Here is a 1,153,433-nt window from a genome sequence, read left to right as displayed (position 1 = left end):
ATATTTATTGAGCCCCTACCATAAGTACCTTGCTAAGAAATAACAGGGATCCACCAGGTGCAGTGGCTCATGCCTATAACCCCGGTACTTTGAGAGGGCAAGGCAGGTGGATCACTTGTGGTCAGGAGTTTGAGACCAGCCTGGCCAATGTGCTGAAACCCTGTCTCTACTAAAAGTACAAAAATTAGCCAAGTATGGTTGTGCACACCTGTAATCCCAGCTACTCGGGAGGCTGAGGCATGAGAATCGCTTGAGCCCGGGAGGTGGAGGTTGCAGTGAGCCAAGATTACGCCACTGCACTCCAGCCTGGGTTACAGAGCAAGACTCTGTGTCAGGAACGGAAGAGGAGGGGAGGGGAGGGGAGGGGAGGGGAGGGAAGGGTTATGTTTACCATTTGAAGTTGCCATTTTTGTAGATAAAGAATAATGGAATATTGACACTTCTTCAAATGATTCAAGCTATTATTACCTAATAAGTGCTCGTGTGTGCCAGGCACTATTCTTATGTTAACCAGTCGAATCTTCACAACCACCCTATAAGGGGGGCGCTGCCTGCTGCTGGGGGGACCTCAACTCCATGGCTTTGTGCTTTAGAGCTGAGGGCTTCTTTAAGAACGAGCCAGTCTGATGCCTCACCCTCTCCGCCCCCGTACGTGCCAGGCACTGCCCTGAGTAACCAAGATGCATCACCTAACTTACTCCTTACAGGAATCCCATCAGATGGGTGTCAGTGCTGTTCCCATTTTAGGGATGAGAAAATCAAGTCTCAGAAAGGCCGGACAGTTTGTTCAAGGTCTTGCACTTAGCAGAGGGCAAAGCCAGATCAAGATTTGAACCCCGGGCTGCCTGGTGCCGCATTCACGCCTCTATTGGTGAGTTGGCAGACCAAGAAGGGTGAGAGGAAGCTCAATTCAGCCCCGTCCTTCCGCCTCTATTTTCTGGTTTTGGGAGCCAACCACCAACAGAAAACACACATTCTGCTTCTGGGGTCCCATCAGAAGCAGTTGTCTGCAGGGGAGGCCTGTGGCCGTCCAGAGCTGCCAGTGGCCGGGGTGGGGTAATTTGCGGTGTCTCATGCCGGGGTCTGTGTTCGGAAACTTGCTTCAGGCCCCACAGGTAGCCACATCCCTCAACCCAGCCCTCACCCATCAACAAAGAGATGTTGTTAATCTTCGTCTGCCTGCCTGCTTTTGCAGGTATAGGATTATTTATCGAACCTCTGAAATCCCTGCAGTGATCATCCCCCTTTCACAGGTGAGAAAGCTAAGGCACAGAGCCTTCAAGGTCACACAGCCCGGCTCGTGTCTGCTGCAACACATCACAGGTTAAGATTCCCAGAAAATGGGTTGCATTTCTGCCCCTATATCCTGCTCCACTTTTTTTCATAGCACTCAACATCATCAGAAGTTATAGTATTTATGTCTTTATTCACTTATTTTTTCCTATCTTGTTCGTCTTTATATCTCCTTTGCCGAAAACACTGCCTAACACATAGTAGGTGCTCAATAAATACTTGTGGACTATTAAGAAATGGGCGCTCCCTTCCACTGAGTACGGAATGCCTCTCAGCTCATAATGCGCAGTCCATCTTTATAGATGGTTCTCTCTTACCCAGCCTCATCCACAGTGGATCTCTGAAGCAGCATTGTTGGTTTTCAAGGTCATCCTCAAAGTCTCCCACGCCCAGCTGGCAGCTCCCAGCAGCAAGCTACTCACACGCAGGTCTCTGGCTATCTGCAACTTCCTGTGGTCCTGGTGGTCCCCTGCTAGAAGCTGGAGCCCCTTTAAACTCTTCATACTTACAAGGCCACTGACTGGCCAGCTTCCCTCTCTCCCAGCATAAGAGGGAAAAGAGTGCCTACCTCCTACCAGGCCCACAGAAGCGGAAAATAAACACCCCAGCCGGCTGGCTCCAGCTCACCTTGCCAGGCAGTGCTTGGTCTTCAGATTTTCCCCTTTTTTGCTTGATTAATACAACACCAGTTCCCTGCTGCCCAGCCTTCTGGGAGGCACATTTTGCTCTTGATTCAGCTGACCTCAGCTCAGGAAGGGCTCATGAGCTAAAATCAGGGAGCAGAGGATGACTGTGGCGTTTCTCGGTTGTGAAAACCGTGGATGAGTTTCAGCAAAGTCTAAGAATCTTTCAAGCCAAGGCAATGATGAGGGGTCTCTGCAGGCCCCTGCTTTGCTTCTTCCTGCACATAGGGAGAGGGGGGCCTCTTCTGGTCTCCGGGTGGAGGCGGGTCACATCTGGCGGCATCAGTTGGTGGCCACATCTTGAGCCCCCTGAAGCCAGCCAAGCCTCTGCTGTTTGTTTAATAGCGGTCAGGGAAACAGTCCTTAGTAAACAAAAGGAGCGACCTTTGATGTAAACAGAAGCATTTTCTCCTGATCTTTGCCCAAAAGTCCGTGTCTCTGACAGAGAAAGGCAGGAAAAAATGAACTTTGCTTCAAGAAGCTGGTTTCTCTGGATCCCTGAGTGCATCATGATATAGCTGGGTCTTGATGTGTTGGTATATGTGTGTGAATGTGTGTGTGTGAATGTCTGTGTGTGTGTGAATGTCTGTGTGTGAATATGTGTGTGAATGTGTATGTGAATGTGTGTGAGTGTGTGTGTGTGAGTGTGTGTGAATGTGTGTGTGAATGTGTGTGAATGTGTATGTGAATGTGTGTGAGTGTGTGTGAGTGTGTGTGTGAGTGTGTGTGAATGTCTGTGTGTGTGTGAATGTGTGTGAATGTGTATGTGAATGTGTGTGTGTGTGAATGTGTGTGTCAATGTCTGTGTGTGTGTGAATGTCTGTGTGTGTGAATATGTGTGTGAATGTGTATGTGAATGTGTGTGTGTGTGAATGTGTATGTGAATGTGTGTGAGTGTGTGTGAATGTCTGTGTGTGTGTGAATGTGTATGTGAATGTGTGTGAGTGTGTGTGTGTGGATGTGTGTATGTGTGAATGTGTATGTGAATGTGTGTGAGTGTGTGTGTGAATGTCTGTGTGTATGTGTGAATGTGTATGTGAATGTGTGTGAGTGTGTGTGTGAATGTGTGTATGTGTGAATGTGTATGTGAATGTGTGTGTGAGTGTGTGTGAGTGTGTGTGTGAATGTGTGTGTGAATGTGTGTGTGAATGTGTGTGAATGTGTGTGTGTGAGTGTGTGTGAATGTGTGTGTGTGTGAATGTATGTGTGTGTGTGTGTGTGTGTGTGTATGAGTGCCTGCACATACATGTATCAGTGGCTGGGGAGTAACGCAGAATCTAGGTGTTTCCAAAGCAGGTCTCGAAGTGTCTTCTGCCTAGAGTCAACAGGTGAGATTCAACTCAGAACAATTACCAAGCGCTCCAGCTGGTGCTGAGGACAAGAAGGTGCCAAGGCGGCCCAGGCTGTCAGGAGTTTACAGGCCATCTATACCACGCCAGGCCACACCAGGCTTTTGGGGGACAAGGGATGCCTGCTGGGAGCACTGGCCAGAGGTAGGCACGGCTGCTGCTTGTTGGAATAGCACACTCTACAATAACAAAATACAAAGGCCCATTTTCTTGCAGGCCCCAGCTAAGCCGAAAACAGACCGCTGTGCGAATGGCTTGCCCAGCTCAGCTAGGTGGTCAGGGCACCTCAACTCTGCAGACAGCAAACCTGAGCCCACACTTTCACACCAAGGGGTTTCAGAGTTTGAGAGCTCATTATAGCAACAACATGGACAGCTCCCATTTACTGAGGTTTCACCACGTGTTGGCTGGACAGTTCTGAGTCCTTCACTTGAATACCCTGATTTTTATCCTCCTCAACAACACTGTGAGTTAGATACTACAACAGACAATCACATTTCCAATGCGCTTGGGGCCAGAGGTGTTTCAGATTCAGAATTCTTTGACTTTCAGAAAGATGATATGGTGAACGTGCTGTATATTACATAACACTTGTGGAGAATCTGGGAGGGCAGCGGTAATCAAGCACCTGGACACTTCCGCAGCCACATAGAGGGCTATCTGTGTTTGGAATAACAAGACCATAGAGAGCCAGCCTCGGGTCCTGTGGGCCAGGTTTAGCTGCCAAATGTATTTTTGCCAAGCTTATTTGAAAAACAACAACAACAACAACAAAAAAAACAACCCTTCCGGTTTCCAGATCCTTGGAATTGGTTTTGGAATTGCAGATAAAGGAGCATAAAGCCCTGTTTTTCAGAGTAGAGAGTGAAACAGACATGAAGCTGGTCAGTGGGAGACCTAAGCTTCACACACAGGCAGACGGGCTCTGCACCTGGCTGCTCAGCCCCCATGCACTGCGCACCTCGCTTACGTTTATGTGGGCTACCTTCACAGAGGCAAGGGCTTGCAGGTTCTGCTCCCAACATCCCTCCCAGGCCTGTCGCTTTGCTTGTACTCCAATTCCTACCCTAGGAGCCAACCATCCAGCTTGGGAACACACCTGGTCTTTTGCTCCTCTTGGCTTTTGCAAATTCTGTTCCTACTGCCTTGAATGCCCCCAACTTCTCTCACTGTCCAGCCAACTCCTATCCATCCTTCAAAGGCCACTCAAATGCTTCTTCCTCGGCAAGGCATTTGCTGACCCTCATCAGCCCATAATGAATGGCTGTGTCCTCCTTGGCCCTGCTCAAAGCAGCACAGTTCCTAATTAAACTCTCCAGAAACACCTTCAGCTAAGCCTTAACCAGATGCCAGAGGCCCTGCATGCTCTTTGGGATCTGAACTAGCCCAGCATCTACCCCTTGCAGAAGTCCAAATTCCCCACCCTGCCGAAGTCTGCAGACCCCCAGGGCAGGTCTCATTTGCAGTCCCTGTGCCTGCAGGCTCCTCTCCCTCCAAGCTATTTCTTTCACATGATAACCAGGCCCCTTTTGACACCCACTGAGAAGCCACCTGACGACGCACATGTGAGAACACCTGCCTCTGCCGGACATGTGTGGTTGGGGAGGGTGGCACAGCAGGGATATTGACCCTGGAGTTACACAACCCATCTCACAGTGAAGGTGGTCCTGTTCTTAAATGTCCTCTTCTGGACAGCCTGGTCCCCTACCCCATGGTGTCCCAAGCCCCCCACCTTCTCACTGGCCCTTGCTTTTCCCCTCTCTTCCCTCTGCCCTCTTCTAGCCTCTGCTCTATCCTCTTAGGTAAACCCAACAGCTGTTTCCTCCTTGCAGAGGAAACTGACCCGCTCCTTCCCTTGCTTGGGTCCCTCCTGACACCTTCTCACCCAAGCCCTAAGCCTAAGGCTCTCAAATACCACCACAAGCAGCTCACTAAGACTTTCACCCAAAGCAAGCAGCATCCACCCCCGGGGATACTGAAGGCAGCAGCTAAAATGATAAAAACAGTTTGGCTTATGACAGTTGTTTACCTGCCTGTCTTGCTCGCGCTGTTTGTCTCTTTTGCTCTGCTCACTGTCCTCAGCCTCTAGCACGACGCTGGATGCATAGTAGGGCTTCGGTAAGTGATTACAAAATGAATGCATGCATGATAAATGAAGACTACTCCCGAGAAGCAGTATGAAGCGCAGAGATTTATTTTCTACAAGTGCATGAAAGACGTAACAGGAGAGAGAGCATGCGACTGTGTGTGTGGATGTGTGTTTTCCGGGAGGGAAGTCAGGGATGTTAGGCCTGGAAATGTGTAAAGGGAGAAAGGGACAAGATGAGCCAGGCCCCTGAGGTCAGGTGGGCAAGCCTGGAGGCCTGAGGCTGGAGACAACCGAGCAGCCTAGCGCTGAAGGGCAGCAGCTGTGAACTTGACCTTCCTGGTATGTAAATGAGGACAGAGCATCACAGGGGAGGTCTGCCCCCAGCAACCCCTGCCCCCAAGCAGGATGCACACACTGTTCAAATGATGGGACTGCATCTGCTGTTACATTGAAAATGCCTGCTTGCATCCAATAAACCATCACTGAGTCCCTACCATATGCCAAACCCTATGTTAGGTGCTGGGGATATAAAGGTAGGAAGGGGCTCACAGCGTAGGGGAGGAACACAGTTGTAAGCAGATGATCCTAACATAGATAGCAGAGCTAGGGGCCCTGAGCTTGCACCCTGGAGCTGGTCTGCCTAGGAAGGCACTGGGCAACACCACCTTAACGTGTTGAGGAAAGTTGTTTGACCTCGGTACCTTCCTCGCTGTGTTGTTGTGGGCTGTAAACAAGTTAATATGCATCAAGTCCTCGGGGCACGGGAGGGCAGACAGCATGCTCTGCCTGAGTTTGATATACTACTCCTACTAATGATAATGGTAATTATTATTACGCTGTGACAAATGCTATGGCAGTCCCTGCCATGGCACCCAAGGCCCTCCATGGTCTAGCCCTTCTCTGACCTCAATTCTTAACACTCTCCCCATAGACCAGCGTTTCTCAACCTAAGCATGGTTGGCATGTGGGATCCAAGATAATTCCTTGGTGCGTGTGTGTGTGTGTGTTTGTGTGTGTGTGTGTGTAAGGTAGGGAGGCTGTCCTGTGGGCTGTAGGATGTTTAGCAGCACCCTTGGCCTTCACTCACTAGATGCTGGTAACATCACCTCCCTCCCCAGCTATGCCATCCAGAAATGTTTGCAGACATTGCCCAACATCCCCTGGGTGTAAGGGAGAGGGTGTAAAACTGCCTCTGATAGAGAACCACTGCTCCATACACACCCATCTCCTTGCTCAAATGCATAAGCTTACTTAGACCTCAGGGTCTTAGCACCTGCTGCTCCCTCTACCTGAGTGCTCTTTCTCTGGTTAACCAGATGGCTCAGTCCCTCACTATTTTCAGGTCTCTGGTCAAATGTCATCATTGGCCAGTCCCAGTGGCTGACACCTGTAATCCCAACACTTTTGGAGGCCAAGGCAGAAGAATTGCTTGAGGCCAGGAGTTTGAGACCAGCCTGGGCAACATAGTGAGACCTCAGCTTTACAAAACTTTAAAACACTAGCTAGGCATGGTGGCATGTGCTTGTAGCCCTAGCTAGTTGGGAGGTTGAGGCAGGAGGATCACTTGAGCCCAGGAGTTTGCAGCTGCAGTGAGCTATGATTGTACCACTATACTCCAGCCCGGGTGACAGAGTGAAACCCTGCCTCAAAACAAAAACAAAAACAGTCACCACCTCCTCACAGAGGCCTTCTCTGACCACTGTATAAATACACACACACACACACACACAATTCACATGTTTCATGTCTCATAAACTCCCTTTCTCAACCCACCCTGTAGCCAATCCACATCTGACTGGAGTCAAAAGTGGCCTGATTTAGAAGGCAGTGGACCCAATCAAGGCAAGACAAGTGCCAGGTTGCATCTGCCCCTAAACCTGCCTCATCTGGACTGTGCCTCCCGCTCCTCCCTGGGCTGACCAGGCTGAGCCTTGGAGAGCATCTGTATCTCCCTGTTGGTTTTGGATGAAATGACAGAGGCCCAGAAATGAGGGCAGATTCCCCCACAGTCCCACAGAGAGCTGGTGGCAGTGTACGAACCATCTTTTCTGATCCCAGGCAGGAATGATGTTCTCTAAAAGCGAAGATTGAAAGGGAGGCTGGTTGAGGCTTCCTAATACAGCATTAGGCAAAGTTGTTTATCTGCAGAATGAGGGTAGAAGTCCCCTGTGAGGGTGCTGAGGAGATTAAATGAGCACCCAGCACATGCCTGGTGCGAAAGAGATGCATAGTTAGTGTTTGCTATTGCTGATGTTTATCATTATTGCAAGCGCTTGTCTCATACTGAGTTTATGTGGCGTAGGGACAAACTTTGGAGTCTGACTATCTTAGTTCAAAGCCCAGCTCTGTTGTTTACAGGCTGTGGGACTCCGGTCAAATTACTTAACCCCACTGTGCCTTGGTTATCTTATGTGTAAAATGGGAGTAATCACAGAACCTACCTGATAGGGAGTTTGTAAGGGTGAAATGAGATAATGTGTATAAAGTGCTAATCCAGGTGGCCAGGTACATTGTCAGTGTTCATCAGGTCACTACTGGCATCATCATCAATACCATCATCATTGTCATCATCACCACCATCATCATCATCAACCACCATCACCCTCACTACCACCATCATCACTACCACCACCATCACCATCATTGTCACTACATCATCACCATCACCATCATCACCATCACTTCCACCGTCATCACTATCACCACCATCATCACTACCATTATCATTACCACCATCATCATCACCATCATCACCATCATCATAACTGTCACTACCACCACAATCACTATCGCCACCATTGTCTCACTATCACTACATCATCACCACCACCATCATCACCATCACTGTCACCATCATCACTATCACTGCCATCACTTCACTACCATCATTAGCACCATCATCACCATCACCATTCCCATTGCAAACTTACTGTGAAGTCTAGCACAAAGTGGCCCACAGAAGGGTTCCACAAATCTACTTACTGACTTTCAAATCCCCAGTCCTTGGTTTCCAGAGAAGCTTTTACTTCCCCCCAGACACTGGGTTAGAGGACTTCTCTGCTCTCAGAAACTGTTCTGAATACAAGAGAAATTACAGGAAAGCCAAAAACTATACTCAAGATAGTTTCATTCATTGAGTATTAAACTAATATTAAAATCCCATCCCTTTTTAAAGGCATTAATGAAAAGACTTTACATTTTCTGCAAATAAAACAAAAACGAGGAGGATTTCCAGGATCTGCAAAACCCCACTTCCTTTTCTACTAACAAACTTCTAAACTGAGGCTGATTGAAGTCTCAAAATTCTCCCCAGGGACCCCAAAGAAAAACAACCCATCAGGAAGGGCTCAGACCTTCTCCCACTGCAGACCACCTCCTCCTGGGCCACCCTCTTCTTTGCCCCAACCCACAATGCAAAATCAGATGGAACTCTCCAGAGAAACCCTGGCTCCCTCCTTATCTATTCATCAGCATATTTGAATTCCAGCTGTCTCTGGAACCATGCCAGCAGGGGAGCATTTGATTATGCCGAGTGCCAGGCTCAAGATCCCCAGCCCCAGGCCTGGCTTATTTTCTTTCTCTGGAGGCTTTGGGACTGACGTGAATCTCTGAGGTTTGGCTTTCTGACTCGAGGCTTATTCACATCCTCTACCTCCCCAGCTTCCCCATCCTCAAAACTTTATTTTTCAAGGCAAATCTGCAATACAACTCTTAAGCAGAAAGTTGATTATTCAGAAACCACAAGAGCCGAGGATTTATAAAACAAGGGGTTGCAGGTAGATTCATTTCCTGGGGCTGCTGTAACAAATTCCCACAAACAGCCTGGCTTGAAACAGCACAAATATAGTTTGGAGGCTAGAAGTCCAAAATCAAGGTGCCAGCAAGGCCAGTTCCTTCCAGAGGCTCTGAGGGACAACCTGTGCCCCTCTCCTGGCTTCTGGAGGCTCCCAGAAACCTTGGCATTCCTTGGCTTGTGGCTGTCTCCCTCTAATCTCTGCCTCTGTCATCACGTGGACTTCTTCCATCTGTGTCTGTGTCTCTGTGTGTCCTCTCTTCTCTTAAGGAGGCCAGTCATACTGGATTTAGGGTCCACCCTAATCCAGCATGTATGGTTTAGCTGTGTCCCCACCCAAATCTCACCTCGAATTGTAATAATCCCCATGTGTCAAGGGCAGGGCCAGGTGGAGGTAATTGAATCATGGGGGCGGATTCCCCCATACTGTTCTCGTGGTAGTGAACAAGTCTCACAAGATCTGATGGTTACCTAAATGTGAGTTCCCCTGCATAAGCTCTCTTGCCTGCTGCCATGTAGGACGTGATTTTGCTTCTCCTTTGCCTTCTGCCATGATTGTGAGGCCTCCCCAGTCCTGAGGAACTGTGAGCCCATTACATCTCTTTCCTTTATAAATTACCCAGTCTTGGGTATGTCTTTATTAGCAGCATGAGAACAGACTAAAACAACCTTATTTTAACTAATTACATCTGCACAGCCCCTATTTCCAAATAAAATGATATTCCGTGGTTCCAGGGGGATATGCTATTCTATCCAGTACAGGGGCAGGGGTTTAAAAAAATTATTTAATATGTTTCCCCACTGGGACCCTCTCTGAGTGCCTTACATCACACAGCCCCCAGTCCCCTGATGTGGGATGGAAAAGAGAGTTGTTGAGTCAGCAAGAGGAGCAACACCGCGGGCCCTCTGAGGGAGAGCTAGAGTTTTCCTTTTTCTTTTTTCTCTCTTTTTTTTTTCTTCAGATGGAGTCTCACTCTGTAGCTCAAGCTGGAATGCAGTGGTGGGATCTCAGCTCACTGCCACTTCCGCCTCTGGGGCTCAAGCGATTATCGTGTCTCAGCCTCCCGAGAAGCTCAGACTACAGGGGCGTGCCACCACACCCAGCTCTTTTTTTTTTTTTTTTTGTATTTTAGTAGAGACGTGGTTTCATCATGTTGCCCAGGGTGGTCTTGAACTCCTGCGCTCAGGTGATCCAGCTGCCTTGGCCTCCCAAAGTGCTGGGATTACAAGCATGAGCCACCACGCCCAGCCAGAACTAGAGTTTTCAAACCATTTTCCCAGCCAGAATCTCGGTATAATCTCACAATGGCCACAGATGGAGAGTGAGCTTGACCATCTTCCAGTGAGTAAACAGCTCAGAGAGGTTAGGCCACTTGCCTAAAGCCACACAGCTGCTGAATGCAGAGCTGGTCTAGAATCCAGGCCTTTTCCCCCAAGACCAAGGCTGTTTCTCTTTCTGTCTTTTCTTTCCAGGGAAAGAACACTGGTGAGTTTGTAACAGAAAACAGGTGGCTTGGTACCCTGTTAAGGGTTTGGGGAGAAGTTGCCCCTTGAGAAAACAGCCATCCCCACAGCACTGATGTAGCAGGGCACCAGGAGGGTACAGGGAGCCAGCCTGTTTTCCCAGGTTCCTGCTGCAGGCTCCTTTTCTTACCGCCCCCCACCCCCACCCCCACCCTGGCCCCCCTGGCTGCTTTAGAGTTACTGAGAGATGAATGCTAGGGGTTCTGTCTGCAGGGCGGGAGGGCCAGGCTGTAGGGGACACTCTGGAGGGCCGGGCCACGGCCCCTGCGACCCACAGCATACAGGGCTGCCCCACAGAGGGCCTGTGCATGGCTGTGTGTGCCACCCGGCAAGCCCTGGCTTCACTCAGAAGAAACGCAGCCACAATGCAGGTCACTTAATAAATGGCTGAGGAGCTAGAGTCTGATAACTGGCCTCTTTGCCTGCACCCCCACTGGGTTGTTGCATCTGCTGCTCCCTCTGCCCGGAATATTCTTCCCCCAGAAGGGCACTAGGCACTTCCTCACTTGCATCAGGGCTCTACTCAAAATCACCTCCTCTTCGAGGCCTTTTCTGATTAGCCTTCTTAAAACTGTGTCTGCAGCACTCCCTGCTCCATTTTTTTCCATCTAAGCTCCTATAGGTTTGAATTTTGTTTACGGCCTGTCTCTGTAGATGCTAAGGTCAGCAAGAGCAGGGAGTTTTCTCTGTTTTGCTCACTGTTGGATCCCTAGTGTCTACCATAATAGCTGGCACTCAGTAAATATTTGTTGAATTAATCACAAATGAATGGATTTACCATGGGGTTCAGTGTGGCAATGTGAGAAGGCTCTGAATTCAGATTTCCTGGGATGGATTCTAATCCCTCACTGCCTAGCATGTGGCTTTGAGCAAATTATGTAATGTCCCTGGGCCTCAGTTTCCTCATCTGGAAAATGGGCATAATAACAGTGCCTACTCCATAGGGTTATGGGGATCAACTGAGATGAGTCTGTGGTGCCGGATACACTGCCAACCCTGCATGTCTATGTCAGCTATTATTATTGGATTTTTTTTATTATTTGCAGCATGAGAATAGACTAATAGAGAACACTGCGAAGTTCTGCAGGGGAGTAGGTGAAGGAGGCAGGCCCCCTGTTCTCAAAGGCCTTAGAGTTTCAAGGCATCTGCCAAGCTCCCAACACCTATTCCCACGCCTGGCATAGAGGGGACCCGCAGGGGGTGGCAGATGAATAAAGGAGAAGGGCCTCATTCTCCAGAGTCCCTGACACAGGAAGCTTCAGTGTTTCATGGCTTCATCCGTGGGAAGCAGCAGGTAAGTTGGTGGTGAGGAGAGCTGGGGACAGGACATCTAGAGGAGCTCAGCCTGTTGGATTTCCCTTGCCCTGTGAGGCCCTTCTGCCCACAGGGACTCCCCAGGCTTCTAGAGTTCAAGTCCTGGCTCTCCTCTACCTGGATGTGTATCTCCCAGCAAGACACTTGGCCATTCTGGATCTCGTTTTCCCATCAGTAATGTGAGGGGGTGGACCCCCCTTCCAGGTGTAATACTTTAGGGTCCTTGGTGGTCCCCATTGGCCCCACCATGCCAAGTCTCCACCTTGAAGACTTTCAAAAGGAGGCCTATCCCCCTAGATTCTGTCTTGTCCCATGTAACAAGGATTGATAGGGCTGCTGTTCTGGCTCCAGTCCTCTTGGCAACTGCCCAGAGGTGTGGACCTTGGCATTGGTCCTGACTGGGCTCCAATCCCAGGTCTGCCTTTGCTTGCTGAGTGACCTTATGCAAGTCACTTAACTTCTCTGACTCCATTCTGTCCACCTGTCAAATCACAATAAAACTGCTTTATTCCCCCGGGAGTGGGGACAATGAAATAACAAAGCCCATTTAAGATACCTGGCACACAGTAGGCACTCAGTACAAACTATTTCCCTTTGCGTCAGGCTGGGAAGAAGGGGGACATTAGACAGGGCTTGACACAGTCTCAGCAATGATGATGAGGATGAGGAGAAAGAACAAAGATAGCAGCGGTGAACATTTACTGGGTACTCACACCCAACCTTGTGTAAAGTTAAATGAATCACCCATTTAAGATTTAATTTAAATCTTCACAATGTCATTATTCCTATTTTACAGAGGAAGAAACTGAGGCTCAGCAAAGTCAAAGGTCAAGCAAGCTATCCGAGGTCACACAGCTACTAAGGGACAAAGCAGGGACTTGAACCCATTTCTTTCTGTTGCCGAACTCTCCACTCTTGCTGTAATGTCCTGATTGCCTCCTACAGCGTGAACATTTGCGCCGCTGGCTCTCTTTGCCCGTTCTGCCAAGTGGGAAGGTACAGATGGAAGAACAGGACATAAGCCTTGGCATGCAACAGGCAGCCGAGGCCATGCCTCCAGGGCCCTGGGTGACAGTGCTGCTTTTTATCGAGCTGAGGACAGCCATGTTATTGCTGTCTGCCCAGAAGGACTGTGTCCCTGGATTGGGAATTGGGACAGCTCTGAGCTTGCAGCATTTTTTTCTGCTCTAACAAGATTGAATGCTATGAATCTGTACCCAGAGACCCCATCCATTAGTTGATTAAAAGCCGTAGATCAGCCTGCCTGGGACCCGCCAGCACCATTATGAATAAGAAGTGTCAGGAAATCTTTCGGCATAACCAATGTCTTCGAGATTGCCATGGTGACAGTTAATAAAACTTCGGAGTCTATCTTTCGGCAAGCCAGCTCTGCTGCCAGGCAATAAAATTTGGGATAGCCGTTGAAGCAGTTTGTATTTAAATGAGCCGTGGGTGCCATATCTCAAAAGTTCCACACCCTTGGATTAAAAACAACCATTACCATCAAAGACAAACTTGTCAGACCATTATTCCAGGCTAACACAGGCAGCTGTGAACAATGTTCAGGTTTGCCCAGGATTATCAAGGGAAAGAAAGACTACCGTAGGGCTGAGTGTGGTGGCTTATGCCTGTAATCCCAGCATTTTGGGGAGGCCAAGGCGGATGGATCACCTGAGATCAGGAGTTCAAGACCAGCCTGACCAACATGGTGAAACCCCATCTCTCTCTACTAAAAAAATACAAAAATTAGTTGGGTGTGGTGGTGGGTGCCTGTAGTCCCAACTACTTGGGAGGCTGAGGCAGGAGAATCGCTTGAACCCAGGAGGTGGAGGTTGCAGTGAGCTGAGATCATGCCATTGCACTCCAGCCTGGGCAATAAGCAAAATTCCATCTCAAAAAGAAAAAAAAAAAAAAAAAAGAAAAGAAAGACTACTGTAGTGGCCACACGCACCATCACTAGAGTCAAACTGTCCAACTTCAAATCCAGGTTCTATCACCTCTTAGCTGTGTGACCTCGAGCAAGTTACATCAGTGGTCCCTGATCTTTTTGGTACCAGGGACTGGTTTCATGAAAGATAATTCTTCCATGGACCTGGGGGTAGGGGGATGGTTTTGGGATAATTCAAGTGCATTACATTTATTGTGCATTTTATTTCTATTATTATTACATGATAATATATAATGAAATAATTATACAACTCATCATAATGTAGAATCAGTGGGAGCCCAGAGTTTGTTTCCCTGAAACTCCATGGTCCCATATGGGGGTGATGGGAGACAGTGACAGATCATCAGGCATTAGATTTTCATAAGGAGCACAAGACATAGATCCATCACATGCACAGTTCACAATAGGGTTCGTGTCACTATGAGAATCTAATGCTGCCGCTTAGACAGAGCTTAGGTGGTAATGCGAGCAATGGGGATTGACTATAAATATAGATGAAGCTTTGCTTGCTTGCCTGCCACTCACTTCCTGCTATGTGGCCCAGTTCCTAACAGGCCATGGACCAGTACAAGTCCATGGCCCAGGGGTTGGGGACCCCTGAGTTACATAACCTTTCTGTGCTTCTGTTTCCTCATCTGTGAAATGGGGATAAAACCGTAACTCCTTCAGCGGGTAGCTGTCAGGATCAAATGTGTTAATATGGAAAAAGCTTACAGTAGTTATTGGCACATGTTAAATGCACATTTATTTAATTAATAAACATTTATGATGAATTTGTATTCCATTTCTCATGCCTCTGTTGTCCACAGTCTTTGCAAGTGCCCTTGCACATTGACTCTGAGCTGGACTTTGTGACTTCCTTTGGCCAAGAGAGTGCAGTGGATGTGACGGTGCTACCAGATTGAATGCTATGTCCAGACCTAAAGAAACCTTGTTCAATTCTGCTCCCTCTCTGGGTGCCCTAGCATGGCCACGTGAATAGGCCTGGGCTAGCCTGCTATAGGGACAATGGAGGAAAGCCCATCTGTACCATCAGAGGCCATCCTAGACCAGCCTGCAGCCAGTTGACCCTAAACCTGTGAGACAGCCCAGCCCAGAAAATAGAGCTGACTCCCCAACCTATAGCTGACCTAGGAGATACATGCAAAAGCCCCAGCTGAGGCCAGAAGAACCATAGAGCTATCCCCTGGACTTGTGAATTCTACTAATAAATGCTTATTGTCTATGTCATTTTGAGTTTTGAGGTGGTTTGTTACGCAGCAATAGCTAACTGACACAGGACCTACTCTCTACTGAGAACTGGAATAGGCATGGAGGAAACAGTGGTGAATGAGACACTGCTCACAACCTTCAGGAGCTTACTACCTGTAGGGGAAACAACACACACAAAAAAATTCCATCACAACCAGATCTTGTAGGATCCCCCACTGAGAGGCAGAAAGGGCACACCAGGCAAAAAGACCAGCATGGGCGACAGCACAGAGGTATGAAAGAACCATGGACCTGAACCCTCTTTGGGCTTGGAGACAAATGCAGATGTTAAAGTATTTCTTTAGAAAACTTGCCTAAGATCATACAGTTAAGTGGTGCAGATTTATCCCCACCAAGGTGGCATCATGCCACAGCTCTAGAATCAAAGAGACAGGGATTCAAATCCTCTGCCTCTCATTAGCTGTGTGACCTCAGGCCACATACGTAGGCTCTCTGACCCCACTGTCCTCTTCCATAAACTGAAAGTACTAACCTAGAATTTGAGATAATGTGTAGCAGCTGCTAAATCCATAAAAGCAATGTCTCTTCTCTTTGGACAAGTGACTTGATTGATCTTGCTAAGCCTCAGTTTTCTTCTCTCTTAAATGGGAATGGAGAATACTGCTTAACCTCAAGGGTTGTTGTGAAGGTTAAATATGACTGTGATAATAAGGTATTCAGCACAGTCCTTGACACATACCAAAGGCTGAGTAATTAGCACCATTTGTTATTATTATTTTCTATAATTTAAAGTAACCTGATTTAACAGAGGTACAAATATGAGGGGAAAAAAGGGAATAAAGGAAAGGAATGGAATGCACCATGCAGCTCCCCCAGCATGCAGCCCTGGGGTCTGCAGTTTAGAGCAGGGACCTCCTGCTGCTGCCCAGGAAGGACCCCATCCACTCGAGGGCCTGCCTTCCCACCTCCAATCTGGCCAATGCCCATTGCACCTGGGCGTGCCTGAAGAGGTGGCAAGGATGCATCATCAAGGAGAGATGCACAGCTGAATTGCTCCCCAAGACACACAAGCTGCACGCAGCCTGTCCCTGCTGGGCTCCTGGAACATCTGCGCCCCTTCTGCTATTCTATGGAAAGTTCTGCATCAGCCTTTATCTCAGAAACCCTGGATGAACCCCTGCTAACCCTTAATAGGTCAGCTTCCTACTTAGGAGAAAAACCAGCTTCATGGCCATGCAAGCTGTGCAGTGTAGAGCACCTGTGGTTGGTTTAATGATTTGCTGTCACCACTTTACATTCCTTAATGATTTTTAACAAGGGGCCTCACCTTCTCATTTTGCACTGGGCCCTGTAAATAATGGACACCTGCTTGGGGCCTATTCAAGTGTGGATCTTCTGGGCATCCCCAGATAAGATCTGCATTAGCAGGGACTAACACTGCATCCCCATTGATCAGGTAGATGTAGGTATGTACTCATTCAACAAGCACTTATTGAGCACCTACTGTGTGCCAGGCACAGGGTAAGTGCTGGGAGTATATGTAATGAATAAGACAAGATCTCTACCTTCAGACGTTTGCAGACCCTAACTGCATTCTTGATTTCCCCTTAAACCAGTCCTCTCCTTCTCACTCCTGGATTTCCACCCCTCAGTAAACAGTGCCCCATCCTCTCAATCTCTCTAGCAGGAAACCAAGGAGTCATCCAATTCCTCCCCCTCCTCACCCCTATCTGCAGAATAGTACCAAATTCCCAGGGTTTTACTGTCAAAATTTCGCCCCAATCTGTGCATTTTTCTTATCTTCTCATTGGTACCCTTGCCCTTCCAGGCCACCATCCCTTCTTGTCTGGGGGCTGCAACAACCTCTTCACTGCTCTTCCCACATCCATTCTTGCCTTATCCCATTTAATTCAGAGGAATTAAAATGTAAATGTGATCATATTACTCCCTTATTTAAAGCCCTCTTAGTCCATTCAGGCTCATATGACAAAATACTATAGACTGGGTGGCTTATAAACAGCAGACATTTATTTCTCACCGTTCTGGAGGCTGGCAAGTTCAAAACCAATGCACCAGCAGATTTGGTGTTTGGCAAGGGCCCATTTCCTGGCCCATAGATGGCACTTTCTTTCTGTGTTCTCACATGGTAGAAGGGGCTAGCTGGGTCTCTGGGGTCTCTTTTACAGGGGAATGAATCCCAGTCATGAGGTCTCCACTCTCATGACTTCATCACCCCCCAAAGGCCCCCAAAGGCCCCACCTTTTAATACCATCACCTTGGGGGTTAGAATTTCAACATTCGAATTCAGGGTTTGGGAAAGACAAACATTCAATCTGTAGCACCCTCCCATCATCTCCTGTTGCTCTTAGGATAAAACCCCAGCTCCTCACCTTGGCTTCCAACCTCAGGACTGGTCCCTGGCCTCACCTTACGCTGCTCTCCCCCAACTCCTGATTATCCAGCCAGCCTGGCCTTCTCTTGGTTCCTTAAGTACAGTAAGTTCATTCCTGCCTGAGGGTCCTCACACATGCGATTTCCTAGACCTTTCTCTCTGCTGTTCCACAGCTGACCCTTTCTCTACCTTTGGTCCTTACCAGAAACGCTACAACTTCAGAGAGGCCTTCCCTGACCACCCTGTCAAAAGGTGTCTCAGCTGCACCCCATTATTCTCTATCACATCTTGTTTTGGTTTTGCCCATCACTTGTTACAACTTGTAATTGTTTTAGTGATGTGGTTTTCTAAATTTTTGTTGTTGTTGTTGTTTATTTGTTTTTGTTTTTGAGACAGAGTTTCACTCTTGTTGCCCAGGCTGGAGTGCAGTGGCGTGATCTTGGCTCACTGCAACCTCTACCTCCCGGGTTCGAGAGATTCTCCTGCCTCGGCCTCCCGAGTAGCTGGGATTACAGGTGCCTGTCACCATGCCGACTAATTTTTTTGTATTTTCAGTAGCGGCAGGGTTTCATCATGTTGGCCAGGCTGATCACCAACTCCTGGCCTCAGGTGATCCACCCACCTTGACCTGGGGTTACAGGTGTGAGCCACTGGGTCTGGCCTGGTTTTCTAAATTTTTAAGACTCTCCCCTCCGTGGCTTACCCGCTAGACACTGTAAGTTTCATGGGGGCAGAGATCTTTTCATCTGTCTGGGTCACTCTTATCCCTACCATTAAACATAGTGTCTGGCACATAGTCAGTGCTCAGTAACTGCTGACCAAATGAATGAATGAACGAGCTCACAGTTTAGTGCAAGAGGCAGAGAAGTAAATCAACAATTATGGTCCAGTCTATACATGCTCCAGAAGCTCAAAAGAGGCACATCTTTAGCAAAATGGGGAAGGAAGGATGGGATTAATAATAACAGTGCTTCCCTCTCAGCTTGGCTGTGACTATCGCACAGGTGTGAGTATACATAATGGGCTTAGCTCACTGGTTGGCAGTAAACAATACTCAACACCTGTTAGCTATTGTTATAGTATTATTATGGTTATATTCTCCAATGTGTCTTGAAGGGCAAACGGGAGTTAAACAGAAAGGGGAGAAGCATCTAGCAGAGGGACTGTGTAAAACAGGGAGGTAGGGAAGAGCCTGTGTGTTCAGCTGTCCGTTCAGGAGAACTGGGGGAAGGAAAGGTGGGGGTGGAGAGAGCCGTGAGGGACACAGGTGGGGAACCAGGCAGGGGTAAGATTCCAATGGCCTTGCCTGCAATGCTAAGGAGCTCAGACTTTACCATGAGGTCAGTGGGAAACCTCCAGAGAATTTTAAGTGAGACATGGTCTGCTTTTGATGGCGTGTTCTGGCACTTGTGCACAGGATGAATTAGAGGGGACCAGGCGAACAGAGTTATTTATTCACTCCAGGGAGCACATCCATCCATTACACGCAGCCCTCTGGAGGGCTCAGTACTGCGTAACGCAGCAGAGTGTGGCGGGGTGGCTCAGACAACCCTGCCTTCAACATTCTCCATACAGATTCACCTTTGGAGTTGCAGCATCTAGCCAAGAGAGAAATGAGGTTTCCACCTTGCCTTTTGCAAAGAAGAGGGTGAAAAGAGCTATCAAAGTGAACCAGTCTCATCTCAGATTAAGTCATGAGTGAGAGGAAGAAAATCCATCCTCTATGGTGCCATATTCTTTGCTCTTTAATGTCACTTCTTTCAAACCAATCAAAGCCAAACATCCTGTACATGGCGGTTGCATAATATCACAGGGGCCGCCGTACGGAATCCGTATGTGCTGCAAAAGGGCACCATTTCTAACGCTGAATTCCTTGACTTGAGAATCTTTAGAAATACTTCACATGCATTTCTTTTTAAATACATATTGAAGGAGCACAGAGAACTTCATCCCAAAATATGGCTCCCTGCTATAATGAGTATGTTTAATTAAAGGCCCTTAGAAATCAACATATGCCAGAAGAGACATTCCCCCTAACTACACAAAGACCAGAGAGACCTGCAAAGGAGAACAATTGTTTTTCCTCCCCACCCCCTCTCAGTCCTCCACCTCTCCCCAAACAGGGGCTGAAGTTGCCTTATTTGCCTAATGTCCAGACCAACCAGAGAAACCAATGACCTCTAGTTCCCTCCCTGGGCTTTCATGAACTGAAAGCATATCACAGGAAGGAGGACTGGAGTCTGTCGACAAACGTGGACAACAGACAGACCTTGTCCTAGACCACTGAATGTCCTTCAAGTCCACTAAATCCTCCCTAATAATCACGTATTGCCCTGAATCAAATTTCTCTTCTCCCCGCTCCCATAACCTGTGTTGCCAGGACCCAAGCCCCCATTGTTTCTGCAACCCCAAGATGGTATACAAGCTTCTGTACTCCATCGAGGGATTGAGTCTTCATTCTGAAGGCTCCCATGTCATCTAAAACTATGATCAAATATATTTGTACATCTTTTCTCCAGTTAGTTTGCCTTTTGTGAGCTGATCTTTTAGTGGACCTTCCAAGGGTGAAGGGGAAGCTTTCCGTTGTCCCTACAATATCAACCCAGAGGCATAGTTAGAATTTCCCTTCATCCTGTTAAGGGAAGAGAAGAAAATGATTATTAGTTTTTTTCTTTTTTAAAAAAAAGGGAGAAAAAAGTCATAAGAAAGAACAAGACAAGTAACCACCAAGAAATGCCTCCAATCATTTCCAACCAGTCTCTGTGAGCTGTTCATGACTCGGAGTTCCAGCTACCACACATTAATCATTGGGACAGCAAAGATTTATTAAAGGAAGAGCATTGGCATTCCTTGAGCACCTGCTGCATACCAGGCACTGTGCTAAACTCGTTATCTCAGTTAAGCCTCATGTCCTTCCATCAGAAGTGGGTACATCAGCCAGGCACAATGGCTCATGCCTGTAATCCCAGCACTTTGGGAGGCTGAGGCAGGAGGATTGCTTGAAGCCAGGAGTTCCAGACGAGCGATGAAACAAATTGAGACTCCTTCTCTATGAAAAAAAAATTAGCTAGTGTGGTGGTGTACTCCTGTGGTCCAAGCTACTTGGGAGGCTGAGGTGGGAGGTTTGAGCCCAGGAATTCAAGGTTACAGTAAGCTATGATCACACCACTGCACTTCAGCCTGAACCAAAGAGTGAGACCCCATCTCTTAAAAAAAAAGTGGGTATTTCATTACCCATTTCTAAATGCAAGAACAGAGGTCTGAAAACTTAAGCGATATGGCTAAGGGTACACAGACAGTCTGTAATTGTTGATGCTATTATGCTCGGTGGTCAACACAGTATGATACTTGGAGGGATTCCAAAACAGCTGAAGATGGGGGCGGGGAAAACTTCCTCCTGAAGCTCAGAGCCTCCCGAGTCAGGAAGAAAAATTTAGGGAGTAAACGGAGAAGCAAGAGTCTTAGAGTTCTAAATTTTGGGGCGTCCATTTGTCACTTATCCCATGTGCTATCTGAGGACATGATGTTGACATAGCCAGTTTAGATGCTGGGAGGTCTGCTTCATCAGAGCATGCCCAGCCTGTTCACACACATATGAAATAGACCAGCATGAAGAACAGCGATCCTATCTGCAGAGAGGAGAAGTCCCAATAGCAGCCTCTGATGCTACCTGGGCTTCCTGGAGCCCAGCTGGGTCTAGGCTCTGTAGTGTATCCTGCCCTAGTGCTGCAGTTTTACAAGCGGGAAACCGAAGGGCCCAGATACATGGCTGCCTCACCTAAGGCCACATGATTAACAAGTGGCCACATAAGAGTGGCCCCAGGTCACGTGGTTCCAGCCAAGCCTTTCTTTTATGCTTCCTCCTGCCCCTTACTTGTCAGTACTGCACCTGCATTCATGATGGCCTCCCTCATGCTTTTGCAGATGCTGCTTGGGTTCGTTCATTCATTCATTCATTCAAGAACTCATCACCAAGCACCACTCTGTGCGGTCCTGAGCCCCACAGTGAACAAACAGAGGCTCTGGGGCCGGGCGTGGTGACTCACACCTATAATCCCAGCACTTTGGGAGGCCGAGGCGGGCGGACCACCTGAGGCCAGGCATGGCGGGTGCCTGTAGTCCCAGCTACTTGGGAGGCTGAGGAGGAGAATTGCTTGAACCTGGGAGGTGGAGTTTGCAGTGAGCTGAGATTGTGCCACTGCACTCCAGCTTGGGTGACAGAGTGAGACTCCACCTCAAAAAAAAAAGAAAGAAAGAAAGAAAGAAAAGAAAATGCAGGTTCTGCCCTGGCTTAAATGCTCTTCCTGAATGTAGCTGATGCTGGGTGCTTTGCACACCATGCCTTGGGCTTGATTTAGAGTTTTATTTTAAGTTTAAATTATTTTTATTCTTGTCTCTTCTTATTTATTTGGGAACTGCCTTCCATTCTTCCTGGACTTCATTTTCAGGGACAGGGGTCAGTGTTAGAGCTCAGGCTCTGAGTGGGGCCCCCCTGTGGGCAGAGCATGGAATTAGCAGTCAAAGACAAAGGCTTCCAACCCTGGAAGCGAAGACTCAGGCAACTCAAGCAACACAGCTCGACACAGCTGCCGCTCTGGGAGTGGGCACCATAATTACACACCTTAACTTACTCCTCCCAGCATCCTTTAAAGTCCTTGAAAGATCCTCAATTTTTGCAGGTGAATAAACCAAAGCTGAGAGGAACAGTATTTTGTGCAATCCTGTCTTAAATGATGGAGCCCAGTTTGGGAGATGATCAACTGATCATCTGATCAACTCAGATCAGTCTAATTCCCATTTCCATCTGGGCCTCATTCTTCTAATCTCTAAAATGGGGATTACAGAACTTACTTTCACAAGGTTGCTCTGACATTCACTTAAGACAATTATGGAAAAGTCTTTAGCCCATGCTTAGCCCAGCTTAGCATCTTGGCCCATGCAACTCCTTCGTAAATATTTGGAAGGAGAGTAAAACACCCTGAGTCGCAAGGGCTCCTGGGACCTCCCAGGTCCAATACTGCAGGGCCTCCCCAGAGGGGGCTCAGAGGTTGAAGCTCAAGTTCTTTCTTAGCAATTTCAAAAGTATATATTTAGCTTGCAGGAGGTCTTCATGAAGAGGCTGTTCTTGGCACCTCTGATTTCTCTCTTAGCAAAGTAGGGGAGCGTGGGCTCCCATAATTCATGTGGAGAAAACTATTACATGGGTTGACCTGTGCGTTCTGTTGTAGGTTGTTCTACCTGGTAATTGCAAAAACTAATACAGCGCCGGGAAGCACTGCAGCTATTTGAATTTCAAATGTGGCAAAGCTGCTTGAAACATCCCAGTTGCAGGCAAGAACACGTTTCACTTTCTCACTGTCCGTACCTCCCAACCACCAGCTTGGGGTGTGGGTTTGGCGGATCTGGATTCTCAGGTAACCACCAACATGAAAAACCAGGCAGGGCTGGGAGGGGGACAGGAGGTTTAAAAAGTCAATTGGCTGGGCACAGTAGCTCAAGCCTGTAATTCCAGCACTTTGGGAGGTCGAGGTGTGTGGATCACCTGAGGTCAGGAGTTCGAGACTAGCCTGACCAACATGGTGAAACCCCGTCTCTACTAAATACAAAAAATTAGCCTGGCATGGTGGTGCATGCCTATAATCCCAGCTACTTGGGAGGCTGAGGCAGGAAAATTGCTTGAACCCAGGAGGCGGAGGTTGTATTGAGCCGAGATTGCTCCATTGCACTCCAGCCTGGGCAACAAGAGTGAAAACTCCATCTAAAAAAAAAAAAAGTCAACCTCATGGCCTCTGCCTGTTCTATTTCACCAGCAAGCAGATGCCTGGAACTGCACCCTCTGGTCCCCCACAGTGTTCTGGAACCAACTGCTCTGGAAAAGTGTCCTGGTTAACTGAGAGGGGCTATGAGATCCTAAGTGGGTGACCAGTTTTCAAAGAATGAGAATATCCTTCTTAAAATCCCACCCTTTTAAAATGATAACATTCTTACTTGGAAAGCATCATTCAATCTTTCCACTAGCCCCCTAGAGTAGAAATTATTATTCACACTTTCCAGATGAGAAAACTGAAGCTCAGAGAGGTTAAGTGACTTGCCCAGAGTCACTTGCCACAAGCATGCCACAGGCACTTGCCACACAGCATACCAGCAAGACAGCTGGGATCTGAAAATCTTCAGAATTTGAGTCCCTCCTCTTCGTGTCAACCTGTGTCTACCACATACTCCACAGTGATGATTCTTTTCTCTGGGATTAAGGACTTTGCTGGCAGGAGTCACTCTGGGGATGGATGCAGAGGCAGCTAGACCCTGGGGTGAAGCTCTACTGACCCCAGGACATATCCAAGAGCTGCTCCGAGCTCCTTTTGGTCACCTAGGGCTCGCTTCCTTGCCCCACAGGAGGGATACAGGGGAGAAAGTGACCTTGGTCCTTAAGTGTGTTGGTGTTTCACTTCCCAACACTGCAGGGCACACTGAATTTTCAATCTCTGTAATTTATAAAACCTGACCCAAAATGTGCCTGGTCCCCCTTTCCATCTGCATGGAGTTAGGCCCTCCCAGTCTCTAAACCATCACCCCCTTCAACAAGCCACCACAAATAAACATGCCACATAAGTAAAGACAGCATGACTGTTACCTGACATGGTAGCTTTGGAATAAGCCGCTGGCCTTGTTCTACCCAGACTAGCTCCCAGCCCCTCCTCTCTAGAAGCTGCCCACATCATCTAGGAGATCTGGAAGGCTCCAGCTGTTTCCCGTGCACTCAGTGCCGTGTTTACTATGCCTTCACTGAAGCAGTTTCCCCTGCCTGAGTGCCTTCCCATTGTGGTAGACAGAGTAAGGCCCCCCCAAAGATGCTACACTCGAATTCCCAGAACCTGTGAATGTGTGACCTTACAGGGCAAAAGGGGGTTGCAGATGTGACTAGGTTGAGAACACTGAGATGCGGAGATGATTCTGGATCTTCTAGATGGGCCAATGTAATTACAAGGGTCCCTATAAAAGGGAGACAAGAGGGTCAGAAACAGAGGAGAAGGGAAGACAGGGGGAGGGGATACGGGAAGGGGAGAGGGAGAGGGATAAGGAGATTTGGAGATGTTTGCTCCTGGCCTTAAAGATGGAGGAAGAGGCCATAAGCCAAGGAATCTAAGTGGCCTCTGAAAAGAAAAGGAATTTCTTCTGGATTCTCCTCTAAGCCTCCAGAAGAAGTGCAGCTGACTTTCTACTGACACCTTGATTTTAGGGCTTCTGACCTCTAGAACTATAAAATAATAAACTTGTGATAATTGTTACAGCAGCAACAGAAAGCCTATAAACCATCCGTCTCTCTTTGCTGAAACTTTCAGCGTTCTCTTCTCTGAGATGCCCTGAGCTCTTCTTCTGTCAGTGCTGCTTGTATTAATACATTAGAGGCGTCTCTGGGCACCCACTCCTTGGCATGGCTCACAGGAGGTGCTCAATAGCTGTTTAATAAGTGAATAAATCAGTGAATAAATGCTAATGTATGAGTTTCTTGCTGGCGCTATTTCTGCATTACTCATTTTCATATCTTTAATGGCTCATGCGGTATGCGTGGCATACGGTAGGTGTGCAATAAATGCCTATTAAGTGAATGAATTTAGACTGTAAACTGCTTGAGGCCAAGGAACTGTCTTATTTATATCCTTGAATTCTCAGGGCCTAGCTCAGTGCCTTGGGATGGAGGTTTTGCTAAGTGCTTGCAGGTTGACGGCCAGAGCGAGTAGGACTAGACTTAACACATGATGACAATCAATGCCTGTCCACTGAAAGATCTGCGTAGAGACCTGAGCTTCAGCCGTGCAATTATCAGCAGCAGCAGAGCTAATTTAAGGAAGATGGGGTTCCAGGCTGAGGGGAGAGCTGTGATCAGAGGCATGGCGGTCAGCAATGCTGATTTCTAGGGCTGCAGCCCTGCCTCAGCCAGCTCCGCGTGGAGCTCTCCTGACCGGCCCCGCACATCACAGGCCTGTCCGTCTTCCTTTTCTCTGGAGCACTCTGTGGTACTCCTCCCCTCCCAGCCTCTGAGGGGGCTTTGCTCCCACTCACTCCCACTAGTAGCACCTCCCTAGGCCTCACAGGAGGCCCGACCTTAACTGCCCCGTTAGAAACAAATCCCATTTCCACACTAGCGATAAAACCTTCCTTTTCCCCAAAAGGTTGAATGCGTATTTCTGAAGTTTATTCAAATGAATAAACATTTGGGGCACATCAGTGAGTATGGATGTTGAAGACATGGTTAATTTCATCTCGAGCAGACCTGGGTTTGGGACTCCACCTCCCTTATGACTACTCATGTGTGGTTTCTACAGCAAGTTACCAGCTTCCCTTGATCTCAGTTTACTCAGACATAAAACAGGACTAATAACAGGTCTACCTTGGAGAGCATTCTGTTCATTTGTTTGTTTATTTATTATTTATTCATAAATTCAACAATCTTTTTTCAGCATCTAGTCTATGCTAATAGCCACTGGGCTGGCCACTGGGCACAGTTAGGTGCTGGTCATAGGGTTAAAACAGGTCAGAGTCCCTAACAGGCCTAGCCAGGCCTGCCATACAGTGGGTGGTCAATGGACTGTGGCTTTTTTCACTGTCCCTTCTCTGTGTAGCCTGGGTTCTAATTTATATCCCAATGTACAGCTTAGAAAGCTAAGCCCCTCGGCTATACTGTAGAAAGTGAAGATAAACCCTGGGTAGGGGACTGGCAGCACACCTCATCGCCATGCTCTACTGTTCCAGCTTCTCTCTGCAGGACCCTGACCTTCGCCAGCTTTCTTATCCCAACTCCTAGGTTTCCTGAGCCAATCAGGCTGTGGCTGGCCATTCCACCCACTCTCTAGTGACCAGAACTGCATGGTGGGGGAGCTTCCGTTCCTTTCCAGGTCTGGAGACTCAAGGCTGAGGCTCTGTGTTCATCTCTGTGTTTCCACCTGATCCCCATCCCCATCTGGGTGGCCCTGTCTGTGAGGCAAGGGTTCACAGGGCCTTTGGTCTTGAGTCTGTCTCAGCACCTAGTGGAGCACCTACATTTCACAGGGACATGAAGAGTCAGTCTTTTCCAAGGGCAGGAGACTGGATCCAGCCATCCAGGGTCCCCACCAGGCTCCCCACGCTGTGCTCTCTGCCCTGTTGGGGTCTCCACCACCTCCTCTCAGACCTATTGGCACAGACTATAGCTTGGATTATGAACGTGGGCCTTAGATGCTGAGCATCTATTCCAAACACAATGCTCAGAGAGAAAAGCCAAAGTTTTTTCAAGGCACTACAGACTCTTTGCAATCCAGACTTTAATACTTCTCTGACTGTATCTCCTACTCCCCTCCCCACATTTGCTCTGCCATACTGCTGTCCCTGCTGTTCTTTAAACTACTGCCACATGCCTACCTCAGGGCCTTTGCACTGCTGTTCTCTCTGCTTAGAATATTCTTCCTTCAGAAGTCCACCTGGCTTGCTCTCCTCCCCTTTCAGGTCTGGTGGACAAGGTCATGTGCTACCAAGGTTGCCTTCAAAACAATGGAGGTACTTATCCAGCAGCTGGCTGTGCTGCCTCAGCTGTCAGCCTCCCTCAGGGACCGCCCCAAAGTGCTGGGATTACAGGCGTGAGCCACCACTCCTGGTCTCTTTGCTCTTAAAAAAGCTAGAAAAACAGGCCATGCCGTTTCATTATCTGCAATTCCTTCTGAGCAAATACATCCCGCTCCCTTATAGATTTTTAATAGAACGTGGCTGCTGCTAGCCTATAAATGTCGTGTCCCGCCCCCACCCCCAGATTCCCATGTTGAAATCCTAACCCCAAAATGATGGTGTTAGGAGATGGGGCCCTTTGGGAGGTGATTAGGTCATGAGGATGGAGCCCTCGTGAATGGGATTAGTGCTGTTATAAAATAGGACTGAAAGAGACCCCATTGCCCTTTCCACCACAGGAGGCACAGCAAAACGGTGCCCTCTGTGGACCAGGAAGCCGGCCCTCACCAGACACTGAATCTGCTGGTGCCTTGATCCTGGACGTCAGAATTGTGAGACATAAACATTGTTTCTAAGCCACCCAGTTTACGCTATTTTGTTACAGCAGTCTGAGTGGACTAAGACAGCTGTCCTGGAAATGGAGCAGGACAAGTCTAGGAAAGAAGATTCTAGGAGGGCAAGCAGGCCAAGTCTCCCCACATGCCCCTTTCCTCCTCAAAGCTCCTTATTCAAGAGTCCTCCTGGGCCTCCAGGAAGCACAATTATCTAACAGGATTTTCATGCTTTAAGCTTTTCAGGAGTCCCTTACTGCTAATCCTGGAACCATTATAACTGGAAGGGAAAGAAAGAAAGGGAAAATGGAGGAAAGAAAAAAGTCCCACAAGCCTCTTTATTTACATCTCTGTTTCCTAACATTTTGGATCCTGGTGAGGAAAAGCCATCCGATGTCAAGATATTCAGTCAAATAAATGTTATCCAGAGACATCAATCTTCCACATTTTGCAGTACACAATTAAACAAACGAAAAAATGTTCAGCTTCCAACAGGCAAAAAAAGGAAATGAAATCTACAATCTTCTCTACTTTTCAGACACAAATTAGGTTACATCCTTGAAAGGAGGAAAGTTATTTGAGCCTATACTCTATTAAAAATTCTAACAGGACCCGAATTACTCTGAAAACTTCTTGCTTAATTGAAAAAAAGATTCAAAGTAAAAACATTCATCCACTCACTCACTCATCTATGCATTTAGCTCATGTTTACTGAGTACCAGCTACACACCCTGTGCTAGGCCCCAGAAATGCAGACTCGTCACTGCCCTCGAGAATAAGAAAAGGAAAGTGTTTCTCACAGTGTAGACCTAGGGTGTTTAAAAAACATTGATTCCAGGGCTGCATGCCAGACTTACTAAAATCACATCTCTGGGGATGAAATCAGAATTCTGCATTCTAAGCACATACCCCAGATCCCAGATGACACTTTTTTTTTTTTTTTTCTCTGAGACAGGGTCTAACTCTGTCTCTTAGGCTGGAGTATAGTGGTGTAATCATGGCTCACTGCAGCCTCAACCTCCCGGGCTCAAGCAATCCTCCCACTTCAGCCTCCCAAGTAGCTGAGACTATAGATGTGTACCCCCACACCATGCAATTTTTTTTTTTTTTTTTTGTAGAGACAAATTCTCCCTATATTGCCCAGGCTGCTCTTGAACTGCTGGACTCAAGTGATCCTTCTACCTTGGTCTCCCAAAGTGCTAGGATTTTAGGTGTGAGTCACTGTGTCTGGACCCCCCACGTAACTCTTTTTTTTTTAAGTTTTAATTTTTATTTTAAGATCTGGGGTACATATGCAGGATGTGCAGGTTTGTTCCATAGGTAAACGTGTGGCATGGTGGTTTGCTACACCTATCAACCCATCACCTAGGTATTAAGCCCATCATGCATCAGCTATTTTTCCTGATGCTCTCCTCCCCACACCACATCCCCCAATAGGCCTCAGTGTGTGTTGATCCCCTCCTTGTGTCCATGTGTTCTCATTCTTCAGCTTCCACTTATAAGTGAGGATATGCAGTGTTTGGTTTTCTGTTCCTGTGTTAGTTTGCTGAGGATAATGGCTTCCAGCTCCTTCCATGTCCCTGCAAAGGACATGATCTCATTCCTTTTTGTGGCTGCATAGTATTCCATGGTGTATATGTACCACATTTTCTTTATCCAGTCAATCATTGATGGGCATTTGGGTTGATTCCATGTCTTTGCTATCGTGAATAGCGCTGCAATGAATATCCGTGTGCGTGTGGCCATGTGATCCCCAGGTAATTCTCAGGCACTCTAAGATTTCAAGAATCACTAGCCTACCATCCCCACCGAAGCTGAGGCTGGGTCTGCCTCCTCCAGCACCGGGCTCAGGCATTTCAACTAGTCGGCTACGTTGAGGACTGAACCCTAGCCTCAACTCTGCCTACCTGTGTGATCTGAGCAAGTCACTTCCAATTGGAGCCTCATATTGCTCATCTGTAAAATGGGAGAAACGCTAAGCTTATTGTGAGAATGTAAAGATTATATATTTCATGCCCTTGGCTCAGGCAGTCATTCATGCAGCTGCCTTTATTGTCACATGGTGGGGCCTCACCCCTTCCACTCACTTTCACTTTTTCTTCTTCTCTTTCCTTTCCCTGCCTCCCTTCTTTCCTTCTTCCATCCCAGAATAATTATCATATGACACATAGGTTCCTGGTACTGGTCCAAGGCTGGGCTAACTTCTTCGAAGGAAATAAAGAAGGAGCCGAGAGAGAGAATAAGGGAGGGGCCCTAGCGAAGAGGCAGGGTAAGGCTTCTTTGAGGAGGTAGGCGCCCTTCTGGAGTTGGAAGGACGAGAAGGGTCAGCCCTGAGAAGAGCTTGGAGGTTAGAACCTTCCAGGCAGAAGCAGCAGCATGGTCAGATGCCCTGAGAAGTCGGCGCGAGCTTGGGGTGTCTGGGGAACTGAAAGAAGGTCCCTGTGGCTGCATGGAGGGCACAAAGGTGTGAACCTGGAGAGGGAAGCAGATAACACCGAACCCACAGAACCTTGTAAGCCTTACAAGCCAGGCAGTCTATGTCATGGACCCACACAGGCTCAGGGTGGATGCTGACTGCAGTGATGAAGTGGGCTTCAGGCCCATGTGTGTCAGTGGTGAACCCTTCACTGCTGGATTGTAAGGAGCGGTGGGGGGAGGTATTCCCAGGTGATAAACCAGACAAGACTTCTAATAACCAGTGTAGCCTTGCTAATGAATACCAGCTAAATATCAGGCCATCCAACAAGTCACATGAAGACATTTATATTTTATTCTAGGCACAACGGGAAGCCACTGATGAGTAAAGCAGCAGGGAATTAATACCAGCAGGTTGACATTTTAAAAGCTCACTCTGTTAGCAAATTTTAAGTATGCAACAAAACAAAACAAAACCCAATAGAAATAATAATAAAGGAAGTGGGAAGAAACTTTGAGAGGGGATGGATATGTTTGTAGCCTTGATGGTGGTAATGATTTCACAGGTACATTCTTATCCCCAAACTCATTGAGATATATATGTTAAATACATGCAGTTTTTCATATGTCAATCACTAAAAGAAAAAGCCCGTTCTGGTTACTGTGTGCAGATGAGCCATAGAGGTCAGAGTGTAAGGGGAGACAGGAAGGAGGTCTCTGTTCTGGGCCGGGAGAAAAGAGGGAAGCTGCGGAGGGCAGTGGGGAAGGAGAGGTGGGGTCATTAGGTGGAGCCTCAGCCCTACCTATGTGGTTCCCAAGATGCACTGGAGCCCTGCCCTACAGATGGGCTGGGTATCCACATGGGCTCACTGTAAGGAAATGGGTGGCCTGCGAATTCTAGGCAGCAACCAAGCCAGGTAGAGGTAAGATTCCTGACCTGTAGATGCCTGCCCTGGAGCAAGAGGCCTGAGTCAAGAAGTGAGGGGCTAATTGATTGGTCTGAGTGCTTCCTTCCTATTCCAAACACTCCCACAGCTAAAGTTCAGACCCAGCTCCCATCAAACCGAACGGCCAACCTTATCATTAAGCCAGGCATGTCTGGCTAAGGTTAAATTCCAGAAGAAGAAAAAAAACAGACAACCGAAGTGCTGTTATCTACAAATTACAGCACTATTAAAGACGCGTGATTATTAGCACTTCATGTGTGTGGGTGACTGTCTTTATGCTCAGACAACAAACAAACTGTTTGTTCTTCAAGAGACAAATGGTAGCCACACTTCCATGGCTGTTAACAACCACAATAATAAAATAAAAGGGGTGAAGTCTTACGTTTGCAGAACACGTTACCATTTGCTAATTGCCTAATATTGGCACAAGCGGAGTGTTTTCTTCAGCTAAAGAGATATTAAATAATAATTTTTTGAATGGTCGTGTAATTGCTTGGCATTCAAATTTATTGCACCTGGAGCAACTGCCCCCCAGGAGACAAGCAGCTGTAGCCTTCTGAAACGAGAATTTATTTTTCAATCAGCATAATTGCTAAGAAGGATCTAGTGCTAATGCGTCCTTGCATCACATCTTCAGTGCAAACTTTGGGGATGTTAAATTGAATGGCTCCAAGAACTCAAGGGGGGTAGTAAGGGCAAGAACAGCAATTTATTGGTTAAGAAGAGAAAGGGAGAAGTTTTCAGACAGCTGATGCCTTTTATCTGCCAGAAGATGTGTTTCCAGAAAGCACAGATATTTGCATTTCCTGAGGATAAGGTATCGAACATGTAAAGAATATTCTAACGCCTCTCAAGGCTGCAGCACACAGGTCTGGTAGGCTCAGACAGCAGCAAAGCAGGTAACCAGTTGTACTCACACACAGCTCCAACAGAGTTAAACACCACACGCCACCTGAAAGAATCCATCCTGCAAGCTTCTGCAAGGGGATGGAAGACCATTTTTGAAAGGCAAACTTGTTTCTGTGGCCTGAAAAGGCATGACTTGCAAACTATCCATTCTCAGTAGAATGGCTTATAGGTGATCTCTCCCACTATCTGTCAATGCATGAAAAAAGGGTGCAGTGTGAAACCCCCTCCCCACTCAGTCCTTCTCGTTTCCCGGAAAAGAACATCACATAGAGTGTTCCCAGTGACTGTAACCCAGGGCAGGATCAGAGATACAGGGGTGACTCGATGCCTCAGGCCCTGGTTGTATCATCTTAGAGCTGATCTGGGCCCAGCTCAGGGTCTCTGGGTCACCTTCAACTGGTCTCCCCGTTAGAGAATATCTTCAGGAGAGACCGACTGAGACCAGAGAAAAACAGGCAAAATGCAAATCAGTCTCTCTTGTTGAGACTTAGCAGCTTTGATCAAGAGCTGTTTGAAGGTGACTCAAGGTCAAGAAATGGCAAACAACCCCCGCCCCCAATACCTATAGGTTGAAGGGTGGCCTCGCAAAAAGATATGTCCACATCCTAATTCCCAGAACGTGTGAATGTGACCTTATTCTGGGAGAGGGTCTTTGTGCATATAATTAATTAAATTAAAGATTTTGAGATTACCCAGGTGGGGCTCAAATCCAATGGCAAGTATCTTTGTAAAAGAAAAGCAGACTGGGCATGATGGCTCCACCCAGGTGTGGTGGCTCACACCTGTGATTCTGGCACTTTGGGAGGCTGAGGCAGGTGGAGCACCTGAGGTCAAGAGTTCAAGACCAGTCTGGCCAACATGGTGAAACCCCATCTTTACTAAAAAACAAATACAAAAATTAGCTAGGTGTGGTGGCGCACACCTGTAATCCCAGCTACTAGGGAGGCTGAAGTAGGATAATCTCTTGAACTCAGGAGGCGGAGGTTGCAGTGAGCCGAGATCACGCCACTGCACTCCAGCCTAGGCAACAGAGTGAGACTCCATCTCAAAACAAAAAAGAAAAGAAAGAAAAAGAAAAGCAGAGGGAGATTTGAGAGACAAGAGAGGAGGCAGTGTGACCGTGGAGGCAGAAAGTGGACCAATGCCAGTGGCCCCAGAAGCTGGAAGAGGCAAAGCTGGAAGAGACCCACCCACAGCCCAGGCTTTCTCAAGAAGAACCCATGGGCCCCTAGGAGTTCAAGGATGACTCTTCTACTCCTGAAATCCGAGGCAAAATTCTGCATGACTGGGCACTCAAGCATTTTGGAGGGGCGGGGGTGAAGGGTGGGGGAGAAAGTGTCCATAGCTTTCATCAGGCTCTCAAATGAGACCAGGACCCCCACAAAATATCAAACACCATAGACCTTCTCCACATTTTTTTTCTTACTGATCTACAATAGTTGCACATACTTTGGGGGTATGTGTTCCACAAAGATTTATAAAGTATCTATGACACGGTAGGTGCTCGGCTGTGTGGCACAAAGGTGTGAACCTGGAGAGGTTGAAGCAGAGCTGGCAGAAGTCCCACTACGCGCTGGGAAAATATACACAGAGAAACTCGCTCAGCCTCTGGATACTGTGCCCATGAGGGCCACATTCCTTTAAGCCCTGAATGTGTTGGATCTGGCAGGGTATAGCAGGCAGGATAACCATTCTGGATGCTGAGTCACTCACAGGCTTGCATATGGTGCCATGTGAAATCCTCACATCCTTAGAACGTTCCAGAAATTCCAAAATGGCAACCATACCCCTGACTGCCTGCCTCCCGCAGAAGTGGCTCCAAATCCTCCTTTGACCACATGACTACATTAGTGGTGTGGAAAACACAGCCCCAGAGTTCATTGCGCTCACACACAGATCCCTAAGCCCAGCTTGTCACTCCCAGCATGGGCTGATTAGGCCTCTTAGGCATCTGTCGCCTGATTCCCAGAAGGAACACAGAGACCAGTCAATAAGCTGCATGCAACCGGGATGGAGGATCATTCCTGAATTCTCCCTCCTAGCACACCTGACCCTTGGAGACCCTTGGAGAGTCTTCAGTAGGTGTCTCCAGAATGCAGGAATGTGACAATGTCCCCATCCCTTCTGTCATGGCTTAGGAAGAATCATAAAAACTCCTTGTTGGCAGATGTAGGGAACTGGGTACACGTGGGCTGTGCTGGTGGCACAGCTAGTGGGTTCTATTTTTGAGGAGGGTGCCCTGGAAATGCAGAGCAAGGGTTTAAAATGGTGTAGAGCTGCAGTGTGCAATATGACGCCCACTGATCAGGTGTGGCTACTTAAATTATCCAAAATTTTAAAAAATTATCAATTTATCAGGCACACTTGCCCCATTTCAAGTACTTAATAGCTACATGTGGCTAGTAGCTGCTGTGCTGGACAGCACAGATAAGAACATTTCCATCAGTGCAGAAAGTTCTACTGGATAAAACAGAGATAGGCCCTCTGGCCCTGTAATTCCACTTCAGGAATTACATCCCAAGGAAGTAATAAGGAAGAACAAAATATCCTGTACAGAGAGCACCATTTAAGCAAGGAAAGTTGGAAACATGCCAAATGCTTCTGCATAGGAGACTAGCTAAGCAAGGGATATCAGCTCAGGGAAAAAATAACGACCCTCTTATATCTTATATGTGTACTCATTCATTCATTCATTCAACAGATAGTTACCTAGCACCTACTATGTGCCAGGCCCTGCACCAACTGTATGAGGCAGATGCCAAACAAGGTAGAGAAGTCCTCTGTCCTTACAGTACCTTCATTCCAGAGCGGAGAAGCAAGATTAGCAACAGGTAGGTGAATGAATAAAGATCATTTCAAAATATGTTAAGTATGGTCAAAGCAACAAAAACCTTGAAGCCACAGAGAGTGACAGGCGGGGAGAGAGTGCTGTGTACAAGGTGTTCTCAGTGCCCTGCTTCCCTAGCCCTCTGAATGCCTCTGAAGGGCTCCTCCTACAGCGTGTGGATTAAAGTCAGGGCTGGGAATGTGCGTACTCAGTGTCAGTGTAAGCTGCAAGAGAAATGGTGGGTGCGCACTGATTCTATTTCCATAAACACATGTGCCCACGGAGCAGCAACAATTGGAGGAGAACTCAGAGGCATGTATGTTTAATTAATGTTCTGCAAGGCTGGTTTTGGTTTGTTTTTGTAGCACTGATGCAGTTCAGTTTCAAAAAAGAAACCTCAGCTAAGCATAAACTGCTCCAAAATTAAAGCCAGGACAATGAGTGCATGAGGGACAAGATGACTGCCTAGGGATGGTGCTGTCCATCCATACCCATGAGGCAACTGGCCACCTCCTATGCTACCCTCCCTTGGAAGAATTAATTATTGTCTCCTCCATGTGCCTATCGACCTTTAATCTTTTTTTTTTTTTTTTTTTTTTTGAGACAGGGTCTTGCTCTGTCACCCAGGCTGAAGTACAGTGGTGCGATCTTGGCTCACTGCAACCTCCACTTCCTGAGTTCAAGTGATCCTCCCACCTCAGCCTCTCAAGTACCTGAGGCCACAGGTGAACACCACCATGACCTGCTAATTTTTAAAAATTTTTTTGTAGAGATGGGGTCTCACTTCATTGCCCAGGCTGGTCTCAAAGTCTTGGACTCAAGCAATCCTCCTGCCTCAGCCTCCCAAAGTGCTGGGATTACAGGCTGTGAGCCACTGCGCTGCACCCAGCCCAGCCTTTATTCTTAATGCAGATATAGTTCTTGGACATTGAATTATAGTTAGCCTCTAGCTCCTGGATTTGCTTTCACTATTTCAGTGGAGCATCTGAGTATGCGATGAGTGCTATGAATGCAAAGAACAAGACAAAAGTCCTCCCTCAAGGGCTCACAGAAAAAGGCTGTAGCAGATGCTGTGGGTGTCTCACCCACATGTCCTTGACTTACCACTTCAGTGCATGCCAGCTGACCTCCCACTGCCAGCACCTGCATTTCTTTACCTACCAGCCTTCTTAGGCCACCAGAGCCCACTTTGTGTGGCAGGTTGGAAGTGCCTGCTGGGGGCAGCTCCCAACCACAGACTGATGGAAGCTGGTGTATACATATCCCAACTGTCTTGCCCTACAGGTGGGATAACTCTGAGACATGTGTTCTACACTGGCTACCAGTTTCTCTCGTGAGAATAAGCTCCCATGGTGGTCAGTGATGTTAAGGACCAAATGCCTGTGTCCTGCAAATTCCACATGTTGAAATTCAAACCCCCAATGTGGTGGTGTGAGGAGATGGAGCCTTTGGGAGGTGACTAGGTCATGAGGATGGAGCCCTCATGAATGAGATGAGTGTACTCACACTTTTATGAGTGTACTCTTAAAAGACCCCAAAGAGCTCTTTAGCTCTTCCACCATGTGAGAACAGGACAAGAAGTTGGCAGGCAGAAACCTAGAAGAGGGCCCTGGCTAGAACCCGACCAGTCCCTGATCTTGGACTTCCAGCCTCCATGACTGTGTAATATAGATTTCTGTTGTTTATAAGCCACCAAGTCTATGGTACTTTGTTATAGTGGCCAGAACAGACTAAGAGAGCTGGCTTGCTAGCACCCCTTTATTGGCTATCTTAGTTTTCTTGATTCACTTCCCCACTCCTCTACTATCACCTCCCACATAATTCTAGAGCTGACATCTTTGCTTAGGGTCTGCTTCTGGGGCAAAACTAACCTAAGACAATGGCCTACCCTTCTGAAGGTTGTTGTGAGGATGCAGAGAGGAGAACATACATACATGACACACGCACAGTGGCACTCAGCAAATCCACTTACCTTCCTATAGGGGCTGCTCCTTCCTCAGTGGTTCTTCTGTTCCCAGGGCCATCTTGCTTGTCAAGCTCTGCAAGCTCTGGATTGCCCATGTCATGCTCTACTCTTTCCCCAATAGCTGCTTGGGTAATTACAATTCCAAATTATAACTCATCTTTATGGTTTGAATAAAGCCACCTCCGACAAACCCCCTTGCCTCCTCCCTCTACGCTTCTTGTCTTGAATGTGTTAACCCTGCTCTGCCACGAAGAAGAGGCAGGCAAATAGGTGTGTGCTTGTTAATGAGTGGGCTGTGGAGAAGGAAGCCTTTCACAATACAGTCTCATTAAGAATGATCACCCAGAGCATAGATCTCAAATTGAAATGTGCCTTAGAACCTCGGGGGGAGCTTGTTATAAAATGCCTATAACTGGGTCTCTCCTATAGAGATTCTGACACTGGAAGTCTGTACGGAGCCCAGGAATTTGCACTTTTAGCAACTTCCCCATAGTACACACTTAGAGAAACACATTCCTCTTGTTCTTCTTGACCTGCACTGTTGTTCACTGGCCCACTGCCTGAAGCAGAGTAAACTCCCATCCACTCATCCTTTCAACATCTCTTATTAGACACCTCCTCTGTCCCAAGCCATGAAGCTAGGCACTGGCACCACCATAGATATTTGCCAAATGAGAAAATGGCCCATATCTGCTACCTTCAGCACACTTGGAACCAGCTCTAAACACTTACAAGGTCCTCAAAGAAGACTTCAGGCAAACCAGGGCATCCCTAAGGTAAAGAAGGGAGGTTGATTTCTTCGAAGGAGCTGACAGGCCTGTCTCACTGAGGACTCAATAACTTTATGGTGACTTGGAGAGGTAAAAACGTACCAGAGTGTCTTTACACAGAATCAGCTCATAACCCATTTCCCTCTTTCCTTCTCTCCCAATTCCATCAGTGCCCTCAGGCCTCAGAGTAATCTTCGACCTTTGGGGCTTTCCACCCTCAGTATCACCTGGCTACACTAGGAAGGAAGAAGTGGGTGGAGGCAGGTCATACGTGCTCTGTGTTGTGCCGAACCCCTATTAACCTCAATAGGGTTGGACAGGAAAACCTCCTTATACACAGAAATGGCCCTGTGGTGGTAGGCTGGACAACATAACCACATAGCCAAACAGCAGTTGACTGGGCAGGAAAACTGCAACCTCTTGCAAACAGCATGCAGTAAATATAGCATTTTCACTTAACACCCTCCCCTTAATGACCTCCACCTGCAAACTTCATTTAACCCCAAACTCAGGGCCTCAATTCCCTGGACTGCTCATGTTCCATGGACCAGGCCGGGGACTCAGATGTTCCTTATAGACGAGGAAGAAATCTCTGAGTTGGCCAATCCCGGATTCCCTAGCTGGGAACACACATTCAGGTGCGTCTGCCATACAGTGTCATCCTCAGGGTATGTTAAAGTTACTGCTATCAGGTACATTTACCTTATGCTAGGGATGTGTCTGGCCGCATGGACCTGACTTACATACATGCTGCCCCCACCCCACAGAATTCACAGTTTGCAGTTCTTTGGATTAACTTCTTTTTTTTTTTTTTTTGGCAGGGGTCAGGGGGTAGTGGGGACAGAGTCTTGCTCTTGTTGCCCAGGCTGGAGTGTAATGGTGCGATCTCAGTTCACTGCAACCTCCGCCTCCCAGGTTTAAGCAATTCTCCTGCCTCAGTCTCCCAAGTAGCTGGGATTACAGACACGCGCCACCACGCCCGGCTAATTTTTGTATTTTTGGTAGAGACAGGGTTTCACCATGTTGGCCAGGCTGGTCTTGAACTCCTGACCTCATGATCTTCCCGCCTCAGCCTCCCAGTGCTGGGATTACAGGTGTGAGGCACCGCGCCCGGCCTGGATTGACTTTTTTAAAGTACCTACTATGTACCAGACCTCCTGGGAGTACAGAGGTGGCTAGGCCAAGCCTGCTCGTGGAATGGAATGAGTGTTTTCGTCTGTATTTTGCCACTGACTGGTAAGCATTTAACAGGAGCAGAAATCAAATTGAACGAGACCTTTTTTCAGCACGAATCACAACCCCCACCTGGATCTAACAGGCTTCACCTTCGATTCCTCTAGGTCACATAAGACCCTGATGCATTTACTCGAAATACTTGGAAAAAGCACAACCATGTGCCTGTTCACATGTTTCTGATGAGTATTTCTGTGAATGGAGAGCCAGGAAGATTTCCATTTATTTTATAAAGTAAACATAGTCTTTAAATCATATGCAGTGGTGTGTTTTAAAAATTGTTAAGTGTTGACTAAGAAGAGTTTGTTCTAATAATAAAAAGTGGTTAATATTAGGAAATTAATACGATAGTTCAATCATACTGATCAAAGGAGATGAGAAATTATCTTTGAATATGACAGAAGGTATTTCATAATCTGCTTTAATATTTGAAAAATGAAGAGCACAACACATTCATATTATGCGAAACATCTCTCTAATAATCAACATCATACTTAATGGTGAAACACTAGAGATATTTCCACTGAGGTCAGGCACAAGAAAAAGTGACCTATCACCATTATTTTTTAACATTATTCTGGAAGGTACAGCCAATACATTGAGAAAGGAACGAACGGACGGACAGACGGAGGGACAGACAGATGGATAGATGGATGGATGGATGGATGGATGGGCGGATAAATGAAAGACAACTATTAGAAAGAAGGGTCCAAAATCATGATTATATGTAGGTGTGGTGATAGTCAACCTTGAAAGCCAAGAGTGTGGGAAAATGAGTATTCTTAAACACTGATTATTAGGGTATAAATTGTACAGAATTTTCAAGAGTAAGACTGAAACAACAAACCCCAAAAGCAAAAGTGTTTTTCACACATTTTAATCCAGCAGTTGCACACCTAGAAATGTCTTCAGAAAGTAATCTGAGATGCTTGGATAAATGTCATGTGCAAAAATATTCAACATTATGCTATTTATAAAAGCACAAAAGTGGTAACAGTCTAAATGTCCAATGAAAGGGGACTGGGTAAATACACTATGATTTCTCTAGGAGAGAGATAGAATATAAAGCAGTATTTTAAAATCATATTTTAGGTGAACAATACTTATTGCAAGAAAGAGGTCATGATATACTATCAACTGAAAAAAGAACAATACATATAGTATGCACAGCATAATAGGAGTTTGTAAATTATAGCTTTAAGCATAGAAAACAGACAAGAAATGCTCCCACACAAATGCAAAAGGTGATTATCTTGGTGTTCGTGGTATCTGTTCTTCATGCTTATTAGTAAATAATTAGAACCTAAAACATGCTATTTAAAAATAAGTTGATGCAATGTTTACAAGAGGTAAGGCTGCCAAGTCTGTCTAAAGTGCTGCCTGCTATGCTTGTTACAGCCACTCTTGTATCTCAAAAGGTCACATCTGCAATGGATACCAATGTCAGACATTCCAAAGCCTATCCACAGACCACTGACAGGTTAACATTGTTTTTTCTGTATTATGGCTGATTTGGACCATGCATATTGGTGAATTAAAACCCGAGCCACACATTCATAAAGGAGACTATCTTGTGTGGAGAGCCCTGGAGAAAACGAATCCATTGAGTCAAACCTCTCATAACCCACCATTCACCCACTGGCAGCTAGTGGAGTTTCAAGAAATCAGCAGCTTCTGGGCAGCTGATGTTGCAATTCGAACCTGGCAGGTGAGGACAAACGCCCTGAGAGCCCAGCCCATAGTAGGAGGAACCATTTGGCTCAGGTGAGCAAATGTGACAGCTGTGACTCACTGCACACTCGATTTCCCTACATCCCAGTGAAGAGAGCTGAGCAGGAAAGAAAACGAAAATTTAAAACTGACATGGGTGGAGAAGTGTGGTCGACCAGTTGTCCAGGCTGATGGCAATGTGGCTTTTCATTTCAAGCCCAGAGGCAAAAGATATAGTGGGCTACCCATACGCAAGCCCTGGGACAGGTCTAGCCAAGGGTCAGCTTGGCAGTTGGTCCTGCCCATTTCTCAGGCTCTGCCCAGGCTGGAACAGAACTGACTCAACTCAGAAGCAGAGCAGACAAGGAGAGAATGGATGCCTGCCAGCTGCTGCTAACAAGCCCAGCACTTTCTGTGCGTTAAGCCAGAGAAGCCCCAACCTTCACACTCACCTCACAGAACAAGTCCTCCTAATTTAAGGATGCTTCCTTTCCTCTCTCCCTTTCTTTCCCCTGGACTTTCCTCCTCTACCTACCCTAGATGCTTAGAGTGGTGGCTTGGTGGCTTGGTGTGCCAGACACTGCGGGAGATGCTGCGAGAGTTGAAGAGCAAGGATCTGGGTTTTGGGAGGCGCCTAGTGGCTTGGCAGGGCTGGACCTGGGACGCATGAAGAGATGAGGTGGAAACAAGGAGGGCAAGGGGTTTAAGGCTGTTCTGGGGAATTCTGACTTGTGTGCAAAGGTGCTAACACACCGGGAATATGCCGGCCTGAGCCCTGAAATGGATCCTAGATTTTGACATGGTCAGCATCCAGGGAACACACGAGCTAATACCACTGGGACCCATGGTCACAGACGCACGTGGCAAACGCTCAATCCATTTTGACTGTCAGCATTAGACTTTGATCTATAAGCCACTGAGAGCCATCATAGATTTCTAATGAGAGAAGTAGCGAGTATTTTGGAAAATGGCTGTGACAGGCTGAGTAATGGCACCCCAAGGATGTACTAATCTCCAGAACTCGTGTCACCTTACATGGCAGAAGAGACTCTGCAGATGTGATCAATTCAGGATCTTGAGATGGGGAGATTATCCTGTATTATCTGAGTAGGCCCAAGGCAATCACAAGCGTCCTTGTAAGAGGGACACGGGGCCAGGCACCGTGGCTCATGCCTATGATCTCAGTACTTTGGGAGGTGGGAGAATCGCTTCAGAACAGCCTGGGCAACATAGCAAGACCCCATATCTACAAAAAATAAAAAAATTAGCCAGGTATGTTGCACACATCTGTTCTCCCAACTACTCGGGAGCTTGAGGTGGGAGGGTGGTTTGTGCCCAGGAATTCAGGACTGCAGTGAGCCATGATCATACCACTACACTCCAGCCTGAGCAACAGAGCAAGATCCTGTTTCTAAAAAATAAAAATAAAAAAAAAAACTAAGGACACAGGAGTGTCAGAAGTCAGAGAGACGGCAACGTGATGATGGAAGAAGAGAATGGAGTGGTGCACCCACAAGCCAAGGAACACCAGCAACCTCTAGAAGCTGGAAGAGGCAAGGAAGGGTCTCCCCTGGAGCCTCCAAAAGGAACCAGCTCTGCTGCCACTTTGACTTTAGCCCCAGAAGCCTCATTTCGGTCTTCTGACCTCCATGACCGTAGGAGGAGACATCTGTGTTGCTTTGAGCCACAAAGTTTGTGGTAATTTGCTACAGCAGCAACAGGACAACTAATACAATGGCTCTGAGGGCAGTGGAGGTGAAAATGGATAAAACTGAAAAAAGAGGAGGATAAGGGGGCTACTGCCAGGTCACAGGTGATGGTGACTCAAGGGAAGGCAACAGCAGTGGGCATGGGGAAGGTGGATGAAATAGAGAGGACTTAAGAGGACAGAACCCCCAGGACTTGGCAGAGGTGGGAGAGGAGGGGAGGGGAAGGGAGAGGCAGAGATACAGCTTGGGTGGCTGGGCAGATAGCAGCAGAGAGGAGAAGGCCAGACTGAAGTGCAGGACCTTTGCTGGCTGATGCCAAGGCAGTGCTGACCTTCACCCTCCATAAAGGCTGCCTTTCTTCACAGCCTGACTCTCAGCAAGGCCAGTGCATGCCAATGAGCCAATCAGTAAACCCAACCTGGTCAAGATGTGCAAGAGACCCAGGTGGGGCGCTGCAGAGGACGACATCTGGATGTTGCTGGGGTGACTCCAGAAAGGAAGGGGAGGGGAGTCGGGTTGAGTGGGCAGGAAGAGAGGCCAACAGCACCCTTGATTGTGACCCTGCCACAGCAGGCTGGGAGCCCACTCCAGGTCCCAGGCTAGAACTATCCATGCACAGATACCTGGGCTGTGTCCCATCAGGGATGCAGAGGTCAGCCCAATGGGCTGGGCTCTGCACTGACTCACAGCAGGCTCACAGCCACTGTTGCAGGCTTGCGGTCCACCCCTCCTCTCCTTGTCCCCATCGATCTACCTTGGGCCTGCCTAGACACAATGGGGCCAGCGGGCCACTACTTGTCCTTAATCATTCTAAACTGTTCCAAAAAGAGGGACATGGCACTGCTGTGAAGTGCTGATGGCACAAAATTGGAAAGAATAGTAAATAAAAAGGAAACACCCAGGAAAGGAGTCGAAAAGGAGATGCCAGCATTTATGCAACTAGGCCAGAGCTCTGTGAATCCCCCTTGCTGGGGGTGTGAGGGAGGGAGGCCGGGAAGCCCGTGCTAGAAATGCAAATGCCTTCTGCAGCCGCTGAACAGATCCAGATCTGCAGAAGGCTGAACTCCAAACAACTCAGAAGGCTGTGATGGATGGTCGAACCCAACTGGGCAGAGGGTTTCCCCCTTCTCCAGAATGTGAGGACTTGAAAGGTTACAACCTCCCAGAAAGACAAAGGTAGGGGAGGATTGGCACCAGCTGAGCATCACCACGTGCCTGGCCCTGTGCTAGCAGCAGAAGATGGGGCTTAAGGAGTTCATAGGCCGCTGGGGTTACAGGCATGGAAATAAATGAGTGTAGTGAAGTTCTGGGAGTGGTCTGATAAGATCTGGATGAAATATGGTAGGCATGGGGTGCCACCATTAAAAAGGGGGTCTGTTTTCACCCAGGAGGTCCATGAAAGTCTTTACAAAAGGAGAAATTCTTTGAGTTTGTTTATTTAAGGCAAAATTCATATAGTACAAAATTAACCCTTTTAAGGTGAGCAGTCCAGTGGCATTTAGTACATTCACAGTTTTGTGCAATCATCACCTTATCTAATTCCAAAACATTTTCCTCACCCCACAAGGATATCTGTTCCAATTAAGTCATTGCCTAATTCATCCACATGCTAGGTATCAGGACTTCATTCCTTTTAATGTTTAGATAATACAGGAGGTGATTCTTCAGCTAATTTTGAAAAATGAGGAAGTATTACATGTGCAATCCAGGAGACAAAGGGAAAATGACACTCCGGTGGTGGGGGTGGCATTGGCAAACTCATGGAAGCATGAACCATGAGGTCAGCATGGCAGGGTCGTGGAGGATCGAGAGATAAAGCCGGGAAGGCAGACAGGGTCTGGCCTGCTAACGGGTTTGGGGCATTATGCTTAGGTAATGGGAGCCATGGCAGGCAATCGAGGGTGTGAGATGGCCGGGTCTGGATTTTAGAAAACATGTTGTATCCGCAGCATGGACCACTGGAGCGGGGAGACCAGTTAGGCAGCTACTGGGAGGGACAGGGCCAAGGCAGGAGCTGAGGAACACAGAGGGAGACTGGCCATAAATACGTTAATCAGGCAAACCTAACAACTTGGCCATTCACCCTGCATGTGAAAGTGGCAGATATGCTGGAGTGCAGGTGAGGAGCTGGGAGGAGCTGGCTTGGTGTGTGGCAATGCGGGGAGATGCGGCGTTCTGCTGTGGGACTGCTAGGTTTTAGGGTTCTGAGGGTCATCTAGGTGGACCCTTCTGGCAACAGCTGGGTGGTATACAGGTCTGGGTCAGGACAGGAGTCTGGGCTGAAAAGAGTTTCGAATCTTGCTTCCTTTATTCCTTACAGTGCCTCAAAAAGTGTATGTTATTCCCATTCGACAGCTGGGAAAATGGAAACTCAGAGAGATGAAGCCACACTCTCAGTCACACCACTAATAAGTAGCAGAGCCAGGGCTCAAACCCATCCTTGACTGATTCCAATGCCTCAGGGCTTTACATTAAACCAAGCAGCCTTTTAAATTATCTCACTGCATCTTCCTTTCTACTCTCAATCCTAAATCCACTCAGCATCTCCAGGGGAAAAGGAATATGGGCCTGAATGGACCACAGAGCAGTAATTCTGCCATCTTGATATTTACCTGCAGCGGGTAAGGGGTAGAGAAAGGAAAAAAAGGCAGGAGACACTGTTTTCCCAGTAAACACTTCGAATTTCCAAGGATGCACTGGAGAAGCACTGAACCTGAATTAGACCCCAGGGTCTCCGGTATGAAGCCGCCACTGATAAGGTAACCAGGGAGATGACCCCAAGGTGGAGAATCTGAACTGTTTTTTTGTTTGTTTGTTTTTTTGTTTTTTTTTTAACACCACTTAAGTGCCTGCTCTGGCATCTCAAGGTAATGGCATTAGCTGAGTCCTCCCACATCACGTGGCCCAGCTTATGGTGCCGTGGTGGGTAGGAAGATGCAAATTAACAATTTTATGGGCAAATTTGGGGCTTTTGGAATCTTCTTAACTGGTAAGAATAAATCAGGCCCAGAGGCAAACAAAACTCAGGCCGAGCACAAAACTACCCAAAGAAAACAACTCAGGGAAGTGAGCAGATGTCACTGAAAGCAAGAGAAGCAATGGAGGAACTGTTATTTGAATGAAGCAAAAGCAGCGTCTTCTCAGTGTTTCTTTAAAAGAGTCCGGCTTGCATTCTCAAAGCCGAACAGCCCGCACTGCTGAGGGACAGGCCTGGAGTGGTATCAGGTTGTTGCTGAACTTTGGTCTGAATTATTCAATGTGACTCTGCTATCCTTTTTAGCAGAAAGCCTGATGTCCAGGGTCATTTGGCATCACAGGCTCCAAATTGGGACCTCTGTGCGATGTCCCCTGCTTTTTATCTTCACCAACCTCTCTCCTCCCGGCCCCACACACCACACCAGCCCGCACCATCAATGTCCCACTTCTCCATTCTCCTTACACAATAGCTGGATACAGTGTGCTCTCCTGTCTGAATGGGAGAAATACTGTATGGCTTTCTGCTCTCTCTGTGCTCATCGGGTGGTTAGAGAACATGTGACTGTCAGCTTTTCAGGTTCAAGTTCCTTTACTTGGCATGGAGATATGGTGTTCTGCAGCTGGATAATGTGTGGCGAAGCACTCTGAAAACTGGTATCAAGCATATTGTAGTTCTCTTTGCTACAATTACATTTTATGTCTCCATGAAAGCAGACTTCGTGACACAAGAAAAATGAGAAGGCAGAATTCTCACTTATTGAAAAAATTCTTATTATCCTCAGGTAGTATAAATCGATTATTTTTGCCTACATAGTATTCGTTTTTCCCCCTCCTAGTAATGCACAACTTTAGGGGAGGAAGGGATACTTCTCTGCCACCAGTCCCGATTCCAAATTGGGCACACAACAAGGCTTGGTCATGCTGTGTATTCTATTTTCTTGGACAGAGGGATTGTGTCAGAAAAGGGCAGGTGACATAAGGTAGATGAACCATCAATTCTGTTGAAACTATAGAGGAAGAAATATTCTTTCCCCATGGCAATCGCTATCCATAAGCTTTGTGTCAGCTTAGAGCTGCTGGGGGCTACATGTGAGAAATGGAACCAAGATAAGAGAGAAGGCTAAATTCTGAAGATATAATTTGCAATCCTGGAACCAATTATGCCTGAAACCCATCTACGGGTTGACTGTTCTGTTACAGGAGCCAGTGTGAGTTGGGTTTCTGCTCTTACAGGCAAGAGTCCTAATTAATACAACCTAGTACAGTGCTTTGCACCAAAGAGGCATAAGAAGTTATCTCCTCACTCAATCTATTAGCAAATCTGATAGTGGATCAGATTAGTGGATCTGTCTGCAAAATAGATCCCAAATCCTGCCAACTTCTCATCACCTCCACTGCTGCCATCAAAGTCCAAGCCACCAGGATCTCTCACCTAAACAACTGTGAAAGTCTCCTGCTTGGTCTCACTGTTTCCCTCTTATCTTTCTACAGCCTATTCTCCACTTAGCAGGCTGGCAGAATTGTTTCTTTAACGCCTAATTCAGACCGTGTCACTCTTCTGCTTGGAACCATTCAATCAAAGTGGGCTCCCATTCCACTTTGGATAAAACCCAAACACTTTCCGCAACCTGTAGGGCCCCATCATGGTCTGTGAGGCCTCGCAGATCTGGCCCAGCTCCCTCTCTGACCCACCTTCCATCACTTTTGTCCTTGCTCACTCAGCCCTGGCCATGCTGGCCTTGCTTATATCATGTCCATTCTCACGTTAGGAACTTCGCACTTGTTCCTTCCTCCATCTAGAGTCTTCTTCCCCCAGTATCTTCCTGGATCCCTCTCTTTGTTCAAATTTTATCTCCTTGAGGCCCCTCCTTGACTATTGCATTGAAAGCACCTCTTCAAACCTATCTACCTCCCAGCCTTACTTTTCTCTGTAGCACTCTCTATTACCTGACATTACATTATATATATTTTTTCTTTGTACTTTGTCTTCCCCACTAGAGTATAAGTTCCATAAGGCCAAGGACTCTGTCTCTTGTTCACTGCTGTAGCTCAGTGTCCGGAAGAGTGCCTGGCACATCATAGGTGCTCAGTAAGTATTTGTCGAGAGCCTGAGTAAATGCTAACTATGTAATTAATGGCCTTGGGCAAATGGAGGCCTCTCTGGTCCATCAGTTTCTCTATCTGCACAATGAAGAGATTGGATGAGATCCATGGTCTTCAAAGATCAGCTCCCCTCTAGGCTGAAGTGGAAGGTACAGGGGGTACTTGGAGCCTACTTCCCTGCTTTGACTGAGCAGCTCAACTTTTATTTCTGTATAGTGGGGTTCCAGAGAAGAAATAAAGTGGATCCCTGTCAAAGGTGGCTTATATCATTTTCCAAACAATTCAGTGGTAGGCCTAGAAATGCATGATTTCCTTTTCTGTGAAGCATTTCAGCACTTTTTATATTTTCTCTTAGCAGAAGAGCTTTGCAGGCTTTTTCTTTTTGCCTTAAATTCTAAGAAAGTCTAAGCAGATTCTCTTTCTCGTCATTAAAGAGGCACAAAGTGGGTGCTCCCTTCTGGTACCAATATATTATCTGGTCAGTATGTGCCATCCCTCTCAGCTGTGGAAGGTCCTGGCAGAGAAGTCCAGGTGCTGTGGGTATTTAAAGGAAATCCCTTCTGTCTACTTCACTTAGTAACAGATCTCTCCTTTTTCTTTACCTCATGCAATTTGGAGAAAGTGGCAACTCGCTCTAAAACTACAGAGATGTTAAGTTTAAACAGGAAGAGAAAATACAATCCATGTATGAGGCTAATTAAAAAGCCTCTCAGTAGGACTGTGTTTTTTGCCTATTCTTGCACCTTCTCGTGGAGACAAAATTTTTCTCGATAGACTCAGCACATTGAGAAATGTACGTGGAAAAAGAAAAGCCTTAGACAATAATCCTTCAGTAGACTTCCTCTCTACTGAAACCTCTCTACTCTTTTACAACAGCTTAGAAAGTTGGTAGAAGAGATAGGAAAACTTGGAACCAAGGCTTGTGTCAGCTGAATAGTAATGATTCAGGCAGCTCCCTTGGAAAATATCTACATTTAGGGGCAGGAAGCAAAACAGAAAGCAGGAGACAGAAGGAAGCAGTGGGATGGGGAAGTGTCCTCTACAAACTTAAAGTCAATACTCAGCTGGGTTTTTTAATCCCCAGGATGTAGAAAAGCTTCTGAAAGTGAGAGTCGGGTAACCTGCCTGAGTCCCACAACTAAGGCAGTGATGAGCTGTGATTCTAATCCAGGCCTGAAGTCAGGGTTCTTTCCAGCACAATGTGCTGCCTCCGAGGAGATCTAGTAACATATCAAAGAAGCCAAATGATACGGTTTGGCTGTGTCCCCACCCAAATCTCATCTTGAATTGTAGCTCCCATAATCCCTACATGTCATGGGAGGGACCTGGTGGGAGGTAACTGAATCATGGGGGGTGGGTTTTACCCACGCATGATAGTGAATAAGTCTCGTGTGATCTGATGGTTTTATAAAGGGCAGTTCTCCTGCACATGCTCTCTTGCCTGCTGCCGTGTAAGACATACCTTTGCTCTTCCTTCACTTTCCGCCATGATTGTGAGGCCTCCCCAGCCATGTGGAACTGTGAGTCCATTAAACCTCATTTTCTTTATAAATTACCCAGTCTCAGGTATTTCTTCATAGCAGTATGAAAATGGACTAATACACCAAGAATGCAGAAAGGTTTACGAGAGATGGTGTGGTCAACTCTCAAGTGGATCAGAAAGATCAAGAAGGACATCATCAGAAATCCCCCCACTGGATGTATAAACTGAGGTCCCTGAGAGAGCAGTTTCAGTGGAGGAATGAGGACCCTCACCTTGGGTTTGACTCTCATGTTGGGGAAAAAGGTGCCGGGCCATCTTTCCAATGCGCACATCTGCTGAAAACCCTCCACTGGTTCCCCACTGCCAACCTCTCAACTTGGCCTACAAGGTCTTCTAGTGACTCTTCCACCACCATTTCCTTTTTCATTCCTCAAACATCACACTTGATCCATATCACTCACCTGGGCTTTCCCAGGTCACAATGCTGTGTCTGGCATTGGTTCATGCTGCTCCCTCTGCTAGGCAAGCTCTTCACCTAACTCTGGTTCTTGTGGCATGTGTGTAAGAAAGCTGTCTGAAGCTTCGAATCAAGGTTAGCAAGTCTGGGCTGAAATTAATGATGAGGGCTATCATGTAAATAACTAACATTCATTGAATACTTCCTATGTGCTAGAGCCAAGTCTAAGTATTCTTCCTGTATTAACTCATTCCATCCTAATAACCATCCTATGTGGTACGGTGCCATTATTTTATAGGTGACAAGCCAAGGCACAGAGGGGTTAAGCAGCTGGGGGTAACAGGAGACAGAGAGCGATCGTAGATAAAGTGCTCCAAGCAGTTGTCTCAGAGGAGGTAGCATTTACCCTGAAGACCTGAATGAGGAAAGTGAAGTGGTCATGGGAATATTAGGGGTTGGAGAGAACGATCCAAGCAGATCAAACAGCAACTGCAAACATCCAGAGACCGGAATCAATTGACTGGTCCTGGGAGGATCCGGAGAGGCACGTAGATGCCAGATCATGGAAGGCTTCTCAGGCCATGAAAAGGAGTCTGGACTTATTTTAAGTGTTTCCACTTGCATGGACCAAGCAGATCAATGCCTGGAGGGGTAGGATGCAAGAGGGGAAGGTCACAGAACAAACGTGTCTCCCTCATAGGCCATAGGCACTGCGCACAGCCATGTGGGCCTCATTCCACCCAGCTGGCTCCCCTGGGCTCTGCTGTGAATGGGCCCCCTGGCCCATCGTGTGATCGTGTGAGTTGATACTACTTAATAAACTCTCCTGGGGGTACGCAACCTCATGACCCTGATCACCAGATCTCAAGTCTATTTCTGAGAGCAAGCATTCTCAAAGTGTTTGTTTCTTAATTAAATTCCAGCAACCTGCTCCTTTGAATTGCATTAAATTATCAGGCCATCTGCTACCTGGGCAAGCAGGAATACTTGAAAAAAATCCTAGGGAAGCTACTGGACTTTCATGGGGGTAGGACTGAGGACAGGGAGCCCTCAGCAGATTTTGAGTTACACAAGATGGGATTTGGGGAAAGATTTTAAAGCAAGTCTTACTGTTTTGTTTTTTAAGTTGGAAAACTGCTCTAAATCAACCCCATCAAACTGTAACTGAATATCTGAGTCTTAGAGAACCATAGGGTCTTGCTCAAGGTCACCTAAGAGAACTGCAAAGAAGGGACAGGCACTCCTGCCAGCTCTCTGTCAGACCAGCTCCCTTCTCGGATGCCCAGTTTCTGGGCTGCAACATGCTGCTGTTCTCACAATGCTCACAGCCCTGCCGTCTGTGGAACACCTACTGTGTGGTGGATAAGAAGTGTCCTTGTCAATTCCAAATGCTGAGAAAAGACCACAGTGGCTAGGCTGGGTGGGCTGGGGCTGGGGTGAGGACAGGATGCAGGTCTAGCTTGACTTCTAAGAGCCAGTTTGTATTAGTCAGGGTTCTCTAGAGGAACAGAACTAATAGGATAGATGTATATATAAAGGGGAGTTTATTAAGTAGTATCAACTCACACAATCACAAGGTCTCACAATAAGCCACCTGCAAGCTGTGGAGCAAGGAAGCCAGTCGGAGTCCTAAAGCTGAAGAACTTAGATTCCAATATTCAAGGGCAGGAAGCATCCAGCACGGGAGAAAGATATAGGCTGGGAGGCTAAGCCAGTCTAACCTTTTCAGGGTTTCTGCCTGCTTTATATTCTGGCCACACTGGCAGCTGATTAGATGGTGCCCACCCAGATTAAGGGTGGGTCTGCCTTTCCCAGCTCACTGACTCCAATGTTAATCTTTGGCAACACCCTCACAGACACACCCAGGATCATTACTTTGCATCCTTCAATCCAATCAAGTTGATACTCGGTATTAACCATCACACAGCTGTCAGTTTCCTCTGTCCCCAAAATTGCCAGGAAGATATCTTGGAATAAGCTGAGAAACTTTCTAGAATTGCCTCCAAACTTTTCCCTACTGGTGGGGCTATGGGTCATTCTCTATCTGTGGGAAAACTGGGCTTTGCAGAGTTGCTGGGCACTCCCATCACTGAGTAGACCTCAGATGTACACAGGAATTAAACACAGGTTCTGCAGACTATATTGGAGGGGGCGTGGGACTTAGCTCATCAGGGGATGCAGTGTGAGCTGAGCACGATGTCTAAGCACAGGGCGGACACTGAGTAAATGAGAGTATCTGCTGTTGATGGTGCACACGCTACGCATGGACACTGAGTCTTCTACTTATTCTCCCTACAGGATACATAGTAGAGGCATCTCCATTTTACAGCAAAAACCACCAAAGCACAGAGAGGTTGAATACCTTGCCTAAGGTTGTTTGATGGGCTAAATGGTGGCCAAAGTCCCATTTAAGGGACTTGGGAGATGTAGTCAAGGATCTTGAGATGAGATCACCCTGGATTACTCAGGGGAATTATAAGGATACCGTCCAATGACAAGTGTCCTTCTAAGAGACAGAAGAGGAGAAGGCAGATGAGAAACAGAGACAGAGACTGGGGTGATGAGGCCATAAGTCAAGCTGGAAGAAGTGAGGAAAGATCCACAGCCTTCAGAGAAGTTTCTGCTATGCTGAGCCACCCAGTTTGTGGTATTTTGTTATGGCAGCTCTAGGATACTAACACAGGTCCCAAGGCCAGCTGGTGGCAGACTTGGTTCTGTTTGACTCCAAAGGTTGTACTTTTAACCAATGAATGAGTGGACCTATGCTTGGATGAACGAATGAGGAAACCTCGTTTCAACACAACACCATCAATATTGTTTCGATAACAGGATATGAAAGAGGAAGATCCAGGCAGAGAAAATTCAATTGCTAATTTCCTTGCCTTCAGTTGTCAAATGTGATCCTCTTTATTTTGCCTGTTTATTTGTCACTAGGGATGCTGTGCTCAACAGAAAGGGAAGAAGGGAGCAACTCCCCACCTTGCATTAAGAGGACATGGGGTGGCTCAGGCCTATAATCCTATTGCTTTGGGAGGCCGAAGTAGAAGGATTACTTGAGGCCAGGAGCTTGAGACCAGCCTGGACAACATAGTGAGACCCTATGTCTACAAAACATTTTTTAAAAATTATCTGTAGTCACAGCTATTTGGGAGGCTGAGGCAGTAGGACCACTTGATTGTGCCACTGCACTCTAGCCTGGGTGACAGCCTGTCTCTTAAAAACAAAACAAAACAAAACAAAACACAGAGGACATGGTGTGAAAATAGGATGGAAACCCGCCAGGGCCAGGCAACCAACTGCTTTCTAGTTCAACTGTAAGTGGGTTACTCCTGGAAAGAGAAGAAATAAGACAGGGAGGTGATGGGGGTTCTTAACAAACATACCTAACTAGGCATCCAAATAGTTGAACCATTTATTCTTCAAAGGTCACAGGGCTTCAAGGGTTCATCCTCCTTTCTGCTTTCCCCCCACCCCCTCAGAGTAAAGGAGTGGGTGCAGGACCTTCTGGGCAGAGGAAGGACCAGCTAGCTGGATTTCCAGAAACTGCTAACAGAAATAATTTGAGTTCAGTTCCTGGCAGGTGCTCAATAATAGGAACGAAGACTGTATGTGTTCAATACCTCTCTATCTAGGTGCCAGGTCGTGATGCTTCAAAATTGCACAAGAAATGGAAGGAAATATGGAAGAGCCTCCTTTCTCCTTCAACAAACACATCTGGCCCCTTTCCTCAGATTCTGGGCTCCATCGTGACATGTGGGCAAGCATTTCTCCAGGCTGCGTTCACCTTCTGAGGTTCCTGACCACAGACTTCTCTCATTTGCAGCTGCGCCTGCCTGAATTATTTCAGACTCCAGAATTTTCCCAACCTCCCATTACTGGCTGGCTGTGAAACAGAGCGTAAAATGCCAGTCACTTTTTTTTTCTTTCAAATTCCATAGTCATCTGACAATGTAACAGATTTCAGACTCAAACTGTCAGAGTGTGGGCTCAAACCACTCTCACCAGCCCCTGAAGAATGAGGCGGCATGGCATGACGCAAAGAACCTTGAACTCAGAGTCATATAGGTGGGGGGGATCAAATTCTAGCTTTACCATTAACTGACAGTCAGGCCTAGACAAGTGTTCTCATCCCTCTGAATCTCAGTATGTGCTTTTGTTTTTTGGGGTTTTTTTTGGGGGGGGGGTTGAGACAGAGTCTCGCTCTGTCACCCAGGCTGGAGTGCAGTGGCCATCTTGGCTCACTGCAAACTCTGCCTCCTGGGTTCACGCCATTCTCCTGCCTCAGCCTCCTGAGTAGCTGGGACTACAGGCACCCGCCACCACGCCCGGCTAATTTTTTTTTTTTTTTAGTAGAGACGGGGTTTCACCGTGTTAGCCAGGATGGTCTCGATCTCCTGACCTCGTGATCCGCCCACCTCGGCCTCCCAAAGTGCTGGGATTACAGGCGTGAGCCACCGCGCCCGACCCAGTTTGTGTTTTTATCCAAAAAATAGTTAACACAGCTCTTCCTCTATAGTGGGCACTGTTCTTCTCTGCTGGAGGAGACAGACCATGAACAAATCAACAAGAGAAATATCAGACGGCGGTAAGCGCTACTCAGATAATTAAAATGGGTGATGTCTGAGTCAGTGGGTGTGAGTCAGTGGCAATGTCTGATCTCAGCTTTACGTGGAGTGGCCATGGAAGGTCCTTCTGAAGAGGCAACAGTGAAAATAAGACCAGCGTGACCAGGAGAAGCCAGCAATGCAAAAACAGGATGAGCAGCATTCTAAGTGGAGGAAACAGCTTGTGCGTGTCCCAAAGTCTGGGCTGCACTTGGAAGTTAAGATGGAAGCTGTGAGGTGGGAGTGTAGTCTGCATGGGATAAGGTGGTGATCAGGTCCTGCACAGTGGCTCACGCCTATAATCCCAGCACTTTGGGAGGCCAAGGCAGGTGCATCACTTGAGGTCAGGAGTTTGAGATCAGCCGGGCCAACATGGCAAAAACCCATGTCTACTAAAAACACAAAAATTAGCCAGGCATGGTGGTTTGTGCCTGTAATCCCAGCTACTTGGGAGGCTGAGGCATGAGAATCGCTTTAACCCAGGAGGTGGAGGTTACAGTGAGCTGAGATTGCGCCACTGTACTCCAGACTGGGTGATAGAATGAGACTCTGTCTCAAAAAAAAAAGGGTAGGGCGGGGGATGGTGAAAAAAAGATGATGCTGGAGAAAGGCAGAGACCGGATGCAGTGTGGCCTCAAACTGGGGTGCAAATGATGATCGACTGCATGCAGGAAATAAATATCCAAATGTCTCACCACCTTTATTTCTGACTCTGAATGTTTAAGAAGGAAATTAAACTCAATTAATGTTACTATGTTATTTTCAGTAATATGTCTTTAATTTCCAAATGATTATGCTTATCATGAAGGTGCTCAGGTTTTCTGGGTAGGGGTAAAAGTTTAGACATCAGTAATGCAGGGCTTTGTAAGAAAGTGAGAAATGGGAGGTGAAGCCTTCAGACAGTTTTAAGTAGGGGAATGACAGGAGCTGACTGATATTTTTAAAGCATCACTTTTTGTAGAATGGCACTAACATCCCCAGTCCATATGATCCACACAGTGTATTAGGAGCCCCTCCTAGGATAATACAATTGATGCTGTTTTTATTGCATACAGAAATGCTGTGTGACCAAAAAAGTATTGGAACCATTACCAATTAGCAAATTATCCCTGAGATTCTAATCAGTCTAAAAATAAATTCATGTTCGTTTGCAGTAAAAAATTAGATGAGTCTCTAAATTTCACATCACCTGTCCTCACCTCGTCTTACTGAAACATACTCTCTCCATATTTCGTATGACCTTCCTTTCCTAGCTATGCCTTCTTTTCTCTTGTGTGCCCCAGATGCCCGGGCTGAGAAAATAAACTATTTCTCCTTTTAGGAATCCACCATGTACATCTCATTGTGTATTGAAAGCCCTGAGAAGTTCTGCAATTAAAAAAGCCAGTTTAGCTTTGTCTAACCTAGTGCCTTTCAACATCGCCACACATTAGAATTACCTGGGGAGTTTTACAAACGACTTATTCCTGAGTCCTGCCCCTAAGAGGGACTCAGCATTGCCTGGGCAGGAGTTGTCAAAGCTTCTCAGGTGATGCTAATGTGAAGCCACCATGGGAATCACTCTTTAACTCAACAGTTCCCAAACTTATAAAACAACCTTCAACAATCTCTGTTAAAAATGTTCCTAACAGTTTTCTTTTTTTCTTTTTTTTCACATAGCACCTCCTCATGCCCTCATGGAACTCAGCTGGGGTTCTACGGAACAACGTTCATCACTTTTTTCATAAACAGCATTGCCATTTGGTGGATGTTACACACAAATGCTCCCCTTTGCTGCCTCTTTCAATCTTGCAGGACTAGAGTGTCCTGCTTGAATGAATAATATCCACCAGTAAGCACAAAGGTGCAGGCGTCTGAACTTAGCTCAGGTGGTGAGCTGTGTGGCCTTGGGCAAGCTACTTAACTTGCCAAACTTCAGCTTCCTCATCTGCGTCTTAGCCCTCGTGGACTAAGGTGGCAGTCCCCAAATTTCAGTGCATATTAAAATCAGTTGGGGATTTTAAGGAAGTGCCATTTCCCAGTTGCAACCCCAGACATGCTGCATCTGGAGCTCCAGGGTTGTGGCCTGGGAAATCGGAAGTTTTAGCAGGTCCTTCCCATGATTCTGATGATCCTGTTAGTTTGGGGACTATCAAATGAGGTAATCCAGACACTAGATGGGTAGGGTGGAAGGTAAGGGGCAACCAATTGGAAGTGAGATCTTTCAATTCAAAGTTCCTTTAATTCAGTGGTTTCTTACCTTCCTGCCACCTCACCCCACTGCCCACAGTAAGAGCACCCTAATTAGGCAGGGTACACTAGGCAGGCACTAGGCTTCGAGTTGACTGGGTGGTCAGGGAAGGGCGTGTCTTCATTGATCTTTGTGTCACCTGGCACAGCCCTTATCTCCTGGGCCCCCAGTGTTCTGATCTGTGAAATAAGAAAATGATCTCTAAGGCCCACACTCAAACCTCTTATGTTTCTGTGTTCCTCCGTTAGTGCAATTTCATGAACAGCATTGCCATTTGGTGGACGTTATGCAGAAATGGCTCCCCTTCACTGCCTCTTTCAATCTTGCAGGACTAACGTGTCCTGCTTGGATGAATAATATCCAACAGTAAGCGTGAAGGCACAGGCGTCTGAGCTTGGCTCAGGCTGTGAGCTGTGGGGCCTTGGGCAAGCTACTTGAACTTGCCAAACTTGAGAATCCTCATCTGCAAGATGAGAAGAATTGTATTATGTTCACCACATGGGCTGTTGCAGGAATAAAATGAAGGGTTGTATATACAGTATTAGCACAGTCTCTGGTACTCGTTAAGAGCTCAATAAATGTCTCTTGTTGATAGCAGCATTAAAGTAGAGTAATAGAGGGCCACCCTATAAACACTGTCAATTGCTGTAATAAGATCCACAATTCCTAAACAACACTGCAGTTGCTCATCCTTCAGGGTGAGTCAGGGTTTGCTGGGGGCCCTGGCATCCTTGAAGCAGGAATAAACATTCTTGGCTCAAAATGAGTCACTGTTCTATGGCTCTGGTGCCAAAGGCCACAAAAGGACTTGCTCTCAGTCCCCAGAACCACCGGTCTGAGTATGGCTAGATGCGGCTCAGCAAATCATAAACCATGACATCCACTAATCAGAGAGATAGATCAAGCCGCAGCTGGAATTTGGAGAGCTCCCAGGGCATAGACGGAGAGCTCAAGGTAAAACTTACCCCACTGGGCACAGGTATTCAGTCCTGCAAGGCAAGGGAAATGGTGAGGAGAAGCCACTTGGCATAAACCTGTATAGCTCATGAGGCCCTTGGGCTCGCAGGCCACAAAATCAGACATGGCAGCGCAGAGGGTTCACAGTCCTCCTGCTATGAGGGAACGGAGAGTCAGAGAAATAGTGAGGGACCTCGCCAAGGTGCCACACCCTGCCAGTTGAAGATGATGAAGGAAAAAAGAGGGGGACACTAATATTTATTGAGAACTACAGAATATCCCACATTCATTCTGGCAATGTTTAAGAGTGCCAGACACCACACTTATAGGTGCCTTACATAAATTACAGCATTTGATTCACATAATACCCAAACAAGGTAAATATGAATGTCTACACATAGGAGACAATCAATGCTTGAGCAGGCAGCCAAGGAATTGAATTGTAAGTTGTATTTCATTTCAATTAATTAATTAATTTTTTTTTTTTTTGGAGCGGGGAGACGGAGTCTCGCTCTGTCGCCAGGCTGGGGTGCAATGGCGTAATTTCAACTCACTGCAACCTCTGCCTCCCGGGTTCAAGTGATTCTTGTGCCTCAGCCTCTCAAGTAGCTGGAATTACAGGCACACGCCACCACACCCAGATACTTTTTGTATTTTTAGTAGCGATGGGGTTTTGCCATGTTGGCCAGGGTGGTCTCAAACTCCTGACCTCAAGTGATCTGCCCACCTTAGGCTCCCAAAGTGTTGGGCTTACAGGCATAAGCTACCAAGCCTGACCTCAATTAATGTAAATATTAGTAACTACATGTGGCTAGTGGCTGTTGTACTGGATAGCACAGCTCTAGATGTTTTCTGCAGGTAATTTCATCCATGCTCAGAGCTTCATTCTCCGTCTACAACTTGAGAGCTCCCCAAATTCCACCTGCAGCTTGATTTATCCAACTATTTGATTGGCATCTCTTTTAGCAAAAGCACCTTAAATTCAGCTAGCCTAGTATGAAACCCATGACATGCTTCCTTAAACCCCATTCTCCTCCACTCTCCCCCTTTCCCAGCAAGGGCACTTCCATTCACCCAGCGCCTCAGTAACCCTTGTCCCTTCTCTTTCTCCTTCCAGTCCTTCACTACGGCTTATTGAATTCAGTCTTCAAAATCTGTCCAAGTCCTCCCCATCTCCACTGCCACTGCCTTGGTCCAGTCCACGGCTATTCCCTCCCCTTACACAGCCTCTTAACTCGCCTACGCATTTCACTGCAGAAACTCTATTTCCTTCACCAAGTCAGAATCCTGCAGCCTACGGTTTTTACAAATGCAAACCACGGTGAGTCCTTCCCTTCCTGTAGCCCCCGCCTTCCTCTGCTCTCAGGACAAGACTGGAATGCTTGGATTCTTCTCTCCCTCTCCACCCCCTATCCCCTCAACTCTGCTCCCTCCTACCGCAACCCACTTCAGCTCCTAAACACACCACACAGCCATCTGACCCAGCAGGTTGTACTTTTTCCTCTGCCTGGAACCCACTCTGCTCCCCCTCTTTAGCATAGCTGATTTTTTTTTTTAACAACTCTGGTCATTTGTTTACTTGCTTACAAAGTTTGTGTGCTGGACGTGTCTGCAGGTGCCCTGAGTGGCTCTCATTCAGGATCTCTCATACAGTTGCAATCACATAGTGGCTGGGCCGATGTCCTCTGGAAGGCATCCTCACTCTTACTGCTGGCAGGTGATGCTGCAACCTCAGCTGGGCCAGGGCTGCATGGGTATGCAACGTGTTCAGTTGCTGAAGGCACTATGTTTAAAAAGGCTCTATGGTTGATTTGATGCTCTGTTGTCACCATTTTGAGAATCTTAATAATTATTTTTAAACAAGAGGCCCTATATTTTCTTTTCTTTTCTTTTTTTTTTTTTTTGATATAGTATGCTTTCTGTCTTTTTAAAAAATTTTATTTTATTTTAAGTTCTGGGATACATGTACAGAACGTGCAGGTTTGTTACGTAGGTAAACATGCGCCATGGTGCTTGGCTGCACCCATCAACCCATCACCTAGGTATTAAGTCCTGAATGCATCACCTCTTTATCCTGATGCTCTCCCTCCCCGCAGACCCCTGACAAGCCCCAGTGTGTGTTGTTCCCCTCCCTGTGTCCATGTGTTCTCATTGTTCAGCTCCACTTATAAGTGAGAACATATGGTGTTTGGTTTTCTGTTCCTGTGTTAGTTTGCTGAGGATAATGGCTTCCAGCTCCATCCATGTCCCCGCAAAGGACATGATCTCATTCCTTTTTGTGGTTGCATAGTATTCCATGGTGTATATATTCACTATTCGCTAGTGTGAACAGTGCTGCAATGCACATACATGTGCGTGTATCTTTCTATTCCTTTGGGTATATAACCAGTAATGGGGCCGCTGGGTCAAATGGTATTTCTCATTCTAGATCTTTGAGAAATAGCCACACTGTCTTCCACAATGGTTGAACTAATTCACATTCCCACCAACTGTGTAAAAGCGTTCCCATTTCTCCACCGGAGAGGCCCTATATTTTCACTGTGCACTGGAGCCTGCAAACTACACAGCTGGTCCTGACCGGGGCTGTTGGCCACAACACCTACACATGGCCTTCCACGGGGCCTGCACTCTCTCACAGTGTGACAGCTGGGTTCCAGGTGCAAGAGCTTCCAGAAAGAGAGAGGGAGAGAAGCACAGAGACAGAGAGACAGAAGAGAGGGAAGGAGAGGGGGAAGGAGAGAGAGAAATATAGCTTAGCTGACTCTTCTTTAGAGATATACTCAGAAGTCCCTTGCTGGGGGAAGCCTTCCCAGGACCCACAGTTTCCCTAGTCATATGCCCTTAGGGCATTATATTCCTTTCTAGCAGCTCTGTACTTTTTCGGGGGGTGGGCTACAAAGCCCATGAGGAAGAACCCTGGGTCTTGCTCACCACTGTGCCCCTGGCACCCAGCACAGCATCTGGTGCAGGATTCAATCTCAGTTAACACTTGCTGAATAGATGGATGAATAAAAAGTCACTGAGTCCGGAGTAAATAGGACTTGAACCCCAGACCGCCTGACTCTGAGCCTCATGCTCTTTCCCCAAGGCAGGGAAGCCAGGGGTGGTCTCAAGATACCAAAGTCCAGTGCCGGGTTCCAAGGCTGGCTTTGCTGCTTAGGAGCCTCCAGACCCTCATTACACTCATCTGTACAATGGAAATCACAGATTTATGTAAGACAAAAGAAAATATATGTGTAAAACACTTAGAAGAGTATCTGATAGTAAGCGCTTAGTAAATGTTAGCTCTTCCTAACTCTCCCTAAATCTAGCCCAGCTCCCCTCCCCTGCCCCTACTGTCTTCCCAGAGGTGAGCCAACTCTTGACACCCACAGTCAAAGAGCTCCCCAATCACACTGAGTGTTTAAACCATTTCCTGACAATCTTTAAATTTGCAAATTGGAAATGTCAACGCTCATCTTGAATGAGCCCGATAAGGATGGGACAGCAGCCCACAGGGCTGTGGATTTTAATAAAAGAAAAATAACCAACAATATCAATTTTTTAAAAAGCACCTGATGTACATTTTCCAAATTACTTCTCTTTGCCTTTCTCTCCTTTATGTGCATTGCAGTTAAATTACCTTTCTCAGAAAATCTCAGCCACACAGAGCACGCCTGTCTCCTCACAAAGCCGCACACATTTTTAGCATCCGCTTGGGGTTTTATTGTAGAGAATACAATACACGGCAAGAGACCGTTTATCATATTTGGTTGGCTTGCCCCTCATTTTTCCAGCTGTCAGTTTTATTTATTTTGTTGCAAGGACAGGTTTGACGTGGAGGTCGGGGGTTGGGGGGAAGCATTCCAGGACTTCGCAGCCCAGCCTTCCTGTACCCATCCTCCATCACTGTACAACATTCCTGGGAGCAAAATCCCATACTATATCACCAGGCATAGAAGGGAGAAATCTGGAACAGCAATCCTAGGAGAGCTGGTAGAGCTGAAAATACAGAGGACCTCCCTGAATCACTGCCATCACCAGCTGCTTATAATGATCTTCTGGGGGTTCTCAGGAGGCCCAGAAGATCCTATTAGTGTCCCGAACTCTTCAGCCCTGCCTTCGCTCACGTCTCTTGCCGTGTGACTTTGCAGTCTTTCCACTAAAGGGGAACTATTTCTCTACCCTTTGACTTTGAGTTTGACCATGTGATTGCTTTTCTGATTACCAACAGAATGAGGCAGAAATGATGGCACGTGCCCCAGCTCAAGCCTGACGAGCCGCTGCATGTTCACCATCTCGCACTTCTGCAGCACCATGAGCAGCGTGTCCCCTGGTAGCTGCTGGACACATGTGGAGCAGATCTGAGCCCAAACCTCAGCAAGGGGCCAAGCCTTGTTGGATCTGTAGCTTGAAACACAGTGGCCCAGCTGAGCCTAGGATATTTCAGCTGCCTCACCTGACCCACAGATATGTAAGCAATTATAAATAGTGCTTTTAGCCACTGAGTTTCAGAGTGATCTGTCATGCAGCCAGAATACAGGAGAGGAGAAGCAGCATCCACTGTGTGCTAAGCACTGTGCCAGGTATTTTATATGCATTATCACATTGAAGCCTGCCAAACCTGGTGAGTTGGAGACTATTTTATGCCCATTTTACAGATAAGCAAACTGAGGCTCAGAGTGACTTGCCTGAGGTCATACGGGGGCAAGCACTGTTGTAAGTGCTTTACATGTATTAACTCACTGAATCCTCATGACAGCCCTGGGATGGGGGCAATGGTATTTTTAAAGATGAGGAAATAGGAAGGGAAAGATTAAGTGGCTTCCCCAAGGTCAAAAGCAGCCAGGTTGCAGGGGTAGAGTCGGGTCTCAAAGCCCAGGCTTCTCTGGCTCCAGAGCCCAAACTCAGGGGACACCTAGAGGAACAGTAGGAGCCGAGGCTGGGGGAGTTTAGATTTTATACACCAGTGAGTCACAACTAGCGATAAGGATGGTAAGAATCAGAAAATCTCCTTTGTTTTTTTTTTCAAAGCAACATCTGGAGATCCATGTTTATATTTTCCATTTTATTTATTTAATGTCTGGCTTCCCCCTGCTAGATTGTAAGCTCCATAAAGACAGGGATTTCTGCCTGTTTTGGTCACTGCCTTATCCCCAGAGCCTACAACAGTACCTGAGCAGGTGCTCATTAAGTAGAAGAGTGAATGAAGAAATGCTCCGTGAATATTGGCTGTGGGTTGGTTGAGACCATCTCATGCTCTGAGCTCACTTGAGGAGCGTGCGTGGTGAGGTTCCTGGGCTCAACAGCAACCAGACTCCGAGACCCGGGATGGTGAGATTAACTCTTTAAGTAGAAAAAGTAGAGCATCATTGGTTTTTCCTTGTTTTGTTATTTATTTGTTTTAAGAGAGACAGGGTTTCACTCTGTGGCACAGGCTGGAGTATAGTGGTGTGATCATAGCTCACTACAGTCTGAAACTCCTAGGCTCAAGCGATCCTCCCATCTCAGCCTCCCAAGTAGCTGGGACCACAGGCACATGCTGTCATACCTGGCTGACTGGGACATCTTTAAAGAGCAGCCTAGTAAGTAGCCAGCTCCATTTATGGTGCTTCTGGAGCCAGGCACTGTTCTAAGCACTTTGTATATGAAGTCATAATCTTTGCAACAACCCCATGGGACAGGTACTATCATAACCCTGGGCCCAACCTGTTTTACAGATGAGGAAAGTGATACCCAGACAGGTTAAGTGACTAATGCCCCAGCTAAGAGAAGTGGCAAAGCCAGAATTAGAACTCAGGAGTACGACTCAGCTCCACATCACCACAACCCTACACTACCCCTCAAACAAACTAGAGGGGAGAAAGTACAGACTTTCCAAGGTAATCTGGTACAATGCCTTCATTTACAGATGGGAAAACTGAGGACACAGAGTAGAAGCATGATACCCAAGATGGAGCTGGTGAGGAGCAGAGTGGGGACCTACACTCAGGTCTGCAATCGCCTGACTCAATCCCTCTTTCATGCAGACGATGGGCCCTGGGGGGACAGGAAAGAGAAGAGGCCAATTGCACCAATCCTGGGTGGGAAGGCTTCCTTGGCTGGTGGCCATGCCAGGCCATGTGTCTGTTTTCAGCGCAGCACCCCCAGGGACTGGCTTCCCTTCCCAGCGTAAGCTGGCAGATCAGATGCCTGCTGCCAGGGCTCCAGCCCAGACTTGAGGATTTCCAAGTGTCTTCCATTCGATGCTTGGCAGGCAGGACAACTCCAGACAGCTGTGCCAGCACTGATCCCTTGCCTGCCCCACCACTCGGAGGGTGGTGCCTTCAGTAAGGATGAAGCTACAGAAAGGAGAAATGGCTATTGATCTAAAGTAAAATATAAGTCAATAAAAACAGTGATCATTTGACCATTTAATGACGGATTCTTGGATCCTTACCATGACCCTGATAGGTTGCTGTTACCATTATCCCTATTTAATGGATATGGGAACTCAATTGAAAAGCCAAGATAACACTGCTCTAAGTGATAATCATAACCATTAACAGCACTCACAGTGGCCCGGCCACCATTTTGGTTGTGCAGTTTATGCACTGCTTACTTCTAGAGGGCGCCATTCACATAGACTTCACAATGACTAGTGCCCTCTAGAGTTAAGCAGTGTACAACCTGGCCTACTGTATGCCATGGTCCAGACAGCGGTGCCTCCCAAGGCTGGTGAATCAAACCATGCCTTGTCTACTTTACCCTAAGATCTGCTCACCAAAGCAGAGTGTTGCAGAAAGACAGCAGGGCCTTGGGTCTGCACCAACCTGGGTTTGTATCCTGGATCTGCTACCTCACACTGATGTGAGGCCTCTGGGGAGTCTTTAAACTTTGTCTCACTATGTTCATCTGCAAAACAGACAACATTAATGGTGCCTTCCCTGTAGCAGGCTATGAGGTTTCCACAAGTCAATACACATGAACAGTGTCTCAACACAGCTGGCATTTGGGACATAGTACCTACTATGATGAGTAAGGCCTGGAGTGGGGAGAGAGAGCCCTGACTGGGGCTGCTTCAGCCAGGGAAGAGGCTGTGCCATCCATCAGGGCAGGCTGTGGCAGTGAAAAAGCACCTGCCTCGAACAAGCAGCAGAGCACCATTAATCATTGCTCCCCAAACCGGTAGAAAACCCGGGTATGCATCATTCCTGGAAGCCAGAGGAAGTCCCGGGAGAGCCAAATCCAGCAAGTCATTCGCAGATACTCCATTTCGGGGTGCTACATTTTTCAGAGTTGCTTTCAAAGGCAGTCTTGGACACACCCATCTCTAGTATGCATTTTAGAGACAGGCTGCAGTGCCAAGGAGGGGCTCCCAAGAGGTAATGCAGAGATGGCCCAGCCACCACACTCTCTTGAGGAGAGATTGAGTCTTTGTGGGGCCAGTTCCCCAAACTACAAGTTTTTCTGGCCCCTCTCCCCTTGCTCAAGAGAATATGCAGAGATTTTGCTATGGAAGCAAGTTCTTTCCAGCAGATGGGACAAGGATCATTAGAATAAAATCTGGTTGCTATCGATTCTGGCTTCTTCATAAGTTCTAAAGACTGCCAGGCATTTCACTGAGTCTCCTTTGTTTGTGTCATTTACTTCATCTTCTTCTTTTTCTTTCTTTCTTTTTTTTTTTTTTTTTTTTAGTTGGAGTCTCGCTGTGTTACCCAGGCTAGAGTGCAGTGGCGTGATCTCAGCTCACTACAACCTCTGCCTCCCGGGTTCAAGCGATTCTCCTGCCTCAGCCTCCCAAGTAGCTGAGGTTACAGGTGCCTGCCACCACGTCCAGCTAATTTTTGTATTTTTAGTAGAGATGGGATTTCACCATGTTGACCAGGCTGTTCTCGAGCTCCTGACTTCAGGTGATCCACCTGCCTCTGCCTCCCAAAGTGCTGGGATTATAGGCGTGAGCCACCACACCCGGCCATGTGCCATTTACTTCTGATTTGGGTAGGGGGCCAGGAAAGGAGGGTCTCTTCCTGGCATTTTTAGAGTTCCCTAGGAAATATGTGGTCCTTTGGAGAGGTGGACCCTCCAAACTTCATTGCCTGAAGTATTCCTCTGCCCTCTGGGATCTGCGACTTTCAGCCAAGCCTGACTGCAGACTGCTCCCTGACTATTTGGTCTGTGCTCCCAGACAGCTGTAAGTTTCTAAAAACAAAAATAGTGTATTGGTGGAAGCTTTTGTCAAGGATAAGGTGAATAACATTTATGAAGTGTACTGTCGACGCACAGTTTACAGACATGATCTCATTTTATTCTCCCTACAGCCCTAGGAAGTATCACTATGCATCTGTAGGCCCATTGTAGGAAGAGTAAACTGAGGCTCACAGCAGTGGTGAAGGCACTCCCTGGGCTGAGGTAGCTGATAGGGAGGTGTAGTACCTGGTAGGAAGCTATAGCACCCATCTGCCAAGCTTCCTATGGATTCTGGAAATAGAGCCCAGTGAAACAACCCACTACATTTCAGTCTGTGTCATTCCAGGCATAGGGATATTAGAATGAAGAAGGCCTTATGCAAGTTCAGGTCTGCCACTAATGGGCCATGGGCGATGTGCACATTTCTCTGCCCTTACCAAGCCTTGGTTTGTTCATCTGTCAAATGCAAGTAAATAGGGCCCACCTCACAGGCAGCCAGGAGGATTCACTGATATGCGTGATCTCTATCTAGACCATGCCTGGATATTACAGGTCCCTCGTTAAAGGGTATTCACACAATCGGAATACATGACTTGGGTCCGAGGCCTGTGGGAGCCTTCACCACAACCTGGAGCAGATGGAGGAGAAGAAGGAGCAAGATCCATGTCTAAGACATGTTGTGGCTGGTGTCTACTCTGCCCCTGTCCCACCTCCCAATAGCACAGCCTGGGGGTGGGTCGGGGGGGACAAGCCAGCAGCAGGACAGACTCAAAAGCCACTGTCACTATCCTGGAAATAGTTGGTTCACAGGTATCCAATTGACTGGGCCAGCCATAGAGATGCAAATCTAGAAAGAGGATGAATTTAGGAAGTAGCAGAAGGGGCAAGGATGTCATTAGTTAGGAATTCTGTCTGTAAGGCCTGGTGTGGGGTGAGGAGAGCTGGCAGGCCCGCTACCTCCCACAAGTCAGAATCCTGGGGGCAGAGGCAATGGCTTGAGAGAGGTAATAAAGCAATGTTTAGGGAGCAAGGGGAGCTGCAGCTTGGTTTTGGCACTAGGGGGAGCGAGGTGCAAGACCAAATGACAGCAAAAAGCCCTAGGAAGCCATTTGCAGGCCAGTAGCCGTGGCTGGAATATGGCTTTCCATCCAGGTGAGGAAGGAGATGGGGTACCAAATCCCAAGAGCCCTCCATTACTTCACTTTATCCTCAAAACAACCCTAGGAGGCAGCTGTCAGGAGGACCACTTTACAGATGAGACAGCAGAGGCTCAGAGAGGTTAAGACTCAGCCTCTTAGGCAGTCAAGCCAGATTTGGAATCTGGGTCTGCCTTTCTTCTGGGTCATCCTTTGCCCACATGAGAAGTGGTACCATTAAGCATATAAGCTGCAGGGTCAGGCTGCCTGGATTCTCATTCCAGCTCTGCCACTCAAAATTGTATGGCTTTGAGTAAGTGATTTAACCTCTCTGAGCCTCAGTTTTCCCATCTGTAAAATAGGGATGGTACTACTACTAATAGAGTCCACTTTCCATTGTTGCTATACTTTGTTCACTTTATTGAATAAGGTAACTAGCACATAGCAAAGATGAAGTAAAGCAGCAAATGGTTGCTGTTATCATAATTACTTTTTTACACCCACCTCCATCAAGACCAGCTTAGGAGTCGAGATAGAACCGGGCTAACAGGCAGGGAGGCTTCTGAGGAGGGCAGAGGGTAGGGAAGCAAGACAGGAGAAGGCAGCAAGAAAAGAAAAACGCTAAGCGGTTGTTATCCACTATATAAAGAGAAGAGGCTGAGGGTAAAAAAATGCTACATACATGAGATTTTAAAATGAAAAAGATTCCTTTTATTTCTTATTATTTTGCTTATTATATTGTTTTCTTATGTATAAAACAGTGATGCTCAGACTCTAAGATTTCATCAATCAGGAATTTCTCCCCCACACGGAGATTAACATTAGAGGCCAAATTTGTGTTATGTCAAAACGACAGAGGCAACCACTGATAATCATCTTCATCATTTTGGATTTTTTAAAGGACATTTTAACCCCAGGGCATCCACTCAAGATCAAGCACCAGCCTTTAAATTTAATACATTTGCATCATGGGAGCACTCACTACTGTGCCGTTATTTCTGTCTCTTTTTGCCAGACTACTGAAACCTTGGGCAGTGACTGACCCCCTGTGATGGGGCATTCCTGGTATTGAATATCCCCCATCCCGCCACTTGGGAATGCTGGTGACTGGAGAGGTGTCCATTTCCTATAATTACTGAGTGTTAATATAATCACCAAAGCGGAGAGCCAGCTGGAAAGGATGGAGTCTGACATCCAAAAAGACAGACAGCTAAATAAGTCATATGGCTTGCAGACAGCCTGGCTGCTGGGGTTACGTAATCACCTCCCCTTGGCTCCCTTTGGGTTGGTCTAGTTCTTGGTTTGGCCTTTTTGTGCTTTTGCTTTCTGAGGCTGAGCCTGTACAATAGGCAGATAAAATATTGCACATGAAAAGGAACGCATTGGGGAACATGGTACAGACAGCCACCTCATTTGTCTCCAGGCTCAGAACCAAACCCCAGGTTTCCATGAGAGCTGGTATGCGGCCAGGAGACAAGTCTTGGCACTACGTGGTCCTGCATGTGAATGTGGACATGGTCATCAGCCTGGCACATGTGGGTAGGAGGCAGGGATCGGCCCTTCCCAGATGGCTGGTCGCTCCTCGACGAACTCAGTTAATGCATTTTAATTTGACCAGGGCCTTTCGAAACCAGGCTGCGTAGGGAGGCAGGAAGTAATCAATTCTCCGCCAGTCCATTTTCCTCTGGGCACCGGATCTACTTGTACAAACCAGCGAAGGGAGATTAGCTTGAGCACAGCTCAGCAGTGAACTGGGGAAAGATCACTTCACTCAGGTAGCACTCTTGCAGGGGTGTGTGAGTCTCTCTCTGTGTGCTTTGCGTGTCCCTAAATAACAGTCACAACCAATAACAATGGTAACACTGACCACTTACCACAGCCCAGACACCACGCTCTGAGTACTTCATCTCACTGAATGTTCACACATGGCAGGAAGTGGATCCTATTACAATTCCCATTTTACAGGTAAGGAGACTCAGAGTAGAAAAGGCAAAATTCAAGCTAATGGCCCCATGCATGCGAACAGACACAAACGTCACTGTACCTGCTCAGCAAACATAAACAAGAACAGAGAAATCATGACTCAGTGTTTCTCAGACCCACCTGTATATAAGGGTTACCTGAGTACTTGTGAAAAACACAGATTCCTGGGTCCCCACTTAGAGCTACTCAGTCAGAAATCCCAGTGGAAGGGCCTGGCAACCTGGGTTGGTCATGAATGCCCCCCAAGCATCTCATCATCGGCCCATTTGAGTGTTGATGACATACACATCATCGAGTAAGTTAAAATATGTAAAGCAGAAATACCATTTGACCCAGCAATCCCATTACTCGGTATATACCCAAAGGATTATAAATCATTCTACTATAAAGACACATGCACTTGTATATTTATTGCAGCACTATTTACAATAGCAAAGACTTGGAACCAACCTAAATGTCCATCAATGATAGATTGGATAAAGAAAATCTGGCACATATACACCATAGAATACTATACAGCCATAAAAAAGAATGAGTTCATATCCTTTGCACGGACATGGATGAAGCTGGGAACCATCATCATCGGCAAACTAACACAGGAACAGAAAACCAAACACCACATGTTCTCACTCGTAAGTGGGAGTTGAACAATGAGATCACCTGGACACAGGGAGGGAAACATCACACACCGGGGCCTGTCGGGGTGTTGGGGGCAAGGGGAGGGAAAGCATTAGGACAAATACCTAATGCATGTGGGGCTTAAAACCTAGATGACAGGATGATAGGTGCAGCAAACTCGCACATTCTGCACATTGTAGCCAGAACTTAAAGTAAAATAAAATAAAATTTTAAAAAATATGTAAAGCATATGGGTCAGTACTTGACACAGAGTTGTATCTGCTATCAAGGTAGTAATAATTGTTATCATCATTTTCTGGCAGGTGATTCCACTCATTCTTCCAGTCAATGAGCTCACGCCCAAAATGAGGGGGAGACGGGTGCCTGGACTCTTCTGCTTCCTTGGGTCCCCTTGTTACCAAGTGTTCTCCACTCCCAGCCCTGAGTATGAGTCTGGTGTTCAAAGACAGAGGCAGAGCCAGGTTCAAACAATGGAGGGAACGGGTTTTGGGGGTGGGGTGTTCTGCCCCTGCTCGGGGAGCTTCTGGAGATCCTGTTTCCACACTGTTCCCTGACATCCTTTGTTCATGATCCTAGCAACCATCGTGGCACTGTGTTACTTAAATATCTTCAAAAAAGAATCACTCTTGGAGAATGTGCTCAGTGGGTACCGCTGCATTCCTCTTCTCCAGCCAGCTGGGCTTCTGTTTAAAGAAAACCGGTTTTCAAATGCATCCCTTAAACACACAAGCCACCTACTTCATCTGGTGCTCAAAGACATGGTGGTCCGCTCCAGCGATGGAGGAATAACCAGCTGTGGTGGACCTGCTTTGAGAATGTCTGTACATTATACTTCATAGGCATATGAAGTATATGTGAGGGATTTTTCTAGGGTAGTTTTCACTCTCAGTGCACTGGTGTGAGACTCAACTCCCCCTATCCCAACCCCACGCAAGATAGGATGTCAGTATAGCTTGTCTAGGATCATACAGAACTCAATCCTGGGTCTGTGGTCTCCAGAGTCCAGTACTCTTATTGGTTTACTGATTGTTCTGATTCTTAGAAGGTATTGCTAAGTCAAACCATGTTTTGTAAATGGCACACAGCAATTTACTCCATAACCTTCCTGTTAAATAAGTCCTGTGTGGTGTGAGTTTGGACTCCTGTATAAGATGTAACAGTCTTCTGTCCCCAGCCCCAATTTTGCAGGCTCCTAAATTGCTGCTTCATGTGCTGGATTTTAAAGTGAGGTTAACAGTATGAGAGCCAAGTGCCCATGCAGTGCCCTGGAATTCAAGAGCCACAACGGAAAATAAAGAGACATATCCGAATGCCCTAGCGCACACACAAATGCTGCTCCAGGGATATAGCAATGTGAAAATGCTACTTCTTAAAGTGGCCCCAGCAACCGGCATGCCTGTTACCTCTAGCCTCCTCTTTCAGCTGAAAGACGTCTGCTCTGCCAATGAACTTGGAGACTTTAAATCTTTCTGGGAACCAACTTGCACTGTTGTGTGTCTGTGTTATCTAATCTCTGTGGGGACAGGCCCACGGCCATGGTTAAATTGCTCTGAAAAATGACTCTATCGCAGTGAGGACAGGCATGCATAAACACTAGGCTTCAGGAAACAAACGTGGGCCTCACGTGCTTGCTGCCTCCCAGAGTGGTGTGGCATCTGTCCCCGCTCGATGCATCAGGCCTTCTTTTCCCAGTGGGAGCCCACCCCAGCCCCAACCCAATACCAGAGCTGTGCAAGGTGGCCAGGCTGTGTAACGGGAAGGTCTGTAATTCACACAAAAGCTAAGAAAGAAACAAAACAGAGCAAAGGAATGAAGGGCCTTCTAAATCCCCCGGCTGTGTGCTCTCATAGCAGCCTGGGCTTTTCTTTTATGGCATTTCCCACAAGTATGATTAAGGAATTATTCCTATCCAGGTAAAGAGAAGAAAACAGCTTGGAAAAGACCCACATAAATACCATATGTCAAGGCAGCACAGAACAGAGGTGTCATTACACAACCCCGTGGAAACGATGGGCTATTCAAACCATTGGCACCAATGACTTTCCTTAGAGAAGAAAAAAATTAGATTAGACCCCCATCTCACACTACACACAAAAATAAGTTCCAAATGGATGAATGATCTAAACATGAAACTGAAACACAAACTTCAACATTATTCGAAGAAAAGAGAGGAGAGCATCTTTACATTGTCAGGTCCTAATCAAGGCAAGACAATCGTAATCATAAAAGAAAAGATCAGTTTGACCATAACAAAATTTTAAACTGTACAACAAAATACCCAAGAAACAATACCCCATGATAAGCAATACACCCATTTGCAACTTATATAACAGGTAAAGAATCAGTCCAAAAATGTATCAGGAACACACACACGCTCACACACAGAGAGAGACACACAGACACACACAGACAAGCAATCTAATAGAAAAAATAATGGGTAAAGAATTTGAACAGGTCTTTTGCTGCATAGGAGACCCAAATATTCAGAAAACATGGTGTAATGTTCAACGCCTTCCTGATCAGAGATACACAAAGACAGGTTTGAGCTCCATTCCACACCCATCTGTTTGGCAAAAACTAAAACATCTAATAATACAAAGCGCTGGTGGGAATGTGGAGAAACAAGAACTCTCAGATGTTGCTAATATAAATCCGTGCAAACACTTTGGAAAACAGGCCAACGCTAGCCAGTCAAGCTGCAAACGTTCACGCCCTGTGATTCAGCAATTCTACTTCTAGGAATACCTCCCACTGGGGCCCCAAGGGAGGCACAGAAGACGGATCCCCACATGTTGCCTGTGAGAGCAAAGGTTGGGGGTGATACAAGAGCACATAGTGATGAAAATGAATGAACCAACTCAATGCTTTCACATGGATGGATTTGAAAAACAATATTGGGTGAGTTGCAGAATATCACCTATAGTTTGCTGTTTTATAGGTAAATGAAACACACAAAAAATCATCTATGATTTATGAACACACAGTGACAGCACAACGTAAAGACAGACTGGAAGACTACCACCCAAATTCAAGATCAAGGCTGCCTGGAGGGAAGGAGGAAGGTCCACGGTGAGTGGCTACCAAGAGGGATTTTGGCTGCAGCTAAAATGTTTTACTTCTTTTATGTGAGAGAATCGTGCAAATATGAGAAATTATCAACCTCTGTTAATTCAGGTCGATGGTTTTATATTCTCTGCATTTTTAATTATTGAAAAGGGCATGAGTCCAAAGCAAATAAAATTAAAATTCACCATGCAAAAAAAAAAAAAAAAATCATCTTTGTCACTATTTCTTTTGGACCCACCTTCCCTGAGGGCAGGGATTGGGTTTACCTTGTCTTTTGCCACACATCCAGAGATCAGCACAGGCTGCTGGATGAATGGATCTTTTTAATGCATTGCCTCATTCAGTCTTCACAACTCCAAGAAGTGTCTCCATTGTACAGTTGAGAAAACTGTGGCTGGGCAAGATTAAACCAGTTGCCAGAGCTTTCAAGGCTAGCAGATCTTGAACTTGCGCCTAACTCTACAGACATGGATAGGGAAAGTTCAGCGCAGGCAGGGAAGAAGGTGGGGGCAGAAGTTGTGAGTGGCAGGCATTGTTCTCAAGGTTTCGTATGCATTCACTTACAGTACAACCACCATGTGAGGAAAGTATTATTAATGGACAGAGGACAATGTGGAGAGGGAGAGGAAGGCTAGGCTGGGTTCTAAAGGTTTTGAAATACAAGGGCTGGGCAAGGCACATTCTCTATTTCCTGTGGGTCCTGCACTTGGGCAAAGGTCTTCCCAGGCTTAGGCCAGGAGGCACTCTCGCTGGAGTCAAGACTAACAGGAAATGTGTACTTGGCTCAGCCCGGTCTGTACCTTCAGCGCTCCCTCCCTGCTGTGGGCAAGGACACAGGGTTCCCATCCAGCCTCCTGTGCTCATCACACTGTACTCTGAGTATCTCTGGTCACCACCTCTTTGCCCCATACAGGGTTGCTGTGTTGCCTTCTGCCAATTATTCATTTTCTCTGTGCCTCGGCTCCCTCCTGTGCAAAAATGGGAACTTTAGGGACAGAGTGTGGGAAAAGGGAGGCAGCTGAGAATGGACAAGACTAGATAGAGGGAAGTGACCAGAGCTGGCCACCACGGGGGGGGGGATGGCACTCTTACAGCACCTGGGGAGCATGGCCAACTTGGGAGGCCATGGACACCACAGAAAGACCCTCTCACTGGGTGGGTGGGTGGGAGCACTCACCTGAGCAGGGGGTACATGTGATTGGGAAAATGCTTGGACACAGTTGGAACAGACGGTGCACCTCAAACCCTGCATAGAAAAGATGTTCAATAAACACGTTTAACAAAACTAGTGTGAAGCTACTGGCTGGGGGTGCACACAGCACAGGGGAGTACCCAGGGGGACTCATGGGGGCAATAAGTTGTGTGTCAGGGCCATAGGCAATTCATCTACATTCATTTCCTCATCTGAGCCTCAGGTGGTCTTAAAGCAGTGAGGCCGTACCCACTGTTACCAGGGAGGCCAAGACCAGCATGGACAGAGATTTTGGTGCCAGGAGGAAGTACTAATGAAAGTGCCTAGCCTAGACCCTTTGACAATGTTAGCAGAGGACCTAAAAACCAAACCAGGAAACCGAGGCAGAAACACCAGTGTGAGAAACAGGTCAACTCAATGGCAGTGGGGCAGAGAATAAAGCTCAGTATACACGCAGGTGGGTGCTTGGGGCTTCAATCAGGTGAGGACAAAAGGAGCACATCCTGAGGCCACTTGCTGATGAGGTCACCCTCATCAGAGACAGGACTCCGGCAGGACTCTAAGGCAGACCAGGGCCTCTATCAGTGCTTCCGTAGCCACCGCTGAAGAAGCCGGTGATGTATACGTAGGGGACTCAGGAAATGCTTCCTTGAGGGGCCTTGGGGGTGATCAGTCAGAGATGGGAACTCTGCTCTGCAAGAGTTCTGCTCTGACCTCTGCAGGCTGCCTTGGTCAGAGACAGGACTAGGCCAGGTCTGCAGGTGGGCCATGCTCAGGGCTCCATGGAGAGACCAGAAGAGAGGGAGAAAAATACCAGTGAGAACAAGGACCCTGGGGAAACCCAAGACCTCTGTACAATGCAGCCACGGCAGGGCTGCCGCTGGCTCTGCTGGTAGTCACAGGCCACCCTAAGGGAAGCCCCTGGCCTGCTTCTATTTGCAGAGAGAATAATGTTTTTTGGTGATGATGATCATGATGATGAGGAGGAAGAAAACAACTATCATTTACTGAGAGCTTGCTCTGTGCTAGGCATTGTTCTAAATGCTTCATAGCATCTACTTATTTAAATAGCACAACAACCTTATGAGGAAAATATTATTATCTTGCAGAGGAAGAAACTGAGGCACAAAGAGGTTAAGTAACACAGCTAGTAACTGTTAGAGCTGGGATATGAACCCCTGTCATTTGGCTCTAAAACCCATACTCCTAAGAGTCAGGTTGTAAAAACAGCTCACATTTGAACAGCACTTTAATGTTTACAAAAGTCCATCTGCATTCATTTCCCATTTGAGCCTCAAGTGGTCTTAAAGCAGGGATGCCATACCCACTGTCACCAGAGAGGCCAAGATCGGAATGGACAGAGATTTTGGTGCCAGGAGGAAGTACTAATGGAAGTACCTTTCACTAGGAAGGTTTGCTAAAGGGAATCAAACCTTCCTAATGAAAAAGCCATGTCTTCATAGGTCTTAGTTTGACTCAGGAACTCTCTCATCTATTACTCTGTGACACTGGGTAAGCTGATTATTTTCTCGAAGCCTGTTTTCCCCTCTGTCAAATGGGCCAACAAGGGCAATCTCCAAGAACAACTGGAAGAATCATGCAAGATGATGTGTGCACGTTACCTGGGGAAACCTGTTTGGGCGATGATTGGTGGGGCTTCAGGGAACATCCATGTTGAAATTCTTTGCAGGAGGGTTTGATGGAGCAGTCGGTTAAGGACCCTGGCTTTGGAGTTAGTGGTCATGGGTGGGAATCCAGGCACTGCTGGCTGTGCCATCTTAAGGAAGTCAATTCACCTCTCTGTGCCTTGTTTTTATCATTCATTCTACAAACATTTACTGAGAGCCGACTGTGACACAGGCACCATGACAGGTGTGCTTCTGTAAAGTGGGGTGGACTGTGGTGAGGATTGAGTGACATCATCCCCGAGGAGGCCATCACACAGCGCCTGACCATGGTCAGTGCCACTGGGCAGCTGGTATAAGTTTTAGAACTCAGTGCCCATCAGTTACCAGGAGCTCTTTGTCTCCTGGTTGCTGTGCAGTGCAGTAGTTGAAGGGAGGCTTTGCGTTCCTATGGATTTTCATTTCCCTGGCTCTCCCTGGCACACCCCACCCCCACCCCAAAGTGCCTCTGCTTGATACATGAAACCAGATCCAGAGATCACCTTCCTGCCCAGCTCAGCCTTCCTACTAGAAAGCACAGAGCGATTCTTCCCGTGACCTCATTAGAAAACTACAAAAGATTTATTTTTAAGACACGAGGTGATGATTGTAGTTTGCAGAGCAGAGTTCCCGTCTCTGACTGATCACCCCCAAGGCCCCTCAAGGAAGCGTTTCCTGAGTCACCTACGCATAAATCACTGGCTTGTTCAGCGGTGGCTACAGAAGCACTGATAGAGGCCCTGCACCAGGTATGGCCTGCACACCTGCCTCCTCCCTCCACCTCACCAGCGGTGGTTCTGCTCCAAGACTCACCCTGAAGGAGCCAGCCTGCCTCACACCTTCCCATCCTTCACCTTCCGCAGCCTTCAGCATGTGCCCACTGTGAGTCTGCAAGGGGAGCTTCCACAGGGCAGGAGAGCTCCCCCAGGTCAGAGAAACTCTTTACAAAATCCCCAGAAAAGATTAATGCAGCCTACTGTTTTACTTCATTTTAGTAAACATGTATTAAGTGCCAACTGTGTACACAACACCAGGCTTAGTTCAGCAATGAATGATATTTCCCACCTCACAGAGCCTACAGTTGTGTACACGAGATGGGCTTTCACTGCAAATTAACTGATTGCTACGGAAACATGGAGTCCTATAGAAGGGGAGAACAGAGATGGAATTTGGTCAAAGACAGCTCTTCTGAGGGAGTGAGGCTGACACTGAGAGATTAGTTAAGGCTAGGCTGGCAAAGAGAGGGTCCCACTCTGAAAGACGAGAACGAACAAAAGCTCGGTGATGAGAACAATCTGGGCCCAGACACAGAACAGAATGACCTGCATGGCTGGAGAAGGTGAATGAGAAGCAGAGGCAGGGAGGGAGAGGCAGGGAGGGAGAGGCAGGGCTGGATCACACAGTGTCTAGTGGGCCATGGCAAGGAGGCTGGGTTCTAGCTACCTCCCTCTAAGAAGCCTGGGTCAGATCCCCAGGAACAGTTAGGAGAGGGTCCCTGCGAAGGAAGGAGATAAAAACACAAAAGCACTGGGCTCTACTTCCAGGAAAACAGCTTGACAGGCTGGGAGAGCAAGGAAGCCCAAAGAAGCTAGCTCATGGGAAGGACCCCGGCCTGCCACGACGCCCAGGAAGGAAGGGGTGCCCAGAGAGAGGGGTCTTCTCCTTGTCATGGTGGGCATTTGTTAAGCACTTACTGTGTGCTCTTCACAGGGCTGGACAGCATCCATTCACTCATGAATAGCCCACAGGGTTGGTATTGCCAGTCTGTTTACAGGTGAGAAAACTGGAGCTCAGAGACAGTAACTTGCCTTTGATCGCACAGCTAACAAGCAGCAGAACCCAGATCTGAAGTTAGAAGATCCAGTTCCAGAAACTGAGCACCGTTTGTTGGTCCCAAGTGTTCCTGAGAAACTATTGAATGCTATGCACCTTCTCCCTAGAAAATGCACACGCACGCGCACACACACGCGCGCACACGCGCACACACACCCATCACACACAGGTGCAGGAGCCTCAGAGGCCTCTATGAAGCAGAGCCCTTAACCTTGGGCTAAGAATGCCTGGCTAAGGAGCCACTACCAACATGCACACTGGGATTCACGAGACTAACACTCAGGACCTCTGCAGTTGAAACCGTCAAAGGGGCCGGGCACGGTGGCTCAAGCCTGTAATCCCAGCACTTTGGGAGGCCGAGACAGGTGGATCACGAGGTCAGGAGATCGAGACCATCCTGGCTAACACGGTGAAACCCCATCTCTACTAAAAAAATACAAAAAACTAGCCAGGTGAGGTGGCAGGCGCCTGTAGTCCCAGCCACTCGGGAGGCTGAGGCAGGAGAATGGTGTAAAACCGGGAGGCGGAGCTTGCAGTGAGCTGAGGTCCAGCCACTGCACTCCAGCCTGGGCGACAGAGCGAGACTCCGTCTCCAAAAAAAAAAAAAAAAAAAGAAACCGTCAAAGGTTATTTTCTCATTATATGAAAGGAAGACAATGGCTTAAATAGAGAAGACCTAGGTTAAAGTCTGGGGTCCACATGTGTGCTCTTAGGGAATTCATTTTGTCTCTCTAAGTCTTGAGGTCTCCACCTGTAGAATTCAGATGATCATTCCCTTACAGGGGAGTGGGGAGGTGGAAGGATCAAATGTGTTTAAGTGTTAGTCACTGTTATGCTCATTCCCTCTACAAGTGCTCTGTGTTTTGGCCAAGCTGGTTTACCCACTCTCTCCCCAAAAAGACCCCCTTCTAAATCAGCCTCCCTTACAAAAGGTGGTCCAGCCTGATAATTAGGATCCCGATTGTGGTGCCAGAATGCACATAATTGGAATTCAAATCCAGCTCCACCACTTTACACACTGTGTGAACTCAGACAACTGACCTAACCCCTCTGTGCCCCAGCTTCCTCATCTATAAAGCAGCAATAATGATGGCACCCAATTCACTGGATTGCCTGAGGGTTCAATAAATTATTTCATTTTATTTTTATTTTTGAGACGGAGTCTCACTCTGTTGCCCAGGTTAGAGTGCAGCAGTGCGATCTTGGCTCACTGCAACCTCCATCTCCCAGGTTCAAGTGATTCTCCTGCCTCAGCCTCCCGAGTAGCTGGGATTACAGGCACATGCCACCACACCCAGCTAATTTTTGCCTTTTTAATAGAGATGGGGTTTAGCCATGTTGGCCAGGCTGGTCTCAAACTCCTGACCTCAGGTGATCCCCCCACTTTGGCCTCCCAAAGTGCTGAGATTACAGGTGTGAGCCACTGTGCCTGGCCAAGTTCAATAAATTAATTCGTGGAAAGTGCTTGTAGCCCTGTGAAGCCCATGGTATGTGTTATTAAGTTAAACTATTACCACTCCTCAGACCTTTTTCCAAATTCCAATCTATTTTTTTCCAATCATTTTTTTAAATTCCACTTTCTCTGAGGAACAGCCTCCAAGATCATCAGTCTGTGTCCTCTCCCTCCACCCTCGGTAGTACCATGTCAGCACTAACCAGTATTGTTGGTTTTATCTTTTCCTGTTTACCTATCTTGTCCCTGCAATCAAGTTCTCTGAGGGCAGAAACCAGTACTGACACTGCCTCCCACCACTTCTTAGAACCTGGTACATCCTAATAATTCAGTGAATATTTGTTGGCTTGTTTAATAAGATTTGATTGAAAGTGGCAAGCAGACACAAATGTGTACCACCTTCCCGGAAGAGAGGATGTCATAGAGGAAACAGCATAGGCTTTGGAATCAGGCTAATCTGTCAGAATCCAGGCTCCCTCACTCAAGGCTTGCCACCTAGCCTTGGACAAGTTATTAAGCATCTAAGGCTATTCTCTCATCCATAAAAGGAAGATAATAATGTTCACCTCCTAGGATAGGTGGGAGCATTAAATACAATAAGATACTCTATAGGTAAACCACACAGTAGGTACTTTTTAAAGTCACATAGGTTCATTGCCCATGAGCTGTGTGACTTCTCCATGAAGGAGAAGTCTCACTGTGGTAGCTGATCTCCAAAGGGGGTCCCAAATGGACCACCCCTCTCAGTGCCATGCCCTTGTTTAGTCTCCTCCCACACTGAAATCTAGACAGAATTTTGACCAGAGAATCAGGCATGGCAGCTTCTGCTTTTGAGCTTTTGGAGGCCCTGAATACCATGTAAGAAATCCAATTATTGTGCTGAAAGACCATGCAGAGAGAACACATGGAAAGACATCATGGAAAGGCTTTGGGAAGAGGAAGTGGTTCTCTATCAGGGACACACACACACACACACACACGCCCCAGCATCCCACCTGACCTCACACTTGCAACCATCTTCCACAAAGGCACCAGACACGTCAGGGAGTCATCCTAGCTGTCCCAGTCCAGTAGAGCCCCCCAGCTATCGGCAGCCCCCGCTGACATTGTTGTAGCAGAAGAACCACCCAGCTGAGCTCAGTCAACACTCGGAATTTGTGGGATAAGATGGTTGTTGTTTTAAGTTACTATGTTTGGGTTGGTTTGTTTCACAGAAATTAATAACCAATATAGTCACTCTGGACAGGAGTGTTGGAGGAGGCCAAATCCAGAAAGTTGAGTTGCCATGCCAGTTTCAGAACCTGCAATCTAAACAGATTCTTATTAGGGGGCAGAATGTCACTGTGGGGAAACATGTAGGCTCAGATGTCAGACTGTCTGGTTCTATCATTTATAAGCTCTATCGTTTATGATCCTTGGGGAGTATTCCTGCTTATACCTCAGTTTTCCTACCTGTAAACTAAGATGATAGTGAGCTTAAATGAGATAAAGCATGCAATATGCCTAGTACATAAGCATTAAAAATGTTTAGCTATTATGGGGGAGAGACTAGAGGAAGTAGGTAGTTACAGCTTGAGTCACATTGCTTCTTTAAACAGTTTTTGTTTAAATTTCTAAAATTTCTCAAACATTGTTGCAAATTTGTTGAGGTGAATCCCATAGCCCCTGGTTCCATTTTCCAACCTCAAGTATTCAAAATAAGCTTGTGATCTTTGAAGTACAGAGGTGCAGTCCCAATTACCACAGGTTAACACCCACCTGCAGCTCATATCTGTTTCTTTGAAAAAGGAAATTAAAAAGTTGAACTCTGATTTTTAATGTTCATTCACTCCAAGAGGAAAAATGTAAACTTGATGCTTTTCCTCTGAGGAACAAAGAACACAAAATCTGAGCAAACTCACTTGATCTTTGTTAATGTATCCATGGAAGAACTGAAGAAAAAACCCTGGCTCCTGATAACCATCACCATCATTACCAACTTAACAATGTTCATTATTTATCTTTGAGCATTTCCTATGTGCCAGGCACTGTGCAAACCCTTTACATCTATTAGTAGAACCCTAGGTCAATTCAGAATACAAAGGGCAGGGAAGCAAGGAATATCCAACAGAGACTTGCTGGTGCTATGCAGATGCCACTTGCCAGGCCCCTGCATGGGCCTTCAAGGGCTCCAGGATGGCTGGCCCAGGCCTCCAGCAGGAGGGGAAGAGGGGAGAGGAGACAGGAAGAGGGAAGAGGGAAGAAGAAAGGGTGGGAGTAGGAGGGGAATGAGGAGGAAAAGAAGATGAAGAGGAGGAAGGAAAGAAGGAGGAGGAAGAGGGGAAAAGAAGATGAGGAGAACGGGAGGAAAAGGAGGGGAAGAGGAGGAGAAAATGGGAGAAAGAGAAAGAGAAGGAAGAGGGGAGAAAGAGAGGAGAGAAAAAGAAGGAGGAGGCACATAATAAAAAGTAGGAGGAAGAATTAGGAGGAGGAGGAGGAAAAAGAAAAAGAGGAGAAGGAAGGAGGAGAAAGAGAAGGCAGAGAAGGGAGAAAGAAAGAAGAAGGGCCAGGTGCAGTGGCTCACGCCTGTAATCCCAGCACTTTGGGAGGCCGAGGTGGGCAGATCACCTGAGGTCAGGAGTTCGAGGCCAGCCTGGGCAACATGTTGAAACCTCGTCTCTACTAAAAATACAAAAATTAGCAGGCGTGGTAGTGGGAGCCTATGATCCCAGCTACTCGAGAGGCTGAGGCAGGAGAATCACTTGAACCTGAGAGGCAGAGGTTGCAGTGAGCCAAGATCACACCGCTGCACTCCAGCCTGGGCAACAAAACGAGACTGTCTCAAAAAAAAGAAAAAGGAAGAAGAAAGAAGAAGAAAGAAGAAGGAGAAGGAGAAGGAGAAGGAGAAGAAGAAGAAGAAGAAGAAGGAGGAGGAGGAGGAGGAGGAGGAGAGAAGAAGAGAAAAGGCAAGGAAGAGAAGGAGAGGAGTAGGAGGAGGGGAAGGAGGAAGATGAGGGAGGAGGAGTCTTAACTATTTGGGGGAATAAGGACCAATCCCACGAAAAAGTCAACAAAGCTCCTGTGTGAGACGTGCATTTATATTGGTGCTAAATTTGAATTAATTGCACAAGTCAAAAACTATCAAGTCCCAGATGGCAGGGGCAGGTGTCCTGACTGTTCTGAGGAAGGAGTCACTGCTATGGCCTGGTGGTCTAGGAAGGTCCCAGGGACAAGATGTACTTAACCTAGCATGCTGCCTGGCACAGAGCAGTTGCTTTAAGATACTGTTCAACCAATGAATGAATAAACTCAAAAATGAGACACCTACTCTGCCCCTCTTCTTTGAAGTACCTGGAACACTTGTTACCATATCAATATTACAGCTGGTGATTTGTTTAACATCTGTCTTCCCCACTGAACAGTCATCTACAAGCTGGCAAAGACTTTGCCTGGATTGCCACTGCTGAGCCCTCACCACCTAGCCCAGTACTTGACACATAGTAGTCCCTCAACAAAAATTCACTAACTTAGGTATAGGCTGATCAAGAACACAGACTGCCTATTACCAAGAGGGGCAAAGGAGACTTACCCACAGGAGCAGGCTCAAGGTGGGGGAGAACGTTTAAAGTGGATTTAGAATGCAGTTGACTTGGCCAGGCACAGTGGCTCATGCCTGTAATCCCAGCACTTTGAGAGGCTGAGGTGGGCAGATCACCTGAGGTCAGGAGTTTGAGAACAGCCTGGGCAACATGGTGAAACCCCGTCTCTACTAAAAATACAAAAATTAGCTGGGTGTGGTGGCATGCACCTGTAATCCCAGCTACTCAAGAGGCTGAGGCAGGAGAATCACTTGAACCCAGGAGGTGGAGGTTGCAGTGAGCCGAGATCACACCACTGCACTCCAGCCTGGGCAACGAGAGCGAAACTCTGTCTCAAAAAAAAAAAAAAAAAATGCAGCTGTCTGATCCACACCATCTTCTTGCAAGTGTGTACACACACACACACACACACACACACTCTTTCCATTTCCTTCAACTTCTCGGCCTCCCACCCAGGGAAGCCCAGGGCGCTGTGACATATCAAGGACATCACCACGACATGACATAATTAGAAAGTTGTGTGTGGCAGCTGCGGGAAAAGGATGTAACACAGAAAGGCTGAGCAAGACCAAGCAGCCGGCCACTCAGGGACACCCACCCTGGTCTGCTCTATAACAAAGGCCAAGGGAATGATCAGTCAGGGCTGTGGGCTCACTAGGCACAGGCTGACTCAGGACAGAATTGGGGGCAGATGCTCTTTTAGCTTTAGAAATGTCACCCAAAATCCCTGCAGATCCTGAGATGCTTCCCCCAGGCCAACGTCATTGTCCCACTGATAATAGAACACCTCCCTTCTGCTGATTGCTTTACATTTATAAGGGGCCTTTATCTATATAATCTCATTTGAAGAGTCATTCCATAACAAACATTTATTGAGCATATACTACACGCCAAGCTCTGTGCTATGCACTGGGGATACAGCTACAGACAAGACAGCAAGATGCCTGCCCTCATGGGGCATGTAAGGATGGTTACTGGTCAAGAATCCTACAAGCAAATATCAACTGATTCATGACAAGGGAGAGGAATATAGTCTTCTGTAGTCCTATCAGAGTGGATAACTGTGAACTAGCCTTGTTAGGCAGGTAGGACGATTGATTGAGGCCTGAAGGAGGAATGGAGTCTACTAGATAAAAGGTAGAGAGGTGGGAAGAGTATTCCAGCAGAGGTAAGTGCCAGTGCAAAGGCCCTGAGGCAGGAGAGAACAGCTGTGAGAGATGGAAATAAGGTAAGTCTAGTAAGGCCTCATTTTTACGGATGAGGAACTAAAACCCAGAGAACACTGGGTCAAGGTCACACAACAGGAGCTGGACCAGAACTCAGACTTCTCACTCAAACCCTGGTTTTGTGAAACTCCACAGAATCCTCAAAGTTCCAGGGTCCCCTTTCCCAGGCCTGCTGTGGTCCTGGCTCAGGCCAGGCTGGGCATGTCGGTAAGGATGGCAGGAGGGTGGGGGCAGGGCTGTTCTCACAAGGTCTTCCAGGCCAGCGAGGAGCAGGAAATGCCAGAGAACGCCCATTCTCACAAGATTACCCAAGTTGACTCAGGGCTTGGGGAGGGTGCACGTAGCTGTTGGGCCCCATGAGCCATCATACTGGCAGAGCAGCTGTGATTGGCAGCTCCGGGGGGCCTGGGCAAGGACCTAGGTGGGAGCTTTTCCAAGGAACATCTCAGCCCTGCCAGGCAGAGCACTGCTGAGTCAGCAAGCACCACACCTCGGGAAGGCTTCTCGGAACCTCACCCCAGCCGGCAGGAAGGAAGGACAGGCCACCCCCAAACCTGATGATGCCAGTTAAGTCAGCCTGTCATCAATTATAATCAAATAACTAATATTTGTCATGTAATGGGAGACCACACCAGGCACTGCTCTCAGCAGGCAATGCAAAGGTGTGTAAGTCAACAGTCTGTCACCCTTGGGTGTGTTGACTCACACACCTTTGCATTGCCTGCTTAGAGCAGTTCCCAATACCTTGCTTTATTTTCATCACAGCATTTACCACTGCTGGAAAGTATTCCATGAGTTGACTTGTCTATGTCCAGCCCACAAGAAGGCAAACTCCATGAGGACAGAGCCTGTTCATGTCCGTCTTCTCACTGCTGCATCCCCAGCACCTGTCACTTACTCAATACCTAAATGTGGGATGAGGAGACAATAAAAAGAATGACTGAATGGCTGCCTTTGAGGAAAGAAGAAGCTAGATCAGGCTTATTTTCACTGCTCAGTGAGTAGGCATCAGAGTCTAAATCCAGTCCAGGGAGAAGTACTGAACTAAGCCCTAGTATGAGGATGGGCAGAAGTGCAAGTGATCAACAGATACACAGAAGAAAGAGCTACATGACATGGTGTGGAGGGGCTGAGAATGCCAGAAAGTCCAAGCTACCACCTTGGTTTCAGGTTATAACCCCTGATTCCAGGGTGATTTTTATAAAATTGCTCCGTGAGCAATGCCTCCTGCAGTGGAGGCTGTAGGCTTTCCTTGCAAGCTCTGCTGGCAGGTTCAGGGCCGTCCTGCTGAGTCTCTTCCCAGGAACTGCTCGGCCTAAGGAAGGCCTATCTCAAGGTCACACCCGCTCCTGGGGCAGCTGTATCCAATGACTAGTTGGTGTGGGGGCACAAAGACCTGGCCCCCTTGTCTGGACTGGGGACAACTCTGGAGAGCTACTCCCAGGGGATGGACTGAGGCCTATGGTGTGAGTCTATCATAGCTCAATTTCTCTCTCTGACCAGTTCTGCATCCCTCAGTTAACCCCAGGGGCAATCCCCAATAAGTTTCCTTCCGGCACCTCTTAAGAGTCTCTTTTCCAGGAAACTCAACCTAAGACACCTGCCAAGAGGCACTTAGGGAACAAAGACACCCAACCAGGGTCTCCATCCTGGGCCAGTGCCACTGGCTCTCTCAGCTAACCTATTTTTCCTTCTGCTGACATTTGGGGAGGCTTCTTGTTCCTCATTAGAAATGGTCACATGCTCGTTAAGGAAATTGTTGGCTGTGGAGCCAGCCTGCTTGAGTCGAAACCCCAGCCACACCCCTCCTAGCTACATGGCCCTAAGCAGGTCTTTTCTGCTTCCTTATTTGTAAAATCGGTTTCTACCTCCCTGGATGTTGAGAATCACACACATCAATACATAGGAAATCTTTGGAACATGACTTGGTGCTCAGCAAATGTCCCAGACAAGTGAGCTCTCAGCTACTGCCATTTTTGTCAGGAGCACACTTGTTTCCTCACTCCCATAGAGACTGCAGCTGTGTGGGTCTGGAGCGCAGCATGCTCAGCACACCTGGCTCTGACGCTCGTTACTGGGTGGATGGATAGGTGGATGCCTGCACACCTGGACACTTGGAGCCATGCTTGGATGGGTGCTCTCTTGCTGTTCTATCTTACACAGCCCCCTGGAAGCTTTCACGATGAAAGGCCCTGAGCAGATGGAAGACCCTGTGATTATCTGAACTGTCTGAAATTTCCTTATCACTAATTCAGTTCACCTGGGGACACACCATTTCCATAAATCAGTCAACCACAATAGGCTCACCCAGGCAAAGCATAAAGATGACAATAATAATCACCTGTATTCATGCAGTGCCTTTGTTCTGCAAAGCTCCAAACAGTCGACAATCATTATCTCATTAATCCTGCAGCCATCTCTGAAAGGTAGGCAGAGAACAGGTGCCTGTCCCCTTGAATAGGCAGGAACGCAACACTGATAACTGCAAACACTTATTGACCACTTACTAGGTGCTGGGCTCTCACTCAGAACTCTGTAAGGTAGTTGCTGTGGTTATCCTCATTTTACAGAAGAGAAAACCAGAATCTAGAGAGGTTAAGGAATTTACCCAAGGTCACTTGGCTGGCAAGGAGTGGAAGCAGGATTCCACCCCAGGCAGCCTGTCTCTGGGACCTTCTGGCTTCACCTCTACACCAGGTTGCCTCTCAAAATGTGGCACACACAGAGGCAACAGAGGCAAATGCTAAAGTCAAGGCTGTGGGTGGAAGGCACCAAGTGGTCTCTGGCCAGCTGTACATGCAGGGCAAATGCGGAGGGCCTATAGGCCTGCCTTCTGGAATGGGTCTGCACCCTAAGTGTGGCACTCACTGGCTGGCCAATCTGGCACCCCAACGAAGAGCTGCAAAGTAAACCGCTGCAGTCATTTGGCTCTTAGCTGGAATGATCCTCAGAGTGGGCCTTGACGTGGGGTCAGGGAGAACATAAGCGAACTGGAAGCAATGAAGGGCAAAGGTGACATTGAGGAGGTGAGGGGACGCAGCAGGGGCACTGGCAAGCCCATTTTCTTCTTCATGTCAAGGACCCTCCTACCCTGCAATGAGTCCAGGCAGCAGTTACGAGGATTATTTTTTTAATTATTACTATACTTTAAGTGCTGGGATACATGTACAGAACATGCAGGTTTGTTACATAGGCATACACGTGCCATGGTGGTTTGCTGCACCCATCAACCCATCATCTACATTAGGTATTTCTCCTAATGCTATCCCTCCCCTAGCCCCCCTACCCCCCAACAGGCCCCGGTGTGTGATGTTCCTCTCCCTGTGTCTATGTGTTCTCATTGTTCAACTCCCACTTATGAGTGAGGACATGCAGTGTTTGGTTTTCTGTTCTTTTGTTACTTTGCTGGGAATGATGGCTTCCAGCTTCATCCATGTCCCTGCAAAGAACATGAACTCATCCTTTTTTATAGCTGAACTCCATCATCTCAGCCCAAAATCTCCTCAAGCTGATAAGCAAGTTCAGCAAAGTCTCAGGATACAAAATCAATGTGCAAAAATCACAAGCATTCCTATACACCAATAATAGACAAACAGAGAGGCAAATCAAGAGTGAACTCCCATTCACAATTACTACAGAGAGGATCTTTTAAAAAGTAGTCAAATCCCACCACACGTAGAAACCTCGAGTGGCTTTGCATCCAAATTCCTTCCCTTGACAGACAAGCCCTGTGTGGCCAGGTCCCCGCCCATCTCTCCTAAAGCCTCCCTCCCCTGGGCCCACTATATGGCAAACACACTCATTCTTGCAGGCCTTCAAAAGCAACCAAACTCATTCCAAGTAAGTCACCTCCTCCAGGGGGTCCTTATGGAATGCCCAACCTGAGGGAGTCCCATCACCTTTATACATCTCCACTGTAATTCTCTTCTTGGTCTTATGCGGGCTGATTTGTTCTTGTTAACTTATTTCTTCATTTATTGTTTTTTTCTGCCCTAATTAGAATGCAAGCTCCACAGTTTAGGTGTGATTTGGTCACGACTGCATCTCCAGCCTGGAGACCATAGGGGGCTCAATAAACATTTGTGGAATGAATTATAATAAATTGCACATATAGAGTAGTTATTACATGCCAAGAACTATCTCTGCAATTTACATAAATTAGCTCATTTAATCCTCCCAATGCCCTGCTGAGGCTGATTCTATTATCATCCCCATTTTACAGCTGAGGGAGCTGAGGCAGGAGAGGTTAAATAACTGCAAATCACAGAGCTGACAAATGACAGGACCAGGATGCAAATCCAGAGGTCTGGCTCTTACTCCATGCTCCACACACCACACCACGCTGCAGTCGGAATGGTTCCCCCTGCCCTTAGGATACAGCCCCAACTCCTGAAGACAATGTGGAAGCGTTTGATGAACAGATCTAATCTCCTTTCTAGCCTCATCCGTTGCCATTAATTCCCTGACACTGCCCAGCCCTGAGGAAGACGCTGCCCTCTCTAGTCTCTTGCCATCTGTCCTTGCTGTTCCCACCTGGAGCTCTCCTCTTTCTTGGCCAACTCCTTGGGTGCCAGTGTAGGCAGCCCTTTATTAGGAAGCCCCTTTGCATACCTTAGGCTGAATCAGATGCCTGCTTGGCATCCCCAGATTACTCTGTACTTTCCCTAAGCCTGTACACAGCCCACTCTTGTGGGGCATGTGTGTTCACCTGTCTGCAGAGACTGCACACCCATTCATTTGTTTCAGCAAGTACTTAGCACATGCCCCTGAGTGTCCAGCCTACACTTCTAGGTGCTGGGGAGACAACAGTAGGCAAATCCAAGTCTCCACCTATGCAGAGCTACCTTTCTAGTAGAGGAAACAGACCATAAACAAAAATGCAATGAAATATCAGGGAGAATGATTAAGACACAGGCAGAATAGAGGAAAAGAGAATAATGAAGAGGGGTGGGTAGTGTAGACAGAATGGTCAGGAACAGCTATACATTCATTAAACCAGTGGTCTCCAAACAGTTTTGATCACACATCCCTATCATTCTTATGTATACCTCCCTGATATGTGACTATATATTTAATTATAGATTATACCAAACCTATAACTGAATATATAGTATAATATTGGAGACACGTACATAGCATATATAACACTGTATATAATATACTGCTGTACTACTATATCATATAGCTTATTATAAAATATACACAAAGTATATACACACTAAAAGGATAAGAAAAAATGTTCTAGAACATTCTTCTTGCCCTTTCGTGCACATTCATGCATGTACCCTGTTTTGGAGACTATTGTGACAGAATGGCAGCTCAGCTCAGGGTTAAAAAGAAAAATGCAGGCAAAGAAACAAAGCCACTCCCTGATCCTTGCTAATTACACTCAGCAGGCACCCCAAAATAATTTATCAAATGACTCGGCATGGGGTTCAGTAGATGCTAGGTAAATCAGCCTTAGACAGGTCATTTCCTAATTCTTGGTGTCAGTTTCCCCACCTGAAATACAGGGTGTGGTCCTCCTTGAGACCACACAGAAACAAAAACCTAGGTTCAGGTTCACTCAGCCTGTTCCCTGACCAAGAAGGGGCCAACTCAGTCATGTTGGGACACGCAGCCAAGTTCTGGCGTGGGCAGGGCTTTCATCTGCTGGCTTTTTATTGATTTTTACTGGTTTACATGGAAGGAAAAGAATGCAAACAAAGAAACAAAGGCACTCCATCCCTAATCCCAGCAAATTATGCAGAGATTCAGGAGAGTAATGAAAACCATAAAGCATGCTCTGAAATAAGAACTCCCAATCTTCCATAATCTTTGGTGATAAAACGCAAAGCAGCAGGCCAGTGACACCCATTCATAAACACTGGGTCTGTTTACCAGCGCTCGGTTCAGAACACATTTGCTGGTCCTGAGAACCTATACTGCTGTACCGCACCCTGGGACTTAAGGACAGGTCTTTCAAGGGTCACAGATGAATCACAGCATCGTGCAATACCAGGGCTGCAAGGGGCCTGGGAATCTGTTCTGCTGGAAGGTGGATAGATGGCTGCAGCTCTGCTTTCCTTCTGAACTGCAGCCAGACACAACACTGTGAGGAGTTAGGGTGAATATAAGCTCATTGTTCAGTTAAGGAACTTGAGCCCAGATAAATCAACCTGTTTCAGAGACATGGAGCAAGGAGTGGAGCCGAGATTGAAAGCGAAGGCTTCCTGGCAGCTTGTCCGACTGACCCTTGTTCTTCTGGAGGGCTCTGTAAGCTCCTCAGGGCTGAGTCAGTCTTTGTCATCTCTCTGTTTCCAACTGTCCCAGCACTAGGCTTTGCTGGTAGTGGGTAATGATTAAAATTGAGGAAGGAAGAAAAGGAATGAGAAAGGATAGGATGTGGGGGATATTCAATTTGTGGCTGGTGTATTGGTCCATTTTCATACTGCTATGAAGAAATACCCGAGACTACGTAATTTATAAAGAAAAGGAGGTTTAATGGATTCACAGTTCCACATGGCTAGGGAGGCCTCACAATCATGGCAGAAGGTGAAGGAGGAGCAAGGCATGTCTTACATGGTGGCAGACAAGAGAGTGTGTGCAGGGGAACTGCCCTTTATAAAACCATTCAGATCTCATGAGACTTCTTCTCTATCACAAGAACAGCACAAGAAAAACCCACCCCCATGATTCAATTACCTCCCACTAGTTCCCTCCCATGACATGTGGGGATTATGGGAGCTACAATTCAAGATGAGATTTGGGTGGGGACACAGACAAACCATATCAACTGGTCTACTAACACCAAGAGCAATGCCAACAACCATGACCATTTATGGAGCCCTTACTCTGTACCAGGTGGAGCAATGAGGGCTTTAAATGCAATGTCTCACCTACTTTTCCAGCAACTCTATGGGAGTTCACTATTATCCCAATTATATAGAAGGGCAAAGGGAGGCTCAGAGAGGTTCAGTAAATTGCGTAAGGTCATTCAGCAGGTACATGGTAAGTCCAGGATGTCAACTTTGATGGCTCTGGTGCTTAACCACTACCCCACACTGCCTGCTGCTGTGACCAAAAATCAAGCTTCTTAAATTCCTTCTGGCATCATCTGCTACTCTGTGCTACAAAAGCAGGAGCAGCTCTCACATCAGATGCAGGCAGAATCCCAGTGACTCCTATTTTACAGTCTCCTGGGGAACCCCAATGCTTGTCCGCAGGGCATGGCATGCAGCCAAAGACCCATCAGGGGACGTTTTCACAAGTGACAGGAGATCCATTCTTATTCCCAAAGACAGAGGTAGCCAGCACAGTTGTAGGTTTGGGTATGAACAGTCAGGATGGGCTGTGATAAGGGAAAAAGGGAAGGCAAGCCAATGTGTAGAGGCAGAACCAGACAGCTCAAGGGAAATGAGGGCCTGTAAGGGAACAAGGTGGGAACCAAAAATATGAACAGGTGGGCTTCTCTAGGTGGAGGGGGACTAAGAGGAGGGGGCGCATTGTTGGACAGCCCTAGCTCCCCTACTTACTTGCTACAAGACTTTGGACAAATTATCTATGCTCCCAGAGCCTCAGATCCTCATCTATAAAATAGGACAGTATCTGCCTTATAGAGTTGTTATAAGGATGAAATACCATAGTGTGCACATACACAAATTGCTTTAAGTGCAGGTCCTGGCATATGGTGAGTGCTCAACAATTAATAGCAATTTGTGGTGGCAGTGATGCAGTCATTGCCAAATGATGTGCAAAGTAAGGGGATGAGCAGGAAGATGCCAAGAGGAAGCAAACCCATCATCCCCCAATATTTAAGTGACTTGAGGTTAAGAGACCATGTCTGTCTATAGCCAAGCCAAAGAAAGTGGTTAAGGGACATACCCAAGGTTGAATCACAAGTGTTTTCTGGACAGGGACCCATGGCTGAATCATCTAATATCCCAGCCCTTGGCATTGGCTTTGCACAAAGGGAGCACTCCACTGGTGTTTGTGAAATTTACACATGGCTTAGTCTCCTGAAGTCTATGATGAGATTATGTTTCCCACTTTTTCCCTTTGCTTGGTTCCCTTTTACTTCCCTACCTGCTGATTCATTTATCTTCTTCCCACACTTCTTGAGCATCAAGTGTGTGTTGTGGTTCTTCTGGAAACTACAAGGGGATTAAAACAAGTCCGGAATGGAGCTGTCATTGACTTAAACACGATTTGGCCACATCCTACTGCCTTTATTACATTTGGCCACATCCCACTGCCTTCCCAAAACAAGGTCTTCCTCTTGGCTGTGTGGCCTGTGTGCAATGGTAATCCCATTTCTGCCTTTCTCATTCCCAAAGCATCCGTCTTCAACAGGCATTTGCCAAAAATGACCATGGTGTGTGTTTACAGTAGCTCAGCAAAGAGTTATTCATCTAACCAGAAAACATCACAACTCAGAACCACAATGAGGAGCTAGATTGACAGTCACCTCCAAGCACATGGTCATCTCCAGCACATGGGGTCCTCTAAGTCCTAAGACAAGTCCACAGGTATCCAGGGGAGACATCCCTGAGGCAAGTTGGGTTCCCCAAGAAGCAAATGAGGAGACATAAATGAGCACTCTCTCTCTCAAGGAAGTGTTCTTGGGCTCAACCCCAGTGGCAGGGAAGGGTGAGAAGCAAAACTGGACAGAGGGAGAAGTTAGACTGTGATGCAGACTCAACAGAGGCCTCAGCCCATTCTAGTGGTTGTTAGCAAGCTAGGATGATGCTTCAATCAGTCCCTGGACAGGGGCTGCCTAGGGAGAGGGGTGAGGCTTTGGCCCAGAAGCTCTCTCAAACAAGGTCAACTTCCAAAGGGGACTGAAAGCTGACAGCTGTACCAGCAGCACTCCCCTCAGCTGTGGGGGGAAGCCCTTCAGTCCTGAAGGGGTATCTGAGCAGTGCATCTCCATATCCAAGACAGTCCAGGTAGTAGCCACTGACTCTTTTTCTTTGTTGAAGAGCAGAAAAACACACAGCAGTGGTGAGATGTCAGACTCTGGACTCAGACGGGCCTGGCTCAAATGGAGAATCTGCCCCTTATATCTCTGGGCCCCTGACCTGAACAACAGGGCTGCTGAGAGTACCTTGCACATTCAACACAAGGGTTGTAGGGTTGAATAAAACGACAAGTGAACCTGGCATATAGTAATCACTCAATAAAAGGCAGCTCTGATCATCATTACATAACTCAGAACGAAGGAGAAAACTGTTTGCTCTGGGCCACAGCAGTAGTATTTGTTTCTCACTGCTGAGAACCTATACTGCTGTACTGCACTCCGGGAGTTAAGGGCAGGTCTTTCAAGGGTCATAGATGAATCATAGCATCATGCAATGCCAGGGCTGCAAGGGGCCTGAGAATCTGTTCTGCTGGAAGGTGGATAGATGGCTGCAGATCTGCTTTCCTTCTAAACTGCAGCCAGACACAACACTGTGAGGTGTTAGAGTGAATATAAGCCCATTGTTCAGTTAAGAAACTTGAGTCCAGAGAAATCAACCTGTTTCAGAGTCATGGAGTAAGGAGTTTGCAGCATAAATGCAAATTCATTTATTCATCCATTCATCAAATATATACTCAAGGCCTACAATTATGTGCTGGGAACAGTTCTGGGGACCAGAGATGCAGTGGTGACAAAATAGAGACAGCCTGGCCCTCCTGGAGTTGAGAGAAACAAAAGAACCAAATATGTAACACACACCCTGTGAAGGAAAATATGGCCAGAAGAGAGGACAGAAGGGGGATGACTGGGTCGCAGGGTGGTGAGGGAGGGAGAGGAGGGCGTCTTCCAGGAGGTGAGCAAACACCAGACAGAAGTGAGGATGGGGGCCATGGGGCTGTCTGGGGAACACCATCCCGGTAGAAGGAACCGCAAGGGCAAAGGCTGAAGCTGAGAGTTGCTGGTCTTATCCAAGGGATAGCAAAAAGGTCCCTGGGCCTGGAGAGTGACAAACAAGAGATGGGGCACGGGTAAGTGGGCTGGAAAAGCAGCCCAGCCCAGGCAGGATGGTACAGAGCCTCAGCCAAGGCAGGAACTCTGGATTCAACTCCCAAGGTGATGGGAGGGAAGCCTCTGCAGGTTTGAATAGGAGACACTGCTTAAGGGTATAGGATTCCAAGGGCAGGAAGAGAAGTCCATAAAGAACAATTGTCCAGCTGGGAAGATGGCACTGGACTGGAGGTGGAAGGGAGTGGATCACAGAAACGAAGCGGTAAGGAACCTCAGAGACCATCTGGCCCAGATGTGGCCTCCAGCAGCTAAGTAACGAACATCACTGTGCTACATACCAGGAACCTGAGCCCAGAGACTTCGAGCCACCTGCTAAAGGTTCCACAGCCAGTGAGAGGTAGAAGGACACCAGACCCCTTGTCTTCTCCCCTGGAGGTGCCCCACTGGCCCAAGGTAAGGACACGACCCTGGTTTTGTTGCTGTTGTTTCTGCCGTCATTTTATTTATTTTTATTTATGATGATGATGATTTCTGAGCCCAGGTCTCACTCTGGTCCTTCAAGTTAGAGTGCAATGGCACAATCTTGGCTCACTGCAGCCTTGATCTCCCGGGCTAAGGTGCTCCTTTTGTGTCCAGAATTGGTGGGTTCTTGGTCTCACTGACTTCAAGAATGAAGCCGCAGATCTTTGCGGTGAGCAGTGAGCATTAGAGTTCTTAAAGATGGTGTGTCAGGAGTTCGCTTCTTCAGACATTCAGATGTGTCCGGAGCTGCTTCCTTCTGGTCAGTTTGCGGTCTTGCCAATGGGAGTGAAGGGGGAGATCTTCGCACTGAGTGTTACAGCTCTTAAAGGTGGCCCATCTGGAATTATTTGTTCCTCCCGGTCGGTGGGGTTGTGGTCTGGCAGGCTTCAGGAGCGAAGTTGCAGACCTTCATGGTGAGTGTTACAGCTCATAAACACAGCATGGACCCAAACAGTGAGCAGCACTAAGATTTATTGCAAACAGCAAAAATACAAGACTTCTACCACTGTTAAAGGCCACCCGAGCAGGTTGCCTTTTTATTCCCTTATCTGGCCCCACCCACATCCTGCTGATTGGTCCATTTTACAGAGAGCTGATTGGTCCACTTTACAGAGAGCCGATTGGACCATTTTGACAGGGTGCTGACTGGTGCATTTACAATCCTCTAGCTAGACATAAAATTTCTCCAAGTCCCCACTAGGTTAGCTAGATACAGAGTACTGATTGGTGTATTTACAAATCCTGAGCTACACACAGAGTGCTGATTGGTGTATTTACAATCCCTCAGCTAGACACAAACGTTCTCCAAGTCCCCACTAGACTCAGGAGCCCAGCTGGCTTCACCTAGTGGATCCCGCACCAGGGCTGCGGGCCGAGCTGCTTGCCAGTCCCATGCGGTGCACGGGCACTCCTCAGCCCTCGGTCGGTTGATGGGACAGAGCGCCGCTGAGCAGGGGGCGGTGCTCGTGGGGGAGGCTCCAGCCGCACGGGAGCCCACCACGGCAGAGTTTTGGGCATGGGGGGCTGCAGGTCCTGAGCCCTGCCCCGAGGTGAGGCAGCTGAGGCCCGGCCAGAACTTGAGCACAGCGCCAGCAGGCCGGCACTGCTCAGGGACCCGGCGCACCCACTGCAGCTGCTGGCCCGGGTGCTAAGCCCTTCACTGCCCTGGGTTGGTGGCGCCTGCCTGCTGCTCTGAGTACCAGGCCCAGCGAGCCCACATCCGCACCCGCCGGAACTCGCGCTGGACTGTGAGTGCCGCGCGCAGCCCCAGTTCCCGCTCGCTTCTCTCCTTCCACACCTCCCGGCAAGCAGAGGCAGCGCCTCCGGCCTCGGACAGCCCAGAGAGGGGCTCCCAAAGTGCCATGGCAGGCTGCAGGGCTCCTCAAAGCACTGCCGGAGTGGAGGCCGAGGCCAAGGAGGTGTCCATAGTGAGGGCTGCTAGCATGTTGTCACCTCTGTCACCTCAGCCTCCTGGGTAGCCAGGATCACAGGCACATGTCACCACACTCAGCTAATTTTTTGTATTTTTAGTAGAGACAAGGTCTCACCATGTTGCCCAGGCTGGTCTCAAACTTACGGGCTCAAGTGATCCTCCTACCTCAGCCTCCCAAAGTGCTGGGATTACAGACGTGAGCCACAGCACACAGCCACTACTGTTATTTTAAAGGGAACCCCTAACACTTAACTGCTTAGTGTTCCCATTTCAGGGAGGTTCCTCAGTCCAGGAATCTGCTTATTAAATGGGGTCTCTGTGTGTCACGTGACCAGAGGAAGCCAAAAAGACTTAACCTTTCTCCAAAGCCAGCTACTTCCTCCATCCGAAAGCATTCATTCAGGGCCCAAGAGAGAAAACAGTCAAAGATCTCAGGTGAGTTTGGGTACCAGAGCATGAGGAAAGATCAAATTATTCACTGTAGAGGAAAGCTACTCCTAAATGGTTTTTTTGATTAGCTTTTTTCCTTCAGAGCCGTTGCCATTCATCAACACTCTCAGATGTCCCTACCAACACAGGCTTCCTCAAAGGCTGTTCCTAAATGTTTCAGCTGGGTGGTGCCTGTAGGAAAAAATATGAGAAGATTCAGGGCCCATAAGCAGAGAAGCCACTAGCTTGAAGCCATCTTCCTCTGCCCGAGCCCAGAAAGCAAACGCTCCCCTGGGGTTCACTTTATGTATATAAAGCATGACTTTCAGCAGGGCAGCCACGAATCCTGGTCCCAGCGGGTTGGGTGGCGCTACGGAGCTCACTTTGAAAAGGCCAGGAAGGATGAAAGCACTCAGGAAAAGGGCCTCCCCTGGCCCCAAAGTGCAAAGATTTGAAAAGCCAACTTTGAACTTGGTGTGGGAGGGTCCCAGCCTGGGAGGGGGCCACGGGGAGACAGGAGTGAGCCGGCCTCAAACCCAGCCTCGAAGGGCAGGTGAGAGATCCTGCCCAGCAGGAAATGGGAAATGTAGGTTAGACAACTAGGGCAGTTCTGAAGCCGGAACTGTGTCTGTTGCGAAGTCAGGTAGGGGCTGTAAGATGTAGGAAGTAGAAAAAGGAAAGGACCCAGCAGACCTCAAAGCCTCCGATTTGGAAAACAGAGCAGAGGGGAGAACAAAGAAGTGCTCTGACCAGGCAGGAGGAGGGTACAGGGCACCAAGGCAGACAGAGGGGAGGCTGCAGCTACCCCCAGCCCCCTTCCCTGCCCACTCCCTCTGCAGGTACAGAACTGAAGATTCCAGAGCCCTCCCACCATGGAGACTTGGTGGGCTCACCCTGGGAGGGCTCACCCAGGCCTCTGCCCAGGAGACACGCTAACAATTCCACTGGAAAGTCCTCTCCACCTCCCACGTGTCCTGAACTGTCTGCACGGAATCCACTCCAGCACTGATCCTGTCTGACTTTTATTTGCTGGGCTCTGCATTCAGTTCCCCTACAAGTATTTACTAAGCATGAATGGAAGGTGCCAGACTGGGGAAAGTGCAGGATGCTGAGTTACAGGGCCATCCCTCTCTCCAGGGAAGAGAAAGTGCAGGGTCCCACAGCCCAGACACCTGGGCTCCAGGGTCCGGCTCCATCACTTCCTGACTGTGTGACATTGGGCACATTCCTCCAACTGACTCAATTTCAGTTGCTTTATCTATAAGATAGAGGAGCTTGGAGATAGGAATGTGGGATGAATACACTGGAAAGGCAAGCAGGGGTCAGGTTAAGGCCTCTGCATAGTATCACAGCTGCCATTTATTAAGCATCTACTACTGTGTGTCTGAAACTGTTTTAGATGCTTTATGGATATTATCTCTAAACCTCACAATCACCCCACTTCCTCAAAGGAAAGTGATGCTTTATATACATAAAGTGAACCCCAAGGGAGTGTCTGCTTTCTGGGCCAAGGCAGAGGAAGACAGGTTCAAGCTAATGGCTTCTCTGCTTATGGGCCCTGAATCTTCTCATATATTTTCCTACAGGCACTACCCAGCTGAAACATTTAGGAACAGCCTTTGAGGAAGTGTAGATGGGAATTGCTCCATCTATGCACACGGATGCAACAGTAAGTGGGAGAAAACCTGTGCTCAGCACACAGTAGGAGCACCATCAACCAATGCGGAGTTCATTCATTCTCCCAACACACATCTGTGTTTGCTAGGTGCCAATGTTGTTCTAGGCCAGTGGTTCTCAACCAGAGGCGATTTTGCCTCTCCCCCAGGGGACATTTAGCAATGTCTGGAGGCATTCTTTTTGAGAAGAGGGGGTGTTACCAGCTACTACTGGGTAGAGGCCAGGGATGCTGCTTAACATCTTACCATGCACAGGACAGCCCCTCACAACAAAGAATTGTCTGGGCCAAAATGCCAATGGTGCTGAGGTTGATAAACCCTGCTCCTGGCACTGGGGAGACAGCAATGTGCCAAAGAGGCAATGTCCCTGCAGCTCACATCCCAAGACAGGAGACAGATGATGAACAAAGACTATAATAAGTCAATGTCTACAGGTCCACTGGTTAAAGTGCTACAAAAAATAAAGTAAGAAAAGGAGGAAAGAGAATGATGGGGTCATCAGGGACATAGGGGACATTTGAGAAGAGCCCGGAGGGAAGCAAGGGGGTGAAGCTGTGGCTGCCAACCATGATAGACAGAGGCCCTGGGGTGTGTGTATCCTCAACTGTGGCAGGAAGTCCACGCGGCTGAGCTCAGTGAACACTGAGGCAAATGGTTGTAGAGGATGTCAGGGGGTTATTATGCTGATTTAGTCATGTGGACACCTATGGCACTCTTGGTAATACACTCCTTGAGGATGCAGGCTCTATCCTACCTCTCAGTGCCACACACTTGCTGGAACTAAGCTGAGAAAGACGCCAAGTTGAATTGAATTTTGGCTCAGGGGAGGCAGTTTCCTGTATTATGAAATTTACATGAGATGAACTATCCCCGCTTTGCTCTGGTTTGGGGCAGGAAATGGGCTTAAATGTACTGTCAGCTTATGTTCTTGTATTCTGTAATTGTTGCTTGGCTTTCCTTCATGTGTCTCTGGGGAAGGAGGTGCAAGACCTACCGCTGGTTCTGCGTACAATTTCAACACTGTCCTCTTAGCCTTAATGAGAAGATATATTCATTCATTGATCCAACAAATAGGTATTAAAGATGACAACAGGGCAGAATTGGGATGATGCAAAAGTAAATCAAACACATATCCTTCTCTGAAGCAACTTACAGAAAATATATCTTCACTTTTTCATATATAGGTCTTCACTATATCTTATATTACAAAGTGAAGATACTTTGTCATATAAGGTACAAAGTACCAAAAAGAATGAATAAAGAACTATGAAGAAGACCGGATGAGTACCTACAGGGCAGGAGAGCAAACAGCTTACATCTCACATGCTGATTCTCATGAGTAGCAGCTGTCTAGAACTGTGTTGAGAAGGATCCTGAAGTCCCATCTGAGCTCAGTCAGAAAAAGTGCTGTGCTCAATTACTTATGTCTGCCGTGATCACAGAACCCCAGTGGCAGAAGTACCAAGTATTTTTGCCTTCCAAGCTGAAATGGAGATCAAATAAGTGGAAATGGAGCTTGAAGAGTAAATTATGGCCTTCCTCTTAACATTTAACACAAAAATATAGCAAGTATACTGCACTATTAAGATGGAAATGGAGGAGGAGTAAAAAACTCAATTTCATAATCTATCTTGAGCGTACATTTATTTACCTCCTTAACTCCAGGAGTATTTAAGAAATGAGAGAGAAAAGCAAGGTATCCTCTGCTAGTAAAGGAATAACTACAAAAGACTAGGCCAGACTTTACTGCTTAAAATTGGAGGGCAACTGGCTCTGAAACGGGACCCAGCTCTGGGCATCTGGACTGAGAGCCCCTCCCCAACCCATCTCCATACTTCTCCCCTAAAGCTTTGTAGGAGCCTGGCAGGACAGCAGCTTAGTCTCATCCTAGAATGAGATTTGCCAGTCAAATCCTTCCATTCCAGGGACTAGACAGACAGTGTGAGGCTGTTTAGCAACAGGTTTGGGGCAGATTTCCTAAATCTCCTTTCTCTCCAATCCGTCAGCCTGGCAGAAGCAACATAGAGATGGGATTTAGTCTCATTCTGACACAGCACAGTTGCAGAGTGATCTCCCTGCTTGCCACTCAAGCTGGAATCAAGCCAGAGCCTACACACAGGTTCCAGGATCCAGAGAGGAATGAAATCGCTTTATTAATATCATAAGGTTGGGGGGAAGGGAAGAGTGTTCTGATCGGCTATGCCAGCAGTAGTTCAAAACACAATCCAAAGGGAGGAGGAGAAGTGGGGTGGGTCAGGCCAATGCCCGCTGAGATAAATGCCCTCTGAGGGCTGCCATATAGGAGGAGGTGGTCACCCTTCTTGGAAGGTGATAGCCTTTCTTGGCCAGTGTGCTGGGTCGAAAAGAACTTTTGGATCCTCCTGCCTAGCCTGACAGCCCTTCAAGGCTCAGCAAAGGTATCAGCACAGAGCCACAACCAAGGGATCAAAAGCTTAAGTCACAAAAGTGTAAAAAAAAAAATCCCTTTTTTGAAAGGCAGCCAAAGAAGCACCTTCACAGAGCTGTCTTTGCATGGCCTTTCAACCAAACTATTTCCAGCAGCACAAGCTCAGCAGCTCCCCCAGGCCACCCAGCCCAGAGCACGGCTGCAACACTTCCCATGCTTCCCTCAAGCCTGTGACCCAGACACCATGCTTTGTCTTGATTTTATCTCTATTTTTTCAGGGGAAAGGGCTGAGAGAGGTAGGGGAGCCAGGCAGAAATACTGTGTTCCTAAAGCGCATGTGAAGAAATGCCCAGGCAAGAGCTGCACTCTGAGGACTTGCCCAACATTCCTGGCTAAGCATCTACATATACCTTTGTCTCCAAGCTTGTAGGGCTGATTGGCTGACTTTGGAAGAGGAGAAAGTGTGTGTCCCTGGAGACCTCTGCAGTGCCAATGAAAGTGTGCCCATTGGTGGGAAGGCCAATGGGAAACTTCCATGAGCCCACATGGGCCACCATGGGGATACACAGAAAGAACTGAGGAGAAGTCATCCATTAGCAGGTGAGAACAAGAGGCAGTGACATTTGGGGGATCAGGAATAATGTGTTCCCAATTTATACCTATCTTGGTAAGGCCTGGGGAAAACCACTTACTGTTAGAGTTATTATTGTCTGGTGACAATGATCAAAGGGAAAATAACGTTTACTGAAAGCTATGCTTTTACATATATTCTAGCATTTAACTCTCACAGAATTCCTAGGAGATACATATCATCATCCCTGTTGAATAGATGTAGAAACGGAGGCTCAGGGAGGTTGAGGAAGTCATTCAAGTTCACGTGGCTATAAGTGGTGGAGCCAGGACCAAGCCTGGGTTCCTCTAACCCCAAGTTTCACGTTAGTTTCATTATGCCTCACCACCTCCCAGCATTACAGGAAATCATCAAGGCTCCCCTACTCAGAACACACCAGACAAATTCTGCCAAACAAAACTCATTCTGTTTTATTTCTTGAACAATAAGGTGCAGAGAGCTCAGAAGAGAATAAAAGCTCGGGGGTGGGGGTTGGGGGTGGAAAAAACAAACCATGTTTAGGCTGGGTACGGTGGCTCATGCCTATCATGCCTATAATCCCAGCACTTCGGGAGGCCAAGGCGGGTGGATCGCCTGGGGTCAGGAGTTCGAGACCAGCCTGACCAACATGGTGAAACCCCATCTCTATTAAAAACACAAAAAAGTAGCTGGGTGTGGTGGCGGGTGCCTGTAATCCCAGCTACCTGGGAGGCTGGGGCAGAAGAATCGCTTGAACCCGGGGGGTGGAGGTTGCAGTGAGCTGAGATCACGCTATTCACTCCAGCCTGGGTGACAAGAGCAAGACTCTGTCTCAAAAAGAAAAAAAAAAAAAAAAAAACATGTTTGAACCTGATTTATAATAAAGGTTGCATCTCATCTCAATGGGGAAAGGAATGGTTCTACAATGTCGAAAAACTGGCTCGCTAAATGAATTTGGATCCCTCTCAAACACAATATATAAAAGTAGACTCTAAGTGGATGAAAAACCTAAATGTGAAAGGAAAGTTACAAAGCTAACAGAAGAAAGTGAAACAATACCTTTGTGAACTTAGGGCATGGAAGGTCCTCTTAAATAAAATCCTCAAGGCACAAACCAAAAAGCAAAAAGAAAAAAAAGTTGGTAGATTTGATTACATCAAAATTAGGGCTTCTGTTCAACAAAAGATACTGCGGAGAAAGTTAACAGAGAGGTGGCAGAGTGGAAAGTGATATTTACAATGTCTAAACACAACAAAGAATTAGCATCTAACTACATATGTAACCCCTATAAATCAATGGGAAAAGAAAGGAAATGCAATAGAAAAATGGTCTGTAGATATGAATAGGCAGATCACAGGAGTGGAAACCAGAATAGTCAACAGGCAGATGAAAAGGTGCTCAAATTCATTAGTAATAAGATAAATGAAAATGAAAGCAATGAGATTCCACATTATACTCAACAGATTTGCAAAATTACAGTGTTGAGTAATATTGATTGTTAAACAGGATATGGGTAAATGGGAACCCCTCCGCACCGCTGGTGGGAGTCTAGACTGGCATAGTAGTTCCAGAGACTCACGTGGTACTGATTATCGAAACCAAGTTCGTATGAACCTTGTGACCCAATCAACCCACTCCTGAGTATAGATACTTGCACGGGGTCCATATGGGAACAAGTGAAAGGAGATTCATGACAACATTATTGTTCAGGGTAGTAGGAAATTGGAAGCAACTAGTTGCCCATCACTAAAGAATGGATAAACACAAAATATGATGGGTGCCTACTATGTGATAGTCATTATACAGTTCGCCAAATATTTCCAGTGTTTCCGCCTCTTAGATTCATAGTAGGCTTGCAGTTCCCACCGCTTTTAAAGTGGAGAATAGCCATGTGACTTGTTTTGGCCACTTCTGGGCAGGCTTTAAAAATCAGTGTGCTATTTGTCACCTTCTGGACAGAACTTTTAAGAGCCAGTGTGTGATTTGCCACTTGCTCTTCTCTCTGCCATGTTGAATGGCAGAGGCTCCATCAGCCTAAGTCTCCAAAGCAAAACTCTTATTAACGGGATGGATATGTAATATGGCTAAGCAGTAAACCTGCGTAATTTTAAGCTGCTAAGATTTTCATGCTATTACTGCTGCATAACTCAACCTATCTTGATTGAACCAACTGTGCAGCTATTAGAAACAATAAGCTAGATGTACAACCAACATGGATAGATCTTGAGAACATAGGTGAAAATGGAAAGATCCGAACAAGCTCCTTCGTGCAATATGATTTCTATAAATCAATAACACACACACACACACACACAAAAAGCAATTTTACATGTTTTACAAAGACATGTACCTGTCCAAGAGCATATATTAAACACCTTGGATGAGTACCTACAAGGGAGTGGAGATATAGACAAAGAGAAAAAAGTGAAGATCTCAAATGAGAGAGAGAGGCCGGGAGCGGTGGCTTACCCCCGTAATCCCAGCACTTTGGAAGGCCAAGGCAGGCAGATTGCCTGAGCTCAGGAGTTCGAGACCACCCTGGCAACATGGTAAGATCCTGTCTCTACTAAAATACAAAAAATTGGCCGAGCGTGGTGGTGCTTGTCTGTAGTCCCAGCTACTCAGAGGCTGAGGCACGAGAATTGTTTGAGCCGGGAGGAGGCAGAGGTTGCAGGGAGCTGAGATTGCACCACTGCACTCCAGCTTGGGCTACAGAGTGAGACTCTGTCTTAAATAAATAAATAAATAAATAAATAAATAAATAATATTAATAAAATGAGAGAGAGAGCCCTTGCATGATGATAAAATGTGTGTGAACTTCTGAGTATGGATAATTCAACTCTCTATTGTATCCAAGATCCAAAACAAAAAGGAAAGAAGAAAAGGTGTAAATCATTTTCTTGGTTGACTTCAGTATACGTTTTAAACTCTCCATGCCAATCAGTCGTCTACAAGCACAGGGTTTCCTTTTCCTCACCAAATTTTAATCAACTTGGATGGGTTTTCACTTCACAGCCTCTATGGTTACCACCCCCTTGGTATGAGGTACAGGTGCATACCATTCACAGAAGCTACTGCCAATCTTCCACTTCACTGTGATCTGAGGGAAGGCACCGTCCAACAAAGGACAAAGCTGCAAGCAGTCTGGAGAGACAAGAACCGGGCTGTACCAACTGCGACAAAATCTAAGCAAATCACCTGTGTCCCAACTATTTGGCGAATGGTTGGGGGCTGTGCTCCAGCTGCCTGACAGGATCTCAGCAGAGAACAAATGGTCAACTGGCACGGCCAAGTGGGGAACCCTACAAGTTCTGCTTGAGCCTCACCTGCAGGAAGTGATGCAAGGCTCTCAGTGGAGTGCTTCTGGCAGCCTGAGTTTGCAATGTCCTTCCTTCCTGTCCCCAGGATACCGTGGGATCCCTTCCAGAAAGAATAAGCAGTAATTCAGATGAAAGGAGTCACTTTCCTTCTCATGCATTAAATATATATATATTTTCTGTTGATAGGGTACCAATATAAACTCAATGTGGATTATAAAATTGTATATTTTCCACCCCATTTTCATTTTAATAGTAAACCATATTTGCTAAATATCCCAATTAGAGGCTGAAGAAAAACCATGCTTCACTCTTAAAGCTGGATTTTCACTAATTTGGTCGCTAGTCAAGGGTTGAAGAGAGATGGCAGCTCTCAAGCCTACATGCTGCCCTCCTCCTAGCCCACTCCCCAGCAGACATGACTAATCAATCTTTTCTCCTAAGTCTGAACTTTTCCTGCAGCCTCAAATGGTATTCTCCAGAGTTGTTTCCTGGTGTTAGGTTTTTTTCTTTTTTACTCTCTTCTTCCCCCCCCTTTTCTTTTTTTCCTTTTAAAGGCTTTAGAAGAGGAGGAAAATGTTCACTCGTCTATTCTCAGGAGAATAATTATATCCAGAGACCTTATGTATGATGCTTTCTCTGGAAAATAGTTGTTTTCAAGGTCCCTGACTTCATCTCTTAATTACTCAATCAACAGTCATCTGTGAACTGCCTACGGTGTACTGGTGCTTAGGGTGCCAAGCACTGAAAGACACTGATAAAAGGTTCAAAGAGGCACAAAACAAAAAGGGGCCAACCAGCTGGGAAGGCAGGGTGTGGCAGGGTGGGGAAGGCTTCCAAGAGAAGGTGGCACATTCTCAGCAGTTTTCTAGAACAGTGACTGTGGCCTGAAAGGTGCTCATGGCAGTGATGCTATCAGGGATGTGTGGTGTGTTCTCAGGATATGTTATCCCTTATCTGGGCTTCATCAGCTCCCAGTGGGTGCCCCCCATCGAAGCCAATTGTTGGTGGATCCCAGTGTGAGGTGGTTTCTGGCAACTAGCATTCCTTTAGGGGCTGTCAAATTCCATGAATGCTACCCAGCTGTGAATAAAGTCTAACTTTTCACTTTCTGGTGGGTCAGTTGCCTCAGGTGGCATCACTCACTGCAGCAGGTGGGGTCATTCACTGCATTGCAGTTGTCTGTTTGGATCTGTGCAGTGCCAAGCTGGACCTACCCGATGTCACAGCACATCTCCTCCCTGGCCCCTAAAATTCCATCCCATCATGAAAATGGCACTTTAGGGAGGAAAGAACATGGTGGGACAGGTTGGGGGTCATAGCGAATGACATTTACTGCACAGCCCCTACATACCCACATTGGTAGGTGCTTGTCTCAGCTCATTCAACCCTCCACAACTTGGGAGGCAGGGAGGAGCTGAAGAAGGTGCCCAAATAATCTAGTACAGCTGGGTTGGGATTAAAATCTGATATCATTATGAAGTTGGTAGAGAAAAAAGGAAAACACCTATTTTTTTGTGTCTACTGTGTGTATTGTGTCCATATATGTGATTTCCCTCATACCCCCAAAAACTCTAAAAAGTAACTATTATTCATTTTACAGATGATCAAGTTGAGGGCTCAGAAAAGTTTGCTCATCATCATCATCATAACACAAATAACAGTAACTATCCATGAACGCTCAACTTTGTATCAGGTTCTACAAACACTCTCTATTTTCTTATTTAATTATCACAGCAACCCTGTGATGTGGGCACTGCTACAACCTCTTTAACTGTGAAGTCACTGAGTCTAAGAAAGGTTAAATAACCTGGTTAAGGCTATACATTCAGTAGGTGTTAGCTCTGGAATTCAAACTCAAGGCTGTCTGACTCTAAGTCCATATTCTCAAACACTGCCAATGCTACCTCCCAAATGTGTGCTATGTACTATGTACAGAGTACTGGAGCAACCCCTGTGACAGAGTGCAACACCTACTACCTCCCAGGGGACCCCATTTGGCCTCTTTGTTTGTGTGGAAGTTATTCCTTAGATCAAATCTTCAAAGGAAGAATAACCAGCTTTAATAAAATTTAAAATAATATTTTGGCAGTGCCAGCATTCGGCAACAATAGCTTACACTTACACGTACTGCATGCTATGCAGTATTTCAAATAAGCACTAGACATATGGTGACAGACATACTGCTGCTCACCAATATTCCTAGTATCCCTCTGCTTCTGGGCCCTTTTCATCAACACAAATTCATGCACCACAACCTGCTTTGGCCAATGAAGTACAAACAGTGATTTGTGGTTTGTGATTTGTATCACTGTCTTCAGAAGTCTTTGAGAGCCAAGGCCAGGAGTGGTGGCCCACACCTGTAATCCCAGCACTTTGGGAGGCTGAGGCGGGTGGATCACCTGAGGTCAGGAGTCCAAGACCAACCTGACCAATATGGTAAAACCCCGTCTCTACTAAAAACATAAAAATTAGCCAGGCGTGGTGGTATGTGCCCTGTAGTCCTAGCTACTCAGGAGGCTGAGGCAAGAGAATCGCTTGAACAAGGGAGGCAGAGGTTGCAGTGAGCTGAGATCACACCACTGCACTCTAGCCTGGGCAACAGACTGAGGCACCATCTCATTAAAAAAAAAAAAAAAAAGTCTCTGAGAGCCAGTAAATAATTCTCCATAATCTATCTTCCCTTTTGCAGCAAGAATGGAAGCATGTTGATATGAAGGGGCTGTTAAATTGATGCAGCAGGGAGTATGTCAAGTCAATACATGGAGGATAACTGCTCTGGGGTCACTAGTCCTTCAAAGGAATCTGCATGAGTGACAAATACACATTAGCTGCATTAAACCTCTGAGATTTGGGATTTGTCTATTACTGAAGCATAACCCAGCTTATCCTGACAAAATCCTCACAATAACTCTATGCTGGATGTGCTGTTGTTATCCCCACTTCGCAGAAAAGAAACTAGAGCAAAGAAGAGTTGGGTAACTTGCCTAAGATCATATAGCTAGAGGGTACAGTCAACTGTGAGTCTCAAGAGTTAGGACTCCAGAATCCACAAACTTAATCAGTATTCTATATTTCCTCACCCACCTTTTTACCAATCAGATATACTAATGCATAAATATGTAGATCTACCAATTTCTTAGTATACCTTAGCCAGTTTTTAAATAATAAGAAAATTATCACAACATGTAATTTTTAAAATACCAAAATTTCTTGCTTTAAACAAAAAAGGAAAAAAACAGCCTAGTTTCAGCTTATATGGCAATTAAAACTAAAAATGGGTTACAACAGAGGTGGCTGCTCTTTGGGGAATTGCCTAGAACAATGGAAAAATGCTTAAAGAAAAACTCAGTTTCTCTTTCTTTACTCAATTTCTTAGTTTACACGCTAAAGGGCAACAGACACAATTAAAAGTTTAATTAGTGTTCTCATCCTCCCCTCCCAAATTATATGTTTTCTTTCTAATCAAAAATTATTTCTTTAACAGATTCATTGTTTTCTCCCTAAATTAAATTTGATCCTTAATGAGGCACTGCAATCCTTAAGTCAAAATGGAATCATCAGAAACCTCACTTTGTGAACTCAAGTGTGTCTCTCTTAGTTCTCTAAGAAGCAAGGACACTTGTCAAAGTCCTCTCTGTTGTGTGCAGTCCATCATAATTGCTGCTCATGGTAATTTAGAACACGTGGTGAAGTGGTTCTTTCAAAAGCAATTGATGAATTTCATGGGAGCAAGGCTGGGCAGAAGGCCTGCCCCAACGCGGTGAGGGGCATGCCATTTCAACCTGGGGACAATGACAAGCTGGCAGTCTGGCCTTTCAGCTGGATCTTCCTCTGAGTTTAAGGGTTATCACCCTTTCAAAAGTGTGGTGATGCTGATGCAGGGGGGCAGCTTTATAATGGCTGAGTGATCTCTGGAGTCAGGCTGCCTGGATTCAAATCCCAGGTCCCCCACGTACTAGTGAGGTGAATTAGGACAGGATCCTCATCTACAAAATGGAAATGGACAGAATATCCATCTCATTGTTAGAAGAATCAAAAGAAAAGATGCATGAAAAATGACTAGCATAGTGCTTAGTACAAATTAGCTTTTTTTTTTTTTTAGACAGGGTTTGTTCTGTTACCCAGGCTAGAGAGCAGTGGCATGATCACAGTTCACTGTAGCCTCAAACTCCTGGGCTCCAACAATCCTCCCACCTCAGACTCCCAAGTACCTGTGACTACAGGCATGTGCCAACATGCCAGACTAATTTTTAAATATTTTTTAAAGACTGGGTCTCACTGTGTTGCCCAGGCTAATCTCAAACTCCTGGCCTCAAGCAGTCCCCCGACCTTGGCCTTCCAAAGTGCTGGGATTACAGGTGTGAGCCACTACACCGGGTCTATCATTTTTGTTGTTATTATTAGGGAACAGTATTCCCCTCTCCTGATGTTTCCTGCCACGTGAAGGGACATCCATTTGTATGATATTCCTGGCATTACCCCCTTATGTCTTCCCTGGGGAGGTGGAAGACCTCATCTGGTTAATGAGTTTGGGAAGAGAAGCTGCAGGCATAGCTGAGCTCATCCACTCATCCTCCTTGGGAGCCAGCTACCAGCAGGAAGCAAGCATTCTGCTGAACTCCAGCATGACCATAGTTCCAGGTTGAGGTCTACTGTTTCCTAGCACAGCTCATGAGTAGGTACTTACACCTGCTTCATTGCAGGGTTCAGTATCAGGAAACCAACTGTGGCTACACCACTAAGTCACTCTTAGTCTGTTTGGGTTGCTGTAACAAAATATGATAGACTGAGTAGCTCAAACGACAAACATTTCTTTTTCACAGTTCTGGAGGCTGGGATCGTCCAAGATCAAGGTGCCAGCACAGTCAATGTCTAATGAGGGCTGCTTTTCTGATTCACAGACGGTGGTATTCTCATTATGTCCTAACATGTTGGAAGGGGCAAGTGAGCTCTCTGGGGTCTCTTTCTTTATAAGGGCACTAATCCCATTCATGAGGATGCCACCCTCATGACCTAATCACCTCCCAAAGGCTGCACCTCCTAATACTCTCACATGGGGGGAAATTCAACATACGAGTTGAGGTGGTGGGGTGGGACACAAACCTTCGATCGACAGCAGCCATGTTCTACAAAGCAGCCTGTATTAGTAATAAAAGCAACATTTCCATCTCTAACTCCCTGAGCTGCCCCCTGTCTACATCAGCTATATCAGAACTAGTATAGAAAAAGGAGGTATTATTTATCAGGTCCTCTCAAACCTCAATGGTTGTCACTGCAACCTTTCTGGAGGACAATCAAAGTCTTTTATGAACTGGCTGATCAAATCCAGCAATTCCACATTTAGGAATGTATCCTCAGGATATCATGAATCGTATACAAAAAGTTACGTTGCAGAATAATTTACCCCAGACTGTTTATAGAACTGAACAATGAGAAACAACTAAATGTCTGGTATTACAGAATTGACCACAAAACATCATGCAACCATTTTAAATGATGCTGTCAAAGAGTGTGCCATGACATGTAAGGACATTCATAATCTGACAAATGAAAAAAGCAGGCACAGACCGTTAGGTACAATATGATTCTATTTTGTAAGGAAAAAACGTAAATGCATGAGAACATTGGGAAAGGCTATAATACATCAAGTTGTTGGTAGTGTTTAGCTCTAGATGGTGTGAGGATGGGTCAGTTACATCTTCCTTTCATCGCTTATGTGAATGCTCTGATTTTCTCTGATGTACATGTAGTCAGAAATATGAAAAGAAGGTATTTTTTATTTTTCAAAAAGCCAGGTGAGGCCAGGTACAGTGGCTCACACCTGTAATCCCAGGTGTTACTCCTAAAGTGCTGCTTTGGGAGGCCAAGGCAAGAGGATCTTTTAAGCCCAGGGGTTTGACGCCAGCCTGAGCAACACAGTGAAATCCTGTTTCTACAAAAAAAAAAAAGAAAAAAAAAAATTAAAATAGCTGGGCATGGTGGTGCATGTCTATAGTCCCAGTTACTCAGGAGGCTGAGGAGGGAGGATTGCTTGAACCTGGGAGGTGGAAGCTATAGTGAGCCAGGATCATGCCACTGCATTCTAGCCTGGGCAACAGAGTGAGACCTTGTTTCAGAAAAATACAAAAAGCCATGTGCCCAGTGACTAATGGAGAGAACTCCTTTGGTGAGCACAACCTCTGCTTTTTGCCTTCCAATGGGCCTGGGTCCCCTTTGGAAACAAAGCCATTAGGTAAATAGGACTGTGCATCTTCCCTGACTTTGCCAGTTAAGAGGCTGGTAGCTCAGACTCTGCTCTGAAACAAGTCAGGCTAGGGTTGTGTTGGAGCTTGGGGCACTTGTGGGACAGTCATTGCTGGCTGAGGTATTGACCAAAGCAAGGAGCTTAGAATAGCCTAGAGACAACATTCAGGAAATGGGAGCCTGGGATTTTGGGGTCTTCACTGCCTACAGGTGAAAGTCCCAACTGCTCAACATCTTACAACTTACCCCCACTGGCTGGGCTCCAGTCCAGCAAAACTCTTGCTATTCCCCAAATGGTGCATACCCTAATCCCTCAAAGCCCCTGATGAGCTGTTTCTTCTCCACACCCTTCTCCAACCACTTCCCATCTCTTTCTGATGGACTCCTATTCATCCTGCAAAGCCCAGCTCAGCTATCACCTCCCCTGGGAAGCCTTTCATTACCTTCATTCCCATTGCATGTTGTTCAGACACTGATTATATCAGTGAACATAATATGTGACAACTATTTAGTTATGTGACTTATTCTTACCAGCCTGGGGGTTCTCTGAGAGCAGTAACTATCTCTTATCACTGGACTTTATAACCCAGCATAAGTCTGGCATGTGGTAGGCACCTGATAAAGTTTTGAGGTAGGAAGAAAAGAAGAAAGGGATGATGACAGGAAGAGAGAGAAGGAGAGAGGGAGGGAAAATAGGAAAGGAAGGAAAGAAATAAAATTGGCAAAAACCTGGTGCCAAACTGGTGCCCAAACCATAGGCTGGCAGCTGACGATGAAAGGAGCAGAGGCAAGTGGAAAGGTCCTCAGCTTTGGTTCAGACTGAGAGGGAATCAAACCCCAGTCTTGGGCAAGTTACTTAAAGTTTCTGAGGCTTGTTTTGTCTGTAAAATGGGAATTTTACAGACAAAGTTTAGAAATGAGGTCTGCACAGTGCCCAGCACATGGGATGGGGTCAAAACCTGAGAGCTATCATTTGGTGACTCATGGCTGCACTGAGTACAGTCCATCAAGACAAAAACAAAGTCCTAAATAACACTCGGGGCTGCCTGGTGACAGGCTGCAGTGCTCATCTCCCTAAACCTTTCATTTTAAAATGACATCATGTCCGAGGCGGCTGTAATCTCTGCTATCCAGTTTCTGCTCCCTTTGGAGCCAGCACACCACCGGCATCCCCTGAATTTACCCAGCAGCAGTGTTGTTGGAGCACCTGGAACCCTGAGCCTGGAGCAAGGCTGGAAAGGGAGTAGGTGCCTAGAAGCCCAGAGGACGCACGGCAATCTCATCTGTATCTAATTAGCAGTCAGTTCTCCTTTCCTGGACCAGATGTCCTAAGGGTCTCTCCACCCCGACAGTCAATGATCCCATCTCTTGGGCATCAGCCCCACTTCCCTGCCTCCTACCTTTTGTCCTCACAGTTGCCCAGCCCTCAATTTGAGCACAGGCACCACCTCTGACTTGTTTTTAATTAGTATGAATGTCAACTTCCAGATGCTGAGATGATGGCATTTCTTAGGATTAGGAGGTCAGGTCAACAGTGACACCCCTTCTGTCCCATGCCACACCTGCTGCTGCCCGCGACCTGCCAGGAATACAGGATGGGACAGCAGACTCTTCGGGGGGAGTCACGCCTGGCCTGGATGCTACAGAGAGATGACTCCCACATTTTAGTGGGTTTCAGAATCCTAGGAGACATCCTTAAAATAGATGGTGGAGGCCGAGCGCAGTGGCTCATGCCTGTTATTCCAACACATTGGGAAGGCGAGGAGGGTGAATCACCCAAGGGTGGATCAAGACCAGCCCAGTCAACATGGTGAAACTCCGTCTCTATTAAAAATACAAAACTTAGCTGGGTGTGGCGGCACGCACCTGTAATCCCAGCTATTCGGGAGGCTGAGGCAGGAGAATCACTTGAACCTGGGAGGCAGAGGTTGTGGTGAGCTAAGATGGTGCCACTGCACTCCAGCCTGGGTGACAGAGTAAAACTGTCTTGAAAAACAAAACAAAACAAAAAATAGATGGTGGACTCCACCCCAGAGTTTCTGATTCACTGGGTTTGGGGTGGTTTAGGGACCACAGTTTGAGAATCATTATTTGAGACAGGATTTTAAACCCCACCCCATTACCTGCCTGAACTTATATCCTCCACTTTCCCCTCCGCAGTGCACTCCAGCAGGCCTCCTCGCTCTTCTCCAAACACACCAGACACATTCCTACTTCAGTGCCTTTGCACGTGCTGTCCCTGCTGCTCAGAAAGCCCTTCTCCAGGTATCTGTAGAGCTCATTCCCTCGCTACTTTGAAGGTCTACTAACATGCCACTTTCTCCTGCCACCCCGGCAAAAATCACACTCTCCCAACACATATATCCTCGTTCCCCAGTTTATTTTTCTCTGTAGCACTTATCCCCACCTAACAGGCTATATATTTTATATTACAGATTGCATTTATTTGTGTCTCTCCCCCTCCACCACTAGAATGTGGATTCCATTGAGGGCAGAAGATTTTCTCTGTGCTGTCTGGAAAAGAATACTGGACCCCAGAATACTGTCTGGTTCATTGTAGGCAATTTGATATTTGCAGGAGAAAGAAAGAGAAGAACAGAAGGAGAAAGGAAAGGGAAGGAGGGAGAGAAAGTAGGAGGAAGGAAGGAAGGAAAGAAGGAATTTCGCAGACATGTAATTTTTTTAATAGTTGTAAGGGATCGACAACATGGGTGCCAACTGTGTTATTTTGCCAAATAAGGACTTTAAAAGCCCAGAAATACCAACTGCCATCTCTCATCCTATTAGGGCCTCACAGGGCAGACCAGAGGCTGCTGAGCACATGTAGTCTGAGTGAACGGTACCCCTGGAGTTGAGTGCTATGCAGCCCACGTGGTGCCATGCACGCTCTGAGCACCATCATTTCATGAAAGAAAGGATATTTTAGCCCCAGTAAAATATAACAGAGTGACAGAGAAGGGTCAGTAAGCAGATTTCACTTGTTTTAATTTTTTAATTTTTATTTTTTTAGAGATAGAATCTTGCTCTGTGGCCCAGGCTAGAGTACAGCGGTATGATCATAGCTCACAGCAGCCTCAAACTCTGAAGCTCAAGCAATCCTCCCACCCCAGCCTCCAGAGTAGCTGAGACTACAGGTGCATGCTACCACAAGTAGCTAATTTTTTAAATGTTTTGTAGAGATAGGGATCTCCCTATGTTGCTCAGGATGGCCTCAGGCCATCCTCCTGTCTTGGCTTCCTCAGTCTCTGAGATTACAGATTTCATTTTAAATACCAGCTCTGAAAGCCTGGGGCATTGGTGGAGAAGGATGCCGAGGCCATCTCTGGGATGCCCACAATGGAGCAGTTGGTGGAGGTGGGAGCACAGGTGTGCTATACACTTGCCATTCTTGCAAAATATGCCTCATAAATGCTGGGCAAACAGATAAGTGGCATTTGCCTGCTGAATATCTCCATAATATGCTGGCTGTCTAAGAGAACAAGTACAGTGACATTTCAAGACATTACCCAATGCACAAGCAACTTCTCAAGCTGTAATTCACAAGATTCCTCAGGGTCCTCTAAGCTCCTTGAGGGCAGAAACTTATCTTTGTATTACAGCTAGCCTTCAATCAGTAGGTGTTGAGCTGATATTTTTTTTTCCTTTTTAAACTCAGAAGTTAAGTTCCAGCTTCAGTGGCTATGCCCAGATGGTCTAATTCTGAAGGACAAGAGAATTCAGTGGCATGAGCCCAGGGCTTGGCATGTAGTAGGTTCTCAGTAAACTTTGGCTGGTGGGATCACTGACAGATCTTCCGACTCAGACAAATACTAACCACAGCTCTGTGGTGTTGACTGTTGCTCAGTCTTTGCTGCTGCATTTGCTTCTAAAGGAGATAGTGCAGAATTTGTCTAGAGTATTGCCAGGATTTATGAGAAAGCTGGAGAAGAAGGAAAACAGCAAGTGGCACTCAGGATGTATCCCTTTTAGCTAAAGAAACAGCCTGATGAGTGAGGGTTAATTTTTCCATCAGGGATCAAAGTGATGGGAAAGGCTGTATTAAGATGACGACGTTCACAGTCCTACAAATCAAGCGCTTGAGACACCTGGAAGGGCTTCACATGGAGAATGGCAGGCTCCCAACCTCTCCACAGTGGTCACAGCATCATAGCTCCTAAGTACTCTGCTCCCGCAGTGCCGGGCCCCAGCTCCCAGCCAGCCTCCTCATCTTATCAAAGAGGATTCCTTCTGATCTTCTCCATAAGGAAGGGGAAGTGCCACTCATTCTTCATCTTCCCCTTGATAACTCCATTCATTCTGTCATCCATTCATTCATCATTTACCAGTGCCCATAATGGATCTCTATGGTACCTGGTGTAAGGATGCTAAGATGAATAAAACACAGACAGAGCCCACCTATGATGAACCCATAAGCAAATCCCCATATATCACGCCATTTCCTACCCCTAAGTGTGGACCACCTATCATTGGGCAAAGTTGGTCTTAGGTGGTATATGGATGAACATTTTTATTGTGAGTTATGTGTTTATTTATTTGAATGTGTATTACAAAAAAATAAAACTAGCACATCAAACCCTCTGTGTTACAGGCTTTTTAAAATGGGACATGTTTTTGCTGAACAAGAAATATTAAAGATGATTTTAATAAAAAAATTAGCTAAATAATAGCACAAGAGTAGAAGCAACTTATGAAGGTGTTACACAAATAACAGGTTTAGGACGCACTGGTAGTAGATGAAAGTACAGACGGCAGGTTCAAAGTTACACTTGGTTAAATAATTTGTTTACTCAACAGCAATGTAGTTCAACAGGGCTGCTGCATACCAGCAGTACAACTAAACAAATGATTTAACCACCTGTGACCTTGATTTCTTCTTGCATAAGTTATTATGTCTATTTCATGGGTTCTGATGTATATGATAAACCTGGTAGGTACAATTTCATTATTATTTTATATCTTTACATCATACTCTCCCTGAGCTTGTAATAGAAAGTTGGAAAATTGGAGCATTCAAGGTAGGGACAGTGGGGGATGTGGGTGGCAGTGCTCAAAGCCCCAAGCTGCAAGCCTGCCATGAAAAGATGAAAAGAGATAAGGGAACAAGAAAATGGCTTTATTTGTCTGTCCAAGGAGTTTCTGAGGCTCCCTGATGAGACAGGAGACAGCTGGACACTGAAGGCTCAGGGCTCCCAGACACCAGCTGTTCCACGTGGTCCAGTCCCCACCTGCCTTACTGGGCTGGGGCCCACACACACCGCTTCCCAAGAATGGCATGGCAGAGCCACGGCACAGAGAAATTCTAATCCCAGGTGGGTCGCCACCCCAGGAAGGCTCCAGCTCATAGACGGTGAGCCCAGCTCTGCAGCTCAGAGGGACCTACAAGAGGAACAGGAGTCTCCTGTGATGCTGGCGGCCTAGGGAGACATGGGAAAGATCTCTCAAACTATAAAAAGCCCCTGGCCAGGGAAGAGAACTTCGTCTCTGATTCATTTGGGTGAGGGAACCTTCAAACTTTACTGGCTATAAAAGCAGGCACTCCCGGGATAGCACATGCATGCAATGGAATGCAACTCAACAACACAAAAGAATGTAATCACATGGATGAATCTCAAAGACACAATGCTATAGAGAGGAAACAGAGTCAAAAAGCCACATAATATATGATTACAGCCATCATATTCATCACAAGCAAATCTACAGGGCCAGAGAATAAACTAGTGAACTGCCAGGGGTTAAGGGTATGTACAGGGAGACTACACTGAGACACCACTTCACACCCACTAGCATGGCTATATTCAAAAATACAAATAATAACAAGTGTTCGGCAAGCATGTGGAGAAGCTGGAACTCTCGTATGCTGCTTAGAGGACTGTAAAGGGTGCAACCACTTCATAATAGCCAAAAAGCAGAAACAACCCAAATGTCCAGCAATTGATGGATAAACAAAATGTGGTATATCCATGCAGTTGAACATTACTTAGCAATAAAAAAGGAATAAGGTACCTATATCTGCTAGAAATGGATGAATCTTGAAAACATTATGATCCGTGAAAGAAGCCAGACACAAAAGACCAGCTATTATATGATTCCATTTCTATGAAATGTCCAGAATAGATAAATACATAGAGACAAAAAATACATTTGTGGTTGCCAGGGGTAGGGCAGGGGAGAAGAAGATAGACAAAAGGAATTGGGGGAGTATGACTACTAAAGATTATAGGGGTTTCTTTTTAGGGCAAAGTGTCTTAAGATGGAGTGTGGTGATGGTTGTACAACTCTCTGAATATACTGAAAACCATTGATTTGCACACCTTAAATAGGTGGATTGTATGGTATGTGAATTATATCTCAAGAAAGCTATTACAAAACTAAGAGATAACAAATTATCACAAGGAAGAAAAGAATGTAAGAGGGTTTAGCTCTCAAAGAGGCAGGAGACAAGAGAATTGGGGGAAGGTTGTGGAACTATTCTGTATCATATTTGTGGTGTTGGTTTCATGGCTCTATTACTTGTCAAAACTCGGAACTGTACAACAAAGATACAAAAAAAAAAAAAACACACACCAAAAACTGGCCTATCCTAAACAATATTAAAAATGGCTACCTTCTACTGGTCTACTAGAGCAGTGATCTCCAACCTTTTTGGCACCAGGGACCGGTTTTGTGGAAGACAATTTTCCATGGATGAGGGGAGGGAATGGTTTCAGGATGAAACTGCTCCACCTCAGATCATCAGGCATTAGATTCTCATAGGGAATGCACAACCTAGATCCCTCGCATGCACAGTTCACAGTAGGGCTTACCCTCCTGTGAGAATCCAATGCTGCCGCTGATCCAATAGGAGGCAGAGCTCAGGCGGTGATGCTCGCTTGTACACTGCTCACCTCCTGCTGTGTGGCTCAGTTCGGACAGGCCGTGGACCCCTACTGGTCCACAGCCCAGGGGTTGAGGACCCCTCTACTAGAGTAAACATCATACTAAGCACTTTATATGCCTTGAATTACGTAATCCTTTAAGCAAACGATTTAAGTATAACCATCCCCATTTCATAGGACGGCAAACTGAGGTTCAGAGATGTTAAGTGATTTGCATGGGCTCACAGCTAGGAAATGTTTTCAAAGCCAGAATTTGAACCCAGGTCTGTCTAACCCCAGATCCCATGTCAATATCCACTGTGCTCTGTCTCCCTACACAGCTGATAATCTGAAACATTCCTTAAGCATCTCTCAGTCTTTGATCATTAACCGTCCACTTATTACCACCCCACTAGTGAGTTCCTTTAGGGCCCAGATGGTGTCGTATGGTTCTATATCTCCCCTGAACATGCTGGGCTCAGAGCCAGGCACTTAGTGGGTACTCGCTACATGTTTGAGCATCAGGGTATCATGAAAGACAGGCAGGGAGAATGCTGCTCAGAAACTCCAAAGAGCTGTCTACCATGAGCTAACAAGACAAGCCAGGGTCTCCTGACTCTTGGCCTTGAGTGTGGCCACTAAGCCACATGACCATCATCTGATGGGTCTCCTACAGTTGGATCAAGAGTCTGAGTGAGAGTTGGAGAGCTGGCAATCAAACCTAACTCTGGCTCTCTTGGTAGCCCAGGGACAAAACACTTACCCTCTCCACCGTGTTCTTTCTCCACTTAAGATTTCTGCTTTCAAAAGAACTTTCTCACCTCACCCACTCACAGGAAGTAATGAGATCCAGGTGGTTCATACAGGCCAGTGGCATCCTCAGTACTCAAACCCACTCATTCTCTCCAACCCCACTGCCTCCCCAGGTCCCCCCTATCTCTTCTCTGCCCACAGCCCTGACTCTACATCCCCTCCTACTCCTTCCTTCAACAAACCCAGCAGCCAGAGAACAGGCGGAAAAACACAGATACGATCACATCATTCTCCTGATATCAAGGATAGCACCAGCTCTTAAGCCTCCCTGGTAAGAATTAGAAAAAGGCACCCTCTCCCAGGTAGCTCCAGGCCCTGCACTGGGGCCCATGGCTTGGTATAGAGAAGGGCCCCCTTAGTTGGACACTCTTGTGCAAGACACAAAGTGGGTAATAGCTAGCACAGCCCTGCCCTTTGATGCCTGCCCACTGCCCTGAGAACAAACATCAGTTTCCTTCCAGGGGTCTCTGAGGTCTTGCACAATGTGGTTCCTGTTTATTTCTACATCCTCTTTTCCCTCCAGACTATTCCCTCCCCACTGCACTCTAGCCTCCATCCAGACAGTTGGCACAGCGCTAAATTCCCCAGGTGTTCTGTGTGTGCCCTCCCTTTACACAAACTGTTCCCTCTAAGTCTGGACAACTCCTGAACATCATTTGGCTCTTACCTTGGATGTCCCTCCCTTCACCAGAGCCTTGCCTGACCCCACAAAGTCCTAGACAAGGTACCCACAGTACCCTGAACCTGTCTCCTAACAGCCCTCTTCACCTAGTGTCATAACAGCCTGTTGACTTGAGTATCTCTCCCCTAGACTCCAAGCTCTGAAAGGGCAGGAACTGTCTGCTTAGTCACCAATATCTGGAGCACATACTTGACACAACATAGGTGTTTATTAAGTGAATTAATTAATTAGTAAGTAAAGAAGTGAGTGAATGAAACAGAATGGCATGCCATTGGTAGACACACAGGATTCCATATCAGTTAAAGACTCCTGCTACCTCAGCCTGACTCATCATTTTACTGAGGAGAATGATGCCTTAAAGAAGTCCCATGATTTGCCTCAGGTCACACACAAACAGATATGAATTGGGAGAGGGAGTGTCTTAGTCTGTTTTGTGTTGCTATAACAGAATATCTAAGACTGTTTCATTTATAATGAACAGAAATTTATTTGGCTCATTGTTCTTGAGGCTGGGAAGTCCAAGATCAAGGGGCTGCATCTTGTGAGGGCCCTCTTGCTGCATCATAACATCGGGAGAGACACTGCAAGAGAGAGAAGGGACCAAACTCATCCTTTTATCAGGAACCCACTCCCAAGATAACAGATTCGTGAGAGCAGAGTCCTTGCGTGCTAATCATCTCTTAAAGGTCTCACCTCTCAACACTGGTGCACTGGGGACTAAGTTTCCAATACATGAACTTTGGGAGATGCATTCAAACCATAGTAGGGCATTGGAAGCCAGGCCATTCCTCCAACCACCACAGCAGGCAGAAGGAGCAGAAATTCTTGTAGCCAATGGGGACACTCCCTCAGGAGAAAGTCTGATGGCAAAGTGCGGTGGAACACAATGGTAAGGCTCAAGCGCTTTGCAATCAGAAGACCTGGGGCTACTCATAAGCCATGTGGCTTCAGCAAATAACTCAAACCCTCAGGGTCTACAATATGTAAAATGGCCACCCAGATACCTATTGCATGAGATAGGAATGAGGATCAAAACACCCTGAAAAGGTATGAAAAGCCCCTTGGCAGAGTGCCTGGCACTAACTAATCAATTAAAATTTGCGGCAAATCCTGTTAATTGGATAAATGCCTTTAATAACCTTGTAGGACACCTTTCGTCCTCCCTTTCAGCCCCAGGCTCAGTTTTTTCCCCTTTTCCAATCTTATTAGCACAGGCCTTAGTGCTGACTCCTTCCCATCCATCACTGTGGCACAATGGAAAACTCAAACTCACTGGGGAGTTGGTTTCTCGAAGTGGCTAAAAGCAACCAAGAGGACTCCAGGACAGACTTTAGGCTTTCGGGCTTTTTAAAACAACCCTCTCCATCTAAAATATTCCCTTGCCCTCTCTGGGAAAGAAGAGAGAACATTCAATAATGCTGATAGACCATGTTCAATACCAGGCCACTCATTTACAAGAGAAGTCAAGAATGTGTCCAGCAGATATCACCTTTTTTAAAATGTCCCCAATCTGCTCCAGCATTTTGATGCTTGGAGCTTTACCCAAAGAGATGCTTTGGGAATTTTTTAGTGTGAAGCCAGAGATGCCAATTGTGTGCCTCCTATTAGATCCCTAGGTGGCACATGGTAAATTTGCCCCTAGGTCCCTGAGGAAGCAGAATAATGATTTTTTTTTTTTTTTTTTTTTTTTTTCTGAGACAGACTCTCGCTCTGTCATCCAGGCTGGAGTGCAGTGGCGCGATCTGAGCTCACTGCAAGCTCTGCCTCCTGGGTTCATGCCATTCTCCTGCCTCAGTCCCCAGTAGCTGGGACTACAGGCGCCCACCACCACACCCGGCTAATTTCTTTTTGTATTTTTAGTAGAGATGGGGTTTCACCGTGTTAGCGAGGATGGTCGTGATCTCCTGACCTCGTGATCTGCCGGCCTCAGCCTCCCAAAGTACTGGGATTACAGGCGTGAGCCGCCGCGCCCGGTCAGAATAATGAATTCTTACCATTTTAACTGAGAAATGCACATTCCACAAAGTCAGGGAACAATATGATTTTTCCCCATCAATTAGTTTCATTTTATTTTTAAATAGCTTACAGAAAATTAGAAATAATGAATTGTCTGTTTCCTGTACAGCAAAGGTCATCCTTTGCCTTGAGAGGGAAGGAAACAGAGTTCATCCTCCCAGATTACTCAGTGGAAAAGCAAACTTGAACCATCTGTATTACTTAATGTGCTAGCATTTTGTGCTCTCACAGCGTCAATCCCACAGTTACCGGGGTATTTGACAAGCCTGCTAGAAATCAGCAGGCATGGGTCTGGATTCTTATGAGCTCACATGGAGATGTCCATATTTCCACAGCACTCTGTCTGTGCCTCTGCCATCAGTCAAATTGCCCTTCAATGTATGATTAGCCTGTGCTCCTCCAAGAAAGGCATTTTTTTAAATCAATCCTTATCCCTGGGTAGAGTTGCAGTTAAAATATAGGATGCACAGTTAAAGTTGAATATCAGATAAACATGCAATACTTGGGACATACTAAAAACAAAAATTCCTCATTTATCTGACATTCAAATTTAATTGCTGTCCCATCATTATTTGCTAAATCTGGCAATCCTATCTCCATGACTTCTCACCAGATCCTCACAACTCTGAAAAATAGAGATTATACCCATTTTACAGCAGAAGAAACAAAGACTCAGAGAGGTTAAATAACCTGCTGAGATTACACAGTTAGTACATGGCAGAGCTGAATTTGAACCTCTGCCTTTCCATCTGCATGCTTAATGTTTGGGGAATGAATGAATAAGTGAATGAACCAATTCAGAAGATGAGCAGCCGGAGAACCTGTTATGCACCTTACTCTGAGTCATCATTCCCCGTCTGGAATCCCAGCACACTTCCTTATTAGTGAAATTGCTCACTGTGATGATGCCGCCCCACATTCCTCCTCTTGGGAAAGGGCCAGCTTCCAGAGAACAATGATGTTGTAGATGAGGCCAGGCTCTCCCTAAGTGAAAACAAATCTCCCAGTGCCAGGAACAGCAGGGGCTGAGGCGTCAGGACAGAACAGGCTGCTCACCCTGAGAAGCCACCTCCCCAGAGCTCAAGGCATGGAGGCTGACCAGTCACCACCTGCAGCTGCCCTATTCTGTGGCTACGAGTGAGTAGAAGGCACTGAACTCTAGCTGTGTGACCTCAGAAAGCCTTCAGGGTGACAAGGCAGGTTTACAAGTACAGAGAGAACCACAGTGCAAGATGGAAGCTAAGTGCCAAGACAGTTCAAATATGCTCATGCCCAGGGTCTTCTCACAAGCTGTTCCCTTTGCCTGGAACTCTGCCTAGGGTCCCCTAGGACACTGCTACTCAAGTGTCACCTCCCAAGGGAGGCCTTCCCAGGTGCCCTGTCTAAAATAGCTAAAATAACTAAACCCTACCTTATCGCTTAGTATTCTGAAATCGCATTCCATATTTCAATGTTTATTACTGTTCTCCATCACAGAACATAGGACCATGAATAGGTCTCTCTTTTTTATGAGACAGGGTCTCATTCTGTCACCCAGGCTGGAGTGCAGTGGCACAATCAAGGCTCACTGCAATCTCAGCCTCCCAGTCTCAAGCAATCTTCCCACCTCAGCCTCTCAAGTAGCTGGGACTACAGGGGCACACCATCACACTGGCATAATTTTTTAATTTTCTTTGTAGAGACAGGGTCTCACTATGTTGCCCAGTCTGGTCTCAAACTCCTGGGTTCAAGCACTCCTCTGCCTCGGCCTGGGATTGGAGGCATGAGCCACTGCACCAGGCATGAACAGGTCTCTTCTGACTGCTTCTGTTTTCTTCACCACCATATCCTCAGCACCTAGAATACTGTCTGGCATATACTTTAGGTGGTCAGGACACATTTACTGAATGAAAGACTGAATGGGAATCTCTGTTAAAATACGTGTGTGTGTGTGTGTAGATATGTATATACATATATGTACGTGTGTGTATATATATATTTCTATATACATATGTAAATACATACATATGCATAGATACCCACATCCATATATACACACACACATGCACACATTAGTACATATAAATAAAAGTAGTGAAGTATTCAGAGACATTCTCAGTAAAGCCTTCATGAGGACCCCACCACCATGCTTTCCCAACTGTAGTTCTCTCTCCCTAAAGTGCACAAACTATTCATCTTTCAAAACCAATCTTTCAAACTCTGGTTGCTCTTTCTTTTGAAGCCTTCTGTACCTTCTCCCCAACCTAGCCCACTGACAAACCTGTTCCTCCATCTCTGGGCTCCTCTTTCAGCTCACTGGTGCTTCATTGTTGTGGTTACCACCCTGCATTATACTTTACCAAACTGCACATCTGGATATCCTTTGTGGCCAACTGCATTTTCCAAAGAAGTAAACAATTAATCCCTTTGCACATGCTTTTTGGCAGGGTGACCTTGTTACTCTCCCATCAAGGGGTGGGATTCTTCCCACTTTTTTAAAAGTGGGCAGCCCTGTGACTGCCTTGGCCAATGGTGAAAGTGACACTGTCAGTTTTGAACGTAGCCCTTAACTGATCTGGGAGTTTATAACTCCTGACTCTTGGAAGCTAGCCATCATATAAAAACAGCCATTACCCTAATACCTCCATGCTGTAAGAAGCCCAGGCCCTGTGGAGAGGCCTTAGAAGACAAGATGCAATGTAGAAAGAGAGGGGTCGAAACGCATCAAGGCAACGAGTGTATGAGTAAGAAGCCATCTTGGGAGCCACATGCATCACAGATGAACTGCCTGGCTGAGCCCTTCCTGGGTTCCTGATGCACAAAATTAAATGGTTTCTTGAAGCCAATACATTTTGGGGTAGTTGTTATGCAGCAATAGTTAACAGAAAGATCCTTGAAGGCAGGAACTCGCCCTATCATATTTAACTTTGTATCTCCTAGCCTAGAACAGTGTGAGGCTCATAGTTGGCTCAATAAAATTTGGCTGAATGGAGTTGGTTTGCACTGAATGAAATATTCCCCAAGTTAGGAGGACTGCTTCAGTAAATAAAGTCAAAATGTAATCAGCTAAAGCTACTCCCTGGCCCATGTGAAAAATGGATGACTAGCATTTATATGGAGATTTGCAGAATAATATATGCTGCTCCAAATGGAAGACTTTTACAGGGATGAAATAAAACTATGATTACCTCCAGTAAGTTTTAAGAATACTATTGGTTATGACAGTCACTGTAAAAACATCACATAAAAATACCCCAGTTTTGTGCCTAGTACTAGGAAGCCCTGCCCTGTTTCTTCATTCCCTGCAGGACCAGAATGGAGATGTGATACTTTGGCCTCCACTATTTACCCCCAAGCATTCAGAGACTGAGTCTGGCAAGCCAAGGTCTCTGTCTCGAGTAAAAATTATACTTTTTACCGGCAAAAAATTAAGAGCAGACTAGCCGGGCATGGTGGCTCACGCCTGTAATCGCGGCACTTTGGGAGGTTGAGATGGGTGGATCACAAGGTCAGGAGATCAAGATCATCCTGGCTAACACAGTGAAAACCCATCTCTACTAAAAATACAAAAAGTTAGCCAGGCATGGTACCACACACCTGTAGTCCCAGCTACTTGGGAGGCTGAGGCAGGAGAACTGCTTGAATCCAGGAGGCAGAGATTGCAGTGAGCCGAGATCACACCACTGCACTCCAGCCTGGGTAACAGAGAAAGACTGCATCTCAAAAAAAAAAAAAAAAAAAATTAAAAGCAGAATCAATCTGAAGTGCTTCCTGTTATGTGATGATATTTCTTGTAATGAAGACATCTAGCTAGAGGATGCCTTCTTTGGACCATCACAGAGGGCCATTTCCTGGCCCTGGATGCTTCTCCTCCTAGACACCCCCTAACTTCTCTCAATGGGGGTGCTTCCAGAAAGTATTCTCAGTTTAGCCCCCATCCTAGTCTAGACTTTCCATCTTCCCCCACATCATAAACTCAGAAGCAAAAGGAACTTGAGGACCATCTATTTCAGCAGCCCCCAGTTGAATCTCTCATCAGGAGCATGGGGTTTTCACTACCAGACTCCTTGCGGTATGCAGGGCAGCTGGATGGGAATGAGCACAAGCTCCGCTCTCAGCTGCCCCAGGTGTGAGCCCTGATTGTGCCATTTAATGACAAAGAGACCTTGGACAAATCCATGGACCTTCCTGGGTCCGCTTGCTCATTGGTGCACCAAGGCCAAAAGGAGTTCATACCTCATGAGATCATCATGAAGATTAATTGAGATGTCTTATAAAACGTTTGGAATCCAGTAACTATTGAATGAAAAGAGCAGTCATCTCTTTACGTCCAAGTAGCTTCTCTAGCTCGTCATGCATTTCCTTCTATCCACTGTTTCCTCTTAAGCTCCCTAGACTTTGTCCCACCTCCCCACCCACCAAGCCCTACTGCCAACACCTGCCCACACTCAGTTCAAATTTGGGGGAAAAAATACAACTGCAATGGGCATCTTTTTTTTTTTCCCCCCTCCCTAGGTTTATTTGTTTTCCTTTGGGGAACTCAGCCCCTCCTCCACTCTAATGTGGTCTGGGAGCAGCTGATCCAGCCCCAGCTCCAGGGTTGTGGGGGTCCCATCTGGCCCAAGCCAGTCAGTGTGGGCAGCCCCTGATGCCAACCCTGCCCCTGGGCTTCTCTTGTACCTGAACCAATAATCCCCCCTTCTGCTTAAGTGAGTTTGGGTTGGATTTTTTTTTTTTTTAATCACTTGCAACTGAAAAGAATCCAAAGATACCACAATCATTTTGTCCAAAGACAAAACAAACCTCCTTCCAATTCTCTTTGCTGGGCAAATCCTATAAAACTCTCCCTTCATAGAGAGCTCCAAAGCCAGAGAAAGGATCATCCACTTGCCTCATGAATAGCCTTGGAGATTCATTTTTCAGGCCCATCAAGGTGTCTACTTATTTGTAAAGAGTCTTCTGCCTTTATCACTCTTTATTTTGCCCATCTATTCAACCCAGAGGTAGTCCATGATCTCATACTTCATGTTTATCTCTATGCACTGAATACCCTGAAAAGAGAACTTTCAGGTGGGTGAAAAGGGACTCTCCTTCCAGGTAGAAAGAACCTCCTGAGCAACAGGAAAAGGAAGGGTGGTGTCCAGCTCCGTATCTCACAGGCCTGGTTGAAGGACCAGGCTGGAAAATGGTTATCTTGCACTGGAAATAAACAAGGTCTGGCCATAAAGTTATGAGGCTGAGTGCTTTCTAATCCAAGGCTAATTTCTTTTAGAGCCCTTTTACCCACCAGGGTGATTTTAAAAGCAAATCAATCATTTTTAAAAATCAGAATTCACTCTTATTAATCAAGGTGCTATATTAAAATCTACAGAAATATTAAATTAAGTCTGTGTTAAAGCTCAAAGTTGCATGGACTCAAGATTATGTTTATTACCATGCACTAGGGACAATGAATTTAATACAGAGGCTGTTCTGGCTCTACCTCTACTTTAACAAATCTTTAACGTGATATGGAAAATGCCGAGAACATTCCTCAGTAGGAGGAGATGAGCTGGCCATGACAAAGGTGTCAGCCATCATCCTTCCATGAGGTCAATTGTAGTTCAGTGATTTGAGGGGCTCAAGGTGAATCATTCAACAAACACTTGTCTGGGGATGAGGTCTTGGAGAAACCTGACCTCCAATGTCCTGGGATTCACTGGCAGAAAACTGCAAAGCTGGAGCTGGAAATATCCATTGCCTTCTCTGACAGTCACTTACTCTGCCTGAAACACAATAGGTCAATTAACCAGCTACAATAAGCACTATTGATTGGCAACCCAACCAATTTCCCTTCTCTCCCTCTTTTTCACTAATGTGATTGGGTGGTAGTGGTGGGAACACTGTATCTGGCTAAAGAACTAAACTTCTTAGCCTCCCTTGGGGATATGGATGCTGGGGGACTAAGCGCTGGCCAAAGAGATAGAAAAAGAATTATTAGGTGGACACCATGACATTGCTTAAAAGAAAGACTGACTCCACTGGTAGGTACCCCTTTTCCCACCCTTTGTCACTCTTCATTCTGCTTAAAATGCACATGTGATGATTGACACTGTAGCAGCCATCTTGGGACCATGAGGCTACCTTGAGACTGGAAACCATGTGCTAAGGCTGGCAGGGCAGAAAGACAGAAGGAGCCTGAGTTGATGCAGAACTACGGATAAGGTTTGGTTCTCTGTCCCCACCCAAATCTCTCTTGAATTGTAATCCAAATTGTAATGCCCAGGAGTCAAGGGAGGGACCCGGTGGGATGTGATTGGATCGTGGTTTCCCCCATGCTATTCTCATGATAGTGAGTGAATTCTCACAAGATCTGATGGTTTGAAAAGTGGCAGTTTTTCCTGCGCTCACACTTCTCTCTCCTTCCTGCTGCCTGTGAAGACGGTGCCTGCTTCCCCTCTGTCTTCCGCCATGACTATAAGTTCCTAAGGCCTCCCAAGCCATGCAGAACTAGAAGTCAATTAAACCTCTTTCCTCTATAAGTGACTCAGTCTCAGGCATTTCTTTATAGCAGTGTGAAAATGAACTAATATAATAACCATCCCAGCTTTGGACTGCCTACCTGCCTTGGACTGTTGTAAAAGAGAAAACCAACTCACTACCTTGTTTAAACCACTGTTAGTTTGGTCTATGACACTAGCAGCCAAACACATTGTGGCATCAGATTGGCCAATACTTTCAAATCAAATGTTATTATTGGTCAAATATGGCACATTCACCTCCAGCCACCTTTAGCAATCAGAACACTCTAAGTGAATACATGTGTTTGTGCTCTAACTGAGGGAGTATTGACCAAGAGTCATCTTCACTGAGTAGAGAGCAGGAAAGAGATACAAAAGAACTGGAAGAGGTCGGGTGTGGTGGCTCACGTCTGTAATCCCAACACTTTGGGAGGCCAAGACAGGAGGATTGCTTGAGCCCAGGAGTTTGAGACTGGCCTGGGCAACATAGGGAGACCCTATTTCTATAAAAATTTAAAAAGCCAGCCAGGTGTGGTGGTGTGCACTTGTGGTCCCAGTTACTTGGGAGGCTGAGATGGGCGGATCCCTTAGGCCTAGGGGGTCGAGGCTGCAGTGAGCTGTGATCATGCCCCTGCACTCCAGCCTGGGTGACAGAGTGAGACCCTGTCTCTAAAAATAAACATTTTTAAACTGGAAGATTCAAGCCCTGCCCTAGAAGAGCTTACAGTCCAATGGAGGGGCAGGTCATAGCCATAGCAAAACACTTCCAACAGCAAAAGGACATATATGACCCATTGCCCAAGCTGTATTACACACAGCAAGCAAAGCCTACAGGGGTTCAAAGGAAGAAAAATTTGCTTGGATGGGAACAACCTCAAGAAAGATGTAGGGCTTGATTTGCAGCAGTGAAGCCGACAGCAGGGGAACAGAGGAGTTATTCCAGGTGGGCAAATGACTTGAGCAGAAGCTTGGGATTAGGAATGACAGGGTTCATGGGGAGAATGGATGCTTTGCCTAGGAGGAGCAGAGGTTCCACCAAGGCAGAATTAGGGGGTGCCAGAGTGAGGAGCTCGGACTTGATCCTGCAGTCAATAGGGCAATAATAATATCAGAGCAGGGCTGATCTGGGGTGTTCAGGAGGGATGAACTTGGATGAGAATCAGGCAAGGCTCCAGTAAGAAGGTTGACCATGGTCCCTAGGTTCCTGAGACGTTCTGAGTGGGGATGAAGCAGGGCAGCTCTGGCCAGTGTGGGAGATGAGATAACAGTGACAAGAGCACCACCATGGTCCTTCCAGCTAGCAGCTACACTGGACAGACAGAGGGATAGAGCAAGCCAACTATACCTCAGCTCTCTTCTCCCTTTCCTTCTTCCCATCCTCTAGGGAGCTGCTTGGATGGAAGCTTCAGCATTCATGCACCTCCCCCCACCAAAAAAAATGAGGAATATGAGGAATATGAATCTGGCATCCATTTGCAAAGAAGGATGGTAGCCCTGGACCCAACTGAGACTCAGGATTCCAGACACAGGATCATAGTGACTTAGAAAGGAAGGGACCTGTCACCAAGAAGTCACCAAATTCTAGGACAGCTTAATCTCCTGGAGGTCTCCCGTGTTAGGCTGTTCTTGCACTGCTATTAATAAATACCTGAGACTGGCCAATTTATAAAGAAAAGAGGTTTAATTGGCTCATGGTTCTGCAGGATGTAGAGGAAGCGTGATGCTGGCATTTCTTGACTTCTTGGGAGGCCTCAGGAAGCTTCCAATCATAGCAGAAGGTGAAGGGGGATCAGGCATGTCACATGGCAAAGCAGAAGCAAGCAAGATGGGGGAGGGAGGAGGGAGGTGCCACACCCTTTTAAAAGGCCAGATCTCATGAGAACTCACTGTGGTGAAGACAGTGCCAAACCAACAGAGATCTAAACACCTCCCACCAGGCCCACCTCCAACACTGAAGATTATAGTTCAACATGAGATTTGGGCAGGGACAAATGTTCAAACTATATCAGCTCCTCAGGGATCATTTCACCCACTGGTTTTCAAACTGGGTTCCACTGGGCAGTGGCGTCCACTGATGCTGATTATACCCAAACAATTCTGCTTTTCAATGTTTCATATATTGAGGTTCCCAGAAAGATTGCACACCAAACAAAGGAGTCACTATTAAGTCTGATAACCACTGACAGCCCAACTCCTCCCTCACTTAACAGCTGAAGAAACCGAGGCCCATGGAACCCTGCACTCCCTTTCTTCTTACCCCCTTCCATCTTGCGCTGACATGGTCAATGTCTACATTTCCTGGGCAGCCTCACAGGGCTGGGGCAGTGGCATTCTCATTCACTGCTAGACTCCCTGACTCCAGGTTGACCCTCAGCTCCTGGGACAAAGCCTGCCACAAGGTAGGTGCTTCCCAAGTCCCTGCTACAGTGCTATGGAAGAACGGGGATGGAGGCAGCACAGCGTGTCAGGAGCAAAGCCATGATTACTCAATCCCAGTCTGCGCCTGCAGCTTGGCGTAGCCCAGCTACTGCAGGTGATGGCACTCAGGGGTGTGCTAACAGTGCATCCTTGGCTTTTCTGCTCATAGAGCTCCCAGCAACCTGTGACAGGGCTTGGAGTCTGTGCCCAGCCCTTCCCATGGCCCACTGTCCGCAGCCTGCATTATAGTTCACATCATCCTAGATTTGAGTAATGGTGTGCGCTTCTCAAGGGCACCAACTGCATTGTATTCATCTTTGTCTCTCCAGTACCAGCCTGAACAAGAATGGGCACTCAGCACCGCCCTTCTGTTTCTCTTCAACAAATTCCTAATTTTTGTAAGCATTTGGCAAATTTTGGAAAACATACCTGGGGATATGCAGATGGTAAAGTGACTTAGCTAGAAAAGGGCTCCACCCTGGGAGATCTCTGGTGATTTTCCCAGGAGGGTTTGTTTGTTTATTTGTGTGTTTGTTTGTTTGTTCCTGCCTGGAGCTTGTTTTTTTCTTCTCTCTAAAATGGGATGGTTGGCCACTTAATCAACTCCCGAAGGGTTGCATCAATGCTTCATGTAGCTGTAGGAAAAGGGACTAGTGAACTGAAAAAATGAGGAGTCACATCACAGGTACCAACTGTTTCTCCCTCCCCCACCTCAGATTCTGAACCCAAACTTCTTCCTGTTCAGATTTATAGACAACACACAGCACCATCCACAGGGAAGGGGGAAGAGGTGGGAGAGGGCTTACTGTTTAGTTTTGTTTAAATTTTGCACTAGATTCTATTTATTATTAACAACTGCATAGCCCTGCACAGTGTGAGTGTGTACGGATTCGAGTATGTGTGAGATGCCTCAATCAGAGAATGAAACTCTCAGAGTGACCTTTCTGAGGCCAGTCTCAGCTGGGTTTCTTTATGTCAAAAGCACAAGACCATTTTTCTCCACTAAGCAACTCAGTTCTTGGGCCTTCTTGAGCCCAAGAAAATATCCAACACTTTAAAAATTATCAACTCCAACACATGAAAAGAAAACTGCAAAGCCATGATTAATAACTATGTAATTAAGTGGCTAACATGCTTAATGTGAAATCAACATCGTTAATTGTTGACTTCAATATTCACAACGATTTCGTTGGGGGGTAAAAAAAAGACTGGTTACACGTTTCTCATTTTGCAAGAATTCCTGAGGATATAAGATAATAGCAGAGAAATCAGAGCCCTCATAAAATAAGTATGATATCAACACAGCAAAAACCATTCCACAAAAGCAAAATCATTACAAATTTTTTCTAGCCAGGAATATAAAGGTAGTGGTTTGTGTTTGAGGGTGACATGGGATAGGGCCTCCATAGATAAGAAGGCTGGAGTCTATGAAGATGTTAGAATTAGATACATGACAGTCTGCAAATATTAGCTATCAAAACTCAACCCAAACTCAGAAGCTATGGCAAGCATCCAATTTCTGATAATTCTGCTGAGTTGATACAGGCACGTGCACATGCAACATACACACACACACGTGCATGCACACACACAAGCTCCCTGTTTCTTGGGCACTACTGCAACAAACACTTCCCATCGCTTAACCCAAATGAAAACATACTGAAGCTTCCTTTGATATACGATGTACAATCAATAACCTCCCACTTCTCCTTTCATAGAAAACTTATTTTAAGGAAAACATGATGACTGATTAAGATCCATAACAGAGGCCCTGTGAGCAGAATACATAAAGAGTTTGATTCCACAATCCTTTCAGTGGAAATCTTTTAGCAGAGTAAAACACAAAAGGAAGGAAATCTGTCTAGAGGTATGTCTCTCACCGGGCAGGCCTCATCTTTTCAAGAACCTGGCACAACACAGAATGACCTCTTTTGGGTGGGAGCAGAACAGATTGACAGCTGAGCAGAGGCATGTGGGGCTTGAGCCTCTGCAATTGTTTTCCTTCAGAAAGAGCTTGATTGGGCTGGGCCACAGGTTCCTCCAGAAAGGCCCACTGTGGGGAAGGTGCAAGGAGCCCAGGACCTTGGCCCATTCTTTCTGGGCCTGTGGGATATTGACCAAGGGGTTATCTGACCTGCAGAACTGGCAAGAGTGCAGATAATCCAGAAGTTACGTCCTCCTCTCCTTTTGAGTGGACATTCCATGAACTTCCTAAACTTCAAGTAGCAGCATCTGAGGTCCAAATCAAAAGGCTCTGATAAGCTGAGTGCAGTGGCATGCCCCTGTAGTCCCAGCTACCCTGGAGGCTGAGGCAAGAGGAGGGCTTGAGCCCAGGAGTCCAAGGCTATAGAGCACTATGATTATACCCGTGAATAGCCACTGCACTCCAGCCTGGACAATAAAGAGAGACTCTGTCTCTTAAAAATTAATTAGTTAATTAATTAAAATGCTCTGGGTGGCTCTTGAGGAGCCTCATCCCCTCTGATGACTGCTGATAGGAGGGTAGGGGCCAGGGTCAGCCACAAGGCTTCATAATGGCCTTAGAGGCTACAGGGGACAGAACAACTTCATATGTCCAAGAGTTGGGGGATTATGTCCCCCAACATAACATATTCCTTAGGTTGGTTGGATTATGTCCAAGGCTGAGTCAACCTCCATGTCCTCATTAGTCTTCAGATGAGATCCCCAACCCTAGAATATTCAATCCAGGTCCTCAAGGCATTTGAGCACTAACCATGTGCCCAGAAAGAGCACTGGGTGGAATCAAATATTTGCCCAGACTGCCGCTTATTTGGTAACCTAGGGCAAGACACTTCACCTCCCACACCCTCAGCTTCCTCTTGTGTGAATTAGGATACAAACACCTACCCACTCTACAACACAGGGCTGTTGTGAATTTTAATAGAAGTAACTAACAGGACTCTGTAAATTATGGAAGTCTAAAGAATTAAAAATAATAAGGTGTTGTTGGGCTCAAAATTATAGTCAGTATAGCCTGATCAATATTAAACATATCCTCCTGTCTTCCTGTTGCCCGTTTTCAGTTACATTCAACTGGCAGGTAAGTTTGGTCCCTGGGAAAGTGGGAAGAAGATAAAGATTTGAGTTAGTCAGGAGGAACATTAGGTTAAACTGGCTCAGATAAAGTATTTGAATTAATTAGTATCACACTGTCTGGGAAAAAAAAAATGGTTCTGGTCTTTCCAATAACAAAACCAGGTTAGAAACTGACAGTGGCACATCCCTTTCCCATTACACCAGTGCCTGTCACTCCTAGGCACTGAACTATTTCCTGAATGAAGAATTAAAAGAGAGGAGAGAGAACAGCAAGACCACAAACAGCGACTCATAAGAGGATAGACAAGTGGTTGCTTTATCTTTACAAATTTATATTGCCAATTTGATTAAATCAACAATTATTCATCTAATGGTTTTTGCCCCCATGGAATTGACCAGCTGCCTTACCACCATCTAGTCACAGTTTTGGTGTCATCAGAGCATTGAAGGAACTTTCAATGTGTCACACTGTGCCCACCATATGTGGCCAACACAGTCAATGGGAGGGTCTGGTGATGATGAGCCAGGTGGCTGGGTGGGAACCTCAGCCCCTATATCCCTACTGCATGGCCTTGAGTATCTCTTAGCCTCTCTGAGTCAGTTCCTCAGTTGTGTGGTGGAACTAGTAACACAGACATCATCGGTGGTGATGGAGCAATTGAATGAGATACTATTGTGAACATGTTCAGCAGAATCTGGTACATGGGAACCAGCCACATTAATAAGTGGGAAGTGGTGTGAATCACAACTAAAGAAAGAGAACAAAGCCTTGTTTCCTTTTCCCTGGGGCAGCATGGCATCGTGGAGGCACCAACCTGGGAATTCAGAGGGCTGAGATCCCGATCCAGCTGAGAAGGAAGGACTTTCCACCTTTAAAACAGGACTTCTATCACCCACTAGACTCACTCGCCTGCCGGCAGCTGTGCAACCCCATACAAGTCTATTAATCCCCCTGGTTCTCAGGTGTCTAGCTTGCAAAATCCATCTGATATCCAGACTGAAGACAGCGGGGCTGCGCCCGGAGATTTGTGAAGCTTCTCTCAGCAATAAGATCCAAAAGTCTACGCAGACACAGCTTTCAACTTTGGATTAGAACGAGGTGCCATCTCATGGGCAGAAACTGGGTACAAAGGGATAATGGGCAATCATTTCCTTTCTGTTCTTCAAAGAGAAGCAAGCTTTGAAAAGGAGCGTTGTTCAAGGCTGAGAATTCAGAAATATGCAGGAAGACTCCCAGTCAGTTAACCAATGGTTAGCAACAAGCTCTGGATTTGCCTGTTAGTGAAGCTCCATTAATTCACAGTTCACTTCACAGGCTGCAAATATTTATTCAGGATGTACTATACTCTGGCAGTCTTCTAGGTGTTGGGGGGATAGCAATGAATAAAAGAGACAAATATCTGTGCTCGCATGGAGTTTACATTCTATGGTGTCATCCGTTCATTGAACAAGTATGTTGAAGTGCCTACTATGTGCCAGATGCTGTGCTAGAGACACAAGATGATCTGTAAAGACTGATAGGTTAGTGGGCCATTCAGTACAATCTGATGAGTGTTACAATAGAGGTTTTCTATGACTAGGGAATGACAGTCTCAACAATAACAGCCAACATGTATCAAGCACTCACTGCCACATATTAAGTGCTTATAGACATCACGTCATTCTGTTTCATCCCCAAACACTCCTATGAGGTGACCATGCTTACAAGGGAGCAAACTGAGGCTCAGAGAGAACTGGACCAAGGTGGCTCAGCTAGTAAGGGATGACACTGGGATTTGCAGCCAGACTGTCTTCGGACCCTTGATGTAACTACCATGTGATCCCTCCCCTTAAAATCAACCAGATTAGAAGATTTAGTGGGTAAGAAACTTACACTGTACAAGTCACAATATCCCAAAGTCATCATTTGCTCACATCAGGGTTTGGGAATGCAGGACTGATCCTTTCTGTTTTCAACCTCAGACCTTTGACAGCCGTCAGGTGGATATGCCAACTTTGACAAATGAGAACAAGCACTTTGGCATGGGAAGTTGGGAAGTGTCTGGTTGGATAGGCTATTTTTGGTTCAGAGATGGCTTTGATGACTTCTACCTCTGCTCCCGCCAATCAGCAATGCCACCTGGGAGGTGAGGATGCAGCAATGAAGGAGGAACACAAAAGAGCTTTGCATTGGGCGGGGCTGGGGGGTAGGAGCAGAATTGCAAATAATTGCCGGGGGCGTGAGGAGGAAGGGAGTCATCTTCAACTGTGAAGCATCCAATTGTTGGACCCTGAATTCTGCCAGTTCAGTTTATTTCCAATATTGGTTCTCCTCATGCCCTGTCTTCTCTCTTCCATCCCTATTGGGTCCTGGAGCTGCAAAGATTCCAAGCACAGTACTCCTCTTTCCCTCTCCTCTTGGCCCTACCTCACTCGCCTAGCCTCATTCAGCTGCTTCTCTGAGCCTCAGCAGGACACAATTTCTAAGCTTGTCTCATTGGCCAAAGCCAAAGCACACATCCACTGTGGGATTCCCAGTTCCATGGGTAGTCAGAGCCTCCCAGGAAGCCAGAGCAGGAAGGACTTGCTCATTACCCCGGCTAGTGCTCTTCAAACTCTACATCTTATTCAAAATCCCAGTATATATAAAACAGATACAAGAGGAACAACTGCTGATGTGTGTGTACAGGGTGGAAGTGAGAAGCCTCCCTGCCTTACTCCATGAGAACCCAGATCAAAATCACTGATTTGGCCTAATCCCCCTGGTTGATGGTTTATAGATGATATACTGAGGGCATTTCCCCTCTATCCCCTTAGGAAAACATCACAAATATCCTCAGAATCATTATGGTTAGTGTGATTCTCAATAAGTACATCTATGCTGCTGCTTTTTTCTTTCTCTCTCTTCTCTCTCTTCTGTCTGTCTCTCTCTCTCTCTCTCTCTCTCTCTCTCTCTCTCTCAACAAGGTCTTGCTCTGTCACCCAGGCTGGAGTGTAGTGGCATGATCATAGCTCACTGCAGCCTCAAACTCCTGGGTTTCAATGATCCTCCCACCTCCCGAGTAGGTGGGGCTACAGGTGCATGCCACCACTCTCAGCTGACTCTTTACATTTTGTATAGAGATGGGGTCTTGCTATATTGTCCAGGTTGTCTCGAACTCCTGGCCTCAAGCAATCCTCCCACGTTGGCCCCCAAAGCACTGGGATGAGAGGCATAGGTCACTGCACCTGGACTCAATGCTGCTTCTTCATGGGGCCTGAAACAATCCCCAAGGGTTGCAGACAGAAATACTCACAGAGTTTGGGGGTACAGTGGGAGTAACTACCTCAAATACCACCTGATTCAGGGGACCACTTCCTCCTTGGGGGCACACTATCTTCTGTTCTAGGACATTCCCAGTTCTCCTCCTCACTTGGCTGCTCCTTCTCAGCCTCCTCTGCTGGTTCCTCCTCTTCTGTCTGGCCCAAGGAAGGGCTCTGTCTTTGGTTGTCTTGTCCTTTCTATACTCACTCCCTCTGTGACCTTGCCCACCTCATGGTTTGAAATACCATCCACATGCTCTCAACTCCCAAATGTATATCTCCAAACCATCCTCTCTCCTGAATTCGAGATACTCCTGAGTGAGTATCCAATAGCCTGGTTAACATCTCCTCCTGGACACCTAAAAGACAACTCGAACTTTGCATGTCCCAAGCTGGGGTCCTGATCTTCCTGCCATCTCCAAACCTGCTCTTTCCACGGTCTTTCCCATCTCAGTTTAAGGCAACTCCATCCTCCTCATTGTTCAAACCAAAAACCCTTCAGAGTCTTGCTTGATCCCCCTCGTTCCCTCACACCCCACACCCAATGTATCAACATGAGCTTGTTAACTCCACCTTTTAGTTACAGCCAGAAGCTTCTTCCTAGCCCACCTCCACTGCTACCACCCTGGCTAGGCCACCCTCCTCTCCTGCCCGGGTTATCGGAAGAGCCTCCACATACTCATCTCCCCTGCCTGCACTCTTGTTCCTCTGGAGTCCATCTTCAACCAGATCTGCCAATCCTTATTCAAAACCCTGCCATGGCTTCCCAGCTCACTAAGAATAAAAGTCAAAGTCTGTGATGACCTATGTGGCCCTACCTAACTTGGCTTATGATGACCCTGTGCTTTCACCTCTCATTCCTCTTGGCTCACTCATGCTTCTCCACCACAATGGGTTCTTAGCTATTCCTGCCTCAGTGCCTTTACACTGGCTGTTCCCTCTGCCTGAAACAGTTTTCTCCCAGATACCAACATGATCAATTCCCTCACCTCCTTCATCTTTCTACACCAATGTCATCTTTGGAGTGAGGCCACCCTGACCATGCTATCATTGCAACCATCCCCTACTCTCCCGATTCCCCCTACTCTGATTTAATTTTTCCATGGCAGGTGTCACCTTCTAACACTTTTACTTATACAGTGTGTTTATTATCTAGTAGGGTCTCCCCAACTAGAATGTAAGTTCTGTAAAGGCAATGACTTTTTTCTATGGACTGATGGATGCTAAGTATCTAGAGCCATACCTGGTATATGGTAGCCTCTCCATAATTATCTATTGAATAAATGATTGAATGAATGGTTATTTTACAGTTTACAGAGCACTTTTATATCTGAGGACTCCTTTGATCCTCAAAACAATTCTGGGAACCTGGTATATTTCTTATCTCCATTTTTCTGATGAGGAAACAAGTCCAAAGAGGTTAAGTCACTTGCCTGAGATCAACACAGCTTATCTAGAGTAGGCCTCATGTCCTCTTCTGGCACTAAACCCTCAAGCGCTGTCTCATCTGACCATACCGATGAAATCTCTCCAAAGCCCAGGTCTCATCCAGCTCTCTCCTGCCTCCCTAAACTTGCACCCCAGCTTGCTGATGACTCTATATTTGCAGGTGCAATGTGTGGTCTGCTTATTTTGTCTCAGAGGAGCATATGAACTCACTCTGCTTCTCTACAGACCATCTGACTTAGACATACACTTCCAGGGCACCTTCTGACCCTAAGACCCTCCTCCAGAACATAGGAGGAAGCGTCATATGCTGCCCCAACCCCTGCCTTCTGTTTATACACAAAGGACAACAAGTGGACATACCATAAGGAATGAGCGAGGGGGTGAAGGCAGCAGGGACGGGTGGGAGAGACCCTTCGCAGATCAGGAAGCAGCTCCCCTTGTTCTTCCTTAACAACCATGGGCTGAAATGTGAGGTCGCTAAATGCAACTTAATAATGGCTTCCAATCTCCTACTGAGAAATTTCTTTCTGGCCTAAGCAACAGGCACAGCTATAGCAACTGGTTTATTGCTGTCTCATCCACCATACAAAGAATTGTGAGTCGGCTCATGATTGCTCCTTTTGCACAGGCTTCTGGGAAGCTCAGCAGTGGCAAATCTGTAGCCCAACCCTAGCAAGGCCAGTAGGAGAACAGGGCCTTGCCACGGGTCACAACATTGTATGGCATGGCCTGGGGAGACTCACACCTTTTCCCCTCCTCCCTTCACGTGTGCTCAGGCCTTGAGGCAGGATGGCCTAGGTTCAACCCCGAACTCTGCTGCTACTATCCACGCAGTCTCAAGCCGACTGCCTCACTTCTCTGCCCCTGACAGGGGTGATATTACTCACCCCAGGTGTCTGGGTAATTTCTCCTCAGTCATCTTCCATGATTTCTGAGTCAGATCTCTCTTACATCCCATATTTCCTTCTCAAGGCATGGTGGTTAGGAACAGGGACCAAGAAACAGGGACGGAGTCCCCACCCTGCATCTTACTAACTGTAGGACTTTGAGCAAGTCTCTCCATCTCTCCCAGGTGTCCTCATCTGTGAAACAGAGATGATAACTGTGCCTGTCTCATAGAGCAGCTAATGCTCTCCATTACTTAAAATGGTGCAAGGAGTGTGGCAAATGCTCAGAACGTGTCAGCTTTTACCAAGATGATGAGCTGGGCTTCCTGGTTTTCCAAAGCATCGCCTCATTAGACACTTCCAACCCTATCAACACCAGAACCTGGTGTGATCATTATTTCCAACTCCCATGTGAGGGCAATGAGGCTCAGAGAGGTCAGGAGCGTGAGGTCACACAGCACGAGCCCACCTTCCTGGGCCTGAGCCAAGCCAGGCCTTCCCATGCACTGTGGGGCTCAGGCAAATTCCTACCCCAGCACAGGCTCCCGGCTGCCCCTCAAGGCTCCACATTATGGGGCCATCAGAGGCTGTGAAGGTGCCAGCTCACTCTTGGTCTGTTTCCTTGATCCATAGCTCTCATGCTTGGAGAGAGAAAACTTAGAGCAGCAGCCGAATCAGCAAGAGCAGCCAGCGGATCCAGGTGGGGAGAGGGGGGGAAGGGGGCGGGGACGGGGGGGAGGGGGGGAGGCCCCTGCCCTCCATCCACCATGGCTGCCGCAGCAAGCTGAACAAGAGGCCTATCATCTGGCCCCAACAGTAGCAGCTGCAGAATGGCAGGAGCAGGAGGAGGGTGGGGAGGGCTTCCAAAGGGAAGGAGATTGAGCAGAATCAGAGGCGCTGACATGGGGATGAGATTCCCTGCTCTCTGCCCTCTGCCTGCCCTGGTGGTGCAGACTTCCGGGTGGGAAGGAGGAGCTCCAATCACCTGTGCACAGATCACACCCTTACCACCCCATCCCTGCAGGCTTCCCCACCGCCTGTGTCACCACCAGCACCAGGTGGAGGAGGCTGACAAGGAGCCTTCCACCTCTGAATGCCTGGTGTCCCCGGTCCCCCCCCCCGGAAGCACAAGGGAGGGGCAGCTCCCCTCGCAGGCACTGCCCTGGACCTCACCCCGCAGTCTAAGGAGGCTTTGTCCCCATCAAATACTCCTGGCCCTGTGAATCTCTCCCGCTGAGCAACTGTCATGGGTGCAGTTTGACATCTGTGTGACTATCTGTGAACAAACTAAACCCGCCTCAAGCCCGCAAGCTCCATGAGGGCAGGAAGCACCTATGGCTTTGCTCACGCGAGTGAGCCCAGCCCCTAAACGTCAAAGTCAGTATAGAGAAGACTGAAAGGGGCTGAGGAAGGAGGCGGAGAGAGAAAAAGGCTGTGCCACCTCCCCAGTACTTGAAATGCTCAAAGCATCCAGAGAAAGAAAAGAGGTAATTTAAGTCTGGCGTGCTTCTTGGGCACATCATGACTCCCTGGGTGGTACCCTGAGCTGGGATTAGGAAGGAACAATGACACATACCACCCAAAGAAAATCAGTTAATCCATGCAGCCTCAACCTCAGAGGCAGGCACTGTAAGATTTCACTTACCCCTCCTCAAAGCTGCCTCTCTGATTTGCTTTTAGATATGAATGCACAGGGGAACTGTTAATTTGATTCTGCATTTAGCACACCTGATCTTCACAGTAATTGCTTTCATTGGTTCAGCCACGATCTAATGGGGACCTCCACATGCTTCTAGACTAGCATTTATTTTACTGTGAGATGTATAGTAAAACCAGAGATATTACAGCCGGATCGTAAACTAATCTCCAAACTGCTATCGATGATGCAGGCTCTCATCCCACTGTGCTTCCCATGGGTGATCTGGTTTACAGGAGCTGATACATCACTGCAGATGGGAGATGGGCTCTGAAAATCCAGAAACCTGGTATACCGGTTCCAGCTCTGCTGTGTGATCTTGGACAAGACAGTATCCCACTCTGCGCCTCAGTTTCCACATCTGTAAAATGTGAGAGTTAAACCAGATGCTCCCTTGGAATGAGGCATGGTATGGTGAGAGGAAGGTCGAATTTGAAGTCCCTCAGACTTAAATTCTATGTTTTTAAATTGAGTTCTTTACTTATTGTCTTAGCAACTTTGGGCAAGTGACTTTATGTATCACAGTCTCAGATTCTTCTTGGGTAAGATGGGGACGATGACAATACCTAACCAGCCTTTCCACATTCACCCTTCCAGTGTGCTCTCTGAACTACTGCCAACATGATCTTTTTAGAACACAAATCTGATCACTGTATCTCCCTCCTTAAAAGCTTTCAAGGGCTCTCCAGTGCCCTCTGTAAAAGCCTGCTTAATCTGGCAGATGCTTAGTCTAACCTCTACCAGACTCCCCTCCCTACCCACTCCCATTCCAGCTGCACTGGCCATTCTACCTTCCCCCCATGCTCTCCTCTGCCACAGGCCCTTTGCACATGCAGTTCGCATTCACCAAGTATTCTTCCTACCTTTTCCATCAACTTGGCCATGCTTCAGCCTCATTCCAGCCTCACTCAAGCCTCATTTCCCCATTTCCTTAGTGAAGCCTTACTCCCAGCCACATCAAGAGCCGTAGTAAAGACTCTAATAGCCTGTATGTCTCTCCTTTGTTGCACATGTCACCAGTTGTAAATTTACATCTGCAAATTCTTTGATGAATAAATTAAACCCAGCACAGGCCCACAAGCTCCATGAGCACAGTTAAATGTTGCTCAACATTTAACACAGTGCCTATAGAAAGTCATAATGAATATAATGAAACCCCACAATGGCCAATATGTATGAAGCAATTTCTGCATGTCAGGCACTTCCCAACAGCCTTCAGAATTAGGTTTCACTATTACTCTCATGTAACAAAGGGAAAAAGTGAGTCACAGAGAGGTTAGGTAACTTGCCTGACATCACACAGCTAATAAGTGGTCAAAGTCCAGAAGTCTGGTTACTGACAAACTATAGAAAGCTTTTCAGTCACTCAGTAAATGAGGCAGCGACCGGGGGCAGTTCTTTAAGCAAGGAGGCTGGCACCTGCTTAAGCACTTAATAATAATGACGATGATTGTTAACAGATATTGAGTACTTACGATGTGTCCAATATTATTCTAAGGACTTTTATATGAATTAACTCATTTTATCCTCTCGATGACATTTTCTTTATGAGGGAGTGCTACCACTATGAAGCAGACAAGAAAATTGAGGCTGGGAAAGATGAACTGACTTGCCCAAGATCACCTGGCTTGTAGGCAATAGAGCCAGAATTTGAACCCTGGTCCACCTAACTCCAGAGTCTAGCAAAAACCCAGCTCTGTGATTCTCAGGGAGGACGAGGCTCAGTCTCCTCTGCAGTAAAAATGGAATCAATTCTCCCCTATGCCACAGTTTTCTGAATTCAGTTCTACCTGTGAGAGGGCCTGTGCTTCTTATGGCACTGAGCCCACCCAGCTAGGCAGGGTATGGAGGGAGCTGTCCCTGGAGATGATAAAGCCAGCTATTTCCCCAGGGCCTCAGCTGAGGAGGCTATGCTGTGATCTGATGGACAGCTGGGAAGTGACTCATGGGGCAGCCAGGGAGAGGGGAAGCCGGCGGGGACTAAAAAAAGAGCTGCGACCACATATTATGCACAAGGACAATCATCACCCGTAACCACCACCACCAAGGCAAGCCCCGCCCTCTACCCCACACGCCCCTCAGGCTGCACTGGAGTCCTTCTGGGATCCTCCTGGAGGCCCCTGTGATCCGGATTTCACCACCGGGCTGTGGCAGTTCAGAGCACAGGCTCTTGAGCCCAAATCCCAACTCAACCACTGTGTAGCCGTGGCATCCTGAACTAGTTGCTGAACTTTTCTGAGCCTCAGTTTCTTCCTCAGCACATTGAGGATAAGAAACAGTCATTTCGCAAGAAGAGTGTGGAGATTAAATAAAGTCTTGTGTGTGGAAATTCTGGCATAGTCCCTGGTTCAGCAACTGGTAGTTCTCCCTGTGGATATAACGCAGGAGATGGCAAAGGGGAAAAGACAGACACGTGATACAATTTTCCTGGAGCACCCACTCGTTCAGATTGACATTTTACCTTCACATCCATTCACTGTTAATCCACTCCACTTTCAGTATAGAATGATACTATCGATAATAATAAAGATAACAGTTATTAAGTACATATGAGATGCTACGATCAACGTTTCACATTCATTATGTCATTTTAATCCTCACAAGCATTCTATAAGGCAGACTGCCAACTGCCTAATTCAAATCTGGCTGGCCACTTGCAAGCCATGTCACCTTAAGCAAATTCATTAAACCTTCTGTTCCTCAACTTCTTAATCTGTAAAATGGGGATAATAATAGCGCCTGCTTCATAAGGTTGTTGAGATGGCTAGCTCTCTATTAAATACTTATGCCCCTCTGATACTGTAGACTTGTGGCTGTGGGTGGCTGCCCTGCCAGAGACCATAATTTCCAGCCCCCTTACATCTAGTGGAGGCCATGCGACCGAGTGCCGGTCATTGGAATGTGGAAGGAATTGACACACCCACATCCAGGACTGTATTACAATCCTCCACATTCTCTATCATCCTCAATCAGAGACGTCTCTGGGAGTTATGTGTTCAAGATGGTAGAGCTTCCATCAACTTCCACAGACAGAGCACCTCTCTCCCCTGCCATCAGGTGGACTCTACATGAATGAGAAAGCAGCTTTTATTATGTTCAGCCACTAAGATGTTAGGATTTATCTGATGCATCGTCTAGCATTACCCTAACTAATACAGAACTTAGTTCCAGAAGTGGACTGCTTAAACATGTGACATTGGCTTAGAAGTCAGGTAGCAGGTTACACTAGAGCCTGGAAAACTGGAGACCCATGTGATACAGAAGAAAAATGTCTCATTAAACTGTCATCTATGATAACTTGGCAGTCAGAGCTCACGCCTACTAAACCTGTATGCTCTATAGAAAGAGCATAAAAAATAATGGTAATAGAGTTTGCTAACAGTTCCTGGCTAAGTAAGGTACTAGGTAAAGAGAAGAACTCAGGCATAAATTAACTAGTTTGAAAGTAATTTTAGAAAGGAATAGTGGAGAGGTAAAAACAGACAACTATGTCTAAACCCCAAACAATAAAAGAAAAGAGTGAGAAGACATTTGACATTTAAGTGAAATAAGTATCATGTGAAGAATATAAGCTTCCCACCTAAGCCTGATGGCCTCAAGGTAGCTGCCATTAAATTTAGAGAGAAAGAGAGGTATGGGGAAAAGGAAGTAATAATCCGGGCTTCAGAATTAAGTCTAGGAAATAACTTTGGGTGTGGCTACTGGCATATTAGACATCATAGATCAAAGTCTTAGTAAGTTGTTGAGGGAATTGCATTGCAAAATCTATAAACCTTGACTTTAATAGTCTTTTACTGTTATAGCATTAAAACAATCCTTGGGCCCCCAGAGGTTCAAGGGAAAGAACTAGGTCACAAAAGATTTAGAGCCCCCAAGAAAGCCATACTGCCCACGACCAACTTCAGGTGTGGTCGTAGAAAATAACAAAGAAAAATCCTCCCATCAGCACAGCTGAGAGTGTGGAGAACAATGAACCAGTAAATTCCTATCAGGAGAAGAGTCAGGACCTAATCCAGGAACTTCACCCACTGCTAGGGTATAATCCCACAATGCTTGCTTGGCAAGATTTCATCACTACTGAGGACCAGTGACTGCTGTGTACATACCGTCCATGATTATCCTTTCCAAATGGGAGTTTTGTGATGGTTATCCCACCCTGCTCAGATGTGGGATATGAATGCAGAGTGGCAGATAATAAAGTTTGTTTTGCCTCATGAGTGCCTGGACCATGGTGAGGTGCCACACTCAGCTTCATGGATAGGACTGAGCAACATCCAATGACTCTGAACTTGAAGTTGGAAGCAGGGATCAGATAAAATGTGGGTTCCTCCCTTAGGGAAAAGAGAATGTGTTTTGAGCATAGGAAGAAGGAGGCACACACATATTGGTGGTCAGAGAGCCAATGATACATCTGGTCAATGATATGTGGACACAAGCAATGTAAGTCCCTCCAGGCTTAGCCTATACCACCTTTCTTAAGCTCCTCCACACTCACTGTCTCCCTCTACCTACTGGCTGGATGAATGTCCAAGGAAGGCACTGAAGGCCACATGTAGAAAATAAAAAAGGCAAACTCTCCATTAGTCAAGCTTGGTACCTAAATGACCCTCCTGCCTCCTCCAACCCCACTCCTCTCTCAATCAGAGTTTAAGTGTATAAGAAATGAATTTCTATTGTGTTAAGCTACTGAGATTTCTGAACTGTCTTTAATAATAACTGATAAGGCCAGGCATGGTGGCTCATACCTATAATTCCAGCACTTTGGGAGGTGGAGACGAGTGGGTCACCTGAGGTCAGAAGTTTGAAACCAGCCTGGTCAGCATGGTGAAACCTTGTCTCTACTAAAAATACAAAATTAGCCAGGTGTGATGGCGCATGCCTGTAATCCCAGTTACTCAGGAGGCAGAGGCAGGAGAATCGCTTGGACCTGGGAGGCAGAGGTTGCAGTGAGCTGAGATTGCACCATTGTACTCCAGCCTGGGCAACAAAAGCAAAACTCCATCTCAATAATAATAATAATAATAATAATAGCTGATGTAACTATAATGATTATACTACATAAAGCTCTTACAATAGTGCCTGGCATATCATAAGCTATACAAGTAGAGCTGTTTATTACAATACCCATTTTACAGATAGGGAAACTGCAGCTTACAGGTGTGCCTGAGTCCAGAGTCAATTACTATTTTGTATTTACCTTTCAGTGGATAATAAGTTTGGTAATAATGAGTTTGGTGCCTGGCTCAAGGTCACAAATACTAACAGACTCAGAATTAGAGGCCTTCCTTCTAGACAAAGTTCATCAACTCTGCCCCGACCCCAGGTCTTCAGGTTAGTCCTTCATTGTTTTGTTAGTTTTATTTTATGTTTCAAGAAACACCCAACTTGCAAATGCCCCAGCACTGAACTAGCAGGTCTGCACAGAAAACCCAATCACCCTTTACTGACCCAAATTCCAAGTTTTAATTTACATCAAGCCAGTTAATTGAAAAGGTGCTCTGTGAGCACAGGCACTGCTACAGCTGGCTCTTGAGATAGCGTTTGCTCTTCCTCTTAAGAACTTGGGTTTCTTCTGTGACATTTTTGGTCCAACACAGCAACACTTTTCCACAGAACAGGATGACCAGTTTAGGGACAAGAAAACAGCTGAGCAAGCATTTTGTGCAGAGGCAATAGAAAAGCAAAAGACCCGAAAACCAACCTACCCCCAAAGCCCGTGCTGACAGGTGAGGGCTTTTGTTAATTAATGTTTATCAAATGACTGGGGATCCCTGAAATGAAAGAGACTATTCAAAATCCCCCAAGTATTATTATTTTCTCCAGCCTGAATAATCTGTTTTTTAAGGAAGCCATTATTATCGAGTGCCTACTATGTGGCAGGTGCTTTTATAAACTGTATCTGAATTAATCCTTGTAATTGCCCTTTGTGTTTGGTTTGGGTTTTCTTCCTTTTTAAAATACACCTTCTTTTGTTTTCTAATCCTCACTGTACAGATGAGAAAACTAAGTTTAGCAAAATTAAGTCACTTGCTAGAGAACGGTAGAGTGAAAATTTAGGGTTAGATCTAAGTGTAAGGCCTTTCTCCCTTCCTTTTCACACCATTCCATACCACCTCTTCCAGTCTGCCCTTCAAATTGTACATTTAAAACAAACTCTAATTCAAGAATACCTATGGCTTTTTTTTTTTTTTTTTGGTGTGTCTTTTTTTTTTTAACTGAAGCATATTTCACAATACAGTAAAATGCTCAAATACTAGGTTTACCATTAGATACCAGTCTGGCCAGCATGGTGAAAACCCGTTTGACAAATGCATATACCTCTGAACCCACATTCCAATCAACATAAGGAACTATTTCCAGAAAGTTTCCTGGTGCCCCTTCACTAAAGATAGACATCATTTAAGTTTAAAATACAGCAAATAAAATAAGCTACCTTAATGTTATTTTATTTTACTTTAATTTATTTTTATATATATATATATTTTTTTTCCTGTAGAGATGAGATCTCACTATGTTTCTTCAGCTGGTCTCAAACTCCTGGCCTCAAGCAATCTTCCTGCCTCAGCCTCCCCAAAATAAGCTACTTTCCTTTGACCAAAACAATCCTTTTGTGACCCTGGCCACGGGGCTGTGCCCATGGCATCAATCTTGAGGCAGGTGTACTGAGTTACTTGGTGTTATATTAAAAAGGGGGATCCAGTTAAAATTCTGTGCCTTGTTGGTTCCATCCACCCTGAGCATGTGGGAATGAATTAATCTGGATGTGATAGAGATGAGATACCATTGTGCCTAGATTATCACAACTCTCATCATCATTTTAGCACCTACCATGTGTCAGCACCAGATTATAATAGCCTTAGACACATAATCTCATTTAATCCTTATAATTATTACCTCTATTTTACAGCTGAGGAAACTGGAGGACAGAGAGGTTGAGTCACATACCTAAGAACAAACAACTAGAAAATGGCAGCCTTGAAATTCAAATCCTAGAGGTCCAACACCAGAGGCCATTCTCTTAACAACTGCCTTTACAGCTGAGAGGCAAATTTTAAATGCGTAAAATTGAATCAGCTGGTTATATTCATTTAACAAGCAGTAGAGAGCATCTATTATACAAAGTGCCAGGCACTGTGCTGAGTGATACGGAAGGAGACACAGAGATGAATAAGAACGGAGAAGAGGTTGTGTCAAGGAAGCCCTCACAAGGAAGCCGGGAAGACCAACTCATTCTTGAAGCCAAGTCTTCAAGGATGAGTAGGAACTGGCCAGCTCTAAAGGAGTTTAAGGCACAATGACTAGCACATACAAAGGCACAGTGAAGTACTTCTGCCCACTCCTTATTTAGCTCAATCAAGTCAAATTTTTAAAACTCCACAGTGGGGTCCCTTAGCTGTTGCCCCGGCTCTTCAAAACAGCTGAAAATCAACACAAAACTCCAGTTCTGAAAAGTTTTTACATAACTGCAAAGTTCATGCCCACAGCAAGCCCATGGATGTGATTTTTGAGAGCCCCTAGGCCTTCTTTCACTTTAGAGCCAACTATATTTTGTTTTCTGAATCCAGTCCCACATGACTAGTTTCACAATTCCTTAGCCTGGGCAGTTTAGCAGCAGCAAATTAGAAAGGTGGACAGGTACAGAAACAGCAGTAAGAAGGGGCAACCAAGGAAGAAGAACTTGGAGCCAGTGCCAGCCTGCAGTCCCAGCTACTCGGCTGAGGTGGAAGGATTGCTTGAGCTCAGGAGTTCAAAGACAGCCTGGGCAACATAGCGAGACCCCTTCTTTAGAACAACAATAACAACAAAGTAGAAAAACTTGCAAAGATGATTCAAGAAACTCAAAAAGCAATAGTTTTTTCAGGACATCATTGTATAATGCAGTACAATAGCTTGCTCAACTCAAACAGGTATCTAATAAGCTCCAACTGTGGACTAGGGCCTCTTTTTTTTTTTTTTTTTTTTTTTTAAAGGGTTTTTCCTTTTTTCCCCGGGTTGAGTGCAATGGCATGATCTCGGCTCACTGCAAGCTCTGCCTTCCTGGTTCACGCCATTCTCCTGCCTCAGCCTCCCGAGTAGCTGGGACTACAGGCACCTGCCACCACGCCCAGCTAATTTTTTGTATTTTTAGTAGAGACGGGGTTTCACCGTGTTAACCAGGATGGTCTCGATCTCCAGACCTCGTAATCCGCCCGCCTCGGCCTCCCAAAGTGCTGGGATTACAGGCGTGAGCCACCATACCCGGCCTACTAGGGCCTCTCTTAGGCTTAGCAGGAGATATAAAAACATGCAAAATCCAGTTCTGCCCAGTTCCATTTGAGAGGAACAAAAAGTATACAATTCAGGAATTGTATGACAGGAAGGGTCTCTGTTCACCTGTGTAGGTAATAAAGGGCAGGTGGGATGTCTGAAGGCAGGGAACTCATCTGTCACTAAAGAGTCATATAGACAGGGATTATGAGTACGGACTCTGGAGCCAGGCTATCTGCATTTAAATAAGCAAGATACTTAAATTCCCTGTGCCTCAGTTTCTTCCTGTAAATAACGGGGATAATGGCGTACCTTTTCAAGAGGTACTGAGGATCAAATGGGTCAATATACAGAGCCCTGTTGGATACATGTTAGCTGTTACTACCTCTCACCCGGCGCTTGCTCAGACCCTAGCATTTAGCAACTGCAGTAAGTACCGACGAACAAATGAATTCACAAATGAATAAATAAATGATACTGCCAAATTAAAGGAGGGAAAATCTATTATGTAAGGTATGTTGTCCTTAACAAGGCTTGCAGATCAGAAAGACTCCATACAAAATAGTTTAAGAAATAGGTTTGATGTTTAATGTATGATTCCGATACCTAAGGAATTAATCACTCATTCTTTAACTCTTCTGCATAAATGACCTGCCATTTTAAACAAGCCCAAAGAAAAGACATGAAGAGATCACAATGAACTTACAGTGTATCTCATACCCAGAGGAGGCTGAAGGGGCCCTGAAACCCAAGAGTTAAGCACTGTGGTGTGGGAGAGGTTGTGATGGCAGCAAACCCCAACCGTCATTCACTCACCCTGCCCAAAACCAACTCTGTGGTCTTCTCCTTCCTTAAATTATACTTCCTCCAAAAAGGGTAAACACAAAAACTGTTTTTAAAAGTTGTTAAGGTTCATAAAAGTAAAACCGATTTGAAAAAATATAGAAGCTACTAACACAGAGCTACAAGAGGACCTGGGGGTGTATTACATATCTAGCCCCCTATTTTACAGAGGAGGCAACTGAGGCCCAAAGATGTAAAGTGACTTGCCCAAACTCACAACTTCAGGATAATGGCAAAGACAGAGGTAGGGCAGGCTGCCCAGATTTCCACACTAGAGCCTCCCAAAGGAAATAATGAGGGAGAAAAAAGAAGAGGTTCCAGGCCCAGAAGGTGGGTAAGGAGTTGGGAGTCGGGGGCAGCAAAGAGTAAGATGATTGTCATGGGAGCCACTAGGAAGGAAATTAAGCCCCTCTGTGCATTTTGGTGGGGGTAGGGTTTCAAACAAAGAGCAATCCAGTCCAAAGCTCCCAGGTTTTGCAGGTGAATCCCCGCATTCTCAAGAAGCACATACAAAGCCCAATGGCTTCTCCCCAGATGTTTCCATCTTAGTCGAGATTTCAAGGTGTGTGTGTGTATGTGTGTGTGTATGTGTGTGTGTGTGTGTGTGGCCTCGAAGATATCCTCTCTTTGAGGGTTGTGCCCTGGCTGGCAGCAGACGGGGAAGGGCTCTGGCAAAGAGATCCCGAAGAGTCTCAGAGATCAGCGCGGATTCCCCTCCCCAACACACACAAACACACACCCGCTTTGCTCCTTCCTTCCCCTCCCCCACTGATGATCAAATCCAGGTGAAGGGACCGAGGGCTGCAGGGTCGGTTTCCAAAGGCTTCCGCTGGAGCCGGGCGCTCAGCGCGCCCGCTCGTTCCTGCGCACACTCACAAGCACTTACACACGCACAGACGCGCGCGCACTCAGACTCTCACACGCACATGCACACCCTTGGCACCGCCCACCGCAGTGCTCCTCCAGCCCCCAGGAAACAGACAGGCAGCAACATGAATGAAATCTGCCCAGAAAGACTGCATTTCAGCTCCAACCACGCAACCTCTGGCCAAACCGCCGAATATGTAACAAAGTTTTATTTCGCCTTTAGAGTCTCCAGTTACGCTTCTACCATTTCCTGTGGAAAAATGAAGCTTTGAAGTGTCTAGCTCCGGCTTTCGCAGACGGGCAGCACCGCCAGCGCGAGCTCTCGAAAACAAGCGCCCCGGCCCCACCCCCTTCAAGGACAGAACTGCGGGTTCAAACCCACCCAGGACAGGCCTTCAAAACAGTGGGGCATGAAGAGAGGATGATAGAACCTACTGGAAACGATGCCCTAAACTGACAACCCCCTCTAGAACTGCCCCCGCCAGCTCCATCCTGCCCAGATCCCCAGAGGCGCTCCTTCAGCCAAGTGGTGAGAGCTGCAGCTCCCTGCCAGAGGGAATGGAGAGGCCAAGAGCTGGGAGGCTGGAATTGGGGGCTTTGTCCATCCCGCAGCCCCCACCAGCTGTGTGCTCTAGCCCTCAAAAACTGCTCTGGAAAAACTTGGCACCGAAAGTCTTCCCGCACCCCAGTCTCACCACACACACCTCTACGACTGTCTAGGCCGAGCAAGCTCTCAACCATTCAGCCGGTACAGCCGTCAGGCCCCTCCTTCCCCTGTGTACTGAGTGCCCCCCGAGGGCGTGGGGGAAGTGGGAGCATTGGGTTGCTGAGAGCGGAACGCGCCTCCTCCCAAGTCCTAGGGAGCCAAATTCATGCGCCCAGGGAAGTGGCATCTTCAAGGTCAAAACAAACAGTGCTGGGGTGGAGTATATGTACTAAGCGCAAATGATCTCAACCCTGCTCCAAAAAATGGTGCTGGGTTTCGCTCACTGCTTGCTGGAGGCAGCTGTCGCCCGGCCCCGCACCGGGGGCGGAACCTAGCGCTCGCGGACCTGGGACAGCACCAGCGGCGTAAAATACGCGCACCCGAGTGCAGGAGGGAACAGGCAACCTCCTGTTCTGGCTACCTCCAGCCCGGCCGCCTCCTCAGCGGCTTGGGACAGCAGCGCGTGGCTGGGAAGACGCGGGAGGGGGACTCGAGGCAAACTTGCGCCAAGAGTTGGCCAGGTTGGGTGGAAGGGAGTGGCACCCGCGCAGCCACTTACCGCTGGCGTTCTTCCCGCAGATGAGGTGCTGGTAGGGCTGCAGGAGACCCCAGATCTCCGAGTCGTTGTTGACCGTGTGCTCCAGGGTCTCCACGGTGAACTTGGGCGACTCGTGGAGCGCATGGTGGTGGTGATGGTGGTGGTTGGCGGCGGCTGCCGGCGGGACTGCGGCGGCCGCGGCTGCCGGCGGGGCGCAACAGCTGCTGCCCCCGCTGGCGCTGCTGGCTGCGCTGCAGGCGCCGCCGCTCGCCGCTCCTCCCCCGGGCGCCTCCCGCTCTTTATCCGCCGCAGGGGCCGCACCGGGGCCCGAGCTCGGGCCTGGGCCGGAGCCAGAGCCTGACCCAGGGCCACTGCAGCTCCGGGGCACACCGGAGGCCACGACCCGCGAGTAGATGTCCCGGAAGAGGCTCTCCATGCAGGCTGTCAGGTAGATGGCGGCGTGCTCGTGGATGCGCAGCGCCACGCGGCTGTCCACCATCCAGCGATACACGCGGCCCACGGAGAAGGTGAGGCCGCAGCGTGCCGACTTGCCGCGGCCCAGGCGGTCGCCGCCGGCGCTGCTCATGTTGTAGAGGGACAGTGCGGCCAGCGCAGCCGCCGTGCAGTGTGCGGCCAGGCCCCAGGACAGCACGATCTCCATGGCGCTCTGGATCTCGTACTTGGTGCACTTGGCGAAGCGCAGACTCAGGCGCTGCGCCTCTTTGGCGATGCGCACCAGCGCCCGGCTCACCAGCGTCGACAGCTTGGCCAGCGCGTCCTTGGGCAGGCCGCCGGGGACCGCCGGGCCTGCCCGGGGATCCCGCGAACGCAGCAGCAGCGCCTCCAGCTCCTGGAGAGTCCAGGGGACCTCGTCTAGGTCCGGCAGCAGCCGCGAGCAGTGCTGGCCGGCGCAGTCCAGCCCCTCGGAGTCTTCCACCAGGGCAGTGTTGACGGTGTCAAAGCTGTTGTGCCGGCTGTGCATGGAGTCAGCTAGAGGCGGCCAGCAGCTCCCGCCATACGGGGACGCCGGGTGCGAGTCGGAACAGCACAAAGACAAGTTGGAGGAGCGCACCGAGTCCGCCGCGCCACCATAACCCGAGTCCAGCGTCAGATCCTCCAGCGTTCTCACCACGGGCTTCTTACCTCTCCTGGCCATCGCTGCGCCACTTCATGCTGCAGCCGCCTGGGAGCCAAGGAAAAGGAGCAGCGAGTGTCGCGGGGCGCGGGGAGAGCGGAGTCCGCGCCGCCTCGGCTCACTTTTCCACCAGCCGCTGCTACCAACTGTTACTACTTTCGGCTGCCTCCCGGAACCGCCGCCGCTGGAATATACAGAGCAGACCCTGGAGTCATCTTCCAGAGTCCGGGCCGGAGCTGGGCGCACTGGGGAGCGAGCCAGGCCGGGAAGGAAGCTCTCCCTGGGGCTTGCCCCTTTCTTCCAAAATAAAAAGTGTCTAGACCGTTCCTCCCTGAGCCCCGCTGGGCGCAGAAGCCACAGGGCGCCGGCCACGGTGTTCGTGGAACTGAGACCACCCCAAATGCCGCCGCCGCCGCCGCAGCTCTGCGGGCAGCTGGCTCCCAGCTCCCGGCTCCCGGCTCCTGGCCCTGGTTCGCTCGGCGCCAGCCTGCCCTGCACCGGAGCGCAGCAGCGGCCGTGGCGGCTGCAAACCTTGCCGAACCCCAGCAAACCCCGGGCAGCTAGTGGGACGGGCGTATGCAAAGCAGGGCCGGCGGAGAGCCAGTGGAATCGGAGAATGCTAATTACCTCGCTTTTTTTTTTTTTAAATCCCTCCTCTCCATGCGGCCCCGCCCCTCACACACGCCCCCGGAGGAGACCGAGGCTGCAGGAAGTGGGGAGCAGTGGCCAGGAACTTGGGGAACCCTTGCAAGCGTAGAGACGTGGATGCCGCCCCCTGCTGCTGTCCCTGCCCTCAGTCTCCCGGAGGGTGGTGGGTTGGACCGGTGACCTCCCCACCTAGGTGTGCTCTCCACCGCGGTTCACAAGGTGTCTGCCTGACAGTCGCTGTCTCCCCTGCGTTTGGGATTTCACTTTTTTCCCCACTGTAACGACTGAAACACGGTTTTCCTCCCTCTATTCCCACTTCGGGTACGCAAACCAATTAGTGGGTCCCTTTTTCAGCCCGGGTTTGCTCCAGCATGGAGAGAAATAAGCCTGGCGAGCGGAAGCCCGGGGCGGTGGACTCCACTGGGAGGCCGGATCTCGGGCCATTCGCCACCTGCCAGTAGGGCTCATTAACTCGATTCGTTTCAGCAGCCAGGAGGACCCTGCGCCCCGCTTCAAAGTCCTGGGCGTGTGCTGCAGGGAGGGCTCACGCACCACTTTGCCATCCTGGTGGGCATCGTTCCAAACAGCTCGGCCTTTTTAAAAGCAGTGAATTTGCTCAAAGAAGAATCTTCTTTTCTGACTAAAGATATAATATATATATGCATGACTTAGCTGCATTCCTGTGTCAAATAGCATCGTGTCGTCTACTTGTCTGTCCCCACCCACCCGGGCAGAAGCCATATCTTACACACATGGGGATTCCTAGCTCCGCACACTGTGTCTCTCAGCTTCGAATCCCTTCCTATAGGAAGCCGGCCCAGATCTTTCAGGACTGGCTTCGGTGCTTCCACTGCCTCCGTCCCCTTCTGCGGTTGCTGATTTCTGTGCCCTTGCAACACTAGGTTGCAAAAGTCTGGTTACTTGTCTGGATTCCACGCTGGGCCAGGGCTTCCCATGCAGAGTCCTGGCACAGTAGAGGTGCTCAGTAAATACTTGTTGTAAATTGATGAAGGACCTAAGGATATGCTTTTAAACTGTTGCTTTGAATGTTCGACAATGGCCAACAGGTATATGCAAATATGCTCAACATCACTAATCATTAGGGAGATGAAAATCAAAACCACAATGAGATATCACTTCAGACCTGTAAGGATGGCTATTATTAAAAAGTCAAAAGACAACAAATGTTGGCACGGATGTGGAAAAAAAGGAACCTTTGTACACTGGTGGTGGGGTGTAAATGAGTACAGCCATTGTGGAAAACAGCATGGAGGTTCCCAAAAATAAAAATAGAACTACCATGTGATTCAGCAATCCCACTTCTGAGTATACACCCAAAGAAAATAAAATCTCTGCTGAGAGCGGTGGCTCACACCTGTAATGCCAGCACTTTGGGAGGCCAAGACAGGCAGATCACTTGAGGTCAGGAGTTGGAGACCAGCCTGGCCAACATGGTGAAACCCCGTCTCTACTAAAAATACAAAAATTAGCTGGGCATGGTGGTGCACACCAGTAATCCCAGCTACTCGGAAGGCTGAGGCACAAGAATTGCTTGAACCCAGGAGGCGGAGGTTGCAGTGAGCCAAGATTGCGCCACTGCACCTCTGCCCGGGTGACAGAGTGAGACTCCGTCTCAAAAAAAGGAAAGAAAAAGAAAAGGAAAAGAACATCTCTCTCTTGAAGGGAGAAATGCACTTCCATGTTCATTGCAGTTTATTCACAATAGCCAAGATGTGGAAACATACCTAAGTGTCCATCCACAGATAAATGGGTAAAGAAAATATGGTGTGTATATATCTACAATGGAATATTATTCAGCTCTAAAAAAGAAGGAAATCCTGTCATTTGCAATAACATCATGAACTTGGAGAATATCCTAAGTGAAATAAACCAGACACAGAAAGACAAGTACAGCATGATCTCATTTATATGTGGACTCCTAAAAAAAAAAAAAAAAAAAAAGAAAGAAAGAAAAAGAAAAAAGAAAAAAAAAAAGTTTAACTTACAACAACAGAAAGTAGAATGGTGGCTACCAGGGGCTGGAGAGTGGGCAAAAAGGGGACAATATTGGTCAAAGGCCACAAACTTTCAGTTGTAAGAGAAATATGTTCTGGATAACTAATGTATAGCATATATCAGCAAACTATATCGCTTGCTGATATAGTTAATAATAACGTATTATATACTTGAAATTTGTTAAAAGAGTAGATCTCATGTGCTCTCATCATACACAGAAGGTAACTATATGAGGTGAAGGATCTGTTAATTAGCTTGATTGTGGTCATCATTCACAATGTACATGTATGTCAGAACATCACATTGTCTACCCTAAATATAGATAATTTTTATTTTTCAATCATACCTCAGTAAAGCTGGGAGGGGGTGGGAGTCAATAGACTTTCTCAGGTAACCTCATGAATTGTCTCATGTTTCTCATACCGGTGAGCCTCAAATCCGCTATCGCCCTATAGCTGCCATCCTAATATACACGCTGATCACCTCCCACTTTCACTATTATAGTATCCTACCAACTGGTCTCCTATTCTCCTGCCCCTACCTTCTTCAAACCATCCAGTCCAAGAATCTTCTGAAAGCCTGGTTTTCATTTCATCATTTTTTGTAATTATCAGAAAAGAAATGCAAAGGTTCTCCATTACCTTCCAGCTAAAGTTTCTACTGATTAACTGGATTTCAGGGATCTGTTTCCAGATCTCACGGTGTTTCCAGACTCTTTCCATAATATCATAAATCTTTTATAAGGGATGGATGGCAAGGATGTGGAGAAAAGGGAACCCTTGTACATTGATGGATGGTAAGAATGTAAATTGGTACAGACATTGCAGAAAGCAGTATGGAAGTTCCCCTCACCCAAAGAAAAAGAATAAAAAATGGAACTACTGTATGATCCAGTAATGCCACTTCTGAGTATATTTCTAAATGAAATAAAATCTCTCTCTTGAAGAGATATTTGTACTTCCTCTCTAGGGTCTCATCACCCTAGCCTTCTGTACACACACTCACACTCATGTAGACACATGAACAGACTAATACAGTAACTATTCAAAACTACCAGTAATATATGTTATCCTCTAAGAAATGCTACTAGATAATAAACATATACTAAAGATTAAAAATATATTAAAAAAACAGAAATTAAATTACTAGGATTATTTTGCCTACCAGATTGGCAAAGCTTTATAAAACCAGCGATGATTAATGTATGTCATATAGACACATGATATACACAGATACATTCACACACCTTCACACAGATACACAGAAACATGCATGCACTCATAGGCAGGCATATTCACATATGCATGCATCCTATGCTGTAGCCATCCTGAAATCGCTTGCTGATTTTCCAAGGTAACATGTTGTCTCTTGCATCTGATATGTCTTTGCAAATGCTATTCCCTTTGCTTGTGGCACTCTTCTCCCACCTCCACTTCTCCATCCTTTCTTCTCAACCAGTAATGTTCAGATCCAAGCTTAGCTCCACTGTGTTTTCCCTGATGCTGCCTCCTCTCCTCCAGCCCTGATATGGGAAGGTGTCCCATTTCTGAGCTTAGGGCTTGTTCCCAAGGCCTTTCTCTCTTCTCTGCATGTTTCCCTGGTGATCTCACCTACCCCATGCCTTCAGTTACCATCATCTATCTAAAGTGATGAACACTCAGTAGAATGCAGGGAACAAGAGAATCCTCATTTTCTCCATGAGGGAAAAGCCTCATGGAGAGGAAAAAGGAGACTGAAAGCAATGGGCTGTATGTTGACTCTTCTACAGCACCAGGTTGACTTGGGTTCCAGTACTATCTCTGCTGCTTTTCCAATCACGTATCCTGAAGTTGCTCATTCAATCCCTTTGCACATCTATGTCCTTGCCTTTGAAATGAACAAAGTAATCGCATTCACTTTATAGAGTTTCTGGAAGCAGGGAAGGGGGATTAAATGAGATTTTTAAAATATACTCTGTAGGATTTGGCACAGTGTTCCACCTTGATAATAACCCTATTAAGGTCTGTTAATAGCTCCCACATTTTTCTGTTTTCTGTAATAAGCACTTATTTCTTATAGAGTCAGAAGAAAAATAAAACAAATGTTTCATTAAAAATTCAACTTATCCTTCAAGGCTGGGCTGAAATGCCACCTCCTCTAGGAGACTTTGCCATTTCTCAGCAGACATGCTCTTTCCTCTTCTTATGTTATAAATGTCTTCTCTCCCCTTTCAGATGGCACAGTTCTTAAATGCAGGGATCTTGCCCACAACATAGTGCTAGTACGAATGAATGTGATCCTTAGAATTATGAATAAACCAAAGCACATGTCCATTTGGTTGATGAAAGTAAATCATTCATGATACTGTTAAGCAACTGCAAGTGAGTGACCCCACACACTGATAACAATACACAAGTCAATCAAATGGTAAATATTAGCCCCATACTATTTGAAAATTCAGTGTCTGCAAGCACAAAAAATTAAGAATCTTTAAGTCACCCGAAATCCCATCCCATGGAGGTAACCAACATTAACAACTTCTTGCAGTATTTCCTTCTAGCCTTTTTAATTTTTTCCCCATCCTTTTTGTTTAAACACATATATTTTAACACAGTTGGGATTATCTGCAAATTATTTCACATTGTGATTTTTCCTCAAAAATTTTCTCAAACTTTATAGTATAATAATTTCCTCATGCCATCAAATATTCATCCAAAATATTCTCTCTCTCTCTCTCTCTCTCTCTGTGTGTGTGTGTGTGTGTGTGTGTGTGTGTGTACAAGATATTCTTCCGTTGTATGTTTATACTTTCATTGGTGTTCAGATTCCCCCTTTGGTTCTTCCTGCTTACTAACTGGTGTAAGTGATGCTGGGAGGAAACTTGTTGTACCTAAATAACTGATATGATTCAGCTGTGTCTCCACCCAAATCTCACCTTGAATTGTAATAATCCCCACATGTCAAAGGCAGGGCCAGGTGGAGATAATTGAATCATGGGGGCAGTTTCTCCCATACTGTTCTCGTGGTAAGCAAATAAGTCTCACGAGATCTGATGGTTTTATAAAGGGGAGTTTCCCGGTACAAGTCCTCCTGCCTGCTGCCATGTAAGACGTGAGTTTGCTCCTCATGTGCCATCCACCATGATTGTGACGCCTCCCTAGCCATGCGAAACTGTGAGTCCATTAAACCTCTTTCCCTTGTAAATTACCCAGTCTCAGTTACATCTTTATTGGCAGAGTGAGAACAGACTAATACAGTAACTATTCAAAACTACCAGTAATATATGTTATCCTCTAAGAAATGCTACTAGATAATAAACATATACTAAAGTTTAAAAATATATTAAAAATTAAATTACTAGGATTATTTTGCCTACCAGATTGGCAAAGCTTTATAAAACCAGTGATGATGAATGTATGTCATGACAGGGCATATATTTGGGGAGGGTAGTTTACTGATATATATCAAAATGTCAATGGGTATTCCTTGTGACTTCCCAGAAATCATGTCTTCTGATACTATCCAAGGTGGTCTTTATACATTTTTTTTTAATATAAAGGAAGCCCTTGGTCATGTTGTCACATAGGACTTTGAGAAACAATCTAAAGCAGTTGCAAAGAATAATCATGGTGATCTGTATTTCTACAACATACTGGTGCGTGAAGAAATGCTTTTAAAAATAGGTTTGAAAGAGTACATGTACTATGATCCTGTTTATGTACCATGCCTTATGTAGAGCTAAATATGTGTATAAGTGTGTCAATTTGCCTGAAAGGATAGAAACAATAGCTATAATTAGTTTGTTGGATTTCTGGTGATTTTTAATAAATGGGGTCTCACTCTGTTGTCCAGGCTGGAGTGCAGTGGCAGGAGTGCTCACTGTAGCCTCTAACTCCTGAGCTCAAGGGATCCTCTTGCTTCAGCCTCCCGAGTAGCTGGGACTATAGGTGCATGCCACCATGCCCGGCTAATTGAATTTTGTTTATTCTAGTTTTATTCCGATGTTTTTTTCTTTTTCTTTTTTTTTAACTTCTGAACATTTTATAATAAACAGATATTATTTTTATCAGAGCCACAAAATTATTTTAAAAGACAACAAAGTTATTTTCACCCACTATTTTGAATCCTTCCTGTCAATCAGAGTACTAATATAATACTTTGCCTTTCAGCATTTTAGAAACCAAAGAGTAAGCACAACAACTAATCCAACACCATAATACAAACTAGCCTCACAACATATTGAGTTCTGAACTCATACATGTTGGTGTTTTCTGAGCATCTACCGTGTATGATTGTACCAAGAAACACCACTTGGATTGAAGCCTGTCTCTACTACTTAACTATTAAGTTGGTGCAAAATTATGGTTTTGCAATAAAAAGTAATGGCCTCTGCTCTTCATCTTCAGTTGGGGATAATACTGCATTCCTCAGAGGCTAAGCTGTGAGGTTTAAATGAGATAACTAGAAGAGTGTCTGGCTAGCACTGTAAATCCTTGATAGTACTGGTTACTTTTATTATAGGTCAGGTAAGTACTGGTTGTAGGAGGCTATGGAGACTCAGCTTCCCTTCTGAAGCCTGCCTTTGCTGAGCTTTTAGTTGATAAAAGGACTTTAATAAGAGCGGCAAGTGCAATGAATTTCAGAAAAGGGGAAGTTTGAGAATTACACACATGAATGATCAACTTCTATATGTTTCACTGCATCATTTCTGAGCACACCCCATGCAAATATCAGCTGTTTCCTAAATGCATAGACAGTATGTGTAAATCTCTGCAATGATCCTTGTGCTAAGGCTAATGTCTGTGTTGTGAATGGAAGACTCTCCTACTGGGTAGATGATTATAAGTGAACCCACCCAATTTCAGCCTGCTTCAAATCAGAAAGAGATGTATTTTTCCACTTCTGAACTCTCTCCTGAAGCAGAATTGCAAAGCTGACATAATGGCTCGCTCATTTGCAGAGCAGATAGGTCACATAACTCAAAGAGCTTTACTTATTTTATTTTTTTTGAGGTGGAGTCTTGCTCTGTCTCCCAGATTTGAGTGTAGCGACCCAGGCTCAGCTCACTGCAACCTCTGCCTCCTGGATTCAAGCAATTCTCCTGCTTCAGCCTCACGAATAGTTGGGATTCCAGGTGCCTGCCACCATGCCTGGCTAATTTTTGTATTTTTAGTAGAGATGTGGTTTCACTGTGTTGGCCAGGCTGGTCTCCAACTCCTGACCTCAGGTGATCCACCCACCTTGGCCTCCCAAAGTGCTGGGATTAGAGGCGTGAACCACCATGTCTGCCCTCAAAGAGCTTTAAAAAGGCAACTTTTAAAACAAGGGGTATAGTTGTACCTGTTAACTTTGGGGGTTGTCAGAACATATCCCAATGTGAGCATGGCCCTCCTAGCAGTGATCCTTTATGTCTTGGGCATCAGGCACCCTTTGTCATAGTGGTAAAGCCATCATCTCTCTCCCTGGAAGCACCCTCAACACACGCTTCTAAAACTGATGAGGCAGAAAAAGGGGTGGAAGCCTTAAGAATAACACTGACATTTCAAGGTTTTCACCTGGAAGTTACACACCCACATCGCTTCTGTTTGTTTTTCATCTGCTAAAGCCAGGCACATGGCCACATCTAACCCAAAGGAGCAGGAAACTACAATCTTAACACCCACCTGTAAAGGGAACTGCAATGTTTGTGGACAATCATTATAGCTACCACAAACGCAGTGTTGTGCTCCACCAGGAATGTTATTCTATAGGAGGTCAGTTGAATTGACAGACTTTGGAGGAAATGCTAACCTTTCCAAGTTCATTATCTTCAGGCAATCTGGTCTGTTAAAATCTGAGAATGTTGGTGACAAGAACTCAGAGAGCAGTAAGAAAATAGGACAGGCGTTTCTTGGGTCTTACTTCCTTGGGGAGACTTGACCTGACCATTGAAAACCCAAGCTAGGTCATGTTCTCCTACTATCAACTCTCATAGGATATTTACTTCTCTTTCAGTGTATGTGTTCTGATTTTTATTATAGATTTATCTCATTATTTGCTTAATATCTGTCACCTCAACTAGACTGTATGAGGCATGAAGATGTTGACCTATTTGTCTCATTCACTAGTGTAAACCCCATCAATTAGCACACACTAGGTACTCAAGAAATGCTTATTGGAGTGAATGGATAGGTGTGTCAGCACAGAGTCTGCCTCCAAAATGATACTACTATTGTTGTTTTTACCCAAAAAGTCTCTGTTTCCTAAGCAGATCCTCTCCAGTCAGTGACTCTGGGAAAAGTGGACCAGCCTCATCTCCCCAATGCCTTTTCGGTGCACCAAAGTTCCCTAGTAATAGGTGAGCTCCACAAGGAAAGGCTCATTCTATATCTCCAGCATTTACTAGACTTGGGTCTAGTAAATTTACTCAATACATGTTTGTTGATTGAAGGAATGAATGAATGAATGAAAGGAAACTACTCCACAACCCAAGCAAAGCCCCTGGAAGGAGAATTAAGAACTCCTTCCTCTTTCCCTCATAGCTTCTCTTTGCAGACCCTACACAGGAGAGCCGATGAGAACCACCAATGGGATCTGAGACCAGGAAATCAAACAGATAATTCTTGAGTAACCACTATGTCCCTCCTGTGGAATTCTAAAAATGGAGAGAGAGTCTCTGTCCATTAGGAACTTCTGCTGTAGGCAGGGAATGTGTCAGAGTCCAGCCAGGGAATAGAAGCCACTCTAGGTGTTTTAATCTGAAAGAATCTAATACAAAGAATAATTTACAGCAGGCATGGGAGAGCTGAGGAGTTAAAAGGACAGGGAGGGCTGGGTGCAGTGGCTCACGCCTGTAATCCCAGCTCTTTGGGAGGCCGAGGTGGGTGGATCACTTGAGGTCAGGAGTTCAAGACCAGCCTGGCCAAAATGGTGAAACCCCATCTCTACTAAAAATACAAAAATTAGCCAGGTGTGGTGGTAGGCGCCTGTAATCCCAGCTACTCAGGAGGTTGAGGCAGGAGAATCGCTTGAACCTGGGAGGCAGAGATTGCAGTGAGCCAAGATTATGCCACTGCACTGTAGCCTGGGTGACAAAGTGAGACTCTGTTTAAAAAAATAAAAGAACAGGGAGGAGGCAGCTGGGAAATTTGCACCAGCAGGCAGCCTCAGCCACCCCCAAGGCTAAAGGGACAAGGAAGGAAATGATATTACCAGAAGCCAAGCCAACAGACAGGAGCTAGAACCACAATAGAGACTGAGCAGCAAGAGGCCTATGTTGGGAGGGGCTGCCTGGCAGGATCTGGACTCAAAGGTAAGACACAGCTGCTGCCAGGAACACAACCTGAAGCAGACAGACAGGGACACAAAAGCCCAGGGATGTCCTCTCCACCTACCTCCCATCTTCTGCCAGGGCCACCCGCTGGCTAAACCCACCAAGCCGCTGGAGGGCGAGAGAGTCTGGGAAGGGGAGTTCCCCATGATACAAAGTTGGCAAGGCAGGGCAGGAGAATGCCGGGCATGGTTATGAGTACAGACAAGCAAAGGACCCATCAAGGAGATAAGACACACATGTAGGTAGTTTATCATATTGCAAGACAAGTATTTATTAGGGAGGGTATCCAAGTAATGCCTTCCCACTGTCCTTATCCCAGTAAAATCACTCATCACCTTCTGTTGGGATTGTTACCAAGAGGCCCTCACTTGATGTCCCCAGGGCCAGACTTACTGTCCATGCAAACTTACCTCTACTCTGCTGCCTAGATCATTCTTCTACACTAGCTCCCATTCCATCAGAAGGTAGTAGTGCTGGTCTCTGTCCAACCTCATTAGCTACCACTCTGCTCTGATAACCAACCCCCACACTTTAAAAACAAATGATAGTCCTTATAGTTTCTTAAATAGAGTGTGTGTCTTTACTCATGCTGTTCTGCTGTTTCCTCTGTATTGAATACTGTTACTTTTTTTTTTTTTCCTGTTGTACTCCTATGCATCCTTCAAAGCCCAGCTCAAATGTTACCACTTTGGTAAAAACTACCACACTACTCCTGTCCTGCCCTACAGAACTGGTCCCTCCCTTTGCTATGCTTCTTTAAAGCATTGAACATGTACCTCCATTACCACCCTTATCAATAATTATGAAGTGCAATCAATATAATTTCAGCAGCTGCGGCAGCCTCCTGCTCTTTGTGCAAAAGAGTAGTATTAATAGTTAAGAGTGTGGGCTTAAGGTCATAAAGACCCATGTTTAAGTACCAGTGGCTGGATATGTGGTTTTTGGATAAGGTTTTAACCTCTGAATTTTCATCTGCTGTTTGTTTACGTGGGAAAAATTATAATGCCTCCTAAACCTGATGGGGGGTTATAATGACATGAGACAATGCCTGTAAGTGCTTTGCACAGTATATGGTACATAGAAAGGCTCCCACAAAAATACCAGCTACTGTTATCTAACCCTAATCTTTTAACAAAAAGTGGGATCATACTGATTTATATATACTGACTTATAGACCTTTTTTATTGAAATATATCATTTTTTTTCTGGGTCTTCAAATGTTTGCTTATATTTTTCCAGGTTTTTAGTTTGAAAAATTTTAAACAGAAAAGTTGATAAACACCCCATCCATCCTTCACCCAGATTCACCATTACTAACATTTGCTTTCTCTCATTCTCTGATATTTTATGTATATCAGAAATAACATATATATATATATGTTTTTTCCCTGAACCACTTGAAAGTATGCTGCAGACGGCCGGGCGCGGTGGCTCAAGCCTGTAATCCCAGCACTTTGGGAGGCCAAGACGGGCGGATCACGAGGTCAGGAGATCGAGACCATCCTGGCTAACACGGTGAAACCCCGTCTCTACTAAAAATACAAGAAAATTAGCCGGGCGAGGTGGCGGGCGCCTGTAGTCCCAGCTACTCGGGAGGCTGAGGCAGGAGAATGGCGTGAACCCGGGGGGGCGGAGCTTGCAGTGAGCCGAGATCGCGCTACTGCACTCCAGCCTGGGCGACAGAGCAAGACTCCGTCTCAAAAAAAAAAAAAGTATGCTGCAGACATAACACTTCAGTATTATCCTATATTCTCCTGCAAGGAAATATAAGATCATTATCACACCAAGAAACAGCATTGACATAATAGTATTATCTAATAATATATACTTCATATTCGAATTCTTCCCAAAATGCCTTTTATAGTGGTTTTGCTTACATCATCTATTACAGATGATATAGTCTACTGAATGGATGTTCAATAATTTGCTTACTGAATCTGTTATTATTGGGCATTTGTGTCCTTTCCAGTATTGCATAAATGTACACAGCTCTGAAAAGAAACCACTTACAGCTATTTCTTCATATGTTTGACTTCTTATTTTCTTGGGAAAGAGTCTTGCAATGGAATTTGGTCCAGGGCAATGTAGCATTCTAAGAGTTTGATGCGTGATGCTAAATTGCCCTCCAAGAAGACTGGACTAATTTATATCCCTCTAGCAGCATGCAGCCTGTGTCTCTACTACATCAGCACCACTTGCCATGATCATTTTTTTCTATGTATCACTTTAAGAGAAATAATAACTAACACTTATATACCATTCCCAATGTGTCAGGTACTATTCCAAGTGCATGAAATGTATCGGCTTGCCTAACCCTTACAACAACCCTATAATGCTCATTTTACGGATGAGGAAACAGAGGTTCAGAGATTTAACAGCTTGCCCAAGACCATACAAGTAGGAAGCAGCACCCCGTTGGCCCTGAGATGTCTTTTTCTTATTGGTTTATATGAACTACTTATAGAATTAAAATACTAAGTCTTTCTCTGTCATATATATTGCAGGTAATTCTCCATGGCTTGTCATCTTCCCCCTTAAATTTATTTATTTACTTTGCTTTCAGAAGATTTTAATTTTCTCATGGTTAAATTTGTCCGTTCTTCTCTTTAAGGTTCATAAGTTAAAAATGTCTGCCCTATTTTAAAGGGATAAAGATTATCTTATCTTTTACCTTATTTTATATCTGTACATTTTACTTTTGAATTGTCAGTCCAACCTGCTTCTTCTTTACCAACACCAGCACTGCCTTATTTCTATAAATCCAGACGTCAGATGCCTTCCAGGGATAAAAATGGGATATCGTTAGCTGATAGGTTGATCCCAGCACATTTACTACCTCATTAAATCTGGGAATGTCACGTGAATTCCTCAGGAGCAGTGCACCAAAGACAAAATAAGATTGCCATTTCAGTCTTTCATAAACGAAGTGTCCCTTTCTCCCCGCTTTCTACCCCAAATATGAAACACTTGATACACATTAGACATCAAGACAAAAGCCTGGCTTCTGCCTACTGCTTCTCTGATGCTGGCTATTGTGGGGAAGACTTTAGTCGTTGAGGGAAAAGCACGCCAAGAATTCATTTCAATTTGAAAGACCTTTTCAGGGCTTTATTTGTTCCAAGCATTCTTTAAACACTTTAAATACAGTACAATAAAGTGTTTCAGGCACTATTTCAATACAGATTATGTCTTCTCTCCTTGAGGACAATTCTCTGCTTTAATACACATTACTGTTTTCAGTGAGGCTTTGATTTTAACATTAGCCAATTCCATTCTTTCTCTCCTTTGCTCTTTGCCCAAATATTGTGACTGAAACCGTTACTCCCAAAATGAAACAATTAGCTAATTTCCAAATAGACTTAGGGAGAAACACAGCAGCACCATTGCCCAAGCAACAATCCAGTGCTTGCCGTGCTTGCAACATAGCAAATAATCAGTCAATGTTTGCTAAATAAATTAGTGCAAGTGTGCCTGTGGTCCAGGAAAAGAAGAATCCCTATTAAGCTCATAATGAACAAAGGGGGGCATACTCTGAAATTTTTGCAGGGGAGTTTAAGCCTTTAAAATTACAAGTTTAATTCATTAACTCATTTAGCTAATAGAAAATTTTCTAATTTGTGTTCCGCAAAAAAATAAAAAATAAAAAAATAAAGTTTGGGATCCACCAAACACTTTCTACCCGTTTTAGAGATTCATGATTAATATTTACATATTAAAGCCTCTATTTATTCCTGTAGGATAGAAACAGGTTTAAATTAATTAACTCCATAAGAGCCGAACTCAGTTCTATTGTGATCACTAAAACGTCCCAAGAGACTTGCATCATGCGCTTTGATATTTATCGAATGAATGAAAGAATATACTAGTTATGTATTGCTGTGTAAAGAATTATTCTGAAGCTTGGCACTTTAAAACAACATTTTAAAACATTATTTCATAGACTCCATGGGTCAAGAATCCAAGCACAGCTTAACTGGATTCTGTGCTTCAGAATCACATAGGCTGAGATTAAGGTGTCATCCTGGCTGCCATTATCTCAAGCCTCATTTGGGGAGGATCCACTTGCAAGATCACTCACATGACTGTTCATGGGCCTCTGGTCCTTCCTGGCTCTTGGTTGGAGGCTGCACTTCTTTGTCATATAGGCAGCTCTCAGCAGGACAGCTGGCTTCCCCCAAAGCAAAAGAGCAAGAGAGACAACCCAAGATGGAAGCCATACTCTTTCTATAATCTAATCTCAGAATTGACATCCCTTCCCTTCTATTGTAGTGTATTTGTTAGAAGTGAGTCAATAAAATCAGCCCACACTCAGGGAGAGAGTATGAGACAAGAGTATGAATAACAGGAGATGCAGATCATTGACCAGCTTAGAGGTTGCCTATCACAAAGAATGAATAAATGAATCCAGCATTTTCCACAATTATTTGACCCACAACTTTTTTTCAATAGCTTTTGATCTAGAAAAATACTTCAGAAACATGTAGGACTAATACGTATTGAATGCTGAGTCCTAGGGCATAAGAATAAATAAGACATATTCCTTTATTAACGTGTTCCTTTTCAGAAACCAAAAATGATTTTAATACCTAGCACTATCTCTTCAAAGAATGCAAAGGTTAGCCCACATCTAGAGATCCTTTTTAGAATGCATCACCCTGGTAGAAACAGGCTTAACTGACCAGCAGTGCAAATTCCAACTAACAAAGAAGAGGAAAAAATCAGTCATATTTGTAGTGTTAGGGCTGACCAGCATGTGGCTTCTCTCATGTGTCTTTTTGATGGGGCAATGTGCCAGTGAGACACTCTTGCCAGAATTTTAAATTTTAAATGAGTAACACAAATTGCAGAGCTAGTAAGCAAACATTCATGGTGGAGGTAGTATTGGAGTTTGCGAAGTCATCAAAGCTGATCACAAATATAAAAATTCTCCTTGGGGATACTTAATAGATTCGTACTTTCCCACCCCTTATGAAATTAGGCATGGCTATATGCCTTGCCTTCATTAATGAAATGTGAGAGGGAGGTAGCATGTGGTACATCAGAAAGAAGCTTCAAGAGCTGATGTACAAATGGCCTCATGCTCTTCATTTTTCCAGCCTCTGGGATCACAAACACCTGAGTTGAGCTGGAGTTTCTATCAGCCTGGGATCTCGAACAACTCTGATGATCAGAGTCATCCTTCCCACCGTGGGAGACAGATAATGGAAGTAAAAACTTAACTTTTGTCATTTAAGACATTAACATAGGGCTGTTTGTTACTGCGACATAACCTAGCTGATACAGTATTCCAGCAGTGAACATCAGCATTCTATATCCAGCAATGACAGCCTGAGTGTCTAGTAGGGGTAGTGTCAGTGGTGGCAGCTTAACCAGCCATGACTTTGGTTGTATTCTTGCCATGTAACCTCTTTTAGTTCCTGTCAACATTATAAAACTGATTCTGCAGGCTATGTCACTCTAATAATCCCTTGCCTGCTTAAATCACTCAGGACAGGTTTCTGTTGCTTGCAGCCAAGAACCCAGTCTCATACCAATTCTGTTTCATCCAACAGGAATCTATTGAGCTCAGTGTGTCCGTTACTGTCTTAACTGCAGGCAATGCAGGCAAGTTTAGGATTGGAACTCAACAATGGATAAGACATATTCTCTAATCTCAAGTAATTTACAATCTCATTAAACAAATTAAAATGCACATAAATGATGCTAGTTGAGAAATTTAAAATAAGCATGTGACAATGAAGGTACATGGGTGTGTTCTTTGCCTGGAAACTTTCAGAAGAAAACATACAGATAAAAACATATTGGATATTTATATTTTAATTTCTTTGTCTTAAAATTTAAGTATTTTGATTTGAGAAATATTTTCTAAATGACAGTGCCTGGCACACAGTAAGCACCAAGTATACATTTGTTAAATAACTAAATGAATGATTGTGATCACGGGTACATAGGCTTTAGAGTCAGTGGCCTAGGGCTTTGAGTCTTATCTCTACCACTTATTAGTTCCTGCAAAGCTTCCTTAAGGTTACTGAGCCTTGAAATGGAGACTTTTATAATTCTCACCACAAAATGGGGTGCCACTCTTGGCTTCACAGGGTTATTGGCAGAATTGAATAGATGTTATATGACTAGCATAAAGGAAGCATGCAATAAATGGAACATAGGCATTTAGACACCCATATATAAGTACCTATGTGTGTATGTACATACTCCCCAGAATGAAATTTTCACTTATTTATTATAAGAATAGTTCCTGAGCATCTACTACAGGCTACATGCACTGCTAAGGACTGAGAATCAATGGTAAACATGAGAATCAATGGTAAGCCCGATGACAGAGGAAGGTCATGAGCAGTTATGAGACTACACTGCAGAGGAAGTTTGGGCTGACCTTGGAAAATTAGCATTTCTGCTTTTTGTGCTTTTCTGGAGTCCTAGGAGTTCTCCAAGTTCTACCCTCTAAATACTTATCCCAGTTGAGAACAAAATCAAAGGCCAGATGTGGCTGATGGTATAAGTCACTTATTTGATATCTATTTCCCCTTTCACCTTACTACCAGAATCTTGATTTCCTTTAGGGTGTTAATGCATCCTTCTATGGGACTGTAATTCCTATTCTCCCCCATAGCTTGGGGTGACTCATTTCTGGCTAAAGAGATACATGTAGAAATGTGCTATGCATTTCTAGAAAGTTTTGCTTTCCTGATGTAGGTGGAACCTCTTCCTCCCAGTCACTTCCTTCTTTATAACCTGGAGCATGAAGGGGAGCCCAGAGGTGAGGCGAACATCCTCATACTCATGAGAACACCATGGGGAGAAAGAAAGCCACCTACCAAAGATGGCAGAGAGGAAAGCTGGACAGCCAGGCCCCCTGATGGCCTTGTGCAGCCACCCTACTGGCCTGAACAGGCCCCTGTTGTTTGAGTTTTCTGTTGTGCAGCAAAATTCTAAACCTGTAATGTTATATTCATTCATCGGACATACATTTATTGAGCACCTACTATAGGCAAGGCAATAATCGAGACCTTGGGGATATAGCAAAGAGCAAAACAGACAAAGATACATGTATTCAAGATGCTTACTTTGGGGTGGAGGAGTAGAGACAAGATAAGTAACTAAAACATACATTATGTTAGTGAAAAATCCCTCAGCAAAACACAAATCATGGAAGCAGGATAAAGGCTGTCAAGGATGGGTTATAATTTAAATAGAGTGACCAGGGAAGTCCTTGGGGAGAAGGCAAGTATCAAATGAAGCCCCAAGGGAAGGAAAGGAGCAAGTCATGAGGATACCCGGGGAAAAACATTCCCAGCAGAAGGACTAGCCAAGCCCAAGGCCAAGATGGAAGGGTGTATGATGCTTTAGGGAAGGGGTGTCCAATTTTTGGCTTCCCTAGGCCACGTTGGAAAAAGAAGACTTGTTTTGGGTCATACATAAAATACACTAACACTAATGATAGCTGATGAGCAAAAAAAAAAAAAAAAAAAAAATGAAAAATCTCATAATGTTTTAAGAAAGTTTACGTTTACATACTTGTGTTGGGCCACATTTGAAGCTATCCTGGACCACATGTGGCCTGTGCACCCTGGGTTGGACAAGTTGCTTTTAGAAGAATAGCAGAGAGCCTAGTGTGGATGCAGCAAAGTAAGCAAGGATGAGGTAGGGTCTGAGAGGTGACAGTAGGGAGTGGAGATGGGGCATGATGTAAAGGGCTAATAGCAAATACTTTAGGCTTTGCAGGATGCAATGGTCTCTGCTGTAATGGCTCAACTCTGCAGCTGTGGCAAGAAAGCAGCCCTAGACAGTAAATAAACAAATGGGCATGGCTGTGTTCCATTTAAAAAGACTTTATTTTTTAAATGGACAGCAGGCAGCCAGATTTGGAGCATGGTTGGGAGACCCCTGATGCAGGGCCTTGTAGATAAGTGTAAGGACTTTGGGTTTTACTGGAAGTAATTGGTTAGGTGTTGGAAGGATTTGAGCGTACTGACATGATCTGAATTGCATCTTAACAGGATCACTCTGGATGTTGGGTAGAGAATAGAAAACAGGAGGAGACAAAGGTGAAAGTAGGGAGGCCAGTTAGGAGGCTACTGTAATAATCCAGGCTGATGTCACATAAAATATTTCCTTGGTTTCCAAATCCTGGGAAAGAGTGTGACGGTGTTACCAGAGTGATTTATTGAGCCCCACACAGCTCTTGTATAATTAACAATACCTGCCTCCCCTCCAAATCAGGAGGACCCCAAGTGCTTTGCAACCTGATTTGCCAAGCAGAACATGAAGAACACTTCATCTAATTGAAACAGTGGGGGGAGATTTTAAATAGGCAACATGCAATTAACCAAATGAGGACAGACACAGGACACCAAGACTCACACCCCAACTGAAATAAAAAACAAAAGCAGTCCCGCCCCAAGCTCAGGAGACTGGCAGAGAATGAGACCTGGAACCAAGCAATTATTGGTATCATGGCAGAACAGGTTCATCAAGAATATTGAGACTGGGACAGCAATAATGGAGCTATTTTCTTCTCTTCTACCGCAGACATGGTGCTGGCCCTGGGATCAGGGAAGGCTCCTATTTAGAGAGCAGCCATGTCTGCGTGAATTCGGGCTGAGATGGACTTGCTCAAGGGCCACCTGTTGGGGCAAGAGCTTTCTTGAGGGGTGAGCGTTCTTGAGGCAGTGGGACTGACTTGGCCTGTGGGCCACTGTTTGATGACCCCTGTGCTATGTCACCACACACTTGCTTCTCCTATTAGTATTCCATGGATTCTACCACACCTGCTACTGCTGTGCCCATTTCCAGTGAAACAGAGTCCGGATGACTCTAGTTCAGTGTGACAGCAGAGGCTGATTACCTACCATGAAGCTATTGAAGCTTTAGCTCTACAGGCTCACTTGAACAAGCTCCTGCTAAGGCCCTGGGTGGGTCCCCAACAATGGGATTGTATGGTTTTATTTTATATATATATATATATAAAATAATTTTTAAAATTTGCATAGGGAAGGTATTTTAACAATATCTCCTCTCCTCCTCCGTGTTCTCATGTTGGTGGCACTGAAATGGTCAAGGGTATTTTGGGGGATGTGGTGGAAGAGAAACTTGAGTCTGGAGAAGCATCTAGTTGAGGTCTAGTGAGATGTTTGTGGGATCACAGTCAGTTGTGTGTATCGTTAGGCTACTGCTTGCTGCCCTAGTGTGGGAATGACTTCCAGGATGTTCTTACCACCCGCTGTGACACGCACACACTCTCTCTAACCATGAAGGTGCAGGGTAGAGATCCCAAGGTGCTATGACAGTGTCCTACAATGGCTGGCACTGGGGGGAGGGAGGAAGAGGAGAAAGAAGGCTTGAAATATGGGAAGGCAGAACTCCAACTGTGGCAAATTCCTTTAATCATCAGACATGTAAAACTCTAAAGGGAGGATTGGGTTCTCATCCATGCCCAATCAAAATAGTTTCTCTCTTTTCAGGCCAATACTTAATAATGCAGTATCTGCTATTGTGAACACACTACAGATTTTTTATGGGTATTGCACAAGGCAGTAAGGTGCTTAATGAATATTAGCTATTTTATTCCATTTTGCTCTCACTGTTCTATAAAAATGAATGGAAAATAGAAAACTGACAATGTTGATATGAGCACTAAGAAATGCAGGTCTCAGAAATGTAACACTATTAAGAAACAAGAGAAAGTACATTGAGCAGATGAAATCGGTGAATTGTTAGCTTCAATTTGATCCTTACTGATGTAAGCTGAACAACCCATAGTCATTCAAGAAGGAAAAGAACAAAATGAAAGATCATGTATAAAACATACGAGACATGTCATTGAAGATGATACATAAATAGGAATTCCACAGCATTTTTGTAACTGGGAAGCAGTCTCCCTTCCTTAGTCTCTTATGACATTTGACACACACACACTTTGAGTAGCTCATTTATATAAAAATCAGGCACTGATTAAAGACACTTCATCTCCCTGAGCCTCAGTTTCTTGATCTGTAACATGGGGTTTGATAACATGACTATTGCGAGACTTCCACTAGGAAATGTTCGTGAAACTGCCGAACAGAGGGTGGGGCCCCCTGTGGGTGCTCAATACATTTAATTCTCTTCCCCATACCATGTTGTTGAACGTGGAATGAAGAGTTGGGAAGCTTTGAAGGCCTTGTTTGCCAGTGTCCACATCATTTCTTAGTCCAACACTTGGCTTAGGCATGATGCTGAGTAACATCCTGCACTTGTTCGGAAATGATATAATCCTCTGCAGCCGATGCAGACCCCTGGTCTGAAACAAGAATGTCTGGCAAACCTGTGCTGCTAGGAGTAGGCTCAGGGCAATGAACACTTGAGAGGAGGTGCGAGGAGGAAGAGAAACACCTGTAAACTATTTGGGAAAGAGGAGAGAATGGAATTCCAGCCTTTATAAAACTGCCCCTGCACTTGATCCTATGAGAGACGCACTGAGCCGTGTGCATTTCACCCTCACATCTATCCTAAGCTGGGGATTATGACCTTCATTTTACAGATGAGGAAACTGAGGCACAGAAATTCCAAGGGGCTTGCCCAAGGACACATGGCAGGACAGGGCTGGGGCTCCAATTTCCTGAACCCATCTCTAGCGCTCTGTGGCACTTGCCTCTCCCCCTGTCATAGATTCCGTGGCTCTTCTACCTGCTCATGGTGAAGGCTTTGGGATGGCTTCTCTGGTCCTGCTCCTCACCTTCCCATCAAACAAGAAGACAGACACCATGTAATTTTGCTTTGGTGAAATTGCTCTCACTGATAAGCCAAATTTTGTCTACAAATTCTGTCTAAGGTCATAGGAGTTTCTCTGAGGATGCAGGACATTGAATCCCAAGTCCAGAGAGGTTGATCTCTATCTTTAAGAGTTTATCTGAGGCTGGGTGTGGTGGCTCACGCCTGTAATCCCAGCACTTTGGGAGGCTGATGTGTGTGGATCACGAGGTCAGGAGTTCAAGACCAGTCTGGCCAACATAGTGAAACCCCATCTTTACTAAAAATACAAAAAATTAGCCGGGTGTGGTGGTGTGTGCCCATAATCCTAGCTATGTGGGAGGCTGAGGCAGGAGAATTGCATGAACCCAGGAGGCAGAGGTTGCAGTGAGCTAAGATCGTGCCATCACACTCCAGCCCAGGCAACAGTGTGAGACTGTGTCTCAAAAAAAAAAGTTTATCTGGAAGAAAATACTCTATCCCAGATCTTCACTCACTCACTCACTCACTCATTCATTTACTCATATGTGTATTGAGTGCCTACTCGCCCGTTAAGTGCTATGCTGGGCACAGGCACACAATGATGGACATGACCGATGATGTTCCTGTCCTACTGGACCTGCACCCCAGCAGGGAAGACAGACCAAAAGATAGAAAAACAAGTAAAAGTACTACTGCAAATGGTGATAAGAGTTAAATAAGAATGCAAACAGGAAGCTGACGTAGAGGCTGCCACTTTGGGTCAGGTGGTATAAGAAGGTGACATTTAAGCCTCACCCAAAGGGATGAGAGGAAGGCAGCCAGATGAAGGGTGAGGGTGGGGTTGGGATGCTTGGCAGGTAAAGGGAATGTGTGCCAAGCCCTGACCTGGGAAATTGTAGCCAGTGTGGCTGGAGCACAGGGAGAAATGGAGAGAATGGCCAGAATTGAGTTTGGAGAAGTCATCAGGGACCCGCTAATGGTAAGCTTTGTAGTGACAGTAAGGAACCAGTGTTTTACTCTGGTTGCCATAGGAAGCCACTGAACTTCAAAAGCATTGCTGTCTAACTGTACTTTAGTGGAGTAGAAAATGGATAGAAATAAGAAGGTTTTGATTTGGACGTTCACCTTGAGGTAGGCTGATTGCATTAATAGCTCCCAGTCTTCACCCTGTCTATATCCATTTGCCATGTGACTTTCCAATTCCTGCCAGTAAAGATTCACCTAGAATGTAGGCGTGACGTGTGACTCACTTTGGCCAAAGGACTGTAGGCAAATGTGATGCAAGCAAAGATTGAACAAGCACTTGCACGTTTCTATTTGTTCTGCCAGCACCATCAAACATCCAGCCTAGATGGAAGAAGAAAGACATGGACAAGAGCTGGGACCTAGTCATCTCATTCGATAAATAGGTGACCAGCCAGCTCTCACACCAGTGAGTGAGCCTGGCCAGGTCAGCAGAGCTGACTAGCCGAGATGCAACTGACTGCAGGCACTTGAGTGAGCCCAGCCACGCCCAGAACAGCTGAACCATGCAGACTTGTGAGCTAGTTGAATGTTTATTGTTATATGCCATTGAAGTTTTGTGGTTGGTTATTACATAGCACTGTAGTGGCGATGGATAACCACTTCATGCCTCAACCTCAAACCGCTTATATCTAAACCCCTGAAACTTAAAAATCAAAGAGTTAAGGTGGACTGTTTGGATGCTTTAGCTCCTTCTAGCATGAGCTCTGGAGTCATGGGGACTGCTCTGCTGTTTATTCCTGGTCAACACTTGAGCAAGGTATTTTACTTCTCTGAATCTTAGCTTCTTTATCCATAAGATGCATTTAATGACCATAACTACCCAGTGAGGTTATTGGAGGAGTTAAAGGAGAAAACACTTTGTAAATGTTAAATTCTGTCCTTGCATCTTCAAGTTACGATCATTGACATCTTCATGTACAGAGAACAGGGAATCAAAGTGAAAAGGAAATAAAAGCAGCTATGGAAAGTGTGGCACAGAGAAGAGATACAAAAACTTGTGCAGAGTTGTGTGTTGAGTATGCACCCTGGTTAGTAAGAGGACTTCTTAGAGCAGGATTCATCTTTTTTTCGTGGTTTTTTTGTTTGTTTGTTTGTTTGTTTGTTTTTTGGTTATTGTTTAGTTGGCTGGTTCCTTGGTTGGTTGGTTTGTTTTTTTGAGACAGGGTCTTGCTCTGTCGCCCAGGCTGGAGTGCAATGGCACAATCCTGGTTTACTGCAACCCCTGCCTCCTGGGTTCAAGGGATTCTCCTGCCTCAGTGTCCTGAGTAGCTGGGACTACAGGTACATGCCACCATGCCCAGCTAATTTTTATATTTTTTGTAGAGATGGGGTTTCGTCATGTTGCCCAGGCTGGTCTCAAACTCCTGAACTCAGGTGATCCACCCACCTCGGCCTCCCAAAGTGCTGAGATTAAAGGTGTGAGTCGCAGCACCTGGCCAGGATTCATCTTTGTATCACCACAATACTTAGCACAGTACAATGCACATAGCAGCTATCCAATTACCATTTCCTGAACAATAAACAAATATATTTCAAATTATTGGCAGAAAGATGGTTGCTATAAGTCATAATCCTAAACTATTTTGCCATATGGTAAAGTCATGTTTATCATACCAGTTAATCTAAGGGTTGTCAACCCAGATGATGACAGGGGCCAGGCAAGTAATATAAATGGTAAAATAGCTGAGTAGGTCCTGTGGCTAATGTTATAGTCCCTGCCACATACAACAGGAGCAGCAGCTACTTAGTACCAGCCAATTGTCACCATTTGGAGATGTGGGTCCAACATTACCAGGTCATTTGATTATTAGAGATGCAAGAAATCTGAATATTATGTGAAATTGTTCTGTTTTTAAAAGTTGGCAACTAGCTCAATTTTTAACAATTGGGCTGCCAATTTGCAAGTACTGGGCTAGAGAATGCTGCATTCTGTTTAAATGCTACTTAATTGACTTACCTGATAAAATATAACCAGGCAAAGATGGTTGACTCTCAGAGAATCAGAGCATCCTGTAATGCTGGCTCCATGGTTGATTCAGAAGCCACTTTGTGGCTTTGCCATGTCTTGGCTTCTCATTTCCAACATCAGTCATCATCAGGGAGAACAGAGAAGAGCTTTCTGGGAACTGGAACTCTCTGCTGTCTGTATTCCGGAGACAACTGCACTGCTTTCTTCCAACTGCATCTATTTCTGAGACTGCTCTCATTTTCCCTGTCTTCTGCACTGAGCAACCACTTTGTGGGCCTCTTGGCAGGTGTATTAGGGTTCTCTACAGGGACAGAATGAATAGGACAGATGAATATATGAAGAGGAGTTTATTAAGGAATATTGACTCACATGATCACAAGGTGAAGTCCCACAATAGGCTGTCTGCAAGCTGAGGAGCAAGAAAGCCAGTTCAAGTCCCAAAAACCTCAAAAGTAGGGAAGCCGCTAGTGCAGCCTTCAGTCTGTGGCCAAAAACCCGAGAGCACCTGGCAAACCACTGGTGTAAGTCCAAGAGCTCAAAAGCTGAAGAACTTGGAATCTGATGTTTGAGGGCAGAAAGCATCCAGCATGGGGGACAGACGAAGGCCAGAAGACTCAGCAAGTCTGCTCTCTCCACCTACTTCTGCCTGCTTTATTCTGGCCATGCTGGCTGCTGATTGGATGGTGCCCACCCAGCTTGAGGGTGGGTCTGCCTCTCCCAGTCCACTGACTCAAATGTTAATCTCCTTTGGCAACACCCTCACAGACACACCCAGAAACAACACTTTGCATCCTTCAATCCAATTAAGTTGAAACTCAATATTAACCATCACAGCAGGTATCAGAGAACTCCAAGTTCAGGTCTCTGATCCTCTCCAACTCCAACTCCATGTGATCTCAGTGGCTGGCAGGGCCCAGACTCAAGGAACTGGGAGTTGCACAGGAAACAGCCTGCTCCCCCACCCCTGAAGCCCCAGATCATTTTTTTAGCACCATTCCTATAGGACTTACTTATATTTTTTATGTCACAGTGACCATATATTGAGTACCTAAGCTAGGCATTTCCCCAAGTGTGTTGAATTCTCATGATACTGCAAAGTAGATAATTGCATTAACCAGGATAAGTTAATGCCTATAACAAGACCACCCCAAAATTTCAGCAACTGGACGCAATCCCACATGATTTGTGTTAGGAGGGAGAGCTCTGCTCCATGCAGCCATTCAGGGACTCAGGATCCTTTTGCCTTATGGCAAGAGCTTCCTATAGGATCTCAGGAGTCTCTCTCTCCAGGTGGCAGATGGGGAAAGAAAACAAGGATTGCATAAGGGAGACTTTTATTGATCACACCTGGAAGGGGCTCACATCACTTCTGCCCACATCGTGTGGACCAGAACTTTATCATGTGGCCATACTTAACTGCAAATATAGTCAGGCTGTATGCCAGGGCCAGGAAGAACAGGGGAACAAGATATTGGTGGGCTCTAGTAACCTCTGCCATAGTGGTCATTCCCATTTCCCACATAAGGAAATGAATTTCAAAGAAGTTACTTCATTGTCTAAGGTCACATATCACTAAGTGAAGAACTGGGCCTAAAACCTAAGCTCGTCTGGCACTGACATCCACCTTTTCCCACTGCTCCACTTGGTCCCTTTGGCATCTCCCATTGTACACTTCCGGCATTAATAAACATGATGTGCCCACTCCCAGAAGAACACTTGCTTCAAGGGAGTGTTTTACTGGCATAATCTCCATAGGACTTTGCCTAAAGATGCTCTCAATCTTTGACCTTTCCTAAAGAGGTACACATTACCTTCTTCTGGTAGAGGAGGAGAACAGAAGCAGGCCACAGTGATGTACACCTCACTTGCTCATCAAGGCCACTCTCAGACTGACAGTGTGCCACTTCATATCGTTGATTAGCTTGTATTGTGTTTGTATATTGCTTCCCCCACCCCCAGTAGCTTGAGAACGTGTTGAGTCTCAGGCTTCCAGAATGTTCCATAGCCCCACCATGGACCTGTGTACATCATAAATACCTATTAATACATTTTGGTTGATTAGTTTCTTAGAGTTAAGGTGGCTTACAAGGTCCATACTAATGCAACAGCATTAACTATGTGAGAGAATTTGGGAGTACAATTAGCTGCAGATAATTATAGATAAATTAAAGATAAACTTGGCTGGGTGCTTCTGTTCCACACTCTGCCAGCACTCTAGATTCGTGTAGACTTCCTTCATGACTACTGATCACAATTACATTTTTGAAAATTGTCTATATAATTATTGATTTAATGTCTGCCTAACCCCCTCAGGCTATAAACTCCATGAGGGCAAAGATCATGTCTTTGTCACTCACCACTACTTGAATTGGTCAGTCGATGTTGCATGATAAACAATCCCTAAACTCAGTAACGTAACAATTATGTATTCTCACTTGCATATCCACAGGTTTGCTGGAATTTCACTGATCTAGGCTTGTTTCCACCGAACCTAACTCCAAGCTAACAGTGTTCTTATCCTTCAGAGATCTGCTGTCATGTTTTTCTTATGGCAATGACAGAAGTGCAAGAGGCAATGAAAGCAGTCTTTTACAGCCTAGTCTGGGAACTGGCATACAGTCACACCTGCCCACACTCTGTAGGCTAAAGTGAGCCGCATGGCCAAGCCCAACGTCAGTGGCCTGGGACAATATACTCTGCCTCTTGTAGGAGCAACTGCAAAGTCCTACAACATAGGACACAGATGTAGATAGGAGTGAATGATTTTAAGCAATAATGCAAGGTATTACATGGCTGTATCTCCATTAGCCAGCACACTACATTGTATATCACAGCTGTGAAATAAATATTTGAATAAACATATAGGATATTCTAAGAAAATTAATCTCTCTGGGTTGAAAAAAAAAAACCCAACCACTGGTTGGTAAGGATTAACTAATGTGACAGTATAATGTATTAAGAGATTAATTAATTGTATGTTTAAATTGCACTTTGTATATTAATTATATTACGAGATTAATTCCCTCCTTCTGTTTCAAGCAGGAAGCCAGGTGGAGTTTGTGTGCCTGCTCACAGGGCAGGAGAGCAGAAGCAACCTTGGGCCAAGAGCTCCTCTGATGTTTTGTTCAGGTCTCAGTAGATGCAGAGAGAATGTTGGTCTCCCTGAAAGAGAAGGTAGAGACACTATTGAGAGAGGAAGACTTGCCCAGCTAGGAAGGGGGGAGCTGACCATGGATTTGTCATGCAGCAGACACACACACACACACTGCTCTGTGCCCTTCTTCAGAACTTTGAGAGGCTGAGGTGGAAGGATACCTTGAGGCCAGGAGTTTGAGACCAGCCTGGCAAAGAAAGCAAGATCCCATCTCTACAAAAATATTTTTTTAAATGAGCCGAGCATGCTGGTGCATACCTAAAGTCCCAGCTACCAGGGAGACTAAGGCAGGATACCTTGAGCCCGAGTTTGAGGTTACAGTGAAATGACTGGGACACTGTCATCAAACTGGGTGACAGAGCAACATTTTGTCACCAAAAAAGAAAAGGAAAGTGACTATTGTGTCAGCGGAACAAAATTACTCACACACACACACGACTCTGTGCCCTTCTTCTGGGAAAATGCCTCATAAGAAAGGCAGTGAGGAATCTTCAACAAGGACAGCTGGTGGGTGTGCCTGAGGCAAGGGAGACCCTGAGCCCATCTGGAAAAATTCCCAAACCCTATGAATGGCCCAGAAGCAAAGACCTGCAGACATCGAGGGCCCCATTGGGCTTATACAGTGAGAACACCCAACCACTTAAGCCTCCCAGATCCTGTTAAGCCCCTGGGACATGAAGGAGTCCCCAGTATGGTTTGAGATTAAATTTCCCACATCCCAGTGGCATAAGGGTACAGCGTCATAATTAAGCTGATTTAAAGAAAGGAATGAGGCCAGGTACAGTGGCTCATGCCTGTAATCCCAGCACTTTGGGAGGCCAAAGCAAGCGGATCACTTGAGGTCAGGAGTTTGAGACCAGCCTGGCCAACATGGTGAAACCCTGTCCCTACTAAAAATACAACAATTAGCCCAGCGTGGTGGCAGATGCCTGTAATCCCAGATATTAGGGAGGCTGAGGTGTGAGAATTGTTTGAGCCCGGGAGGTGGAGGTTGCAGTGAGCGGAGATCCCACCACTGCATTCCAGCCTGGGCGACAGAGTTAAACTCTGTCAAAAAAAATAAAAGAAAGAAAGAGAGGGAGGGAGGGAGGAAGGAAAAGAAAGAAAGAGAGAAAAAAAAGAATGTTATTTCCTAAATATACACCTGAGTTACAGGATAGTCATCAACACCTATTAAACTATAAACATTATAGCTGGGAATCAGAAAACTAAGGCCTTTTGAGAACTTATAATAGTATTTAAATGTTTTGGGGACATTTGTTCACATTTTCATAGGAAACCTTGTAAATCCATATAAAGGCCTGCACAGTGCACCAGGGGAGAGGTGCCCCGGTAATAAAACAAAGACCTTTCCCCTGTCTTCCAGGTTTTGAGTACTCTCTTATAAAGCCCACATAATCCCAGATTGTTAAATTGAATTATCAATAATGTTTAAATTATGTGGGTTCCCAACTGTGCTGTGATGTTTGCACACTTTATAGGAAGTGACTAATTATAATTAGTGCTTCAATATAAAAGAGCTGCTATCATTAAAAGAAAAGGAGAAAAATTCATCTTATGTATTTAGATCTCAGTCTCCCAGCACAGGCTGTTTGCTTTCCCTTAGGCTGGGGTTGCCGGCTGAAGGACAGGCAGGAAATGAATGCTGGTTTCCACACGATGTGTGAGAAGATGGATTTAGATATCCATGGGTCAAGTGAGGATGCCAGACACAGAACAACTTGTAACACTGAGAATCTGATGTCAGCGAGCCACCTCATCAGAAAGGCAGTGAGGAGTGGAAACCGGCAGCAGGTCGTCAGCATCGCTGGTTCTTGTTCCGGCTCTGTTCCTCATTATTTGCAGAAGGTCATTTAAATTCTCTGGGTCTCAGTTTCCTCAGTTGCAAAGTGGAGCCAACAATGCCTGCTCTACATCTTTGATAGGGTTTTTTTTGTTTGTTTCTTCCCCTGACACAATATACAATAGCCACTATTTTTCTTTTTTTTTTTTTTTTTGCAACAGAGTGTCACTTTGTCACCCAGTTTGGTGACAGTGGCCCAGTCATCTCACCGTAACCTCAAACTCTTGGGCTCAAGGGCTCCTGCCTTAACCTCCCCAGCAGCTGGGACTTTAGGCATACACCAGCATGCTTGGCTCATTTTTAAAAATATTTTTGTAGTGATTGGAGGAGGCGGGGTGGTCTCGCTTTCTTGGCCAGGCTGGTCTCCAACTCCTGGCCTCAAACTCCTCAGCCTCCCAAACTGCTGAGATTACAGGCATGAACCATGGGCGACTATTTTCTGAGTGTTTGCAAGGTCCCAGGACCTGGGCTGGATCCTGTGGGGCTGGGGGTAAAGAGTAAACACAGAACCTTCCCTCCTATGCTCCCCAGACTTCCTGACTAATCATTATCATGGTAGTTTTCTCAATTGATCTCCCTCACTTGCCCTTGACCATGAAGGACAGGGTCCAGGTCTTATTCATTGTTTACTGTTGCATCCCCAGCACCTCCCATAGTGTCTGCACATTGTAGACATTTGAGAAACATTATTTGGAAGAAGGAAGGGAGATGCCTTGTCTTATATTAACAGAAAATGATTTAAATGTATTAGTCTTGCCTCATTTGCACCACAAACTCTTTGAAAACAAGGAGTGTGTCTGACATTCCTTCTGGTATTTACTACAGTACTCAGCAATTCTGAGCTCCCCTTTCAAAGAGGAAGACTCTTTGGTAGGTGTTGAGGGCACAGCATGGAACAACACAGCCACACATCCTGCCTCATGGGAGTTATATTGGAAAGGAGAGTCAGATCTTAATGAATCATCAAACCAACAAATACTCAACCACAAATTGTGAATAGTACTGCAGTAAACACTGCAAACTGCCAAACACCATCACTCCCACTTCTTTCTTTTGCTAACAGAACCCTGATTTGATTTGTGAGGTCATATCGCCAGTACCAAATGATTCATCACGATTTAGTTGACTTGGACTAAGCGGTCATGATACTGCTGTTTCTCTTTGCTAGCCATTGATCTGGATGGACATGTGACCCAGCCTGGCCAATTAGACAGTAATGGTGGTGCCGGGTTGGGGGAGCATTCTGCTAAGTGGCTTCTGGGGAATATTTCCCTCGTTGATAAAAGAGAAAAGCACCTTTGCCTCCCGGTCCTTCCAGCTTGGATGTGTCATGTGATAATGTGATATTTGCTGCTGTGGCAGCCATCTTGCGATGCTAAGGGGACACATCTCCCAGGCACAGCAGGCAAATTGAAGGTATCTGGGCTCTTGATGGTGTCTGTTGGAGTCTCTAAAGAAGCCTAATGAGTAGCTTCTCTCCATTCTGAGTTCTGAGCAAATTGAGAACTCAGGCTTCCAGGTCATAGGTAGATTCAAAGATTTTCTTTCCTGGCCAGGTGTGGTGACTCACACCTGTAATCCTAGCACGTTGGGAGGCTGAGGTGGGTGGCTCACTTGAGGTCAGGGTTTCGACATCAGCCTGGCCAGCGTGGCAAAACCCTGTCTCTACTAAAAATACAAAACTTAGCCGGGTGTGATGGCACATGCCTGTAATCCCAGCTACTCGGGAGGCTGAGCCAGGAGAATCACTTGAACCCAGGAGGCAGAGGTTGCAGTGAGCCGAGATCACACCACTGCACTCCACCCTGGGTGACAGAGTGAGACTCTGTCTCAAAAAAAAGATTTTCTGATTGGCAATTGGTTTAATAGTTAAGTTATTGTCTAAAGACCAAGAATCAATAGAAAGGAATGTCTGGGTTAATATAGAAGTTGTGGAAACCAAGGTTCCCATTGTGCAAAGGAAGCCTTTGGGTAGCAGACTTCAGAGAGAATAGATTGTAAACATTTCTTATCGAGTTGATTTTCTCCTGGATCAGGAGAAAGGCCTATAGCAGGAGGGGAATTCTCTTCACAATGTAGATTTTCCCCCAGGAGACAGATTTGCAGGACCATGTCAAGATATGGCAAAGAAGCATAATTTGGGGTAAAATACTTTGATTTCCTTCAGGGGCTGCTGTCTGTTGGGTGATGCTATCCTAGAGTGAGGTTGGAATTTGGTATCTTATTGCTACAAAGAGTCTGCTTTGTCATTCTTAAGATCTGTTTTAGTGTTAATGCTGCACAGCTGGTCCTGAATTCCAAAAGGGAGAAGGGTATAATGACGCATGTCTGACCCCCCTTCCCATCACGGCCCGGACTAGTTTTTCAGGTTAACTTTGGAATGGCCTTGGGTGAGAGGAGGGGTCCGTTCAGATAGTTGGGGAGCTTAGAATACCATTTTTATTTACAAGACCAAGCACGTATTCTCTGAGTCTGAATTAACATACATTGTGCCAACTTCTGTTCCTGCAAAGAATGAGCCATCCACCAGATTTTTCTTTTCTGAACCATTGCCTCTGTGACAGGATGAAGCTCTCAGAATCGTAAGAAATGCTTGAGAGTACAGACATTTAGACACTGGAGGCCGGGTTCTGTAGCTGGCATCTCACGGGGATATTTGGGTCTCCATAGCTCTCTCCTTCAAATAATAACTGTTCCTGCCATCTCTTAGGGAGCCACTCCTTGGTGGAAGCTACAGGTCCTGTTCTATCCTCTGGTCTCTGGGTTGCCACTGTCACACAAGATGGACCAATAAGAGGGCCAAATTCTCTGATCTTATTGATTGGTTCAATGATAGGCATGTGACCTCAGCTGAACCAATCACCGTTCAGCTCTTCTTTCTTTCTGGGCGCAAAGTTGGACCGCCCAGGGGTTGCAGGTATCAGCTACCCTGCCAGAGGGAGAATAGAGCTCACACAGAGAAATAGCAGAACAAGAGACAGGTCTCAAAGAGCATTTGAGACCTCCTGTGGCAGAAGTTTTAGAGGCCAGCCCATCTATCTCCTTGATTATGCAGGGCTAAAAATTCTATGTCACTCCACTCTCAACATCTTTTAATTTTTTTTTCTTATACTAGTTTGATTTGGGTTTCTGTTTCTCAAAGGGAAAAATTCCTGACCAATACAGATTAAGTCACAATGCCGTATCTATAGCAGTATGGGATATTAGGACAGAAAGGGATAGTTTTATTCACTTACTCATGTGATCACTCAACAAATATCTACCTGTCTACTGTTTCAAGACAGTCTAATAGTAGTTAAGGGGGTAGCTTAGGAGTCAGAACTTTGGGTTCAAATCCTGACTTCATCTCTCTGTGACACTGGGCAAGTAAACTGGCTGAGCCCTAATATCCTCATATCTTCATATCTTCAAATAGAGGTTAAAAGTATCTATATCAGGTTGTTGTGCAATTTAAATAACCTATTTAAACATGTTCAGCATTGAGCCTAGCATTTTCTAGGTTCTTATAGAATAACAGTACTAAATGTAGATAACATGTCCTGCAGAAAAATCAGGGAATTTCCCAAAGTCACCCAGCTATCCAAGGACTCAATTTATCCCTATTTTACTCAGACTTACCAAATTCCCTTAAAGAACCAAATAATTTAGATCTAATTCGCCATCCATTACTTTTAAGGGGTTGTCATTAACTTAAACTTAGTCAAGTAAAAGGTGAGGTTAAGAAGGCTTCTGAACCCTCCAATACCCCGATATCAATCAGTTTGTATCAGCATACACTGATGCAAACTCCAAATTGCAGTAGCATAAGCACATAGGGATTTATTTTTCTCACATAATCAAATATAGGAGAAAGGCAGTTCAGGCCTGAATTGCTCCATAATTCCGTTCAGACTCTGCAATGCCATCAAGGATCCCAGATCCTCCTGTCTGTCTTCTGTGTCATCCATGCATTGTGGCTTTCATCCTCATGGTCATACCATGGCTGCTGCACCTCAAGGCATCACTTCTACATTCTAGCCAGGGCAAAGAAGGAAGCAGGAAGAAGTGGTACCTATATCAGAAAAATACAAACTTTCCCAATAAAAGCTTGCCCGTCCAATGTCCAAATATAGCCACAGGAAGTGTAGGGAAGTGACTATTTTTTTCTGGGTACATTGCCCCCCTAAAGAAAACCAGGCTTCTTTAGAAAGGAGACAGAAAATAAATGTTAAGTAGAAAACTTGCAGTGTTCACTGTATTCCTATCTTCCACTTGGCAGCTAGGTCCACCTAAGCCCCAAAGGACCTCACCTTTTATATCCTATCAAACTTTTAGTTACAGACAAATAGGAATTAATTACATTGTTTATTCATTTATTTATTCAGCACATTGTCAGATACTAAGTTAAGTGATGTGATGTGACAAATAATAAGAGATGGTTCTTGCATCAAAGGAGCTCTCAGGCTAATGGGGAAGATAAATAAAAACAAATGATTACAATATAAATATGATAAATAGGGTATTAGAGGTAGGTTCACAGAGAAACTGGAGCACACTCCAGGGAGTGGCATCTGACTCTGTCTATACAGGCAAGTAAGGGGAAGCTTCACCTTTGGCCTGGGCCTTGAAAAGTGAGTGAGTATGTTAGTTAGGATAGGTGGTGCTTTACTATGGTAACAAGTAAATCTCCAAATCTCAGAGGACTAACAGTAAAATTGTATTTTATACTCATACAAAGTTGAATGCAGACACAAATTATCAGGAGGCTCTCTTGGCTACCTCTACACTAACTGGTGACTTGAGGGATGCAGGCTCTTCAACTAGGGGCTCCACTGTCACCTGGGGGCCTCGGAGTCCTCTCCAGATACTCTAAATCCAGCTGGCCATTCAGTGAAGAGAGACTGTGTGAGGAGGATTGTGAACCCCAAACTGAACGACATTACCTGCAAGTGTCACGTGCCAATTCTGCTCACATTCTATTAGTAGGTGCTGGTCACATGGTCCCACCTACATGCAATGGATGCTGGGAAGTGTGATCCCTGATTGAGCAACAACTCTGCAATATGGAAGGGTTATACTGCTTTTGTTGGCCAGCTAGCCATCTCTGCTACTGTAGAGTTTGGTAGGCAGAGAAGGGAGATAAAAGGCATTATTTGAGAAAGAAAGAGGGGCTTATGCAAAATCTTGGAAGTATGGTTAAATTAGAGACACCTAGAGTAAGTTTCTGTAACTGAGTTTCAGGTTACGAGGAAGGTAGGAGTAGCGTCTAAGGAAGAGACTGAGAAAGTAGATATAATGGGGAAGGTCCTTGAAGGAGCTGTAACTACATGCTAAGAATTTGGCCTTGTCTTGTAGGCAGTGGGGAGACATTAGAGGTCTTTGGTATGTGAGCAGGACTTTGGTGGCTACTTGAAGGATGAATTAGAGGATGCAGAGAACATAGGTAGGGGCCACATTTAAGAGACAAAAGCAAAAGCCCAAGTGAGAAATGATGAAAGTCAGACCTATGCCAATGGCTGGGAAGTGGAGAGGAGAAAGCTTTGGGAAACACTGTGTAGTAGAGTTGCTTGGACATACCCATAATGGAACAAGGAAAAGGGAAGCTCCAATTTAGTACAAGATGCACCACTCAAATACTATTCTGTTCTGTGCTCCCATCTTATTTCCTACTATGGTGATCTACATAGGGTCTAAAGGAAAACAAATAACTCCTTTCTCTCTCTTCTCAATTTGGAACATATCCCTGCAGCCTGGGCATCACCCTGTCCCCCTGTCCTCAGAGTAAGCTACCCTATCCCAGTGCTCTTTTTGCTCCATAATTCAATAACAACACAAAACACCACAGGAGCAGTGATATGGTTTGGCTGTGTCCCCACTCAAAATCTCATCTTGAATTGTAATCCTCATAATCCCTACTTGTCTTGTCAAGGACAGGACCAGGTGGAGGTGATTGGATCATGGGGGAGGTTTCCTCCCATGCTGTTCTCATGATCGTAAGTAAGACTCATAAGATCTGATGGTTTTATAAGCATCTGGCATTTCCCCTACTTGCACTCACTCCATCCTGTCACCCTGTGAAGAGGGTGCCTTCTTCTTTTCCTGCTTCTCCTTTGCCTTCCACCATCATTGTAAGCTTCCTGAGTCCTTCACAGCAATGTGGAACTGTGAGTCAATTAAACCTTTTTTCTTTATAAATTACCCAGTCTCAGGTATTTCTTCATAAGTGTGAAAATGGACTAATACAGTAAATTGTTACCAAGCTAGTTAGGCACTGCTATAAGAATACACACAAATGTGGAAGCGACTTTGTAATTGGGCAACAGGCAGAGGTTGGAACAGTTTGGAGGGCTCAGAGGAAGACAGGAAAATGTGAGAAAGTTTGGAACTTTCCGGAGACTTGGAGGGCTCAGAAGACAGGAAGATGTGGGAAAGTCTTGAACTTCCTAGAGACTTTTAAATGACTTTGACTAAGATGCTGATAGTGATATGGACAGTGAAGTCCAGGCTGAGGTGGTCTCAGATAGAGATGAGGAACTTGTTGGGAACTGGAGTAAAGGTCACTCTTGCTATGCATTAACAAAGAGACTGGCAACATTTTACCCCTGCCCTAGAGACCTGTGGGACTTTGAACTTGAGAGAGATGATTTAAGGTATCTGGCAGAAGAAATTTCTAAGCAGCAAAGCATTAAAGAGGAAGCAGAGCATAAAAGTTTGGAAAATTTGCAGCCCAACAATGCAATAGAAAAGAAAAACCCATTTTCTAGGGAGAAATTCAAGTCGGCCTTGAGAAGAGAGCTACCATCCTCCAGACCCTAGAATGGTAGATCCACTGACAGCTTGCTGCATGCACCTGGAAAAGCCTCAGACACTCACCACCAGCCTGCGAAAGCAGCCAGGAGGGGGGCTATACCCTGCAAAGCCACAGAGGTGAAGTGGCTCAAGGCCTTGGGAGCCCAGCTATTGTGTCACTGTGACCTGGATGTGAGACATGGAGTCAAAGGAGATCATTTTGGAACTTTAAGGTTTAATGACTGCCCTATTGGATTTCAGACTTTCACAGGGCCTGTAGCCCCTTTTTTAGGCCAATTTCTCCCATTTGGAATGAGCGCATTTACCCAATGCCTGTACCTCCATTGTACCTAGAAAGTAACTAACTTGCTGTTGATTTTACAGACTCGTAGGTGGAAGAGACTTACCTTGTCTCAGATGAGACTTTGGACTTGGACTTTTGGGTTAATACTGGAATGAGTTAAGATTTTGGGGGACTGTTGGAAAAGCATGACTGTGTTTTAAAATATGAGGACATGAGATTTTGGAGGGACCATGGGTGGGATGATATGGTTTGGCTGTGTCGCCACCCAAAATCTCATCTTGAATTCTAATCCTCATAATCCCTATGTATCAAGGGAGGGCCCAGGTGGAGGTAATTGGATCATAAGGGCAGTTTCCCCCCATGCTGTTCTCATGATAGTGAGTGAGTCTCATGAGATCTCATGATAGTGAGTGAGTCTCATGAACTTTGCATACCATAGACGCTAAAAATGAAGGTAACAGAATTGCCGGGCGTGGTGGCTCATGCCTGTAATCCAAGCACTTTGGGAGGCTGAGGAGGGCAGGTCACTTGAGGTCACGAGTTCGAAATCAGCCTGGTCAACAAGGTGAAACCCTGTCTCTGTTAAAAATACAAAAATTAGCTGGGTGTGGTGGTGTGCGCCTGTGATCCCAGCCACTTGGGAGGCTGAGACACGAGAATCACTTGAACCCAGGAGGCAGAGGTTGCAGTAAGCTGAGATTGCACCACTGCACTCCAGCCTGGGTGACAGAGCAAGAGTCTATCTCAAATAAATAAATAAATAAATGTAACAAAATAAACAGATAAATAATAAAATAAATACATAAAAATTGAATTGAAGAATACATAGTCACTTAGGATCTGACATTTAGCTCTGGTACAGCACAAATGACAACCCTAAACATTCACTCTATTATCAACACGTTAAGACTCTGGAGAGATGCTTCTCTACATTTTCTTACAAAAGGTAACTGTGTTCAAACGCCATGAGGGTTTGTAAGCTGTTGTGGCAGGTGATGTCAGAGATGGACAGAGATGGAGTGTGGAAAGAACAGAAAGGATGGAAGTGTTTAGGTAGGAAAAAAGAAAAATGAAATAATTTATCAAATCTTTCCTCTCAGAAAACAATGCAATACATTCTTATATAACGAAGTTTTGTTTCCTAATAGTGTCAAATGTCTGGTTGCTGCCTCTCTTCTTGCTCCAATTTGAAGTTACAGGAATACTCATGATTCAAAGTGGCCCTCACAATAGCTGCATGTGGAGGGTGAGGGACATTTTACATTAATTCATATTACTCTTACAATTGCATGAAATTTATGAAGTGAGATGCCAGTTATTTCCACTGGCAGCTGTGTAGATATTGAACAAATAAAATTTAATTTCTCTTTCTTTCTGTCTTTCTGTCTTTCTTTCTTTCTTTCTTTCTTTGTTTCTTTCTCTTTCTTTCTTTATTTCTCCTTCCTTCCTTCCTTCCTTCCTTCCTTCCTTCTCTCCCTCCCTCCCTCCCTCCCTCCCTCTCTCTTTTCTTCTTTTTGACAGAGTTTTGCTCTTGTTGCCCAAGCTGGAGTGCAATGGCATGACCTTGGCTCACTGCAACTTCTGTCTCCCAGGTTCAAGTGATTCTCCTGTCTCAGCCTCCGAAGTAGCTAGGATTACAGGCATGTGCCACCACATCCAGCTAATTTTTGTATTTTTAGTAGAGATGGGGTTTCACCATGTTGGCCAGGCTGGTCTCAAACTCCTGACCTCAGGTGATCCACCCACCTTGGCCTCCCAAAGTGCTGGGATTACAGGTGTGAGCCACCACACCCAGCAGACTAATTTTCTTAAATATTGTTTTCTCCTTGTTATTCCCTTATTTAAGAACTTAACCGTGAATTAGTTCCTATGACCAAGTGTCTGTTTGTGGCATTCGGGTGCCTCCATAAATTGGCCTCAACCTTTCTTTTTATATTTATTTTCCACCAGACCTTACAAACACCCTTTCTGCCACCCAGATGTTCCATGTACTTTCTCCTCTGGACTATTATTTATGTTATTCTTCCTGGCCCTCCCCTGAACTAAATCCACTTCAAGGACTAACTCAAATGTCACTTTTTAGGAAGTCTGATGGCTTTGTCTCCAAATTTCTATTGCACTTATTGCTCTTCCATGGTTTCATCTGGGTAGTTACGTTTCCCTAGCTCGATTGAGTCACTATGAGCAAATGCCAAGATTGTTATACTGAAAACTAGTATTCCAGAAAAAGAGGTGCTGCTCACAGCCTGTCAGCGCGGGTTCACTATGATTAAACTTAATGTCGTTTCCTCTTCTGAAGGGTTTGCTAGAAAGACTAAGGGAAGGAAGGAAGAATACTAATATTTCTGTATCTTTATGTATCAGGAATTTTTTAGCTCATTTTTTTCAAGTGTTTATTCCAGGCACTCCGCTAAACTCTCTGTGAGTACTGTTTAAGCTTCTGCTTACAACAGCGCTGTGAAGTGGATATTAGTACTATTCCCATATTCTAGATGAGGCAACTATTGTTCTGAGAACTTCAGTGACTCGTCCATAGTCACAGATTAAGTTAGCCGTAGAACTGGAATTTGAACCCAAGTAGTCTGTCTCTGCAAAGGGTAATTGTAAGCACTACATTCTGCTAACCTCATGAATTATATACGTATTCCATTTAATGCTCACAATAATCCTAAGAGGGAGGAAATATTTGTATCTTCAATCCACAAATGAGAAATCAGAGACTGAAAGGCACTAAGACATTCATGTGAGGTCACAACAGAAAACAAGTGGTTGTATTAGAATCCAAACCCAGATTATTTGATTTCCATCTCTACTGTAATTATGGTGTAGATGGATTATCAGGGTCTCCTTGAATATGACATATTAGATAGAGATGTAAGGTCTGGATTAGGTGAATGTATAACTGGCTAAATGGCCATGTGTGAAAGATATTGGGCATGCAGTCCTTCCTTTGAGGAAGATTTCTAATGTGGTATCATAGTGCTCTGGCTGTAACACTTTCCTAACTAGGAGCCTGCACAGTCCACATCTAGTCTGGTTTCTATGTGGATCTCCAGGGGGTTGTATTTGGACAGAAGGGCTGGGCTCAGAAGATGCACTCTTGTGTTGAATTTCTCAGCATCTGAGGAATGTCAAAGCTATAAACCAGTGTGGTCTGCTGGAGAGATGAGAAGAATGTCAGAACCAGCCTACCATGTATGTCTCTAGCTCTGTAACTAAGACCAATCATGAGAATTACAAAGAGGCCACTGATATTCAAAGTCAGGAAGAACCTTCCTAAAGTCAGGACAGTTTGTTGATAGAATGGGTGATTGTGGATCCACATAAACCCAATGTCAGGAGATTTGCAGGGAGAGTGTTTTTCCCTCAATATTCCAAAATAATGTCTGAATATTCCAGAAGGAAAAAAAAATCATAAAAATTGGAAATGTCATAGACCTGACAAAAGAACATGAAAGCAAAAAAGTAAAGTATTAAAGCAGAGGTCTATTTGTTCCACAGTCATATCGAATTGCAAAATTTTCAGCAAAATGGAAAGTAAAAACAAAGAGTATAAGCATCAGGTTATAGAGAGCACTGCCCCTTCTAGATTAGCATCAGCCATTTGCTGTGCTGTGCTGTGCTGTGCTGTGCTATGAGGGCTAGTGAGTTTCTTGTCAATGACACATCCAAGCAGAGGACAATGGCCATTTTGCAGGGAGAAGATGCTGAAGCTATTCTCAAGCACAGGTCGAGAAGCAGATTCAATGGGTTTCTTTCAGTCCTAACATTCTAGGGTTCTACAAAAGGAGGCAAGAAATTTTCAAGGAAATGCTAAGATAGAAGGTAGGGAAAGAAGAGGTGCCTTTTAAAGGTTCTTAATGTCAACACCTGCTTAATAGTGCCACCTTGCCCATCCTCTTTCCCTAAGAGAACTTCCCCCAGCAGCAGGTATGTTCCCTGCCATTATGGGCTGTGACAGGATTGTATTTGTGTTCTCACCTCAATAACAACCATTGTGAGGAGGGGCAGATGGTCACATTGTTTTAGTCAGAATAAACATTATGCCAAAGAGGCCTTTCTGATGAAAGAACAGTGTCTGGGTGATATTAGAAGTGAGACTATCTCTGAGGAGTTCTGGGTATACACAATGCTGTTTCTAAAAATTCTTCATGTTAAGAGCTCTGTCGTTTTCTCGTGAACAGCAAGCACTGGGTACAAAGGGCTCCCATGTCTTTTTACCTACTCTGTTAGAGAATCTTCCCAGCCTAATTCTGATTCTGTCTGGTTCCAGTTTGTGGAACCAGGGCCTTCTGCATGGCAGTGTGCAGTAGGTGCTCAGTAAGTGGTGGATTTGTATTAGGTAGGAACTTCCTTCCCCTCTTGCTTCATGTTCCAAGTGGAGGGACCGCCATTAGAGTAACACTTCTGCCCTCTCTCCCCAGAGGAGGAGTGATTTATCTGCTTGGTAAATGTAAGATAAGGAGGTGAGCTGGCTCAGCTCTCTCTCTCCCCCACCCTACCCCGCTCCCCACTCTCAGGGCCAGATGCTTGTAAAGCATTATCATCAGCTCTAAACCTATCAGCCCTTGTAGGAGAGGCCTGCATTTTGGGAATTAAGTTCAGTACTGGGAAGTGTTAGCAAGCAATTTGGCTAAATCTAAGCCATGCTTATTGTTTTATCAGTAGTAAAGCTGACATTTTAACCTCCATCTGCCTGACTCCTTGGGGTTCCTCTCAATTAAGAACTCAGGCAGGGAATGCGGTGTCATTTATTAGCTCCCTAAATCCCAACAGTTCAAGTTCCCAACTCGAAGACAAGGCCTTCCCAATGTGGTTCACCCATCTCTCCAGGCTTAGCCCATACTACTGCCTGCCTTTTTATCCTTGAAAAACATCAGGGTCATTCTTTTGTACCCCTTGCTATTTTATGTTTTTATGCCTTTATGTTATTTTTTTTTCTGTCTGCATCCTCATTGACCTCCACTCTACTACCCCATCTGCTAATGCATATCCACTGATCTGTCCTAATGCCTCATTTCAGGGAACACATCCAGGAAGTCTTCCCTGATTGTCACCTTCCCACCATTCCTTACTCAGTTTTGGTCTCCCATAGGAATAAAGCTCTGAGATGAACACGCTTACCATATTGTTTTAAAAATCTCTCTCTCACCACTAGATTGTGAGCATATTAAATAGAGACTAAGTGTTCTTCATTCAGAAACTTTCACAGAAGACATACACAGTAAATGTGTGTTAAATCAATGCATGAATTAGTCAAGAGTAGGCGATACCCAGTGCTGAGACCAGGCTGAACTGGGAAAGGTATTTACACCAAGAGATGAGGAGCAGAATCAAGGTGATAGCCAAGGAGATAGGGCCAACTGTATAGTCCACAGAGCAAGGACAAAGTGAGCAGAGGTAAATACAAATGGACAGGAGAAAGAAGAAGCTGAAAAGGAAAATAGTGCACAGAATGATTAAGGACAAGTGATATAGAGCTAAAATCGTGAGGGACAAATGAACCCTAATGTCAGGTGCACGGTCTAGGGAGGAATGGAAGCTTAAAGCAAGAATTTGGTGACAGTGGAGTGCAGAAAATAATCACAGGAGTGAGAAGAAGGAGGTGTGGATCCTAGTCCCAGCTTTACCACTAAAAACTTGGGTGATCTTGGATAAATCTTTTCTTTTTCCTGGGAGAAAGTTTTCTCATCTGCAAACTTAAACTGCGTGTCTTATGTCACTTCTAAGTTCCCTTCCAGCTTGAACGTATCATGGTCCTCCAACAACCATTCCACAGTATGATGGGGGAGAATTCTTCTGTTACACAAATAATATATAATTTTTATAAATATATAAACATATATTTTACATGTAAATATATTATAATATTGAATCTCCATTTTATTCTTTCTATTTCATCAACCAAGGGTGTTTCTTTTATATTGACCTCAGTTCTTCTTCTGAAATCAAGGAGATGAAACTTCATTATTTTTTGAGATCCTTTCTAGATATAAAATGCTTATTGTTCTGTAATTTTCTTTGTTCATTGAACACTTACTCTTTGTTCCTCTTTGTGTGTGGCACTGTGGCACTCTCTGTTCTGAATAAATCTATAATCCAGTTGAAACAACAACATCTTCAAAGTGATTGAGAGAAAGTTAGATAACTTAGTGCTAAATTGTGTGTTATAGACTCTAACAAATTGACAGAAATAAGGAAGATGAAGGGCAGCTGAAGATATTAAGGATATAAGGAAGATTTCCTGGAGGAAGAGGGCCTGCCAGGGTAGGAAAAAGATAGAGATGAAAGGATGGATGGATGGATGGATGGATGGATGGATGGATGGATGGAATAGGAAATAGGATATTATTTTCTTTCTTTTGTTCTTTTTTTACTTTATTTTATATGTATTTTTTGAGACAGGGTCTTGCTCTGACACACAGTCTGGAGTGCAGTGGCACCATCTCAGCTCACTGCAACCTCTGTTTCCTGGGCTCAGGCAATTCTCCCATCTCAGCCTCCTGAGTAGCCACCATGTTGGCTAATTTTTGTATGTTTAGTAGAGATGGGGTTTCTCCATGTTGTCCATGCTGGTGCTTGGACTCCTGTGCTCAAGTGATCTGCCTGCCCTGGCCTCCCAAAGTGCTGGGATTACAAGCGTGAGCCACCGCACCTGGCCATAACAGGATATTCTTTTTTCTTTTTCCAAAAAAAAAAAAAAAAATCTTTATGTTTCTTTACTAGAGCAAGATTCCTGATCAGTATACAGTGATGTGTTTACTAAACAGAGACCTGTGCAGAAATTACATACTATCTATCTAGATAGGTTGTTACATTTTTGCCTATTGATGGAATAGTTCCGTTTATCAAGTTTTATACATCAAAAAGCTTTTGAATTTCACCAGACTGTCCATTAATTCACCTCTGAAAAAGTGGCATTTAATTTCAGCTACTATATTTACAGCATTAAAAAGCTTATGCACTAAGGTGCTTCTCTGCACAATGGCATTGAGCAGACAAAGCTGAGTCCATTATCCCACCCAGATTCATGTAGTCACATTTGAGAGCTTTATACCAGAGAGCAGGGACAGTTACTGCTAACCATCGCAGACTTCTTACTCTGAGAGCCTATCTTCTTGGCCACATTCTATATAGCCAATGAAGACGTGCCAGCAACCGTCCCATGTATAACTTGGCATTAGAGCACCAGGTCTGTTGGATGGTGGTGGCAGGCACTATTATTTTATATCCAGGTAAAACGCCAATTTTAAAAACTTACACTTGGAAATAAAAATCAAAGGCAGAATATACTCAGAAAGTATTCAGCAATCTGGTATCTCAAATGATGTGAATACTTTCAGAAACCAATGGCAAATTTTACCCACGTTTCCCAGCTATGGAGATATTAATACATTGACTCAAATCCCGTTACTCAATTCACATAACCCTGAGGTCATCCTCCAAAGTGCGTATCAAAAAATAGGAAGTTAGAGTGACAGAGTTTGAAAGTGATGTTATACAAGTCAAACTTGGAAGGTCATAGTAAGGATACCTATGCTGAGAGAAAAGCATCAAATCCTTTGTGTACACATTTAGTTTTATTGTAACAAAGCAACTTGTACGCTTTTAACGTTTAAAACTAAGCATCATCTTTGCTTTCCAGTGAAACAAAAAGAAAATTTAAAAATAAACAGGGACAACATTTCAATAGAGAATGTCAATTCCAAATAAGATCCCACAGGTTCTGCTGATTCTCCCACTGAGTGGCAGGGCTCAAGTCATCATCAGGAGATAATTTATTTTAAAAGTGTCATCTTAAACTGCAAGGATGTCTGTCAAATATCACAATTAAACATGCCAAAGGAGAAGCCATGTTGTCAAAATGCCCACTTAACCCACCCAAACATCTCAAACCCACCCTTTGCTGACCTTCTATAACCCCATTTTTTAAAATTTCTTTTTCTTTTTTTAAACAAGAGAAAGTAGACAGATATATGTTGGTAAATGCTAACTGTCCATATTCACATAGAGACACAGTGTATTCTCTGAGCCCAAAAAACAGAGAACGGAGGAAAAAAGCTAGAATTATACGCACCACTACACAGGGGCCTAGCACCCTCCAGCTTCCAGCAGAGCGAAGGGAGCGGGCTTTTCTTTTTTCCCGCAGAGCTCGGTGGTGTTGATTCCATACCGTTTTTATTCAGATAGTAAGCAATAAAAATGAATTTCGAGCAGAAAGGGGTAGAGACTTCCCACTGTATTCTGCTCAAGGTATTTCCCCCAAAATAAGTTGAGGAAAGAGACCTCAAGAACAGGGTGACTGAGAGAGAAAACAACAACAACAACAACAACAACAAAACTGCAACTTGCTCCCAGGGACTGGAGAAAATTTTTAAAAAAGGAAAGTTAGAATCTCTCAGTGTTCTATTAGTCATCTTCTCCTTCATCCCCCTCTCCTTCCTTTCCTTCATCATCATCTTCTTCACCTTCATCCTCACTCCCTTCTTCATCAATATCTTCTAATCCTTCCTCGTCTTCTTCATCATCACCATCTTCTGCTCCTTCTTCTTCGTCGTCCATATCAGGAACCAAGTAGTACAGTAATGGTTTTGGCCAAATGTCATCTTCAATGACCTCTCCTAACTCATCAGCACCTGCATCAGAATGGTCAATAAACCAGGTAAAGAAGCTCTCTGGTTCTTCATGCTGCCTCTTTCTGCTGTCTTTCTTCTGCATTTGACTTGAACATTTCGTCAAATCCTTTCCAGATTTCCATTTGATTTCAGTGGAATTTGAAGATAGATCACCATTCTCATTCAGATGAAATTCTTTGGAGAGAACTTTATTTTCAAAGTAAGGATTTTCATCCACCCTGAATGTGCCCGATCAAGTTTGATCTCGGAAGCTAAGCAGGGTCAGGCCTGGTTAGTACTTGGGTGGAATTAGGATATTCTTCATAAGAGGTATAGCCCAAGCAAAGGTAAAAATATAGAACAATCATGCTTGTGTATGGGCTCCTCATGGAAACCTGCTCTGCTAGAATTAGGAGAGTGGGGAGGGATGGAAGCTAATATTTTTTGTGCTCCTACTTGTGCTAGGTGCTTGCAGCTCATATGTTTTGGGGTGTTTGCTCTCCTGCAGGCCCTCTCTCTAGGAATCATCCCCATACAGAGCTGAAAGGGTAGGCCTGGAGCCATGTTTGTGCCATTTGTCCAGTCTCACATCCTGATCACGAATCACTGGACCATGGGTGAACACTGGATCTAAGCTCAGTTGATCCAGTTCTTCTCCCAGAAACATGGCACTAGACACAGAAAAACTAACCCAGTGGACTTCCTATGGAAAGCTGGAGTGTAGAAAAGTCCAGAGTGGGAAATAGTGAGAGGTAGAAGGGAATTGAAGAAAGCTGAGATCAGTCCGCACAGCGTAGAGAAGGGAAAATGTACACAGAGAAATACACAGGATGTTGTAAGAAAGATTCAGTAGCTCCTGGGAGATGGCACATGTGCCTAGATTCCAACAATTTGGTTCCTGGTTTCTCTCCTGAGGATGCTATATTTCATTTCTTATTCCTTGATTTCAGTTGAATTAGTTTAAGTGCTTTCCTGTTCCTTACGATAAAAATAGCCTTGGCCAAGACAGTTTGTTCACATTTTTTCAGATTATCCTCTTAACAATTCATTGAAATAGATATCACTTCCACATTATTAATATGGATATCAAGGCTTAGAGCGGCAATGTGACCTGCCTATATGCATTTGGTTGATAATGGTTGAGCTAAGAGTGAAACCCAGGCCTGCCTGGCTCTAAACACCTTACACTTCTCCCTAAGGGACCTTGGCCAGTGTTTGAATCAACAGTTGATCCCAAAACACTTTGTCTGTAACTGCACAAGACACCTTCACTTCTGATGCTGTGTCTATTCAGGGCCAATTTGTTAACTTTTAGTCATTCTGAGATTCTCCTGTGGAGGTTCAAGCCCAGAAAGCTTATTTAATACATGAATTCAGAATTTGTAAGAAGTCAGATGCTGTATTTATGGCTCTTACTGAGTCAAATTCAATGCAATCCTATCCTTAAAAAATATCCAGATTCTAGTGAATAAAGAGAAACTGGTCAAGATTAGTAGAATTTTTCCAAATCAAGAAAATTAAGAATGTCTTTAATTTGGGGGCCAGCTAAGTAATTTGTTCATCCTAAACAATACTCACTGAATGGTTGATATGCCTCTTATATTTTAATAACCCATTACAAATATACCTTCTTTGCACAATCTATATTCTAGTCATAGTCAACTCTTACAGTTCTTTCAAATACCATGCTACTAGAACCTCTATGCCATAATATGTGTGAAAATTAATTTTCCTTCCCCTATCCGTCTGGAAAACTTCCACTCTTTAGGATTCAGCTGAAGGTGTTGCCTCCTCCACAAAACCGTCCACTAACTCTTAGCCTCATGAGGTTAGTAGATCTTTCCACTATGGCCCCAGGAAACCCCGACCTTAACTCTCATCACTGCATTGTAATTGTCTCTTTGCAGTTGAAGTGACATGTTCTTCTCACTCTCATGCCAGGCCACTCTCTTTCCTTTCTAATTTCTACTTCCTCCTCATCTCTTATCTAATAGGAGATGAATTGCTAATCTAATGAACTTGAGATATTGATTGGACTACATTTCATTAGTGAGTAAGGTTGCCATGGTCAAGACCACTCTATCCTTCCTGTAGAAACTCAGGACTTTCCTACCCTTCCCCTACCATCAAAGAAGGTCTGGGATGTGACTCAGGCAACCTCCTTTTCCTTCTATTTCTCTCCTGTACAGTTGGTAAAGTAAGAGATCATGTAGCCATGTGTGTGATGGAGGTGAGGCAGCTCTACCCCACAGGCCCAGCCATTCTCCCCACATCTTTGTGCCAGCATCTTCACCTGTGCATGCCTAGGTAAGCCAGGTGGGTTACATACTACCAGCTATGCTATCTTTTTGGAGGGAAAGAAATAGGAAACCCTACTTCAGTTTCCCAGCTGAAGTCAAGTGGTCCAGCTCTGGGTACCAGGAATGAGGGCATGAGTGGTGATGAGGTCATTGAGTACCTGCCCATACACTAACAAAGTGGAACTTGCTTTTCATTTAGATCTGTTTCCTTGTAAACTCTAGACTGTTGTAGTCAGCATTCTGGGCTAGGAGACTCGGAGCAGAGTTTGGCACTCAAACTCCATCCCACAACCCCCATTACACACTTTTTAGTGAAATATTCTAACCCAGTGGGTTTTGACCCTGGCTACACATTAAAATCACCTTCTATACCAGAAATCCAGATGACTCTAACACGTGGCTAAATTTGAGAGCCCTTGCAAAGGAGAGCTTCACAGTCTCCCCCATCCCGCCCTAACCGAGGGCATGAGTTCTGCTATAAGGTGGTGGAAGGAAGCTTCAGGCAACAGTAGATTTGAATAGAGCTCAGAGTGAATTGAGTTCACCTCTCTGTGCCATAGACCCATCATCTATAAAATAAGAGGATTCACTGAGAACTCTTGACATTTTGGGAGTCATAGACACCTTTGAAATTTTCATGAAAGCTATGTGCATCTCCTCAAAAAAATGAACATTTGCCCTTATTCAGACATTCGCATTCAGCTTCTGGGGTGCTTGGATGCTCTGACACCCTGGCCTACAGGATCACTGAGATTCTGTCCAGCTTTCAGCTCCAAAGGCCAATCTCTGTAATGTGCTAGAGAGGACCATTGGGCGGGCCAGGCTTCATTCCTTTTTCAATATTGTTCAAAATACATGTGCTTTGAACACCAGCACCAGCAAGATGCACATGCTGTGAGAAGCAGGGGGCATCTGATAACTGAGGGAACAGTTATCAGGGAGTGATTTATTAGTAAAATATTTATTGAGATTTTTAAGGCACCAGGCTCTAGGGATACCATTGTGAGAAAAAACACACACACACAAACCCCACATTCATGATAAGGATATATTCCGATGGAGGTTTTTAGCTTTCATATCACACTTAGTACAGGACATATGTTCACTGAGTGGAATTCACCCATTCTACTTAAAAATCTCTCTTTGTCTCCCTCTGTCTCTTTTTCTAATGGCCGAAAGGGCATCGTTGATTTTTTAAAAGACAATACAGAATTTCCTTTGAAATTGGGCAAAAGACCCTGCCCCTTGGTCTGCTCTGACCCTCCGTTTCCTGTGTCCTTCCACACAGAGCAAGGACTCCTTGAGGCTAAGGACATGTCCACTTGGGGCCTGCACTCCACCCTTTCACACCATGCTCTTGTCATCCGTGACCCCGTACTCCCTGCCCAAATGTCCCTGAATCTGTTCCTAGAGCTTGTGCAGGCTGCTGCTTCAGATGTCTCTTCCCCAGGCTGGGTCACACTGCTGGTTTATGTGTCCCTGGATCCAAGGGGTGGCCACAGGGCAGCAGTTTGCTGGGGATGTGAAGGAGCTTGCACGTGCAGGATGGCATATCCACAGAAATGCAAGTGAGGCCCATTGCAGAGAGCCAGAACTGGGAAGAGAGGGCCATGGGCTGGGGCTGGGGAACTGCCTCTGTCCAGGCCATCATTTTACAGCTCTGAAACTGAGAATTCTAAATTCAAACCTGGCCTTCCAGGGTATTATAAAAGTATATTTGTCTAAGTAGGTGGATAAAGACATATTTTATTGAACAGTCTCTTAGCCTGAATGATAACTTTAAAGTATTTTTATAGATGGTATTTGGGCCTCCGTTTGTACACTTGTTCCAGGCTCCACAAATAATTGCGAGAGAGTCTAAGGAAGTAGGATTACGGTATGGACCCGCCCAAGTTGCTTTGGCTCCTGACAGCTTTCCTTCATAGTTTCTTATAACAACCAAAGTAATAATAGCTAATTTTTTAAAAATAAAACTCTTATTGAAGTATAATATACATATATTAAAATGCATAATCATAGAATAAATACATCCATGTAACAGCCAACTAGATCAAAACAGAACATTGCCAGCATCTCTTACACACCCTTACAATAACCACTCCCTCCATCCTTCTCAAAGGTGACCAGTATCCCATATTACTTTGCCTATTTTTGAACTTTACATAAATGTAGTCACATCATACATATTCTTTTGCATCTGGCTTCTTTCCCTCAATATTATGTTTATGATTATCCATTTTATTGCATGTAGAAATAGTTCATTCACTTTCATTGCTATATAGTGTTCTATTGAATCAATTTACCATTTTTCATTTACTTATTCGGTTGCTGATATATGTTTGGATTGTTCTCATTTGCTACTAAGAATGATGCTGCTATGTTTATTCTTGTACCTGTCTTTTGGTGTCCATATACTTTCCTTTATGCTGAGTATATATTCCTAGAAGTGAGACTGCAGGATTTTAGGGTGTGTTAATACATTCAGCTTTACAGTACTGCAAAAAGTTTTCCCAAGAGGTTGTATAGAAAGACTTTTAAATTTTCTTTTATAGATAGAATGCTTTTCTGATTTTTCATTCTCTCATGTGTCAGTTTTGTTAAGATTTGATTTCCTAGGGATTTATTCATTTTCTTTAAATTTCCAAATTTAAAAATAGACTTATGTTGTTTCTAACAGTCTCTAATTTATTCTTAATACCCATAGGACCTATAATAATATTTCCTTTTTATTTCTAAAATCTGTGTCTTTTTTTTATTTTCCTGTTTTTATTCTTCTTTTGCAAGTGATTTATTGATGTTATGAGTTATGAGTCATTTCAAAAAATAACTTTTGGTTTTCTTGATTTTCTTTATTGTACATTTGTTTTCAATGTTATTAATTTCTACTTTTATATATATTACCTTTTTCCTTCTACCTTCTATAGGTTTTACTTGCTGGATATTTTTCTAACTTCCTAAGAGATACTTAAATAATTGAGTTGCAGCCTTTCTTCTTTTCCAACATATGCATTTTAAGCTATACATATTCTTTAAGCACTGCTTTAGCTGTGACCACAGGTTTTGATATGTCATATTTTCATAACCATTCCATTCTAAAAACTTTCTGATTTCCAATGTGATTTTATTGTTGATTATTTGGAAGTATATTGCTTAATTTCCAAATATTTAGAGATATTGTAGTGGCCCATCGTTATTTATTTCAAGCTCGATTCCATTGTGGTCAGAAAACATGTTTATTGCAATCCCTTAAAACGTGTTGAGATTTGCTTTAAGGCCCAGTACATGGTCAATTTTGGTAAATGTCCATGTGCACTTGGAAACAGTCTGTATTCTGCAGTTGTCAGGTGTAGTGCTCTATATATATCAACTAGGCCATGTTTTATAATCATGCTGACTTTTTTGCCTGCTTGTTCTATCAGTTGCTGAGAAAGATATGTTAAAATCTCCAACTATGCTTCTGGATTTGTCTGTTTCTCTTTTTAACTCTGTATTTATTGCTTCATATATTTTGAGGTGTTGTTAATAGGTTCATATAAACTTAGAATATTTCCACTTTCCTGTGGATTGACCTTTTAATCATCTTAAAACACTTCTCTTTATCTCTTACAATTCTTCTTGCCTTAAAGTCTGCTTTATCTGATGTTAATATAACTATGCAGCTTTCTTTTGGTTGGCATTACATGATATACTTTCTTTTATCCTATTACTTTCAATTTTCTGTATCTTAGTATTTAAAGTGTATGTTGAAAAAAGAATATGGTTTTATTTCATTTTTTTATCCAGTTTGACAATCTTTGACGTTAAATTGGAGTATTAAGTCTTCTTGCAAATCATGGAATTATCTGCATATTTGGGTTAATTTTGTTATTTTGCTAATTGTTTTCTCTTTATTTCATCTGTTCTATGTTCCCTTTTGTACATTTTTTGCCTTATTTTGGATTAATTATGTATTTTAATAATTCCATCTACCATGAACAAGGTTTTACCTATTGTTACTGTTCTTTTCAGTGATTGCCCTGAAGACAACTGCACAGATAGAGTCAGCCAAGCCTAATATCAGTGAATAAAATTTGCCAATTCCTGGACAATTCAAGGAACATGAATACTTCATACCCTCATACGTTTTAATTCTAAAAATATTTTAAACCACATATATATTAATATAGCTGTTTTATAAATATTCAATATTAATGTGGATATACCCACATATTTATGCTTTCCATTAATCTTTGTTCTTTCCTGTATTTCCATGCTTTCACAGTGTATCGTTTACTTTCAGCCTCAAGAACTCCCTTTAGTATTTTTTTAGGAAGCTTCTGCTGATTATGAATTCTCTCATATTTTACTTGTCTGTAAATGTCTTCATTTTACTTTTATTTTAAAGGTTATTGTCAGTGGGTACAGAAGTGTGAGTCATAACTACTACCTTTCATCACTTTAAAGATATCACTCACTTATCTTCTTCCTTTCTTTGTGTGCGTGTGTGACAGAGTCCCGTTCCATCATCCAGGCTGGAGTGCAGTGGCACGCTCTTAGCTCGCTGCAACCTCTGCCTCCCAGGTTCAAGAGATTATCCTGCCTCACCCTCCCGAGTAGCTGGGATTACAGGCACCCGCCACCACACCTGGCTAATCTTTGTATTTTCAGTAGAGACAGGATTTCACCATGTTGACCAGGCTGGTCTCAAACTCCTGGCATCAGATGATCCACTCACCTTGCCCTCCCAAAGTGATAGGATTACAGCCATAAGCAACCCCACACGGCTGCCTAGCTATAGTTAAACCCCCATTTTTTTTGAATCATATCAAATTAGTATTTCTTCTTTAAAGGTAATATGTATTGTTTTCAGTTGACTTTAAGATGATATGTTCTTCTTTGATTTTTGAGTAGTTTCACTACCATGTACCTATGTGTGATTTCTGTTCATTAATTCTCTTTGGAGTTCATAAAACTTCTTGAATCTATAATGCAGATCAGTTTTGGAAATTTTTCCGCCTCTATCTCTTCATACATCATTTCTCCCCCATTCTATTGATCTGTTTTGGAAAAACAGATCAGTTTGGGAAAATTTTCAGCCTCTATCTCTTCATACATTGTTTCTCCCCCATTCTATTCCTCTTGTTCTTCTGGGGCTCTAACTACTTATTTGTTCAAACTTTCACTCTGTCCCACATGTTTCTTAGGTTCTTGTCCATATTTTCCATTCTTTTGTCACTCCATGCTTTAGTCCAGATGTTTTCTTCTGACAAATTATTCAGTTCACTAATCCTATCTCAGCTCTTTCTAATCTACTGATAACTTCGTATGTCAAGTTTTTTATTTTGGATATTGTATTTTTCAGTTCTGGAATTTTCATATGATCATTTTCAATAGTTCTATATTCCATGCTGAAAATTACCATACCACCATCTAATTTCTTTAATACACTTATGACAGTTATTTTAAAGTCTATTTTAACTCCAGTATCTTTATTTTCTATTGGTTTCTTTATACTGTCTGGCTTTCTCTTCCTCATGGTTGTTGGACATTTTGTCTTATCTGCAGGTGAATCTGGTAATTTTAGATTTAATATGAGATATTATACATCAGGCTGTTGATTATGTTATCTTCCTCCAAAGATTATTAACTGTTGCTTCTGGCAAGTAACTAGGTAAAGGCAGATTGACTCACTTTAATTAAGTCAATGAATGAACAGATTCAAAACTGGGCATTAGTCTTTATGAGGGTTGTTGCATTTCTAGTTAATCCATATTTCTAGATTATAACCCTTGAAAGTTCCACCTGAAAACACTGAGTAAATGTCATGGTTCCTTTTTCTTGACCCTAAACTCCAATTTTTGTCTCCTTTAGCTCCATAAGTGTGCCAATAGAGATGCTCAACTCTTCACCTTTCAATCTTTTCTGTCCAGATTCTGGGTATCTAAGGTAATCCTTGTCAATTAGCAGATGCCTTGTTGGGGAAAGCAACACAGAACGTCAGGTTCACAGCTCTTTTCTTCCCTTCTCTCTGTGATCTTAGGCTCTTAAGTCCTCCCAGCCTTGGCAGTTCTCCAATGTCTTTAAAATTATTTTCATTTTTTATTTTTTGTTTTTGGGATGGAGTCTTGCTCTGTCACCCAGGTTGGAGTGCAGAGGCATGATCTTGGCTCACTGCATACTCCATCTCCTGAGTTCAAGTGATTCTCCTGCCTCAGCCTCCCTAGTAGCTGGGATTACAGGTGTGCGTCACCACACCCAGCTAATTTTTATATTTATAGTAGATACAGGGTTTCACCATTTTGGTCAGACTGGTCTCGAACTACTGACCTCAAGTGATCCATCTGCCTCGGCCTCCCAAAGTGCTGGGATTACAGGCTTGAGCCACTGAGCCTGGCCTAAAATTAATTTTTAAAATTTCATACAGCTTTTCTATTTGTCCTTAGTGGGAAAGTTGGTCTGAAGTAAGATAGCTGTTATGAAAGTTTTGATAGCTGACATTTATGAAGAGATTAATATGTTTCAGGCACATTTTGCACACTTTACGTATATATACTCACTTTACAACAATTCTAAGATGTAAGTTCTCTTATTTTCCCTGCTTTACAGAGAGAAGAAATGGATCACAGAGTGATGAGTAGTTTGTCCAAGATCATATAGTATAAGTGATACATCCAGAATTTGAAGCCAGGCAACCAGGGTTTAGGACCCTACACTTAGCCATAGAGATCGAAACCTCTTAATTCTCAGCTGTCCTGTATGCATTTGGGATCATAAGGTATACCTAATGCCTCATATTAAATACGCATTTTGGTTGAATGAATCTGAGTGGGTTTCTGTTACCTGCTCTCAGATGATTTCTGACCAAGCTCTTTGGACAAGTTGCCTCTTGCACCAAAATGTTTCTTTAGAACAAAAGTACATATTACTAATATCCTTTCCCCAAATGGGTCTTATTTATCTTCCCAGAGCTTCTCATTTGTTATTATCCTCATGATCTCATTTACTTTCCTTGTTTTTAAAAGGGCACTCACTGGGTAATTCCCTCACACCCATGGTTCCAGCAAACCCGTCTATGAGAAGTAAAGGATATATTCAAGCTAAAAGTAGGCAGCCTCAGTGAAGGAACAAAATCCTCCAGCAAGGTTAAAATTCCACCAGGCTTGTGTTTCAAGACCCAAAGCACAGCTTGAACAGGAGAGGTAATTGAGCCAGTTGCTGAGAGGCAGCAGCCACGTCCCCCCAACTCATTAATCTGCCTCCCTCTGCTATGAAAGGGACCCAGGGCTTCGATTTTAGCAGCGTGAGGAAACACACCATTTTCATGCATGGTTCCTTAAAAATCGCCTCCTGGAGCTCTTATCTAAAAAAATAAAGAAAAATACTCACGAGAACAGTCTTTGCAGCTTCACATCATTTTTTATTTAGCAATCTTACTTTATAAAATTCAACCAGCTGTTTATTTTTTCCACTACTGGCCAAACATGGTACCCAGTGGTGGTTTATTTGGGGTCCATTTTGGCCCACACCACGGTCTAAAGTTGGGGGAAGTTCAAAGGAGGGTGTTTGTCTTAGGGGGAATTGGAAGTAAGAAAAAACAGTCTTTTCAGGGAAAATGGCCCTTCAATCATGATGGAAACATTTCCTCTTTATCATGACAGAATGGGGGAAAGGATAATAGAAATTCATCTTATCTAGTGGATATGCTGTTACCTGGCATTCAGAGAGAAATCTAAAAACTTAGTAAGAGCACCGAAAAGGGGTTAGGTTGCTCATCTCAGAGGATTCCAACAGGAATTCCCACCTCCTACGTTAAGATAATGATGATGATCATGATCATGGTCATAATCATGATCATGATGATGGTTCATTTTATTGGCTATCATGTGTGAGATGAATTATATACCTTATCTCTGAGCAACATGAAAGGCAGTTATTTGCATCCTATTTTACAGATAGGAAAATGAGGTTAGAAAAGTTGTATAATTTGCCCACAGTTTCTCCACAAATGGTGAAGTTGGGATTCTACCCTAAAGCCCATGCTCTCCTCAAAACACCACCTTATCTTCTGACTTCTCTGTATTGTCACACCAAAGTGAAAATGAATTTTTTTTTTTTTTTTTTTTTTTTGAGACAGAGTCTTGCTCTGTCACCCAGGCTGGAGTGCAGTGGCATGATCTCGGCTCACTGCAACCTCTGCCTCCCAGGTTCAAGCGATCCTCGTGCCTCAGCCTCCCAAGTAGCTAGAACTACAGTGCCACCATGCCTGGCTAACTTTTTGTATTTTTTAATACAGACGGGGTTTCACCATGTTAGCCAAGATGGTCTCCATCTCCTGACCTTGCGATCTGCCTGCCTCAGCCTCCCAAAGTGCTGGGATTACAGGTGTGAGCCACCACGCCCGGCCAGTCATGAATATTTTAAAATAAGGTCAAATCAATGTTGTGACAGAATAACTACTCTACCACAAAGAAATAAAAAATACTGCAAAACCATTAAAGATTATTTTACAGTAATGAGTGGGAAAGTTCCCAGCTCCAGGAAAAGATAACTAACACTGAACAAAGGTTCCAAATATCCAACCTTCTAAATAGACCCACAAACAACTGAGTCAGACATCACCCAGGACTTCTTAAAAGCTGCAGAACTGGTTCTTTATCAAGAGGAAAGAGGTTGTGGGAAGTCTGGGTAATTAGTCACAGGCCTAGTGGGTCCTGCCGTATTTGGGGTCTGAGCCTTTTCCTTCTACAGTGGATGGGAGGGGTGCTTCTCCACCTCCTAGCACAACAGTTCTCAAATATTTTAGTCACAAGACCCTTTTACATGTTTAAAAATTACTGACAGCTCTGGGAGTTTTGTTTACAGCACCTGTGAACATTCACAATATTAGAAATTAAAACTAGAACTTTAAAAATATTTACTTACTAACTTATTTAAAAATAATAAAAATAAACTCATTACATGTTAACATAAATAAGATTTTAATGTAAATAACTGTATTTTCCAAACAAAAAATTAATGAGAATAGCAGCATTGTTTTACAGTGTTAAAAACCTCTTTACTGGTGAAACCCCGTCTCTACTCAAAATACAAAACTTAGCCGGACATGGTGGCATGCACCTGTAATCCCAGCTAGTTGGGAGGCTGAGGCAGGAGAATCACTTGAACTCAGGAAGCAGAGGTTGCAGTGAGCCAAGATGGCACCATTGCACTCCAGCCTGGGCAGCAAGAGTTAAACTCCATCTCAAAAAAACAAAACAAAACAAAAACAAAACAAAAAACAAAAACAAAAAAACCCTACTGTCCACTTTCATCCAAAATTGCTAGATTCTTATATCTGCTTCTTCATTTTATCTGTTGTATTTACTTTGATTGAAGAATATGAGAAACACTGACCTTGCACAAATGTGTAATTGGAAAAAAATGAATATTTTAATAGCTGTTAATGTAGCTGTGGATATTCTTCCTTGATATTACACAAAAACTTAACAAATAGTTATTTCTTAAGCATTACAATGTAGAATCTGAAACCATGTTAATCATTTCTGGTCTTTGCTATTCATATATTGAAATCCATTGGTCTTTCTTGTACTCAGAATGGATCTTTTTATCCATTTTTTTTTAACATCATCCATTGGTAATTGGAAATATTAGTTATTTGAGTTATGCAGATTTTCTAAATTGATACATTTCATTACACTAGTCAGAAACCATACTCTTTGTCACCTGTGATGTCATTAGAAAAGTGTTAAGTATGGGAAGCTATCAAGCTTATGGTTGCAGATGCAAATTTTGAAAAATTCTAACTTCTGCTTGAAAACCCATTGTTTTTTCAAGTGACAACAATACTGTCAGTTACTTTTTTGGAAGTGACAGGCTCTCTTTGTACACTTTCAAGGAAATAGCCGCCAAACTCTCAAGTTGAAAGAGCAATAATTTGTTTTTTTGATATTGTCTCAAGTAAAAATGGTGTTCCATGAAAGAAGGGGCCAGTTCAGCTTACAACTCAGTTGCAAAGTGTTTTTTTCTTAGGACAGCCATCATACTTTTGCATGCAGTAGAAGTACCTTATGTATATTTCCCATTCCATCACAAGGAATATTGTTATTAAGATGTATACATCCAGGCACAGTGACTCACACCTGTAATCCCAGCACTTTAGGAGGCCAAGGTGGACAGATCATGAGGTCAAGAGATCGAGACCATCCTGGCCAACATGGTGAAACCCATCTCTATTAAAAATTAAAAAATTAGCTGGGCATGGTGATGCACGCTGTAGTCCCAGCTACTCAGGAGGCTGAGGCAGGAGCATTGCTTGAACCCGGGAGGTGGAGGTTGTAGTGAGCTGGGATCGCGCCACCGCACTCCAGCCTGGCGACAGAGTGATACTCCGTCAAAATATATGTATGTGTGTATACAGATATATATCTCTCGAAGGGTTGAGATTTACAAAATTTAATAATTTTTACTGCTTCATCAAAGCATTTTTTTTTTTTTTGAGACGGACTCTTTGTCACCCAGGCTGGAGTGCAGTGGCACAATCTTGGCTCATTGCAACCTCCACCTCCTGGGTTCAAGTGATTCTCCTGCCTCAGCCTTTCTAGTAGCTGGGATTATAGACACCTGCCACCACACCCAGCTAATTTTTGTTTTTTAATAGAGGTGGGTGGGGTTTCTGCCATGTTGACCAGGCTGGTCTCGAACTCCTGACCTCAGGTGATCTGCCCACCTTAGCCTCCCAAAGTTCTGGGATTACAGCCATGAGCATTCTTAATGGAAACTGGAATTCTTTTTTCCTACTGGTGAGTGTGCGGTGGTGAAGAACCTAATGGCTGCTAGTATATTTGGGTACCACTGCCTTCATTCATGCTGAGCTGCTAGCAGTTTCATCTACCATTATTGTACCATTAGTGCAAAAGTCAACACAGTCAGAAAGGCAAATGTCTTACTATGAAAATGATTTTAACCTTGTGAATCCCCTGAAAGTGTCTTGAAGACCCCCAGGAGTCCATGACCACACTATAAGAACAGCTGTCCCACCAAATTGAAGGAAGATGAAGCTTCAAGAAAATCACTGAGGGGGTTGCTTGCAAGAAGTGGAGACTGGCACCCTCCCTGGATGCTTGTGGAACTTCCGAGTCAGTAGGCAAATCCTGGGCTGCCGTCACAGGTGAAGGGATTCTTGGGAGAACTTGGCATGCCTATCCTGGAATCTGGGGGGGACCACAACATAGGATTGTGCATTTTTATCATTCATTAAGAAGGCTGGCTGAGGGCAAGAATAGGGGCTGAGGGAAAAGGGTAATTTGTCCATTCAGATGAGGTGCTCTTTTACAGCCTGCACAAGGCATAATGTGTATCAGTGGCAGCTCCAGGTTGGAAGCATGCATGCACCCAAGGACTTCCTACCTGGAGATTTCTAAAATCATGAGGCTAGCTGGAGTAGCCCCCAATAGTATGGAGAGATGGGATGGGACTGTGCATAATGTGTGTCTTGGTCCTCTGAGACTGCCGTAACAAAAATACCATAGACTGGGTGGTTTATAAACAACAGAAATCTATTCCTCATGGTTCTAGAGGCTGGGAAGTCCAAGATCACGGCAGATTTGGTGTCTTGTGCGGGTCTGCTTCCTGGATCATAGATGGCTGTCTTCTCACTGGGTCCTCATGTGGTGGAAGGGGCAAGACAGTTCTGTGGGGCCTCTTTTATAAGGGTACAAATTCTATTCATAATCACTTAGTAAAGGCCCTACCTCATTATACCACCATATTGGGGATTAGGACTTCAACAAAGGATTTTTGGGAGACGCAAGCATTCCATCTATTGCCTTGTGCCTAGGAAGAAAATGAGGCATCTTCTACCCAGCCTAGTTCCCCACAGCCATTTGAGAATGTTAAAGAGGATGTCAGAGGTTCTCAGGGCTTCATGCAAGGTAGCAGAATGCTAAAGGAAGGGGCAGGGGACAGAAAGATGTCCAAAGCTGATAAGAGGATGGATGTCCCACAAGGTAAAGGATCATTGAGAGAGATTAGAGGGGTCAGGAATATCTGGGGCAGCAGGCGCCAGGATGAGGCTCAATATTACCTCTAGAAAACCATGCATGTCATCAACACAGAGAGGACCACATCAAACAGAGCAGACCAAGGGCATCTCCTCACCCTCTGCCAGCAGATAACTCATCTCTTCTTCCTAACTCTCAATTGCCTGCAAGGATAGACCCAGGTAGGGGAGGAGAAAGGAAGTGAGCTAGTACTGCTTATGTCCTCCCCTGTTTTCCCCATTCCTACCATACAATGCTTTTCCCCATTCCCACCATACAATGCTCAGAGACAGAAGAAGGAAGAGCAGCAGTTCACAATCCCCTTATTCGAGTTGGGACAGCCTGGGAGTTTGAAATGGACATTCAGAACCATAGTCTTAAACTAGACGGAATTGAGTTTCAATTGCCTGGTGTGTCAAGAAAATAATTGGATCAGTTTATGTTCTTGATAAGGTATCTGCTACACTGTGAGGAAGATTTAATACAATATAACTAGAGGTAGTGAATGAAATAAATGGAATTGTTATGTGTTTATTCCCCCAAAGAGCTGAGGCCACAAATCAATCATGTTTAAACAACTAAAACTGGCTGTGAAGCACAATGACCAAGATTCCTTTCAGCCACCTCCCTAAAGTATCCATGGAAGTAAAATAAGTGTTGTCTCTTTTTCTGCCCATCATTGGCTAGAAAACTCCATGGAGTAATGAAGGGAGCATTGGATAGAGTGAAGATACACAGCTTCTATCTTCCCAGAAACCTCTATCCATTGTCACTGTACCTCCACATCCCATCTGACACCAGTGGACTGCTAATTGCATTACTTTGCTTGTCCTCCAGCCACAAAGGTGGACATGTAGTTAAGGTTTGGCCAAACATGACTCCCCATCTCCTTGCTTACAACAATTAGTGTATTGGGCAGACTAAGACCAAAGCAGGCCAATCAGAGTGCCATCAAGTGAACTGATCTATGGTTGCTAGGGCAAGAAGTTGTTTTCTGTTTTTTTCTAAAACCATGGTGCTGTAAGGATGAACTAAGCCTGTTGCTGGTAAGGACTCTCTTTAGTGGATAAAGGTGAAGAGCTGAGAAGAAAATAGGGCTGAGGGGTAGAGAGAGAGACCGCTGGTGATGTTGTCATTGGACCCCCTGGGTCCACCTTGGACTGAAACTCTGAAAGATGCCCCTTGGACTTCCAAGTTCTGGGCCTATTGCTCTTTTGTAAAATTTTTTTCTGAGACAGGGTCTTGCTCTGTCATCCAGGCTGGAGTGCAGTGGCATGATCATGGCTTACTGCAGCTTTGACCTCCTGAGCTCAAGTGACCGTCCCTCCTCAGCCTCCCAGGTAGCTGGGACTACAGCTTCATGCCACTACACCTGGCTAATTAAAAAAAAAATGTATAGAGATGGGGTCTCCCTATGTTGCTCAGGCTGATCGCAAACTCCTGGGCTGAAGCAATCCTTTTGCCTTGGCCTCCAGCAGTCTTCCTGCCTTGCCCTCCCAAAGTGCTGGGATTACAGGCATGAGCCACTGTGCCTGACCTTTTGATTAAGATAAGAAAACTTGGGGTTTTACTGTTCTTTATGATCAAAACCAGTGTGAATACGCTGGATTCTAGATTCAGCTATTTCAGTTACATAGGAGTGTGGGCAACTTATTAAACTTTATTAATTTTTAAATTTATTTATTCACTTATCCAATAAACATTTATTGAATATATACTAAGTAAACTCAGCACCAAAGACGAAAGATGAAACTATTTGATTCCTGTCTTTAGGAGCTCACAGTCTTTGGAGAGAAAAAAAATGACCACAAAACAAGGAAATATTGTTTTAAAATTCAAGGTGAGTACAGAGAAAGCATATAAACATAAGTCTGTCTGGAAATTTCAGGCAAGGCTTTGAGTTTGAGACTTGCTGCCAGAGAGACAAGGGCATTCCAGATAGAGAAAAGCACCTGCAAGGCATGGAGGCAGGAGAGGGGTGGGCATACGATAGCTCTAGCATAATGTGGGAGACAGGGAGAGGCGGACCGTAAGTCAAGAGAGGTGGACAGGGTCAGATCAGAAACTATATTATGCAAAAAGGTTTTGCCTAAGTCATGGAGGACCACTGAAGGATTTGCAGTAGGAGATAAATATTGGATAGGATTTGAAAGATTAAAAAACCCAAATAAACAACGCAATTCCAGATGACTGAAACAGGGCAAGACTGGAGACAAAGAGAACTAAGAGATCAAATGGTGGTAAGAGTAGGAGGTTGAAGAAGGTGGCTGTTGAAATCGTTTGTGTGAGATGGTGCGTGGTCGGGCTAGGTCATATATCTAAGTGGTGAGTAGATATTCTAATTGAGTAGCCAGAACATGTTGGCTCTTTGGATGTGGATAAGCAGGGAGAGGATTATATGTTACTTAACGGGTTTATGATAAGAATAGTTCTTACATTTCTGAGATTCTTAACCTTTTGGGAGTCATAGATCCCTTTGAGAATTTTATGAAAGCATAAAATTGTCTTCTCATAAATATGTCTTCCCATAAATATAAACATATAAATATGTCTTCTCATAAATATAAACATGCATAATAATAATAGCTACCATTTGCTAAACACTATGTTCCAATCACTGTTCTAGATACTTTATTTATTTAATTGTCACAGCAAACCTATGATTTGGTACTATTTTTTTATCCCCATTTTATGGTTAATAAACTTGAAGAGGTGAAATAATTTGCCCAAGTCACACAGTAAACAGCAGACCAGAAGTTGAACCAGGTTGTCCAACTCAAGCTCTGTGATTTAATGACTATGTTTCACCAGCCCTCATACACAGGTACCTGTATTAGTCCATTTTCACACTGCTGGTAAAGACATACCCGAGATAAAGACATATCCAAGAGTGGGCAATTTACAAAAGAAAGAGGTTTAATGGGCTTACAGTTCCATGTAGCTGGGGAGGTCTCACAATCACAGCAGAAGGCAAGGAGGAGCAAGTCTTGTCTTACATGGATGACAGCAGGCAGAGAGGGCTTGTGCGGGGAAACTCCGTTTTTAAAACCATCAGATCTCATGAGACTCATTCACTATCATGAGAACAGCACAGGAAAGACCTGCCCCCATAATTCAATCACCTCCCACTGGGTTCCTCCTACTACACGTGGGAATTATGGGAGTTAAAATTCAAGATGAGATTTGAGTCAGAACACAGCCAAACCGTATCAGTACCTACGCTGTGCCTACAGTTCAGGAAGTCAGAGATTCCTCCACCCAAAGTCCATCCACTGCCCCTTAAAAGTCCAGATCTGGCAGTAAGAACACCTGCTATAAATGAAAGCCATTGGTCAACTCTAGGGAGTGAGATCAGTGTAAGGGATTCACATCAATGATTTTGGGTACCCTCAAACCTACCTTCCATCACTGTGGTTGAAAGAAACCAGCTTTATGGCCTAACCCAGTGATATTATGTCTCTCCCTAAAGGAGCATTTGAAAACATTTTTTTGTTAGATTCCTCATGAAATGTTAATAACAGATATACTGTTTATCAGTTTATGTTCTCTCTCTCTCTCTCTCTCTGTGTGTGTGTGTGTGTGTGTGTGTGTGTGTGTGTGTGTGTGTATGCTTTATACATAAAAAATAAGATTTTTTCAGTCTCTCCTCCCACTTAGAGTCAACTTTTCCCCGGTTAGCGGTGTCATGTTACCATTGAGATACACACTCTAACCCTAACCATCTACCTATTAAAACTGTTTTCAATAACTCTCTGTGTTAGCCTACTAGAAAGAGACTTACCTCCCTTGATGGCTTGAAGAAGCTGCTCTGCTGTGAGAGGACTTATGAAGACTGCCTTTTGGTAAGAAAAACCTGCAGGCAGTCTCAGAACTGACAGTAATTCCCAGCCAATGGCCAGCAAGAGAACAGGACCTCAGTTCTACAATCCCAGGAAAATGGATTCTGCCACCAACCTGAGGGAAGAAAGGAGGAAAGGGTGGGGAAGAGGGAGAAGGGAAGGAAGGGAAGGAGAAAAGGAGGAAGAAAAGAGAAGGAAAAAAAGAAAGAAGTAAAATTGAAGGGGAAACTAGATTGGATGTTAACTAATATGTATTGTAGGACAAAGAGAAATAGAAAATTGCCATTTTGCAACAAACTTTGAGGAGATGCCAAAACCACTGAGTGAAAAGTTATTGAGAAACTGGTTATTTATACCATCTCAAAGGATAACTCCATGAATTATTTAGTAATTACAAAAGGTTAAAAGGAACCTCTACAATGGGAAAATCTGGCACTATCACCTTAATCAAGTGATCAGAATTACCATCACTAATAATGAAAAAAACAGATATTCTGTGTCTACAGAAGTGATGCTCTGGAGACATCATCGTTTATGCAGTATTCCTGTCTTTTACACCAGAATCTAATCATAAGGAAACAATCAGACCATTCTGCAGAACAACTGTCCTGGGCTACAAAACATCTCAATGTCATGAAAGACCAAATAAGAAGGAGAAATAAAAAGTAGCACCTTTCTGGATAAAAGGAGACACAATGGACATACAAACATAGCAACTAAAAGCAATAAAACAATGGGTGATCATGGTTTGAATCCTGGATCAATTAAAAAAAAAAAAACTATTAAAGACATTTTGGGGCATCTTCAGGAAATTTGAATTTTTGTTACTATGCAACATCATTGCAGCAATATTAATGGCTCAAGTGTGATACCTGCGGGAGAATGTCCTCATTCTTAGGAGATTCATGCTGAGTAGTTAGAAGCAAAGGGTTGTGGTATTTGCAACTTCTTTTCAAATGATTCCATCAAAAGAATATGTCTCTGTGTGTGTGTGTGTGTGTGTGTGTACACATATGGAAAAAAGCAAATGTAGCAACAATTGATAGGTGTGATGGTTAGTATTAAGTGTCAGCTTGATTGGATTGAAGGATGCAAAGTATTGTTTCTGGTGTATCTGTGAGGGTGTTGCCAGAGGAGATTAACATTTGAGTCAGTGGACTGGGAAAGGAAGACCTACCCTTAATGGGGTGGGCACCATCCAATCGGCTGCCAGCAAGGCTAAAAAAGGCAGACAGAAGAAGGTGGAGTAAGCTGGCCTGCTGAGCCTTCAGATTTTCATCTTCCTCCCATGCTGGATGCTTCCTGCCCTTGGACATCAGACTCCACATTCTTCGGCCTTTGGACCCTTAGACTCAAACCAGTGGTTCGCCTTTAGCCACAGATTGAAGGCTGCACTGTTGGCTTCCCTACTTTTGAGGCTTTGGGACTCGTATTGAGCCACTACTGACTTCCTTGCTCCTCGGCTTACAGAAGTCGTGGGACTTTGCCTTGTGGTCATGTGACCCAATTCTCCCTAATAAAGTCTCTTTGATAAATACATCTCTCCTATTAGTTCTGTCCCTCTGGAGAGCCCTGACTAATACAATAGTTTAGGTGAAGGGCGAAGTTCGTTGTACTGTTCTTTAAATTTTCTATAGTTTTGAATTTTTTCAAAATAAAATTTGGATACAAACAAAACGGTTTCCAAATTACACGACCACTCATATTTGTGAATCCCAGAGGCTTCCAGTGATAAGCATGTCACTTCACACACATTATCTCAGCTAATGCTTACCAAATTTAAAAGTTGTTGAATGAATGAATTCATCATTTATCAGGTACTTGCATGAATGATGAATGAATTATTATGCTAATTTTCTAGCTGTAGAAAACTGAGGCTCAGTGATACCAACATTTCTAAGGTCTCACTGTTAAAAAGTGGCAGAGCCAAACCTCCCCCAACATGGCCCCATGACTCCTCCGCAACAGACAAACTTCCCACATAGACCAGACTCCACCAGCTGGTCATGGGTGCATATGAGATGCCACGTCCAGAAGTTGGTGCTCCTGGAAGTTTCTAGAAATCAACAGGGAGTAGCATTTACAGGCTGCTTTTGAAACATGTTGACTGCCTGGGAAGCCCTGTAATCCATTCTTTGGGCTTATTTGCACCTTCCGGTTACTGTTAACATCTTTTGCCCCTTTGCAGTAATTGAGATTGTAAATTTTAAGAAGCATAGCCTTTTGTACATGTAATAAAGGATTTTGTTGCCAGTTACTGCTACCCAAAGCAGTCCAGAAATTTTCTCCAGTGGACTGTAGCAAGGGCATACCTGCACTACTCTGTAGGCTGCCAAAGGTATCCTTTAAACATTTTAATCTCACTGGATGTTTGAATAAACTAAGGCCAAGTAGGTAAAGTGACTTGGCCAAGTTGATGTAATAAACTTGGGAACAAATACCATTTCCCAGAACTGTGGGTCATAGTTCCATTAGACTCTTGCTTCTCAACTGGTAGACAGAAGGAACACCAAGGAGGCTTGTTAAAAATACAGACTCCCAGTCCCCCTTCTTGGAAATTGTGATTCAGTAGCGCTTGACAAAGTCTGGGAATCTGTATTTTGAAAAATGCCCCAGGTGAATGTAATGTTGGAACTTACCAGACTCCACTTTGAGAAACATCACTCTAAACTCTTCACTCCATGCTGACAAGGAGCAGGTCTTCTCATATCTGTTTCTCCAGTGACTCATAGAATGCCTGGCACATGGCAAGTGCCTATGGCATTTCAACAAATATTTGTCGAGTTCCTGTGAGATGACAGGTTCTATTCCAGGTATTTGGGATATGTCAGTGGAGAGACAAAGATAGAAAAACCCTTGCCCTCAAGGAGCTTGAATTCCAGCAAAATGTAGAGAACAACAAACCAAAAATGTTTAAATAAATAAATAATATGTTATGTTAGCAAATGATAAGAATGTTGGGGAAAAGAATAGCAGGGGAAGGATCAGGAGTTTGGATCAGTACTGTTTACAGTTTTGTTTGGTGGTTTTGCTGAAGGTGGGGTTCATAGAGAAGATGACCTTTGAGCAGTGGCCTGAGGGAAAGGCAGAATGGACCATGCAGGCTTCCAAGGGGAAAGTATTCTAAGCAGAGGGATCAATGAGTGCAAAGACCCTAAGAATGGAGCGTGCCTCATGTGTTCAAAACAGCGAGGAGGCCTGTGTGGCTGGAACGGAAAGAGGCAGGAAGGAGGTAGTTGGAGGTGAGGTCAGAGAGGTTGTTAGCTGGGGGTGAGAGGGTGAGGAGCATTGGTGATGGGGAGCGGAGAGGTTGTGAAATACCTTTAGGTTTCTATGATGACTTTGGCTTTTACTCCAAATGAAATAGGAGCCATTGCAAGGTTTCAAGTAGAAAAGTGATGTAATCAGATTTACATTTTAGAAGGATGCTTCTAGCTCTAGCATTAGTGGGGCAAGGGAGTAAGCCTGCAAAGCAATGAGGAAGATATTTTAATATTCAGGCCAGAGACGATCATGGCATGAACCATGATAACAGTAAAAGAGTGGTAAAGGCTTGGAGGGTTCTGGGCTTATTTTGGAGAGGAAGCAGCAGGGTTTCCTGGTGGACTCGATGTGGAGTAGAGAGGGAAGTCAAGGATGACTTCACGTTTTCTGGCCTGAGCAACTGGAAGGACTGAGTTTTCATTCACTGAGATGGAGAAAAATGCAGGCGGGGTGGGTGTGGGGGAGACCCACAAGTCAGCTTAGGAGATATGAAGATTAGGGTATCTATTGAACATCCAAGTGTAGGTAGTTGGCTATATGAGCGGGTACCAGAGAGAGCTTTAAGCTGGAGATATGTACTTGGGAGTCATTGGCATAGAGTTGGTCTTTAAAGCCATGAGACAGGACAAGGTCACTTCAGAAGCAAAGGTAGAGAGAGAAGAGGACCAACGGCTGAGGCCTTCCTTATGTCAAATAAAAAAGAAGGAACCAATAAAGGAGACTGAAAGGACAGAAGGGAAACCAGAAGAGCATGGCATCTGAGAAGCCAAGGGAAGAAATTCTTTCAAGGGGAAGAGAGACTGGAATGCAATGTCAACTGTGTCAGATGCTGCATTCTAGTCAAGTAAGATAGACTTTGCACTGAGAATGGACAATTGGCTTTAGGAACGTGGAGGTCACTGGTAACCTTGAGAAGAGCAATTCGGCGGCAGAGTAAGGCCAAAGGCCGACCAGAGTAGAGAGTGACACAGGTTACTACAGCAAATATAAACAGCTCTTTGCGGGGGTCTATTAGTTTTCTATTGCTGTGTAACAAGTTAGCACAAACTTAGTGGCTTAAAATACATGCAGTTATCATCCTACATTTTCCATGGGTTGGGAGTCTGGACAGGGGTTAGCTGGGTCCTCTGCTTGGGGTGTCACCAGGTGAAATCAATGTGTCTGCTAGGGTGGATTCTCATCTGAGGCTCAGAGTTCTCTTCCAAGCCCACTCAGTTGTTGGCACAGTTAAGGTCCTTGCAGCAGTTATTTTTTTGCAGACTGGCAGCCAGCGGTCACTTTCAGCTCCTAGAGGTGACCCTCAGGCCTTTGCCATATACCCCCCTTCATAGACCCTCTCACAGACTAGCAGTTTGCTTGGTATTGGCCAAAAAGAGAGCATCTCTGACACTTCATCTTCTCATAAAGGGCTCATCTGATTAGGTCAGGCCCACCCAGGATTATCTCCCTTTTGATAAACTCAAAGTTAGCTGATTAGTAACCCAATCAGAAGTGTAGTATTTCATCTTATTCACTGGCCCCTCCCATACTCAAGGAGAGAGGACTATACAAGGTGTGTACATGGCAAGTGGGAGAAATCCTGGGTCTTAGAATTCTGCCTGCCACAAGAGGTTTTGGGGCTAGGAAAATGGGGTGATAGAGTCTGGGAGTGGCGCCTCACATCTGTAATCCCAGCACTTTGGGAAGCCGAGATGGGTGGATCACCTGCGGTCAGGAGTTCGAGACCAGCCTGGTTAACATGGTAAAACCTCATCTCTACTAAAAATACAAAAATTAACCGAGTGTGGTGGCAAATGCCTGTAATCCCAGCTGCTTGGGAGACTGAGGCAAGAGAATCACTTGAACCCAGGAGGTGGAGGCTGCAGTGAGTGGAGATCATGCCGCTGCACTCTAGCCTGGGAGACACAACGAAACTCTATCTCAAAATAAACAGGAAAAGGAAAAAAAAGAAAATGGGGTAGTAAGGGCAAATGGGTGTGGTAGGTATCTCCAAGATGCCCCAATGATCCCTGCCTCCTGCTGCTATTCATGCTTTCCCTTGAGTGTAAGTTCACTAATTTTTTTTTTTTGCTATAATTTTAAAAAAATGATAAAATATACTTAACAAAAAATTTACCATTTTAACAAGTTTTAAGTGTGCAGTTCGGTTATATTAACTACATTTGCCTTGTTATGCAACCATCACCACTATGCATCCCTTAAACTTTTTCATTTTCCCAAGCTGAAACTCTGTTGCTATTAAACAATAACTCCCCATTTCTCCCTCCAGCCCCTGGGAACCACCCTTCTACTTTTTTTCTGTCTCTGAATTTATTCCAGATGGCTACAAGTAGAATCATACAATATTTCTCCTTTTGTGCCTGGTTTATTTCACTTAGTATAATGTCTTCAAGGGTCATCCATGTTGTAGCATATGTCAGAATTTCATTCCTTTTTATGGCTGAATAATATTCCAGTGTATCTATATACTATATTTTGTTTATCCATTCATCTTTCAATGAACACTTCAGTTGTTTGTACCTGTTGGCTATTGTGGATGCTATTATGAACATGAGTATACAGATATCTGTTCGAGTTCCTGCTTTCAGTTTTTTTGTGTGTATACTCAGAAGTGGAATTGCTGGGATATGTGGTAATGTTTTGAAGACCCACAGTACTATTTTCCACTGTACCATTTTACACTCCCAGCAGCAGTGCACAAGGGTTCCAATTTCTCCTAGCCTGACTTACTTCTAACAAATAGAATGAGACAGAAGTGATGAGATCGGCCAGGTTGTCAAAAAGCTTGTCTTGGGTACTCTCTTGGTTTGCTGGCTCTGAAGGAAGCAAACTGCCAGGTTGTGAACTGCCCAGTGGAGAAGCTCAAGTGGCAAGGAACTAATGTTTCTAGCCAATAGCCACCAAGCACCTGAGCCCTCCCCACAGCTGTGTGTGTGTCTGTGTGTGTGTGTGTGTGTGTGTGTGTGTGTGTGTGTGCGCGTGCGCTTAGAAGTGAATCATCTCCCCATCAAGCCTTGAGATGACTGCAGCCCTAGTTGACATCCTTGTGAGAGACGTTGAATCAGGGCTTGAGCTGCTAAATTTTGGGTATACATAGCATAGATAACTAATGCAGTGGGGCTGGATAAAAACTTATTAAGAAGAAAGAAAAAAAACAGGTTTGTATGCTGCTGTCAATGATCTTGTAGAGGAAAAATTCCAGGAGAGAGAGGAGAGAATTGCTGAGGGGATACCCTTTGGTAGACAAGAGGGGATAAGATCTGGCAAATGAGAAGAAGAGGGATTGACTTTAGATAGAAGCAGAAGCTTATCTACACAGTGAGAGAGTGGATTCACTGGAGAAATCCATATGAATTGAAGTCTGTGGTCAGGAATTTAAAGTAACACCAGCAGGAAGTGGTGTGATTTTTCTCTAGCCGCTTTCAGCTGCACAGGTTTGAGTATAGAGTAGGTAGGACTGCATTTAACCAGGGCTTTGTTTTGCCAAGAGAGGATGGCAAAGCCAGAGGGGGACAAAGGAGTTGGAGACAATTCACAAGGTAGTTATTTTAATGGTTGGCCATGAATAACGACATGGTAGGATTGAGCAACTGGGGGTCCCAGTTACGACAAAAGATTGTCGGAGTTGGGTTACTTGAGACCATAGTGTTTAGCAGGTGGACACAAGAAATCAAGATTAGTGATGGGGTGAAGTTATAGGGTGTGGCGATGGGACAGAGTGACTGAGAGAAGGTAGAGGGAGAAGGTCGTTAGACGAAAGAAGTTCAAGGAACCGAAACACCAGTGTGTCAGGTGCTGTGGAGGGATCATCTTTAATATCATCACTATAGAGATCACCTATATTGAAATTACAACATTGAGGGTTAGTAGGAATAAATGTATACATTAATAAGTAAAGAGGCTATTGAACATGCGTGTCATATCTGTGAAGCCATTTTTTAAAATCTAGGACCAAAATAGCAAAAAATATATCTTGATCATGGCAAACATGTGTTTACTCCTTATTTTCTGCTAGGCACTATTTTAAGTGCTCTATGTGCATCAACTTGTTTGTTTAATCCTCAACAAACCTGTGAGGTAGGTACTGTCATCATTCCCATTTTATAGATGAGCCAACTGGCACAGAGAGGCTTAAGTAATTTTCCCCAAATCACATTGCTGATAAGCGGAAGAGCTGGGATTTGAGTACTAGAGTCTAGGTCTGGTGTCCTTACTTTTAATCACTAAACTCTCCTGCTTCCCTTTTGTCCCTTCATCAATTTGCTCTTCTCTAGAAAGTTCTTAAGGCACTAGGGTCAGGGCCATGTAACTTGTCACTTAATCATATTTCATGTTGAATTAATCATCATGCTTTCTTGTGTGTCAGTCTTCCTTTCACAACTAAGAGCAAACAAACATCTGTAATGCTCACTCTCTTCCTCCCCTGATCCCAGTTCTTGCACACACACACTCACAAATATGCGTGTGCGCGCACGCACACACACACACTTGCACCTCCCTCTGCCAAGCACAGAGCTGGACACACAGTTGAGTGTCTTTCCAGTTAGGGTAGAATAGGGCAGTGATTATGAATGAGCTCTGGGGCAATTTCCTGGTCCCTAGGTCCTGGCTCTGAAGCCCCATATTGGTTATGTGACCTTGGGCAAGCTCCTTTGCTTTGATGGGTCTTAATTTCTCAGTTGTAAAATGGGAACTTTGATTGCCCCTTCCTTGTAGAGCCTGTGAAGAGAGTGAGTGGGAATTACCTAACCCTAAACAAGTGCTCAATAGAAGTTATTTTTGTCATCATTATTACCCTCCCTAATCTCCCATCACTCTCCTACTTCCAGCTCATTGTCTTTCTGGTAATTCCTTGAATATATTAAGCGATTCCTTGCCTCCTGGCCTTTACATTTGTTATGTCCTCTGCCTGAATCATTCTTACTCTATATTTGCATAAGATAAGCTTCTTTGATTCAGATCTCTGTTCAAATGTCACCTCCTCAAGAGACAGCCTCATCTCATGGTTTTATCTAAAGCTCACATGTGCACATGCATGCACACACACACACACACACACACATATTTTACTCTTTTATTATCTGCACAGCACTCACCACTATCTGGAATTATTACAAATATTAATTGCTTATTGTCTGTCTCCCTCCCTAAAATATAAACTCCAGGAGGACAAGAACTTTGTATTCCTTGTTCATGGCCATAATCCAGTGCCAGGCATTAAACAAACACTCAATAAATCTTTTTGAATGAATGTTGAATGAGAAGCCATGACTGCTTATAATCAAGATCACTATTAACTGAGTGTTTACTCTGTGCAAGGCGTTGCATTAAGTCCTGGATATGAATTGCTTCATTTAACCTTCACCAATAGCCTAAGAAATACCTACGATGGTTCTCAAATTTACAGAAGACACACTTGAGGAACAGAGCAGGTAAGTCACATATTGAAGATCACACTGTAGGTACATGCAAGAGTTGGGCTTCAAATCCATGTTTCTTGGGCAAAGCCTGCAGTCTTGACCACTGTGCATTTCAGGTAAAAGACTTCTCCTCTCTTCCGGCCATAACTTTTTCCTCTCATATTCCAACCCAGCTGCTGTATCTGGCACTCAGACAGGCTGCCTTCAGGTCCACCAGGGAATATTCTGGAAAAGACCCAACTCAGCTCCTTGGAAAGGAGCCCCAGCTGGGCTGGGAGCATCAGGTCTGTGAGGCCCCTGCTGGCTCACCTGCTGCCTGCTGGCAAATCCACATGTCCATGATTGGTTCTGAGGGGAAGCCACCAGGTGTGGGAGTTGCTGAGCCAAGATCTCAACAGGCTCCTCACCCTTCATAGCCTACCCCTGCTGGCCCCCTACCTTCTAGCTGTAATAGAATATGTGGTATTTCCACAAGAGTCCAACCTGTCTCAGAATATTCTGCTCTCCTACTGTCATACCCTTCCTGCCTCCTTGTCCTCAAGCAAACTCCTGCTTATGCTTCAAGACCCAGCTCAATAGTCACCTCCCGCATGAAGCCTTCTCTGATCTTCCCCAGGCTGACTGGACTACCCTCCACTGTTTCCTGCCTCTGCACTGTACTGCAGAGCAACTAAGCAGGTGGGCTTGGAGCCAGGTCATTAGATTCACACATTTTCTCCTTTGCTAGTAAGCTGTGTGACCTCAGCAAATTAAAGTCCCCAAGCCAAAGTTTTCCCATCTGTAAAATAAGGACAATAATAGCACTTACCTCATAGTATTGGTGTGAGGCTTAAATGAGATAACCCATGGAAAGTGCATGTGCCTGGTACATAGTGAACCTGCAAAAATATTAGCAATGATCATTATTAACTCTACCTTTCTTAGAGAACCTGTGTACCACTTTAGACTAATCTTGGGACGTTATCTTGTACTCATGAGCTTTGTGCTGTGACTGGAACATACTAGTTGCTCCATAAAGGTTTGTGGAATGGATCTGGCAACTTTTTAGGAAGCATGAATTAAGGGAAGAGAGGAGAATGCATTTCTCTCTGTGTCTCTGTCTCTCTCTGTCTCTCTCTCTCTCTCTGTCTCTTTGTCTCTCTCTGTCTGTCTCTCTCTGTCTCTTTCTCTCTCTCTCTCAACAGGGTCAGAGTCTTGTTGGGGTCAAATAGTAAGGATGAGGATGAGGTGGCAAACAGCCCAACCAAACCCTGTGGCTTCTGTGCTTACTCTCAGCTTGTAGCCTCAGTTTCCTTCATCCTCTTAATCATTGTATTTAGAGTGGGAAAATCTTTTTGGAAGACAGTTGCTGCAGGCATCTCAAAAAACCTAGGACCCAGAGAAAATTCTTGGCCCCTTTTCACCAGGCTTATATGCTCAGATTATTTCCTGAGGACTTCCTGAGGATTTATGTAACTAGATCTTTTATTGCCCTAGTGCTGGGAGAAAGCAACAACATAACCTTATAGGCTAATGCTGGGGAGGTCAGGTTTCTTCTCAACTTCCTGTGCATTTGGTGGGCATGGCCTTACCGAGTGATGAATGATTCCATGACTCAAAGTGCCACATTACAGAGGGGTTCCTTGGGTGTAGAAAGGTGATCCCTCTGCCATACCCCTCTCCTCATCTTTCGTTCTATAAGGGTCTAGTGCCCTGACTACAAGGGCGTACCTCCTTCCTACCATTTCCTCCCATTTCATCTCTCCATTTTCCCTGCCTGTCCTCATATTTACTTCTACTTGATAAGAGTCATGCTTTCAAGAGAATTTCTTATAATAAATATCCTACATTAACATAGCACATTATTGCATCTCTATTCTTTTAAAAATAGTCATTTTATTAAATAAGTAATGCATGATCATTATAAAAGATGTCGAAAATGCAGGGGCATTTAAGAATATTTAAATCAACTGTAATCTCATAGCCCCGAGAAAAACTGCAAAAAAAAGTTTGCACATTTCCTTCTTGACTGCATGTGTGCTTATGTATACATTTGTACATACTTAACACCACCCTACATATTCAACACAGATGCACACCATACACTTTGCATTTACTTAGATCTTGTGACTTTCCATGACATGTTCCCGTGATTTCTTTTTTTCCTGGCCACCATCATGAAAAGGAAAGCAGATGTTATTGTCTTGGGATTCTGGATACAGGAAAACTAAGACCCAAAAAAGAAACACCCTTTCTCAAGGTCTTGCAGCTTGCTGGCACAGTTGGGATTGGAGCCCAGGTCTCTTGGGTCACAGCCAAGTCTTCTTTCCAACGGCCTGAAAGAAAAAACAATCTACCCCGGCAGTACCAAGGAGAAGAATCTTAAGTACCAGTGCCAAATTGGTAAAATCTAGAATCGGAGTTCTTAGGTTGTTGACACTTTACCCAAAGTCCAAAGCTAGCAAATGCTGAAATGCTTCCATGAAGCAAATTGGAAATGTCCTGTGATCACTGAGGGAGGTGAGAGATACCTTATGTGGCCTTGATTTTGATACTCTCCCATCCCTGGTGACCCTCTCTTAGCCAGGGTTTCAAGTTGCAAACCAAAACATGAGTTACCCCTAATATATGCAGAAAGTTAATTTATTCAAGGATATCAGGTATATCACAGAATCTCCAGAAAGGCTAGAGAATCAGATATGGTAGCCACATTGCCAGAAACAACCAAACCTAAGGACAACTGTCAAATATTTGACAACTTCACGACACAGGCTCCAAGTAATCAGAGGAGTGGAAGGTGGTAGATAACCTCTGCAACTGTTCTGGAACATACTCGCTGAACATCAGCCCTGCCCAAATATACCTCAGAAACATGCCAGTAGGAAATGGTATTAGTCAGGTTTCTTTGGCAGTAGTGCCACATAGCAAATTATTCTCCAATCTCAACAACGAGCATTTTATTCTCTGTTCATGGATCTGTTGTGGCTTGGCTAATCTCTGCTGGGCTCAGCTGAGCAAACTGGAGTTTGGTTTAGAGTTCAGGTCAGTTTCAGGTCTGTTTCAGGTTTCTTCCTTCTAAGACCCAGATGGAAGGATCAATGGTTATATGGAACATAGTCTTCTCATGGTGAGGAAGGAGGCTCAAGTGGGCTGATGGAAACTCACCATGCTTCTTAAGGCCTCTCTGAGATGCTGTCCCTTTTGTCTACTGTCCATGGCTCAAAACAAGTCACACAACCAAGCCCTCAGTCAATGGTCCAGAATGTAGACTCTGTCTTCTGCCATGGGAGGAACTGCAGAGTCACATGGTTAAAAGCTTGGATTCTAATACAGGGAGAAAATGAAGAGTAGAGACAATTATTCAATCTACCATAGCCCTACAGATGCCACCCTTGGGCATAGCTTCTTCAGTTTACACCACCAACACTGAGTCCTGCTACCACTGGAACCTCTGTTCCTACTGCCTCTTATAAATGGAGGTGTTTACCACCATTTTCATTAGAATGGATTCTACCCAGCAGCTGCTTTTCTGGTTCACTGGTTTCTAGTTCATTATCTAGAGCAGATACAGCCTCTTGACTGTGTCCTGGCTACCAAAGAGGCTCAAAAATCAAGTTTCTGGCTTCTATCTAGGTGGGGATGGGCGAGTTCATTTATTAAGGGGGGAATTGGTTAATTTAGTGAGAAATCTCTCCGACATAGGAAGTGTGGTCAGGGTATCGGGTGACCAGAAAGGATGGCAGATGCCCACTGCACCCACCTTCACAGCAGACTTCTGGGAACAGGGAGATCTAGCACAGCCCATAACTCAGCCATGTGTCTACCACTGTCCTCTTGCTGTCTCCATGCTCTCACCTCCCTGACTCCTCTGCTCCCTGAATTTATTTTCTCCCACTCATAACATCTGCCCTGCCTCCTTTACTCTGATGACTGTCACAGAGATTGCTGGATGCACCCAATACCCGTTCTCTCCTTCTTCCTTTAAGTAAGGGACCCTTAAGCTTTAGCTGGGTGTAAGGACAACCACCTGAAGACTACACTTTCCACTTTCCATGCACTGAGGTGTGGCTCTGTGCCTATCTTGGGGCCAGTGGATGTGAGTGGAAGGGAGGTGTGAACAAAGGCAGGACCATATTCTTAAAAGGAAGTTGCTTGCCTTTCATTTTCTACTTTTCCAATCCCACAGATTGGAATGTGGATGGGGTGAACTGCATCGATCCTGCAGGAAGGGCAGCAGCCATGGAGATTGTGAAACCGCAAGATAGAAGGACCCAGGTGTCTGAAAGACACTGGGGAGCAGACCCGCCTCCCCTGCTGGACTGTCAACTCTGATTTATATTAGTACATAAGAGAGAAATGAACTTCTATCCATTGATACCACTAAAATTTTGGTCACTATAAAAAATAAAACCAGCTGAACCAATATTCTAGCAAAAACAGAGACCCACCCAGTCTTTCTTTGGTGTGAGAGTAGATAAGGTTAACTTACTAGCTTTGGAGATAGGCATATCTAAAGTTCGAATCCTGACCCTGACAATTCTTAGCTTTGTGACTTCGGGCATATTATCGCAACCTCTGAATCCTCATCTGTTTTCATCTGTGAAATGGGATTATCCTATCTACTCATAAGATAGTAGTATGGTTTACTTTTTTAGATTGGATATAAAGCCCTTAGTACAGTGGCTGCCATTTAACTGTTCAAATAAAAGGCATGGATTACTATTATTTGGGAGTAGAGTTTGGACTTTGGTTGCAAACATACATCTCATATATGTGACAGCCAAAGGCTTAGGTTTAATGAAATTTTCATTCACTAACTAGAATAGTTATTAATTCCTACTGTGTATAGGACATTCTCCTAGATGATGAGGAGGAGATAAAAAGATAAGATAAAAATATAAAGATAAATAAGGAACAATTCTGCATTCAGGTATCTTACAATTTAGTGAGAAAGGAGAAAATAGAAACAACCCACTACTCCACGGCTAAATAAAATAAATGTGAAAAATAAAGTGCAGGCAAAATGTCAGGAGCAAGAAGAGGTTATACCTAAACCCAACTAGGGTTGGATTACCAGATTAAAATGTGGGACATCCAGTTAAATTTTATAAGTAACAGGTATAATTTTATAATTTTTCAGTATAAGTATGCTCTATGAAATATTTAGGACATACTTATAGAAAAGATTATTCATTGTGCATCTGAAATTCAAATTTAACTGGGCATTCTTTATTTCATTTGCTAAATCTGGCAACTCAAAACTTGGAAGGATTAAGGGAGACTTCAGGGATGAATTGGCATATGAACTGTGCCTTAAGGATAATGAACAGCATTTCAGTAGCTGGATTATTTAAGGCTATTCCAGGCTGAGAAGACAACAAGAATAAAGGATGAAAGGTTGAAAATGCCTGGCATATCTTGGTAACTATGCGTTACAGTCTGGTGATTCATCTAACTTGGCCATCATCTTGGTGGATCTAGCTAATGCCGAGCCTAGAGACAGTTACAAAAAAACATGCCGCCATGTTGCAAAATTCAAAAACTAGGATCTGGGATCCTTAGCACTGTGTCTATCTAACAGTACATGTCCCAAATTCTGAAAGCACAATTAAGCCAGAAAGTGGAGAATTTAAAGGAGTACGTAGTGTAATAGGGACATTCGATTCTAGGAAAAATAGGAATCACTGCCCAGGTCTTCTTTCTCTGCAAGACAACTATAAGACACACTACTTATAGGTTCTGGCAGCTTACAAGGACCCTAGTCTGTCCCCTCACCCAGGGATTGGCCCCAGGCAGCCATGTATGTTCTATGAGGCCCAAGTCACCTTACCCAAAGATGATTGGGCCAACTGTGAGTATGTGACCCAGACTGAGCTAGCTGGACTCCATTTCCTGGGTGTTTGGAGTTAAGACTAGAAAATTCTAGTTCATTCTGAATCAATTGCTTGCATGGAGGAGTTGCAGTTATTAATAATTGCTGACAGGTAGAGCAAAGTCTTGTCCCTGCATTGGCTCAGGAACTCCGCTTGCTGAGGGCGATGAGACAGGAAGCCTGGAGACCCTTCTCTTCTGAGTTTGCTGATCAAAAGTTGGAAAAGTTCTTTGCCAGGTTCTAGAAACTGATATGGTTTTTATCATATCAGTTACTGTAAAATTACAGATACTGTAAAATGTGCAAACAGGCCAATAATTGAGCTTTAAGTGGGTGCGTGGACAACCACCCAGCTAAACCATTTCTTTTTGTTCTTCAGTCATTATCCTTTAGCCAGTGTCAGGGTTGGCCTGGGCACCAAGGGCCCAAGGCGAGGGCCTGGCTGCCACCTGCTCTCTGGATTCCATGCTGGCCCCTTCTCCATATGTATTCTCTGGAACCACAGTAAGGATGTATCCTGATCTCTAGGATTTTTCTGCTTTGTGCCCGCTCTAAACTCTGAGGGCTGCTGTTTGCATTATCGATAAGGAGGCAGCGAATCTGAAAGGTCAGCACCGTGTGCCTGCCTCTAATACCTCGTTCAAGCATGGGCTTGCAAGCCACGCCCGGTCTCATGATTCGAGCTTGGTGAGCTTGGGATTTAATGAGACTCATCTTGGGTTTGAACTGGTTTTGCTTTGGTCCTTGGGAATTCCCACAGAAAAGGATTCATCAGACCTATCAGGTGAGCTCTCTCTGAATAAAATGAAAATTAATTGCTTATGGTGTCTTGCACTCATGAATCAGGAAATGAGTCGGGGGGAAAATGCTAAGGAGTTAAAGCTGAAGAATGGTTTGTCTAACCTTATTGCCTAGATGTGGCTTTGAGCCCTATCAGCTTCAATGCTAACTGTGGAAGGAGGATGCTTTGAGTGGAGAAACAGGAAAAGACTTGTTTCCTGGGGCAGGGGACAGGGGTATAAGGTGCAGGGGATGTGGTATCTTTCCCCTCACACTCTCAGGCATCCCATTGAAACTGGATCCCATTTCAAAAGTCCTCATTAAAGACCTCATTCCAGTATTGTTTACAGTAGAAATACCAAAGTGGGGAGGATGTAACCAATCTTCAAATAACCCGAGGTGCTGGACAGAGATGATTTTCACAGCTGGAGGATAGGAAGATGCAATCACACAAAAGCAAAAAGTAGTAAGCCTGTTACATTTCCAGCTCAACCAGACTTGCCAAGGTTACCCAGGCTCCAGGGAAGTCCTCAATGATTAGCTCACCTCAAAATTTTTTTTTTTTAGAAACTGATGTTTATTTTTCATCAACCATTTTTCCATGTTGCTTAAGAGCCCGTGAAAGAACAGCTTAAGACCATTCAGTGGTTGCTTCTACACATTCAGTGGCCTGAGCAGTGGGAGCTGCAGACCAGTCTTCCGTGGCAGGCTGAGCACTCCAGTCTTCAGTAGGGAACTGCTGAATAGACGCAGAGGGCACCTGCACACCTTCAGACCAGTCTGCAACCTCAGGCTGAGTAGCAGTGAACTCAGGAGCTGGAGCAGTCCATTCACCCTGAAATTCCTCCTTGGTCGTCACCTTTTCAGCAGCAGCCTGCTCTTCTTTTTCAATCTCTTCAGGATCTCTGTAGAAGTAGAGATCAGGCATGACCTCCCACGGGTGTTCATGGGAAATGGTGCCACGGATGCGCAGAACTTCCCGAGCCAGCATCCACCACATCAAACCCACTGAGTTTGTTGTTGCATGGGATGGCAATGTCCACATAGTGCAGAGGAGAATCTGTGTTACACAGAGCAATGGTAGGTAGGTTAACATAAGATGCCTCCGTGAGAGGCTGGTGGTCAGCCCTGGGGTCAGTAACCACAAGAAGCCGTGGCTCCCGGTAAGGCTGCCTGGATCTGGTTAATGAAGGTTCCAGGAGTGAAGCAGCCAGCAATTGGAGTGGCTCCAGTGGCAGCAGCAAACTTCAGAACAGCCCTCTGGCCAGTATTCCTGAAGGGTATAACACTGACATCAGCAGGGTTTTCAATGGCAACAATGGCACGAGCTGCCAGCAGAAGCTTCTCCCAGGTCCTCTTCAGATTTATGATGTAGATGCCATCACTTTTCCTTTTATAGATGTACTGTTCCATGTGGAAGTCAAGATTGGTGCCACTTAAGTGGGTTCCTGCTGCAAGGAACTTAAGGACATCCTCCTCCTTTTAATTTGCAGGACATCAAGGGCTCCGGACATTGTGAAAGTTTCCCTTTAAGTTAGGATGCAAATCCAGAACAACGCCGTATGGACCCCTCTGTAGGTAGCGCGGGAAGGGAGCTCACCTCTAATTTAGTCCTTGCCTAACTGGCAAAACCTGAGAGAAGATTTGTGATTAAAAGGGGTAAAGTATCTTCTTGCCAATAATAATGATCTCTGTTGTGAGGAAAAAGCCCCAGTTCTCTGAACCAATGTAATCTTTCATCAACGCTCATGTTTAATATCTTTCTGGAATGACAGTAATTGTTAATATACTTCTTACTTTGTGTGTGAGATTAATCTGATGTTTCATTCCTCACACCAGCCTCAGGGGAACCATAGTAATTTTCCACTTTGTAAAGCTTTCCTTCATGTTTTGTCCCACTCAAAGGCAGCTGTTCTCAATTTTGAGTACCTTTTGAATGACACGGGCATTCCTTGGACTCTTATGGATGGCTTTGTAGAAAAAGGTATCAGCAATTGACTCTAGCTACACCAGCGAAACAATCTTATCATGTGAGGTTGCATTTCTTTCTTCCCAGGGCCCATACTCAGCGTTTTATAGACATGACCACTAGCCCCGCTCTTAATCAACTACCCATGATCTGCCCATACATTAGACAGTAAAGCCTCTAAATTATCAATAAATCACCAAAACAGAGCAACGCAGAAATGAACCACATGTATTTTATTCATTCATGAGTTTTCACAAGAGCTTTATGAGAAAATGGCCTGGACAGACTCCCAGAAAGAGAAAACCGCTGGATATCAAGAGACACCCCTCCCCAACTTTGGTAGTGCCTTAAAGAGTAAAAAGAGGCTTCTAAAAGCTCAGCAAGTAAGTAGATAGCTATTTTACCTGATTGTGCACATCAGGAACTAGACTGAAGACAGATTTGGGTTCATATTCTGGCTCCACCACTTTGTGATTTGAGACAAGTTACTTAATCTTCCACTGCTCAGTTTCCCCATCTACAAAAGGACAATAATAAGGGCACCCACCTGATAGAGCTGTTATACAGTTCAATGAGATACTAATACTAATATTAGCAGCTAATTGTTTTGAGGAGGACAAGGTCTATCTCTGTTGCCCAGGCTGAAGTGCAGTGGTGTGATCACAGATTACTGCAGCCTCAACTTCCTGGTCTCAAGCAATCCTCTCACCTCAGCCTCCTGAGTAGCTGGGACTACAGGAATTCACCACTATTCCTGGCTAATTTTTTATTTTTTATACAGATGGGGGGGTCTCACTTTGTTGCCCAGGCTAGTCTCGAACTTCTGAGCTCAAGTGATCCACCTGCCTTGGCCTCCCAAAGTGCTGGGATTATAGGCGTGCCCAGCCTGTAGCTAAGTCTTTCAACAGGAAATATGAACCACTTTAGGTGTTTCAATCCAGGGAAATTTAATACAGGAAATAACTGATTCAAGAGACAATAGAGATGAGAAAGCAAACTGATGCTCATAAGGCAGCTTTGAGATTAGAAGTAGTGGGACACAGTTCCTAGGGCTGGAGGAAAACAGGAAGCTGCCCTGTGGGAGCTGAAACCACATCAGTATCTGAGCTGGAGCCATGGAGGAGATGGCACAGGATGCAGAGAGAAGGGGGAGAATATTCTGCCTCTATCCAAATTCTGTCTTCCACTGGTCTTCCACTGGTCTTCCACTGGTCTTCCTCCAAATGGCTGACCCTTCCTGAAAGTTACAGGGAGCCCAGGGAATGTAGTTTCCTGAAATACAGAGCAGAGCAAGGGAAGGTCCAGGACGGATCTGAGGGCAAACAGGCAGTTAACCAGCAAAGCTGACACTCATTGAGCCCTTACCATAAGCCAGGTACTGGGCTGAGTTTTACATGGGTTAATTCATTTAAACCTGTTAGGAAGTGGTAGAACCAGGGTTTGAAGTGCCCAATATATGTTATATCAATTACTGAAGTAATCAGTGTGCAACCTAAAGGAAACAATGGCTTGTGGGTGCACCCCCCAAATTAAAAATAAATTGAAGGGAGGAAGCATGTCTTATTCATCTTTAAATCTCCAGCACATGGCATGGTACCCTGCCCTTAATGGTCACTCAATTCATGTGTGTTAAGCTAAGTGAAATTGACAGCAGTAAAGTCAGTGAAGTGAGTCCAAGTAAAGGACTGTCTCCCACCCTTGCTACTGACTTCCAAGGCGAGTTCATAAAAGACTCCTGCCTGGCTCTTTATCTTAAGATAGCTTTAGAGTCTTGAGCCACCATGTAGAGCCCATCATGTCCCCCTTGAAGCCCATGCTGAAAGATCACATGGCCAGACTACACAGAGAGAGAAAGATGCCCTAGGAATACCCAAACCCAGGCACCAGACTTGTGAATGCAGCAGCCTTTGAGAGGAACCCAGAGCTGGCCACAGCCCCAGCCTAACCACAGCTACAGAAACTAGCTGGAGCCAGGGGTCCCAACTGGCTGCTTCTGAACTGATGACCCACAGGTAAGAGATGTGTGTATTGCCACTTTCAGGCACCAAATTTTGGTGTGATTTGTTATGCAACAATAAATAATTAACATACAACTATAATACAGCAATATAAAATGGGAAAGATCCATTAAAAAGACAGGAATAATATGTCCCAAAATATTAACAGTGAGTCTCTGATAGGATTGTGTGTGTGTGTGCATGTGTGCATTTCTTCCTTCTCCTTTCCAAATTTTTTTGAATGATCAACTATTTCCTTGAAAAACTGAAAAAATACATTTTGTATTGAAAAACACTTAACTGTGACTTTTACTGGCATCCAGGCTCCTTCAGCCAAGCTCAAGGTTTCCCACCAGGGATTCCTGAGGATCACAGGCAGGTGTATGAAAATGAATACAGCTGAAGCCTTAAGGGGAACCATAGCCTATCTGGCCCAGCCCCCAGCTGCTCTAAACCCATATGCACACCCATGAGATGGTTGTCCAGCCTTTCTGTGAATTAAACCTCTCCATAACAGGGGATTTATCCCATCCAGAGCCAGTTCTTTCCATCTTCAGGCTTCGCGGACAGAAAGTCTTTCCTCCTAATGAACTGAAAAGTGTCTCCCTGGAGCTTCCACTCACTGGTCTTGCTCATGAAAGATTCATGAAGTCTTCATCAAATGCCTACTATGAACCATTGTTCTAGGCCCTGGATACAACCGAGAACAAGATAGATCAAGTGCTTATGCCCAAGGAGCTTAGATTCCAAAAGGGAAGATACACAATATTTTAAAAACTATATAATTTAAAGACATAGTACTAACTACTATAAAGAAAACAAGGTGAGATGATTTAATTTTTTTTTACTTTTCACTTTTTTTTAAATAGAGATTAGTCACATTATGTTGCCCAGGCTGAAGTGCAGTGGCTATTCACAAGCATGATCATGGCACACTACAGCTTTGAATTCCTGGGATCAAGCAATCCTCCTGCTTCAGCCTCCTGAGCAGCTGGGACTATAGCCATGCCTCACTGCATCTGGCTACAGCAAGAGGATTGATAAGAGCATGATTTTAACATGTGTGGTCAGGGAAGGACACCCTAGGGAGGTGACTTTGAGTAGAGATCTGACTGAGCAAGAGAGGGCACCTTGTGAATATCTGGGGAAAAGAACATTTTGGATAGAGGGGCGGCTTTTTCATTCTTCCCTGACTTCATTTTCCTTCCTTTCTCACCCGTCTCCACCATTCTCCAGCTATCATGGCCTTCACACTCTTTCTCGGATTTGCCAGCTTCCAGACTCCATCCTTGACGCCCCCTAGAGGGCCATGTTAAGAACTTCAGATTTTATTCCAAGCGTGATGGGGAACCACTGGAGGATTTTGCGCACTGGGGTGACAGGAGCCGATTGATGTTTTCAAAGCATCACGCTGGCTGCTGTGTGAGAACAGAAGGAGGGTGGGGAACAGAGCGGGTAGGGAGACCCGCAGTTGTTGTCCAGGCAGAAAATGGGTAAATGGGTGAGAAGTGGTTGGATTCTGGATATATTTTAAAGGCAGAACCGGCAGCACGTGTTGGATTAGATGTGCATGTGAAAATGAAAGGGGAGTCAGAGATAAGCCTAAGCTTCTTTTTAAATTAGCAATTTTACATTAACAAATATTTGTGTAATAAGATGGGGACACACCTCTGAATAAGACAGCTGGTTGGTAGCCAGATGTGGTGGTGCACATCTGTGCTACTCGGGAGGCTGAGGCACAAGAATCGCTTGAACCCGGGAGGCAGAGGTTAAAGTGAGCCGAGATCGTGCCACTGCACTCCAGCCTGGGTGACAGAGTGAGACTTTCTGTAAAACAAACAACAACAACAACAACAAACAGCTGGTTGATACATGTTTTCAAAAGAGAGAGACAAACATATTTGACACATTAGTGTTTAATACATTAAATACACTGTAGTTAGGCTATGTTAAAATGTACATCCTTGGGAACCCAGAGGAGGGGCAGTAAGGGCTTCTGAGAGGAGAAATCCCTCCATGAGTTGTGGGTGAGAAAGGCAGGCAAACATCTTCCCAGCAGGTGGCCCAGCTTGGCTGACGCCCAGAGGCAGGAAACTAAGGAAGGTGTTGAGGAAAACACTAAATGCTTGGGTATTACTGAGCTTAGTGTGCAAGATGGAAAGGAAATGAATATAGGAAAACCCACAGAGACCAAGCTCCGGGGAGGCGTGGTCATTCTAAGGAGCGTGGATTTTACTCTGAAGACAGTGAGAGCCATGACTGGGCATGGAACCAAGGAGCTCTGTGATGCTGTGGTCCTCAGAAAGATCATTCTGGCCGCCAAAGTGTGGAGAAAGAAATGAGATTGTAGTCTGGTGTGAAAATCATAATAGTAATTCAGGTTAAAAAAATGCTAAAAGATTGAACTAACACAAGAGAGACAAAGAAAGAAGATGCGCCCAGAAATAAGAGGTCAAGCGGACAGGTCTTCATGACTGATTGGATGTAGGGATGACCAAGTGCGATCTAGGATGGTTCCAGCTTCTGTGAGATGGAAAATAGGGGGAAAGGCAATGGGTGCTTCTGCACATGTGGAGTTTGCGCTGCTGATGGACACGCCAAGTGGGCTAGTCCTGCAGGCAGTTAGATATAGAAGTCTGAAGCTCAAGGGAAAGGTCGGGGCTGGAAAGAAAGATACATCCATGTCATTCTGTCCCTGGGGGTTCTATAAGTCAAGTCTGATTTGCTTTCTACATGGAGGCCCTTTAAATATTTGAGGACAGCCATGACGTTCTTCAACTCCACCCTACTGAGCTGCCTTGAGGTGAAAACCCTTGGTTCCTCCCATCACTGCTCATATTATGGGTAGTGAAGCAGAGTGACTGGAAGTCTCACTGCTCAGTGTGGTCTGTGGTTCTGCAGCATCACCTAGGAGCTGTAAGAAGTACAGAGTCTCGGCCCCACCCTGGATCTACTGAATCAGAGTCTACATTCTAACAGAACCCCTCAGTGATGTGTGCGAAACGCTGGTTTAAAGTAGACTGGATTTACACTGCAGGGTTTGCACCCTGGTCCTGATGCTTATTAGCTGTGTGGAGGCAGATCATTTAACTGCTCCATGCCTCAGCTTCTTTCTTTATCAAATGGCAATAATTTTAGGATTTACTCCATGAGGATGTTATAAAGGCTTAAATGAAACAAGCTAGGCAGGTAAAGCACTTCCGTCAGGCATTTGATAAGCATGAGGATTACGGATGACAAGGCTCCAGCCCCCTTCCTAACTAACCAGCTTCCTCTAGATAGGCTCCAATTTGTCTACACCCCTTTTAAAGCAGAGCTCCCAGAACTGAGCACCTCTGCTGGGTGTGATCCGGCCAGCCCTGGGTAAGTTGAACTAGTTCATTCCAGATGTTCCATTTTTATAGCTGCCGCCTTCAGGTCCCATAGAATAGAGTCAATAGCATATAATGACAAAAAAAAGAAAAAAAAAAAGAAAAATAATTGAGCTAGATACCTAGACTGCCTGTGCTTACACCCTATCCCTACAATATATGCTGGGTGGCCTTGCACAAGTCACTTAACCTCTCTGTGCCTATTTCCTCTTCTGTAAAATGAGGATAAAACTAGTACCTACCTTACAGGGTTATTGTGAAATTTAGATGATTTAAGGCACTTAGAATAGGACCTGGGGCATATAAAGTATTTATTAACTGTGATAATCAGTAAAATCCCCATGTAATGCATCTTGCAAAATAATGGCATTTTAAAGGTTCAGAAAGGTTAAGATGCAACCAAGCCACAACATCTGGAAAGGTATATACTTAAGACTGGTTCAGAAACCAGGCCCCTTGCCCCACATCTGTGTCCTCTCCTCAGGCAGGTATATTGTGGGCTGTGGGAATGGTGTCCCCACTGTGAGGTTGAACCACTCGGCCTACACAGCTGTACACAGCAGATCTGCCCTCTGTGTGTTCAGAGCATCAGGGTCCTGCTGCCTTCATGCAGGCTATGGAGGGAGAGGGAGCCTTGCCGTCTACACTCACAGAATCTTAATATCTTTGGATTTTGCTTCAGGTCACTAGCGAGTTCTGTAATTATGACTTAAATGTGGAGTTAATTTCAGCGAGAAATAATTTTGATTTTTCCTCCACCCTCACTGCCTTAAGTCTTTAAAAACTGTTGATGGCAGGGATTTTTGTCCAGGAACCTGATGCTGAATGTATTAACTTCTTTACCTTTTCCTGTCAATGTTGGCAGAATGGCGAAGAAATAATCACCTTTTTCTGGTCTGGTATGGGCTGAGGTTTTATTTGTTTTTGATTTGCTGAGTGGCCACCAGGAGCAGGGGGTTATGCTAGGGCAGTGGGACCACCAGGGCTGAAACTGACAACGGGGTCATAAATATCAAACTCTAGTGAGCATCACAGCTGTCATTCCTAACCCTCCCCAGAAAGCTGATTCAGTATAGGCCCCAGGAGCTGGCATTTGAATGCGTACCCCAAAGTCTTCTCATGAAGAACATTCACTCTGAGAAACACTGCCGTATAATGTAGATTAAGGTAATAGTCATTGGAGTTAGATAAGGGCCAGGTTTCCTTGTGAGATCATAACTTTGCTAAGCTTTGGATCCCCTTAGCAGGGGCTAATAATTGGATCCAGCTCACCATGTTGCTGTGAGGATTAAATGAGACAAAGCATATAAAACATTTAAACACTGTGCCTCCATAGTCTGTGAACTCAATGAAAGAAAACTCACTGTTCTCGAAGAGCAGTATAGTCTTTTGGTTTGAGTGCAGATACTGGAACCAAACGGATCTAGTCTCCCATCCTGTTCTACCATTTACAAAATGTGTGACCTTGGTTTCCCATACTATTAAAAAAAAATGAGACTAATCTAGTTCCTCCCTCATGGAGTTGTAAAGGCAAAGATATGGATCGAATGCTCAACACAGTGCCTGGTGTAATGATTAGTACTGTTCCCCCAATATTTTTGGCTCTCCTTCTGGGTACATGATGGAATTGTACCTTTCCAATTTAAAGTTAGGTATGACTATGTGACTTGCTTTGGCCCATGAAATGTGAACAGAAACGATATGTCACTTCTGAGCAGAAGTTTTAAGAGACAGTGTACAATTGGCCACATGCCCCTTGCTCTACTGGGGGAGAGTGTGGAGCACAAGTCCTATTGGAGTCTCTGTTTATCTGGATCCTGAGAGTCTATGTGGGGCAGAGGCTGCCTGGCGACTCCAATGGACATGTAGAATTAGCAGGCAAAGAAAAGAACATTTGTTATGTTAAGCCATAGGGATGTTGAGGTCATTTGTGACCGTAGCATAACCTAGTCCATCCTACCTAATACACCTGCTGCACAGGAGCTTCCCAAGTCCTTATCAACTATGAATGTTATAATCTTTGTCCTTGAGCGACTTACAACTGAGGTGGAGCACAAGCAAGACTACGACAAATGAATACTAAAGAATAACCCTTCACTGCCTATGAGAGTGCTAAATAAGTGGACATTTTCAATATAGTATATATTCTAGAAGGAAGTGAAGAGAAAGAGACTGTGGCCTGTAATAATTAGAAAAGGTCTGGTTTTATATTAAACCCAAATTTACTGAGACTTTTAATTTTTATTCTATCTAAAGTAAAAAGAAATTTAATTCATGATGTGTCTTGTCCTATAACCTAGACCTTGAGTTCTTGGGAAGAATCTTCCATTGAATATTTAAGCAATTATAGCAACCAGGACCTCCCAAAGTGTTCCCTGTTTTCATTAAATCTCAATTTCCAAGACATATGTCTTCTCTTTTAGCTTTTCATTAAAGAAAAAAGAAAAGAAAGGAGAGAGGGAGGGAAGAAAGTACAGTGAAAGGCTATGGGATAAATTGGTGTTTTGTTCTTTCTTACAAAAGGCATTCCTCCTCTTTCTTCCTTCCTGGCTTGAAGCATTCTTGGCTCTCATCTGCTGTCCAAGTCACTAGACTCCAAGAAGGTCTAGGCAGTGGGGTTGAGATGAGAAGGCTGCAGTGGGGAAAGCTGTGACAGGGACCACAGCTTCAGCAGCAGGTACCAGCCCAGGGCACCAAGAGACCACGTGAGAGCAGCCAGAGACCAGAGCCTCAGACCAGAGCCAGGTCTGTGAACCTAGTGGGGTGAGCAGTACCCAATGTGGGAGGCCACTGAGCATGTGCAAAGACCTCTCCCCTGCCGCCACGAGGCTACCTCAGCTCTTCCTTGCGCACAAATGCCTTCTTAGGATAGAGGTGTAGGAGGAGGAAAAACAGCCCCATAGAAGTTTGAACTTTGAATGGATGAAGTAAACTGAGACTTTCCCCGGGGACTCCAGAGGAAGACAAAATCAGTTTTAGAAAACTAAAGTACTATTTTTGTTTACCTGAATAAAATGTACCACTACCGCCACATATTGAATTATAACCACATGCAATGAAATTGCAATGATTGTACTATTCACATTTGAACAAGTATGAAAAAAAAAATGAACCCACAGACAGTGAGGCCCCTTCTTTGCAAGGCATTAAAACAGCATTCATTAATTTAGTGGTTCTCAAAATTTATGTGTGCATCAGAAACACCTGGAAAGCTTGTTCTCTAGTGAGAACAAATCTTCCCTAGTGAGAAATTACATCACTGTTTGTGAGCAGAATACCAATTACTGAACCCACACTCAGAGTTTCCGACTCAGTGGATCTGGGTTCGGGCTTAGAATCTGCATTTCCTTTTTTTTTTTTTTTTTTTTGGACATGGTCTTACACTATCACCAAGGTTGAAGTGCAGTGGCATGATCTCAAGTAATCCTCCTGCCTCAGCCTCCCAAGTAGCTGGGACCACAGGCATGCACTACCACATCTGGTTAATTTTTGTATTTTTAGTAGAGATGGAGTTTCACCATGTTCCCAGGCTGGTCTCAAACTCCCAGAACCTGCATTTCTAACCAGCTCTCAGGTGATGCTGATGCTGCTGGTCCAGGGGCTTCACTTTGAGAACCACTGCACTAATTCATCCAAGTCCAGTGTTCAGCTAGCTCTTCTTTTCTATGGTTTCTCCAGTTGTTATTAAATACTAGCTGATGAAACTATAGAACACAGCTGTAGCTATTTCATTATTGTTATCATCATCATCATTTCTTCTTCACCTTCATCCCCACTGACATTTACTAAGCAGTTACTATGAGTCAAGCACTGTACTAAGTACCTTATACAGCTGATCTCATTTCATTTTCACAAACACTATTCTCATTTTCCAGGTAAAGGAACTGAAGCTTCCAGAAGTCAGAGAACTCACTATTCAAAGTGATAGAGCCCCCAAGTGGCACAGCTGGATCTCACTGGGCAGTCTGACCCAGAGCACAATTCCTAAACCATTGGTACTTCAATCTTTCACTTGAACAATGCTCTTCAGAATGGGGTAATTGAGGGGTATGGAGTCTCAGAACTGATAAAAAGAAACATACACAAAACCCCACTGAATATGTAAAAACTGTGTTAGTAGTCCTTAAGCCATCTCAGATGGGGGAACATTTCTGGCCCTGTTTCTCCATAACTTCAACACCTGCCACTGTGTCACTGACTTTTAATTTTTTCTTTTTTTATAGAGTCTCACTCTGTTGCCCTGGTGGGAGAACAGTGGTGGGATCACAGCTCACTGCAGCCTCCAACTCCTGGGTTCAAGCAATCCTTCCACCTCAGACTCTTGAGTAGCTGGGACTACAGATGCCCACCACCACACACCTGGCTAATTTTTTTAACTTTTGTAGACACGTGGTCTTGCTATGTTGCCCAGGTTCGTCTTGAACTTCTGGTCTCAAACGATCTTCCCACCTTGGCCTCCCTAAGTGCTTGGATTATAGGCATAAGGCACCATGCCCAGCCTCCATTTCACTGATTTTTAAAACGCTCTTCCCTTTTCTGAACCAAAAAGTTTCTATTTATTTCCTATCAGAGTTTAGCTCTGTTTTCTGGTCACTTTCTCAACTATCCCCCTGGTGGGGGTGGTGGGCAAAGGGAGGGGTTCTTGCCCAAGCACCTAATTAAATTGAATTTTGCTAAACAAAAAAAAAATCTTCTCTAGTGAGAAATTATATCACTGTTTGTGAGCAGAAGCAGCTGTCAGCAATTATGTTTTAAATAGTAGGGCTTATTTTTCTATTCGATATGTGTGGTTTATAAAAACTCGCCTGTATGGAGAAGCAAGGCCTGTGATCATCTTGAACAGGAACAGTCCATGTCCAACTCCACCTTTTGCAATCTGTGTTAGATCCAAAGAGTATTTTCATAGTCTCCCCTGATTCTAGCCCTCTGGTGTGCCAGATTTGGGGGCTAGTAGCAACCACTTATTAGGTGGCCCCAGCAGTATGAGCAAACCTCAGATCCAAACTTTCAAAGAATGAATTGGGTCCATGAATCCCATTAGCTGCCAGGAACATGCTCTCTATGTTTTCTCCACAAGAATTTCCAATCTAGGTGTCACATGGAGCAGGGCAAGGTCGTCTTCAGGGTCCGTCTGTGCAGGAGAGCATTGTTCTTGTTCTCCTGGAGGCCTGGCTCAGCTCTGCTTCTTGGGGACACGACGGGGGTATCCTGGGTGGAAACCCCACTACTTCCTCCTCTCCCTGCTCCTTCTCCTCCTCCCACCCCCTCCTCCTGCCAGGATGGGGGATGGGTGGTTGAGAATGGCACATCCTAGTGGGCCCAACTCTTTACAGGGTGAGGAGGCATCTTCCCAAGGATCAGCTGGATCACGGCTCACTACAGCCTCCAATGCCTGGGCTCAAGCCATCCTTCCACCTCAGCCTCAAGAGTAGCTGGGACTACAGATGCACACCACCACGTTTGGCTAATTTGTTTTGTTTGTTTTGTTTTATTTTTTGAGATGGAATCTTGCTCTGTCGCCCAGGCTGGAGTGTAGTGGTGCAATCTTGGCTCACTGCAACCTCCGCCTCCTGGGTTCAAGCAATTCTCCTGCCTCAGACTCCTGAGTAGCTGGGATTACACGCATGCGCCACCACACCCAGCTAATTTTTTGTGTTTTCAGTAGAGACGGGGTTTCACCATGTTAGCCAGGATGGTCTTGACCTCCTGACCTTGTGATCCGCACGCCTCAGCCTCCCAAAGTGCTGGGATTACAGGCATGAGCCACTGCACCTGGCCATTTTGTTGTTGTTGTTTTTGAAACTGAGTCTTGCTCTGTCACCAGGCTGGAGTGCGGTGGCGCGATCTTGGCTCACTGCAACCTCTGCCTCCTGGGTTCAAGCAATTCTGTCTTAGCCTCCCGACTTAGCTGGGATTACAGGCGTGCGCCACCACACCCGGCTCATTTTTTGTATTTTAGTAGAGACCAGGTTTCACCATGTTAGGCTGGTCTTGATCTCCAGTGGTGTCAAGGCTGTAGGAATTTCAGATGTACTGAGGTCCCAGCACAAGGAGCTTATAAGGAGATGGAGAGATTCAGGAGAAAAACGTAACAGCCCCAACACAGAGGGGAAAGTGAAAACCAGTAACAGCTGTGGGGAGACCGGGCACGTGGCTTCCACCTGTAATCCCGGCACTTTGGGAGGCCAAGGTGGGTGTTTTACTTGAGATAGGGAGTTTGAGACCAGCCTGACTAACATGATGAAACCCCATCTCTACTAAAAATACAAAAAATTAGCTGGGCGTGGTGGGAGGCACCTGTAATCCCAGCTACTTGGGAGGCTGAGGCAGGAGTATTGCTTGTAACGTGGAAAGCGGAGGTTGCAGTGAGCTGAGATTGCACCACTGCACTCCAGCCTGGCAGCAGTGAGGCTCTGTCTCAAAATAAATAAATAAACAAACAAACAAAGATCCCACCATCCCCAAATAACCACTGTTATTTTATGTATGTGTAGTTACATATTTTTATATGTCTTTTAATATTTCATAAATATCAGATATGTATGTGTATCACCCAGATTTTTCCTATATTTAAATATATGATATTCAAAATACAATTACATCATACTGTGGGTACTGTTTCACGATCTCCTTTTTTCCCTGCTTCATAATAAATTGTGAATCTATTTCCAAGTCAATCAGTAGACATCTATGTCATTCCTGGTGGTACATTATAGGGCAGACTATTATAATTTAATGGGTTTCCTCTTGTGGAACTCCTGAGTTCAGCAAGAACTGGACTAGTCCACTTCAACTGGACTACAGTTCTCTTCCCTCTCTACTACTCACCCCCAAAGACTAACATATAGCAATTTTTCTCCCCACAGCTGTTACTGGTTTTCACTCCCCGCCACCCCGCCACTGTGTTGGGGCTCTTAAGTTTTTCTCCTGAATCTCTCCATCTCCTTATAAGCTCCTTGTGCTGGGACGGTGACCTCCATACATCTGAAATTCCTACAGCCTTGACACCACTGCTTGCTTGCCCACTGACTGATTGATGGACAGGTGGGCAGCTGCCCAGGATAAAGGAAGATTTGCTCCTTTATTTTTTTCTTTTTCTTTTGAGACAGAGTTTCATTATTGCCGCCAGGCTGGGGCCTCTCAAGTAGCTGGGAATAGAGGCGTGCACCACCACGCCCAGCTAAATTTTGTACTTTTTAGTAGAAACAGGGTTTCACCATGTTGGCCAGGCTGGTCTCAAACCCCTGACCTCAGGTGATCCTCCCGCCTCGGCCTCCCAAAGTGCTGGGATTACAGGTGTGAGCCATCGCGCCCAGTCGAGATTTGCTCTAAATCACTCTTCTCCGCAGCAAGCGTTCTCCCACCTGTGCTTATTCTCCTTCTTTCCCTCGCACACATTCTAATATTCTCTTTCTCACTTTCACGCCGTCTTGTATTCTCCTTAAGCTTGCTTCGTTAGCCAACACACATTCTATAAATCTTCCTCTTTTTTTATCCTCTTAATCTTTTCTTCTTTTCTTCCCTTCCCAACATACAGTTCACACCCCCATATCACACCCCTCAAACTCTCCATATCCATATCCCCTTATGCTTACACCCCCTACACAGACACCCCCCTATAACTGGATATCCATCCCACATACACTAGGACACTCTGTATCTCTCCCTCCCTCTTCATTGAGGAAACCCAGCCTTTGTAAAATCAGGCTGAGCAGGCCAGCTGAAGACTGCCCATCTGATTGCAATGCTATTGAGGGGCGAATTTGTCCAGGCCCTAGAGCTCATGGAATTCCTTCATCCCCTCAAGCAGCATTGAATTTGAACTGCACAAAGAAGAAAGAAAAAGAGAAAAAGCAAGGTGTATGTTATCCTAGATTCTCATGGTGCTAACAGAACCAGGAATTTCAGATGCATTAACACTTTACATCAATTAAAAGAGACAAAACGGAGGGGTATCTTCAGGGTGTCAGGGAGATTCATAGGAAGCCTGGAAATGACTAGGAGGTCTTTTGGGAGAGCTTCTTTCAGTTTTCAAATGAGCATCACTGTGCTTTATCTAAGGTGGAAGGATTTGTTGAGGTTTTGATTCATTTCACTGTCAACAATTTTCCTCCTGGCATGGTGGCTCATGCCTGTAATCCTAGCACTTTGGGAGGTTGAGGCCAGTGGATCACTTGAGGTCAGGAGTTCAAGACCAGCCTGGGCAACATGGTGAAACTCCATCTCTACTAAAAATACAAAAATTAACCGGGTGTGGTGGTGCATGCTTGTAATCCCTGCTACTAGTGAGGCTGAGGCAGCAGAATCGCTTGAACGCAGGAGGTGGAGGTTGCAGTGAGCTGAGATGGCACGACTGCACTCCAGCCTGGATGACAGAGCAGAGACTCCATCTCAAACAACAACAACAACAACAACAACAATTTTCCAAGGGCAACTTAGGAGCTTCCATTTCCAGATGTGTTGTTCATTTTGTTGCCATTGCCCTCAACTGGGAAAATGGCAAAAAAAAAAAAAAAAAAAAAAAAGACTTAAGGTGGGAAGGTGGACTTACATCTAGGTGGCGGGGTAAAACCAAGACACACAGGTCCGACCTCTGCTACTAGCTACTTGTGTGACCCTGGACAAGTCACTTGCTCTGAATCTGTTTCCTCACCAGTAAAATCACAAAGCCTTTTCTAGCTCCTGATTTCTATGTGTATAATGGCTGTGCTTTAGGAAGCAGAGAGAAAACATGAAAAGGAAGAGAACTTGGAAAAAGCGAGAGATAACAATCTGTTTCTCAGTCTGACCACTGCTGGGTGAATACTGATTCAAAATAAAACTCAGAATTGTTAAGAACAGAACTGTTCCTAGGGAGATTATGATGCAGCCTGTTAACCACTCTTCAGAGATGATTTGCCTGTTTTCCTTTAATGAATACAGAGTTACCCTGATCCAAATAACACATCAATATTAATTACTTGCTAACATCAGCACAATGGGATATGAACAGTAGTGACATGTGCAACTTCAGCATTATTTTCTTTTCTCTTTTATTCTTTTTTTTTTTTTTTGACATAGAGTCTTGTTCTGTCGCCCAGGCTGGAGTAGAATGGCGTGATCTTGGCTCACTGCAACCTCCTCCCCCCGGGTTCAATTGATTGTCCTGCCTCAGCCTCCCAGGTAGTTGGGATTACAGGCACGTGCCACCACTCTGGCTAAGTTTTGTATTTTTAGTAGAGATGGGATTTTTCCATGTTAGCCAGACTGGTCTCAAACTCCCAACTTCAAGTGATCTGCCCCCCACCCCACGCCCCCCGGCCTCCCAAAGTGCTAGGAATACAGCTGTGCCCCCACCCCTGGCCCTACCCCACACCCAGCCTCTTTACCATTATTTTCTTAAATATGCCTGTCCTTGACTCTTTCTCCCACTTTTCACCAACTGATCGCCGGTGACAAGTGGAGTTCCCTAGCAAGCCACATCATTAGTGGCAGAGCCTTCCTGCAGGCCTGGACCACTCAGCCATGGACTTTCACATGAGAGAGAAAAACAATCCTCCACAGTTTAAGCAGCTGGGTTTTGAGTCTTTCTGTAAGAGCAGATTAACCTTTAGTCTAATTAAATGGAAATCTTCAGATAAGAATCTAAGACGTTCGAAAGTAATTAATACTATCATCAGGAAAAAAAGTTAGAAACAGCAATGGGATTGTATTGAAAGAAGACAGGCTAAGGAAGCTGGCAGACCTGGATTTGAATCCCGGCTCTGTTGCTTACCAGTTCTGTAATTATTTATTTATTTATTTATTTAGAGACAGTGTTTCCCTCTGTCACCCAGGCTGGAGTGCAGTGGAGCAATCTTGGCTCATGGCAACCTCTGGGTTCAAGTGATTCTCCCATCTCAGCCTCCCAAGTAGCTGGGACTACAGGTGTACACCACCATGCCTGGCTAATTTTTTGTATTAACAGATCATTTACCCTGTGTCTGTTTGCTCATTTATAAAATAGCAAAATGCTATCTGGTTTAGTTGTGAAGAAGAGATCAAGATGGAAAAGTGCCTGACTACTCAGTAGATGGCAGTTGTGGTTATTATTCACAATGCATCATTGAAAGAATCAATTCAAGGAGGACTTAAGCAGTAGGACTCAAGAAGGGTGGCATTTTTATTATTTTCATGTGTGGGGCAATAGCTCTCAACTTCAGAGCCTCCAGCCTTCCCAAGTTCCAACCAATGTGAGAGAGAAGGTAGTTAGCAAAATGACTAAAAGCCCAAAGGGGAACCAAAAACAGAAATACCTTAACATAAAGCAGTGACTTTCGTAGGACTGGGATCAGGAGACATTTCTTTCTGGTCCTAGAATCAAGAAGAATTGTGCCTAATGGACACTGTAAATTGCATACCTGAGCAAGTCTCCCTCTTGGCCTTGACTGCTGAAAAACTCAAAGCCAAATTTGACTGCTGGAAAACTCAAACGTGTTACACCTAGCTGGTAAGACAGGCTCTTTTCTGTTTGCTTAACTCCTGCCTTCATCTTACATCTCTAACCTGAAAGATTTTTTTCTTGCTTCTTCCAATTTGTGTTCTCTTCTGCTATATTATGAATTCCTATAAGACTCTTAAATGTTTTCTTGGAGCAAAGAATGAATGAATGGATGGATGGGTAATCCTCACAGATGGTCAGTCCAATTGCCTAATCTTGATATTTGTAGTGATTAGAAGCTCCCCATCTGATAAAATAGTTCATTTCAACTTTATTATTAGAATATTCTGGCTCACACAGTTGATATCTGCTTCCTTATAGGAAATAATACTATTATTCATAACAGGAGGAATTTTTTGTTTTTTTGTTTCTGTTTGCTTGTTTTTCAGAGGCAGGGTCTCACTCTCACCCAGGTTGCAATGCAGGGGCACAATCACAGCTCACTGCAGCCTCAAATTCCTTGGGGACTACTCAAGCAATTCTCCTGTCTCACCCTCCCAAGTAGCCGGGACTACAGGTGCAGCCACTTTGAAAAACAGTCTACCTTTTGCTCAAAAGGTTAAACATAGAGTTATTGCATAATCCATCAATTCTACTCCTAGGTGTATACCCAAGATAAATGAAACCATATGTCCACAAAAAAACCCACTTTGTACACAAATGTTTATAGCAACATTATTCACAATAGTAAAACAACCCAAATGCTCAACTGAAGAATGGATAATGAAATGAGGAATATTCATACAATGGAATATTTTTCAGCAATAAAAAGAAATGAAATATGATACATACTACAAAACGGATGAAACTTGAAAACTTGAGGTTAAGTGAAAGAATCCAGTCACAAAAGACTCTATTATTCTATCTGTATGAAATACCAAGAATAGACAAATAGACACAGAAAGTAGTTTAGTGGTTACCTACGGCTGGGGTTGGAATGGGGTGCCAGATGTTGGGGGGAAAATATAGAGTAACTGTTAATGAATATGGAGGTTCTTTTAGGGATGATGAAATTGCAAAATTGATTGGGGTGATGGTTGTACAATTTTGTGACTATACTAAAAACAATTGATTTGTATATTTTAATTAGGTCAGTTGTGTGCTATATGAATCATATCTCAATAAAGATGTTATTTTTAAAATGAGGTGCAGGTGTTTTATCAATCATTGTTCTTAATTACAAACAAAGGAATCTATGGTTAATAGCTGTGAACAGAAGTTCTCAGAAAAGGAATCTGGAGGAAAGAAACTTTGTATCAGTGAATAGTTTGCAAACCAGGGAGCAAACTGTTTAAAATGAAGATGCATTTCAGAGAACAAAGGGAGGATCGGCGTTTTATAGTGAAAGTTCCCATCCAGGTTCCCAATCAAGTCTGTTTTATGTATTTGAAGAAGTCAAGCTAACTTAGTTCTGATTGGTCAATATAGCTGAGTCCTGATTGGTTGATATAGCTGAGACCTGATTGGTTGATTCAGTTGAGCTCTGATTAGTTGGTTCAGATGAGCTCTGAAAGTCCCACAGTTAAATAGAGGTGTCGGTTTTTGTTACAGAGTATGTGTGTGACTTCTAGTCAGCAAATGACTGCTTGGTTCTATTTAAAATTTAGGCCCAGTTAGCCACTTGGGGATCCATTGGAAGGATTTACTCTTTAGGGTTCACACTTGTTTACGTAGCTTAAGCAGAAAAGAGAATTTGTTAAGGATATTAGGAATCTCATAGACTCTCCCAGTGGGTTAGGGTGTCAGTCCTCAAATGCCACCCTTGGGGACTCCTCCAGTGCAGCCACTACTCACCCATACTCTATAGCTCTCTCCAAACAGTCTTGAGTATCCCCTTACTGCTACTTGCCAAGACTTGATTATCCTCATCACCTCAGCTCAAATGAAGCTTCCTCAGGATGCCCTCTCCCGAATAGAATTCCCGAGGGAAGCCGTCTGATTGACTGGCTGACCTTTTGTCACATGCCTGCAACTACCCTGCTAAGGAAGCTGGAAAAGTGAGATCTGGCTTCTGCATTAGTGGGGTAGGTTGCATTTGAGAAATACTCCAATCAAGAGAAGGATGTTTCTTTAATTTTCTTTTCCTCCTTTCCATTGGATAAGGTGAGTTTCCATTTGAGTTTTCATCTGCTGGCTTAAAGGTTAGATATTCCATTTTTGTTCTTATGATAGTTGCCATTAACTTAAGACCCATTTGTAGGTTTCTTAATACAATAGTGCGCTATAGACAACTTGTGCACATCTTACTCAGCATTCATTGTATTCTGTGTTTCTTAGTAGCTGGAATTCTGTCATAGCAGGAGAATATTTACACTATAGAAATTGTCTAGTGCTATCCCTGTGTCTGGAATTGGTTCCTTCCCATGAGTTCTTGGTCTCGCTGACTTCAAGAATGAAGCCACGGACACTCGTGGTGTTACAGTGCTTAAAGATGGTGTGTCTGGAGTTTCTTCCTTCAGATGTTCAGATGTGTTCGGAGTTTCTTCCTTCCTGTGGGTTTGTGGTCTTGCTGACTTCAGGAATGAAGCCACAGACCCTCACGGTGAGTGTTACAGTTCTTAAAGATGGTGTGTCTGGAATTTTTTCCTTCAGATGTTCAGATGTGTCTGGAGTTTCTTCCTTCCAGTGGGTTCATGGTCTCGCTGACTTCAGGAATGAAGTGCAGACCCTCATGGTGAGTGTTACAGCTCATAAAGGTAGTGTGGACACAAAGAGTGAGCAGCAGCAAGATTTATTGTGAAGAGCGAAAGAACAAAGCTTCCACAGAGTGGAAAGGCACCCAACCGGGTTGCCACTGCTGGCTCGGGTGGCCAGCTTTTATTCCCTTATTTGGCCCCACCCACGTCCTGCTGATTGGTCCATTTTATAGAGCGCTGATTGGTCCATTTTACAGAATGCTGATTGGTCCATTTTTACAGAGTGCTGATTGGTGCATTTACAAGCCCTTAGCTAGACACAGAGCACTGATTGGTGCATTTTTACAGAGTGCTGATTGGTGTGTTTACAAACCTTAAACTAGACAGAAAAGTTCTCCAAGTCCCCACTCGGCCCAGGAAGTCTAGCTGGCTTCACCTCTCAATCCTCCCTCTAAACAGGACACCCCAACTGCTGTTGGGAATTGGGCGATGACCACTCTAGCTACTCCCTGCTGGATAGGGGTGAGGAAGGGGCCCTGAAGTTGTAATGTCCTCCAGAGAGGAATTCTTTAGGACAGTGAAAGGGCCAGTGGGTCAGTCCAGGGATCCTTGATAGAAGTTGTTAGTTGAGCTCATTGGGGGCTCCATTTGTAAGACCATCTGTAGCTTGATGACCTCAATTCTAGAGGAAACAATTTGACAAGGAGGTTAAAAATACAGGGCCTGAAGGTGAGTAACAGCAAGATGGCTGCCCCAGGACCTAGAAAGGGGAGAAGCCATGTTGCCCAACTTCAGAGGTTGGTATAAGAGTTTGAAAGGCGTCGTCTGATTTCGGAAGGCTTTTCCTGTAAATGCTGGGAGGCATCTCATTACTATCCCTGTCTGGTTAGTGTAAAAACAACACTCTTTCCCTAAGAAGGTGCAGAGTCCTCCTTTCTCAGCAGTGAGGAGGTCTAGGCCTCAGCAGTTTTGGAGAGTCACTGCTGCCAAAGAGTCTATTTGGGATTGTAGAGTAAGAATAGATTTCGTTATTTCTTGTAAACTGTCTAAGAAATCCTTTGAGAGCATGTGGTAGTAGGATAATGAAGTAGATAAACTGGCTATTCCAGTTCTTATAGCAGTAGCCATTCCTAACCCTATAAGTAGAGGTATTTGTTGTATGGCTCTGCACTGATGGACTTGAGCTTTGAGCAGTACTGATAGGGTCTGATTTCCTGACAATGTTAAGGTTGGGACTTAGAAAGACTAAGGTGCAAGTGCCTGTTCAGTTAGTGGGGAGACAGACATAGGTCAATGTTCCACGTAAGAAGAATATACCTTGGCTGGGTAGAGAGAACTGGTTGTGTGTGTTAAAAAACGGTGTGTGAGTTTGTTGTTTTGATTTTCTCACGCTCCTAGAGTACTTGCCAAGGTAGCTCTGGTGAGTGACTGGAAGTGGGTGTTGGGAGCAAACTGAGTGGCTCCCTGTGTTCTATTCTCCCACTGGAGAAAAAATCGTTTTGTATCTACTAGGAACCATTCAAGAGAGTGATTGAAAAAGGGGATGAGAAGGCATTCACTAGTGGTCGGGGCACTGCTGCAAGGAGTCCAGGGGTGAATGGTCATGTAGGGAGTATGTTTGCCATTACAAAACCTGACTGTTTGTTAAACAGGAAGGAGGTGATGATTTTTGGGGGCCCTGAGAAGTGGATAAGCCATCTGAATGAACCTGTTTGGGTGAGTCGGAAGTTACTATGATCAGTTGGTGCTTGAAGCTGTAGGGTGTAATTACACTGATGGGGTAGTAGGTGCCCCAGAGGCAGGCCTGATAACGGGTTGCATTGGATGCATAAAGGGGCTTGGAAAGTTAAGATGGTATTCATAGTTACAGGGCCATACATGGGCTTTTCTTTGCTTGTGTAATAGGTGAAGTTGGAAATGTAAGAATGTAAAAGTTGGATTGTACGTCCTGTTAGGGTATTCTTGGTCCTATCAGAGATGGGGGAGTCAGCTAATGGTTGCATATTTAGAAGTCAGAAAGGGTCTTTTCCTTCATAACAAGGGTCATAGGTTAAGTTGGTAAAGACCCAATTTTTTGCTGGAATGGGAGGGGCAACATACGCAGAGGTTGATATAGAGATACAAAGTCAACAGTCATTTGCCAGGGAAGGATTGGACTGCTTTCACAGAGAGTTGGTTAAGTTGAGAGTCTTGTAGAGGTAATAGGGAGCTAGTGGAAGGGGAGGGGTGATTGTATAAGGTATCCAAGGAAGTAGGAGGGATAGATAGGCAAAGAGTAAATAGGAAGGTAAAGAGGGCACTCTGGAAGACAAGATCATTTTATCCAGTCTGACTTAAAGGTAGGAGTAAATTTCTATCAGAAGGAAGGAAGATAGAAAGAAGGCTGATGTGATTAGGATTTTCATCCTGGCAGGAGCTACAGTATATAGTCCTATCACAAAGAGTATGGTTAGTATGCTGCTTAATAATACGATGAAATAGTAAAAGGATTCCATCAAAGGGGCAAGGAGAGGTGTTAAAGATAAAGATTATGTAGGTTTTCACTTATCTTTTTTAAGGAGGAAGGAGTTTTTCCTCAGGATCGTGGTAGAAGCCTTTTTAGTCTGGGATGTTTCCTTCCAAAATAGGAGATGCAAGTCCTCCAATGGTTCGCAGGTATATCGAGGCTGGTCTGGTTGATCTTGGGACTCCTGAGCTGACGGTCCCACAGGTTCCTCAGGGGGTGTCCAAAATTTAACTCAGGTGTGGTGAATCCAAGATTCCACTCCTGCCACCTTAATATCTGTAGCAAAGTCTCCCAATTACAACTGAGGAGGTGGGAGAAATATCTGGTTACAGGCTGTCCCAGGATTCCTCAGATGGTAACGGACCTTGAGGACAGCTGTCTGGGACAGGAGGTTAACACTGAGAAAGCCATGCCAGTGTCCAGGAGGAAGTCAATTTCTTGGCCCTCAATGGTTAAATGCACCCAGGGATCAGTGAGGGTGATGACATGAGCTGGCGCTTGCCCCAGGCACCCTCAGTCCTGTTGTTGGATCATCTGGTTGGGGGCTTCTGGCCCAGAGAACCTTTGCCCTTGGGGGCAGTGTGCCTTCCAGGGAGTGCCTTGGCATAGTGGACATGGATGAGGGGGCGGCTTGTTTCTTAATGGACAATCTTTTTTAAAGTGTCCTTGTAAACCACACTGATAACAAGCCCTACCAGGTGATTGGCCTACTCCATTTTCTGTCCTCTCTGAACCACCAAGGTGTGTTTGTCTGAGGGCCATGACTAAGGCTGCAGCCTTTCTCTGATCTCGCTTTTCCTTTTGGGCCTGTTCCTCTTGGTCCCTGTTATAGAACACCGAGGTTGCCAGGTTTAATAATGCCTCCAGATTTTGTTCAGGGCCCAGGGATCACCTTCGGAGCTTTCTTCTGATTGGGTAATAAACGTATCTTTTTATTTTATTATTATTATTATTATTATTATTATTATTATTATTATACTTTAAGTTCTAGGGTACATGTGCACAACATGAAGGTTTGTTACATATGTATACATGTGCCATGTTGATGTGCTGCACCCATTAACTCATCATTTACGTTAAGTATATCTCCTAATGCTATCCCTCCCTCCTCCCCCCACCCCACAACAGGCTCTGGTGTGTAATGTTCCCCATCCCATGTCCGAGTGTTTTCATTGTTCAATTCCCACCTATGAGTGAGAACATGCGATGTTTGGTTTTCTGTTCTTGTGATAGTTTGCTCAGAATGATGGTTTCCAGCTTCATCCATGCCCCTGCAAAGGACATGAACTCATTCTTTTTTATGGCTGCATAGTATTCCATGGTGTATATGTGCCACATTTTCTTAATCCAGTCTATCGCTGATGGACATTTGGGTTGGTTCTAAGTCTTTAGTATTGTGAATAGTGCAGCAATAAACATATGTGTGCATGTACCTTTATAGCAGCATGATTTATAATCCTTTGGGTATATACCCAGTAATGGGAAGGCTGGGTCAAATGGTATTTCTAGTTCTAGATCCTTGAGGAATCACCACACTATCTTCCACCATGGTCGAACCACCAAAAGCATAAAAGTGTTCCTATTTCTCCACATCCTCTCCAGCACCTGTTGTTTCCTGACTTTTTAATGATTGCCATTCTAACTGGTGTGAGATGGTATCTCATTGTGGTTTTGATTTGCATTTCTCTGATGGCCAGTGATGATGAACATTTTTTCATGTGTCTGTTGGCTGCATAAATGTCTTCTTTTGAGAAGTGTCTGTTCATATCCTTCACCCACTTTTTGATGGGGTTGTTTGATTTTTTTCTTGTAAATTTGTTTAAATTCTTTGTAAATTCTGGATATTAGCCCTTTGTCAGATGGGTAGATTGTAAAAATTTTCTCCCATTCTGTAGGTTGCCTGTTCACTCTGATGGTAGTTTCTTTTGCTGTGCAGAATTTCTTTAGTTTAATTAGATCCCATTTGTCAATTTTGGCTTTTGTTGCCATGGCTTTTGGTGTTTTAGACATGAAGTCCTTGCCCATGCCTATGTCCTGAATGGTGTTGCCTAGTTTTTATTCTAGAGTTTTTATAGTTTTAGGTCTAACGTTTAAGTCTTGAATTAATTTTTGTATAAGGTGTAAGGAAGGTATCCAGTGTCAGTTTTCTACATATGGCTAGCCGGTTTTCCCAGCACCATTTATTAAATAGGGGATCCTTTCCCCATTTCTTGTTTTTGTCAGGTTTGTCAAAGATCAGATGGTTGTAGATGTGTGGTATTATTTCTGAGGGCTCTGTTCTGTCCCATTGGTCTATATCTCTGTTTTGGTACCAGTACCATGTTGTTTTGGTTACTGTAGCCTTGTAGTATAGTTTGAAGTAGGTAGCATGATGCCTCCAGCTTTATTCTTTTGGCTTAGGATTATTTTGGCAATGTGGGCTCTTTTTTTGGTTCCATATGAACTTTAAAGTAGTTTTTTCCAATTCTGTGAAGAAAGTCATTGGTAGCTTGATGGGAATGGCATTGAATCTATAAATTACCTTGGCAATATGGTCATTTTCATGATATTGATTCAATAAACTTATCTTTTAGAATCAATTGACCCTCGAGTGAGTCAGGTGACAGGGGAGTATATTTTCTTCAGGCCTCCTATAGCCGATCGAGGAAGGCAGATGGATCTTCCTTTCCCTAAGTTATGGTGGACATCATTAAATAATTCATGGGCTTTTTCCTAATTCGCCTTAGTCATTCTAGAACACAGGTCAACAGATGTTTATGACTCCAGTCCCCATGATCTGAGTTGAGGTCCCAGTGGGGATGGCTTGCTGACCGGTAGGGAATTTATCCCTTTCTTTGGCTGTCATTCTATCATTTACTTGACTAAGATACCAGGTATCTCCAAATTCTCGGGCTACAGCTAAAGCCACATTCTTTTCATTAAAGACCAGGGTTTGATCTAACAATAGCATGACATCTCTCCAAGTGAGATAGAAGGTTTGCCCTAGACCCTGTAGGACATCTCTATGTACCTATCAGGATCATCTGAAAACTTCCCCAGGTCTGCCTTGATCTGCTTTATATCAAAGAGGGAGAAGGGAACATGTACCTGGGTTGGGCCAAATTACCCTCCCCCTACAGCTTGAAGGGGACATAACTGATAGCCCAGGGAGTTTTGTGATCCTTTGGAGATTTCTTTGCTTATTTCCTTCTGGGCTGGGGAGATTACAGGAGGCTTATCATTAATAGGAAGGGGAGCTATAGGGAGGGTAGGATAACCTGAGAGGTCCTCCTGTGGGGTGTAAATTGCAAGCTTTGCATAGTTGTGGATTCTCCTTCAATGAAAAGAAGGCTTGGACATAAGGTATTTCACTCCATTTGCCTTCCATCTTACAGAAAAGATCAAGCTGCGGGATAGTATTGTAATTTATACTTCCCTCAGGTAGCCATTTTTCCCCATCAGAGAGAGAATATTGGGGCCAGGATGTAGTGCAGAAAAAACGAGCCACCTCTTTTTCAGGGTTTGCAGGTCAAATTGGGCCCAATGGCTTAGGATGCGTTTCAAGGGTGAGCCTATTGATGCCTAAGTGTTTCCCATCTGAAAGAAAAAAACCATCCATGGTTTTGGTTTGTTTGGTTTCTCCCCCTGCCCAAGAACCTGCAATGGTCCCTGGATCCTGATAATCAGAATAGTTGTGCTCACCAACGCAGCAGCAGAAACACCTCTCACCTAGGAACCCACAATGGTCCCTGGACCCTGCTGATCAGAACAGTTGTGCTCACCAACGCAGCAGCAGAAACACCTCTTACCCAAGAACCCACCACGGTCCCTGGACCCTGCTGATCAGAATAGTTTCACTCACCAACACAGCAGCAGAAACACTAGTTTTCCTTCTAGACCACAAGGAGGACTAAGGAAGGTCAGATTTAGTGGCCCCTACTGACGCATTCTCAAAAACCTGTTAGAGTCCTAAGCATTCTCCTGTTAGTATTGGGAACTTACCCCTGTCTAATAAAGATGTTATGCACCAAAAATGAAGTGAAGGGCCATATACTGAGGGAGGAAAGGGATCTCCAGAGTTGGAAGAGTGATGCCTTTTGTCCTCACTTATCTGAATAGGAAAGATACCATTTCTGAAGCTCCCCATATCCTAGCTTCAGGAATAGCTTTTGTTAGGCCTGCTACTCTGAGGAGGGATCCTAAAATTCCAGATAGTCCCCTGCCCCAATGGAGCTTTGGGCAAAAATTATGTTTTTCTGATTAGCGAGTCCAGGTGCCTAAAGAAGGTAACAGAGTCCTGAGGTTTACACTAGAAATCATTCTTATAGGAGAAACTAGAAAAGCACCAGAGACAGGGAGTGGTTTTTAGAAGCGGAACTAGCCTCAGAGAAGAGAGGCAAGAGGAAGTTTGTCTGACAGGCATTAGGACCCAGGAGGCAAGTGTCAGGATAGATAGGATAGATGGGCGAGTCTCGCTTAGGTGACATGATTTTGAGAGTTCCACTCATGGCTGCAGGGTCAACCGACTTGCTGTCAGGACCCCGGAGCTGAGTGGCTTTCCTCTCTGTTGACCCTCGGCTCAGCCCAGAAGTACAAGAAAAGTGGAAACTGGTTCCAGGCAAACCAATGCTCCCAACTCCGAAGAGTCAGGGATTGTTAGCCCTTTCCCAGAAAGCCTGACACCCGTGTCTTTAGTCCAGCGGCTGTGCTAGTCACTTTTAACTGGCCGACAGGTGCCCAGTATTCAGCCCCCAAATTCTGAGGAAAAATAGGACAGAATAGCAAGCAAAAGGGGTCCAGTGGTGCTCACTGCTCGGCATTAGTCGATAGTCCCTTCATGTTTGCCAAAATCTGTCCGGAATTGGTTCCTTCTGGTGGGTTCTTGGTCTTGCTGACTTCAAGAATGAAGCCGTGGACCCTCATGGTGACTGTTACAGTTCTTAAAGATGGTGTGTCCAGAGTTTGTTCCTTCAGATGTTCAGATGTTTCTGGAGTTTCTTCCTTCTGGTGGGTTTGTGGTCTCACTGACTTCAGGAATGAAGCTGCAGACCCTCGTGGTGAGTGTTACAGCTCATAAAGGTAGTGCAGACACAAAGAGTGAGCAGCAGCAAGATTTATTGTGAAGAGCGAAAGAACAAAGTTTCCACAGTGTGGAAAGGGACTCGAGTGGGTTGCTGCTGCTAGCTCAGGTGCCCAGTTTTTATTCCCTTATTTGGGCCCCCCCCCATCCTACTGATTAATCCCTTTTACAGAATGCCGACTGGTCCATTTTTACAGAGAGCTGATTGTACATTTACAAAACTTTCGCTAGACACAGAGTGCTGATTGGTGCGTTTACAAACCTTTAGCTAGACAGAAAAGTTCTCCAAGTCCCTGTTCCACCCAGGAAGCCCAGCTGGCTTCACCTCTCATCCCCACTTCAGAGAACCAATTGTTAAACATTGACCAGCATATTACTGTCTTAATCTCTATCGATAACTAATTTGTCCCTGAAACAAGACAAGTATTTTAGTACAGCCCTACCCAATATGGGATCCATGGGCCTATGGTGACTTACAAGCATTTACTATAAGTCTGCAATAAGTACAGAAATTTAGAGTAGTTTACAGCAATTTGAAATTACAGTGATACCCAAATGCGTGGTTTTATATTTCACAAAAGCATCAGTCCAGGATGGGTTGGAAATTTGAAACTCATCCATCACCACTGGTTGTTTGAGAAGTACTGCTTTAGCACACTGTCATGATTCTTTGTTCACTTCCCACCTCCTAAGACAGATGGTAACATTGCCTTTTCAGATATTATAATAAAAGTCCTGTTACCTGGTTGTGGATGGATTCCTCATCAGCTTCTTACCTTGTGGGCTTTAAAAATTGATTCTGATATCTTCACTCAGGTTCCACTGTTCTGACTTCTCCTTGGCAGCCTCCTCTTCCAATTGAAGTAGCATCAAAAGGCTTAGAAGAAGTGCAAGAGTTTAAAAACAAAGACTCACATAGATTATAAAATATCTCTTCCTCTTTTTATCTTTCCCATGTTTAAAACCAAGAAGGCTATCCACAGAGTTATATCAGGGGTTATCTTTGGGTGGTAAGAAAATGAGTAGAATTTGTGTTCTTCTGCATATATGAATTTTGTATGTTTTCTACAATCAATTATGTATTATGTTATCAAGAGAAAAACAAGTCCATGCCTTCATATCCTGGGTTTTATGGACTTGCAATGGATTTTCCTTCTTAGATCCTGGTTCCCTTCAGAGGAAATGCTGAATTTTATATATAATTCCTGGAAAGTCTCAGGAAACTGTCATAAAACTGTTGTCTTGACATTCTCAGATATTTAAAACCATATTAGAATTTATCCACAAACACTGAGCTGTTACATAGAGTTGTGGTTTGTCTCCTCTCCACCAATTTTCCTTTAAATCCTGCAGTTCCTACATTTATTGAGAAATTATTTTAATCTTGAAGATTGGTTTGCTGGAACATCATCACTGGTATTCCCTACAGGAGGATATGATACATGTATTCAACTCTGAGTTCTCCATATGTAAAGTAGAGCTCTTTCTGGACTTATCCTAAGTATCTCAAACATGAGAACTATTTTGGCTTGTGGTCAAAATCTAAGTATTGCAAGACAGTAATTCATGCCTTGCATTTCTATAGAAAAATTTTATATCCAGGGGAAGTTTAACACATATAACATCATCTCATCCTATTCTTAAGTAAGATCCTTAAAGTAATTGTAATTAGAGAAATTGAAATTAAATCCACAATGTAATACTTTTTTTTACCTATAAATTACAATATATTCATTTAATGCTATTATCCAATCCTGGAAAATGTATAGGGAAACTGGAGCTCTCATATACTACTGATAGGAGCATAAATTGGCATAATGTTTCTGGAAAGCAATTTATCTCTCTGTATCAAAACTATCAAAAATGCATGTACCAGGCCAGGTGCAGTGGCTCACACCTGTAATCCCAGCATGTTGTGATGCCGAGGTGGGCAGATCATTTGAGGTCAGGAGTTTGAGACCAGCCTGACCAACATGGTGAAACCTCACCTCTACTTTAAAAAAAAAAAAAAGATACAAAAAAATTGGCCAGGCATGGTGGTGCATGTCTGTAGTCCCAGCTACTTGGGAGGCTGAGGCAGAAGAATAGCTTGAACCTGGGAGGCGGAGGTTGCAGTGAGCTGAGATTGTGCCACTGCACTCCAGCCTGGGTGATCAAGTGAGACTCTGTCTCAAAAAATATAAAAATAAAATAAAAATGCATGCACAGACAGAGCATCTGAGTAGAGCACAAAGATGAGGAAGGCAAATCTCTCCCCCTTCTCCCAACCACCAGCAATAACAAAACTGGACAAAGTTATTCAAAAATAAGTATTTCAGGGCTCTAGAAGTTAACCAAAGGCAAACAGAAAATTTAAAAATATATATTCATGAAAAGCTGCTGAACTTTGGGTAAAAACATAAGGAGTCTACTATATTATTGTCTGGAACTATTCCCATCATGCCAGCTAACTTGTGACCTGGTAGTGCTGTCAGTGTGGGGCAACCTGTGCATATCAGTAGCTTTGATGCTAGAAAGGATTTGATTTGGGATAGAAGGAGGAATGTCTGTGCCCAGGAGTATTGTCAGTAAAAGTAGCGAACAAATAGGGAACAGTACTGATAGTTTGAAGTTGCATTGCTAGTTGGGCTGAGTGACAGAATGGGGAACTATCCAGAAATTTGACAAGAAGATCCTGGAAATGATAGAATTATAGAAACTTGGCATAGAAGCTCTCCACACATCCCTAGCTAACTGGGACACTGTATGCATTGATCTGTAGATCCAAGAAGTTCAATAATGCCTAAGTAGGATAAGTGCAAATAGACTCTCACCTAGACACATAACAATCAAACTATTAAAAGCCAAAAACAAAGACAAAGTCAAAAACAGCAAGAGGAAAAATGACTTACCACCTACAGGGAAACAGCAGTATGATTAGTAACTGACTTCTCATCAGAAACAACAGAGGGCAGAAGGCAGTGGAACAACATGTTGGAAGTGCTGAAAGAATTCTGTCAAAAAAGAATTCTAGCTGGGCTCAGTGGCTCATGCCTATAGTCCTAGCTACTAGGAAGGCTGATGCAGGAGGACTGCTTGAGCCCGTGAGTTTGAGATTGTAGCAAGCTATCATCATGCCACTGCACTCCAACCTGGGCAACAGAGCAAGACTCTATCTTAAAAAAAATTATATATCCAACAGAACTATTCTTCAAAAACAAAGGCAAAATAACGTTATATGCATTTGAACAAAAATTGAGGCAGTGTTGCTAAGAGACTTGCCTTATAGTAAATACCAAAACAAGTTCTTCAGGCTGAAATAAAATGACATCAGATGATAACCAGGATGGACAGAAAGAGGCAAATGGTAAATATGTGTCCAAATATAAAAGACTGTATAAATGTTTCGTCTCTTCTCATCCTTTAGTGTCTTTTAAAAGATATAATATTGTCTAAAGAAACAATTACTACACTGTGTTACTTGGTTTCCAATACATATGGATGTAATACATATGACAATAATAGCACAAAGTGGAGTGAATAAAATTGAAACATATTGGAGCAAAGTTGCCATATTTTACTCAAATGAAGTCAGGAATAGCCTCAAGTAAAATGTGAAAAGCAAATGGAGATACATATTGTAATTCCTAAAGCAACCACCAGGAAAATAACTCAAAATATATAGACTTTACAAAATATAATCCCATTAGGTAAATACAAATCAAAACCACAATGAAATACTCCCTCATACCCCATAGAGGGGTTATAATTTATAGAAAACAGAAAATAGGCAGGGTGCAGTGGCTCACTCCTATAATCCCAGCACTTTGGGAGGCTGAAACAGGCAGATCACCTGAGGTCAAGAGTTTGAGACCAGCCTGACTAACATAGTGAAACCTCATCTCTACTAAAAATACAAAATTAGGCCAGGCATGATGGCACGTGTCTGTAATCCCAGCTACTTAGGAGGCTGAAGCAGGAGAATTGCTTGAACCCAGGAGGCAGAGGTTGCAGTGAGCCGAGATCGCGCCATTGCACTCTAGACAGAGCAACAGGAGTGAACCTCTGTCTCAAAAAAAAAAAAAAAAAAAAGCAGAAAATAATAAGTTTTGGCAAAGATGTCAAGTTTTTGGAATCTTCATGAATTGCTGGTGAGAATGTAAAATGGTACACACACTATGGAAAGCAATTTGGTGGTTTCTCAAACATGGAATTACAATATAACATGGCAATTCCACTCTTCTGCCTACACTGAAAAGAAATCAAAACAGAGACTCAAAGATGTACTTGGGCATGAATGCTCGTAGCAGCACTATTCACAATAGCCAAAAGATGGAAACAACCCAAATGTCCATTAACAGATGAAAGAATAAGCAAAATGTGATATAGACATACAATGGTACATTATAAAAAGGAAGAACCGATACATACTACAATATGTAGGAACCTCTAAAACATCATACTAAGTGAAAGAAGTCACACACAAAAGGTTGCATGTTGTATGATTCCAGGTAGATGAAACATACAGAATAGGTAAACCCATAGAGACAGAAAGCAGATGGATGCAAGGAGCTGGGGGTTGGATGTAGGAAATGAAGGGTGTCTGCTTAATTGGTATGGGGTTTTCGTTTGGAGTGTTAGGTTTTGGAAGTAGATGGGGTGGTGGCTACACAACCATGTGAATGTACTAAATGCCATTGAATTGTATATTTTAAGACAATTACTTTTATGTTATGTGAATTTCATCTTAATTTTAAAAACCTTGATCGTATACACTGAAAATCCTAAAGAATCTACCAAATTTAAAAAACCCTACTAAAACTAATAAAACTATATAATTTTAGCAGGGTGCAGGAAATAAAATCAATATGCAGAAATCAATTGAAAAACAAGAAGTCAATTACATTTCTATATACTAACAACAAACAATTTGTACATGACATTAAGAAAACAACTCCATTCTCAGTAGCATCAAAAAGAAAAAACTACCTGGGATTATGAAAAGATAAGCTATAGGATGAAATAAAATATTTTCAAATCATATATAATAAAGGATATGTATTTAGAATATATAAAGAACACTTACCACTAACTCTGAAAAACAAAAAATCCAACTTAAAAATTGGTGAAATAGGCCAGGCGCGGTGGCACACCCCTGTAATCCCAGTACCTTGGGAGGCCAAGGCAGGAGGATCATGAGGTCAAGAGATGAAGACCATCCTGGCCAACATGGTGAAACCCTATCTCTACTAAAAATACCAAAATTAGCTGGGCATGGTGTTGCGCGCCTGTAATCCCAGCTACTCAGGAGACTGGGGCAGGAGAATTACTTGAACCCAGGAGGCGGAGGTTGCAGTGAGCCAAGATCGCATCACTGCACTCCAGCTGGGCGACAGAGCGAGACTCCGTCTCAAAAAAAAAAGGTGAAATATTTGAATAGACATTTTACTAAAGAAGGTATACAAATAGCTAATATGCATATGTATCAGTGCTGGACATCATTAATCATTATGAAAATCCAAATTAAAACTATAGTGAAATACCACTACACATCTACTAGAATGACTATAATCCAAAATATTGATAATATCAAGTCTTTGCAAGGATGTAGAGAAACTGGCACCTGAACACATTGTACCCGGAATGTGGAATGGCACAGCCACTTTGGGAAGTAGTATGCATATTTTTATGCAGTTGAAAATAAATTTACCATACAGCCCAGTAGTTCCATTATTAAGTATTTACCCAAGAGAAGTGAAACACATGTCCATGTCCATACAAAGACTTTTATGTGAATACTCACAGTAGCATTATTTAAAATAGCCAAAGGTAGAAACAACCCAAATGTCGTCAACTCATGAATGAAGAAACAAAATGTGGTCTATCCATTCACTGAAATACTCTGGGCAGTATAAAGAAACAAATTGCTAATATGTGCTGCTAGATGAATAACCTCAAAAATGTTATTTAAGGGAAAGCAGTTGGACACAAAAGAGTACCTTTTGTATAATTCCACTTATATGAAATTTCCAGAAAAGACAGTCTGTAGAGCGGACCAGCGGTTGCCTGGAGTTAGGCACATTAGCATGAAGAAACTTTTAGGACTGATGAAGACATTCTCAAACTGAATTGTGGTGATGGTTACACAACTCTATAAATGTACTAAGAATTATCGAATTGTACCCTTTTGGTAAATTATAATTCAATAAACTGTTAAAAAGGTTTGTACTTTTTTGAACCAGTAATTCCACTTCTATTTATTTTAACATTCATAACCATTGATATGATCAGTTTTAGCTCTAAGGATGTTTACCACAGCCTCATTTATAAATAGAAAACAATTTGAAATAAATGGTTCAACATTGCATAATGATTAAACTGTGGTATAGCTTTACATAGGAATATTTTTACATGGGAATATTTACCAAATTATAATATTATATACAATATTATATATTCTAAAATGATATAAAATATATTAATTAACAATGAAAGATGTTCAAGACATTCTGTTAAGCTAAAAAAGTAAAGCTACAAAATAGTACACAGGGCCAGGTGTGGTGGCTAACGCCTGTAATCCCAGAACTTTAGGAAGCTGAGGCGGGTGGATCACAAGGTCAGGAGATCGAGATCATCCTGGCTAATACGGTGAAACCCTGTCTCTACCAAAAATACAAAAAAAATCGGTCAGGCGTGGTGGCGCATGCCTGTAATCCCAGTTACTCAGGAGACTGAGTCAGGAGAATCGCTTGAACCCGGGAGGCAGAGGTTGCAGTGAGCCAAGACTGCGCCATCACACTCCAGCCTGGGCAACAAAGCAAGACTCCATCTCAAAAAAATAAAATAAAATAGTACACAGAGTGATCTCATTTTAGAAATACACATACACAAGTACATGCATAGAAATAAGTCTGGAAGGGTATACAACAAAATTATATCTGGGTGATGGGATTGTGAGTGATATTTCTAGTTCTTTTGTATCTTTGTTTGCCTGCATCTTATGTTTTTACACAATATGAATATTTATGAAGTAAGAAAAAAATAACATGGGAGGCCAAGGCAGGAGGATTACTTGAGCTCAGAAGTTCGAGGCCAGCCTGGGCAATATAGTGAGACCTCGTATTTACAAAATGCTTAAAATTAAAAAGAAAAAAAAAGTTAAAAGAAAAGTCTGTGAGGTAGGTATGGCTGATCAGTATGACAAGTAAATGGAGTAATTTGCCCACCTGATTTATCACCTCAGCAAGTGAATTTCTGCATAAAAATCCCTTCCCCTTTCCTTTATGCCATATTTCGTTAATCATTACACTTCATACTTGTCACAGTAATTTGTGCATATTTATACTATGTGTTATATATAGTATATAGCATGATGTATATTTTTTACATATACATATATATATTCCTCATTTAGCTTTCACAACAAATCTGAAGTAGTTATTATCCTTATTGTATAAATTGGAAGAAAACCTGAGTCACAGGTTAAGGAATTCGCAAAATTACTTTATTATCCCCATTTTAGAGATTGGAAAACAAGGACTTAGCCTCAGAAAGGCTGAAGTATGGCAAAATCACACAGCTAGAAAGATGCAGAATCGGCACTTAAACTTCCTATGAGAATGACTCATTATTACAATGGCCTATCCAGAATCTTCCCTATTGTTTGAATGCTGACTTTCTTTGGAGGTGGAGAAATAATGAGTGTTGGCACAAATGGATTTATTTCAGGGGGTAGCAAGTAACAAAAGTTGAAAGAAATGATGGATCCCTTGCAGTGGTTTGTCCAGGAGGTGCTTGGCCTTCTCTCTCTCCCTGTGGAGTTTGGTTCTTGGAAAAAGGTGATTTTCTTTCTTTGGATTTGGACCTTAATTTGGATTTGAGTAAGCGCAAGCCACAGTGCTCTGCCCATGTAAAGGGCCTAATACAATTTGTTCAAGTCCGTTTGTTCCTGGATTTCAGGCAAAACCTGCGATGTTACACATAAGAATATAAAAGCATAAAGTTCTCCTTTTGGAATCCAAATGCTCCAAACGTTGAAACACATGTTTGAGTGTATGGAACATTGTATCATGCCTTTTAGGAACCAGGCACTGCAGATAAGTTTATGTATATTGTGAGCAGCTAGTGGAAGTTACAACAGCCATTGTTGATGCCAAGTGCTAGCCGTATGACCTTGAAAACGTTATTACTGTAGCTCGGCTTCAGTTTCCTCATCTGTTTAAAAAAAAAAAAAAAAAAAGGCACAAAAATGGTACCTTCCTCACAGGGTTGTTGAAAGGAGGATTTCATAAAATCCCATATACAATGCACTAAGCTCTATGCATAGCACACAGTAAGCACTCAATAAAAGTAGGTATTATTACTGCTTAGTTCTGGGTTTGACAGCTGTAAAACAACCCTAGCACTTAGCATAGGCAGAATTCAAACTCAGATCTGTTGGACTCAGAAGTTGAACTGCATTCTAGAAGAGATTCTGTCTGTTGGACTCTATACTGCTCCATCTTAGAATTGAGGATATAGGTATCCCTGACTCTGAAAATTTGACGGCTTCAACTACTTGTATTCTCAGAATATTCCCAAAGACCTCTACAGTAGTTTTTTTTAAAAAAAAAAAAAAAAAAAAAAAAAGGAGTAAGAAATACTGTATTTATATATCAGACCAATTTCAACCTTTGTGTGAAGGTGCTACCTACTTGCTGAAGTTGGAAGAGTTAACCAGTTGGTAAGGATCAGAACCACAGTTCGTCAAAATCAATGAATTCATTTCACTCAGATTCCCAACATGGCTATGGGGGTGCTAGGCCTTTTATAATATTATATTTGTGTTTATAATATGTACAATATAACATGTGTTACATGTGTTACAGTGACAGCAGGGTGATGTCTAACATTTTCAACCTCTGATATGGCACTGGCACTGACCCACCAAGTGGAGTAGACCCTAACTGTAAACAACTGGTATGACTGTGCATTCCTAGTAGTGAATGTCAGCTCTGCAGAGTCATATCTACAAGAGCAGAGAAGCTTCAAAGCAAGGTAGTATTTTATGTTTCAAATTGAAAAGCGAATTGCATTTCCCTAGGCAAAGAGCCAAAAGAGCTTTCTAGGAAAGAACAGCATGAACAAAAGAAGAGCAAGGAAAGGGCCAGGCATGGGGACTCAAGCCTGTTATCCTAGCACTTTAGGAGGCTGAAGTGCAGGAGGATGGCTTGAGGCCAAGAGTTCAAGACCAACCTGGCCAATAAAGCAAGACCTTGTCTCTAGAAAAATAAAATTTTATTTTTAAAAAAATAGAAAGGCAAAGAGGGAAGAAGCTACATGATCAATGGACCAGTTCAGCTTGGAAATGGCTCCCTAATGGGGACAGCAGGAGATAACCTGGGGAAGACAGATCAGAGCAACATTCTGGAGAGCCTTGAGTATCACAGTGAATGCTGTGATACTAATAAAGGAATACTGTGATTCCTTTCTATTCTTGGCAATTTGAAGACTTAGGGTATTTTTGAATAGGAAAATGATGTGATTACAAACTGATGAGAATCATTAGACATTTTCTAGCCTCTCATCCTTAAAAATGCAAGTGGTAATCCCTGCAAATTGGTCAGCCAATTTTTCCCTGAATACATTCAATAATAAGCAGCTCATTATTCTTAGTCTAATTCTCTGCTAGAGAAAATACTTTCTCAACTGCCTTGCTAAGAAGGATACACTTTGTTTATGGTATTTTGTGACTGACTGACTGATGAATGAAGAAATTCATTTCCATATACTAGTTCTTCAAAATGACATAGAAGATAACTCCCTGTTTCCAACACTGAGCCTTCAAAAATTTGAAGTTAGCTACATTCTCTCAAAAATCCCCTCCATAGGCTGGGCGCGGTGGTTCACACCTGTAATCCCAGCACTTTGGGAGGCCGAGGTGGGTGGATCACGAGGTCAGGAGATGGAGACTACGGTGAAACCCCATCTCTACTAAAATACAAAAAAAAAAAAAAAATTAGCCAGGTGCAGTGGTGGGCGCCTATAGTCCAGGTTACTCGGGAGGCTGAGGCAGGAGAATGGCTTGAACCCAGGAGGCAGAACTTGCAGTGAGCCGAGATCATGCCACTGTACTCCAGCCTGGGCGGCAGAGCAAGAGTCTGTCTCAAAAAAAAAAAAAAAAAAAATACCCTCCACATAACCAATGTTTGGAAGGAACCTAAGCGTCCATCAACAGACAAATAGATAAAGAAAATGTGGTACATATACACAATGGAGTACTATTCAGCCATTTAAAAAAATGAGATCCTGTCATGTGCAATGACATGAACGGAACTGGAGGTCATTACATTAAGTGATAAACCAGGCACAGAAAGGCAAGCTTCACATGTTCTCACTTATTTGTGGGAGCTAAAACTTAAAACGATTGAACTCACAGAGAGAGAATAGAGTGATGGTTACCAGAAGCTGGGAAGGGTAGTGAGGGTTTGGGGAATGGAGGGTGGGGATGGTTACTGGGTACAAAAAATAGAAAGAATGAGGAAGATCTAGTATTTGATAGCACAACAGGGGGACTACAGTCAATAATTTAACTATATGTTTAAAAATAGCTAAAAGAGTATAACTGAATTGTTTATAACACAAAAGGTAAATGCTTGAGGTGATGGATACCCCATTTACCCTGATGTAATTATTACACATTGCATGCCTGTGTCAAGGTATCTCATGTACCCCATAAATATCATAAATATATACACCTACTATGAACCCACAAAAATTAAACATTTAAGAAAATCCCCTCCATGACCTAATTCTTAGCACCATTCACTGTCTTGATTTCTCTCCTCCTGAATACAGTACTTTAGCTTATTGATATCCTTTTTACGCTCAAGGCTACACAATAGACATTCCCTGCAGTCTGTCTAGCACATGGGACTATTCCCGTTCTTCATCTGAACATCTTTCTTTATCCTCAGTTTTTGTTAATTACTATATTTTTAACTTTTTAAGATTTGCTTATTAGAAAATTAATAAAATGCTCATTGTAAAAGTAGTAATACAATATGTATAAAGTAAAACATATAGCCCTTTCTTCCTCCTAGTTCCACTGCCCAAAGATCACTACCATGAATTCTGTAAGTCCTTCCAGACTGTATCCAAACACTAACACAATGTGATTGCACCATTATTAGAATTTAATTAAGTTCTTAAGCATCTGGCTGGCCACTGTCTCTGCAGACTCATACAGAGATTGCAGTCAGCTAAACCTCCTCCCCTGCCTCACAGCCTCGAGTTATTAGAGAGTTTTGCTGGTTCTGTAGCTAGAAGCAGTGCTTTATTATTTCTCTTTGTTGAACTTCCACGTGTTGGTTTGAGCATTTTATCCCAACCTCTAGCAGTCTCTCCAACTCTCTGCTTTGTATCACCCATAGATTTAACCATGGAATTGAACAGGAGAGGCTTCCGGAGAGCCCCGTTGGCCCATCCGTGTTTAAAATCCCCACAGTGCCTCTGAGCTTTCCTTTCCTCACCTGTAAAGTTAAGAGGTATGATTTAGTGGTCTTTGAGCTCCCTGTCTCATTTAAAAGTCTTGGAAACCATGTGCAGAATGGCATGCCCTGAAAAGCCTGCTTCTAACAGTAGCTATAATGCTTTACAACCCCGGGAAAGCCCACATTTCCAAGACACGTTGCAGAAGATAGAGGTGATTATTCTGAGAAACCGATCAAGGGCAAAGCAAACAGCTTTGTCTTTTGTTTTGAAAGACGGGCTGTGAAAACACTTGCAGCAATTCTAGAGAGGGGCCTAGCTTAGTACTGTTTTCAAGTTTCAAGTCCTGGATACATTTTTTCCTAGAAGGGGAGTTTGATCTTTTAGAAAAAAAAATCAAACTCAGCTGGGCATGGTGGCTCACGCCTGTAATCCCAGCACTTCGGGAGTCCAAGGCGGGCAGATCACGAGGTCAGGAGTTCGAGACCATCCTGGCCAACATGGTGAAACCCCATCTCTACTAAAAATATAAAAGTTAGCTGGGCGTGGTGGCGCATGCCTGTAATCCCAGGTACTTGGGAGGCTGAGGCAGGAGAATCACTTGAACCAGGGAGTCAGAGATTGCAGTGAGCTGAGATTGTGTTGGCAACAGCGCCTGGCAACAGAGCGAGACTCTGTCTCAATAAATAAATACAATAAATACAATAAAATAAATTTCCCTTATTTAGCCAGGTGTGGTGACGCATGTCTGTAATCTCAGCTACTCAGGAGGCTGAGGCAGGAGAATGGCTTGAACCCAGGAGGTGGAGGTTGCAGTGAGCCGGGATTACACCATTGCACTCCAGCCTGGCAACAGAGTGAGACTCCGTCTCAAAAAAAATCAAATCCATGAGTTATAGCTGTGGCTCCCACTTCTACCAAGTTTGGCTGGAAGTTAGAAACTTCTGAAGGTGACTTAATTGCTTGGCTGGGCAATTCTCTTGGATGAGAATCTTAGCCTAACCAGCCTTGTGAGACTTTTCTTGAAATGGAATTCAGTGCTACCTCAAAGAACTTGTCCTCACTTAACCCCCAGAAAAAGGAGAGATCTGCAGAGCAGAGCAAGGAAAATCTTGAAGTGTAATTAATAGTTGAGTACACTTTAATTATTTGGTTGAAATACATTATGGGAATAATTTTCATTTTTAAATGATTTACTTTTTTTCCTCTTCTAATGTAGAGGATAAAAGCGGTCCCTAATTTCTTTTTCTCAACAGCATATTTTTAGGGTTCTGTTCAAACCAGAAGGCATTGCTATTTCCCTTTATACCACATGTCACAATAGGAAATGTTGCAGAACCCAGCCTTGATTGATGTTAGGAAATAGATGTACAGAAGGACTTTTAGGAAGAGGGGAGGTGATGAAAGGGAAATCCAGTGCATAAGAAGTTACCAAAATAAGTAGAATTAAACAAAGCTACCAGAAGAGTGTCCTTTGCAAAAGCGGGAAACAAGAAGATTTGTCAAGGATGTGTCCTTTGCAAAAGCAAGGATTCTGGAGCCAGAATGCTGAATTCAGATCACCACATTCCAGCTGCATGACCACAGGCAAGGTCATGCATACTTACCCTTTATGTGCCTGCTTTTTCATCTATAAACTGGGGGCCATACCTGCTTTATGTGGTTATTGTGAGCATCACATGAGCTAAGACATGTAAACTGCATAAGAGCAGTGTCTGGCTCATGGTGAGTCTCAATAGAAGTCTTATACACAGTGTCTATGGATTATATATTTATTTGTAATACATATTCAAATACGAATGAGACCTTCACAGCCATTAGGATAGCAATTGTATTAGTCAAAGTTTTCCAGCACAATGGGACCAAAGTCTACCTATCTGTATTTATCTATCAATCTATCGATCTATGGACCTATCGATCTATCTATCCATCTATCATCTATCTATCGATCTATTTTAGGTAGATATAGATAGGTAGATTTTGGTCCCATTGCACTGAAAAACTTTGACTAATACAATTGCCATCCTAATGACTGTGAAGGTCTCATTAGTATTTGAATATGTATTAGATAAAGCGATAGATCGATAGATGATTGATTGATTGATTGATTGATAGATAACAGATAGATAGTTGTAAGATATATTGAGATTTGTTGTAAGAAATGACCCACATATTGTGCAGGGCCAGCGGTGTAGTTCCAGTTAGCAGGCTGTCAAGCTGGAGAACCAGGAAGAGTCCATGTTCCAGCTTGAGTCTAAAAGCCTGCTGGAGAACTCCCACTACTCAGGGGAGGGTTGTCTTGTGTTCTACTCAGGCCTTCAACTTATTGGATGAAGCCCACCCACATTATGGAGGGCAAGCTGCTTTACTCAAAGTTTTACCAATTTAAATGTTAATCTCACCCCAAAACACCCTCACAGAAACACCCAGAATAATGTTTGACCAACTAGGCACCATAACCCAGTCAAGTTGATATATAAAATTAAACATTCCCATTTAAAAAATGGGAAACAAGAAGATTTGTCAAGGATGTGGAGAAATTCAGCACTTGTGCATTGCTGCTGGGAATGTAAACTGGCGCAGCCACTGAGGAAAACAGCTCAAAAAGCTACACATAAAGTTACATTTGGTGACTGGGCATGGTGGCTCACGCCTGTAATCCCAGCACTTTGGGAAGCCAAGGCAGGTGGATCACTTGACGTCAGGAGTTCGAGACCAGCCTGACCAACATGGTGAAACCCCATATCTACTAAAAATATAAAAATTAGCTGGGTGTGATGGCATGTGCCTGCAATTCCAGCTACTTGGGAGGCTGAGGCAGGAGAATTGCTTGAACCTGGGAGGCAGAGGTTGCAATGAGCCGAGATAGCACCACTGCACTCCAGCCTAGGCAACAGAGCAATACCCTGTCTCAAAAAAAAAAAAAATACATTTGATGCAGCAATTCCACTTCTGGGTATATATACGAAAGAGTTGAAAGAAGAGACTTAAGCAGATACTGTACACCAATGTTTATAGCAGCATTAATTACCACAGCCAAAAGGAGGAAAAGAACATAAATGCCCATCAGTGTATGAATGGATAAACAAAATGTGGTCGATACATACAAGGGAATATTATTCAGACTTAACTAGGAGGAAATTCTGATACATGTACAATAGAGATGAACCTTAAAGACATTATGCTCAGTGAAACAAACCAGACACAAAAAAGACAAACAATGTATGGTTCCACTTATGTAAGTCACCTGGAATAGTTGAATTCATAGAGACAGAATGTTGGACAGTGATTGCCAAGGGTTGCAGGAAGACAAAAATGGGGAATTATTATTTAATGGGTACAGAGTTTCCATATGGACAAATAAGTTCTGGAGATATGTAATGATGATAGTTGCACAACAATGTAAATGTACTTAAAGGCATTGAACTTTATACTTAAAAGTAGCTAAAATGGCACATTTATGTTATGTGAATTTTATCACCTTTTTAAAATGACTCAACAAGCACACACACATACGCACACACATGCACACACACACATATTTTAATTAGACCTAAGCAGCCTGATTCATCTTTACATGTAGCTTAAAAAACTCATCATGATATAATTTTAGGGGCTTTTGAAGAGACTCCTTGTTAAAATATAACTATGAATTCATCATGTTCATATGCTGGAAGGGACCTAATTGACATTACTTAAATGTTTTTTCACCTGACATGCCCTACTTAGTGCTCTACATGTAATAACTGATTTTATCTTCTCATCATCCAATGGCAAAGGTCCTCATCTTACAGATGTGCAAACTGAGGCACAGAGAGATCAAGTAACCATCAAATGGTCACATAATTAATGATATAAACATGGTCCTTTGGTCCTGGGTCCAGGTCTTTCCCACTCTATCACTTAAAAATTCTTCATTCAGCTGGGGCTTGAAATTCCCCCCACCCCGCCTGATACCTCCCCACAGCACTCAAAGACATATAGAAACTTTTTCTGATTAAGCCTGAAGACAGTTTTACCAGATTCTTTTTGATAAGGAGGGTAGAGAAAAGACTTGAGGAACATAACTCTTTGAGGTGGGGGCAAGAGGATGCCAAGGAAAGAGAGAGAAAGGAAGAAATTTTAACCCTGCCCTGGTTTGAGTGTGTTCCCCAAAAGTTCACGTGTTAGAACTTTAATTGCTCAATTAATGCAATTGAGCAATGCTGGAAGGTGGGGCCTAGTGGAGGGTTTTTGGGTCATGGGGACTCTGCCCTCATGAAGGGATTAATGCAGTTCTCATGGGACAGGGTTCATTCTCCAGAGAGTGGGTGGTTATAAAGCAGGTTGCCCATTTATCTCCCCTCTCCTTCATGTGTACTTGCCTTGCCTTCTGCTTTGCCACCATGCTACAAAGTAGCACCAGGCCCTCACCGGATGTGGCTGCTTGATCTTGGACTTTCCAGCCTCCAGAACCATAAGAAATGAATTTCTTTTCTTTATAATTTTCCCAGTCTGTGGTATTCTGTTACAGCAACCCAAAAAGGACCAAGACAGGCCAAATTGGGGAGCACCCTAGTTTTGATATAAACAAACCCTAAAACCAGTCAACCGTAATCTTGCTGTGTGAACAAGGGGAAGCCAAGTTTTAAAGGCAAACCAATGTTTGAGAGTCACAGACTTTCCTGTGGAAGGTCTTAGGTGCTTGGGGAGCAATGGGAATAGTATACTGAGTTTCCTGGGCAGACGCAGGACGTCACAGGAGCACTGTCCCTGCTCCCTCCCATCTGGGTCCCCAGGAGCCATACCATGTGGAGCAGGCTTGCCATTCAGGTGAACAGCTGCCATGTGCTGTGTAGTGGGGCTTCTCAGTACCTGGGCGTCCTTTCCATTTGGCCTAGCTGACTTTAAGAAGAAAACCAGCAGGGTCCTAGTTTATTTCCTGCGAAAGCCTTACTGGGCCCCATGGGGTGATGTACTGAGACCAGGTTCTTCCCGTGTACTGAATGGAGAGTACCATTTCTTTTTGCCCTGATGATAAGGAATTTCATTTTTAAACTTGGTTTGTAGGAGGTGATTTTTGAGGCTCTCTCAGCCCCAGGCATGGTTTGGGGACTCACAAAACCTTTGTGACCCTGAAGACCTCATGTGATGCTCTGTGGTTCCTGATGGTGCCCATGGGACATACCCCCACTTTGCAGGACTTCTTGCCAGAAAAAATCTGATAAGCCACTGCTTGTTAGATGATAAGACACCCTCCCTCCCAATTATGTCTACCCCTAACACCCACTCCAATCAAGGGCAGAGTAGCTACCACCTTTATCCTTCATTCTGGCAACAGCCTCAGACTTGCAAATGCTGATAATAACAGTACCAGCAGTAGTAATGATAATACCTAATGCTTATATATAATCTAGCACAATTACTGTGTATCAGCAAAGTTTCTAAGTGTTTCTCACATTACAACTTGCTTAATACAACAATCCTATGAATTAGATAATATTATATCACTCCATTTTATCAGTGGGAAAACTGAGGCACACACCAGTGTCCTATGCCAAATAAAATGGCAGAGTCTTGGATTCCAACCCAGGTAGCCTGATCCAAATTGCACATTATTCCCTAAAGGATTTTAAGCAAGAGATCTCCCACCTGTGAATAGAGAGTTGAAAATTATATGAAATTATAGCAAGGTACCTGTGAATCCATATGGCAGGCAAGCATAATCTGCAAACAAATATATAATGCTTGAGACATTTATGTACAAATGTTTTTCAAATGTATATAGATGTCGTGTGAAGAATAAAAATATCAAATATTGAATACAAATATTGTGGCTTTTACTCATTATGTTGTTTCTCAATCTCAGATATAGAGGAGAAATCAAAGCTCATGGTGATATATCCAATTACTGTCTTCTTTTGCCTTCTTTCAAGACGCTGATAGATTTGCTTTTCTCTAATATTTTAGAGAAACATAAATCAAAAGAATAAACAATTGCAAATTCTAAACAAAGGTGACTTAAAAAATTGTTTTTATTGAAGCATAGCATACATACAGAAAACAGTACATATTGTAAGGGAAGAGCTGGATGAATTTTCATAAATTGAAGCCAGGAGTAGCTAGCATGCAGATCAGGAAACAGAACCTCACCAGTACTCCTGAAGACTCCTCCTGCTTCTCAATCACTCAACACCCCTCTTCAGGGGGAGCCCTTTAAAGGGGTAGAATCGTGTCCCTAAAACGTTATATTCAAGTCCTAACCCCAAGAATCTCAGAATGTGACCTTATTTGGAAATAGGGTCCTTGCAGATGTAATCAAATTAGGATGAGGTCATATTGCATTGGGGTGGACCCTAATCCAATGACTGGTGTCCTCTTAAGAGGACAAAGACCCAACACACAGAGAGGAGAACGCCATGGGAAGACACAGACACATGCAGGGAGGATGGCCATGTGACATGGAGACTGAGATCGGAGATGCAACCACATGCTGAGGAGCACCAAGGATTGCAGGCGGCAACAGAGGCTGGAAGCAGCAAGGAAGGCCCCTCTCTGGAGCCTGGAGAGGGGGCATGACTCTGCTGACACCTTGATTTTGGACTTCCGGTCTCCAGAACTGTGAGAGAATAAATTTCTGTTGTTTCAAGCCACCAGCTTGTGGTAATTTGTTACAGCAACCCTGGGGACTTAATACACTGTTATTCTGCCTTCCAACACCATGGAATCATTTTTGCCTGTTTCTGACCTTATATGAGTGTAATCATACAGGACTTATTCCTTTGTGTTTGCCTTCTTTCACTCAGCATTGCTTAGCGTCATGTTTGTGAAATTCAGTCACGTTGTTGAGTGTAGTTGTAAATCTCTCATTCTTTTGTTCTTAGTATTCTACATACCGTAAACAAAAGGACTTTTTAACAGTTGATCTACCTACATCACATGTTCTCCTCTCTGACCAGAAGTTTGCAACCTACCTTTGAGTAAAGACAGGGAAGCTTGGCAGACTTTGTAAAAAAAACAATAGTTAGTGTCTTTACAGTCCATTAGCTTTCCAGGGGAAGAAAACAATGCTACGAAGTGGTATCAGAGAGTCTTAGGTCCCATGTACGAGGGTCCCCAAGGGTCTCCCGAAACACTCCAAACATTGCAAGGAATCCTATCACAGCGTTCGCCTGCTGATACAGGCCTTTGACTGGAAAAAATATTGGTATTTGGAATTGAGGGGAAATTTGTAATTTCAAAAAATTGGTAGAAAAAAAAATCAGGGATCTATTCCTTGGTTTTCCAGCCCTTCTTTCTGGGGCTGCCTGCTAAAGTCATTATAGAGTTAGATTTTCTGTGTGTGTCTGTGCTGGTTCAATAAGGGAGATTTACATGCAGTGATAAACAAATAATAAAACAAAAAGTCTTCATACTTGAAAAGATGAAGAGTCATTAGAGGAAGTGATTGTATTACTTTGCTAGGGCCACCATAACAAAATACCACACACTGGGTGATTTAGACAACAGAATTTTATTTTCTCACCATTTTGGGGGTTGGAAGTCCAAAATCAAAGTGTCAGCAGGTTTAGTTTCTTCTGAGGGCATGTCTCCTTGGCTTGGAGGTGGCCGCCTTCTCACTGTGTCCTCATGTGGCCTTTCCTCTATCGAAGTTAAATAAAATATAGAGATAAATCTCTAAATTTAAAACGTTTTCTTTGGGAAGCCAGAATTGCAATTTGGGGCATACACACATACTGAGTGGTCTTTAGTATGTCCAAAGAACAAAGAGAAGGTTGGAAGTTTTATAAAAAGGAGAAATGTTACATATGGTTTTAAAAGAAAGTTCATTGGCATTAGGTTGGGGGAGATGGCAAGTTTTGATTGGTTGAGTGAATGTGGTGGGTAAAACTAGTCTTTTTTTTTTTTTTTTTTTTTTTTTGAGATGGAGTCTTGCTCTGTTGCCCAGGCTGGAGTGCAGTGGTGCGATCTTGGCTCTCTGCAAGCTCCACCTCCCAGGTTCACGCCATTCTCCTGCCTCAGCCTCCTGAGTAGCTGGGACTACAGGCTCCCGCCATGATACCCGGCTAATTTTTTTGTATTTTTTTTAGTAGAGACGGGGTTTCACTGTGTTAGCCAGGATGGTCTCAATCTCCTGATCTCGTGATCTGCCCGCCTCGGCCTCCCAAAGTGCTGGGATTACAGGCGTGAGCCACTGCGCCCGGCCAAAACTAGTCTTAATGACACAGCAAGTTGTTTCAGGAATTATTCGATAGAACTGGTTTCAGGTTACAACAGGCAGTTTCAGCAGCCAGGAACCAGGCTTACAAAGAATGACATTCTCCGAGTAATGTTATATGCCCCGAGTGCTTCCCCCCCGCCCCCCGGGGTCTTTCAATGCTGTTTTAATTGGGTATAACAAGAATGACCCAATATATATGATCAACTTTCACACCTCTGTGTGTGTGGGTCCATGGTGTCTTTCTATGTGTCCAAATATCCTCCTCCTGTAAGGACACAGTCAGATAGGATTATAACCCACCCTACTGGTCTTATTTTAACTTAATCGCCTCTTTAAAGTCCTGTCTCCAAATACAGACACATTCCAAGGTGCTGGGGGTTAGATCTTCAGCATATGAATTGGGAGATGGGGTGTGTGGCAAAATTGAGCCCCTAACAGTGATTTACTATTGTTTTCATTGTTAACTTTTGTGGTCGTTCTGACCTCACCATAGGGAACTTTTACACAAGCAGGTTTCAGAGAGTAAAGCCTGAGCCAAGGAGATTGCTGGTGGGCCTTCTAACACAGAAGCTCTCTCCTAGGCCGCAGTCTCTGTGGTCTTTTTTTTTTTTTTTCCTTCAATGTGAACATGTTCTGATTTTAGAATGTGGGAGGAAATGCCAAGTGAAGTTCTAAATCATCTCCTATAATGAGGTTTGACACCAGTGTTTCCCTATGTAGAGTTGTACTGCCCATGACTGACAGTAATTGCCTTAGAAGGAAGAATTTTCCACTCAGTCACTTTCTAAGGCAAGCACTTTTCAGGTTTGGTTTTTTTCTCCTTTCAGTGAAGGTATGCCCTTTCCAAGGATGTGCCTCAAGATGCTCACTGTTGTTTTTTCTTCCTTTTCTCCCAACTTACTGTGTTTTATTTTGTAGTGTTTCATTGAGAGGTTTGTAAACAGGGACTTTCATTATTATTTGCATGTAAAAGCAAATGAGTAAATGCTCATTCTTTCAAGGGGTCTTTTTTGAGTGCCCACACTGTGCCAGGCAATGTACTTTGACCTTGGGGATATGGAGATGAGTCCTGGGGGGTTCAGGGTCTAGTGGAGGAGACAAGAATGGTGCCAGTGATTTCCAGGAAGCCTTGTAAGTGTTATGACACAGTTCATTCAACCTGGGATCCCATTTCTCTAAGGAATTGCTCCTTCTGATATGCAGGAACAGGACCTGGCAACAATGTGGGCCAGTGATCCTGCCATCCAGCCTTAGCAGATGAAATAAGAAGTGTACAGCTGTCACTGGCTGGGTGTATCATGGTCCCTCTCCTTTGAGGCGCGCAGAGATACTCATTGGTCTCTGCTGATCACTTGAACTAAGGACATGTGAATTTGGGAGCAGCATCTTATGCTGCTGTTTAGAGAAACAGCCAGTCTGTAAACAGGAAAGACTAAAACTCACTCTCAGAAAGATGTGAAAATAGGAAACTGCATGGAGAGAGAAAGAGAGAGAGAGACTGAATGTGCACAGAAATTGATTCTTCGCATTCTAGGTCCTTTTCAGGAACCTCCTGATAAGCCCCTCTTTCTCCTTATGCTAGAAAGCAAGATTAACGATTAGGGCTGGATAAGTATTTGTTGCTGGGGACTGTCCTGTGTACAGTAGGATGTCTAGCAGCATCCCTGACCTCTACCCACCAGATGCCAGGAGCACCCTCCAGTTATAATAATCAGAAATGTCTCCAGACAATGACAGATGTCCCTGGAGGGGTGAGGAGTGGAGCAAAATCACACTTCCCTGGAGAGCCATTCTGCTCACTCTAGTGAGTGAGGTCCTGTTACCTGAAACCAAAGGATCCCTGGCTGAGATCCTCCCTGGGGGAGGCTGGGCTGGCCCCAAGCATTGCCAGATGCATCTACAGCAGAAGGGGTGTCCCAGAGAGAGGACAGACTGGACGCGGGTGCTAGACCCTTGGAGAAGTCACCAATTTGAGGGAAACGTGGTGGCTGCTGTTAGAGGTTCCTAGAGGGTGGATAATATAATTTTAGAATTAACAACTCCTTAACCTTTGATACATCAAACGTGGTAATATCTCTTTTATTTTTCTAAATTAAGTTTAAATGAGCTGGAACACTCATCTGCCACATTAGAAGGAATACCCACCCTTTTGGTTCCCTTTTCTACCTTGACTATCTGGAAAAAAAAAAAAAAAAAAAAAAAACTATTCTGGGGCTTAAACACACCAAAAAATGGAGTCGGTTCTACTTTTAACCCAAAAGGAATGAACACTAGTTCTAAGGCAAAGATTTTCAAACATTATTGAGCATGGACTCATATCAGTAAAATCTTTTTGAGATTGTCTCTCCAGTATATGTAGTTATGTATACATTATTTTTTGTTTGTTTTTTCGACTCTTCTCGACCTATTGCCCAGGCTGGCATGCAGTGGTGTGATCTCAGCTCACTGCAACCTCTGCCTCCTGGGTTCAAGAGATTCTCCTGCCTCAGCCTCTTGAGTAGCTGGGATTACAGGCAAGTGCCACCTTGCCCAGCTAATTTTTGTATTTTTATTAGAGACAGGGTTTCACCATGTTGGTCAGGGTGGTCTCAAACTCCTGACCTTGTGATCCGCTCACCTTAGCCTCCCAAAGTGCTGGGATTACAGGCATGAGCCACCAAGCCCGGCCTTATATTTATTTATTTATAAACCACAGATGAGGTGACTTATAAAGAAAGGCAGATGAATCCTTTTACAGTAATACATTAAATTATGTAACAACGTACTATGTTATAAAATATGGAAAATATCAACATTTTAAAGTGATTAAAGTACATGTAGTCCCTCAATGAACAAATGAATAAACAAAATGTGGTATATTCAAACAACAGAGCATGATTTGTCCATAGAAAGAAACGAAGTACTGATACATTCTACAACATGGATGAATCTTAGAAACATTATGCCAAGTGAAAGAAGCCAGCCACGAAAGACCACATGCTATATGATTCTATTCATATGAAAGTTCAGAATGGGAAACTATAGAGCCAGAAAGTGGAATAGTGGTTGCTTAGGCGGATGGGGATACTGGGTGATGAGGAGGGGGCAATAGCTAAAGGGTAAAGGGTTTCTTTGTAAGATGAAGAAAATGTTCTAAAATTGCCTTTGGTAATGGTTGCACATATTTGTGAATATATTAAAAACCATTGAACTGTACACATTAAATGGGTGAGTTGTATGGTATGTGAATTACAGCTCAATAAGGCTGTTTTAAAAATACAAGTAAATAGAAGTTCTATTTTCTCCTCTCACACCTTATTTCATGCTGGGTCCTCTTGGGCAAGAACATCTCCCTTTGGAGATCACAAAAGCAATGGATCAGACCTATTCTTGCCATTGCCTTCCACTGCCAAATTGAGGCACTATTAAGACCTGGTCTGCCAGACATGGTGGTTCATGCCTGTAATCCCAGCACTTTGGGAGGCTGAGGTGGGTGAATCACTTGAAGTCAGGAGTTAGAGACAAGCCTGGCCACCATGGTGAAACCCCATCTCTACTAAAAATACAAAAATTAGCTGGGCGTGTTGGCAGGTGCCTGTAATCCCAGCTACTCTGGAAGCTGAGGCAGGAGAATCGCTTGAACTCAGGAGGCAGAGATTGCAGTGAGCTCGAGATCACAGCACTGCACTCCAACCTGGGCGACACAGTCAGACTCCCCCCCCCGAAAAAAAAAAAGAAAAGAAAAAAAGAGCTGGTCATCCTAACGTGCCTCAATATGATGGCTAGAATTAAGAATCTTTCCACACCAAGCATTGCCAATGATGTAAAGGAATTAGGTGAAATGGATATACACTCATATACTCTTTGTGGAAGTATAAATTGGCACAATCACCTTACTATTAAAACTAAATATGTGCATACTTTAAGTCCCAGTAATTTAATTTCTTGGTATTTACCCGATGGAAATGCAAACACGTGGAAATCAAAAGATATGTACTAGAATGCTCATAGCAGTATTGTTTGTAACTGCCCCAAACCAGAAACAACCCAAAAGTCCATCAACAGTAGAATGAGCAGATAAATTGTGACCTATGGATACAATGAAATTATATTCAGCAATAAGAATGAATGAAATAATCCTACACATAATAAATGAATAAATCACAAGAAAATAACTTGAGCAAACAAAAAAGCCAGACACAAAAGTGTACATACTTTATGATTCTATTTAGATGAAGAAAGGCAAAACTAATCTGTTTTTAGAAGTCAGGCTAGCAGTTACTGCTTAGCGTATGGCTGGGGACTCATGACAGGGAATAAGCAAGGAGTTCTGGGTTGTTGGTAATATTTTATTTCTTGACCTAGGTGGTGGCTATATGGCTGGATTCACGTTGTAAAAATTCATTGAATGCTACATTTTGACTTTTGCATTTTTCTGCATGAGTGCTATACTTTAGTAATGTTTATTAAAATAAAGTGAAAAATATAAATAAATAAATAAAATTGGGGGAGGAGGGTCTGCTAGAGTCCTTCAGCCCACTCCAAAGTGCTGCTGTGACAGGTTTGTCTGATGCACACACAGAAGGTCAGTATACTTAGGCAACAGGGATTGCAGCAGAGAAAGAGTTTAATAATTGTAAGGCAACCAAATGAGGAGATGGGAGGAAACCTCAAATCCACCTCCCTGAGGAGTTTGGGTCGAGAGAGTTTAAGGGGTTTGGAGTGGGCTGAGGTGTGGAGATCATTGATTAGTCAAAGAGTGCAGGTGAAGTCATGGGACAGGGAGATGAAGAAACTGCATCCTCATGCTGATTCGATTCCTCTGTGGGGATCTTTAAACTGGTTGGCATAAGCCATTCTACTGGAATTCAGGATCTGAAGAACATCTCAAACAATTCCTAAACAAAAGGCTTATGACCCTAATGTCAGAAATCCTATCTATAGAAACATTGGGGATGCAAATGGTCAGTATCTAGTGCTACGACTTTCAGATACAAGAAAGTGTGCCCAAGTGTCCACTGATTATTGTTTAATTATAACTGTATTTCTTCCCAGAACCAGCATGTAACTCTTATTAGCCCTGTGAGGATGGTTTCATGCCTCCATGGCCCAGCTTAGCTCCCAGGACAGAAAGCTGCCAGGGTCCTCTGAAGGATGCTGGCTCAACTTCCTCCTCCCCTCAGCTAAGCTGGACCACGGGTGCCTCAGCCTCCCAAGACTGTCAGCTCCTTCTGACTCTTGCACTGTCCTTTCCCACTCCCTCTAACCACTCTGCAGTTGCCACCGGAGGGGTTTATCGGAAACGTTCAAGCATTGTACTTTCATATCCAGAACTACTTGCTCTTTTCTAGGAAATACAGAGGGATCAGACCAGTTCCTTTTAAATCTTTTTTGTTGCTGTTTTGTTTTGAGATGAAGTCTCACTCTGTCACCCAGACTATAGTGTAGTGGCGCAATCTCGGCTCACTGCAACCTCTACCTCCCGGGTTCAAGTGATTCTCCTGCCTCAGCCTCCCAAGTAGCTGGGACTACAGGCATGAGCCACCATGCCCCACTAATTTTTGTATTTTTAGTAGCGACGGGGTTTCACCATATTGGCCAAGGTGGTCTCAAACTCCTGACCTCAAGAGATCCGCCCACCTTGGCCTCCCGAAATGCTGAGATTACCGGCGTGAGGCACCGCGTGCCCGGCCTTAAATCTTAAACAGAGTGCATTTCCCAATTCACACCCTTTCTAGTGAATTGCACTGAAGCTGTCTGCACCACCCTCCTGTGGGAAACACCCCTCAGGATGCTGGTGACTGTGAATTTACCTTTCTGAGGGAGGTTCTCTCCATTGGCCATAATAGCTGCCTTTTAGGAGGGTTTCCTCTTCACCACATCCTGTGTTAGGTGCTTTGAATGCATCATCGCATTTAATCTTCACAACAAGCTTTTGAGGTAGATACTATTATCATCTTCACTTTCCAGACAAGGAAGTAAGAGCCAGCACAAAAAAAGGTGTCAAGGCGATTTGTTCCTGTAAGAGAACTTCCCAAGGGATTCCGTCCTTCCAGCGGTTCCTTAGTGAATTCCTGCAACACGTCCCAGAAGAGTAGAGGGTGAAGAAAGGCTGTTCTAGCTAAACATCTCACTTCAATGATAAACATATAAATAATGATTATAGGAGGGAAGTATGTTAAATGCCCAAGAAAGACATAAACAAAGGAGGGACAAAGAGGTAAGATAACCTCACAACAAGGAAAGGAAGAGAGGAAAGGAGGGGACACCAGTTGGAGGAGGTGGTATTGAGTGACCCTCAGTAAGCAGCCAAGAATTGGACAGGAAAAGATGAAGCAGGGACCCATGTAGACCAAAGCAGGGAGGTGGGAGAAACCAGGCATGATTAGAAAGCACTAGGAGTGGCCAGGTGCGGTGGCTCACACCTGTAATCCCAGCACTTTGGGAGGCCGAGGCTGGTGGATCACAAGGTCAGGAGATCGAGACCATCCTGGCTAACATGGTGAAACTCTGTCTCTACTAAAAATACAAAGAGTTAACTGGGCATGGTGGCAGGCGCCTGTAGTCCCAGCTACTAGGGAGGCAGAAGAATTGCTTGAACCCAGGAGGTGGAGGTTGCAGTGAGCCGAGATCACGCCACTGCACTCCAACCTGGCGACAAAGTGACACTCCGTCTCAAAAAGAAAAGAGAAAGAAGAAAGAGGAGGAGGAGAAGAAGAAGAAGAAGAAGAAGAAGAGGAGGAGGAGGAGGAGGAGGAGGAGGAGGAGGAGGAAGAAGAAAAAGAAAGAAAGAAAGAAAGAAAGAAAGAAAGAAAGAAAGAAAGAAAGAAAGAAAGAAAGAAAGAAAGAAAGAAAGAAAGAAAGAAAGGAAGGAAGGAAGGAAGGAAGGAAGGAAGGAAGGAGGGAGGGAGGGAGGGAGGGAGGAAAGAAAGGAAGAAAGAAAGAGAGAGAGAGAAAGAAAGAGAGAAAGAGAGAGAGAAAGAAAGAAATGAAGAAAGAGAAAGAAAGAAAGAAAGAAAGAAAGAAAGAAAGAAAGAAAGAAAGAAAGAAAGAAAGAAAGAAAGAAAGAAAGAAAGAAAGAAAGAGAGAAAGAAAGAAAGGGGTCCAGTGTGGCCAGTGTGTAGTGTGCAGAGAGGCAATTGAGAGGTGGGGCTGGAAAAAGAGGCTGGGTGTCCCTCAATGGCAGTGTGATGATCAATTTTATGTGTCAAATTTACTGGGCCATGGAGTGCCCACATATTTGGTCAAACATTATTCTGGGTGTTTCTGTGAGGGTCTTTTTGGATGAGATTAATATGTAAATCAGTGTACTGAGTAAAGCAGCTTACTCCCCCTAATGTGGGTAGGCCTCATCCAATGACTTGACAGACTGAATAGCACAAAAAGGCTGACCCCTCCGGAGTAGGAGAGAATTCATGTTGCCTGATTGCCTTTGAACTGGGACATCAGCTTTTTCCTGCCTTTGGACTTGAACTGAAATGTCCTCTCTTCCTGGGTCTCAAGCCTTCTAGACAGCACCATCAGTTCTCCTGGTTCTCAGGCCTTTGAGCTCAGACTGGAACTGCACCCTCAGTTCTCCTGGGTCTCCAGCTTGCCGACTTAACCTGCAGATCTTGGGACTTGTCAGCCTCTATAATCCTGTGAGTTTGTTCCCTACAATATCTATCTATATGGAGAACCCTGACTAACACAGGCAGGAAAAGGAGTTGACACTAAATTTGGTGAACAGTGGGGAACAAGTGAAGGGTTTGGCAAGTAGGCTTTGGAAACATGAATTCAGCAACGGAGTGAGGCGTTTCCTCCCTGGGGAAATACTCAGTTCAAGGGCACCTCTTCAACCACCTTTTAATAGTTGGGAAGGTCTTTGGTTGAAGGATTGGTCTGAAAGTGCTGTGGTCTTCTGGCTCTAAAGTAATTCTAGAATCACATTCAGGTCATAGATATCTCACACAAACAAAGGGCTCTGTCATATGATTTTAAATTTTAAAGGTACAAGAATATCCAGTGAAAAGTGCCATTCCCACTTACATCCTTCATCTACATACAATTTCCTTCCCCAGAGGATTCCAGTGTTAGCAGTTCCCAGAAATATTTTGTTCATATACATGCATATTTTTTTTCACTTTCCTACAAACAGCACAGTAGACACACTATGTTTGAACCTCGCCTTATTCAGTTGACAATATATCTTGGGGATCATTCCTTACCAGTGCATAAAGATCCTCTCATCCTTTTTGTGGCTATATAATATTCCATGGCTGGGATGTGACATCTTTTTATTTAACTGGCCCTCTAGGGGTGGGTATTTAAGTTGTTTTTATTATTTTGCTATTACAAACGATGCTGCAATTTAAAAACAAACAAAAACTCTTGTACATATGGCACTTCACACATAGGCAAGTATTTAGGTGACAGAAGTCAGACATTCTCCTGCTCAAGACCCTCCACCACCTTCCTGTCATACTCAGAACAACATCAAAGTCCTCCCCACAGCATTCAAAGCCTCACATGATCCGACCTCTGGCTCCTCTCCGATTCCTCTTTCCCCTGGCTCACTCTCCACACTGTCCTCCTTTCTCTTTCACAAACACGAGCTCCTTCTCACCGCAGGGCCTTTGCATTCATAATTCTCTCCACCTAAGAGAGCTGCACAGCCCTCTCCCTCCCTCCACCAGCTCTCTGCTCAAAAGTCTTCCCAGAGAGGCCTTTCCTGACCATCCAGCTGAAGTAGTCCCATCTGTCACTTTTTTTAGAGACAGAGTCTTGCTCTTCACCCAAGCTGGAGTGCAGTGGCATGATCTCAGCTCACTGCAACCTCTGCCCCTCAGGTTCAAGTGATCCTCCCACCTCAGCCTCCCTAGTAGCTGGGACTATAGGTGTGCATTACCATGCCACCATGCCTGCTAATTTTTTTTATTTTTTGTAGAGACAGAGTTTCGCCATGTTGCCCAGGCTGGTCTCAAACTCCTGGCCTCAAGTGATCCACTCACCTTGGTCTCCCAAAGTGCTGGGATTACAGGTGTGAGCCACAACCGCTGGCCTTGCTCTGTCACTTTTAATCCACTTTCCCCATTCTGTTTTCTTTATAGCACTTACTGCTACCTGAAACTACGTTTGCTTAATTTTATTTGTTTCTTTATTTTCCATCTCCCCAATCGAACATAATAGAACATAATCTCCAGGGGAGCAGGGACTTTGTTTTGTTCACTGCTATATCCACAGCTTCAGCAACAGTAGCTGGCATATACAGTCAACTCTCCATATCCTTAGGTTCCACATCCATGGATTCAACCAATTGCAAACCAAAAATATTTGGGAAAAAATTGCATCTGTACTGAACATGTACTGACTTTTTTCATATCATTATTCCCTAAACAATACGGCATAACAACTATTTACATAGCATTTACATTGTATTAGTTATTATAAGTAATCTAGAGATGATTTAAAGTATATGGGAGGAAGCTTGTATGTCATATGCAAATACTACATTATTTTATATTAGGGACTTGAGATCCATGGACTTTGGTATCTGTGGGTGGTCCCGGGATCAATCCTCCACAGATACCCAGGGATGACTGTAGTAGATGCCCAATAAATATATGTTGAAGGAAGAAATTTAGTGTCTCACCTGTCTTAGAAATGTGCCTGGCCCGTGGGAAAGGTTCAGGAGATATACGTTACATGGGTAATTGCCTGTGATCTAGTTATTTCCATAATTGTTTCTCTTTCACTCTAGGTTACAAACTCTCTGAGGCCAGGTATCCCGTATTTATAACCCACATCACCTATGTATCCCAGAGCTTTATACATTATAGGCCATGCATTTATTGACGTCTTTGCCTCTAAAGTGGGTGGTAACTGCTGTGCACCTATGATGCACTCCATCGATATTTTTAAATTGCTACTGAACATTTCCACTTGAACGTTCCATTACTGGGTTCATTATGAAGAAAGAACACAGACATTAAACAAGCGAATGACCACATGGGGAAGATCTGACCCTCATTTTGATTCATTGGATGATTTTATGTCTACAGCGTTAGCAACCTGCTATTTAACTGTGCCACAATAATTTTGTTGAATACAGAATCGGATCCACTCATAATATGATTGGGTGTTTTTTAAAGTGCCACTTTTGCTGTTTTTAAAGGATGCATCTTTGAACTAGCATTTTCAGGACATCTTGTTTCAGAAAGTTGCGTCTTCAGTGAAATTCAATAGCCTTGATGAGAAGCACTTTTTGGAATAAACAAGTGAAAGAGAGAAGAGACTTTTCTGTTTGATCCAAAGGTCACAGGAGAATGAAATTGTCAAACACTTTTGCCCCCGTGAGAGAGCTAAAGAGCTGAGTTAAAGCTGCTTCATTATAGAGGGAAGTGAAGAGTGGAAAGGAGAGAAGGGAAAGAATGTTGGCGTTATTTAGTTAATTTCCTATGGAAAACTCCAAGCATGCGACACCCGTGTGCTTGCACTGTGGCATCCATCCGGAGCTTGGCTTCTTCCAGTGGAATCAGGGGCTGTGCCCAGGCACTGAAGTGATGTGGGTTCTTATTTCATCCAGACATCCACTTGTTATACACAAAGCTTGGGAGGATTTGTATTCTCTCTAATTCTGGAGGAATCAAATTTAGAAACAGGACAGAAAGGGAATTTTCTAGAATCTAATGACTGCCATTATAAGCCAAAGGCACAATGTTAGCTCAGGGCGGCGTGATAATGAAGTTGGTCATTAGTAGTTAGGAAATATTATTTCTGCAAATCCTGCTCTGGCGAACTACGTGAAATTGGTTGGAAGATTACAGATTGCCAGTTTATCCTGCTCTCAGTGGCCTGGCACATAGTAAGAGCTGGGTGTCATCACGAGTTTTCCCATTTGTACGAAAACAATAGAAGCTGAATAAAACTGAAAAAAATCTGTAAAATATCTGGAAAGAATATAGACTGGTGAATATTTTAAAAAGTGATCAGATTCTAAGGAATGGAGCAGGATTTCTCAACCATAACACACATACACACCCATTTTAAAGGAAAAAAAAAATTCTCTTCCTCCCCAACCAAAGAATTTATTTGCCATAAGAAACAAAAGCCATTTTGCTAAATGGCTGTGAATGGCAAATAAGGATGCACAAAGAGAAGTTTTATCTTTCTCTTTATAACTGATGAAGTATTTTAAGATTACCATGAAAAATACATACTATATTTTAAAATTCTTGTAGAACATGCAGACTCTAGTTTAAGAAATGCTGTGTTGAAGAAGATCTGGCTTCTGTCAACTTCAGCTTCTATCATATGGTCACTGGCTTACAACCAACATTTTTCACATAAACCTAAAAGTATGTTAACTATTAGTTAGAGGTAAAAGAGGAAAATGCATACAAAATTGATGCATTTCTTCTTCTTCTTCCTCCTCTTCCTCCTCCTCCTCCTCCTCCTCCTCCTCTTCTTCTTCTTCTTCTTCTTCTTCTTCTTCTTCTTCTTCTTCTTCTTCTTCTTCATCTTCTTCTTCTTCTTCTTCTCCTCCTCCTCCTCCTCCTTCTTCTTTTCTTTTCTTTTCTTTTCTTTTCTTTTGAGACAGAGTTTCACTGTTGTTGCCCAGGCAGGAGTGCAATGGCCCAATCTTGCTTGGCTCATCACAACCTCCACCTCCTGGGTTCAAGTGATTCTCCTGCCTCAACCTCCTGAGTAGCTGGAATTACAGGCATGCGCCACCACACCCGGCTAATTTGTACTTTTAGTAAAGATGGGGTTTCTCCGTGTTGATCAGGCTGGTCTCAAACTCCAGACCTCAGGTGATCCACCCGCCTCTGCCTCCCAAAGTGATGGGATTACAGGCGTGAGCCACTGCGCCCAGCCTGGTGCATTTCTTTAATATGACTTTGCTTCTATTTTTGTAAGTCATGAAACATCAGGTTTTATAGGCGTGTCTTCCCCCCAGAAATGGTTGAGTTAGTGTTACAGGTTAAAATCCTCAATTAGCCAGAATATTCAAGGATGCACGTGATCCTAACTAGAACATTGGTAGTTGGAAGCCAAAGACCAAGAGCAAAGGTCCGTACAACTCAAATGCATCAAAGCAATGATGTGCTGGAATTACTATTGCTGGCTAATGAGAGCTGATTGTTAAATAATCGGGAATTTTGTAAGGTATCTGATAAAGTGATGGTAGCTTGAGATCTGCTGTAAGAATACTTACACCATGGAAATTGGCACACACTACATAGTTTGGGTTTTTGTTTTGTTTTGTTTCATTTGAAGAGACAGAGCCTCACTCTGATCCCCATGGTGGAGTGCAGTGGTGCAATCATAGCTCACTACAGGCTCCAACTCCTAGGCTCAAGTGATCCTCCTGCCTCAGCCTTCCAAGTAGCTAGGACTATAGGTGTGTAACACCACCTCCTGGCTAATTTTTAAACTTTTTGTAGAGACAAGGTCTCACTATGTCTCCCAGGCTGGTCCTGGCCTCAAGCAATCTTCCCACCTTGGCCTCCACAAATGCTGAGAGATTACAGGTGTGAACCACTGTATCCAGCCTTTTTTTTTTTTTTTTTTTTTTTGAGAGTAATTTACCCAGCAAACCCCTCTACATAGAAGGGTTTTTGGAGACATGCAAAACTGGTCTTTCAGGAGCTGCCAGGGTAAGCTCAGGAGTACAGGCTAACTGGGAGTCATGAAATAATCAAGAACATTGGCCTTGAAGTTAGGCAGACAAGGTTTCTAATCCCAGATTGCCTCTTATAGTTGTATGACCCTGGTCCAGTCACTTACCTGAGCTTTCTCATTTATAAAATGGAATAATGGCTGGGTGCAGTGACTCATGCCTATAATCCCAGCACTTTGGGAGGCTGAGGCGGGCAGATCACTTGAGGTCAGGAGATCAACACCAGCCTGGCCAATATGGTGAAACCCTGTATCTACTAAAAATGCAAAAAACTAGCCAGGCATGGTGGCACACACCTATAGTCCCAGCTACTTGGGAGGCTGAGGCACAAGAATTGCTTGAACCCAGGAGGCAGAGGTTGCAGTGAGCTGAGATCATGCCACTACGCTCCAGCCTGGGCAACAGAGTGAGACTCCATCTCAGAAAAAAGAAAAATAGGAATGATACCAGCCACTTCATGTGTTTGTGATGATTAGGTAAAACAATGTGTATATAATCATGACCTACCTAAATATAGTCCTTGGCACACAGTAGCCACATGGTGGGCATCTATGTGTTGAATGCCAAATGAGCCCATTCCAAGCATACACTGTTGGCTTAATTGCCTCACAGACCTCTGAGTCTAAACCACTTCTTAGCCAATTTTGATCACTAAATATTTATTTATTTATTTATTTATTTATTTGAGACAGAATCTCACTCTGTCACCCAGGCTGGAGTGCAGTGGCATGATCACGGCTTGCTGCATCCTCAGCCTCCCCAAGGTCAGGTGATCCTCCCACCTCAACCTCCCAAGTAGCTGGTACTACAAGCATGTGCCACCATGCCTGATTGCCTGATAGTTTTGTTTTGTTTTGTTTTTTTGTAGAGACAAGGTTTCACCATGTTGCCCATGGTCTTGAACTCCTGGGCTCAAGTGATCCACCCACCTCTGCCTCCCAAAGGGCTAGGATTATAGACGTGAGCCACCATGCCTGGCCAGGTCATCTTTGATGACTGCCCTTGTCTTTGAGCTCCTGTTCATGCTCTTACTCAAGCTTGGGCTCTCTCTCTCTCTCTCTCTCTCTCTCTCTCTCTCTCTCTCTCTCTCCCCACACACACACACACCCCCGCTTTCTATTTCTCTCTCTCTCTCCTATCTCTCCTCAAGTCCTCTGGTCCTGAACTCTAAGGTTACAGAAGGAGTGGATGGGGGATGGCAGCTGGGTTCATCTATAATCAATATGTTGAACAAGTACAACTTGTGACATAAAACACAATTTTATATTTATCTCCCACCATCTCTTTAAAAGTAATTCAGTGAACAGTCTGGCAGTTCCTCAAAAGGTTAAACATGGCAGTTTTTCAAAGGTTATCATGTGACCCAGCAATTCCACTCCTAGGTAGACATCAAAGAGAAATGAAAATGCATGTCCAAACAAAAACTTTTGTACCAACGTTCAGAGCAGCATTATTCATAACAGCCAAAAAGTAGAAGCAGCCTAAATGTCCATTAACTGATGAATGGATTTTTTAAAATGTGGATATCTAAACATGGGTCTCCAGCATCCATCTCATAAATGCTGGAATATTATTTGGCTGGCAAAAGGAATGAAGTACTGATTCGTGACATAACATGGGTGAACCTTGAAAACATTATGGTAAGTGGAAAATCCAGTCACAAAATACTGCATAGTACACAATTCCATTTATATGAAATGCCCAGAATAAGCAAATCTATAGAGATAGAAAGTAGATTAGTGGTTCCCTAGCACTGGTGAGTTTGGAGAGAAATAAGGAGTGATTTCTAATGGGCACAGGACTACTTTTGGGATGATGAAAATGTAAAATTGATTGTGGCAATGATTGCAGCAGACTTGGGGTAAAGGAAGTAGAACCATTTTTCTCTGCCCTCCTGGGAGGATAGAAAGAAATTGCACAGGACCTCCCCAAAGAACTCTTTCCACAAATCTTCTCCCACCCTAACCCTTTGTTAGAGCTTTGATCTGGTTGAGGGATCCAAGGGTCACAGAATTGTTCTTGGAGATTTGCTTTGTAAATTCTGAAATTGTAATGTGATCCCTTAATTTGAAGCCTTTTGATGTCTGAGCATGGGAAATACAAATACTATACTTGCTTGTCACCTGATCAGGTTCCTGGACCATCTCTGCTCTCAAGGAATAGCTCTACTGAGCAATTCCTCTTTAGACCATAGTGAGGTCCAGGAGACTCTGCTACCTTCTTGAAAAGTTAGCCACAGAGGTACCGGGGCTGGCCTGAGCTTTCTACTTGGAGCGGTGGTGGGGATGTGAGCAAGGAGTAAAGAAAACTTACTTCTTTATTCAGTGGTTGACAGTTAAGAGTAGAAGTAAAGTGCACAAAGAATTTAGTCCTCAAATCTAGGGTGCGAGACATGTCACAACACTTCATTTCTTGAAATCAAATGTAATCTGCTCCAACACACCACCCACCACATTCCCACTGGTGGGGAATATTGTGGGGACTCAGTAATTGCAAGGTGGAAAAAAGGACTCTCTCCCCACTTCCACTGGGTAATTCAAGAATTCTGGGCTGGGCGTGGTGGCTCACACCTGTAATCCCAGCACTTTGGGAGGCTCAGGTGGGAGGATCGCTTGAGTCCAGGAGTTCAAGACCAGCCTGGACAACACAGGGAGACCTCATCTGTACAAAAATTTAAAAATTAGTTGGGCATGGTGGCACACACCTGTGGTCCCAGTTACTTGGGGGACTAAGGCGAGATTGCTAGGGCCCAGGAAGTTGAGGCTGCAGTAAGGTGTGATTGTGCTACTGCATTCCAGACTGGGTGACAGAGTGAGATCCTGTCTCAAAAAACAAGAATTCTGAAATTACAGACAAGTCCCTTCAGCAGACACAGCATGAAAGGACAGTGGTAAAGCTGGTGCCCACTGTGATGCAATGAGTTGCCTCCTACCCCAGGTTTCTAGTCTCAGAATGGGTCTTCTCAATGGGTCTTTAGAAATCTAGTGTTGGCCTTGTCACCTGGTGGGAGGTGGAAGGAAGCAGATCCCAACTTAGCTAGTCTTTCCTGTGTGTGAGTGTGTGTGTGAGTGTGTGTGTGTTCCCTTAAAAATTTACCCTGCTACAGAATCTCAGCAAACCATAAGTCTCAGCACACATATTCATGACCTGTTCAACAGAATAACTCTGGACGTGTGGACTCCTGAGTGGCCGCCAGAGTAGATCCCAACCACAGATAACAAGGGCAAACTGGTACAGGAGACATAGCAGGGAGAACTCAACTTCCAGCACTCTCCAGCCAAATTCCCTGTGTGCCTGGAGGGCCTGCACAGCTGGAAAGCTGGAGTTGGCTCTTGTGAACACCTTCACTGTCCCCTGCCCCCAGCTGGTCCAGGGCACGTCCACAAGTTACACACATGCTTCAGGAAAATGCAGACATCTTAGTGCTCAAGCCACACCAACACAGTCCTCAGTACCTAACTAGCCCTTGACTGAAGTCAATTTCAGATTTAGAATTTTGAGTAGAAAGAACACAATGATTATGGATCTGTACTCCCTGAGAAAGCAGACAAGCGTTTGCTCCACTTATATTTTATTAAAAGCACTCTGTTCCATGAAAGCAGCCTGTATACTGACCTCTGAAAGCCCATCGCATTCTCTCCTGGAAATCGCCTCCTCTTCCTTCCTGCCCCCCAGATCTGTTAAGGACCAGCTCCTCTCCCATCACCTCTGGGAAGTCTCTGACCATGTCAGTCTGAGGAGCACTTGCTCCCCTCTGAATCCTGATACTGTCACTCTGTGCCTATCCCTGCAGCTTAGTTCAGGTTGTCCTTTTAGGTTTTAATGTTTTATAAGTTTTACCTCTTTGAGGCCAGGGACTGTGTCCTCTGTCTTAGCTCGATTCCAAGCGGGCCTTTTTGTTTTAATGTTTTATATGTTTTACCTCCTTGAGGTCAGGTTCTGTGTCCTCTGCTTTAAGTCTCCCATCTCTTCCCTGACCCCATATCCTAGCATGTTGTTTTGGTCATTATCATTATTGCAACTATTTTTACTGTAACCACTTATCAATGGCAGGCCATGTGTCAAATAGCAAACTGTTTACATGTATCCCTTCACCAATCCCCACAGCAACGCTGTAATGTGGGGACAATTATTACCTCCATTTCACAGAGGAGGAAACAGGGACTTCCAGAGCCCGAGTCTCTCTCCAGCCAGATGTAACAAAACTAAGTCTTCACTTGGGTCCATTTCACTCCCACGCCTGCACCTTTAGTTTCCAAAATTACTCTAGGTCAGATTACAGAGCAGAAAATGGAAGACAGGGGTTACTTCTTAAATATGTATTTTATAGATGAGCAATAATTCCAGGAAAGACTCTGAAATTCAGAAAAGGACCTACCCCAATCTGACAATTTGTCCATGATAGAGAGGGGTGTAAACACAGAATTCTTGATCCCCCAAGCCAGCACTCTTCCTTCTGCACCCTGGTGCTCTGCTATAGGACAAAAATACTCATTTTGGAAACTTAGTCTTTTTGTACTTCTCTACTGTAGAACAAACCACCCTTTAGCAAAAACCAAAATAGTAATTTTCTGTGGAGTGGATAATCATTCACTCCAGTAAACTAAAACAACATACTGTAGTTAGAGCAGGAGAAGTGTGAAAAATCTTATGCTCTGTTTCTCTCTGTAAATATAAAGTAGACATGTATGTCTGTGTGTACACGCAATGTATACATATTTTCCAGTTCATCTCCCTTGTGAATAAGAGCTGCTCCTACTCTGGCCACTCACCCACTACTGCTCCGAACTCTTCAGAGACTACAGCAGAGCCAAATAGAATCTGTTTCTGTAACCATTATTTGTAACATTTAGTTTAAAAAGTTCACATCCTGAAAAACTTTTGAACAGCGTGGCATTGAAAAGGCGTGAGGGAGGGTGACTGAGAGAAAGGCGAGGGGGAGAAATGGCTGAGGCTGCACTTTGCCTAGAATACCGCTCCCAGCACCAATCCCGTTTTAATAGAGGTCAGTTCAACAGACTTTTACTGACTGTAATACCTGCCAGAGTCTCTGCTAGTTGGTGAAGATGCAAAAATGAGTAAGATGATCTCCAGCTTCAAAGGCTCACAGTGATGGGGTAAATGGACATGTCAGAATGAACACCCTTAGGGAAGATTAAAAGAACATAAAACAGCCTCCAAGTACCAAAGGAATCATCTTCAGGAAGAGCTTTCTATGGGCAGGATAGCATGCATGCAGTCAGACCATCACGTCCCAGCTCCATTACCAACCTGACCTCTCCGTGCCTTTGTTTCTGCATCTGAAAAAACAGAAATAACATCCATATTTATATCCCGGAGTTGTCAGGATGACAGAAGACAACACACATCAGAGACTTACTGCAGCGCTTGACTGGTAGAAAGTGCTCACTTAAACTGTAGTGAAATAAAGGAGGACAGGGTCTAAAGAGATGGGATGGACAGCTTACTCTGAGAAGGGTAGCTGGAAAGATGTCTCTGAAGAGCTAAAACTCAAATGAGGTGATGGAGAGAAATAGGAGGAAAGTGTACCCCAGGCAGAGGGACAGGAAGTATAAAGGCATGTTTAAGGAAGGACAGACAGACAAATGTGGCTTCAGTGGAGAGAAGAAGGGGGTGAGTGTTAGGAAGACACTGAAGAGGTAGCAAAGGGATAGATCATATACGAAAAGGCTTTGGTTTTTTTGTTTCAAATGTGATGGGAAGCCATCTGTGGGTTTTAAGTAAGGGAGTGCTATGATGTAATATCCACATATGTTGCTGGGTGCAGAATAGACATGAGGGTACCAGGAGGGCAACCAATTAGGAGGCTGGTTCGGTAACCAAGGCCAGAAATGATGGTGATTTGTATGATGGTAGCAGGAAAAGCAGTGGTCATGGTCAGATCTGAGCCGTATTTTGAAGATATAGCTCACAGGACTTGATGGGGTCATGGTATTCGTTTCTTCATTTGTTTATTGTCTATTACTGACAGTACAAAATGATCACCAAGAGGAAAGAGACTTTGAATTTTTGTTTTCTCAGTTTCTAAAAGATGGCCTGATGTATATCTGGCACTTACATTTGTTATGTATTTGTTTAATGAATAATACATTGAATGTGGGTGTGAGGGAGAGTGTCAAAATAACTCTGACACAGAAGTGACTTTGCCAACATGCCCATAGTTTGATTGATAATCAGGGATCAGTTTTACTCCTGTGCTCTGTGTTCAAGACAAATGGAGAGAGAGGGAGAGAGAATGAGAGAGAGAGAAAGAGATATGGGTATATGGAGATATAGGTATAGCTATATAGACAGATAGCTATAGATATAATTTTTTTTCACTCAAGAATCATGGGACATGACCTTGGGAGATCATCTATCCCCATGCCCTCAAATGAGTACAAATAGTCATGCTCATTTTGTCTTATGAGGCAAACTAAGGACCAGAGAGCTGAAGTGACTTACCTAATATAATTGAACATAATGATGATAATAGATACATTTATTTTGCATTTACTATGTGTCAGGTCTATTGCAAAGTGCTTTATAATTCTCACAATTAGTCACAGAAGTGGAGACTGTTATTACCCCATTTTACAAATGAAGAAAATGTGATGTCACAAGGCCACATAACCGGGAAATAATGGAGCCAGGACTCAAATCCAACTTCTGTTTAATGTTAAAGGCACAACCCTATATGGTCTCCAAGAGTTACATAACATATTGTGTTATAACAGCCAATCCTCTCATCCTCCTGGGTTAGGTAGGGAAGAGCAACACAAGGGTTTATGAATGATTAGCTTCTCTGGGTTGCCCCACCGACTCAGTTGTCCTTGTGACCTTTTGGACTTAGAGCCTATTAAATTGAGGAGGTGAGGTGAGTCAATCTATTATTTTTCTCTGTTCTCAGTCTTTATCTTTCCCACAAATAGATCACCTTTAATGAAATATGTAGCAGGTTAATTTGAACATGTGATGTTGTGTGTTGTTACAACAAATTGCAAAGCCCATGGAACTGATTTCTTATTGCCTATGCAAAAGATTCAAAAGGTATTATAGTTTATCTTCCTTTTATGTCCAAATCAGTTATCAAAGCCCTAGAAGTTAGATAATCTTTGCACATACTATCTAGGTCACTGGTTATCTTTGGTACCTTTTCAATGTTTCCATGCATTTTAATGAGATATTCATTGAGACTGTTATTCAATTTCCAGTACTTACTTAAGAAATGTTTTATATGTAGCCAATAGCTAAAACTGAGCCACTAACTCAGAAAAGATATAGCATCTGTTGACGAGAAGTAAAACTTTGAAGCACCTCATGGTATGCTAAATTTTCAAAGGTTAACAGTTTGTTTTTCCTCTTTTGTATGAAAGTGGCTTTTATTTAAATAAGTATATGACTTTTAGGCCAGGTGCAGTGGCTCACGTCTATAATCCAGCCTTGGGAAACATAGCAAGACCTCATCTCTACAAAAAGAAAAATTAAAAACTAGCCAGATGTGGCGACATATGCCTGTAGTCCCAGCTACTTGGAAGGCTGAGGCAGGAGGATCATTTGGTCCCTGGGGGTTGAGTCTGCAGTAAACTATGATCGTATCACTGCACTCTATCCTGGGCAACAGAGTGAGACCCTGTCTGAAAAATAAATAAATGTTATGAGGCTTTTAGAAATGACTTAACACTTGAATACTGAAACGGGAAATGGTCACAAAACCAAACATTTCATATGAAATATGCAATATATAGTATAAAATCAGAAAGGGCAAGCATAGAATTTTAATACACAATTGATTAGGGACTTACTGTTTATACTAAGCACTAGACAGACAGAAGATATGGCAAGAATAAATTGCATGTAGGAAACCAAGACAATTTTCCGTTTTCTAACACAGAAAGCTCAAAAGGTCCCATATCACTTGGCCTATATTAAGTCATGAGGTTGATTTAATGCCATGCTGTTTCATTTGAAAAAAAAGAAAAGAAAAAAAAAAGTTGTAATAAGGCAAGAGAAGCAAAACTACTACATGAACCACTAACAGTCTGAAGTGTTTAACTGTGCCAGGTACCATTCTAAGCATTTTAAATGAATTAACTCAATTCTCATAACAACTTTGTGAGGCAAATAGTATTATTATTGTCATTTTGCAGATGGAAACAATATGTAATAGGAGATTGAGTGACTTATACAAATAATGTGACAAGTACATGGCTGCACAGGGAATTGAATACAGGCATGCTGAGGTTCTCAGTCCAGGTTCTTAACTACCATATTCTGGCATCCCTCAACAATAACAATATAATAATTTAAATAACATCATTTTTAAGTTCTAGCATGTGCTAGACCTTACTGTTGAAACATCGTATCTCTTATCTCATTGAATCCTTCCAGCAACCCAATGAAGTAGAATTTTATATCCCAGTTTTACATGTGAGGGACTTAGAACTTTCAAAGGCTTAGATTTATCTTGTTTTCACTTTCCTCTCCCCATTAAGTTGTTGGTATTAGGAGGCAGAAATAGAGCAAATGCTTGAGAACACGGACTCCTCACGACTAGAAGGGAATTAAAGGCAACTACGCCCAACCCTGAGATGAGACTTAACCCCCTTCTCCACCATCTCTGACTGGGCTTGAACTTTCACTAATGAGGTTGTTATTTCTAGACCTTCCCCTCCAGATGGAAAAATAGACTTCTGCTTCAGATTTAAAAAGGAAAACATTTCCTCTTTTCAAAGAAGCTGAAATAAAACAAGATGAAGCTATTTATTAAAAGGAACCCATGGGAAAGAGTTTAAAAGCTATGAGAGTCCAAGACTATCCTCAAAGCTATTAATTCGCTAAACCATATGAAGCTTAAGGGAAAAAAAAGGTGGAGATACTGTTTGACAATCCAAACTACAGGAAAAATGACTAGTAGAGATGACCCTGCTCCTTGTCCAGAGCATAAAGAGTTTTAGAGCTAGACCTGGAAATGACATACATTACTTCTGCCCATATCCAGTCCAACTTAGTTGCAAAGGAGGCTGGGAAATGTAGTCTTCCTACGTGATTAGGAAGAGGAAAATAAAATAAGCTTTGAGGAATATTTTATCTCTATCCACAATTACAATGATTTCTACAGTTCTACCCCTAGATGTCGATTTAATATTTGAAGGTGCAATTATGAAAATGAACCAAATGAACTGTATCCCTAGTATGTAATACTGTTCTTAACATATTGTAGGAGGGCAGTAAGTATTTGTTGGATGAATGTATGAGCTAACTTCACAAATTTGGACAAGCCTGGGACATGGAAACAGGAAAAGAAATACCCCTTGACCTGGCTCTCTACTGACTTCCATTTCTTCCCCAGAACTTTTATGGTTAAAGGTTATTTTAAAAACTATCGAGTGGAGGAATTAATTCTAGGACATAAGACGAAGGACTCAGTCTTGGCTTTGACACATTCTACGTATGTGTTCCTTAGGGAGCCTTTAACCTCAGTGGACCTCAGATTTCTCCCCTATAAATGGTGGTGGCAGTAGGTATGTGGAGACTAGCCAGGTGCGCTTGTCCAACAGTCCTTTCATCTTCTTTCTGGATAATAGAACACCAGCTGTTTGTATGTGGGAATTTGCCCACCCCCAGGGGCATTAATTATCATTGGTTTAAGCCAAGGATGGGCATTATTTTCTTTTTGACACTAATTGGTCTAAAGGTAGGCTTGTGATTAGGTTATGACCAATGAGATTAAAAGAAGGTCTGATGAAAACATTCAGGAAAAGTTTGTCCTCCCTGATAAAAGAGAAAGATTCATGAGAAGGACTTTTGACCCATCTACTTCCCTCTTGGGATGCTGAAAATTGAGACTATAATACTTGGAGCTGCTGCAGCTTGCCTAGACCTTGAGAGGAGACATTGCAAACACACTGAAGTTCCAGCATGGAAAAATGGGAAGAGCCGGGGTCGTCACTGACATTGTTGAGCCTTTGAAACAACCTGGGACAACCTATTTTCAGACTTAGCATTACATGAAAAATGTGTACTTCTATTGTTTAAACCACTTTATTTGCATATCCTGTTACTTGCAACCAAGAACATTCCAAACTAGTTATCTACAAAATAGACGACTTTTAGAGGTCTTTGTAACTCCAAAATTGTCAGAGTCTTCAGTGACATTTCAAAGACAAAAACAAAAGAGGCAAATGTCCTGGGATATATGAAGGGATGGGAAAAATTAAATGGAAGAAGAAACAATTGAAGGCAGCTAAACCTAGATATATCAACCAGGTGACAAGAATGGCATAAAGAACTTAAATGCAAATTGGAAAGCCCATTGAAACAGAAAATTGGGTCAGGTCCCTATGGAGGAGGGAAAAGAGCTGGTACAAGTGTGTAGGTACAGAATTACAGGAAATATAAACTGAACAAATATGCAACTTTATCAAGAATAAATGACCATTAAAAAAGCCTTTTGAAATTATATTTATTAAAAGCAAATTCTGTCTTTGGATAAGCAAAAGAGTGCTAAAAACAGCTGACTTTAAAATAATCCCTTCCATCTAAATTTTATGTGTCTATGATTGCCTTTTTGAAACTTTCAAAAACCTGTTCCAGAAAATGCTGCCTATGGTCAGATGATTAGAACAAATTGGAAGTCAAATTAGAGTAGGGAATAAAAAAGTTGACGATTGTCTTATATAAAACAAAGTTGTCCACTGCCTGTGTTTGAGCCTATAATTAGCATTAACCTTTCTTGTAGAAAATCTATTGAGCATTGTCGACACAATATCTGGTATGTATAAGGAACTCCATAAACATTGGTTGAGTTTGATTTTCTATGCATATTTTAAGTGACTCTGCTCTATTTAGAGCAATAACCAGAACAAATGGAAGGTCATCAGTCAGCAATGAACAAGTAAGAACACTTCTGGGGTCCTCCAGAAGGGACATAACGACCTCAGGTTCCACTTTGAACAATAGATCAAATCTAGAACTCTGGCATTTAGGTCACATACAGTGGGTTATAATAAAATGATCAGTACTTATTGAGTCCTCTCTATTTGCCATACATGGCACTTTCATTTTCCCATGTAACACTCATAGTAGTCCTTTGAGCTAGGAACCTTTCTTATCTCCATTTTAGAAATGAAGAAACTGAGATTAGGTTCAGAAATCTCACCAAGGTCACTCAGTCTAGAAAGTGGCAGAAGTCAAGCCCAATTCTATCAACTTAAAAATTCCATTGTTTACCACTATACTACAGTGCCTCTCAGGAAAACAAAAAGAAGAAGATGAAAAGGAAGAGCAGGTTCTGTACCAGCTGAGGCTAGAAGAAAGTTGTTTCTCAGAGAAGCAGGATCAAAAAAGTGTAGGCTAGGAGGAGAAACTGGAAATCGAACAAAATCTTCCTTGGAGAGTTGAGAGAATTAGAGAGGGAGATGACTCAGCATAGAGCTGGAATAAAACCAGGTAAAACTTTAAAAAAAATACAGACTTCAAAAATAATCAGGAAAGAAAATGAATTGGACAAATAACAGTTGAGTTTAGATATCCAGCATATCTGGATTTCTCTAGTAACATAGGAAATCTCAAAACAAGCTTTTACCTCCTCTACTGGATTCTTCCTAATTCAGCTTTTTTTGATATCTGATGGAACTCTCATTCTGCAAAAAGCAAAACATTTGATGAATCCTCCACTTGCCTTGTTGGCAATTTCTTCTTTTAGAAGATCCAGGGAGCAATGATGAAGGACATGTGACTGGGTGGGGACTGTGCTGATGAGCTCAAATTTTCAAAGGGCATGTACAGGAAGAGGGAATGAGAGACACATAATCAAGACTGAATGCACAAAATCTAGCAAAGCCCTGTAAGAATAAAGTCCAGAGGGTAAAGCCCCGAATCTCTGAGGCTGATTTAAAAAATGGTAAGAACAACAAAAAAAAGGATTCTTCTAGTTTATACAGAGAAAGGACCTCCTGCTTGGGGCTGAGGGTGTAATGCTGACAGATTTTTAAAAATAAAAAGCCAAAACTGGAAACAAATGGCAAAATCAAATTTTTTTTTTTTTTTTGCAAGGAAACTAAGAACGAATGTGTGAATGAAATCTAGGGGACCGCTGGAGATGGCACAGAAACCCTGGGCTGTGAATAGCAGAACTGTTATCACCCCTATGCTTGAAGGGATCCCGGGACAGAGAAGTTACAACAACCTGGAAGAAAAGAGGGTCTTGCAAAGCACAGAAGCTTGAAGGAGCAGTGACCATCTATAGAAGGACACGGTAAACCTCAGGCTACCTTGCAGGAATGAAGCCAAAGTCACAGACACCTGACCTCCTCTCCTCCCTTTCTGTAGTCTTCTACCAGGGCTTCTCATGGGTTCCCCAATTGGGATATAGAGGGCTGGGCAGCCCTTCAATGTAGAACAGACAGGGAAGGCTCCTAGGGCAGAGGGCAGAGTGGAAAAGTGTAAAGTGAATCTAGGGGATCCACAGAAGATACCTGACAGACTGCCTCAACTACTTTGTGCTTCTAAACCTGCCACATAAAGTAGGCACTAAATACCAACCAGAACACATCTTTAAAACACAGAATCTTCCCAGTAACATTTCCCTGGCTTTAACTACTTCTGTTTCCCTTAGCTATTACTTATACTTGAGCCAGTGCTGATGGTGCAACTCTCCTCCAATCTGCAAACATTCCTGGTACAAAATGCCTTCTTTCTAGATTGCTGCAATGGAACACATTTTGTAGACCTCTCTAGGTTTCAGTGGGGTGAGAACCAATGATCCAATGACTTTGATGTCTACAGCAGAGACAGCTGATGCCAGAGATTCATGTTTCCCTTCTATCATGTGTCTTGGATACTGGGAAGCAGCTGCCCATTCAGTGACTATATTTCCCAGCCTAACTTTCTTCTACATGGCAGTCAGGCGACTATTTCTAGCCAGCGGAATGAGAGCAAAAGTGATGTGTGTGTCTCTATAGAGCTAAGGCAGTTGGTTAAGTATGTGGTGTGCTCTCATGCTTGCTCACTCTTTCACAGAGAGCCATGTGTGAAGATGGTGGTGTTGTGAGATGGAAAGACTGTAATCCCTAAATTATCCCTTACATGAAAGCCAGCCTGACAAGGAATATCCACATTTTGAAAGTGAGAAATAAACTTTTATTGTGTTAAGAGTGGCTGGTTCTTTGTTATAGCAGTTAGCCTATCTCGACTAATGTAAAGCCCTCTACTCTGTAGTTACTTCCTGTGATCCCACTTTCAAATTCTCCACCCTTGGCTTCAAATTATAATAACTGGAATAAAAGACTGGTGTAGAAAATTGCCTACTAGCTGCCTCATCAAGATTTTGCTGTTTAACTATTTTGTGTAGGAAACATTTGCGCCAATGTTCTTGTTGTTAAAAGATGTGCAAACCATTTTCTTTTTATTAAATTGCAGTTTGAGACAGTTCTGCAATCATGAAAATAATATAGTATTTGGAGTATTTGAGTCCAAGTTCTACCACTTACTTATGCTGCCTGACCTTGAAGAGATCCTATCAGCTTTCCTCTCTGTCAAAGAAGGATATTAATAATGCTTTCCTGTCAGGTTGTTGTGAAGATCAAATAAGATAAGGGATATGAAAACATTTTGTTCACTAGAAAGCTTTAGACAAAATTAGTTTTCATCTCCACTAAGAGGGAGTCAAGTTGCATTTGCCTTTTAAGATCATTCTCTTGGGTCGTGGTGTTGTCAAATTAATTCCCCCCTCCTTTTCTCTCCCATGGTCAGGTTCAGTTCCTTCCACTCTCTCTCACCTCTATTAACAGGCAAGCAGTTCTCTTTCTTTTTTGGAATTTTTGCAATTTGAGTTTTGCCCAAGGAAGAATTATTTTTTAAAAACTGGGTCCAAAAACAAATTAATAAAAATATCTTCTGAACATTTTAGGGCCATGGTTTACAGGAAAGCTCACTCTTTGCCCTGGGCTGTAGTTTCCACGTTGAAGTTGTTGAATTTCTCATATGCACACACAAAAACCTGTATCCAATGCCCTGTTTATTATTCCAAATAGAATACAGCTTTTTGCTCCTTTAACTTTCTCTATATTTATAAGTAAAATATTTTTTCATCAGTGGCTTTTTTAATTTTAACTCAAGATATAAACAGTGAATCTAGTTCAATCCTCTTGTTTTATAAATGAGGGACCAGAAGCCCAGAGATATTTCATGACCCACTTTAAAAATCACCTCTTCCAATAAGCTTTCTCAGCTTCGTTACTCCCTCACAGATTAAACCGGGTATCCATCCTTTATCACAGAACTTGTTGGCGATAGACAGAACCAGATTCTGAACTCTCTGTAGGAAAAAAACAAGTCTTCTCTGCATTTCAGCGACCTCTGACCTCCATGTAAATCCCCAGCTATCTTCTGCTTCTGTCTCATGGGTCAAAACTGTGTCACGTGGCTACCTCTAGCTACAAGGGAGACTGGGAAAGGAAGTAGTTAGCTGAGCAAATTGCCTCCCCAAACAAAATCAGGGTTCTATGAGCAAAGAAGTGGATATGGATATTGAGTTGGCTACTCTCAGTGTCTGTTGCAGCCTGTGACATAGTAGGAGCTCAATAAGTATTTGCAGACTGAATGTCAGTGTAAGGCTTTCAAGGTTGAATAAGTAAACTGTCTAAGTTTGCTATAGTGGTACAACAGTGGCTAGGATTTATGTATGCTGAGTTCCAGCCTGTATTAGTCCATATTCACACTGCTATAAAGAACTTCCCTGAGACCGGGTAATTTATAAAGGAAAGAGTTTTAATTGGCTCACAGTTCCGCGTGGCTGGAGAGGCCTCAGGAAACTTATAACCATGGTGGAAGGGGAAGCAAGTACCTTCTTTACAAGGCAGCAGGAGAGAGAAGAGAAAGTATTGGGGGAAGAGACTCTTATAAAACCATCAGATCTTGTGAGAACTCCCTCACTATCATGAGAACAGCACAGGGGAAACTGCCCCCATGATCCAATCTCCTTCCCTCAACACGTGGAGATTACAATTCAAGATGAGATTTTGGTGGGGACACAGAGACAAACCATATTACAGCCTGAAGCTCTTTCTACTACCTAGTACTACCTCAGTATCATAAATTCAGTAATATGAGTATCTGGTTCTACATTCTTTCCAAGAATCACTCTTCTCTCTCTGCAGTATCTTAATTCCTCTAAAAGACATGTAACCAATCCTATTGGAGGTTTTCTCTCCAATTCTTCTGTAGTGTTTATCTAGATACCTTAGTAATAGGAATGTGACATTGATGGGAATCTAATAAATGTTAAGATCTTGGGGGTTTTCCCAGTTTTTTACTTTACTTACTTCCAGACTCAAATTTATTATGGCAGGTAACTTTATCTCACCCAGCATTACAGTTATTAATAACTTATCCTGCTGAATAAATCAGAGACCCGGAAAAATGTGGAGTAAGCATTTGTTATGCACATATGGGATTTACCAAGTTTCTGCATTTGAAGGTCTAATATTAGGATTCACATGTTGTGCAAGGCTTTGCAGAGGAAAAGACATTTCGCTTCTTCTCGACTTTGAAAATAGGGTATACTTTGCATGCAAACAAGTCTAGGTGAGCAGAGTGATTTTGAATAAATCACCAAGAAACAAGATTTCAGTAAACTGTAAGAAATACATTTCCAGGATAATTTCAAAAGCAGAAAATAAAATTAGGTGCAAGGATTTACCAGGAATAGTGGATCAAGTGTTAGTAGGCTGCACGTTAGGTCGAGCTCTGCTCATAATTAGCAGTGTGACCTTATGGAACACCATTAACATTTGCAGCCTTTGGTTCCATCACCTGTAAGAGAAGAGGGTTGTACCAGGTGATCTCCAAATGCCTGCACCCCCCACCATCCATGTCTAGATTCTGTCATTCTATTTCTTATGCACTGAGACCAAGAGAGTTAATTTGTGGAATTACGTGACGGTCAAATCCTGAAAAGGGCACACTAACCTTTTACCAGTGTTACCCTTGGGTTTAAGGCTGATAATTTCTAAACATTACCATAAAATTATTATTATTTTGGCATATTGCTAGTTGTTTACAATTAACAGACTCGTAATCATTGGAAACATACTGTTTTGAGTTCCATTCTTTTCACTTAATATTTCACTATAAATATTTGCCCATATTTCCACAGTCTTCATAATTTTGGTTTTGATGATGTCATATTATTATTCCATTTGATTGACATGTCACAAACTTGGAGTCATTGTTCCCTTCCTTTCATACTCTGCATCCAATACCTTGGAAAATTCTGTCAGCTCTACCAACAGGTTATATGCAGAATCTAACATCTTACCCTCTCCATCACAACCCTTCTTGTCCAAACCACCATTATCTGTTGCCTAGATTATTTTCATGGTCTTCCAGCTGGCACCTGTACCTCTGTACTTCCCCACTGCAGAGTGTATTTCACATACTTCATTGGGAGAGATCCTCTCAAAACATGATCATATCTTGTTCCACTTCTCAAAACTTTCCAATAATTTTTCATCTTAGAGCACTTTAAGTCCTTCCTATGGCCTTAAGAGTCGACATGATCTGATTTCCCTTCTACTTCTTTGATCTCATCTTCAATCACTGTTCCCCTGGCTCACTCTACCCCAGCCATATGGGCCTCCCTGTTGCTCTTGCCAAGGTCACTCCTGTCACAGAACTTTGCAATCACTGCAAACCCTAAGAATGCCATCCCCCCACATATCCTCATGGCTCCCCCTCTTACTACCTTTGGGTCTCTTTTCAAAAGTCACCTCATTAGAGAGGTCTTCCCTGACCACCTTAGCTAAGATAGCAACCCCCCGCCCCCAGCACTGTCTATGCCTCTTTATATTTGTTTATGGCACTTATCATCACCTGATATATTATTTATTTGTTTATAGCCTTCTACCAGCACTGCCAAGACCCACCAAAATGGAAAATCCATGAAGGCAGGAACTTTGTTTTCTTCACTGCTGTAGAACCTATGCCCAGAACAGTAAGTGCTCAGTAAACACTTGTTTAATATATTGATTAAACTATCGATAATTGTACAATATAAGGTTATAAGTTTTGTGGTAGAACATTCAGGAGATAGTGTTGGGACATGAGACAAGACAAGCAAAGGGATCATCTCATGAAGATCCTTGTGTGCTGCGCTAAAGCTTTGAATTGCACTATTGCCTAACATGGAGCCATAGAAAGGCTTTAATCAGGGAAATGGCAAAAGCACGTTTGCCTTTAAAAAAATAAACTCTACCTAGAATGGGAGAATGCATTTGACATGAAGGAGATAGAAGACAGTGAGGGGACAATTGCAAAGGTCCACGAGAGGTAAATAATTAAAAACAGAATTACCATGTGATCCAGCAATTCCACTGCTGAGTCGATAAGCAAAAAAATTAGACACAGAGACACAAAGAGATATTTGTAAACCCATCTTCATAGCAGCAGCATTCACAATAGCTGAAATGTGGAGGTCACCCATTCAATCAGTGGATGAACAGAGAAACAAAAGCTGGTATATATGTAAAATGGAATATTATTCAGTCTTTAAAAGGAAGGAAATTCTGACACATGCTACAATGAGAATGAACCTTGAAAATACTGTGCCAAGTATTTCAGTCATTCTCATAACTATATGCTAAGGATGCCAAGTCTGTATTTCCAGCTCAAATGAAATAAGCCAGCCACAAAAATACAAATTGTGTATAATCTCACTCATGTAAGGTATCTAGAGTAGTAAAATTTATAGAGACAGTGAGTAGAATGGTGGTTACCAAGGTCTAGAGGGTGGAGGGAAGGAGGATTATCATTTAATGGGTGCAGAGTTTCAGCTTTTCAAGATCAAAAAAGTTCTGTGAATAGATGACGGCGATGGTTGCACAACAATGGAACTCTACCTAATGTCATTGTACCAAACACTTAAAAATAGTTAAAATGGTAAATTTTATGTATATATATTTTACCATACTTTTTAAAGTCTATTAGAAAGCCAGTGCAAGCCAGAGCCTGTGTAATGCAAGGGAAAATAGTCAGGAGGGGACATATTCAGGAGATATAAAGGGAATTTGAAGCAGCAGGATTCTGAGATCCATTGGTTGTGGAGAATGAAGGTGGTTTCCAGTTTCTAGCTGGGTATCTGGAGGAGACAGTGGGGACTAAACAGAAAAAAGAGGAAGAGGAATGAATCTGGGGAGAAGGATAGTGAGCTAACTTTTGAACTTAAGTTAGAGTTATCTGTGGTTCTTCCAAATGAAGATACCCAGGAAGCCTTTAAACGTATAATGCAGAATCTCAAGAGAGACTTTTGAGCTGCAAATACAGACTTGGCATCCTTAGCATCCAGTCATTGAAATGGCTGACATCTCTCAGGAAGAATGTTGGAGAAAGAAGAGACAAGGGTTTGGGGGTAGAACCCTGGGGTTAGAAAAGGAAGACATGTCTACACAGAAAGACAATGAAGAAAGAATTGAAAGAGAGCTAGGACCTACAGGGAGTGGATGGTTTTGGAATCCGTGGAGTGGTCACTGGCATCAACAGCCATGGTGTGTTTAAGAAAGATAAGTACTGAAGTGGGTTTCTTGAATCTAGCCATCGGGAAGGTCATTGAAGACATTCATAGGAGCAACTTGAGAAGAATGGTAGGTTTAAAATCCAAATGCAGTGAAACTACCAAGAAGGAAGTACCAGTTAAAGGCATGGAAAGAAATTTGAGGAGAAAATTACAATGTCTTTTTAAAAAAATAATCTCCTGTAGTTCAGACCTTTAATCTGGCTGGAAAAAAAAACTAATCAGCTGGGAGGGACACCATTTATTTTTTGGTGATGACTTAAGTCGGTCAAGTGAGTTGGCATATGTCCACCTACTCAGCCCCAAAAAAACAAAGCAAAACAGAGAACATAACTGGTTTAAATGAAATAGTATCTATGGTAGAGACAGCAGTTTTTCCACCCATTATCGTTTTTCACCTTCTGTATTAGCACAACAGAATTCTGATTTATTTCAGGGCAGCAATGTGTTCAGCTAAAAGTCTACCTTCCCAGCCTCCCTTGCAGCTAGGGAGATGTAAATAGAAATCTTTGGATAGGGCTTTCAGGAGAGCTCCATAAAGAAGACTAACTCAGGCCAGGTGCAGTTGCTCACACATGTAATCCTAGCACTTTGGGAGGCCAAAGTGGGCAGATCATTTGAGCCCAGGAGTTCAAGACCAGTCTGGGCAACGTGGCGAAACCCTATCTCTATAAAAAAAATACAAAAATTAACCATTTGTGGTGGCATATGCCTGTAGTCCCAACTACTCAGGAGGCCAAGGTGAGAGGGTTGTCTGAGCCCAGGGAGGCTGAAGCTGCAGTGAGACGTTATCATGCCACTGTACTCCAGCCTGGGCCACAGAGTGAGACCCTGTCTCAAAAGCAAACAAAAAAAAGGACTAAGAAGACTAACTTAGCAAGATGGTGTCTCCCTGTTTTGGAAAGTCAGAGACCCCAAATGGAGGGACCGGCTGGAGACACAGCAGAGGAACATAAATTGTGAAGATTTCATGGACATTAATCAGTTCCCAAATAATACTTTTATAATTTCTTACACCTGTCTTTACTTTAATCTCTTAATGCTGTTATCTTCGTAAACTGAGGATGTACATCATCTCAGGACCACTGTGATAATTGTGTTAACTGTACAAATTGATTGTAAAACATGTGTGTTTGAACAATATGAAATCAGTGCACCTTGAAAAAGAATGGAATAACAGCGAATTTTAGGGAACAAGGGAAGACAACCATAGGGTCTGACTGCCTGCGGGTAGGAGACATGCAAGTAGGAGAGATATCACTAAATTCTTTTCCTAGCAAAGAATATTAATATTAATACCCTGGGAAAGGAATTCATTCCTGGGAGGGAGGTCTATAAATGGCCGCTCTGGGAATGTCTGTCTTATGCGGTTGAGATAAGGACTGAGGTACGCCCTAGTCTCCTGCAGTACCCTCAGGCTTACTAGGGTGGAGAAAAACTCTGCCCTGATGAATTTGAGGTCAGACCAGTTCTCTGCTCTTGAACCCTGTTTTCTGTTGTTTAAGATATTTATCAAGACAATACATGCATTGCTGAACATAGACCCTTGTCAGTAGTTCTGCTTTTGCCCTTTGTCCTGTTCCCTCAGAGGCATGTGATCTCTGTTAGACCCTTATTAGTAGCTCTGCTTTTTGCCCTTTGAAGTATGTGATCTTTGTACCTACTCCCCGTTCTTACACCCCTCCCATTTTGAAACCCTTGATAAAAACTTGCTGGGTTTGAGGCTCAGGCAGGCATCACAGTCCTACCAATAAGTGATGTCGCCCTGGGTGGCCCAGCTGTAAAATTCCTCTCTTTATACTGTCTCTCTTTATTTCGCAGCTGGCCAACACTTGTGGAAAATAGAAGTAACCTGTGTTGAAATATTGGGGACAGGTTCCCCCGATACCTCTCTTTTGTTTCATGCTCTTTTCTTTCTTCCTTTCTGAAGAGAGGATGTTATGGCTGGACCTCCGGGAACCATATTGGGTCCATGTGGCTACTTCAAAGATGGAAGTTATATGCTGAGGATGGCAGAGCAGAAAATACACCTAGGCCCCTAATACTATCACAGATACCATACCCTCTCTGAAGTGTTTACCTGCAGGCTTCTTCTATGTGAGAGAATAAACTCCTACTTGGTTTTAGTTGGGCCTCTGCCACTAGCAGCTGAACAGAATTCCTAACTGATATGTCATCTTATACATCTGACTTTGAATTACTATTCCGTTCAGGTCCAGCCTTCTCAAAGAGCTGCCGCTAAAATACTGCAATATTAAGGGCACTGATAATGCTAGCTGCTTGAGAAAAAGACTTTCCTGGTTGCTGATGCCTAAAATTCCTGGGGGAGTGGCCAGAGCTTTGTTTTACCACTCAAGATAAGGTTTAAGTTGCAAATATCCTTCAGAGAGATGTCTCACGGACTAAAATTAATTTGCAGAGTCTACCCTGGGTTTTGATCAGGGGTGGGGAAGGAACATGATATAGATAAACACCTGGGGAAGAGGGGTTATTAAAGGAGCTCATGACAGAAGCCAGGCAGTCAGGCACTGGGGCCCAGATGATATATTTACCAGCTTTGAGATGGAGCAGGGACCTGTAGGCCCCCAAGCAAGGAAATAAAGGAAAATCTCAAATTCCTTCAAGGGAAATTCCAGGCACCTAGCTAGTCTTGAAAAGTAAATGAGCAGCTTGATAAGAAAGAAGGTAATAGTAACTTAATACCCAGGGAAGTTAGAGTCACAATATTGTTTGGTTCCCTACAGAAACTAAAGACATTAGGCCTGCTATGATGGTTCACACCTGTACCTGGCAAATTGGGAAGCCAAGACAGGAGGATCCCTTGAGGCCAGGATTTCAAGACCAGCCTGGGCAACACAGCAAGACCTTGTCACTACAAAAAATTTAAAAATTAGCTTGCCATGGCGGTATGCACTTGTAGTCCTAGCTGAGGTCAGAGGATCACTTGAGCCCAGGAGTTCGAGGCTGTATTGAGCTATGATCCCACCACTGTAGTCCAGCCTGGGTGACAAAACAAGAACCTATTTATTAAAAATAAAGGTTAAAAAATATAAAGAAACCAAATATAGCAACTTAACCTATGTCCCTGGGTTGTTTTCCAGAAACCCAAACCCCCACCAAATGGATCCACTGGCATATAGGTTTCACATGAGGAGGAATTAAGGGCTGAACTCTGGCCACTGTTCTCTGTTCTTAATTTCTTCCTGAGGGGCCTGGAGGAGGTCACACCCACAAGCCAGAGCTAACATTCTTTTCTGCTGATCACAAATTTTTAAACAAAGCTTTGCATCTTTAACCCATTGCAAATCAGAAAGTCTTTGAATCCACCTATGACCTGTGGGCTCCCTGCTTCAAGATGTTCCGTCTTTTTAGGTCACGCAAATGTATGACCTCCACGTATTGATTTGTGACTTCTTCTGTAACCTTCACCTCCCTGCCTTTACAAACCCTTACCCCATCTTAATTTAAAAATAAAAAATAAATTTTTTAAAAGACACAGTGAAGTACATCTTAGTTTTTCAATGCTCTGTTAGCTATTAGAAGCAAACACTGGATAAATCTACTCATAAGGGCATTCATGACACCCAAGAGATAGTGATACCCATTATTCTCCTCATTTTACGAATTTGGAAGCACAGAGGTCACATGACTTGCCCAAATAGAATAAAGGAATCAAGATCATGGCCCCAGAATAAAAGCAGACCCAATTGCTTTGTTCTGGTGGGGTATCATGGTGAGATCAAGGATGGAGCTCTTCCACATAATTTAAGCAGAAGCTTTTTTTTTATACTTTAAGTTCTAGGGTACCTTGGCACAATGTGCAGATTTGCTACATATGTATACATGTGCCATATTGATGTGCTGCTGCACCCACCAGAAGTTTTAAAGATGAAACTCTCTCCTCCTCTTCTCCCCCTTTTGGAATAAAGGGTCATTTTTCTCTCCTGAGGAATTCAATCATCTCAGTGGATAGCCTGGGAACAATGTTCAGGTGCTAGGGACTCAGGAGCCGGTGCTAGAGGTGCCTGGAACGGAAGGTGACACCACAGATCACACTGACACCTAAACCAGCATCTGGGAGGGAGGAGATGAGCTGAGCAGGGTTTCCACCATCAGCTGCTACTCTCTGGCCCCAGGCATGTTCTCTTGCAGCTGACAGTCAAGCCACTGAGGTGCATGGAGGACACAAAAGAAATCCAAAGCTGAGGCTGAAATTTTCTTTCCAGTGCACCAGGACAAGCTTCCCAAAAGTGTCCTTGGCATCTCCTTTTGGCTGAGACCCCGAGGCAAAGGAATTGAATCTTTCTTCTTCTGCTCTCCAACAATTCAAGCTGGAAGGTTCTAAGAAAAATTCTAGGCTCTGAGGCTGTGTTTTGAAACATCCCTTCCTGCTGTTATAAGGGAACATATCTGCAATCAGGCCTCTGGTGGCTTGAAGGCCAGCACCTTTTAGTTCCACCATGTTAAATACCCCAATGAGTGAACTATTAATGCATGTGTTGGTTACTGCCAATTTTTACCTGGATTCAGGCTTGCTGGTTTTTCTAAAAATAAAACAACAATGAGAAACCATTTTCCACTTTTCAAATACTTCCTTTTTTTTTTTTAATAGTAGTAAATGCTGAGATGGGGAAGGGGCATGGAATGATTTTCTAATACTCAGAAGGTGAGAATAAAGATTGGCAAAAAGCTTGGTAAAAGTTGTTAAAATATTAATATTTTTTAACCCAGTGATTTCATGTGGGAGTTTATGCTAAGAAATAACTAGAAATGCAATGATCGATATACGAGAGTGTTGCAGTAAATGCTTTTTGAATTCTATCCAGAACAACTCCCATACACACCTTTGTAGAAACTCCCATCTTATCATGGTTCAAATGGTATCCTCTCACCCATCCCAGGTCCCCTGGCCACCACTGATATGAGGAAGCAGGCTGGACAACTGACCCAAACTGGACCCATGAGAGAGTTCCCACTCCCTTGATCAATCATCATTTATTGGTCCAGGAATGGCCAGTTATTTTTCAAGTTGGATTTGTCACTTGCATTTGAAATAGTGTAGATGTTTATCACAGCATTATTTATAATAGGAAAAGTGTGAGACATAAAATGTCTTCTGATGCAGGATTGGTTGAATAAACTATGGTATGCCTACAAATGGAATAGTGGTATGATTGTCATACCACATCAAACTTGCTGGTTAATATATTTGTTGGTTGGTTGGTTGGTTGGTTGGTTTGAGACAGAGTTTCCCTCTTGTTGCCCAGGCTGGAGTATAATGGCGTGATCTCGGCTCACTGCAACCTCTGCCTCCCAGGTTTAAGCAGTTCTCCTGCCTCAGCCTCCCAAGTAGCTGGGATTACAGACACCAACCACCATGCCTGGCTAATTTCTGTATTTTTAGTAGAGACGGGGTTTCACCATGTTGGCCACGTTGGTCTCGAACTCCTGACCTCAGGTGATCCACCCGCCTCAGCCTCCTTAAGTGCTGGGATTACAGGCGTGAGCCACTGCACCAGGCCAATATCTTCCATTTTTAAAAATCCTCCCTCCACCCTCCTCCTCCATCCCACACTACATGTCTCTCCTCCCTTTCTGCAAAACTCCTAGAAAGACTTTTCTAGAATCAATGTCTCCACTGTGCCTCCTCCCATTCTTTCCTTTCTAATCAGTTTCCATTCTATAAAATCGCTCTTGTCAAAGTCACCGACTTTCATGTTGCCAAGTCTATTGGCTAATTCTCAGTCTTCATCTTTCTAGACCTTATCAGCAGCATTTGACATAATTGATGGCTTCCATCTTCTTGAATTTCTTCCTTCACTTGGCTTCTGAAACTCGACTCTTTCCTGTTCTCCTACCTCCCTGTTCACTCTCTTAGTCTTCTCTTTTGCTGGTTCTTCCTCATCCTCCTCACTTCTAGACGTTGTAGTGCCCCAGAACTCAGCCCTCAGGCGTCTACTCTTTTTATACTTCCTCCGTGACCTCATCCTGCCCCTGAATTTAAATTCCATCTATATGCCAGTGACTTTCAAGTTCTATCTCTAACCTCAGTTTCTCCTCTGAATTCCAGACTCCTTGTTACTCTACTTTTGCATTTGGATGTCTAATAAATATTTCAAAACTGTCCAAAACTGGATTCTTAGTTTCCCCTACATCTTAATACCCATCCCTGAAACATGCTCTTCTCCCAATTTTCCAATGTCAGTAAATGACACTACCATTCACTTCATTGCCCAGGCCCATGTACTAGTAGGGACTGTCCCTGGATAGTAGAATTATAGGTGATTTCTGTTTTTCTTTACACTATTGAATGAGCAACACTGATCAGAGAAAAAATTAATGATGTTACAGAAGGAAAAGGATTCAGGAATAAAGAATAGATACAGACTCTGTGAATTTAAGGCAATAAGTAGAAGCCACAGAGATCTTGTGAATAAACAGGTAAAATAAGGAAGTGGAAACTGGAAACTGCATAATGTTTGCGTCCTTGTGACCAAGAAGGTGAGGTAGCCAGGAGCAGCTAGAGTTTGACCAGATGGAAGAGCAGGTCTCTAAGTGAGAGTGACAATCACAGCACTTGGCATTCCTGCATGTGCTTAGCCAGACCATATAGCTTGATCTGGGCTCTAGGCTAGGTGAGAATGCCACCTGAGACTCAAAATGCCTTCTCTTTAGGAGAGCTCCCAAAGTAGACATGGGTACAGGAGGACAGACTTAGCTCTCCATCCCTCCCTTATCTCAGAGAGGTACACCTACATTTAGCTCACTCTAAATAAAATGTCTGCCAGGTCAGAGGAGTACATCATTGCAAGCTCAATGGCTTGGATAACCCCCCAGCCATGGCAGCAGCTAGAAACAAATAATATTACCATAGAAGGCAGTAATTCTGCTTCTCAGCCAGTCAGGTCATCTAAGCTTAAGGTCCCAGGTTCAACCCTTGAAATTCTGCACCAAGGTAATCTTCCATTATCAGCACCTGCACTTCAAGGCCAGAAGTTTCCTGTTTCTGTCTTCCTAGGGGCTTTCTGTGGGCAAGACTAGCTGTGGAAATCTGTATTAGTCAGGGTTCTCCATAGGAAAAGAACCAACAGGATGTGTATATCTATATATATAGAAAAGCGAGATTTATTTTAAGGAACTGGCTCATGTGATTGTGCAGGCTTGGTGCGTCCAAAATCTGATAGGGCAGGCCGGCAGCTGGAGACTCAGGAAAGAGCTGCAGTTTAAGTGCAGTCTGAGGCACTCTGCTAGCAGAATTCCTTCTTGCTCGGGGAGGTCAGTCTTTGTTCTATGAAGGCCTTCAACTGATTGAATGGGTCCTATCCACATTGTGGAGGGCAATTTGCTTTACTCTAAATCCACCAATTTAAATGTCATCCAAAAAAGAACACCTTCACAGAAACATTCAGAATAATATTTGACTGAATATCTGGGCACTGCGGCTCAGCCAGTTTGATGCATAAAATGAACCCTCCCAACAACCTCACTTCAGTTATGGGACCTCTACTTCATAATGAGGAAACTCCATGCAAATGAAGTTCAAAAAGCCACGCATGGTCTAACTGGCTCCACGTGGAAGAAGGTCAGAGAAAGGCCTGGGAAGGCTGTGTGTCGTAGAGGGAACAAATGGGAGTTATGTATAACTGGCTTAAGTTGAGCCTGTGCACATCAAAAGTTCTGGGTTCCAAATGACTTTCCCATTTCCCCTACTGACTTCAGATAGAGTCCATGCAGATAATAAAGTATAAAGCAGCATATCTGTATCGTTCACCTGCTCTTCCCATTGGCATCACTTCCTAAAAGGAAACTTGGAGTAGAGAATGTCAGGAGCTCATTCATCTGTTGACATCTGGACATTAACCTGAGACCACAGCAACTGTAGCTACCTGCTGATTAGATTACTATAGCCCAGGAAGGCCAAACATACCAGAATATGTTCATGGGCAAAGAATAAGAAAACAACGCACACTTTGTTATTTTATAAATTTCCTATGAAAACGTATCTTTCTATAACAGATATAACAAAAAAATCTTTTAAATAGCAAATATGAAAAAAATACCTGGAGAAGAGGTGGAGGGTGGAGGGGATCAGTAAACAAGAGAGTACAAACAGCAGAACTCATGTCAACCAAAATTAAGGCTCTGGAGGCAGAAATAATCTGATAAAGGTTTACAGTAAGCCAAATTTGAGGATCAACCCAGAAAGATACTCCAACAAATTTGAGCAGGTTCTGAAGTCTGTTATAAGTTAAAATGCTTTTATAAGAAAGTTCAGAAGGGAAGGGGACTCCTCATATTGGAGTTGTCCTTTTTTGTTGGAGAGTACAATACAGATGTCACAATCATTGGCTACAGATGACAGCATACAGGCCAAAATGTTTTACCTGCAAGACAAAAAATAAAACTTCATGATTCAGAAACAAATCAGCAAAACTTCATGATTCAGAAACAAAGCAGNAAAACTTCATGATTCAGAAACAAATCAGCAAAACTTCATGATTCAGAAACAAAGCAGTGTCCTTTTCAGTGTCAGTAGGTTACATATTAATCAGTATGACAACGGTTTGAGGTACTCAGGAGATTAAGGACAGGATGTAAGCCATGAATCATAAGACCTTCCCCAGGCAGTTAATTTGGAAGCCCGTCAAATATGATCTGTGGGTTATCACTAGGAAAGACATAAAAACAAATTTCACCCCTAATTACCCTGGTTTGATCATTACACACTGTATGTGTGTATTCAAACATCACATGTCCCATAAATATGTACAATTATCATATATCAATTTTTAAAAACATTTGGGAAAATTCACCAATTAAAAAGAATTTTTTTTCTAAGAAGCTGTTTCCCCGTGCCTCACCCAAGTCCACTGGTTGGGCTTGACCCCTTTGTTCTTGAATTCCTGCCATTAAGCTAATCTTGAGTCTGGTATTCCTGCTGTTCCCTGTTATTTGATCCTTCCTATCTATTTTTCTGAACTCGACCTATGAGACTGAAGTGACTAGTTTTATAATAAATGTTTGTAGGGAAGGTCTGAGACTTTTCCCCTGATAGATGAGTGAGGTTGCCTTTGTCATATTGATTTTTTAAAGTTATTTTGTCATTTCTTGCTTATAAAATCATAAATTACATGGCCAGATGATATCTTAGGGTACACTGAGTTCAACTCTCAACTAATTCTCTGGGGTTAGGAAACGGAGGTCCAAAGGGGGTCAAAGACTTCTCAAGACCACCGTCTTGCACAGAGATGAGTCTAGGCTCCAGCTCACCAATTTTTAAGTCTCTCTCCACTGCATCACAGGGAGAAAAAGCAAGCCACATCTAAGGAAAGAAACAGAACCCCTTCCTGCTGACGAGGAGGCACGTGACTCCTTCCACATATTGCATGTTCGTTACTCTGGGAATTAATGGCTCAATTTGGTATTAAACAAAATGGGTCTCGTGGCTGATCTGGCCCAAGTGAAGGATCAGCAAAATGGAGACGTGAGCTTCCCTGGATGATAATTAGGAGTAGTCCCTGAATGGGTAAGACAAACACATTAAGCCTTTCTGCAAAGCCAATTTTGGGCAATGGTCTGATTGCTGGATAAATCACACCAAGAAATTGAAATGAGTGGTGAGGATGGCACAAGCAGGGTACATTATAAGGTAGCGAACGGTTTTCTTTACCTTCGAGAAATCACTCTATCAGAAGTGGAGAGGAATTGTGCAGAATGTCCAGGGAAATAAGGAGAGACAAGGAAGAAGAAAAGAGCATATATGAAATACATAAATCAAAAGGATAAATCTATGTTAAAGGTAGTATAGAATTAAAAGAAAGTAAGAAATTGATAGCTAAAGACAGGGCTGAAAGGGGAGAGAAGACTGCAAGAGAATCAAAATACCCAAAAATATACTTCCCTCTCAATGGTTCCTTGACTTGGTGATTTATTCATAGTGTATTTTTTATGCCAGGTTAGGCTGACATGGCCACAAAGCACAGTACTCCTGTTCTCTCCCTTTGCTAGCCTATACTCAGAGAATGCAAATTAGTGTAATGCTAAGTAAAGCATGGGCAGGAGACTAAATTTATTATAGTCTTAGCTATCAATCATTTATTGACTTACTCATGTACTCAAAACATATTTATTGAGCATCTAATATGTACCAGGCACTGTGTTGAGATACAGTAATATACAAAGTTGTTGTAGACCCTGTCCTTGTTGAGCTAACACTCTAACAGGAGAAGAAAAATGATGTAGTACAAAGCCATATAAAAGTAATTTAAGATATTAGCTACTCTACAGCTTGGGTATCAGGGCTGTACTTGCAACATACAACAGAAAACCTAAATAATAGTGGCTTAAACCAATAGAGGTTTATTTTTCACTTTTAATAAGAAATACAAGCAAACAGAGATTGATTTTTCATACATAGAAATACAAATATAAACAGTCCAGAGAAGGTGCAACCCCTCAAAAATGACGCCAGGACCCAGATTGGGTAGCACTGTGGTTAAGTGCAGGGACAGTAACACCAGGCTGCCTGGACTGCTGCTACTTAGTAGCTCTTATTGAATCTTATTCAACCTTGGCTGTGCTACTTATTAGCTGTGTGACACTGGGGAAGTTACTTTACTTCTCCCTAGTTCTCCAGTTTTCTTATCTGTAAAATGGAGATGAATATAATAGCCCTACCTCCTAGGTCTATTGAAAGGATTAATAGTTTGATACATACAAACTACTGGCACAGTGCAGCAGGCAGTATGTAAGTGTTCCTGCAGATGCGGATATTAGATGTACATACTAGACTCTCAATAAATATGTTTTAAATAAATAAATAAGTCAATAAGTGCCCTGACTTTACAAGTTGGATTTTGTTCTCATGTTTGGCTCCTCATAATCTGTTTCAAGAAGGCTGCTGCATCCTGAGGCATCACATAGTATTCTGGACACGAAAAAGGAAAATGAAATAAAAATGGCATGGCAGCTCAAACCAACCCTTTAAAAATCAGGAAAACAAAAGCTTATCTGAAAGTCCCCTGCAGCAGACTTTGCTTTCATCTCATCGGACAGAACTGTGTCACATGGCCACACCTGGCTGGAAGGCGAAGAACTCAGGTTGCAGAAGAGTTAAGGAGCCCATGGATGGGGGTTGGAACCGGGAATACGGGCATGGGATCAGTCACCGGTGTCTGCTGTGGCTTCCATTTAGAGACAGCCACTTGACGTATTTCCATTTTGATGTGCACTTTTCCCCTCAATTACATGAATCAAGCTGGGTGAAGTGAATAGTCCCAGCTTCCCATCCACCTGTTACCCACCTGGGTCGCATTTCCTCCACACAAGATAAGTCACCCCAAGTTATTCAATTCCAACCATTCCAGCCAATTCAACTACTTACTACATTCCCGGTATATACGCAAAACTATGCCATGTGCTGCAAGAGGACCTGGAAATTTAGAAATGATGCCTGGTCTCATAGATCATACAATCTCTTCTGGCAAGAGGTGGCCCAAATTAAGAAATGTATGAACATTATGGAAAGAAATCTGGCCTCAAGAATCGATAGCCTTTGAAAATGTTCATACCTTTGACCCAGCAATTTCATTCCAGGACAACTCTCAACACACAACTGGGAGGCCAGATAAAAATTATATGCACACATGCTGTTTTCAATAGCCAAAAAGGCCATCTAACTGAACATTAAACAATCACAAAAATTATGCTTATAAGGAGCTTTCAATGTTATGGGAAACATTATGGAGAGTTTTTGTTAGGTTTTTACATTTGTGTTTTTAATGTCATGAGACAAAATGTTATGAGAAAATGCTCATGATATGTTATTAAGTTGGGAGACAGTTTACAAATGTGCTTAACCTCTATGCAGTATAGTGGTTAAGCATATAAACTTTGGAGTTAGACAGGCTAATTCCAAATTTCTTCTCTGCAGCTCACCAGTTTCTTATTTGGGTATCAGGACTGTACTTTGCAACATAGAGCAGAAAACTTAAATAATAGTGGCTTAAACAAATAGAGGTTTATTGCTCAACCATGGACCACCAAGTTACCATGTGACATGAGCTGGAAATTAGCTGACCCATAGAAGACCTAACATCTCTAAGTCTCTAAATCCAGCATGGAAAGATATAGTGGGGAAGGGAAAAATTGTTAAGAGGAAAGAAATGCCTTAGCAAGACACCATAGTGGGAATGGGGTGGAGAGCATCAACAAGACCATCCCAGGTAGAACAGTTTTCACCCACTGTGATCTCCTCTTCCTTACATCAGAATTTCTGCTCAACCCATCTCAGGTTTGTATACCCACCCACCCCAGAACACAGATCAGAATATGCTTGTGTTAAGGTCACCAAGGACTTCCATGTTACTGAATCTAATGTTGCTCTCAACCTCTCTGAGGTGCCAGCGTTATCAGCACCTCTCATCATTTGAACCCTCTTCTTTCTTGTCTTTTCCTGACTCCCTCCTGAGTTTTCTCATTGGACTCATCACTCATTTCTTCCCCATTTCCACTCCCAGCTTCTACTCATCTGCTCCATCCCTAAACATTGGCGCATTCCAGATCCCAGCCCTGAGCCTTCCACTCCTATCTGAATGCTACTTTTTTTTTTTTTTTTTTTTTTTTTGAGACAGAGTCTCACTCTGTCACCCAGGCTGGAGTGCAGTGGCGTGATCTCAGCTCACTGCAAGCTCCGCCTCCTGGGTTCATGTAATTCTTCTGCCTCAGCCTCCCGAGTAGCTGGGACTACAAGCACCCACCACCATGCCCAGCTAATTTTTTTGTATTTTTAGTAGAGATGGGGTTTCACCGTGTTAGCCAGGATGGCCTCGATCTCCTGACCTCGTGATCCACCCACCTCAGCCTCCCAAAGTGCTGGGATTGCAGGCGTGAGCCACCACACCCGACCCTGAATGCTACCTTTTATGATGACTCCTCAACTTTCACCTCTAGCCCTGACATCTCCAATTAAACTCCAAAATCCTTACCCAACATCTCAGACATAGCAAGTCCAAAAGAGAACTCTTGATTTTCCTGCTGAAAAATCTGCTCCTTTCCCAATCTTGCCTGTTTTAGTAAACGATACGTTCACCCAATGAGGTACTCAAGCCCCAAACCTAGGATTCTTCTGTTCCTCAAACCATTTCCTGCCCTCACTACATTTAATGGACCAGCAATCCCTGCTAGCTACCACTGCAAAAGATATCACTTCTGACTCTCTGCATGGCTCCAGCCTGGTCTACACCATCATAGTCTCTTGCCTGGGTCAATTACTAAACTGTCTCATTAACCGTTTCCTGTTTCAATGCTTACCTCCTGGATTAGTTTCCTAGGGATGCTGTAATACCATTTATTACAGCATCCCTAGAAAACTAATGGTATTCTAAGCCACAAACTCGGTGGCTTAGGACAGTATAAATCCATTCTCTTACAGTTCTGGAGGCCAAGAACCCAAAATCAAGGTGTCAGCAGGACTGTACTCTTTCTGAAGGTGCTAGGGGAGAATTTGTGATGGTTAAGTTTATGTGTCAACTTGACTGGGCCACAGGATGCCAAAATATTTGGTCAAATATTATTCTGAGTGTTCTGTGGGGGTGTTTTTGGTTGAGTTTAGCATTTAAATCAATAAGCTGATTGCCCTCACTAATGTGTGTGGGCCGCATCAGACAACACATTCCTCATTTCAGTGTGTTACTCCTCCTACCCATTTACTGAGTGACCCAGAAAGCTGTGAGTTTTGAGTGGGGCCTAGAACAAGAGAAGGCTCTGCAACAGGTCCAGGCTGCTGTGCAAGCTGCTCTGCCACTGGGCAACATAATTAAGAAGATCCAATCATGCTTAAAGCATCAATGCTGATAGGGATACTGTTCGTAGCCTGTGGCAGGTCTCTATAAGGGAACTGCAATGGACATCCTTAGGATGTTGGAGCAAAGCTCTGCTATCCTCTGCAGGTAACTACAGCTGCTGTTTCTCCTTTTGAGAAAAAGCTCTTGGCCTGCTACTGGGCTTTAGTAGAGACTGAATGCTTAACCCTGGGCCACTAAGTTACCATGTAACCTGAGCTGCCCATCATGAACTGGGAATTATCTGACCCACCAAGCCATAAATTGGATGTGCACAGCAGCACTTCATCATCAAATGAAAGTGGTACATCCATAATCGGGCCCAACTAGGCCCTGGTGGCATAGGCAAGTTACATGAAAAATCAGCCCAGCCAGGTGTGGTGGCTCACACCTGCAATCCCAGCACTTTGGGAGGCCGAGGTGGGCGGATTGCTTGAGGTCAGGAGTTAGAGACCAGCCTGGGCAACATAGCAAAACCCCATCTCTACCAAAAATACAAAAATTAGCTGGGCATAGTGGCACGTGCCTGTAATCCCAGCTACTCAGGAGGCTGAGGCAAGAGAATCGCTTGAACCTGGCAGGCGGAGGTTGCGGTAAGCCAAGATCGCTCCATTGCACTCTAGCCTGAGCGACAGAGTGAAACTCCATCTCAAAAAAAAAAAAAATCAGCCTAAATGTCCATGGTCCCCACTTCTGCTAGACTGCGTTCTCTCTCTCAGTTGCATCTACAGTGTTATGGGGAGTTTCCTACAATTAGTTGACAGAGGAAGAGAAAACTCAGGCCTGGCTTACAGATGGTTCTGCATAATATGCAGGCACCACCGGAAAGGGGATGACAGCTGCAGCACTACAGCCCCTTTCTGGGATATCCCTGAAAGACAGTGGTGAAGGAAAATCCTCCCAGTGGGCAGAACTTTGAGCCATGAACCTGGTCGTTCACTTTGCTTAGAAGGAGAAACGGCCAGACATGCAATTATATACCAGTTCATGGGCTGTGGCCAGTGGCATGGCTGAATGGTCAGGGACTTGAAAGTGAAACAATTGAGAAACTGGTGACCAGAAATTTGAAGAAAAGATATGTGTAGAACTCTTGGAATGGGCAAACATACGAAGATGGCTGGGAGCGGTGGCTCATGCCTATAATCCCACACTTTGGGAGGCCGAGGCAGGTGAATTGCCTGAGGTCAGGAGTTCAAGACCAGCCTGGCTAACACAGTGAAACCCCATTTCTACTAAAAATACAAAAAAAAATTCGCTGGGTGTGGTGGCAGGCACCTGTAATCCCAGCTACTCAGGAGGCTGAGGCAGGAGAATCGTTTGAACCCTGGAGGCAGAGTTGCAGTGAGCCGAGATCATGCCACTGCACTCCAGCCTGGTGACAGTGCAAGACTCTGTCTCCGAAAAAAATAAAAATAAAAAATAAAAATAAAAATATTTGGGTCCTATGTGAATGCTCAGCAAAGAGTGATTTCAGCAGAAGAGGATTCTAATAATCAGGTGGATGGTATGATCTTTTCTATGGATACTAGTCAAGCCTCCTTCCCCAACCTCCACTGCCACTGCCCAGTGAGCTCATGAACAAGGTAGCCATGGTGGCAGGGATGGAGGATATGCATGGAATCAGCAACATGGACTTCCACTCACCAAGTCTTACCTGTCTACAACTGTTGCATGTTCAATCTGCCAGCAGCAGAGAACAACACTGAGCCTCCAATATGCCACCATTTCCTGGGGGTGATCAGCCAGCTACTTGGTGGCAGGTTGATTACATTAGATCACCTCTATCACAGAAGGGGCAGCATTTTGTTCTTACTGGAATAGAAACTTTATCTGGATGCAGATTTGACTTCCCTGCATGCAACGCTTCTGCCAAAACTACCATCTGTGGACTTTGAGAATGCCTTACCTTTCAGAATGCCTGTGTGATATTCCACACAGCATTGCTTCCCATCAAGGAACTCACTTCATGGCAAATGAAATACAGCAATAGGTCCAAGCTCATGGAATTCCATGGTCTTAATCTTACCATGTTTCCCAACATCCTGAAGCACCTGGCTTGATGGGTTCATGGAATGGCCTTTTGAAGACTCGGTTATAGCACTAGGCAGGTGACAATACTTTGAAGGACTGGAACAATGTTCTCCAAAGGCTGTGGATGCTCTGAATCAGTGTCCAATATATGACACAGTTTCTCCCATATTCCATATTCAGAGTTCATGAGGCCAGAAGCCAACAGGTGAAAATGGGAGTGGCATCACTCACTATTACTCCCAGAGACCCACTAGCAAAATTTTTGCTTTCTGTTCCCACAACGTTATCCTCTTCTGGCCTAGACATCATAGTCCTCTTCTTCCTGAGATGGAAGAATGCTTCCACCAAAAGACACAAACATTATTTCACTTAACTGGAACTTAAGACTGCTGATTGGCTACTTTGAGCTCCTCATGACTCTAGTTGGGGTGATTGATCCTGACTACCAAGAGAAATTGAACTAGTACTTCATGGTGGAGGTGAGGAAGAAAATGGCTGGAATACAGGAGATCCCTTATGACATCTCTTAGTATTACCATGCCCTGTGATTAAGGCCAAAGGAAAACTACAACAACCTAATCCAGGCAGGACTACTAATGGCCCAGACTCTCCAGGAATGAAGTTTTGCCTTACCCCCCCAGGTAAAGAACCACAACCAGCTGAGGTACTTGCTGAAGGCAAAGGGAATACAGAATAAGTAGTGGAAGAAGGTAGTTGTAAAGACCAGGTATGACCACCTGACCAGTTACAGAAACAAAGACTATAATTGCCAAGAGTATTTTCTCCTTATTTTGTTATGAATATGTTTATGTGTATGGCAAATATCTTTATTTTCTTCCCTCTTTTATTCCCTTATCATTCAACATAGATGTATTAACTTTGTGTCATAGTATTTAAGTATTTTAATTTTACATCATAGTATTTAAGTTATGGGATACCATGGAGAAGAGTAAATATCACTCAAGGACTTCTAGGGAAAGAGTGCCTTTTTGGCTGTATGAAGATTAGTTGGCAGAATTGGCAGAATTATAACCTTGATATTGTCTTCATTTAGAGATTAAGTACGGTTTAAGAAGATGATGACAAGGGGTAGATGGTGATGGTTAATTTTCTATGTCAACTTGACTGTGCCATAGGGTGCCCAGATATTTAGTTGTATTAATCCATTTTCACACTGCTATAAATAACTACCTGAGACTGGGTAATTTATAAAGGAAAGAGTTTTAATTGACTCACAGTTCCACATGGCTGAGGAGGACTCTGGAAACTTTCAATCATGGTGGAAGGCGAAAGGGAAGCAAGGCACGTCTTACGTGGCAGCAAGAGAGAGAATGAGGGGGGATGTGCCACATTTTTAAACCATCAGATCTCATAAGAACTCACTCATTATCACAAGAACAGCATGGGGAAAACCACCCCCATCATCTAGTCACCTCCCAGTAGGCCCCACCCTTGACACATGGGGATTACAACTCAAGATGATATTTCGGAGGGGACACAGACCAAACCATAGCGTTGGTCAAACATTATTCTGGGTGTTTCTGTAAGGGTCTTTTTGGATGAGTTTAACATTTCAGTCTATAGACTGAGTAGTGCCTTCCCTAATATGGGTGGGCCTCATCCAATCAGTTGAAGGTTCAAATGGAACAAAAAAGCTGGCCTTCCCGCAAGTAAGAGGGAACTACTGCCTCACTGTTTTGGAGCTGTGACCTCATGTGGTTTTTCTCAGCTTTCAGACTCCAAATGTAACATTGGCTCTTCCTGGGTCTCAAGCTTGCTAGCTTTTGAACTGAAATTACACCACTGGCTCTCCTGGTTCTCCAGTTTTAGAACTCACACTGAAACTACACCATCAGATCTCCTGGGTCTCCAGCTTGCTGATTGCAGATCTTGGGACTTGTCAGCCTCCATAATCATATGAGCCAATTCTTTATAATAAGTTAACAAACAAACATACATACACACACATTGGTTGGTTCTGTTTCTCTGCAGAACCCTGACTAATGCAGAAATCTCTTTTGCTTCTTTCAGCTCCTGGTGGCTCCAGGCATTCTTCAGCTTGTGGCTGCATTACTCTAATCTCTGTCTCCGTTTTGAAACACCTTCTCCTCCTCTGTGTGCCTTCTCCTCTCTGTCTTTTCATGAGGACACTTGTCATCAGATTTAGGGCCCACCTGAGTAATCCAGAATGATCTCGTCTTGAGATCCTTAATTATACCTGCAAAGATCATTTTGCCAAATAAGGTCACATTCATAGATTCTAGGGTTTAGGACACGGGCATAACTTTTTTGGACCACCATTCAAACCGCTACATCTCCCTACAATACATTCTCCCTACTTAGGGAGAGTGACCTTGTATAACATGAATCAATCAGTGTCACTCCTCTGCTTCTTAAAATTGTTCTAATGGCCTTCCTTTGTACTTGGAAAAAAATCCAATTGCTAACTATAACCTACAAGGCCTTACATACTTTGGTCCCTTCATATCCCCCTGACCTTACCTTCTGTCTCCCTGCACTCCAGCCACACCAACCTTCGGTCAGTTACTAGAATCCACTACATTTGTTTCCACCTTAGAAATTTTGCACTTGCTATGCACCCTGCTAGGAGGCTGCATTCCATATTATCATACTCTTAGCTCCATCTTGTCCTTTAAGTCACAGCTCAAACATCAGCTCCTGAGTAAAGCCTTCCCTGAACACTCAGCCTAAATTAATGCCCTCTGTCTAGACTCCCTACCTTGGCACCTTACTTTAGTTCCTTCATATTATTCAGAAAAAAAGGGGTCAGGCACAGTGGCTCACACCTGTAATCCCAGTACTTTGGGAGGCCAAGGTGGGAGTATCACTTGAGCTCAGGAGTTCAAGACCAGCCTGGGCAACATGGCAAAACCCAGTCTCTACAAATAATACAAAAATTAGCCAGGGGTGGTGGCATGTGCCCATAGTTCTAGCTACTTGGGAGGCTGAGGTGGGAGGATCGCTTGAGCCCATCAGGCAGATGACAAGGGGTAGATTGTGATGGTTAATTTTCCATGTCAACTAGACTGTGCCATGGGGTACCCAGATATTAGATATTTGGTTGTATTAATTCATTTTCACACTACTATAAAGAAGTACCTGAGACTGGGTAACTTGTAAAGGAAGCAGTGAGTGGAGATCCAGCTGGGGTGACAGAGAGAGACACTGTCTCAGAAAAAGAAAAAAAAAATGGAATCACTTGGTTTCCATAGTTTACATAGTTGCTTACTTGTTTATAGTCCATATTTCAGGACTGCAGAGACTTGATCTCTCTTGTTCACTGCTGTATTTCCCAGTGTCTAAAACAGTGTCTGGCCATAGCAGGAACTTGAAAAAGATGTATGAAATAAATAAAACAGCATACTACTACTAGTAATAATAAAACAAGTAATACTAAGACTAATGCCTTTCTTTGTATAATGTTGTGTTGTTTCAAAGCACTTTCAAATATGGAGCTCTATATTGAGTAGGATTTTTTGGGCCATTCTATAGGCTGAGGTTCAAAGCGGAAGACAAATGGTGCTAGATATCCCCATATTCCAAGCTCAAGGAGCTTTCTAGAAGTCATTAGCCATTGAAATCACCTGCCTTCCTGCAGAGTTTGCTGAAAAGGCCCCAGAACTGGTACAAATGCTTCCATCTACTACCAGTCACCCCTCACATAGGACTCAATGACCAAAAGAGTCCATTGACTCTTAGGAAACTGAGGCAATCCTCCCACTTCAGCCTCCCAGGTAGCTGGAGCTATAGGTCTGTGCCACTATGACTAATTTTTGTATTTTTTATAGAGACAGACTTTTGGCATGTTTCCCAGACTGGTCTCTAACTCCTGAGCTCAAGCGATCTGCCCCCCTTGGCTTCCCAAAGTGCTGAGATTACTGCATGAGCCACCATGCCTGGCCCCAGCATTTTTTCTAAATAATATGAAGGAACTAGAGCAAAGTGCCAAGGCAGGGAGAGGCAGGAGAGAAAAACTTTGGCCTTAAAGAAAGTGCAGTGTTTGTGGAGAGAGAACATTCTTTCCTCTAAGCCAGGAAAACCTCCTGTGATGTTAGGTGTTATAGACTGAATTATGTTCTCCCAAAATTCACATGTTGAAGCCCTAATCCCAACACACTGTATTTGGAGACAGACCCTGTGGGAGATAACTCGGTTCAGATGAGGTCATGAGGGTGGTGCCCTCATAATGGCATTAGTGCCCTTATAAAAAGAGGAAAAGTCACCAGAGAGCTTGCTCTTTGCCATGTAAGGACACAGTAAGAATGCAATCATCTGCAGGCCAGAATGAGGCCCTCACTAGAACTTGACCATGCTGGCACCCTGATCTCAGACAGGCAGCCCCTAAAACTGTGAGAAGTAAATTTCTGTGTTTCAGCCACCCTATCTATGCTACTTTTTGTTATGGTAGCCTGAGCAGATTAAGACATTAGGGAAGCTTGCAAGAAAAAGAGCTTCCCATTTCCTGGTGGGTTGTTTGCTGATCTCTGGTACCTGCTGGGCCAGTTATCAGGCTGTCCCCAAGCATTCTCTGGTGAGAGAGAGCTCTTGGAGAATGTTCTAGAAGCCCAGGAATAGCCCATAAACCTTCTCATTTCTCTCCTCAGTATAGGAAAAAAAGTAGGTGCCTGAAATGTGCGGTCTTGGATTTGGGGGACTTTGGAAACAGACTGGTTCTTACTTAACTTCTTACTGAAGTTGGATGTCTTGGTGGAATAACCCATACCCACAGGGCAGGAAATATCCATGGTGCAGTATGGTGTGGCTGGGAAGAAGACAGTGAAGGCCCACTCCATACCTGTTCTTTGTGGCCTTTAGAGGGTGCAGAAGAGGAATTTGGAAATTTTTGTGGCTCCGCTGGGTAAAGCAATACCTAGGCAAGAAGAGTAGGAGTCTTTGAGCAGCCCTGATGACCACTGGACCAAATGATGGAATGTCAACCAGGGAAAGTGGTCCCCAGTGGCAGAGGAGACCCAGTACCACTCCAAAGAAGAGTGGTATTGGAGAGGAGACCAATACCACTGTGAGGAGACCACCGCTCCAACAGAGGGTGCTAGCATCAGATAAACCCAAATAGAACTGGAGGGAAACCAGAGACACAACTTTTCCCTACCCCTTGTGGCCTTGTGGGCAACCACAGAAGAATACCACTGCTTCCTGTAACCTTCCTCCCTGCCCTCAATTACACAAGAGCCGGGGCGGGGTGGGGCGGGCCCGCGGGGGGCAGAATCGGGGCAGGGCAATGACCTCAGAGCCATCTCTGGTCTTTGGTCTTCCACTCCAGGCTCCCAGGGCCACAAAAGAAAATGATCTGCCTGGGGCTAGGAACAGAACTTTTAATCAAGCTTGATATTGGGGTCATGAAAATAAACTGCATTGTGTCTTAAACTCTGAAACAAGATTGCCCACATCACAAGGTGACTAGGAAGTTATTAAATCTGTCCAAGATATCACCAAGGGAGCACTATCCCCAGGAAAAAAGCAATACAACATAGCACAGTTGGAAGCAATGATTGGGGAAAATAAAACTACTTCACACCATTATACCCAAAGGGATTGAGACCCTTCAGAGAATTGATTGCATATACAGTTAGAAATTTGAGCCTCAAAATTGTTCTTTGAAGTTATTATTATCCCGTTTTACAGATGAGAAAAGAGAGACCCAAGCATCCTGTTAGATTACTTGTCCAAGGTCACAAAGCTAATAAGTAGCAGAACCAACAGCTTAGCTACAAGTCCAATGGTCTTTTCAGTGACAACCAAGTCACCATTACCTTTAGTTAAGTGATTACAATGTAAGCCAACACTGAACTAAGGACTTTCGTTCCAGCGTCTCATGTAATCCTGACAAATCTCCAGAGGCAGATTTTCCTACTTTCATTTTGCAAAGGAAGAAGCTGCCTCTCTCACTGTCGGTGCCCAGCACAGTAAGTAATCTGCAAAGCACTATCTGCGTAGGTGGGTGAGACACTGCTCCAGCTTTCTGTGACTCACAACAGTGTTGTGTCAACACACAGTTGAGTCAAAGATAAGTAACCAATCGAAGTAGAGGATTATTAAATAGCAAATGAAAGACATAATCTATAACATTGTAGGACTCAAGGTAGGGAATGAGCATGTGGAGATGGGCTTCTTGCCCACGCCTAAGAAAAATGGCATTTTTGCTGGGTCTTAAAAGACTGTCCAGGTTTGGAAAGCTAAACCTGAAAATAGTGACATGGGACCCCAAGATGCAGAGTGGGGAAGTAATCACCAAGGCCACAAATGTGGATTCCAAGGACAGTAAGTCCTCTAGTGTGGCATAAGATGACTCTTCAGGAACAGTAGGCCTTTACCACATACTAGAAGTTTCTCCTTATCCCTCTTCTCTTCACCCTCCCAACTCCCTGCACCCGGCTTACTCCTCCTCCTCCGTTCAGTTTCGGCGTAGACCTTACCTAAAGAGATCACAACAGGGACAAATAGGGGATCAGGAGGACACATTGAGAAAGAAAAAACAAATCTGCACTTGGTAAGGATTTAGAAATAGTCTATTGGTCTCCTTGCTGTTCCTAAGATTCAAAGCCTGCTCCTGACTCAGGGACTTTCTCAGTAAGGCCTTCTCTGACCCAATTTCTATTCCATCCCTAACACTTTACATCCCTCTTTCTACTCTGGATTTTCCCCCCTCCTTAGCACTCATCACTAATATACTAGTTAATTTACTTACTTACTCTATTTATTTTCTGTTTTCTTTATAAGAGCAAGGATTTTATCTATTTTGTTCACTTCTATACCCTGCAGCTAAGAACGTTTCCAAGCACACACGGAATCCATACGAAAGGGACTAGACAACAGGGACTCTAAGTTATAAATCTGAGTGTTGGGGAAAATGGTGGTTTGGTTGGCAGAAATAAGAGAAAGTTGGCTTGAACACTGTATTAATCCATTTTCACGCTGCTGATAAAGACATACCCGAGCCTGGGTAATTTATAAAGAAAAAGAGATTTAATGGATTCACAGTTCCACGGGGCTAGGGAGGCCTCACAATTATGGCAGAAGGCAAAAGGCATGGTCTTACATGATGGCAGGCAAGACAGAATGAGAGCCAAGCAAAAGGCAAAACCCCGTATAAAACCATCAGATCTCACGGGACTCATTCACTACCAGGAGAACAGTATGGGAGAAACCGCCCCATGATTCAAGTACCTTTCACCGGTTCCCTCTCACAACACGTGGGAATTATGGGAGCTACAATTCAAGATGAGATTTGGGTAGGGTCACAGCCAAATCATATCAAAGAGAAAGACTCAGCACCTGACATTTGTCATAAGTCCTGCAAGGGTGGCAATCGTGAGTATAGGGAATAGAGGGAGAAAATCCTTGATGTTTACTGTTGTCCACCCACAGTCAGTGAGCTCTGCCTGAACCCAGGCCAGGCGGGGCCATTGTCTCCCCCCACAAACCATTTATCATTTCCATCTCACACTGCCCTGCAATGTTCCCCAACATCTGGGAAGCACTCGATGTCAAGTAAGCCCGCTAAGGCTCTTGTCCTGCCTGAGCTATGAACTACCTAGACGGTTTTGAGTCCTTCATTTCAGTCTCAACTTCCTCTTCGAAAACATGAGTGTTGGAGATGATTTCTAAGGTTCCTCTAACCTTTACAGATCCTGTGATTCCAGGATGAAAAGACTGCAAGGTAAGCCATTACGTAAGAGGTCCTTCCTAGCCTTCACATTCTGGGATTCTGAGAAGGATACAATGTGGGCATCCCTCTGCTCAAACAGCAATTCAGAGCGGGACAGCTCGGGGTGAGCAAAAGGAACCCTATGAAGGTGCAGAGCCAAGCTGTTTCCTTCAGGAAGATGACCAAGAAAGGGCGGAATTTTGCTTTCTGTCCTGAATGTGTCGGCCTCTGGGTATGGTAATCTCATTCTTACAGCGCCACCTACTGATAAAGAGCTTTTCAGCAGCAGATAAAATGTGCCTGCAAAGGGGTTTGGTATCTCTACCTAATCTTGACCTTTTAATAAGCGTGTTTCAGGAAAGAATGTCAAGTGAAATTTAAAAACGAAACCTCTCCCATAGAGGGGCTTCTCTAACAGCTTTCACATTTAGAAAGAAAAAGGAAATAGAGCTTTGCAGACCTTATTCCGTATTTGTAAAAAAGAACCAAACCTTTCATTTGTTTTTCTCCTTCACAAGGAATGGATCCCTTGCTCAATAAAGCAAGCATTTTTCTAAAGGTCACGAGTGTTAACCAAATTTGAATCGAGAGATTTACATTTTAATGGCAGTAAGGGAGATCACTGCTCTGAAGAGTCCCAAGGGTAATCCTTTTCTAAGGCAAAATAATCACTCCATAATATTTGCTTTGGTAAGTTCAGCCTCTCATTTATTTTGCTTTAAATCTGGGCCCACCTGTTCTTGTGACATGGGTTCTGGGCAATTTTAAATGACAGCCTTTAGCTCACACCCTCTATAAAAACAAGCAAATGTACTCAAAACCCATTTTGAGCTGGCAGTGAGGCATGTGTAAGAGGTTATTTACGATGTGCTGCGCCTGCCTGGATCTGGTGGGAGAGCCAGATGGGCGCCCTCCTCTTGTCCTTCCCAGTGGCCTCTGCCCAGAACCCCTGGCTTGTCAAATGTTGTCCTTAGCAATTACCACTCTAGGGTGCTTGAAATCCTTGTTTAGGCTCTGTTGTGGTTTTGCTACTAGCTCATACCAAGTCACCATAAAAAGCAGAATTTAGTGTAAGATAGACTTCATGCGGGGTTAGTAACTGTAAGACAAAAGGCCCCTATTTTTAAGGGATTATATTTGAACTGTTGTGGGCCAGGATGAGAGAAAGCATTTTAATTCGTTTGGGCTGTCTGATAACAATCTGCTCATATCAAGTAGGATAACTTAAGCTTTCTAGGCCAACAGGCTTTAAAAGATAGTTTCATATCTTTTGCCAAGAGGATAAGGTTCTAGGAACCAAGGATGGTACTAAATAGTTAAACACTTGTTTTCTGAGGTCAGAAAGAACTAGATTTAAATTTCAGTCCTCCCTTTTACTCACTGTCTTTTAAAATGTCAGACAAGTTACTTATTCTGTGACTCAATTTTCTCAGCTGTAAAATGGGATAGTAAGCATACTTACCCCATCAGGCTGTTGTCAGAATTGAGTGTGATACCCAGCGTCAGGCACCTAATAAGGGCTAAATAAATGGTAGCGACCATTATTAATAATGATATGAAATGTCACAGCTCCTTAGCCAAAAATGATAAGGGGATTAGAAGTCCAGAATGAGCAAAGGGAAAGGGCATAGGGTTGGAAGTCAGAAGACCAAAGGTTTGGTTTTTGGTTTTTGGGTTTTTCTGAGACAGAGTCTCACTCTGTCGCCCAGGTTGGAGTGCAGTGGTGCCATCTTGGCTCACTGCAACCTCTGCCTCCCGGGTTCAAGCGATTCTCCCACCTCAGCCTCCCGAGTAGCTGGGACTACAGGCATGCACCACCATGCCCAGCTAATTGTTGTATTTTTTGGTAGAGACAGGGTTTCACCACATTGACCAGGTTGGTCTCACACTCCTGGCCTCAAGTGATCCACCCACCTCGGCCTCTCAAAGTGCTGGGATTACAGGTGTGAGCCACCGTGCCTGGCCAGACCAAAGGTTTTCATCCCGGCTCTGTTTAAAACTACCCATATGACTTTGGGCTAGTCCCATTGGTTCCCTTTGGGCCTCAGTTTCTTCATTTACTAGATAAAATCATTAGTGTACTTGATCTGTTTCCACTCTGATATTAAATCAATGAGATCTGTTGCTGTAAATGTGGTTTTGAAGTTCTGAGTAATGGAAATATATGATTATTATAAAAATGATTATTCCGAGGCTAAGAGAAACATTTCAATCAAATATTTAGGTTAAGTCTTTTCCCCCATGTTAGAGCCATCATAAATAGGGGAACATTTGGGAGCACAAAGGCTTCCTTGTAGATTGTTATTAAAGGTTTCATGGGAAATGAGGTCAGGGGAAGGCTGAGAGTGAGCACTGATGACAGGACGGCATGGAGCCCCATGCAGACTCTGCAGGGCCTCTCTCGATGGGGTTGGGACAACTCCAAGGGTTTTAACGCACATCGGCTTCCCTGAGGAGCAACTGCCCATTGGGCTGAATTATGGCAAATGGAGGAGCTAGTTGTAAAGTGAGCAAATATCCCCCAAGGATCATATTTTAACCAACACATTGTACTTTTCAAACTGCTGAGTACAACGTGTGGGAAAATGACCTTGTAATCAAATCAGTCTGCCAATGTGAGGTCGGCCTGGAATGGAAGTGATTTTGGATATAGAAATCAAATTTATGACTTGTCTTAGTCCACCAGCTTTTATTGATTTTTTGGCTAGGTTGGCAATAAGTAGAGTTAATGTCGCCCGTCTAAAGGCGGCTAGCCTGCTGAGCAGTGGAATTCTCTTTTCCAGAAAATTTAACTCCATCTCAATAATGAATCAATCCAAAGGCAAGACCCTTAAGAACCCTATAAAGCCAAGTCGTAGATACTGTGTATTAACCTTTGACAAGCAAAGCATACTGGAACTGAGGAATTTTCCAATAAAATTTAAAACTTCCTTTACTAGCTAATTTATTTGATTGGCTTTTTTTGTTTTAAAAATAAGTGAATTGTATTCAAATAGAATTACCTAGGACTGTGAACTATTTTCTAGATCCACACAGAAAACCAATACCACACACTCATATTTTTGTTATTAAACTAAAATTATATATAGGAAAACTATAACAACAAAAACAAGGCTTCCCTTTATCCCAGAACCCAAAGAGAACCATGAGTAATGTCTTACAGTATTTTTTCTGCATGTCTATATATAGATGCAAATAAAATTGGGATTGAATCTGTGACTTTTAAAAATAGATATGAAGAAAGTTCTGGCATCATTTGAAAATCAAAAAGATTGCTGAGAAGTGAATAACGGGAAAATTAGAAACCTAAAATTTAACAATACTCAGCTCAGGTGGGCATTTGACTGATATTCTGGAGTACAGTACAATTTCAGAAAGCAAACATAATTTGTAATTTAAAAGATATGCTCTTCTTTTCAAAGGGCTTTTTCTATCAAGTATGTTTGTAGACTTTGCAATTATTATTTTTTTATTTTTATTTATTTATTTATTTTGAGACGGAGTTCCTCTCTTCTTGCCCAGGCTGGAGTGCAATGGCGCCATCTCGGCTCACTGCAACCTCCGCCTCCCAGGTTCAAGCAATTCTCCTGCCTCAGCCCCCCAAGTAGCTGGGATTTCAGGTGTGCACCACCATGCCCAGCTAATTTTGTATTTTTAGTAGAGACAGGGTTTCTCCATGTTGGTCAGGCTAGTCTCGAACTCCTGACCTCAAGCGATCTGCCCGCCTCGGCCTCCCAAAGTGCTGGGATTACAGGCATGAGCCACCATGCCCAGCCTTTTTTTTCTCTTCTAATCTCAACAACAGCATGAGCCCATTTAATTATGTCCTATACATCTTTTTCAGTGTTCCTGTTATTGGAAAGAGACTGAAAGCACTTCCCAAAATGCAACCATAAAGATCTTCATTAAACAGTCAGGAAAGCTAAGCGATTGAATATGCTGTGCAGCCCTGAGAATGAAGGAATTATATTGTCAAGTGAGACTAAAAGCTTGTAATTAAAGCTGAGTGAATTTAAAAAGACACTTCAGAGATCTTCTGTGTACCAATAACTTTGAAATGAGTCTGTGATTTGCTATTTTAAGGTTCAAGGACTTTGTCTGTATCCACATGGCCATGATATCTATGGGATCTCCTGTGGGATTAAGATAACATATTTTATTATATGACTTATAACTATATCATGTGGCTCGGAGCTGAACACTTCATGTTGTCGTGTGGAACTTGGCCAAGTTCCATGTACCATCTACACAAGACACAGGCACAACAATCAAAACCCAAAGGTGGCTTTGCTTCAGAAATGAAATTTGGCAGACTGGAGTTCATTGTGTTAGCATAGTTCCGATTCACAGGTAGAGAATTTTTTAATCTGAGAAAGAATTGAGATGCAATGGGTTTTGCTGAATATTCCAAGAAAGAAAAATAAGGGCCACCATGCATCGATTGCTTATTCTATGTCAGACACCTGCATGGATTAACTCATTTAATCCTGACAGTAATCCTGCGAGGCAGGTACTGTGACACTCCCCATTGTACAGATGAGAAAACTGAAGCAGAGCTAATAAATGGCAGAATGAGGATTAGACCCCCAGGAAGCCTAGCCCAGAGGCTAAGTGTTTAATGGGACACTCGGGACACTCTCTCTTCACTCTTTTACATTCGGCTCTCCTCCTGGTTCTCAGTCTGCCTAACTCAGTCGCCTTTCAGAATTCACTAGAAACCTTGCTTCCCTGGAGAACTTCCCTGGCTTTTAGGCTATATTTGGCTAATTTTTTAACTTGTCCTCTTAGTACCATGCACTTCAACCAACAAAACCCAAATTCCAATTTTTGGAAATTACTCATTGAATTAACTGTCCTCCCCAGTAGAATTCTTCAAGATAGTAGGGACTGTGTCTGTTTCGCTCACAACTGTAGTCTAATACCAGGCACAGAGTAGACACATGATAAATCTTTATTGCATGGATAAATAAATAAGCACATCATATCTGTGTGCTTATGGGAGATGGTAAAGAAAATGTGTCCTGTGTAATAGGAAGCATGCCACAATATGGAAAAACATTGTGTTATGGAAACAATTAACTGAAAATCAGGCAGCAGGCCCAACAACAGAGATCAGATATGACATCTGCTGGTGGTTCTGTGTATGGAGGAGAGGCTGGTTCTCAAATAAAAAACTCATGACATGGCCCCATCTTTTGCTGCTAGCACCTATTCATTCATCCAGACTGTCAGCCTTTATTGGTTATCCCCTTAGAAGGGTATGACATAAAATAAAAATCATTATCAGCCTGGCATGTTCTGGCTACAACCCCTTAAAAGAGGAAGTGGTGGAAGAGTTCACTTACATTGACATAAAAGCTAGCGTCAATCTGTCCAGGTTTTGTGTTCTTCATCACACTTTACAAAAAGAAGCAAGACAGTCTCCAAAGACTATTAATTTTGTATAAACAGTATCTCCTTTTTATCATGGACTTCTAGTGAGTATAGCTTATCTTTACTAATTTGATCTTGTTCATTCAATTTGGGGCCCTGGACTCGTATTCTACTTGTAGTTCGGTTTGATTATTCACTTAACACATTTTTTTTTAAATCACAGCCTTATTATGTGCAACTGTGCTAATAGCTGGGACACAGAAGTGAACAAAAATGCAACCCCACCTCACAGTGTCGTCTAGTAGACAATACAGATGTGTGAATAGACAACTGCAAAACTGGTAGGGACCTATGGCTCCTGCATGAAATTCAGGGATTTTTAAAAAAAATTCCTTAACTGGCAAACAAAACTGTATATATATGTTTATGTGCGTTTTTCGCTATTTTAGCAGATTCTTAATCATCTTCAATCAAATGGTTCAGGTGAGACAAAACAACATGTAAAAGTTACAAGCACATATAACCAAAGCATACACAAATCATCCAGCCCAGCTGTTTTGAACTAGATGTACCATGTAACTGGGGCCAGGCAGGGGCAGCTCTGAACCAGTTACTGAAAGATATAGTTTAAAAATTCTGTGTAGATACTGTTCAAAGAGAACAAAAAGGCAGGTGTTGTAGACCGTGGTTTTGTTCTCCATCATTCTCTTCTCCCCCTGTGATATGATAATAACGCCACACCTCCCTGACATCAGGGTTGGCCGTGTGCATAGAAGTGTTGTATGCCTCATCCAAGAAGAAGATTTCAGAGCCTTTCAGTAGTTCTGCATTACTCTTTGCCTTCTGACACAAAGCAGACCTGCCTCAGGTATGGGCTACTCCTCTAGCGTAGGTTCCAGAATGAAGAAAACATAGAGCAGAGTTGGCCAGAGAATAACATGTAATGTGAACAAGTAATAAATCTTTGTGGTTGTAAGCCACTGAGATTTGGGGGGTTGTTTATTATTACATATAACCTAGCAAGGTTAAAGTAGATCAGTAAGTTTCAGAGTCACCAAATGAGATTCAAAGAGAGGCTTCAGGGTAGGTGCAGTATACACATGGAATAAACACAAGTTCCTACAGCAAGCCAATAAATTAAACAAGGGAAGTTTATGGTCAAGTGAACAAAGAAGCCAGTGAAATTTGAAATATGATTTAAATAACCATGAACAAGCTTGATGTAATCTCTATCTATAGTGTATTAAATCTAAGAAAAGAAAAATATGCATTGTTTTCTTTATATATATACTTTTTCATAGATGGAGTCTCACTATGTTGACCAGCTGGCCTTGAACTACTGGACTCAAGGAGTCCTCTCACTTCAACCTCCTGAGTAGCTGCAACTACTGGTGCATGCCACCACACTTGGCTCATTCTTTTCAACTTCCATGGAATAATTTATGAAAAATGACTTGGTACTGCGGCCGGGCGCGGTGGCTCAAGCCTGTAATCACAGCACTTTGGGAGGCCGAGGCGGGTGGATCACGAGGTCAGGAGATCGAGACTATCCTGGTTAACATGGTGAAACCCCGTCTCTACTAAAAATACAAAAAACTAGCCGGGCGTGGTGGCGGGCGCCTGTAGTCTCAGCTACTTGGGAGGCTGAGGCGGGAGAATGGCATGAACCCGGGAGGCGGAGCTTGCAGTGAGCCGAGATCACGCCACTGCACTCCAGCCTGGGAGCACAGCAAGACTCCGTCTAAAAAAAAAAAAAAAAAAAAAAAAAAAAGAAAAATGACTTGGTACTAACCATGAAAGAGTCTCAGCAAAAAATTGATAACCACAATCTCTGCCTATAATGCAATTAATTTAGAAATCTATTTTTAAAACAGAAATAATCATACATTTAGAAATGTAAGAACACATCTAAATAGCTCATAAAACAAAGAAATCATAATGAGAACTAGCAAGTATTTAGAAGTGAACAACACTACTGCTTGCCAGAACTAGTGAGATATAGCTATGGGAGCATTTGGAGGGACATTTACAGTATCTTAAATGTATATACTATGAAAGAATAAAGGCTAAAAATTAATTAGCTAGGAATCCAGCTTCAGAAGTTAGAAAAAGAACAAAGTAGACCCAAAGAAAGAAAAAACATAAGAGCAGAAATTCATAGAGAACAAATACACCACAGAGAGACCTAACAAAACTAAAACATTGTGGGTTTTGGCAAATCTCTGGGAAGACCCATTTTTTTAAAAAAAGGACAAATAAATACTATTAGGATGAGATTTCCTAGGCAGATTTCCTAAAGAACTCTTGCACATAAATATCAGAAGACAAAATGTTTACAGCAGCAATGTTTGTAATAATTTTCTTAAAAAAAATGAAATTTATCAAAATCCATTGATAAAAGAATGGATACATAGATCATGGCTTGTTGTTTTAAAAAATTTTTATTTATTTATTTATTTATTTATTTTGATATTGACAAATTATAATTGTATGTATTTATGGGTTACAAAGTGATGCTATGGTATATGTATATAATACAGGGTAAGTGAACCAAGCTAATTAGCATACCTACCATCTCAAATACTTACCTTGTTTTTTGTTTTTTGTTTTTTGAGACAGACTCTATCTTGGCTCACTGCAACCTCTGCCTCCCAGGTTGAAGTGGTTTTCCTGCCTCAGCCTCCCGAGTAGCTAGGATTACAGGCACATACCACCACACCCTGCTAATTTTTGTATCTGTAGTAGAGATGGGGTTTTGCCATGTTGGCCAGGCTGGTCTTGAACCCCTGACTCAGGTGATCTGCCTGCCTTGGTCTCCCAAAGTGTTGGGATTATAGGCATGAGCCACCATGCCTGGCCTCAAATACTTATCATTTATTCCTTCTGTCTAACTGAAACATTGTACCCTTTGACCAATATCTATCTATTCCCCCTCTCCCCAGGCTCTGGTAACCACCATTCTGGTCTCTACTTCTTTGCATTCTATTTCTTGTAGCTTCCACAAAAATATGAGAACATGCAGTGTATTAGTCAGGGTTCTCTAGAGGGACAGAACTAATAGGATATATATATAGGAGTTTATTAAGTATTAACTCACATGATCACAAAGTCCCACAATAGGCCATCTGCAAGTTCAGCAGCAAGGAGAGCCAGTCCAAGTTCCAAAACTGAAGAACCTGGAGTCTGATGTTCAAGGACAGGAAGCATCCAGCATGGGAGCAGGATGTAGGCTGGGAGGCTAGGTCAGTCTAGTCTTTTAACATTTTTCTGCCTGCTTTAGTTTCTAGCTGCACTGGCAGCTGATTAGATGGTGCCCACCCAGATTAAGGTAGGTCTGCCTTTCCCAGCCCACTGACTCAAATGTTAATCTCCTTTGGCAACACCCTCACAGCTACACCCAGGATCAATAGTTTGCATCCTTCAATCCAATCAAGTTGACGCTCAGTATTAACCATTGCATGCAGTATTCATCTTTCTGTGTGTGGCTTGTTTCTTAAAGTGCAACAGTGAAAATTAATGAACTTGGCTGAATTTCAAAAGTGTAATGTGAGCAACAAAATCAAGTCACAGAAGACTAGATTCAGTATAATTCAATTTATATAAAGTTCAAAAATACAGAAAACTAAGCAGCATATTATTACAGATTGCTTTTCCTCAAAATCTTAAAGAAAAATATGGAAATGAAATATAAATTTCAGGATAGTGGTTACCTCTGGGAAGGAGGGAGAGGAAAGGAACCAAGGAGGTAGACAGAGTTGGCTTCAAAACTATGGTAATAATAGCCTATGCTTAAACTAGATATTGAATATATAGGTATCATGGTATTGTTATTTAAGTTTTACAGGTGTTTTATAGTTATCACATTGTAGATACTCAATATCCAATAAAAAATTAGATCTTTAAAGAATGCATGAAATGTAGTGAATTGTGAATGTGCAATAACAGAAATAATAAAATTTTAAAACATAGATTTCATTTCCTCTTCCTTGTTTCCCAAAACACTAGACAAAAGAGCAGTTTGGATTTATATTTTCAAACTTCTGGTTTTCACCAGTAATTCTCCCTCCTCATCTTCAGCAGGGACCTGAAGAAAATGAGAAAACAAGTTATGTGGCAATCTGGGAGAAGTTTCTGGAACCAAGAGCAGAACACAGAGGGAACAATAAATTGATCTTTGTCCCGCAATATCAAAAGTTAATCAGACCTATCAAGAAGGCTGTAGTAAATCACCTCTAGCAACTTGCATCCGGTCTGTGAATGATATTTACCCCACCCCCACCACTGCCTCTCAACCCCAACTCTCCCCTTACTTTGATATTATGATAAAGATCCTGGGTTGCATTACAAAGCCCTCATCCATTAACTCGGCACCAGAAGGCTCCATGTCTAATCACTACTTCCTAATTTCCATCATCTTCACCTTGACTCTGAAGGGCTGTGTTTGTTGAGAGATTGGGGGGTGGGGGTGGATGGTGATAACTACATTCCTGTTACTTTTTCAAATTTGCTCCCCTTTCTTTATCTTCACACCTACCTACTTTATTATTTCTTGCCTACTAGGGTGGTCTCCCTGCCTGTACCAGCCCACTCTACTCATCTTCCAGGCTTCTGCCAGAGAGGTCTCTTCTTTTAAAATATAAATCAGATTACTCCCTTGCTTTAAAGCCTCCCTGACTCCTTTTGGACTCCAGGAACTGTCCACAGTCCTTACTGTGGTATACAGGATGCTTTCTGAACTAGCTTTACCCAGCCTCCTTCCTCTTCTTTTCATGCTCCCTATGTTCCAGTCTCAGCCAACTAATACTTCTCATTTCCCATATTGTTAAAGAAATATTATTGAATAACACTTATTACAGCACAGTAAGGTGGATGTATTCAGTACTATCGCAATGCGTATGGGGCCACTGCAGTGGAATTTTGCAGTGAGGGAGAGAGATTAGGCTCAGCTTCAAATATAGCATGAGCAGGTGGGAATTTACAGCAGGGCAGGGGTCAGTGGATGGTATATTATTAAAAGGAAACCTCAAGGTTAAGGGGAATTCTGGCTAACCTGATCTAACAGGAGTTTTCCTGAAGACAGGTCAGGGTCATCAGACATCACCTGGGGGAGGGTAGAGCATGAGGAATCTAATCAGATATCGAGGATGGGGGAGTCCTTGCTACACCGGCTTAGCAGAGTTCTTGTTAAAACTGGATTTTATAAGGGGCCCAGGAGAAGCTTCATATGCCTGGCTAAAGTTTAGTGAAGCAAAGAATCTTTGTCACGCTATACTATGCCCCTGTGCCTTTGCACATGCTATTCCCGCTAAGTCAAATCTTCTTCCTGCACTGTTACTGAAGCACCTGATCCCCTGCAGATTCTTCAAGCCCTAGCACAAAGTCAGCAAGCGCCTTCCAAAATGTCTCTGGTTGGAGTCACTGCCCCATCAGAGCACTTCCCACATTTCACAGGAGGCCAGAAAAGTTAGGAAGCATGGGACAAGCTTATTATTATTTTTCTAATTTTATTTATTTATTTTTGAGATGGAGTCTCACTCTGTCACCAGGCTGGAGTGCAGTGACATGATCTCAGCTCACTGCAACCTCCGCCTCCAGGGTTCAAGCAATTTTCCTGCCTCAGTCTCCCGAGTAGCTGGGACTATAGGCACGTGCCACCACGCCCAGCTAATTTTTGTATTTTTAGTAGAGACGGGGTTTCACCATGTTGGCCAGGGTGGTCTCCATCTCTTGACCTTGTGATCTGCTTCAGCCTCCCAAAGTGCTGGCATTACAGGCATGAGCCATTGCGCTGGGTCGCGACAAACGTTTTTAAATAGAATGCTGGTTACATTTTCAAACGATCTATTTAGTAAGTTTTTCTTTAATCTCCAGACAGCTTTTCAGGTGACTCCTCAGCACTGCTAAATTTAAAGCAAGGGCTTTGGTGCTTAATCTAAAAAAAGAATACAATAAATACACTACCGACTATCCCAAAGCCTGAAAACATAGGGAAAATATGTACTGTTTTCTGTCTGCATATTCGTCTCCCTTCACCAGGGCATGTGCTCCTGAAGGAAATATATTTCATGATTTCTTACACTGCTAGCTCCTAACACAAGTCTCAACACACAACCAGCAGAAAATATATGCTTGAGAAATAATTTTTTAAAATGAGGTCAGAAAATAAAACAGTTGAATGAATAAAATACTCTCTTTATAAATATTTAAGACATTCTTCTGCTATGGATTGGAAATAAGAGTGTGTAATATTATATCTAACAGCTAATATGGTTTTGCTTTGTAAAAATGTCCTAAATTGTTGATGCTGTGTTTTGGAACTCACAGTATAATGAGTGTTTGACAGTGAGTTTCTTTTTATTTGTACATCATGACCACATGCATTATGCAATACTCAAGTTAGAGGGCTTTCTGAATTTTGGTAAATATTCAACTGTTTCTCCACTTGAAATTTCTCCTACAGGCTAGGTATGGTGGCTCACGCCTGTAATCCCAGCACTTTGGGAGGTCAAGGCGGGTGGTTCACCTGAGGTCAGGAGTTCGAGACGAGCCTGACCAATATGGTGAAACCCTGTCTCTACTAAAAATACAAAAATCAGCCAGGTGTGGTGGCATGCGTCTGTAATCCCAGCTACTCAGGAGACTGAGACAGGAGAATCGCTTGAACTGAAGAGGAGGAGGCTGCAGTGAGCCGAGACTGCACTGCTCTCCAGCCTGGGCAACAGAGCGAGAATCTGTCTCAAAAAAAAAAAGGAAAAAAAAAGAAATTTCTCCTAAAAACTACCAATGTGGATCAACCCATACCTCATATTCAAATATTTTTCTTCTGCTCATAAATTCATTTACATTTTTAAATGAATTAAGGAATGAATAATAGGCACTCAACAAAAAATGTTCAGTTGATCTGAACATAGGTAAGCAATTCAAGATATATGCGGTGAATAAAATCGAACTTTGTCCAATAGAAGTTAAACTTAACTAGTATTAAGTATGTCTACTAGTTCCCTGTATTTGGGATTCCTGGCCATCACCTCAGTCTTATTAAGCTTAAATCCTCCTGTCTGCCTCTCACAAAATTCTAGGTCCTCATCTTAGTATTAATCCACTTCTAAGAGTGAGGAACTGTGCAGTTTTGCAAACCATACTTCCTGAGTGCTAAACCTGGCTTCTCCCACTTTACCGTGAGATCTTGGGAAAGTTGCTTAGACTCTTTATACCTTGGTTTCCTCAACTCTAAATGGAGGAAACGATACAAACCTGAAAGAGTTAATTCGGGATAAAAGATGATGTACATATTGCAGACCCTTTTGGGTTGATATTCCAACACTCCCCAGAAGACTCTGCCTCAGAATCACATTGCCGGGCCTGTGAAACATACAGGTCCCTCAGCTTTGCTCCAGACTGTCAAACCTAGAATCTCAGAGAAGAGGGGAGATGACTGAGAACCTGTATATTTGGTCCTGATCAAAAGGATAATTCTAATATACCTTTGTGGTAGGCAGAATTCTAAGAATGATCCCCAATGACCCTCACTCTCATACAATGCCCTCCCCTTTGAGTTCAAGTGGAATCTGTGATTATGGTGAGATATCCCTCCTCAAAAAGGAGATGGTCTGGGTGTGCCTTATCTCATCACACAAGCCCTTTACAAGCTGCAAGTTTTCTCCAGCCATTAGCAGAAGAGAAAAAAACCCTAAGGAGAGATCCCAGTAGAGCCAGCCTGGACTTCTGACCTACAGAACTTCTGACCTATAAAACTGAGAGATAATAAAATGGGTGTCATTGTAAGCCACTAAGTTTGTGGTGATTTGTTACGCAACAATAAAAAAAAAAAAAACTAGTACAACATCCAAACCTGGGAAAGACGAGAGACGTATGTTCTTTGAGAGACGGTATATTCTTCCTATCCCCCTACCCTCTACACAGACTAGTTTTGATTTTTTGGTGTTTTTTGTCTGTTTTTGTTTTTGTTTTTGTTTTTTAACTGGAAAAGGAGAGGTGTTTTCATGAGGGGAAGGGCTGAGTAGAAAAAGGGGAAAAAACCCAGAAAGGTGATGAAATAGTGTCTCATTTTTAGCCCTCAGGGAGAGGGAAGTGTGGAGGCAGATGGGGCTACTCGAGAGGAATTGAGGGGCTCTGAGCGTAAGTCAAGCTGCTTTAGAAGCAATCATGAAGGAAACCATGTTCACCTAGCTCCTCCACCACGCTGCCCAAACCCTTGGCAAACAAACCTTTGGCAAATACTGCTCAGGCACCTCAGGGGTTGAAATCTGAAAGTACCCAGAGGCAAATCTTCAGTACAGTTCTTGGCAGGGTCCTGGGCACTCCCATGCAGGGTGGCAGCAATGTGGGGTGGGGAGCCTTCTCCAAGCAGCTGCATAGACAATGTCAGTAGACACATGATACCAAGCAACAGAAGAAAGGTTTGAATCACACCTTTGGGTGTCTTCCAGAAATAACTGGGATCACCGATGGTGCTGGGAGGCAGGTTGAGGCGTAACTACTAATTAGCAGGGCCTGTCAACCTCGCAGACATCTGGGCTGTACATACAAAGCACTTAGCATTGATGTAACATTTAGCAGACTTTCCTCAAGGGTATATCTAATCTAAGCATCCCTGAACTCACAAGAAAGCTCTGTATCCTTGATCACCAAATCCTATTTCTGGTCTAACTGTATATTCCCTGCTAATTTGAGCAATAAATCTTGTCTGCTTATTATAGCTAGCCTTTTTTTTTTTTTTTTTTTTTTTGGTGTTGTGGTTGTAGTTGCCCTTTTCTTCCTGCCTAAATGCCTAGATGCCTGGACTCCTTCTTTTTTTTTTTTCTTGGGAAAGAGTCTCGCTCTGTCACCCAGGCTGGAGTGCAGTGGCGCGACTTGGCTCACTGCAAGCTCCATCTCCTGGGTTCACACCATTCTCCTGCCTCAGCCTCCCGAGCAGCTGGGACTACAGGCACCCGCCTCCATGCCCAGCTAATTTTTTGTATTTTTAGTAAAGACGGGGTTGCACTGTGTTAGCCAGGATGGTCTCAATCTCCTGACCTCGTGATCCACCTGCCTTGTCCTCCCAAAGTGCTGGGTAGACTTCTTTTCAATCACTGTTTCCTGGAAATGAGGGCTGTACTAAAGTTTGGCTTCAGTCACAATATTCCACCAAAATGTGTTTTGGTATTGGCTTTGACCGTTGGAAGGCTAAGTAACAGAATGCCAACTTTAATGTCATTTCTGGGCTCCTTGAATGTGCATTTGATCAATGAGAAAGTGACTGTATAGTTACCATCAAATTTAATCCGTAAAATAGTAGAATAAGACATGCCATTCAGAGTCATTATTAATATCTGAACATGTACTTTCAAACATAGGTAGGTATTTTAGATGTAACTCAGAGTAAAAAGAAATTATTTGTATGCTTGGGATTTTGAATTCCTATCACTCAGTTGAAGTATAAATGTACATTTTTAATTTACCAGAATAAAATGCTGGAATAGTTCATGATGATTATGAAAGTTCTCCATGTTGTGAAAAAAATTTTCAAGAAATTTCTAATATGTAAATATAGATAACATTAACTAGAAAACTTTAGGAAGAATATAATATCCTTTCTGAACCAAAAACCTTTATAAAAATTTAAATAGCATAAGGCAGAATATAGAGATTAGATTATTTCACAATTCTAATTTTTATATAATTATTTGGTGTTTTAGCCTTCATAACATTAAATAAAATAACCTCCAAAGCTATATGTAGCTTTCAGTAATTTAATTCTATTTAGGCCATGAATCTTCAGTTGTGTTTTCAGAAAGTAATTAGCATGCAGCCTAATAAAGCAGAATGACTGACTGTAAACAGGAAGATAAGAGGCCGCTTTCATCATTTTTCTTCAGCCAAAGACAAACCTCAAGGCAGACAAGGGATTTTGGAATTGCCTTGTCATGTACTTATACAAGATGTTCAAACAAGATGAAATAGCAGCTATTACATTTTTAAAAGACTGCTGGAACAAAACAGAGCCTTTAATTCAGCACTTTGCAGATTAAAATGCCCATATAGCAGGGCTTGCTAACCACCAAAGACTGCCTGCAGAGAAGGTGGTTCCTACACCAAAATCTACTGAATAAGTAGCCAGAGCAATGGTCCTTAAGAGAGCAAGCATTTCTTATTGATAAAGATGCACCTATCATGCTTTGCCAGGGAATATGCGAAAATTTGCATACCACAAAGGCCAAGTTGAAATACAGAGAACTGTATTACCTTGGAAGCCAATTAAATTGGGTCCATTACCACATTTCTGGGCCCAAGATTTAATAACACATTTTTCTGAAGGGGAGGTGTAAGGTATGCAAACATTAGGAATTTTTAAAAATGGAATTGATGACATTAATTTTATATCTGCTTCAGAAAGTAGAGTATATCTTCTTCAGATAGTACACAGAGCTCTTATTTGTGGAATCTCCTCAAAAAATTGTATCCTCACCATTAAACATATCTTCAGTCCAGGAGTCAAAAGTCTTCTGTGGGTTACTACCAGGGAGAAAGGAAAGCTAAATAACTCAGTGGTAATGTTGTCATCAGCTGTACCATAAGATGGTAAGGCTAGTTGGTAAGGCTAGCTGGGTCAGCTGGGATAACTGAGGTTTTTCTCCATGTGGTTTCTCATCATGCAGCAGGCTAGCCTGGGCTTGGTCACAAGGCAGTAGTCACAGGGATTCAAAAGCAATAAAAAAGCAAGCCTACCATTCCCCTAAAATTGCTCCTATCAAGATCACCTTGGACCTTAGATTGCTTTTGATACCTGTGACCACTCTGTAGGTTTCAAAACCATCATCTCCCTGTGGCTCCTAGCTCTCTTTTAACTCTTTCTTCATTGTCTCTCTGTGCAGACACTTCTTCCTTTTCTGGCCCCAGGGTTCTGCCCCCAAGTCCTTTTCTCTTTTGCCAACACTCTTCCTGAGGGATGTCAGTCATTCCAATGACAATATGCTAAGGATGCCAAATCTGTATTTCCGGCTCAAATGTCTCTCTTGAGATCCTGCATTATATATTTAAAGGCTTACTGGGCATCCCCACTTGGAAGACCCACAGATAACTCTAACATAAGTACAAAACTGAGCCTAGATTAGCTGAGTGTGGTGGCGCATACCTGTAGTCCCAGCTGCTCAGGAAGCTGAGGTGGGAGGATTGCTTGAGCCCAGGAGGTCAGATCTGCAATGAGCCTGAGCCATGATCATGCCACTGCACTCCAGCCTGGATGACAGAGTGAAACCCTGCAGACCCCCCAAAAAACCCTGAGCCCAGAATCTGAATCTGAGTGGAAAGGCATTCCTGTTACATAGCAAGGGGGACATGAATACAGGGAGGAGTATAATTAAAGTCATTCTTATAAAAAACCTACCACATTTGCATAAACCAGAAATTCATTCTGTGGTGACAATAATTAGTTTTTGGCCTGATTATAACACTCAGCCCTTGGGTATTTGGCCAAAAGTTCTGTTTGATGCACCTCTACCAACAGGCACAGTAAGTATCTTATAAGCTGTATCTTTTAGCTAAGCCAGAAAGCTGTGGCTCAGACAAGTTTCTTAGGCCACAAAACTCAGATGTTAGAAACAAACAAACAAACAAAAAACCAGGAAGATATCAAGCATATTTCTCATTGATCAAACTTTGTTTCTACCTGAGTTCCCAGTCTGTATGAGGGCAGAAAACTTATGTTTTTAGGTTTTCTCAGCCAGTTCAGGATGTTCCCAGCCAACTTGGGTTTAAACTCAGTTGATTGTGATTTTTCCCCTCTGTCTTCTTTATTTTCTCTTCCTGAACACTGATCTAAGTTCAGCTTGGATTAAGACAAGCTGAAGACAAGTTAAGACAGCTTGGAAGCAAGATAGGAAACTGATATGCAGCTGTCTTCAGTTCTACAGCGTCATTGGTTAAAAGGATAAAATCTCAGCTGAACTTGGGGTATGGACATTCTTCCATGCTGGCTTCTATTGAGGCGCCTATGTCCCAGGTGACATAATTGACTTTCTGCTTTCTACCTCTGCTTTCCGCAGCAACCCCTCACTGAAACTGACAATTCTTTGTAGGGTAGCTCTCTCTCAGCTCATTTCTAGGCATTTTGTGGGGCCTCTGGAAATTGTGCTTGTTTTTCTCCTTGCAAACTGACCTAAGTTAACTTATCTGCCTTACAGTTGTCAAGTTCTTTTGGTAAGGATCAGGTGTGTCCCACGCTTAGAGGGACGGATGTGTCTTCTCTGTGCAGTATCACTACTAGATGGTATCATACAAAGCAAGCAGCATGTACAGATATTTACTGGCAAGCAGACACACACAAAAAAATCATACAACCTGTTCCTACTCTCTGCCCTCTTAGAGCCTGACAAGCATCTGGCATGAAAGGTTCACGCAAACATAAAATGCGACAATATTCTGACACACTGGAAGCTTCTAAGGCAAAGCTTTCTAATAAAAATGTAATGTGTCACACACATAGTTTCAATTTTCTAGTAGCCACGTTTTTTAAAAAGGTAAAAAAAGAACAGGTGAAGTTAGACTTTTGGTTTGTGTTTAACTTTTTGTATGTAAGAAAAATAAATGCTGGAAACCTCACCGAACAAATGTATAGCTTCATAAAGTGAGCACCTATGTACCTACTACCCAGGGCATGAAATAAGACTTCACTGACTGCCTCCCAAGCTTCTTCCCTTGCCCCGGCCCAATCTCAACCTACTCCTGCCCTCTGCATGTTACCAGGATGTTGACTTTTTTTCTTTTTCAATTAATAGACTTTACTCTTTAGAGGAGTTCTAGATTTCCAGGGGCGAAATGAGCAGATAGTATAAAGAGTTCTCATATACCTCCACTGACCCATCCAGTTTCCCTTATCATTAACATCTTAGGCCAGGCACAGTGTCACACGCCTATAATCCCAGCACTTTGGGAGGCCAAGGTGGGTAGATCATCTGAGCCCAGGAGTTTAAGACCAGCCTGGGAAACATAGGGAGCCCCTGTCTCTACAAAAAAAATAATAATAATAACAAAAATTAGCTGGGTGTGGTGGCATGTGCCTGTAGTCCCAGCTACACAGGAGGCTGAGGTGGAGGATCACTTCACCTGATCCCGAGGAGTTTGGGGCTACAGTGAGCTGTGATTGAATCACTGCCCTCTAGCCTGGTTGACATAGTGAAACCCTGTCTCAATAACAACAATGACGGCCGGGCGCGGTGGCTCACGCCTGTAATCCCAGCACTTTGGGAGGCCGAGGCGGGCGGATCACAAGGTCAGGAGATCGAGACCACGGTGAAACCCCGTCTCTACTAAAAATACAAAAAATTAGCCGGGCGCGGTTGTGGGCGCCTGTAGTCCCAGCTACTCGGGAGGCTGAGGCAGGAGAATGGCGTGAACCCGGGAGGCGGAGCTTGCAGTGAGCCGAGATCGCGCCACTGCACTCCAGCCTGGGCGACAGAGCGAGACTCTGTCTCAAAAAAAAAAAAAAAAAAAAAAAAAAAAAAAAAAAAAAAAAAAAAACAATGACAACAACAACAACAAAAATAAACTTGAAAGGTTAGTATGGTACATTTGTTACAATTAATGAACCAATGCTGATACATTATTAGCAACTAAAATCCAGTTTTTTAACATTTCCTTAGTTTTTACTTAATGTCCCTTTCTGTTTCAGGAACCCATCTAGGTTACAACATTACATTTAGTTGTCATATCTCCTTGGGCTCCTCTTGGCTGTGACTGTTTTGTAGATTTTCCTTGTTTTTGACGACTTTGTCAGTCTTGAGGATTATTTGTCAGGTATTGTATTAGTCCATTCTCATGCTGCTAATAAAGCATACCGGAGACTGGGTAATTTACGAAGAAAAGGAGGTGTAATGGACTCACAGTTCCACATGGCAAGGAGGCCTCCACAATCATGGTGGAAGGTGAAAGAGGAGCAAAGGCATGTCTCACATGGTGGCAGGCAAGAGAGCGTGTGCAGGGGAACTGTCCTTTTATAAAACCATCAGATCTCATGAAATTTATTCAGTATAATGAAAAGAGCACGGGAAAAACCAGCCCCATGATTCAATTACCTCCCACTGGGCCCCTCCCATGACACGTGGTGATTATGAGAGCTACAATTCAAGATGAGATTTGGATGGGGACACAGCCAAACCATATAGGGTATATCGTAGGATGTCCTTCTACTGGAATTTGTCTCATATTTTCCTCATGATTAGATTGAGGTTATGGGTATTTATGAGAAAAATCACAGAGGTAAATGCCATTGTCATCACATGATATCCAGGTTACATACTATCAACACAATTTATGACTGTTGCTGTTGACTTTGATCACCTGGCCAAGGGTAAAATTGATTTTAGTAATATATTTTGTTTGCTGCAATAATAGCTAAAATGTTATCATGTCAACATGAAATCACTATTAAAATTATTAATGAGATATTTTACTTTCTTTTTTTAATACTAAGACTTTAAAATCAGGTGTGTTCTATACTTGTAACACATCTCAATCTGGATTAGACACATTGCCAGGGTCCAATAGCTACAAGTGGTAGTGGCTACCATACTGAATAGGTTAGTTCCAAGAAGCTCCTGCCTCCCAGGGTTCCAGCAGAAATGGAGCACAAGCTCTTTCCCTTTGAGTTCCCCAAACATATGTAGGATTAAACTCAGTTAATTTTGAATTTTCCCCTCTGCCTTCTTCATTCCCTCTTCCCAAGGACGGATCCAAGTTCTCCCCCACCTGGTTTTAGCTAATCTTAGAGATCCTACCAGAATGTAACACTCTAGTTTCTTGTCCAACTTCTTCTTCTCTTGGTGGTCCCCTCTTCTATCCCCCTGCCCATGGGATCTTTTGCATAACTGGAGGACAGATGTCACAGTAGCTCAACAGTAATTATCCAAGTCTTTTACCCTTACACCTGGAAACGTGTTTGGTCTTTTTGTTTGCTTGTTTGTTGTCTGTTTTGCTTCTACCTAAGAACCAAGAATTTCAAGACTGTGCTTCATTGATCTTGATGTGCCTACTTCCTTCTGAGGCAATTGAAATGGTGCAGTCTATTCAAGGGACTATACCTCATGGTAAGTATGAAAAAATTCAAAGGATTTTTTCAAGGAGGTGAGAAAAAATACGTGAGTTAATACTTCACAATACCACCTTGTCACACTCATTAATGCCCCTTAAAATTAGTTATAGTCCTTTAAAAGCTGCAATGAAAGCAGCAAGATAAACATACCTTCACTATCATACTCTGTAAAATGGGCTCTATGCAAAACTATGCATTGTTATCTTTCAGGGAAAGTCATTTGTAGCTAATTCACAATACTTACCCTAGATATTCTTGCATTTTTCTCTCATTTGTGAAAGTCAACATTTAGCATCAAACTTTCAAATGTTGACCCTTAAAAGTTAAAAAGTGTGTAGAATTTTGTTCCAATCTGAACAGTTTTGTCAACGATTAGTTTCCAGGCTAGTTCCCCAAACCTACTTAATTCATATTGTAGCTGAATTAAATTACATTTGAACTGAATACGTAACAATATTGTTACATTATTTAAGGAAGCCTTCAGCATTCAGTTACAACAAATGTGTGTTCCATATACATAAATGGCCCCTTAGGAAAAACTAAACTGGCTACATGGTCTTAAGTATTCCCCTTCCTTCTCCACTCTCCTAATTTTTTCCTCCTGAACTATTGAATTTCATCACAGCCAGGAACTGCAACCTTCTTTTCTCCCTTTTTACCAATCTTGCTAGTAGTAAAAGCTCACAGAAAAAATTAAAAGACTGTTCTTTTCGTGGTATCCATGGAGGAGGGTGGAAGAGGTGAAAGTTTGGTAAGATGTACAAGAAATATTATTTTTAAGCTAATATTTAATTTATTAAAATAATAAAATTTAAAGCCTAGTTTCCCCTAAGCCTTTTAAGTTCAGTAAGTCATATTATTCTATTAATAAGTCTAACACATTGTAATAAGGGGACTTTGATTAATAGTCTCAAGTTGAACAAACTAAACTCCCTTCAACTAGTTCTGTTTACAAGCTTAGTTTAATTAAATTTCCCTTAAAACATTGTAAACTGCATTCATAAATTCAACATTTTCAATTTTCTTTTTTTAAGCACATTAATCACCTACCCTGACAAGCAAAACATTCCCAAGCACTTACAGACTAAATTAAATTTATAAATACTGTATAACGAATCTCTTAAACATTTCAATACCATACTGTTTGCAAACCATAAAATCCTCTTACACCTTTCAGCAATAAACTGCAAATCTGAAGTCAATTACTTCACTACATATTTCAAGTTGGAATTAGAAGCTTAATCTCTCAGATATTCTCACACACCCAATTGTTTTAAACATTATAAATATTGTAAATGTGAAATATACACAGATTGTTTCTAAATTTAACATGAAAGTATTAATATTGTGAATTTGGTCTCTTGATTTTTCAATGTTTAATTCTACACCTTCCCAAAACTAAAATTCATGTATATACTATAACTAAGGGAAAAATAATATCATCTCAAAATGAGTTGCACCTCCTATCCCAGGCAAGTTGAATTTATTTCTTGTCAGAGATATTTGGCCTAAGGTAGCATGTGAATTCCAGGGTGATTTTTTCAGCATCAAAAATGGATGCATTTGGCCTTTTGAAAAATTAGTCACTTACTTTAACTGGAGACTTCAAGTACAAACCTTTCCAGTAAAAATAGTGGGTTTTGTGAACCCACCTTCTGGGCTTAAGCTACACCATTATCTAATTCTTTGTTTCTATTTGAGTCTGCAACCCACCCCATCCCCCATACTGCTTCACCACTTTAATTGGATTCAATTAATCTTTTTACTGCTTGGTTGGATGGAGCGTATCTTCATATTCTTGTCTTTGTTTGCTATCTGTACAGTCTTAAAGTCTTACTGATGACATGGTTTGCTTCAAGGAAGGGATGAAGTCCAAGGAACTCTGTGAGACTTCTTTCTGTTTAAAGCAGGAATTGGAAAGGCTTCCCCAGGTACAAGGAGATGGTGGTCATCTGTGCGTGATGAGAGAGGAAAGGAGCTGGCAGGGTATTGAGTTTATGCTTAGGAGCAGAGACATGATTGTGTTACTGGAAAGGTGTCCCAATCCAGATCCCAAGAGAGGGTTCTTGGCTCTTGCACAAGAAAGAATTCAGTGCAAGTCCGTAAAGTGAAAGCAGCTTTATCAAGAAAGTAAAGAAACAAAAGAGTAGCTACTCCACAGACAGAGCAGCGGCATTGGCTGCCCAGCTGCTTATACTTACTGTTAATTCTTGATTATATACGAAACAAGGGTGGATTATTCAAGAGTTTTCTGGGAAATGGGTGGGCAATTCCTAGAACTGAGGGTTCCTCCCCCTTTTAGACCATGTAGGGTAACTTCATGACGTTGCCGTGGCATTTGTAAACTGTCATGGTGATGGTGGGCGTCTTTTAGCATGCTGATGCATTATAATTAGTGTATAATGAGCAGTGAGGATGACCAGAGGTCACTTTCATCAACATCTTGGTTTTGGTGGGATTTGGCCATCTTTTTAACTGAAACCTGTTTTATCAGCAAGGTCTTTATGACCTGTATCTGGTGCCGACCTCCTATCTCATCTTGTGACTAAGAATGCCTTAACCTCCTGGGAATGCAGCCCAGTAGGTCTCAGCCTTATTTTACCCAGCCCCTATTTAAGACGGAGTCATTCTGGTTCAAACACCTCTAACAATAGTAATCATGACCCAAACGTGCATTCCCTGCTCCATAAGTCCTTGCCTCCCCCCTGTATCCTCAATTTGCTGTCACCTCTGCCCCTAGTGTGATGGTGGTGGTGCTGGTAAGGGATTTTGGTAGGATCTCATCTCACTGCTACATGAAAAACAACAACAAAAACGTCTGTTTCTACTTGGGAGGCTCAGGCAGGAGAGTGGTGTGAACCTGGGAGACGGAGCTTGCAGTGAGCCAAGATCACGCCACAGTGCTCAAGCCTGGGCAACTCTGTCTCCAAAAAAAAAAAAAATGTATTTCTGACACCCTGATATCCCCAGGAGAATCCCTGAATGTAGAATTCATTTCCTGGTACTTCTCTGCAGGCAAGCCTGAGAGCCATTGGTAACCAATGGTAGTGTTTTTCTACCGGAAAATTCATTTCTGAATCACAGCCTGTGCGGGCCTGCTTTATCTGACTGCTGTGCCAGGAGCCTTCCCTTCTACCATCCCCCACTTTGCTCCCTACTCCTCAATGGCCTTTCACTTCCTGCTCTCTTGTGCCAGTCCCCCCTCCCCTTACCTTTAACCTTCAAGTCTGAGTTTCAGTTCCACTTTGGCTTGGACTAACTCTTTTTTTTATAACCTCCTGTATTCCCACGATCTTTCTTCTGGGTAGGACCTACATCCAGGTTACAATTCACTTTCAGTGTTGTCTTCCCCACTGGGCTCCATCCACTAGGGCATGGGCTATGTTTGTGTTTACTGTTAAGAGTCCCTACTCCTAGCACATGTCTGTCACATAACTGTTCTACAAAAACTGTAATGTAGAATTGAATTGAAATCAGAATTCTAATCTTCAAAATTGAAAAAAGAAATAGCGTATCTGGAAAGTCAGTGTTTGAGAAAACCAAGTTTAATGAAGAGTTAAATGAAGATTTCTGAAGCTTTCAAAATTGATACATATGAACAGGAAACTTTTTATTGAAATCTAACATATGGAAAAGTGTCCAAATCCTCAATGCACAGGTTGATGAATGTTCACAATGTGAGCACTCCCATGTAACCACCCCCAGGTCAGAAGACTCCAGCACCCCAGAAGGCCCCTTTGTGTCCCCTAACAGTGAATACCATGTTTTTTCGACTTTAATTTAAAAAAATAATTTCTAGGCTGAGTGTGGTGGCTCATACCTAATGCTGGGAGGCTGAGGTGGGAGGATCACTTGACCCCAGTATCTCAAGACCAGCCCGGGCAACATAGTGAGATCCCATGTCTAAAAAATAAAAAAATTAGGCAGGTATGGCACGCATCTGTGATCCCAGCTACCTGGGAGGCTGACGTGGGAGGATCACTTGAGCCCAGGAGGTCGAGGCTGCAGTGAGCTATGATTTTGCTACCGCACTTCAGCTTGGGCAACAGAGCAAGACCCCACCTCCACCAAAATAATAATAAATAATAATAATAATTTATAATGATACTTCATTGTTTGTAGATGTTAATAGTACTGAATATGAATGTGGGATCTTAGACAGGTTAACCTCTCTGTGCCTTAGCTGCCTCATCTGGAAAATGGAGATGCGAATAGTAGCTTTCTAATAGGATTGATCCTACAATACACAATAAATGTTAGTGATTGAATCAATCACGGTCAAGTTAGGAAATAGGTACCTTGTTAAGTCTTTCAAAAAAGGAAAAAATAACAAAGAAAACCAGTGTTGGAAGAACAAAGAAGCCCAGCAGTTCAGTGAGACAACCCAGAGATCATCAACAGCAGAAAGTGGCTCCCATCCCTAGGCCTGGAGGAACAAAAGAAAGAAATGGTCTTGTCTCAGCCAATTGTCTTGACTAGGCAGGAACTGGTACCCCTGAGAGAGGGACTGTCCAGCAGGTAATAGAACTGTGAACCTCAAAAACCTGAGACAGGTCTCAGATCATTTAGAAAGTTTATTTTGCCAAGGTTGAGGATACACGCCTGTGACACAGCCTCTGGAGGTCCTGACATGTGCCCAAGGTGGTAGGGGCACAGCTTGGTTTTATACATTTTAGGGAGACATGAGACATCAAGCAGTATGTGTAAGATATACATTGGTTCAGTCTGGAAAAGTGGGGCAACTCAAAGTGGGGAGGGGGCTTCCAGGTCCTAGGCAGATAAAAGACAAATGGTTGCATTCTTTAGTTTCTGCTCAATCTCTCCAAATGAGGCCATCAGATATGCATTTATCTCAGTGAGCAGAGGGGTGGCCTTTTTTTTTTTTTTTTTTTGAGACGGAGTCTCGCTGTGTAGCCCAGGCTGGAGTGCAGTGGCCGGATCTCAGCTCACTGCAAGCTCCGCCTCCCGGGTTCACGCCATTCTCTGGCCTCAGCCTCCCGAGTAGCTGGGACTACAGGCGCCTGCCACCTCGCCCGGCTAGTTTTTTGTATTTCTTAGTAGAGACGGGGTTTCACCGTGTTAGCCAGGATGGTCTCGATCTCCTGACCTCGTGATCCGCCCGTCTCGGCCTCCCAAAGTGCTGGGATTACAGGCTTGAGCCACCGCGCCCGGCAAGAGGGGTGACTTTGAACAGAATGGGAGGCAGGTTTGCCCTAAGCAGTTCCCAGCTTGATCTTTCCCTTTTAGTTTAGTGACTTGGGGACCCCAAGATTTATTTTTCTTCCTCAGAACCATAGAGGAATCACAACCACTGCCAGAAATGGTGTCACTGAAATAGCGGTGGCACTGAGGGCAGTGGATGGAGGTAAACCCTGATTTCTCTCCTCCTGCCTTCCAGTCTAATGCCAGTGCCTCCTGGGGGCCAAACCTATGTGGAAGCCAGAGGGTGAGGAACTTGTGGAAGGTTGATCAATGTGATTTAGAGCAGGGCAAGTACTCTCGTTGTTATTATTATCCAATTTCAAAGTATATACCTTTCCTTATTCTTGATAAAAAGTGTTTCATTAGCATTAATCCTATATTTATTGATAAATACTAGGATTTCTTTTGGGCTCATGTGGGAAACCAAAATATGCCACCCTAAAATATGCATCTTTGGCATATTCAAGATGGCTGTTCAGCAGGGCTGCAGAGGCAGGAATGGCTCTGGAAAGCTGTCCTTTGTGGGGGAGATTTGCATCTGTGGAGGGTATCTACCTTAGTGATGAAAATAGCAATGTAGAGGTGTTCTCTGAAGTCCCCTTATCTGGATCTGGGAAAGATTAACACTCAGGAAAAGGAGGCTAAAAGTCTGACCCTTTTAGAGGTCTGATACTTTTACAGAAACTTTCCACAAGGTGCCATCTATTCTTTCTGAGGGCTGCAACCTAGGAGGCTTCACCTGCATCCCAAGACAGCTTTTGCTCACTGTGCCTTTCCTTCCCTCACCCTCCCATAACCTGTCATCATGTTCCAAGACCCTCTTTCCTTATGTCTGGTATAAAAACTGCAGTCATATGGCCTTCTTGGAGTCTCATAATTGCAAGACTCTCATGTCCATGTGCATATTGATAAGTTTGTATGTCTTTCCTCCTATTAATCTGACTATTGTCAGTTTACTTCTTGGACTCAAACATCAAACTTCCCAAAAGGACAGGGAAAATTCCATTGTCCCTATACTGACAGGTGGTGTTCACATAACATTGCTGTGTAACAAGCTACTCCAAAATTGCGTGGCTTAAAACAGCAACAATCACTGATTTGCTCATGAATATGCAATTTGGGCAGGGCTTGGAAGAGGCAGCTTGTCTCTGCACCATATGGTAATTTGACTGGGGGCCAGAGAATCCACCTGCTCACCACTGTATCCCCAGTGCCCAGAACATGGCCTGGAACATAGGAATATACTGCTATAAAAAAATTTCGACTGGCCAAATCAATCTCAGCCTGAAAGAAGCCCTACTTCTAGATTTGCAGTCATTTGAGCCAATATACTTTCTTTTAAGTCAGTTTGAGATGCATTTTCTGTAGCTTACAACCCAAAGATTGTTAACTGATAGGAGGGAGGTGAGGAAGTGAAGGCAGAAGTAAAGAGGAAAGTGTCTCAGAGATGCAAGAAGTGGTGTCCAGATGACCGGAGATTAAGAAGAGCTGTCCCCAGCAATGGAGGAGGAGTAGGAGTCCCAGACACCTCTTGGTGGCAGTGTCCCAAAGAAATGGCAAGGCTCAGAGAGGCAGGGGGTGGATTAGGGAGGCAGCAACATGGCCAGGGTAGAGAGAGATCCCAGCAGCAAGAACAAAACAAACCATGATTCTGTAAGTAACACACAAAATCAGCAGATAGCCACCCAGATCTGAAATGACCATATAGGAGAGTGGCCATCTGTGCAGAGGCCAGTAGGAACAGACGGAGGGCCCCCAAATTGTGGGTACTGCATGGGGCCGCATAGTCTGATGACTCTCAGGACATAAGAGGGAAGCTCAAAAAATGAGGTCAGTTTCCTACCAACTTGGCAGAGTAGGGGCATGGCATGAGAAATTAAGTTGATTTTTAGAAAATAAATTTTCTCAACATTAGGATTTGGAGACTGAGATTCACATCAGTTAAAAACGAGTGATCACGAGCTTGCTTAAGTTTGCAAAGACTAGAGGAAATGGAGTGTTGGGGGGCAGGTGAAAGGATTGGTGAGGGTTGGATGCTGAATGCTCAGGAGGTCAGGATCCTCTTGAGCCCTGGGTAGGGAAAGTGACTTACAGGTTCTTCTACTACAAAAGATATTTATGTTATGCAAATTAGCTTATAGATTATTGGTTAATACAGAAATGATGTCAGTGAAAGGCAAAGGCTATGATGATTCATATGCAATTTTACCCAGTACATTAACATTTTGTTCCATTAAGCAACAACAGTGAATGGCAAAGCAGATCCACAGAGATGAACACAGCAAGCCACGGAGGAACACCATACTGTGCAGGATACTCATGATTCATCCCATGTTTGTCTCCTGTCTTGATTTAGCCATAGGTGGAGTCCTACTCAACTTTTGTTTATTACATTCTTATTTCCATAAATCAATAGGCTCAACTTGTTCTTATACCCTTTGCATCAAGCTAGCACCACTTTTAAAAAGTAAAGCCTTATGTTTCTTTAATGAGAACTTATCTTTTTAATTGTTCTGTCATTTTACTAAGATTGTTATTTTTGTGAGTATTGTGGTTAAGTTGTACACACTTTAAGTGGTTCGTTCCAACCAAATGTTTCCATCAGCATTATTGTTTTAATTGTGCATCTTTGCTGAAGTATTGTATAGATTTTTCTGGAATTTCTTGTACTTCTTGCACTAGCCTCCAGGTGGCATCACCAGCAACAGACAACTTCTTGGCTGTCCCGGTACTTGGAGAGGTGAGGGCCAGGAAAGTAGTGGACTGGGCAGTGACTGTTCTCACAATCAGCATTTATGTGTACCTTGCCTTCTCTAAACTTGCCTGTTGGTCTTGTCCACTAACTATTCTTACTTAAAAATCTAGCTTTGAGAACAGATTGATTGTTCTTTCTTCAAAGACCTCCTACCAGTTATTTTTGTGTGTGTGGCTTTGGTTAATATACGAAGCAACTACTAAATCCACTTCTCTACCCTGACCCCTCTTCGAAGTATTACCATCTCAATACAACAACCCCAAGAGTGGCTGGTTTCGTCCTCATTTAATGCCCAAGTACCACAGAGCTGAGCACCATAGAAGCACTTTGATATCTCTGAGTAATGCACAACACGATTCAGTGTCATCTCTCTATTTTTTCTTTCCATTTCTTCCCTGCTTCCTACCAGCAGGCTCTGTTGATATTGCAGTTATGAAAAATACCCCTCCAGCTAACTGTCACTGTTCATTAGATCTTCTATTTATACTTGACAACCTTTTTCTTATATATATCGACTTTACCACATGAACATTTTTAATAAATATATTGCTGCAAGTTGTACAACCATCTACTCCTTTGGAATCCTTTCTTTTTTGTTCCTTTTTTTTAAACAACAAAAAAAATTGTTTTGAATTTGCCTAGTATAAGTGCTACTTTCTACAGAAGGCCTTCCCAGGTTTTTCTTAACCAAGATTATTCTGCCTTCCCCTATCCTCTGATAGCCCTTGGTATCTGGGCAACCCACAGCCTCTGGAGTTGGGAGAGCCTGGCTTTGTGTCCTGCCTCTTTTAGCTTCAAGAACAAGTTATGAGAACTTAACTACTCTGGGCCTCAGTTTTCTCATCATAAGATGGCAGTAGTAATATCTATCTCATAGGGGCTATTGTGAAAATTAAGTAATGTTCTCTAAGGTACTTAGTATTAGGTACCTAATATAGTAGCTCTGTATCTGTCATAGAGCAAAGATTCAATTTATATTAGATATTATTTAGAGTATTTTGGGCATTTAACCATTCACTTAAATAAATATTTATTAACAATAATTAATTAATAATAAATATAATAAATATTGTGAATAACCATTTATTCACTTAATATTCACTTACATAAATATCAACAAATATGTATACTCTGGTGGGGAGAGACACATGTAACCAAACAAATATATAATATAATATCAAGTACTGGTGAGTGCTAAAGAAAAATCAAGGGGATAAAGGGAATAGAGAAGGATGAGGGGTGTAGATGCCTGGACAGGTAAGAAGACCACCCTGAGGAGGTGACACTGGGGCAGACACCTGAGGGCAATGAGGGAGGGAGGCATGAGAATGTCTTGGGAAAGAATATTCCAGGCAAAGGAAGTAGCAAGGCCAGAGGGAGCATTGCTGGCCTGCTTGAGAAAGAGCAAGGAGTGAGTAAGGAGAGAGTGGGAAGAGTAGAAGCCGGAGAGGTGGATGGGACGTGGAGAGGATATGGAGGCAGGCCAGATAGCAGGGCCAGAGAGCTTGTGCAGGTCTTTGGAGTTTCTATAACACTTGGCTGGATTTAGTAGCAACTACTATATTTTTCGGTCTGTAAATCAGAGTCCAAGAGTAAAGAGTAACTGCCTTCACTTTTTTTTTTTTTTTTTTTTTTTTTTTGAGACGGAGTCTCATTCTGTCGCCCAGGTTGGAGTGCAGTGGCATGATCTCAGCTCACTGCAATCTCCACCTCCTGGATTCAAGCGATTCTCCTGCCTCAGCCTCCCGTGTAGTTGGGACCACAGGAATGCGCCACCACGCCTGGCTAATTTTTGTATTTTTAATAGAGATAGGGTTTTGCCATGTTGGCCAAACTGGTCTCGATCTCCTGACCTCAGGTGATCTGCCCGTCTCAGCCTCCCAAAGTGCTGGGATTATAGGTGTGAGCCACTGTGCCCAGCCTGCCTTCATTTTTCTAGAGCTAAACTAGAGTTAAACTAAAGTGTCAGTCTGCTCACTGGCTGAAAACTGGGCTAGTCAATTCTAGGCCTTCTGAGTCATTTCAAAATTTTTTGACCATTTCACATTGAAATTCAACCAATTCTGAAAAACATCTAAGGAGATGCCTCCTGCTTTGCTTCTCTTCAGGATAGCATCTCTGTTTCCAGATGTTTAAGGAACATTACATCTTTAGAAAGGAAGGGTATTGATCTGGCTGACATTCCTTACCTGTCTACACTGTCATTTGCTAAATGTATGATCCTGTCTGGCCTTCAGATGTTATCTCTCCAGGCTGGCATGTGTTGAGATGCCCATGTTCCCATCTGATCTTGGGGCACAACCTCTTGTGATACCTTGTACCATGCTGTCCCCTTGGCATAACCCCTTAGTTATCTGGTTTTGTCTTTCAGGTGATTTTTGTGGCCCTCTGAAGATGAGGAGAAATCTAGAAAAGTCCATCTGTTCTCTTAGCCTGCAGGCTTCTGAGGCCCAGTTGCATCCCATACAGGCTTCTGTGCTGAGCCACAGCAAACTGGCATGGAATTTCCATGAGATTCAGCCTCCAGATTTCAGATGGGAAGCTGGCACAAATCTCCTCTACCCTCAGATCACCCTAAACTTATCTAGACATCTGGAGCTAATCCTAGATAAGGGAAGATGAGATATTTTGTTCTTACTTTAGTTAAGATAGATAATTTTAATCTTATTTTCCTTGCCCTCATATTCCACCCCAGCCTGGAGGATTTTTATACAGCGTGAGGAGAAGCAGTTGGAAGCAGCAAATCTTTTCTGATTTACATTTGGACCAAGGCTCTTGAATATAGAACAAAAAATGTTGGACTACCTTTGTCCTCTAGTTCTGCCCCTCTGAGGTGACAAGACTCCCATCCAATGACCTGCATGGGGATGGTCACAGGGACAGAAAAAGATCTGTGGGGAAAAAACATTGGCTAATATTTCACAATATCATATTGCCACATTTGTAACTATTTACACTTTGTAAACGTACCTGGTCAAGAAAAAGGGTAAGAACAAGAGAGAGAACTGTTCACAAGTACATTCTGGTGGACTGGGTCAGTTCATGGACTGTATCAATCAGTGTCCAATCAGGACACAGAAACCACACAGTAAATCAAACAGGAAATATTTAATAAATAGAATGATCAATTATAACAGGTGATTAATTTAAAAAGTATAGGGAGAACTCTAAAGAATACTCAAAAGTACCGAGGGAGAATATCCAATGAAGGACAAACTTGGAAGTGGGAGTGCAGGGAATTCTCTCTAAGGGTGGGATTCAGACCTCATTGGAGAATGTATTGCTGTAGCCCCTGGATAATGAAGAAGTTGGCTGCATTTCCCTGAGCTCAGGCAGGGTCTACATTCACCAGGTAGAGGCCAGAGGGCAGAAAACATGGATTGGAGCGGCCACAGGAAACACCTTCCCAGAATGCAGGTGGGCTGAGTCTGGGTAGCCAACTGTGGGGATGGCTGCAAGACTTGCTGGATCTACCAGCAGAGATGCCAGTGAAACCTGACAGAAGTGAGTGCTACTGCATGTCCCCCTCCAAGGCATCTTTGTCAGTGGCAAAATAAGTACAAGAAAAAGAAAACAGAAAGACTAGAACTAGGAATAGAAGCCCCTTCCTCCTGTAGTTTCCCTCCAATGCTCTCTACCGAGAATGTTTAGCATTGTGCCAGCGGCAAAGATGAAATCCTTACAGGGTCTGGTTCCATTAACAGAGAGGAAGTAACGAAAAATGAATTTGGAGCTGAGAGTCAATAAATTGATAACCAATGTATGGATGAAATGTAGTGTTAAATGTGATCAACTGGGTGTTAGCAGGGCCTCTAGAAGAACAATTGCGAGATAAGTACCAGGCATTGTAGCAAGTGGTAATGATATAACGAATACTCTGCCCTCCTGGAGTTTGCATTTGGGGTTGGAGCAGGCATAGGTTGACTGACAATAAATAAGTAAACAAACAAACAAAAACACAGATCATAATTGGTGCCGTGACAAAAGTAAATAGAGAACTATGATAAAGAATAAGAAGGGACCCTTTTTATCCAGGCACAGTTTTTCATGTCTATAATCCCAGTACTTTGGGAGGCTGAGATGAGAGAATCACTTGAGTCCAGGAGTGGAGACCGGCCTGGGCAACACAGGGAGACCTCATCTCTAAAAAATGTTAAAAAATAGCCAGTGCATGGTGGTGGTCCCAGCTACTCAGAAGGCTGAGATAGGAGGATCACTTGAGCCTAGGAGGTTGAGGCTGCATTGAGCCTGAGCTGTGATCACCCCACTCCACTCCGTGGCCTGGATGACAGAGACCTTGTCAAAAAAAAAAAAAAAAGAGAGAGATAGAGAGAGAGAGAGACCCTTTTAAGAATAAGTAGACATGGAGGACCTCTCTGAAGTGTTAGCAAAAAATTCTGAATGATCTTGAAATGGTTGAAAAAGATTACTAGGTCTCTTGACCAGTGCACCCTTCAAGTTATTCTCTGCCTATCATTTTAGTTTATTTTTTTATTTTTTATTTTTTTGCTATATTTGAGCTATTTTATAACTCTGTAAATTGCAGATAATTGATAGCAATGCAAATGAATCCTGTCCTTGGACATGCAAATGAATTTTGTCCTGTGAAAGTACAATTGATCTCCATTCCGCTACCCCTCTGTGGAGGAAGTCAGTTTTCCATATATTAAGCAAATTCATTTTAAGATGCATGATGGCCTATCTGTGTGACTGCTCTTTGGATCCTCCTTTGAATCCATTGTAACATCTTATGGGTTCCTTCATTAATTAGTGAGTTAAGTTAAATTTTTGACATGTTCATTTTATATTCATAAAAGAGTCATAACTTACCTTTAAAAAATAATTACAGTGAGCTATGACCATGCTACTGCACTCCAGCCTGGGCAACAGAATGAGACCCTGTCTCAAAAAAAAAAATCACCCTTTAACACATTTAAATTCAGTCTCCCAAAGACTCCAGTGTGAAGGGTACTCAGCCAACATTCACATCATATCAGGATTGAATGAGCTGAACAGACTGTCTACTCCTTGATTATTTGTGTATTAACACATGCCAAAAATCACCTTTGCAAGATGGGGTCAAGAGACAACACAGGCTTTCAATTTAGAGATCTGACATGCTTTTATCAAGAGTGTTCATGAAACCAAGGACACATTGATTTTTCTAACATTGTTGGCAGTTAAAAGAATCTTTAACAGGACTCATATATTTCTGAGCTTACAGCAGGGTCACATTCATAGAATGTTAAAATAGCATAGAAAACTTAGAAATCATGTAGTTCAATTCCCTCATTTGATAGACGAATTAGTCAGGCCATGAAAGCCTGGGTGACTTGTTCAAGATCATCAACTAATTTAATGGCAAGCTGAGATACAAACTGTTCTCTTCCTCTTAGTCCTGTACTTTCTCACCACCAGGATGTTGGAGCCAACCAGAATTTCAAAAATGATTCCTAACAATGGCCTCCACCTCTTCTTTCCCCCTTTATACATAATATTCACTCTGAAAAGAATGGGAGTGTGTGTGTCAGTGAGGGATGGTATATGTTAAGGAAAGAGTTTTGGATCCAAACACAGTACTAGTTTTTCAACAGGTTTGACTATGTATTTGTGTTTCTGAGTTTCTGTTTCTTCAACAGCAAACTGGGCATAGATTCTTATTAAGTAATTATTAAATATTAATAAACTGCATAATTAAGATTACTAGGATTAATAATAATCTATATATAAGCTTGCACATAGTAGGTAAAAGCCATAGCTAGTATTAAATGGTAACTCCCCTCCCCCAAATCATCTATATGCCATAAAAACCCTTCAGTATTTGAGGAGTGTGCAGTTGACACTACTGACACTTTTATAATAAATTAGCATTTTATGTTTAAATGAAAGTTATACACACACACCCACACAGCTGCGTGTTTAAAAAAAAAAAATCTGTCTTTATTGAATGAACAATCCACCAATGTTAGTCAACTCTATACAAATCAATATTCTCTCCACCTCCCACTGTTTCATTTGGATGCTTGAAAACAATTCTTATGTCTTTAGACACAATCTGCTTACTTTCAAATTGCCTAGAAGGAAACATAAAACATTGTATTTTAAAAAGTACAATAATGGGCCCTGAAGAACGAAGCAATCCAAGTGAAGGCACAGTTCTGTATACCAGATCTGCTGCATAGGTGAGGGGAGGCTAAGCGTAGTGATGACCCAAGGCTTATCCTCATCAGTAAAAATGACCAATATTTGCTTAATACTTTACAGTGAACACAGGGTTTCCCTCCCCTTCCCTTCCCCTTTCCCCTCCCCTCCCCCCATCCCCCTCCCCTCCCTTCCCTTCCCCTCTTCCCTTCCCTTCCCTTTCATCCCCTCCCCTCCCCCCGTCCCTCCCTCCCCTTCCTTTCTCTCTCTCTCTCTTTCTTTTTCTTGAGACAGGGTCTCACTCTGTCACCCAGGCTAGAGTGCAGTGGCATGGTCTTGGCTTACTGCAGCCTCCATCTGCCAGCTAGAGCAATCCTTCTACCTCAGCCTCCCTAGTAGCTGGGACTACAGGTGCAGGCCACCAGGCCTGGCTAATTTCTTGTATCTTTTGTAGAGATGGGGTGTCACCATGTTGCCCAAGCTGCTCTCTAACTCTTGGGCTCAGGGAATCCTCCCCAGGGTTTTCATTGTATTAGTATGTTCTCACACTGCTAATAAAAACATACCCAAGACTGGGTAATTTATAAAGGAAAGGGGTTTAACTGACTCACAGTTCACCATGGCTTGGTAGGGGGGCTCAGAAAACTGACCATCATGGTGGAAAGGGAAGCCAATACACCCTTCTTCACATGGAGGCAGCAAGGAGAAGTACCAAGCAAAAGGGGGAAAAGCCCTTTATAAAATCATCAGATCTCATGAGAACTCACTCACTATCATGAGAACAGAAGGGGGATAACTACCCCTATGATTAAATTACCTCCTACTGGATGCTTCCCATAACACATGAGGATTATGGGAACTACAATTCAAGATGAGATTTGGGTGGGGACACACCCAAACCATATCATTCCAGCCCTGACCCTTCCCAAATCTCATGTCCTCACACTTTAAAACACAATCATACCCTTCCAACAGTCCCCCAAAGTCCTAACTCATTCAGATATTAACCCAAAAGTCCAAGTCCAAAGTCTCATCTGAGACAAGGCAAGTCCTTTCCACCTATAAGCCTGTAAAATCAAAAGCAAATTAGTTACTTCTTAGATATAATGGAGGGAGTTACAGGCATTGGGTAAATACACCCATTCCAAATGGGAGAAACTGCCCAAAATGAAGGGGCTACAAGCCCCACATGAGTCTGAAACCCAGTAGGGCAGTCATTATACCTTAAAGTTGCAAAATGATCTCCTTGGACTCTATGTTTCACATCCAGGTCATGCTAATGCAAAAGCTGGGCTCCCACCTCTTTGGCAGCTATGCCCCTATGGCTTTGCAGGACACAGCCCCCCTCCCAGCTTCCTTCACAGGCTGGTGTTGAGTGTCTGCAGCTTTTCCAGGTGCACAGTGAAAGCTGTCGGTGGATCTACCATTCTGGGGTTTGGAGGACAGTGGCCCTCTTCTCACAGCTCCACTAGACAGTGCCCCAGTGGAGACTCTATGGGGCTCCAACCCTACATTTCCCTTCTGCACTGTCCTAGCAGAGGTTCTGCATGAGAGATCTGCTACCACAGAAAACTTCTGCCTGGACATCCAGGCATTTCTATACACGCTCTGAAATCTAAGCAGAAGTTACCAAACATGAATTCTTGACTTGTGTGTACCCACAGGCTGAACATCATTTGGAAGCTGCCAAGGTTTGGTGCTTGCACCCTCAAGCCATGGCCCGAGCTGTACCTTGGGCCCCTTTAACCACAGCTGGAACACAGGGCACTGAGTCCCAAGGCTGCACAAAGCAGCAAGACCCTGGGCCTGGCCCACAAAACCATTTTTTCCTCCTAGGCCTCTGGGTCTGTGATGGGAGGAGCTGCTGTGAAGCCCTCTGACATACCCTGGAGACATTTTCCCCACTGTCTTGGGGATTAACATTTGGCTCCCGGTTACTTAGGCAAATTACTGCAGCTGGCCTCAATTTCTCCTCAGAAAATAGGTTTTTCTTTTTTTTATCACATTGTCAGGCTGCAAATTTTCCAAACTTTTATGCTCTGCTTCCCTTTTAAACATAAGTTCCAATCCCAAACCATATTATTTGTGAATACATAAATCTGAATACTTTTAACAGCACCCAAGACACCTCTTGAATGCTTTGCTGCTTTGAAATTTCTTCTGCCTGATATCCTAAATCATCTCTCTCAAGTTCAAAGTTTCACAGATCTCCAGGGCAGCGGCAAAATGTCACCAATCTTGCTAAAACATAGCAAGAGTCACCTTTATTCCAGTTCCCAACAAGATCATCTCCATCTAGGACCACCTCAGCCTGGACTTCATTGTCCATATCCCTATCAGCATTTTAGTCAAAGCCATTCAATGAGTCTCTAGGAAGTTTCAAACTTCCCTACATTTTCCTGTCTTCCTATGAGCCCTCCAAACTGTTCCAACCTCTGCCTGTTACCCAGTTCCAAAGGTGCTTCCACATTTTTGGGTACCCTTATAGCAGCACCCCACTCCCAGTACCAATTTACAGTATTAGTCTGTTCCCATGCTGCTAATAAAGACACACCCGAGACTGGGTAATTTATAAAGGAAAGAAGTTTATTTGACTCACAGTTCAGCATGGCTGGGGAGGCCTCAGGAAACTGATCATCATGGTAGACAAGGAAGCCAACATGTCCTTCTTCACATAGAGGCAGCAAGGAGAAGCGCTAAGCAAAAGGGGGAAAAGCCCCCTATAAAACCATCAGATCTTGTGAAAACTCACTTACTATCATGAGAACAGCATGAAGGTAACTGCCCCCATGATTAAATTACCTCCCACTGGGTCCCTCCTACAACACGTGTGGATTATGGGAACTACAATTGAAGATGAGATTTGGGTGGGGACACAGCCAAACCATGGCATTCATATATATAATTTAAAAAGTATTCTTACAGAACCAAAGAAAGGCTGATATATACTTCTTGTGGCAACAGAAACAGAAGTAGGGAAGACTATTCAGACAGATTGGCGCTCTAGAGTATTAAATTTACTTCATTGCTGCATTAATTTGCTAGGGCTGCTGTAAAAAAGTATCACAAATTGGGAGGCTTAGAACAACAATAGGAACTAACTGTCTCGTAGTTCTAGAGGCCAGAAGTCCAAAATCAGGGTGTCAGCAGTGCCACAGTCCTGTGAAGGTGTTAAGAAAGGATCTGTTCCAGGCCTTTCTCCTAGCTTCCAGTAGTTCCTTGACTTGTGGCAGCACAATTCCAATCTTTACATGGTATTTTCCTTGCATATATATATATATGTTTATACTTCTGTGTGTAAATTTCTCCATTGTATGAGGCCACCAATCACACTGGATTAGGGTGCACCCTAATGACCTCATCTTAACTTCAGCATGTACAAAGACCTTATTTCCAAATAAGGCCACATTTATAGTCACTGAGGGTTATATGAATTTTGGGGACACATAATCAACTGGTAAGAATTGCCATCTCCTTCTTTCTTTTAACGTTGCCAAACACACTGGTGGCCAACAGCACTCACTCACTCATTCATTCATTCATTAAATAAACATTTGCCTACATCAGGCTCTGTTCTGGTGTTGATGCAAAAAATAAAAACAAAACAAAACTGAATACAGACCCCGTCCTTGAGAAATCACACTTCGGAGGGAATAGGAGGCACATTATGATGATGATAAGTACTATTATTGAGTTAGTATTGCTAGGTATGGGCACTTTTCAACTAATTTTCACAGTAGTGTGATAAGTGATGTATCAGAAACATACGTGGAGAACCCAGGGAGGTCCTAAATTTGCCCTAGGGATCAGGAATACTTTCAGTAGTTAGTTATAATTTCATCGGAGTCTAAAGAGGTGTGCAGAAATATCCCAGGTAGCTCAAAGGCGGTTATCTTGAGTACTGGATTCCAAAGAAGAATATTTTATAGAGGAAAAAACAGCAAAGGTTAAGAGACAAATTGTAAACCCCAAGAGGACTGGAGTCTGTGTCTATTTTATTAAGTATCTCCTGTATCTCTAGTGCTTTGAGCAGTGCTTAGTTCACTCAAAAAGTAATCATTGAATGAATTTAAGGGCATCAAATATCTAAGAGATGGCATGGCCTGCAGTTCACTGTCGCTGGAAAAGTAGACAAACGTCCAGTCTCAAAGAGACCGGTAAACTACATTAAATGTAGATTAGGGGTGAAACGTTGATGATATATATCGCTAGTATTAAAAAATTCCAGGAAGTCCAGGAATGCCTGGCATCCGTCCTGCCAATTACCCTTTTCCCCAGAGCATGTACAAGGGGGAGGAGGCACCCAAGGGCCAGGAGAGTGGAGGGGCACAGCTCCATAATCTCCAAAGTAGGGTTCTCTGGCAAGCACATGGTTTGGACTTGAAATCTACGTGGAGCCTCCCACTCTCCTCCTTCCACTCCATCCTCCCCTCACTCTCCGCCCGACTCCACCTTTGGCTCCTGAAAGACACCGGACAATTTCCAGGCCTTCCCCAAATCCCACGGGAGGAATCACCTAGCGCGCTTCGGCCCGCGGGCCCCGCCCCCTTACCCTCTGGAGCGCAGCGAGAGCGCACGCGCGCCTCTCTGACCAGCGCGCGCGCCCGCGAGCTCCCCGCATCCCCGTGCTCATCCGGGTCTCACCGAGCCTCGGCCAATAGTGCCCGCTCACGGCCCCTGGGGGCGGGGCTAAGCCTTCCCTCACAAGGGGCCTGTGGTCAACACGGTTTGCCTCCAAGGGACGGCCCGCCAGTCGGCACAGGAAAGGGGCGAAGGCAGTGAGCTCAGCGTGTGGGCGAGGGTCAACAGTTCTGGGATCAAGCGGCTACCGCCCCTCCAAAAGCGACCGAAGCGCGAGCAGATTCCCCCTCCGAGTCAGTGTAGTAAACACACTTCAGAAACGTGAGGTGCCGGTGGTCACGTGGGGAGCGCGCCCTCCAATGAGGAGCCGGGGGCGGGGCCGAGGCCGCTGACGCGGCGGCGGCGGCAGAGTCACCCGGGCAGCCTCGGGACCGGTCACCGGCCGGCAACCGTCCAGCGGCCTCGACCACCGCCTCTCGCCTCCGTCCCCGGTCCTTTCTCCTGGGCCGAGAGACAGCGTCGCCGACAGGGGCTCATTCCCCTTCGGTTCTCCTCGGTGACTCACCTCGGGCGGGCCGTTTTGTCTTTAGGAGCCGCCTTGGTGGGGCGAGGTTTCCGTGACGAACCTCCTGGGGCCGTCCGTGCCAGCTCGGGCCGTCGTGGCGGCTCGAGCTCGTGGAATTTGCTCAGGCTCCGGAGGTCCGAGGCCCTCGAAGTTATGCGTCGCCTCCAGGAGGTTGCGGCGGGCGCGGGCTCCTAAAGGGCGTCAAACCCGGACTCCGCCGACTGGGCAACCTCCATTCATCTTCTCACTGCGCTTCCAGCGCCCCCGCCTTCTCCAGTCCCCTCCTTGGAGTCATTTTTTCCTGTCCCCCCTCTACCGCCCTTTCCTTACTCCTCGGGTGAGGCAATTCTCTTGGAAGCGAAGGTGTCGGCTATGAGCCGGAGCCTCCTTCCTTGAATTTCTCCGTGGAGGACCCGCCGCCCGCCCCCAGCATGGGGGTGAACGCAGTGCACTGGTTCCGAAAGGGGCTCCGGCTCCACGACAACCCCGCCCTGAAGGAATGCATTCAGGGCGCCGACACCATCCGCTGCGTCTACATCCTGGACCCCTGGTTCGCCGGCTCCTCCAACGTGGGCATCAACAGGTGGCGGTGAGTCACAAGCCCGTGGGAAATGGATTTGGGTGTTTAATGAATCTGATGTTAATGAGTTCCATGCGATCCGCCAAATCTGAGAATTTAGACGTGGGACTGCCTTCCTTATACCGCTAACGAATTGTAGGTGCCCTAAGTATTAAATAGAATTGACTTAATAGTTCTCTGGCCAGAGAGTACTGACGACCTGAAACACTCGGCCTTCCTCAGTGAGTTAGTTATGTGTCTTTCTGTGCTAACGGGAGCTCTTCCCCTGAATTTGTGGAGAATTCTTAGTGCTGGAGTTAAAGAAACACCCTTCCTGTCCTTAGTGGCCTGTGTATATGGATTCCCTTGGCCTGTTTGTGGCATTCGAAAGGATTGTGATGTTTCCTGTTTACGTTTGTGTCTAGGTAACTCATAGTATGGAGAAAAATCATTCATTCAGTACAGCTGGCTCCAGATCCAGTTTTCTTCCACCTTGAGGTTACCGAGGGAAAAGCAAGGGAAGCAGCATTATCTGGTTTCTCTGCTCGGCTCTTTTTCTCAACTCCTCCTTGTGGTTGCCGAGACAAAGCACAGTTTTTCTTTCTAGGCAAGTTGTAGTCCTTCTAGGGATCAGAGCACAAAGAAATCTTAGAGATATTTTGTGATCTTCCTGAAACACCGGGCTACGTGATCGTTGGGCCCCCTGGTGGAAATGAAAGCATTAGCTCAACACAGAGACTCTTGATCACTTACCATGTGCCAGGCACTGATTTAAATGCTAGGGATATAGCAGTGAGTGAAAGACAAAAAGTCATGTCTTCAAGCAGAAAGTAAAATATGTAGTATTTTAGGTGGTAAGTGTTGTGGAGAAAAATAGAGCAGAGTAAAGGGATAAAGAATACAAGGGTAGGGATGAGGTTGCAGTTTTAAATATGATGATCAGGGGAAAAGTCACAGAGAAGGTGACTGTTGAGCATACCTGAAGGAGGTGGTGGGATGCAGATATCTAGGGGAAGACCATTCCAGGCAAAGGGAGGAGTAAGGGAAAAGGCAGAGATATGCTTGACCTTTGGAAAGAACAGCAGAAGAATCCAGTATGACTGGAGCAGAATAAGTGAGGGAAAAATAGTAGACGATGAGGTCAGAGTTGACTTAGGGCCAGACTGAAGAGAGCCTTATAAGCAGTTTTCAAGATTTGGGTTTTTACTCAGTGAAGTGGGAATAACTGCAGGATTATGAGCAGAGAAGTAATGTGATCTGACATAAGTTTGAAAAAGAATTTTTCTGCTTGTTCTGAGAACAAATCTGAGAATTTCTCTGCTTGTGGTTCTGAATTGGGGAGTGGAGGTGGACAAGAAGCAGGAAGTCCAATTAAGAAGCTGTTGGCATTCATCCAGGTGAGAGATGAGAAGGCTTGAATCATAGTGATAATTGTGGATGTGGTGAGGAAAAAAACAGATGCTGGCTATATTATGAACGCAGAATACACAGTATTTGTTGGCAGATTGGATATGTAGTGTGAGAGAAAGAAAAGGAGTTAGGCTGGGTGCGGTGGCTCATCCCTGTAATCCCAGCACTTTGGGAGGCTGAGGCCAGGAGTTCAAGACCAGCCTGGCCATCATGGCAAAACTCTGTCTCTTGTTAATACTGAAAATATAAAAATTAGCTGAGCACAGTGGTGCATGCCTGTAATCTCAGCCGCTCAGGAGGCTGAGGCATGAGAATCACATGAACCTAGGAGACGGAGGTTGCAGTGAGCTGAAATCGTGCCACTGCACTCCAGCCTGAGTGACAGAGTACTCTGTCTCAAGAAAAAAAAAAAAAAAAAAAAAAAGGAGTTATAGTTTGGTGCTATATAAAAAGCACCAAAATTCAGTGCTTTTTATGTAGTGGCAGCTTACTGTTTGAGAAAATTTTTGGCTTGAGAAACTGGAAGGATGGGGCTTCAATTTGCTAAGAAAGTGAAGCCAGCTGGAGAAGCCATTGGGAGGGTGATTGGAGTTCTCTTCCATTAAGTCATTAAGTTTGAGATGTATTTTACACATTCAAATGGAGATAGCAAATAGGCAGTTGGATGTGTCTGGAGCTGCAGACAGAGATCCAGGCAGGGAGTATAAATTGGAGAATTCATGAGATTATAGATAACATATAAAGCCATGTATTCATCCATCTATTTATTGAACAAATATTTGTCAAGCACTTACTATATGCCAGGCACTGTTTTAGGTGCAAGGGATCCAGTATAAACAAAACAGTCCCCGATTCTCACCCTGTTGGAGCTACATTCTAGTGGAGCCGTTAGACTGACAGCATTAAGAAAAGGAGATAGACAAGAGATGCAAGTGGTGCAAGGGCCGAACCTTGAATACTCTTAATGTTTATAAATTGTGGAGCTGTGAAAGAACCAGCATATGAGACTGCGAAGGAGCCACTAGTAATGTAAGACGAAAACCCAGAAGAGTATGGTGCCTTAGAAGCCAAGTAAAGAAAGTGTTTTGGCCAGGCATGGTGACTCATACCTGTAATCCCAGCACTTTGGGAGGCTGAGGCAGGCAGATGACTTGAGGCCCGGAGTTTGAGACCAGCCTGGCCAATATGGCAAAACTCTGTCTCTAGTAAAAAAAAAAAAAAACATCAAAAAATCAGCTGGGCGTATGGCACCTGCCTGTAATCCCAGCTACTCAGGGAGGCCGAGGCAGGAGAATCACTTGAACCCAGGAGCAGAGGTTGCAGTGAGCCGAGATCGTGCCACTACACTCCAGCCTGGGCAATAGAGCCAGACTCTGTCTCAAAAAAAAAAAAAAAAAAAAAAGAAGGAAAGTATTTCAAGGAAGAGAGAGTGTTTTACTTATGTCAGATGCTACTGATAGGTCAAGTAAGATGAGAACTGAAAAATAAAAATTGGATTTAGCAATTTGAAGTCATTTGGAATTTTATCTGGAGTGGTTTTGGTAGTGTCAGAGGCAAAAGTCTTTTTGGAATCACTCATAGTACCAAATTCAGTGCTTTTTATATAGTAGTAACTCAATTACTGTTTGTGGAATATAGTGATATCTTAGAGTCAATAATTTTATATTTAAACAGCTTTATTAATTTACTTATTGACTATGGGATAATGCCCAAATTCCTTAGCCTGGCAAGATCTACCTTTTGGCTTATGTATTTCATTTTCTACTGTTTACAATATGTGATTTCAACTCTGGGGGGAAAACCTTCTTAGTTTACTTTAGAAACTATCTTGTATTTTCTTTGATCAACACTTTTTAGACTTTTGGATTTAACAGAAAAGCAAAATTTTAAATAGTTATTTTACCTAATAAGCACATTAAACAAAACTACTTTTTTATACTGCCATCCTTTCGTTTGAAAAGGATGTTTTAATATTTAAAAAAAAAAAGTTTGGCTGAGCTCAGTCTCATGCCTGCACTCCCAGCTACTTGGGAGGCTGAGGCAGGAGAATCACTTGAGCCTAGGCGTTGGAAGCCGCAGTGAGCTATGAATGGGCTACTGCACTCCAGCCTGGGTAGAGACAGACCCTCTCTCTTAAAAAGCAAACAAAGAAACAACAACAACAAAAAATTTGAAGGACATTGTCTCAGAATACAATTTTTTGATTTGGATAAATTTATAAGCTTTATGAAAATTCACATCTCTTAGAAAAATTATCCTATACAAAAACTTATATACTAATGTTCACAGAAGCATTATTCATAATAGCCAAAAAGTGGAAACAACCCAAATGGCCATCAATTGATGAATGGATAAACAAAATATGGTATAGTCATATATTGGAATATTATTTGGCCATAAAAAGGAATGAAATACTGACACATGCTACAACATGTATGAATGAACCTTGAAAAACAAACTAAATGAAAGAAGCCAGTCACAAAATTCCATGTATTATATGATTCTGTTTTTGTGGAATGTCCACAGTGGGCAAATGTACACAGACAGGAAGCAGATTAGTGGCTCCTTAGGACTGGGGAAGCTGGGGAGTTGATAGGTGATAGCTAAGGGGCACAAGGTTTCTTTTTGAGATGATGAAACTGTTCTAGAAGGTGATGGATGATTATACAACTCTGTACTTGTCTGGGATGATTAGCAGTATTCCGAACTCTTACACCACTTTTTGTTGTTGCTTCTCACATCACTCTTAGCATTTGCTGCCCTCATTTGTGAATGTTAGTATTGTTTTATTAATAGTTTATTTGAGCTGCTGTAACAAAATACCTTTAGACTAGGTAGTTTATAAACAATAGGAATTTATTTCTCACAGTTTTGGAAGATTTCCAGAATCAAGGCACCAGCGGATTCAGTGTCTCTGCTGAACAGATGACGCTGTCTCTGTGTCCTCACATGGCGGAAGGGGTAAACAGGTTCCTGCAGCCCTTTTTATAAGAGCACTCCCTTAGTCTGTTTGTGTTATTATAAAGGGATACCTGAGGGTGGGTAATTTATAAAGAAGAGAGGTTTACTTGGTTCATAGTTTTGCAGGCTTTACAGAAGCATGGCATCAGCCTCTGATTCTGGTGAGGACCTCAGAAAGCTTTTAATCATGATGGAAGGGGAAGTGGAGCTGGCATATCACATGGCGAGAGAGAGAAGGGAGGGGTACCAGGCTCTTTTAAACAATTAGTTGTTCTGTTAATAGAGTGAGAAATCACTCATTACATGATAGCACCGAGCCATTCATGAGGGATCTTATCACATGTTCCAGACACCTCTCAACTCCAACATTGGGGATAACATTTTAACATGAGATTTGAAGAGGGCAAATATCTATATTCCTTCACTTCTAGCCCCCCAAATCTCTTGTATTATTATTATTATTATTATTTTTGAGATGGAGTATCACTCTGTTGCCCAGGCTGGAGTGCAGAGGCGGGATCATGGCTCACTGTAGCCTTAACCGCCTGGGCTCAAGCAGTTCTCCCACTTCAGCCTCCCAAGTAGCTGGAACCACAGGCATGCATTACCATGGCCAGGTAATTTTTTTATTACTCGTAGAGGTGAGATCTCACTATGTTGCCTAAGCTGTCTCATACTCCTGAGCTAAAGCAACCCTCCTGCCTCAGCCTCCGAAAGTGCTGGGATTATAGGTGTAAGCCACTGCGCCCACCCTCTTGTCTTTTTTCTGTTGTTAAATATAATCATCTCTTTAAAAGTCCCCAGAAGCCTTAACTAGTTTTAGCACCAACTTAAGTCTTATCCAGGACTCGAGGCAAGTTCGTTATAGCTATGAGCCTGTAAGATCAAAAACAAATTATTTACTTTTAAGATACAATGGTGGAACAGACATTGGGTAAACATTTTCATTTTAAAAGGGAAAACTTGACCAACAAAAAGGGACCCACCCATGTCTGAAACCTAGTAGGGTAGATATTAAAGCTGTAAAATAATCTCTCTTGACTCATGTCCCATAACTGAGCACACTGGTCCAAGAGGTGGGCTCTTGAAACCTTGGGCAGCCCCATCTCTATGGCTTGATTGGGCAGACCACATGGCTTCTTTCATGGATTGGAGTCTAATGTCTGTCACTTTTCCAGGCTGAGGGTGTATGCTGTTTTCATCCAAAGGATTATTTTGATCTTTCCACTTCCTCACTTTCCACTCCCTCCCACATCCTGAGCACACTGGTCCAAGAGGTGGGCTCTCAAAACCTTGGGCAGCTGCATCTCTATAGCTTGGTTGGGCATAGCGCACATGGCTGTTCTCATGGATTGGAGTCTAATGTCTGTCAACTTTTCCAGGCTGAGGGTGTATGCTGTTTACATCCAAAGGATACTTTTGATCTTTCCCCTTCCTTCCTTCCTTTCCTTCCTTTGCTTCCTTTCCTTCCTTCCTCTTTCTCTCTTAGTCTCTTTCTCTCTTTCTCTCTCTTTTTCATAACAGTATTTAACACATTTGACCACACCTTTTTCTTTTTCTCTTGGCTTTAGACTGCCACCACTGTGGGGCCTGGAGGGCAGTGCCCCTGTTCCTACTGCTGTACTGGGCAGTGCTCCAATGAGTTCTCTCTGGGGACTCTAACCCCACATTTCCCCTTGGCACTAGCCTGGTAGAATCTTTCTGTAGGAGCTCTGCTGTGGCAGGCTTCTGCCTGGGCACCCAGACTTCTTGACATATCTTGTGAAATCTAGGTGGAAGCTGCCAAGCTTCCATGGATCTTGTATTCTGTATACCTGCAGACTTAACACCACTTGGAAACCATCAAGGCCTGTGGCTTGCACCCACTGGAGTGGCAGTCCAACCAGTACCTGGGGCCTTTTGAGCCCTGGCTGCAGCCAGAACGTGGGGAGTAGCATCTCAAGACAGCACAAGGAAGCAACACCCTGGACCCTGGACCTGGCCTCCCAAACCATTTTGCCTGAGGAGGTCTCTGAGCCTGTGATGGAAGGGGTAGCCTGGAATGTCTTGGGGGCTTTTCCCCATTGTCTTGACTGTTAACAACTGGCTCTCTTTTAGTCATGTTAATTGCTTTAACAACCTGTTGTTCTGGTAGGGCCTGGTACCTGGGGCTGGGTAGTTTGGATTTCTCTCCTGAAAACTTCCCTCTACCACATGGTCAGGTTGTAAATTTTTCAAATTTGTGTGCTCTGTTTTCTCTTAATTATTAGCTTTAAGTTTGTCTTTTTTTGAACTCACATATCTGATAGTAGGCTGTTAGAAGCAGCCATGTCACCTTTTGAACGCTGTGTTGTTTAGAAACTTTTTTTTGCCAGGTAGCTTAAGTCATTACCCTAAGTTCAGCCTTTTACAAAGTCCTAGGCATGGATACAATGTAGCCAAGTTTTTTGTTACAAGCATAACATATAATGTGGCCAATTTTTTTGTTTAGTTTTTAAAAACTTTATTTGAGACTTCCTGAAAATGGCCTTTACTTTCTATATTTTAATCAGCATTTTTGTCACAACCACTTAACCTGTCTCTAAGAAGTTTTAAAGTTTTTCTTGTGTATGAGCTTTTTTGGTTTTATTTTGAGCTCTCTAAACTCTTTTAAGCAGCTTTAGTTTTTTTTTTTTTTTTTTTTTTTTTTTTTTTAATACATTAAGTTCTGGGATACATGTACAGAACGTGCAGGTTTGTTACATAGGTATACATGATGTGCCATGGTGGTTTGCTGCACCCATCAGCCTGTCATCTAGGTTTTAAGCCCCACATGCATTAGTTATTTGTCCTAATGCTCTCCCTCCCCTTGTCCCCCAACCCCTGAGAGGCCCTGGTGTGTGATATTCCCCTCCCTGTGTCCATGTGTTCTCATTGTTCAACTCCTACTTATGGAGAACATGTGGTGTTTGGTTTTCTGTTCCTATGTTAGTTTGCTGAGAATGATGGTTTCCAGCTTTATCCATATCCCTACAAAGGACATGAATTCATTCTTTTTCATGGCTGCATAGTATTCCATGGTGTATATGTGCCACATTTTCTTTATCCAGTCTATCATTAATGGGCATTTGGGTTGGTTCCAAGTCTTTGCTATTGTGAACAGTGCCACAATAAACATACATGTGCATGTGTCATTATAGTAGAATGATTTATAATCCTTTGGGTATATACCCAGTAATGGGATTACTGGGTCAAATGATATTTCTGTTTCTAGATCCTTGAGGAATTGCCGCACTGTCTTCCACAATGGTTGACCTAATTTACACTCCCACCAGCAGTGTAAAAGTGTTCGTATTTCTTCACATCCTCTCTGGCATCTGTTGTTTCCTGACTTTTTAATAATCACTGTTCTAACTGGTATGTCATTGTGGTTTGATTTGCATTTCTCTAATGACCAGTGACAATGAGATTTTTTTCATATGTTTGTTGACCAAGTAAATGTCTTTTGAGAAGTGTCTGTTCATATCCTTTGCCCACTTTTTGATGAGGTTGTTTTTTTCCTGTAAATTTGTTTAAGTTCCTTGTAGATTCTGGATATTAGCCCTTTGTCAGATGGGTAGATTGCAAAAATTTTCTCCCATTCTGTAGGTTGCCTGTTCACTGTGCAGAAACTCTTTAATTTAGTTAGATCCCATTTGTCAAGTTTGGCTTTTGTTGCCATTGCTTTTGGTGTTTTAGTCAAGAAGTCTTTGCCCCTGCCTATGTCCTGAATGGTATTGCCTAGGTTTTCTTCTAGGGTTTTTATGGTTTTAGGTTTTACATTTAAGTCTTTAATCCGTCTTGAGTGAATTTTTGTATAAGGTGTAAGGAAGGGGTCCAGTTTCAGTTTTCTGTATATGGCTAGCCAGTTTTCCCAGCCCCATTTGTTAAATAGGGAATCCTTTCCCCATTGCTTGTTTTTGTCAAGATCAGATGGTTGTAGGTGTGTGGTGTTATTTCTGAGGCCTCTGTTCTGTTCCACTGGTCTATGTATCTGTTTTGGTACCAGTACCATGCTATTTTGGTTACTGTAGCCTTTTAGTATAGTTTTAAGTCAGGTAGTGTGATGCTTCCAGCTTTGTTCTTTTTGCTTAGGATTGTCTTGGCTATACGGGCTCTTTTTTGGTTCCATATGAAATTTAAAGTAGTTGTTTCTAGTTCTGTGAAGAAAGTCAGTGGTAGCTTGATGGGAATAGCATTGAATCTGTTAATTGCTTTGGGCAGTATGGCCATTTTCATTATACTGATTCTTCCTATCTATGATCATGGAATGTTTTTCCATTTGTTTGTGTTGTCTCTTATTTCTTTGAGCAGTGGTTTGTAGTTCTCCTTGAAGAGGTCCTTCACATCCCTTGTAAGTTGTATTCCTAGTTATTTTATTTTCTTTGTAGCAATTGTGAATGGGAGTTCACTCGTGATTTGACTCTCTATTATTGGTGTGTAGGAATGCTTGTGAGTTTTGCACATTGATTTTATATCCTGAGACTTTGCTGAAGTTACTTATCAGCTTAAGGAGTTTTGGGGCTGAGACGATGGGGTTTTCTAAATATACAATCATGTCATCTGCAAACAGAAACAATTTGATTTCCTCTCTTCCTATTTGAATATCCTTTATTTCTTTCTTTTGCCTGATTGCCCTGGCCATAACTTCCAATACTATGTTGAATAGGAGTGGTGAGAGAGGGCATCCTTGTCTTGTGCTGGTTTTCAATGGGAATGCTTCCAGCTTTTGCCCATTCAGTATGATATTGGCTATGGGTTTGTTGTCTTAAATAGCTCTTATTATTCTGAGATACATTCCATCAATACCTAGTTTATTGAGATTTTTTAGTATGAAGGGGTGTTGAATTTTGTCCAAGGCCTTTTCTGCATCTATTGTGCTAATCATGTGATTTTTGTCATTGGTTCTGTTCGTATGATGGATTACGTTTGTTGATTTGCATATGTTGAACCAGCCTTACATCCCAGGGATGAAGTCGCCTTGATCGTGTGGATAAGCTTGTTGACATGCTGCTGTATTCAGTTTGCCGGTATTTTATTGAGTATTTTCACATCGATGTTCATCAGGGATATTGACCTCAAATTAGATTTTTTTGTTGTGTCTCTGTCAGGTTTTGGTATCAGGATGATGTTAGCCTCATAAAATGAGTTAGGGAGGATTCCCTCTTTTTCTGTTGTTTGGAATAGTTCCAGAAGGAATGGTACCAGCTCCTCTTTGTACTTCTGGTAGAATACGGCTGTGAATCCATCTGGTCCTGGGCTTTTTTTGGTTGGTAGGCTATTAATTACTGCCTCAATTTCAGAACTTGTTATCGGTCTATTCAGGGATGTGACTTCTTCCTGGTTTAGTCTTGGGAGAGTGTTTGTGTCCAGGAATTTATCCATTTCTTCTAGAGTTTTTAGTTTGAGTAGAGCTGTTTATAGTATTCTCTGATGGTGGTTTGTACTTCTGTAGGATCAGTGGCGATATCCCTTTATCATTTTTTATTGTGTCTATCTGATTCTTCTCTCTTTTATTCTTTATTAGTCTGCCTTGCGGTCTATCAATTTTGTTAATCTTTTCAAAAAACCAGCTCCTGGATTCATTAATTTTTTGAAGGGTTTTTCCTGTCTCTGTCTCCTTCAGTTTTGCTCTGATCTTAGTTATTTCTTGTCTTCTGCTAGCTTTTGAATTTGTTTGCTCTTGCTTCTCTAGGTCTTTTAATTGTAATGTTAGGGTGTCGATTTTAGCTCTTTCCCGCTTGCTGATAATGGACATTTAGTGCTATAACTTTCCCTCTTAACACTGCTTTACCTGTGTCCCAGAGATTCTGGTATGTTATCTGTTTGTTCTCATTGGTGTCAAAGAACTTACTTACTTCTGCCTTAATTTCTTTATTTACCCAGTTGTCACTCAGGAGCAGGTTGTTCAGTTTCCGTGTAGTTGTGTGGTTTGGAGTGAGTTTCTTAATCCTGAGTTCTAATTTGATTGCACTGTGGTCTAAGAGACTGTTCGTTATGATTTACGTTCTTTGCATTTGCTGAGGAGTGTTTTACTTCCAATTATTGATCAATTTTAGAATAAGTGCTATGTGGTGTGAGAAGAATGTATATATTCTGTTGCTTTGGGGTAGAGAGTTCTATAGATGTCTATTAGGTCTGCTTGGTCCAGAGCTGAGTTCAAGTCCTGAATATCCTTGTTAATTTTCTGTCTCGTTGATCTAGTATTGACAGTGGGGTGTTAAAGTCTCCCACTATTATTGTGTGGGAGTCTAAGTCTCTTTGTAGGTCTCCTAGAACTTGCTTTATGAATCTGGGTGCTCCTGTTTGGGGTGCATGTATACAGTTAAGATAATTTGCTCTTCTTGTTACATTGATCCCTTTACCATTATGTAATGCCCTTCTTTGTCTTTTTTGATCTTTTTTGGTTTAAAGTCTGTTTTATCAGAGACTAGGATTACAACCCCTAAGCAGCTTTAGTTTAAAGTTTAGTTTTAACATCCCACTCCTGGTACCAGTTTTTTGTCTTAGTCTGTCCCTATGACTCAAATACCTCTTGCTAGGCTCCATCTCCAATATTAGAGATCAAGTTTTAACATGGGATTTGAAGGGAACAAATATCTAAACTATATCAGGCACGAATCCCTCTCATGACAGTACAATGCACATGACCAAGTCACCTTCTAAATGCCCCAACTCTTAATACTATAGCATTAGGGATTCAGTTTTAACATGAATTTTGGGGGAACACAGACAGACATTCAGACCATAGCAGGGGTGTATTCTGTATATAATCTCTCTCCCACTTAACAGATAGTACCTTCCTGAAGAGAAGTTGCCTCTTAAATCAAAATTTTATTTTGTATCCCTATCCATTATAGGCAGTATTATTGATGCTGGGTATACAGCAGTGAACAAAACAGAAAAAGTTGCTGCCCTATTCCAGTAGAGGGGAAAACAGACAATAAGAAAAAAATAATATATCAGGTGGTAGTAAATTCAATGGAGAGAAATAAAGTAGAATGTGAGAACAGGGACCTAAAAGAAGAGGACACAAGCTATTCATATATCTGGGGAAAGAGCCTTTTTGTGTTCTCCACAGCATAGTGTCTTATACATAGTAGGCATTAAATATTGTTTTAATTTTTCTTAAAAATCTAAGGTTTAGGGATGGGACAGCTATTTTATGTAATTATGTTAATGTCTATCTTAAACTCATAACTTAGAAAAAATTCTCAATGAACAGATTTGTTTTAGTATTTAAACTTCAATATGTTTATTACACATTTGAAGCTATCACATGTAAACTCTCTTAATTTTCAGTAACTAAATCCATAAATGTGCCTACATCCTTACTAGTTCTTCCTTCTAGTATACAACTTCAGTGGAAGAGATACTGCTGCCTCTTCAAAACGAGTTCCTTCTTCTGTGCTCCATTTCAAAGACTGCTCATTTTTTATATTTATTCTTACCTTTTCTTCTACTTTTTCTTCTTTTTAGGTTGCCTCCAATCAACATTTAAACATACTTAAGATCAAATTCTGTAAAACATACACAATCTGTAACAACAAAGGAACAAAACTTAGCCTTGACTGTGTTCCACTCTTGCAACTATGTATCTTAGTTTCTTTGTAGCCAATTTCTTGAGCAAGATGTCTAATACTGGCTGACTTGGTTTCTTTTTATTCTACTTACCCTTGAACCCACTCCAAACTAAGGTGTGTCCAGCTCCACTCCCACCCACTCTACCAAAGCTATTTTTATCCAAAGGATACTTTTAATCTGCCCATTCCCTGACTTTTTTCTTTCTTTTTTTCTTTTTAATTTTTTTTTAACAATGTTTGACACATTTGACCACTTCTTCCCTTGGCTTTATTAGAGGACTTCCTCTTCTTCTCTTGGCTTTATTAGAGGACTCTCCTATGCTTTCCTGCCAGCGCTATTAGTGTTCTTCCTTAGCTTCTCCTTTTCTGTTCAACTTCTAAATGCCCGTGAGGTCTGTGATCTCCACCCTCTTTTCATTTCACATATTTCTAAGCAATCTTATCTCTTCTCATAAAGTCAGTTACCATTTACTCGTCTGTGCCCAGAATTTTCAGGTTAGTGTCTTCAGCGCAAATCTTTTTCCTGATCCCCAGACATGTGTATGTGTTTGTATGTATCATATATACCCATTTGCCTGCTTGAATGTATTGTATTACCTCAAACTCAGCTTGTCCAAAACAGAGTTCATCTTCATCCTTCTCTATTGCTCAAAAACAAACAAACCCCAAACTGAGTTTTCCTGTGTTTTCTGTCTTCACAAATGATACTTCCATTTACCCATTTGAGTCCTTACTGTGTGGCAATTACTTGCTAATTTCTGTGGATAGCATGGTAGTCAGCAGATAATTTCTCTGCCCTCAGGGAGTTTACAGTACAGAGGAAGATTTATTAAGAAATAAAATAGTTACAAAAATACATTCTTCCGTCTCCCTTGTCTCGTTAGCCCATATCACCATTCTCTTTACCTAGATTGTTTTAGTAGCTTACAAATCATTGTCCCCCTTTCCGTTCTCTAATTCATTCTCTGTATAGCAAGTAAAGTGATCTTTTTAAAATTGAAAATTTGGTCATGTCATTTATGCTTTAAAACCTTTTAATGACATTTCTTTACCCTTGGGTTAAAGTTCAAAAAGCCATAGCATGGTTTCAAATCCTTGTATAATCTGCCCCTCTGCTTCTTTCTAGTCTCTGATGATTATTTCACTGAGGCATTTAAACTGCAACTTGAAGTATAAAGTGGATCTTAATAAGCAAGGCATGGAGGGAAGGGAATTCCAAGCAGAGAGAAGTGAATTCCAGACTGAAGGAATAGCTTAAGGAAGGGCACAGTATTCTGATAGTGGTGATGAGGCTGATGTAGCTGAGTCATATAGTGCATGAAAAGATAGGAGGTGTTATTTAGTACTTTTTTTGTTTGCTAGTTCGTTGCCTGAGTCAAACAGGCTTAAGCAAAAAGAAAGTTTATTGGTAGATGTAATTGAATAACCTAAGGGAAACTGGCTTTGGACATCTCTTGATGCTAGGGCTCAGAAGATGTTACTAGGATCACGTTTATCTTTGCATCTCTGAACTGCCTTGACTTCTCAAACAGGCTGTCCTCTGGTGGCAAAATACAGCAATAACAATGGCATTTACCTCAGCAAAAAGCATACACCATTGGCCCAGAAGTCTCAGCAAAAGTCTTATGGCACTTCATTAGCTCTTTTTGGCCAGTTTCTGAACTAGTCTTCATGAGTTTATGATTGTCTTAGCTGAAGTGTGCTTTGCTGGTGGAATCAGCTTGCCTGGACTGAAGTAACTAAGTAGAATGAGTAGGAAGTAGGTGGATACCCTAAAACAACATTGTTGCCTATTATATAAGAACTCGGATAAGTGGGTATAGTTCAGAAAAGCTGCCCTTGTTTGGGGAAATATAAATTTAGTAGCTGTGTGAATGTTAGGAGAGAGAGTCAAGATACCAGTTTGGAGACTTTATCAGGAGTTCAAGTGAAAGATAATATAGGCTTGAACAAGGGGAAAGGCTATGAGGAAGGGGAAGATATAAGAGGAAGGCTGTAGAGGTACAGTGGAAAGCTTAGGTGACTGCCTGGAAAACAGTTTCATAGAGGAGGAAGGTGAGGGAGAAAGTAGAGTGTAAGATCCTCATACTTTGTGCCTCTGTGACAATTAGACATTAAGTTAGGAAACACAGAAATAGACCATATTTAGATGAGGAATAGAGTGAGTTTAGGTTGTTGACCAGTTTGAAACACTGCTAAGATACCAACATGAGAAATGAAGAAAATAGAAATGTAACTCTGGGAATTATAGACATTGGATCTGTGCATATGGGAATAATTCCTGCATAAGTAATGGATGAAGTATGCCTGGATGAGATTGGATACAGCCATAAAAAGTTATGTGAGTCAAAAGCCCCGTGAGAAAACTCAGTGAATACTATATTTAAGATGAATAGGAGCTGGTAAAGGAGGCAAAAGAGAATCAGAGAGGTAAAAGAGGATCCAGGAGAGTGCCATATTATGGAAACTGAATGTGGCAAGAGTGATTTTACATTGCACTACAGGAGGCAGGTTAGGATGAGTTTTGACAATTATGTAGGAAAAATTATCAAAGACTTAGAAGTGGGAAAAGGAAATTATTGTATATCTGGAATGCTAGATATTGTTCAGAGGACTCTCTAGGAGTTACATGATTCTGATTAAGGGATATTTGATTGACAAGGCTGTTTTACAATTCCGTAAAAAGGGGTAAAAGTTAAGTTGTAGAAAACTGAAAGCAGTACAAATGTTTTCTGCCCATAACAATGCAAATTATGTTTGTGCCATGAAAATGAATTTTGTAAGTTGAGAAATAGTAAATCACATTATCATTTTAATCAGTTTTAACATCTTACTTCTTTCTTCCTTAATCAATGAATTAAAATTTTTACCAGATCTTCATTTCATATTTGTATGAGAGTCATGATTTTACTATTTTGAAAATTATACTTTATCTGTTACAAAGACTTTTGGTGAACCTTGAGATAACACGTCAATGTAGGTGTAAGGATAGAAATCAAATTGAATAGGATGTTAACAAAGGTGTGTGTAGCAGGTGAGGGGAGGGGAGTGGGGGAAATGATTAAGGTTGGAATGCAAGGGAGATTTTTTATGAGAGAGGTAAGAGATTAGCTCAAGGCATAGGTTCTGGACAGGCTGAGGAAAAGTGAATTTTGGTTAGGTAACTAGACTTTTAGTTAAGACAGCATAGTGGATTCATAGGATGATGAATAAGAAATAAAATATATAGATAAGGTGAGGCCTGTATATGTAATTCTTTGAATGACAGACTGAAGTGAGTTTAGGACATCTGACTGTACTAAGACCTACTTTATAATTCCTACTTTCCTATTAATTGGCCGTGGGACTGACCTTGGGTAAATCTCTCTCCCTTCTTTTATTCATTCAGGAAAACTTTCAGTGAGAGCCTGTTATCTACCAGGTAGTGTGTGAGTCATTGGAGATACAAAGATGAAGGTTATGGTTCTTGCCCATAAGGAAACTTTCACACCGCTAAAGGACAGTTAGAACATACAATGTTGAAAAAGACCTCTGTGGAAATCTGCAAAGACAATTGTGAACGCACAAAGAAGAGACAACTTTAAAGGGGTGGGAAAAGGGGTAAAGGTGATGAGTGTGTGCTCTAGAGGCGTGTGTGTGAGTGTGTGTGTTTATGTGTATGTGTTGGGGAGTGCGGAGTGTGAGATATGAGACTGAGAGAGGAGTTATTCTAGAATGCTTCTGTAGTAGGCCGTTCTTGCATTGCTATAAAGAAATACCTGAGACTGAGTTGTGTGTAAAGAAGAGAGGTCTAATTGGCTCATGGTTCTGCAGGCTGCTCAGGAAGCATAGCAGCATCTGCTTTTGGGGAAGACTCAGGAAGGTTACAATCATGGTGGAAGGCAAAGGGGGAGCAGGCATGTCACATAGCAAAGGCGGGAGCAAGAGAGTAAGGGGGAGTGGTGCTACATACTTTTAAATGACCAGATTTCATGAGACTTCGCTATTGTAAAGACGGTGCCAAGAGGGATGATGCTAAATAATTCATGAGAAATCTGCCCTTTTGATCCAGTCACCTCCCAGTAGGCCCCACCTCCAACATTGGGGATTACATTTCAATACGACATTTGGGCAGGGACAGATATCCAAACTAGATCAGCTTCTTGAAGATGCACGAGTCAGTGTACTTATATGAAAAGAGAGTTTTTTTGTTTGTTTGTTTTTTGTTTTTTTTGAGACAGGGTCTTTGTCACGCAGGCTGGAGTGCAGTGGCGTGATTTCAGCTCACTACAACCTCTGCCTCCTGGGTTCAAGGCGATTCTCATGTCTCAGCCTCCCGAGTAGCTGGTGGGATTACAGGTGTGTGCCACTACTCCCAGCTAATTTTTGTATTTTTAGTAGAGATGGAGTTTCACCATGTTGGCCAGGCTGGTCTTGAACTCCTGACTTCAAGCTATCTGCCTGCCTCAGCCTCCCAAAGTGCTGGGATTACAGGCATGCACCACCGCATCCAGCCTGAAAAGGAAGTTTCTAAAAAATCCTCCCTTGTCTGACACCATTGGAACCTGCAGTTACTTGAAAAAGGATATCATAAAAAAAAAAAAGAAGAAGAAGAAACAGAAAAGTGTGCATTAATTTGATGGTTTTTGATGTAGGGCTTGATTCCAGGTCTGAGTTCTTTTGCTCACTTCTTTATCTACTTTTATTCTTTAGGTGAGCTCATCTACTTGCATACTTGAATATCAGATAATTTCCTGTCATGTATTACCTGCCCTGGCCTCTATCTTGAATTCCATACTTGCCTATCTAGTATTTTTACTTGGATTCAAAATAAGCATCTTAAGCTGATTTTGTCCCCATCTCCTCCACCTCCTATGGTTTCTCTGTATCACATTAAATGTCAACATTCACCTAGTTCTGCAAAAACCCAGGAGCTACCCCTTCTTCTTTTTGTACTCAAACTTCATATCTAGTCCTTCAGCAATTGTTAGAGCTTTTTCCTTCAAATTAAGTCTCATATCCATTCAAATAACACCCTCCCACTGCTATCATAATATCCAGGCCACCAGCATTTTTTACAGGATTACTGTAAAAGCCTCCTAAGTTCTCCACTTCCATTTTTGTGCCTGCCTTTCCCATCTGCTCCATGTGGAATTCAGAGTAATATTTTTAAAACCATAGTTAGGTCTGGTGGCTAAATACCTGGCACAGGGTAAGTGTCAATATGTCCTTGTGTATTGAATATATAAATGAGTATTGTTCTGCTGATTTTGCCGATGGAATTTAGAGTTGGCTTTCCTGCATAAATTACACCCGCAGACTGATATTGCCTATCATTCTTTAAAGTTGATTGAAACGTAAAAGACCATGGTGAAGCAAACTTGAATACAGAATTCCTTTAGTACATTTTTTTCTTCCCATCTAGTATAGCTGTCTTATCTACAGATAGTTAATTAGACAAACTTTTTTGGTGATTCACCTTTTATCAAGCCTTTTTGAAGCATTCAGTTTCATTTTCTATAAAACACCTTTATTTTTTATATTCTCAATCAGTTTATATAAAATTTAAATTATGTGATTAACATAAGAAGTTCAGCTGGCATAAACATGTTTGAGAAACACAACTGACTCTTCATATGTATAGAACTTTAACTGATCGGAATAGGAATCGGATGTATTATAAAGTGGTAGCCTATTTTATTTTTGTCAAACTCAAATTAGCCATGTCCATCAGTCAGTATGGCCTCTGTACACTTTGCACAGGGTATAGAAGGCATTTGGTTATTTGTGCGAATTGATAAATTGGAGATCACTAGTAGTTTTTTGGGTTTTTTTGAGATGGAGTTTTGCTCTTGTTGCCCACGCTAGAGTGCAGTGGCATGATCTTGGCTCACTGCAGCCTCCACCTCCTGGGTTCCAGCGATTCTCCTGCGTCAGCCTCCCAAGTAGCTGGGATTATAGGCCTGCGCCATCACACCCGGCTAATTTTTGTATTTTTAGTAGAGACGGGGTTTCATCACATTGGCCAGGCTGTTCTTGAACTCCTGAACTCAGGTAATCCACCCACCTCAGCCTCCCAGAGTGCTGGGATTACAGTCATGAGCCATCGAGCCTGGCTTAGTAGTTTTAATGTATGTTAACTACATAATTGCCAAGGTCCCTTCTAGTTCTAGAACTGTATGATTTCTGTGATGGTAATACCAAAACTATCACAAGGACAGAAAACCAAGCACCGCATGTTCTCACTCATAGGTGGGAATTGAACAATGAGAACACTTGGACACAGGGTGGGGAACATCACACACTGGGGCCAGTCGTGGAGTAGGGGGTTGGGGGAGGGATAGCATTAGGAGATATACCTAATGTAAATGATGAGTTAATGGGTGCAGCACACCAACATGGCACATGTATACATATATAACAAACCTGCATGTTGTGCGCATGTACTTTAGAACTTAAAGTATAATAATAATAAAAGATATAACGATAGGTTTTTAAAATTTGACATTATAAAATTCATTCTCAAATATTTTTATTTGGTTTGGATTGCATATTTTTAATAATTGGATATTAGGGTTTCCTAGAGATAAAGAAAATATACTATTTTTTAAAAAGAGGATTCTATTGACTGTTGTTACTTTTTCCATTTTTATCTTATCCTATCTCTGTCTTCTCAATAGCAACAACAACAACAAATTAAATATCTAAATGACATGTATTTTTTAGTTTTCTTGTTTTATGTGATATAGGCTAGCAGGAGTTAAAAGGCTATAATAGAATCAGTTAATATTAAATTACTATGCTACAGTGTGTATGTCTTAGAGAACGTGCTACCAAGCCTTTTATTGGTATTATGTATGGTATGGGGTCAGATTCTAATTTTGAGGTTAAAATACCCTTTTTAATTGTCTGGCTTAGTGTTAATATTTTTTGTAATGGGGGCATAATTTGGGGGTAATGTGGGAATAGAAAGGAAAGATTGAATGAAAGGAAGATAATTAAAAGGAGGAATAACCATCAGAGTTGAGTGACATGTAGGGTTTTGGAAAAGGAGGAGTCACTGATTATATTTTGAGATCCCAGGAAGAGAGACATAACAAAGTCAAAAGGAACTAGTTTAGTGCACTACCACTTCATATCCACCAAGATGACTATTATTTAAAAAATTTTAAAAAGGAAAGTAAGTGTTGGTGAAGATGTGGAGAAATTGGAACCCTCGTACATTGCTGGTGAGAGTATAAAATAGTACAGCTGCTGTAGAAAATTTTGGCAGTTCCACAAAAAGTTAAACATAGAATTACCAGCAATATCACTCATAGAATTCCAAAAGAATTTAAAGCAGGCATTCTAACAAAAACTTGTACATGAATGTCCATAGCAGCACTATTCACAATCACCAAAAGGTGGGAAGAACCTGAATGTCTGTCCACTGATGAATGGATACAAAATGTGGTCTGTTCACATGATGGAACCATAAAAAGAAATGAGATACTACAACATGGATGTCAAAAACATTCTAAGTGAAAGAAACCAGACACCAAAGATCACATATTATAGGATTCCATTTATATGAAACATCCAGAACAGGTGAATTCATAGAAACAGAAAGCAAATTAGTGGTAGCCAGGGGCAGGGGGAAAAATAGAGAGTGATTGCTTAATGGATACAAGGTAATGAGTTTCCATTTGTGTTACAAGTGTTTTGGAACTAGACAGAGGTGATAGTTGCAGAGCATTATCAGTGTACTGTATGCCACTGAATTGTACATTTTAAAATTACTAATTTTGGGCTGGATGCGGTGGCTTATGCCTGTAATCTCAGCACTTTGGGAGGCTGAGAAGGGTGGATCACTTGAGGTCAGGAGTTTGAGACCAGCCTGGCCAACATGGTGAAACCACGTCTCTACAAAAAAATATAAAAATTAGCTGGGCATGGTGGCACATGCCTGTAGTCCCAGCTACTCAGGAGGCTGAGGCAGGAATTGCTTAAACCAAGGAGACGGAGGTTGCAGTTAGCCGAGATCGTGCCACTGCGCTCCAGCCTGGGCAAAAGAGTGAGACACTGTCTCAAAAAATATATATTAATTTTGTATTATATGTATTATAATTTTACCTCAAAAAATTGTAATCAAACAATTTCCCTATATATCAGAGATTGGCAAACTTAATGTAAAGGGCCAAATGATAAATATTTTAGGTTTTTCAGGCCATATGATCTCTCTCTCAGCTACCCGCCTCCCCTGTTGCAGAATGAAACTAATTAGGATGTCTGTGTTCCAATAACACTTTATTTACAAAGAAGGCAGTGAGCTGGCTTGACCCATAGTTGGCTGGCCGCTTGCTGCATATAAGCAACCAGTTAGCAAAGGTAACAGGAAGAAAAATTATGTATATAATAGTAACAAAGAGAAATACAACAATCCAGAGATAAATTCAGATACAAAGAGAATGGTGATTGGATCTTGTTCTCTACTGAAGCTCTTGTTCTTATGGAATAGGAACGGACTGCCTCATGGCCCATGAAACATCCTCAGTTGAGAACATCTGTCAAGGGTTCAACAAAGAGTACAGTTTGAAGCTTTCTAGTGAGAGAAAGAAGGAAACCTATAAATTATCATTCAGTCAGTTTCAAGATTTCAGCCTTGTCACAGACTCCTGCTTGTTGTCTTCCTTCTCCTCTCCCCTACACTTTTCCAGCACCTTCTTCCCATAATTAATCTGTAGTCTGGTATCTTTCTGTATAGATTGTTATTTTCTCCTAGTCATGGAAGGGCCTGTTTTCCAGATGTCTCAGATTTAAAATGTGAAAAACAAAACTATAAATATAAAAGTAGTAGAAGAAAACTAAGGAGGTTTTTTTTTTTTTTTTTTTTTTTTTTTTGTGCCTTTGAAATGAGAAAGGTCTTTTTAACATGGAATCCTAAAATCAAAAAGAAAAGATTGGGAACTTTAGATAATCATAAAAGTAGTGCATGCCAGTATCACCATATCATATAGAAAATCTAAAGACAACATCCCAAGGGATAAAAGGGAGTCTATGTGATAAAATTTGATTTCCTTAATATGTAAAGTTCTCTTGTATATCAGTGAATTATGAGTTACAGTAGATTGTACCTTTTGTCAATATAGAGTCGATACTATAAGGGCTGGCAACTTTTTCTTGAAGAGTTAAACAGTTAATATTTTCAGCTTTGTGAGCCACAAAGGTCTCTGTCTCATATTCTTCTTTTTTTATGCAGCCCTTAAAAATTAAAAGCATTTCTTAACTTGTGGGCTATACAAAAACAGGCCACAGGTCAGATTTGTCCTATGGGTCATAGTTTGCAAATGCTTCTGTAGACTATTTCCTATTTCTTTTATTGAGTCCTTTTGAGAGACCAAGATGGGAGGATTGCTTGAGTCCAGGAGTTCAAGACCAGCCTGGACAATGTAGTGAGACTCAGTCTTTTCAAACAAACAAACAAATACATAAATAAATAAAATTAGCTGGGTGTGGTGACATGTGCCTGGGAAGCTGAGGTGGGAGGATCGCTTGAGCATGTGAGGTCGAGGGTGTGGTAAGCCATGATCTCCAGTGCCACTGTACTCCAGCCTGGGCAACAAAGCAAGACTCTGTTTTAAAAAAGCAAAAACAAAACAAAAAGCAACAACAACAACAAAATTAATCTAGGCTAGGCACAGTGGCACATGCCCGTAATCCTGGGCAATTTGGGAGACTGAGGCAGGTGGATGTCTTGAGCTCAAGAGTTTGAGACCAGCCTAGGTGATATGGCAAAACCCCATCTCTAAAAACATGCAAAATTAGCCAGGTGTGGTGGCACATGCCTGTAGTCCCACGTAGTCTCAGCTAGTTGGGGAGCTGAGGCAGGAGGATCACGTGGACCTGGGAGGTCAAGGGTACAGTGAGCTGAGATTGTGCCACTGCACTCCAGCCTGGGTGACAAAGTGAGACCCTGTCATTAAAAAAAAAAAACAAAAAAACAAAACTTAATCTACCATCTAGAAGTAACCATCTTAAACATTATATAAATCATTCCGGGTATCTCTATGCACATTTAAAGATGAAAGGATGAATGGATATAGATAAATGAAGATGGGATCATATTATATACACTATTTTAAAATAAAAAGAATTAAATTTACTTGAATATAACAAGGAAGTAAAATGTAAGAATAACTAAACAGAATAAACTTGTAAAAATTATTTTAGAATTATGATTTTACTGAACTATAAAGTTGGTGTTGGGGGATGGGCAATAACATCTTCACCTTCCCAGTGTAGGGCTAATCAAAGGAGAGATGGACACACGTAAAGGAGGATTGTACTGTCAGAAATAATATTCACTTTATTCCTAATAAGAACTAGGTTGTATGACTGTGTAGTTAGAATGAGCCTTATGATACTTTATTTTTGAATTAGACAGACTTGTTTAGCAACATAGTCATAGACTGTGCTGGTCAACCACAGCAGGAGTGGATAATGCCTCTATAATTTTACTGCATGGGAGAATAGAAACTACATCCTATAGGGCTGGGTTGAGCATGTGAACTTCCTTGTTTTTTAATGCAGAGGCAGAGATAAATTGAAGATGTTCCTTTTACTTTTTCATCTTGGTTATGAAGTAGAAATTGCTTCCATCTGTGAAAACATGAAGTATTGGGAATAAGTGTCTCATTTTGGACCACGTCCATTTCATTGTCTTTCATAGTATAGAATCATTTAACATACTTGTATTTCTTTCTACTACCAGTGCTAGATTATTCTTACTTTGTTGAAGTTTATAAGAGTTCTGTTTTGTTTTGTTCTATACACCAAAATTCCTAGTTATTTTTACTTTTTTTTTTTTGAGACAGAGTTTCACTCTTGTCACCCAGGCTGGAGTGCAATGGCACGATCTCAGCTCACTGCAACCTCCTCTCCTGCCTCAGTCTCCCGAGTCGCTGGGATTACAGGCACGTGCCAGCATGCCTGGTTAATTTTTTTCTGTTTTTAGTAGAAACAAGGTTTCACTGTCTTAGCCAGGCTGGCCTCAAACTCCTGATGACCTCAGGTGATCCTCCCGCCTTGGCTTCCCAAAGTGCTGGGATTACAGGTGTGAGCCACCGCGCCCAGGCTTTACTCCTTTTTTTGAGACAGAGTCTCGCTCTTTCGCCCAGGCTGGGAGTGCAGTGGCATGATCTCAGCTCACTGCCACCTCTGTCTCCCAAGTTCAAGAAGTTTTTGTGCCTCATTCCTCAGCAGCTGAAATTACAGATGTGTGCCACCATGCCTGACTAATTTTTGTATTTTTAGTAGAGATGGGGTTTCACCATTTTAGTTAGGCTGGTCTCGAACTCCTGATCTCAAGTGATCTGCCCCTCTTGGCCTCTCACAGTGCTGGGAAAATAGGTGTGAGCCACCATGCCCAGCCCATTTTTACTTCTAAATAAATTCAGAACTTATCAGCAGTCCTTTTATCTCCATTTATCTGTTGTTTGGCTTGATGTCATTGCCCAGCTTTTGCCCCTCTCTCAAGTTCTTTTAGTTGGAGAATGTCTGTCTGTTGCTCCATTAGCATGATAATCTGGTGGGATTATTTTTCTTCTAACACATTTGTGAATACTTTTTCTATTCCATTTGTTGTGTTTACTGTTTGAAGTTTACTAATTAAGTTAGATTGGTTTTAACTCTCCTGTCTTTTTGTGGGTCCCGTCATTTCACTGTTTTTCTTTCAAATTATTGTGATCTCCTACAAACACCTACATGTCATATTATTTGGCAATATTGTGTAGATTCTGCCCATTTCTATTTCTAATTTATTCCGTAATGGTAAACTTTTGATTTTCATTTTTCTTAGCGTTGTGATCTTTTTACGCCTTTCCACTGTTTATGATTTTTGTCTTCTGTTTTAACTTTATTGAAAATTGCCAAACTGTTTTCCAAAGTGACTATACCATTTGCATTCTCACTGATGATGTATGAGACCAGCTGCTCCTCATCCTTGTCAACATTTGGTTTTGTCAGGTTTGTTCTTTCCCATTCTAATAAGTATGTAGTGGCGTGTCATTGTGGTTTTAATTTGCATTTTGTTGTTGTCTGTTTTAATGTACTTATTTTCCATCTATATATCTTTGGTGAAGTGTGTTATTCTAATCTTTTGCTAATTTTTTATTGGGTTGATTATTTTCTTATTACTGAGTTTTGAGAGTTCTTTATGTATTCTGGATATTGTCTCTCTTTGCCTAGTTTGTTTCACTTAGTATAAAGTCTCTACGTGCATTCACATCACAAATGACAGAATTTTCTGCTTCTTAAAGCCCAAATAGTATTCCATCCTGGTCATAATAGAGTATTTCTGTCATTCCAGAAACTTCTCTCATAACCCTCTGAGTCAGCCCATTCAGGGAACTTAAAAAAAATAAGTATACTCTCAGTTTCTACCCCAAATCTATCAAAGAAGTAATATCCAGGGTGGTGCTTAGGAGATTTATTTTGCAAACCCCTGTCCCCCCAACCCCATTATGAATATAATGAGCCCTGATTAAGAACTATGACCCGGCTGGATGTGGTGGCTCATGCCTGTAATCCCAGCACTTTGGGAGGCTGAGGTGGGCGGATCACCCATCAGGGGTTCTAGACCAGCCTGGCCAACATGGCAAAACCCTGTCTCTACTAAAAGTACAAAAATTATCCGGGCAAGTGGTGGCGCATGCCTGTAATCCCAGCTACTCAGGAGACTGAGGCAAGAGAATCACTTGAACTCAGGAGGCGGAGGTTGCAGGGAGCCGAGATCACGCCACTGCACTCCAGCCTGGGCAACGAGAGTGAGACTCTGTCTCAAAAAACAAAACAAACAAACAAACAAACAAAAACAACTATGACCCAGCTGGTTATATATTGCATTTACCACATGGCCTAGATTACTGTCTAACATATATGACCTGTAGCCTGTTGCATTTTCTTTCTCTTTAATCTCCATGCCAGCATTGAAAAACTTTCCCCAAACATAGCTTTAAGTGGTGAGGCAGGGAAACAAAAGCAAAATAACTCGTACATTAGAAATCCCTAATTCTCCTGAGTTCCAGTCCTTTTTATCTGTCTGTTGGGTAATGGACAACTCAACCAAGGATATTTAAAACCAAATTTATTTCTTAATAGCCTATACTCTCAGCTCCTAAGCTAGAACCGTAGTGCCATTTTTGAAGTTTCCTTCTCTTCTTAGATGTAAAAATCCTGTTGGTTTCCACCTCCAAAATAGCTTTAAATCTGTCCCATTTGTGTACACTGCATTTCTTGCTTAGAATATTAATTGAAGACTCCCAACTGGTCTCTTGAGTCTTCCTAATCCAAGATCTTCCTCACTGCTGGCACAGTTTTGTTTCTAAAATTGGGTTCACGAACTGGGAAATAAAGAGAACACCATGAAACACATATTTTTAACTTAAAAATAAATAAAATTTTGTGTAAAATCAAATACTACCATATATACACAATATCCTAGTATAGCAAATGTCAGAGAAACAAAGGATAGTCAAGTTTTAAATTGAGAAAAATTTAATCACTAATGAATGTTTTAGGAAGTAGGGAGATGTTGCCAAAAAGACTGAAATTCACTTGTGAAGCTCTTGACTGAACTGTTCTGGAAGAAGAGGCAGAATAAGCTATTTGACAATATTCTTTTATCATATGATGTTATGGATAATCCTATATTCATGGTATACAATGTGGAAGAGTCAGTACTGTTAAATACTGACTTGAATATGTATTTCCTTTTATTTGAATGCAACTCCCAGTGTGCGTTGTAGAAATGAGGTATTTGTACTTCTATGGTGTACGTATGAGGGAGATCTGCAAGATAACTTACTATTTTATCACAGAAAAACCAGGAGAAGAAATTTTTACTTTAATAATTCTTTTGTGACTTTTTTTAGACTGGAAAACATGTATTATGTCAGCGCTGATATAGTACTAGCTTTGAGCACCAAGGAAAGACTAAGTTTTACGTGATAGTAGAATAAAATAACTTGTACTGTAATGTAATTGCTGGCATTGTTTTATTCAGAAAAAATAGTTGGTAGTCAACATTTGGCTTCCTAATCATGATTAATTGTTCAATGTAATTGTACAAATTATGAATATAATTAAAACTATAATAAGTGAAAATTGTTTCATCTTCCTGAAAATATCTAGAGTCAAGACTTTACTTTCTGATTCTGAAGTATATTATAAAAACAAAAGATGCTCATGTAAGTTTTTGAAATATAGGATGAGATGAAAACATTTCTTCATAATACGATGTCAATAAAAAGTTATTTCTGTGACTTTTTAGTTTCTTGAATAGAGCCAAAATATGATTTTTAATGTTGAATATTGAGGATAAGATAATAGGATTTCTTTTCTCTTTTTTCTTTCTTTTCTTTTTTCTTTTTTTTTTTTTTTTTGGAGGAGGGGAGGGGACAGGGTCTTGCCCTATTGTCCAGGCTGGAGTGCAATGGCACAGCCTTGGTTCACTGCATCCTCCACTTGCAGGGTTCAAGGAATTCTCATGCCTCAGCCTCCCAACTAGCTAGGACTACAAGGAGTGCTCCACTCCGCCTGAGTAGTTTTCTAAAGATTGAACTGTGATGGTCAAGTTTAACTCTTTCCCAGCTGACTGGATAATTTTGATCTCTTGTTTGGAGAAAGAAATTAATGATATGCTAGTGGATATGGTAACAAAAATGTGTATTTTTGTGTATAGAAATAAAATTTGAAGAAATATTTTCCAAGTCCAAATGCAACTAAAGAATGTGTTAGGGGCCGGGCACAGTGGCTCGCGTTTGTGATCCCAGCACTTTGGGAGCCTGAGGTGGGTGGATCACTTGAGGTCAGGAGTTCAAGACCAGTCTGGCCCAAACCCCATCTCTACTAAAAAGAAAAAAAAAAATTAGCCGGGTGTTGTAGTGGATGCCTATAATCCCAGCTACTCTGGAGGCTGAGGCAGGAGAATTGCTTGAACCTGGGAGGCAGAGATTGCAGTGAGCCGAGATCACACCACTGCACTCTGCACTCCAGCCTGGACAACATTGCAGTGAGACTCCATCTCGAAAAGAAAAAAAAAAAAAAAAAGAATGTATTAGGAATCAGTTTATCACCATTTCTAATTGAAGCATTCAGCTGTCAGCTTTTTTAGAGTTCACTGAATTAGCTTCTGAGTGCTTAAAGTAGTTAGCCATCGCTAATTAAGGTAAAGAGACACTGGTAAAATATTGTGGTAGAAAATAATTGTTATTATTAATTAAAATATGTTTATATTTTATTAAACATTTTAATAGATTTTCTATTAATTTACCTGAATTTAGTGGTCCATATATATGTTAAATAGTTGTTATAGCCATAGATCCTTTAATGAACTTTTAAATAAAAGTTTGATAAGAAATAGGAGGTTTAATAAACACAGACTTCCAGCTTTTTAGGAATCTCAGTAAAGAAAAATAATTTTTTTTTTTTTTTTTTTTGAGACGGAGTCTCACTCTGTCACCCAGGCTGGAGTGCAGTGGTGCGATCTCAGCTTACAACTTCCACCTCCCAGCTTCAAGTGATTCTCGTGCCTCACCCTCCTGAGTAGCTGGGACTACAGGCGCTTGCCACCACACCCGGCTAATTTATTGTATTTTTAGTACAGACAGGGTTTCACTGTGTTAGCCAGGATGGTCTTGATCTCCTGACCTTGTGATCCGCCCACCTCGGCCCCCCAAAGTGCTGGGATTATAAGCGTGAGCCACTGCACCCGGCCCACATTTTTTAAAAAAGAGTTAAAAGGTCATAGTTTCTTTTCAGAAAGACCTGTGTTCTTTCTGGTTCAGCATTTACCCACTAACAACATGCGTGACCTGGGTAGGATATTTAACTTTCTAAGATTGTTTATTTTTAAATGGACATAATACTATCTTAGTCTGTTGTGTGCTGCTATAACACAGTACCACAGACTGGGTAATTTTTAATGAACAAAAATGTATTGCTCATGGGTTTGGAGGCTGGGAAGTCCCAAGATGAAGGAGCTGGCATTTGATAGGGCCTTCTTGCCCCATCATCCCATGGCAGAAGAGCAAAGAGAGGGCAACAGAGAGAGAGCAATAGGAGGCTGAACTTGTCCTTAGATGAAGAACCCACTCCTGTGATCATGGCATTAATGAAATAGAGCCCTCCTGGCCTCAGCACCTCTTAAAGGTCCCACTTCTGAACATATTGCATTGACGATTAAGTTTCTAAGGTGCTTTTTGGGGGACACATTCACACTATAGCACTACATATCTCATAGAATTGTTTGAGTATTAAATGAGATAAAGAAAAACACTTAGCATACTATATCTGGGAAATTATACTCAGTAAAATGTATATTAATATCAGTGCATATAATATCAATATTTTGTTCTTTTATGTTACATGTAATAAAAAGGATGGAGACGCCAATTGATCACTCTGATCCAGATTAAATTTGATCTCAGATTACCTTTGATCTGCATAGTACCAAAATATTTATTTCACACATATTTATTAAAAACTTGTATTATTTATAGACACAATAAATTGATGAATTACGTTGAGATCACATAATAGGCTTGAAGTTAACTAAAGCCTGCAGGTCTTTTTCATTTGACCTGATGCCAAGCTCTGTTGAGAGGATTTCTGAACCTAATTGCAGAGCCTTACCTCTGTAGATTCATTTTGTTTTCAACCCAGTGTTCAGCTGTTTGTTATAATTCTGAGTTCTGTCACTGTGAGATCATCGTTACTATTTATGTTGATATAATATACACCATCTACTGGATTGATACTATTTATGTTGATATAATATACATCATCTACTGGTTTGATATCATGCATTTTGTTTCATATCTAAATTAGAGAACTCTTTATTAAATTATAGAGCTGTATATAGATGACTTTAGAAGTCTTGTCCATTATTTTTTCAAACCTGTATTCATGACCAGGCATGTTGGCTCATGCCTGTAATCTCAACCCTTTGGGAGGCTGAAGTGGGAGGATTGCTTGAGGCCATGAGTTCAAGACCAGCCTGGGTAACATAGCGAGACTTGATCTCCAATAAAAAAAAGAAAAAAAAATTAGCCAAGTGTGGTGGTACCTACTAGTTTCAGTACTCAGGAGGCTGAGGCAGAAGGGCCACTTGAGCCAGGGAGATTGAGGCTGCAGTGAGCTGTGATCGTGCTACTGCACTCCAGCCTGGGCAACAGAACAAGACCCTGTTTCAGAAAAATAAACAAAACCTCTATTCATGTCCCATTTTTGGTTATGATATCAATTTGGGGGATTGTAACTTACATTAAAAATAATAGACTAGAAAATATTAGGCACATTATGTTATAAGGGCATACTATTTTATGAAACTTTTATTTTAGTTACATACACAAACACATACATGTTAGTTGCACTGGATCGTTTTTCTTACTATTAATATGAATGACTGCCAGAAAGTTTGAATGTCACTGATTTCATCCACTTATTAGATGAGGAAATAGGTCCAGTGAGATTAAACCACTTGCCCTAGGCCGTATCTATGCTTTTAGTGTCTTGATATAAAACATGATTGATTAGATTCCAAATCCTTCTAGCTTTTTTGTGTAATTGAAAATATGAAACTGTCAAGAGATATATGGGACAGAAAGCCTCATGATAGGCTCATTGATATTAGAATCCTTATTCCAGGTTTATATTTATTCATTCAATAATACTTTATTGGCTACAATTCATCCAGTTAAAAATCTTAACAATTCAGAATTTTCTGCCTTCACAAAAAGCATCATTTACTTTGCCATATACTTTTGTCATATGTTATTGCCGATCTAATAATCAGAAAGTGAAAAGAGGTTATCTTAACATGACCTTATTAGTAATTCTGTTTTTTTACTTTAGAACAAGCATTGTTTTCTAAGTACTTCTAAACTTTGTTTAATAACCATTTCTGTTACTTTCCTGAGGAAAGTAAGCACACTTACTGGCTCGTAAGGAACTTTCTCCACTAATAGCCACCTTTAAAAATCCAGCTTGTTTTCTCATCTCCAGTCCTGTAACTATTTTCTCAACTTGAGCTCATTCATTATGTCTGTGGTGTTCTGTTATTCTTGCCAAGAGGTTTATCTTGGACTTCCGTTCTCTCTTTAGGTTTGTACACTCCTATTTAAAGTTTCTTACTGAAGTGTGTGAGTATGTATGTGTGCATCTGTGTCTCTGTGTATGTATTTACCAGGTGCTAGTGGAAGAGGACCTTCTGCATTCTCTGTCATTTATTAATATTATATTATTCTGAGTTATAGGCTTGTATTCTCTTTGTTAATTTTCTTGCCTTGAGCATGAATTTTAAAAGGAGTTGTATTCTCATCTTTAACTTTTTTTAAACTTCAATTTGAACATTCCTGACACTTTATATATTTGTTTGCTTGTTTATTTTTGAGACAGAGCCTTGCTGTGTTGCCCAGGCTGGAGTGCAGTGGTGTAATCATGGCTTACTACAGCCTCAAACTCCTGGGCTCAAGTGGCCTCAGCCTTCTAAATAGCTGGGACCACAGGCACATGCCACCATGCCCAACTAATTTTTTGGTTGTTTGTTTTTTTGGAGAGACAGTGTCTCACTGTGTTGCCCAGGCTGGTCTTGAACTCCTGGCCTCAATCAGTTCTCTTGACTCAGCCTTCCAAAGTGTTGCAGTTACAGGTGTGAGCCACCAGTCTTAACCTTAATTAACTTATTCTTATTTTTTCATTTATTTATTCATTCTTATAGAGACAGGATCTTGCTCTGTCACCCAGGCTGGAGTACAGTGGCATGATGATAGTCCACTGTGACCCCCAGCTCCTGGACTCAGGTGATCCTCCCGCCTCAGCCTCCCAACTAGCTAGGAGTACAGGCACATACCACCACACTCAGCTAAGCTGCAACTTTTCTTAAAGGCTTTTGTTTGCTTTTGCAGTTTTACTCAATTATATGCCAGTCCTCTCATCTTTGAAATGTGGGTTTGCGGGAAAACTTTGGAGAGAAAGAAAGAGGCATTCTTCTATTCCCCCACTCCTGATGTTAGTTTTCACTCATTTTACTTATTCACAAGTGGGTAAGGAGGGCTTTATCTTTTTAAATTCCTGTGCCACGTTGCTTCCTGATTTGCCAACCCATTATTTACTGATTATTATTTATGCCTATTAAGTGACAGGCACTCCATAAATCTTTCTACTTGGCATTTGTTGGGCTTTCTTTATACCATTGTCATTGTTTCGTTAGTGTAGATTTTTCAATCTTGATAACAAAAGTATGGCTAAGTATTGTACAATACTTGCTGCAATATATTATGGTGCTTATGTAACTATTTCCCCTTCTGTATTGTAAACACTTGGAAGGCATCTAATGCAGTGACTTTATTTTCTCTTAATTTTTTCTTTTTTTATTGTTGCATAATAGCTTTACATGTTTCTTACATGCTAGACAATCATCTGTAATCACTTTACTTCTGCCTAAAATATATCATTTAGAATTTTTTTTTTAGTGACATCTTTTGGAGACAAACTCTTTTCTCTTTTATCAAAATGTCTATATGTTTGTCTTAATTCTTGAAAGATACCTTCATGAATACAGAATTTTAGGTTTCTGGGTTTGTTACCAGCTTATTGAAAATATTCTTTTGTCTTCTGGTTACCTTTATTACTGTTGGAAACTCTTGCTCCTTTGAAGGTAATTTGTCATCTACTCCTATCCTCTTGCTGCTCTGAAGATTTTTTCTTATTTTTTGAAAGATTATTTGTGGGAACTTCCTGAGGGCTTTGATAAGGTTGTCTTTCTCTAGAGCAGTCTTTTGGCTTCCCTGGGCTACATTGGAAGAATTGTCATAGGCTACACATAAAATAAACTAACACTAATGATAGCTGATGAGCTTTAAAAAAAAAAAAAAAAAAAAGGTCCGTTCATATATCTCATAACGTTTTGAGAAAGTTTACAAAATTGTGTTGGGCCACATTCAAAGCCAACCTGGGCCACATGTAGCCTACGGGCCACAGGTTGGATAAGCTTGCGCTAGAAAGAATTTGAACTTACTTCTTAAAGGCATTAGTCACTACCACTCCAGGGCACTTTAAGTTTATTGTTTGAGATTTCTTGTGCCGCTCTGATGAAAATCCACCCAAGGGCTGGCCAGTGCTTACAGCCTATAAATTCTTTACTTTTTATTTATATTTTCCATCTTTTTCTGCTGAGTGCCAAGGCAACCTCACACAAGGTGTGGAAGAGGATTTTGTTTCTGGTTCACCTCTTCCCTAAGGATGTCTAGCCTTTTGGCATCTTGGCTTAATGTTTTGGGGTATCTTAGACTCTCTGTCTTGAGCTGGTTCTAGGCTTTAACTTCTGTCCTTCTTGTACCGTGAGGCTGTCAAAACCACTATTAAGGTTCTCTGGGATTATTAGCAAATGTTCTTAAGGCAAAAACTGATTATATATTTAACTTAGCTTTTGGTTTGGGAATTCCTTGTTGTCTTGCCAACTCTTCAGGGAGATATTTTATATATCTTAACCAGTATTTTTGTTTGTTTAGACCAGTTAGATTGATCTAAATAACCTAAGCTGTTACTTGAAATTGAAACCCATTTAGCTTTATTCCCTTTTTGATTTAAATATATGTAGTACCTATGTTTATTTTGCCCTTTTTCTTTCTTTCTTTCTTTCTTTCTTTCTTTCTTTCTTTCTTTCTTTCTTTCTTTCTTTCTTTCTTTCTTTCTTTCTTTCTTTCTTTCTTTCAGACAGGATCTTGCTCTGTCTCCTAGGCTCAAGCCATTCTCCTGCCTCAGTCTCCCAAAGTCCTGGGATTATAGGTGTGAGCAATTACACCCAGACCTTTTCATTTTTGATACTGCTTATTTGTGTCTCCTATCTTTTGTCTTGATACATTTCATCAGAGGTTGGTTAGTTTTATTATCTTTTCAGAAAACCAACTTTATTTGCCTTTCCTGTGGTAGGTTTGTTTTTTATTTCAAAATGTCTGTTAATTTTATTTCTTTGTTCTGCTTTTTTTTTAACACTAACTTATTGAAATGGTGTTAGCTTATTGAATAGCCTATTTAGCCTATTGAATTTAATAGGCTGAATTCTTAGGCTACTTTTAGCCTTTCCTTTTTTTCTGATACAAGCATTTAGGTGTGTAAATATCCCTCTAATTGCTACTGTAGTTTAAGTCCACATTCTCTTTAATGTGGTATTTTCATTATTCAGTTCCAAATATTTTCTAAATTTCGTTATGGTTTTTTCCTTTGGTCTGTGAATTATTTAGAATTATACCCTTTGTTATTTATAATATTTATTGTAGTCCCAACATGCAAAGTTTTCTAATTATCTTTTCAGTATTAATTTTTAGCATAAATATGTCAAGGTCAGAGACTATACTGTAAATAATTTCAGTTCTTTGAAATTGATATAGACTTTTTTTTAAGTGGTCCAATATATACTGAATTTTAAAAAATGTTCCGTGTGTATACTACTCTCTTCATTGTTATTAGATGGAATATTCTTTGTTTTTCCATTAGGTCAAGGTTGTTAATAAGTTGTCCAAATCTTCTTTATTCATTTTTGGTCTGCTTATCTCAATTATTATCAGAAGAATGTTAAAATCCACCCAGTTTAGTCATAGATCTGTCTTTATTTGAAGCTCTGTCATTTTTACTTTACATTTTGAGATGCTAAAATTAAATATATGTCCTCCTGGTGAAGTGAAGGCCTTTGTTTTTATCATTATGAGGTATGGAGAAATATGTGTAAAATATGTATATATTTAGATAATTATTAACCTGGTTAAAGTCATTATGAACATGACTTTATAGTACATTTCTTTAAAGTTCATTATGTTTATAATTAATATAGCTATGGCAGCTTTCTTTGCTATGTTTATGGTCAACTTTTTTGTATCCCTTTTTTTTCCAGACTTTCTGGAGTCTTTTAGACGTCTCTTGTAAATAGCATATATTAACATTTGTTTATTTAGTCTGATAGTTTTTAATTAATTGAAGCCTTTCGTTAGTCTATTTACATTTGTTATAATTACCAAAGCATTTGGATTTATTGTCATGTTATTTTGTGTTTTCTTTTTGTCCTTCCTGTTCTATTTTTTAATCTTCTTTTAAATTCTATTGTTTTAAATTTCATTAATTTCTTTCTAATCACTAGATTTATTAATCAATTTATCAGACTTAATAAATTTATTAATAAAATAATTACACATTATTTTAGCTAGAGTAAACACTAAGTTTATTCTAGAGTAAACACTAAAAGAGTGTTTAGAAATTACCAGAAGCACATTGGTTAATGTCTAAAGTTAATAATTTTGTCTATTTATTGGATAATTCAAGGCCCTTGAAACGCAAACTCTAATTACTTTTCTTCTGATTTATATATTCTACTTCTGTTCATTTCTCTGTTTTCGTTTTTACAAACCAAAATGTATTATTCTTGTTTTATAAGGCCGGTATTTATTTACCCACATACCTACCATTTACAGTGTTCTTTATTCTTTCTAGCATCTCAGCTGTTCCATTTGGGAACATTTTTCTTTTATCTCAGATATATCTTTTAGAATTCTCTATAGAAAAAGACTGGTAATGGTAAACTCTCTCAGATTTGTTTGAAGATACTGGCCTTGTTTACACTGGATATAGAATTCTAGGTTGACAGTGATTTTCTCTCAGCCTGTTGGGGATGTAGTTATAGTCAGCTGCCACTCCCTCTCATACTTTTTTGGGAAGTAATATCTTGTATCTTTTTGTCTAATTTTAGATATTCTCTTTCTCTGACATGTTCTGAAGTTTTTCAATGATGAATCTCGGTCTGAGTTTCTTTGTATTTACTTCTCTTGGATTTATAGGGCTCCTTGAAACCTGTTTGTTGCTATCTTTCATCAGCTTTGAAAGTTTTTCAGCTGTTACTTTTTCAGATATTGCCTTGCCTTGTTTTTTTTTTTTTTTTTTTTTGAGACGGAGTCTCGCTGTGTCGCCCAGGCTGGAGTGCAGTGGCCGGATCTCAGCTCACTGCAAGCTCCGCCTCCCGGGTTTTTACGCCATTCTCCTGCCTCAGCCTCCCGAGTAGCCGGGACTACAGGCGCCTGCCACCTCGCCCGGCTAGTTTTTCGTATTTTTTAGTAGAGACGGGGTTTCACCGTGTTAGCCAGGATGGTCTCGAACTCCTGACCTCGTGATCCGCCCGTCTCGGCCTCCCAAAGTGCTGGGATTACAGGCTTGAGCCACCGCGCCCGGCCGCCTTGCCTTGTTTTATTTTCTCTTTTTAGAAGTACATCTGTGGCTGGGCACAGTGGCTCACGCCTGTAATCCCAGCACTTTGGGAGGCTGAGGCAGGCGAATCACCTGACATTGGAAGTTCAAGACCAGCCTGACCAACATGGAGAAACCCCATCTCTACTAAAAATACAAAAAATTAGTCGGGCATGGTGGCACATGCCTATAATCCCAGCTACTCAGGAGGCTGAGGCAGGAGAATCACTTGAACCCGGGAGGCAGAGGTGGTGGTGAGCTGAGATTGTACCATTGCACTCCAGCCTGGGCAACAAGAGTGAAATTCCGTCTCAAAAAAAAAAAAAATTATACATGTGTTAGACATTTTTACTGCACTCTTCATATCTACTTTCTATTTTCCATCTCTTTGGCTCTCTGTACTTCATTTTTAAAAATGTCTTTTTATCGGCTATTCTATAAATTTTATTTTTAACTGTATCTGTTAAGTTTGGATTTCAATTATTATATTTTTCAAAATATGTAGAGGTTTTCTTTGGTTCTTTTTCAAATTTGCCATTTCTTATTCCTTGCCTTTATTTTTTACTTTAAACATGTTGATTAAATTATATTGGCTCTGCCTTCGAAATGTATCCAAGTTCAGACCATCTCATGCTTCCACATTAACTACCAAATAATTTCCCTTCAGGTTCTCTAGTTCTCTCCTTTCTCTTCAGCCCATTGTGATCCTTCATAATCACAAGTAGGATCAACCTCTAATGGCTTACATCTCAGAGTAAAAGGCAAAGTTTACAAGATGTCATGTGAACTGGAACTTGATAACTTTCTAACCTAATCTCTTGCCACTCTTTCACTCTCTGTGCTGTAGCCATACTGGTTTTTTGAGTATTCTTTTTAAAGTGCCATGTATATTCTTCATCTGTGTTGTACATCTGCTGTTCCCTCTGCACAGAATGTTTCCCTACCAGCATTGCTTGTTCTCCTACTTTCCTTTAGGTCTCTGCACAGATGTTCTATTGTCAGTGAGTCTTTTCTTGACTTGTTTCATATAAAATACCAGTCTCCATTCCTGTATTCCCTGAAGTCCCAGTTTCCCCTTTAACTTTGTTTTATTCAGTTATTACCATTTGAACAGTTTGCTTTATTGTTTTTGTATTTTTCTGTCTTTACTCCCTCTCCTTCTAGAATATTAGCTTCAAATTGTAGGAAGTTTGACTTTTAAAAAATCACAGGTATGTTTCTAATATCTAGTACAGTCTTTAGTACATAAGTTCTCAATAAATATTTGTTGAATAAATAAATGATTAAAAGTGTTATTCAAGGGACTGCCATTGTGGTGAGGGGGCACTGTCATTTTAGGAGAGTCTCAAATCTAATTACATTAGATTTTTTAGAATTCTCTATAGTAAAAGGCTGCTAATGGTCAACTGTCCCAAGTTTGTCTGAAGATACCATCCTTATTTACACTGGATGTAGAATTCTAGGTTCTTTGATGACTTTCTTGATTTTCTTTTTCTTCTTTCTCTTTAAAAATCATTCTTACCATGTAACCATTAGAAAAATCTCATGCAAACTTGGGATAGTTGTTTACAGTTTATATCATAGATCAGAAAAATCAGAATAATTTTCAGCATTTTTGAATAATTTTTTTGAGAAGGGAAATTTCTTGTAGACTGACTACAGAAAATCATTATATATAGTTCTAAGACAATTTGCCTTTTACAAATGCTTAACAGATTTTATTTAATTTTATATAAGTCTCCTGAAGTACCCAAGTAGATCTTCTCCTGATTTTCCTCCTCTTTGTAGTCACAATATAGTGTTCTTTAAAAATAGATAAAAATTAGTAGGAACCTTAGATTACAATTACCTCTATGTGGTTTTCAAAATCATGGTGGCATAAGTTATATAGATTTGTGCTAGTATAATTCAACTCTAGAAGGTATATATACTTCTATTAAAGATCATTTTGTGCTACTGTCACAAAGTGAAATGCTATGATAGTTAAAAGGCCCACATCAAAGATTATCTTCGTGAAACTTTGTGGACCTTCCTTGACAGATTGACTCCTCTGTGCTGTGAACTTTGATAATGCAGTTCAATAGATAATATTCATATCTCATTCTCATTAAATTTGGAAGACTTCAAGGATGGGAATTCTGTATCTTCTTATGTATCTATTTATTTTTAAAGCTTTATTGATTTCTTTTTAACTCAAGAAAATACCCAATTGTCGATTGAAAGAATGAGTGAATGAAAGTCCTTCAGATACGATTTTCTGCATTTTATTGGTCACTAATATTTTACCATGAAAAGGACATAAAAGCAGTAGGACTATAAGAATATTAAAAATTAATATGGGCCTAAATGTGACTTCTTACCTAAATAAGATAATGTGACTCAAAGGATTAGTTAAGAATAGTTCTGTTGTTTCTGTTTGTTTTTTCTCTACATAAAAAATGTTTTTCATATAATTATATAACATCTATATGGTTAGGGAACATTTTTATTTTCAAATGTGTAAACGCATGTAATTGAAATTTGTTTTCAGTCCATGACAGGTTCATAACCCTCTTTTTTGAAATTTTTAAAGTGTTTCTCTACCTTTCTTATTTTAATCATTGAAAACCACATCATAGTTGGTGGTTATCTTAATTGGATTTTTTTTGTTCTTTCATTATTTTCATTTTTCTAGAGCGCTCCTACTCACTTCCTGTTGAGTCTCCTTATCAAAGTGTCTGAATCTTTCCGTCCTGCTCTTTCTCATCCATTCCACTCTTCCTTTCTTTCATCCTGCCCGCCTCCTTCTTTCCTAATTGACATCCAAACACCCATTTTTCCTTTCTGAGACTGGTTAGTCTGTCCTTCCAAGGCTGGTTAGTCTGTCTCTGTCATCTTTACAAAGGTCCATCTCAGAAATGTCCGTCCTTTCTGTCAACCTTTCTTCCTTTCTGTGTTAGTCTGTTTGTTCTGCTGTGAGGGAACATCTCAGACTAGTAATTTATAAAGAAAAGAGGTATTTGGGCACACACTTCTGCAGGCTATACATGAAGCACTGTGCTAACATTTGCTTCTGTTGACGGCCTTGGGAAACTTAAAATTGTGGCAGAAGGTGAAATGGAAGCAGGAGAATCACATGATGAGAGGGAGCAAGAGAGAGGGGAGGAGGTGCCAGGGTCCTTTAAACGACCAAATCTTACATGAACTAATAGATAGCACCACGCCATTCATGAGGTATCTGCCCTAGTGACCCAAATGGCTCCCACTAGGCCCACCTCCAATACTGGAGGTCACATTTCAACGTGAGCTTTGTAGGGACAGAATGTCCAAATCATATCACTTATTCTGTCTTTCCCTTCCTTTTTTTGTTCTACCTGCCTATCCTACCTTCCTTCTTCCAAACTTCCCTGCCCTTGCCATCTTTCTTCCCAGCCCTCCTCAGTTTCTCTCTCTACCTTCCCATTTTTTCTAGCTTTTTCTTCTTCTCTTTCCATTATTCCTATGTTCTTATAGAAAGATGTTCTCTTGCTTTTAATCTCCGTTTGTGTCTCCCCCCACTTTCTCTCTTGTAACCACTCCATTTTCTTTATCTCCTTACTTCCTTGAATGCCTTCGTTTTTCTTCCATCCAACTGTTCTTCCACATGTACATCTAGTTTTATAGCATTTAGGGTCATTTCTACAGCAAGTCCCAAATTTATATCTACTATTGCAGATGTCTAGCTTAAATTCCAGAATTATATACATCATTTTATAATTAACAAGTCCTCTTCGATGTCTCATAGGCACTTCAAACTAAATATATGTTAAATTGAGCATTTCTACTTCTGGAAGTGGCTGATTTGGTTGTCTTAGACCAAACACCATGTTTGTATGCTAAAAATACATGGAAAGCTCAGAAAATATTTTTTAAAAATCTCTTTGAAGCCATCAAAGAGTTACAAAGATAGTAAGAATTTGGCTGAACACGATGACTCACACCTGTAATTCTAGCACTTTGGGAGGCCGAAGTAGGGAGATCACTTGAGGTCAGGAGTTTGAGACCAGCCTGGCCAACATGGTGAAACCCCAACTCTACTAAAAAAAAAAATACAAAAATTAGCCAGGCATGGTGGCATGTGCCTGTAGTCCCAGCTACTCAGGAGGCTGAGTCAGGAGAATCGCTTGAACCCAGGAGGCGGAGGCTGCAGTGAGCCAAGATCGCACTACTGCACTCCGCTCTGGCCAACAGAATGAGACTCTATCACAAAACAAGCAAAAAAAAGACAGTAAGAATTTGTGGGGCTAAGATCTGGAGGAAAAGGGAAACCAAGATAATCGAACTTGACATTTGATGCTGCTTTTTCCTTAATGCAAAAGTCAATTCTGAAAATTACAATGGTGACTGAGCAACGGAGCAGAATTTTTAGCAGTCGGGTTGGGCTGAAAGGGAGAAAAATGGAGTTCAGAGACTAACAAGGAAGAGGAGCCCTGGACTATTTCAACTTGTGGTTGAGACCCCTGAAAGGCAATATCCTAGGAATAGAGTGAATAAAATATCCTATACAAGCACTAAAGCCCATAGGGAAATCAGCTTAATACTTAACTGATTAATGATATTAGATCATATTTCAGAAGTGCGCCACAAGTAAATGTTAAGGTTCTCTAAAGGAGAATATCTATAGCTTTTTAAATATAATGTCTGGAATGCAGTAAAAAATAACCAGGCATTTTGAAAGACAAAAAATGGCTGAAACCAGGAGGAAAAAAACAGACAATTAGAAACTGACTCATAAGAAATCCACATTAGAGTTATCAATCATGGATTTAAAAAGAACTGTGATTAATATTTTCAAAAATTGAAAATGATAGGGAATTTTGACAGCTTTAAATAAGCAAATGAAAATATTAGAAATGGAGAATACAATAGCTGAAGTTAACAAGTCAGTGGATAGGCTTATCAGAAGATTAGATACAGCTGAGGAGGTAATTGATGAACTGATAGTTCAGAAGAAATAGCCAGATTCAAACACAAAAGAGATAATAGAATGGAAAATACAGAAAATAGCATGAGAGATATATGGTATTTGGTAAAGGAATCTGAAATGTTTGTATTGAAATTCCAAAAGGAGAGGAGAGATAAACAGAATCTGCAGATCAAATATGAAGGAAATTCTAGAGGGGTTTTGCCAGGCAAAAGGAAAATGATTCTACATAGAAATACAGAGATACAGAAAGATATAAAGAGCAGCAGAAACCATGAGTATATGGATAAATCTGAATGAATGGCTGGGCATGGTGACGCACACCTGTAATCCCAGCACTTTGGGAGGCCGAGGTGGGCGGATCATGAGGTCCGGAGTTCGAGACCAGCCTGGCCAACGTAGTGAAACTGTCTCTACTAAAAATACAAAAAGTTAGCCAGGTATGGTGGCAGGTGCCTGTAATCCCAGCTACTCAGGAGGCTGAGGCAGGATAGTGGCGTGAACCCAGGAGGAAGAGGTTGCAGTGAATCAAGATCACGCCACTGCACTCCAGCCTAGGCGATAGAGCAAGAGTCCATCTCAGGAAAAAAAAAAAAAAAAAAATCTGAATGAATACTAGCATTCAAAAAATAATGTAATTGCTTTGAACAGCTATTATATAATACTTGTTTTCTATATTAGTCTACCTATTGGTTTGTCAATTCTGTCTTTAAAAATTTTCATTTTGTTGATCTTATAATTTTTTTTAGTCTCAATTTTATTTTGCACCAACCTTGATTGGTTTTTTCCTCTATGAATTTTGGGTTTGCTTTGTTTTTGCTTTTCTGGTTCCTTGTAATACTTTGTTAGATTGTTTATTTGAAATCTTCCTACTTTTTTGACATAGGTGTTTGTCTTAGTCTGTTCTCACACCGCTGTGAAGAAATACCTGAGACTGGGTAATTTATAAAGAAAAGAGGTTTAATTGACTCACAGTTCTGCAGGGCTGGGGAGGCCTGAGGAAACTTACAATCATGGCAGAAAGGGAAGCAAACTCATCCTTCTTCACATGGCAGCAGGAAGGAAAATGAGTGCCAAGCAAAGGGGGAAGCTTCTTATAAAATCATCAGATCTCATGAGAACAAATTCACTATAAGGAGAACAGCATAGTGGGAACTGCCTCCATGATTCAATTACCTTCCACCTGGTTCCTCCCACAACGCTTTGGGATTATGGGAACTACAATTCAAGATGAGATTTGGGTGTGGACACAGAGCCAAACCATATCAGTGTTTTTTGCTATAAGCTTCTTAATACTGTTTTTGTTGTGGTCCATAGGTTTTGTTATGTTGGTTTTTGACTTTCATTTGTTTTAATAAATGTTTAAGTCTTTTTCTTAATTTCTTCATTGATCCATTGGTCATTCAGAAGTGAGTTCTTTGATTTCCCTATATTTGTATAACTTCAAAAGTTCTTGTAGTGATTTATAATTTTATTCCATTGTGGTCAGAAAAGATACTTGATAAGATTTCAGTTATCTTAAATTTGTTGTGTCTTGTTTTGTGATCTAACGTGTGGTCTATCCACAGAATTTTTCATATGCCAGTGAAAAGAATGTGTATTCTACAACTGTGGGATGAAGTGTGTTCTAAATGTCTGTTAGGTCCATTTGGTCTTGAGTGCAGTTTAAGTCCTATGTTTCTTTGTTGATTTTCTTCTGCCTAGACGATCTTTTCAGTGCTGTGAGTTGGATGGTTAAGTCCCTATTATTGTAATGGAATCTGTCCTTTAGATTGAATAATATTTGCTTTATATCTGGGTGCTCCAGTGTTGGATATATTATATTTACAGTTGTTATATCCTCTTGTTGAATTGATCCTTCTATCATTATATTATGAACTTTTGTTTCTTTTTAGTTTTTGACTTAAATTCTGCTTTGTCTAATGTAAATATTGCTATTCCTTTTTGCTTTTGGTTTTTGGTGTGGAATATCTTTATTCATCCCTTCACGTTCATTCTATATGTTTCTTACAGATGAATTAAGTTTCTTGTTGGCAGCATACAACTGGATCATTTTGTTTTTAAAATCTATTTGGCTACTCTATAGCTTTTTAGTGGGAAATTTAATCAATTTATTGTTCAAGGTTATTACTGATTGGCGAGGTTTTATTCCTGTCACTTTGTTAGTTGTTTTGTATATTCTCTCTTTCTTTCTCTCTTATTATTTGTCATTGTGGTTTGGTGGTTTTCTGTAGTTGTAAGTTTTTATTCTTTTTCTAATTTGTGTATCTGTTCTACCAGTGAGTTTTATACTTGTGCATATTTACATGATACTGATTATTGTCTTCGTGTTTTTACATGTAGGATGCCCTTGAGCATTTCTCTTTTTTTGAGACATTCTCACTCTGTCACCCAGCCTGAAGTGTAGTCACATGATCTTGTCTCACTGGAACCTCCACCTCCTGGGTTCAAGTGATTCTTGTGCCTCAGCCTCCCAAGTAGCTGGGATTACAGGTGTGTGCCACCATGCCCAACTAATTTTTTTCCTTTTTTTTTTTTTAGACAGAGTTTTGCCTGTCACCAGGCTGGAGTGCAATGATGCAATCTTGGCTCACTGCAACCTCTGCCTGCTGGGTTCAAGCGATTCTCCTGCCCCAGCCTCATGAATAGCTGGGGCTACAGGTGTGTGCCACCACACCCAGCTAATTTTTGTATTTTTAGGAGAGACGGGTTTTCGCCATGTTGGCCATGCTTGTCTTGATCTCTTGACCTCATGATCCACCCACTTCAGCCTTCCAAAGTGCTAGGATTATAAGCATGAGCCACCGCACCCGACTGCCCTTGAGAATTTGTTGTAAGCCTTATCTAGTGGTGATGAATTTCCTCAGTTTTGCTTGTCTGGGAAAGATTTTATTTCTCCCTTGTTTCTGAAGGATATCTTTGCTGAGTATGGTATTTTTGGTGGCAATTTTTTTCTCTTAGCACTTTGAATAGCTCGTCCCATTTTCTCCTGGCCTGTGAGGTTTCTTCAGAGAAATCTGCTGTTAGTCTATTGGAGATTTCCGTATATATGACTTGACACTTTTGTCTTGCTGGTTTTATAATTCTCTCTTTATGTTTTGACAATTTGACTATAACGTGCCTTGGGGAATGATTTGGATTGGATCTATTTGGGGACCTTTGAGCTTCCTGGATCTGAATGTGCGTATTTCTTCGCAGACTTGAGAAGTTTGCTGCTGTGATTTTATTAAATAGGTTTTCCTACACCTTTTCCCTTCTTCTTCTGAAACTCCCATAGTACAAAGTTTTGTTTGCTTAATGTTGTCCCATAAGTCTTGTAGGCTTCCTTCATTCTTTTTCATTCCTATTTCCTTTTCTTTCTCCGATGACAAATTTCAAATAACTTACCTTCATATTCAGAGATTCTTTCTTTTTGGTCAAAGTGTGCTGCTGAAGCTCTCTATTGTATTTTTTTAAATTTCATTTATTGAATTCTTCAGCTACAGCATTTTTGTTTGGTTCTTCTTATTTATATCTCTTTGTTGAATTTCTTGTTTATATTGTGAATTGTTTTCCTGATTTCATTGAATAGTCTGTCCCTGCATTGATGTCTGTGCATCTGGTAGAACAGTTGTCTCTTCCAAACTTTCGAAAATATCTTTCATAGAGTCAGACTTTCACCTGTTTTTGGGTTTTAGTGTGCCACTTGGAAAAGGGTATGGTGACTCTCTTTCCAGATAGGTGCAGTGGTATAGTCTCCATGCAGCTGCGTCAGCTGCATTCAACATCAGCATTAACTGTGGGCACCTCAGTGACCTAGGCTGTAGAACTTTGTGGCGGCAGCAGCAGCAGCAGCAGCAGCAGCAGCAGCAGCAGCAGCATAGATGGTTAACGTCCTTGGTGTCATAGGCTTTTTGGGATTCTTCTGTTCTCATTTTCCCCACAATTGGGAGACTTAGCCAAGGGGATCCCACTTATTGTCAGGTCTGACACAATTTACAAGCAGCTGCAGCAGCTCTGGGTTCCAGGTGCAGATGTCCAGAGCAGCTGTGGGGCAGACGGAGGTCCTAGTCTCAGGGTCTCATGACCCTATTTTGGCACCTGGGTCTTGGAGTGCAGGTTTACTTTCTGTGGCAGGGTTGGATGCTGGTTGCCCATAGAACCAAAATCTGTGACTCAGGTACCATCTAGCAGCTTGGTCTCAGGAAGCTGAGTTGTAGCTATGATTCTACCCCTGAAGGAGGCAGAACACAGCTCTGGTCTGACTCCATGGAAGAAGGGGTACTCTGGAGGTTTGAGCCTAGGGAGCAAAGTACAGCTGCAGTTTGGGAATCTGAGCCAGTAGGGCTCAGTGGCAACTTGGGTTCTAGAGGATGATCAACTGTGTAGTAATAATTCTAGACCCTGGTATAGTGGGGCTCAGCAGTATCCTCCCTCTGGGAGGCCAGATGTAGTGGCAGCAAATACACAGAATGGCAGAGCACAGCTGTCATTGGACCCCGCGAGGAACAAGGAACAACACAGTGCTGACTCCACCATCAAGGGAGATGGGTATCTCAGCAACTCATGCTCTAGGTAGCTAGACCAGTTACACAGAAGCAGGGTACTAGAGTTGTTTGGCCTGTAGGGCAGAGTATCTCAGCCTAGCCACTGCTTTTTTACCCTGGGATGCAGGCTACTACATCAGCTCAGCTCTGAGATGTGCAGCTGCTGAGCTCAGCCAAGACACCTATTCCCAGAGGGTGATAATGCTACTTCAGCTCCAGCTTGGGGGAGTGTGACTATTCTGGGAAGACCAGGAACCATCTCTCTGGGATGTAAGGCTCCACTTCAGCTTAGGTACTGTGAAGCACGATCATTCTTCTGGGTGGGCAAGTCACCATTTCCTGGGATGCAGGGCACTGCTTCAACTTAGGCTTCAGGGAGACATGACTACTCGGAGTGGCCAAAATACTGTTTTTGCAAGAGTCAAGATACTACTTCAGCTCAAGCAGAAGGGTGGAGGGGTAAGTAAAGTGACTCTACCTCTAGTTGGCCCCACAGGAAAGGAAGCTTGGCTTGGGGATGTTGGACCACTTGGCTGGGGCGGTGGTTAAGTTGCATCCTAGTCTCAGAGATGAAGGAGAGTCATGGCTACTCATCCCCAGAGCAAGACATCCTCCAGCCATAGTTCCAATTCTACGATGGCAATAGTGTAGTAGCCGCAGGGTGTGGAGCCTAGTGTTTGCTTTTTCTCTAGGGTGAGCACAGTTACATGGACTCCAGGTAATTCCATCAGCTGGACTTTGTACCTGTGAGGTAAGATCTCTACATGTCCAAGGTGTTGATGGAGGTTGCTGGGATCCTCTTGCTTATCTCCTCACCATGAGGAGAAGTTCCTCCTGGCTTTCAACTGATCCCATTTGGAGAATGGGGTGGTGGAGACTTGGCATTTCCTTCCATTCTCCGTATGGCCATCCTAAGTTTCTGTACTCACCAGGGTTTCTGTTGTTCCTGTGATGTACCCCAGTGTTCTCCCTTAGCTATTGTCTTCAAAATACATTTATTTGTTGTTCTGTCTGTCTGTGTGAGGGCAATGAGTGCTAGAGGCTTCTAGTTTACCATCTTACTCAGATCCAGTATCTCATTACCTGGTCAAGTATTTTGTAGAATGCTCCTCAATTTGATTTTGTTTGGTATTTTCTCATAGTTATATTAAGATTATGCATTTTTGGGGAAAAATGCCACAGAGGTATTGTGCCTTTTTAAAAAATATCAGGGTTGGGAGGCCGAGACGGGCGGATCACGAGGTCAGGAGATTGAGACCATCCTGGCTAACACGGTGAAACCCCGTCTCTATTAAGAAATACAAAAAACTAGCCGGGCGAGGTGGCGGGCGCCTGTAGTCCCAGCTACTCGGGAGGCTGAGGCCGGAGAATGGCGTGAACCCGGGAGGCGGAGCTTGCAGTGAGCTGAGATCCGGCCACTGCAGTCCAGCCTGGGTGACAGAGCAAGACTCTGTCTCAAAAAAAAAAAAAAAAAAATATCAGGGGATATGTGGTATCGGTATGTCTTGTTACAAATGATACTAACCTTGATTACGTGTTTCAGTTTGTGTCTGCCAGGTTTCTCTGCTGTAAAATTACTATTTTTCTTCTGTAATTAATATTTTGGGAGAGATACTTTGAGACTATGTAAATATTCTGTGTCTCCTTAAACATTCAGCCATTAATTTTCGTATTCAATGGTAGATCTTGCCTGTATTATGTTCTATTCTGATGATTTTTCTATTCCCTTCATTCATCCTATATTTATTAGTTGGAATTCTTCTGTGATGAAGAATTGTTCCTTCTCCCTCATTGGTGTATTCAGTCATTCATTTATAAAAGCACAGACTCGTCAGTATATCTTTTTTACTCTTTGGGTCATAATCTACTGCTATTACTGTTTATTTCATTTAAATTGTTCCAGTGTTGGCACCATCCTGTTGTTTGACATGCACCAATCCTATTTTTCTTGAGCACTTTTTTCTGACACTATGAAATGCTCCAGTTCATCTGTTTTCCTTTCCCCAGCCCTGGAATCAGCCACTGCTCTGTTGAGTCCTGGTTATTCTTGTTAGGGAATAATAATTAAAAACCAAAATCTGGGTGCTGTATTCAACTTTTACAGCCTTATTTTTCTTTTCCTGATACTCTTCCCCACCTCTACGCCATAGTTCTACCTCTATAAAACCATCTGAAAATCTTGAATTCATCTAACATAAAAATAGGAATATCAGAAAACCAGCATATATAGCTCTGCCATTTGCTTTTGTAAACATGTTGAACATATTTCATTTAGTTCCATATTAATCCTGTAAAACCTAGAAGTAGATTTTATACATGATTTTTGGCCTATAGTGTTATGTTGCAGCAGCTTCTAAAAATACACATGGAATAGTAAAAGTCCTGGATTTCAAATACTGTTATGTGATTTAGAGATTAGGAAGGCATAAATTACATAGCCTTATGCTAGTGTAAGTCAACCTCAGAAGTTAAAAAATACTTCAAGTAAAGACAAACTTAAGCTGCTCTCACAAAGTGCCATGATAGATATAAAAAGACCCAGATTAGTTACCATCTTTCTATTATAAAACCTTAGAGATCTTCCCTAGTATAATTGCTTTCCTTTTTTATGTCCTTTAACATTGGGGACATCAATGATATGGTGCATTAATTAATATAACAAATAAATTTGCATATTTTAATATCATTAAATGGTGGCGATTCTAAGGAGTAGAATTTTTGATTTTTTTTTTTTTTTTGGTATCCTAAGTAAATGCCCAAATGTTGGCTGTATAAATGAAAGAAGGTACCTCAGAATAGGCAGTTCTACATGTTATCTAATAAATTCTTAGCTTCACCTCTTACATTTCTCTCTGTAAGTGTAGAACAGTTTCTGTCATATAGTTGTATAGCTTCCATAGGCCGGATGCAGTGGCTTATGCCTGTAATCCCAGCACTTGGGAGGTTGAGGCAGGAAGATCACTTGAGGCTGGGAGTTCAAGACCAGCCTGGTCAACATAGCAAGATCCCATCTCTTTTTTTTTTCCTTAAAAGAAACGTTATATAGCATCCATAAAGTCAAGAGATATTTCTCACTTTCAAAGATGAAATCAAGTGTATATGCAGTATATTTGAGGTTTATGACAGGTTCATAACTCACTTATTAGTAATTTACCTTTTTTGTTACAGAATATCATGTCAGATTTAGGATTCTAAAATTTTGGTTTGGTAATATATTTTATTACGGTAGGAATACTTGAGATCTACCCCGCTGAAAGATTTTCAAGTGTAAGATACATTATTAACTATAGTCACAAAGGTGTACAATAGATTTTTAGGAAGTATTCATCTTTTGGCTGGGCACAGTGGCTCACGCCTGTAATTTCAGCACTTTGGGAGGCCGAGGGGGGTGGATCATGAGGTCAGGAGTTTGAGACCAGCCTGGCCAATATGGTGAAACTCCATCTCTACTAAAAATACAAAAATTAGCCAGGTGTGGTGGTGTATGCCTATAGTCCCAGCTACTCAAGAGGCTGGGGCAGAGGAATCACTTGAACCAGGAGGCAGAGGTTGCATTGTGCCAGTGCACTCTAGCCTGGGTGACAGAGCAAAGACTCCATTTCAAAAAAAAAAAAAAACTTAGCCAGGTGTGGTGGTGCACACCTGTAATCCCAGTTACTCAGGAGGCTGAGGCAGGAGAATTGCTTGAGCCTGGGAGGTGGAGGCTGCAGTGAGCTGAGATTGTGCCACTGCACTGCAGCCTGGGTAACAGAGCGAGACTCTTGTCTCAAAAAAAAAACCAAAAAAAAAAAAAAAAGAAAAGAAGTATTCATCTCTCATAACTGACACTTTATACTTGTCAATTAGCAATTTCCTGTTTCTCCTTTCCTATTAGCACCAGATAGCCACCATTCTATGCATTCTCTGCTCTATGAGTTTGACAATTTCATATACCTCATATAAATGGAATCATGCAGTATTAGTCCTTTTTTCACTAGCTTATTTCACTTAGCACAATGTCGTCAAGGTTCATCCATGTTGTCACATATTGAAGGATTGCTTCTTTTTAATAGCCGAATAATATTCCATTGTGTGTATATTTTATATTTGTGTGTATGTATGTATATATGTGTTTGTGTTTATGTATGTACGTATGTATAGTATTTTCTTTATCCATTCTTTTGTGAATGGATTCATTCCACCTTGTGGCTATTTTGAATAGTGCTGCAGTGAACTTGGGAGTGTTAATATTGCTTTGGAATCCTTAGTTTAGTTCTTTCGGATAAAAACCTGGAGTTGAGTGGCTAAATCATATGGTAGTTCTATTCCAAATTTTTTTAGGAACCTCTGTGCTTTTTTCTATAGGGATCACACCATTTTACAGCACCACCAACATTAGATTAGGGTTCCAGTTTCTCCATATCCTTGCCAACACATTGCCTTTTTCTTTTTTTTTTTTTTTTTTTTTTTGATAATAGCTAGTAGGTATAAGGTGATATCTCATTGTGGTTTTGATTTGCATTTCTCTAATGATTTGTGATGTGAACATCATTTTATATACCTGTTGGCCGTTGGTTTGTTTCCTTTAGAAAAATCCCTGTTCAAATGCATAGCCCATTTTTTAATGGGTTGTTTTCTGCTATTGAGTTACAGGAGTTCCTTACATATTTTAGAAATTTACTCCTTATCAGATAAATGGTTTGCAAATATTTTCTTCCATTCCATAGGCAACCATTTCTCTCTGTTCATAGTTTCCTTTGCTGTGCAGAAGGTTTTAGTTTGATGTCATCTATTTTTCCTTTTATGTTGCCAGTTCCTTTGGAGTTGTATCGATGAAAGCATTGCCAAGACCCAATGTCACAAAGCTTTTCCTCTGTTTTCTTGTAGGAGTTTGACAGTTTCAGGCGTTACATTTAAGTCTTAATCCATGTTGAGCTGATTCTTGTGTATAGTGTAAGATGAAGGCCTTCTTTTATTTTATTTTATTTTTATTTTTATTTTTATTTTTTTTGAGATGGAGTTTTGCTCTTGTTGCCCAGTCTGGAGTACAATGGCATGATCTCAGCTCACTGCAACCTCCGCCTCTCAGGTTCAAGTGATTCTCCTGCCTCAGCCTTCCCGAGTAGCTGGGATTACAGGCATGTGCCACCACACCCGGCTAATTTTGTATTTTTAGTAGAGATGTGGTTTCTCCATGTTGGTCAGGCTGGTCTTGAACTCCCTACCTCAGGTGATCCTCCCGCCTTGGCCTCCCAAAGTGCTGGGATTACAGGAGTGAGCCACTGTGCCTGGCCTTTATTATTTTTTATTTGTATGTTGTTTTCTCAACACCGTTTGTCAGAGAGACTATGCTTTCCATGTTGTGTATTCTTGGCCCTGAAGATCAGGTGACCGTTTATGTTTGGATTTGTTTCTGGACTCTGTACTGTTCAGTTGATCTGTATGTCTGTCTTTATACCTATGCCATGCTGTTTTATTTACTGTAGCTTTGTCATGCATTTTGAAATCAAGAAGTGTGATGTCTCCAGCTTTCTTCCTTTTTAAGATTGTTTTGGCAATTTGGAATCCTTGCTCACTGGGATTTTGATAGGGATTGCATTGATTCTGTAGATCACTTTAGGTAGCTTTCAGTTTTTCAACATCAAGTAGAGTATTAGCTGTGGGCTTTTCATATTATGGTCTTTATTATGTGGAGGTAATTTTCCTCTTTTCTTAGTTTGTTGAAGGTTTTTATAATGAAAATGTGTTAAATTTTATCAGACTTTTTTTCTGCATCTGTAGAGATGATCATGTGATTTTTTATCCTTCATTCTGTTAATGTCATGTATTGCATCAATTAATTTTTGTAAATCATCCTTGCATTCCAGAGGTAAACTCTACTTGATTATGGTATATGATCCTTTTAATGTGTTCTTGAATTTGTTTTGCCAGTATTTTGTTAAGACTTTCACATCTGTTTGTTAAGAATATTGGCATGTAGTTTTTTTGATTTTTTGTGTGTGTGGTATCTTTATCTGGCTTTGGTACTAAGGTAATGCTGGCCCATAAGAAATAATTTTGTAAATATTCTGTCCTCTTCAGTGTTTTGGAAGAGTTTGAGAGGGATTGGCTCTAATTCTTCTTTAAATGTTTAGTAGAATTCACCAGTAAAACCATCTGCTTTTCTTTGTTGGGAGGTTTTTGATTACTGATTCAGTTTTCTTACTAGTTGTAAGCCTGTTTAGACTTTCTATTTCTTCATGATTCAGTCTTGTTAGGCTGTGTGATTTTAGGAATTTATCAGTTTGTTCTAAGTTACCTACTTCGTTGATGTATAATTGTTTACAGTTGTCTCCTATGAGCCTTTTTATTTCTGTGGCATTGGTTGCAATGTCTCCACTTTCGTTTCTAATTTTATTTATTTGAATCTTTTCTCTTTTATTCTTAGCCTAACTAAAAGTGTGTCGATTTGTTTATCTTTTCAGTATACCAACGTATAGTTTATTTTTTCTATTGTTTTTTTAATCTCTATTTCATTTCTGTTTTAATCTTTATTATTTTCTCCCTTCTGTCAACTTTATACTGAGTTTGTTCTTCTTTTTCTAGTTTCTTGGTGTTGTCCCATAAGTTTGACATGCTGTGTTTTGCTTTCTTTTGTCTCAAGATAGTTTCTGATTTCTCCTTTGACCAAAAGTGTGTGGTTTATTTTCTACGTATTTGTGAATTTTCTTGTTTTCTTTCTGCAGTTGATTTCTTGTTTCATCCTATTGTCATCAGAAAAGATATGTAGTATAGTTTTAATCTTCTTAAATTTGTTAAGAATTGTTTTGTGACCGAACATGTGATCTATCCTAGAGAATGTTATGTTTACATTTGAGATCATTTTTGTATATTCTGCTGTTATTCGATGGAATTTTCTGTATGTCTGTTAGGTCCATTTGGTCTATAGTGTTGTTCAAGTCTGCAATTTCTTTGTTCATTTTCTGTCTGGTTGTCCATTATTCAAAGTGGGGTATCGAAGTATCTTCCTTTATTATATTGCTCATTATATTGCTCTGTACTTTTCCATTCAGTTCTGTCGATGTTTGCTTTTTTTTTTTTTTTTTTTTTCCCCGCAACCTCTGCCTCCTGGATTCAGGTGATTCTCCTGCCTCAGCCTCACCGAGTAGCTGGGATTACAGGCGTGCGCCACCACACCCAGCTAATTTTTGGGTTTTTAGTAATAACGGGTTCCACCATGTTGGCCAGAATGGTTTGGATCTCTTGACCTCATGATCCGCCCGCCTTAGCCTCCCAAAGTGCTGGGATTACAGGCTTGAGCCACCATGCCCAGCCGATCGAGGTTTGCTTTATATATTTAGGTGCTCTTTATATATTTAGGTGTGTGTATATATATATATATAAAAAATGTTGGGTACATACATATTTATAATGTATCTCCCTAGCAAATCAATCCTTTTGTCATTGTAAATTGTCCTTCTTTGTCTATTGTGACAGTTGACTTAAAGTCTATTTCGTCTCATATAAGTAATGTCACCCCTAATCTCTTTGGTCACCATTTGTATTGAAACATTTTTTCATACCTTCATTTTCAGCCTATACACGCCCTTAAATCTAAAGTGAATCTCTTGTGGATTACATATAGTTGGATCTTTTAAAAATTTAACCCTGGCCGGGCGCGGTGGCTCAAGCCTGTAATCCCAGCACTTTGGGAGGCCGAGACGGGCGGATCACGAGGTCAGGAGATCGAGACCATCCTGGCTAACCCGGTGAAACCCCGTCTCTACTAAAAAATACAAAAAACTAGCCGGGTGAGGTGGTGGGTGCCTGTAATCCCAGCTACTCGGGAGGCTGAGGCAGGAGAATGACGTAAACCCAGGAGGCAGAGCTTGCAGTGAGCTGAGATCCGGCCACTGCACTCCAGCCTGGGCGACAGAGCGAGACTCCATCTCAAAAAAAAAAAAAGAAAAATTTAACCCTATTCAGCCCTCAATATTTTTTGACTGGAGATTTTTATCCATTTAAATTTAAAGTAATTATTGATAGGGAAGGATTTACTCTTGCCATTTGCTTTCTGTTTGCCTTGTAGTTCTTCTGCCCCTTGTTTATTACCCTTTTGCTGTCTTCCTTTGTGTTTTGATGATTTTTTGTGTTGTAATGCCTTAATTCCTTTCTCGTGTGTGTGTGTCTGTGTGTGTGTGTAACTTCTATAGGTGGTTTTTTTTTTTGTGGTTACCATGGAGCTTACATAAAATAATCTTATTATAACAGCCTAGTTTAAGCTAGAAACAACTTCAGTCACAAAACACTGCACTTTGACTGTCCCTCTCACACACTTTATGTTATTGGTGTCATAGTCTATTTCTGTTGCGTATTTGTTAACATCTTTTTTAGTTGTAGTTATTTGAAGTCCTTTGGTCTTTTAACCTTTTTTTTTTTTTCTGAGACAGAGTTTCACTCTTGTTGCCCAGGCTGGAGTGCAATGGCGCAATCTCGTCTCACCGCAACCTCTGCCTCCCAGGTTCAAGTGATTCTCCTGCCTCAGCCTCCCGAGTAGCTGGGATTACAGGTGTGAGCCACCACACCTGGATAATTTAGTATTTTTAGTAGAGATTGGGTTTCTCCATGTTGGTTCTCGAGACCATGTTGGTCAGGCTGGTCTCGAACTTCCAACCTCAGGTGATCCACCTCCCTCAGCCTCTCAAAGTACTGGGATTACAAGCATAAGCCACGCCTGGCCCTGTCTTTTAATTTTTATGCTACAATTAGAAATCATTTAGCCAGCACCATTACAGTTATAGTATTCTGTATTTGTCCATATATTTACCTTTAAATACATTCTTAGGTTATTATGTTATTTCACTTCCTTTCAAGTTGAGGAACTCCTTTTCCTGTCAGACAGGTCTAGACAAACTCCCTCGGGTGATAAACTCTCTCAGCCTTTTTTTGGTCTGGAAAAGCATCTCTCCTTTATCTTTGAAGGACTTTTTTGCCACATATGGTATTCTTGGTTTGCAGAGTTTTTTGTGCAACACCCTATGTGTAGTATATTCTCATTTTCTTCTGGCTTGCAAAATGTCTGCTGATAGTCTTACGGGGGTTCTTTTATATGTGACAGGTTACTTTTCTCATGTTCCTTACAGAATTCTCTCTTTGTCTTTGACTTTTGACAATTTGGTTATAGCATGTCTCTTGGATTTTTTTCAGTTCAACTATTTAGGGTCTTTTGGACTTCTTGGAGCTGGATGTCCATTTCCTTTTCCAGATTTGGGGAGTCAGCTATTCTTTGAATAAGTTTTCTTGTCCTTCCTTTGTCTCCTCCTTCTGAAACTCCCATTATTCATATATTGGTCCACTTGATGGTGTCCCATAAGTTTCTTAAGTGTTCTTCACTCTTCTATTCTTTTATCTTTTAGTTCCTTTGACTAGGTAATTTCAAATTACTTCTCTGTGAGTTTGTTGATTGTTTCTTCTGCTTGCTGTAGTCTGCTGTTCAACCCCTCTATTGAATTTTTCAGTTTAGTTATTGTATTCTTCATCTCCAAGATTTCTGTTTGTTTTTTTTTTTTCTAATTTTCTGTCTCTGTTGAAATACTCACCTTGTTCATGAATTGTTCTCCTGAGCTCATTGAGCATTTTCATGATGGTGTTTTAAATTATCTGTCAGGTAATTTATATATCTCTATTTCATTAGGATTGGTTTTGAGAGTTTATCTTGTTTTTGTTTTTGTTTTGAGATGGAGTCTCGCTCTGTCACCCAGACTGGAGTGCAGTGGCATGATCTCGGATCACTGCAAGTTCTGCCTCCTGGGTTAAAGCGATTCTTCTGCCTCAGCCTCCCGAGTAGCTGGGACGACAGGCACCCGCCACCACACCCAACTAATTTTTGTATTTTTGTTAGAGATGGGGTTTCACCATGTTGGCCAGGATGATCTCGATCTCCTGACCTCATGAACCACCTGCCCTGGTCTCCCAAAGTGCTGGGATTACAGGTGTAAGCCACTGTGCCCAGCCTATCTTATTTCTTTATTTGAATTGTGTTTGCTTATTTCTTTATTTTCCTTGACTCTTTGTGTAGCTAGCTACGCATTAGAAAAAAGGTACTATCTCTTCTAGTTTTTGTGGATTAGCCTCATATAGAAGAAAACTTCTACCATTCAATATGACTAGAGTTCTGTGGACCTCTCATACCTTTGTGCTAATTTAAACTGTCATCTTGGTTCTTGATGGCCCCAGTATGTCTAGAGTATTATCAGGTCCTGACAGCACTCTGAGAGAGGTGAGGCAGAAGCCAATCCCTCAGGTAGCCCTTCAAAGTTGGGATGTTGGATGTGTGATCCAACTCTTTCCCTCCTCAGGGAGAAGGGGGAAGCTAAAGTTTTATATCTACTCACTCTGCTGTAGGCTGTGATGGGGGGTTGTGGCGAGTATTTGCGTGCTAGTTCAAACCACTTTTTTATTCTCAGTGGCCCCCAGGAGTCTAGAATATGCCAGATCATGTTAGCACTCTGAGATAAGTGATATAGATACTAGTCCCTTGGGCAGCACCTGGGAGGGATGGAATGTTGGATGTATCTTCCTCAAGGAAAACCTAGGAGCTGAGAGTTTCGTCTCAATCATATGGCTCTGTGCCAGGAGTGGAGATTATGATGGGAGGGTGTCTCCTGCTAATTTCAGTGTGGCTAGTTTCACATTCTCCCAATGTGCAGGAGCTTCTCAACTAGTTTGTTTGTTTCTCACAAAGGGAATTGATCTGTGTATTGCTGTTGAATCAGTATGTCTGTGGATGAGAGTCCAGGACTTCCTATTCTATCATTTCACTCACATTGTTCTTGTTTCCTTCTTTTTGACCCTCTTCCCGTTTTCCATCTGTCTTTATCCATTCTCACTTTTATATTCCATTAGTCTTTGTTTTGCTGTCCCACATGCCCTTGCTTCTCTCTGTCTTGTATCTTTGCTTCTCTATCCCATTTAGCTGTTCTTCCTTCCTCCATTTCTTTTATATGTCAGTCCATCTGTCTTTCCTTCTAAGAATACATACATCTATCCTTTGCCACTGCCTCTATAGACTTTATTTCATCTTTCCTCTTTTCTGCTCTCTCTTCAGCCTTCTCTATCATTCCTTCTCTTTATTCAAAGTGAACCTGCTGCTTTCTGTCAGCCCTTCTTTTCCTTCATCTAGTCTTAAGACTACTACATATGTGCCGATGATCCCCAGTTTTATATCTCAAATTCAGCCCTCTACCATGAACTCCAGACTTAGCATCTCATTTCCTTTGCTATATTAGCTCTTGAATTTCTATTCAGATTTCCACTCTCTTATCATTTTCACCATTACCACTTTTATCCATGTCATCATCATCTCTCTTATAAAGAAGTAGTAACCTCTAAGTGATTTTCCTGTGCCTGCCCTTTTTTTGTCTGGTACTTATTTTCTACTCAGCAGCCCAAGTGATCCTTTTAAAGTCAAATTCAGGGCCAGCTGTGGTGGCTCACACTTGTAATCCTAATGCTTTGGGAGGTCAAAGCAGAAGGATTGCTTGAGATCGGGAGTTCGAATCCAGCCTTGGCAAAATAGTGAGACCCCATAGCTACAAAAAATTAAAAAGTTAGGCAGGTGTGCTAGTATGTGCCTGTAGTCCCAGCTACTTGGGAGGCTGAGGAGGGAGGATCACTTAAGCCTAGGAATTTGAGGCTGCAGTGAGCTATGATCATGCCACTGCACTTTAGCCTGGGCAACAGAGTGAGACTCTTTCTCTAAAATAAGTAAATTAAATAATTTATAAAAAACAAATTTATATTATGTTCCAACTTCTGTTCAGAACCTTTCAATGAGTTCCCAACTCACTCAGAGTAAAAACTGAAGAGTCTACCATAATTAACATGGACACATGTGATTGACTCCCAGTAGAACCTGAACATCATTTTTCCTTTTTTTTTTTTTTTTTTTTTTTTTGAGATGGAGTTTCACTCTTGCTTCCCACACTGGAGTGCAGTGGTGTGATCTCGGCTTACTGCAACCTCCACCTCCCAAGTTCAAGCGATTCTTCTGCCTCAGCCTCTCGAATAGCTGGGATTACAGGCGTGCACCACCATGCCTGGCTAATTTTTGTATTTTCAGTAAAGACGGGATTTCAACATGTTGGCCAGGCTGGTCTCGAACTCCTGAACTCAGGTGATCCACCTGCCTTGGACCCCAAAGTGCTGGGATTACCATTTTCTTATTATTCTTTCCCCTTAACTATTTGATGTCCAAGCATATTGGCCTATTTTTTGCTCCTCAAACAGGCACGAGGTCCCATGTATCTGGGCCTTTATTCCCTCTGTGATGTTCTGTTTTCTCTGTATAGGTCATTTACCCCCTTAGGTGTCTTTCTGCTCATGTCATCTTCATTCATTAAAACTATATATATTTATTGAATGTAGTGAATAAAAGAGACAAAAACCTTACTTGCATGGAGTTTACATCTGAGTGGGGTTGGGATACAGGTCATTAACAAGTAAATAAAATATATAGTATTTTAAAGAGAAAAACATAGCAAGGAAGGGGGCTCAGGAATGCTAGGGGCCAGAAGTGGGGAGAGGTCTATTTTAGATAGAGTGGTCAGAGAGAGCCTCACTTCAGAGATGACCTTTGAGCAATTACCTAAAGAAAGAGAAGAATTGAACCTGTGGGTGTATGCGGGAAATGTATTCTGGATGGAAAGAACATCCTGTGCAAAGGTACTGAAGTAGGAGCATTTCTGGCGTGCTCACAGGATCCCAAGGAGGATGTGTGGTTGGAACAGAGTGAGTGACGGGGAGAGTAGTAAGAAAGATGGAGTCATAGTGTATTGGTTGCCCTGGTTCATTCTGTAGGACCTAGAAGGCCATTTTAAGGACTTTAAAAAAACAAAAACAAAAACACCCCACCAACTTTGAATGGGCTGGGAAGTCATTGCAGTTGGAGACTTTGTTCATAGAGATGACATGACCACTTGGCATCTGGGTGAAGACTGGACTGGATGGCAGTGAGGGCAAGTATGGAAGTAGTGAGATCAGATAGAAGACCAGTGGAATCATCTAGGTCAGAAATCATGAAGAATTGAACCTGAGTTGTAGAGGTAAAGGCAGTCAGAAGTAATCAGATGTATTTTGAATTTGGTGTGTTCAAGTATAGAAGTAATCTGGATGTATTTTGAACATAGAGCTGTTAAGATTTGCCATAGTTTTAGATGTGGACTATGAAAGAAAGAGAGGTCAAGGATGATACGGTAGTGTTTGCCAATGTCCAATTCACTTTTCTTACCTGGGCTATGCAATATTTCAATTCTCAGCTCTCTTTGCAGTCTGGCAAGGCTGTGTAACTAGTTCTGGCCAATGAATTGTGTGAGGCAGTACTTGACAAAGGCAATGTAAAGCCCCTATATGTTTCCCAGTTCTTCCCCTGCTGTGGAGGAGGCCTTGTGTTGAAATTATAGAACCACAAGGTCATAATAGCTGGGATGGTAAAGTCACCATTAGAAGATAACTAGCTGGAGCTGCAGTGAACTCAGCATGAGCAAGATGAAAACTTCTCTTTTGTCAAGCCACTAATTTGGGAGGTTGTTTGTTACTGCAGCATAACCCTGTTCTATTCTGACCAAACAGGTGAGACTTTGCCCTGATTAACCTGAAGGATGGAATTAAATGAGATTGGAAGACTGTGGGAGGAGATGGTCTGAGGCAGTCTTCAAAGGGAGGTGTTTAATAACTGGAAGGATATGAATAAATTCTTCTGTGATTACTTTACATAAAATTATACCCCCCAATATCCTTCTACTCTATTTTAGTTTTCTCCATAAACATTATCAGCACTGAAATACTGTATGGTTCAAGGAGCTTGGAATTTGGAGCCAAGCTGACTGGGTTTAAAATCAAGGCTTTGCCACTTTATTATTCATGTGTCCTTGGGAAAATTACTTAACCTTTATGTTTCAGTTTCCTCATTTGAAATGGAAGAAGTACCTGTATCAAAGGGTTATTGAGTATAAACATTTAAAGTACTTAGAGCAGTGTCTTATACACACTTTCTAAATGTTTGCAGCTGTAATCATCATTATCATCATAATTACCATCTAACATCCAAACCTCATGATAGCAGGCACTTAATTTTGTTCTCTGCTTTATTCCCAGGAACCACAACAATGTCTGACACATAATAGGCTCTTAGAAATTGTTAATAGATACATTACTGGATAGATTGCGTAAGTGACTCAATTTTTGCAGTAATGTCAGTTTGAGAAAGATCTTGACCATTGGCCAACCTTCAAACAGACCTGAATAGTTACATGTGCTATGTCATATATTAAAAAAATCTGGAATAATTTTTCAGCATTATTAATATCTTTTTGAAGGACAGAAATTTGAAATAGGGCTGTTAGACTACAGAAAAGCTTTATTCATAGATCTGGGATTTGGACACATGTTAGGCAGATGTTATTTTAGTTGTATGTAGATCCTTTAAATCCTAGAAGTATATCTTATACTTTATTTGGCCTAATCTGGTAGAGTCACAATGCAGTGGTTTCTAGAATTAGACAAGAACTAATACAATTTTTAGACTATAAATAGTTCTGTGTGATTTTTGAGATCAGAGAGGCGTAAGTTACAAGGATTATATTAGTCTAGTTGATGCCAGAAATTAAGTTATTTTAATCCTTTGAAACGCTTATTTGTGTATTTATTTTTTTCTGTATCAATAGTACTTATTTGCCTATCTATAAATAATCATGGTTTTGCTTCTTCCTTTCCCATCCTTATACCTTTTATTTCTTCTTCTTCTATTATAGGTTGAGTATCCTTTGTCCATAATGCCTGGGACCAGAAGTGTTTTGGATTTCAGATTTTTCCCCATATTTCTGTATATTGGCATTATATTTACCAGTTCAGCAACCTAACTCATTGAGCATTTCGTTTGGATGTCATGTTACCAGACATGGGCTTCTGATTCAGACCTTAAGAGAGGGTTCTTAGAACTCACTTAAGAAAGAATTTGAAACAAGTCCACAGAGTAAAACGAAAGCGAGTTTGTTAGACAAGTAGAGAAACAAAAAATGGCTACTCCCTAAACAGAGCAGCAGCCTGGGTTTCTTGGCTGAGTATACTTATGGTTATTTCTTGATTATATGCTAAACAAGAGGTGGCTTATTCATGAGTTTTCTGGAAAAGGGGTGGAGAGTTGCCAGAAGTGAAGATTTCTCTTCTTTTTAGACCATATAGGGTAACTTCTGGATGTTGTCTTGGCATTTGTAAACTGTCATGGCATTAGTGGGACTGTCTTAACATGCTAATACATTATAATTAGTGTATAATGTGTAATGAGGATGACCAGAGGTCTCCATCTTGGTTTGGTGGGTTTTGGCTAGCTTCTTTACTGCATTCTGTTTTATCAGCAGGGTCTTTGTGACCTGTATCTTGCGTTACCAGTCCTGCCGACCTCCTGTCTCACCGTATGACTAAGAATGCCTAACTTCCTGGAAGTACAGCTCAGCAGGTCTCAGCCTTATTTTACCAAGGCCCTATTTAAGATGGAATCACTCTGGTTCAAATGCCTCTGACAGTGTCAGCACTCAAAATGTGTTGGATTTTGAAGCATTTCAGATTTGGGATGCTCAACCTGCACCACATCAGTTAGGCCTACCAGATTGAGTAGAAAGCAGTGGTAGCAGGCATCTTTGTCTTCTTTCCAATCTTAAAGGAAGTGCTTTCAACATTTCACACTTACATATGATGTTTTCCCTAAGTATTTTTATGGGTACCCTTTTTCAGATTAGGGATGTTACCTGCTAGTTCTGGTTTATTGAAGCTAAAGGGAATTGAGATTTTGTTGCTACTCTTTATACATCTCGTCAATTGGTTGTATAGTTTTTCTTCTTTATTCCATGAATGAGGTGAATTACAGTAACCAATTTGTAAATATTAAATGGTTTAACTTTCTGAGGATAAGCCCAACTTGATCATGATATATAATATGTTTTGTATATTGCAGGATTTGGTTTGCTGTTATAATATGCTCATGAGTGAAATTAGTTTGTAATTTTTCTTTTATCCTATCTTTGTCTGGTTTTGGTGTCAAGGTAAATCTAACCTCATAAAATAAGTTGAATATTCCTTTTCTGTCTATCCTCTTTATGAAATTAGAATCCTTTTTAAAATTAGAGTTATCTATTCCTTGAATATTTGGTAGAATTCATCTGTAAAGTTAACTGACTCTTGTGTTTTTCTTGTAAGATTTTAAACTATGGACTCTAAAATTTATTTGGTGACTTAGAACTATTCCTTTTCTTTTATTACTCTTGAGTCCATTTTGGTAAGTTTTAAATTTCTTGAGTCAGTTTTAGCAAGGAATTTATTTCTTCTAAGTTTTCAAATTTGTTTGCATAAAATTGTTTATTTCTGTTTAATCCCTGCAGTATCTGAGATTATGTCCCCACTTTTAAAAAAATTCTTAACATTTCTTACTCTTCCCTCTCCCGTTTTTTCCTTAATTATTCTTGTCAGACATTTATATTATTGTCTCTTTGTATAATACATTTTGGCTTTGCTGTTTCTCTTATGAATTTACATTCTTTTTTCACTAATTTCTGTTCTTTATCATGTTCTTCTTTTTACTTTTTAAGGATTTATTCTACTGTTTTTCTTCATTTCAAGTCTTCAAATATTTTCTAATTTCAAAACATATGAATGATGCCAATTTAAAATTGATCCTGCTCTGTCACGCAGGCTAGAGTGCAGGGATGTGATCACGGCTCACTGTAGCTTTGACCGCTTGGGCTTGAGCCATCCTCCCACCTTTGCTTCCCAAGTAGTTGAGATTACAGGTGCATGCCATCACGCCCAACTAGTTTAGTCAGGGTTTCTCCATGTTGCCCAGGCTGGTCTAGAACTCCTGGGCTCTGGGACTACAGGCATGAGCCACCATGCCTGGCCTGAAGTCTGAGTTTTAAAGTTGAGAATACAGAGAGGATTTGTGACGTACGTGTGTGTGTGTGCGTGTGTGTGTATGTGTGCCTGTAACAGTTATCTCAGGGCACAACAAGCCTGTGACCACTTAAAACGCATTGTCAGGCTTGAGGTGTTTGGGACCACAGATGTTCCATGAATTTGCGTTGAGGTGATTCATTCTTGGAGGATTTTTTTAATAAAATTTTTTTGAATAGTTTTAGATTTGTAGAAAATACACAGAGATAATACACAGAGTTCCTGTATGCTCTATATCCTGTTTCCTGTAATACTAACATTTCCATTTCCATGGTGCTTTTATTAAAACTAAGAAACCATAGTACTGGCCAGGCGTGGTGGCTCACGCCTGTAATCCCAGCACTTTGGGAGGCCGAGGTAGGTGGATCACCTGAGGTCAGGAGTTCCAGACCAGCCTGGCCAACATAGCAAAACCCCGTCTCTACTAAAAGTACAGAATTAGCCAGGCATGGTCGCGCATGCCTGTGGTCCCAGCTACTTGGGAAGCTGAGGCAGGAGAATTGCTTGAACCTGGGAGGCGGAGGTTGCAATGAGCCAAGATCGCGCCACCGCACTTTAGCCTGGGCAACAAGAGCAAAACTCCATCTCAAAAAAAAAAAAGAAAGAAAGAAAAGAAAAAGAAACCATAGTACTAACTAAACTCCAGACTTTATTCAGATTTCCACTAAGTTTTTCTTTTCCACAGTCCCATCTAGAATACCACACTGCATCTAGTCATATGTCTCTTTTGTCTCCTCTGTAACAGTTTCTCAGGCTTTCTCTATTTGTTATGACCTCTGTGGTTTTGAGTACTGGTCAAATGTTTTTGTAGAACGGCCCTCAATTTGGGTTTCTCTTATTTTTTTTATAATTAAACTAGGGGTTTGGGGGAAAATACCACAGAGGTGAAATTGTTTTCTCATCACATCAAGTAATATCAACATGATTGACCTAGTGATGTTGACTCTGATTGTGTGGTTAAGGTAGTACTTGCCAGTATTCACTACTGTAAAGTTACTTGTTTTTCCTTTCCATTCAGGGAGAGATTTTATTTTCTTTCAACCCAAACTGGCTAGAGACAGATAAGTTTCCTTGTAGTCTTCATCTGTGACTTAAGATTTATATCTTTCAGAGCAGTCTGGGTATAATAAGCAAAAAAAAAAAAAAAAAGGATTTGTGCCTTATTTACTAAAGCTTTTGGAAGCCCGCTTTATATTGAATCTGTTATTAGCTTCCTTTGGGTGGGCCTTGGGCTTTGTCTTCTGTCCTCTTCAACCCAGATGAAGCTCAGAGTTCCCAGGGCTTTGCAGAGATCCCCAGGGCTACAACTGACTTTAGCTTCCTGTGACCTATTATGTCTTCTTGCTTTTTGGACAACCCAGTGAATTATTTTAAGAACTTTTCTTTTGTTGTTGTTGTTTCTCAGTTTGTTAGTTATTTCTATTAGGATATCTTAATCCGGTGTACTGTCAACAACAAAAGTTGATAACAGGTTTGTTTTGACATTGATTTGAATATGTTTTAAATGTTAAGGCTTGTCTTGAAGAGAATATACATCCTTAGTATAGAAAGCATAATACTTACAGTCCTTCCCCAGGTACCCCCAACCCCTAGCTCTTTTTGAGTTTCTGTGATTTAAGAATACATACTATTTTTTCTGCTTTGGTTGCCCATTTCTGCTTTATCACCTTAAGCAACACCTATTAATTCTAAACGCTACTCAAATCTTTTCTTCTTTGTGCCTTCCCCTGCCCCCTTCCCCACCCCCACACAGTTAAGTTTCTTCTGGGCTGCCATAATACATTCTTCATAATAAAATGTATCACATGGCACATAATATCAATGCTCAGATATTGTGGTAGACATCATTACTGTACACTGTTATTCAGTGTCCCTTCCTGTAAGAAAATTATGCTTTCCTACCTTTTCAAGGACTAACTTGGTCATGAGACCTGTTTTGACTGATTTGTTACCATGGTATATCCTAAATTCTTCTTAATTGATACACACGTCTGTTCCTCAGCTTGAGGACAAAAACTATATTCTAGTCACTGTTAATGTTCTTAAAGCTGTCAAATTAATTTTCCTAAAACGTCTTAGATTATTACATATTCTGTAGGAAAGTCGCATTACGTAGTACGAAGAGCACTGTGGTTTGGAGTCAGAGACATCCAGATTAAATTTTCTGCTTCATTGTTTACCTGGGTTTGGAAGTGTCCTTGGTGAGTTTCAGATTCCATCATTTTAAAAATGAGATACCTTGTAAAGTTGTTGGGAATATAATATATGTAAAATATATGTAAAGTATCCAGCACAATAGACATTCAGAGAATATTATTTCCCATTCATGTTCCTTCTTCATTGACTATTGAATCAAGCCTTTAAAATCACTTTCTTCTACTTTCATTAATTTATTTAGTCATTAGATAGATATTTATTGAACTCCTGCTGTATGTCAGGAATTGGACAGTGGGAAGTGGTGAACAAGGCCTAGTTGCAGGCTACAGTCCAGTGGCCTTTAATTCTCCTTCCTTATCTCGAGCTATTGTATTGATACTTCAGGGTCACTGCCTACCATCACCACCACATCCTTGAAATTTTTGCCTAAGCCGCTCCCCATATCAAAACAGGGAAAGAAAAATCCAGAAATGATTTCTCCCACCTGATTTTTCAGAGCACATTAGTGATATCTATTTGTATTTTATATGTTGTATTCTACCATAGCCAGTTCTGTAGTGTTTATGTATATAATATACATATTCAGGTTCCTTTTTTAGGTTTTAAGCTCTGTGAGTATTGGAACCTCATTTATCTTTGTATGACTCAAATCAGTGATTGAAATTATAGAAGTAATTAACAGTATCACTCCTTCAAAGGCATTTTAGAAATTTTATAGAGGAATTTTTGTTTGTCATAATGATTGATTTTTTTTTTTTTTTTTTTTTTTTGAGGCAAGATCTCACTCGCCCAGGCTGGAGTACAGTGTGCAATGGCATGATCACAGCCAGCTCAGTGCAGCCTCAACCTCCCAGGCTCAATTGATCCTCCTGCCTCAGCCCACCCCAAGTAGCTAGGACTACAGGCATGCGCCACCATGCGTGGCTAGTTTTTTTTGTATTTTTTGTGGAGATGAGGTCTCCCTATGTTGCTCAGGCTGGTCTCGAACTCCTGCGCTCAAGCGATCCACCCACCTTGGCCTCCCAAAAGTGCTGGGGTTACAGGCATGAGCCACTGTGTCAGGAAGGTGCTAGTGGAATTAGTAAGGAGAGGCCAAGAATGGAAAATTTCTTTCAGTACTCACAGTAATCCCTCAAAATAAATAGTTGTCTCTAGGTGCCATAGTGTGCATGCGCGTAGTTCCAGCTATTCAGGAACCGAGATGGGAGGATCACTTGATTCCAGGAATTTGAGACCAGTCCGGGCAACATAATGAGACCCTATCTCTAAAATAAATAAGTAAATAAAATAGTTTTTCTGAGTTTCACATAAATGTCAAATGTTCTTCCAGATGTTTAATGTAAGTGAAAAACTTATTCATAGTGTTCTGAACCTAGTAAGTCTTTATGTATAAACAGTAGGGTTTTTTAAACACAATTTTAACATACACTGAGTTTTCCTGGAATGCATTTATCACCTATATAAATAAAGGAAATATTGTACTTTGCTTTTTTTCTGAACTTTACTGTCTTGGTCAATATTTAAAAAATCGCATCACCAAAGACAGTATCACTCATGGTGTATGGTGTTTGAGTCACTAGTAACACAACTGTATTAGTCTGTTTTATAGCTGTTAAATTTAAAATGATTCTATATGTAGGTGTGGACATTGAGTTTTAATTCATTGTCTCCTTATATCGTGCTCATGTATTTACCTCTAGAAGTACATGTTATTTCTTTTTAAAATATAAATGACTTTTCTTTAATTTCTCCTGTATGTTTCAATTAAAGCATTATATTAATGCTTTAAAATTGTGTGTATGGGTGCAGCAGACCAACATGGCACAAGTATACATATGTAACAAACCTGCACGTTATGCACATGTACCCTACAACTTAAAGTATAATAATAATAAATAAATTTAAAAAAAATTGTGTGTATGGATATGTTATATTATCTAGGTCTTTTATTTCAGGATTTAAAAGAGGGCATTGCAAAATATTAGTTATAAAAAGTGATACAGGTCTACTGGTTTATGGCTTTTAGAGTCTGGCAAATGCAAAATTTGCTTTTAAAAGATATATTTCATCTTTATTGAACATTAAACTCTTATCTTCAGGGAAAATGTGTATCACAAATATCCAGACAATTTAAATAGAATTAAGTTAGATGAAAACACTAAAAATTTGTTACAAACCAGAAAAAAGAGCATATGTAAACTTTATTAAATTTACACAGACACAAATTGTTATATTTTTTAAATCTCTAATAAAATATAACAGACTGGTTAATGACTGAGAATCTCCATTTTTTTTCTTTGTGATAGTGTATACAGAACTTTAATTTTTTTCTACATTTAACTCTTGTTTTATGTGGATAATAAGGTTTTTCTTGTAGTTTTAGTGATTTTAGTTTATATTCTTTGCATCAGTTCTTTGGGGTCAGCAATGAGTTGTTCTTGTTTAGATACTGTAAGTGTAGTTTTTGTTGCTGAGTGTGTAAGATATATTTTACAAACTAGCATACAGAACCACATGGCTTTACTCTGGTATAATACATGTTAGTTCTTAATGCCTTGTTTTCAGCAGCAATAGGATTATGTTGTATCTTACCATTGCCTTTTTTGGACTATTTCATAGACAGAACTAGAAATTCTAGTTATATAAAGCTGTTCTAGCACAGACTGGAAAGTAGGTCATTGTGACGGAGTATACTAAACCGTCCACTGGTTGCTATAGCAATGACCTACTTTAGGAAAATATTTCTGTTGATTCATGCTGAAGTCATCTTTTGGAAGTGGTATAAGGAAGCTTACTGCATATAATTTTTAAAATAATAGCAATAGATAGTGATCTCTGGAGGAAAAAAACATCCTTAAAATGTTTAAAGTGAAGAAATATATTTTGTCACCTAGTATCTCTTCAATTTATTTTAAAGTGGTGCATTCAGTATTGTAATTAAATAATATGAGGACTGTGCTTCTATGTAGGCAGTACAGTTATATGAAGGGATGTAATGTAGTAAGTTTTACTATCATTTGGTCTACTTAAAAAGCAATCTGTTGTATGTAGTTAATAGCATTATGAACTGAGCCTTCAAATGCGTGTAGTTCAAGAAAATAATATATATGCCAAATTGAAGAAGGTATGAAAGTATGTTCCTATTAAGATGATATCATATGTATTTTCAGTGGAATATATTAAAAATAAATCATTCATTCAATATTGAGTGTCCCAGAGCACATGCATTTCTATTACATTAAGGTTGAACTTGGTGTGTTCCTTGGAACACACTGAATCTGAACTCTAACAGATCTAATCCTTTTTCCAGTTAAGGGTAGAGGATTGAGCATTAGATTTTGTATAGTTTTGAAGTAACATTATTTATTCAGCATTAAAAAGAGATCACACCCATCGCTGAGTTGATACTTTGAACCTGGGCTGTTGGAGGTATTATCAAGGAAAAATTATATGCTTAGAGATTAGTTGAGTCTTAATTGCATTGTACTTTGTTTTATAATATTCATAGTCACATTGACCTTGCTACTGGGAAAGGTTTCCTTGAAATCGTAGTTCAAAGTCACATTCAGATGAAGTTATGAGTTTAAAGTAATTCTATATACAGGTATAGGCATCCAGCTAATTCATGTTTTCTTTTGTCATGCCCAAGTATTTACACATAGAAATGCATGGGGTGTTTCTTTAAAAAAAAAAAAAAAAAAAAAAAAAAAGGAATTATTCTCAAGGGAAAATAACAACTTCTGTTTGATACATAGCTATCATGTACTAGAGACTCTACTAGGTGATTTTATGAGGCTTCTAATCCTTTCAGCAGTTATACAAGACATCCCTACTATGTCATTTAATCCTGTTTCTACTCTTTTCAACAAATTATACAAGGCATGTAATGAGATTTATTTGCCAAATATAGAAACCAAAATAGAGGTTAAGAAAACTGTAGTTAGAGGGCCTGATGGCTCATGCCTGTAATCCCAGCACTCGGGGAGGCTGAGGCAGGTGGATCACCTGAGGTCAGGAGTTCAAGACCAGCCTGGCCAACATGGTGAAACCCTATCTCTACTAAAAATACAAAAATAATTAGCCAGGTGTGGTGGCATACTGCTGTAATCCCAGCCACTTGGGAGGCTGAGGCACAAGAATTGCCTGAACCTGGGAGGTGGAGGCAGTGAGCTGAGATTGTGCCACTGCACTCCAACCTGGGCGACAGAACAAGACCCTGTCTCAGAAAGAGAGAGAGGGGGAGAGACTGACTTAATTTGAAATCCATCAGGAGGAGGTTTTATTTTATATATATAAAATATATTTTTTATTTTATATATATGTATATATTATATAGAGGTAAAATTTTTTCATCCTCTGAAGGACGTCATGCACCTCAGAGGTTCAGAAGATATAGCAGTGACTTTCAGCTGGAAGATTTAAGGTTAATGGGATATGAACTTAAAGGGATGGGAATTGGGAAAGGTACTACAAGCCAAGGAAAGGGCCAGGAGATTGAATGTGTGGTGAAAGAGAAGTTTGATTTGGTGTGAGAAAGGGGTGTGAGGTAGGAAATCATCCTAGAACCCTAGGTTAGTAGCCAAGCAAAATAATTTGTTGTGTATTGTATAAGGAATGAGTCACTGAAAACCTTTGTATAGGAAGGTGTGCCTCATGAAGATTTGGAATTGCGTATAAAATGAATTAGAACGGAGAGAGATTGTTAGTAGGCAGATCTATTTTAAGGCATTGCAGTAAATACAAGCAAGAGATAATATGAACTAGAATTATTGTAGCAAAAATAGAAGTGAAAAGGAAGGAGAACACTAAAAAGTAATAGTATATAATTGTACTTACTGTGGTCAGGCACTATTCTAAGAGCTTCACATAGTTAATTTATTTAATTCTCACGAACAATGCTATGAGACAGGTCCTATTACTGTCCCAATTTTACAGATGAGGAGACTAGATAGGACTTTTCAGGATTGATTTAAGGATAGTAATTTGTTGATAGACTTGTTAAATTATAGGATGTCTGTGCAATGGAGTACTGTGAAACTATGAAAATTGGTGCTGTAGAAGTATGTCCATTGCCTCGAAAAGATATTCACCATATATTAAACCAGAAACATATATAGCGTATCTCATTTTTCTTCTACTTTGAAGAAATGTATGCTAATTATCAATTTTTAACTTTTTTATGAAGTTAAAAAAATGTGTTTGTTTCTCTCTTTCTCACTCCTATCTCAAACCCCCACTTCCTAAGGGGGAGGTATGATTAATAGCTTGGTAAGTATTTTTCCAATTATTTTCTTGTGCACATATAAACAAAAGTAGATACATGCAATGTAAATTTTATTTTATCAAAGTAATATATGCAAGTAGTTTTAAAAGCTTTATAACAAAGAATAGCATCATAGTGTGTTCTACTTTAGCCTTCTCTTTTGCTTTTCTTCTCAGATCTTTTCTACTTAAAATACTTGATTACAAAGTACCTATATTATTTTTTAAGTTCTTCTATTTTTTAAATCTATGTAACTTTTATGTGAAATGAGAGATGTAAATTATATCTGTGGAAGAAGAACACCATACTTCAATACAGCTTTTAGTCCTTTGTTTCATGAAGTACCAAAACAAAATTCTTAGGTTTCAAAACTTTTCCCATTGCACCACATTACTTTAGTCCATATCATTCTGTGCATTTGTTTGGTTCATATAATGTTTATTAAGGCCAGGCCTGTGATGGTTCATTCCTGTAATCCCAGCCCTTCGGGAGGCTGAGGTGGGAGGACAACTTGAGGCCAGGAGTTCAAGACCAGCTTGGACAACGTGGGGAGACCCCCACCTCTACAAAAACTACAAAAATTAGCTGGGCATGGTGGCATATGTCTGTGGTCCCAGTCGCTCTAGAGGCTTAGGTGGGAGAAGTCAAGGCTGCAGTGAGCCATGATTGCACCACTGCATTCCAGCCTTAGCAACAGAGCACAATCCTGTCTCCAAAAAAAAAAAAAAAAGTTTATTAATCATACTTAATTCTTCATTTTATGAATTAATCATGTCCTTTGGGTTTATTTTCTTTTCCCATCTTACTGTCATTGAACTCTTGTACCACATAGAATCGTTTTGACCAAAAAGTTGAACATGGAGAACTCTTGCTGTTCTCAGTTCTTCCTCATTTCTGGTGGGGAAGATTTTGAAACTAATGTTGCAACAGAGATTAGAGGATTATTATTGCCTTAGATTACCCCTCCAGGACATTTAAGTTTTGTACTGTTTCAATTTAAGAAAACTTAAAATTGCTAGTTCTTTCAACTTCTTAATTTTTGATCTGTGTAAAAACTTTTTGATCTTTGTTCTGTCTAGTAACTCCTCTTGCCAAGCAAATACATAAAATTAGATGCTTCCCAATAAACGTTTGTTACCAGACATGATAAATTATTCATAGTTGGAGATAATTTTATTAAACTCCGATGCCTTTATATCACTATCCATCTAACAACAACAGTCTTCTCCCCTGAAGTGTTTGTACATTGGTAGTGGGTGGGTTAAGATGGGCATCAGGTGTTGGGGAGGTGACTACAAACCAAGGCAGAAAAGGGATGTGATAAAATATAAATGTGGGGATAGAAAGGATTGCCTCCTACTTGGAAACCCATGAGATTTCTTAAGGTGAAATGGTGGGATGTCTTTAACATCCTCATAAAAATATAGCACTGTGACTCTTCAAGCTCTGCTCCTAAAGAGGAAGATGGTGCTCCTAAAGAGGAAGATGGTGCTCCTAAAGAGGAAGAAGTGTCAGACCTGATTAGTGTACTTATGTCACTAATAACTACAGTTGTAAAAAATCAACAAGACTTATTTAGTGAAATGATGGGATCAGAATCGGTAAAGAGAACAAAATGATCTAGACCAAGCAACTTTTTAGAACAATCTGTCCAGTAGAACTTTCTGCAATGATGGAAATGTTCTGTAGCTGTACTGTTCAGTATGGTAGCCACCAGCGATACATGTGGCTGTTGAGGACCTGAAATGTGGCTAGTGTGACTAAGCAACTGATTTTTAAATTTAACTAACTTAAATTTAAATGGCTACATGTGGCTTTTGGTTACCATATTAGATAGTACACTTCTAGAATATGCATTTCCCTGCTTCTTAATCACTCCTCTTCACAAGTAAGACATAATCACTATTCTGAAAGACCATGTTGCCTGTGGAAAAGACAGATAAATACTTAACCTTAAGATCAAGAACATAAAAGAAGCAAAATAGGAAATAAGATATGTCCAGCTGAAAAGAACAGAATCTAGATGAAAATTAACATGAGTCAAATAATAAGATTGGACCTTCCATGGGTGATATCTCTTTTAAATTTGCTCTTGGGGAATGTTCCATTTCTTCACAACAGAAGATGCAAAGTAAGCAGTCTCCTGGTACTGTCCCAGAATTTTCCTAGATGTCTGTCATGTGTAAGCCTTGTTACTACTTACTTCATTGAAAAAAGCTATAATCTCCACCCCAACTCCATGAAACCTTTTCTTATTTTTAGAAGTTAATCTGGCATTTTCTACACTCAGAGAATTAATAACCACATAATTTGGCATCTACTTATTATTAGTTTTTTAATAAATTAGAAACTTGAAAATGGGCATTATGATTTCAATCTCTTAAATGATTACAATATTACAGAAAAGTACTCATATTCTTTTTTTTTTTTTTTTTTGGTCCCCTCAGATTCCTTTTTACCATGATATTCTTATTCACTTGCTTATTCATTATATAGGATGTTTCTGGTTTTTTCCCCCCAGTAGCATATATTCTAGATTTTTCAAGTTTTCCTTTCTATATGAAAAGCCATTTTCGTGTAGAAAGTATTTCATCAAGTTTAAATAATGAAACCAATTTCTTTAATTGCTTTGATACTTCTTTATATATTTTTATGTTCACAAATTAAATTTTTGCTAAGTCACTTTAATGAAAATTAGTGATTTTATTCAGTATTTCATTAAAATACTAGGTAATTTGTGCTGTAATTAAAAAATACATATTAGTATGGTTTTTGGAAAAAGTAATTTATATATCAATAAGAGGTAATAAGATGATAGGTTGGCATTTCAACTTTTAGAATAACATGATTTTGTAATAATTTATGTCTTCTAAATATGTATTTTTAATAATTTAAATAATATTTTCTTCTCTCTAGATTTTTGCTTCAGTGTCTTGAGGATCTTGATGCCAATCTACGAAAATTAAACTCCCGTCTGTTTGTGATTCGTGGACAACCAGCAGATGTGTTTCCCAGGCTTTTCAAGGTAATTTGAAAAATATTTGCAGAAAACAGTCTTTTCTCAGAGAATGTTACATATTTGGTAAATAAGGTTTTTTGGCTAATTTAAGGTGTAGAGAATATAAGTATTTTCAGGTAAAATTTTTGTGGGTTTTTTTTTCTTTATTTAATGAAAAAGCTACACGTGGTAAAAATCAGACAGTGGGAAAATAGTTTACAATGAAAAGTTCAATCTTTCTTCTACCTTAAACTGCTAGTTCCCCTCCCAGAAGCAACAACTACTACCAGTTTCTTATGTATCCAATTCCAGTTTATTGTGTATCCAATTAGAAATATTTTTTGCATAAAAAGGAATTTTTGTGTGTGTGTGCATATTACACACACACACACACACACACATCCATGTGTTTGTGTCTGTGTTACTATCCCCTTTGTTAAAAGTTGAAATGACACACTATACACGCCATTCTCTGCCATGCTTTATTCACATAACCATATAGAAGTTGTTCCATATCATTTCCTCAGTCTTTCAGATGACTTCATAGTATTCTATTTTGTAGATGGCTATAATTTTTTAAACTAGCTTTCTACTGAACGTTTAATTATTTTCTCTGTAGGCCTTTTGTTAATACAAATGCCAGTGAACATACTTGTCCACATTTATGAATCTTTGCTCACATGGGCCAGTACATTTGTGAGATAATTCTTAGAAGACTTTCTGGGTCAAAGAGTTGTAACAATGGACATTTTACCAATAATACAGAACGTGTAGTGCCTTTTTTTTTTCTTTTTTTGAGATGGAGTCTCGCTCTTATCGCCCAGGCTAGAGTGCAGTGGTGCGATCTCGGCTCACAGCAACGTCTGCCTCCTGGGTTCAAGTGATTCTTCTGCCTCAGCCTCCTGAGTAGCTGGGATTGCCGGCGCATGCCACCATGCCTGGCTAATTTTGTACTTTTAGTAGAGACAGGGTTTCACCATGTTGATCAGGCTGGTCTCAAACTCCTGACCTCAGGTGATCCACCTGCCTCGAACTCCCAAAGTGCTGGGGTAACAGGTGTGAGTCACCGCGCCTGGCACTGTAGTGCTTTTTAAAAAACTTAGTAGGAGCTTAAAAATCTTTAAAAATGTTTAAAATACCTAGTCTTATTTCTTCCCATTTTTCGAAATGAAAAAAATTAGGCCTAGAGAGTAAATGAGTTGCCCAAAATCATACAACTAGCTCATGGAAATGCCCAGACCAGAAACTGAGTTTCCTCATTGCCTTTTTTATATTCATCTCTTCCTGTTTATTACTGCATTAGTCCATTCTCACATTGCTGCAAAGAAATATCTGAGACTGGGTAATTTATAAAGAAAAGAGATTTAATTGGCTCACGATTCTGCAGGCTGTACAGGAAGCATAGTGGCTTCTGGGAAGGCCTCAGGAAACTTACAGTCATGGTGGAAGGTGAAGGGGAAGTGAGAACTTCACATGGCCAGAGCAGGAGGAAGAGAGAAGAAGTGGGGAGGTGCCACACTTAAAAAAAAAAAAAAAACAGATCTTGCAAGCACTCACTCACAATCAGAGCACCAAGGGGGGAAATCTGCCCCCATGATCCAATCACCTCCCACCAGGCCCCACTTCCAACACTGGGGATTATAATTCAACTTGAGATTTGGGTGAGAACATAGATTCCAAACCATATCAACTATTAGACTTTATAAATGTGTATCTGCTTTTTCTTGAAGCATTTGATTCATCAGATTTTGAAATAGCAGTGTTTCTATTTGTATTTCTTAATGTAGAAGGGAACAGCTCCTTTCTGTGAATGAGAAGATCAATCCCCAGTGCTGGGAATCAAATTAACATTACTTAGCCCCCCACTTTTTTTTTTTTTTTTTTGCTTGTATGAAAGACACATTTAATGTTAGTGAAAATTTACATTCATTAAAGAGTGTTCACAACTGTAATACATCAACTTAGAATTTAACCTAGGTATTTGGGAGAGTTCTAACAAGAAAGCATATCAGAAGCAATGATAATAATTTATCAGCAACTCATGAGTGTAAGAGTGTGTGTGGATAATTGTTTCAACCCTATCTCTAAATCTGTTTGGTATAAATAAAATGAATCCTAAGTGGAGTTGCCTTTTTTTGTTTGGGGCCAGGGAGACAGAGTTTCGCTCTGTTGCCCCGCTTATAGTGCAGTGGTGCCATCGTAGCTCATTGCAGCCTCAAACTCCTGGGCTCAAGTGATCCTAGGACTACAGAATTGAATAGCTAAGACTGCAGTTGTATACCACCATACTCGGCTAATTTTTTTTTTTTTTGGTAGTCTTGCTGTGTTGCCCAGGCTAGTCTCAATCTTCCAGCCTCAGACAATCTTCCTCCCTCAACCTCCTAAAGCATTGGGATTACAGGCATGAGCCATAGCACCTAACCCTAGTTACTTTAAAATAATAAAATTCTTATTTACTTGTTTTGAACCAACGTTTTTCAAACCAGCGAGTGTTCTTTGTTTTGAGATTTCTTCTGCCTAAAATAGCACATTATTGGGCCAAACTATCTTCTGTATTTAAATGATGTCCTATCTTATCAATTTGGCAGAGGGTTTCCACATGGGCCATAATATACAAATACATGAACACATACATATACATATAGTACTTATTATTTTATTCTGATTTTTTCTTTAGCTGCATATAGTAGTCTGTATAAAATGCCATTTATGAAAACTTCCTTTTAGATTTATTTACCATATCTAGAGCCATAGAGGGAATTAATTCCTTTTTTATTGAATTAATGTTTTGATTTTTACTTTTTGCTTATAGGTTCAACATGCATGTGTCTTTTTTTTAGGAAAAAAAGGCTGAAAGGATATACAATTAAAAGCATATCGTCCCCCACCTTCACCCTAACCATCAGAACCACAGTTTCTCTGAGGGAGAAGATTCTTCTGTCATTAACTAGCTGAGTCACTTAATTAGTGTCTCAGGTCTTAATATGGTTCTAGTACAGCAAGTAGTGGGATTTTTAATAGGTAATTAATCTGGTTTTCCACATTGGAGGTAAGACTAGTTTAGACCTGGTAACAGTGCCCTTAGTTAATTGGGATAGTTGTGGCAGTGGCTCCAGTACTGATATCTCCCCTAGTATGTATCTTTCTTCTGTGTCATTCACTCAATTTATTCTGTTTATAAGGAGTAGATTCAGGAATGGGTCAGAACATTTTTATACACACATAAGTAAACACATATATATCTAATAAACTATCATCATTTTTTCTGGCGTTTTTTTACTTAGTTTTTTTTCTAAGTTAAACTTTGACTTAATATAGGCTAACAAGGTGACTTTGTTTTTTATTTTTTTTGAGAGAGAGTCTCGCTCTGTTGCCCGGGCTGGAGTGCAGTAGTGCTGTCTTGGCTCACTGCAACCTTTGCCTTCCAGGCTCAAGCCATTCTTGTGTCTCAGCCACCCAAGTAGCTAAGATTATAGACATGCACCACCATACCTTGCTAATTTTTGTATTCTTAGCAGAGAAAGGGTTTCACCAGTTGACCAGGCTGGTCTTAAACTCCTGGCTTCAGGATCCAGGAGTCTCCACCCGCCTTGGCCTCCCAAAGTGCTGGGATTACGGGCATGAGCCACTGTGCCCGGCCTCATTATATCTAAGAAACAGAGACACATGGCTAAAGTCTATAGATGGCCACACTGAAGCATTATAAAATGTTTTGTTCAAAATCACAGAATAAAAGAACATATAAAGCCACCATTTTTCAACAGTAAAATTTATATTATGCTTTTTTAAGTTACTTTGGATCTTGCTTTATTAATTCATGACACATACTTGATAGAATGTATTCAACAGATACTGATTGAGTGCCTGCTATATACAAGGCTGTGTCCGAGGTGCTGGAGATACAGTAGTGAAACAAACAAAAAATTTCTATCTTCATGGTGCTTACACTGTAGTGGAAGGAGACAGATAGTAAACAAATAAGTAAATGTACAATGTCAGGTGGTGATGCGTGCTACAGACAAGAGTGAAATGTGGGATAGTAAATGTCAAGGTGAGGGAAAGTTAGTTACTTTATGTAGAATCATAGAAGGCCTCACTGATAAGGTGACATTTGAGCAAACATGAAAGGAGTGAGCCATGCATCTGGGGTGTGGTATATCATATCCACAATATTTTGCAGCTCTTTCCTTCAAAAGGTAGCATTTATTTCCCTACCCCCTTTAACCTGACTTGCCCTTATAACTTGTTTTAACCAAGTGTCAAAGAAGACATTGTGAATTCTAAATCCTAGGCCTTAAGCGACCTTTCAACTTCTACTTTTCCCCTCTTAGGATGCTCCATCTATCATGTAAGAAAGCCTGGGGTAGAATATCTAACTTTGGGAGGCCACATACAGAGATTGGACCAAACAACAACCAACATCAAAGTCTGAGATGTGTGTTTGACTATCTTAGGCACTCCAGCCCCAGCCAGGCTGCCAGTGAATTACAGCCTCATGAGCAGATCCAAGTGAAACCAATAAAAGAACTATCCAGTTACCTGACAGAATTTTGAGAATTAATAATTCCACTAAGCTAACTGAAACATGGGGAAGGAGCATGGAAGGCAGAGGAAACAGCAGTTAGCAAAGGCCTTGAAGTAGACATGTGCATGATTTGTTTAGGGAACAACAAGAAGGCCAGTGTCTAGGGCACAGTGAGTGAAAAGAAGAAATGGCGTCAGAGAGGTGGCTGGAAGCCAGATCATAGGGCTCTATAATCATGTTAGGAACTTCAGCCTTTACTCGGACTGAAGTGGATGCCATTGGAGAGTTTTGAGTAGAAGAGTGACATGATTTAACTCATGATTTAAAAGAATTTCTCTGACTGTTTGTGGAGAATACACAGGGGGTTGGAAGTATTGTAGAGGAAGAAGCAGAAAGATCAGTTAGGAAGCCATGGCAGTTACTTAGGAATAAGATGATGATGACCAGGACCAGGGTAGCTATAGAGGTGTTGAGAAGTGGTAGGGTTTTGGATATATTTTTTAAATAGAGGCTATAAGGTTTGCCTGTATGTGATATATGAGAGTCAAGGATGACTCTAAGTTTTTAGCCTGGACACATGGTAGGATGGATTCCCATTTAATGGAGTAACAAAGACTATGGAGGAACAAGTTTAAGGGAAAAATAAGGAGTTCATTTTATAAATTTTTAATTTGGGATGCCTTTTAGGCATCTTAGTGTACATGTTGAGAAGGCATTCAAGTCTAGTGCTCAGGGAGAAGTCTGGACTAAATTTAGGACTCTTCAGTATATAAATAGTAGTTTAGACCCCAAGACTAGAGTTATGAAACAGAAGGAAAGGATGATGGATGGATGGATGGAAATTTTTAGAGTTTTACTTCTTTGTATTTGGATTATTTTCTGAGGTAGCTTAACATTTTTATGTAATTATACTGTTTAATTTACTGTCAATTTAAAAATAAATGCCTTCTCCTAGGACATATGTGCTTTACAACTTTTAGTTTTACTATCAAATTTTACATTTCTTAATTATTTTCACAGTATATTAATTATGACTTCAGAACTTTTTTTTTAATTGTTTGGGAGTTCTATTTCTTTTGTTTTGTTTTTGTTTTTGTTTTTTGAAACCAAGTGTCACTTTGTCACTCAGACTAGAGTGCAGTGGCACAATCTCAGCTCACTGCAACCTCCACCTCCTGGGTTCAAGTGATTCTCATGCCTCAGACTCCTGAGTAGCTGGGACCACAGGAGTGTGCCACCGTGCCCAGCTAATTTTTGTATTTTTAGTAGAGATGAGGTTTCACCATGTTGGCCAGGCTGGTCTCGAACTCCTGACCTTAAGTGGTCTGCCTGCTTTGGCCTCCCAAAGTGCTGAGATTACAGGTGTGAGCCACCACGCCAAGCCAAGAACTTTATATTCATTTAGTTGTTCATACTCCTTTCTGATTAACAAGTAATTGTAATACACAAAAATAGATACAAATATTAGTGCTTAAAATTGCCAAGTGCTTGAGCCTAGGAGTTTGAGACCAGCCTGGGCAACATAGTGAGACTCTGTCTCTACAGAAAATTTTAAAAATTAGCTGGGCATGGTAGCCTACACCTGTACTCCTAGCTACTCCAGTGGCTGAGGTAGGAGGATCACTTGAGCCTGCAATTGAGACTGCAATGAGCTGAGATCATGCCACTCTAATCCAGCCTGGACAACAGAGCAAGACCCTCTCTAAAAAAAAATTGCAAAGTGAATATCGAGTTACTCAAATGAAAATATGTTGGTGCTATTTGCAGTCTTACTGTTAAATCCAAGTATTGAAATTTAAAGGTAATTACGTGTTGCTTAAAATAAAAACCTGCTCTTACAAGGAGATAAGCCTGGACAACATGCTGAGACCCCATTTCTACAAAAATTTTTTTAAATTAGCTGTGTGTGGTGGTGCATGCCTGTGGTCCTGGCTACTCAGGAGGCTGAGGTGGGAGGATCACTTCAACCCAGGAGGTTAATGCTGCAGTGAGCCATATTCATGCCACTGCACTCCAGCCTGGGCAACAGAGCGAGACCCTGTCTCAAAAAAAAAAGAAAAAAAAAAGAAGAGTAGCTAGGGACTTCCATCTCTGGTTAAGATGTAAAAACTCACAATAGATCATTGTTTCCCATATTAACAATGAGATGAAAGTGAATATGACACAGAATTATAGAGGTTTTTTTTTTTTTTTTTTTTTTTTCTCTCTTATTTTGTTTGAACCCATTAGAGAATTGAGAAAACGAAGTCTCTAAAAGGCTGGGCATGATGGCTCACGCCTGTAATCCCAACACTTTGGGAGGCCGAGGCTGGCAGATCACAAGGTTGGTAGTGCAAGACCAGCCTGACCAACATGGTAAAACCCTGTCTCTACTAAAAATACAAAAATTAGCCAGTCATGGTGGTGCACACCCATAATCCCAGCTACTCAGGAGGCTGAGGCAGGAGAATCGCTTGAACCCAGGAGGTTGCAGTGAGCTGAGATTGCACCACTGCACTCCAGTCTGCGCGACAGAGTAAGGCTCTGTCTCAAAAAAAAAAAAAAAAAAAAAGAAACACAAAAAATATATATATATAGACACACCAGGTTATATCCTAATGCTACACCATTCTATATAAGGTACTTGAGCATCTATGAATTTTGGTATCCACAGGGGGTCCTGGAACCAATTTCCTGCAGATAAAGGGAAGACTGTATATCAAAATTTACAGAATTCAGATAAAGCAGTGCTTAGAGGAAAATTAATATTTTTCTAATATAATATTTCAATATTAGAAAAGGAAAAATCAAGAACTAAGTTTCTACCTTAAAGATAGAAAAAGAACACTTTAAACCAATAGTAGGTAGTAAAAAGAAAACAAAAAATAAAGAGGAATGGGAATCAGTGAAATAGAAAACAATAAAGAAAATTGGTATACATTAATTAGTTTATTATTTCTTAGCGCCAAACCCACCTTGCCCTACTGTGTGATACTGGAGCTGGACACTGTAAACATTTCTCCTTTGCCAGCTGGCTAGATATTAAGCTCTATCAAAAGACATTGTTGGTGGTGCTCTGCAAGGTCACAGCAGGAGAGAACTTTTCTTCTTGATATACCTGTGCTTTTTTTCCCTGGGCCAGCAGATGAGTATGCAGGAGGGTCAGTAGCATTCACCTCAGCAGCCCTTCTGAACCAGCTGCAGCCTACATACACCCTCTGGTGAATTTCTGTGTAAGCCTACTTATATCCGCTGATAAGTTTCTATGCCACCTGGTGGACAGCTTCTACAGATCACCTCCAGTTAGCCCATACCTGCCAGGAAGTTTCTCAGCCAACCAACAGGTTATTGGTATGAAACAGTTTTGGTCACTGCCCTCTGGTAAGTTTCTTTACAGGGAAGGTTGTGTGTTCCTGTGGCAGCACGCTCCATCCAATGACCCGTGAATCTCAGTGACTTAGTGGAAGGGAGCTTTTGTTAAGTTTTTTTATTCATTCCTTGCTTATTTTCCCTCCCCATAGAGGTGGCAGCTGCTTTCTGCAATTGGTACTTTTGAACATCTTAGAGCAGTACCATCCAACAGAAAGCATATTAAATTTAAAATTTTCTAATAGCCACTTTAAAAAAGTAAAAAGAAACAGGTGAAATTAATTTTAATGATTTATTCAGCACAGTATATCTAAAATATTCTATATAAAAGGAGTTTTAAAAAAATATGAAGTTCTTGAAATCTTGTGTGTATTTTACACTTCCAGCTCATCTTAATGCCAGCTAGTCACATTTCAGTGCTCAGAAGCCACACGTGGCCTAGTGGCTACTACCTACCATACTGAAGTGTAGCCTTATCTCCTGTTTTATTCCTTGTCATTGTTGACCACCTTTTAGTAGCTAACAATTACAATTCTTGATACAGGCATACCTGGCAGATGTTACAAGTTTGGTTCCAGACCACCACAATAAAGTAAATATTGCAATAAAGCAGACATCACAATAAAGCAAGTCACAATTTTTTTGTTTTTCAGTGCATATATATAAAAATTTTCTTTATACTATATTGTAGTCTTTTCTGTGTACAGTAGCATTATGACTTAAAAAATACACACCTTAATTAAAGATATTTTGTTGCTAAAAAATGCTAGTGATCATTTAAGCCTTCAGCAAGTCATAATCTTTTGCTGGTGGAGGTTCTTGCCTCAATGCTGATGACTACTGGCTCATCAGCATAGTGGTTGCTGATGATTGGGGTGGCTATTGCAATTTCTTAAGACAGTAATGAAATTTGCCACATCAATTGACTTCCTTTCACCAAAGATTTCTCTATAGCATGCAATGCTGTTTGACAGCATTTTACCCACAGTACAACTTTGAAAATTGGAGTCAGTCCTCTCAAACCCTACCACTGCTTCATCAACTAAATTTGTGCAATATTCTAAATCCTTTGTTATCATTTTGTTGATGTTCACAGCATCTTCACCAGGAGGAGATTCCATTTCAGGAAACCACTTTCTTGCTCATCCATAGAAAGCAGCTCCTCATCCATTCAAGTTTTATCATGAGATTGCAGTAATTCAGTCACATCCTCAGGCTCCACTTCTAGTTTTAGTTCTATTGCTATTTCTACCACATTTGTAGTTCCTTCCTCCACGGAAGTCTTGAAACCCTTAGAGTCATCCATGAGGACTGGAATCAACTTCTTCCAAATTGCTGTTAATGTTGATATTTTAACCTCCTCCCATGAATCACAAATGTTCTTATTGGCATCTAGAATGGTGAATCCTTTCCAAAGGTTTTCAGTTTACTTTGCTCAGACCATCAAAAGAATCACTGTCTATGGCAGCTATAGCCTTACAAAATGTGTTTCTTAATAAAACTTGAAAGTCAGAATTACTGCTTGATCCATGGACTGCAGAACTGATGTTATATTGGTAGGAATGAAAACAATGTTAATCTCCCTAATACATCTCCATTGGAACTTTTGGATGACCAAGTGCGTTGTCTGTGAGCAGTGATATTTTTAAAGGAGTCTTTCTTTCTGAGCAGTAGGTCTCAACGGAGAGCTTAAAATATTTATAAACCATGCTGTAAACACATGTGCTGTCATCTAGGCTTTGTTGTTCCATTTAAAGAGCACAGGCAGAGTAGATTTAGCATAATTCTCAAGGGCCCTAGGAGTTTTAGAATGGGCAGTGAGAATTGGCTTCAACATAAAGTCACCAGCTACATTAGCCCCTCACAAAAAAGTCAGCCTGTCCTTTGAAGCTTTGAAGTTAGGCGTTGACTTTTTCTTCTTTTTTTATTTTTGAGACGGAGTCTTCCTCTGTCACTCAACGCTGCAGTGCAGTGGCACAATCTTGACTCACTGCAGCCTTCGCCTCCTGGGCTCAAGTGATTCTCCTGTCTCAGCCTCCTGAGTAGCTTGGACTGCAGGTGTGCCCCACCATAACTGGCTAATTTTTGTATTTTTAGTAGAGACAGGGTTTCACCATGTTGGCCAGACTAGTCTCAAACCCCTGACCTCAAGCATCTGCTTGCCTCAGCTTCCCAAAGTGCTGGGATTACAGGCATGAATCACCGCGCCTGACCTGGCATTGACTTTTTCTCTCTAGCTGTGAAAGTCTTACATGACATCTTCTTCCAATAGAAGGCTACTTCATCAACACTGAAAATCTGTAGTTTAGTATAGCCACCTTAATTCATTATCTTAGGTTAGATAGATCTGGTTAACTTGCTATAGCTTCTCCACCCAGCACTTGCTGCTTCACTTTGTACTTTTAGGTTACGGAGACAGCTTCTTTGCTTAAACCTTATGAACCAACCTCTGCTAGCTTCCAACTTTCCTTCTGCAGCTTCCTCACTTCTCTCAGCCTTCACAGAATCGAAGAGACTTAGGGCCTTTCTCTGGATTAGGCTGTGCTTTAAGGGAGTATTGTATCTGGTTTGATATTCTATCCAGATCCCTAAAGTTGTCTCCATATCACCATTAAGGCTGCTTTGTTTTTTTATGATTCATGTGTTCATTGGAGTAGCACTTTTAATTTCCTTCAAGAACTTTACCTTTGCGTAGATATCTTGGCTAACTGGTGCAAATGGCCTAGCTTTTGGCCTTTCTCAGCTTTCTTTCTTGTTTTTTTGTTTGTTTGAGACAGAGTCTCGCCCTGTTGCCCAAGCTGGAGTTCAATGGCTCTATCTTGGCTCACTGCAACCTGTAATCCCAGGTTGGGATTACAGGCACACGCCACCATGCCCGTTTTTTTTGTTTGTTTGTTTTAGTAGAGATGGGGTTTTACCATGTTGGCCAGGCTGGTCTGAACTCCTGACCTCGTGATCCGCCCGCCTCAGCCTCCCAAAGTGCTAGGATTACAGGCGTGAGCCACCGTGCCCAGCCTGGCCTGTCTCAGCTTTCAACATGCCATCCTCACTAAGCTTATTTCTAGCTTTTGGTTGAAAGTGAGAGATGTGTGACTCTTTGTTTCACTTGAACACTTAGAGGCCCCTGTAGGGTTACTAATTGGCCTAATTTCAATATTGCTGTCTCAGGGAATAAGGACCTGAGGAAAGGGAGAGAGAGATGGGGGAGAGGCCGGTTGGAGCAGACAGACCACGCTACATTTATCAATTAAGTTCACCTTCTTTTATGGGTGCAGTTCATGGCACCCCAAAACAATTACAATAGTAACATCAGAGATCTCTGATAAAAGCTGAGTGTAGTGGCTGTGGTACCTGTAGTGCCAGCTACTCAGGAGACTGAAATGGGAGGATCACTTGAGGCCAGAAGTTCAAGACCGGCCTGGGTGATACAGTGAAACCACATCTCTTAAAAAAAAAAGAAAAGAGATCACAGGTCATCATAGCAGATGTAATAATGAAAAAGTTTGAAATACTGTGAGAATTGATAAAACGTGTCACAGAGACACAGGTGAGCACATGCTGTTGGGAAAATGACACCAATAGACTTGCTTAGTGCAGGGTTGCCATTAGCCTTTGGTTTGTAAAATGTACAATATCTGAGAAGTGCCATAAAGCAAAGCACAATAAAATGAGTTGCTCTCGTAAATTTTTCATGTTCAAATTGCTGATGTGATTTTTGTCTCCTGTTAGCAAAGCCAAAAGCTCGTTCTTTGAAAACATTAATAAAATTGATAAACTCTTAAGAATACTGATTAGGACAAAAAAGAAAGAAAATACAAGTTACCTATATCAGGAATAAGAAAGAGGACATCACTAGAGATTCTCCAAACTTTAAAAGCATAGTAAAGAATATCGTAATCACTATAATGCCAATAAATTATACATCTGAGATGAAATGAAAAAAGTTCTTGAAAAGTATAACTTACTAGAACTCTTATAAGAAGAAAAAGAAAACCTGAATAACCCTATACCTCTTAAAGAAATTGAATTTATAATTAAAAACCTTCCCATAAATAAACTCCAAGCCCTTAGATGGCTTTATTTTGAATTTTGTCACATATTTAAGAAGGAAATATTTCCTTCTTAAACTCTTTCAGAAAACAAGATTGAGATTACTTCCCAACTCATTTTATGAGAACAGCATAATCCTGCTACCAAAACCTGACAAGGAAAGTTTAGGAAAAAATTAAAAGTATAGCCAAGTGCCCCCCATAAACAAAGACTCAGAAATCACTAAATTGAATCTAGCAATATTTTTTATTTAAAGAAAGTTTTTTTGTAAAGACACTATGTAGTCTCATTATGTTACCTTGGCTGAGCTCGAACTCCTGTGCTCAAGCCATCCTCCCATGTTGACTTTCCAAAATGCTGAAATTACAGGTATGAGCCACCACACCTGGCCGTGAACCTGGCTCTGTGTGTGTGTGTGTGTGTGTGTGTGTAAATTTTTTTTTTTTTTTTTTGAGATGGAGTATCGCTGTTGCCCAGGCTGGAGTGTGGTGGTGCAATCTTGGCTCATTACAACCTCCACCTCTCAGGTTCAAGCAATTCTCCTGCCTCAGCCCCCTGAGTAGCTGGAATTACAGGCACCCACCACCATGTCTGTCTAATTGTTGTATTTTTATTGGAGACGGGGTTTCACCATGTTGCCCAGAGTGGTCTCAAACTCCTGAGCTCAGGCTGTCCTCCTAAGGAGGACAGCCTGGAGGAGCAAAGGTACATCTTACATGGTGGCAGGCAAGAGAGCGTGTGTAGGGGAACTGCCCTTTAAAAAACCATTAGACCTCGTGAGACTTATTCATTGTCATGAGAACAGCGCAGGCAAAACCCACCCCCATGATTCAGTTACCTCCCACTGGGTCCCTCCCATGACATGTGGGGATTATGGGAGCTACAATTCAAAATGAGATTTGGGTGGGGACACAGCCAAACCATATCAAGTGCTAAATAGCAATTTGATAAAGGAAGTCTACAAAAAAACACAAAATCATACTTAAAGGTGAAACACTGAATGCTTTCTACCCAAGATAGGAAAAAACAAGGATATTTGCTTCTACAGCTTACTTGAAGTCTAACCAGTGCAGTCATGGAAGGCAGAGTGTGGATTATTAGCTTACCACCTCACACCCCATTCCCGTATTCTCTATCATAGCATTTTTTCCCCTAAAAGTTATGTATTAATTTACCTCTGTATTGCCACTCATTTTCAATAAGCTCCAGGAGAGGGGCTTCTAGCATAGTATCTGTCATATAATTAGGATTACAATAAATATTTAGTGTATTAATGAATACATTTAATGTTTAGGAAACTTTCTCTTCCCTAGATTTTCATTTTTCTTGTGGAGAGATGTTCACTAATTTATCCCCAGGGAAGGAAAAGTGAATGATCTCATTGGTGAGTTTAGGAGAAGGAGCTGGGCTAGTTTAGCTCAGACGTTTCCTTTTCTTTTAGTTGTAGAGAACACACATTGTATTCTCCTCTTCTATGTAATACGTTTTATAGGGAAAGACCACACTGCAGGGAGGTGCTGCTTATGATTGAGTAGGTGAATCTGTTTGATTCAGCAGTGAAATAGTATTAGCAAGTTTACCTGTCCTGAATTCTACAGTTTTCTACAATTCAGCTTTGCTAATAATATGGCTGATATTTTTATCTTTAGCCCCCTGGCTTACGTGACTGAACTCAAGAAGGAAAAGGGGCAGGAAGTGTTATTTATTGACTCATCTCAGTATTTACTACCTAAGATTTAAAATACTATTTTTCAAAAAATAGTATTAAATCGTACTAGGCACATTGGCTCTCGTCTGTAATCACAGCATGTTGGGAGGCTGAGGCAGGAGGATCTCTTGAGGCCAGGATTTTGAGACTAGCTTGGGCAATATAGTGAGACCCTGTCTTTACAAAAAAAAAAAAAAAATTAAGTTAGCTGGGTATGGTGGTGCATGCCTGTAGTCCTTGCTACTCGGGAGGTTGAGGTGGGAGAACTGCTCAAGTCCAGGAGTCTGAGGTTGCAATGAGCTATGATTTGCACCATTGCATTCCAGCTTGGGCAACAGAGTGGGACCCTAACTCATTAAAAAAAAAAGAAGAAAAGAAAAAGAATTGCTGTCATTCATTGAGGGCTTGCTATGCACTGTGCTCTGTTCTAAACACTTTATGTGCGTTATGTTATTTAATTCTTTAGCAACCCAATAATATGGTTAATGTTTTCACTTTACTGTAGCATATACTTACATAGGGTTTATTATGTGTCAGGCACTGTCTCTGCACCTTACTTATTCTACCCATTTTATAGACTAGGAAACAGGCATGGAGAGTTTAGCAGCTTGCCTAAGTAGTTGAGCCAGTCTTTCAACTTAGGAAGTCTAACTTATTAGATCCTGTGTTTTTAAACTATTCTATACTACCTCACTATAAAACAAATAAATAGAATGCTTTTCTATTCTCATCTTAATTTTATTTTTAAATTTCAAAAATAGCAAGTTTATACTAACAAATCTGAGCAATGCTGCAGAATGTAAAAGTTATTTACACGCTCAAATTTTATTCCTGAAAGTCAACAGCCCTTAATTTCTTGATGTGCACTCTTCAGGACTTTTAAGAACGGAAAAAATTTTTAATGAGATACTATTTTTTTTCCTAGTAGTTTAGCAGACATTTAAAAACAATTACTGGCTGGGCATGGTGGCTCACGCCTGTAATTCCTGCACTTTGGGAGGCCGAGGTAGATGGAGATCAGGAGTTTGAAACCAGCCTGGCCAGCATAGCGAAACGCCATCTCTACTGAAAATATAAAAATTAGCTAGTTGTGGTGGTGTGTGCCTTTAATCCCAGCTACTCAGGAGGCTGAGGCAGGCTTGAACCTGGGAGGTGGAGGTTGTAGTGAGCCGAGATCATGCCACTGCACTTCCGCCTGAGTGACAAAGTGAGACGTCGTCTTAAAAAACAAAAAACAAAACAAAAAATGATTGCTAATACATATTATTGGCAAGTGTGTGGAGATCAAGCACTTAGGTGCACTGCTGATGGGAATGTAAATTTGTACAGTCTTTCGGGTACCTAATTTGACAGCCTATCAGAATTTTGAATGTGCTTATCTTTGATCCATCAGTTGTTTTCCAAGGGATTATTTCTACGAAAAAATTGGATAAATACCCTAAAATTTGTAAGATGTATGCATAAAGGTAAAGATATATACTGTAAAGTTTATAATAGCAATTTTTTTTTTTTGAGATGGAGCCTCACTCCTGTCGTTCATGTTGGAGTGCAGTGGCACAATCTCAGCTCACTGAAACCTCCACCTCCTGGTTCAAGTGATTCTACTTCCTCAGCCTGCCCAGTAGCTGGGAGATTACAGGCATGTGCCACCACACCCAGCTAATGTTTTTATTTTTAGTAGAGATAGGGTTTCACCATGTTGGCCAGACTGGTCTTGAACTCCTGACCTCAGGTGATCCACCCACCTCAGCCTCCCAAAGTGCTAGGATTACAGTTTTGAGCCACCGCACCCAGCCTAGAATAGCAGTCTTTTTTAACCTACCATTGGAACAGCCCTTGTCTAATCAGGAGGTGTTTGGTGAATTATAGTATGTTACCATATAGGCAGTTAAACAATGGTAGAACTTTTTCTTTATGAGATAAATCAGAATAGACTTAGAATTTAAAAAAAAAAATTATGCTTAAGAAAAATCAACTAATTCCTTTAAGTCACAGTTTCCTCATTTAAAATCAGTGTAAAGAGATGTACAGAACTTACTAATATAGCTCCTGATAATAAGTAACTGCTATTATTATTACCATCTCCAAATTTTTCAGTTAACATTTTTTAGTAATCAGAAAGAAAATATTTACACACACACACACACACACACACACACACTCACACACGACCTCAGCCAGGCAGCTTATACCATATCAACTATCAAAAGTTTGTCAAAGATCAGGTCTTAGACTCAACAGACATAAATTCAGGTGGTCTGGCTCTCTGTGAACTCTGGCAAATCCCTAAGTTTTAAAAATAAACCAAAATGGAAATACTAACCAAAGTGCCAAACTCTGAGTGTTTTTTTGAGGCTCAAATGAAATAATGTAAGTATGAGTAATTTGAAAAAGTAAAGTGTTCTACAAACACATTTAGTGTAAGAGCTGGTTTTAAGCATATTGCTTTGCTAGATTGTCTGTTGCCTAGCATAAAGCCTGGAATCTAATGGGTTATGCATTTGTTACTTACGTATTTTTTAATTGATAAATTGTTTACTTTTTCCTGTATATTCAAAGTTCGATTTATGTATAATCATTTGATATGTAGATTTTCAGCTTTTTCACTTTTTGTTATGATAGAAAAAATGACTATTAAAATTGGTGTACATTGTTCCCCCTTCTGTTACTTTAGGAATGGAACATTACTAAACTTTCAATTGAATATGATTCTGAGCCCTTTGGAAAGGAACGAGATGCAGCTATTAAGAAACTGGCAACTGAAGCTGGAGTAGAAGTCATTGTAAGAATTTCACATACATTGTATGACCTAGACAAGTGAGTTCTTTTTTTTTTTTTTTTTTTTTTAACTGTGAGAAAATGCATGTAACATAATATTTACCATCTTAACCATTTTTAAGTATATAGTTCAGTGATATTAACTACATAGATAAGTTTTTAACTGAGGTTTATGAAGTAGAAATGATAGCGTGTACTTCATAGAGTTTTGGGAGAATTAAGTGAACATATGTCAAATCCTTAGCATTTTATTTAGCCGCTATTGTCCTAATGACAGGTCTCAGCATTTCTATTTCAAAACTATTATGGATTAAGACTGTTACAGAATTTTCCTTGACTACTCTTAACTCAGCCTCCTGTGGTCTTGCCTTTCTGGGCTCTTAGCATTATCAATTTTATAGTTATACATAGTTATAAATTGCCTTGACATATTTTGTATGCTTGTTTAATGTTATCTTATTTCATGTATATCTATCTTGTCTATCTGGATTTTAAATCCAGATACAAATTGGATGTAATATAACATTGCATAGCTGTAGTCCTCTGAACAATAGCATAATAGAATATTTCTCAAAGTGTATTTCTTCAGACACCAGTCCTTGGTGATGCTTTGTCCCACAGAAATTCTGTGGTCGAACTTAAATTTAGGGAGTATTGTATGCTATGAGTCTTAGAGGTCTATAAAACTTGTTAACTTTTTAAACTTTTGGCATACCATTGTCCTTTTAAGTACTGAAATCTTATAATTTATTTACCTTTTAAATCATTTTACTTTTTTAGTAATTTATATATTTTATAAAGTTAGTAAAACAAATTCTGTAACATGACAAACTAGTTGATTTGATTTCACATTTTAAATGTATCAAAAAATCATGATTTGATTCAGACAAAGGTCTTACTTGATGCTAAGCTAGAATTCATGTATCTTTTGATAATAATCTTGCCTTAGAGCTCACCAATTTGCTTAACTTTAGGGAGCTCATAGCAAGGAGGGGGCAAAACAGGATAAAAACAGTTGCTTCTAGGTGGGAGACTCAGTGTTATGCATAAAATTAAGTGTTTAGGCCAGGCGTGATAACTCACGCCTGTAATCCTAGCATTTTGGGAGGCTGAGGCAGGTGGATCACGAGGTCAGGAGTTCAAGACCAGCCTGGCCAAAATGGTGAAACCCCATCTCTACTAAAAATACAAAAATTAGCTGGAAGTGGTGGCGGGCGACTGTAATCCCAGCTATTTGGGAGGCTGAGGTAGGAGAATCACTTGAACCCAGGAAGCAGAGGTTGCAGTGAGCCAAGATAGTGCCACTGCATTCCAGCCTGGGCAACAGAGCAAGACTCCATCTCAAAAAAGAAAAATTAAGTGTTTATTGGATTGAATGTGAATATTTACTATATGTAATCTATCATATTAAAATGTAACATATAGAAAATGTTTTGTCCTAAGATTCTCATTTTGCTACTGTTGTGTAATTAACAATGTCCTCAGTAGTATTATTGTAGTATCATTACATTCAGCAAAATTCATTGCAAGCCTATGAATAAATTCAAAATACACAAAAGCAAAATTTACTTAAACAGGATATCTTTTTATGGTGATTGCTTTCTGTATTACTTTCGGTATGTATCTGTAGTTGATACATCACTGTGTATTATATAATGAAAAATATCCTAAAATACACTAGACAACCTTGATTTGCCATTTATCAGTTATATGACCTTGACTAGTTTACTTAACTCTCCTGGTAGGCCTGTTTTCACATCTGTATAATGATGAAGTTAGATTTCATTTGTCATTTTTTATTAAGGACAAATGCTAAGCAAATGGCCATAGTGAAAAAGAGTAGTTATTCCAAAATAGTGTCTAAACTTAATCTAAACTACCATTGGCAAAGCTAGTTATTTTTTTAAATTAATACTTGATTGAGGTAATTAGTGATCAGAAGTAAATAAAAAGATACTTAGATTTAAATAACTTGAAATTTCGGGGCTTATGTGTTCTAAGTATGTGACATAGATACATATGCTAACATCTCTAATGAAGGCGTGAGTACAATAGAAAATAGGAAGTAATTGTTACCCCAGTAATATAGAATCCAAATTTATAAAATTTGCTGAAGGAAATAGGGTAATTGTATTAGTCCGTTTTCACACTGCTGATAAAGACATACCCTAGACTGGGCAATTTACAAAAGAAAGAGGTTTAATGGACTTACAGTTCCACATGGCTTGGAAGGCCTCACAATCATGGTGGAAGGCAAGGAGGAGCAAGTCATGTCTTACATGGATGGCAGCAGGCAAGGAGGGAACTTGTGCAGGGAAACTCCCCCTTTTAAATACTATCAGATCTTGTGAGACTTACTCACTATCATGAGAACAGCATGGGAAAGACCTGCTCCCATGATTCAGTTACCTCCCACAGAGTCCCTCCCATGACATGTGGGAATTGTGGGCGTTACAACTCAAGATGAGATTTTGGTGGGGGCACAGCCAAACCCTATCAGGAATGTAGGTCCAAGAATACAAAGTAGAAGTTATGTAAGATGAACAACGCTAGAGGTCTAGTGTACAGAGTAAGGATTTTAGTTAATAAAATTGTCTTTTATTTGGAATTTTTATCAAATAAGTAGATTTTAGCTGCTTTTGTCACACATACAAAAAAGTAACTATATGAGATTATAAATATGTTAATCTGCTTCACTATAGTAACCGTTTTACTGCCTACATGTATCCCATAATGTGTTGTAAACTCACATATATACAATACAATTCATTTTTCCTAAATGAGACCTGCTGATTACTCTTTCATATAATTATCAACCTGGTTTAGTTTTTATTGATGATTGACATTCTTTGAGCTGGGCCATAACATGTTTTTCATATGTCTCTGTGTATTAACTTTTTGTAATTACCTTTAGACTAATTTACCCACTTACTTGTTTTTTCCTCTCATAAGTTCTTAATATTCTGTGTCTTAAAGGTTTTAATATTTGTGTAGTGTGTATATTTGATACCTAGAGGATGTCTAGAAGCTCAAGAGAATGATTTTTGGACTCATTAATTATTTTGAACACATTTCTTGGTCATTATAACAAGCTAACATTCTCCTCAAAGACTTCAGTGATTAATTTTTTCTGCTTTTTAAGCCTTTTGGGAGCTTGTTAGCCAAAATTTATTGTCTTTTTTTATACTAACTACATTTTACTAACTCTTGTTATAGGATCATAGAACTCAATGGTGGACAACCGCCTCTGACTTACAAAAGATTCCAGACTCTCATCAGCAAAATGGAACCACTGGAGATACCAGTAGAAACAATTACTTCAGAAGTGATAGAAAAGTGCACAACTCCTCTGTCTGATGACCATGATGAGAAATATGGAGTCCCTTCACTGGAAGAGCTAGGTGAGTGTAAACTATAATCAGTGTGAGGCTTAAAAGTTAATCAGAAATTACTCAGAAAATTCCCCTTTTAATTTTGCCATGTAAAGTATTTTGCATTAGGAGAGAAAGAAAGGGCAGGGGGAGAAGAAAAAGAACCCTTTGAGAAGTGATAAGTTTGTTCATCACTTATGTGTTCTATAAATATGTGATCTATTGTTATCACCTTAAGATGTGCAGCCTCAAAATTGAAACCATGTCAAACCATGTTATATCCTCTGTAGGTGAGGGCTTATTTAGACCCTCAGTTCATTTTTATGGTACTCTCTCAATTTTTCTTCTAAGTAATTTGTTCTCTCAGTTATTGGGGTTAAATAAAAATTACTTTAGTTTCAGAAGATTTCTGCAAAGTAATTTGTTTTCCCAGTTATTGGGGTTAAATAAAAATTACTTTAGTTTCAGAAGAATTATATTTTTTTCTTTTCTTTCTTTTAGGTTTCGATACAGATGGCTTATCCTCTGCAGTGTGGCCAGGCGGAGAAACTGAAGCACTTACTCGTTTGGAAAGGCATTTGGAAAGAAAAGTATGATAATGTAGATTATATAGCTATGCTTATATTTCCAAAGTGTCATTTAAAAAATAATTTTTCTCTCTTTTAAAAATAACAAATAGATTGTTGGAAGGGGAGGATTAAGGGAAATGGTTAAAATAGCACAAACCTTGGCCGGGCGCGGTGGCTCAAGCCTGTAATCCCAGCACTTTGGGAGGCCGAGACGGGTGGATCACGAGGTCAGGAGATCGAGACCATCCTGGCTAACATGGTGAAACCCCGTCTCTACTAAGAAATACAAAAAACTAGCCGGGCGAGGTGGCGGGCGCCTGTAGTCCCAGCTACTCGGGAGGCTGAGGCCGGAGAATGGTGTGAACCTGGGAGGCGGAGCTTGCAGTGAGCTGAGATCCGGCCACTGCACTCTAGCCTGGGCTACAGAGCAAGACTCCGTCTCAAAAAAAATAAAATAAAATAAAATAAAATAAAATAAAATAAAATAGCACAAACCTAATTGTTTGAAAATTAACTACCATCTCCTCATTTAAATGCTCTTTCTCCTTCTCTTCTAATTATTTCCCCTTTAGCTACTACCGCACTACCTCCTCTGTTCTTTCTACCTAAGCTAGTATCTAGTGGCCATAATTTCGAAACTAGGATAGAATTATATTTCACCTTTACCTTTGTGTTAAAGAGACAGGTTGAAAGCCAGGCATGGTGGCTTACGTCTGTAATCCCAGAGTTTTGGGAGGCTGAGGTGGGCGGATCACTTGGGGTCAGGAGTTTGAGACCAGCCTGGCCAATATGGTGAAATCCCATCCCTACTAAAAATACAAAAATTAGCCGGGCATGGCGTGGTGGCACCTGCCTGTAGTCCCAGCTACTCAAGAGGCTGAGGCAGGAGAATCCACCCAGGAGCTGGAGGTTGCAGTGAGCCGAGATTGCGCCACTGCACTCCAGCCTGGGTGACAAAGCAAGACCCTGTCTTAAAAAAAAAAAGAGAGAGAGATTGAAGGTGCTCTCAGCTTTCTGTTGGAAATTTGAAGGTAGTTTATTTCACATGAGTATGTGCTGCACAAGGATGACTGAAACAAAAGAATGCTCACTTTTTTATCCTGTCTTATTTTCTATTAAAACATGTAATTTGTGGCTAGGATAAGATTTTATTTTCCAAGAACTATGTAACTTTTTTTTTAAAAAATCTCCATTCTGAGCGTCCTTTTAAAATGAAAAAGACAATTAGTTAATGTAATTTTCTCTCTGTGTTTTCAGGCTTGGGTGGCAAATTTTGAAAGACCTCGAATGAATGCAAATTCTCTGCTTGCAAGCCCTACTGGACTTAGTCCTTATCTCCGATTTGGTTGTTTGTCATGTCGACTGTTTTACTTCAAACTAACAGATCTCTACAAAAAGGTATTCTCTAAAATTGGAGCTTATTGTTTAATACTTTAAAAGAACATTCTGATAATACTTCTTTGCTTTTTAACCATAGGTAAAGAAGAACAGTTCCCCTCCCCTTTCCCTTTATGGGCAACTATTATGGCGTGAATTTTTCTATACAGCAGCAACAAATAATCCACGCTTTGATAAAATGGAAGGAAACCCTATCTGTGTTCAGATTCCTTGGGATAAAAATCCTGAGGCTTTAGCCAAATGGGCAGAAGGCCGGACAGGCTTTCCATGGATTGATGCCATCATGACGCAGCTTCGTCAGGAGGGTTGGATTCATCATCTAGCCAGGCATGCAGTTGCTTGCTTCCTGACACGAGGGGACCTGTGGATTAGTTGGGAAGAAGGAATGAAGGTAAGTGTTCTAACTGATGTAGCATGCCTTATTTTGAAGGAATCCTTACCTTAATAAAACAAATCCTAGAAGTTGTCTGTTATATAGATTAATTTATAATGTAGTTTTTCAGTGGATAAAACATTTAATTCCCCAAATATGGGCACACTTTCAGAGCGAAAGATGGTATAATCTGACAAGCAAAAAGGTGAAAACTAGTTAAATTGATTAACCTAAAGTCATTTTAATGGTTAAACCAGTCTAGCCACTAAGAGAACTGTACAATTTAACACTGAATTTGTTGATAGATATAGGTGATATTTCTGTCACCAAAAGAATTCACTCAAGAGTTCCTAGAGATAGTGAATTCATATTATAAATTTTAAAACAGGGCCGGGCACAGTGGCTCACGCCTGTAATCCCAGCACTTTGGGAGGCCAAGGCGGGTGGATCATGAGGTCAGGAGATCGAGGCCATCCTGGCTAACACGGTGAAACCCCATCTCTACTAAAAATACAAAAAAAATTAGTTGGGCGTGGTGGCAGGCGCCTGTAGTCTCAGCTACTCAGGAGGCTGAGGCAGGAGAATGGCATGAACCCGAGAGGTGGAGCTTGCAGTGGGCCGAGATCGCGCCACTGTACTCCAGCATGGGCGACAGAGCAAGACTCAGTCTCCAAAAAATAAAATAAAATAAATATTAAAATATAAATCATTTCACCTCACTTCAACTTCACAACTTTTTAGTAATACTTCTATTATGTGAAAAGAAGCATACCACATTTTGTGACATCATCTTGTGGGTTACATGTAATAAGACTTACATACCTTGTTTTTTTTTTTTTTTTTGAGATGGAGTCTCGCTCTGTAGCCCGGGCTGGGGTGCAATGGTATGATCTCGGCTCACTGCAACCTATGCCTCCCAGATTCAAGCAATTCTGCTGCCTCAACCTCCCAAGTAGCTGGGATTATAGGTGCCCACCACTGTGCCCAGCTAATTTTGTATTTTTAGTAGAGACAGGGTTTTGCCACATTGCCCGGGCTTGTCTTGAACTCCTGACCTCAACCCCCTGCCTCAGCCTTCCAAAGTGCTGGGATTACAGGCATGAGCCACTGTGCCCGGCCATTGTATACATTTTTTACGTTTCTGGCAATATCATACATTTGCCCCATCCAAGGACCATTTCTGAGCCTATGTGTGTGTGTGTTTTTTTTTAATCTCTTACATTTCCTAGTACACAGTTGTATATACAAAGACAATATATAACATACTTAATGAATATATATAAAAATCATTTATTTTAATTATATTTTCTTTCTGATCAAGGAATTCAGAATTAAGCTATGCAGTGCTAGTATATACTTTTACATGAATTTATATTTGAGTATGCTTCCTTTATTTAGGCTAGTATACTAAGTTTTTGTTGGTGTTTTATGTAATAATATTTTTGCTTTCTTGAAAGTGGTTTACTGCTTTTCCTGTGTCTACTAATAATATCCTTTTAAATCAGTGATTTGAATTTTTTTTTTTACTTCCATTCTCCCTGTAACACTGCAGAGGTTGGAAAAGTAAATTCTCTACAGAAACATACTATATTACCACTATGTTTCTTTCCCTGGAAGAGCTCATTATAGAACAGAATATAGACAGGGAAGCTAACTTTGGAATGTTTAATTTTACAAGTCTGTGCTAGATTTTCTTTGCCTTGACTTTGGATCTACTGTGACCTTGAAAATGCTTGCTTTGCGAATTATATGTGTGCAAACTAATTGGTTACTGTTACTTCTGAAGGTATTTGAAGAATTATTGCTTGATGCAGATTGGAGCATAAATGCTGGAAGCTGGATGTGGCTGTCTTGTAGTTCCTTTTTTCAGCAGTTTTTTCACTGCTATTGCCCTGTTGGTTTTGGTAGGAGAACAGATCCCAATGGAGACTATATCAGGTAAATCAAGGGTGATTACTACTCAGTTTGGAATAGTTAATTGAAGAAGAGCTTTTCATGGTTAATCAATGCTTAAAGTATTCCCCACTCATGATAGGCAGCAGAGATGAGTAGGGCAAACAGATCATTTAAATGGTATTGATTTGATTTTGGTCTCTCATAGCTAGTAGTTGTTATAGTTTGCTTACAGTGCATTTTATTAGTAATCTTTCTTTTTTCTCCTAAAGGCGTTATTTGCCTGTCCTAAGAGGCTTCCCTGCAAAATATATCTATGATCCCTGGAATGCACCAGAAGGTATCCAAAAGGTAGCCAAATGTTTGATAGGAATTAATTATCCTAAACCAATGGTGAACCATGCTGAGGCAAGCCGTTTGAATATTGAAAGGATGAAACAGATCTATCAGCAGCTTTCACGATATAGAGGACTAGGTATGTTAATAACTGTCTTTGTTTCTTTGGCAGCTGTTTATGTACCTGTCTTTGAATTTTATCTTGATCATAATTTAAAAGAAAATTCTTTTGTCCTTTAGGTCTTCTAGCATCAGTACCTTCTAATCCTAATGGGAATGGAGGCTTCATGGGATATTCTACAGAAAATATCCCAGGTTGTAGCAGCAGTGGAAGTAAGTGAAAAGGAAATTTCTGCACTTAGTAACATGACGAGGTTATTAAACAAATATATTTGTTATTGATCCTTACTAACATTTTATAAAAATCTATCTTTGAAATTAACTTAATAGATTCTTTGTATGCATGCATACATGTGCACTCAGACACATCTCTTCACTCCACTGATGACATTTTAGAGATGGAAAACATCATTCCGTATAATAGATGTTGGGTCAAGTTAAAGCTTTTACAAACTGAGGAGAGCAATTTTAAGGATAAAATGATACTCAAATGTCTTTTTCAGAATGCTTATTATTTTTTACTCTTTAGGTGTACAGCAACTATAAGGTAATTAGTTAAGAAAGTCCGTGGCCCTGTGAACATGGCCAAAAGATTTATTGTACACATGCATAGAGCCCTCTAGTCTTTTTGAACATGAGTTTTTTCTTATAAAGTCTGTAGTATTTTTCTGTATAATACGAATTTAGTGATCATGTGAATTCTTATGTGTGATATTAATAATTTCAGGAACTCAGTATGTGTTGGAAATTTGAATCATCATATTAGTTTTTTTGGCTTTGACCAAAAATAGCATGAAGCTCAGTAATTTGATTAAAAAATAGGACAGCATCAGTGAGAATGGTGATTATTAAAAAGTCAAGAAGCAACAGATGCTGGTGAGGATGCAGAGGAAAAAGGAGGCTTGTACACTGTTGATGGGAATGTAAATTAGTTCAACCATTGTGGAAGACAGTGTGGTGATTCCTCAAAGATCTAGAAGCAGAGATACCATTTGACCGAGCAATCCCGTTACTGGGTATATACCCAAAGGAATATAAATCATAAAGATACATGCACACATCTGTTCATTGCAGCACTATTCACATTAGCAAAGACATGGAACCAACCTAAATGCCAGTCGATGATAGACTAGATAAAGAAAATGTGGTACATATGTACCACGAAATACTATGCAGCCTATAAAAGGAGGCCGAGGTGGGTGGATCACCTGAGGTCGGGAGTTCAAGACCAGCCCCTGACCGACATGGAGAAACCCCCGTCTCTACTAAAAAGACAAAATTGGCCAGGTGTGGTGACGCATGCCTGTAATGCCAGCTACTCGGGAGGCTGAGGCAGGAGAATCACTTGAACCCGGGAGGCGGAGGTTGCGGTGAGCTGAGATAGTGCCATTGCACTCCAGCCCGGGTAACAAGAGCAAAACTCCGTCACAAAAACAACAAAACACACATGCTGGGGTCTGTTGGGAGAGCATTAGGAAGCATAGCTAATACATGCTGGTCCTAATACCTAGGTAATGGGTTGATCTGTGCAGCAAACCACCATGGCACATGTTTTGCCTATGTAACAAACCTGCACATCCTGCACATGTACCCCAGAACTTAAAATAAAAATTGAAGGGAAAAAAAGGAAATCTCTACATATGATAAAAGAACATAAAATTATGTAAAGACATTGTATCAGTGTCAATACCTGGTTATATTGTTGTAAAGTCAGATGTTCTAAGTTGATGTTAAGAATAAAACCTTTTAAAAATTGAACCTTTTTGAATTCAGAAATATCCTGCGTCCTCATGAAAACAGCATGTATTTTATCCTCCAAGAATTAGTTTTGGGAGACAGGGACAAAAGCACTCACATTTTGACTGCCTACCTTGTGACCAGTAGATACTAAGGGATTTTTGCCTGCTTTCTCACAATAACCTGGGGAGGAGGTAGTGGGATCCTCATTTTATATTTGGGGAAATAATCCTAGAAAGATTAGGTAACTTAGCCAAGATCCCACAGTTAGTAAGTAGTTGAGCTAAGATTCAGATCCAAGTCTGACTAACTCCAAAGCTTGTACTTCTTCCTGCATCATTGGGCCTCCTCTGCAAGTGGAGTGCCATATGTGTTTACAAGAGAAAATATTTTATTGCTGGAATGTGATCTACCCAGCAGTCGACAGTTGCCAATGATGGCAGTATACTTTAGAAATGTTCCTTCTCAGGATCTCCTACATTTTGAATAAACTTCCACAAGATAATCATTTCAAAAGTTCTATCAGATCTCTTGTTGAGTTCACAACCTGCCTTGTCAGCCCACACATGAGTGAGGGACAGAAGCTCTGTGAAACACTAAGATAACAGGAAGGTAGCAAAGAACTAGGAACCAAGGGCTGAGCTAATCCACAATGATGGCACAATCTGCTTCTTAGACCACTCAAACCTATGTCCTTTATTTGGAATTATATTCAAAAGCTAATCATGGTAGCAGGTTAAATTGGGACAGTTTTGCTTTGCAGATGTATAAATGTAGGGTAGTGTATTATATAATAGAAGAATTAATAAATCTTGAAATTATTTTAATTGTGTAAATATTTGCCTATAACATGGTTTGTAGCCAGGTTCTTGGAGGCTTTCAAAAGACATGAGACATGAAAAGCTAAGTAGAACTTAAGTCTAAATGGGGGTGTGGAGGGAAAACAAAAACAAATGAAAAAGTGATAAATTGTAAGATGCTGCCTCCATGTGCAATATGAGAAAAGGGAGAGATTATTGAGAGCTGAAGGGACTAGAGAAATTTTCTTGAAAGGTGGCAGGATTGAGTAGCATTTGGGTAGCCAGATGAGGGAAAAAACATTTTAGACCTGGAGATGGGAAATTGTGAAAAGACACGACTTGGGCTATGCTATTAATAGTAAACATTTCTCCCCTCAGGTTTCTGCCCCATTTGAAAGGACTTAAATGCTTCTAAAGCATATCCTTTTATGCCGTACATTTATCCTGTCTGTAGGCTTTTATAGTACCTTACAAGGCACGTCAAAGGGAAAAATTCTTTGACTTTTCTTAGTTTTGTTTTGTTTTAATGACTGTGGAACATTCTTGATCTCTGCAACACAAATTGCATTTTTCTCTGCTCATCTTTGTATTTGTGTGTGTGTGCACATGTGCTCAGGAAAGGAATAAACTATACGTAGATATCTTAAAGTACTTTTATTCTTACAGTAAAACAGACTGTAATATGTTTACTACTGTAGCAATATGTTTTAGTTTTTATTTAACTTTCAGGGTTTTTTTAATTGTAAAATATCAGTTTGTCGGCATTATTAGTCATGAGGGAAATGCAGATTAAAACAACTGTGGGATAGTACTTCATACTCACTTAGGGTGAGCAACTGCCACTGATTGCCTAGGATTGAAGTTAATTAAAATGAAAGTAAGTACACAGTCTTGTTCAGGCCATAAGGTGTTGACCTATCCACCTGCTCATGGATAGATCCAGAATGCTTATATTTTTCCATAACCTGGACACACTGATGAAAACGTTTCCCTGAAACATACTTCTCTGTTCTAGCCAACCTATTCTCCTGTAATAGTGTTTGTTTTTAGAAGGGTTGATGTGATTGCTCAGTCTAGGTAACTGCCACATAGTCTGTGTCTTCTGCTTGTAGTGTGATTTGAATTGTTTAACTCATCGGGCAGGCCCTTATTCCCTTATCCTCAAGGAAATATGTTTGGAGGGGCTCTGTAGGAAAAGCGTGGGGAAAGGGGATAAGAGTCAAGGAAGGATGTGTGTCTCACTCTTGCCCCTGTGTTTTACCTTCATGGTCAAGTTTCAAATTGTCATCTAGTAAGGAAATGTTTTTTAGAAAATGATCATCAGTGATTTTGCCTTTGAACTGTCAACATTTCTGTGAGCCTAAATTTAAGTTTTCCTGATTTGAGCATGTGATTTTTGGTTCATAGGAAGATTGAGATTTAGTCTTAAAAGCATATAAATGACCTTAAGTACAAGCACTGAAAGTTGGATTTGTAGTCTTAATAATATATACATTTTGGATTTGATTTTAAGTAATTCTACTGTGTTTTAAATACTAACAGGTTGCTCTCAAGGGAGTGGTATTTTACACTATACTCATGGCGACAGTCAGCAAACTCACCTGTTGAAGCAAGGTAAGAATGAAGCATTTGCGCATACTGATCTTTTTCCTTTTCCTGTCTTAAACATATGTTTTTTAAATGTGCAGGAAGAAGCTCCATGGGTACTGGTCTCAGTGGTGGGAAACGTCCTAGTCAGGAAGAGGACACACAGAGTATTGGTCCTAAAGTCCAGAGACAGAGCACTAATTAGGTAAATATTTTAGAGCTTTATTTCTTGCTTTAGAAGAGTATATAATTAACATAAATTAAGATAATTTCCAAAATGGAGTGAATCTCTATTTTCAAACCAGAAAATCTTGAGGCATTAACTTTTAAGCAATTTTTACAAAATCAGTTAATTTTTGGCCAAGAGACATGCATCTGTACTGGAGAAATTGTTGCACCAGTTTTATGGTCATCTGAATCAATGCTCTTTAAATTAGAGATGTTTATGATTTTGTGGTCAAATTTTTTCTTAGAAAAAGACAACTTTTTTATTTCCTTACTATGTAACTGTGAATCTAAAACAATTAAAGCGGCCTCTTTGTTTTAGTGGCATTAATATAATCTTTTTATGAACTTTCCCCCAAATCTTTGCCTCTTAAATGTTTATAAATTTCTTTTATCTGTTGTGATGCTTCTGAAATCTAAATTCTTTCCAATTTGGGAATAGGTTAAAATTTTTTTAAATGCTGGCCCTTATTGGAAGTATCAGAAAGCCTTATCTGCATTCAATTTGATTGGATTTCAGATGCCATTTTGTGATTTAAATTAGTATGAAAAGCATTTATACGGTATATTTGCCAGTTTTTAAACATTTTTTGTTTCTTCAATTATCTAACACTGTTTACGTTTTTTATTGCTTAATTTTTTTATGTAAACCTAATTAGACTATAAGTATCTTGAAGATAAGGTCAATAAACACTCATCACATTTTTGTCATTGAATTCTTTGCAATCAAGCTTTACCTAGTTTTTTTTTTCCCCCCCTTAAATCACAGAAAACGTTCAGGAGGAATACTGTTGCAGCTGAAATTGGTGGGGAGTTCAATACTTTTCAATTAAGTTATTTAAAAATACTCTTCATTGATGGAAAGCAGTTACATATTGAAATATGTTGTTTCTAATGACATTTCTGTGGTTTTTAACTTTTTAATGAATTTTGCAGAGGACAAATGGTAATTTGTATATAAAGAACTTGGCAAGAGAATTTGCTTAATGTAAATATAAATAGTCACAATTAGTATAGACCCATCAATATATTTTTGATAATTTTTCATGTATGGTAAAAGTTAAAATGACAAATTGATATTCTGATATAAAACTCAAAGGTTTGAGAGTCAGTGGGAAAAAAGGAGGTTTTTAGACTTTCTTAAAAGACTTTGTTAAAATTTTAGGACAGAATTTTCTTGACGTTGTTTGATCTAACTTTGCACTCTTTGATAATAATGTTTTAGATAATGTGCATAATCTAAATTGGTATTGTAGCCTCTGTTAACACAGACAGTATATGTTTTAAACTTTGATGTAAACCTTTTTAGACCCAAACTTGTGGAAGTATCATGTGTTAAGTTCTCTTTGTCTCTGTTTCTTTGTTCATTTATTACTAAAATGACCTGGTTATTAAAGTATATGCAAATATGAAATCTTGTGTACTTGGTGTTTTTTGGTTTTTTTTTTTCTTTTTTGGTAAGGGAGAGAGTATTGCTATATGATACATGATTACAAATTACAAAGAGATTCTATAAACCACATCACCATTTTGAATGAAGGAACAGCTACCATATGTTTAGTTAAACAGTATTTTTCAAAATTATATGCAAGAAAAATGTAAAACTAAAGGGATTTTTTTCAAGTAATGGCATTTGTAACCATAAATCAGGCAGTATGGGCTAGCAATCAATAGAGCGAGCTCTAGAGTCAAATGCCCGATTCTGCCATTCATTAGCTTTGAGGTCTTGAGCAAGTTTAACCTTCTGTGTCTTCTTTCTTCTTATCTATAAAATGGGGATGAGGGTAGTATCTGCTTTATAGTCCAGTTCCATGTAAAATATTTATGAGCTGGCATGTGATAGGGTACTCAATGTTAGCCACAGGGCTGCCACGCTGTCTCACCCCCTGGCGTGTACAGTGCACAGTCTGCATAGCTGTATGCCACAGCTCTGGTTAGCTGCCATTATTTTTATTACTATTGCTATTATCCCTTTAATGTTCTCTAGTAGGTTAGTTCTTGCCATTCTGAATTATAACCAGTGGCTTTTCATTTTCCCATCATTAGTCATGATAGATATTTAGTATGATAATTATATTTAAATATAACTGAAGATAAAGTTGAATAAAAATACAGAAACAATAACATTTTAGATGATATGCATTTTTTAAAATATCCTGGATAGTGAATTAACAATTAAATTCCATTACTGAGGCTAGGTGTTGTGGTTCACGCCTATAATCCCAGCACTTTTGGAGACTGAGGTGGGAGGATCACGTAAGCCCAGGAGGTCAAGGCTGCAGTGAGCTATGATTGTGCCACTGTACTCCAGCCTGGGTAGAGCAAGACCTCATCTGAACTGGGTGTGGTGGCTCATGCCTATAATCCCAACACTTTGTGGGGTTGAGGCTGGAGGATCACTTAAAGCCAGGAGTTTGAGACCAGCCCTGGAGATTTAGCAAGACCCCTTCTCTATTTTTAAAAAATCAACATAAAAGTAAAAAGTAAAGAAGACCCAGGCACAGTGGCTCATGCCTGTAATTCTAGCACTTTAGGAGACTGAAGCAGGAGAATCACTTGAGACCTGGAGTTTAAGATTAACCTGAACAACATCTTAGGACCCCATCTCTACAAAAGAAAACAACAAATATATTAGCCAGGTGTGGTGGTGTGCATTATGGTCCCAGCTACTTGGGAGGCTGAGGTGGGAGGATGTCTTGATCTGGGGGGTTTGAGGCTGCAGTGAACTATGATTGCACCCACTGCACTCCAACCTGGATGACAGGGTGAGACCTTGTCTCGGGGGTGGGGTGGTGGTGGGAAATCCATTACTGAGAAAAAGAAGATGAAAAAATCCTGTGTTTTATCGTTCTTTTTTCACCACTGTTAAAGTGAAGTAATATTTTAATTGTTTTTTTATGGTAACTACCTCACATCCTACTCTTTGGACCTAGTTGTACAGTGCAGAGTTGAGAAATTCTTAGGCCTGAGATTTACCATCATCATACAAGAGGTCAAAGATTCAGTTTTTTTGTTGTTGTTTTGAGACAGAGTCTCACTCTGTCGCCCAGGCTGGAGTGCAGTGTCGCAATCTTGGCTCACTGCAGCCTCTGCCTCCTGGGTTCAAGCGATTCTCCTGCCTCAGCCTCCCAATTAGCTGGCACTACAGGCACGTGTCATCACACACGGCTAATTTTTTGTATTTTTTAGTAGAGATGGCATTTCACCGGGTTAGCCAGGATGGTCTTGATCGCCTGACCTTGTGATCTGCCAGCGTTGGCCTCCCAAAGTGCTGGGATCGCAGGCATGAGCCACCGTGCCCGGCCAAAGATTCAGTTTTAATGTGAATAAATAAACCTTTCAGTAAAAGACTATTTCAGCATAAGCACTGGTATGCTATTTATAAATAATGTAAGAGGACTTTTTTTTTTTCTAATTAGGGAGATTTTTGGAAAGCTTTTTCAGTTTGGTGTAAATAGTGGTCAAAAAGAATCACTAAAAGGGAAAGAAAAGGCATCAATCATCGTGCTCTACTTGAGCAGATACACTATGTTCGAATACAGTTTTCTCCCCTTAACTAGAAATCCTACTTGTGGTTGAGGGATTTAGGACATTTTACTCATTCAGCAAATACTTCTATTCTTATTGCCAAAAACTGTACTGACGACTTGGAAAAATTACATTGAGAGAACCAGGATTTTGAATGAACCTGTGCAAAGTCCTTACATTTTTCATATTTGCTTAAAATAAATTAGTAAATTTGAGATATAAAAGACTATCAGTGTTTTTAATGCATCCCTTACAAGCTAGAATTTTCAAGATCTTCTCACAATTCAAATGTGTTTGTAATTTTCTTGTACATAATATGCATAATTATAAGTTATTTTCCCCTTTTCTTCATTCAAGGTTTTCTTTCTGATTATATGGTCCTAGAAATGCACTGTTTAAATATTTGGGCTGGAAAAAACTTTGAGTAGCATTTATTTAATACAGTTGGAATAGCTGATTTGTCAGTTTCAAATTTTGATTACAATGGACGGGGTTATATGTATTGTAATTCCTCACACAATTACGTGGAGCCCTGATACAAGCTTCCGGCACCCTGGTGCACATTTCTGCTCCCTCCCTCCTGACCAGTGATGGCAGCTTGCAGTTCTAAGTCCTGAGTTTACATTCCTTAACTTCCTTTTCTGTATCCTAATTTCCTTTTCCTAAGTACAAATGACTCACTTTGGTTAGTCTGGACCCCAAATCGTTTTATATCAGGAAAAAGTATGCAGTAAATCTATGCATAATAGAGTTTTTATATTCAGATAACTCAGGGGTTGCTGGACAAACACCCCTCAGCTGTACACTTGAGTTGCTCAGATCGTTCTAGAATATCCTAGAGATCAGAGGTGATCTTGAGGAGCCAGGATTCTTGGTGCTACTCTGTGGAATTAAAAATGCATGTGTGAGCGCCTCTCAGTAAAACCTGTTGAGCCTAAACTGCATACTGAGACTAGACTCAAAGATTTAGTTAACATTTCCTGAGCTCCTACTGTGTGCCGAGCATTGCTCACAGAAAAATAATCAGTAGCCTCAAGGAATTTACTCCACAGGGTGTGAGGGCAGTCTAAGTGCCAGTGCCACCGATTACGGCAGAACTGTGCAGTGTGCTATGAACACCTGACAGCAGGGACCTCCAGCTGGGAAAACCAGTTTTTCTGACTCCAACTCCACACAAACAGAACCACCAGGCCCAGGTCAGGGCACCCTGTCCTCGATAACACTTAACTCTAGGTGTGATTAGTCACGTTATTAGTTGTTGATATCTCTGCCTTCCACTAGAATATAAGCTCCATAAGGACAGGGAATGTATTTTATTCCCCCTCTATCTTCTCATTGCTATTTCAATATGCTTTGCGCTTAACAGGCCTGCCATAGATACTTGTTTTTTGGATGGAGAAATGTGAAAATAAATGAGAGAGACGTTGAGCCTGGCTTTAAGGAGAAATTAACGTATTTAGTGTATGAGATTGGGCATCACCGGTAATAATTACAATGGAAACCACTTGGCAGTTTATCAGAAAAGGCGAGTATTTAGGTGAAGGTGGCAAGGAGGGGGAGAACGGAGAATGGCTTTTAAAGACGAATCAGTCGCTAACTGCTGGGGTAGGGTGGGGGCGGGGAAAAGTTTAGATGTTTCAAAGAATTTGGGGTTTTTTTAAACATTTCTTTTGTAAGTTGGTTCTTTACCTAATTGAATTATTTTGGGAACTGTGATTGGTTCTATCTTAAAGATATAGCGGTTTCTGTTACTTCTTTTTTTTTCTTATATTTTCTAAGCGTCAAAGCTACTGGAACTCCGCTTCCTAAAATGCTAAGGAAAGGGTGTGAAAATGCCAGATGCCCCCCGCCGGCACAGGCTCGGCTCCCTGGAAAGCAGATTCCCACTCCCACTCCCCCTTGTGGTGCGGGGAGGGACGCGTAGTTGTGTCCTGCGCTCTGACTGGCTGCGCTGGGACGTGGGGGCGTGTCTGCGGGGGGTGGGGTGTCATCTCCCGAGACCTGATTGGCCATGGGTGAAGGGGCTGGTGGCCTGGTTGACGCTGCCGAGGACTGTCGGGAGCTTCTTGGGACGGAGGACCGAGACCCAGGCTCTAGGCCTCAGGGGAACGGCTGACCGTGTGGAGGCTGACCGAAGAGAGAGGGAAGGACGGGGCCTGGCCCCCAGGACTCCCTGTGCCTTGCTTGGAGCTGACGCCGACGGGTGAGTCGCCCTCTTCCTCTGCTCCCTTCCTCACCTGCGGCGCCGTGGCGGAGGTCAGGGTCCGCAAAACCCCACGCATCACCAGACGCTCAGCTCAGCCTGCCAGGTTTCTCTGGAAAAGCGGAGGCCCTACAGTGAATGTGCGGCCTTTTGATCGGTCCCGGAGATGATCTTCCGAAGACCCTCGTTTTTCCTTGCTTATAAACGTTGGTCAGTTTGAAACTGGCAGCAGGGCATACGTGTTACGAAAGAAGAACTCTACTGAAGCCAGTGGTGGTGTAGAGAAGATCATACTAACCATAACTGTGTGTATTACGGAAGTGAATTTCACTCCTCAAAAATGCTTAAGAAACAAGCATCCTAGAACAGCCCACATTGTGATTTAACGAACATTTACGAAAAGCATTACTTTATGTGGGGGCACAGGGCTAAGAGCAGGACTCTGGAGCCAAGCTGTGGGGTTTGAATCCAATTCTGCCTTTTTTTTTTTTTTTTTTTTTTTTAAGCTAAGCAACCTTGGGCAAGTTCCTTTACTTGTGTCTGTTTCTTCATTTTAAAATGGGTTGTTGTTGTGATTTAATGATTTAGTATATGTGAAGAGTTTTCTGCATATTCTAAGTGATTTGTGGTATTAACTCGTTTGATCTTTGCAGTCACCCAGGAGATAGTGTCACCATTTTCCTGATGCCAAACTGAGGCTCAGAGAGGTGAAGTAACTTCCTCAAGTCTCAGCACAACTGTTGTCCAGGAATCAGGCAGTCTGTCTCTGGTAACCCAGTTTTACCCACTGCATTAATTTACTGCATCCACTTGTTCACTCAGTTTCACCTGACAAATACTGATTTTGTCTCTGTGTGGAACAAGTTCTTTGCTGGGTGCAGGGAATAAAGCAGAACACCGTTCAGTTCCTGCCTTCCCAATGCTTGTAAATCTAGTGCAAGTTGTTCATGGCCGGGTTGCAGGGTGTCCATGAATCCTGCTAAAATCATTTGCAAAATGTTGTGAGTGTGGGTCTTTTCTTCTGGAAAGAGAGTCTGTGACTCTCAGGTTCTAAGTTGATCTGTGATCCAAATGGAGGGATGAAGAAGTGTTGGTTTAGCAGACCTGTACCTAGTATGCCTGATACACAACTTGAACTTCAAACAAATAGCAACATAATTCCTACTGGTTGAAAGAATAAAGAACATAAGAGCATGATAAGTGCTGCAGTAGAGTCCGGAGCAGGGTGCTATGGAAGAGCACACAGAAGGCCACCTGGCCAGGAATGCCTCCTGGAGGCAGTGAAGGTAGTTGGGTGAAGGGTAGGGAAGTAGTTCTTTGGAACACTGTGGTGACCAGTCTCTGTCCATGTGGAGTGTTGAGACAGAAGCATACACGAACAGCTGCAGCTGTTGTACCACTTGTGTACAAGTGTAGAAGTCGTCCATGGTGCCATGAAATCCTATAATGAGGACAGGAGGCTTCATGTATTCATGAAGATTAGAAAAGTTTCCTTGAGAAAGTGACACTTAGGCCTAAGAGTTGGAGCATTTTGGGCATGGAATCTGACCCACAGTCTTCAAAGACCACATGGTAGAAACCAGTAGAGCACCAGGGACTGACAGGAAGCAAATGCAGCTGGTGCAGGAGAGGGAAATGGGGATTAGGGTGGTAGCAGAGCCCAAAGAGGCCTTGTAGCCTGGTAAGGCATTTCTATGTTTTATTTTATTTTGTCTTTATCCTAAAATGCCATTGGAAAGTTTATTGCAGGGAGCTGACAAGATCACATGTTGAGAAGAAGTTGGAAAGAATCCCAAGTGGATTAACTGAATATCTGGATGAGGACAAGATCTGTGGGGAGAGACTGTAAGGTAAGAAGAAGAGAGGTCTAGAACCAAGCCTTGAAGGGGAGCTTGCACGGGAGACAGATAGAGGATGGCCAGAGGTATAGAAAGGGAGAAGAATCAAAAAAGTGAGGTGTCCAGGAAGTCAAATGAGAGAATATTTTAAGGAGAAAGTGGTCAACTCTGCTAAAAGCTGCAGAAGTCAAAAGAGATAAGGAAGGTTGGGTGTGATGGCTCATGGCTTGTATTAGTCCTTTTTCAGGCTGCTGATAAAGACATACCCAAGACTGGGCAATTTACAAAAGCAAGAGGTTTAATGGACTTACAGTGCCACATGGTTGGGGAGACCTCACAATCATGGCAGAAGGTGAAAGGCAAATTTCATATCATGACAGACAAGAGAAGAGAATGAGAGCCAAGTGAAAGGGGTTTCCCCTTATCAAACCATCAGCTCTCATGAGGTTTACTCGCCACCATGAGAACAGTGTGGGGGAAACTGCCCCCATGGTTTAATTATCTCCCACTGGGTTCCTCCCACAACACAAGGGAATTATGGGAGCTACAATTCAAGATGAGATTTGGGTGGGGACACAGCCAAACCATATCACGCCTGTAATCTCAACACTTTGGGATGCCAAGGTGGGCAGATTGCTTGAGCTCAGTTCAAGAGCAGCCTGGAAACGTGGTGAAACCCCATCTCTACAAAAAAAGAGATAATAATGAAAACTACTCATTGGCTATAACCACATGGAAGTTATCTTTATTGCAAGCTATATAAGTAGAAGAGGAAATGGAGAGAAAGAAGGATCTGCAAGAATTAGCTGAGGGGAAGAGAGAGATAGGGTTTGGGCAGGGAAAGGAAGAGCAGTGGAGAGAGAGAGGGTTTGGGCAGGGAAAGGAAGAGCAGTGGAAAGAGATAGGGTTTGGGCAAGGAGAGGAAGAGCAGTGGAGTGATGGCTGGAGCATCAGAGGAGGATACACCTGAAGGAACGAACACTTGAGAAAGAAGGGCTTGAGAGTTCTCAGGCCAGAGAGGCTGGGCTCAGCATAGGAGCAGGAATGACCCTGGATAATGAAAGCTGTGATTGTAGGGAAGGGGAACTAGTGATAGGTTTGTGTCTGCTAAGAGGAGCTGCTCTCCTTTCTTTGTACAGATAGGAGGCCAGGGCACTGGTTGTGAGTGAAGGTGGGTATGGAGGTAGGTGGGAAGCTAGAGGTCTGAGTTGAGAAGATTTGAGATAGTTGGTGGGAAGGGTGGAAGAGTGAGTCAACCAGAGCTTGTATGAGGATGGTCTGGCAGGGGGAGACAAGTATGCAGCAAAGACCGGAAATAAACCTCTTGGCCCCACGGGGGAATTGCAAAGTAGGGGTATGAGGATGGAGGCTAATTAGAGACAAAAGCTACATTTAACATATGATAAAGGAGGCATCATAATTCATGGGGAAGGAAAGGATTGTTCAGAAAATGATACTTGGAGAGAAGTAAACTATTGATAAAATCTATTTAGATTCTCAGCTCACACCCAGAAATTTCAAATGAACTTAAGGAGCTAAGTTTTAAAATTCAAACAAAAATATGGGAGGAAATATGGATGAATTTTTGCTGATCATCTGGTACTTAAAAGCAGTAAGGATCATCAAGGAAAACTTCCCTGACCTTCCTTTGACCACGTGAAATTACCTGCTTTGTTCTAACAGATGCTGTAATATGAACTTTAATAACATTATGCTAAATGAAATAAGCTAGACACAAAAGACAATTATTATATGACCCCACATATAAGAATTACCTAGAATAGACAAATTCATAGAGACAGAAAGTAAAATAGAGGTAACTGGTGTCTGGAGGAAAGAGGGTATGGAGAGTTATTGTTTAATGGGCACAGAGACAGAGTTGGTGTTTGCGATAATGGTCGTGGTGGGACAACATTGTGAATGTACTTTAAGCCACTGAATGGTACACTTGAAAATGGTTTAAATGGTAAATTTTTTGTTATATATATCTTACCACAATTTAAAAAGGGGCTGCTTTGGTATGCTAAAATATACCATCAACAACTGAAAATGAGCTGAAGAAAATATTATATTTTCAAAAATGAGATTATATTTCTTAATTCATAGAGTTTATACAAATCAATTTTTAAAAAGCAGAATGATTGCAGTTTTACAAGTCAGGAATGGTTGATTCACAAAAGGAAAGAAAGGTGAAGAAAATAGTTTAATTATGAAAACATCACCCTCATGAATAATAAAAAGAAGTTGAATTAGTGTTATATCATTTTTCACATATCAAAATAAAAACTGATGAGAGAATCACTCATACTGCTTGGGAGAATGTCAACTGAGATAGTTTTTCCGACAAGAAATTTAGCAACTTTGCTTTCCCAGTGTTCACATATCTCCTCTTCAGTCAGGAAATCTACTTCTAGGAATTCATCCTAAAGGAAAAGCATATGAAATGTGGACATTTATTCAGCATATAGAAAAAATTACACATAGCCTAAATGCTCAATATAAGGAATGAATTACAAAATAATAGTATATCCATCCCATATACCAAGCACTCATCTTAAATGTTTACAGAGCACTTTTGATAACACGATTAGATACTTACTATGAATCAAATAGAAGCAGAAAAATAAATTAGATACATATGTATGTATTATGTGTTCATTACATAGGAGTCACAACATTCATACTTTTCACTTTCATAGTCAGCTGTGTTTGCTCATCAGAGACGAAGCAAGACACATTAACTGGTAAAGATGACTCACCTGAACACATCATAGTTCATAGCCAACTACTTCATCTGTGTGGTGTCTGCATAAGAGATTTTCAAGAAAAATTCTGAGTCTTTGTAATTTTCACTTTATAGGCTGAATTCAGAACCTAAGTCCCATGTGTAGGGAAGGTACCACACAGGAGACCAGTAATACACTATCTTTCAGCAAGTCCAGCACAGCCAGGAGTTCCTCGGGGTTGGAACAGATCCTGTTCTCTGGCTAAGCACTAGATCTGCAGTTGGCTTGGTTGGGGGTTACATTATACAGAATAACAGATCTTTAAACATTAGAACGACATGGACCATGGCAAGGTGCACCCCTTGACAGAGGCTCCTGCACAGTGAGGCTAAGGGAACAGCAGCTGTCTGCATTTCCTGCTTCCTCCAGGCTGAACTGTGATGTGTTCAGGTCACACATCATCATGTATGCCAAAATATGTACAGTTGTCTTCGGGTCGTGGGGATTGTGAAAGAGTTTTTCCATTTCCTTATACTTTTCAGAAGTTGGCAACTTTTCCGCATTGAATGTGCATTGCTTTTATAAGCAGTTATTTCGGGAAACAGAAGCATTTAAAATCCATTCTTTAGGCCGGGCACGGTGGCTCACACCTGTAATGCCAACATTTTGGGAGGCCGAGGTGGGTGGACCGCTTGAGCTCAGGAGTTCCAGACCAGCCTGGGCAACATGGCAAAACCCTGTCTCTACAAAAAGTACAAAAATTAGCCAGGCATGGTGGCTCATGGCTGTAGTCCCAGCTACTCAGGAGGCTGAGGCTGGAGAATCACCTGAGCCCGGGAAGCAGAGGTTGTGCAGTGAGCCAAGATCACACCACTGTACTCCGTCCAGCCTGGGTGACAGAGTGAGACCCTGTCTCTAAAATAAATAAATAAATACTTTTTTGGTTTTCATTTCTCTTTGTAAATAATCTAAAGTACAATTTAAAGTCATGCTACTACAAGACTTTTAGCTCCAGAAATTTTACTCTGTACCAGGCATTGTGCAAAGTACTTGACATACATTTTAACCCTTACAGTTTTCCTGTAAGGCTTAGATTCTGTTCTCTCCATTTCACAGATTGCTGCTAGTAATACTCATTGAATAGTTAGTGTGAGGCGCTGTTCTAATTACTGCTGTCTTGTTTTATCTGAGGCTAGCTTACACAAGGCTGCCCCTTAAGCTAGAGCCAGGATTGGGTGTGGGTGGTTGGCAGCAGCCCATGCTCCTCCCCCATGGTACAGAGGTGCAGCCTGAGCTTGTGGGGTCACACAACAGGGAGTGGGGAGTGGGATCCCAGCCCCGATCTGCCTGTGCTTCATCATGCTGTGCCTCCTCCTTCCTGTCAAAGTTGATGGCCTTCTTACAAAGTTTTTAAAATAATATTTTCATCTTGGCTAACAGTATTAGGACTATTATCTGAAGAAAATTCTGGTTGAACCACTAAGAGTAAAACAAGCTATGCCTTCAATTATTTTAGTCTCCATAGGCGCTCACAGTGAGCTAAACCAAAATGGGAAACCAAAATGGAAAGGGTATTACCTAATTTTCCTAACAGAATAATCATTTATTTGGATTAGTTAAGACAGGGCTGAAAGTGAAGAGTCCCCAGCATATATGGCAAGGGCGTTTAAATTAGAGTCAGGGATTGGAAATGGCTGCTTTCTGCTTTTCTTTCAGACCTATAAAGAGTGAGGGAAGGCTGCCAACAGGCTAAATTGACCCGCACTATACACTTTTGTGGCAAGGCTGAGACACTTACAACACTCTCAGGTACTAAAACAAACCAGATGTATTTTCATTACCAGAGACAAAAGAAATAGCGATGAAGGAGTTCATTATGCTCGTTATGCCACTCTTAACATACTGACCATTTTTAATTAAAGGCACCTGAAAAATATCATGTGTAAGATCTGACCTGTTTCTTAAAAACAGATAAAATTCCCATGTGAGAGACACCCTCCCTACACCAAAAGGAGTAACCTCCTTAACCTCAAGGATGAGAAATTGATACCAAAACATTTCTGCACTGTCCTTATTAAAATAACTTATCTTTTAGACCTCCCCATGTAATTCAGTTGCTTCTTCACAGCTGTCTATTTTTTGTGCAACTCAGTACATAAATAACTGACTCTAACTTCTTCTTTGGGTCTCTGATTCCTTATGAGGGCTCCCATGCCACGTAAACTTGTATTAAATAAAGTTTATGGCCAGGGGCAGGGGCCCACGCCTATAATCCCAGCACTTTGGGAGGCCGAGACAGGCAGATCATGAGGTCAAGAGATCGAGACTATCCTGGCCAACATGGTGAAACCCCATCTCAACTAAAAATGCAAAAATTAGCTGGGCGTGATGGCGCGCACTTGTAGTCCCAGCTACTCGGGAGGCTGAGGCAGGAGAATCACTTGAACCCAGGAGGCGGAGGTTGCAGTGAGCCGAGATTGCACCACTGCGCTCCAGCTGGGCTACAAACTGTCTCAAAATAAATAATCAAAGTTTAAAAAAATAAGTTTGTTTTTCTCCTGTTAATGTATCTTATGTCTAATTCTCAGGTCCTGTCACGACCCTAAGAAGATGGAGGTGTTTTGCTGCCCCTACAGAGGCAAAGACTGTTAATGTATCAGACACAGTATAGCCATCTCAAGATACCTAAAGATGTCAAGTGGATAGCTTATTACACTGTTCTGAAAGTAGAGTCACTTTTCCTCAGCTGACCTGGTTTTCCATGGCACCACAGGAACAGCCACGTGGCATTTTTTCATTTTACCCAGCTAGGGATTACTGGTGCCCACCACCACACCCTGCTAATTTTTGTATTTTTAGTAGAGATGGGGTTTCACCATGTTGGCCAAGCTGGTCTCAAACTCCTGACCTCAGGTGATCCGCCCACCTTAGCCTCCCAAAGTGCTGGAATTACAACTTATTCTAATTCTGGATTTATAAAAGGGAGTTTTGTTCACATAATTCTAAAAAAAAAAAAAATCCACATTTAACATAAAATAATTGGCCCATTTTGGGTGATAGTTATTCAACAAAATATTTAATGTATAAAATTAGAGATGACCCTTCCCCTATTCCCTCTTTAAATATCTGCTTCCACTAAACATCAACTTAATAATGTAAAACATTTTTTAATAAACCATGTTTGTGTGTGTGTGCATAATACAGCCCTCCTAGAAGAAAAACAGTTGTGGAAAAGGAAATTTGTATGAAAGTAACATTTGAGATCTGTGAACCTTTGAACTCTTTCCTCTTGCTGCTCTTCTGTAAAATGGAAGTAACTCAACAGTGTATTTACAAAGTATAAGATGTCGAAGTTGTGGAGAAGTGTATTACAATTCAATTATTTAGGAGGATTTTTGATTTCTTTTTTTTTGAGGAGTTTCACTCTTGTTGCCCAGTTTGGAGTGCAATGGCACAATCTCGGCTCACTGCAACCTCCAGCTCCTGGGTTCAAGCAATCCTTATTTAGGAGGATTTAAAAAAATATTCCACATGAGTAGTTTTCTTGTCTAATTTAAATCCACTTTATTTCCAGATGTTCTAAACAGCTCAAATTTGTAAGTGTATGTGTTCTGAAAGTCAACACCCTTATACTAAAAACCTTTATCTTTTTACAGATAGAATGAGTCCATTTAAGTCCCAGGACGGTGGAAAGTAACTAGTGGATTGCAGCCATGTTGTGGAAGCTGCTGCTGAGATCCCAGTCCTGCAGGCTGTGTTCTTTCAAAAAGATGCAATCACCTCCAAAATACAGACCTTTCTTAGCATGCTTCATCTATACAACTGATAGACAGTCGAGCAAAGAAAATACAAGAACAGTGGAAAAGCTCTATAAATTTTCAGTTGACATCAGGAAAATTCGCAGATTAAAAGGATGGGTACTTTTAGAGGATAAAACCTATGTTGAAGAAATTGCGAATATTTTACAAGAACTAGGTGCCGATGAGACTGCTGTAGCCAGTATTTTGGAACGCTGCCCGGAAGCAATTGTCTGTAGTCCAACCGCTGTTAACACCCAGAGAAAACTCTGGCAGTTGGTCTGCAAAAATGAGGAAGAGTTAATCAAGTTAATAGAGCAGTTTCCAGAATCTTTCTTTACTATTAAAGACCAAGAAAACCAGAAGCTGAATGTTCAGTTCTTTCAAGAGTTGGAACTAAAAAATGTGGTCATTAGCAGACTTTTGACTACTGCATCTAATGTTTTTCATAATCCTGTTGAGAAGAATAAGCAAATGGTAAGAATTCTCCAAGAGAGTTATCTAGATGTAGGTGGCTCTGAGGCCAACGTGAAAGTTTGGCTACTAAAACTGTTAAGCCAAAACCCATTTATTTTGTTAAATTCTCCCGCAGCTATAAAGGAAACACTAGAATTTCTCCAGGAGCAAGGTTTCACAAGCTTTGAAATTCTCCAGCTTCTGTCCAAACTCAAAGGATTTCTTTTTCAACTTTGCCCAAGAAGTATACAGAATAGTATTTCCTTCTCTAAAAATGTTTTTAAATGCACAGATCATGACCTGAAGCAATTAGTTTTGAAATGTCCTGCCCTTTTATATTATTCTGTTCCAGTTTTAGAAGAGAGAATGCAAGGATTATTGAGAGAAGGAATTTCCATAGCTCAAATAAGAGAGACGCCAATGGTTCTTGAATTAACACCACAGATAGTACAGTACAGGATAAGGAAACTGAATTCCTTAGGCTATAGAATAAAGGATGGACATCTAGCAAATCTAAATGGATCAAAAAAAGAGTTTGAAGCTAATTTTGGCAGAATTCAGGCCAAAAAAGTAAGGCCATTATTTAACCCTGTGGCACCATTAAATGTTGAAGAATGACATACTGACTGATGTTGCTTCTTTCTAGCAGTGCAGGGTGAAACTAACTAGCAAAGACAAAAATTCAGGCAGTGTGTAGGCACCAGTAATTTAAGAACCTGCTTAGCTTCTGGGTTGTATTTGAGTTATCTCTAAATAGATAAATTCTGACTCATTTGCCATATTATAAAATATAAATTGTATGTTTTAATAAATAAAGTTGGTAACTTTTACCTTAAACCATTATTTCAAAAACTCATGTACTATTAAATGGCGTATCAGTGTGACACTTTATAAGTGAATCACTTCTAAGAAATGGACAAGTGCTTAATTCAAGGTGTGGATACATTTTTATTCATACAGCACATTTCATCTTAGGATGCAAATCCAGTCTTTCTCAATACTAGCCATGAAACATCACTCTACTGTGGTCCGAATTCTGTAGCTTAATGTTACGTGAACTATCAGCAAACTTCTATACCTTTTTTTTTTTTTTTTGGAGAAAAGTTCATTTTGTGTTTAGAATAAATGACTGTCTTTGAGAACCAAGTATTACTCATCCAAAAAGAAGAGTTGGAGCCTACTTGTCTGGTCAGTTTGTTTAGAATTGACCATTATGGTAACTCTTATAAAACACCATGCACATTCATTACTTTCCTCATTTTACACATGAGGAAACTGAAGCTGAGAGAAGCCACTCAGCTGCCAAATGGCAGAGTCCAGGTTTATTAACTGGGCTCCGACTTCTGTTCAAACCTTGTGAACTGGAAGGATTACTTATGAATTGACATAAGAGAAGTCACCCCTACCTGACAGGCCAAAAGGAGTAAGTACTAACAACAAATTCGGGGACATGTATGAAAACCTCTCCGTAAAATGTTCTAATTCAAAATTTTCTAATTTATATAGATTTGAAATATATGGAGCTTTTTAGAAAACATTCTGAAAATCCAGGTCTGCCTGTAAGAGAAAGTGGGTGATGGTTAGTACTAATTTTAGGGGTGGTGTTTCAAGTTTCCATTTCTGAACCTTGTTCCAAGCTAAACACACCCAGATAAAGAACTGACTGACTTTCAGCTGTGAAGTCTGAACTTTGTAACAAATGCACAGCCAAACAACTGACTGACATCTGTGCACTATTTGTACATGGCTTAAGTATAATGAAAAAATTATGAAAAATGCAGGCAGTATCCTCACTCTTCACTCCTTCAGCAAATGCAAGTAACCCTTACTATCCAAATCTGTTTGCCTCCTAGAGGGAGCTCTGTATGTAAGTGCTTTACGATTCTAAAAGTACCGTTGTTCACTGTTCTACGGATGAGGAGATTCAGGGTAAGTCACTTACCCAAGGTCATGCAGTAATGTTTGTTCAAGAATAGCAGCTAGTACAGTTAGAGCAGGGTCGAGTGGTTGGGAGGAGAGAGGCGGCACAGGTCCATGTAAGGAGCAGAATCTCATTTGAAGTGTGATGGGAAACCCTTGGAGAGTTTTTAGTTTATGCTTCTTGTCCTGACATAAAGAGTCAGTGGCACTCTTGCTCTTTCACTCTTAAGTGTCTCAGCTGGGAAAACATTATATGTGATATGGTTACCTTGGTAGTTAGATGTCAATTTTGAGATGCCTATTAGACATCCTAGGAGGAATGTCAAACAGGCAAATGGCTAAGTCTGGAGTTGAGTTTCAGTCAGAACTAAAAATACATATTTGGGGATCATCTGCCTATCTATGATATTTAAAGCCATGGCTCTAGATTAGACTGCCTGGGGAGAAAAAAAAAAAGTGCAGATTTGGAGTAGGGTAGTTGGCCAAGCCTGGAAAAAGACTGGTCAAAGCAAGAAGTTGGTCACAGGAAGAAACAAGGGCATGGTCAATAATAATGAAGCCACTGAGGGGTCAACTAAGATATAGAGAAGTGACGAATGGGTTTGGCAAAAAGGAAATAATTGGTTCACACTATAGAGTGATTCCACCTGTAATCCCAACACTTTGGGAAGCCAAGCAGGAGAATCACTTGAGACCAGGAGTTTGAGACCACCCCGGGCAACACAGTGAGATCCTGTCTCTACAAAAATTTTTAAAAATGTTTTAAATCAGCCTGGTGTGGTGGCACACACCTCTAGTCCTAGCTACTTGGTAGGGTGAGGCGGGAGGATGGCTTGGGCCCAGAAGATCAAGGCTGCAGTGAGCTATGTTCGTACCACTGCACTGCAGCCTGGGTGACATCGAGTGTGAAAGCGAACATACAATAAAAGGGCATATTAGAAAGTTTGAGTGGCTACGTGTACGTTGTGGCCATTAATTTAAAAGGAGACTAGTCAATACAGCAGCAAAATTTAAGTGCTCAGATCTAGGCACAGAGAACCAGAGGTAGTTACAGTTATAGAAATACATTTGTAGCTTACTCTAACTTGATTACGTTCTTAATCAATTATGCAGTATACTGACTTTATTTTCCCTTAGGGCCCATTCCATTGCTTTTGGCTTTTGAACCTCTGAAATTGTTCTGCTTTGCCTTTTTTTTTTCCATTCATATGTTCTAACTCAGATCTTCCTATGAAACAATTTTAAAAATTCAAAATCAGTAACATAGCAGGGGGAGATATCCTTCCATTAAACACTAGAGTCAAATTCAGCTTCCTCTGTGAAAAAAGGCTCTTTAACAAAATTAGATTTTCTTCAATTTGTGTAAAATCACACTAAATTCATTGCTGTAGCAAAATGTAGTCACTGAAGTAAATATGATCACCTGAAAGACTTCCGGTAAGCTGCGAGTCAGACAGCCTGGTCAATCAAGCATACAGGCCACACTGAATGTCAACACTAGAATAAAGGTCTAGTTACTCAGTAGCCCCATTTCTGTTCCTGGACATAAGCGGAGAAGTTGTGACCTACATTAATTCGAAAGTGATATGGAAAATTCAACTACAATTGAAAGTCAGCCTGTTCTGTATTTGCAAGAGAATAACGATACTTCCTTCATAAGGCCCTCATGCTGATTAAATGAGAAGTACGGACACTACCTGGCAGGTATGCAGATGCCTAGTAAGTATCAATTTTCTACACTCCTCCCCACCCCTTTTAGTCATTTCTTTCCAGTGAGATGTCTAAGTTGGTTCCACAGCTACTTAGAACAGAGAGAAGTGTTCCCTGCTTTATAATCCCTCCATCAGTTTTCAAACTTTGTTGTACACAAGAATTACCCAGAGAGGTTGTTAAAATGCAGTCCTGGGCCCCACCTTGCAGAGATTTGGCAAGTTGGGGTAAAACCTAGAAATCTATACTCTTAATCTTTATTAGAGTTGCTTAAAATATATTTGTATTTCATGGTTGTGTCAGCATCAAAATACATGTTTCTACATTACTATCAAAAAAATTTTAAATTAGCTACAGCACTTTCTGAACTGCAACGTAACTAAAAATGGTAAGATCACCCTGTTTTACAGTTTTCTTTATTTCTTTAGATCTTTATGAAACATTCCATCTTTTGCAGATCATAGTGCTTTATTAACAAATTCATGTGTTCTTTTCCCATCCCTTTAATACAAAAAAATTATTAATCAGTTATTTTCGTCTGACATTTCACTAAGTACAGAATGCATAATGTCAACATATTAGATCAGCCATTCAAGTGGGTCACATAAGTTAATCCTCATTGTGCCAAATACCCACTCAAAGGATAAGCTGAATAACAGATGCCTCCAGGTGTATACACTAACCTGAATTTCTTGATGTGAACTAGTCCTGTTTAACAGGTCAAATTGCTAGTCTTTCTAAGTAAACTAAAAGAGACTGAAGTATACAGCTGTACATACATATCATCAAATGGTAAGTTCATTTCAACAAGAACCTCTATAACTAACTGTACATTTGTACAGTTTTCTGCTATCATTGCAAAAGCCCCTCTGAACAAAGTTATAGTTTAGAATTTAAAACAATCTTGATGAGACAAAACATACCGGGTGGCTTTTCTGTAGCAGAAATTAATTACAACCATTTTTCCTCAAGCAATTTTAAAGACAGGCAAAGTTGAAAATAAATATGCAAGCATACAGTAAACAAAATGTCTATACTGAGAAATTCAGATACAAAGCACAGTGGAGTCTATAACTGTAGAAGTTAGAAATACAAACTAGCAATGAAGCAATAATTTCTTCCAAATAGCAGGAAACAAGTTCTCCAATACCATTATTTAGATAATTATTTAGTGCTCACCTGTTGATTTTAGAGGTTTTTTTAATCCCGTCTGCTGATTATGACATTTGACCAGAATCCCAACAAATACCTTAAATCATACTGCATGAAATAAATGACCATTTAATTCCTGATTAGTTGAACTCCTTAATGACTTCAGTTTTGTATATAATAGAAAGGTTCAAGAACCTTTGTAGATTTGCTTACAATTGCTGCTGGTATTTATGAAAGCTTTTAAAAATTATGTTATATTCTTATCCATTTGTTGATTCCACATTAATGTAATTCTCTTAAGTATTTTATAAACAATTAAGCCTTGGGTGTTAGAATGGTCTGTTTCAAATTTTCAGGCATGCTATCTTGACTGACTTACTGCAAGGTATCATCCCCCTTTCCTCCCCTCCACTTATGAAAAAAAAAAAAAGTTGGCAGAATGGAGACAAATTTTCAGATTTAAGTATAAAGAAATTTAAGATTTTCCCAGGCTTGGATTATAATCCTTGGTTGACAGGAATGCCAAGTATATATGCCAATTGTTAAATGTTTATGAAATTAAACATGAAACAAAAAGAAAATGAATTCCAGCTAAATCATACTGAGAAGGAATGAGACATGAGACATATTAATAAGATACAACACATTTATCATCCATAATCAAACACTTCAAATCCCTGACTGAAATTGGCTTGAAAAATGATACAAACTCTACAGCTGCTTTAAAGGACTGTAAGATAACGTGTTTTTAAAGCCTACATAAACCACTGAAGCACTTTTATATATTTTATATTCAAAACTAATCTATGGAGCTCATTTCATTTCATTTAAAATAGTAAGTCCTCACATATTTATGGTTACTTTTACAGTGTTTTTAAAAAAGGAGTACTGCTAATAATTTAAGACATCCTAAACACAGAATAGGTGTGAAGGCTTCTTTTTATATTTTGGGTGTTTTAGGTAATTTTTAAGAACTTAAATTATTTTTGTTCCTCCTTAATAACTCTTCCAAAATACCTTCTGACCAGTAAGTAAATGTTTCTTAGGCACTGTGAGGTGTATTAATGATGAAGCATGAACCCAGGCTGAGAAGTGTACAATTTAATTTTAACTACTGCCAGAACAGTTAACAAGCCCTGTCTTATCCACTGACAGCAGGAAATGCCTTTACCACCCTACTCCTGAGATTCTAAAGAGGGAAAACTAATTTCACAAACAACCTTTAAAAGAATCCATAGATGACTCTAAGAACAGCACATATTCAGGGTATTAGAAAAGATGTTTTCTTTTGTAAGGCATCAATGATTAAAATAATAAAACGCATGTTTACTAACAAAAGATGGTTAACATTATCATAAAACCATTTATCTTTTCTTTTTAAACTTCTCTAATTCCTGCTAATTTTGTCAGCTTAAATAAGAAATGAATGCCACTTGGCCTAATCAACTATGGTTATAAAAAACTAAGACATCTGAAACTATTAGGCACATCAAAGGTACGGCTTATGTAATTCAAGGTTCCCTTAAGGGGCAGGTGAGTTACCTGGCACATTATACATATGGAACTGTGAAGATCATCTACTAAATTCAACTTTCACATTTTTAGTCAAACTGAAAGACTTATAGTAAATATTCAAACATACCATATCTTCAGTTACAACTGAGTAAGTGTAACATTTTACCAGATAAAAAGCTGGAACTTAAGTATGAGAAACCTTCATATACTGTGCTTGTATTGGTCTCTTCTTTTTAGATGAAAGCCAGTCATCAATACTTTCAACACAGCAGTTTAGAAGATAAACGTCCAAAACAGTTGAGTTGGTTGTAGTCCATAATTTAGCAATTCAATGCCACTGGCATTATAGTGCTGTGGAGCACAAGTGTATCTCCATATTTTAGTCAGATTTGTCTTTCTTCTTTCCTGTTAAGGGCACTTTGTTTACAACAGCAGACCCAACAGCTGTAACACCTCCAGCCACAGCAGATACACCCCCTTTCACCAGCCCTATTCCCATGGAAGGCACAGTTGTAACAGCTGTTTTGGTCACTTCCAGACTCTTTCCACCAATCCAAGCCACACCACCAATGGTGGCACCAACAGCTCCCTTTGTAACACTGAAGATACCCCCAGTCACACGGGACAACATGCCTGGTTGCTGCTGTGGGTGATCTTTCATTGAACCTAATGAGAGAAAATATCATGAGACAATCAAATATAAGTCTTTAAAAGAGCAGTACACATCATTAAGTAACCTAAGACTTCCTCACAATGAGGAGGTTGATTTGATAAGGCCAACCACACCAATTTAAAGATACTGAAGAGCTCTTCCTTCAGGGTATAGTTGTACATGTTTTTACAATATCTTGGTCTAATGCTAAGTCTTAGTATCTATGAGAAGAAATGCTTTAGAAACTAGACAACTTTTGTAAAACAGAATCCTATTTTAAATGTTTCCTTGATTTACGGGTTTGTTAACAAATAACCTTTATTTTACATCCTAAAAGGAAGATGAAAAAATAAAAAGATAAACTATATTTGGCCTTCATTTCCTTGATAGAATTTCATCAATCATTACCGAAACATTCTTCTTTGTAAAAAGCAGTAGTTTTCAAGGTATGGTCTGGGACCACTGCAGATGCCGAAGACCATTTCAGGGGGTCTACAAGGTAAAAACTATTTTCATAATATTATTAAAATATTATCTTAATATTATTAAAATGTCATTTGTCTTTTCACTTTCTTTCTATCATGAGTCTACAGCAGTTTTCCAGAAGCAGAATGATGTATAATACAACAGACTGAATGCAGAAGCAGCTGCAAGAATGTAGCTGTCTTGCATTAATCCTAACATTAAAGAGATTTGCGAAAATGTATAAACCAGTATCACCTTGCTCACCATTTCCACAATTTTTTTTTGTTTTGAAAGAATTACTATTCACAAAAACATTTTAATTATGTTAATATGGGTTCTTTTAATGAATAAAATATTCAAATTTCTCAGTTTTTATTGCTAATATGGTAAATACTGACAAAGACATAGCTCTTTGGGGCCTTAATTTTTGAGACTGAAAGACATCCTGAAACCAAAAAGTTTAAGAACCCCTATTAAGTAAATACATTTGGGTGTCTGCTCTATGTCTCCCTTACTGACATATTGAAAGAGCTAACACTATATAAGAATAAAAAACTATTCATCATTTAAAATCATGTTATCTACCTAAAAAATGATTTTTATTCAGACATAAGTAGGACAGAGAAACTACAGCTATGGCTAACACTTAAAATTACTGCCACCATAATTCTTATGAAAGACAGTGTGTGCTTTAAGTATCTAGTTTTTGAAAACTAGAGATATCTCCCATAAAAGGTAATAGCAATATGAAAAATTAAGCTGTATCTAAGTCATTAGTTTATTTTCTTTGGTTTTTTTAAAATAGAGCCACATATATTAGCATGTAAACTCAAACTTAGGAATAAAATGACCAGCAGAAAGATTTCATAAAAATTTGCACCAGTTTAAAATGAACACAGGTCTTTTCTCGTTAGTAACCTAATAATTTAAGCAGCAACAACACATAAGCATTGGTGTTTTTCTAAACTTCATGGAAAAATATTTGGTACTTACACAATTCAAGCTTTACCTCTAAAAAAGAAGGAAATTACTGGGTACATAAGTCCAACTAAGAGCACCAAAGCTACTAGAATCTAGCAGAATGAGGTTCTCAGAGAAGGTATCATGGGGAAACTGATAATATTTGATGGAGAAAATAAAAAATTCTGAAAACTGAGCTTTCCAATGCACAAGGCACAAATTTACCTTGAGATAGTTTTTCTTTTCATTGTTTGAAGATTTTACATTGTATCACAAGTGGGAAAATCTCACTGACTAGTCAAAATATCTTTACAAAATAGTGCATAAATACAAATACAGCAATAGCTATGAATTTTAAAAACCAAATATTTTATTAAAACTAATAAGCATAGTTAATACACATTTTTTGATGACTGAAGTAAAGGACTTAAGATATAGATGAGCATTTGAATATATTAGTTATAAAATTATTATGGAAAGGATTACATAATTGATAGTTCTTCTGTAATCAAGGTTACTAGTCCTAGGAAAAAAGGCAAAATCCTGATTTGGGGCTACAACAGATAACTGCCTCATGCCAAATATCTCATTAGTAAAACTGTCTTGCCATGCCAAATTTGGTACACATGCATTTAAAGAAGACAAATAATTTTTCTTAATCAAATCAGATAATTAATGCAGCTGATCTCTTTAATTACAGTGTACTCTTAATTATCACCATATAAATTATCTGCTTTGCAGATTCCTCTTGTTTAGTGGTTGGCATAGAAAGACATTCTGCTTTGTTCTCTTCCTTGATAATCATGCCCCTGGATGGCCTTTATTTATCCCTTTCCTGGTTTCTTTCTCACAAAGTCCTTGTTAACTTTCTCACTGAGCCCTAACTTTTCAAAACTCCATGGTTCCAGATGTAAAAATGTAAGGCATGAGTTAGTAATTTTCCAGGCTATTCATCCACCAAACTAAACCTAATCAGCTAGTTTTTGTTTTGTTTTGTTTTGTTTTTTGAGACAGAGTCTCACTGTTGCCCAGGCTGAAGTTCAGTGGCACGATCTTAGCTCACTACAACCTCTGATAGTTCTTTTGAATTCTTTTTGGCTTAAGTGTAAACTCTTTGTTCCTATTTTCCTAGCAATTTCATTTTTGCCTACCAATATAAGAAATATATAGGAAGAAAATTTTAGACAATGGTTAACAGAACTAGGAAAAAATATATAATACCTAGAGTCACAACCTCCAGCCCTAGTAATCAACATGCAATTCTCCAAGGACATCACTATTTGGATTAAGTTTAGTAATAGTCTATACCAAAAACATGCCTCTAGTAATTTTCTGTATGTACTCAGGACATTCAGGTGTGTTTCCAAGGGTTTTTGAAGAATTAAAATGATTCATGGTATCACAGTTTTCAAACTAGAAGAGAATTATGACTTAAAAACAAATGAAGCAGACCCCAAGATCATGTGTTAATAGAGGAGGAGAGCTACCAATTACAATGTAATGAATAATAGGAGTTTAACAACAAATCTCTAATGCCTCTTGAATTAGGCTGATTTTGTATGCAGGATATCAAAACTAAACACAGTCCATCCTTCCTCTGTATCCATCCTCACCCTTTACAAATGAAAGGATACTCATACTTCTAAAATGGTCTTAAAAGAAGAATGACAGGAAAATATTATGCCTTATATGGTAAAATTGTGTCCCTATTCACCACTATCTGTGCTTTCTTATTAGAGGCTAAAAATGTTATCTTCAATTATTTTGGGGACATATTTACTGACAAGGTAAACAGGTTATATTTCTTTAAATTTAATTTAAAAATCAGGGCTGGGAGTGGTGGCTCACACCTGTAATCCCAGCACTTTGGGAGGCCGAGGCAGGTGGATCACCTGAGGTCAAGAGTTCAAGACCAGCCTGATCAGCATCGTGAAACCCCTGTCTCTACTAAAAATACAAAAAATTAGCTGGGCATGGTGGCGGGCGCCTGTAATCCCAGCTACTTGGGAGGCTGAGGCAGGAGAACTGCTTGAACCCAGGAGGTGGAGGTTACAGTGAGCCAAGATCATGCCATTGCACTCAGCCTGGGTGAAAGAGCAAGACTCTGTCTCAAAAAAAAAAAAAAAAATTAAAAAATAAAAACTATCAGAACTTTAATTCAGTATATTTTTCCATTCTTAGTGTTACAGATGTATACTTACCTTCTGGTGGTTCATCATTAAGGTATGATGGGATTTCTTGTTGATTTTTATCTGTCTGATTCATGATCTCCTAAAAAAAAAAAAACATACAAACACATTTCATTTTAACCTCAACATATGAGACTACCTCTTGTCACATGCTAAATTGTGATTTTATCGACATTATTCAGATAAACAACATTTTATACCCACTCTACAACTAGTCTTCGTCTTGTTTCTCTCCTACTTCAAACTGTGGCATTTAATAAATACTTTAAATTGTACCAGTTGACAATATAAATCTTATGTGAAACACCCACCAAAGAGTGGCAGTCACAGTGTAAGTTTTCCTACGTTGTTACTGTGGTGCTTCAACTACAAATGAATGTTAATCACTGAAAGAGAGCTGGAAGGTAGGGGTTAGCCAACCAAAATGTTGTTTCCTCCTACAGAATACTGGTTAACTTAATTGTGACTTATTTCACAATAGACTTAAAGAAAAAAGTATACCATAACTAAAAAAGGTGTTCCCCAGACAGAATGGCTATTATTAAAAAGTCAAAATATAACAGATGCTGGCAAAGCTGCAGAAAAAAGAATGCTTATACACTGCTAGTGGGAATGTTAATTAGTTCAGCCACTGTGGAAAGCAGTTTGGAGATTTCTCAAAAGAACTTAGAACTACTATTCAACCCAGCGTTCCCATTTCTGGTTATAACTCAAAGGAATATAAATCATTCTACCACACACGTGTGATGTTCATCACAGCACTATTCACAATAGCAAAGACATGGAATCAACCTAAATGCCCATCAACAGTGGACTGGACAAAGAAAATGTGGTACATACACATCATGGAATACTATGTAGCCATAAAAAAGAATGAGATCATGTCCTTTGCAGCAACACAGGTGGAACTGGGGGTCATGATCCTAAGTGAATTAACGCTGGAACAGAAAACCAAATACTGCATTTTCTCCCTTATGAATGAGAGCTAAACACTGAGTACACATGGACACAAAGAAGGTAACAAGAGACAGCAGGGCCTGCTTGTAGGTGGCGAGAGGAAGGAGAGTGAGGGTCGAAAAACTACCTACCTGGGTGATGAAATAATCTGTACACCCAACCCCCACAACACACGATTTTACCCATGTAAAGAATCTGCACATGTACTCCTGACCCTAAAAGTTGAAAAAATAAATAAATACTAAGGTGTTCTATCTGAGAAAGTCCTTAAAAAAAAGACATCCCACTCTTGTAATGACACCACCAATCTGAATCAGTAACAGATCAATTTTAATGACTTTCTGCTGTTCTTAGAGCTCTTATGAACAGAGGCAGTAACAGAATTCAAAATTTACTGTAAAAAAATATATCTTATACTATGATTAACTCTAAGTAGTAAGGGAACCTAAGAAATAAAATAAGCTGTGCTGCAGTAAGGAAAACATGATTAAAATTTTATTTTCCCAATTTCCTTTACTATCATAAACACTGCCTTTTAAATTCACTTGAGTAAGTCAAGATTAGAGCAAGTCAAGATTGGTCTAAAAGTGTTCTTTATAATATACTGTCTGGCTTGGCCAGAAAACTAAGGTTGTGATCCCAGCAGTCAACTAAGTATTTCCTAGTCATATATCCTTGGAGTCCAAATTATTGTATGTGTACATATACAATAGATATTAAAAGGGATATTGTGAAAATAAACAATGTAGTTCAATACATTAATTAACAAACACTGATTAAGCACCTACTCCTGGGCCAGACAATGTTTTAGGTGCATGGAGTACAGTAATCAATACAGACGGAAAAAATCTCTGCCATCACCAAACGGATACTCCAGTGGGGAAAGGCAATAAATAAACACAAAGAGAGTATTCTATGTCAGCGATATTTATATACTATGGAGAAAAAGGGACGGATAAGGAGACGGTGTGTTTTTTTAATAAAGTTTTTCTTTTTCTTTTTTTTTTTGAGACAGAGTCTTGCTCTGTTACCCAGGCTGGAGTGCACTGGCATGCTCTCAGCTCACTGCAACTCTGCCTCCCAGGTTCAAGCAATTCTTCTGCCTCAGCCTCCCGTGTAGCTGGGACTACAGTCACGTATCACCATGCCTGGCTAATTTTTGTATTTTTAGTGGAGATGGGGTTTCACCATGTTGGCCAGGCTGGTCTCGAACTCCTGATCTCAGGTGATCCACCTGCCTCAGCCTTCCAAAGTGCTGGGATTACAGGCATGAGCCACCGCGCCTAGCCAGGGATGGATGGGGAGAGGATATGATATTTTAGATAGGATAGTCTGTGAAGGCTTTACTGCGATGACATTCAAAGAAGGTAAGGATACAAGATATTTAGGTGAAGAGTCTTTGCAGAAGAAGCAATAGCAAGAGCAAAGGCCCTGATGTGGGAGCTTAAGTGGATCAGCAAGAAGGAACAGCCAGTAAAGTGTAGCAGGGTGGCATCAAGGGCAGAAGGAGAGGAAGTCAAAGAGTGAGGTCTGGATCAATGTAGGCCCTTGAAGGTGAAGATGGAGAGTGGCTCTTAACTGAGTGAGATGGGAAACTAGTAAAAGGCACTGAACAAAAAAGTAACGTGATCTTTTAAAAGATCATTCTGGCTGCTGTGGGAAATACAAGCAATAGAAGAACAACAGCAGAAGCAGAAAGTCCCATTAGGAAACAACTTCAATAATTCAGGCCAAAAAATGTTGGTGGCTTGGATGAGGGTGGTAGAGGCAGAGGTTGTGAGAAGTGGGAATTTTCAAAGGTGGTTTTAACTTCATGGAATTCATCTTGTTATGCCTTTAAAACCTAAATCCTATTTAAGATGAGACTTCTCTGCACCCCTACTGAGTCCAGCAGCAAATGCTGTGTTTAATAAATATCTTTCAATTGCTCTAGTGAAAATCCTGACTCAGGTCATTTATCAATGGCACCTAATCTTATCCTGGTTTGATGTGAGAATTTAGCACATCATCCCAAACATAAGATTTAAAAAGGAATAGTAAAGCTAAGTAATCTCTCACAGAAAAACCAGGAAGAATTTCAGCTGATGCATTACTGGGAAAAGAGGTTCTTGACAGATATGCCTTAATTTTAAAATCCCCAAATCACAAAGGTACATTTATTACCATTCACATTTATATTTTCCTTGATCTATCATCATGGTAAGATCGTAACAAATTATACAGGATGGTGGTTAAGGCTCTGGGGTCAGAGTGCCTGAGTTTGAATCTCGGCTTGACCATAAGCTGTACAGAAAAGGACAAATAACTTCATTAAATACTTGCTGTTTAGGATAGTTAAAAATCAAAGACAATTCTAGCCTTAACCCTAAGATAAGAATACTATTTAACATATTCCAAAACAAAACATGCACAAATTCCTGGAAGAATATGTGTCCCTTCTGAGAAATGATGATTTTGAAGCCACTTACTTCCCTACTGGACTATTAATTTCAAGAGGACAGACACCTTTGTCCAACTTGTTCATCACGGTAATCTCAGTACTATATGTTAATACCATACACTTACACACAAATCCAGGAGATCACTTGGCTGGTCAATCAACAGAAGGTACCATACCCTACAGAGAAATATGGGAAATTACATATGCCCAACCATCTTACATGTTTTAACTGGAGTTTAAAAATAGGTGTGATTATGACTGTAACTGCATACATTTCAAAACTGACTTTCTGGTGCCTACCCCATAAATCCCTACCAACAGTCTTACCTTTTATTTCTAATACAGTCTCCCTTAAAAACAATTATTTTTCTATATCCTATCTTGTAATTAAGAGAAAGACCACAATTTAAAAAAATTAGTTCTGCTTTATGAGAGCATAACACATATGCAATTTAATCTAAATAATGTGAATTGACTTCATCCTTCTGCGGGTAGTCAATAAGAAGCCATGAGCAGAGTTACACTGTCATATCTGTGCCTTAAGATGCTAACTGAAGCAAGAAGAGATGGAAGGACAGAGAGATTAATACAGTAAGTGGCTATTTCAGTAGTCCAGTAAGATAGAATGACAGTCTAAACTCTGCCAAATTTTCATGTCTAAATAAATGCTTTGGACCAAAATACCAGGGTCACCTTTGAATTCTGCTTTTCTTTTACATTCCCATCTAATTATCAGTAAATTCTGTTGCCTAAATAAATCCAGAATATAACCACTTCTCATTACCTCTACTGTTACCACTTTAAGCCATCATAATCTCTTGCTTGTACTACTGCAAAATCTCTGAATGGGTCTCTGAGCTTCCACCTTTGTTCTTCTTTCAGTCCAGTCATGTCATACTCTGCTTAAAATCCTCCAACTGCTTCCTATTTTGCTTAAAATAAAATTCAGAGTCCTTATACCTTTGCCTTTGAGGCCAGATATTTAATCGCCATCTCCACTATTCTACCTCTTGTTCATTCCAGTCTAGTAACACAGAGTTCCTTGTCTATCCTTTCCTCAAAGTCTTTTCCCCAGTATATGTACATGGCTCAAGTCCTTCTGCAAATGTCCCCTTATCAGAAGATGTTCCCTGACCACCTTATAATAGATGAGCACCCTCCACTCTTATCATTTTCACCTAATCTGTTTACTTTGGGTCACTCCCAATTAAAATGTAAGCTCCATGAGAACAAATGCTTGGTTTGTTCACTACTCTATCACCAGAGACTTAATCAATGATGCATGGTGGACACTCATATACTTGAATTTTTTGTAAGAAGTAGAATGTAACTTGGGTATTAATGTGAGATGAAAGGGAGAATCTAATGTCATATTTCTAGTATAAAACAGAGATGATGAACACAGAGAACATCAGAAGAGAAACGTTTTGAAAGAAGATGAAGGACTTGTTTCTGAACAAGCTGTATTTGAAATACCTTCAGGGCATCCACAGACGTTCAGCAGGCAATTGGATTTAAGGGGCCAGAGACTCAGCATAAAGTTTGAGTTAGAGTTGAGGTTCTAAAAGCAGTTTGAAGTGATAGTTGAAGCTCTGAGCAGTGGGTGATATGATCAAGGAAAAGAGTGATGAGAAGCCAACTGACAGTCTTAATTGGCCAGCTCATAATAAAGAGGTGAGCAAAAGAGAAGCCAGCAAAAACAAACAAAACACATCTGAAAATGAAAAATGAGTACAGGGTCATGGAAAGCAAGAGAGGAATTTATAAGCTTCCAAAAGACACACATTATGCAGATGTTAAAATAATTTATGATCAAATACTACAGAAATATGCTAATGCTATATTTAGAGACTATAAAAGGCATATGTCATCATACCCAATTTTTTAAAAAATGCATACAAAAAGACTGGAAGAAAGTATGCCAAAGTATTAATAAAGATGCCATGGGGAGTAGAAATACATAAGTTTCACATTTTACATACACATGCATGAAGTAGTATATATAGCATTTATATATTCATAATATATATAGTATTTGTATATAGTTTTCAATACATATACATGGAAATATGCATAGTTAAATACATATAGAAATATGCATAGTTAACTAATGTCTATAAATTTTCTACCATAAAAATGTATTGCTTTTATAATTAAAGAAAAATACATATTTTCAAGTCTTGGAAATCAGTGATATTCATAAATCATATTTTTAAAGATTACATAGTTCATCTAATCCTAATTATTCTAAGTTTTAGCCACAGATGAAGTTAATAATCTAAAAAACAATGTACTTGAATCACATGATGCTTTAAGAAAATGATATCACTGAGTTTTGTTCACAGTTATGTCTTGGGTAAGGAAATCCTGACAAACAGCCTTATGCAGGTTATTACTATATTAACTGTACAATACTGTTAAAGACATTACCCACTACAACACTTAATAGCTCTGATACAGAACTCCACATAAGAAATTTCTTCAGAGGTAATTATTCAGAAAATGTCTTGTTTCCTCCAAATATTTAGTACTTTTTCTTAAAGATTTATGCATTTTTATATTTAAAAGACACAAAGGTGTAATGTCTTCCTTCTCTTTGGCTTCCAGGAAGCTTATAGCTAAAATCCAAGCTCAACTAGGTAGGCCCCTGCATAGTTGTGTCCTATCTTCCTCTACACTTCCACACCTCCTCAAGACCGCTACTCGGATTGCTATTTCTCCCTGGCATGCAATTTGAATATCTTATTTACATATTTTACCAATTTGTTGGTACATGTTTTTGTTGTAAGCTGCGAGATAGTATTTGTGAGAAAAAAGAAAATATTGTAATCCCAGCACTTTGGGAGGTTGAGGTGGAATGCTTCAGCTAAGGAAGTCAAGACCAGGAAAACATAATGAGCATAATGAGACTTCATCTCTACAAAAATATATATATATAAATAAATAAATAATAAATTGACTGGGCATGGTGGCGCACGCCTATAGTCCCACATATTTGGAAGGATGAAGAGGAAGAATTACCTAAGCCCAGGAGGTTGAAGCAGCTGCAGTGAGCCATAATCGTGCCATTGCACTCCAGCCTGGGCAACAGAGCGAGACCCTGTCTCAAACGACAGGATAGGACAGGACAGGATGAAGACAGGTGGGGAGGGGAGGGGAGGGGAGGGGAGGGGAGAGAATCTGCATATACTTTAAGCATCACAAGAAGAAATACATATCAATATATGGCCCAAATTGGGGGTTTAAAAAAAAGAAAACTCTAAGCTAAAGTCATGCTTTCCAAATGTACCTTTTTAAACACAAGGACTTAAGAATCCACAGGAGAGACATAATGCCTGCATTTTAATCTAGAGTGATGTAAAATACTGTTTTATTTTTAAATTCACACACAGTAAAAAGTAAAATGAAAAGTGCTTGAGCACTGTTTTTTTAAAGATAACTAGACTTTCAAGAGATTTCACTCTCGCCTGGGGCTGCTTCCGGGTATATTCTCAGACTTACCAGCTCTCCTTGCCAGTCCAACCACACTCCCACTCCCACACCCAGCATGAGTTCATTCTGGCCTTAAATTAGGAGTATTTCTGTAGAGGAGTGTGAAATGTAAAAAGCTAGATACTATTATATAGAAATATTCAGTTGCATTTAAAAATTTATTAGCAGTAGTTACCAACAGGATTATCAATAAACAAGACAGTAGCAACTCTGGAGTCCTGCCCTGCCGGGCATATGTTAACCTAGACTAGAGGAATTCACTATTTAGAAAGCCCTGAAAGTCCTAAGTGCCACAAAGATTAGTTTCATTGAGACTAAAAAAAAAAACAACAAAAAAAAAACAAAAAAACAAGGGCCAGGCACCGTGGCTCACACCTGTAATCCCACCACTTTGGGAGGCCAAGGCGGGTGGATCACCTGAGGTCAGGGGTTCGAGACCAGCCTGGCCAACATGGTGAAATCCATCTCTACTAAAAATACAAAAATTAGCCAGGCGTGGTGGCACACGCCTGTAATCCTAGCTACTCAAGAGACTGAGGCAGGACAACTGCTTGAACCCAGGAGGCAGAGGTTGCAGTGAGCCAAGATCTCACCACTGCACTCCAGCCTGGGTGACAGGGCAGGACTCCATCTCAAAAAAAAAAAAAAAAAAAGATTAGTTTTGTTTTGATGTTTGGGTATCTTGTACATCACACCTTAATAGTCAGTATGTAGTATCAAAATTCCTCTAGAACTCTTAGGGTAATAAAAATTAGTATTAATTTTTATTAATTAAAAAGTCACAAGTATTTGACATTTTTTTTCCTGAATTCCTAATTTGATCATAAGACACTGAGTTACCTTATAAAGGTATTTGCTAAAATCCTTAACTGTGTCATCTGTACTTTTCATTCACATAAACCATTCCGAAGTCCTACACACAAATATGTGTCTAACTTTTAGTGATATTACCTCTTTATGGATATTACCACTTCGTTACTAAAGATAAATACTTTTTATATTACTATCCTGCTTATTATCACCATTGCAGGAGACCTGTTTCTCTTATAGTAGAAACTGTGAAGATAAATAGACCCCAATCTAAAACTTTGAAAGGTAAATAATCTACTAATAAAATTTAAGAGTATATATGTAGAGACAAGTATCAACTGACAGTAAAAATTTCAAAATGGGCCTGTAATCCCAGCACTTTGAAAGGCTGAGGCAGGCAGATCACCTGAGGTCAGGAGTTCGAGACCAGCCTGGCCAACATGGCGAAACCGCATCTCTACTAAAAACAGAAAAATCAGCCAGGTGTGGTGGTGGGTACCTGTAATCCCAGCTACTAGGGAGGCTGAGGCAGGAAAATCTCTTGAACCTGGGAGGTGGATGTTGCAGTGAGTGGAGATCGCGCCACTGCTCTCCAGCCTGGACAAGACAGCAAGACTCCATTCCGGAAAAAAAATCAAAACGACCATTTTTAAATGTCACTCTTAAGTAATACATTATAATTATTAAATTCTATACAAACTATCTGCCCTGAACTCATTGAATCATTAATTCCACATATACTTGAGCCCTACTATGTGGCAGGCACACTGGTATGCAATTAGGAGTTCAGTGTGATTAAGCACACACAGGCACTACTCTAAACCAGAGTTTACAATCCAGTGGGAATAGACTTTTCCAGCACTTGCCATTTAGTGAGTCATTCAAGAAACAAATTATATATTCAAGAAACAAATATATCTGCTCTCTAGGAGCTCAGAATGCACAAGTTTCTATTAAAAACATACTTTCTGGCTGGGCCTGGTGGCTCATGCCTATAATCCCAGCACTTTCAAAGGTCGAAGCAGGAGGATCGCTTGAGCCCTGGAGTTTGACAGCAGCCTGGGCAACATAGCAAAACTTCGTCTCTACCAAAAAAAACAAAACAAAACAAAACAAAACAACACATACTGTTCTAAGGAAGGCAGTAATGACACACAATATCTTTAGATAAGCACAAATGATTTAACTTCTTCTACAGACATAAATCAGTTCTACCTTTTGGTCCTGAAGTGTGAATAAACTATTACAATACCAACTAAACTGGTTATAAGTGGGTTTTTAAGAAATTGTGCCATATGAAAGACCTCTTTGTTGTAGACTGTATATCATGACTACAAATTCATCAGCAGTTACATTAAGCATTGTAGAGATGGCGAGAAATAATTCTTGCCCAGTACAATAGTATCATAGATTTAGTAGCTGGCGATATATTGAGCAAGGATTAACAACACAATTCCCTAAAGGATAATTTATTCCAATAATAGAAATAAGTAAACAAACACCTCTTGGGAAACTGGTTTTCTTTTTAAAGGAAAACAGATGAATCCATGTTGTTTGTGGGTTTCAGTAATATTTCATATATAAAGTTTTTATTCATAATAAAAAATTCTGAAAACAGTACATACATTTTCCTCTGGGTAGCACCACCCCTCTATACACCAAAGGAAGTTAAATAACACTAACACGCTATATAAAGCTTAACTACAAAATACAGTGCACAAGTTTATCGGCAAAGCCACTTAAAACTACCTGTTATTCAACAGTAGGTGCCAATGTCCCTATAATAGAAAAAGACAACTATAAATGAATTAGCTAAATCTTTCTACATATTCTACCTAAAAGAACTTTGCCACATCCTCACTCCCATGTTTTAGCTTCTTTGCCAAACAACTGCAAAGAGATTCAAAAATATATTTATACAGAGCTCTAAAACATATACACCAACAAGCAGAGTACATTAAAAATCCAGCTGTTTTTATGTTTTTCTAGTTAAACCAACTATCGGGAAGAGTCTGCTTTTAAAGATGGCCCCTGCCCATTAAATCAACAGCAAATAGGCTACAAGAAATGCTCTCAATCTAGCAAGGAAGAAAAAGTCATCTGCCAGTAAAATTTGTAAGTGCCCACCAGACGAGTAATAACTGACAGCGTCAAAAAGGCAATTTTTAAGGGTTGTCCTTAAACGAAACATTAAGCAGAATTACAATACTCTATTAAACCAGAGAACCAGCACACCATCTTCATATTATTTCAACAGATATTTGCATTCCTACTATGTGTCAAACATTCTGTTAGGCACTGAGGCATCCTTGTGAACAAGCATACAAAGGTCCTATTCTCAAGATGTTTATATATAATCCAGTGAGGTATCTTCCGGAAGCAGAAAAAAGTAAATACCTAATAACTGAAACAAAGAAAGGTAAAGATTTTCCTGTAGTTAAAAAAAAAAAAAAAAAAAAAAAAAACACATGCACACACACAGACACCTACCTGTATATTTGTCTAATGTAGCAACCGTTGTAATTTCTAACGATGCTTTCTATAAATGGACAAATTTTTACTGAACTTGGTTTCTGGTACATCTGTTCTAACAAAGACTAAAGAAATGAAAGTGGAAAAAGCAAAACAGGATGCATATGGGTTTATCAAAGGCTACTTCTCCCTTTCTTTTTAAAAAGTTAAGTATGGGCGCGCGCGCGCGCGCGCACACACACACACACACACACACACACACTGGCGCGCGCGTTTACCTGTTGGTGTGGTATCGATATTTCTGGGGAACCCTTGAGGGCACTCACACCAGCAGAAGTTTCAAAGGCTAAACAGTAGCATACAGCAAATAATCACATATAGCAACTTTTTTCATTTGGAATTAGCAGCGTTCACAAAGACGCAAAAATCAAATTAAGAACCCTTCCCTTTTCTCTAGGTGTTTCCAAACCCTTCCGGGTGGCCCCTTCTCTACCCACTGATCCCTTTAGGCTCTAGGCAAGCGCGTGTGTGTGTGTGTGTGTTAGGCTCTAGGCAAGCGTGTGTGTGTGTTTTCTGTAGCAGAGAGAGTGACGTGGCAGGAGGCAGAAAATGACCCTGGAGGCGCCGCGGCTAGCGCTGAGCTTGGCACCTCCTCCCTCCGCTCCACGTTGTACACCCAGCACACCCCCCACTCCCGATGGGTTCCAGAATTTCTATGTAAGAAGGGTTTAGGACAAGCGATCTGATTGGAAGTGGGAGCTGGGGGATCGGTCTTGAAGCTGCGTGTGCAGAGCAGGCAGTTTTTATTTAGACTGGGAGGCAGTGACGGCACGGATGGGTGCTCCAGCACTCCCTGTCACCCCTGGGCGCCGCCAGCACCCTCTCCATTCCCACTTTTACTTTAGGTTGGGCGTGGGGATACAGCCTTCCTACCCGGGAAGACCTATGGGGGTGTCGACTGGGGGACAAGTCATGTGTGCCTGAACCCAAGAGGGAGGTTTATCAACAGGTCAGGAGTTTGCAGGGCGAGGAAGACCAGTACCCAAGCCCCTCCACTGCATCCGCCTCCCAGGCTGCTGACGCCCCCCACCTCCCTCCTCCGTCCGCAACCCCGAACCCCCAGATGCTAAGAAGTCAGGCGGAGGCTTTCCAGGGGAGTGCCCAAGCTCCAATCGCGGCGTGGCAGTCAGCGACGTATAAGGAGGAGTAACCCCAGAAGCGAACCTCCATCCGCCCCCAACTTCGTCCCGCCCCTCCCCCTTTCCCTCTCCGGCCTCGCCGAGGCCCAGCTGCGCAGCCAGGCCGGGCAGTGGGAGGTGAGGGGCAGGGGCGCCGACGGCAGAGGGCGACGGAGGAGGGCAGGAAGCCGGGACTGCACCCCTGCCCTCGCATCCCGACTCACTCACCGCCGGGGTCGCGGCCAGCGCTAGGACAGGAGCCGGGCGGAGGGAGCAGGCCGGCGCCGAGGAGAGCTGAGGCGGCCTGGGCGGCAGCTGCGGCCGGCACAACCCCGGGCAGTCGCGGCTCTGGAGGCGTCTTTTCAGGATGTGGAGCTGGAAAACTGTGGCGGCGGCGGTGGAGGCGGCGGCCTCTGGCTGCGGACGTGGCGCCCGACGCGACCCGCCCCCTCCGCCGCCTCCTCAGCTCCCGCCTCCTCCCGCGGCTCCGGCTCCGAGGCGCACGCGCGCTCTTGCAGCCCGGGCCCCTCCCGCGCCCACCGGGCCTACGCCCACCCGTTTCTCGCAGGGTCCGGCCCTCCCAGCAGTCCCCAACCGGCTTTGTCCCAATTGCGCACGCGCGACGCTCCGAGGCCCCCCTCCCGCCCCTTTGCCCCCGGGCGCCTCCGTGGGAACCCCCGGCCGGCCTGCGCGCGCCTGCTCCAGGGGTCTCCCCGCCTTTTTCCGCCACCATCCAATCAGATCGGGCGAGGGGCGCGAAGCCTGGGAGACGCGTAGGCCGCGGTCCCCAGGCCTGGTGCTTTGGCATCTGCGGGTGCCCGGAGTCGCGTTCCGTGCCGAGTAACGGTCTTCAGAATTCAGAACCTTCGCCTTAGGGAAGGTGGGACGGTCGCCAGTTTCTCCAGCACTTTCTTCTTCCAGGGACGTCAGCCTCCCTTGCCTGCTGTCCTCAGGGAGTGACAGCCGGGCCTGCTCAGACGTTCACGTCGGGGCTTTCTACAGGCCTTTGTGACTAAGTGCTAGGGGTGAGGAGCGACGTGGCTTATTTATGTGTTTTTCAGTTTGTTATGATTTTTTTATTATTATTATTTTACTTCTCCCTGCCCTAGAATTGAGCTCCTTGAGTAAAAACCCGCCTGGGTCGCCATCACCCTAGGCTTGGTGCAGGGCCTGCCAGGCGATCGAAATTTGTTGAAGAGGTGGGTGTTTAGTATTGAAAGAGCCGCGGATTGGGCATTAGAAAGCTTGGCTTTGCACCGCGTCCTTGCCACTTGCTGACCAGGCGCCTCCACGTGGTCCTCGCCCGTCCAAACGCACGGGGAGGCGCGTGGCGGCCCCGCCTGAGCTGAGCCCCCTGGAACGTGAGACCGTCTCGCTCTGAACTTCAAAGCGGGGTTGCAGGAGCTACCTCAAGGTCGTTTTGAGGACGGGAAAACTGCTCAAAGCCTGCTTACCTAGATCAAGGGTATCGATTAACTTTTCTTTGACTCCCTTTCCACACCTATAAAATGAAGATAACGGGAAACTTGTCATACATTTGTTTGTGGTTGGTGGGAAAGGTCTTTATGAACGGTGAAGTCTTATGCAAATGTGAGATGTTTCCTTTCGCAATCTGATTAGCAACTCAAAACACATGAAGCAAAAACACGCGAAGTCAAAAACATACACAGGAAGCAAAAAAAAAAAAACCCTCACAAAATGGTTTATCAACTGCAGAATATTCAGGATGGTGGAACTGAATGATAACTATTGACAACATAGCTCAGAAAGGACATGCTAAAGCATGCTGGATGAAGCTAACTTTGATCCAGGTCTTAAATGGAATGGACTATAGTTTATAGCTTCAACCTAAGTATTAACTTATGAAATCAGAGAATTAAGGCCACTTATGCCACTGTGCTCAGACTGTCAAGATATTTTAGTTTCTCAAAGCAGAAAGAAGAAATTAAATAATCTTGTCAACTCAACATATGGGTTGGATGATTAGCAGGATCCATGGATTGTTCTGTTTATCCAGTATGTGAAGAAACGGGTATCTTCTGTTTTCTTGTTATTACAGAAACTTCTGTCCTTAATATGTGACCTTTGAAGGTTGAACTCTAGGTAAAATTATGAAGTGCACAGTTACGTCTTGTTTCTTCTTCTCTTTGTATGTCGTTTTACAAGAGAATCTTAATTTTATCAAAGTACAAATGACACAAGATTGTAGCCACTCCTGGGAGATTTTGCATTTTTACAGTTATTAAAAGCCATAACTCAAAGCAGCAGTTGAATCTGTTTCATAAACCAACTAAGATTTAAAAGAGCTTCTTTGGAAGGTCATGAGTTCACCAGAAACTTCTGAAATTACAAGTGTAGGAGTTCAGCCTATAAAACGAAGAAATACATGACTTGTAGTATTTCTTCATTTTATAGGCTGAACTCCTCTAAGTTCTTGATTCCCATTTTGTGACCTCCCTTTCTTAGATTATTAAAATAAAATACAGGTGGCTCATGCCTGTAATCCCAGCACCTCGGAGGCTGAGTCAGGGGAAGATCACTTGAGCCCAGGAGTTTAAGACCAGCCAGGGCAACATGGGGAGATCACATCTCTTAAAACATTAGTAATTGAGCACGGTGGCACACTCCTGTAGTCCCAGCTATTTGGGATACTGAAGCAGGAGGATTGCTAGAGCCTGGGAGGTCAAAGCTGCAGTGAGCTGTGGTCACACCACTGCATTCCAGCCTGGACAACAGAGTGAGACCCTGTTTCAAGAAAAATAAAATGAAACATTTATTTCTGGATGTTATTTTGAAAGATTTTGTCATGTCTTAATGAGCCCTGGCCAGGTAATCACAGCACTTTGGGAGGTCAAGGTGGGAGGATGCTTAAAGCCAGGAGTTTGAGACTAGCCAGGTCAACATAGTGAGACCCTGTTTCCACAAAAAGTAAATAATTAGCCAGGTGTGGTGGCACGCACCTGTAGTCCTAGCTACTTGGGAAGCTGAGGCAGAAAGGTCACTTGAGCCAGGATTTCAAGGTTGCAGTGAGCTATGAATGTGCCACTGCACTCCAGCCTGGGTGACAGAGTGAGACCCTCTTTCTTAAAATAACAATAATAATGAATTATTTGTGCCTTCAGGCAATAAAATTCTTTTAACAAAATTCTTAATACACATATCAATTACCCAGCCTCTTAAGTGACTGAGTTTTCTTCTAGTTGAGTACACACAGTCTTTTTGCCTTATTGAAAAACTTAGAAATTAGATGTGACATTGCTTAACATGGTGGGGTGGTTCAAAGAGGACCAGAAAGAAGCAAGTCAGAAACCAGTAATGTTAAGAAATTATTTCTAGGCTGATAGTACACTGAAGTTTAAAAACCTCCAGCCCAACCTTCTACCCAACATGTGAGTCTGTCTCCTGTTGTGTGCACAATCATAGTTTTCATCATTATCAAGCCCTCTTCCCAGAGTTTCAGTATACACTCATTTAAGTAACAAGCCTACTTGTTGCAAGGTATGCACGTTTTTCCTGTTTCACCATGTTTTCATGAGTGTAATGCATTATCCTTGCATTAAATTAACAGCTTTACAAAGGTTAGTTACCCCCCAGTGTAAATCATTATGCTTTCTATCCTAACTTTCTTACTGGTCTTTGCCATTCCTGGCACAATCAACTGTGCTATCCTTGGTTTTCCTTTCCCTGCAACAATATCCTTCTTAATTTTTCCTATGATATGGCAGATTTATTTGACACAGCTCCTAACCTTGATCATCTGATTTATCTCGATCCAATGAGGCAAGTACATTATATTCTAATATAGGGAATCCTATATTCATGTGAGGAAACTGAAGCATAGAGAAGTTGGATAATTTACCCCAGGTCCCACAGGCTAGTGAAGAGCAGGCTCTAGAATCAAACCCAATTTTGTCTGACTCTAGAGTCCAAGTTCTTAACCACTATATTCTAAGAAAGAGAAAAGCAGTTTCTGACATGCAGTAGATGCTGGCACACTAGGCTTTGGTAGTCTTGTTGAACAAAAACAATTTTAGAGAACATCAACATCAGATGAGGTCACTCCATGATCATGGTAGATCAGGACAAAAATAACACTACTTCATAATCATGTCTCAACGTAGACAAAAACACAAATGCTGTCCAACCCACCAAATGGAATACATAAAATGAAAATACCAATCTAGTCTACGTAGCTGTTGCCTCTTTGCCAATGACAGCTTTAGCCTCCTTCCAGTTTTCCCTCTTTCTAGATAAGATTTATTAAGATACCCACTCATAGAATTACCCCCACTTCCTGACAATATCCTGTTTAGAGCGTAGAGCAAAGTTCCACCTCTTTAAACCCTCTATCAAATCACCTAACACAAACCCAAATCTTAATATAAGATTTTATCGAACATCTTACCGATATGCCACATGGTTCCCTGTGATGTATTCTCCCTTGCTGCAGTGAGTAGTAAATTCAACTTGTTCAACCACAGGTGTGTTCCTGGTGATCTTTGACTAGAAAGCATTGACAATTCTTTCCGAACCATTCTATATCATGCATTTCTATGAAGTAGAAAGCATACTTGTTAGGTATTTCTGCCAATCAAAGTAACTGGAAACTGTCCTTTAATCTCCAGCCATAGCATTGTCACACCAAAGCTAGAAGGTTCCCTTTCTTTTTGTGGATCATATATAGAGTGTCTGCTAAATTGAGCCTTATTAAAAGATAGTGAAAAGAAACACATATGTTGGAATAATTGGACATCATTTTGAAAACAAAAGCTCAACACCTATAAACTCATGCCTTTCACCATATGTAAAATAATTCAAAATGGATCATAGATCTAAATGTGAAAATATAAAACTTTTAGAAGAAAATATAGGAGAACATTTTTATGATTTTGAATTAGGCAGAGTTTTCTTAGATACAACAAAAAACATGCAATCCATGAAAGAAAGAAATTTATAAAAACTTGCTCTTTGGATAACACTTGCTCTTTGGATGACACTTAAGAAAACAAAAGAACAAGCAACAGACTGGGAGAAAATATTTGCAAAACATACCTATTTGTTTTTTTTTTTTTTTTGAGACGGAGTCTCGCAGTGCCGTACAGGCTGGAGTGCAGTAGCGCAATCTCGGCTCACTGCAAGCTCCGCCTCCCGGGTTCACACCATTCTCCTGCCTCAGCCTCCCAAGTAGCTGGGACTACAGGCAAGAAATTAGCCCGCCATCATGCCCAGCTAATTTTTTTTTTTTTTTTTTTTGTATTTTTAGTAGAGGCAGGGTTTCAGTGTGTTGGCCAGGATGGTCTCCATCTCCTGACCTCATAATCTGCCCGCCTTGGCCTCCCAAAGTGCTGGGATTACAGGTGTGAGCCACTGCGCCCAGTCAAAACATACCTATTAAATGACTGTATTCTGAATATATGAAACACTCTTAAAACTCAGAAGACAATCCAGTTTTAAAATGTGTGAATAATTGAACAATCACTTCACCAAAGGAGATACATGGATGGCAAATAAGCATATGAAAAGATGCGCAACCCCTCCCCCAAGGCAACCACTCATCTGTTTTCTCTCCTTTTGCCTTTTCCAGAATATCATATAAATGGAATACAGTATGAAGCATTTTTAGTCTTGCATCTTTCACTTAGAATAATGCATTTGAGATTTATTTATGTTGTGTATAGGAGTATTTTGTTCCTTTTATTGCTATAGTCTATTTACTATAGTAGTCATTAGGGAAATGCAAATCAAAGCCACAATGATCACTACTTGGTTGAAATAAAAACAATTTCAAAAGCTATTGACGATGGACAAAAACTAAAACTCTCAGACATTGTTGGTGGGAATGCAGAGGGGTACATACACTTGGGAAATGGTTTGGGAGTTTCTTATAAAGTTATGCATACACTTGTGATATGACCTAGAAATTCTACTCCTAGATATTTACCCAAGAGGAATGAAAACATGTTCACACAAAAACCCGAACATATTTTACAATCATCTAAAACTGGAAACACCCTAAATGCCCTTTAATTTGTGAATGGATAAGCAAATGGTGGTACATATATACAACAGAATCTACTCAGCATATAAAAAGAATAAACTGCTCCTACACACAACGTAAATAAATCTCAAGTGCATTATTCTAAGTAAGAGATGCAAGATTAAAAAGTCTTCATACTGTATTCCATTTATATGACATTCTGGAAAAGGCAAAACCATAAAAAGAGAAAAGAGATCAGTGGTTGCCTGGGAGGTGAGAAGAGTTGACTATAAAGTGGAGCTTAAGAGAACTGAGGAGGGGTAATGGAACTGTTGAATATCTTGACTGTGATGTGTGTGGGTGACAGAATGTATGCAGCTGCCAAAACTCATAGATTTGTACACTAAATAGAGCAGTTTTGCTGTGTGTAAATTATATCTTAATAATTTTGCCTTGAGAAAGAGAGATGTTGAAATGGAAAAAAAGAGTTGTGATGAGGTAGAGCTACCTGGCACCATGAATATGAAGACTGGCCTAAAGGTGAACAGCCTCTTATACTCCTAATGGGAAGCACTTCACAGTAGTTTCAGTAATACAACCTGAGGTTAAAGAGTTTATTCTTATGTTTTTGCCTAATTGCTTACCATACTTGACCACTGTTGGCTACTTTCTGCTCTCAAGTGCCCGTACCTCTACAGTAAACAGTAGAGCAACTTTAGTACCCAGTTTGAGTCTGATTTCTACCCCTGGTTCTATCCTTGATATGGTTTGACTGTGTCCCCATCCAAATCTCATCTTGAATTGTAGTTCCCATAATCTCTATGTGTTGTGGGAGGGACCTGGTGGGAGGTAATTGAATCATGGGGGCTGTTACCTCCATACTGTTCTCATGATAGTGAGTGAGTTCTCATGAGATCTGATAGTTTTATAAGGGGCTTTTCCCCCTTTGCTTGGCACTTCTCCTTCCTGCCGCCATGTGAAGGAGGACATGTGCACATTAAGCATTTAAAGATCATTAAAGGGTAATACACATAAAGGCCAAATTGAGTAAAAAAGAGGACTGAATGAGTGCAGAAAAGATAGATATGGATGTGGGCTGAAGAAAGGTCTGTGGCAGGGAGAGGAGGGAAGTTGTATTTTCATAAGAATTGAATACCTACTTTTATAAGGACTTCAGCATGATACTTATTAGTTATGAGAGAGGAATCATTACTATTTTCTACCTGTGTCCAGTATAGATGTTAGAACCAGGGAAAGGACTAATGCTAAGCTTCCATTTCACCTTGGAGCAAAGCACCCAAAATGGTGACAGAGCCCACACAGCATAATTTATGCCTTAAAAGGTAATAGTAAAAAGGTAAATAGTAATAAGTAAATAGTAAAGTAATAGTAAAAAGGTAAATGGGGATTGGTGAAGATGGACAAGGTGGAGCTTTAAAAAGATAGAATAGAGCAACCCAAAGCTGAACCGTAGGATCTTTATTGTCATCTGCAATAGCCAGGTTGAAAGAACATATACATTTACCATGAGAAGGGAGATTTACCGAGTTAACATTTTCAAGTGACCCCAGAATGCAGTACGGTTTGACTAGGATATGTGTGAATTACAGTAAGAGAGCCCCTCAACTTGGCCTGCTTTTGGAAACAATGGCCCATCCCATGGTTTAGGCAATGCTGTATGCATTCTGAGGGGCGTGGTCCCTCATTTACAGATGAAGAAAAGCCTGAGGATATCTAACATCTTAAGTCTTCTGCAACCAGGGTAGATGGAATTCTAACTCGAAACACTAATTTCAGTTTGCAAAGGCAAATGAGTTCTAAGAGAGGGAGAAACTGTTTTAGGGGACCTTTTGAAATCTGTCCTTCATATTCACATTGAATGTAAGGGAAATAGCCACCAATCCTCACAGTGTGAAGGAGCCAACATTAATCTCTTCCTAGATCTAAAACTGCCAAATTAAAATTTGTATCAGTGACTACTTGACCCACTTTCCTTTCTTGCTTTCAGGGCACATCCTTACATGAGCCTAATCATTTATTTGCGGAGAGAATAATTAACGTTTTAGAGCCTCTGTGCTAGTTAATAGTGTAAGCCAAAAATAAAATTCTTAGCCCCCTAACCATCTGAACAAACCCCTCCTCAGCCAAGGGCATTCCAAAGTTAACCTGAAAAACTAGTTCAGGCCATGACAGGAAGTGGATGTCAGGCATGCCTCACAGCTGACCAGCATTAACATCAACACAGAGATTTTCAGACTGACAGAAGAGACTCTTTAAGGCTGATAAGAAACATTTACAATCTATTCTTTCTGAAGCCTGCTACCTAGAGGCTTTATATACATACTACAACCTGAGTCTCCACTCCTTATCATAACCCAGACATTCCTTTCTATTGATTCCAGGTCTTTAGACAATAATCAATTGCCAATTAGAAAATCTTTGAATCTGCCTATGACCTGGAAATCCTCTCACCCCCACATCCCTGCTTTCAGTAGTCCCGCCTTTGTGGCTGAAACAATGTACATCTTACATGTATTGATTGATGTCTTATGTCACCATGAAATGTAAAAAACCAACTTGAAGCCCAACCACTTTGGGCAGATGTTCTCAGGATCTCCTGAGGACTGTGTCATGGGCCATTGGTCACTCATTTGGCTCAGAATAAATCTCTTCAAATAATTTACAGAGTTTTGCTCTTTCACTTACAATAATTTGGCACCTAGCATCAGGCCTCAGAGAAGACTCAGAGCCCTGAAGGAGTTGGCTGAACTTGGAGCTAAGGTACCAGCAGGGGACCATTGGAAGTTCTCCCCAACTATGAGCATTTCCTCCAGTGGAATTGTTAAGTCCTCCTGAGCACTGGACCTCCCATTTGGCTGATGGTCCTTGATTTATTCTGAGTTTTTGTTTTTCCTCCTAGAAGGTTATTTGGGATCCCTGTCTAGTTCAGAGGTGCATTCTAAAGGTGTTCTCCATTGCCTTTTTCTAAAGACAAGGAGAAGGACCCCTTTTTGGGCACCTCATTTGGTTTCTAGTTTGGAGGAACATTCTAAAGAGTCTTCTCCGTTGATTTTTCTTCCAAAATTAAGCTCAATTGGTTTGTCTGTGCATTTGTGTGAGGAACTGAACTGTTATTTTCATAGGTGAATGAGACTAAGGTCCTCGGCTCTGGAAAAAAAAGGGCATTTTGTTCCTCCCAGCTGAAGGATGCTCCTAGGGGACTGGGGACCAAGTAAAAGTGTCTGGGGGTTGACTTCCTGAGACGTGCAATGGCCCTACAGGCAACGCCCAAGAAATTAGTTTAGAAAGGCTCTTCCAGGAAACACACATAAGAACTGATCACTTGGCATTTTGAGCCCTCTTGGAGGTAATAGAATTCCAGAGAGAGAAACAGACATCTAAGAGGGCAGAAACAATTCAGTGGTGAAACACTGTAGAGTCCTCCTCACAGTCAGCACACATTGATCCACCATACACACACAAAAAGAAACCTAAATGTTTTTCAAGTTTATGTGATGTAAGTAAAATATTTAATAACTAAGCTGGCTTTCAAATTATTGGTAAAGTAATATCAGAAATGTCTTAAGAATTTTCAGCATTTTTTGTATTTATTGATCAAGCAGTTCCATGCTTACCCCTGCCAAATACTATAAGATGTCAACATTTGGCATGATGTTTATAAAACTATAAACCCAACCCAAAACAGAATGATCTTTACTTCTGTTTTTTTTTTTTTTTTTTTTTTTGACGGAGTCTCACACTGTCACCCAGGCTGGAGTGCAGTGGTGTGATCTCGGCTCACTGCAACCTCCACCTCCCACGTTCAAGCAATTCGCCTGCCTCAGCCTCCCGAGAAGCCGGGATTACAGGCACTATGCCCAGCTAATTTTTTATATTTTTGGTAGAGATGGGGTTTTACTATGTTGGCCACACTGGTCTCGAATGCCTGACCTCATGATCCACTTGCCTCAGCCTCCCAAAGTGCTGGGATTACAGGCATGAACCACCACACCCAACCATGTAATTTTTTTTTTTTTTTTGATACGGAGTCTCACTCTGTCACCCAGGCTGGAGTGCAGTGGCATGATCTCGGCTCACTGCAAGCTCCGCCTCCCAGGTTCACACCATTCTCCTGCCTCAGCCTCCTGAGTAGCTGGGACTACAGGCACCCGCCACCACGCCCGGCTAATTTTTTGTACTTTTAGTAGAGATGGGGTTTCACCGTGTTAGCCAGGATGGTCTCTATCTCCTGACCTCGTGATCCACCCACCTCGGCCTCTCAAAGTGCTAGGATTACAGTAATTTTTTATAAAGATACTTGTATTGTTGGTTTAATGAAAACAGCTAAATCCTGAGTTATTGGTAAAATACCAATATAGTTAGCCTTAAGTTTCTTACTCAGGTAAACACCTGAAATTCATAGGTTATAAACATGGTTAACAGGGAAATAACTTTAAATGATGAATATCCGTTTTCATAAATAATCTAGGTAAACTATTAAAAATAAATTAAGCAGGTAAATGTAATGGAATAAATGCTTGTAAACAAATGTGATGTAATTTCCAATCTAAAATTGTATGAAATAATAGATATCCACTAAACATCTGGGTAATTTTCAATTTAAGATTCTAGGAAAACTATTTAAGATTTAAGGAAAAATTTAAGATTTAAGATTCTAGGAAAAATTTAAAACAATTTAAAATCTTAAAAACAATTTAAGATTCTAGGAAAAATTCTAAAAGTGTGTTCTTATTAAAAGGTAAATAGTTTTTGTCTAGTTTATATGTTATTTAAAGGATACATGTAAAACAAGGTAAAAGGAACCAGGAATTAAGAGACATAAAGAAAGTTACAGATATAAAGAGGTATTTTTGGTAAGGAAGGTTAAAAGAAAAATGACTTTGTATGACAGAGGATCTTGTATGGTAAATTTGTATTTTAAAATAAAATGACTGGTTGTTTAAGAAATAGGAATATTTAGGACAAACCAGAAAGTCCAAGTGTGTCATGAGTGGTCTGTATAGGTTGTAATGAGGTTAGTAAAAAAGGAATTTTTTTTTTAAGTTATATAGTTAAGTTGGCTGTAATTGAAAGGAAATTATAATAATCTTTCTAGGAATCGGACTTTGATATTGAAAGTATAGGAATTGAACTTTGATATTAAAAATACACTAATGCGAATGAAATAATTGGTTAAACAAGCTTTTATAAAAACTATTGACTTTTAAAGCAAGAAGTTTTTAATTTTTAAATTCTATAATCTGTTTCTTTTTTAAATTCTTCAGATATCTCAGAAGTGCAACTTGTGCTGTACCCTGCTGCTTCAGGTCTTTCTTCGTTTTGAGAAGCCTGGTATGGTAGCTCGCTCCTTCAATTTTTGTAGGCTCCTGCAATTTTTTTTTTTTTTTTTTTTTGAGACAGAGTCTCGCTCTGTCGCCCAAGCTAGAGTGCAGTGGCGCGATCTTGGCTCACTGCAAGCTCTGCCTCCTGGGTTTACCCCATTCTCCTGCCTCAGCCTCCTGAGTAGCTGGGACTACAGGCGCCTGCCACCACGCCCGGCTAATTTTTTGTATTTTTTTAGTAGAGACGGGGTTTCACCGTGTTAGCCAAGATGGTCTTGATCTCCTGACCTCGTGATCCGCCCGTCTCGGCCTCCCAAAGTGCTGGAATTACAGGCCTGAGCCACCGCGCCCGGCCAGCTCCTGCAATTTTTTTAGTAAAGGGAGAGAATTTTTGAAAACAGGCAGATAAGAAAATAGAGGATTTGCTTTTCTCTATATGTCTGTTATGTCTATATGTTTGAATGTGTAATGTGGAAGTGAAATTTCACTACCAAATTATATGAAAGAGCTCTAATCAATTGATTTAAAGAAAACTAAGTGTTTATCAGACTAATAGAAACTAGCTCAGATGCCTTTTAGTTCACATGACTTTAGTAACATTTGGTAAGATTAATTTGGTAAATTTACTCATAAAATTGTCTTCAGTAATTTAAAATTTTAAAGCCATGCTATGTTAAAGTAAGCAATCCTTATTTTTTCACTGGGAATTTGGGTTACTAAGAGTTAAAATTATAGGAGACTAAAATGTGTTACTCTTCACCAAAACCTTTTTTAGGGAAGTTTACAAAAACACAAGGATGTAGTGTTGGCTAAAGAAAATGTAATTTTTAACTGGGTGTGGTGACAGGTGCCTGTAATCCCAGCTACTCAGGAGGCTGAGGCGGGAGAACTGCCTGAACCCAGGAGGCAGAGGTTGCAGTGAGCCACGATTGCGCCACTGCACTCCAGCCTGGGAAATAGAGTGAGACTCCGTCTCAAAAAAAAAAAAAAAAGGAAATGTAATTTTTTTTCTAATTTTGAGGTTATTTAGGGGACACTTTAAAATAAAGAAGAAGTATATAAATAAAACTAAATGGATAGAGAGAAAAAGAAAAGGGTGGTAATGAAAAACCTTTGACTCCTTGGTGGTTGTATAGTCACCCATGGTATAGAGCTGCAGCTGGGCTGCATTTAGTTACTAAAGGTAAAAGTTACCAGTGGAATTTAGAGATGGCTGGTACTCATACTCCCAGGAAGTTACTTCACTGAATGCATAAGGAAATGCAAACTAATAAGAATAAAAACAAAATATCCAATCCCTTGGTTATTGCTATCTGTAATAGTTAAAATGAAATTAAAAGACCAGGCATGGTGGCTCACACCTGTAATCCTAGCACTTTGGGAGGCCAAAGTGGGTGGATCACCTGAGGTCAGGAGTTTGAGACCAGCCTGGCCAAGATGGCGAAACCCCGTCTCTACTAAAAATACAAAAATTAGCCAGGCATGGTGGCAGTTGCCTGTAATCCCAGCTACTTGGGAGACTGAGGCAGAAGAATTGCTTGAACCAGGGAGGCGGAGGTTATAGTGAGCCGAGATCGTGCCATTGCCCTCCAGCCTAGATAACAAGAGCAAAGCTCTGTCTCAAAAAAAAAATAATAAAAATAAATAATAATAATAATAATAAATTAAAGGAGAAGTTTGGGTTGAACCTTGCTGCTAGACCAAGGTCTGATTTAAGTTAGTCTGAGCTTATGCCACCAGCCTCAAAGCTGTCTCCTCCCCAAAGGCAAACTTATGCAGGGACAACAGAAAGTGCTTCTATGACTTGTGGTTACCAAGAAGATAGTCAATGTGGGGTAAGGCAAAACCAAGTAACTATTAAAACCAGAGCATATAACATAAAGCAATTGTTCCATTATTAATTGGTATCATCAGCTTCCTGAAAAACCTTGTAAGAGCAACTAATTTAAGGAGAGCATCTTTAATTTTAAATGCCACATAATGAAAGAGCAAGTTTGGGTTGATATAGTACCCACAGCCCACTATTAAACACTCACTGATGCGTGTATGTTATCCAGTTCCACAGGAGGGTATTCCTGAGGGGACATCCAGCCTGGTGAACCAGATAAAAGCCACTGTAAGTCTGATTACCCTGATAAGGGGACTGCCCAAATCTCCTTATTAAATGCCAAGTGGGACACCCCAGACAAAACAGCTGATAATGCTTCTTATGCAAGCCATATGAGACTGGCTTTATGATGACCAGGATATTCTCCCACTTACTATGCCTATTACCCACATCGTGGTAAATGCTGTGGTAAAGAGGATCCCTTCTACATGGGCACTCTGGGTGACATTACTCCTGCAGAATCGAACAACTATTTGAGAAGCCTTATCAAATTTGCTATCCTTCATGGGTCTTACAGATGCTTATAAAACATTAGGACATGTAACCAAAAATAAATGGGGAAGGCAAAAGGAAGTCAAAGGACTCATCCCAGAAGGGTGGAAATCTTTAGATGGTTATTAAGAAATGAAATAAACTTTACAACACTATCAAAAGTTGGGTGGACCAAAGGGAGCCCCTGCTGGTCCTCAGCATTAAAGGGCCCCATACTAGTGTTCTGCATTTGCCCCAGATAGGAGAAATCTAAGGAAAATTAAAAGGCAAAGGTTATAATAAGAAAGCTGACATTGCCTAGGGCAATGTTGAGGCAAATTAAGATAAAGATTGATAAAAGAGGCTGAGTCCCTTGGTCCAACTCCCTGTTGGGAACCCAAATCCTTTTTCACTAGCAAAATGGCCTGGGGGATAGAGAAGTTCCTGGGATCAGAACATAAAAATGTAAAGGTTGACAGGATTATGAAATTTGAGATGTTTAAACAACTACCTTATGTAAGGTAGTTCTGAGTCCTTACCTAAATGTCTTATGAAAATGGGTATTGTGTCTGACTGTGGGATGTTTCCCATATCTAGTACTGCAAAATTGAAGGCATGTAATTCTATCCTTTGAGAAATGTTAACTGGATATGCTAATTAAGAACTAGTAAGATTCCCAGAATATAGGGTAGAAGCTGCAGTGCTGTTCAGGGCAAATCTTCCACTTGATAGCTCTTTGTGGCATGTTCATTGAGGCTTATGGCAAAAGCCAGTAAGCATTTCCCAATGACAACTACTGGGACTTCGGACTAGAGAGTTCCCACTTGAGAAGCATGTGCTGCCTTGTTATGGGATGTTCACTGAAACTATCCCTATGCTAATTGAAATAATGGTGCCCAAAAGAGTTCCATGATAAAATAAAAATGATTTATATAGGCTCTTGCTACCTGGGGATGCACGGAAGAGATACTTAGGAACAGGGAGCCTCTTTTTTCCTTAGGACTGACTGACTAGGTGAGGAGCTACTAGATTCTACAGTGCCTGATGAATGTCTCTCAACTGACAAGAGCTGCTTGGGCTGTGAATGGCACTTCCAAGATGAACAAATGACATCTTGTTTGGAAGACTGCTGCTCTGATTAGATAAGAGTCAAGGATATCTTTTGAGTTATTTATAGTTTAGAGCAATTGGGTAAAATATGTTTTTTGGAGCACATTTTCCTTTCTGAGTTCTCCAAAATTCAGAAACTGTTCATGAGTATTCTGACTTTATGATAATATGGTTATTTGCATAAATTTAGTAAAAAGTCTTCTCTTTTAAGACAGGACAATTGGAGACACTGGTTATTTTACCACGGCTTTTACTAGAATAACACATTTTAAGGTAAAGTTCCAGAAAGTCAACTTGAAAAGAGCCTCTGTGACCAGTCAATTCTTGCTGGACTTTATGCAAATAATCAGGCTGAATGTAATAAGCCTGAAACTTATTTTGAACACAAATTGGTCTTACTATAGTTTCTCTTTAGCAGAAAAGGAGGGATAGAGAAAGAAAGAAATCGTTTCAAAGGCAAACTATAACATCTGTTACTAAATTGCAGCCCTGACTTTTGTTTTTGAGTGCAGATTGACTCATGAATTATTTCTGGGCTGCAAAAACCCTCGAAAGAGTACCAGGTTATAATTTTCTTCATGTTTTTAGTTGGTGCCCTGATGGAATATGTTCCTTTGTCTATTCTGACACACACATTATTCTTTGATTGTCAAATTATTAATGTTACCTCTCATAGTTTTACTTCTTCTGGGAAAACCAGAATCATGATATTCTGAAAACTAGAGATGATTTGACGAATCCTGCGACTCTCCCTCATTTGGAATCCCCCTGGGCCCAATCTGTTTTTCACTGCAAATACCCTGCTGCTAAAACTATATAAGCACCCTCCCTCGAGTCCCAGGGACTATCGTGGAAGAGGTGGGCACATGAGATTGTAAGGCCCAGTTTTGAGGGACGGCATTATTTCAGATCCTCCCAATCAAGGAAGAGTACACAGACACCTAAACAGTTGGTAAAATAAGAGACTTTGCCTCCTGGGTTATTATATGTGTGGCACCTTTTGTATCCATCCCAGTCATAAAGAATTTCCTGCTTCCCATAGAATTAAAATAAAATTACTGAGAGAATAGAAAAATGCCTCGTGACAAAGTCTCTTCAGTATAATACTCCCAATTATGAGATTTATGCCAATAGATAGACATTTTTTAAATTTATCAGCCACCTTAGGATAAATCACTAAAAGACCACAAAAAGCATGGCAGCACAACAAAAGTCTCTAAATTTCTTAGCTTAAAAGGTTTTAATAATGATTGTTTTGTATAGTTCATTGCAATTCATCTGTAGCTAAAACCAAGATCACAGTAGCTCAACATGTAGAGGTTAAAGGTAGATAACTCAATTTTGTAACCTCGCCTCTGGCTTTTCATTTGTTGGCTTTCATATTACCTTAAAAAATTTAAGGGTTAGTGAATGCCTGTTCACATTCATTCCCATCTGGCCTAGAACATTTAAATTGGCTGTAAGTCTTTTGGCTCTAAGTCCCTTGACCCTAGGGGTCCCACCAAGGGACAGGATGGGCCCCGGGCAGCCAGCCATGCCACCTCAGCAGTTGTTATGGGACACAATAAAAATTTGGTGGCCATTGATGTCGCCTCTGGAAAATCTTAGCTAGAAGAGGGAGAATGTAAACCAAGAATAAAATTCTAAGCCCCCTAACCATATGAACAGACCCCTCCTCTTGGCTAAGGCCATTCCAGAGTTAACCTGAAAAACTAGTTCAGGCCATGATGGGAAGTGGGTGGCCTGACATGCCTCACAGCTGACCAGCATTAACATCAACACAGAGACCTTAAGACTGAAAGAACAGACTCTTTAAATCTGATAAGAAACATTTACAGGCCACTAGCAGTGGCTCATGCCTGTAATCACGGCACTTTGGAAGACTGAGGTAGGCAGATCATGAGATCAGGATTTTGAGACCAGCCTGACCAACATGGTGAAACCCCTCTCTACTAAAAATAGAAAAATCAGTGGGGCATGCTGGCAGGTGCCTGTAGTCCCAGCTACTTGGGGGGCTGAGGCAGGAGAATCACTTGAACCCAGAAGGTGGAGGTTGCAGCGAGCCCAAATCATGCCACTGCACTACAGCCTGGGTGACAGAGCGAGACTCTGTCTCAAAAACAAAAAACAAAAAAAAGAAAAAAGAGAAACATTTACAATCTGTTTTCTCTGAAGCCTGCTACCTGGAAGCTTCATCTACGTGCTAAAACCTTAGTCTCCACAGCCCTTATCATAACCCAGACATTCCTTTCTATTGATTCCAGGTCTTTAGATAATAATCAATTGCCAGTCAGAAAATCTCTGAATCTGCCTATGACCTGGAAGTCGTCTCACCCCCAATCCCCCTGCTTCTAGTTGTCCCACCTTTGCAGACGAACCAATGTACATCTTACGTGTATTGATTGATGTCTTATCTCTCCCTGAAATGTATAAAACCAAGTTGTAGCCCAGCCACCTTGGGCACATGTTCTCAAGACCTCCTGAGGGCTGTATCATGGTCCATTGGACACTCACTTTCGGCTCAGAATAAATCTCTTCAAATATGTTACAGAGTATGACTCCTGTTGTTGACAGTAGTCCCAAAATATGCCACTAGTCCCATTGCTGGTTGCTTCTGAGAAGGGCAGATTATAGGAGTGACAAAATTTGAACAAGAATATATCTGTCTGTGCCTTTATGCTTATGAAAGATGTCACCTCCAACTCCCTTGGCTTAGTTGGTCTCTGGTGGGCTGTCTTAACCATGTCCCTTCTCCTCCTCTCAAGATTTACGAAAGCTTGAGTAGATGAAACCTGAGTTTCAAGGTGACATGACTAGACAATATGGTGTGGTGACTCATAGTCCAGGTGCTGTAACCAAATAGATTTTAATCAGGACTCTGCTACTTTGGTCAAGTACCTTAATTTGACTGGGCCTTTTCCCCACAAAAAAATGTAGACTAATAGTCCCCATCTGCTAAAATTGTGTTTATTAAGTAACATAATGTATTATTCTGTTCATCTGCAGAGTGAGTACTCGATACATGGTAGCTGATAGCTGTGTGTATTGTGATAGACAATTGAAGGTACATCTTCTCCCTTTAGGCTTTTTAGCCTGGAAATTGATTGGATTGGCTGGGGCTGTTAGAGCCTCATGGGGGTGGAAGAACATGAATGTCTTTGATAAAATTGTTGCTCCATGTAGCAGAATCTAAATTTTGCACACTATACCCAAATGTATAAAACATACAGCACTCTTTATTTTCTGTAACTTGTCTTGATGCTCTCATTCCTGCTGATGACAGGGAAAAAATCATAAATTTGCCAATTATTAAGCGTAACTCAATAACCTTCCATTATAAGGAGTTAGGGGTTTTTTTGTTTGCTTTTTGTTTTTGTTTTGAGACAGAGTCTCACTCTATCGCCCAGGCTGGAGTGCAGTGGTATGATCTCGGCTCACTGCAAGCTCCGCCTCCTGGGCCCAAGTGATTCTTCTGCCTCAGCCTCCCGAGTAGCTTGGATAACATTGGGTAACAGGCACCCACCACCACGCCCGGCTAATTTTTGTGTTTCTAGTATAGACAGGGTTTCACCATGTTGGCCAGGCTGGTCTCAAACTCCTGACCTCAGGCAATCTGCCTGCCTCAGCCTCCCAAAGTGCTGGGATTACAGGCATAAGCCACCACACCTGGCCATAAGGAGTCTTTTTAGGGTCAACTTAACCTCTTCATAAATATTCCCATTACTCATCAAACTTTCAATTAATTCATTTACTTATTTTAGTCAATATGGACCCTCAGATTTCTGTTTCATTCAGTGAGTTACAATTCATTACTGTCATTATTTCGATGCTCACGTTACCCCAGATTTGGCTAGAGAGACTTATTCAAGTTGACTTCTGTGTCCTTTTGACATATCCCCATAATTCTGAGCAGTTTCTAACTTTCTGACACCAGGCATTCTGGTTTTGTTTTGTATTTTCCCTGCCCCAGCCTTGAATCATCCATTTCATCAAGGAAAGTCCTGAGGAAAAGTCCTTTTAGTGGAGAATGGTATCTAGAAGCCAAGGTTTGATGCTGCATAGGCTCATTGCTATAAATAATACACACACACACACACACACACACACACACCCCTACCTATATTTCTACATGTCTGTATGTCGACAACCATGAGTTCACACCAGAATCTCTAATTTCAAATTAATATCACAGGGTTCATTTTTGCTTTCTCCCTTTCCATATTTGTCTGCTCCATCTCTGACAGACACCTGATTCCCATTATCTTTAATGTAAAGTGTTAACTTATTTGATTAATCCCACTCTGTGTAATCAATCTTTCATCACTACTGCAGCTCCTTCTTCCACATGGGTACACTCCTTGGGCTTTGGCACCATAGGAGGAGGCCACACTCCTGCACTGACTTCCTCTTCATTCCATTTGGGCTCTGAAATTCCAAACCACCCTTGCCCCACATGGACATCCTCCTCCAACTCTGTCTTTCTACCCTGCCATGGAAACCCACCTTGCCAGTTCATTTCAATGGTCTTGGATTGAATTGCCGACAAAGAGAAGGAAAGGGGAAACAATAGAGAGAAGGGGAAGAGGAAGAAGAGGGAACATCTTTTTTTTAAGCTATAAAAATATATCAAAAAAATTTTTGGGGGGCTAGGCACAGTGGCTCACACCTGTAATCCCAGCACTTTGGGAGGCTGAGGCGGGCGGATCACAAGGTCAAGAGATGGAGACCATCCTGGCCAACATGGTGAAACTCCATCTCTACTAAAAATACAAAAATTAGCTGGGCGTGGTGGCGCCCTGCTGAGGCACAAGAATCGCTTGAACCCAGGAGGTGGAGGTTGCAGTGGGCCGAGATCACGCCACTGCACTCCAGCCTGGGTAGCAAAGGGAGATTCTGCCTCAAAAAAAAAAAAAAAAATCAAGTATTGGCTTGGCACAGTAGCTCATGTCTGTAATCCCAGCACTTTGGGAGGCCAAGGTGGGAGGATCGCTTAAGGCCAGGAGTTTGAGACCAGCCTTGATGATCTCTTTTTGTAGAGATCGTCTCTTAAAAAAAGTTCTAAAAATTAGCCAGGCATGGTAGCATGTACCTGTAGTCCCAGCCACTCAGGGGGCTGAGGCTAGAGAATCACTTGAGCCCAGGAGTTCAAGGATGCAGTGAGCTATGACTGCGCCATTGTACTCCAGCCTGGGCAACAGCATGAGACCCTGTCTCAAGAAAATCAAGTATCAAATACATATTCTATTCACAATCATAATTACTTATTAAAACAACATTTATCTTTGTTTACAAATACAATATCAGGTGAGAAAACCTAACATCTCAGATTGCTTACTGCTCATAATGCAAACAAAATATACGTCTCAAGTCATATTTTTAGCAGATTATCTTAAAATGAATAGACAATTACATACATTAAATTCATCATTAAAATGTTAATTAAAATCACAATTTCAAGTATTTTTCACTGAAACAATTTTTTTTTTTTGAGACAGAGTCCCACTCTGTCACCCAAGCTGAGTGCAGTGGTGCAATCTCAGCTCACTGCAACCTCCACCTCCCAGGTTCAAGTGATTCTCATTCCTCAGCCTTCTGAGCAGCTGGAACTACAGGTGTATGCCACCATGCCTGGCTAATTTTTATATTTTTAGTAGAGATGGGGTTTCGCCATGTTGGCCAGGCTCATCTCGAACTCCTGATCTCAGGTGATCCACCTGGCTTGGCCTTCCAAAGTGCGGGGATTACAGGTGTAAGCCACCATGTCTGGCCTCACTGAAACAATTTAAATGTACAAAGTAATGATGTTTTCCTCTCACTTTTTTGATAGATGAAGGCACTATCACTGCTTGTCACTGAAGAGCACATACTGATTTGTTGCCATTAAGTAAACTTGACTGTTATATTAGATAATGCATCTAAAGGCAGAGTTGGCAACATATTCCAATGTAGGTCAACCATGATTTACATGTGTATTGACCTAGATTTTTATTTTAATGTTAGTTTCCATAAATAATAGGTTTTAGAGCTGTGTGACCCACTTAGCTAAAAATAAGACAAATCAGGTAGAACTTAAAAAAATGAAAAGCTTTACTAATCAATGCTCAAGAATTCAAATGAGGGGGAGGATAGGAGGGGGTAAGGAATGAAAATTTACCTACTGGGTACAATGTACACTGTTCAGATGACTGGTATACTAAAAATCCAGATTTCAGCACTATAGAGTTCATCCATGTAACCAAAAACTACTAGTACCCTTAAAGCTTTTGAGATTTAAAAATAAATTTTTAAATAATTAAAATGAACACTGGCTAATGAGCTGAATACCAGACAGTTTTTACTGAAAGTTTTTAAATGTGTACTCCAAAATATAACCTCAAGAGGACCATGTTTATTTATCATATAAACAGAGAAATCATTTGTTTAAAGTATGGCAACATGATTGTTTTCAAAAGTATGTTTATTTAGGGAAATGGTTATTATAGAAAAATAAATAATTTGCCAATAAAGTTGCAGATTCTAATAATCTATATCATTTTAGATTTTTAAGTATGTGGCTTCATAAATTATATCAAAGAACTATTTAATATAATTAAAATATTCACCATAACTTTCCATAAAAAGCAAATAAAAATCATATTTGCATTTTTATCTGAATGTTCTAAATATATATCCAAGTTCAAGAGGCACATACCTACTCCGAGAGGTGCAAGAATTGTTTTCATAAATGCCTTCTAAGAATACCAAAGCCAGCATTTTAATATATGCATTCATGGGTATACATGCACACACAGAGACGCACACACTATACACAGGCATACCTCTTAAGATATTGCAGGTTCAGTTCCAGATCAAAGCAAGTATCATAATAAAGCAAATCACACATATTTTTTGTTTGCCTGTCCATATAAAAGTTATGTTTATATACTGTACTATATAGTCTGTTGTGTGCAATAGCATTATGTCTAAAAACACAATGTACATACCTCAATTTAAAAATACTTTACTGCCAAAAAATGCTAACAATCATCTGATGCTTCAGCGAGTCACAGTATTTTTGCTGGTGGAGTGTCAGGCCTCCATGTTGATGGCTACTGACTGATCAGGGTGGTGGTTGGTGAAGGTTGGGTGGCTATGGCAATTTCTTTTCTTTCTTTCTTTCTTTCTTTCTTTCTTTCTTTCTTTCTTTCTTTCTTTCTTTCTTTCTTTTCTTTCTTTCTTTCTTTCTTTCTTTCTTTCTTTCTTTCTTTCCCTCTCTCTCTCTCTCTCTTTCTTTCTTTTTCTTTCTTTTTTTTTCCAGAGTCTCTCTCTGTTGCCCAGCCTTATTTGGCCTATTAATTGGCCTTCTATATACAAATATAGTATATAAGTATATACATATATTACATATATATACTACATATACTGTGTATATATGCATCCAGTGTATATACAGGCATACCTCATTTTATTGCACTTTATTGCAATTCACAGATACTGCCTTTTTTTTTTAACAAATGAAAGGTTTGCCTGTGAAATGAAAAGACAGCCTATAGTATATACACCATATATATATATAGTGTGTATGCTTTCAAAAGCAAAGTGTTATCCCTTTATCCATTTTTAACTTAATGGTAAGAATGGGTAAGAATGAGGCCACCAGGCAGAAGGTCCCAAAGGAACTTGAAAAGAATTACTATGAATAGGATAGAGACTTGTGTGGGATATAATCCTGCAGAGGCAGTCTATGGTGCTGGTGGTCTACATGGGACAGAGCCCCATTGGAAAAGGTGACACTGCCCTCGTGCCTGGGAGGAGGATGAGTAAGATATGGCTGTAGAGGTACATGTGGCGTGTTTAGAGTAGGATGCTGCCTTCCCACTGGTGCCCATGGTTCAGAAACGTGAATTTTCATGGACCTAAAATACTAGTTGCAGCAGGACTTGTGAGACCTGTGAGAGCACCATATGGTCTGGGAAGCTCTAGAAGGGGCATTTTTGGCATAGGATGTGGCCTGTGGGGTCAAGGTGCATCACAGTTGAAGTTGGATAAGGACCATTAGGTGGGGAGCATGATGGTCCAGAAAAAGGAAGAGTTCTCGGGTTCCCAGAGGCAGTCCGGTGGGAGGCACAGAGGGATGCAATCCTGTTAGCAAAGGTCTGAAAGGTACAATGAAGAGTATTGCACTTGGCGGGAGTCCAGATGGCATAGAAGGCACAGCACATGGGTTCTTCCAAGGTTTGGAATCTGGCCGGCCTTAAGGAGGTTGACTAGATTTCTATTAATCACAGCAGGGGCTTGGTCAGGGAAGTGTTCAGGTAGAGCATTTGCCATAGAAAATTCATCAGACATTTTCCTGGCAAGATCCTAGTCTGCAGTAGAAGTGGCAAAGGGTTTGAGCCAACTGGGTGCTGAAGAATCAAAAGCAGCCTGACAGCACTAATACCAACGGCTCCTCCTCCATCCAACTTTCTTTCTGAGACAGGGTCTCACTCTATTGCCCAGGCTGGGGTATAGTGGTGCAGTCATAGCTTAATGCAGCCTTGAACTCCTGGGCTCAAGCGATCCTCCTGCCTCAACCTCCCAAGTAGTTAGGACTACAGCTCTGCACCACCATGCCTGGCTAACTTTTTTTTTTTTTAGAGATGAGGGTCTTGCTATGTTGCCCAGGTTGGTCTTGAACTTCTGGGATCAAGCAACCCTCTCACCTCCGCCTCCCAAAGTGCTGAAATTACAGGTGCAAGCCACCATGCCCAGCCAACTTTTGTTTTTTAATAACAGCTTTATGGAGATATAATTGACATACCAAAAGATTGACCCATTGAAAATGTACAGTTCAGTGCTTTTTAGTATACCATATTCACAGAGTTGTGCAAACATCACCACTATCTAATTTCAGAACATTTCATCTCAACAAAAAGAAATCTACGCCCCTAACAGTCACTCTGCATCCTCACCTGTATTTGTTATTTTTTGTGTTTTTGATAATACCCATCCTAACTGGGGTGAGATGATACCTCATTGTGGTTTTGATTTGCATTTCTCTGATGATTAGTGATGTTGAGTATGTTTTCATATATTTGTTGGCCATTTGTGTGTCTTCTTTTGAGAAATGTTTGTTCAGGTCATTTGCCTATTTTAAAACCTAATTGTTTATGTTTCGCTATTGAAATGTTTGAGCTCCTTGCCTATTCTGGCTATTAACCCCTGTCATGTGAATAGTTTGCAAATATTTTCTCCCATTCTGTAGGTTGTCCTTTCACTCTGCTGATTGTTTCCTTTGCTGTGCAGAAGATTGTTAGTTTGATATAATCCCATTTGTTTGTTTTTGCTTTTGTTGCCTATGCTTTTGGGGTCTTAGTCATAAAATCTGTTTCCAGACCAATGTCCTGAAGTTCCTCTCCTATGTTTTCTTCCTGTAGTTTTATAGTGTTAGGTCTTACATTTAGGTCTGATCCATTTTGAGTTGATTTTTGTATATGGTAAGAGATAGGGGTCTAGTTTCATTCTTCAGAATATGGATATTCAGTTTTCTCAGCACATTTGTTGAAGAGATTGGCCTTTCCCCAATGAGTGTTGTTGGTGCCTTTGTCAAAAATAAGTTGGCTATAGATACTTTAATTAATTTACATGTCCTCTATTATTTTCCATTGGTCTATGTGTTTGTTATTATGCCAGTACTTTACTGTTTTGATAACCACGGCTTTGTAGTATATTTTGGAGTCTGGTAGTGTGTGATGCCTCCAGGTTTGTTCTTTTTGCTCAGGATTGCTTTGGCTATTTGGAGTCTTTTGTTCCATACAAATTTTACAGGTTTTTTTCCTGTTTCTGTAAACAATATCATTGGTATTTTGATAGAGACTGCATTGAATCTGTATTTCACTTTGGGTAGTTCCAAACTGCTTTTATGAAGTGCATATAACAATACCAAAACCTGGCAAAGTGAAAGGTACAGATTAATATTAATTATAAATATCAATGAAAAAAATCTCAAATAATATAGAATCAAAGAGTATCCTGTAGCCAATTAAAAAATACATCATGACCAAGTAGCACTTATTTTAGAAATGCAAGTAGGATTTACATTTGAAGACTCAATAATAAAATAAAGAGGTTAGGGAGAAAAAAAAATCATATAATCATCTTCAAGATGCTGAAAAGAAATCTGAGAAAATTTGACACTTATTGTTGATTTTAAAAGCCATTAAAATAGAAATAGATACATGCTTGACATGGTCAAAATACACTTGCACATGCACAAACACACGTTGCAAAAAAACAAAAAAAAACTTAAACCTTTTATCTCTTGAGGGCATTTCCTCAATAGATATCATCAAAATAATCTATCATCACAAATAAGTCAAAGAATGCCACCATGCTGAAAAAAGTTATTTGTGGATGCGAGAAAACAAGAGGACAAAATTAGAGATGTAAAACTTGGAAAGGAGGAAGTACGAGTCATACCATTTGCAAATATGAATACTTATAACCCCAGGAAACCAAAGAGAGTCCGCTGAGGAGATACCATAAACAAGAAGATAATTCAGTAAGACTTCAGATAGCAATAGCCTTCGCATACACAAGCAACAGATAGAAGGTATGATGGAAAATATTCAATTTATCATAGTATAAATGAATGCATGAACAAATGAATGAATAGGGAATAAATAACACGGAGTGTTCCTGTATGAAGAAAACTATACTAAACACTTTTGAAAGACATAAGACAAATAGAGAGACATACAATGAATTTGTATAGGAAGACTCAATGTTATAAATATATCATTTCTCCTTAAATTAACATATAAAATAATCACAATCTCAATAAAACTACCATCAGATTCTTTTTGCTGGAACTAGACAGGTTGATAATAAAGTTCATATGAAAGACCAAATAAGAACAAATAGGAAAATCCAGAAAAGAAGAGCAGTAACAAGTTTAATCTGATCAGATATTAAAACAAATATTATAAATCATATATAAGCAAACTAGTAGGGTAATTGTACATTAATAGACAGATCAACCAATGAAACAGAATGGAAAAGCCAGAAAAAGAGGCAACTGCATATGAAAATCTAGTATATGATAAAGATGGCATCTCAAAGCGGTGGGAGAAAAATCGACTTTATGATTTTTCAATATTTAATTTTGTGGGGAGATAGTGACTGGCTCTGTCATCCAGGGGTGCAGTGGTGCTATTATAGTTCACTTCAGCTTGAACTCCCGGGCTCAAGTGATTTCCCTGCCTCAACCTCCTGAGTAGCTGAGACTACAGATGTGCACCACCACACCCAACTAATTTTCAAAAAAATTTTTGTAGAGATGGGGTCTCACTATGTTGCCCAGGTTAGTATAGAACTCCTGGCCTCAAGTGAGCCTCCTGCCTCAGCCTACCGAAGTGCTAGGATTATAGACATGAGCCACTGTGTCCAGCCTGGACTTCTTAATAAATGCTGTTAGAATAATTGGTTAGCCATATGAATAAAGATAAAATTAGATCCATTCTTTGCACTATGTACCAGTATAAGTTCCAAATGAACCAAATATTAAAATGTGAAAAATGGCATCCAGTGCTTATTTCTAAGTCCAGTCTTCAAGAAAAGGATCTAGGGCTTGGAGAAGTGGCTGATTTTGGGGTGAGGGCAGGGAATATGCAAAATGAGCCTGAAACATCTCTTAGTCCCAGGAAATCAAGATATACTCAGAGCAAAAGGATGGAGGCATGTCAAAAAGACACAGGAGCCAACACAAAAGAGCTTCCAATAGCCAAACCTGGAAGAATTTGAGCAACAAAATAAATAACATGGTATTAGAATAGACCTCAAAGTATAAAATACATATCCATGCATCTATCTACAATAAATAAAGGAATAAATAAATACGAAAGAAGAGACAAATATGCCATAAAGAAGAATGCCAAATAATTTAAACAGACAATTCTCCCTCAAGGAGATAGAGCTTAATTCCCTTCCCACACTTGAATGTGTTCTGGGCTTCCAAACACAGGGTATGAAAAGGGGAGGAAAAATTTAACTTTATGGTGGAGAAACCTGGTAAACTCTACCTCAGCCAGATCATCAAAGTTAACATCATCAATGATAACTCATGTTGATATCATGTGCCCTTGATATGATTGTGATGAGAATAAAACTTTGTCTCTGTGGTCTTTCAGTAGTCTGTAACCCTAGTCTGTACGTGAGAAAAACACCAAATGCCAATGGAGGGATATTCTACAAAATTCATGGCCAGTATTCCTATAACTTGTCAGGGCCATCGAAAACAAGGAAAGTCTGAGAAACTGTCACAACCTGGAGGCAACTGAGGAGACATGACAAGTAAATGTAATGTGGTATCTTGGATGAGATACCAGAAAAAGCCTAGTGAGGCTGGGCATGGTGGCTCATGCCTGTAATCCTAACCCTTTGAGATGCCAAGGTGGCGGGAATCGCTTGAGCTCAGAAGTTTGAAACCAGCCTGGGGAGCATGGTGAAATTCCGTCTCTGCAAAAAAATTTTATTTTATTTATTTATTTTTTGAGACAGAGTCTCACTCTGTCGTCCAGGCTGGAGTGCAGTGGTGTGATCTCGGCTCACTGCAGCCTCTGCCTCCTGGATTCAAGCCATTCTCCTGCCTCAGTCTCCCGGGTAGCTGGGACTAAAGGTGCGCACCACCACACCCAGCTAATTTTTGTATTTTTAGTAGAGATGAGGTTTCACCATTTTGGCCAGGCTGGTCTCAAACTCCTGACCTTAGGTGATCCACCCGCCTCAGCCTCCCAAAGTGTTAGGATTACAGGCATGAGCCACCATGCCCAGCCAATATATATATATATTTTTTTAATTAACTGGGCTTGGTGGTGCATGCCTGTAGTCCTAGCTACTTAGGGAGGCTGAGGTGGGAGGATCACTTGAACCCAGGAGATCAAGGCTGCAGCAGTGAGCAGTGATCGCATCATTGCACTCCAGCCTGGGGGACAGAGTGAGACCCTGAAAAAAAGGAAAAGAAAGAAAAGAAAGAAAGAAAGAAAAAGAAAGAAAGGAAGAGGAAGGAAGGAAGGAAGGAAAGAAGGAAGGAAGGAAGGAAGGAAGGAAGGAAGGAAGGAAGGAAGGAAGGAAGGAAGGAAGGAAGGAAGGAAGGAAGGAAGGAGGAAAGGAAAAACCTAGTGAAATCCAAATAAAGTGCAGAGCTTAGTTAGGAGCCAGGTATCATTGTTGGTTCCTTGGTTTTCACAAATGTACCTCAGCAATATAAAATGTTAACAATAGGGTAAACTGAGTGAGGGGTATACAAAAATGCTCTGTACTATCTTTGCAACTTTTCTATAAATTTAAAACTTTTATAAAGTTAAAAATTTCTTGGGGAAAAATGAAATTATGCAAATACTAGAAGAAAACAAAGGTGAATTTGTCTGTTGGGGTTGGAGGACATCTCTTCACTATTCCTCAAAACCTAAAAGTGGCTGGGTGTGGTGGCTCGCACCTATTATTCCAGCACTTTGGGAGGCCGAGGCAGGAGGATTGCTTGAGCTCAGGAGTTTGAGACCAGCCTGGACAACATGGTAAAACCCTGTCTCTACAAAAATTACAAAAATTATCCAGGTGTGGTGATGTGGGCCTGTAGTGCCAGCTACTAGGAGGCTGAGGTGGGAGGATCCCTTGAGGCCAGGAGGTTGAGGCTACAGTGAGCCAATATTGTGCCACTGCACTCCAGCCTGGGCAACAGAGTGAGATTGTGTCTTGAAAACAAACAAACAGACAAACAAATGAAACGACCAAAAAAAAAAACTCCCAAAAACCTAGAAGCAATAAAGGAAAAAGATTAATAAATCTGATAAGACAAAAAGTTGTGTATTAGTTTGCTAAGTTTACCATAACGATCACAGACTGGGTGGCTTAAACCAGGGATTCCCAACCCCCAGGCGGTGGACTGGTACCAGCCTGTGGCCTGTTAGGAATGGGGACACACAGTGGGAGGTGAGCAGCGAGTGAGCATTACTGCCTAAGTTCTGCCTCCTGTCAAATCAACAGCAGCATTAGTTTCCCATAGGAGTGGAAATCATACTGTGAACTGCACATCCGAAGCATCTAGGACGCATGCTCCTTATGAGAGAATCTAATGACTAATGAACTAAAGAGTTTCATCCTGAAATCATCCCCCGCCCAAGTCCATGGAAAAATTGTCCTCCAAACTGGTCCTTGGTGCCAAAAAGGTTGGGGACTGCTGAGTTAAACAGCAGAAATTCATTTTCTTATGATTTTGGAGACTACAAGTTTGAAATCAAGGTGTCATCAGGGTTGGTTTCTTCTGATGCCTTTCTCCTTGGTTTGTGGATGGCTGCCTTCTCTTTGTCTTCTCATGGTCTTTCCCCTGTGTCTGTGTCCTAATCTCTTATAAGAGGACATAAGGGCCGGGCGCAGTGGCTTACACCTGTAATCCTAGCACTTTGGGAGGCCAAGGTGGGTGGATCACCTGAGCTCAGGAGTTCAAGACCAGCCTGACCAACATGGTGAAACCTTGTCTCTACTAAAAATACAAAAATTAGCCAGGCATGGTGGCTGGCACCTGTAATCCCAGCTACTTGGGAGGCTGAGGCAGGAGAATTGCTTCAACCCAGGAGGCAGAGGTTGTAGTGAGACAAGTTCTCTCCACTGCACTCCAGCCTGGGAAAGAATGAGACTCCACCTCACAAAAAAAAAAAAAAAAAAGGTTAGAGCCTACCGATAAGATGCATTTTGCAGGCAACTTACATCACAAAGGGTTAATGTTCTTAACATATAAAGAATGTCTAGGCTGGATGTGGTGGCTCATACCTGTAATCCCAACACTTTGGGAGGCTGAGGTGAGTGGATCAGTTGAGGTCAGGAGTTGGAGACCAGCCTGGCCAACATGGTGAACCCCCATCTCTACTGAAAATAAAAAATTTAAAAAATTAGCTGGGTGTGGTGGCGCATGCTACTGTCTTGTAAGAGGACATAAGGGTCAGGCCCGTCTACTCGGGAGGCTGAGGCAGGAGAATCACTTGAACCTAGAAGATAGAGATTGCCGTGAGCTGAGATCATACCACTGCACTCCAGCTTGGGCAACAGAGCAAATCTCTATCTCAAAAGAATTTTTTTCCTAAAAATGGAAAAGAGAAAGACCAAGAATTATATTTTTAAATGAGAAGATATTTAACACACACAAAAATGCAAAGACATTGGGAAATATACTTAACTTGGCTCATCATAAATTCTCACTTTCCACCTATCAGATTGGCAAAACTCCAAAGTTCACAAATATACTTCATTACCAGGCTTCGGTTAACATCACTTTTACACATTGCTGATAGGAATACAAAAATAGTACAAGCCTCTTGGAGAACTTAGCACTATACAGAAAAATGACATATGCAAATGCTCTTTGACCCAGAAACCTAACTTCCAGGAAGATATCCCAAGGATTCACTGGCAAAAATATGAAGAAAACATACACAGAAGGTTGATCACTGCAGCACTATTTGTAATAGCAAAAGACTGGAAACAGTCCAAATATTCAGTAAGAGACTAGTTGAATAAACGGTGGTGTTTCCACATGATAGAATCATAGGCACCCGTGTAAAGGAATGAGGAACATCTCTGTATACTACCATGGAGTGATTTCTATAATATACCATTAAGTGGAAAAGCAAGGTAGATGAAAGTGTACACTTTAATATGATACTGCTTGAGAGAGCAAGGAGGTGAAAAATTTTTCATAGTTGGTAAGAATCCTGTCAAATGACTCAGGAGCCAGATCAAAGACTCTTCCACTGGCCAAAAACAAAACCAAAAAAAAAAATTGAGCATCATTAAAAATGACCACTACAGTGAAGTGAAACACATCAAATATCATTTAATCCATGAGTCTGCAATGTTATTCAAACCCAAAAACTCACAGTCATTTCTGGAGGTCTCTAGAGAACCAACTAATCTTTCTGAAAATTAGTAAATGATATAGTTTGGCTGTGTCCCCACCCAAATCTCACCTTGAATTTTAGCTCCCATAATCCCCATGTGTTGTGGGAGGGACCTGGTGGGAGGTAATTGAATCATGGGGGTGGGTATTTCCCATGCTGTTCTTATGATAGAGAAGAAGTCTCATGAAATCTGATGGATTTATAAAGGGCAGTTCCCCTGCACATGCTCTCTTGCCTGCCACCGTGTAAGATGTACCTTTGCTCCTCCTTCACCTTCTGCCATGATTGTGAGGCCTCCCCAGCCATGTGGAACTGTGAGCCCATTAAACCTCTTTTTCTTTATAAGTTGCCCAGTCTTGGGTATGTCATTATTGGCAGCATGAGAACAGACTAATACAGTAAATAAAGAGAAAGAATCAAGCACTTGACCTGCCTTTCTCATATGAACTATAGCTGAGGACAATCAAATAGTTGATGAAAGAAAAGCTTCTCTTTATAGAAGTATCCTGGCTAACATAAGAAGGATTGATAAAATTAGAATATCATCATTCTGCAAACCATTAATGAAATGATAGGTGTACCAACCATAGATGATTGTCAGTGACCACTAACATCACAGAAAAAGACAAGCAGGTATTATTAATAAATGCCTCCTGATGGAAGTACACACCTCTCCCTATGAAAGATAATTTCAGACTGGTCTGATCAAAGCTCTAGATCTTACCAGAGATTGTAAGACTACAGAGACAGAGAAACATAATAAACAACAGCACAAGGAAGCAATCAACAAATCCAAACTGTGGAAGTTCTATGGGAAAAATGACCCATTTAGTCAACAAATAAACTTCAAGGAAAACAAGGAAATGGAATGGGAATCTATAGATTGAAAGAGATTTCAAAAATTTTCTCCATTTACCTATGTAACAAATCTGTACATCCTGCACATGTACCCTGGAAGTAAAAGAAAAAAAGAAAAAAGAGAGAGATATGAAAAAAGAGAGAGAGTCAACCAAATGAATTTGGACCTCGTTTGCATCGCATTTTGAACAAATCACTGTTAAAAAAATTTTTAAGACACTAAGGGAAATTTGAACACTCACTGGGTATTTAATGATACTAAGGAATTATTATTTTTTAGTGTGACAGTGATATTGTGGCTATGTTTTAAAGAGTGCCTATAATTTACTACCTACTGTAATGTTGATGGATTAAATAATATTATGTCTGAGATTTGCCTAAAAATAATCTATGGGTAGGGGAGAGAGAGAGAGAGAGAGTAGGGGCATAAATGATACAAGACTGGCTGTTAGTTGATAATCATTAAAAAGCTGCATTTGGAAGCAACCCAAGTGTCCATCAATAGACGAATGGATGAAGACAATGTGGTCCATATACACAATGGAGCACTATTCTGCCATAAAAAAGAATGAGACCTTGTCGTTTGCAACAACATGAATGGAACTGGAGGTCGTTATGTTAAGTGAAATAAGCCAGGCACAGAAAGACAAACATTGCATGTTCTCGTTTATTTGTGGGATGTAAAAATCAAACAATTGAACTCATGAAGATAGAGAGTAGAAGGATGGTTATCAGAGGGTGGGAAGGGTCATGGAGGGCTGGGGTGAGGGAGGTGGGGATGGTTAATGGTACAGAAAGCAAATAGAATGAATAATACCTATTATTTGATAGCACAATAGGGAGACTATAGTCAGTAATAATTGTACATTTAAAAATAGCTTAAAAAGTGTAGTTGGATTGTTTGTAACACAAAGAATAAATGCTTGAAGGGATGGATACCCCATTCTCCGTGATGTGATTATTTCACATTGCATGCCTATATCAAAATATGACATGTACCCTGTAAATATATACACCACTGTGTACCCACAAAAATTTAAAAATTGTAGCCCGGTGCGGTGACTCATGCCTGTAATCCTAGCACTTTGGGAGGCCAAGGTGGGTGGATCACTTGAGGTCAGGAGTACGAGACCAGCCTGGCCAACATGGTGAAACCCCGTCTGTACTAAAAATACAAAGAAATTAGCCAGGTGTGGTGGCAGGCACCTGTAATCCCAACTACTCGGGAGGCTGAGGTAGGAGAATCGCTTGAAACCAGGAGGTGGAGGTTGTGCCACTGCCCTCCAGCCTGGGCGACAGAGTGAGACTCCATTTCAAAACAACAACAACAAAAAAATTTTTTAAACCTAGAGTGAAAAAAAAAAAAGCTGAGTGATGTGTACATGGGGAGAGGGGGTGGAACTGGGAAAGAAAGCAAAGGAAAAGTATCAGCAAATCCAAGTTATTTATAAAAATGTTACTGTAACTATTTAGGGATATGCCGAAAGTTTTGAGTTAATAGCATTATTTTTAACTATTCTTGGGAAGACCAACTTTGTAGCCCACTATAGGATAGATTAAGTGAGGAGAAACTGGAAGAAGAGAGGCTGATTAGGCTATCATCAATTAGTTCGAACCGAGAACCCGTGGTGCAATTGCTGAAGGCCCTTTTCTGGTTGCTCAGGAATTGACACTAGGATCTCAGTTGAAAATTGGAGGAGCTAGTTCTCCCCTACAGTAGGCAAGCACCAACACCTGAGGCTAGACACCTAGATCCCCCACTGTTGAAGGTGAAGGTGCAGTGTTTGGGGTGAGAAGTTTTCCTCTCCCTTAGGCCAAGAGAGAGAAGGTCCCCAAAGAATCACTGGTAAGTACTATAGTGCCCACAATACGAGAATAATAGCGTCTTACTCCCACTCTTTCATCTGCTTAGGCAAGGGCTAACTGATCCATCTCTGTGCCTACCTGAGCACTGGAAAGAGAATGAAGAGGGCAGGCCTTTCCTTCCTTGAAGAAAAGAATTGGTTGGAAAGTTAGTTGTGAGGTGGGGGAAAGGGGTACCTGAACCATCCAAATCTTTCCAAGCATCACGTCCTCAGGGAAGCCTTTTGTGTTCCCCCCGTACAAACTAACTTCCTTTCTTACCCGTTTTCCCGGAACTATTTTTCCTTTAGAATATTTATTTATCTCATCCGGGAGTGCCAAGGGACAGAATACAGTCATGGGTTCTTAGTTTTCGCTTCCGGTTGGGCCAGTAAAGCCCCTTCCTCATTCCTCTTTTCTGCTTATCACTACAGACAGAAACAAAAAACCATGGTTCAGGCTGCTAAAAGCCTAAACCAAAACAAAACAGCACAGCAACAACAACAAAATAAGGCAGGTTGGACAAGCTTGTGTAATGTCTTAAAAAAAAAAATCCCATCCATTGTATCTCTACTTTGTACAAATTAAGCATTTGTTAAATTTAATCAGGGAAATGAATGAGTGGAGAAATGAATGAATTAAAAAAAGGGAACTCTTGGGTTTTTACCAACAATTATAACCATATTTAAAAGTACAAATGTATACATGACATAAACATTAAAAATACTGGATAGATATGCACAGAATGTTAACATTGATTTTATTTTAGTGATGGGATTTCAAATTATTTTAGTTTTTTCTTTATAATTTAAGAAATTTTTACAATGATGTTAATTTATTTTCAAATCAGAAGCAAGAAAACACTACAGAATACACAGTGCTAAGGGCATCGTTGTTAAGGAACCAGGTTCTGTCTCTGCTGCTTACCACCCATGTGACCTGGGGCAAGTCATTGCCTCACTGACTATCAGTTTCCTTATCTGTAAAGTGGGGATAATCAAAGAACTGGGTGGCTGTGAGGATTAAGTGGGAGAATTCACGTAGGGTTTGGTACTGAAAGACTCTGGTCTTTAAATGTCAACTATTATTATTGCCTTTGGGGAAAACACTTCTTGCCCTTGGCACTGTAATGCATTTCTGCTGTAATTATGTATGTAAATTTATTTGGTCATAGTGAATACTATTTATTAATAAATACTAAACTTCAGCTTTGCTTAGAATTTAAAATAATTCAATGCATCACCAACAGGTGGCAGCATATCATGGTTCTTTACAAAGCCCTTGGTGACCTCGTACAACTTTCCCTGTTTTTAAAGGGAAGAAGCTTTAGAGTTTAAAACGGAAGAGACCTTAGGGTTAATCTAATTCAACTCCTTCACTGTACATATATGGAAACCTGGAGATGCAGTAAAAACAAAGAACACGTCCTGTTCTTCTGCTAGGAAAGGGCAGGGTTGCGGGAAGAGGTGGGGAGAAAAATCCCTGAGTGTACTTCATGCCTGAATTTGCAGTATGTCTGCAATATCCACTTTAGCTAATCAAGAAAACTTAGAATGCATGGCAGAAAACATTTTCTAGTTCTCAAATGGAAATATCATTTGAGGAGTAAAGAATATATCTCATGGTCATGCACAGTAGGTGGTTGATGAGCCTCAAAATATGGAGATTCCCCCACCCCACCTCTTTTTTAAAGCGTTTTCCAGCTGACACAGGCATTGCCCCTTGTCATAGCACTGGATCCTCACAATCAGGGGCAAGGGTTATCATTGCTATTGTGCCGACGAGGAAATGAAGAAGAAAATGCCCTCATAAACGGGACATGAATTCAAATCCAGATTATTTCTTCCTTCCTTCCTTCCTTCATTCATTGAAAACATGCATTTATTAACTTCCTGTTGTGTGCCAGCGCTCTGCTAGCTGTTGGAGATGCATGCTTCACTGGGAATACACCTCCAAAAGGCCACAGTCTCTATCCTTAAAGGATTAGGGTGTCTGGACTGCATGATACCAAATTCCTGTCTCTTTCTACCACACACACACACATGCACAGTGCTCTGCATGTATAGTAGGTACCCAACAAATATCTGCTATACTGGGCAGCTGGGCACATCACCAAAGGCCCTTGAGACCACTGAATTGCAATGATGGTATAATGTTTGACTGCAGTAGTCAAATATTATGATAGTTGAACATTACAGGCTCAGAACCACTTTTTTTTTTTTTTTTTTTTTTGAGACGGAGTCTCGCACTGTGTCACCCAGGCTGGAGTGCAGTGGCGCGATCTCGGCTCACTGCAAGCTCCGCCTCCCAGGTTCAGGCCATTCTCCTGCCTCAGCCTCCGAGTAGCTGGGACTACAGGCGCCCGCCACCACGCCCGGCTAGTTTTTTGTATTTTTAGTAGAGACGGGGTTTCACCATGTTAGCCAGGATGGTCTCGATCTCCTGACCTCGTGATCCGCCCGCCTCGGCCTCCCAAAGTGCTGGGATTACAGGCTTGAGCCACCGCGCCCGGCCCAGAACCACTTTTTAAATGTCTAAGATTTGTTTATATGTGTATACTCTCTCCCACTCAGAAAGCACTTAGGGGCTGTAGGATGTCTGCATATTCAATGAAGTTTTTGTGTTTTGAATAATAGCCCCCAGATCTCTCAAAATACCCGAGGAAAGCTAAATCCATACAGCCCTAGTTGGACGGCTAGATGGCAGTAGCAGCACGTGCTGTTTTTAGACTCTAGTCAGTCAATCTCGCAGAGAGGAAGGAGCCTTCAGGAGTAGCTGGTCTATACCCTTTCATTTCACAGATGCGAAGGCTGAGGCCCCCAAAGGGAAGGGCACCAACCAAAGCGAGGTAACTAGTTAACCAAACAACCTACAACTGGCTGAATTATATACAGGTTGCTGACTTTTATGATTTAATATTTGCATGAAAAGTTTCTTTATGGATACACTCAAAAACTATTTTAAATGTTTTTGTGTAAAATTGTTTTGGAAAACAAAAAAACAAAAAGAAAAAGCAAACAAAAGAATGGAAAATGAGGTTAAAAGTAAATCTCTCTCCCACCCCACCTTAGGTCTCCTCCCCAGAGGAGAAACTTTCTACCAAGTTTTTAAATAACTATCCAGAGATATATTTAATTAAGTACACACACAGAAATGCATATGCATACACACACTTAGCTATGGTGCATTCGTAATATCTAAACTCTGTGTGTGTGTGTGTGTGTGTGTGATCGGATGGATATAATGCATATATGAAATACAAAATAATATGAACAAAAGCATGAAAGCTGTGGCCCCCAGGAAAATGTCTCCTTCACCCTCCCAGCCTCCACTAAAAAAAAAAGAAGAAGAAGAAAAAGTTCATAAAATAGTTTCCAAACTCTAGAATGGCTTTATTTTATTTTTATTATTTTTTTCACCATTTCTCTGTTGATTTAACAGATTAAAACTCTGCCAGTGGCACCCATAGTATCGATCTTGGTAAATCCTGCCTTCTGAAGCTCTCCCTGCCATAATTAAATTACTGTAAATACAATTAGAAGGTCCCTCTAGGTGGTCTGTGTGACACCAGCCCCAAAGGAATTGTCTTGAGATATTTGAACCAAAAGTAAAGAGCAAAGTGGCGGAATCCCCTTAATCTTTGGGGCCAGCTCTTTGAGGATTTGTGGGCATGAAATAACAGGCGGTCGGTTTTAGGCAGAGCAAGCGGCACTTTCAGGAGTTATTTTTCTCAACCATCGCTGGCCTTTAGGGTCAGCGTGGGGGATCCGGTCTCCGCTGCCAGCTTCCTGCCCTCCTCCTCCTCACTGCCTAGTAATTTGCAAATTCTGCTTCCAATCTGGAATAGCACAGTCTAGGGTAGTTAGTACTTTGCATCCAACACTTTTGCATAGTGTTGGGAGCTGTTGCTATGTGGTCCACGTGTGTTGCTCAACAAGCTTAAACTTTGCATAGCCCATGCTAAACTAATTTGCGTCAATTTGTCTACATCATGCCAACAATCGTCCTGAGAGTCCTGAATAGAACATACAAGGCTGCTGATAAAGGCCCTCAGCACAGATGCCGCCAGCCATTCTGCGGGGCCCCACTGTTGCTAGTTCTTCACCATGGTTTCTTCATATCCTAGTGACAATGTTAGTTTTTCCACTGTGGAGTTAAAACTTTTTTTTTTTTTTTTTTTGGTAACAAAAGGCAGTGCCTATACAACTGGCACTCCAACTGATTTTTTTTTTTTTTTAAGAAAGACACGGCTGAATTCTAGTCCTGGTGTTTCCTAATAACTTTTTTTTTTTTTTGCAAGTTTCAGAGAAAGCAACTGGAGTTAAATTTTTTAGAAAGTGTTTGTGCAACAGTGATAAGATGCTTGTCTGACAATCTGTCATTATGTTGTACTAAAATTTTAAGCCTAAAAACTCATTACTTTCTATGGAAAGATCTATTTTTCTAAGTAAGAACATAATTAACATTTAGGACCAAAGACAGCAGAAGCAATACGAGAAAACAAAAGTAATTTGAGCTGTATGAACGCTAGGAAATAATCTATTTAGGAGAAATTTCTATTTATTTTCAAAGCCAGATCTGGAAATATATTGATCCAGCCAATTTAGAGAAAGCACCAGAAAGCCTGGGGGGTTAATTTAATTGAATCGCTATAGGCAATTGTCCAGGATGGAGTGCAGTGGCACAATCATGGCTCATTGCAGCCTTGAACTCCTGGGATTGAGAGAGCCTCCCACCTCAGCCTCCTGAGTAGCTAGGACTACAGGCACACCCCATGATGCCTGGATAATCTCTTAATATTTTGTTGACCTGGCTGTTCTCAAACTCCTGGCCTTAAGCAATCCTCCTGCCTCAGTCTCCCAAAGTGCTGGGATTACAGGTATGAGCCACCACACCCAGCCCATTTTTCTAAGGATCTAAAAACCATCCTGAGAAAACTGATAAATGTCCAAATGTTTACATGTAAGTGTTATGCCTATATGTCTAGGTAGGAGGAACTAATTAGAATGTATTCAATTCAATGGGTTAGAGGAAGAGAGATGAAGAGAGGTTGGGTACATTGATGGATACAAACATACAGTTAGATAGAAGGAATAAGTTATAATGTTTGCTAGTATAGTCGGGTGACTATGGTTAACAACAACATGTTATATTTTTCAAAATAACTGGAAGACGCTGGGCACGGTGGCTCATGCCTATAATCCCAACACTTTAGGAGTTCTCCCAAAGTGGGAGAATTGCTTGAGGCCAGGAGTTTAAGACCAGCTTGGGCAACACAGTGAGACCCATCTACAAAAAATATAAAAATTAGCCAGACATGGTGGTGTGTCGCTGTAGTCCCAGCTACTCAGGAGACTGAGGCAGAAGGACTGCTTGAGCCCAGGAGCTTGAGGTTACAGTGAGCCACTGTATTTTAGCCTCTGTGACAGAGCAAGACCCTGTCTCAAAAAAAAAAACAAAAAACAAAAAAAAAAGGACTTGAAATGTAGAACATATAGAAATGATAAATACATATAGAAATGATATATAGAAATGATACCCTGAACTGATCATTACACACCCTATGCACATAACAAACTTCTACATGTACCCCATTCATATGTATAAATATCACGTATTAAAAAAGAATTTATTCAACAAGTGATTATTGAGTTATTGACTGCCTACTATGTGCCAGGCACCCTTCCAGGCACTTAAGATATAGAAGTGAACAAACAGTCACAGTCTTTGGTTTTATGGCACCTAGGAGAGACATGATACATAAACAAACCAGTAAACACATAACAGGCAATGGAAATGCCAGGTCATGGGAGGTGCTAAGAAAAAAAACTAAGGGTAGAAAGTAGTCAAAGTGCTACTCTAGATACAGAGGCCACAGAAGATGTCACTGCTGAGATGTCATTGAGCAGAAACTCCAGGGAGAGTGGGCAGAGGCCTTGATCATGTCAGTGGTCCCAGCAGACAGAGGAGTGGGAGTAACAGTCCCAGAGGCAGGAATGGCCTTGTATGTTCATGGCCAGCACAACTGGAGAGCAGGGAGCTGGGAGGCCAGAAGGTAGGAGAGGCAGTCCTAAAGAGATGAGAAGAAACGAGCAGCTAATGCTGTACCAGCACGGCCTCTCCACTATTCTGTGTCATAACAGCTCTAGAGATCAGCAAACTGGTTCTAGTCTCTCCCAGCTATCCTTGCAGAGAATCCTAGAGAAAGATGGGCAGGCTGATACTACATGGGAGGATGTGGAGATAATTGAAGCTAACAGGTATATGATAAGATGCTCAAAGTTATTAGTAATTTAAAAATTGCAAATTAGAGCCATATGTATTTATAACTTTTCTATTGGTGATCTGGCACAAATTAGAAAACTAAATCATGACAGGTGTTTGCAGAAGTGTGGGGGCGGTGGCACCCTCATGCACAGTTGCTGTGATGGTAGACAGGTGCAGCCATGCTAAAGAACAATCTGGAATTACTTAGGCAAATTAGTATCTGAGATCCCCTACGACCCAGCAGTCGTGTTCCTAGTACTCGTATATTCCATGGGAATTCTGTTGTGAAAATGAAAAAACCATAGCCTTGGAATTTAAAAACAGGACTTTGTAAGAAGTGTACTGCAGGAAGAAAGAAAGGAGGTGCTTACTAACCAGGGCTTAGGGACGCCACATCCTGGTTCCGTAATACATCAGCACCTTGTGCATTCTTTTTGACAATAGGTATAGTCTGTGACTCCCACCAGCAACTGCCAATGCTGCTCTTATACAGACTGGAGGGCTGGGCCGCTTGCCTTCCCGCAGCAAGACTGACTACCACCTTGCCTTCTCTGAGATCCACAGAGGTCAACACTGAGGCCAGTTCTCTCCGTTCCTTTCTAGGAGACATGAGGGGCCTTTTCACAAGTCAGGGACCATGAAGTCTCCACCTACAGGGGCCAACACTGAAAAGCAGATGTCCCCAAAACATGCAGGGCCAAGTCAAGGGTACAAATGGACGCCCACATCCCATATCTAAATATTTAAAATTGGCCAGGTGCAGTGGCTCACGCCTGTAATCCCAGCACTTTGGGAGGCTGAGGCGGGTGGATCACGAGGTCATGAGATCAAGACCATCCTGGCTAACACGGTGAAACCCCGTCTCTACTAAAAATACAAAAAACTAGCCGGGCGTGGTGGCGGGTGCCTGTAGTCCCAGCTACTCGGGAGGCTGAGGCAGGAGAATGGTGTGAACCCGGGAGGTGGAGCTTGCAGTGAGCCGAGAACGCGCCACTGCACTCCAGCCTGGCCCATTAGGGAATCATGATAGGTTTAAAGCAGATTTTTAAGGCAATAAAACCAGAGATGATAGAAACAGAACCATTTTGAGATAATTAAAAGCCAAACTGCCCAAAATGCTAAAAGGTAGCACTTACCAACCATGAGCCTTGAGTCTACTTAACCTCTCTGGGCCTCAGTGTCTGCAGCTGTAAGCAGGTGGGTTAGATGAGATTAACAACCTCAAAAGCCCTCTTCTAATGACTTCTGTTCCTCCACGTGTAAGACAGGTTCTGGGTTGAACCAGATTAGGGATTCCCAGTTTGAGCTCCCCTGAGGGTTCTCCCTCCCACCCCACTGCCCACTCCCCACTCCCCATTTAAATCAGAATCTCATTTTTTTAAGTTCTCCCAGATGATTCTAAGTGCAGCCAGGGCTGAGATCTGTCAGACCCAGTGATGCTTTCCAAGATCCTTCTCCTGTCTCCATTGGAGCTCCTCCCTATGAAAGGAGCACATAGGGCAGGATCATCCATCTCTTGGCTTCTCTTATTTCTAGGACTGGAGACTCTCTGAGACTCAGCGCTTCCAACAAGCAGCACTTTGTCAGAAGAACCATGGGCTCTGAGGGAGGCCCTGGTCATGGGGTCACCTGCATTTGTGCGAAGCAGCAGAGGTGGGAGATGGGGTTTGAGGCCTGGGCAGACAGGTGCTGTGAATGAGAACCAGGCCCTGCGACAGAGCTGCCAAGGCTGGACTTGGCAAAGAGGAGGCCACTTCTCAACCAGCATGAATGGGCTGACGCCTTCTGGCAGCTCCTTGGCCTCCACCAGGCACCTGCGGGCCGGGACTTCTTGGCAGGTGAGAAGCAGCAAGGAGAATGGGGCTTTTCTAAGACTGTTCCCTGGAACAACATCTCTTGACATCTGGGGAGATGAGCAGTGGAAAAGACAAGGCACTGCGTGTTCATCTGGGTCCATGAGCATCTCAGTGGTGGGGAGGCAGAAAGGGAGCTCGTGTGGAAGGAAGTGCTACTTACCAGCCTTACATCCGGAGCTTAGCAAATTCCAGACACCATGAATGAGATTGGCTGATGCTTTGTATCAAATGTAAAGTGGCCTCTTTTTGCATGGCTGGCACTGGAGGCTGATGACCAGGATCCAGAGCTCTCCAGGAGCCTAGCAGGGCCAAGCATGGGGCCTGATTGCAGCTCTGTGGGGGCAGCAGGGACAGTGCCGCCTGCTTAGAAGAGGTGTCATTGTCAACCAGGACTAGGAGCCTAGAAGTGATGAAATTCCCCTGTCAGGGACAATCCAGCAGGTTCTGCCACCGCCCACCCCTTCTGAGGCCCAGGTCTTAAGTGCAAAGACCACAGATTCCAAACCAGACTCTAGAGCATGAAGTCTGTTTGGGAGATGCCTTTTGGGTACTGAAATATCAGAAATTCCAGGATAATTCCATTCCAGGTTTATGTGAACAACAGGAGAGAACACTGTCATAAAGACAGTCCCTGAAAATCTGGGGTTAAAATCAAAGTAACATTTGCCATTTATTGATGTCTCCTCTGTGCTCATTGTTTTACAGACTTTATTTTCTGAGATCTTTAAAACAACCGGGTGATGGAGATGCTGTTATTCCCATTTGGCAGTTGAGAAGATGCTGAAGCTGTGGGAAGTGAAGCTGCTTACTCAAGTTGGTAGAGCCAGGATTCAAACTCCGCTCTGATACCCAAACCTAAGCATCTCCCACTAGGCTGTGCTTCCTGTAAATCCAGGAGGCAGCTGGGAGAAAGTGTGGCGTGCACATGGCAGAGGTTGTTATTAAACAAAGACAGTGGGGAAGACCCCAGATGCTCCGCCACGCAACCAGCCGTGCAGACACTCCTGGTGTCTGAGACTTCATAAATGTCATTATTGAAGTTTTCAGGAATGTTTTGAAAAGTGAGCAATAAAATAACTGGATTGAAGCTGGGCACGGTGGCTCATGCCTGTAATCCCAGCACTTTGGGAGGCTGAGGCGGGCAAATCACTTGAGGCCAGGAATTTGAGACCAGCCTGGGCAACATGGTGAAATCCCATCTTTACTAAAAATACAAAAATTAGCCAGATGTGGTGGCGCACGCCTGTAATCCCAGCTAGTCCAAAGCTGAAGCAGGAGAATCACTTGAACCGAGGAGGCAGAGGTTGCAGTGAGCCAAGATTGTGCCACTGCCCTCCAGCCTGGGCGACACAGCAAGACTCCACCTCAAAACAAAACAAAAAGAACTGGATTGATTTATTTCTGTCTTAATCAGGGTTCGTGTGATTTTAAGAAGCAAAAATCAGCCAGGCATGGTGGCTTGCTCCTGTAATCCCAGTGCTTTGGGAGGCTGAGGTAGGAGGATCACTTGCGGCCAGGAGTTCAAGACCAGCCTGGGCAACATAGTGGGACCCCATCTCTACAAAAAATTTAAAAATTCCCCAGGTATGGTGGTGTGCACCTGTAGTCCCAGCTACTCGGGAGGCTGAGCAGGAGGATCACTTGAGCCCAGGAGTACGAGGCTGCAGTGAGCTGAGATCACACCATTGTACTCCAGCCTGGCAACAGAGTAAGGCACTGTCTCGAAAAAAAAGAAAGAAAGGAAAAAAGAAGCAAAAATCTATTCTTCCTATTTAATCAAAAAAGGTCAATGTATGGGAAAGATATGGGGGTGTCCCATGGCCTCCAAGGGCAGGAAATGAAGTCAAACTCAAGAAGGGACCAGAACCAGCAACTGCCTGAGCCCCTCCCCCAGCCTGCATTTAGTAGATGGATGCCCAGGCTTTCATGGGGCGACTGTCCAATTCGCTGTTGACTAGGGGGTTTGTGAAATTTCCTACTGGGAGAGAACGGGATTCCCTGGTAGTAAGGAATCTTAACCAACAATAAGGAAAGTGATGTTTCTGAAACAGAGCTACAGAGTGGACGGCCCACAGCTTCTGGAGCCAGATCAGACTTAGGTTTGCAGGTAGACTCTGAGACCCCTAGCTAAGTTATCCTGGGAAAGCTTTGTTGCTCTGAGACTTAGTTTCCCTGATTGGAAAATGAGGATCATAAATCCTGCACTGGATGTGTTAAAGCAGCATAGAGCCTGGTACTCAGTAAATGTCCAATGTAACATCCCCCCCCCATCACTTCCTGAGATGGAGGTGGCATCTGATAGAGAACCCCTCTGAGGTGATCATCATGCAGGAGTTCTCAGTGTGTGACACTGAGAACAGGGGAAATGGGAGGATTCCAACTGTCTCTTGCAATGGTGACATGAACTACTCTTTAAAAAAAAAAAGTTCTGGCAAGTTTTATTAAAGAAAATTTTGTGGCCGGGCGCGGTGGCTCACGCCTGTAATCCCAGCACTTTGGGAGGCCGAGACGGGCGGATCACGAGGTCAGGAGATCGAGACCATCCTGGCTAACCCGGTGAAACCCCGTCTCTACTAAAAAATACAAAAAACTAGCCGGGCGAGGTGGCGGGCGCCTGTAGTCCCAGCTACTCGGGAGGCTGAGGCAGGAGAATGGCGGGAACCCAGGAGGCGGAGCTTGCAGTGAGCTGAGATCTGGCCACTGTACTCCAGCCTGGGCGACAGAGCGAGACTCCGTCTCAAAAAAAACAAAACAAAAAAAAAAAAAAAGAAAATTTTGTATGATTTACTTTTCACCAGTCTTCTCTGGCATGCTTCTAATGAACTCAGAATCACTGGGATCAATGATAGACAATGTACAGACTCTAGTATTTTCTGCATGCTGTGCCTAATTCAATATACTTGCCACTGTAGTGGCAATAAGACTGGACACCAGTTTTGGCCAGCAGGGCCTAGTACTCTATTTTGAATTTCCTCAAAGCTAGGCAGTTGTTAGCGAGGATGATCAATTTCGCTTTGCCTTGTCTGATCATCTTCAGGGACAGCTTATAACCCAGCATGTACTTCCCACTTTTCATAAGGAGCTGGAGTCCACAGTTGATTCACTCTAACAAATTTCTCCAACTTCTTAACGGCCACCATATACCTGCCCTTGGGTCTGGGATGGCCTCCAACCAGGATCAGCCACCAAGATTTCTAGCGCGTGAGAAAGGAAGCATTAGCTACTCTTTGGGTATTAACACTTGACCGGAATAGAAATCTATACAATCTTGTCTTCATAAGAATGGTTTTCTTCCCCTGCTTGAAGTCCCAGAGACACTGACTAGGCTTTGGGGAAAACTAAGAAGAAAATGCCCACCATAGAATTTTCATAGATAGAGCTATAGGAAGAAAAAAGGGAAGGGGTGGGTTTGTATATTGCTTTAATTAGCAAAACCAGGAAGTAACACAAACCACAAATGTGACCTGCATTTAAAAATCATTTTCTCAGTTGGGCACTGTGACTCACATCTGTAATCTTAGCACTTTGGGAGACCCAGGTGGGAGGACTGCTTGATACCCGGGGTTTGAGACCAGCCTGGACAACATAGTGAGACTCCCATCTCCACAAAAAAATAAAAAATTAATCAGGTATGATGATGCAGGGCTGTAGTCTTAGCTACTTCGGGAGGCTGAGGCAGGAGGATTGCTTGAGCCTAGGAGTTCAAGGCTGCAGTGAGCTATGACCATACTGCTGTACTCCAGCATGGGTGACAGTGAGACTGTCTCCAAAAATTTTTTTTTAAAATGATTATCTTCTGATGCTCTCTTGTTTTAGACGGAGTCTCGCTCTGTCGCCGAGGCTGGAGTACAGTGGCGCAATCTCGGCTCACTGCAACCTCCGCCTTCTGGGTTCAAGCGATTCTCCTGCCTCAGCCTCCCGAGCAGCTGGGACTACAGGCACGTGCCATCATGCCCCACTAATTGTCTGTATTTTTAGTAGAGACGAGGCTTCACCATATTAGCCAGGATGATCTCGATCTCCTGACCTTGTGATCCACCCACCTTGGCCTCCCAAAGTGCTGGGATTACAGGCTTGAGCCACCACGCCCGGCTCTGATGACTCTCTTATGTATCATTTTGTGATGCCCAAAGTGTCCCCAAGAATAGGGCTTATTTATTGCCATGCAGAGAGAGGAATCCAGACGTCCTAAAATCCTGGCTCAGTTTCCAGAGTCTCCACTGAGCCCATCTCTTGGGAGACAGAGAGACAATATTCTTTCAAAACAAATGAGACAGCATGCCGGTTCTGTCCCCCTTCCCTGGGTCCCTCCATGAGTGGGTCAGCCTGGCTCTCCAAGCAGCTCCCTTTTCACTCTCAGCCATTAGGAAGGGCCTGATTCCAGGCAGGAAGTCAAACTCCACAGCTCTCTGCCCGTGCATACTACAGAAGCCATCAGGAGCATTAGGGTCTGGCCCAAGAGCTGCCACCAAGGACTCTGGTTTCTGTTCCACCTGAGATTGGGTCTGGATACCCCAGTGTCCAAAACTGGAGACCTCTGGAAAACAGATGAGGGAGGGAGAGGGGACAGGAATAAGAACCTGCACGCACCGGTGTAGTGCCGTGACAGAATCACAGCTCACTGCAGCTTTGACCTCCCAGGCTCAAACAAGCCTCCCACCTCAGCCTCCCAAAGTGTTGGGATTACAGGCTTGAGCCATGGTGCCTGGCCAATGTTTTTCTTTTAACAGTTCTTAACCTTTTCTGGGCCACAGATCACTCTAGGATCTTTCTTTCTTTTTTTTTTTTTTTTGAGACAGAGTCTCGCTCTGTCGCTGAGGCTGGAGTGCAGTGACTGGATCTAAGCTCACTGCAAGCTCCGCTTCCCGGGTTTACGTCATTCTTCTGCCTCAGCCTCCTGAGTAGCTGGGACTACAGGCACCCGCCACCACGCCTGGTTAGTTTTTTGCATTTTTTTAGTAGAGACGGGGTTTCACCGTGTTAGCCATGATGGTCTCGATCTCCTGACCTCGTGATCTGCCTGTCTCGGCCTCCCAAAGTGCTGGGATTATAGGCTTGAGCCACCGCGCCCAGCCCACTCTAGGATCTTAAGAGGATTCCTAGGAAGCATGCCCCAGGAAAAGGCACATGTACACACAATCTGACAGGCAGCATCAGAATGATCCCTGTAATCCCAGCACTTTGGGAGTCCGAGGCAGGAGGATTGCTTAAACCCAGGATTTCGAGACCAGCCTGGACAACATAGTGAAACCCTGACCCTACAAAAAAATACAAAAAATAGTCAGGCGTGGTGACATGTGCCTGTAGTCCCAGCTACTTGGGAGGCTGAGATGGAAGGTTGCAGTGAGCTGTGATCATGCCACTGCACTATAGCCTGGGTGAAAGAAAGAAAGAAGAAAGGAAGGGAGGGAGGGAGGGAGAGAAAGAGAGAGAGGGAGGGAGGAAGGGAGGGAGGAAGGAAGGAAGGAAGGGGAAGACGGGGAAGAACAGGAAAGAAGGAGAAAGAAAGAAAGGGAAAGAAAAAGAGGAGGAAAGGAAGAGGTGAAATGTACAAACTGGCATAGTTCAACTGAGCAAAGAAGGATTTGTGAATTGGGTAGCCCCTCAATGAGAGGGTCCGGCTAGTCGTGTGGTATAAGAAGATTTACGGACAGAAAAAGGAAAATGACCTGCAGAAGGCAGAATGGAGGTACAGAGACAGCCCACGTGGTTACGACACGCATTCGCCTGATTTAAACATGATTTGAACAGTTGGCCACCTGTGATTGGCAGAAATTCAGTGACTGGCACAAGAGGAGGTTACGGTCTGTTCACACATCCGGTTAGGTTACAGTTCACTAGGTAGGAGAAGCCTTTAGGCCGAACTTAAAATATGTAAGGAGGCAGCTTTAGGCTAAACTTAATTTAACAGAACCATCACTAGAACCCACTCAACTGCCTTAAAGGAGATGACAAAAAAAAAAAAAAAAGAAAAAAAGAAAAAAAAAGAATGGTACTACCGCTGGGTGTCCTGGAAAGTTCAGCGCTGCAATTACTCGCTTCAGAGCCACACGGTCTTTGCTCCCTGTCCCACTCTGTCTGTACTACAACCCTGTCTGGGCCACCTCAGCTGAGGCTGGGGTGGAAGGGCACAGATATTACCAAGAAGGTTCTGAGAATGGGTGTGAGGGGACAGCTCTCAGGGAGACGGGTGTAGGCCAGGCAGGTACCCAACACAGTGTCTGCTGCAGCTAGGAGTAGGAGGAGCACTAGATGAAGAGTCCAGAAGCCTGGGATTGGAGGAGGTTTCCTTCCCTGGAGGCCCTCTGAGCTGGGGTTTTCCCGGTAGATTCCCAGGCCTCTTTCTCAGGTCATTCCAGCTCGTTAAAGATTCAAATGAAAGTCCGGAAGCCCAGGGTGGCTGTTCCAGAGCTCACGAACGCTTAGGCTGGTTCCCACGTGCTCATTCCCCAGACCCCCAGCTCCAGGGGCTCATTGGCCTATGCCTTCCTTCCGCGGCGGCTCCTTTTCCTCTTTGTGCCCCCTCACTGGGGGCTGGAGGGCTGGGTTCTGATTCAGGTAGGGGAAGAGGCATGTTGAAACATTTGCATGCAAGAGAGACATATGACATTGTAGGGAGAGCAGACAATTCAGTGAGTCTATCCCTGGCCCTCTGCTGGTGAGATATGTGAGCTTGGAGGAGCCTCAGTTTTCTCTTCTGTAAATTAGGGGCAGTAATTCTTTTCTTAACGAATCCTCCCTCCTGGCCGAGAGCGGTGGCTTACTCCTGTAATCCCAGCACTTTGGGAGGCCGAGGCAGGTGGATCATCTGAGGTCAGGAGTTTGAGACCAGCCTGACCAACATAGTGAAACCCCGTCTGTACCAAAAATACAAAAAAATTAGCCGAGCGTGGTGGCACGTGCCTGTAATCCCAGCTACTCAGGAGGCTGAGGCTGGAGAATTGCTTGAACTGGAAAGTGGAGGTTGCAGTGAGCCGAGATTGCGCCATTGTACTCCAGCCTGGGCAACAAGAGTGAAACTCCGTCTCAAAAAAAAAAAAAAAAAAAAAAAGAATTCTCCTTCCTGTCACCCACCTTGCTAATTTTTGCTCTATTCTAAAGCTCATTCAAGCATCAGCTCCTCTAGGAAAGCATCCTTGTCACTCTTTGCTCATCTTCCAAAGCCAGGTTAGGTGCCATCTGTCCGTTTTTCCCCGTAGCATCTCATGCTTATCTCTAATCCGAGCAGCCCGATCAGGCCGGGTTGTGACAGCAGGATCGCTGGTGTGTTTCTGCCACATGACTGGGAGGAAATAGAACAAATAGAACAGGAGTTGGGAAATAACCTCATTGTTGCACAGAGATTGTGGAGGTGGTTTCTGCAGCATGTCCTAGCCTATTCTGATTGATGCACACTTAGCATTTATTGCATGGAAGTGAAGAGTCTCGATCTATCTCCTGAGGTTGTCAGCAGAATGGAATGAAAATGCCTCTAACTCTAGCACGGTTAGTAGTTCTTCATAAATTTTAAAGATGATATGACCAACATTGGCAGGAAACCGAATGTCATCATTAATAGCATGGACGCTGGAACCTGGCTACCTAGGTTCGAACCCCTGCTCTGCCATTAATCCATCAGTGTTGGAATAAAAACAGAATCTAGCTAAAAGGGTTTGTGTGAAGATTAAATGAGGTAACATATGTGAAGTGCTGGTGCGTGGAATTCCTGGGTGTGTCTGTGTGGTTGGGGACGGTGGGTGGTGGTGGAAGCTGGCGCTGACAAGTAAGCAGAGGCAGCGTGTGCCCTTGGATTACAGAGATGGAGGCAGATCCAGGTTTGGGAGGCCTGATGCTTCTGTAGTTCTTGGTTCCGTAACAAAAGAATACAAAACTACGAATGCCGAGTTAGACATGAAAGTGAATGCTTACATACACATTTTATGAAGTTGTCCAGTACCATGAACATCACAAGGTTTTTCTGAAAAACACCTGGTATTTTTTATTAACGATTTGAAATCCTCTATTATAATCATTTTCCTACTATATTTGACTGCATAATCTTTAATCACCTTGCTATGGTCTAAATGTTGGTGTCCTCTCTACGTTTTTATGTTGGAACCTAATTTCCAAGGTAATAGGATTAAGAGATGGGGTTTTGGGAAGTGATTCTATCACAATACCCCACCCTCATGAATGGGACTTGTGCCCTTATAAAAGTGGCTTGAGGGAGCTCATTTGTCCCTGCCGCCACGTAAGGACTCAGCAAGAGAGTGCCATGTTTTAATCAGAGAGCAAGCCCTCACCACACACTGAGTTTGCTGGCTCCTTGATCTTGAACTTCCCAGCCTCCAAAACTGTGTGCAATACATTTCTATTGTTTATAAAATACCCAGCCTAAGGTATTCTGTTATGGTAACCCAAATGGACCAAGACGCATCTTTGTATAAACAAGGATTTTGTTACATTTTCCATAGAGAAAATAGAAAGATAATCAGCCTCTCTCTTCTAGTGTGGTTGATCATAAATTTGTTTTTATATGGAGGCTGGGTGCGGTGGCTCATGCCTGTAATCCCAGCATTTTGGGAGGCCAAGGCGGGTGGATCACCTGAGGTCAGGAGTTCAAGACCAGCCTGGCCAACATGGTGAAACCCCGTCTCTACTAAAAATACAAAAATTAGCCGGGTGTGGTGGCGGATGCCTGTAATCTCAGCTACTTGGGAGGCTGAGGGAGGAGAATCACTTGAACCTGGGAGGCAGCGGCTGCAGTGAGCCAACATGACACCACTGCACTCCAACCTGAGCGACAGAGACTGTGTCTCAAATAATAATAATAATACCTAAAAATAAAAACATAATTTGTTTTTATATGGAGAGTTTGGAATTCTTTGTTTCAACTCCGTAACAAATGTCACATATAAGCGATATAAGTTTTTTTTAGGATGGTTGTCAAATTTGAGGAAATATGAAGCTCCTGTCGTGAATGAACTGTAATCTTCCAGGGCAGTGAACGTTTTCTTGCCCAGTGAATGCCTAATGCACAGCGACTTATTGAATTGGTAACACCCATAACCAGTATGTCCCCGTAACGTGGGTCAGGCGTTTGATATTATCTTCAGAGTTGTTAGTATTCCTTAGCAAATCAGCAAGCAAGTTTAAATCTATTCCGAGTGGGTCCCTGTAATTCACTCTTATCATTAGATTATCAAGCAATCCAAAAGCCTGACCATTGTTGTTATTTAAAATGTGTCTCTTATTCTCCATTCATTATATTTTAGTGTTATCTGAAATTGATTTTGTTATGCTTCTCAGCGTCAGAATAATTTTCTTTGGTTTTATTGCTCATCTTTGTTTCTTTTTGTTTCATGTACCTTTTTTTTACTATGTTAATTTTTCTAGAGGATTTCAAAAATATATTTAAAGATGCAAAAATAAAAGATACCCTTCATGTGTATCCGCATCAGGAGGCTGCAAATTTCTCACCTGTTTTACTAAAAAGTCCCCAAAACATCTTTCCAAAGTGTGATTAAAACGGAGCATTTCCAACTCAATCTCCCCTTAGCAAGACCCCAAAATGCCCTGAGCCAGGACATTGCCACTGATGGAAGAGAAATTCGATAAAGGGAAGTTAGAATGAAAAGAAACAGTGATCTTAATAGATGGCCACTAAAATGCCTTAATTTTTCAAACTTTACAAAAATATATGATCATGTCAACTTTTTGCCAGGGTCTCTCCCAGGGCTTAAAAGGTCCCGCAAGCTTAATCATTGAGTTAGGCACTGAACTGTGACCTGAGAATTCTTAGAGATTCATTTGTACTATGTACGAAGTTACTAACTTCTATTGCTGTTATGAAAATTAATCAGACCTGGTTTTTCCCTTCGAGTACCTTTCAGGGAACACGAGGTATACATAGAAAGTATTTAAAAATAGCTTATTGGCAACTATCTTCTGTTATATATGTATATTTATAAAAAACTACTAGGAGGTAATTTTAGAGTCACACGCAGTTGTAAGAAATAAAATAAATGAAACCCCGTGCATGGTTATATTACATTATCACCATCAGGAAATTAACATCGATACAACCCGCCAAATTTATACAGGTGTCACCAGTTTTACATACACTTGTGAGTGTATATTTTTGTGCAATTTTATCACATATCCATGAGTTGCTTTATTAAAGTATCTTTTAATGCTTAATTTAAAAAAAACCCTTCAGAATAATAAGCGTTTGGAATATAACTGAATAAAGATGCGTATAATCTTGCATTTAAGATTTGGATTTTATTCTGAAGGCAGGAAAGGGCCACTACAATGGTTAGAATGGACATTTTCTGAAAGCTGAATGTGGACATGGTGGAGGATGGTCTGGCTGGAGCAGGCTACCCATCGGACGGGTGCTGTTCACCTCGAGGGTCTTAGACTCTCAGGGTTGCTCTGGGTAGAGTGCTGGGGGGACACTCCTTGCCCAGCAGCCCCTCACTCAGACCCCTCCTACTCCCCGGGCCCCGCCCATCCCCGCGCCGGGGCCCAGCTGCTCCTCGCTAGGGCCCCGCCCTCCCCAGTTCCCTGAACACAAACCTCGCTGAACTTTTCCTGAGCGCGGAGCCCTGAGAACCCAGCGGTGAACAAAACGCTGACAGCCCAGTCAGGGAGACAGACAGTAAACACATGCCCCCAAATATATAATCATGTAATTACAGGCTGTGGGAAGTGTTGTGAAAGGAAAACACACCGGACGATGTGGGTCTCCAGGGGTCCAGGGCGGACTTCCCCTGGGGCACATCTGGACCCGAGTCCTGGCGCTGCCACTCGCGAGGCGGGTGTCCTGAGCAGGCTGGGTGGTCCAGTTGGACCATGGGCTCTCGGATCCAAGTGGCTCGACTGTCGAGCCTGGTGTAAACTGGCACTTCCAAAGCGTAGTCTAGAAAGGTTAGAGCTTTAGCAGCTTCTTGGAATGCGTATTTATTTTTGTTTATACTGCTCTATTCTATGCCCACTCCTTGGAGGAATTTTTTTGATCTCTTGCAGAAGCTAGACTGGATTAGAATCCCGTCTGTGTGATCCAAAAGTGCCCTGTGCCTTATTACAAAGCTCAGCTTGCAAGGTCTTGGGATTTCCTGTGGGCCTTTCTCAGAAGCTCCAGGCCCCTTGGATCCCGAGCTGTGCGTTCGTCCTCTCTCTCTCTCTCTCTCAGACTCAACAGCACTGTCATCGTCGGCATCATAACTAACTCCTCTGCAGTGTTTTTAGGGTGCTGGGCATTGAGCTAAGCTCTACGTTATTCATTCATTTTAATCCTCATACTCTGGCTCCTGGCAGGCACTTTATAAAACGTGTTGGTTAATAAATTAGACACAATGGAAGGAAAAAAAATCACTGATTTATTTTTCTAGGCACTTTTAGCTTCACAGAGGAGGTGACTTTGAGATGAATTTTGAAAGCAGAGTTCACCAAGCAGAGACGTTGGGATTCATCACTGGAGAGGAGCTGGGGCAGGTATAACAGGTGCATCAGATGTTCCAGGAATGGTGCTTAGGGAAGTGTGGCTGGATGTTAGGTACGGGCGTGAGGAAATATTGAAACAACACCAACCTGGATATATATAGCTTAAGCTCTACAGATGGTTATCTTAATTTTGTGAATACATGCAACATACTTTATGGGGATTTCCAGAAACACTTTGGGGATTGTTGGAACTCAGGTCCTGCTGTAGCAAGTGGGAGCAACAGTCAGTCAAAGACGGGTTCTGGGTCTACAGATAAAACAAGGTTACTTATTTTTCTGCTGAGGAGTGGAAGCTTGGGTGATAAAATGTTAGAGGAATAAAAAAAAGAATGTAGCTTCTTCCTCTCTCAGCACAGGGCGCGCACAACTTGCGCTCTGTCTTTCTGCTGCTCCCAGCTCTTGGATACAGTGGACGACGCCATGGGTTTCGGAGACCTGAAAAGCCCTGCTAGCCTCCAGGTGTTCAACGACTACCTGGCAGACAAGAGCTACATCAAGGGGTATGTGCCATCACAAGCACGTGTGGCAGTATTTGAAGCAGTGTCCAGCCCACCGCCTGCTGACTTGTGTCATGCCCTACATTGTTATAATCAGATCAAGTCTTATGAAAAGGAAAAGGCCAGACTGCCAGGAGGGAAGAAAGCTGTGGGCAGGTATGGTCCTGCTAATGTGGAAGACACTACAGGAAGTGGAGCTACAGATAGTAAAGATGATGATGAAATTGACCTCCTTGGATCTGATGAGGAGGAAAGTGAAGAAGCAAAGAGGCTAAGGTAAGAACGCCTTGTACAATATGATCAAAGAAAGCCAAAAAAACCTGCACTTAAGGCTGGGCATGGTGGCTCATGCCTGTAATCCCAGCACTTTGGGAGGCCAAGGCGGGTGGCTCATTTGAGGTCAGGAGTTCGAGACCAGCCTGACCAACATGGTGAAACCCCACTCTCTACTAAAAACACAAAAATTAGCCAGGCGTGGTGGTGGGTACCTGTAATCCCAGCTACTCAGGAGGCTGAGGCAGGAGAACTGCTTGAACCCAGAAGGCAGAGGTTGCAGTGAGCCGAGATCATGCCACTGCACACCAGCCTGGGCAACAGAGTGAGACTCCATCTCCAAACAAAACAAAACAAAACAAAACCAAAAAAAAAAAAAAAAAAAAACACAAAAAAAAAAAAAAAAAAATAAAAAAAAAAAATACATGACAAGTGCAAAAATTAGAGAGGATCATCAAACCTAAAAGAAAAAAAAAAAACTCTGCACTTGTTGCCAAGTCCTCCATCTTACTAGATGTGAACCCTTGGGATGATGAGACAGATATGGCGAAATTAAAGGAGAGCATCAGAAGCATTCAAGCAGATGGCTTAGTCTGGGGCTCTTCTAAACTAGTTCCAGTGGGGATACAGATTTAAGAAGCTTCAAATACAGTATGTGGTTGAAGATGATAAAGTTGGAACAGATGTGCTGGAGGAGGTGGTTGAAGATGATAAAGTTGGAACAGATGTGCTGGAGGAGCAGATCGCTGCTTTTGAGGATTATGCATAGCCCATGGATGTGGCTCCTTTCAACAAGATCTAAAATCTATCCTGGATCACTGCACTTAAATAAAAGCTTGAAAGATTGAAAAAAATGTAGAGTTAGAGAAGCTGGAAATCTAATCTAGTTTTAGTCACTTATGCTGATTGGGTGACTTTGGGCAAATTTATTGAAGTCTCTGTAAAATGGGGATAATGCTAAAATCTACCTCATAAGGCCATGTATTTAACAAGACGGCAGAGCAATTGAGTGTTTTAAAAACACCCTACATATTTGTTTGTTGTTTTAATCACAACAGTATAGTCAGTCTTGTCTAATTCTTGCTAATATGTGGTAACCATTCTGTAACCTATGTTTCTTAAGTGACACCAACTTTAAATGCAGTCTTCATAACAGTTGTTTTGGAACATTACACTCTAGATTTGTTCCCACCACCTGTGTGAGAACCCCCCCCCCCCCCATTTCTCTCCAATTCCTCTGATTCATGGCCTTCCCTGAGACCTAGAGCCTTGCTTCTCAAGGTGTGGTCTGCAGACCAGCATCACTGCCTTCACCTGTGATTGGTTAGAAGCGCAGACTCTTGGCCGGGTGCGGTGGCTCACGCCTGTAATCCCAGCATTTTGGGAGTTTGAGGCAGGCGGATCACCTGAGATTGGGGGTTCAAGATCAGCCTGGCCAACATGGAGAAACCCCATCTCTACTAAAATACAAAATTAGCCGGGCATGGTGGCACATGCCTGTAATCCCAGCTACTCAGGAAGGCTGAGGCAGGAGAATCACTTGAACCCGGGAGGTGGAGGTTGCGGTGAGCCAAGATCGCGCCATTGTACTCCAGCCTGGGCAACAAAGAGCGAAACTCCATCTCAAGAATAATAATAACAATAATAATAACAGATAGTATTTATTGATTGCTTACCATGAGCCTGGTGTTATGCTAAGCACTTAATATACATTGTCTCATTTTGGGGGCACATTTCTTTTTTTTTTTTAATTTTAGCCATTCCAACAGGTACATAGAGTCATGTATTTCTCAAACCTCTTTAGTGGATGCCATTGGTTCAGTGGTCACTATTGGTTGCCTACCCAAAATTTGTGTCTACAACTTTCTTTCCAGCAGATTCCTATTTTCTCACGTCTCCACTCCTCACCATGGGCTTTGGGGAGAGCTGACCTGAGCCCTGATTCCGTGTAAAGGCTTTTATTAACTAAGGGTAATCCCACTCCCCTTGATAATTGGTTCAGGAACGGGCAGATGACCCAATTCTGTCCAAAGAGTCTTCAGGTGGTCTGTCGGGAAGGTTTCTTACTCTTAAGAGGGAGTTGCAGGGAAAGGTGATCTTCTTGGCTGTTGTCCTGTCTGGATGTTGTGCTTGGAACTTCTGCCATTTGGCTACTAGTTTCAGGGTGAAGTTCTCTTTGGAGTGAAGGAGCAGAGCGATGCTTCCTTACCAGCGTGGAGCCGCTAGGCCAACCCTCTGGGCTTCCAGGTGTTGTGAGATTCGCTTCTTATATAAGCTAGACTGAGTGAGGTTTCTGCTCCTTGCTTTTTTGTTTTTTTGTTTTTTTTGAGGTGGAGTCTCACTCTGTCACCCAGGCTGGAGTGCAGTGACGAGATCTCAGCTCACTGTAACCTCCGCCTCCTGGGTCCAAGGGATTCTCCTTCCTCAGCCTCCCGAGCAGCTGGGACTACAGGTGCCCACCACCATGCCCGGCTAATTTTTGTATTTTTAGTAGAGACGGGGTTTTACCATATTGGCCAGGATGGTCTCAATCTCTTGACCTCATGATCCACCTGCCTCAGCCTCCCAAAATGCTGGGATTACAGGCATGAGCCACCGCACCGGCCTCTCCTTGCTTTCTAACAGATATAATTTGCTCTAGATTTGGCACCCAGCAACCTCTGTGGGACGTGCTGGTCCCCAGAAGACACAGCTACTTCTTCCTGGAGGCTTTCCCTATGGGGTTCTCATAAAGGAAAGCTTCTCTCTCCATTCGCCAAGGCTAATGGAATGGAAAAGGAAGGAAGGGGTTCTCCTGGAGGTAAGCACTGCCTCTTCGATTCGTTATCTGTGTGACCCTCGGCAAGCACTTTCTCTCCTTGAGACTTCGTTTTCTTATGTGCAGATTGTGGGGCCAAGGATCCCAACTTGCTTCCCAGGGTGTTGGTGAGATTCCAGGGAGACGCTGGAAGGGCAAGTTTTCATCACCAATCAAGGGCCTGCAAATCCAGGGCTGACACTGCTCGTGGACGCGCTTACCTCACAAAGTTGGTCAATGCCAGAGCTGGGGCTGGATCTCAGTCTCCTGACCCCCAGAGCAATGTTTTTTTCTATCATAACCTGACTCAGCCTCTGCCCTAAGGGGTCATCTATTTTCTGTCTTTTTCTTCCTCAAATGCAAGGCATGAGCATGCCCTGAAGTATAACTGTGTCAGAGTTTCTGGGGCATTTCTTTCAAATCGACCATTTCCACCCCCAACTTGGCGGGTCTCATCAGGGCCCAGCTTGGCCGAGCCTGGCGTTGTAATGCATTGGCCGGGATGGGCCTTTGTTGCCTCTTTGGGCTGCAGCCCCCCTCCCACCCCACCCCTGTCGGCTATAGCCACTTTTGCTCATTTCTCTTGGGAGCTGCCTAGCTGCAGAGAAAGGCCTTTGGAACCCTTCTCTTTTCAGCCATCCTTTATTGAATTTCACCTCCATTTTTTTTCCTTTCCAAATAGGAACATCATTTATCCAGGACTTTAAGTTGCAGAGGTCTTCAAGAGCTTTCTCTTTCCCAGCTGCATTTGTTGACACACAGTCAATCTGTTTCTTGCCTCCATCCCCTTCCCCCCGCCCCACCCCCCACGCAGGCCATAAAGTGCCTACAGCTGTGCCCTTTATTACCCTTCCCTTTCTATGCCCAGGAGGGGGATGAGCTGAAATATAGCACAGCCATTACTGCTAACAAAAAGGGACAATTTTAAAGCATTTCTGCTTTTCATAAGGGAAGCTGATGGCACAAAAAGAAAATACATCATTTTATTGTAAATGTTTTTAAAATATGGGTCACTTGGCCATAAGCAGCCTCCAAAGTCGGACAAGTTTAAAGCGAAAGCAGTCACATAGAGAGCAGTTTTTTCCCCTTGCCTTTTAAATTACGCTAATTGACACCAAGAAAAACAGGGAGGCGGTAGCTCCTACCAACCCACACACTCCATCTCCAACTCCCTCCTCTCTCTACAGTGAAGAGCATGGGAAATGTTTGCCAGGCCAAGAATGGTGCCCCCATACTAAGAAGCCCTTTTTACTTCTGTTTCAGCAAGTATTAAGACTAAGAGGCTTGTGATCCAGTCTTTCAGGATGGAATGGTTTTCCCAACCCTGGTGGGAAGGAAACTCTCATGTTTGCTGAAAAAATTCCAAAGGAGGAAGGCTGCCTGACAGCTCCCTGGTGTGTGTCTGGGCTGGCTGGGTCTGGCCAGGAGCGGAGGGTCTGGGTGGAACAGATATGCTGGTAGGGTAGGCAAGGGAAGTGGTTGCTCTTCCAAAGGGGACACTGTGTCAGTGATTTTGAAGATAAATGGATGTGATGGTTGTTGGGACTATGGTGAGAGATTAGAGGTAGCAGAAACATACCATATTCAGATTGATGGTCAAAGGGTGTGCCCTTGCCACCCACTCCTCTGCAGCCCCCACCCCTGTGTTACCGCCTCTTATAGTGTGAACCAGGCTCCGCCTCTGGGAAAGGAAGTAGGGCTTGAGAACAGGATTTGAGCCACAGGAAATAGGACCAAGTTTCTAATGCAACTGGAATGAGGCGGGCTGGATTATCCACTCCTGAGAACCAGCTGTCTACATGATACAAAGGATTGAGACGTGGAATCCAAAGAGCTGGACTCAAGTCCTGGCTTTCCAGTGCTCTAGCTCCGTGAACACAACCTCTCCGAGCCACAGGACCCCAGTCTGAAATGAGGATGACAGTGGAGAAACTTCCACCACACAACACTGCTATGGGCAGTCAATGAGCTCATGTGCGAGATGTGAATCTGGCAGGTGTTCAATGGTCAAGGAAAATATTTGATGAAACTGATTCTGAACCAGGAGGTGGGGCCCCAGGATATGCTATCTGGGCTATATGGATGGCTAGACAGATTTCCAAGACATTCAGATTCAAAACTAGAAATGGTATCAAGGGATGCTTAGAAAGTGTCCCTAGATGGAGATGCATGAAGAAGAGGCATATTGGATTAGGGTGCTGAGTCCTTTGGTAGGTAGAGGGCATGGCTTAGAATCTGCCAATCTGCTTTTGATTCCAAATCTACTGCTATGTAGTTAAGTGACCTAAGCTTCTCAGCCACCACTTCCCATCAGTACATTAGGAATAAAATCAGTGGGATGACATAAGGTTGTTGTGAGGACTAAAATGAAATTAATCATACAACGCTCTTAGTGCATCAACTGTCAGAGTAACTTACTGCATTTTGTTATTGTTATTATTCCTGAGAACTTGCAGGTGAGAAATGGAGACTGGTTGATGATGGCTTCTGTCCCTTCCCCTCCTTTCTCCTCCCCTCCCCTCCCTTCCCCTCCCCTCCTCTTCCTGCCCTCCCCTCCCTCCCCCCCCTCCCCCCCCTCCCTCCCCTCCCCTTCCCTCCCTTCCCTCCCTTCCCTCTCCTCCCTTCCTTCCCTTCTCGCCAGCCTGCCAAATCAAAGAGAGTAGTTGTTTAGCACAGATTTCTTAAGAATTGACTGTAAATCATCTCTGAAGACAGTGTGATCTAGTAACTAAAAACATAATTTGAGGGTCATACAGATGGCTATGAAATCCCTGTTCTGCCAACTCTAGCTCGCTTACTTTGAACAAGTGATTTTATCTCTATGCACCTCAATTTCTCATCAGTTACAAGGTCCTTACCTATCCATGGAAGTATTGAGATAATGCATGTAATAATTACATACCTCTTCTTTCCTGAGAGTCTATCTATCTCCTGCTTTGCACTGGAGAAAGCAACACTTTTTACACTTTAAAAAAAGTGTAAGGTGTAACAGGCTGCAGATGTAGCAGGGGTAATGAAAAGGAAGGCTGGACTTTACAAATAAAATATAAATGAGGATCTCTAAGATCTAACTCTGAAAGAAGATTCTCCAGAGGATGGAGCTGCTAATATAGTACTGAGGCCTCTGTTCTCCTGAGTTCTACCTTCAGCATGCTCTCACAGTTCAGTTCCTACTGTTATGGCTTTGTTTGATGATGATGATGATGAAGATGATGATAATGATGATGGTTATGATGATAGCAAGCATTTTTGTGCAAGCTTAGAAAAAACTCCAGGCCGTTTTGTACCAGTTAGAAAAAACTCCCCTTCCACAGCTCTCCTAAACATGGTTAAGACTGGTGAGAACTTAAAAAAAAAAAAAACATCTTACTAAAAAATAAGGGATTAGGAGGCTGAGGCAGGAGGATTGCTTGAGCACAGGAGTTCGAGACCAGCCTGGGCAACACAGGAAGGCCTTGTTTCTACAAACAAAATTAAAAAATAAAAAACAAAGGAAAGCAAAGTGGAAACACAGGAAGCCTAAGAAGCCTGAAACTCTGGCTTCAGTTTTCTGACCCTCCTGGAGCTGGATTGCTCCCAGGAACTGTCCAATTTCACACAATGTTTGTGATATTTATGCTCTGTGTCTAGCTCAGCATGTTATCGGTTTTTCTGAGACTCAAGTATACAGTCAGGCAGCCCTTAACAAGAGGAAAGCGTTCTAAGAAGCTTATCATTAGGTGATTTCGTCATTGTACGAACATCACAGAGTGTACTCACACAAACCTGGATGGTCTAGCCTGCTATACACCTAGGCTAGATGGCATAGCCTGTTCCTCCTAGGACACAAACCTGTACAGCATGTGACTGTACTGAATACTGTAGGCAATTGTAACACAATGGGAGAGATTTGTGTATCTAAACACGGCTAAGCATAGAAAAGGCACAAAGTACAGTATGAAAGATAAAAGATGGTCCACCTGTACAGGGCACTTCCTATGGATTGGAAGTTGCTGTGGGTGAGTCAGTGAGTGAGTGGTGAGTGAATGGAAGGCGTCGGACAGCACTGCACACTCCTGTAAGCTTTGTAAACACTGTACTCTTAGGCTATACTAAATTCATTAAAAAATGTTTTCTTTTTTCAATAATAAATTAACCTTAGCTTACTGTAACTTACTTTATAAAATTTTAACTTTGTGACTCTTGTAATAACACTTAGCTGAAAGCACAAATAACAATGTACAGCTGTACAAACATATTTTCCTTTATGTTCTTATTCTATAAGCTTTTTCCTATTTTTAAATTTTTTCTTTTTTCTTTTTCTTTTTTTTTTTACTTTTAAAAACTTTTTTTGTGGCCGGGCACAGTGGCTCACGCCTGTAATCCTAGCACTTTGGGAGGCCGAGGCAGACAGATCACGAGGTCAGGAGTTCAAGACCAACCTGGCCAATATGGTGAAACTCCGTCTCTACTAAAAATACAAAAATTAGCTGGGCGTGGTGGTGTGCACCTGCAGTGCCAGCTGCTCAGGAGGCTGAGGCAGGAGAATCACTTGAACCTGGGAGGCGGAGGTTGCAGTGAGCCGAGATTGTGCCACTGCACTCCAGCCTGGCAACATAGTGAGACCCTGTCTCCACAAAATATTTTTTAAAAATTAGCCAGGCATGGTGGCACACACCCGTGGTCCCAGCTATCCAGGAGGCTGAGGTGGGAGGTCTTGAATTATATTGGCCTTGAACTCCTGGCCTCAAGCAATCCTCCTTCCTTGGCCTCTCAAGTATTGGGATTACAGGTGTGCGACACTGCACCCAGCCTTCTGTACATAATTAAGTGTGATACTTGTATAGGCCTGGCAGCACAGCAGGTTTGTTTACACCAGCAGCATCACAAGCACGTGAGTAATGCATTGTGCCACGATGACACGATGGCTGTAATGTCCCTAGGCTGCAGGAATTTTTCAGCTCCATTATAATCTCATAGGGCCATGGGCATATGTGCTGCCTGTTGTTAACTGAAATGTCATTATGTGGTTCATGACTGCATTTTAAAATAAATGAACCACTACCCAGTGTACTGCTTATCAGTTAATTCTATTTTATTTAATTGCCTTCTTCAGCTCTAGGTTTATTTATTTTTAGGTCTTGCTTATTTGCTCTGCTCTTTTCTTAGAGCTGAAGTCTATGATAATTAATCATGGCTTCGTAGACGTTTTCTTTGGCTCCCTGTTTTTTGGTTTGTGTTGGCCTCTGTTTTTCATGCGAGAAGATTTCCTCAAAGGTCTAGACCCTGTGGACTGTCCCTCCACATGGACAAGTGAGACACGGAAAACCTGATTGGGAGCTCTGGGTGAGCTGATGGTGTCTTCTCCAAGGCCTGCGTGATGTGGACTCATTCTGTCTCTCTGACCTCATCTCCTGTCTCCTTCTTCCTTTCTTCTTTTGTCCCAGCTGCACTGGCCACCCTGCCATTCCCGTCATATCCGGATTATTGCTGCCTCAGGGCCTTTGCCCTTGCCATGTCCTCTGCCTGGAGAGAACATCCCTTAAGTGTTCACTTGGCTTTTTCCTCCCACTTCTTTCAGATCTCGGCTCAAAAAGCAATTTATCCGAGAGGCTTTCCCTGATGACCCTTTATAAAATTTCCACCTCGGCCTTACTCTGCTTTTGTTTCCAATGGACTTATCATCACTCGATGTGACAGTACAGTACAGTAGGCTGTTTAGATTTATTTGTTGTCTTTCTCCAGAAGAATAAAAGCTCTGTGAGGTTGGGGTCTTTGTTTTGTTCGTGGTTGTGTCTTTTGCACCTGCTGCAGTGCTTGGGATATTAGCACTCAGTGTGTATTTGTTGAATGAATGAATGAATGAATGAATGGTGGCTTCAGTGACTGTGAAAAGGGTAGGATCTGGGCATTTCATTGGAGGATTCTTAATATTCAGTGTCTGTATCTCTTCTTTTGGGTCAGTTTTCTCAGCTAGAAGAGTCCTGGCTGCCAGTATTCTTAGAGCTGACTAGGGAAGGAGGCTGAAGATCCAGTGCTTCAGTGTGAGGTCTCTTACCAGATTCTTTTGTTTTCAGTAAGCTACCCCTGTCTTCTTCTATGCCTGAGTCCGGGGGTCTAGAGCCTTTTGAATTAACTTCCTCAGGGAAACTCCTGGCTTATGCTGGGGAGGTGGGTTAGGAGTCACCTGGTTGTATGCACACACTTGCGAGTGTGTGTGGAAGGGGACGGTGGGAGTGTGGAATTTGCCTGTTTTTAAAGCCCACCCACACCCTTATTTGCAGATGTTACTGGTATCTCTGATTCCTAAGTCATTCTGGAGTTCTGCAGCGTATATTACAGTGACTGCTGGTAAATGTTTAATTGGCTCTCCAGGGGAATACAAGCTCTAATTTGTGGTGTTTGCTGATTCACATGGTGTCAACATTACCACCACAGTTGACTTCAAGTTCCCATCATGACATCACTGAGCATGGATTTGATAAATCCCTTTATCTCCTCCTGTAGTAAGACTCAGGTCTCAGCCGTGCCTGCGACCCCGCCCCATTCTTTCCACAGCTTGGTTGCTCATCTCCTCTTTTCTTTACAAAAGATGCATGTTCTTCCATTACTAAGCAAGTGCATTTTGAGTTTCTGATACTTGTTACTAAGAGTTACGTTTTTTAAATTATGAGAATTTCTTTTTCTAAAGCCTGAACTTTCCAGGGTCTCCTTTCCCATAATAGTGGCTTATCATGTTTTAACTGAGAAAATACAGATGGGCAAAAGGATACTAAGAATGCAGTAGTAACTTATACAAATGAGCTTTTATCATGTCAATATGTATATATAAAGTATTTGTACAATAGGAGTCCTTGCATGTCCAAGGCATTATTTGGTATATAAATGATGCTTACTGACCATACACATTTGCAGACTCCTTGAAATAACTCTCAGCCCCACTGTCCTGCTCCCAAACCCAGAGCTGTTTAGTTCACAGGTTGGGAGCCAATGGTTCAGATGATCTTTTCTCTGAACATTCTCATTCCCATGAGTTAAATGAGCTCTTTCTTGCCTTTCTCCAGGATCTAAGTGTGTTTCTTTTATCTTTGAAATATTTCTTGAATCCATTCCCTTCTTTACATCTACTGCCAGTGTTCTAGTCCAGGCCCTACTTGCCCCTCCCATGTAGAGGCAACAGCTTTCTGTCTGGTCTCTTCTGTCTGTCCCTTCACCAATCCATTCTCTATACGGCAGCCAGAGTGCTCTTCCTGGTGGGGTCCTTTTCATGTCTGAAAGGCTGCTGCTCATGTGTCCAGCCGTGAGGCATGGGATAGCTGTTCCCATCACACTCAACACTTGTGTTCTGTAAACCTTTTGCCCAGGAGCTTGGGTTTGACCCAGTTCTTTGGTAGCAACAGCCTTTTTCTAGTAGATGGAAAACGTGTATGTTACCTACAGAACTTTGTTACTCACCCCTGTGATCCTCCTGGCCAGCATTAGCCACACCTCAGCCCGGCATCCTGTAACACTTAGCACAGACTTTGGTTCTGGACTTCGTACACTGTGGGCACTTAGGGGACAGGACCTTTCAGTTATGTTTGTACACCCCAGCACACTGACGAGTACCCGGGACATAGTCGATGCTCGATCAATGTTAATTGAACAAATTGATATGGATTGGTGTGCTGGGGAGTATAGGTTTGAGACTAGTTCCCAAATGGGAGCTAGATAAGAAATGTGTGAGATATGGAAATGAAGTAAGAAAAATGTGTTGCTTTCCCGATTCTGTTTTTCCCATAGTATTTATATGGTCCCATAGTATTTATATGGACTCTGGCATCAGGCTTGAGTTCAAATTTTGCTATGTGTATCAACTGATAAGCAAATAGAGAGGGCTGTGTGCTTGCACACAATGCTTAACACCTTTATGTCTGAGAAGTGGATGGAAGCTATTATAACAGTGCTTACTTCTCAAGATTGTTATGAAGTTAGGCTGTGCATATTAGTGCATGTTAGTGCACAGTCTAACTTCAAGTGTGTGGCACAGTGATTGCTCAACAAATATTTGCAGCTCTTATTGTGAAGTTCAGTGCAGAAAAGGTAGAGGTCTCTGAGGTCTTGATATCGCTGCAGGGTGGGGCTTAGGATCTTCACTGTGCTGCACTAAAAGAAAATGCAAATCTGACTCCAGAAGCGTTGGAGAATAATTTTGATCTTTTCTCTTAGAACAGCCTTTCTCAACCAGGGTTCATCTGGACCACAGAACACAGAAAGCGAATGGAGTGACTATTTTCTCAGTTCTCAGAATGTTACATCGCTTACACCGTTCTAGACGCACGGGAGAGTATGTTCATTGTCGACAATTCAGGGCATGTACGCTTCACTATCTCCAGTCCCCTGTGCTTTAAGAAAGGCTGCTCTGATACTCTTTGATGTTTCTTAGACCTGGTGCAGAGACTCAACACAGTGCATCAGAGTCACATCACTTTAAAGTCTTCTCTAGAAACCTCTCCCTCTCCTTAAACCTTCTCATAATTGCTACAAATACCTCCCTTCCTCACCTGTAATTTGTTCCTTGAACACTTTGTTCTCCATATTGTGCTTATCACACAACTATTGACACGTGTTACTTTGCTTTTCCTGAGAGTCACACATCACTCCCCATCCCTGTGTGCTCTCCACTTCTGAAACTGCAGTGAATATCTCCAAAAAAAATTAATGCCAATAACTGACTAAACACTAAACATGGTTGATGTCTTTTTTTTAATGCACTTTTCTAAGTCACCTGGCACCCTTGCTCCCTTCAAATAACTCTTCTTGACAAAAACTAGTTATCTGGGCACTTACTCTAACTGTTCTGACTTGTGCTGCTGAGGCTTCCGTGAGACTGGTGCTGTCTGGCGGAGCAAGTCTGCTCCTCCTGGTGCCACCCCTAGTTCCTGCTGCTCTTCAGCACTAACAACTCACGCTGCCTTCTAGAAAGCCAGCAGGCACCACCTTTTTAAATTTTTTTTTTTTTGATGGGTGTGGTGGTCATGATGTCTTCTGTTAGAAAGAATATTGGGAAGGAAACTAGCAGCGTCTGCCACAATTCACATAATGGAATATCATATAGCCATTACTTTTTGAAGAATATTTATTGACATGGGAAAATGCTCACAATATGTTAAAGAAAGCAGGATACAAATCTGTAAATACAGCATGATCCCAATCTTGTAGTAAAATAAATTATATATGCATAGAAAAAATACAGGAAGGAAATACACTAAAACATTAACAGTGATGATCTCAGTTTGGTGGGATTTGGGGTAAATTATTAATTTTCTGCATTTTCCAAACTTTCCACAATGAACATATATTACTTTTATAATCAGAGGGGAAGAGGTCAAGACACGTGACACCTAGTCCTGGGAGGTGGCGAGACTGATGTGGCACTAAGGGGGTGTTTAGAGTCACTAGTACTGCCTCAGTCTGTGTCCTCATTTATTAAGGAGAGATAATAACACCTGCCCTGCCTGCCTCCCAGGACTACTGGGCATCCGAAAGGGTTACAATATCTGGTGATGCTTCCTCTGTAGCAGCAGCTCCAGTGCTTTATTTTAGGACGCACACCTCCGTACCCTGCTTCCAAGGTCAGGAGAGTTGTGGGCAGAGGGGCCAGTCTGCGGCCTTGGTCCCTGGCCTATCCTAAGGGATTCCAGGTCCTCATTGGAAATCCAGTGCTGACCAAACAAGTTTCCCACTCATACTTCCACTCCAGGTCACTTCCCTGCTTAAAAACTTCTTTAAACTAGTTCTGTTGAAATAGTTATTGCTTAAAATGGCCTGAGAATGACCACCCTCCTCACCCCACTCTGTTGCCAGCATTTCAGAGCCCTAAGGAGGCACAGTGTGGGCCCAGGTGTACTGTGGGGAAAAGGAAGGAGCGGTGCTGGGAATCAGGCCACCAGGGTTGGACTCTTCCTTGCTGTGATGTGGGGTGACTTTCACAAGCTTTCTGGAGAGGATCTTTCGTATGCGATAAGGTGAGGTTACACGAGATAACATACATAAAAAGCCCAGCATGTAGTAAGCACTTAATAGATATAGTTCTTTTTCCGTGTGCCAGATGAAGACACTCATCTTCTTCCCCGCAAATTCTCTCTTTTTAAAAACAAAGCTTGGTGCCCAATGCAGAGAAATGCAAAATGAAACAGAATTCACTGAAAGCAGAAGAGCACAGCTACTGAAACAGGACTGTTCAAACACTTACTCTGCATAAAGAAAGCTGGTAAGATGGCATTTCATTAAACACATCTTCAGTTCGTTAAGCTGACATGCATGCCAAAGCTATTTGATTATAGAAATTATAAAAATACTTTAAAAATGCATTTGTAGAATGAAATAACAAAAATACTTGAATTTTTTCTAAACTTTTTTTCACTTAATCTAAAATTATGAATTGCCCATTTCTTTTGCTGTTGGTTAAAACCTGGGTCACTCACCTCTCCTCAAATATTTTGGATGAAATTCTAACATGTATTGCCTTCTTCCTAGCCTTTTATAAAGCATTCTGGATTTAATTTCTTCTTTTAAAAAAACTCAGGGTCACCAATATGAGATTTAGTCTATGGGCCATATTGTTAATACACACATTTTCGGGGCCAACTAGAGTATCCTTCGGTAAGGAGATAGTCCCAGATTTGCTACGTCTTGAAGTTTTATTCTTCTCATCTATCTGGTTTTCAGTTGGCCTTTTTCTTCTTTCAGTATGCCTGCCTTCAATCTAGCAGCCTCTTTCTTTGCCATTTTTTGTGAGCTTCAAAGCCAGCTAATAAAACATGTTGGAAGCGTATGCAAATTTCAGTTCAAAGTCTAAGAGTGATATTCCTGAAGATCTCTCCCACAAGTAAGTCGCAAGAAGCTTTGTGACATCTCTTCTGGCAGCTGAAAGGCCTTTTACAATTCAATTCCCGAGTGTTTTGCTTTGCCAGAGAGGTAACTTCTGGATAAATGACCTTTTCATAATACTCCATGTACTTTACCTGTCCTTAAAAAGGCTATTAGAAGTGGGACAATGGATGTAAAAGCACTTTAAAAAGCATAAACTGTGAAATAGTATTGTTTAGCCCATGTATCTATAAAGAAACACACACAGATGGCCAAATTGAATCAACCCCAATGTTTTATTTAAAGTTTTAAAAGGCAGTGGTTAAGCACATTATGTATATATGTATATATATGAATGTATGTACGCGTGTATATACATACATATATATACAGGAAACCAACCCCTTTTCAACTTTAGCCGCTGATGAGCTAGGCCCACTGTCTAGTGCATGACTCACTTTCTCCTTCTCCATAGGACCAATTCTAAAAGTAAAAATAAACAGCCTTTATCAGTTTAACAGTAACTAATTGTGTTTCTTTTTCTTAAATAAATAAAGTTACTATTAAACTGATCACATATGGTAGAAACGTAGAACACACACACACACCAGCACACACACAGTTCCCAATTTAAAACGTGATGTATGAATGACCTATATGTACAAATGGGTGCTGCTGACTCCCCCACCCCAAGCAGAGGCCACGAAAGAACTCCCACTACTCAGGGAGTCCCCATTCTCTCTGCTGGGATGGAGGATGTGTGTGTTCCTGGCACCCCGGGTTAGACCTCAGAATGCACACTCCCCATGCACTGATACAGATGGTGGTTCAGTTCTATGGTACTAGTGTTCAGGTACATTAGGGAATAAATAGGCATTTGTAGCTGCCTGAGAACTAAACCATCATTTATAACTCTTTATAGGGAGAAATGTATTCTGAAGTTTTAGCTAAGTGACATACAAACTTTTAGAGTATAATCAGTTTGTAAGTCTGAGGCTGTGTGTGTGTTTCCATATATTTATACAAAATTGATATGAAGAATGGGGCTAGGTTTATGGAGCAGCTGCTAGGCTTCCATTTGGTGAGTTCTGATCTAAGAAGTCGATTGCCCAAGGCTTTATTTACCAGCTCATTCTGTTTCTCATGTGCCTCTGGCTGCTGGAGAGATTCAGAAGGGGCCACTCACACAAGTGAGGGGAAGGACATGGCTAAATCTTCTGCTAAGAAGCTTGGCAAAAAGAATTGCCAGATTCAACCAGGGCCGCTTTGTAGAATAAAATCCTTCAATTCCATCCTGATGAAATGGAATTTTTTTTCTGCTTCTAGCCCCTGTAACCCTGTCTAACTGCAGCTCTGTATGAATACCTCAATATCGCAAAAAACACAGGGTCACCTCTTAAATATGCTGGATTCTCAATGAGTAAACCAGTTAATGTGTTTCTAGCCAAAGCAAGGGCATAAATGTTTTAGAGAAAAGATTCCCCTGGAGCTACAGAGAAAAGATGCTGATAAAGCAATATTGAGAGTTGAGCAGGTGATGCTTTTAGTCTGTGTCAGAGCTGGTCTCTTCGATGACAGAATACTGGTTGAGTGCTTCCTCCAAAGGCGTTATTGTCCCATCAGGTTTTAGTCCCATTGGTTTAAGCAACTCCTCTCTAGAAAAAGAGATAAAAGAGAGAGAGAAAAAAAGTATTCACCAGCATCACACACACACCCCTCCCCCCCGCCCAAATCCACAACCTTTTAAAAAGAAAAGTCTTTAAAAACCAAAGTATTTTCCCTTCAGCTCTCTCTGTGTGTTTGTAATAGGAAAGATGAAAGGGGCATGGAAAGAAAAAGAGGAGATAAAAGACTTCATTCACACAGGCCAAACCTACTAAGCCAATTAAAAGTATGAAAAGTCAAGGTCTAAATGGGCTCAGGACAAGGAGCAGGTCTCTTCTGTTTTGAATAATTAACTTTTCTTTTTTTTCCGTTTGTGGATTGGTTTTGTTTTAGAGAAGTTGAAGCTATCAAAATTTCACCTGCTCCAGTGGTTGGAGCATACAATTAAATGGCTGATTTGATATGCATACACTTCATTCAATGGAATAAATCTATTGGTTTTGATTTTGCCTCAATCTCTAAGTGATACGTAAGTACTTGATTCATTTCAAATTAGTTGGCCTTCCCCAACTCTCTCCCCGACTTTTCTTTCCTTCTCTCTCTCTCTTTCACTCTTTCTTTCCTCCTCCTCCTCCTTTTTAAAAAACACCATTGCTTTTGTTTGTGGCAGTTTAATTATGGGATTGACAGCCATTTTAATCTCTTCAAAGCTCCCCAATGGCCGCTTTTCAGCTAATCCAATTATATCTACTCCACAAGTTACAGCCTCATCTAAAGATGATTAATTATTGATTAAGCCAATCAAAAAGCATTAGGAAAGATTTATTTAATCTTTTCATAGGCTTTTATTTATTACATGGAGATTATGGTGAATGTACCTGTTGAGTTGCTAACTCCAGTCCTCCCATCCCTAAAAAGGTCAGCAGTGTACTTAGGAGCGGCCTTGAAGAGCCCCTATGAACTGCTTAAAACTTGTTTATCACAGAAATGGGCATCACCCCCCAAAAACATGTCCATAACCAAAAACCCACATGGCAGCAGCTAGGATGTTGCTGAGATTTGCATGGAAGGGAAATGACTCCCTCCTCACAGTTGTCCCTTAGGCTAGGAGAAAGAAGGGCTCCCTCCTGGGGAGGGGCAGTCACACAGTAGTGTAACGGTGTTACAGACGCAGTGAAGCCTCCTGGGAAGGGGAGTCACACAGTAGTGTAACGGTGTTACAGACACAGTGAAGCCTCCTGGGGAGGAGTGAGAACAGCTCAGTGGTCAATGGATAAGAAAACAGGAGCCTGATGAAGAGCTCTGGCTAGCTCCAGTAGACAACTTCGAAGTGTTTGAAAACTTTGTTTGGGAAATGTGAACGTCTGACAGGCTAAGTTGAGGCTCCTGAACATTATGAGGGAGGAAATGTGTTTCCCAATCCAAGAAATGGGGTCAGAATCATAGAACTTAAAGTTGGAAGGGGTCTTAGAGATCATTAAGTCCAACCCCCTTCTTTAATAAAGGAGACTGAATGACTCATCCAAGGTCACATATCTAGTTGTAGAGCTGGACCTGGGACATGGGTCTCCTGAATCCCAGTCCAGTGATCTTTGCAGCCCACCGCATCTGGATTAATCGCCCTAACTGCAGTGGAGGAGCACACTGAGTTCACGTCTTCAACACCTGTTCAATGACTATGTGACAGGAACTATGTCATATACTGGGAAGAAAGGAAGACCAGGTACAGCTGCTGCCTTTGAGGAGCAAATATATGCAAAAGTCATTTCGAGCAGAATGAGGTAAATGCTGTAAGAGAATTATGAACAAAGAAGTGTGGCAGCTCCTGAGATGAAGCACTGACCAGGCTGCCTGGGGAGGGCACTGCCAAATAAGGTGTCAGTGAGTGGCCCTGTACTAGGCAGACGGGCACAGAGCGTTTCAGATAAAGGAGACTGTAAAGAGCTCCGAATGGTCCCACTGACGTGTGTGATTCTGTATCTTTTAGACCTTTTTGGATTGTGTCAGCTCATCTTTTGTATCTCTGGGGTCTCATGAAGCCGGGAAAAGGCCCAGTGTTTGGGGAATGGTGAGGTTCAATGAAGGAGGGGCAGGAGGTAAGCCTGCAAGGGTAGTTTGGGATGCAATAGTAAACAACGTCTTAAATGCCAAAATAAGGAGCTTCGATTTCACTCTGTAAAGAGTGTTTGATTACGTTTGTTTTATAAGAAAGTATCTCTGGCAGCAGCATGATAGACACTTTGGAATTAGTGGCAGATAGACAAGTCATTGGGGGAGTCATCATAATAGTGTGTGGGGGAGGAGACAGAGAGCTGGATTAAGTCTGAGGTTGTGGGACGAAAAGGCAACATTTCTGAGGTAGATCTCACCACTCACTGGGAGGAAAAGGGGTTGGAGAAGGAGAGTAGTAAGTAGAGAGTTCCTTTTGTTTCAGCTCAGATGACCAAGTGGATGGTGACTCTATTCAATGGGACCAGGACATAGCAGATGGAGATTTGGTGGAGAGATGCTGATATATTTTAGGACCTGAAGAGCTTGAGGTGCCTACATGACAACCAGGTAGGAATGTTCAGTGGAGAGCTAGAAACAATGTTTCCATTAAAACTTCTCTCTAGCACTGACATCAATCATATATCTGTATTTTAAATAAATTCCTGGTTCTAATTGATTGTGCTAAAGGACTTTGTGATGTTGGATACTACATACTAACAACTGACACAAAAGGAGAAGAGGGAGAACCTGCTGGGAATGAAACACTGAGGGTCTGAAGGGGTTGGTAAACTCAGGGGCAGGGTAGGGACCGAAGGGTAGGGATAGGTAAAAGTAGGACTGGCAGATGGGACTGGAGAGATTCTATCGAGTGATAAACTGCCGGGTGGATATACCATCACTCCTGAGACTAACGCTACTGCATCTCTTTGATAAAAAAATGATTCTGGGGCTAGCTACTAACTTGTATGAAGTATCTAGCACTTTCACATCTAAACCCAGGAAGAATATTTTCAAGTAAGTCTATCAGCTTTATCCCTGCTCCCTAATCCAACTACAGAAATAATTAAAAACATTAAATTAGTTTTATGGCCAAATTATAGGATTTCATTATGGAACAATGGGCCCATATTTAATTCTTACTTGTGAACTTGTGAACTATTCTTCTCAAGATTTACTTTCTGGGTGCTTTGTATCAACTCCCACTAAAATGGAAGTTTCTCTGAAGGTATGAATTATTTTCTTCTCCACATGGCTCTACTCTCTGTAGGAAAGGCGTCAGTGAACAATGGCCATACAATCATGCATTGTGCAAATGAATTAAGGCAGCAATGTGATGTCATGGAAAGAAAAAAAAAGATCTGGAGTCAGGAAGTCTGTCTGAAGTCCTGATTCTCCTCCACTTACCAGCTGTGTGATCTTGGGCAAGCTTCCAAGTCTCAGTTTCCCTACCAGTGAAATGGGGGTTGTGATAATCCTGGCTGCACCTACTGACTAGCGAAGATGTAAGTAGTGGTAGTAATAATAATAATAATGTAGACCAAAGACTTGTGAATTGTAAAGGACAAATGTTTGTTGTTATTATTGTGGTACAGTGAATAGCACATATAGGTTTTGGAGTCAGATGGAGCTGTGCTCTAATTCTGGATCGATCAGTCACTAGCTGTAAGAACATGAACTCACTGAATTCCAATTTCCTTATCTGTAGAATTAGGACAGGAACACGTACCTCACACTAAGTTGTGATGAGGGCAAAAGGCTACTATACATACAAAGTGTGTAGTATAACATTAGGCTGGAATGTAGTTAGAATCCACAAATTGCCGTTCCTGTCCCTCAGGTGCTTACAGAAGGTTTTCCCATGCTGGTTAGGGATTAAGTGGGGGAAGAATATGCAGAGGCAAATAAAAGACATGGTCCCTGTCCTCAAGAAGCTTTTAGTCAGTTCAGAAGATAAAACACACACACATTAAACAATATTGAAAGAATTACAGAACAGCAGATTAACAAGCTTGAGATGATTAACAGGCAGAGCCCTGCTTTCTTTAAGCTTTAAAATTTGTCAGTATACCCTTACTGTATTTGAAATTGGTTTTAAAGGAGATTTCTTGTCCTGTCTGGGAGTAGAAGGAGAGGATCATTTACAGATGTGTGACTGTTTGTTCTAATTGACCCCAGGTTTATTTCTCATATCCCCATCCTAACTTTTCTCATCTTCTTCCTCTATCCTTCTAACTAGCGGCCCACAAATATCAAAATGAAATATTTGATACAGAGACTCACTCCTAAAAGGCTTGATCAATGACCTGGTTGGGTTTAATTTATAATCTTGGACTATTTCATTTGCAATCTGTTGTATCTAGATCAGCAAGATGTGGACAAAGAATGGGAAGCTTTAATGAACACCACAGAAATATTCCTTCACCAGTCGTATGGACTATGCACATGTGGGAGGGACACAGGAGGAGACAGGGATGCTGACCACAGGCTCTTTGCAGTAGGTGGACTCAGAGGCCAGACTGTAATGGCAGTGATGGACATGGATTCACAGGGAGAAAGGCATCCCAGAAGCAGAAGAATTAGTCAAGCAGAGGCACAGAAGCAAGAGTTAGTTGTGTGCAGGGACTGGCAAGCAGGCTGGCTCGGCTGAGATAAAGGAAAAAAAAACAAAACAAAACTCAAAAGAGATGAGGTATAAAAGAGGATTTGAATGGAGACCTTGAATCCTAGGCTGACAAGTCTGGACTTGAGTACAAAGGTATTCTTGTTTTCTATTTCAAGAGTGCCCCCTTACCCCCCACTTCTAAGGATATTAAAAATAACTGTCATTACAAAGCTGGAAAGCTATGAAATACTACTGCTCTGATATTTTAAAAAGATAATGTCTACGCTTTACTCAATTTTCATATCCCTATGTGTCTAGCACAGTGCCTTGCAGATAGCAGATCCTCAATAAGTGTTTGTGAGTTAAATTTAGTTGTGCTTGATATTATCTTTCATTTTCCTGAAGAGAAAAGGTATGGTGTCTAATGGGACTCCTAATGACTAAACCATGAAGAAAAAAGCTAAATCTCTGGGTACAGATTCACATTCATCACCAAGATTTACAGGGTTAGAAACAGGATTAACATTCCACAGGAAATTCTGTATAATGCTTTTCAGAGATTTCTTGTTCTCTACTAGACTGTGAGCAACTTGAGGGCAGAGTCCATGTCTTCTCAGGCTGTGATTTGCCAGTATCTAGTACAGAACACAGCACACGGCAGGTGCTCAGTAAACATGGCATAAGTGGAGACCATTTGTCAGGAATCATTCTCATGTTATTTTAACTGTAATTATTTTCCTGATGAATTAATATCATCAGGTATTCTGACAGTTCAGCAGAAGTCAAGCCCCCTTTTCACCAGACAGCCTGGAATTCCCAACCATTAACTGGTATAGACTAGGCTTCTTCCATATGGGGCATCGGAGGAACTAGATTCTGGTCTCAGATGTTCCACTGACTTGCTAGGTGTCCTTGGGCAGGTCACTTGCCTCTCTGGGCTTGAGTCTCCCCATCTATAAAGTGAGTGGTTGGACAAGATGATCCCCAATATTCTACACTAATTTCAAGAGGTTAAGTGTTGGGCTATAAAATAATTTTGATCTATTTAAAAAGCTGCTAGGTTTTTAAAGATACTCAAACTCATTATTACTAAGCCTTTGTTTCTAATGCAGATATTCTAAACCTAAGAGTCAAACACAGCATCCTACCAAATTGTCACAGACATACACCGAGACCAAAGCCCTTTCTGCAAGACTACCAGCATATGATTAAAATGATTACAAAGGGAAACCAAAGCAATGGCAAGTGCTACAAAAAGGATCCAAATTCAATCATGGCCATCAATAAACAGGCCATTTCATAAAGAGTTACTGGTCCTAAATTATGAAGGTCCTATCTAAAAAGGATGGCTATGTGTCAGATATATGTATATCATGGCAAAACGGAGATACTGTATATTGAAATGTGTATCAGGATTAAGATATTCACATAGCAACAACTCCTTCATACTTACCTTCAATGCTACACACAGGCCTTAACACAAGTTAAGACTGCCCTCGTATCAAAAAGTACAGTGATGTCTACTGGATAAAGAGCCCATTCTAGGCACTGTGACAGTATCATGGCGGGCTTCTCATCTGATCAGGCATCTGGCCAGGGAAGAGATAAGCCTCCAAGAATGTTCAACTGGAACGAAACATCATTTAGAAATTTGATCTTACTAAACGATAAGGAACCATAATCTACAAGGGCTTGGCCAGGCAAGAGGACACAGATAAAGCACGTCCAAGAAAGGAAACCCTATTTTGCCCCAGCCTAACCCTTGGGACTGCTAATGGAAACCAAAAAAATAATTCTTAAAGAGCTAGGGATGGGAGATACGGAATTTACACCATATTTAAAATATTCTGGTCTGGTTTTTTTTCCAGATATATTTTAACATTTTCCTGAGCCACCGCTTCCCTATAAGTATGGTATACTCTGGGATGCCTGGGCTTATATGACTTCTCAGAACCTTAGAGAAGGTTCTGCTTTTTAGGGCTTCTGGTTCCTATACGACTCTTTCCCCCAAAAATGACAGTGCAAAATTGGGGTTCAGATACTAACATACCCAATCGCACATTATAGAATAGGTCAGACGTGTATGTGTATAAAACACCTTACTTGACCTGAAAGCAAGAGAATACTCTTGCCCACAGCACATGTTTTTGTGCAATACAAACAAAACATTCAATTCAAGTGTACTTGTTGAAAAACAGGACATAATTAAGCAGTTGGTAAAATGCATTCTTGTTTCCCACTTGCAGATCTCCCAAGAGTCCCTTCGAATTTACCTATACGAGTTTCAGCTTCCCGCTTGCCACTTAGCTTGATAACGACTCAAAAATCATTCCCTTGTTTTCAAGGGCTCTTCTTTCTTGTCTGCTCTGTGTACTACAGGGCAGTATTGACACATGGAATTAATGACAGGGTCTGTAATGAAACAACAGTCATGCAAACACCAGTCTGCTCTTTTGATAAAACAGCATGTTAGAGACCTATTCACCTCCCTCTAATTGAGTACTGCATAATAGTTCCGATCCTTTTATGTAACATATTTTGTTCTATGATTAGAAAAGAAGAAAAGGGGGGGAAACATATGAGGCATTGCTTCCTTCAATCACCCCCTGATTAATTCTCTGTTTTTAATGAGGGCGGCTGCTATTTAGGCAGGTTCTGTTACATACTTGTTTTGTTGACTTCTGTACAATGTATAACAAAACCCAAGACCGGATAATTGGGAACCATTTCTTAGGCACAGGATTCCTGCTCTTAATGTAAGGTTGACTTGGAAAAAAGAATCCTGACATTTTAAATTAGCCATTTCATATTTAATTCCTTTTCACATTTGAAAGATGGGATGAGAAATTAGTATATAAATAAAGCATTTTAATTAACATAGAGCTTTTCAAAAAATGCCTGTTAAAATGGATGGAGCCTGTGATAGCCCTGAGAAGGAAGCTCTGTAGTTCTTTTAAAGTCTGGGAGTGCATCTTATATCAAGATTTCAGCATCACTGGAATAGTTCATAATCCACTGAAGTATAACGGGTTTCCCAATAACTTGTGATATTCTTATAAATGTTTTCACCTCTTTTTTTCTCACAACAATAATATTATCACCTTTGGACTGGTTAAAATGTTCAGTTAGATACTGAAAAAGTGTCCTTTAGGCTTGAACCTGGATCCTTCATCTTTCATCTAATGACTTTCCAGGGCTGACTGGTTATACTGATCTTTCACTAAGCCACTGACTCATGGTAGCTTTTCCATAGCAAATTTGAGGTCTAGGCTACATCTTTGAAAGGATTCAGAGATCCTTCCCTCAGCCCTCATCACTGTGCTTTGGGATTGGGTACAATTGGGAAAGTAAAATATGCAACATAAAAATATTGTTACCCAAGACAAATGGATATGGCGTACAGTCCCCACATCACTATGTCTTTCCACTTTATAAAGGTAATTGGGAATTGTCTAAACCAGGGGTGTCCAATCTTTTGGCTTTCCCGGGTCACATTGGAAGAAGAACTGTCTTGGGCCACATAAAATACACTTAACACTAATGATGGCTGATGAGCTTAAAAAAATTGCAAAAACATCTCATAATGTTTTAAGAAAGTTTATTAACTTGTGTTGGACCACATTCAAAAGCGCCCTCGGCTGCGGGTTGAACATCTTTGGTAAATAGTCCCATAGGGAAGCCTTTTTTAAGTTAGGTTTTATTAATGTGATCACATGTATGAAAATTTGTCAGAAGAGCCATAATCATTCTCTTTTAAAAAACAATTTAAAAACCTTGTATTAACATAGAATCACAGAAATTTTACTTGTTTCCTTCATAAAGCTTTGCTTTTTGTGTTTTAAAATATGAGCTATTTATTTAGCATTTGACCTGATACCTACGAAGAGCTCAACTATGGAATGAAAAAGCAGTAATGCGTGTCCTCTAAATCTCAGTTCTCTTCTAAGGTAAATATGCTTATTATCTGTCTTTTGTGTTTTTCATTTATTTAAAATTTAGAATGTCTTAAAAATAATCAGACAACTTTTGAGAGCTGTTGGTAATTTCTCACAATAACACACAATCTGGAGTCTCAAGACTGAGAACTGGACTTGGGTTAGTCACTTAATCTTTGGTGCATTTAATCCTTAAAAAAATACCTGATGCTATTTAATTCACAGGGCTGTTTTAATAATCAATGGAGATAACGTATACGGAAGCATTTTTTAAACCTTAAAGCACTATATAAATATTAGTTGGTTTTTTTTTTTTTTTAAATCACTGTTCACATTTCTGTTAGATCACATGCAAAGCTTCTAAAGATCTGCCACCCACCTCATAGTAAACAGCATGGTTAAGAAAATACAGAGAAAAAGAGATCAGGTATAGTACTAGAAGAATAAAGTTCAGTTTTATCTTTAAGTGGTTTAAAAAATTATTTCTTGGTAATTTATTTACAGAATTTTTCTACTCTGTTGTCCAAATTAACAAAATAAATATTAATAAGACGTCAGCATGCCAACTGACACTGTTGAATAAAGAGGTAGAAACAGAAGTTCTTAATGCTCTTCCCAATAAGGAAGACTTAAAAGTTAAAGAATGAGGAGAACTAAGAGCAAACAGCCAGTGGGATGATTCTTATTTGATGTTCCTCTACTAGTCAAAACCCATTTCAGACAGTACTTTAACCAAGAGCTCAAAGTAGTTATTCCCACTACAGATCTAAAGAACAATGACTACAAATAGGCAACACAAAGGTAGCATGGCATCCTACTTAGAGGTGTCTAGCCACTGGAAAGGTCCTATGTAACCTAAGGATAGATAATATCAAGCTTCTCAAATTAATCCTCCCCTGACACCTTAAGGATATATTAATTTAGCTGGATCCAAGTCGTCTTAATTCAATTTCCAAGCAATCTTACAGTGTATTTTAATGAGGTAGAATAGCACTGTCTAATAAAAATATAACGTAAGCCAAATGTATGTACTCTTAAATGTTCTAGTAGCCACATTGAAAAAGAATAGGTAAAATTAATATTTTATTTAACCCAATCTATCAAAAATAATATCATTTCCATATGTAATCCATATAAAAAAATGAGATATTTTCCTTTTTTTGTGCTAAGTCTCTGAAATCTAGTGAGTATTTTACAGTGATAGGACATCCCAATTTGGACTAATGTCATATATAGCTGTGGTTACCAGACTGGACAGGGTAGATCTAAAGAATTTTCTGATGAAAACAAGATTTTTATATTTTCATATCTATAATAGACCTTATAATGCTCTAAAAATTAGAACATGTTTATGAAATGTATCTGAAAAGCATTTTCTTGACTAACTTATCACAAAGGTAGGTGTAATCACAGTCGTTGATATTTTTGTAAGGAGAGTAAAATAACTTATTTATAAGAAAAAACTATGTATTTGTTATTTTTTGGTTATAAACTACCTATCTCAGCCTTAGTCAGTTTAAAAATAATCTTTTGATTAAAGGGAACTAATCTTACATCTAGTGCCTGCATTTATTTTAAAAGTCATGTTCCAAATAGTACACAATGACTGGCAAAAAAAAAAAAAAAGAAAAGAAAAGAAAACACTTATTGGCTAAGGAGTAAGAAAAGGAAGAAATGGTAGAATAATTATCTTTATATAAATTTTAAAACATAGATTTTGATGGCAGAATATATAAGCAAAAAGGCAATGTATCTTGTTAGACAGTGATGGGATAAGGTTGAATAGAGGATTAATTAGCTCTGGTTCCAATTTAGAAACTAAAGGGGATTAGAGAAGTCAAAACAAAACTGTAACTTGAAATATTATTTCCCTTGGTTAGTTTAAGCTTAAGCCAGTCAATGCTCTCTCTTTTCTAGACGAGGCACCATTATTATACACAAGTTGTGTGCGACGGCTAAGGCAAATGAAATTGTATTAGGCACAGTGGGCTTGCTTTAACTACACAATTCCCATTCAGATTTCCTGCTTGAGTTGCAGGGGCTTATTTTTTCCGAAGTCAGGGAAGGAAAGAGGAGGTGAAGGGGCAGGCAAATTTCATCCGCTTTTCCATCTCTGCCCCCACATTAAAAATGTCAAATGAGGCTTTCTATAATTTCATGCCTCAGGCCTTAAATGTTTATATTTGATAAATATTACAATTATCATTCTATATTAAAGAAATTATGGACCCCAATATTTAAATAAGCCAGTCATGGCTCAAAGTACTTTATGGAATTCCTTTCTAGCCCTGAATTTTATGACATCTGGCCAAAAAATAGAACTGACAAAGTATACTTTAAAGTCTTAAACCATGTAAGTATTTTAAAGCTAAAAACTGCCCTTCAAATTTGGGGATCAGCTATTTTCATTATTTCATCATCACATACTGTGGAAACCACAGGATACAAGGCACTGTACTAGCTAGACATGATGGGATTTATAGGGTTCAGATTCTTTTCCAACTCTTTAGACCTCTAGGTGCACTGCCAATCCCCTTATCTACATCTATCACAAATACAATCCTTATACTAAAAAAAAAAAATCACTTGGAATACTCAAGTCAGTTCGTATTCAATGGGAAGAAAATATCTGAGCACTAATCCTCCAATATCTTTGGAGATCTAGCTGAGAGAAAGCTGCTAAGGTGGTGAGCTCTTTGAGGCAGCAGCTATGTCCAGCATGGAGGCAAAAGAGAAATGTAATTTTAACTTTTACATTGGTGGTTTTATACTTTTGGTAGTGAATAACATCTATACCCTACACCAGGCTCAGTAACAGTACCTGGCATGACCAACCTTAGTCATCATCACTTTGGTAAGTGCTTTGGCACGGGCCACTGTTGCTAACCACCATCCTGGTGCAGGTCCTTCACATCTGCTCTCCTATGGATGGAAAAAAGGAAGTGTCTAGTGTCCATTCATTGGCCACATCACCTCCAACCCTATCCTTTACTCACATGCCTTTCAATTCAGGTGCAGGAGAAAACCATTTCATTTTTGAGAAGGAAAGTTAATCAGACAAAGCTATGGTACACTCTTAGCACAATAAAGACTTGTTTGAACGCAGAACGTCCTAGAGTGAAAGGGAGGGAACTAACCAATAGTACAATGCCGACAGGGTGATTAGGAAGTGTTCTGGCAAACACTCACTATAACAGACAGACACAGTAGCACAGTGGACAGAGCAAAGGTCTTGAGTTCTGGAAAATGAAGGTCTAGTCTCACTTTTTTAAAATGAAACTAGAAAGAGAATGTATGTGAAAGTGTTTTATAAACTGTTAAAAGGAAATGAATTATCATCAGTTATCAGCTTGGAAATGCTTTGGGCAATTCTTTGGTACTTGCTTTCCCCAATGATAAATCTGATAACATACTAATCAAATAATGATAAAACCACCTGAGCTCTTTAGAAGAAATAAGTAGTATGTGACTATCCAAGACTTATGAACAAGATTAAATTTCTCTCCACCTGGAATGAATGGTCACTTTTCCATTTTTCTATTAAATACATCAAAATTCTAGGATCAGCACAAATGCTAGCTTTCCTGTGAAACAGACCCTGAATCATCCAGACAGAATGAACTACTCCTTTTCCTGGGTGCTTACAGTTCAACATAGACCTCATTTTGTCATTATTTCCTTCTACCTTGTATTTTAGACTAGATTCCAGTCATTTCTTCCACTAGAATTTGAGTTTTCCAAAGGCAGAGACTGTCACATTCTCCTCTGAATCTTCCTCAGCTTCCTAGCACGATGCCTTGCACAGAGTAGCTGCTTAGTAAATGTTCCCTGAATTGTACTGACTTTAGTCTATTTTGGCTTTATGGCATCTTTTTTACCTCAAAAAAAAAGTGGAAAGAGAGAAGAAACTTAAGACTAATGAGGAATACAGCACAAAAGACATGTAAGACGCATAAAGAATGACTTCATTCTTTGCATTACTGCTTTGGAATGCCCACTGCTGATCTTTATACAGTTTTGTCATTGATTGTATTTAGTGAGAGCAAACGTTAGAAAGCACACAAAGGCAGACAATGTAAAACGCCCAACACACGTCATGCAAAAATTCTGTATGATTTGAACTATTCTCAAGGTTGCCTTTTGTTTCAACTTTAATGGCAAAATTGGTACCATCAAAGCCAACATAAGACATATTTGCTCTGCTTTAAACATGCAAAAATCAGTGTCACCTTCAGTTGGGCATCTGCTGGGTATTTCCGGATAAGTAGGCATCTTCTTTGAGGCATAGTTTAAATCAGGTGGCAGCTTGGGTATTTCAGACTTGACGTTTGTATATTTATTTGTTGGCAGCTTCTACAGTATGTGGATTCCCCTGAGATTAAAAGGAGAAGGACCTAGCACCTTTGTTTTCTATGCCTGTGATAGAGATGCCTTATGAAATGGTAGTGCCTCTATTAGTAAGCCAAGTATCTGGATTATATTGTATAATCTTAGGCAGCTATTTCTTCTATCTTCCATTTCCCTATCTTGGAGTTTACTCATCCAGGGTAGATGGCCCAGTTAAATAGCATTTGTGTTAAGCTTTAAATGTCATGTTGTTGTGTTCTACTCAGGTCCTTGCTAACCCTTCCTCTCCAGTTTCTACCAGATGGACTCTGTTGGTTCTTTTTTTTTTTTTTTTTTTTTTGGAGATGGAGTTTTGCTCTTTTGTGCCCAGACTGGAGTGCAATGGCACGATCTCGGTTCATGGCAACCTCTGCCTCCCGGGTTCAAGCAATTCTCCTGCCTCAGCCTCCTGAGTAGCTGGGATTACAGGCATGTGCCACCACGCCCAGCTAAATTTGTATTTTTAGTAGAGATAGGGTTTCTCCATGTTGGTCAGGCTGGTCTTGAACTCCAGGTGATCTGCCTGCCTTGGCCTCCCAATGTGCTGGGATTATAGGCATAAGCCATTGCGCCCGGCCCAACTCTGTTGGTTCTTATCCTGTTGTTTTTATACCCCTGTGTTTCATTAGTTACATCAGCTCCTTCTGGAAGTGGCCAAGCACACATCTTCTCTTTATATATTCATTTTGATCTTATTCTGCCTCCTATAGGTTTGCCCTATCAGTATCTTCTCTGTAACTATTAATCCCTTCTGGGAGGGAACATTTATGTTCTATACAAAGGTATGGAGAATGTAATTTGCAAACAGGCAACAATGTCTTTTGAAGACTGTGAGCATAGTCAGTTAGCTATAAATTCTAACCTTCTTGAGAAAGGATGAAAATTTAAAAGGGCTAGCTGGAAGTTACTGAGTTCTAGTCCTATTAGCTTTGTAGATAATTAAGCTATTCATTCCTAAACAACTTCTACCACATTATCAGCATCATAATCTGCAGCGTGGATAAATATCCATACTTGTCACACTCCCCATGTCAGTCTCTTGTTCTTGTCTATTTCTACCCTAAGCCTCTGCTGTACCCTTAATCTCTGCTTGTTTCTGTGTTCCACCTTTCCCTTTCATGGTTGGCTTTCTGGCTTTTCCATTCCAATGGCTCCTTCTTTTGACTGAGGGATACTAGCCTTTACACAGTTACTATGAAAAAGGAGATGGCCAGAAGAAATTCATCTTTAAGTGGCAGCTGCCACCAACACACAGAAGCATTCATTCAAGATGGCTTAAAGAAGATAGTAACTCAATGTATGACTAGAAAATAGAGTGATTCAGCCAAGTATGAAAGGAATTATTTTCTAATAACTCCTCCAAGATGACTAGTTGCTGATTAGTATATACTTGATTTAATTATTTTCAAAACTGGTTATTTTTGAAGGGGAAGGAGGTGTGAAGCAAGAGGGGAAGGGGAGTTTTTTTTTTTTTTAGAACTCCTAATTAGTACAAATCCCTGTTTTCAGAAAATCCTTCATTTGAGCTATTTCTTTTCACTTTTTCTTATTGGGTGCATGACATTTTAGAATTCTTGGTTTCAGCAGCAACCCAAAAAGGCATAATTGCAAACTTACACATCAAAAATGAAAAAATAAAAGCATCATGATTTGAAACAAAAACTAAAACAGGCTAAAACAAAAATACAAGCGGCAGCAAAATCACTGAAACTAACTCACAGTATCTTTTTGAAGACAGGGAGGTTAGTTGGTTAATTATTACAGTGCTCTGGTAGTTCCTATCTTAGCTTTGAGAGTTTAAATGTTTAGGAATGCACATCCAGAAGCGGCACATGTAGAAAAACCGTGGTAGCCAAGAGCTATCTGAACTACTGCTGCCTGGGCCACCCTATTCCAATCAACATGGATTTCCAGAGTTGCTGTTCTATGGTAACTCTCAGTGAGAGAGACAAAGAAATAGACCATTTTTAGAAACCAAGCAAAAAATGGATGGGAATACAATACCTGGAAAGTTTATCAAGCATGTTGACAAGTTTCATGGCTTCATATTCTTTTTGTTCTTCTGTCATTTCATCTATGGGGTTTGGCATTGGTTCCTCTAAATGACCAGTGATAAGATTAATGCTATAAAAAGAAAAAAAAGTTATGCTGTATGTTTTAAAATTATGCTCTTTCTATACTTTTCTGGTCCAACTTTTAAGTGATAATAAGAAAGAGTATAATAGCCAAAAAATTGGCAATGATTTCAATTTTATGGTATAGAACTGATACAGGAATTTTTAAAAATGGACTTTTCCACTAATTTGCTTTGGGAAATGGGCTATACTTTTTTAAAAAAATAAAACTGTCTTGCCAACTTTTGTTTTTTTTAAAGACATGGTTGCTTTTTAAAAATACAAAATTTGATTAGTGCCGTTAGGATAAATATCCGCGGATGCACAGCTTATCCATTAATCCTAAGGGGACACATGATTTCAGGGAAGAAGAAATGACGAAATCTATTTTGTGATACAGCATAAAACAAACATCAAAAAAATTGGAAAAATGATGAGAGAGAGGCTACAATCTGGAAATGAAAGCATGCCAATTTATAATCTCAGGAAATTAGTCCATTAGTGAGACCACAGAGGGCAATGAGTGTTTAAATAATAAAAGATAAAGCAGAAGAACAATTTTAATTAGTTTGATCTGGCCTAGATAAAAAGGATGAAATCTAGCCTACCAAGAGACAGGTATATCATCCTGGCTTTCTGGAAATAGATTTAATACAGTACTTAAAATGACTACTTTGCATAAATTTTGTATGAGGTTATAATACTAAACAAACTATTCTCTCAGAGAAAAGCCATACTTTTTTTTTTTTTTTTTTTTGAGGACAGGAAATAAAAGATAACTCTTTAAATGGCTCCTAAATATCTACAACAAACATTTTTCTGGAGAAGCAGACAAGAGATTACAGTATCTTATACCAGCCAAGTACATATTGTTTTTTTGTTTTTGTTTGTTTTGATGGAGTCTCGCTCTGTCACCCACGTTGGAGTGCAGTCGCACAATCTCGGCTCACTGCAACCTCCGCCTCCCGGTTTAAGTGATTCTCCTACCTCAACCTCCAGGGTGGCTGGGATTACAGGCACGTGTCACCATGCCTGGCTAATGTTTGTATTTTTAGTAGAGATGGGGTTTCACCATATTGGCTTGGCTAGTCTCAAACTCCTGAGCTCAAGTGTTCCTCCTGCCTCAGCCTCCTGAAGTGCTGCGATTACAGCCATGAGCCATGGCACCTAACGGGGATAGTTTGTTTTTAATGATCAAATTAAATATTCCTGCAAATAGCAATTGCTAATAAATTGCCTTCTAGGGTCTATGAACATAAATGCTTTCAGAAGCCAGGCGTTTAAGATAAGCAAGTGAGTGAGTGGGTCAAATATACATAATGTGGAGTGTTGGGAGATTGGGATCAACTGGAAAACAGTGCCCAGTTTAAATTAAAAAAAAAAAAAAAAAAAGATACTGGCCAAGACAAAGACACAGTGATTAATTAAATCTTCTGGTAGCCAGCTTGCAAAACCCTGTTTGAGACTTTCGGTTGGGCAAGTTACTTTCTTTACTGACCAGCGCTTTTCTCATTTGGGGTAAAGGCTAGCTTACTACATACTGTTATCTATTACTATTAGATTTACTTTTCTTTTCTACCTTCCTCAGAGGCTGCATGACATACTGATTCTTATGGAAGGATTCAGTGCTCAACACCCTCGAAAACCTGATTCAAAACCTATCTTGCCATTCTTGCATAAGACCTACATCTAGAGTCATGCTTAAAAAAAAATTTTCCCCCATTAGAAACCCAATATATAAAATAGACAAAAGTGAACTGCTCAGGCAAAAAGGAGATGGGAATAGTTAAGTAGATGGGTGTAGAGTCCCTTTATTTGTCCCCTACCCACTTGTTTCCTCTTAAGGTACTTTCAAAGGTTCTGGGGCAACCTGAAAACCCATACCCTTGTCATTTATTTCTAGCTTTGGCTGTACATTAGAATCACTTGAGAAACTTTAAAAAAAAGCTTGGGCGACAGAGCGAGACTCCATCTCAAAAAAAAAAAAAAAGCTTGGGCCTCACCTTAGACCAACTAAATCGGGGTGTGTGTGTGTGTGTGTGTGTGTCTAGAGTACCTGCTTTAGACACTCATTGTGTGCTATTTTCTCTGTTTTCAGGTGCTCATGAAAGAAGAGAAAAAGGCCTCCAGTTAGAGGCCATCAACAAAAATGCTGAATGGGTCATCGTATTTCCTAAAAGTCAAGAACAAAGAAGACCCAGAAAAGGCTTCTGAGAACTATGGAGACGTATCCAGATGCCACACTGAAAATACAACTGACCACCCATCCATTATTTGCTCAGGCATATATATAACACATCTCTTTTCACTGGTTTCTCTTCTGCCCCCTGTTAAATTAAAAAAACAACTAGTCTTATAAATGAATAAAGGTGCTTATTATAGATACATACCACTTCCCAAGCAAAGAAAATCAGGCCTCAGAAGAAAGTATACGGGTAGGTAGATGGATTAACTATGTAGATCATGCTTATTTGCCTCTTGAGAGATGGCTTCTCTCCTCAAATTCAATGGAGCTGTGATTTGAAAAATCAGGCCCGTAGGCACTTTTAGGATATAATGACATTTGCACACATGATCACAGGCTTCAGGGAAAAAAAAGCATCAGGAGGACACACTGGTAAGCTATGTGGTATTGTGGGCACCACAGCATACAAAGTCACTATATGAATTCCTAGATTAGGACACAATGTGATGGTTTTCTTGGTTCTCTTAAGAGCTTAGTGAAAATTAAGTCTGTTTTCCATAAGGTGACCTCAAGTCCCCTGGCTGCTAAAATGATATAATGGTTTGCTCTGAAATTAGCTACTAAAGTAACACAATTCTTTGCTATCTGAGCATAAAAGCAGCAGCCATTCTTACAGAGTAAGAACTCATTTTTTTTTACCCAGGGAGTAAAACATTCCAACCCTCCAGTCACTCTAGGGATTTGGGTTTCATTTTTCCCTTCAAAAAGACATTTTCCCCCTGGATATTCCGGAGAATGTAAACAATGCCACAGAAAACACAAGTTAGGGCACTGAAGTACAGTGTACCACTCTATTATGGGGAAAATGCCAGGGTGCTGTGGCAGAAGGCAGACAAACACTGTCTCTCCTCCCACTCCCCACTTCAAACCAGAGTCTCATGTAGTCTCCCTACCCAGAAAGGAAGAGAAAACAAGTAATAGTCGCCATGACAACAAAGATGTGAGATTTCATAAAATAGTTTACTTTTGGTGGAACAAATACCTGACACCTTTACAACCTCAAATAGTACAGTCTGAGATGCCACAGTTCAGGTTTCAAGATCTTAACACTATGAAATTCTGGAGTTACTTTTATTTCATTCCAAAACTTGGAGTCTTAAGATGCTTTAAGAACACTAATTGTGGCGGACATTTCATTGGGTAATTATATTTATCATGATCTCCTCCACCTTGTCTCTGCTCCCCTGTCCCATTTTCGTAGCACTCTAATCCTACTATTTATGACTTCCAATTAGGTGACAAGAAGTGTCTAAATTCTTATCTGTGGTATTTCATCACAAATTTTGTATAAGACTATTATATGAACTGACAGCAGCTATGGGCCTGGAGACAAAAGGATTAAGACACACTAAAAAGGTATGGACAAATGAATGCAGGTATAAAACCTGAACTGTATTTCAAGTCTTTTGCTCTTTCTTCAAATTTTTGTTACTTTTGGCCAACATCAATAGTACTAGGTCATTTAACAAAAAAGATCCATTAAAACTTAATTCAGCTATATGAAAATTAACTTCAATCTCTACAATGTGTGGCTTAAATTTATTCAAAGCATTCTGGTTAAAAAAGGAACTCTAAAGTCAACCTACAGGAGTTGGACAGGTAAGATAAGTGAATAGGATAAGCTGTCAAACCAAAGGAGCTTATACCTCGTATGAAGGAAACCACAGCTACTCAGTTCCATCAGTTGGTTGCCATGTAGCATGGAGGCCCTATGTTACCAGAACTTCCAGTTTTTCAAAAGAAGTTAGAAATCAAGATTTTCATCTAAAATATCTGAATTCTAAATGTTGGTAAGTAATTAAGTTATTTTAAGAAGCACTGTGTAAAACAAAAAAGCAAAACCACAAACCAAATAACCAATAGTATATGGGGCAAGCCAAACAAAACATACTTGTGGGCTAAATCCAGACAATTTGCAACCTCTACGAAAGGGATTAGGGTTTTTAGGAAAAGGCCAAGACCAGGAAAGAAGGGGACAGGCGGGTGGGAAAGGAGATGTTATATGCAAATGAAACTAAAACAACTTTCCAGGGGGGAAAAACCCAGAATACATTGCTCCCCCAAGAAACAATATAAAGAACAAAATGGAAATTTACCATATCTGAATTTTCTTGAATTCCATTCCCTGGCTCCCATTCCTCAACTAGATGTCGAGCTTGATGAGGAAAGGGAACTCGATTTTCTTGGTATCCTAATGCCGAGGAGGGGCTGACTGACTCAAAAAATTCATTCATCCAACAAAAATTCACTGACTGCCGGCCGGGCGCGGTGGCTCACGCCTGTAATCCCAGCACTTTGGGAGGCCGAGTCGGGCAGATCACGAGGTCAGGGATTGAGACCATCCTGGCGAACATGGTGAAACCCTGTCTCTACTAAAAATACAAAAAAATTAGCCGGGTGTGGTGGCGGGTGCCTGTAGTCCCAGCTTCTCGGGAGGCTGACGCAGGAGAATGGCGTGAACCCGGGAGGCGGTGGAGCTTGCAGTGAACCGAGATTGCGCCACTGCACTCCAGCCTGGGCGACAGAGTGAGACTCCGTCTCAAACCAAAACCAAACCAAACCAAAACAAAACAAAACAATTTACTGACTGCCTACTGTGTGCTGGGCACATCTACATGAACAAAAACAGACCAAAACCAAAACCAAAACCAAAACCCCTCTTCCCTCTTGGAGCTTACTTTTTGGAGGAGAAAACAGACTTAATGAATGAGTAAGTTATATGGAATGTCAGAAGGTGAATAGCACTGTGAGAAAAAAAGAACAATGTAAAGAAGTATGATATGGAGTGGTAAAGGCAGGAGTGCAGCAACTGTTAACAAGGGCACAGAACAGGTGATACCTGAGTAAAGACTCGAAGGCGGTGAGGGAATGAGAGAGAGATGGCAGCTATCTGGAGGACAGGCATTCTAGGCAGAAGGAACAGCAGTCAATAGAAAGGCCTCAGGCAGGAATGTGTCTGCAGAGCCTGACACATAGTAAAGAGGTCAGTGTGGCAATAGTATAGCAAGAAAGGGTGCAAGTATACCACTGTGAGGACATCTGAACAGCTGACTAGTCTGATTTACATATTATAAGGATCCCACTGACAGTTGTGTTGAGAACAAAATGAAGAGGAACAAAGGTAGAAGCAACAAGGCCCGTGAGAAGGCTATTAAAATGATCCTGGAGAGAGAGATTTTAGCTTGGACCACAGTGGTAGCAGCGATGGCAAATAAAAAGGGTAATTAGATTCAGAATGTATTATGAAGCTAGGACCAGAACTACCTGACAGATGTATGTGAATACCAATTTAGAATGAATCAAATGGATTTTTGTGTTTTCAGGGATATCAGAGTATATACACAGATACATTTTCTTTCTTTTGTTTTCTAGATGCTCTGAGAACAGGGAAGCTATCTGAAGGGCAAACTCATTTCTCTCTTTGATTGGCTTTGAAATAGAATATAGCAGAAGTTAAAATAAGCTCTGACTTCACTCCTATTAGGATGGCTATTACTAAAAATCACAAAGACAAACCGCCCCAGAAAAAATAATACTAGTAAGTGTTGTGAGGATGTGGAGAAAAGGGAACCCTTGTACACTGCTGATGGGAATATAAAATGGTGCAGTTGCTATGTAAAATGGTATGGCAGGCTGGCCACAAAATTAAACACAAGAACTATCTACCACGTGATACAGCACTTCTGGGTGTACACGCAAGAGAGCTGAAAGCAGGGACTTGACAGATATTGGTAGACACATGTTCACCAGCATTATTCACAACAACCAAAAGGTGTATATAAAATGTATATACATATGACGGAATATTATTCAGCTGAAACTTTGACATGTGCCACAACATGAACAAATCTTAAAGACATTATTCTAAGTGACACGAGCCAGTCACAAAAGGAGAAATATTGTATATGATTCCACTTATAGACATTCTTAGATTCTATAGAGACAGAAAGTAAAATGGTGGTTACCAGGAGCTAGAAGGAGGGGAATGTGTACAGAGTTTCATTGGGGACAAGGAAAAACTTCTGAAGAGAGATAGTGGTGATGGTTGCACAACAGTGTAAATGTACTTAATGCTACAAATTTGTTCACTTAAAACTGACTAAAATGGTAAATCTGATGTTACATATTGTATCCCCAAAGTAAAAAGGCAGAGTGAAGAGCACAATAAAACTTGCTTTCCCTACCTCAAAAAACAACAACAAAATTCCCAAAAACCGCAAGCTCTAGAGTCAGGCCGCCTGACCACTTATGAACTGTTTGCCCTGGACAAATTACTCGAATCATTGCCTTTAGTTTTCTCGTCTATAAAATGAGACTAATTCTATCTCAAAGGATTGTTGTGAAGATTATATAATATTTGTCTAGTTCTTAGAAAAGTGCCTGGCACATGTTAAGCACTCAATAAATACCAGCTATTGTTACTAGCATTTGTGAACCACTTGTGGAGAAATAGGCAACACAGAAGGCCTCGGATGATCCAGGAGGTAAGTTACTCTATTCAGTCAAATCCTTACTATGGAGATGCACGTGTAATCTTCATTGAAAAAACCATGCAACAAATAGGTGGTTTTGTGGCGTTTGCTTTAAATTCAGATATATTTTGAAGAGATACCAGTTTCTCAAAATGTCTCCAGTAATTTGAGAATTATCATATAAATGACACACTGATTCTACATAAAAGAAGTAGGGTAAATTATGAAAGCACATCCTAATTCAGGTTTTTGCATTACATTTGCAATGCAAATAACCAGTATAATATGGTTCATTCTTTCATTTACTTATCTGATATTTACTATGTATCTACCATGTATTAGCCACATAAATATATACATACTGAATATACATACATACAGGAATACCAAATTGCATCTAGGCAATAAAACAAAAAAGGCCTCAAAATGCCTTTTTAAATTATAGTGCTTTTTAAATATTTCCCATGTCAGGCCGTTTAAGAGTAATAACCTTGACATAAAGGATATAGAAAACTGACAATTGTGAATCTATAGCAAATAAACACTGGAGCAAAGCTCAGTACTGTAGTTAAGCTAATACACTGGCCTCTTTTACCTCTGGTCTTTTAGAACTCTGAATTTAGATACGTTCTATGACTGCTTACAGTAATAGGTTCTAGTTCCTAGAAATGCTATTGTACATAAATATGTCATCACAGCCCAAAATGGGCAAAGAGAAAAACCCTCATGTCCTGGTTTCTGGGTCACTTACTTCAATAAATATTTAATATTAAAAATAAAGAAATTTATAAGGCCCAATATAACGCGACAACTATAAAAAGCCTTGACTGAAGCAGCATAGCAAAATCTTGACAAATAAAAGAAAAAGTATCTTGCCTTGTGCTGAAGAAACTGTTTATACAGCTGGTGGCATAGCTAGAGCTAAGAAAAATATGGTTAAGAAGGAAACACCCCTGCGTTTATTAGTACAATGATTTTAAGCTTTTGGATCTGATTATGAACTAGTGTGGTGTGTTAAGTGTGCAAGGAGTTTCCCTAGGGTTCTGCTCACTTTTGGCCATCTGTTCCTCCTATCCCTCCACAAAGCAGTCTTTTAAAGGCACCTCTTTGGGCCTCTAGATGCCTATGCACCCTGTGAAAGCCAGTCGTCTAAAAGGAGACAAATGTCATTAGACACACATCTTTCAATTGATGTCTAGAATAATGTACAAACCATACCAGCCAGTTATATCACCTTTATAGTCAAGGGACCTCCATTCTCAGAGGCATAAAAGAAACAGGTATAAAAGTTAGAATTTTGACACAGGTATAAAAGTTAGAATTTGACACAGGTATAAAGTTAGAATTTGACACAGGTATAAAAGTTAGAATTTTGACACAGGACTAAAGTTTATCTGAAAACTTTCAACAAACCTGGCTAGACATATACCAAAAATTTATGTGGCATGTAACTCAATTCTATGAGTGTATTTTCTCTAAGTGTGCTAATTGCAGAAAGCCATTTCCAGTCCATTAAATACATTTATTTTGACACAAAAGGCTTTGTTGTGATATTAACTGTCTACCATAGCCTGAATGTAAGCTCCATACAATTCTTGGTTTCAGATTCCAGTAAAGGATTACAGGTTACCTTGGTGCATTAATCAGAATCCACTTAAAGTTTTGACAATGGGACTAGAGACAACTGGATGAAGAGTAAGTTCTCTGCTTCTGCCAACAGTAGCAACTGTTGTGAATAAATGCATCACAAGAAAAGCAGACTGAGATCTTGGGAACTCTGACTGGTGAATGGTATTCGGGGGTAGGGGAGTAAGCAATCCTTTCAGATGCTGATTTTATAAGCTTGATTGGTAAAAAATTTTTTACAACAGTTTTTAGGAAACAAGTTCTTTGAGCTCTGTGGATCGCTCCACAGAATGCAAAGGGTACTCCTGCTTGCAAAGGACTTTGTTTACCACCACTTCCATAGAGATCATTTGAACAAATATTTTAAAGTAACATTAAATATCTCACACTTTTTCACTTTAAAGAAGGAAAATTTAAGAGAAAAACAGATGCGAACCTATCAGAAGGGGGGAGATGTGATGTTACTTGAAAAACACACATTTATACTTATAATGAGCAGTGTTTAAGAAATACAACAAAATTTCACAACGGTGACTATTCTGACTACACAAACATACCATTCCTATGAATATTATACGCAAAGTCCAAAGGCTGAAGATTATAATTAGGGATGTAAGGCTTAAGTACAGAAACTTTCCATGACAGACAGCCAAGACAGTAACAATACTAATGTGGCTGTTGATTTCAACAGAAAGTACTTCCTGAAATCTAACATCACTTCTGCAATGTAACATAATTCTATTTTCCTACTGTTATAGTAGCATTCTGGTGCTTGCTATATATATGACCACTACCATTACAGAAGTTCTCTACTAAACAAAATTAACAATACACATTGAGATGCAAAGATATCAACCATCTATGAGTACTCATGAGTTTTAGATCATAGCTGAATGTGTTCACACATCCTGGGATGTAAGAAATGCCTAATGTAATTGCTACTTTCATTTAGAAATATGAAATTTCTCAAGAGGTATATTTTAATGGCTCAAATAAAGAGATATCAATATTAAACTGATAAGGAAATAGTTTGTAGAATGAAAAAAGCTAGTAAGACTAATTTAGAATGATGACTTCTGTAATTAGGGAAAGAAAGAAGCAAGATTCTTCTATCTTAGCTTCAAATACTTGTCATAGATAGCCAATTGATAATATCTAAATGGTGGCAGTCTTAAGAAAATAGTGCTTAGAGTCACTGCCAGCTTTCCCCCCAAAACCTCTATTTCTAGGACACACTCTATAAGATCCTACTGAGGCTGACGGCATCAGGGATGCTAAAAGTAACATTACCTACTCAGATCTGATTTGCCAAGAAACAGGCCATATATGTCCTGTCTAATTGGGAACTGATCATTTCTTTCACCTTCTGACAACCCATTACTTGCATGTCAACAAGGCACGGCACAATGTATGTTTTTGAAAAGTATCTGACTTCGCAGATAGTCTATCCTTGATCACCTACTGCATGATTCACATCACACTCTAGAAGATGGCCAGCAGAAAGCACAGCATGTCAATGTCACCATGTCAAAAGGAAAGAGCATGCTTTTCCAATTTTCAGATGGAAATCTTCAAATGGAACCCAGAAAAAACACAGCTCAAATAACTCCTAATAAGCGGAAACTAAGAATTTACATGGGTTGACGGTTACGAGCGGGATGGAAAGGATGGAGAGGGAATAGGAGGAAGGAGAGGTGCTTTATCGTGGGATAAAAGAGAATAATTATAGTGTCTTTAATTTGTAAGCACTGACTCAGAGAAGACTTCACAGAGTCTCTGGTTTGCCTACTTATTGCACTTATGTATCTGTTAGAAGATGAGTCTCCATATGTTTGTTTGATTAAAATTCACTGTGAAGCCAGGCTTCTTTTCTTTTGATATTAATGTGTCTTGTTGCACTATTTTATTGACTTATAAAGGCTTTTATGCAAGAGGGAGGATCAGAACCTACATTTAGATTTCTGAGAAAGACTAAGCATCAAATCATCGACTTAAATAAGTGGTCTTGGTTATACCTTATAAAATCTCAACCTATGGAAAGGAAAGCAAATAGTAAGCAATAACACTTTTTCAGTACAATCTAAACACACCAGCTCTCTTAGTACTTGGGAGAAGATAATAAGCATGTTGAAAATATCATTTCTGCATTATTAGCTTTCCTCCATCACTTGAAGTCACTCTCTAAGGCACTAGCTATGAAACTGCCTCTAAAAACACCATTAAATGGAAAGCTTCCAAATCCACAAGAGAAAAGAAAATGAAAGACAAAGGAAGTAAAAGGCAAATAACAAACTCAAAGACACAGCCATACTTAGGTGAAAAGAAATTTGATACTATACTTTGGTTTTGCATTTTTGTATTCTTCAGTGTCTGTGTCCTCGTCCTCTGAGTACCAATTATCTCCTCTTCCTCCAGCCAAGAGGCCCCTGGCCGCCAACAGTCCTGCAGCATTCCCATAGCCAGTGTATTTCAGCAGACTATCCACTGCAAAAACAGAATAAGGTTTTAGATAGGAATCCTTGGGTCTTCACCATCATCATCAACCACTCACCAACACAGGAACATTGAAGACAGACGCTATGGCAGTAAACCTTTAAATTGAGAGATTTTCAAAATGTGGTAGGGTAGTGGTTACACTGAACTACTTACAAATTTTCCCATAGGCTCTGGGGACTAAGAGCCTTTTTTGAGGTATCAGAAACCAAAACAGAGCTGTTCTGAACACACTTTATGGCAAAAGTGGGGCCTCTGTGACTGCCAGACCTTTGGTAAGGGTCACGCTTCAAGCTTCTGATCTCAGATCTTACTATTTAAAAATCCAGTTTTGGAGAAATGATAAGAAACTAGATAGAGTGAAAGATTGGGATTTTAGCAATATGGCACATAATGTAAAATCTCTCTCTCATTCTTTGTTGGAATTGGAGGAAAAGGGAGTAAGAAATAAGAAAACTTAAGGAAGGATATTAGCAAATAGCATAGGCTATAACTTATTGCTTTTTTAAAATAAAAAGTCAGTAACCATATATAGGCACGTGAAGCCCATTAAGAAGGCAGACCCAGGAGTTAGACTGGCTGGATTTCAATAATGGCTCTACCAATTACTAACTGGTTGACCTTGGGTAAGATATTTTGCAGTTTTATCCTAGTTTTCTATTCCGTAGAAATAGAATAGTAACTATCTACCTCACAAGTTAATATATGCAAAGCATGAAAAGTATCTAAAACGAAGTAAACAGTCATTCTTTTTCTCTGAGAAGAGTGGGTAAAATGATCATTTTAGAATTATCTTAGTTTTTTTTTTTTTTTAAAAAAAGAAGTCTAATGAAAAGTTTGGTTCAGGTTCTCTGTAAGTATTATCCTGCCAACAGGGTCAGGTGATGTCTCTCTTAAGGTAAGCAGACACATACAACTTTTGCAAGGGATACTTGCACTGTAGTAATGTTTTTAGTGATTTCTAAACACCTTTAAGGAAGATACTAAACAATAACTGGCAGCTTTGTTTAGCAGTATTTAATTTTCTTCAGGTACAATTTCAAGGTAAACATCACAATATTTAATCAAAAGATAAGAATTGAGAAAATTTACTGAAGGTCTTTAACAGAATGTTGTTAAAATGTCATCTGAAAGGCAACTGTAGGAAACATAACATAACATACACTCTTATCCATGTATAAAGCCATAGTAAAATCTACATCTGTAATTCAGATCACTTACCTCAAAAAAGACAAAATAGAGCTGGAGAAGATTCAGAAAAAGGTAATTAAAATGACTGGGGAACTGAAAGGGTTGGTGGAAAGGAAAATAGGTAAGAAAAGTGGGTATATATGATCAGAGTATAAAATCATGGAGGATATGGATAGGATAAATGTATTCTAGGATAGAGTTGACTGTTACATTTTCAAATACCTGAACTAGAGGGTCCTTCTCATGACACTGTAAATAGGTGGTATGGGGATAAATAAAGGACGTCCTGCTTTCAAATAATACAGCAAACTGGTGAAATTTGTGCAAAAGGAAACATGGGCTAATGAGTATATTAAATGATGTTGAAACCAGTCATTTTCAATCTTAAAACCTATTGGTAACTGTGGTCTGTCTGTAATAATCCTCAGTGGGTGCTGGATAGAATCCTATTAGAATTATTGAATGAGGGTGGGGTAAGCCCTCTGAGTAAGTCTGATATGCTCTCTTGGTATCAGTGCCTCCCCAAGATGTAGCGCTTTAGATAAATGAAGGAATCCTTAAAAAGTACTAGCAGAAGAAATGAGTGGTCAGTGTATATAGGTATTCTTAATATTCATGAAGGTCAGACATTTTCTTAATGACAGGTCAGACACAAAGCCACTGAAGGCAAAGGATCACAGATCTAAACCCACACAAAGTACCTTACAGATAGTAGGTGATGTTATCATTGTAAGCATTACTGATAAAGCTTATTTTTAACAAACAAGGAGATGTAGTGGATCCAGAAAAGAAATACTCATTACAATTAGGACACTCTAAATTCAGATATGAATAAATGTTTAAATGAATATACTTAAAGACAAAATAACAATAATAAAAAAAGACACAAAATGGCTAAAAATTAAAAGAGTTTAAAAATGTAAAGGTTATGAAAAGCCAAAATAGGTTAAATAGAAGTAAACAGAATACTAAATAACTGTTCTCTTATGTAGAAAATCTCTCTGGAAGCCAGTTAACAGTAAAAGCCCCTAGCAATTTTATGAAAATCATGTCAACTCCTCTTTCACTGGAACAAACTTTATGTGCTAACTCTGTGACAGGCAGTGTAGGTTACAAAGGTGACTTAAGACATAGTTTGCCTTCAGAGTAGATAAAGGGTACAGCCAAGAGTTTTCAAATCACATGAACTTCTGTTAACAGGATAAAATATCCAAAAATTGGGGGTAGAGAAGGTGAGACAAATGAAATACGAAATCCTCACAGTGAGAAGCACTGAAGCAGTGTTTCTAGCTACTTTTAAGTCTGTTTTCAAATACACCATATAATATCTTATTTTATACTGGGAAAGTAGTAAATGGAAAACTGACTGCACTTGGATGTTAAGGTGAGCTGCTAGGGCAAACAAAAGATTTTCTGGGTGGTTCTAAAATAAAAAGGAAACGCACAAATATATTTGTTCCTTGCATAGTAATTATCCATACAGTTACATGAAAATGCTGCCTAAACGAAACAATTCAGCATTCAGTCAGAAAGTTGCGAGAAATATTTCACCACTATTTTACCGGTATGCTAGAGGGCACTATGAACAGAGGAAACCAACCACGGCAGCACTGTGCAAAGTCAGAACTGCAATGGTAATGATACAGACAGTTAAACAAATGTGGGTTCTAACACACTCTAAAACAAAAGCAATACGTTTTTGCTCTTTTACCAAGAACAAAGAATGTCAAGAACCAGCTTCTACCCAGAGACCATTCCCCCTTCTCTGTGAAAATCCTTTTCCTTCTAGTCAAATGCTGTAACTTTTAGAAGACTCAACTAGTGGCTTCGTCTTTGTGTCCTTATTTCCAGTCTCACACTCCATTTCTTATTCCACACAACTGCCCAAAATATCTTTGTAAAAATAGGATTTTACAACCTTCCTGAATAAAATTTCTAATGTCTTCCCTTAAAAACTAAGCTCAAATTCCAAAACAGGGCCTAAAAGGGCTCGTTTTCTGGCCTCCACTGTCTTTTCCAAATTTGTCTCCTAAAGATTCCTCACACCTTAAACTAGTCTCTTTTCTATACATTCAAGGCTACTTCCTATTTCTTTGTCCTCTTCTGTGAAGGCTTTCTCTGATCTCCTCCACACCCCCAAGCACTCCCTCTTTCAGGTTGCCATAGTACCTGGCACATTTCTCTCTTAGGGCACTTATCATAGTGCACGGAAATTACTCCTTTAAATGGGACCCTGTATTCACCAGCCTGAATTTATAGAGAGCACAAACATTTGCTATTTTATTAAACATTTATGGGGCACCTGCTATCTGTTAAGCACTGGGGATCCAAAGATGAGTAGGACACGATCTCTGACCTAAAGGAAACTCAGTGTCTAGAATATAAGTTCAACAAATAAAGAGTTACAACACAGCAAATGTCAAAAGTATTAACAACAGAGAAGAAAAAATGGCACAAAGGAGAAAATGATGAACTCTGCCTGGAAGGTCTTCACAGAGATGATGCTTAAGTTCGTCTTCAAGGATAAGTAAAGTTCGCCATGGTAACAAAGATGAGGAAAAGCATTCCTCACAAAAGGAACAGCATCTGCCAATCCATGGAGATATGCCAAGAAATGGTGCAGTATAATCAGGCAAGAATAAATAATTTAGTATGACTAAGCATGGAGCATAACAGGGGAATAGATTTCAAATACACTACACAGAGACTCTGTGGAGGTAAAATTTGGATTTTACCATGCAGGCAACAGAGAATCACTTAAAGTTTTATATGAGGGGAATGACAAAATTATATTTGTATTTTACACCAATCCCTCTGTTAACCATGTGGAAGACAAACTGAAGAAAATCTGACTAGAAACAGAGACATGAGATATTTTAATAGCTTATTAATAGTTAAAATAATTTTAAGGGCTTGTACTAAGATGGTGGTGTGGGAACAGAATGGGGGAAATAAATAAAATATATTTAACAGGAGGTAGAATCTATAGATGTGGTGATTATGACTTCTACAGGTAAAGAAGGAATCTAAGGTAACTCCTAAGTTTCTGGTTTTAGGAACTAAACAGACAATGGTGCTGTTTGCAGAGAAAGTGATAGAAGGATAATGAAAAGGTTGAAGGGCATGGGGATGAAGATCATAAATTCAACTTTAGACATGAGTCTGAGGTACCAGTGAGACACTCAGGCAGAGAGGTCCAGTAAGCAAGTGGATAAATATGACTAGGGTTCAGAAGAAAAGTTGGGGCTGAAGATACATAGATTTGGGAATTTGTGCAAACAGAAGCCAAGGGAGAGGATGAGATTACTCAGGGAGCAATGTGAAATGAGAATGGGGACCAGAAGATAACCACGTCCAGCTAATTTTTGTATTTTTAGTAGAGAGGGGGTTTCACCATGTTGGCGAGGATGGTCTCGATCTCCTGACCTCATGATCTGCCTGCCTCGGCCTCCCAAAGTGCTGGGATTTCAGGCATGAGCCCCCGCGCCCACGCCCTCTTTCTTAATGCAGTCTCTGTATTCCTAACCCATTGTAACTGTTGCTTGCTGTCTGTCTCTACTTAGTGGTCTGACCTTTGAGCCTTGATCAAGATGCCTTCACTTTCAAATTTCCTTGGCATATCCTTAAGATAAGAGACAGTTCAGACATTCTGAAAAGTTATTTGAATTTTATTTTATTTTAATAGTCTACCTCCAAACCCAAATTCCAAAATCTGATTACTTTTAAGCTGAAGGTAAACTCAGACATTTTCTTCTTTTCTGGCCAGAAGGTTTTAAATTTGAACTAGTTGACAACATTTAAAAACAGAGAGCTTCTCCGGAAAACATGGAACATCTGCTAACACTGGCCACATGTTCCTTCATGGGAACCATCAGTTGCTGCTAAAGAGTAGCAACATCCTCTTTATAATCTCCCATAGTCTCTTTGTCTCCCCATCCCAGCCAATTGTCTCCACATCAGTGAGCCAAGTGTCAACTTTCATTTGTCATCTTACATCTAGTCCACCTGACTTACTTTTATTACCAGCCTGATACTGTAGGCATTTGCGTCTGTGACCCTTAAATAAAAAAATAAGTAATACATGGGCAGAAATATTGTTTATCTTATATACCTCTGTAATCCCAGGGTCTAGCTCAAAAACATTTGTTGAACGAAGTCTGTTTATTCCAGAAGAATACATTACTAAACTTATAATCAAATTGGAAGGAAAAAATGATTATAGGCCAGGTGCGGTGGCTCACACCTGTAATCCCAGCACTTTGGGAGGCCAAGATAGGCAGATCACAAGGACAGGAGTTCGAGACCATCCTGGCCAATATGGTGAAACCCCGTCTCTACTAAAAATCCAAAAATTAGCCAGGCATGGTGGCACGTGCCTGTAGTCCCAGCTACTCAGGAGGCTGAGGCAGGAGAATCGCTTGAACCTGGGAGGCGGAGGTTGCAGTGAGCTGAGATTGCACCACTGCACTCCAGCCTGGGTGACAGAGCAAGACTCTGTCTAGGGAAAAAAAAAAAAAAGATTATAATGCAGAATTGTTGAGGTCAAATTAAAAATATATTATCTGCTAATGGAGGTTAGCTTTGGGCTCAAAGTTAGGACTATGAAACTAAACACTGGATCTAAGGGGGAACAAAACCAACCATTTCAAATTTAAAAAGTTAACAAAATTCACTTATAAATGCAATTACCATAATTACCATATTTGCTATGACACTCACTCATCGGTAATGTGATTATATTTAGAAATTATTTAGATATGTAATTATTTATTTAGATTTATATATTTAGATATACACTTAGGTATGTAATTACAGGAGAAATAAACTTTATTCTTCCCCATTTTAAAACTTTTTAAAGGTATACAAAAAATACATGTTCATTATAGAAAAATCATACAGACAACTAAAAAAATCACCAGTACTCTTATTACTCAGAGGTAACAATAAATAATATTTTGGTATATATTTTGACAAACCTTTTAAAATGAATAGATACACATATGTGTGATTTTGGATTTATGCATATACATGTATAATTATACTTTAAAAAACAGATCATTTCTGATCTCAAATCAATTCAGCCAATATTTACAGATAACTATGTGCAAGGCACTATGCTAATCACTTAATTCCAAGATGCTAAATCAATCTTTTTTCAAAATCATTAAAGAAGAAGTAAATTGCCTAAAAGAACAGATGCTAAACAGTCTATAATAATAGCTAATATAATTATTATGAGAGGAAATATGGCAGAAAGAAAAGACAGGACCCAAATTTGGGCTCCTGCCCTCAGCAACTGTGTGACATGTTATTGAAAGGCTCTCAGGTGGCAGGTTGCTTCATTTATGAAATCGAAATATAATATTTACCTTACAGGATCATTATGAGAATTAAATGAGATTATACATAGAATGTCAGGCACATGATACCTCTCAATTCATAATCATTATGATAATGATCAAATTAGGTTACTAATATACCATCTTAATGTGAACTTAAGTGGTTGGATCAATACATCAGAAATGAAGTTTAAGAATAACAATTGACTTAAGATTTTAAGAGGAGTGAACTTTTCCATCTCCAAATTATCTATCTTACTTTTTTAAAGTACCCCAGTAGAATATAGATCTGCCTAGATGGGATTTTATACTAGCGGATTTACAAAGTAGAAGAAGTAAAAATAAGAATAACTGAGTAATCAAAGTTCCTTGTTTGGAAAACTTGCCTTTTGCAGAGTAATCCATATAATTTTAGAAAATATCTTTAATTGTTGGATCTATCTCAGTAGACAATCACTTTATATATACTGAGAGAGTAGTATTTATTACATTGTAGTACAGTTATTTTCAAATTTCTCTCTACCACTATCTTAACTTTGTCTCAAGGGTATTATGCATTTTAAAAACTTCTATTCAGTATATTATATAGCTCACATTCAGTAACTACTGATTGGAAAACTTAGTAAAGAAACCAAAACTCCTATAGCTTTAATTCCAAGAGGAATTAAAAAGAGGAACTAACCTAGACTTGTGCCTGCTTATTAAAATAGTAACCCCTGAATTACTGAAGCAACTTTTCATAATGGCTCTAAGTCCTGCCCCATTAAGATGAAGGCTGGGTTAAGGATACAGAAGGCAAACTTTAAACGTGAGTGTGTTTGGTAATGTATCTGTCTTTGCATGTCTCAATGAATTCGGAAGCGTATAAAAAATGTTTTTGGCTATTAATTTTTATTAACTCCTTAGCCTAATAGAACAGACAGTAAGCTTTGGAAAGAATGGAATGAGATGACCAGTACTAACACTATCCATTAAATTTCTCGAATTCCCTCTGAAAGATAAAAGGCAGAGGCAAAGAGAGTTTAACCTACCTCTCTCTTTGCAAAGGACAAAAAGGAATTCAGCAGCAATTTGCTTGACTCCAAGGTCAACATGTGTCATGAGGCGCACCAGCTTATTTCTCACAGTTGAGCCAACTTCAGGTCGATTTGTCACATCCCTCAACGGTGGTAAAACCTGATGGCACAAATGCAAAACCCATCATCAATCGAGGCTACTAGAGTGAGTGAAGATGGTACAATGCAACTGGCCAGTCTTGTAATATCTACTGGGGTTTGTATTGTAGGAGCAAAAAAAAAAAAAAAAAAAAAAGGTTAGCTTCCAAGTAAAACTAAACAACAAAAAACAGACTTCAAGTGATTTCATGCCTGTGATGAGGTTTCATTTGATCAGAAACATCTCTTCACTGTACCATCACACTATCCTCAAGTGCATTTCCGAGTTTTTGTTCATCTCAGCACCTGGAATGCCTCAACTTGCCTCTATGAAAATCCATTTTGAAGTTTAGGTCAAGTTTCTCTTCCATAAAGACTTCCCTAATACCCTGAGTCATACCGATTTTTACCTTCTCTTGAGTCCTCCAACATTTTCAGTATAGGTTGAGTATATCTTATCCAGAATGCCTGGGACCAGAAGTGCTTCAGACTTCTATTTTGGGGAGATTTTGAAATATCTGTGTTATAGATACATATGGATTAAGCATCCTTAATCCTAAAATCTGAAATCAGAAATGCTCCAAAATGACCATTTCTTTTGAGCATCATGTTGGTGCTCAAAAAGTTGCAGATTTTGGAGCATTCTGGATTTCTAGATAAGTGCACTCAACCTTTATTTAATTAAAAAAACTGCACTTATGTTTTCTAGTTGTTTAATTTTATAATAAAAATGGCTATTAATTTTTGAGTACTTTCTATGCATTAGTTGCTATAATAGATGGTATATATACATTATTTATGATCTTCACAGTAACCCAATATATACATTATTTATAATCTTCACAGTAACCCTACAAAGGAGGTAGTAATATCACTCTCATCCCTGTTTTGTATTAGGTTGGTGCAAAAACAATTGTGGTTTTTGCTATTAAAAGTAATGGCAAATAGACTGATCCCCAGAGGGCTTATGAAACTTGCTTAGTTTGTCTGTTAGTTTGCTCACTCACTTACCCATTCATCCACCCACACACCTTTCTCCTGGTTCTCCTCCTATCTCATTGGTTGCTTTGTCTCAGCCTCTTTTGCCAATTCTCTTTTCTATTCCTGTTTTGTTAATGTTGGAATATTCAAGGGTTGAGTTTGTAGACAAATTCATTATTTTTACTCATTCAATTTGTGATCTCATCCAGTTTTATGGCTTTTTATAGTCTCTGCACCCTGATGACTCCCTAAATCAGCAGTCCCTAACCTTTTGGCACCAAGGACTTGGCTGGTTTCATGGAAGACAATTTTTCCACAGACTGGGGCTTGGTGGGTGGTTTCAACATGAAACTGTTCCACCTCAGATGATCAGACATTAGATTCTCATAAGGAGCACACAACCTAGATCCCTTGTATGTGCAGTTCGCAATAGTGTTTGTGCTCCTATGAGAATCTAATGCCCCAGCTGATATGACAGTAGGCGGAGCTCAGGCAGTAATGCTCGCCTGCTGCTCACCTCCTGCTGTGCAGCCCAGTTCCTAAAAGGCCATGGACCAGGCCCTGGCGTTGGGGGGTTGGGGACCCCTGCCCTAAATTATATCTCCATTGTTGATTTCTGCCCTGACCTCCAATTTTTTTTTTTAAAATCATCAAAATTATAGGATTTTACAAAGAGTTATGGAAACTAATAGATTTAAAAAAGGGCAGAAATTATATTAAAATGACTCACTTTCATTTTCTAAGATAATTATATCTATGATAGATCTATATAGAGGATATTCAATCTAACACAATATTAAATACACTGCCTCCCCCTTACTTACACTTACAGACTGATTACAGAGCAAATTAAAGTATCCCGAAGTCATCCTGTTAACTGGTGCTTTTCAGGCTAGTGATTTTAGCCTGGAATATGCATTCCAAACACCTGGGGATCTTGTTAAAATGCAGATTCTCATTCAATTAAGCTTTCGTGGGACCCATGACTGATTCCTTGTTTCTTTTTTCTAACCTTCTTAAATTTTTATGTGTACCACACAATATTTTTTTTTGTAGTTTTTTTTTAATTTTTAATTTTTGGCCGGGCATGGTAGCTCACAACTGTAATCCCAGCACTTTAGGAGACCAAGGCAGGAGGATCACTTGAAACCAGGAGCTTGAGACCAGCCTGGGCAACAGCGAGACCCTGTCTCTACAATAATAATAATAATAATAATAATAATAAACTATTTAAAAAGAAAAATTTTTTTTAAATTGTTGTGGGTACATAGTAGGTTATATATTTATGGAGTATATGAGATATTTTGATACAGGCATACCATGCATAATAATCACATCAGGGTAAATGGGGTATCCACTATTTATGCTTTCTTTGTGTTACAAACAATCCAATTATACTTTTAGTTGTTTTTAAACTAGACAACAAATTATTGTTGATGTCACCCTGTTGTGCTATCAAATACTACATCTTATTCATTCTATTGAACTACATTTTTGTACCCATTAGCCATCCCCACTCCTCCTTCTCCCCCTACTCCCCCACTATCCTTCCCAGCCTCTGGTAACCATCATTCTATAGGTACAATGTTGTACAGCAGATCTCTTGATCTTAATAATTTTATATTATTGAAATTTTATATCTATTGAATAATAACTCCCCATCTTCTCCACAGCCCCTGGTAACCACTATTCTACTCTGTTTCTGACCTCCAGGCTTTTATAGACCTCTAAAACTTAGCAGTTCCTATACAGGACTCTTGAAGTTCCCAACAAACCTGTTCCTCATGCAGTTTTCCATCTCATTAAATGGTAAGTCCATTCTCCCAATTGCTTAGTACAAAAACCTTGGAAATATCCTTGACTCCTCTCTTTAATATCTATCCATCAGCGTATTATGTCAGCTCCACCTCTGAAATATACCCACAATCCAACCACTTCTCCCCACCTCCTCCAGTATTACCAAGTCCAAGGTACCAATATTTCTCTCTGGACTAATATCAAAGCCTTGTAAGTGGTCTCTGCTTCCATGCTGGTCACTCTCTAATTCATTTTCTACATAGCAGCTAGGATGATCCTTTGAAAGTCAGATCATGTCACTCCTCAAAGTTCTCCAGTTCCCATAGCTTCTCATCTCACAGTAAAAGGCAAGGTCCTTACAACTTCCTTACAGGATTCCACATAATCTGGCTTCCTGCTACTTCTTCGACTTCATTTCTACTATTCTCCCTGCCTATGCTGTTACAGACACACAGACCTCCATGGACCTTCTTAAACATGCCAAGTACTTTCCTGCCTCAGGTCTTTTGCATTTGCTTCTCTTTCTGCCCAGAAACTCTTTTTCTAGAAACTTGCATGGCTCTCTCCTTACTTCCCTCAGGTGTTTGCCGAAATGTCACTTATAGGAGACATTCCCTGACCACTCTATATCACTAACCTTTAGCACTCTCTTTTTGTAACACCTCCACCTCCTTACTCTGCCATAACCTTCCTCATAGCACTTATCACCACCAGACATAGCATATAATTATCTGTTTACTTGTCTGCCTCCTTCCACAAGACCAAGTTCCACTGGGGCAGAGATTTCTTTGTTTTGTTTACTGCTCTCTTCCCAGCGTCTAGCATATTACAGGTGTTTAATGAATATTTGCTGGTTGAAGGAAAAATGAATTAATTCAAGTAGCTTTTATTAAGTGCCTTCTATTATATAAGCTAGGACCTGTGCTAAGAAATGAGGGCAGACACAAAGTCAAATAGGAACTTACTGTGCACCTATTATATCCCAGACCCTTTATGTATATATAATTTTACTTGATCCACTCAAATGACTTTCTTCCCTCTCTCTCTTTCTATATCAAGTACCTACCATGTACCAGGAGATATCAGAGGCAGGGGAGACAGCTATAAACAAAAATGGAAACTAAATCTCAGAAAATTGAGTAACCTATCCAAAGTGTTTATGGAATCCACATTTCAGTCTCTGGCTGGGTAGAACAAAATACTAGGCACAAAGTAATTACACAATAAATTCTTACTACTGTGAACCATTATTGAACCATACTTAGTACATCTCCCATTTCTAGAAGAATGAAACATGTAACAAATGATTTCATGTAGTATATGCCTATAGTACCTAGAGTACAAAATCTATGAACAAAGATTATCACGTAAAAATTTTGTTAGCTACATTTCTGGTTCCTTAAAACAAATTTTTAACAACATTTTGTTGTTATTGTTAAATACCACTCCCAAACTGCATATGTATTTCCCCCCAGAATACTTACCTCCAACAAATTTTTTCTTTGACAAATCTTGTCCAGTTTCTTTTTCAAATCCCCCAAATACTCACTGCTTCTATAAGCCTCTCCAGAATAATACAACCTAGGTCAGTAATTTCTACCACTTGTTTTCTTTTCTACCTCCCAAATACAGAATATAGACCAATTTCCTTTGGGTATGCATGAGTTAGATTTACCAGGTATTCACTACAGGGCATAATAAGAAACCAAGGTTCCACTTACATTATTATCAGAGTTAATCATCTGTACTTTAAATTCTGCCTTTCTTGATCGTAACAGTCTACAGTGCATCCTCTTCAGAAGGAAAGTTGATTTCTGTATTATGCCTTGTATCTTTGGTTATTTCACCTGTCATGTTTCATCTCCTTACCTCTACTGTCATGTTTCTTGAAGACAGACAGTGGGTCACATAATCTTTTATAAGGACACAATATGTGGCCCAAGGCCTTCATATTAAGAAGCTATTTAACGAATAGGTTTTTCTTTTTTTGCTATTCTCTTTAGAGATAGCAAAATATAAACAGTTTAGGTGTACCTGGATCCCCTACAGAAAAAAGCAAAAATACAGAAAAAAAGTATTTTCATTTACTGTGCTTCACCAACTCCTCCTAGTCAAGGGAGAATGTCTCAAAATAATCAAATGTGGAAATGACCTTAATTAATTAATCTTGCTTAAATCATTATTCATGCTTTTTGGGTATCTCTCTTCTTTCAACAGACTATAAATTCCTCAAAGACGGTCTCTATTTTCTAATCTCTCCTTATCAGCACTACCTATTAGTGTGTTCTAGATAGAGTAAGGTGCTTACTAAATCTTGACCATAAATACAGAGGGAAAAAATGAACCTGGTTCATTTATTAGGACAAATGAACAATTGGGTGAATGGTGGTACCATGTATTGAAATGTGGAAAGAAGGAGAAGAAATAGGTTGGAGGAATGAAAATCAAGATATTAGTTTGAGGTATGTTAAACTTGAGATACCTACTACGCATCCAAGGGGAGGAGATGAGTGGCAGTTCATTGTGTAAGTCTAGAGCTTATGTGACAGGTCAGGGCTGGAGATACAAATTTGAGAGTCATCGGCACATACGGATGACTCTTGAATGAGATCACCCTGGCAGCAGAGATAGAGACAAGATAGTATTGCCTTGGGGCACTCAAACATTTAGGGTCAGGAAAACGAGGATGATCACAAACAGGTTCTCTATTGTGTCCCAGAAACCAAGTGAAGAAAGTATTTCAAGGAGGAGGCAATACTTACATCAAATTTTATTGGATAATTTAAAAAAGATTTGAAAACTATTAGATTTGGCAGTGTTGAGTTGGTGACTCTGATAAACACCTTCACAGTGGGGCGGAAGGCATGTAGCCTAATTACAGAGGGTTTAGGAGTCAAAAATGAGTAAAAAGAATAGAGAGAGTGAGAGTATGGAAAACCTTCTGAGGAACCCTGCATAAAGAGGAGCACAGAAATAGAAAGGCAGCTTGAGAAGTGGGATAAGGGAAGGTATTTTTGTTTTTAAGATGAAAGATGTGTTTGGGTTCTGACTTAAATGATCCAATACATTTTAAAAAATGATTAATATAAGAAGAGAGAGGGGAAATAAATGCAGGTGCAAAGTTCATGAGAGGGAAAGAGATCCAGGACAAATGCTGGCCACAGACAGAAGTAGGAATGATTCATCCATTGTGACAGATTGGAATACAAGGGATATGGCAGTATAGATGCAGACAGCAGATGCAATGGTGGAAAGATAAAGTATTTTTCTTAATTTCGTGGTGAAATAGGAAACAAAGTCAAGAAATGAGAGTGAGGAGAGAGTAGTAAGCATTGGAGGTGTGAAGAAAAAGGAGTTGTGAAATAGTCATCTTGGAGTTTGCTAAGGAATCGATTGGGGCTGGTGGTCTTAAATTTAAAGTAGAGTAGTCAAAATGGTTGTATCATTTTTCTCTTATCACGTTCAAGTGCTTGGTGGAGACCCAGAGTAGGCAGAAAGCTGGAGTTAGCCAGTTTGTTAGGTTTTGCCAGGTGAGTATGACTGAGGGAGCACACAAGGTGCTCGTTAGAGATGTATGGAAAGAAGGGATTATAGTAATCAACCTCAAGTGGAATCTAGCCTGGGTAAGGAGAGAAGACACAAGTGAGTGAAGAACAGTGGAAAAAACTGACAGACTGACAATCCTCAGAGGATGAAAGAATGTTGGATTGAGGGTACTAACTAAGAGAAGGTGCTTGAAATTGGGATTTTAGAGAAGGCTAGTTTCAGGTATTGTTACAATCAAAGTCTTACACTTGTAGTCTAAAGTATAATCTGAAAGTTTAAAAATCACCCTTATTTTTTCTTTTTCAACCCATATTCCAATCTATCAGCAAGTTCTGTGAGCTACTTTTAAGACATATTAAAATATTAAAACATATTCCCAAGTATGAACTCTAACCACTACCATCCTACTCCAAACTTGCAACATCAGTTATCTTTTGGACTTGTCTCCTTGCATCCATTTGTGCTCCACTATGTCAATCCTACAAATAGTAGCCAGGATGTCTTTAAGCATAAATAAGGTCACATCACTTCCCCTCTTAAAACCCTCCAATATCTTCTCATCTCACTTAGAAGAGAATGAAAAGTCCTACACCGCCTGCTGTACCTGGCTCTTGTTACCTCTCTTCATCTACCACTCACCCCTTGCATATTGTGGCCTAGGCACACTGGCCTTCTTGCTTTCCTTAAGTATACCAAAGCATCCTCTTGTCTCAGGGGTTGTGAACTTGTTCTCTCAGGGACACTCCTTTCCAAACATTCTCAGAGATACTCTTACTTCTCCACCTTTCTGTTCAAATGTCATTTCAGAGAGGTCCTCCCTTGTTCCCTTAAAGTGTCTCCTTTCTCTTAAAATGCTTTATCTTTCTTCAGAACGCTTATCAACACCTGCCATTATATTTTATATTTGTTTACTTTTTGTCCCCCTCTCTATGAAATAAACTCCCCAAGGGGAAAGACTTCATCTGTTGTTCAATACCCAAAACACAGCACACAGCACATCTCAGTAGCATTTGTTGAATGAATGACTCAAAAAATACACACTTCTTGATTAAGAAGATTTCAAAGATTAAAACTAACTTGAGTTTCTGATTATCTGAAACAAAATCATTGTGAGAGAATTCAATTAATTCTATGTTTAAAATGCACATAAAAAGACTAACTTTGCAATGTAATATGCATTAAGCAGTTACCTGATCTTTGAGAAATTTTCGGATGTTTCGATGGGCTCGGGAACATTCGGTTAATAAGCTGAGAACTGGAGTTAGACCCTCTCTATAGCTGCTTCCCTATAAAAAAAAACCATATGTTTTTGAAATACATTAGTTTTGTTTCTAACAGTATTACTTTCCTTCATGTAACTGAGGATATTAATTTGTTCTTGAGGTGGGGCCTTTTTTTTTGAGATGGAGTCTCGCTCTGTCGCCCAGGCTGGAGTGCAGTGGCGCGATCTCGGCTCACTGCAAGCTCCACCCCCCGGGTTCACGCCATTTTCCTGCCTCAACCTCCCGAGTAGCTGGGACTACAGGCGACCGCCACCACACCCAGCTAATTTTTTGTAGTTTTAGTAGAGATGGGGTTTCACCGTGTTAGCCAGGATGGTCTCGATCTCCTGACCTCGTGATCCGCGAGGTGGGGACATCTTATGTTACCGAAGCTTACAAGCTATTTTAATAATTCTTTTCCTAACAACATTTCCATTTTATCATCTTCCTGTTTACTATTGCCTTTTTTGGTCCCTCCTGGATGTTCCTACATTTTCTAGGATTCCCATGGGCTCAGCCAATGGGCTTGAATGAAGCAAAATTTTGGTGACTCGCCTATGCTACCTTGCTGCCTTTTAATATAGATACCTGACAAAGTGAGTGATAGACCAAAGAATGTAAGCAGCTCACAACAAATGGAAAATTGACAAGGTCTTCTTTTTTTTTTTTTTGAAGATGTCTTTTAGGTATTATGAAGAATATTTAGCAAGTTTTTGGGGGAATATTTTTTATTTCTAGGACTCACAAAGTAACAACACGGAAGAGTAATTAATTTTTCCTTTGTTTTCAAGCACTAGTCATAATTTTGGTGCTGCATGAACATAATTTTCAGCATTGAACAAATAAATTAACATGGCTTCAGCAATTTATCATGTATTGTAATAAACTGCTTTCCAAAGTAAAAACAATTATGCAACATATAAGTTTCAAAAAAGCTTAGATTTAAAAATCATGCTCTGTGATGTGTGTCTGTATGTATGGCACATTTACATTTTTTGGAAGCATCTTCCCAGGGCTTACATTTTATCAGCCTTACCTTGTCTATTCTCTTCTCCATAAAATTGAGTAAAACATGAATGGCCTCCATATTCATACCATTGTATACCATGGTATTGTTTTTCAAAACTGTTTCTTTCTCAGCTGTTTTATTACTGGGCAGTTCATCTAGAGTCGTTGCCTCTTGGGCTGTTTCTTCATGGGTTAATGGACAAATGAGAACATCCAAACAAGAGACCGGAACATTGCTTAAAAGGTTGACTGCATTGCTGAAAAGCAATTAAAAAAATACAATATTTTAACTTGACTGAATAGTCCTTTAAAATGCAAACATAATAAGAAGTTCAAAAGTGACTTCTAAGAGTCAATTAAAATATTTCTTTTCCAAAATGAGCCATTAATATTACTTGGCACTTACTACAAGATAGGAAATAAAAAACTGTTTCAAATATATGTTGTACAAATTAGAAAAAACAAATGTTAAATAGACAGACACAATCACATGATGTCATGTCCCTTTCTGAAATGCTAAAATAGGAATTAGTGAGCTTTAATGCCAGCTCTTTAATTTTATTATGGCAACAATGCTAGCTTTGCATTTCTTCCCTGGGGTTTTAAATCCTTTTGTGGATCCACTGGTGTTTTATTATTCCTTAGATTACAACATAAAGCATTTGAGAAGCACTGCAAATAAGCAGCTTATCAGTAGCAACATTAAAACCAAATATTGTAGAATTAAGTTTTATTCTTTCTAAATGTAGAAAGTACAATTTTAAAATCATCCCATTTTTTGTAAGACATACGCAGAAAAGGGGAAATGGAATTTTTTCTCTCTTTCTCATCATCAGGTCTCTAAATGAAGTTAATATAGCTATTTCTAATCTCTAGCCCCTAGGCCTTTCAGCTGTGTATTAATGAATACACGAGCCTGGGATGCACGCCAGTAGGGGGAACCCAAACCTTGTATTTTTGGCATTCCCTAAAAACCTTGTTCTGTTGTTCAATGTACAAAAGATTAAAATGACACTAACAATTTCAAAATTAGATATGTTCTCAACAAACATACTTTCTTCCATGAATTATTTCATATTCTTTCATCTAAAAGGAGTGGTGGTGTTCTGGGTTAACTGGCTCTTATATGCCTATGCCTTAGAACTTCCTGATCAACAATGGAAAGACAGGCATTTCATTTCCTAGTGACAGAGAAGCAGATCTAAAAATAACCATATCCTGACTAAAAATAAACTCCTGCAAATGCAATTTAAAAGTCTAACCACTTGGAAACCAAATTTAGAGCTTAATCTATCTGATACTATCTTAATTTAGACCAGTAGCTCCTTTTACTTTATAGCAACACCCTAAAAAATAAAGCAAAACAAACAGAAAAACAAAGAAATAGAAATACAAAAATTTTTCTTTCCTTTACCCTGAATTGTGCTCCACTTCCCCAAGAATGAATATTTCCTTTCTTTTTATATTATGGAAAAATAAAAACCGGTAAGAAATCAGTTTAAAAGTTAGACAATGCAGAACAGAAGGTGGTAATGTATACGGCATCAAAAAAATGAATGAAGAGCAAAAAATAATTTAACAAGTCCTATGAATAAATGGTTCCTAGTAAAATACAAGTTATTTGGTTGTCCTCACTAAAACCAAATACTGCTGCTGCTATTGGTGTTATGCACAAATTCTCTATATTTGGTTATTTGTAAATAATCAAAGGTGGCTGAAATACAATGCTTTCCCCAAAAACTTTCTCTTAAAACTTTTTTGCAAATGTCTGTAGTTTATCTTACCTATAGCTCAGAATGTTTCGCTTCTATCTTAAGCATTTGGAAATTGTTACTAAATAATACCATAGATTCATTGAGAATAAAAGGGGGGAAATAACTCTACCTTAGAATTATTTTAAAAAACTGTATACAAGCCATTCTGAAATGTTACGATTTTTTCCCTAAACATCAGGCAATAGGCTCTTGAGTCCACAGACCGTATGATTTTCTGAACCTACCAGAGACCAGATTGAAAAGTTTAAGATGGGTCATTTCATTACAAAGGAATGTTTCCCCTTTAAATTCGTTTAAAGTAAGCAGTTCCCAGGAATTCAGTAAATTTAAGAAACCAAATGTAGAGTTTGATTCAACAAATATTTGGAGGTTTTAGGCTTTTCAAGAAAAGTTCCCATTTTCTTACTTTTTATTTAAAAACTCGGTTTCCAAACAACTACAAAATTAATTTTCTGGCTCACTGTGTTTGAGCTATTCTTTTTAAGTAAGGAAGGCCAGCTTTTTGAGCTCTGTCACTTCTCTGACAGTTTTATTTGTGGTAGAAGAGTGTATGAAATTCTCCAGCTACCAGGAAGTCAGTGACTATGCACGGATCTGCACAATAGTGTTTGCATTCCTACTCCAGGGGGTAGAAATACTGTGTATATTACACTCCCCTTTTCAGCTTCCTAGAGATCATTAATCACTGAGACATGACATCCTCCCGCTCATGCTCCCAGCCCCCTCCTGATATGCAGATTCAAAAGCAAGACCTATTTAGAACTCCTTAATGCCCTGATTAAAGCCTTGTCAGCTGTGGGAGAGGAAAAGCAATCTAAAATCTAGTCCTCTGTGAATCGCTGGACAAAAACATGAAATGACACTGAAGAACATGATATGGCACATGTAGATCCATAGCTGTTAATAAATCTTCCTGGTCAAATGTATCTTCTTTATATTTGGGACTTACATATCTTTTTTCAAGACTGAAAAGTCTACATAAATGAATCTTAAAATCTCCAAAAGATTTTCCTTTTGCCCTCTTTCTTCATTAAAAAAAACAATTGTTTTTGAGATAGAGTCTCTTGCCCAGGCCAGAGCGCAGTGGCGTGATCACGGCTCACTGCAGCCTTGACTTCCTGGGCTCAAATAATCCTCCCGCCTCAGCCTCCTGAGTAGCTGGGACCACAGGCACATGCCACCATGCCCCTCGCTATTTTTTTAATTTTTAGTAGAGACAAGGTCCTACTATGCTCCCCAAGCTGGTCTCAAACTCCTGGGCTCAAGCGATCTTCCTGCCTTGGCTTCCCAAAGTGCTGGAATTACAGGCGTGAGCCACTGTACCCAAACCCCTCAAAATCTTTGAAAAGTAATTTTTTTCTTTTGTGGTAAGAGCACTTAACGTAAGACCTATTCCCTTAGCAACATTCTAAGTACACAATACAGTATTGCTAACTATAGGCTCTGTTACACAGAAGATCTCCAGACCTTATCTTGCATAACTAAAACTTTGCATCTTTTGACTGCACCTCCTCATTTGCTCCTCTCCCCAGTCCCAGATAACCACTATTCTACTATCTAGTTCTACAAGCTTCACTATTTTAAACTCCTCATAAAAGTGGGATCATGGAGTATCCGTCCTGTGTCTGGTTTATTTCACTTATCATAATGTCCTCCAGATACACCCATGTTATTGCAAGTGATGGGATTTCCTTCTTTTTTTAAAGGCTGAATAATACTCCACTGATTGTGCTGTGTGTGTATATATACATACACACATTTTATCCATTCATCTGACTGATAGACATTTAGGTTGTTTCGATATCTTGGCTATTGTGAACAGTGCTGTAATGAACATGTGATGAGAATGCAGATATCTCTTTGAAGTAGTGATTTTATTTCCTTTGGATATACTCCCAGAAGTGGGATTACTGAATCAAATAATTCTATTTTCATCTTTTGAGAAACCTCCACACTGTTTTCCATAATGGCTACACTAATTTACATTTCCACCAACAGTGTAAAAAGATTTCCTTTTCTTCACATCCTTACCATCGGTTATCTTTTGTTTTTGAGGTTTTTTTTTTTTTTTTTTTTGGTAATAACCCTTCTAACAAGGTATGAGATGATATTGAGGTTTTGATTTGCATTTCCTTAATGATTAGTGATGTTAAGTACCTTTTCATGTACCTGTTGTCTGTCTGTATGTCTTTGTTGGTTAAATGTCTATTCACATTTTTGCCCATTTTAAAATCAGATTTTTTTTTCTTGCTATTAAGAGTTCTTTATAGGTTTTAGATATTAACCTCTCATTTCATAAGTTGCCTTTTCATTTTGTTGACTGTTTCCTTTGCTGTGCAGAAGTTTTCCAGTTTGATGTAATTCCACTTGTCTACATTTGCTTTTGTTGCCTGTGCTTTGGTGTCATACCCAACAAGTCACTGCCAAGACCAATGTCCATAAGCTTTTTCTCTTATGTTTCCCGCTCCTGCTCCTCCTTTTTTTTTTTTTTTTTTGACAGGTTACTGTTCTGTTGTTCAGGTTAGAATGCAGTAGTGTGATCACAGCTCATTATAGCCTCAACCTCCCAGTTCAAGTGATCCTCCCACTTGAGCCTCCTGAGTAGCTGGCAGTACAGGTGTGTGCCACCATGCCTGGCTAATTTAAGTGTTCTTCTAAGAGTTTTATTGTTTTAGGTTTTACATTTAAGTCTTTAATCTATTTTGAGTTGATTTTTGTGTATGATGTGACATAAGGATTCAATTTCATTCTTTAATTGAAATCCAGTCTTCCCAAAACCATTTATTGAGGAGACTATTGTTTTTTCCCATTGTGTATTCTTGGCACCCTTTCTGAAGAACTATGTATGTGTGGGTTTATTTCTGAACTCTTTCTTTTGTTCTATTGGTCTATATGTCTGTTTTATGCCAGTACAAAAACTGTTTTGATGACAAAGTTTATGGCCTTGATTATGGTAATACCTCTCAGGTGTTTACTTAGAATTCCAAACTCATCAAGTTGTATACATTAACTATGTACAGCTTTTTATATATCAACCAAACCACAATAAAACCATCTAAAATGATTCAGGCAAAGAAAAGAACGATCCCCGACCAGGTGTTTTGGCTCACGCCTGTAATCTCAGCACTTTGGGAGGCTGAGGCGGGTGGATCACCCAAGGTCAGGAGTTCAAGATCAGCCTGGCCAACATGGTTAAAACCCCATCTCTACTAAAAATACAAAAATTAGCCGGGCGTGGTGGCGCATGCCTGTAATCCCAGCTACTTGGGAGGCTGAAGCAGGAGAACTGGTTGAACCCAGGAGGCAGAGGATGCAGAGAACCAAGATTGTGCCATTGTACTCCAGCCTGGGCAACAGAGTGAGACACTCTGTCCAAAAAAAAAAAAAAAAAAAAAACCAAAAGATTTTCAGATGTAAATAAGTAATTTTATTTAATCTAACTCAATCCAGTAACTATTTATTATTTACTTGTGCCAGGCACTATTTCAGGCAGGTATTATAAAGAAAATAAATAAAAACATTCCTGTCCTCACAAAACTTATTTTCTGGCATGGAGAGAAAAGTCAATAAAATTTGTTTAAGTTAATTAATTAAATAATATGCTAGAAGGTGGCAAGTGCTCTGGTGGAAGAACCTAGGAGGGTAAACTAGTATGTATGGGTTGTACTTTTTTTTTTTTTTTGAGACAGAGTCTCACTCTGTAACCCAGGCTGGAGTACAATGGCGCCATCTTGGCTCACTGCAACCCCCGCCTTCTGGGTTCAAGCGATTCTCCTGCCTCAGCCTCCTGAGTAGCTGGGATTACAGGCGTGTGCCACCATGCCTGGCTAATTTTTGTATTTTCAGTAGAGACGGGGTTTCACCATGTTGGTCAGGCTGGTCTTGAACTCCTGACCTCGTGATCCGCCTGCCTTGGCCTGGCAAAGTGCTGGGATTACAGGCGTGTGCCACCACGCCTGGTTGGGTTATACTTTTAAATAGGATGGTTAGGGAAGACTTCACTGAGATGAGTCATTGAAATGACTTGAAGGGATTAGAGAATGAGTAATGTGACTGAGGAAGGAGCATCAGAGGAAGAAGAGTAAAAGCAAAGGTTCTGGGGCAAGAGCAGTGGCATGTCTGAAGAACAGCAAAGAAGTTGGTGTGGCTGACCCACCACACATAAGAGGAGTAGGATATGACATCAGGTATATCATGGAGAGGACCAGATTGGTCCTGTAGGATATTATAACTTTAATTCTTACTCTGATGGAAATGGAAAATCATTCATTGCAGGGTTTTGCATGATGAGATCCTCTTAACTTAGGTTAAAAGGGTCACTCTGGCTACTGCACTGAGGACAGTCAGTAGGACATCAAACGTAAGGGAGAATAGTTAGGATGTTACTGCAATAATTCAGGTGACTGAATAAGGTATTAACAATGAAGTGGTTCATTCGATACATATTGAAGGATTTCCTGACAGGCTAGTGTGGAGTTTGAGAGAATCCAAAGTTCTAGCCTTAGGAAGTGAAAAGCTGGAGGTGCCATAAACTGAAATCCGGAAACACTGCAAGAGAAGTGCTTTTTAGGGGACGATAGAGAGTTTAATTTTGGATGTTAAGTTTGGGGTGTCTAGTTGACATCCAAGTGGAGATGTTAATAGGAAATTAGCTGTGTGAGTCTGGAGTTCAGGCAGGGAGATCAGGGTTAGAGAGAGATATAAACTGACAAGTCATTGGCATGTAGATGGTATTAGAGAAGACTGTATTAGATCAGTAAAGGAGTGAATGTGGATTAAAAGACTATGAAAGCTAAGCCTAGAGCACTCTGTCATTCAAAGGCTGAGGAGTAGACAAAGAACTTATAATTAGTGAGGTAAGAGGAAAACCAAGATAGCATGGTATCTAAGAATGGAGTGATGATCTGTGTCAAATGATGCTGACAGATCAAGTAAGAGGATGACTGAAAAATGTCCACTGGATTTAGCAACACAGAAGTCACTAGTGACCTTAACAATAGCCATTCTGGTGGAGTAGTGAGGCTAAAAGCCTTGGTGAACTGGATTTAACAGAATAGTAGAGGAATCAGATAGTCACCACTTAAAGGAGTTTTTCTACGAAGAACAAGAGAGGACTACAGCAGCAGCAGGCGGGGAAGCTTCAAGAAAACTTTGAATGGAAAGACCCCTGAATGCTACTCTCAGTGAAATACCTTTTAACCCATAGTGACCAGGTCATTGTTCTCTAAATGTGCTGTAGACACATTCTCTTTTCTGTATTTGTCCATGTTTTCTCCTGCCTAGAACATTTTCATTCTTTAAGACTAGCTCAAACCTCACTTTATTCATTCAACAAATATAATATTTGCTATGCCTTGTGCTATGTGCCAGGTATAAAAAAGAAAATAAACTCCTTTTCCTAAGGGAAGGCAGCATAACATAATTTGTAAAGCACTGGGTTTGAATTCTAGTAAGCCTTAGGCAAATTATATAACCTCTTCTAAGCCTAGTCCTACCTCTAAAATAAAGGAGCTTAAACTTACCAGGTTGATGTTGGTATTAAATGAAGAAAGGCATGCAAAGCATTCTTCCTGGCACATAGTAAATGTCAACAATTAAGGAGCTTCTGAACAGCAGACATATTCCACTACAAGAGGGAATAGCAAAAATTTGGAGGAATGAGAGATTATGGTACTTGTGGAGAACTGAAAACAGGTTCCTAAACCTAAAGCAAACGATAAGGCCTCTAAAGGAGGGGTCTTAGTAGGTAATAAGACCAGAAAGGTCTATTCATGTATGTATGAAATGGGGTGAGGACATTATAAAAAGTCTTGTATGTTATGATAAGGTAACTTACTGATGACCTTAAACCAGAGTTGTGCTGGCAGAGGAGTAGATGCAGAAGCCTGATTACAGTGGGCTGAAGAATGAATAGCAGGTAAAGCCACGGAAATGGTAAGTACAAACCAGTAGTCTGCAAAGTGAGGTGGATGCAACCCTGGAGGTACATAAGATGATCCACTGGATGTGGGAAGAAAATAGTCCTTTTTTTTTTTTGAGATGGAGTCTTACTCTGTCGCCCAGGCTGGAGAGCAGTGGCGTGATCTCAACTCACTGCAAGCTCCACCTCCCGGGTTCATGCCATTCTCCTACCTCAGCCTCTCAAGTAGCTGGGACTACAGGCGCCTGCCACCACGCCTGGCTAATTTTCTTGTATTTTCAGTAGAGATGGGGTTTCACTGTGTTAGCCAGGATGGTCTCGATCTCCTGACCTCGTGATATGCCCGCCTCGGCCTCCCAAAGTGTTGGGATTACAGGTGTGAGCCACCGTGCCCAGCCAAAGTACTTCTATTTTTATTAGTTTTATCTAGAAAGTTGAAAAGAAATTAAGCTTTACTAATATTTTATAAATGAATTGACACTGGTACCCAGACCTGAACCATAAATCAAATGTTCTCCATGTCACAAACAAATGCAAAGCATCTTGAGAGAAGAGTTAAAATTCCACATTACAGAAGGGTAGCAGTGATGTCCTTCCTTCCTGGTCACTCATTCGCTTTCTTCACTGGTCATATTACAATTTACATATGCCCACTTAACTGGGTTTATATATTTTATCCAGTTTTAACTAAACCAATTCTTGTAAAATGAATAAACTATTTTAAATAAATCCTATAATACAAAGACACCAACATGGAAGATAATAAGTAACATAAGCAAAGGATAAGAAAACGGCAGAGCCTTTTGTATGCCATATCATGAGTCAAAACAAGGACAATCCAAACAGATCTGACAAGAAGCTAGTTTTAGAAAAACTGGAAATTATCTGTAACATGAATTTACAACTACTACGATACTAAGGAGTTTTGCCTTAAGTACTGTATTAGTCCCATAAAGGAATAGCTGAGATTGGGTAATTTATATAAAGAAAGGCTTATTTGGCTTACAGTTTTGCAAGCTGTACAAGCATGGCACTTGTATCTTATTGGCTTCTGGTGAGGGCCTCAGGAAGCTTACAATTATGGTGGAAGACGAAGGGAAAGCAGGTGTATCACACAGCAAGAGTGGGAGCAAGAAAGAGGGGGAGAAGGTGCTAGGTTCTTTTAACAGCTAGATCTCGAGTGATCACAGTGAGAACTCACTTGTTACATGGAGGACAGCACCAAGCATTCATGAGGATCCACCCCCATGACTCAAACACCTCCCACTAGGTCCACCTCCAACATTGGAGGTCACCTTTCAACATGAGATTTGGTGGGGACAAAACATCCAAACATATCAAGTATCTAATGTGCCCAGAGCTATCAGCTAATGATAGTTCAAAGCTACCACAATTAACAAGGTACTTAAACAGTAATTGTGCAGAACATAAAGAAAAACCTCTGTTATTTGATAATTTTTTTCTTTTTTTTTTTTTTTTTGAGACAGTCTCACCCTGTCGCCCAGGCTGGAGTGCAGTGGTGCGATCTCAGCTCACTGCAACCTCTGCCTCCCAGGTTCAAGCAATTCTCCTGCCTCAGCCTCCCAAGTAGCAGGGACTACAGGCATGCATCATCATGCCCAGCTAATTTTGTATTTTTAATAGAGATGACGTCTCTCCGTGTTGGTCAGGCTGGTCTCGAACTTCCAACCTCAACTGATCTGCCCACCTTGGCCTCCCAAAGTGCTGGGATTACAGGCGTGAGCTGCCATGCCCAGCTGATAATTTTAAAAGTTTGTGGCAGGTTAATTTTAAAAATCTATTTTAAAATATTAGTCTGTATGTTATCCCTTTTTATTGTTTATATATAATTTCATTATCTATTTCGTATATCAGCTTAGCAGCATATATATATAAGGTATATGTAAATAAATATATTCAAGGGTGTCTGAATAAATATATTCAAGAATATATTTGAATATAAATATATTCAAATAAATATATTCAATAAATATATTCAAAAATTTTTACTGATTAGGAATATGATCAAAATATTTAGAGGCTAATGGCACAGAAAACACTGTCAAAAAACTTAGCTGTGAAGGGAAGGGAAGAAACAGGGTCATATCTCTGAGGTGATAAAGATCAAAGATTTTTTTTCTTCACAAAAGGGACAGATCTCAGCATGTCACATATTGAAGGGATAAAGCCCAAAGAAGAGACTGAAGAACTAGAAGAGGAGTTCAATGCTGAAATAAGGCCTCAAGAGGCAGAAGAAAAAGGTGTGGGCATGTTAACCTTGGGCAGGGAGAGAGCCACTTAATTTCCTGATATTGGCAGAAAACAGGAAAGAACAGGTACATTTTATAGTACATTTATAGGTAGGGATGGGGAATTAAGGGTTTAAGAACGATCCTGCTTGACAGTTTCCAATTAGCCTCTTAAGAGGTCAGCAAGATCATCTATCTATCCATCCCTTCATCCAATTAATATTTATTAAGCATTTACTAAGTATAACTGTTCTAGGTGTTGGGTATATAATGGCAGACAAGACAGACACAATCTTCACTCTTTTCAAGCATACAATTTTTTTTTTTTTTTTTTTACGGAGTCTTGCTCTGTCTCCCAGGCTGGAGTGCAGTGGCCCCATCTCAGCTCACTACAATCTCAGCCCCCTAGGTTCAAGCGATTCTCCTGTCTCAGCCTCCTGAGTAACTGGGACTACAGGTGGCCGCCACCACACCCATCTAATTTTTATATTTTTTGTAGACACGCAATTTCACCATGTTGGCCAGGCCTGCCTCGAACTCATGACCTCAGGCGATCCACCCACCTTGGCCTTCCAAAGTGCTGGGATTACATACAATTTAATGAAGGAGAGAAACAATAAACAAGTGGAAAAATAAAAGATGAAGATTATTTCAGTTAGTGATAAGTATCATGAAAAAAATAAAGCAGATGATAAGGTAGTGACAAGATATGTGTGTATGTGGTGGCAGGGGCCTGGGAGGGGGGTTGTAATCTAAATTAGGCAATTATAGAAGGCCTAATTGAAGAAGTGACATTTGAGCTAAGTTCTCAGCGTCAAGAAGGACTCAGCCTCTTAAAGATCTGGGAAAAGGATTTCAGGCAGTAGACAGAGAAAGTGTAAAGGCCCTAATAAGGAATCTGTGTCTAAGGAAGAGAAAGAAGAGCAGAGTAGTAGCTTGAATACAGTCATGCAGATTGTGGAATGGTAGGCTCCTGGAGGCAAGGGAAGTGGCTCCTTGCCATGCAAATGTGTTGCTTGATAACAGAAACATGGATGCTGTCGAGGCAGAGAGTTCTCAAGGTGAAGGCCAATGCCTCAGATCCAATTCCATGGATTCATCCAATACAACACAACCAGAGATGGTTTCCTTCATTCAGAAGTTACTGGCATATTGCCATGATAACAGCATTCTGCCCAATTTATTAGGCAGAGACTCTGACACTTTAGCATGATATTCTGCCCTGAAGTCTTGTGGAAAGGGCTGAGATTTAATCCAGATGTCAGGCTTCAATGGTCATGCTAAGATGTATTTGAAGGCTTTAAGCTCTCTCATAATCTCACAACCCCTACCCCATGTTGCCAGGCCACCCCAAATATCCATAAATAAAAACTAAGTAAAAACATGTTATCTTCTAAGGATAAGGGGGTGCAGAAGGCCTTTAGAGAGTTGCAAAGGTTTGGCAGAATCATACACATAGAATGAAAGCGGGAACTGACCAGGGGAAACAGATTTTCTACATGAGACTGCATATCATAAACACATGTACAGTGATAAAAATTTTTTTTCTCTTAATCCTTAAGACAGAGAAAAGTCATGAAAAGACTTAAAGTAGAAATCTGCTTTTTGAAAAACACCTCTGTGTGCGGTGGAGAAGATGGAGCCATCTGTCAGGTTAGGTAAAACTTTCCCTTAGGGCTCAGCAGCCTATGGAGAAAGAAGGTGGGCTGATCAGATCTAGGGTTGAGTGCTTTAAGACTGGCAGGACACGGTAATGGAGTGGAGTAGGTTGAAATGATGAACAAATGTTTTAGAATAGAGATGGAAGAAAGGAAATCTACAAGAGGACTTACAGATAGGAGAAAAAGGAATCATCAGAGGACTAGAGGTCTGGAAAAGGCCAGGACAGGTATCATTTGAGCAAGGAAGACTTTCTTATCATGACAAACCATAGTGACGATGCCCTTTGAATTCTATTAGCAATTATTATTTGAATAATTTACTGGGAGACTACTCAAAAAATATCTGTGATATCTCTCTATTCTTGTCTTGAATTGTTATTTAGCTTTTCATAACATTTATGTCTTTTCTCCTTATAAAAAAAATAAAGCAGATGATAAGACAGTGACAAGATATGTGTGTGCGGGGGAGGGGGGTCTTAATCTAAACTGGACAGTAAGGGAATTTAGTCTCCATGTTCCTCCAGGTATGCATTGTGAAGTCTCTAAGAACAGTGCTCAGCTATAGTTCAGAAAACATCTGTTCACCTAGATGACTGTCATTTACAGAGAGTCAGCTTAAAGAGTTAAGAGCTTTATGCTAACAACAAAACCAACGCAAACCCCTTCTCGATCTCTCCAAAGTCAATTCTCCTTTTCTGTACAACTATATAAGCTTATTCATGTCTAATACAGCACTCATCAAAACAACTCTACTTATTTACTTACAAATCTGTCTTATCTATTGATTAGCAAGTCATGGAGAACAGAGACTGTGCTGTGTTCATTTTTGTTACTCAACATAGTGCCTAACAAATAGTAGTGCTTAATTAATAAACAGAAATGAAATCACTCAATTTTCAAACATGTATTAAAAGTCTGCCTTGTGTAATTAGAAGACTGAGTATTGTTAAAATATTAATACAACCCAAAGAATTCTATAGGTTCAATGCAATCCTTATGAAAATCCCCATGACATTCTTTTGAGAAACAGAAAAACCCACCTTAAAATTCATATGGAATCTCAAAGGACTCTGAATAGCCAAAATAATCTTGAAAAAGAACAAAGCTGGAGAACTCACACTTACTCATTTCAAAACTTACTATAAAGCTACAGTAACCAAAACAGTGTATTACTGGCCTGAAGCCATACAGACAAATGAAATAGAACAGAGAGCTCAGAAATAAGCTCTCACATACATATATATTCAAAGGTTTGGTAGAATCATACATACAGGATGAAAGGGGGAACTAACCAAGAGAAACAGATTTTCCACGAGACTACATATCATAAATACTTGCACAATGATCCCCCACCAATCCTGCTGCCAAAAAGTTTTCTCTTAATCCTTAAGACAAAGAGGAGCCAAAACAAGATTTAAAGCAGACATTTGCTTTTGAAAAACACCTCTGTGTGCAGTGGAGAAGATGGAGCCATCTTAATGAATAAATGAAAAGAGTTATGGAGATGGATGGTGGTGATGGTTGCACATTAAATAGAACCACCAAATTGTACACTTAAAAGATAGCAAATTTTATAACTGTATTTTACCACTATAAAAAAAAAACTGAAAGAAAAAAAAGACTGCTATGTTTAAGACATTATATTTAGCATTGTAATAAGCTGTTATTAGGTATTGTATTGCCTATACTGTCCCCTTCAATATGTGAGACAAAATGAATTAGTCTAAACAAAGAAACAGTAACAAAAAGCTTTAGAAACACCAATGTACTCAGTGAGTAAAAGAAAACGAGGTTGAGAGCCTAAAATAAATTAAATCAGATCTGATCTTTCCCTCTTCTCATCAGCATATAGGCCATCCTGATTTCTTCCCTTCTCTCCAAAATAAAATAAAACCACAACGACATGCCAACTTTTTTGGGCTAAGTATTTCTGCATAAGCTTGTTGATTATGGACTGGAGTGCTGAAAATACTTTCAGGCACACAGAGATGAACAGAATTAGGATGTCCTTCAATAGAGCAAAAAAGGTGGATCATACCAACAACCTACCTGTTACCATTAAGTATGGACAAAAAGGAAATGAAAGAGAATAGATTTTAAAAACCATCTAAAATGTTGATTAGTGGAAATCAAGGTCAAGGTCTGCTATCTTTGCGTGCTAACTCATTTCATCTCTATGTCCATGACCTCTTGACTTCTCTGAAAAAATGGCACTGTCTTACAAAGACAGAAAAAGCTGCCAGGCTGTTTTTTTTTCAAACTTACTTTTCTCCAAAAGCACCTTTATAGGCTCCTAACATGCATATATCATAGGACTTATCTGGCTTCAGAAACATTTGGATTAAAAGAAAGAAGATTTCTTTACATGATCACACGATAAACATAGGCATAGTTCCTAAACAGCATATCAAAATCAACAAACAACTATTAAAGAAATATTTAAAACAGTAAATATTCTAAAAGCCAGTATGTTTATCATAATACTAATAGAAGTAGCACATCAGTGACACAGTGGCAGTGGTGGCGGCAGCAGCAGCAAGTGCCATTTACTGGTTGTTTTCTTGTTGCCAGGGAAGAGGCGCTTTATGAACCTCTCATTTAATCATCATCACAACTCTTTGGGTTTGATGATAATGCAGAACCATACACTATACTACCCAGGGTTACCTATTTCATTAAACTTTTCTTTAAAGCAAATCAAAGTGTCCAAAAAAAAGTAAAAACAAACTTAGAAATTTGAGATGTTACTTTGAAATCCTTTAGAAAAATTTTTATGCTTAAAACACACACACACAGAAAAATTGTTTTCAGGGTCACTACAGAAGCTTCCTAAAATAGCACTTTGAGGTTAGTGCCATTTTCATTGTATTTAAATGGATTAGCCTACAGTCATTACTGCTCAAAATGATAATAATCACTCTAATTCTGATTAAAGGAACATGCAAGGCCATTCCAGATAAACTGTTAAGTCAGCAGCAACCTCAATCTCCCAGGAAAGTCTTTGAGAAATACTCATAGATCCTGTCTGTGGCTCTAGGGATACTCCTTATTTGCAGTGAAGCTGATATCAAAGTAACTTTTAAGATAAAAGAAAATTTAAAGAAAAAAGCAAGCATCACTAAGGAAAATAAATCTGCCTTTAAAAAAAAAACTTTATTTTAAAAACCTCTATTATATAGTTTTGCTCTCTTTCAACAAATACTGGGTGCTGCGTCAAGATATTAAATTCATTACTCAGAAAAATCTTTGGCAATGTATTTGTGACTAGTATAGCAATTTTGGTCAAAGTGCTTTTCTTTCACATCCTTGTATGATTGTTTAACTTGTGATATCTGACTTCTTAAAAAAAAAAATCAATTTACGCCAGGTGTGGTGGCTCACGCCTGTAATCCCAGCACTTTGGGAGGCCGAGGCGGGCAGATCACGAGGTCAGGAGATTGAGACCATCCTGGCTAACATAGTGAAACCTCGTCTCTACTAAAAATACAAAAATATCAGCCGGGCGTGGTGGCGGGCGCCTGTAGTCCCAGCCACTCGGGAAGCTGAGGCAGGAGAATGGCGTGAACCCGGGAGGCAGAGCTTGCCGTGAGCCGAGATCGCGCCACTGCACTCCAGCCTGGGTGACAAAGTGAGACTCCGTCTCAAAAAAAAAAAAATCAACTTACTCTTGGGCTTATAAGACCATTTTCTTTTACTTTTAGGGTCCAAATTTCTAGTGTCTCTTAATTACGGAAAAAAATTACAGTGGGTCAAAATGCTTAATAAAATCTTGTTAGGATATGATTTATTGTAGTTAATCTGATTTTTTTAAAGGTACTGTTTTAAGAAAACTAAAGGAATGTTTGATTTGTAGCTACAGAAAAAAATTACACTTTTAATCAAGAAGAAAACAGTCTTTTGACAGGCTGCAGGGCAGGGAGTACGCTGAGATAACCTACCAGCAAATTCAGTACAATATCAAATAATAAGTTGCTGATCATAACTAAAATAATATGGATTTGATTGAAAAATAACAATTAAGCATATGCTTCATTTTACACTCTGGCTGTGTTTCTATAGTTTTATTTAAGCCATATTTTGGAAAACTGAATATTTTAAGCGTTCAAAAAGGAATTTCTACTACTAAGAATAACCCTACGTTAAATGTAGAGTTAATGCCAAAGTAATTTGCTTGCAGATATGAGTTTATTTGAATTGTTTAAAATGCCATTTGTATTCATGTATAATAAAGCACCATGAGTAGTATCATGATGAAGTCAGAACTCTTGTTGTTACAAATCTGATCCAGAATGGAAAGAGAACTGGAAAAATGCATTAATTCTTATTCAGTTGTTCTCAGAGTACGATAAATTTTTACAGCAGTCCATTAACAGTTCTAATGGACAAGTTGCAAAATTTGAACTATTTTGTTTATTTATTTGAGACAGGGTCTCACTTTGTCACCCAGGCTGGAGTGCAGTGGCGGAATCTCGGCTCACGGCAACCTTCGCCTTCTAAGGTTCAAGAGATTCTCCCACCTCAGCCTCCCAAGTAGCTGGGACTACAGACATGTGCCACCACACCCAGCTAATTTTTGCATTTTTAGTAGAGACAGGGTTTTGCCATGTTGCCCAGGCTGAGCTCAAGTGATATGCCCGCTTCAGTCTCCCAAAGTGCTAGTGTTACAGGCATAAGCCACGGCACACAGCTGAACTATTTTATATATTTTATTTATTTTTAAAATTAATTAATTTATTTTTTGAGATGCAGTCTCACTCTGTTGCCTAGGCTGGAATGCAGTGGTGCGACCTTGGTTCACTGCAACCTCCAACTCCCAGGTTCAGCGTTTCTCCTGTCTCAGCCTCCTGAGTAGCTGGGATTACTGGCATGTGCCACCATGCCCAGCTACTTTTTTTGTATTTTTGGTAGAGACAGGGTTTCACCATGTTGTCCAGGCTGGTCTCGAACTCCTGACCTCAAGTGATCCCCGGCCTCGGCCTCCCAAAGTGTTGGGATTACAGGCATGAGCCACCACGCCCGGCCTATTTTATATATTTTAATACTAGACACTATGCCCTAATTCTTTCAAGTTTTTTTAAAAAATAAAACTATCGTTGCCAAAATATATACTTTTTGGTAAGTATTCTTCAAATGAAATTAGTCAGAGTACTGGTTAAGTGCAGTAATTAAAAGCAGGGTTTAAATCCCAGTTCTTCCACTTGTTAGGGCTGTATAATCTCAGAGAAATTGCTTGATCTTTCTATGCATCAGTTTCCTCATATTGAAAGGGAAAAATTACAGAATCTACCTATAGTTGGCATGGTGATTAAAAGAAGTTAATCTTTATAAAGCACTTAGCACAATGCCACAGGGTATGTGTTCAATAACTGTGTACTATTACTGTTGTTCTGGATAAAACCAAGAACAGCAACTATCTGTGGCATCTGCAACAAATGCCAAATTCTCTTCTCCTGTTGAACCTCAATGTAACAAAGTGAAAGGGGGCAGAATAAAAATTTCTCACCAGGGCACAGTAATGATTTCCATGATCATGATTTCTGACCTACCAGTTACCTGATTTACTGCAGTATTTTCACTTCCTTGTGCTTATAACAATTGAAATTAGATGCACAAAACCAACAAGAACTGATGACGTCCTTCATTGCGATGTCAATACAGAGCTTACCCACCTGTGTAGCTCTTCTGTTTTGTCTTCAGTTGGACCTACGATTAGTAAACAATGACGAAGGACAGCTGCCATTACACGGAACTGATGAGAATCACTCTATGGCAAATAAAAAAGAGGAGAGGAAAAATTGGGGGTTGAATGCCTTAACAGTGGGGTCTGCTACTTTACTACATCTCTTGCCCACCCCAAACAATCATTCTTATACCATACATTGTAGATGGCAGAATATCCTAGGAAGAATTCCTGAGGCAATACTAAGTAAACAGTCACTATCTCATATGAACAACCATAACCACTTCCAGAAATGCTGACCTAGCCACTCTGGTTTACCTTCTTAAGATTCAATTCCACTAGAGATTTTTTTTCATTTCCAAAAAGGCTAAATTCGTTTGTTGTATGGTGCACTGTTCCAGTTTACTAATCATTATAAAAGTTCCAACAGATGTGATGCTACCAGGTTATTTCAGAGACTGGTTGTACATCCTTAATAAAAATGTCTCATCTCAACTTTCAAAGCAATAAATCCACCAACTTCATTTTAATCAATCTTAATATCCTAATTCCCCCAGAACTACCAGCAAATAACGAAAAACAAGTGATCTCCAATGTTTACTCATTGGCAGTGGTATTAAAGAGACACAGGCAGTTAGAGCGAAGAAGGCAAACAGTAGGAAATAAACTAAGCCCTGAATAATCATTTGGTTTACTTCTTCATTTTTAGTGAGATCTTGATTACACTTTCTTTAATTATCTGCATCGAAGTCATTATCTTTCTTCTTCCAGATTTTAAATAATTAAGAAGACATATGAAATTAGAGATAATTGTGATAGAGAGCCTGGATATGCCATATTTCAGGCAGATTCCAACTACCTCAAAAACTACTAAAAAATTATAAAACTTCTTTTTTTTTTTTTTTTTTTGAGACGGAGTTTTACTCTTGTTGCCCAGGCTGGAGTGCAATGGTGTGATCTCAGCTCACCACAACCTCTGCCTCCTGGATTCAAGCGATTCTCCTGCTCAGCCTCCTGAGTAGCTGGGATTACAGGTGCCCGCCACCATACCCGGCGAATTTTTTTTTTTTTTTTTTTGTATTTTTAGTAGAGACAGGGTTCTTTCACCATGTTGGCCAGGCTGGTCTTCAACTCCTGACCACAGGTGATCCACACGCCTCAACCTCCCAATGTGCTGGGATTACAGGTGTGAGCCACCGCGGCTGGCCAAAACTTCTTAATACATCATTGATTTCAAGTCCATGTGAAGTGATATATTTTCATAAGTTATACACATATATCTTATATTCATATATAGAACTCACATAACCCTTCTAGGAAGATGTCTCTCATAAAACCTAGCAAGCACAACTCATAATGTGGACAATAATATTTTAAACATAACATCATCATGTATAGAGTTGGATGAGAAGAGGGCCTCAGTGGCCTAATGGAAATAAAGGCACTGCACTTGGGGTCAGGAGTCTAGGTTGTCACTTCAAACAAGTCATATAGTTTCTCCAAGCCTCAGTTTCCCCACATGAATCTCCAAATACTGGAGGGTTCTGTCAGGGTTACAAAGTATTAAAGAAAATGATAAGCATGAAAGTGCTTTAATACTTTCAATAAAACATTTGAAGGTTAGGGGGAAGGATAACAGAGGAAGGGAACAAGAGGCAAGACTGATAAGAGCTGAAACAAATGATAAATCGTTGTAGGGGGAAAGCGGAAAAACAAAGAGGGACTACTGGAATGACAGACTCTAAGACTGGCAGGGTTGGAATGAATGTTGTCCCATTCACTATCCATCTCAAACGCCTGAATTAAAATTCTCTCATGTTAAATAGCCGTGTGAAACGCATTCATTACTTAACTCTTGATAAGATCATATTTCCCTTGGTTTTAAAAATTAACTAGGGATTACACTTCCTTTTACATTATATTTTCCTTTATTTTAGACAATAATCTATTTTCATGCTGATGTTGACAGGCTTTCATAAATCTATCCATTTTGGTCTTTCCATTATTTGCAGCTGCAAAGCAAAATTCTACTTTTTACCCTAGTTCTACCTTTTCCAGTTTTGATAACATCAGCTCCCAAGTTGTATCTGATGTCTACAATGTCCTCTTTTACTCTAAATCCACTAAATTAGCTCTATTTCTCTACTCAAAACGACTACTAAAATCCCTGTATCGTTTGCCTCTGCTCTGCATCACTGGTTCCTTTGCGCACTCCAGGTCTCAGCTAAAGTATCTTCTCTGAGACGACTCTTTTTTCTCTCATGAAATCATAATTTGTAATTTCACATTTGTTTACTTGCATATACTTTGTTTCCTCCACTAATCTATTACCTTAATGAGGAAAGAGGGTGTGTGTTTAATAGGTCATCAATAAATTTTAATGTAAAGTATACTATACAAACAGAAACGTGCACAAATCATAAGTGTAGAGCTAAATTTTGACAAAATAAGCACACCCATATAACCAATATAAAAATCATGCAATGCCAAGATTAAGAATTTCAGAATTCTTTCCATACCCCCTTCAAATGACCATCTTCTGTCCCTCACAGGTAATTCTAACTTGTTAATGTCACACACAGGTAGTTTGGTTGTTACTGAACTTTATACGTATAGAATCATAAAATACAGACTCTTGTGTTGGTTTGTGAGATTCATTCACATTACTCTGTGTAGTTGCAGTCTGTTCTTTGTCATTGTTTGAGAGCAGTGCTATCTGAAGTATGTTTGTGTTCCACTGCTGCTCCCCACCCTGTTCATCACTGGTCTGCAACACCAGGAGTACAGACGGTATATGTGAACATTTAGAAACTTTTGAGCAGTTTGGCATTGTGTGTAATATTGTATTACACAAGAGTTTCATTCTGACAGATTTTTGGAGAAAAAAATCTGGTCCTTCACCTACAGATAGGTTAAGAAAGCACTACTATATAGTATTCCAACATATGAATATGCCACAATTTACTTATCTGCTCTACTCCTGATTGACACTTGGATTGTTTCCAGCTTGGGGCTATCCTGAAAAGTGTTGTTGTGAACATAATTTTTAACATGTCATTTAATATCTACAGGTATACACCCTAGAGAGGAGATGCTGAGTCACAGGTTATATCCATATGTCAAGCTTTACAAGGTACTGCTAAGTATTTCCAAATACTTACACCAATTTATACCCCACCAGTTGCTCTACGGGGGCACCAATCAATACTTGTTAGAGTCAGCCTTTCTAATTTTAGTCATTCTCATGGATGTGTAGTGATTTCTTGGTTGTAGTATGCATTTTTCTGGTGACTAATAAAGTTGGACACCTTTTCATATGTTTATTACTCATTGAGCTATCTCTTTTGTGAAGTTCCTGTTCAAGTCCTTTGCTTATTTTTCTATTGGGGTGTCTGATTTTTATTTTTACGGATTTGTAGGACTTTTTAATGTATTCTGAAGAGAGTCATTGCACATATCCTCCTCCTGGTGTCTTGCCTTTTTGCTTCTTTTGATGAATTCACTTTAATGAAAATCGATTTGTAATTTCTTTCCTTTATGGTTTGATCCTTATTTTGTCCTGTTTTAGAAATCTTTGCTTATTTAAGAAATGTTTGATTTGTATGAGATAAAGTCATGAAGATACTCTTCAGTGAGCTTTATTATTTACCTTGTATATTTAGGTCTCTTATCCATCTCAAATTAATTTTTTGTATACGGTATAAGATAGGGATTCGAATTCATTTTTTCCACGTGGCCATACAATTGATAAAGCCCCGTTTATTAAAAAGCCCATTCTTTCACTACTGTACTTCAAAGTTACCTGTAAGTCAGTTGACTGTATCGACTCTATTTATTCTATTCCATTAGTTTATGTCTCAATAAATATTTGTTGGATAAATGCTATCATTTAAGAAGTCTTAACAAAGTAAACACTATTTTCTACTGTTGGTTATTCTACTGTGTGACTTTCCGCAAGTAATTGAAACTCTCTGATCTTCACTGTCATTTGTCAAATGGGGTTAATGCTCCTGTCTCACAAAGATGCCAGTAATGAAATGGAATTGCTTTTCATAAAACATTATATAAACATAGCTTATACAACTGTTTATTAATTGCTTCCTGATTTAGTTTTGATATTTTCAGGGCATCAATATTCTCTCCTCCTGAAATGATACCACCTTCAAAGGCTGAGAGAGAAAAGAAGTCCGTAAGGATGAAGGGCAAAGGAAGAGAAAGAGAGCAAGCAGGCTTGGTTATGATAGTGAAAATCAAAATGAGGTAACATTAAAACGGAGAAAAAAACTCAGGAAATTCTTTGGGATCTCTTTATATAGCTTTCACATCTTAATTACAGATTCCACTACTGCATATTTCCTTTAAAGTCTCTAAAATAATCATGGAACTAACCCCTTTTGTGACATTCCTAATTAATTTCTATGGACACTCACTGTTTTATCTCATTCAAATGGTATCCTTTGACTACTCAGATACTCGTACTTCTCTGTGTGCACTGGGTTCTCTGTTTCTAACATGTCTGCTGGTATGTACTTTCTTATTACGTTGCACTGATACCTTGGAAGCACAGGAGAAGGGAATGTGGTCTTCATTCTAGGGATCCCTTACAGTCCCAAGAATAACATGCTCTCTTCCATCAACAGAGATATTTAGAAAAGTGTTAAAGCAGGAGGAAGACAAGACCATTTCAATTAACTTTTTTAAAACTGACTTTGTATCCTGCTAAAGAAATCAACTGGCTTTTTAAAACACACTACACCTTTAGGAAAGGGAGACAGAGGCTGATTCTACATGTGGAAATAAGGCTAGCTACATTTCCCACCGAATGGAAAGCAAACTCCAAATTAATCTGCTGATGGCATCAGCAGGCAGGCACGAATTTAACACTGAGGCATGAATCTAAAATGAACAAATTGCACTAATTTGCTAAACCTCAAGAAAAACCTAGTCATTAATTTTCTATTTTTGGTGAACTGTAAATGAAAGTGGTCATAAAAATAACTAAAACAGTTTAAAACCAAATGTTTGCATTTTCTGTAACTGTAAAGCTGTGAAATAGGCAAAGATTTTAAAAAGTGAAATGTCCAGGGTTTGAAAAGGTATAAACCAACAATATTTTTCTGAAGGTAAATTTGGCAACATATATAAAAACACCTTGAAACTTTGAAACCCTCTGGCCCACCAATTTCAGGAACGTATCTACAAAAATTTTATAAGAAAAATCACTAGAATTTAAAACGGCAAGCAACTGCAAACAACCTTTTAATTGTCTTCAAAAGGGAGATCTGTTAAAGGTTGATACATCTTTCCTTAGGAAGGAATACTCCTAAGTATAAAACACTGATATATATATATTTAAAATATTTATCTATTTTTAAACTTCTTTTTTTTTTTTTCCTGAGAGAGAGAGACACTGTTACCCAGGCGGGAGTGTGGTGGCACAACCATGCAGCCTTAACCTTCTGGGCTTAAGTGATCCTCCTACCTCAGCCTCCCAAGTAGCTAGGACTATAGGCACATGCCACAATGCCTGGATAATTTTTATCTTTTTTTATTTTTTGTAGAGATCAGGTCTCACTATGTTGCCCAGGCTGGTCTCAAAACTTGTGGGCTCAAGCCATGCTCCTGCCTCAGCCTCCCAAAGTGCTAGGATTACAGGCCTGAGCCACCACTGCACCTAGCCATATTCTTCATTTTCATAGGCCTCTTTATACTTACAAGTACGTATTATTTCACAAGAAGTTAGAAGGTGGTTGTCAAAAATTTCTTTTGGGTTGCGGAATCCATTTTATCCCCCAAATTAAATCTTAATTACAACCTATATTTAAAGAAAAGCAATAGCAATAGCAAGAACAATTGGTGCTCTGTATTTAAAGTGAGGGTGAGGAACCTGGAACACGGAATTGCTCCCAGAGACCACTGCTAGAAACCTTATGGCTTAAAGAAACACATGTTGAAAACCTACTCTTTTTTTTTTTTTTTTTTTTTTGAGACGGAGTCTTGCTCTGTTGCCCAGGCTGGGGTGCAGTGGTGCGATCTTGGCTCACTGCAAACTCTGCCTCCCAGGTTCACGCCACTCTCCTGCCTCAGCCTCCCAAGTAGCTGGGACTACAGGCGCCCTCCACCACGCCCGGCTAATTTTTTGCATTTTTAGTAGAGGTGGGTTTTCACCATGTTAGCCAGAATGGTCTCGATCTCCTGACCTTATGATCTGCCTGCCTCGGCCTCCCAAAATGCTGGGATTACAAGTGTGAGCCACCACACCCAGCCGAAAACCTACTCTTTATGAACTTTTATTAGTCTTAGAAAAAAGACTAAGATTATTAAATGACTGCATTTTTGTAAAAATGTACATATATATTTATCTACCATACAATTAAGAATAGTTAGAAAGATATACTCCAGCCGGGCACAGTGGCTCACACCTGTAATCCCAGCACTTTGAGGGGCCGATGCGGGCGGATCACTGAAGTCGGTAGTTTGAGACCAGCCTGACATGGTCTCAACATGGAGAAATCCTGTCTCTACTAAAAATACAAAATTAGCCAGGGGTGGTGGCGCATGCCTGTAATCCCAGGTACTCAGGAGGCTGAGGCAGGAAAATAACTTGACCCAGGAGGGAGAGGTTGCAGTGAGCCAAGATTACATCATTGCCCTCCAGCCTGGGCAACAAGAGGGAAACTCCATCTCAAAAAAAAAATAAGAAAGATACACACCAAAAGAGGCAAACAGTGCTTGGTGCAGTAGCTTACATCTGTAATCCCAACTACTTGGGAGGCTGAGGTAGGAGGATTGCTTGAGGCTACGAGTTCAAGACCAGCCTGAACAACATAGCAAGACCCATGTCTTAAAAGACTAAAACATAGGTCGGGCGCCGTGGCTCATGCCTGTAATCTCAGCACTGTGGGAGGCCGAGGCAGGCGGACCACAAGGTCAGGAGATCGAGACCATCAACACAGTGACACTCCATCTCTACTAAAAATACAAAAAACTTAGGGCGTGGTGGCAGGCACCTGTAGTCCCAGCTACTTGGGAGGCTGAAGCAGGAGAATGGCGTGAACCCGGGAGGCGGAGCTTGCAGTGAGCCGAGATCGTACCACGGCACTCCAGCCCGGGCGAGAGAGCAAGACTCCATCTCAAAAATAAATAAATAAATAAAAAATAATTAGCTGAGTGTGGTGGCCTGCACTTATAGTCCCAGCTACTCGGGAGGACAGCTTGAGCACAAGAGTTTGAGGCTGCAGTGAGCTATGATCACACCACTGCATTCCAGCCTAGGCAACAGACAAGACCCTATTTCTTTAGCTAAAAAAAAAAGAGTCCTGGCGCAGTGGCTCACGCCTGTAATCCTAGCACTTTGGGAGGCCGAGGCGGGTGGATCATGAGGTGAGGAGTTCAAGACCAGCCTGGCCAACACGGTAAAACGCCGTCTCAACTAAAAATGCAAAATTAGCCAGGCATGGTGGTGCATGCCTGTAATCCCAGTTACTCTGGAGGCTGAGGCAGGAGAATTGCTTGAACTCGGGAGCCAGAGGTTGCAGTGAGCTAAGATTGTGCCACTGCACTCCAGCCTGGGTGACAGAGCAAGACTGTCTCAAAAAAAAGAAAAAAGAATAAAAAAGTGCTTATCTTTTGAGTGGTGAGTTTACAGGTAATTTGTATTTTCTTATTGCTTATATGCCTTTTTCCTCGATATTATACAATGAGCACATATTATTTTCATAAAAAGGAAAATAACGTTTATTTTAAAAGTTGGATTCTTCTGTACCACAAGTTTTCCATATCCTTTTATTTCAGTCACTGTTTTAAAATTCTGGCAATTCTTTAGGGGCTTGCCCAATCGAAGTAAACTGTCTTTTGTCTGACAATCAAGGAGCTATTAAAATCCAGGTAAATGGGCTCTTAGTAGCAAGTTTCTTTGCACTCTGGTGACAGACTTTCTTTATGCCACGTTGTGGGTCCCTCACTAGAAAGTACCCTATGCTTTGGTCTCTGTCTTTCATACACTGTTTAACTTCCACAAAATGTTCATCCCCCAATTTTTTATCCCCCGGTTTTTCAAATGGCCAAGTCGTTCTCTTTTCAGATCTCAGGAGACACCTTCAGAAAATTTTTCTTACTAAGTATTCTCAATCAATGCGCTCTTTCTCTCCTAGCACTTAAGAGAATTTGAATTATATATGTGTTTACTGATTTATTACCTCTCTCACCTAAAAAAACTGAAGTTTCATGAAGGCAAAGACAATGCCTATTGTTTGCAAAAATATTACACAATGCTCGGCATAATGTCTAGCAATTGACCATAAATATTTACTGACTGACAGACTGATTGGATGAATGAATGACTAAATGTCTGCTAAAAGTTGGCTCTGGAAACTCATGAAGACATTCTTATCTAATTGGGCTGGCAAGAATCTTATGTTCAATAGTATTTAAATTTCTGAGCACTTCAGTAATAGCCCAGAGTCACATTAAATGTATATATTTTATGATGGCTATATCAACTGACTCACAACGGGTACTAGGTCAGAGATACCCGCTCCAGGATTACGGATCCTTTTCATGTATCTTTTGGAGATTAAATATTCTATAACACAGAATGAGTATTTGCTACTTCAACATTTTCTAAAGCTTCTTCTAGCTCCGATATTACTTATAACTGAAGTACACTAATGAGGGATAATCTCAATATACTGATATTTATTACCTGTCATCCATTTCATACATATACTGATGTGTACTCACTGAATTTTACACTCTTTTTTGTCAGGAATCTGAACAGTGTGAGCTACTATTTTGGGTATAATTTAAATAACAGGGGGCTCTAACGATGGCAAACCAACAGTCTCAGGAGTTTAAAGTCTCAAATGGAGAACTTAAAAACCCCAAAACAAACAGCGTAAGAAAAATAACCATAGAAGGTACCAAATAAGCATAGAAACATAACATTTTAAATACTTCCAAATATTTGGTTTCAATGCATAAATGGAGCATGTGGGCTTTCCACATCTTTTCTTGCCAAGTCCAAGGAAAAACTGACCATACTACAGTCATCTAGAACAGCTGTTAGGACTGATACTCAAATATTTAGTTTCAAAATACAGACCTATTTGCACTTTAAAACTCAGATGTCTGCATATTCCCACTATAGCACTGCACTGAGATAATCCCTTTAAAGTAGGCTGCTGGCAAAAACAGATCTTTACTCATGGGTGAGAAGTGTTTCAAATGTTAGCCTAAATCTTAAAGTCAATTGTCAAAAAAGACAATTTGCTCTGGCACCAAAATCTCTCTCTCTTTTTACAGCAGGGGCTGAATTTCAACAGTTATTTAAAGCTAAAAAGAGAGTAAATATGACATGTTATGCTTCTAGAAGGAGGGAAAAAAGTTTATGTCTACTTCACTTAATTTGTTGACTTCCTTAAACTAAGTTTCCTATTTAGCATATTGTTCTTGTAGGTACTCAAATGTAAACTATCAAATCTGCCTCACTTTGGGTTGCTGAAGGGTCCAAGCCACAGTGAAGAAAGATCTTTGTTTAGAAATAAGTCAGGTGGTTTAAAATAACCTTCCCCACACTCTGGCATAATCAGCTTGTTTTCTAGAACTTATATATGAGCACAGATATCTAGTTGTGGTCCTATACCTCTGGTAGTTATCTAACACTATAGAGAACCCCCCTGGAGACTGGGACGATAGGCATACACAGAGCATCTTCTACTCTCCTGAGCAGACACTAATTCTGATTGATCAACTTCACCTGGCTTGATCTGTCTTAACTTTCCTTTAAGATGGCAGCCACTGAAAATGCCTATAGCTTTATCAACCACATTGTTTTGCTTCCCCTCAAATCTTATCATTTAAACCTTATTCCTGAAAGAGGCACTCTTAAAAAGAGACAATAATGCAACTCAGAAAACTATATTTGGCAACTTACGAAATAGTAGTCCATTTTTATACCTATTCTGATAGGTGTTATCACACAAATGGAAAGAATAAGACTTACAATGCTTAAGAAGTACATCCTGGGTAATACAATTGCTTAATGGGAGAAGTGGGAACTTTTTCCATTTCCCAACTTGTATTCTTCTCTTGCAGGAAACTCTAGGGATGCCCCAGACCAATTAAATTTCAGGTAGATAAAAATAGCCTTCTCTGCCTTACCTCTTTATGCACCTTCCAACTGTCTACTGTCACATTGAAGAGAGCTTTGAGGGCCTCAATGGCACAGTCCGTCTCCTGAGGTGAGAGAGGAGGTCCATTATGGTCTATGGCCGATTCATACTCATCGGTCCACTTGATGCTAAAGGCACTTTCCAAGATCTGGGTTAGCAGCGGTAGTCCCTGGAGCTCATAGCGCAATTGTGACCTGATGTCGGTGTGCAAAAGTGACAGAAGGAAGAGCAAGCGCAAGTCAAAGCACTTAATGTCATTGATAAATTTCCGGTCCTTGCACTTTCTCAGGAGATTACAGAGCTTTGCAGCAAGATTAAGTTCCAGGCTGAGCTGCTGTGCCATCTGACTGTTGAACACTATATTACACAGACATTTTAATGACTCCACAATAACTGGGAACTCTGATACTTTCTCCAAAGAATCATCTAACTCATTTAGTTTGGCTAGTCGCAGCAGTATCTGCATATTTTCCTTAGTTGTTACAGGAACTAAAACCTTTTTGTCTCTGGAGAGAATGCGGAGTACTTCCAGGCACGACACTTGACATGTTGTTGGGATGTCCTTTATAAGGACTTTAAATATGCCTTCACAGAGTTTCTGAAAAACAAGAAGAGTATGCAAAAATCATTATTTGGCTCAAATGACTTAACACAGAATGTTTCTCTGCCAATGTATTTAACAACAGTTAAAAATCCAGATAGAAAAGGTTTTTATTATTTTTTAAATCACGGAATGTTACAGACTGAAATATAAGGTCACCATCAGGATGGAAGACAATCAGTTTGAATCATAGCTGTTCCCTTCCCAGAAATAAAGATTAATGCCTCAAGAATTGGTTCCTATTTGTCCAGAGTACAGGCTCTTGCAAAAAGATTTAAAGAAGTATGCATTTCTGCTGAGTTTTAGTTGTGCTATTGCTTCTGAATTTATAGTTCTTTAGCAGCAGTCCCATGTTTCAGAAACCCTAGAACCCCCTTTAGCTAAGATCTAATAATATTTAATCATCAAACAACCCCAGAGAAGAACTTTTGCTGACAAATTGATAAAAAATTATTCCAAGTGTTAGGTTCCAAATACAGTTGAATTAGCATATATTAAGCCTTGAGCCAATTGCAAAAAGGTGACTCCTCCTAGTATACAAACTACAGAAAAAAGTTCCCATTGGGTGGGCAAATTATTAAAAAGCACACATAGCTTGGGAAGCTCAGATTGTGTACAGAATTTTAGCTTTCTTTTGTTCTCTTGCCGTAGGGCACAGATCGTACAAATGTATGTAGTAGTTCTGGTTCCAAATCTCGCTATCAATATCTCAAAAACAATTCTAGAATGAACTCAAATATCTTTATTTCCTAAAGAGGTTTTTTTTATACCATTGCCAGATTTAAGAATCACTGACCATTCCCTCAAAATTCAATGTCAGCTTTCTTCTCTACGAACTGCAGGTCTGGGTCTCTCAAGCTTACCCTTACATGTGAGGCAAGCAGCTATAACTACTCCATTGCTGAACGTTTCTGTACTCCCTTATATCTTATTAAAAAAACAACTAGGCCGGGCGCAGTGGCTCAAGCCTGTAACCCCAGCACTTTGGGAGGCCGAGACAGGCGGATCACGAGGTCAGGAGATCGAGACCATCCTGGCTAACACGGTGAAACCCCGTCTCTACTAAAAAATACAAAAAACTAGCCGGGCGAGGTGGCGGGCGCCTGTAGTCCCAGCTACTCGGGAGGCTGAGGCAGGAGAATGGCGTCAACCCGGGAGGCGGAGCTTGCAGTGAGCTGAGATCCGGCCATTGCACTCCAGCCTTGGCGACAGAGCGAGACTCCGTCTCAAAAAACAAAACAAAACAAAACAAAACAAAACAACAACTACTACTACCAATATAAGATTTTACAAAATTTCTATTCATCTATCATCAGACTTAACTCTTTAATAAAAAGAGGCTGCCTGTGGGTCACATTATAATCTTGTCAGGAAACCTAGGCTATGTGCACATAGTCATCAGCTACAAAAATGCCCATTTAAAATGTAGTCATCCCTTGGTATCTGTGTGGGATTGATTCCAGAACCCTCTGCAGATAATAAAATCCACAGATACTCAAGTATCTTATATAAAATGGTATAGAAGGATGGGTACAGTGGCTCATGCCTGTAATCCCGGCACTTTGGGAGGCTGAGGAAGGCGGATCACGAGGTCAGGAGATCGAGACCATCTTGCTTAACATGGTGAAACCCTGTCTCTACTAAAAATACAAAAAATTAGCTGGGCATGGTGGCACGTGCCTGTAATCCCAGCTACTCGGGAGGCTGAGGCAGGAGAATCACTTGAACTAGGGAGTCGGAGGTTGCAGTGAGCCAAGATCGTGCCACTGCACTCCAGCCTGGCAACAGAGCGAGACTGTCTCAAAAAAAAAAAAGGCATAGCATTTGCATATAACCTATGCACTTCTTCCTGTATATGTTCAGTCATCACTAGATTATTTATAATATCTAATACAATGTAAATGCTATGTAAATGGTTGTATTATTTAAGGAATAATGACAGAAAAGTTTGTCTGTACATGTTCAATACTGACACAACTATCCTTTTTTTCCTTGAGTATTTTCAATCTACAATTGATTAAATCCATAGATGCAGACTGCATGATACAGAGGGATGACTGTATTATGTTCTTTAAATAGATGTGGAAAGGAACTTTACCTGATAAGCCAAAAAAAAATTTCATAACATTGTCAATTATATCCCTACCATACCTAATAATTAGAAAGGACTTTCTTTTAATATTTTAATATCATTTTTAAAGTACTTTTTTTGAATGTAGTTTGGGGATAGCAGAAAGTATAATGTGCCCATTATTAAAAGTATACAGAACAAGGAAAATTTTCTCCATATTTAGACCTTTCACATTCAAGACAAAAAAATACATTCTACATACTACTTCATATGTGGTATATTCCTGGGGGTGGAGTCAGATCACCTTTGCTTCCACACAATTTCATTCAAGAAGGAAATATCTGCCTTCCTCCTTAAGTTGGGAAACATGTAATAAGGTATTATAAAATATTACATTTGTGAATTCGGAGTTCTACATGTCTAACAGCACACAAATATCTTTCTTCCATTCTAAACTAAAAATAACAGCAACAATAAAAGTAAAAAGAAAACCTATGGGCACTATGGCACTTTTCTTCCTAACAACTTTAGACTCAAGAAAGAAAAACAGCAGAGCCCAAAGACAAATTGGAATAGCCAGGGCTATACGTAAACCAAATGGACTGAGAAACTCTGGGACATGAAAGAGATTAAAGATGCCTACAAAATTTTTAGTTAAAAACTGCCTCATCTAAAAGCTTGTAGATCATCTAGCAAGCAAAGACAAGATTTTTTTGCACAGTTCTTAATCACAGTTGTTCTTGAACATACCATTTCTCACTACAGACTTACCTCACATGGTGACTGCTGCACAGTTTTTTGCTATATCTCTTGAAAAGTAATACCACTTTTTGGACAATGACTCTCTTTTTTCAAATTACAATTTTTAGAACCAAAAACATAAAAAACAATGAAAGTGATATTTAATCAACATACTTAATGCTTTACTCAATACAGTAATTTCTATTTAAGGAATATTATCAGGAACAAATAAAAGTGGTTGAATAGGCAGCATTCTTTATAGTTCTTCTATCTGTTGAGTTTGTGTACTACTTCCGTGTTTCAAAGGTGCTCTTGTATTTCCCCTTTATTTTGCCCTATCAGTACTTTTCTGTGCTGTAACTATTTAAGTTGATTTTACTCTTCCTAACACATGCTCTGCTCTCCTCAAACACCTTTCATACCTCCCTGCTGCCCACAGAATGTTGTTGAAATGGGCCTAGTTTCCCCTTTCCTACTGTTGTCTGATACACACAACGCAAACACACACTGTTTCTTCTTCAGATGTTCCAAATTGACCCCCAGTCCCTGACCATGATACATCCTGAGTCTTTCCTCCACTGTTCCTTCAGCATGGTATGCCCTGCCACCACATCTACCCCTCAAGGATTGCCAAAAACTTTTTAGTAGTTTGCTCCTGAACTGAAATCCTATAGTGGACTTTAACAGTGGTTCTCAAACGTCATCATGCATCATAATCACCTAAAGGACTTTTAAAAAACAGACAGTTGCACCTCATCCCTCGAGTTTCTGATTCAGTAGGTCTGGGATGAGGGTCCAGAAATGGGACTTTTAACAATTCCTAGTTGATGCTACTGCTGGTCCAGAATCCACAATGTGAGGACCACTGAACTATGATTAACAATGGACTGACATAATTTGGACATTAGGGTCAAGGGTTAACTGAGAATACCTGACCAGATGAACACAGAAAAGCAGGCAGACTTGAAAGCCATTAGCACATTACCTTGACTTCTCCTTCGCTGCCATGTGCTAAAGATGTGTAAGGGCAGCAGGGACAGGAATGAGATGTCATTTTCTACTGTCACATCACTTTTCTGAACTAAAATGTGAAAAACTGCCAAAGGTGGGAGGCACATTACTTGTTTAAGGTCACTGATCCTGGGCTTGAAATTTGTTCAATCTACGATGGACTCTAAAACCAAATCAGTGTGGTAATTAAGAGCAGAAGTTCTGAATTTAAATTGTTTATATTCAAATCTTGGCTCTTCTTCTGAACAATTGTGGCCTTGGCAAGTTACTTGTCTCTGGACCTCATTTACTGCAAGAATTAAATGAGATCATGCATGTACAACAAATAGGGCAGTGCCTGGCAAGTGATAAATGTTCAGTACAGGTTATCTGTTACACATTATTATCAGGTAAAATGTCAAAGTCCTCAGTTTGGCACTTAAGATCTGCTAACCTGCTCTGAGTTTTCTTTCATACTATTCTTATCAAATTTTCCTCTTTAGCTATATTCCTTTCCAAATTATCTCATATTGAGCTTTTTTGCTTTGTGACAGCCTCCCTCTACACATCAGTCCTTTTCCTTTTCTATTTAAGTTTTAGCAATTCTCGAAGACTAAGCTTAAAACCCATTTTCAACATAAAAATTTCCCTAATCACTTCAGACCTCAACATTCTTCCTTTCTAAGGGATACCTAAACCACAAATCTGTAGCAATCATTTGGTGCTTAGCACATCCATCCTGTTAGTTTTCTTTTTATGAGTTTGCCTCAACTACTAAAAATTCTCTGAAGGTGGAAGGGACATCTTTTTCACAAGAGAAGAAAATGTATTATGGTGGCTTTTAAATCAAAGACCTGAGTTTAATACCTGGGTTTGCCACTGTGTGACTTTTTTTTTCAACCAGCTGTATGATTTAGACACTTCTTAGTCTCAGTTTCCCATTTTTAAAAAATGGGAGGCCAGGCATGGTGGCTCACACCCATAATCCCAGCACTCTGGGAGGCTGAGGTGGGTGGATCAAAAAAAAAAAAAAAAGGGCGGAAGGGCGGGGGGAATAACATCCGTATCTCACAGGGATGTTATAAAATACATGCTGGGACATAATAAGCACTCTTTAATGGTGACTATCATTATGTTTTATTTCTTCTTAATCTTAGCACCCTCTCCCCAACTTGAAATAAATTAAGTTCCCTAAATCTCAAGCATTTGAGATTAGAGGTCTTTTAATAATGTCTTGACACTTTCCCTTTCTAAGAAGAAAAGAAAGTAGTAGACGCTATTCTTGTGACTGTATTGGTAGGGTGGTTCATCCCCCAGGGTAAAAGTCTTTTCACAGAAGTAGCAGAAAGTATGCACCTTCATACAAAGTTCTTTTTTCTGAAGAGTTTAAGTTACTTACATGTATATGCTCTTTAAAATACAGAATAAAACTATTAAAGAAAATAGAAAAAAATCCTTCATTATATGAACTGGTATATTTTATACACAGTGGACAGAGAGCTTGATCCTTAGTTAATTTACTTGATTTTCAGTAACATGTATTATTACTTTAACACACAGGTATGATCATCATGTGCACATAATTTTGCTTCCTAACTTTTAAATATAACATAATAAGCATTTTTCATATTGCTAGAGTCCTTGTAAAACATACTTTTAAATGGATGCAGTATTAAATATGACTCCTGTTCTCAATGAAATCTGTAGCATGAAATGCAGCAGAGTCCAGAAAGAACAATGTTGGTTTACCATTAAAAGAAATGGCTTCACAATTTTAATAATTATAGCACATGTGGAGTATGTTTTAATCAAACTGCTTAGGATCAGAAGAAGTGTTTTGGATTTCTTTGGATTTTGAAATATTTGCATTATACTTACTTGGTTGCGCAGCCCAAATCTAAAATCCTGTAATGAGCATTTCCTTTGAATATCATGTCGGCACTCAAAATAGTTCCAAATTATGTCCTGTCATTTGCAACAACATGGATGGAACTGTAGGACATTATGTTAAGTGAAATAAACCAGGCACAGAAAGACAGGTATTGCATGTTCTCACTCATATGGAAGCTAAAAAAAAAGATCTAATGGAGATAGAGAGTAGAATGATGGCCACCAGAGGCTGAGAAGGGTAGTGGAGATGGCTTAGGGGTGGATATGGAGGGGCTGGTTAATGGGTACAAAAATACCATTAGATAGAAGGAATAAGATCTAGTATTCAGTAGCCCAACAGGTCAATTACAGTTACCAATAATTTATTGTATATTTCAAAAGAACTAGAAGAATAGAACTGGAATGTTCCTAACACAAAGAAATGTTAAATGTTTGAGAGTATGGATACCCCAATTACCCTGATTTGATCATTACACATTGTGTACACTTGTGTCAAAGTATCACATGTACCCCATAAATAGGTATTTTTTCTTTTTAGTTTTGAATTTTGGAGATTTCAGTTTGAGGATTTGGGATGTGTCACCTGTAATATTTTTTGCTTATGTGCTTTACAGTTTACAAAAAACTTTTATATTTCTCAATCTAAGAAATGCTTACTGCACAATTCTTTTTTTTTTTTTTTTTTTTGAGACAGAGTCTTCTCTGTCTCCCAGGCCGAAGTGCAGTGGCACAATCTTAGTTCACTGCAACCTCCGCCTCCGGAGTTCAAGTGATTCTCCTGTCTCAGCCTCCTGAGTAGCTGGGATTACAGACACACAACACCACGTCTGCTTAATTTTTGTATTTTCAGTAGAGACGGGGTTTCGCCATGTTGACCGGGCTGGTCTCCAACTCCTGACCTCAGGTGATCCTCCCACCTCGGCCTCCCAAAGTGCTGGAATTACAGGCCTGAGCCACCACACCCGGCCCCACCACACAATTCTTAAAACGTTAAGATTGCCTGGAGCCACTTGGCTAAGAAATACAAGGTCAGGACTCAATCCAGATCATCTGATTCCAATGTAATTTCCATTGTAAATTATGATCATACCATAGCTGTCTCCGATTTATTGTGATTTTGAGCATGTCACTTTATTAGGCCTTTTTTTTTCCCTCCACACCATGCATTAAAACTAAATGCCCTCTAAGGCAACCTTCTTTGAGCTCCAGAATAGTAGGCTTTTTTTTCACTCTGAATCTATAAAACAAGGATCATCTTTGGCTTAGTTATGAAACAAAATACGCTATGAAGCATATGTAAGTATTCAAATGATCTATCAAGATTTATAAACTATCTTAAGAGGTGATTTCTAAAACTATTAAAAAATTAAAAATTTTATACATAAAGAAAATGCCTTTGTTTAAAAGATTGATACCACAGTTCATCTACTAGACTCTGGTAATTCAAAATAGGTTGTTAGAAAACACTTTTGAGGCAAGTGTTACTTAGAAGAGTTGTCTACTGATTAGTGCCAGTTCACCAACTCCTTGTTGCTAGGTCATGTTGAGATAGGTACATAAGGTGAGACAGGGATAAAGAGTATGCATTTAGAAACTTTCATAGTAATTTGATGATTATTTCTTTTAGTGATTAATTTGTATTGCATTTTAGAAAAGTATTGGCCTACTGCAAATTAGGGAAAAACAAACAATGTAAGACCTTGATCCTTCATCACAAATAATTTGAGAAGCACTGTTCTAGACAACACTTCGTATCCTTTATAAGTTTTCTTCAACTATATAAGGTAGTAAAACTGAGATACCAGAGTAATAAATAAATAATATAAAGCTTCATAGTGTCCCTCAGTGTTCTCAGAAGGCTAGTTCCAGAACCCCCATGGATACCGAAATCCATAGATGCTCAAGTCCCTAATATAAAATAGTATATAGTACTTGCATACAACCTTTGCACAACCTCCCATATACTTTATATCACCTCTAAACTACTTATAATACCCAAAACAATGTAAATGCTACGTAAATTGTTATACTGTATTTTGTATTTGTATTTTTTTACTGCTATATCATTGTTTTGGGGGTTTTTTTCCCCTAATTTTTTTTTTTTTTTTTTTTTTTGAGACAGAGGCTCGCTCTGTTGCCCAGGCTAGGGTGCAGTGGTGTGATCTCAGCTCACTGCAACCTCCACCTCCCAGGTTCAAGTGATTCTCCTGCCTTAGACTCCTGAGTAGATGGGATTAAAGGCACGCACCACCACACCCCACTAATTTTTGTATTTTAGTAGAGATGGGGTTTCACCATGTTGGCCAGGTTGGTCTCGAACTCCTGACCTCAGGTGATCCGCCTGCCTTGGTCTCCCAAAGTGCTGGGATTACAGGCGTGAGCTACAGCGCCCAACCTCCCCTAAATATTTTTTAACTCTGTTGGTTGAATCGATGGATACAGAGGGCTGACTGTAGGTTTATCTAACAGTTTGTTAGACACTGTGATGGAAACTGATAGTTGTCCACCAAAACCCACTGTCCTTTTCTCATGCAGTAACAACTGTGGCAAGGCCCATGGCTACCTAGCCATACCACATTCCCTAGTTGTTCTTCACTGCTGTATGATGGAGCTCTTGCCAGTAGAATGAAAGTGTATAGACATGATCTATGCCATTTCCAGGTCTGGCTCTTTGAGACAGTGGGTATGACTTCTCCACTGTCTTATCCCCTTCTATAGCCTAAACCTAAAAGTGGCAGTCCAGTCTAGGTTAAGACAATGCTCAGATGGTGAAGCATGATTTGACAACTTGAAAGGAAACCAGGTCCTTGAATAAATTAATAAAGCAGAGTCATTCACTGCCTGAGTGATTATCTCAGAACTATTACTTGAGAAGGTAATAAACACATATTTTGTAAGCCACTTCTATCTTGAGGTCCCTTTGTTAAAACAACTTAGCTTTAACCTAAATATAATACAGCTTTGAAATATGGCATCCCATCAATGTACCATACAGAAACTCAACTGTGCCATCATTCTATGAGCAACAGATATTATAGTTTACCTCAAGGACTAAGCAACTGCTTTCTATATCTAATATCAGGATCTAGGCCAACTTGTCCTAGTTGTGCCATGGCTGCTTTGTATATTCATTTTCTTATCTACTTGGCCATCTATCAAGAATTTACCAAGTTATTTTCTACCAAAATATCCTGTTAATTTCCCTTTAATAAATCCAATGTGGTGAGACTTCTAAGGAACTTAAAGTGGAACAGAGGAGAATTACAAAGAAACACAAGATAGGGATCAATATGATAAGTGCACTGAATAGATCTAAGCAAGAATTTATCTGCCTCAACATAACTGACATCCTGGATTGGATAATTCTTTGTTTTGGGAGTCTGTTCTGTGCATTGTAGGGCATTTGGTAGCACCCTTGGCCTCCACCCACTAGATGCCAGTAATATTCCCATTACCCAGTCATCACAATAAAAAATGTCTCCAGAAACTGCCAAATGTCTCCTGAGGAGAAAACCTACCCTATTCCCATGAAGACCACTGATTTAAACATAAAATATTATGGCAATAAAAATCTAAGGCACCTAATCCAGTCTCATGGGAGAGAATTAAACCAACTCAGGGAAAAGTTTCCTAAGGAAGTATCATTTAAAATGACACCTGAAAGGTACAGGTTCAATTTCCATTCAGTCCTTCAACAAATATTCTCAGTACTTGCCATATTCAAGGCATTGTATTAGGTGATGGGTACACAGTGTGAACAGAGATATAATTCTGGTGCTAAAATGTTAAGTAAATATAAGGGAAATTAACAGGATATTTTGATAGCAAATAACTGGGGAAAATATCAACTTTAGATAGAGTTATATTTAGACCAAGTTCTGATAGTGAGAAGCTGCTAAATGTGCAAAGAGTAGAAGAAAGAATAGTAGCCGGGCGCGGTGGCTCACGCCTGTAATCCCAGCACTTTGGGAGGCTGAGGCGGGTGGATCATGAAGTCAGGAGATCGAGGCTATCCTGGCCAACATTGTGAAACCCTATCTCTACTAAAAATGCAAAAAAATTAGCCGGGTGTGGTGGCATGTGCCAGTAGTCCCAGCTACTCAGGAGGCCGAGGCAGGAGAATCGCTTGAACCTGGGAGACGGAGGTTGCACTGAGCCAAGATCGCACCACTGTACTCCAGGGCGGGTTACAGAGCGAAACTCTGAGGAAAGAGGGAAGAGGGAAGAGGGAAGGGGAAGGGAAGAGGGAAGGGGAAGAGAAGAGGGAGGGAGGGAGAGAGGGAAGGAAGGAAGGAAGGGGGGGAGGGCGGGAGAGACAGAAAGAAAGAAAAAGAGAGAGAGAGAAGGAGGGAAGGGAAGGGAAGGGGGAAAGAAGAAAGAGAGAAAAAACAGTATAGACAGAGCCTGGTTTGTTTAAGGTCCTGAAAGCTAAGGTGGGTGATGTTGGAGGCAAAGTGCTGTGAGATGAAACTGGAAAGTAAGCAAGGACCAGATTATGTGGCGTCTTACAGGCCATGATAAGATCAGACTTTACTTTTTAAATACTATGAAAAGTCACTAAAGGAGTTTATGTAAAAGAGAGATATAATCCAATTAAATGATTTTAAAAAAATCACCATCGCTGTGTGGAAAATGGGTTGGACTGGAACAAACATACTTTCAACTAGAGTGGTAGCAGTGGAGAGGGAGACAAGTGAATGGATTTGGTATATATTTTAGAGGGAAAATTGATAGGACTTACTATTTGTGGGGGAGAGGGAAGTTTCTGGCTTAAGCCAACATAGTACCATTTATTGAGAAGGGGATGACTGGGGAAAGAACAGGTTTGGAGGAAAATTCTGTAAGGTCACATTAAGTTTGTGGTAACTGGAGATGTCAAATAGGAAGCTGAATGTATATGGCTGGAGCCCTAAGCAGCCATCAGGGTTATCTATGCTTTCTATATGAATAAGGGCATTCTTAAGTTATAAAAGTGGATGAGATTGCCTAGAGAAAAACATATAGAGAAAATGGGGACTAAAAGCCACGAAAGATGCTACCACTCAGGGGCTGTGGAGAAGAAAAACTGATAAAGGAGGTAAAGAGGTATTAGCAAGAGGAAATTCAGCAGTGTGGTGTTCTGGAACACAAGATGGCAGAAAATATTTTATGGAAGGAATGGTCAACTGTTCGAAATGCAGATGAAAGGTCAAATAGCATAAAGACCTGGCAATGCTAGATCACAAAGAGCCTTGATAAAAACAGTTTCTGGGGACCGGCGTGGTGGCTCACGCCTGTAATCCCAGCACTTTGGGAGGCCGAGGCGGGTGGATCACCTGAGGTTGGGAGTTCGAGGCCAGCCTGGCCAACATGGAGAAACCCTGTCTCTACTAAAAATACAAAAAATTAGCCAGGCATGGTGGCACATGCCTGTAATCCCAGTTACTCGGGAAGCTGAGGCAGAAGAATCGCTTGAACCCGGGAGGCGGAGGTTGCAGTGAGCCAAGATCATACCATTGCACTCCAGCATGGGCAGCAAGAGCGAAACTCCATCTCAAAACAAACAAACAAACAAACAAAAAAACAGTTTCTGAAGAGTAACTGGGAGGTAAAAAAGAGAGAGAAGTAGATACCTTTCAAGATGCTATTGTAAGACAGAGAAATGGGCTGACAATAAGAGGAAATGTAAGGTCAACAAAGGCTGTTCTTTCTTTTTTAAAGAGAAAATATACTAGTCCATGTTTATATGAGAAGAATGAAGAGTCTCGAATTAATCCAGAAGGAAATGGGGAACTTACTGCAGAGTATTAAGCAGGAAAATGACATTAGATTTGTATTTGGGAAATATTACTCTGATGATAATGTGGAAAATGAGTAAGAAAAGGGGAGCAGGACCAGAAGCAAGGCAGTTAAGTGGTTGTTGCAGTAAGAGAGATGATGGCGGGCTGAACTAAGGCAGTGGTAATGAAACTGGGAAAATTACAGAGGTTTTTTTGTTGCTGCTGTTGTTTTTTTTCTTCTTTTTTTTGAGACAGGGTGTCACTCTGTCACCTAGGCTGAAGTGCAGTGGTGCCTTTATGACTTGCTGCAGCCTCGACCTCCTGAGCTCAAGTGATCTTCTCACCTCCCAAAGTGCTGGGATTACAGGAGTGAACCATGGCGCCCAGCAGAGGAAAGATTTTAAGAGTGCAGAATTGACTGAACGATTTGGTGGAATGATTGGTCAAGAATGAAGAAGAAAGAGGAGGCAAGGAATCTCATAGATTTCTAACTTGTATAACTTGGTTGATGGTGGTATCTTTTACTTCTGAGATAGGTGACTTGCTTCCTAAGGTTGGCAGCAAAAAGAAAATATTGCTGCCTGGTAGACATTTCTCTTTAACTATCTCATAGTAGATACCTGAAATAAAACACATCCAAACACATTAACTAGGAAGGGGACCAATCCCCCATAACTCACCTTTCTAAAACTCACATTCAACTACTTATTGCCATAATATCCTTGATCTAGGCACCATAATCTACCTCTAATGCTTGTCCAAACTTCTGTGCCTTTTCTCATGTTACTTCCTGTATTCAAAATGTCCTCCCAACCTTCTTAAATCACTCCTCCCTTCAAATCAAATGCTATCTTTTTCACCATCCCCCAGCAGGAAGTAATCCCTTCCACCTCTAAATCCAGAATACTTAATCGGTAGCACTTTTATAGCACTTAAGCCTCTGACCTTGAATTATATTTACGGAGAGTTATCTCTCTTATCAGCTTTGGCAGGGGCAGGGTCTAACACATTTCTCTTCTTCCACAGGCACAAAGATGCTGTCAAATATGTAGAATATTTACAAACATACACACTAGGATATGACATCTTCAAAGCACTGTGTGCTATAGAATATTATTTCCAAACATTTAATAGGTTATTAAAGCTCTGGTTTCAATTCCCAGCTGCCACTTACTTCAGTTGTATGACTTTAAGTTGACCAATTTCTTTATTTCCTTACCTGTAAAATTGGTATAATAGTACCTACTTGACGCCAGGCATGGTGGCTCATGCCCAGCACTTTGGGAGGCTAAGGTGGGCAGACCACCTGAGGTCAGAAATTCGAGACCAGCCTGGCCAACATGGTGAAACCCTGTCTCTACTAAAAATACAAAAATTAGATGGGCATGGTAGTGGGAGCCTGTAATTCCAGCTACTCATGAGGGAGGCTGGGGCAGGAGAATCACTTGGGACCAGGAGGTAGAGGTTGCAGTGAGCAGAGCACTCATTGCCATAGCACTCCAGCCTGGGTGAGAGAGCGAGATTCTGTCTCAAAAAAAAAAAAAAGAAAGAAAGAAAGAAAAAAAAGTACCTACCTCATAGGGTTATTGAGGGAGTTAAATGAGATGATGTGTATGTGCTGCCCTAGAATTAGTCAATAAATGTTACTTATCATTATAACTACAATACATATGCCACATATAGTATTATCACGTTTTAATAAGAAACTACAAGGTATAATAGAGACAATATAAGTTGGTTATGACTGCTATTTATTATTTGTGAGATATGGACAAGTTACTTGGTTTCTCTGAGCTTTAGTCTCATTACCTATAAAATGGGGAAAATACTCCTTCTATTACAATGCTGTTTTATTAAATGAAATGATGGTACACAGTAAGAGTTAAAATTTTACATTTTTAAGAACAAGACCTATAATTAAAGATCTTAACCAATAGCAACATTTTAAAGGTGGCTTGTTTTTCTGATTGAAATAAGCCCATATGTAGAAGTGACATAGTTTTCTCTCCAACATTAGTGTTTCTCAAAAGGATTTAATGGGCTGAGGGTTTCAGAAATCTTTACTATTAGTTGTTGAAACTCAGATAAAGATGAATAGATTAATTTAAAATAAAAATGGGCCAAAAATTGAATACACTGAAACAAAGGGGAACAGAGAAAGTGAAAAACTGCAAAAGACAAGGAATAATGTTTGTGTTATTTACAAGAAACAGGAAAATGCAGTAACTTTGCAGTACCCGCTGGAAAAAAGGGCAGGATACACACACATTACAAGCATTGAGTTCAACTTGTTAGTAACCCTAGGATAACTTCAGTCTAGAAACGAGCTGAACAGCCAAACAAAATGTGTCCAATTTCTAGAATCAGAATGTTAAGAGAAGGTGCTATAATGATCACTTACCATTAACAAACACTAGCAGTACAAAAGATTCTATAAAAATGGGTTTTGTAGGCAAATAAGCTTGGGAAACTTATAAGGCATACCAAACTACCAAGGATTCTCCCATGTATTATGGAAAAGAAACTTTTTTTTTTTTTTTTTTTTTTGAGACAGGGTATCATCACTCTGTCACCCAGGCTGGAGAACAACGGCATGATCATAGCTCACTGTAACCTCGAACTCCTGGGCTCAAAGGATCCTCCTGCCTCAGCCTCCCAAGTAGCTAGGAATAGAGGTACAATTAACTGTGTTCAGCTATTTTTTTAACTTTTAGAGACAGGGTCTTGCTATGCTGCCTAGGCCAGTTTCAAACTCCAGGCCTTAATTAAGCAATCCCCTCACCTTTGCCTCCCAAAGTGCTGGAATTGTAGGCTTGAGTCACTGTGCCCAGCCCTGTTCATTTTTTTAAAGCTGATATTTCCTTACTTTGACCACAGAACTCTTTCAAAAAATAACACCTATTAACATACTCAGGACAAGAGGATATCCTTCTCATTTTATAGATATGAAAACTGACTCCCAGATAGGCTAAATGATTTGCTTAATGTAGCAGAGAATGCTACAGTGGGAAAGGGGACTCAAATTCTTATTTGACTCAGTCCTACTCTCTTTTACTGGTATGTAGTAATACACAAGAACTAAAACAAAAATGAGTGTTCCTAACATTAAGAGCAATTCTGGGCTAAACTAGGCCAGTGAAGGGAATTTCTGAGAACAGATTTTTGTTTTCCTTAAATAAACAGATCTAAATCCTTAAACATGGTTCTACTTAAAAAAAAAATTCTCATATTGTAGTGGCAGTGAAATACCTATCCTTACAGTCTGCCACTTTCCCTTTAATAAAATAGAATAGATAATAGAATAGACTCCTCCTTCCCTGCTTTTTTGCCCATTATGACTACAGTGTTAGCCACGTGCTTGAATTATACTCACTTGAATCTACCAGTACTCCTAGAGTGATGGGATAGACCCTAATCTTAAAATAGGTTATGCACATTCATCTGGGAGATGTGGCCCAGTACCAGGGATACTTAAAGTCATAGGGTAATTTTGGTACATATTCTTCAACCACTATTTTACTAAAAGATTTATTTGGGGTAGGGGATTTCCACATAAAAATAAATGAATGTATTATAAATCTCATTACATAAGTTACATGAATTTTTAAGATAAAAAATGAGATGTCAAAGGAATTTTTGTAGTTAAGGCAGGCTCCCTTGGATGATGTTTCCCTGGCCTCTCAAGGTTATGTCTACACTCTTCTGTGATGAACGTCACTGGATACATATTCCACAAGGATCTAATTTTAGTTCTTAACTGGAGCTGTAGGTCAGCCACCTAAATCTGATAGTCCTTAACTACTGCCCTCTGTATACAGCATGTGTATGTAGGGGGGAACAAGAGGTGCATGTGTACATGCAGAAGATGAGGGTGGTATTAAATTCTAAAATACGCTTACTATAATTGTAGCTGGGACAATGTTGTCAGTTCCACAAGACGGACCTATTCAAAAACTGTAAACCACAAAAATACTAAATAGTTAATGACGTATTGCCAGAATTTTAAAATATGCTTTTAATAAAGGTTCTGGGAGGATTCTAGGGGTCAAATTTGAATTCTTTATAAAAAACTAACATGGAGATCTTCTAAAATGAATACTCACGCAGCTGAGTTCATGTAAAAGCTTAATATTATATACACTTCAGGGTTTTTCCTACTTGTAATATAGAAGACAATGGTAATTCTCATTTTGTATTTAATGGATACTGTCTCTGAATGAGGCTGTATCTCACTTCCTAAATTTCATCTCTAACTTCCTTTCCTGCACATGTACATTTTTCAGTAATACAATCAATGTTATGTTATATATCACAGTGATCTGTCAAAAAAACTGAAAATAAAGTTCTGAGAAACAACTATTAAACAAGTTTGGCTCAAATTTCTTTGCTATTTAGCAATCCTGAGAAAGACACATCACATCATCGAGAGTTCATTAACAGGAAAGAGCTTAGGTGTAAATGGAAGCTTATAAAACCAATCAGCTACCCTTTCTTTCTTGACAAGAAAGGTTTTATAAGCTTCCATTTACAAGCCTCCATTTTGAGGGCAAAAATGGGTGTGTCAAAACTTTCTACTTCTCTTCACACACAGTACCAGTCAACTCTGCTTCTTCTACTACTTAAGTCTATTTTTCAGAAAGCCCTATTCTCCACTGCCCATGTGAAATGTATTTTAGTCTTTAAAGTTAGTATGTTGGCAAATACTAACTTGGCAAATACAAAAACAAATGAAGTATCTTCATTTGTTTCAAATTAGAATTTACCAAATGAGAGAACATTATCTCATTTAATCTTTAGGGAGTTCTTAGCACAAGCTACAGTTTGATTACACAGTACACTAGCAAGGCTGCAAGATGAACACTGTCACAATAACACATACCTCATATCTTGGTGGCTGATATAAATCCCGGTCCTACAGCAGCCCCTTTGCTTCTTTACCTCTTTTAGTGAATCAAGTTCTTTCCTATATACAATCTCTTCGGAATTTCCTTACCTTGTCTCCAATGCCATCTACTCCACAACACTCAATTACTCACTCTGAACTAGTTCCTCTGTCTTTGAATCCCTGGTTTTCAGCTCTAATAGCCCAAGCATGCACAAAAGACAGTCAGGGACTCTGATGGTAAGCTAATATATGGACTGTATGTTTGTGTCCCATGCCCCCACATTCATATGTTAAAGCTCTAACCCACAATGTGACAATATTACCATATGGAGATGGGACTTTTGAGCAGTGATATGGTTTGCATCTGTGTCCCCTTCAATCTGATGTTGAAATGTAATCTCTGGTGCTGGAGGTGAGAATTACATGGTGGGAGGTGACTGGGTCATGGAGGCGGATTTTCCCCTTGGTACTGTCCTGAGTTCTCATGAGATCTGGCTGTTGAAAAGTGTGTAGCACCTCCCCCTTCTCTCTCTCTTCCTCCTGCTCAGCCACATAAGGTGTCTCACTCCCACTTTGCCTTCTGCCTTGAGTAAAAGCTTCCTGAGGCTTCCCCAGAAAGATGCTGGCTTGCTTCCTGTATAGCCTGTAGAACTGTGAGCCAATTGAACCTCTTTTCTGTATAAATTACCCAGTCTCAGGTATTTCTTTATAGCAGTGTAAGAACAAACTAATACAGAGGTAAGTAGGGTTAGGTGAAGTCATGTGGGTGGGGCCCTGGTCTCGTGGGATTACTTCCCTTGTAAGAGACACCAAGAGCTTGTGTTTGTGCTGTGTAAATGCATACAAAGAAGTGGTCATGTGAGCAGTGACAGGGCAGCTGCTCACAGGCTAGGAGAAAAGGCTTCGAAAGGAAACCTACCTTGACAGCACCTTGATCTTGGCTTCCCAGCCTTCAGAACTTAGAGAAATAAATTTCTGTCCTTTAAGTCATACAGTCTATGGTATTTTGACAGCTCAATCAGACTAATATAGCCGAGAATAGGTGAAAGAGGGAAGTTAAGTTGTCTCAATGAGACAGCTGTGTGATTTTAGAGGTCTTCAAAGGCATAAGAACACATTAATAATATAGCAGAAAAAGCACGGAAACAAAATATGTGAGTTCTTCCTAGTCCCTAGTTCTATTTTCTGAACTTGGATCTGGAGTAAATTGATCTCTCTGAAACTAAATTTCCTTATTTGTAACACAGAAGTTTATCTATCTCACATGCTTATGGCAATTATTTACACAGACAGCATATGAGAGACCCTATTATGAAGTATAAGGCATCTTATACATGACTTAATTGAAACAGTATAGTTGAAGTAAAAAAAGCACCTGGATTCAGAGCACCAGCTGTGCTCTGCCCCTGTGGCTAGGTAATCTCGGACAAATTTCTTGAAATCACTTGAGCTACATTTCCTTAACTCTAAATAGACAGGGATAACTAGGGCTTATAAATATGAAATGAGATGATATATTAGAAACCTCTAGCATAGTGGTTGGCATAGAATAGGAGGCTGATGCATATTACGTCATAAAGATGGCCAGATGGACAAACAGATCAAGAAATGCTAACAAGCACATTCTATACAAGAAAAATATTGCTAGGAGTATTTTTGTTTGTTTACAAGGGTCTGCCTTTTAATGAAATGGTAAAGCCACTTGAGAAAGGGAAGCAGTGATGTTATAAAAAATAACACTGCAGGCCGGGCGCGGTGGCTCACGCCTGTAATCCCAGCGCTATGGGAGGCTGACGTGGGTGGATCACAAGGTCAGGAGATTGAGACCATCCTGGCTAACACGGTGAAACCCCGTCTCTATAAAAATACAAAAATTAGCTGGGCGTGGTGGCAGGCGCCTGTAGTCCCAGCTACTCAGGAGGCTGAGGCAGGAGAATGGCGTGAACATGGGAGGAGGAGCTTGCAGTGAGCCGAGATCGTGCCACCGCACTCCAGCCTGGACCTGGGCGACAAGCAAGACTCCGTCTCAAAAAAACAAAAACAAAAACAAAAAACAAAAAAACCCTGCAATTTTTCTATTAATTCCATAGATTCTACAGTGTCCATTACTGACCAGCTATGTACACCACCCCAATACAGTAACATATCTGAAAATGTTCCCAATTTAAAATTTAAGTGCATGCAAATTATTCAAGAGAAATATATTCTAACTTAGTGACAAGATGTCTATTTTGGGTTAGTGAGATATAAACGAACATGACTCAAGTGTTTATAATATTAGGGATGCTGAACGTATGTAAAATGAATAAGAAACGTTCAATTTCAATATACAGCAATTTAAGCTATGTGCTAAAAGACTGAAGGAATAAACTATAGGGAATTTTGCCAGAGAAAGCTTTTTGATAAATGTGTTGGGCAGTAAGTGGGGGAAAAAAAATCATAAAGATTAAGTAGCAAAGAGGTGGGAAGCTAAGTCCAATAATGGACAACAGTGGCAAAGAGAAATATAGGTAAACTAGGACAAGCAAAGCAGATTTAGAGTTCATACAAGTAAAATTATTCTAACAATTAGGGCTATCTAAAATAAAGTACAATGGCTGCTGTAAGCTTTCCATTACCGAAAGTGATGACCCTTAGTGTAGGATGCCGTAGAAGGAATCATACTGTACTGGAAGACACTGTGGGTCCCTTACTACACTGTGAGTTATCTGAGGATAAGCCCTGCAAAGATCATCACTGAAGTCGGAAAAGAAGACAGAGGACCTGGTTCGAGTTCCAGCTTTTCTGCTCATTAACTCTGACCCTGGGTAAGTCAACCTCCAGTTTTTTTATCTACAAATAGAGGAGTTGAGAACAGTGGAAATATCTGGTCAGCCAGGAAGTTTCAGGTCCCTATGAGTTTTCCATGCATCAAAGATGTACAAATTTCTGCACTTTCCTCAGCATATGATCAACATGTGAAAGGAAGAAAAAAGCTAGCTACTGAGAAAAGGAAACCTTACATTTTTGACAACAAAAAATAAATGCGAGGCAACAAAAGGATCTGCAACAAGCCTAAGTGTTAGAAGTCCAGTACTACACAGCTATCTTCTTCACTAGTTATTCTATTCAGTCACTTACACTGGCAAGCATGATCTTCTGTTTTCTGTCAATGCTATAACTAGTTTAATGTCAAAGCTTTATATTCTCCATTAAATCTTACATTTTGGGTGCCTAAAATCAGGAAATAAATAGAATCGATTCATAAACCACACAACAGGTCAATCCAATTATTAATGAATGGCAGTATGGTATAGCACATGGGTCTTGGAGCAAGGCTGCCTAAGCTTGAATCATGGCCTCCAACTTCCTTATTTTTGGCAAGTAATTTCTCTGCGTGCCTTTGTTTCATCATCTGTAAAATAAGCAAAATTCTACCTACTTTATAGCTTTGTTGTGAGGATTAAATGTTAATACTCAACAGTACTTGGAACTGATGGGCATAGAGGATACATAATCTACTACTATTTATTTTTAAAATAGCTTGAGATAAAATTCACATATTGTAAGGATCAACTTGTTAAAGCATGCAATTCAATGGTTTTTACTGTATTCACACTTGTGCAACCATCTTTATTACCTAATTTTAGAACATTCTCATCATCCCCAAAAGCTCAAGATACCTATTAGCAGTAACTCCTGATTGCCCTCTTCCTCTAGCCCCTGGCAACTATGAATCTACTTTGTCACCATAGATTTGCCTATTCTAAAATTTTAAGTTAATAAAATCATACAATCTGTGGCCTTTTAAGTGTCTGGCATCTTTCGTGTAGCATGTTTTCAAGGTTCATCCATGTTGCAGCAGCATCATTTAGTTTATTCCTTTGTATGGTTAAATATTTCATTGTATAGATATAACACATTTTATTTATCCACTCACCAGGTGATGGGCATATTTACATCTTTTGGCAATTATGAGTAATGCCATGAATATTTGTGTACAAGTTTTCATGTGGATATATATTTCCATTGGAGTGCAACTGCTGCGTCATATGGTAATTATTCAACCTTTTGAGGATCCACCAGACTGTTTTCCAAAGTGCTGCATCATACTACATTCCCACCAGCAGTGTATGGGGATTTTGATTTCTTCCAGTTCTTGTCCACTCTTGTTATCTTACTTTTTTGTTTTAGCCATCCTAGTGGGTATGAACTGATATTTTATGGTGGTTTTGATTTGTATTTCCCTGATGACTAATGATGTCAAGTATCTTTACTGACCATTTATATATCTTCTTTGGAAAAGTGTCTAGTCAGATCATTTGCCCGCTTGAAGACTGAGTTGCCTTTGAGTTATAAGAGTTATTTATATAGTCTAGATACATGTCTTTTATCAGACATAGGATTTGCAAACATTTTCTCCCATTCTGTGGGTTGTCTTTTTACTTTCATGATGGTATCTTTCAAAGCACAGAAGTATTTAACTTTGATGAAATCCAATTCATGTATTTTTTTCTTTTATTACTTGTGCTTTCGGTGTTATCTCTAAGAATCCACTGCCAAATCCAGGGACATGATTTACCTTTATGTTTTCTCCTAAGAATTTTATGACTTTAATGCTTACATTTGGGTCTTTGATTCATTTGGAATTAATTTCTGTATACAGCATGAGGTAAGAATCCAGCTGCATTCTTTTACATGTGGCAACCTAAGTGTCACAGCACCATTTGTTAATATCTACACTTATACTCGTAACAATACCAGCTGCCTTGATTATTACTGCTTTGTAGCAATTTTTTCTTTTTAGACATGGGGGGGTCTCACTATATTGCCCAGGCTGGTCTCAAACTCCTGAGCTGAACAGACCCTCCCACCTCAGCCTCCCAAAGTGCTGGGATTATAGGCAAGAGCCACTGCTCTTGGCCCTGCAGTAAATTTTAAAATAAGGAATTGTGAATCCTCTGAGTTTGTTCTTCCTTTCAAGTTTGTTTTGACTACCCTGTGTCAAAAATTCATATGAATTTTAGAACTAGCTTGTCAATTTCTACAAAGAAGCCATCTGGGTTTCTAAAAGAGATTGCTTTGAATCTGTAGATCAATATGAGGAGTACTGACATTTTAGCAATAGTAAGTCTTCTAATCCATGATCATGGGATTTTTTTCATTTATTTTAAGCTTCTCTAATCTCTTTTAACAATGTTTTACAGTTTTCAGAGTGTACGTATGAGTTATATCCTTAGTCATTGTTCTAGGGCTTAGCATATATGCCTTATTAGAATCAACTCCAGATTTATACTAATTCCAGTGAGATATAGAAACATTCCTATATAGCACTATTGAGGAGTTAAGAAGAAATTACTTAGGCAGATAGTGAGGGTATGGAAGTCCTTGGCAAGGTTTTCCTTTTAATGAAAAGCAGTCCCAAATTATTTTCCTTTCTAACAAAGAGCTGCAGACACACATGCCGGCAGTTGCGCCAATCATATTCAAGATGGTGGCTCCATCTTCCCTTCTCTTTGTCAGCCACATGTACATTAAGGATCAGACAAGATAGTGCTGGCCAATGGGAAAGTTCATTTGCATAAGAAGAAGAAGGTGGGGCGGCCAGCCTTCCCCACACTATGTAAACATCATACCTGATCAAACCAATCTGTGAGCCCTATGTCAATCAGACATCACCTCCTCAAATCTGACTATAAAATCTGGCACATCTTTCCTTTGTTGCTGGCTCCTTTTTCCTCTCAGAAGTCCCCTCTCTCTCACTAGAGAGAGAGCTGTTTTCCTTTCTCTTTCTTTTGCCTATTAGACCTCCGCTCCTAAACTCTTGGTATGTGTCCATGTCCTAAATTATCTTGGCGCGAGAAGACGAACCCTGGGTATTTACCCCAGACAACATAGCTACTTCACTATTCCCTTCCCCCTTTTTCTATACTATTATTGTTATATACATCTATAAACATTACAAATCCAATAATACATTATTATAATTATTACTTTACAATTTTGTCTTTTAAAGAAGCTAAAGGAGAACAAGTATACATTTATAGCTTTTGATATATTAGCCTTCTTATTTATCGTTTCTGGTTTTCTTGATTTGTTCTTGCGGATCCTAGTTACCATCTGGATTTGCTTCCTTAGTTCAATACAGCTTTGCTCCCATTCACCATTGCGCTGTTTTTGGCAAGCGTATTACATATCTCTATATTATTGACTGAGCAATACATTATATACATATTGTTTTATACAAAATGCTTTTAAAATCAATCAGTTAAGAGAAAATAGGATAATTATGTATTCATACTGACTTTTACAATTACGTAATTAGCTTTACAGGTACTCTTTATATATTCATGTGGATTCAAAGTACTGTTTAGGGTTACTTGCTTTCAGTCTGAAAAACTTGTTTTAGTAAGTCTTGTGAGTCAGCTAGCAACAAATTCTTTCAGTTTTTTATTTATCTGAAAATGTCTTTATCTCCCCTGCAGTGTTAAAAGATAGCTTTACTAGATATAGGATTCTCAGATGAGGTTTCTTCTTTAGGCACTTTGAAAATGTTATCCCACTGACTTACATTTCTGATGAGACGTCAGCTGTGAATCTTACTGACCTTCCCTTGTAGCGATGAGTCATTTTTCTCTTGCTGTTTTCAAGATTTTCTCCTTGTCTTGGCTTTTAGTATTTTTACTATGATATATTTATGCATCTCTTTGGGTTCACTGAACTTCCCGGATATGTAGGTTTCCAATAAATTTGGGAAGTTTTGAACCATTATTTCTTCAAATATATTTTTATTCTCCTCTCTTTCTCTCTCCTCTCCTTCTGGTATTCCCGTTATGTATAGGTTGGTGTGTAAATGTTATTCCACAATTCTCTAAGGCTCTCTTCGTTTTTCTTTATTCTGTTCTTCGCCTTGAATATTCTCTACTGCTATATCTTCAGGTTTGCTTATTCTTTCTTCTGCCAATTCAGATCTACTGTCGAGCCCCTTCAGTGAATTTTTATTTCAGTTATTGTATTTTATTCAACTCCAGAATGTCTATTTGGCTCTTTTTAAAAATAATTTCTATCTCTGTATTGATTTCTCCATTTTATGTGACTTCATTACATCTGTTACTTCTTTAATCATGGTTTCCTTCAGCTCTCTGAATATATTTATAATGGCTACTTTGAAGTCTTTGTTAAATCCAACATCTGGTCACTCATACAAGCAGTTTTTGGTGCCTGCTTCCCTCCCCCACCCCACCCCACCCTGTGGAAACTGGACATCTTGTAACAACTCTAGGTATTTGCACTCCCTTCCACCCACCTTCTCCAGGACTTGCTATTGTATTCGTTTATTTGTTTAGTGACTGGCCCAATTATCTTAGCAGTCTATTCTCCTTCTCCTTCCTCAAAGTGTGAAGCCCTAATGTTGCACCTCATGGGGCACACCACTGGGTATGCCCACAGCTGCCCTGGCGGACAGAGGATTTGGCAGGCCCCTCTGACTTTCTCTTTTCCTGACCACACACAGCTGTAATGTGTCACTAATTGCTGGTTGACTGATCAACTGTCTTCAAAAATGTCCTGGGGCAAAAATTGCTCCACAAACAGATCCAGTCTTTTGAAGGGATAGTTTCTCCCAGCTACCGTTTTCCTCCTTTCTCTCCTCTAGCAGTCTAGCCCAGTTATCCCATTTCTCCTAGCAAAGTAGCTGGACTTTGGGTTAACCTGTATCTCCAATGACTGTGTTAATGTTACCCCCAAGTGACTTTCATCACATCTTGCACCCTTAGGCATGAACTTCTCCATATTCTGTGCAAATGAAGTCAGTTCCTTTGAGGAGACATTCAGCACTCTCTTTTATAAGGTTTGCTTCTTCCCCTGGACAAAATTTCTGAGCCCTGGTGCTGATGTTGGGGGCAGAGACAATGGTATGCTTCTGTGTGACATCCCCACTTTAGGACTGACAACTCAATTGAAGTAAAGGTACAGCAACCCTAGATCTCCTTGGTTTGCTTTTCCTGGGGTGGAACCACGTTCCACCAGCACAATGACTGTGGCCTCAGTATTCTCAGCAGTGCCACACCCAAGGAACAGCTGCTATCCTATGAGGAAGGGCAGAATGGAAGGAGGGAAGACCCACCTCTCAGCTACACTTATCCAGAATTTAGTTTCAGCAACAGGTAGCTGGGGGCAGGATGAGAAATGCCGACATTCTGTCACTCCTGTGAAGACAGCACTCCAACTGGGACTAGAGGGAAAGGAACCCTATATTCTTCCCTGTACCAGTTTGGAGAAGAGTTTCCATCTCACTTAGCCAAGCGAAGAGAGGGAGAACAGGTCTTGGTTCAAATAACACAGACTTTCACTTTCCTTGTTTTTTTTCCTTAGAGATAGGGTCTCACTCTGTCACCCATGCTGGAATGCAGTGGCATGATCATAGCTCACCACAGCGTCAGACTCCTAGACTCAAGCAATCCTCTCTCCTCAAGCCACCCAAGTAGCTGGGATTACAAGCGTGAGACACAGCATCCGGCCTACTTTTCTTACTTTTAGATTTTCTTGAATAGGTGTTTCTTCATTGACTCTATGCCTTTGGGACTATTTCCAGACTTTAAATGGTTGTTTTTAAAAATAATTTTTACCAGTTCCATTAGGGAGTAGATCTGTAGAGGTCCTCACACTGCCATGGCTGGAAGTGGAACTTCTTGATGAAATCTCTATATGAGAAAATGCACCTGAACCTCTAACGTACAAATCAGAGATAGTATTCTCATTATCCCAGGCAGAAATCTTAAAAAGTGATCCAAAGATCATGTATACACTGCCATACATATGGCTTACTAAGTCAGGGCTGTCCTGTCCTTGCTTTCTAGATTTACTCCTCCAATGCCATGGCAAAACATCTAAAACTAAAAGTGGAATTTGGAATGAAGTTTAAATTGTTTTTTTGACCTACTGTGAGGCATTCATCCTGCCCTATGATACAACTTAGACCTTCTAAGTCAAGTCTTGTGTCAGATTCCAGCTGGAAAGGAACTTTAAAAAGTAAAAGGTATGGAGGCACTTTTGATATTCTGTGCAATTATTTTAAAGACATGAAGATGTTGAAAATTATTGGTTTGTAAGTGAGAACTGTACTTGCACTATGCATCAAAACATTCCCTCAAGTCAAGACATCAAATAAATTTTGAGTCAAATTTGCAAAGCATACAAAGCTTATTTTGTTTTAGTAAAAACTGGAGTGTGACAATTTCAAATGACCAAAATAAGGGCAAAAGGCTTTTAGAACAAGCATCCATTCCTCAAGCTATTCCAAAGCATGGATTCACAGTGTAGGATTAATGATTCTATCTTGGCACATATTCCTTGGGGGAATCTAATATAGAAATTTACCCATTCATTTTCTATAGTCCACAATGGCAAGCCTCGGCATGCATCTATAACTGAGAAAGTGCCAAACCAAACACCATGGACAAAAAGCCAACTTAGGAGCCAAGGCCTAACACAAGGCCAGGAATATAGGATTTACTGAAAAAATATTTGTGGATTACAGAGATCTCTAATATGCTAAATACATTCATGTCTGGGGGAAAAAAAGAAAAAAGTATTTGAAATGGCAGAATGAACTTTTGTGTTTATATATATTTCACTCCATAAACTGGCTCTGCAGATACTACCACCCTAAACTCAGTAAGTTTTTTATGCTCTCCCAAAAGGAATACGTAAGGTAATCAAGAAGGCCACTTTTAGAGAAAATATATGATTTGAAAAAAGAAGTATTAGTCCTTCGCTTACAACTCCAATCACACTATTATAAGAGTATATTGTAATATAATTATATAATGAACCTATGCTTATATCATTATAATCTATTGTAATATAAAAGAACAGTTTAAAAAACAGAAAAGAAAAATATCCACAGTAATAACTATTCAGGTGGCTGCCATTTATCTCCTTGTCATCATTTTTTCTTTGTATGGTTTTTATCAGTTTTACATGGCTGTGATCATACTGTATGCATACTTTTGCATTGTATCCTGCTTTTTCAGTGAACAACATGAGCTGTGCTTGGGATTCTGCTTTATAGCTAAAATAATATACAACACAAAACCAAACAATATGTACAAGTCACAGGAATTGTGGCCTCCACTCACTCACCAAGTTCTTTTCATTCATTTAACAAGCATTTATTATAGGTACCTATTTTGCTGAAAATATAAAGTAAGCCAGAGTTCTTGTCCTCAAAGAGCTTGCAATCTCAACTTGGCAATTACCTTATGGCTTCACAGAAATATGGGCTGTGTGAATTTGAAGGTAATAAACTATGCTTGATATTTGGTTACTTTTAACTTCACTCTTTTGAGGAAAATTACTATATACACAAAGATTTATCTCAGACTATTGAAATTTTCCACATTTGATAAGGTTGTATTCTTACATGCGAAAGAGCTGGAAATCTTTTAATCATTTTATAATATGTCTCTTTCAAAACTGATTGCAATTAGTACTCTTTATTGGTTTTGAGGTCAGTTTTGTTTTAAAGCTTTTCATTTAAGAGCTTTCATTTCCTCAACATGTGAATTTTCAGATTATTCATCATATCCTCCCCCCAATCCTACATATTTGCATGACATATTTGTTTATGTGCTGGTAGATAATCACAGCCTACCAATTTAGGTACAGAATATAAAGCAAATGCTTCAATAAACACAAGTGCTTATATCTAAGTATACAATGATCCGCATGCACCTGGAACTATTTGCATTATATGCACAAACATTAGCAGTTGTATCTGACTTTCCTTCTCTAGCAAAATTTAAGCACTTCTAGTTGGTAATTTCCTTTGCTATCTTCCAACTTAAGTCTAGTTACCTAAATGGTTTCTCAAGGTATGAAATGAGAGAAAACAAGGTACTGGATCATAATTTCAAGCCTTCTGAAATATACCTCAATGGTAATAAGAGGGAGCTATGGAGCAGTGAGCAGTGAAGGAGCTGCACATAATAGATAATCTGCTGTCTATGTAAGGCTGAACCCACTAGTGGTGTGAGTGTTAGCAAGCTGTCATTCACATGAGCCTCAGTTTCCTTATTCATAAGATAGGAATGGTGATATTCTTATTATACTTACAGCACTACCGGTAAGAAGCAAATCTTTGTAAAACTGCAAAACACTATATAAGTGTCAGGAATTAGGTCTAAGGATCATTAATTTATAATTATCTCCCAAAAAGCATAGAATAATCAAGTTTTTTTTTTTTTTTTTTTTTTTTGAAGGGCACTGTTACCTTACACTTACTTCTAAGTTGTCACAAATATTTTTCATACAAGGGGGGGTAGTGTTTTTCAAAGAGATAGCAATGTAGTTTATCAAAAAATGTCCTGCTGTTACTAAGTAGTTGTTGGCATAGAGCTCCAAAAACACATTTAGGAAAGAGAACTAGGGGAGTGATATGGTTTGGTTGTGTCCCCACCCAAATCTCATCTTAAATTGTACTCCCATAATTCCCACATGTTGCGGGAGGCACCGGGTGGGAGATAATTTGAATCATGGGGGCGGCTTCCCCCAAACTGTTCTTGTGGTAATAAACCCATCTCATGAAAGCTGATGGGTTTATCTCATTCTCTCTTGCCGCCACCATGTAAGAAGTACCTTTTGCCTCCCACCATAACTTTAAGGCCTCCCTAGTCATGTGGAATTTTAAATCCAATTAAATTGCTTTTTCTTCCCAGTCTTGGGTATGTCTTTATTAGCAGTGTGAAAATGGACTAATGTGTTAAGTTGGTACCAGTAGAGTGGGGTGTTGCTGAAAAGATACCCGAAAATATGGAAGCAATTTTGGAACTAGGTATCATCAGGCAGAGGCTGGAAGAGTTTGGAGGGCTCAGAAGACAGGAAAATGTGGGAAAGTCTGGAACCTCCTAGAGACTTGTTGAATGGCTTTGACAAAAATATTGATAGTGATAAGAATAAGGTCCAGGATGACGTGGTCTCAGATAGAGATGAGGAACTTGTCGGGAAGTGGACCAAAGGTGACTCTTGTCATGTTTTAGCAAAGGGACTGGCGGGATTTTGCCCCTGCCCTAGAGATTTGTGGAACTTCGAACTTGAGAGAGATGATTTAGGATATCTGCAAAAGAAATTTCTAAGCAGCAACGCATTCAAGAGGTGACTTGGGTGCTGTTAAAAGCATTCCACTTTAAAAGGGAAACAGATTATAAAAATCTAGAAAATTTGTAGCCTGATGATGCAGTAGAAAAGACAAACCCATTTTCTGAGGAGAAATTCAAGCTGGAGCCAAATGTTAATCCCCAAGACAATGGGGAAAACGTCTCCAGGGCATGTCATAGGTCTTCATGCAGACCCTCCCATTACAGACCTGGAAGCCTAGGAGGGAAAAATGGTTTCATGGGCTGGGCCCAGTGTCCCCATGCTGTATGCAGCCTAGGGACTTGGTTCCCTGAGTCCCAGATGCTCCAGCCATTGCTAAAAGGGCTAAGGGACAGCTCAGCTCATGGTTTCAGGGGATGCAAGCCCCAAACCTTGGCAGCTTCCAGTGGTGTTGAGTCTGCAGGTGCACAGAAGTCAAGAATTGAGGTTTGGGAACCTCCACCTAGATTTCAGAAGATGTATAGGAAGGCCTGGATGCCCAGGCAAAAGTTTGCTGCAGGGGCAGGGCCCTCATGGAGAACCTCTGTTAGGGCAGTGCATAAGGGAAATGTGGGTTCAGAGCCCCCACACAGAGTCCCTACTAGGACACTGCCTAGTAGAGCTGTGAGAAGAGGGCCACCATCCTCCAGACCCCAGAATGGTAGATCACTGACAGCTTGCACCGTGCACCTGGAAGAGCCACAGACACTCAACACCAGCCTGTGAAAGCAGTCAGGTGTGGAGCTATACCCTGCAAAGCCACAGGCGCGGAGCTGCCCAAGACTATGGCAACCTACCTCTTGAATCAGCATGACCTGGATGTGAGACACGAAGTCAAAGGAGATCATTTTGGAGCTTTAGAATTTTACTACCTTGCTGGATTTCAGACTTGCATGGGCCCTGTAACCTCTTTGTTTTGGTCAATTTCTCCCATTTGGAATGGCTGTACTTACCCAATGCCTGTACCCCCATTGTATCTAGGAAGTAACTAGTTTGCTTTTGATTTTACGGGCTCATAGGCAAAAGGGACTTGCCTTGTCTCAGATGAGACTTTGGACTGCGGACTTTTGGGTTAACACTGGAATGAGTTAAGACTTTGCGGGACTGTTGGAAAGGTGTAATTGGTTTTGAAATGTGAGAACATGAGATTTGGAGGGGCCAGGGACAGAATGATATGGTTTGGCTCTGTGTCCTCACCCAAACTTCATCTTGAACTGTACTCCCATAATTCCCACGTATTGTGGGAGGAGCATGGTGGGAGATAATCTGAATCATGGGGAGGTTCCCCCATACTGTTCTTGTGGTAGTGAATAAGTCTCACAAGATCTGATGGGCTTATCAGGGGTTTCCACTTTTGCATCTTCTTCATTTTTTTCTCTTGCCGCCACCATGTAAGCAGTGCCTTCCACCTCCCACCATGATTCTGAGGCCTCCCCAGCCACGTGCAATTCTAAGTCCAATTAAACCTCTTTTTCTTTCCAGTCTCAGGTACATCTTAATCAGCAGTGTGAAAATGAATACAGGGAGCAAACGAATTGGGCAGTAATGTGAGTTCTTTTATTTTCTGAGTAGGCTTAAGGTACAGAAATGCCTATAATTCTCTATGTCTCTCCATTAAGAACTTGAAAAGCTTATTAAGGTATACATCCTTCTGAGCTGTGCAATAGTTCTGATGTTGAAGTCTAAAAAGAGCCTTAGGCATGAAAGAGTCACAAATGGTTTTAACCCCTGGAGACTTCACAGAAATGGATTTGTTTGCCAATGTTTTCCCATTAATGAAGATTACCTGGCTAGGTCCCTAATGACATTTGTTTATAACAGACCTCCCAGGAAGCAGAAACCTACACACTATAACTGGTAATAAGCACTATACAGTAGTTACTCTCTCCAGAAATCTAAAACTCAGAAAAAGACAGTACTTTGAAAATGTTAGTTTTTTCTACTACCCTATTGGAAATAAACACATTGTATTAATAACTGTGTAAGAAATTTCTCCCTTTCACCTGAAATTTATATGGGGTAGGAGACTCTGTCTTAATATACTTATTTTGACCAGTAAAAGCACTACCAAAGACTCTAATGTCAGATTTCTAAGGCACCATGAATCTATGGATATAGTATGGATTTTCCCAATGAAATTAAATAGCAGCTGGCTTCCTAGCCTGAATACTTATCATGAATTTGTCAAACAACATGTTCTTTTTAACACCTTGCTTCTTTTTTTTTTCACTCTCTCATTAGCACATACAGTGAATCTCTTTTTTACTACATCATAATATTCCACAATGTAAATGAGCCGTAGTTTCTTTAAACACTCCTTAAATGCTGGACACTTGTTTCCAATCTTTTGCTATTATGTACAATGTTTCAATGAATAACGTTGCTTACTTAGGGTTCAATCTATCTGCAGAATAGATTTCTAAAAGAGACACTGCTTGGTGAAAGAGTAAAATGCATCTGTAATTTTGGTAGACACTGACAGTTTCTTCTCCATAGGGACTATGCCATTTTGGACTCCCATCAGATATATGAGTATTTATTTCCTAAAGACCATCTATAAAAATACACACCGGGCTGAACGTGGTGGCTCACACCTGTGATCCTAGGACTGCAGGAGGTCGAAGTGGGAGGATCCCTTGAGGCCAGCCTGAGCAACAGAATGAGAGCCTGTCTCTACAAAAAACTGAAAAATTAGCTGGGCATGGTGGCACGTACCTGTATTCCTAGCTACACACGAGCCTAAGGCAGGAGGATCACTTAAGCCCAAGAATGTTACAGTGGACCATGATCATGCCACTGCACTTCAGCCTGGGCAACGAAACAAGATCCTGTCTCTGATTAATTTATATACTTTATACACACACACACACACACACACACACACACACACAGAGACACAGAATACACATGCCTGGAGCTCACCTCCCAAATCCTCACTCAGTAGATAAGAGATTGGGCCTGAGCAGGGCTATTTTGAAAAAGCTCTCCAAAGAGCATATCCCTGGTTGAGAATCCCTGTTCTAAAAGGTACTCTAGTCTTGGTTACATTGTTCAAATCCAAAAGAAAGTCAGAGTTAAACCTTAATCTACAAAATTTATATTCCATGGTCACTCATCCAATAAATATTTTCTGAGTGCCTATTATGTGCTGGGCACTCCAAATGTCAAGTGTATAAAGATACCAGTGTCTAACATCAACAGATATATAATTAAGAAACAAGGCATAAATATTAATGTTAGAGATTTATACAGAGTATTATGAGAATATTGAAGAGGTACTTCACCTTAACTGGAATGTCAAAGGAGGCTTGTTGAAGGAGGTGCCCCTGAGGTGAGTAGGGATTCACCAGGTGAGAAAAAGAAGAGGTGTACAAGAGGGAGAGAGCATTCTAGGTAGAAAACAATATACTGCAAAAGTAGTAAGCAAGAAACAGAAGGGATGCGGATGTGTGTGTAACTGGAAACATTTTCTAGTCCTAAAACATAAAATACAAGGGAGAGAAAAGAAATAAGCTGTGAAAGTAGGCATATAGCAGATCACTGAGCACCCAGCATGTCATGTTAAGAAGCTTGACGTTTATTCTGTAGGCAAAGAAAGTCACTGAAGGGATAGATGAAGGGTTTTAAGGCTAAGGATGACATGGTCAGATTGCTATTTTAGATTTATGGATGCCAATCTATTAGAAAAGCACGTAACTGGAAAATGAAAGAACAGTCAGGAAACTGATGCAGTAATCAGATGTAGGCCTGAATTAGGGCAGAGGTTAAGGAGAAAATGGATGGAAGAAATCTGAAAAGGTAAAATGAGCAGGACACTGATATTAGATATGGGGATACAGGTGAACGGAGGAGTGATTTCAAGGCACTGTCCACCCAATATTCGCAAAATACTGAATTTAAGCTATTTTTCTAGCAGCAGTGATAGATTTACACTCATTCAGTCATACTGTCTTGTTTGATTTTGGCATTTGTATGGCCAAGGATAGATGTATGGAGTACAGCAAGACACAAAAGCAGGGCCGGGCATGGTAGCTCACACCTGTAATCCCAGCACTTTGGGAGGTTAAGGCAGGAGGATCACTTAAGGCCAGAAGTTCAAGAGACCAGAATGGGCAACATGATGAGACCCCAACTCTACAAAAAATTTAAAGATGGGCATGGTGGTGTGTGCCTGTAGTTCTAGCTACTGGGAGGCTGAGGCAGGAGGACTGCTTGAGCCCAGGAGTCTGGGGTTACAGTGAGCCACTGCACTCCAACCTGGGTGACAGAGTGAGACCTTGTCTCAAGCTAAGCTTTACAATATTAGCAATGGATTTTAGGCAACGTGGAGTCTTGCCACTAAACAGTCAGTCTTTGGGAGTGAGTAGATCTGGGGGGAGTCTCCTCTGAATCCCTCCACTCCTGATTTATACAAGTGTAAATAGTCCTGTGAGGACAAAGGAGGAAAGAGTTACATGTAACCCAAACTAAACCTAACCTAACCTTTCTTCTCAGGGTTCCTAAAAACAAAATGAAGGGAAACAAGAAACCAATCAATAACCATCAGAGAAAACATGACCACTGCTTAGAAAGTCCATGAATGAAATACACACACACATAAACATTCACAGAGTAACACCAAGGCTTACCTTTCTTTTATCTTCATCTGTTGATTCAAATTTGAAAGTAGCCCTATGCTGAGGGGGGAAAAAAGGGAAACAATGTCATTTTAAATACATGTATTTTTAAATTTTGGCTATGTTTAATAGTATCTAAAATAATGTCCCTGTAAAAAATGTTGCCTTCCCATATCTCAATATTCTTATTAAAGTAAGGGAGACAGGCATGTAAACAAATAGTTATAAAGCAGTGTGAAAAGACTACAGCAGAAATATACACAAAGGAGCACAGCGAACCAAGCCACTAACTGCCCAGGAAAATCCGGAATGGCTTTCACAGAATACAGAATATTTGTGCTGGATCTCGAGGGATAAACAGGAGTTTGCCAGAGGCAAATGGAATGCAATCCAGGAACAAAAACAAAGGCTTGAATGTGTGAAACTATATGATATATTTGTGAAATAAGCAACTTTGTGAGACTGGAACACAGGACATATGTTTGGGGTGGGGCATGGAGGAAGATGAGAATGGAAAAGTAGACTGGACGGTGATTTGGAAGGGCCTTCCAACGTTGCTGAGTTTATACTTTCTTTTTCATATGCAATAAGAAATCATCAAAGAATTGTGGATAGGGAAGACTTGATAGTTCGATATTTCAGAAAAATAGTTCAATAAGAATACGAGTTTAAATCATGGTGGCTCTACCACTTACTAGCTGTGACCTTGAGCAAGTAAACTCTCTGGAACCGGGCTTCTCATCTGAAAACAGAGGGTACCTAGTTCACAGAGAGATCGTGACAGTTAAAAAAGCTAAGGCATGTATATAAAGCACGATCTCATTGCTGGCGGGTAGGAATACTCAGTAAATATTCGGGTTATAATGATGATGATGCCAATGATTATGAGGAAAAAATAACTAGAAAGGCAGAGAGTGTCATGACTCTTCTGCAATGATTGGCAATGCTATATTTTCTACTCTGTAGCTGAAGTAAAGGAGAATAGAAGACAGAATAAGTTGGCTTGCCCATGATCACAGAAAGAACAGTGGTACCCCAAAAATAGAGCGCAGAATTCCTCATTCTCCTCTGAAGTTTTATTCAGGAGAACCGAGTACTCTTAAGAATTCTAAGCCTTCCTACTAAAAAAAAAATCTCCACCGAAAATCTCTCTACTTCTTTTTTCTTTCTCTCATTAGCCACATTGACAAATATTTACTGGCAACCCACCAGGAGTGAAGTACACTAAGTACTAAAGATATCATCATTACAGGTGGTTCTGTGTTGACATCTTTGTAGAAGCAGCAATTTTTTAAATTAAAGAAGATGGAGAAATGTTGGCAGAAAAGAAGTTCTGAATGTAAGAAATGATCAGAGGGAAGACTCAGAGGTAGGAGACAGTGGCTATTTGAGGGAGGGAGGCTGCCTCGAATATGGATACAAAACAATTAAAATGAATGAAGTCAGGTGGTAAGGGCATGGATTTTAAAATTTATACCTGAACTGGCAAATAGGTGACAGGCAACCAGGGGAAGACTATGACGGAGGTGTGACCAGCATTCTGGAAGAACATTTCAGGCAGTAGCTCACAGGCCAGATTAAAGGAAAGCAAGACTAAGGACATAATGCCCTGTGAAGAATGGACATCAATAATCCAGGCATGATACTCCTGGTGGCAGTATAAACTGACATAAATCTTAAAAGAGAAAGTGATTTGGCAACAACACATATTACAAGCCATAAAAATATTCATACTCTTTGACCCAGAACTCCTACTCCTAGGAATTTATCCTACTGATCTAGAAGGAGAGAATAATTATATGTGTATCACTGCAGTGTCATCCAATATTGTGGAGGAAAAAAAGCGAGAACTGGAATAACCAACAGGAGACTGACGGAATGTTGTGCATGTGACAATATTCTATTATACATATTATATTCACCTGACAAAATATTATGTACCAATTTTTTAAAAAGAAGACTCATTGTTGGTATATTGTTTTCATAATTAAAAAAAATAAAATGGATAAGTATGAATAAAGAATAAGAAAAAGAAGGAAGGAGGAGAGGAAAGATTGTAAATCTGAGGGCCATACTTAGAAATGTATAGACCTGAGATTTAGTGTAGATATACACTATATAATAAGTATAGACTTAAAAGTGCCAGATTATCAGATTAAAGTTGTAAACTAAAGTTTCATAAAGGTTCAATACAAATGAAAATAATTGCACTAAGAAACCAAGAAAGCCTATTTTTTTGCCATTATAAGTAAAATGCTAATTCCATAAATTATCTGGAATAAATGTACCTACTTGTTAATATATATAATGGTTCTTCTAAACTTTTTTTTGGCATTTATGGTAAGGGGACAGAAAAATAAATTGTCTTTTGGAAAGACACTCAGTAAGTTATAAAAGTGTCTTTTATACAGTTCCTATGTAGAATTAATCTTTTAAGGTGGGAATTCAGAACAGTACCAAGGTCTAATTATTCTGTTGCTCTTAATTAGAAAATATAATGGTATGTGAGGCACTACAAATTGAATCTGGAATGTGCCAATCTATTCAGAAGCTCAAACCTCTAAGACTGTTTGGATCCAACAGATGTTGGCTTCTATAAACCTGGGTTCTTTTATCCAACTTAGATCATACTTAATTTATTCAGTACCCCATCTTTATTCTCTCCCCTTTCTAAGGCTGAAATGGGGAAAAAGAAAACAAGCATTTCCAGCTGTACATGTATTCCCTAGCCAAGAGTCGGCCATCTCACCTTCTTTACATGCTTAATTTCCAGAGAAAAAGGAGCAAAAAAATCAAATATAAAGAGTTAAACTGGTTGGGCATGGTGGCTCACACCTGTAATCCTAACACTTTGGGGGGCCGAGGTGGACAGATGGCTTGAGCCCAGGAGTTTGAGATCAGCCTGGGCAACACGGCAAAACCCCATTTCAAAAAAAAAGAGTTAAACCATTGTTCAATTTAGAGACCAAGCAAGCTAACAACTCAGTGACACACCAGACTCATTATGACTCTCACCACAGGTTTCATACCCTATGAATCAGCTCTAAAAAGCTCAGGATCAGGAGTCGGACAACCTTGAGTTTGAGTCCAGTCTTACTGCTTACTAAAAGTGTAAACTTGGCCAAGTTATTCAACTTTACTACCTATATCAAGTTTTCCTTATCTTTTTATAAGCATGGCATCTTGCACATAGTAGTGTTCAATGGCTACTACTGTTATTGTTGAATAACCTATGGTGTGGTGTCTGGCCAAATATTGACCTATTAGAGAGCTAGGAGTAATTTCATAGATTTCTAAAGATACACTCAAACAGTACTACTACACGGGAATAAACCTAATTGGGGTGGTGTGTGTTGTGCTGTTTCATGAACAGAGATTGCTTCTATAACTAAAAATCAGAAACAGATAACATAATCTGGACATAGGAACAAAGTATAACAAAGGAACAGCCCACTAAACATGCTTCTCTGCAAAAACCCACATAGTGAACTCAAAGAGTCAGAGACCAACTTCCAAAGTAGAAAACAAAAAGTCCTGGATATTTACATATTGAGGTCCTGGATATTTACATATTTTATTCAAATGTAGAGGCTATATTTATAGAACTGTCCCAATATTAGGTTTCTATCAATCAGGTTCTTCTAGCACATGAATTAAGACCTCACTGCAAGCAGTCTTGTTTTCTTCTCCTATGAGGACTACTACTAGAGACCTAGCTAGCTGTCTGTATCTTAAATACCTTTCATTTGGCCAAAAACTTGCCATACTTCAAAACTGGAATCCTGTTGGAATTTGCTATGTATGCAGTAATCATACGTCCAGGTGGCCTGTAGGGCCACCAAGCCACCTCTCTGGTTATCATCATAGTTGATGAGTCATCTATTAAACGAGAGGGTTGGGCCCTATTAACTTTGAGTTTCCTCTAACATAAAATATCCTGTGATGTAAGGAATCCAGGTATGGAAGTATGACACTACTCCATACCTCAGGGCCCTTAGTCACAGTTTGTTGTTGATAATCATGATAATGGTGGCAACTAATCTCTCTACTAAATCTGTTATTAGAGAAGGCCTGAGGTCTGGGCACTGTGCCTCACGCCTGTAATCTCAACACTTTGGGAGGCTGAGGCCCAAAAGTTCAAGACCAGCCTCCAGCCTAGGCAACATGGTGAGATCCCCATTTCTAGAAAAAAAAAGAACAGGCCTGTGGGGAGCAAGAGCTTGAACAGTCTAGACTAGAATGATACATACTTCCCCAAATTAACAGTTCATTCTATAACTAAAGTGGAGGTGATTAGGACTTAACAGTAGCCAAAGGATTCTGTATCTGTGGATTCAACCAATCATGGCTTGAAAATATTTGGGAAAAAAAAAATTGTGCCTGTGTTGAACAAGTGCAGGCTTTTTTTTCCTTGGCATTATTCCCTAAATAATACAGTACAACTATCTGTATAGCATTCACATTGTATTATGTATTATAAGTAATCTAGAGATTATTTAAAGTATATATGAGAGGCCAGGCACAGTGGCTCACGCCTGTAATCCCAGAACTTTGGGAGGCCCAGGTGAGCGGATCACTTGAGGTCAGGAGTTCACCACCAGCCTGGCCAACATGGTGAAACTCTGTCTCCACTAAAAATACAAAAATTAGCCAGGCATGGTGGCGCACATCTGTAGTCCCAGCTACTCGGGAAGCTGAGGCAAGAGAATCACTTGAACCTGGGAGGCGGAGGTTGCAGTTAGCCGACATCAAGCCACTGCACTCCAGCCTGGGCGACAGAGCAAGACTCTGTCTCCAAAAAAAAAAAAAAAGTATATAGGAGGATATGCCCAGCCGGGCTCAGTGGCTCACGCCTGTAATCCCAGCACTTTGGGAGGCCAAGGCGGGCAGATCACCTGAGGTTGGGAATTCGAGACCAGCCTGACCAACATGGAGAAACCCTGTCTCCACTAAAAATACAAAATTAGCCAGGCATGGTGGTGCATGCCTGTAATCCCAGCTTCTCAGCAGGCTGAAACAAGAGAATCACTTGAACCCAGGAGGCGGAAGTTGTGGTGAGCCAAGATCGCGCCATTGCACTCCAGCCTGGGCAACAAGAGCAAAACTCCATCTCAAAAAGAAAAAAAAAAAAGGAATGTGTGCCCAGATTATATGCAAATACTATAGTGTTTTTTATCAGGGACTAAAGCATTCAAAGATTTTGGTATCGACAAGATTCTGGTATGCACAGGAGATCCTGGAAGCAATCCCCTTTGGATATTGAGGAATAACTGTAGTATACCACTCCTGAAAAAGAAACTTTTTCTGTGCTCAAAAACACAGAAGAGACAGGGTAAAGGCAACATAGCCCCGCAAAAGATCCCTGGATATGGAATCTGAAGACCAGGTCTGCCATTTCCTAGGAATTAATATAAGATGACACACGAAATGTGAAAATGCTTGGGATAATACATAGCACATAGCAGGTACTCAATAAATGTTAACAGGTGAATTTAGAGGAGAGAAAAACAACTGCTCCACGCATTAAACAAACAAACAAACAGAAACACTTGCCTATGCTGAGACCTATGCTCTGTTATGCCCTTGACAAACAGACAAGTTTCATTCTTTCCGGGATAGATAGATCTTTCCTCTCTCCAAGATAACAAAGGTCGGTGAATGAAGCAAGGTTTGGAAATGAGAGTCTATATATATAACATAGTAGAAATAAGATGTTTCCTGGAGCCCGACAGGTATCTCGGAAAGTGGCACAAAGTATTTTGCTACCCATTAGAAAAAGAAGGGAAAGAATGGAGCATTATTTCCAAATTTTAATATTGTGCTATGCCAACCCATGCCACGTTTAATTTTTTTGTTCAAAGCTAACAGTTGCGGAGTGCCTCCTCAGTGGCAGGCACTGTTCTGTATGCTTTACACATGTAACTCATTTAATCCTGATAACAAGCCTATGATATAGTTACTATTATTATCTCCATTTGGCAGATGAGGAAACTAAGCCACAGCAAAGTTAAGTAACTCATCTTAGGGCCACACAAGCCATTAAGTTGAGGATCAGTGGCCAAGCAGGCTCTGGCCACACCTTTTAGGTACCCTGGTTATTATAACTGTAACTTACTGAGTGCTTCCTAGCTGCATTGTGCCCAGTGTTGGCACTGCATTTCATTTAATGTAATCCTCACAGTAATTTAAGAGAATGGTGATATTGTCCCTATTTTACAGATAAGGCAACTGAGATTCACAGGCTTAATATAATTTATCCATAGTCATAAAGCTAATAAATGGCAGAGTTGGGATTTGAACCAAGTTTATCTGATGCCAAATCCCACCACCTTTCACTATATTTGACTGCCTCCTTTCAAGGACTAGCTTTATTAGAGGAATAAGGTAGCATAAAGAACCTCTCCACTACTCTCCCAAACAATGAACCAGTCTCTGTCTACAGCATTCATTTCTCTCTGTTGGACTCCTCAATGCCCTATGATCACCTCATAATCCAAACATTTCTCAAATCCATTTTTCCAGACAAGGAAACACAAGTATATGGTACCCAACTATTTTTTTGAGGGTTCCAAATTCCATATACCACAGAGCTGGGCAATTTAATTCCATCTCCCCATTCTTACTGCCTGAACCACTGTGATCATACATTCACTTCCTATTCATCTGCTCTCAAAATCTCTCCCTTTGAGGGGCACCTCACTGCAGTATGATGCTCAGCCATTTTCTTTGTACTATAATCAGCCCTACTATACTGGCCCTACTATAGTCAGTATCAAATATGAGAGATTTCTGGCCAGGCACGGTAGCTTACACCTATAATCCCAGCACTCTGGGAGGCCAAGGTGAGAGCATTGCTTGAGCCTAGCAGTTTGAGAGCAGCCCGGGCAACATAGTGAGACCCCATCTCTACAAAAAATGAATTTAAAAAGTTAGCCCAGTGCTGTGGCACACACCTGTAGTCCAGCTACGTGGGAGGGGCAGCGGGGAGGAGATGGAGGCTGCAGCGAGCCATGATCACACCAGTGCACTCCAGCCTGGGCGACAGATACAGACCCTATCTCCAAAAAGGAAAAAGAAGGGAGTGCTTTCTTCTGAAAGAGCTAACTGACCCAATTCACATCTAGTCAGAGCACTCTCAGGCTTGATCCTAAAATTACAAGTGTTTGGGAATTTTCTGAAACACTTCAGATACCACCTTAAGCAAGACACACCATGCAAAACAACCTTAAAAACATTCACAATACAAAAGGGATGCTGGAGATGTTCAGGTTTTAAGCTCTGACAGCACCTGGCCAGGAGTTGTAAGCAGATACCAATCTGGAGGGAGACCAATGAGAAGAGATCAATTGGAGGAAGCAAATCTGGAGTCTAATTAGTTTAGCCATAAAGGGAAGGAGAAATATTAAAGAAGGTGATTATATCCAGTTGAAGGTTTTTCCTCCTTCCTCCCCACAGAAACAAATTCCTATTTATTGCTGGGTATCTGGCATATAATAAGTGCTAAATAAACATTAGTTGATTCAACAAATGGCCAAGTTCTCTGTTGTATTTCTTGCTTCTGAAAATCAGTTTGAAGCTGCCTCATGCCTTTTCTGGAAAGCAGTAATAAATCGAGTTAAATCATTATAATCTCCACAATATGTACAACTATGCATTAAAGGAGTTATTCCTAAATTAGGCAGACATGTTCAACAGTAAAGCATATCAGAAAGTGAGGGAGCTAAGATATGAATAGAGAGAACCTGTGTATCCTCCCAAGGAAAGCAACACAGTACGGTAGAAAGAGCGCTGGACTTGGAGTTGGACCACCTAAATTCAAATCTCAGCTCTATCTCTCAGGGGCTGTGTGGACTTGGGACCACATTATCATCCTAAATTTTCTCATTTGTGAATTGGAGAATACCATCACTCTCCTCACAGGGTTGTTGGGAAGATGAAACGGGAATTCAGCCGCCAGCATGCCATTTCTGCCCCGGGTGGAAAAGATTCAAAAATAAGACCCAAATTGTCAATAATACAAAGTGGATGGATGCCGTGGCGGGCACAAAGCAAACACTGAAGGGGAGATGATGTACGGGGGCAAAGGAAAGAAAAACATTAACAGTTAGGTTGTGACTTAGTACTGGGTTTGTTTTCACAGAAGGGAGTCGCCAGTCATTCCTATAAAGCAGTCTTCTAAACCAAAGGATAAAGGTGTGGCAGGCTATCTTTTGAAGTAAGCATGTAAAATTCCTGGAAGGAAAAGTAATGAAGAGCCAACGGTTCTTAGAAAGAGGTTCAGAGAAGTGACTGGGATTTATAATAAGATACTTTTTTACAGCAGAGTTGTAAAGTGGAAAGAACTAAACTGGAATACCAGCTCCAAGTATGACCTTGGGCAAGTTATTTAACCAATCTAGAGTCTCAATTGCAAAATGCAGATAATACCTCACAGGATTGCTGTAAGATTAAATGAGATAATGGATAGGAAAGCTGTTAATGCGATACAAACAATAGGTATCATTAGGAGTTACATTCTCCACCCACTTACAACATTATATGTCCATGACCTTGGGCGTGATTTCAGCTCTTTGCACCTCGGTTTCCTCATCTATAAAATGGGGAGGATGATACCATCTACCCTATAAACACTCTGAGGATCAAAGGAGACCATAGATGAGACATCAATGCCTTGAAAACCGTACAGTGCTAAAGGTATAGAAAGAACTGCCATCGTTGCTGATACGTTTTATACATGTCAAGGGCCGTGTTTATGCAGGGAAGCATGTATTTTTATACCGTACAGGTGAGGAAGCCTCGCATGCATTTATGCATCCAGGAGTGAGGCACGGGGCACAGATGCACATCTATGGATTCCGGGGGTGTGACTTGCACGCTTGAGAGGAGGACCGGAGGTCAAGCTGCTGGGCCAGGAATCAGAGGAGTGGGCGCTAGAGTGGGGATAGTGGGATGCAGGATGCACGGATGGAAAAGGCTGGGGGCACAAACACGCATGCCCAAGCCGGAAACGTTTTCGGGGGAGAGCAATGCGCATCCCCGGAATGAAGGGGGTGGGGAAGGATGCGATGTGCAAGCATGGAGGGCGGCCCGGGGGTGCGATACCGCACGCCCGGGGCCAGGACTCTTTACCTTGTCGCTGTAATCCCTCAGGACCCGCTCGATAGCCCCCGCTTCGCCGGCCCGGACGATGTAGAGGGCGCGCTCCTCATCCATGGCCGCAGGTGCGGGGGAGCCGCGGCCGCTCTGCGCGCCCAAGCCGCTGCCTCCAGGTAAACGCCTCGCGCCCCCGCTCGCTCCTTCCCAGCTTCCTTCCTTCCCTCCTTCCCTCCCTCCCTCCTGCCTCCAACCCGCCAGCCTCCGCCCGGGCCGGCCCGACGTCACCGCCCCTCAACTTTCACCCCGCGACGTCACCGCTCCCCCAGCAACCGGCGCCTCACGGCCGCCCCCGACAAGGCCCAGGACTTGGTCGAGGCCTGGCTAGCGGACCGAGGCGGAGTCAGGCCCAAGGTCCTGCTTGCTCTCCTGCCTCTCCCTCCCTCGGAGAAGTGTCCAGTCTTTTAAGGGGGCTTTCACAGACTGAACCGTTCTTTCCTGACCCTCCTCTATGAATCATTCTCAGCAGACAAGAGCAACCCGGCTCTTCCCCGCCCATCTATGAACCAGCCGCTAAATGGACTGCAATTCCCTGCATGCAATGGGGTTATCCCGCTCTTCCCTCTAATTTACTGGAGTGCCGAATGGCATGCTGGGATTAGTAGTCATCCAGCCGGAAAGACTTCCCGCCAAGGGCATGCTGGGAACTGTGGTACCGCGAAGGCCGGAAACGGGAGTCTGGCGGCCGCCTGAGGCCAGCGGCTGGGAGACCGTTAGAGGGAGGGTGTAAGCCTCTGCTTTGGTGTAGTCCCTTACGCCGCTGACTCTCCTGCTCCAGCCTTGGCTGGCGGGGCTGGCTGGACTGGCTGACGGTCGCGGAAACTGCCATGCCTTGGTGGGAACTGTCAAGCACCGGTTTAATTCCCTTTTCTCATTTAGCGGTTTCGGTCTCGGAAATTCCTTCCACCCTTGTTTGCATTCTTGTTATGTACTCAGCTACGGTAATGTGGGAAATAATCGAAGGCAGTTATCTGTATAAAAGAGGACTCGGCGATTTTCTGCCTTAATACTAATCTCTAGCATGCATCTCGTGCCACCGGGGCTCCAGACTCTCTTAGGTGATTTCCCCATATCCTCTAATTCTCCCAACACAAATTTTTGTGGAAATAAAAAGGAACCCGAATAGTTTTAAGTAATTTATCCTAAGTCACACGGCCAGAGAATGGGAAAGTCGAGGTTTGAAACCAGGCCTTACCCCGCGAAGTGGCTGCTCTCTGACCACCAGGAACTGTAATAATACCGATACAGTAGCGGCGGTGGTGCTGACAAAGGTTCCCATCGCCCCAGTGGTAATTACGTGTCAGGCATTCTGTTAATACTTCACCAGTGTTAGCTCTATCAATTTCATACACATGCATTCAACAAATATTTGAGAGCCTGTGTTGTGCCCAGGCACTGTTAAATGCAGTGTGGATACAGTGGGCCCAAAGTAAAGTCCCTGCCTTCATGGAGCTTCCATTCTAGTGAGCACCCATATGAGTTATTCTCATATTAAGATGAGGAAACTGAGGCTTGGAGAGGGTAATTGGTTAATTTATCAAAATTGCAGATTTTTGGAAATTGAATTTGAACTCAGAGCTTGTGCTCTTTCTGCTCTCCCAAGCTTTTTTTGATGGAGAGTGGATGAATTCTCCAAGTAATTTCAAGTTTTCCATTCCAAGCAGCCTTTACCCGTAGTCGTCCTTGATGTCTCCCCTACCAGTCTCTCCCTCTTGAGCTGTGCTGAAGAGGAACTAGAGGGGGCAAAAGTTTATTCATCTAATGATTGAATTTCTTCTATGCTGTGCTAGATATTCTGCTAGATGCTGGGAATTTGGAAATAAGAACGAACATGGGACCTGAGTTTATGGAGCTTTTGGTCTTTCTGTGTATTATACTTTCCATGCAGTAAACATTTATTGAGCATATTTGTTGAGTCAGGCATTGGGTTAGGTGCTCTGTAATAAATTAAGTCAGAAAGATTTTAATCCATCTCTCCAAAAAGCACATTTTGGTAAGGTCATGGAATAGTTAGCTGAATTCCTAAGCTAATAGTAACATCTTGCGATTGTTTTTAACAGTTTACAGAACATTTTAATACTTCTAATCTCAATGGATCATTGGGGAAGGTATTGTTCCCACTTTATAGATAAGAAAACAGGGTCAGACGAGTTAAGTAACAAGAACTGGGACTCAAACTGAGAGCTATTAACAAAGTATTTGGGTGCCTACTCTGTGTCCAGTACAGTATTAAGTGCTTTGGGGGTGTCCATATATTTATTTTTGGAGCAAGGGTCTCCCGGAGAGGATATTAAACAAGCACAAAGTATCTTATTTCCATAGAGATGTTTCTCTTTAGAATTTTTAGAAGGTCTCTGACATTTCAGACACATGTCTTTGAAATGTCTGTTTGCCAGAAATAGGCTATGTTTTTAGGCTCCAACTCTGTACTTCTAAAAAGAGATTTTAAAAATGTAAAAACAGATGAATTAATGACTTGGGAAGTTGTACTTTAGTAATTTTAATTAAATGTTCATATTCTGATTTTATAACTCAAAGTGATCTTTCACTCTAATTCAAGTCATCTTTTGACCACTGACGAGACTCTGGTTCCAGAAAAATTAAGTGGCTTGTCCAAGGTCAATAGTTACAAGCAGACTCTGGGAATGGAGCCGAGACTAGCTGAGTCCTAGGTCACTGCATCACTTTACCTCTTTGAATATTAGTTATAGGATACTTTCAGGGACTAGAGGCTCTAGTCATGTTCTGACTCCACTTCCTGGTGATGCTTGAGTGGCATGATAGCAAGGAATTAAGATTTAGAGCCTTGGTAATCAAAGCAACAAATATTTTTTCACAAGTTGTTGCTCTTAGAAGCAGTAATATAGTAATCCTATATGTATCTACGGACAGAGCTTTTAAATTCTTTAAATATCTTCACGTAGATTATTTGGTTTAATCCTTGCTATAGCTGAAATCGCAAGGTCAATAAGAGGCACATTTTCTTTTTTACAGAGAAAAGGGAAGTTCAGAGTATTGATTAGCTGGCTCATAAGCAAAGAAGTTTGCTAATAAGTGGTATAGTTAAGGGCTAGAAGCACCCTGGGCTCTGATAACATGAAATGTTATGGACTTTCATGTTAGGGCCAATGAAAAAGCCTGCAAATAGATACTAGTCATTTATTTTGGACTTTGATATATCCTGCTGTGGCATTTCCTCTTGCCATGACAATGGGCTAGTTGGAATGTGCCAAATTGAAGGTCTTTAATGAGTACCTGGTGCTAACAGCTTTTAAAATTCAACTGTTGTAATACTTAGTATACATTTTCTTTAGGAGAAAGCAGAAATTTAAAGCCTTAGCAGCTTGGTCTATTGGCTACAGCTCCAGAATTGGAGTTCAGAGAATTCCACTAATTCAAGATATGACTTGTCACTCAGCAACCACCACCTCGCTATGTGAGGCCACTCACTCAACTTTTCTTGAGGTTTAGAAATTTAGAACTGAAATAATAGCTGGATTGTCCCACAGTGTCCTTAGCTGTTAAACTAAGGGATTGATCCAGATATAATTTCAGTTATAAATTTTTCAGTTCTAAAATTTTGTGATTCTCAGAAAAACAAAACCACCTTTAAATATGCTCATTCTTTAGAAAAACCTATTAATAAGAGTGGGGATGTGAAAAATCAATATGTGCAAATCAAATATCAATATGATATGTGCAAATCATCCCTTGGGCATACCTCCAAAGATTCTGATTCAGTTGATCTGTGGTGAAATCTGGATACTGGTAGTTTTAAAAGCTTCTCAGTTGATTTGAATAAGCAGCTAGTATTGAGAACCACTGGATCAATATTTTGATAGAGTATCTACCGCTGAATTGGTTTTTTGATAGACCCCCAAACTCATGTTCATGTATCTCATTAGTCTTTGAGAAATAACCTGACAATATGAAAGTTATTTTTTTGGCCAGGCGTGGTGGCTCATGCCTGTAATCCCAGCACTTTGGGAGGCCGAGGTGGGTGGATCACCTGAGGTCAGGAGTTCGAGACCAGCCTGACTAACATGGAGAAACCCCTGTCTCTACCAAAAAAAAAAAAAAACAAAAACAAAAACAAAAACAAAATTAGCTGGGTTTGGTGGTTCATGCCTGTAATCCCAGCTACTCGGGAGACTGAGGCAGGAGAATTGCTTGAACCCGGGAGGCGGAGGTTGCGGTGAGCCGAGATCACGCCATTGCACTCCAGCCTGGACAACAAGAGCGAAACTCCGTCTCAAAAAAAAAAAGTTATTTTTATTTCATTTTTTACCAAGAATTCTGTCTCAGCCGAGCGCGGTGGCTCATGCCTGTAATCCGAGCACTTCAGGAGACCAAGGCAGGTGGATCTCTTGAAGTCAGGAGTTCGAGACCAACCTGGCCAACATGGTGAATCACCATCTCTACTAAAAATACAAAAATTAGCTGGGCGTGGTGGTGCATGCCTGTAATCCCAGCTACTTGGGAGGCTGAGGCAGGAGAATCTCTTGAACCTGGAAGGCAGAGGTCGCAGTGAGCCAAGATGTGCCATTGCTCTCCAGCCTAGGTGACAGAGCGAGACTCACTGTCTCCAAAAAAACCCAAAAAAACAAAAGAAAAGAAAAGAAAAAAAAAAGAATGTAGTCTTCCTTTTATAGCAAAGTTACTTAACATAGTTTTATCCTTTAACCCATATTTAGTACTCACTGGAGCACAGCATTGTCTTAGATACCATAAAAAATTTTAAAAAGTAGAAATAATTGATTCTGTCCTTTGGGAATATAAGAAACAACTAAATAATACAGTGATCTTTTTTACTGATAGGAAAAAAAAAAGTGAGCATAGTACTGTGTAAATCAAAGCAAGATAAACATTAATGGGAAGGAGAGTAGTCAGAGTAGTCTTCTTGAAGGAGGTGATCTATAAAGAGGGATGGTCGAGAGAGCATAGAGGGCTCCAAGACAGGGGGAAATACTGTGAGAAAAGGTCAGGAGGCCAAAATTAACAAGATGCTTGTTGAGAAATGATACCAAGTTGGTTGAACTTGAAAGCCAGCAATGGAGATTTCTTAGAGGTCAGTGGGAAAGGAAAAGTTAAATGTGAGAGATGTTTCATAATCAATGATGACTCTATAACCAGCCAGTCCAACTTCAACTTACAACATGTTGCATTCCTGAAAACGTTACCTTACAATGCTGTATGACATAAAATTAAATAGAATTGGGAGACAGGAAGGGAGAGTCTGTTGCTGACTGTCTTCACATCTTTATGCACATTATTTTATCTCTATCTCATAAAATTAGAGTTGGACTAGATGACTTCAAGGGTTTTTTTTTTTTCCGACTCTTAAAAATTTACTTGATTCAGCCTTTCAGCACCTTTATGAGGTTCCTCAGTAATATTCACTGTATTCTGATTGCTTAAATTGAGTCCATGCCATTAGTCCTAGGCAAATGTCCCTCTAGTTGTTTAATATTGTTTGGCTACCCACAGTGGGACTCTTAGATTAAACACACAAAATGGGCTCTGCCCCTTAGGAGTTTTTATTTACCCAAGAGCAGGAATGTGGGTCAGACCTATTTGCATCTCGCTGACTTGGAATCCCATCCAAACACCTCTTGGGAAAACCAGCGCTTTGGGTGGCAATGCTGTCATGTGGTGAAAGAACCCGGACTGAGAACTGGAAAACCTGGTCTTTAGCCCTGACTCACTGTGTGAGTCTCAGAAGCCGATCATTTGTCAAATTCCTTGAAACCCTTCTGGCAACCAATTTTTTGTATCTAACAGGAAAACCTGAAGCCAAAAGACTCTAGTTTGAATTTTAACTCTGGGTATACAGGGATAAATCACTTGCCGTCTTTGAGCACCGATTTTTCTCAACGTAATGAGCATAATTATACTTACTTTGCAGTAAGTTGGAAGGGTTAAAAGAGATGGCTGTCAAAGTGGCCAGCAAGGCGGACCTGGCATGGAGTAGCCACTAAAATGTTAGCTGAACTGGAATGAAAAATGCAACCTTCCTTAGAAAGATGTGAAGATTCAGGGCTAAACATCTTGCTGTTCCTATGGATGCACAAATGCATGAGTTTTGATGTTGCTGCTGTTGTTTTTAACAACAGCAAAGTGATTCCAATGCGCTGCTTTGGTCTTTAGACTTTGAAGTTAACATTTTAACACTGACATGCTGTAAGACAGTTTTCGGATAGTGACTGTTATGTGTATGTGTGTGTAAATAGGAATCTAAAACACTCTTTCAGTACCCCCTTCCCATATCGATGCCTTTGCAATTAAGTTTATTGAGATTCACATGTCAGAGGAAATATATTCTCACAACCTTTCTTCCCACCACCTCTTTTGCAGTAAGGCATTAATTTACTTACCAACATTTGATTAAACTCTTAAGGTTCAACCCTAGGAGGAGGTGGCGGTGGACAAAGGATTATTGTCATTCATCATCAACACATTTTAGTCTTCCCCTCGAGTTGCCTATGAAGGATTAGCATTTCCCTGAAAGGAGGAGGACAGAATAAATTGCGTCTACCGCCAAAGAACTGCCAGCTCCTTTCAGCTGGGGGCACATACCGGGAGCTTTTCCCATATTAGTCAGCTTTATCTCAACTTTTGGGCAGTGCCTACATCTGAATTTCATGGGTTTCAGGGTCAGTCAAAACAGAATTGTAGGGCTGTTGAGGTCAGAGGCCACCTCTGTCAAAGGGTAGTGACCTTAACAGCAAGACGTAGCCAGTCTCCTCCGTGCTCCCTCCTCCCCCATCCCAGTGACTTCATTCTAGTGAATGCTTGGCTCATTGCACGCCCCCCTGCAGAGCTTTTTTTTCCGACCTGGTAATAAAAATCCTCTGTGACCTGGTATTTTTTTTTTCATTATTATTGATTTTCTTTTATTCCTGTTTCTCTATAGAATAACCAAATCTCGGTCATACATAATGCACTGGTTTGTATGTACGTTGGGAAATGACAGAGGGAAAGGTAGTCTGCTATTTATTTACAGTGAGCAGAATGCTACCTCTGGTTTAGGGGAAGATCTGGTGCCCAGCTTAGAAACTGCCTGCATTTTGTGAGCACAAAAATTTCCCAAAACTTTTGAAACTCTCTTCCACCCCAGTAAGTTCTATTACCGCAGTCAAGGTTGATTTTTAAAACTGCAGAACTGCTCAGGAGAGGCGAATGGGAGTTGGGATGGGGTGGGAGGGTGGGAAGAAAAGTAGGAAGGAGGAAGAGTGTGCTTTGGTAGAAAAAGCACAGACAGGCTCTGGAGTAGTATTTCTTTTATTGTGTTTTAAAAATTAATATATAGAGAGAGACAGAGTCTCACTGTGTTGCCATGGTCTTAAACTCCTGGCCTCAAGTGATCCTTTCTCCTTGGCCTCCCAAAGTGCTGTGATTATAGGTGTGAGCCACTGTGCCTGGAGTAATTTTCAGATCCCAGCTCTGCCCCTTAAACTGTAACCTTCAGCAAGGCATTAAGCTGCTCATAGTCTCCGTTTCTTCACCTGTAAACAGAAGCGATTATGCCACTGGTATTGCAGGGAACTTGTGAGAAGCAGACATGGCGAGTCTAATGTGCCTGGTACAGAGAAGACTTCAATAAATGGGAGACTCCGTGGATTAAGGCAGATCTATTTCAGAAATGTGCCCCTGAGTGTGAGGTGAGGAAAGAGTGTTGCAGACTTCTCATTTAAAGATCATCCTTCTGCCTCAACTATATTTTGGTTCTTAAGACATCTTGCAGTTTATTGTTTCTCAGAGGTATAGCATATGCCAAGCATTCTGGATACTGTCCCTCACAGGGGCACAGTTTGATAGTTCCTTGAGAAGTCACTCTTTTAAACTTCACTCAGAGGCTTTTCTTTTCTAGGAGAAGACATAAATACCAAGTATCAGCACTTCAACTCTTTCTAAGGCTGATTCTCTTACCCCTGCTGTCACGGTCAGACCTCATTATTTTTCATAATAGATTTTAAACAGCTGGTTTTAGCTCTTGAGGCATTTATGATGAGAAAGGGAGGCATATAACTGGGGAGTCCTATTTCTCCCGCCCACCATCTCTCTTCACCCACACTCCTTTCCTAGCAACAGCTCTTTCTTCATCTCTTGTGGCCCACGTCTTCCGTCCCACCTACACCAGCAGCAGCAAAATATGGGGGTGAGAGGGTGGCGGCAGGGTTGGGGGAGGTTGAGACACAGGAGGGGGATTGGGGGAAGAGCTTCAGGGAGGAGGCTGGTGAAGCACAAAAGGTTCTGACCTCCTTGGAACAAGAGGAAGCCCCAAGCACTGTGTCCAAGCTGGCTTAGCTTGGGAGGCTGCCAAGGAACTGAAGCAGAGAAGTTCCAGGTTAGAAGGGCAGGCAGCAAAGTGGTAGGGAGGTGGGGGTAGCTGAAGGGAGAACAGAACAGCGCAGTTTAGGGAAAGGTTTGTCAGCTAAGGGAAAACTATGCACAGTGTAGGTTACGGTGGAGTGCCAGTACTTGCACAGAGCATGGTTCTCCACTCTGGACAAACAACGCTGCAAAAGAGAAACTTGGGCCACATGTTCAGGGAATAGTAGTAGTCCCTGAAGTTTAGAACTTGAGGATGGAAGGGATCGTGTTTCTCAACCTTAACTGCATATTCAGTCACCTGAGGAGCTTAGGAAAATACTGATGCCTGGGTCACGTTCCAAGTCACTATTCATTGTGGGTGGGACCTATACATCAGTATTTTTGTCTTTATTAATTTATTGAGACAGGTCTCTGTCCCCCAGCCTGAAGTGCAGTGGCCCATTCATAGCTCACTGTAAGCCCAAATACCCGGTCTCAAGTGATCCTCCCACCTCAGCCTCCGGAGTAGCTAGGACTGCAGGTGCGTGTCACCACAACTGGCTAATTTTTAAATTTTTTGTAGGGATAGGGTCTCACTATATTGCCCAGGCTGGTCTCAAACTCCTAAGCTCGAGCTCAAGTGATCTACCCATCTCGGCCTCCCAGAATGCTGGGATTACAGGTGTTAGCCACCATGCCCAGCCTTAATTGTTTTCTAATCTTGCAAGTCTGCCTTTAAGCAGTGCAAGAGGTTGGAACAAAATAGCTGTTTGTTTTTGCTATCTTTCCTTCTCTAGATTCACTTCAGACATTTCGACTTTACTTTAAAGCAAATATTAAGGCCAGTTTTGAAGAGAGAGGAAAATTGCCAAACACTGCTCTCCAGAGTTGTACAAGGGAGGATGGGGTTGGACTCATGAGCCTCACTCTGTGTTATAGCACCAGCTGGTGGAGCCAGTGCCTTCTCTCCTGTGGCTCCCTCCCTGAATCACTGCCCAGCTGCCAGTCTTCTCCGTTTTTTGTTTTCCCTAAACAGCCCATCCATCCTCCTCATCCAGCTCTGCCAGCCCTGGTCCATCAGTGCAGACTGTAAGTTGGAATGTCATAATCATGTAACACACCTGCTTGAGGTCCAGAGTGGGGAGGTGAACCGTTCAAGGTCACATGGCAGTTTCCACAATTTCCCCTCCCCCATTTGGGTTGGACTTACTCCATGGCAAACATTTTGGGTTGGTCTGTGCCTGGGTTTCAGTCTCAGAGGGGCGACAAATTCTCTTTCTACCCAGAGCTGGGGTGTACCGGAGGCCTGACAAAGAACACAGCAGGATGGAATCTGAGGACACCAGAGGCCTGCAATGTGGGTGAGCCATCCTGGCTGCTCTTCATGACTTCAGCCAGTTTCAAGCTGGCAGAGTTCTTTTCAGAAAAAGTCCTAAGAGGGGAGGGTCCCTTTACTGCCAAGACTCTTCTGTTCTTCCCCTGACAAGTGACTGGCCCCACTCCCAGCTGCCAACCTTGCCCGAATTTCCCGTTCTGGTGACTGACTGGGAGCTATCAGAGGGAAAGAAGGTGCATTTGAGTCATGTGCTCACAGCAGCTGTCGCCTTTTCCTATTCAGATCTTTCCTGGTTACAAAGTTGAAAGTTTTAAAACAATTGGGAACATAGGTACTACTCGGCTCCCAAGAGGTAGGCACCTGGTGCTCTGGAGAGGAGGCCCAGTGGCCTTTTGCCTTCATCTGAAGCTGCCTTCTTTTCCAGGGTCTTGGTTGTGCTGTGAAAGGGAGGCACACATTTTCTTCCTTGCAAAGTTCCTGAGGTGACCTGTTCTATGGGCTTCAGACCCTTGTTGATTATGACTCGTTTTGCCTAAAGATTTGTGCAGTTAATGAGCTTGTGGCTGTTATGTGTAAATGGGTGTCCTATGCCCTCGTTACCTGACTAAAGAATTTGGTGATTACTTTTTTGTGCTTAGTAAGTCAAAAGTCTGACGTCCTACACCCTTTCATTTATTTAAGGGAGCTCTGGCTTTGAATTGTAAGAGAGACTGGTCTGGTCACTCTTAGGTTTATTTTTGGCAGTGACTAAATCTGAAATTTCATTCTTCCTTTTCCTTACTTTCCTTATATGAAAGCCAATTAATGGATTGTGGACAAAAGATCAAACTAATTGACCATCAGAAAGTGAAATTCAACATCTGCTTTCTTTTTGTAGAACAACATAGCTAAATATAAGGGGATGTTCTGTATTTAATTTTAATCTTAAAAATCATGTTCAGGTATAAATATATTACGTAATAGCAAGTAAGAACTTGGCTTTAAATATAAATCTTTCAAAATGCAAATTGAATTGTCAAGTTCTCATGCCTTTTAGTTAATATACTCACTACTCCCATTTCTGGACATCTGTGGTTCTGAACTTCTCATAGATCCTAGACTCTTAATGTTTGAGAAAAACACCATCATTGTACTTCGATACCCCACTCCTCTCAACCCCAGAATAAAAATACTGTGCTGGAGAAGAATTTGTTAATACTTATTAAGTATTCAGTAATGTTACTGTTCTGTTCCAGAAGTTTATTAGCATTTAAAGCACTGCACTTGAAATATCTTTACACCCAGTGATCATTAAAGCATAATGAACTAAGGGATCTCTTAATGGTGTTGGTATCGAAGAATAGTATTCCCTATAAGAGCTGAAAGGTTCCTGCCTTTGGGTGACACTAACCACTGTGCAAACTTACGACACATCTCTGTGTGTAGAAGAACTAGTCCCCTACAAACCTCTATCAGACTGTAGGTACTATTTTTACTTAATCATTATTCAAGGACAGGATGTGTGGTTTATACACATTTTAATTATTATATGACAAGGTGATGGGGAACTGGATAAACACAGCCATATAAGACTACTTAGTTTTTCCCTGCCTACTTACACCCTAAGTATTCAGAATGTTATTTACACACACACACACACACACACACACACACACAGAGGTCATGTCAAATGAAAAGTCAGAAGAAAGCAGGTCATTTCAATATTTTTTATTTGAGTGTGAAACCATTCATATCTTGCACAACTGTACAGATAAAACTATTTCCATTTTAGCTGTAGACACAATTATCACACTGAGTGGTGTGATCAAAGATTTTATTTACAGAACAATTGCTAAAACATCCGATGTCATATTTCCATTTATTTCTTACCCATAGGGTAATAGGCCCACCATAATTGCTTGGTGCATTTTATAATACAGAAAGAAAACCTATATTAATCTCTAACAAACCTCACAAATTACTACAAATCTGACAGAAAAATGCCTACAAAAAAATTCTCCAAAAGTACAATACATTTTTATTTCCACACATACACAGTATAGTATAGGCTCAAAGGCACAGCTTTGAATTTTTTTCTATCAAAGTGTCGGATATTATTATAGTTTTATGAAGGAACCATGAAAGTCATTTTCACACTTGGTGCTTGGTAAGTTAAAGTTTGTTCCATCCAGTTTCACAAAGTTAACACAGCAGAGCTGAGTGAGATACTCAATGCCATAAATCCACATTCTCATAGAACTTAAAAAAAAAAAAAAACCTTCCTGCCTTTTGCTGACACTAGCCATTGTGCAAACTTAAGACAAATCCTTGTATGTAGAAGAACCAGTCTCCTACAAACCTCAATCAACTTAAGGCAATACAGAACAGACCTCTTCCTTCCCTCAAGACAGTGCTTACATTCCAAGACAATGCAGGTACTGTGACAGATGTGGGTTATGACAGAAAATCTAGAGTTTCCAGATAGCTCCCCATTTAGCCCTGGTGCTCCAGGAAGCAGTGATGATACCACCAGGAAGAAGGGATGTGCAGAACACGTCTGAGGGCTGTTCCTTGTACAGTACGATGACAGACAGATGGCAAGGTGAATGCTCTTGGCAAATTATGTGCCCATCCAAGAACACAAACCAGATTCTGTCTCCAGTATCCATCCTTCAAGACTAAAGAGATTTTGTCAACAGGAAAATCAGTAGCTTACTAGAAGTGGTTGCCAACACAAAGCAAAGTCATGGAACAGAGGGAAAAGGCACAGAATGGCCTGCCCGAGATAGTGCTCTATAGAAACAGTCAAGTCTGGCTTGGCTACAGAAACCCAATCCCGCTGACTTTTAGTAAGTCCTGTTTCTGAACTAAAGTTTATTCATCCCACATTGAATCCCATCCTCATGTTCATTAGGAAAATGGACACTTAGGAATAGCCCATGAGTTACAATGTATAGAGATAAAGTCTTCTGGGGGATGGGTGTTGGGTTTATTATTATTAATAATTATTATTAATATTAAATATGGATGCCTATGATAGCAGTCATTTAGCCCATCCTGTAGAGGCCTCTCCGTTGATGTAAGCAAAGCCAGGAAAGTGTTGCATGTGCTCATACTCAGAATTCCTGCGCGTTGTCAGGGGTGTATACATGTCACTAGAGTTTCCGTACCTCGTGGAATGCACAGACGGGCTTGTGTAGCACGTGTTGGCGGAGGGCACCTCTGGCCAGCGGGGAGTGACTGGGGTAGGATGCAGTCTGGGAGTACTGCTCATCAAACAAGGTTCCATCCGGGAAGTGGGGCTATTAAAAGGGTACTTGTTGAGGGGAAAGAAATTCCACAAAGTAAAAATTAGCTTGAAGTTGCATATACACAATATCAGTCATGTTTATAGTTTAAGTTAAATTTCTTAAGATGCTATTAATGAGAGCTGATGGAGAGGAATCACTGAACTTCTGCAAGATTGAATCTTGGTCTTAGGGAAGTCAACAGGAGAAACGCAAAAGATTTCATAGCCTGAGTTGGGCTGGTGTTTACTCATGCGGTTATACTGGCTTTCTGTTCCTAATCTGCAATATCTTGGGAAGTCAAACCCAAAATGAGAAACAGCCACACCAGGAATACAGAAAAGTGTGTGTTTGTCACACGCACAAATACACTAGTAACTGCATGTCCAGATAAATAAATATGGATGTACAGATGGATGGTAGTGAGTTTTATTGTTAGTTATGGAGATGTGATAGGTCCTAGTCCATCAACCCAAGAGCATAACACTGCCAAGTAAAATACAATGACGTTATTAAAAAATAACATTTTACAGTTGAATTCAATTATAAACTTCAGCCTAAAAGCAGGCTTTTGAAGAGGAAGCAAGTCAACAATTTCAAAGGTTATTATTAGTGCCTATCATTTAGAGAATGTCTTTCTTTTTGGCTCACATTTGCTGAACTCCTGGAAGATACACGAATAGGAATTGGACTTGGTGTGAATGTGGAGGAAAGAGTCAAGAGAAACCAATTGAGAGCGGTGGGGAGGGGAGCTTTTGTGCAGGTCAGAGGAACAGGTGTTAGTAGCTACAAGAAGAGGGGAAGTAGTTCTAGAAAGGGTTAGGAGTAAGAGAAGTGCTTCTGAAGTGCTTCTTCTTTTACATTCTTTTCTGTTACCAAGACAGCTATGCAAATAAGCCCCGGTTAGTAGGATCAGAGGGGAGGAAGGACAGGAGCTATGGGCTCCCTTTGAGAGCTCCAGTCTGCAGGCCAGTCAGCACAAAGATTTCTTTGCTGTGCTGAGGGATACCCCACCAAGGACAGGAGCCAATCAACAAGGATGGCCAGAGCAGCGAGGAGGAGAGTGTGTGAATGTATGAATTCTTCTGCTCCCCATCTGTCTTCCCTGACAGTTGGAAAGTGGAGCCCCAGGGGATTAGGTGGGAGGCTGCCTCCTATGAGGGAGACAGACAGGCTGAAGCCTAGACAGCAGGGAGAAGGGGCTATGACAACAATGGCTGCTCCCTGGAGTCTAGGTGGCTACAGGGAACTGCTCTTCCTCTGTGAGTGAGAGCCTAAGGGGAGCTGGGGCAGGTGCTTAGGCCTGAAGCATGCAAAGAGAACCAGCAATTAAGAGGTCAAGAAAGAGGGATCCTAATTCGAGTAGCGAGGGACTTTTCCCCCTACATAGGATGGCATGCCTTACATAGCAAGAGTACAGCCACTTCACAACCAAAAGAACAGTTAGAAAAGACGGAGAAGGGCGTAGGTGGTGTCTGGGAACTCAAGGGAGAAGGCACCAAGGGCTGTTGCCAAGGAGACCATGGACAGCACGCCAAGGCTTTCCTAATCCCAAATCAGATCAGAAACACTGGCACATACCCCTGTGCTCTGCATCATGGGAACCTGCAGGATGCTGTTTGTGTGGCAGCAGTGGTGGACTCTCAGGTCTGCACAGTGGGATTCTAGCACAGGAACTGCTCTAAATCCCAGTGAGACCATAGTAAGATTGGGCCCTGTCCCAAAAAAACAAGATCCCAGGTGTATTAAACAGATAACATTAGGAACTATTACTACAAAACGATCCTTTTTCAGAAAGGTTGCTTGTCCCACCTGATCTTCTCTCAAGTGAACTCCTGGGTGTCACCTCACCTCCTGGTGCTCTTCCTGGCACAGAGGCCTCCCTTCTGGTCCCATGGCATGCCAAGCTGGTTCCAACTCAGGGAATTCTGTCCTACCTGTTCCTTCTGCCTAGAACCTTCTCTACCACCCCTACCCCTGGCTCCTGCCATACCTGCCATTTTGTCATTCTTTCTATCTCAGCTTAAATGTCACCTCCTCAGAGAGACTTTTCTGGAATCCTATCTCAAGAACCTAAATACCCCAGCCTGTGCCTCTTGGGCCGGGGCCTTACCATCCTGCCTGGCAGCTAGCTAGGTCTTTCTTTTGGCTTATATTCATATACTCCTGATGGGGCTTTGCTGTGTTCAACACCATGTGCCTAACATCTGGCATGGTGCCTAGCACCTAGCAGGTGCTAAATAATAGTTAGCAAATGAACATTGGGACATTACTACTAGAACGAGTTTTAGGAATCCTGGGATCCAACCCCATGTTGTACAGATGAGAAAACCAGGCCCCATGAGATCACGTGTCCTGCCCAAAGTCACACAGCAAGCTAGTGGAAGAGCTGGCATAGAAACCCAGTTGGGGAGCATGCTTTCCCCACATTGATATGACCGTCCCAAAGGAGGCTGACCTGCCACTGCCAAGTTACCCAGGAGCAGGAGAGCACTCCCTTTTTGGAGGCCAGCCCATTAGACTTTAATCTCTCTGCTGCTCTTCCTTCTCTAAGCTCCCTCTTCCCCGACAGAGCTCTGGGGCCTTAGAATTCTCACCTGACCTCAGCTTGCTGGTTCCAACAGAGTCCGCCTTGCCTTGGCTCGTGTAAGTAAAATGTCACAGAATGGACTTGGGCTCTTTCCCACAGAACCCGAGAGTGTGGCTTTTGTGCCTAGTCAAGGACCCTCGACACAGCTGTGCTCAGAAGTTGTGTCATACACTCAAAAGAGTAATTGCCTGGAAACGAGACTGGCTCAAAATATCTCTAATGTGACAATAAAATTCTGTTACCACAGAATCCAGCATGGAAAATTCTGTCCTGTTAGGTCAGCTAATTGCAAATGAGTCAGTGACTCGTTTTCCCTGTAGTGAAGAGACCATTGAAAGGCCAGTTAGCTGAAGTGCTCACTGCCTTGGCTTGGTCATTAACATGACCAGTGAAGCTTCTATTTAGTCTGGTGGGAGTGGCAGAGGCTGGCCCATGGCACCCGCCTCACCTCTCACACTTTACATCCGGTTTCATGCAGGGTCCTTAAGCATGCTGGGCACAAACTCCGGGGTCCAGAGATCTCTGCTGGAATAAGGCACTTTTTGTTGAGGGCCCGTAACAGGAAGTTACCATTCTCTGGATTAAATCATATGCTGTTGCTACTGATTTTAAAAAGGACATAAGTCACCAGTTTACCACCCCTTGAGAGAAGTGTATGAGGGGTGCCTGTGTGCACATGTGTGTGCCTGCACACACAGTCCAACGTTCATCAGATGCCTATGGCATAAGCCCATCTCAGCTACGACTGACTCTTGGTCTCTTTGGAACCATATTAGGAAGATCTATTTTGAGAAATGACTCTCCACACCAAGGGCTGACTTTCCTACACATGGAGAGGGAAGAAAGAGCCCTTTATTCCTGACCCCTTACCAAATGAGCTGCTACTTGAACAAGGGGTGAAAGGTGGTCCAGTCAGGAGCACAAACTGTTTTCCTATGAAAGGCAGCTCTCACTGCACCAAAGTACTGCCAGAGGGCTCACCCCTAGCCTCTTAGCCTCTTCTCTTAGCCTCTTCTGGAGAAGGATGTAGCTCCCAAAAATTCTTTGTCAGACAGTCCACATCTGCTGAACTTTGTTTTTTTTTTTTTGAGACAGAGTCTTGCCCTGTCACCCAGCCTGGAGTGCAGTGGGGTGATCTCAGCTCACTGCAACCTGTGCCTCCCAGGCTTAAGTGATCCTCCCACCTGAGCCTCCCAAGTAGCTGGGACTACAGGTGTGTGCCACCACTCTCAGATAATTTTTAAATTTTTTGTGGAGATGAGGTCTCACTACATTGCCCAGGCTGATCTCAAACTTCTGGGCTCAAACGGCCCCCCTACTGGAATTCCTGGGCTCCCAGCCTCCCAGAGTGCTGGGATTACAAGTGTGAGCCACCATCCCCCTGCTGCTGAGGTTTTAAAGTCAGGATTAGTTAAGTTATTACATGTGAAACACTTAGAACTCCTGTGTAGGAAGTTTTCAAAATGTGTCAGCTGTTATTAATGTTATTTTTAGAATCATAGGGTCATGGTCCATTAATGGTAGGAAGAGCCTTAGTGACTAACCATCTGGTTCTACCTCTGGTTTTACAGATGAAATAATTAAGGTCAAGAGAAGGGAAATGATCTACTGCAATCACACAGCAACTTAGTACCAGTCATTCATTCGTTTCATTGACAAGTATTTACTGAGACTCACTGAGGGCCAAGCTCGGTGCTAGGCCATGGGAATATAATGGGGAGAGAAAAAGGACTTGGTGCTTGCTTTCACAGAGCTAGTACAGTGAGGGAGACAGATCTTAATTATAAAATTACTCTAAATATGATAACTGTGGTGTTACAAAGGATAATAATAAAATGTGTTAACTATGAGCCAGGCCCTGTTCTGACCTTTACTAACTCACTTGACCCTCACTACAACCCTATGAAATAGATACCATAATTATCCTCATTTTTCAGATGAGAAAATTGAGGCACAGGGCTAATTGGAGGCAAAGCTGGGATTTGAACCCAAGGAGCCTGGCTCTACAGTCAGAGATCTTACAACACTATCATTGATTGACTTTTTTTTTTTTTCTTTTTGGCCCAAGACGCCAACCCGAAGTACAGTGCCCTAAGCAAACGTTGTAGCACCCAGTGGTCCTGGGTTGGTTTGGGCCAGACTGCTGGAGATTCTGTGAGAGGCAGTAATTAGCTGATAAGGCTTGGCCTCTGCCTTTCAGATGATAAATAAGGGACAGCTTTCCAGTCTAAGTGTGATCAAATGGCTTTTGAGCTCAAGGGCCCCAGTTCCACTATGGCTGCTTGACAGGGTAGAGGTTCTATGAACATGTATTGAATGAGGCTCAGAAAGATTTTGTAGCTATGTACTTGGTCTGGTTTATTTTCTCCTTTCGGTTGGACCTGGGAATGGGGAACCTGGAAAGAGTCAGCTTACTTTGATGTGAACAAGTGCAGCACAGTTGCAATGTTTTTCCAAAATAATTCAAACCTTACACTGTGAAACCTCATTCATCTGGACTAAGTCAGAAGTTATAAGAATCTAAGCAGGGCTGGGAGGCTTACCTTTGTATTACCCAGGAAGAAAGTATGTATTATACAAATAAGTAGTGTAAATAAAGGCATACACATATTCTATTTTGAAAACAAATGACTTAAAATTATTTTGAGCATAGAAATGCTGGGACCCCTATAATTACTGTGCTTCACAGATGTATCAGCCCTCTAAGGAAACCTAGCTGGCATTGATTTGCAGTAGTTTCAGTTACTTTTGTGCTGATGACCAATTGCATTTCTCCAACCATATTGCATACTTGCAATTTTTCTTCCAATTCAGACTGTCCTTTTCCCTGGTGAGTCTGACGTAGTGAATTGTGATATTCAGTTACTCAGAATTGGAACAGCTTGACCCCTGCTCTGGAAAGCTAAAACTAATTAGCCCTGCAGTGGATTTTCTCTATGCTCAACCTTAAACCAAAAAACCAATAAAGGAAAGAAATAAGGTTATCTTGGGGTGTGTGCTTCTCTTTGGCAACTTGAAACTTACTGAGAATAGCAGCAGTAACCTCTTGAATTTACCTTCCACTCTCCAAAACAGTAGTATTCAGTACCACTGGTTTAGCATTGGGATTGAGAGCTAGAGGATTTGCATTTGAGTCTGCTTTGTCCCTTACTGGATGCATGGCCTGGGGCACATTACCTTCTGAGGCAGTCTACTTATCTTTAAAAACAGTGAAAAGGCTAGGTGCAGTGGTTCACACCTGTAGCCCTAGCACTTTGGGAGGCTGAGGCAGGAGGATCACTTGAGCCCAGGAGTTTGAGACATGCCTGGTCAACATGGCAAGACTTTGTCTCTACAAAAACACAAAAATCAGCTGGGCTTGGTGGCATGCGCCTGTAGTCCCAGGTACTAGGGAGACTGAGATGGGAGGATCACTTGAGCCCCGAAGGTGGAGGTTGCAGTGAGCCAAGATTGCACAGCTGCACTCCAGCCTGGGTGACAGAGTGAGATCCTATCTCCAAAAATGCCTTCTTCCCAAGGTGGTTATGGCAATTAAGTGAGTCTGTATATTTAAATATGCCTAGAACAGTGCTCTGAATAAATGTTAATGAAAACAAAACAAAGGATACTTTGTCTTTAGACAGTACCTTCCCCCAGAGAGGTACCCCGTTTTGAACACTGACCTCACTCATCAACCTAGGTAGAGACCGATGTAATAAATTTCTCTCCACCCTATTTTACATGTGGAGACTAAGGCATAAACCACGAAGTGTGGAGTGTGTGTGTTGAGGGGAGTGTCAGAGGTACTCGTCTAAGAGTCACAGGGCATGGTGGCGAAGAGCCTGGCCTAGGACCCTTTGGACTTTCACACCTTGTCTGGATTAAAAGGGCCCTTCCATGGGCTTTCGCGTGTCCTTGGGCCATTCTATTAAGACCAGCTATTAAATGACAGTGTTCCAGTTGGGGACTGTTGTGGCTTCCAGAGCAGGACCTCATGGGCCTTGAGGAGACTTTGGCTTCTTTTTATGGCAATGGCTTTAAAAATATCACCCTAGAAAACCAGCTTCTGCCATTTCATGAGGGGGGATGAGGAAGTGAAGAAGGAGGGAAGACAATGCCCAGAGTTGTGGCTTGATGATGCTGTCTCCCACTGGAGCATAAGCTCTACCAAAGCAGGCATGCTCTGTCTCCTTCTCACTGTGCTCCCAGTGGCTAGTGCAGTGCTTGCACATAGTAGTTACCCAGGAGCCATTTGAGAAATGAATGAATGAATGAGATGCTTGGAGTGTGTGGAGTGATCTAGGCTGTTGCAGCCGTTCTCAGTCATGCAGTGGATCACAGTGAGGAGCACAGAGTGCTCCCAAGAGAGGGAGCTCCTAAGGAGCTGGCATCTCTGTGTGACGCAGTTGGAAACCTATAATGAATGCCCCAGGTGATGATTTAGTGGAATCAACTTCTTGGCTTGTCTGGGGATTAAACCAGGGCTCCCCTTGGTACTGCAGATGGAAATCAAAACAAACACCTGTTTGCCCAGAGTGCCATGTGTTGTGGATACGTTCTCCTTGGTGCCCTCCTTCAGAGACGACTCTGTGTGCTAACAGCTGATGTAATTACAGCCTCCACGCTAGCGTCAGTCCTGCCATCTCATTCCTAAACTTCTACAAGTGCTTTGGAGCAGAGCCCCCTGCCTCCACCAGCCCCCCTTCTTGGTTCATTCTGTGGGGACCCTGAGAGCTCTCTTTGTTAATCACAGCTCTGATCTTACCACTCCCTAGCTTCCTGTGCCTGCAGAATAGAGTGAGCATGCTCAGCACACCGTACTATTGTTCATGCTGACGCCACCTCCCATGTACTCATCTGCTCAGTGTACACTTAGTGAATGCCTGCATCTGAGAGGCAGCAGGGGGTGGTGCCTGAGAGCCTGGACAGGAGTCACAGCTCCTGGGTTCAACTCCTCAGGCAGGTTACTGTGAGTCTCACTTCCTTTTCTGCAGGGGTTATCCAAGGGATGTGGAGAGTGCTCAGCGCAGAGCCTGGCATATAGCACGTGTTCAGGAGAAGGTAGCTCCTCTTTTTGTAGGTGCCAAGTGCTGTGACTTGAGGATACTGGACTTAATCTTTGCCTTCAGGGAGCTTAGGGTCTCTGTGCGTGTCAAACAGGAAAGTTGGTGATGATAACAGGGTGTGAGAAATGCTACTGAGAGAGGAAACCCAGGGAGTGGCACCTAATAAGGTCCTGGAGGAAGCAAGGGGGTACTTTCAGGAATGCCACAAAGACAGCAAGATGCTTGTCATGAATGCCCAGCAGAAGAAACTGGGGAAGAGACACCCAGCCCGAGGAAACAATATCTACAAAGACACGGAGGAACTCGGCACATCCAAGACAACCACATGAGGGCTGGCATGGCTCGGGGGAGGGAGGGAGTTCGTGAGTAGGCCAAAAAGGTAACGAGTCTTAAGAGACATACTAAGGAATTGAACTTGACCTGGAAAGCGATGATGTGCCAAAGACAGCTAAAGTATCATGGTCAGTTGGGTTTTTTCCGAAAGACTCCTCTAGCTGCGGTGTCGGGGATGAACCAGAGATGGGGCACTTTTTAGAGGCATAGAGATCATCAGGAAGGCTTCTGTCTTCATCTAGGTTCGATATGATAAAGGCCTGAGCTGAGATGAGCACAGAGGGCATACAGAGATACTTAGGACGCAGAGTGGAACTGGCAACCAGTCGGATCAGAGCCAATGCACAGGAAAGTGTTAGACAGATAGGGTGTCCAGCGGTGGTTTTCCAAATGCAGCCAGGTGCCATGGCCTGTCCATTCCCCACAGACCACGGAGGGCTGGTTTGGCTTATTAGACAGTGAGGAGCCCAAGGAGATACAGGGCCTGAGAGTGATTTGAAAAGGGATCCATTTCAGGAGGATTCTTCCGCTTAAGATTACGTGTGTGGGCTGGATGAAAAGAGCAGACACGGGACACCACGAGACCAGTTAGAATGATGTTGAGAGACCAGTCCTGACAAGACTCCATGAGGGTCTGCACCAGGAGAGTGGTGATGGGAAAGGAGACCCAAGGCCCAGGGTGAGGGTAGCTGCCCGAAAAAGGGCAGCAGACATGCGGCCGATTAGATCTTGGCATGAAGAAGTCAAAGAGAGGATAGAATGAAAAACAAACTGTTTAGCAACCAGGCATGTGAGAGCAAATGGAGCATGAACGCTGGCCGAGCACCCACTGTGGGCCAGCCATTGGAGGCCAGAAATGACGCTGATGAAAAGACTGTCCTCTCCTTGGGGACATACACGCTGCACACACAGCATGCATAACAGTTTACGAACTGTGTTAACCAGATTTGGCACCAAGTATACCAAGGTCTGGGCAAGAAACCAGGACCACTGACTCACCTGTGCAGAGCTCCTGTGGTAAGGGGCATAGTGGAGTGGCCCGGAGATGGCTGTGTCATGAGGGAGGGCCGGATACTGGCTCTGCATGGGGTGAGGATGCTGGTTGCCATAGCTCCCATAGTTATAGCTTCCCGTGTATCTAAAATGCATCAAGCACATTGAATAGTGTGAGTAATAGCAAGAACAGATCAGTTTGACAACTTTTTAAAAACCTCATCTATGTTTTTCCTTTTTCTTTTTTTCTCTCTTTTCTTCCCCCTTCACCCCCCAACCCCATTTTTCATTCTTTCGTCTTTTTTTTTTTGAATCAGAGTCTCATTCTGTTGCCCAGGCTGGAATGCAGTGGCATGATCTTGGCTTACTGCAACCTCCACCTCCTGGGTTCAAATGATTCTCCTGCCTCAGCCTCCTGAGTAGCTGTGATTACAGGTGTGCGCCACCACGCCCGGCTAATTTTTGTATTTTTAGTAGAGATGGGGTTTCACCATGTTGACCAGGCTGGTCTCAAATTCCTGACATCAGGTGATCCACCCACCTTGGCCTCCCAAAGTGCTGGGATTACAGGCGTGAGCTATCGCGTCTGGCCTCTTCCTTTTGATTCTTACCATTTCCACTTTTGTGGCCTTGTTATGGTTAACTTAAAACCCCAGGCTGATTTTCCTATTCCTTCAACACCTAGAACATACCTCCCTTCCCCCAGCCAGCGTTCAGAGATGAAATCTAGCCCTGAGCCAAACATCATTAGTGATGGAAACCTCTACTCCTGCTGTGTTTAAAAGCCCTGTTGTATCCTGGAATCAAATAGGGATAACAAAAAAGAAACCACTGTGAGATTTATGTTTTTATATCACTCAGGCCTCTGCTTCCACATCATGGGGAAGGATATAGTGGGGTTCTGTAAGCTGTCTCCTGGGGGGATAACACCATGGCATGGTCAAACAGGCATCAAAGACCCCGGTTCTAAGCCAGACTCCACCACTTTCTAGCTGTGACTTTCACGGCCCTGTTTCTCACATCCATAAAAATACTGTGCACGGTCATTCTGAGAATCATATGTGTGAACACACTCTATAAACCAGAAAGTCCTGTGTAGACATAGCCTATTATTATCACTGTTCTTCTTAGTAACATCTTTATAGCAAAGATGCTGACCTATGACCATGTGAGTATTTTTTCTGCTATTTCTGCTGAATCAAAAATCTCTCTGAAACAGGGTTTTCAGAGTCTATTCTAAATGTGTGGAAATACTCTCAAAGGCCTCCTGAGAAAATAATGGCTGCCCGATTGACTGCTTGGGAGCACTTGAACCTATGGAAAAGTACACCAACATCCGGGCCTGTGCACACTGTCAGGTCACCGCTGTGCTGCACTATGCTGGGCCAACTGTGGAAGGGACCTGAGAGGTCCTCCCCCTCCTCCTCTCATGTACCCCACAACTGGTCTGTTGGAACCTGGCCTGGGAGTGGTCAGGCCCACTGCACCACATGGTAGGATCTCTCTCTCTCTCTTTTTTTTTTTTTTGAGATGGAGTATTGCTCTATTCTCCAGGCTGGAATGCAGTGGTGTGATCTCAGCTTACTGCAACCTCCGCCTCCTGAGTTCAAGCAATTATCCTGCCTCAGTCTCCTGAATAGCTGGGGCTACAGGCGCCTGCCACCATGCCCATCTAATTTTTCTTTTTTTGTTTTTTTGAGATGGAGTCTCCCTCTGTCGCCAGGCTGGAGTGCAGTGGTGCAATTTCGGCTCACTGCAATCTCTGCCTCCTGGGTTCAAGCGATTCTCCTGCCTCAGCCTCCTGAGTAGCTGGGACTATAGGCGCGTGCCACTACATCCAGCTAATTTTTGTATTTTCAGTAGAGATGGGGTTTCACCATGTTGGCCAGGATGATTTCGATCTCCTGACCTCGTGATCCACCCGCCTCGGCCTCCCAAAGTGCTGGGATTACAGGCATGAGCCACCGCGCCTGGCCCATTTTTGTATTTTTAGTAGGGAGACAGGGTTTCATCATGTTGGCCAGTCTGGTCTCAAACTCTTGACCACAAGTGATCCACCCACCTTGGCCTCCCAAAGTGCTGGGATTACAGGTATGAGCCACTGTGCCCAGTCAGGGTCTCTTTTTAATATCCTAAGTGCTTTTCAGATCACTGCTCATTAGACATTGAAAGGTTAGTGTCTTTTGATAAAGACAATGCATAATGGCAAAGAACTATGAGGATTCAAGTAACACTTTTGTATGGATTTGTAGTTCATTCATCACAGCAACATCACTCCACACATTTGAAAAATATATACGTATGGGCAAAACAAATGATGCATCTTTCCAGGGCATAAAGCACTGCTAGAACCTATGGGGAATCCCCTGAACCTCATGAATAACTGCAGCCCTAAAGGGACCTCCAGCCCTCAGGTGAGGAAGCCCTTCTCTAAGTGGAATCATAAAAGACTTGACCCTAAGATGACGCTCTGTAAGTCTGCAATTTGTACAAAGAGCCAGCCAGGAGAACTGCTGAAAGGGGTTTTCAGCTGAGGCGTTAAAGGAGTGAAGAGGGAGGAACACAGGCTTTGGAGTCAGATATGTGCTCAGTTAGGTCCCACCATGTGCCAGCTGTGTGACCTTGGGGAACTGAAGAGAACCAAGTTTCAATTTCCTCATCTAAAATGGGGTCACTAACACCTTCTTACCTACCTACCTACCCTGGTTGTTGTGGGGATTACACAATACAGTGCTCACGATATTGTGGGAACTCAGCAAAGGGTAGCACCCTTCCTGTTCTTTGAGAAAACAGCTGTTAAGGAAACCCCTCTTTAGATCTTTTTTTTTTTTTTTTTTTTTTTTTGAGACGGAGTCTCGCTCTGTCACCCAGGCTGGAGTTCAGTGGTACAATCTCGGCTCACTGCAACCTCTGCCTCTCAGGTTCAAGCAATTCTCCCACCTCAGCCTCCCAAGTAGCAGGGATTATAGGTGTACGCCACCATGTCTGGCTAATTTTTGTAGTTTTAGTAGAGACAGGGTTTCACCACGTTGGCCAGGCTGGTCTCGAACTCCTGACTTAAAGGCCCACCTCGGCCTCCCAAAGTGCTGGGATTATAGGGTGTGAGCTGCTGCACCCATCCTGTTTAGATCAAATTTTAAAAGTCCAGCAGCATCCCTAGAAAGTTACCTACCCATGTTCCTCTCTGTGGGGATAAACTGGTATCCTGTGTGTGACGGAGGAAGAAGGCACATGAGTGTTCCTCATACAGGGCAGCTGTTGGGAGTTCTCAGCTGGGGACCCAGCAGCCGTCGTCACTGTGTATGTGAGAGACCACGTGTATGACTGCATTGCTCCTGCAGAGACAAATTAAGACGTCTCGATCATTAACAGTTCTCACATCCCTTGTTCTTCCTTACTTTAGTGGCTTCCCTTTGTTCTTAAGTTGAAGGCCAAAATCTTTACAAGACATGTATCTCTGACTCTGCTGAGCTCACCAGAGGCATCCCCCATCCCCTATCTTTGTTTTATCTGGTCCAGCCACATTATCTTTCATCGTCTCCAGAGCACCACAGTTCCCAGCACCTCGGGGCCTTTGCACATGTTTCTGCTGCCTTATTACCCACTCATTCTTCCTCTCACAGTCCAAAAAGCTGTCGTCTTCCTAATCCCAGACTAGGCCAGATCCCTCACTGTACTGTAGGCCTAAGTGGTACCTACTGCAATTTGTAATCCTACACCCATTAGTGAATGTGATTTGATTAATGGTCCCCTCACCAGACAGAAAGCACCAAGAGGGTAGGGGCCTGGCCAGGATTTTGGCCACCAGTGGATTCCCAGTGCTTAGTACAAAGCCTGGCCGCCAAAAGACTCAATAAAAATTTTAGAAGGGAGAAAAGGGAAGGGAAAGGTAAATAGAAAGGAAGGGAGGGCCAGAAGGAAAAGGAAAGCCTGGGGAAATACAGCCTAGATAGGCACTGCCAGTTAACTTTTCAGTGCTTAACTCAACAGGTGTTAAGGATCCAACAAATTGCTTTAAGCAAACATAAGTAGATTATTGGGATCTGCCAGCTCAGGTCTTTTTGAAGATTATTAGACAGTGGCCTGGACAGTGACCTATTCTATACAAATTATGAATTCCCTTTGTCTATTTTTTAATTTAATTGGATACCTTGAAAGTGCTAAAGACTGGGGGATAAAAACCTGACAAAATTAAATGCTTAATATTTTATGAGATGGTTAGTTTTTTGTTTTTTGGTTTTTTTGAAACAAGGTCTTACTCTGTCACCCGTGCTGGAGTGCAATGACATGATCATGGCCCTCACTGCAGCCTTGACCTCCTGGGCTCAAGAGATCCGTCCACCTCAGCCTCCCAAGTAGTTGGAACTACAGGTATGTACCACCATGCCCAGCGAAGTTTTAAATTTTTTTTTTTTTTTTTTTTTTGAGACGGAGTCTTGCTCTGTCTCCTAGGCTGGAGTGCAGTGGCACAATCTCAGCGCAGTGCAACCTCTGCCTCCTGGGTTCAAGCGATTCTCCTGCCTCAGCCTCCTGAGTAGCTGGGATTACAGGCGCACACCACCACACCTGGCTAATTTTTGTATTTGTAGTAGAGACAGGGTTTTGCCATGTTGGTCAGGCTGGTCTCGAACTCCTGACCTCATGATCCGCCCGCCTCAGCCTCCCAAAGTGCTGGGATTATAGGCATGAGCCACCGTGCCCGGCCTTGAAATTTTTTATAGACACAGGGTCTCACTATGTTGCCCAGGCTGGTCTTAACTCCGGGTCTCAAGTGATCCTCCCACCTCAGCCTCCCAAAGTGCTAGGATTAGAGGCATGAGCCACCACTCCTAGCCTAGAATTTTTTTTTAATGATAATTTAATAAATCATTAACAGCAATATTAAACTCATCAGACAACTTAATTTCTGATAAGTTTTAAAATATGTTAATATGGTGGAAATAATCAAGCTTGTTTTAGAAGGCAGAGGGAATGGGATCCAACATCCCCCTTTAGGTACATGGAAAACTGAAGAATTTAAGGGAGGACATTTTTAAGGTGAAGTAAAAGAGAAAATTTGATCTCCCGTTCTGTATTTTCTGCAGTAGACCATTTCTATCTAAAAATTCCTCTGGGAAGATAAAGGAAAGGTTTTCATTTTAAAAATTAGTCCATTCCATCCCAGGGACTTTGCAAATAGCATATGAGAGGAGCTGCATTGACATGGAGTAGTGGGAGGAAGCAGAGTTGGTGGATCACCGCAGTGCCAGTTATGTGACAGAGACTCGGTAAGGAATACCCTTGAAGAAATGTGGAAATGGTATCCTATTTTAAATACCTTGGCTTATTGTTAAAAGAACCCTTTGGTGAGCCCTTTCATAAATTGAAGAATCTTTTGGAATGCAAATAATGTCCTTTGTTGTAATGAGGTGGCAAAGATTTATTCCAAGAGTATGAAAGGAGACACCATTATTGAGCATCTCTTACAGACCATGCAGTGTGCTGAGTGCTTGTCACACACCCTTAAAAGAACATTATCCCCCATTTTATAGGTGAGGAAACTGAAGGTTAAATCCAAAAGAATTTAAGGGAGTGTATAGCAATATAAAAGATTCGAGACAATAAAATGGAAGTGGGAATGAAAGAAGAAAGAAAAGCAGAATTGGAGGCAAAAAGTGCAGTCAGAATGAGGTGAAACATGCCGCCCAAATTCTTCCTATATATGAATTTTAAACTTAGATACGAGTTTTCCAGGAGCCAGTGCTCCTGGAAACCTGAATAGTTAGGAGCACTAAGATTGACGATTGCTCGGGAGTATACTGTCCTCCATATTCAGAGCAAACAGAAATATCTTTAACTATGAACTGTTCAACAATGTCCTCAACACCCTTACAATGGACTTCATCTTAATTCTAAGGATGGTTCCTTTTGTCAACACTAACTGCAGGCTAATGGCATCACACAAAAGTCCAGTTCAAGGAAACTTAGAATGTTAAATAACTTGCCCAAGGTGCTGGAGTGGGTGGGTGGTTCAGTCGGGCTCCAAACCCAGATACTTTCTGCCACACACTTTCTACTCTCTACTGTCATGTCTCTTTGCTCTGGGTTCTGGTTCTGCCAGGTGCTAGCTGTAAGATCTTGGGCAAGCCCGTTAAACTTTATGAGCTTCTGTTTCATCATCTTTAAAACAGGAGTAACAATATCTATCTTGCAGGACTGTTGTGAGGGTTAACTGAGATAATATATGTCAGAGATCTTGGCATGTTGTAGGCTTTTAATGGTATTCAAGCACTCTTCATTACGAATTCAGGTATTCTTACATGAAAACTTCTTAAAATAGATATTTCTGTATATCTCATTTCAGACCCCAAGGAAGAAAGGCAAGTTTCTTGGGTGAGATTCTATTACTAGTGATGAAACATTTGAATAGCAACGGTAATTTGGCCAATTACGGCAAATTTCCTAACATGTTTTTCTATAAAATTACTAGTGTCCTTACTCACCAGCACAGCCGAAAGTACCCCTTCCTGCTTTGCACATCTACTCCATATTCTTCCCCCAAAAGATAATGACTTTAGCAGGCTTGATTTGTAAGGCTTGATAATGATTTGTCAGGCTTGATTTGTAAGTACAAGAAAATGGGAAGGGAAGATCCCCAAAATGATCACGACTTAGATGACTGGATTATGCATAATTGCCCTCCTCTATGTTTTGAACTTCATGTGAAATTATATTACTGTTATAGTTTTTAAAAAGTCATGTTTATTAAAACAGATTATCATTAGTGGTGGGATTGAGGAGAGTTTTAAAATGTTTTCCCTTATTTTACTTATCTGTATTTTTCTGTAATGAATGTGTATTGCCTCTGTAAAAAGAAAAATATGAATACATTAAACAAAGTTTAGAATTGGAAATGGAATCGGAGAGGGTGGGCAGTTTGGGAGAACAATGAACCAGCCCCAACAAGCGAGTAATTAACCCTTAAAGCCTCTGGGACCTCAGGGGAGCACAGCGAGGTCAGTGGATATTTAAACGGGACAGCCAAGGAAACCAAAGAATTTTTTTTTCCAAGCAGTGGGAAGAAGTCATGATAATAGCCATCACCTGAGAGAATGCAACAGAAGTTACTTTTGTGTGAGCCCCTGGAGCACAGCAACTGTTCCTTATTCATCTCTGTATCCCCAACAGAGGGTGTGCCAAATAGTAGGTGTTCAGTAAATTTTCGTTCCATTGAATTTGTTGTTGAAGGAGTAAATGCTGCTAGAAATAGACGTTATCAAACAAAAAGCTAGTGGAACTCTTGGAAAAATGGGCTCCTGTGGTCTGGGGAACAAAACCCCTAAATGGCCATGTGCCAGCAATCTAACACATCCACTCAGGCAGGCTTAAGCAGATTAACACCTACTGGCTTGGGTGAGAAACCCTTTTTGCCTGGGGAGCAGAAAAGAACACCCCTTGAATTCCCTTTCCTACCAGTGAGACCTCCAGTGAGAATTGCTGCTGCTTCTTTTTTAAGGAAGCTAATAAAAGAAAATCTGTGCAGCTTACAGTTTGTGCTTAGTTTTTAAGACAAGTCTAATGCTTTTTATTTGTCGGTAAAACAATAGCAAATCTTCCCTATTTGTTCAATTCCTATATTTTTCTCTTATTCTCCCCTCCTCTCCTCACATTTCTATTTATTTAAAGGTCTGAGGATAGCGGTGGAAGCCCCTGATATTTGAGAATCCTGTAAAGATCCCAAGATAAGCAGTTGTTGGTCACCTTACAGTATTGAAACTGCTACAGGGGAACATTTTCTTCCCCTCCCATCCCCAACAAAACACTCTTCTTCCCCAAGGTTGCTTTGTTTTGGAACAGGTTTTAAGCATAGGACAGGAAGGGTGCTCGGAATATAATAGACAGTCAGTAATGATTTGTCAAATAAATGAATTAATGATCATCTAACATAAACCAGATCTCATGCTCATTTCCTTTTATACATTGACCCATTCAGTCTTCACAACAACCTTTTGAGGTAGGTAGTATTACCTCCTTTTTCAGGTGAGAAAATTGAGGCCCAAGAGGTTAAATGACTTGCTCGGGTAAGTGGCAGAGTTGGGATTTGAATGTGGGTCTGCCCAACCCCAAACCCTTTCCATAGCAGTGTTTCTTACACTTGAATGTGTATTTGAATCATTGGCGATCTTGTTAAAAATGCAGATTCTGATTCAGTAGGTTGGGAGTGAGGCCTTTATATCAGACTTCTAAATGATGACAATGTGGTTGGTCGGTGAACCACACTTTGAGTAACAAGGCTCTATAACATACTGCCTCGTGTCACACATCCTGTATGTTAAGGGCCATTAAAAATCCAAGTTGGCCAGGCGCAGTGTCTCATGCCTATAATCCCAGCACTTTGGGAGCCTGAGGTGAGCTGATTTCTTGAGCCCAGGAGTTTGAGACCAGCCTGGGCAACATGGTAAAACCCTGTTTCTACAGAAAATACAAAAGCTGGATGTGGTGTGTGCTTGTAGTCTCAGCTATTTGGGAAGCTGAGGTGGTAGGATCCCTTAAGCTCGGGAGGTAGAGGCTGCAGTGAGCTGTGCTCACACCACTACACTCCAGGCTGGGCAACAGAGTGAGACCCTGTTTCAAAAGCAACAACAACAACAAGAAACCCAGAAGCTTTGAGATTCTGCTACAGACTTGTGAAAATTTAGAGTGCTTCCCAAGCTACCTGGCTGTACCCTTTTTTTCAGATCTTGGACTGAATCCTTTAACCCAGGGGTCACCAACCCCAGGGCCAGTACCGGTCCATGGCCTGTTAGGAGCTGGGCCGCACAAGAAGTGAGTGGTAGGTAAGCAAGCGTTACTGCCTGAGCTCTGCCTCCTATCAGATCAGAAGCAGCATTCGATTGTCATAGGAGTGTGAACCCTCTGAACTGCACATGCAAGGGATCTAGGTTGCACGCTCCTTATGAGAGTCTAATGCCTGGTGATCTGAGGTGGAACAGTTTCATCCCGAAACCATCGCCCCCACCACTTCCCTAGTCCATAGAAAAACTGTCTTCCACAAAACCGGTCCCTGGTGCCAAAAAGTTGGGGACCACAGTTTTAACCTTTTCCTTAGGAGGATTCTGTGAACCATCACAGATGTTGCTCAAGTTTTAAGCTAACCTATGCCTTTTGTTTGTAAGCTCATTTAAGTGTGTCAAGATTCTAGAGCTGCTCTGCCCTATCCTATAGCCACTCGTGGCTATTGAAATTTAAATGAATTAAAACTAAATACGATTAAAAATTCAGTTTCTTAGTTCCACTAGCCACATTTGAAGTGCTTAGTAGCCACAGGTGGCTAATGGCTACTGTTTTGGATAGCTAAGATAGAAATAATTTCCATCTCATCACAGAAATTTCTATTTGGACAATGTTGCTTAACAGTATTTGCTATTAAACAAGCATTTCCTGTAATCTTCATGACTGAGACAGGGAAAGAAGACTATATATTGATATTTACCTATATCTCTAGGTATGCCATTGGCTATCATCTTTTTTTTTTTTTTTTTTTTTTTTGAGACAGAGTCTCACTCTGTCACATAGGCTAGAGTGCCAGGGGCGCGATCTTGGCTCACTGCAACCTCCGTCATTGGTTATCATCTATCCTTAAGACAGCTGTGTTTAAAGAGACCACCTATTGAAGCTGGAAACCTCACCTGTTTGAGTTACACTTTACCAATAGTTCCGTGGTCAAAATCTGATTGACAGAACTGACCAGGGGCAGCAAATGAATCAGTTCCTTCTTATGTTGCTGCATAATCTAGCCTCTGCCTAGCTCTGCAACTTCCTCTCCTGCCACTGTCTTCCTTACTTATTATATACATTTGTCAGTTCCCACTACGCCAAGCTCTTTGCTGCCTGAGGCCTGTGCACGTGCTTTTCCCCATCGCATAGAAAGTTCTTTTTCCCTCCCCAACCTCTATGTAGCTGGCTCCTTGTAAAACTTCAGGTCTCAGATAAATGTCACCTCATCAGAGAGGCATTCTCTGACCACCAACTAAGATGGGTCCCCACTTTATAGTTTTTAATAGCACACTAATATTTTTACACATAACACTTTGACCATTTGAAATTGCACCTTTACCTGGCAGTTTACTTCTGTATTGACTCTTACCCACTAGAATGTAAGTACCATGCAGGCAGTGACTATGACTCCTTTTTTTCACTTCTGTACTCCCAGGACTTGGTACAAATTAGACACGAAATATATATTTGTTGAATGAATGAACAATGAATGAATGAGGGAGCCCAAAGTCCCAGCAGCAAGCTAAGATTTGATTTTGTGATCCAAAAAAAAAAAAGAGTCAATTAATCTATTTTCAATCCCAGCTTTTTTTTCGTGATTCCATTACTTTAAAGAAAAAGCAGCAGCAGGGACGAAAGAAAGAGGAATTCACTAGCAGTGACAACTCTGAGGTCCTGTGGGATAAGTGTCCATCTTATCCCACTCGGTTTAGCTGCCCTCAGAATAACTGGGCTTTTGTTATTTGGAAAGACTAAGGGTCGGTTATCTTTGTTACATCCTCGACTGATGTAGAGAAAATGCAGCTGGGCAGGCCAGATGTTCTACAGTTAGGGCCATTTATGAGGAATTCGCTTTTATTTCATTAAGTATCCTAGTATCTCAGTGATTTAATTTGCTGGTTTTGTGTTGCAGGGAACCCATGGTGGGAAGTTGAAAACATGAGTTTAATAGTTAACTTTTATTGTCATTGCTGAAGGAGGGAATACTTAAAATGACATCATAAATGAGGTTTTAGAACCCTTTGGTGGCCTGATGGGACAGGGTAGGAGCTTAACGTTTTTCTTTAGATGACATGAAAGAATTGCAGCCCAATGTCATGTTAAATAGACTGATCAGTTTGGCACTGTCTGCCATGCTTCCAAGGAGGAAAGGAGCCAGTTTTCCTTAAAGAAAGTTAAGGTTTCTAAACTTTGCCAGGTCATGAGGGAGGGTAGCAAGCCTACAAATTTGGGGGAGAAAGTGAACAGACAGGCTAGATTTTACCTTGCGGAAATCTGTTGGAATGGAATCCTTTAACCAGCCTCTTATCATGACATTGCCATAAACCCAACCAAAATTGGCCATATATCAGGTTTAATTTTAGGTAGCCGAAATTTATTTCATTTCCCTTTCTTTGCCCATTTAAAAAATCAATTAATAAGTACAATCTTAGTAAAATATATTTAGAAACATGGATATGGAACTAGACGTAGATACAGATAAGCAGAGTGACTGTTTTCCTAGTGAGTCATAACTCATTATCTGTACTACCTTGTGTTCCCTAGTCCTTGTATCAGAGGATGCCAAAAGGTTATGCGCAATGAATTAATTTTAGCTTTGTGCCACCAAGCACACATGATACTGTTCCTTTTTCACAGCGGAAAAATGGAGAAGTGTCCATCCAAAGTGGGACATTTGTTTGTGAAAGAGTCCCAGGTACTTGATTGGCCTTAATTCTCAACAAGTCAAACCTGGTATTATTTACATTGTCTGATCAGCGATAAGCTGGAAACCCAACAAAATAACTGGGTCACATAACATTCACGTATTAATAAGATTTTAATAAAATTTTAAAGCTAACATTTGTTTCATTTAATTTTCCTCACCTTTATTTCTTCCTGGTTTTGGTCCTTTTTATGAAATTGATTTTCCTCTATTTATTATAAACTGCTTCAAAACTTTTTGGAAAGTAGATGGGATATAAATCAAGCGATAATTTTTAAATAGAAATAAAAATTAACTGGGCATGAAAACCATGTGCTGAGTTGACTTTTTTAAAAAAAAGAAACATGGCAGATACATTTTACAAGATTTACATAATTTTTTTACAATTTACACTATTGTTCAATGAAAATTTGCACAAATTCCAAATGTAAGAAGCCTACCATAATAGATTTCCTAATATTTAGCTTTCTGTCATGGGTAAATAATTTGTGCTTTATAATATAATGTGCCTATACAATCATACATGTTGTTAGGAAATTAGGTTTCTTTTCTCCAAGACCATGACCTACATTACATGCCCAGATCCAGTCTAATTTAGCAATGGAGTATTTCAAAAGTGGTACTTGAGAAAAATATCATACATAGTCTTATATAGGATGACATTTTTAATGCCCCCTGGAGATATCTGAGAACAAAGCTGGAATGTGCCAAAATCTTCAAAGCTTAAAATCATCTGAAGAGAACCTGTTTCACATTTGTATTTCTAAGAAGCTACTTTTATGGCTCTTGAACACATTGCACAGAAATATCTGAAGACATTTATGATATTCCTGTGGCCTTGTCTATCACACCTGCCATACTTTGAGGCCTCCACATTGCTTCGAAGAAAGCCAGGCACACTCACTAGCTGGATGAGAACTATGAGAAGATCCTAGACATGTTTCCTTCACACTCTTCCGTCCCACCCCTTATTCCCTTAGAGTGTGTCTCCTTATTTGAAATGTTGATACACTTTGAGAAATGTTTCATCCAAATGGTTTCTGCTTCACAATGCAGAATTGTATTATTTGTATAATTTCCCTGTTTATTTCAGAAGTAAGGATGTTATCACTAGCAGACTCATGTGTGTCTCCCTGGTGGTGACAGGGATATTTGGGTAAACGGCTCTTTCTTTAGGGAGAAAGGAGACTCAGGATGGTTGCCCAATAATCCCAGTCTTTGAAGAACTCCTCAGACCTGCATGAAGAGCTGTGAACGGTACTTGAATTCTCTTTCCTTTTAATGTTCAGTGAACAAAGTCATTCTTTTCACTACACTTACTTTTTCTGAGCCTTCTAAGCGGGAACTACAACAACCCACTATGGAAAGAAAATGGGAGGGAGGTGGGAGCCTGATCACATTCTTCCTCCTCAAAGCAGAAAACAAAATACAGTTTGAGGCGCATCTATATAAACAAATGTGGTGATCTCACATCTAAATTTCCACAGAAGAGGGCTCACTAGCTGTGTACCTGAAGTGAAATCAAAGCTTGATCTAATGCCATTTATCAACAACCCAACTTTTCAATACTTTGAAGAATCCAATTTCCTTAGCTGTCCCTGACAGAGGGCCACTGAGTTTATGGGCTAGTACACAAGACAGCAAGTCCTTCCAGTTTCTTAAGCATCCACTCAATCCCTCTCTAAGTAGGTGTAGTTCCACAGAGAGGAAACTCTGGGGAAGGAATTAATCAAAAGTCTCCAGGATATATACTTTTAAGTTTCCTGAAAGTAACATGCTCTCTCTTGCCTCTACTTGGAATACCTTTTCTCCCCTCTCCTTCATGCTCCCATAATACTCTGACCCTTCTTCCAACCTAGCACTCCTCACACTATATTGTTACTGTCAGTTTGTTCATCAAGAACCTTAACCTCTAAACATAAACCCCCAGGGGGCAGGGACCACACTTCTATTGTTTACCATTGTATCTGTACCTATCTGAAAGTGTTTAGCACATCCAAGCCACCTGAGAAATATTTTTTGGATAAATGGGTAGATACGTGAGTAAATGAGTGAATGATAAAAGACATCCTGAATGGAGCAATCTGACCCTATTTATTTGGCCCCCCACAAAAACAACAACAACAACAACAAACACCTTAGTTCTGAGTCTATTCTGGAAACAGTCCTAAATAGAATTAGGATATAATTAAGTCCATGCTGTGAGGGTCTGGAGGAAGAGTCTAACTTGGAGGGTGAGGGAAACATCAAAGGAGATGAGTAGAATTTTATCAGGCAGAGGGTGGAAAGAGGCTAGCCCAAGAAGAAGGAACAGTGTGAGAAGTGATTTGGAGAAAGAGAGCTCTTTAAGGCTTTTAGAGTGAGGCAGTGGGTTCTTTGCCCCAGCACTTTGAGGAGGCACAAGCTTCATGAAAACGAGACTTAGTGGGTAGAATGAGAGAGGACAGAGTGGAGTCTGGAGGTAGGGTATCAGCTTGAGAGTCACTGTTGTTGTCTGTGAGAGGTGGGGGTGGCCTGAACCAGAGGCACAAGTAGGATGGGAAGGAACAGATCAATCTAGATTAGTATTAGAACAACTGGACTTGGGAAATGTGATGGAGAATGCCTGCTGTCGCCCCTACAGCTGTTCCCCCTTCCCTGCCTGGGTACATGCTATTCTACATTTCCCAGCCTCTCTTGCAGTTACATGAGGCCACGTGACTAAGTCCTCGCTGATGGAATATAAGTGGGAGTGACGTGTGCTACCTTCAGGCCAGGGCTTTTAAGAGAGTAGGTTTTCATCCTCCATGCCCTTTTTCCATTTCTGCCGGCTGGTTACAGACTTGACAAAGCCCTCAGGCTGTGGTCCTTAACCTAGTGAGCATCAGAATCACCTGGAAGTTTGTTGAACAACATTCCTGGGCCGTGCTCCTAGAGTTTCTGATTCACTGGGTCTGCAGCGGGACCAGATATGAGCATTTCTAATAAGTTTCCAAGAGATACTGATACTGCTGGTCTTTGGATCACAGTTTGGGAAACACTGCCCTGGGGTATGATGGAACGTAATATTGAAGGAGCACGTGTTTCCAAATGGCTGCATTACAGAGAGCCTCCTTTATGACTGAATACCCTAGCAGTACTGCCTTCAAGCATGAAATAGATTTCTGTTTTGTTAACTCCACCTGTGTTTGGATCTATTTGTCACACCAGCTTAGCCTACCCCAACTAATACAGGAGTTTAGGGAGAGGAAAGATTTGAAGCTGATGCCCGTATTTGTTGCCTGGGTAACAGGAGGGTAGTAGAGCAGGTTTGGATGGAAAGATAATGAATTAATTATCACAGCCTGACCAAGCCCTCCACTCCACAAAGCTTGGAATCTTTGTGAGGTCTTCCCTGATACTTCCAGCCACAAAGAATCTCTCCTTCCTTGGGAACCTCATAGCATTAGTTCATATCTCACTTATTGCATATACCACATTCTTCCTTCCATAACAGTTGTCTCTGTACTTTTCTTTATCCTTGTGTTCCCTCTTGGTAGCAAGACCTTGGCATATTAATCTATTTATTTCCCAGCACAGGACTTGACACATAAAATGTCCTCACGGGGGGAAAAAATACATGTGTGTACATATATAAATGAATAAACATATATAGGATTCTGGATCCAAAGTTTTCAATGCAGTTTTTTTCTTTACACTTCAAAAGTATGGTTTCAGATATTGAATCTAATGTTGCAGATAAGAAGTCTGTTATCAGTCTGGTTTTCTCTCCTTTGGAGGTTATCTATGCATTTTCTTTGGGGAAGCTAATAAGATTTCTTTTATCTTTGATTTTCTTCAGTGGGCTTAGAGGTGATTTTTTTTTAATTTTTCCATTTATTCAGCACATGTTCAATGAGAGCTTTTGGTCTAAAAAGCCTTGTCTTTATTCCATTTTATAAAACTCTCAGCTATTATAACCTTCACTTTCTCTCTATTCTTTCTCTGGACACTTATTAAATGAATATTGCAATTTCTGACTTTATCAGTCCTTTTTCTCAACATCACTTTTATACTTAGTATTTCTTTTTGCCACATTATCAGAGAATTCCTCAGCTCAGTCTTTCGGTTTACTGATCCCTTTCAGTTAGATCTAATTTTCTAATATTTAACCTATCTATTGAAATTATTATTTCAACAATTATATATTTCCTTTTGAAGATATTGACTCTCATGGATATGATTTCTTTTTCTTCTTTCTTTCCTTTCTTTCTTCTTCTTCTTCTTTTTTTTTTTTTTTTAAACAAGCTATCACCCAGGCTGGAGTACAGTGGCCTGATCATAGCTCACTGCAGCCTCGAACTCTTAGGATCAAATGATCCTCCCATCTCAGCCTCCTAAGTAGCTGGGACCACAGGTGCACACCACCATGCCCAGCTAACTTTTTAAAAAAGTTTATGTAGAGATGGGGTCTCAGTATATTGGCCAGGCTGGTCTCGAACTCTTGGCTTTAAACCATCCTTCCACCTTGGCCTCCCGAAGTGCTGGGGTTACAGGGTGAGCCACCATGCCTGACTGATTTTTTAGTTCTCATCTTAACAATACTTTTCAGGTTGTCCCATTAACTTTATTCCTTTGGATATAGACTCTCTGTGTTTTTAAGTTTGTTGCTCCTCCTTCATGGAATTGGGCTTCCACAGATGCTTGGGTGACTTTTAATTGTGGTAACATATATCCATATTAACCCCTTTTTTTTCCTGAGATGGAGTCTTGCTCTGTTTACCAGGCTGGAGTGCAGTGGAGTGATCTCAGCTCACTGCAGCGATCTCAGCTCACTGCAGGTTCCACCTCCTGGGTTCAAGCGAGTCTCCTGCCTCAGCCTCCTGAGTAGCTGGGATTACAGGCGCCAACCACCACACCTGGCTAATTTTTGTATTTTTAGTAGAGACAGAGTTTCACCATGTTGGTCAGGCTGGTCTCAAACTCCTGACCTCGTGATCCAGCCGCCTCAACCTCCCAAAGTGCTGGGATTACAGGTATGAGCCAACATGCCCAATATTAACCATTTTCAAGTGTACAGTTCAATGGCATTAAGTATATTCATCATGTTGTGCAACCATCACCACCATCCATCTCCAGAGCTTTTTCATCATCACATACTGAACCTCTGTACCTATTAAACACTAACTCCTCATTTCCCCTCCCTCCAGCCCCTGACATCCACCATTCCATTCACTGTGTCTGTGACTTTGACTCTTCTAGGTACCTCATATAAATGGAATCATGTATTTGTCCTTCTGTGTCTGGCTTATTTCATTAAGCATACTGCCTTCAAGGTTCATCTGAGTTGTAGCATGAGTCAGAATTTCATTCCTTTCCAAGGTTCAGTAATATTCCATTTATATATATACACCACATTTTCTTTATCCATCATCCATCAATAGACGCTTCGGTAGTTTCTGCCTTTTGGCTATTGTGAGAAATGCTATTAGGAACACTGATGTACAAACATCTGTTTGGATCTCTGCCTTCTTTTGGGTGTGTATCCAAGCTTGGGTAATTCTTAGTTGTAAATTAATCTTAGGAGACTCCTGTGCACATCTTGGACTGTGTGGGCGGTAGCATCAGCCTCATGCCATGTGCCCGGCAACTCTAGCTTAGCTCAAGACTCACATTCCCAGCCCCTGCCTGCTTGTGGTTGCCATAGTTTAGTGTAAGGTTTCCTGTCTGCCTCCCTTTCCAGAGAAAAAGAAAGCAGCTCAGTTTTTGATTCAGAGAGTTCCCTTTCTTGTTTTCAAGAATGTTTGTGTATTTATGTTATATAGCATTATAATCATTTCTGGCTTAGTTTTTGGATTGTATCATGTGCTTAATTTGCCAACTTGAAAACAGCAGCATACAGAATGTGTACCAATGAATAAATGAGAACCTGTACGTCATTCACAAATCCAGGAGATACCTAGGTTTTGGCATTATCTTTTGGAGATTGTGGGGGAAGAATGTTTTTCCAGAAAGCTCTTTTTTTCTTTTTTTTAGACAGGGTCTCACTCTATCACTGAAGCTAGAATGCAGTGGTGCGATCATGGCTCTTAGCAGCTTCAACCTGCTGGGCTCAAGCGATCCTCCTACCTCAGCCTCCCAAGTAGCTGGGACTATAGGTGTGAGCCAAGATGCCTGGCTAATTTTTAGTTTTTTGTGGAAATGAAGTCTCACTATGTTGCCCAGGCTGGCAGAAAGCCCTTTCTTCAAACATTCACTCCCCAAAGTTTTTGAGGGACTTCCCATTACCTGTAGTGCTGAGGCCAGTGTACTCAGGGGATGGATTGCTACCAGGGGAAGAGGGAGGTGGCACTTCCACAGATGGGGCAGATTTTGCTGGAGAAAACGATGGCACTGGTGAAGGGGTTGGCGCCGTAGCCTCTGCAGCCTCTGTCAAGATGATCTCTTCTCGGACTTCTGCTGTGGATAGACACAGGGGAAGTTTTTAGAACCAAATGTAAAGGCAAGTGTCTCTAAGATACTTTAAAAAGTGAAATATTCTTCTAATCTGTGTGATGTCACTCTTGCTTAAAACTTTTCAGTGGTTTCCCATCACCATCATGGCACTCAAGGCAATTTGCATATATACACATGCCCACTTTATTTGTTTGTTTATTTATGTACTTATTTTGAGATGGAGTCTTGCTCTGATACCCACTCTGGAGTGCGGTGGCACAATCTCGGCTCACTGCAACCTCCGCCTCCTGGGTTCAAGTGATTCTTGTGCCTCAGCCTCCTGAGCAGCTGGGACTACAGGTGTGTACCACCACACCCAGCTAATTTTTTGTATTTTTAGTGGAGATGGGGTTTTGCCATATTGACCAGGCTGGTCTCGAACTCTGGCCTTAAGGGAGCTGCCCACCTTGGCCTCCCAAAGTGCTGGGATTGCAGGTGTGAGCCACCATGCCCAGCCCACATGCCCACTTTAAAGAGGAAAAAGACACGATTGGTTTGATACCACTTGACCTGTTTACCGTAACTAAATTCTTTGAGATACAGAGTTAAAGAAACATAAAGCACAGAAGTAAGGATACAAATAACATTACTAAGTGGTGCAATTCCCAGGAAAATGCTGGCTTACCAGTGCTTCCCTCTCCCTTCATGGCTCGCATGAGCTCATTGGCCCGCTCCTGACAGTGCAGAGATTCTAACAGGTAGAGCACGTAGTCATCAAACATTAAGTGAATTAGGTGAAAAGACCCTGGTGAAAAAAAGGATCAAACAGAAAGTAAGTAGTGCTGTAGGCCTCCTCTGTCTGGTCAGCTGCACAAGTTACACAGTGTTCTAAATGGTCTGCTCAAGAGTCTAATTTTCCACTCACTTATGATCTCGTCATGGTCAGAGGTTGCATTTCTCAGCTGTATCCTCAGCTTAGCCTAGTGGTTGGCAAGGTGAGTGTCATTAACACTTTGTGGCAAGTGAATCTTTTCCTTGCTGAAGTTATATTAGTATGACACCATCAAAAATGGCACCCACCGAGCCACCTCTGAGCTCTCACATACCTACTGGCCTCATCCTCATGTGAGCACCCCTCACTCTGTTCAGCATTTATTAACACAGCGTCTCTCACTTTTATCTCTTCCATCAGCGTATTATTCCCCCAGCTGGACTTTAAGTATGCCTGTGGTGGGGACTTTGCCTTCTATTGCTGTCTACCAATGTACCTGACATAATTCTAGGAGCAAATTTGAAAATTTAAATCTGCAACAAGCTATTTACTTATTTCCCTAAATGTTTTCAAGACCTCATTTAGCACATGGTTCTTAGAAAAGGTAATTCATTGAAGATAGTTGGTCTTTTCAGGTGGCAGTCTTCATTTTTCAATTTAGAGTAGATTATTTTGTAAAAGGGAATGTGAACAGTCATTTCTAAAGACTTTCCTATATGCCAGTCTCTGTGCTCAAAGTCTTATCTTCTCTAATTTAATAACTACAACCATGTTGTAAGGTGGGTATTTTTATTCCTATTTTGTAGGCCAAGCACTTATGCAAGATGACACAATTAATAGATAATACATTATTTCAAAACCAGCTTTTTTTTTGCATGTCATGCTGCTATCGTGCACAGTGGAATGGTGCACCTACGGTAGGAGCTCAATTAATGTCTACTGTAATCAAGGCCTCATAGATCCAGGGTCAGAGAGAGGGGCCAAGCCTTTATCTCCCATCCCATGTTTCCAGGTCCCAATAGGACATCTCCATGTGGATATCCTGCAGTCCCTTTAAATGTCCAAAACTTTTCACCTCTCTCCAAGCTGACCAGTATACTGCTTGTTTTTTTCCCATTTCCTTCTAGTTTGCTTTTTTAGAGACTTTTTTTTTTTTTGAGATGGAGTTTCACTCCCTTGCCTGGGCTGGAGTGCATTGGCACTATCTTGACTCACTGCAGCCTCTGCCTCCCGGGTTCAAGCAATTTTCTTGCCTCAGCCTCCCTAGTAGCTGTGATGATAGGCACGGACCACCACACCTGGCTAAGTTTTGTATTTTTAGTAGAGGTGGGTTTCGCCATGTTGGCCCGGCTGGTCTAAAACTCCTGACTTCAGGTGATCCACCTATCTCGGCCTCCCAAAGTGCTGGGATTACAAGCATGAGCCACCGCGCCCGGCCTTTTAGAGACTTTATGAGACACTCTGGCATTATTTTTTTTGTCATTCTATCTTCGTCATGATCATTACCACCACCATTATTATCATCATCATATCTACTGTTTATTGAGCGTTTACTCTGTCCCAAAAACTCTGCTAAGCACTGAACGTATGTTTCTTTCTTACAACAAACTGTAAGGTAGGTGGTATTATCCTCCCTTACCAATGAGGAAATGAGTCTCGTCATTAGTGATCAAGTAGGGATTTGCCTCAGTTTGGTCTGGCTCCATAATCTGTTCCCATTCCCCTATAAGTCATTTAGTTCAATATCTTCATAGCACAGATGGGAAAATAAGGCCGAGATGGCATAAGTGACTTGGCCCCTAGAGGGGCCACTTGAGTTGGGAACTAGGTCTCTCCAAGTCTCGGAAATAAGGTGGTGGAGGCTAGTTGGGGGCTTTTGGAGCACTCCTTGGTGAAATTTATTTATTTTCTCCTTAACTGCACCTAGCTTCTGTATACATCCACACCCTTCATCTCGGATCAGTTAATTCTTTTGGTCTAGAAAGGCTAGAGAGGAAAATCCCTGGCTTAACTGTAAGGCCACTAGATGCCCAGCAGGTCATGAACATGACCCTCTGTCTCTAGAACCTGCCACAAACTCCTGTCCTTGTTCCCACAGAGCTCAAGGCCAAGGTCCACTGTCCTGCACCTCCTTCACATCCTTCTTCCATCTCCAGTACTATGTCGGTTTTTCAACCCCATTTGGAATTCAGCAAAGTCCAGGTTCTGCTCAGTCATTGTGAGATGCAGTCTCTAAAACTAAACTTTCCATCAGTTTCCCTGAAATGGGATCCTGTGAGCCACTGAGGAGGAACAGCACCGTGTGGGTAATTATACGGGCTGTGGATTAAACTGCCCAGGTTGAGATCCTAGCTCTGCCACTTAGTATCTGAGACTTTAGATGAGTTCCTTTACCCTCCCTAATGCTTATAAATACTGAAAACAAAATCCGACATTTATTGACTGCTGACTCTGTGGCAGCCACTGTGTAAACCACCGGAGATTTATTTTGGCATTGAATCCTCATCACAACCATGTGAGGTAAGTTACACTTTCCTTTTACAAAGGAGGAAAGTGAGGCTTAGGGAGTTAAAGTAGCTGTCTAATGTCACACAGTCATTAAGTGGCAGAACCAAGACTTGAACCCCGGACTGTCTTGACTCTGAAGTTGCTCTTCAATCATTATGCACTACAGCTCTCTAAAAGGACAGTAAAATGTACATTATAGAAGTACTAAAATGAGGGAAAGTATCTATTAGATGCTTAATAATTGGTAACTATTGTTATTATTGCTAAGGTCCCTTTTGCTACTATGTTCTAAGATCCCATGACACGACTGTTGTGTTCATAGAGTCAAAGAAGTCAAAAGATAGCATCAAATAAGGAAAGGGTCTCCAAAATGAAGAAATTATTTGCTGGGATGTTGATCTGAAGTCAACATGGATAGAAAGAGAGAAATGTACTATGAAATAATGAATTAACATGGAAAGCTTAGATGATAAAAATCCAAGCTAGTCGTTTTAGGATGAACAAACATTTTCATTTTATTCCATCCTCCTGTTTTATAAGACAAGGAGACAAAGATCTGATGAGGTGAAGAAACTTGCCTAAGATTACTCTTAGAAAACATCAGAGCTGAACTTGGAAGCCGGTACTTTAGGGAAAGTGCGGATTTGACATGGGGCTTCAAGCTGTCTTCATTAATGCCTCTGATCAGTTACCGGTTAGTCTGTTAATTTTCCATTGTAAATTTTAATCCTTGAAACAACAAGAGTTTGTAGAGCTACTGCTACTTGCTAACCATTGTGCTAAGCGCTTTGACTACAAAGGAGCCATAAAGCTCAGTCTCAGACTCCACAGAAGCTAAGTCTTCTTAGTAAGCAGAAATTAATCATTAAGATTATTGGGCAGTAAACAGTTCAGTGCCAGGGTGTCACAGCAATGAGGATAGTGCAAATCGATGAAGACAGGAAAAATGAAAAGGAAATACAGAAAGACTGATGAGAGAGAGACAGACATCAAAAACAAGAGGGGAGAGGCAGTTATAGCGAACATCCCGCTTTATTTATCTCCTTAGCATTTCTCACCATCTAAGTTAAATACTATATCCTGTATTTAACTTAATTATTATTGCATGCCTCCTCCACTAGATTGTAAGCTCCATCTTGCAGGGATTTTTCTGTCTTGACCAATGCTTTATACCCAGTGACCACGACAGTGCCAGGCACACAACAGAGACTCAATGGATATGTGTTAGATGAATGAATCAAATAGACAAGCATTGACTACTTCCATATGCACCGCGCTAAGTAAGCTCTTTTAACTTGTCAACAACACTGCAAAGAAGGTATTATCTTCAGTTAATACATGAGGAAATGAAGGCTCAGAGGGCTTGAATAACTTGCTTAAAGTCACAGAGCTAGGGAGCAGCAGAGCCTGTTACAGAAAAAGGCATTAGGATAGAGACAAAAGGAGATTTTATTTTGTTATTGTTATATGGTAATATAGTTAATTGCATTTGGTAGAATCAAAGCATTTCATTTCTCATGAAAAATATCCATCATAGAAAAATATAGAGAATTCTAAAATGAACACTAGTGTAATCACCACCAATTTTTGTTAGAATTATTTCCAGGTACCTTTTAGTTTCTATTGCTATTATGAATTGTGTGTGTGTGTGTTTTAAGTTATATTTAAGTTATATAGTGAAATTAAGAATGCCAATGATTTTATAAAAACTGAATTCAGGGCCAGGCGTGGTGGCTCACGCCTGTAATCCCAGCACTTTGGGAGGCCGCAGCGGGCAGATCACAAGGTCAGGAGTTTGAGACCAGCCTGGCCAACATGTTGAAAAGATACAAAAAATTAGCCGGCTGTGGTGGCGCATGCCTGTAATCCCAGCTACTTGGGAAGCTGAGGCAGGAGAATCGCTTGAACCCAGGAGGCAGAGGTTGCAGTGAGCTGAGGTCATGCCATTGCACTCCAGCCTGGGCGACAGGGCAAGACTCTGTCTCCAAAAAAAAAAAAAAAAAAACTATTTTCAGTAACTTGACTGAATTCTTATTGGTTCTATTAGTTTGTGGATTCTTTTTTGCCAGCAATCATGACATCTATAAATAAAGACAATTTTGTGTTTTCCTTTCTAATTCTTGTGTTTCATTTTCTTTTTTTAAGGCATTGGCTAGGACCTCCAGTACATATTTATCAGACATCGTATTAGAAGGCATTCCTGTCTTTTCATAATAGCAATGGGAAATTTTCTAACATTTCGCCATTCAGTGTGATGTTTGCTGCAGAATTCTAGATGCCCTTTAAGATATTAAATTCCCTTCTATTCCTAGTTTGCTAAAAGGTTTTTTTAAAACCATACTTGAGAGCTGAATATATTAAATGCTTTTTTTCTCTGTATCTATAATGATGATTATATGATTCTTCTCTTTTTATTAATATAGTATGTTAATTAGTAATTTTTCCTTTTAGGATTTTTGGCATAGTCTAATACTGATTTTAAAAATTTTGCCACTAACTTTGATCTGCTAGTGTTTTACTTAGAATTTTTTTCACCTATGAAAAAAATACGTGTAGGCGGGTATGGTGACTCACACTTGTAATACCAGCACTTTGGGAGGCCGAGGTGGGTGGATCACTTGAGGTCAGGAGTTCCTGACCAACCTGGCCAACATGGTGAAACCCCATCTCTACTAAAAATACAAAAATTAGCTGGGCGTGGTAGTACATGCCTGTAATCCCAGCTGCTCAGGAGGCTGAGGCATGAGAATCGCTTGAACCTGGGAGGGGGAGGTTGCAGTGAGCCTACATTTCACCACTGCACTCCAACCTAGATAACAGAGTGAGACTTTGTCTCAAAAAAAAAAAAGTGTGGTTGAGTCATAATTTTCTTTTCCTCTGCTTTTCTTGCCAGATTTTGATATTGAGATTATGTTAGCTTTGTAAAATGAGTTGTATATTTCTTTATTTTGAATGTAATTTAAAAACCAAAAACTAATTTGTATATTTGTTTTAAAAAGTTAAAAATAAGTTCTAGGTAAAAATATAACACGGAGTAATGAGAAGAGAATCTTCAAGGAACAGTTAAAGCATGCTAAGGTCTTTGTCTTTTTTAGGAATACTAAGTAACTTTTGACTTCGTTGGAGAAATTCATAGTTTGGATTTAATAAATGTTTAGCATATATGTTAATCAATTAAGGTATCATTACTATAAAGAATACAATCATTTCCTTATTTTGTGGGGGCAACCATTTTATTGAAGGAAATGAGGTGGGCAAAGCAGCACTGAGGACAATGAGATCAGACATCCTAGGCTGGACCAGGATGTCCTAAGCTTTGCAGTCACTGAAAACAGATTTTCTTCTTTTTTTTTTTTTTTTTTTGAGATGGAGTCTTGCTCTGTTGCCCAAACTGGAGTGCAGTGGCATGATCTTGGCTTACTGCAACCTCTGCCTCCTAGGATCAAGCAATTCTCCTGCCTCAGCCTCCCGAGTAGCTGGGATTACAGTGCGTGCCACCATGCCTGGCTAATTTTTGTATTTTTAGTAGAGACAGGGTTTCACCATGTTGGTCAGGCTGGTCTTGAACTCCTGACCTCGTGATCTGCCCACCTCGGCCTCCCAAAGTACTAGTACTATAGGCGTGAGCCACCTCGCCCGGCCTCTTCTTTTATTCTCTGAAATATTTATTTTCATGTTTATTTTCATAAACTAAAGATTTTATATTTTTTATAACTTTCTTATAAGTTTAGTTAAACTATAAAAACATTTATGCCTGATGTTTTTTGAAGGAAGAGACTTACTCCTTTATTGTGATTATCATTTGGTCTTTATTTCTACCATCCTATTTTGTGCTTTCATTTACCATCCATTTTCTATGCTGCTTTTATCTTCTCAATTCTTCTTTTCCATTTAATGTTTTATCTCTTAAGTTTTCATATTCTTCCATTTTCTTCTATAATCATGATTGTATTCTTTTAGTAATGATACCTTAATTTGTTAACATATATGCTAAGCATTTATTAAATCCAAACTATAAATTTCTCCAACAAAGCCTAAAGTTACTTAGTATTCCTAAAGAAGACAAAGACCTTAGCATGCTTCAACTGTTCCTTGAAGATTCTCTTCTCATTACTCCATGTTATATTTTTACCTAGAACTTATTTTTAACTTTTTAAAACACATATATAGTTTTTAGTTTTTAAATTACATTCAATAGTTAATTAAATATGTTTACATATTTTTACATTTCTCTCATCTTAAAACAGGGTCCCTAAATTCTTTGATGTGCCCTCTGTTAAGAACTGGGGTCTGTGCACCTCCTTGAGCCATGATAGGCTTGGGACTGCCTTTGACCAATGGAGTATGAGGGAAGTTACACTGTATCTAAGACTGGATCATAAAAGCAAAGTGACTTCACATTTGGGGCACTTGCATGTGGAACCCCAAGCTGGCACATGATCCTGACTTGCAAAATTCATAAGCATAATAAAATGGTTGTCTTAAAGCCATTAAGCCTGGGTAATTTATTACACAGCAACGGCAACAATAACTAGAACTTTGTTGTTTCTTGTATTCTAGACCTCAGCTATGGCTTTATTTTTCTTCTCGCTCAGGCTGGAGTTCAATGGCGTAACCTTGGCTCCACTGCAACCTCTGCCCGCCTGAGTTCAAGTGATTCTCCTGCCTCAGCCTCCCAAGTAGCTGGGTTTATAGGCACCTGCCACCACACCCAGCTAATTTTTGCATTTTTAGTAGAGACGGGGTTTTGCCATGTTGCCAGGCTGGTCTCAAACTCCTGACCTCAGGTAATCCACCTCCCAAAGTGCCAGGATTACAGGTGTGAGCCACCGTGCCCAGCCGAAATTCATCCTTTACTAGGTTTTTTTGTTGTTTTTTTAAGTGAAGATCTGTGGGTGCCAAATTCTGTCTTTGTATAACTGAGTATGTCTTTATTTTGCCCTCACTCTTCAATAATAGTTGACAGTTCTTTGTTCTCAACACTTAAAAGATATTACTCCATTGTCTTCTGGCATCTCTTACTACTCATGACAGTCTAATAATTATTCTTGTCTCTCATAGCTTTAAAATTTTTAATCTTAATCCATAGATTTTTAAAAAATATTAATAATATCATCAATGTGGATTAAACAAATGTTTCTAACTCTATTGTGGCATGCATCTGAGCCCAGAGTATTTGCCTTAATTGTGATAATCAAAAAGGAATGGGCTTTGTAGTCAGGGAGATTTGATTTTCAAACAGAATTCTGACATTTGCTGCATTGATCTTGTGCAAGGAAATTCTCCAAGCTCCCTTCTCACGTCTTTAGAAAAGTATCCATTATTACCTACATTGCAGAGTTAATGCAATAATTCAATGACAGTATGTGCCTCCAAAATATTTCTTATAATAGTCGTCATTATCTTGTCTTTGCTTCATTCGTATCTCCAATCTTAAGCAAATCCTTCAAGTTCTACCTCAGCTTCCTCGTCTGTCATATTGAGGGCAGTAATTCAGACCTCACAGGGTTGTGTGAGAAGTAATTGAGAAAATGTAATGTCTAAAGTATATCCGGCCCTCAATAAATGTTGCTGTGTTGTTATTATTAATTTTCTTTTACCCAAAGAAAGGTAAATGAGGTGGTGGCAGTGTAGCATGTCAGGAAAAACTCCAGCTTTAGCATGGGAATGATTGTGGGTTGAATTCAATCTGCCACTTCTCTGAGTCCACACGCAAGTCCTCTCTTCTCTGGGTTTTTACTTCCACTCCTGACTACAGGGAAAGCAATTCCTGTATCCTAGTGCTTGGTGGGGACCTGAATGACATTGCGAACATTCAGGTCCTGCAATTTAGCAGATTCTGCCTAAAAGGTAGCCAGGCCAGGCCATCTAAGCATAGAGAAGCAGTTGGGAAGGCTTGGTCGTGGCTACTTGTTCTGGGAGCCACTCCCTGACACATGCCCACATGGTCTCCCCGGCCCTGCCCAAGTGAGTGAGCTTTGATGCTAGGTCAGACAACAGGTGTGTAAAAAAGTGAAACCGTGGAAGTGTTGTGCAAGTGTGCCATCAGCTGTGCCCACACCCAGGCTGCTTTTTAAACTGACTTATGCTGGAGTGCTTCCGGGAACTATTATTACCTTCCAGATGTTCGTAACAGTGAACTAAGCAGGCATTTGGTGAAAACCCAGAATGAAAGGGTAAAGGCGCTAGCACCGACTTGAGATCTAGGTACTCTAGGAACTGAAATCAGATCAGTCGACTAAAAAGATGGTGTTTTTTTAAAAACAAAACTCTGATTTGCTCAGTTCCATTAGGACTAAAAGTTTGCCTGATAGCCTACCTTTGCTCACTAATTTTGCTAAAAACACTGCTTGCAGCAAAGAAAGAAAGTCTGGCTACTTTAGTTCACAGCATAGGTTCTTTCAGTGAAAAAGAATTAAGGAGAAGAGAGTGAAAAGGAATTAAGGAGAAGAAAGGAGTCAACTACCTTTGAAAGAGGCTGTTCTGGGAAGAGGTGATAGAGTCCCCTACGGGATCATTGTGATATTCCACACGATCATTGTAATGGTCAGCCTGTTACGCTGACACACAAACCCTGTAGCCATTCACAGCAACAAGGACCATGTGGGAGTTATAAGATATATAGAGCTGGCCCCTGTGGCTGGGGGAGGGGACCAGGGAACAGAGGGCTCTTTTTCCTAATTAGCTGTTTTCATACAGGGAACACATGACCCAAACACAACCACCAACTGGGTCTTTGACATATACAGGCAGAAAGGGGGAGCTGGGCTTTTGTCTGCCGCAAACTCTTTTAACTTGCCTGTCACCCCAAGCTGCAAAACTCAACAATGAGTCAGATGAGCTGGGCCGCCATTTCAGATAGTTTGCTAAATGGACTTGGAGACAGGTATTATTTCAACCCACTCAGGGTTGAAAAATACTGTAAAACTGAGACTGGGTTAATATCTCTTTTTTTCCTTTTCTAAGTGATTTGTGATCATCTTTTTTTGCCATTTGCCTGAGTTTCCAGTATATCTATCCCAAAATAGTGTGTGGTTCAAAAAGAAACACATTTCAAAGAACCATATTTCTTAGTAATAAATTCAACCCATTCATAAAGCCTAATCATTCTCCTGTTCAAACTTTCTTTTTTACATTGACTGTTAGTAAGCACAGATGCATTTCCAAGAATATTGCAAGGGAATTACTTTCCCTGTCTAATGAAAGGCACCTGCTAGCACACGTGGTCAGTTTAAAAATCAGCAAATTGAAGAATAAAGGATAAAGCATGGAGAGGATGCTCACTGTGTGGATGTGGATATGTGTGTATTTGTGTGTCATATTGTTGATTCTCTGACTTGGAAGCAATGAAAAAAATCTCAAATATTTTCCAACAGTTCACTTAAGGGAAAACAGTTCTGCATGAATGATTTCTCCAGAGCTAGAGGTAACATGTGCTAACACTAACTGTGCTGAACTGGAAGTCATCAAAATGCCGTGCCTGATGCCACTGCCCAGGTAGCAGTCAGCGGAGCATTTCCATATACAGCTCAAAGAGAATTTCCATCTGTAGCCATGGTGCAGGCAGGTTCAGAGAAATCTCCAATGCTGAGATTAAAGAAATCCACAACAAAACGCTTCTCCAAGTGGGTAAACACAGTCTTTCATGGACAGGGCTGTTTAGAAAAAATACTGCCTTCTTTGTTTTCCCACATATTTACTTCGTTGTATAGCACAACTGGAAAATGGTGACAAGACCATAAAAAGCTAGATGGAAAAGTGTCAAATTAAACCCACAGCAAAACCCAGAGCTGATTGGCTTAATTGGAGATAATGAGAAACAAAACCACAACCCTTACTTGCAAAGCGAAATAGAGAACTGAAGCAATTACCCAGAAAATTTACCAATGCTCCTTTGCTGAAATGCCTAGAAAATTGAAACCAAAATGTTTTGGGATTTCAAATGTCTGGATAATGCCCAAAAGTCCCATCTCACTTTGCCAGTGATGATCTGGACTCGGTACATATTCCTTTCTTTCTGGTGAAAAGTAGAAAACTGTCCTACAATGTAGCGTAACATTCACCCCGATTCAGTAATCAGGTTGCTGCCCGCAGAGACTATTATCAGTACCTTTGGGCAGAGAGTTCAAGCCGTGTTTTACTAAAAAGCAGCAGATGAAGACTTGAGGTGGGGATGTCTCCTATCTCCTGGAGGTGATGAAGACTTAAAGGGTCAGTGAAACAAAAGGGAAAGTGAATGCAAATGACCTCTTTTAGGGATTAGACTAGAGTACAATTTTAAATAAAACTTAAGGTCATCTGCCCATAGCTAGAGTATGGTCAATCAAGACATTTGCAAGTGTTCAAACTCAGAGGTTTCTTCACATGCTCAGTCTTGGGAAGTGCACAAATACGGGATTCTATGAAATCGTGCTGTGGAAGCAGCAATCACTGAGGACATCTAGGCATGGAGAGCACAGCCACTGCAATTTATTCCTCTTTAAGCTCAGATAATACTATCTGTGGGCAAAACCACTCATTTTCAGATTGATACTCCACCTTTAGCACGTAACGCCATCTCTCTCCCTGAAAGTCCTAACAATGTCATGTCTCCCCAGAACAGATGTGTTTCAGGGTGATGACGTTGCAGAAACAGCAAGTTAGGCTGTGGTAGACTCAATGCACGGAGCCCAGAGAAAAAGGTGTTTGGAGATGGGGAGGGCTGGGGTGGCTTTACCGAAGCTGGGGGCGCTGTGCAGGGTCATATCCCGGATCACCCTTGTGCCAAAACAGGACCACATCAAGAGGAACTGCTGGGCCACCTTCTTCAAGGACCCTTGTCTCTTGGCAGCCACCTACAAGAAAATGAATGGCTTTAATAGTGGTCAACTTGACCTTTCATTTATTGCTGTCTCTTTGAAAAATAAGGCCAGTTGCAGTGGCTCACGCCTGTAATCCCAGCACTTTGGGAGGCTGAGATGGGCGGATGATCTCTTGAGCCTAGGAGTTTGAGACCAGCCTGGGCAACATGGCAAAACTCCATCTCTACAAAAAATACAAAACTTAGCTGGGAATGGTGGCACACCCCTGTAGTCCCAGCTACTCAGGAGGCTGAGGTGGGAGGATCACATGAGCCTGGGGAGGTCAAGGCTGCAGTGAGCTAACTGCACTCCAGCCTGGGCAACAAAGTGAGACCCTGTCTCAAAAATAAATAAATAAATACATACATACATACATACAGAAAAATGACAGGAAGGCTTATGGTTTTCAAAGTCATTGCTATGGAGCAATGGTTTTTGTTTTGTTTGTAGCAGCAAAAATACTGTAAAAAAATGAAATCTTATGCCAAGACTCAGTGTATACGGCAGATAAAAGAGATGCTGACCTGGTTGAATCAGGGATGGAAGACTCAAGAGTCCTGCCTTGTGCCCCCTTCACCTCCTGGGGCCTCTCCTCAAAACCCTGTTCAGACAGCTCACCATGGGGCTTTGTGTTAGCCAAGTTCACAGTAGGCGGTGGTGGGCTGCAGGACCCAAGGCTGCCCCCTCAGCGCTGGTTTACCAACCTTCACAACACAGCGGTCAACCATGGTATCCAGCCACTCAATGTAGGACTCGATGGGAGACTGTTCCTCCAAGAGGTGGTCAAACTCCTGATATACTGTCAAACAAAGGAGAACCCCACACGCGTCACTGCAGTTGTATTTAACAAGGGCTATGTCTTAAAAGAACAGGGGAACAAAACTTTGAATAAAGTAAAACTTTAAATAAATAAAACTCTAAGGTCTTAGCAGAGCATTCAAGACTTTATAAAACATGCCCCAACTTACCTTTCCAAGATCATCTTCCATGCCTGTGAACACATTAAACTGTGGCTATCCCATATTACTTGCCATTCCCCCAGCAAGCCCTGCTTTTTTCATAGCCTTAGTCTGTTTTTTCAGGCCATTCCCACTACTTGGTTCCTCATGGCCCAGCTGAAACGGCCCTGGTATGAAATCCCTTTAACCTTCCATGCCCCTTGCCAGCAGAACTGATAACCCCTCCTTTGCACTCACATAGCACTTTAGTATTGGTTTTCTACCTTTATTATATGACTAATGGCACTGGCATAATTGGATGGGCATGTGTGTCTCCCTGCTAGTTCTTCGTCTGGTATCTTTATTAGCTGGTGCATTATCTGTGACATAGTTGTTACCCAACAAATTCTTGCTTGAATTAATGGGTGAGGCATTGCTGCTCTCTTGCTCTCTGCCCAGGGTAGGGCACATTCGATAATTCAAATGTTTCTGGACCACAACTATATCAGGCAGGTAGCTTAAGCAGCCTCTCTGTGTGGCATGTAGCAGGTGCTTAATAGATACTTGTTGAGTAAGTGCAACAGTCTCTTTGCTGCTCATTTACCTCATTGGAGAGATAATCCTACCACTTTACAACCTGTCTTCATCTTAATTCAGATAACTGAATCTGGAAGTGCTTTTTAATCAATGAAGTGCTCTAGAAAATAGAAACATGGCTCTGGTGATCTCTAGTTTGAAGCATCTCTTTTCATCACATTTTTGTGTTTCTGTATGCAGAGATCAATAAATCAAACCACAATTCAAGATCCATACGTTTCGTTCATTTTCACTTGAGCAGTTTTTGTTCTCTCATTTTAAAGGACTGGCCACTTTGCTCTATTTTACTTAGTAGATGCTTGCTACAAGAAGTAAGATTCTGAGACCAGAGGGTCATAGCACTAGAATGCTCAAATGTTTGTTGACTGAACGGATGAACAACCCAAGGAGGTAGGTACCGTTATTATCCTCCATTTTACAAGTGAAGAAACAGAGACAAAGAAAGATGAGTAATTTTCCAAAGGTTGTTCTTTCACAGCTAGTGAATTGCAGAGACAAGATTCAATCACAGCCTGACTCAAGTGCTTGCCTCCTAACCACTTCACTATGCTAATACTAGACTGTGTACCAAGCAGGTGGTACAGATAGTCTCATTTAATCCTTTCACATTAGCCCCATTTTACAGAAATGAAAGCCAAGGTCAGAGTGCCCTGGAGCCAAGATTTGAATCAAGGTCTTTTGGGCATCCCAGCCCCATGCTGTGTCAGAGCTGTGTAAGAGCAAGGTTTGAACCACGGTCTGTTGGGCATCCCAGCCCCGGGGATCCCAGTCAATGGAACTTGGACATGGGGCTGGGATGCCCAACAGACCTTGGGCAGTTACAATGATAACTCATGCTAATCAGCTTGCTTAAGTACTAATGTGCACTTTTAAAATCTAAGGTAAGCTGAGCATTGCTGGCCGAGATCTGTATCACAGAGGTGATGGTAACCCCCACCCAGGCAAGAGTTTGCAGATTTGTCAGCTCGCTGTGAGGAAAGAAGAGCGCTGCACACAGTTGTCCCAGCCCTGCTCAAGATGACCTTTGGTCCAACTCCGTGTGTGTTTAGGGACTTCCCAGCTGTCTGCTTGGGAGGTACAGGGTTGACACACATGTGCTGGACTGCCTTGAGGCTTGGTACCCTACCTCAATTCCCCCTTCACAGCACTGCATTACATGGCACTGTTCTCTTTGGTAAGATGCAACACATCTGTAAATACATGTTTGAGGTCTGATTTACCATTAACTGTAAACTCCATGTTGGTAAGGGTTGTGTCCATCTTATTCGCTGCCCTCTGGCCAGCATCTAATACAGTACCTGACTTAGGACAGGCATTCAGTAAGGACTAGCTGGGTTGAACTGAACCACAGCATTTATGTCCCCAGAAGAAGAATGCAGTCACAGCTTTAAAGGGCACCATTCTGCCCTGGACCTAAGGAAACTTGAAGAGAAAGCCACAGAGGTTCTTTCTTGAGAGAGGCAGCAGTGACCTCCATGGTGCTCCAGCAAAGGCTCAGAGCCTGGTCCCTTAAGCAAGCAATGCTGATTGTATTTTTCCCCATGAGTCTGGTTCACATTTTCCTCCCTCATGAAAGGTGCTGAGGCGGGAAGAGAACTGAGTCTAACACTACTAGGAAGATTCGCAGAGCTAAGAACTAGGTTCACTCTGGGTTTCCACTCATCTCTTTGGTATTCCATGAACCTTGCTGGACACCTGCTCTGTGCCTGGCCCATTGGGAGTTCCTAGGGACACAATGATCAGAGGTACCCCCAGTGCTATTAGGGTATGCAGGGCCATGCTTTCTGTTGATGTTCCATCCAGGGGACAGGAAAAAGCAGAACAGGAAGCATGATTGTAAACACTTGGAAAGATCCTGGAACCTCTGAAACTCACCCACATTTCCCTTTTTTTTTTTTTTGTCTCCCCTGCACGTGAATACATGAGCAGCATTAAGGCCTGGTGGTGAAGCTGAGACTAGATGTGAGACCAGACTTGGGTTCAGCTCTATTGCTTAGTGGCTGCGCGACCTTGAGTTAGGTTCACCAACTCTCTAAGCCTGAGTTTTCTGATCTGTAAAGTGGGGGTGATAAGAGTGTCTTCCTCATGGGCTTGATGTGGAGATTCAATGGGACCACGCATGTGTTGGATCTGACACAGGAGCTGGCTTAGAGCAGGCAGTCAATAAGCTGAATTATTATTTTAGTGATGATCTCTAAAATTCTTAACATGGGAAAAGTGGGCTGGGGGCAGCTGTGAAGGAAGAAGTAATAGCCTGAGTAAGCTTTGGGCTAAGTCAGGAAAGAAGTCCTGGGGAAGGTCCACATGTTCAGACATTTCAACTATTCCATTTGCTTTTGAAAAGGGCTTGTTGGGAAAGAGATCTCTAATAGGACCCTCTTAGGGAACTTTATTTGTTTAAAGGCACCTCAAGTTTAAACTGGGTAGCTGAATGAAGAGTTCCCTCAAGACAGCGGTGCAGAAGGCATATACTAAGAAATCTGAAGGGGCTTGGGGCTTTCAGAAAGACCCCTCTTGGTGGGGCAGCCTCTCTGCAGCTCCCCAGGCAATGCCACTTTTGGGATCCTGGGCCTCACCACCCCATTGAGAACATGGGAGTGCATGCTCTTAACGCCTTTCTGAGACCTGATGGGAGGAGTGTCCCCTCACGTTTCCTGACCTCATGTTCTCTAATTATGGAGGTAGCCTGTAGACACTGATGGATCCAGGGTCATCGGGCTCAGGGGATGCCCTAGGCAGTCAGCTGGGATGGGTGTCTGAGGAACAGCAGGGATGTGCTAACAATGATGATGTTCTCTGGCCCTCTCATATTGCTTTAGTACTAAGAACAAACATCCTGCCGACATGGGGTTAATATTTGGAGCAGTATACCTGCAGTCTGCATGGTGGAAATCTTTGTTCGCCGGGACATGAACATATATTCACAGAAGTAAAACTGAAAACGCCATCCACCTGCTTCTCAAACATTTAACGTGATTGAAAGGTTCACCTGCCAATAAGTGGACTGACTCATGTGACCCTCAAATGAAAAATAGGCAGCATATCCAGCTGACCCCAGACTGACATACACTGAGATAGGCAATAAGCTTTTGTTCTCATATTTAATGCCACCTCCATGGAACCAGGGCTGGCATTCAGGTCACACGTGGGGCCCTTTGCATGACATTGTGTGCTGCCCAATTGCACCAGAACCCTCTTTACCCAGCAGTGCTGACACATGTCCTCTTAAGTCAATTAGCCCTTCCTTCTGGACCGACTCATTTAAAAAGGAACAATGAGGAAGAAGAGATGCTGGGAAGAAGGACAGGGTGGGGATGCCACTTCAGTATTTACTAAGATACTTTTTCTTTCTTTCTTTTAAAAACAAAAACAGGACAACAATCCCTGGTGGGACAGCTTACATTGGATGATGAGTTTCCGATGTTCATCGCGAGAGTCTTCCATGGTGTAAAGGGTTTGCTTGGTGATGCTGTTTAGGTCCACATTCCTCCAGTCTTCCAGCATTTGGAACGTGATGTCTGCACTGTGGATCACTGTTCGAGATGCCTGTAATCCAATCCAGTCAATCATTAGCTCATGGGTTGTTAAAACCCCTTCACTGTATTTCCTTTTATGCCTTGTTAATGCATCTGCTTATGGTATTTTGCAAACTACCTTGAAATTCCGAGAAATTCAATTTCAGGAAAGCACCAGAAGACTCCATAACTCAGAAGATGCAGACACTGTTTTCTCCTGTGGCTCTTTCCACACATGTCTTTTTCTCTACAAGCAACTACCAGGGTGGGCTGGGCCAGACCAAACCCTGCTGATTCCAGTCCCTTTGGTCTTGACCCCATGGAACAATGGGATGAAGCCCAGAGATCTGTCAGCTTTCTGAGGTAAGCCTGTGGGATGGGAGCTCTGTGCCGAATAATCCTTGTATCTCTAGTCCCTGAGAAGCTACAGGCCAGGATTTAGAAGTGTTCTTGCTACCCCAGGGCCTAACTTAATCCCAGATATTTCAAAGTGTATATTTTTCATATAAATACATTCTGAAACAGTTTATGCTCGTTTTCCATTTTTGCTTTTTTAAATGTAACTATAATGATTAAAACATATATGAATAATTAGGTTGGGGGAAAAGGGAAACTATACCACCATACATCTCAGTAGTTTGTTAGTGGATGGAGGGATGTGTATAGTGTGTGAATAATTTTTTATATTTATATATATATGTGTGTGTGTGTGTATGTGGTTTTTTTTTTTTCTTTAAAGCTGTGGCTTTTTCATGGAACCCTCATTAGTGAATTTAAATTTACAAGTTGGAACAATACCTGGAACAATATCATCAAGTTGAAACAATATTGAGAAAAGAAAAATATATATCCAGGATCATTTCCTTTACTTGCATGTTTTCACAATGTCTTTTAATAAAATTTAAAAAAAGATTTAAAATACACAAAGACATTGTCAAGTCTCCTAATGCTTGTAAATTCCTAGGCAAAGGTAAATACTGACAACCCCTTGTTGTACCCCGACCATCCAAGCACAAGTAAAATCTGAGTTAAATAATTGGAGAACTCTTTAAAGGTCACGAAGGCGTAGAATATATGAGTGAGGTGAATCTCTAATGATCGGCATAGAATATATGAGTTAGGTGAGTCTCTAAGGATAATGAAAACAACTGAATAAAAAGGTAAGGTGTCCTGCATTCAAACATAACCTAGTTCAAATCCTGGCCTCGTTGCTGACCAGCTGATTGATTTCGGGCGGGCAAGTAGATTAACCTCCTAATCTATAAAATGGAGATACAATAGTACCTACCTTTTTTGTTTTTTTCTTTCCTGAGCATGTTCCTTCAGAGATGCATTGTGAGCCACTTTATTACAATGAAATGAACTGTTTACCAAAGAGTGAATTCTGTAAGCAAGTGTTTAGAACATACTATTTTTTTTATTTTTATTTTTTGAGATGGAGTTTCACTCTTGTCACCCAGCCTGGAGTACAGTAGCGCGATCTTGGCTCACTGCAACCTCTGCCTCCCAGGTTCAAGTGATTCTCCTGCCTCAGCCTCCCTAGTAGCTGGGATTATAGGTGCATGCTGTCACACCCAGCTAATTTTTTTATATTTTTAGTAGAAACAGAGTTTCGATACATTGGCCAGGCTGGTCTTGAACTCCTGACCTCAAGTGATCTGCCCACCTAGGCCTCCCAAAGTGCTGGGATTGCTGGCCTGAGCCACCGCGCCCCGCCTAGAACATGCTTTTTAATGGTGTCTCTTACCATCGTGTTTAGGGCCTTAGTGCTTACCTCTTAAAGAAGGGCTGCTGTTGAGGATTCCTTGAGATAGTGTTTGAAAAACAGAGTGCATAGTGCAGGGAGCTCAATAAAAGTGGCTACTGTTGTTCAGATCGCTTCTCTTTCAGTGACTGTGTTGATACCTCAAGGCCTTTGCACATGGTGTTCTTGCTGGCTGGAACATTCTTCTCCCTCCTTGCCCCAGCAGCCCCACTACGATGTATGCTCCAGCCTAAATGTCACACCCATGGAAAGGCCATCTCTGACCACCTATTTCCATTCTGTTTCTTTCATCACATTTAACACTTTTGTTTTCCTGCTGAGGGCAAGTACTACTAAGCACAGTATTGGGCACACAGTAGGCACCCAAAAGATTTTGTAAAGTGAATGGTTAAGATAGGAATGCCAAGTGTTTACTTGCCTGGTATATCTGAAAGAGCCTGGACGTGCGAATCTTGGGTCTAAATATTTGAGGTGAGTCTTCAGTTGGACGTTGTTTAGTCTGACTTGCTGTGTGTGTGTGTTTAGGAAAGCTCACTGGGATGTTAGCTGGTGTTTCATTCCCAGACTTAACCCTAGTCCTCTGTCTGATCTGGGAATGTGTCTGAAAGTTGTCCAGTAGAGATGGAAAGGGGGCATTTGCTGATTAAATTACATGCTGTGTTTGTGCGGAAGGTGGAGAGGGAACATGTGGGCACCCCCACGCTTGTGCAACACGTGGCTATGGGCATGGGTGTGGACGCTTTTATCTACATGTGCGTTAAAGGGACAAAGTCCTCTCTAAATTGTCTGATCCCCAGAGGGAGGCACCAAAACCACGTCTAGTTCCCTGATACGACCCAAGAGCCACTCTTCTAAGCTGGAAAAAAAGAACCAGAGGGCCAGGCTGGCATAGCATCCGCAGAAATAAGGCAATGTTTCTTTGTTAGGCCAATATTAATTTTCTTCCCTGAATCCCATTAATCTGTCAGGCTCTGCACCGTCACCAGAACAATGCCCAGGTGTAGCCTCTGTAGCAGCCTGCATGAATCTGGAAGAATTTCCCTCTGGTCTCCAAATCAACCCCTGTGCTGTCCATGCCAGGGGCAGGACAGGAGCAGGGAGGTATGTGTGGCTGTTGTGTTATACTTTCTGGTTCCTGGCCTGGTGCCCTCCTTCAGACCACTCTAACTAGAAACCCCTCCCTCCCGGCCGGGCGCGGTGGCTCAAGCCTGTAATCCCAGCACTTTGGGAGGCCGAGACGGGTGGATCACGAGGTCAGAAGATCAAGACCATCCTGGCGAACACGGTGAAACCCCGTCTCTACTAAAAAATACAAAAAAAAAACTAGCCGGGCGAGATGGCGGGCGCCTGTAGTCCCAGTTACTTGGGAGGCTGAGGCAGGAGAATGGCGTAAACCCGGGAGGCGGAGCTTGCAGTGAGCTGAGATCCGGCCACTGCACTCCAGCCCGGGCGACAGAGCGAGACTCCGTCTCAAAAAAAAAAAAAAAAAAAAGAAACCCCTCCCTCCCATCTTGACCTTGAACCCACCCAGAACCAACAGCACCTTAAAGGAGAGGCTGCAAACAGAAACACAGGAAGGGGGCAGGCAGGTGACATTCAGGAGTGAGGTGGGCCAAGTGTGACAGAGTTGGTGGAATGAGGATGGTGGCCACTGTGGAGAAGTTTGGCCCAACAGCTGACAGCTGCCTGGGGAAACGGGGCTCTGGGAGCAAGTTGTCAGCTCTTGAAGGTTTAGCTGTCATCTTCCAGTTCCAACTGTTAGTGACCATGTGAAAAAATTGTTTTGAACATATTCAAGCCAAACAACAATAACCCCACACATCTGAGGGCCAGATTTGGCCTGTGGCCACTGGTTTGCCCCCTCTGCTGTAACGTCATTAATATTTTAATGTAATGTTAATCGGTTGCCTTAACAGACTTAGAGTCCCTTCATTAAAGTGCAAAATTAATAGAAATGTACTTATGTGCCATCAAGCTGTAACTACAGAGTAGGTAGGGGCATGCAGTGGGATCTTCCACTTCTACTTAATACACTTATATTTTTAAATGTTTTTGATAGCAAGCATATGTCACTTTCGTGCTAAAAATAATGTAGGTCTGGAAAAAACTAAACAAAATTGGGCAAATATTGAATATATTATGTGACTTTGAACTCCGATGATACAACAAACAAATCATCCTCTTAATCTGTTTGAATCATTTGATTCAACCACTACATACGTTTTGGGCTGGATAATTAAGAGAAACACAGAACTGTGGACCTAGAACATATCTGAAAGGTTAAGGGGCAACTGATATCAGAAATTATTTTGTATATTAGTTGAAACTATTTAGTTATTGGCTAATGTTTTCATTCCTTATCTGCAGAAATGAATAGAGAGAGTGCCCTGGTAACCTGAAAGATCCTGCAGGAAGTTGTTTTTGTGAATTTGCCCCCTCATTTGCAATGACTCAGCAGTGGTTAAAACACATAGCGCAGGACAGCTACCTGGCAGAGATGATTTAGTGATGTTTGCCGTCTCAGAATTTGGGAGAACCTTCTCGACACTGCAAAGGGAAAAGAATTAGTTTGAAATATTTGCAATCTTTATGATTCTAACTTGGATTTTCCAGGGGCAGATTTCAAAACGTAGGCTGCTTATTTTGCCTACATTTGTCTCACCGCCCAATCCCATTTTATATACCCACTGGCAAAACCCTGCACTTGGTTCTTTGTTCTCCCATGTGAGCTTCAACAACTATTTCCTAATGGTGACATTCGGGGTACATATTTCAAAGTCATGCACACGATACACTCGCAGGTGTGAGAAATGGTGGCGTCAGTCAACCGTGAGTAAAGGCAATTATTGTCTTCATTTCGCTAATTGCAAGCTCAATCACTTCTCCCCATAAATAATTGCAGGAATCAAGTGGAAGCTTTGAAGAAGTCCCTTTAAAAAGTAGTATGTCTAATAGTAAATCCTGATTGAGCCTCAGCGGTGTGTGGGGCTAGGAGGTGCTTCTGGGATGGAACCTGGCTTTGCATTCATAATCTGTCCTTTTTATCAAATGAGCTCCATGACCTATTTGCATGTTTCGATGATGACTGCAGCTAGGAAAAGGTCTTGTTTGCTACACTGACATAATAGGCTGATAATTTGAAGTAGGGTGATCTTATATCTGCGGATTTCAATGCAGACGAGACATGTGCTTGCCCTAGCTCTTCATTCTTACAGAGCTGTTGGAGTGGGGCTTGTTTCCACCCCTTGCACATTCTCAAAATACACTCCCAGGCTGGGCTCCCTGGGAAGAACAGCCGCCGCCCGACACACACAGGTGGAAGGTCCAACAAACCTCCTCGCCGCCGACTTTGAACAGGTTTGTTTTGTCGGCATAATTAAAATGGGTGCGGGGGCATTCTTCTTGGTAATTTCTGAACTGGTCAAGTAATAGTCAGAAATTTCCCTAGGATTATTCTAATTTGTACTCAGAGCTGGCTTGATTTGAAAAAATAAGGTGTGGGGTGGAGGAGTGGGGGTGGGAGGGGGCAGATGGGAGACTTCTAATTTTCCAGGCTGATCAATCGTTAATCCTTCTCCTTAATTACTTTTTCTTTAACTTTGTGATGTGGAATTTAGTGCTCATGAAAAGAAAAGAGCTGAAAGCCATGAAATAAAGCGGGCTTTATCAATAGGTGATGGCCACTGCAGGCAACCTCAAAGCGCGTCTGAAAGGGCTCCCTTTGCCTGTGGAGAAAGGGTAATTTGATCGCCTTCATTTTGCTCACTGGCACTTATTTCGGGCAAGAATAGCAAGCTGTTGTATTCAAATGGGGCTTTAAAAATGTATATTTTAAAACTTTGTTTTACTGAAAATCATTTCATCTTTAATAGCAACAAACAAACCGTACATGAGTCTCCCCGCAAGTACAGGCAGATTGAAACAGAAAAACAAAACTAATGCTGGGGAATGGGCGCCAACACTCAGCAAAGAAAGCGTTCACGGTCTCAATCCCTTTATGAGAAATATTAATTTGGCTTTCTAATTAGGCAGAGAATGAGTGAAGCCCTTAAGCTGTTCTCTCTCTCCTGCTACCACCATTTTATGGGCAGGAACTTCAAGGAAATCTCAGACCTGAGTTTGATTCCTTGCCCCTACTTACAGCTGTGTGGCTGCGTGGCTTTGGGGCAACTTTCTTTGCCTCTCAGAGCCTTATCTGTAGAATAGAGATACTACTTCCTACATCGCAGAGGCAGCATGAGGATTAAATGAGATAAGGAGGATGGTGGTGGTGAGCAGAAACTTTGGTGTCAGACCTGGGAGAAAATCCTGTCTCTGCACTACCTCTCTAAGCTTGACTCCTCCTCTGTAAAGGAAGAAGTGTGCCACCTATAATAAACATTTTATGAGGATTAAATATGTGTATATACATAATTAGTATAATACCTGGTGCTTTATAGTCAACCAGTAAACAGTAGCTGCTGCTACTATTGTTATTAACAACTTACGTAAAATATTTGGCACTAAAATGTAATTCTCTCTTCCCTTTCACTCCCAACTCAGTACTTACATTCGAACTTGATGTTTCGCAAGTTTTCTGGGAGGTCGTGGAGAGCCACTTTTAGCCACTCATCCAGTTGCTTGGCAAACTTTCGAATCACCTGAGTTAAGCTAGAAAGAGAAACGATGAGTTTTAAGTGCTGCCCATGTTGCTCAGTTCCTCCCACAGTCCCCTACAGGTTTTTATTTCCCCTAATCATGTTTGGGCTGCTACCAATAGGTGCCATTTGTAAGAGCAACCTCAGAGACAGTGCCAACAGCCCAAGCCCTGCGGAGAGCGGGTGAGTCTGGGAAGGGCACGAACAGAATGTATTCTGCTGGTCACTGATGCCCACTGCAAGGCTTGGTGGCATCCAGAACTAGTTAGATGCAAGCAAAACATGCTCCTTTATGCTTTTGAAGAGCTTGTCTGAGGGGTGAAGACAGTGGGCCGTGGGCCTAAGAAAGCCCAGTCTTGTCCGATCCTCCCAGGCAGGCAGGAACCCCGTTTGCAACATAACTGCCATGCCTGCTCACCCAGCTTACCAAACTGCTTGCCATTTGGTGGGAACTGGGAAGCAACAGCATAGTTTTAAATTGGCAAACAACCTTGATATGGGCCTTGAAACCATGTTAGATTCCAAGAGTCAAAGACAGTATTGGAACAGGAGGCAGGAGGGAACTGGAGAGGTGAAGCACTGAGCAGGGCAGTAGGTTGCAATAAGATGGGAATTTGGAGTTGAGAAGACACTGGGCCCCCTTTTCTGGCTCTTGCTATCAAAGCCATCTTCTCACAGGCCTAGGTTCGTTCTCCACGAAGTCCTCCTTGGTTGTGTCAGATATAGGGACATCTCCCCTGTTGACCATCCACACCATCCTTGCCTTCCACCAACACCGCCTAGCCTGCTGCCCTGGTTCAGCCTTTCGTCCACTGTCTCCTGTCAGACACAAAATCACCAACCTCCACCCTGCTGGGCAACCCCATTTCTCTCTGGTCACTCATTCTTTCCTTTCTCATAGCTATCTCCAACCTTCTTCAAGACCCTTATGCCTCCAATTCCCGAAATCTCCCCTCCCTGCCAGTGGGTGGAATCACCTCCTACTTCTCGGGGGAAAAAAAAAAAAAAACAGAAAAACACAGAGGAAGGATGTCATCAACACTCAGCTACCTGCCTGGTTTATCTCTTTCTCCCTAATAGAATCCAGGAGCGATCCCTCCTCTTGCCGTCCCCTGCTGCTTTCTCAGGAATTGTACATTGCTGACGGTCCCTTCTCCTGTATATTCAGCTTTTTCTTCTCTACTAGATCATTCTGCTCATCTGTTTTTTTAGGAGACAGTCTTGCTCTGTTGCCCAGGCTGAAGTGCAGTGGCACAATCTCAGCTCGCTGCAACCTCCGCCTCCCAGGTTCAAGTGATTCTCGTGCCTCAGCCTTCTGAGTAGCTGGGATTACAGACACACGCCACCACGCTCAGCTAATTTTTTGTCTTTTTAGTAGAGATAGGCTTTTGCCATGTTGGCCAGGCTGGTCTCGAACTCCTGATCTCAAGTGATCCGCCCACCTCGGCCTCCCAAAGCACTGGGATTACAGGCGTGAGCCACTATGCCCAGTCCTGCTCATTATTTTAATGTATTTAAGAATGTCTCACTTTAAAAACAACAAAAACCTCTTTATTTCCTCCACTCTATCCCCTCGAGCCACTGCCCTTTCTCCCACATCACAGACAGACTTCTTCAAAGTGCTGCCCAATTCTTTGTCTCATTTCCTTCACCTCCCATTCCCTCCTCACCTCACTCCTGACCTCAGCCTAAACAGCTCTCACCTAAGCAGCCCCCATGCATGATTCCAAACCCAGTGGACTTGTCATGGTTCTTGTCTGCTTAACATCTTGGCGGTATTCGATTCTGTCACCTGCGCCCTCCTTTTGGAAACACTCACTTCCCTTGGCTTCTGTGATCCCTCCTCCTGGCTGCTCCTCCCCAGTCACAGAACTCCTGCCCTCTGCCCGGTCAGCATGCCTTCCAGTGCTTCATGTCTAGTCCTGGTCTCTCATCTCACAAAGCTTTCTTCCTTCCCCGGGTCGTTTCTCCAGGCCCACAGATTCACTGAATCTGTGAATTTCCCGTCTGTGCAGATTTACTGTCTGCACTTACTTTTGCACCTCTGGCCCAGAGGCCTCCAAGCTGAACTCGTGATTTCCCCCTTGGACCTGCTTCTTTTCTTGTGTCCTCTATTTCAGTATGAACTCTATTTTTCATCATTTTATTTTTATTGATAACTTTTTTATTTTCAAGAATTTCAAACATACCCCAAGACAGATAGTATAATAAACCTCCAAGGACCCATGACCCAGCTTCAACAATTGACATCATTTTTGCCAGTTTAATAGATTATATTCCACTTTTTCTTTTCTGGAGTGTTTGGAACAAAGCCAAGATGTCATTTAACCCCTAAAAACTGAGTGTGCATTTCTCATTGGCAAGGTTTAAATACGTATGTGTACGTGTATACACACACATGCACACAATGTGTGTGCAGCATTTAAATCCTCCATGCCATTAGTTTATCTAACAGAATGAACAGTAATTCCTTAATATCATCTACAGCCCAGTCTGCCTTCAGATTTCTGTATTTCTCCCACAGATGTTTAGTTTGTTTGAATCAGGATCCAAACAAGGTCCACACATTGCATGAAAGATACAACATTGCCCTGTTCTGTTTCTTAAATCTTTTTTCCCCCCTATTTTGTGCCATTTATTTATTGGCAACATCATGGTATTTGTTCCCTGGAATGTCCTACACTCTGATTTGGTTGAGTTCTGTCTTGTAGTGTCATATAGTCTATCCATCTATCCTGTCTGCTTCTAAAGACTTGATTAAATTCAGTTACAATTTCTTTAGGCAAGTATCCAGTTTTGCATACACTATTTTGGACATAGTCTCTCTTTCCGTTTACCACATATTACAGATTTTGCTTCCAAATTACTTCCCAAGCACAGCCACGTCTCTCCCTTTTCTCCCTAGTTCAGGCTGCCGTCAACTCTCATCCAGACTTATAGTAGCTTCCCGAGTCCATCCTGCCCTGCTCACCTTCCCACCTCTACTCTATCTTCCACATTGTGAGAGGGACATTTCCAAAACACCTGTAATTTTGATTAAAACTCCTCAATGCTTTCACATCATTCTTAGGATAAAAACCCCAGTTCTTGCTGCAGCCCCCAAGGCCCCACCTTGCACCTTCCTTTCTCCTCATTCTGGACCTCTGGCCTCCAATTGGTCGTCTCCCCTCAGGGCCTTCGCCCCTGGTATCCTTTCAGCCAAGAGCATCTCTTCCCTCTTCACCTACTCAGTTCCTTGTTATTCAGCTAATCTCAGACTAGATGTTACTTCTATATGCAAACCTTCTCCGAAGCCCCCAGACCAGGTCAGCACCCCTGATGATTCCTCTTGAATGGCCATGTAGTTACGACAGTTTGTTGTTATATACCAACTTGTGTGATTATCTGATCATTGTACATCTTTCTCACTGTACCCTCTATGCAGAGGGCAGGGACTATGTCCATTTTGCTTATCACTGTATCCTCAGTACCTAGCATAGTGCCAGACACATAGTAGGCACATAAGAAATGCTTGTTAAGTGAAATGTAAGAATGAATGGTTCTCCATCCCCAGATGGACAACGGGCCTTGTCCTAACTGCCCCCCTCCCTACCCTCCTTATCTCTGGCTGCAGCTCCTCCCACTGTCCCCCCAGCTTACTCCATCCCCACAGCACTAGCCTCCATTCAGTTTCTCCAACACTCCAGGCCCTTGCTTACCTCACCAGGACCTTTGCACTTGCCATCCCTTCTGCCTGGACACTCTTGCCCCAGATAGCAGCTCACCTGATCACCTGATCTAAGAGATGCCTTCCTAAGCCTCAACTGACTCCATCTCCTGCAGCATCTATGCCTTCTTGACATACTGTCCTCTGTGGGTGTATACCTGCAGTTCGACCTCCTTCCTCTGCTTTCCCTCAATCTCTCTCCTTCCCAGACTGGGATGCCAGGGTGTGTCCTCCACTTCTAGGGACATACTTTTCCTCCATCTTGTGCAGGTGGTTGCCAAGTCTACAGCTCCAGCTTCAGCCCTTCTCCTACATCCTACATTCACACTCATAGCTCCCTGAATGACCATCAGTGGTGATGCTAGTAAAACTGCAACAATGGTGATAACAGCAGTTACCTTTTAATGAGTACAGTGTGCCAAGCTACTAAACACTTCGCATGTACTTTCTTAATTAATCCTCACTTCAGCCCTAGAAGTACATACTGTTGTTAGTCCCAACATAGAGGTGAGAAATTGAGGCTCACAAAAGTTATTTTACTTGTCCAAAGAGATGCAGCAAGTGTTAGAGCCAGGAGTCAAGCCTAGGTCTATCTGACCTATAACCACTGTCCTACTTCTCTTTGATGAAAGTACCACATCGTGCACTTTGACATGCCTTGGATATGCTCCCCATATCTGGTGCCTTCTGCTTTTCTGTTCAGTGTTGCTATTCCTTTGGCATTTCAGGCTTGGTCCTCACTCTTTTCTTTGCCTCTTTGACTTCTCCTTCCTGCCCATACCACACACGCACGCACATACATGCACACACACACACACACAGATGCATACACACATACTTTCTTACTTTAGCTAACCCAATTGTTATTAACAACCACTGTGCCAAGATTGCTTGGAAGAAGTGAAAAACTCCAGTTTGAGAATGATTTCCCTTTCCTATAAATGGGAGTGTATGATCCATGGTTATCTCTATAATAGTGTATTTTTATTCCCCTGAATTTCAATATGCTTTTCTGAGTTGGAAAGGATGGGATGGGTCTGAGCTAGGGGGTAGGGAGCTGTGCCTCAGCCTGGGTCTGCCCAGGGTCATGAGTGAGAACTTCTAGTGCCAATTCTTATTTCCATGATGCCAAGCACAGGGCTTGGTACAGAAAAGGCACTCAAACAAGTTTGAGGGATGAATGAGTATATAAAACTGAAAAGTCAGTTGGAGCCTGATCTTTTGAATAAATTTGTCTTCCTGATTTAATGAAAAAGGCACTTGATTTGTAAGCCAAAGATTGCAGTGGTAATTACGTAGCCACGTAATTTTTAACAGCCTCCTTTGGCAGACTGTAACTCAATGAGGGCAGGGAGCATGCTTATCTTATGTAGTGCTGTATTCCAGGACCTAGCACAGTCCCTAGCACATTGTAGTAATCAATAAACATTTGTTTAATGAATGAATGAACATTTGTGGTTTTCTTGAATAAATATTTGAGTCCTGACCATTTTATTTATTTGCAGGTGAAGGTAGACGAGTCATTTCAACCCTCTTTATTTATTTATTTATTTTTTTTTTAGACAGGGTCTTGCTCTGTCACCCAGGCTGGAGTACAGTGGTGCAATCTCAGCTCACTGCAACCTCCGCCTCCTGGATTCAAGTGATTCTTGTGCCTCAGCCACCCAAATAGCTGGGATTACAGGCGCCCACCACCACGCCCACTTAATTTTTGTATTTTTCATAGAGATGGGGTTTCGATACATTGGCCAGGCTGTTCTCAAACTCCTGGCCTCAAGTGATTCATCGCCTGGGCCTCCCAAAGTGCTGGGATTACAGGCATGAGCCACCATGCCTGGCCCTCATTTCAGCTTTTAAACTTTAACCTCCACATCTGTAAAAATAAGTCAATTATAGATAGGAAGGGAGGGGTTAACATTTCATTTGTACCCCACAAACTGCTTTGCAATAAACAGCAAATGCCATGTGTGTATGTGTGTGTTTAATACCTATAAAGCATTATTAAAAGTATGTGAATCTTTCTTATAAAGATGGGTTTTATTAAATCCTCAGAAGATACCTTTGTGGTAAAAAATATAAGTGGAGATTTAGCCTCAGTTCGCTTGATCAGTGCCTGAGAAAGATTTTAATAACACGAAGCCCTAAATGGCTCCTACATATATAATATAGACATATACATATTATTATAAAAATTGAAATTTGGTCTTAATGTAGAACATTTGAATAATGCAGAAAAGGATGAGACTAAAATTTGGCCATAATCGCCTCTGGAGGTAACCTTTGTTAGCCTATTTGGGTGTATTTCTGTTCCATCTACAATGTGGAAAGCTGGAAAGAGCATCACTCCCACCATAACAAGAAAAAGCCAGATAATCTACAAAATTACAACTTTTCTTTAAACCATTAGAGAGCTGAGGTCACAATCACGTAGCCTGGAATTTATGGAAAGAAAGGCACCTCCAATGAGAGAAGGACTTGGGGACTGGCTCACTTGCAATAGAAAGAAGAAAATAGGGCATTACATACAAGTGGGTGAAATAAATTTTGCTAACAGTTTTAACAAATAGCTAACGGGCCAGTATGAACTACCATGAGAGTATAGAACTCTTGGAATGACAGATACAAGGGAAGTTCACATCTATTTGCAAGCCCTTCTGCACAGGCCTCACCAGGTGTTCATGAGGAAGACTGGGGACAGGACAGGAGGACAGAAGAAGCCTTTCTGAGAGGTATATGTTTGGAGGAAGGGAACAGCTGTTGCAGTGGAAAAAGCATGAAGTTCCACCAAGACCTTTCTCCCTTATGGATCAAAAGCCTCAGTTGACTAGGGGAAGAGCAGAAAACACTGTTGACCCCAGGGAATAGGGAAGACCCATTGTAGGTGGGGGAAAGATGAAAAGAGAAAGCTCTCTAACCCTGCTGGAAACCACCAAGGGCTCAGATCACTACAGATATGTCTCTGCAATGAGTCAAGATCACTGAGAGTGCCCAACTCTGAGATCCAAAGCACAGGGCTTGCTTGAGACTGAAACAGGGCTGAACAAAAAAGAACCCACTTCCCGACTTTTCAGCTCCAATCAGGCTAACAAGCACCAAGTCTTAAGCAACTGTGTGCATAGGGACGGCCTAAAGGTAAAGGAGCAGGCACATTAAGGGAAACAACCCAACAAATCTCCAACTTAAGCACAAAATACCCCAGAATAATTTAAATCTGGTGCTACACTAAAGGTAACCATAGGAATGACAAAACCCAAATGCAATGAAGTCCCAAATAGACTGCCTCAAGGGGAATGAACCTAAGGGAAATGGGAATACTTATCCCAGTTCCAGGCTTAAGTATTATTTATCCCAGTCTCTACTCTTCTACACACTGTTTGGCAGCCAATAAAAATTATGAGATAAACAGAAAATTAAGAAATAGAACCTACTGTCAAGAAACAAAACAATCAACATAACCAGACTATCAGACAGGTAATTTAAAATTTAAAATAACTATGACTAATGTGTCAAAGGCTCTAATGGAAAAAGTAAACAAGCAGGAACAGAGGAGGAATTTCAGAACAACATATAAATAATTCCTATTATTACATGAATTATTAATTAATATATTAATAATTAATGTGATAATAATAATTATTAGAGATAGGATCTTGCTCTGTCATCCAGCCTGGATCATGATTCACTGTAACCTCAAATTTCTGAGCTCAAGTTATCTTCCCGCCTCAGTATCTTTAGTGGCTAGACTATAGGCATGAGCTACTATACCCAGCTAATTTTTTTTGTAGAGACAGGATCTTGCTATGTTGTCTAGGCTGCCCTCAAGTGACCCTTCTGCCTCCGTCTCCCAAAGCACTAGGATTACAGGTGTGAGCCACACTGCACCCAGCCAGAACACAGAAATTACTTTTAAAAGAATTGTAATATTAGAAATAGACATAAAAACAAAGTACAGTAATGGGGATAAAGAATGCCTTCAATAGTCTCATTAGTAGCATTGACATAGCAAATGAAAGAATCAGTGAACCTGAAGATATGTCAATAAAAATTACTCCATTTAAAACACAAAGAGAAAAATGAGTAGAGAACAAGCAAAATCGAGCATCCAGGAGTTGTGGGACAGTATCAAATGGCCTAACATACTTGTAATTGAAATACCAGGAGAAGAAAAAAGAGAGAAAGCAGAGAAGAAGATAATGGATGGGTATTTTCCAAAAATAATGAAATACATCAAAGCACAGATCCAAGAAGCTCAGAAAGCCCCAAGCAGGATTGAAAACAACACAAAGCATTGAGATACATCATGGTTGAACAGCTGAAAACCAAAGACAGAGACTGAAAAACCAAAGACAGAGAAAGTCTTGAAGGCATCCGAGGAAAAAAGGCACACTGCCTACAGAGGAGCAAAGATGCACAAAAAACAAACATGCAAGCCAAAAACAATGGAGTGAAATGTTTAAAACGCCAAAAGTAAAAAACTTGTTAATTCAGAATACCATACCCAGTGAAAGTATTTTTCAAATTGAAAGAGAAATAAAGACTTCTTCAGACAGAGAAAAACAAATAATTTGTTACCACTAGACCTGCAATGTGAGAAACATTAAAGAAAATTTTGCAGGCAGAGGACTATGATTACATATCCAACTCATATATTATACAGATGAGTTGGATATACATAAAGAAATGAAGATTAGGAATCATGTGAATGAAAGCAGATATAAAATATTTTTTCATATCTTTAATCATTCTCAAAGATAGTTATCTAAAGCAAAAATAGTTATAATGTTTTAGGAGTTTATAGCATATACAAAAACAAAATCTATGACAACAATAGCATAAAAAATGGGATACAAATTGGGAGTATAGTGTTGATTCTTATATACATGTGAAGCAGTATAATATTATTTGAAGGTATATTATAATTAAAGATATACAAACTTAAAACAACTAGTAAAAATTTTTTTTAAAGAGGTATTTTTAAAAAGACAATCATGGCCAGGCATGGTGGCTCACACCTGTAATCCCAGCACTTTGGGAGACAGGCAGGAGGATTCCTTGAGCCCAGGAGTTCAAGCCAACCTAGGAAACACGGCAAGACCCCACCTCTATGTAAAAGTAAAACAATTAGCCAGGCTTAGTGGCACATGCCTGTAATTCCAGCTACTCAGGAGACCGAGATGGGAGGATTGCTTGAGCCCAGGATGTTGAGTCTGCAGTGAGCCGTGTTTGTGCCACTGTACTCCAGCTGGAGCCTGGGTGATAGAGTAAGACCTTGTCTCAGAGAGGGGGAAAAAAAAAGCCAGCCATGGAGATAAATGGGATGATGAAAATAATTAACACAAAATTAGACAAAAAAAGAGGAATAAAGAAGCAAAAACTGATCAAACTAATAGAAAACAACTAGGAAGAGGGAAGATCTTAATTGAACCATATATTTAATTACATGAAATATAAAGATCTATACATACCATACCAACTAAAAAGGAAAATTGCCAGACAATAAAAAAGAAAGACCTCCCTCTATGTTTGTATGTTGGCTATAAGAAATCTACTTCAAATATAAAGACAAATTAACAGGGTGGAAAAAAATGTCATGCAAACACTAATTTAAAAAAAACCTGGAGTTAGCTGTATTAAACAGACAAAGTAAACCTCTGAACAAGAAATATTATGAAAGATAAAAGAAGACATTATGAAAAGAAGTCAATTCACCAATAAGACATAACAGTTCTAATTTGTATGCGTTTAACAACAGAGCTTCAAAATACATGAAGCAAAAATGTATAGAAATAGACAAATTTACAATTAGAGCTGGAGGTGTCTATATTCTCTATTGCTAATCAGTAGAACAAATCGACAGAAAATCAGTAAAGACAAAGAAAATTGAAACAACACTATCAATTAAATTGACCTAGTTGACAATTAACCTAATGATACCAGAATATATAGCTTTTTCAGGTACACATAGCACATTCACCAACATAGGCCACATTCTGGAGCATGAAACAAGTATCGACTTAAAAGAATTGATATAAAATGATATATATAATATGACCAGAAGGGAATTAAACTAGAAATTATTAATAGGAAGATATCTTGAAAATCCCCAAATATTTAGAAATTAAACAGTTTACTACTAAATACCCCATAGATCAAAGAGGAATTCACAGGAGAAAGTAGAAAATATTTTGAATTAAAATGAAAACCCAACATATCACAATTTGTGGGGTGCAGCTAAGTAGAGATTAGAATAAAATTTACAGCATTAAATGCTTTCATTAGGAAAGTAGAAAGATTTATAATCAACAACCTAAGCTTTCACTTAAAGAAATTAAAAAAAGAAGAGCAAAATAAACCCAAAGCAAGCACAAAAAGGGAGGAATAAAGATAAAAAACAGAAGTCAATAAAATTGAAAACAGAAAACAAGAAACCAGAGAAACCAAAAGCTACTTTTTGAGATCAATAACTTTGATACATTTCTAGTCACACTGACCAAGAAAAAGGACAGAAAACACAAATTACCTACATCAGGAATGAGAAAGGACACATCACTACAGAGCCTACAGATATTAAAAGGATAAGAAAATATTATGAATTTAAAAAATTTAGATAAAATTCTACACTAACTCCTCCAAAAAAAAAAGAGAGGGAACATTTTTCAACTCATTTATGAGGCCAGGGTTCCTCTGATATCTAAATAAGAGAAAGACATTATGAAAACTAAAGATGAAAAACTTTCATTATTGATCAAATAACTTTGATGAACTATAAAACCCTCTGAACAAAATATTAACAATTCAGATCTAGCAATATGTTTTTTTAAAAATTTATGACCACCAGCCTAGGCTGAATAGTGAGACCTTATCTCTAAAAAAAAAATTTTTTTTTTTTAAATTAGCCAGGTTGGCCGGGCGCGGTGGCTCAAGCCTGTAATCCCAGCACTTTGGGAGGCCGAGACGGGCGGATCACAAGGTCAGGAGATCGAGACCATCCTGGCTAACCTGGTGAAACCCCGTCTCTACTAAAAAAATACAAAAAACTAGCCGGGCGAGGTGGCGGGCGCCTGTAGTCCCAGCTACTCGGGAGGCTGAGGCAGGAGAATGGCGTAAACCCGGGAGGCGGAGCTTGCAGTGAGCTGAGATCCGGCCACTGCACTCCAGCCTGGGCGACAGAGCGAGACTCTGTCTCAAAAAAAAAAAAAAAAAAAAAAAAAAAAAAATTAGCCAGGTCCTGTGATGCATGCCTATAGTTAGCTATGCCACAGGCTGAGGCAGGAGGATCACTTGAACCCAGGAGTTTGAGGTGGCAGTGAGCAGTGATCAATGATTGCACCACTGTACTCCCGCCTGGGCAACAGAACAGACTTCATCTTAAAAAAAAAATAATTGGCCAGGTGCCGAGGCTCACACCTATAATCCCAGCACATTGGGAGGCTGAGGCGGGTGGATCACTTGAGGTCAGGAGTTCGATACCAGCCTGGCCAACATGGTGAAACCCCATCTCTACGAAAAATACAAAAAATTAGCCAGGCATGGTGGTACACACCTGTAATCTCAGCTATTTGGGAGGCTGAGGCAGGAGAATCACTTGAACCCGGGAGGCAGAGGTTGCAGTGAGCCAAGACTGTGCCATTGCACTCCAGCCTGGGCAACAAGAGCAAAACTCCATCTCAATAATAATAATAATAATAATAATACATACATACATACATACACACAAACACACACACATTCAACCTGATATTAAAAACCTGTAGCTAGCATTGTATTTTATAGTAAATACTGAATGCTTTCCCCTTAAGGTCAGGGAAAATGCAAAGATGTCCACCCTTGCCTAGGCTAGGACATCATCCTAAAGATTTTAGCCAGTGCAGTAAGACGGGGGTGCGGAAAAGGTATACAGATTGAAAATCACATACACACACAGAGCAGGAAGCACTGTGAAGGTGTAGGCAGAGATTAGAGTGATGCGTCTGCAAGCCAAGAAACACCAAGGATTGCTGGCAACACCGGAAGCAGAAGACAGGCATGGCACATATTTTTCCTCAGAGCCTCGGTAAGGAACCAGCCCTGCCAATGCTTGATTTGGGACTTCTGGCCTCCATAAGTGTGGGAGAATACCTTTTCTGTTATTTTAAGTCACTTTGCCAGTTTGTGGTAATTTGTTACAGTAGTCACAGGAAACTAACACACTTCACCATGTTTAAAAAAAAAAAGAAAAGGTAAATGAAATGTCATTCATCACAGTGTTGTTTGTAGTAGGACAAAACTGGAAATATCAAGAGAATCGACTAAATGCAAGATGGTGGAACCCTATACAGTTGTGAAAAAGAGAAAAGCTCCTTATAGATGGATGTGGAATGTGCTTTGTAACAGTCCCCACAGGAAGGAGTGCCACTGTAAATGGGTGGGTTTATTTACAAGGGACATGTCACAAAGGTGTGGACGAGGTAGAGGAACTGTAAGGGAGACTGCTGTGACCTAAGGCTCAGACCACAGGCTCTCATCCACCCTGTGCCCAAGGACAGCCTGGAAAGTTGCCTGGAAGGGAACACAGCCCAGTGAAGGAACCCAGCCAGCCTGACACAATCTCACAGGGAGGGGGCCAGATAATCCATCTCCTGACTTCACTCTCCTCCCTCCATCCCTCCCTGAGAAGCACCCTGTGTGGTGGCCCATGCTATCAGCATATGCCCCACCCCCAGCCCCAGCAGAAGGCAGCATGAAGTGTGGAGAGTACATCTGGAGGGGCATGGAAGCTGTCCAGCACAAACTTCAAGGTTAAGTTGTTTCGTTTTACAGCAAGGCACAGAACAGTATATAGTGTATGTCACCATTTCAGTAAGAAAAACAGTATATTATACGTATTGATTACATGTGCATATCAGATCTGGTCAGACTCCAAGAAAATGATTCTATCTGATGTTCTGGGAAAGGACTGGGTTGTCTGGGGACAGGAGTCTGGTGGGGAGATTGCTTACTGTACACCATCTTATACCTTTGAATTTTAAGCCACACAAATGGTTCAAAATATTAACGGTTTATTTATATTCCAAAATATAAATAAACGTTAATATTTAAGAGTTCAATATTAATGGTCTTTACAAGGGAGGCCTCTGGACAGTGCATGGTTTTCAGTACAAGAGAAGCAGAACAGTCCCTTCTGTGGACCAGCCATGAAGGAAGACAAGAGTAAGCATGCCCACCTGTCAGGTAATGCCTGCAGCACGGTGGGCATCAGCACCCCGGAGATAGCTTTGTAGAGGATGGAGTCACACACGCCGACAATGTTCACCACTGTGGAGGAGCCCAGCACAGGCAGCATGTGGGGCGGCATTCCTTGCCAAAAGTGCAGAAGGAAACTTTGAACCTGTATTGACCCACAGAGAGAAGAACCATGAGGTTACCCAGGGCCCTCCCAACAGAAACTTGGGACTCCACCAAGGCCAAACCAGTCTACAACGCTGTCATTTACTTCCCCTGCGGCAGCAGAAGCCACCCCCAGCCTGCCATGTTGTAGGAGGCCCTGGGAGTTTCTCCCACTTCAAGTCTTCCCTCTGCCTAGGCATGCAACATGCTCACTGCTGGAGAACTGCCTAGCCTAGCAGGCTGGGGTCTCCTCTGCCCCAAAAGATGAAGCACTTTCACCCATCAGCCCCTTCAATGCTTACTAGGGTCTGGGAAGAGTTTAAGGAAAGAAAGGTGGGGCATTGTTTTTAAAAAGGTCGGAGCACTAGTACTCACTATTCTTTGAGCCCACTGAACCTCAGGGGCCCCTGGGTTTTCTGGGAAGGAAGGGAAAGGTATGGGAGTTGCGCATAAAAGGAGTGTGGCTGAAGGGAGGAGAGTAGGTGCCACACACACAAAGTTCTCCTGATTCAAATTTGTGCATCAAAGATTGGGTCAAGTGCAAGAGGCTTTTCATGTCGGAATTCTTCCATTTCCCAAATCTCCCTGCCAGTGGGTGCTATATGGGATGCTAGATGGTGATACCTGAGTGGTTATGTGGACACATGAAGTGTGTGTGATTGACTTTTTAAAACTCCCCAAACCACTAGAAAGAACCAGATTATAGCAGGCACCCAGAAATGCAATTAGTATTATTAATATGACGACAGCAGGAACTTGAGCCACATTGTTACTGAATGAAGGGCAGAGTGAATGTCCAAAGCAGAGAACCCCTTGCTGCCTCCCCTACACCTCTGTCTTTTAGCTGTGGGTAGAATAGGAGGTGGAGGGGTGGGAAAGTTAAGGGAAGTAAAGAGAAGTAGTTGAAGATATTAACTGATGTATATAATAACATTCGAGAATATCTAGACTTCAGTTATCAACTAACATCTGCAGCACTTTTTCAGTTGGGGAGCAGCCCATCTCGAAGCTGGGGAACACATAACTCTGAATTTTTATATATTCCCATGGGTTTCTGTATCATGTTTCCTTCTCCCCTCAACAGATGGGTACTCTTGAGTTCCACATGTAGCATTATCCACATCCCTGGTTCTCCAAATCAATCCTGATTTGGTGTGGGAGATAATTGAGTCCCTCTAGTCTAAAACTTTGGAGCAAGTATTATTGCCGTTTTAGCTTTCTTTTTGGTGAGGACAGAGTCTTGCTCTGTCGCCCAGGCTGGAGTGCAGTGGTGTGGTCTCGGCTCACTGCAACCTCCGCCTCCTGGGTTCAAGCAATTCTCCTATCTCAGCTTCCTAAGTAGCTGGGATTCTAGGTGTGTGCCACCACACCTGGCTAATATTTGTATTTTTTAAGTAGAGACGGGGTTTCGCCATGTTGACCAGGTTGGTCTCGAACACCTGACCCTCAGGTGATCTGCACGCCTTGGCCTCCCAAAGTGCTGGGATTACAGTGAGCTACCACACCTGGCCACCATTAACTTTCTTTATTGAGTACCTACTATATGCCAGGTACTTTGCTTAGGTTTCATGTAATACTCATAATACTATAGCTGAGAATCATTACTCTTATTTGCAGAGATATTAGTTGTCCAAAGCCAGACAACCAGTCAGGGAATGGATGAGATACAGCCCATGTCTGCCTCAGTCCTTCCACAAGCTCTCTTATGGCTAGTTTGTTCTTCACATGGTAACTGGGTTTCTACCCCATTCCTGAGGCTCATGTCTCTCCCTAGGCTGCTGTCTACTTCCCAGCTTTCTGCCCCTGCCCTGGTAACCTGCAGCATCCTTCAGGCCCCTCCAAGGAGTAGGGCCTAATTTTCCTCTGACCAGGCTGCCTCTGGCTAGTGGAGCCATGCCCCGACTCTAGCCTGGTGACTCCATCTCAGCCTCGTGTGAATAGGCTTCCTTGCCTGCAGCCTGGACTTCACTGGATGGAAGGCTTGGAGGATAAGGAACAGGGAGAAAGGCATGCCCCTCTGACTTCTTAGGAGGGAAGTGGTGATTACCGAAAACATGATCATAGTGGTTAATGAAGTCAGGTCTGTAAATCGAAAAGACATCAGCGAGAGTCTTGTTATTCCATGACAGTGGAAATACTGCAAAGTTTTCATCCAGATTGAAAATTAAAACAAAATCTGGAGGAGTGAAGACTGACTTGCAGGGTTCTAATCCTGGCTCCACTACTGAGGAGTATCACATCTCTAAGCCTCCATTCCCTTTCTGTGAAATGGGGATAAAAGCAGTATTCTCTGTATAGGTTTTGGTAAAGATTTCTAAAAAGTGCTTCTAGTGCTTGGCACATAGTAGATGCTTAATAAAGGCTAGCTGTGGGCTGGGCGTGGTGGCTCATGCCTGTAATCCCAGCACTTTAGGAGGCCGAGGCGGGTGGATCACGAGGTCAGGAGATTGAGACCGTCCTGGCTAACACGGTGAAACCCCGTCTCTACTAAAAATACCAAAAAAAAATTAGCCGGGCGTGGTGGAGGGCGCCTGTAGTCCCAGCTACTCCAGAGGGTGAGGCAGGAGAATGGCGTGAACCCGGGAGGCAGAGCTTGCAGTGAGCCGAGATAGCGCCACTGCACTCCAGCCTGGGTGACAGAGCAAGACTTCATCTCAAAAAAAAACAACAACAAGGTAGCTGTTATTACTACTATGATATCATGGAGGCACTACCACTGCTGAGCTCAAGAGATCAGCATCCTGCTCTAGGTGTTTGAGATTTTCTTGCCTACGTTTCTGAGTGTCATCCAGCCAGGATCCCTACTGTGGCTCCGCTCACCTATCAAGACTTTTGTTCTGTCATTGAGGAACCCGGTGGCTGACCACTAGCGTGGCCTGAGTCTAGAGATGTCCACGGCTTTTGGACAAGGTACTTGCCCTCCAGAGGACCCTCCACTGTCCCTGATTCCAGCTCACTCCCTGGGCATCAGGCTCAGGTCAGGTCCTGGGCCTTCTTGTCTGCTCCTCCAACTCTGAGTAAGAAGCTCTGCCCAGCTGATTCTTTTTTTTTTTTTTTTTTTTTTTTTATATTTTTTTTGAGACGGAGTCTCGCTCTGTCGCCCAGGCTGGAGTGCAGTGGCCGGATCTCAGCTCACTGCAAGCTCCGCCTCCCGGGTTTACGCCATTCTCCGGCCTCAGCCTCCCGAGTAGCTGGGACTACAGGCGCCCGCCATCTCGCCCGGCTATTTTTTGTATTTCTTAGTAGAGATGGGGTTTCACTGTGTTCGCCAGGATGGTCTCGATCTCCTGACCTCGTGATCCGCCCGTCTCGGCCTCCCAACCAGCTGATTCTTGAGTTGATAGATTTTGAATTCATTTGCCTTACTTAGCTCTTCTTGCAGGCAGCCGTACCCCTTTTTTTTTTATATGAGCAGTCAATTTCTAGCAGAACGTCTAGAAAAGATCAGCTGTTGTGTGGATTCAAACAAATCTGTGCAAAATCAGTGTCCTTAGCAGGCATCTGTCTGTTTGAAGCCTGTTCAAGCTGCACAGGGAAGGCTGATCAGTCCTCAGTTTCCTGAGTGGCTTTTGTAGAATATGTATTCTTCCTTCCTACTCTCTGCATTTTAGGCCATTTATTGTTCAGTGATACTTCTTCCTCCGGGTGAGAAGGAAAAGGAAGGAGGGAGAATGGCTATAGCTCAACCGCTAAGGCTTGGAAGTTAGGCATGAAATGGACAGATGCAATGTTTCCCTGTAGAAGGTGGAACTGACAGGATCTCCCAATGGACTGAATCTGAAGGGTGAGGGAAAGGGAAGAATCAAAGTTTGTGACTTAAGCAATTGGGTGGAGGGGAGTAGCAATCTAAGACCTGGGAAAAACAGATTTAGGGCAGAAAATTAAGAGCTCTGGTTTGGCCGTGTTAAGTTAGATTTCAAGTCAATTGAATCTGGAGCTCAGGACTAAACATATAACTTTGAGAGTTACCAGCATTTGTAAAATGAAGATAATCATGTCTTCCTACTATTAGGGTGAAATAAGATAGCTTATGTAAAATGCTTGGCATTGTGCAGGCATTTAACAAATGGAAACAGTATTAGGCAGAAGGGAGAGTTCTGATAAGTTCTTAACACCTTGCAAGCATAAACAGTGAAATAATCAGAGGCAAATGATTCCAAATTATTAATAAAATTCAGTTTCCTGAGGTATCTGTTTCAGTCTTCTAAACTCTCTGCCCTTTGTCTCTCAGCTCAGTGAAGTATGAGGAGATGATTTCCTTAGGAATACTAAGTAAATTTTCTATTTCTTTTTCCATGTTCATATTTAGTTCATTCTGAACATTGGTACCTTGTGGAAACACCTGTGCTGACTTGCAATTGGAGTCCCTACGTGTTACAGGATTGGAAGGATCTCAACAAAATAATTACAAAAATGCCTAACATTTATCATGTTCTAGAACAAAATAAGACACTTTACATACACAATTTCATGTTCACTATGAGGTAGGTATAATTATTATTTTCGTCTTGTAGCAAAAGAAATCCAGGCTCAGAGAGGTTAAGCGCCTTGCCCAAGGTCTTAGGCTAGTCAGTGGGGGATTTAGGACTCAACCACAAGACTACTGACCTTTACAGCTTATTGGGCAATGTAGTCTGGAGAAGACATTCCCGAGTCCCTTACATGCAGATTTGATTTTTTTTTTTTTTTTTTGAGAGAGTCTCACTCTGTCACCAGGCTGGAGTGCAGTGACACAATCTTGGCTCACTGCAACCTCTACCTCCCGGGTTCAAGCGATTCTCCTGCCTCGGCCTCCTGAGTACCCAGATAATTTTTGTATTTTTAGTAGAGACAGGGTTTCACCATGTTGACCAGGATGATCTTGATTTCTTGACCTCGTGATCCACCCACCTCGGCCTCCCAAAGTGCTGGGATCACAGGCATGAGCCACTGTGCCTGGCCTCAGATTTGCATTCTTTAGTTGCTTGACAATGTTATACGTCAATGGCATTTCTACACCTGTTCGTCCATTCATCTACTCATTCACCCAACAAACATTTACTGAGAACCTAAAAGTATGGCTGGATAGGATACAGTAGTGATCAAGACAGATGAGGTTCCTGCCCTCAATGGCTTACATTATAGTGGTAGAGACAAACAATGAACAAGTGAACAAACAAGATAATTTAGGACTGTGATACTAGCATAAGTTGTAACCTCAACCAATATTAAAGACCTGGAAGACTTGAAACCAACTGTAAAGTCAAGGTGTGCCAGATACATCCACCGTCCATTTACCAATGACTTTTCTCAGCTATAGGAGAAAGCCATCCTCATCAGAGGTAAAATGTCTCCCTTCATTATTCTGTGGCTGAGAAGAGTGAGTCACATCTTGATTAGCCATCTTAAAAGCAGCCACCAAATATTCCTGCCAGTGGCATGGAATTGGCCTAAGAGTGTCAGGTGACAAAGGACCTTGACACACCTTTGGCCCTAACCAACTGTGTGCTCTTGGCCAAGTCTCTCAACACCCTGGTTGATCCATCTGAAAAGAACAAGCATTTGTATGACCTTTTGCAGTTTACAAAGAACTTTTACCAGGCATAGTCTTATCTCCTCCTTCTTGTAACACTGTGAATTCAATAGATGGGGATGAATTTTTAAATCTTCATTTCTAGGATGAGGAATTGAGGCTTGAAAGGCAGAGCCAGCTCTTGAATCCAAGCTTGGGACTCGAAGCCTGGCACTCTTCCCATAGCAGCATCTGCCCCTCAACGATTCTGCATCCTAGTTGCTAGTTACATGCCTTCCCCCTATCCCATCAGCTGTGTCTTACTTATCTCTCCAATAATGTATGGGACCCAATAGGTGTTAGAATTAAGCTAATGAAATGAAATGAAATGAAATGGGAGTGAGTTTTGAGATGAATAAGCTACATACGAACATAAGAGATGACTGCCACTAGTTGTGTTGTTGGTAACTGTGGCAGAGAGGATAGTGTATGGGACCCAAGTTTTGAGATGAATACGCTACATATGAACATAAGGGAGAACTGCCACTAGTTTTGTTGTTGGTAACTGTGGCAGAGAGGAAAAGCTGTCCATTAGAGATGTGAGTAGTGGAAGCTGCTGTAAGTAGTGTAAGGGACCACATTCCCCAGCCCCCGCTGCATTAAGGTGGGGCCATGGGACCAGCTCCTGTCAATGGAATATGGGCAGAAGTGCTATTGTATTTCTGGGCTGACAAGGATAAGTAGGGGGTATGCCTTCCTAGTAGTTCTTTTCCCCACCCATCAGCTGAACAAAGAGGACTCCAAGGCTTTAGGGCAGGGTGGAAGGAGCCTGAGTCCCTGAATCACCCCCAGCAACCAGCCTTCCAACCAAGAACAACCGCACTGGATTGTGACATGAGTGGAAATAAACCTCCAGTGTGCTAAGATTTGGAGAGTTATTTGTTATAGCAGCTAGTGTTGTCTTAGCCAGTCACGAATCATTATTTGTCCTGATCTCAGTGATCTTTGGAATGTAAGACAGAGCCAAACCACAGTTCAAAAGAAAGCAGGGAGTTTTCTTTCTTAAAAGAAAAAATCCACTGAAACGGTTGCTCAAGTAATTTGGGAGATTTTAAAGTACATTTTAGAAGTCTAGTGGATAAAAGTCAAGAGAAGGAAGAACAGTACTTCTTTACCAACACGCTCTCCCATCTCATCTGCAGCTGTGTCTATGAGCAAAGTGATAGTGGAAGTGCTCAACAAACATTTGCTCCTAAAGCACACAGCCGTGGGAAGGCAGAAAAGTACGGGAGAAGAGCATTTTGTACCTGACATGGTTTTTATACCCCTCCACCTACAACAGCATCCCCTCCCCACAACACACACACCAAAGGAGTCTCTGGGATCTCTTCCACCAATAGCTACTGGGTTTTTTTATAGTCCTTTTAGAGACCATATTCTCTCAAAAAATAATAAAGTTATATAACTTTATTATTGGTTATTGTTCTTCCATCCTTTCTCATTTCCTCCTCTCCATTCTTTAACTACAATATTTTAAAATAAAATGGACTTCTTACATTGTTTGTATTTAATGATGGCCCTACTGATGGGATTTGATGGAAATCTATGGATCAGATCTTGGGAATGGAGGGTAACCGGCTCCAGATGTACCAAAGTGGACAAGCCTCAGTAAAAGCCTAAATATACAAAATAGAATAAAGTTCTTTATATATTTTTTCCAAAATGTAAGGAAGCTTTTCTTTAGCTTCTCTGAACCTATAATCCTGGGTGTAATGATACACTGGCAAAATGATCTTCCTAACGTACTGATAGGCCTGGAGGCAGTTCACCATTTCAGTCAGACGAGGAGGCCAAGTGCACTGCTATACACACGTCAGGTCTGTAAAGTGGGGATAATAATCATACCTGCTTCATGGGCTCCCATGAGGATGAAGTGAGCTAATGGGTATCCAGGAAGGGCTTCCAGATGCCAGGCCTGGCACCTAGCAGGAGCTCATGAAATAGGAGCTAGTGCTATAAGATTTTTAATACTGAGTATTCACAGCCCAACCCTTCTTGACCTACCTCATCAAAGTTGGCTCTTATTACAGTGTCCAGTATTCTCTGACAGTGTGTTCTGTACATCATGATAAAGGTAGAAACCTGTGGGGGTGGGTAGAGGATCAACAACAAAGACATACATTAATATCCATTGCTGCTGCCTTTGGACTTTCAGTTTTTAAGTCATTTCTTCCCTTTGGTGGGGGATGGAATTCACTTAACACCTGCTCAGCCTACTAGACCCAGGTGAGACTGATTTTCATTGGGTGGTATTCTCTGACCCTCAGCTCCCTCCTCTGTGCTCACACAGCATGAGTGGGTTTCTCCCTGAGATACGGAATGTGCTGGTTTCTCCTTCTGCCCCCATTTTCCACCCCCTGAGACTGTGAGCTCTAGGAAAACAAAAATGCTATCTTATTCATGCTCATGTATCCAGCACCTAGCACAGTGCCGGGCACACAGAGCTAAGCAGGGCTTATGGAACTAAATTCTCTTCATTGGCTGAGACCACTACAAAGTTGAAATCAGTGCATAGTTATATGAAGGTGATTCTGCCTAAGTCACCATAAGACATTTGGAAATTCTCTGCAATGTGCTTAGCAAAAAAAAAAAGAATAAAAAAAAGTAAAAGAAAAAATCTCCCCCTTCATTTATTCAATCATTTTTAAATTTTTATGTTTTTTTAATTATCTGAGAATTTTAAATCCATGGTACAGGAAGTTCATTTGTGTGTTTATTGACCAAAAAAGCAAATTAAGAAAAAATATTTATCTATTTCTTAGATTTAATGTATCCTTTACAGATATAAGTTCATTTTCTTCATTTCAGAACATAGACATGCATTTTACGTAAACTTAAGTTGACTTATAGAAGCATCTGTCTCCCTGATTGACTCTAAACTTTCTGAAAGCAGGACTCATCTCATTCTTCACTGCATCCCAGATCCTAGTGTGACATGGAGACTTAGTAGAAGCTCAATGTGTTAGAGCAGCACTGGGTTGCATCAATAGGTGCATTAAAGATATGATACTCAGCTGGGGGCAGTGACTCATACCTGTAATCCCAGCACTTTGGGAGGCCGAGGCGGGCAGATCAGGAGGTCAGAAGTTTGAGACCAGCCTGGCCAATATGGTGAAACCCCATCTTTACTAAAAATACAAAAATTAGCTGGGTGTGGTGGCGGGCACCTGTAATCACAGCTACTTGGGAGACTGAGGCAGGAGAATTGCTTGAACCCGGGAGGCAGAGGTTGTAGTGAGCCAAGATTGCACCACTGCACTCCAGCCTGGGTGACAGAGCAAGACTCCATCTCAAAAAAAAAAAAAAAAAAAAAAAAAAAAAAGGTGCAATACTCCAAGGGAAACTTTCCCCAAATTTGTTTTTCCAGTAACTTGCTCCAAATATTCCATGATCAAAACTATCAGATTCACTATACCTATAAAATCTTCTTTGACTGTTAGACTATGATTTCACCAAATCCCCTGCAGCACATGGGAAAATGAACTTTATCCTGTGGAAAAGCAATTCAGACGGGAGCGGTTCTTTCCTCATGAAATGAGACAGCATAAGATCATAGGACAGGTATGCAGGTAGACAGAAGATAGATGATAGGTAGATAGACAGATAGGCATACATGATAAAGATTGATAGAGCAAATTTGATTTTAGAATTGTTTTGGATTTGCAGAAAAGTTGTAAAGATAGTACTGGGAGTTCCCATATGCCTCACCCCTGTTGTTAACATCTTGCATTGCTAGGATATATTTGTCACAACTAATAAACTGATGGTGATAAATTGTTATTAACTATAGTCCATGCTTTATTTGGATTTCTTTTCTTTTCCTTTTCTTTTTATTATTTTTATTTTTTTTGAGATGGAGTTTCACTCTTGTTGCCCAGGCTGGAGTGCAATAGTGCAATCTTGGCTTACTGCACCTTCCGCCTCCCAGGTTCAAGCAATTCTTCTGCCTCAGCCTTCAGCTGGGATTACAGGTGCCCACCTCCACACCCAGCTAATTTTTTGTATTTTTAGTAGAGACAGGGGTTCACCATGTTGGCCAGGCTGGTCTCAAACTCCTGACCTCAAGTGATTCACCCGCCTCAGCCTCCTAAGTGCTGAGATTACAGATGTGAGCCACCTCTCCCGGCCTGGATTTCTATCTTTATATTTTTAAACTCACTGTTTTGCAATAAACGTGTGTGTGTGTGTAGAGAGAGAGAGAGACAGAGAGAGAGAAACCACCCACCCCAAAGAATTACTTTAGTTGTGGTTACCTTCTCCTCAGGCAGGCTGGCTGGCAGATTTAGATCTTTGACATTGGGAAATTCTGGCAGCAGCGTTCCGAGTTTGGACCGGGGTGAATATGCCACTGTCTGTTTGCTCACTTCTTTCTTGCCTGTCTCACTCACCCAGGCGGCTCCTTTCTTGGAATACATCACATCATAATATTGGGAGCTTTCTTTCACTGCAATGCCATAGTAATGGTACCTGGGCCACAAGGGGAGGGAGAGAGAGAGAGAGAGAGAAAAAAAGAGAGAGACCAACATGCACTATTATTAAATGAGGTTTCCTGAGTAGGGGGTGTTGCCCAAGGCCAAGGAAAGCTGGGGCCATCCTACCTGGGGATAGAAGAGTTAACTCTCCTGTAAGGCTAAAATCTCTGAAATATAGAATTGAAACAAAGTGCCAGCCATCAATCAGGCAGGTAAAAATAACCAAAATTGCCTCCTACAGAAAACGTTAAGTCAAATACTTTGCAAAGCAGAGAGGGGATGAAAAATTTTCCATTAGTACTTGATCTCTCATGTCTAGCCAAATGGGATCCCAGCACTTGAGTGTCCCTTCTCTGTGGGAACCCAAGCAGGATACATTTGTGACTACTAACTGTACCTCCAATAAAAATTCATTTGGCCTTTGTTTTTCTTTTCTTTTCTTTTCTTTTGAGACAGAGTCTTGCTTTGTCACCCAGGCTGGAGCACAGTGGTGCAATCTCAGCTCACTGAACCTCCACGCCTCCTGAATTCAAGAGATTCTCCTGCCTCAGCCTCCCAAGTAGCTGGGATTACAGGCATGCGCCACCACACCTGGCTAATTTTTGTATTTTTAGTAGAGATGGCATTTCACCATGTTGGTCAGGCTGGTCTTGAACTCCTGACCTCGTGATCTGCCCACCTTGGCCTCCCAAAGTGCTGGGATTACAGGCGTGAGCCACCATGCCTGGCCTTGGCCTGTGTTTTTCTTTTTCTTTTTTTTTTTTTTTTTTGAGATGGAGTCTCGCCGTGTCGCCTAGGCTGGAGTGCAGTGGCGCGATCTCGGCTCACTGCAAGCTCCACCTCCTGGGTTCACGCCATTCTCCCGCCTCAGCCTCCGAGTAGCTGGGACTACAGGCGCCTGCCACCACGCCCGGCTAGTTTTTTGTATTTTTAGTAGAGACGGGGTTTCACCATGTTAGCCAGGATGGTCTCGATCTCCTGACCTCGTGATCCACCCGCCTCAGCCTCCCAAAGTGCTAGGATTATAGGCGTGAGCCACCACGCCCGGCCGGCCTGTGTTTTTCTTAATTAAAATGTGGTAGTCTCAAAGAACTGTATTTTTAAAAAGGTAAATTCGGTGCTTCAGTTGACACTGAATGTAAAACGGAGACCAGAACTTTTTATTAACTCAAAATGGGCTTAATATTAGCAATGTTTTCAATTAAGACTAACAAGGGATTGGAGGCTGCATTTTGTTTAGATTTTAGCTATAATCTATTGAGCATTAGCTATATGCCAGGCACTTTGCAAAGGATTTTGCATGCATCAATTTGTAAAATAACCAATAATGGAAATGATTACAGTCTTTCTACACATGAGAAACTGGAGCCAAGAAAGCTCAAATAATTTGTTTAAGGTCATATAGCTGTTTAGGGGAAGAACAGGTTCTTGAACACAGACAGGTCTTTTTGACTACGAAGTCACAGTGCTATCCTACTGAAAACACTGCAAGGTGGTCTTATAAACTTTGATTTTTATCAGAATCATTTATAAAGTTTAATCAAAATACAGATTCCTGGGCCCTCTCTCAGGACCTACTGATTCAGAACATCTGGGAATGGGGCCCAGGAATCAGCACTGAATCCAGCACCACAGGGGTAATTCTAAAGCACATCAGTTTGAGATCTCTGGTACTGAGTGCTTGACACACATTATCTTATTTAATCTCACAAAATCCCCATAAGGCTGGAATTAATTATTATCCCCATTTTTATAGATAAAGAAACTAAGGCCCAGAGAATTTAAGTCTCACACTGAAAATCACCTAGTGAGTAAGTAGCAGAGGCAGGATTTGAACCTCCCAAGTGCTTTGAACCACTAAGCCAGTGAGTCTCAAACTTTACAACTAATAAAAAGCACCTACAAAACATATTAAAATATCCCTGGTAGTCTAGTGGCTAGGAATAAAAGAAGAATAAAAAATATATATATGAAAATAGAGACTCCTGGGCCCTGCCCCACCCTTAAAGATTCCTGTTTAGTAGGTCTAGAGTAGATTTTCACAGTCCCATGGCAATATAAATGTTAGGTCATCCATGGACCTCGGTTTCAGAAACACTGCACAACATATTAACTACTTTTCTCTACCCATGGAGATACGATGAAAGTCACAAAATAATACAGATGAGAAGGCATTTTGAATTATGGGAAGGGCTTTCGCGAGGAGGGAAGAGATGAGCACGTCAAAACCTTCCCTCTCCCCAACCCTCCTTTACTCCTGATACCATTCCGTGATATTTCTGCTTAGTGGGCATCTTGAATCTATGTGAATGCCTTCAGGGATGAAGAATTCAGACCCTCCGAAGGCAGCCCAGTTCATTTTGCCAGTATGGTTATCAGAAAATTCTTCTTTGTGCTGAGCAAAGTCTGCCTTCTGTGCCTTCCGTGTCTTCTACTACTTCCCAACTGTCATAACTGCCTTTCCACCTGGAAGTCACTCCGTGGGTGGGGGAGGAGGGGGCTTCCGGTGGCTTCAGGTGGGATGACAGTTATGACACACCACCCTAACCTTAAAAAGTTCACCTTTATAACTTCTTAAGAGCCAGATTATTTAATATGTTCAGACCAGACCACTTCTTGACTATCCAGAGATCACGTAGCTAAAATCAACAACCACAGTTAAGCTACTGCTCTGATCTTGAGTTCTTCTATTTCAGTTCTGTAGGGCACGACAACACATTCCTCACCGGCCACCCCCAGATTTCTTTTTTCTTTATTTCTTCTAAAAAAAGAGGGGGGATACATGTGCAGAATGTGCTTTTTTTTTTTTTTTTTTCTTTAGACAGGTGTTGCTCTGTTACTCTGGCTGGAGTGCAGTGGTGCAATCTCAGCTCACTGAAACCTCTGCCTTTCAGGTTCAGGTGATTCTGCTGCCTCAGCCTCCTGAGTAGCTGGGACTACAGGGGCATGCCACCACATCTGCCTAATTTTTGTATTTTTTGTAGAGATGGGGTTTCACCATGTTGGCCAGGCTGATCTTGAACTCCTGACCTCAAGTGATCCACCCACCTCGGCCTCCGAAAGTGCTGGGATTACAGGTGTGAGCCACTGCACCTGGCCCACCCCCCAGATTTCTTCTGTCATGGTCAATTTGCCAAGGGAGTTTCTCTATAAGGCCATGATGCAGGTTGGAGACAAGAGCTTCTTACTGCCTTTCAACTGGTCAAAGGTGTGATCAACTTTGGAGTATCCTTATGGAAGAGGATACAATAAAATTGATTATACAGAATTTTTAAAGAAGATATTGCCCAATTTGCCAACCTCGAGGTTAAAGAAAAAGAAAAACAAACAAAACAAAAACAGACTCTCCCATGTGGACAGAAGGAAATTTTCTCTGTTTATACAGGATGGGAAACTTCTCTGCTCTCTATTTACTATGTGTCTTTACTATTGCTACTCTTCTTAGAAATGAGCAACAAAGGTATTGGAGCCACTGATTCCTCAAAGACCCAGAGCTGGAGGAAAATAATTCATTTTCATTTATTCCATATCCTTCTATCCATCCACTCTTCTGTTTGACCAACATTTTGAATTGACTACTATGTGTTTACCAGCAAACAAAGAAGAATCTGGCTTTTGTAATCTATAATCGTACCAAGGCTGAAACCTCACTTTTAAACAAATACCAAAATTTTAAAATTATAACTGAGGCTTTTTTTTTTTTTCCCCAGAATAGTCATCTTGGAAAATTATTAGAAATTTATTCCAAGAGGTCCTTTGTTCAATAGTCTTCTGGAAATCCCTTTAGAGACTGATTCTAGAGCTTCTGAGCCACACCAAAAAAATTAGTCTCATTATTTTCAGATCTTTACCAAAAAAGGGTTCTTCCCAGTTTGATCAGCCATTTTCTTTCCCTACCTTGGCTCCAAAGTGAAACCCACCCTTGGAGGATGGGAATGTGCTGCCCAGGGATGAGAGGAGCTGTGGACAGACAGGGGTTTGGCCCAGGGTGAGAGCACTGGACATGCTTCTGACACATCCTTCAAGACAAGTCTTATAAGTCCTATATGGTTGCCTTTCTAAAAACTTACAGTGTTTTACAGGTCACTATGTGCTGACCTGCTCAACATGGTCAAAACGCTTAGACATGCTGCATAATAAGGCACCCTCTAGTGGAGTCACCTTGTACATTAGCATAATAAGGGTTCTGAGAAGTCTTGCAGTAAAGGAAACTGTTAAACGTAGTGTTTACCAAACTTAAAGGGCCTGCTGCTCTTCTTCATGGAACACCTATTATCATCCAACAATTTTTGAAACATCCTTAGAGGCAAGTCCTATAAATCCAGATTTTCATGAAGGCCGAGCAGTACAGGAAGAGATTCGCTTCCCACGGACTCACACCTAGCAGACAAGTGTCTGCACAGCCTTCTGCGCTCCCCTGCTCTTTTCTTCAATGTAACCTCCTCCGAAAGACCTTCCCTGGTCATTCCTCTTTTGTTGCTCTCTGCTACAACTTTCTTTGTCACAATCTGATTCTCGGTTTTGTCTGTGTTTCCCACCAGAATGTAGGCTCCATGAGGGCAGCAACTGATTTGCTCCTGTGTTCCCAGTACCTAGCACCACATATGTGACACACAGAAAGTATAAAGCATGAGTTGGTTGGTTGCTCGATGAAACTGATGAGTGGGAAGCCATGAGCCCTCATGGACCATGGTGCAGCTGCACCTTTCTGCCCCATCTCCCATGCCGGGAATAGCACAGTTTTGTTTCTCTGGTCTACTGGATACTATCAGAGCAGAGTTTACTCAGCAAAACAGTCCAGATAACCTGGTGATCATCCAAGAAGCCACAAGGCAATCCTTTCAAAGATGCCCAAGACTATTTTACAAAATATGCCTAAAAACAGGGTGGTATAAAATCAGATTCCTTAAACAGCAGAGCCAACTCGTCTTGGGCTTTTGGACAACCTCTCTTTCAGGAGTCCTGAGAAAGGGGCCCTGGCCATGATAAAGCTCCTCCATATTCCCTCTAGGCACAGACTTCTGCCAGGCCTGCAGACAGAGCTCAGGATAAAGAACCAAAGGTCTGGCCTGTCTCAAGGCCCATAGATGTGCGCTCTGCGGGTGGAATGGCCGTCCGGTGCTTACTTTGACTGTCCTCGGGTCCCGAGTCTTCTGGTGGTTAACTGAGGAAACTGCTGCCTTATGATCTGTAAGTCAACACAAGAATCAGTTACCCATTGGGAAGAGTTGGGAGCACAGTGACTGAGTTTTATAAACAGCCATCTACAGAAGGGAGGAAAACATAGGTCCTTGGTTGTAATGACTTAATAGGAGTCTGTGAAGACCCTGGAGAAGACTACTGGTGTCAGAGTGGGGAATGCTTAGATGGTTTTGGGGCTCTGGATACTAAAGGGGTCTCACTTGGCCACTCTGTGCTTCAGCCCCTCCTACTCACAATGGAAGGAGAATTCTGGTTGGTCTAGAACATGCCACTCCCCTGTTTAAAACCCTCCAGTGGTTTCCATGGCAGCTGGAACTAAAACCCAAACTTAGCCTCTGTAACTCATCCTGCTTACCTGGCCTTCTTCTCTTACAATTCTCACCTTTACTCACCAGATCCCAGCCGCACTGGCTTTTTATTGTTTTCTTTTCTTTTCTTTTTTTTTTTTTTCTTTTTTTGAGACGGAGTCTCGCTCTGTCACCCAGGCTGGAGTGCAGTGGCCGGATCTCAGCTCACTGCAAGCTCCGCCTCCCGGGTTCACGCCATTCTCCTGCCTCAGCCTCCCGAGTAGCTGGGACTACAGGCGCCTGCCACCTCGCCCGGCTAAGTTTTTTTTGTATTTTTTAGTAGAGACGGGGTTTCACTGTGTTAGCCAGGATGGTCTCGATCTCCTGACCTCGTGATCCGCCCGTCTCGGCCTCCCAAAGTGCTGGGATTACAGGCGTGAGCCACCGCGCCCGGCCTTTTATTGTTTTCTCTATTACTGAAACACATGGGCATTGCTCCACATGGTGGGGTGGCGGGGAGGGGGGCTTTGTACTGCAGCCAGGAGTGGAATTTCACTCAGCTCTTCACAAGACTGCCTCCTCTTAAACCATTCAGGTGTCTGGACAATGTCCTTCTGCCCAGAGGCCTTCTCGACCAGCCAGTGTGGAGTAGCACAAGGGTCACATGGCCCTGCTTTGTCTTCTTATCACTTAGCACTATCTGAAGTTATCTTGTTCCCTTACTCTCTGGGTGCTTAGTTTATGTCTCCTCCTACTTGAACACATGCTCCATGAGAGCAAGGACCTCATGCAGGGTTTGGCACATGCAAAGACCTCAATCCACATTTGTTGAATGAAGGAATGAAAGCCTGGGGGTATCTTTTTTCTGTCTGCAGAGCAGAGGATGATAATTGCTGTTGCCCAGGACAGCCACATCAATTCACAAGAAATCTGTGAAGAGAGAGCATTTCTCAAGGTGAAAACACAACCATGGGGCGCCTTTCCTTGGGGTTTAAGATGATGTTTGTGGAGAGGCATGACTGGGCAGGGGTTACGTGCAAGAACTCTGGAACTCAACTACCTGAATTGAATGCAAGTTCAGGCATTGGTTAGGCTGGGTGCCCTTGGGCAAGTTATTTAGCATCCACATGACTCAGTTTCCCCATTTGTAAAATAGGAATGATAATAACCTCTAGAGTTATTGTGAAATTTAAAAAAGTGAATGTACGTAAATGGCTGGCAGTAGTGCCTGGCAGTTAGTTAGGTGCTTAATAAATGTTACCCATTATCACCACTGATTGTCCTGATGACCCTTTTACTTCCAGGGATTTTTCGAATGTAGCAAAGACTCCCTTCCCTCCTGGTACAGCATTGAGCAGGCATGCATGGTTAGAGAGAGTAAGCCTTCATGAGAAGAGATGCTGTTGCTGATTTCTTATTGGTAGGGTGTAAGCCTTGAGTGTTTTCTCTAGGGATGGGGGTGAATCTCTATTCATCTATTCACCCCTCTTTTATCCACATCAATACTCTCATTGATTGATTTACTCACTCACTCAACAAATATAGACTATGACCCTGTTAGCTGTTTGAACTTGGACATACTATTTAACCTCTCTGTGCCTGAATTTCCTCCTGTGACATTTGAGGACTAAGGGGTTGTGTAGTCTTCCCCTAATTGGAGGGCTAGGTGTTGGTGATCTCAACTAAAATGGCATCAGTGGGATCGATAGAAGTGCACAAATTAGTGAGAAATTGAGAACCTTGAACAGGTAGCAGGAAGACTGACCATTTCTCTACACTGGGGAGCTGACCACGTCCAGTGTGGAGAATGGGTGGGGCAGCATTTCAGTATCTGAAAATGGTCGACAAAAAGATGCACCTCACAAGAATGTTTAGAGAATCTAATGTGGTAGCATCATGAAACCACTTTTGGAAGTAAAAAAGGCTTTTAAAATACCATCTCGTGGTGATAATACTGAACAAAATGATGCAACAAGTCTCTGAATTATTTAAGGGTACCACTTTGTAGGCAATAAATCCCCTCTCTTTAACTCTGACTTTTGTAAACTGAGGATCCAAGCTTTTTACTTTATGTCCCTCTCAAATTGTTGTGACCTGAGTAAAAGGCAGTGATTCAAGATGAGGTCAGTAACAGTGCTCTTTAAACACCTTGTCTAGCAGTGCTGCCTAAGACTGCATCCAGGTTTAGTGGCCTCATTGCCTTGGATTTGTATTAACCTGTAGCCAAGCCCTTCAGACTTTCATCATATGAATGGCTTCAGAGCCAGGATTTGAAGCAGCTGTTCACAAAGGCACACTACTGAACAGACTAGACATGCTAATAGAGATAGAAAGAAAACAAGGGAAGCATAAAAATTGAGCCAGGGGATTTTTCACATTGGCTAAAAGTGGGTTCTGAGTTTCCTAACCACCCAAGCAAAGAAGATAACACAATAGAGTGCCAAGAATCCCAGTATCAATATAAGTCTAAACTAGTTCCTTAGAAAAAGTAGAAATTTTTCTATGTTTAGGTCTGGAAAATTTCTCCTATACAAATGGACACAACAGTAAAATATCGTATTTTTTGTTTTCTGTTTTTCTGAGACAGAGCCCCCACTCTGTCGCCCAGGCTGGAGTGCAGTGGCACGTCTCGGCTCATTGCAGCCTCCGCCTCCTGGGTTCAAGTGATTCTCCTGCCTCAGCCTACCAAGTAGCTGGGACTACAGGTGCCCACCAACACAACTGGCTAATTTTTGTATTTTTAGTAGAGACAGGGTTTCACCATGTTGGCCAGGCTGGTCTCAAACTCCTGACCTCAAGTGATCCGCCCACCTCAACCTCTCAAAGTGCTAGGATTATAGGTATGAGCCACTGCGCTTGGCCAGTAAGGCACCATGTTTAACCCTCTGTTATTCACAGACATTTTGGAAAGGATAATATTCAGTGCTGTCAAGGCTGTAGTAAAACTGGAATACGCAGATGGCTGATGATGTAATTTATTAGCACAACCCTTCCCCAAAGCATTTTTAAAATACATAGGAAGCCATAAAGTACTCATATTTTTGATCTATTAATTCCAAGGAAATAATCTACAATAAGAAAAGCTAAATGTGAGGCTACTAATGAGAGTGAAAAATTTGAAACAACATAAAAGTCTAATGATAGGAAACTGTCTAAAAACATGATAGCATATATACACCCTGTAGAAATTATGAAATAGCCATTAAAAATGATGGTAACAAAAACTGTATCACAACACAGAAAATGCTTATAATGTTAAATGAAATAGCAGATCTCAATCTATGTTTATGTTATATAACAGAATTATTTATAAAAATATAGGAATAAACAGGTAATGTGGTAAAATGAAAGTGGATATTCATTAGGGTACTGGGATTGTGGGTAGAACAAAAAGAGTTTGTATATTTATGTACTAAATCAACTTTTTTTTTTGCAAATAGAAAAGGATTTCCGTGTTGAAATAACAGTGAAAGTTCAAGATAATCTCAGAAGAAGCACCTAAAATCTACCAGAATGTTATGTTGGGTTTTTTTTTCTTTCTTTCCTTTTTTAAAAAAAAAATCATTTCCTATTTTCTATAAACAATATGTAGATAATTAAAGAAAGCAGCATTGTTTTGTTTGGTTGCTAAGTCTTATGATTACTTAATTTAAGAGACTGGGCTAAGTTCTGAAATCTTTCTAAGTGTTTATCCAAATGGTATCCTACATAACATCTATAAAGCAACACAGGCCAAGCCCCTGATGCCTGGCCCTAGGTTAAGGTACCAGGGGTTGCTGACTATATTCTAGAGATGTGCCAGAAGGCCCCTGGGGAATGACTGGCCTTCTGGAGCCATTTGTTCTACCCCTGTGAGGCAATAACATGTACAATCAGTGTGTTTATAATTCTATGCACTGTGATCTTGAGGAATTATCAAGCCATAGCATGGGGCCTGGGAATTCACGGATCAATTCAATCGATGACTCCCTTCATTCCTGATGTTTTTTACTTATTCTTTTTGAGTAATGTATAGATCAATATATGCAGTTTTAGAATCTGTGTGACCAGCATCAACCTCCGCTGAGTTACCTAAGACAGAACAGGAGAGTCCTCCCTGACTCCTCTCTTCCTAACACTGCACAACCCCTACTGATTCTGCCTTCAGGACGTCTCCCGAACTTAGCCCCTTCTCTCTATCTGCCCTTACCCCCACTACTGCACTAGTCCACTGTGATCTCTCACTGCTTGGACCACAGAAACATTCTTCTAACTGGTTTCCCTGCCACCAGTCTTGTTGCCTCACCAATGGGATTTGTTTTTTAAATTTTTTTCAGACAGGGTCTCTCGCTCTGTTGACCAGGCTGGAGTAGTAGTGCTATCCTAGCTCACTGCAGCCTTGAATTCCTGGGCTCAAGAGATCCTCCTGCCTCAGCCTCCAGAGAAGCTAGGACTATAGGTACATGCACCACAGCCGGCCTCAGCAGCAGGATCTTTCTAAAATGCCAATGTGATCATTCACTTCCTCATTGAAAATGCCGGGTGTCTTCTCGCTGCCCACTCTGAATAAAAATCCAGGCTCCTAAGGCTGGTCCATGAGGCCCTCTGTGATCAACTCCCACCCAGCTGCCCAGCCTAAAATCCAGCCACTCCCCAGAGCTCCAGGCTCATGTTGCTCCCACATCCAAAATGCTGTTCCCTGTGCCTGGAATGCCAAGGCCACACTGTTTCCACTCACCCCCAAGGAACTCCTAGCTTTCTCGGAGCCTCTCCCACTTGCCCTGTGGCCCTTCCCATGCAACCTTAGCTGCCTCCTTTCTCTGTTTTCCTAGTGAATTGGGAAACAGTGGTATACAGTGGTTAGGCACACAGGCTTCGAAGTCAGGCTCACCCACGTTCCAGTCCTGGCTCAGGCATTGTGCTAACCACTTTACGTGTATTATCTCAGTTGATCATCACAATCCAGTGCCAGGTTCCACTGCTATTCCCTCGGTATAGATGAGTAAACTGAAGCTTAGAGAGGCTAAGCAACCTGCACAAAGCCACACAGCTCAGATGCAGACCTACGATTTGAATGCATCCAGTCCGACTTAACACTCTACCACCACGATGTTACGGTTTTCTGGATGAATGAAAATGTCCCCAAGCCTCTCATTCCTTCCTTTAACAGCAACCTTTATTTCTTTTATGTCATATTCCTGCATTTACACATTGGGGGTGTTTGAGGAATGAAATGATTTCTCGTTCTCATCGACTCTTCAGTGAAGATTTATCTTCTCTTCTTTTCACGCTGACCCTCTTGGAAATGTCCTGGTGGCCTCTGCTATGAACAGGATCTGAGGGCCCTGCACCCAATAGGCTAGGGAAGGTGGGAAGCAGCTGAGGGGATGGTGACATCAGCAGGCAGCCCTGTGTCTCCTCCTGGATGAAATTTACCTGCATCCACTCAAGTGGCAATCTGGCAGTGAAATGCTCCTGCTTAATAAAATGCTAATCAAAAATCATTGTTTGCATAATTGAGGTCCCCAAGTAGGTTTACTGAAGGAATGATCCAGATCATTACCTGTCTACCTAAAGGCCTCTGGCAATTCTCCATGGTCACCTGACTTAGCAGAGGTTCTTTTGATTGAAACTCAGACACCACTCTTTGCTTCCATCTTTTCTCCCTAAATTTCCTTCCATGAACTCGAGGTTCTGTCCAAGTCAGACTACTTGGTGCTGCACTATTCCCTGAATGCTGCTTCCCAGGCCCATACCTCTGCACTTTCTACCCTCAACTCTCTCTCCCTCCTTACTACCTGCGCCCTCAGAGCCTATCCAGCCACCCAGCATGCACTCCGCTGCTCTATGAGCCTTTCCCCGTTACCTGACCACACCAGAGCTCGCCCTTCCTCAAACCATGATTGTATGTGCCACTTGTACATGCCACTTCCAACCTGTGACCAAGTTCTACCCTCTATCTTCATATCCTGATTCTACCCATATCCTTCTATCTCCATGCATCCCAGGACCACGGTCTTGCACCTGGATTGCTGCAATGGTCTCACTGGCCCTGCTTCCTGTCATGCCCCGTCACGACCACTTCTCCATGAAGCCTCTAGACAGAATCCAGACCCACCAGATCCTGCCTGATTGGCCCTGCCTTTGTTCCAGCTTACCTCTCCCCTTCCTCTCCCAATTCCTGTGCTCTGGCCATACGGAATGGAACTTCTTCCAAGTTTCATGAACACACTATGTTCTGTCTTACTCTGGCCCTTCCCACAGGATGTTCTCATTGTCCGGAGCCCTTTCTTCACACCCTTTTTCTGCCTAATGTGTACTTATCCTCACATCTCAGCTTGTGCCTTACTTCCTCCCAGAAACTTTCCCTGAGCCACTTGTTTGGGTGACCATAGTTATGCAATCCACAGAATCTTTTTTTTTTTTTAATTAAAGTTGACAAACAAAATTGTGTATATTTATGGTGTACAATATGATGTTCTGAAATATGTATACATTGTGGAATAGCTAAATTGAGTTAATTAACATATGCATTACCTCCCATACTTGTTATTTTCTGTGGTGAGAACACTTAAAATGTACCCTCTTAGCAATTTTCTTGTCTTCTTGTTTCTTTTTTCTTTTTTTGAGGCAGAGGCTCACTCGTCACCCAGGCTGGAGTGCAGTGGCGTGATCTCAGCTCACTGAAACCTCTGCCTCCTGGGTTCAAGTGATTCTTGTGCCTCAGCCTCCTGAGTAGCTGCGATTACAGTCATGCACCACCATGCTCAGCTAATTTTTGTATTTTTAGTAGAGATGGGGTTTTGCCATGTTGGCCAGGCTGGTCTCAAGCTCCTGGCCTCAAGTGATCCACCCATCTCTGCCTCCAAAAGTGCTGGGATTACAGGCCTGAACTACGGTGCCTGGCCAGCAATTTTCAAGAATACATTGTTCTACTTGGGAGGCTGAGGCAGGAGAATGGCGTAAACCTGGGAGGCGGAGCTTGCAGTGAGCTGCTGAGATCCGGCCACTGCACTCCAGCCCGGGCTACAGAGCGAGACTCCGTCTCAAAAAAAAAAAAAAAAAAAAAAAAAGAAAGAGAAGAATACATTGTTATTAACTATAGTTACCATGCTGTGCAGTAGATCTCTCGAACTTACTCTTCCTGCCTAATTAAAAGTTTGTATTCTTTGACCAAATTTCTCCAACTCCGCCACCCCCATAGAATCTTTATAAATAATCAATGTTACTTAGCTTTGTAAAGTCCTTACCTAGACCTGTAAGATTCCACACAAACTAGATCTCCAGTCTCATTTTCCCCACATTCAACAAGCTGCAGCCTCAATAATCATAATAGGTTGGCTAATGGTACAAAGCTTGGATTCATTCACCAGCAGATATCTACTGAGATTGTGCTATAGGCCGGACATTTTGCTAGGCACTGAGGAACACACTGAGCAAAACAGAAACCGCCTCTGTTCAAGAAGCTTACATTCTAGTGTGAGAAGACTAAAACTAAATGAAAAAGTCAATGTATCTTCTATCAGGTAAGTGCTCCAGAGGGGAACACAAAAGCAGGGCGAGGGGAGTAAAGAAAATGGAGATGGAGGCTGGGTGTGGTGGTTCACGCCTATAATCCCAACACTTTGGGAGGGCGAGGCAGGCGGATCACGAAGGTCAGGATTTCGAGACCAGCCTGGACAACAAGGTGAAACCCTGTCTCTACTAAAAATATGCAAATTAGTTGGGCGTGGTGGCACATGCCTGTAATCCCAGCTACTCAGGAGGCTGAGGCAGGAGAATTGCTTGAACCTGGGAGGCGGAGGTTACAGTGAGCCGAGATCACGCCACTGCACTCTAGCCTGAGTGACAGAACAAGACTCTGTCTTACAAAAGAAAGAAAGAAAGAAAGAAAATGGAGGTGGGGGTGTTATTTTGTTTGGGGCGATTAGGACTCCATGATCATGTGGCATCTGAGTGGTGACCTAAAGGAAGTGAGAGAATGAACTTTGTGGATATCTGGGGGAAGGAAACTGCAAGAAGGAATAGCCCATGGGAAGGCCCTGGGTGGGAACTTGTCTCATTTGTTTCAGGAAGAATGAGGAGGCCCATGTGGCTGGAGCAGAGCCGGTAGGCGAGGGAATGGCGGGAGGAGAGGTTGGGGGGCTGGAGGGGTTCGCAGGGCCTTGCAGGCCTTTGTAAGCATGTCTGCTTTTACTCTTAGTGAGATGGGAAGACTTCAGAGGGCTTTAAGGAGGGGAGTGGGGAACAAGATCTGACTTACCATGCAAAAGGGTCACCCTGGCTGCTGTGGTGTGGAGAACTGACTTAGGGGCAAGGGTGGAAGCAGGGAAACCAGTTGGAAGGCTACTGCAGCAGTCCAGGTGGGAGAGAAGATGGCTCGGTGCATTAATTCATTGACTCAATGAATGAAAGAATGAAAGAATCATTCCTCTTTGATTGGCCATTGAAGTTGTCTCCAGCATTGTGTTAATGCAAATAATGCTATAAGCAATATCTTTATGTGTCATGATTTTTGTTTTTTATCCTGGATACTTTGTTTTGGGATTTCCTCCTCATAATAGTTTCTCAAAGATGGAGCTGCTTTATCCAAGGGGAGACACATTTCAGTGTTCTTAAAACACACTTTTATAAAGTATAGGACAGCATTAACACTTTATAAAAATGTGCTAAATTGAAAAGCCACAAAAGACCTTTTGCTCTTTCTTCCATTTGAGCATCAGGTTCTTCATCTATAAAGTGGGGATTATAACACTCGCTCAGCTTATCTCACAGGCTTGTAGCAGAATCAGAGAGCCTAGACACTGGGTACCCAGTCTTGCCTCTTGGGACTTCACCAGCCGGAAGTAGGACAAGAGTGGAGGGCAAGAGCTCAACCTCAGCAGCCTTTCACAGCCCGCTGGCTGAACGGGAGCGAGGAGTGACCAGCTGCCAGGGAGGGGCTGGAGCAGGGGGTCCGTATCTACTAACACTCCTCTCTGCCTCTCTAGTGACTCGACCTCTGGTTATCATTATTTTCTAGCCCTTTCTCTTCACTGATGGAGTTAGCCCTATATACTTCCATCCTTTCATGGATTTGCAGACGCTCCTCATTCAATCTAGTTTTGGGGCTTTTGTAGTATATTACGCTTTCCCAAGGAACATATTAGTGTAGTTGGAATATTTGGTTCTGTTTGTGAAAATTCTTTTACCTAGAAGTATCTGATGGCCAAATCTTCTCCTCCTCCTCCTCCAAAGAGAGAAAAAGGTAATCTCAAAGAAATGAGAGGCAAGGGAGTTTGTTGTGAGTAGGGGATGGGGGATGGGTGGAAGTGCTGCTGTATCACATCACATTCTGCCCAAATGCAGGTCAAGACTTTTCCCACTCTGAGCAAAGAAAGGGCTGCTGCAGATAGCACCTCCTCCTTGCAGCTGCAACAAAAACCTGTGGGAAGGGGGTTTGGCTTTTTTTTTTTTTTTTTTTAAGTGTTTCTTATGGGCTGCAAATTATAAATTATTCTCTTCTCCTTTCACCAAATAATAAACTGGTCCCTGAATCTGAAAGCCCAGCACAATTTAGTTTGAGTCTCAAAATGCAGGGTCGGTTCAGCCCCGCTCAGGCTGCTCAGCTTTTAATTTCTGGAGCAAGACTCAGCAAACAGTAAAACACTTTTGTGGAGCTGTGAAAGTTGAGCTTCGCTGTTTGATAAATGAGCAGACAGGCAGGCAGCCCCTCTTTCTTTTTTTGTATGGATTCAATGAAGCCTGCCTAAAGAACGCCACATGCTGTTCTAGCTACTGATCTAACATTCCGCAACATCCCAGCCTTCCAAATTCCCTTTAATTACTCATGAATCCCACCCTTCTCTCTTTCAGCCTGGGCAGACAGAGCTGGGGGCTCCATGGGGATGGGGGTGGGAAGCAGAGCAGCTCTGGAGAACTACTCTCTCTGGGGCAGTTAGAGTTCTTCAGGTGGTGGTGGCCATGTCACTCATCTCCCCTGTCCGTTCTCCTCCCCATACACCGCACTCCTGTTGAAGGTAACCCAGCATGCAGGATACTCTTACATCATTTTGTGGGTGCAATTTTTTAAAAGAAACATGAGTTTTAAGCAAGAATTTCCGAGATGATATGTCCAAACAATTGCCCTTCTAATTTAAGATGAGGAAGGGAAAGAATGAAAAAGGGAACTGTCAGCCACTGAGCATCACTAAGCACCATGCCCTAAATGAGGTGTTTTTATATGCGGTGGTACATTTCGTCTTAGAAATGGAGGAGGCCGGGTCCGGTGGCTCACACCTGTAATCCTAGCACTTTGGGAGGCCGAGGTGGGCGGATTGCCTGAGCTCAGGAGTTCGAGACCAGCCTGGGTAACACAGTGAAACCCCGTCTCTACTAAAATACAAAAAATTAGTCAGGCATGGTGGCGTGCACATGTAGTCCCAGCTGCTCAGGAGGCTGAGGCAGGAGAATTGGGTGAACCTGGGAGGCGGAAGTTACAGTGAGCTGAGATCGTGCCACTGCACTCCAGCCTGGGTGACAGAGCGAGACTCCATCTTAAGAAAGAAAGAAAGAAAGAGAGACAGAGAGAAAGAGAAAAAGAGAGAGAGAGAGAGAGAAAGAGAGAAAGAAAGAAAGAAAGAAAGAAAGAAAGAAAGAAAGAAAGAGAAAGAGAAAGAAAAGAAATAGAGAAAGAAAGAGAGAGAAAGAAAGAAGAAGGAAGGAAGGAAAGAGAAAGAAAGAAAAGAAAGAAAGAAAAGAGGAAAGGAGGAAAGAAAGGAGGGAAGGAAGGAGAAGGGTAAGGGAGGAAGGGAAGGAGAAAGAAAGAAAGAGGAGAGAGAGAAAAAGAAAGAAAGATTACAGAAAGGAAGGAAGGAAGGAGAAAAAGAAAGAAGAAAGGAAGGAAAGAAGGAAGGAAGAAAGAAAGAAAAGGAAAAAGAAAGAACGAAAGAGAAAGAAAGAAAGAAGGAAAGAAAGGACAGACAGGAAGGAAGGAAGGAAGGAAAGAAGGAAGGAAAGAAAGAAAGAAAGAAAGAAAGAAAACAACACTGGAGAAGAGTATGATGATCTCACTTTACAAATGAGGAACTGGGATCTAAGGTGATTCAAGGCTGCCTTGATTCAGTCTCTGCCCAGCTGAAGAAACGGGAATCTGATTCTCCTACCTGTCATCTTCTTTACTGTGGCTGACACACGCCCACACATGCCAGAGCCAGCAAGGTGTCCCCTCATTGTGAATGACACCCCCTGCCCCACTGCCTCTCTTGGTGTTGCTTCAAGAGATACCCCCAGAGCCACCAAGGAAGGCCATTCAGTCTCATCACTCTACATAATACAGCCTTCAATTTTGACCCCAAATAATATGATCTTGATCAGCTTGATCTCCAAACTTAGTCATCAGGCTTTTGTTTTCAAAAATTCCACCCACCCTCAGTAGGTAAAGATTTGCCATCAACAAGAAGTGATCTAAAAGAAATTCTAATGCAATGGAATCAGTAGATGTCCTTCCACACATTGAAGGAGATACACTCATGTAGAATAGAGTCAAGTATGCTGAACACAGTTTAAAAATGAGAGTTGCAGGTCTTATTTCAGGGTCATTTTAGGTGTGGGAAAAGAAGGCTTTTTGAGTAGCAAGAAATTAGAAATTTAATACAATGACAAGTTCCTGTTTTATAACCATGTATTGTGGAAATCTCATGGCATATTTTTAAAAACACACATAAGAAACAATTCTTTGAACAAAAGAGAGAAATGATTAGGGAAAGAAGTTGGCTAAAGGGAACTAATGGTCACAAATTTAACTCTGAAAGCGGAATATTCACTTTTTTTCTTTTGACAATAAACCTAGTCTATTTTTCCGAAAAGAAAAAATAATTAAAGTGGTGATATGAATGGGGACTGTAAAACATCCTATCTCAATGCTTCCATATTAAAATGAGTGTTTGCTGGGGTCATTTTACTATACTGACATAACTCTTACCTATTCAACAATTTTTATGGCACTTCCTGGGTGCCAGGAACTGGGGAATGAAAGGGTTAGGGAATGCTACAGATTCCACAGGAAATTCCCTAAGAGAATTTGCAAAATTTCTATAAGAAATTCATACTGAGTGCAATGAGACAGAAGTGGAATTTCAAATCATGCATATGGATTGATGAAGGATTCCTTGAAAAGCCCCAGGGCTGGAAAGGTAACAGTGAATCTGTTGCCCCTTGAGGGGTACCACGGATGGCAATAACAAGAATTCCAAAAATCCGTATGTGAACCCCTCATTGTCCTCAGGGTGACTGGATATGTGTCACATGTACATGAGAGAAGACAGTCATCACACACTGATTTAGTTAGAATGAGGTGAGTTACATAAGATACAGGTTAAGTCAAAAATGGAATAATTCTGAAGATGATAATAAGAGAGGGCGAGGGTGGTGATGGCAGCATGTGTGTGATGTAGGACATTTTTAGAACAATTGTTCTCAAAATTGTTCAGAAAGAAGAGCACCTAGAAAGGCTGGAACACTGATATGGTAGTGATAATATATTAAAAACATGATGTGTTCAAGTCATGAAATGTTGCTATAATAAACTGAAGTCCTAACTAACAAGCATTGAGTGTTTATATTTATCAGGCTCTGTGCTAAGTAGCCCTTTTACAGTCATTATCTCAACAGTTCTCCAGGTGATTGATTGCTATCAATATTCCATTTTACAGATGAGGAAACTGAGGCTCAGGGCTGTTAGGAAATTATCTGAGCTCACACAGCCGCTAAGTGGTACAATCAGGATTCAAATTCAAACCCAAACAGTTTGACTTCAGAGTTTTACATGGCACTACACACACATACACACACACACACACACATACAAAAACACCTTAAAAAACCTGGTGTGAAATCAGGCATTCTGACATGGACACCCCACAGCAGATTTTAAAAAATTAAGAAAAATATATGCAAGAATTAAAAGTAGAAGGAAAGTCTATGTACATGTTTTTTTCCCTTTGATAACTAGGAAAAAGACCATCTTTGAAGAATCCTAAAGATGCCTCAAGAGTGCCCTCATCTTCTACTGTGTCAGTTCAGGGGTGTGCGAGTGACCCCAGGTCAGGGTGGGAGGAGGGTGGGCAGACTGGTGGGACTAGAAGAGGGCCAACATGTAAATGAGGGGGTCTCCATCCTCCTCTCCAATGCAGGTAAGTGCAGCTGATGAAGCACAGGTCCCCAGAACACACTTGGCTTTTTTTCCCCACTGCTCAAGGATGGTCAGCAAGGAGAAAGGAGCCAAATCTTCAAGGATGAGCCACCCACAACCCAAACTGCCAATTACCCATGTCCTCACTGGAAAAATGCAGGCTCTAAATAAACTCAATTCATACAAGCACATCTGTCACCCCAGCATCCCTTTCTCCAGTCTCTCTACCTCTTACTGGTGTCTCTTCCCCACTCTCAGCCCCACCACTGGATCCAGTGTGGGTGAGGGGGAGACCTGCCACTAAATGTAGGAAATGGGGAAAACCACTCAGTCCCTCTGAGCTTTAATTTCCTCATCTGGAAAGTGAAGGGATAGCATCAACTGATCTCTAAGTCTCCTTAATAGATTAAACTCATACATACTGAAGTGTTAGTAAGTGATAAGTATTAATGAATGAACTTATCCTGTTCTAGTTGCATTTTTACAGATTTAAAGGAGTGGAATTCAGGAATTTAAGACATCATTAAGCCTTTATTTTGGAAGGTATATTTTCGAGGCCAAATGGCCTCTCCACATATTCAAATTACACTATATCACAACTATCTAGTGCCTATCCATAAGCCAGCCTTTTCCTGAAAAGTTCAGCAAATTCCTGACCATGAATCATGTCACCCTCCACGGTCTTTAGTGATCACATTGTACCACCTATGTTACTTCCCATGAGCTCATAATTTGAGAGAATAACCTATACTTTTCCAGGATCCTGAGTTCCATTTCATAGCTGTAGCATATACAATGATACATGGATGTGTGAAATGCCCTTATGTGGATAAAATGGCTAGTTGCCTACTCCTTCCCCACTAAACCCTAATTATTTTTTTCCCTTTCATCCTTAGTCCAAGATAAATAAATCCTAATTATTTATTTAAATTTAAAAAACTTTAAGAGATGGGCTCTCACTGTGTTGCCCAGGCTGGACTCGAACTCAGGGGCTCAAGCAATCCTCTCACCTCAGCCTCCTGCCTGAGGAGCTGGAACTATAAACCTGCACCATTGCACCTGGCTCAAACCATTGTTTTTATTCCAGGATAGAGTGGACCACATTTTCTTGCCTTCCTGATAGCCAAAGGCAGACAATGAGATGTAAGGGAAAATCACTGGGCTGGGTCCTGGGAAAGAGTCTAAAGAGGGCTGACTGAACTGGGAACTTTGACTTTTCTCCCCCCACCCCATGTTTTTCTACTTCTTTCCTGGAAGATAGTCTTTGGAGTCTAGCAGTCATTTTGGACCATGAGGTGATATAGAAACTGGAAGCCATCTACTAGAAAGGGCAGAGCACAAAGACAGAAAGAACCTGGGTCTCTGATGCTCTTATAGAGCTGCCCAACTACAGCTGGGTTACCTTCTTCTAGACTTAGTTTATGTAAGAAAAGTAAGACCACTAATTTATTTAAGCCACTATTGAGGAATGGGGAGGGACACTTTTCCCCACAGCCCCAATTTCTATAATAACTCAGAGACCTTCTGGTTTCCACCCAGGATCTACTTTATAGAGAACGCTCCAGTGTTTAGCTCCTTTGCATTATCAGAAATCCGATATTGACAACATAGGCCCTGGAGCCAACTACCTCATCTTTAAATGGGAATAAAAACAGCATTTTGACTTCCAGTTTCTGGTTCTGTATATAAGAAGCTTTGAAGTCACCACTTCATCCTAACGAGTAAAAAGCAAAACAAACTGAAAAATCAACAATTCTTCTTGGGTCCCTAAGAGAGGGGAGGACACAGAGCAAACTACTGCCCCCAAGATTGGAGAGACAGGCAAATACAGGGAGTCGTGGCTTCCTGGAGCAGAGACTCAGGAGTGGGAACTGCCTCAGGAGCCAGTGCTGGGGTAGGAACACCTGAATTGTAATTGATGAGTTGTGAAGGCTTAATGCAGACAAGGCTGAGAGTTAAAAAATAACTCCAGGGAGGCCCAATCATAGAGGAACCCACACAATATTGAGAGATGTACCTCTAGGAGTGTGACCAGATTCCCACAGTAAATATCAGAGCAAAAGTCCCTCATGCTTCCGGCAGGCGGGGGAAGAAAAGGGCCCATTTTGAAATATGCCGGAGCACTCTGTTCTTCTTAACAAGGCCTGCTTTCAGGAGAAGCTAGTTAACCAGAGCCTAATCTGCTGAGGTATTATCAGAGCCTAACTGACTTGGGAGAAGGGAAATACCCAACTCCAGTCAGCTTTAGCCTTCCATGCAGAGAAGGAAATAACCCAACACCAGTCACCTCTAACATTCCATGTGAAAGAAGGGAAATATTCAATTCTAGCCAACTTTAGCCATCCTATGACATCTAAGAGGGAGGGAAAAAATTGAGAAACACTTGTAGCAAAGTTCACAGTCCAGAGGCATACGCTCACTAAAGGATTGAGACCTAATCACAGGACAATAGATTGCTTCCCCACCACCACATGCCTTACCATCACATGACTAAAGGTGATTTACAGCAATTCCTTTCTTACCTGGCCCATCATGTTCAGCCACCAAGAAAAAATTACAAGGCATGCTAAAACACAATTTAAAGAAACAGCAAGCATCAGAACCAGACAAGGCAAGGATGTTGGAATTTGACCAGGAATTTAAAACAACTGTGATCAATTTGCTAAGGGCTCTAATTGATAGATTAGACAGCATGTAAGAACAGATGGGCCATGTGAGCAGAGAGAGAAATCCTGAGAAAGAACCAAAAAGAAATGCTAGAGATCAAAAACACTGTAACAGAAATGAAGAGTGACTTTGATGGATTTGTAGGTGACTAGACACAGCTGAAGAAAGACTCTGAGTTTGCGTATATATCAACAGAAACATCAAAAACTAAAAAGTGAAGAGAATAAACACTGAAAAACAGAACAGAACATCCAAGGACTACGGGGCAACTACAAAAGATGTAAATACACATAATAAGAATATCAGACAGAGAGAAAAGAAGCAAAGAATTATGTGAAACAAAAATGACTGAGAATTTTCCCAAATTAATGTCAGACACCAAATCACAGATTCAAAAAGCTAAGAGAACACCAAGCAGGATAAATGTCAAATAACAAACAACAAAAAACCAAGTCACAGGAAAACTACATCAAGGTATATCATTTTCAAACTATAGAAAATCAAAGATAAAGAAAAACATCCTGAAAAAAGCCAGAGAGAAAAACAACCCAGTTACCTATACAGGACAAAGATAAGACTATCTTTTGACTTCTGCTTGGAAATCATGTAAACAAGAAGAGGGTGAAATGAAATATTTAAAGTATTGAGAGGATAAAAACCTACCAACCTAGGTTTCTGTACACTGAGAAATTATCCTTCAAAACTGAAGTAGTAGTAGAGACTATCTCAGACAAACAAAAATTAAGGGAATTTGTTTTCAGTAAACCTGACTTGCAAGAAATGTTAAAAGAAATTCTTTAGGGAGAAGGAAATTGATATAGGTCAGAAACTCAGATCTACACAAAGAAAGGAAGAGGACTGACGAAGGAATAAGTGAAGTAAAATAAAAACTTATTTTTCTTGTTTTTTAATGGATCTAACAGATGACAGTGATTCAAAATAATAATGGCAACAAAATATTTTATTATATGTGTATATCAATTAAAACACATATGTAAGTATGTGTGTATGTGACTTTTTACAGAGGGCACCAAAGTTAAGATTTTCTCATTATAAGGTGCTCACCCTTCTTGTGAAGTGGTATAGTGTTATTTGAAAGTGGGCTTGCATTAGTTGTAAATATATATTGCAAATTCTAGATGGCCATTTAAAAGATTTTTTATGTTAAAGTATAACTGATCTGCTAATAAAGGAGAAAAAAAATGGAATGATATGAAATGCTTAATTAAAACCACAAAGGGCAGCAGAAGAGTGGAAGACAAAAATAGTAACAAATAACAAGGGTAACAAATAGAAAACAGTAACAAATATGGTAAATATTAATCTAATTTTATCAATAATCACTTTGAAGATCATGGTCTAAATGCATCAATTAAAAGACAAAGATTGCCTGAGCAGTTCAAAAAACAAGACCCAACTATATGTTGTCTATAAGAAACCCACTTTAAATATAAAGATCCATATAGATTAAAAGTAAATGAATGGAGAAAAATATACTATGATAATACTAATCAAAAGAAACAGGAATAACTATATTAATTTCATATGGAGCATACTTCAAAGCAAAGAAAGTTATCAAGGATAAACAAGGGCATTATATAATTATAAAGGTATCAATCTCCAAGAAGACACAACAATTCTTAATATACATGTGCCTAACAACAGAGCATTAGACTACATGAAGCCAAAACTAATAGAACTGCATAGAAAACTTGATGAATCCAGTATCATAGTTGGAAACGTCAATACCCCTCTATCAGAAATGGAAATCAGTAAGGCAGAAGATCAGTAAGGACATGAATCAATTAAATATAATTGATATTAATAGACTACTTAATCCAAAATAGCAGAATATATATTCTCAAACTTACATGGGACATTCATCAAGATAGATCACATTCTGGGTCATAAAACACAAAAATTGTATAATGTCTGCTCTCAGGCCACAGTAGAATTAAGCTATTATTCAATAACAGAAAGATAACTAGAAAATCCTCAAATATGTGAAAATAAAATAACAATTCTACATAACTTATGGAGCAAAGAAGAACTCTCAGAGAAATAAAAATATTTGAACCAAATAAAAATGAAAATGCAACATTAAAATTTGTGAGATGCAGTGAAAGCAGTGAGTAGAGGAAAATTTATCACACTGAATGCATATATTAGAAAAGATATAAAATCAATAATGTAAGTTTCCACCTTAGGAAACTAGAAAAAGAAGAGTGAATTTAATCTGAAGTAAGAAGAAGAAACAATAAGAATTAGAGCAGAAATCAGTGAAATCGAAAACAGGAAAGCAATAAGGAAAATCAATGAAACCAAAAGCCAGTTCTTTGCAAAGATCAATAAAATTGATAAGCCTCTAGCAAAGCATAACACAGAAAAAAAGAGAGCAGACCCCAATTAGTAATATTAGAAATGAAAGACGAGACACCACTACAGATCTTATAGACATTATAAGGATAATAAAGGAATACTATAAATAACTCTATGCCCACAAATTTGATAATCTAGATGAAATGGACTAGTTTCTTGAAAGATTTGATTTGCCAAAACTCACACAAAAAGAAACAGACAGAATAGGTCTATATCTATTAAGTATATTGAATCAATAATTAATAACCTTCCAAAACAAAAAGGTTCAGATGGGTACACTGGTAAATTCTACCAAACATTTATAGAATAAATTTTGTCAATTCTTTACAATTTCTTTCAGAGGACAGAAGCAGAGGGACTACTTCCTAACTCTTTCTATGAGGTCAACTGTTACCTAGTACCAAAACCAGACAAAAGACATTAAAAAAAGTTATGGACCAATTTTCCCATAAACATAGATGCAAAAATTCTTAACAGAATATTTGCAAATTGAGTCCAATGATGTACAAAAGAAATTATACACCATAACCAAGTGGGATGTATCCCAGATATGCAAGGCTGGTTTGACATTCAAAAATCAAGTAATGTAATCTATCACATCAACAGGCTAAAAAATTATATGATCATATCAACAGATGCACAAAAGTATTTGGCAAATTGCAACACCCACTCTGATTTGAAAAAAAAAAAACCCTCTCTGCAAACTAGGAATAAGGGTAACTTCTTCAATTTGATAAAGAATACCTACAAAAAACCCACAACTAACATTATACTTAATGGTAAGAAACTCAAAGTTTTCCCACTAAGATCAGGACCAAGGCAAGGATGTCCCCTGCCACCACTTCTTTTTAACATCATACTGCATTAGCCAAATGCAATAAGACAAGAAAAGGAAATAAAATGCATGTAGATTGAGAAGGCAGAAATAAAACTCTTTGTTCAAAGGTGACATAATTGTCCAAGTAGAAAATCCAAAAGATTCTACAAAAGAAAAAAAATATCTCCTGGAACTAATAAGCAAGGTTGTAAGATACAAGGTTAATATACAGAAGTCAATCACTTTCCTATATGCCAGTAATAAACAAGTGGTATTTGACATTGAAAACACAGTACTATTTATGTTAGCATCCCCCCAAAATGACATACTTATGTAGAAATCTAACAAACTATGTATAAGAGCTATATGAGGAAAACCACAAAATTCGGATGAATTCAATCAAAGAACTAAATAAAAATAGAGATTCCACATTCATGGATAGGAAGATGCAATATTGCCAATATGTCAGTTCTTCCCATCTTGATCAATAGATTCAATACAATCCCACTCAGAATCCCAGCAAGTTACTTTGTGGCTATCAATAAATTGATTCTAATGTTTCTGTGGAAAGGCCAAAGACCCAGAATAGTCAGCCCAATATTGAAGAAGAATAAAATTGAAGGACTGATTCTATCCATCTTCAAGATGTACAATAAAGCTACAGTAATCAAGACAGTATGGTATTGGCAAAAGAATAGACAAACAGGACAACAAAACACAATAGAGAGTCCAGAAATAGACCCACATAAGTATAGTCAACTGATCTTTGACAAAGGATCAAAGGCAATAAATGAAGCAAAGATAATCTTTTAAACAAAATGATGCTGGAACAACTGAAAATACACATGCAAAAAAAAAAATGAATCTAGATACCGACCTCATACCCATCACAAAAATTAACTCAAAATGGATCATAGATCTAAGTCAAACACAAAACTGTAAAACACCTAGAAAACAACATAGAAGAAAACTTAGATGGCCCTGAGTATGATGATGACTTTTTAGATAAAACACCAAAGGCACAATCCATTAAAGACATAATTGATAAATGGGACTTCCTTAAAATTAAAAATGTATGCTCTGTGAAAGACAATGTCAAGAGAATGAGAAGATAAGCCACAGGCTGGGAGAAAATATTTGCAAAAGACACATCTAATAAAGGATTGTTGCTTAAAAGATACAAAGAACTCTTTAAAAACAATAAGAAAACAAACAACCCAATTAAAAGACGGACCAAAGACCTCAACAAACACCTCACCAAAGAGATACACAGATGGCAAAGAAGCAAATGAAAAGATGCTCCACATCACATATCATCAGGGAAATGCAAATTAAAACAACAATGACATACCACTACATACCTATTAGAATGGCCAAAACCTGGAACACTGACAACACCAAATGCTGGTGAGGATGTAGAGCAACAGGAACTCTCATTTATTGCTGTGGGAATGCAAAATGGTACAGCCACTTTGGAAGACAGTTTGGCAGTTTATTACAAAACTAAACAAACTCTTACCATACAATCTAGCAATTGCACTCCTTGGTATTTACCCAAAGGAGCTGAAAACTTATGTCCACACGAAAACCTGCACATGTATATTTATAGCAGCTGTATTCATAATTGCCAAAATGGGAAGCAACCAAAATATCCTTCAGTAAGTAGGTGGATGAATAAACTATGGTACATCCAGACAATGAAATATTATTCAGCACTAAAAAGCAATGTGCTATCAAGCCATAAAAGACATGGAGGAAACCTAAATGCATATTATGAATGGAAAGAGGTCAATCTGAAAAGGCTACATACTATATGATTCCAACTATATGACATTCTGGAGAAGGCAAAACTGGAGACAGTAAAAAGAGCAATAGTTACCAGGGGTTAGGGGACAGGGAGAGAGGACTAGGCAGAGAACAGGGGATTTTTAGGGCAGTGAAAATACTCTGCATGATACCAAAACAATGGATACATGTTATTATACATTTGTCCAAACTCACAGAATGTGAGTGAATTCGCCAATGTAAGTGAATTCATCAAGACTGAATTCTAATGTAAACTATGGACTTTGGGTGATGATGTGTCAATGTAGGTTCATCAGTTGTAACAAATGTACTACTCTGGTGAGGGATATTGATAATGGGGGAGGCTGTGCAAGTGTGGGGATGGGGGTATATGAGAAATCTCTGTACAATGTATTCTTTGCTGTTAAAACTAAAATTTCTCTTTTAAAAAGTTTTAAACAAACAAACAAAAAACCCAAATCACAGCATCTCATTCACAGAGTATGCAAGGATTAAAATGAGATAATCCATGAAAAGGTCTTACCCAGGAACTGGCACAGAGTCAGTGTTAGCTATTTTATGATTTCTAGTTGAAAAGTGTTTTGGGCTAATATGGTAAGGATCCTCATATGCTTGTAGACTAACTTCACCATTTGATAGATGGAGGAAGTGAGGTTCAGAGAGGGAAAAGGACCTGCCCATCATCACATGGTGAGTAAGGGTGATAGATCCTTAAGTTCAGGGCTCAAAACCTGACATTATTGGAAATTCCTGGGCTACAGCACATGGGGGACCCTCAATAAGTGTTAGTTGAAGAAGACATTCTTTCACTTTGTGGCCTCTACTGCAGCAGTCCCCAACCTGTTTGGCACCAGGGACTGGTTTCATGGAAGACAATTTTCCCACGGACAGGTTGAAGGAATGGTTTCAGGATGAAACTGTTCCACCTCAGATCATCAGGCATTAGATTTTCATAAGAAGCACACAACCTAGATTCCTCGCAAGCACAGGTCACAATAAGGTTCTCACTCCTATGAAGATCTAATGCCACTACTGATCTGACAGGAGGTGGAGCTCAAGAGGTAATGCTCGCTCACTCGCCCACCTACTCACCTCCTGCTGTGTGGCCCAGTTCCTAACAGGCCATGGACCAGTACCAGTCCACAGACCAGGGGTTGAGGACTTCTGCTCTACTGAAATGCATCTTTCAAATGCTTGGAAAGCAACTCATTTGTAGGTTAGAGATGTTCTCTTTGCTCAAAAATCTGAGGCTCAGTTTTTCTTTCTGAAAAGGTTTAGCTTGTTGGCCAAATGCAGAGATGTTCCATCTTTGTGTGGGTAGAGTTTTTGTTTTAGAGTTTCTGAAAGACAAGTGGTCAAGCAGGAGAAGGAGGCTTCTGGTGAAATTAAAACACTCACTTTAGCTTTCATGGATCTTCCAGGGTTGTGGGCTGAGGGAGGGGGATGCTCAGTACCTGGAGCTTTTCCATGACTAGCCTGGTTCTCAGGCTGCCCCTCACCCCCACAAGGAGGAAGCATCCTTCCAATCCTGTGTCCTTCCAATCTTGCATTCATACTTGGGAAGTGCATTTGCCATCTTGTTTTGCAGTCACTCATGTGTATATGTCTCTTCTACAGGGTTGTTACCTCGAAGGCAGACTTCACTCTGTATCCCATCTCCCAGCATGGAACTTGACCCACACAGACATAAGATAAATGAATATCAGATAAATGGATGGACTCGGGTGCTGAGGGAGGTAGTACTCAGTACCCCAGAGTCCACAGTACCCAGAACACCCCAGCTGGGAAGATTTGGGAAAGCATTTCTCAACTGTAGTGGTCAGCACACTTGACCCCTGAGATACAGAGAGGCTGAGACTTCTCTCCAAAATTCCATCACCCAGGAGGTCACCAGATGACTACTAACGACTACAACAAAGTCAAAAGGACAAGTGTGTACACAAAACCTGCCTCCACACATACCTAGCCTAGCCCTGAAATAACTCATCCTGTGTAAACGAGGTGGCTAAGGGCATGGGCTCTGGAGCCGTATTTCCCTGGTTCACATCCTAAGTCCACCACTTACTGGCTGTGTGAACTTGGCAAATCACCCAACTTCTCTGGGACTCAGTTTACCATCCATGGAATGGGAACAATAACAGTATCTACCTCATAGAGTTATTTAGAGGACTAGACAAAGTTGATACATGTAAAGTGCTTAGAACAGTACCAGGTATACACAAAGCCCTACATAAATGTTTGCTATTTAATTGTATGAAAACTGAATGTTGCATTCTAAGTTAGACAGAGCTAGATACTTCTACCATCTGTTAAAAAACTGCCTATTGGTAAGCTTGGACAACATCATGTGCATGCCAATTCTGATCCCTATTACTATATGTATGTTTCAATTTATAGTTCTGTTGTTCTCTAAAAATTTATTTCACTGTTTCCCTGGAGAGCTAGAGTTATATTCTGGAAGTATTTTTTCTCAGTCTAACACACCTAAAGGGACCAGGAGCAGGAGGGAAAGGCCAGGGAAGGGAAGAAGATCAGATCACACTCTTCCCTTCCTTACTGTGGGTGTCCAAGCCAGAGATAGGCAGACCCAAGCTGGGCTAGGGAGGAGTTTTGAAGTAGATGTGAGACTGCAGTTTTAAATTCAAGAACTGGACTGGATGGAGTTTTAACATCTAAAAGAGAGTCTAAATTATTGAGAAGATGCTTGTTCTTATAATCAATAACCCAAAAGCTATTCAATCTGCCATGCAACCATCAGGGGTCAGGGAAGGAAGTGAGCCACAGACAAACTTGGAACAAAGCAAAGCTATTTTTTGTTTATGCTTCATTGAGTTCTATCTGCCAGTTCTGCTTTGTGGGGCTCCTCTGGGCATCTCTAAGAATCAGGGTGTAACAGTGTGCAGTGAGTTGGCCAGAAGCTTCCAACACAATAACAGAGCGACAGAGGGACTCCTCAGTTACCTGCAGGGCCAAAGCAGCCTGTGAGTGGAGGTGGTAGGAGGTTGGCTACAGAGTGCATCTCTCAGTTAATGTGGACAGAGATCCACAGTGGCTCCAAAACCTATGACAGGACCCCTGGCCCCAGCATTTGGGTGACAGTCATAGCAGAAGGCATTGATAGCTAGGAGAAGCCCCCAGTGAGCACCAGTTGGTCGAATGACTCTTGCCTTTCCTCCTCCACTGTCTCCCACCCCCAACCCTGGAGGAGCCAGAAAAGGAAGGAGAAAAAGCTGACCCTACCCCTCTTTCCCAGAGCAAATTCTAAGCCACAAGGAGGAAGAAGCCCTGACTTAGATGTGAGATTGAAGTTTTAAATTGGACTGAACTGTACTTTTTAATAGCTGAGAATGAGCTGTAATTATTCAACCAAGACTGATGTGATGGGTGAACATGGCCAGATGCTGTGGGATTTCCTCTGAAGACATCATCATCAGAACAGGAAGAGTTGGACAGAGAACTCTGAAGGCGATTTTTCAAAGTAAGTAAAAATACAGCTAGTTTCCACGTGTACCTCAATAAGTTCATTCCTACTCAGTAAATGGGCTAAAGGAAAATGGATACAACACCAGTTTTATAGAGTTATTATCATGAAGGTTAAATGAGTTCACATACCTAAAAATGATTCACATCATCCCTGACAAGTAATGTAAATATAAATCATACAACATGTAACAAATATCTGAGGGCTTATTCTGTGCCAGGCATTGTTCCGGGTGTAGGGGATGCATAATGAACAAAAAAGTCCTCATAGAGCTTTCATTCTAGAGGAGACAGACAAAACAAAATCATTATGTATATATAATGCTTCTCTATACTCACATGGTAGGTGTAGATATAGATATAGATACAGATATTTGGCAAGCCTAGAATAGCAGTAGGGAAAGTTAGCTATATATCTGTAGAGAGAGAGAAAACTATACTGTATAAATGTATAAATATATCTATTTCAAGTCATGATAAATGCTATAAAGAAAAATAAAGCACGGTAAGGAAATACAGGAGGTAAGATGGAATGAGGCCCTCATTTAGAGAATGATGATTTTTTTGATGGGCAGAGCACTTTATAGTTTCAAAAAACACCCTCATAAGCACTGTCTCATTTTATCCCTAGTTTCGTGAGGGATTATTCCTGTCTAAAGATAAGGAAATGCGAGCTCAGAAAAGTTCAATGACTCCAAGTTGGGTGACTTTTTATTACCCTTAACAGAGAAAGCAGGTACAAGACCAGTTCAGCTAGAAGCTTTCACATTCTCTACACTCCCTAAATTAATTCTGGGACCCAAAGTCAATACAGCGTTACTGGAAGTTGGTGCTTATGGGGCTTGGCCAGAGACTTGGAAAGAGGATTTATATTTCAGATCTTACTTGCAGAGAAGCAATGGCTGCCACCCACTTTATGAAGAATGGCATCCCAACCAGGTCACCCTGGGGAACAGCTTCAGCACTGATGTCTGTGTTGCCTCAGCCCACTTGCAAGCTAGGTAGAGACTACTACTGATATATTTGTTCTCCAAAAGCTAAGCTGAAATATTAAACCTCGCCTGCTCTAAGTTAAAAGTTCATCAATGAATCATAAGTTTGGATGGATCTGCTCAAAGGAAGACTGTCCACGATTTCACCTCAAAGTTTCACAGAACAACTAGTCCCTTTCTCTCAAGGAGATGACAGCTGCAGCATGCTGGAGTCCTCAGGAAAGGCAAATGTGTCTGGGATTTCAATCCAGCAAGCTCAGTGTGGAAACCCTTAGCAGGCAGCTCCTGTCCTCTGTGGCTGGAAGGACAGCCCCAATTCCCAGTCCATTTGAAATTGATGGCAAGGCAGCTGCACAGAGCATTTGCATTTGTGCTCTTAATGCCATTTGAGTATTTCCTTGTTTTCAGGCTGAAGATAAGATGGAGTTTAGATTTTTTTTTTTTAATGACTATTTTGGAAGCAGCTGACAGTATAATTCTTAGGGAGAAAATATATTGTTCGGAAAAATAGTTTGAAAAGCTATTTGGGGTAAGTGAGATACCTCTGCGGGCATAGATGTCAGCAGAAACCAAAGATTGCAGAAGAGAGACATTTGGTGGGGGGTGTCTCAAGGAGGAGGGGGAGAGGAGAATGAGGAGAAGGGAGATGGAAGAGGAGAAAAGGGAGACAGCAGGGTGGAGAAGGGCTGGGACTAGTTTTGGGAACCAGCAGGGGCGGGACCAGTAAGCACCCACTGTGGTGAAGAGACTGAAGAGCATTTTGAAGTGGGGTATGTCTGTTCCGTAGGACCCTGTTTGGGATGTAAACCCTGTTTGGGATGTAAACCTCTCCTAGAAATCTCACTCTACTGGGATCACAGAGGCTTCCTGTGGGCTGTCTTGTGAAAAGCAAAGGGGGTGCTGAGTTTCCTCCTTGACTCACTGCAGTATAACACAGGACTGTCTGATAGAACTTTCTGTGATGCTGGGAACGTTCCATTCTGTACTGCCCAATATGGTAGCTTCTAGTCACATGTGGCTCTTGAGTATTTGAAATGTGGTTAATACAACTGCTAGTGAACTGAAGTTTTTATTTTGTTTAACTTTAAGTTAAACAGCCACACATGGCTAATGACCAGAAGGAAGAGTCCCAAGTCAAGGTGACCCTGAGAATGCAAATGCTTTGAGATTTGCTGAAGTCTTGGGGCAGGCTTGAGACTTAAACTGAAAATGGGACTGGGGTGCTGAGGTGAAGGCGTGAGCTTAAACTGATTTTACCCAGATCAGGAGGTGAAGAAAACCACAAGCTAATAGGGTTACAAAAGTAGTTGAGAAAAAGAGAATAGAGGCTTCTTATGCAGGCAAATCCAAGTTTCTAAAAGTGGTGAGGGTTCTTGTTTGTTTTGCAGAATATAAGCTAACAAATATCTATTTATGTCTATGCACAGACATCTCACGCGGAATTCATAACAGCAACAGTTGTAATAGCACATGGTAGGTGCTTGATAAATGTCTGAGTTACTGGATGACTGAGTAAACAGTACCTTCCATCATCCACCGACATCATCTCAGTTGACTCTTGCAACATCCCCCTGAGGAAGCTGGGGCAGCTGAGGCTCAGAGAGGTTAGATAACAAGTCCAGGAAACTGAGGATTCCTGGTCTTTTGGTTCACCTAACCTGTCCCCCAGCCTGTACGTAAGAGGCCTCATTTGGGCTCTCCACTGTGGCCTCTGCGAGGGGGTTTGTAGGTGCCACTGAATATTCCAGGACCGCAAACACCTGACCAAGCTCTGGTAGCATACACATCCACAGTGTGTGCTCTCCCTTCTCCCACCTGCTGAAGGGCACCTCCATAGCAGAGCCATACCGAGTTCCTTTCTGGGTCCCCACTGCCACTACTTAACACAGGGCCTGCCACACAGCCAGTCTCTACCAATACTGAAGGACTGAAGAAATGAATGAAAGAAATAGTCAAAGGTGGTTTCTCCATTGACTTTTAAAAAACATCCCTTTCACTTTGGAGAAATTGTGTTAATCAACACAAAAACATTTTTTCCTCCCCAAGTCATCATAGAGCATCCTCCCAATTTATTGAATGGAGCCATTTCTCAGCCACTCCGTTTTTGGGCTCTCCAGGGTGGTTGGCCCAGCCCTAACACTGCTCTTTGTTTTTTCCTACTGATGATTTATCTATTGGGGATCTGAAAAGGGAATTCCTGAAACTCATACACTGACCTCTTTCTGCCATTTCAGCCCTTCGTATTCCTGCACTCAGAAAACTGATAAAGAATCGTGGTACAGAACAAGCCTATTTTTGTTAGCAGATGCAGGAAAAATTACACGTAGAAAAATGAAGCTAACAAAAGGAGGAAGGGTTTAGGTGTATTGACTCAAATTGGGTGTTTTTTTGGTGTAAAATACAGATTTTTAGCCATCGAATAAATAAATGATCAGTCTTAAAGAATGTCCCAACAGCTTTCCTTGGCCTATTAAATGGGAATGATCAGTGCTAACAATTTTTTGTAGACATGGCTCTAAATGTGGATTGTATTTTTATTATAAGGTCGAAAGAGAACAGTTAGGACTGTGGTGATAATGCAAATAGTACCCCTCCTTGCAGAGGACTCCCACACCTCCAATCTAAGGATACAGGGCCATTTCCAGTTTCTCCAAGCATCTACATGACTAAGCCAAGAAGGTTGCCTGTCCCAGGTTGATTGACATCCGTGTAACACACTTTTGAGTTCAATATTTGCCCCTCAGAGAAAATAAGTTGCTTTGTGAAAATTAAGTACTGAGGAAATTCAAGTTAGACATACCCTTCTTACTTTACAATGTTTTTGAATTGTTTGAAATTTTGATAGCAAAGTATTACAGTGAAGTTGAAGTTGTCAAAGTACCAAAGTAAGTACTTTGATAACTTAAAAAAAAATAGCTAAAATGCTTTAAAACCGTGTATAAATGACTTAAAGTTGGGGTGGTGGGGAGGACAAGCCTGATGAGGTTGGACTCACCTTTCCAAAGCTGGCAGCATTGACAGGTTGGGTATCATTCTTCTCGCAGAAATCCAGGTAATGCATATAGAGGGCACTGCGAGGGATGCAGACACCCTCTGCAATCTCATAGTTCTCCTCCAGCCTAGGGAAATAAACGCCCAATGAGCAAAAACTGTGTTACCTTCCCCAAGCAAGAATGGTCTGTTCTTTCTAGTCCTCCAGAGATGGGCAGACTTTAAAAATAGCGTTCTTTCTACAGGTGGAGAAGCTGGGGCCCAGGAAGGCAAAGCAAGCTACCCAAGGTCAAGCCTGGCATGAGTGGCTTGGCAGTGTCAGAATCCTGGCCCCTTTGGGTATAACACGAGGCTACCTTTTCAGCCCAAATTCACAGATCCTCTACTCTGTACTGTTATTGGCCTGGCCTTGTTCTGGCTAGATCAGATACCTGCAAACTCCAAAAACTACATAGGGTCTTGTGGGTGCCCCAATCAGCCAGGAATGAATCACAGACCCACTTAAGGAGCCACTTGTAATAGCTAAAAGCCAAAGGAGGATGTGTCAACATCTTGGAGCTCCTTGGTTGACAAACGCAATGGAGGGGGATTGTCTGGAAAACCAATGCCCTGAGAGAGGCCTATACAGCTGTACAGCCACTAATCTGCTGACTGAAGGGAGGTCTCATAACCAGAGAAGGAAGTTGGCTCCGTGATTACTTTAGAATCCTCTTCTTCTCTGCTATGCTAGGGGTAATGATTTTATACCCATTACCTTCTTACTGAGTCTCTGTTAGGAATTCTATAGGAGAGATTTTCTACAACTGGGTTTACATCCCAGCCTTGTCACTTGCTGGCTTGGTGACGTTGGGCAAGTTACTTAATGAAGCTCAGGCCTCAGTTTCCTTTTGGAGGGACTGAATTGTAAGTGTCTTCTAAAGTGGTTATAATGATTAGATGAGGTAATATGTGACAAGCATCCGCATCGTGCCTGGCACGTGCATGGGAAGTACTGAGAAGACGTCAGACCTCCTCATAATTCATTCTTCCTCTCCAGAAAACATTTCTGGGCACGATATGTCCTGACTCTGTGCTAGATATTGGGGATATAAACAAAAATTAGATACAGGGTTTAAATAATTTATTATTCTTTAACCCAAACACCAGAATGTAGGCATCCAAATGTATCTTGCCTCCATTGTCCTAGGCACTCTGGAAGTTAAATACCTTTCCCAAGAAAACTGCTGTGGCACAAGGCAATTTGGGAACTTCTCTTAGGGTCATGCCTTCGAAGCCTGGGGCACCTACTGCTAAATCAACTCACCAACAGAAATATTTCTCCTTTGATCATTAACTAGATTTTAGGAAACAACCCAAAGTGATTTGGAAGCAAGTTTGGGGGATAAAGTAACTGGAAACCCATCCCCCAGCCCCAATTTTTTGGGTCAAAAATAAGGTGTAATTCCAAAGTGATGAAACAAATGTCCTCAAGTGGCTTCAAAACTCCCTCTGAGAGCATTTGCCAAAGAAGTGGCCCAGCACTGTCGTAAGTGAAGTGGAATGAGGACACGGCCCCCCAAGGTGCCCACTTGAAAGGGCAGCGCTTGTTCAACTCATTCCAACATGTGATTGCAAGAACATCAGTTCAATCATTTCATATCCAAACCCCGCAGAGGGGGAACACAAACCTAGGGACACAGACCTGTCAGCACCAAGACAAAACCTGGTGCCGAACAGTCCCCGATCATCTCATCCACTCCCCGTCTTCTGGGATGGGGAACACTGAGTAACTTGGGATGGTTGTTAGAAATGTTCCCAGAAACAGTTGATGTAATCCTTTCTAGGTGATCAAATTCCTTGAGGCTGGGATAGTGTCTGAGTCACTTCTGCATCCTTGAGATACAGCATATTCCTTGGCACACAGTAGGTGGTCAGTAAGTGTCTTATGGATAGATTATTTCAGTCATTTATTCATTCAACAAATATTTATTGATCTTATCACCTGCCAGGCACTGGGGATATCACAGTGAGCAAGATAGTTCATGTCTGCATACAGTGAACAGATTAATGGTAGACAGATGGACAAAGACATAGATAACCTTTAACTCAACAAGTATTTACTAAGTGCCAGGCGATGTTCTAGACATTAAGGAAACAGTGGTGAACAAAACAATGGTCCTGTCCTGAACAGGCTTACATTCTGATGTATGTCTTTGACATCATAAATTGGAATTCTAAGTGTGTTTTCCGGTGGGAAAAGGGTTTCACATAAAGAACAGGTTTCTTAGGACTATCCTAAGCTTCAGGTCCAGTATGAATGAAAATCAGCCTGGGAGGTTAGCCTGGACCCCTAACTGCCATTCACGGCATTGTTTCTCTATAAAAGTGAGTTCAGAGGTCCAAATAACCAGCTCGCGTACAAACTTGTAGGGGCCATCTGAATAAGACAGCTTTCTCAAACTGGGGTCTCACAGACATGCTTTGTTTTGGCCTGAACAGTGTTGGCCCAATTTTTAAAATTCAGGACATTGCACATAAGAATCTGGATTTCTGGCTTCTTTTGAAAAAGCTGAGATCTGGCAACACTGGACCCATATTCCCGCACGACAACAATTGGCCAGAGCTACATGTGCCCTGGAGTTGGCCAGAGTCCTCACTCCTCCCTATTTCTTTGTACCCTGTCTATTTTCTGTTCCTTGTCTGGCTCCTGTAGGCACTTGTATTGGCATAAGACATGATCTATGTCCTAGTTAACTTTGCAGTCTATTTGGGGAGAAGCATGCATAAGAAATAATATTTAATTACTATAAACTCATGACCATAGGTATAGTTGAAGGTGGAAAACAGAGAGATTGATGTGTAGATGAGAGTAGATAATTAAAGTTTCATGGAAGAATTGGGTTTGGAATTGTGTAACAACAAACAACAACAACAGCTAGCATCTGTTGAGCTCTTACTAGGTGCTGGGCCCTGGGTATCCATGGTCTCATTTGATCTCACAATAACTGTATGGTATGAGGTAGGTATTTATACATATGTTTCAGGATAGGAGTCTGAGGCTTAGAGGGTGTAACTCATTTGCCCAGTCATGCAGCTAGTAAGTAGGAGGGTTTGTCTCAGTCCAAACCTCTCTGGTATTCTGCCATGGTAGTTGGGGGAGGGAGGGAGGTTCCAGGCAAGCAGAACAGCGAGGATGGGAGACAGTGCCATGTGTTTTGAATGATGGAGATGCCGATCCAAGTGGAGAGAGAAGGAAGGGGTATCTAAAGGGAAGAACCATGGGAGGTGGAGGGAGTCTTTAAATGCCACACAAATGGATATTATTTGGCTTAAGAATTTAGCACTCCCTTGGAGTTGAAGAGTTACTATAAAAATGTTATTTTCAGAAGAAGGCAGTAGAGTTGTATTCAGGAGGACTGAAAGAAACAAAGACTCAGAGGAGTCAGGAAGACCTGAGTTCTTCCAGGATGCTATAGGAATAATAATAATGATAATGATAATAGTATCATCAATAACAACAATAACTGACATTAAACAAATTTAATTTAATAATAGTTTAATAATTTAAATAATAATTTAAAGCTTAATATGTTCTATTTGCCAGGAATGGCTTGAGTATAATAAAAGAATGTCAAACAACAAAAACAACAACGAAACACCTGTCTCATAGGTGTCATCTTAGACTTTTTTTTTTCTTTTGAGACAGAGTCTCACTCTGTCACCCAGGCTGGAGTGAAGTGGTGCCATCTTGGCTCACTGCAACCTCCGCCTCCCGGGTTCAAGCAATTCTCCTGCCTCAGTCTCCTGAGTAGCTGGGATTACAGGTACCCACCACTATACCTGGCTAATTTTTGTATTTTTAGTAAAGATGAGGTTTCTCCATGTTGGCCAGGCTGGTCTCGAACTCCTGACCTCAAATGATCCTCCCGCCTTAGCCTCCCAAAGTGCTGGGATTACAGGCATGAGCCACCGTGCCTGGCCATCTCTGACTTTTGAGAGTTCCATTAAGCAGTTTTTAAAAGAGATTTGACTTCAACACTTGTAGTGGAACATTTTCCATTCTCATGCATACATAAGAACAATTTGGGCAACTGCAATTTTGTGTATGACAAGTTGTGGGGAAGATAAAAGTATCCCTTTTTGCTTATTTTTGCTAATGGCTTCCTAGAATTTTTTTGGCTAAAAAAAAAAATCCATGAACATACTAAAAAAATGTGCATTTGAAACCATTCAGAATTCATCTTGCATATGATTATTTAAATTGATAGAAATCCTTTACAGCCAATTAGATTCTTTTTTAAGCATGGGAGTGGCATGCTCAATGCATTCTTTGGAAAGTTTGCTCTGCGCCTCAAGGGGAGGTGGCCCAGGAGGACCATCAAAGCCTGGCACGTAGTGGCTGATTAATTAGGACTTGTTGAATGAATGAATGAACACAGGAGACCAATTAGGAGCTACTATAATAGTTCTGGCAGGAAATGATGTGGCATGAACTGAAGCAGTGGTTGTGGGGGCAGAGATAACACTTAGGGTGTGGGCCTCATGCTGCCAGATGTGAGGAGGACAGGAGCAACCAGGCAAACTCTCAGGTTCCTAACTGGGCAGAATGCATGAATGGAGGGCTCCATTCCCCACGATCAGAAATGCAGAAGGAGAGGACAGTTAAGGGTGAAAATCATGCTTTCAAATGTGGCGTCAAACAGCATGAGTTTCCAAGGACATTCCTGGCACCTTCACTCATTAGTTACTTTATTTAAGCTCTCTGTGCCTCAGTTTCCGTTTGTTGTTCTTGTGACTTGTGTGCTCACTAAATCTGGCCAAGAGGTCAAGATTAAAATACAAGATCATGGTTAAGAAACATCACATCAAATGAACCCATAGCAGCAACAAACTATTCAAATCAGATAGGTGTAAGTCATGGTTCACACAGGCTGAGCTAATTAAACAGTTACCTGTCAAAGGCCAGAGCCTCCTAAATAAGTATATTTCAGCCCATGTTTTGTTCCTCTTTCCGGAGCTTCTGAGCCTCAAAGTAACTAGGTGGCTTATAACTACCAAGCATTTTAATAAGCTCTATGAACAAATGGATGTAATTGGCACGGAAGGGCCCCTTTGATGCTTGATGAGTTTCTACAGGAATAGCATCATGACACCTTTGCCCAAACCTCACAAAATCCAGAGGTTCTGTCTGTCTACTAAAGTTGCTAATTGGAATGTCCACTTCCCTGACCAAGGCATGGCAGAAAGAAAGGCAGTTAATTATTCTTCTTCATATCTGATGAAATTTTCCCGTTTCCTCCTCTCTTTTAGAGGACATCATTAGTCTGACATGGTGAACAATACTCCATTATACCTGGGTTTTTTTTAATGATCAGAAAAAAATTCCCCACTTCTTCCATTTTCCTTATCTTCTATTTAACAACTTGATTATATTTGAATTGAGCCTATCCTATTATGGAGAGATAATGAGCTCAGTCTGCTAGCTAACATGAGTCATTATCTGAGTTATATATTTTTAAGAAGACTTCCTCACAAGGTTTCAGCATGTGGCCTCCTAGGGCACATGGAGGAAGCTTTGTATCAGCACTTAAAATGAAAAGCAAATGTTTCAGCACCTGGCATAATGTCCCACTGTCCTCATTTTAAACCTGTGATTTCTTATATGTATACACAGAGATCTGTTAAACCAATCAGCTGTTTGATAGCATGGGAGCAGCATGATTGATGTATTCTTAGGAAAGGTCGTTCTGCATCAGCTCAAAGTACTCACTTCTCAAGTTCTTGAACACATGTCAAGAACAGAAACTTTTTTATTCTCTTTTACCAAAAAAGAAAAAAAAAAGACAACAGGATTTTTTTTTTTTTTTTTTTTTTTTTTTTTACAGAAAGCCCAGATTTTATAAGGCAACAGGATTTTTAAAAATATTAACAATTATAACTTATCATTGAAGTTGTCACAGAGATCTAAGACTGTAAGCTATGAAAAAAACAAAAAAACACAAAAAAACAAAACAAAAAAAACTCTTGCTAAGCAATCAGGACAAGACAGTAGTCTACACCCGTCAGTGGCTCCCTGGTCCTTCTCCACAAAAATCCAGATTCCTGACCGTGGCATCCAAGGCCCCTGGCTCCTTTTCCGGCCTGCTTTCCCACACGTATACCTCTTTCCAGCCAACTGGACTGTTTCCTGCTCCTGAGACACACCTGGTCACCTTCCACTCCCACACACGATCCGTTACCTTCCTACCGCAGGGGATGACCTCTTCCACCATGCTCCACGCATCAAGGCTCAACTCACATTTCTCTTCCTTGGAACTACATTCAATGCACACCCAACCCCATCTGCTAACCACTTCTTCATCCTTTCCTCCTTGCCAGATTCGTTTATTCCTTCGGTAACATGTAGAGTGCTGCAGTGGTCTAAATGCCAGCTATTGTTATGTCTGTAGAAAAGCCACATCCTCTACTCATAAAGCTCTCACTACTTCCCAGGCATGGCCATAGTTCCTCATAGTTTATGGCCCAAATAGCTTTCCTCAGGCGACAGCACCAGTTTTAGAGTTTGAGATCACTGAGTTTGAATCCTGCTTCCGCCACTTACAAGCTGTATAGCCTGGAGCACGTTACTTGAACTCCCTCACTTCCTTCACCTGTAAAATGAGAGAAACTGTACCATCTCCCAAGCTTGCTATGAGGACTAGACAAGAATCCATGCACAGCCTGAGGCCCTTTATTGTGGGGAACACTCAATAAAGAATAACGATCAGCATTATTTTACAATATTGTGGAATATTCAGGTAATGTTTTGTCTCTTAAACTGAAAGTCCTTCAAGGGCAGGGACCAAGCCAAATTCCCATTGATGTTAACATGGTTCCTAGCACTGTGTAACTAGGTGTAACATGGTTGTAACATGGTTCCTAGCACATGGTTCCTTACACAGTCGGTAAACACTGCAGGAGGAAGGAGGGGAAAGGAGGAAAGGCTGACAGGAAGGAAGACAGGCTTTTGCACAGGTCAAGGGACTCTGGTATTTTATTAATCTTACTATCTGGGTGGTTAAAGGAAAAGCACGGTTAATATTAATACATTTGATTTACATTTTCAAGTGCCTACCGTGCACTAGCGATGTTCATATTTGCTTTCACTACCCGCACAAGATGAGTAACACTATGCCCTAGGACATAGAGGAAGAAATGGAGGGTCAAGGAAGTAAAGTGGCTTGTCCACAGCAACTCAGCTGGGAAAAGCTAGGCTAAAAAGTATGAACTCAGGTATGATGCCTCTAAAGTTCTCACTGTGTGCCAGAAACTGACATGCATTTGGTCAGTCAGCATATCTTTACTGAGCACCTACTATGTGCCAGCCACTGTAGAATACAGCCATGAACAAGAAGACACTACCCTTGCCCTGGCCTTTAAGAAACCGACAGTTAACCAGAAGGAAGATGGGAGCTAGGGAGATAACACCACCAGACAGCCAATGAATAGAAAACAGTGGGCTTTGGCTCATATGGGCTCTGGTTAGGACTGAGGCTGAGTCTAGAAAACTCCAAAGCAAAATAAAACAAACGAAAAACAAATCTATTTCATTACACAACGGTTAAGCCATGCTTTGCTGCTAAGTAGACAAGCCAATCAGAAACATGCGTTTGTGTGGACCCTGACATTTCTCAAGGGACCGCAGCTGACCCAGCTTCCTCGTTGTTGAGGATTTTCTTGGGGAGTCAGGAATGTCCCCCTCTTTGTGTAGAAAGAGACTACTTTGGTTTCCTCCTCTTTAAATACAGGTAACTGTCCCGCCTTCTCTACAGGATTTTCATGAGGATTAGGTGTGCTCAGCAGTGACATCACCTGACGAGCCTGGCATCCCACAGGTGATTGCTGAACGTGTAGGTTTGGCTGATGCGGGGCAATGGACTGAATCAGAGATTTATTTCTGCCATTGTAATGTCTAAACTGGACCAGAACAGTAGCATCCAATTCCTACCCTGGGTTTGACCTACAACATACTGAACTAGTGTTCCGGTAAGGCCTGGGCTTAGGCAGCTTCTGGAATCTCTCAGCTCAGTTTTTGGTTATTCAAGTCCCTTCTTCTTTTTTTTTCTTTTTTTTTTTTTTTTTATAAAACTAGGCAATGTATTAAGCACAGTGTTGCCATTTCCATTCGGTTCGCAACGCTTCTATTGGGGCCTAGGCTACGGGTTTGCAGCCCAGAACTCTGGTGGTCCTGGATAGTAGCTGAGGTGATTTTGGCACCATCCCCTACCAGAAGCTACCTCCTCAGCGGTCCCTTTCCACCTATACCCAGTGTCTACTCATCTCTACTGCACTTTGCCATTATGAATAGGGCCGTGCAGAACATCTTCATATGTGCCCCCTTACACACCTGTGTGGGAGTGTTTCTCCCTGCCGGCATCAAGAAGCAGAGCTGCTGGGTACATGTGCTTCAAATGCTAATGGGATTGCAAAATTGCCCATCAAATGGCTTTACCATTTGACACATTTACCCACAGCACAAAATACTTTTTTTTAAAAAAAAAGTTGTGGCTCCACAACACAGCATCTCATTCCCTGAGACATTTCTGCCCTTGGCATTGGGTTGTCCAGCTTAACTGACCTTTCTCCATCTGTAGCTGAGGTCATCTGGAGGGACAGAGTCACATCTAGCGGTATTATCTATCAACACTGGTTGCGTTCAGAGCTAAAAGTGTTCAGCCTCTCTTTTTAGAACTACGTTACCTAACTCATATTATGAAAGCAGACAATGTTCTGCCGCTGTTGAGTAAGAATCAAGTCACAAACGGGTGCAGAACGTCAGTTATCTGTTACATCCAATGAGTCTGGTCTAGCAGCTGTGATCTGGTCTAAAACTTCAATGTATTTCTTCTTTGGAACAATGCCAAACCCAATTTCTTACCTATGACCTTCCAGAACATTCTAAAGAGAAATTCTAAATTTCTTTTGTTTCATATTAATTTGGAATATTGATAGCTTGTCAACCAGCCAAGTCCTCAATTTATTTTTTTTCAAAAGAAAGGAAAATCTGCCCCCAATCCCCCCGCTGAAAGTGACAATTTGATCTTCTGTCCTCCTCCTTTTTGGAAGAGCCTCATTTCTTCGGTAAATTGCTGGAAGGGAAAATGTCCCCACCCAGAAGGCGCACAAGGAGCTCTGGGTAAGGGCGGCAAGGGTGGCGGGCGAGGGCGGGGCACAGAGGGGGCATGTGTTGGCAGCAAGTAGGCCGGGACTGCGGAACAGGCTGCTTTCCATTTCGAAATTCTCTGCATGAATAGAGGTTATTGTGCGGCTGGGATTCCAGCAGCGCTCACCATCCCCAGTGAGTTGGGATTTACTAACCCTCGTGACCGAGGATGCTGGAAAGTGTTTGGCAGAAGGCATTTGACAATATTTGCCTGTTTTCTGCTGGGAGTTGCCTCCAGATCACGTGGCCCCAATTATTTTAGGCTGCTTGGCTGCTGTATTATTTGTTCTTAGAGCGGTGTTATTTGTTCTAGGGGGAGGGGAGGAGGTTTGTGGCAAGGAAGGGGAAGAAGGAGAAGCAAATAGCTCCTAACCCAATTCCAATAACAAGCCAAATGTCCCAGGAGAGCTCGGCACTGTCAGGCAGGTGGCGGGCGCCTTAGTGGTGCGGCCAGTGTCCTTTCCTGCGCCTGCCCTGCTCTCTGTCCTCAGGGGCTGGCCACTGCCGCTGGAGAGAGGGCACAGCATGAAGGACATAAATGCCTCAGAGAATGAGATGCTTGTCTTAGCGTTAGGTTCCTGTTTTGTTTTGTAAGTATTTTGCACTGCAGATGAAGATATAAAATGGTAAAGCCATTTGATGGGCAATTTTGCAATCCCATCAACACTTCAGGTGTTAATGGAGCAATTCTGCTTCTTGATACAGACATGAAGAAACACTCCCACGGTGTCCAAGGGGGCACACACGAAGATGTTCTGTGAGGCCCTATTTGCAATGGCAAAGACGAGATTTGAACACAACTTAAAAGTTCATCAAAAGGGAAGTGGCGCCGGGTGTGGTGGCTCATACCTGTAATCCCAACACTTTGGGAGGCTGGATCACTTGAGGTCGGAAGTTCAAGACCAGCCTGGCCAACATGGTAAAACCTCATCTCTACCAAAATACAAAAATTAACTGGACATGGCGGTGTGTGCCTGTAATCCCAGCTACTTGGAAGGCTGAGGCAGGAGAATTGCTTGAACCTGGGAGGCGGAGGTTGCAGTGAGCCGAGATCACGCCATTGCACTCCAGCCTGAGTGACAGAGCAAGATTCTGTCTCAAAAAAAAAAAAAAAAGGGAAATGGCAACATTAATTCTGCCATTGTCTTATGCTGACCACTGCGCTGCAGTTAAAATGAGGTTGTTCTTTATGAACCATAGGTGTAGCTTCAGGACATTCTACTGAGGAAGAAAGCAAGTAGTGGATCAATACAGCATAACAGGTTGTGGGTCCATGTTTTTAGTGTGATACATCTGCATGCTTTTTATAAAGGAGACAATGCTAAATTAAAAACTGCAGTTCAGAAACTTCTACAGATACATATGTGTGCAAATGCATATCTGTAATACATATCTACACATATGTATACACACAAGTGCACACATGCACACACATGTCTCACTGGTAATAGGGTTGCTTTTGAGGAGAAGGCAAAGAACTACAAGGAGAAATGGACTGGACTCTTACCTATAATGTTTTTAATTTTTTAACAAGGAAATGTATTTCTTGTGTAAATAAAATAAAAGTAAAGCAAAAATATACTTTAAATGCGCCCAGGATATGAGTAAATTGTCCATCACTGGATACAGGCTGCCCCCAGGGAGGGGTGTAACTTGGGAGAGGCAGTTCCCTTCATGTTTTGCTGAGGGTCACTCCTTGGAAGGATTCAGCCTCCCAGCAGGGGGAACAATAAGGAACAACAGGATAAATTTACTTATATCCTGTTTTTTTTTTTTAAGCTTACAAAAGAAGAAGAAAATTAGACAAAGGAAAGAAGAAATTGAAAAAGTATGTAAGCATCAGATTTTGCTCTCAACCCCATGGCAGCCAGAGCAAAAAGGGGGCACACTGTAAATTATGTCACTTTTCCTTGTAAAATGGAGGGTGCATCCACTCTCTTTTCGGAGAGAAAGTTTTTATACTGAAACCATATTTTAAAAAAAATGATACATGTGCAGCTTTACATAGGAGGTCACACGTCCTCCACCACCATTTTAAGCATGACTGTTCCTATCTAAGTTTAATGTCCTACTTTCTCTTCCTTACTGCTTCCATACCCTCTCCCCTGCCCGCTTCTCCCGCCTCATCTTGTGTCACTCTCCTCCTTGTGTGCTATGCTCCAACCACATGGGCCACCTTCTCGCTGGTCCTTCAGCAAGCTCAGCCTGCTCCCATCCCAGGAAGGAGTGGTGGATGTTGTGTGTGCCCAGACTGCCCTGGGGCACCGAGACACTGTTCCCCCTGCTGGGAGGCTGAATCCTTCCAAAGAGTGATCCTCAGCAAAACATGAACGGAACTGCATCTCCCAAGTTACACCCCGCCCTGGGGGCAGCCTATATCCAGTGATGCACAATGGGGCTGGGGATAAAGGCCTGGATCTGTGGCTTTGATTCAGGTCATCTTTAATGGGCCGTCCCCACCTCAGAACTCCCTGTAGGATTGGCTGAAGCCTCTGTGATAACCTCTTCACTGCCCAACACCCCCTCTGTCTATCCAGCGTCCCTCACACTCCCGTGGGTGTGGAGGCTGGGCACATGCCCTAATAAACCACCTGTATGCACAACTCTGCTCAATCTGGAGAGGCCGCCTACAACAGCGGGGCCTTTGTAGAAGCTGTTCTCTCCACCGGGAACATTCCCCTGTCCCTGGTTTTCACACTGTCATGGTGTCATACATCTATCCACGGAAATGTCACCTTCTCAGAGAAACTTGCCCTTACTGCTCAACCTGAAATAGCCTCTCAGACACTACCCTATTAGCCAAGTTGAAGTCTCTGCACAGCGCTTCTCACTATCTAATACATTACTTGTTTATCTGTCAATCATGAGTAATTTTTAAAAATAGAGACAGGGTCTTGCTCTGTCACCCAGGCTCGAGTAAAGTGGCACAATCAGTCTGCTACAGTCTTGAACTCCCAGGCTCAAGCCATACTCCTGTCTCAGCCTCCAGAGTAGGTAAGACTACAGGTTTATGCCACCATGCCCAGCTAAGATTTTTGTTTTTTGCAGAGACAGGGTCTCACTAGGTTGCCCAGGCTAGTCTTGAGCTCCTGGCTTCAAGTGATCCTCCCACCTCAGCCTCTCAAAGTGCTTGGATTACAGGCGTAAACTAATGCGCCCTGAGTGTCATTAGTTTAACTATATCTATATATATTTCGGCTGGGCATGGGGGCTCACACCTGTAATTCCACCACTTTGAGAGGTTGAGGCAGGTGGATCACATGAGGTCCAGAGTTTGATACCAGCCTGACCAACATGGAGAAACTCTGTCTCTACGAAAAATACAATATTAGCTGGGTGTGGTGGTGCATGTCTGTAATTCCAGCTACTTGGGAGGCTGAGGCAGGAGAATCACTTGAACCCAGGAGGCAGAGGTTGCGGTGAGCCGAGATCACGCCACTGCACTCCAGCCTGGGCAACAAGAGCAAAACTCCGTCTCAAAAAAAAAAAAAAAAAAAAATCTCTCTCTCTCTCTCTCTCTCTCTCTCTATCTATCTGCCTACCTACCTACCTACCTATATCTATATCTATAGATGTAGATATAGATATTTCCCCTATTTCCCCCATCATTGGCTCCTTTTCTTCGTCTACCTTATCCACCGTTGCATTTCCAGAGCCTAGAACAAGGACCTAGCAAATACCAGGTGCTCAGTAAACATTTCTTGAATTAGTTAATGACTGAAATTCTAAAACATATAAAGATAATTAGAGGAAACGTTAATGTTCTTTAAACAACTTGATAGCTTTTGATAAGAATAAGGCTAAAATGTGCAAATTCCCAAATTCGGTTTGGCTTTGAAAATAGACGTATCATTAAAAACAGTTCACTGACCTTGTGACTTGGAGAGTAAAATTTCTTCTGGAATGATCTATGTGACCCTTTATTTAGAAGAACAGATATTTTGTGCAGAATTAGGTAGCATAGAAGGAGATGTGGCTGTGCCTATGCCAGGGAGGAGACGGGGCCTGCTCCAGGCTGTCCTTGTGGGTTTCAGAAGGAAGGTGTGAGCTGAGGGATCGACTGAACCCCCACCCCACGCCAGATGCTGTTCAAGCACCTTCTATGGAACAACTGATTTCATCTTCATGACTACCCTATGAGCTAGACACTATTGCTATCCCCATTTTATACATGAGTAGACTGAGGCACAGAGACGTTAAGGACCTTGCCCAAGATTTCACAGCTTGTAAGTGGCAGAGCTGGGAGTTAAGCCATGACAGCTTGATTTCAGAGACTGCACCATTTAACAGTCTCACTGTTGCCAGGCAGATGTCCTGCAACCACAGAAAAATAGACATGAACAAGGTCATTTTCTTCTAGTTCCTTTCAAATTTTTTACTCTGAAACATATGACATGTTCAGGTTATTAAAGCAAGAATGTCTGTTGGCCGAGTGTGGTGGCTTACACCTGTAATCCCACCACTTTGAGAGGCCGAGGCAGGAGGGTCACCTGAGGTCAGGAGTTCAAGCCTAGCCAACGTGGTGAAACCGCATCTCTACAAAAAGCACAAAAATTAACCAGGCGTGTTGGCGGGTGCCTGTGATCCCGGCCAGTTGGGAGGCTGAGGTAAGAGGATCACTTGAACCCGGAGGGTGGAGGTTGCAGTGAGCCAAAATCACGCCATAGGACTCCAGCCTGGGCAACAGAGTGAGACTCCACCTCAAAAAAAAAAAAAAAAAAGTCTGTCAATTCCGTGCATTTCGAAACACTCTCACTCCCAAAGTCCTTTACATCGATGCCTCATTCGATGTCTTGGCGCTATGGGAACTTGCGTGGCTGTAATACTTAGGGAAGGGTGAAGGGGGAGATTTGATCTGAGAAGTAAAGTCGAATTTTAAATAAAGCAAAAAGCAGGAAATGCAATGAGGAAAAGGTCTATAGGAACAAATGATGGAAAGAAGCCAAAAGGCTGGAAATAGAGCTCTTGAAAACAACCTTTGCTATTCTTGAAGCAAAACAAGCTGACTGCTGAGGCTCTTGTTAGAGAAGATCGAGTTACGCTCCTGAGTGCTTTCTCCGAGCCAGTGTTGTTTTCCTCTCACCTCTGGATGGATTAGACTAGAGAATCTAATATGATTTGCTCATTAAGGCCCATCTGCTTCCTTTTCTGATCTGCCCTCTCTTCTCTATCCTTCCTAATGTTTCTTTTCCTTTCTTCCCAAGCATGAGCTTTGCAGTTAAAGAGACCCAGCCAGGTTCCTGCCTCTGCCACTGATTGGCTGTGTGCCTATTCAGGCAAATGATTTAACTGGTTCAGCTTTATTTTCCTCATCAGTTAAACGGGCACAACAATAGCAACTCCACAGAATTGTGAGAATGAAATGAGGCATATATATAAAGTGCCTAGCATGGAGGGGTGCATATAATGCACCCCTTCCTTTCTTTTCCCCATTTCTCTTTCCTTCCCCTTCATTCCTAATTCTTTCATATTTGCTGGGCTGCACTGCTAGGGGAATAATTGCCTTCAATGGCCAAGATTCTCCATGGGGTGAATCTCATAGAGAGCTCTAGTGTTCAAAGCTACAACATAATTTCCAAATAAAGCTTTTAGAGGAGAATTTATCTGTAAATATCAAACACAAAGGCAACCACTTAAACATCATTAAATATTTCATCAAGCCCAGGAATGCCGAATATTAAAGAGAAAGCCATTCTAGTAGATTACTCTTGTTACTGTTATTAATGTTAAAATAATTATATATAGTTGCAATTAATTATGAATTAAGGATTCATTGGTAACAGTCAACAGACATCTGTTTCTATTATAAATTGTAATAATGGATTCTATTAAAATCAATTAATAACACCATGGGGAATCCAGTCCTTGCCAGTGTTTGGATAACAGAAAAAACATCTACCCTAAAATAAAATACGAAAATTCCAATCCCCAGGCTAGATCTAAGGCTAGTGGAGCATTTTACATATACTGCAAATTAAATAGATTTCATGTTGGTTGTGGGATGTCAAGTTATGACAATGTTAAAATATCCAAGTGATATCCTATCCTATAGGTAAGAAGATATGAGCATCCTCTGAAGAGAGAACTTGCTAAAAATGGAAACTTACCATTGCAGAGTAGCAGGAGTGGAGTGGGGCTTGGATGCTCTATTATTTTCTTTTTCCTCATCTGTTAAAGGAAAGAAAAAGAAGCTAACTTCAGTAGGAAACAGTAGGAAAAAGTAAAAGTCCTGTCGACTCTCCCAAGTTTCAAAAGACTATGTTTCTCTGAAATGTTGATGCTTTGAAACAATATTTTGGCTTTTCCAACATGTTAGACTCATCATACTTTAATACAAAAAAAAGCAAAATTGACTTTTATTTTAAAACTCTTATGTCAATTTTGTTTTTATTTGACACAATGTGTTAGAGTTTGAAGAGCATTTCCCTTTATCACTGACCAATGTGATCACATTCATCCACTCAGTATTTTCGTAACTGAAGCAGGACAGACTACAATTTCAACCCTAAAAACATAGGGACCTCACTCACTGCTATGGACTGAATATTTGTGTCCCCCACAGAATTTATGTGTTGAAACCTAATCCCCAAGATGATGATGATATTTGAAGGTGGGGCCTTTAGGAAGTGATCAGTCATGAGTCTTATGAATGAAATTAATGTCTTTATGAAAGAGATCCCAGAGAGCTTCCTCATACCCATTTCTCCCCTCTGAGAAGACAGAGAGAAGATAGTGAGAAGATAGCCATCTATGAACCAGGAAGTGGGCCCTCACCACACCCAAATCTGCTATTGCCTTGATCTTGGACTTCCCAGCCTCCAGAACTGGGAGAATAAATCTCTGTTAATTAATAAATCTTTGAGAATAAACAATAGAGAAATAAATCTCTGTTGTTCATAACCCACCCAGTTTATGGTATTTTGTTATGAAAACCTGAACAGACTAAACTCTTCACCATTTGTTCTTTGTAACCCCAATGAAGCAGAGCCTTAATGTAGGGTAGGGAAAGTGTAAGTGTTCAGGAGAAGAATCGGGTTAGCAATGCAATGGAGCAGGGTTTAGCACATATTTTCTGTAAAGGACCTGATAGTAAATATTTTAGGGTTTGTGGACCAATAGTAAAAATCAAGAATATTGTATAGAATTTATATGACGGAAGAGAAAACAAGTTTCCATGAAATATTTATTGATAAAATTCAATGTAAGCCCAGGCACAGTGACTCACACCTGTAATCTCAGCACTTTGGGAGGCCAAGGTGAATGGATCAGTTGAGGTCAGGAGTTCAAGACCAGCCTGGCCAACATGGTGAAACTCTGTCTCTACTAAAAATACAAAAATTAGCCAGGCATGGTGGCGCACACTTGTAATCTCAGCTACTCAGGAGACTGAGGCAGGAAAATCACTTGAACCTGGGAGGCGGAGGTTGCAGAGAGCCAAGATCGTGCCACTGCACTCCAGTCTGGGCAACAGAGCAAGAATCAAAAAAAAAAAAAAAAAAAATCCAATGTAATAGTAATAATTGAATGTAATTTTTGTAATACATGTCTATTAATGAGAAGAATTAAATTAATTTTGGGGGTGTAGGTAACATTCTTCTAATTGGGATTAGAATTAATGTTGCCTATTATTAAATAGATTGCAAAAGTTGATCTGTAAAGACCATTTTTAGCTTGCAGCCCCACAAGCATCAGGCCAGATTTGGCTCACATGACCCTGATTTGCTGAGCCCTGCAATACCACAGTCTGAACAACAGATTAATTTTTAGCATATCTAAAAAGAATTTGTCACAATTTCATCATGGATTTACTGAGAAACACATATAATCAGTCTCTTATCCAATTCCTAATAAAGATTATTGATAGGAACAGTCAACATAAAATTCCTTGATTCACAAAATTTGGCCCAAGATAATTAGGACAAATAAGAGTCTCAAGAAGAAAACTAATAATGTCAAAGCCTACAAATATTATCAATAAAATTTAATATAAACATTAAAAAGATAAATGAAATCAATCTGTGGCATAAAATTTATATGGAAAAGAATTGGTATCTATGAAAACAGTTTAAGTAAAACAAAAATGAAAATGGAAAAAAATGAAAATGTCATATGATGTACAGAAAAATTTTTCTAAAATTAGCTCATGAAAGCTGAATCCAGAAAATATCTTATTGATGAAAATGTATCAATATTGGTGTAATTCTGATTTAAATGTCTACTTATAAGCACTGTGGCAGATATTGTTGTTGCTTAATCAAAACCTACATGTACCCACCTTCTTCCTTATATGTAGAAGCCCAGTTTAGAGAGGATTGTGTGTTCAAGGAGAGTGACCCCCTTTCAAATCCTAGAAAGGTGAATGTTGATTCATTTACGACAATCATGATAATTAATTTTATGTCATCTAGCCACTGATTGGATTAGGTGGAGCATGTAACATGATGTAGGCTGATCACATTTCAGAAGACGCTCTCTCTCAGGGCTTCTGGGAAAAGTATTTTTCCCTAATAAAATGAAGGAGTGAGAGATTCTCGCCTGTTCTACTTTTGAATGTGGCTTTGAGATGACACAATAACTAGATTAAAGCAGCAAACTTGGGATGGGGAAAAACACAATCTGAGGACAAAGTCAACACCTAGGAAGGCAGAGAAAAAAAGGGAAAGCTTGGGGGCTCTGATTATCACGTGGTACCTCTGATGAACCAACCCAAACAATGGCTGCCTCCTGTTCTATGAGACAGCACAGTTTCTTGGGTTGATAAAACTTCCTTTCATTGGGTATTCTCTTCCCTGCCACTAAAACTATTCTAACTGATGGTTAGAACCCGAACCACACTAATGCTAAATGTTCTCAGGAACGGAATGTAAAATACATCATAGACTCAACACCTGTTCATGATGCTTTGCCAACCTGGAGTTCTTCTAAATAGATGTGTCTCATCCCTTCCAGCCTGGAATAAATGCCACCAACTCTTTGAAGCTTTCCTTGATACTCTCTTAGTCAGGAATCAATCATTGATCCTAACTCTGTGCTTCTATAACACATTATTCACCTCTTAGCTGTCCTGTGTAGCCACCTGGATCACTATTTCTTTTCTTTCTTTTTTTTTTTTTTTGAGACGGAGTTTTGCTCTTGTCGCCCAGGCTGGAGTGCAATGGCACAATCTCAGCTCACTGCAACCTCCACCTCCCAGGTTCAGATGATTCTTCTGCCTCAGCCCTCCGAGTAGCTGGGATTACAGGTGCCCATAACCACGCCCAGCTAATTTTTGTATTTTTTAGTAGAGTCGGGGTTTCACCATGTTGGTCAGGCTGATGCCAAACTCCTGCCCTCAGGCGACTGGATTATTGTTTCTGTACACATCCACCCCTTCTGCTCAAGCATAAACTCAGTGAGAAGGCAGGGGTGGTATCTCAGTCAGCTGCATTACCTCCTGCAGGACCTAGCACAGCACCTTCCACTTAGTATTTAAATAGTTAAGTGTGCCTTCTCCAGTCTTAAAGAACAGCACAATATAGAGCGTGAACATGGGGGTCTCACAAGAATGTGGGTAAGTGAACACCTAAGTACACAGAACAATACTCAACCTCAGTTGTTCACAAAGAAATAAAAAGGAAACAAACAATGAGTCATTCCTTATATCTCTGAGGGAAAAGCAAATTTAAATAATGACAATTTTTGATGCTGGTGTATACATGGTGAAATTGACACTCTCAGAGTTCTTTATACCTGAAGATAGTGTTAATGTTTTTAGTATGCAATTTGGCAGTAATGTTAAGAACCATCTAAAATGTTCAGCTGCTTGTCCTCACAACCCAACTTCTAGAAATTATAATACTAAGCAAATAATCGAAGAGAAAGAAAGGGCTATATAAAAAACATGGGACTGGGTGCGGTGGCTCACGCCTGTAATCCCAGCACTTTGGGAGGTGGAGGCAGGCAGATCACTTGAGGCCAGGAGTTTGAGACCAGCCTGCCCAACACGGTGAAACCCTCTCTCTACTAAAAATACAAAAATTAGCCGGGCATCATGGCGCACACCTGTAATCCCAGCTACTCGGGTGGCTGAGGCACCAGAGTCTCTTGAGCCCGGGAGGCGGAGGTTGCAGAGAGATCACACCACTACACTCCAGCCTGTGTGACAGGAATGAAACCCTGTCTCAAAAACAAACAACAACAACAACAAATTGTCAATTGTGTTTTTTTAAACAAAAAAAAAAAAAAACATATAAACAACCTAAATCTACCCCTATCTAGCTTGCACTGGCACATTGCTAGTATTTTTGTTCCCCCTAAAACCGGCGGGGTTTTAAATTTTTGTTTTTTTAAATTTTAGCATTTTGGTCAACGTGGACAGGTTGTCAAAAGACCTAGATTCGAATAATCCTAACACTTAACCGGCCAGAACTGAGCAAATCACTCAACTTACTCGAGCTTCATTTTTCCTCGTTTGTAAAAAGGTCATCTTCTATGGCAATTATAAGAATCCTATTAATTTGTTCAACAAATATTTATTGAATACCTTATTTGTGCCAACTAGTCACCACAGAGAAAGAAATTAAACTCTTGCCCTTGAGTTTAGTTGGGGAAAGAGAAAGGCAGAGGAGACAGAGGACAAGTTCAGCAAGAAGTGGTAAGTGCTGTGATACAGGTAGGCACGGAGGAGTTGGCCAACCCAGACTACATGAAAAAGCAGAGCTTGTCAGAGAAGGTTCCCTGGAGGAAGTGATAGGTGAGCCGTGTCCTGGAGTGAGTCAGAGATGGGAGCCAGACGGGGGTAAGGTGGGATGGAAGTCAGGAGTAGGGTGGGGAAGGTGAGAGCAGATAAAGACAAGGGACCTGACAGATTGTGTCACTTTCCCAGAAGCAAGGTGGCTGCAGCATGGGTCTTTGCTGGATGTGGCAGAGTGGATCCAGGTGAGCATGGAATGTGATGTTTAACAATCTAATTATCCCGTTTAAGTCTTAAGACAGTCGTCTGTAAACGGAGGATAATAATAAGCCCTACCTCAAAACGTTGTTGGGAGGATGAAGTGAAATGAGCTAGCCGTCTGCGGAGAAAGGTTGTCCTTGGCTATGCCTGGCCGGCCAGGGGGCGTTTGGAGCAATTCTGTCTGCTGGGATCTGCTGCTATGGAAGATTTACAGGGGCAAAGACAACCGTATCGCCAAGGACCTCACAAGGCAAACACACACCAGGGGACGTCACAGCTCCATATAGGAGACGGCACTTGAGCTGAGCCCTGAAGGGATGGTTGAGGTTTTTAAAAGATAATGTTGTTTTATATTCACAAAAGTAATGCTTGTTCATCTTTTTAAAATGAAGAAAGTATGGAGAAAATATCTCAGAATCCAAGCCCCTCTCAACAGAGGGAACGACTGTTACCTTTTTATCCTATTTGCCTCGTCTTTTTTCAGGGTTCTTTTACACACAAACACATACATATCTACGCTTAAAACATGTGAGGGTCATACAGTCCATCCTAGTTTGTAACCTGCCCTGTTCATTTTGAAGAGGACGCGTCAGACTCTGGGAGGAGGCCACCAAGGGAGAGGGTACTCCAAGAGTCAGAAGCAGCAGGAGGAAAGGCAAGGAACTGGGACCTGGAGCCCAGGGAAGATGCACGTGGTCCCATCGGTGGAGCCAGGGAAGCTCCCTGTTCTGGGATTCCATAGCAGTGTCTCCCACTCAGGCAATACTGCCTTTGTTATATAAGATTTTTTTCCCAGCTAAATTTTGTTATGGCCCCATTTCTGAGTATCAGTGAATAAAAAGAACTTGGCTTTGAGGACAAGCAGACATGGGTTTAAATTCCAGCATTGCCCCCAACTGTGTGGACTTTGAGCGGCAACTTGACTCATCCAAGCCTGAAGGCCCTTATCTAAAAAAATGTGAATCATAACTTATGTCACAAGGATGTTTTGAGGATTAAATATAATATGTTAAGAACTAGAACAAGAACAGTTTTTAAAAATGCCATACTAATAATAGCACTCATTGGTCAAGTACTTAGGCCAGGTACTGCACATCACTTTTCATATGCTACCTCATTTTATTCCTCCAAATATTGCTATGAAGAAATGTTATATCCCTATTTTATAAATAAGGAAGCAGAGCTTTGGTGAGGGTGAATAATTGCATGAGGCCATGTAGCTGGTGAATGCAGACAGGACCTCACTAGGTGCTCAGCAATCCAGTGGCTACAGATAGTGTTTAGAAGAGAACTGGTCTACCCCAAAGCCAATGTGGGCCCTCCAGCTCAGTCACCAAACAGGTGCTGTCCACCTCTGCTGGCTCCTTTCCTTAGATCACTGGCAACTTTGTGCCCAGGGTCTGAATGCCCAACCCTTTTCTTCTAAAGTAGGAGGTGTGTCACACCCAGGCCTGACCCTCCTATTTGATGGCTCTCTATCTTAGTTCTCCTGAAGTGCTGGCTATTTATTTACTCATTCATCAGATATTCATTGAGTGTCTGCTACATTTCAGCCCCATGACAGGTGTTAAAGGGTAAGAAAAAGCAGACATAGTCACTGCTGTCTTGAGGTCATAAATTATCAGCCAATTGAATGTAAGTCCAAGTCACGTACAGTGGTACGCACCTATAGTCCCAGCTACTTGAGAGGCTGATCTGGGAGGATCACTTGAGCCCAGCAGTTCGAGACCAGTCTGAGCAACATGGCAAGACCCGATTTCAAAAGTAAAGTAAAATTAAAACAAAACAAAACAAAAAGAAACCCCAAACTTTAAAAGTAAGTCCTAGGCAAGAGCTGTGAAGTGCAGGTCCAGAATGCTATAGCAGCACCAAATGTAGGGTGTGAGCCTGGCTTGGGGATCTGAGGAGGAGCAAGAACCTTACCTAGGTAAAGAGAGTAGAGAGTAGGGGAACACATTTTAGGTAAATGGAAACAGCCATAATTGATAAAGAGACTTTAGGAACTGGTCCTGCCAAATGCCTTTTCATTTTCACTGGGAGAAATGCCTTGAACCAAACAAGATTCATCCGTAAAGCATCATTTCAGGCCAGCAGGATTCCTGGAGCCATTCGCAGGCACACCTGCAGTGCCCCCCTGCAGTGCCCCCCTGCAGTGCCCCCCTGCTGGTCCCGCCAAGGCTGGAGAGCTGCAGTCTGCTTTAAAAAAAAGCTCCTGCCAAGATGCTGCCCTGGCGCCTGGTCTTCTTGCCACTGTGTTCTGCTCCCACTTTGCAGTAATGATTCCTAACACGGTGCAGGGATCTCAGTCCAGTTCCCAGTAGTGAGCATCTCTGCTCTCCTCTCTGCATCTACCCCCAATATAAACTCTGGGGCCAAATTTCCAGGCTCAAATCCCAGCTCCACTACTTATTAGCCATGTGACCTTGAACACCATTTTGGTTCCTCAGTTTCATTATCTGTAAGATAGGGATAATAATAGGACCAACCTCATACCGCTATCGTGAGTATTAATTGAACCACTTCTGGTTCAAAGGACTTGCTATCTAAGTGTTCCCTGTTCCTATAATTGCTATTGCTTATCCAGAGGGACCATGCGGCTGGCTCCGTGAGGTTTGGCAAGCTCTGCAGCTGGGAGGGTTATTCACTCTGTGCTCCCTCAGCACCTGACTGCTCCCCAGCAAAGTCCCCATGGTCGCTGCCCATGGATTGTTTTAATCCATTCAGGCTGCAGTAACAAAATACCATAGACTGGGTGGTTTTAAACACAGAAATTGATTTCTCATAGTTTTGGAGGCTTGGAAGTCCAAGATGAAGGCATCAGTGATTTGGTGTCTGGTGAGGGTCTGCTTCCTGGTTCAAAGACAGCTGTCTTCTCGCCCTGTGTTCACACATGGCAGAAGGGGTGAGGGAGCTCTCTGGGGCCTCTTTTATAAGGAGACACTAATCCCATTCACAAGGGCTGAGCCCTCATGACCTAACACTTCCCCAAAGCCTCATCTCCAAATACCATCACATTGGGGGTTAGAGCTTCAACATTTGAATTTGGGGGGAATACAGACATTCAGTCTGCAGCACTGACCACTGTGCCTGCCTTGTTAGCTTGTAAGCTCTGCAGGGTGCAGACCTTGCTCACCATTGGGTCTCCAGCACCCACATGTGGTAGGGGCTCAGGAAGCATTTGTGGAATGAGTGAATGAATAAAATGACATCACAATTAAAAGTGGAGTGATTCAGTAACATACAAAAAACATGATTTCATGTATTAAATGTTCATATAAAAAACATATGATTTCAGTAACATACAACACTGCAGTACTACCGGGGAATGTTTATTAAGGACTTATATTGTGCCAGGCACTGTGGAGAGCTCTTCATGGTATGGCATTTAGCTTTCACAGCTGCCCTAGAAAGTGAACAGTTTAACACATGTGAAACATCAAATGCAGGGCCTTAGTGTACTTAGTGCTTAATCAATGTTAGTCCTAATTATTAGTATTATCCCCATTTACAGAGGAAGAAACTAAGGCTCAGAGAAGTGAAGGAATTTGTCTGAGGTCACACAGTGAGTGGCAGAACAAAGACAAGGACCCAGGCTAGTCGACGTCAAAACCTCCCCAGACCCAAACATTTATGAGCCTCATTCTGTCTTCAAACTCACAGTACTGGACTGAAGATTTTAGAGAAGTTATTATCTGCCTCATCATTTCTTTTCTGCCTCCATGGCAAATGAATTCACACTTGGGAATCTATTCTAGAATATTTCTTGCCTGGAGCCAGTGTGGCAGAGTTTAACATTGAGGAAGCACATTTCTAAATTAATTACTTCTTTTCAAATCCCAGGAAAGGTTCAAGTTTATGTGAGTCTCAAATTTCACTTCAAAGTTCTAATTCTATTTCCTTTCATTATACTGACCTGGCTGCACCTGGTCAGACCTCACCTGTTGGGAACATGGGGCTGCCAAAGGTTTCATTTCCCCTCATTCACCTCCTTTCCAGCCCCTGCAAAGGGCACCAGCTGATGAGCAGGGTGCCTGGCACCCAGGCCTTTGGCAGTGGGCATCAGCCTCTGGCAGCAAACCCTTCTCCCCCGTGGGAACGGGGCTAAATCCCAAACAAAACTGTGATGTTGGCAGCATTTGCTGTGAGGGGCCCACACCTGCTTCCTCTTGCCTCCTCTGGGTGAATTCCTTCATAATCTTGGAGTGGGAAAGAGGCTGTCTAACTTTGATACAAAATCAAAAAGCCATAAAAGAAAAGATTGATAAATTTTATGACATAAAAAATCCAAAATTTCTGCGTGAGGGGAAAAAAAAAACCACAACATGAGTACAAAGATAATGACTCGCTCGGGAAAACTGCAATCATTCCACAGACAATGGTCTCATCTGCCCACCATAGAAAAGAGCTCCTGTAAAAGTAGCAGGAAAAAGACCAAGAACCAAAAGCAAAAATAGGCGATGCACGTGACACACAGTTAATGGAAAAATTACAAATGCTCTTAAAAGGTGGAAAGATGGTCAGTTTTAACCAATGAACATAGAAATTACACCAAGATGACATCTCTTACTTATCAGATTGGCAAAAATCCAAATCACAACCACGCAACTCTGCTGTGAAGCTAATGGGAAACAGGTACCCTCCCACCTTGCAGGGGGAGAGTGAACCGTGCCTCCTGGCCAGACACAGTGGCTCACACCTATAATCCCAGCACTTTGGGAGGCTGAGGCAGGAGGGTCATAGTAAGACTCCGTCTCTACAAAAAAATTTTGAAAATTAGCTGGAAAGGCTGGGCACGGTGGCTCATGCCTGTAATTTCAGCACTTTGGGAGGCCACGGTGGGCAAATTGCTTGAGCTCAGGAGTTCGACCAGCCTTGGCAACATGGTAAAACGCCATCTCTATAAAAAATTAGCCAGGCATGGTGGTGCATACCTGTACTCCCAGCTACTCAGAAGGCTGAGGTGGGAGCCATCACCTGAGCCTGGGAGGCTGAGGCTGCAGTGAGCCGTGATTGCACCACTGCATTGCAGCCTGAGTGACAGAGAAAGACCCTATCTCAAAAACAAAAACTAAACAAAACAACAAAACAAACAAACAAAACCCAGGGCTTCTCTGTATGGAAGGTCATTTGGCAGAATCTACTGAAATCCCATGTACCCTTTATCCAGCAGCCCCAGGTCTGTGAACTGATCCTACAGCTATACCTGGACACATCTGAAACGATGCATACACAAGGTTATTTGTTGCAGCTTGTCTGTAGCAGCAAAAGTTTGGAAACAGCACAGGCGTTTATCTGGATAACTAAATTAGAATGCATCTTCACAACGGGATACTATGCAAGTATTTTTTTTTTTTAAGATGAAAACCAAAAAAGAATGAGGACACTTTCTATATTCTTACTGATATGGAACACTCTGGTTTTTATTATTAAGTGAAAAAAGCAAGTCACAACACAGTGCATATAGTATGCCACTTTTTTGTGTTAAAAAAGTAACAAATGGCTGGGCACGGTGGCTCATGCCTGTAATCTCAGTACTTTGGGAGGCCGAGTCAGGTAGATCACTTGAGGTAAGGAGTTTGAGAACAGCCTAACCAATATGGCAAGACCTTGCCTCTACAAAATCACAAAAATTAGCCGGGCATGGTGGTGCATGCCTGTAATCCTAGCTACTCAGAAGGATAAAACAGGAGAATCGCTTGAACCTGGGAGATGGAGGCTGCAGTGAGCCAAGATGGCACCACTGCATTCCAGCCTGGGTGACAGAGCAAGACTCTGTCTCAAAAAAAAAAAAAAAAAAAAAAGGAACACATATTTGAATTTTTCATTTGCATAAGGAAATACTCGAAGAATACATGATAAACAAAAGTGTTTATTACTAGGAAGCTGGAGTAGAGGGTTGCAGGGGAAGATGGGGGTGAGACCAAGACTTCTCAATGAGTACCTTTTAAAGCATTTTGATTGTTGGACCATATGGCTGTATAATCTATTCAAAACTATTCTAACTTTTAAGTATGAACAAATTAAAAAGATCCTATAGGGGAGGGGCATCCAAAGGAAGAATCTACTCAAATGGATAAGTGGTCCTGGAGTGCCAAAAACTGAAAGCAAATTATAAACACCCATAATCTAGTGAGGCTTTATGGTCTATTTTGTTTTCCTAATATCCATATGCTTACTGAGCACCTACCATGTACCAGGCCCTACTATGTTAAGTGTTGGTGAGATACAGTCAGACACAGTGCCTTCCCCTCAAGATGTTTTGGCCCCATGGAGAGACTAAATGGAGGGTGGAGGGGCCTTGGCCTGGCAGTGTGCTCGAAGCCCAGAGGAAGCAGTACGTCCTTCTTCCCCAGAGGAGTGGGGAAGGTCAGCTGGAGAAGAAAGGACAGATAGGCTGACACTGCGGGCAGAATGGGCAGCCCTTGATGACACTGTGGGCACAGAGGTGAGGAACGGGAGGAGCCAAGGAGGCCATCTTAAATCACAGCCTAAACACTGGGGCCGCGCCAGCCAGCTAGCAGTCTCAACCCTGGGTTCCCAGCCAGCACTAAAACTGCAGCAGACACCCCATGGGGGCAATCCAATTCTTTGCAAGTGACCCAGGAGGTTTCTCCTGTTGAACCTGTCCTCCCAGTTTCTCTAATTTCTTCCAACCCTCTAACACCAGCCTAGTCTAAGGCCTCAAACTTGGAGTAGGTAGCAGCCCTGATGTGTCTTCCTGGCTTGAATCCACCTGCATAGAACCTCCACACCAACCTTCCGAAAACACCACTTTGATTTGTCACTCCTCAGCCAGCTCCTTCAGTGACACCTCAGACCTCAAATTCTAGACTCCTTGTTTGGAATTCAGGTCCCTCAGGGATGTGGCCCAAACTCATTCCTAGCCCTGTTTGCCATGATTCTTCAACCTCTCTGCTCAAGCCAACCTGGAAAACTCTCCAAGCTCAAGACCAGTCTCGTAGCTTTCTGCCTCCCCCATTTTCCCATCACTGCAGGAACCACATGGATCCTTTGAGGGCCAAGACAAATGTCACCTCCTCCAAAATGCCTTCCCCAGAGTCACCTTCCAATCTCGTGACCTCTCCAAACTTCAGCATGCATAATTAGTAAATCACCTGCAAGTATTACTAAAATACAGAGCATGTGTCAATGAGTCTGGGATGGGCCTAAAATATTGCATTCCTAACAAGCTTCCAGGAAGGTCTATGCTCTAGGTCAGTACCACACTTGGTTTGGCAAGGTCTTAAGTACGCCTCATATCCTTTGAATGAAGTCGATCACATATGGCCTTGCATTATGAATATTCAAGTATGTGCCTTAACTTCTTTTCTCGATTGAAAATTCATTGAGAGCAGGGATCCATGGAAAAGACAGTTTATGTAGTCGAAAGAGAGCCAGCAATAAAATCAGATAGCTCTAAATTCAAGTCTTAACTCTACCACTTACTTGCTATGACATTGAATAAGTCACATAATCTCTGAATCTCAGTTTCTTCATCTGTAAAATGGGGAGAAAAAATACTTTCCCTCCAGAGGATTAAAAGAAATCATGGTTGTGATTATGCCCAGCATACTGCCTGGTGCTGAATATATTTTAATATTGGCTCCCTCCTCTTTCTTTCCTTAAATAATTTTGGGATTTCCATAGAGTCTAGCATGTAGTAGGTGCTCAGGGAATCTTCTGGGCCCAACTTTTGCAGAAACTTCTGTTCTACCCATACAACTCTGTCCAATCCACACTGCTGAGCTTTCCTCTCTGGATATGATGCTCCAATAGTCACTGACTTTTTAATATTTTACAGTCACAATCCTCCTGTTTGTTGGTGAGTATGCCATCAGAAGCATACATATCTACTGACATCTGCTAGTGGAAAAATGCAATTGTTTAGGTTGGAAGTGAGAACTCATGAGACCTGAATTATGGCAAATAACCCATCCACTCTTGCTCGGTTTCTTCACCTATCAGGCATTTAGGACTTGACCCCACTGGTCCAGGGTTTTCTTTCCAACTGCATTCCATCAAAAAATATCAGTCCCATATCACATTTCCTCACACTCACTGAGTCTCTAGCGAATCAACTAAATTAATCTTTTCTGGGTTGCTAAGCGGACATAACAGAGCATTTGACAGATATCAGAAGGCCTCAGTAACAGTCCTGATTCTGACACTAACTAGGAGTGTGATCTCTGGCAAATCACATCCCTTCTCTGAGCCTTAGTTTCCTTAACTGTAAAACAGGAGAGTTGGGCCAAGATGATCCATAAAATCTCATACTCTTTTATTCTAGGCTAACAAACTGAATAGTCTCCCATTCCGAGCAGCACATTTTCATTTTGACCAGGTCCTTGGTGCTGATAGTGAAAGGCTCATGCCAGCAAAAGAAGTCCTCTCAGTAGGCAGAATGTTGACCTGTCTCAAATCACACCCCGAGAAGGCATTTTTTCCATTGGCCTGGTCCAGGGATACATTCTATGGCAGGCCACCCAATAGCCAATTGTTCATTTTTTCCTGCTTGCTAATCAAACCCCAGTTTTATCCAAGGCAATATTATGATAGCCCAAGAGGTAAACCATGATTTTTCTAAGCCAAGAGTTGGTAAACTTTTTCTGCAAAGAGCCAGATAGTCAATATTTTAGGCCCTGTGGGTCACACACAGTCTATTCCTTTTCTTCTTCTTCCCCCCAACCTCCACACACACTCTTTAAAAATGAAAATAAAGGCCAGGCGCGGTGGACTTTGGGAGGCCGAGGCAGGCGGATCACGATATCAAGAGATCGAGACCATCCTGGCCAACATGGTGAAACCCCATCTCTACCAAAAAAAAAATACAAAAATTAACTGGGCATGGTGGTGAGCTCCTGTAGTCCCAGCTACTCGGAAGGCTAAGGCAGGAGAATCGCTTGAACCCGGGAGGCGGAGGTTGCAGTGAGCCAAGATCACAACACTGCACTCCAGCCTGTGACAGAGTGAGACTCCATCTCAAAAAATAAAGTAAAATAAAATAAAAATGAAAAAAATTATTAGATCATGGGATGTATAAAAACAGCCCACAGGCTAGATTTGATCTGTGGTCAGTCCAGTTATCATAATCTTATTCTTTGGACAAATTCTCTTTCATCCTCCCTTTCAGCTATAAATGATAGAGTTCTGGACAAAAACAACATAAAATAAGTCTATTGGGGGCTTCTGGGAAAGATTTTGTTGTTTTCTGATAAAAGAGAGACACACAAGAAGAAAAGTAACTGGCACCTCCCCTTGTTCCATTTTCCTGTCTTAAATGTGGACCTGATGCCTGGACCTGCAGCAGCTACCTTGTGATTATGAAGTACTAACACGGGGACAAAATACCAACAATGTAGGGGACTCAGCAGAAAGACATAAAGAGCCTGGGTCCTGGAGGATGTTGAACTGTTGAATAAACCCTGGAACCTCATCCTTCCCGTCTTTGGTTAAATAAAATAATAAATACCTACATCATTTAAACCATCAGGTTTCTGTCTCTTAAAATCCAAAGCTTTCTTTTGGATTTTTGTTTTTTGAGATGGGGTCTCACTCTGTCACACAGGCTGGTGTGCAGTGGCATGATCTTGGTTCACTGCAACCTCCACCTCCCCAGCTCAAGCAATCCTTCCAACTCAGCCTCCTGAGTAGCTGGGACCACAGGTCAAAGCATTCTTAACATGCTAAAGCAGAGTGGTTTTTTCCTCATAAGTAATTTTTTTTTTTTTTGAGACGGAGTCTTGCTCTGTTGCCCAGGCTGGAGTGCAGTGGCCGGATCTCAGCTCACTGCAAGCTCCGCCTCCCGGGTTTACGCCATTCTCCTGCCTCAGCCTCCTGAGTAGCTGGGACTACAGGCGCCCGCCACCTCGCCCCGCTAGTTTTTTGTATTTTTTAGTAGAGACGGGGTTTCACCGTGTTAGCCAGGATGGTCTGGATCTCCTGACCTCGTGATCCGCCCGTCTTGCCACCGCGCCCCGCTCCTCATAAGTAATTTTTAAAACTTCAACCATGTCCTGTAGTAAGCACCGGGGTTACAACAGTAAACCACACAACATTCCTGCCTTCTTGGGGCTTTCTAGTCTAGTAAACGAGATGACAAGGCACAATCAAATATTGACACATCAGATCAGTCACTAAATGGGGGTGATGAGCTCTACTCTTGGTGTTCCTACTGGCAAATTATGAAATCTCCAATGCCAAGTCTTTGAAACATGACGGTTTATTACTTTCTGAGAGGCAGACAAGTGCAAAAAACACTATAAAAGACTAATGCTGAAAGGCAGACATATAGACCTAAGTTCAAATCTCAACTCTACCACTTAACAGCTATGTGACTTTGGGCAAGATTCTTGATATCTGCTAGAGGGGAAAAATGCAATTTGGGCCAGGTGCAGCGGCTCACGCCTGTAATCCCAGCACTTTGGGAGGCTAAGGCAGTCAGTTCACGAGGTCAAGAGATCGAAACCATGCTGGCCAACATGGTGAAACCCCATCTCTGCTAAAAATACAAAAATTAGCTGGATGTGGTGGCACGTGCCTGTAGTCCCAGCTACTCAGGAGGCTGAGGCAGGAGAACTGCTTGAACCCGAGAGGCAGAGGTTGCAGTAAGCTGAGATGACTGCACTCCAGCCTGGCAATAGAGCGAGACTCCATCTTAAAAAAAGAAGCAATTTGGAGTGGGCTAAGGACTTGAGGGGAATTTGAATGCAAGTAGGCTTCAGCTTCAATTTCTACACATGGAAGTAAAGCTCATAATCATAAGCCGCCTCTTTGGACTATTGTGAGAAAGAAATGAGATCATGGAATTAAAGCACTTCTCATTGCTCAGTAAATGATAGCTATATATACATATTAACTATAAATAAATATATATATATAATTTTGCTTAACAATATATTCTTAGAAAAAAGACTGGAAGGAAACACAAAAACATCAGGAGTGGTTATCTCTACATAGTGGGATTAGAGGCAATTATTTTCTTTCCTCAGATATTTTTCCAAATATATGTACACATAACTTTTAAAGTTGTGGGACTTTTTTAAATGTGATCTTTGTGTTTTGAAAATAAATGCAAAATGTGAACTGAAACTCCTTTATTCTTTTATCTGGACAAGAGTCATGTGGCCCATGTTCTAGATCTAGCACTGGTATTGACTTCTTGTATAATCTTAGAAAGGCACGTCACTTCTCTAGGTCTCAATTTCCTTGTCTAAGAGTTGTTGATAATCAGACTTCCAGTTCCCTCCATGATAAAGTAGCTTGCACTAGATTAACTCACCCACCAAATTGTAAAAGCTAGAAAATATATAAATAGCTATTTGAAAACATTGGAGAGCAATAAATGCAGACAGGACTAGAGGAACTACAAGCCTTGAAATAAAGGAAGCACCACAAGTAAGCTCTACAGTCACCTTGGCGTTTTCCTGAAAGATCTTTCCAAATTGCTACACTGGGAAATAGAACCCAAGCAAAGAGTATAGTCTATTGAGCTAAGGAGAGTTTGGGGATAACAGAGTAGCTAATATCTAAGGAGCAAAATCCCAAAGAGAAGAGAACTTTAAAGAGACACCTCTTTCCCATCTTGCAAGATGGCGGGTGAAAAAGTTGAGAAGGCAGATACTAAAGAGAAGAAACCGGAAGCCAAGAAGGCTGATGCTGGTGGCAAGGTGAAAAAGGGTAACCTCAAGGCTAAGAAGCCCAAGAAGGGGAAGCCCCATTGCAGCCGCAACCCTGTCCTTGTCAGAGGAATTGGCAGGTATTCCCGATCTGCCATGTATTCCAGAAAGGCCATGTAGAAGAGGAAGTACTCAGCCGCTAAATCCAAGGTTGAAAAGAAAAAGAAGGAGAAGGTTCTTGCAACTCTTACAAAACCAGTTGGTGGTGACAAGAACGGCGGTACCCAGGTAGTTAAACTTCGCAAAATGCCTAGATATTATCCTACTGAAGATGTGCTTCGAAAGCTGTTGAGCCACAGCAAAAAACCCTTCAGTCAGCACGTGAGAAAACTGCGAGCCAGCATTACCCCCGGGACCATTCTGATCATCCTCACTGGATGCCACAGGGGCAAGAGCGTGGTTTTCCTGAAGCAGCTGGCTAGTGGCTAGTTACTTGTGACTGGACCTCTGGTCCTCAATCAAGTTCCTCTACAAAGAACACACCAGAAATTTGTCATTGCCACCTCAACCAAAATCGATATCAGCAATATCAAAATCCCAAAACATCTTACTGATGCTTACTTCAAGAAGCAGCAGCTGCGGAAGCCCAGACACCAGGAAGGTGAGATCTTCTACATAGAAAAAGAGAAGTACGAGATTACAGAGCAGTGCAAGACTGATCAGAAAGCTGTGGACTCACAAATTCTACCAAAAATCAAAGCTGTTCCCCAGCTCCAGGGCTACCTGTGATCTGTGTTTGCCCTGACGAATGGAATTTATCCTCACAAATTGGTGTTCTAAATGTCTTAAGAACCTCATTAAATAGCTAACTACCAAAAAAAAAAAAAAAAAAAAGAAAGAGACAAACATACTTGTATTCAAATTACCCCTCAAATCCTTAGCCCACTCCAAGCTATACATGCAGAGTGAGTAACCAAGAAACTGAGGGGAAAGTAGCAGCTTAGAGACTAAAGAGCCAATCATTAATTGGTTAAGGTTGGAGTCTAAGCTGGGTCAAAGTAGAGGGAAGTTGGTAAACACCCAGAAAGGCCAGGCTTTAGGAATAAAAACCATACCCTAGTAGTACAGACAAAAAGCGAAATATACTAGGTTTGACAAGATTAAGGAGATCTGCTAGCTCTCTCTCTCTGCCTGCTAGAACAAAACTCAGTACTTGTTGGAGAAAGTTAACATCCTTCACCCAAAGGCTCTTCAACTTTGCATCCATAATGTCCAGTATTGGATAAAAAACTATGAGGTGTTATGGAAAAACCTCAAAAGGACCAAAAATACCTGAAATCCAAGAAATAGCCAGATAATAGAAATAGATCCAGAGATAATTCAGATACTAGACTTAGCAGACAGGAACTTTAAAATAACTATGGATAATATGTTTGAGGAGATAGGGAAAAATATGGTCAAATTAGAGGAAATGATGGACAAAACAGATGAAAAATGGAGAATATCAATCAAGATTTAGAAACTATGAGAAAAGAATCAATTGGACCGCCTACCACAGAAGAATACAATATCTGAAATTAAGATCACTTGGATGGGTTTAATAGAAGACTAGACACGATAGAAAATGGGAATTTAGAACTGAAAGGCAGGTCAATTAAAAAAATACAAAACTGAGGTACAAAGGAATGAAGATGGACAAACCAGAGCAAAACATAAAAAAAGAGGTATAATCAAAGGTCTAATATTCATGTAACTGCAGCTCCAGAAGATGAGAAGAGTGAGGAAGACAAAATATTTGAAGAGACAATGGCAAAGAATCTGCAAATTTGATGAAAGACAACATACACATTAAAGAAGCTCAGTGATCCCCAAGAAGAATAAAAACAAGCAAGCCGTATCTATGCACATCATAGTCAAACTACTGAAAACCAAAGACAATGAAAAAAATTTTAAATCAGCCAGAGACAAAAAGACACATTGCATTCAAAGGAGTAAAAATACGTCTGATGACTAACTTTTCAATAGACATTTTTGGACCCCAGAAGACAGTGGAATAACTTAAAAGTGTTGAAAGGAAAATTAAAATTTAAAAAAATCTCACCAACCTAGAATTTTATCACTAGCAAAAATATCCTCCAACAATATATGTGAAATAAAGATGTGTTTCATGATCTACACTATACCACACAGTATGATAATAAATCTGCAAGGAATTTCTCTGAGTTAAAGAAAAAATGATTCCAGATAGAAGCATGAAACTGCTGACAGGAAGAAAGAACCCTGGAGAGGGTAAATTTGTGAATAAATAAAAATAAATATTGACTGCTTAAAACAATAATAATTATGCCTTGTGGGGTGTATAACATATGTAGAAGATGTATACATTAAAATGAGAGCTCAGAAGATGAGAAAGAGGAAAATGAGGTTAAAATATGATGGTGTTCTTCCCCTGTGCTTGAAGTGAGGGAAGGAGTAATGTGAGGTAGATGTATTAATAAGTGAAGAATGCAAAAATGCATATTGTAATCCCCAATAGTACCACTCTAAGAGAATGTATAATTGAAAAGCTAGCAGAAGAAAACATCGAATATTTTTAAAAATTCTATTAATCCCTTCCCAAAAAGCTAAAAAGTAAGAATAAAGGAATAAAGACAGATGGGACGAATAAAAAATAAATAGTAAGTTTGTTGACTTAAACTCAATAATGTCAGTAACAATATTAAATTTAAATGGTCTAAATTCAAAGATTATCAGACTGGGTTTTGTTTTTCAAAAAAGCTATAGTTAAAAACTTTACTGAACTAAATATAGTAAGATTATATAGTAAGACTGAAAATAAAAAGATGAAAAAGATATACCGTAGCAACCCATGTGTAAAGAAAACTGGTGTAGCTGTATTAATATCAGACAAGATAGACTTCAAAGCAAAAAGTATTACTAGAGATAAGGTAGAAATATTTAACAATAATAAAAAAAGTCATTTCAATAAGAGGACATAGCAATCCTAAATTTCTAAGAAATTAATACTTCAAAATATATAAAGTAAAAATTAACAAAACTAAAAAGATAGACAGCTACAACCATAATCAGAGCTGGAGATATTAACATACCTGTCGCAATAACTGAGAGAACAAACAATAACAACAGTAAAACAGTAAGGATATGGAATATTTAAATAACATAATTAACTAAATTCACATAACTGATATCTATAAAACACTCCATCCAGTATACATTCAAAATGTACATTCAAAATGCAAAATACTCATTCTCCTCAAGTGCGCATGGGCATTAACCAAAATAGGTTATATGTTGGGACATTTAAAATGTACATTCAGCTGGGCGTGGTAGCTCACACCTATAATCCCAGCCCTTTGGGAGGCTGAGGTGGGTGGATCACTTGAGGTCAGGGGTTCAAGACCAGCCTGGTCAACATGTGAAACCCTGTCTCTACTAAAAATACAAAAATTAGCCAGGTGTGGTGACAGGCACCGGTAATCCCAGCTACGTGGAAGACTGAAGCAGGAGAATCACTTGAACTGGGACGTAGAGGCTACAGTGAGCTGAGATTGCTCCACTGCACTCCAGCCTGCGTGATGGAGTGAGGTTTTGTCCCAAAAACAACAACAACAAACCCAAAATGTACATTCAAAATGCAAAATATACATCCTTTTCAAGTGTGCATGGACATTAACCAAAATAGACTATATGTTGGGACAGACACTAAGTCTCAACAATTTCAAACTTTGAAATAATACAGAATATGTCCTCTGACCACGGTGGAACTAAAAGAGAAATCAACAACAGAAAGACAATTAGGATATCTATGAATGTTGGGACATTAAGCAACAGATTTCTAAATAAGCCAAGTAAAAGAAGAAATCACAATAAAAAATTGAAAATGTGTTTAACTGAATAATAATGAAAGTGTGGTATCAGAAAAATGTTGGGATTAATCGAGCAATGCTTACGGGAAAATTTTTGACTTTAAATGTATATCTTAGGAAAGGTTGAGAATCAATAATCTAAGCACCTATCTCAAAATCTGGAAAAAGACAGCATATTAAACTCAAAGAAAGTAGAAGGAAGGAAAAAAGATAAGAGCAGAAATGAATGCAATTCTTAAAAGATGTAAATTGAGAAAACAACAAAGCCAAAAGCTGGACCTTTGAAAAGACCATTAAAATTGATAGACCCTGGCAAGGCTGCTGAAGAAAAACAGAGAAAACATAAATTGCCAATATCAAAAATGAAAGAACATCAACATAGATGTTAAAAACATAACAAAAGTGGCCAGGCATGGTGGCTCATGCCTGTAATCCCAGCACTTTGGGAAGCTGAGGTGGGCAGATCACAAGGTCAGGAGTTCAAGACCAACCTGGCCAATGTGGTGAAACCCCATCTCTACCAAAAAAAAAAAAAAAAAAAAATTAGCCGGGCATGGTGGCGGATGCATGTAGTCCCAGGTACTCAGGAGGCTGAGGCAAGAGAATTGCTTGAGTCTGGCAGGCAGAGGTTACAGTGAGCCAAGATCATGCCATTGCACTGCAGCCTGGGCAAAAGAGTGAGACTCCATCTCAAAAAAAAATAAATAAATAAATAAAGGCAAAAGTAATAAAAGGAAAGTTTGAACATTATGTAAATAAACTTGAAAATTTAGATGAAACAAATTCCTTAAAAGTAACAATTTACTAAAAGTAAAAAAAGAAATAAAAATATAAATAATCTAATAACTATTTAGAAAATTGAATCCATCATCAAAAACTTTCCCTCAAAGAAAATTCCAAACCCAGTTGTTGAATTATTCCAAAGAGTTAAGAAATAAAGAATACCAATCTTATATAAACTCTTCAAAACAATAGAGAAGTATGAAACTTCCTACCCCTGTTCATGAGACCTGTATAATCTTGACACCAAAACCTGACAAGAACATCATAAAAAAGAAATATCATAGGCCACAAATCTCATGAACATAGACGCCAAAGTCCTTAATAAAATCCAGCCTGAAATATAGAAAAATCACACCCAGAAGTATATAGAAAGATCATACTTCTGACCAAGTATGATTTATTCCAGGAATGCATGTTTGACTTAACATTCAAAACTCAACCAATGTAATTCACAGTATTAATAGAATAAAGGAGAAAAATATATGATCATCAAAACAGATGTAGAAAAAGTGTTTGATAAAATTCAACACCCATTTAAGAAAAGTCTCTCAGAAAACCAAAGATAGAAGGGAATTTTCTCAACCTGATAATGAGTATGTACAAAAATCCACAGCAAATATCGCACCTAATGGTGAAACACTAAATGCTTTCACCACTTAGGTTGGGAAAAAGGCAATGATGTCCACTATCACTACGTCACCTCAAAATTGCACTAGAGGTCCCAGCCAGTACATAAGGCACACAAAACAAATAAAAATACAAAGATTATAAAGGAAGATGCAAAGCTGTCATTATTCTCAGGTGACATGATGATGTTCATAGAACGTTCAAAAAATGCAAATTTTAAATTAATAAGCAAATTTAGCAAAGTGGCTAAATACAAAGTTATCTAAATAATTGCATTTTAATATGCTAGCAACTAACAATGAGAAAAAACTTCAAATGTACTACTTACTTTAGCATTGAAAAACATCAATTATCTAGGAATAAGTCTAAAGAAAGATGTGTAAAACCTCTACAGTGAAATCTACAAAACACTGCTGGGAAAAATTAAAGATGATCCAAATACTTGGAGGCCTAATGCAACATATGTTAATTGGAAATTTGATGTTGTTAAGGTGTTCTTCCCAAATTTCTTATAGATTCAATGCAATCCCCATCAAAAATCCTAGCAGGTATTTTGCATATGTGAAAAAATGACAACTAATTCTAAAATCAATATGGAATGGTTAAGAATGTAGATTAACCAAAGCAATACTGAAGAAGTAAACAAGAACAAGAGGGCTTATGCACCAGATATCACGACTTATTGTATAGGTGCAGTAATAAAGACTGTAGTATTAGCCCAAAAATAGACAGTAAGGCCAACAGTTTGGAATAAAACTCCAGACCCAGATCCAAATATATATAATCTGCCAATTTATGATGAAGGCACCACTGGAACTCAGTGGATAAAGGGTGACCTTTTCAAGAAATCATGCTCTATCAGTTAATTAATAAGAAAAAAAAAGAACTTTGACTCCTCCTTCACACCATACACAAAAGTTCCAGATGAACTATTGATATAAAAATGAAAGGTAAAATAGTAAAGCTGCTAGATGATCTGTTAAAAAGATCTTCATGAACTTCAGGTAAGCAAAAATTTCTTAATAGGATACCAAAGCACTAACTATAAAAGAAAAACATTAATAAATTGAATTTTATTAGAATGAAAAACTTGTGTTCATAAAAGTTACCATTATGAGAATAAAAAGGCAACCCACAAACCAAGAGAAGATATTTGTAATACTTTTACCTGGCAAATATTAATATCTCCTATTCAAGATATAAAAACAACTCTTACAAACCCTTAAGGGGAAAACCAACAACATAATTTTTAAAAAACACACAGGCAAAAGACGTGAAGAAGGGCCGGGTGCGGGGGCTCACGCCTGTAATCCCACCACTTTGGGAGGCCGAGGCGGGAGGATCTCGAGATCAGGAGTTCAAGACCAGCCTGGCCAATATGCTGAAACCCTATCTCTACTAAAAATACAAAAATTTGTCAGGCATGGTGGCATGTGCCTGTAATCCCAGTTACTTGGGAGACTGAGGCAGAAGAATCACTTGAACCTGGGAGGCAGAGGTTGCAGTGAGCCGAGATCATGCCACTGCACTCCAGCCTGGGTGACACAGCAAGACTCTGACTCAAAAAAAAAAGACATGAAGAGATAATTCACAAAAGATATACAAATGCCTAATAAGCATATAATAAGATGCTATACTCATTATTTATCAGAAAAAATGCAACCAAAATGACATACGCTATACACCCATGAAAATAGCTAATATTAGAAGGAATGGCTATCTCAAATGTTGACAAGGAAGTGAAACACTGAAACTTTTATAAATTGATAGTGGGAGTCTAAATCGGCACAACCACTTTAGGAAACTGTTTCGGCAGTATCTACTAAAACTAAATATACCTATACATTACAATCTAGCAATTCTACTCCTGGGAACATACCAACAAAAATAAGTGCTCATGTTCACCAAAAGATATACAAGAATGTTCAGAACTCCAATCCTCAAATTCCTTCAAAATAATGAAAGAGGAGGGAACACATTCAAATTTATCCTATGAGGCCAGCATTATCATGATATGAAAGCCAGATAAAGATACTACAAGAAAAGAAAACTACAGGCTAATATCCCTTATAAATATTGATGCAGGCCAGGTGCGGTGGCTCACACCTATAATACCAGCACTTTGGGAGGCCAAGGAGGGTGCATCACCTGAGGTCAGGAGTTGGAGACCTGCCTGGCCAAAAACATGGTGAAACCCCATCTCTACTAAAAATACAAAAAATTAGTTGGGTGTGGTGGCGGGCGCCTGTAATCCCAGCTATGTGTGAGGCTGAGACAGGAGAATTGCTTGAACCTGGAAGGCGGAGGTTGCAGTGAGCCAAGATTGTGCCATTGCACTCCAGCCTGGGCAAAAGAGTGAGAGTCCATCTAAAAAATATAGATAGATAGATAGATAGATAGATAGATAGATAGATAGATGCAAAAATCCTCAGCAAAATACTAACAAACAGAATTCAGCAGCACAGTAAAAGGATTACAGATCATGACCAAATGGGATATATTCCGTGAATGCAAGGATGGTTTGGCATAAAATCAATAAATACATTATATCAATTGATTTCTGTTTGCCAGACCATCCTTGCATTCAAGGAAGGAAAACTACATAACTATTTCAACTGATGGTTCCTACAAAATGAAGGAAAACTACGTAACCATCTCAACTGATGGAGAAAAAAAATATGACAAAACTCAACACCATTTTATGACAAAAGCACTCAATAAACTAAGAACAGAAGAGCATTACCTCAACATAATAAAGGTCATATTTTAAAAAACAACAGCTAACGAAGGTGAGAGACTGAAAGCTTTTTCTCTAGAATCAGGAACAAGACAAGGTTGCCTCCATTCACCACTTCTATTTGAAATAGTACTGGAAGTCCTAGCCACAGCAATTTGGCAAGAAAAAGAAATAAAAACATTCCAAATTATTAAAAGGAAATAATTATTATTATTATTATTTTTTGAGATGTAGTCTCACTCTGTCACCCAGGCTGGAGTGCCGTGGTGCAATCTTGGCTCACTGCACCCTCTGCCTCCCAGATTCAAGCTATTTTCATGCCTCAGCCTCCCAAGTAGCTTGGATTACAGGTGTCTGCCACCATGCCCAGCTAATTTGTGTATTTTTAGTAGAGATGGGGTTTTGCCATGTTGGCCAGGCTGGTTTTGAACTCCTGACCTCAGGTGATCCACCTCCCTCGCCCTCCCAAAGTGCTGGGATTACAGGTGTAAGCCACTGCGTTCGGCCGAAATGATCTTATATGTAGAAAACTCCAAAGATTTAACACATACCCAAACACAAAAGTACTGTTAAAACTAATGAATGAATTCAGCAAAGTTGCAGGACACAAAATCAGCACACAATAATCAGTTGCATTTCTATACACTAAGAATGAGTAATCTCAAAAGGAAATTAAGAAAATCTCATGTACAATAGCATCAAAAAGAATAAAATACTTAGGAATAAACTTAACCAAGGAAGCAAAACACTTGTACACTGAAAACTACTAAATGTTGTTGCTGAAAGAAACTAAAGACACCAAATAAATGGAAAGACATCCTGTGTTCATGGATTGGAATACTTACTATTAAGATGTTAAAACTACCCAAAGCAATCTATCTATAGATTCAATGCAATGCCTATCAAAAACCCAGTGGCATTTTTTTTTTTTTTTTTTTTGCAGAAATAGAAAAATCCATTCTAAAATTCATATGGAATCTCAAGGGACTTTGAATAGCCAAAACGATCTTGAAAAAGAAGAACATGAGAGGTCACACATTTCCTGATTTCAAAACTTACTACAAAGCTACAGTCCGGTTCTGGCATAAAGACAGACATACAGATCAATGGAGTAATATGGAAAGCCCAGAAATAAACCTCCACATACATGATCAAGTGTTTTTTGACAATGGTGCCAAGACCATTCAATGGGAGAAAGAACAGTCTTTTCAACAAATGGTGCTGGGGAACCTGGGGAACCTGGATACCAACATGCGAAAGAATAGAGCTGGACTCAGACGGGCACAGTGGCTCATGCCTGTAATTCAAGCACTTTGGGAGGCTGAGGGGGGCAGATCACGAGGTCAGGAGTTTGAGACCAACTTGACCAACATGGTGAAACCCTTTCTGTACTAAAAAAAAATACAAAAATTAGCCTGGCTTGGTAGCACATGCCTGTAATCCCAGCTACTCAGGAGGCTGAGGCAGGAGAATCACTTGAACGTGGGAGGCAGAGGTTGCAGTGAGCCAAGACAGCACCACTGCATTCCAGCCTGGGTGACAGAGTGAGACTGTCTAAAAATAAAGAATAAAGCTGGACTCTTACCTAATACCATATACAAATATTAGCTCAAAACAGATCAAAAATCTAAATGTAAGATCTAAAACTGTAAAACTCTCAGAAAAAAAAAAGGCAAAAGCTTCACAACATTGAATCTGACAATGATTTCTTAGATATGACACTAAAGGCACAGACAACAAAAGAAAAAATAGTTAAATTGGATGCATTAGAATAAAAATTTCTGTGCATTAAAGAACACAATCAACAGAGTGAAAAAGCAAGCCATGGGATAGGAGGAAATATTTGCAAGTATATATAACTGGTAAGACGTTAATATCCAGAATATATAAAGAACTCCTAAAACAACAGAAAACAACCTGATTTTAAAATGGGCAAAGAACTTAGACATTTCTTCAAAGAAGATATGCAAATGGTGAATAAGCACATGAAAAGATGTTCAACATCACCAACCATTAGGTAATTGCAAATGAAAACCACAACAAGATACCATTTTATATTCATTAGGATGGCTATTATTTAAAAAAATAATAATAAATGATGATTAGGAACTGGTAAAATTGGAACTCTTGTGCCTTGCTAGTGGAAATGTAAAGTGATACAGCCACTATGAAACCATTTTTGTGGTTTCTCAAAAAATTAAACACAGAGTTACCATATTATCCAACAATTTCATTTCTGGGTCTGTACCCCCAAAAGAATTAGGTGCAGAGACTTGAAAAGATATTTGTATGCCTGTGTTCACAACAGTGTTATTTACAATGACCAAAGGATAGAAACAACTCAATTGCCCATCAATGTCTTAATGGATAAAGACAATGTGACATATCCATACAGTGGAATATTATTCAGCCTTTCAAAAGGAAGAAAATTCTGACACATGCTACAACATGGATTAATCTTGAAGGCATTATGTTAAGTGAAACATGCCAGTCATAAAAAGACAAATACTTTACAACTCCACTTATAGAAGATACTTAGAGCAGTCGAATTAACAGAGGCAGAAAGTAGAATAGTAGTTGTCAGAGACTGAGGGAAAAGGAGAATGAGAAGCTACTATTTAACAGGTACAGAGTTTCAGTCTCGGAAGATGAAAAAATCTCTGGAAATGAATGGTGTAGATGGCTGCATAACAAGGTGAATGAATGTACTTAACGCCAATGAATTGTACATTTCAAATGATTAAATGATACATTTTATGTTATGTAGATTTTGCCAAAATTAAATAAAACTTAGAATATTCAGATATGTTTCCTTCTTCTTTTTTTTTTTTCCAGATGGAGTCTCGCTCTGTTGCCCAGGCTGGAGTGCAGTGGCACAATCTCGGCTCACTGAAAGCTCTGCCCCCTGGGTTCATGCCATTCTCCTGCCTCAGCCTCCCGAGAGGCTGGGACTATAGGTGCCCACCACCACGCCCAGCTAATTTTTTGTATTTTTAGTAGAGACAGGGTTTCACCGTGTTAGCCAGGATGGTCTCGATCTCCTGACCTCGTGATCTACCTGCCTCGGCCTCCCAAAGTGGTAGGATTACAGGCGTGAGCCACTACGCCTGGCCTTATTCTTTTATTTTTTTTTTGAGATGGAGTCTCACTGTGTTGCCCAGGCTGGAGTGCAGTGGCATGATCTTGGCTCACTGCAAGCTCTATGTCCCGGATTCATGCCATTCTCCTGCCTCAGCCTCCCGAGTAGTGTTTTATTCTTAGTAATCAAAAACTTGAAACAACTAAATATTCATCAACACTTAAAAGATCTGTAAATTGTGATATATGCATACAGTGAAATACTATACAGCAATGGGAAAGAAATAACTACTGCTAGAGACAACAACATGAATGAATCTCACAGACATTATATTGACTGAGAAAAGTTACCCACAAAAGAATATAGAGTCCATTATCCCATTTATATGAAGTTTTAAAAGCAGGCAAAAACAGGCTATACTGATAAGTCAGGACAGTAGTGACTGATGAGGAAGCCTCCTGGGGGACAAGAAATGTTCTATATCTTTTTCTGGGTGGTAATGACACCAGTGGATACAATATGTAAAGAAAAAAAACATCAAACTACTCACATAAGATTTGTATAGTTTATGTTCAGTGTAACTCAGGGTTTTTTTGGGGTTTTTTTGTTTTTTTTTTTGAGACGGAGTCTCACTCTGTCGCCCAGGCTAGAGTGCAGTGGCACAAACTCAGCTCACTGCAAGCTCCGCCTCCCGGGTTCACGCCATTCTCCTGCCTCAGCCTCCCGAGTAGCTGGGACTACAGGCGCCTGCCACCGCGGCTGGCTAATTTTTTGTATTTTTAGGAGAGACGGGGTTTCACCGTGGTCTTGATCTCCTGACCTCATGATCCGCCCGCCTTGGCCTCCCAAAGTGCTGGGATTACAGGCTTGAGCCACCGCACCTGGCCAATGTAGCTCAGTTTTATAAAATGAAGTGACATGGTGATGACAGAATGACAACCTCAGCTAAGACTCAGGAGGGGGCTATTGAGTAGATCTAGCAAATGTTTTAGGGGATTGTGGAGCAGGTGGGCCGGGGCTCATGCTTTCAGAAAACTGAACTAAGGAGCTGCACTTTACCAACCATGGAAGAAAGTCATTTCTGACTCTGCAAAAAATTGGACTTATAATAAGCTGATCCCTCTTTTTTAGTGTTTAAGGGAAAAAATACAAGTTCCGAGTAGCCTACTGCTCTTAATATAGCACCCAGAAGCCCCAGTCTGACACAAAACAGGGCAAGGTGTAAACACAGGAGCGTACATCTTTCAGTCAACTCTAGCTCTCTAGTCCGAGAACTGGAAGAAATTTCTGCTTTCTGATATCAAGGACATTTATGACTAAAACAACAATCCTGTGACACAACTACTTTGAACCCATATTTACAGTGGACACTGAGAATGGCCTTTCCCAACCAGGGACCACATTTGCCCGACTAGAGCATCACTATAACAAGGTCTTTGGGAACGCAGGCTAGCAAGTCCCCTGCAGAAGTCGAGTCTATAAACAGTTTAAAGTGTAAAAACACAGTTTTTGCTGTGGCCTCAGTTTCCAGGTCTACCTGAATGGATTCCACTCCCTATTGTGGAATATTACAGAGAGGTCCTGGGATATTTCATAAATAGCTGGACAGCATCTTGTTCCAGGTGACTCGGCCCAGTCTAGCAATCTAGAGGCACTACCCTCCCATCAGGACACTGGCCACGTCTCAGATGTCATGGAAGAATGAGTTTCAAGCACTTACTTTCATCATTAGAAACATTCCCCAGAGATGTGTGGCTGGAATAACGTTTGTTTTCACTTTCGTTGAGACATCTTTCAATCCAGCTCTCTAAAAAGAAAAAAAAAAAAGAAAGAAAGAAAGAAAAGAAAAAGAAAAAGAAAATCACAGAACTGCTGTGGGTGTTTGAGAAGAGACAGAACATCATAAATGCATTAGATTTAAATGCTCATCAACATGCATGTGGCATCTGCCCAGACTGGAATGGGATTTTACACGGAGTTCCATGTGCACCACTGCTGCTGCTGCTGAGACTGCTGAGTAGTTTGGATGCAAAATGGCTCTTTGAAGCCTCACTTGAGTATTTCTTGGTCAGATTCTACGAATTCTGGAGTATTTGTAGTACCAACTGAGGATTATCTTTCTGAGCAAAGAAGGTATGTTCCTGAGTAGCAGTTTGTAAAACCAGACTTGCTCAACTGAATCACTGGTGGTGGTTTGTAAACTTGTGAATTAGCAGCAGAACTTTTCTTCAAGTGAAAACAAAAAGAAAAACAGGTAAAACTTTAGGGACTCTGGTTGGAAGAGGACAGGGAACCTTGTAGCTTGCCTCCCTTTGGCCAGGGACCCCTCAAAGAGCTCTCACAGACTGGAAGCCATAGCAGGAAGAGAAATCAAAAGCACTAGGGTAGCTATGCAGCCCCCCCCCTTTTTTTTTTTTTTTTGAGATGGAGTTTGCTCTTGTCACCTAGGCTGGAGTGCAATGGCGTGATCTCGGCTCACTGCAACCTCCGCCTCCCGGGCTCAAGCTATTCTCCTGCCTCAGCCTCCTGAGTAGCTGGGAAGGCGCCCGCCACCAAGCCCTGCTAATTTTTGTATTATCAGTAGAGACGGGTTTTCACCATTTTGGCCAGGCTGTTCTCGAACTCCTGACCTCAGGCGATCCGCCTGCCTTGGCCTCCCAAAGTGCTGGGATTACAGGCGTGAGCCATTGTGCCCAGCCGCTATGGAGCCCTTTTAAAATCCAAGACTATGGGTTGTTTTTTTTTAATCCAGTTTCAAAGGCTACAAATACAAATGTATTTGTCGCAATGTAGTGTAATACTTATTCTGTTTTCTAGACCACCCACCATTCATTCATTCATTCATTCATTCATTCATTCATCATTCAACAACATCAGCTAAGTACAGTCAGCTCTACTATAACACTTGTCTTGAGAAAACAAATGTGTCCCAATGCAAGTGATATATTTGGGAACAATCTGAGCAGAGTGCAAACTTTGTGTCTCTTTATGCTCCATTTATTTCATAAAAACATTAGGTGAATGCAGAAAACGCCACGCCCCTCCCCCCCATTATACTGAGCACCACAGAAACATGCGGAACACGCTCACGCTCAGACATCTACCAGCTACTTTGGTCCACATTGTGCTGTGAGTCACACCTGCTCACTTCATAATAACTCACAGGCTGCAACCCTTCTGATGCCCACCTCTAAAGGCAATCTTCAGGTCTTTTCCAAGGTGAAGTGCCATTTTTATTGGATTTGTATATTTCTAAACCATTTAACATGTGCAAAACTGTGATATCATTTTTATTAGGTTTCTGTCTTTTATTATGTGTCACTGACAAGGTTTTTCAGTATTGTGCCCCTAAGCTTATTTTTCCAGTAAACTCAGTGGTCTTTGTTGGCCGATTCTGTATAATGTGGTGATTTTTAGGAAGGCATATGGGGTGTTATAGCAGAAATGGCTACACCTATGGCTGCAGGCTTTTGGGCAGTGTGGTTCCCCATGCCTTCTTTATGATCTGGGAGCTGCTATTTATTGTACACCTATTTGAACATGCCAGCCCTCTGCATAAGTTATTTCATTGAATCTTCACAACAACTCTCTGAAGCAAGGATTTTAATCTCTATTTTTCCTAGAAAGCAACTGGGATTTAGAGGGATTAAGTAATGTGACTCTTCATAATTCAAAGAGCTGAGGAAAAGATCATTAGTTAACACCTTAGGTTACACATTGTAAAAAGAAGCCACGTAGACGAGTAAGCTATGTGGAGAGGGGAAATCAATGTCAACAGCCGGGAGAGATGTCGGATTTTTGTTTTGTTTTGTATTTTATGTCCCAACAAACTGCTCTTTTAAAAGCTGCTTCCGAAATTGTGAATAAGTAGGGGGAAAATATCCGAGGGGAGGAACAACGGCCAGCTTGTTGAGAGGATATGGAAATCTGATATTTCCCAGGAAATACTGAGGAGCAGAGAAATTCAAAACATTAAAACGCTGCCCCTTCCAGATATCGAATGCACAATGTGGAGACAGACAGCTTGTAATGTTTCAAAGCTGGGGGTAGGTGTCTGTCATCACACTGTATCCAAACGCACATCTGCTTACAAATCTCCAGAATTCGTTTCAGGATTCTCCAGAATGTCTCCACTTAGATCTTCTCATCCTTTCAATTCCTGGCTCATTTTCCCTGGCAGCAGCCATGGCTACATGTAGATGGCATCTGCTGAAGTTGGCAGCCCCTGCCTCCACCAAACCATACCATCAAAAGCAATATCTATAGTTCTGGGCCAACCCCTGGTCTTCCTAGATAGGTATACACACCCAGTCACTCTCACACGCACTCACATCTACACCCCAATCCCCACATTGTCAGAAACAGGAACTAAGGGAAGCACTCTCCCTCTCACCCATTTGCCTGCGCTGGATTCAGGCCTGTTAACATCAGAGTCCTTAGAAGGGTCTGTTCTCGCAGGCGAGAACCCCCGTGACTGGTGGGACATTCTCTGAAGAATTTGTGGCAACATTCCCGAGACAAGCTTGTTCTAATAACCAGGTAAGCCAAGAGAGCACAGCGCCCACCCACAAGAGCTCAAGTAAAGAAAGAACTTTCCTGACGGCAGCACCTGTCCTCCACACTGTGCAATCCCACACTGGAGAGAGATGAAAGCAAGGCTACAAGAAGTGGGAGAGGGTGGGAGGTGCCGTGAAAATGAAAGAGAACACATCTCACCCATCGCACCCACTCAGATCTCTCTGACCCAACAGTCTATGCCTGTAGCCAACTGTGCTCCCTGGGGCAACCCACAATAAGTCTGGTCTCACTGGCACATTGCAGATATGAGAAGATAATCATCATTTCCCCATATTTCTGGTTGAAGTACCCCCATCAAAGAACCGCATTGTTTCACCTCTTTCTTGGAAAAAAATGTTCCCATTTCTTTGCCATCCAGTTCACCTGCTTCTGGGTGTCTTCTAGTTAATCAATGTCCATGTGAACACGTGGCACTTGGGATAGACTCTGAGGGTTCAGACCATGGTCTGAACAGTGAAAGAACCATCACCTGTGTTGTTCTGGACACTTGGAGTTCTCATGCATTCAAGGGTCTTGCATTCCAGACTATGTGGATGCAACACTCTGAGATATCCAAACCAGATATAGGCCTTGAATCTGCAGGGGCACTTTGACCTTTGTCTTCTTCCCTGGTGGAGCTCTTAGGAGTGGCATCTCCAATTCATGTCTCATAAGCCAGGTAGCTTCCTATGACTGGAAGGCCTCTCTTTAGGTCAGTTGAAGTCAATGTTATGTACTTTAAAATTATTTTTAACAATGGATTTCGGTCTTGCAGAGGTCAAGAATTACTTGGGCAGAATGACATGTATACTGAATTTTGAATGAAACACTGTGTTCTTCCACCTTATTGATTTGTAGGTGATGTGATTTTATAATAATAAAGTTCAGTATATATTGAGCTGTCACTATGGGTGAGGTATCATACAACTGCATTACATACATCATCATACTTAATACTCATTACAGTCCTAGAGGTGGGTGCTATTAGTAGGCCCATTTTAGAGATAAGAAAACTAAGGCTCAGAGAGATTCAGTGACTCGTCCAAAGTCATCTGGCTAGTAAGAGGAAGACCAGCATTCAAACTCAGGTCATAATCACAATGATCTCTCCAAATGTGAACTGAGCTTTCTCCTCCTATGTCCCATTTAGTCCTCAGAACAATGTGCCAATTCTGCAGCATTTTTCTCAGTCTGCTTTGTATTCGAACTTTTGCTAAAACTCTACTTATATAATGCGCTAAATTCATTTACATATTTTTTGTCAGCCTTTGTCATACACAGAAGCCTCTTCAGTTTAGAATTTAAACCTCTTAAGAATGGAGCCTGTTTTATTCTATTTCTTTTGACTCTCCACTAGTACTGTTATAAAGTTTTTCCTGTAGTCTGGCCTCAATAAGTGTTACATCAGTGACACATATGTCAAAGAATGCATAGCTTATAAGTAGATACATCCACATATCTACAGAATTTCCTAATCATTTTCTCTCTCTTTTTTTTTTAACCGCATAGGCATGGAAAAGTATAACACATCAAAGGCGATTTTCCAAATAAAGCAAAATTCAACACACATTTATTTTGTGCCTTCTAGATGCAAGAAGCTGTGCTAAAGAGAAGCTGTAGTGGCCAGGCGCAGTGGCACACGCCTGTAATCCCAGCACTTTGGGAGGCTGAGACAGGCCGATAAAGACCAGCCTGGCCAATGTGACGAAACCCTGTCTCTACTACAAATACAAAAATTAGCTGGGTGTGGGTGGCATGCACCTGTAATCCCAGCTACTCAGGAGGCTGAGGCAGGAGAATAGCTTGAACCTGGAAGGCAGAGATTGCTGTGAGCCGAGATTGCACCACTGCACTCCAGCCTGGGTGACAGAGTGAGACTCCATCTCAAAAAAAAAAAAAAAAAAAAAAGAGAGAGCAGTTGTAGTGATATAAACATGAACAAGACTGGCTTCTGCCCTCTAGTTACCAAGTAGAAAGTAAGGCATGTGCTACCCCCTGAGCTCATGAGTGCAGGACCCTGTCATTTTTGTCCATCATCTCACACCCAGTGGCTGGCCCTGTGCCTGGCTCCATAGATGTTGCACAATAAATACACGTTTTTTCTAAAAAATTAAGTTCCTATTGAGTGCCAGGTACTATAGAAGCCATTTTCACATATGTTGTCTAAATTGGACCCAGAACAGCACTACATGTCATGTTTTCATATCTCTAATTATAGATATGGAAAGTTAGGCTTGAAGCAAAAGTTCTAAAGGAAGGCAGACTGTGATCAATGCTGCAATACTGGTACTGAGTTCTGGGGACTGCATGGGACATAGGAGAAAGAGAGTTCAGTTCCTACTGAGATAACTTCCTATTCCCAATTGCCTCATTCTTGATCTATAAAAATCATCTGACCTGTTAGTAAGGACCAAGCTTGTGCAAGTGCCCAAGAGGATTTGCCTACAGCTGTGAGCAGAGGCTCCTGGGCTGTGAAGCATCCCTTCCCCTGATTCATCTGGGATTATGGGCAGGAAGGAGGAGGCAGATAATGCCTATGGATTTTCACTTTCAGGGAGTTCAGCCCACATTCCTTAGAGGAAGATCTTTGTGCCTCTTCACTTTGGACTGAAGATTTGGAAACCCCAATGTGAAGTTATTCTCCTGGGTACATATAATGAGGTTGAGCAGAGCCATATATAGTTATCAGGTTTTCTACAAGGCTTCATTCTCTTCACAGCAGCAAAGAATAACTCAGAAGTAGCCGCATCGGGGACATGGCATGTCCAAGGCAGTTCAAGGTTCAGAGTGATGCTTCACAAACCCATACTGACCTGGCAGAGAGGGCCTATTAAGATGGTTATCAAGAGCCAGGTAATCCTTGAAGTTTATAGGACACATTGACAGGAATCTCTTAGATTATCCATGCATCCATTTATTCATTTTCCAAATAATTATCAAGTATCTTCAGTGTTCAAATAGAAGAGATGAACAAAAGCTATTCAACAGGACACACATACATTACACAGGATATCTCTGGTGGACTAGCGTCTCAAGACCTAAAAGTATCTGGGTTTTTTGTTGTTGTTGTTGTTGTTTATTCCCTTTTTAAAAAATCACTTATTTTTCCCACCCTTAACACGTAAATTCTAATGACCTTGTGTATCTTGTTCAGTACCTTGTCCCCAAGAGCCTAGTACAGTATTGGGCACATAGCTGTAGTGATGCTTGTGATAAAGAAAAGTAAAGGAAGAAAATAATGGAGAATGAGAGAGGAGGAGCGGGGATTCTCCACCAGAAAGGCCTCTGGGAAGAAACAGCCTGTGAGCAGACACTGAGTTTAGTGAGGGAGCAAGGTTTTCCAAGATTCAGAAAGAGGAGACCACAAGGGTGAAGGTTACCACCAACCCCAGGAAAGATCATGCTTGACTTATTTGAGGAATGGCAAGAAGGCTCAGGGGGCTGATGCAGAGTGATCAAGGGGGAGGTGGTACAACATGAAAGAGAAGACAGAGATGGGCTTGGTAGAAAGTGGGGTTTGGAGCTCAAATCCGACTGGATTTCAAATCCCAGCCTGGCCACTTACTAGTTATGTAACATTGGGATGGTTCCTAAACCGTCCTGAATTCTTACCTGCCTGATTTCTTCAAAGATTAACTGGAATTATAAAGGTAAAGCACTTAGTGTGTTTGGCTTTAAGAGCCGTAGAAAAATGAGGAAGGCATGGTCTCTATCCACCAGGAACTCACAGCTGAGTGACAGGGACAGATGCCTAATGGTTATGTCTGGCATTTATTGAGTGACCTCCAGTGCTGGTCGCTCCGCTCTACGTGCTTCATCTCTGTTGCTCACAGCAACTGAAACGGAGACTTGACTAACTTTGATTTGCAAGAATGAAACTCAGACCCAGAGAAGCTAGTTGGTGGCTGAGCTAGGTCAGGTCTGTCTGACTCCAAGGCTGGGGTGTGCTCACTGCCCACACTGCCCACACTGCCTCTACAAGCAGGTACCAGGAATGTTTGGTATTATAATAAGATGCTGTGGGGCATAGAGAGGAGAGCTTCCATGGAGGGGAAAGCCTGGCTGCTTCACAGAGGGGGTGGCATTTCAGCTGGTCATTAAAGGATTCAGCACCTGCCAGACCAAGGAGGGAAGCAGGGCATTTCAGGCAGGAGGGCTGCCTTCAGGACAAAGGCACAAAGCTGTGAAAGGCCTGGTGGTTCTGGGAAAGGTGAAGCGTTCGCCGACCTGTGACTCCCAGTGCTGGGAGACAGGTGGAAGAGTCTGTTAGGAGCAGATTGCAAAGGCCTTGCCCGCCGGGCCCACCAGGCCACGAAGCCTGCAGGCAGCTGGGAGCCAGCTGTGGTGTTCAAGCAGTGGGGAAGTGAACACGCTGAGTTTTGTTCCTGAGGCACTGGATGAGAACACGGAGGTCCTGACTTATGCAATACCTGTAGAAAACGCCTCCTGACTTAGAAAGTGTCACCGGGATTTAATAGAGGCTGTTATTCACACTGTATCAACAGTCTCTCAGGGCACTGTGCTGGGGCCTATTTTAGGAACTTGCAGCTCCAGAAACGCTACAAAAGAGTTGACACGCCACACTCACAGCTACCAAGGGCAGGCCTGGCCCCGGTTCCCCCTGGGGGTGCCAGGCCCACCCCAGTCTCCTCTCCCTGGGCCCTGGTCATTACCAGTGGAACGGCGCCGTCGAGGCCTGGTCCTGTCGCCTCCCGCACCAGGGTGGGCTCTCCTTTTGATCATTCTCTCTCAGCCCCTTTCTGTCTCTCTCCTGGCTCCCTGCCGGTGGCAGTGGCGACACACAGAAGCTTGGAGAAGCCCAGGAAGCCAGCAGCTGTGGCCTCTCCAGGGGGTGGCTCAGGTCAGTGGGTTGCCATGGCAACGCCACAGGCCCTGCCCCAGGGGCTGCTGGGTTCCAGGAAGGGGCCCTGCCCCGCCTCTGCTTTCACTCCTTCCCTCATTTACCAAGTATTGATTTAGCACCTACTGTTTGCCAGGTTCTGAGCAGCTAGTGATGAACATGGCAGACAAGGTCCCTGCTCTCAGAGAGCTTATATTCTGTGGTGGAGACAGAGACAAATTAGCAAGAAGACAGCAGAAAGTGAGTGTTATGAAGAAAATAAAGCCATAGAATGGGAGATCAAGAGAGGTGGGGGTGCTTTTTGGGCAGTGGGGACACTGAAGGCCTCTCTGATGAGGTGATGTTGGAGTGCAAGGGTCTGGGTGGCCTTGGGTGTGTGAGGAGAAGCCAGGAGGCCAGCATGGCGAAGCGAGAGGTGGGGAGAGCAGCAGGAAATGAGGTAGAAAGTTGGGAAGAATCCAAAGTATGTAGGGACTTGCAGACCCTCCTAGGAACTTCACATTTATTCCAAGTGTGCTAAGAAGCTATTGGAGGACTTTAAATAGGTGACGCGGACTGCACTGGCTCAGAAAGGGTAGCCCACATTCATTCATCCCTGTCTTCATTTGTCAACTATTTATGGGGTACCATGCACCAGGGGCTGACTACACAGGAGGGACACAGCCTCAATGGACAGTTCTGTCTTTTTGGAAGATTAGAGTTTAGTGTGGACAACTATAAATAATCACACAGCGATGCAATTGCCAAGAGTGCTACACGAGAGAAAAAAAGGGGGGTTCGGTCTAATCTGGGGGTAGTTAGGAAGCTTCTTGGAGGAAGCAGCATTAAATTGGCAGCTAAAGAATGCGAAGGCACGAACCAGGTGGAGGGGGAAGAAGCCTCTTCCTGGCAGAAGGAACAGCATGTGCGAAGTTCTTGAAGCAGGCAGAAGAAAGATGCATTCAAGAAACTGACAAGCGGCCTGAGCATGACTACACACATTGATTCAGGTATCAATACGTGTTTCCTGAGATCATGCTACTTGATAAGCACTTTACGATATGCTATAGGGGATGCACATACATAAGCCTTGCTTCTGTACTCAGTGCTGGGTTAAGGAGTCTGGACTGTATTCAGTAGGTCGTTGGGAACCTCATAAAGTTTTTTAGTAGAGGGGGGCATAAGTAAAGCAGTTCTGTGGGCAACTTCATCTGGTGCTGCTAAACACGTTTTAGAGGGGAGAGAATAGAAAAGGAGGCCACGGAGTAAGGGTGACCATATCCCTTATCATCCAAACCTGAACACTTTTGAGATTGAAAAGCACTATCATTAATAATTTTGCCAGGATCACATGCATAAACCAGGATCGAGCCAAGCGAACCAAGACTTACTTGTCCCTCTCTGTAGGAGGCCACTAGAAACTCATTATGTCTTAAAGACCTGAACTGGATGGATGAAGTAATTTGTTTAAAAAAAAGAATGCTGTGGAGAAAATATAAGAACTCTTTCCAGTTAACTGTGTTCACTCCCCAGACAATCCATGTGATCACTGGCTCTGTGTCTCTTCCTCATCAGCTGGAGTCTCAATCACAACAGGACACAGGTGAGCCTGAGATGACGCTAATATCATTCTCCTGGAATATGGCCTCCCAACACAAGCACCATAACCTTCATCATCATCATTGTCATTGTCATCATCATCACAGTGAAGACTTGCCCAAGATCACACAGTCGTTAAGCTGCTGAGCAGGGATTTGAATCTGACTTGATCCTAACCACTCACCTGTGCTATGATACTGGTAATTATTATATGCACATTAAAGTCTCACTGTGAATTCTAAGCTGTGTCTAACATAACACCAGACGTACAATAGGTGCTCAATAATGTGGCTACCCTTTCCCTGTTTAGGGAAACTCAGTATGTAAAACTCTAAAGCGGGCAAGGAAATTAACTAAGGGGTCATTATCTGCAATGTACAAGAAAAAAAAAAAAAAAGAATGAGGGAACTCCCAATGATACACCAATGCCGTTTGTTCATGAACTCACCAAGAGTCTTCAGACACTAGAGAAAATTCAACCTAAGGTGTTCAGTGCCATCTCCTGTCGAAGATAAATTCAGTGTAAAAGCAGATCTCAGCTCTGAAAATATCCCTGGGAACACCAGCATTCATGTACGTTATTGCATAACCAGGTTGCAAAAATTTCATTTTTCCTCAACTTCTGGGGAAAGGTGTACCTACTACTACTTAATGTTAGCAGACTTTTTTCTTTGTTTCTATTTCTACTATAACAATATTATTAAAATATAAAATTAGGAAAGAATCATTGAGGCCAAGGTTACTTGCTCTGCATGGCATCTGATATTATCCCATCCTTGACATCATTGCCTTTTCCAGTTTTGGGTTTTTATTTTATTTTTACCTCTTCTGCTCTGTTTGGGGATGTGGATTCCCCTAAAACCTCAGGAGCCAGGCACTCCTGGCTACAGAAGCTGAATAGATTTTAACCCAGCCTGAACTTTTGAGGTAAGCCACCAAAACATCCTTCTCGCAGGCAAAATGCCTTTATCTTTCCTGTAAGTTTATTGCAGAAATTACATTTTAAAATGTTGAAAAGAGAAACATATTTTCCCACAATCCCACCACTCTAACCTGGTAACTACCTTTCTTTTCTTTTTTTGTGTGTATTGGTCGCAAGTCTCGTATCTATAAGCGCACGTAAGAGAACTGTAACTCCAGCAAACATAGCATTTCTATTTGTTTTTCTCTTAATGTTCTACTATTATGTAGGTTTTTCCTAGGGCACTACAGTCTTCATAGTCATCATTGTTTGAAAGATGACCAATGTTCCATTGAGCAAGTGTTTCTATTTTCCATAATGTTTCAATAAACGACTTGGTGCATATCATTTTTTCTTTGTTTTGATCATTTCCTGAGAGTCACTTAGAAGAAGGAAAAGTTACCAGGTGGGATTAGTGACTAATTACCAATGAATTGTCTGAATTTCAGGCTTAATACTTACTAGTTCAATGAATCAAGGCAAATTAACTTCTCCAAACCTCGGCGTCTCCTTACGTGTAATATGGATAATAATAATCTGCCTACCTCATCTTAATAGTGTGAGATTTAAGTGAACAAATGCACAGAAAGCACATAGAATACTATGCTTATTCTGGACCAGAGCAAGTTCTAGCCACACGGAACAACCATAATCCCAAGAGTTTGCTTCTGACAGAGGCACCTTTTTTCCTCTTTTTCTTTATTATTTTTTTGCACCCCAGTCCTGACCACCTTTTTTAGAGATGGGATCTTGCTCTGTTGCCTCGGCTGGAATGCAGTGGCACCATCATAGCTCACTGCAGCCTCAAATTCCAGGGTTCAGGTGATCCTCCTGCCTCAGCCTTCCAAAGCACTGGGATTATAGGCTTCAGCCAGCACACCTGGCTTTGTTATTATTGTTTTTAATGTCAGTGTAACAGTTAAGACCATGGACTGACGAGCCAAGCTGCTAGATTCAGTTCTGACTTCTTTGCTCTGTGACCTTAAGGCAAGTGACTCAACCTCCTTGAGCCTTGGGTTCTTCATCTGCAAAGTGGAGTAATATCAGTAACAGCTCACAGAGTTTATATAAGAATTGAGTGAATAAGGCACATCAGGTGCCTACATGATAAGCATTATATGTCTTAGCTAATGTATCATGCCCACCTCTAAGGCATCCCACCTTAGTCTGTACCTGAAATCACCTTTCCTGTTTGATTCTTGGATCTCCCAATACAATTAAAAGAACTTGGCCTTGGAAGCCAGAAAAACACTAATTCTAATCCTCCCCTTAAACAATTGACTAAGTAAGCTCTGCAACCCTAGGCAAATTACTTAACCTTGTGGGCCTCAATTTCCTTCCTATTAAATAAAAAACTATCCCATGAGGTTATTATGAGGATTAGAAGAAATAATATAAGCTCCTTAAGTGCTGATTGTATTTTATTCACTCACTATTCGCTGTATTTAGGACAGTGCTTGGCCCAGAATAGCAGATCAATAGAAGTGAAAGAAAGGACAGAAAGGAGGGAGGGAAAGAAATGAATGAATGAAGCACTAACACCATGCCTAGCACATAGTAGGGGATCCAAAGAGTGTTAGTTAATCTGTAATTTATCAGGCACAAACAAGTTTGCAGGGGCCCTTGGGGCCAGGCTTCCTAGAAAGTAAGGAAAGAGATGCAGAATCCTTTGTAATATTAAAAACGGTTTGATATATATATATATATATATATTAAATAAACATTTATTAAGCACTAACTATGTGCAAGCCACTCTAGCAGATGCTATGCACTATGCTAAACACAGAAAACAATGACACGGGCGAAACTCTTGAAAAACAAAGGAAGAAGCTTCAAATAACCATATAAAATCAGAATGAAAAATACACTTCTTTTTAAGTTTTTAATTGGGATGTAGGTGGCCTGATTTAAACAAAGCAGGATCAGCTTTGGAGCAACAAACCTCAGTTGCCATACAGACCAATGCATGTGACTGAATCTTACTGGTTTTCCCAGGTGTACAATGGGAATGAATGATCATTCCAAGTCACAGGTTTATGAGATATTGCCTCAAAAGACTGAACACAGTGGAAGAACAAATTCTATAAAATTTTATTTTCTTTTCCTATGTATTAGTACAGTTTCATGCTGCTGATAAAGACATACCCGAGACTGGGCAATTTACAAAAGAAAGAGGTTTGATTGGACTCACGTCACAGTTCCATGTGGCTGGGAGGCCTCACAATAATGGTGGAAGGCAAGGAGGAGCAAATCACATCTTACGTGGATGGCAGCAGGCAAAGAGAGAGCTTGTGCAGAGAAACTCCCGTTTTTAAAACCATCAGATTTCATGAGACCCATTGACTATCACAAGAACAGCACGGGAAAGACCTGCTCCCATGATTCAATCATCTCCCACCAGGTCCTTCCCACAACACCTGAGAATTATGGGAGCTACAAGATGAGATTTGGGTGGGCACACAGAGCCAAACCATATCATCCTATGGGGTCTTTGTGTGTGGGGGTTGGGGGAAAAGGTCTTGGAAGCCACTAGAGGACCCCAAGTTTCTCCTTGCAAGTGGTGCTCAAAGCAGCTTTTGTTTATTGAGCTTTTATGATGTGCCAAGACCTGTGCTGGTCCCTTTACATATTATTTTATTTAATCCTCACAATACCCCATGAGGTGGGTATTTGAATAGTGCCATTTTACTGAAAAGCAAACTGAGGCTCAGAGAGGTTACCTAAGTTGCTGAGTTCATACATCCAGCCCATGGCAAAACCAATTCTCAGGAAGCCTGTTGGATTCCAGAGCCCGCACTGTTAATGACTCTATCCATGATTATAGACTACAACATGCTATACAATGGAAGGTGCTGTTCTTTTAACAGCAAGGTTTTTATGTTGAACCTATTCTAAGTGAAATCATGTCTGTAAGTAAATAGATATGGAGCCCTTGATGATGCGTGTAAGATGTCAAATTTCCCAAAGTAAGTGGCAGGTGGGAAGATACCGTCCTAGTGGTGGTGCCAGGTTGAACTTAGAAGCTCTGAGAATGATTTGAGATGAAAGGCACACAATGCATGGAGGCACCCACTCGGGGAGGAGTGCCCGTGGGCGTCCTCAGCAGCCTGCTGCTAGAGTCACATCTCAATGCCAGTGGCTCCCAGTCGCCATTGACACCCATGACGGTGCACTCCAAAGAATGGCAGCTGTCTCCCACCAGGATGAGGGAATGACTGAACCTCCTGAACTTTATGCAGTAGAGGAGGTGAATGAGAATGTACAGCTCTCAGGTCTTCCTTCTAGCTCTGGAGCTGAGGAAGCAAGGAAGCAGCCTGGCTTTGGAATCACAGTAATCCGTGTTCAAATTCTGGTTTGACACTAGGGGTTTGGCTTGGACATATCGTTACCTAGGCTGTCTGAATCTCAGTTTCCCCATCTGTAAACTGGGGATAATAACACCATAGAATCAATATGCAAGTTAAATAAAGTAACATGCATAAGTATTCACACAGTGCCTGGAAAAAATTACAAGTTTGATTAATCTGCTACTCAATTTCCAAAAGGGACTCACTTGTATAAAAAAGAAACTAATAATTTTGAAAAAACTCACCAAATCAGCCTGCTGTCAATTACAGAAATGATTCTGATGAAGCCTCTTCCTTGCCTCCCATCCTCCCTTCGGGTCCCCCTCCCTCTCTTTGTCCCTTCCTTCTCAAAATGCTCAGTTTATCATCAGCTATCGATATACAATTTCATTTCTTTTTTAAAAATCCCTCTCAATGCCAAGAAAAACTTTTAGCAGAACACGGGATCCGTGGGGCATCCTTGTGTAGGTCCCCGGTGGACTGCTCAGCTCGGCAGGTTTTCCAAGCAGCGCTCAAGGCTCAGCCCGCCTCGGTGCGAGGCTGCCCAGTACATGTGGGGCGAGGTCTGGACGGACCGCACTCCCACTCCCAGCACCTCCGCAGCTGTGCCTTGTGAGGTAGCCGAGGCGAGAATGCCCCGCAGCCTGGGCACCCAGAGGAAACCCCAACGTGGCAGAGAAATAATTTATTCTTGTCATCACACCAAAGTTTTCAAACTTTAAAACGCAGCCTTGATTAGAAGAAAAGCTCTGTTTTTTCTAAAAGCCTGGCATTTCTGAAAAGGTCCCCTACCCAAACCACAGAAACCTCAAAAACTCTGCCCACTGAGTTGAAAATAAAAGTTCACGGAGACCAAAGCCTTTCTCACAACAACGGCTCGACGCTTTAGAAATCTTCTCTCGAATGCTTATACGTTTTAATGTTTTAACTGAGGGCCTCAAGCCCTCTGGAATCTTTCTTCCTTGTAAACTCCCAGAACTGTCTAAGCCAGACTTATTTTCTGTGATGTCCAATAACGCTTGGTGGAGAAATTATTTTGCTTTTGAAAAAGGAGTCACTGAGTAAAAGAAATAAAAGTAAAAGAAATTTTAGCCCGGTTAGTAGCCATTTAAGGATGAAACAAAATTTGTTGATTTGCTTTTTGGGGAGGCAAATAACTTTATAAAGACACCCCACTTCTTCCCTCACCCTAGACTTATTATCAGCAGTGGAAGTGAACACCAGGAAGAAAACTTGGCAAAATGTTGAGAATAATCCATCAGTTCCACCATGGGTTTGAGTTTATGCCATGGACCCAATTCTAGAACTTTATAAAATCCTAATAACTTCAATAGAAACTTGACTTATTCATGAGCATTTAGATTCAGTATACAAATTATAAATATGTTCCATGTATGGACACCCCAAACTTGGACTAATCACATTCAGAAAAAGATAACACAGAACTCAAAAAAGTCTCTCATGCTCACTTTTAAAAATTATAAATTCTATAATCACAACATTCCAAGAAACACTTCTTTCTTCAAAAGTGTAATGTAACTTGCGATGATTTGATGGCCAAGATTCAAAACAAAGGCACTGACGGCACTTTATTCACAAAATGCATTTGTGTCTCAAAAATTAGATGCTGGCTTGGAGGTGTAATTGTCAATCACTAATCACTCATTAGATTATCCAAATGTCCATTCAAAATTTAGTTCAAAGACTAGTTTGCTTGCATTGACTCATGCTGTATTTTCTCCAACATGATGGATTCAGGACATCAGTGCTTATGAAGTGGTAAATTTCCATTCGGATTAAATAAATATCTGCTACATTCAGCAGTCTCACTTAGGTTGTGTCTAACCACTGGTCTTTAGCACAATTACTGGGTAGCTGGAAAACACACAGGACACAAAGTGCTAACTAACCTTCACCGGGTGGCAGCCTTTTCAAAGGCTTTCTCATTGTTCTTTTAAATGAAAACAAAGCAACTGCAAAAACACAAATCAAACGTGTCCATGTTCACCTCTCTACTGATAATTATTGATTGCTCGGAGGCAGAATGATGTTTTTATATTTTATGGAAGAATAACCAACCAGAAAAGTGGAAACTGTACACATCTTTTGAAGCATTCCTGCCTTGAGGGTGGGATATGACACACATAAACCCCGTAATCTCCCGGCACAGGTCAATCCAGCCCTAGTTGCCTCAATTTGGACTCAATTCAACTGAAAATAATATGGCTGCATTTCATTCTTTTCTGCTTTTTATGATCTCTTTCCCTCTCGTAAACATTTCAAGAACTCAAAAACTGCAATGTTAGTAAACATCAAATTATAAAGACAAAAACAGAACAAATGGACGTTTTATCCTTACATTAAAAATATATATATAAATGCAAGAAAGGCAAAAGAACCAAACTCTCTCTGCATCCTGCTAAAATGAGTTCCCGAGTATGGCTCACTTGAAACTGAGTTTTATACTTCCTGAAAACCAAATGTGAAAATGGTTTAATCCTTAAAACAGTGATGCCTACAAACATAAGAGGGTTGGGTGGTTGAGGGGGCTGGGGTCGGGGGAAGGCAAGAGGAAGAGGTATGAAAAATGTGGGCCATCACATTCCAGAACTGGAAGGGCATCAGGAGTTGTGGAGGGGCCTCTATCAGGGTTGTGTAACATATGTCACCTCTGAGTACGCCATAGATCTCTCTTCCAGGATTTAAATTCAAGCCCACAGGTGCTGCCTCGGCAAAGACACATTTTCCACTTCCTTTAACAGACTGGAAAACACAAGGATGAAATAATGGCAAACAGGGGCACACAAAATGCCTTCTTCGTGGGGAAGGTGGAAAAATAAAAATAAAATTAGTCTTTTGGTCTAAACCCTTCAGAAAAAAAAAGACTTATCGAAACATTAAAACTGGGGTTGTATCTACACAGTACAAGCACACCTAGGTATTCTAAAACAGTCTACATTTTTTTTTTTTTTTTTTGGTATTCTTATCTCCTTTCCCAACTAGGCACCTAGAATAAAGTGTAGGAAGCCCAGATAATTATTGTTAATAATAATAATATCTGCCATTTACTGAGCAACTTTTAGGATTCAGGCATTAAATCAAATACTTAACATGTACAATCTTACTGAATTTTCATAACCATCCTAGAAGGTAGTGAGTGGACATTTTCACAAAGAAGGAAACTGAGGCTTAGAGAAGTAAGATAATTTGCTCTGGATCACACAGCAAGAATGTAACTGATACAGGTTTTGAACCTTGTCTGATGGCAAAGCTCATGTTCTTTTCACTAAGTCACACTATGTACCCCTGAAGCCATATTTTAACACATATCTGTGAATGACTTCTAGATGCAATACATTAAGTTACCTAAAGGCTCCATATATTATCATATTACTTGTTTTTGCCTCATTCTATTATTCTTCCTATTGCATGAATGAAGCCTTGACTTTCTCAGAGACAAAGCAAATATTAGCCAAAGTCTGAGTGAATCCAAAAAAAGATGAAAGTACATTTCATATGTGTAGTAAAGGTATGAATGATTTACTTACGTCCCTATTTTTGTCAACAACAATTATAAATTTTGCCTTTACAGTTCAAAAGATTATTTTAGCTGGATGTGGTGGCTCACGCCTGTAATCCCAGCACTTTGGGAAGCTGAGGCAGGTGGATCACGAGGTCAGGAGTTCGAGACCAGCCTGGCCAACACAGTGAAACCTCGTCTCTACTAAAAATACAAAAAATCAGCCAGCGCGGTGGCGGGCACCTGTAATCTCAGCTACTCAGGGGGCTGAGGCAGGAGAATTGCTTGAACCTGGGAGGCAGAGGTTGCAGTGAGCCGAGATTGAGCCATTGCACTCCAGCCCGGGTGACAGTGCAAGACTCTGTCACAAAAAAAAAAACAAAAAGACTTTTTAACATTTTTATATAGGGAGAAAATAGCAAGTCTTTTGCTAAAATGCTATGTGTGTTATTGGGCATTCCTCCCACTGCCACCCTCTCCCTAATGAAAAAAAAAAAAAAAGGCAGAGATAGTCAATACAGCTTCATGACTAAGAGTGTAGATCTAAGAGCCAGCCAGGCTTGGCTGTGGGCCCTCCACTCGAATCCTGGTTCTGCCACTTACCCATCTCTTGGATAGGCTTTCTTTTTTTTCTTTTTCTTTTCTTTTTCTTTTTTTTTTCTTTTCCTTCCTTCCTTTCTTTTTTGTTTTTTTCTTTGACACAGAGTCTCACTCTCACCTAGGCTGAAGTGCAGTGGTGTGATCAGAGCTCACTACAGCCTTAAACTCCTGGGCTCAAGTGATCCTCCCATCTCAGCCTCCTGAGTAGCTGGGACTATAGGCATGCACCACCATGCCCATCTAATTTTTGAAATTTCTTGTAGAGATAGAGTGTCGCTATGTTGCCCAGTCTGGTCTCCAACTCTTGCCCTCAAGTGATCCTCCTGCCTCACCTCCCAAAGTGCAGGGATGATAGGCATAAGCCACAGCGCCTGGCCATTGGATATCCTTTCTCTGTCACAGTGTTTTTAAAACATTTGCTTTTTAAAACACAAATGGAAAGCTAGGTCTCCTACTTGCATTCTGCCTCAGGAAAGTTAGGAACACACAATAAGAGTGATCGAGCTTCCCAAGCAATCAAGGTATAGCTTGCCAGCCCAGCTTCCTGGGGCTCAGAAACTTATTTAACATGTCAGTCTCTAGTTTCAATTTTTCCTTTAACTTGTTGGTTTTTCTATTTAAACTGTAAATAATAACAGTTGCTTCTTAATAATAACAGTTTCTTCTTAATGGGATTGTTGGGAGCATTACACAGATAATGTACTTAAAATGCTTAGCAAAGTGAAGACATAGTAAGTATCGAACATATGTTAACTATTACCACTTTCGTATTTCATGTTCACTACAGCTCTATCAGCTGGTTTTATCAATCCCATAAGAAAACTGAAGCTCAGCAACATTAAGCTTCCAGACCAAATGCTGACAGCTTTATGTGGCAGAGCCACCCTCTGAAGGCAGCAACCCCATCACCATGCTCTGTCTTTATTACTCCAGATAGGTTTTTCTTCCCCCCTTCATATTGCTAATCACTTACTGAAATTATCTATTTTTGTGTTTACTTATTTGTGGGTCTGGGACTTATGCTCTAGAGAAGCAAAGATGACATTTTTGTTAAGCCCAGTATCTAGCAGAATGCTGGGCACATAGGAGACACATAGTCTTCTTGGATGAATGAATGAACACATGAATGAAGAAAGCCAAGATTTGTCTGTGACCCAAATCTCTACTCAACTGCTGTGATACACTGCCTCCCATTGCTGCCACCATTTAAAATCCTCCTCAAAGGCAGAGTCACAGGATTCCTTCAGAGGGGTTTTTTTCTGGAGCCCAGGGAAGACAACATTCTGATTCTCCACTCTCATCCACCTGTTTCCCTTCTCACCAAGTGGGATTCAAATCCACCTAAAGCCATTGTCATAACTAAACACTGATCTATCATGACAGCAGTGTCTAGGTGATATGGCCTGGGTGGGGAGAAGGCATGAGTGTTCCCTAGTCTGCTCTCCAATCTAGCTCTGCCATGTACCAGTTGTGACCTCAGGCAGGTTTCAGACCCTCCTTCAGCCTAAAAAGAGACTATGCAGAGTTGTGATAGGGCTTCATTGGCTAATGTGTGAAAAAGTGCCTGTTACAGAGCTGATACATGGTAGGTACTCAGCAAGAGAGAGCATCCTTTCCTCTAGGCTCCAAAATGACTCAACTTTTATGTTCCTTGTAGTGCTCACCACTCTCAGTGTGTCCATACCTTCTCTTATTAAATGCATTCTGAAGTCCTTGACAGTAGGGACTGCGACCTTGTTCAACTTCAGGGTCTGCCACCCAGCAGGTAGTCAGGAAGTGAGATTGAATAAAACCCAAAGTAGCCTCTTTGTTTTCTTCTTTTTATAAAATTTCACTTTTACCTGATACCTCCAAATAAACTCTTCAAGTTCATTCTCTCTCCCCTAAACCTAAACCTTAATAAAATTGCAAATATCTAAAATAGAGTGGAAGAGGTAAAAACAACATTGGGGGTTTCTCCCACGTCTCCATCCTGCAGAGCCTTAGGGTCATCAGAGGAGCAACTGAAGAGTTTCCCAAGTGACCTGCAGAACATATAGGGTGGGCTCTCAGGGACCTGTGGAGTAGAAACCTGAGTGTCTGGCATCCCAGCTTGTGATGTCATCATTTTATATCTTCTCAGTCTTTTTGCAAAAGACGCTGAGGCAAACAGACCAACTTGGCTTAAAAATCAGTCTTAAAATGTTGGAAATGAAAGAAAAACCCTATGCTTCACAGTAATGCCATGCTCATGGGGTGCCTGGGAGGCTCAATGTCAGTAAAACTACTTTATAAACAAAGCACCCAGAAGATTTCACATAGATGTGAGAAGACAAACACGACATAGGCATATAATTAAGAGGTAGAATTTCATTAGGTTGATGCAAAAGTAATTGCGGGTTTTACCACTGTGGCACATTTTGCCACAATGGCAAAACCTGCAATTACTTTTGCACCAACCCAGTAGACCATATCAATTTTTACATCCAATCCATTTTTTTTGCAAATGAGGCAATGGAATCTCAGGGAAAGAAGAAGGGCTCCTTTGCCCAGATTGTCATCAGGAGGGGTGCCTAGGCGTGAGAACAGACGTCTTCCCAAAACCTTGAGCAGTGGAGGGTAGAGTGATTTTCCTTTGATGGCTGCATTTTAGCACATTGACCAATGTGCATTCCTGTCTAACATATGTGAGGGTCTGTGATGCTGGCTTCATCATCTAGAAGCATTTCAGTGTTCCCTAAATTGGCATTGGATACAGCCCCATAAAGTCTAGTGTCTTTTAGTAAATCCTTTGGGGATGGAGGGAGTTGGCCAAACAATTAAGAAATGCACTGCAGGTGGGCAATGAGAAAGGACATCTGGGCCTTTTAAAAGAGTTGTTCATGGTTCTTGACTCTTAAAATCCTAAATGACTTGCAAAAAATAGTGTATTATTAGTTCGAGGAGAAATTAACTAATTGTGCAGTGGGTCATAGTTCAGATAGTGGTAACCAGCCCATATATTGCTTCCTGGATTCTACAGTAAAGTCAAAGGAATAGAGGGAAATGTCTACGTTGTCAGAGAATCCCAGCCTGTGAGCTGTCTAACCCTTCATTTTACAGGCAATTAAAAATAATCTTGGAAAGGCTGGAAGATTAACCTAAAGTCACATTAGAAGTGGCTGAGTTGGAATCACGACCTAGCGCCTTTCTTACTGTAAAAAGTGGGGGTGGGGGTGGGGGGTGGGAATCAGAATCTCCTCTTTACCCATTCCCACTCCCAAGATTTCTGGCCAGACACTCCCTTCTCTTCTCGTTCTGTTCCCGCCTTATTCTAACCCATCACCCTTTCAGATCGGGTTTGAGATAGGGGGTGAGAAACTCACCCTGGGCGACCCACGGGTCGTGGGGAAGAAAAGCCAGAACCTTTCACGTTGGTGAGCCTGTGGCTCTTAGGGAGGCGGGCGCACTGCCCAGCTGGCGCCTAACCTCGGGACGGGTGAGGGGGGAGGCTGGAAGAGAATCCGGAGAGGAAGGGAGGGAGCAAGGGCTCCAAGGCGGGCTGAGAAAAGGTATAGCTGCTGGAGAGAAATTAGACCTCGGCGCCTCTGGGAAGCAGGATGGTCCAGCACTCACACAGCGGCGGGGAGGGCCCGTGCAAACTCCTCTCTCTTCCTCGCACTGGGCCCTTTGTTGTCAGCCTCTGCCTCTGGCTCCCGCTCCTGCCCTCCGGTCCCCCGGCCCCCCTGAAGTCACCCCAACTGCACTCATAATATTTTGCTTTGCGCCAGGTCTGTTTTCTACCACAAACTTCCAGCAGTCTCCATGGTGACGCGCTGGGGAGGAGGGCGGGCGCGGCTTTGGAAATCCCAGGCCCGAGGCGCTGGGCGGCCCCTGCAAACTTTTCCGAGTCTCTGGGACCTGCAGGCCGGGTAGAAAAGCGCGCTGTCCCAGGCTGCCGCACGGAGTCGCGTGCTGAATCCGGGACTCCGAGGGCCCAGCCTGCGTGCAGCGTCTGCGCCATCAAGGGTTGCAGCCTCGGGGACCCGGAACCCTGGTACCGTGTGGCTCTCACTTGACCCCGCTGCCAAATCCAGACGCCCGCGCTTAGCAGGTGGCAGAATTGGGGGCGCACATGCCCCGTTCGCCCGCGCGCACGCACACACACACGCACACACACACGCCCAGGGAGGGCGAGACTGCCTGGTTTGGGCGCGGGAGCAAGGCTCGGACCTCCGGCTCCTTGCTTTCCCAAGCCCGCAGACAGTGGCTCCTTCCCCAGGGCTGTGCCTGGGCAAGAATGGAGGAGACTCGGGCTCTGTTCCCTCCAGGACGCACTTTGCCTTGTGGGCACGGCGCCAAGGCCACTGGACATCCCTACACCGGGCCCACAAAGGCATATAATTAATTTGGTGGTAGAATTTTAGACAGAATTTGTGCTGAGCTGGGGGCCTGTAGACTAGCGTGCCCTCCTACCGATGCGACCCGGGGAACTCAAATCCGGCTCCGGGAGTACTTTGGCCGCCTCAGCTCTGGGTTCTGGAGATGGAAGCGGAAAGTGGATGGAGGCAGAAGTTTCCAGCTCCAGCTTGGCAGTGGCCCTCTCTAACGCGCCATCCCGTTTTAAAAGAAATGATCCGTCTGTTGCGTAGGCGACCGAGCCGGCCCAGCCCACTTTGCACAAGTTCTCGGTGGTCTAAAATTCTACCCACTTTCCCCCATCGTTCTGGAATTTCCGGATAACTTGAGTAACTGAGCAACGATCTCCCGGGCAGAGAAGCCCAGATTGGACCCGGCGGACACAAACACACAGCTGCCGGTGGCCCGCGTGGGGAGGGCAGGCCACGCGGGGCTCAGCACCCACTTTTGCGCGGCGTGGGGCTGTAGCGTGGGCCGAGCAGAACGCGCGCCTGCGCTTACTGCAAACCGCGCACCGGCCAGAAGGTGCTTCGACTGCCCCTGCGCGCGCCTGTCGCCTTTGCCTCCTGCAGGAGCACCGCGGCGCACCGCAGCCTGGGGCTTTGCCTTGTCCGGCTCGGCCGCGAGAGAGCCTAGGGCCCAGGAGGCGCGCGCCGGCTGTCCAGCTTCCCCCGACGGGGCCATTGTCTTAGCTCCACACTTGTCGAGTATTTTGGGGAAACTCGAGGAATATATTACTGGCTCGGTGTGCGAAACAAAGGGGCGCGTTTCCGCAGGTCATGCTGAAGTGGCCCCAAAGCAGGCCACTAGAGCTCTGGCCCCTGCAAAACTGTTCTCCCGGGCCCGAGGCACTTCGCGGGGATTTTCCTTTTAAGAGCAAGGGACAGTGGCCCAGCTCGCCCGCCTCTCTTATCCTGGACGTTTCCTACTTCGCCCCAGCACTTGCTGTGAGTCGGTTGTTCCAGTCCTTTCGGAATGAAATAATAACAGCAATATCCTGGTTCTGATCGCGCGCGATCTTATACAAAAGGAGCAGAATTGAACTGCTCCGTGGAGCGCCCGTCTCTGCAAGCCAAGGAGAAAGGACCTTTACATAACAAGGGAAACTCAGAAGAAAAGCTAATTGGATTAAATTCTCTGGAAGGGAGGTGAGGGAAGGCTTCTGGACTGGACCGCGCCGAGCCGCACTTCCCTTGTCGTCGTCGGTTTTGCAAGTCCGAGGGAAATGTCACCTGGTGCGCCTCTTGTCATTTCTTCACACTGTCGTGTACCAAAACTTTTGATTTTGCGTTCAGGGTGGTGACCTAGGGATGTCTCGGGTATACAAAAGGGGGAGAGGTGGATGGGGAAAGGATTTCTGTTTCAGAACCTCTTTGGAGTGTTTGCAGTTGAGGTGAAGAGGACCCGGTGCTCCCACGACCACCAGTTGCATCCAGAACAGAAAACACCACGTATCCACAGCCCCACAGTCCTCCCCAGAAGTACCGAGGGGCCCTGGTCAGGTGGAGGAGGCAGCTAAAAACCCCAGCTGGGCCACTCTGCAGGTTTGCGATGTAGGCAGACCCTATGTCCCTGCGTGGGGCGCTCGAAAATACTTGGCCACAAACTCTGCAGACATGAGTTTAATTTTGTTAAGGATATGCATTTTTAATGTTAGGGTTCTCAGGAGGTGGTGAAGGCGCAGCGCTTGAGATGAAAAAATGGTGGAAAAGGCGCTTTTCCTTCTCTGGGCTCCCGCTTTACCGCCAGCAGAGACCTCAGCGGGGCCCGCTGTGTCCGGAGGCGCACGCGGGCAGGCGACTCTTCTCCTTGCCTTCGTTTGTCATCGGGTATAGGAAGGAGAACTTCGGGGCTTAGCCTTTCCCCACTCCCTGGGGGCTCACACCCACCCAGAGGAGGGCAATCAGGGAGGGCCTTGACTCTAGGAATCAGAGATCGACAACTACCCTAAAACACCGAATATCCCCCCTGGCAAGAGCAGCCCGGTGTCTGGGCCACCAGGGCTGCAGCGGAAACCTGGAGAGGCCTTAAATATTTCTGCAGGGACTGAGGAAAGACCTTCTGGGGCAATGCCCCATGACCCCAGCCTCCACCCCACTTCCATATCCAGCCTGCCTAGGCGTGGAGTTGGGGAGACATTCATGCGGCATTTATTTGCTCAAGGAAGGGACGTGCATGCTTAGGGGACGGCGGGGGCTGGAAGGCACTTGTTGCTCCACGCTGCAATGCCCAGCAGCATATGTGTGCAGGCATTCTCTCAAACCTCGCCACGGCCCAGGCTACGTCCATTGCCCTATTTCTGCTTCTCCCTGACCTCATCACCCCAAGAAACCCTGAGGCTGCAGCGGGGCCAAAATGAGAATAGCTTGGTTGCAAGAATGAGCCTGGGGGGGTGGGTGAACTGTAAGAGAACTTCCACCTGCATGGGACTTAGGAAGCGTAACAGATCTAGAAGTGTGACGGTTCTTCAAAGGTGCTAGGAGTGGGAGGTGGCGAAAACTACTGGAGGAAGAACCGAGATACCGGGCATTTTTGTTGTGAAAGATTCCTTGGCATCCCTTTTTCGTTGTTAAGGACCGCGGCGCCCCCAAAACCTGACGCCCAGCAACTCTTGAACTGCAGAGCAGTTTGCAGACCCCAACGCCGAGTTTAGCGAGCTATTCTGCGTCCTGCCCTCCCTCCAGCAAGGTCACAGCCCCCGAGCCCGGCGTTGGGTGCCCCTTCCTGGCAGAAAAGCTAAAAGCCCGCCCCCACAGCCCAGGACTCCCACCTCCCGTTTCTGTAGATTCCCCAGGACCACCGGGTTCGCCGCCGCCACTCCCTCCAGCTGCGCGTCTCTACCAGCCGGAGCTTCGGTCCCCACCTCCCAGGCGCAGTGCGAAGCAGTCACCCTCCCCTGCCTCGGGGCGTTCCGCTCGGCTTCCCGGCCCTGGCTGCCAGAACCCGAGCGCACCGCTATTCCGAGGTCCCCATACCGGAGGAGGACCGGGCCCGGGAGGGGGAGGTCGGCTGGCAAAGTTTCTGCAAGTGGCACCTCGAGCTCGCCGCGAGCCAGCGCATCTTTACGTAACTTTGTGTCCAGGGCAAGCGAAAGCGCGCTCCTTCGCGCGCGCGCACGAACACACACACGTACACAATCACACGCTTATACACATACTTCCACTCATCCACTTACACACATCGCCTCTAATTGAAAACTTCTGCAAGCTCTCCAATATTCTTTGGGGTTCCACTGTCAAGTTGACCCGTCTGAACTTTTCCCAACTTCTTTCTAAAGTTCCCCCTCTCCCTTCTCCTTCCCTCCCAATGTATCCCCCCAACCCCCCACCAGTAGCACTAACCTGTGGAATCCATGTCGGGTTCCTCCAGTAACCCACAATGCATGCTCTTCCCATGGACAGCACAGGCGCCCCCCAAAAGTCCTGATGTTTGGGGATCCCCTGTGCTAGAGATGCCCAGGGAGGAAGGGAGTGAGGGAGGGAGAAGGGGAGAGAGAGAGACGCAGAGTGTGAGGGGGCACAAGGATAAAGAAGGAAAGGAAAAGAAAAGAAAAAGAAGAGGAAAGAAAAGAGAAAGAAGAAAAGAGGAGAGAGAGGGTGAGAAGGGAGCGAGCTCGGTGAAGGGGGAGAGAGAAAAAGCGAGCGAGCGAGGGGACACTCAGTAATCCAGCCGGGCAAAGCCAAACCCGTCAAAATGTTTGCGGATGTTTCATGGGAAAAAGCATCATTTTATAGGAGCCCCGATGGGAGCAATGTCATTGATAGGCCAGCCGGCCTGATGAATGGCCGCTCGTCAGATGGGGCCGTGGCGAGGCGCACTGTGAAGCCCATTGTGGGCCTGTTTTGAATAAGAAAAGCCGCCTCCGAAAAGGGGGGCTCAGAGCGACGCAATCCCAGCCCTCCGACTTCCCCCTTCTATTATAGCATTAGCAACGTTTTTCTTATTTAAAGTTCCAGAGGCCTTCTCCAGCCTTCGCCCGGCACTCATTATAGGCGAAATCAAAATTGGCTTAGATGTGGCCCCCTCCCCCTCCCGGCCCTTCCCCGCCATCGGGCCCCGCGTAGCGCAGGCAGACGGGGAGGGGAGCGGGGGGGGGGTAGCCGCGGGGAACTCCTGGAGCCTGGGGAGTCGCCCGCGCTACCACGAGTGGGGCCCCACTCCCTTCCTTCTCTTGCGCCCCCACCCCCCATTTTGGTCCTGGGTTAGATTTCTGGTGGTGGCCCTGGGAATGCGGGCGGGGATATGTCTTGACCCCTTACACGCGGATCCACAGACACGCGTGGGGGAGTGAGGCGAGCTTGAGGGGGAAAGGGCGGGGAAGGGGAACTGAAACCCTAAGATCCCATCCCCCAATCTGAGCGTGAGAAGGCCGCTAGGCGGGTAGGAGGTGAGTGGCTGGTTCGCCACCTCCAGAACTTTCTGTCTTCCTCTGGGCCTGGGTCCTTCATCCTGTTTCTCTCCTTCCATCTCGCTCTCTCCGCCTGTCTCCCGTTGTCTGTCTCTAGCTCTCTGTCCCTCTCGTCCTCTGTGCCTCTGTCTCTGTCCCTCTATTTCTCCTTCCTTGGCTGCAAGTGTCTCTGTCCAGACCCTGCCTCCACTTCTCTTTGTCTCCCCCTAGGACTCTGCCCCTCTCTGTCTCTATCCCCCTCGGTCTCTCTGTACCGTCCTCCCCCTCCCCCGCGCCTCTTCCCGTAACTCTGTCAGTCTGTCTGTCTCTGTTCCTCCGCCCTCCCCCTGCCCTCCCTACCCCACCGCCGTCCCCCAGTCGGCCTCGAAGTTTGTGAGAAGCCCCGGCGTCCAAGTGGGGACGCGGTTTTCCCAGGGACCCCCTCCTCGGCGGAGTTGAAAGTGCAGAAAGAGGGGGGCAAGGGCCGGGGGGGTGCTGGAAGTGGAAGTCGGGGGGAGCAAGCTGCGTCTCCTGCGGGCCCCGATAAAGTGGCCGTTCGCGGGCCGGCCGCGCTGTGATTAGAATATGAATGGGGCCCGGCGGGCGGAAGAGAAAGGCGGATTACCCCGGGTGCTTTGACCATGGACAGAGGCAGCGCCGGCCGGCCGCGGCGGGGGCGGGGAAGCGCGGAGTCCCTAACGTCGAGCGGGGGTGGGGGTCTCTAACCCCCGGCCCCTGGCTGCGCGCTGCTTCCAGCCATCCTTCGGAAAGACGTCCCCCGCCCCCCGGTCCGTCCCCCTCCCCACAATCAGAGCTGAGTGAGACAATGTACGGGGGCTGGGGGGCCCGAGGGGCCAGCACGTGCCGAGTTAAGGTCACGGTGCGGGAGGAAGGGGGCGGCGCGCGGTACTGGCCGGACAGAGCCCGGGATGGACTGACGGTAGCGCGGGGTTCGAATCCCAGCTCTGTAAATTCCTTCACACTCTGGGCCTCAGCTTCCTCGTCTGTGAAATGTAGCAAAGTTGCCCCCTCTCAAGGTTTGGAGGAAGATAACTGAGGCAGTGGTTATACAAGGAGCCGGGCATTTGCTGTTCCCTCTACTTGGCATTCTGCCGGCTCCTCCTTCCTCACAGGTGCCTAACCGGCCGACACCTTTGCGTCACCCTGGTCTCAGCTGAACGTCGCCTCCTCGGAGGGGCTGTGCTTGATCACTCTCTGCGAAGGTCCCTTCCTGCCCCGGCCGCTGCCCGGCTCATTACCCGGTTTATTTCTGGAGGACTTTGTTCACCACCTCATGCCCAGTGCCCAGAACGGCGCCAGGCACATTCTTTCCCGCTGCGATGCTGGTGATGGGAAAGAGGTCGATGGAAACCTTTGGCAGCCGAAGGCCATGGTGGTGGTCACCGCGCGTCCTCGTGGTATGCCTGGCAGCAATGACTGCGGAATTCGAAGTCAGATCTGACTGTCCGCGTTCGCCTCTTGCAGCCTTAGCTTCTCTGCCACTGGAGTAGGCTGAAGAGTAAAAGCCTCCTTCAGACAGCGGGAGGGTCTGACTGTGCGTAGATGGAGCCTGGCCGGGGGCTTTCCCGCGGCCAGGAGCGCGTCCCCAGGGTGGGCGGCTGCCACCGCCCGGAGTGTTTCGGACCTCGCGAGAGAGTCCTTGAGGGATGCCACGGGGGCACTGGTGGTCTCCAGGGCGGATGAGATTATTATTGTTGCTGTTATTATTATTTTAATTTTTGCACGCAGAGTGAACGTGGGTAGGGTGAGGTGAGCCAGGCTCACGGGCCAGGAGTGAGGCGGAAGAACCCGGAGCCGTGGGCGGCAGGAAGCCCGGACCCAGCCCAGCACAGCTCAGAGCCGGGCCAGGTGCAGCTGGTCCAGGCCCAGCGCTGCTTCACCTGGGAGGACGTGAGTGCTCGGCCATGACCGTGCTGCAGCGCCTGGGAGCTTAAAGAAATGAAAATAATAATCGCTCACTCATTTCTTGGTAAATTTTTATTGTGCATCTACTATGTGTCCAGAACTATTCTAGGAAGCAGGGGATACAGAACTGAACAAAATAGACCAAAAAAAAAAAAAAAAAAAATCTTGCTCTCCTGAAGTTCACATGGGAGTGAGGGGAAAGAGATAATATACACGACATAGAATTAGGAGGTGGGAGAGGAAGTCAGGCAGGGCCTCTCTGAGAAGCTGACATTTGAGCTTAAAAATAATGGTATCCAGGGTCCAGTCACAAGGGTGTGTTCATTTGTGACAGTTCACTGACTGTGACACTTGTGAGTTTGTGCATTTTTCGGAACGTATTTCATACTTCAATAAAATGTTTGCTTAGATTTAATGCTGTCAACATCATAAATAGTAAGAGCTACCATTTACTATTAATATATTCATTACGTGTTTCCACGGGGCAGGCATCTTCCATGCATTAGTTCATTTCATCCTCACAACACAACTAAAACATTATTGTCTCCACTTTTAGGAGAACAACTGGGGTTCAGTGTGGTTCTCTTGCCCTTGACAGACACTGTGGACACGGTCATGAATTATCCAATTCCTATCCTGCAGAGGCTTGAAATCTCAATAGAACATAGCACAGGGGCAGGGAGGGGGTGATGGGGAAAGTGTGGGTGCTGTGAGAGCAAAGAGAGGGCCATGTGACTGATCCTCAGAGGCTGGTGTCAAGGCAGGCCTCCTGGAGGAAGGGGTGACCCAGCCAGGAGCTGAACTAACCAGAGAAGGGGGTTGAGGGTGTTACAGACAGAGGTACGGGGAAAGAGGAGTGTGTTTGGGACTGGAGCCTAGCCTGGCTAGACACGGAACCCAAGAGAAGAAGAGAGGATTAACAGGCCATGTCATGAGGAGGTAAGCTGGGGCCATGCCAAGAAATGTATCCTGGAAGGGTTTGGTGCATATAGGACTAAATCTACATTTTGAAGAGATCTCAAAATGTGAAGAGATCTCAAAATGTGTGGCGGCCAGATGGGGGTTGGTTGCAGGACGGGGTGGTCATTGGGAGGGAGGGATTGGGATGACCTGACACAGGTACATGGCAGTGGGGGCAGGGTTCAGGAGATACCAAGGAAGCTGTATTCCCACGCTTGATGTTGATTAGTTGTGGCCAGGGATGGGGAGGGAGAAGGGATGCCCAGGTTTCTGACTTGGGCAATGAGTAGCTATTGGTACCAGGATGTGACATGAGGAGGGAAGACTTGGCAGCAAGAGAGAAGGATTTGAAGGGCCCTTAAAACTTCCCAGTAGCCCAGTAGCAATGACAGGCAGGCAGACCCACAAAGGTGTGGAGTTGGCACTGCTTGTGTAGACCTGGGTAGCTGCTGAATCCCCTGGAATGGATGAATGAGCAGCAGGAAAGAGGAAGGTGCAGGGTGGATCCCTTTTAGATGATGGGGTGTGCTCTGCCTCCACTGCTGTAATCTTAAAATCCCTGTACTTTCCAAACCCAGCACTCACTTCATTGTAATTATTGACTTGTCTGATGTGGTAGATGGTATTACTTATTCCTAATTCTCTCTTCCCTCTCTGCCCTGCTCTGGCTTCCCTTCCCACTGATTTGGGGTTTGGCTATTGGCTTGCTTTCGCCAACAGAATGTGAGCAGACAACATATGTTAAACCAAACCAGAGGCCTTACACGTCCTGAGGGTGGTTTGGCTAGTACTCTTGAACTCCTGACTTGCCTTGAGCAAACTCCAAGTAGTCACTGGTCCCAGAATGAGAGACACATGGAGCCAACCAGAACCTGCCGGGCAGTTTGAAGAGCTCCTCTTTTTCCCAGGGACCCACAGAACTGCGAGCAAGAAATAAATGTTTGTTGTTACAAGCCACTGAAAGTTGTTGGTAATAGTCTTACCATCTTAAAGGGGGAAGACAGGTCTATAAGTAGGGTTTTGATATATTAATGTCTTTTCCTTTAAGATGGTGAGACCATTACTAATAATAGCTAATGCTTATTAAGCATTTACTAAGAACCAGGCACAGTTCTAAGGCTTCATTGTCACAAAAATCCCGTGAGATAGGTATTTTTATTATACCCACTTCCATGAGGCACAAAGAGGTTAGATAACTTACTTAAGGTCACACAAGTAACAACAGGGTCAAGATTTGAACCTAGGCAATCTGCAGACATAAGGGGAGCTATAGAGGTGCTAGTGAGGAACATCTCTCTGGTGATGGCTTCACAACTGTGAATCGCCTTAAAGCGTAAAGTCTATGGAAGAACCCTAGCTGGCTACTCTCAGCATCCATTTCAGCTTAAGCCAGCCTTTCTGGAAGAAACCCTTGGGACTATAGCATGTGCTTCAGATCTGAGCTCATCCCCAGAGCCACCAGAAGCCAGGCCTCCAGGTTGCCCAACCTACATGAACCTTTATTTCCACAATGCACTATGACTGTAGCCTGAAACAGGACTGCCTAGCCAACCAGCAGACCTGTGATATATGCTTGTTATTGTAAACCACTATGTCCTTGGGTGGTTTGTGATACAGCCTTGTTGCAGCAGTAATAGGGTTAGGGTAAGAGTAGGGATAGGAGTAGGGGTTAGGGTTGGGGTTGGGGTCCAGGCAAATTGTATGGTGACTTCTTAAAAGATGGTAGGTATGGAGATAGGAGAAACGGACAGGTTCGGGGTATACGCTGGAAGTAAAACAAGGCCTGCTGATGGATGGAGGTAGGGAATGAGAATAAGAGAAGAATGCAGAAACTCTTCTGTTTTTAACTCTAACAACGGGGTAAATTGTGGTCCTATTTACTAAGATGGAGAAGTCTGGAGTCAAACAGGTTTGGGGCAAAACCAATACCTCTTCTCAGTCATGTATGGTTTGAGATGCCTCTTGGGCATCCACTGCAGATGTCAAATTGGCATTTTGATATATAAGTTTAGGGTTTAGTGGAGAGGTTAGAACTGGAGATATAAATGGGAGGGAATTGTTATCCATAGAACACTGTTCCTTAAATTTAGTGTTGCAGAATCAGCTGGAGGGCTTTATATCGAAGCACACTAGTGAGTCTTGTCCCCTGAGGTTCTGATTAAGAAGGTCTGCAGTGGGCCCAGCAATATGTACTTCAAGAAAGTTTTATTATAAAACAATTCAAATAAATATAAAATAAGAGTAATGCAGAGAACCCCCATAAGAAAGTAACCATAAGGCAATTATTATCAACGTGGGATCAATGTCGATTCATCTGTAAATCTACCCTATTCCCCTCCCCAGCCCTTCACCTCTAACAGGTTTATTTCAACACAAATCCAGACATCATATACTTCATCCATAAACACTCCCAGCATGTATCTATAAAACACAAGGATTTTAAAAAAAATCACAACCATTATCACTCCTAAAACATCAATAATAATTCCATAACCATCAACTATTTATTGTCAAAATTTGCCTATCTGATAATTTAAGTCGGTTTGTTTGAATTAAGATCCAAACCAAATCCATGCAATGCATTTGTTTGCTATATCTCTTAGGTCTCTTTAAATATGGAGATTTCTTGTCCTTATTTTATTCCATTTAGTGACAAAATCAGGTCATTTGTCGTGTTGCGTGCCCAACATTCTGCAATCTGCTAATGGCATCACTGCTGGGTTGTTTTACATGCTCCTCTGTCCCCTGTAGTGTCTGTAAATTGGTAATTGGGTCTAGAGACTCGATCAGGTTCAGATTCAAGGTTTTGGCAAGAGTAGCACAGGTGGTGGTGTGTACTTTCTGTTACCTAACATTGGGATTCATATAATGTCTGTGTTAAGAAGATCAGTGGGTTCAGGTGTTACCAACCTGATCCATTTTTATAAAGTTCCTCATCAGTTGTTCACCTAGTGGTTTTAACAGCCATTGATGACCATTACTTAGATCCATTATTTTTTCTTAGGGTCTGCAAAATGGTAATATTTGATTTTATCATCTCTTCTGCATGTATAGCTAGAATTCTCTATAAAATCCCTTCTGCATGTATAGCTCGAATTCTCTATAAAATTATTTCCATCCAGTATTTTGTTGCCTTGAGACAGAGTTCATATAACAAAGGCAGGATAAATATTTGACTTTCCCCCTTTACTTGCCAGTTTTTACAATAATAATTTTGTTTCCTAAATTATTCCAAAGGTGGCCCTTATTGGATATTTTGTTGTAGTAGTATTATGATCTTAAAGAATTTAACAAATTTGAGATGCTTCAATCCATTATATTATTCTTTTTACACTAAAATTATCCTATCTGTCAATTGGTCCCCAAGCCTTTTGACATGACCCTTGTGGCTTTTGATGGCTTCCTTGCTCTGTGGCATGACAAGATGATCCAGGTTCATCTTTTACATTTATTTAATTTTTTAAATTTTATTTATTTATTTATTTTTTGCCTTAGACATGGAATCAGCTATTTCTCCAAGGAGTCCTGGTTCCTTTCAGTGGGAAATGGTATTTAGAGCATTTGGTAAGCTTCTAAAATGGTGGACTCTATGCCTCTAGTCTCCCTCTCTTTTAAAACACCCTCCAGCCTCTATACCACTGTTTAGTAATCTTTCTCTAAGGCAAATCTGATTATGTCCCTTACCTGATATTAATTGTCCACGGTGTATCATCATTTACAGGTTCAAGTATAAGCTCTTTACATTGGTATGCAAGGCCCTTTTGCCTATTTTAGTCGCTCACTTCTCCATATTTCTAGCCTTCTTTTCTGGGCATACAGTGTTCCCCGTTCCTGTCAAAGCATTTTTGTAGCTTTCCAACCAAGCCATGCCTTTGTCTTCGTAAATTTTCTTGGCCTGGATTGCCGTTCTCACTTTGTACTAGAAATTCATATATCGTGCAATTGTTACTTCTTCTGGGAAGCTCTGCCTGACTTTATCACAAAAAGTTCAGTATTTCCTCCTGGCTATTATCCTCGAATCTTGTTCATATCTCTATTATATTATTTATCATGTTGCCATGATTATTAGCTTTTATGTCTGTCTCTTGCACTTGGCTATAAGTCCTGATAAGACAGTATTCTTTATAGTTATGTGTGTGTATAATCGTTTCAAAATTACAGTTCTGTATTATTACTAACAATATGATTATGGGAAACAGTTTAAGGTCATTTTATTACAGCGCTCTTTGTCATTAGAGTGTATTTTGCACAAGCTATACAGTCAAATAATTGTTTCAAAATCCTTTGGGGAAAAAATCTGGATAAATTATCAGCTTTATTCAATTGTTATACCTTCTTGGAAAACTGATTCTTTCATTATTATTTAGTGCCCTTCTTTGTTCCTGATAATTTCTCTCGTTCTGAAGTCTGTTTTGTCTGAAATTAGTAGAGTTATTCCAGCTTTCTTTTCTTTTGACGGAATCTCGCTCTGTTGCCCAGGCTGGAGTGCCGTCGTGCGATCTCAGCTCACTGAAACCTCCGCCTCTTGAGTTCAAGCAATTCTCCTGCCTCAGCCTCCCGAGTAGCTGGGACTAAAGGCGCACGGAGACATTTTCACCGTGTTGACCAGGATGTCTTCCTCTATCCCCGTTACTTATAATCTATCAGTCTTTATATTAAAAATGTGTTTCTGTAGACAACATACATTGAATCTAGTTTTTAAAAATCCACTTTGATAATCTTTTAATTGGCATATTTAGATATTCATATTTAAAGCAATGATTAATATATTTCTGGGAGTGTCAACTATGTTTGTAACTGTTTTCTATCCATTGTCAGAGACTTCTTTTACTACCTTGTTTGGTTTTAATTGGGCATTTTATCTTCTCTCTCAGTGCATTGTAGTTGGCTTTTTAAAAAATGTTATTGATTCCTCTAGAGTTTTCAACACACCTTTCTAACTAATGTAAGTTCACGCTCAAATAGCATTATTAACCTGTAGCACAGGCACTTTAGCAGAACATTCCCAATTCTTCTCTCCTGTCCCTTATGACGTTGTTGTCATTTATTTACTTATCTATATGCTGTAAACACCCATTATATTGTTAATATTATTCCCTTAAACTGCAGTAATGTTTTAGATCAAGAGAAATGAAAGATTTTATTTTACCTTTATACTTTCTCCAATGCTCTTATTTTCTTTACATAGATCTGAGTTTTTGCTTTTGTTTTCTTTTGTTTTTGTTTTTTTGAGACAGGGTCTCGCTCTGTCACCCAGGCTGGAGTGCAGTGGTGTGATCTTGGCTCACTGCAACCTCCACCTTCTGGATTCAAGCAATTCTCGGCTTCAACCTTCCAAGTAGCTGGGATTATAGGCGTGTACCATCACGCCTGGCTAGTTTTTGTGTTTTATGATAGAGATGGGGTTTCACCATGTTGGCCAGGCTTTTTTTTTTTTTTTTTTTAAATACTAGATATGGGGTCTCACTTTGTCACCCAGGCCAGAGTACAGTGGCACAATCACAGCTCACTGCAGCCTTGCACTCCTGGTCTCAGCCTCCCAAGTAGCTGAGATTATAGCTGTAAGCCACAGTGCCTAGCTAGATCTGAGTTTCTGATATCACTTTCTCTCTCTTTGAAGAACTTCTTGTAACATTTATTGTAAGGAAGGTCTGATGACAATGAATTCCTTCAGTTTTTGTTAAAGAATGTCTATATTTCTCCTTTACTTTTGAAGAATAATTTTGCTGAATATGGAATTTTTGGTGTTTTTTTCCTCATAACACTAAATACATCACTCCATTCTCTTTGCACGGTTTCTGGTAAGTTTATTGTAATTGTTATTCTTGGTCCTTTATAGGTGAGGCGTTTTCTTTCCTTTTTTTTTTTTTCAATTTTCTCTGTCTTTTTTTTTTTTTTTTTTTTTTTAATTTTTTTTTTTTTTAATTTTTTCTTTTTTTTTTTTTTTTTTTGCATTTTAAATGTGATATGCCTAAGTGTGGTGTTTTTTATTTTTGTTTTTGTGTTTATTCTGCTTGGTGTTATCTGAGCTTCCTAGATCCGTGATTTGGTGTCTGTCATTAATTTTAGAAAGTTCTTGATCATTATTACTTCAAATATTTATTTTGCTCTGGTTTTTTCTTCTCCTGATATACTAATTATATGTACGTTACATATTTTGAAAACTGTCCCACAGTTCTTGAATATTCTCTTCTGGTTTTTTTTTCCCCCATTGTCTTTGCATTTCTGTTTGGGAAGTTTCTGTTGGCTTATCTTCAGGCATGCTGATTTCTTTCTTCAGTTATGTCAAGTCTATTAAAGGATTCATAAAAAATATTCTTCACTTCTGTTAACAGTGTTTGTGATTTCTAGTATTTCCTTTAGATCTTAGAACTTCCATCTCTCTGCTTAAACTGTCCATCTGCTTTTGCATGTTGCTTACTTTTTCCACTAGAGCTCTTAACATAGTAATTATCGTTGTTTTAAATTCCCTGACAATTCCAACATCTGTGTCATACCTGAATCTGGTTCTAGTGCTTGCTTTGTCTCTTCAGACTGCTTTTTTCTTTATATATATATATATTTTTTGTTTTGTTTTTGTTTGTTTGTTTTTGAGAGGGAGTCTTGCTCTGTCACCCAGGCTGGAGTACAATGGTGTGATCTTGGTTCACTGCAACCTCCACCTCCTGGATTCAAGTGATTCTCCTGTCTCAGCCTCCCAAGTAGCTGGGACTACGGGCATGTGCCACCATGCCTGGCTAATTTTTTTTTTTTTTTTTTTTTTTTTTTTTTTTTTTTTTTAGTAGAGACAGGGTTTCGCCATGTTGGCCAGGCTGGTCTTGAAATGACCTCAGGTAGTCCACCCACTTTGGCCTCCCAAAGTGCTGGGATTACAGGCGTGAGCCGCCGTGCCCAGCCACCTTATAATTTTTTTGTTGAAAGCTGGACATGTTGCATTAGGCAACAGGAACTGAGCCATTAGTGTGAAGACATACATAAATTTGAATAGGAGGTGGACTTTAATGTTTGCTGTAGTCTGGTGTCAGAGATGTCAGAGGTAGTCAGGTATCAGAGGCTTCAAACTCCTTCAGTGTCCTTGTTTTTAATCTTCCGTCTTGACTTCAGGCTTCCCTAAAGTATTCCTCTTACTCAGATACAGTCTGAGTCTTGCAGCTGTAAGATGTCATCTGTAACCCATTATTATACGGGAACCCTGTTAGTGTTGTAAGGTATGAGGGAGGGGGAGCCTTCTATAATATTCTAATTAAACCTTTTAGTGGGCCTGTGTCTCTGAACTGTTTTTTTTGTTTGTTTTGTTTTGTTTTGAGATGGGAGTCTTACTCTGTTGCCCAGGCTGGAGCACAGTGGCACAATCTTGGCTCACTGCAATCTCTGCCTCCTGAGTTCAAGCAATTCTCCTACCTCAGCCTCCTGAGTAGCTGGAGCTATGGCCATGGGCCACCACACTCAGCTAATTTTTTTTTTTTTTTTTTTTTTTTTTAAGGAGAAATAGCATTTCACCATGTTGGCCAGGCTGGTCTTAAACTCCTGACCTCAGGTGATCCACCCACCTCGGCCTCCCAAAGTGCTGGGATTACAGGTGTGAGCCACCATGCCCAGCCTGAACTGTAATGTTCACAAGTATTCTTCTACAGCTTCTCTTTTCCCCCTCTCCTTAGGTGAGGCTGGGAGGCTAGAGGGGGCTGGAATGGGATGCTCTTCCCTAAAGGCTCTGGGACAAGGCTCTGATGAAGATTTCTACTCTGGAGAATAGACCTTTATTACGGAAAAAGCTCTGAACATATTTCACAATTATTAGTCTTTTCCTCCCCATGATAGAGCCACGAGGGGATCTTTCTTAGATCTTCACCATGAGAGCCTGGCGGGGCTGCTAGAGGTAAAGCCCATGAAAACCTTAAGACTGAGGTCCCCAAGAATGTCTTCCTATTATGCTAACTACACTTAACCTTCAACAATTCAAGAAAATGACCACTTAAACGTCCTATTAATTCATGGCTCCAGTGACTTCTGCTCCAGATAAGTAGATCTTGGTTGTGACTCGTTGGATCCTTCGGTCACTCTTCTGGGGCAGCACTTGCCTGGCAATCTCAGTTCTCTAGTGGATCCAAAAAAGTCATAGCTTTTCAGTTTGTCTAGCTTTTTATTGTCATGAGAATGGGAGTAACAACTTCTGATCTCAAGGGCTAAAATTGGAAGTTGATTCATTTAGCTTTTTAAATGTAGTCTTCTTTTCGAGTTTTTTTTTTTTTTTTTTTTTTTTTAAACAGGTAACTCATTTACATGTTTTCAAAGTCAAATCTGCACACAAAAAACTGTGAAACAAAGTATGTTAAGGATTTCTTATCCCATTCCTATCCCACTTACCATGTATTCTCCTTCCCTTATAGTAACCATTTCTTTAAAAAACAAAAACTAGGCTGAACATGTTGGCTCAGGCCTGTAATCCCAGCATTTTGGGAGACTGAGGTGAGCAGATCACTTGAGTCTAGGAGTTGAAGACCAGCCTGCGCAACATAGCGAAACCCTGTCTCTACAAAAAATACAAAAATTAGCCGGGCGTGCTGGTATGCACCTGTAGTCCCAGCTACTCAGGAGGCTGAGGCAGGAGAATCACTTGAGCCTCATAGGTAGGGGTTGCAGTGAGCCAAGATCATGCCACTGCACTCCAGCCTGGGAGACAAAGTGAGACCCTGTCAAAAAAAAAAAAAAAAAAAGAAAGAAAAAGAAAAAACTTTTGGTTTATCCTCCTATTGCTGTTGTGGCCTTTAAGTAAATGCCCTATGTAATTGTGATGCAGAAGGGTCTTGGATCCACTTTGAGAGACACTGCCCTATAGAAATATGTCTCATAAGGGGGTCAGCAAATGTGCATTTACGAAAAGAAAGAGAGGAGAAAAGAAAGAAGGATGTAAAGAAAGAAGAAAGAAGGAAAAGGAAGGAAGAAACAAAAGAAGGAAGGAAAGTGAAAGGTAATGAAATGAAATGAAAAGGAAAGAAGGAAATAAATGAGTTGCCAATTCAGAGAATTACAAGATAAATAACCACCTCACCATTTCTACTAAGTTCTAGAAACCTAACTCTAAAGGCCTAAATAACATAAAGTCTGATCATAGGAGGATTCCAAGTTTGGATAATTGAGAGGCTCAAGAATGTCATCATGGCCCCAGGTTCCTGCCACATTCAAGCTCTGCTTTCTGCTTGCTCTCATCCTCTGCTTATCTTTCCTCACCATCACAAAATGGCTGTAGTTGCTACAGCATCATGCCTACCTAACACACTTCTCAAAGACTGAATGGAGGAAAGAGAATGTGTCCCTTCCTTCTGTCCTTTCTTAAGAGTAGAAGAACTTTCTCAAAAGCCTTTGAAAGATTTTCCCCCTTATACCACCAGATAATTGATTTTTACCTGCCCATTCCTTAACCAATACTAGGCAAAGGGGAAATAAATACCATGATAGACTAAGATGAACCAAAATTCTCCCCTGGGTCTGCATAACGGTCTGTCTTCCTCTGAGACACACAGGAATAGGTAGACAGCCAGGAGAGTATGCCATACCATTTAAAAGATCAGCCTTGCACAACTTCATGCTATGTAGTGGGAAGGACCCTTTTGCTCAACTAAAAAATACACATCTTGTTTATTAATACCTTCACCCCAGGTCCTTCCCTTCCAGAGCACATGACCTCCAGCTCTCTCCTGTTTGATTCCCATTAACAGTTCACTTGTGAGAAACAGTATTCACTGCACAAAGGTTTGTGTCCCACCCATTTCTCAAGATGGTATCTTCAAAACGGGTTCTATGGTTTGGTTTGACAGGTGTAAAGAAGACTCATGTTCCTAGCTCTGCAAAAATACCTCTCCTGCTTCTTCATGAGAAGAATGGATTCACCACAGTGAAAGGCTTTACTCTTTGTAGCCAGTGCTTTTGCATATAATAGGCTGTTTTAAGGGAATATGCATTGAATGAGTGAATGAATGAAAATTCACTTTTAAAATGCACAAATAACTGGGAGAAAATAATTTACACATATAATACATTTCCAAGAGAAGTTTCCATGTGCTTTTATTTCATTTGGAAGTATAAATTGGTAGGACTTAGTCAAGACAATTTTTTTCTTTTTTAAAAAATTCTTTTTGCCTTTGTTCAGTAACAGAAGTAATAAATGTTTGCCATAAAACTCAAATTATGGCCAGGAATGGTGGCTCACACCTGTAATTCCAGCACTTTGGGTGGCCAAGGTCGGTGGATCACTTAAGGGCAGGAGTTCAAGAACAGCCTGGCCAACATGATGGAACCCTATCTCTACTAAAAATACAAAAACTAGCCGAGCGTGGTGATTCATGCCTGTAATCCCAGCTACTTGGGAGGCTGAAGCAGGAGAACTGCTTGAACCCAGGAGACAGAGGTTGCAGTGAGCCGAGATCATGCCACTGCACTCCAGCCTGGCGAGACAGCAAGACTCCATCTCAAAAAATAAGAATAGTTACTATAGGCCGGGTGTAAAAAAAAAAAAAAAATGCCATAGACTGGGTAGTTTAAATGACAGAAAATGATTTTCTCACAGTTCCTGAGGTGAGATGTTCAATTCTGCCAATTCTGTGTCTGGTGAAGTCTCTCTCCCTAGCTTGTGGACAGCCACCTTCTTGCTATGTCCTCATATGGCCTTTCCTTAGTCTGTGGGCAGACAGATAGAGAAACAGATTTCTCTTTTTTTTTTTTTATTAATACTAGTGCACAAAATTTATATATGCTTGCCTGTTTTTCAGGGAGAAAAATCTTCATTAATCATCATGAAAAGAAACTCAACTCTTTGGACCATAAAAATACAACACCCAGGTATCACTTGTAGCCAAGTGCCTGATTTATACCTAGAAGGAGTTAAAGCAGCTATGGCACACCAGCCTGGAAAACACACTTATGGAAGGTCATGGTCTAGTTCTCTAAAACAGAAGGAAGGCTGCTTGTGGGGAAGGCTGCCCAACAGGATCCCACCACACAAAACATTCTCTCTTCCTTGATTGCTCATAAAGGCTCATCCACTCTCCACACCCAAAGACAGCCATATGGGTATCTGACTGGTGTAGCCTGAGATGATCCAGAGGAGATTCAAGATGCAGATGCTATTCAATGCAGAACAGGTGTTTCCTGGTATCTTTGTGGTGACACATTCTTTTGCCAAGAAAAGCATTTCAAAGCATGGTCCATGACTCCTAGAAACCCTTTTCCTCTGCTTGGGGGCAGTGAGAGATGGGTCAGGTCAATCCATCTGCTGGATTCTGTCTCTTTTTCATGCCTCTTAGTCAAAGGCAGATCCTGTAACTGGCCCAAGGTGACTCATGTGCAGGTGATGCCCTGCAGTCTGACCCCCACCCCGGCTGTCACATAGACAGTTCTAGGCCCAACAAGGCATTGAACCCACCAAATTGGTTCCAGTTTTTATAAAGGTAGTTTTTAATGCTGGTGAGATGATAATGAAACAGATGTGGACATTTCAACTCAGGAATAGCCAAATGGAAGAGATGTGTAGGGCAAGCTATGAGTGGGGAGGGATGTGCATGTGTGTATGTGCAGAGCTGTCATGTCTTCTCTTGGGTGCCACCTTCCCAAACCTCAAGGTATTCACCAACCTGGAAGCTCCTTCTTCCTCCTCTTATAAGTCCACCAATCCTATTGGCTTAGGGATGCATTCTCATGACCTCCTTAAGCCTGAATTACCTCCTAAATACCCTGACTCCAAATACAGTCACACTGGGGGCTAGAGCTTCAACATATAATTTTGGAAGGACAGAATTCATAATTCAGTTCACAGCAACTATCTGTTCAATAAGCCATATTTTCCCCACTGGTTTGTGGCACCACCACAATCATACTCTAATTTCCCACATAGGCACTCTTTAGTCATTTTCTTTCACCTGTTTGCCTCTTCCTGACTTGGTTCCACTCTGTCTTTATCACTATGTCTTTGTAACATTTCTTTATATCTGGTAAAGCAAGTTTCCCTTTTTCTTTTTCAAAATTGGCTTAGTGGTTCATGGAATTTTTTCACATATATATTTTAGAAGAAATTTGTGAAATTTATCAAAAATCCTTGAACAATTTCTTTCCTTCCTTCTCTTTCTTTCCTTCCTCCCTCCCTGCCTTCTCTTCCTTTCCTTCCTTCCTCCCTCCCTACCCCCTTTTTTTCTGTCTTTCCTTTCTTTCCCTCCTTCCCTCCCTCCCCTCCTTTGTCTCCCTTCCCTTCCTTCCTCCCCTCTTTCCATCCCTCCCTTCCTCCCTCCCTCCATTGCCCAGGTTGGAGTGCAATGGCACAATCACAGCTCACTGCAGCCTCGACCTCCCAGGGCTCAACCGATTCTCCTACCTCAGCTTCCTGAGTAGCTGGGACTACAGGCACACACCACCACACCCAGATAATTTTTTGATTTTTTTTTTTTTTTTTTTTTTTTTGAGGGATGAGATCTCATTATGTTGCCTAGGCTGGTCTTGAATTCCTGGGCTCACACGATCCTTCCACCTCAGCCTCCCAAAGTGCTTGGATTACATGTGTGAGCCACCATGCCCAGCCCTTTGAGTAATTTCAATTGAACTTGCATTAAAATTGTTTTGAGTTGAATCAGTATGTTTACATGTCATTCCATATATAAACATGGAATAATCTGTTCTTTTTTTTTTTTTAATATGTCCTTTAAGTTTGTTGGTAAAAGTCTGCCTTAGTTTGTTCAATTTAGTCAGGAACTTATGGTTTCGTTTCTATTATTAATGCTATCTTGTTTATTCTGTTTTATATGTCATTATTGCTAGTATAGAGGAACACTACTGGATTTTTTTCCTCATAACTTTACTGAGGTATGTGGCAGTCAGGTAGATGTGCTACTCAGATCTCTTTTAAGAGAATCTGCTGTGGAAGCATGGTTGACAGACAGCTGCTGCTGCTGCCTCTCTGTGGCTACCATCACGGTCTTGCCTATGGCTCCCAATGACTGGGTACAATAGGGATAATAACGCTGGTGCATTCTTGCAGAATGCAAGCTTTGTCTGAAGGCCCCCCATTTGCCCAGCTGAACCATTTTTAGAACATTGCTGCAGACTGAGAGTTGTCCTACCTAATGTTTCTTCTTTCCCCCTTTCCTTTCACAGATATGAGTCATGTGTTACCATGTGAAGATTCTCTCCATCTTTTTCTGCTCTGTTCTTTCTTACCCTTCACAAGAATTTCTCTCCAAATACATTTCTTGCATGTATAATCTTTGTCTCCTGATTCTTGGACGACTAGAACTGAGAGAAGGGATGATGTACATTTAGTGAAATGCACAGATCTCATTTACAGTTCCATGAGTATGACAAATGCTTACACTTGTGTGTCTCACACTACCAACTATACTTGCTGTCTTAGTTATTTCTTTCAATTGTCATTTAAAAATATGTATTTCAGCACTTTCTTAGGTAAATATATAGGTATGATCATATATCTGTTGAAATATGCCTTACCAATACATATCTTCCTTCTTTGTCACATATCTATTTGTTCTGATAATAAAATTGTTGTCTTTTTTTAAGATGCTATTTCTCTGGTGTATTTATCTCCCTTCTTGCATTTTTTATCTTTTTGTATTCTCTTGCTTAAAGTGCTTCTCTCATAGATAACATTAGATATTAATCCTCTCTGCATCTTCATCTTTTTATGCTAGTGAATTTTATACATATGACCTTCTTTTCATGTATTCTATTTACCACACTTTCTGTTGCTTTTATTTCCTCTTACTACTTGCCATTAGAAATGGTAAAATTAAACCAGGTTCTTGTTTTAGTAAGTTATGAACAACTACCCAAATAATAAAATTGAATGTATAATTTCAAGAGACATTTCGATCTGTCTAATCATTTTTAATTAATTGTCACATACATGTTTTGTTTATTTCATTGTAATGGTTGCTGAGTTTTACAACAGTAGAATTTACCAAGTTATTTACCCTTCCATTTTTGGTCACATCCTCCTTGTTTTCTTCTTCTTGCTAGAGCACTTCCTTGAAGATTTTCAAAGAGGATGTTTCTATGGCAAACATGGATTATTAACATTAAATATTACTATTAATAATCACATTTAAATGATAGTTCAGCTAGATTTAGAATTTTAGGTCCTAAGTTCTTTTACTTTAATACTGAAAATATTACTCTGTGGTTTCCTCGTAGATGTCACTGTTGAGAAACCCAATGTTGGTGATTCTTGTTCCTTTTCAGGCAATTTTTTTTTTTGTATCTCGAAGTGTTTAGAATTTTCTCAATGTCTCTGATGTGCTTAAATGATATGAACATGTATCTAGGTATGTTTTTTTCTTATGTTCCTTATCTTGTTAGGAGTACTTGTACTTTGAGGTCTTAAAACTGAGAAATTCTGTTACTCTTTCTTTAAATATTCTACTCTTGTTATTTTTTTTTCTTCTGAGACTTCTCTTAATTGAATGTTGGTGCTTCTATTTTCCATGTCTCTTTTCTTTTTTATATTACAACTATAAAACCCATCATGAAGCTATCTGGAACTAATACTCCACTTCTTTGATTTCTTATATATGTATTCTGCTATTCAATCTACTAATCAATAGTCAATCTATTGAGTTTTTGTTTCAATTTTTATACTCAGAAATTCTTCTTGGGGCTTCATTATGCCCCTTTGGCTTCACAGTATCCTTTCTTATGTGTTTAATATGCTTTGTTGTTCTGTCTGGTCTGCTAAGATTGCTTTATCTAAGATTAGATTTTTCCATTAGTTGCTTTTCTCTTATATCAGCAGCTAATTTTACCCAGGGGTCTATTTAATTATTTTTTCCTAGGAGTTCATACTCAGAGCTGTCACACTGCAATACAGTGGCCCTATACCTATTCTTCTAGAATAGAGATTCTCAACCTGGGGTGAATTTGCCCCAACAGAAGAAATTTTTGGTTTTCATCACCTGGGGTGGAGGGAGGAGGAGTGTTACTACTGGCTGTAGTGTGAAGAAGCCAGGGATGCACTTAAAAATCCTATAATGTACAGGAAGTCCTCCCACAACAAAAACTTATTTGGCCAAAATTTCAGTAGTGCTAAGGTTGAGAAATTCTGTCCAAGAAGTGCTAGATGCCTAAGCCGGCGAGAAAGGCTAAAGCATAAGCCCTAACTTCTATCTTTCTTGATAAGTTTGGCATTGAGGGAGCAGAGAGAGAGCGAGCGAGAGAGAGCTCAAGATGTTACAGTTTGGACTTCCATCTGGGCCCCCTTGTTTTCAAGATTTGTCTGTGAAGGAGGAGTCACTATAAAGCAGGGTGGAGTGAGGAAGGAATGCTAAGGGGCTGACCACTTTACTTGTACCCACTGTTAACCGATTCTTACCACCCAGCTTGGCTACAGTGCCTACTCTGATGTTATCTTGGCAACTCTGGCAGTCCTAGACTGGCTGCTTTTTCTGCTTCACTGTGGCATTGAGGTGGACACATGTCCACTTAGGACAATGTTAAAGAGAAAATGGTGCATCTAAAAGTCTCTTTGAAACATAATCTTCCTGCCACCATCCGTGGGACTCAGCCATGCTGGGCTCTGGACTTCTATTTCTCCCTTACATCAGGACCTAAATACCTACTGTATACCATAGATTTTTAAATGTGTTTATGTTAGTTTTATAAACATAGTTTCAGGCTTTTGTGAAATTTATGAGGAGAGATTTGGAGGAAAAAATTAGTGAGGCTAAGCTAATCTATTATTTTGTCAGTAACTGGAACTCCCAAATTATTTGAGTTTTAAAACTGTATAGCTATGTCTGTCTGATAAAACAAAAATTAACTTAAAAATAAATAAAAGGAAAAGCAAACTGAAGAAACCAAGGGGATGTGCAAAATTTACCATCTGAGTGGTACCAAATGAGGAGTCTACATTAGTTAGAATTGGTTCAGCTGGAATAAAAGTTTCAGAATAACAGTGGCTTATTCAGGATATGAGTTTTATTTTTTAATATAAATGTGTGAAGCAGAGATACTTCAACTTATTTTCTCTTGCATGATCTCCATTTCCAAGATTGCTGAATGTAAGAGAACATTTATTTTAGAATCAGCTTATCAAGTACCATGAACACCTCATTAGAATCGTTGATGGATTTTGTTAAGTCTATAGATCATTTTGGGGAGAATCGTCATGTTTATGTTACTATCTTTCTATCCATCAACATAACAAGTCTCTCTATTTAAATATTTTCTCTTAGTTGATGTCAAAGAATAAGGCTGAAAGAAGTCAGTATCCTCTAAAGAATAAAAGGAAAGAGGAGAACCTTGACCTACCAGCTATTAGGGCTGACTGTGAAGCTCCAGTAGTTGATAAATTTGTCTCTATAAGAACTGTTCGATAAAATACATTGGAAAGAAAGTGAAAATGCAAGTTATTAGCTATCTGCTTTAATGATTGCTACATCAACTTTTTTTGATTAATATTTCCTTGGTATATATTTTTCTTACCATTTGATATAGTTTGACTGTGTCCCCACCCAAATCTCATCTTGAATTTTAACTTCCACAATTCCCACATGTTGTGAGAAGGCGATTGAATTATGGGGATGGGTCTTTCCTGTGCTGTTCTCATGCCAGTAAATGAGTCTCACAAGGTCTGATGGTTTTAAAAATGGGAGTTTCCCTGTACAAACTCTCTTCTCTTCTCTCATCTACCACCATGTGAGATGTGCCTTTCACCTTCCCCCAATTGTGATGCCTCTCCAGCCACGTGGAACTGTAAGTCCAATAAACCTCTTTTTTTTTTTTTTTTTTTTGGTAAATTGCCCAGTCTCAGGTGTGTCTTTATCAGCAGCCTGAAAACGAACTAATACATCATTCGTTTTTCAATCTTTATATGTGATTTACTTTTAGATATAGCTTTTGTTCTCAATGTGTAGCTGGATTTTAAAAATCCAATTTGGGCCAAGCACAGTGGCTTACACCTGTAATCCTAGCATTTTGGGAGGCTGAGGTGGGAGGATTACTTGAGGCCAGGAGTTCAAGACCAGCCTGGGCAACATAGTGAGGCCCAGTTCTACAAAAATTTTAAAAATTAGCTGTGTGTGTGGTGTGCACTTGTAGTCCCAGCTACACTTGAGCCCAGGAGGTTGAGGCTGCAGTGAGCCATGATTGTGCCACTGCACTCTAGCCTGGGCAACACAGTGAGATCCTGTCTCAAAAATCAACAAATAAAAGTCCAATCTGATAGTTGCTTTTTTATACCAGGTAAGGTAACTTATTTCATGGTTTGAATGGTGGTGCCTAAAAAGGTCTGTCCACTTCCTTACCCCCAAAATCTGTGAATGTGACCTTATTTGGACAAAGAGTAGATGTAATCAAGTTAAAGATCTTGAGATAAGATCATCTTGGACTATTCAGATGGGCACTAAATCCAATGACAAATGTCCTTCTAAGAGATAATCAAAAGAGAGAGAGAACAGAATGGCATGTGAAAGAGGCAGAGATTGGAGTTACTCAGTTACATGCTGTATTAATCCATTCTCACACTGCTATAAAGAACTCCCTGAGACTGGGTAATTTATGAAAAAAAGAGGTTTAACTGATGCACAGTTCTGCAGGCTGTATAGGAAGCATGCTTGGGGAGGCCTCAGGACACTTATAAAAATAATCACGCTAGGAGGTAAAGGGGAGGCAAGCACATCTTCACGTGGCCAGCAGGAGAGAGAGAACAAGCAAAGGGAGAGGTGCTACACACTTTTAAACAATCAGATCTCGTGAGAACTCTATCAGGAGAAAGCACTAAGGGGATGGTGCTAAACTATTAGAAACCACCCCCATGATCCAATCACCTCCCACCAGGCCCCACCTCCAACAATGGGAATTACAATTCAACATGAGATTTGGGTGGGGACACAGTGCCAAACCGTATCACATGCCAAAGAATGCCTGAAGCCACCAGAAACCGGAAGAGACAAGGAAGGATCTTCCCCTAGAATCCTGAGGGAATACTTCCCTGCTGACATCTTGATTTTGGACTTCTGCCTTCCAGAATTGTGAGAGAATGAGCTTTGGTTATTTAAGCCACCAAGTTGGTAATAATTTGTTATGGAAGCCCTAGGAAATTAATATAATCTATAACATAATCTATAATCTATTATTGTTTATTTATATTTATTGGTATAAATAGCATATTTAGACTTTTAACAACTTTTAACACCTATTTTTGTGTTTTGCTTACCATCCTTTTTATTTGCTGCTTTACTTTCTTCCCTGATTTCTGTTGGATTGAAAATGTTTTCTATATTTTTTCACCCTCCTCTGTGCTGATTGTCTTTCTATTCTTCTAGTGGTTTCCCATGAAGTTTTAGCTATATATTCAATTAATCTTCTTATAAAAAGACTAAAGTCACAAATGAAACAAGCTTAACACACTTTAACTGCCCATTGACTGTAACTCTCACTTAATGTTGGTTTATGGATTTTTACCTTTTTTGGGGGGGCAGGGGGTGGAGTCTCACTCTGTCACCCAGGTCAGAGTGTGTGGCATAATCTAGGCTCACTGCGACCTCCGCCTCCTGGGTTCAAGTGATTCTCCTGCCTCAGCCTTCCAAGTAGCTGGGATTACAGGCGTGAGCCATCACGCTTGGCTAGTTTTTGTATTTTTAGTAGAGACAGAGTTTCACTATGTTGGCCAGGCTGGTCTTGAACTCCTGACCTCAAGTGATCCACCCACCTCGACCTCTCAAAGTGCTGGGATTACAGGCGTGAGCCACCGCGCCTGGCTGACACTGAGATTTCTTAATTTGCTTTGGAATTTTGTCTGTAGCCTCATTTTGAGAAGAAGAATCTCCCTCTACCAAACCCCCTTTTCCTCCTCCCTCTCTGTCCCTCTCTTTTTCTCTCTGTTCACTCTCCTACCAGGCAGCCTATTGGCACAGTTCCACTCAGTCCACTCCATCCTGAACCAGGTTTTATTTGGCAATGTAAGGTTCCTGCCCCATGGTGATATTGAAGAAATGGCAAATATGCTACCAAGCTGTCAGAGGACAGTTTAATTTAATTCCTGGTCATAAACTGTGCTATGTTTTTTTCCTCCCTAACACCACAGTTCATACAAGCCTTGCTCCAGGCAACAATAATTTTTAAGCCTTCTTTCATAGGTAGAAGAACCCTGGGTGCTGCCTCTGGTTTCTGGTGACAACGTTGGCTGCATAGGACAGCGTTTAGACCCAGTTACCCTGCAGAGGACAAACTCCCACCTACAATGGCTAGCTGAGCCTAGTTTGCCTGTTTCATTACCTGGGATTGTTACTCTGTGTTACTGTCCTATTTGCCAGTGCATGGATCTGTTTAATTTGTTTTTGAGCCTGGATATCTTGTTTAATTTTCTGTTTGTATATTTTATCCATTATTGCTATCTCTTTGGGTACCTCAATACAGGGACTTACAAAGCTGTATTATTTAATGTTTCAGAAAAAAATGTTAAAGTACTAGAGTTCCTAAAATTTTGGTTGAATTCCTGCTGGTAAACCATGTGGGATGTTTTCGTGGAAGACACCTGGCTAAATCTTCAAAACTTCATTTTGTCTATGTAATTAATCTGTTGAGATTTTTTTCTCTAAGCTGAATACTAGACAATATTTCTTCTTTTCCTGAAAAATCATCTTATTCCATTTGAAGTTTTATTGTATTGTTAGCTGACACATAATAATTGTACATATTTAGGGGGTACAGTGTGATGTTTTGATACATGCATACAATGTGCAATTAGGCTAATTTACATATCAATCACATCAAACGTATCATTTCTTTGTGGTAAGAGCATTCAAAATCCTGTCTTCTAGCTATTTTGAAATATACTACGTATTATCTTTAACTGTAGTCACCTAACTGTGCAATAGAAGACTAGAACTTATTCCTCCTATCTAACTATAACTTTGTATCTGTTGACTAACCTCATCCTATCCCTCCAACCCCCCTACCTTTCCCAGCCTCTGGTAACCACTATTGTTCTAATTCTATGAGATTAATTTTTTTTTTTAGATTCCACATATGAGTAGATCATTCAATATTTGTCTTTCTGTGCCTGGCTTACTTCACTTAACATAATGTCCTCCAGGTTCATCTGTGCTGCCAAAAATGACAGGAATTCATTTTTTCATGGGTGAATAGTATTCCATTGTACAAATACACTACATTTTCTTCATTCATTCATTGATAGACACTTAGGTTGATGCCATATATTAGCTATTGTGAATAGTGTGCAACAATAAACATGGGAGTGCAGATATCTTTTAGATTTATTGATTTCATTTCCTTTGGATACATACCCAGTGATAGGATTGCTGGATCACATGGTAGTTCTATTTTTAATTTTTTGAGCAACCTCCATACTGTTTTTCATAATGGCTGTGCTAATTTATGTTCCCACTAACAGGGTGTGAGGGTTCCCTTTTCTCCTCATCCATACCAACACTTACCTTTTATCTTTTTGGTAATAGCCATTCTAACAAGTATAAGGTGGAGAGATTGTTCCAAGATGGCCGAATAGGAACAGCTCCAGTCTACAGCTCCCAGTGTGAGTGACACAGAAGACGGGTGATTTCTGCATTTCCAACTGAGGTACTGGGTTCATCTCATTGGAACTGGTGGACAGTGGGTGCAGCCAATGGAGTATGAGCCGAAGTAGGGTAGGGCATCACCTCACCTGGGAAGTGCCAGGGGTCGGGAAACTCCCTTTCCTAGCCAAGGGAAGCCCTGACAGACGGTACCTGGAAAATTGGGACACTCCCACCCTAATACTGCGCTTTTACAATGGTCTTAGGAAATGGCACACCAGGACATTATATTCCACGCCTGGATCAGTGGGTCCCACGCACACAGAGCCTTGCTCACTTCTAGCACAGCAGTCTGAGATTGAACTGCAAGGCGGCAGTGAGGCTGGGGAGGGGCATCCGCCATTGCAGAGGCTTGACTAGGTAAACAAAGTGGCAGGGAAACTCTAACTGGGTGGAACCCACCACAGCTCAACAGCAGAGGCCTGCCTGCCTCTGTAGACTCCACCTCTCGGGGCAGGGCATAGCTGAACAAAAGGCAGCAGAAACATCTGCAGACTTAAATGTCCCTGTCTGACAGCTTTGAAAAGAGGAGTGGTTTTCCCAGCATGGAGTTTGAGATCTGAGAATGAACAGACTGCCTCCCCTCAAGTGGGTCCTTGGCCCCAAATAGCCTAACTGGGAGACACCTCCCAGTAGGGGCCAACTGCCACTTCATACACCTGGGTGCCCCTCTGAGATGAAGCTTCTAGAGGAAGGATCAAGGCAGCAACATTTGCTCTTCTGCAGCCTCTACTGGTGATACCCATGCAAACAGGGTCTGGAGTGGACCTCCAGCCAACTCCAACAGACCTGCAGCTGAGGGTACTGACTGTTAGAAGGAAAACTAACAAACAGAAAGGAATAGCGTCAACATCAACAAAAAGGACATCCACACCAAAATCCCAGCTGTAGGTCACCATCATCAAAGACCAAAAGTAGATAAAACCACAAAGATGGGGATAAACCAGGACAGAAAAGCTGAAAATTCTAAAAACCAGAACACCTCTTCTCCTCCAAAGGATCGCAGCTCCTTGCCAGCTACAGAACGAAGTTGGGTGGAGAATGACTTTGACAAGTTGACAGAAGTAGGCTTCAGAAGGTCGGTAACAACAAACTTCTCTAAGCTAAAGGAGGATGTTCGAACCCATCGCAAGGAAGCTAAAAATCTTGAAAAAAGATTAGAAGAATGGCAACTAGAATAAACAGCATAGAGAAGACCTTAAACAACCTGATGGAGCTGAAAACCATGGCATGAGAACTACGTGACTCATGCACAAGCTTCAGTACCTGATTCGATCAAGTAGAAGAAACAATATCAGTTACTGAAGTTCAAATGAATGAAATGAAGTGAGAAGTTTAGAGAAAAAAAGAGTAAAAAGAAATGAACAAAGCCTCAAGAAACATGGAACTATGTGAAAACACCAAATGTACGTTTGATTGGTGTACCTGAAAGTGACGGGGAGAATGGAACCAAGCTGAAAAACACTCTTCAGGATATTATCCAGGAGAACTTCCCCAAGCTACCCAAGGTAGGCCAACATTCAAATTCAGGAAATACAGAGAATGCCACAAAGATACTCCTCAAGAAGAGAAACCCCAAGACACATAATTGTCAGATTCACCAAAGTTGAAATGAAGGAAAAAATGTTAAGGACAGCCAGAGAGAAAGATTGGGTTACCCACAAAGGGAAGTCCATCAGACTAACAGTGGATCTCTTGGCAGAAACTCTACAAGCCAGAAGAGAGTGGGTACCAATATTCAACGTTCTTAAAGAAAATAATTTTCAACCCAGAATTTCATATCCAACCAAAGTAAGCTTCATAAGTGAAGGAGAAATAAAATCCTTTACAGATAAGCTGAGAGATTTTGTCACCACCAGGCCTGCCTTACAAGAGCTCCTGAAGGAAGCACTGAACATGGAAAGGAACAACCAGTACCAGCCACTGTAAAAACATGCTAAATTGTAAAGACTATCAATGCCAGCAAGAAACTGCATCAACAAGCAAAATAACCAGCTAACATCATAACGACAGGATAAAATTCACACATAACAATATTAACCTTAAATGTAAATGGGCTAAGTGCCCCAATTAAAAGACACAGACTGGCAAATTGGATAAAGAGTCAAGACCCATCAGTGTGCTGTATTCAGGCGATCCATCGCATGTGCAGAGACACACATAGGCTCAAAATAAAGGGATGAAGGAATATCTACCAAGCAGACGGAAAGCAAAAAAAAAAAAAAAAAAAAGCCAAAAAACAAAAAAAAAACCAGGGGTTGCAATCCGAGTCTCTGATAAAACAGATTTTAAACCAACAAAGATCAAAAGAGACAAAGAAGGTCATTACATGATGGTAAAGGCATCAATTCAACAAGAAGAGCTAACTATCCTTAATATATATGCACCCAATACAGGAGCACCTGGATTCATAAAGCAAGTTCTTAGAGACCTACAAAGAGACTTAGACTCCCATACAATAATGGGAGACTTCAACACCCCACTGTCAACATTAGACAGATCAATGAGACAGAAAGTTAACAAGGATATCCAGGCCTTGAACTCAGCTCTGGACCAAGCAGACCTAATACACATCTACAGAACTCTCCACCCCAAATCAACAGAATATACATTCTTCTCAGCACCACATCACACTTATTCCAAAATTGACCACATAGTTGGAAGCAAAGCACTCCTCAGCGAATGTAAAAGAACAGAAATCACAGCAAACTCTCTCTCAGATCACAGGGTAATCAAATTAGAACTCAGGATTAAGAAACTCACTCAAAACCACACAACTACATGGAAACAAGACAACCTGCTCCTGAATGACTATTGGGTAAATAACGAAATGAAGGCAGAAATAAAGATGTTCTTTGAAACCAATGAGAACAAAGACACAACGTACCAGAATCTCTGGGACACATTTAAAGCAGTGTGTAGAGGTAAATTTATAGCACTAAATGCCCACAAGAGAAAGCAGGAAAGATCTAAAATCAACACCCTAACATCACAATTAAAAGAACTAGAGAAGCAAGAGCAAACATATTCAAAAGCTAGCAGAAGGCAAGAAATAACTAAGATCAGAGCAGAACTGAAGGAGACAGAGACACAAAAAAACCGTCAAAAAAATCAATGAATCCAGGAGCTGGTTTTTTGAAAAGATCAACAAAATAGATAGACCGCTAGCAAGACTAATAAAGAAGAAAAGAGAGAAGAATCAAATAGATGCAATAAGAAATGATAAAGGTGATATCACCACCAATCCCACAGAAATACAAACTACCATCAGAGAATACTATAAACACCTCATGCAAACAAACTAGAAAATCTGGAAGAAATGGATAAATTTCTGGACACATACACCCTCCCAAGACTAAACCAGGAAGAAGCTGAATCCCTGAATAGACCAATAACAGGCTCTGAAATAGAGGCAATAATAGCCTACCAACCAAAAAAAGTCCAGGACAAGACGGATTCACAGCTGAATTCTACCAGAGATACAAAGAGGAGCTGGTACCATTCCTTCTAAAACGATTCCAATCAATAGAAAAAAGAGGGAATCCTCCCTAACTCATTTTATGAAGCCAGAATCATCCTGATACCAAAGCCTGGCAGAGACTCAAAAAAAGAGAATTTTAGACCAATATCCCTGATGAACATAGATGTAAAAATCCTCAATAAAATACTGGCAAACCGAATCCAGTAGCACAACAAAAAAGCTTATCCACCACAATCAAGTTGGCTTCATCCCTGGGATGCAAGGCTTGTTAAACATATGCAAATCAATAAACATAATCCATCATATAAACAGAACCAAAGACAAAAACCACATAATTATCTCAATAGATGCAGAAAAGGCCTTTGACAAAAATTCAACAGCCCTTCATGCTAAAACACTCAATAAACTAGGTGTTGATGGAACGTATCTCAAAATAATAAGAGCTATTTATGACAAACTCACAGCCAATATCATACTGAATGGGCAAAAACTGGAAGCATTCCTTTTGAAAACTGGCACAAGACAGGGATGTCCTCTCTCACCACTCCTTTTCAACATAGTGTTGGAAGTTCTGACCAGGGCAGTCAGGCAGGAGAAAGAAATAAAGGGTATTCAATTAGGAAAAGAGGAAGTCAAATTGTCCCTGTTTGCAGATGACATGATTGTATATTTAGAAAACCCCATTGTCTCAGCCCAAAATCTCCTTAAGCTGATAAGCAACTTCAGCAAAGGCTCAGGATACAAAATTAATGTGCAAAAATCACAAGCATTCCTATACACCAATAACAGACAAACAGAGAGCCAAATCATGAGTGAACTCCCATTCACAATTGCTTCAAAGAGAATAAAATACCTAGGAATCCAACTTACAAGGGATGTGAAGGACCTCTTCAAGGAGAACTACAAACCACTGCTCAATGAAATAAAAGGACGCAAACAAATGGAAGAACATTTCATGCTCATGGACAGGAAGAATCAATATCATGAAAATGGCCATACTGTGTAAGGTAGTTTATAGATTCAATGCCATCACCATCAAGCTACCAATGACTTTCTTCACAGAATTGGAAAAAACTACTTTGAAGTTCATATGGAACCAAAAAAGAGCCCACATTGCCAAGACAGTCCTAAGCAAAAAGAAAAAAGCTGGAGGCATCACGCTACCTGACTTCAAACTACTACAAGGCTACAGTAACCGAAACAGCATGGTACTGGTACCAAAACAGAGATATAGACCAATGGAACAGAACAGAGTCCTCAGAAATAACACCACACATCTACGACCATCTGATCTTTGACAAACCTGACAAAAACAAGAAGCGGGGAAAGGATTCCCTATTTAATAAATGGTGCTGGGAAAATTGGCTAGCCATATGTAGAAAGCTGAAACTGGATCCCTTCCTTACACCTTATACAAAAATTAATTCAAGACGGATTAAAGACTTAAATGTTAGACTTAAAACCATAAAAACCCTAGAAGAAAACCTGAGCAATACCATTCAGGACATAGGCATGGGCAAGGACTTCATGTCTGAAACACCAAAAGCAATGGCAACAAAAGCCAAAATTGACAAATGGGATCTAATTAAACTAAAGAGCTTCTGCACAGCAAAAGAAACTACCATCAGAGTGAACAGGCAACCTACAGAATGGGAGAAAATTTTTGCAATCTACCCATCTGACAAAGGGCTAATATCCAGAATCTACAGAGAACTTAAACATATTTACAAGAAAAAATCAACCCCATCAAAAAGTGGGTGAAGGATACGAACAGATACTTCTCAAAAGAAAACATTTATGCAGCCAACAGACACATGAAAAAATGCTCATCATCAGTGACCATCAGAGAAATGCAAATCAAAACCACAATGAGATACCATCTCACACCAGTTAGAATGGCAATCATTAAAAAGTCAGGAAACAGCAGGTGCTAGAGAGGATGTGGAGAAATAGGAACATTTTTACACTGTTGGTGGGAGTATAAACTAGTTTAACCATTGTGGAAGACAGTGTGGCGATTCCTCAAGGATCTAGAACTAGAAATACCATTTGACCCAGTGATCCCATTACTGGGTATATATCCAAAGGATTATAAATCATGCTACTATAAAGACACATGCACACATATGTTTATTGCAGCACTATTCACAATAGCAAAGACTTGGAACCAACCCAAATGTCCATCAATGATAGACTGGATTAAGAAGATGTGGCACATATACACCATGGAATACTATGTAGCCATAACAAAGGATGAGTTCATGTCCTTTGTAGGGACATAGATAAAGCTGGAAACCATCATTCTGAGCAAACTATCGCAAGGACAGAAAACCAAACATCACATGTTCTCACTCATAGGTGGGAATTGAACAATGAGAACACATGGACACAGGGTGGGGAACATCACACACCGGGGCCTGTCGTGGGGTGGGGGAAGCGGGGAGGGATAGCATTAGGAGAAATACCTAATGTAAATGATGAGTTAATGGGTGCAGCACACCAACATGGCACATGTATACATATGTTAACAAACTTTCACGTTGTGCACATGTACCCTAGAACTTGAAGTATTTTTAAAAAAAGAAAAAACAAAGTGTAAAGTGACATCTTGAATTTCTCTGATGATTCATGATGTTTAGCACCTTTCCATATACCTGTTGGCATTTGTATATGTTCTTTGGAAAAATGTCTATTCAGGTCTTTTTCTTTTCCTTTTTTTTCTTTTTTTGAGAAGGAGTCTCATTCTGTTGCCAGGGCTGGAATGTAGTGGCGCGATCTCAGCTCAGTGCAGCCTCTGCCTCCCAGGTTCAAGCGATTCTCCTGAGTAGCTGGGACTACAGGTACACGCTACCACGCCCAGCTAATTTTTTTGTATTTTAGTAGAGACAGGGTTTCACCATGTTTGCCAGGATGGTCTTGATCTCTTGACCTTGTGATTCGCCCACCTCAGCCTCCCACAGTGCTGGGATTACAGGCATGAGCCACCACGCCTGGCCCCTTTTGCCAGTTTTTAAATCAGAATGGTGTGGGTTTTTTGGGGGGGTTTTGAGTTGTTCGCATTTCTAACATATTCTGGATATTAGTCCCTTGTCAGATGCATAGTTTGCAAATATTTTTCTCCCATTCTGTAGATTATCTCTTCACTTTGTTGATGGTTTCCTTTGATGTGAAGGAACTTTTTAGTTTGATGTAATTCCATTTGTCTACATTTGCTTTTGTTACCTGTGCATTTGGGGTCTTATAAAAAAGTATTTCCCCTTACCAATGTCATGAAACATTTACTCTATGTTTTCTTCTAATAGTTTTATAGTTTGCCATCTTACATTTAAGTCTTTAATCCCTTTTGAGTTGATTTTGGTAGGTGGTGAGAAATAGGAGTCTAGTTTCATTCTTCTGCATACAGCTATCCAGTTCTCCCAGCATCATTTACTGAAGAGACTGTCTCTTCCCCAGTATTTGTTCTCAGTGTCTTTGTCAGAAATTATTTGGTTATAAATCTATGGATTTATTTCTGGGTTCTCTATTCAATTCTATTGGTCTATGTGTCTGTTTTTATGCCAGGTCCATGATCTTTTAGTTACTATTGCTTTGTAGTATATTTTGAAGTCAAGTGGTGTGATGCCTCTAGCTTTGCTTTTTTTGCTCAAGATTGCTTTGACTATTTGAGGTCATTCATACAAATATTAGGGTGTCTTGATATTTCTGTGAAGAATGTCATCAGTATTTTGATAGGGACTGCATGGAATCAGTAGATCTGACTTTGTATACCTGAATACGATGAATACCTTGACATTTTCTGAATACCATGGACATTTTCACAATAGTAATTAATTCCAGTCAACAAACATGGGATAGCTTTCCATTTATTCGTATTCTCTTCAAACTTTTTAAATCAATGCTTTATAGTTTTCGTTGTAGAGCTCTTTCACCTCGTTGGTTAAATTTATTCTGGGAGGTTTTTTTAGCTATTATAAATGGAGTTGCCTTTTAAATTTATTTTACAGATAGTTTGCTACTGGTATATAAAAATGCCACAGGTTTTTGTATTGATTTTATACCCTGTAGCTTTACTGAATTTGTTTATTAGTTCTAAGATTTTTGGTGATGTCTGTAGAGTTTTCTATAAGATTATGTTATCTACAAACGAAGTCATTGACTTCCTCCTTTCCAATTTGGATATTCTGTATTTCTTTCTCTTACCTAATCTCCTGAAGACTTCTGGTACTATGTTAAATAGATGTGGTGAAAGTGGGCATCCTTGTCTTGTTCCAGATTTTAGAGAAAAAACTTTTTTTTTTTGCGCCACTTAAAACATGAATAAATAATATTCATACAATTATTTTAGTTTACCCTCAGATTTTTTATCATCTCTATGACTTTATTTTTATGCTTTTTCATTTTCTTGATTAGGTTATTTTTATCTAGAAAACCTCTCTTATTTTTTAGACCAATTTAACGTTTTAGTACATTAAATTCTGTCTTTACATTAGTTTTTCTTTCTGTTCTTTTTATGTTTACTATCTTAATTTATTTTAATCCTTAATTATTAATATTAATGTCTTTGGCTATGAATTTTTCGCTATACAACTTTGGTCCTATCTCATAAGTTCAAGGAAATATTTTTATTATTGTCATTTTCTAAATTTTCTGGCTTTTTGTTTTGATTTCCTCTTTGGTTGAATAGTTGTGGTGGTTTTTTGTTTTTTGTTTTCTAGTTTTATCATTTGACTTTTAGTTTTCTTGCATTGTGATTGGATGCTGTTGTGTTTTGTATGACTCCTGAGAAGATACCGACTATCTGCTTTGGTTGTGTAGAGTTCAATACATTAAACTTTCCTAAAGTATTTTATTTAGGCCTTCAATGAGCATATTTATTATTTTAAAATTATATCTGTATAGACTGAGAGATAGTAACTATTCTCCTTCTATTTTCTTTTTTTTCTTTTTTGAGACGGAGTTTCCCTCTTGTTGCCCAGGCTGGAGTGCAGTGGTGCAGTCTTGGCTCGCTGCAACCTCCACCTCCCTAGTTCAAGCGGTTTTCCTGCCTCAACCTCCCAAGTAGCTGGGATTACAGGTGCACACCACCATGCCTGGCTAATTTTTTGTATTTTTAGTAGAGATGAGGTTTCATCATGTTGGCCAGGCTGGTGTCGAACTCCTGACCTCAGGTGATCCGCCCGCCTCAGCCTCCCAAAGTGCTGGGATTACAGGCATGAGCCACTGCACCTGGCCCCTACTTCTATTTCTGCCTCTTTTATTTCCTTGTATTTTTGCTTTATGAATTTAGATGATATTTGGTATATGAATAAGTACAAATGCAAGGTCTATTTCAGTTTACCTATTATTATAAATTGCCTTTACTCATCCCATATGATGCATTTTGCTCCAAGTTTTATTGAGTGATAATTTTTGCTTTCTTTATATTTCCCTGAATTTTGCCCTATACCTCCATGATATGGTTTGGATGCCTATCCCCTCCAAATCTCATGTTGAAATACAATCACCAGTGTTGGAGGTGGGGTCTGGTGGGAGGTGTCTGGGTCATGCAGGCAGATCCCTCATGAATTGCTCAGTGCCATCTCCTTGGTTATAAATGAGTTCTTGCTCTGGTAATTCACACAAGATCTTGTATTAAAAGAACGTGTCACCTCCCATCTATTTCTGTCTTGCTCCCACTCTTGCCATGTGATATAACTGCCCTCACTTTGCCTTCTACCATGTAAGCTTCCTGAGGCCCTCAGCAGAAGCTGAGCAGATACTGATGCCATGCTTGTACAGACTGCAGAACCATGAGACAATTAAACCTCTCTTCTTTATCAATTACCCAGTCTCAGGTATCCGTTTATCATAATGCAAGAATGGCCTAATACAGAAAATTGGTACTGAGAGTGGGGTGTTACTATAAAGATACCTGACATTGTGGAAGAAGCTTTGGAACTGGGTAACAGGCAGAGGTTGGTAGAGTTCTGAGGGCTCAGAAGAAGACAGGAAGATGAGGGAAATTTTAGAACTTCTTAGAGACTGGTTAAATGGTTGTGACCAAAATGCTGATAGAAATATTGACAATGAAGGGCGGGCTGATGAAGTCTCAGATGAGAAAGTTATTGGTAACTGCAGCAAAGGTCACCCTTGTTATGCCTTGACAAAGAGTTTGGCTGTATTATGTTTGGGTCCTAGGGATCTGTGGAAGTTTGAACTTAGAAGTGATGACCTAGGATATCTGGCAGAAGAAATTTCTAAGCAACAAAGTGTTCAAGATGTGACCTGGCTGCTTCTGACAGCCCATAATCAGACATGGGAGTGAAGAAATGACTTAAAGTTGGAACTTATTTGTTTTTTTGAGACAGAGTCTTGTTCTATCACCCACGCTGGAGTGCAGTGGTATGATATCAGCTTACTGCAACCTCCACCACCTGGGTTCAAGCAATTCTCAAGCCTCACCATCCTGAGTAGCTGGGATTACAGGTGTATACCACCATGCATGGCTAATTTTTTTTTTTTTTTTTTTTTTTTTTTTTTTAAGTAGAGATGGGATTTTGCCATGTTGGCCAGGTTGGTCTCAAACTCCTGACCTCAAGTGATCCACCTGCCTCAGCCTCCCACAGTGCTGGGATAACAAGCATTAGCCACTGTGCCTGGCCCTGGAACTTATATTTAAAAGACAAGCAGAGCATAAGAGTTTAGAAAATTTACAACCTGGCACTGTGGTAGAGTGAGTCCAAGCAGAATGGTTTCATGTGCCAGGCCTAGGGCCCCACTGCTCCAGGTCTAGCCTCAGCTTAAAGGTGCCCAGATACAGCTTGGGACACTGCTCAAGAGGGTACAAGCCATAAGCCCTGATGGCTTCCACATGATGTTAAGCTTGCAGGCACACAGAATGCAAGCATGAACAAGGCTTGGTAGCTCCCACCTAGATTTCAGAGGATGTATGGAAAAGCTTGGGCTCCCATGCAAAAATCTGCCACAGGGGCAGAGCCACCACTAGGTCAGTGCCAAGGGGAAATGTGGGCTGGAACCCCCACAGAGTATCCCCACCAGGCCACTGTGGCAAGTGGGCTGCTGTCCTTCAGACCCAAGAATGGTAGAGCCACTAGCATCTTGCAACCTCAGCCTGGAAAAGCCATAGGCACTTAACTCCATCCTATGACAGCAGACCTGGGGGCCACACCCTGCAAAGCCACAGGGGAAGACATGCCCAAGGCCTTAGGAGCCTACTGCTTGCACCAGTTTGCCTTGGATGTGGGACATGGAGTCAAAGGAGATTTTGGAGCCTTCAGATTTAATGGCTGTTTTGCTGGGTTTCAGACTTGTTTGGGGCCTGAAACCCCTTTCTTTTGGCCGATTTCTCCCTTTTGGCATAGGAATATTTACTCAATATTTACTGTATCACCAGTGTATATTGGAAGCAAATAACTTGGTTTTGATTTTACAGGCTCATAGGTGGAAGAAATATGCCTTGAGTCTCAGATAAGGCTTTGGACTTTGGGCTTACTTGGGACTTTTGGATTTATGCTGGAATGAGTTAACACTTTGGGGGACTATTGGAGAGGCATGACTGCATTTTGCAATGTTAGACGAACATGAGATTTGGGAGGCCAAGAGTGGAATGGTGTGCTTTGGATGTTTGCCCTCCAAATCTCATGTTGAAATGGAATCCCCAGTGTTGGAGGTGGGGTCTGAGGAGAGGCATTTGGATCATGGGGCAGATCCCTCATTAATGGCTTAGTGCCATTCCCTTGGTGATGAGTGAGTTTTTGCTCTCATACTTCACATGAGATCTGGTTGTTTAGAAGAGCATGGCACCTTCACATCCCGCAATCTAACCCCTGGTTTTATCATGGGATGTACCTGCTCCTGCTTTGCCTTCTGCCATGATTGTAAGCTTCCTGAGGCTCAGAAGTTGAACAGATATTGGTGCCATGCTTGCACAGTCTGTAGAACTGTGAGCCAATTAAACCTCTCTTCTTTATAAATTACCCAGTCTCAGGTATTCCTATATGGTAATACAAAAACAGCCTAATACATTATATTTCAAACTTCCTAGGTTATCATGGTTTTTTGTGTCGGCTCGCGAGTGCAAATGGCTAAGATTTTCTTTGTGGTATAGTCTGAATATTTTCTATTTAAAAAGTTTATCCAGTGAAATCTATGGATACAACAGGTATATTTGGTGTTCATTTTTTAAATTATATTTTATGCTATACTATGTATTTTTATTCACTTAAAAAATCTTATGTTGACATGATTTGACTGCGTCCCCATCTAAATCTTATCTTGAATTGTAATCCTTTTGATCCCCACATGTCAAAGGAGGAATCTGGTGGGAGGTGATTGGATCATGGGGGCAGTTTCCTCCTTGCTGTTCTTGTGATAGCGAGTGAGTTATCACGAGATCTGATGGTTTTATAAGGGGTTCTTCCCCCTTCACTACACACACTCTTCTCTTGCCTGCTACCATGTAAGATATCCCTCTTCCCCTTCCGCCGTGATTGTAAGGTTCCATAGGCCTACCCAGCTATGCAGAACTGTGAGTCAGTTAAACCTCTTTTCTTTATATATTACCCAGTCTCAGGTATGTCTTTACAGCAGTGTGAAAACTGATTAATACATATGTGATTTGTGTTATCTGTATTTCATTCATTCTGTGAATGCATTTTTCTGATGATTGGGAAGATTTTGGGGGTTATTTTGTTATTTTAGTTGTTTATTCTTTTAAAAGTTATTGTAGTGATTTAATTTTATAAAATTAATTATTGTTCTCTTTAAATAGCAATTAATGGCTTTTGACTATGTGCAATACAAATTTAGTATGTGTTCACCTCCTCCTACCTCTTTGTCTCTTCCTTCTATCACCAACATTTAATTTTATAAAGATTTTTAGCTCTTCTAGTATTTCTCTTCATACCTTTAAATATCCTTTATATGACTTTATACAGCTTTGTACCCTTAAATGTCCTTTTACATCTAGTATTTGACTTACAAGTTTAAAAGCTCCTTTGAACTCACATTATAGAAGATAATTAGTACACTTAAATTACTTTGTCTTATTTTCCTTTCTGCAACTCCAGATATTTGTTAGTTGCATTATTTCCAAATTGTCATAATTTATAATAGTTACATAATTCTAATTATATAATCTACATAAATTTTAATTTTTAATTGTATTAGGTATGACCCTACATAAAAAAATTCAGTCCTTATCCTGAGTGTTTTTTCCTGTGGTTTATCTAGTCATCTTATATTAATAGTTAGCTAGAATTTCCCACATTTTCTTTAACAAGGGCTCATGGGCATAATATTGTTCAAAGGTTCAAAAATATCTTTTTTTTTTTGCTTTTATATGAGAAAAAACAGCTGGATATAAATCTTTCATTTATCTGAAAACTTCGTAGATGTTGCTCAACTTCTTCCAGTGTCAATGTTGTAGTGAAGTCTGAAGCCAGCCTTAATTTTTTTTCCCATCATAGGTGATTTGATTTTTTACAAAAAGTCCAAAATAGTCTTCATTTCTCTTTGATACCCAGTAAATTTTCTAATTGCAGCGTTGATTTTCTATATCAAATGTTCCTGGGATATGGTGAGCCTATCAAATTGTGGTTTGGAGGCTTTTTAAAAATAAAATTTTCTTGAATGATATTTTTGAAGAATTTTTTCTTTCATTTGTTTGCTACCCCTTCAGGGATGTCAATTTTGCATTAGTTAAATCTCCTTCATCTCCCGATCTGTCATTTTTTTCTCTAATCCTCTTTAAAGGTCAACCTCATTAGGGAACAATTTATACACAAGAAAATGCACACATTTTAGCTGTATAGATGAATGAATTTTGATAAATATATACATCTGAATAATCACTACCATAATAAAAATATTTTTATTATCCTAAAAAGTTCCTTTTTACCCCTTCTCAATCAATTGCCCCCACTCCCAGCCCCACACCACCACTGATCTGCTTTTTGTCACTATAGATTAGGCATGTCTTTTCTAAAGTTTCATAAAAATTGAATCACATGATACTCTTTTACATCTGGTCTCCCAGTATAATGCTTTTATTATATTGATCTAGTTTGTTGCATATATAAGTAGATTTGTTCATTTTTCATTCTAAGTAGTATTCCTTTTTACAAATATACCACAACCTGTTTAGCCATTTTTATCTATTAGGTGGTTACCAGTTTTGTGCTATTATAAGTAAACTCATATGAATGTTTTGGTACAAATCTTTGTGTGTACATATGCTTTCATATCTTTTGGATAAACACCTTGAAGTGAAATTGCTGGGTCATATCGTAATTGCATATGTAACTTTATAGGAAACCATCAAACAGCTTTCCAAAGATGGTTTTTTACACTCCCTTTTACACTCCCATCAGCAATGTATGAGAGTTCCAATGTCCTTATATCATCACCAACACCATCACTTGGAATTGTCATATTAAAACATTTTAGTTATTTTAATGGTTATATTGGTATCTTATTGTGTTTTTTTAATTTTAGCATTCAAAATTGTTTCATTTATTATTTTACTGCCATACATGATTAAATTTCAGTTTATTCACTTTCTGTGATTTTTTAAAGATAAACCTTTTATTTTAGAACAGCTTAAATTTACAAAACAATTACAAAGGTCATACAAAGTTCACATATACCTCATACCCAGTTCCTCTTATTATTAATATCAACATTAGTATGGTACGTTAATGAGCCAACATCGATACATTATTATTAACTGAAGTCAATTCTTTACCCAGATTTCCTTAGTATTTTCCTAATGACCTTTTTCTGTTCCAGAATCCTAGTCAAGATAACACATTACATGTAGTAGTCATGCCTCTCAGGGTCCTCTAGGCTTGCTCTTGCCTCTGCCACTCCAACAGTGAGAAACCATATGCCGTATCATTGCCACCATATGCCATCATTCACTTAATTGCTCAACCGCAGTGTGTGGTGGTATCAGAATTGTTAACCCATAACTCCATGGGGAAAACTTTATCAACTAGAGCGTGGTCCCAAACCTTTTTGGCACCAGGGATCAGTTGTGCAGAAGACAATTTTTCCATAGACGGGAGTAGGGGGCTGGTTTCAGGATGATTCAAGAGCATTGCATTTATCATTAGATTCTCATAAGGAGCATGCAACCTAGATCCCTCACATGTACACTTCACAATATGAAGTGTACACAATATGAGATTCTCTCCTATGAGAATCTAATGCTACCACTGATATGACAGGAGATGGAGCTCAGGCAGTGATGCTCACCCACCGCTCACCTCCTGCTGTGTGGCACCATTCCTAACAGGCCACAGACCAGTACCGGTCTATGGACCAGGAGTTGGGAAGGACCTAACTAGAGTACATGCTTATATACAGTTTCTTGTGCCTTTAGTCTTACAAACTTAATTCACTTCCAAAGCTACTTAGGTCAGCACCTTTCCCTACCTCCTTTAATGAGGATGCATACACATTTGTAATACAGGTAGGTTTTTTTTGTTTGTTTTTTTTGTTTTTGTTTTTTTTTTTTGTCACATTCCACATTCCATCCTGGATCCCTCAACCTCCCAGTTGGGTTTTGTTTTTGTTTTTTTTTTTTTAAACTTACATCCATTAAGGTTTATTCTTTGGGCTACAAAGTCCTATGGGTTTTAAACAAATGCATAGTATGTCTTTTCCACTACAGTATTATATGGAATAATTTCTCCACCGTGGATGGAGGAAAAACCTCCTGTGCTTCACTTTTTCAACTTCCCTCTAAACCCCAGCAACCACTGATGTTTTTACCATTTCTTTTTTACCAACAATTGTTGCCTTTTCTAGATTCTTTCTAGACTCCTTCACTTAGCAATATATAATTAAGTTTCATCCATGTCTTTTTATAGCTTAATACATCATTTCTTTTTATTGTTGAATAATATTCCATTGCATGAATGTATCATAGTTTGAATGTCTAGTCACCTATTGAAGGACATCTTAGTTCCTTCCATTTTTTGGCAATCACAAATAAAGCTGCTATAAACATTCACATGTACAATTTCTGTGTGTGCATGTCTTCAAATCAGTTGAGTAAATACCTAGCAGCATGATTGCTGAACTATATGGTAAAACTATGTTTAGTTTTGTAAGAAACTACAAAACTGTTTTTCAAAGTCGCTATACCATTTTGCATTACCACCAGCAATGCATGAGAGTTCCTCTTGCTTTGCATCATCATCAGCAATTTGTATTGTCAGTTTTTTGGGACTTTTTTCATTCTATAGATGTGTAATGGCATCTCACTGTTAATTTTTAATTTCCTATTGGCAAATGATGTTGAGCATCTTTTCATATGCTTATTTGCCACCTGTATGTCTTATTTGCTGAGGTGTCTGTTCAGACCTTTTGCCCAATTTTAACTAGTTCACCTTCACTATATAACTTCATGGTAATGAACATACCTTATAACAGAGTCGAGACTGCAGCTCTGACTGGGACAGACAGAGCAGCGTGCTGAGGCTTGCATCATGAATTTTAGCTCCAGATCAACTGCAAGAAAAAAGCGGACTGCTCCTTTAGGACCAGGGAGACACCCCAAATACTGTGAGTGCCCCAACTGCAGAAGTGGGAAAGGGAGAGCCTCCTCTCCCAAACATACGCCCCCCACTGGAGAAACTGAAGGTCTGTTTGCAGGAGAAGTTTCCAACTGTACCAGCAGCTGAGTCAATTTAGAGAGCTGAGTGAAATACAGGGGTACAGGAAGCAGCAGAAAGGCCCTGGGAGCTTGCTGGATCCCCAAGCAGGCCGTTCTTGCCTGGCACCACAGGGATCCATCAGGAGGGCAGCAGTCAGAGGAGTGAAGTGCAAGGGGAAACATTACAGGGAGAAGGAAATCTTCAGCTGAACTTTGTAACAATTTGAAATGGGCAAGAAGCCTCCTGGCCAGAACTTGGGGGAGGGCGTGAATCCGGTGTGCAGACTCCACAGGTGGGGGAAGAACCAAGCCATTTTCTTTCACAGCTGGGAGGTGGGTAGCCTGGGGCAAATTCTCAAGCCCGGCTCACCCACCACCTGGAAACAGACTCAGGGCTGTTAAGAGGGGCATGGTGGGAGTGAGAACTGGCTCTTTGGTTTGTATGGGGGCTGGGTGAGGCCTGTGACTGCTGGCTTTCCCCCACTTCCCTGATAACCTGCATGACTCAGCAGAGGCAGCCATAATCCTCCTAGGTACACAACTCCATTGACCTGGGCACCTCACCCCCATCCCCCATAGCAGCCGTAGCACGTAACCCTGCCACCACCTAATGGTCCTTCACTACCCACCCTGGTAGCTAAAGACAAAGGACATATAATCTTGGGGGTTTCTAGGGCCCTACCCTCCACTGGTTCGTCCCATACTACCACAGCTGATGCTCTCTGGAAAGTGCCACCTCCCAGCAGGATGCCAAGCAACACAAAAATAGAGCATTAAACCACCAAAGCTAAGAACCTTTATGGAGTCCATTGCACACACACCCCCCCACCCCCCCGCCACCTCCACCAGAACAGGTGCTGGTAACCACAGCTGAAAGAGCCATAGATGGTTCACATCACAGAACTCTGTGCAGACAACCCCCAGTACCATCCCAGAACTGGTTAGAATTGCTGGGTGGCTAAACCCAGAAGAGAGACAATAATCTCTGCAGTTTGGCTCACAGGAAGCCACATCCATAGGAAAAGGGGGAGAGTACTACATCAAGGGACAAAAGGGACCCATCAAGGTCCCCCTCATGGGACAAAAGAATCTGAATAACAGCCTTCAACTCTAGACCTTCCCTCTGACAGAACCTACCTAAATGAGAAGGAACCAGAAAACCAACTGCGGTAATATGACAAAACAATGCCCTTTTGCACTCCCCCAAAAATCACACTAGTTCACCAGCAATGGATCCAAAACAAGAAGAAATCCCTGATTTACCTGAAAAAGAATTCAGGAGGTTAGTTATTAGGCTAATCAGGGAGGCACCAGGGAAAGGTGAAGCCTAATGCAAGGAAATCCAAAAAATGATACAAGAAGTGAATGGAGAAATAATCAAGGAAATGTATAGCTTAAAGAAAAAATAATTAAAAATTCAGGAAATATTGGACACACAGGAATGCAAAATGCTCTGAAAGTCTCAGCAATGAGACTGAACAAGTAGAATAAAGAAATTCAGAGCTTGAAGACAAGATATTCGAATTAACCCAATCCAACAAAGACAAAGAAAAAAGAATAAGGAAATATGAACAAAGCCTCCAGGAAGTCTGGGATTATGTTAAACGACCAAACCTAAGAATAATCTATGTTCCTAAGGAAGAAAAGAATTCTAAAAGCTTGGAAAACGTATTTGGGGGAGTAATCAAGGAAAATTTCCCCAGCCTTACTAGAGTCTTAGACATCTGAATACAAGAAGCACAAAGAACACCTGGGAAATTCATCACAAAAAGATCATCACCTAGGCACATTGTCATCAGGTTGTCCAAAGTTGAGACAAAGGAAAGAATCTTAAGAGCTGTGAGACAGAAGCACCAGGTAACCTATAAAGGAAAACCTATCAAATTAACAGCAGATTTCTCAGCAGAAACCCTACAAGCTAGCAAAGATTGGGGATCTATCTTCAGCCTCCTTAAACAATACAATTATCAGCCAAGAATTTTGTATCCAGTGAAATTAAGCATCATATATGAAGGAAAGATACAGTCTTTTTCAGACAAATGCTGAGAGAATTTGCCACTAGCAAGCCACCACTACAAGAACTGCTAAAAGGAGCTCTAAATCTGGAAACACATCAAAACAGAACCTCTTCAAAGCATTAATCACACAGGACCTATGAAACAAAACTACAAGTTAAAAAGCAAAAACAAACAAACAAAAACAAAAAATACCAAAGTACACAGGCAACAAAGAGCATAGTGAATGCAATGGTACCTCACATCTCAATACTAACATTGAATATAAATAGCCTAAATGCTCCACTTAACCGCGGAATGGATAAGAACTCACCAACCTGGGGCGGAGCAAGATGGCCGAATAGGAACAGCTCCAGTCTCCAACTCCCAGCGCCAGCGACACAGAAGACTGGTGATTTCTGCATTTTCAACTGAGGTACTGGGTTCATCTCACTAGGGAGTGCCGGACAATCGGTGCTGGTCAGCTGTTGCAGCCCGACCAGCGAGAGCTGAAGCAGGGCGAGGCATCACCTCACCTGGGAAGCGCAAGGGGGAAGGGAATCCTTTTTCCTAGCCAGGGGAACTGAGACACACAACACCTGGAAAATCAGGTAACTCCCACCCCAATACTGCGCTTTAAGCAAAAAGGCACACCAGGAGATTATATCCCACACCTGGCCGGGAGGGTCCCACGCCCACGGAGCCTCCCTCATTGCTAGCACAGCAGTCTGTGATCTACTGGCAAGGCAGCAGGGAGGCTGGGGGAGGGGCGCCCGCCATTGCTGAGGCTTAAGTAGGTAAACAAAGCTGCTGGGAAGCTTGAATTGGGTGGAGCTCACAGCAGCTCAAGGAAACCTGCCTGTCTCTGTAGACTCCACCTCTGGGGATAGGGCACAGTAAACAATAACAAAAGCAGCAGAAACCTCTGCAGACGCAAACGACTCTGTCTGACAGCTTTGAAGAGAGCAGTGGATCTCCCAACACGGAGGTTGAGATCTGAGAAGGGACAGACTGCCTGCTCAAGTGGGTCCCTGACCCCTGAGTAGCCTAACTGGGAGACATCCCCCACTAGGGGCAGTCTGACACCCCACACTTCACAGGGTGGAGTACACCCCTGAGAGGAAGCTTCCAAAGCAAGAATCAGACAGGTACACTCGCTGTTCAGCAATATTCTATCTTCTACAGCCTCTGCTGCTGATATCCAGGCAAACAGGGTCTGGAGTGGACCTCAAGCAATCTCCAACAGACCTACAGCTGAGGGTCCTGACTGTTAGAAGGAAAACTATCAAACAGGAAGGACACCTACACCAAAACCCCATCAGTACGTCACCATCATCAAAGACCAGAGGCAGATAAAACCACAAAGATGGGGAAAAAGCAGGGCAGAAAAGCTGGAAATTCAAAAAATCAGAGCGCATCTCCCCCTCCAAAGGAACGCAGCTCATCGCCAGCAACGGATCAAAGCTGGACGGAGAATGACTTTGACGAGATGAGAGAAGAAGGCTTCAGTCCATCAAACTTCTCAGAGCTAAAGGAGGAATTATGTACCCAGCGCAAAGAAACTAAAAATCTTGAAAAAAAAGTGGAAGAATTGATGGCTAGAGTAATTAATGCAGAGAAGGTCATAAACGAAAGAGATGAAAACCATGACACGAGAAATACGTGACAAATGCACAAGCTTCAGTAACCGACACGATCAACTGGAAGAAAGACTATCAGCGATTGAGGATCAAATGAATGAAATGAAGCAAGAAGAGAAACCAAAAGAAAAAAGAAGAAAAAGAAATGAACAAAGCCTGCAAGAAGTATGGGATTATGTAAAAAGACCAAATCTACGTCTGATTGGGGTGCCTGAAAGTGAGGGGGAAAATGGAACCAAGTTGGAAAACACTCTTCAGGATATCATCCAGGAGAACTTCCCCAACCTAGTAGGGCAGGCCAACATTCAAATCCAGGAAATACAGAGAACGCCACAAAGATACTCCTCGAGAAGAGCAACTCCAAGACACATAATTGCCAGATTCACCAAAGTTGAAATGAAGGAAAAAATCTTAAGGGCAGCCAGAGAGAAAGGTCGGGTTACCCACAAAGGGAAGCCCATCAGACTAACAGCAGATCTCTCGGCAGAAACTCTACAAGCCAGAAGAGAGTGGGGGCCAATATTCAACATTCTTAAAGAAAAGAATTTTAAACCCAGAATTTCATATCCAGCCAAACTAAGTTTCATAAGTGAAGGAGAAATAAAATCCTTTACAGATAAGCAAATGCTTAGAGATTTTGTCACCACTAGGCCTGCCTTACAAGAGACCCTGAAGGAAGCACTAAACATGGAAAGGGACAACCGGTACCAGCCATTGCAAAAACATGCCAAAATGTAAAGACCATCGAAGCTACGAAGAAACTGCATCAACTAGCAAGCAAAATAACCAGTTAATATCATAATGGCAGGATCAAGTTCACACATAACAATATTAACCTTAAATGTAAATGGACTCAATGCTCCAATTAAAAGACACAGACTGGCAAACTGGATAAAGAGTCAAGACCCATCAGTCTGCTGTATTCAGGAGACCCATCTCACATGCAGAGACATACATAGGCTCAAAATAAAGGGATGGAGGAAGATTTACCAAGCAAATGGAGAACAAAAAAAGCAGGGGTTGCAATACTAGTCTCTGATAAAACAGACTTTAAACCATCAAAGATCAAAAGAGACAAAGAAGGCCATCACATAATGGTAAAGGGATCAATTCAACAGGAAGAGCTAACTATCCTAAATATATATGCACCCAATACAGGAGCACCCAGATTCATAAAGCAAGTCCTTAGAGACTTACAAAGAGACTTAGACTCCCATACAATAATAATGGGAGACTTCAACACTCCACTGTCAACATTAGACAGAGCAACGAGACAGAAAGTTAACAAGGATATCCAGGAATTGAACTCATCTCTGCAGCAAGCAGACCTAACAGGCATCTATAGAACTCTCCACCCCAAATCAACAGAATATACATTCTTCTCAGCACCACATCGTACTTACTCCAAAATTGACCACATAATTGGAAGTAAAGCACTCCTCAGCAAATGTACAAGAACAGAAATTATAACAAACTGTCTCTCAGACCACAGTGCAATCAAACTAGAACTCAGGATTAAGAAACTCAATCAAAACCGCTCAACTACATGGAAACTGAACAACCTGCTCCTAAATGACTACTGGGTACATAACGAAATGAAGGCAGAAATAAAGATGTTCTCTGAAACCAATGAGAACAAAGATACAACATACCAGAATCTCTGGGACACATTTAAAGCAGTGTGTAGAGGGAAATTTATAGCACTAAATGCCCACAAGAGAAAGCAGGAAAGATCTAAAATTGACACTTTAACATCACAATTAAAAGAACTAGAGAAGCAAGAGCAAACACATTCGAAAGCTAGCAGAAGGCAAGAAATAACTAAGATCAGAGCAGAACTGAAGGAGATAGAGACACAAAAAACCCTCCAAAAAATCAATGAATCCAGGAGTTGGTTTTTTGAAAAGATCAACAAAATAGATAGACTGCTAGCAAGACTAATAAAGAAGAAAAGAGAGAAGAATCAAATAGACACAATAAAACATGATAAAGGGGATATCACCACCAACCCCACAGAAATACAAACTACCATCAGAGAATACTATAAACACCTCTACGCAAATAAACTGGAAAATCTAGAAGAAATGGATAATTTCCTGGACACTTACACTCTTCCAAGACTAAACCAGGAAGAAGTTGAATCCCTGAATAGACCAATAGCAGGCTCTGAAATTGAGGCAATAATTAATAGCCTACCAACCAAAAAAAGTCCAGGACCAGATGGATTCACAGCTGAATTCTACCAGAGGTACAAGGAGGAGCTGGTACCATTCCTTCTGAAACTATTCCAATCAATAGAAAAAGAGGGAATCCTCCCTAACTCATTTTATGAGGCCAACATCATCCTGATACCAAAGCCTGGCAGAGACACAACAAAAAAAGAGAATTTTAGACCAATATCCCTGATGAACACCGATGCAAAAATCCTCAATAAAATACTGGCAAACCGGATTCAGCAACACATCAAAAAGCTTATCCACCATGATCAAGTGGGCTTCATCCCTGGGATGCAAGGCTGGTTCAACATTTGCAAATCAATAAACATAATCCAGCATATAAACAGAACCAAAGACAAGAACCACATGATTATCTCAATAGATGCAGAAAAGGCTTTTGACAAAATTCAACAGCCCTTCATGCTAAAAACGCTCAATAAATTCGGTATTGATGGAACGAACGTACCTCAAAATAATAAGAGCTATTTATGACAAACCCACAGCCAATATCATACTGAATGGGCAAAAGCTGGAAAAATTCCCTTTGAAAACTGGCACAAGACAGGGATGCCCTCTCTCACCACTCCTGTTCAACATAGTGTTGGAAGTTCTGGCTAGGGCAATCAGGCAAGAGAAAGAAATCAAGGGTATTCAGTTAGGAAAAGAAGAAGTCAAATTGTCCCTCTTTGCAGATGACATGATTGTATATTTAGAAAACCCCATTGTCTCAGCCCAAAATCTCCTTAAGCTGATAAGCAACTTCAGCAAAGTCTCAGGATACGAAATTAATGTGCAAAAATCACAAGCATTCCTATACACCAGTAACAGACAAACAGAGAGCCAAATCATGAATGAACTTCCATTCACAATTTTTTCAAAGAGAATAAAATACCTAGGAATCCAACTTACAAGGGATGTAAAGGACCTCTTCAAGGAGAACTACAAACCACTGCTCAGTGAAATAAAAGAGGACACAAACAAATGGAAGAACATACCGTGCTCATGGATAGGAAGAATCAATATTGTGAAAATGGCCATACTGCCCAAGGTTATTTATAGATTCAATGCCATCCCCATCAAGCTACCAATGAGTTTCTTCACAGAATTGGAAAAAACTGCTTTAAAGTTCATATGGAACCAAAAAAGAGCCCGCATCTCCAAGACAATCCTAAGTCAAAAGAACAAAGCTAGAGGCATCACGCTACCTGACTTCAAACTATACTACAAGGCTACAGTAACCGAAACAGCATGGTACTGGTACCAAAACAGAGATATAGACCAATAGAACAGAACAGAGTCCTCAGAAATAATACCACACATCTACAGCCATCTGATCTTTGACAAACCTGAGAGAAACAAGAAATGGGGAAAGGATTCCCTATTTAATAAATGGTGCTGGGAAAATTGGCTAGCCATAAGTAGAAAGCTGAAACTGGATCCTTTCCTTACTCCTTATACGAAAATTAATTCAAGATGGAATAGAGACTTAAATGTTAGATCTAATACCATAAAAATCCTAGAGGAAAACCTGGGTAGTACCATTCAGGACATAGGCATGTGCAAAGACTTCATGTCTAAAACACCAAAAGCAATGGCAGTAAAAGCCAAAATTGACAAATGGGATCTAATTAAACTAAAGAGCTTCTGCACAGCAAAAGAAACTACCATCAGAGTGAACAGGCAACCTACAGAATGGGAGAAAATTTTTGCAATCTACTCATCTGACAAAGAGCTAATATCCAGAACCTACAAAGAACTCAAACAAATTTACAAGAAAAAAACAAACAACCCCATCAAAAAGTGGGCAAAGGATATGAACAGAGTTTTCTCAAAAGAAGACATTCATACAGCCAACAGACACATGAAAAAATGCTCATCATCACTGGCCATCAGAGAAATGCAAATCAAAACCACAATGAGATACCATCTCACACAAGTTAGAATGGCGATCATTAAAAAGTCAGGAAACAACAGGTGCTGGAGAGGATGTGGAGAAATAGGAACACTTTTACACTGTTGGTGGGATTGTAAACTAGTTCAACCATTACGGAAAACAGTATGGCAATTCCTCAAGGATCTAGAACTAGATGTACCATATGACCCAGCCATCCCATTACTGGGTATATACCCAAAGGATTATAAATCATGCTGCTATAAAGACACATGCACACGTATGTTTATTGCAGCACTATTCACAAGAGCAAGGACTTGGAATCAACCCAAATGTCCATCAGTGACAGATTGGATTAAGAAAATGTGGCACGGCCGGGCGCGGTGGCTCAAGCCTGTAATCCTAGCACTTTGGGAGGCCGAGACGGGCGGATCACGAGGTCAGGAGATCGAGACCATCCTGGCTAATACGGTGAAACCCCGTCTCTACTAAAAAATACAAAAAACTAGCCGGGCGAGGTGGCGAGCGCCTGTAGTCCCCGCTACTCAGGAGGCTGAGCCAGGAGAATGGCCTAAACCCGGGAGGCGGAGCTTGCAGTGAGCAGAGATCCGGCCACTGCACTCCAGCCTGGGTGACAGAGCGAGACTCCGTCTCAAAAAAAAAAAAAAAAAAAAAAAAAAAAAGAAAATGTGGCACATATATACCATGGAATACTATGCAGCTATAAAAAAGGATGAGTTTGTGTCCTTTGTAGGGACATGGATGCAGCTGGAAACCATCATTCTTAGCAAACTATCACAAGAACAGAAAACCAAACACCGCATGTTCTCACTCATAGGTGGGAACTGAACAATGAGATCACTTGGACTCGGGAAGGGGAACATCACACACCGGGGCCTATCATGGGGAGGGGGGAGGGGGGAGGGATTGCATTGGGAGTTATACCTGATGTAAATGACGAGTTGATGGGTGCTGACGAGTTGATGGGTGCAGCACACCAACATGGCACAAGTATACATATGTAACAAACCTGCACGTTATGCACATGTACCCTAGAACTTAAAGTATAATAATAATAAAAAAATAAATAAAAAAAATTAAAAAAAAAAAAAAAGAACTCACCAACCACCTGCTGCCTTCAGGAGACCCACCTAACAAGTAAGAACTCACATAAACTTAAAGTAAAGGAGTGGAAAAGGCATTTCATGCAAATGGACACCAAAAGGGAGCAGGGGTAGCTATTCTTATATCAGACAAAACAAACTTTAAAGCAATAGCAGTTAAAAGAGACAAAGAGGGACATTATATGCTGGTAAAAGGCCTTGTCCAACAGGAAAATATCACAATCCTAAACCTATATACACCCAACACTGGAGCTCCCAGATTTATAAAACAATTACTAACAGACCTAAGAAATGAGATAGACAGCAACACAATAATAATGGGGTACTTCAATACTCCACTGACAGCACTAGACAGGTCATCAAGACAGAAAGTCAATGAAGAAACAGTGGATTGAAACTATATCTTGGAAGAAATGGACTTAACAGAAATATACAGAACATTTCATCCAACATCCACAGAATACACATTCTATTCAACAGTGCATGGAACTTTCTCCAAGACAGACCATATGATAGGCCATAAAATGAACTTCAATAAATTTAAGAAAATTGAAATATCAAGCACTCTCTCAGATCACAGTGGAATAAAACTGGAAATCAACTCCAAAAGGAACCTTCAAAACCATGCAAATACAGGGAAATTAAACAACCTGCTCCTGAATGAGCACTGGGTCAAAAACGAAATCAAGATGGAAATTGAAAAATTCTTCGAACTGAACGACAGTAATGACACAACCTATCAAAACCTCTGGGGTATAGCAAAGGCAGTGCTGAGAGGAAAGTTCATAGCCCTAAACACCTAAATCAAAAAGACTGAAAGAGCATGAGCTATCATTCTAAGGTCATACCTCAAGTAGCTAGAAAAAGTAGAACAAACCAAACCCAAACCCAGCAGACAAAAAGGAAATAACCAAGATCAGAGCAGAACTAAATGAAATGGAAACAACAACAAAAAATACAAAAGATAAGTAAAACAAAAAGCTGGTTCTTTGAATAAATAAAATTGATAGACCATTAGCAAGATTAACTGAGAAAAGAAAAGAGAAAATCCAAATAACCTCATTAAGAAACAAAACAGGAGATATTACAACGGACACCACTAATATACAAAAGATTATTCAAGGCTACTATGAACACCTTTATGCACATAAACTAGAAAACCTAGTAAGAGATAGATAGATTCCTGGAAAAAATACAACCCTCTAGCTTAAATTAGGAAGAATTAGATACCCTGAACAGACCAATAATAAGCAGTGAGATTGAAATGGTAATTTTAAAATTACCAACAAAAAATAGTCCAGGACCAGATGGATTCACAGAAGAATTCTACCAGACATTCAAAGAGGAATTGGTACCAATCCTTATGACACTATTCCACAAGACAGAGAAAGAAGGAACCCTCCCTAATTCATTCTATGAAGCCAGCATTACCCTAATAACCAGGAAAGGACATAACCAAAAAAGAAAACTAGAGAACGATATTCTTGATGAAAATAGATGCTAAAATCCTTAACAAAATACTAGCTAACCGAATCCAACAACATATCAAGAAGATAATCCACCATGATCAAGTGGGTTTCATACCAGGGATGCAGGGATGGTTTAAAATATGCAAGTCAATAAATGTGATGCAACACATAAACAGAATTAAAACCAAAAATCACATGATCATCTTAATAGATGCAGAAAAAGCATTCAACAAAATTCAGCATCCCTTTAAGATGGAAACTCTCAGCAAAATCAGCATACAAGGGACATAGCTCAATGTAATAAAAGCCATCTATGATAAACCCACAGCCAACATAATGCTGAATGGGGAAAAGTTGAAAGCATTCCCTCTGAGAACTGGAAAAAGACAAGGATGCCCACTCTCACCACTCCTCTTCAACATAGTACTGGAAGTCCTAGTGAAAGCAATCAGACAACAGAAAGAAATAAAAGGCATCCAGAACAGTAAAGAGGAAGTCAAACTGTCACTGTTTGCTGATGATATGATCATTTACCTTGAAAACCGTGAAGACTCCAAAAAGCTCCTAGAACTGATGAAAGAATTCAGCAAAGTTTCCAGATACAAGATTAATGTACACAAATCAGTAGCTCCTCTATACATCAACAGCAACAAAGCGGAGAATCAAATCAAGAACTCAACCCCTATACAATAGCTGCAATAAAATAAAATAAAATAAAATAAAATAAAATAAAATAAAAAAATAAAATAAAATACTTAGGAATATACCTAACCAAGGAGTCGAAAGACCTCTACAGGGAAAACTACAAAACACTGCTGAGAGAAATCATAGATGACTCAACCAAATGGAAAACATATCCCATGCTCATGGATGGTTAGAATCAATATTGTGAAAATGATCATACTGTCAAAAGCAAACTACAAATTCAGTGCAATCTCTATCAAAATACCATCATCATTCTTCACAGAATTAGAAAAAAAAACTCAAAAATTCATATGGAATCAAAAAAGAGCCCATATAGCCAAAGAAAGACTAAGCAAAAAGAACAAATCTGGAGATATCATACTACCCAATTTCAAACTCTACTATAAGGCCATGGTCACCAAAACAGTGTGGTACTGGTATAAAAATAGGCACATAGACCAATGGAACAGAATAGATAACCCAGAAATAAACCTGAATACTTAACAGCCAACTGATCTTTGACAAAGCAAACAAAAACAAAGTGGGGAAAGGACACCCTTTTCAACAAATGGTGCTGGGATAATTAGCTAGCCACATGTAGGAGAATGACACTGTATCCTCATTTCTCACCTTATACAAAAATCAACTCAAGATGGATTAAGGACTTAAATCTATGACCTGAAACTATAAAAATTCTAGAAGATAACATTGGAAAAATCCTTCTAGACATTGGCTTAGGCAATGATTTCATGACCAAGAACCCAAAAGCAAATGCAATAAAAACAAAGATGAATAGCTGAGACTTAAACTACAGAACTTTTGCACAACAAAAGGAACAGTCAGCAGAGTAAACAGACAACCCACAGGCTGGGAGAAAATCTTCACAACCTATATATCTGACAAAGGACTAATATCCAAAATCTACAATGAACTCAAATCAGTGAAAAAAAAAACGCAAACAATCCCATCAAAAAGTGGGCTAAGGACACGAATAGACAATTCTCCAAAGAAAATATACAAATGGCCAACAAATGTATTTTAAAAATGCTCAATATCACTAATGATCAGGGAAATGCAAATCAAAACCACAATGTGATACCACCTTACTCCTACAAGAAAGGCCATAATAAAAAAATTAAAAAACCAGCAGATGTTGGCATGGATACGGTGATCAGCGAACACTTCTATACTGCTGGTAGGAATGTAAACTAGTACAGCCACTATGGAAAACAGTGTGGAGATTCCTTAAAGAGCTAAAAGTGGAACTACCATTTGATTCAGCAATCCCACTACTGTGTATCTACCCAGAGGAAAAGAAGTCATTGCATGAAAAAGATACTTTCACACACGTTTATAGCAGCACAATTCACAATTGCAAAATGGTAGAACCAACCCAAATGCACATCGATCAATGAGTGGATAAAGAAACTGTGGTGTACACACACACACACACACACACACACACACACACACACACACACACAGTGGAATACTATTCGGCCATAAAAAGGAACGAAGTATTTGCAGTGACCTGGATTAGATTGGAGACTATTATTTTAAGTTAAATAACTCAGGAATTGAAAACCAAACATCGTATGTTCTCACTGATATGTGGGAGCAAAGCTATGAGGATGCAAAGGCATAAGAATGATGCAATGGACTGTGGGGACTTGGGGGGAAGAGTGGGAGGGGGTGAGGGATAAAAGACTACAAATATGGTGCAGTGTATACTGCTTAGGTGATGGGTGCACCACTAAAAAACTTACTCATGTAACCAAATACCACCTGTACCCCAATCACTTATGAAAAAAGAACTCTAAAAAAAAAAACCAGTAGTATTCACAATTCTATCACCCATTGTTGCTGTCATTATTTCACTTGTCTATATACTATAATCAACCAATAAATTACTATTCTTTAAAAAATTACTTTTTCGATCAATTAAGAAATATATTTTATTTTACTTTCATTTATTCCTTCTCTAATGCTCTTTTCTTTGTGTAGATGCAAGTTTCTGAACTATATCATCTCCTTCCTGAAGAAATTCTTTTAACATTCATATTGGGCAGCTTTCCTGGTGATGAATTTCCTTAGATTTTGTTTGTCTGAGAAAGTCTTTATTTTTCTTCACTATTGAAGGATAGTTTTACTGAATATAGAATTCTAGATCAGTAGTCTTTTTTTTTGAACATCTGAAATATTTCATTCCACTCTTCTTGCTTGCACAGTTTCTAATGGGAAACCCATCGTAAGTCTTATCCTTGTTATTTTACAGGGAAGATTCTTTTCCCCCTCTGGATTCTTTCAAGAGTCTCTATTTGTCTTTATTTTTCTGCAGTCTGACTACAGACTATATGCCTGGGTGTAGTTTTTTGGTATTTATTCTAGTTGGTGTTCACCAAATTTCTTGGCTCTGTGGTTTGGTGTCTGTGATTAATTTTGGAAAGCTTTCAGCCATTATCATTTCAAATATTTCTTTTGCTCTGTTCTGATATCTCCATTATGCATATGTTCAGAAATTCTGAAATTCTTTCACAGTTCTTGGAGGCTCTGCTCTGCTTTTTTCTTCTCTCTCCCCACTTCCATCTTTGCATTTCTTTTCTTTTTTTTTTTTGAGACGGAGTCTAGCTCTGTTGCCCAGGCTGGAGTGCAATGGTGCAACTTTGGCTCACTGCAACCTCTGCCTCCAAGGTTCAAGCGACTCCCCTGTCTCAGCCTCCCGAGTAGCTGGGATTACAGGTGTCCACCATCACGTCTGGCTAATTTTTGTATTTTTAGTAGAGATGGGGGTTTCACCATGTTGGCCAGGCTTGTCTCGAACTCCTGACCTCAAGTGATCCAGCCACCTTGGCCTCCCAAAGTGCTGGGACTGCAGGTGTGAGCCACCACATCTGGCCCATCTTTGCATTTCTATTTAGGATGTTTCTATTGATCTATCTTCAAGTTCATTGATTCGCTCCTTGGCTGTGTTGAGTCTTCTACGAACCCAATGAAGGCTTTCTTCATTTATGTTAGTATATTTTTGATCTCTAGAATTTTCTTTTAATTCTTTGAATTTCCATCTCATCTTCTTACATTGCCCATTTATTCTTTTGTATTTTGGCTACTTTTTGCATTACAGCTCTTAACATGTTAATCACAGTTATTTTAAATTCTCTTTGTGATAATTCCAACATCTGTGTCATATCTGAGTCTGGTTCAGATGCTTGCTTTGTTTTTTTCAGATTGTGTTTTCTTGCTGTTGGTGGGCTTGTAGCTTTTTGTTGAAGTTGGACAGGACATGTTGTATTGGGTAATAGGAACAGAGCCTTTACTGTGAGGATTATGTTAATCTGGTTAGGAGTTGGGCTGTGTGTAATGTTTGCTGTAGCTATAGGTGTCAGGGGATTCAAATTCCTCTAGTGTTCTTGTTTTTGTCTACTCTCTTGACTTTGGGCTTCCCTAAGTAGCCCTCAGAGAGTCTGTGTCTTGCAGTTCTTTCAGCTATAATCCACTGTGATTGTATTGGAGCCCTGTTGGAGTGGTGGTATGGTGTGGGGGAGGGGAAGCATTCTATAACCTTATGATTAAATCTCAGTGTTCTAGTGGGCTGCGTCCCTGACCTGTGACTGTCACAGGTGTTTCTCTATTGGCATAGATTTTCCCCTCTGAGTCAGAGGAAGTTAGAGGGAGCTAAAGAGGGAGGAATGCTCTTCCCCTCACGTGGGATAAAGCTCTGGTATAGTCCTTTCCCTTGGAGAAAGGTTCAGGGTATCTAATTCTTCCTGATTTAAGCTAGAGGGTTCTTGGTCATGGAGAACACTCTAGTTGTATTTCACAATAACTCTTCCCCTGCCCCTGCCAGAGCCATGAGGAGATCCTTCTGGCAACTTAACCGTGGCAATCTGGTGGGCTTACTGGAAGTAGAGCCCACAAAAATGTGAGGGACTCCTAAAACCAAAAGCCCCAGAAACTTCTCTCTCTCAGGCTAGTCCACACTTCCCTTCTAGGAAGTCATGAAAATTACCATTTAAATTTTCCCATCCCTTTATGGCTCCCTTGGTTTCTGCTCCAGGTAAGCAGATCTCAGATGTGTCTCTGCATTTGCCTATGTCTCTAGATTTCAGGATGGCAGTTTGCTCTACATATTGAGTTCTCTGATGGGCCCAAGAAAAATTGTTACTTTTCAGTTTATTCTGTTTTTTCTTGTTGCAAGAATAGAAATGACAGACTCTGTATTCTTTATATGTAAGAGCTGAATCTGAAAGACCGCTAATTCTTTTTAACACTTTGGTCACATCTGTGTCATGTACAGGATCCTAGATAAGCCAGCACAAATGTAGCCATTATATTGAAGGGACTGGGCTCTACTAAGTACAATTAAAACTACTTCCTCCAGCAGTCCTTTTTTTTTGTCGTTGTTGAGACGGAGTCTCGCTCTGTCGCCCAGGCTGGAGTGCAGTGGTGGCAATCTCGGCTCACTGCAAGCTCTGCCTCCTGGGTTCATGCCATTCTCCTGCCTCAGCCTCCCGAGGAGCTGGGACTACAGGTGCCCGCCACCTCGCCCGGCTAGTTTTTTGTATTTTTAGTAGAGATGGGGTTTCAGCAGTCTCTTTAGATCTGCTATGGGCTAGTTATTTTCCCAGCTCTGGATGAAATGTCAGGCAAGATTAATTGCTTTCTGGCCAGTATTAGATTAAAAACTTTTAAATCTAATTTGTATTTTTTCAAAGCCTTAAGGAAAGAGGTAAAGAAGCTCCTGCGGTATTAAGTGGAAAAAGGGAAAACAGTATGTAATATCTGATCCCATTGGAAGACAGACCCACTTCTCTATATATTACTATAGTGGAGTCTCATGGATATAATGCTGGGTGAAGAAATCAAGGTGGAGTAGTATATTTCTGGTTTTCAAAAAGGATAATATATGCAAGTATTTTTAAAACAATAAAAATATTAACATAAAACAATTAAATGGTTACCTACAGGGTAACAAGGACAGGTATAGAAGCCAGAGTTGTTTCAATATGCCTTGCATTATAAATTTAACTTTGAAACCACATAAATATTTCACCTTCATATAAAATAAAATTAAATAAAAATCAAATTCCTAAAAATCCAAATCAAATTAAACAAATAAACCTAACTTTATATGCTATTGGTGATGATCTCACAGAGAACAATTCTAAGTTACTATACAACCAGTCATTTGACTGTGTATCCCTAGTATGATATCTTGTAGAAACAGAATTGTAGCTTGGTGTGGTGGCTCTCGCCTGTAATCCCAGCACATGGTGAAACCCCGTCTCTATAAAAATACATAAATTAGTTGGGTGTGGTGGTGGCACATGCCTGTAATCCCAGCTCCTCGGGTGGCTGAGGCATGAGAACCTCTTGAACCTAGGAGGCGGAGGTTGCAAGCAAGTTGAGATCGCGCCATTGCACTCTAGCCTGGGCAACAAAGCAAGACCCTGTCTAAAAAAAAAAAAAAGTAAAGCCACAAAAATATTACACTCTCATTAGTAATCATATTGTTGGTGGTAAGCTGATATTGCTGTCCTAAGACAGTTATGCATATATTCTGGGACAGCAACTAAGTAGTTATGTTGGTGTTGTTGAGAACTTGGTACTGGGAGTTTTATTGAAAGAGAAAGGGTAAATTTTGATTGTTTATAAGATTGATGCAATTAAGAAAACCTTGTAGTCCTGAATAAGAATGGGAAACATTGGTATGAACTTGATGTATTCTCTCTCGCTCGCTTTCTTTCCCTCTCTCAGCCAATTTGTGCTGCTACAACAAAATATCTGAGAAATGTACAAGGAACAAAAATTTATTTCTGACAGTTCTGAAGGCTGGGAAGTCCAAGATCAAGGCACTAGCATTTCATCTGGTGAGGACTTTCTCTCTGTGACTTTGCATGACAGAATGCAGAAGGGCAAGGTCACCAAAAAAGGCATAAGGCTTCTTTTAAAGAGGCCTTAATCTCAATCATGAGGGGGCCACCCTCATGGCCCAATCACCTCTTAAGGGACCCACCTCTTATATCACATTGGCAACACTTGAATTTTGAAGGGGACACATTCAGACCATAGCTTGCTCTCTCTCTCTGTCTCTCTCTCTCTCTCTCTCTCTCATCTATCTATCTTAGCTTTAACCATCAAAAAGGTCTGGAACCAATTACCTGCTCAGCAGTACTGTTTCGCTAACACCTAGATTGTGGTCTTGAAATATTTCTCTCTCTCTCTCTCTCTCTCTCTCTCACACACACACACACACACACACACACACACACACACACACACACACAAACTAGGCTCATTTAGAGAAAAGGTTGGGTTCAGGCCTGGGACAGGAAATGTACAATGGGAGACTGGAACATCATGTCATACTTGAAAGCAAGGAAATTTCCAAGTGCTACTGAGTTTGTATCGAAAGGGCTCAGGGGACATTTTGAACAGCTTGTCCTGGCCAAAGAGGGAATAATCTGAGCATCAGAAGAATAATAACTGCAATGGATTGGGATGATGCAATATGTTTAGTTCATGATTTCATAAGGATTCCCCCCCAAACTCATTGGCTGCCACTGAAGGATGCTAGGGAACTAACTCATTATTTTGACAACTGGTGAGTAAAGGAAAAGAATAAAACATGTATCCAACCTTTATTATATGAAATAAGCTTCTGGGTAGGCAAATAATTCATGAAAGGAAGTTTCTCTAAAAAGGTGTATCCTAGCTAATAAATGAAGAAATGATAGAATTAGCATAGCACCGTTTTGCACCCTCTATTAAATTAATGGAGCTAAGTATTATGCATGAGTGGCTGCTGACATCACAAAAAAAAGGAACAAAACGTGCGTGCCTCCTGCGGGAAGGCCACACCCCCTATGAATGAGTCTTGTCACAAAAATCAAACTTGATCCAATTGAGCCTTTAGTTCTAACTGCAGACTTACAGAAGACAGAATACAGAAAAACATGTTGAACTCTACTAAAGGAATGCAATTGGCAAAGTACGAATTATAGGAAACTTTTAAATCTATATGACAAAGGATATGGGTTCTTCAAGAAATAAATTGCAAATAAGAGGAGGAAATGGCGACCTGGGAGACAGAAGAGACCAGTACAGATTATAAGAGAATTCAAAGATTTGTTAACTAATGTTAATTATTTGGATTCCAGTTCTAACAAATATCTGGGAAAAAACATTTATGAGATGATTGGAAAATTTGAATACAAACTGGATATTTGATGACAGTAAGAAACTATTGTTAATTGCTATTATGACAATTATATTGTGGGGTTCTTTTTTTTAAGAGTCACTTTAGTGGTATATATTGAAATATTTATGGGTGAAATGATATTTGTAAACCTGGGATTTGTTTCAATATTCTAGGAGGAGAAGGTAGATGGGGTCATGGATACCAACCTAGCAATGAGTTGATAATCATTGCATTTGGGTGATGGATACATGAGGGTCCACTATACCATTCTCTCTAGTTATGTAAATATTTGGAATTTTTCATGGTTAAGGTTGAAAAGGTGTGTGTGTGTGTGTGTATGTGTGTGCGCCTGCATTTATATAACTATATATAGAAAAAGTTTTGGATGCCAATTTGCTTTACTTTTATAAAATATTTTACATTATAAAGTAATGCATATGTGATGTCATAAAATACAAAAATAAGTACATGAAGTAAACGTAACTGAACAAAAATGAAAACAAGGAAAGTTCTTTTCCTAAAGTCCTTCCTCTTCTCCCTCCCTCATCACACTCCTAACAATTTGTAGTTCAATCTCGGTGTATTTTTGTACCTTGCTGAATCTCTTTCTCCCCACCTCTCTGTGTCTATCATCTGTCTATTTATATATCTACCTACTTATGTACCCATCTACCCTTTTTTTTTTTTTTTTTTTTTTTTTTAAAAAATAGCCTTTTTTTTTTTTTTTTTTTTTTTTTTACAAAAATGAGACTTTATTTCCTAAGTCTCTTTTTCCTTCCAACTGTGAAACTTAGAGAGTTTTCAGTATTACTAGGTAGGGCTGTGACTGTCCTCTGTGTAAAGCTGCACAGTACTCCACTGTATGGACTACACTGAAATGTTAACAATTGGTATTTGTGATGAGATTATGGGTAACTTGAATTACTGTCTTTGTGCCTATCTGCAGTTGGTCCACAATGCCATGCATTTTTTGTAGAGTACTGTATTTAAAGCACCCCCTGCTGTGGGAAGGAATTATGGATCTCCATCACCTTGGTCTCAGAAGTTTGGGGTTTTCAAAAATTAAGGCACTTCTGTATCTAAGAATAAATCCCTAATACAAGAGATCTCCTCAGAATGGTCTTTGGCCATAGAACCCAGATGGTGGTCCCAACGATGAGGGATCAATGGCCTTCCAACTTGGGTCCCAATGAAGATTTATCATTAGAAGCTGCTCCTGGAAGTCAGGGAGGTGAAAGGGTCAAGGAAATCTCTTGGCAGCAGCCAGGAGAGTATGAAAGCACACCAACACACACATACACACACACATACATGAGACTGTCTTCCTAGACCTGCTGTAAAAGGGATGACTCAGCATTATTTACAAGTTGCTTCCGGTTTAAAGTCTGCATCGCTGAAGAAGAATTTGAAGAATACCCGGATAGCACTGAGGCCATGGGTGGCATACCGTGTTTGGGTCCTTGAACACATTCTGCAGAACATTCCAGAGCTTTCTGACAAAGGGGGAGAGGTGGTAGAGTAGGCTTGGATCCAAGTCTGGCTCAGGCACTTAGTACTGGGTAACACTGGGCAAATCACTTAATCTCACAAAACTGAGATAATATTTACCTCACAGGGCTATGGTGTGAGTAAAATGGGATTATGAATGCACACCCTGGATCCTCCATAATCAGAGTGATTAATAGATCACCAGTAACAAAATTTTATCCTGCAGTGGGCCTATAACAAGCTTAGCTCAAAATTGATTTTGCATTTCTTACACATATGGAGAATTTTGTATTAAGACATTTCTCCCAATCACATCAGGTTAGAAGGGAATAAAATGGAGGAGAATAATGTCAACCTGGCAGGGTTGGGTGGTGGGATCCTCTATATAAAGGGATTAGCCCCTAGTACGTGCTCAGTAAGCTTAAGGTTTCTTCTGCAGCAGTATTGGTCAAGTTGGTCAAAGTCCAAACTGTGCAAGTTGTGGGGAGGACAGCATGTTCTTCTGTCACCCTCCCCTCACCATAAATCCCAAAGCCTCCATTAAGCGGGTGGTGAGGCGTGGGGTCTGCTCACTTTGCCTCTCTTTAGCTGCCCTTATCCCGCCCTCCTGATCCTCGTCAATTTCCTCAGGGGCCTGAGAAGACAGGTTAGGGAATCACATTCGTCTTGATAGGAATCAGGTGCGCATGAATGGTCCTCCCAGGTGACTTGCACCAGCACACCGGAGGCCACACAAAGGCCAGTGGTGTCTTCTAGGTTTGTTTGCCTCTGTTAGACACTGAGTGGGCAATTAGGAGCGCTAAGGCATCATATTAAACAGCCTCCTGCTGCTCCCTCTTCTAGTGCCTTTAATCCCTGACGCCTTCATGCCCTTGAATCAGCTCTCACAGCCTGGCGGGATCCACTGGACTTGCAGACTTCATCTTCCTGGTCCTCTTCACATTCCAACTCGTGACCTCCCTCCTACTTAGAAACCCTCTTCCCGTGGCCTCTGGACTCTGCTGTTTTCTGGCTTTCATTTGCTGCCCCAACTTGGACTTCTTGGAAGGTGCCTCTCTCTGTGCCCATCCCCCACATGCTGGGGTCCTCAGGGTTCATTTCTGGCCCTCTTCCCTTCTCTGGAGCAGGTGTGTGTGACATTCTTTCTGTGCCCACAATCACCGATGACTTCCCAATCTACCTGGGCAGCCCCTGCCTCTCATTTCCAGATGGGCCACTAATGCAGGGGTCCTGGAGGCACCCAACTCCGTATGTGCCACACAGAACATATTATAGCATGTCTGCCACTCGCTCCTTGCCTTGGGGGTTCACTATCCACTTGGCGGTCTAGGCTGTAACTTCAGAGTGCCCTTGATTCCTCTCTCACTGCCTGCAAAGTCCTGTCAGCTCTACTTTCTGATGCTCTCACTTCCAGACCCACCCAGGACCATCTGCCCTTGGCAAATGTCCACTCATTCTTCAAAAGTCAGCTCTGGCAGCCACCTCCTCTGGAAAACCTGCCCTGCCTGCACTGGAGCCCCCACTATAGGACACTTCAGGCAGCTTCCCCTCCTGTATGACACAGAAATCTAGTCTGTTATTTTCTACAGCAGGCATTTAAACAGTTTCAAGTGAAAATCCCATAAAGTCAAAATCATCCTTGAAGATAACTTAAACAGCTCATAACTGGGACAGTGGCTATTTGTTTGGTTGAACACCCAGTGGGACAGTACTTTCCATTTAGGGTCTATAAGGTACAAAAAAACTCAAAACTATCCATGATCTTAACTCCAGAGATTCACACTAGAGCAGAGATGCTCGCGAGAGGCATGAGGAGACCGAAGACTACATTCCACTCAACCTGGGCTCAACTATGGCAGGGGTGTAGACGAGGGATGGCAGTGGTTTTGTCTGCCTTGTTTAAATACTACCCTTCCTTTTCCTTTTAAATGCTGAGCGTGTAATTGAATTTGCCAAAGTTACATAGATGAATGGCGGCCTCCTCTTGCTGGTAGCTTCTCTATCTTCTCTCCCAGTTCTGAGCACCCAGAGGGCAGGGACATCATCTAACTCCTTCCTATAGCCCCAGAACCTAGTAGAGCATCCCTTCCGAGAAGAGACACAGAGAACGTTGACTGAATGGATAAGTCATAAAACTTCTCCTTGAACCTCTCCAGAGATGTGGAACTCCACAGAAAATGGAACAACCCATTCTGTCATCTGAACGAATAAAGTGGACCTACTGGTTCAAGGTCTCTATTAGCTTACCATGATTCTAACTGGAATTAATGACAGGAAGTAGGGTTCCCAAAGAAGAGTTGGTAGATAGTAATATTTCTTTGAAGACTCTCTTGTGGTTGGACCCAACTCATTGATGGGCTCTGGATGGGCTTCAATGGCGGGTCGGATTGCTCCTCTCTTCCCTAATTCAGGTCTAACAAGATGAGCCCCATTTAAAAAGGCAGGGCAGTTATCCTTTAAGTGAGCACAGTGACTCTTCACAGAAGGACTGATTTTAATAGCCCAGTGCAAGACCTCCTTTAAGGTACAGAATGATTCTGGCACATCAGTTAAGCGTTACACAAAACAGACGCGAGTGTTCAAAATCAAAGGCGTTTTTCACTCACGTGAAAAGGGATCAGTAAGCCGCATGAAAACTGGGGTGTGTAAAAGTCTCCAGGGCCTCTGTCCACAGCAGGAAAAGCTCAGAGCAGATTGGACACAGAGGGAGGCAACCTCAGCCGCCCATAACTCAAGAGATAGAAGGCAGTGATCTTCCTGCACTGCCTCTGTTTCATGTGCGGGCTCCTGCCTCTGATCTTATGGCGGTTGCCTAATTGCCAGTGACTGTTTCTGTGGACGCGAGGGTCTGCTAAATGTGTAAGGCCTGCATTTTTCCAGGGGAGACTTTTTCCTTTGCACATAAGCCAAAGATTCCTTTCTATACAAATTCCTTCTTATGCAGGTCATCAGATTCTTATGTGGGGAGCATTAATGCTGTGTTCAATGCACACAGCTGAATATAGACATTATATATAAAATCTGGTAATATGAGGCAGTGTGGACACTGGATGGGAAGACCAACAATGTCATATGCATGTCTTCAATTTCTTTCACACATGAGACTGTACTCCCTAAGTCAGTGCTAGGTAAATACTTTAAGCTGTTTTGTTTCTGAGAGTGGAGATTGCTTTACTTTCAGTCAACCACACCCTGTGACCCAGTCTCCATTGTAACCAAAAGTAAACATTTAGAAATTTTTGAACAAAAATTTAAACTTACTTCTCCAACAAAGACGAAACCCTACCCTTAGCATGAGAGGCTGTCCCACTTAGGTAACCAATCACATAGCTGGATTGAACTTAATCTAAAAAGAGGGGAAAATGCCATTATAGAGGGATGGAAATTACGTTTCATAAGGAAGCCACTTCCAAGTAATCATGATGAGAGCTGGTACTTATTGAGCTTTGTTATGTGCTCAATTGATTGATTCAATTAATCTATGAGTAGGTACTATTATTATTATGGGAGACAGCGTCTTGCTCTGTTGCCCAGGCTAGAGTGCAGTGGCATGATCATAGCTAACTGCAGCCTCAAAGTCCTGGACTCAAGTCATCCTCCCACCCTCAGCCTCTTGAGTATCTGGTACTACAAGTATATACCACCACGCCTGGCTAATTAAAAAAAAAAAAAAAAATGTGTGACCGGGCACAGTGGCTCATGCCTGTAATCCCAGCACTTTGGGAGGCCAAGGTGGGTGGATCAGGAGGTCAGGAGATCGAGACCATCCTGGCTAATACGGTGAAACCCTGTCTCTACTAAAAATTAAAAAATTAGCTGGGCGTGGTGGCAGGCGCCTGTAGTCCCAGCTACTTGGGAGGCTGAGGCAGGAGAATGGCATGAACCTGAGAGGCAGAGCTTGCAGTGAGCTGAGATCGTGCCACTGCAGTCCAGCCTGGGTGACAGAGTGAGACTCCGTCTCAAAAAAAAAAAAAAAAAAAAATTGTAGATGAAGGGTCTTGCTATGTTGCCCAGGCTGATCTTGAACTCCTGGGTCCAAGTGATCCTCTTACCTTGGCCTCCCAAAGTGCTGGGATTACAGGCATGAGCCACCATACTGGGCGAGTAGGCACTATTACCTCATTTTTACAGATGAGGAAACTGAGGCAAAATAATCTGCCCGAGATCATAGAAGTTAGCAGGTTGTGGAGGTAGGATTTGAAGGCAGCCAATTTGATTGCAGAGTTCTTGCTCTCGACCACAGCATGCTCCTGCCTCGCAGCTGATGGGTTGTGGCTGTCAGAGCTTGGTGTTCAGGAGTCTGAGGTCAAATTCAGGTTTAGCACGAGAGACTGGCATGAGCGATTAGGGAGCCACCGAGAATGGGAGCACATATATGTGTATTTGCCATCTCCGACTTTATTTAAATGATAAAGTCCTATGACATCTGTACTATCAGAACCGTGCGTGTCTCATAATCTCTATAAATATTTACTCCTGGATTTTTGTAACATCCGACACCGAATAAGGGAATTAGAATCACTCTCCCTGCAGGCAGAGCAGGTAGTAAATCACAAACAGCCTCCTGTCTCATTGTCTGGACCGATGTTTCCATATTTCAGGTCCTGACAGGTTATAGACATACTTGGGACATGCAAGGCCCAGAGTAATGACAAAGGAAACCTTCCCGTAACTCACAAAGAGAGTTGCTGATGCTGAGATTTCTGTGCTGGGGACCCAGCTCTACTGCTGTCACGTTAAAATGCAAGCAGGACTTTAGTGTGCACGGAAGAGGACCCTCCCTAGGAGTTTCAAGCCCATTTGTTCCCACAGGGCCATTCGAGGCAGAATTTTCAGCGCTGGGGTGAAGTGGGAGCTGAACAGTCCCTGCCACATGGCAGGCGGGCAGATGCAAGGCTGAGGGATGATTGAGTAGATGATGAAAATCAGCATATGTCCTTGACAAAAACAAAAAATAGGCTACATCTAGGACAAAATCAAGCTGGGGGCATATGTGAATGACAATGGAGATGATGACTGATCTTATTTTTAGGACTATAACAATACCAACAGATATATAAACGTATAGTGTATAACAGGAATGAAACTTATTTAACTTAATGACCAACATATGATTGACTGCAGCTTGATCTGATGCCATGACAACTGATACATGAAGAAAAAACAAGGGTTTGCATTCATGTTCACATTTGTTAATACAGGCCCTCAATTATCCAGAAGCAGATTGGCTATCAGTTTCCTGAGCACAAATCTGCATAAGTACACTGCTGAGACTGTTCTCAATTGCTCTGGAATTTAAAACACTTTCATACACATTGTCTGGTTCGGTGGTTCTAAACTGGGGGTGATTTTTCCCGGCAGGGAATGTTTGGCGATGTCTGGGGACATTTTTAATTGTCATGATTAGGGGATGTTACTGGCATCTAGTGGGTGGCAGCCAGGCATGTTGCTGAACATCCCACAATGCACAGGACAGCCCCACAACAGATAATTAGCCAGCCCCAAATGTGAGTAGTGCCAAGGTTGAGAAACTGGCTTAGTTTGAAGTTTACACATAACAAAGAAAGAAAAGCGAATCTCTATCAAGTGTGTAGCATGGGGTAGGCCCTGTTCTAAGTGCCTCACTTAAGAATTAACTCATTTATCAATCACAGCAAACCTATGGGGTAGGCACTACTCTTACTCCTGTGTAAGCCCGCATAGGTAATTAGGTGGGGAGGTGTCACATACCCACTGAACAGATGAGAAAGTTGAGACTCAGCTTATTAGTGGAAGCACCTTGACTCCTTTGTTGGTAATACCACTGCCAACTCATTTTTAGGACAGCAGCCCTAAGGCTGGTCATACTCTAAAGCAAGCTTGTCCAACTGGCAGCCCGTGGACCACATGTAGCCCAACACAAATTCATAAACTTTCTCAAAACATCATGAGATTTTTTTTTTTTTTTGTGATGGAGTCTTGCTGTGTCACCCAGGCTAGAGTGTAGTGGCCCGAATATTGGCTCACTGCAACCTCTGCCTCCTGGGTTCAAGAGATCCTCCTGCCTCAGGCCTCCTGAGAGGCTGGGATTACAGGTGTGCACCACCATGCCCGGCTAAGTTTTGTATTTTTAGTAGAGATGGGGTTTTGCCATGTTGGTCAGGCTGGTCTTGAACTCCTGACCTCGTGATCTGCCCACCTCGGCCTCCCAAAGCGTTGGGATTACAGGTGTGAGCCACTGTGCCCAGCTGCGATTTTTTTTTTAAGCTTATCAGATAGAGTTACTGTATTTTATATGTGGCCCGAGACAATTCTTTCAATGTGGCTCAGGGAAGCCAAAGGTTGGACACCCCTGCAAAGAGAGTTGAAAAATCCCAGCACCAAACCACCTCTGCAGGCACCAAGGAAGCTGTGCAGCAACTAGAGCATCTCTGCTGACTTCAGGGCTTTGCTGTGGGAGAGGCAATGCTGTCCCATCCCTTCACGGACTTGGACAGTAGACTGACATGACCCGCTGAGACAGGAAGAGAAACTGGGGCCTTCTGAGTACTCGCTCAGAAAGGCCCCCTTTGAAGTGGGATATCTTTATGGGAGTAGCAGGGAGTGGAAAGGAAGCTAGAGGGAGAAAGCAGAAACCTGCAGCCCCAGATTGCTGAGCCTCTCCCACAGATTTTCTGAGCAGGTTTGGGGAGGGGCCTGAGAATGCGTATTTCTATCAAGTTTCCAAGTGATGCTGATGCTGCTGGTTCAGCGACCAGACTTTGAAAACTACTGGCCTAGAGGCATCCCAGTTGAGTGTGGCTACTCCCCCACCCAAGGATCTCTCATTATTACTCAGCCAGAAAAGACATTATTCCACTTTCTTCAAATAGTGCTCCTAGGAGTCACTATTTGAAGTACAGCAAATTCACCAAACCACCACATGAACTATATTAAAAATGTGCCTGCAAACTTCATCCCAGCATCCAATACAAAAGATGTTGAATTCATCATGTTTTAATTGATTCACATCACACCTTGCCTCCATTAATGTGGATGATTGGGAGTTAGCCAGGCTTAAAATTTATTATGCATGAACAAGAGCTATTACCTGAACTTGAAAAACACTTTGAGCATAGTGTGAGATGTTAGACTTGTGAGTAAAGATGTGAGTGTCTGGTTGTGCTGAGATTTTCTGTCATGACATCCTGATCACGACTTTGATCTGCTGAACCAAATCTCTTCATTGCTTCTGGAGCCTCTTTCTAAAACCCAAACTGGTAGCTTGGCATTGGTAATCTATATACTCCTAGATTGCTACTACGCACCCCCCCCCCGCCCCCATTTAAAACTGCCTTTTTAAAGCTTGGCATTAATTTCCCACCAATCTTATCCCTGTGGGCTGAAGTAGTAAAAGTCAATTTTTGGTCAACAAATGAAATAAACTGTTTTCAAGACACATATGGAGTAAATATGGATGGTAAAGAGGTGCTACTTTTACATCCGTTTCACAACGAAATTATTTACAGGTCTCTCCGAAACTGGCTCCTCTATTACTCAGATGGCCGAGAACCGATGGGCCCAGCCACCAGCCCTAATGTGCTCACCCTCATGTGGTTCATTACTGCAAATAAAGGTGTTGGCCAAAATGCTCTGAAGCAGCTGAAAACTATCCCATTATGTAGCACCCAATCAAGGACTTCTGTGTTTTTTAATCCTTTACTTGACTCTCACCACATGGAAGCATTTTGAGACCGTTCTGTGGGCTTCATGAAACTATTCTGGGACTCCCGCGCCGACAACAGGCCTCACTTTGATGTCAGTGCTAAATGGCTGTTCCAGGGAAGCGTGCTCACTAACTCTACCCCTTCTTTATGCCCGTCATTGTTAAACAGGGCAGCTTTCGCAAATCGCTTTTGCAAAATCTTATGGTTTCTGCACTTGGTCGTAGTTTCCAAACTCTCTCTTCCAAAGGAAACTCAGGGTTTGCCTTTCCTAACTCTTGCCTGATGAAGTTGTACAGTTGTACACTGCCAGTCCTGGCAGTGCTGTTAATAAGGTGGATATGATTATTACTGGTTATCATCAATGAAGACAATAACAAACATTCGTGAACACCTGTTTTGTGCGAGGCACTGTGGTAAGTCCTTTAGATGCATTATCTCATTTAATCTTAAAAATAGCCCCAGGTGTTGGTACTATTACATTCTCTATTTTGAAGATGGGCAAACTAAAAGAACACACACACTATGTTATATTTGGGGTGAAATATCTACTATGTGAAGAGACTGAAACAGGTTTAGAGCTTGTATTCTTAAACTCTTAAGCCACCTGGTAGATTAAAAGAATGATGTACATTCAGAAAGGTAAGAAGTCTTGAGTGAATACAGCTTAATGCATTTTCATAAAATGAACACATCCATGTAATCAGCACTCAGATGAAAAAATATTACCAGCATCCTAGAAGCCTTACTCTTTGCACCTCTTAACCATTAGCCACCCACTCTGCATAGGAAAATCTTATGACTCTTCATATTATATGTTAATTTTGCCTATTTTTGAGCTGTAAAGGAACTAATATAGTGTTTCTTTTGGGCTTTTTTTTTTTTTTTTTTTTGAGATTAAGTCTCGCTATGTAGCCCAGGCTAGAGTGAAGTGGCACAATCTCAGCTCACTGCAACTTTCACCTCCCAGGTTCAAGCAATTCTCCTGCCTCAGCCTCCCGAGTAGCTGGGATTACAGGTGCCCACCACCATGCCTGGCTAATTTTTGTATTTTTAGTAGAGACAGGGTTTCACTATGTTGGTCCAGCTGGTCTTGAACTCCTGATATCAGATGACACCCACCTCCGGCCTCCCAAAGTGCTGGGATTACAGGTGTGAGCCAGTGCACCCCATCTGGGCTTAACTTGTTTTGCCCAATATTTGTGAGATTACCTATGATATTATATGTAGCAGCAGCTCATTTTTCATTGCTGTAGAGTATTCCACTGTATCACTGTATTAGTCCATTCTCACACTGCTATAAAGATACTACTCAAGACTGCATAATTTACATAATAAAGTAAAGAGGTTTAATTGACTCACAGTTCTGAATGGTTGGGGAGGCCTCAGGAAACTTAAAATCATGGTAGAAGGGGAAGCAGGCAAGTCTTACATGGAGCAGGCAAGAAAGATAGTGTGAGAGCACAGAAAAAATTTACCATTTATAAAACCATCAGATCTCGTGAGAATTCATTCACTATCACGAGAACAACATGGGGGAAACCACCCCCATAATCCAATCACTTCCCTCCCTCAACACGTGGGGGTTACGGGTCCCTCCCTTGATACGTGGGGATTCCGATTCGAGATGAGATTTGGGTGGGGCACACAGCCAAACCATATCAATGACCATACCACGATTTATTCTGTTGCTAATAGGCAGGAATTTTTTACAACCTGGGGCTACTATAAATAACGCTGCTAGAAACATTTTTGTACACACATACTGGTAACATACACATAAATATATTTCTGCTGGCCCACACCTAGGAATGGAATTGCTGGGTATGTTTAGCTTTAATAGATACCGCCAAGTTCTATCCGTGCTGTTATGAATTGGCAAATGTCTTCAAGCGTATAATGGACTGAACTGTGTGTCCCCAAATTCATATGTTGCAGCCCTAGCCCCCAGCGTGATCCCATTTGGAGATAGGGCCTTTAAGAGAATAATTAAGGTTGAATGAGGACATATGAGTGGGACCCTGATCCAACAGGACTGGCATCCAAAAAAGAGACACCTGAGCTCACTCACGTGCTCCCTTATTGTGTACCAAGGAAAGGCCACGTGAGGCTGCAGCGAGAAAGTGGCCACCAGCAGCCAGGAAGAGAGGCCCACTAGACCCAACCCTGTGGACATCTTTTGTCTTGGACGTTGAGCCTCTTGACATGTGAGAAAATACATCTCTGTCGTTTAAATCCACCTAGTCAGTGATTTCACATTTTATCAGCTGGAGCTGGCAAATCCAGAGGAGTGGTGAAGAACCTGAACTCACTTCAGTGTACTTCCCTTCTATATGGCATCTTGGCCTCTCCGATCCTGGCAGCTGGGCAACTTTGTGCCTACAGTCTTGTCTCCCTAGCCCTTTGATTGTGTCAAAGCTCATGTCAGGGTCACAGACTCTTAATGGCTTTGTAGCCTCATCCTGTGCCATTTCCAGCCTGGCAAAAGACTGGAGGGAAAAAAGTGCTTTAAGGGTGGTCTGTAAAACGTTACTCTATCATTACTGGAAATGGAAATCTATTTATAGAGTAAATAATTAACTCTAAATAAAGTTTAAATAAACTCTTTAAATAAAAAATAACTTTATTTTTTAAAGTTATTTGTAAGTCAGTTGTTTTTAACTTACAAATAACTTAAAAAAATAAAACCGTAGTGGGGCTAGCTTACCAAATCTGGCTGCTGGCTTTTTTTTTTTTGTCCCTAGACATGGGGTCTTGCTGTGTTGCCCAGGATGGTCTCAAACTCCTAGGCTCAAGTGATCTTCCTGCCTCAGCCTCCTGAGTAGCTGGAACTACAAGTGCCTGCCACCATGCCTAGTGTCTGGCTGCTTTTCATTAAAGTATTTCTCAGAGTCAAATAGCTATTCAAATGTGGTATTTGCTAATTTTTGAGATATCAATCTGATAGAATATTTTCCTTTAAGGATGTCTCGGTTTGAAAACCCATACTTTCTAGATCTTGTAAACTTAGAGAACTTATAATTTCCTAGACACTTAGAAAGGCGACTCCCCTCAGAAAGATTAGACTGGCTTGGAATGTTTTCCTAAGAAAGATGTTCATTTATAAGAGATACAACCATTCAAGGGCATCTGAATTTTTAAAAACGATCACTTTTGATGGCTGTAAAACATAATCACAGATAAAACCAGAACAAAGCCCTGTATGTGAGAATGCCTGGTCCCGAGGCCCTTGCTGTCCCCCTTGTTAGCAGTGAGGATCTGGGGAGTCACTTAGCTACGTAGGGCGTCAGTTTCTTCATGTATAAAGGGCATAATCATGCTTGTGAAGTGTTTCCAAATCTCCAGAGCACTGTTGGCTGCTTCGCCCTGGGCACTCCCTCAGACTGCCGAGGTTAATCCTCAGCACTGACTGCAGGGCAGTGCTCCATGACTAGCACGCAGGTCTTGGCCTCCTCCACTAGACCATGTCCTTGGTCAGGCAGAGGCCTATCCTGTTCTTTCATCCGTAGTTCAGTGCCTTGTATGTGGCAGGTACTGAATGATGAACAACAAGTCCTCCTGCCAGCACCCAGCACACTGCCTTTTAACTCTCCCGGCCCGACCCTCTGAGTGTTGTTCACTGAAATGGTGTGCCCCATACTGCAGGGCAACTGCATCTTTGATGGATTTGGGAAGTGGATTTGCTACACGATGTGAGATAATCAGTATCACCCTAGAAAACTCCTTTAAAAGCCCACAAAGTACAGTATGATTGTATATTTAATCCAGTACAACAATCCTTAATGCACCATCAATTTTGAGAACCATAAGCTAGGGTTAAAAAAGGAACTGGCATAGCAAAGATCTAGGCATTCAAACTCCTTTTTGAAATATCTGTTGAAATACACATTGAGACCAGGCGCAGTGGCTTACACTTGTGAACCCCGTACTTTGGGAGGCTGAGGTGGGTGGATCACCTGAGCCCAGGAGTTCAAGACCAGCCTGGGCAACACGCGGAACTCTGTCTCTACCAAAAATACAAAAATTAGCTGGGTGTGCTGGCATGAGCCTGTAGTCCCAACAACTTTGGAGGCTGAGGTGGGAGGATAGCCTGAGCCCGGGAGGTTGAGGCTGCAGTGAACCGTGATCTTGCCACTGCACTCCAGCCTGGGTGACAGAGTGAGACCCTGTCCGAAAAGAAAAAAAATAAAAAAGATACCTATTGAGTCCCTGCCATGAGGGCTGAGGAAGGCCTGCTCGCCTGCAGTGTCCTTCATTCTGCTTTCACTGATACCTCTATGACTGCTGCACCTACGTGTGTTAGAGATTTTTTACTGTGAAGAAAACGAAGTGAGGCTGAGTTCTCAAGTCAATGACTAGCCTGGGTCCCTGGAACATCCCTCTTTTGAAACCCAGTACACATTAGCTTGGGATCTTTAAAGGCTTTGAAAAAGTCCTGTGGAATATTTACTTGGTTACCCCAGTTTCTCAACCTTAGTTTGACATAGAAGCTTGATTCTTCTTGGTATATGATACCTATTAATATTCTGTGGAACATCTTCAGTGTGACATGCTGGGAATGAAGCCTTAGGCCATTACTCAAAGCATTTCTGACTCTGATTTTACAAGCAATTCTTAACACAAATGTTTGGCTTCAGGGCAGCAGTTGAAAACAAATTAGAAATGAGTAAGGAAGCCTGTCAGGTTAAAAAGAAAATGGACAGCTAGCATCCTGGCAGGTATGGAAGGGACAGAGTATGACAAAGCAGCCACGGGGTTAGATTCAGATATTTAATGAATATTGTTGCATGGTACAATCATGGAGGTTCAAAATAATAGCAATTGAGTCCATAAGGGAAGATGACATTCTTGCTTGACAAGAATGTCATATTTCACCAAGACTAAAATTACAAAGTTTCGGTGTATAAAGGCAAGATTTAATTGTTGGGATTTTTTATCAGAGACAGCCACAAAAGCCAGGCTGACCAAATCAAATGGATTCTTTACATCTTCCAAGTTTCCAGAAGAACCTTGAACATCATTAGCCAGAAGATATGGTAAATTTGACCCCAGACATTCTCTTGAAGGAGTAAGGTCTTCTAATGAGTGAATGTCAAGACATCAGCACATAAGTAATGGTTTATTTCTCCTGTAGGTCACATCCATCTGTGAATCAAGCTGCCTTGCAGTCCACATGGTCAGCATCTCTCCCATGGCTCAAGGTTCACTGATCAAGGTTGTTTACCCAGTCTTGTAGTATATCAAAAGCCTCTCCATTTTTTTTGTTTGTTTGTTTTAGTGACAGAATACACAAGGGAATTCTTCACAGGAGGAGTAGTAGTCCTAAATCCCTTCTGCTTTCCATTGTATTGGATGTATCGCTTGTTCTCTTTAATAATCATTTTTTTCTATCCTCATTCATTGTACTTGGACAGTTTTAACCTGGGGATAATGTTCATAGACTGTAGCTCCTGGAAGAGCAGCTTGCAGGCATATGGAATACGGAGGGAAGACACGTGGCAGGATGACTTGCAGTAATGGCACCTGAAACCCAAGTCAGCAAGTGTTAGACAGCAACTCGGAAACAAAGGCCTTCACGTAGGAAGTGAAAACGGTCTCTATAAAGTTCTATTATCATTCTATCAAATTATCTTTCTGTTCCTAAGTGTTCAGTTGCACTGTCATATAAGTACATATGTGCCCAGAAAAAAAGAAACATCCAAGGAAGCAAAAGAAAAAATGAAACAAACACCATTCCCTCCGGTGTTCAAAGCATGCAAGTTGAGTCAGTTGTTACCACACATCTAGCCCTTTCTCCTTAAAATGTAAAACATGTGCCTATATACTTGTTTTGAAAGAGCTCCAGAAATCTGAACCATTGGGAAATTTACCCAAATTTAATTTTTTTTCATTGTTTAAGGAGTTTTAAACTAATTCAATCAATTTCCATGTATTTGATAAGCATCTACTATACCAGCAGTATATTATTCTAGGCAAGGTGCTCAACAATTATAACTTGGTTTCTGTCACTGAGATACATAAAGTCTGATGGAAAAGACAAAACTTCTGAATAGGACAGTGGTATTCAATCAAATGGTAATCAGGCTTGGTTATTTCTATGAGTGTTGGAAGGTACAACATGTTGTCCCTTGTGCGAAATTAAGAAATGTATGTATGTGTGTATGTGCATATATATTTCCACTTAACCCTAACAACAACAGCCCATGTTCCTAACCAATTTGCCTCATATTCCAATTAGGACTTTATTTTCTCTTCTTTCCGGAAGAGCTGGTAAACTGAACTTAGTTCTTAAATCAATGGCTACAACTGTAGAAGGGTCCCTGGGGAGAAAGTGATTTATTCTTTCAGGTTTCAGATCAAAATAGGACCTTACCCTACTCCTCAAGGGTCCGCAGCAGCTGGGACAGTAGGTATCCAGTACAAATCCTGACTCTTAACAGGTAGAAAACTAGGTCCTCACAGTTAACGAGGAGGAAAATGAATCCAAGAAGAATAGCAACTGAGGCTTGGAAGATCTGGTGCTGACCAGGAACTGGAGGAGGATTCCTTAGTGAACAAAGGATTGGCCATTCTGGAGGGCAGTAAGACAGTGTGTGTAAAAATGTAAATGTGCATATTCTTTGATTCTGTAATCCCAAAAGTGACAAAGGGATGTGTACAAGAATGTTGACAGCCACACTATTTATAACAGCAGAACATGAGACTATGCAAATGTCCACTGGGACATTTACATAGAAGACTGTGAAACCATCAGACCTGCTGTTGTGGACGCACATTTATTGAAATGGAAGGTGTCCAGGACAAACTGTGAAGTGAAAAAAGCAGTTTGTTAATCAGCATGGTCCCAAGGGGGCCCTCAAACAGGTTTTGTAAGTGTATGGAGCCCCCAAAATCATATGTAAAATTTTAATTTTTTTGTGTGTATATTTGTATCTTTCTCCTCTTATCAGAATCTTGAAAGAGTCACCAAAATGTTAATAGTGGTCATCTCTGGGTGGTGGGAATTAATGTGACTCGCTTTATATTTGTGGTAACTTTTGAATGTTTTACAATGAGCAGGGATCATTTTTGCAATCAGTAAAATAAAGCTTGTATTATTTTAGAAAAGAAAAGCAAGCACTGAGGCTGAGAATGTACACGCGGTGGTGGTAACTATGCAGTCTCCTGAGGAGGAGAATGAGAGAAGACTAACCCTCACAAATGCACAATTGATGCTATGACGAGGCGACGCAGGGTGCTTAACCTGTATTTGATCCGTCGACAGTACAAATATAAACTTGGTGAGTTACTTTTTCTTAAAAGATTATTTAAAGACCTATTTAATACATTCGAGTTTAAAAATTATCTTTTTAATGTGCTTGGGTGGATGTAATCTATCTAGGAATCATGTTCATGCTTTCATTAAATTGGGGAAATGGATTTAACAGGGGTAACTTTTCTCTTCTTCTGACTAGTACATTACCCAATGACTCCAATCCAAGCTAATCTATTTTACATTTCCATATGTACTGATTCATATTCCAGAAAGCCCTTTAATCTTCTCTATTATTAAATATTTCTCCATCATTTAAAATGTTCCAGTGTGCATGTGTGTGTATAAAACCTGACCTTACCTTGTATCTGAACAATTTGCAAAGGTAGAAACTTGACCTGAACAACAATAAAATGAACGGATTTTTTTAGGGCAAAGGTAGCAAAAAGGGGAGGCTGTGGCTTCACATGAGAAATGACTGTCCAGTGAAACATCCTCTATGAGCTAATTATCTTAACAGGGATTTTCTTTTTCCTGAAGTCTTCCTTTTGGACCTCGCTTTTGTGACTTATACCCTTAGTGTCTTCTGTAGAACAACAGTCGTGCTGTAAACATCCCCATAGCAATGCCTCACTAATGTGCAAATCCCTGACAAAAGGCCAGTTTCAAGGTTCCGAACTGCTCTAATTACCCAGCCTCCATTGTGCCGCTCATTAAAGAGCAACTTCCTCCAACGACGCCCATGCTCCCTCCCACTCAACCCAGCACACATGATCAGGTAATGATGGGAAAAATGACAGCATCATTATGCTCCTCGGCCAGAAAGCAGCACCCGAGGCGGCGGCTAGACTACTAGAATGGATTAGGATTTTTTTCTGTTGGCAACAAGGGTATAAGTAGGCCACTCAAAATCAGACATACGGTATATATTGAGGTCTGTTTAATTACAGTAAAGACCCTCAAAGTGTATAACCTGATTTAGTTCTCTTTCAAAGGATTTCAAATACAATGCACACTGAACACATACGCTTCAAAATCAGACACTGCCATCAGATGCTCTCTAAATGAGACAGAAATGAAGCAGGAAAGAAGATATACATTTAGCAGAATGATGTTGAGGATCAATCACTGCTTACAGGTCTTCTTGCTTACATTACCTTCCCTGGGTAACCAGTGGCGGAGAGGGGAAGGTTCTCAAAGTGCATAAGTGAATCGGGTTGACTGTTTTCTTTTTTCTTTGGGGGTAGGGAGAGGGAGGAAGAATGCAAGGGGGAGGAAGAGAAAAGGAAACTCTTTTTGAAGTTCCATGACCTCTATTTTTAATGACATGATTCTTCTGTACCATCCTTTCGAAGTAAATTATTTAAAAATGCTTGTGTCAAATTTGAAGATTTAAGCATAGTGGAACGAGGATTCAGGCATCTTCCTATTACATGATTTCTTTTCTTTTTTTTCTTTTTGGTTGCACAGCCCAGACTATAAAAAGCAAGCTCAATATGCATTTCAAAAGACAAACAGACATCTCAGGACTGAAGCAAACCCTCATCTCATTCATATAAGAAACAGCTAGGCTTATACTCGGAATCATGTCACCTCTTCTCTGCAACCTTATGAAAGATGAACTGCAAATGGCCACCTCTTCTGTTAGTTTTTAAAGTGAAATGATCTCTTCACGGACAAAGAGTCTTCTACACCAAAATCATGAAATAACTGGCTAAAAGGTTTTGACATTTATCTGGCAAGGGATACACTGTGTTCTAAGAAGCCCACTTGTTCAACTTGTGATTGGCTTTTTTCAACTTAGAAATTAGTAGCTCAGGATGGCAAGAAGTTGAGACTCTGTCTGGAAGGAAACTACAGTGGGGACTCAATGGGGAAACGGTGGCCCACAAATTCCTCAAATTCCAGCAATGAATGTTATTTGGGCCTAACTATATCTTGGGGATGGCCCCTATCTAGAGAAATGGCACTCCAGGGAGGGCAGGTGAGGGGCAATGAGGGGGTGAGGCTGGAAGCTCTGCAGCTTCTGCCTTAGATCTTGTTGGACCTTGCCTCTGATTGAAAAGTTAAGTAAAGAACTCACTTTTGGCTGGGCGTGGTGGCTCATGCCTGTAAATCCCAGCACTGTGGGAGGGATCACTTGAGCCCAGGAGTTTGAGACAAGCTGGGCAACATGGTGAAACCCTGTCTCTACAAAACATACAAAAGTTAGTCAGGCGTGGTGGTATGAGCCTGTAGTCCCAGCTACTCAGGGGACTGAGGTGAGAGGATTGCTTCAATCTGGGAGGTTGAGGCTGCAGTGAGCCGAGATCACACCACCGCACTCCAGCCTGGGTGACAGTGAGACTCTCTGTCTCGAAACAAAACAAAACCAAAAACAAAATAAAAAACCCCTCGCCTCTGGGGAACTATGGATTCTCTTGCCTACAGGAGTGTTTTAGGAATAACCCTAAGCGAGCTTTTTGTTCTTCGGCGACAGAGTGGAATCATTACAAATAGGAAAGGTGGTGCAACTGCACAAAAACAAAAAAAAATCTAGTGTCATCTTTTAAGGTGACCTTTGTGTACCAAACTCTACACAGAAATTATAAACTTTACAAACAACATGATTTACTTATTGGCAATCCTATAAATGCAGGGTATCATTCAACCAGTATTCTTTCATGAAGCATCTACCAGGTCCCAGGCTGGAGAAATGAGGGTAAACATGACAGGATGCAATGAGAATAAAGTAGAAGATAAGCTCCTTGGGAGCAGCCATCATCTGTCTTGTTCACTGCTGCATTTCTGGGGCCTAGAACAGTGTCTGACACTTAGCAGATACTTACTAAATGTTTGCTGAATAAATTACTGAGACAGACCCGGTTTCTGCCCTCACAGAATCTACCGTACAAGTGTGAAGCAGCTAGCCTTGGCAGAGAGAGTACAGACAAGGGGGCAGGGTACCAGGTCGTCTTGGTCTTGGCTCTTGGCTCTGTCACCAATTTGCTGTAAGACCTGGGGCAGCATCCCTGGCTCTTTGGGTCGAAGTTACAAATGAAAGCATTCGATGTAATCTTCCCTAAAGAGGTTTCTTTAACACACTGTGATTCTAACATCCAACAATGCATCTGCTAGAATTTTCACAGGCAAATAGTGTTATAAAAAGTACCTGAGATAATATTTAAAAGAAGATAAAGTTTGTACTCCTTGGGAGCTGAGCCTCTAGCTGTGTAGGAAGTAGATCACGATGCAGACAAATGAGACATGTACACAGAGTATCCCCAATGACAGGAATACATGCATGAGGGAGGGTATGTTAGTGATCACAGACAGAGGCTGGAGAATACGCGGATAGGATCCACGGTCAATTCTTGAGCTGTGATTTAAGAGGCAAGAGGTGTGGTATGAGAGACATATGGTATCCACTTACCAGCCAGAATACCCCAGAAGTCCACACTGCCCACAGACATCAACCTCAAAGGCATCACTTGAAATCATTAGTCTCTCTAGCAAAAGCATACTGGCTCCATAACCGATTAAACAGTCACGTTCCATTTCCCCAAGACGCAAGCCACCATCACGAGACCGTCCTTCAGTGGGTTGCCTTTGAAACAAGTTATTAGACAAATGTGTTATTATTCTGCTAAACAAACAAAGAAGCAGCATCACATGCTGGCAGAGAGCACGAGGCTTTGGAGCAGGGCTCACCTGGATCCAAATCAATAACTGGACAGTGACCTTGAACATGCTACTCAGTCTCATCTGTAAAAGCACATAAGCACACCTATCCCAAACAGCCTCAATTGAGAAAAAATACTGATGGTTGTTATGGTTAAATGAAATTAATATATAATTACATAATCTCATATGATATAACAACATATTAATATATAATCAGAGAAAACACCATTACTATTACCATCACTATCATTATTATTAGAACTTAGCAGAGTTTTCAAATCAGGAAACAATGTCTTTGAGTATTTTCAAAGATGTCTCAGTATTCTATTATTTAAAAGCAGAAAAACTAAGCAGAACAGACTGGGGGGGAACCTGGATCCTCCAGTAGTTGTGGCCAGAGCTGTTGGCCTCTTGGATGGATTCCCTGTGGTTTGTGTATATGCTGGGCTTGAGAATACTTTAAAAGGTTCAGAATCCAGGACCCAGAGATGTAGGTAAAATCAGGGGGATCTGAACAATTTAGGTAACCCCATGTAGGTATGGATCACACAAATTATTTGGGGGAAAAAAAAGCAAGCTCCCTGGCAGGCTTCTTAAAGGTAATCTTTGAGCAGGGGTGACCATGCACCCCTTGTTTGCTGTATTCCATAGCATCTTTTAATCTTTGTTGTTGCTGCCATCTCCCAAAGAATTAAGAAGGTGAACACAGGGTATGCCAACACATACCAAAATTTTACGATTTTTAGAATTGTTGTGGTTTTAAGTTTCAATGTGAAATCAAAGAAGTTGTAGAATACTTGTTGAAAGGAAATATGCACATGAATAACTTACAAATAGGTCTAAATAAACACATTATAGTGGAAACTTCATAACTGAGCACATCGATACATTTTTATCTGCCAGTAGAAACACGCATGGGCAGTTGCTTCCTCCACCTGAGGTCAGTGAACAAGGTAAAGGTAGACAGACCACATGTGGACAGAATCCAATACTTGGATTTTAACCAACTAAGATAACTGACTACAGACAAATGCACTCGAGGCAGTCTTCACATGGAAGGCACAAAAGTAATACCAAAGTAACAACTTTTTCTACACAACAAAGCAAAATATAGGAAATAACTGCTTTGACATTTATGTTACTCTGAAATAGTTTTTGGATGTTGTAACTGAAATGGAAGTTTAGGAGGGGACAGCATTTAGGGGAGAAACACATCTAACCCAATGAGGGTCCCATTGCTGAAGTGATTATTGTCTTGAGAATCTCAACTTCTCCTCCCTCTTTGCAGTTTTAAGCCCACATGTGTCTATCATTTCAACAGAAATGTGCAAGTGCTCAGTTTTAAATGGTCAAGGAATTGAGTCATCTACACCTCTCCCTTGGTTTAAAAAAAAATAAAAGCCCCAGCATGAGCTGCCTCATCCTTGCCCCCTCTCCACATTGTTACATCCAGGCTGTGCTCAGTGAAAGTGGGGAGGGAACCGGATGCTTGCCGATGCCACCTGTGGATGGGCATAGTATCCATTCTGTATTCACACTCTCGACATTTACCGGCACCTGTTAAGTAGGTATATTGTCTCCACTTTAAATATGAGAAATGCTGAAGCTGAGCATTTCATCAGACTGTGGTCATCAGTGATCTGTTCAAGGCTTGTGATGGAACGAAAAGGTGGAGATGAGAGCGTCTGACTCCAAGGCCTGGGTTCCCTCCCTTAGCCCAGGGTTCCTCAACCTTGGCACTGCTGACATACTGAGCTGGGTGACTCTTTGTTGTGAGGGGCTGTCCCTATAGCATCCCTGGCCTTTCCCTACTAGATGCCAGTAGCTACTTCCCCAACCCCAAGTTGGGACATATGAAAATGTTTCCAGATGTTGTTAAATGTCCCCTGGGAAGCAAAATCATCCCTGGCTGAGAACCACTGCCCTCGACTATGCATTTCCAACTGGAAAAAATAGCACTAAGAACATGTGAAACTTAGTAGCTGTAATTCTCTTTCCCAAGAAATTTATCCATTCATTAACACACAGACACTGTGCTTGGGATCGAGGGTATACCTGTATGGGGTGCAGGTGGCCCCTAACCTCCTCTAGCTTACTCAAGTAAGTCTGCAAGTGGAGGTGCCTTATGTTTCAATAACATTAGTTTTAAAAAACTCCAATTGTGGTTTATGCTAACAAATAATGTATGCATGTGTCTTCTGTGTACACAGGGGCATATCAATGTGTGTGTGGGTATATACATACACATCTTCTTATATGAACCTTTATAAATAGAACCATATTTGCAGACATTTACACAGTAAATAGTTGTGTTAGGAGTCCACTGGCAAGACCTATGGTGGGTTTGCTCTTGCACTTGTGAAATATTTTGTAATTGGCTGCTACTTTTTCATGTTAATCATACATATATGATTTTCTTAAAGTCAAACTTGCCAAATTTTGACATCTCAGGAAAACAGAAACTTTGTTGAGTCTGCTTTTTGCCATATCTGGAAAATACCAGGTGGGCTTGACTGCATTATCAATTCTTTTTGTAGGTACTTTTCTCTTACCTGGTAAGGACGGCTCGTGGGCCCCGGGCCCGGGCATGCATTTTATCCAGCACCATGTGTTTCAGCTTCTGATAGTACACGGGGCCAAAATATATGTATGCTTCTAAGGGCTCACTGAAAGAAAGATCAAGTGTTGTGGGTTAAGAAACTACGTTTGGGCTAACAAGAGACAGCCTTTGGACCCATCACTGGCAGGTCCTTACTCATTTATGACTGACTGGATAAGAATGATTTTCAGTCTGTAGTGAATGAAAAGACTAGTTCTAAAAATATGAAAAGTACCATAGCTATATTAAAAGATAAATAGTTTTACAAAGAAATAGACACTTAAACAGGTTGGGAAACAGTGTGTATGGGATGATCCCTCCTTCAGGGTGACCTCCCTGGTCAGGCCACCATCCTTTCTTGCTTGGGCTGCCACAGACAATCTTCTATTTAATCTCCCTGCTTCCACTCTAATCCCTCAACAATCTATTCTTTGCATAAAAAGTCAGGGGACTCCTTCTAAAATGTAAATCACAATAGGTCATTCTTCTGTCCTCAACTCACCAATGGCTTCCTATCATACTCGGAATCTGTACTGCCAACATTCTATATTATGGTCCTATAGTGAGACATACTCCAGTTCCTGCACACCTCACTATTCCTATTCCCGTGTCCTGACACTCACGCTACTCCAGCAACACTGGCCTCTTCATTACTCCTCAAATGGAGCAAGCCTGTTCCTCTCTTGGGGCCTCTGACTTACTGTTTCCTTTGCCTGAAACACTCTCCCACCAGGTACTCACATGGCTCTGTCAAACATTTCACCTGCTCAGAGGGACTTTCCCTGAACATCTAAAGAAGTTCTCCTCCCACCTGACATCGCCACTCCGGCCCCGTCTCAATCTGACCCTTTGGTGCACTTGCCCCTTTTGATACTGTGGTGTACAATTTATTATCTCTCAGATTATTGCGTGTCTTCCCCACAAGAAGTAACTCTGCAAGGATAAGCACTTTGTCTCCTTTGTCACGGTGGCTCCAGCACCTGTGACCCTGCCTGGCACACAACTCGTACTCAGTAAATGTCTATTACATAACTGATTCAATGAATCTTTAGAAAGGCTGTAATAAGAGTTTAAGAAGAGGATGAATATACATGTACTTTGACAGAAGAAACCTTTTCTCATTAGTCTGGAGCAAGAACAACCAGAGCACTGATGTCTTAAAAAATTTTTTTTTAACTGCCTCAAACTTCCTTCTTCAAAGGGAAGGAAGCATCTACCATGTGCTACTTAATCCATACAATGATCCAGGGAGGACGAACTGTCACCTCTATTTTGAAGATGAAGAAATGGACACAGACAGCCCGAGAGGTTAGGTAAGAGCTGGTGAGTGGTGCAGTGGGGATTCAAATCCAGGGCTCTCCCTGCGACACTGGTCTGATTTGGAACAAGTAAACTCTGGGCTACAGCATGATGTAAAAGCAGAAAAAGCAAAGGAAACAACAGACACAGCAGAGAGGCAAAGAAAAAAGCTTGGCCCCTGCTTGCTCCGTGTCCCTGATCACATTCTCAGCATCCTAAGCCAGGGCTTTTGCAGTCATCACGCCATTCTGCTAACTTCAGCACAACCTGGTTCTTGGAAGACACAGAATAGAGTGGAAGGCACAATGGAGAGGGTATCAAGAGACCCTGTCCTTGTCTCAGTTTTGTCACACAGTAATTACATGACCTCTCTAGCTGAGCGTTCTTAGTCGTACAAGGCGGTCAGAACAAGATTCTTTCCAGCTCTAACAGTGAATGATTCTATTCCTCAATGGTAGGGTTGCTCATGGTAGAATTTATGACACTCAGTTACCCAATGCTATTCCATCATCCATAGAGTAAAGCCATATGCAATTTTTCCTCCTACCTATGTTCAAGAATGAACAAAAGGTGAAAGCTGGTGGTGATATGTTTAAATGCCCTCAGGAATTTTTAACTATTAGGTAGGTGCTTAGGACATCTTTAGTGAACACATGCACAAATGTTAGGCCTCGGTCTACCTGTCAAAGCATTTATTATTCTGATACTCATCACATAAATGCAGGGAAAGTTCAAGAGTTAAAGGAAAACTTTGCATTATATGTAACTGATGTGTTCCTTAAAAGTAGGTATAGGGTAGAAATCATATTATGGTAAATTAAATCTTTTCTACTTTATTTTTTTTGAGACGAAGTCTCACTACATTGCCCAGGCTAGTCTCAAACTCCTGGGCGATCCACCTGCCTTGGCCTCCCAAAAATCTTTTCTACTTCCTAAATTATAATCTTACTAGTACAAACAGCACTCCACAATTGTTAGTTTTCTAAATTTAGATTTTCTGGTATCCAGTTTCTTAAAAAAATAAAGCTTAGGGCATATAGCTTTAACGCTTACACCTTAAGGTGGGGTGTCCAATCTTTTGGCTTCCCTGGGACGTATTAGAAGAAGAACTGTCTTGGGCCACACATAAAATACACTAACACTAACGATAGCTGGTGAGCTAAAATTTTCTTTAAATCATGAAAAACTCTCATAATGTTTTTAAACAAAGTTTACGAATTTGTGTCAGACCACATTCAAAGCCGTCCTGGGCCACGTGCCGCCCACGGGCTGTACAAGCTTGCCTGCAAGTATACTTAATAGAGTACACCTTAAAGCTTTGTCTCCCCTATCCTAGTAAAACCATTCTTTTTCTTTAAAATAGCTCAATCACATGCTTACCCTGTGATGCCCGATGTAACATAGTCTTTCCCCAAGTAGTTATAACCGTGGCGAACGAGGTCCTCACACACATCCTTCACTTTACTGCCTCCAAACGCAGTGCCGTAGTGGAATCTGCCGTCCAGCACACCGGCCTTGCCAGCCAGCAGCTCAATGAGCTTCCCCACCTGTGGGATGTGAACAAATTAAGTGAGCACCTCCCTGTGGCACAAGCACTCTCTCTGCTTATTTATCTCCAGCTTATTTCCCCACGACCACTATTAATAACAGTGATAAATTAACAGAAGCAGTATTTAAGCTTGACATGTGTGATCTAATTTTATGACTCTCAATACCCTATGAGATAGGTCGTATATTTCTTCATTTTACAGATGAAGAAACTGAAGTATGGGGAGGATAAGCAACTTGTCCAAGGCCACACAGCTGGTAAGAGGTGGAGCCAGGATCACCAAAAATAATCACTGAAAGGGAGATCCATTTAGGTTCAATACAAGGAGTTCTCTTTTGCTGAGGGGCAAATTCATCACTCAGAAGACTCCACTCTCAAAGGGAGGTATAGACAAGCTCCTCATTCTTTCTGTACAGGAGAGTGGCCCAGAATCGTCAGGGGCTGGAAGCCTGTTTATCTGGCAAGGGGCAAAAGAGCTCTACCTGAAAAAACAGCTTCAGAGTCCTTGTCACCTCCACTCTAACTAAACTAACTGCCTGCTGCTTCTTCCTTAAAGGCAGTGCCTCTGAAAAACCTACAGGTCACTGACCGTCATTCGTGATGGGAAGCCGTGTGGGTTCATGATGATATCCGGACAGATGCCAGAATCACAAAATGGCATGTCTTCCTGGGGGACAATCAAGCCACAAACACCTGGGGGAGAGAAGATTTCATGCCACATAAAGCAAATCGGCAGAAAGGAAGAATACAGTACTTAATTGGGATTTCCCTGCTGCTATTTCTATTTCCACTGCTCTAAAATCTTCCCCATGGCCTCTATCAAGAGTAACAAAAGCAATTTTCAACAATCCTGCTGGACAAACAGTTCAAAAACGACTCTCCTTGCGAAAGGCAGTGCAGCCTTTCTGTGCTGCTGGCATGGCACACAATGGTGCTGTCAGGCTGCCTGCCCACCCTCCTGTGCCACAGAGACTGAAGAACAGCGGCTTCACTGGACCCCAGGCCTGTGGCCATCCCTGAAGCTTTAAGTCAGCAGCAGTTTTGCTCCTCATCAGCTAGTTTGTGATCTGCGGGGTTCTGCACCCAAGTTAAACAAATCCAAGTTCTCTGACCCCAAACACAGAAATGACTGGATGAGGGGTGTGCTTACAATGTGGTTTTAAAAAACAGTGACAAGAAGTACCTGTGTGCGGCTGATGTGCTAACAGGTTTACCTCTATATAGGCTGCAGTGCTCTGGCTGGTTGGCTGATTTTTGCCAGGGCTTCCCTGGCTGAGTCTAAACTGCCCAAAGGAATTTTAATTCCTATAGCTTACAACCCATTAGGAAAGTGATCTTTGATTGAACTTGTAAAGTTGAACAAGAAAATTAAATGCCAAATCGTTCTTGGAAAAAAAAAGATTAGAATTAGAAATGGAATTCTAAGAATGAAAACAACAAAACAAAAATCTACCAACTCTATGCACTACTAATATTCTCTTAAATTAATTCCCTTAATATCATTCTAACCTATAGGGGATTTTGTTGCTAAATAGTTTTTTATTCCTCTGATTTCTTTTTCTTGGGAAGAGGAGTAGGAATAGAATTTAGATTGTTAACTACAATCTTCATAATTTAGAATCAGAAAACTAGTGTACAGTGGCATTGGATTAAGAAAACAAACGCTTTTACATTTGTAGTAAAAGATAAAATTCCTTTTCTCTGTGCGTAAAGTTATCCACTATCTGCCCCTATTGCAAAGAAACTGCTCTCAAATATTTCATTCAATTTGACTGTATGTAATTATTCAAACTATTTGAATAGTTTGTGATTTGTTATAATCACCAGGAGCTAAAGTCAAAAGAAAAAAGAATGCCATTTGCCTATGTAATACTGGTTATTAATATTCTGATTTCTTGTAGCTGCCCACAATATGGATATTAAGTTTGTGGAGTTGAATTCTAGAGCATGTAGTTAGTTTAAATTGGCTTTTGGGTTAAAATGGTATTGTTTATTATAAATATATGCTTTCCTACATGAAGAATAGAAACAATCATTCAGTTCACTTTATTTCAAATTCAGCTACAATGTGTTAGAATTTCAATCAAGCAGAGTGTGTGACCCTTCTTTCTTCCTTCCAAAAATCCATCTTATCCACACTGAAATTATCTGACAAAACCCTAGGGCTACTGGGAAATCTACTTTGAAAGAGATCAAATTGTAAATCTAGGTGCACCGACAACAACATTGTTCAGCAGTGAACAAAATGTTAAAAACGGCAATCCCTAAAGGGGCCGGTTCTGGGACCAGCTCAAGTGAGAATGGAATTTTGGCTGGTGAGGAGATGGAGGGTTCAGCTATACCCCTGAAAAAACCAAACCAAAGAGAAACCTCAGCACCCCTTAAGCAGTGGTTCGCAGGAGGAGGCCGGCGTCTGCTCAGGAGGAAGCTGCCTGTCCACCCTCCATCAAGAGAAGGTGGGAGTGAGGGCAGGAGGTGCAGAAACTGACCAAGGAAGCATGACGTACTTATATTGGGGGTGGGTAAGGAGAGGATGACTTACATTTTGTGTTTACAGTTTGAATTGACATATTTAATTAAGCAAATGCAACTTTATTATGTTATTAAAATGAAAAAAGTGCTCGTTCCACTGAAATGTGAATCTCTAATACCTTTGCTTGAAATCTGATTAATCATATTTAGTGCAGAGCTTCCTTCTGGGGAAGCTGTTTTCTTATCAGCCCTCTTCTGACATTTTGTTAAAAAAATACACATAAGTAGCTTTTGGATCTTTTTCCTTCTATTATAGGAACTGCTTTGGCAATATCTGCACCAAGGGCACCTGTAAGTCAAAAATTAAATCTTAGCTGACTTAAAATTACTTTAGGCCCTGAAAACCCTTTTATATGCCAAGATGGTTCCCATAGCAGACAGCCCTGTGTTGTTTGTTTTGTGTGAAAGTGAATGATAAAAGATCCATGAAATCGACACAGAAAGCCAGAACAGCAGAAAGAACTGAGGGCTCTCCATCATTGCGGCTTCTACCCTCTGCTGACTTGAGGAACAATGGAAGCTACACATCCAACTGCAGATCTAACACAGCTGTGCATTTCATTAGATGAAGAGCACTAGTGACACAAGTAAATAATTAACTTATTCTGGTCCGCTGACTGTGCTTATGAGACCAGTCATAGCTGACAGATTTTAATACAAGTTAACACAAAGAGACCATAATGAGCTTAGAAGTTAAAACAAAATATTTAGACAGAATTTGATGATCTCGAATCTCAAATTAGACAGATGATTTTTAAAAGTTTGTATTTTACTGAATTCATTAGGGGTAGAAAGAGAGTTCTCAATCTTAGAACCAGACTTTTCTTTTTCTAACAGTATTTCTCTGTTTCAGAATTATTCAAATCCTTAATCACAGCGGGAAGGTTTCTTTTCTTATTTTCAAATGAAAGATTAAAACTGTTTTCTCCAGGGACAGAGGCATAAAGTCCATTCCAATATTTAGAAGTCTTAAAAGTTATGGTCATTTTCCCTTAACACTGGTTTAAAATGTAAATGATATGCGGTGCGCTTCAGTGTGTTAACACTCCCCTGGATCCTTGAAAAGAGGACGGACTACAAATAAACCATATCTAATGGAAGCTGTTGTGAAACAATTACCAATTCATACCTTAAATGCTTACACAGCATTTCAGATTTTAAAATAAAATTTCATCCCCTGGCTCAAGCTGGTGTCTCAACCCCATTGTTTACAGCACAACCTCCTGGCAATAAAATGCAAATACACCAGTTTAACATGCTCAGGAACATTTAATGCACTCAGGAGGGCCTAATGGGAATTGGACCACAGACTACAGTATAGAACTTTTAACAAATGCAAATAGATAGTAAGAAAAAAAAATAGAATCACAGAAAGTTAGAGCAGAAAGGAACTGCTGATACCCCAATCAACAAAATATTATTCCATCACCATCCATCTTAATGTCTAGTTGTAAAGGGAAGAAATTTAGGGAGTCTAAATCTGACCGCCCATCCACTCAGGAGAGGCACTTCTGACATCCACTGTCACAGCTCTCTGTATGACGCTGCAGACACTGCTGGCTCCTACACCAATTTGTTATTTCTATTTCCAAGGCTTCACAGAACAACACAGTAATCATTTAAGAATAGGTTTGCTCAGGAAAAGTCGAGTTAATCTCAGGAATCATTTGGTTGTCTTTAAAAATATTTCTTTTTTCTTTTCTTGGAGAGGGTCTCACTCTCTTGCCCAGGCTAGAGTGCAGTGGGCAATCATGGCTCACTGAAGTGATCCTTCCACCTCAGCCTCCCTAGTAGCTGGGACTATCACATCCAGCTGTGTGCCACCATGTCCAGCTAATTTTTATTTTTATTTTTGTAGAGATGAGGTCTCACTATGTTGCCCAGGCTGGTCTCGAGTTCTTGGACTCAAGTCAAAGGGCTGGGATGAGAGGCCTGAGCCACCATGCCTGGCTTAAAAAGTATTCCTAATTCTAAACAGCAACTGACTTATTCAAAAGTCATTTTTGGCCTTTAAAAAATACTGGTTTTAGTGTACTGTCTCTGTGTAATGGACTACCTTAACTCGAACAGGAAAAAAAGAAAGGTAAGAAAAGAAAAAATAGTAAGAAAAATTAATGCATTCTAGTAGCATATGAAGACAGGAAAGCAAATGGCAACTGCAGAAGACAACTGTAATGCCATCTCTAATTCAAGAGATGTTTTTGATGTGACTTCAATGTGTTGAGACCTGATTAGTAAACTGTTTCAATTTTGTTGATGGCCAGTTCTCATTTTAATATCACAGTCTGCTTTAATTTTTACATTTTTATTTAGCAAGTCTATCTTCTAAGTGGAATCACACTTGAATTAAATTTACCTCTCTGAGGTTAATATATATTATTACTCTTCCTTTTCTGATTGAGGAAAGAGAAAAAGAATCATTTCCCTCAGTTGCTGGGGAAGTAGAGATTCAGGGCCTCAACTCCAGACAGGCGGAAGTAGCTTATGTCGAGTCATCTGAGTGAATATTGAAAACTTCATAAACTTATTGTATACATTTATACAATTCAGCTTGCCACTTTCTAATGCTCTAAATGATGTGAAGCACATCTGGCAGAATGGTCTGCTGAAATAATCCCAATCAAAGTCTAAATTACCTCCTTTTACTTTCTGCAGATACTCAGCCGTTGGACAAGACTATTTATTCTGCACAGTTTTACACTCTTTACAATGAATGATGAAATGATGCTGTGATTTTTCTCCATCAGTCACAGTGCAAGAAGAGAGCCGCGTTTAGTAAGGGATGAACACTCAACCAGTGCCCAGTATTAGTGAGCTTTATAAATGTGGGCGAAATGCCGTCTGTAAAGAATTCATCACCCCTTGGACTCTTAGACCTATGTAGAGCAGGCGATCGAGGAATTGGGTGACTTTAATTTGACTCAATGCTTTTCCACTGATGTGTTACCTTGGGGGTGCGGGGGAAGCACCACTTTCTGGTGAGCCTTAGTTGTTTGCTCTTCGTAACGGGAATAATTAGCACCTATCTCATGAGGCAATTGTGTTAGAAGAACAGATGAGCTAATGTCTGAGAGGTACTTTAAGGTCCTTAGAGAAAGGCTGCATCTAAATACAAGGAATTATTATTATATAAGAAACCTAATTACTCTCAGCAGGAAGCAAACTAGCAAAGCAAAGGAGACCAACTTAATGAATAGAAGGAGCAGTTGCAGTTGCACTAACTTTGGCTGGAGAGGCAGAAAAGCAGATGACTCCTTCCTGGGTTGTGCAGGTCATTGAACATCATCAAGACACTGTCTCCTGATAACTTTCACGAGACCTGGGGTTGCAGATATCTATTGGGGAATAGTTTACCGCTGATGAACATGGTGGTAAATGGGGCCAAAGATGCAGTAGGAATGCTTTCAAGTTTGACTGTTCCTATTAAGAAATGGTTTGCTTTGAGTAAACTCATCTCAATGAGCCATTATACATTCAGAAACGAAATCTCTAAATCAAAATGTTAAGGCTAACACAGGTGGTTATTCCTTTCTTCCCCTCCCCTTTTCCAGCTATCGAATTAACCTCCTTTTATTTTTCACACCACCACCTTAAATAATCCCCAGAGGGAGGGGAGTAGACAAAAACTGTTGAATCATATTGGCTTTGTTCTGTTGTTGAATCATTTCCAGATCTATCACATCACTTGCCATATCCCAGTTGACATAATTTTAATTCGGCTCTTCCTTACATGTTAACAGATAAATAATGCATAAGAAAACTTGATTAGCTTTCTTATTAAAACATCACTCTAAATGAGAGGAGGCGCTAGAAGACAATACAGTTTTTACACGGCTTTCCCATGAGCAGTTGAATGGTTTGATGTGATAAATTTGCATAGTCTGAAGCGCACAAAGGGCTGATTAATTGAAACCCTTACAATGCTTTTGCAAGCAGCTATTGTAAAACAATAACCATAGGAACTTTACAAAATACACACGGCTGAATGTGTCAAGAGCTTAATAAAATGTGTTGAGGCTACACTATTTGGAAACAGAATTGGAGATTTTTATTCTGGGCCATAAAACACTAAATACCCTAATTTCAAAGCTTTAGTTGGATATTTACTGAAAGGTCAGAGGGTTACTGGCGAGCTACTGAAGACCAAAATTTGTTCCTAAAAAAGCCAATTCGATAAAGTCTTCTTATAATAAAGTATCTGTGTGGAAGAAGAAACCCTGATTTCTAACATTAAAGTAAGAGCTGCTGGAGTTTTGGTTTTGGACTGAAACTCTGATGGATCGTTTGGCATCATACACCTTATGATGGGGCTCATACTGTGAGCACTACCAGCCTCCTTCTCCCCTCCCACTTAGAAACTTCCATTCAAGCAGGATCAAGCAAAGTAGAGAGCCAAAGCTATCCAGACTGTTTAAAGCTGTGGACTTGCAGAGAGGATTTTAGACAGGCTCAAGTACTACATGAGTACAAGGTATTATTATTATTCTTACTTTAAATCGGGTTCTTTTCACTTTCTCAGTTTTAGAAAGCATAATACAGAAAAAAGGACTAACAAATGAAGGTCTAGCAAAATCAAACTTTTAAGCCAAACCTTGTTTAACAGATAAACTTTCTCCTTGGCTTTTCTGTCACACATGAAGTACCATTTTCTTACTTCCCACAGCCTCTTTATATCTACTGTAAAAGGATTCTTTAACGTGTTGGAAACTCGGAGCAGGTTTTCTTTTCTTCTAAGAAACATTCAATCAAAATCTTAATAAATTAATTCAGCAGGTTATTGAATAACTTATTAGGGCAAAATGGAAGCAAGTGACCTTATAATGGAACTTTTTTTGTATAAGAGAGGGTCAAAGATGAATCTTCCAAACGATTTTATCCATATATGCATAATCCTTATCAATCACAGATAGGCAGACTAAATCATTAAGTGAAAAAACTATATTTTTATAAGACTAGACTTCTATTGTAAAACAAAAGTTGACTTCACTCCATTTAAACTAGTTGTCTGGTCCTTAAGGATTTAGGGAGCGTATGCCATTATCTCAGATTTGCAGTTATTAAAAAGCTTCTGTTTGCCAGGACAAACACTCTTGCTCAAATACAGTTTTTCCTCTTCTTAGGAGTACTGCTTGGTATTGCTGCCCGATGCTGTGATCCACAGGACCTTTGTTGGAGGTGTTAATCCTTTTTCACATGAGAGACTGAGAAATGTTCTTTCAGGAAAGTGATATATTGCTTTTTTTTTTTTTTTTCTCCACATCAAAGGAGTCCGCTTTTTCCTCCTTCATTGTGAATGGCGGCAAAAGAAGAGGAAATCTGGAAATATAATAATTTGGTTTGCCTGAACACTGAAATGGAACTTAACTTGAGAATTCCTTGGGCTATCAGATAATTTTTGTTGAAGAATTTTTTTAAAAAGGAGTAGTCAATCTTCTAATAAATGCACTAATCACCAGAGAAAACAAGGTTCAACATAAAAATATTTGCCCTTGATGAGTTCCCTCCGTTAGAATTTACAACACAGTTGAAGAGGCTTACATATGTTATTTTGATTTTAATAGTCTAATTCCAAACATAATTTAAATCGGCATATGTGAATGTCTCTTCCTATCTTTAACTCTATCTATAAAAATGATTAGAATATACAGCGACACACAGAACATTCCACACCCATGTTCAGCTCTCTTTTCCCTTTGGAACATCATTATGCCTCAACCAGGTAAGTCATGACTTCACTCAAAAATACCTAGAAGTCTAGACCACTTGGGAAAGGAGCTTAAGACTTCAGGGTTTACATATTTCTCCCCAAATAAATTTAAAACAAAACTAAACCTTCCTGGTTTTGTAAATAAACAAACAACAAATTCACAACTTTGGTGTATAGAAGGTTATTACTAAATAATTTCATTTTGGACAGCATTTTGCATACTACTAAAGGATGAATGGCTCTAGAGATTCTTGATCAAAGGTCCAGCTCTTTTGGGGGGTGCCGACTCACTGTACATTTACTGATAAGATATATAACTGACCTCACAATGCCCAAAGGAAGGTTGTACTTCATTAAGATTCTTTGAAAGTCTCAGTAGAAGACTGTATTGAAATACCCTCATCGAAAAAGTACACTGTGAATGAATCCTGCCTGCCTCTGAGCCCACAGTAGTCTATGTTAATTGTGACGCCACCTTCTTTACAAAATATGGTTCCTCATTACTTGGTTCTCTGCTTAGTCCTCCTCCACTTTTAAGGTTACAGAAGGTGATGCTGCTTATTGACTCTGTCACATCTGTAACTGATAAAACATTTTCACTTCTCCAGTGGGCCTTCTCTGACCAATTGCATTCAATCTTTGCTTATCATGCAGCACTGATGTTGATTCCCAGGTACTCAGAATTGACTCCCTTATTCCAGTTTAACCATGCACTCTGCCCCCTTCAGTCTTATCCATGAGCTCTGTGATCACATGCAGCACATAACTACCACTGTTCCGCTTCCCCTTTACGTTTGTTTCATTTAGCTACTAATTATCCTATCACCTTTGAAGTGATCAGGCTTGAGCAGGACAGATGCACAGGTTCTGTGAAACTAAACTTTCAAGTCTCCTTTAATTGTTAGAGAGGGTATCTGAAGAGACATTGGGCACAGAAATGTGATCTACACACAATTAATGTAAAAAAAAGAACGCCTAACGACAGCTTTGTTAAAGTAAACTCTTAAGAAAAGACAAAAATCAGACAATCTGCAGGGCCATGTTACTTTCTGAACACCCAGACAATACATTTAATGCTGTAAATGGAGAGAGAAAAAGAATGTGCACAAAGGTATATTAAATCAAAATAATTTTAAAATTTTCTCATAGATAATACATATGCGTCAACTTGCAGGAGATGCTACAAAAGAAAAAACAGGATTTCCAAACAATTCTACATCTCAGGATTAAAAACTAAGTTCAACTAACCACTGCTTTTATTCTGGCATGTATCTGGACCAAAACAGAAACAAACAAACAAACAAACAAATCTCTGCAGGAATCGTGGTGTGACACATATACCCTGAAAACTCAACACTTTGAAATTTTTATCAGCTCATTTCATGACAACTACAAATAGCATAGCTGATGTTGTGGACTACATTTTCTGTTTCGCTCACATTTTACTTGCCAATATCCAACTCCTTTAGGCCTGATGCAGTCCCCCTTTGGGCCCACACTAAGGGCTGGGTTATTGTGTGGCTCCTTACAGACACCTGCCATCTGTGCATCTGAAGGTTCCAAGTGCACTAACTGCAATCACTGTGGCCAAAACATTTTCTTCAAGTGCCCTCTTTTGTGGCTTTAACTATCACATCTAGCCAAATACATCGGGAGAACTGTCAAAGTTGAGGGCTCAAAAACTGACTTCCTTTTACAACTGTTTAAAATCCTGATAGATTTTGAATTTTATACAAGGCCACTAAAGCCTGACCAGAGGACCAGTTAAAGAAGGGAGTGGGGATAGTGTTTTACAATAAGCTGATTTTAGAAGGAAAGGGACACCAGAAAATACAGCTTTATTTTAGGAGTACATCTTAATATGGGGCCTTGGCAGGCATTTCTGTGACACGCTGTATGAGAGAAGTATTTATTCTGGATTTGTGGCAGCTGTAAAGCTGCTTATCCAGGAAGAATGGGAATTTTGAGAAGATGCCTATCTTAAGGAGGAGACAGAAAATAATACTAAGAAACAGCAGGATTCATCCTCAGGAAAGGTGGCGTCTTTCCAATGAGAAATCTCTGGGTATATGGCAATCTCAGGAGCAGAATAAGATGTAAGAAGAGAAAAGAGCCACCTTTAACCAGATTTAACCAAATGGGCAATATGCTTGGAATCAAAACCCTGGATTCAAATGCAGGCTCTGCCAGCACTAAGCTGTAGGAGGCATGCTACTCACCTCCCTGAGCCTCAGTCTCCTTACTCTTTATAGTAGGAATAACAACACAAACTGGAACTGTACTAGTTAAAGGATGAAATATAGATAAAAGTGCTAACAAACGATCAATATGCCAAAAGTAAAATATTATAATTGTGGAGATAAACAGCATGCAAATGATTCCTCAATTTTTTCTCTAGCCCAAATCTCTCCCTGGAGCTCTAGACTCTATACCCAGTTGCCAACCTAATATCTTCACTTGGAGAAGACAGGCATTTCAACCTGAGGCCCAAAGTCTCAACCTCTAACCTTGTCTAATGCCAAAAAACTATTCTTTACCCAATCAATCCCATCTTGGTAAACAGCATTATCAGTTGCTCAGGCCACAAACTTCATCCTCAAATCCTGTATTTTCCTCTCGCAACATCCATCCAAGCCATAAGCAAGTCCTGTTGGCTCTATCTCCAGGGTATGTCCAGAATCCAGTCACTTCTCTCTATTTTTCCACTGCTGCTGTCCTAGTCCAAGTCACCAGCCTTTCTCGCCTGGACCACTGCAATGGTCTCCCTGCCCCCTTCCTTGCCCCTTCCAATCCACTTGTCATATAGAATCCACAGTGAGCTCTAGAAGTTGTAAGTTAGATTTTGTCACTCCTTTGCTTACATTCATTGTTATGGTTTGTATGTACCCACCAAAACTCATGTTGAGATTTAATTGATACGGGGCCTTTAAAAGGTGGTTAGGTCATAAGGACTCCATTCCCATGAATGGATTAATGCCATTATTACAGATGTGGGTTAGTTATCTCAGGACTGGCTTTGTTATAAAAGCAAGCTCTCCTGCCTCTCTGCCTGTCTTCCACGGGATGATCTTCTCCAGATGCTGGTGCCATGCTCCTCGACTTCCAAGTCTTTAGAACCATAAGCCAAATAAACTTTTTTTCTTTAAAAATTATCCAGTCGGTGGTATTTTGTCATAGCAGCAGAAAATGGACCAAGATACCCATCATCCAACAGTTCTGTTGGTTCCCAGCCTATCTGGAGTAAAGTCCAATCTCCTTTCTTTTAGCCAAAAGGCCCTACAGGATATGCCACCATCCTCCTCCTCTCACCCCACAAGTCTCATACTACGCTCCTTGTCAGGCATATATGCCTGACCAGACTGGCCTTTTTTCTCTTCCTTGAATATACCAAGCTCATTCGTGCCTCAGAACTCTTACCCTAATGGTTCTCTCTGCCTATAACTAAATCCTCCCAGACTTTTGCTTGGCTGGCTCCTTTGTATCCTTCATGTCTCAGCTCAATGTCGCTTCCTCCAATAGGCTGTTCCTGATCATAATCTAAAGTACACACCCCCACCACTAAACCATCCATTCTTTTACATCATTCTTCATATATGGCACTTATCATTACCTTAAATTATCCTGTTTATATTTTTCTTTACACATTTTTTTTCTTGAAATGGAGTCTTGCTATACTGCCCAGGCTGGTCTCAAACTCCTGGGCTCAAGTGATCCTCCTGCCTCAGCCTTCTAAGTAGTTGGGGTTTATATTTTTGTTTACTTCTTTTCTGTCTGTTTTCTCCCCCAGGAGGACACAAACCCTGGGAGAACGGAGATCCCATCAGTCTTGTTTACCTCTGTATTTTCAGTATCTAGAACAGTGCTTGGCACACAGTGAAAGCTCAATAAATGGATGAATTAATCAACAATATAAGCACTTGAGATGATTTTCCATCATCGCATCATCTCAAGTCAATGAGACACAAATGCTTTGTGATTGGTGCCATCATTTACCAGGATTAAAACCACAGTCCCTGTGGTTTTTCTTCTTTATGCTGTCTTTATTTCAGTCAAGTCCATTGATTTGCTCTTCTCTGCTGTCCCCTGTTTCTCTTTCACATCTTTATCAAAGCCCTCTAAGCCTGAACACCATCTAGTATCTGAAGTCTTCTTTTGCAAGCAGCCTGCAAAAGAAGACCCAAGACAGACCTGCCCGAAGCTCACCTTTACGGCCTGCTGCCTGTGCATCAGGCACTGCGTTCCCTGCTTTTACACATTAGTATCAAGGAGGCCAAGGCATAAAGGGACAAAATAGCTCACCTAGTTAGAATTCAAGACCTTTCTCTCTCTGCTATACTTTCCCTCAATCCAAGGGCTTTCTTTAAATACTGAACAGAGGGTGGTTGTGATGAAAAGGCAATGTGTTCATTCACTATGGCCCACAAGACAAGGCAGGACTAAGTGCAGTAACTTACAGACTCTTGAGCACTCTTACTAACTCTTGAGGACTTCTGACTCAGGAAAACCATCAGAACAGTGCTACTACAGAAGAGCCTGCCTCAGAAAATAGCAAGGGCCTCCCTTCACAGGCCACAATGAACATGGAAAACCATCTGCCAAAGATAATCTAAAAAGAACTCTTATACTAGAAGATGGATTTAGACTGGACTTCTAAAAGGACTTTTCAAACTCTAAGATTCTATTCCTATCTATACTAAACTCTAAACCTCTATATTTTTAGTGGTTTCTCCCATATAATTTAGCATGTAACTATGTAATCCTTCATATTGATCTCTTTGCTTCAGGTGTCAGTCAACTCCTCATGGGCATTAGTCAAGGGATTCATTTCCCTTCTATCCCCTAAAGTGCCCCACACAGTTTTGAGCCTACAACAGTGACTTAAATATGACCGAATAGGTTTCCCTGGGGCTGTCAAGGCAGGTTCTCATTTGTGCCCGGGGTGGACGTGGGAGGGCATGTATACAGTTGACCCTTGAATAACACAGGTCTTAACTGTGTAAGTCCACTTATATGGGGATTTTTCTTCCATGAAATGTGAATAGAAAATACAGCATTTGCGGAAGGTGAGCCCTTCTACACAGAGAGACAACTCTTCATATATTTGGGTTCCACAGGTCCAACTGTGGGACTTGAATATGTGCAGGGGTCCTGGAACCAATTCCCAGCATATACTGAGGGATGACTATATTTAGTTATTATGGTTGAAGAAGCTTTAGTGGGCCTGTGTGATCAGTTAGGGTTGGGAAGCTATGAGTCTCAGGTGTTGAAACTCCTGGTGCCAGTTTAGATAAAAATGAGGCATCTCATTTCTGGTACTTACTAGGAAGAATAAATTACACTTATTCTGGGAGTAATGAGTTTGGCTTGTCATGTCAGTACAATTTCCAACAAGACCAATGAATATGTAAAATCCTTTATTTAATAAAGGATTCCTCAAACATCATAAGTGGATACCATGTTATATGCAAAGTGCTATGCTGGGTGCTTTGGGGTTAAGTAAATCAGCAGGGCATGTTTCCTAATCTCAATGAACCTAAAATATACTTACCTAAGTGATATGGTTTAGATTTGTGTCCCCACCCAAATCTCGTGTCAAATCCCCAGTGTTGGAGGAGGGACCTGGTGGGAGGAGATTGGATCGTGGGGTGGATTTCCCGCTTGCTGTTCTCGTGATCGTGAGTGAGTTCTCATGGGAACTGGTTGTTTGAAAGTGTGTAGCACCTCCCCCTTCTCTCTCTTCCTCCTGCTCTGGCCGTGTAAGATGTGCCTGCTTCCCCGTCGCTTTCTGTCATGATTATAACTTTCCTGAGGCCTCTCCAGCCATGCTTCCGGTACAGCCTGCAGAGTTGTGAGCCAGTTAAACCTCTTTTCTTTATAAATTATCCAGTCTGAGGTATTTCTTTATAGTAGTGTGAAAATGGAATAATACACCAAGTTAGCCAAGAAGGTATTCTGGATATTTAACAACATATACAATTATTTTAACAAAACTATTGGTATCTTTGAATCTTTAGAATTTTATTAATAAAATTTCAAAAAATAGACTTTTGCTACTGTCATACCTCTGGCTTCAGATGGGTGACATTCAAGAAGAGGATCAAAGTTGTAGACCTTAGTTACAACAATGATCCAGAAAAAAGATAAGTTATTTTCAGATAAGAGCTGACAAACTATGATTAATGCTTCTCTCATGATTGTTAGCATTTATGTCATAATTCTCAGGGTGTGAGCTTTAAACATTTTAAAATTAATTTTCAATCTAGAAATGATTAAAGTAGACAAAAAAAAAAAAAAAAACAAAAAAAACCCCAAAGAAGTCTTAGAGGCAAGGCTCTGGTCAGGAAACAAAAGGTTAGTGCTCTGAAAATCCTTCTCATCTTTTACTAAAATAATTTTCAGTTCTATAAGTTGCACTGAAAAAAATCAAGCATACTCACTAAACATTTTTGTGTTGAATATTCTCAAATGATAAACAGATTTCTAGTTAAACATGACAGATGAAACACGTGTTTATCAACACTGCTTCTCTAAACCTCACTGAGTTTTAAAAACTTAAGGTGTAAACCTACGTGTAAGGAGAAAGAACAAGCACAGTGTTATCAAGTGGGCATGAGATAATTTTACAACTTTGAAGGCTGATAAAGAGAGGAGAGAAAAGTAACAGAAGAGTAATCCTAAGTCCCTGCAGATGAGGTGTGAAGAGGCGAGCTAATGCGGCCTTTGGTGCCACCCCCACTCAACCACCCAATTCCTGGGAAGGCTCAGAAGACAGAGACACGAAGTACTAGTATTGCAAAAGGCAGTGTGAGGTGCGAAGCTGAAAGCAAGAGGACTGAGTCAAAGCCGACCAACCCATCAGCAATTCCAGGAGGCTCTACTTTCAAAATGTGTCCAGACTCTGATCCTTTCTCACCAATTCCTCATCGTTATGCTTTTCCAGCCCACCTCCAACTCTCACGTAGCTTTTGAACTGGCACCACTGCAGTTTCTTTGAACACAGCAGCCAGTGTCAGTCAGATTATCTCTCACCAGCTCAAACCCCTTCTCCAGTGGCTTCCCTCTCCCTCAGAATAAAAGCCAAAGTTCCTGCTGTGACCTATGAGCCTCATGGCTGCCTCCTCACCTCTCACTCTGCTCCAGCCATGGGGCCTCCTTGCTGGTCTTCTATTAGGTGAGCTACAGCCGCAAAGCCTTCACCTCAAATGCTCTTCAGCCAGAGAGGGCTCACCCCCTTACTTCTCTCAGGTCTTTACTCAATGCCATCTTTTCAACATGGTGTTGTTCCCCATCCACTCTGCCTAAACATTGAATCACTAACCACATGCCCTCCCCCGACATGATTCCCATCCCCCTTCCCAGCTTTCAATCTTTTCTTATCTCATGACACATCATTCCCTCAGCACTTACTATTTTCCTTTTTGCCCACAAGAACACAAGCTCCGCAAGGGTTGGAACTTTAATCTATTTTGTTTACTGCCTGTCACCAGAGCCTAGAATAGTACCAGACTTAATAAATATTTGTATAGATAAATGTCTATATAAGAAATTGTCAGTTCTCTGTATTCCCTAGCCCATACAGCCAGGAAACCACACTTCTCCCCCAACTCTTACTTGAGTAACCACTACTTGAGTACTTGATCTGAGACCCAAGGGTAGCAAGTACAGCAGAGGGTGGACTGGTCAAAAGCTTGATACAGAGGAATTAAAAGTCTATGCACTGAAGAGTAAGCTCCAGTCCCTGCCCCTGCCTGACTCCTGGAGGTCAGCTGATAGACTTAAGCACTGTCCCCACCCTCATTCCAGCTCCAACCTTCAGGCAGGAGTTACAAAGATCCTAGTATGTTGAAACTGAATGGCACCAACAATAAAGAGGTTCACTACCTGACCACCCTACAATGATATTCACTAGTCAACAAGTTCTATCCACATAGAACTTTCAAATGCTTTCTAGGGTTCAGGGGTATTCCAGGTATTAGAGGAAAGCCTCCAATAACAACAAATCAGACACTAAAACAAATAGGAGAGGAAAATCCTATCGAAAGATAGAAATGGCCAGGCACAGTGGCTCATGCCTGTAATCTCACAACTGTAATCTCAAGGTTCAAATGCCACTTTGGGAAGCTGAGGCAGGTGGATCGCTTGAGCCTAGGAGTTCGATACTGGCCTGGGTAATATGGCAATACCCAGTCTCTACAAATAAAAAACAAAAAGAAAAAAAAAAAAAAAACCCCAAAAATTAGCCAGGCATGGTGGTGCATGCCTGTAGTCCAGCTACTCTGGAGGCTGAGATGGAAGGATCGCTTGAGCCCAGGAGGTTGAGGATGCAGTGAGCTGTGGTCATGCCACTGCACTCCACCCTGGGTGACAGAGCAGAGCAAGATACTGCGAAAGAAAGAAAAAGAAAGAGAGAGAGAGAGAAAGAAAAAAGGAAAGAAAGAAAATTAGAAACAGAAGAAAACTAAAAAGAAAAACCAAAAAACTAAAATTCAGAGACAACTAAAATTACATATTTCTTGCTATAAGAATATAAATTAACTTTAAACATTTAATTAGAAATTTTAAATATGATAGGTTTAAAAAATCTGAAAAATAACATTGATCAAATCTAAAAAGAAAAACAAGAAGAGGGCAAAAAGATAAGAAAACTAGAGCATCAATCTGGAAGTTCCAATATTTGACCACTAAGAAAACCAGAAAGGGTATGGGGAAAATGAGGAAGAAGAAATTATTAACTAAATAAATAGAAGAAAATGTCCTAGAACTGAAGGAACGTAAACCTCCAGAATGCGAGGGTGTCCAATTTCCCAGCACAAGGAATGGAAAAAGGGCCTATGAAGTTTCAGAATTTCAAGAAGGGAAGAACATAGTAAAAGCTTCCAGAGAGAAAGGAATAAAGTAGGAGGGAGGTAAGCAGGGAAAAAGAGAAACAGGGCACAAAAAAACCAGGAAGAAGAGTGACATTACAATTTACATGGAATCTAGATGATGATGTGGCAAGGCAACCAAAATCCTTAGGGAAAACAATTTTCAACCTAGAATTTTATACCTAACCAAAGTTGGGTCAGGAGGAGAGACAAGGACTGATGGGTTTTTTTTTGTACAAAGAACCCCTTCTTGTTCTGTTTCACCTTTTAAAATAATGTGCATTTATTATTTAATAATAAAATTATACTTAAGAGTAATAAAAACTATGTCCAGTTACGAGTCCCATGTCAATCCTTCTATTACTCTGTTAAAGTTTACACTACCTACTTTTTGTTTGTTTGCTTGTTTTTTCCCCAATCTTTAACATAAATTTGATGAAGCTGTAAGAGCAGGGACTATCAAGGGAATCTAGGCTAATCAGAAGGTTTTTACCCTTGGATTAAAAGCCATCTGGAAAAAAAAAAAGGAGCAAGACAAACTCCTCACTACAAGGGAAAGGTCAGCTAGACCCAGGAGGACTCCTTCAGTTTTGTAAAGAGACATACAAGTCAAAGCTCCCCTAAGATTGAACAGCTCTCTAAAATCTGCTGTTTCAGATCACTGCAAATTAGAAAGCATGCCTGTTAATGAACATTATACCAATCATATTAACAGTCTGAAAAAATGCTACAGCACAAAGACCTTCCTGACATTTTACCTAGATGTCTGTATTTTCAGGAGCTTACGAATTAGGTGTGTTGTTTTCACTTTTAAAAGCACTGCTTTGGCCGGGTACGGTAGCTCACATCTGTAATCCCAGCACTTTGGGAGGCTGAGGTGGATGGATTGCCTGAGCTGAGGAATTTGGGACCAGCCTGGGCAATATGGTGAAACTCCATCTCTATTAAAAATACTAAAAATTAGCCAGCCATGCTGGCGCATGCCTGTAGTCCCAGCTAATGGGGGATGCTGAGGCAGAAGAATCACTTGAACCCGGGAGGTGGAAGTTGCAGTGAGCTGAGATTGAGCCACTGCACTCCAGCCTGGGTGATAGTGAGACTCTGTCTCAAAAAAAAAAAAAAAAAAAAAAAAAGCACTGCTTTGTCTATACACATACACGTACTCACACATAGCAGACAGATTAAAATCTGAATAAAATCAATCCATCAACAGTAGAGAATCTACCCCCATCACTTCCCTACCTCCAATTTATTAATTCATTCACTCATTCATTCATATACATTGTGAACTCACCTATTATCTACTATCTATTAAGCGTCATGTATGAGAAAGGCCTTATTGGGCTTTACGGAGAATACAAGGACATGGTCTCTGTCTTCAAGAAGTTTAGTGCAGACTGGTTGTATCCAAGATGGCCAAATAGGAACAGCTCCAGTCTACACCTCCCAGTGAGACCAACACAGAAGATGGGTGATTTCTGCATTTCCAACTGAGGTACCTGGTTCATCTCACTGGGACTTGTTGGACAGTGGGTACAGCCCATGGAGGGTAAGCTGAAGCAGGGCGGGGTGTCACCTCACCCAGGAAGCGCAAGGGGTCAGGGGGTTTCCCTTTCCTAGCCAAGGGAAGCCGTGAGTAACTGTACCTGGAGGAGCGGTATACTTCTGCCCAAATACTGCGCTTTCCCCATGGTCTTCGCAGCCAGCAGATCAGGAGATCCTCTCCCATGCCTGGCTTGGCAGGTCCCATGCCCATGAAGCCTTGCTCACTGCTAGTGCAGCAGTCTGAGATTGATCTGGGACTGTGGAGCGAGGAGTGGGGAGGGTCATCCACAATAGCTGAGGCTTGAGGAGGCAGTTCTACGCTCACAGTGTAAACAAAGCGGCAGGGAAGCTCAAACTGGGTGGAGCCCACCGCAGCTCAGCAAGGCCTACTGCCTTTCTAGATTCCACCTCTGAGGGCAAGGCACATCTGAACAAAAGGCAGCAGACAGCTTCTCCAGACTTAAACATCACTGCCTGACAACTTTGAAGAGAGCAGCGGTTCTCCCAGCATGGTGTTTGAGCTCCGATAACGGACAGACTGCCTTCTCAAGTAGGTCCCTCAGCCCCGTGTAGCCTGACTGGGAGATACCTCCCAGGAGGGGCTGACAGACACCTCATACAGGCAGGTGCCCCACTGGGACGAAGCCTCCAGAGGAAGGATCAGGCAGCAATATTTGCTGTTCTGTAGCCTCCACTGGTGATACCCAGGCAAACAGGGTCTGGAGTGGACCTCCAGCATACTCCAACAGACCTGCAGCTGAGGGACCTGACTGTTAGAGAGAAAACTAACAAACAGAAAGGAATAGCATCAACATCAACAAAAAGGATATCCAGACCAAAATCCCATCCATAGGTCACCAACATCAAAGACTGAAGGTAGATAAAACCATAAAGATGGGGAGAAACCAGAGCAGAAAGGCTGAAAATTCCAAAAACCAGAACACCTCTTCTCCTCCAAAGGAACACAACTCCTCACCAGCAAGGGAACAAAGCTGGATGGAGAATGAGTTTGACGAGTTGACAGAAGTAGGCTTCAGAAGGTCGGTAATAAGAAACTTCTCCAAGCTAAAGGAGCATGTTCTAACCCATCACAAGGAAGCTAAAAACCTGAAAAAAGATTAGACAAATGGCTAACTAGAACAACCAGTGTAGAGAAGAGCTTAAATGACTTGATGGAGCTGAAAACCACAGTACGAGAACTTCGTGACTCATGCACAAGCTTCAATAGCCAATTCGATCAAGCAGAAGAAAGGATATCAGTGACTGAAGATCAAATTAATAAAATAAAGCAAGAAGACAAGATTAGAGAAAAATGAGTGACAAGAAACGAACAAAGCCTCCAAGAAATATGGGACTATGTGAAAAGACCAAATCTACGTTTGATTGGTGTATCTGAAAGTGATGGGGAGAATGGAACCAAGTTAGAAAACACTCTTCAGGATATTATCCAGGAGAACTTCCCCAACCTAGCAAGGCAGGCCAACATTCAAATTCAGGAAATATAGAGAACACTACAAAGATACTCCTTGAGAAGAGCAACCCCAAGACACATAATTGTCAGGTTCAAGGTTGAAATGAAGCAAAAAGTGTTAAGGGCAGCCAGAGAGAAAGGTTGGGTTACCCACAAAGGGAAGCCCATAAGACTAACAGCAGATCTCTCTGCAGAAACCCTACAAGCCAGAAAAGAGTAGGGTCCAATATTCAACATTCTTAAAGGAAAGAATTTTCAACCCAGAATTTCATATCCAGCCAAACTAAGCTTCATAAGTGAAGGAGAAATAAAATCCTTTACAGACACGCAAATGCTGAGAGATTTTGTGACCAACAGGCCTGCTTACAAGACCTCCTGAAGGAAGCACTCAACAAGGAAAGGAACAACCGGTACTAGCCACTGCAAAAACATGCCAAATTGTAAAGAGCATCGATGCTAGGAAGAAACTACATCAATTAACGGGTGAAATAACCAGCGAGCATCATAATGACAGGATCAAATTCACACATAACAATATTAACATTAAATGTAAATGGGCTAAATGCCCCAGTGAAAAGATACAGACTGGCAGACTGGATAGAGTCAAGACCCATCAGTGTGCTGTATTCAGGAGACCCATCTCACATGCAAGACACACATAGGCTCAAAATAAAGGGATGGAGGAAGATCTACCAAGCAAATGAAAAGCAAAAAAAAGCAGGGGTTGCAATCCTGGTCTCTGATAAAACAGACTTTAAACAAACAAAAATCAAAGAGACAAGACCATTACATAATGGTAAACGGGTCAATTCAACAAGAAGAGCTAACTATCCTAAATATATATGCACCCAATACAGGAGCACCCAGATTCATAAAGCAAGTTCTTAGAGACCTACAAAGAGACTTAGACTCCCATACAATAATAATGGGAGACTTTACCACCCCACTGTCAATATTAGACAGATTAATGAGACAGAAACTTAACAAGGATATCCAGGACTTGAACTCAGCTCTGGACCAAATGGACCCAATAGATATCTACAGAACTCTCCACCCCAAATCAACAGAATATACATTCTCCTCAGCACCACATCACACTTACTCTAAAACTGACCACATAATAGGCAGTAAAACACTCCTCAGCAAATGTAAAAGAACAGAAATCACAACAAACTGTCTCTCAGACCACAGTGCAATCAAATTAGAACTCAGGATTGAGAAACTCACTCAAGACCGTACAACTACATGGAAACTGAACAACTTGCTCCTGAATGACTACTGACTAAATAATGAAATGAAGGCAGAAATAAAGATGTTCTTTGAAACCAATGAGAACAAAGACACAACGTACCAGAATCTCTGGGATACATTTAAAGCAGTGTGTAGAGGTAAATTTATAGCAATAAATGCCCACAAGAGAAAGCAGGAGAGATCTAAAATTGACACCCTAACATCACAATTAAAAGAACTAGAGAAGCGAGAGCAAACAAATTCAAAAGCTAGCATAAGGCAAGAAATAACTAAGATCAGAACAGAACTGAAGGAGAGAGACACAAAAAAGCCTTCAAAAAAAAATCAGTGAATCCAGGAGCTGGTATTTTGAAAAGATCAACAAAATAGATAGATTGCTAGCAAGACTAATAAGAAGAAAAGAGAGAAGAATCAAATACATTCAATAAAAAATGATAAAGGGGATATCACCACCCATCCCACAGAAATATAAACTACCATCAGAGAATACTATAAACACCTCTAAGCAAATAAACCAGAAAATCTAGAAGAAATGGATAAATTCCTGGACACATACACCCTCCCAAGACTAAACCAGGAAGAAGCTGAATCTCTGAAGAGACCAATAACAGGTTCTGAAATTGAGGGAATAATTAATAGCCTACCAACCAAAAAAAGTCCAGGACCAGATAGATTCACAGCCAAATTCTACCAGAGTTACAAAGAGGAGCTGGTACCATTCCTTCTGAAACTATTCCAATCAATAGAAAAACAGAGAATCCTCCCTCACTCATTTTATGAGGCCAGCATCATCCTGATACCAAAGCCTGGCAGAGACACAACAAAAAAAGAGAATTTTAGGCCAATATCCCCGATGAACCTTGATGCGAAAATCCTCAACGAAATATTGGCAAACCAAATCCAGCAGCACGTCAAAAAGCTTGTCCACCACGATCAAGCTGGCTTCACCCCTCGGATGCAAGGCTAGTTCAACATACGCAAATCAATAAACGTAAGCCATCACATAAACAGATCCAACGACAAAAACCACATGATTATCTCAATAGATGCAGAAAAGGCCTTCGACAAAATTCAGCAGCGTTTCATGCTAAAAACTCTCAATAAACCAGGTATTGATGGAACATATCTCAAAATAATAAGAGCTATTTATGACAAACCCACAGCCAATATCAGACTGAATGGCCAAAAACTGGAAGCATTCCCTTTGAAAACTGGCACAAGGATGCCCTCTCTCACCACTCCTATTCAACATAGTATTGGAAGTTCTGCCCAGGGCAATCAGGCAAGAGAAAGCAACAAAGTATATTCAGATAGGAAGAGAAGAAGTCAAATTTTCTTTGTTTGTGGATGACATGACTTTATATTTAGAAAACCCCATCTCAGCCCAAAATCTCCTTAAGCTGATAAGCACCTTCAGCAAAGTCTCAGGATACAAAATCACTGTGCAAAAATCACAAGCATTTCTATACACCAATAACAGACAGAGAGCCAAATCATGAGTGAACTCCCATTCACAATTGCTACTAAGAGAATAAAATACCTAGGAATATAACTTCCAAGGGATGTGAAGGACCTCTTCAAGGAGAACTACAAACCACTGTTCAAGGAAATAAGAGAGAACACAAACAAATGGAAAGACATTTCATGCTCATGGACAGGAAGAATCAATATCAGGAAAATGGTCTTACTGCCCAAAGTAATTTATAGATTCAATACTACCCCTCCCTGCCGCCTCAAGCTACCAATGACTTTCTTCACAGAACTGGAAAAAACTACTTTAAAATTCATATGGAACCAAAAAAGAGCCCACATAGCCAAGACAATCCTAGGCAAGAAGAACAAAGCTGGAGGCATCATGCTACCTGACTTCAAACTATACTACAAGGCTACAGTAATGAAAACAGCATGGTACTGGTACCAAAACAGAGATTTAGACCAATGGAACAGAATGGAGGCCTCAGAAATAACACCACACATCTACCACCATCTGATCTTTGACAAACCTGACACATACAAGCAATGGGGAAAAGAGTCCCTATTTAATAAACGGTGTTGGGAAAACTGGCTAGCTATATGCAGAAAACCGAAACTGGACCCCTTCCTTAAACCTTATACAAAAATCAATTCAAGATGGATCATAGACCTAAACATAAGACCTAGGACCATAAAAATCCTAGAAGAAAACCTGGACAATACCATTCAGGACATAGGCACAGGCAAAGACTTCATGTCTAAAACACCAAAAGCAATGGCAACAAAAGCCAAAATTGACAAATGGGACCTAATTAAACTAAAGAGCTTCTGCACAACAAAAGAAACTATCATCAGAGTGAACAGGCAAACTACAGAATGGGAGAAAATTTTTGCAATCTATCCATCTGACAAAGGGCTAATATCCAGAATCTACAAAGGACTTAAACAAATTTACAAGAAAAAAGCAAACAACCTCTATCAAAAAATGGGCAAAGGATATGAACAGACACTTTTCAAAAGAAGACATTTATGCAGCCAACAGACACATGAAAAAATGTTCATCATCACTGGTCATTAGTGAAATGCAAATCAAAACCACAATGAGATACCATTTCATGCCAGTTAGAATGGCAATCATTAAAAAGTCAGGAAACAACAGATGCTGGAGTGGTTGTGGAAAAATAGGAACACTTGTACACTGTTGGTGGGAGTGTAAATTAGTTCAGCCATTGTGGAAGATAGTGTGGCGATTCCTCAAGTATCTAGAACTAGAAATACCATTTGACCCAGCCATCCCATTACTGGGCATATACCCAAAGGATTATACATCATTCTACCATAAAGACACATGCACAAGTATGTTTATTGCAGCACTATTCACAATAGCAACTTGGAACCAACCCAAATGTCCATCAATGATAGACTGGGTTAAGAAAATGTGGCACATATACACCATGGAATACTATGCAGCCATAAAAATGGACGAGTTTGTGTCCTTTGCAGGGACGTGGATGAAACTGGAAACCATCATTCTCAGCAAACTATCACAAGATCAGAAAACCAAACACCGCATGTTCTCACTCATAGGTGGGAGTTGAACAATGAGAACACTTGGACACAGGGAGGGGAACATCACACACTGGGGCCTGCTGGGGGTGGGAGGCTAGGGGAGGGATAACATTAGGAGAAATACCTAATGTAGGTGATGGGTTGACGGGTGCAGCAAACTACCATGACACGTGTATACCTATGTAACAAAACTGCACGTTCTGCACATGTAATCCAGAACTTGAAAAAAAAAAAAGTTTAGTGGAGTTAGAACGCATTGCATAGCCACTGAAATATCTGCTAGTCTGCAACTCTTTGCATAATACCCTGATGGGATAAAGACATAAGGATTTGGGGTATCTTAGTCTTGTAAAGTGATTCAGAAGGGATATTCTCTTATGGTGTGCATTCTTGTGAAGCTTCCAGTGTCAATATTTTACAAGAAGAGTATCAACTTTGCTTTTGTCCAAGTAGGAGGCCAAGTAAGATACAGACTACAAATGAGGTTAAGGTTACCCCACAATGACCTAGCAAATGAGGTTAAGGTTACCCCATAATTGACTCAGCAACTGTCAAGACCAAGAGAAAAGGGGAAATAGTTTCAATATACAGAATTTGATTTTTTACTGGCAAGCCATATAAAACGTTAGAAACTCAAGATACTTTAAAAAATACTCAAAGGGCATTAAGAGTTAGTATCTCAGGGAACTATATGAATTACAGGTGTCTCAAATTCACATTAACAGATGGAACCAATTATTTCTTAAAAATATTGACAGGCTAAAATAATCTTGCCTCTGTCAACAGAACTAAAAATGATTTTGATGAACAAGTATCTTAGTCTGACATAGTTTCACTGGCAGAATGATAACTAAGGCTGGGTATACTTGACCAAGAGAACTGTAACATGGATATACTTGCTTGGCAAAGAAACTTAAAATCAGCAGAAACACAATGTGCAGTTATCTTCAAACCAATTAAAAATAAGAAGATATCGCACTAGTAATTTATAAGCAAATGTGAGAGTCAAGGTAGAAAAGTAGAAGTGATGTACTTTAAGTATATAGCAAAAGAATGATGGTCTTCTTGAGCACTTACTATGTGCCAGGCACATTGCTAACTGCTTAACAGTCAATGTGGCCTAGTAATTAAGAGCTAGGTCTCTGGAGCCAAGCTGCCAAGGTTCAAAGGCCAGTTCTCCCATCAACTGTGTGACCTTGAGCAAGCTATTAATCTCTCTATGCCTCTATTTCCTCATCTATAAAATATGGATGATGATGCTACCTCCCTCCCAGAATTGTGTGAGAATCAAATGAGTTAGCACCTGTCAAGTGCCGAGAACGCAGCCAGGCACACAGTTAGTGCTACAAAAGTGTTAGCTGCTGTCGTTCTTAAAGCTAAGTGACAGGCAGAGCTAAAATTCAAACCCCAGGACAAACTTTCCACTTTAAACACTGTGTATACTGACTAAACAAGACCTTACTGATAAATGAGTTAATTAACAGTGATACAGTGCTGTGTTTCTTGAAAATAAAGAAAACTACAAATAGATGAAAACTGTGCAGTAACCATCAAAGGAATGAGTGAGGCTTGCCAATGGAATTAGATGTGGGAGACACACAAAGCACCGCCTTGGGGTCAGGAGACCCAGGTTCTAACACCAGTTCAACAACCAAGTAGCTGCGTATCCTTGACTGGCCACTGAAAATGCGGGGTCTAAACTTCCTCATCTGTAAACAAGGGGATGGATAACTCTGAGGTGTCTTCTAGTGCTGACATCTTATGATACTATGACCCAACAGAAAATATAGTAGTTTAAAGATGTACCTTAAAGGCACTACTATTTATTTTTTGAACAGCTACATGTATCTCAACAGGTGCATCACCTAGAATGTAGTTATAATTATAATTCTGGGCATAGCAACTGCAGGAGAATGAAATAGACAGCACAGAGGAGCAAGTGTACCATATATTTTTAAATGCCATTAAAATATAAACAGGTTAATCTAAGAAATAAGAATTTTTATAACAACGTAATACTTTTCCAAAGTAAATTTTATAAATGGGGTAATTTTATGTAAGTGGTTAACAAATCATTCATATATTGTTTTATAATCAAGTTGAGAAATGATACAATTTACCTTTTTGCCCATGACGACTGCTGAATTTGTCTCCAATTTCTGGACGCCTTGTCTGTCTCAGCAGCATTTTGATCAGAAAAGCATCTTCAGCATTTGAAGATATCATCACTTTTTCAATGTACGAATCTGTGGCTCCTTTATAGCTGGTGTTAAGAGAAAGTCACTAAAACAGAGTTTTCAAACTGCCCTTTGTGACCTTCTCACCCATGTTATATTTCATTTCATGCCTACCATAGAGTACTCTGACATTTTCATCTTGGGCTCTGAAAAATGACTTCCATTTTTTTAAAACATTAAATTCAAATTTCACAATTTCCCTTTTACAACACTACACATTTATTATGAGGAAGGCACAGTGCAATTTAATCCTCACAACAGTCCATACTGTTATTCCCTTATTATAGATGAGGAAAACTGATGCTTAGAGGAGTTAAGTAACTTGTCCAAGGGCACATGACTCATACAAAGTGGAACTGGGATTTCAGACTCAACTCCTAGTTCTTAATGGTAATAGTACTTTTACTTACTCAGCTTTTCAATTATTAATTTTTTTTCACATAACAAACATTATTAGAAATCTACCACGTATCAGATCCTGGTAGCCTTTGGACACCTAACAATTAAGTAGACACAGTTACTGCACCAAAGGAGCTCACAATCCAATCAAGGAGGAGACAGGAGACACGTGCAGTAGACATCTGGTGTGAAGAACAGGAGAGGCTCAAGGGAGATAGTCAATTCTGCTGGGAGTGGGGAATGACAGTGGTGGCAGGGAGTGGCAGGCTGTCAAGCCCTGCCACAGAAGAGGTAACCCTCAACTTGAGACCTGACCAGAGTGGGTCACTGGCAGAGTGGCAGCCTGAGCGATTGCACAAGGCCTAATTGAATTAGGATGGCACATTTTGGATAATAAGAGGTGATTTCCTAGAAACATACAGCTTAGTGTGTGAGGGGGAGGCCAGGGAGGTGTGCTGAGGACGCCTTTCCCACAGGCGCCCCTGTCATTCATACTTTCACTTAACTTACTCAAGTTTCACTCTATTTATCCAAGAAAGTAACATGGCCAGAGGAGTAGTTTAGAAAATCACCCAGCCAGGCACGGTGGCTCACGCCTGTAATCCCAGCACTTTGGGAGGCAAAAGCGGACAGATCATGAGGTCAGGAGATCGAGACCAGCCTAACATGTGAAACCCTATCTCTACTAAAAATATAAAAATTAGCTGGGCGTAGTGGCATGCCCCTGTAATCCCAGCTACTCAGGAGGCTGAGGCAAGAGAATTGCTTCAATCCAGGATGTTGAGGTTGCAGTGAGCCAAGATTGCACCACTGCACTCCAGCCTGGACGACAGAGCGAGACTCTGTCTCAAAAAGAAAAAATCACCCTAGCAGTGATGCAGAGAGAGCCTGAGAGGTACCAGCCTGGAGGCAGATGGACAGTTAACAAGAACTCCAGGCAGAGCAGAGGGCCACAGCGCAGACACTGCAGCAGGAAGGAGAGAAGAGAGCTGCTAAGATGACAGGAACTACAGGATTGGTGTGTGTGGCAGTTAAAGGAAAGGAGTCAGATTGTGCTGGTGACCGGCTGGCTGCTGGCAGCTGATGCCATTTACCAAGACAGGGATCCAGGAGGAGGAGCCTGTTTGGGGCCACTGTAAAGCTGCCCAAGTGCTGATAGGAAGCTGACACCAGGCAGATGTCTATATGGGAGTCATCAGCAAAAAGAGGGTGACTGGAGTGCTGAGAATTGGGGAGCTTGTCCGGATGAGGCTCAAGAATCATCCCGGCCAGGGTGAAGTCACCACAAGGCCAGGAAGGATGGGGGGCTAAGAGTGAGTTATTAGACCGATAGGGAGGGCCAGGTGAGAGCACTGTCACAACATCAAGGGAAGGGAGCGGTCAGTGGCGTCAAATGCTATAGAAGGGTCACATGAAATTCATTCATTCATATGATAACTATTTACTGAATGAATACCCACTATACCCACTATGTGCCAGGTACTATGCCAGACACTAGGGGGTACAAGGTGAAAAAAAGAGACAAAGTCCCAGTCTGCAAGAAGATTCCGATTGAAGAGTCTGTCTGATTTGGCAAATTCGACTACACATGGGTTTTGCTTATTTCTTTACTTCCTCTCTTCCTGCACTGGGGTGTGATTCCCACAAAGACAGGTACTGCTGGTTTTCCTCCCTGCACTATCCCATGCGCCTGGAATAGTTCCTGGCATACTGTTAATGCTCAAAAAGTATTTCTTAAGGGCTGGGTGCCATGACTTATGACTCCCAGCACTCTGGGAGGCCGAGGTGGGCGGATCATGAGGCGAAGAGTTCGAGACCAGTCTGGACAACATATTGTATTTTTTATTTTTGTAAAAATACAAAAAATTAGCCGGGTGTGGTGGTGTGCACCTGTAGTCCCAGCTACTCAGGAGGCTGAGGCAGGAGAATCGCTTGAACCGGGAGGTGGAGGTTGCAGTGAGCCGAGATAGTGCCATTGCACTCTAGCCCGGGTGACAGTGCAACACTCAGTCTCAAAAACAAAAGTATTTCTTGAATGAAATGAACATATAGGATGTCTTTGGTGACCTCCTCTGGAGCTGTTTCAGGAGAATGAGGAGGTAGGTAAGAGGCCAGTTCCGAGGGTTAGGGAGTGAGCAGAAGGTAACAAAGTAGAAATGGAGATGACAGACGACTGCTCTGAGGAGCTTCACAGTCAAAGGAAGAGGAATACAGTGGCAGCTAGAAAGGGACACAAAGACCAGAAAAAACTTTTACTTTCCTTTACAGGTAAAAAGTATCTGAGCACATTTTCTAACCTGTAAAGAAGGAATCAATAGGAAACAGGTTGAAAATATGGGAGGATAAAAGAGAAGATGACAGAAAAAGGTCTCTGAAAAGAGTGAATAAAATTAAGAAACCAAAAGGAGAGATGAACTTTGCACAGAAAAAGAGATATCCTCCTTCAAGACAGGAACAGAGCCAACCAGCATAGCCACCTCTGTAACTGTAAAATAGCTGTTCACCATGTAGAAGTCAGTGTAAGAGTCTGGACCCATCCCCTAAGCATAGCTGCCCATTTTCTCCTTGGTGCTCCTCCTCCAGAGACAAATCCATGGCACCCGAGATGACTCTCTTGCTGTGTTTAGCACAATGGTCAAGAGAAGCGCTCTGAAGCCAGATTGCATGACTTCAAATCCTGGTGCTGCCCCTTACTGCTGTGTGACCTTGGTAAGTTACTTAACTTCTCCTTGCTTCCATCTTATCTTTCTAATGAGCCACTAACAGAACATAGCTCCTAGGGTGGTGGTAGGATTAACTGAGCTAACACATGTAAAATGTCCAGAACAGTAACTGGTACAGTATAAATTCCCAATAAGCTATTATGATCACGGTCATTACCGCACTTTTTTTGTGTGGGGGTCTTTGCCAACTAAATACGACTCCTTGCAAGCAACACCTGTGGCTTATTTCAGCTCTATATCACTGGCACAAGAGGCAGGGTGGCTGGCACACAGCAGGCCTCAGCTACTGTGTATTGAATACATTTGTAAAACTGCCATCACAGCTCAAGAATCCAGTTCTCCTATGTCACCCTCACTGCCACCTCCTAAACTCAGTTAGCCTAGTTCACCTTGGCTAGGTTAAATGTCTCTCCTAGTTTGGTTTTTATATTACAATGTGGTGACTATCATCGGCCCTTCTCACTAGGTTCATACTTTATTAAATTTTAGAGCTTAGAAGAAATTTAGAGATTAACAAGTCTAACTCTTTCATTGTATTATACAAATGAAAAAACTGAAGCTAACAGAATTTAAATGCTTTACTCATGTAAGATACACAAGACAACCTGTACGAGAGCTGGGCTATGTTCTAGTATACTGTGATGCCATGCTGTGGCCAGTGTGTTTCACTGTTTAAAAATATGACTTTTTTTTTTTTTTTTTTTTTTTTTGAGACGGAGTCTCGCTCTGTCGCCCAGGCTGGAGTGCAGTGACCGGATCTCAGCTCACTGCAAGCTCCGCCTCCCGGGTTTACGCCATTCTCCTGCCTCAGCCTCCCGAGTAGCTGGGACTACAGGCGCCCACCACCTCGCCCGGCTAGTTTTTTGTATTTTTTAGTAGAGACGGGGTTTCACCGGGTTAGCCAGGATGGTCTCGATCTCCTGACCTCGTGATCCGCCCATCTCGGCCTCCCAAAGTGCTGGGATTACAGGCTTGAGCCACCGTAAAAATATGACTCTTATCATGTCCCTCTCTGCAGTATCAATTCCCAACTCTTTCACAACCTACCCCAGCAAGCTGCACTGATCCTCAAACCCAAGCACTATTATGCCATGTACCCTTCATCCTGTTGTTAATTCCACCAGGAACCCCTGCCTATGTGGTCCACACCTCAAACCCAGTTTAGGGTCTATATGATTCCATAGACTAGTTTTATATTCTATGCCATGCTTTTTTCACGACAAGTAATGTTACCCCAAATTGCTATTTCTAGTTCTCCAACACACCAAGACCTACCTTCTAATTTCTCCCATTCCTTCTTTTTTTCTAACCTTTCTACATGTTATCAAGGCACAACCAATACATACGTTATGGGTACATCTTTGTACTGTGGTTGCTGTGGTACATTACTTCCTTCCAAAGGAATCTGAGTCACCGTGGGCATGGACTTATTTACAAGCACTTGTTTGTTTTCTACTTTCTCACCTGAGAAGAAAAGAAAAGTGTTAGGCATATTGTTATCATCTGTGTGGAATAAAGATTACGAACCAGGCACAGATGAACATGCCTGTAGTCCCAACTACTTAGGAGGCTGAGGTAGGAGGACTGCTTGAGCCCAGGTTGAGGCTGCAGTGAGCTATGATCATGCCACTGCACTCCAGCCTGGGCAACAGAATGAGACACACACACACACACACACACACACACACACATCATAGTGTATATAAAATTAAGAAAATAATTCAGAGTACTATGTTAACATAAGAAACACCATCTCAGTAAATAGCAATTTTATATATCTCTTAGGATGTTAAGTTTTGATCACTTATTTTTATTTACAGTTATTTCAACCAGTAATAAGCCACCACCAATTCAACTTGGGCAATGAGGAAATCAAAATATTTCTTTGGTTTTGCTGTTATTCCCATTTTTGCTTTGTATCTCTTCCTGGTAAGCTCAAAGACCAACTACCTGTAGTAGTGTCATAGCGCATATTTTCCAAGCCATACTGACCAGGGTTAGGATGAGAAAAATCCTCCAAGAAACAAAGGCAGACCGAGGGAGGAGAAGTCACATACTCTGTGTCTCTTTGGAATCACAGCTTGATAAAGCATTCACCACCCACAGGCCAACCATGACAAAGTCATGTGGATTTTCCTCCTAACAACTGGGTTCTCTCCACCTTCACCACAGCTCCTGGTACCAGGTCTACCTTCTATTTCAGTGCCCTTCTAATCCTTTTTCTACCCTGTAGTCAGAATGATCATTTCAAAACACATATCTGAATATATCACTGCTTTTAGGATCATAATGAAAATAGTATCACGGGCTCAGCATGGTGGCTCACGCCTATAATCCCAGCACTTTGGGAAGCCAAGGTGGGTGGAGAACTTGAGCCCAGGAGTTCGAGACCAGCCTGGGCAAGATGGTAAGACCTCATCTCTACAAAAAATACAAAAAACTAGCCAGGCATGGTGGCACGCGCCTATGGGTCCCAGCTATCCAGGAGGTTGAAGTGGGAGAATCGCTTGAATCCAGGAGGCAGAGGTTGCAGTGAGCTGAGATTGTGCCACTGCACTCCAGCCTCGCTGACATACTGAGACCCTGTCTCAAAAATAAAATTAATAAAATAAAATAAAGACAATACTAACACAGTTGCAAGGACTTGCTTACTCTGGCACCTACCCCGCGCGTCACCCACCAACTCATGCGCACCATGCTTCCCTGCACTCTCTTCTTGTTAGCCGCACTGGTCTTCTTTCAGATCTTTCAACTACCAAGCTCCGGGACCCTTGCACAAGCTTTTCTTACTACTTAGAACACGCTCCCTGACCCTCTTCTTTAGTTAACTCTTCCCTATCCTTCAGATTCCAGCTCACTTCCTTGGGAAGGCCATGCTGATCTTCCTAACTAGGTCAAATCCTCTTGCTATAAAATGGCCTCATAGCTACCTATATGATTCCTTAACCTGCGTTTGTGCATGATCCTCTGATCAATGTCAGTCTCCTGCACCAGCCTGTGAGACCCATAAGGGCAAGGACTATTTGTTTCATCAACAAAAAGCATTACAAGTTTGTAATTATAATGGAGTCATACCTTTGCAGGGGGATAAAATTCTAAAGTAGTCTGTAAGCTAAATGCGTAAATGAAGAAATACCAGTGCAGATGCAGGGACACGAACTACTCTAAATATTTCCTTAAAGTGGCTTTTCTATTATTCAAAATCATAACTAGAAAATTACAGTTAGCATAGATTACTGATAGGTAAAAACATAGTGTATAGAAAAACAAACTGGAAGGAAATTCACCAAAAATGACCTCATTGGTTGAGTCTGGATAGTGGTTTTATAGGTTGTTACATTTTTCTGCCCTTTTTGTCAAATATTCAGAAATATTATGGAATAACACATGATTTCAAAGGTATATATTAAAAATATTTTTTTCAAAAGGCTTTTACCTGGAGAACAAATACCATCTGCATCTAAGATTTCATGTCGCCAGATAGGTTTCCTTGTAGCAGCATCCAACATGGGCCCCATTACTTTATCAAAAGTCTGATTGGTATATCGTTTCAATGTACATTTAGCATTTTTATATACAAGGCAACGCCCAAAGCCTAAAATGAAACCAAAATGGGCATTAGAACCACCAGTAATCCAAAGCTATAAGAAAACATGGATTTGTGCTACTCGGCAATCCACTCCACCTCACTCTCCCCCAAATCCCAAAGCTTCTCTGTATTTGATCATAATCTGGGACCAGTACAAACCAAATAAAAATCTGATAATCTGAAGAAGTGGCACAGGACTTGTCCCCTACCTACTGTCTGTGTAAACACTGGAATCTCTACAACCATTTTCTGCACGGAATACACCTTGTCAAACTGGAGAAGGATGAGAGAAATCTAAGACTGGCACTGTGATTCTTTCAGAGGACAGAGCCATAGAATATTAGAATTGGAAAGGGCCTTAGAAATCACCTGCTTAACCTATCCCTTTCACAGGCACTAGAAGTGAGGTCCAGAGAAATTAAGTGGCCAAGGTCATCTAGCAAGTTGGCAGCAGAGTTGAGGACTGTGTTAAACAGCACAAGGCCACTGACTCCTGAGCCAGGACACACATCCTTTTGGTGCACAACTTCTGCTAACCTTCCCTGGAAAGTTTTTCTTTTTAAAATTTGGCATTTAGAGCAAGTTCTAAGCCAGCAAGTAAAAACATTAATTTTCCTCCAGAGAAGAGACAGAATGAAAAAAGAACAATCAAATTATTTCAATGGGAAAAATAGTTCTCCTCTTCCCTAAAGATTGGAGTTTAATGACATTTTTAGATTGCATTTATCTAGTGGATGAGGGAAAAGCTGTGAAGTCAACTAACAATCTGAACATTAAGAAAAATAAGCTGTCTACCAATGGATCCGAAAAATAAAAGGAAGAAAAATAAGCAAAAAGGACAGAAGAAAAACCTTTGGGTGGGGCAAAAAAACTCAACCACTGAATCCCTAAAGGAAAAAAATCCATGAGTTGTAGAGTTACCCAAAACAGCTGTCATTCCTTCAACACTATAATTTCCTAAGATTCTGTGGCTGCATTTCTTTCTTTTTTCCCTTTGGCCAAGCAGTTATTTTAAACTAGATTCTCTTACTAATCTCCTCAGGATATATTGAGCCATGCCAGAGTTCACTTAAATAAGAAAATGTCTCAGGATTCAATGCCAGTTATTACTGATGAAATAAATGCATGGCTGTAAAATCCTTCACTTAACAATTTTCCACCAAAAGCAGAAATCTAAGAATGTGACTTTAGAAATCAATCAGGTAAAAGTGGATTTATAAATAAAATCTCAGGGCTGTAATGTAATTTTTTAAATATGAAGGTGACTGTGAGATGAAGTAACAAATTTCTACAACTGGACGTCAGATGAAGACATTTGTGTCTTTAAGCAAGGCCGTAGTCATCATGGCTCCTAGGAAATTGTGTATGGCCATAATAAACTGGGCTCAGAATGCCAGCTGGTTTGGAAACATTACATGATCTTGAAATTTCATATAGTAGCCATTAACTGCAACATGCTGGAGTGCAATGTGAATCTTAACTGCATGAAATCAAGAACTGTTTTCTTCAAAGTGTAAAGAGACATTTTATTCACAGGTGATAGCTTAAGAGCCAGCGGACAGTAAACTCAGATCATTAAATTGGGTTGCAGAGTTTCTGACAGACATCACAAAGTCTTCAGATTTCCACATAAATGTTACCAGTTAATCAGAAAGGAAAACATCTAGTTTTAAAGCATGGCTGTTGTCACTTGGAGGAAAAAAAGAGGCATAAATTAAGTGTGGCCAACATTAATGCCAAAGACACATGTCTAGGAGTACTATTATGGCTGCCTAGCAACTACAAAGAGGGAAGGGGAAGGCATAGTGGATATGCCAGAAAGGAAAAAGAGAAATCGAGATTATGAATAGAGAAGTCAGACTTCAGATCAGGTGATGTCTAACAAATCACGAAGTGGTGACTTGCGAAAGTAATTGTCAAAAACAGAAAGAAAAGCAGAAAAACTCCACGCCAGAGTTTGCGGCCATATATTTTTAACTTTCGTCGCTTGGCCAAAGAAGGTACCAAATTATGAGGTTACGCAAATAAGAAACAGCTTTTTACATCCAGATATTGCTACTGCCCTCTCAAACAGGTTTGTTAATAATATATATCACTAGATACAGTGAAAACACATATTTCATATATTGTAATTCCTGCTGTAAAACACATTCTTACGTTTTTTTCTCTTTGAAGGACTGTCTCACGTAACCCAATAAAATAACAGAGAAGAAAAATATTCTGTAGTAGTATGTTTAACAAATTATCTCAATATACTATTCATTAAAAATGACAAGAAAGCCAACATCAAAACCCAACCATCTCCTGTTTCTATATCATAAAATTCAAATAACTTGAAATGACATTAACCAAGTGATCTCTACAAAAAGCACCTTTGGCGTTAGTTTTGAAAATTCACTTACCTCTGTCTAAAGAGGCCTTGTTTAAAACAAGGGCATCTTCAATATCATAGCCACTATAGCTCATCACAGCAACTGTTGCATTCTGTCCAGCTGGCAGTTTCTCAAATTCTATCAATTCAATGGTTTTTGTCTTAACCATGGGTTTTTGTGGATATGCTAGTAGATACATGAGAGTATCAATTCTGTTTCGCTGGTTGTATCCTATAGTACCTGCATTGATATTGAAGAAAACAAAATACAACATTCTATTATGTGAAATAATAAGGTAGTAATGAAAATAGAGATAAATACATTAACATCACTAATTAAAATGAAGAAACTCTTCAGGTTCAAAATTTCAAAAGCAATACTCTCATGGTGGCTTAACAACTTGTAAAAGCAACTTTTCTCACTAATATTTAAAGTTTTAAAGTCCTACAAAGAAGGAAAAATATACTCAGAGTATATCTTAATCTAAATAATTTAGACTTTTTGGATTTATATTATCCCATTTAAGGGATTTAGTTTCCACTGGTTAACTTCACAATCAACAATTCTTTATTCGGTTCTACCATGTTCCAGGCCTGCTGGGGAGAGGTAATGTAAGATAACGCCCAGTGTTCACATCCAAGGAGCTTATAAAATGGATAAACAGGTATATTCCACAAAAAGAAATAAACAATTACAAAAGTTCTAAATGAAAAAGAATACAGGAGAGAAGGGAAGAAAAAGAATGAACAAAGAGGAATTAAGTGAGAGCAAGGAAGAGGGGATTATTCATTTATTTGATGATTCACTTATTAAGCAGTTAATAAACATCTACTCTGTGCCAAACACTGGAGATAAAATGGGAAAAGGCTTGGTCCCTTCCTTAAGAAATCTAGGGTACAGCCCAATCAGGGGTGGGCTCTTCCCTCCTTAGCAATCAGTCTTTCCACCTGATTGTTCCTCAGAAGGGTGTTATTGGGTCACTGTCAACTGAACATGAAATCAGAAGGTTAACCCTTTCTCTCATCCCTTTCTCTCATTTCCCCTCATAAACACAGTGGGGTTCATGGACCTGTCTGAAGAAAAGTCTTTTAGTCTCCTGGGCTTGTGGGCACAGAACTGATGCTACACAGAGACGTTAAATTTGGAAAACTCAGTCTTGCTCTACCGTTGAGCTTGAGTGTGGGCTACAGAGCCTCTTTAACTTCTCCTAGGTATCTCTTTTTTTTTCCCCCGTGAATAGCTAAGAACAGATGTTAGTGTTAGAAAAAAGAAACTAGCTTTAAGCCTCTCTCTCTTGCATACGCTTCCATGGTGACACATGCACAACACACACACCACACACACACACACACACACACTCCAAAGTACCTAAGTGCCATTTCACAGAGTTACACCCTAGGGTGTGCAGACACCAAAACTCAATATTCATTTCCTTTAACTTTTTCTCCATACTCATGTCATTAAATCAATGATGATTTCATTTTGGGGATGAAAGTAAGTTATTCAGGCTGGGCGTGGTGGCTCATGCCTGTCATCCCAGCACTTTGGGAGGTCAATGTGGGTGGATTGCTTGAGCTCAGGAGTTCAAGACCAGACCTTGAGCTCAGGAGTTCAAGACCAGACATGACAAAACCATGTCTCTACTAAAAATGCAAAAATTAACTGGGCATGGTGGTGTGTGCCTGTAGTCCCAGCTACTTGGGTGGCTGAGGCATGAGAAGTGCTTGAACCCAGGAAGTAAAGGTTGCAGTGAGCTAAGATCATACCACTATACTCAAGCCTGGGCAACAGAGCAAGACCCTGTCTCAAAAAAAAAAAAAAAAAAGAAGAAGAAAAGAAAAAGAAAATAAACCAAGCAGCAAAAATGATATGGTACTCCTTGACAATTACTATTGAAATAAATAGTAAATATGTAGGGAATACCTAGTACAGTGACAGTGCCATGCTTATTATATAGATTATAGATGCTCAATAAATGTCAAGTGAATTAAACTGAAGAATCCCATTATACTTTTTATGACAGTATGTGCTTAAATCTCTAAAAATTTAACAGAATTCAGCTGAAAAACAAGTCGAACTGAACCTCATGAACTTTTTATCGAGTTTGCACTATAAATTGCCAATTAATTTATGCTATTTTAGTGCCAACTAATAAACTGGGCAGGATACCTGGCAATAGATCACTTACTGTTTTAGAAATAAGATTACTACTGCTGGGATTATGGTAAAATTCACTGACAATAAGTTTGTCCTTTTATATGAAATCACTTAAAATTTATGTTGAGATTTCAGTTCCAATTGTATACTTTACTCAGCTGGAGACAAGGGTTCAGGCAATGTCCCACCAGGCTGCCAAACATGTCTTCTGAAACCTGAGACACGCATTATTATGCAGCAGGGAAACATAAATGGCTGCACCTCTAAACAATGGTGAAAGAGACTGGATCCTGCTATAAATTGTGCTAACAGGCCCAGAACATAATTCTCAGGCATTACAACTGACCACTGAATGGATGAACAACAAAATAGTTTAGCAAATGTTTAGTGCTTATGACATCAAAAAGTTTTCTCTAAAGGCTTTTCAAAAAACTTGTGATAGTATACATATACGTGCATTTTTAGCAGCACCGACTATGGGTGTGTAAGTTAAAATGTTAAAATAGGACTTATAAACTATTCTATGTCATAAAACTTCAAAATGCTATCAGATTCCCAAATTTTTATAAAAATAATGAATGGCTGACTAACCATTTTGCCAAGAAGCAATAGGCAAGCAAATGATAGGGCTTGTCTGTGTGCAGCACATGCTCAAACTCTGATTCCCCTATTACTATTTTCAGCTTCCTTAAAAAGGGAGACCACTCATATATGGATTTTCTTTTGCCTCTACTGCCCCTGAGACAGCAAGACCAATCTCTCTCTTCCTCTACACCTCAGCCTACTCAGTGTGAAGACGACGAGGACAAAGACCTTTATGATAATCCATTTCCACTTAAAGAATAATAAATATATTTGCTCTTCCTTATAATTTTCTTAATAACATTTTCTTTTATCTAGCTTATTTGAATTGTAAGAATATAGTATATAATACATATCACATACAAAGTAAGTGTTAATTGACTATGTTATTGGTAAGACTTTCAGTCAACAGTAGGCTATTAGTAATTAGCTTTAGGGGAGTCAAAAGTTATACATGGATGTTCAACTGTGAGAGGAGTTGATGCTCCTAACCCCTGTGTTGTTCAAGAGTCAACTGTAACACTGGTTGAGCATCCTTAGTCAAAAATCCAAAGTCCAAAATGCTCCTAAATCAGAAACATTTTGAGCACCAATATGCCGCCACAAGTGGAAGACTCCACACCTGACCTCATATGATGGGTTGTAGTCAAAACTCAGTCAAACTTTGCTTCATGTACAAAATTATTAAAAATATCGTATAAATTATCTTTAGGCTACGTGTATAAAGTGTATATGAAACTTAAACGGATTTCATGTTTAGACTTGGGTCCCATCCCCAAGATATCTTATTATGTATATGCAAATATTTCAAAATCCAAAAAAATCCAAAATCTGAAACACTCTTGGTCCTAAGCATTTCAGGTAAGGGATATTCAACCTGTAATAAATAACAGAGCCCCTGACTTAAAGGGGCTTATAATTTACATTCTACCAGAAAAGGCAGCCTGATCGTGATCCACAATGGACAGGAAAAAAATGAGAAAAGAAGTTAGTTTTGGTTGAGAAGAATTTTAGTAAGCTTTTCATAGAAGACATAGAAAACCTTTTATATGTTACTCAACAAAAGTGGGATTCAGCTTCCTTGTCAGAACAAAAAAAAAGTATGCATTATATTTCAAAGGATTATTATTGAGATTAAAAAAAAAAAAGGGCTGGGCATGGTGGCTCACACCTGTAATCCCAGCACTTTGGGAGGCCAAGGCAGGCAGATCACATGAGGTCAGGAGTTCGAGACCAGCCTAGCCAACATGGTGAAGCCCTGTCTCTACTAAAAACAGACACACACACACACACACACACACACACACACACAAAATTAGCTGGGCATGGTGACGTGCGTCTGCAGTCCCAGCTATTCAGGAGGCTAAGGCAGGAGAATTCCTTGAACCCAGGAAGTGGAGGTTGCAGTGAGCTGTGATTGTGCCACTGTACTCCAGCCTGGGTGACAGCAAGACTCCATCTCAAAAAAAAAAAGAAATAATGTATGTAAAGAATTTGGATACTCAGTAAGTGGCAACATTATTTATAACCAATATTAACAATATTAGTAATAATAAAAATACATATCTTATTACCCTATAATATCATTCATTCTACCTCCCACTCAAAGCTACATACTAAACTTAGAGTACTCAACTGTACCTCCGTATATATTCATTGCTAACATTCTAGTCTTAGAAAATACCACACAAGCTTATACCTAAAATAGCTACAATAATTTAAAAAAGTTTTAACCAATAGCAGAATTTGAAAAATAATTTCCAGGGTAATTTGGCCAAAACATTTTTTGCATTTTGTACCCTCAACTGGACAAAGAATAAATATGCTAAAAATCAAATCAAACAGAAAGGGGGAGAAGGTGTAGGATGAAACAAAATTTTATGAGGATCTTTGTATATTGTGTTTTTAGTGTCTCAAAATCCTACAGCCTATTTCTAGTACATCTCAGCCTACTGTAAAGTGGGGAACAGAAAGGAAGAAACTATCTACTTAGGAATAGAATCTATTGAAAACAAATACAAAAACAGAAGCTGCATTCACTCCTGAGCTTAGAAAACAGTCCCAGTAGTTTGCAGTTGAAGCGGGAAGGGGTAGTGAGAAGGAGCCACTGTTGAGGTCTGCGAAGGTCTGTGCTGCATATTCATTAATTGAGCTGATAGTAACTGAATGATCCTTTTACACAGGAGAAAGTGTTCCACTAGAGGATTACCAACTAATGAATGGGCAGGATATGAAAGTGTGGCTCATGTGAACTTGGCATCGGGCGCCAATGAGATGACACAAAAGGTGGCTCCAACACACAGCCCTTCCTGGTAGTGCTGAGTGAGTGACCCGGAGATCCAGCCATTTCCAGATGTCCACCTGACTTTCTTGCTCTGAGCCATGTCACAATACACACACAGCCATATCCATGGAGAAGTGCTTCTCAGTGGCACAGTAAGGTGCTGTGTGGGAACTTGAACTTTATTAATAACTTAAAGTGCCTAAGACTGAAGAAACACCCTCTGCTGGTGTTTTATCGTGGATTAGCTCCCTCTTACATACAAGGTAAGGCTTTCCATCTCTGTGGTTTGTGGGTCTCCTTCGTAGTAATAGAAAATGACTTTCTCTCATTTCTTCACTCTCTTGTGGGGTAGTAGGAGGGATAGTAGGGAATGGTAGAGAGCAAATTTTCCAGATTGGCTAGAATATTTAGTGAATTAATTGTGAGCTACTATCTTCCATGTTATACGTGGACCAGACCAGCAGACAGATGACTAGCAACTAAATATTATTTTAGAAAATTCACATAGAATCTCTGAATTTAAATAATCTTCAGCAATGGCTCATAGTAAAGACAGGATAGAGTGTGAGTTTTAGTTATCAGCTGTCAAGACTGCAAGGAATTAAACCGATCCAGAGAAGTCCTACTTAAAGTGCGAAGTCTGCATTACAGACCTGCGTATCTGCTGTGGGTTTTCTCCCTCTGCCGACCTTTTTCCTTTTGTCGTTTTGCAAGCAGACTTTGCTCAATACTTCTGCAGCTATTTCAGTGTCCACAGAGAAATGCTGCTGTGTTATATGCCAACTCTAAATGTACTTTTATCTCGCTGCTTTTCTTTCCAGTCAGGTGTTTTATAATAACAAACAGTAACAAAGGCTTTTTTTTATTACTTAAGATATTCAGTGGCTTTTGTCTTCCTAGCGTCAGCAGTAACGTCAGAGGATTGTATCCAAGGAGCTAAATGTGCAGGACCCAGGGTCAGAGCAGCTGAATACACCAACCTCAGAAAACACAGACAATGAATTGCAAATGACACTCAAAACAAAACGAGAAAAAAAACCTTCACACAGAAAACTACAAAAGAACTCTACAGACACTGAATTGGCTTTCTGTACACACTGATCCTGCTTAACTGTGTGTGGTAACTAACCAAACGTTTCAGATACTCATGGCCACATATAAAGGGTTTTTCTTTTCTTTTCTTTTCTTTTTTGTGGGAAGCAGAGTTATAAAAATAAAAATATTATTTCTTTCTTTCAAGTCTATTCTTTATTTTTTAAAAAAGCTTCACTACATGGAGATAGCTGCAGCTCTTTCTGTTTCGATCTTCAAACACACTAAAGAGTGGCATTAGCGATGAAGTGATTAGTCTTCCGTTAATTCTACTGAAGGTTCCACACAAAAGGTGTATTGTTTCAGCTGGGATTCACATCATGAAACAAAATGGTTTGGTAAACCCAATAGAAGTGATAGCCCTTTCATGACACACAGGGTTCAGTACTGTATATTTCAACTTGTTAGCAAGTCAGAAGCACAAGCGGGGAATCAGCCTACACCGCTGCTGAGGGTGAATGGAAAGGCTAAATTGATGAGCTGCTGTTTAGATTTTCCCACTGGGAATGATTCTCAACTGTCCAGGCATTACATCATTCAGGTAAATAGTAGCAGGATAAAATGCTTTTTATTTCTTGGTAGCTAACCAGAGGGCAATATAAAAACTTGAAAAGAAATATATCTACTCTCTATCCATAATGAAGAAATAGGGTTTCTTAATTGCCAAGCTATGGTCAGTTGCAGCTGGTTGTTGGTAACGGAGGAGCTAAATGCATTCCGGTTGTTACCCAAAGGCAATGCAATGCCTCCCTCTCCAGATTTTTACAGTTTCTTTATGAAGCCCCTTGCATCATACTTTAAATCAGAGATGGCAATCATACTAGTGTCATGGGCATATACGAAAATAAAATTTATTAAATATACTAGGATTTAAATGATTTTAAAAAACATTTCAAAAAGCTTTATAAGTAAAACTTTTTTTGTGGCGGGTAAGGGGGCACCAGCATTCTCTCTGTATTACCTTCAAGATAAAACTCAAACTCCTCAACATATGGCACTTCCCTTTCACGCCTCTGTACCATGCTACACTAGGCAGCCACACCAAAGAACTGAGACCTCTTATGCCATACTTGCTCACACTTCCATACCTTCAAATATACTCAGTCTTCCAAGACTCAGCTCAGCTCTACCCTTCAGAAACAACCCACTCTTACTTTAAGTGACCTTCCTCCTCTAATTTTCTTAGATTTTGGTTTTCAATTACAGCATTTATTACACTAGATTGGGTTATTGTTTTATTTGTTGGTCTCCTCTACTAGACTCTGAACTCCCTGAGCACAGGACTCTGCCTCATCTCTCTATTTTCAGGCTCCAGCCTCATGTCTAGTCTACAGTTATGCTCAATAAATGTTACAAATGAATAAATAAAAATATGAAAGGAAGAAAAAGAGAAAGAGGAAGCAAAATAAACTCAGGAATCAGTGTGACATGAATTGGATAAGTTTTAGGAGATACATTAGCAATTGCAAGGGTATAATGGGTTCGGGGATTGTCAACCAGGCAATTACTAGGTACATTTGAATAGACATCGTACATCTTTATCTGTTTTTTTCTCCCTCTTCCTCCTTAACCTTGAGTTTTTCTGCCCTTTCTCCCATCTCTCAAGGTTAACAAGTTACATCTTACAGGACTTTTCTCTTTACATTTATCCCTCTTAATTATGTGACACTAATTATATATTGCTTTGTTTTCTTGAAGGAAACAAGTTTAGAGAGGTTTTCTCCATTTTTGTTTAAGCTTTAGACATGGCAGGGCACCAAGCCTTGCAGAGTTTCATACGTAACTCCCTGGGCTTGGTAACCCTCCGGTGTTCCCAGTGCCTGATTTGTTTAAACATATAATACTGGTGAAGCAGGAATAAAGGTGTAAGATTTTTTCCAAAAGTATTTCCAAGTATTTAGAACCAACTTTCAAGAAGGAAATCTTACCCATGGCTTGTTTCCCCATGGCACACTGGTAAGTGTTTCTTGGTGACTGGTTATGGTGAGGGTATGGGATCAGTCCAGCACACACGCCGAGAAGAGTGAAGGGCTCAATCTCCAAGTGGGTGGTGTCTCTAACAAGTTAAGTAAAAATCACATATCTTAAGCATCAAGTACAAAAATAAATTTCTCTTAAAGGGTATAAAAATATTGTTATTTAGGTCCTCAGGGGATTTATATGTCAATAAAATTTGATGCTAGTAAAACTGGTAAAATAAAAACATACTTAAATAAAATACAACAAAATGTAAGAACTTGTAATTCACACATAAATTACTATATTCAACATATAGAAATACATCAACAATATCCACATGGATGAGTAGCCTGCTTTTCCTCATTCTTCTAACATATATCAATGAGCACATTGTATCACCATTTAAGAGTGGAATATACGTCCTTTAAGAATAGTTACTAGCTGGGCACAGTGGCTCACGCCTGTAATTCCAGCACTTTGAGAGGCCGAGGCAGGTGGATCATGAGGTCAAGAGATTGAGACCATCCTGGCCAACATGGTGAAACCCTGTCTCTACTAAAAATACAAATTAGCTGGGTGTGGTAGCGCGAACCTGTAGCCCCAGCTACTTGGGAGGCTGAGGCAGGAGAATTGCTTGAACCCGGGAGGCGTAGGTTGCAGTGAGCCGAGATCATGCCACTGCACTCCAGCCTGGCGAGACAGCGAGACTCTGTCTCAAAAAAAAAAAAAAAAAAGAATAGTTACTATAGGCTGGGCGTAGTGGCTCATGCCTATAATCCCAGCAGTTTGGGAGGCCTAGGCAGGTGGATCACTTGAGGTCAGGAGGTCAAGACCAGCCTGGCCAATACAGTGAAACCCTGTCTCACTTAAAAAATACAAAAAATTAGCCACGCATGGTGGTGGGCACCTGTAATCCCAGCTACTCTGGAGGCTGAGACAGGAGAATTGCTTGAACCCAGGAGATGGAGGTTGCAGTGAGCCAAGATCTTGCCATTGCACTCCAGCCTGGGCAACAGAGCAAGACACTGTCTCAAAAAAAAAAAAAAAAAAAAAGAATAGTTACTATAGACCCACAGGGACCAATACCATAGCCACTAGACACTAGATAACTGTGGCTACTGAGCACTTGAAATGCCAGGCTAGTGTGACTGAGAAACTGAATTTTTAAATTTTACTTAATTTTAATTACTTTAAAATTTAAAACTCAAATTGAAATTTAAATAACTCAGTTCAGTTACACAAAACCTTTTATCTTGGAACAACTCACATTTATGAATCTTTTAAAAGTATAAATGTTATGAAATGAGATCTAGTATTTCTGATAAAAAATTGGCATCCAAATTGAAATGTGCTGTAAGCGCACACCAGATTTTGAGGACTTATAGTAGGAAAAAAAGTGTAAAGTAGCTCATTAGTTTTATATTAATTACCTGTTGACATGATAATATTTTGGATATACTCACAAATAAAACTATTATTTAAAATAATTTTACCAGTTTCTTTTTACCTTTTTAATGTGGCTATTAGAAAGTTTGAGGTTATATAGGTGGCTTGCATTTTATTTTACTGGACAGCTCTGCTATGGGTAGTATTGGACACAAAGTAAGATTTTACCTAGTAGATGTCAGAATCTTGGTTACTTTCACAATATATTTCTGTAGAAAATTCAGTTTTTTGGCCAAATGATGAAGCAACTCAGTTGTGTTAATAGGAAAGAGTACTCAGGTTAATCACAGGTATTTGTGGAAAGTAACAGATGTGTCATCCAGGATCTGTGATCTCTATGGACCTACTATTTTTCCCTCAAGCGCTTGTGAAGTGTAACCTTAAAAATGTCAGTGGTTTACAGCACCTGTGGACCGAAGTGATGTCCAATAAACCAGATCCCAACCCATCAATGGAATGTACCTGGTAAAAGATCTCCCATTTATCCAGTTTTTCATCTATTTTTTTTCCCAAAACACATGTATTAAATTATGTCCCTAGTTTGGTGAGAGAAGGTGCCTTCCATGTAGTTCTTGAAGAGTACTGTTTTCACCTTATGACTTAACAGAAACCCAGTCCTCTCAGACAAGCAGGAAGGGAAAAGACTTCAGGTTTTGTTTTGCTTTTTTCTTTAAAGAACATCAGCTTATAGCTACAGTTTATAGTCTAGAAGAAAACAGAGTTTCTTTTAAATATACTGCTTTGTTTAAATATTGGCCAAGTTGACATTCTCCATCTAAGTAGAAACTACTTTTTCAGATGTTAAGATTGTATTGAGTTGAAAAACGAAAAGAAACATCTGAAGTTTTTTTCTTTTATGGTGACAACATGCATAAACTCATATGTATCTAATAATTACTAGACATCCAAACACTCTAGATTCTGATTTTACAAAAAAGAAAATCATTCTCTTTAAAAGCATCAGTTTAGAAACTGAACAGGAATTGGGAGATTTCTTTTTTTCTTTTTTTTTTTGAGACGAAGTTTCGCTCTTGTTGCCCAGGCTGGACTGCAATGGTGTGATCTCGGCTCACCGCAACCTCTGCCTCCCGGGTTCAAGCGATTCTCCCACCTCAGCCTCCCGAGTAGCTGGGATTACAGACATGCGCCACCACATCCAGCTAATTTTGTATTTTTAGTAGAGACAGGGTTTCTCCATGTTGGTCAGGCTGGTCTCAAACTCCAAACCTCAGGTGATACACCTGCCTTGGCCTCCCAAAGTGCTGGGATTACAGGCATGAGCCACTGCACTCAGCCGAGATTTCTTATTCACTGCGTATAAAGCACTTAAATTTAGTTAGAATGAAAACTAAGTAACCCGTTGTTTACAACAGTAGAACAATTGGAAACTACCTAAATATTCAACAGTAGGAAACTAGTTAATAAACTACATACGTGTAGGTAGATAATGTAATAACAAACGGCAATTAAAAAATATATATATTTATATGTATACAGTCACACACCACAAAACATTTTGGTCTACAACAGACTGCATAAATGATGGTGGTTCCAAAAGATTATAATACTGCATTTTTACTATACCCTTTCTTTGTTTAGATATGTTTTGATACACAAATACTTACCATTGTGTTACAACTGCCTACAAAGTTCAGTAGAGTAATATGCTGTACAGGTTTGTAGTCTAGAAGCAACAGGCTTTAGCATATAGTCTATGTGTGTAGTAGGTGATAGTGGGTGACAGACACCATCTAGGTTTAAGTACACTATGATATTCACAAAATGAAATCACCTGACAACAAACTTCTCAGAATGCATCCCCGTCATTAAGTGACATATGACTGTGTATACAAATATACATGTATATAAATATATATACTAATATGGAAAATGTCCAGAGTATACTGGTTAAGTTTCAAAATCAAGGCACTGGAAATGTTTTCACTGTTTTATACACACACATTGTGTGGAATCATGTGTGTATGTTTATACTCAGAAAAAAAAAATCTAGAATAATACATAAGAAATTATTAGCATTGGTGACTTCTGGAGGGTAGAGTCTGGTGGGATGGGAAAGGAAGGGGATTCATTCTTTGTGCTTCATGCATTTCCACATTTTAAAAAACGTAAGTATGAATTAAATAATACAAAAACTTCTAGATTTTTAAAATGAAATTAATTTGATATATGGAATAGCTTGGTAATTGGGTAATGCTGAGAGTTATATTCATTTACAACAATGAAAAACCAGATGAAAATCCCTGCTTTCATGAAGCTTCTAGTGAGGGGAGATAGACAATACATAGATACATCAGTAAAATACCAATTTTACTCTATGGTAATAGGCACAAGAAGGAAAAAAAAAGTAGTAAAGAGGAGTAGATAGAGATAAGAGTTTCTATTTTCAACAGAGTGGTCAGAAAAGTCTCAAGAGAAGGAGACACCTGAGTGAAGACCTGGAGAAGGTGAAGCAGTGAGCCATGCAGGTATGTGAGAGAGTGCTCCAGGCAGAGGAAGCAGCCAGTGCAAAGGTGCTAAGGCAGAGGCATGCCTGGAGTATTCGGAGAAGAGGCCAGTGTGGTTGAAACAGGGAGCGGGGAGAGGTAGAAATGGGAGTGGGCAGATTGTGCAGGAACTGGAAGGCCTCTGTAAGGACTTCTGAGGGAGATGGAAAGCCCCTGAGGGATTTGAGAAGAGAACGGACATGCCCCCTCTGCTCTACTAGGAAAAGACTGTATGGGAACAGGTGTCAAAATAGGAGGCTTTTGCAAAAATCCAGGTAAGAAATGGAAATGGCCTGGACTAGGTGATGGATTGAGGTAGTGAAAAATAGTTCAGATTCCAGATATATTTGGAAGGCTCATATGATGAGCTAGGGATTGATGTCGATATAGAGAAAAAGGGTCAGGATGGAAATAGAGGGTTTTGTTGGCTTGAGTAATACAAGGATGGAACTGTCATTTATGGGGCTACTATAAAATAGTTCTATTTTATACTCAGGATATGTATCTATATCTACATATTTTTTGAGTCAGGGTCCCACTCTGTTGTCCAAGCTGCAATGCGGTGGTGTTCCAAGTATAGCTCACTGAAGCCTCAAAGTGGACTCAAGTGATCCTTCCACCTCAGCCTCCCAAGAGCTGGGATCATAGGTGCACACCACAACACTCAGCTAACTTTTTTTTATTTTTAGTAGAGACGAGGTCTCACTGTGTTGGCCAGGCTGATCTCCAACTCCTGAGCTCAAGCAATCCTCCTGCCTTAGCCTCCCAAAGTGCTGGGATTATAGGTGTGACCCACCACACCTGGCCCTCAGTCAATTTTGAAATGAGGGGTACAAAACAGTACTTTGAGAGATTCACATCTTTAAGGAAGAAAAATTCTGACTAAAAAGCACTATTTATAAAGTGCAAAAAATATATATATTTGCAATATATATATTGGCAACAGGGTCTTGCTCTGTCACCCAGGCTGGAGTGCAGTGGCATGAACATGGCTCACAGAGCCTCCACCTCCTGGACTCATGCAATCCTCCAGCCTCAGCCCCCTGAGTTACTGGGACTACAGGCCTGCACCACCACATCTGGCTAATTTTTAAGTGTTTTGTAGAGACGGGGTCTTGCCATGTTACCCAGACTGGTAAATTGTAATCTTTTAAAAAGTAATATATTTCATTTGGTAGCAGAAAACAGAAAAGTTTTTCTTTTTCCTGTTTTAAGACATAGGTTCTCAGCCAGGCTGGAGTGCAGTGGCACGATCATAGCTCACTGTAACCCATAACTCCTGGGCTCAAGTGATCCTTCCACTCAGCCTCCCGAGTAGCTAGGACTACAGGTGTATGCCACTGCGTCTGGTTAATGTTTTATTTTTATTTTATTTTTTTAGACATAGGGTCTTGCTATGTTGTCCAGGCTGGTCTCAAACTCTTGGCCTTAGGCGATTCTCCTGCCTCAGCCTCCCAAAGCACTGGGATTACAGGGGTGAGCTGCTACACTGGGTCAGAAAAGTACTTATTCTTGATTGAAGACATAAATAGTTATCAGGTGGTAGTATTAAACTCTCTAGCAATATATCTGCAAGAATTCCAATTTCAGGTAAATGGCACATCAGTCACATGCATCAGACAGCAGGTTATATAGATGTTCTTTAATGTACTCCAAATGGAACACAGACACTTCTAAAAACATTGTTCAAGAAGAAATATTGTGAACATACTATCAATTCAAGTGTATACTACACATAAACTTAGAGATAGTTTGTGAACAGACTATGTAGAGAACTCCTGTACTGACAAGAATTCAGATGTCCATGGACAAAATCATCTCTAAAAGAGGTAAGTATATTTTTATACAGCTTAATTCATTAGTTCAATTTTGGCAGTAATCAAGTATTAAAATCAGAGAAACAACTCCTTTTTAAAAATATACATTAAGGCTGGGCATGGTGGCTCACGCCTGTAATCGCAACTACTCAGGACACTGAAGTGGGAGGATCGCTTGAGATCAGGAGTTTTAAGCTTCACTGAGCTATGTTGTACCACTGTACTCCTTCTGGGTGACACAGCAAGACCCTGTCTCAAAAAACAAAACAAAACAAAAAAACCAACTATATATATATATATATATATATAGTTATCTATCTATGTATATGGATATATCTCTCTATGTATGTATGCACGTGTGTGTGTGTGTATATATAAACTGTCACATGAATAGGAAGGATAATGAAATATAAAGATGACTTGTTAGCTGCTTTGTAATACTCTTCACTGGGATAAATGATGGGTTATACTCTGCTATAAAATTGTGTATTTCTATATGGTACACACAGAAATATACAATATACTTATATACCATGAAATACTAAGCAGCCATAAAAAGGAACGAGATCATGTCCTTTGCAGTTATGTGGATGAAGCTGGAAGCCATCCTCAGCAAACTAACACAGGAACAGAAAACCAAACACCGCATGTTCTCACTCATAGGTGGAAGCTGAACAACGAGAACACAGGGACACAGGGAGGGGAACAACACACAGCGGGGGCCTGTTAGGGGGTTGGGGGAGGGAGAGCATCAAGATAAACAGCTAATGCATGCTGGGCTTAAAACCTAGGTGATAGGTTGATAGGCACAGCAAACCACTATGGCCCACATTTACCTATGTAACAAACTTGCATGTTCAAAAAAAAAAAAAAAGATTGTATATTTCTAACAGTTCCTGTCAAAAGAAGTTAGTTTCTATAGTCAGAACAGGTTTTAATTACGGTTGCTATGGATTCTACTTACTTATTAATTGTGTGTTCGTACAGTGCAATGTTACAATCATTTTCTTCATTCACATCTAAATATTCAACCAGACTCTCATGTAAGAAATCTTCAAAATTCCTGGGAAAATATTGGTGAAAGAGACATCATTAAAAAGCATTTTCTGCCGTATTTTATATAACAACAGGAGATACTGGCTTTCATTTAGGCCCAAAGCACCTTTCTCTCCCAGAGGATATCATTACATTGAGATACCTGAAACATGTTATTCTCAGCTCACACAGTAACCACAAATTGCTGCTGAAATAAAATCAGCAAAGTGTCTGTCTGTAACTCTTGTCAACCCAGTCCCCACTTCTTAAAAAAAAAATTCTGACCTTAGAAACCTCATGATGAGACCCACAGTGTCTACACTGACACATGATGTAAGTCCCTTTCTTACCAGAAACACTTGTGTACTAACTGACTTCAAGACTATGTAAGCCTCATGATCTAAATTGATGAATATTTTACAATGTCCAAGCAAGCTCACATGGAGCAAAATAGGTTTTTAACAGGCTGGTAATTTGATGGAAAGAAATTAAAACACTAAAATGAAAATACACTTTTCTTAAATCATGTATGTGGGTATTAAGGAGATTGGTAAGTTTTACTTTTGGCTACTTACCTGTACCCTTGGGCCAGCTCTTCCATATGTTTATTTGTGACTGCTGGCTTCTGTTTCTTGACAATTATGTAGGGTCTAGAACGGAAACAGCAAAACCAAATTAATAGTAGTTCCAGGGAAAAATTACACAGGCAAATTAGTTTACCAAAGTGAGATGAAGGAAGATGTAAATACAACCAAACCTATTCCTGGATTGCTGAGTACACCAGGTATTTTTTGTATGCAAGAGCATGGTGTAGGGGCCTATGTTCTCTCTCACATATACACACATACATACCCAAGCCCATGTGCACATGTGAGTATGTGTACACATAGTCATGCACACACACAGTGCTTCCTGCAAGTATCTTAGGAAACATTTGGTTTTGAACAAAAAGGCAACACAAAAATGATACTCAAAGTCTGAAAAGGAAACAAAACCTTTAATGTCATATTTTTAAGAACGGTGTAACGTATCAATCTAAAAACATCCCCTGATTTCACATTGGAAATATTTTGTATACTACTCACAGAGTTAACAGTCAAAGAAGCACTGTCACCTAGGGTAATAAGTGGCATTGCGTTATGAGGTTCTGATGAATATCCAGATGTTTAGAGTAGTTTGATTTAGTCTAAACATCACTGAGCTAGGTTAGCAAGATACTTAAAGCTACAAGTGACCAAAGAGAGTGGCTAAAAGTTGGCAGAGAATAAAGCTTTCTTACTTTGTGGTTTTCAGCAACGTAATGGGTGGAAGGTGGAGAAGGCATTCTGGCAGATTAACCTGTAACTGTCAGTGGGGACTTGCCTCGGAGGGCTTTGCCACCATGAGGAAACCCCGACACAAAGGATGGCATGCGGCACTGAAACGTCAAGGGCTGTTGCTATTTGGATAAGCAGCTCTTACAGAGAGGAGCAAGTAACCACCAGACACTTGTACGCTCTACCCTAAAGTCCAAATAACTATTTGAGGACTAATGAGCACTTTTAAACAGTTAAGAAGAGGAGCTGCACAATTACAAAAGCGGAACACAAGTTGTTGAAAAATGAACTGGGTGAGCTTTTCATGGAAATCCACAGTACCTCGAAATTCTGGCTCCTTCTTGGTAGGGAAGCAGAGCCCGCTAATGCCTCATTTGAGCGCTGCAGTGGATTCAGGTTAAGCCTCAGATGAGACGACAGAAACCGGCGGAGGAGAGGGAGGGGATCACATTTAGCTGCCTCAGTTATCCTTACGTTAACTCAACACATTCTACTATTTTTTCCTGCTAGATCTGTCATGCCATTATAAAGTTGCTTCTATAAAAGAGTTTTCTTTTTTTTTTTTTTTTTTTTTTTTGAGAGGGAGTTGCTCTGCCACCCAGGCTGGACTGCAGTGGCCGGATCTCAGCTCACTGCAAGCTCCGCCTCCTGAGTTTATGCCATTCTCCTGCCTCAGCCTCCCGAGTAGCTGGGACTACAGGCACCCGCCAACTCGCCCGGCTAGTTTTTTGTATTTTTTAGTAGAGACGGGGTTTCATCGTGTTAGCCAGGATGGTCTCGATCTCCTGACCTCGTGATCCGCCCGTCTCGGCCTCCCAAAGTGCTGGGATTACAGGCTTGAGCCACCGCACCTGGCCCGTTTTCTTTTCGAATATATATTATGTTGGATGTAATGAAATCCTAAAAAAGAGTAACCTAGAAATTGTCACTGTTATTCCTGCCCTTAACTGGACCATGCTATTAATAGTTATAAATAAGCACCTAATGTGTGCCTGGCACTCTACAGAGCACTTACCACACCTTATATCAGCTACTTCTCAAGACAATCTTAGGCAGGCATTATTGTTTCCATTTTATAGCCAGTGAAACCAAGGCTGAGAGACTGAAGTAGTACACTCAGAGTCACACAACTCAGTAAGTGGGAAGTCAGGATTCAAACACAGGTATATCATCAGCTAACCATTCTTTGGTTGCAAAGAAGAGAAACCAATTCTGGCTAATTTAAGCAAAAATGAAGTTTACTGGAGGCATTAAGAATTTACCGGTGCTGGGTGCAATGGATCACACCTGTAATCCCAGCACTTTGGGAGGCTGACGTTGGTGGATCACTTGAGGCCAGGAGTTCGAGACCAGCCTGGCCAACACAGTGAAACCCCATCTCTACTAATAACACAAAAAATTAGCCAGAGGCGGTGGTGTGTGCCTGTAATCCCAGCTACTCGGGGGGGCAGGGTGGGAGGGGAGCTGAGGCATAAGAATTGCTTGAACCTGGAAGGTGGAGGTTGCAGTGAGACAATATTGTACCACTGCACTCCAGCCTGGGTGACAAACTGAGACTCTGTCTCAAAAAAATAAAAAATAAAAAAGTTAATGGAAGGATAAGAATCAACAAAAAAGCTGAAATGCTCAGCCTCAGAAAGAAAAGGAACTAGAGCAATTCCAAGGATCCAGAAAATGAGGTGTTAACAGGCAGTCTCTTGCATGCAGCACTGGGAGAATGAATCACGTCCAACTACTTCCCTCCCTTGATTTATTTTACCTGGGATTCAAATTCTCTGATGAGGGGGTATGACTGGCCTCATTTGGGTCATATGCCCAACCCCTGGCTGAAGAGAAGAGGGCACTGGACTGACCATCCCAAGAAGCCTGCCAATGGGGAGGGGCAGTCCTCAAAGGAAAATGAGGTAGTATCATATGAAGGAGGAATGGATGCTGGACAGTCACTCTCCCAGCTCTGACAGACTTCCAGCTACTGCTAGCTCACTGCCTCGTGCTTCAACTCTACCCGAGGTATACACAGAATAACTATGGTAATGCTAGAAAAGGCTTGTGAAACAAGGCAATGTCCTCAGCTGATGTCTCTGCATATCCCCTCAAACCAGACACTATGTCACATTCATCTTTGTACCTCCAGCTCCTAGATAGTACCTGTGCACAACAGGCCCTTAATAAATACTTACTGAATGAATAAAAGGAACCTACTTTTCCATTGGGTCTAGTGTTATTTTATTTCTTCATGTCTCCATGTTTTCATTCTTGTCTTGTTTCAGCCTTTCTCCTCCCCACCTACCTCCAAGTTAACACAATCCTACTCATCCTTTAAAGCTCAGTTTGTAGCAACAGACTATAGTGGGCAAAATCATGCATCAAACGAATCCTAAGGACTTTGAAATAAAAAACAGACTCCACCACTCTTTAGTTTTCAATAAGTTACTCAGCCTCACTGAACCTCAGTTTCCTCATTTGTTAAACGACAAGAATAATCCAACCTCATAGGGTTGAATGGAGTTAAAGCCTTATACATATAGTGCCTCCATTAAAATGACAAATAGTGGCTAGCATTAACTACTAGCACAGATGATTGTTATTAGTCATTTTTTCTGCCTTTCCCGGCAGACTGAGCTCTCTGAGGGCAGACTCTGTCTCCCGTATTAATCTGCATCCTCAGTACCTAATATGCATATTCATAAAGTGTTTGCTTATGGAATTAAATTTATCTTCACAATGAAAGAGGTTAAAACAGTTTCATAAATAAAAACAAGTCTATTTCTTTCAAGAATAAATATAAAGAGATTCTTAAAAACTCTTTTTAGTAACATATACCTGCATAGCCTTCCTCCATCAGAAGAAATATAGACACATCGATCTGTAAGATTTGTTGAGATGGAAACAAATTCATTGATATATCCTGCTCTTCTCATGAGTCGAAATGTATTCACCAGCTTTTTGTGGTCGCGAATGACACCCAAGATGTTACCTAGGCAAAAAGAAAGAATAGGTAAGACAGAAATAAAAAATAAACCCAACCTGATTTAATATATCCAACCAATAAAAATAGTAAGCAGCACTAAGCAGTTATTTGAAAATACTGTTATTAACACCTGCAGCCAGTCCACAAGGTTGCATGGAAGCAACAAAGGAAGAATGGTTAAGGGCCAGTCCTTCCAGATGCTGGCTGAGGAATACTGGAAAAGTCAGCTTCATTTTCCTCATCTTTCAGCACAGTGCTGGGGCATGAACTCAGGTCCAAACAACTTGGGTTTGAACACTGGCTCCACCACTTCCACAGGGTGGTAGTAAAGATTAAACGACCTGATCATTTAAAGTACTGAGAATTCTGCTTAGCACCTACTAACTGCTACTATTAAACTGCTTCTTGTTGTAATCATCATCTGTGAAATGGGGAAAACGAACTTTGCTTCCCAAGGTTAGCGGGAGGATTCAAAGAGGCACTGGTTAAAGTGCAGAGTAAAAGCTCACTCAATGTTAGCCTCTGGGATGTAATGAATGAGGCAGTCAGTTAACAGCCCTGCTGAGGCTCTGACCCCTTCCTCACCAGCCCATATAGAAAAGAGTTAATGCCTCCTAGAATGAGCAGAAGGGGGAGTGGAAGAGAGGAAAGACAAGTGATAAGGGATAAGCTCATGGAGCATACTAGTGAGAGGACAGGCACACACAGCAATAAATCAAAAGCAGAAAGAAGAGAGCACACTTCCTGCTGAGTCTCTGGAAGACTTTGAGGGAGGTAGGAAGAGGTATATGAAAGAAGTAACTGGAGTGTGAGCCAGAGGAGAGGGATCCTCTTACCACAGGCTGCTGACATACTGATTATCAGACGGCTAGACAAAGTCAATTCATTATAACAGCTGATATGATAATTTTTGCAGAATGACTCCAATATTTAACTTGTACTTAAAGGTACCATGTTGAACCTTATTCCACTATGGATATGTCAGCAACTGCAAAAGGGCAGACAGCAGCCACTTTCCGCAATGTTACCCTTTAGCTCCGATAGCTATATCCTCTCAGAACCTTGGATAACCCAGCCAACAAAGTAACTATTTCTGTTATCACTGTATTTTCTACCTTTAAGTGAAGGTCAACCTGGGCCCAGAATTAAAGTCTATTTGTGCTTTACATACCAGGATAATAATGGATTCCCTCCCCCTCTTCATAGACTATCTAGGGCCAAGATGTCTCCATAATATACCCACCATTAAGAAACACAAGAAACACATTTGGGTAAGAGAGCTCTTCCCCACATAATAAATTCACATCTTCTACTCCCAAGTTACTGGCTAATTTAACAATGGGTCCATCTTCCATATCAGTTGTGATGTGTGTCATAAGGGCCAAGTTTTTAACCAAACCACATGCCTAAAAAACAAAAGACAGTCATTTCTAAGAATGAACATTAGTAATACAAAGTACAGTCTGCATCTGAAAATAGCTCACTACTTTGCTGGCGGCAATGCAAAGCAGTACCACTTTGTAGGGGATACTGTGGTGATTCACACAAATGTCTTTAGAATATATATATATCCCTTAATCCAGAGGAATTTATCTTCATAACAAGCAAGGATATAAAATAGATTTAGCTACAGAAGTGCTCAGCACAGTACTATTTGTAATTGTAAATGTTGACGGCATCATAAATGCCCAACAAAATTGACTACATTAACAATTACTCCCAGACAACGAAACATTACAGTAATTTTCCTTTATAAGTAAAGGAAAACATTAATAAATGCAGCTACATAAAAATATAAAATTTCTGGCCTGAAATGAGAGACTGTATAAAATAACTGGTCAGTACCCTTAAGTTTCTTGGTCACTAAAGGTAAATAAAGACTGAAAAACTCTTTCAGATTAAAAGAGACAAGGAGACATGACAACTAAAAATAATGTGTGATTCTGGAACAGAAAAAAGACAACAGTGGGACAACTGGCAAAATTTGAATAAGATCCATAGATTATAGTATTGTTCAATGTCATGAGGTTGATAACAGTGCTATGGTTACATAGATGTTCACAGTTGGGAATCTAGATGAAAGATTGTGGAAAATCTTTGTACCAGTTTCATCACTTTTTTGTACATCTAAAATTATTTCAAAATGAAAAGAAAATAAATATTTTAAACATCTATGCAACCCAGTACAGCTCTAAAACAACAATACCAACAAGGACAGAATATAGTAAATAGAAAAAAAATACTTAAGACAGGTGACTTGTAAGATTGTATCTTCAAGTCTTAAAACCATCTGCTGCAGTAACTGTACAAAATAGCTACTTTTTTTTTAGGTTAGCTGAAGCAATCTCTGGGAAATGAAATGTTTCAAAGTTGTATAAATTATACAAAATTTGACAAACTGGATAATTTTAGTGTCAATTTCCATATGGTTTCAGATAAATTAGATAAATAGTTTCTAAAAATCGCAGCTCTATACAGATTCCTATTTTCATCCCTTCCAAATAATGATAAATTCCTACACTTTGGAACCTGCATCTTTTACTTGTCATAATTATTAATTCAGCATATATTCATGGGGCCTCTACTCTAACCAAGGCTCTATGTTAGGAGCTTGAGATACAACAGTGAACCTTCCTTCCTCCAGAATTTTACAATTTAGAAGGAATAGAATCAAGTGAAACTCACAATGTTAACCCAAGGGAGAAAGGACCCTGACACAGGGAGGAGCGGGTGCTACAGAAGCAAAACAATGTAAACTCCCTGGCTTGGTGTTTAGGCAATTGCTTGTTTTTCAATACAAGTGAGTTAGAATCCGCATTAGGTCATGGACTGTATACTCCTAATTGGCTGTGACTGACCCTAACTAAGGACAATAAGGAGCTGCTCAAAAAGAGCCCCTCATGAGCATGAGAGGGTAGGTCTTTCAATCTGCCTTCACAGTCTTATCCCCTCTGTGCATGATTTGATTTTGGGATAAACTAAAATAAGCAAGAGAAACATGGACTGTATTACTTTTAGCTAACACACAGAATCAAATGCTTCTGCAGGTCCTAGTTTTGGAATCATACAAATGTAGTCTCCCAAGCATGTCAATATTTCTTTGCCAGATAAATGATGGACAAAAGAAAGGATATGGCCTGGAGATGGGAACAGAAGCAGAACCCCCCACCCCACCCCATGCACAGACATAGGTATTGCCTCTGACACAGCATCAAGACTCCTCAGATTCCTTACCTCTCCTTCAGGAGTGTCCGAAGGACAAAGCATTCCCCACTGAGATGGCTGGAGGGAGCGAGGACCACTCACTTTTCTTGTTTTTTCAAACTGGGAAGAGATTCTTGTCATCATGCCCAGTGCGGATATATATGACAAGCGAGACAGCACTTGGGTTACACCCTGGCGGTCCATTTTAAATCTCTTTAGAGACCAATTTCCCTGTAGGGAGATGAAAGACGTAAGGCTATTCCTAACCCAATCCTATGTTGTCTGATACTGTGCAGTCACTCCAAGAAGTTCATGGCAAGATCTTCATGCTTACGAAATTAGAACCATGACACATATTCAGAAATCAAAGTGTCACAATTAAAATGAAAGTTTAGTCAAGTCACTTGCTGGGGTTTTCTAGGAAGATAATGAACATTACTGTGTCTAGCAACCATCTCAGAATTGTTCGATGCATAAACTTACCACATCAGAGCCGTCACCTTCTCAGCAACTAATTCTATAATGAAGAGCCAGTTCAACCACAGATTTCCATGGGAAATCATAAGCTAACTGATAAAACACCAGCAATATCTATACACATTTAAGGGAAAACTAGTTTGAAGCTCAAAGAGATCATTTCATGTTGGAATGTGCTATTTGGATGTTTTCCAAAGTTAGTCTTAAGAACAGGAAAATGTAGCAACAGAAAAATAACTCAGGTATCATTTACTTAGGATAATGAACAAACTGAAGGCTTCTTAATTAAGTTTTAAGGAATCTAAAAATAGTATATATATTCATATTAAGAAACATATATTCTCTGTGGCCACTGTGTCATTATTAAAATAGATTCATATCAACTAAATCTTGAACATTAAATTTACTTTATCTTCTTATGCATTAAATATGTTGTATTATTTTGTAGTTGTATTAATTGTATACATTAAAAATATTCTCAAGAATAATTTAAAGATTAAGATTAGAAATTTTTGAAATTTAAATTCATGGTAACATGAATTAACAGTAGAAAACAATATTCATCCAAAAAGCAAAGCAGGCTGGGCGTGGTGGCTCACACCCATAATTCCAGCACTTTGGGAGGCCGAGGTGGGTGGATCACTTGAGGTCAGGAGTTCAAGACCAGCCTGCTAATGTGGCAAAACCTCATCTCTACTAAGAATACAAAAACTAGCTGGGTGTGGTGGTGCACATCTGTATTTCCAGCTACTTGGGAGGCTGGCGTGGGAAGATCACTTGAGCCCAAAAGGCAGGGGCTGCAGGGAGCTGAGATCACACCACTGTACTCCAGCCTGGGAGTAAGATGCTGTCTCAAAAATAAAAATTAAAAAAAAGCAAAGCAGACAATAAGATGTGAACAAAATTGTTGACTCAAGTTTTCTAATTCTAAAGAGAAAAACTGCACCTGCCGTGGTTCTTCATTCCTCCTCAGAGGACCCAGTAAAAGCTAGGAATGTTCTCTTGAGAAAAATGCACATAGAAACAAGAATAAAAATTTTACATTCATTTTTGGACTCTTGTGGATCCCAGGTTAAAAACCCTTGTAGCAGAAAATCTGCTAGGGTTTCAGGAAAAGATTAGGTGATCTGTTTGCATTAAAATATGTAACTTTGGGGGAGCTCCCTCACAAAGTACAGTTTGCTCACTATTATAGTGAAGATCGATCACTTTGGAACCTTGAGTTTCTGAAACGTGGGAAAGAGCTAAACTCTAAGAAACCCTATTAAAAGGCAAAGAAATAGAGCAACTATATATATCCCACAAATTAACCTCTCATATTATCACTTATTTCATTAACTCCTTTTATCCTTGGAGGCAGAATGAATCTAGTAAACTGACTTATGCCCACAGAGTAAGAGTAAATAAGGTAAATAAGTATTCAGCACACAGCTAAAATAGGCAGCAGCTGTTGGCAAGTAGCAAGTAGATGGGAGTGAAGCCAAGATGTTCAGCAAGAGAATTTGTTCTTGTATTCTGTAGGAGTATTACAAAAGGGAGAGACGAGAAACAGACAAGAGGGCTAAAAATGCTCCTTTGAGAAAAATGTATTTGGTAAAAGCATTCTGCTAATAGCAACACTAAGAATTTTAAAGGTTGATCTTTTTCTGTTGTCTAGAGTGGGGCACACCTGTAACTAGGCCTGCTACTGATTTTTGTAATAAGCAGTTCTATCAGGGAGGTAAAGCGGTTTCCTTTAGGGGTAAAAGAAGTACTCAAAATAGCTCTTTTGACCTGAAAATCATGGGCGAGCAAGCAAGGAAAAGTAATTCTAACAGAAGCGTGTTCAAGCACTCTTTGGAGGATTCTCTTCAAATACTCAGGGATCCACCTCAGACAAGTTTGGGCCACTAGAGTTTATGTGCCTAAATAGGGACAAAGGCCTGGTTCACCTCAAATTTAGATGTAGCTGTCATTGTATGGGCCACTCACACAGACCCACTATAAAGTTCTAAAGTCAAGTATTGAAGCAAGTCTGCACTCTTTCATCATTAAGGGAATCAACATGGTAGATTATACTATGCTTTGTTGGGGCAAAATGTCATCCATAAAACTAATTTTATGTCTGGCATGCAAAACATGAACCAGACTTCATCAGATAGACCTATAGTTGTTACGCTTTAAGAAAGGAAGCAAAAACCCATCTGATAACCTTTTCTGAATAGCCCGAGACCCTGACTACACAGCTGCTGCCGAGAACTGAATTCATCCAGCACAGAACTCATTGCTTATGTGAGGAACAGCTGACAGGTCTTCGAAGAATATAAACCTCCTGTGAAATGAAACATTTTGTATTATTTTGAACAAAAGGTTGATAATTAATAAACCTGCCTGAAATGTGTCAATTTTACTACAGAAGAAAATGGGGGAAAGTATTCTTTAAAAGCATGGTTATTAACAGTTAAATGAAGATTTTTCCTCTGTGTAAGAGTATCTATTTTCTTATTGCCTCATATAACAGGAACTATAATTTGGCAGGAAAGTTATAGTAATAAACACTTCAGACTTCCTTTCAAAGTAGAAATTTGTGCTTTGTAAACATTCCTTTCTATATTTCACCTGGATTCTCAAAGTGCTTTAAGTTTTTCTTCTACCAAATAGATTTACAACTAAATTACAAGACCCTAAAAGAGTGACTGACGACTTACAGTAGAAATAGCGTTCACCATGCCATTGGTGATCTGGTCTTGGCGCATGTGTTTGACAACATCAAACTGGGCTGCTCTTTGCTTAGGAATCACCTGGTCGGCAATCTTTTTCATTTCAGAATTAAATTTTTTGAACAAGTCTTCAAAAAGAAGAGATAAAAGCTAAAAAAAAAAAAAGAAAAAAAGGTATATGGTGATTTTTCAAAAAGCACTGCTAGATTATTTTAATAAACTCTGGGTCTTAAGATTTTTAAAAAATAAGATGGAGGAACTGCTTAAAACAGAAAAAAAATTGGTATTTTCAAATTCAGTTTGCCAGATATGTACATAATTTTCTATGTGCTTAACACTGTGCTAGGCATTTAAATGAGAGCAAAGATGATGACATACTCACTGCATTCAAAGACATTTCCTTTAGACCAGTCACTTCTAGACTTTCAGATTTCATTGACCAATGACCTAATTTTTAATTTTACAGATAAAGTTACGCATTAAAACCAAAAAGGATGCAGAGGGAGAAGAATTACTATTAAAAACTCTGAAGATGCCCAAGATGTTTCCTGTATCATTGGTAAAGGTGTAAATTGGTACAATCACTTAGGAAACAGTTTGCCATTATCTACCCATCCCTATGCCCAACAGTTCCTCTCCTAGGTATACCTGCTATAGAAGTGGTTCTCAAACTTTAGCATGTACAGTAATCACTCTGAGGGATTGTTAAAACACAAATTGCAGCTGGGTACGGTGGCTCATGCCTGTAATCCCATCACTTTGGGAGGTAGGTGAGTTGATCACGAGGTCACGAGTTCAAGACCAGCCTGGCCAAGATGGTGAAACCCTGTCTCTACTAAAAATACAAAAATTAGCCAGGCCTGGTGGTGGGCACCTATAATCCCAGCTATTTGGGAAGCTGAGGCAGAGAACTGCTTGAACCCAGGAGGCAGAGGTCAGGAGATCGAGACCATGGTGAAACTCTATCTCTACTAAAAATACAAAATTTTAGCCAGGTGCGGTGGCAGGCGCCTGTAGTCCCAGCTACTCGGGAAGCTGAGGCAGGAGAATGGCGTGAACCTGGGAGGTAGAGGTTGCAGTGAGCTGAGATCGCGCTAGTGCACTCCAGCCTGGATAACAAAGTGAGACTCCACCTCAAAAAAAAAAAAAAAAAAAAACACACATACACACAAATTGCAGGCCCTACCCTTATAGTTTCCAGCTCAGTAGGTCTAAGGTAGTGCCCACGAATATGAATGTCTGATCAGCTCCCAGGAGATGCCAGTGCTGCTGGCAGGGGGAGGGCACTCAAGATACTTATACCAGCTATTTGTAGCAGCAAAAATCTGGAAACCATACAGATAATACGTAGACAAACTGTGGTATACTCATATAATGAAACACTATAAAACAATGAAAATGAACAAAAAATCACTAACCACAAAATCATGGCTGAGTATTAAAAACAAATACTCAGCAAAAGAAACCAGACACAAAACAATATACATATGGCACGATTCCATTTATATAAGGTTCAAAACCCAGCACAACTACATTATATTGTTTAGGAAGGTACAATTAGGTGGTTATACTTTAAAGATTAGGATGCAAATAGTGTAATAGAAGAATCAGCTAAAATTTTAAGGACTTCTTAAAGGCCAAATGTGGACTGCCACACAAGTTCAGAGTTCTTCTGAAGCCCAGGCACGAGAAGTGTCCACACCCACTCACGAGTTCCTTTCTGTGGAGTGCTCATGAAAGGCTGCAGCGAGGCAGAAGACCTGAGAAAGATCCCTTTGCTGGAACACAGGCAATAAAACCCTACCTACCTACTTCCCTGAGCTTTCTTGCATAGGAAGCAACACCTAAGTCCCTGGGAAGGGGGCAGGACACCCTCCTGCCTAGCAAAGTCCCGGGAGGCAAAAAAAACCTCCTCTCAGAGAGGGATAGAAGCAAAAGCTATCTGTCCCTAATCACCCGTGCTCTCCCAACAAGCTCTGCACCTACAGTAACTAGCAACAACAGTCTCCCCCGGAAGAGGTCCAGTAAACCCTCTGATTTCAGGAAAAGGTGCAATGCCAGAGGGAAGAGAAGGGAGAAGCATCTTTCCCTAGGGGAGGAACAGGAAACCTGGTTGGGCAAAGATCCTGCACTGATACACAGCAGGGGCCAGATCTGCAGGGAAGGGGCAGGAAACTGAAAGCTTTCCTTTAGAAAAGGGGGGAAAAAGAAAAGATTGCCCATTCTCATCACTCCTATTCAACATTGTATTGGAGGTGCCATTCAGTTCCATAGGACAAAATAAAGAAATAAAAGATATAAATATTGGAAAAGAAGCAATAAAACTGTCTTTACTTGCAGATAATATGTTTATCCACATAGAAAATCCAAAAGAATCTAAGAAAAAGCCTTAACAGAAATACTACATGTGTTTAGCAAGTTTGCAAGATACAAGGCCAATAAACACAAAGCAACTAAAAATTACTGAAAGAAATTAAAGAAAACTTCAATAGGTGAGATGATAAGTTCATGGATTGGAAAGCTAAATATTATTTAGATAACAGTTCTCCCCAGACTGAACTACAAATTCAAATGCAATCTCAATGAAAAAGCTTGCAGGCTTTTATTATTTGTGAAAATGGAGAAGCTAATTCTAAAACTTAAGTACAAATGTTAAAATTCCTAAGTTTATAATAATACTCAGAAAAAAAAAAAAAACCTTCACTATTCACTTCTGGAGGAAATTAGAGAACTAAATCATTATTCTGCAAACAGGCTTAAAAAAAAATGTAGCAAGCATTTACCCTGCCTTTCCCACGTAAATTACGTTTCAGGGTAACGAAAGGGATGACAATGAAAGTACTCTGTATTAAAAAATTCCAGCTAATAAATGGACCAGGATGAAAATGTTAGAATATCATTATTTTGCATGCCCTAACGAGATAATGAATAAAGGAAATGATCATCATCAGATGCTAAATAAAACTATCAGGAGAAAAGTTGATGGGGAACTTAATGGATGAATCAGGGACCCAAACACCTAAATCCAATGATCAATTTCAATGGCACAAAAAGTGTATAAAATCAGACATTACAGGATAGGATATACCCCCACCACCCATGAAGTGTTCTAGTCCCAAACCAAACCAAACCAAAATCGGAACACCATTTATCCTCTAGATTTAACTTCTGGTTTATAAGAAATTTAGGAGGGAGAGGAAATAAATAAATAAATAAATAAATAAATACATATATATATATATATATATGTTAAAAGACACCATGAGGGCTGGGCACGGTGGCTCACATCTGTAATCCCAGCACTTTGGGAGGCCAAGGTGGGCAGATTATGAGGTCAGGGCTTTGAGACCAGCCTCACCAACATGGCGAAACCCCATCTCTACTAAAAATACAAAAATTAGCCGGGTGTGGTGGTGGGTGCCTATAATTCCAGTTACTCAGGAGGCCGAGGTAGGAGAATCACTTGAACCCGGGAGGCGGAGGTTGCAATGAGCTGAGGTTGTACCACTGCACTCCAGCCTGGGCGACAGAGTAAGACTCCGTCTCAAAAAAAAAAAAACACCATAAAGATACGTGATAGTTAATTTTAGGTGTCGACTTGACTGGGTTAAGGAATGCCCAGAAGGTTGGTAAAGCATTATTTCTGGGTGTATCTCTGGGGGTGTTTCTGGAAGAGATTGACATTTCAATCAGTGGGCTGAGTAAGGAAGATCTGCCCTCAACCAATGTGAGTGGGCATCATCCAAACTGTTGAGGACATAGAACAAAAAAATCAGAAGAAAGGCAAATTTATTATCTCTTCTGGAGCTGAGACACCCATCTTCTCCTGGCCTTGGACATCAGAACTCTAGGTTCTCAGTCGTTCAGCCTCAGTCTGGGAGTAAACACCATCACCTCCCTGGTTCTCAGGCCCTTGGACTTTGACTAAACTATACCACTAGCTTCTCTGGTTCTCCAGATTGCAGACAGCACATTGTGGGACTTCTCTGTCTCCATAATCACAAGTGCCAATTCCCATAATCAATTCCTTCCTATCTTATCTATCCATCTATCTAAAAAATTTTAACGTGTGAAAACATATGAAAAATTTTAAGGTGTGAAAAATTTTAGTCATGTCTTTTAGAGACATATTTTTAAGTATTTACAGAATGTTATTTGACAGCTGAGATAATGAAATGATTTGATGGCTACAATTTGTTTAAACAACACAATTTGGGGAATAAGGGGAGGGGAAAGAATTGAGAAGGGTATAGATGAAACAACATTGCCTTCCACTGATAACAGTTGAAGGTCTGTGATGGATATATAGGAGTTAATTTTACTATTCTATTTTTGTGTATTTTGGAAAATGTTATTAATATTTTTATTTAAAATGTTAACCAAAAACCCTTAAAAACTTAGAAATAAATCTGAAAGAGGTGCAAGACCTTCATGAATAAAATTATAAATCTTTATTGAAAAACATCAAAGAAAACCAAAATAATGAAAGGAAAATATTCATGGATTAAAAAGTCTACATATTTTAAGATTACAAATCTTCTCCAAATTGATCTACAGTTCCAATACAACGCCAATTAGAATCCCTAGAAGATTTATTTTGATGAAAATTGACAAAATAACTCTAAAATTTATATGGAAAAGCTAAGACCCTGAAATAGCCAAGACATTCCTAAAAAAGCTGAAGGTACTAATGAGTACATAGACAACCTGACCAATGGATAGATCAAAGAGTCCAGAAAAGATCTGCACATATAATAAAACTTGTTATATGATAGAGATGCATTTTGGATCAGTGAGGAAATGAAAGACTATACAATAAATGGAGCTGGGATAACCAGTTATCCATTTGGAAAACAAATGAAATTGGATTCCTTACTTCATTACAGATGAACAAAAGAACAAATACTAAACACACAAGCTTAAAAAATAAAGAGCACTGTATTAGTCTGTTCTTGCCTTGCTATAAAGAAACAACTGAGACTGTGTACTTTATAAAGAAAAGAGGTTTAATTGGTTCATGGTTTAGCAGGCTGTATAGGAAGCATGATGCTGCCATCTGCTCAGTTTCTGGGGAGGCCTCAGGAAACTTACAATTATGGCAGAAGGCAAAGGGGAAGCAAGTATGTCTTATATGGTCAGAGCAGGAAGAAGAGGGAGAAGGGGGCGATGCTACACATTTTTTTTTTAAATTTATTTATTATTATTATACTTTAAGTTGTAGGGTACATGTGCATAATGTGCAGGTTTGTTACATATGTATATTTGTGCCATGTTGGTCTGCTGCACATTTTAAGCAACCAGATCTCATGAGAATTCTATTAAGAGAATGGCACTAGAAGGATGGTGCTAAACCATTAAAAACCACCCCCATGATCCAATCACCTCCCACCAGGCTCCACCTCCAGCATCGGGGATTACATGTCAACATGAAATTTGGGTGGGGACACAGATTCAAACCATATCAAGCACTATTAAAAGTAAGATAGCTAACAAATGACTGCAACTAAAAGCACAAATTAGTAGCATTTTAAAATACTATAAAGTTGGCTGGGTGCTGTGGCTCATGCTTGTAATCCTAGCACTTTGGGAGGCTGAGACAGGTGGATCACTTGAGGTCAGGAGTTCGAGACCAGCCTGGCCAACATGGCAAAACCCCATCTCTACTAAAAACACAAAAATTAGCTGGGTGTGGCAGTACACGCCTGTAATCCCAGCTACCTGGGAGGCTGAGGCAGGAGGATTGCCTGAACCCAGGAGGTGGAGGTTGCAGTGAGCAGAGATCACACCACTGCACTCCAGCCTGGGTAACAGAGCCAGACTCTGTCTCCAAAAAAAAAAAAAAAAAAAGTGTGTGTGTGTGTGTGTGTGTGTATATATATATATATAGTTATTTAAAAAAGAATGTAGACTGGAAGAGGATATTTGCAACACATATAACAAAAAATTAGGATGCAAAATACACAAAAATCTCCATGAAATCAATAACAAAAATGGGAAAAACCCAAAAGACATTTCAAAGAAAACAAGAATAATCAATAAGTACATGAAAAGGGGCTCAACCTCATTAATAATGTAGAAAATGCAAATTAAGACCACAAGGAGAAGCCACTTTGCACCTATTAGACAAAAACTTAAAAGTTTTTGATACTAAGTCATAGGATGGAGATCATCAGAAATTCATATACAATGTAATGTTAGAAATACCTGGGAAACCAGTTTGGCATTCTCCAGTTCAGGTAAAAATTTAACTTGACTCTGACTCCATGACTAGGTAATCCTCCTTAGAGAAACTCTTGCATATGGAAACCAGGAGATAAAAATAAGAATGCCAGTGCTGCTGTGGTTTTTTTTTTTTTTTTGCTTTTTTTTTTAAAAAATGTCAAATGGGGAGAAACAATACAAAGTCCTTGATCAGTAGAATGAATAAAGTGGTATTCACCATACTGTATCACATCTTGACACAATGGAAAACAGAAATGAAAATGAACTACAGTGACATGCAACAATATAGATACATGTTAATGTTGAAAGAAGAAAAAAATTGCAGAGAAATTATATGGTACGGATCTATTTCTATAAAGCTCAAAAGTAAGCAAAGCTTATACTGTAATAAATAATTTTAAAACTTTAAAATTAAAAATGTAAATGATATAATAAATCAATAAATTAAAAAATGCAAAAGTTCAGGACAGTAGGGGAAAGTGAAGAACAGAGTAGGGGGTACATAGGTAAATGAAACGGTATTGGTAATAGTCTAGTTGTTGAGTAGTGGCTTTGAGGGTGTTCATTTTATTTGTACCCTTCACAACATATAAATGTAACATTTTAATTTTTATGTTAAAAATTACCTATAAATGCTATTAAACCACAGTGATATTTTAAAACCGTGAGATTATGGAAGCCAAATCAATGGGATGGAACAGTGACTCATGAAAACAGACTAGGTGGCTGTGTTTCCCGAATTGGTAGAGTAGGTCCTATCAGATGGATTCATCTGCAGATAATAATTATAAATTCTGGACAAAACATTTAAAAACTTTTTGAAGGCACTCGGGAGTGTTGAAAAGCAGGACACTGAGAGTGAATGGCACTGAGTACATGTCTCATTTTTAAGGCTTTTCACCTAAGGGTAGGCCACATTAATAAAAAGAGTCCAAGCCACATCGGGAAGCTGAAACTCAGAGAAAGACCAGTGGTCTTACTGGACTGGAGAAACAGAAGAAAAAGATCTGAACTACTGGATTTGAGTAGCTGGAAGGTGAAGGGGAATTCCATAAAGGAGAGAACGCAAGGAAGAAAACTCCAAATTATGTATATAAAGTTTGCCCAAATCTCTGGCTGATCCCTGAACTAAACATTGAGCAGTATGGCCCATGCCCACCCCTCCCCTGCGCCCCACTGCCCCACATCTGGGTGGGGACTATTTGACCAATAGAATAAACATAAGTGATGTTGTGACTTTCAGTCTAGGTCATTAAGGTCACACAGTTTCTTGTCTACAGGAAACATTTACTCTTGGATTCCTGAGCCACCGAATGTGACAACTCTGGAAAGACCTGAGCCTAGCTTTCCAGCCCTTCCTACCATCCTCTAGCAGAACACCAACCAACCAACCTCCATCAACACCATGTGAAACAGAAGAATCAAATAGCCAAGTCCCGCCTGAGTTCTTGACCCACAAAACTGTGAGGTATGTATAATAAAATGGTTGTTTTAAGCCACTGTTTTTAGATAGCATGTAACAGAGTAACATAACCAGAATGCCAGTTATATCAAGTTCATAAAAAATAAAAAAGCAAAACTAAATAGCTGGCTCACTACAAATAAAAAACAGGCAGACTTCTTCAATAATATAACAGATATTATGAATACTAAATACCCCTATAAAATTAATTCGATTAGTTTTTTCCCTTTGTACACATCTTTTTTCTTTGCAGTGGAAGAAAAAAGCCCAATATATTTGTGATCTAAGTTAAATAACAAAACATTAAAGTAATATGGGGGGCATATTTATACTAATTAATTTCTTAAAGAATTCTGAGGTTCAGTGAAATATGTTTAAGCAAGATTTTCCAAATTCCATATTGACTATATTCCTGCATGTTTCTGATAGGTAGTTTTCTGACTCAGAATGAAGAAGGTATTCAAAGCAAATGAATCTTCTCCTCTAGCTAGTGCCAAAGAAGGAATTTCCTAAGTGGAATTGGATTTCATGCTTTTCCTTCTTTAAAGTTAAGACATGTCCTTCCACTTTTCTACTAAGACCAACTTTTCAGATAGAAAAGACTGGATCTTGAATTTGAATTTACTATGTCAGAAGTGTTCTAAAGAGAAAACTTCCTCCTCTGAGAGCTTAATCCTTTCTTACAGTGAGACCCAGCAGTTTCACTCTTGGAAAGAAAGAATATGGGAATGGAAGCAGGTGCAGAGGGGTGAGAGGGGATGAAGAAGCCCATTCCAGCAACTTCCTGTGGAAACTGGCAAAAGGAGCTTGAATAAGCATCCTGAACAGAATCGAATGCCCTTAACCTAAACAATAAAAGCTCAGCTCTATTTTAATTAGTTCCTTACACTTAGACACTTTTGTCTCAAATTATGACAAAGTTTTTTTGGATCCCAGCTGAATTTATTGTAGCCCCTTGATTCAAACACGAGGAAACGTTCTGGTACTAAACAAGTAAAAAGTAAGAGCACAGTCAACAGAAATACTGCCTCATTATTAAATTTCCCCACTCCTAAAATTTCTGTTTAAAAGAAAAAATGCTGTCCAAGTTCACAGAGCAGTGAGAAACCACAAGGCCATCCACACAATAAACCACATTATTTAGGTCAAAAGTAAAATGACTAAAAGGGAAGGAATGCTGGTGATAATATTCAATACCTTGCTAGTATAAGGCCTTTCAGCCTGTTTAAGACAGGAGCAGTAAAGAGCAAATCATATTTCAGTGAAAAATGCTGACAGCTCATCAATTGATTTTCAATGAAAATGCTTAAAAAATTAATAAAGAAGTTAAGCTGCTGAAATACAGTTTCACCAATTAGCTTAATGTCAGAGAATTCTAATTAGGCGTCTTGAGATTGCTATTTAGTGTTTAAGCCTTCAGAGTGCCAAATTCTCCTTTTCACACAAACTGGTTGCAAAATTAAAGACATTAGGCAGCCTTAATTACATTATCAGAACAGCTGGGATTAGGCAATCTCTGAAGTCAAGACGGCATTCTTTTGTCATAGGGTGGAAATCCCTGGCTTTCCAGGGTGCCGGATTTTGGTGCCATTCCATATCTCACCCATACAAAGCAAGCTGCATTAGAAACAAAAAATTTGCAGACAAAGAATAGAGTAATGCTCAGCAAATAATGAACACATTACCGAAAAAGAAAAGGTAGGTGAAAGATTAAGCCTGAAATCGGTAGGTTTTGCTAACACCTCTACTGGCGGCTGGCCTGCCAACCCTCTTGTGGCAGCAAGACTGAGGGAAAGCTCTGTGAACCTGCTTGGCCAGTGGAGACAACTCTGTTATCTAAAGCTGAAGCACATTTATGCTCCCTCATCCCATGGGGTGTGAAATTAGCAGCTATTGTTTTTACATATTTTTGCCAACACAATGCCTTTTGTGTCTTTACATTGTTTATAAAGCTATGTTTTCTTGCACATGGGAACCCTCTTTTTAATTCTAATTTTTTAAGCAACAGGATCAGCTCTCCTTTCCCCCCTTGTTACTCCATTCCTTATTCCTGTAAACAATCAACTTTTTTTAATGGACTCATTTAACACCATGATTTTTCCCAAGTAAAAAACAGTAAAAACGGGATTGATGGTGAGGATACCCATAATTCCTTGCACAGTGGTCAATCTGAAGGTGGCCAAAAACCTAACTGCTAAGTAGTGGCCATTAACCAAACAGAGCTTCCTCAGTAGTCCAGATACTAATTTTTTTTTCCCAAAACCTAAAATTACTATAATTTCAGAATTCTAGTTTTTAAATTTTAGTTGTGGTACTATCTGCTATCTGCTGTGACCATCCCAGCCCCACTATCTCTCATCTGGAAAACTGCTACAGTTTCTAGCCAGTCCACTCTTGGCCTGTTCATCTCCACATCAGATCTTTCTAAACTAAAAATCAGATCGTGTCACTTCCCTGACTAAAACCCTTCAATAGTCTTCTGCTGCATGTAGAATTAAATCCAAGTCTCTTTTCATGACATACAGGGCCCCAGATAATCCGGCCTCCACATGGGTCTCCAGTGTCATTTCTCACCATCCTGACACCTCACTCACTCCAGTCACACTGACCCTCTATCAGTTCCTCCAGTCCCTAAACTCATTCCTGCCTTAGGAGATGTGAACTTGGTTGTGTCTCTTGCTGGAATGCAGTTTGCAAGGCTGCATGAGAGCAACTTCTCCTTATTCAAATATCAGCCTGCACATATGTGGAAATAACGAGATGAATATAAATGGTTCCTGTCCTCAATGAGCTTACAACCTAAAAGAGGGAAGAAGCATGGAAGTAAAGAATTATATGTTAATTTAGCATGCAAATAAAGACTTGAATAAACTGCTACTGGCCTAAGGAAGACAGAGCAACTAACTGCACCTAGGAGGTTATAGTTACAGTTTCAGAGAGGGCTCAAATGATGAATAAGGAGGCGCTCCTCTTTAGAGAGAGGGTGAAAGGGATATGAGGGAGGTGCAGCTTCGGTAAAAGGCATAACTCAAAGGAATGGAGTGATAGAAGAGCATTATGGTATGTTTGAGAAGATGTAAGTGGCTCACTTTGGCATAAGATGAGGCTGGAAAGGCACAGAGGGGCATGATCATCGAGGATCCTGCAGGCTCTGTGAAAGAATCTAAACATTCTTCTACAGAGGAGACTGTGCTTATGAATTCCATGGAGGAGTTTCAGGGGAAGGGGAAGGAGGCAGAGAACCCCTCTGTCCCACCTCAACCAGAAAGGCTCAACTTTTATCTGTTTTAATATTGGGATTCCAACTAAGAGTTCATGCTTGAAAAACTCTGAAACCTACATCTGAAGCTCAGGTCTGCTGCGGATGTTCCTGGGAAAAGGACGTGTGCTTCACCTAATCACACAGAGAATGCTCAGGAATGTGTTGGGATTGCTTGGTACCAAGTGAATAGGCAGGCACATGGCCAGAGCCTCCAGACAGACAGATGGGAGGGGCAGCCAAGAACAAGAGAAGGCACATGGAGGATTCAAATGAATTGATGCTGTGTTCATTCTTAAATTGAATGGGAATATATAAGTATTTGCTTTATCAGACTTAATGCACACATTATATATAGTGGTGTGTATGCAATTTTTCATAACTAAAAAGCACATACACAAGCAGGTATATGTCAATTTCTGTAGCAACAGACACATTTAACTGATTAAATTCCCCCTTAAGTCAAAGGGCTTGGCAGTAATGGTCAAATAACATTCTCGGACATTACTGGTTTGAAAATCTGTTTCAAACTAATGAGAGCAAACTGTTCCTTTATATAATTTCTTTTGAACTTGCAAAACCTGACTCCAAACTTGCCCATGACAAAGGTCCTCAAGGAAGCCCCACTAAGCATAAATTCACACAGAGGCCTGAATAGTTTTCAGGGCAAGAGTTTCCAAAGATTTAACTTTAAAATGCCAGTTAATAAAGACATTTGTATATGCATAGAGTGTCTCTGGAAGGATAGAGGAAAGTATAGGAAAAGTGACTTTCTGGAAAGGAGAACTGGGGAATTCAGTCAGATGGAAAGGAGGGTCACAGGTGGGTCACTTTTCACTGCAAACCTTTTTGCTTAAAATTCTTTGTGCTATGCTATTTTTAAAAAAAATATTTGCTAAGAATGACTCCCGCTATTTTACTATGTTTATTATTTTTACTGCCAACATTATTTTTTAAAAATCATAACACTTTTTTTAAAAAAAATTAAAGATATTTGTTTAAATTGGCAAAATAAATGAACAACCATCAGAATAACAAAAGAAGTGTCTTGGGCTCTGCAAAACCTCATTCTAGGCCGGGTGGTATCATTCATGGATATATATCTCCTGGGAAAATTCCAGGGGACTCAGGAAGTAGTACCTCTAATTAGGAACATGCCAGTGCTTTATATAACCATATCCCTAAGTTACCATATCTTTAGTTATTATGGAAGCTTGGCATCCTCTTCTTATCAACCATACAATCATCCCTCTGTGACAACCACACAGACTGATCTCCTAAGAATTGTCACCAACAACAGACTCTACATTCCTAAAAGATGATTTGGCTGACACATTCCCTAACTTGGCATCTTCCATTAACCACGTCGCATCTCACTGTAGTGACCTCACTGCTTTCAGAGGGAGCCATTCAAACAGCCTAAGCACAAGAGTGAGAAGATCGTATTTGTGTGTTGAAATAATTTTATTAGCACTGTGGAAGATGAATGGAGTTGGGGTGAAGCTAAGAACAGAGAGGCTCGTTAGGAGGTTACACTGAAGTTGAAGGCCTGTGCTCTAACAGTTACACTGGAGATAAATTAGAGATGCATTTAGGAAATGGCACAGGATTTGATGATTTGACAAACCTGATGTGTAGACTGAAGGAACAGGAAGAGTCTGGAGTGACACAGAGGTTCCCAGCTCAGCAGCATAGGTAGATGGCACTGCTAACTGATTAAGACAGCAATGAAGAAAGAATATCAGAATTCAAAGGGGCTTTAAAGTAAACTATTTTAGAACATGTAATTAACTGATTCATTACTACAACAAATATGTGATGACACTATATCTGGGGCATCTTATTAGTTGCAAAGTTTAGTAAGATGAACAAGAAAGATGTAGTCTCTGTCCTCATGAAGCTTCAAGTCTACCGTGAAAATGAAGGGACCTCTGCTGCTTGGAGCACACTGGGTTAGATTCTCTGAGGAGTCTGGTTACTACAATATGACTAGATTCTGGATAAAATATGCTTCTCACATACTGCTGGGCTTGCAGGAAGAATAAGAAAATTCCAAGGTACCCTCTCCCCTAACCACCCCTTAGCTCTCCAAGAGTCACGAGATTAAAAAATGAGGTGAAGCCACGGTAGGGAGTAGGGAGCAATAAGCAAATCCAAATGGCAGAGTTGCCCTGAGAATAAATACTGATATCAGCTTAGGGACCTGGAGACTAAATCAAAGTTCAGTGACAAGATGAAGGAGTGAGCCTGAAACTCAAAATCCTCAGAATCATGTAAGAAGACTTAGAAGTTCCAGGTCAGCACTATTCCCTGCAAAAGAAAATACATATCCCCAAAAGAAAATATCCCTAGTATAGCACCCAGAATCTGAGCTCAATTAAATATGAGTTCATAAATAAAGATCGCTGAACTTACAAGGAACCAATCTACCTTAAGAGTAATCAAAAACAACTAACTCAGCAGCTTTAGAACATTAGATACTGGAATTACTATATTTCACTAATTGGAATTTTTTTTTTTTTTTTTTCTGAACGTGGGATACATCTTAACACTTAGCACTGTGTCATAATTTAACCGGTGATGTGTTTTGTTTCTTAGTAGAAATAAAAATAGTGGTCCACCTTATAATTAATGGCATATTAGATTCTAGATGCTAAAATATAGTTTACTGATATGAAATTTAAAAAGCTATGTAAATCAATGAAGAAATAAAAATACACACAAAATAAGATGATCAAAATCATTCTAACTTTTCTGAATGTTTGAGAATTTTCATCATAAAATGTAAAACCAATAAATTACCAAAAATATATGAAAAAGCCTTCTATAAAAGTAAACAACAAAAAACTCAATTACTGAACATGGCTGGATAGAAAATGAACTAAGAGCTAAATCAGAAAAACAATCACACAGAATGCAGTAAAGGAACAAAGATAATAGAAAAAAGAAAACAGAGGTTAAGAGATATGGAAAAAAATGAGAGTTTAAAGCACACTTAATTGGAAAATCTGAAAAAGAGAATAGAAAGAAGAGAGGATAGGCAACATTTGAAGAGATAATAGCTGAGAATTTTTCTGAATTGATTAAAGACATTAATCCAGGGATAACAGGAACACGCACATACCAAGCAAAATAAATAAAAGAAATTCACACCAAGGCATATCATAAAGAAAACTACAGAATAACAAAAGTCAGGAGAAGATCTTAAAAGCACCTAGAGCAATAAGACAGAACATCTATGAAGGAATTACAATGGTTCTGTGCCATTCAAGGTACGGTATACATCATTCATCTAATCCCATAACAATCCTATAAGGTACATGGCATGAACCCCATTTTTATAGACAGGGAACCTGAGGCAGAAGGAGGTGAAATATTTGCCTAAAGTAAAAAAACAAAAACAAATAAACTAGTAAATGGTGAGAGATAATAAATATCAATCTAGAAATGTACATCTAACAAAACTCTCACCTAAACTAAGGCCTAAACTTAAGAGCTAACACTATAAAACTTTTAGAAGAAAACATTCGGGAAATCTTCCTGACACTGAATTTGTCTATAATTTCATGAATATGACACCAAAAGCACTGGAAACAAGAGAAAATAATAGACAAATAGGACTATTTCAAAATTAAGAACCGTTGTGCATCAAAGGACACCGTCAAGAAAGTGAAAAAGCAACCTACAGAATAGGAGAAAATAATTGTAAACTATTTCTGGAGCTTTTTAGATACTTGCTAACCAAAGATTTGTGGATGCTTGCTAGCCATTTGAAAGATACACACACTCTTGAAATAAAATGTCATTTATCAGCTAAGACTTAAAATGAGATTAGCGATATCCTCACTAACCCACCTCTACCACGTCACCAAAACAATCAGGGAATTGTTTCCTTGATTATTGTCTCTCTCCCTCCCACTGAGACTACAAGGAGTAAGAGAAAAGAGGCTTTTGTCTGTCTCACTTCCTCTAATATAACTAGTACTTAGGAGTATGCCTAGAACATAATAGGTGTTTAGTAAATATTTGTTAACTGAATAAATGATATTACTTAAAGTCATACTTCACTTTGTATATTATACAGAATGAGGGTAAACATCCCAACAAAAGATACAGGTCATGTACTATTAACATTTAAAGAATTAGACTGGGTGTGGTGGCTCACACCTATACACCCAGCACTTTGAGAGGCCGAGGCAGGTGGATCACCTGAGGTCAGGAGTTCAAGACCAGCCTGACCAACATAGAGAAACCCCATCTCTACTAAAAATACAAAATTAGCCGGGCATGGTGGCACATGCCTGTAATCCCAGCTACTCAGGAGGCTGAGGCAGGAGAATCGCTTGAACCCAGGAGGCGGAGGTTGCAGTGAGCCAAGATCGCACCATTGCCCTCTAGCCTGGGCAACAAGAGCGAAACTCCGTCTCAAAAAAAAAAAAAAAGAAAGAAAGAAAAGAAAAAGAATTAATGTTTTTACAGTTAAAGGAATTATAAGAGATAATAAGTCAGGCATGAAATGTTTGCCTTCAAACATGCAAACTATATTTCATTCAGATGTTTCTTCTTCTTACGTGAAACGAAAACCAAATTAACCTTCATTAAAGACAGATTTTTGACATAAAATAATTAAATCACCTGTCCTGCCAATTCCAGTCGCTTGTTCCCATAATAATCTCTGTCATCAACTTTATTATCTCCTTGGGCCAGAATTACTCTTCGCACCATCACTGCAGTATAGATACATTTGGCTCTGAAATTGAATTCCTTAACCTGTAAGTCAGAAATTGGAGAAAAAATTTGAGAAAATGGACACTAAAATTTAATGTACCTCATGAAAAGTATCAATATAACAACATTTAAGAAAATACTGAATTGTTATGATTCTCTCCATTCAAATAAATTCAAGTAGTCTGGAAACTTCCTGAGTTGAGATGACTTTTCATCGTTGTCCTCAGTACCTGTGAGTACCTTTGTGTCAAAGATGACTACTATCAACTCCTTCCCTTCCTATAAACGTTATGCCATTTCTTCATTAAAAGTGGAATCTGTCACTCCCTTGGGATTGGCCTATAATTAGTTTAACCAAGAGAATACAGCAGAAATAATACCAGGCCAATTCCAGAATTAACCTTTAAGTCAACTGGCAGTTTCCTTTTCCTTTCTCTTAGAGTCCTGAGACACTACATGAGAAGTCCAAAACACTCTGTTGTGCAGAGACAGAGGCTACATTTCATTTAGTAAAATCTCAATGAAATGGAAAACCAAGAAGGGGTCAGAGATATGAGTGAAGATGCCATCTGGAATGTCCAGCCCAGGTGACCTTCCAGATGACTCTAACCTCAGCTGCTATCTGTCTGCAACTTTGTAAGAGACCTGAAATAAGAACTCCCTCCTCCACCTTAAGTTAAGCCCAGTCAAACCACAAAATCACGAGATATACAATAAACAGTTACATTAAGCCATTAAGTTTTAGAATGTTTATTATGCAGTGATAAGAACTGTACTACCATATTGTCTGGTATGCAACAAATACCTGCTGAATGAACGAACAGAGGAATGAATTTGTAGCAAATGTTCTAGTCAATCTTCTCTAGCAGAAACACTGAAACCCATATGAATGAATGGCTCAATCAGTAAGTTGACTCAGAACTGATAAAATAATTGCACTGGTTTGTTTGGAGAGGCAAAAAAACTGAAGTAGATCCTTTCACTACATCTACAAAGGCAAATTTTGAGAATGTAGCCTGAGCTTTCTGCCAATTCCAAGGAGTATTTATAGGCTTTTCCACAGATGATACATACTATTATAAAATTTCCTTTTTACTTACCTTAATCATTTAGTAAAATCCCAATGAAATCTCTTTTATTAAGTTTATCACTATGACAATAAATCAATAGATTGCATTAAAAAAAAAAACAAGCATTCTCCTTCATACATTTTGTTGTTGCTGCTAAGTAATTCCACTAAATAATGTAGGATGTTAGAATTCTGTATGTGTTTCAAAAACTCCATTTTCCTTCAAAGGAAGTTTTATTTCTTCTCTAGGTCAATTTACTCTCTTTCTATTACTGAGAACTTTGGAATATGTTAAAAGAAATGTGTTTGAATGTGGTAAAAGAAAAAGTGGACCTAAAAGCTACTTTGTTATCTTGTACCCACAAAACAATTACATCAATAAGAAGGTATTTAAAAAGAAAAGTCTCTTGGCCATCCTCAAAAAAAAAAAACCTCTACAATCATAACACCAGTTACCACAATACCAAGCAGAAAAACTCAGTGTCTGGGCAGCTATAAGTAATTTACATTTTCAATTGCTATTTCGAAAGCTGTGTGGTCCTCCATTTAAGCACATCTAATTTACATTTTATTGTTCTAATCTTAATGTGGTAAATTACATGGAACATCTAACTCTTCTAGTTGTAGTTATTTTTCTTGTTAATGAGAAAAATAAAGCAAACTTTCATTAACAAAATTTTCAATTTCTTTTGCATAAACACTGGTAGATTCTCCCAAGACATTTGTAAGTAGAAATAAATATGGATATTTATGGAAAATGCCCCTACTGAACTATATAATGCCACTTCTTGATTAGAGGTGCAGTCCATCACCCCCTTGGGACTGAACCCTAACTCACTTCACTCCCCTTTTTAATGACTATATGCTAGAAAGCAAAACGCTAGGTCTAAATTGAAATGGGTTAATACTTAGCACTGTTCCCACAGTCATATGGTGAGTGGGGATCCTCTCAATCCAGCAGCTGGTAACACTGGGAGAATGCTAAGAGTAGTTCAGATACTCCTTTGTGGGATACTAACCTGCGGATTATCTGAAAGAGGGGGAGAAAAGAGGACTAACAAATGTACTCGTAATGATGAAACAGAATTGTTGCCTGTTTCAGAACTCTGGAGACCTTTTAATACTACATTAGAGGAAAGAGTGATCTGGAACTTAGGCATCTTGGAGCCTAATCACCCTTAGAGCAGTGGTTTCTAAACTTTAGCATGCATAATCATCTGGAGGGCTTGTTAAGACACAGATTACTGGGACCCACTCCGAGGGTTTCTGATTCAGTAGGTCTAGGGTAGAGTTTAAGTATTTCTCACAAGTCCCCTGTGATGCCGATGCTACTAGTCCATGGAATGCTCTTTGGGAACCACAGTCCCCAAGGAACTGAAAGGCCAGGATACCAAGACAAAGGCCTTTGGAGGCCCGCCCCCAAGGACAAGCACTGAGAACTAGTGAGTATCTGCCCATGCTTTTTCCTCTACACAGACACACCTAAACAATACTTTCCAAATGCTAGTCATTCAAGTTCCACCATCACAAATATCTCTGTTATACATATTTATGTAACATGTTTAATCATCTTTAAACAACCAATTTTAAGCTAAGCTTCATCCTATGCAATAACACCATAAAATCACACATACCACACCAATGGATTTGATGCTAGTTGTATTCTTTCTAATAAGTACATAATTACTTACATGAAAAAATGACCCTGTATCACAAAAATCATCCTTTATATCACACTTAGGTAAATACTGTCCAAAACAATTCTGGAAAATGAAGATCTTTTCCCTGATCCATCTATTCTGACTTTATTCCTCCCTGGATTATGTATAACCAAGCTTTTAAAATGGTAATTTAGGTTCCATGCAACCACAGAAAAGTATAAATTTTGTTGTTTTTTTTTTTTTTCAGTCGGAGTTTCACTCTTGTTGCCCAGGCTGCAGTGCAATGGCATGATCTTGGCTCATCGCAACCTACGCCTCCCAGGTTCAAGTGATTCTCCTGCCTCAGTCTACGGAGTAGCTGGGATTACAGGCATGTGCCACCATGCCTGGCTAATTTTGTGTTTTCAGTAGAGATGGGGTTTCTCAATATTGGTCAGGCTGGTCTTGAACTCCTGACCTCAGGTGATCCGCCTGCCTCGGCCTCCCAAAGTGCTGGAATTACAGGTGTGAGCCACTGCGCCCGGCGTGTCTTTATCAGTCTAACTAAACAAGTGTTAATATCGGCAGGACTCTATCAACTAAAGCTCTTTAATTAACCCAACGTTCTTCTCAGTTATAGTATGAAGGTAAGCGTAGCTCCTAATAGCTACACGGGGAGCTGTGGAAAATACAGAGCTTTACGTATATTATATCTCTGAATCATCATAAGAACCCTGCGAGAAAGTGGGAATTACTTTTATTATACAGATGAGAAAACTGAAGCTTAGAAAAGTTCAGATTTGCCCAAAGTTCATCAGTTAGGATGTGAGAAACCAGGATTTGAACAATTACGTCTCAGACTCCAAAAGCCCTTGTTTCTACTATTCACTTTCGCTATTTTAAGTTTCAGACTCTTTCCAATCATCCAAAAGAGCTTAAAATTCAGTTCAGACCTAGCTTTAACATTCAAAATTTTCTAATTCTTTAGATTAAATCAACGACATGCACAAATGGTAGCCAAGGGGCAGAATGAGAGACCTGTATTATTTGGATTGAAGGGTGTTTTAATACAGGAAAATCAGATCTGGATGCATTCAGGTGGTTACTCTCGACTTCCACAGATCCCTTGACCTTTCATTATTTTACAGTCAGCCCCTGAAGGTCGTGTTTGCAACCCTTGAATAAGATTATTCATGGATGGAACACATGGTAACTCATTACAAACCAGACTATTTAGTTAACAAGATAGTCTAACAAATAGTAATTCTATAACTTAGTAAAACATATACATTAAATGGGAAGAAAATTGAGGGCTGCTTCTTGCCAACACCCCACATGCCGATATGGTTGATCTCTGTTTAATAAGTTAATAAAAAGTAAATACTACATACTAGTCCAAGGTCAGAAGATAGGTTCTAGCCCTTACTCTTACCGCTAACCAGCTGGGTGACAACGCAAATCATCTAGCATGTTTGGATCAGAGAATCTTCACAGTAAGTGAAGGAGGCTGGATAATGTGAACTTTAAAATTCAAGGTCTAGAAGATGAACTCATTCAGTAAGCATTTTTAAATCTATCTGCTGCGGGGATGGTTGTACAATAGTGTGAATGTACTTAACTCCAGAAAATTGTACATGTAAAAAGGTAAACTTTATGTTATGCATATTTTACCATGAAGCATATTTTACTATACAATAAGCATAAGCATATTTTACATAAGCAATTTTACCATACAATAAAAAATAGGTATGGACAAGGCACTGTAAGCTTATTTTAATTTATTTATAAAACATGTAAGACATCATCTTTGTCCTTCAAAATCATGAAATCTAGTAGCAGCAGCAATCTAGTACTAATATATGTATGAACATAAAATAACAATATTTTAAGACTGAAAGAATAACCACAAGAGAATAAACATGATGATGGCGATACAGCTAACATTCTCCGAGTATAAATAAACTGCTGATAATGGAAGGTTATTTCTGGTGGGGCAGTACAGTCCTCTTTAGAATTTTCTCTTGAGGAATTAGACTTTAAATGAGGTAAACTCTTATCACAGTTCTTTAACAGGAATTCACAGATCTCACAGTCCTTATTCACAGTAACAGTGTTACTCACTGGGACATGGGTCAGAATGGTGGAAGCCAGGAGCTCTCTTGCTTCTTCTATTTTGGTTTTCTTTGGTCCACCTCCCCACATCCTTTGCCTTCTTACTTTGTTCCCTATATATTTTAATGCCTATAAAAAACAGATTATAATAACGTTTGAATAACATCACTGGAGGTAGTTTAGTAAGCACCTAACCACACGTACACTATGAGCAAAAGAGATAAAGACCCTGGTTATAGAGAAAGCTTTACTGGGTCTAGTCCAAAATCTACATTTATCATAAATCAATGACAAAAAGCATAGCACACTGCCTAATACACTGGTTCCCTTTTTATTTGTTGTTTTCTTACTAAAAAAATTGATACACTGTCATTGTAGGGAATTTAGAAAATACAGACATAAGTAAAATGTGTGTGTGTGTGTGTGTGTGTGTGTGTGTGTGTGTGTGTGTAGACATACAGCAGTCATCAGTCCTTCACCCAGAGAAAACCACAGGTAAATTTTATAGTAGTACTTTTTTCCTCTCAAAAATGAATCATACCATGTAAGACCTCTACACTGAAAGCTACAAAACAGTGCTGAGAGAAAACAAAACCTAAATAAATTAAGGGTCATGACATGTTCGTGGACTGGATGATTCAATGGTATTAAAAGTGGCTTAGTGTTAAAATTCTCTCCAAATTGACCAATACATTCATAATTGTTAATTATACCCTTAGCAGGCTTAAAAAGCAAGAACTGACTAATTCTAAAATTCTAGATTCTAAAATTTTAGATTCTAAAATTTACATGGAAATGCAAAGGACCTGGAGTAGCTAAAACAATATTGAAAGAAAAAAATTGGAGTATTATATTACCTGATTTTAACTATAAAGCTAAGTAATCAAAATAGTGTGATACTGGCACAAGGATAGACAAATCAATGAAAGAGAATAAAAAGTCCAGAAATAAACACATACTAAAAGATCAGTTGACTTTTGACGAAAGTACCACAGCAATTCAATGAGGAAGGAAAAGTCTTCTCAATAAATGTTGTTGAAACAACTATCCATAAAGTGAAAAATTAATCTTGACCCCTACCTCACAACAAACACAAAAATTAGTTTAAGATGGATTTTAGATCTAACCATAAAAACTATTAATAAAACTATAAAGCTTCAAGGAGAAAACATTGAAGAATATATTCCTAACCTTGGGGTAGGCAAGATTTCTTTAAACAGAACACAGAGAGCAATAAATGTAAAAGTGAAACAAATAAAAAAAACCCTAAGTTTTTTCAAAATTAAAAAATAGAATTAAGCAAACAAATAGAGAGGGAATGGACTGGGAGAAAATACATAATGCTGACAAGGAAGTTAGTTACATCCGGGATTTGTTTTTAAAAGGACTCTTAAACTCAACAACAACAAGAAAACTCACTGAGGAAAACGAACATTTGGCTTACACTTCACAGAGAAGAAAATACAAATAGCCAATAAACACATAAAGGTTCAACATCATTTGTTATCATAAAAATAAAAACTAAAACCACAATGAGATACCACTATACACCCATTAGAGCGGCTAAAATTAAAAAGACTGACAACACCAGATATTATGAGGACATGAAGCAATCAGAACTTTCTATCAGGCTGGGTGTGGTGGCTCATGCCTGTAATCAGGCAGGCAGATCACCTGAAGTAAGGAGTTCAAGACGAGCCTGGCCAACATGGTGAAACTCCATCTCTACTAAAAATACAAAAAGATTAGCCGGGCATGGTGGCGCACAACTGTGGTCCCAGCTACTTGGGAGGCTGAGGCAGGAGAATCGCTTGAACCCAGGAAGTGGAGATTGCAGTGAGCGGAGATCATGCCACTATACTCCAGCCTGGGTGACAGAGTGAGGCTCCGTCTCAAAAAAAAAAAAAAAAAAGAAAGAAAGAAAGAACTCTCATACACTGCTGGTGTAAATGCAAAATGGTACAATCATTTTGGAACAAGGTATATATAAAAGTTATATACATATCTGCTCTCTGATTCAACAATTCTATTCTTTGGTACTCATTCATGAGAAATGAAACATGTCCACATAAATATTTGTTTATACAGTCTTATTCATAATTGCTAAAGACTGAAAAACACACGAAGTGTCTATCAATAGGAAAACAGATAAACTGTGGTATATTCATACAATGAAATACTATGTTGAAATAAAAAGAAATGAACTACATGGATAACTGAGATAAAAAGGAACAAAAAGAAACAACTTGGATGAATCTCAGACAATAAGCTCAGCAAAAGAAGCTAGACAAGAAAGAGTATATGTGGCCTAATTCCATATACATAGCTCTAAAATAGGTAAAACTAACTTATGGTGCAAAAATCACTAATTTATGATGCCTAATTCCATATATAAAGTTCTGTAATTGGCAAAACTAATCTACAGTGCAAAAATCAGAATAGTGGGGAAAAAATCAGAGAGTAGAGGTGAAGATTGACTAGAAAGGGGCATGAGGGAACTTTGTGTGATAAGGAAATATTCTGTATCTTGTAAAGTCATACAATTAAGATTTGCATATTTTAGTGTACATAAATTTACTTAAAATAACCAAGTAAGAGTGTTGACAACTTCTGAAGGTAGGCCTTGGATACATGAACATTTATAACACTATTATTTGCACTTTATATATGTTGAAATTTTTCCTAATCAACAGTGTTTAAAGAAGAAGAGTATGTGGTTCTTATTATTTTGGAACAACAATATACCTTTTTTTTTTTTTTTGAGACAGGGTCTCACTCTGTTGCCCAGGCTGGAGTGCAGTGATGTGATGTCAGCTCACTGCAGCCTCAAACTCCTGGGCTCAGGCAATCCTCCCACCTCACTCAGCCTCCAAAGTAGCAGAACTACAGGCACATGCCACCATGCCCAGCTAACTAAAACAACAGCAATAAAAAACCTTTGGTAGAGACAGGGTCTCATTATGTTGCCTAGGCTGGTCTCAAACTCCCAGCCTCAAGTGATCATCCTGCCTCGGCCTCCCAAAGTGGCAGTATAATAGGTGTGACCCACCGTGCCTGGCCAAGAATGAACTTAAAAATAAATAAATAAATAAAAAAGACTTTCAGTTTAGCAGAAGAAAAGGCTGGGATCTTTGATTCTTTATCTTGGAATTCCTGCCCAATTACCTGCTTGGGGAATTCCTTTCTCATGCTTCAAAACCTAGATCAGGTATCACTTCCTCCCCGAAGGCTTTCCTAACCCCACTCCTGTTTCTCTGCAGTTTTAATTCCTTGTGCATTCAGGATTGCATATTTTAATTCATGTTCATATCACATTATGTTTTAATGATCTATTTACATGTATGTTTTTCCTAGTAGACTTGGTGGGTGGGAATTCCGTCATCTTTTTGACTCCCAGTGATTAGTACAGTGTTTGGAATTGAATGAAACTCCATCCCATGATAAGATTTGGACTTCAAATCTAAATCTTTCCCATTAAAAGGCCATTAGATTGCCATTCTAACTGGTGTGAGATGGTATCTCATTGTGGTTTGGAAACAACAGGTGCTGGAGAGGATGTGGAGAAATAGGAACACTTTTACACTGTTGGTGGGATTGTAAACTAGTTCAACCATTATGGAAAACAGTATGGCGATTCCTCAAGGATCTAGAACTAGATGTACCATATGACCCAGCCATCCCATTACTGGGTATATACCCAAAGGATTATAAATTATGCTGCTATAAAGACACATGCACACGTATGTTTATTGCAGCACTATTCACAATAGCAAAGACTTGGAATCAACCCAAATGTCCATCAGTGACAGATTGGATTAAGAAAATGTGGCACATATACACCATGGAATACTATGCAGCCATAAAAAAGGATGAGTTTGTGTCCTTTGTAGGGACATGGATGCAGCTGGAAACCATCATTCTTAGCAAACTATCACAAGAACTGAAAACCAAACACCGCATGTTCTCACTCATAGGTGGGAACTGAACAATGAGATCACTTGGACTCAGAAAGGGGAACATCACACACCGGGGCCTATCATGGGGAGGGGGGAGGGGGGAGGGATTGCATTGGGAGTTATACCTGATGTAAATGACGAGTTGATGGGTGCAGCACACCAACATGGCACAAGTATACATATGTAACAAACCTGCACGTTATGCACATGTACCCTACAACTTAAAGTATAATAATAATAAATAAATTAAAAAAAAAAAAAAGGCCATTAGAGTATAAGATAAATTAAAACCCTGAAAACGCTTGCTGCAGTGACCTAGTAGTAAGTAGTAACTAAGTAAATGAAGAAAGCAGGTCAGTTGGCAGGAACCGTGAGTAGACAGGCAGTTCAGTTTTCCCCAAACTAAGCTGTCTTCAATAAATATTGACCTTCTAGTTTCCTTGTGAAAAAGCTTACAATTTTTCACTTGTTTGAGGGGGAAATAGAGGAACACAGGTGAGGAGGGTATCCCTTGTGATGCATAGGCCAAGATGACATGCCTAGTGCCTCTTATTCCTCACTACAGCTAATACTTTCTTCTCTATACATTAGAGCCCAAGACAACGATGGTGTAAAACATACATGACCAACACAGAAAGAAGGCTTCAGGAACAGAAGAAATTTGAGAGAGACTACAAAGGGAGGCATAAAAAACGGAGTCTCGCTCTGTTACCCAGGCTGGAATGTAGTGGCACAATCTTGGCTCACTGCAACCTCTGCCTCCTGGGTTCAAGCAACTCTCCTGACTCAGCCTCCCAAGTAGCTGGGATTACAGGCACCCACTACCATGCCCAGCTAATTTCTGTATTTTTAGTAGAGGCGGGTTTTCACCATATTGGCCAGGCTGGGTCTTGAACTCCTGACCTCAAATGATCCACCCACCTCGGCCTCCCAAAGTGCTGGGATTACAGGCATAAGCCACCGTGCCCGGCCAAAAACACAAAACCCCACAGGTTTTAAGCAATCCATTAAAGTGCCACATCTACCAAAGTTCTATTATACAAAACAAAGTGTGATATGCTTTGGATCTGTGTCCCCACCAAATCTCATGTCAAATTTTAGTGCCCAACGTTGGAGGTGGGGCCTGGTGGGTGGTGGCTGGATCATGGGGATGGATTTCTCATGACTGGTTTAGCACCATCCCCTTGGTGCTGTCCTCCTGATAGTGAGTTTTCCCAATCTGGCTGTTTAAAAGTGTGTGGCACCCCCTCCTCTCTCAAGCTCTCATGCTCTCATTCCCACCATATGAGACGCCTTGCCCCTTCCTTTGCCTTCTCCCATGACTGGGAGCTTCTTGAGGTCTCTCCAGAAGCAGAGGCCACTATGGTTCCTGTACAGGCTATAAAACCATAAGCCAATTAAACCTCTTTTCTTTATAAATTACCCAGTCTCAGGCATTTCTTTTTTTGAGGCAACGTCTCACTCTGTCGCACAGGCTGGGGTGGCACAATCATGGCTCACTGCTGCCTTGACCTCTCAGGCTCGAGTGATCCTCCTGCCTCAGTCTCCCAAGTAGCTGGGACCACCAGTGCATGCCACCACGCCTGGCTAATTTATTTTTATTGTTTGTAGAGATGGGGTCTTACTATGTTGTCCAGGCTGATCAGGTGTTTCTTTATAGCAATGTGAGAACAGACTAATACAAAGTGTACTTACTACATTTTCATTTAGAATAGCATAGAATATTCATATTTTCATAACTGGTAATATATGTTCTACATATCAACTATTTTGGATTACTTGCATCTCTATATCCTTTTATCAGTTTCAATAGCTAATATGTGCCTAAATCCAGCATACAGAGTACAAGCACTTTCAAAGTTATACTTCCCTTTCGAGGAAAAGGAACTTTTGTCTTTTTATGTTAACTTCCCTCCATCTTTTCCTGCCATCTTTTCACTAATCTGATCTGATTTAGTTAGCTGAAATTTTCTGTCAGAACCTATTTAACAGAAATAAATGAATGATTTTCCATCCTACTGTTTGGGCTCTGCTCAGCTTTACAATGCTAGGGTTATTTGACCCCAGTGATGATATTTGAAATAAAACGCATAATGGATTTCATTGAAGCCACTGGGAAACCATTAAGGTAAACTGCTCTTGTAGGGCACTACACAGCATTAAAAAATAGGGTATCTCCCAAAATGGAACCAAATATTCCTGTTTGCAGGATAGATTCTACATTTTCTGCCTCCTGGATATTTCTTAATGTTTTCTCTTCATGTTCTTGGAACCCTTGGACAATATAACTTCAGTGTATAACAAAGATTCATGCCTACCAAATATTTCATTTTTGATAAAGGCCAAAAATAGAATCTCCTAAATCCAAACCACTATTCCTGGTGCTGCCTGCCCTGTAACTGCAGTCAACTACTAATTAACTGTTGAAAAAGAGGAAGGCAGTGATGAGAATAATCCTTACTGATTTGTGCTTTGGAATTATATATATACTGACCTATTTCAATCTCTCTAAATATCTAGTGTAGTCTACAAAAATATCAATACTGATTTGATTTCAGAATACACACTAACAGATATAAGCGGGAAATGCTTTCTCTACAAACATCCTGGGCGAGGAGAAAAAAAGCAGGCTGGAGTTTACATATGTCATACGTAACCCACAGAACAGACAATGTACATGTGGATAGGTAAGAACTGTTTATTGTGATTCTATAGTAGGGAATTCCCACCTCCCAGGATGGCTATGAGGGATGTTACCTTTGATTTATACTTAGGAAAGCACTTGCAAGTATGGGACTAAAATCCTAAGTATGGCTGCTGGGGCTCCCTCCATGTGGGAAGGGAAGTGCAATTATTTTTATTATGGGGTGTGTGTGTGTGTGTGCGTGCGTGCGCGCGTGTATTTCTCAATCTTCATCTTTGAGTCTTTTTTTTTTTTTTTTTTTTTGAGACGGAGTCTCGCTCTGTCGCCCAGGCTGGAGTGCAGTGGCGCGATCTCGGCTCACTGCAAGCTCCACCTCCCGGGTTCACGCCATTCTCCCGCCTCAGCCTCCGAGTAGCTGGGACTACAGGCGCCCGCCACCACGCCCGGCTAGTTTTTTGTATTTTTAGTAGAGACGGGGTTTCACCATGTTAGCCAGGATGGTCTCGATCTCCTGACCTCGTGATCCACCCGCCTCGGCCTCCCAAAGTGCTGGGATTACAGGCTTGAGCCACCGCGCCCGGCCATCTTTGAGTCTTGTCCTAAAATTCCCAGGGTCCAACCAGGAGTGCCTGAGCAGGTCAATGAAGGCTCTGCAGCAGTAAAAAGGACTGATCCCTGGTTTTCCTTGCTGTCCAAAGTAGCACTGGGAATTCAGGAAAAGAAATAGAAACTACATACAACTGAATGCCTAAAGCAACTGAAGTAGGGAATAAAAAAAGATATGAAAGAGAAATGCATGCACACACACACACACCCCCTTTACACGAGAGTTGCCATAGTTTAAAAAAATATATTATCACTCAGGCAAATAAGGAAAAATAAAACAGTACTTGCTATTATATCAAAAAAAACACCTCTTGGCCATATATCCCTATTCTAAGTTAGGGACCATAGGTCCTAATTTGTCTGACGAAACTCCTTCCTCCAATCCTGACAAAAGTGAGTTAAAGAAACTTCACTCTTCCCATCTCCCCAATACCTTTCCCACATCCATGAGCCCAAAGCCATCACATCCGATGAGCTTTATCAATGAGCGGCATTAAGTCTCCAATTCCATTTCACGGCAAAGGACGACATGAAAAGACACACCTGCATCTGTGTGAAAATCTGAGCTTTCTGGCACTCTTCCAGACTGGGCCCAAATGCAGCCATCACGTGCTCCTCTGTTCCAATCATCTGCACAATTTCCTGGTCACTCTCAACACCCATGGCCTAGGAAGGAAAGAAAAGATAGAAAGAGTGTTGGCTTTGTGTTAACTCACTGACATTTGCTTATGCTAATTTGGCATTGTTTGTGGGTATTACTGCTAAGCAAAAGCTAGCTCTTCTCTCAGAAACGGTGCCATCTGGCATTGGCAGCCTTGCCCAAGCTGCAGAAAAACCTGAAACAGATATTTTGATTAGAAAGTGGAAAACAAACATTTGCAAACATTTTTTGCATGCGTACTATCTGCTAAAATTTTTAAATATTCTAAGAGTTTCATCACAAAAAAAGGAGGCTGGGAGGTATGGTAAAGACAACTGGTCATGACTACAAAGGCAAACTGTAAAGACCAACAGCCAAAGGGCAGTGAATCAGAAAAGATGCATTGCTGAAAATAAGCAGAACCCCAATCAGTCTTATCACAAAATCAATTTTTCTGAGCACTGTCAAATCACTCATATTTAGGCTAAAAGAATTTTTCCTAAAACATGTTTTACCTCACTATCCTAGAGATACCGCACCAAACTTCATGCAGGTTTCAAAGGAGACTGTTAAAAAGTCGGAACACACGGGCCGGGCACAGTGGCTCACGCCTGTAATCCTAGCACTTTGGGAGGCCGAGGCAGGTGGATCACCTGAGATCAGGAGTTCAAGACCAGCCTGGCCAATGTGGCAAAACCTCATCTCTACTAAAAACACAAAAATTAGCCAGACGTGTTGGCATGTGCCTGTAATCCCAGCTACTTGGGAGGCTGAGGTAGGAGAATCGCTTGAATACGGGTGGTGGAGGTTGCAGTGAGCTGAAATTGCGCCACTGTACTCTAGCCTGGGCAACAAGAACAAAACTCTGTCTCAAAAAAAAAAAAATTGGAACACACTTAAGAGGTTTCAGAAACCCACTTAAGTGTTTCAAGGTGGCAGCAGTAACGTAGGTCTTTGTAGATTCCATATGGTACTAGGGCTCACTCCTTCACACATTTGCCTGGAATTTTGCCATATCAAGGAACACAGCATAATCTCACTAAATCTCTCTTGGAAGAGTAATAGTCTGCTTCTTAGAAGTGAGGGGAAAAGTTATATTTGCATTAAAATTCTTCCTTCAGCTGTAGAGAAGACAAAACCAGAGGATAATTGTCTGGTTAGTGTTGATGCCCTAGTTCTCAGTTCCCCACACAAAAGAGAAAGGAAGGGAAAATCAAATCCCAAGTTCCAGTGCAGAACATCCAGGACATTATCCTGAGGACAACACAGGCATCTATCTAAAAGTCCAGAGATCTGAGGTGTTCATCCTAATATAATACCAACAACAGACACAGACATTACAACTACCACTGTCATGCAACCTCTTCGCCTGTTTTCTCATTTGCATAAATGAAAAACCAGATCCCTTCCAGCTCAAAATTCTGTGATTCTACATTTGACCTTCAGTGGTCTGCATTCTATAAATCTGATTTGGATACTTTGGGATCCGATGTAAACTTATAGAAAGTTTTGAAGATTTGGGGGGAATCTGAATAGATCCCATGTCCCTTTTAGGCCAACTGCAGTGGTTTTAAAAACCTTCATAGATTCTTTGACACTCCCTTCAAAAGGTGGAGACTAATTCCCCACCCCAAGTGTAGGCTAAGCTCAATGCCTCAACTCTATAGAAAAAATGTGAAGGTGGCACGTATGATGACTTTGAAGGACTGGTCACAAAAGGCACTACAGCTGCCTGCTTGCTCTGAGAGTGCTCTCTCTGGGGGAAGATTGCTACCATGTCACGGAAACACACAAGCAGTCTGTGGCAAGGTCCAGTGGTGAGGAACTATGTCATCTTACCAACAGCCAATGAGGACCTGCAGTTTTCTGTCAACTGCCCTCGGGGTGAGTTATCCTGGAAGTAGATCCTCCAGCCCACTTCAGTTCGGCCTTCAGATAACTGCAGCCCTGGCTGATATCTTTTCTTTTTTCCTCTTTGGAGAAGGGGTCTTGCTTATGTTGCCCTGGCTGAAATAGGTGGGTATTCACAGGTGCAATCACAGTGCTCTACAGCCTCAGGCTCCTGGGCTTAAGTGAACCTCCCGCCTCAGCCTCCTGAGTAACTGGGACTACAGGCACATGCCACTACGCTTGGCTTGTGGCTGACATTCTGGCTCATGAAAGACCCTGAGCCAGAACCACCCAGCCAAGCAAGTCTTAAATTCCCAACTAACAGAAACTGTGCTATAATTTGTTATACAGTGCAGATGGAATTAAATTCACTATCTGAATTTAAAACAATTCGTTTAAATGTACAACTTGTTTTGTTCCTTTTTTTGGTTTTTTTTTTTTTTTTAGCAAACAAGTTCTCAGGATGCAAACCCTTTTCCTATAGTTTTTGCAGTCTTTTTTTTTAACCTCCAATTTGATATGGAAACATTTATTCAAATGGATACTAGAAATAAGCTCCACTATTTAAAAATTATACAATTTCATTAAAACACTTAGCCTTCCATGGATTAAAAGATAGGCATCCTAAAAAAAAGTATCGGTTCTAATTTTTAAACAAACAAACAAAACTAGATTATTCTTAGCTCAAGCACACTGGCTTGTATCTACTTTGATGGTGATGGCATATATGTAAAACCATCTACACCTTCTCTTTGGTCTGCAAGTAGCCAGTCACAAATATTAGAACAGAATTCCTTTCTTTGGTGTTTAAATAACACAGGTTAAGTTTCCCTAATCTGAAAATCCAAAATGCTCCAAAATTTGAAACTTAAAAAAAAAATTAGGGGGAGAGAGTTTTTTTGGTTGTTTCTTTTTTGTTTGTTTGCTTTTTTGGAGACAGAGTCTTACTCTGTCGCCCACGCTAGAGTACAGCAGGGCAATCTCAACTCAGTGCAACCTCTGTCTCTTGGATTCAAGTGATTCTCTTGTCTCGGCCTCCCAAGTAGCTGGGACTACAGGCATCTGCCACCACACCCAGCTAATTTCTGTATTTTTTTAGTACAGACGGGGTTTCGCCATGTTGGCCAGGCTAGTCTCAAATTCCTGGCTGCAAGTGATCCACCCGCCTCAGTCTCCCAAAGTGCTGGGATTACAGGTATAAGCCACCACACCTGGCCAAAGCCACCGCACCCAGCCAACTTTTTTAAAAGACAGGGTCTCACTGTGTTGCCCAGGCTGCAGTGCAGAGGCCACTCACAGTCACAACTGCAGTGCACACTATCGCCTCAAACTTTTGGGTTCGAGCAATCTTCCTATCTTACCCTCTAAAGTAGCTGGTACTATAGGCACAGGCCACTATGATCAGCTTTCAAAATCTGAAACTTTCTGAGTACAGACATGACATTCAGAGGAAATACTCATTAGAGCATTTCAGATTTTGGATTTCTGGATTTGAGATGCTCAACCATAAGGATAAGGATAATGCCAACATTCCAAAATTTAAAAAAACCCTGAAATCCTAAACACTGCTTGTCCCAAGCATTTCAGATAAGGGATGCTCAACCTGTAATGAAAAGGTCTTTCCTCATTTGACGTATGGATTGCCACTTCAAGTTGTCCTGGTGCTGAACCTAAGTGGTAATTTTACAACTGCATAAAATTCTCAAATGTCCTAACAGGGATCTAAACAGACTGCTTAGGCCTTCCAAATATTTCTAAGCTATGAAACAAAGATATGCCAAGCACATGGTAAATGACACCATATGTGCAGAAAGCATGATTACTGCCAAAGCTTTGCTCTAAAAGGACTAAACTCTTCCTATATCAAGTCACTAAATACAGGGGCGATAACTCAGTCAAGTTATCATCAAAGCACACCAGCTGCAAAGACCGAACTGACTTTATGACTATTTAGCCTTCAGTAGTCACAGCCACAAATAAATGACATATTGCTATGGAAACGACAGCAAAATGCTGAACCATTTTACTTTAAAGACATAATTTAGATATCTGAAAACTGGCTTTATATGGACCTCTTTGTACTCCAGATATCTGAAATCATTTTTCCTAATAAGTCAAAAGTAAATCCTACATAATAACCTTATGAAAAAATAGCAGAGATAATACATTTCAGCAGGTCCCCTACACTCCAGAAATCAGCAATACCACTGAACGAAAATAAGGGGAGGTGCACTATAAAAAGTGGCGTGAGGTCTTTTTAGATATCTACAAGGTGTGACTTTTAAAGACAAAAACAAAGAATACTAATGAGCAGAAGAGACTGATACACACACTAATGGTAACAGGTTGAAATATACTGTGTGAAGGCGGGAAAGGAAATAACTTCTTAAAATATCTACTATTCAGAAATCTCTAATGTTTCTTTAAAGTAGACCAAAATCAATCTATTATTACTCATAGTAGTCCCAGCAGGTAATAAGAGAACTGTGATGGCCCTCTCTAACTTTGTGACTGTTTCTCTTTAAAGAAGATAAATTTTGGCCAGGAACGTTGGCTCATGCCTGTAATCCCAGCACTTTGGGAGGCTAAGGTGGGCGGATCACGAGGTCAGGAGATCAAGAATATCCTGATCAACATGGAGAAACCTCGTCTCTACTAAAAATACAAAAATTAGCTGGGCGTGGTGGTGCGTGCCTGTAATCCCAGCTACTTGGGAGGCTGAGGCAGGAGAATCGCTTGAACTAGGGAGTCAGAGGTTGCAGTGAGCCGAGATTGTGCCACTGCACTCCAGCCTGGCGACAGAGCGAGACTCCATCTCAAAAAAAAAAAAGATAAATTTCCATATAAGTTAGTTTCCAGGAAACACTGCCCAGACCCTTGAAATCTGATCATCTTTTCTGCAAAATCTTTCAAACTACAGATGTCATCATAAGAACAGGCTGCATAGTTGCGAATACAAGACGTAAAGTGAGGAAGATTCATGGGCAGGAGAACCTTTGTAGTGATTCAAGTCCATAAATAAGGCTGATCTATGTCTTAAAAGCTTTCTCCATCATATTCAGACTCAGCATGGAATCTGGAAACCCTGCTGCTCCTGTCACTTTCAGCCAATTGTTGGTTACAATCAACAACCATCAAGTCCTAATGACTGTCAAGGTCTGTGTTAGGGCCACACAACACTCAAAGAGAAATGATGTGTCTTTTCTGGTATCCCCGTTTGTCTTCCCAGGGTTTCTGACTAAAGAGAACTAAGGAAAGCAAAAGGGCACTCCCCTTCCGGGACTTTTCAAAAAATACATGATCCTGTTTGCTCTTCACGGCAACTCTCTTAAACGTCTCACCTTAATAGATGAGTTATCCAAGCTTCAAAGAGACTGGAAATTACGCCCAAGGTCACATAGCTAATGAGTGCAGATGCTGGGATTCAACCTAAATCTGTCTGATTCTAAGATACCCAATACTCTACGCTGCCTCCCAGATGGAAAAGTCTAAACAGTGGTTATCAAACAAATTCCCATCAATTTATTAAAACATACCTATTGTGGGAGACCAATAAAAGTGATCATTCATGACCAAAATATTTAGCTCATTTATCCAAACTAAAAATTTTAAAATATTTACTGATTAGAATGTAGTGGATATGTTTCAGGAAAATAATTGGCAACATGTACCAAGTTTTTTTTTAAAAATTCCAATCTTAGGAATAAAGTCTCACAAAACAATCAGCAACGTGCACAAACAGGTATGTATAACAGTCATCCCATGGTTGTATTTAAGAGGAAAGCCTTCGGGAAAAAAATGACACCTAAATGCCCCACTAGAGGAAAGTGGTTAAGTAAATTCTACCACAAGTATGCAACTTCTACACAACAGTCACTAAAAACGATGATGCAGATCCATAACAGGGAAAGCTATTCATAATGCATTGTTAAGTGAAAAAAATAAAAATTTATGTGTATATCACAGAAGCACAGGAAAATGATCTGGAAAAATATATCCAAAAATGTAGGTATACTTTTAAGTGGCTTTCTAACTTTAAATAATGCAAGGAATGTCTTTATAATCAGAAAGGGAGAAGTCTGAAACCACAACTACTGGTTACATAAATACGCATAGTGTTAATTTACAGCCCTATTCTAAAAAGGATTTAAGTCAGCTGTGTGTATGTAAGCATATGTGTGTATAGATGTACAATATAAATGTTAAACAAACTTGACAGAAGAAAGCCTTTTTTTTTTTTTTTTTTTTTTTTTTGAGACGGAGTCTGGCTCTGCCGCCCAGGCTGGAGTGCAGTGGCCTGATCTCAGCTCACTGCAAGCTCCGCCTCCCGGGTTTACGCCATTCTCCTGCCTCAGCCTCCCAAGCAGCTGGGACTACAGGCGCCCGCCACCTCATCCGGCTAGTTTTTTTTGTATTTTTTTTTAGTAGAGACTAGGTTTCACCGTGTTAGCCAGGATGGTCTCGATCTCCTGACCTCGTGATCCGCCCGTCTCGGCCTCCCAAAGTGCTGGGATTACAGGCTTGAGCCACCGCGCCCGGCCGAAAGCCTTTTTTTTTTTTGAGACGGAGTCTCGCTCTGTTGCCCAGGCTGGATGGAGTCCAGTGGTGCGATCTTGGTTCCCTGCACGCTCCGCCTCCCGGGTTCACGCCATTCTCCTGCCTCAGCCTCCCGAGTAGCCGGGACTACAGGCACCTGTCACCACACTCGGCTAATTTTTTGTATTTTTAGTAGAGACAGGGTTTCACCGTGTTAGCCAAGATGGTCTCGATCTCCTGACCTTGGGATCCGCCCACCCCGGCCTCCCAAAGTGCTGGGATTACAGGCCTGAGCCACTGAGCCTGGCAAAACTGTCTTACTAAACTCATCACCTAGCCAAAAAGCAGTACTTAATATGTTTTCTGATTTTAATGTATGCAAGGGTCTAGTCATGCATTTTCCATGAGTGATAGAAGATTATATGCATTATAATTAATTTATAATTTCTGGTAGAAAGAAAGCAGTACTATGCATCTTCAAGGGTCTATAAAACCTTCTAAAAAAAAAAAAAAAGTCCTTTGGATGCATGGGAACATACTGCCCTCTGCTGGAGATGTAATTCTACATCGTTAGATAAAATTGTCTTTTTTTTTTTTTTTTTTTGGAGACGGAGTCTCCCTCTGTTGCCCAGGCTGGCGTACAGTGATGTGATTTCGCCTCACTGCAATCTCTGCCTCCTGGGTTGAAGCAATTCTCCTGCCTCAGCCTCCCAAGTAGCTGGGGCAGGCATGAGCTACCATGCCCAGCTAGTTTTTGTATTTTTAGCAGAGATGGTGTTTCACCATGTTAGCCAGGCCGGTCTTAAACTCCTGACCTCAAGTGATCCACCCGCCTTGGCCTCCCCAAGTGATGGGATCATTGGCATGAGCCACTGTGCCCAGTCCCATTAGATAAAATTTTCAATATTCATCACTATGTACATAAAACACTGCATTGGACACTGTGGGATCCCTATAAGAAAAGCCAAAATTACTTTTGTGCTTAAAAAATGCAAACCCTGAAGAAAGAAAAGAAAAAGTATATTTAAGAATTCTTCCTGGGCCCTCTGATATGGTACTGCTACTATGACTATCATCATCATCATCCTGAAAAGAAAATGGCTCCATCTCATTTATAGAACTCAAAAGCACATTCGGCTACAATAAACATTTTTAAACTTCCTAAAACTTCCTTCACACAATTGCATTAAGAATATGGATGCTTCCTGAGTTAAAGAACCTGACTTGTCAACATCCATTCAATACTTATAAACCATCAGGGGTTCTCTCCCTAAATCCCAATCATCAGGTTGATTTGAGGGCTACTTTCCTCCCTGACTCCTACCCTCTGTCACCTGGTTACAACTTTAACAGTAAAGACTCAATCCTTTCTTTCTTACTCCTCTGAGGTTTATACCCAAAATACTTTTCCGTTTTAACCAACTTAGTTCAACCTCAGAGGATCTCTTCCTTTGTTTTCTCTAATTTTGACTCAAAAATTATTTCCACTATCATACTATTGAAACTGAATAGATATTATACATTTCTAAAATTATCTGAAGCATCCAGTATCTCCTCAAATAATCTGAGCTCTTCATTTCAACTAAACTGGTTATCGAGATTCATTTTGTACCTATATATCGGTTATCATTATCCACGGTAGTTATGTTCTATCAAGTTGCTGAATCATACCAAATACTGAATAGTAAATACTGAACCATTGTTCCAGGAAAAATACAGGGCTAGGTTCCTGTGAGCCTATGGTTACATTTTCCTCAACTAATCAATACAGAATCTTATTTTCTGTGTGCTTCTTTTAAAAGATATTTAAGGCCAGGTGCTGTGGCTCACGCCTGTAGTCCCAGCACTTTGGGAGGCCAAGGCGGAAGGATCACAGGGTCAGGAGTTCAAGACCAGCCTAGCCAACATGGTGAAACCCCATCTCTACTAAAAATACAAAAATTAGCTGGGCGTGGTGGAGGGCACCTGTAATCCTAAGCTACTCGGGAGGCTGAGGCAGGAGAATCGCTTGAAACTGGAAGGGAGGTTGCAGTGAGCCAAGGTCGCACCATTACACACTAGCCTAGGTGAAAGAGCAAAACTCCATCTCAAAAAAAAAAAAAAAAAGATATTTATCACTGATTCATTAACTTTGAAGTCAGCCAACAGCACTATAACTCATGCCTGAACAAAGCTTATCTAACACATATTTCCTCCAGAAGGCACATCACAGCCTGTTTGTCCTTTGGAACACCTTGACGGAACTTTAGCATTACACTAGGGGGCCATCTTATACTGCAAATCAACAAAGCACAAAAATACAAAAAATACGGCACTAAATAGACTGCAAAACAGACACTTGATTACAACATAAGGGCTGAAACAAGAAGGCGGAGCGTTGCCTTGTTCAGTCTCAGCTGGGAATATGTGCGCTGGGTGACTTAAGTTTTTACCACTCCATATCAGTGCATATCTGTAAATAATCACAAAAGCACCACAAGTATTGATTCTGGGGTTATGTATAAATTTTAGCAAGTAAGTGAATTCACAAACAGGGAATTTGCAAATACTGAGGATCAACTAACTGTATCACACAATGCCAACTATTTTTTTTATTTTGCTTGATAACTAATACGACCACTTAACTGTTCACTGAATGTATATAGTATTTATGTCTTAGAGCAGGTTAAACGGGTCTCTGTGTCACTATAGGTACATATCATTTTATCATGCTTTGCTTTATTGGGCTTTGTAGATATTGTCTTTTTCCAAATTGAAGGTTTGTCCCTGCTTGCAGACTGACCCTGCTTCAGGCAAGTCTATTGGTGTCATTTTTTCAACAGCATGTGCTCACTTCATATCCCTGTGTCACATTTTGGTAAATTCTTGCCATATTTCAAACTTTTTCACTGTTATGGTGACCTGTGATCAACGATCTTTTTTTTTTTTCTTTTTTTTGAGATGGAGTCTCACTCTGTTGCCCAGGCTGGAATGCAGTGGCGCAATCCAGGCTCACCGCAACCTCCACCTCCCAGGTTCAAGCAATCATCCTGCCTCAGCCTCCCAAAGTAGCTGAGATTACAGACGTGTGCCACCACACCCAGCTAATTTTTATATTTTTAGTAGAGATGGGATTTCACCATGTTGGTCAGGCTGGTCTCGAACTCCCGACCTCAAATGATCCCCGCCTCAGCCTCCCAAAGTGCTGGGATTATAGGCGTGAGCCATTGCGTCCAGCTGATCAGCGTTCTTTGATGTTACTATTGTAACTGTTTTGGGGTGCCACAAACTGTGCTCATAAGAGATGAAAAATTTAATCGATAAATATGTGTGTTGTGACTGCTCCACCAATTAGCTATTCCCCCATCTCTCTCCCTTCTTGAGCCTCCTTATTCCTTGAGACACAACAATAGTGAAATTAGGCCAATTAATAATGCTAGAATGGCTTCTTAAGTATGTAAGTAAAAAAAAGGGTTGCATATCTGTCACCATAAATCAAAAGGTAGAAACGATTAAGTTTAGAAAGAAAGGCGTGTCAAAAGCTGAGACAGGCCAAAAACTAGGCCTCTTGCACCAATTAGCCTAGTTGTGAACACAAAGGAAAAGTTCTTGAAGGAAATTAAAAGTGCCATTCCAGTGAACATATCAACAATAAGAAAGGGAAACGGGCTTATTGCTGATATGTAGACGGTTTTAGTGGTCTGCATAGAAGAGCAAACCAGCCACAATAAGTTAAAGCATAATCCTGAGTAAGGGCCTAACTCTCTTCAGTTCTATGAAGGCTGAGAGAGGGGAGGAAGGGGCAGAAGAAAAGTTGGAAACTAGCAGAGGCTGGTTCATGAGATTTAAGGAAAGAAGCCATCTCCATAACATAAAAGTGCAAGGCGAAGCAGCAAGTGCTAATGGAGAAGCTGCGGCAAGTTATCCAGAAGATTTGGCTAAGATCACTGATGAAGGTGTCTACACTAAACAACAGATTTTCAATGTAGATGAAACAGACTTCTATTGAAAGACTTCTAACATGCTGTCTAGGACTTTGACAGCTGGAGAGGTCAATGCCTGGCTTCAAAGCTTCAAAGGACAGGCTGACTTTCTTGTGAGGGTCTAGAAAAAGTTCAAGTCAGTCCTCATTGACCATTCTGAAAATCGTAAGGCTCTTAAGAATTATGCTATATCTACTCTGCCTGTGCTCTACCAATGAAGCAACAAAGTCTGGATGACAGCGCATCAGTTGACAGTATAGTTCACTGAATATTTTATGTCTACTGTTGAGAACTGCTAAGAAAAAAAGATCCTTTGAAAACATTACTGCTCATTGATAATGAACTCAGTCACCAAGAGTTCTGATAAAGATGTACAAGATCAATGTTTTTGTGCTTGCTAACACAACATCTATTCTGCAGCCCATGAATAAAGAAGTAATTTCAACTTTCAAGTCTTATGGCTATAGCTGCCATAGATAGTGATTCCTTTGATGGATCTGGACAAAGTAAACTGGAAACCTTCTGGAAAGGATTCACTCTTCTAGATGCCAATAAGAATATCTGTGATTCCCCTGAATACGAGAGACCCTAATAGTTAAGCAGGAATATCATCATTCCTATTCAGCCTGAAGAAGTTATGGAAGATGGGTCTTCATCCTTCTACGAACCTTAGGACTAGGGTTGTCTTATAAAAGGGAAAGAGGGAAATATGTCAGAGGTGTTCGAACCACAGTGACTCTCTCTTGAACAGGGGCTGAGACCAACTGGGCTGCATTCCAAGGAGGTTAAGGCATTCTTAGTCACAGGATGAGACAGGAGGTTGGCACAAGATACAGGTCATAAAGACCTTGCTGATAAAACAGACTGCAGTAAGGAAGCCAACCAAAACCCACTAAAACCAAGATGGCAATGAGAGTGACCTCTGGTCGTCCTCACACTCCTACCAGCGCCATGATAGTTTATAAATGCCATGTCAACGTCAGGAAGTTACCCTATATGGTCTAAAAGGAGGAGGAAACTTCAATTCTGGGAACTCCCCACCTCTTTCCCAGAAAACTCATGAATAATCCACCCCTTGTTTAGCATATAATCAAGAAATAACCATTAAAATGGGCAACCAGCAGCCCTTGGGGTTGCTCTGCCTATGGAGTAGCCATTCTTTCGTTTCTTTACTTTCTTATAAACTTGCTTTCACCTTTAAAAAAAAAAAAAGAATGTCTATATATCTGTGACTCATGAGAAGAGGTAAAAATATCAACATTAACAAAAGTTTGAAAGAAGCTGCTTCCCATCCTCTAGGATGATTTTGAGGGGTTTAAGACTTTAGTGAAGAAAGTAGCTGCAGATGTGGTGGGAATAGCAAGAGAACTAGAAGTAGAAGTGGAGCCTGAAGATGTGACTGAATTGGTGTAATCTCATGATATAACTTGAACAGGTGAGGAGTTGCTTCTTAATGATGAGCAGAGAAAGTGATTTCTTGAAATGGAATCTAATACTGGTGAAGAGGCTGTATACATTGTTGGAATAACAAAAAAGGATGTAGAATATTACGTACACTTCATTGACAAAGCAGCAGCAGGGCTTAAGACAAGTGACTCTAATTTTTGAAAGAAGTTCTACTGTGGGTAAAATGCTATCAAACAGCATTGTGTGCTACAGAGAAATCTTTCACGAAGTAAGAGTCAATAGCTGTGGCAAACTTCACTGATGTCTTATTTTAAGAAAATGCCATAGCCACCTTCAGCAACCACCACCCTGATTAGTCAGTAGCCACCAACACTGAGGCAAGACCCTCTACCAGTAAAAAGAGTCTAACTCACTGAAAGATTATGACTCAGATAATTGTTACAATTTTTTAGCAAAAAAGTATATTTTAATTGAGGCATGTATTTTTTATACATAATGCTATTGTACACTTAACAGACTACAGTATGGTATACACATAACTTTTGTATACACTGGGAAAGTAAAATATTTGTGACTCACTTTACTGTGATATTAGCTTTATTGTGGTGGTCTGGAACAAAACCAGCAGTATCTCTGAAGTATGCCTGTATCTAAGAACACTATACCATTTCAATATTGTTTCTATGGAAAATGTCTTTTGCATTCTAGGCCAACAATTCACAAATAAGCTGATTTTTTTCTTTAGGTTTGAGATAGGGTCTTGCTGTATTGCCCAGGCTGGAGTGCAGTGGCATGATCACGGCTCACTGCAGCCTTGACTTCCTGGGCTTGTGTGATCCTCCCATCTCAGCAACCCAAACAGGTGAAACTATAGGCACACGCCACCAAGCTTGGCTAATGTTTTTATTATTTGTAGAGATGAGGTCTCACTATGTTGTCCAGGCTGGAGCAGAGTGGCACAATCTCAGCTCACTGCAACCTTTGCCTCCCAGGCTTAAGCCATCCTCCCACCTCAGCCTCCTGGGTGGCTGGGAGTAGAGGTGCACACCACCACAGCCAGCTATTTTTTTTTTTTTTTTTTTTTTGGTAGAGATGGGTGTTTCACCATGTTGCCCAAGTTGGTCTCAAACTCCTGGGCTCAGGCAGTCTGCCCATCTTGGCCTCCCAAAATGTTGGGATTTCAGGCATGAGCCACCATGCCCAGCCAGCTTTCAATTTAAAATACATCATATGACTGACAACTTACATCACAAATCTTTCTACTCCAAGAATTCCTTACCTTCCAAATCTCTAATTATACATGTAAATAAACCAGAGAAAGAATTCTTATAATTTTCAGAAGAGAGCTGCAGCTTTACCTTAAATATGATGACAATGGGTATATCTTCTGACAAAGTATTATGCCTCAAATAAAATCGTCCTTGTTTCACAGCCATATTGGTTCTGCTTTTTTTCTCATGGGTAGAGCTATGAGTAAATACAAGTTGGTTAAACTGCATCCCCACTGAGTTTCAAGCCAATAACATGTAATAGCAATGATCATTAATCAACAAGGGTCAACTGATCAACAACAATGACAAGGTCCTTTCTAGTAAGTACTTTAGAAAGACAATCCCTTTCCTGCCCAGCTGCCACTTCTGTGAACATTTAAAAACATGATAAATTTTTCTTTGACTTTGAGATTATGATGGAAGTTCTGTGTGTGAATGAGTGACAACTACTTTCTGACCAACTTCACTTTGACTCCAACTGAATTACTTTGATCCAGTGTAGAGCATATATACAAGGCCAATTTTATAATATGGGCCTTAACCATAAAGAGGAAATTAAAAAGAAATGAATTTATGTGAGTTTTTAAACTAGTAATTCAACAAAACATACCCACAGTCTTGGTATATAGTAAAGCCAAAAGAAAGGAATATCCTTCTATTGGTATCTGTGTTAGTTATAAAATTTCTAACGGATTTCAAAGCATTTTAAAAGCTCTAATCAACCACATTAGTAACACACACAGATTACCTGCTACTATGCATTGTTACCCACGTTACTTATATTAGCACTAATCTTCTACATAGTCAAACTTTGAAGTATTATCTCAAAATCACATAGGAGGAAACCAAGACTTAGAGAAGTTTAGTAACTGCACGTTCCAGTGCCTCATATCTAGAAAACAGAGGCTTTAGGATTCAAATTCAAATTGAAATTGCCCTGGCTCCAAAGTTTAGATAGTGGGAAGACATGGACTATAGAATTTACTGTATCTGGGTTCAAAGGCTATCTACCCCTTACAGTCAAGGTACCCCTGAGCTTAAGGCCTGTTAGTTGTAAAATGAAGATGTTAACAGTACCACTTATCTTGGAAGACTGAGGTGACAAATAATATATCTAGTATTTTGCCTGGCTGCTGGTAAGTACTTGACGAATGACCATCATCGTTAACTGCCTCTCCATCACAAAGAAAAGTACAGAAACTCTGAGTTAATCAGTTCGTTGTAGGTTATCAAACGGGAAACTACTACACTCTGACATCTTATCTATGCCACAAATCTTTCTATTCCCAGAACTCATTAACCTCCACATTTCAAATTACATGTGAAAATAAAAAGTTACAGAAGCCTCGAAAGGGATACTGTTGTAAAAATGAGTACACTGTGAAAGAGGCTGGTCTAGAAAACTAACAATAGGGTGTTAAGTCCATAATACAGGTCATATAGTATTAAGGGTCAAATAGTCCCTGATCATACTGCTGCAGGAATACACAAGTAAATGGTAAAAGGCTGAAAAGGAGCATGAAAAACTTAAGAGTGGTTTTATATTTTTTCTCTTTAAAAATCTCCTTTCATGTTCTATAAGCTAAGATAAAATTCAGCTTAAACAGTGACTTTTCAAACGACGTCTCAGACTCCTATCACTGAAATTTTAAAATCAATACCCTATGCTTCCAGACTTTCATAATAAATTGAATACAGATAGCTTAAATATTACAATGCCTGCTTTTAGAGGTAATAACTGGCTCCCTCTGTATTGAAAGATAGCCATTTAGGACTAATTGAATGACCAATATTTTTTAAGGACACCATCTTACCTGGTAACTGAAGCTCCAACGGCTCCTTTTCTATCAGCCTCCACGATGATCCTGTTCTTAGACAGCTGCTCTTGGATAAGAATAACTTTTTCTACTCCTTTAACAATGAAGTAGCCACCTACCCAAAGGAAACAAGAAAAGCTTAATCATTTATTCCTCAACCAGTGTTGATTTAGTAATGGCAAGAATCTTGTGAATCAGATTACCTTTTCTACTGCTTCATGGCACTGGCTAACACTTGATTCAAAGGGGTTTGCTGATTTTATTTTTTGAGAAAGGATCTCCCTCTGTTGCCCAGGTTGGAGTGTAGTGGCACAATCATAGCTCACTGCAACCTTGAACTCCTAACCTCAAGTGATTCGCCCGCCCCAGTCTCCTGAGTAGCTAGGACTATAGGCATGTGCCACCACGCCTAGCTAATTTTTAAATTTCTTCCAACAACGGGGTCTCACTATGCTTCTCAGGCTGACTCGCTGTCTTAAGCCATCCTCCTGCCTCAGCCTCTCAAAGCGCTGGGATCATAGGTATGAGCCATTGTGCCCATCTGATGTTGTTTTATGGACTGAAGATCAGCACATTATTTTATACAAATGAGCTATATTTGTATAAAATCTTGAGGACAGGAGATATATCTTATTGGTCTATGAATCACCAGCCCCTGACATATGTAGAAAGTGAATGAAAAAACAAGTTAAATAAATTAGTTGTCAGAGCTCTTAAGTACAAGTGTAACTGACAATTTTCAATATAAACTGAAATTTACTCTAAGTTTTCTAACAAATCAGTGATAATGGTAGATTAAGATTAGGTTTCCAAATAATATTGCATATTCGAAAAAATTCATGCATCATCATTCATTTTTTTTGCACACAATTCAGAGTAGGATAAAGTAATACTTCATTTTATACCTGCAGAATATAAACAAAAACAATACAACATATTCGACTTATGCAACATTCTGTTACAGTCTAGTAAAGTCACATTCTTCATTAACTTCTTTCCAAAACTTCTGAGATTCTACAACAATGTAACTTTACAGGAATAAGATTAAAGCAACTATAAGTTCAAATAAATCAATGTGAAATATGAGTTAAAGAATTAAGATAAACGTCCTGTTAAGTTCTAAGTTTGAAATTTTACAAAAGAAATTGCCTAGAAATAGGCACAAAAATAAAACTTTTCAAAATGTAAACAAAAAAATACTTTCATCTTCCCCTGGCTTTACTGCATTTAAAACAGCCTGAAGTGAAATATTTGAGCCTGAAGTGAGACACTTGATTTTTTTCAACGAGGCAAGGCCAGTAACTTTGGAAGATTATTCTTGAATTTTTAGGCATACCAAAAGAAACTGCTGGGCAAAGATAGAAAAGACTGACAAATCATGGCAATAAACAAGAATGTGGCATATTAAAGTCTTAAGTCTGAAATAAAAGAAGAAACAGTATGTCTTTGAGAAATATAGACTAATAGGGCTGGGCACAGTGGTTCACACCTGTAATCTCAGCATTTGGGGAAGCTAAGGTGGATGAGTCCAGGAGATCAGCCAGGATGACATAGCAAAACACCATCTCTACTAAAAATACAACAATGAGCTGGGCATGGTGGCACAAGCCTGTAGTCCCAGCTGTTTGTGAAGCTGAGGTGGGAGGACTGCTTGAGATCACACCACTGCACTCCAGCTTAGGTGACAGAGTGAGAGACTGTCTCGAAAAAAAAAAAGAAAAAAAAAAAGAAATACAGACTAATAGCATAAAGCTAGATAAAGCTAGAGACAAATTTCTGGGTGTTTTGTGAACAAGTTCATTATAAAGTAGAAAAGTTGGCACTGTTTTTGAGATAAAATGTTAAAACAACAGCAGCAGCAGAATAAAAGAATAAGGAAAGTGGGGCAAATCCAAGACTTCACACATACCTGGATCTAAAGGACATTCGTTCAGTTTGGCAAATTCTGCTGGCGTTTTTCCAGTAAGAACACAGTTTGAACTACGTAGCATTATGGGCATTCTGTATAAAATAAAACAAAAGAAAATATCACATGTAGGCTGTCAATGGTAAAAGCTGCAAAAAATACAAAACATGCAGTGCACACCACCTCACCAAGGGTCTGTCTATGCACTATGTTAGAAAAGGCAGAGAAATAGCAACTGCATGGAAGCCAAGCAAAATGAAGTATTTTCTCAGGCATGCTGCTCGTCTAGTACAGATGATAAAAACTCAGGCTGGGTGCAGAGGCTCATGCCTGTAATCCCAGCACTTTGGGAGGCCAAGGTGGGTGGATCATATGAGGCCAGGAGTTCAAGAGCAGCCTGGTCAACATGGTGAAACCCCATCTCTACTAAAAATACAAAAAATTAGCTGGGTGTGGTGGTGTGTGCCTGTAGTCCCAGCTACTCAGGAGGCTGAGACAGGAGAATCGCTTGAACTTGGAGGTGGAAGTTGCCATGAGCCGGGATCGCGCCACTGCACTCCAGAATGAGGCTCTCTTAAAAAACAAAACAAAAAACCAAAAACCTCAAATGTTTGGTTTAAACTTTGTGTACAGCTTTAGTGAGAGTCAGAAATGACAGCAATACTTCCTTCATGGAAGACAAAGTGATTCTCATCAGTTACTTGGCAATAGCATGACGCATCCAAGTGTAAGGAACAACAGGCTATGAAAACTAACCAGGCAGTCTGGAAAAAGAACTAAGCAAAACTTACTAGAAATGGAAATTTTAAGCACTGACTTAAAGATGTAGAAATAGGTTGGATAATAACAGATTTGATATTGCTGAAGATATAATTACTGGGCTGGAAAAGACATCTGAAGAAATTACTGAGAATGTATCTCAGAAAGACATAGAGATGGAAGATATGAAAGAGAGTTTAAGAGTCAGGGAAGGATAGAGAGAGAGTGACTAATAAACATCTAATCAGACTTCTAGATGGCAAAAATACACAGAATGGGTGAGAAGTCCTATTCAAAGAGATAATAGCTGTAAAGTTTTAAAGATACATGAAAGACACAAATCCTCACAGTAACACCTGCACAAGATAATAAAAAGAAAGCTACACCTAAGCATATCACAGTCAAGATACTAAACACCAAAATTAGAGATCAGATTTAAAACCCAGCCAGAAAAAAAGGGAGGCTACCAAAAAGGAAAGGATACACAATAACTTCACAACAATCAATGACACAGAGCAATGTGCTCAAAGTGCTCAGAGAAAGTAACTGCCAACCTCAATTTGTGTATTCTGCTAAGTATTCACTCAGAATGAGGTCAATATAAAGATATTTCCAGACAAAAACTGAGAGAAGTTACTAATGTACTAATAGGCCCTCACTAATAAATTTGTAAAAAAAATTCATCTTCAGGAAGATGGAAAATGAACACTAACCAAAAGTCTGACGTGTAAAAATATTCAGTGAGCAAAGAAAATGGAAACTAACATGTGCGGATATAAACAAATATGAACTTCGTAAGACAATAACAATTTCTAATTCATAGGTTAAAAAACATGACAGGGAGGCCGGGCACAGTGGCTCACGCCTGTAATCCCAGCACTTTGGGAGGCCGAGGCGGGCGGATAACAAGGTCAAGGGAATCAAGACCACCCTGGCCAACGTGGTGAAACTCCGTCTCTACTAAAAATATAAAAAATATTGGCTGGGTGTGGTGGCGCGCGGCTGTAGTCCCAGGTACTCAGGAGGATGGGGCAGGAGGATCGCTTGAACCTGGGAGGCGGAGGGTGCAATGAGCCAAGATCGCGCCACTACACTCCAGCCTGGGCAACAGAGTGAGACTGCATCTCAAAAAAAAAAAAACATGCCACGAATGGTGGCTCATGCCTGCAATTCCCAATGCTTTGGGAGACCAAGGTGGGTGGATCACTTGAGCCCAGGAGCTCGAGACCAGCCTGGATGACATGGCAAAACCCTGTCTCTACAAAAAATACAAAAATTAGCCAGGTGTGGTGGTGCACTTACAGTCCCAGCTACCGGGGAGGTTGGAGGTGGGAGGATCACTTGAGCCCAGGAGGTTAAGGCTGCAGTGAGCCTCAATGAGTACACTCAATGAGTGTACCACTGCACTCCTGCCTGGGTAACAGAGTGAGACCGTCTCAAAAAGACCAAAACAAAACAAGATAGAACAAAAATTTGGTACAACAAAAGCATATAAGTCAAAGTGATTGATTTGATCCAACTTAAAAGCTTTGTAAAGTCTTTGTTCTTGCCAGGAGGAGAATAAAGATATTGTTTATTTTTAAACTTTGTTAAGTATACATTTCAAAATTTCTAAGATAAACATAAACAATCAGAAATACTGTATATGACTTTTAAATCAATTGGGGAAGGGTGAGAAAAAAAATCTTCCATTATCCAAAAACAAAAATGGAAAAAACTTGAAACATGAAAAGCTAGACAGCTTTAAAATATAGAATAAGTTGACAGATATACATTCAAATATATATGTATATATGTATGTATATATATAACAAATATAATTGAACTAAATTCTCAAGACAATTTTTTAAAAAATGTAGCCATATGCAGTTTACTTCAACTAAACTCAAAACGTAAGGACATTTAAGAGATTTTTTTTGAGATGGAGTCTCGCTCTATTGCCCAGGCCAGAGTACAGTGGCACAATCTCGGCTCACTGCAACCTCTGCCTTCCGGGTTCAAGCAATTCTCATGCCTCAGTCTCTCAAGTAGCTGGGATTACAGATGTGCACCACTGCGCCCAGCTAATTTTTGTATTTTTGGTAGAGGCGGGGTTTCACCATGTTGGCCAGGCTGGTCTCGAACTCCCAACCTCAGGTGATCTGCCCGCCTCAGCTTCCTAAAGTGCTGGGATTACAGGTGTGAGCCACTGTGCCCAGCCCATATAAAAGATTAAACAGACAATAATTTCTTTAATGATATGCCAGAAATATAACCAAAAGAAAGCAAACGTGGCTATGCTAAGAGCAGACAAAATAAGATTCAAGGCAAAGAATATTACAAGAGATAAAGAAGATAAATGTATAATAATCAAAGGTTCAATTTACTAGGAAGACTTAACAATTCTAAACTTCTATGCACCTAATATCATAGCTTCAAAAAAGCAAAAATACACAAAACCATAAAGAAAATGGACAAATCCACCACCAGAGGGAGATTTTAACATACCTATTGTAGTAACTGATAGAACAAACAAATCAAAAAGCAATGCAGATACAAAACATCTAAACAACACAATTAACAAGTCTGATCTGAAGGAAAAACACAGACAATGGCACAAAACAACTGGAGGAACACCCCTTGTTTCCAAACAAACACGAAACATTTATAGAAACAGGTCTCTACAAAGCTCCAAAAATTGACACAAAGCACCAATTGGGAAATCTTAAGTCTTCAAAATAACTTACGTTCAAAAGGAAATAGTAATGGGAAGATAGAAATAAGAATATTGTCATTTTACATCAAGGGAAATGAACACACTGACTAAAGTTATGTAATACGACATGAAGATATAAGAATATTACAGTTACTACAGTAACCAAAAAGAGAATTAAAAACAAGAAGGAAAATTTGGAAGAGGAAGGGAGAAGCAAAGTAGGTGACACAGGTAAGCTAAGCCACATCCCATATATCAGGAGGCAAAACATAATGTTTACAGTTAATGTATCAAGAAATAGAGGTCAAAGCATCACATTTAAAGTTACGGATATTGGCCATGCACGGTAGCTCATGCCTGTAATCTCAGCACTTTGGGAGGCCGAGGCGAGTGGATCACATGAGGTCAGGGGTTTGTGACCAGCCTAACTAACATGGTGAAACCCGTCTCTACTAAAAATAAGAAAAAATTAGCCAGGTGTGGTGGCAGGCACCTGTAATCCCAGCTACTCAGGAGGTAGAGGTGAGTGAATCACTTGAACCTGGCGGGCGGAGGCTGTAGAGAGCAGAGATCATGCCACTGTACTCCAGCCTGGGCAACAGAGTGCGACTCCGTCTCAAAAAAAAACAAACAACCCCGCCCCCTGCAACACACACACACACAAAATAAAGTTATGGATGTAATAACCCCCAGAAAAAATAACAGAAATAGTCATGAAGTTGGGAATGGGATGAAAGGTGAGGAAGGGGAGGGAGGTTACTGTTTTGAATCAAATGTTTTTATGTACTGCTTGATTTCTAACCAAGCACAACTATAATTTAGATTAAACTAAAATCTTTTTACTCCAAAAAATAAATGAGATTCTATATGTAATTTAGATAATGCATAGTACACATAAGCATTCTAATGACTAGAGGTCATTTTTATGAATGCGGGGCTACCAAACAACACTGCCTATCACAGTATGGCACGAAGCAGGTATTCAACAAATGCTAGTCACATGGCCCCTCTTTAAACCAGGATTTAAACCATCAATCTTACGAATTTATGTTTTCCTCCAGTCTCTCTTGCCTTTTCTTCACAACAATCTAGTTCATAATTTAGCTATGGTCCAAAATTTAACTGGATACTAGTATGGTCCATATATAAGAAAGAGAGACGTTCTCATCCTAACGCTGATAGGCCAGGTGCGGTGGCTCACACCTGTAATCCCCGCACTCTGAGAAGCCAAGGCGGGCAGATCGCCTGAGGTCAGGAGTTCAAGACTAGCCTGGCCACCATGGCGAAACCCCATCTCTATTAAAAAATACAAAAATTAGCTAAGTATGGTGGCACACGCCTATAATCCCAGCTACTCAGGAGGCTTACGCTGGCTAATTACTTGAACCCAGGAGGCAGAGGTTGCAGTGAGCCGAGATCACGCCACTGCACTGCAGCCTCGGTAACAGAGTAAGATTCCATCTCAAAAAAACAAAAACAAAATCAAGAACAAAAACACTGATAGCAGTCCTGCTAAAACCAAGGTGAATATTTTAATGTCTTACTTATTTTTCTAATTGAAGAATGAGGAGAGAAACAATACAAATTACCCCTTCCTTTGAGGGAACTGTAGGAGAAGGATTTGTTAAACCTGCATGTTCCCATAAAACTCTGGACTTCTAGACCCCTTACCAGATGGTGCCATAATTACATATGCCAGTCTTCCCTGACAGCTGTGAATGAAGGTAGCCAATAGGAACTGTATTTTGTGTATCTTTTACTCACCTAAGTACTCAGCATCATACATAAAAAGTGATAGGCAGTTGGTATATATTTATTGAACAAATGGATGTTTGTTCAAAAGTGCTCTTAGCACTTTTGAGAGGGGGAAATACACTTGAACAGAAATTATGTGGACTAAGTTTAAAGTCTAATATCATTATTCACCTCATAATATTGTGGGTTTTGTCCATTTCTAAAAGGAGAGTCAATGTATTTCCCTAATCAGGAAAGGCAGATTGCAAAAACGCAAGTGGATGCTATCATTTCCAAACTTGTACCAGGCAAGTAAGTAATTTCTCCCTTAAATACTTGTAGATGAGAAAAAGTTAAATTCCAGGAAAACTCAATCTCAGAATATACCTGGAATCCACCAAGGCCTGTCCAGGAGAGTTCACGGAAATGCTATCGTACCTAGTGTTTCCCTAGCAGCTTAGAGTTACAGTAGGAAAGGGAAACATTTTCCTCAACTTTTTAGAAAAGGTTTTACAATTAATAAATGGTAACCACCACGACTATATGCTGGACATTATTCTAAGTGCTTTACACATGCTGACTCATTGGACCTATGAAATAGGCAGCATTTCTTGCATTTTTCAGATGAGGAAATGGGGTCACATCATGGGGCTGGAATCCAGGCAGTGTGGCTCTAATACAGATGTCATTTCTCACCTGCCGATGGGTAAGGCATTGCGGATGATCCTCTGGCTGCCTCGGGTATATTCAATATCCACTGTAATAGGGGCAGAGTATGTCATGTCTCTCAAACGGCACTGAAAGAGAATCAGGAATTTGATAGTTACTGCTCCTTCTCTCTGCAACAGGGTCCTGACCACTTCAAAGTGCTCCTTCTGTAGTAGAAGTATGGCCCACATTGAACTTTAATCCTTTTTTCTCAAAAGAATGTCCCCCCCATCTCGTTTTTAAATGATCTTTTAGGAGTATATATTAAGGGCACACTCTGAGTTAAAGCAAACAAGTCCAATTAAAGTAAGGTTCGTAATTACCTCATGAGGGGACACTGGTCTAGTTACATTGAAGCTTTCTTCAACATCAGGAAGCCCAACGTAGATATTAAGATATCTGAAAAGCAAATTAGTGTATGAATTATACTTCTTCAAAGATCATAAAAGCAAACAAGCTATTTTCCTTCCAAATACAAAGATTATGTTTTGATATATGCTTATCTTGCTAAGGACAACAAATTAAATATTAAAATTGGAGATCTTCTTGAAGTGATAGTACATATAGCTTTACAAAGAAGGGAAATATTATCAAAGTATCTTTTAAAGAATATTACAAATCTCTTTACAAAAATACTGGACATACAGCTCCCTAAAAACGATACTTAATGAAAGAGCAAAGTGCAAAGAGTACTGATGATATGCTATCATTTGTAAAAGAAAGAAGAGGCCATAAAGGCAAAAAAATAAATACGCTCATGTGTGCAAAAGAAGGATAAAAAGGATAAAGCGAAAACTAATGAGAACGGTTACCTATGGAGAGTGGCCGGGAACAGGGTGGAAAGAACTGGAAGTGGAACAACTGTTTTCTGAATATACTTTTTTGTGCAAGTCTAACTCTTAAATCATAATGTTTCACATACTGAAAAAATAAAGAAAAGAACTAAAGTAAGTAACCCTGGGAGACAATATTGTGACTGGACATTGAGAGGCTAAAGGTAAAAAGGACAGTGCACAGATTTTATACTCTAGTAAATTTTATCTCACAGAGATATGAGTTAACAATTCTGAAACTTTATGTATAGTCTAGGATTGAAAAAAAAATTTTTTTAATATTGCAGATAATGGGAGCCAGATTTCTCATTATTGGGATAAAAGTTAAGGAAAGGAAAAAGGTTAGAATGAGTCCTGCAGTGCTGAACTGAAACTGGAGGTATCAGTCTGCATGGTTTTTAATATATGTAAAAATGGATAGGATAAAGAAATATAGATGTGTCTGCATGTATGTGCTCATATACATACACATATTTCTGAGCTCTGCCTGCTGAAATCTTAGTGTTCATATCTTGGATTCTAAGTACTATTTTCCAACAAAAGGGAGACTCTGGGGCTCCTTGATTCCAAATCTAGGACAGGGGCATACCAGATGAACTACATCTTACAGTGTGAGAAAGCAAAGGAGTGCTCAAAAAATAATGGTGGCATCATGAAAGGACACAGGAGTCAATCTGAAGGGTCTCCCTATGGTCAAAGCTGAAACAGTCTGAACAACAGAAAAATGACAGTACTGGATACATATATGATAGTACTCACAGAATAAAATAAAACATCCATGAGTCCAAATTGATATAAATTAATAATATAGAGAGATAAGTGAGGGGAAGAGGAAACTATTCCGTATAGAATTCCAGTATCAATGCAGAAGGAATGATAGAAATAAAGGTTCACCCTTAGGTAAGCCCACAATAATAACTGTTATAGGTAAGAATCATCAATGTATGCCAAAATTATTGGTGAAATTATGATAAGAAAGGGTAGTTGCATAGTCTCAAAGAATCTCCCTATAAGATACTTATTAACTAAAAAAGGAAAAATAGTAACTTTTCAGTGGAGAAATCTGGAAGATTCTACCTTAACCAAGTGAACAAAGTTAAAATCATCAGTAATAAAACATACTGGCATCTGTAACCCCAATATGAATCAGTGAGAACACAAAACATTGCTTCTGTGGTATTCTTGCCAAAAAAGTAAAACCCAATCTAATAATGATCACATGTCATACAAACTCAAATTAAAGGAACTTCTACAAATACTGACTAGATTGTTCAAAAGTGTCAATGTCATGAAAGACCAAGAAAGATTGAGGGACTGTCAAAAATTGAGGAGACTAAGGATACAAGACAACTAAACATAACATGGAGCTCTGGACTGATTCCTACACCAGAAAAAGAACATTTGTGAGAAAACATCAAATAAGGTCTACAGATTAGTAGACCACATCATATCAGTGCTGACTTCCTGGTTTTGATCATTGTGCTATGGTTATGTAAGATGTTAATATCAGTGAAGGCTTGGTGAAGAATATTGAAGAACTCTTTGTACTATTTTTGCAGTTTTTCTTTTAAGCTTAACATTATTTCAAAATAAAAATTTAAATATATAAAATCTAATAGTTTCAAAAATTTCCCAACCATAACTCATTATAATTTGCCAGTTAAAAATTTAATTTGAGCACTTTATAGTTAATAAAAGACAATGATTTATTTTTTCTTTTTTTTTTTTGAGTCGGAGTCTTGCTCTGTCGCCCGAGTTGGAGTGCAGTGGCAGTCTCAGCTCACTGCAATCTCCCTGTCCCAGATTCAAGTGATTCTCTTGCCTCAGCCTCCTGAGTATCTGGAATTACAGATGTGTACCACCACGCCTGGCTAATTTTGTATTTTTAGTAGAGACAGGGTTTAACCATGTTGGCCAGGCTGGTCTCAAACTCCTGACCCCAGGTGATCTGCCCACCTTGGCCTCCCAAAGTGCTGGGTATTACAGGCATAAGCCACCGCGCCTGGCCAAGACGATGATTTTAAAAGAGTTTTGATAGCAACTTCACTCACTTTAAAAAATGTTAGATGTAACCCACATAGATCTAACATAGCAAATTAAGAATAGTTGGTTCCTTACTTTAAGTACCACATAGGGTCAGCATCACTTGTAACCTTTTCATTGGCTTTCATTATTTTCTTTATCTGCAGTGGAAAATGCAACATTAGTAAAGACTCTGGCTTCCAATTAATCCTTAGTTTATGTCTATTTCTAATGTCTGATGCTTACCTCTACATTAATGAAATAGTTAAATGAATCTATATGCTGTTTCACAAGGCCTTTCACCTAAACAAATAGAAAGTAAACAGGTTAGCAACAAAATAATAAATCATATAATGGAATCTAATAATAGGTGAACATCAAATTTTTATCAAAACCAAAGTGAGAAAAAAAATCCATGAATTTTATTTAGTAAATTTTTTCATTAGTGTGTTCTCATTCCATTTCTGCATCATCTTACTAGTATATCCTCGAGAGTTTTCCTCCTTGAGAAGCAATCTGACTTTCGGAAATCAAAATATGAGTATGTGAATATATGGTCATGTGCCACATAACACTTCATTCAACTATGGAGCATATATCTGACAACAGTCCTATAAAGATTATAACGGAGCTGAAAAATTCCTATCGCCTGATGACTTACGACTTGATTTGATTTCATAGCGTGTATTTCTGAAAAGAGTGACCCCCTCCTCAAGAAGAGCCTCCGGCGGGCCCCTCAGGAAGTATTCTAGAAGTAAGCATTGTTATCCTAGAAGATGATAGCTCCATGTGTGTTATTGTCCATAAAGACCCTCCAGTGGGACAAGGCACGAAGGTAGAAGACACTGATACTGATGATTCTGGCCCGGGCTAATGTGTCTATTTGTATCTTAGTTTTTAACAAAAAAAAAAAAATTTTTTTTGAAGACAGAGTCTCGCTGTATTGCCCAGGCTGGAGTACAATGGCGCGATCTTGGCTCACTGCAACGTCCGCCTCCCTGCATCAAGTGGTTCAGGTGCCTCAGCCTTCTGAGTAGCTGGGATTACAGGTGCCCGCCACCATGCCCAGCTAATTTTTGTATTTTTAGTAGAAACAGGGTTTCACCATGTTGGCCAGGCTAGTCAATCTCAAACTCTCAACCTTAAATGATCCGCCTTCTCTCGTCCTCCCAAAGTGCTGGGATTACAGGTGTGAGCCACTGTGCCCAGCACCTTCTTCTCCATTTATGTGCAGCTCCTTTTAAAAAATAACAAAAAGGCCGGGCAAGGTATCACATTCCTATAGTCGCAGCTACTCAGGAGGCAGAGGCAGGAGGATCAAACTCAAGAGTTTAAATCCAGCCTGGGCAATGTAGCAAGACCTGGTCTCCTAGAGGAAAAGAAAAATTTATTGACCTTACGACCATTTTATTTGATTCTTGGTCAATCCACTACTTAGAAACTCAATAGCTTCCTATGGCTTTTAGAAGAAAAGCGAAATCCTTAACATGGCTTTCAAATCTGATCAGGAATCTGGCCCCGACAACTTTCCCAGCCTCATTTCCCAGCACTCTTCCCTCTGCCCATAACACCCAACTGAATTCTAGAGTAGCGTTCAAAATGAGTAGAGACAAAACTCTACTCATTTTTCTTTTTTTGAGACGGAGTCTCACACTGTCACCAGGCTGGACTGCAGTGGTGCGATCTCGGCTCACTGCAAGCTCTGCCTCCCAGGTTCAAGCGATTCTCCTGTCTCAGCCTCCCAAGTAGCTGGGATCACAGGGGCCCGCCACCACATCAGCTAATTTTTTGTATCTTTAGTAGAGATGAGGTTTCACTATGTTGGCCAGGGTGGTCTCAAACTCCTGACCTTGTGATCTACCCACCTCAGCCTCCCAAAGTGCTGGGATTACAGGCATGATCCACCGTGACCAGCCTCATTTTTCAAGTCTCCATTCTTTCACTTAGCACAATGCTTTCAAGATTCGTCCATGTTGCAGCAGGTAATATACTCAATTTATTTTTATTGCCAAATAATACTCTGTTGTACAGATATATCGCATTTTGTGTATCCATCCAGCAGCTGATGTCCATTTGGGTTGTTTCCACTCTTGGCTATTATGAATAACACTGCTATGAGCATTTGTGTACAGGTTTCTGCATGGACACGTTTTCACTTCTCTTGGGCAGATATCTAGGAGTGGAATTGCTGGAGGATGTGGTAACTTTTTGTTTAACCATTTGAGAAACTGCCAGCCTGTTCTCCAAAGTGGTTATAACACTTTACGTTCCTACAGTGGACAGTTCCCATTCCTCCACACCCTTATTAACATTCTATTTTGATCATAGCTATCCTAGCGGGTACCAAGTGGTCTCTCGCTGTGGTACTCACTACTTCTTAGCATAAGCTCTTGGAAATTGAATTGAAGCCCGACACCACATCGTATCACATTCAGCAACTCCTCTTGACTGGTCGCTGTTTCCTGCAGACCCTGTGGAGGCTCCTCTTGAACACCTTGATTAAGCCACACTCTCTGCACCCAGCTTTCAGCTTAAACCTTCTTCTCTTAAGATGTGGTTTATGTCTCACTTCATTTGGGTGGCCCTCTCTGACCATCGCTCTTTTGCTGATAGCACTTTGGTTTTCAATCATGTGCCATGCTACTATGTATGTACTACTACTTCTCTCTAAAATTAGACTACCATTCCCCAAACCAGCACCTTTCAGGCAGGGATTTTACCTTATAATTCCTTGTATTTCCAAAACCTAGCAACACAGCTACACAAAATCAAAAAATGTTGATGACAAAAATTTAATCTTTAAAAAATGGCTTATTTCTTGACCTTTTCATCTGAAAAATAACCAATTATTATTAAATGTGAAACAGTTACCTTTAAAAATGCTGGAAGCAGCCTCCATTTTTCCTGTGAGCCAAAACAAGAAGAATATCAGAACTCTGTACCAGCAACAGTACATTCATGTTATTTTAATGTACCAAAATAAGCAAAGTAAGTCAAAACAAAAAGAACAATTTTTAACATTTTTATGGAAATCACATGTGTGCATATGCATATAAATATGTATATACATACATACATAACACTACAGATTTCTTAAACAGAATATAACTTAATCCCTTCTTGATGACTCAATATTTTAAGCATTTTTCAATCCTTTCTTTTATGCTCATGACACTTCCTAAGTGAAGTCTGCCAGTTTGAGAAAAGGAAAATAAGGCTCAGAGAATCTGGTGGGAGAGCTGGTTCTCAAGACCCAAAGGGAGTTCTGTCTCCCTCCCACTCTCTCTCAACTACTGTCTGGTCAGAGCTCATCTCAGGGCTACAGAAGGATGGCACATATGGTGATAGCTTCCTACACTGCCTGAGCAACTAGAGGGACAGAGTTACAATTGATGGAGATGAGGAACACTGTAGGAACAGCAGGTTTAGGTATGGAGGGGCTACCAGAAGTTTGGTTTGGGTATGTTAAGTTTGCATTAGACATTCAGGTGGAAATGTCAAGGAGGCAACAAATGAGACTGGAATTCGGGAATGGAGTGGCCGGGAGATATAAACTAGGGAGAGATTAACAAGTGGATGGTAATTAAAGGCATGTGATGGATGAGATCACCTATGAAGTGTAGATGAGAAGAGTTCCATAAAGTGAGACCAACCAAGAACATTCAACAATTAGAGAGGAGGAGCAGAAGGCAGCTCCAGCAAAGGAGACCGAGGAGTGGCCAGGCAGGGTGGCAGACACCTGGATATAGTCAAAAACATTTTCCAGAAGGGAGGCAGGCAAAGCTAATCTATGATGACAGAAATCAAAAGGTGGTTGGGGGGATAGACTGAAAAGGGTCATAAGGGAACTTTCTGGGGTGATGCAAATGTCCACATACAGCACATAAATATAAAACCAATGTAACCGAATATCTAGTATCCATACTTTTTATTATATAAATTACACCTAAATTTAAAAATAGAAGAATGACAATGATATAGGTTGAATTGTCCCTCTCAAAATTCACATGCTAAAGTCCTAACCCGAAGTATCTCAGAATGTGACTGCTTTTGAAGATGGGGTCTTGACAAAGGTGATTAAGTAAAATGAGTCATTAGGGTAAGCCCTAATCCAATACAACTGGTGTCCTCATAAAAAAGAGAAATTGGACATAGAGATGCACACAAGGACGATGCCATATGAAGATGAAGGTAGAAGTCTCGGTGAAGCTTCTGCAAGCCAAGGGAGGCCAAAGATTGCCAGAGTTTTAAACACCTATAGTGGGGGAGAGCACAGAGCAGATCCTCTCTCAGAGCCCTCAGAAGGAGCCGGCTCTGCTGTCACCCTGATCTCAGACTTCTAACCTCCAGAATTAGGAGAAAATAAATTTCTGTTGTTTAAGCCACCTAGTTTGTGGTTACTATGTTATGGCAGCCCTAGGAGCTAATACTCCCACATCTTCAAATTCCTTTCTCTATACCCCTTCTCATGCTCGCTTCCTCCCATTTCAGAGGAAGGACCATCCATTCCTTGGTCTAAGTCTAACCCTTCTGCCATGAACACAATCCTGCCAACCTTCTCCTGAAGACTGTAAACCTTGCCCCAGTTCAGTCGTTGATATTCAACCTGTTCTATTTAAAACTAGTAAATTATTCAAATCTTCCCATTTAAAAAGAACAAAAAAAAATTTAAGACCCAGCAGCTCCTCTGACTACTTTCTTCCCTGCCCTTCAGCTTATGACCTCTCCCAAATTACCCCATATTTAGCTTCTCGTTCCTCGCTTCCCACTCCTTCATTCCATTATAGTCAGGACTCTGACCTACCTGCCAGTGAAACAGCTCGACAGAGGTCACCAAGGCTGCGACTTCAAAAGACCTCCCTTGATGCCCCCTCACATTCCCTTTCCACAGTATCTGGCCATGCCAATCACTGTCTTACAACGCCCCGTGACATCATTCTCTTATGTCTTTCCTTCCTCTGGCCGGGCCTTCTCACGTCTCTTTTCCTCTGCCAACCTGTAAACATTGGTGTTCTTCAAAGTTCTATCCCTGGCGATGTCTTTTCTCATTCTCAAGTAGGGTTGGGAATGGAGGATTTCAAACAACACTGTTTGAAAGTGTTGTTTCGCTTCCCCCAACTCATCCCACAGCCCCCCATTTCCAAATGTGGGCTCTTTCAAAGGCAGTGACCCTGTCTATCCTGTTTACCACAGTGCCTGGCACATATAAGATTGCAATAAAAACTGAATGAATAAATAAATGAGTGAGTGAATATCACTGCTGCAGTAAGCTACTGGGTATGGGCCTGTCCCCTCCAACTATTGACTGGGCAGTGATACCTTACAGCCTCTGAGGCTACTTAAACTCAGTACGTCCAAAATTAAATCTTCCCCCAGCTCCATTCCCAATCTCAGTGAATATCACCATTTATCCCAGTCAATCCCAAATTAGACACCCGGTAGTCCTAACTTTCTGACTTCTCTTAATCGACAGGAAAACAAAAAATTCTACTGAGTCGACTTCCTTGTAACCTTCCTCACATTTATCCTCTGCTCCTGTGCCAGTTGAGGCCCTCATAATCTTTCACCTGGACTGCGGCAATACTTCCTTTCTAATCTTTCTGCTCATCCCTTTCAACGCTAAACACTAAAGCCAGTGTGCATGTCCTCATGTGCACAGCTGAGCACCTCATTCTCTACACCTCTTCATGCCTCCCCACCCTCTTCCCATGTCTTGAGCCCACAGTGAGGCATACATCACACGCTGTGCCTGCAGCTGTACTTGTGCCCACGCCTCCTCCTTCTATCTGGAATGCTTCCCCACCACCACACTTCATCCACATCTGGCAAACTCAGTTCAGGCATCACATCCCAGCTACATTTGTAATACCAATACACCCCTCGCCTACTTGTATCACAGTACCTATTGCATGTTATTCCACCTGCTTACATGTCTCTCTCTATAAGCCTATAACACACTGGGAGGCAGGAAACACATTTTTTGAACTTATATAAACCCTGTGAATAATACACCACCAGGTAAGTACTCAGTAATACTGACAAATATTTATTCAACAAATAACTGATTAATTGGCTCCAAAGCTTGTGTTATTTCTACCATACTACCATGCTGCTGTACTACCATAAGCACAAAAAAATACACACCAGGCATGGCCAGTTCAAGTAAAACCGAGCTCTTATCTAGAAAAAGTTTTAAAGAAAACACTGAAGTTGGAAAGTTTAAGTAAATATTTTAATATCTCAATTTAAAAGGAAATGGCAGCAAGTAGCAGAGATCTACCATCTTCTAGGAGACTCAGGAAAGGCCTTCCTAGGGAAGTTGTATCATAGATATGTGGGATTTAATCTACAAATAGGAATGGGAGAGTGATCCAGAAGAAACTGTACGAGCAGAGTAGAAAGATCTCAAGGGAGGGAGAGGGGGAAATCATGGGAAAAGACGCTAGAGAAGTAACTACTGGTCAGACTGAGGAAATTTATTACTAACATGGTAAACACTAGATTTTGCCCTAAAAGCAACAGAGATTGAAGAATTTTAACCAAGGGAGCAACATAACCATGTTTGTGTGTTTAGACGGACAGCTCTGGCTGCAGAGCAAGGAACAGACTGGATTGGGACAAGTCAGGTGCCAGGTAGGAGAGTTAGGATGTAAGAGAGGAGAGTGGTTCTGGGCTGGAAAACAGTGGGAATGAAGTTTCAGATAAGCATAGATTAAGAACTCAAGACTTTTTAGAGGTGATGGTAGACTGGATCCAGAGTGCAGGAAGAGGAACTGTTATTCTTGAATCAGAAGGCTGGAATTATAGCACTGATCACTTCATAGCTGTGTAAATTCACACAATACATAGAACTCTCCCAGGCTTATTTTTTCAGCTCTCTGGAGAAGCAATCCGATCAGCAGTTAGGGATGAAGACTAGAGTCAGACTGACAAGAGTCAGATTAGCCACTTACCAGGCTTCTAATGCAAGGCTATTTACTTCACATCTCTGGGCCTCTCTGGCAAAATGGGGGTGAAAATAGCACTTATTTCAGAGGATTAAATAACATAATGCATGTTATGGTTAAACAGAGCCTGCTACATTAGCAAGTGCTCAGGGAATGCTGGCTCCTTGATATTTACTTTTCATGGTTAAAATACAGTTTTGCGGTGGGGCGCGGTGGCTCACGCCTGTAATCCCAGCACTTTGGGAGGCCGAGGTGGCGGATCACGAGGTTAGAAGTTCGAGACCAGCCTGGCTAACACAGTGAAACCCCTTCTCTACTAAAAATACAAAAATTAGCTGGGGATGATGGCGGGCATCTGTAATCCCAGCTACTTGGGAGGCTGAGGCAGGAGAATGGCGTGAACCTGGGAGGCGGAGCTTGCAGTGAGCTGAGATCGCGCCACAGCACTCCAGCCTGGGTGACAGAGCGAGACTCCACCTCAAAAAAAAAAAAAAACACACACACACAGTTTTGCCTGATGAAGATTAGCAGCCTATTGCATGCACTCATAGACTGAATCTGACGAACTGCTAATCCAATTTCCTTAACTTGTCAAATTATTATAAAGAGGTTTTGTTTTCTTTTCCTCGAGACAAGGTCTCATTCAGTCACCCAGGCTGGAGTGCAGTAGCACAATCACAGCTCACTGCTGCCTCGACCTTCCAGGCTCAAGTGATCCTCCCACCTCGGCCTCCTGAGTTGCCGGGACAACAAGTGCACAGCACCACACACGGCTAATTTTTGTATTTTTTTGCAGAGATAGCGTTTTGCCATGTCGCCCACGCTCACGCTGGTCTCAAACTCTTGAGCCCAAGTGATCCGCTCGCCTTGGCCTCCCAAACTGCTGGTATTACTGGAGTGAGTCACCACGCCTAGCCAACGAGGTTCCTATAATCCGATAGATTTACTGATCATATCGCTTTCCTGCTTAAACCCTTCAAAAGCTCTGCTCCAAGACAAAGTCCAAGCTCTGTCAGATGTTTATTGAAACTTTTCATAATCAAGACCCTTACTTAACCCTGTCTTTTATCTCTCCTCCTCTATTTTTCTTCACTCTAATACTACTGGATTTACTTTCCTTCCTCAAAAACATCCAATGGTCTTGCCGAGGAGGTTTCAAGTATCTTATTCTCTCTCCCTGAAATCTCTCCTTTGCTATCTTCTCCGGCCACGTCTCCACTTCCCTATTCCACGTCAGTGTAGATTTTGAGGCTCAGAGAGGTTATGATATGTGCCTTATCAGATAACAAAACATGTCGACAGCCGTACTTCATTGGGCAGCTCGCTGTGGGACAGCTGTCCTTAACTTCTGAGAATCTGATGAAAGCTATGGAGTCTCTCCCTGAGAAAACACACAGGCAAATTCTTTAGTAAATATTCAGGGCGTTTAAAATTCCCCTGCAACCCAAACTTGAACTTCAGGTTAAAAGGCAAGATGACTAGCTTGGAATTCAGACGATCTGGTTTTACCCCCACAGCCAGCTGTGGTGCCTCATGCAAGCGGCCAGAGCTCCCTGGCCCACAGGGTCCTTTGTAAGACTGCAAACATGCAATACGTCCCCCACAGTAAGTGCGAGGGCCGGTCCTCCCCACGCACACCTATGCTGGAAGAGCTCCAACCCGAGAGCCAGCCGCGGGGCTTCTCGACCCCCGCAGCGGCTGACAGCTCCTCAGGGCTCAGCCTTCACTCGCGCACGCGGATGCCGGCTCTGGAAAAAGACTGGCACGCGCGACGCTCTGAGCATGCGCAGATGCCCGGCGCATGCACACAAACCCCCAGCCCGCCCCTTAGCGGCCCGGCACTCCGGGCAACGCCCCCTCAGGGCGCATCCAGGCCCCTGACGCTCCATGAGTGCCTGGCACTCACCTCTACAGTCGGGATCGGCGCAGCCAGCTGCTCCGGGGTCAGGTTCCCAAACTCCTCCGCTAGCACGTCCATGCTGCTCACGAAGGAGGAAGAAGCAGATAGAACCTCCGCGCCCGCCTTCCCTGCACCAAGCGAACTGCAAGCCTCCCGGAGAACGGTGCGCGGAGGCCTAAACTGTCCCCGCCGTGTTAGCTAGAGACGCGGTAGAAAGGTTCCGCCTGCTCCCTGCCCGAATCTGCGGTGGAACCCGGATGTGGCCGAGGCCGAGTAGGGAAACTGCGCCCCCTGGTGTAGCTCAGAGGTCTGGCGCGGGGAATCCTAAGCCCCAGCTGTCAGGTTTCTTGCCAACTCTCTGATAATTGAGACCAGGAAAACATAGTGGTTGTCATTTTAAAAGTAATCCGAAGAAAAGTGTAAACGCATAATTTACCCAACTTGAACCACTGAGGCAGAGAATTGTTTAATGTAGTCCAAAATTATATGCGTTGTTTAGTATGGAAGAGCAGGAAACGTCCCAAATGCCTACTAATAGGAGATAGATTAAATAAATGATGATACATGCGTGTGATGGAAGAGTGTTCAAAATTCTCAAAAGCACTGATGGAAGATGTAGGAGTAAATACCAGTGTATGGAGAAATTTAGTGTGAAAAGATGACATTTACGTTAGTAGGGGAAGGATGGCCTGTCCAATCAATAATGTTTGAAGAGCTGATTACCCATTTGGGGAAAACACATGTAAGTGAAACCTTTGTGGATTAAATATTGAAATGTTAACAAAAACTTAGAAGAAAATGTAAGTGCAGATATTCATAACGTTGAGATGATGAAAGTTTTCAAGACAGCAACAGTCAAGTCATAAAGGATTTCATAATATAATTCTAAACACGATTTTATGATTCCACGGAAAATTTTTAATTCTCTGAACAGAATTTTTAAAATCGCCAATGAATAGAATTAATAAAAAAATAAATTGGCAGAAGACAAAGGGCTGGTCTCTCTAATTTACAATGAGCTCATACAAATCAATGGAAAGAAAAATCCTATTAGAAAAAACAAGGCAAAATGCACCAATTAATTAATGGGTACGGAGTTTCGATTTGGGAAGATGCAAAAATTCTGTAAATGGATAGAGGTGATGGTTGCAGAACAATGTGAACGTATTTAATGCTACTGACCTGTACATCATTTTAACGGGTTAAAATGCTACGTTTTATGTATATTTTAGAACAACAAGAAAAGCTATGAAAATTTGTAAGTACATGTATGCTTTCCAATTTCTCCCTCATAAAGGTAGAACCCTTGCACCAGGTTAATTATTCTTATTTCCTAAAGAGCTACTTAAATTTCAGTACTTGTATTTTCTAAGTGTTGCACTGACATCTGAAATATGAGAAGAATGGGGAAAAGACCAAAAGTAGAATCAACCCTGCCTTTGAAGTTCTTACAATTTACTTATTATAGAGACAAGATACAACTTGTGTCTCATCCTTGTGCATTACCAGATTGCAACCGATTTAGCATCTAGCCTGGAAGGGACTGCAAAAGTGATTTATAGATGGCAGAGGATCTCAAGGTTGGCTCAAGTGTGTTGGTTGTCTGTGCCAAAGTCTTCTTTGCTTTCCATTATCAAGGTGGTTCTCCAACTTTAGGGTGTATCAGAATCACCTGGAGAGCTTGTTAAACCATTCTCAGCTTTCTGATTGGTAAATTGGGGCTAAAAGTTTGCTTTTTTTTTTTTTGAGATTGAGTCTTACTCTGTCGTCCAGGCTGGAGTGCAGTGGCATGACCTTGGCTTACTGCACCCTCCCAGATTCAAGCGATTCTCCTGCCTCAGCCTCCCGAGTAGCAGGGATTACAGGCACGTGCCACCATACCTAGGTAATTTTTTTTTTTTTTTTTTTTTAGAGACGGTGTTTTGCTGTATTGGCCAGGCTGGTCTCAAACTCCTGACCTCAGGTGATCCGCCTGCCTCGGCGTCCCAAAGTGCTGGGATTACAGGCATGAGCTAGCGTGGTCTTGGCTCACTGCAACCTCAGCCTCTGAGATTCAAGCGATTCTCCTGCCTTAGTAGCTGGGACTACAGGCATGTGCCACCACACCCAGCTAAACTTTTATTTTTAGTAGAGACGGGGTTTCACCATGTTGGCCAGGCTAGTCTTGAACTCCTAACCTCAGGTGATCCACCTGCCTCGGCCTCCCAAAGTGCTAGGATTACAGGCATGAGCCACCACACCCGGACTGCAAATTTGCATTTTTAGTAAGTTCCCTGCTGCTGCCTTCTAGTGATTATGCATTGGAAATCACTAACCTAAGACTTATCACTCAATGCCATATCCTCTTTTTATGTGTCTAATTATCCAGACTGAGCTCTTGGTACAGGAACTATCTTGTTTGTCTTTGTATTTCCAACTTCTAACCCATCAGTTGTTCCTGAATATATTTGTGTAGAATAAGTGAGTTGAAAGAAAAAATTGCAACGGGTGATGTTTGATATTATACTCACTTTTTAAGAATCCGGATTGCTTCTAGTTTCTCTTCAAAAGCAGGAGGCTCCTGTAGCCATGGTCCCAAAGTCCTATGTGGCAACAATTGGCTAATGCTGAATGGTGTTGGCCCTTAGACCATAGCTGCCACAGTCCCTTACAGTCCTTCCCCCAGGTCAAATCTATAACTTCTTCCTGATACCCTGAGGAACTGGAGTTTTGAAACCAAGAAGCCAGGAATAGTCTCATGATTTCTTTGTTTTCTGCTGCCATGTCATTTTCCTGAGGTATTAGTACAAAAAGACCAGTGGTTTGAGTAGAGGGGTGGGAAATTAGGGAAAAGAGATCACAAGGCCGGGCTCAGTGGCTCACGCCTGTAATCCCAGCACTTTGGGAGCCCGAAGCAGTGGATCACGAGGTCAGGAGTTTGAAACCAGCCTGGCCAACATGGTGAAACCCTGTCTCTACTAAAACTACAAAAATTAGCCTGAGGTGCTGGCACGCACCTGTAATCCCAGCTACTCGGGAGGCTGAGGCAGGAGAATTGCTTGAACCTGGGAGGCAGAGGTTGCAGTGAGCTGAGATCGCGCCATTGCACTCCAGCCCCTGGGCAACAAGAACTAAACTCTGTCTCAAAAAAAAAAAAAAAAAAAAGAAGAAGAGAGAGATCAGATCACAGAGGGAAAAATGGTTAACATCTTGGAATACTATCTTATCACTTAATGTATAATGGCTTATGGTAGCCAGATGAAAAATTGACCATTGTCATGGAGGAATAGGGGATCTTGTTTAAGGGAGAGCAAGAAAAAAGGAAAGGCAGAGGTGTACAATCTGGGCCCTGAAATACTAGGGAGAACTTCTGTTTACAGAGTGTTTACTCTTTGTCAGACATTGCAATGACCACTTGATGTGCATTCTCTAAGTGAGTGTTCAACCCCAGGGGATGAATATGATTATTGCCACTTGACAGGTAAAGAGACTAAGGCTCACAGGGGTTAAGAAACTTGCCCAAGCAGAGCTGGAATTTAAATCCATAATTATTTGACCCCAGAACCCATGCTTTTAACCACTCTATCATAATGCCATACCAAAAGCATGGGGTAGCGGAAAACATTTCAAGTAGAGAAACAGCATGAAGCAATGGCATGAGGGCATTAGAGTACATTATACCACATCCTGACAATTGAGTGTGGTTCTCACATAGGGCTTTTCAAGGGACGTGTCTGTAGATGACACTAGAAAGATCCACTGGAGCTGTACCATCACGGACTGTTATGCCCTGTAAAAGAAATTAGACCGTGTTCTGAGAGGCTTCAACATGAAGATGCCAGAGACAAAAGAAAAAGATTATCCTCCCTTCTTGACACCTTGATGCATTCAGACTGGAAAAAAGATATATATGGTTGATTTCTATGTCTCAATTAATTCATAATAGAACTAGAGAAGACCAGAAACAATGTCAGAGAAAGAATAAGGACTCTTCAGTCTCAAAAGGCAAGAGCAGAGGGAGAACCCTTGAAGTCAGAGAACATTCTGCATTTTAAGCAAGACTGGATAGTCCGAAAACTTTGAGCTGCCTGCCATGCCCCTAGATCTTTCTTTGTGTGATGTGATCTTATTATCCTGTCAGAACCAATAGGGCCAGGTATCTGCCCAAGACAGCTATGTGGGCTGGATTTAAGGGATGAAGTGGCTTATCATGAGAACCCTATCCAATGTGGGGTTTGAGGGATATCTAAACTGATGCATGGCGAGTAAACTCAATCGTATTCCCTCTCAGGACACTTTTAATGAAGACACCCCAAAGGGAAGGGCAGCAACAGAAGCTGAGAAGTAAATGCCAAGTCAGCCTTTGGTATCAGCACCACAGAGATACCTTTTTTGTTTTTTTCAGATAGGGTCTTGCTCTGTCACCTAGCTCACTGCAGCCTTGAACTCTTGGGCTCAAACAGTCTGCCTGCCTCAGCTTCCCAAAGTGCTGGGATTACAGGAGTGAGTCATTGTGCCTGGTCTGAGAAATACTTTTCTTTTTTTCTTTTTCTTTCTTTCTTTTTTTTTCTTTGAGACAGCATCTCACTCTGTCGCCCAGGCTGGAGTACAGTGGCGCAATCTCGGCTCACTGCAACCTCCACCTCCCAGGTTCAAGTGATTCTCGTGCCTCAGCCTCCCAAGTAACCGGGATTACAGACCGGTACCACCACGCCTGGCTAATTTTTGTATTTTTAGTAAAGATGGGATTTTACCATGTTGGCCAGGCTGGTCTCAAATTCCTGACTTCAGGTGATCCACCTGCCTCAGCCTCCCAAAGTGCTGGGATTACAGGCGTGAGCCAGCGGGTCCGTGGCCCTGAGAAACACTTTTGAAGGATGGCACACATTCCAGAGTTAGACTCCTTGGGTTCAAATACACTTACCAGCTCTGTGACATTGTTCAAGTTCCTTAGCCTCTCTGATTCTCATTTTCCACATATGGAAATGAGGGAGCCTGCCTCCCAATGTGCTGTGCAGTTATATGATATCTACATAAAGTGCTTCGGGTAGTCCCTGCCATAGGGTAAGTGCTCAGTGGCTATTAATATTTTTTTATTATATTCTGAAAGAGAATAAAGACTATATTCAGGTTCACCACATCTACAAATACAGCTGCTGAGACAAATTCCTGGATTTCCTTTTTTCTTCATAAAAGTTTACAATAAATCCCTCTGTTCCTTTCCCTTGAAATCTGAAAGAAGCTAACATAGTAAGTTTAGAAATGAAAAGGTAAAGGCTCACTCTGAAAACAGAACAAGAGGACACAAGTTGATAGTACAAATATACCTTTCGAAAGATTAAAGTAAATCGTAGAGGATAATGTTATAATTGATTACTAAATGGAATTAGAACATGTTGGGTTTTGTCGCTAGCCTTTGAAGTTGACATCAAGGACAATAACCGCAGCCTTCTGCGTACCCTTGGGTTTCTCCGCCAATGACAATATTGGGCTTAATGAACCATGGTTCTGATGAGATACGAAAATTTTTGTTCTTATGTACTTAAGTATTTGATCATCACATCTCCAAATACTAAAACCCCTTGAAGCTTGAAAGAGATTTAGGACTCATAAATTATAGTTATTATAATGTATTCTGGCTACATTGTGCATTAGAGTTTGCAGACAATTTCAAATATGTCTCATTTTATTTTCACAATAACTGTGAGGTAGGCAGATAGTAGGGTAGGGAAGTAGGGCGGAAAATTGAGGTTTGGCGAGATTAAAAGACTGGCTCGCGTTCATATAGCTGTGAAGTAGTAGGAGTGAATTCAAACTAAGTTCTTACGACTCTTAGTCCCATGCTTTTACAGAACAATTAGTGGAAAATTTTTGGAATTGAACATCCCCAGAGGTAGAACAGGCTGAACTTCAGTCTTGAGAAAGATGAGACTGAAGAGTAAAAATATGTTGCACAAAGGAGGCACTCCCCATTCCTATAGCACACTTAGCCAATCAATCACAGAACTCATTAGTGGTTCTCCTGGGTCTGACTTTCAAATCCTCCCCTTTCTCGGGAGTTACCACTGAAAGATCAGGCACATGATTTTAAACCTATTTTCATAAAGAGAACGTTCACTGGCAGGGACCTGAAGTGGAGACAGCTAATGCTTACCAACAATATCCATGATCGCCTTTCTCGTGGGCACTTTTTCCAGCCTCCCTTGCAGTAAGGTGAGGTCACATTATTGAATTCTGGACAATGGAACATGAGTGGAAGTGGGCAGTCTTTTTCCTTCCCTATCAGCTGAGCGAATGAAGACTTAGAGGACAGTGGAGTCATGACATGGATGGAAGTTGGGTCTCTGAATGGCTGAATGGAAGACCCATCCCCCAACTCCACCCTACCCCCTGCTTTGAACTGCGCTTTGAGAATTTAGCTTATGAGACCACTGAGACTTGGGGGCTGTTTGTTCAGCAGTTCGCCTACACTTATTAAGAAAGGTTGACTTCTTGTAACTACGCCTTTCCTTAAATCATCTTTTGTATAATTCTCAGAAGCACTGCTGGTTTGGGTGGTCTCCCGACACGTTTCTCACATGCAAATTTTAAAGATTTCATGAATGATCATTAGAGTGGATTTATTTTTCTCTTTCTGCTTCTCAGCATGCCCTCTCAATTTGGGAGAAATCCCTAATTGGATGACTTTGGTGGGACCACAGGAGTGTAAGGATCATAATTCCCCTCCCTCACTCCATCCCCTGCAAATTAGAGCCTGGGCACTTGACTTAAGACTCACTCAACTGAATTTTCATATGTGGGACTTTAGATATTAAGCAAATGAGGCAAAGAAAGAAAGACAGTTGAGAAATCAGTATCTGAAGCCGCAGCACTGATTCTAGTGTGGCTGTACTCCTGCAGCTTGCATCACCTTGGTTCCTGTCCATTTTCCAAACCTGGTTCCTCTCTGATTACCTAGATTCTGTGAGGTACTTCACGCCCATCCAATAAACTCCTTTTCTGCTTCAGTTAACCAGAGTCCATTTCAGTTGCTGCTATCATGTCTTCACGTGTGAGTACATGTAAGCATACATACACTAGACATAGGAATATTTTAGCATCAACAAGTGTTGTCAGGGCAATCTTTCCAAAGCATAGATTTGTTTGTGACCTTCTCCTGTTTCAAGAGATGCAATGATTCTTTTTCCTTTTCAGGACAACCCCTGCCCCCCACCCAAATTTTAGCATGGCATCCGATAACCTTTTCGTCTTTCTTGTTTCACCTCTTATCACTTTTTTTTTTTTTTAAAGACGAAGTCTCCCTCTGTCTGCAGGCTGCAGTGCAGTGACATGATCTCGGCTCACTGCAACCTCTGCTTCCTGGGTTCAAGTGATTCTCCTGCCTCAGTCTCCCGAGTAGCTAGGATTACAGGTGTCTGCCTCCACGTCCAGCTAATTTTTGTATTTTTAGTAGAGAGATGGGGTTTTACCATGTTGGCCAGGCTGGTCTCGAACTCCTGACCTCAAGTAATCCACCTGCCTCAGCTTCCTGAAGTGCTGGGATTTCAGGTGTGAGCCACCGTGCCTGATCACCTCTCATTCATCACTTTCATTCTTCCATCTTACTCTGATCCCTGGCTCACCATTTCTCCATACTGTTGTACTTACTGTGCACTTGGTCTGTTGTGTTTTTTCCTTTTGTGGCCTCTTGGCAAGTTCCTATGTATCTCTCGTGTTTTAGCTAAAGAATTATCTTCTTTATGAAATAGAGTTTGACCATTTTCTCCCTAGCACTATGCTTTTTTTTTTCTTTTTTGAGACAGGGTCTTGCTCTGTTACCCAGGCTGGAGTGCAGTGGCGCAATCTCGGCTCACTGCAACTTCTGCCTCCCAGGGTCAAGTGATTCTCCTGCTTCAGCTTCCCAAGTAGCTGGGATTACAGGCATGTGCCACCACACCCGGCTGATTTTTGTATTTTTAATAGAGACGGTGTTTTGCCAAGTTGGCCAGGCTTGTCTCGAACTCCTGGCCTCAAGTGATGCATCTGCCTTGGCTTCCCAAAGTGCTGGGATTCAGGCATGAGCCATTGCGCCCAGCTTTATTTTTTAACCCTCATTAGACTTTAACTGTTCACAAGTTTGTCCTTCTCACTAGATTACAAAGTTCTTGAAGACAGTGTGTTTTATCATCTATGTATCACAACCACTGGGATACTTCTTGGCAGGCACACAGCACATGCTCAATAGGTGTTTGTTGACTCAATGAATGAATTGTGAATAAACATGACTTGATGTCTGTAAGGCTCTGATGGTCAGCACAAGAATCATTCTAAAGACTATCCAATAAAAACTATCCAGTATTCCAGCCCCAGGCTACCCAGAAGTGGCTTAGAAAACAGAGACACTGGCTATCTCGAAATAATTTTTAATGTTTTAAAATTTAGTAAGTGCACACAATACATGTTTTAGCAGAAGAATGAAAATGTGTGTATGACATTTAATACAAATTTACATTACAAAATGAGACCATGTTAGGAAAACATTAAAAGTAGAAGTAAACATTTAAGTAAAAACCAAATAAACAACATGCTAAGGGATACAATTTTTAAAATCCTAGTAAATGTAGTTGCCTAAATCCAGACTTGAAACACTGAGATTTACTTTGCCACTTAAAAAAAAAAAAAAAAAAAAAAAAAAAAAAAAAAAAAAAAAAAAAAAAGCAGAATGCCCTTCATTTTAAATGCATTTAAAAAAATGTTTGTACATTGTTTTCCTGCTGGCCACTGTAGTATAATCGAGTATATAAAAGAGGATCAGCTGGATTCAAATCCGGTAATAAAGAAGTACACCACCTGTTAAGTATACAGTTCACCCCAGAAAGCAACAACAAAAAAAATCACACTACATATTACCTTTCTACTGTCAGATTCTCCCTGATGCCCATGCCCCAAAGACAGAACAGCTGAGAACTCTTTCAGCTTAAGAGAAAACCAAATGTCTTCAGCACCTTATAGTTTCTGTGCATAGGAAAACGTGGGCAGAAGAGGACCGCAGGAAGGGGAAAAAAAAGCTAAGACCAATGGTGTACTCTTCAGTAAAACTCCACTTGCATGCAGCAGCTTCCGTGGAGACAACGGCTAATGTATTGGGCATTGTGAGAAAAAAAAAAAACCTGACATTCATAATTTCCTCAAATTTTGGCAGATTTCCCCAAATACAAACAATGGAGACAATTTATTCACACAATCACTTCCTAAAACTTCATAAAATAACGAAGTAACACCGTAATGGTGAAGGTTGTAGTGAGGAAAAGAAGGTTGGGGAAGAAAGGAATACTCCTTTTCATTTTCTACCCACTCTACCTCACCAAATTACTAGGGCTCAATTGAGTCCTTAGCAAACAAAACAATCAAAAATGTATTTTATGCAAATGAAGCTCCTTTCAGACCAAGTACCTCCCAACTGTAAGTGCTTCCCTCAGCACTCCAAGAAGAGTAATTCCAGGATAAGCAGATTTCTCTTAAGTCTCAGTGATCACTAGTGCCCAACTTTGCAAGGTTTGATTTAATGCTCAAGAATGGCAAATGAGGCCAGGCGCGGTGGCTCATGCCTGTAATCCCAGCACTTTGGGATGCCGAGGCAGGCAGATCACGAGGTCAGGAGATCGAGAACAGCCTCACCAACATGGTGAAACCCCGTCTCTAGTAAAAATACAAAAATTAGCTGGGTGTGGTGGTGCATGCTTGTAATCCCAGCTACTTGGAAGGCTGAGGCAGGAGAATCACTTGAACCCAGGAGGCAGAGGTTGCAGTGAGCCGAGATTGCACCATTGCACTCCAGCCTGGGCAATAGAGTGAGACTCCATCTCAAACAAACAAGCAAACAAACAAAACCCACAAAACAAGAATGCAAATGAGGCTGGGCTCGGTGGCTCATGCCTGTAATCCCAGCACTTTGGGAGGCCGAGGCGGGTGGATCACGAGGTCAGGAGTTCAAGACAAGCTTGGCCAACATGATGAAACCCTGTCTCTACTAAAAATACAAAAATTAGCCAGGTGTGGTGGCAGGCGCCTGTAGTCCCAGCTACTCGGTAGGCTGAGGCAGAAGAATTGCTTGAACCCAGGCGGCAGAGGTTGCAGTGAGCTGAGATCATACCACTGCACTCCAGCCTGGGTGACAAAGTGAGACTCTGTCTCAAAAAAAAAAAAAAAGCAAATGATAATGATCCTTAGAAGAACATCTTGGTCATAACACAGTAAAGCTTTCATCAGCACAAAAGACATCTGCTAGTTAAGTTATATGCGTAAGAAATCCAAAGTTTAACTGTTTCTTTTTCAGATATGAACTTCATGGAGAACGGGTATCATTGACTGCCTTTCTTCTTCTTACAAGTAAACCAAATGAGCCCTGCCTCACATAAAAATATTAAATTCTTATATAAACCTTATCAATGGCCTGAGAAATGCAAGGACATTCACTAAGAGATTTGTGCAAAAATTGTTTTTCTTGGAGAGCAGGATAAATTGTAAGAAGAAACAAACTTCTAGAATACTTTGAGAAGGGAGTTGCTTCTATTTTCACTAAACAAACAAGGGAGGTTTTATCTAAAGTTTGTATGTAGCATAAAAATGTACTTAATACATTCAAATTCTAAATAAATACTGACCATTGGTATTATAAAGTGTGATTTGGTACATTTGTGTAATTTGAGGACTTACTTTGTAAGTTTCTGTTAACACATTAATAAAATGTAATTGTACATTTCAAATACAATTATGTTTACTTCACATCATTTATTCAGAACATCAATTCCCTCAGTTATTCTCACAACCTTCAAACCTTTAAGGAGTTGTATCAAAATTAAAAATCATTAGGTTTGATAATGACAAGTGAGAAAAACAGCTCCTTATGGGTTGAATGTCATAAGCCAAATGTAAATGGTTAAGAAAACATTTACAAGTATTATATAGGTAATATAGTTCATTACAAATTGTTTTCTGTTCATTACAAATGTCTGTTTTAAACTTGAAAATGATGCACAAATAGGGTCTATGTGATGTTTGTGTCTTCTGAGGGTCTATGTGATGTGTGTGTCTTCTGTAATGCTAATATTACCCATTACACAGATTTGGGCTAATACTGCACCACAGTACTGAGAATGTGCTGGATCTCTAATGCCATCAATGGAAGTGGACTGGATACCAAAGTGCTGGATTTCCAATCTCTCATCCAATGTCAGTTCTTCTTTAGTTAGTAGGAGGTGAAGCATCTACCTTCCCCATGGCTTCCTCATTGAAGAGCAGCTTTCGAAGTATATTTGCATAAAATGGTCCATACACTTGTTTGTTGAGATTCACAATGTTTGCATATTGACAGCCTAGGGCTTCTAGCTCCTGCTGAATGACAGCTAGGCCTCCTGGCATAGGAGGCATGCATTTTTGAGGGCTTGGAAGACAAAGTAGGCTTTTCATGTAAAGCTTAATTCGTTTATCTGAAGGAAAAAAGAAAGATACCTTTATCTGTCCATTATTAAAGTACGTACTTTTTAAAAACAAGAACAAGTAAGTGTAATAGGTTGACTGCAATAATGTTCCCAATTCTTTACCCCTCCCTGTACCCATCCCCTTTCTAAGGTAGCTTTGCAGCTCCTCCTATCAAAGGCTGGAGTGTTTTCCCCATCCTTTTTATCTGGTTGGCTCTGTGACTGACTTTGGCCAATACAGAATGCGGTGGAAATGCCAGAGTACCAGTTTCATGCCTTGGCCTCAAGAGGACACTCTTGTTCATGTCCACTCTCTACCTACTACGGCCATGAGAATAAGCCTGGGCTTGCTGGAGGATGAGAGATCAAGGAGAGGGAAACCCAGCTGTTCCATCTGAGGCTATCCTAGACCAGTGCATAGCCGACCAGCATTCAATCACCTGAGAAAGTCCAGCCAGGATCAGCAAAGCTTCCATCCTGAGCCACAGCTGATCCACAAATACATTAGTGAATTCAGCAAGACCAAAAGAGTCACCCGGTTGCCTCACAGACTGGTGAGTAATAATAAATGCTTATTTTTTTTAAGCTTAGGAGTTTTGTGGTATTTTGTTTTGCAGCAATAGCTGACTGATAAAAAATGCAGAGCCCTATTTGGGGGGAATCTTTTACAAAAGTTAATCCTAAATGTTCATGATTGTAATTACATACACTAAAGCTGAGTTTGTAAACTGGCATTGCCAGTCTGGCTCATGCAGTGTCTTTTTTAAAAACAGAAGCCATTTAAAATCAGAAGATTTCACACAGAAATCCACATTTCTGCTTTCTCTTGAAAAATCTAGAGATCTGGCAAACTTGGGGGCCCAAATTACCACACGGCAAGGGGGAGCACACATGTAGGTTTCCTCAGGACAGTCAAAATTTATACCTGTTTGGCATAATTTTAAAAAGAGACTCTCAAAAGTACCCTGGTTGAACAATAAATTACATGGTGCCAGGCGTAGTGGCTCACACCTATAATCCCAGCACTTTGGGAGGCCAAAGTGGGAGGATCTATTGAGCCCAGGAGTTTGAGACCAGCCTGGGCAATAAAGTGAAACTTCGTCTCTACAAAAAAAAATTAAAAATTAGCCAGGCATGGTGGTGCATGCCTATAGTCCCAGCTACTTAGGAGGCTGAGTTGAGAGGACTGCCTGAGCTCATGAGGCTGCAGTGAACTGTGATCATGCCACTGCACTCCAGCCTGGGCAACAGAGGGAGATTCTATCTCAAACATAATTAATTAATACTAAATAAGTTACAGGGCACTTCACACATGGCCAAGAATCAGGAGACACTAAGGAAGGGCCACCCCAACTAGCACACCATTGTGCCACCTTCCCCGCCCTTCCTGCATCACTGCCTCGAAGTATCTGAGTTTGACACGACTACACAAAAGCACAGAAATGCATATGGAAATCAGGCTGCAATAGCATGGGACAACTATTAGTAACACTGGACAGAAAAGACCTGCTATAGCTCAGGCTGCTCCAAGGGCTTTCTCTGGCTTTGGGAGCAGAAACCTCACCAATAAGAAGGTTTACTAAGGAAAATATGCCACATTGAATATGGACAACTATGATACTACTGAAATTCCTATCACCCAAGAATGCTCACAAAGATCATACATTCCAGCTAGGTGTGACTTAGAACTTAAGTTTCCAATGTCCATGTCTTAGAATTCTTTCCTTTTACTAGAATGCCATGCCATGCCATCCCATCTCATCTCATCTCTGCCCAGAATCAAAGGCATCCTTCAATGTTGTGCCAAAAGTTACCTCCTTTCTGTGACTTTCCTTAGCATCTGTTACCAGACTATCATATGATTGCCAGTTGAGAAGGTGTCTCTCTCCCTTCTTGGACAGTGGACTCTTTGAGTGTGAGGGTTATATCTTTTTTATCTTTATATTCTTGGTCTGGCATGTGACAGACACATTGTAAATGCTGACTGAACTTAAGTGAGAATGGACTGAAAAGGGTCTATAAAGATAAATAACAAACTGAAAACCATGGCAGCCAGGGGTAAATGGGGACGGAAGAAGGCAAACAAAGGTGACTTAAGCCTTATCTGTAACTTTGTTCTTTTTTTTATACAGACAGGGTCTCCATCTGTTGCCCAGGATAGTCTCAAACTCCTGGCCTCAAGTCATCCTCCTGCTTCGGCCTCCCAAAGTGCTGGGATCACAGGCATGAGCCACTGTGCCTGGCCTTTGTCTGTAATTTTTCTACAAGGAGAAATTATTCTGTATCACCTGTACAACTGAAATTACTTGTTAAAAATGTAGATGGCAGGCAGGGTGCAGTGGCTCATGCCTATAATCCCAGCACTTTGGGAGGCCATAGTGGGCAGATCATGAGGTCAAGAGTTTGAGACCAGCCTGGCCAATATGGTGAAACCCCATCTCTACTAAAAATACAAAAAATAGCTGGGCGTGGTGGCGTGTACCTGTAGTTCCAGCTACTCGGGAGGCTGGGGCAGAAGAATAGCTTAAACCCAGAAGGCAGAGGTTGCAGTGAGCCAAGATCACGCCACTGCACTCCAGCCTGGGCGACAGAGCAAGACTCCATCTCAGAAAAAGAAGTAGATGTAGGCATGCAAATAATTTACACAGCAGGTAATCCATAATTTTTACTTAGTATGTATTTGAAAGAAAAATCCCTTTCTAATATCTTCAAAAGGTTAAGAATTGTAATGGGAATTGGGGATTGTAATCCCTTCAGTAAATAAATAGCGCATCAATGAGAACAAAAGAAAGCACACTGTGGGTACCCTGAGCAGAGGAAAACCATGGCCAACACTGACGAAGCCCTTCTCATGTTCCAGGAATCTCTCTGTTTAATTTATTCTCACTCTTCTGCAGGCATACATTTAGAGTTAACTGTGTACTACTTTCCCTTTAGACTAGTTGCCTGACCCTCAGAGGCCCAGGTCTATATCATCACAGATATGATCCAAACACTTTCCCTTAAGAAGGTTTAAAGAACGAAACCCTTTCAAAATCGTTCTTAAGTCAGCAGGTGGTTCTGTCTCTCCTGCCTCGTTTGCAGATGAGTCCATTTTTCGGCAAAGGCTGAAGTGACAGGAGTGTTTGTCCAGTTAGGAGCAGCCACACGGAGTCCCTGCCAAAGGCGTGTCCTTGGCTTCCAGGGTCGAAGGAGAGACGCTCAAGTGAGTCACTTAAGTTGCTAGGGCAACAGTACTTTGAGATTTAAAATGCTTTCAATTTGCAAAAGGACAGGCAAGTTGGACTGGGGAAAGCTGGGTGGACAAAAGTTGCTTTACCAGATTTTAAGAGGCCCTCAGATTCCTTCTGATACTGCAAGCATTTCCCTTACCCAAAGAAAAGGCACAGAGTACACTCGGACACTCTGGCCACTCTGCCAGCAAGCAGCAGGGCTCCAGCTCTGACTGAAGTGCCAGTCAGAGCAGTGAGGAACATGAGCTCTGGAGTCAGACAGGCTGGGGAAGGATCCCTACTCCACCCCCAGCTCGTTATGGGACTTTGAGTGAAAGTTCCTTAACCTCTCCAAGTCTCCTATGCATTCACCCATTTCACAACTATTTATTAAATATATGTGTGGGTGCAGCATTGCACAAGAATATAGCAGTGAACAAACCTGCACACCATCCTCATGAGGACTGCACACTACTGGGGATTTGGCAGTTGGCTGCAGAGACTGCTGGACAGTGTCTCAATCCCCACTCTATCCCTCTTCCTCCTAGAACACCATCTCTCAGGTTTTACCTGTTCAGCTGGGACGGCATGTTCTGAGGACAGACACATGTCAGCACGTGAAGGTATATAGATAAGGGCTTGGTCACAGGTGATCATGGTCATACTCTGTTTGTTATTGTTATTAACTGTCCCCTCTCAGGAGCAGCCTCCCCAGCAGCCTACAATGTTGTATACACCGACGCTGTTCCTTTCTGGGGGCAAAGTTGAAGCTCTGAACCACTGAAGTAGCCTGTGTGGCCTGGATCCCCAGCATTCTGTGTCCCCAGGGATAAGGATGAACAACACTATTTGAAAGTCTCAAATTAATAGTATCTTAGGGCAGTCAATGTTGTACTTTGAAAATCTGCAGATTAATCCTAGCAGGTTAGTACATTTGAATTCTACACTCTTCTACTTTTGGTTTTCATCCTCGAACCTCTGCAGTAGACAACTGCTTTGTACCACACAGCAGCTTCTCCCCTTCTTTATGGCCACAATATTCTGATTTTGTTTCGGGGTAACCATCTCCTCCCTACTCTCATCAGGTGTTACAGAGAAAACTGACTCCTCCTTGGCTCCAGGAGGTGAATACGTGTCTCAGGCTTAACTTTCTTCCCCTCAGGCCACCATGACCAATTCAAGAACGGGACATGAACTATAGTCAGGCTAACTGGAGCCACTGAGACTCAAAGATGGGGTCACTGAGCTAACAGGGAGGCAGATTCTTTGTTTTTCACTTAAATATGGAAGGTTGTAGGCTGGAGCTAAAACCATCTTGCTGTTATGAGAAAAGTCTGCCTGTGAAGGCAGCCGGCCCAGGAGAAGGTAGTGTTGAGAGCTGGAGGCAGGAAAACTAGTGCCAGTGACAGCTGGAACTCTCATTAGGCTGTACCAGAAGCCAGCCCTACCCCTGGTCTTTTCAGTTAGATGAGAAAATAAATGCTCATTTTGTTTAAGCTAGTTTAGAAGTTTAGATTCTTGTCACAGGTAACTGAAAAGTCCTAACTGATACATTATCCATTTTCCCAACTCACCAACACAGCTTGACTTTGAGACAATTTCCTGGCCTACCATTACAAAAAGCCTGCACACTATGTCTCCTGGATCCACGCGTTTTCAGTCTTTGTCTCTTTAAGCCTGACCAAGTTCCTTCAGAGCTGCTCACAGCAGAACTGATATCTACTATCTGTGAACATACTGCCAGCTGGTTTGAATTACTGCATTGATCTAGGATTTTAACATTACTCCAGCACTCTGTTATTCTCGTCATAAAATCTATTGGCTGAATAGATAATAGGCCCTGAAACATCCCCCCACTCCACGACACACAGAAGCAGCAATGAGTCCCAGGCCCTTGAAAACATTATTTCTTGACATTTTCAATACTTACCCTCCAAAAGCGGGTAATGTGTTTAAGACAAAAATTTGACTGACTTAATCATTAGTCAAAATCAGCAAGTTAAAGCAAATTGGAATTGAAGCAGAAATCAATAAAAGGACTCACCAATCAAGGACCAGATAGGATTGTCCTCCTCTTCAATGCTTGAAAATTGACCTATAAGATTAGCTTGAATCTCAGCACTGAAAGTGGGTAAACCTCTCTCCATCAGGGTCTTGTTAACCTCAGCACAAGTCTGAACACCAATAGAATTCAGGACTTCCTTCAAGTTAAAGGTCCTGTGAAACATAAAATGAAATTCCACCAGGGAAAGTTTTTGTTCATCAAGTTATTATTTTGAATATACAGACTTGTTTTAGATGTCTATCAGTCTTCTCTTATACAGACAATAATAACCTCTATTAGAATGAACTTATAAAATAGTAACTCCTCCCAACCACCAACCTTCTTATGTAGCAGATTTTTAAATGCTTAAAATCATTAAATTGTGTAGCAGTGTTTAAGTAGAAAAGCATAAGCAGAAAAATATGGTCCCCAAAAATGCACCTGCAACTCCATTTATATTACACGACTATCAGAAAGGGACAGAAAACACCAATTTGCTTCTTAAAATAAACTTGTTGGTTTGAGGGGATTCATTCACACATTTTAAAAAATGCACTTGATAAATGAAGTAGACTGAATTCATTTGTCTATGCCTAAGCAGTAAATCTGTAACACCAATCAAAAACAACAAATAAAGATATTCAGTGGTCAAATACCTAAAACTCTTGGCTGATCATGACCAAAGATAATAAGCTCCTTCCCATTATTCAAGTAACTGATAAATAGTCTCCAATATATAGAGTCCAGAAAGTTGTAAAGGTAATTAAAGAGTGAGTTATTTAGTAGGTAAGGAAAAACAGGTAATTAGAAAAGGCATTTGTTGGGTCCATACTATTAGGGAAAGATGACTGAAAATTCTATCTCACTATCCAGAAAGGGTCCTTAAGATAACTCTGCAAAATGGCAATTAAAGGATGAGAGAAGGGCTCAATGATAGGAAGCAGTATAATGGAGTGAGTTGGAACATAAGCTATGGTATCATGTGGAGCTGGGTTCAAATCCTGGCTCTACCACTGAACTTCTATGTGTCTAATATTTAGCTCTTAGCAGATTATCAGGCACATGGAAGAAGGAAAAGAGAAAAATAGGTTATCGTGTTGATCATCATTAACAGCAATAAGAAATGAGTTCTTGGTGTTCTGCCTTACTGGAATTTGTTATAAGCCCACATTGGACCTGATGTTGGAATTCTGTAACCCAAGGATAGACTGATTGTAATAAAATTATTACCTTCTGACTTTTTATCCACTACAATGTACTGCCCTAGTTTTTTCTTGCTTTTAATCAGTGAGTTCTTAGGCTAAAGGGAAACTGGCTAGCCATATGCAGAAAATTGATACTGGACCCCTTCCTTTCACCAGATACAAAAATCAACTCAAGATGGATTAAAGACTTAACTATAAGACCTTTAAAAACCCTAAAGGAAGACCCAGGAAATACCATTATGGACATAGGCCTTGGCAAACATTTCATGATGAATTATTCAAAAGCAAATGCAACCAAAACAAAAATAAACAAGTAGGACCTAATTAAACTAAAGAGCTTATGCACAGCAAAAGAAACTATCAAGAGAGTAAACAGCCTACAGAATGGGAGAAAATATATGCAAACTATGCATTTAACAAAGGTCTAATATCTAGAATCTAAAGGAACTTACAACCAGCAAAAAACAACCTCATTAAAAAATGGGCAAAGGACATGAACAGATACTTCTCAAAAGAAGACTCACATGTAGCCAACAAGCATCTGAAGAAATGCTCAACATCACTAACCATTAGAGAAATGCAAATCAAAACCACAGTGAGATACCATCTCATACCAGTCTGAATGGCTATTTTTTCTTCTTTTTTGAGGTGGAGTCTCACTCCATTGCCCAGGCTGGAGTGTAGTGACGCAATCTCAGCTCACTGCAACCTCCGCCTCCCAGGTTCAAGTGATTCTCCTGCCTCAGCTTCCTGAGTAGCTGGAACTACAGGCATGCGCCACCACGCTTGGCTAATTATTTTTTGTAGAGACAGGGTTTTGCCATCTTGGGCAGGCTAGTCTTGAACTCCTGACCTCAACTGATCCACCTGCCTCGGTCTGCTAGAATGCTGGGATAACAGGTGTGAGACAACGTGCCCAGCCTGAATGGCTATTATTAAAAAGTCAGAAAATAACAGATTCTGGCAAGGTTGTAGAGAAAAGAGAGCGCTTATACACTTCTGGTGGGAATGTAAATTGGTTCAGCCACTGTGGAAAGCAGTTTGGAGATTTCTAAAATAACTTAAAACAGAACTACCATTCAATTCAGCAATCCCATTACTGGGTTTATTCCCAAAGGAACAGAAATCACTCTATCAAAAAGACACATGTACTCATATGTTCATTGCAGCACTATTCACAACAGCAAAGACATGGAATCAACCTAGATGCCCATCAGTGGTGGACTGGATAAAGAAAATATGGTATATACACCATGGAATACTATACAGCTGTAAAAAGAATAAGATAACATTCTTTGCAGCAACATGGGCAAAACTGGAAACCATCATCCCAAGTGAATTATCAGAAACAAAACCAAATACCACATGTTCTCGCTTATAAGCGGGAGCTAAATACTGAGTAAACATGGACACAAAGGGGAACAACAGATACTGGGTCCTACACCTAAAAGGTGGAGGTCTGGAGGAAGGTGAGGGTTGAAAAACTAACTATGCTCACTACCTGGGTGATGAAATCACTGGCACACCAAACCCCAGTGACCCTCAACTTACCCATGTAAAAAACCTGTACATGTGTCCCTAAACCTAAAAGTTGAAAAAGGGAAAAAAATTAAAAATCAACCAATCAATAAATCCTTTCAGCTCTTCAAAAAAAGTTGTCTTAGCATAAGCCATGCCTTCCACTCATAATGAAGAGGGAAAACTGTTTCTAGTTTTCAAGATGCGTCATCAAACCAAATATAAACGACATGTTGGTCTACTATTTAGTACTGTCCCTTTTTTTATACTATGAATGCTATTGCCCCGTCCATAATGAGGATAATTGAGAATTGATTGTATTCATTTCCTAACACCAGGGAAAAAATTAAACAATGAAACAACCAGATACAATTATAAAGATGATGATTTAATGGCTAGTTAAGCTAGCATTCATTGAGTACATATTATGTGCCACACACCTGTACATGAATCATCTTAAGTTCTCACGACTCCAAGGTAGATATTAATACAATTATTATTCCCTTCTTACAAGTGAGAAAGTCAGGCTCATAGTAATTTGAGAACTTATTCAAGTATTCATAGTAAGTCAATAGCAGAGCTGGGATTTAAACCCTGGTATGTCTGACCCAAAAGCCTGTCTTCTTAGTAACCACCTTCTGTATACTTTATATTAACATTTCAGCAGCACTGGGTGTTCTCTAAAGGCTTAATAAAAGTTTCTGGAAAGTAATGATTACCCGTGCAGGGAAATGGTAAGATAAGACCAACTGCAAAATCAGAGGTTTCCTTTCATTATAGGTCTTGGGTCCTGGAATATTAATGAGCATCAGAATCAGGAGAAAGGTCAGATCAGGGCTCAGTCCTTGGTCTGCCCTTTTCTATCTGTGCAGCCCAAGGCAAATTCTACTCTATCTCTAAGCTTCAGTTCAAAATGAGAAGTTGGATTCTATAACTACTTGTGCTCCTTTTGGCTCTTAATAGTCTAGGATTTCATCAAGTAATTTACATGCTCTCTGAATAATAGGTGGGAGGATGAGAAGACAGGTGCATCTTCCTTCAATTACAGGAATAAAGAGGACATGCCTCTGAAGACACCTGAAAGGGAACCAGCAGGAGAAGCTGACCCATAAGAGACTCACAGAACCATCTGGCCATTCACCAAGACTAAGAATGTTCTGACTTGGATAGGAATTCCTACTGGATGATGTAAATGCAAAATCTAAATGGGATTCCAGCATTCATGAAGGTATAATACTGGAGATAAATGTAGCAAAAACCAAAATCTTCACTGGACTTGTATCACATCTCTGAAGGGCAGAATTGTCAGCACTCCTGAAGACTTCGTAGCAAGGTGGATTTGTGAAGTCAGTAAACAATTCACTGCAGAAAAATGATGATGTCAGAACAAGCAATAGCACAATTCTAGGGAGGCCGAGGTGGGTGGATCATGAGGTCAAGAGATCGAGCCCATCCTGGCCAACATGGTGAAACCCTGTCTCTACTAAAAATACAAAAATTCGCCAGGTGTGGCAGTGCATGTCTGTAGTCCCAGCTACTCGGGAGGCTGAGGCAGGAGAATCGCTCAAACCCGGGACACAGAGGTTGCAGTGAGCCCAGGCTGCGCCACTGTACTCCAGCCTGGTAACAGAGCGAGACTCTTTTTTTTTCAAAAACAATTTGCACAATTCTAAACACTGAGCTTGGCAGATTTCTGTGTTTCGCTTGTTTTTCTTCCAAAGCACTGTCAAAGAAAAGCTGTTGTACAAATTCATTGTCAGTGGAAATACTACACTCACCCTGGCACTTGTCATGGAAAACATCTCTCCCTTCCTATGAGAGGACATCTAAGCCTTCAGAGAGATGAAAGGAAATTCTAGAAAAAGAAAGTGTAAGATAAGCTTCTCTAAAGCACAGTCCTGAATCTCACATCCAGATGTCCAAGGTCATTCTTGTTCTCTGAGACGCATGCAGAGCCTTAATACAAGAGGGAGCAGATGCAAAAATCTGGAACTTACTCTTTGTTCATGCCTTCGAGTAGAACAGCTGAAATCCTTTTTAACCTGTTTGCAAGCTCAGGCAGGCCTCCTGTAATAGCACCCACCATGTTGTTGGTAATTAGGGACAGGCAGGCAATAATTTTCAATTGATTCAGCTTTTCTGTCAGTTCCTGAAGACGTGCTCCATCTGTCATAAGTGTCTAACATATTTATTTAAAATATAAAAATAGAAAGGGTAGCTCAATAGCATGAAAATACAAAATAGGCAATGTCATTTCCAAATTCCCATTTTTATCTGATTTTTGCAAAATCATTAAACCACATGAAACACAGACCAGATGATTCAAAGTTAGAACTTAAGAATTAAAATACTGGGAAATTTGAGGGAAGAACAAAATCACTCACCTCTGGTAATTCTTTTTTCTGATAATCCCACTGTAACAGTTTCAAGTAACTATTATTTAGCACCAAAGTAGGGCTCAGGCTTGGCTTGGAGGTATTTTCGGCCCCAGGAGTTAAAGCACTCTCAGAAAGAGAAAACAATTCTTCATTTACAGATTCTTTTATCCATTCTGTAGTCTGATCAAGAGCACCTAAGAGTGAAAAGGCCACATATTTGTTCTACAGCTGATTGATCCCTTCACTGGTGTATTCCACTTGACAGATGCTGTGTTGGGTGCTGGGCATAAATGAAAAGACACAGCCATGCCCTTCAAGGAGTTTATAACCCAGATGGAAAGACAGATCTGTAAACTAACAACTATAACACAGTACAATGAATGCTAGTAATTGTGGGAGAAGAGGCTGTCCAGGAAATAATCTAAGAGGAAGAGCTCTGTAAGTGCTCTGGAAAAGACAGCATATGGCACATTCTAGATGCCACATTCTGGATGCCACAAACAAATCTGTATTGCTGGTCCATAAAGAACTAGGGGTAAGAGGGTTGTAGCAGATGGCATTGGATGGGTGGTTAGAAGCCAGCCTTGAGTTTGTGCAGAGAAGGTATTTAGAGTAAAGTCATTAATTTTCACACATTTTTGGTAAAAGGTGAAAGATTTATACAATCTGAAGAGAAAACAGAGTATAATTATTACACATTTTTGGGTCTTAGACTGCCTTAAATATCTAATTCAAGATACGCCTTTCCCAAGGTGAATGTGCACACTCACATGCACATGTCCACAAACAATTGTCATTCTCTCTTATCAGATTCATAGTCCCCAGGTTACAAACACCAGCGACGGGAATGGGGAGTTTTGGATAATATTATTTTCTTTCTTTCTTTTTTTTTTTCAGACGGGGTCTTGCTCTGTCACTCAGGCTGGAGTGCAGTGGCGTGATCTCAGCTCACTGCAACCTCCACCTCCCAGGTTCAAGCGATTCTCCTGCCTCAGCCTCCTGAGTAGCTGGAACTATAGGCATGCGCCACCACATCCAGATAATTTTTGTATTTTTAGTAGAGATGGGGTTTCACCATGCTGGCCAGGATGGTCTTGATCTCCTGACCTCATGATCCACCCACCTCGGCCTCCCAAAGTGTTGGGATTACAGGTGTGAGCCACTGCACCCGGATGAATATTATTATTTTCAACATGGAACCCATATGATCAGATATGTATGTTAGAAAAATTGCTTGGAGAGAAAGACTGAATTAGTGGAGGGAGAGTAAATTGTTGCAGTGGTTCAGACAAGAGAGTGAATGGATAAGGCAGTGGAAGTGAGGGGTAAGGAGGAGAAAATTGACAAATATTTAGGGGGAGCACCCACAGGTCTTGGTGACCACTTTCATGTAGAGAGTAGGAAAGGAGTATTATAGGATGACTCCCAGATTTGTACCTTGGACACCTGAATGAATGCTTGTGCCATCTACCAAGATACAGAATACAGGCCAAAGAGGTTCTGAAATAAATCTTTCCCATAACCTTTCTAAGGCCACCACCAATCTCCTGGTTGTCAAATCCAACAAACATGTCCTTCCTATTTTTTTTAAACACCTCTGTAATACAGACATCTCTTAGTACAGCCCTCCAGAAACTCTTTCCTTGGCTTTTCTAATACCACTCTTCCTTAGTCTCCCCTAGCTGTGCTTCTGCATTTCATACCTGGGTTGAGAAGACAGGATGAGAAGATAGGTACATCTCCCTTCAATTACAGGAAAATGTTCCTCTCCCTGTTCCTTAAATGGTGATGCTTCCAAGCACTCTACCCAATCCCCATTGATTTGGTACTCTTCAATCTCACTAGACCATCTTACTCGTTTCTGTGGTTTCTATTTCCACCCATACCCCATAAGGCTCCCAAATCTGTATCTCCAGCCCTCACTTCTCTCCTGAGCTTTTGATTTCCTCATTTGTAGAATGAGCAAGTGGGAGGAGAGTCACTAAATATGAAGTTGAGCAGAGATGCCCAGTATAGTACACTGCTACATAGTGTTTCCATCATCCAGATATAACAGGTACTTTATACCTGTTATATGTACCATCCTGAGATTCTTTAATGTCAAGACTATAGACAATAGTAAGATAATTTGGAAGTGAAGAGTTTTTAGTATTTGTTTTCCTTTACTTTTTATAATTATTATTATTTTGTTTTTTCACACATATAAATATGTTTATATTTACAGACATAATAAATTCGTACAAGAAAATGTTCAGTTCTTAAGTGTTCAGTTTGGTGAGTTTTGACTATTCTATGTACCTGTGCAACTACCACCTAAAACAAAATATAGACGATATCCATTACCCCAGAAAGTTCTCTCGTCTCCCTTTCCAGTCAATGTGCACCTCACTCAGCTACTTTTAACTCCTAACTGCATGAATTAGTTTGCCTTCTAGAAATTCATATAAATGGAATCATAAAGTACCTAGCATAGTGTTTCTGACATTTATCCACATTGTCTTATATATCACAGTTCATTCCTTTTTAGGGCTTTAAAAATAACTTTTAAATTTTGAAATAGCTTAAACTATTTCAAAATAAAAGACTTAAAAAGTTGTGAAAATAGTACAGACAGTTCCTGTATACCCTTCACCCAGCTGCCCCCAAGGACAGCATCTTAAATAACTACAGTATATTGTCAAAATCAGGAAAGTGACATGGGTACAATACCATTAACTTATATTGATTTTACCAGTTTTTAAATGCATTCTTTATGTGTGTAGTTCTAAGAAATTTTATTACATATGTGGATTCCTGTAACCATCAGGATACTCAACTATTTCATCACTGTAAAATATCTCCTCATGTTACCTCCCAGTAGTCACACTCTCACCTCAACCCTAACTTCTGGTAACCAATGATCACCATAACTATGTCACTTCAAGAATGTTATGTAAATAGAATCATACAATATGTAGCTGTTATGGACTGTTTGTGTCCACCTGCCACCCAGATTCCTATCATGAAGCCCTAACTTCCACTGTGATGACATTTGGAGATGGAGAATTTGGGAGGTAATTAGGGTTAGATGAGGTCATGAGGGTTGATACCCTTAAAAGAGGAGACTCTCTTTCCATCCGCACACACTGAGAAATAGGCATGTCTATAGTGCCAGGAGGAAAGCCCTCATCAGGAACCAAATCAGCTGGCACTTTCATTTTGGACTTTCAGCCTTGAGAACTATGAAAAATAAACTAATATTGTTGAAGCTACCCAGTCTGTGGTACTTTGTTATGGCAGCCTGAGCAGACCAGTAAAATGACCCTTTGAGATTGGCTTTGTTTTCTAAGCATCCATCCAAGTTGTATGTATCTATAGTTCATTCCTCTTTATTACTGAGTAGTATTCTATTGTATGGATATACCACAGTTTGTTTATCCATTTACCAGTGGAGAGTCATTTTGGTTGCTTCAGTTTGGGGTTTTACAAATAAAGCTGATATGAATATTTATGTACAGGTTTCTGTGTGAATGTAAGTTTACAATTCTTGGGGATAAAGACTCAGTATTGCAATTACTAGGTTGTAAGTGTGTTTAATAAGAAATTGCCTAATGATTTCCCAGAGTTTTACCTTTGTTTTTAATATAATATATTTAATTGTAAATTTATATAATTTAATTTTTAGTAATGGGTATGTTTACTAGCTCATAAAATTCCTTCAAATACAGCAAATGGCTCCCAAGTCTGTACCAACCACTTCCAGCCTACCACTGACAGTGTCCATTTCTAAAATTAATTATGTCAAACAGAGCCCAGTATAATTGGGCAGACAAGTCTTTTACATTTATTCCTTGAAACAGATTTGACAAGAACACAAACAAAAGTTGCAGTGCAAAGAGACTCATCAGCAACAGTCTTTTCCGCAACAGGATTTAGAAAGCAAGACAGAGAATGAAGAAGCAGCTTGACTGGGGAGTCAGCTTTGCATTGCAGATGAATGAATCTCAGCTTAGGGCAACCTATGCATTGCAGATGAATGAATCTCAACTTAGAGCAACCTAATATCAAAGCAATCAACATGTGACTAAGAACTTGTGCTAGGCTCCCGCCCGTGCAGTAGTTGGGAGCGCGGGACTGAGCCAGGCAGTCTCAACTTCGGTGTATGCTTTGGGCGGGTTACCTAACGTCTCCTCAGTTTCCTCTGTCTGTGAACTGGGGATAATAGTATTCCTCCTGAAGCTGTGGTAAAGATTTAACAAACTAGTACATACAAAACACTTGGAACCATTTCTGGCACAAAGGAAATGCCCCTAAGTGTTAGCAATTGTTACATTAGCTCATTTAACTCTGTAAACAACCTTTAAGGAGGGGGATTATTGTCTCTAGAGGGCTGGTCAGGTTCTCTGCCTGATACAAGGACAGCTGCCTTATTAATGAAGTTGCCTCAGACACAGTGATCACCGTGGAATAAGAGTGAGTAGGCTAAGCAGTGGGTTGGTTAAAACGAGCTTTTTTGGGAACTTGACTTTTTCTGTGTATGTAAACACCAGTTAGTGTGCTAGCATGAGGGAGCAGAATCTAGGCAGGTCCCCTTAAAGAAAAGCCAATGCTTTAAAGGAGATGTTATCTAGAAAACATGCAGACACTGAAAATCTAGTTTATGCACTATGATCCCTGGTATTTGGCAAGGGTTATTCCAGAAGGCAAGATGGGAGAGGGAGAAGGAAGCAGTGAGGAAGGAAGAAATCACTGAACTTTAGTGTCATACTTAATCTGACCTTAAAGACTATGACCTTAAAGACAATGTCCAGTTCAATTGTCCTTCCACTTTAGACAAGTTTATCAAGTTCAGTTCTTCTGGATAAAAAATATGTATCACTGGAAATGAGGTTTTTTACTTGAATTCATTTCATTTTTAAGCATATGGCACTTAAATATTACTATAATATAGGTTATCAGGTGCCTAATAGTTATTATTAGCACAGTTCCCTTGATATTAACAGTTTCTATGACAAACAACTCACATAGAGTTGCTCCAAAAGGTGCCTCTGCAAGGGCTTGCTTCTGCAAGTGGCAATGGCTCCCTCTAGACAATGGAAAGAAGGCAAGAAGAAGAAAGCACCCACCATCAGCCATGACTAGCTGAAATGAGACTGATTCCAAATACAAAACAACCCCCAAGTGCTCAACAGCCACCGGACTTCCTTGCTTATTGAAGCCCAAATTTTCCTGGAGCATGAGATGGTTCCTTGGGTCATCATGAAATGGATTCATTCTGATTCTTTATTTAGGGTGTCTCAACCTCGGCACTATTGACATTTTGAACTGGATAATTCTCCATTGTTGGGTGCTGTCCTGTTCACTATATAATGTTTAGCAGCATCCCTAAGCTCTACCTACTAGATGCCCTTCCTTAGCCTCCCACCCTGCCCTGTCAGGATGGGACAGCCAAGTGTCTCCAGACATGGCTAAATATTGTGGGGCGGGGGCAGTGGCAAAATCACCCCTGAGAGAACCATGTTGAGAACCATGGTCTTAGATGACAAATAGTATTTACTTTCGCTCATAAGTAGTTCTTCTAACTTTGAATAAAATGTCTCTTACATCATGAACTAAATGAAATTTGACATGCCAAGGCTATTCCAGGAGGCTGAAAGTTTGGAGGCAGTAATTCTCTACTGGGCCTGTCTGCCTTAGGGCAAAATTCACTTTATTTTGCTTTAGACCCAGTTCTAAGGTTTCCCACTAGAAACAAATTGCTTTTTATACCACAGTTCTTTTAAAATTATATATTTGGTAGAATTTATAAGGTGACAATTGCCAAGAAATACAGCCTGAATACAGGTGCAGATTAGAGAGGGAGAGTGAGAGTGAGAGAGAGCGAGAGCGAAAGAAATAGACTGAAATTATTCCTGGGATCCAGCACTTGAGTAGGGATAATTTATGAGTAGTTCTGTTTGCCACACTAAAGCAACACCACCCCCAGAATTTCGCAACTCTTGTTTCTCCTCAGTTGGCAAATGTTGTTTTTGGTTTGCTGGTTCTGTTTTATAAAGATGGAAAAGACTTGCAGTCTTTCATTTAAGACATCCAACTGAGAAAGCACGAGTGGAAATCATCATCGTGAATATAATTACAATGTGGCAGTAATAAGCACTTATACTGCAAGTTTAATCATTTACAGCTGACACATTTAAGAGCCCATTTATAGTTACCTTGAACAAAAGCAACAGTGTGGCATAGTGGTTCTCAATCCTGGCTGACTTTAGAATCACTGGGGAGCTTTAAAACGAAAAAACTGTTCATGGGCACAGCTCCTGGAGACTTTGATTTATTCTGTCTGAGGCAGGGCTCAGGCCTCTGTGTTTAAATGCCCCAGATGATTCTAATTTGTAGTCTGACTTGAGAACGACTGGTAAAGCAGAAGGAGCATGCGTTTAGAGAGAAACGCTGGCTCTTCTCTCAGGGATCTGCAGAGACTTCACTCTCACAGGCTGGCATGGTGACTCTTCTCTGTGGCTCCAAAGGAAGGTCAGCCTCATGAGGCACCTGCAACCTTGGCTTTTCCTGGGGACAGGATTAAGAGTTTTTCCACTCGTTCGTTTATTCGACGAAAACTACTGGGTACCTACTTAGTCCCAGGTATTGTACCAAGTACTGGGGATTTAAAGGTAAATAAGCACAGTCCCTGCACTCAAGAAGTTCCTAGTCTGGTAAGAGGGAGAGACAGACACCAGAATAAGCAATGGTATTACAGGTGCTTCTACCCCAATTTTCAGTTGGAAAAATGTAGTTTCCTTATCCACGACATCTCTTTTTTGCCTGGCAACATCTCACTTTCCCTTCTTTTGGTGCTGGTTTTCTCTGAGAAACCATTTCCTCTGGTTCTATGTTTTCTTTTGTGAGTCTCAATTCAGAGGCCCTATCTTCCCGACCAGGGGCTGGCCGAGCAGAGTCACGTGCCCAGCAGAGCCGACTCCTTCCTGGGATCTGAGTGGTGACAGTGTTCAAGAATGGCCCATGTTTATAGCCCACATCAACCATCGTGACAAGGGAGACTTGCTATCCCTTGGTTATTCTTATCCAGATTTGTGACATTCTTCTGATTTCTGACATATTGGCTTTTCCTTTGATTCTGTGAACTTCCTCCATCCTTCTATTCACTTCCCTTTGGCTAAGTCAGCTACAGTTGGTTTCTGTTGCTTGCAATACAACTCAGTTGTATTACAATATAACACAAAACTGAAAAATTCAAAGAAGGCTGAAAAAGTAGCAGCTTGGTTTAATCTGGACTTGGATTTGGGAGACCTGGTTTCCAGTCCTAGCTCCACTGTTTTTTCTGTTTTTGTTTCTGATTTTTTTTTTTTTTTTTTTTTTTTGAGACAGACACTCGCTCTGTTGCCCAGGCTGGAGTGCAGTAGTGCAATCTCGGCTCGCTCTAGCCTCTGCCTCCCAGGTTCAAGTGATTCTCCTGCCTCAGTCTCTCAGTAGCTGGGATCACAGGCACACGCCACCACACCTGGCTCATTTTTGTATTTTTAGTAGAGACGGGGTTTCACCATGTTGTCCAGGATAGTCTCGATCCCCTGAACTCATGATCTGCCCGCCTTGGCCTCTCAAAGTGCTGGGATTACAGGTGTGAGCCACTGCACCCAGCCTCCACTGTTTACTTAGCTGCATGACTGAGTCTAAGGAGGTCGTCACTGAGCATGTTTGCTCTTCTTTAAAATGTTCCATAAATATTTCTTGAATGCCTCATGTGACAGATGAAGGGAATCACAATAGAGTTTCATATATTCTGAAAGAGATATTTATGTCCTGCAGAATTTTTTTAAAGAATAATATGAAATAAAGTTCATGAAAACATTTGATCAGATATAAGATACTGTCTAAAAAAAGCCTTTCTTTCTGGGTATCTTCAAAATTACTTATGGCCCCCACCCAGGGATCATCTCTTGCTCTTTTCACAGATAATTTACATGTTGGATCTAATGTTATCTTGTTGCTACTTACTTAGTACAAATAATCATTCCTAAGGTTTTCCTGCCTATATTTAAAATAGGCAATTACATAAAATCTCCTCTTAGGCAAAAGAAAATATTTTCCTGGAGCCAATTCAGAAATCTAGAGTACTTCTCTGTATTAATTTTCTAATAATTCTTATATAATCATGTGTACACAAAAATCCAACACTTTTGTCCTTCTGTATGATACTATGAGGCTCTTATTTTGATATTAGGGCACAGGGGCCGACTTTTGGCAGAGTGACTTGGGGACATAATTAACAGCTGACATACACTCTGCTTCTGGGACTCTTGATTTCTCTTGCTAAGCAATAATGACCTACATGCAAAGCTGGGTTTGCTCTATTCTTAAATCTCTGAATATATCCGAGTCAATAGAAAAGTTGCAAATGGATTACAGGTCACTAAGCCTGGGTTTTAAAAAGAGAAGCAAGCCAGGTGCAGTGGCTCATGCCTGTAATCCCAGCAACTTGAGAGGCAGGAAGAAGCCAGTAGTTAAGAGACCAGCTTGAGCAACACAGTGAGACCCCTGTCTCTACAAAAAATGTTTTAAAAATTAGCCAGGTGTGGTGGCACATGCCTATAGTCCTAGCTACTTGGGAAGCTGAGACGGGAGAATCCCTTGAGTCCAAGAATTAGAGGCTAGAGTAAGTTATGATCATGCCACTGCACCCCAGCCTGGGCAATAGAGTGAGACTCTGTCTCTTAAAGACAAACAAAAAAACAAACGAACAAAAAACAGAAAAAAAACAGGCAAATAATTTGAGATGAACAAAATCATAATTCACCCTATTAGGGAATTTGCTCAAGATTCCAAGCTATCTTGGTTAAAGATATGCGTGCATTTGCACATGTGTTTACATACACAGGTACACAAATGAAACCAACCACTAAGTCTCAGGAAAATGCTGCTGTGGACAGTTGCCACAGTTCAGGTTTCAGATCCAGGTTCGACATAGCATTCTACTTCACTTTACTCCCTCCCCTTTGAAGCTAAAACAACATAGCCCTTGGAGTCATAGAGTTTTGGTTGTAGAACAAAACTTAGAAGTTATCTGACTAGATAACTGGCTATCCAGATGACTAAATCATCTGCCAGATGATGTGAGAGATCCCTCTGCAATATCCCCCACAGCTGATAACTTGTTTGAAGAGACAGGGTTTCACAGTATCTAAAGCACACGCTTTGAGTCAGAGACACATCTGGGTTACCCAGGCTCTACCCCTTACTAGTAGTCATCTAGGCTAAGTACCTTAACCTCACTTCCCTCAGTTGTAATTAAGGGATAACAGTACCAACCTCATAGGGCTAGTGTGATGCTTGAATAGACTACTTAAGCGGTACAGTAAGGACTTAGCATGTAGTAAGTGCTCATACAAAATGTTAGCTAGCACTGACTACTGCTGTAATAGGCCCATTACAAAGTTAAAACAGCTCCAACTATCAGAAAGGTCAAAACCAGCTGTCTGCTTCCTCCCTCTCATGAATCCTAGTCTGCCCTACAGAATTTCACCAGTCTCTGAGTCACTGTCAACAGAGAGGGTGGGTGGGGCCATGGCCCACCTGAGTCTCCTTGTTACCAAGCAGAACATGCCCAGCTTCCTCGACGGTTCCTCATGTGGCCTCCATGATCAATGTGTTCTCCTCTGGACGTGCTCCTGCCTGCCAGGGCCCCTTTAAATGTGGCACCTGTTTTGTCTTTTTTATGTAAGGCCATTGTGTTGATTATTTGGGCAGAAACCACCTAACTCAGCCTTAAATAGTGGTTAATTAAACCCCAGAGGCCTGTGTCAAAAGTTTGCCAAGAGCAGTTAGCCACCTTCTTGCCAGCTGTGCAACCTCTAGCATCTCAGTTTCCTTGCCTGTAAGATAAAGGGAATAACAGTACCTACTTCACTGGGTAACTGGTAATTGTGAAGATTCCATGAGCTAAGATTTCTTCTACTCCTATTCTTCCCTGATCCCCCTCCAGTCTGGTTTTTGTTTGTTTGTTTGTTTTTGAGACAGAGTTTCACTCAGCTGCCCAGACTGGAGTGCAGTGACGCGATCTTGGCTCACTGCAACCACCATCTCCCAGGTTCAAGTAATTCTCCTGTCTCAGCCTCCTGAGTAGCTGGGATTACAGGCACCCGCCATCATGCCCGGCTAATTTTTATATTTTAGTAGAGAAGGGGTTTCACCATGTTGGTCAGGCTGGTCTTGAACTCCGGACCTCAGGTGATCCGCCTGCCTCGGCTCCCAAAGTGCTAGGATTACAGGCATGAGCCACCGTGCCCTGCCCCGTCTGGTTTTAATGCACACAAATCCACTGAAACCACTCTCATCAAGGTTACCGACCATCATCATACAGTCAAATCCAATGGTCAAGTTGGCCTGTGTCTTTCTTGACCACTTAGCAATGCTTGTCATATCCAATCATGCCTTCCTTCTCCAAATACCTTCTTCACGTATCTCTTACAGGACACCCCCCTCTTCTGACTGTCACACTACCTCTCTGGCTACTCCCTCATAGTCTCCATTGCTAGATCCTCCTCCTCATCTCAACTTCAGCTTCTAGCTGCTTGACTGCCCCATGTCAGTTTCTTTCAGAGTCCATACTCACTCCCCCTAGGAAGTCTCACCCAGTGTAATATAATGGATAGGAACATGGACTGTGGAGGCAAGCTGCCTTCCTAGGTGGACCCCTATACTTTTAAGTTGTGTTATATAGGCCAGTGACTTAACCTCAAGGTGCCTCAGTTTCCGCTCCCATAGAATGGGGGGTAACTTCATATAGTTGTTGCAAGGATTAAATTAGTTCATACAGGTAAAGTACTTAGAATGTGATAAGGATTTTCTAAGTGTTAACTAGTACCCAGTTCCATGGCTTTCTATATCACATATATACATATACTGATTATTCCCAAATGTATATACACAGTTTCCATTATTCCTCTGAACTCCTCATTCATATCTAAATGCCTACCTGACATCTCCACATTGATGTCAAATGAAATCTCAAAAGTTCATATCACCAAAACTGAACTCTTGATTCCATGTCATCTCCCAATCTTCTTTCCCCTAGTCTCCCCGGTTTCACTCAAACTGTATCACCATTCACCCAGTTGTACAGGCCAAAAACCTTAGAGTCATCCTTAACTCTTTTCTCCCTTATCCAACCTTCAGCAAATCTGATTACTCCACCTTCAAAATGTATCCAGAATCTGGTCTCTCCTCACTCCTTCCACCACTACCATCTGGAACAAGCCACCATCATTTCTTGCCTGAGCAACTGCAATGCCATCTAATTGGTACCTCTGTTTCCCTCTTTGTTCCCACATGATCTATTCTGTAGCCAGGAACAAGAATATTCTTCAAAAATGAAAATCAGATGTTGCTCCCCTGATTAAAACTCTCTGATGAGTTTCCACCACATGTGGAATGAAATCCAAACTCCTCTCATTTACTAACAATGCTCTAAGTATTCTGCCTTTATCTCCTTTTCAGCCTCATCTCTTACCACTCTCCCCTTACCTACTCTACTCCAGTCATAATGTCTGCCCTGTGTTTGTCAAACTCATAAGCAAGTTTCTGCTTCAGAGCCTTTGTACTTGCAGTCCCTCAGGCTAGAACGTACTTTTCCCCATCTTTACATGCCCCTTCCTCATTTCTATTTTTTTTTTTTTTTTTTTTTTTTGAGACGGAGTCTGGCTCTGTCTCCCAGGCTGGATGGAGTGCAGTGGCGCGATCTCGGCTCACTGCAAGCTCTGCCTCCCGGGTTCACGCCATTCTCCTGCCTCAGCCTCCCGAGTAGCTGGGACCACAGGCGCCCGCCACCTCGCCCGGCTAGTTTTTTGTATTTTTTAGTAGAGACGGGGTTTCACCGTGTTCGCCAGGATGGTCTCGATCTCCTGACCTCGTGATCCGCCCGTCTCGGCCTCCCAAAGTGCTGGGATTACAGGCTTGAGCCACCGCGCCCGGCCCGCCCCTTCCTCATTTCTTTGCAAACTTTACTCAAATGTTACTTATAGAGACCTTCACAGTCCATCACATCTAAAAAACAACCTGTCCTCACTTCTGACCCTTACTGTCCCTTTATCCTATTTTTCTTCGTAGCACTTAATAATACACAAATAAGCATATATTGTCCATATATGTTTATTTGCCCAGTTATACATAAATAAAGACGTTTATTTATTTGTCATGCCTACTAGAATGTCAGCTCCTTGGGGACGGCAACTGTATTCCATTCTGTTCTCTGCAGTATCCACTGCACCTAGGCAGTGTCTGAAACACAGGAGGCACTCAATAAATATATCTTGAATGAATGAAGAAACAAATAGTGCTTAGCACAGCTCCTGGACAGAATAAACAACTGTAAGTTTGTAATGTCAATTTTCGAAGGTAAAAAAATGTTTAATAGAAAGGCCAAAATTCTTTAGTGATACTATATATGATGTCAAAAATGAAAACATCACATTTTAACTTAATTTCAATATAAATACACATTATATTATACTCACTTGGAGTTTCTTCTAAAATTTCCTGGAACTTGGTTCTCTCATATTCCACCAACTGGCGTTGAAGGTGTGGTCGGAGACTCATAATTGTAAAATTGGCCATGTCCATTTTCATGAGGTCCAGGACATGGAATATTTGTCTAAAAATTTTAGAATTAAAATGGAAAGATGATTAAGAAGTGAAGCTGAAATTCACTAACAATGATCTATGTTCCAGGCCAAAAACAATAAACATCCCCAAAATGGTTTTAAAGTTTCAATTGCCATTTGGTAGGGTCATGTTTCATAGGTCATATGTGTGTACTGCAAATGTGTTCTTCCACAGATCTCAAGAGTAATTATTTGAAGCATAAACAATCTTAATTATGTAAGAAAAATTCAAGAAGGAATTTTCATTTGAAAGCCCCTGAAATTTTAAAGAGCCTGGACACAGGGCATATGGCTTCTATTCCTTAGGGAATAAGAAAAATTTTAAAAAGAAAGGACAAGGCAGTGAGGCACTGAGGAAAAATACTTCCTTTTAGAGTTAAGCAGCCCTGTGCTCAAACCCAGCTTTGCAACTCGCCAGATCTGTGGGCACATACACAAGTAAATCAGTCTCTCTGAGCCTCAGTTTCCTCATCTGTAAAAGAGGACAACCTCAACCTTGGAGGGATGTTGTGAACAGTCAATGAGATAACAATCGTAAAGCGCAGGGGGCAGTGGCATCCAGTAGGCGCTCAACAAATGACCATGATGAACATCACAGATTTGAGATTGTACTAGGGTAATAAGACAACTAGAAGCAAGGATCCCATAACTGAGGAATTACAATCTGCCAGAGCCAAGCATGACTCTAAGGATACCTAACACCCGTTTGACAGAGACTGTCACTTTGAGAGTCGATCAACCTGCCCAAGATCACAAAGTAAATTACCCACTACATGCAGACTGGTCTTCCTCCTACCTTTCCAAAACATTTACATCAAACTCAATTCTCAATGTGGCCACCACACACAAAAAAGAAGAAAAGTCCACTTCAATGGCAAAAAGTGTGGCAGACTCTTCTTTCCTCTTAGATCACAAGGAAGTTGTCATCTATGTGGCCAGATGAGATCCTCATGACATAATATGCACCCCACTTCCTCAGAGAAGCTCCAGCAGACGTGGCTGGCTGACCGCTAAAGGCCCGTGCTCCCTCCCCGCAGTGCAGATTTGTGGCTGTGAAAAGTCTTTCCAGGCTGTGACTACCCTTCTCAACTCCCCTTTCAATCTAGGTGGGATCATGTGACTAGTCATGGTCAAAGGGAATGTGTCACTTCGGGGCTGAGGTGGCTATATATTACATATGTCTCCCCCATGGTCTCTTTCCCATTTGCCAGCTGAAAGGAGAGGACTCTAAGGACCTGAGCAAGGGTAGAGCCAAGCAAAGAAGGAGGCTGGGTCCTTGGATGAGGTGTGGAGAGTTGTCTGATCAAGGACCCCTGAATTGGACTGCGACATCAGTGAGAAACAAACTTTTATTGGATAAACCACTGGGAATTTAGAGTTTACATGTTATAGCAGCTAGTGACCGTAACTAATAAAGAAGCCTCGACCAGATTAGGTCCCTTGTCGGAGACTCTGTTAAGACCCTCTACCTCCCCTTCCACTTATCACAACTGTAATTAATTGTTCAAGGTCTCTCTCCCCATTAGACTCCCGGAGTCAGGGATTATATCTGTCTTTTTCATCACTGCATCTCCAGGGCCCACTATGTGCCAACTAACAACCTTGTCAGATCATTCTATGTGAAAACTCTCTGCATACAGTAAATAATTGACATGGTCTCTGCTTATATGGTTTTCTTCTAAGGTCAGTAATTTAAATTCTGTGTTCACCGATGCCCAACTTCCCTTCTGAATGAACTCAAAGATACTCTAGGAAATGCAAACAGCAAAAGTGCTAACCTCAGCACCTCCACGATGTTGCCAGTAGCCTTTAACTCTCTGATATCGTTATCTCGCACGGGAGCACACAGCTTTCCCATCGTACTGATGACATAGTTGGCCAGGCCTTGGATGTCAACAGCACTGTGCTCAGCCTGCTGCCTAATGAGGTCTGTGTCCAAAACTTCACAGATCTGGTTGCGAAGCCGGTTGCCACCGGGAGTCAGAAAAGAGAGAAGAATCTACAGGGCAACAAATAAAAATTAACAGCATCATGATGTGAATAAAAGCTGTCACTTTTCACCTCAGTGTCTAGATGACCAAGCCCTTTGCCCACATTTTAGTGTCTTACATGCCACAGAAGTTGACACTGACTGCATGGTGGATCAGAGGAGCATTCCAGTGTCTCAACTCTAAAAAGAAAGGTCTATCTTCTGAATTAAAGTGCCCCCACCATGGGAAATTCCTGTTCCTGTGAGAATAAAAACAGCTAGCAAGGAAGCAAGATTACTGAAAGCACAGTAAGTCCTTACTTAACATTGCTGACAGATTCCTGGAAATTGCAACTTTAAGTGAAATGATATATAATGAAACCAGTTTTACCATAGGCTAATTGATATAAACAACGGTTAAGTTTCTATGGCATATTTCTGGTCACAAAAAAAATCACCAAACTTCTCAATAAAGACCCCAAACACTTCTAATATTAAACACTGAGATAAATGTGAGCTATACATACAAGAAAAATTAATAAAAACAAGAGAATGATTTACCCAATTTTTGGTGAATCAATGAGTGACAGCTGCCATGGTGGTACGTTAAATTGGGGAAGAAATGTTTGCAAACAAAAACTGTTAAGGAACACCACCTACCACCACACAGTTCAAAAATAAATAGTAATTATGACAGGCTCACTGAGCACTTTCATAGCACATTGTTTATTGTTGTGCATCTGTATGATTATCGAATACTTTATGAATTTTTATGTTACAATAACTTGTATTCATTCATTTTCCAACCTGCTTACTCCAGTTCAGGGATGCAAGTGGCCGGAGCCTACCATGGCAGCTCAGAGCATAAGGCAGGAACCAGCCTGGGACAGGATGCCATCCCACTGCAGGATGCACTCACTCACACACCCACACTCACTCAGACTGAGACCATTTCGACTTGTCAATGAACTTAACATGCATATCTTTGGGATGAGGGAGGAAACCAGAGTACCCAAAGAAAAGCTATGCAGACATGGGGAGATCATACAACCTCCACACAGACGGCAGCCCCAGCTAGGAATCTATCTTTTTACTTTTTCTTTCTTTTTTTTTGAGATGGAGTCTCACTGTCATCAGGCTGGAGTGCAGTGGCACGATCTCGGCTCACTGCAATCTCCGACTCCCAGATTCAAGCAATTCTCCTGCCTCAGCCTCCTGAGTAGCTGGGATTACAAGTGTGCACCACCACACCCAGCTAATTTTTGTATTTTTAGTTACAGATGGGGTCAACATGTTGGCCAGGATGGTCTCGATCCCCTGACCTTGTGATCCGCCCACCTGGGCCTCCAAAAGTGCTGGGATTACAGGCGTGAGCCACCGCCTGGCTGGAATCTATCTTTTTGCTTATCAACATTGTAAAGAAAAAACATTGAACAAATCAATAGGATGTGAGGATCTGCTGGATTTCAAAACGTCTACAGGTAAAAGTTCAGGGAAAAAAGAACAAGTTGCAGACCATAGCTCTAAAAGAACTCTTTAAAAAAAGGATAGATGAAAATATCCCATAGGGTCCATTAAGTATATTTTACACATAGAATATTTATTATATATGAGCAGCCTATTTATTGATTATTCAGTTAACAGAGGACACTGTGCTTATCCACACAGCACATGCTTAGGAACCTGCGCTCTGACCCAGTGTGGCTCAGTTCAAGTCCCTCTCTATCCCTCAAAGCTGTGTGACCCTGCATGAGTCAGAAAACTTGTTTTTTTAAATAAATAAGAATAACAGGAGCAACTACTGCACAGCATTCTGATAAGAAATGAACAATGTAGTACAAGTGCCTTGTAAATGTTGGCTAGCATTACAACTGTCACCTCATTTAGTTCTTATGACTACCCTAGAAGTACTCAGGAAAGAGAGACTTAAAGAGAGAACCTATCACTAAACCAGGACAACAATCTAACTCTAGAGTCTCTACCCTTTAGCATCACCCTAAGCTGTGTCCACAGCACTATTTTCCCAGCCTTCACTCTACTCCAGGAGGCGCAGGGGAAACCCTGTCAGTGAACTTGATCCTTTTTTGAAATAAAGTGGCCAGTACTAAAGGACATACAACAATCTTTGGGGGGAAAAAAACTGCTATACTTTCAATATTTGTGTTTTCCTCTGTCCCCAAATTCGTATGTTGAAACCCAATCCCGAATGGAATGGTATTAGAAGGTGGGGCCTTTGGGAGGTGATTAAGTCATAAGGGTAAGGTCCATATGAATGGAACTGTACCCTTATAAAAGAGACCCCAGGCTGGGCGCGGTGGCTCACGCCTGTAATCCCAGCACTTTGGGAGGCCAAGGCGGGCAAATCATGAGGTCAGGAGATTAAGACCATCCTGGCTAACACAGTGAAACCCCGTCTCTACTGAAAATATAAAAAAATTAGCCAGGTGTGGTGGCACACACCTATAGTCCCAGATACTCGGGAGGCTGAGGCAGGAGAATCACTTGAACCTGGGAGGCAGAGGTTGCAGTGAGCTGAGATTGTGCCACCGCACCCCAGCCTGGGCAACAGAGTGAGACTCCGTCTCTAAACAAAACAACAACAAAAAGACCCTAAAGAGCTTCTCTGCACTTTCTGCCATGTGAGGACACAGCAAGAAGGCACCATCTATGAATCAGGGAGTGAGCCCTCACCAGATGCCAAATCTGCTGGTGCTTTGATCTTGGACTTCCCAGCCTCCAGTACTGTGAGAAGTAAATTTCTACTGTTTACAAGCCACCCAGGCTATGCCAGTCTGTTATGGCAGCCCACCCGGAGCAAGACGCTAACTGACACAGACAACACAGCAACTTGCCTCTCTGATTTCTTCAAACAGTTTGATGGCATGTTCAAACTCAGGAGGGTCAGCATTTAGTTCTGAATCCAAGACGTCCCAGAAGGCCTGGTGAACAATGTGCTTCACTCGACCAGCCAAACTATGGCAATAAAATGAATTGTTTTTTAAAATAAGCATCATTTTTTCCTGATTATAAAAGAAATATCCTCATTGTAGAAATCTTATAAAATGTAAAAAAACAAAAAAAACAAAAAAAACAGAATTGTCCTTAATCCCATTATTAATCTTTTAATATTTTTCTTGTTGAATGCATTATTTTAACATAGCTAAGCACATATATGCAAAATATATACTTTTCATTTAACATTCTGTCCTGTTTCCCCTAGACCTTGAAAATGCTTTCAATAACTTCATAAAATTCTGTCCTAAAGAGATTTCATAATTTATGTAGCTATCCTTCTATTCAGATCTTTAGACTTGTTCTACATTTTTGGGATGAGATGGCAAAGTTGCTCTTCCTCACTAGCTGAAATTTCATGGCATGGAATAGAACAGATTGGCCCCAAGGGCACATGCATTTGAATGCCTGCCAACTTCAGCTTAGGTGTCCCATTTAAAGTTAGCCAGACCAAACTGCCGAAATAGAAGCCTTCTGAGGAAGAGCTCACAATAGAATAAGTGGCCACCTTGTTCACCCCTTATGTCAATCCCTTAAAATAGGTGCACATTAAAATACACATTCCTACCTCACTCCTATACCATTTAGCAACAGCTTTTAGAAAACCACATCCCTCCACTGTAATTACTGACGAGGCTGTTTTCCCACAGAGCTATATACCTTTCCCAAGCAGAGGCCATAAGACCTTCATGTAGGTACTTACCATTGTGCCTAGCACAGTGCCTGATATATAGTGAGTGCTTGACAAATGCATGGTGAATGAAATCATAATTTGATAATTATATCTCTTTTTTTTTTTTTTTGAGATGGAGTCTCACTCTGTCGCCCAGGCTGGAGTGCAGGGGCGCAATCTCAGCTTACTGAGGCCTCTGCCTCCCAGGTCCAGGTGATTCTCATGCCTTAGCCTCCCAAGTAGCTGGGATTACAGGCGTGCACCACCACACCCAGCTAATTTTTGTATTTTTAGTAGAAACAGGGTTTCACCACATTGGGCAGGCTGATCTTGAACTCCTGATCTCAGGTGATCTGCCCGCCTCAGCCTCCCAAAGTGCTGGGATTACAGGTATGAGCCACCACGCCCAGATAAAACTTTAATAAACAAAGGCAATGTGTCCTAACTCTGTACTTTGTTTCCCTTGCTTACATTTTCTAGCCACGGCAGAAACTGAAGGTAAGAGAGATTAATATTTTTCATAGTATCAAAGTATTTATGCGCAAGGCACTTTTATGCTAGTGAGCATGCATTTGAAGTGAGTAGTGTAGCCCCCACCTTATTCTTGGGAAGCATGAGGTTCAGGTATGGTCTCAGCAAAGCCAGGATTCAAACCCCAGGGTCTGTCTGAGCCTAAAGTGCCTTCACTATGGCCTGTACTCGCCACTTTTGAATTTAAAGTACAGATATGCCCTGTCTTTTGCTTTACTTCATACAAAATACAAATTTTAACTTTAAAATGAGACTCCGTCTCAAAAAAACATTCATTTGTATTAGTCAATAAATGTTTACTGAACATCTAATATCTGGGAAAAGAACATTCAAAAAGGAGAAGTCAGAGGAACAAAGTTTCTGAGACAAGATCCAGGTTGGTGAACCCTGAGGTCAGAAAGGAAGCCAGCGTGGCTGAAGCACAGCAAGCAGGAGAGACAGCACTGAGACAGGGTCAGGGGAGTGGGGCCATCCAGGCCATACAGAAACACTTAGATTTTTAGTCTCTGAGTAACTGAAAACCATTGAAGGGTTTCTGGCAAAGAAATCATCTAATATAGCTTATTCTTTAAAAAGATCATTAAGGCTACTGTGTGGGTATGGAAGATGAACTGTGGGGGGCTAAGAATGGAGACAGGGCAACCAGTTAGGACTGAAAGGGTCCAGGCCAGAGATGATGGTGGCCTAGCCTAGGGTTGTAGCAGTAGAGCTGGTATCAAGGGTCATGGAGAAATGCAGTTACCAAAGGAAACCAAACAGATATGCCCACGATAGATGGCAAGCTTAAAAAATGTTCATATTATATGAACAACATCCCCAGGAGGACTATGATCCACTTTTTAAAGAAGAAAAATTATTACATTGACTTCCTTTACTTTTCCTGCTTTAAAACAAATGAAAAAGTTCTGAATGGGATCAAATATTCTCAGTTGTCTTAACTGATCGAATGCCTCAGGATTCATAATTGGTACTGCGAGGCTGAAAATTCAATCCATGAACCAACTTTGCTTCTAAAGATGATTGATCTGTAATAATAGTCTCAAGCCTCTTCTCCTCTTTGTCTCAGGAAACCTGTGAGCCACTGACTCTAAAAAGGCTGAAGTAGGATCCAAAGGGGTGGCTCCAACTAGAGGTCCGAGAGCGAGGTTAACCAGGAAGTACCTCTTGCAGCTGTGACTCCCATTTCCAGACATTTCTGGATTGCCTACTTTTAGCACTTTGACCGTTCAGGTGCATTTATTTATTCTTCAGAACCTGAATATCAGTTTTCAATAAATCAATCTGCAAATATTTCTTGAGCCTGTACTGTATGTCCGGCACTATGCTAGACAATAAGGATACAGCAACAAACAGTACAGACATAGCTCCTCCGTAAATGATGCATTTCAATCAAGTGGGGAAGATGGACATCAAACAAAATTGTAAGACCTCTTAACAAAAGGGAGGCAGCAAGGGCCACAGGTGTCTCTAGCAAAGGGATTAATTGTAGTCTAGGGGGTTCAGGAATGTCAGAAAAAGTTTCCCTCAGGAAGTGACATATAAACTGAGTTCTAAAGATTATGGGTAATATGTATCCTCGGGGAATTTTTTTTTTTGAGATGGAGTCTCACTCTGTCGCCCAGGCTGTGGTGCAGTGGTGCAATCTCGGCTCACTGAAACCTCCAACTCCTGGGTTCATGCAATTCTCCTGTCTCAGCCTCCCAAGTAGCTGGGATTACAGATGCCCCACCACCATGCCCGGCTAATTTTTGTATTTTTAGTAGAGATGAGGTTTCACCATGTTGGCCAAGCTGGTCACAAACAGGAATTTTTTTTTTTTTTTTTGAGATAGGGTCTTGCTGTGTCACCCAGGCTGGAGTGTAGTGGCATGAGAGCTCACTGCAGTCCCTAAACTCCTGGGCTCAAATGATCTTCTTGACTCATTCTCTTGGGTAGCTGTAATTACAGGCTCATGCCACCATGCCGGATAATATTTTTATTTTTATTTTTTGTAGAGATGGGGTCTTGCTTTGGTGCCCAGGCCAGCCTCAAACTCCTGGCTTCAAGGAATCCTCCCGCCTCCACCTCCCAAAGTGCTGGGTTTACAGGTGTGAGCTACCACACCCAGCCAGAATTTTTTTAAAACAAGTATAAGAACCTTGTTAGAGAACTAAATGTTTACCCCGAGGATATTATACAAGAACTTCCAGGAATCAGTGTGAGTATGTCTCTCTCTCTCTCTCTCTCTCTCTCTCTCACACACACACACACACACACACACACAATCTTCAGCACAGTTTACATATAACAAATGTCCCCAGGTTACCTGTTTTCTGGGAGGGCCTCTTGTTTCAATTGAAAATTCTCATTTACAGCAATCTCGTGAGCAAGAGTCAAGTTTGATAAGTTCCTTGTTGCAGCCATCACTTCGTCAAATGTTACAACTCTTGGAGGGCTTGTTGCTGAAAGAAAAAAAAAAGCCAGTTAATGTTGTGGAAGAAAAGTTGTCATCCAATGAAGCCTCCTGATGCAGATAAGGTTTAATTTATCAGAATGTACAGACTTCAGAGTTTTATAAGTAAGGAGACTATATATTAAAAGAGGTGAATTCCCTCACTTAATAAAGGCTTCAAAAATTTAAGAACTCCTTCAATAGCTTCAGTTACCATATTTGATAACATTGTCTCAAATATTTCTGAGACCATCTTATCAATATAGGCCCATTATAAGTTACTTTCAAAAATTAAATTACCAGGCCGGGCGCAGTGGCTCATGCCTGTAATCCCAGCACTTTGGGAGGCTGAGGCTGGCGGATCGTGAGGTCAGGAGATCGAGACCATCCTGGCTAACACGGTAAAACCCCATCTCCACTAAAAATAGAAAAAAATTAGCTGGGCGTGGTGGCGGGCGCCTGTAGTCCCAGCTACTCGGGAGGCTGAGGCAGGAGAATGGCATCAACCCAGGAGGCGGAGCTTGCAGTAAGCTGAGACTGCGCCACTGCACCCCAGCCTGGGCGACAGAGCGAGACTCTACCTCAAAAAGGAAAAAAAAAAATTACCTCATTTTTAGTGCCCATTGAAACCTGCACTTACATGTATTATATAGAAAACTGATAAAATTATTTTTATTCTATAATTCAGAAGTCTCATTAAGTAGACTCAATATGAAATAACTGATTTTTAGAACTATAATATTTATTTATTTATTTATTTGAGATGGAGTCTCGCTTTGTTGCCAGGCTGGAGTGCAGTGGTGCAATCTCAGCTCACTGCAACCTCCACCTCCTGGGGTCAAGCGATTCTCCTGCCTTAGCCTCTCAAGTAGCTGGATTACAGGCACGTGTCACCACACCTGGCTAATTTTTGTATTTTTATTAGAGATGGTGTTTTGCCATGTTGGCCAGGCTGGTCTCGAACTCCTGACCTCAGATGATTCGCCTGCCTTGGCCAAAGTGCTGAAATTACAGGTGTGAGCCACCGCGCCTGGCCAAAAACTGTAATTTTTAAATGTATAGGCGGTATAGTATAAATGCTCAGGTTCACTCTAAGTTTTGCCAATTGGTATTTATCATTGGATTTCACTGAGGCATAGCCTTCCTCCTCACAGGGTTGGCCTGAGGTGACTGAATGAGATAATTTAAGAAAATAGTAAGAACTCAATAAATTTACATAATTAAAAGTAAAATAGAATAAATCTGAGAAGCCGGATATTGTACTTCTCAGTAGGAAGTAGTAAATGAAGAATTTGAGCTATTTCTAAAGATTATACTAAGAAACTATTCTAATAAATTATGTCTTTTTAAAATCACTGTTGGAAATCTTAGGTTCTTTTAATTAAAATCATAATGTCAAACAACAGCAGTGACAGGAAATACTTTACTACCTAATTTATTATTTTTTCTCAAGATGGAGTCTTGCTCTGTCACCCAGGCTGGAGTGCAATTGTGCAATCTTGACTCACTGCAATCTCCACCTCCCAGGTTCAAGTGATTCTTCTGCCTCAGCCTCCCGAGTAGCTAGGACTAGAGGTGCATGCCACCATGCTCAGCTTATTTTTGTATTTTTAGTAGAGATGGGGTTTTACCATGTTGGCCAGGTGGTCTTCAACTCCTGACCTCAGGTGATTCGCCTGCCTCAGCCACTCAAAGTGCTGGGATTACAGGCATGAGTCACTGCGCCTGGCTACCTAATTTTTAGGAAATGAGGAGGAGGATCAGGGAAAGAGGAGGAAGAAAAGAAAGGTGATGCACAGAATTGGTAAAACCCTTCTTCAGGATGTCTAGGTACCCCGGTGTCAGATGTGCCAACCCCACATACAGTATAAAGAGTGAGAAAAGGCACAGAAACCTGGGGTGGCTGCTGTTAATTTCTTTTGCCAGGTCTGACTCAAGATTCTCCTTAAAAATGTCTATATACTTTGGTCCAATAATCCAGCGATATCCAAAAGACTTTCCAGAAAGGCTTCATGAACTAAGATGTTCATAAAGCACTATTTGTAACAGCAAAAAAAAAGGAAACTAACTAAATGTCCAATGATGAATCAATGGTTAAGTTTACTGTATATTCACTTGATGAAGTAATAGGTATTCATAAAACCAATGTTTCAAAAACATGTAATCATGAGTAAACGTTTCAGTTATAATACTAAGCAAGAAGAGTCCACACATATATACATACATATGTCTATGTGAAGGATAAAGATACGGCAAAGCACTGCCCGCTGTCATCTTTGGGTGATATCATAGGCAATGTTTTCTTTTCTCTATTCTTACGTATTTTCTAAGTTTTAAAAAATAAAAATGTAAAAATTTAAAACACAAATGAAGCAATTTGTAAGAAGTGGACAGTTCAGCATATTAAACATTAGTTGCTGTTTCCTGCATTTGCTTTGCCAGTTAAAGGTGTTGTACTTACTAAATAAAGCGCCAATTAAAAAAAAAGCCAAACACATCTGCTTTACACATCTCTAGTTTCTACACCCAACAACGGGAAAAAGATATCTCCTTTTGCTGTGACCTCTCTTTTAACTCTTTCTCACACCCCTAATGTAGTAATTCTCCTTGTGGGTACCTTCCTGGGGTGATTTGCACAATATTTTTTGAAATCAACATGAAACCCTTTAGATTATTTCACTTCCTTCCTGACCTTTCAATGAAGACCAGTTTCCTTCAGTGTAAATCAGGAATACTCAGAAAAGACCAATTTGAATTTATCCTTGAGCGGGGATCTAAGAAGTAATCTCAAGGAATGGCTTTCTGCCATTTGGGAGAAAAGACAGACGAGGTTGAAGTCCTGCTTTATCGTCAGACCGAAGCAGATTGGAGGCAGTGATCAAAATAAAAATCAGCAGGTTGTAAACTTTAGTGGCTATTTATTTCTGAGCATGTGTCCAGGAAAGCTGCAGTGCCCCTGCAGCACTATTCTGGGGCATCTAGAAAGGAGGGGAAGTCTGTTGCTCTCAGGCATTTCTGAGTTTTCAGATCCAACACATATCTAGAAGTAGCCCCGCCACCCTCAACCCCTGCTCCCCCATTGACTCACAAGCAGGAGAGCTGGATTTGCTGGAGGAGTCACTTGTAAAGCTCTGCCTGGAGCACTCACAGTCACTGAGCGAAGCCATGCTTTCGGAAAACCGGGAAGAATCAGAATCGCTTGGCTGGTCCTCTCCCACACACTGCTTCTCGCCATTGAAGGGCATTTTGGGTCACTTAAGTGTGGGTAAAAAGGTAGCACCTGCACAGACAAACAGACCCTGCATCAATGTTCTAGTTTGCTTTCTCTCCTTGCCAACATTTGATGTCCCACTGATTGCATTTCTTGCAAATGCTGCCTTCTCCAGGAAGCCTTGCTTTTAGCCAAAGTGAACAGCACTCCTCTTGGGATGTCTGCAGCACATCTCCTGCATTTCCAGGTGAGTACTTAGCTCCTTGTATATTAGTCCCTTGTTATTTTCTTCCCATGGCTACTTCTGAATCTCCTTAATAAAGCAGAGATTGTGTCTTGTCCACGACCAGTGCCAAGTATATGACAAGTATTCATTCAGTGTCAGCTAAATCAGAATCCCTGAATCTCATTTGGTAAGCTTCAACCAGAACATTTGCAAGCTGATATCACGACACGTTAACCAGCCTGGTACTGCCAAAGCCCAAGCTCCAGAGCAGAGAATTTACTGCTTAAGCCTATCTTATTAGATTTAAATGTCAAAATTCCCAGTTCCCTGTCATGCTCTTATTTGAATATCTTAAAGTTTGTTTCCACTTTAAGTTGTCTTTTTTTTCCCCAGTTATTCACCTGTAATATAACAACTGTGCTATGCATGCTCTGCTCTTAATTTTTCTCTACTACAGTTGCCTCAAATGAGCTCTGGCTGCTTTTCCAAGTGAAAGTGAATAAGAGCTTCCAGCCATGAGAATTTATGAACTAGCTTAATAGTTTTAACTGTCCATTTCATTTTTCTACTTTAGCTGGATAGCACACTTGGTTTCTTAATTGTATTTAACAAGGCAGAAAAGTGCAAAGATTAAAATAATTGGGAGTCAGGAGTCCAGGGTTTGTGACCTGAGTTCATCATTAATGTGCCGTGTGACTTTATGCACATTTTTCTGAGAGGTTGGGCCAGTTATAAGGTTTCCCTCAGCTAGGAATATAAGATGCTCCAAACCCAGAGTTCCATGAGGCATCACTAGAAGTTCTGAGAAATTAAATGTGCTTATGCCAGGCATGCTTAATAATGTGTAACTATACTTGTAACCATACTTTCTTCCAGCAATTCACTGGAGGTAGAGTTCCTGACACTGGGGCTGCAATGGAAAATTTAAAAGCTTCAAAATGTTTAGAAACTTGTTTAGTGGGTATATGCCTCCATATTACAACTGGGCCTTAGTGTATCCAAGCAGAAGCCTGTATTTGAAGCCAAAATGTCCATTATTACTCTATTAAAAAATTGTCTCTTTCCTCATACAGGCTTACTAAGAATACCTAATTCATAGGGTTGGTGTGAGGTTTCAGGTACTCAATACATGCAGAGTGTTTGGAACAGTCACTGACACAGTAAACAGTATACAAATGTTTTCTATTATTTGCTTTTTCTTGTTAATATCATTGCCTCAGGACTTAAACACTCTGGAGGGAAGAACAGTTTTAGGTCAGGATAACACCATGTTCTTCAACAGACAAACAAGGCTGGTAGTTAACATGGAACAGAACTCCTGGCACTTGTTTGACAGACAAAAGCCAAGAGTGAATGGCCCATCACTGTGTGAATGTTCTTCCACGAGTTCCTTCATACCTGCTCTTACCTTTCTCAGTCTTGAGTTTCCAAGTAAGTCACCTGGGCACAAAGCTACTCGATTCAAAAGGCACTGAGGATATTTATGCTGCTTTAAAAACTATTTTGGATTCTCCCTTAGACTGATGATCATGAAACCAGGCTGTTTCTTTAAGAAAGGTAATACTCCTTATGCAAACTTAGATCTACCTAACTTTTGACACTGCAACTCACAAGTAAATCAAACAACTTTTCAGAAACATCACATCTCATCATACCTGGAGAATTTAATCACTGGTCAAAGGTAAAGTCAACAGAAAAGACTGAAGATGACTCCAAGCAAAGCCTCCAACACGATAGCAGGTCACTATTCAAAGAAAATTAAGTACTGTCATATTCACATTTTTTATTGTATTATTCCATCACTTTGTGATAATAAATACAATATTATGTCATTTCTTCTGAAACCAATCACTGGAATGCAGCAAGCATTCAAATATTTATTGTTGAATAAATGAATGGTAGTAAGACTACTGACATTCAAGAGGTGTGAATGGGTACAAGGACTTGAAGGGGCTAGTGCTGTATTTCACTATAGATAGAGAGGAGATTGGTTTTTAATTTGCTTGTGATTCCTCAGCTTGTGTCCAGCTTTACTTCCTTATTTCCTTTCTGCAGCAACTCTATCTGCAAATAGTTCTGCACTGGTTCAGGATTGCAAAGATACACTGATGATAATACACGTCACTGAAGTCGTTAAGAACATTGCTTCTGGAGCTAGGTGGACTGGGTTCTCAATCCTGGCTCCTCTTGATTATTTACTGACTAGAAACAGACAACTTACCATTTGTAAAATGGGGACAATAATAGTATCCACCTTGTAGAAGTGTTGTGAAGATTAACTGAAATAGTATCTGTCAAGTTCTTAAGCTCCTAGTAAGTGCCTGACGGATGTCAACTATTATTTTATTCTTACAAAAGAAGTTACAAGTTCCGAAAATGTAATGTCATAAAAAACAAAGAAAGGTTGAGAATATGTTCCAGATGAAAAAAAAAGAAAAAAAAAAAAAAAAAAAACACTTGATAACTGAGTGCAATAGGTGATCCTAGAGTGGATCCAGTACTGAAGCAAAAATGCTGTAAAGGACAGTATCAGTCAATCAATAACACTGTTAACAATATTTGAATCTATTGTCTATTGTCCAATGTTAAATATGCTGAAGTTGAAATGTACTGTGCTTTTCTATTTAGGAATAAAGGGCCATGACATAATACAACTTTTTCTCAAACGATTCAAATGAAAGAGAAAGAGAAAAAATAATAAAGCACATAGGGCAAAATGTTAATAGGTGCATCTGAATAAAAGGTACACAACACGGTATTCCTTGTATTATTCTCGCAACTTTATCTCTTAAGTTTGAAAGTATTTCCAAATGAAAGGTTAAAAGAGAAGATGATGGGCTGAACTGAAACTTCAAGATTCAAATTCAGAATAGTCCAACCTCTTGCAGTTTTGAAATTTTGATTGTGCCCACCGCTGTGATAACTTAAATACCACTCTATTACAAGAACTCTTCTAGACAGTCAAACTTGTCCTGATGTCCTTCTTGAACAGTGCCTAAAGAATAAAACAGGAAATAGGCCAGAGCCCTCCAGAAGAGGCAAAACAGATAATCCTTTTTAAGAGTTCATCCCTAGGTGGGTTCCCTTTTCCTAAGTCTCTGGGCCATGGTTTACGACCCTCTGTGATCTTAACTCTGCCCATCTCATTCTGCAGTGCTCTCCCACTAACCCCTCATGATCTTCTATGGGTTCCTCAGACATGCCAAACTTCCTATTTCAGGGCACTCACACCTGCTATTCTCTCCCCCTGAAATGTTCCTCTCCCTGATCTCCTTGTGGTTGGCTCCCTGTTGTCATTCAGATTTGAAATTTAATGTCACCAACTTCGAAGTAACCTTCCCTGATAGCTACACTCACTGCATCTAAATGAGCCAGCTAGAGCTTAGAACACTGCCTGGGCTAGAGCAGGAGCTCAATGAATATAGTTGCATGAACTAATTACGCCACACTCCTATTCATAAGACACCTTGAGTTTTCCTTCTTTTCTGCCTCACTCACATTACTCATATTCCCATTATGCAGTCACTTACAGTACTACACTTGTGTGTATATCTGTCTCCCACTAGATTTTAAGCTGCTGGTGGAAGCTGTGACTCTCCTCTCCAATTCCCAGTGCCTACTTCAATGCATTTGCAAGGCACCAAAAATTCAAACTAGCAAAGACCCACAGTTCCAGGAGCTTAAAGAAACTCACGTGTAGCAAATAATAACAATTACAGCTAACAGTCACTGAGTGCTTATTACTACCTCAATAATAAGCCATCAATAACTGCTCTATGGTAAGTTCTTTATATATTTTATCTCCTTGAATCCTCATTATAACCTTGTTAGCTAAGGTATCATTCCAATTTTATCATAAGATCCTGAGGCCCAGAGAGGCTGCATTACTTGCCCAGTGATTCATAGCAGCGTAGAGGCACAACTCAAATCCAGGAAGCAGATCCCTGAAACCCATGCTCTCTACCACTCCAGGATGGCTGGAGAAAATTTGGTGTGCTGCTCATTCTTTCCACTCCCACTGCCAAATCGATCTACCCATCACCATGTGGACCCTTGCACACGTGGTAGCAAGCTGATCTTATCCTGGTATGGCTGCTCAAGTGCCATTCTGTGAAGGGCATCACTGAAGGAGTTCGTCACCCAAAACAATTCACCACCACCCCGCTACAGTGACAGAAAATCCTCTAGGAGGGAGCCATTCTTTATGCACCACAAAATCCCTAGTTAAACCCCACGTTAGCAAAAAAGTTAACTGCTTACAGTCATAAACATTTTGGAGTGAAATATTCAGATTACCCAGCAGGGCCTTGAGGAATGGAACCCATCCAGTTAAGGTTAGCTCATGTAAAAAAGAAACTTCAAGAAACATCTAGTGGGTACCATCCTTTAAGACCAGATCAAGGTCAGATTCAAGGACAAGCCTTCGCATACGTGTAGTAAAGGGAAGGGAGTCAGAGGACTAAGTCTGGGCTCTGAAGAAAAAAGTTGCAGATGATGTGAAAAATTTCCCTCTTCTGCAAAATGCTGCTTTAGAATCAGTCTCAAATAGCAGTGCTAAAGTTATTCATCCACAGCAGAGCAAAAACCATAGAGCAGAATAAAGTTATTCATCCACAGCAAAGCAAAAACCATAGAGCAGAGGGATAGGGGCCTACACCATTCATCTAGACAATACTGGTCTTCATCAAGTTAGAACCAACAAAGAGCTAGATAAAAGTCAACAAGCCAGTCACTGTCTACAAAGCAGATGTTCACGTTACACATGGCATTACAGCATAAGGGAGAAGGATTCCTAGGCACTTTTCATATTTGAAAGCACTCCTCCCACACTTGCTGGTCTGTTTTCTGTTAATACCTGTGCTTCCCCTTCTGGGGCCCTCAACCTCTCACAAAATGGCATTGAAGCTGCATCCACACATGACTGGGTATCTTTGGTCCTGGGCCTCTTCAAATCAGGCAATTTCCACTGGCTGTCAGGGTGATGCATGAAATCCCTAGAGGAGACAGGAAAAGGACCACAGAAGGGAGCCTCCTCAAGTGGGAACCACTGAGATAAACTCATTATCCGTTGGCAGGTAAGAAGAGCAAGGTCCCTGATTGGGCTGGTGACCATGGGTGCTGAGACGCCCACAGGGGACAAGGACAACTTGTTCAGTTTCTTCACAGTTAAGGTAGCAGGACAACCATCTAAGATTTTCCCAAACTGCAGTCATTTGAGTACCACTCTTTATGACTATTTCTACATCTCCCTCCTTACCTATGCTATAATTTACTAACCGTGTCTCTTTATCTTAGCTAGATTTTTGCATTTAAATGTGTTTATTTTAAAAGGAAATTCTGTCATTGTGAAACTGCTTACTTAATGGAACAGATTTTCTTAATAGTAACGAAAACAAGTAACCATGTTCATCCATGTGCCACCTTAAATCATTGCTATTACCCCCACTGGTGCCACCTACAGTAGCAGCTTTGGGAAGCACAAGCAACCCCTGAGGGTTCAGCGTTTCAGCCCAGGCCCGATCGGCATTTCTCCACCTCTTCCCCTTAACCTAAGGTCCCGGCAAGGGGACGCAGCAGCAGTCTGCACGACCTCGCCCACGTCCTCTGGCCGCCCCTCCCCTCCAGCAGCACCACGTTTCCTGTCAAAACAAACCCTTGGGGGAGGGGACGGCGGAGGCAGAGCTGAGTGCCCGGGAAACCACGGCAACAAACTCCAAACACGCGGCCGGGCCCGCCCGGCCTCTACCCTGGCTCAGTTCCCCACTCCAGCCCGGCCGAGGGGTGCGGGAGAAGGGGGTGCCCTGGGCCCCTGATAGCGGGATGCCGCTGGTACCTGTCCAGCAGGATTTAAACAGCGGCGAAGCAGCCTCCGGGGCCCGAAGTCTGTGTCCACCCCGACAAGCGGGGCGGCCACTCGGTGCCCCGCTCCCCGCTGCCACGCGGGACGGCAGTTCGAGGTCAAACAAGGGGACGTGGAGTGGTGAGACAAGAATTAGGAGACCAGCTTGATGGCCCCTGCCCCGCCGTCCCAGCATGGAGTTCCGAGATAGGGCGGAGGAGCCTTCGGGCTGCAGCAGTGTCCCCTCCGTTGGCCCCGGCCGGTCACCTGCGAGCCGGCAACGCCTTCCCCGTGAAGGATACGCACCGGGTCCAGCACGTAGACAAGAGGAGAACGGCGACGGAGTGATCCCGCGTGAAGGCTCTCTGGGCGTCCCCTCACCGAGCACAGCACTATCACCTCGAAAACTCACCAGTCCAACAACCCCCCCCAACCCCAGCGTCCCCCCCGCGCAACGCGGTATTTAAAGGGCCCTGAGGGACTCTAGTGAGGCAGCCACGGCGCGGCCATCACAAAACCGGATAGCGGGGGGACGACGGTACGACGGGGCAAGGGGATCCAGGGCCCTTCAGGCTCCGATAGCCGAGCGCTCACAGACTGAACCTATTAGACAAACAGTCTTCGTCATGTTTAAACCAGAGAAGCCGAGGACAGCTCGGATGGGAGGGTGTTTCGGATGCGAGACGGCACGGTCTCCCCGCGCGGCAAGTGGTGCGGTCCGGGCTGCCGGGGGCGGGGAGAGAAGTGTTTACGGAACTGAGGCCGCCGCACCGACGGGAGCGCCGGGCGTTGGGGGCGGGGCTTGACGGGGCACTGGGGGCGGGGCCGAGCGGGGGTGCTGGGGTGGGGGAGCCGAGCAGGGGCCCTGGGGGCGGGGCGAAGCCGCCGGCCGAATTTCCAGCGGAGCGCGGAACGGATCCCCTGGGCTTCTGGGCGCACCCGCGTGGACTGCACCGCGAGCTCCCAGCCGCGCGTGGAACATTGAGTGCCCGTACACCCCTGTCTAGACGGGGCGATCCAAACTGGGTGCCCACCACAACACTGTCCACACTTACAGAGACAACCCAACTAACAACGCTGCTGGTGAGCTTTCCCACGGACGTCAGCGACTAACCGCGTCATCTCCAGTTGCGTCTACACCTCCACATAAACACGGATTCAGATTTGCACCTGCACGGGACAGTTAGCTCCTGGGAGTCACACCCATCCAGGCCCTCTGAAGACTTGGTGTGCGTGCAAAAGATAAAGCGTCTTACTTCCTCTGGGGATCTTGGCAGCACCTATCTCCCGGAGAAATTTCGACCTTGGTTAATGTAAATAACCAGTCCCAGGAGGGCTCTGTGCCGTCTGGCCTGCTGCTCTGCTCCTGCTGTGGGCGTGCTTGAGGGTGTAGAGAAACAAGCTTCCCCCAACTGCTCACATCAAAACCATGCCCTCTGCCAGGTGTAAATCGGTGCTGTATTGCTTGGGAAATAGTTTCATGCAGGAACTACTTACATGAAGTTTGTATAGACTAAAGTATTTCTGTTTAGTGCCGAAATTATGTCTGGATTGTGGAGGCAAATTGGCCACCACCATTCAAAAACAACAGCAGCAGCAGCAACAACAGCAAACAACAGGCAACATTTTAAAGCAGGGTAGAAAGTCAGTTGTTTAGTGGTTACAACACAGACTACTCTATGGTTCCAATCCTGGCTCTGACATTCACTATGCATGAGATCGTGGTCTCTGGGGATAACAATGATAGCTATTTCATTGGGTTATTGTGAGGATAAAGTGAAATAAAGCTTGTGAAGTGCTTAGCTGGGTACACAATAAGCACTCAATAAGTATTAACTATTTGGCAAACCACTGTGGCCAAACTTAGCTGGTGATCTGTATCAATTTGTATCTGTGCCTCCTTTTGCCACTTTCCTCTCTTCTCCTAAAATATACAACCTAATAATACAGGTTCAGAGATTAAATAGAAGGTGCTGTCCCCACCGGAGTTCTTCCCTACAAACATGCCCTTCTTTATGTCATTTGTTGGATAAATAATCAGGATGACAGAAGCCTCCAATTTCAATTCTTGCCAAATGACAGCCACCACACAACTGCCATCACCACCTTAAAAACTCCACAATAGAAAGATGAACACCCAAATCCCCCAAACTTCTGGTAACTCTGTGACAATGACACATGGCGACATTACTTCCTTTGTTAGCTTTGTAAGGATTTAAGTACTGTTTTGTGCTATGACACAAGTTGGAGCAGGTGACCATGAGTCAGGGTAGTTGTCTCTAATACCTGAGTGACCAGTTGCCTGACCCTAGGCATGACACTTCTTTTAAAGTTCAGATACATAGCTCTCAAAGCCACCAGGAAGCAGCTTTTGTCAAAGCAAGTTTCAACATGTGCTGGTGTACAAGCCTTGATGTGGAAGTGGTGGGGGTAACATCAGAGACCCAAGCTGAGATAAGAAATGATGCTGGAAATACTATCTTCTGTTACTTTAATGTTAAATAACTTGCTATCTGAAAACCCTTTGGTGAATTACCTGACCAACTGCCCTTGGCCTGACTTGTGTATAAAAGCACTTTGGGCCAGGTACGGTGGCTCAGGCCTGTAATCCAAGCACTTTGGGAGGCCAAGGCGGGTGGATCACAAGGTCAGGAGATGAACCATCCTGGCTAACATGGTGAAACCCCGTCTCTACTAAAAATACAAAAAATTAGCTGGGCTTGGTGGCATGTGCCTGTAATCCCAGCTACTGTGGAGGCTGAGGCAGGAGAATTGCTTGAACCTGGGAGGTAGAGGTTGCAGTGAGCCAAGATCACGCCACTGCACTCCAGCCTGGGCGACAGTGCAAAACTCCATTTCAAAACAAAAAAAACACTTTGAAAAAATGGAGTGCTGTAAAATATAAAGCAGTTCCCTCAAAAATGAGCCTTGTATCACATTGTTGCTCAGAGGGCTCAGACAGTCATAACATAAAATCTTCCCTGCTCAGGTTATGTTCATGACTTTCTGAGAAAAAACAAACAGACAAACAAACAAAAAAAACCCCAAAGTCTGAAAAGGCAACCTCTTTAGTAAGTAAAACAATTAGCATTTTCTTTGAAGAAGACATATTATTACACGTAGTTTTTCTAACTTACCTTTTTTGAACCACTTGGAGAACTGACAGTAATAACAGTTTGTTTTCTCCCTATAAATTACACGGTAGACCAAATGTGGTCTATCACTCTTGGCAAAAGACTAAGGGCAGATAAAATTTTTGTCCGATGAAGAAATAGAAATACTCATTTTCTTTTTACACTTCTGAAATCTGAGTTTTAAATTATAATAAATCATGGACAAAAATCCAAAAATGTACTTACAGTTGGATTTGCAACCTCTCAGCCTTATAACTTTTCTAGTGGAGTTGCATCTTGTACTTTAATGTAATGCAAATTTAGCTATACGGGACTCATCTAGGACAGAATATGAGGAACACAAGAGAGTAACTGAAATACTTCCAGTGATCTTGTCCCCTATTTCTCTCCATGGGAGTTTGAGGCTTCTCTTCCTGTGTTGATCAGAGTTCCTGAGCTTCTCATTATGTTCCAAACTTCTTTCCCATGGCTGGCTTCATGGGCGTGCAGTCTGGGCAGTCACACAAGGTGCCACCCTTGGAAGAGCCCTGTTCTTGGTTTAACACTTTGCTGCTGTTATGTTGAGATTCTTAATATTGTGCTTTTTGAAAGAGGGGCCTTGCATTTTCATTTGCACTGGACCTGGCAAATTATGGAGCTGGTCCTGATCTCCCCACACAGAATATGAGTCTAGTGGTTAAAGACACTTATTTTCCTGCCCCTAAGTGCCGATTAATTATTTCAACTAGTGCTCAGTGGAAGAAACTTATGTCTGTTTCAATGCTGGAAGAAAAGAAATAGCCCCAAACAAACAAAAACAACAAAAACTTGGTGTATCCCAGGTCTTATGGCTCATTTAAAAATTTTCAAGAGTAATTTTCACTGCACTTTGACCTCATGGTCTTCCTTAAGAGCCTAATCCCTCAGGTAAGATGTGAGTCCATTGTAATTGAAAAAAACAAAACAAAACAAAAAAATGGGCCGAGCATGGTGGCTCATGCCTGTAATCTCAGCACTTTGGGAGGCTGAGGTGGGTGGATCACCTGAAGTCATGAGTTCGAGACCAGCCTGACCAACATGGTGAAAATCCATCTCTACTAAATAGAAAAAATTAGCCAGGCATGGTGGTGCATACCTGTAATCCCAACTACTTGGGAGGCTGAGGCAGGAGAATCACTAGAACCCGGGAGGCAGAAGTTGCAGTGAGCCGAGATTGTGCCATTGCACTCCAGCCTGGGCAACAAGAGTGAAACTCAGTCTCAAAAAAAATGGCCGGGCATGGTGGTTCACACCTGTAATCCCAACAGTTTGGGAGGCCGAAGCAGGAGGATCACTTGAGGTCAGGAGTTTGAGACCAGCCTGACCAACATGGTGAAACCTCGTCTCTACTAAAAATACAAAAAGTTAGTTGGACATGGTGGCACACACCTGTAATCCCAGCTACTTGAGAGGCTGAGACAGGAGAATTGCTTGAACCTGGGAGGCAGAGGTTGCAGTGAGCTGAGATTGCACCATTGCACTCCAGCCTGGGCAACAGAGCGAGAGTTTGTCTCAAAAAAAAAATAAAAACTAAAAATTAAATTAATTTTTTTAAAAAGGAATCCCACTTTTTTCTCTCCCCTGTCCATCTTCAGGTGCTAAAAATCAGTAAGGGCCAAAAATCAGTGAGGGGGAAAATACAATAGAAAGCAAAAAGAAGAAAATGAATTTGGCTAATACACATACTAGAGAATTAGGCCCTGAATGTTCAAAAAGTAACTGCATACCTCCTACTCAGTTTTACTGTGAGCTCTAAAAATAAGGTCTATTAAAAAAAAATTAACCACACCTTTTAGGCAATTTTTTTTGTTCTATATACTTTCATTTGGAAGATAAGGTAGATCTAGGCAATCGACCAGTTTTGACTATTAACTGATGCTTGAACAATTTTCCAAAGCACCAAAACCAGTTTTCTTTTGACTCCACTGAACTGAATTAGTAAAAGATTAGCAGTTATTTCTCATTTCAATTGCCTGTACCTTCACATTTAGGCACTGCCCAGTCCCTGACCCTGTCACATACTAAAAAGACAAATACTCTTAGTAATCCCTACACCCCTCCCTGGGCCCCTTCCTCTTACCTGGGCACCACTGTTGTCCCCTGGGAAGCAGAAACAGAATGAAAACAAGCAGTGAAGACAACTCTGGGGCAGGAAGTGGGAGGGGCCAAAGAGAGTTGAAGCTCAAAGGAGCACCTATGGGAGGCCAAACAGGTGATGGCTCAGACCTCTGACCAAGCCAGTCACTCTCTTTAGCCCACCTCCAGGCCAGCAGGCAATCAACCATTTTGTAAATGATTGCTTTGCTAAAGTGTTCGTGGATGAACACTTAGGCCCTCAGTTTTAAAATAAAATGAAATAGCCAAATGGGCATGAGGAAGAGCTACTAAAATAAGATGCAATCTCCAGAAGACATAAAGGAAGGATTAAGAAATGTGACTCTTTAGATACACTATTCAACATGAAAACATGAGTTGCAGAACGCTGATTATGGAGTGACACGATTTATGCTAGTGACAGCTTACACTAGAGACAGCACATATGCATTGTGCATATATGAAATACATAGAAATGGACTAAAAAGAAACTGAACTGTTTAGGAGGCTACTTAGGCAAGTTAGTTCCTCGTTTATTCCGTATTCATTCAAACAGCTTATTTCTTTTGCAATGAGAATGTCATTCATATATTACTAGTCTATTTCACACTGCCATACAATGCAACTACTCTTATCATTCTATGTCCTCCTAAATATACCTTAGTGCAGATAGGCTATGATACTGCACAATAAGCAAATTTCCCATCTCTTTTTTATTCATATTTAAGAAAGCCATGACAACAAATGGAGCTTTTCATATAAAGTATATAAAAGAAGAGATTTGCAAAAAGTCCCTCACTATGGTATGTCAAAATTATTAATGCTGGGTGGGGGAATATTGATCCTTACTTTTTAAGTTCTTTTTCTCAAGCCCTATTCTTCGATAGCCAAAGTGCATGCAGTTTGCTTTCATTTTAAACATGTTTTTGCCCCAAACTCTGACCTATAAAACCTTACCTTTCTTTGATGATAAACTGGACAAATGTCCTTTCTCAAAGTGATATGGGGCTTAAATAATTACACTACCTTTTCTTTCTTTTTTTTTTTTTTTTTTTTGAGGCAGAATCTCACTCGGTCAGCCAGATTGGAGTTCAGTGGCATGATCTCGGCTCACTGCAACTTCTGCCTCCCGAGCTCAAGTGATTCTCTTGCCTCAGCCTCCTGAGTGGCTGGAATCACAGATATGTGCCATCACACCTGGCTAACATTTTGTATTTTTAGTAGAGATGGGGTTTCACCATGTTGGCCAGGCTGGTCTCAAACTCCTGACCTCAAGTGATCTGCCTCTTGGCCTCCCAAAGTGCTGGGATTACAGGCATGAGCCACCACATCCAGCCATACCTTTTGAAGATAAAAAATTGAGAGCTCTGAACATTCAGATGCCTGTACGGTAGCTTTTACCTGAGTTCCAGGGCATTCTACAGGAAGGTCGTATACTAGGGCACTAAGGGTTTATGTTGACTAAAGAGATACTCAGCAGTGACTCACTCAGTTGGCAGGTCAAGAATAGAAACCAGAAGAACTCACTTCATGGCTTCTCTCCGCAAATACACACATACACACGTGCAGTGTCACATGCAAAGTATTACCCATTGGCATAATTATCTAATTTCCATAACAACATGTCAACAAGCATACCAGCTCTGTACCAACTAAGTGCCCAAAGTATTTATAATCACATTCCATTACTCTCGAAGAGTGCCTGGACCAGATACTGGGGTGGCTGTGCCTTCCAGAAAGCAAGAATGGAATGCTGCTTTATACAAAAATATGAAGCTGTTTACATAGATATATATTCACCCCCCCCCCCCCCCACACACACACACGAAACATTTCTGGCCAATTCCCTCAGAGGGATCCTAGGCCATGCCATTATTTATGTTACATGTACATCTGCATGTACGTTATCAGTAAGTTCCTGAAAAGCTCAGTATAGGCCAGGAGCAGTGGCTCATTCCTACAATCCCAGCATTTTGGGAGGCTAAGGTGGGCGGATCACCTGAGGTCAGGAGTTTAAGACCAGCCTGTTCAACATGGTGAAACCCCATCTCTATTAAAAATACAAAAAATTAGCCAGGTATGGTGGCACACTCCTGTAGTCCCAGCTACTCGGGAGGTTAAGGCAGGAGAATCACTTGAACCTGGGAGGCAGAGGCTGCAGTGAGCCAAGATTGCACCACTACACTTTGGCCTGGGCGACAGAGTGAAACTCAGTCTCAAAAAAAAAAAAAAAAAAAACCCCAAAAAAAACCTCGGTATAATTATACAAATAAATTTTAATAAATTTTAATGTTCAAGCTGAATTCTTTATTTAAAGGAAGACCTCTGTGATTATACGTGGACATTTTAAAAAATGGCTTTTTAAAAGTTGTAAGCATTACATAGATCAAAATTTTCAAAGAATCAACTGAGGTACAAAATCATTGTATATAATGAGGAAATGTGGTATGGTGGAAAGAGGGTGGGCTTTGGCTTCAGACAGACCAGAGGGTTGACAACTGAGTTCCACCACTCATTATACATATGTCCTTATCCCTACAGGTATAAAACGGGGATAATAATGTTGTAGGGGCCATTTGTCATTTTGGTGATCCAGCTTCCCAAATGGTAAACTGTTATTTATGATAGAAGCCAGAGAAGGGATGATATGCTAATCCCATTCATACTTTACTGCTGGAGCTGGAAAGGCATTCCGTCTTCCCAGACCCCGGCGGCTGTAGCATGGGCATGGGACCTATGCATGTTCTGTCAGATGCTGACCACCACAGGTAGATAAGAGTGATTCACAGAGCTACAGTGGTGGTGCCCAATGCTGATGACACCAGCTATGGCATCCCTAGCATGGTCTTAGGTATACCTGGCTTCCTTTAGTTCTTTCCCAAGCTTGGTTCTTCAGTCTAAAATATGTTAGAGTCACTCACTAGCTACTTCCGTGAGCTCCCAAGACCCTCTGGTCTCAGTTCCATGAGCTACGAAGACCCTTCTGGTCTAGTCAGACTAGGGTGTATTATTTGCCACTAAGAACCTTGCCTAGAACAAATACCCCATAACCCGTGGGAGAATTAAAAGGAATAATGTATATGAAGAGTTGAGCAGAGTGCCAGGGACATTGTATGGATCAGTAAACTGTAACTACTATTATTATAGTAGTTATTTTAATGATTTAATATTTACAGTTTTGACAGGTCCTAGGCAACTTAAAGGTCTGTGACATGTGAAAATTTAAAATTCTGCCAAGGAGCAAATTTGAATCCAATAAGTTAGTGGTACAACAGTCATTTATTTAGCTAACAAGTGAGCCTAACACATCACCCAGTATTTATATATCAATATGAGGATTACTATTCTCCACTCATTAGGCCAGTAAGTCAGGATCCATTCAGGAAAATAATATAACATTATATAGTGTTAAGGACAATGATCCAAAAACTTGGATAATTATCCAAACGTTATCCAAAGGCTTGGAAATAGGCAAAAGGGATTGATGGATGTCCTTTAGTAGGGTGCTGTGTAGTGCTGTGTAGTAGCAGACTCGTGCAAGGATTCATGCATTATCTAGGACTGTGTACCTTTGTTGGACTTACTACTCATTATTGGTTCGGATATTTCAGAACTTTGTAAAGGCAAATGTTACTTTATTAAAAACTGATAACAAAGGCCCAGTGTAGTGGCTCATGCCTGTCATCCCAGCACTTTGAGAGGCCAAGATGGGCAGATTGCTTGAGGCTAGGAGTTGGCGACCAGCCTGGGTAACATAGAGAGATCTTGTATCTACAAAAAATTACAAAAATTAGCTGGGCATGGTCGCATGTGGCTGTAGTCCCAGCTAATCAGGAGGCTAGAGCGGGAGGGTCCCTTGAGCCCAGGAGTTCGAGGCTACAGTGAGCTATCATCACGGCACCTCACTTTAGCCTGGGTGACAGAGACGGTGGGTCAAAAAATCAAAACCCAAAACCCAAAACAAAACAAAATACCAAAAAATAGATAACAATGCCAATTATTCTTGTCCATTTCTAATACAAGTAAAATCATTTCTGTTCTATAGAAAAGATAAAATCTTACTATTTATTACCTTGTAAGAAATTAACCAATTTTGTATCTAACCTAGTAAGATACAAATCTTATTGTAAGATTTTTAAAAATGCGTTTCTTGATGGGATATATAAACCCCTATTTCTCAAATGTTCCTTAAATCAACTTTACCACTTTACTGGCTAACTCTTTAATTGATGAAATAAATATTTTTTTAAGCCTGTGTTTGATCTATTTCATATAAGTCATGTTTTGAACTTGTTGAAAATTATATTTTGACAAATAGAAGTCAATCCAAGGGGCCACGTAGAAGGAGCATGTAATCCAGAACTGACAACCGCCAGGTAGGCTTCTCAGAGAAAGGAGTAGCCAAGCAGAGACATGTACAAGAAGTTCTCAAGTGATCTCAATAAAGCAGACTCAGGCCCCTAAATCAGTATTTAGGTAAAATTCATGGTTGAAAAATAAGGCTGATATGAGCTTAACTGATAAGGAAGAAAACTGGAACTGCTTAGCTAAAAATCTGGATTGATTTAAACTGCTTCAGTGCTGCTTTTATAATTTTCAAAAATGGCAGCAGATAGTTCACTTTGGAACCATAGGTATATGCTAACTGTGGGAAATTCACCATTCTTGCCAAATGAGGTGAGGAACTCAATTCACTTTGTAAATCTACATAGATGGTTCTGCGCAATTTCTTCAGGAGCCCAGAGCTCAACCATAAGCTTGGTGTAGAAGGCATTGCAATGAGTGGCTTTCAGCCCACAGGTGGACTTTGAATTTGAATGCCACAAGCCCACCTCTCTTATGTGTAGCCTACTTCATACATGAATCACCTAGTTCTTTAAGCATTTTTGCCATCTCCATGAAGAAAAGTAGGGCCCTTAGCATTGTTTTCACCCATGAAATCTGCTATGCATGACTAGATACAAAAAAACAGACCTCAGGAGAGCTTTTAAATGTGCAGCATGTGTCACACATGTCCTGTGATTATTGGAGGATGTGAAAGTCACTCACTTTAGACTGTGAGGAAAATCTAGATAGTTCCTTGGGTACAAGGAATGTCTTCTACTCGTGAACACAAGCAACTTAACTGTTTAAAGGCTGAACTCAGAGGCTCAAATTGCCTGACTTTGAACTAACAAGGGTTTCAGGATTTTTTTGTTTTTCCTTTTACCAGGAGGGGTTATGCAAAAATTAAACTTCTCCTGAGCACCTAAAGTCTCCAGATGCTGGGCAGGTAGTGTTTACCAACACTCCCCTCAATAGCTGCCTCTTATTCTCAGGCTACCTGATGGCTGAGACCACGATGTCTCTTTTGGGCAAGGTCATTCTCATACTTGCTCCATAAAAGGGGAAAATACAGGCATGGGAGTTCCTCTTCTGGAGCACAGCTCTGAGGCACATGCAGCTATGCCCTAACCCAAATGCACCTCTTGGTCATGGGTGATGAGAATAGGAGATACTTCTGCCTGTGCATTGGAGCCTACCGTGAGCAATGCTTGCTTGTGTTTGCCCCAAACCCTTTTTCAGATGATAACTCTTTATATCCATCTTTGTTTCTTTATTTTTTATTTATTCATTTATTTATTTTTTTAAATTTGAGACAGAGTCTCGCTCTGTTGTGCCCAAGCTGGAGTGCAATGGCATGATCTTGGCTCACTGCAACCTCTACCTCCCAGGTTCAAGCGATTCTCCTGCCTCAGCCTCCAGAGTAGCTGCGATTACAGGCACCCACAACCACACCTGGCTAATTTTTTGTATTTTTAGTACAGATGGGGTTTCACCATATTGGCCAGGTTGGTCTCGAACTCCCAACCTCAGGTGATCCGTCCACCTTGGCCTCCCAAAGTGCTGGGATTACAGGTGGGAGCCACGGTGCCAGGCCTATATCCATCTTTAAATTAATCTATGTTCTTTTGCACAGTGCCTGTGACATAGTAGTTTCTCAGTGCTGTATATACTGATTGGTAAGAGGACATTAAAGGCACACTTCTAAATACTGGCTGGGAGTGCAGGAAGTTAGTCAGCACGGACAATCACTGATTAGGAGGGAAATTAACTCTGATGAACTTTGACTATAACTTTCTTTTTCCTTTTTTCTTTCTTTCTGCTTTGCCTGAAAACCAGGAAATAGACAAGGTAGAGCTAATCGTGAAAATTAAGAAGCAAATATATTCCCTTATTTCTGCTTAAATTACAAAGGGATCTCTCTGTCCCTTTAAAGAAAATCAAAAGCTATATGACCACAGAGGCTCTTGAGGAAAATCTAGATAGATTTTCTGGAGACACGATAAGCTGAAACAAACCCCAGGCAAACCAAGAAAGATGAAGAATCATTTAGGACTACCCAGAATTTTGCAAAGTACGGTGATTAAGCAGTGTTTCAAACAATTACAGTCACGGTTGCTTAATGATCAGGATACACTCTGAGAAAGGCATCATTAGGTCCTTGTGCAAACATCATAGAGTGTACTTACACAAACTCAGGTGCTACACACCTAGGCAGTATGGTCTAATCTATTGCTTCTAGGTTACAAACCTGTATAGCGTGTTACCGTGCTGAATATTGCAGAGAATTGTAGTAACACTATGGCAAGTATTTCTTTTTTTT

General features: G+C 41.7%; 9 protein-coding genes, 1 long non-coding RNA gene, 1 other non-coding gene and 4 pseudogenes across 40 annotated transcripts in view; 5 read left to right on the top strand and 10 right to left on the bottom strand.

Moving 5' to 3' along the window:
- Nucleotides 1-151,902, bottom strand: part of BTBD11 (BTB domain containing 11) — a 337,775-nt gene extending 185,873 nt beyond the window's left edge. For both annotated transcript variants that reach the window (XM_025401973.1, XM_025401974.1), the window contains exon 1: nucleotides 150,259-151,902. In XM_025401973.1, the coding sequence (XP_025257758.1) occupies nucleotides 150,259-151,393 (1,135 nt within the window). In that variant the 5' untranslated portion in view covers nucleotides 151,394-151,902. The remainder of the gene's footprint in view (nucleotides 1-150,258) is intronic.
- Nucleotides 95,259-95,341, bottom strand: LOC112635685. Its single transcript, XR_003122019.1, has one exon. It is a non-coding gene; the product is annotated as a small nucleolar RNA SNORD74 (small nucleolar RNA).
- Nucleotides 151,903-195,528: 43,626 nt separating the features above from the next.
- LOC112634958 (protein SET-like) lies at nucleotides 195,529-198,481 on the bottom strand. Its single transcript, XM_025402848.1, has 2 exons — nucleotides 198,429-198,481; nucleotides 195,529-195,973 (listed from the first exon to the last, which is right to left on the bottom strand). The coding sequence occupies exons 1-2, from the start codon at nucleotides 198,479-198,481 to the stop codon at nucleotides 195,529-195,531; spliced, it is 498 nt and encodes a 165-aa protein (XP_025258633.1).
- A 31,355-nt stretch (nucleotides 198,482-229,836) lies between these two features.
- Nucleotides 229,837-230,719, bottom strand: LOC112635114 (annotated as a pseudogene).
- Nucleotides 230,720-370,848: 140,129 nt separating this feature from the next.
- Nucleotides 370,849-474,162, top strand: CRY1 (cryptochrome circadian regulator 1). The gene is made up of 13 exons (XM_025403485.1): nucleotides 370,849-371,917; nucleotides 443,849-443,957; nucleotides 460,236-460,378; nucleotides 463,556-463,740; nucleotides 464,212-464,300; nucleotides 465,537-465,677; nucleotides 465,757-466,068; nucleotides 467,837-467,988; nucleotides 468,216-468,418; nucleotides 468,520-468,612; nucleotides 472,479-472,550; nucleotides 472,625-472,728; nucleotides 473,518-474,162. Exons 1-12 carry the CDS (start codon nucleotides 371,760-371,762, stop codon nucleotides 472,726-472,728), a joined length of 1,761 nt encoding a protein of 586 aa, XP_025259270.1. The 5' UTR covers nucleotides 370,849-371,759; the 3' UTR covers nucleotides 473,518-474,162.
- Nucleotides 474,163-478,279: 4,117 nt separating this feature from the next.
- MTERF2 (mitochondrial transcription termination factor 2) lies at nucleotides 478,280-488,180 on the top strand. 6 transcript variants are annotated; one of them, XM_025401498.1, is made up of 3 exons: nucleotides 478,280-478,479; nucleotides 480,229-480,329; nucleotides 486,700-488,180. In XM_025401498.1, exon 3 carries the CDS (start codon nucleotides 486,757-486,759, stop codon nucleotides 487,912-487,914), a length of 1,158 nt encoding a protein of 385 aa, XP_025257283.1. In that variant the 5' UTR covers nucleotides 478,280-478,479; nucleotides 480,229-480,329; nucleotides 486,700-486,756; the 3' UTR covers nucleotides 487,915-488,180. The 6 variants fall into 6 exon arrangements, with proteins under 6 accessions (XP_025257283.1, XP_025257282.1, XP_025257284.1 ...); XM_025401497.1 differs by having other exon boundaries at nucleotides 480,219-480,329; nucleotides 486,700-487,916; XM_025401499.1 differs by having other exon boundaries at nucleotides 478,286-478,479; nucleotides 479,133-480,329; nucleotides 486,700-487,922.
- Nucleotides 488,181-491,323: 3,143 nt separating this feature from the next.
- On the bottom strand, nucleotides 491,324-511,460 carry TMEM263 (transmembrane protein 263). 5 transcript variants are annotated; one of them, XM_025401503.1, is made up of 5 exons: nucleotides 509,437-511,460; nucleotides 508,309-508,376; nucleotides 497,872-497,941; nucleotides 497,658-497,774; nucleotides 491,324-494,259 (listed from the first exon to the last, which is right to left on the bottom strand). In XM_025401503.1, the coding sequence occupies exons 1-5, from the start codon at nucleotides 510,014-510,016 to the stop codon at nucleotides 493,973-493,975; spliced, it is 1,122 nt and encodes a 373-aa protein (XP_025257288.1). In that variant the 5' UTR covers nucleotides 510,017-511,460; the 3' UTR covers nucleotides 491,324-493,972. The 5 variants fall into 5 exon arrangements, with proteins under 5 accessions (XP_025257288.1, XP_025257291.1, XP_025257292.1 ...); XM_025401506.1 differs by lacking the exon at nucleotides 497,658-497,774 and adding an exon at nucleotides 506,058-506,173 and having other exon boundaries at nucleotides 509,437-509,781; XM_025401507.1 differs by lacking the exon at nucleotides 497,658-497,774 and adding an exon at nucleotides 506,058-506,155 and having other exon boundaries at nucleotides 509,437-509,781.
- Nucleotides 511,461-553,514: 42,054 nt separating this feature from the next.
- LOC112635318 lies at nucleotides 553,515-553,870 on the bottom strand (annotated as a pseudogene).
- An 8,767-nt stretch (nucleotides 553,871-562,637) lies between these two features.
- On the top strand, nucleotides 562,638-563,789 carry LOC112635401 (annotated as a pseudogene).
- An 11,074-nt stretch (nucleotides 563,790-574,863) lies between these two features.
- On the bottom strand, nucleotides 574,864-691,251 carry RIC8B (RIC8 guanine nucleotide exchange factor B). 15 transcript variants are annotated; one of them, XR_003121725.1, is made up of 13 exons: nucleotides 690,616-690,889; nucleotides 681,499-681,546; nucleotides 647,809-648,417; nucleotides 637,637-637,731; nucleotides 620,391-620,619; nucleotides 619,283-619,378; nucleotides 611,646-611,790; nucleotides 603,931-604,075; nucleotides 593,139-593,258; nucleotides 589,584-589,670; nucleotides 585,087-585,225; nucleotides 584,267-584,439; nucleotides 576,892-578,269 (listed from the first exon to the last, which is right to left on the bottom strand). XR_003121725.1 is itself a non-coding variant. In XM_025401175.1 (12 exons), exons 3-11 carry the CDS (start codon nucleotides 667,886-667,888, stop codon nucleotides 589,631-589,633), a joined length of 1,491 nt encoding a protein of 496 aa, XP_025256960.1. In that variant the 5' UTR covers nucleotides 667,889-667,969; nucleotides 681,499-681,546; nucleotides 690,616-690,889; the 3' UTR covers nucleotides 576,892-578,269; nucleotides 589,584-589,630. The 15 variants fall into 15 exon arrangements, 10 of the variants coding, with proteins under 10 accessions (XP_025256956.1, XP_025256953.1, XP_025256957.1 ...); XR_003121726.1 differs by lacking the exons at nucleotides 585,087-585,225; nucleotides 589,584-589,670 and adding an exon at nucleotides 590,978-591,120; XR_003121728.1 differs by lacking the exon at nucleotides 589,584-589,670.
- LOC112634091 lies at nucleotides 690,614-965,540 on the top strand. Its single transcript, XR_003121730.1, has 4 exons — nucleotides 690,614-690,755; nucleotides 955,943-956,119; nucleotides 963,555-963,661; nucleotides 965,404-965,540. It is a non-coding gene; the product is annotated as an uncharacterized LOC112634091 (long non-coding RNA).
- Nucleotides 701,984-881,292, bottom strand: RFX4 (regulatory factor X4). Of its 3 annotated transcripts, none has more exons than XM_025401166.1 (18): nucleotides 880,792-881,292; nucleotides 855,370-855,456; nucleotides 826,096-826,156; nucleotides 810,812-810,935; nucleotides 782,163-782,224; nucleotides 776,818-777,031; nucleotides 774,569-774,646; nucleotides 766,851-767,014; nucleotides 753,854-753,954; nucleotides 751,793-751,851; nucleotides 747,426-747,570; nucleotides 743,194-743,288; nucleotides 742,366-742,483; nucleotides 731,055-731,174; nucleotides 730,223-730,393; nucleotides 715,688-715,850; nucleotides 712,522-712,660; nucleotides 701,984-703,583 (listed from the first exon to the last, which is right to left on the bottom strand). In XM_025401166.1, exons 1-18 carry the CDS (start codon nucleotides 880,832-880,834, stop codon nucleotides 703,311-703,313), a joined length of 2,217 nt encoding a protein of 738 aa, XP_025256951.1. In that variant the 5' UTR covers nucleotides 880,835-881,292; the 3' UTR covers nucleotides 701,984-703,310. The 3 variants fall into 3 exon arrangements, with proteins under 3 accessions (XP_025256951.1, XP_025256950.1, XP_025256952.1); XM_025401165.1 differs by lacking the exon at nucleotides 880,792-881,292 and adding an exon at nucleotides 862,880-863,089; XM_025401167.1 differs by lacking the exons at nucleotides 782,163-782,224; nucleotides 810,812-810,935; nucleotides 826,096-826,156; nucleotides 855,370-855,456; nucleotides 880,792-881,292 and adding an exon at nucleotides 779,301-779,515.
- LOC112634089 lies at nucleotides 842,510-843,399 on the top strand (annotated as a pseudogene).
- On the bottom strand, nucleotides 953,596-1,090,181 carry POLR3B (RNA polymerase III subunit B). 2 transcript variants are annotated; one of them, XM_025401163.1, is made up of 28 exons: nucleotides 1,089,208-1,090,181; nucleotides 1,083,226-1,083,258; nucleotides 1,080,601-1,080,657; nucleotides 1,080,451-1,080,515; nucleotides 1,077,823-1,077,898; nucleotides 1,077,488-1,077,588; nucleotides 1,071,607-1,071,698; nucleotides 1,069,695-1,069,812; nucleotides 1,067,968-1,068,076; nucleotides 1,054,718-1,054,840; nucleotides 1,046,978-1,047,097; nucleotides 1,042,055-1,042,189; nucleotides 1,026,465-1,026,626; nucleotides 1,023,331-1,023,531; nucleotides 1,021,340-1,021,502; nucleotides 1,019,949-1,020,102; nucleotides 1,016,385-1,016,459; nucleotides 1,015,739-1,015,837; nucleotides 1,008,977-1,009,104; nucleotides 1,000,964-1,001,173; nucleotides 998,409-998,567; nucleotides 996,319-996,436; nucleotides 991,734-991,876; nucleotides 965,791-965,894; nucleotides 965,033-965,199; nucleotides 962,307-962,420; nucleotides 959,504-959,677; nucleotides 953,596-954,362 (listed from the first exon to the last, which is right to left on the bottom strand). In XM_025401163.1, exons 1-28 carry the CDS (start codon nucleotides 1,089,277-1,089,279, stop codon nucleotides 954,233-954,235), a joined length of 3,402 nt encoding a protein of 1,133 aa, XP_025256948.1. In that variant the 5' UTR covers nucleotides 1,089,280-1,090,181; the 3' UTR covers nucleotides 953,596-954,232. The 2 variants fall into 2 exon arrangements, with proteins under 2 accessions (XP_025256948.1, XP_025256949.1); XM_025401164.1 differs by lacking the exon at nucleotides 1,089,208-1,090,181 and adding an exon at nucleotides 1,088,940-1,089,079.
- A 9,737-nt stretch (nucleotides 1,090,182-1,099,918) lies between these two features.
- On the bottom strand, nucleotides 1,099,919-1,142,002 carry TCP11L2 (t-complex 11 like 2). 3 transcript variants are annotated; one of them, XM_025401315.1, is made up of 11 exons: nucleotides 1,140,558-1,140,925; nucleotides 1,137,358-1,137,446; nucleotides 1,135,354-1,135,545; nucleotides 1,132,140-1,132,275; nucleotides 1,128,471-1,128,591; nucleotides 1,125,428-1,125,648; nucleotides 1,123,503-1,123,639; nucleotides 1,111,003-1,111,190; nucleotides 1,110,616-1,110,797; nucleotides 1,105,896-1,106,068; nucleotides 1,099,934-1,100,648 (listed from the first exon to the last, which is right to left on the bottom strand). In XM_025401315.1, the coding sequence occupies exons 3-11, from the start codon at nucleotides 1,135,508-1,135,510 to the stop codon at nucleotides 1,100,404-1,100,406; spliced, it is 1,560 nt and encodes a 519-aa protein (XP_025257100.1). In that variant the 5' UTR covers nucleotides 1,135,511-1,135,545; nucleotides 1,137,358-1,137,446; nucleotides 1,140,558-1,140,925; the 3' UTR covers nucleotides 1,099,934-1,100,403. The 3 variants fall into 3 exon arrangements, with proteins under 3 accessions (XP_025257099.1, XP_025257100.1, XP_025257101.1); XM_025401314.1 differs by lacking the exons at nucleotides 1,137,358-1,137,446; nucleotides 1,140,558-1,140,925 and adding an exon at nucleotides 1,141,848-1,142,002 and having other exon boundaries at nucleotides 1,099,919-1,100,648; XM_025401316.1 differs by lacking the exons at nucleotides 1,099,934-1,100,648; nucleotides 1,105,896-1,106,068; nucleotides 1,110,616-1,110,797; ... (1 more) ...; nucleotides 1,137,358-1,137,446; nucleotides 1,140,558-1,140,925 and adding exons at nucleotides 1,117,002-1,117,542; nucleotides 1,141,848-1,142,002.
- Between the last annotated feature and the right edge of the window lie 11,431 nt (nucleotides 1,142,003-1,153,433).

Source organism: Theropithecus gelada, chromosome 11, assembly GCF_003255815.1.
Source record: "Theropithecus gelada isolate Dixy chromosome 11, Tgel_1.0, whole genome shotgun sequence".
Lineage (NCBI taxonomy): Eukaryota > Metazoa > Chordata > Mammalia > Primates > Cercopithecidae > Theropithecus > Theropithecus gelada.
Note: the sequence above shows the minus strand (reverse complement) of the source record. Positions and strands in the feature narration are given on the sequence as shown.

Excerpts from the sequence above, each read along its gene's own strand:
- TMEM263 (XM_025401503.1), bottom strand. The coding sequence starts at position 510,016 with ATGCCAAAGCACCAGGCCTGGGGACCGCGGCCTACGCGTCTCCCAGGC. Across the intron at positions 508,377-509,436 it reads CGCTGGCCGCGACCCCGGCG|CCTTTGAAACTTCTGCTGGT; the intron begins GTGAGTGAGTCG and ends GCTACTGTTTAG. Across the intron at positions 494,260-497,657 it reads CCAAGTAGCTGGGATTACAG|GTTCAATGAAAGATCACCCA; the intron begins GCGCCCGCCACC and ends TTCTCTCATTAG.
- RFX4 (XM_025401165.1), bottom strand. The coding sequence starts at position 862,949 with ATGATCAAAAGGAGAGCCCACCCTGGTGCGGGAGGCGACAGGACCAGG. Across the intron at positions 730,394-731,054 it reads GAAGGGAGAGGGAAGCACTG|CAGAAGTCCGAGAAGAGATC; the intron begins GTAAGCCAGCAT and ends GTCTATCCACAG. Across the intron at positions 712,661-715,687 it reads CCCCACAGAGAGGAACATGG|ATACACGGGAAGCTATAACT; the intron begins GTAGGTAACTTT and ends GATGCATTTTAG.
- POLR3B (XM_025401163.1), bottom strand. The coding sequence starts at position 1,089,279 with ATGGACGTGCTAGCGGAGGAGTTTGGGAACCTGACCCCGGAGCAGCTG. Across the intron at positions 1,077,589-1,077,822 it reads GACCAGTGTCCCCTCATGAG|TGCCGTTTGAGAGACATGAC; the intron begins GTAATTACGAAC and ends ATTCTCTTTCAG. Across the intron at positions 954,363-959,503 it reads CTTCTGGGGTATTCTGGCTG|GTGCCATTACTGCAAGTCAT; the intron begins GTAAGTGGATAC and ends CTTGGGTTTCAG.
- RIC8B (XM_025401168.1), bottom strand. The coding sequence starts at position 690,699 with ATGGATGAGGAGCGCGCCCTCTACATCGTCCGGGCCGGCGAAGCGGGG. Across the intron at positions 681,547-690,615 it reads TGAGGGATTACAGCGACAAG|CATAGGGCTACTTTCAAATT; the intron begins GTAAAGAGTCCT and ends TTCCCCCCTCAG. Across the intron at positions 593,259-603,930 it reads TACAAAAATGCAAAACCAAA|CATTAATCTTATCACTGGTC; the intron begins GTATAGTATCAA and ends TTCTTTTTATAG.
- CRY1 (XM_025403485.1), top strand. The coding sequence starts at position 371,760 with ATGGGGGTGAACGCAGTGCACTGGTTCCGAAAGGGGCTCCGGCTCCAC. Across the intron at positions 465,678-465,756 it reads TAACAGATCTCTACAAAAAG|GTAAAGAAGAACAGTTCCCC; the intron begins GTATTCTCTAAA and ends TTTTAACCATAG. Across the intron at positions 467,989-468,215 it reads CCCAATGGAGACTATATCAG|GCGTTATTTGCCTGTCCTAA; the intron begins GTAAATCAAGGG and ends TTTCTCCTAAAG.
- LOC112634958 (XM_025402848.1), bottom strand. The coding sequence starts at position 198,481 with ATGGGGGAGACTGTGAAGCTCTCCTTTGCAAGGGCTCTCAAATTTAGC. Across the intron at positions 195,974-198,428 it reads GCTCTCAAATTTAGCCACGT|GGTGGATGAAAATCCTTACT; the intron begins GTTAGAGTCATC and ends GGGCACATTCAG.
- TCP11L2 (XM_025401314.1), bottom strand. The coding sequence starts at position 1,135,510 with ATGCCCTTCAATGGCGAGAAGCAGTGTGTGGGAGAGGACCAGCCAAGC. Across the intron at positions 1,132,276-1,135,353 it reads CAAATCCAGCTCTCCTGCTT|CAACAAGCCCTCCAAGAGTT; the intron begins GTGAGTCAATGG and ends TTTTTCTTTCAG. Across the intron at positions 1,106,069-1,110,615 it reads CTCGAAGGCATGAACAAAGA|GACCTTTAACTTGAAGGAAG; the intron begins GTAAGTTCCAGA and ends TATGTTTCACAG.
- MTERF2 (XM_025401498.1), top strand. The coding sequence starts at position 486,757 with ATGTTGTGGAAGCTGCTGCTGAGATCCCAGTCCTGCAGGCTGTGTTCT.